The 1,153,433-nt window shown below is 43.3% G+C and overlaps 7 protein-coding genes across 10 annotated transcripts; 1 reads left to right on the forward strand and 6 right to left on the reverse strand.

The window, feature by feature from the left end:
- Positions 1 to 16,969: 16,969 nt before the first annotated feature.
- CALN1 (calneuron 1) lies at positions 16,970 to 525,436 on the reverse strand (the record flags this gene model as incomplete). The annotated part of the gene is made up of 6 exons (XM_080704208.1): positions 16,970 to 17,097; positions 33,367 to 33,523; positions 203,026 to 203,138; positions 264,351 to 264,494; positions 409,642 to 409,766; positions 525,318 to 525,436. The coding sequence occupies 6 exons, from the start codon at positions 525,434 to 525,436 to the stop codon at positions 16,970 to 16,972; spliced, it is 786 nt and encodes a 261-aa protein (XP_080560334.1).
- Positions 525,437 to 666,186: 140,750 nt separating this feature from the next.
- Positions 666,187 to 804,203, reverse strand: LOC308267759 (S-adenosyl-L-methionine-dependent tRNA 4-demethylwyosine synthase TYW1; the record flags this gene model as incomplete). The annotated part of the gene is made up of 8 exons (XM_080702667.1): positions 804,155 to 804,203; positions 773,408 to 773,526; positions 772,759 to 772,868; positions 763,057 to 763,234; positions 744,965 to 745,100; positions 703,486 to 703,596; positions 692,816 to 692,983; positions 666,187 to 666,408 (listed from the first exon to the last, which is right to left on the reverse strand). Exons 2-8 carry the CDS (start codon positions 773,521 to 773,523, stop codon positions 666,187 to 666,189), a joined length of 1,041 nt encoding a protein of 346 aa, XP_080558793.1. The 5' UTR covers positions 773,524 to 773,526; positions 804,155 to 804,203.
- Positions 804,204 to 837,599: 33,396 nt separating this feature from the next.
- On the forward strand, positions 837,600 to 842,389 carry SBDS (SBDS ribosome maturation factor; the record flags this gene model as incomplete). Its single annotated transcript, XM_080702524.1, has 5 exons — positions 837,600 to 837,727; positions 838,392 to 838,521; positions 838,866 to 839,066; positions 840,761 to 840,925; positions 842,261 to 842,389. The coding sequence occupies 5 exons, from the start codon at positions 837,600 to 837,602 to the stop codon at positions 842,387 to 842,389; spliced, it is 753 nt and encodes a 250-aa protein (XP_080558650.1).
- Positions 842,390 to 853,299: 10,910 nt separating this feature from the next.
- Positions 853,300 to 871,557, reverse strand: TMEM248 (transmembrane protein 248; the record flags this gene model as incomplete). Its single annotated transcript, XM_080703881.1, has 7 exons — positions 853,300 to 853,407; positions 853,922 to 854,041; positions 856,348 to 856,491; positions 859,530 to 859,713; positions 861,652 to 861,802; positions 866,426 to 866,711; positions 871,399 to 871,557. 7 exons carry the CDS (start codon positions 871,555 to 871,557, stop codon positions 853,300 to 853,302), a joined length of 1,152 nt encoding a protein of 383 aa, XP_080560007.1.
- A 62,024-nt stretch (positions 871,558 to 933,581) lies between these two features.
- Positions 933,582 to 966,585, reverse strand: RABGEF1 (RAB guanine nucleotide exchange factor 1; the record flags this gene model as incomplete). Of its 4 annotated transcripts, none has more annotated exons than XM_080702793.1 (8): positions 933,582 to 933,980; positions 936,427 to 936,683; positions 942,577 to 942,668; positions 944,021 to 944,153; positions 947,379 to 947,460; positions 958,200 to 958,366; positions 964,776 to 964,942; positions 966,407 to 966,585. In XM_080702793.1, 8 exons carry the CDS (start codon positions 966,583 to 966,585, stop codon positions 933,582 to 933,584), a joined length of 1,476 nt encoding a protein of 491 aa, XP_080558919.1. The 4 variants fall into 4 exon arrangements, with proteins under 4 accessions (XP_080558919.1, XP_080558918.1, XP_080558920.1 ...); XM_080702792.1 differs by having other exon boundaries at positions 958,200 to 958,369; XM_080702794.1 differs by lacking the exon at positions 964,776 to 964,942 and having other exon boundaries at positions 958,200 to 958,341; positions 966,446 to 966,585.
- A 40,526-nt stretch (positions 966,586 to 1,007,111) lies between these two features.
- Positions 1,007,112 to 1,018,363, reverse strand: KCTD7 (potassium channel tetramerization domain containing 7; the record flags this gene model as incomplete). Its single annotated transcript, XM_080702525.1, has 4 exons — positions 1,007,112 to 1,007,488; positions 1,007,879 to 1,008,057; positions 1,014,360 to 1,014,529; positions 1,018,220 to 1,018,363. The coding sequence occupies 4 exons, from the start codon at positions 1,018,361 to 1,018,363 to the stop codon at positions 1,007,112 to 1,007,114; spliced, it is 870 nt and encodes a 289-aa protein (XP_080558651.1).
- A 17,886-nt stretch (positions 1,018,364 to 1,036,249) lies between these two features.
- Positions 1,036,250 to 1,068,376, reverse strand: TPST1 (tyrosylprotein sulfotransferase 1; the record flags this gene model as incomplete). The annotated part of the gene is made up of 4 exons (XM_080702258.1): positions 1,036,250 to 1,036,267; positions 1,038,842 to 1,038,892; positions 1,049,328 to 1,049,526; positions 1,067,532 to 1,068,376. 4 exons carry the CDS (start codon positions 1,068,374 to 1,068,376, stop codon positions 1,036,250 to 1,036,252), a joined length of 1,113 nt encoding a protein of 370 aa, XP_080558384.1.
- Between the last annotated feature and the right edge of the window lie 85,057 nt (positions 1,068,377 to 1,153,433).

The following is a 1,153,433-nucleotide window of genomic DNA, read 5'->3' on the forward strand; positions in this document are numbered from 1 at the left end:
GGCATGGTAATAGAGGTCTGCTGAACTCATGATGGCTGCCAAGTGGGGGGGGGGGAGAGAGAGAGAGAGAGAGAAAGAATTCTTCTTCTTCTTCTTCTTCTTCTTCTTCTTCTTATTATTATTATTATTATTATTAATCATTAGTCTTACTGTGTGTGGAACTGGTGATTACACCCAGGGGCCTTCTACTTCTGAGCTACAACTCCAGTCCTATCTTATTTATCTTGGAACAGATTCTCACTAGGTTACTGAGGTTGACCTCAGACCTGTGACCTTCCTGTCTCAGCCTCCCAAGTACTGGGATTAAAGGCATGTACCCAACTCATCTTTATGATTATTTTGGTAGAAATTAGAGAGAAGTATGTATGTATGTATGTATGTATATATGTATGTATGTATGTATGTATTTACTTATTTATACTGGGGATTGAATCCAGGGCCTTCTATCTTGGAGCTATACCTCCAGCCCTTTTTATTTATTTACTTATTTTTTGTTTTATTTTGAAACAGGGTCTCACTGGGTTAACGAGAGTCTCACTGTGTTGGTGAGACTGGCCTCAACCATGCAATCCTTCTGTCTCAGCCTCCCTAGTGCTGGGATTTGTACAGGTGTGTGCCATTTTCTTGAGTGGCTTTTACACCACAGACCAAGAATAAAGTTAGGAAAATTGTGGAGGAAATGGCCACTGAGAGGAGGTAGCAGAGGACTTCCAAGAATTGCTGTCCTTTTTGTGTCACGGAGCGGCAGACAGGAGGCTTATGGGAAGGGCCAGGTCCCCGTCCTCAGGGAATTATACATGTCTTGTAGTTGAGTTATTATATACCTGGAGACTATAAAGCCAGGAGTCATTCCCACAGCCGGTTGTGTGTTGTGAATATGTCTCTCCTCGCTCATATCACTTTACACGAAGGGTTTCTGTGCTGACAAGTGGGTGTAAACTGATTCTCAGGTTCCCGAGTGTGATGACATGTGTGAATATGTGTTTAGAGGAAGGACACTTGGAAAATGGCTTAGTGTTCTGGCTTTCTTATAAAAATGTAGAAGCGGGTGGGATGTGGTGGCCCATAGCTCTAATCCTGTTACTTGGGAGGCTAAGACAGGAGGATCACAAGTTCCCAACCAGCCTCAGCAACCCCATGAGGCCCTCTGCAACGTAGCAAGACCCTGTTTCAAAATAAAAAGATAAAACAGAGCTGTGACTATAGCTCAGAAGTAGAACACCCCTGAGTTCAACCCACAGTCACAACTCATACGCACCCCCCCCCCACACACACACACAGTGCTGAAGCCTTCAAACTTGTTGAAAGTAGGCGGGGGCAGGGGGTTAGCCAAAGTGACTCATCTAAAGAAGTGTTGCACTTTTTTGTTTTAACCTCTGGGAAGGAAGTTCAAAGCCTCTCTTCTTCTAAAAACCAAGCCAAGAAAATTCTCTCCGATGATATGAATATCTGATTTGAGACACTCTGCTCAGGATAAACTCTTCTTAGTGTGGGCCCGATGGCGAGACTCGTATTTGCTGACTTTCTGTTTGGGTTTAAGGGGATAGATTACCTCGGAGCCTTCCGGAGGTTGCTGAAGTCAGAGCTGCGAGGTCCTCCAGAAATCACAGCGGGAACTGGAGCCAAGGAAGGAGCAAAACCACCGGAGTTCAACTGGATTTCAACTCTCACATTTCCTGGAAATCGTGTCTGCAAACCCAGCTTTGGCCAGGAATCTGTGAAATAACTAGGCTGGGCCAGAGGCGGCCGCGTGTGGGGTGGTGGCAGGGCTGCGGCTGGAGCCTGAGCCGCCGCACCGGTTGATGTGCTCGCTGCTACCGGGACTCCAGAGGAGCCCACGCACCAGCCCCCGGCCACGCAGAGCCAGGCTCCGGGCTGGGCTTCTGGTCCCATCAATACCGGCTCTGTTCACTTGGATGCACCCTGCAAAATCTCCTCCCGGGGGTTTCCCTTATCTTTTTAGGATGTTGGTGGATGCAGAGGGGACCAGAACACACAGCGTCAGCAGTGGAATTTCTTCCCATGTTTTGTCTTCAGGACACCAGCCCGTTTGCCCTGTCAGGGACAGCTTTGATTGTGGTTTGGCCTTCCAGGATGCTGTTCGTAGGAGACTCCCTCGTCTGCAGAGCCGGGCTGTTGCTGGGTTCACATGATATCGGAGCATGAAGGAAGCTGAGCAATTTACTCCGACAACCGAGTCTGTCCCAGAGTCCCACTGGCGGTTACTAATCTCCATGGGCTGCAGTTTTTCCTACGGCCACAAGGTGGAGCAAGACGGAAGCCGTGCGAGGGCGGGAGCGCTCTAGACACAAACTTGTCTGTCTGTCTGTCTGTCTGTCTGTCTGTCTGTCTGTCTCCCTCTTCCCTCCTCTCTCTCTCTCCCTCTCCCTCTCCCTCTCCCTCTCCCTCTCCCCCTCCCTTCTTCTCTCTCTCTCTCTCTCTCTCTCTCTCTCTCTCTTCTAGAAGAGCAGGCAGGATGGCCGTCTACCTATTTTTCTGCACCGAAGCCACACAGTTCAGCCAGCTAGCCATCTCCAGCTGCCTGCCCGATAGCACTTGGATGACTTAGAAGGGCACGGCTTAAACAAAATTCAGTGCCCACCACCTGCTCACAAGCTAGAAGCCTAGATGTGTGGGAATACTCCTTCCCCCTCAAGCCACAGACCAAAGCAATCGCCGGACTCTCCCTGTTCAAACTCTTCGTGACCTGTCTTTTTCCAGTCTCACGTTATGAGTTCAGTTCACTATCATTCCCATCTTGGATCAATGCAACGTCTCTCAGCTAAGTGTGCCTTGCTTCTGGGCCTCTGCACAGGCCCATCCCTTTACATGGAGTGCACGAGTTCTTCCCAGGAAGCTTGTCTGTCTGCAGATAGGACCTGCATAATTATTTGTTTATTTCTGTGGAACTGGGGATTGAACTCAGGGGCATTCTACAACTGCCTTATACCCGTAGTCCTACATCATCATCATCACCATCATCATCATGATCATCATCATTATTATTATTATTATTATTATTATTATATCATGTTTTGAAACAGGGTCTTGCTAAGTTGCTAAGGGTGGCCTCAATCCTGCCATCCTCTTGTCTCAGCCTCCTAATTACTGGGATTATAGGCGAGTGCCACCACGCTCAGCTTGTCCTGGTTAATTTTATGAATCTGTTTGGGCCAAGGGGTGTCTGGATTACCTCTGACTTCTGGGTATTACAGTGAGGATGTTCTTGGATGAGATCAGCCCTTGAAGGGGTGGACTCACTAAAGCAAACTGCCGTCTTCCATGTGGGGGTGCCACCCAGCCAACTGAGGGGCTGAGTGGAATAAAAAGACCTGGGTTGGGGGGCCGCACCCCCATTTCTTCTTGCCAACCTGCTGAGCTCAGATCTCTCATCTCTGCTCCTTACACCAGGATTGATACCATCAGCTCTAGTTCTCAGGCATTTGGACTCAGATGGGAAGTGCATCGTCCTCTTTCCCCAGCCTCCAGTTTGCAAGCCACAGACCATGAGACATCATGGCCTCCATAACTGTGAGACCGATTCTCATAACAAACCTCCTTTTATATATAAGATGAGGGAGTTGTGTAGGGAATTTGACAGAGCTCATCCATCCTGCCCTGGGAAGGTGATGTGTGGGGCTGTGGAGACCTCAGACCAAGCTAAGAGGACTGACAGGCGCCGGCCCTTAGGGAGGGTGAAGGGCTGATCACTCAGCCAGGGGAGGCCCAGCTCCATGTGTCTGAAGCCGGCTGGTAGAGCCCTCAGGAGATGGCTCTGAAAGGAGATTTACCATGAGGATAATGGTTAATCTATACGTGTATATATTTAGGAGGGGACATGCCTGGGCCAGGACTGTTATGCTTGAGAAGTTTGTCCCCACCAGATCCAGTTGAGATTGAATGTTGAATGGCCAGTACAATGGTATTGATAGGTGGCCGGCCTTTAAGGGGTGCTGGGCACGGAGGTGCCACCCCCCTGGAGGGGTGAATGTGGCTCGGGCCAGAGTGGGTCAGCCTGTGTGAGAGCAGGTTTATTATAAACTGTTTCAGCTTCTCTTCTTCCTCGCTCGCTTCCTCTCACGGTGTGAGCGCCTTCACCCACAGACATCCCTGCTCCCTCCATCCATGGAGCAGCACAGCATCCTGAGCACAATCTGAGCGCCATCTTTTGGACTTCCAGTACTATGAAGAAAGTAAACCTCTTTTCTTTACCATTTATCCAGCCTCGGGTTTTTTTTGCTATAGCAACAGAAAATGGGCTGAAATAAGGACTTTTGGCTGAAGCACATGAGGATCCTGTTAGCTGTCCTGGATAATAACCTGAGGGGGATGTGCATGTGGTTTAGCCATCCTCCACCTCTTGTGGTTTCTTGCTGCTTTCTCCCTCCCTCTCTCCATCCTTCTCTCTTTTTCTTGCTCTTTCTTTTTACTATTGGGGATTGAACCCAGGGACATTCTACTTGTGAGCTACATCCCCAGCCTTTTATTTATTTTTTTGAAACAGAGTCTTGCTAAGTTGCTGAGATTTTTGCTATATCATGAGGTTGATCACAAACCTGTGACCCCTCCAGTCTTGGCCCTCCATGTACTGGGATTACAGGCATGCACCACCACCAGTGTTTTTCCTCTTTTGAGATTAAGCTTTGTGCCCTTTCTTTCTTTCTTTCTTTCGTGGGTTTGGGAATGAAACCCAGGGGCATTTGCCCTCTGAGCTACACTCCTGCTCTATTTTGCATTTTTATTTTGAAACAGGGTCTCACTAAGTTGCAAAGGGCCTCACTAAGTAGCTTGAGGCTGTCCGCGAACCACAATCCTCCAGTCTCAGCCTCCCGAATGCTGGGATTACAAGCGTGCGCCACCACGCCCAGCTTTGTGCTCTTTTAATGACAATTTTGTTGCTGCATAATTCATAGGCCATGCATATGTGCCTTCTTTTTGTTCCTCTTGACTCTTCTGTCATCTAGATTGGTCTTCGGGGAAGGAGCTGGGGGATGCCACTTATTCTGAGCACTCTATGCCCACCCCTTGGCTTCCTGGGACAGCCTGGCAGCCAGGCTGACGTTGGAAGGCAGAGAGATGAGCATGCAGAGGCAGCAGCACCTCCCTGGGAGGCCAGGCAGAGGTCTCCGCAGCACCCCAGAGGGTCCCTGCCTCTGTGTGTCTGATATATACGCTCCAATTGCTGGTGATGACCTGCTGGGCACACCCTCCAGGAAATACTTCCTGAGACAAAGGGGACTGGAGCGTGCCTCAGGGTCCCCTCTAGGAAATGGCGGTGGGGTCCCAGGTCCCAGCACACCTACCTGAGGCCGTTGTGGTGACCAAAGCCCGTGTCCTTTCTAGCGAACCTTGGGACTTGCCCCGATGACCCCCCCACCCTGCCAGCCATCCTTCCCGCTGAGGTTGACTCAGTCGGTATGAGGCAAATACCAGGCAGATCGTGATATTCACAAAGCACCTGATGGTTGGATGGTGGTGAACACTGCGCGTCCATCACATGTGAGGCTGCATCGCGATCACCCGGGGACCGTTGCTCAGCCCGCTGAGAGCTGCTGTTTGTGTGACCTAGAGATATGTTTCTGACAAGTTCCCAAGTTCTAATGGAGGGGCCATGCCTGGAGAGCTGTTTTGCTAAGAGGACCGATCTGCCTCCCGGGAAATCCTCCCAATTGGGAAAGAGTGGGCAAGAAGCTGGGCATGGTGGCGCATGTCTATAACCCTAGTTCTTGGGAGGCGGAGACAGGAGGATGGCAGGTTCAAGGCCAGCCTCAGCAACTTGTGAGGTCCTCTGCAACATAGTGAAAGCCTGTTTCAAAATAAAAAATAAAATAGGGCGGGGGTGTAGCTTGGAAGTAGAATCCCCCTGGTTTAATCCCTAGTAACACACACACACACACACACACACACACACACACACACACACACGAGCTCACTGCTCTAGATATCTGAGTTCTGTCTCTAATGAGAATCATCTGGTGAGAGTCTAAATCCCTCACACTCTGGCTGCATCCCAGATCAGTGGGAGCACCCTGGAGCAATGGGGTACTTGAGGAATGGACCAAGGCATTGGTTGTGTGTGTGTGTGTGTTTTATTTTTTGGTATTGGGTATTGAAACCAGGAACATTCTACTTGCAGCTTAAAATATCTATCATTTATCTATCTATCTATCATCTATCTATATATATATGTGTGTGTATATGTATATAAGTGTGTGTATATATATATATATATATATATATATATATATATATATATATATTAGACAGGGTCTCACTAAACTGCTGAGGATGGTCTTGAACCTGTAATCCTCCTGTCTCAGTCTCCCAAGAACTGAGATTACAGGCTTGTGCCATCATGCCTGGCTGACATTTATTTAAGCACCCCAGGTAACTCCCCTGGGTTGAAAATCACTGCCTGGGGTGGAGAGGGGGTTTCTTTGAAGCTCTACTAACTTCAAACTATCTTGAAAGCAGAGAAAAAAGATGAGGAGGGAGGAAGAGACAAAAGTTACTGGGAGCCAGGGTGAAGCCATGAACCCCAAGTGGCCAGAGATAGCCTGTCAGATGAGTACGATCTTGGGACTCCCTGTAATTACCACTGCATCTTTCTCTCTGGTCCTAGGAAAATCAGGAATGAGAGGAACATCCTTGTCCATTGTGGGTATCTGGGTCTAAGCACAGCTTCAGGACCAAGAAGAGCCCGCTGGCTGCACACTGATCGATGCCTGGGGACGAGATCTATGCCTGGTCTAAGCCCTGGGGGTGAGGACCAGAGAGATTGGAGCATCTATTCTCTCTGCTGGGCCCAGTGCCCAGTAACTAAAGCCAAGATGCCCTAGTTAGTAAAGCTGGGGTTGCAAGGCAGGCCTGGGACATGGCCTTGGGTCTGTTGGCCGCCCAGGCAACATTCAAAGCCAAGCTCTTTGCTATCGGTAGGCCATCCAGGTTAGGCAGAAGTCATGGGTACACTCTCTATTTCTGAACATGGCTGAGCCAGGAGTAAACCTGTATCTGAAAGAAATGCCTTTGAAATATACTTTCCAATTTTCTGAAAAAAAAATCTCAACAGAACTAAAAGACCTGTTCTTAAGAGAGAGCTTTATTTTATCTTGGATATTAATTCCAGCTTGAACTAGCATTTGGTTATGAGTCTTGGGACCTCATTGTCACTATCTCTGTGTTTTGGGGTCAGAGACATGGAGTTCCATTTTCAACCCTCTGGTGAGCTGTTGGTTGGGCAGGAAACTTCTAGGATAAGTAGCTGTTATGGTTAGATTTAGAATGTCCCCTGAAAAGCTCGTGTATTATAATGTTCAGAGTTGATGTGATTAAGTTGTGAGGATTGTAATGGCCTCAGTGCACAAACCCATGGGATTGGATTTACTGTGTGGTAACCTAGGCTGTGTGACTGGTGGGCCTACAAGGTGTGGCCTTGGGGACTGTTTTTTTGTCTTTTAACCCCTTCTGTTATTAATTTGTTCTCTTGTTTCTGGGTTCTGTGAGGTAAGAGAGGAGCCCTTGCTCTTTCCCTCTCTCTGCTTCCTGCCCCCCTGAGCTCTGTAGACCCTGGCCTCACATGGACCAAACGCTGAAATTTTCAAAAACTGTGAGCAAATAAATCTTCCTTTTTCTAAGTTGTGTGGTCAGTTGTTTTGGATTACAGCAGCGAGAATTTTGACTGAGACAGTAACCCAGGAGAATTAATATTCATGACAAAGTGCTTAGTTATGATTAAAAAAAAATCTTAAGAGCTGGGCATGGGTGCACGCTTGTAATCCCAGTACTTGGGAGGCTGAGACAGGAGGATTGAACAGGCTCAAAGCCAGCCTCAGCTACTTAGTGAGGCTCTCAGTAACTTAGCGAGACCCTGTTTCCAAATAAAAATATAAAATAGGTCTGGGAGTATAACCCAGAGGTAGAAAGCCCCTGGGTTCCATCTGCAGTACAAAAACAAAATCTTAAGAGGTAGATTAGAGAGGGTAAAATCTAAGTCATTATATCCCTGGGACTTGCCAGAGGTCCCCTATTACAGAGAGAAAAATCAAGAAAAATGTGCTTTATGCCTAGAACACTCTTATTATTAGAAATTTTTAAAACAATACCACATGCTTAGTGATTTCACCTCCTAAGTTACCTTGAGGGAATATAGAAAATGCAACATTTAAAGTGAGGTATGGAACCAAGTGCGGTGACCCATGCCCATAACCCAGTATCTGGGAGGCTGAGACAGGAGGATTGCAGGTTCAGGGACAGCCTCAACAACTTAGTGAGCCCTTCAGCAAATTAGACAAACCCTATTTTTAAAAAGTTTTAAAAATAGCTTGGCACAGTAGCAAATGCCTGCAATCCCATTACTTGGGAGGCTGAAATAGGAGATCACAGGTTCGAGGCCAGCCTCTACAGCTTAGTGAGCCCCTCAGCACCCTAGAGATATCCTATTTCAAAATAAAAACTTAAAAAGTACTAGGATGTAGCTCAAAGGTAGAACATCCCTGAGTTCAATTCCCAGTATCACACACACACACACACACACACACACACACACACACACACACACACACACAGAGTAGGGTACCCTAGGAGACCCTGTGAGATCTTACCCAATTGGAAACTCAGATTTTTTAGCTAAGGACAAGACATGTAGAAAAAAAACAAAAACGTGTGATAATGTTTTCAAGAAGTAAATAAACTACGAGCTGCTTCCCGGTGTTTGGGGACAGGAGGGCAAGGTTCTGGTCCCGGTTCAGGCAGATCTCAGCTAGCACCCTTCATCAAGTCCCCTCACTTCTGGGTGCCCTTGGTCTCTATCTAGCCGAGTGAGCGGTGTCTTTTTCTAGCCCCAAGAAGCTCAAGTGACATTAAAAATTCCAAAAGCTTAAGTGAAAGCTACACAGTGCCTGAATGCTAATGCAGGGGAGAATTTGGCACATGCGATCTCAAAAGGACGACACCATTAGCTTGGGTGTCTGCAAAGTTTTCTTAATTATCGCGTCTGCTCCCCAGCCAGGGAAAGCTTTGCATTTCTTACCATATGCTCCATCATCAGCTCCCTTCTTGGCTGTCAATCACCCGCCCTGGAGTCCCTCCACGGGACAGGCACCCCAGCTCCTTTTCTCACCTGCTTGCTTTTTGGTGATGCTGAACTGTCTTCAGAACAACACATCCCGCTGCCCTTCAGGACCACAGGCGCACATCCTGTGACCCATTTGCAAAAGCAGAGATAATGAACTGACTCTCTCATCAAAAGAAAAAAAAACTTTTATTTTTTTTTCTATTGCATAAATAATGGTAAAGTAGACTCTTTTTATACAGATTATATATTTACAGACAAGTTTGGTTAGAGAAAACATCTGGTAAATATGGCAGTCGGTTTTCCTTTATACACTAAGATAGCATATTAATAATATATACCTCATTTGATCAGTAAGTTGCATGCCAAGTTTAATTTATATTAATATTTACATTTCATATAAAGAATTTCCTTTGACTAATCTGCTGACTTGCTCATCATTTTATAGCAGAAATCATCAACTAATACTGAATGGAAGGAGGAGGGAAAGGAGGAGGAGAGGAAGAGGAGGAGGAGGAGGAGGAGGAGGAGGAGGAGGAGGAGAAGGTATAAGATAAATGGAAAGGAAGATGGTGATCCATGGTTTCAGTCTTAGTGACCCATTGTGGATAGGAGACTGTCAAGCTCCAATACCCTTGATACTCATGATAGGCCTCTCTGTGCTTCTGTGAACACCCAGGACGTGGGTGGCCAGGATGCCAGTCACCTACTACTGTGCTTTGAGAAACAAGTCATGTCTCAAGTCTAATGACACCTGGGATCACGCGACTCCCCCATCCCCATTCAAAAATGACAGTGTGCCAACTCCCTGCCTGACCAGACTCTCAGTCTGATGTCTCTCCAAGGGCAGCATCTTTGGCTAGCCCTCGGAGAAATGGCATCGTCCTGAATTCAGGGTTGAGGAGGAAAATTAAACCCCACTAAGAGGCCTTTCAAGCCCCAAATCTTTATATTCATATAAAAAAGAAGAACATTCCTTGATTTTTCTTGGAGCTGAGAGACACTGGCTTGTGCATATTTATACAATGAGCTGAGAGGGTTCTTTCTTGGGCCAATCTAATCTTTCTGGGAAAGAACAGAAGGGCTTGCGATGCAAACAATGACTGACCCTCGGGCTGCTTTATGAAGATGGAACACAAGACATAAACGGAGGATTCCATGTGGGCATGGGGCAGAAGGGCCAGAGACTCGTGTGTGTGTGTGTGTGTGTGTGTGTGTGTGTGTCTGCCTGTCTGAGGACTGAACCCAGGAGTGTTCTCCCTCTGAGCTACAATCCCAGCCCTATTTTATTTTTGAAATAGGATTTGCTAGGTTGCTGAGGCTATCCTCAAATCGGTGATCCTCCTGTCTCAGCCTCCCAAGTCCCGGGATTTCAGGTGTGCACCACCACGCCCGGCTTCAGAGACTCTTGTGCGTCTTGCGGCTGCTCCCTTCCTGCCCTCTGTCCCTCGCCGTGGCTGGGTCACAGCTGAAGCACGTGACCGTGCTCAGCACCACTCCTTCCCCATCTCAAGGGCCGTCACAGGCTGCTAATCTCATCTCTAACAGCCACCGGAGATCACGACCGTGTCCCTTCTGCGGTGTTACGAGTAATTACAAACCATTATCGCAAATACCGGAACTGCTGTTCTGGTGGCCAGAAAAAAATAAAAAAAAAGAAAAGAAAGAGGTGGCTGGAAATTGTGCTCTTTATTCAGTAGCTTCCAGTTAGGCAGCCTCACGTGGAGATGCGAGCATCCTTTCTTGGAACCGGGCTTGTTTCCTCGCGTTACTTGTGGATTCGGAGTCACGGGACTGTGGAGAGCTGGCCGAGTTTCTCCATTTTCACACTGGCTGAGGGGAAGACACGGAGCCTGCCGTTGACGGTTCTCAGGGATCAGCAAGTCCTGGAGGACTACACAAAGCCTCTGCCCGCGTGCAACGCGTTTGCCATAAAGTGGTTGGTGTTTCGTTTACAGACAATGGGCAGCAAAGGATACGTGATCACAGCTGTCTGTTGGGACTTGGGCTCATAAAGAAGCTGCCCGCCCTGAGTGTCACTCACGGGACGTCAACACCCTCTCGCTGACAGTGACGGTCACTCTCACTTTTGGAACAAGCAGCAAGGCATGACGGGAGGGACATTCTGAGTAACCTTTCCTCTGGACCTGTGGCCAGGCAGAGAAGCCACTTAAAACAACCCGGCTGGTGGGTGGCAGGATCCTATCTCCCGTGCCCTCCCCAGCTGATAGCGCTGACTACAGGTCCTCTGTTCTGCTTTTGTGGCCTCTGTGAACAGGTTTCAGAGCCCCGGGAGACGCATTCTGGGCTTCCCAGGTATCCTCATTCTCCCACAAGAGGCAAGCTACCAGCTTCCGGAATTCACAAAGCACATCGTCTGGATCAGGCTGATGGGCAGTCCCCCCGACACTCAGTCCTCTGTATGCTCCCAAAGTAGGCCAGATATATAGGAAAAAAAATATTCAGAGAACCAGTATCTGCAGCCTCTTAAAAACTTTCTTTTTCTCTCTCAGGTCCAGGGATGCAGAGACATCACCATTAAATCTTACATCCCCTGGAATATTCCTTCCTCATTAGTCTGTTCTTCTAGCCTGCTGGAAAATTCCAGCCGCTGCTTCCTTTTCACTTGGACAATAACTTCTGACAGCGTGAGCAGCGCTGGTGTGAAAGCCAACCCATCACAAACCTGAGAAAAAGAGGTGGTCCAAACAAACTACACCCGGCATGGAGAGTGTGTGTGCCTGGCAAATTACCCTGGGGGGAGGGGACCGGGACTGTCTTTGTGAGGCTGGAAAAACCCGATTCTCTGTGGTATATTTCAAGCCAACTGAATCAAATTAATTTTGCCTTGAAGACTTTCTGAGCTTTGTTTTCATGTCTCTTGAGATCAGATGAAGAGGGTCTCATCACTGCTAACATCTATATGCACTGGTGAAAACGCTCAGCTGGTCAGTATACTTGACCTTATTCCTCTGAACCAACTGTCTCTGGAAAAGCCACACAGTGGAGGACAGTCCCCTGAGCAACTTAGTCAAAGTAAGTATGAAGTGGAGCTGAGCAATTCTGACACTTAAATTATCATGGAGACGGGGTGTGTAAGTAGCAGCCCAAATCCGCCTCTGTTTCACCATCACGATAAATAATTCAAATTGAAAAGCCTAGCTGCTGAATAATTCTTTTCTATTTCTGATAGATTTTTCCCTTTGGGGAAAGCTGAGCGATCGGTGGGGAGGGAGGATGGTTACAGCAAGGCCTTTGGGTTTCGGACCTAATCCCGTGGACGTCCCTGAAGAGCCCGGTGAAGAGGTTCCGGTCTGAAGTAATCTCAGACAGACGTTGCCCAGGGAACGTGGGTCTGCAGTCCTCCTGGCCGTGTAACCAGGATGTACGTGCACAAGTCTAGGAGCCTCAATCTCAGTTCCTCAGCATCACCATGGCATTCTATGAAAAAAGGGTCCATCTTGCAGGGAAGGTTCCAGAATCTCTCCGCATCTCAGGAAAGCAAGGTAAATCTCATGATGACCGAGAGCCTTTGGGGTAAAGCATAGTGCAGTAAAGTGACCCAATATGGTTTGAGGCCTCTGATTAGGAGGAGCAGAGCGCAGCAGCTGCCGCAAGGGTAGACAGCGAGAACAGAACGGAACAGGACTCCAGGGCACGAGGCCATGAGCAGCCAGCCCAGGTCAGCCCGGCAGTGCCCGCCAGGGTCCTGCCCTTCAGCGCCTGGCTGTGCCATCTTAAGGTCCCAGGGAGGCCGCCAGCTTCAGGTTAACAGCAATGTGCAAAACTCTCTTTGATTTATGACCTGAGTCCGGACTTATGCCTAGTAGGAGGCGTTTTGGAATAAAAGATAACTTTTTTCTCTCCCAGTTCTGAGATAGATCACTTTATGATTCAGTGTTTGAGAGGTTGGGAGGAGAGTTCTTGTCAAAACCAGCTGCCCATCTTTCATGAGGGTTTTTCTTTCTTTCTTTCTTTCTTTTTTTTTTTTTTTGCAGAGCCACAAAATGGTGGACCATTTGTCATGTGAAATTCAAGACAGGAGCAGAACTGGAGAAGAAAGCCTCCTAGCACACATCTTGGTTGGTCTCTGCAAATCAAACACCCAGAGACTCCTGCAGCCAAGGGGCTTACCTAAGACCTCATGCAAACCTCAGTTCACTGAAGTTGACATTGCCGGCTCGCAGGAGAACTGCTTCTCAACAGGCAAACGGAGGCTTTTCAAGATTGGAGGCTTCAATTCTATTTTGCCTTTGAGATCTTTTTGTCTAGAGTGAATCTTTCCCTGGGAGGTGGGGTAGGGAGAGGGCTGGGGAGGTCATCACCTCCTGGCTTACCAATAGCTGCTCTTCTCCTGAGTAAATGAAAGGACAAGTTTAAGCACAAGAGGGAAAGGCAGAGAAACCACCCGAATTCTTTGAGGGTAATTTCCCCTCCTGGCAGGATCTGGATACAGGGAGTCGGATTGCAATCAGGCAGAACACGTGTTCTTTAAGAAAACGTTCCCTATTTTTGTGTGCCTTGGCACACTCACGGTGAAATGTGAAGGTTGCCATGGAGATATCCCCCTCCCTTACAGATGGGTCACGTGATACCCACACACATTCTGGAAGCCTCTGCTAATAGTTCTAGTGCTGGGTCTTATTTGGAGGTCCTGTCCGCATCTGGATTGGTGGGAGACAGTTTCTTTGGGAGCGAAGGGGACCAGGTCTGCTTCTCTGTCACTTTCAAGTAAAGAATCTTCCTGATCATCACTAGTGTGGTCTGGAGGGGAGAGCCGTTTATACAGCAAAAACGAGCCAAGCTGAGTTCACCCATCGTCCAGCCGCCCCACGGCTGGCAGCCCTGGTCAGTGACTCCTAGCTCTAGTCACAGGCAGGACAGTGAAGAGCTCTTACTTCTGCACAGATCACCTCCAGCTGAGACCCTGTGGCACCTCCTTGGGCATAGGGGATGGGGACCTTCTGGAACCTTCAGCCCGGAGCCTCACAGCCTCTGTGAGGAGGATGTGGACTGGAGGGGAGCCCTGGCATAGCATTTGTGTGGATGGGGCCAGGAGCGGGGCCTCCTGACACAGAAGCCAAACACCTCGGGTATCTCTAAGACAGACCGTCTAAGCGAAGCAGCCAGGGTACAAGTCACAGAGATAAACTCTCAGCCCTCAAAGTCTGAGGTCTGCCACTAGCTCCACCCACCTCTGCACACGACCTCTGCACCTCTGGGCGCCACCTGTGAGGTCACTGCAGTGCGAGGCCAACTTCTGGGTCATCATTACAATTGGGGGGCTTCCTTCTTGCTTTCTGACCCTAGAAACATCCACCAGGGTATATTCTCCTGGATTTTCTCTGGCCTGATTTCAAGTCACTGGGAGAGAGGAAAAGGGTCCTTTTAAGGGAAAGGGTGTCCGTGACTTTGTGGGGAACAGGCTGTTGGTGCCCTTTCAGAACTCTTTAATCCCCATCTCTGCCATATGGCTCATCTCCCTGCTGAAATAATCTAACCCCCACATCCTTGGGGAGGGGGTCAACATTCTCCAAAGGGAGGCAGAAGTACTTGCAGAAAAGCAGCCTTTGATAAAACACTCATTTTCTGTCCAGATAGCTAGGCTCAGCTGGGGTGACACACCCCCTTCTCATTGCCAGGGGTCCTTTAAGATCATGCCTGGGTTTCTCCCCAGTCTACCTAGGGTCCTACACCCCTGTCCCCAGGAGGGTATGATTTGGGGATTTGAGGATCTGCAAAAGATAGGGAAGCGTGTCCCTGTAAGACCTACTGTGCCCCTCCCTCCATGCCCAGCAAGGAGAAGGCAAACTGTCCTGGGAAAGAAAACAACCAGAAGGCTGTGTGGCAGATCAGTGTTCAGCATCTGGACCTGCTCTAGTTCAGAGTTCTGATCCTAAGGGGATGGTGGTGACTCAGGCGAGGGAAGAGACAGAAAGGGTAGGTACACGGTGGGCATGACGGCCGGGCAGGGCAGGAGGGGGGAAAGGCTGGCTGCTGCCTCCCGTGGCCTGGCTTGGATGTGCCAGACTCCAGGCAGCCTTAGGAGGGACCCTCGACCCCTGGGCCCTTGAGACCCAGGCCTGCTCCCTCTTCTATACTATGGCTCAATCCCTAGTTTGACTTGTGCTCATCGTGAATATTTGACTCTCCCACGATTGGGAGAGTTTCTACAGCTGTCCCCACACGGGTGCAGGGAGTGCTTGCAGAGGTGAATTGGAAGAAGACCCTAAGTGGAGACCTGGGGTGCTCCAAGACTTTAAGAAGGCAGCAGGGAGAAAGCAGGCTGGGGAGAGGGTCCAGAAACACACACGGCACCAAAAACCTACCTGCTGCACTGAGAGAAGAAAGATTCTCCCCAGACTGGAAGAAAGGGAGCTGGGAGGAGCACGTAGCTTTGAGATGCAATTGAAAGGAACAGGAGCAAGAGGATTTCATTACAGAAATAAAGACCTGAGCTCAGAAAAGGACCAAGGGAAACGGCACATCTAGAGATTATTGACTAATATGACTATGCAAGCTTGAGTCAAGAGAGGAGGCTGCGATGGTGCGGAGAAGTCGGGAGGTGACAGACCTGACGTGGTATTGAAAACGGACCATTGTATTCGGTCCCCTTCCCCAGCAGAAGTTAAGCGTTCTGCAGGCAGGAGATTACCTGTCACGTTGGCTAAACGCATTAGCATCTTTGTTTATGAGTGAGCTGCAGGATCTGAATGCCAGCAGATATTACATAAAATGCAGTTGTTTGATCTTTGCATCATTCTGCTTTGGACTGGGTTTCTCTTCAGCTGGGGGAGACTAGCTAACAAAGCAAATTCAGAGATGAAGAAGGGAGAAGATGCACACGGACCTGCGGAGGTCAACGAGCACGGAGACCTGAGGGGTCCCTCACTCCACACACCTGGGGTGGGGACTGCCCAGCCTCCTCACCCCTGCTCCACCTCACTCCCTGCCCAAAGAGGCAGGGATGAGCCGGGAAGGGTGGACAAGCTTATGTCCAGAGTAAGCAGTTAGGAAAGAATGACAATACACACGGAGAAGCCAAGTCTGCCTGTCTGTGTGTCTGTTACTGAGACGCCCAGTGATAGTGGTTCTTCTTTTTTTTTCTTCTTCTTCTTTTTTTTTCTTTCTGTCTAAGGGTGGCGACAAAGCTGGGAGGAAGGCTCTCTGCAGATTCAAAAATGCTGGTGCGGGATGGGCTCTAAGAACAGAAAGCCAAGTGCCACGGAAACTGAGAGCGCCCCAACTCTACCGACGGAGTCCTGGAGGAGAGGGAGAACGGAAGCGATGGGGCTGCGGCTGCAGACCAGGGGCTGCACCCCGCTCAATGGCTTTGCCCTCATGCCTTGGGGGGGGGGTCTCCACCAGGTGGAGGAAGGAAGCCGGGGTGAGATGGGGAGTCCCCTCTTCTGTAGCAACCCAGAAGTCAGCCTCTGGGGTCTGAGGGTTGACCTCAGTGGGCAGTCTGTGGCCATAATGGGTTGAATGAACGGGGTGCGGGTGGAGGTGACCATTGTCCCAGCATGTCTCCTCTTGCTCTCTGATGCTGCCAAGATATCAGGAGGGCCACTGGAATTCCGAGATGGGAATGAATTTTATCTTCAGAGTTACTACTGGCGGTCGAAGCAAGAATTCGGAACTCCGGGCCATTTATTGCATTAGGAAACAAAAACCATTAAAGCATTTGAAGACAGCCCTTTTGTGTCCCTGCCAAGGAGGTGAAGTGGATTCGCAACCCACAAGGTGTGTGCGGCAACCTTGAGGTTCTTTTACTGAACTGTACTGTCCTCTGCCTCGGTCCTTAGGTCCGGATCTGCTGCGTAGAGGAACAGTCTGCCCGCAGGGCATGCGCATGCGCGGTGAGCTGCAACACAGTGGCTGGCTGGCGGGAGGCTGCTGCTACTCCATGCCACTCCGGAGGATCTGATTGGCCGCGATCAGCATGACGCTTATGATGAAGGCCATGGCGAAGGCGCATATGAGGCTCTTCCGGACGCAGGTCTGTCTGTTCTGTTTCTGGGAATGCACTGGGGTGTGGAACAGAGGGTGTGTGGGGGAGGGGAGGGGGTGGGGAGGACAGGGAAGAGAGAAAGGGCACAGTGAGACAGGTGTAGCAAGCCTGGTCTTCCTCCACCAGCATCACGTAGGCTAAGACTGCTCAAATCAAGTCATCAAGCACTTACCCCGTCCAGGTCTGAGCCTCACACTTTCTGCCAAAATGCATGACATGGTGAAACTTTTGTAACAGAAACCATGACGGATGTGGCTTTCAGAGTCAGGTCTGAACTTTCAGATGTAATAAGAGCTACAGTGATTTGGGGAGCCAGAAAATCAGTAACATTCCACACTGAATTTTGTAAACAGCCTTGTCCACCCATCACCCTGTTCATTTCCGCAGCAGACACCCATGGAGCGAGGTTTGGATGCCCCCCCACACACACACCTGTGTGCCAGGGTGGGGGCCACTTACCTTTCCTGGAATTGCCCTTGGTTGACCGGTGGTCACAAGACTCTTGAGTGACTTCTTATGTTCTTTAGACATACACACAATGCCTATAGAGGTGGGTCCCTGGGCGAGCAGCAGCCACACCGTGAAGGACTTAACAAAAAAGCAAAATCTTGACCAGAATCGCATCAGATCTACTACATTGGTCTGGGGGTGGGTCCCAGTGATGTGTTCAACCAGCCTCCCAGGTGATTCTGGATCCTCCTGAAGTTTGAGAAGTGGTGACAATATTCTCTGTGAGCCGGACCAATGTGGAGACAGGGGGGCACAAATTCTTCCAAGGTTTTCTGGAAGCACGGGGTCCCCATGGCCCCAATATCTGACTTTGGCCATGGGGTGTCTTCTTACTCATTTTGTCATGCCTGGTCTCACACTATCATTTTCAGAGACTATACTTAACTAGTACATTGTAATTATACATCTTTGTGAGGTTCAAGTTTATATAAAGGCCCAGGTCTTGGTATGACTCCCATCAGGTCCCACCCTGCTACCTACCCCTCTCCAGACATAATTGCTAGGTTGGCAGTGACACCTTTACACATGGGCACAGGGTAATAGGAACTTTTTCTTTCAACAGTTCTTCCCTTTCCTTCTCTCCACCTCCCTCCATCACCTTTGCTGGTCACTCTCCTCAAGTATCTGAAGTCCTTTCCCCCCCCTATTTTCTCTTTAGCTTCCGCAGACAAGACCACCACACCATTGTTTTTATAAGGTTCATGTGAAATCATCTGTAGGCGTCGTAGAGCCGGCTATGATGATGCACACCTGTACTTCCAGTACTTGGGGGGCTGAGGTAGAGAATCCCTGGTTCAAGACCAGCCTCAGCAACTTAGCGAGACTTTCAGCAACCTTGTAAGACCCTGTTTCAAAACTAGAATAAAAAGGGCTAGAAAAGCCGGGCGTGGTGGCGCACGCTTGTCATCCCCGCGCTTGGGAGGCAGAGACAGGAGGACCGCGCAGGTTCGAAGCCAGCCGCGCGCGCTGGCTTAGGAGACCCTGTTTCCAAATAAAAATGTAAAAATAGGTCTGGGAGTGTAGCCCGGAGGTAGAAGGGCTTCCAGGAACCCCAGTACCACAAAAAAAAAAGGGCTAGAAGTATACCTTTAATGTAGAATGCCTCTGAGTTTAATCCTCACTAACACGCACACACACACACACACACGCACGTGGATGCATCCATCACAGGTGGGTTGCTAATATGGGAAGCAGGGAAGTGGAAATCAGAAGAAAGAAGTGTTGAAGTGCGCTGAGGGGAAGTGAATCTCTTTCAGATGTTACTTCTCAGAAGTTCTATTCTGACCTTGGGATTTCTTTTCTCATTTCTTTTCCATTTTCTGGACACCTCTCCTCCTCGCTCCTTCTCTGTGCTGTCCTTTGCTTTGCACGAGTTCACCGCACAGCTTGTGTGTTCACGTCCTAGAGGCAGGCTGCAAGACATCTACTGGACCAGCAGCACCAGCACTCTTTAGGAGTTTGGTTCTCATGGGATTCTCAGCCCCACTGCAGAATCACTACATCAGATCTCTGGAGTGGAGATGGGGAGTTGTGTTTTAATAAATTCTTTATGGGATTAGGCAATTTCCAGCATTTCTGATTCAGTAGGCCTGGTGGAATTTGAGTTGCTGGGCACAAGAGGGGTGTGTGTGTGTGTGTGTGTTGTTGTTGTTGTTGTTGGGGAAGCTGTTTTTTAAACCCTTCTATTAAAGAAGATTGGCAGCTGGGCAGGATGGTGCATGCCTGTAATCCAGGACTTGGGAGGCTGAGACAAGAGTATCTCGTGTTTACAGACAGCCTCGGTAGTACAGTGAGATTCTCAGCAACCTAGAGAGACCATGTTTCAAATCAAAACAAAACAAAAATTAAAAAGGGGCTGAGGGTATAGCTCAGAGGTAGAATGCCCCTGGGTTCAATCCCTAGTAACACACACACACACACACACACACACACACACACACACACACACACACACAGAGTAGATCTGCAAAAAGGAAAGGTCAAAGTAGGTCCATGTGCCTTTCAAGAACATTAAAAAATGTTAAATCTCAAGTACTTCTCCTTGCCAGTTAGTGACTCCTCTAAACTCCTGGAGATAACATGGTAGTAGGAAGTTGGCCATGTTTCCAAAGGCAAACAGAGCTTTCCCTGAGAGAAGAGGCCCCAAGGGCTGGTCAAGAGATCTCTAAAAATGACATCAAGCAAGAAGGCGTCTCTAGCAAGGCACACTTCACAGAAGGCCGGGCCCCAGCCCCAGCTCCAGCTCCCTCTCCAGAACCTGTTGATCATTTCTATCATCATCCCTAAGTCTCGTCCTGTTATCTTTAATCCTTTTGGATCCACTGGACTTGGGCTCCTCTTGGGTGATTTAAAGTATTTTGTGGTTCAGTTCTTGCCTTACTGATTAGGTCTGGGTCTTAAGTTCTTAGCCGGAGGAAGAACGCTTCCCTGGTGCAGAGATGGGCCACTCCCAGGAGCAGGCAAATTGTGAACCAACGCCAACTCTCAGGGAGGAAAAAGGGGATGGAGCTGAAGGAGGGAAGGATGAGTCAGTAAATGAGACGGGCCGTGGAAGTGGCAGATCATAGTGCTTTCCGAGGACTGGCTAATTTATTCTGGGCAGCTCGCCTGCATAGAAATGCACCATTCCCTCCCGAGGGCTGATGGAAAGCTCCAGAAAGAGCAAACTGTGTGACTGGGCTGAGGGAGGAAGATTTTGCCGAAGTCCTTCTCTGTGAAGGACACCAAGGAAAGGCAGTTACAGGCGACAGGATTATCCCCCAGGAGAGTAGCTGCAACTTTGATCTAAAAATCCTTCCAAGCTACGGAAGGGGAGAGATGCGGGAGGGAGGAAGTGCCCCCGGAGAATCCAGACCCGCGTTCTGCAAGCAGAGGGCGCTTCCTGCTCCTTCCATGGCCCTGGGAGCTCTGGAAAAGGTTTTCATTGGGGTCCGTAATTCCGGCTGTGTGCCTTGGTGAGAATCCTCTTGCACAGAATTCTGCTACCACTGTAAGTCCTGTGGCAAAGCAAAATGTCTGTCCTCAGAGCCAGAACAGAAACTGACTCATGATGATCTGACCTATTACCTGTGTAAACTTGTGGGAACTAATTCTTCTGGCCCTCGATTTCCTCATCTACAAAATGAAGGTAACAATATCTGTCTTGCTGTGAGGACTGAGGATTTAGGCAGGCTCTGGAATGTGTTGTTTGTGCCCAGTAAAGGCTAACTCCCTTTTACAAGCCTTATTAATTAATTTATTTATTTATACTGGGGATTAAACCCAAGCTATTTTACCTTTGAGCTACAACCTAGCCCTATTTTATTTTAGTTTGAAACAGCGTCTCGCTAAATTGCTAAGAGCGTCACAAAGTTGCTAAGGCTGCCCTTGAGCCTACAATCCTCCTGTCTCAGCACCCCAAGTACTAGGATCACAGGTGTGCGCCACCCCACTCCACTCATAAACCCTTTTAAAACTTCTATTTTTAACATCCACTTCACTGGGCTGGTCAACATAGTAGATAATTTTGTTTTGTTTTGTGTGGAGAACTGCAGAGTGGCAAATCTCACACAAGCTGGGTGTGTTGTCCTTGTCTGATAGAGGAGGAGCCTACCGCACCAAGGTCATTTGGCAAAAGGTGCAGGTGGTATCAGAGCCCAGGGCTCACTCTTGTACCTCAGTTCCAAACTTCTGCATAAATTCCTCTTGATAATCTGCTTAGTTTTAGAAAGACTCAGAGAAAATATGCCTCAAACACGTGATGTAGCTGGCAGAAGAATGACCTTGTTTTCATGTGTTTCTTGATAATAATTTAAGGCCTGTCATTGGCCCTTATGTATTTGCATTGCACTATATTTTTGTTTATTTATTAATCCTTAGTGTGTATATATATTTTCCTTGTGATCAGATATAGCACGTCCCCTGAAGTGCTCATGTACTGATGTTCAGAGTTGATAGAATTAAGTCATGAGGGTTGTAGTGGATTTACTGGGTGGTAACCTAGGCAAGTAGAGTGTGGCTGGAGAAGTTGGGTCCCTGGGTGTGTGGCCTTGGGGCTGTGCTTGTATCTTTGAATCTCCCTGCTTGCTGGCTCTCTGCCTCTAGCCTCCATGATGTGAGAACAGAGCTCTCTCTCTCTCTCTCTCTCTCTCTCTCTCTCTCTCTCTCTCTCTCTCTCTCTCATTTTCCACCACCCTGCACTGAGATCCACAGATAGCAGCCTTACATGGACTAAACCTGAAATCTAAAAAAAAAAAAAAAAAAACAACAACTGTGAGCAAATAAATCTTCCTTTCTCTAAGCTGTGTGGTCAGCTTAGAGAATGTTGACTGAGACATTCCCTAAGGAAATGGCAGGTGAGCCTGGAATGAACTCTGAGCCATGGGCCGGTGGCCAAACCTCCCTGGGCCTGTTTCTCACTCTGTAAAAGGAGCTAATGAGAACTGCTCTGGCCATCAGCAGAACAACTTCAAATATCAATGAGCTACCCCAAGAAAAAGCCAGGTTCCACTGTAAATTACTAGAGAAACACTAGGTCTCATTCTTGTGTTCCCCGAGGATGGGAGTAAATGCTAGTGCTCCTCCCGTTCCCTGCAGCATCTGGCACAGGGCTGAGCACACCTCAGATGCTCCTAACCTTTGCTTTGGTCCTCTCCCATTAATTCATCCCAAACTGCTGCTAGACGCACCTTTCTGGAGCAGTGCTTAGTATGCATTCCCACACCTGCATGCGGGAACAGGGCTCCAGCCCAGCAGGAAGGACTACAGCTCCCTCCAAACCACTTTCCCTCTTCTGCTTCTTTTCCTGGACCACCCCTGTGCCAGACTCAGCCCTCTCTGTAGGAGACTCCCCTTTTCCCATCCTTCCTCTCTGCTAGAGGCGCCCTCTGTCTGACATTCTCTTTTATTTGGGGTCTGACTCAGAGTTACTATTTCATGAGATCATCTTATTCCCAAAGGACTGACTCCTTTATTTTATGTTACTTCTTTTTATTTTTCTTAATGGTGTAGCTCTTCATATTTATTCATTTTTAACTGAGATAGAGTTCACATACCATAAAATTCACGCTTTTAGAGTATAAATTCAAGGTTGTTTAGCATATTCACAAGGTTGTGTAACCATCACCGCTCCCTAACATGAGAACATTTTTATTACCCTTAAAGGAAATCCCATACATGTTAGTACACAACTTTAATTCCCCTCTCTCCACAACCCCAGGCAACCACCAATCTACCTTATGATTCTATAGATGTACCTATTCCGATGGTCACCTGAACATGTCACCTGGGTACTTTTACTCAGCTCAGTGTTTTCAAGGTTCATATACATTGTATGTAGATTGCTTTTTCATTTTTTTTGCATGGAAATTATATTCCATGGCATAGATAGATCTATTTTATCTATTCATTAGTCTATGGGCATTTGGGTTGTTTTCACTGGGGGACTCATTCTTATTCTTATCATGGTACTGGGGATTGAACTCAGGGGCATTTTACCTTTGAGCTATACCCCCAGCCCTATTTGGAGTTTTAAATTTTGAAACAAGATCTCACTAAGTTGCTGTGGGCCTTGCTAGATTGCTGAGGCTGGCCTTGAACCTGCCGTCCCCCTGACTCAGCCTCCCAAGTACTTAGATTGCAGGCGTGCGCCGCTACGCCCAGCTATTTTGAAGCTATTATGAATGATAGAGCTGTGCACATTTATGCAAAAGTTGTTGCATGAATATATGCTTTAATCCTTCTGGGTCCAATCCTAGGAGTCAAAGCACTGGGTCTTATGGTAACTTTTTGTCTAATCTTCGGAGGCGCTGATTCCCTTTTGGATCTCACTGAACAAGACGATGCTGCTGGTAATCGTGGCCCTGTCTCTCTTCCCGGTAGGTCTTTGGCACTCTTTTTAGCACAGAACTTGTCACAGTAGAGGCCAGAAACTATTTGGGGAGAAAATGTGAGCTGAGGGAGGCTGACACAGGAGGATGCAGAAGCGGAGTGTTCTGTTTTCCTAAAAACTCCGGCAGGCTTGTTAGCAAGCTCCGAGCCTGACAGACTGTGGCTGCTTTGGCGGGACCTGGGTTTGGAAGCTCTAGTGACAGACTGTCTTCCCCTTCTTATTTTAACGGCGATTCACACTGTTCCACTCTTCAAATGGCAGGCAGTGGCTCTTGGATTGTCTCCTAGAGACAGTGGACAGCACAGACTCTGCCGCCGAGCTTCCGGCTCACCCTGGATATGATGGTTTCATACTCCCGCTTGCTCCTACCTTGATGTTTGGAGACAGGGGGCTGCCTTTCTGGCTCCCAAAAGAGGCAAATCAGAATCGTAGCAATTCTGAGTCATTGTCCTGCGGCAGGTCTGCCCATGTGATATTTTGGGCAGGGATTTCAAGGTCCAGGGATATTGCCGATAAAACAGTATCAATCTTAGCTTAGGTGATTCTCGCGATAAGTCAAAACTCCCGGGTTTGGAAGCTATTACTGCTCTACGATCCTTCCAGGTCTTATATTTTATGAGTGGATGAGACTGGCCTTTTACGTAGGTGAAAATGGAACTAATTAAAAGGCCGTCCTAAAGGAAATCTTCTATACCTCCATGAGATCGGAAAATGCCCAGGCACCCAAGGAAGACCTGAAGTTAGAGATGGAGGTTGTGACCTTTAAGGGAGACAGCAAGGCTGTTGTGCTTTAGGATGCTTTGGTGAAGAGGAAAAGAAGCTACCTCAATGGTGGGGTGGGAGTGATCCCTTCTCTAATCTGTCTCTGTTTTCATGCCTCCTCCCAGGTCGGCCGCACCTGGGCAGCTCTGCCTTGCTGGCAGGTCTCACAGTGGACCTGGTGTGGAAGCAGGCCTTGTTCTGGACTTAGCGGCCCTTCCCTTTCTTCAGATAACAAAATGCATCTTTTGTTTTGAGGATCACTATCACTTCGTCTAGTGGAACTCTCCACCAGGACTTCATCTTTTTTACTATCACAAAGCAAGTAGTCCAAGTGTTATTATGGTTTGGATATAGAGGTTTAGTCCATGACCAGCCGGCTCCAAGGCAGAAACACCTTGGCGGTAGGGCGTGGCAGAAGAAAGCTGCTCACAGAGCCAGGAACACAATGAGAGAAAGAGGGAGGGAGAGAGGGAAAAGAGAGAGCGGGAGCGAGAGCGAGAGCGAGAGCGAGAGCGAGAGAGAGAGAGAGAGAGAGAGAGAGAGAGAGAGAGCCAGCCAGAGGGAGAGACCAAGGACAGATAAAGTCCTCAAGGGCACATTCCCAGTGACTTATCTGCACCAACCCTATCTGCCTACACTTACCACCCAGTAAGTTCATTCAAATTATTAATCCATCAAGCCTGCATGATGGTACAACCCCAGGATTTGGGAGGCTGAGACAGGAGGATGGGAGGTTTGTAGGCAGCCTCTCTGTAACCTATCAAGGCCCACAGCAACTTAGGAAGACCTTGTTTTAAAATTAAAAAGTAAAATAGGACTGGGGTGGGGTGGGTGTAGCTTGGAGGTAGAGCACCCCTGAGTTCAGCCTCCAATACCAACAAAAACAGTAATCCACCAATAAGTTTATCCACTGATGAGGTTAGAACCTTCATGCCATCATTTCCCCTCTGAACATTTTTGCATTGCCAGCACCTGAGCTTTTCAGAGTGATATTTTATATCCAAACCATAACACGTGGCCAGTTTGCTTTGTGACAGTAAAAGAGGTAAAGCACTGGAGAGTTCCACTAGACCAAGTAGTTTCCTTTCTTGTTTGTTGCCCGTGCTCACCAATACGTTAAGCTTTATTCTACCCATTTTCATGAGACAGGTCATATCCTAATTCTCATTTCATGGATGAAGAAATGAAGCTTTCCACATTTCTTTCAATACCTATACAAGTGAACAAAAGATAGTGGTGGTGTGGCGGGGGGGGGTCTAAGCCGGGCCTGACCTCGGTGCAGAGCCAAAGCTCTTCGCCAGCTTTGTTTTTGTGTATTTATCAAAAAGACATTTCTGGCATCTTGGAATCATATCATTCCTTGGAAAACTCTCCTATGAATTTGTAGTTTCTTCTCCAAACAGAAGAGACATTCTCTTTTGCCTGAAGTCCCAGGTCTCTTCAAAAACTGTCTCCTGTCTCACCGCCGGCCACCGGCCTCAACGCCACATTAACCTCCTGTGTCTACCCAAGGAGACAGGTTTTATTTCAGGAAAGTCACTGCACAGGCAAGCTGGAAGCAGATGGCGGGGGTGATGTGCCATGCCCTTTCCATTCCAGCGGACATGGATGAACGTGGCCAGAAGACGGGACAGCCTCCCCATCCAGATGTGCACTTGATGGCTTGATGGGGATGCTGTGACCCCGCTGGGGGTGACCGAGCTGGGGACCTTGAATCTGGTCCTATAATTCTTTCTGACCTTCTACTGAGCCCAGAAAGTTTTGAATCTAGATCTGCCCAAGTTTTGCATTGAATAGATAAGGAAAAAAAAAAAAAAAAGATCCAAGCCAGGCGTGGTGGCGCACGCTTGTAATCCCTGTGCTTGGGAGGTGGAGACAGGAAGATCACGCAGGTTCGAAGCCAGCCACACTGGCTTAAGAGACCCTATTTCCAAATAAAAATATTTTAAAAAATAGGTCTGGGAGTGTAGCCCGGAGGTAGAAGGGCTTCCAGGAACCCCAGTACCACAAAAAAATGAGAACAAAAAAACAAAAGATCCAGAGAAGCTAAATGACAGTTGTAGGGTCGCACGGTCGGTTGGGACAGATCTGGGGACAGAACCTCATGCCTGTAGCCGAGAGGTCTTTGGGGGCTACCCGGCCTGCGCTGCCTCCCTTGACGTTTGTCTCTCTTGTCACTCGCACACAGACGCCGCATGGCGCAGAACAGCCGAGCCTTGACTTTCACAGCGCCCATTTATTCCCCGGTTGATTTCTCTTTCTTTCTCTCTCCCATGCATGTTTTTGGAGCGTCTAGAAAAATCTGACAGCTGGTATTCCATTTAGGGACAACACTAGAGGGATGTGTCTTGAGAGGGCTCACACACCATCTCACGGCACTTCTACCCGGCTTCCAAATATAAAACGATTTCCTTGGCAGCGGAACAGAAAAGAAGCAAAGGGGACAAAAGGCCACCTCGTGCAGAGACTCGGGGACACCCAAGCAGCAAGCAAATGACCTGGGTGACTAGTGAAGGAGCCACGGTGGGCTTTGTCAGGGAGACATGGGTTCAAACCCTTAGCTGCTATTTGACTTTGGACAAAGTCCTGCACCCACTGAACCTCAGTTTCCCCATTGGTAATCACAGGAGCATCAGAACTGATCTCCCAGGGCCACGATGAGGGGTCATTCCAGCATATTAGCACGTGCCTGGCACTTGACAGGATGTTGGGCAGTTTTCTTCTACCCTTCTACTCTTGATTTGTATTAATATGAAATAAACACTAAATATACTGGGCAAGTGTTCCAAACTTAATAATATAGCACCATGTCTTAAGAACATTCTAATGAGGCTCTGATAACAGATGGATAGATGATTCAATCACAGGACCACTGAATTCTGAATATGCCAGCAACTGGGACCAAATAATAAAATACAAATTTGTCTCCCAGTGGTACTGAGCTTATGTTCTCCAGAAACGAAACATCTGGTGACTAAAAGTAGTCTAGCTGGAACAAAATATCTTAAAACCCTCTTATTGAGCACGGGTGGTGAATGGATATTGTGGATAGATCCGTACTCTAGTACCTAATCCAGTATGGTGATTGCTGGCCTTTTTAATTTTCTGAATAATTAGGACACAAAGATCGATAACTGACATTGAAATACAATGATCACAGCTTATCCTTTTGCGTGTGTTATGTGTGTATGTGTGCGTGCACGTGTGTGATATTAAGGATCAAACCCAGAGCATTGTACGTCTGCGTTATATCCCCAGCCTTATTTTATTTTTTCATTTGAAACAGGATCTTACTAAATTACTAAGGCCCTTGCTAAGTTGCTGAGGCTGGCCTTGAACTTGCGATCCTCCTCTCTCAGTCTTCCAAGTACTGGGATTTGAGGTGTGTGCCACCAAACCCAGCACAATTTATTCTAATAAAGAAATCTCAAGGACTGGGAGTGCCTGAGAGTAACATTCTCCATAAAATAGTCTCATTGGACCGAGGACACATAGTGTTCTAACTAATAGATGACAACAAAGAATCCCTGAGTGCAGTGGGGTGGAGTGACCCCCAGGCACAACACGGCCTGCACAGAATGAACACCTGCTTCCTTCTGGATGACCTTTCACCTGGAGGTCAGGTGAGATGAAGGCCAGGGCCGCTGCAGAACCCTGTTCAGGTTCTTCTAGTCTCTTTCCTGACACCCCACATGGATTTCTAGAGATTTCTTTTAGTGCCCCATGAGACTGATTGCCACACGTGATGTGGGCCTCTGATTTAGGGTTTTATGAAGTAGCCAGGAAAATTTGCCCCCTTTCTATCTTGGGGTTTCATCTCATTTCCTCATGTCCTTTCCTAGGGAAAACACAGAAGAGTTACTGCTTACCTAAGACTCCAGGGCCCCGCCTACCATAAAGGTAAGGCAGCTGGGTGAGGCTGGTGCACGCCAGGACTTGGGAGGCTGAGACAGGAGGATCACAAGTTTGAGGTCAGCCTCGGCAATGTAGAGATTTTCAGCAACCAAGTGAAATTTGTTTCAAAAAACAAAAACAATATAAAAAGGGCTGAGGGTGTAGCTCAGAGGTAGAATGCCTCTGGGTTCAATTTTCAGTAAAAAAAAAAAAAAAAAAAAAAAAGGTAAGCCAGACTGGAATGTATGAAAGGTTGTGTGTGCCGGTTTGTGTTGGCCTAAAAATCAAGCAGATAAAGATACAAAATTTAAACTCACGTGAAAGCTAAAAGATGGATGCCCTACAAAACAAAAATCTTTTTCGTCAAAAGTGCTACATCCACTGAGCTTGGTGACACACTCCTATGATTTCAGTACTTGGGAGGCTGAGACAGGAGGATCATAGGTTCACCCCTCAGCAACCTAGTGAGACCTATGCTGAGATTCTATCTAACCCCAATCAGAGTGGCAAGCATAAAGAAATCAAATAACAACAAATGCTGACGAGGATGTGGGGAAAGAGGAACTCTTTTACACTGTCGGTGGGAGTACAAAGTAGTTCAGCTGCTATGGAGATCAGTGTGGAGATTCCTTAGAAAACTGGGAATGGATCCAATATATGATCCAGTTCTACCACTCCTGGGTATGTGTCCAAAGGGGTTGAAATCAGAGAACTGCAGTAACATATGCATACCCATGTTCATAGCAGCACAATTCATAATAGCCAAAAAATGGAACCAAGCTAGGTCTCCATCAACAGATGAATGGATTGCAAAATAATGGGAAATACACACAATGGAATTCTATTCAACTATAAAGAAGAACAAAATCATAGCATTTGCAAGAAGATGGAAAGACCTGGAGAGCATTGTGTTAAGTGAGATCAGCCAAGCACAGAAAGAGAAGGGACTTATGTTTCCTCTAATATGCTCAAACTAGGGAGCACTGGGGATACCAGAAGGATGCCAGATAATGGAAGGGAAATCTCAGCAAAGCTAGAATGGAAAGGTAGGAGAGGAAGAAGGCTGAGGTTGATTAATGGAGGAGCTACATCTGAATATATGTAAAAGTATGAATGTAGCATGGTCAACCTGGACACTCACTGTTGAGAGGGGGAAGGGGAACTGGGGTGTGAGAGAGGGCACCAAGCACAGTCTAAATGTATGTCATTTTCCATATGTTCCACATAAAAATAAAATTAAAAAAACAATAAAAAAATATGGCTTGGGATGCAGCTCAGAGGTAGAATGCTCCTAGGTTCAATCTTCAATAACAAAAAAACGCCACATTTCTTGAGTCCCCAACCCATTTTTTCCCTTTATTCTTCCATTCATGTAGAAGAAATAAGAGATATTTTCTAACTTATGAACAGAATCTGAATGCCTCTTAGTAAAAGCACCTGACCCAAGGTTTAGAAAAACAAAATATGGATCTCCTGTTAATTAACTGCTGGTCCATTCCATGTCACCCGTGCCGCCCACAGCAGCATCTCCAGCCTTTCCCCAGACTCAGTCTCCACCCCAGCTTTGCTTAGCTGGAAGCCATCTATGTGGGCATCTTTAAATTCCATCTCTGCTTCAACATGCCTTTCTTTATCCATGTTCTTCTTCCCTGGCTCGGAGTCAGATCTCCGAGCCCTCCCCTCCTTCTGATGGCAAAGTCCACTTCCTACACTTTAGCCTTTTAGCTCCTTCTGCAATCTTTCCTCTCATGCGAAATAGGGCAGAATTTCCAGACCTCACAGCTGGCTTGCCCTGGGCTGGGGCAGAGAGCCCAGCTTCATAGGTGAGCAGCGGACTGTGGCTTTGACTTGACTTAGGGGAGCTCTAATGAGAGGAGGAGGAAGGATTGGCCAGGCAGAGAAGGACTGGGTGGGGCTGGTCTGCTCCTTCCCCTCTCACTAATCATCTAGGGTTATGAGCAGAATTAAAGAAGGGAGAGTTTCTCCAGGCGTGGTGGCCCACACCAGTAACCCCAGTACTTGGGAGGCTGAGATGGACACTGCAGGTTTGAGGCCAGCCTCGGCAATTTAGCGAGGCCCTCAGCAACTTAGGAAGAACCTGTTTCCAAAAAAAAAAAAAAAAAAAAAAATTATAGCCGGGCGTGGAGGCACACGCTTGTAATCCCCGTGCTTGGGAGGCAGAGACAGGAGGATCGCGCAGGTTCGAAGCCAGCCGCGCGCGCTGACTTAGGAGACCCTGTTTCCAAATAAAAATGTAAAAATAGGTCTGGGAGTGTAGCCCGGAGGTAGAAGGGCTTCCAGGAACCCCAGTACCACCAAAAAAAAAAAAAAAAAAATTATAAAAAAAGCTCAGAATGTGGCTTGGAGGTAGAATGCCTCTGGATTGAATCCCAAGTGCCAATAAAAACAAACACCCCCCCCCCCAAAGCTTTGACAAGAAAATATGCAAAAGTGGTCATCGAAGTCATGCAAGGAAATAATTTACTAATTCCAAATAGTGTTTCTTTTGCAGAATAGGAAAATGACTTTAAAACCACTTAGCACAACGTCCGCCACGTATTAATCACTCATCCCCACATGGCAGCTGCTGTCAATATTGTGTGTACTAATCATTAAAGCAGACCCAGCGATGCTTCTGTCTGGAAGACCCTTGGCTGGCTCTTTACTTTATTAATATATGAGCATTTGAGTAATAAAAAGGAGCCGCTTAGAATTTAGATGACTCTCCTGTGTAGCCTGACCTTTCCTAAATTACTAAGGCTGGTGACATTTCTCTGAAGAAAACAGCAATTCACAAACAAAGGCTCTCGTGGAAAATGAGATGCCCGGCGAGACCCTTTCCCAATCATTGGAGAGTGTTTGCAGGAGTGGGGGGCCCCGAGCCCCAAATGCTCTCCCTGAGCTCACCCTCGTCTGAGTCTGAGTCTCCTGGGAATGAGCTGGGGCAGGGGTAGGGGTGGGCAGGCCTGCTGTTTGCCTAGGATTCAGTTTAACCCTTTTCCTCTCACCTTTTCTTATTCTCCCAAACTCCCTGCCTTTCCTGCTAGAAATGGTGTTGGCTGTGACAGTCCCATCCTGCCCCTGTGTTGTGTGAGGCTCCAACTCCAAAAACAGTCACCGATGCCACAGTCAAAGTGTCATAGCAGAGAATCCAAGGAAGCTGGTACTGGACCACACTAGGGTTTTAGGTAATATTCACAGCTTTTATTGGGGAGTGGAGAGCCAAGGATGGAATCCAGTGTCATTCTACCTCTGAGCTGCAGCTACAGCCCTTGTTTAAATTTTTTTTTTTTTGAAACAGTGTTTTGCTAAGTTGCTGAGACTGGCCTCAAACTTGGGATTCTCTTGTCTCAGCCTCCCAAGTATTGAGATTACAGGCATGTACCACTATGTCTGGCTGCTATGATTTTTTTTTTTGTAATGGAGATTGAACCCAGTGGTATTCTGCCTCTAAGGTATACCCCCAGCTCTTTTTATTTTTCATTTTGAAACAGGGCCTTGATAAGTTGTTGAGGCTGGCCTTGATCTTCCTGTCTTAGCTTCCCAAGTACTGGGATTACAAGCACGTACCAACATGTCTGGCTGTTATGATGTTTTAATGTAATTTAAAAATTTAGCTGGTTATGGTGGCGCACACTTGCAATCCCAGTACTTGGGAGGCTGAGACAGGAGGATCGCAGGCTTGAAGCCAGCCTCAGCTACTTAGTGAGGTTCTCAGCAACTTAGTGAGACCCTGTTTCCAAATAAAGAATAAAATAGGTCTGGGAGTGTAGCTCAAAGGTAGAAGGCCCCTGGGTTCCATCCTCAGTACCACACACACACACACACACACACACACACACACACACACACACACGCGCGTGCGCGCCATCTGTCTATGAGAGCTGTTAAAGCAGCTCTGATTTTCAAAGTTGAGAAAAGAGATTCAATTATTTAGCTTCTTAGAACCCTCAGCTGATTAGGAGATAAGGTAGGCTTCCTCCCTCCTCAAGTTTTTTCTCATGAGCCCAAGAAAAATGGCTTTTCATGGGTCTCTTTTTGACCTTAGTAGAATCTTATTTATTCTCTGATTGGGTAAGTTCATGAAAGGACACCATCCCCGGGCTCTTCTTGGTCCGTGCACTCTGGGAGCACAGAGGTTATCCATCCCAAGGATTCTGTGAAGTAGGTGTAATTATCCTGACATTTATAGATGAGACAACACGGAGAAGGTCCACCCCTTGCCCAAGGTCACCCAATTAGCCAGTGGACTTGGTCCAAGTTTGCCAACAGCTTAACAGGCTCTTCCATCCCCAGTATAGTCAACCCCCACCCTCCACACGGAGCAAAGGCAAATGCCACCAAGCCACACCACCAACCTCAGAACCAGCCACCACTCCGGAAGGAATTTGGCCAAAATGCAGAGTGTGCTGTCATAAGAAGAAAACAGTTACATCATTGGCAGGAAAATGGATGGGACCAGAAAATATTGTGCTAAGTGAGATCGGCCAAGTCTCAGAAGGCCAGTGGTTGGGAACTAGAAATAAAATGGGACGCAGATGGGACTTAAACTACTATGGAGAGAGACCTGTAGAGTAGTGGGAGGGGCTTGGGGAAGGGAGTCAGAGAGAGGAAGAGGGAGGGTGGGGAAGGAAGCAATTTAAACAATATGATGGCAGCCAGCAGTGATGGCATAGCCCCGTGACCCCAGTACTTGGGAGGCTGAGACAGGAGAGGTTCGAGGACAGCCTCAGCAAGTAGTGAGACTCTTAGCAACCTAGCAAGGTCCTGTTTCAAGACAAAAAATTTAAAAATTGGCTGGTGGTGTAGCTCAGAGGTTGAATGTGCTTGGGTTAACTCCCAGTAACACACACACATACAGTTAAAAAAAAAAAAACAACTCTGATAATATGTAAAGATATTCCTACCGATTTCACTAATCTGTTTGGGGAATGAGGAAGGGGGAGTTATGAAGGGAAATAAAGCCAAGATTACGATCGGGTATATTTCTAGCACATTGAACCTCAGTATGATGTATAGTTGCAATGCACTAATAAAATAAAAATAAAAAATGCAGAATTTGGGGAAAGTCGAAATAAAAGAAACACACCGCATCTTTGCAGAAAAAGAGCTCTGAACTCAGTCCTGTATTTTTGCCCATAGCACAAGGCTGCTGCAGCCCAGGAAGCTGTACACGCGCTTTTCCCATGGCGCATGGGGCGGCGCTGGCCCGTCCCATCCCGGGAAGAAGGCAGAAACGGAGGCACCTACCTCCTTCAAACTCCGTCTGGCAGTTCCCCGAGGTCTCATTGAGGCTCTCCTCCTCGTTGATGATGATGTTCTCGATGTCCTTCATCGTCAAGTGATCCCGGAAGGCGTGGTAGAGAATGTGCTTCAGCTCCTCCAGAGTTATCCTCTGCATGTCAAACTGCGAAGATGAACAAGAGTGAGACGCCCTGGGCGGCTGGGGAAGAGAACTGAGCCTGCACAGGACTGGCCCGGCCTGGAGCTCCCCTCCTGAAACTTGTCTCGGTTTTTCGGGATCTCAGATGAGCAGTTCTCCATCCTGCTCAGCTCCAACAGATTGTGGACTTGCAGGGACTTCTTGGGAATACGGTGAGTGGAACGTATCCCCCTCAATTTAGACTCTTGGAGAGAAGATGCCACCTGCTAGTTTGGTTTCCTTCTCATCTCGCCATCTGCTGTCAACCCTCCACATCTCATGTGCTTTAGAGTTGTGTCACACTTCAGACAATGCATATGTTTCTAAAAGTGGCATCGTCTTCCAAGAAAGCAGCAGCTCGCATCTCGCTTTAAGCCTATATCTGCTATGGCTCCTTCCCCAAGGGTTCTTGTACTGGACGCTTGGTTCTCAGTGTGGCTTGTTGAGATGGGGCAATCTGCAAGACGTAGGGCTTAGTGCAAGGAGGCTAGGCCATTTTGGGGGTGCTGCCCTTGGAAGGGGTTAAGCTGGTACTTACGTGACCCTGGTTAGTTCTTACAAGTGTAAGCTGTTATAAAAGGAGGAACCTGGCCTCTGTGTCACTTTCTGGCTCCCTGTCTTACCCTGTGATCTTTTCTGCACATGCATACAATCTTCTGTCAATGTGCTGACATCCGCCATGAGGCCTACACCACAGCGGCACTGTGCTTTTGCAAATCCCAGGGCCGTGAGCTAAATAAAGTCCTTTTCTTCACAAAAGCACCCAGCATCTGGTATTCTATTACAGCAACGAATAATGGACAAATAGGTTATTTGAGTAGGTATCTGTTGCAATGCCCTTATCAGATACAATGCAAGTTCACAGCCATGTTTATGAAAAAGGTCAGCTGAAGGGGAGGTGCAGAATTCCCTATCATGTTCTGTCCCTCTCTGTGAAAGAATTATGGCTATTTCTGTCAGTTTTGGTCATGTCACTTTCTCAGCCAGTGAAATGTGAGTAGGGATCACATCATACCAAATGAAAACCTTTAGGAATCATCCTGCAGTTCTATTATCTGTTCTACTCCCTCTGCTCTGAGCACCAGATAGAGACTGTTCCTTCTTTCTGGGTTTTAGAATGAGGATAAAATGGAGACGACTTGCACCTATCTGCAAGAAAGAATAAATGATACAAAAAAATAATCACCTTTTCAAGTTAGCTGTAGGGACTTAGGGTTTATTTTCTATTCCAGCATAACTTGGACCTTTGTTGGTCTATGTCAACAGTACAGGAATTAATACATAAAAATGAGAGGGTAACATAACAGAAATTCTAAAATATGATGTATTTATTTCTAGGCCAGGGAGTAGAAAATGAGAAAACTGTTCATGAAAGCTGGAGAGAGAGTGGACCGTGTTCTACAGTTTTAAAACATGGTTAAACTGTTGTTTGCAATAACCTGGAGGATGAATTTATCAAATGAGCAGGCTTGATGTTAAAAAGTTGGGGAAACCTAAACCTTCATCGCTCTTGCTGCCAGTGGTAGCATCTGTGATTACTGGCCTCTTGGAACGTCTAACAATGTTCTACAAGTACCTTGTAGCTCCTTCTACGAGAAAGAACTGGCTTTTGATTTGTAAGCAAGGAATCAAAAAGCACCCAGAAGTCCCTGGTCTTGTAGAGGCGAAAGAAGCGTTTCTCACCTTCAGATAATAAGATATAAAATTGAGAAATTCTTTAATAACAATACAGATTTACAGAAACAAAATCACAGTGCCCCTCGTTAAAACTTCTAAATGTACTCAGTGGTTTATAAGTTTAGAGGGAGCTGATGTCTCCAAAATAATTGTGGATGTGGTTATTAGCACAAACCCATTAAAGTAGTAAAAACTAGGACCAAGTTCTTGAAGGAGTTGGACTAAGTGTTGATAACTTTGAATGAAAAGATACTGAGATGATTCAAAACTTAAAATGATCTTTGGGTGTCCCAATCTATGAGCACAAGCAATTAGTATTCTATGCTTCACAGATCCCAAGAAGGATCTATTTCCCAAGGCCCCGTAGAGAGTGAGGGTGGGAATCATGGAGAAAAATAAAATCAAGTGCAATTCCCAGGAAGCACAAACAGAATCTAATCAAAGAAAATTTCTCACTCCAATGTTTGTCCAAAGAATGCTGTGTCTTCCCTTCAGGGAGTCTAGGGATTGAACCAAGGAGTATTTTACCTCTGAACTACACCTCTAGCCCTTTTTATTTTGAAACATGATCTTGCTAAGTTGTGAAGGGTCTTGGTAGTTGTTGAGATTGTCCTCAAACTTACAATCCTCTTGTCTCAGTCTCCCAACTACTAGAATTACAGAATCCTGATCTTGGACTTTCAAACACCACAAGCTGAATAAATCTCTTTTTCTTTCTAAAGCACTCAGATTCAAGTATTTTGTTATAGCAAGATTCAAGTATTTTTTTATAGCAACAGAAAATGGATAAATGCAGAGGGTAGTTAATGCTGATGAATAAGGATGTTGACTCTAATAGGTTGTATAATTTCCAGTTATTTGTTTCCCTTCCAAGTGACAGGATTATACCTCCCTGGTCCATTCAGACCAGCTTTAGTCAATTAAAACTGAGAGAAAGTGATAAAAGTTCAAAGAGACACTTCAAAGCCATTGGGTATTCTGTTTTTTTTTTTTTTATTCTTCTGCTAAGAAATACTTATATCAAACAGAGAATGCCCCTTCACCCTAAATCCTGGAATGACTACAGTAAGAATAGACCCTCAGCTACCCTGTGAAGGGCATGTGATTTGAGTGAGAATTCAACCTTAGCTGATAAGAATTGGGGGTTTCTGCATTATAACTTAGCTAATGATGCGCCCAGGAATCAATGTTTTAAGCTAGTCTGGATCATAATGAAAGAGAGCCGTAGATAATTTCCCCCCACTATCTATGTAAGGTGATCCCTGCCTTGTTTTAAGTATGCACCTTGTTCTAAGAAATTAAAGTGGGTTACTAACACTAGCTGAGAAATCTAAATGGCTTAAGTTCAAAGCCATTTATATGAGTTAGGGCAAAGGAAAGAAGGATATGAAGTGGGCTTTCTTTCTGCATTACAGTTTAACGACCATAGAAGTGTATTTTAAGCTGGGTGTGGTGGCCAATGCCTGTAATCTCAGTACTTGGGAAGCTCAGACAGGAGGATCACAGCTTCAAGGACAACCTCAGCAATGTAGAAATACTCTCAGGAACTTAGTGAGTCCCTGTTTCTAAACAAAAATATTTGAAAAAGGGATATGGGTATAACACAGAGGTAGAATGCCTCTGGGTTCAATCCCCAGTACCACAAAAGATGCCCCCCCTCCAAAAAAGTGTATTTTGACATGCAGTCAGCTATAATGATTAATCAATTCATCAATTCATAGGATACTCTCCCTTTATAGTGCATGAGCAAAGATGATGTTGGTTTGCCTGAGGGAGAAAGCTGTCAAAACGCAGGGCAGGGCGAGTCACAGATCATAGATGAAGAATGTTGAGATCAAAGAGACTGAGAAAATGAGTAGCCGTTTCCTGGAAGACCAATCAAAAGCTTGAAAAAAGTGACCAATTTGAGAGCGATGTAGAAATTCAGAGCTTAGGGGAATATGTTGGCCAGGAGCCATGAGAGAAAAGAGAAAAGTACAGATTCTAGAAATCTATAGTTTTGCCTGTTTAGGTCATGTTTTCATATCAAGATACTAATATCTAAACAAAATTAAAATTAGTTGAGAAGCATTCCATACATCTTCTATACTGATCTGTCTCAAAAGTTTCTTTTTTCTTCTTCTTTTTTTTTTGTGTGTGATGCTGTGCTAGGGTTGAACCCAGGGACGTTCTACCTCTGAGCTACACCTACAATCCTTTTCATTTTTTATTTTCAAACAGGGTCTTGCTAAGTTGCTGAGGCTGTTCTCAAATGTGCAATCCTCCTGTTTTAGCCTTCCAAGCACTGGGATTACAGGTATGTACCACCATGCTTGGTTTCTTTAAAAAGCTTAAATCATTATAAATGTGGACACAGTGCTAACAAGTATTCCTTGCACAATCACTGGTCCATTTGGCTTTTAAATTTTTCTTCAGTCACTTTTGGAATTTTGTACTTTTTCGGGAAAACCAGCCACAAGATTTTTCAGTATTATTATCATGTGATTATGCACAGCAGACCCATAATTTTAAATTTATCTCAAATTTTATTAAATCTCATTTCTTAAAATTTTATTTATGTTTCTCTTCTAGCCTTAGTTTCTGTCATTTTTTGTTTTTAGTGGATTATATTCAAGAGAATGTGGTATCTTTAGAAACTAAGGAATTTTCCATTATAGGGCAACCTCTGTAAAGTCAATTATACAAATATACTCATCTTTATTAATTACATAATCTAACCATAAAACTATTATCCCTGTTTTCTATAACCTTACATTCACTTGATTTGTCAAAGATCATACATGTGTAACATATTAAAGTCTATGAAAATAATTGTCATTCCTATGTTCTTATTGTCTTAATAGTTTTAAATGAAGCTCTTTAGTTCAAAAACATTTACATATTAATGCAATGGATAGTTATTGATGATAATTCTCTGCTGGGCACTAGGATGGAGACGTGATGGTAAGTAAGTCATAGATCCTGCTCTCAGAAGACAAGAAAACGTGCCATTTTAATCCAGAATGGTATATATCATCACAAGGGACATCCAGGGTGGTCTGGCACCACGTGAGACGGCAGGGAATGGGTCACAGTCTTCTTGGAAGACATGCATGCAATGGAAACCCTACAGAAAAGGAAGCAGAGCTTTCAAGTGAGTGGGGTGGGCTTGGAGTGGGGAGAGGGTTGGAGACAAGAGCTGGGGGGACCAGGAGAACAGCCATACCATCCCCTGAAGATGGAAACATTGGGCTGTGCATCAAGTGGTGCTATGGTTTGGGTCTAGAGTGTCAACCAAAGGCCCATGCGTTAATGCTTGGTCTCCAGCCCATGCTGCAATTGGGAGTTGGTGGGACCTTTAAGAGGTGGGGCCTCATGGAAGGGCTTCTGGTTCCTGTGGGTGTGTCCTCAGAGGGGACTGTGAGATGCTGGCTTCCTCCTCTTCTTTTCTTTTATATCCTGGCCATGAGGTGAGCACTGTGCTCCACTACACACTCCTGCCATGATGTGCTGACCCCTCCTACAGATCTAAGACCATGGACTGAAACCTCTAAAACTGTGAGCCAAAGTAAACCTTTTTGCTTTTTAAGTTGCCTCTCTGAAGAATTTATTACAGTAAGTAACACAACTGGCAAGATGGTGAGTTCTTCTGAGAATTCGGTCTAGTCAGGAGAAGGTGGCGGGGAATGAAGTCAGAGCTGTAGGTGAGGTGCCCATCAGAAAAGGGCCTTCTATGCCATGGCAAAGAGCGTGGATACTTTTTTGGTTCTATATTTTTATTGTGGCAAAACACATATAAAATCTACTATTTTGTCCATGTTCAATCACACAGTTCCGTGGCACCGAGAACATTCATACTCCTGTGCCACCCTCACCACCATCCATCTGCAGAACCTTTTTCATCTCTCCAAACTGAAGCTTGGTGTCCACTAAATACTGTATTCCCAGCGTATTCCCTGGTCACTGCCGTTCTCTTTCTGTAAATTTAACCATTCTAGGTACCTCAAATAGGTACCTAAAAACTGGCTTATTTAATCTAGCATAATGTATTTAAGGTCCATTCATGTTATAGCATGTATTAGAATTTCCTCTATTCCTTTTATTTGTGGTATTGGTGATTGAACTCAAGGTATTCTACCTCTGAGCTTCACCCCTGGCCCTATTTTATTTTTTGTTTTGAAACAGGGTCTCACGAGGTGGCTGAGGACTTTATTAATTTGCTGAGGCTCACCTTGAACCTGCCACCCTCCTGTCTCAGCCTCCCAAGTACTGGAATTATAGGTGCCACGATACCCAGCTAATTTCCTTCCTTTTAAAGCCTGAATAACATTCCATGACACATGTGGTCTAGCGCATTTGGTTTTTCCATTCACTGACGAGTGGACTCTTGTGTTGTTACTTCTCCTCGTGGCCATTGTGAAGAGTGCCTCTTTGAACATGAGTGCATACACACCTGTTCTTGTCATTCTCTTCTTCTTTGGGGTGTATACCTAGAAGGGGAATTGATAAATCATATGGTAATCCTAAATTTACTTTTTTGATGACTAAAACTTGGTTTTGTCTTTTGGAAAAATGGGGTGCCACTAAAGGACTTTCAGCAAGACAAACTGGTTGATCAAGTTTGGACTTGAGAAAAATTAGCCTTTGCTGGTAGGAGCAAGACAACCAGATAGATAGGAGACTATTGAAGTTAAAACAGGTTAAAAGACCACAAAGGACTATGGGAGAATTCAAAATCCATGTAGGGGAGTGATTGATGAGACTTGGTGACTCACTGTGTGTAGCCTGTGAAGGAGAACAAGCTACCCCATAGACAGAAATAGAAAAAGAACAGGCCTAGAAAGAAAGAAAGAAAAGATCAGTCTGGGATATGTTTATTGGTGGTACCTGAGGGTTCCCATGACAACCTAGGATGCAGAAGGACATGTAGAAGTGGGCTAATAAAACAGACTTGGGAACGCCGGGCGTGGTGGCGCACTCTTGTAATCCCCATGCTTGGGAGGCGGAGACAAGAGGATCGCGCAGGTTCGAAGCCAGCCGCGCTGGCTTAAGAGACCCTATTTCCAAAAAATAAAATAGGTCTGGGAGTGTAGCCCAGAGGTAGAAGGGCTTCCAGGACCCAAGTACCACCAAAAAAAAACCATATACAGTCTTGGAAGTCATTTGCTTATAGATGACAGTAAAAGTCAGCAGAAAAGATGGTACCACTGAGGAAATGTATGAAGTATCAAAAACCCCAAGAAAAGCATTTGTGGACAGGCAGGCAAAGCTTTCATTACAGAATGTGTGAGGTGAGACTTAACAACGTACACAATCAGTAATTAGAAATATGTAAGTGCTTTCTTAAAGTCTTTTAGAAAAATCTATTTCTATATCAGTGTAGCTGTGTTTGTTTCCTTTCTGTATGAATTCTTCTGTTAAATATTTGTCTCTCTTTTGGTTTATTTATTTATCTATTTATTTATTGTGGTGCTAAGGATTGAATCCAGGGGTGTCCTACCCCCGACCTACATCCTCAGCCCTATTTTCATTTTATTTTGAAACAGGTTCTCACTTGGTTGTGGAGAGTCTCACTATGTTGCTGAGGTTGTCTTCAAACCTGCTAGCCTCCTGTCTCAGTCTTCCAAATACTGGGATTACAGGTGTGTACCACCACGCCTAGCAACATTGTGTGTGTGTGTGTCTGTGTGTGTGTGTGTTTTGGTGGTACTGGGGTTCCTGGAAGCCCTTCTATCTTAGGGCTACACTCTCAGACCTATTTTATATTTCTTTATTTGGAAACAGAGTCTCTTAAGCCAGCGCAGCTGGCTTCAAACCTGCGCGATCCTCCTTTCTCCGCCTCCCAAGCGCGGGGATTACAAGAGTGCGCCACCACTCCTGGCGTCATTTTGTGTTGTTTTAAAGGCATGTCTCTTACAAGGAGAATGGGATTTTTAAAAAGACTAATTTGAGAGTCTTTGCCTTTCAGCAGTGGAAAACAGTTGCATTTTGATATATTATTATCAACATGGTTGGTTATATTTCTTGTTTTCATTATTATAATTATTAAGGCATATTCATTGCATACATTAATGGACTTCATCGTGATATCTTCAGGCACGTGTACCAACCACCGTCTCTTCTTTCCCCTCTTATCTCCTTCCCTGGTAGTTCTCTTTCTACCCTCACATCTTTTTCTTTTTTCTTTCTGTATTCTATATATAACAGAAAACATATGACAGCTGTCCTTCTGAAACTATCTTATTTCACTCAACATGATAATCTCCAGTTCCCTCCATTGTCCTACGAAGAGGGACATGATTTTGTTCTTTATGGCTGAATTATTTTAGTTCCTGCTTCCTGGTCTTTCTGGTCCATATGTTTCCATTTGCCTTTTTGCATGTATAGAATCTATGGATGTCCTAATTTTGATTAAACTGGGGGCTATCTTTCCATTTACCAAATGCATTAAGCCATCCTTTCTCAAATTATTCAATTTGAAAAAACTAAATTGCATCTTTTCTTCTTTCCTTGTATGTGATAAGAAAAGTTATATATCTTTTACTTCCCTACCTCTTACCCAACACTTTTCCGTCTTGGTAAGTTTAATTTGAGATTTATTATGACACTACTCTTTGTATCTTTTTCTAGAATAGTATTTAGCTTCTGAATTTAATTTTGACATAAAATTTATAACCACTGCTGCTACTTCATTATATTTAATTGAATTCAACAGTCACTTCCATTTTTCTCTGGCTGTCCTAACTCCAAGTGCCTAATTGCCATCCAGTTATCTGTTAGAGAACTTTTAAAAATAGTTGATAATGAAACATTTGTGAATATTACATTTTCTGAGTTTTTATAATTTTAATAATACCTTTTCTTCCTTTCTTCCATGACAGACAACTTACTTTGGTAGAAAATTCTAGAATCTAACAACACCCCCCCCAAAAAAAACATACTGAATTTCTCTAGTCCCTTTTGTTGTTTAGTATGATGAAGGGTTTAAGAGGTTGGATGGTGGTCTAGGTTTATTATTATTTTTTGAAGATTATTTCTTCTAAACCACTAGTAGGAATATTTCATTATCCCTGAGATTTAAAAAAAATATTTTCTGTGCTATGTTAATGCATATGTTTTTACATTAGTCCTGGCTGAATCTTAGTGAGGGCTTTTAATTTTTATAACCATATCATTTTCTGCCTCCTAAATGCTTCCTAGGGACCATTTTGATTTTATTTTTTCTCTTGTTCTAGCTATTTCTTTCCTCTGGAACACAAATTATTTCTAATTAGATGTCTATTTGTTTTCATATATCTCTCTCCTCTAATAGTTTTCATCTCTGTTTGGGATTTAATTTTCTTTTTCTTTCTTTTTTTTTTTTTTTTTTTTTTTTGTGTGTGTATGTAATGGTAGGGATTCAACCCAGGGGCATTCTACCTCCAAGCTACATCCCCAGCCCAATTTTTTATTCTTTATTTTGGAACAGGGTCTCACTAAGTTGCAGAGAGTCTCACTAAGTATCTGAAGTTGGCCGCGAACCCGAATCCTCCTGTCTGTTTGGGATTTAACATCACTTTTTTTGTTTTACCTCTGCATGGCTAATTCCACTCCCTACTGTTTCTATAAAAGATTTCAACTCTGAAATTCCATTCTGATACCTCTTTATACTCTTGAGAATTTAATCCATTCCTTTTTATGCCCCAGACTGTTATGGTTGCTTCTCCCCCAAGCCCCTAATAGATCCCAAATCTCCATTACCTTTACAGGTTAAAATATTGAAGGAGGTCAAACAGACATCTTCTACAATTGCACCTGATTCAGTTCAGAGGCAGGTCTCTCCTCTGTGCCTCTCCCTTAGGCTGTACCAAGTCTTAATGAATCCAGTGCTATTGGGGCTGTTTCTGTTTATTTATACATGAATGACCAACAGCTCTCCAAATATAAGACTGGCCAAAAGAGAGAGCGGGTGGACCATTTTTAGGCCCCTGATGGTCCAGCTAGTTGTGGGTAATTTGTACCTCCCCCCCACCTTCTCTGGACAACTACAGTGTCCAGAAAATAGATGCAAACAGTGGAGCCGAGTTGGAGGATCTCCTCTGTCTTGTGGGTTTGGGTGTCCTCTGTCCTCATCTGACTCGGGGTGGGAGGGGGTTGCATGATTTCACCTGCACACTCATCCCCTTTATCAGTTCAAGGTAGATCTTTCTGGAGATGGTATCAGTGCCCTGGTCTTCCCGATGCCTTTGCTACCAGAACTCTCTCATTGTCATTCCTGCTGGGAGTTATTTTTTGCCAGTTTATGCTCCAGCCTCTGCTAGCTGATAACGAGCCTGCTAACGGGGCAGGCACGGCATCTTGCTCCATGCCTGGGTCCCAGCTGGATGCATGAAAAATGTTTTTTGAATGGCTCCACACTGACCCTCCATTTGTCCCTGAGCACAATCTTTCCTACCTGCCTTTCCTCCCCACCCAGGGTCTCTCCCAAATCCATCAGAAGGCCGGGAAGGGCGCTCTCTGAAAGCAGACTCCTCACATTCAGATTCTCTGTCTTTTCAGAGTAGACAGAGTAATTGAACTTGTTTTCCTGCTGCGATGGGAACCTCAGGGGGGCCTGAGTCCCCCAGCGAAGTCCTGAATTCTTGATAAGACCAAAAGCCAAGCTGCAGAGAGTCAGAGATCTGGGCTGGCTGCGGCCTCTGTGAAGCCTCTGCCACCAGCTCCAACCACAGAGACAGGCACGGCTGGGGGCAAAATCTTCCCTGACCAGATGGCGGATGAATCTAAACTCCTTTCAGTGTTTTACAGAAGATGTGGGATTAATTTGATGACACAGGGCTTTGCCTTCTGGAGGGGAGGGTGGGCTGAATAAGTGCTGGGGTATTTCACACCCCTGGTTCTTTTTCTTTGCCCATCTACAAAAAGAACCCTCCTGCTGAGGGAGAGAAAGAGCTGCCTGGAAGATCAATGGGTCAGAACTTTTCCACTTGGGAGCAGAAATGGGTACAGTTCACCTTGCTAGTAACCACTGCAGGCTGGGGCATCCAGACAGGATCTCCAGTGGCCACGGTCCCACCACATAGTGGAGGGGTTGCCTCTATCTTGGTGCAGCATAGAAATAGCCATGTTCAGCTGGGCATGAAGATGCACTCCTGTAACCCCAGGATTTGGGAGGCTGAGACAGGAAGATTGCAGGTTTGAAGCCAGCCTCAGCTACTTAGCAAGACTCTATTTCAATCCTCAAAAGAATGGGAATGAATTTACCATGTAATCCAGAAATACCACTTCTGGGTATCTACCCCAAAAATGGAAACCAAACTACCAAACTAATGTATGCGTATCTATGTTCATAGCTGCACAATTCACCATTGCCAGACTATGGAACCAGCCACAATGCCCATCAACAGATGAATGGATTGCAAAACTATGGGATATGTACACAATGGAATTTTACTCAGCCATAAAGAAAAATACAGTTACATCATTTACAGGGAAATGGATGGAACTGGAGAACATTATGCTAAGTAAAATTAGTCCCCAAAATAAGAAATCGGATGCTCTCCCTAATATGTGGAAGCTAGGGAGAAAATGGGTCATAGGAGGAACTCTAGATGAAGAAAGAGACACTGCAGATGAACAAATAAGGTGACCTGAGGGGGATGGGGGGGGAAGAGGCAAATTCCCTAATGTACATGATGTTCATTAACAAACGTATCCATCACTAAGGCAAACATGAAAAGGATGGAGGGGGAAGAAGTGGGGCAGGAATTGGGTAAGGGCTAACTGGGTGATGTGTGCATGTATGCCTATACCATCTTGTACTCCACTAAGATGTATGTCTACAATGCACCGATAAAAAAATAAAAAATAGAAAATAAAAGGGCTGATATCAGAGAGAGAATGACCCTGAGTTCCATCCCCAGCATCAAAAACAAACAAACATATATACAATAAAACAAAGCTATGTTCTGAGTAAGTACAGGCCAAATGCCTAGCAAGGCCATCCAATCTACGCAGTTTACTTCCAAATTTTTTCTCCATCCTTGGCCCTAACACCACAAGTAATGCCGCTCTCGCTTATCTAATAAACAGCACCCGTCCCCAGACAGTGGGTCCTACCATCAGCCCGCCAATGCCGGTGGTGTTCAGATGTGCGGGAAACCCTGGTGTGCCCGGAGACACCCCTGAAGCTGCTCTGACTTCAACATCTCCCCCACCACATGGAGAATTAAACATTGAGAGCGAAGCGTGGGGTATTGTGAGACTCCCTCCCTGCTCTGAACAGAGACTGGTCCCTCTAGAGCCTGTGGACAACACTGGTTGGCCTGATGAGCTGGGGAAAGGAATGGGAGGCTGGCAAAAGTACTGAGATCATTTTAAAAAATTGCAACAGAAAGCAAACATATACGATGAGTGCCAGTCTGTGGACGGGTCCTCTGGATTGCTGCACGGTTCTCACTCACCTCCTAAGGGGGGACAAAGACAGGCGGAGAAGGAGAGTGCTGAATTTCTTCGTTTTTGTTTTTGGTAATGGAGATTAAACCTGGGGCATTCTACCCCTGAGCTATGTCCCCAACCCTTTTAATTTTATATTTTAAAATTGGAAACAGGATCTCACTAAGTTGCTGGGGCTGGCCTTGAACCTGCAATCTTCTTTTCTCAAGCTTCCCAAGTAGTGGGATTGCGGGCACGCACACACCTGGCTTGAATGCTGCATTCTTTAGCACTGCAGGGGATCGGTTCGGGTGAGTAAGAAGACTGAGCTGACCTGCGAGGCTTGGCCTCTGCAGACTCCAGCTGGAATGCGGCAGCCTTTCAGGGAATGATGCAAGCCCACAATCACACCCAAACTAAGATTGAGCACCTATTTACTGCCACAGTCTGGAGGAAAATTTCCACTAGCTGCAAGACCTAGGGAGCAGACACCTGACTGGGGATCTGAGGCTGACATTGAAGGGCTTTGCCCTCTGCAACGAGGCGCTGCCACCTGCCTGCGGACACGCTAGCACAGACCCCTCCCTGGTGTGTGCGCCTGAAAGGCCCAGCGCCTCCTGGCCAGTGTCCCTGCTTCTGCTCCTCCTCCAAGGCACTCAATAGCAGGGTCAGCTGGAGGGACCCTGCTGTGGCCTCCCTGCCTGCCGGGTCTCTGAGGACATGAGTCTGAATTTGTCTTCCCACCTGTGTGCTCTTCGCCTGCAGGCCTCCCCAAAGGTGGGGCTCACCAGGTCCCGGGCACTGAGGTTCCTGGACCTTCAGATTTCTTATAAAGCAAAGCCCTGATCACTTGCCGACCTCTTCCATGAATGGTCAGGCGAGGGCATGCAGCTGAGAGGGTGCACAGCCGCGATGCAGGTACCAACGTGCGATACAGCCAGAGTCCAGGGGCAGGATGACTACACCTGTTCCTCAGTATCTGAGGGGGATTGATTATGGGACTATTTTATACAGCATTAACATTGTAGTAGGCATTATAAGTAACATGGAGATGACTTAAAGTATGTAGGAGGGTGTGCACGGCTTATATGCAAATACTACACGTGTGTGTGTGTGTGTGTGTGTGTGTGTGTGTGTGTGTTTTACTGGGGATTGAACCTACTGACATTCTGCCTCTAAGCTACACCCTCAGCCCTATTTAATTCTCTATTTTTAAACAGGTTCTCACTAAGTTGCTAAGGGACTTGCTAAGTTACTTAAGCTTGTCTCGAACAAGTGATATCCTGTCTCAGCTTCCCAAGTTTGAGGATGACAGGTGTGCATCACTGTGCCTAGCTAACACTACACCATTTTCTATGAGGGACTTAAATAGCTATCGATTGTGGTATCCATGAGGGGGTATCAGACCTGACCTCCAAGGATCATGAGGGACACCGGTGTAAACTGAAAACCTACTAGGTGTTAGGTGCTCTTCTAGGGACTGGGGATGCTTCAGGGAATAAGACAGAAAATCCTCTGTTCATCTGGGGCTCGCATTATAGTTGGGGCAGACAGCAAACGCCAAAGAAGCACATAAAATGGAAATCAGCTTGTGAGGTGTGCTATGGGGGAAAAGAAAGCAGGGAGAAGGGCAGGGAGTTCTTGAGGGTTACAATTTTAAGGAAGGACCTCAGGACCATCCAACAGAAAAGATAGTATTTGAGAAGACACATAAAGGAGCCACGCCTAAGCTGAGAGTGATGGCATGCACCTGCAATCCCAGTACTTGGGAGACAGAGCCGAGAGGATCACAGATTTAAAGGTGGCCTCAGCAACTTAGTGAGGCCCTATTTCAAAATAAATGAACCAGGCGTGGTAGCGCACGCTTGTAATCCCTGCGCTTGGGAGGCTGAGACAGGAGGATCGTGCAGGTTCAAAGCCAGCCTCAGCTGGTTTAAGAGGCCCTGTTTCCAAATAAAATATAAAACAGGTCTGGGAGTGTAGTCCGAAGGTAGAAGGCCCCTGGGTTCCATCCCCAGTACCAATAATAATAATAATAATAATAATAATAATAATAAAAATAAAAAAATATGGCAGGGAGTATAGCTCAGATGTAGACTGATCCTGGGTTCAATCCCCAGTACTATAAACTGGAGGAGGACCTGTGTAGCTCCTTGGTGGAGGGAGATTCCAGGCCCCGGAGCTTAAGTGCTGAGGCCTTGGGGTAGGAATCCACTTGGTGTTCTAGCCAGTGGAGCCGGAGGGGAGCAAAGAACTGTTTCCACAATGAATCTGTTGCCCTGTGAGACTCAGAAAATGTTTCTCTTTTTAAAATAGAGATAATCACTGTGCTGAAGTGCATTCCGTTGAGTAAAATTATAGGTATGGTTTGGAGTACAGGTCAAAGGAAAAGCCCATTAGTCGCTTTCTGCTCCCAATTTCAACTGCCATTGTGACGGGAGCCTTGAACCCACAGAATAATTCACTCGTGTCTCAGCCCTTTACACCAACGTGATCTGTCCCACTGGAGTGGAGGGCGCATGAACTCCAGAGATCAGAGTAATTTCTGTCTTCTGAGAGGTAGTTTTTGAGGTTAGACTGAATTATGGCTCCAAAGATATCCACATCCTAATCCTGGGAACCTGTAAACATGGGACATAACCTGGTAAAAGGAACTTTACAGATGAAATAAGTCAAGGGCCTTGAGATGGGGAGATTAAGCTGGACTTCCTGAGTGAGCTCTAAATCGAATCTCCTGGATCCTTACACATGGGAGGCAGAGGGAGATCCCACTAAAGAGGAACAGCAAGGGGAGGGGGCAGCGGAGGCCAGAGGCCATGCTGGGTGGGGTCGCGTGGGGAGGTGGCAGAGGCCCAGAGCCCAGGCTGTTGGCTGCAGCTGGCAAAGGCCAGGGGCCAGGTCCCTCCTGGGAGCCTCCAGAAAGGACAGCTGACATTTAGCCATGAAATTGATAATAATGGATTCCTGGTCCCCAGCAATGTCGGAGAATGAATTTAGGTTGTTTTATGGTAAGAGTTGGATAATTGTCATAGCAGCAATAGGAGATAGAGGTTTATTAATTTTGTTTATAAAATAAAGTCCTCTTTGCCAAGAGCTCGCTATGTCTGGAAAGAACTCTCCTCTTTGGGAATTTGAACACCAGGAAGCTGTGGCTTGTTGGGTGGTGGTGCAGTGACTAGGCACCTGCTTTGGGGCCTGAAGGCGATCTGTGGATATTCTGTAAGGAGATACTCTTGTGGGACACAGACTGAGGGTGGCCTTGGGCAGCACCGTCTGTTCCACACCTGGGAGTGTGTGCAGAGTCCAGTGTTTATGGAGGACGAGATGGGAAAACGAGAAGCAGACAGGAAGAGCAAGGGGGAAATAGTTCATGTCCTCACAGCACCATGGAGATTTAGTAAAGAGCATATAAAACTCCTCTCTGCAATCGACAGGGATGTGCTGGTGGCCCCAGGGGTCAGTGGACATGGAGCACAGTGTCAGGACGGGCTGAAGGTGGAGATTTCGTGACGAAGGCGGGGCTGGTCCGTCTGCCTCTGTGTGAGTGCACAAGTTCTTAGTAGGCACAAACTGAGTGTATCTGTGAACTTGGCTCCTGTTTAGATAGCATCACCTAGGGCTTGTGTGACCCACTGAAAGCTATTAAGCTTCTGTTTCTTAGTCCCCCCTTTCCCAGCAAGAAATAGACATGATGTCATATATGTAACATGTATATTATGTAGTATAATACGTATAACTATACACATATATGTGTATATATAACTATGCAACCCCATTATATGTAAGAATATATCATAGATATAACCCCTATATATATGATATATTGATATATAATTATATGTGATTATAATATTATAATTACATATTATAATATATAATACAATAGTATGTATCGTATCTAATGTATATCACTATATAATATATAAAATGTAATATACGTTTTGTGGATAGAAACTAGAACCCTTTTTATTATAAAAGGCGCATTTTCTTGTACTTTATACAGTTTGGTTCCTTGACCTTTCAATGTGCTGTGTCTCACACATGAAAAATTAAGGGGAACTGTGCGTGGCGGTGCAGGGATGTGATCACTTGGGGCCGTGAGCCACTTGGAAGGCTGAAATAGGAGGATCACAGGTTCTAGGTCACCCATGGCAACTTAGTGAGAGTTGGTTTTGAAATAAAAAATTCAAAATAATTGAGCTGGGAGTATAGCTCAGGGGTACAGCACCCCTGATTTCACTCCCCATTACACACACACACACACACACACACACACACACACACACACTTAAGGATTAAGGGGAACAAAAACACTCCAGTAGTTACCACAGAGGCAAGAACTCACTGATGTCCCAATTCCACATCCATATTTCTTTCATGACGCCTTAGTGGGTAGCCGAGGCAGTTCCAGAAAATGCTGTGGATTGTGGATTAGCTGAGTCCCCTGCGTCCCCATGAAGATAAATGCAGATAGGGTCTGAGTATTCGTGCAGGTGGGGGATGGAAACACCGTGAGGAGCCCATAGACTCCTCATCCAGGGGAGTGCTTCCACTACCTCGCCGGCTGCCCACAGGTCATTTAATAGCTTAGACTCTGCATCCTCATCCATTTAGTAGATAGTCATCGTAATAAAAAGAATAATAAGAGTAGTAATAGGAAGGTATTAGTATCAAGAAAAGTAAGAACACCTGCCTTATCTACCTCATTGGCACATTGTGAAGAACAAATGAAATAAAAGATGTTAAGTGTCTTTAATAAAAATGCCAAGTAATACAAATATAAGACATAATTTTGATAGGCCTGTTAATGATGTGATGGCCAATTTTATCTTTATAATTGGGCTCCTAGTATCTATCTCTCTTCCAGGCTGGTGACTGAAGTTGCCCAACACATAATTCTGTCAGAGCAGTGAAATTTAAGCTCCTCGTGGCTTAGGTACACCTGTTTTTTTTTTTTTCTTTTCTCATTTAAAGAATGCCATTTAGGCTTTCTGGCTTCTCCTGACAGCTTGTATCTGGCATTTGGCAAAGTGCTGAGGTGGGATGTATTGCATTATTTCCTACCTTCGTGACCCTAGACAAATTTTTAATGAATATCTTTAGGGAAGAAGACTCTTTTTTGTGGTGCTGGGGATTGAACCCAGAACTATTCTACCTCTCAGCTATACCCCCAGCCCTATTTTATTCTTTTCTTTTCAAAATGGGTCTCATTAAGTTGTGGGGTTCCTTGCTCTCTATGTTGCTGAGGCTGACTGTGAGCTTGCGATCCTTCTGTCTTATCCTCCCAAGTACTAGAATTACAGGCATGTACCACCACCCGCAGCTAGATTTTGCTGCTCCCTGTGTCTTGAACACCATTCTCTGACCTTGTGGCCTCCAAACCAGTTCCTCTTTTGGGTCCCATTTGTCTCTCATTCTTCTGGTAAGCCTTCTTGAGTTCCCTGAGGCTGAATGTGCTTCTTTTTTGCATAAGATACACATTATCCTACACCTAATTCTATCATAAAACCCCCAACAATGTGTGGAATGTGCTTTGCTGAACTTTCTGCCTATTAAACTATAAGATCTTTTTTTTATTATTTTATACTGGGGATTGAACCCAGGAACATTCTACTTCTGAGCTATATCCTCAGTCCTTTTTATTTTTTTAATTTGAAATAGGACCGCAGTAGGTTGTTGGCTGGTCTACAACCTGGAATCCTCCTGTCTTAGTCTTCCAAGTACTGGGATTACAGGTGTGTGCCATCACGCCCAGCCTAGACTGTAAGATCTTGGAGGATAGTGACCATGTTCTGTTGACAGATTTAGTCTCTCCATCCTACTTAGCTCAAGTAACCCTTATCCATATTGACTCAATAAAAGAAGGTGTGCACATTATCTGAGAAAAAAAATGGGTAACACAGCCAGTACACTGCACAAAATGTTCACTTACAGAGAAAAACAAGTGGCAAGTGGAAATACTCGACAAAATGGGCCGTGATGACATTGGTTTCTATGCAGAAGCTAGAGAGAAAATAGGAAATGAAAAGGACTTTGGATAAATGAGAGAGACCCGTAGAATGGTGGAAGGGGAGTAGGGAAGGGAGGAGGGGAGGAAAGAAAGGAGAACTGATGAGAGAAACACTTCAAATAATGCTAAGTCCATATATGGAGTCATCGCTACCAACCTCATTATACTTATGGGGATGGAAGAGAGCGGGTGGGACCCGGAGGAAAACACACCAAGTACCGTGCACGTGTATATTTCAATCCCTTTGACCTTCTTTATGGTATCTAATTACAGTACACCAATAAAACCATAACAAAATCTAATGGCAATTGCGAGGTTTAGATCATGGAAAGTTCAGGGAAAAAAAGGGAAGCAAAATGATAAAGGAGGGAAAAAAAGGGAAAACCAAATAGAGGTTAATGAGCCAGCAGACCCAAACCACATGGGTCTAGCTGGATGGAGAATGGGAAAGAAGCAAATATGTAGAAGCAATGGAAAGGAAGGGCAGTGCGGGGCTATGTGACCCTCCCCGCTTCAAAACCATCACCATCCACTGTGTAAAACTAGCAAATCATGGATGGAGCTGGAGGACATTATGCTAAGTGAGATGAGTCAGTCACAAAAAATAAGAAATTGGATGCTTTCCCTAATATGTGAAAGCTAAGGAGAAATGGGTCATAGGAGGAACTCTAGGTGAAAAAGGAAATCCTATAGAGGAGAAAACAAGACAGCCTAAATGAGGGATGGGAGGGGGAAGAAGGAAATTCTCTAAAATACACAGTGAACTTAAACACAGAAATCAACCACTAAGCCAAGCAAGGGAAGGAGGGATGGGGAGGGAAGGGAGTGGGAATTGGGTAGGGGCTAAATGGGTGATGTGTACATGTATGTCCACACAAGTTTTTTACCCCAACATGATGTATGAATATAATGCACGAATAAAAAAAAAAAAAAACTAGCAAATCAGCCGGGCGTGGTGGCGCACGCTTGTAATCCCAGCATTCGGGAGGCTGAGACAGGAGGATGATCAGGGTTCTCAGCTACTTAGGGAGGCCCTTTGCAACTCAGTGAGACCCTGTTTCAAAATAAAGACTAAAATATAGGGCTGGGGTTGTTGCTCGGAGGTAGAATGCCCCTGGGTTCCATTCCTAGTACCACAAACAAAACAAAATAAAAAAACTATAGCAAATAAGTACTTGGTTCAGAGCTTAGGAAGTGAAACTAAGTTGGCTATTTTTTTCCAACTCAGAGCCCCAAATTAGAATATCCTTGACCCAATTTTGTTTCCCAGAGGAAGTCCCTGCACAGTTCAGCAACCTCCCTCTTCTTTCAGGAAACAACCAGACAGGAGTCCAAGGTTCACCCGTGGCCCTCTGTTTATTAGCCAGATCCCAAATGCAGACTGTGTTTAAGCCATATGCCCCTTTGTTTTCATAAGTGGGACACAAATATGGTGTGTGGGAACGTGGTACAGCGCTCTGTTTCAGGAGCTGGATCACAAACATGGCGCTTGGGTAAGCCCCTGGCCTTCTGTTTCAGTGACTGATCACAAATACAGCATGTGGTTGAGCTGTAAGGTCCTCTGTTTGGGGATCAGATTACGAGTATGGCATGCTTCCTTCTGTTTGCCTTACCAAATCGTAAATAAGGTGCACAGCTAGGAATTATAGCCCTCTGGTTTAGTAACCGGATCACATGGCACTTGGGTAAGTGGTAGAAATTTCCATTTTAGAAACTAGACCACAAACTCAGACCATGGTTAAGGCATGGCCTCTTCCTTTTTTTTTTTTTTTTTTTTTTTTTTTGGTGGATACTGGGGATGGAGCCCAGGGGCATTCTAGCTCTGAGCTACATCCCCAACCCTATTTAATTATTTTATTTGAGCTAGGGTCTCACTAGCCAGGTGTGGTGTTGCACGCTTATAATTCCAGTACTTGGAAGGCCGAGACAGGAAGATGTGGTTTATGGCCAGCCTCAGCTACTTAGTGAGACCCTGTTTCAAAATAAAGAATAAAAATAGAGCTGGGGATGTAGCTCGGAGGTAGAATGCCCCTGGGTTCCATCCCCAGTACTGAAAAACAAACAAACAAACAAAACCAGTCTCATTAAGTTGCTGAAACTATCCTTGAACCTGCCGTCCTCCAGTGTCAGCCTCCCAAGTCCTGAGACTGCAGGCGCATGCCACCAATGCCTGGCTCAGCCTCTTCCTCCTAATGAACAGATCACAAGGGCGGCAGGTGGCATCGCCTCTCAGGTCACACAGTGAGCACACGGCCAAGCTGCACGAGGTTGCATTTATTGGCTTCAATTACACATTCTGGCCTCGTCTTTTCAAATTTTATTTGTCGCCTATGAAAGTTTAATTAGCTAAAGAGAGACAAACACAATTATAAAAAGCAAGAGAACCGAGGTCGTAAAATCACCAGCGCCATATAAGCTCTTACAAAGCAAGACTGAGGTCACGTTTAGGGAGTTAGGGAGTCGGGGTGATAGAAATTCTGGAAGAAACGCATTGGGACCCCCCCCGCCCCGCCCAGGCATGGCACTGGGAGGCCAGTAGAGCAGCCACGGGACAGACCAAGGACCTTCACCTGAAGCTCTTTTGCCACTGAGCCGCATGATATTTGGGAAGAGCTGGGCGATAGGATTTGGATTCCTGCCCTGCTGCTGTTGGACTTGGCCAGGTGACTTGCTTTGGGCAGCGAGTTGCTAACACACATGGCTGGAGCAGAGGCGGGGGCACCTCCTCTTGCACCAACAACATCTCCGTCTCCGTGAGTAACACTTCCCCTGAGCTTCTACCACTTGGGCTGGGAATGAACACACTGGCCCAACTTGCTTTAGAAGCAGAGCCTCTCCGCTCAGCCCGGCCCGGCTCAGCTGGGCTTCAGCTCCCTCGCAGATCCCTGAGCATCGGTAGAAAGGCTTCTTGGAATATGGCCCGCAGTTAGGTGGTCTGTGGTGTAACATCATTATGCAACCTTGCCTGATATGCGTGGGGCTTCAGAGGGCAAGGGCCGTGGCTCCAGAGATACAGGAAGCAGTGAAAGAATGAAGGCCGCGCAGCTGGATTCGAGTCTAGAATGCGGACCAGCTTCAACAGAAAGCAAAAGAAGCAGCAGGCATAGTGGCACATGCCTGTAACCCCAGTACTTGGGAAACTGGGACAGGAGTATCACAGGTTCGAGGCCAGCCTCAGCAATTTAGTTAGACCCTCTTTCAAAATAAAAAAATAAAATGGGGCTGGAGTGTAGCTCAGAGGTAGCATGACGTTGGCTTCAACCTCAGGTACAAAAATAATTTAAAAAAAAAAGTTGACCCCCAGGTCACAGGCTATACCCTTCCTGGAGAAGGAGCCATGCAGATTGAGAGCATGGCCCATTTTCCTAGCTCTCTGCAGACCACAAAGAGGCTGGCTCACAGACTCATCCCAGTCCACAGACAATTCTATTCCATTATTTACCCATCTCTATGCAAAGCAGAGGGGTATTGGAAGAAACAAACACACAAAGTTTGAACCCTGTGAAAGGAATTCAAGGCGTAAAATTCTCAGGAGAGCCACGCACTTTGGAGACTGGAAAAAAACCTACTTTTGAAAAACATTTATGGGAAATCAAAGCGAACCTGGCATAGCAATTGCTTTGAGTTCCCAGTGGCATTCATCTATACATATATCCGTTGATTAGAAGAAAGCTCGTTAGTACATAAAAAAATCATGTTTGAAAAATCCAATAAGGCCATAGCAGAGACGAGAGAAGCCTCAAAGAGCAGAATTGATAGTTGAGAAAACAGGCCCAGCGTTGCAGATGGCAAAATAAATATCATTAGCTCTGTCATGCAGAGAAAAGGATTTAGGGATAAAAAGGTCCTAGAAGAAACGATAAGTAGGAAGAACACAGGCTAGAGATATATGGAAAATTGTCATTCCTAAAGAAGAATCATGAAGAAGTGGAACAGAAACAATAACTCAAAATGTAGTAGATAAAAAAAAAAATTCTCTATCCAGATCTACATAGCTTAGAGTGAATCAGGTAACCTAATTTTTTTGTGGTACTGGGGATGGAACCCAAGGGCTTTCTACCTCCAGGCTATACTCCCATTTTATTTTATATTTTATATTTATATTTTATATTTTATTTGGAATCAGGGTCTCATTAAGTTGCTGAGAGTCTCACTAAGTAGCTGAGGCTGGCTTCGAACTTGTGCAATCCTTCTGTCTCAGCCTCCCAAGCATGGGGATTATAAGTGTGCACCAGCACACCCGGCCCAGGTAACATAATTTAAAAGATGCAAGTCCTTGAACATATTTTAATGATTGATGTATATGAGATGTAAAAATAAGGAAAAACTGTGCAAATATCTTGGTATAAAAAGTGGGTTAAGGCCGGATGTGGTAGTGCAGGCCTGTAATCTCAGTACTTGGGAGGCGGAGTGAGACAGGAGGATCACAGGTTCAAGGCCACCCTTGGCAATTTAGTGATACTCTCAGCAGCCTGGTGAGGCCCTATTTCAAAACAAAGAAATAAAAAGGGCAGGAGGTATAGCTCAGAGTTAGAATGCTGTGAGTTAAATCCCAGTACCCACAAAAACAAACAAAAAATAGTGGGTTAAATGTAGGGTAAGAGAACCCTTCTAGGTCATTTCCGTGACACTTCCAAATTCCAGGAGACAATGGGGGAGTGTCCTTGAATTTTTAGGGGAAAGAGCTTTTACTTGCAAATTTGATACCTGTCAAGGTTATGATTTATCTACAAAGGCAAGTGAATATAAATTAGTTACATGAGGGCTCAGAAAGCATAAAATCCACCACCCTTCCTATATAAATGATTTCAAGCACACATTAGCCCACTGGGAGAGGTCTCAAAATCAGGAATTCAAGAGTGGGGAGAACATGGTATACAGGGACTGTGTCTGAGAACTGAAACCACCCAAATCTAAAATCTAATTTAAAATTAATGCCCTAAACATGTCTCTGGAACAAAATGCAAATAAGGCAGTTACTTCTCGAAAGGGAAGACATAATATGAAAACCCAATTATTTAACCTTAATAAATTGGATCTAAATCCCATGTCACATTAAGCAAAGATTAAAATATAGAAATAGGAGGGATAACCAGGAGGAAAAGTTACTAATTTTGTTACTTAAATGAGGGCAGAGCTCCTATTTAACTGCACTGATGAATAGATTAATGTTAAATGGTAGTTGTGGTAACAGACATATTTATCATGGTGTTTCTTTTAATGGATGTGCCTTTAGTGGCTTCATATAATTAACTGTATTATCTTTTCCAAATTTTATTCCAGAAAATGGTAGAAAATAGTTCTAGGGAGGAAAGTGTTCTTCAGCAACAACAACCACACCACCTTTTCTCTGTGGTAAATAAATAACTTATATTAGTATCAATGTTTCTGAGCAGTCCTATGGATCGGAGACACAGTTTAACTTCTTTAGCTTAGTGTTTGCCAATAAGTAAAGCAGGGAATCTTTTTTTCATGCATTATTATAGTTGGCATTGAGGTTATCTGTCCCAGATGGGCACGTGGCCCAGTTTTGACTAAAAAAAAAGGACAAGCTGTGATGGCTGCCAAAGGCCCGTGGGAAGACTTTTAGAGAGAGAAAAAGAGATCCAGCCATAGAAAGAGATGTTCTCTTTTTAAATCCTTGATATTGTCATGTCTAGCTGCGATGTCTGGAACTGAGATAGCCATCTTGTTGTCGGCATGAAAATGACATTGTTCTGTTTCTCACTGCTGTCTTTTGACCCAAATATTTTATTGTTGTGCACATGGGTTCTGTGGGTGAGAAATTTAGAAAGGACACATTGGGCTCAGTCCGTCTCTGCCTTGGTGTATTTAGGACCTCATTTGAAAAGACTTGAAATCTAGGTGGGTGACTGAATGGCTGGGGCTGAATCACAAATCTGGTGTAAGGGCCAGAAAGACCTTGAGACTAGACAGAGCATCTCTCCACTCCACACAGCTGTGCTTCCTCACAGCATGGTGGCTCTGGAGGAGGGACTTCCTGTATGGCAGCTCCAAGGCTGCTGCACTGCCTTTTCTTAATTATTTCTTCTTTTTTCTTTTCCCTCGTTCTTGTTCTTCTTTTTCTCCTCCTCCTCCTCCTCCTCCTCCTCCTCCTCCTCCTCCTCCTCCTCTTCCTCTTCCTCCTCCTCCTCATCCTTCTCATCCTCTCTCTCTCTCTCTCTCTCTCTCTCTCTCTCTCTCTCTCTCTCTCTGGCTGAAGATTGAACCCAGGGGCATTCTACCTCCAAACTATACTCACAGTGGTGTAAACAGGGTCTTGCTAGGATGCCGAGAGCCCGAGAGCCTCACTACCTTGCAGAACCTGTCCTTGAGCCTTGTGATCCTCTTGTCTCAGCCTCCCAAGTACTGGGATTGCAGGTGTGCACCACCACACTCAGCTTTCACTGTCTTTTCTGACCAAGCATCCAAGGGCAGACAGCACCTACTCCCCCAGCCGTCTGATGGTCACTAAAGAGTCACCATTCACCCAGTTCAAAGGGTAGGAAGGTAGACCCTCCTTTCCACGATAGCAGGGTCACACCGTAGAATAGGTGATGCTGTGCTTGTCTTCAGAGTTCATGTAGCTGTATTCAGAGTTCTTGTATTCAGAGTGCTTGGATTCAGAGTTCAGTTCATATAGCTGTCATCACTGACGAAGAAAGAGGACGGCCACAGAATGGGGCTGCTACTGAGCTGTGGATTTAACTTCTCCTGAATCTCTCCCTGACTCGGAACTTCCATTTTGTAAGGGGTGTCCTTCTCCGAGCTGCTTTGAACGGGTGTTTTTGTGACTCGCTCTGAGAGCATTCCAACAGAAACCAACAACTATGGACATCTTGCAGAGTCCAGTGGGTGGAAAGCACTGTTCAGATGGTGTCTGTGCAGACATGAAAGTCAGAGAGACCAGTGATTAGATGGCCAGGTCCTCAGGGCACTTATTGCTCCTGTTGGGACAGAGCTGCCGTTTCCTTATAAATAAAGAAGGATGATGATACTGGCAGAATTGTTCTGAGGCATTTGTGAAGTATTTATTGTTGTGCCTGCCACAGATAAAATGCTCAGTAATAAAAGGTAGTCTTTACTAACATTATTTTTACCATTATGGCATCGAGGTAAAGTCAAATTTAGAACATACCCTTTCAGTGATTTCCTAAGGGGTGTGTATGTTTTAGATATTTACTAAAGTAAACTTCTCTCCTCCTTTGAAAGAAAACTATTTTATTTGTTTATTTATCTATTTGCCATGCTGGGATTGAGCCTAGGGGCGCTCTATCATTCAGCTACATCCCAAGCCCTTTTACCTAATTAATTGATTAATTTTTGTGTGGTATTGGGAATTGAACTCAGGGGAATTCTACCTCTGAGCATGCTAATCCTTAGCCTTATTTTATTTTATTTTTTTGTTGAAACAGAGTCTCACTAAGTTACTAAGGCTGGTCTTGAACTTGCAAACCTCCTGTCTCAGCCTCCCAAGTACTAGGATTGCAGGCATATCACATCATGCCTGGCTTCTTTTTATTTTCTATTTTAAGGCAAGTTCTCTTTGAGTTGCTCAGACTGGCCTTGATCCGCCTGTCTCAGCCTCCTCTGGAGTCACTGGATGTGAATCACCATCCCTGAATCTTTTAATTTTTAACTGATACATAAAAACTCTGCATGGGTTACCCTGTGATGTTTCCATACACGTATATGTGCCATGTAATATTTAAATCAGGTTGAACTAGAATTTCGTGTGTGTGTGTGTGTGTGTGTGTGTGTGTGTGCCGACTACTAGGGATTGAATCCTGAGGCCATCTACCCCTGAGCTACACCTTCAGCCCTATTTTACTTTTTATTTTGAAGCAAGGTCTTGTTAAGTTGCCGAGGCTGGCCATGAACCTGCAATCTTCCTACCTCAGCTTCCCCTGTACTGAGATTACAGACATGCACAGCCGCACTGAATTCCCTTTTAGAAATAAACATCAGGAAAGCATGGATCTCGACATGCCAGCCTAGGAGTCTTCACTGTCTCTGTGGGGACATGTCACAGAAACCCAGAAACCCTTTCAAACTGAGTAAAGAAGCCAAAGGTGGCTGTGTCTGAAGGCCATGGGGGGTGTACCCTGGAATCCTGGGAGAGGAATGGAAGATATGGCGGCAGTTCTCAGGAAGGACAGCTGCTGCCACAGGACACCTGAAAGCAGCTCAGGACCCACTCCTGGCCCCCACAGCTGCCGCCCTCCCCCTTCCTCCTCCTGGGGCTCTAAGACCCTCAGAGCTTCTGCTCCTCTCTTTACAGGGCAGGAGGGGGCCTGTGTAACCTTTCCTTTCATGCCTATCATGATGGGAGGAATTACCAAGGGTCTGTACCAAGACCAAAGCATCTCCCAGTTTGTCTTGGACACTTAGACCTCACTTAGGGAAGCTGGGGGCAGATGGCTATATCACATCACATGTCCACTCTGTTCTAATGATGGAGATTAGTCCTGGTGACTAAGGGAAGGATGGGATTCCCTGCTGCAACCCCGGAGACGTCCAGCTGGACTCTGGGAACTTGGATGATTGGAACAAGCATTTTCAATCACACTATCTTCCAGCCTGTGGTCTTGCCTGGGCTTGCTGGTGGCCATTGTGCCTGTGAGGGTGGTAAGTGGCCCTGTACTGTCACCTAACCTGATTCTAGCTCCCTGGGACATTGGACCAGATTCTTCCCCAGATTCTGAGTGCTGCCCTTTTGTATGGGTTCCTGGATACTCAGAGTTCATTCCCAGGGATCGGCCAGAGTGGGGGGAATTGAATACTTGCTTGCTAAAATCCAGGGATGAGTCAGAGCTGTTGGGAAGTTGCCCCGTGGCTTGATTTGGGATGTTGGCAGCAGCAGGGCTGGTGGCACAAGAGCAAGACATCCAGGTTTACAGTCAGTTCAAGTTAAGGGACACCTCTGTGCTGCCTGGAACCCAAGCCAGAGAAACGCGCTGGCCCATTAGCTTCTCTGTTTCCACCGGCAGCGAGTTGTGGATGCCAGCGAGCTGCGATGGTTGCAGGGTACTTGGATAACACGCTAATACACTTAGCGAGGTAAAAATAAATAATGGGGCCTCTTGGCGCTTTGCTGGTGTTGAACCCCATGACTATTAGAGCTTCTGTAAGTAATTATCGCAAAGGACCTACAGGCCCTTTCTGCACCCCAGCACTGGGTAACTTCAGAGTTAGGCCTTCTCTTCCTAATTACATTTAGATTTTAACATAATTACTTTAGATGGTAACGGTTTTATCCTCACTGAGCTCTACAACAGACTCTATGTGCTTTACAGAGTTTCTTGGAAAAAAATCTCCTAGACACTAGGAATTTTAGAGTGGTCAGAGGTTATATTTAATTTTTTCTCTGTACTTTATTAACTAATAAGACTAGAGGTGTGAGGATGCGTATTGTACGTGTCCAATGTAAAAAATGTGGGTGAAAAACACAACTGATTCTAGGCATGGTGGTGCTCACCTGTAATTCCAGTACGTGGGAGGCTGAGCGAAGGTTTAACACCAACCTCAGCGATGCTGTAAAGCCTTCAGCAACTTAGCAAGACCTCGTTTCAAAATAAAAAATAAAATAGGGCTGGGGATTAGCTCAGAGTTAGAATGCTCCTGGGTTCAATTCCCGCACCCCCCAAACAAAACAAAACACCAGAACAGAACAAAACAAAAAACAACAATAACAATCATAATTACTTTAGATGGTAATAGTTTTATCTGATACCATCTAAATAATAGTTATTATATAATTATTATATATTATTATATTATTACTATAATCTGACCTACTATGATTTCTAAGTCTTTTCTTCCCTTTAATTAATAGGGAGACGAGTTTTCTTTCTCTCTTGAAGTAGTTCTTTGCCATGACTCCTGATGTTCTCTTAGAAGTTGGGGCAGCTCCGTTGCGCTGGACTTCCATCCTGACCCACAGACACAGAACATGGTGGCAACTCTACCAAAACACCCATCACCAGTAAAAGAAAAATCAGTGCTTTAGTCTTCACAGCGTTAACTCTGCTGGGCTGATCCGTTCCTAGAATGCTGGTCCAAGGCAGCTGGAATGCAGAAGAAGCCCAGTGTTCCCAGGGATAGTCTAGAGGCAACCAGCGATTTGGCAGGACAGAGATGCTGGAGCTAATAACAACCACTCCTAAGCCAACAGAAACGGGTAGCAGACATTGCTTGTTATCCACTCTCCTTCCAACCTGAATCACTGGGGGTGGCTATGTGTTTAGCCTTTTTGATGGATAGATGCGAAAGGAGTAGATAGAATTTTCTTTTTTCTTTTTGGTGGTACTGGGGTTCCTGGAAGCCCTTCTACCTCCAGGCTATACTCCCAGACCTATTTTATATATATTTTTTAAATTTGGAAACAGGGTCTCTTAAGCCAGCGAGGCTGGCTCTGAACCAGCGCGATCCTCCTGTCTCCGCCTCCTAAGCGCAGGGATTACAAGCGTGCGCCGCCACGCCCAGCAGGAGTAGATAGAATTTTAGGGGACGCCCTTGCACCTGGGTTTACTCAGAGGGTTCCCTGTTCTTCTCTTTTAGCTTGCCTACTCCTGATGGTTGGAGCTGCAGCAGCCATCTTGAGACAACAAAGCCAAGACCAAGAGAACTGCCTGACAGTTCTCAGCTCTGACAATCTCGAGCCTGTCGATCAACAGCAAAACCTGCCTCCTCTGATCATCTCCTTAGGTGAGGAAAATAGATCATGTGTGTTTATGTCATAAGTAGTCCTCTTAGTAGTAGGCAGAGAGATGCAATTTCTATCTTGCATGCAATCTGTCTTCCTTGCGTAAGAGTCCAGCCCAGCTTGCACTTCACTTGACCACAATCAAGTGGGAGTTTATTTTCCTTTTTTGTTATCAAAGCCATGGTTTGAGAGATATACACAGTCCTCTTGGTACTTAACTCTGATGTGTTTGTGTGTGTGAGTGTGTGTGTGTGTGTGTGTGTGTGTGTGTGTGTACACACGTGCATGCCTGTCAATGAACAGTGATGACAGGTTTAGCTCCAGAAAAACGTGGAGAGAAAATGCCAGGCTGATTCCTGATAAGGCTCATTTGGACAGCCAACAATGATCTCATTCTTGCAGTTACTAGGGAGTCTAGCATTTCTAAACCCAAAGAAAAGGTCCTTATTAACTGACTCTGTAGATATTCAGAGAGAATTGGAGTGGGAGACAGTCACCATTAACCAAAAACCTGACGACAGGTCTGGTTATGGGGAGACCCCAACCTCATCACCCTCTATACAAAGTCTGCTTCTTGGAGCACCTAGGGCTTCCTGAATATTCCTGTTTTGCTAGTTCTTAACTATTTGGTGCAGTAGGAAGATCTAAGATAAAGTTTTGTGAATATTTATTTAAAAGTATAGTTTTGTAACTAAAATCAGTCTAGTATTGTTAAGGGTTTAAGAGTATAGCTTCTTAGCCAGGCGTGGTGGTGCACATTTATATTCCCAATATTTAGAAGATTGGGAATATTAACAGCAAAACCTGCCTCCTCTGATCATCTCCTTAGGTGAGGAAAATAGATCATGTGTGTTTATGTCGTAAGTTGGAGAATTGCAGATTCGAGGATAGCCTCAACAACTTAGTGAGATCCCCTGTCTAAAAAAAAATAAAATAAAATAGGGCTGGGGGTGTAGCTCAGAAGTAGAATGCCCCTGGGTTCAATCCCCAGTACATACACACACACACACACACACACACACACACACACACACACTGTAGATTCTTAAGTCAGAATTCCTGGATTCAAATCTTAACTTTACTTGTACTAATCCTGTAACTCATGGCAAGTTATTTAAGTTTCCTCTTTCTCAGGAGCAATATGTGAATAATTAATAATAATAATAATAATAATAATGCTGTAAGATGGTTGTGAGGATTAAATCTGATGCTAGATTGCTATAACTAATATAAGCATACTTGTCCCTTGGTATCTGTAGAAGACTGGTTTCTGGACACTCATGCATATCAAAATCAAGGGATGTTCAAGTTGTTTATATAAAATGGCATGGTATTTGCATAAAACTTCTGCTCCTCCTCCCATCTATTGTAAATAATCTCTTTACCTATAACACCTAGTACAAGGCAAAACCTGTGCAAATAGTTGTTATACCATATTATGTTAGGAATAAGGACAAGGAAAAAAGTCTGAACAGGGCATGGTGGCACACACCTGCAATCTCAGTACTTGGGAGGCCGACACAGGAGGATCATAGATTTGAGGATAACGTCAGCAATGTAGTGACACTCTCATCAACCTAGCAAGACCCTGTTTAAAAATAAAATAGAGCTGAGGGTGTAGCTCAGAGGTAAAAAGGCCCTGGGTTCAATCCCCAGTACCAAATAAAAAGTCTGTACAAGTTCAGTGCAGACACGACTGCTTTTCTGGATGCTTTTTCTGAATTGCTTTTCTGGTTGGTTGAATCTGTGGATACACGATCCTCAGATATGCAGGGCCGGCTGCACAATATTATCTTCATTTGTAGCTAAGCTCCTGGCAAAGCTACGCCTTGGCGTCCTGGTTTGTAAAATGAGCTTTTATGGAGCTAAAGCACGCAGCTCACAGGACACTTCTTACAGTGGTGGGCTGCTACAGCGTGAGCCCTGCAGATGCCAGCGGAGTGCCTTGCACCAGCAGACCCTCCATAAGGGCTCACTCCTTCCCCCTCTCCCTGTCCTGAAACAGTGGCAGAAACCAGCGAGCAGGTGGCGCACTCGAGTGGCTTTGGTTAGTGTGCTTTATTCTCTGGTATTTAAGGGAGAGGAAGTGGGCCAGGCGTAGCAGTCAAAATACACAGTACTCAGGAGTGGATCTCAGGGACTTACTTTTTTCTGGGGTTGGGGGAGGAGGTACTGGGGATGGAGGAAGTACTGGGGAAGTCTGGAGACGGAACCCAGGGGTTTTCTACCTCCTAGCTATACCCTATTGTACTTTTCTAATTTTGAAATGGGATTTCACTAAGTTGTGGAGGGCCTCCCTAAAAGTTCCTGAGACTAGCCCCAAACCTGAGATCCTCCTTTGTCAACCTCCCAAGTACTGAGATTACAGGTGTGCACCAACATGCCCAGCTTGATCTGAGGGACTGTGAGGACAGTGTCATGCACTGGGCATTCTGATATTGATAGACATGGACCCCAAAGTTAGGAGAGGTATGTCACTTTAACTAAATAAAGAACATATGGTGATTTTTTTTGCATGGTGGCCTAAAAAGACACCCCAAGTTTGCTGGGGTGGAGAAGCAGCATTTCTAAAACCTCATTCTAGGGAACCTCTCTTATGATGGGGATCCACTTTCTTCTCCGTCGCATGTCACCTCCATCACCATAGCTGAGATCGGCTCTCTCCAGGAAAATGGATGCAAGTAAAGCCTCTGTCTTCCAATTTTATCTGACCTGCCTCCTTCCAATGACTCAAAAATGTGTCGCGAAGATCTCGCACAATCTTATAGCCTAAACTCAAAATCCTCGTTCCTAGGTCCAGCTTGGAAGAAAACTGGCTTCTGGATCTGTATCAGCTTTTCAAGTGCAAATTTGGTGTCCTGCATTAGGATATTCATAAGCAGATAAGTAACAAATGGGGACGTAATTTGGACACTTAAATTGGAACAAATTCCCAGATTATCTTCTGGTTTTCACTCTGGTGACTCAGACTCCAGAGTTCTTAGGGAACATGGCAAAAGAGCTAAGTTTTTAAGATGATGGAAGGGGTTAACATTAAGTGGACGAGAGTCACAGAGGTAATGGCACTTGGATAGAAAGGCAGAAACTGGAAAATTGGCCAAATTAAGAGGGCATTAAGGAATCAATGAAGGTAACCGTTTAAATAATACTATGTGCAAATATGAAGTCATCAGTACCATTTTCAGTATTATGTACGAGGGGGAGGGAGCGAGGTGGGAGCTGGAGGGGAGAACACCGAGTGATGTATTCATGGGTGTTTCTATCACTCCGGACCTCATTATGATGTATGATTTCAATGTATTGATAAACAATGACTGTGAAATGGACTCATTACCAAAAAAAACTATGACTAAAGTGGGAAGGAAATGGTACCTGATGCCAGATTTTGCTTTAACCTAAGGAAACATTCCACATATAAACAGGAAACAGCATACTGCCCCCTCTGGACTCCCTACTGTGTCTTACCTGTTCAATATCACAGGGTCCCTGTTTCCTGATGAAATCAGTCAAGTCTAAAAACCAATGCCTACTGAGCATTTTACCCTGGCCATCTATATCCATGGACTCCACTGCTGCTAGCCATTTAGCAAACACTCTACCTGCCGTAAGGATGGGGCCGGGGAGGAGGCTTTGGCAAGGATTCATGCACACTCGTGTTTTGTTTAGATGTTGTCTAGCTGTGTGTGTCCAAATAGCCCGCCCCACCTCCAGCTCTGCAGACTGCCCTCAGCAGCCCTTGGCATCTCGGCTTCCTTCTGGCCCTCTCTTCCACCTTGTCTTCTGTTGACGACGTCTTTGCAGGGCCATGGGATTCTTGCTGTCTGATTCCTTTTCCTCAGCCCAGAACCCTAAAGCAGATGTTCTCCTGCATCGCTGGGAACTCGTTAGAAACGGACACAGTTAGACTCCACCAGAGCCCCCGGGGATGGGACCCAGAACCCAGGGGATTCTGACTACCACCTCTGCTGCTGCCCCGGGGATTCTTTTTGGGTTAAGATCAGCATTCCCATCCTGGATCCCTTCTGCTTCGACCATTTTGAATGCTAACACCACACAGGAGGAGGGTTGGACATCCAGCACTGGCCTTTGGCATCTAAGAGACATCAACAAACAATCTTCCTGTGAGGGTGAAGGCACTCCTCATTGAATGCATGCTTAGGCTGAGGGCCAGGCAAGTTTCCAGGCTGAGAATGGTATAGTGCCTGCATTTTATAGAGCTCAGTAGACCCTTGGGAGATGCCAGGCTGAAGTTATGGTCAGAATAAGTCCCTGTCCATGGTCATGAAAATAATGATGCAGAAGGAGCTTTCAGTTGTCCCCCAGGTAGAAAAGGCACCAAGTCCCGCTCCTTGAGATATTAATCAATAATCTTCAGAGACTCATTATGGAGGTTACATATAATATATACATATAACATATAATTGTGTTTATATATAATTATAGTTAATTATATATACATGTTGCACATATATAATATATACCACATAAAATGTAGTCGTTATGCAATATATTATATAACTGTATTTTATATAATATGGATTAGTCATATATATTATACATACACATATATATGTATGTATGTATGTATATATGTGTATTGTGTAGAGAGATATTCAGTTCACATATGGCTTCTAGTGCCCAATTTGACTAGCAGGCACAGGTTTGGCGAGGGTCTGAGGAGGATCCCGCACCATCTCGTCTTGTGGTTGTAGCACTATGGTTCGTCTATGGCTAATCTGCTACAGTCTGAGCCCCCTATTTTTTTCTATTTTTGCAGTACTGGGGATTGAACCCAGGGGCATTCTACCTCCAAGCTGAGCTTCATCTGCTGCCCTATTTTATATTTTATTTTGAAACAGGGTCTTACTAAGTTGCAGAGGGCCTCACTCAGTAGCGGAGGCTGGCCATGAACCTGCCATCTTCCTGTCTCACCTTTCCAATACTGAGATTACAAATGTGTGCCACCACACCTGGCCTGAGCCCTTTCTTAGTTAGAATAATTTAGAAAAAATTGAAATTATTAAAGAACCATTCTCCCAGGAGGCTTATCCTGACTGTCATACTTAAAACCATTTTTACTTTTATAAAGAGTTAATTTGATGTGTCATTTGCCTGGAGCACAGGGTGCCCACGTGTTTGGTGTAAGAGTATTCTGGGTGTTTTTGTGAGGGTGTTTTTGAATGGCCTCAGTTTAAGAATCAAGTTTGAGATTCCAGAAAAGCAGAGAGAAAGATCAAGAAACACTGTTCATCTCGTACCCTGAAATTAGTAAAACAGAATAACACTTTCCTATTTATTTATTTATTTATTTATTTATTTATTTATTTATTTATTTATTTGGTGGTATTGGGGATGGAACCCAAGGGCATTCTACCTCAGAGGTACAATCCAGCCCTATTTTTTATTCTTTATTTTGAAACAGACTCACTGAGTTGTGGAGGGCTTCACTAAGTAGCTGAGGATGTCTGTGAACTATGATCCTCCAGTCTCAGACTCCCAAATGCCGGGATTACACAAGTACGCCACCACGCCTGGCTTCTTTCCTCTTTGAAGGATAGTAAAAAAAAAAAAAAAAAAAAAAATCAAAACAACAACACATGCTTGTAATTCCAGTACTTGGGAGGCTGAGACAGGAGGATGGGGTTCACAGCCAGCCCTGGGTTCAATCCTTAGTACTGCAAAAACAAACAAACAGGAAAAACAATACCAATAGCAAGAAAACCCTCAACAACCTCCATAGAACACAGCAAAGAGAATTTCTATACAGTAGAAGAGGCGGTGCTCTATAGAAACAGAGGAAAAAGTACAGCACTGAAAAGGATTTCATTACATGGCAAAGGCTTTGAAAACATTTGTTTTGAGTCCTCAATGAAATGGATGCACACACCCCCACACACATAAAAAAATACAATCTATAAAATAAGAGCTTGAATAATCAAGACTGGAGGAAGATTTTTTTTTTTTTTTTTGGTATAGTGTATTTTGTGTGTGTGTGGTATTGAAGATTGAACCCAGGGGCATTCTACCTCTGAGCTATATGTGCACTTCTTTCTTTCTTTCTTTCTTTCTTTCTTTCTTTCTTTCTTTCTTTCTTTCTTTCTTTCTTTCTTTCTTTCTTTCTTTCTTTCTCTGTCTTTATTTTTATCTTGAAACAGGATCTAAGTTACAAAAGGGCTCACTAAGTTGCTGAGGCTGGCTGTGAACCTGAAATCCTTCTGTCTCAGACTCTCAAGTTTGTGTAATGTTGAAGAAAAGGAAGGGAAATTTACCAAGAGAAGGTGAATTATACGTACTGAAATATAATAGGAAAAATGTCCCTGGAGATATTACAGTGTGAGATTCATGATGCTGAAATTCTAATTCAGGTCATAGAAAACTAACTTGGAATGCTTGACATACGATAGATCTGTTGAGATGATTCCTCTTGTCTAACTGAAATTGTGTATCCTTCAGAGGTTTTAAATTTTGATGATTTCCAATGAGTCCCTTTTGTGCTCATGATTTTTGTGTTCTCTCCAGGAAATGTTTGCTTGTCTCATGGCTGTGAAGATATTCTCCTGTTTTCTTTTAGACCCCTTATAGTTATTGCCTTTGGGGATTATGAATTATTCTAAGTTGATTGATTGATTGATTTTGTGTGGGGGAGACTGAGGTAGGGGCAAACTTGAATTTGGCACCATTGCTTTGTGGTGTCCACCTGCAATCTCAGTACTTGGGAGATTGAGACAGAAGGATCACAAGTTTGAAGCCAGCCTCAGCAATTTAGTGAGGTCCTGTTTCAAAATAAAGCTGAGCATAGTGGCACATGCCTATAATCCCACTACTTGGGAGGTTGAGACAGGATTGCAGGTTCAAGGACAGCCTCAGCCAGTAGTGAGATTCTCATGAACCTAGCAAGATCCTGTTTCAGAATAAAAATAAAACAGAGCTAGGGGCGTAGTTTAGAGGTAGAATGCTGGTGCCATGAATAAACAATCAAACAATTTAAATCAAATAGAGGCTGGGGATATAACTTAGGAGGTAGAATGCTTCTGGGTACAAAAGAAAAAAGAAAAGAAAAGAAAGAAGATGTCTCCATAAACCATGAGCCAGATAAAAAACATTCTAAACTCAAGATAGTAGTTTGCTTCAAAAAGACATGGAGGAACTGAAAAAGCATATAAAAGGGATATAAACTAAAGCAATGATGTGTTAGTTATTTCAAGAGGAAAGAAAAGGTCATAGGCAATTATAGCAAGTTGATGCTATTTATTAGTTCTGCATAGCGGCTACATCAGTGTTTGTTGCACCCGTTCAAGTCTTTTGTTTTCATCTGAAATTTTTTCATAATTAAAAACAAGAAAAAGAGTACACTACAACAGCAATAAAATTACTTTAAACAATAAGGATGGGCAATTTTGTGCTGGACAATGCAATTAAATGCAATGGAAATTGCCAAACTCTCTGGAAAGATCATAAAAATGCTCAAACCTGGGGGAACGAGGGGGCTGGTGCCGTGAATGCTCATCACTCAGAGAGGTAGATCTGCCAGGAGCTGCCGGCTCCTTTCTCTAGAAAAACTAATACGAAGCCAAACATAATTCAATTAAACAAGGAAAAGAAACAGTGGCTTCTAAACATAAAGAAGCACAGAACGTCAGAATTCTGTGATGCGTCTCAACATTAAGCTGTAATTTCACACAACGCTAAAGCTGTCAGGACACAGGGCTTATATCCTGAAAATCTGGGCACTGCTCAGAGGTTCTGTGTAAAGAAGTACTGAAGGCCGGAAGTGGCTCAGAATGCCCTTCCTACTAGATGGGAACGAACGTGGTTTAAGCTCAATCTCTGCACTCAGAAAAAAGAAAGTGGGATAGACTCGTGTGCATGCATGTACACCATGGGAACTGAAAAACCAATGTGGGTACTAGGTTCGTTCTCAAAGAGTGGTCCCTGGACCAGGACCATCGCCTGGGTGCTGATTCCAAATGTACAACACGAGCCCACGCTAGACCTAGGAGGTGTGGCCCAGGATAAAACCCATTTCTTTATTGTTGATTATGAGGGTTTTTTTGTGTGTGTATGTGATACTGGAGATTGAATCCAGGAGTGTCCTACCTCTGAGCTATACCCCCAGCCCTTTCTATTTATGGTTTGAAACAGGGTCTTGACAGGTTGTTGGGAGGCTTGCTATATTGCTGAGGCTGTTTTTGAACCTGCAATTCTCCTGACTGGGCCTCTCAAGTACTGGGATTACAAGCATGTGCCACCATGCCCAGCTTAAAACCAAGATTTTATGAAGTCCTCTAATGAATTCTTTTTGTAATGCTCTAGTAGAAATTTGACTTTATTTTTTTGACAGACAGTACCCAAACTTCCTTTCTACATTTGGAAAATCCTTCGTTTTAGGAGCTGTGGGAAGTACAGCTCACCTTGACTCAGAAGTCCCCAAAGCCATAAATGTCAATAGCCTCCCAAGCAACTGGGCTTTGGGCGTGGCCCAGGCTTGGCCAATCCAAGGCAGCACCCTAAACGTTCAGTCCTGAGCTGAGGCTGCACACAGGCTGTCGTGGAGTCTGTCTGACCTTGGATGACACCTAGTGTCAATATCATGTTGTGGCATCATGTAGCCACTTCACGCCCAGGGCAGCAGCTGGGGTCTCACTGGAGCAGTTATGTGGTGGGATCTGGACCATGGTTCTAAGTATGTAGCCTGAATCATCTCATTTCCTCTGCCTTCACCACCAGCTTTCCTATCAGTCCCAGGAGCTACCCAGCTCTTCACAATACATTTCTTTTCAGCTTAAATTAGTCAAAGTGAATTTCTGGAGTTGGCATTGAGCACTGTAATGTCATATGCATTTAATGGGGGTCTTGTTTTGCTTTATTATTTTTCACCCCAAAGACTCTTGTGCAATTGATATGATGTTCTAGAGTCAAAGATACTTTATTTATTTGTATTTTTCTCTTAACACCTTTTAATCTGGTGTGTGTGTGTGTGATTGTATGTGTATGTGTGTGTGGAGAGGAATACTAGGGATTGAACCCAGGAGCATTATGCCCCTGATTTATATCCCCAGCATTTTTAATTTTTTGTCTGTAAACAGAGTCTCACTAGGTTTCTGAGCATTTCTCTATGTTGCTAAGGCGGGCTTTGAACTTGTGACTCTCCTATCTCAGCTTCCCAAGTACTAGGATTACATGTATGCACCACCTCCCCTGGCTTTGATCTCATTTTCTAAATGTAAAATAGGAATAGGTAATGCCCCAATTGTTCAAGATGCTTGGAATGTCATAGATCATGTCTAGAAATTGGTGCACAATAGGTGGTCAAAAAAAGGCAAAAGAAAGCAAACTGCCACTGTTTGTGTGACCCCTTGTGCATTGTTTTTATAACACTGTAGCTCTCAGACTCAAAGATATCTTAGAATTTTAAAAATTCTGTCTATGTCTGTCTGTCTGTCTATCTGTTTGTCTTTCAATATCTGTATGTAGAGGTAAAAGGTCTGGAAAAACTAGATCAGACTATAATTTTAGTTTCTACTCTTCTATATTTTATATTTGTTTTTCTTAAGAAGCTACATTAATGTTTAAATAAGAAATAACCATCATACACTCTAGACAGTTGTGTGAATGAGTGCGGTATGAACTATAAATTTGCCAAGGTTTGAGTGTAGAAACTAGGGATTATTCAATGGCCTATTCTTCTAAAAAAATCCAAGAGATTTAGGTCACAGGTATCTATTATAGTTATTTATAAGTTGTACAAAATAAGTGAGTTAAGTAATCTCACAAAGGGAAAATAAATGAATTCTAAGTATCTCTACACTCTGGAACCCTATAGAGTTATGAAATATCAGATTTTGGATGCATGTTCATTATATGTTTTCCCATCTCTGGTATGATCAAAGCAAACGCCATCTGGCTGAGAGTTCAGAGTTCCATACAGAGAACCTGTAAGGCACTGGTGAGCGGAGAATTCAGCCTGTGAGTAAAAAACCTTTAGAGGGAGGGGTCGGGAGTGCCGCCTGGGCTTGTGGGTCTCCCATGCTGCTTGAGCACTGGAGCTATGGGCATTTCAAAGTATCGATCCTCTTGCAAATCAACAGGGAGATTTGCCTCCAACCATTCCTTAGATCTTGTCTCCAGCCATCTGGCTGTATCTCCAACTCTTTTCCCTCTCCTCCTGCTGCTGGCCCGACCCAGTGACCCACACTTACTTCATCAGGGAAGAGGCTGAGGCTGCAGCAGCTGATGGCCCCAGGTGAGGGCTTTGCAGTGCCTCATTGATATTAATGAAAACTCCTTCATTTACTCCTGCCATTGGGAAGGGTCCAAGGACCCGGGCTTCTTTCACCAAGATGAGCAATGAAAATACAAAACAATAATTAGAAATGGAGAAAGAATACGTAAGAGCTCGGTTCCTTGTGATTCAAGAACACCAAAGAGCACACAGTGTTCATGGAGACACTGCATTATTTGTGTTCCTGTTATCAAGCAAGCCTGCCAAAGAGTTGCAGGATCCTGGCACATAAGAAATGAGACAATGATTTTTTTAAAATCATACAAATTTACGTGGAGCTAACTTCCCTGAGTTTAGAGAGGCAGGATTTCTGTGCTTGGGCATCATTTCTCATCTGTGTGTTGACCTTCTGATACCAAGTCAGCTTCAGCTCACCTCTACCGTGGTGTATGTTGTCTCTGAAAAGAAGATTTGTGAGCTGTTCTAATCAGAGGTTCCTATAATCTTTGATTTCCCCTTCAACCTCTGACTTCTAGTCCCTTGACTATCTCAGTGATGACTCCTGTATCCAAGTGTGCTCCAAACTCATCCGATCACCTCAAAGGTTATGAAATCAGAAAGCAAATTTAAAAATCACCTTTCTTAGAAGCACATGGTGGTGCACACCTGTAATACTTGGGAGGCTGAGATAAGAGCATCTTATTTGAGACCAACCATTCTCAACCCCTTGCTAAGAGCAAGACTCTTAGAAACCTAGCAAGACCCTGTTTTAAAACATAAAATGAGAAGAGCTGGGGGTGTTTCTTGAAGGTAGAATGCCCTGGGTTAAATCTCCAGTAACACACACACACACACACACACACACACACACACACACATCACCTTTCCTGGGTGAGTATACAATGGAATAATAATTGTTGTTGGGTTGTCTTAATTGAGCTCATGCTGACACAGCACCAGTAATTATGATACAACCCATAAAAAATAGCATTGGTAAACAGCAGTAGATCAGTTGGCCAACATCACATAAACCTTTAAGGCCACCTAGCCCTGCCAGATTTAGAAGAAGCTAAAAATGAAGGACAGGAAGGGCACAGTGGTGTATGGCTGTAACCCCAGTACTTGGGAGGCTGAGACAGGAGGATCACAGGTTCACAGCCAGCCTCAGCAACTTAGTGAGGCCCTCTGCAACTTAGCAAGGCCCTGTTTCAAAATTAAAAGTAAAATAGGGCTGATGGTGTAGCTCAGAGGTTCAATCCTGAGTACTCCAAAAAAAAAAAAAAAAAAAAAAAAAGGTAAAAGACAGGACAGGCAGGGATGCAGGGGTCTCAGAGCACGTTTCCAGGGAGCCTCCACCTAGAAGGCACATGCCTGAGCCCTCCATGGTGTGCCTCTCACCCAAGCTACAGAAGGCACGTGCTGAAGGAACCTTTACAAATGCAAGATGAGCCCACGGAGAACTCTGTGAAGTCAATAGCCCAATGGTGAAAACCTGTAGCCCAAGGAAAATGTCTTTATTATGGCAGCATGCATCACTAGACTAACACATGATCTCGTGTAGATCTTCAAAGAGGAGCATTTGGGTCAGATACACAGAGTCAGAGCAAGGAGAGAAGAGGATTCAGACCAGGGCACGCACTCCCTGTCCATCCCTCCAAGAGCCCTTCTCTAATTCCTTGTGCATGAAGATGCGTGCTTAACACTGGACCAAGACTGCCGTTTGTTGTGTGGGTAGCAGACCCATGCTTTTATGTGCATGTGTGCATATGTGTGCATATGTGTACCTGCTTATGAATCTACAAGCACAGTAAACACTGATAACACTTCTACTTGTGGGTACCACCTTCTCTGCCTTCCGGAAATGTATTGCTCTGCCCATGACTTGGAATTTGCTCTTGCCTTTTAATGTTCTTGTCCTTATATGATCTCTTCTTGAATTCCTTTGGGTATTATTCAACAGTGTCAAAGGAAAGTTAAATTTGAGCCCTACTCTCAGGAAAAAAAAAATTCTGTGGTGATCAAGTCTGTGTTAAAGAATAATGTCCAAAAATGTCAAAGTGAATTTCCTGCCTCAGGGACTCTAACCTGGTATGAACTTTCTCAGGTCCCTAAAGTCACTGAGGGATGCTTCCTTAGTGGCTTTTTAAGGCTTCCAATTTGCTTAGGTAAAAGACTTTAACCACCCAAGACAGGCAGAAACAGGAAATGGGGAAGTTTGAGTTGCTGCCTTGTTAGATGTGCATAGCTCCTCAAAGGCTACCACAGTCAGGCGTGCTGGCATAAGCTTGGGAGGCTGAGACAGGAGGCTGAGACAGGAGGATCGCAGGTTCATGGCCAGCCTTGGCAATTTAGTGAGGCCCTCTGCAACTTAGTAAGACTCTGTTTTGAAATAAAGAATGAAAAATAGGGCTGGCGGTGTAGCTCAGAGGTAGAATGCCCCTGAGTTCAATCCCCAGTACCACAAAACAAAATAAATAAATAATAAATAAATAAACAAAAGCCATGAAATTGATCTAAAGTGTGGTCATCTGATGTTTTTCTTACCTTTTGGGGCTGGACAGAGAATCACAAGCTTGATTCTAAGAAGTTAGTAACTTCTCATAATCAGCAAAAGTACCAGCTGTAATCAACTTGAGACCCAAGGTTTATTCCTCCTTGAGCTATATAGTTAGATTAGCATGTGCTGCAAACGATTCTATGTTGTTAAGACTCAAGAATCCCAAGCAGAAGTAGACAGACAGATCCATGTGGATTCTGGATCTGTGATTGATAGAAAGATTCAAACAGTCTTGACAGATTCACATTTGATGGTACTTTGGTTATTTACTTTTTTTTTTTTTTTTGGTGGTACTGGGGTTCCTGGAAGCCCTTCTACCTCCGGGCTACACTCCCAGACCCATTTTTACATTTTTATTTAGAAAAAGGGTCTCCTAAGCCAGTGCGCGCGGCTGGCTTCGAACCTGCGCGGTCCTCCTGTCTCTGCCTCCCAAGCGCGGGGATTACAAGCTGCGCCACCACGCCCGGCCTCTTTGGTTACTTATGATTCCCTTGTTCGGCCCAAGAATCTACTATTTAGTAGAAATTCAAGGAGGAAGCATGTGGCCTTCAGTTTGATCAAGTGGACAGAGAAAAGCAAACCCTAGGTGATAACAAGAAGTCAGCATGGATAGAAGAACTTGCTCATGAATATTTCAGTGCTATAGAAAGTATACCTTAAAAGTAAGAGGTCATTTCTAGCAAACTGCAGGCAGGAGTGTGCCTATGCAACTGACTATAAGACTAAGAATTATAATTTAAGAAATTATGGAACCTACTGCAACCCACTAGCCTGTTGTAGTTCTACCTCCAGGTGTTACCAGGTCTCAGGAACTGACATTCAGTCCTGGTAGATGACTATCTTCCTGCCCTAGCTCGGCTTTACCTTCACGCCTGCGTGTCTAGCTGAGAATTCTCAACTGCATGCCTACATAGAACAAACCCAAAAGGTGGCCTGGCCCAAGGTGGTCTCCTTACATCTATCTCTAAGCTCTGTTGTGATCTCAGAAAATAGTATCCTCTTGCTAATTTACTGAAGCAAAAATCCTATCCCATTTTCCATGAAGCAGCTGGTTAGTTTTGTTCTTTACAAATCCTTTATTGAGGTTAATTTTATAAATGTTTAAGTCAGATCTTCTATCAGTGATTACAATCCTTCAAAGAGCTTCTCATTACAAATGACCCATGCCCTCCTACCATCCCCTCCTTTTTAGTGTGGGATATAACCCCTATAATTTGGTTACTGACCCATTTACTTTCAGATAATCAAAATGGAGAATATGGTGGGATCACCTTATCTATGGGAGATGCATTCTGACATTGTGGTACTACTGAACCTTAGATATACTCTTTCTTCATATACATACAGACTTATGATAAATTTTAATTTGTAATTTAGGCGTAGTAAGATATGAACAACAATAGCTAATTATAAAGTAAAACAATTACAATAATATACTGTAAGAAAAATTATGTACATACGATCTCTCTCTCAAAATATCTTTTTGTGTTTTAGATCATAGAAACCTCAGCACACATGTTATGTTTGCTCTTTCCTTATTAGTTCAGAACCTTCACCTCTTCCTATAAAGGAAATGCTTTATAGCTTCTCTTTAGCATATTTAAATCACCAGCATTGTTACTCTTGTGCTTGGCATCATTATTAAGTAAAATGAGAATTATCTGAACACAAGCACAGTGACAAATGGTCAGATAACTGAGACAACTACTGCATGACCAGCGGGAAGGTAATACATATAGTGTCGATACGCTGGACAAAGGGACGGCTCGTGTTCTGAGATGGACAAGGCATATTTCATCAGGCCACTCAGAATGCATTTTAAAACTTATGAATTGTTGACTTTTACAATTGTCCATTCAATATTTTCAGATCACTGTTGGCCTCTAGTGACCGAAAGTGAATTATGGATAAGGAGGGACTACTATATACTTGATGGGCTTGGCCTAAGCAGAGGCTCCTTTAAAGAGGTGGAGTCTGGGAGACATGCTCCTGCTGACCTGGAAGAAAGCAGACGCCCACATTATGAGATGCCTGGGTGAGCCACATGGCAAGGGTCTGCAGACAGCCCATAGGAGCTGAGAGTGATCCCTGGCCCACAGCTCATAACAAATTAGAGGCACCAGTCTTACAGCCACAAGGGACTGAATTTGGTTCACTGGAGTGAACTTGGACTAAGACCCTTAGCTCCAAATGAGCACTGCAGTGTAGCCAATACTTCAATATCTTGAGCAGAGGACCCACCCAAGCCATGCCCAGACTCTTAACAGAAACTGAAAACTGCGAGATAATAGCTTTGTGTGGTTTTATGCCACTAAGTTTGTAACAATGGAGGCAGCAAGAAAAGAATGCAGAGATAGAAGCCAAACACGCTGTGGTTCTCAAAGTCTCACCTGGCCTGGCTGTTATCTGCCTCTTTGGCTTGATCGGCTATTTTCCCCTCCCCTACATGCCATGCAGACATTGAAATGTGGCTTGGTCACAGTGCGTCACCTTGAGGCACTCAACACTTAGCATGGGCACATAGGTGTTCTGGGTACTGGCATTCTTCTATTTCTCATCTGAGCACTGTTTGGTTGGGTGCATTAAGTTTATGCACATTCACTTGGGTTATTCTTTAGGATTCATGTAATTTTGTTTACATATGTTAGAATCAATAAAAAGTTTAGCTTGACTTTGCAGAACATTTAATGGCATGATAAAATGCTTATGGTTTAATATATATGTGAAAAAAGTTCAAGTCAAAATGATCAATTTTAGAAAGAATAGTAAAAGTATGCTAAAAGCAGTGGCCCGAGGAATGGAAAAATTGCTTAATTCTAGGAAAATTCTAAAATTTATTGTATATCACATATGTATTATGAAATAAACATTACATATGCATTGTATGTAGGATGTGCGCATATATAGCATAATGCATAATGTTGTTATTTATTTTCTTTAGTAATACGAAAATTCCAGGTTATAGAGAAAGAGTTTAGTAGCCTAGATGTACAAGCCTAGAGATGGTAAATTACAAAAGAAAAAATGTAAGGCACTTTTCAACTTTGAAACAATTTAATCTTACTCTGGAATTTCAGACTTAGAGTCATAAAGTGGAGGTGGGAGGTGTGTTTTTAAAAAAAATTAAAAAAGCCTCAGTGTTTGCAGATAATTTGTCTACTAGAAAAATTCAAGGGCACTTCCAGTGCTACTACTTAAACTAATAGAGTATGATTTGGAACGAAAATTAACATATAAAATCAATGGCTATCTTACACATCAGAAGGAGTCTGTTAAATATAAGGGGAAAGACTTATTTATAATAACAGAAAAACTACAAAATACATTAAAATATTCTTAGAAATACAGAGGGGGCTTTCTAGTGGGAGGCCGCTAGAATCCAGCATCTGTGTATTTAAATGTTTGGTGGGGTGTGGGAAGGACAGGGGCCTGCTTGTCTAGTCTCTTAGCTCTTGCTTGTTTGGTGCTCATTTTATTGTGGAGAGTCCTGCCATAGGCAAGCTTATAAGTTTATAGATAATTCAACTCTTCTCTGACTCAGGTCATATTGAGTCATGAAAACTATTTACATATGAAAAATAGCATACTTCCACCAGGCATGGTGGCGCACGCTTGTAATTCCCGCGCTTGGGAGGCTGAGACAGGAGGATCTCACGGGTTCAAAGCCAGCCTCAGCTACTGAGTGAGCCTTTCAGTAACTTAGTGAGACCCTGTTTCCAAATAAAATATAAAAAAGGTCTGGGAGCATAGCCCGGAGGTAGAAAGCCCCTGGGTTCCACCCCTAGTGCCACAAAGAAAAGAAAAGAAAAATAGCATACTTCTGTGCATACATATATGATACATATCTCTCTCTTTTAACCATTTATTTTAATTAATGGTGTTTTCATGTCTAACAGCTTTACTTATTTTTTTTAATTCATTGCCTTTTTTGAGGGGAGGGGTATTACTTATACTTTCAAACTATTTATGCTTAGAAAGTTTGTCCTCAACCTGGAATCAAAATAATTGGGGCTGGGGGAGAGCACAATTGGACATTTCAATGTCAAAAGAGGATACTGAATGATAATCTAATCAGTATGTCTATGACCTAAGGATAGATGTACGTATGGAAATGTAATTTGACTCTAGAAAGGCGATGAGGACAGACCGGCTCAGCTGATCAAACTGTGGTCTGAATGATTTCCTCCCACTCCAATGACCTTTTGAAAAACAAGTTGGGCGAGGAAGCCACTGTACACTTCACAACCTCACTGAGGATCACTCCCATGATGGAGTGGGAGGCAGAGTGCTCCTCACTCTCTCCTGGAGTGGGAGCAAAAACCCTCCTTGAAAGGTCTAAATATTAATTACCAGAGCCCCGTGTAGCAGAGAAATGACCAGACCCCTTCAAGGCCTGGGGAAAATTCTCTTAAATGTTGCCATAGGGTCAACTTCTGGCCTTGGTTTCAAGATGGCTGCATTTTCCCTATGGCTTTTCTTCATACAGAATGCAGCTGCTACTCAATATTGTTTTAAGGTGAATTAACTAAGACGGGGCAAACCAAACTCCTTTGCCACCACCATCATCTGGAAGCAATTTCATTCTTGCAACATACTGTATAATATTTAAATATTCATCTGAAGTACTTCAATTTTCTACCCCATCCTTTGGAATATCATAAGTTATTTAAAGGAGAAAATGGAATTGTATAACCTGACTGGGAGATGCTATAGGAAGGTAAGGCAGAGAGGCCGATAGCTGTTCCAAGGCAGAGTCTGGAGGTTGGGTAGAGGTTGTGATCTTTGACCTCATTGGCCTGATTCTTCACATTGACAAAACCAGGTCCCCAAACCCACATGATCAGTGGTCAGTACATCATAGGTGATGCCCAAGGGCAGGAGATATTTTTGAAAGGAGCAGAGGAGAGACAAGAAATTTGGCACTGGGCATGGGCTTCACCTAGATCTCTAATATTTTATTCCCCCCAAAAAAAACAGGTACCAAAATACAGTTAGATAGGAAGACTGTGTTCTAAAGTTCTATACCACACCAGGCCTGGTGGCGCACGCTTGAAATCCCTGCGCCTGGGAGGCAGAGACAGGAGGATAATGCTGGTTTGAAGCCAGCCCTTCTGGCTTAAGAGACCCTGTTTCTAAAAATAAAAAAGTATAAAATAGGTCTGGGAGTGTAGCCTGGAGGTAGAAGGACTTCCAGGAACCCCAGTACCACCAAAAAAAAAAAAAAAAGTTCTATACCATAGTAAGATGTCTAAAGCTCACAGTTTATTGTATATTTTATAAAGAACTAGAGGAAACTTCAAAGTTTACAAACACAAAGAAATGGCAAATGATTAAGGAAGTAGAAATGGTAATTATCTTGATTTGATTACTACATACGTTTCAAGTATATGCGTATATACATAAACATATATGCATATACACATATATGCACATACAAACAGATATAGTTATCACAGTGTACCCCATTGTATTAGCCTTTTGGCATCATGACCAAAAACCTGGCAAGAACAACTTAGTGAAGGAAAGATTTGCTTTGGCTCACAGTTTTGGAGGATTCAGTCCATTCAACAGTTTCTAAGGCAGAAGCATCATATGAGAAGGGCGTGGTAGAGAGAAGCTGCTTAGCTCATAGCAGCTGGGAAGCAGTGTGTGTGTGTGTGTGTGTGTGTGTGTGTGTGTGTGTGTGTGTGGGAGGGAAGATAGACCCAAGCCACACCCCCAGTGACCTACTTCTTCCAGTAGGCACCACCTCCTGGTGATCCATTCATTCACTGAATAGACTTATCCAGCGATGAGGTTGGATCCCTCCTGATTCAACCACTGCCTGAAAGCCCCACCTCTGAACCTTGTTGAACTGGAGACCAAGCTTTCAACACATGAGCTTTTGGGTCCAAATCCAAACCATAATACCCATACAGATGTACAATTATTAATCACAATAAAAAGATCTAGAAATAGAAAACAAAGGTAACATTAAATAAAATATGGCAAAATATTAATAACTGTTAAAGGTTTTAAAAATTATTTGTATCTTCATATTTGATCCATAATCAAATATTAATTTTTAAGAAAAAAAGACAAAAGAGAAAGAAAAATATCAATAGTAACTGTCTTTTGAGAGTAGGATCGTTTTTCCCTCTTTCCTATTTTTAGATATTTTCTAAAATTCTTATATTGAGTCTTTGTTACTTTTATAATTAGGAAAAAAACAGCTTCATTTTTAAAAGCATTATAACTAATCAACCGAGACAAGGAGGAATGTACTGAGAAGTAAAATGGACCAAGGAGGATGCTCATAAAATGGTAAATGAAAAAGGCAAATAACAAAGCATAAAATGTGGTTAGATCTCATTAATTTGTACTTCACTTATTTTGAATTAATTAGTGGGCAGCTGATGTGGGCCTTGCACTGTGGGTGAGGAGAGACTTGCTTAGTACCCAGTGGAATTCCATTTTAAGGCTTCCTTTGTATTCTGTAGTCTAACTACATGTTCCTTATAGGCAGGGGCCATGCTCTCTCCATATTTGGTTTCTTCTTCCATCCCATGGACCTGGTCCCTGCCTGGCTGACTACAACACACCTGTTGAAAGAATGATTAAGCAAAAAAGGAAAGCAAAATCGCTCGGAGATTTTCAATCCACTTACGAGAACAAACTCTTTTAATAGCTGTTAGCTCATTAAGTGCCGAAGTAAATATCGTAGCTAATTAAATACAGCTTTATTTATTCATTTTAGCAAGACCCACCAGAACATCAATTACAGAATAAATTTTTAATGAATAAAAGAGCTTAAAAAATCGATGTATTTGTTAGCATTGACTGACCGCCTTTTCCAATTAGTGTGAATCATCATAAAGCCTCATTTCCCCCATCTCTGTGGCCTAGAGGGTCTTCTCAGACAAACAATGGACACATCCAGCTCTCAATCCTCTCCAGTCCTTCTCCCACTCAGCTGAATGTGACTGGAGAAGAGTTCCCCCACCTGGCTTGGTGTTACTGTGAATCAGTCACCCCCCACCCCCAGCAAGGGCCAGTCACTGGGCCACATTTTTCCACACTTTTTCCTTCTCCCCTGGAAAAAGCAATCCATAACTTTTCCTCCATCCTCAATTCCCTTCCCCTCACTTCTACCTCCATATTTTCCCTTAAACGAAGACTTGAGATTTCTATTCTTGAATGAGCCTAGAACACGCAGAATAGGACACCCTGCCTCCCGTTTGCCTGTGCCCAGGCCAGTGTACCCACCAGAATTTGGAGATGGTTTGAGTGTGACCCCCCCCCCAAACTTCATGCCAGAAGCTTAGTACCTGCTTTACTTTGGGTGTGGCTTGTCCCCCAAAGGTTTATGTGCTGAAGGATTGGTTTCCAATGTGGTGCTATCGGGAGACAGTGAAAAGAGAAGAGGCCAGATGGAAGGTGGTTAGGTCACTGGGGTCCCACCCTCAGAAGGGATTGATGCTGGCCTCATGGTGGAGTTAGTTCTCATAAGTGTGTGTTGACCAAAAAAAAAAAAAAAAAAAAGAGCAAGACTGGTCCCTCTCTGCTGTCTGACTTCCTATATTGCCATCATGGGATCCCTCCTTCTCACATGTGTCCCCAAATATGGTGGCTAATGCTAGCCACTATATTTGATGTAGCCGAGGGAATCTTCACCAGGGGCGACAGAATCTTGGGCTGGCCAAGCTTGGATGTTTAGCTTCCTAAAGAGCGAGTTCAATATTTTTTTAAATAAAGAACCCAGCACCGGGTATTATGTTATAGCACAGAAAGTGGACTAATACAGCACCTGACCTTCCTTTCCATGCCCCTACTAGGACCACCCTTCCTTGTGCACTGTGGCTCAGCCCTACTTATTTCTCTAGGAGTCTTTTCCCTTTTCTGTATCATCAATTTTCCTCTCCACTGGATATTTCCCATCAGCATACAAACGAGCTATCATTTTTCTATCATTACACGAACAAAAACTAAAACTAAAACCTATCTTCACCTTATTTACCTTCCGGCAACCAGACTTGTTCTTATTTCCCCTTTACAACAAGATTTTCCCCCAAATCTCACTGTGATTCTTGCCACAATCTCTTACTCTCTTCTCTCAAGTACCGATTCTACCATGACACCCCAACACTCTTACCAAGGTCATCAGTGACCTCCCTGTTGCTACATCCAATGGTTCATGTATTTTTTACATGTACTTTCATTGATGTATTGTAACTGTACATCATAGTGAGGTTCAAAGTGACAGGAACATCAGGGCACACAGTGCTTGGTGCCTTTCCCTCTGGAGCCCACCACTACTCACCCCTTTCTGTACATACTACAATATTAGTAGCGATATCTTCATATGTGAACATAGAATCACTTGAACTGTTTTCTTCATCAGTTCTCCTTTTGTTCCTTCCCATCTTCCTTCCCCAAGCCCCTTCCACTATTCCACTGGTGCTGTTTTCTTTTTTCTCTAGCTTTCACATATGCAAGGAAAACATATGACCCTTAGCTTTCTGCAACTGGCTGATCTCACTTCCACCCACTTTCCCGCAAATGACATAATTTTGCTCTTGTGTATGGTTGAGTAGAATTCCACTGTGTGTGTGGACCACATTTTTGTTATTCATTCATTTGTTGATGAACACCTAGGTTGGTTCCATCATCTGGCTGTTAAATTGTGCTAATAAAAACATGGATGTGAATGCATCATTATAATATTCTGGCTTTAAATTCTTTTAGAACGATATTGAGAACTGATATAGCTGGATCATATGGTGGTGCCATTCCTAGTCTTTTGAGGAACCTTCATACTGTTTTCCAGAGTGGCTGTACTAATTTGTAATCCCACCAACAGTTAGGATTCCTATTTTCCCACATCCTTGCCAGCATTTATTATTGTCTGTATTCTTGACAAACCATTGTAATCTCAAATGAAAACCACACAGAGATTCCAATAGACTATTACTGATGACTTATCAGTAGGGTGACAAACTATTATAACTTATTATAATATGAATGTTGAGAATAAAAAGGGTACTATTAATGATTGCACCAGGATAGCAGGTGTCTATCAGAACTGTTCCTTCCTGCAAATGAGGAAGGGCGTGTGATTATATGACCTTCAGGAGTTTTGGCACCTTAAAATCCTTTTTAAATTTTTTAGAACACCACACTCCTGCACTTGCTACTACTCTGCCTCTTTTGCTGGTGCCTTTTTATTGGTCAGATCTCACGATGTTCAAGTGCCCGGGTGAGTGCCTGGAACGCTTCTCTTCTCAACCTACCCTTACTTTCTGGGTGATCCCCTTGAGCCTCAAAGCCTGAAGTTGGGATGATCATTAGAATGTATCTCTGACCTGGTCATCTCTTCTGAACTCGATTGTCTCCTCAACTTGTCCACTGTGATGTCTAACGGGCATACCAATCTTCACATACTCTGCGTTGGAGTTTAGATTTTTCTCACCAAATCTGCTTGTTTCACAGTTTCACCTATCACAGTGAATGGGAAGACCCAATTCTTTAACTAGGCTTGGCTCAGCCCTGATCCTATTCCTTGGCTCCTATATCCCACAGATTCATTTGTATTTTCTTTTGCAGTCCATCCAGAACCTTACTATTTCTTCTTACTCATTGCTACCTTGCTGGTAAAATTGATTATCATCTCCTATTTTAACTGTTGTTAAAGATCTTCTTATTGACCTCAGGTTCAGCCCTTGCTCTCTGGGTCCAAGTGACACACAATAGATAGAATGTCCCTATTAAAGTATGCTCTAAGCTGGGCATGGTGGTGCACGCTTGTAATCCCCGTGCTTGGGAGGCAGAGACAGAAGGATCGCTCTGGTTTGGAGCCAGCCTCGCTGGCTTAAGAGACCCTGTTTCAAAAAAAAAATATATATATATGTGTGTGTGTGTGTGTGTGTGTGTGTGTGTGTGTGTGTGTGTCTGGGAGTGTAGCCCAGAGGTAAAAGGGCTTCCAGGAACCCCAGTACAAAACAACAAAAAAAGTATGCTCTAACCATGTCACTGTGTTCAAAACTCACTAGTCTAGGCTTCCCATCCATCTCCAAACAGGAGCTGAAATCCGTCCCATGACAGGCAAGTCCTCATTGGTGTACTCACCACCTTACATCTCTGACCCCATCTCCTACACCTGCTTCTCTTCCTCTTTCTCCTCTACTCCCCATGGGTCTCTTTGCTGTTCCTGGACCAAGTCCCATCTCTGCTTCTCTTCAAGCCATTGACCTTCTGTTTCCTCTCCTGGAGTTCACTTCCCTCTGATTTCCCATCATTTACTTTCCTCTTTATGTCTTTTCTCAAATGCTACTTCTCAGAGACATTCTGAAAGACATTTAAATGGCAATGCCCCTTTTTCTAGCATAGTCTGCCATCTTGCTCTGCACTTTCTCCCATAGTATATGTTATCTAGATATGGTACTATCATCTAGTGTATTTCTTCTACCGTAGTATATTTCATCTTTTACCCTAATCTAGGTCAGCAGTATCCAATAGAACAATTAATGATGATGGAAGTGTTGGCTCTATGCTATTCAATATGGTAGACACTAGCTACACACGGCTGTCAAACCCTGGAAAGTGGCTAGTGCTGCTGAAGAACTGAACTTCGAATGTCATTTACTCTGAATTTAATTAAATTCAGTTTAGTAATATGTGGTTTTGTGGCTACTGAATTGGACACAGCAAGTCTATAATTTAGTTATAAAAGTCTGTCTTTACAAGTTTGATCAGAAGTTGGATTCCTACAGCTAGGATTCGGCTGAAAATTATATCTATCTATGATTAACTTATCCCCGTAACTAGAATATAAAGTTCATAAGGTCGGATTTTTTTTCTGTGCCAGACACAATAGTTATAGAGCAAACAACATCGTCATTTTAAGAGATGAAGTTTTTTTTATTATCAACATGTACAGAACTTGTTCTAAGCTCTATAAAATCTGTCCTTATCTTAAAGTAGCACCAAAATATAAGATTTACTCACAATTTCAATGTTACTTTTCTATACACTAATTGTTATATTGTAATTAATGGAGTCCTCAGAAACCATGAATGTCATCCCTTCATTAACTGCACCAGATTGTACAGTGGGTATCCAGCTCTACTATGGATTTTTATAGTCTATCCACTAACTGACTATTTATCGTTAAGTTTTTCTTGCTGCCGAGAATGCTCTGTGTCCTGTTTATTTTTCAAAAGAAATGCCTGGATAAGGTCTGACGATATTTCTATTCTCCCATAGAGTTAAGCACATAAGATCTATAAAAACTTCTGTTGTGGATGTGTCCACCATGTGTTCAGAGAGGTTGGTTGCCTGTAAATACTGTCTTCCTGACAAGAATTATCTGCAACAACAAGGAAGGCAGTGTTTCCCTTTATGGATCGAAACATAAATATCAAAAGTTTCAAACCAAGGCCCACTGAGCTAGGATTAAAACCCAAGTGTTTTCCTTGGAATCCAATAACTCAGTTCTTCTCAAATGTGTGCTCAAAAAACCATCTCCTGAAAATGACATACTGTGCAAGTTTAAAATGAGAAACTCAATTGCTCCTCTGTAGGGTCCCTTCTTCATCTAGAGTTCCTCCTATAACCCATTTCTCCCTAGTTTTCATATATTAGGGAAAGCATCTGATTTCTTATTTTTTGTGACATTTCCCTGTGGATGCCATAATTTTGTTCTCCTCTATGGCTGGGTAAAATTCCATTGCATACATATCCCATAGTTTTTTAATTCACTCATCTTTTGATGGACATCTTGACTGGAGTTGAAGGGGGAAGAAGGGAAACACATGATGTACTTAAACATATCAAAGTCAATCACTAAATCAAGCATGGGAAGGAGAGATGGGGAGGGAATGGGATGGGGATTGGATAAGGGCTAGTTGGGTGATGTGTGCATGTATATCTCCACAAAATTTTTATTCCATTAGGATGCATGACTACAATGCACCAATAAAATATATTTAAAAAATGAACATCCCCGGACTCCCTGCTAGACCTCCTGGTTCAGAATTTTAAAGAGAAGGGCCAAGAAACTCATAGTTTTAATGCACATTAGAGACTCAGTTTTAATGCATAGTAGAGCTGGAGATCCATTGTACAAAGTTTACCTTGTGAAAAGAAGTCATCCCTAGGTGTCTACTGGGACTAGATCCAGGAGCCCTTTGTTCATATCCAAGTCTGCAGGTGCTAAAGTCTCTTATATAAAATGGTGCGGTATTTCTATATAATCTAAGCAGATCCTCTGTATGCTTCAAATCCTCTCTGGATTACTTATAATACCTAATACAATGTTAATGATATGTAAATAATTGTTATGCTGTATTGTTTAGGGAACAATAACAAGAAAAAAATGTAGGTCTATGAACAGACACAATTTTCTTTCCTGAATATTTTTAGTCTGTGGTTGGTCGAATCCATAAATACAGAATCCACAGATATGGAAGGGCAGCTGTACTACCTTGAGCTTTTATTCTACAGCAGAAGAATCATACTATTTGTTATTAGCTTTCACAACATCAGCTTGTAACAACACTTGTGTTGCAAACCAAAAGAGAATTTTAAGCACTGATATATACATTCAATTCACCTGAACTATACTGTAAGTAAAGATACAATCGATGAAAAATGTATTTCAGTAGCAGATGATAATATTTCTAGAAATATTTCTAAATTCTTTTGCTGCCACATGGGAACAGAGAGATCCATCCATCAAGTATTAAGACCTAAGAGGATATCATTGCCGTCCGGACTAATAAGAGGAGACCTGAAAGGCGATTATTCGGTGAGATAGATGAGGTCATTTATGGCAAAAGCAAATGCACGGGCACTACTGCTGTGCCCACGTTCTCTAGCTTGGGTTCCAGGGCGGGGAATGACTTTGAGCTTTAAAGGCACCGTTGACAGACTGGGCCTGCACTGAGCATTGGTATTCTGCAGTCACCAATCACCGTAGTCATCAGGGCTGGCATACAAGAGAACAACTGCCTATTTCCTGGGACTCCCAGGGGCCATTTCTAGCAAGAACAGATATTGGCAGAGCTTTTCATTTCTATGATATGATTTTTGAGACTCTAAGTGGTAAAAGGCAGGCATAGAGGAAACTTGGGTACCATGGATAGTCCAAGGACAGGGAGGTTCAGATGCAAGAATCAGGTCATGCAGGGCCTAGCACACTGTTGGGGGAACTATGTGCATTTGGGGGTTGCTGTGGGGAGCTGGTAATATGAGCTCCACAGGGACCTGCAGCACCAACTATGTCAGCAGATGGGCAAACGCAGGGTTCAATGTAGCAGGCTGGAGTGGAGCCCAGACTGGGACAAGCCACCCCAAGTGGAAGGCCACAACCAAGCCAGCTACGGGGCCCTAGGGAGCTGTTATTGTGGAAACCTGGGTCCCCAGGCAGGAAGTGCAGTCAAGCGAGGTTCTGGTGTGCAGAACAGTCGATCATTTTGTGGCCTGGTAGGAGGTGGTAGGAAGCCAAGAGAGGCTGCAATTGAGGGTCTGGGTCACAAATCATGGTCTTCAGTTACAAGTCTGGAGTGGGAAGTCATGGAAAGAGGCAGAGCCCTGGGCCCTGACACCAGGAGGAATGGTAGAATAGCATGCCTCAAACCCTCTGCTCAGCTACCATCAGGAGCCGTGCATCTAGAGTGTGGCTCAGGAAGAGCTGCTTTTCTCAACTAAGGTGAGAGAGAAGCAGGTGAAGGCAGCCCAGGTAGGATTTTATAACCACAAACCGGACTGACTCAAGTTCTAGGAACTCCCTATGTCTCTGTCCCTTCGAAACTCCATGGGGAAAGTGGGATCTGTTGCTACTTTTATGGTCTCCTGGTCAGTCCACCGTATCAAGGACAAGGTAGTACCATGAGCCACGGCCAGCAGCAAAGGTGTGCCTGACCTGGGCACAGGCTCATGGGCAGGAGGCAAGCGAGACTTGGGGTTCTTGGCCAAGAAACCACACAAATGACTCCCTGTGCTTTCTGGTAGGTTACTTTTTTTTTTTTTTTTTTGACAGTTAAAAAGGGAAAAGAAGCCAGGTGTGGCCCATGCTTGTAATTCCAGCATTTGGGAGGCTGAGACGGGAGGATCATGATTTGTGGACAGCTTCAGCCTCTTAGTGAGAGCCTTTGCAACTCAGTGAGACTCTGTTTCAAACTAAAGAATAAAAAAATAGGGCTAGGGGTATAGCTCAGAGGTAGAGTGCCCCTGGGTTCCATCCCCAGTATCACACACACAAAAAAAGGGAAAAGAAAAGAGTCTTTTTATGAAGAAAAAATTTATACATAAGATTATACAGGTAACTTTTGGAAACTCCTTTCAATGCATACCCAACAATGTGAAGTAGATAAGTAGATACTTTTGTTTATTAAGGGGTAAGGGTATGATTCAGAGAGCAAGCAACCTACAGGAACCTACAAAAGCCAGGTGTGGTAGTGCATACATAGTAACTTAGGTAGGTCCTGTTCCAAAATAAACAATAAAATAGGGCTGGGGATGTAGCTCAGAGGTAAAATGTCCCTGCATTCAATTTCTATTAACCCTCACACACAAAGTTCAGTAAAGGTTAGTCATTTTTATTACCCAAAGTTTCCCAGTTGATCACCACGCTCTCATGGTCCTCAATTACTACTTCTTGTTGATAGTGCTGCTTAGTTGAGTTGGTCAAAGTCAAAATGGTGCCAGGGAATAAATGTGTGTGCATTTGTGTTTTAGCTAATCAGACCTTCAATCATGTTATCTTCTGGCTTTTTAGCTTCAGATAACTTACTCAAGCAAACAGTTAAAACCCTCAGTTTGAAGCACAAAAGCAAAACTGATGAGATAGGAAAATCAATTGAGATAGTAATTTATGTTTCATCCTTGTTACGGAATAAGAACCACATGAATACATGAATAGATACTGAAAAGACATTTGATAAAATCAACATCCCATTAATAATAATAAAAACTTTTAATTGAAATATAGCTAGAAGGAAGCCACTTAAGTGTATTAAAGACCACCAAAGCACAGTAGTAAATATTAATATAAATGGTGAAACAGTAAAGCTATTTCAAATTAAATCAGGAACTAGACAAGTGCACTTGCTTTTACTATTTTTTCAGCATCGTTTATAGGTTCTAATAAATGCTGCAAAACAAATTACACTTTCATTTAAGCTTTAGGATAAGCTAAGTATTTATCTTATATTTTGCCACTTATTAAATTTTCTTTTTTATTCAAGCAGTTTGTTGTTAGCTCAAACCCTCGAATAAAAAAGAGAATTTAATAAAGTGGTAAAATAAGATAAATATATTTTATTTAGTTTATCTTAGAGGTTTTCTCTTTATTCCAGAAATAAAAACCCAGAAATAGAATGAGAAAAACTTATATGATCATCTCAAACTATAAATCATTTATGAATAACTCTGAGAAGAAAGTCAGAAGACCTTTATGAGAAAACAATAATAAAAATTCAATGCATAGAAAAATGAAAAGATGGTTCATCCTCTTAGATAGAAACATTTAGTATCACCATAATGCCAATTATCCCAATGCTAACACATAATTTTTTGCCATTTCTCATTGGAACCATAGATTTTTTTTTAACTGGATAAAATTACCTTAATATTCATTTGAAAGAACAAAAATACCCAAGAATAGGCAAGAAGGTCTAAAATAAAATAGTAATTATGGGGAAGTTGTTTGATGAGCTAGTTTAAAGTATAAGCACATACTAGGAAGCCATTTTAACAGTGGTTCTCACATTAGCACCATCAGAACCTGCTGGAGGCTGGTTAAAACACAGATTACTGGGATGAGGCCCATTAATTTGCATTTCTAATAAGTCCCTGGATGATATTGCTGGGCTAAGAAATACTCTAAGGAACACTTCTGTGACAAATCAACAGAACATGGGCAGACGGCTAGAGAAGGTTATCTATGAGGTGCGGTTAAGGCAAGGGAGATGATGCAAGTTTTCATACTCTGGTCTCAAAGAAAATGCTGTCCCCTGTCTGTGACTATGGATGTGTGTTTATACCTCCTTAATGTGGGTCAAGAAAAATGACGATGGGAGAGAAGAGGACACGTAGGACAGGTCAGCCAGAGGGAAAAGAAAAAAAAGGGCAGCACTAAAATATGGCCAGTATGAGTGCTATAATCACATTCGTGTGTCTCTAGGGCTACGATTAACAGCAGGTTGAAGTGGAGTTTGAGCTGAGGTCCAAAGACAACAGAAACTACATTTCAAAGCGAGGTGCTAGACGACTCCTTTTTATCCTTTCACTCCACAAATAAATACAGTACTTCCTCATTGTCCTTGGTTTTCAATTGCATGGTTTTATTTACCTGTGGTCAACCATGGTCCAAAAGTATCAGAAAGAAAATTCCAGAAACAGCTCAAAAGATTTTAAATTGTGTGCTGCCCTGTGCAGCATGATGAATCTCATTTTCTCTCATTCCATCCTGCTTGGGATGGGAATCATCCATTGGGCCAGTGTATCCAGGCAGTATATGCTACCCACTCGTTAGTTACTTAATGTCTGTCTATCTAGGATATATTGCAGTGGCAATATTTCAATGCTTGTGTTCAAGTTACACTTCTTTTTGCTTAGTAATTGCCTCAAAGCACTAGAGTGGTGGTGCTATAATTCAGAAACACCAAAAAGAATCTGTAAAGTGCTTTCTTTATGTGAAAAGGTGAATGTTAATAAGGAAAAACAAATGTGTATATTTAGGGTTCTGTACTATCACTGGTTTCAAACACTAGGGTGCAGATAAGATAATGAATCTTATATTCAATTGCTACTGTTTTGGAGGCATTAATCTAGGCAGCAAACAAAATAATGCCCTCTCACCTAGCGCGCATGGCTTCACATGACTTCAACCATGTGCCAAGTCCAGAGAGCTGAAATGTCAGATCATCACAGTACACTCAACTGTCCTCCCAGTTCTATACCCCGTGATACAGAAAACACAGTTGTGGAACTGGAGGAGGAACAAGACCAGGTGAGAAGCGAGAAACAAGTCAATCAAGCTCCTTCCTACTACCTGGGCCAGGGTGGAGGGCCAGGGGAAACAATGACTTCCGATCAAATTGCAGTTTTAGTCACAGCACTTTCCAAGTGACCACAGCCCAGAACATCTTTGTTGTCTAAAGGTGACCAGAAAACATCTAAACATCTGCCCTTGTTCTCATTTGATGGTGGGTCTGGAAGGGAGATAAAAGTAAGAAATCTTGTGAGACAGAGTTGTACTATTTCAAGTATATGTGTTCAATTTAAGAAATATCATAGAATGTTTAAATAAATTGCCACTGAGTTATGTTTCTTTCCCCCATTAGAAAAAGAAAAAAGTTGTCTCTGGGCTCAGAGTAGAGGACACCATATTTTGAGGGCCATTATTATTACTATTATTATTATTATTATTATTATTATTATTATTATTTCTCACTTTGTGGTCCCACAGATTGAACCCAGGGGCATTCTATCTCTGATATACATCCAGCACTATTTTATTTTGAAACATGTTTTCACTAAGTTGTGGAGGGCCTCTCTGTATTGCTGAGGCTGGCCTCAAATCTGCAAATCCTCCTGTTTCAGCCTTACCAAGTATTGGGATTACAAGTGTGAACCACTACACCTAGCTTGGGGGCCATTATTAACTTCCGAGTTTCAGCATCCTAAACAGAGTGGTCTGGTACCCAAGAAATAGCCCTACCCACATTTCCCTCTGAAGATTTTGTATGATGAGTGAAGGTTTGATTAGGGTAGGGGAGAAAGATTCTTGTTAAGAGTGGAAGGGCAGACATGTTCTCTGTTAGACAGAGTTTTCCCTTGCAGAGGGTGAGAAAGTGCAGCTTATGGGGTTTCTATAAGTTGTAGTGACCTGGTCCCCCCTATATCTACTTCTCCAGGAAGGGTGAGAGCAATATAGCTGTTGGGATTGCCCGTCTTTTATCAGGCTTAGAGACCAAATAAAAAGAACGCTGTGAGGAAGCACCGGAGTCCAAGGGATGGTAGAGAGGAAACTTTCCAGCATCATTCTACAACAAAGGGCAAGAAGGTAGCCATGGCAACCTCCGCAGAAGAGTCAGGGGACCATTCCTGTGCTCCAGATACCACCCTAATTCTCACCTTTTTTTTTTTTTTTTTTTTTTTTTTTTTTTAGGATGAAGAGGAGCCCTTCCATTATGGCTGCAAGAGAAGCTTAGAGCTAGATTGGATTTGAGTGAATTAATAGCCACTCTGGAACACAAGGTATTTCGGCACTTACGCTCTGGACAGGTACAGCGAGGCAAACCATGAAAAGGAGAGGTTAGAAATTTTCCTATTTCCCAACAATTGCTCAAGGTTGATTAATTTGATCCTTAAATTGAGCTCATCAACCTAAGGTGAGACTGGGAAAGAAATTAACCTGACACGGTGCTAATTCTACATTCTATAGCATTCTCCTAGGGCTGATTCTATTTCCTCCGCCAGCTTGTGTTCTGGCTCAGGAGGAACATAATTACTTCACCATTACTCTTGAGTGCACTTTGCTCTGCCTGTCTGTAGCTGCAGGTCTCAGGCTGTCCTCTAAATTCAGAAATGGCCCAAGGCACACTTCACCTCTGTTTGCCTCCTTCCTTCCTTCCTTTCCCTCCTCCTGTCTCTCTTCCTCCTGTTCCCTTCTTTTTTTTTCCCCCTTGCCTATGGGATCTTACCTGGTAGTTGATAACTTGCATTTATTTCCCCAGTCCAATCTCTCCCCTGAATTCTGAACTAGAATATAAACCTATTTACTATACACATTTCTCCATCTAATGGCCATTTCAAATTTAAGTCCAAAGCACAGTTGTTAATACCCCTCACACTCTAAGCATATAAAAACTACAACTAACAATACAACTGCAAAACTCCTTCTACCGCAGTAAGCCTTCCATATTTCATATCAATGGTGGTGGGATTCCAACAGTCGCTTTAACCAATGGCTTTAGGAGCTATCCTTCTGTCTAATTTATCAGCAAGTCTTTTGTCTGTATTTTTAAAAGATCCCATATCTGCCCTTGCTTTATGTTTCCCCCACTCCCCTCTCATCCCTTCTTTCTGACTGGTTTCCATATTTCGACTTCTCCCTCTTTGGAGTCTGTCTTCTACCCAAGAGCCCAAAGGATGATGTAAACACACAAATCAGGTCATGGCTGTCCTTCACTCAGAACATCCCCATAGCCTTGGATTCACATTCAGAATACAGTTCAACATCCTTTCCTGCAAGGACACAGGCTTTTTCAGGGTCTACATGACCTGAACATTATATTAGTGTCCTGTTGCTGCTGTGCCAACTTACAACAACTTAGTGGCTTACAATAGTAGAAACGTATCCCTTTACATTTGTGTAGGTTAAAAATATGGTATCAAGGTGTCTGAGGGCTGTGAGCCTTCTGGAAGCTCTGGAGCAGAGTCCACTTCCTTTGCCTCTTTCAACTCCTCTTGGTGGCCTGCCGGGGCTCCTTCCTCCACCTTCAGAGCCGGCAGTGGAGCATCCTTTGTCCTCTCTGACTTCAGCTCTTGCCCTCACATCTTTTATCTCACCTTCCTGACTTCTTATAGGCACTTCAGATGATGTGGGTCCACCTGGATTGTCCAGGAGAAATTTCCCACCACAAGCTCGTTCTAGGTTAAAGCCAGCCTCTCAGGGAGGTTTTCTGCTTTCCACCCAATTTATAATTGTGCTCCCTCAGTATTTTATTCTATCATTCTATTTCCTTCCTTCTTTCCTGTGTGTGTGTGTGTGTGTGTGTGTGTGTGTGTGTGTGTGACACTGAGGAATGACCTAGAGGCATTCTAACATTGAGCTATATCCATCCTGAGCCCTTTTAATTTTTTTGTTTGGAAACAGGGTCTCTCTGGGTTGTTGAGAGTCTCATTACTTGCTGAGGTTATCCTCGAACCTGTGATCCAACTGTCTCCGTTTTGCAAGTTCTGGGACATTAGGCATGCACCACCATGCCCGACTCTCCTACATTTTTATGGCACTTATTATTGATCTGTTATATACATATTTGTGCACTTGGTCTTTTTCATTTTCTTCTGCCACACAATTCTATGAGAAGAGTGAGATCTATGTATCTGTCTATACGCACATATTTTGTTTGTTTACTGTCGTATCATTAACATGTCGGAAAGTGTGCAGTATCAAAGAGATACTCAATGGCCGGGCATAGTGGCACACACCTGTAATCCTAGTACTCGGGAGGCTGAGACAGGATTACAGATCAGCAAGTAGTGGGACTCTCATCAAACTAGCAAGACCCTGTTTCCGAATAGGAAATAAAATCAGGCTGGGGGTGTAGCTCAGAGGTAGAATGCTTCTGGGTTCAATCTCTTGTACCACAATAAATAAATAAATACTCAAAAGTATTTGATTGAGTATGATGAACTTAATGAAGCCCTGTTTACCTAATAGTGTGGAAGAACAGGAATGAGGAGCTAGTTTGAAGGGTCTCCGAGCTTTAAGGGAGTGTTTTAAGTTTTTAAGTTGTAGAACTCTTTCTCTTTCTCCTCATTCTATTTGTTTAGGAAGAAAACAAACAAGAGGAAATGCACCCTATCCATATCCACATGCAGCTCTGGTGGAAGCCCAGATGTGTGAGTTCCCTGCATCTTTTCCCTCCACCAAGGCACTGGGTGAGCGGAAGCAACACCCTAGCACACCCCGAGCGCCATGGCCATCGACGGCATCCAGAACCGCAGGGACCACGGACCCCGGCATGGAGGCCATGGGCACTGGGGCCTGGAGTCTCTGCTCCCAGTGGGGGCCAGATTGGTCTTTTGGTGGTGGTGGTTTGTGTTGAAGTCACTTTTTAAAATTAATATTCTCTTGGAAAATGAATTCTATTGGGACAGAATGTGCAAGTTCGGAGAAGTACTGCGCTTCACACACAAACTATAAACCAAACAAACAAAGGAGAGTAAGAAGCGCTGACCTGGAGCAAAGAGGTTTGCCAACCATTTCTGACCATTGCACAGCCCTGGCTCTCTGTCTCTAAGATTCTGTTTTCTTCCTTTCCCCTCCTTGGGTAGGTATTCACAGGAGCTCTGCAGATGCTGCCTACAGCCTGAGAACCAGGAAGGAACCACGAAAGTAACAAATTCATTTCCATAGTAACGGGTTCGGACCGCTCTGGCTGCCAGTAGAATGAGCTGATTTGATTCATTCCAGCAAATGATTTTTTTAAAGATTTTATTTATTTATTTTTTTAGAGCCAATGTATTTTATTTTATTTTATTCTTAAACAATTTTTATTGAACATAAATAGTATACATTTAAACTATATTTGGTGCCCTCTCCCCACCCCCCCGCTTTTTATTTTTAAAGTGTGAATGGCCCAAAGAAGTCAAACCAAGGGTCCAGAGAAATAGCTAGCTGGGAAAAATTCAGGGAGGGACTCATATTCTTTATTTATTTTTTGGCAGTACTGGGGATGGAACCAAGGGGCAGTCTACCTCCAACCTACACCCCCAGCCCTATTTTAATTCTTTATTTTGAAACAGGTCTCACTGAGTTGCAAAGGGCCTCACTAAGCAGCTGAGGCTGGCTGAGAACCATGATCCTCTTGTCTCAGCCTCTAAAATGCTGGGATGACCAGCATATGCCACCACGCCTGGCTTAGAGTTCATATTCTCACAAACAACCCAAGACAATTGTCACACAAATCTGAAAGAAAGTCACACGTTTTCTCTGCTTTGAAGAGAATGATCCATCATCTTGCATTGACCTCTAAAGCCCTTGTCCTCTGTAGCTAACGTACCCCTTTGAAAGCTGGGTCCACGTGACAACTGGAAGTCACAGGAGTCCAAGTGGCATGTGTGGCCTGAAGTGCCCGGGAGGGATTTGGGCAGAGGTGGCTTTTCTCTTCAGGGCCCAGTATTTCAGCCACTACTGCTTCTACTTAGCATGTTCCACGCCTGTGTTGCAGGGAATCAGAATACGACTTTATGTGTTTATCCATGCATACAAGTAGTCAACAAGCAGTCCCTGCATGTCTTCTGTTTTGCAGGTGTAGCATTTGGCACAGGGACTTGGGGAAGGATGCTCTTGAAGAAATCATATTCTATTGGGCCACAGAGACATATCACAGAAATGTGGGCATGCCGATGTAGGATTAGGTGCAAGGTGCTGCAGGAACTTAGAAGAGAGAGTGTCCATCTTGGCAAAGTGACTTTGAGCTGTACATTAGAGGATGAGTGAGATTTTTGCAAAGGAAAATTTTTTTGTTGTTGTTTTTTGTGGTACCAGGGGATGGAACCCAGGGGCATTGTACCTCCAAGCCAAACCCTCAGCCCTAAGTTTTAGTCTTTTCATTTCTGAAACAGGGTTTCGCTGAGTTGTGAAGGACCTCACTAAGTAGCTGAGGCTGTCTGGGAACCACCATCCTCTGGTCTCTGCCTCCTGAGTGCTGGGATTACAAGCATGAGCCACCATGCCTGGCCTGGAAAATTCTTAAGGAATTTGAATTGAGGAATTCTAAGCAGTATGTCTAATACATGATGAAGGTATAAGAAGGATAGCATATTTAGGGGGTGTCAAAAGATTTTGTGTGTATGGAGGAGGAGAGCCTAGGGGACTGGTAGGGCAATATGGTTCTGTTTCTGCAGGATATTGAAAATCCACCAAAATGCTTGGCATGATTGGTTAGGATATATGCAATGAAGGTATGCTATTGATGGTTCCTTGGCCAGTACATCGGGATTATGTCTATAGTTTAGAAAGTAAATTTTAGCATTTTCATTGCTTTGACCAAAATGCCAAACAATGAGAAGAACTTTGAGGGGGAAATATTTATTTTGGCTCATGATTTTAGAGGTTAAGTCCATGGTTGGCCAGCTTCAAGGCAGGCAGAAACATCATGGCAGCAGGGCATGGTAGAGGAAGGCTGCTCAGCTTATGGAAGCTGGGAAGCAGGGAGAGAGAGAGAGAGAGAGAGAGAGAGAGAGAGAGAGAGAGAGAGAGAGAGGCAGGCAGGCAGTTAGGAACAGATAGAGTCCCCATGGTCATATCACTTGTGACTCACATGCGCTACCTGCCGACAGTTAAGATCCAATAACTCCTTTCAAATTATTAATCCATCGATGGGTTATTCCAGTGACAAGGTTAGAGCCCTCACGATTTATTTAGTTCACCTCTGTTGCATTGCCAAACATGAGTTTTTCTGGGGGACATCCGATATTTAAACCTTAACAGGAAGAGAGCCCTTTTAGTAAATTTGGAGGGAAGGGATGGTCTCTGCAAGAGTCAAAGCAAGAGGTAATAAATGTGTGGACTAAGGCAGCCCCAATGTAGGTGAAGAGGAGCGAGTACAGGTGAGACGTGCCTGAATCTAGGGGATCAACAGAGCCTGGTGTGGGGGCTGGAGACAGAGGGGGAGAGGCAAGGAGGAGCACAGGACGACGAGGTTTAGCTTGAGAGACACAGGGAATGGTGTTCCCTCTGTGTGATGTGTCCTGGGGTGTGACATAGGTGCTGATGTGAGGCATGTATTGCATTGGAGGAAGGACACATCTGCTGGCAGGAAGGGTGGGTGAACTTGCAGGGCATGAGCTGTTCAACTTAGGACCTACAGAGTTTAATGTGAGTGTAGAACAATCGGGTGGGTATGTGCATTAGGAAGGTATAACCAGAGTACAGAAGCATAGGATTGTGGTCTGGGGCTATAGAAGACCAGGTTGAAACCATGGTCTGAAGAAGGCTTCCATAAGTTTGGGAGTAATAGAAAATTAGAAGAAGACTAAGGACTAGAAATATTTAAGATGTTAGGAAAAGAAAAAGACCAAGAAAGAATAGTCAAACATTTTAGAGTAAACAGGAGGAAAAAGGATTTGAAAACTCAAGAACTAGCTGGGCATGGTCATGCATGCCAGTTAGCCCAGTACTTGAGAGGCTGAGATAGGAAGATCATAGGTTCGAGGCCAGACTCTGCAACTTTAGGAGACCCCATTTAACAACAAAAATAGGGCTGGGGGTATAGTCTGGAGGTATAATATCCCTGGATATAATCCCCAGTGCCCACGAGGAGTCCACAAAAAAAACCCCAAAATTGAACACCCCTAAAATCCAAACAAAAACCATGAATTTCTAATGAGTATGAGTTTATTTGAATGAGAGAGCTGATTAAAAAGAGGTTCTAAAATTGATTGTGGTGATGGTTACACAACTCTGAATATACTAAAAATCATAAAATTGTCCATCTTAAATGATGAAACTCTATAGTATGTACAGTATAAATAGTATGCATTGTATCTCCATAAAGCTGATATATCCCAAAAATAGGAGACAGGAGACTTAACAAAGGGGAGAGCACCTGTGTCAAATATAACCAAAGGTCAAGAAAGAAAAGGCTGAAGGGTCATCTTTGAGTCTGCCAGTTGGGCGGGTAGTGTTGCCTCTTAGGAAGGCGATGTCACTGAAGTGGAGGGGACAGGAGCCATGTGTCACTGGCTTGGAAGGGCAGAGAGTTCTTTGTTTTTAGGATATGCCAGTTTTCAGCAAGTTTATAGACAAGAGGCAGAAGCCTAGTAGATAAGGGCGGTGGTGGTAGGAGGGGTGGGATGCTGAAACCCTAAACGTACCGATGTTTGTAAAGTGCCTTTCTCTCAGGTTATGTGTGTGTGTTTGTTAAACTAAACTGACTAAATAGACTAGAAACTAGAGACCAGCTCTTGCCTGACTTGGTATCCAGAGATCTTTGCTTAGTGCCTAAAAAATAAGGGCTCTCGATGAATGGTTATGGAGATGCACAGAGCCTTGACCACACGGAGTATTTTCATTGCAATCATCACTGATTTGGTAGCCAAAGGTGTGTGTGTGTGTGTGTGTGTGTGTGTGTGTGTGTGTGTGTGTAGGGGGACTGGAGATTGAACCCAGAGGCATTCTACTTCTGAGCTACACTCCCAGCCCTATTTTATTTAAACAGCGTCTCACTAAGTTGAGGAGGTTGGCCTTGAACCTGTGATCCTTCCATCTCAATCTCCCAAGTACTGAGATAACAGGTGTACACCAGCATACCCGGTGAGACATTATATTTTGTATTAACTTACGTTTCTTTTATTACTAGTGGGGCTGGACAGAGTTTGGACAGGTTTGCTTCAAGTCACGATGACACCTCTGATCTGCTTTTCTTCATCATCTCTCCCTGCCCTTTGCTTTTTCCTCATTTAACTATTGCAATCCCAGAATTTTTCTTATGCAATACGGATCCAAACTTCTCTGTCATAATTGTCGCAGATATTTTCCCCAGTTGGTCATCTGACTTTGAGTTTCATTCACGCAGATTTTAGACAATAAAAGTATGCCAGAGAGAGAGGTGTAGGGGAGGCGCTAAGGCAGCCCTCCTCATCTAGGGGCCTGAAAAAGATTCACTTCTATTTCTTTTTACTTTTTGTATGATCTAAGCTTTAAAAATAGCTAATTCTCTAATCCACCTGGAATTTCTTTTGGTATATGTAAATAATGTCTATGTCACAATTATTTTTTGTCCCCAGATTCCAGGTTTTAGGAAGCGTAAAATGATAACGAGGGTGTGATATACCCGAGTGAAACCTCACCTGGAGGGGCTCTGATATGGTCTCCAAAGAGCCATAGGCTCCCTGCAATTTATTGTTACCCTAGTTCATTACTTTGAAGTATAATTGTTACAGTCCTCATTCACTTCACAAATAATTTTAATCCAGTAGTTCTCGATTTGGGGAATCTTGCCTCTTGCAAGCAACTTTTGACAATGTCTAGAGATGCCTTTTTGGTCGTCACATCTTGGGATGCGATTGGTATCTAGTGGGGAGAAGCCAAGGATGCTGCTGAACGGTCCATGATGTACAGACAAACCCCATGGCAGAGAACCATTTCTCAGTAATACTGAGGTCAGGCAGCCCTGCTTTAACTGGAAGAGTGCAAGCTAGTTGAAATAAGATGTTTCCAGTAAGTCTGAGGCCACGTTTCAGATGTCAAAAAGAAAATACTGTGAGATGAACCATTAGGGTTTCCTCTGAGCCTCTGTTAAAAATTCTTCTAATTTCATTTCTTTGTGGGGATGGAAAGGAAGGAAAAGTAAAGGAAGTAGTATTGTAGCAACAGTCATCTGTAAATATTCTCCTCATGAAACAAGCTTGGATCCTCCCCATGAGGTGATGCCAGCCAGTGAGAGACCATCAAGTCAATAAAAATCTCCCAAAGTTTATGAACTTTGGCAACATTGGTTTCTTATATTCTGTCAAATTCTCCAAGATTCAGACTTCCATAGCTCCTGAAATGGGGCTCTGGACCTTACCTGGTACCTGATATCTAGCTGATGCCCCAAGTCCTACTTGTGAAGTAAACTAGCTGACTTGTAGTGTCTCCTTAGTCACAATCAATGTGTTATTTGTATGGTGATTTCTTTCTGGATGAACCTACTGTTTGATTTTACTGTTTTATTATTTTCATTTTATTTTACGTGTGTGTGTGTGTGTGTGTGTGTTACTGGGGGATTGAACCTAGGGGCATTCTGCCTCTGAGTTATACCCCTAGCCCTATTTTATTTTTTTATTTTGAAAAGGTCTCACTAAGTTGTAGAGGGCCTCACTAAGCAGCTGAGGCTGGCCGTAGAACTGTGATCCTCTTGTTTAAGCCTACCAAGTACTCGGATTACAGGTGTGTCTCACCATGCCTGATTTTAATGATTTAAATGCTTATCTTTAAAATATGTTTTAACTTTATGTTTTAATAGTTAAGGCCAAATCTTAACTATTCTTTCCCTTAATGATTCTACCAGATGACCACAATTTTTCCCTCTTCATATTCTCATTTTTTATTAGAGAAGGAATTGGAATACAACTGTCATTGCAGTGAAAGCTTTAGTGATTCAAAATTTTGATTTAAAACATATTTTAAAGATTATCTTGAAGATAATTGCATTATCTTGAAGATAAAAGCCTTGAATCTTTATCTACTTTGCTTTCTGAGAGAACTATAAGCTTCTTCGCTTAATAAAGTCCCATTTTTCTTTTCTATAGATTAATTTATATAAGTCTTGTATATTTCCTACCCTCCCTTTCTGGGCCAAATCCACAGGGCCTTGTGAATGGTAGGCAAGAGTTCCACCATTGAGCTATACCCCCAATCCTCAATCCTGTTGTGCTTCTTATTAAGTAATTTTCTGTTTGCTTTGCAGTTTTGTTGTTATTAGGAATGAAATCTTTTCCCACAATTTGGCCTGATTATTGCTATATAAGACAACCCAATTCTGTAATGTTTACATTGTATTTGGCTATCTTGAACGCTCTTTTTCACGCGAGTGTTATTTGGAATGGTTCTCTCGACAGTTTTATCTCATTTTAATTTTTTCTCTTGTTTTGATCTCAGAATTGCCTACCACTTCCAGAAAATGTGAAACGGTATGATGGTCATTTTCCATTCATTTAACAAAGGATTGTGTTTTGTTTTTTTTTTCTGGTCTTGGTGGGAATGCTTCCCATGTATCAGCTGCCTCTTCCCACTTCCTGGTGAAATTTTCACTTCTCTATCATAGGGTTTAATTATTTTACCCACGCTAAATGGCCAACAAAATTCCTTCTAAGAATTGTGCAAGAATGACTAAATAACGTACAGGAAAACAAAAGAGACCTAAAAAAAAAAAAAGAACTAGACTTCCCAGAGATGTATGGATGGAGGCCTGCATCTTGCCAACAATGCTCAGAGTTCCTCCTGGGCTCCAGCTGAGAATGGGAGTGATATGGTAATAACTCCGTGGTGGGCATTACCTTAGAGTCTAAACTAGCTGGAGAGATGCTACACATTTCAATTGCTAATAAGCCTGGAAACACACTGACCATAAAAATATCTTAATGTGCTTATTTCCTGAAGATAATGACCTCAGTAAGCTAGCCAAAATAGGAACGGACTGACCTATATAATACCTGCCGTGTCTCAGAGGCCAACAGAATTTGACAAAGGGCCCCAATTATTCTGAAAATGACACACACAATTATCTTCCAGTTTCAATAATATAGATTTTAATTTTTTAGCAGCCCATTACTTTGGAGTCATCGCTCAAATGTGAGTATGGGTGTGACTTGACTGGCAAAGTCACTTTCCTTCACGGGACACAGTATTCAGAGCTGTGAGTCCGTGGCCTTTTAAGTTCAACAGCTGAGGTCTGACTTGTCACAAAACATCATCTTGCTTTATTAATTCAGCATGTTCCTAGAGAATTTCTTTCTCTCCTGCAAGTTCAGCACTTCCTAATGTTTAATAAAAGATTGGGTTTCTGCAAAAAAAAAAAAAAAATAGCTGAGCAGGTTAAAATGGAATTACTGTGCTTACAAGTCCTGATGCAACAGTACCCAAAATCTCGCTGAAAATACTTGTCAAAGAACAGAAAACAATCAACACTGAAATAAAACCACAATCTTGGAGGAATTCACAAGTAAGGGCCTGTGGTACTGGGTCAGGGAACATTGTAGGGGAAATAGACAGGTCCTTGAAGCTTCCTCCTCGAGAACTTGCAAGCAAGGAGGAAGGAAGAGGCTTTGGCATCCTCCTCTGACCCTGAGGGCCACAGACAGAACCACTGGCAAATCTGGGCTCACACCTTTATTTGCTGGCCGTCAGAGATCTATTAGCTGCTCACATTTCCACAAGCAACTTAGCCTCATTCTCTGACCCTGTGGACTGCAGTTCCCAACAGCGCTGTGCTCCTGGGTAGAGGAGGATTGGCGCACTACCTGGAGGGGGATCCTCATCTGGGGAGGACCACATGTGTGCCAAGGAGGAGAAAAGAATGGGCTTTTCCTGTACTCTACTTTTTCATGTTTCAGAAAAACAGGAAGTAAAGCCATGAGAAGACTCCACCTCAGTCCACCAGAACCTTACTAAAAACAACCAAAAGTCCAAAATACCCTTGGAAACGATCTAAGTGTCGTGTGCATGCGTATTACTATCACTCTCTACCTCACTGTGATGCATAATTACACTGTGTCGAGGAAAGTATAAAAAGAATAGAAATTATAATGACTATTACTATCCACCATTAAAAAAAAATACCCTTGGACATTTGTAGTCAGCCTCGAAAATGATTTCATCCTCCAGACATGGGTGTATCAGAGTGAGTGTATCAACCCACAGAGGACCTGTGGGAAGAACCAAGGATTTGCCACAAGTCCTATCAGTCAACATGAGTTTTGCATGTATTTCCTTCTGTTCGGGTTAACGAAAAAACGAAAACAAAACAGAGCCGGGCGTGGTGAAGCACGCTCGTAATCCCCAGCATTTGGGAGGCTGAGACAGGAAGAGTCACGGTTCGCGGACAGCATCAGCTACTATTTAGTGAGGCCCTTTGCAACTCAGTGAGACCCTGTTTCAAAATAAAGAATAAAATATAGGGCTGAGGGTGTCATTTAGAGACAGAATGCCCCTGGTTTCCATCCTCAGCACCACAATAAACAAATAAATAAATAAATAAATAACAGAAGTCCACCGTGAGCCTCTTAAGAATGTTTATCTGACACAGGGCAATGTGGAAAAAGCCATGAGTACTCATAGTATATGTCTTTGGAATTTATTTACTAAAAAGAAGGAAGGAAATTGAGCATTTGATTCTCATCATCAATGGAATCCAAGAAGACTCTCATTTGGGAAATGAAGAACAGAGTTAAAGGAGGAAAATATAACCCCAGGCCTCCAAATATTCGTGTAAATGGTTGAAGCAGTTTGGAGATGATTTGGCACTCGAAAGCTCATGTAGTTTGATTCCCAGTGTAATAGTATTGAAAGATGATAGGATCGTTAAGAGGTAGGGTCTAGCAGGAGGTGGTTACAGCAGGGAGACTCATCCTTCTGAATGGATTAAGTGTCTTTCTCAAGACTGGATTAGGCCTTGCAGGAGTGAGTTAGGTTTTGCAGGACTGGATTAGTTATTATAGGATGATTGACAAAATGGAGTCAGCCTCCCCTCCACCTCTTTCTTGCATACGTCTGTTTCCCCATGGGCCTTCAACAGATGCCAAGCCAGTATTGCTATTGTGGTCTTGGGCTTTCAGAATCATGAATTAGATAACCCTTTTAAAAAAATTACCCAGCCTCTGGTAATCTGTTTTAGCAACAGAAAATGAACCATAGTAGGAGTATTCAAATCCAGTACCCAGAAAACAAACAATAATAGCTTTCCACATAAAAAAAAAACCCTGTGTATCAGAGCCAGTAGATACAACAGCAAACACAAACAGACCCCAAAGGACTTCCAATATTAAGACAATCAGATACAGACGGTCAAACAAGGTGGCTAATCGTGTTTGTGGAGGGAAAAAAAATCAAGCTTGAAAATGTTGTCGATCAACTGGAAACTGTAAAAATAGCAATGACATCATTGAAAGTTTAAAAAATATGGCAGAACTGGAAAATAAATGATTAAAATAAAAAATTCCACGGGTGGATTTAACAGTAGATTATACACAGCTAAGAGAAGGACTTAAAAAGGAACTGAAACAGAGGTCAGAAGGAACACTCTTGCATGAAATGGGCAGAAGTAAGAGAATGTATATAGTGAGAGGTTATGACACATATCACTCCAGAATTCTGGAGAGAGAGGAGAATGGGGAAGAGGTGAGATGGAAGGATTTAAAGGTTACCATAAGCAACCCCAATTCAATAAAGCCAAATAAAACCTAAGGAAGAGATGTACAAAGAAATCCACAGCCAGATACAGCATAGTGAAATGAGAAAATGCAAGACAAAGCTATAAGCAGCCAAAAGAAAACCTGAGAGGTTATCCTCACAGGAGCAACAGGTGCTTTGGGGGAGCTGACCCTCAAAGGGATAATATTCAGATTAGTTATTCAGCAACAGCAGAAGCAGGGAGGCAGTGAGTAGTATCACCTCACTGTGAATGGGGAAGTGATTGTTTACCCAGGAATTTATTCCAGATATAAGGGTCATAACTGCCACAAATTAGAAAAACAAATTATAGTTATTAAACCATGTATAACTGTATGCCTATAAAACCTAAGTGGCTAAGATCAATAGAATTGGTGAAATTTAAATAGAATGTAGCAGCTTCTCTATAGCCAATTTTAAAGTATAAAGCAAGAAATGCCACTCACAACAAATATACAACTTCCCTTTCTCACTTTCCCTCTTAGCCTTCTCCCTCCCCTGCCCCACAACTTTTATAAAATGCCAGGAAATAAGGCTAACAAGAAATGTATGGGGTACTTATGGAAAATCCTGAAAATATCTATGGAGATTTAGAAGGGAAATATAAATATTTAGAGAGCCATTTAATGTTCCTGACTAGCAAGGACCTGTATTTTAAAGGCCCTTAAAATTTTAAAATAAACATCTCCATGTTTATATTGGAATTAGAGATTCTGAAGGTCATATGAATAAATAAAAAGGAAGAATAATATGGGATGGCTGGATCTGCAGATATGAAAGCATATAATATACAGCTGCCCTCCATATACAGGGACACATTCCAAGACTCCCAGTGGATGGCTGAAACCATGGATAGTACTAAACGCTATGAATACTAGGTTTTTCCCCTACATATACATATCAATTAGGCACAGTAGGAGTTTAAGAACAGTAATAATAAAATAAAACAATTATAACAATGTACTATAATAAAAGTGATATGAACATGGTCTCCCTCTCATGAAAGATTCAAGACAAAAAACAAGCTCAGACCATGGTGGCGTACGGGTAACTGAAACAGTGGAGAGGAAATCCTTAGCACCAGGAGGACGACTATCCTAGAATAATTGAAACAGTGCAGTAATGGCAAGATCATCAGTATACAGACTGGTAGCATAGGGTATATCCAGGCATATCTGAGGCTTATTAGGGTATTTGATTCTCTAGGGGGAAAAAAAAAAGTGAAATTCTCATCACACGAATAAAGGTTAACTCCTGAGTATCTTTCCAAAGGAAATGAAGTCAGAATATGATAGCAACACATGTATCCATGTTTCTAGCTACATAAGTCACAGTAGCCAAATTAAGGACTCGGCCATCATTACAAAGCCCGGGGATAGACACATGACAGACTCTTACTCAGCTATAAATAAAAATAAAAGTATGTCATTTGCAGGGAAATAAATGAAACTAGAGGATCATATGCTAAGTGAGATTAGCTAGTCAGAGAGTGACTGGCTGTGTGTTTTCTCTCATATGTGGAAGATAGAGAGAAATAGGGAATGAAAGGACTTCAGATAAAGGAGGAGAGACCCTGGTGGAGGAATAGGGGGTGTAGGAGAGGGAGCGGGGGCGGGGAAGGAGACTGGATGAAGGCAGTAGTTCGCAGAATGCGACGGACATATCTAAAATGATCAATGCAACAGCAATGATATGGGCGGGGGAGGCAGAGAGAGTGGGTTGGGGTGCAGAGGGTGCCAAGTGCTGTGGGCACGTACATTTTTATCATTCTGAATAATCGCATTATGAGGCATCATCACCACGCACCAATAAAAGCATATTTTTTTAAGAAAAGGTTAAGTTTGAGGAGGACTGAAGAATGTAACATTCCTAAACCAAACCATCAACTGTAAAAATGAGAATAGGTCATCGCTAACTAGAGAAAGGCTTTTTAATCATAAGAGGAATGAGGTAAATAAAATTAGAAATTGCTAGTCTACTTTTAAAATTTTAAATGTTACCAAGTCAAATACACGAGCAATGAAGCTAAAAGACAAATGAAAACGTGCAAAATATTTTCCAGGATTGTGGCAGCCCAATGTTTACCACCCTGAGTATTGGAGCTTTTCCAGATCAATAAGAAAAGCAGTTCAGGTTACAGAAAATAAAAAGAAATTGCAAATGTCTTTGGTTATTTTTCAAAATGACAAATTGAAATGAGAAACTACTTTTGAAAAATCTACTTGGCAAAACTATAAGATATAAGATATATAATACGTAAGATATATAATATACATATAAGATATATAATATAGAAGATATAAGGTATATCATTTTGGTGTCCTGTACTATAAAATGGCCATGCTTCCCCACTGTGGGGACAATGCACTTGGTGCAGTCTCTCTGGTGTATTCCGGTGATTGTTAATAGAAATGCCCTATGCTATGGAATCTGGCAACAGCGGGGTATAACTTTGAATTTTCCAGCCTGGGGAAAGTGCAAAGTTCAGATGTAGACTCTATATTTCCAGGACCATGTGCCAGTGGGCAGTGAGGAGGATCTCAGACACGGTTCCAGGGACTCGAGATGAGTGGGGGCATGCTTATGGGATTCAGTACTGGGAGAGGGATACAGGACTCACTAGAGTTGCAAAGCCGGTAAAGGTCAAGTAGAAGCCTCTGTCTGGAGCCAAGCAGACAGCGGGTGCTGATGGTGTTAAGTCAGATAGACGGGCCCATTCACTGACCAGCACAGAGCAGGAGCTGCTGGTCAGGACTTGGACGTTGTGGGGACCCGTGGGGGGACTTGACGGTAACAAGAATCATGCACCAAGCTCCCGGTGTAGTAAATGAGAAGACAAGATTTAAGATGCGCTCAGGTAAGCCAAGCAATGCACATCTTCAGGAGGAGGATGGAGGGAATAAGCACAGCATCCTGAGAGTTAGGCTAGGGACCCTAACTGACAGCAAAACACAAAGTAAAGAGGTGAGGTGGGCAGCAGTCCAGGCCACAGGTGGCTTGCTGGCGTGGCGAACAGATTCACGGTGTTTCTTTTTGCAGACGTAAATAACTGCGTGTGCTCTCACCTGTGGCTCTCCCACTCCACCTGGGTGACCAGGTGCCTCCCCTGGTTCCAGCGGAGGGAGGGGCAGGGCCTGGTGCCTCTTTGCAGCGTGCCTCCTGCGCTTCCGCCCACCCCGTGCTGGCTACGGAGCAAGAGCCGTGTGATGGGCGTGGTGTGTGCAGGCTTCCTGGGCTCTTTTCTGGCTTTGGGTAATTGAACATCTAAGTGATTGTTCCACTTCATAAAATATGGTCCAGGGATGCGATGTGCAAATTGCTAAGACAATTTATTTAAAAATGGCAATTAGTTGTTTTTTTTTTTTTTTCTTTTTAAAGAGCACTAAAAGAAGGCTTGGTGTGTTTCATTTCACGGGTCTTCAGAATACAGAGATTATCTCTCTGTGAAGCCATCCATACATATTTTCTTGGTAGCAAACCAGAAGAATGAATTGTGGCAATTGTGAACAGTAGCATTCGTTTTTCTTGCTTATAAGCCATGAAGAGCACCACGCAGGGCCTCAGGGCAGCAGGGAAGCGTGGTGGCTAAGCACCCGATCTGGAGGGCAAAAAACTAGACTCGTTCTTGTTCCTCTACTGTGTAATTTTTTGGGCAAAATGCTTAGCTTTTGGGCCTCAGTTTGTTCATGGTTTAAGAGCCATAATCCCTACCTTGCTAGGTCTCGCTGAGAGTTAAATGACTTTATAAGAACAGCCTCTAAGAAGCACGCACATGCTAGGCACAGTGTTTGGTGCGCAGCCTGTGGATTCTCAGGCTGCAAATATCCCTAGGTGAACACAATTACATTCCCATTTGGCGGCTGGCATTTGTAACAGGTGGAGCGCATGCACATTGCTAGTTCTCCTACTGGTCTATGAGGTGGCTTCTCATGCCCTTATTTTGCATTCAAAAGTGTTAGATTAGATGGTATTCTGACACTTGAAATAAAAAAATTAACAAAAAATATATGTATATGCACATGAGCATGCATGCGTGGGCAGGGTGAAATGATTGCTCTTTGGAATAAAAAATGGTTTTATGTACAGGATTATTATCACTGTGTTTAGGGCTAGGCTTCCTAGTACAGCACTGGTCATGTTGACTTGATTCTATTTACCCTTAAGACACATTTCTCCCCACCCCCGGCTTCTCACTTCATATTGTTGGTTAACTCTGATCAAATTCTGCTTTCTCTATCAGCCTCATTGATCCCCTCCTCCTCTGTTCTCCTTGGATCCTAGCCTGCAGTCAAGTTATTTAATTTTTTTTGTTTATTTGTATGTTTTATCCAGAGGCATTATACCTCTGAGCTACACACCTAAACCTTTTTATTTTTGGTTTGGAAATAGGGTCTTGCTAGGTTGCTGAGAGTCTCACTATATTGTTGAGGCTGTCCTTGAACCAGCAATCCTCCTATCTCAGCCTCCCAGGCACTGAGATTACAGGTGTGCGCCACTGCATCTGGGCATTATCCAAGTTTTAACCCTCATCTTCCTAGGCAATTGAGCTTTGGAGGTTGGAAAGTGTGACTTTTATCCTGTACTTGTAGTCTACATTTTTTTAATCATGTTGTTTTATTTTGGGATTATCTTTCTTCCAATTTAGACCCAATCACAGAGCACAGAGTTTGGTTAAAGAAAGCACTTTCAATGCCAAGTGGAGACAGAACATAAATCAAAAAGTTAACATCAAAAGGTTTCTGTGGGTCCTGGAGAAAGACCAAACGTAAAGGTGACCTGGCAAGTTTGGCTGGGAACAGAAGATAAAATTACTTTGCTTAATTTTCAAAGTTCACTGATTTAGGAGAAAAGCATGCACTTTCAAAGGCCACTGTGGAATGCGTAGAAAAAATAAATATAACAGCGAATAACTTGGCTGCTCCTATTCCAAACCTTCTCTCCTATGCCCGATTTGGCTTCTGTACTATATCTTCAAGAAGCAGGAAAAGACAAGCACAGAACTGTCCTCCTTGTGAAAGGAAACTGAGGTGAAAGGCTCTTACAGCAGTCAGCCCGCTGACACTTGATCTGGACACAGACAAGTCAAGTCTGTGTATCCCTATGACTTTTTGGGGGGTGTATTATAATTTTACATCGTATTGGGGGTACAGAGTGTTAGAAAAATACATGAACACAATGACTTCACTGGGTCTTTCCATTTGGGCAAATCAGGGGATTCTTTATTTTAATAAATTTTTACTGGTGCATTGTAGTCATGCATCTCAATGGGGGGAAAAAACTTGTGGAGATATGCGTGCACACATCACCCAATCAGCCCCTACCCAGTCCCTAGCCCCTTCCCTCCCCCTCCCTCCTACCCACGCTTGGCTTCCTGATTGACTTTGATATGTTTAAGTACATCCTGTGCTTTAAAGAGTTTCCCGTATCCTCCCTCTTATCCCCTCAGATACGTCACCTTCATTGCTCCTCTATGGGGTCCCTTCTTCATCTAGAGTTCCTCCCGTTACCCATTTCTCCCTAATATTTTGCACATTAAGAAAGGCATCTGATTTCTTATTTTTTGTGACATTTTACTGTAAATGTCATAATTTTGTTCTCCCTCATGGTTGAGCAAAATTCCATTGTGTACATATCCCCTAGTTTTGAAATCCACTCATTCATCGAAGGACATCTTGGCCCATTCCACAGTTTGGCAATGATGAACTGTGTAGCTGTGAACATGGTTGTTAAGCTTATATCTAAGGATGCCTTTTAGGGGATCCAGCAACTTCAAGCTTGGCACTTTGGGGCCTGTTTGCTGCTATAATTTGAATCTGGAATGATCCCCAAAGGACCGTGTGTTAAAGGCTTGGTCCCCAACTTGGAGCTATTGGGAGGTGGTGGATCCTTTAAGAGTTGGGGCCTATTGCGAGGTTTTAGATCATGGGAGGTGCTACCGCAAAAGGAATTATAGAACGTATATCTCTTCCTTTCTCTCTTTGCTTCCAGCCACCATGAGGTGAGCGGCTTTACTCTACCATGTGTTCCCACCATGATGGATTGCCTTGGCACTGGTCCAAAAGCAGTACAGCCAACTGACCATGGACTGAAGCCTCCAAAACTGAGCAAAAAATAAACCTTTTTCTCCTATTAAATTGGCTTATCTGGGGCATTTGTTACAGTAAAAGAAAGCTGACTACCACATTCACATTTAATTTCTTAATGACTTCTATAGAATATTTAATTTCAAGTTTCTTATTGTGTCAAACCAGCTTTCCTCCTGAGATACGAGTTTTTTTTCCCCACTGCCCTTGAGACTATACTTCTTTTCTGATGTTTTTCTGGTAGCCCATTTCTTTAGCTGTTTATAAGTCTCTTATACTTTTATTGGTGCATTGTAATTATACATCATAGTGAGGTTCAAAGTGGCACAAATACACATTCACGTGGGTTTTGAAATCTCCCTTCCGATGCCAATGTCCATCCACCCTCCCGGTGCATACTGGTGAGACTCGTGATAGCCTCGCGTATGGACAGACCATTATTTTAACTGTTTCCTTTACTGCCTTTTCTTCTCCTCCCCACCTTGCTCTCCTAGCCCCTTGCTATCAGTTTTTCTCTTCAATGATCTAAAGTCCCCTTCGTTTCCTCTTGTCTGTCTTGTACAAGTGAGAGGAATCATTTGGCCCTTTGACCATTGCCTTTCTGAGACTGGCTGGTTTCACTCAGCAGAACATTGTCTAGTGCCGTCCATTTTCTTATAAATGACACAATTTTGTTCTTTATGGTGAGTAAAATTTCCCTGTGTGTCGACACTGCATTTTTGTTATCCCGTCATCTCTTGATAGACACCTCGGTTGTTTTCATAATTTGGCTATTATGAATTGTGCTGCTATAAGCGTGATTATATATGCATTGCTATAGCATTCTGCTTTTAATTCTTTTGGAAATATACCAAGGAGCGGTATAGCTGGGTCCTATGGCATTTCTGTTTCTAGTCTTCTGAGAAACCTTCATACTGATCTCTAAAGAGGTTGTACTAATTTGCAGTCCTACCAACGGTGTAAAAGAGTTCCTATTTCTCCACATCCTCGTCAGCACTATTATTGTTTGTATCTTTAACAACTGCCATTCTAATTAAAGCTTTTAATAAATTTTAATTTTTTTTTTGCGGGTCTGGGGATGGAACCCAGGGGCATTCGACCTCTGAACTACACCCCCCTGCCCTATTTTTTATTCTTTATTTTGAAACCAGGTCTCACTGAGTTGCAGAGGGCCTCACTAAGTAGCTGAGGCTGTTCACAAACCACGATCCTCCAGTCTCAGCCTCCCAAATGCTAGGATTACAAGCGTGCGCCACCAAGCCCGGCTCAAAGCTTTTATAAATTTTGAGGGCTACCAATACCTTTCCAGTATATCTCTTTTCTGCTTGGCCAGAGTGGCTTCTATTACTTATACCAGCATTTTCCCTAAATAGGAAACAAAAGCCAAAAACAAAAGACCCCACTGGCAGGGCTTCCTAAGTATGAATAAATGCACCAGCATGGCCTGGCAGGGAGAAATGGGAAAGGATACCTAGCGTGAAGCCAGGAATGTTGGGTTCCAGTCTCAACTCTGCTGCCTTGCTTGCTACAGGACCTTGAACAAACCATAAAACTCATCTGTAAAAGGAGGGTCTGGGGTGACTTGGTCTTCAAAGGCCTCCCTGGCTCGAGTGGACCACGACTGTATCCTTTCAGGATCGTTGCTACAAGCAGAAACCCTGGATACCTGATTGAAACCCAAACCAGGCCCAATTTTGATAAATAGCCTGTCAACTTGACACATTTTCTTGAAATCTCATTAGCCTAGGAAGCGTGGATTGCCTGGGTTTTACATTTCCATTGCTCATTTCCATTGCTTGGCATCCATCTGAAGATCTGCCATCAGCCGGGGAATTGGCCTCAGCAGCAGGAGTGGCATCGGATGTGGGCGATCCTGTGGGAGAGTCAGCCGATTCCTATTTATTGTGCAGTACGCCCTTTAGTTTTCGGGGATTCGTTGGGCTCTATTATTTATATGTCCGCTTGGCACCCAGGAGGCAGAAGAACCTAACATTTCCAGAACATCGTGATGTATTAATATCAATAAAAGTAATGATGATAAAACGCAGCTCTTGGTCTCTGATTAGAAGAACTCCAGGGAGCTGGACAGAGAGGAAAAAACCTAAGTACTCCTCAGCAGGTGAGTTCACGGATGAAAAATGATATGACTTTCCCTGTGAATAAGTTTCACCTCTGATTAAAACTCTGCCTGGAATGAGGGGATGATGTGCTGAGAGACAGATGACTCGCTAAATCAGAAGGGCTTCTGTGTACACATTACTCTTCCTGCCTTTACCCATAATAGACTCTCTTGTGTATCTATAAGAAAGAAAAAAAAAATTAAAGAGTAACCTTCCCTGGTGAAGAATGTGTAAAGTCCAGGATCCTTGTGTCTTTCATACACATGAAGGGGTTTCGCCAAATCCCATAACAGCATGGTCACGGGAACCTCAGGGGCCTTTGGGTCCCCTGGCTCTGGTCAGAGGGCAGCCTCTGGCTGGGGATGTTCCCCTCCCCTCTGCCAAGTTAACTGGGTCTAAAGGGGTCAATTCTAAAATTTTGTCTCATTTACTTCATCCAACAGGGAACAAAAGAGATCCACCTATTTTTGTTCGGGGGAGGATACTGGGGATTGAATTCAGGGGCAACTGCTCCTGAGCTCTACCTCCAGCCCCCCTTCCTTTTTTTTTTTTAGTGGTACTGGGACCCTTCTACCTCCGGGCTACACTCCCAGACCTATTTTTATATTTTTTAATTTAGAAACAGGGTCTCTTAAGCCAGCAAGGCTGTCTTCGAACCTGCGCGATACTCCTGTCTCGGCATCCCAAGCGCGGGGATTACAAGAGTGCGCCACCACGCCCGGCTACCTCAAGCCCTTTTTGTTTTTTATTTGGAAACAGGGTCAAACTAAGTTGCTGAAGGTATCACTAAGTTGCAGAGGCTGGCTTCAAACCTGCAATCCTCCTGCTTCAGCCTCCTAAATGCTGGGATTACAGGTGTGTGCCACCACACCCTCAGACCCACATCTTAAAGTGCATGTTAGCGAACATCAGTTCTCTAGGTAAAGTGAGAAGAGAAAGGCTGAAGCGGACAGACAGCCCAGCAGAAAAGAGATCGGGTGCCCAGAGACTTCAGAAGACCTGAGACTCTGCGCTCCATCCATGTACTGGTGCAAATGCTCCCACTAACAGGTCTCCGTGGAGGGCTGCAGCCTGGTGCCCTGTCACTCCACAGAGCCTGGAGACCTGGCAGTGGCAGCTGCTCCTCTATTTTGGCTTTTCTAGAGTATCAAATGCAGTTCCCCTGGTTAACACAGTGGCGGAGGTCCTTATGCCTGCCAAAACAGAGAGACTGCCCACATCAAATCGGTGCGTGTTTGTCTTGAACATCTGAGACGTGCCTTGAAATTTATCTTTTGGGCAAGGTAGGATGTTTTTTTAAAAACAGTCACCTTCTCCAGTTCTGGCTAGGACTCACCCAGCAGATGAACCGTGCTCCTGCTGACCTTGGCAGTGGACAGCAAACTCAAGAATGTGTTTAAAAAGAAATTGTGTCTGCACAGCCCGAGAAGCAGCATGTACCGCTCAGGATGTGGCAGGTTGGGGGTTGGGATTATCCCCTGCATCCTGGGAATCTGTGTTCAGTGATTCTGTTGTGGCCTTCACTATGAACCTGGCGGCTTCGCGTTTGGTTTTCAGCATTTGGTTCCAAAACACGGGCTTGTAAAAACAATCCGCACATGCGGTTCTTAGATTCAGCAGTTTCAGCTCAGGCTGGCCTGATGAGCCCAGGCGGTGGAGGGACTGAGCCAGAATCCCTACAGTGAAGGCTTGGGGTGCCGAGCCAGCACCTGGGAAGCAGAGGCCGGGTCAAGCATCCAGCACAAATATTTGCAGGGAGTGAACCACAAGCCTTTATCAACTCGAATGGGAAAAGAACATTTCCCACGCAAGGCCAACGCAGACATTAGGACGTGCACATTTACCTAGGGCTAGCTCATCGTGTTTACTTGCGGCTGAAAACTTTCAACCAAGAGAAAAGGGAGGTAAAGAGGTTAGGTGGACAGAGAAATGGAGGGCTTTCCAGGCCAGGCATGGAGGTTGGTTGCTATCAGCTCCAAAGTCCAGCAGTAAGTCTCTCGGGCTGTGCACTAGGGCAGCTCTCTGCACCTTGCTGGGAAAGCTCACCGGGAGCTGGCAACTGCAAGCTCTTCTGGTGGAGAAGGACTTAAAAAGATCAGAGGCCAGCAAGCCCCCAGGGATGGTGTTTCAGCTGAGATTAACAGTGCCCATTGTAGGGACTAATTACAGAATTCCAATGCAGGCTTGTCATTTTTCCAGGAGAGAAGGATGGCTGGGATAAAATCCCTCCCATCCCTATGCTGCAAACTGGGGGTGCCGCCATCGTTGCAGGTCTGCAGCAGCACATGTCTGGTGACTCAAAGACATGGCCCAAGTCCCACCGTTTCCTGGGACAAATAAAGCGATAGCACATCAGCATGGTTCCTCCTCCACCCCACCCCCAGTCCGGTCAATCTAAAGATTACTAAGGCTGGGTGTGGTGGCGCACGCTTGTAACCCCAGCATTCAGGAGGCAGAGATGGGAGGATCGCGGTTTGCAGACAGCCTCAGCTACTACTTAGTGACGCCCTTCGCAACTCAGTGAGACCCTATTTCAAACATAAAAAGGGATTTAAAAAATTGGGCTGGGGGTGTAGCTGGGAGGTAGAATGCCCCTGGGTTCCATCCCCAGTACCGAAAGAAAAAAAAAGATTAATAAGAAACGTTATGCAAGCCAATAATCCTAGTAGGATCACACGTTTGCAGTCAGCCTCAATGATGTAGCAAGACCCCGTCTCCAAATAAAAAATGGAATGTAGCTTGGAGGAGAAGGTCCTGGGTTCATTCCCCAGCACCCCACACACATACAGAGAGAGAGGGCGGGGGACAGGAATTTAGGGACTTTAATAGTGCAGATAGATAGACAAGTAGAGTAAATGAAAAATGTTAGGGGGAGAGGTAGAGAAGGGAGGAGGGAGGGCTGAGAAAGGAAACAAATAATTAAACTAATACTACATCAACTTAACAATTTGTAAATGTATTATTGCTCATCTCACTAACTCACACAAGAAGGGAGGAATGGGGAGGAGGGAGATGTGGGGAGAAATATACAAAGAGCGGTGTGTATTGTATTGTTTTGTTTTTGCGGCACCGGGAATGGTGCCCAGGGGCATTGTACCTCTGAGCTATACCTCCAGCCCTATTTTTTAAACTTTATTTATATGTGGAACATATTGAAAATGGTATACATTTAAATTGTGCTTGGTGCCCTCCCTCCCCTGTTCCCCTTCTCCTCCTCCCACCAATGAGTGTCCAGGTTGACCATGCTGTATTCATACTATTACACATATTCAGATGTAGCTCCTCTATTAATCAACCTCAGTCTTCTTCCTCTCCTATTCTTTCTAGCTTTGCTGAGATTTCCTCTCCATTATCTGGAGTCCCTCTGGTGTCCCCAATGCTTCCTAGTTTGGGCATATTAGAGAAAATATATGTCCCTTCTCTTTCTGCGCTTGGCTGATCTCACTTAACGTAATGTTCTCCATATCTTTCCATCTTCTTGCGAATGCCATGATTTTGTTCTTCTTTATAGTTGACTAGAATTCCATTGTGTGTATTTCCCATTATTTTGCAATCCATTTATCTGTCAATGGAGACCTAGCTCAGTCCCATATTTTGGCTATTATGAATTGGTGCTGCTATGAACATGGGTATGCATATGTTACTGTAGTTCTCTGATTTCAACCCCTTTGGAAAGATACCCAGAAGTGGTATAGCCGGATATGTTGGATCTATTCCCAGTTTTCTAAGGAATCTCCACACTGATCTCCATAGTTACTGAACTAGTTTGCACTCCCACCAACAGTGTAAAAGAGTTCCTCTTTCCCCACAACCTCGTAAGCACTTGTTGTTATTTGATTTCCTTATGCTTGCCACTCTGACTGGGGTTAGAAGAGATCTTAGTGTAGTTTTGACTTTCATCTCCCTGATGGTTAATGATGTTGAACATCTTGTCATGTATCTATTGGCCATTTGTATCTCTTCTTTTGTGAAGTGTCTGTTCAGTTCAGTTCCCCATTTCTTGATTGGGTTGTTTTGCTAGTGTAGAGTCTTTTGAGCTCTTTGTATATTCTGGATCTTAGCCCCCTATCAGAGAGGTGGCTGGTAAAGATCTCCCATTCTGTAGGCTTTCTCTTTAGGTTCTTGATAGTTTCCTTTGATGAGAAGAAACTTTTTAGTTTGATGCCATCCCACTTGTTAATTCTTGCTTTAATTTCCTGCACTTTGGAGGTCTTGTTGAGAAAGTTACTGCCTGTGCCTGTATGTTGGAGTGTTGAGCCTATGCCCTCCTCTAATAACTTCATAGTCTCTGGCCTAATTTCTAAGTCTTTGATCCATCTCAAGTTGATTCATTCCTCAGTCCTATTTTTTTTTTTTTTTTGGTGGTACTGGGGCTCCTGAAAACCCTTCTTCCCCCGGGCTACACTCCCAGACATAAATATATATATATATATATATATATATATATATATATATATATTTTTTTTTTTTTTTAATTTGGAAACAGGGTCTCTTAAGCCAGCAAGGCAGGCTTCAAACCTGCGCGATCCTCCTATCTCTGCCTCCCAAGCGCGATGATTACATGCGTGCGCCACCGCACCTGGCTCTCAGTCCTATTTGTTAAGTCTTTTTATTTTTGAAACAGGGTCTCACTGAGTTGCAGAGGGCTTCGCTAAGTAGCTGAGGCTGTCTGTGAACCGCGATCCTCCGGTCTCCACCTCCCGAATGCTGGGATTACAAGTGTGCGCCACCACACCCGGCCTGTATGTATGTTTTTAACACGTGGAACCTCAGTATGATGCATAATTGTAATGCACTAACAAATTATGAAAAAAAAAGTTAGTGTACGTGAGTTGCAAAAAGTATCAATGCACACTGGATGGTCATCAGACACCTGTGGAGGGACAGATGTAGGAATTATCATTCCTGTTTTACAGATGGCGGACTTGAAGTGCTGAGGTCAGATGACTGGCAGAGAGAAGAAGCCAGCAAGATGCTGACTTGGAAAAAAATCTTTAATTTGTCACACTACTTTTTCACAAATATAGTTTATAAAATGCCCCATACTGTTACTCAAAGATGTATACTCTACAACTAGAGCATTATAGCAAGGGGGGCACTAGTACCTGATCCCTTCTGCGTGTGGTTTAAGGCAAAATCATTAAGAGATTAGGTCTCTGGCTCCCTCCGGCCCTGCAGGACAACTCGGAGCAGGCCTCACTTCTTTCCTCTTCGTAACCTTAACTCCCGACGATAGGCCTGAGTCTCACTCTTACCGGTTCCAGCTCCTCGGCACAATGGGATACCGAGCAAGGATTAACTCTAAGCAGCACTTGTCCTTCTGCAAAAATGAGGAATAATGCGGCCATCTCAGGGGCATTCCCTTTGAAGAGGGGTGAACCAATTAGGCTTTTGATGTGTTCTATCTTCTTTTCCCCTTCTTCCTCTCAATAAAATCACATAAGGCTCTGAAACCAAACGTCCAGAAATAGGGACCCAGTGTGGCAGATGCCAATTATCTACAGAAACAGTATAGATAAGAAAAACCAATTTGGCCAAGAGCAGGGTATAAGGCCCTGAGGATAAGAAACCATCTTTTGCAGACCCTGTTTGGGATGCCCAGTGGCAGAGCCCTTGCTGGCCTTCTTTCCAGCCCCAGGAAATAGGGGGCATAACTGTCACTGCAAATCTGCAGCTACGCGTGTCTAGTAACTAACAAGACATGACCCAAGTCTCAGTATTTCTGGGGATGAATCAAGCAATAGTGTATTAGCATTTCCTCTCATCTTTACACCTCCAACTCCACCCCAGCTCAGTGGATCTCAAAGTAGTGAATCTGCCTGGAAATCAATGCTAAGGATTTACAAAAAATAACCATGGGATGTGACACTTGAGCCAAGAAATATGTATCACACACAAATATACAGTCAAAAGATCAGAAGGCCAGCAAACCCCTGGGGATGACGTATCAGCTGAGGAAATTAACAGTGCCCATTGTAGGTGCTTACTAAAGAATTCACACACAAATATGTATATGTATATACAGATGTATATGTGTATGTATATACACAATATATCTTCTATATAGAATGTTTGTGTATATATGCATACATATATATCTGTTTCTATCTATACACACACATACAGAGTAAGTAGAGAGAGAGAAAGAGAGACTGCGTGTGTGTGTGTGTGTGTGTGTGTGTGTGTGTGTGTGTTACTGGGGATCAAACCCAAAGGTGTTCTACCTCTAAGCTACACCTTCAGCCTTTTGTATGTTTTGTTTTGAAACAGAATTTTGCTAGGTTACTGAATCTTTCTAAATTGCCGAGGCTGGTCTCGATTCTGCGATCCTCCTGTCTCAGCCTTCCGAGTACTGGGATTCCAGGCATGCATGTGTATGCTACCTGAGTGAACTGCTCTCCTGAAAAAACTAAGGACAAAGAGTCACTAGTTGCCTTTGTCCAGCTGCAGACTGTCAAAGAGTGGGAGGTGGATGAGTGGAGAAACTGCCCCCTTTGAAATGGTGTATCTGTGTGAATCAGGGTCTTTAGATATTGAGCTGACCCAAGACTGAAATTTAACAGATATGTTAATAGCTCGGAGCCTAAAGCTTCTTTATACATAAAATAGAAACAATAATCCTAGCCCCTGTAGGGTTTCTGATGATCAGAAAGGTGATATTCATGGACAATTTTCTACCTTGGGGAGCAGAGGCATCTGAAGGATTCTGCACAAGTATTTACTTTCCCATACAAGCACGGTAACTGGAAGACTTCGAGGGACAGTTAGACCTCTGGCTTGAAATCCTTGAATAACATGTGGGAGATAATGAACCTCTTCGTCTTCTCAGGCAGAAAACACACGGCCCCAGAAGGGAAAGAGTCAACCTGGACCAGCCTGGACCAACGGCATCAGCTGAGCGTCAACAGAGGAGGGTCATCTTAGTGTCCAACTGGGAATTCTATCTATCTCATAAGGTCATGCTCAAGCTCTCCCTCTTTTCTGAACTCCTCATTTGGAATTTTCATTGTTTTCCCAGTTCTTTCACGATTTTTTTTTTACCATGACAATATTCTTAACAGCTTGTCATATTTTATTATTTGTATATATTGGGAATATATCTTCCTTACAATATTCTAGCAAGCAAGGAGTATGCATTTCTCATTGTTCCACTGTACACTGCTCCATAACAGTGTCTGTGTTTTGAATGAAATACACCACAAATTCTCACTTCCTCACCCATTTAAAGCCAATTCCATAAATAAGCCAGGAGGGCGATCTTCGCCGGCACCACCTAATTGCCTGCCGGCTGCAACGTTTCTTCATGGGCATCTCGTCTACAGACAGGCATCCCCGATTCATCTTCCCTAAATGCCATTTTAAAATACCTTATTCAAATTTCCCACTCAAAATCTTTTAAAGGCTTCACACTGCCTACGTGGTAAGGTAAGGATGTCAAAGCCCTGGATGTAAAGCTTTCCACATGCTGCCTTCAATGCCGTGATTGAAATCCATGGAACCCACACATTGCCAAACCCACAAAGTGGATGGGCTCATTCAGCCATTCACCCAGCACGGGGTGAGCAGGACTATTGTTCCTGTCATTCATCAAGTTGGGTGATGGAGATCTCTTTATGGAGATCCCTCCTCCTCCTCTTCTTCTTCTTCTCCTTCTCCTTCTCCTTCTTCTTCTTCTGTACTGGGGAAAGAACCCAGGGACATTCTACTTTGAGCTACACTCTCAGCCCCATTTTTTTTATTCTTTATTTTGAAACAAGGTCTCGCTGAGTTGCAAAGGGCCTCACTAAGTAGCTGAGGCTGGCTATGAACTGTGATCCTCCTGTCTCAGCCTCCTAAATGCTGCGGTTGCAAGTTTGTGCCACCACGCCCGGCTTGGGGTGGTAGAGATCTCTACATGGAAAAACCTAGTTCCCGAGCTCAGTGCAGTTACCAGCCAGTGGGTTGACGGAAGATAAAAGGAATCTTACAATTCAAAGTGATAAAAGTTATAACAGAGTCCAGCGTGGTGGAGCACATAGTACTTGGGAGGCCGAGACAGGAGGATCAGAAGTTTGAGACCAGGCTTTAGCAACTTAGTGAGACTCTCAGAAATTTATTAAAACCCTGTCTCAAAATAAAAAATAAAATAGGGCTGGGGGTTAACAGTAGGTAGAGTGCACCTGGGCCACCACAAAGAAAAAAAATCATGCATAATAGCTACTAGGAAGTTGAGAGAAGCCAGTGTTCAAGTGAACAGAAGAGACACCAAAGGAATGTTGGCTTTAAAAGAAGACAGGGGAGTGGGGCAAAGAGGAGGCCTTTGAGACAGAAAGAACAGAAGGAAAAGAATACACAGAAATAAAACAAAATCAATAACAACCCACAAAATCCCACAAGGATGGGATGAGAACATGGTCAAGTTATAAGTAGTTCAGCAGGAAGACCTAGTTGAAGCTGAACTCTAACAGGAATCCCCCAGGCCTGTGAAGTGGTATTTATTATCTGTGTCAGTATTTCCCAGCTTGCCTTCCTGAGCCTGGTTCTGAGAGGCTTCAAGTAGATTGCCAGGAGGGAAAACAAAAAGCATTCTACGGTCCAAAGAAGGTTGCAAAGTAAATCCACGATCTCCTCTACCTGGGAAAGGGACGATGTTCATAAGCCTATGAAAGGTTCTGTTAAGTCTTGCAATAACACAAGCTGTTTAAGGGTCTCCAACGTGTTTATCCCAAGGGGTTCACACCACAGTGAGCTTCCTATGGAACGGGAACCAAGAAAGACAGTTCTAGAAACACCAGTCCATTTGAGATTAGCCAGTCACAGAAAGTGAAGGGTCATATGTTTTCTCTACTATGTGGAAACTAAGGAGAAATTGGGATACAGGAAGGGCTTCAGATAATGGAGGAGAAACCCCAGTGGAGCCAGGGAGGTGGTGGGTAGGGAGAATGAATGAGGGGAACACTTCCCCTGACGTGATTTACATATGTGAAATTGTCGATGCCAGTCCCAGTATCCTGCATGGTGAAGGGTGGGCATGCTCCAAGCGCCGTGTAGAGGCAGCGTCCTATCACTCCAAACTGCTTTACGATGTGACGCTACAGTGCACCCATAGATTATATTTTAAAAAATCAAGGGTAGGGCCTGTAGGATAATTCCACCACAAAAAGAAAGAAACACCGGTCTACTTATAGCCCGCTCTTAGACACCCTGGTACTAGCCTATATATGGCTTAGGAAAGCATGGGGCTTCAATGACAAATTCGCTGTTTTAGTTTTATTTTATTTTATTTTTTTTTTTTGCAGAACTGGGAATTGAATCCAGGAGCATTCCACCTTCGAGCTCTACCTTCAGCCTCTAAGTTTTAGTCTTTATTTTGAAACAGGGTCTCACTAAGTTTCAGGGGGCCTCACTAACTAGCTGAGGTTGGCTGCAAACCAGTAATCCCCCTGTCTCAGTCTCCCGAGTACTGGGATTTCCAGTACCACCACGTCCGGCTTACTGTTTTTGAAATCTTTATCACTGACCTATTGCTTGACCTGGGGCAAATTACTGAACATCTTTGGTAGACAGTTTACTCCTCTGTAAAATGGGCATCAAATATATTTCCCCATAGTATGTTTTCATTGATAACATATGCCAGACATATTATATCTACTCAAAGAATTGTTTTTATCTTATTAGCTGATGTTTCAGTTGAACCAGTTGTAAGAAGCTCGTGAGTTATGGAAACTTCCCCCCTCTGCATTCTAGCACAGTTTCTTTACATTGGTTCTCAAAGGATTCTTGCTTACTGATTACTCAAACCTCAGCGTGAAAGGATTCCATGAAACATTCAGTTATGTCAACCACTAAGCCAAGCATGGGAAGGAGGGATGGGGAGGGAATGGGGTGGGGATCGGGTAGGGGCTAAGTGGGCGATATGTGCATGTATGTCTACAAAAGTATTTTCTTTATACCACTGTGATGTATGAATACATTGCACCAATTAAAAAAAAGAAAAAGAAAAAATAATAAAATGCAAATATTGACAAAAGAGAGAGAAAAAAATAAAAATTAACCGGCAAAAAAAAAAAAAAAAAAAACAGGACTAGAAAGGAGAAGGGAAAAGAACATTAATTCACACATTATTAGGAAGGGACTGATTTTCTTAAGCGAGGGACTGCAAGGTTCAGAGTGACTCCGTGGCCTTTGGTGATTAAAAAAATAGGCTTATATGAAATGCAGCCTTGGAAACAGAACTATTTACTGTGTTAGGATTAAGCTTATGACATTTAGAGTTGGAAGACATCATAATCTGCAGGTTTTTAAAGTAGGTGAGGAAGTTCTCGCTTCTATGTACTGTCCGGCACACAAAAATCTATCCTCGGCCTTGAAAACTCTCCTTCATTTCTCCTTCACTTTTTCTCTCTGGAAAACCCCCACACATCCCTGACACTCTACCCAGACATAATTTACTGTGTACAGCCGGTCCTGGATCTCACAGCTTGAGTTAGGTAATACCACTTGGCTCCCGTCACCTGCTGTGAAGACTCCCAGCAGGCAAGATTGATATGTCCTTACTGGGTGTGACTGCCAGGAAGCTGGGGACACAACTGGTGGCCAAACAGGTGAGCTCCTGCCCTCCAGGAGCTCATAGTCCCACGGAAGCAGCAGACACCCAAAAGGCAAACAGCTGAGTCAAAAACCATTACAGATGGAAAAAAGCACGAAGGTTCGTGGCCAGCCTCTGCAGCTTGAGGAAGCCCTGTTTCAAAATGAAAAAAATAAAACGGCTGGGAGTATAGATCGGAGGTAGAATGTCCTTGGGCTCCATCCCTAGTACCACACACATGTGCAAACACACACAGTATTATTTTTAAATTATTTTCTTTGCTGTCCCCTCGGGAGGCTGCAAAAAATTTTGAGTGTAATATCTGGTTCACATTTTTATAAGTTGACAGTGTTTATACCTGTATATATGGAATACACATTCACTGTCTTCTAAATGGATGTAACAACGTAGAACCTAAGACTCATAGAGTCTTAATTAGTGACAGATTCAGGTATCTTCATAATTTAAAGTGGGAGTATCTATGTACATGTTTATATTTAGACATATAATCAATATGCATACATATACACACAAATGTGATATACAATATGTGCCTTGTTTATGTATGTGTGCATAAACACACATGTTTGCACATGTATTCATGTGTATAAATTCACATTTTATCTAAATACATCTGTATGTTTATATATACACACATACAATGCATAAATGCATATTTTATATAAATAAATATATACATATATGAATGCTAGTTTTTTGGAGGATACAAATAGCTATTTATGTGTATATATGTATTTATATAAAATATGTATTTTTCCATACATGAGTGTACAAATGTGCATGCATGTATATATACACACGTGCATGCAAATAGCTAACACATCTAAAAAATCTTTTGCCACTTAATTTCTAGGCCTAGAAAACGGGTTATGGTTGGTAGTCCTTTAGTGTTGGCCATTATGGCCGCTGCTGTCCTTGGGTAGACACGTGAGTGTCCTCACAGTGGGCTTTATAGAACATGATGTAGAAGGCTCCCTCTCTGGCCATCCCTTCTCCTCAGCAGAAAAGGCCTACGGCCAAACTCAGAACAATTACTGCTGTGTTCTGCTGATACTTGGTTTTATTTGGCTGTTCAGTTCTCTCAGGCCCTGTGAAAACACAAACATAATCAAGGGCTTCAAACTGGCGCTAGCTCCAAGGAAGGATGCTTTTCATTCGGGCTCCCCCGTGCACCTGTGATTAAAGGGGGAAGAAAACACTTGCGATTCATCCAATTAACCTCAATGGTCTGTCATTCACAAAAGGGCCAGACAGAAGCCTGACTCTATTATTCTAGTTCCTTCCTTAAGCCAATCCCATCTGCAGCCAGACGCTCGCCTGCCTTCCTGGTGCATTCTTGTGATTACCTAATTTAAACAAAGAGCTAGCTCATTGTTTTTCTGGGTGCCAAGAAGTCTTAGAGTGTTAACCTGGAACAGGGATAGTATTCTCAAATGAGTTTCAGTACCTATGAGATTAAAGTGCTCCTAAAGGGATGTGCCCATCCCTCCGGGAGACAGCAATTTAGAGATACACACCATTTTTTTTTTTTAGAATCTCACAGAAGACAACGCCATTCCCTCCTCCCAGCCCAGGTCCTGCTACCACTTGGTTTTTGAAAAGTCACAGATGGGATGTTGGCACCTCCTTGAGGCAGCTTTACAACCAGAAGTCTGTGGCCAACACTGGGATTTCAAGTCTTTTTGCAGTGGCTTGTGAAGTCTATCCCTCCCACTTCAGGCCTGCTTTTCAGAATAGATTTCTTTGGTGAAAGACATGAAATTGAACAACCTTACATTTTTAACATTTAATTTTTTTAATCTTAAAAATTGAATATATAAAAAAGAATTGGGGGGGGGGCTGCTAGAGGTTGAACCCAGAGTCATTCTATCTCCAAGTTACACCCTCAGCCCTGACTTTTTTTTCTTTCTTTCTTTTCTTTTCTTTTCTTTTCTTTTCTTTTTCTTTCTTTTCTTTTTTTTTTTTTTTTGGAAACAGGGTCTTATTAAGTTGCTGAAGAACCTCACTAAGCTTCTGAGGCTGGCCTCAAAATTGCGATCTTCCTGCCTCAGCCTCCTAAGTACAGGAATTACAAGCACTTACCATCACGCTCAGCTGCAAAATAATTGTTACATATTACTTGCAAACTATAATGCATAATTGAACACCTATGGGCCCATTACCCACGTTAACAATTAGAATATCCCCAATATGCTTCAACTTAACTATGGGCTTTTCTGTTTATGCTCTGATATACTGTCTCAGGTAAGACAATATTTGAAGTTTGTGTTTCTAACTTCTTGCTTTTACACAGATAACCTCATTTTGGGTTTCTGTACATCTTCTTCTCTCTGTCTCCCTTCATGATTTCTCTTTACCTTGGTTTTCAGCGTCTTGATCCTGGCATATCTATCTTCAAACAACACACAGCAAGAGAGCCGGGAAACAGTATTGTTCCTATTAACCCTCCTAGCTTTTTCTTATTGTTTTTACATATTTAATTTTTACATGTGGTACAAACACACATCTTACAACCATTATTGATTTCAAGGGGCAATTATTCTTAGGTTAAAAAGAAAATATATTTAGAGCCGGGCGTGGTGGCTCACACTTGTAATCCCGGCATTTGGGAGGCTGAGACAGGAGGATCACAGTTCCAGGACAGCCTCAGCTACTTAGTGAGGCCCTCTGCAACTCAGTGAGACCCTGTTTCAAAATAAAGAATAAAAAATAGGTCAGGGGGTGTATCTCAGTGGTCAAATGCCCCTGGGTTCCATCCCTAGACCCACAAAAAAAAAAGAAGAGAAAATATATTTATATTGACCTGCCTTTCAGTGATTACTGGAAATCTTCACTTCTTTATGTGGTGCAAGTTTTTCTCATTATCATATTCGTGCTACTTTGAGAATGCCCTTTACCATTTCTTATAGCACAGATCTGCTGATAATGAATTCTCCGGGCCATTGTTTAGTCTGGAAAAGTCATGATGTTGCCTTTAATTTCAAATATATTTTCCTTGGACCTAGAATTCTGGGGTTGACTGATGGATTTTTTTTTTCCTGTGAGTATTTTAAAGATGCAATTTCATCATTTTCCAATATGCATAGCTTAGGAAAAGATATCCAAACTTATTTGGAAGATTATCTTCCAAATGATGTCCCTAGGGTGTGTGTGTGTGTGTGTGTGTGTGTATGTGTGTGTGTGTATGCATGCGCACACACGTGTGTATGCTATTTTTGTGTTTATCTTGCTTGGGGTTTGTGTCACTATCCTTATTTATTTGTTTATTTATTTATTCATGTATTTATTTATTTATTGTAGCACTAGAGATTGAACCCAGAGGCATTTTACTTCTAAGTTATACTCACAGCTTTTTAAAATTGTTTTTTTGTTTTGAAACAAGGTCTCACTAGGCTTATGAGAGTCTCCCTAAGTCGCTAAGGCTGGGATGGAGCCTTCAGTCTTCCTGCCCCAGCTTCACAAGTACTGGGAGTAGTAACATCACACCCCACTCCTATGAGCCTTCTAAGTCCCCTGATAAAATGTTTTAAATTATGTAATCTTTTGTCTACCTGGAAGCCATAGGGAGTATATATCAGACCTGAGAGAGGTAGAAGTTATTTTAATAAGCTTCTCATTTATAATCACTGCTTTTGATAAGCCCAGGTAGGCACACAGGCCACATGAAAAGATTGTTCGGTGTTCTCTTGCATCTTCTCCCTCAGACTGCGTGCTTTTTATGGGCAGGTACTTTGTCTTATTCAGCCCTGAATCATTCGTGACAGGCAGTCAGTAAAAGCTCAATGAAATGTGCATTACTCAGTTTTTTTATGTTCTGGAATTAATTCCTCTCTATAAATCTTAATTTATTTCCCAGTAAGAATGCATGTTCCTTTATGCTAAAGGATTCTAAAATGAAATACATTCTAAGTTACGGTGCTCGGTCCACCGTAGGATTGATTTGATAATTATAGGCTGTCGTAAGGTCAAGGGATGATTAACCCCAGGGCCAGGCAGGTGACTAAGTCAGTGGGATGGGGTTTCTGCAAAACCGTAGAGGTGGCAGGAAGTGAAGAAACTGGAAGTGTGTGTCTGTCCAAAGAGAGCTCAGCGCCGGCCGGGGCTGTCACGAGGGAATGCAAGCCCACTCTTTTTTTTTTTTTTTTTTTTTAATCAGTGCATTATAGCCATGAATAATAATAATAAAGGCTGGCAAGGAGGTGGGGGAAAATGAACACTTTGACACTGGTGAGGGGATTGCAAATTAGTACAACCATTGTGGAGATCAGTATGGAGTTTCCTCAAGAGACTAGGAATGGAGCCACCTTTACAAAACAGCGAATCTGAGTTTTGATATGAAATCTCCTTCCATTAGAAATGCTGTGACCAGCCGGGCGTGGTGGCTCGCACCTGTCATCCCAATACTTGGGAGGCTGAGACAGGAGGATCGCAGGTTCTAGGACAGCTTCAGCAATGTAGCAAGATTCAGAAACCTCTGGAGACCCTGTTTCGAAACAAAAAAATACAAAGGGCTGGAGGTGTAACTTGGAGGTAGAATGCCTCAGGGTTTAATCCTCAGTACCAGAGAGAAAAAAGTGCATTATAGTTTTATATAATAGCGGGACTCCCTGTGAGCTATTTGTAAAAACAGAACATGACTCGGTTGATTTCATTTTCTCCCCTCCTCCCTCCTCTGCCACCTTTCTCTACTCTACTGGTTTACTTCTGTTTTCATGAGATTCCTTCTTCATGCCTTTTTTTATTCTCGTTATCATCCACAAATGAGATAAAATATATGGCCCTGGACTCCCTGGGTCTAGACTCTTTCTTTAGCATGCTAATCTCCAGTTTCATTTGTTTTCTGCAAATGACATAATTTCATTCTTAATGGCTGAATAAAACTTCATTGCATAGTTATGCCACATTTTTATCCCTTTATCTGTTGATGGACACCTAGTCTAGTTCCGTAATCTAGTTATTCTGAATTGTGGTGTGATAAACAGGGGCATGCATGTACTGTTATAGTGTTCTGACTTTAATTCTTTTGGATAAATACTGAAGAGTGGTATAGCTGAGTTATATATAAAGAACACAAAAATAAAACACCCACACATAACCCAATAAGTAAATGGATGGGCCAATGAACTGAACAGACATTTCTCAAAAGAAGAAAAACAAATGGCCGGCAAATATATGAAAAAAAAAATGTTCAGTAGCTCTCGCCATCAAGGAAATGCGAATAAAAACTACACTGAGATTTTTATCTCCAGATAGAACAGCCATCATCAATAATACAAATAGTGATCAAGGCTGCGAGGAGGTGGAGAAAAATGGACACTTTTACACTGGTGAGAAGCCTGCAAATTAGTACAACCATATGGCGATCAGTATGATCAATCTCAAGAGACTAGGAATGGAGTCACCTTTACAAACAGCCAACATGAGCTTTTATTTGGAATCTTCTTACATTAAAAATGCTGTGAGAAGCCAGGTGTGGTAACGCCTGTTTTTTAATCCCAGTACTTGGGAGGCTGAGACAGGAGGATGGCATGTTCATGGCCAGTCTCAGCTACTTAATGAGGCCCTTTGAAACTTAGTGAGACCTTGTTTCAAAATAAATAATAAAAATACGGCTAAAGGTATAGCTTGGAGGTAGGATGCCCCTGGGTTCAATTCCCAGTATTGAAAAAAAATGCTATGATCAATTAAAAAATTAACATGTATTTGCCAGACAAAATAGGGCTACAGATTAGACTTGGCTGGCAGTTAGCTTGTAATCCCTATCTTAAGTAGTTTTTGTGTTTCCCGCCACCAAAAAAACCCACTCAACTTATCAAAGTACTTATGATCCCCCCCCAAAAAAACTTGACTTTTCAAAGAAAGATCATATTCAATGAGAATTTTTCTTTCTTAGATCTAATATGTAAGGACCATCTAATGCCTGGACTAGAAGGCTATTGTGGAAGACTGTTTGTACATCTGGGCTGTGTGATTTCTCCAGTACAATCACTAGTCCAGATTCACTGTCCCTGGGTCTGGACAATATGTCAAGGCAAAGATTGTGGCTTTCGTGGAGAACTAGACAGAGAGGGTTTTTGTCTTGGAAGCTTGGTCCCCAATGTGTTGACATTAAAAAGTAGTGAACCCTTAAGAAGTGGGCCCTAGTGGGAGGAGTATTAGATCACTGGGGTCGCTGCCCTTGGGAGGATTTAGTGCTGGTCTTAAGGAGAAAGTTACTTTCCGAGTGAGAGGATTGTTACAAAAAGTGGGCCTGAGCCCTGACTCCTATGGCTTCCAGTCTCACCAGCTGACCACTCTCATATTATGTTCCATACACCATCAGGGTATCCTCCACGAGACCCTTACCAGAGCCGAGCCAGAACTATGAGCTAAATAAACCTTTTTTCTTTATAAAGTATCCAGCTTCTGGCATTCTGTTACAGCAATAGAAAAGAGAGAGAATCGATTATAATAATAGAAAAGAGACTGATACAGAATTGTTTCTATTATTCCTAGACCAGAGCATATTGGGATGAATAAGAGAGTGTATGGTATGTTGTGTGTGTGGAGGGGGGGAGAGGTCATGGCCCTAGTGGGGAGTGGTGAGGTCTTTTTGGCAGGAGCAAGACTGTCTGGAGCACCAATGGAGATAAATGGCAAAGCGCCCTCTTCTCTTCTCACAGGGCATTGCTTTCCTTGCCCCTCCTTAAGTTGAGAGTAAAATGAAGATATGCGCCTGCCCACTGGTAATTGAGGTTTCAGGATCCTCAGCCATAAAACGCCATTTCCAGGCGAGATGAGCACTCTATCGCTTCTGTTCCCTGCTAAACCTTTTCCCTTAACCTCGTGTCGACTTCTCAGCATAGCGCAGACTCCCAGGTGTGCCAGGTGGAGCTGTGCAGAGGATTGAGACAGTCTTAAAATAATACCCTGGAAGTTCTTCTCCACAGGACCAGAAACCATGTCAGGCCTCTAATGGCATATCCTGCTGAGTTGGGAAAAGGCTTCCAGAAACCACAGGTTTAATCTAACAATAAACAGCCTCTCAGTGCCTCTTATGCATGGCTGCATAAATCTGACTGCTTAAAAATAGATGTGCACAGAGCTTCGCCTCCCTGCTCTGCACCGTGTGCTGAGATGGAGACGCCACTGGCAGATTCGAACCATCCTCCGTGTCTCCTGGAAGTTTACTGGGAGGTCAGCGTGGACTCCGGGCCAGGGCATGAGGACTCACTGGTGTCATCTGTGGGACTGTGACTAAGGCGCACATGGCTGTGTGGGTCTTGTCTGCTCAGCGGCTTGTTACCATGGTTTTCTGCCCCCCCCCCATATCTCTACTTTCCTGAAAGCTTTTCCCAATTTTGATCCCCAATCCAAAACTTTACTAGGAAGCTCTTTAAATATTTGAAGGTGATAGGCACATTTTCTTCTTCATGGGTCTTCTTTAAAACAGAAAAAATTTTACCCAGCCATCAAAAAAACTTAATTACATCATTTTTAGGGAAATGGATGGAACTGGAGGACATTATGCTAAGTGAGATTAGTCAGTCACAAAAAAATAAGAAATCAGATGCTTTCCCTAATATGTGAGAGTTAGGGAGAAACGGGTCATAGGAGGAACTCTAGATGAAAAAGGAAATACTATGGAGAGACAAACAAGACAACCTAAAAGAGGAGAAAGGAGGGGGGAAGAGGAAAATCTCTAAAACACACAATGTACTTAAACATATCGAAGTCAACCACTAAGCTGAGCAAGGGAGGGAGGGACGGGGAGGAAATGGGGTGGGAATTGGGTAGGGGTTAAATCAGTGATGTCTCTACATACAAGTTTTTTACCCCAATATGATGTATGAATATAATGCACCAATTAAAAAAAAACAGAAAAAAATTCAGGCTGTATCAACCATCCCCCAAGTGGAATAGAATCCATGTCCCCTTTTTCAGAAGCACATTTGTTTTATCCATGTCTGTACATTTTTTTTTTTTTTTTGGTGGCACTGGGGGTGGAACCAAGGGGCTTTCTACCTCTGGGCTGTACTCCCAGACCATTTTATATTTTTATTTGGAAACAGGGTCTCACTAAGTTGTTGAGAGCCTCACTGAGTAGCTGAGGCTGGCTTGGACCTGTGCGTTCCTCCTGTCTCAGCCTCCCAAGAACAGGGATTATAAGCATGCACCACCACACCCAGCTCATGTCTCTACGTATTTAACATCGATTTATGTAGCACTCAGAAAGTTCCCTTAAGGGAATTAGGGAAGGTTTGACAATGTAGGCAACATCTGAGTTGGGGTTTGCAGAATGAGAAAGAGTTTACCAGGCAAACAATGGGTTATGTTCCCAAGAGATGCAATCAGGAAGTTTCATAGAGATGGGGCTTGTATTTGTCCCTGATGTCATGGAGCTTAACAGGCATCCTCGTGGTCCTCCTGCAAGGATGCTCAACCTATAGTCTATGCCCATAATTTCTAGACAGAGACAGGTTGTTGTCCATGCCCTGCTTAGAAAGAGTGGGAGAAAGAGGCTATAAAATGAGGATGGTGATATTTATTGTGCACTTACTGTTCTATCTCCACTGAATGGAACAGTACCTGAATCACAGAAGACGCTGAATAAATATTTGGTTAAGAAAGGAATAAATGAATAAAGTCAAGATTAAAAGGCAGAGATCACGGAAGGGACATTTGTCAGGGCTCCCAAGAGGTTCCTGTTAGGGAGCACGATATGTGTGAAGGAGAAGTGGAGAAGAAGAGGAGCCCAGAGGAGCGCACTGTAAGGAGGGGACCCAGAGACTGGGAGAGCCTGGGGGCGCGGAGGGGCAGCCGGCAGAAGGCCCGGGCAGCAAGACACAGCCAAAGAGCCGCGCATCATCAGGGTTGCTGGGAGGATCAAGTGCACCATGAACGAAGCTACCGCGGGATGCCGCAAAGAAACAGAATAGGACAAGAGGAAAACTAAGGCTTTCAGCAATCTTTGACCAAGAGAATCGAGTAAAGGCAGGTATAAACGTTCAGCTTCCTGCTACACAAATGATAGACAAGTGCCGATCAGCTCAGGGCTTAGTAAGAGTAGGCCACGTCTTTTGTGAGACTAGGTCCTATTTATTCTAGGCTTACTATGTGCAAGGCGTGGTGCTAGATGCTGGAGATGGAGTAATGAAAAGGAATGGACACACTTCAGGTGCACAGACGGTAGCTGCAATCTTATAGGTAAGAAGTCAAGAGAAGGACACTGCTCACCTGAGTCCCGCTGCCCTGCCCTGAGGATTTCCCAGGAATGAGAACTGTATCGGCATCATCCTGCTAAGGAGAAGCACTGGACTTTACATTACAGATGTGCGTGTCCTTTGACCCAGAAATCCACCTTTACAAACGAATCCCTCTGTTATAGATGGCTGAATGTCAAATGCACAAGGTTGATTGTTTTGAAGAGCTGAGAACGGCAAAAGCCAGGAAACTTACAGCTGCACCGATAAAGGAAGGGTAAGGGAGATAAAAAGAATGGCGTCTGAAGAAAAAGAGCCCATCGAATCTATCCTAGTGTAAATTCCAAACGCATGCAAAAAAAGAAAACATTCAAAGGCACTAGAAAAACGTGGTGTTGGGATGGCTTTTCTAACTATGTCACAGAATCCAGAAACTATAAAAGAAAGATATGTAAATTAGATTACGCAATTTTTTTAAAACAAAAAACATTTGGTATGGTTTTAAAAAGTCTGGGACCAGCTGGGCGTGGTGGCACACACTTGTAATCCCAGCATTCAGGAGGCTGAGACCGGAGGATCACGGTTCAAGGACAGCCTCAGCTACTGAGTGAGGCCCTCTGCAACTCAGTGAGACCCTGTTTCAAGATAAAGAATAAAAAATAGGGCAGGGGGTGTAGCTTGGAGGTCAAATACCCCTGGATTCCATCCCTAGATCTTAACACACACACACACACACACACACACACACACACACACGTCTGGGAACAACTGATATGTCAGGAAAAAATTGCAACTTAAATGACACAAAAGAACTAATTTACTTACACCTCGAAAGCGCCTACAAACTCACAAAAGCAACAAAGAGTAGGAAGATCCACACTCACTATGGCTTACAGAGAAGGAAATGAAAATGCCTTTTAAATATATGGATTTCACATGTTTTGATATGTTTTATTTTCATTTTCATTCAGCTCAAAATATTTTTAATTCTATTGTGGTTTCTTTTTGATCCAATGGCTCCATTAGGAGTACATTGGGGATTTAAAATATTCTCCCATGGTTATTGTTTCCTAGCTTAATTCCTATATGATCAGAGAGTACCCTTTATTATTATTTCACTTTGAAATTTGTTGAGACTGGCTCTGGAGTCCAACATATGGTCTCTATTGGTAAATGCTCCCTGTGTAGTTGGGAACAATGCATAATCTGTGGTGGTGGGATGCAGTGTTCTTTATATATCAATTAAGTCCTATTGGTTTTTTAAGATGCTCAAAACTTTTGTCCTTATTTTTATTTTTCTGCTTATTCTCCCAGTCACTGAAAATGTGTTAAAGTTTAGAAATGGAACTATGGATTTATTCTTCTTTTAATTGATTCAGTTTTTATTTCATGTATTTTGAAACTAGGCTATTAGAAACATATAAGTTTAAGACTGCTACAGATGTCTGTTGAGTTGACCCTTTCATCTCCTGTAATGCCTGTTGCCTTAAAATCCACATTGTGTGTGTGTGTGTGTGTGTGTGTGTGTGTGTGTGTGTGTAGGTCTGGGGATGGAACCCAGGAGCATTTTACCTCCAAGCTACACCCTCAGCCCTATTTTTTATCCTTTAGTTGGAAACAGGGTCTCACTGAGTTGCAAAGGGCATCACTAAGTAGCTGAGGCTATCAGTGAACTGTGATCCTCCAGTCTCAGCCTCCTGAATGCTGGGATTACAAGCGTGCGCCACCACGCCCGGCTAAAATCCACTTTTTTTTTTTTTTTGTGGCACCAGGGTTCCTTTAAACCCTTCTACCTCAGGGATACACTCCCAGACCTATTTTATATATTTTATTTGGAAACAGGGTCTCTTAAGCCAGCACGGCTGGCTTTGAAGCTGCGTGATCCTCCTGTCTCCGCCTTCCAAGCGTGGGGATTACAAGTGTGCACCACCACACCTGGCTAAAATCCACTTTTGAACTGATATAATCACACTATTTTTCTTTCAGCTCGTGTTTTCTGGCAATATTTGGTATGTTTATATTTGTAATATTTCTGCATCTTTTAATTTACTGCATGTCTCTTGTAAGCAGCATACTACTGGATTTTTATTTCTTCAGTTTAAAATCTTTATTAGCTAGAATATATACATATATATTCCATTTAAGATAATGTCATTATTGATATATTTGGGCTTAATGACAGCTCTTTAATTGCATCTTTGAAGTATGAGAGAGGATCCTGAATTGCGATACTAAGTACTTCTGAGGGCTTCACAATGCTTTAATTCAATTGATTACCTTTCTTTTTGTATTATTTTCTTTCTTTCTGTCTTCCTTCCTTCCTTCCTTCCTTCCTTCCTCTCTCTCTTCTTCCTTCCTTCCTTCCTTCCTTCCTTCCTTCCTTCCTTCCTTCCTTCCTTCCTTCCTTCTTTCTTTCTTTCTTGCACCGGGGATTGAATTCAGGGCATTCTACCTCCAAATTATACCCCAACCCCCTTTTTTTGTTTTTTATTTTGAAACAAGATCCTGCTACGTTGCTGAGGCTGGCATTAGACATTCGCTCCTCCAGTCTCAGACTCCCAAGTACTGGGATCACAGGTGTGTGTCACCATGCCTAGCCAGTGTCATGACTTAATATGCATATTTAAGTTCTATATTATTTTATCAGTGGTTTAAATTTTCAATATTTATTATGTTTCTTCACACATCTACCACCTTTTTATCCTTTCCAGTTCATTTTATTCTTTCCTAAATGATTATATTTTCATCTGGGATAATTTTTCACCTGCCTGAAGAACTCTCTTTATTTTTAGTTATGTTTTATTTATTTGTTTATTTTAGTTCAGGTCTGCAAGCTGCAAAAATATTTATTTTTGTGTAAATGAATGAAAATGTCCTTTATTTTAGTTTCACTCTGAAGTATACATTTATATAATATATACATGCATATTACTTGTATATAGACATATACATATATAGTGGTACTAGGGATTGAACCCAGGGACATTCATACACGTATCCCTTTCTTATTCTTTGCTTTGAAACAGGATCTTGCTAGGTTGGAGAGACTGTCCTTGAACTTGTGATCCTCCTGTCTTGCCTCCCAAGTACTGAGATTACAGGTGTATACCACCACGCCAGATAAAGCGTATTTTCCGTGGACATAGATTTTCACAATGGCCTTTTTCCTTGAGCAGTTCAAAGATTCCCTTCATTGTCTTCTGACTTTCACCATTTCCATTGCAAAGTCAGCTGTTGGCCATTGCGAGTCTTTACTTTTAAACCTACTGAATTATTGATTTCAGTGATTGTGTTTTTTATTTTCAGAATATCAACTTGAGCCTTTCTTTTAAAAAGAAAACATATCCCCAGGCTTTGAGTACATTTTTTCATTGATTTTCTTAAGTTTATTAATTATTGTTACTTTAAAGCCTGTGTCTGAAATCTCAGATGTAATTCACTTTTGGGTTTGTTTCCTCGTTTACAATTGCTATTGATTTTGGTCTTTTGACCTTTGTTTTTGAAATAGTCATTTTTTATCTATGTAGGATTTAATTTTCCTGCTGGGCAGTTAGAGTGTGGGCTTACGTCTTCACTCAATCAAGGAAGAGCCACACACTTATTTGTAGTTTTTCCTTGCTTCAAAGGTATTTGCCGTCAAGGGTCTTAACTGGAAGTCTGGGATATTCAGCAGGATTCAATTTCTATGCAGGCCTCGAACCTCATTTTTTAAATTTCCCTAGTACTGTAAAACTAACAAAATTCTCTACTCATTTTTTTTAATTTTCTTAGCACAAAGATGTCTTGACATTGCATATTTATAGCTTATAAATTGGTGTATGACTTGAGGTAAAATGCCCTGAAGTTCTTCATTCTGGAATGGAGTCCTTTAAGTTTGAACTGACTTCTTGAGCATAACTTGAATTTTGTATATCCATCCCAGTGAGAGAGAATGCCACCACCTCAATGCCATCCCTACGCTCCCGTTCTTATGCTCATTGTAACAAGTCTTGAAAGTAAGATGCTGTGGCAGATACCAGGCTCACTCCAATACATCATCTTCCTCTGAGTGTTTGCACCAAGCCTTAGTTTGCTTGGGTACTTTCCAAGGCCTTCAAATAGCTATTTTGTTGTTCTTTATTCAGCTTTTATGGTTCTTTATAGATGTTTAGTCTTATGCAAATTAGCCCATTATATCTAAAAACAGATGTCTAGGGGAATTAGTTTTAAAAATAAAACTCCAAAGTTCAAATAATAAAAGCAAAAAAAAAATTAAAACAGTGGATTTAATTATAACAATGTCGTCGGGAATTTCTCTTCAACAAAGGATGCCATAAATGAAGTTAACTGATGAGTGGAAAAAGGAAAATCCGTATCATAAATCTCTAAAATTGACAATTAATGCTCAAAAAACAACAGATGTCCTGTGGTTCGCTTAGGGTTTGTTCCCAAAGATTCAATGGCCGAAAGTGTGGTGTCCAATATGGTGGTGTTGAAAAGTAGTGGAACCTTTAACGGGTAGGACCTAGTGAGTTAATTAGGTCATGGGCGATGCCTCTGGAATCACTCAAATCTTTTGGTTCTGGACTGGTCCACACAAGAGTTGGTGTTAAGGAAATGGTAAAAGTTGGAAAATAATAAAGGAAATCTTCGAACTGCTCAAGGGAAAAGGCCATTGTGAAAATCCATGCCCACAGAAAATATCCTTCATCGGGCATGGTGGTATGCACCTGTAATACCAGTACTTGGGAGGCAAGACAGGAGGATCACAGGCTCAAGGCCAGCCTCAGCAACCTAGCAAGATCCTGTTTCAAAACAAAGAAAAAAAAAAGGGATGCGTGTATAGCTCAGAGATAGAATGCCCCTGGGTTCAATCCCTAGTACCACTATATATCTATATCTATATACATCTATTATGTGTATGGAGTGTTACTCAGAATGGTTTATGTGTTAACAATGCAGCAAAGTTTAGAGCTGGGGTATGACTGGAGGGAGTGGGTCACCAGAGGTGTGGCCTTGAGGACTACATGTGTCCCTGGATATTCATTCTCCCTCCCCCTCCTTCCAGCTGCCATGGCATGTCGCCATGTTTCTGCCTTAGAGCTGGCCGACTATGGACTGAACCTCTGAAGCCATTAGCCCAAATGAACTTTTTAATCATCTAAGTTGCTGTAGCCAGGTATTTTGGTCACAGCAATGAAAAAGCTACTAACACTGGTGGGTGTTAGAGCGAGAGCCTTACTTCCTTGCTCACCACCCGCCTGCCCCTCCCCATGCAGCCTATTCCTTTTTGCTGCTCTGCCGTGCTGTGACAGGGCCAGATGGCAGCATCATGCTGTTTAGACTTTTCAGCCCCTAGAATCGTGAGCCAAATAAATCTTTTCTCTTTATACATCACCCAGCACCAGATGTTCCTTTATAGCTATACAAAATGGGCTAAGACAATACGAAACTCAATATAAAATTGGGCAAAAGTTACGAAGATGGAACATAAAGGTAAATCCAACAACCCACAGGTTTATGAAGCGATGCTCAATATCAGGAATGATTCCAGAAATGTAAAGGAAAACAATAATGGTATGCCACTTAACAACCATCAAATTGGTTACAACTAGGAAGTCAGAAAAATGCTGATGAGAATTTGAGAAGAAAGCACCTTTTACGCCACTTATGGGAGGATTGGTATCACTATTCCAGAAATAAATCTGACAGGTAGCATGCACTCCTAATCCAGCTAACCCATTCCAAATAATATATTCTAGAGAAATTTGCACAGGTCTATAAAGGGCCATGTGTGAGGATATGCCAGCAATGCGTGGAGACTAAGAATTGGGAGACACTCTTTCTATTGCTAGGAAGATAAAGGAGAAAACTGAGAAGGATGGAGGTGATAAAATTCTACGGGGCAATCAGTGAACTGCGACACCTTTACCAAATGGTTAGACCTTAAGACCATAACGTAGCATGGAAAAATGAAGATATACAAGGAGATCTATAGCGCCGAGATAATATTCTGATCTATTTTTAAAACATGCGTCCACAAAACAACACACTATATTTTTAGAATGTATACGTTTTAGGTACAGGTTATCCTCGTCCAAGATGCTGGAGAACAGAAGTGTTTTGGATTTCAGATTTCTTTTTTCAGATTTTGCAATACTCGAATATACATAATGAGATATCTCGGGATGGGATCCAAGTTTAAACATAAAATTCATTTGTGTTTCATAGATACCTATACACACTGCCTGAAAGTAATTTAAGGGGCTCTTTCCAGTGCACCAGTTTGGACTGTGTCACATGGGGTCAGGTGTGGAACCTCCACTTGTGGCGTCATGTCAGCACTAAAAGAGTTTGGGATTTTAGAGCAATTCTGACTTCAGACTTTCCGATTAGAGATGCTTAGTGTGTGTGGTACTGAAGAGCAGTTAGAGCTCAGGCCCTGTACACAGGTGGTCTGGGTTAGAGACGGTCAACGTGTACGGTGTTGCAGAGGGTTAGGACTCAGGCTCTGTGTACAGGAGCTTGGGTTTGAGTCCTCACTCGTCCATGTACTAAATGGATACTCTTAAGAAATGACTCAGTGTACCCGTGCCTCAGTTTCCTTATTTGCTAATGGAAAGCCATGAGGTACTTAACTCATAGTGCTGTTGGGAAGATAAAGGGAGAGAATGTATGTAAAAGGGCTTAGAACAGGGAATTGATAGATTCCATTAGAGTTGAAAATGACGTTTGCAGCCAAGTGTGATAGTGCATGCCTGTAATCCTAGTACTTGGGAGGCTTAGATGGGAGGATAGCAGGTCTGAGGCTGCCCTCAGCAATTTAGCTAGACCCTCAGCAATTTAGCAAGGCCTTATTTTAAAATAAAAAATAAAAAAGGGCTGAGAGTATAGCTCGGAGGTAGAATGGCCCCCTAGGTTCACTCTTTAGTACAAGAAAAAATGATGTTTAAGTTCAAGGACATATTAAAAGTTGTTGGGTAGATATGTATAGGTAGGATGACAATTGCAAGGAGGATAAAGATGAAGAAAAATAAAATAAATTGATACAGAGTCTTTCATGGATGGATGGCAATGGTGTGACCTAGAATGATAGAATTCTCATAGTTTTCTGAGTCTGAGATCTCCCCGATCTGAAAGAGTTAAGATGCAAACAAAGACACCAAAGCCCTGGATTGAACCCTCAGCCCTTCCTGAGCACTGAACTTTCCCCATCCTCCTCGGAGCAGGAGCTCAGCGGTTTTACGACGTATCCACAGCATCAAACAATCCTACTGAGTAAATTCACGTAATCACTTACCTATTGTGTCTGATTGTGTCTCTCTCTTAAGAGCTCGCTTCTGTTAGTTAATTTGTTAATGACTAATTATGAATCAATTACCTAAGTCCCCAAGTCAAGGATCTGTTATGCTTACAAACAATCGCTATCCTCCCTCTGGTCTTTGAACGTGTATTTGTGAAGAAATTGGCTGCTCATTGGGTACCTGCCTCTGAGCATCCTTGGGAAAGAGTGGGGGAGGAAGGGAAGTACCTGAACACCTTTCCTTAAGTTGACTGTGCTGAAATCTACCTAAATGAGCAAGCACATGAGTGACACCCAAGGCAGAGGGTGGTGAAAATTAAAAAAAAAAAATTTCAGAGTTCAGAGCAGGTGAGGCAGTGTCGCCCGGGGCAGCTTCCCAAGGACCAGCTCGTGATGGCATTCTGCAGAGCAGAAGCAGGGGAGAAGGTTGCTTTGGGGATCGCCCCTGGCAGATGCCTGAATGTCAGCTTTGTAGATCAGTTAGGCAATTCAGGTTCCAAAAGCAGTTTTAGAGATAGTAGACTCTGGGGAAATGGTTCATTTTCTTTTAATTAGCTGAACAACATAACAAGAAGAAAAAAAAAATAAGTCCTTCCAGAGGAGCGAAGTCAGGGTGTCTACATACCTTTCTATTTTTGTGTCTTTCCAAAGACCTTGAATAATAAAAATCCAATTTATATAAAAATAGCAGTAATAATGAAGGTTGCCTGGATGTATGTGTCACCTTACATCCAGAGGCAGCAACAATGTTTTATACCAACACAGAGTTTTCCATGCCTGTCTTGGGAAGCAACCATGATAAGCCCTTTTCCCCCTAGAGATGGCAGATGGGCTGTCCAGCACTTGGGGCGGTCCCTATCACAGACTAGAGCCAGGCCCCTTGTTGTTGGGTCCTGACCATGTGTGGCAGTTCCGGGGACTTCTCGTTTCCAGTGTCCTGAAGCCTGAGGTGAGGGGCTACCGTGACAGACCCTACCCTTAAGTGAGCAGCTAGGACGTGCTCAGTTTTGCCAGGAGTTTCAGATACATTCTCTCAGTTAATCTGACCGTATCATGAACTAAGGCAATTGTATTGGGAGAAACTGGTCTAAGTGAAAACATATTTCAATTCTTGTCATCAAGAAGGAAGAACAAAACTATGTCATTTGCAGGAAAATGCAGGGACTTGGGGGATCGGATGTTAAATGAGATTAGCCAGCCACGGAAAGTGAGGGGTCATAGGTTTTCTCTGGATATAAGAGAGACTTCAGATGATGGAGGAAAAGCCCCAGATGGAGGGGGTCTAAAGGAAAAACAGTGTGGGGAGAAAGAATAAGAAAAAAAAAACCACTTCCATTGACATGATGTATGTACGTGAAATTGTCAATGCCAATCTCAATGTCACGTGGTGGGTGGGAAGGGACTGAGGACAACGCAGGGGATGCTCACCAAGTGCTATGTACACGTATGTCCCTCTCACTCTAAACCACATCACGGTGTGGGACTCTAATGCACCAATAAAAATATACTAAAGATAAGCTTCAGTTGAGTTATGATACTGACAATAAAACCAGAAATTTAAGCCCAAGACTCTCACCGCACACTTGCCTTATGCTTTACTCTGTTTTAATGTTTCTGAAAGATATTATCGGACTTAAAAGTGGAGAAAATCATACTGAAGATTTTTTTCTTCTAAAAGGCTCCACGTGAATCAGAGTGCCTTACGATACTGTTCTCACAATGCTAATGTAATTAGGAACACTGACAGGGCTCGGAGGCCCTGCCCATTTCAATTCGCGTCCTTTGTGAGTCTTGGTATTCATAACCTGTGTCTGTTGAAATGGCACTGTTGTAAGGATCACTGCTCAGACAGACTAAGCCAGCTTTCTCCAGCTGTTCTTGATTATTTCTAGAGCCTACTACTGTGGCCAGACGGATTCTGGGCCTTTCTACCCTCTTTTTGGGGGCAGAGGTGGGTGGGTACTGGGATTAAACCCAGGGACAAGCTTCAGGTACTCTCTACAGCAACACCAAATGGGCTGTTAGATGCTCAAAAGCAAAGACACCTGGGCTGCTGAGAGTACAGGACAGAGAGGGTGGCAAGCTGTAAAGACAGGAGGCGTGGCCTAAAGAGGCACTTCTTAGGAAGTCTGCAAACGTTCTCTGCTTTTCTCTTTTCCAGGAGGTCAGGGTGCACAGGCAGATTCGCTGAGGGCCAGTACTTCCATGGGGGGCCGACTCCCAGATTCTGGTCAGAGGAATACCATCTGCCGGGGTCCCAAATGATGTGGTGGCACAGACAAGGAAGGGGCTCGTTGAACCTGCATCCAGCTTAAGGAGATGGTGGTGTTAAGGTGACTCAGCCATGGGTCTGGGAAGGTGGGGTGTCAGCAGGGCAGGTGTCCTACGGGTGGGGTGTCCTACGGGGCTGTACTCGGGTAGAGGAGGGTGCCAGGCACCCTTGCTCTTCCTTCTGCACAGACACGGCCAAGCAGAAAAATCCCCCTCTGGGGCAGTAGCAAATGAAAGCTGACTGCAGTGGGCTCCCAAAGGCACCACACCTGTATCACTCCTGTGATGCACGGTCGCCATGGCTGCCCAGGCGGGAGGGAGTGGTTGTACACAGGATGCTCTGAAAGCCTTTCGAATGTGTTTTCTCTGCTACCAATTTGTCATTATGACAGTGTGGCCTGGACTGAAGGCCTGGCCATAAATACTACAGACAGTCAGAAAAAAAAAAAAAAAGTGACTCTAACCATTTGGAAAGTAAGGTCTTAGGGGAGAGAGGTGCTCACACTTGCTATCCTGCAGCACAGACTGAGGAGGGTGGAAAGGGATTCTTGGTTGTGGCTGGCCCAACACCATCATTTTACAGATAAAGAAACCCAGGAAGAAAGACTCGTTCAAGGTCACACACATAGATATGTGGAAGGGTTGAGACTAGGAGCCAGGTCTCCAAATATATCCTCATGCATTTTTTTCTTTTTCATTTTTAGAATTTTTATTGGCACAATATAATTATAAGTCATAGCAAGATACTAGGTGCACACAGTATCACCTAGCATGGCTCCCTTCTAAGCTATCCTGCTACTCCCTCCCCAGACATGTTAGTAGGGTTACTAGTGACACTTTTGTGTATGTACACACTATTATTTGGTCTGTTTCCTTCCCCAACCATTTTCTGATATTACAAATTCTTGCCGAAATACCAAGACGTCAACCTGGGCTCCTCTCATTCTTTCCAGACCTTTCCAGACCTCCACACCCAGGCCGTTACTGCAGTCCCTTTAATGGCTCCCAAACACATCCTGAATTGGGCCTCTCCTCCCCACACACACTGCCATGACTGCGATCTGAATCAGCTCATGCCAGGCTACTCCCTGACCCGGGACAGTCAAGTCTTTTTCTAACCTTGCACCCCCAAGCTATAAAGCCTTTGACAGTGTGACTTCAACTAGGACACATCTTGTTTAAACTTAGAGCCGTTACCTATCACATGAATCATCAAATCCCAACACTCAGCACACAGCCTGACTCCCAGTGGCCCTGGTCCTGCCTACTGCTCTCTATGTCCGCCCCCTTCACCCTCCAACATGACCAGCTTCCTTGCTATAGGGGGGACTCATTAAATTGATCCCCTTGAGGACGTGGTGCCTGCTGTTCCTTCTATAAAGATGCCATTCCCAACTCTGTCACCTCCTCCAAGATACCGGCCCCAGCCAGCCTGTCCTAAGTGGCCTCCTCTCTCTGTCTTACCACGCTGTTACATTTCCACTACAGAACTTCTCAGCAGCCGATGTTACCTTGTTGGTGGCTTTACTGTCTGACTGCCCTTCTTTTTCTCTCATTCACAGCCTGTGCTTGAAACCTCTCCAGCACACAGTAGGCTCTCTTCTCTTTTTTTTTATTTTGCAGTAATGGGGATAGAAGACAGGAGCCCTGTACCTCCAAACTATATCCCTAACCCTATTTTTGAGTCTTTTTTATTTTTTCAAAACAGGCTCTCACTGAGTTGTGAAAGGCCTCGTTAAGTAGCTGAGGCTGTCCACCAACCACGGTCCTCCAGCCTCTGCCTCCCGAATGCTGGGATTACAAGTGCTCATCACCACTCCTGGTACATAGTAGGCTCTTTTTTGTGGTACTGTGGTTCCTGGAAACCCTTCTACCTCCGGGCTACACTCACAGACCTATTTTTATATTTTGTTTACTTGGAAATAGGGTCTTTTAAGCCAGCAAGGCTGGCTTCAAACCTGAGCGGTCCTCCTGTCTCCGCCTCCCAAGCACGGGGATTACAAGTGTGCACCAGTGCTCCTGGCCATAGTAGGCTCTTAATAAATACCAGTTTAATTATGCTGGGGAGGGATGACTACCGGAGCTGCCTCTATAGCATCATGCACTTTTTTTTTTCCTGGAGTAATGGGCTTTGATCACAGAGAAAAGAGTTTGGTTCTAGTAAAAACAAAACAAAACAAAAACAGAAACAAGGCTTTCCAGCTCCCAAGAGCTCAGGGAGGAGTTTGGTTAGTTACAGCATCTCAAAATACACCCTTTGGACATGGCAGTGTCACATACCATCCTAAGACCAAACAGGTAATAACCAGGAAAGTCAGCCCTTTTGGCCGCTTGCTCTCACTGATCCACCCGGAGCCAGCCTTTGAAATCAAAGCACTTGACTTTGAAATGCATTCAAGGGGCCCGCAGGGCTGTGGCGTCTCTTCTTCCTTGGGCTTTTTAGTTTGTCATACTACAGTAGCATTTTTTTTAAAGCTCCCGGGAGGGAGACTCAAGCCATCCATCTCCTGCCTGACCTAACAGACACTGATTGTAGAGTGGGAATCGGGCAGGAGCACCCCGGCACATGAGTCCATTTTCTGGGTGATCTTAAAGGGAAACAATTGCACACTAAAGCATTAAAAAATGAACAGTCTGTCCATTTTACCAGCCTCCTCCTCGTCTTTCTATCTAGCCCCTGATCTGTTAATTGGGTCTGCAGCCTACAACTGTTAAGAAGAAGAAATCAGAGACAACTGGGGAGCACATGCCCGAGCCACTGAACCCACACGCTCAGGATTCTTGGATTCTTCTCTCCATCCTTGGATGCTCCCACATCGGCTCTGCAGCCCCCACCCCATGCAACTCCAACTCTTTGGTCCACTCATCAAGACCTGTCCAGCTTCTAGCCATCCCTCCAGGCATCTCCATAAAGCCTCCTTCCGCTCCTCCAATGGCGGGAAGTGCGTTCCTCTCTAAGCTTTCATAAATGTCTTTTGCACTCCATTTGCGTCTCAGTTTGCTGTACTTCCTATTTTAACTTATTGATGCCTGGGCTTACCTCCTCATCACAGCGCTCATCTTTATAGTTCCCACACAGCTGCTGCCCTGTGCTCTTTACATAGGAAGCACTGTGCTATCAGCACACGCGTGCGCTAAGGGAACGCCTGTATCGTCGGCAGGGGGAAGATGCAGTTACCTCTCATTCTCCTTTATGCATTATCAAGGCATTTATAAAAGGCCTATTTTGTGTTTTAATAAATGTTCCTTTCACAGTGCTTTTAGCACTCTAGGGTGATTTCACATCTATTGTGGCCCTTTTATCTTCAAAACAACTCTTCTCAGATGTGTGCAGAAGTGTTTTCAATACAGTCATGCATCACTTAACAATGGTATACGTTCCAAAAAACTCAGCGGTAGGTGATTCTGTCTTGTGCAAACCTCCTAGAGTGTGTTCGCAAACCTAGAGGGTGTGTGTCAGTCACTCAGTGTGGCCCCTCGATGCAATCAAGGAATGTACACACAGGCTGCAGGAGGCTGCCGCCAGCATAACACAGAGTGCTGTTTTACAGTAAACTTTTAATTTTTGTAAGTAGAAGGACTACTGTCTAAAATAACTATAAACAATATAGTAAGTATATAAACCACTTGTAGAGTCTTTTATTGTAAGTCTCTGGAAGTCTGTGCCATGCATGCCTGTATACGCTCTACTTGTATACAGCTGGCCACACACTAGGTTTGGTGGCACCAGCACCTCCATACACATGTGATTCATGCATTGTGCTACGATGCTCTGGTGGTTAGGGCACTACTAGGTGGCAGGGATGTTTTTAGGTCCATTATAATCTATGGGACCACCATCCTTGTGGCTTATTACTGGCTGAAATGGTGTTTTGTGGCACATGTTTGTACTTGCAAATAAAATTTCTAAGAGATAAATATTTACTGAGGAGTGCCATTTCTGTGCTGGGTAATGGGATCCAGTGGCTGGCAGGGCTATTCAGGCTGATGGCAGAGACTTAGTAGAGGATTAATTCCCATAGTATGCAGTAAGTGCGCTGATGGGGCATAGCATATTTATTTATGGGTACCAGGGAAGGACCTGTCACCCCAGAAGGAGACACAGCTGGGAAGTGCTCTTTTTTTGTATGGTACTAGGGTTCCTGGAAGCTTTTCTACCTCTGGGCTACACTCCCAGACCTATTTTATATTTTTTTATTTGGAAACAGGGTCTCTTAAGCCAGCGAGGCTGGCTCCGAACCATCGCGATCCTCCTGTCTCTGCCTCCCAAGCACGGGGATTACAAGCTTGCGCTACCACGCTGGGCTGGGAAGTGCTTTGATTGACAGGGAGTAGCTAGCCAGGTGGATGGGGTTGGGGATTGGCAGCGCAGGTAAAAGGCAACCCGGGCTCAGATGGAAGCCAGAGCCTGGATTAGGGTAACAACCACAGCTGAGCTCTTATTTCTAGAAAAACAAGGGTGCACGGGACTGGAGAGTGGCTGCCATGACCTCCAGCGCAGTTATTACCGCTCTCAAGTTTACACCGTGAAAACTGAGATTTGAAGAAGGAAGTGGCTTATGAACGTAGCTTCAGAGCGCTGATACCCACTCTAAATCCCTTTAGGGAGACCCCTGTGATCCACAGTCTAATCACAATCTGGGTGTGCATCAAGAAGATGCCAGCCTGGTCCTCTTGTCTTCTCTCACCTGACATCAGATACATCTTGAATTGTCTGATTTCAGTCACTCATTCTTCCCCAAGATAGTTATCAAAGGACATCAAAGGAAATCTGAAAGATTGAGACCTGTCATCTATATGTCTAACATCTATATATGTTAACTTTGATCATTAAAGATCTCATACATATACATATACATGTTTTACATATATATTATGCTTTGATCATTAAATATCCTTTTGAAATGCTTTTAGTGTGTAGCTAGAGTGCAAAAATGTGTGTGTGTGTGTGTGTGTGTGTGTGCAAATGAAATCCCCTTGATCTTTTTTTACCTCTTATCATTGGCTCCAGTTGAAGAGAATACACAGTAATATAAAAGCAATAATTACATACATGGTGCTTGATTCTTTACATATAATAAGAGCAATAAGATAATAATATGGATAGACAATATTTATTTGGATGGCCAGGTGCTATTTTAAGTTATTTGCAGTTAACCTGCACTGTAAGAGAATTTTTTTTTTTTCAGGTCTGGGGATGGAACCCAGAGGCATTTGACCTCCGAGCTACACCCCCTGCCCAATTATTTTTATTCTTTTTTTTATTTTGAAACAGGGTCTCACTGAGTTGTGGAGGGCCTCACTATGTAGCAGAGGCTGTTTGCGAACCGTGATCCTCTGGTCTCAGCCTCCCAAATGTTGGGATTTCAAGCATGTGCCACCACGCCCGACAGCACGAGAGACTATTATCACCTCATTTCACACTTAGAAAACCTAAGGCACAGAGAGGCAAAGTAACTCACCTAAGGTTTAACAGCTCATAAGTATTAGCATCAGTGTCCTGGATGTAGGGATTGAGATCAAAACAGAGGAGATATAAATGCCGCCTTTTTTGCATATTTTGCAAACTAAGGCTCTGAAAAATTTGCCTGTGACCACTCATGGCAGTTTCTTGGCCTATATGGCAGTCAGCTAGCCTGTCTGTTGGAATAAAAAGAGATATTTACGCTTTCTCATGAGCAAGAAGGAAACAGGTACCCAAAGATGGGTGAAGCAAGAAAAATCTGAAATTTTCTTGGTGAAGAATGATGATAGCCTTGCTGGGCACCGTAGCATGATTATAATCCCAGTACTTGGGAGGCTGAGACAGGAGGTTCACAAGTTTGAGGTCAGCCTCAGCAGCTTAGCAAGATCCTCAGAAACTTAGTGAGACCCTGTCCCTGTTGCTAAATAACAAAAATAAAAATAGGGCTAGGGAAATAGCTCAGAGGGAAAAAAAAATCCCCTGGATTCAATCAATCCCTAGCAACACCCCCACCAAGAAAAAATAATTATAATCTGTGCTTTACATTTGGGAATCACTTTTCATTCTTTTCAACACATTTCTATATCCATTCTTTCACTCACTTCTCATAAAGCCTTTTGAAAGTAGCTAGAAAGTAGATACTTTAATTTGCTTAGTGAGAAATTCTCTAAAGGAATGATGTCCTTAAACAAACATATCAAAGTCAATCAATAAGCCAAGCATGGGAAGGAGAGATGGGGAGGGAACGGGGAGAGGATTGGGTAAGGACTAATTGGGTGATGTGTGCATATATGTCTACGCAAGTCTTTTATCCCATTAAGATGTATGACTACAGTGCACCAATAAAAAAATTAAAAAAAATAATTTGCTTAGTTACACAAGGCAAGAGAAATGTAGATTTCCTAATGCACTGAATGAGCTTACATTTTAGTGAGAGGGGACAGACAATATATGAATGAAAAGCAACTCTGCACTATAAAAGGCTGTAGAAGTACTTTGGAGGACTGAGGCAGAGCAAGGTAGGCAAGAAAGACCAGGAGAGGGGAAGGAGGGCAGGAGCTGCTACTTTACAACAAGTGCTCAGACAAGACTTTTCTAGCACATGAGAAGAGACCGGAGGAGAAAAGAGAGAAAGCCCTTCAGTGTTTGGGGAAGGGCTTTGCAAGTAGAGAAAACCACAGTGCAAAGGTCCCGGGGTGGGTACTCACTAAGTGTGTTTGTGGAGCCGCAAGGGAGCCAGTGTGTCTGTAGCAGAGTGAGGGCGAGTCAGATGGAGGTATCGGAGGCACATTAGGCAGGGTTTGGGCTGTTAAGATTGAAGGGGCAGCAAGAGCATGCCATGGTGTGTCTCACATCTCAGCACTGGTTGTGGGCAAGGACAGAAGCAGAAAGAGCAACAGGGAAGCTTTTATGATAGTCCAGACAAGAGACAAAGGTGGCTTGGACCAAGCAGAGATGGGGAGAAACAGCCAGGTGCCAGATTTGCTTAGAGAGGACTTGCGGATGGACTGAATGTCGGGTGTGAGAGACACAGTGGCCGTGCTCGAGTGAGGATGCCACAGGAGTGTGGAGTCTGGGGCAGAGGTCTGGAGGTGTGCATTTGGGTATTTTCAGTACTTAGAAGTATTTGAACACCTAAGTATGAGTGATGTCTATAGTGAAATAAACATAAGGCAAAAACAGTCCAGGGTCACCACAGGGTTTAGCAGAGAGGGGTGAGGAGGACCAAACAAAGGAGATGGAGAGGCACTGATGGAGAGAACAGGAGTGTGTGCTGTCCTGGAAGCCACGGGCAGAGGGTGTTTCAAGGAGAATGTGAGGAATTGCTCTGAGAGCTGCTGAGATGTTAAGATACAGGTTGAGGTTGACCTTTGGTTTTAGCAACATGGCGGTCAAAAGTGACCCCCCCACCCAGAGGTGTTTTATGGAGCAGACAGAATGGAATCCAGATGCTCTGAGTAGATTAAGGAGAAGAGAGAATGAGTGGCAGAGAGTGAGTGTAGACTGCTCTTTGGAAGGTTTATCCATGTAGGAAAGAAGAGTGGGGGTTATAATTATTTTCCTAGAGGGACAAACTTCATTTGCTAGTTTCTAGAGTACAAATGGTCTTAGTATACTTGTATCCTACTGGGGTGATACAGTGGAGAAGGGAAAGCCAAAAATGTTCTTTAGCTTAAGTCTCAAAACGTTTGATGAGATAGACATGATTCCTATTTCATAAGGGAGGACGGTAAGGTCAGTGAATTTATACATTACATAGTTGGTGAGTGGCTAGGGTGCAGGTCCACTGACCCCTCAGACAGATGCTTTCCCCACTGTTCTGTGTGAGGAGTAGAACATGCCTTATTGATTTCCAGAGACTCAAAGACCCACTAATCAATAGGGGGGTCCAAAGTGAGACAGACCTAATGGTTTGGGTGAGACCAGGCTTCAGGGGCCTCTGATGTTCTAAAATGATGGAGAGCCGCCCAAGATGGAAAAAGTTCAACATGACCTGACTACGATGTATTGAAGGGTCTGGGGGCTCAAGACTGCAGAGCAACTGATCAGTCCACACCTAGGTGGTCTATGATGATTGTACAGCAGGCAACTGAAAGCCCCCAACTGAGGAAGTTTCCACTGAGCTGTCTATGTTCTAGAATTTTTTTTTTTTTTTGCTCCTGGGGATGGAACCCAGAGGCATTTACCTCCAAACTACACTCCCAGGCCTATTTTTTAGTCTTTTTATTTTTTGAAACAGGGTCTCACTGAGTTGCGAAGGATTTTACTAAGTAGCCGAGGCTGTCCGTGAACCATGACACTCTGGTCTCGAATTTAATAGAATAAAATAACCCCTTTAGAGATGGATGGGGTGATTAGGACACATATGTATGTTGTGGGGAAGGACAAGTAGAAGTAAGGGAAATATTGAAGATATGGGTGCCTGAAAATGTTATTATTCTGTGCTAATTCAATTTAAAGTCTTGACTATACTTAGCAATGTAGACACAAAGCAAGCCGGGGAAATTATATTTATTTTTTGACAGTTGGTTCCTTCATCACCCTTCGTAGGAGCTTGGTACACACATAGGCGAATGATACACATTAAATGAGACACCAAGAGAGACTTTGAAATTAATCATCTTGTTATTTTTTTTAATCTCAGTGAAAGACATGGTCTAGACACCAGAGTAATCTAGCAGCCTATTCTCAGCATTGATGGACAATTCTCCTTCATTTTCTGTGAAAGAAAGAATTTTGATTTGCTTCTCTCATTAAGGTTGATAGCAGATGGGCGGGGCTGTGATTCCTTGATTCATGGCTAAACCTAATATTTTTCTTGACTGTAAGAATCCATCATTATTGATTCTAGAAAGACAGAAACATGAAGAAATCTGATACAGAAGCGTAAAAAGGAAAAAGAGAAGGTTTTAAAGATGAAACATGGACATATCTTTTGTAGTAAGGAAACTCAAGAATGAAATGTTATACCCTCCAAAAATTTGACTCCCATAAAGACCCTGTTCCCAAACTTTGACCTGCCTTTCCCTGCCCACCCCACTGGAAGACTGTCAGGCTGCTCATCTCCATCTTCTGTACTAATCACTGCAAACCTAAGATGCCTTCCTCAGCCTCCAAGTTGCAGCCTCTTATTAAGTAACTTCAGCTCTCAGACATATGAATACAATTTATATAAGATAAGTTAGAAATGAAGCTCGTTGATACACTGGAACTTTTGTTGTTTTGAACAAAGGGAAAAAATAGAAGTGTTCTTGTTTTCAGATCAGGATTTCTTTTTGTTTGAATTCAATGGGATACATTTTGTGTGTGTCGAATCTACATCAGTGTTGATCATTGTACCCTGTACCTTTGTATTAATTTGTCTTTTTGAAGACACCCAACTTATTTCTTCACTCTGCTTCTTCCGATGGATACTTGGTTGTCTCCAGTTTACTGGCTGGGATAGCACTGCTCTGAATTTTAGCACACAAAGGTCTTAGTGTTCTGTCTGTGCTCTTTTATAAGGTAGGCAAGGTGGATTGTTCTCAGGTGAGGGTTTTCATAGCGTTAGGAGACAGTAACAGAGGATTTGAAGTGTGTGTGTGTGTGTGTGTGTGTGTGTGTGTGTGTGTGTGTTTCTCTACTCTTGAGAAAATAAGAATTCTATGTCCTCATCAACTTTTTCTATTATTCTTCTTTTAACCATGCAGAGACACGTATAGAAGTAGTTCATCATGACCTGCTTGATTCATCCATATTTTTATTCAACTTTACTGAAGCATACTTTATCATACTACAAAATAACTGATTTTAAATCTTCAGTGAGTTTTGATAAATATATATACCTGGTGACTACCACCATAGTTAAGATAAGCGCACACATTCATATACACATATTTGGTTCTAGATTTTTCTTGTCATCATATACAATTCTATACGTTGTACATCAGGTGTATAATTCTATTATAAACTCATATAGACTTAAAATTGCCCAATACCACAATTAGACTATGGAGCAGTTTCCTCATCCCCCAAATTGTTTCGTGTGCCCCTTCGTAACCCAGTGTTCACTGACACCCACTCCCTGACTCTGACAACCACTCTCCTGTTCTCCACTCTCTCTGTATTATGAAGGCACACTTTCCCATTGCAAAGACGTAAAAGATGGAAGAAATAAATGAAGGAAGGAAAGAAGGAAAGAAGGAAGGAAGGAAAAAAGGAAGGGAAGGAGAGATATTCTCCAGGAAGTTTCCCTTTCTGCATCTGGTACACACCTTAGGGCTTGAGGCTGCCTTTGAGTTTGGCCTGAGAGATATCTGATAATAAATAAATAAATAAATAAATAAATAAATAAATAAATGCAACAGGAAACTCAGTGTTATGTGGAGTTCCCTGATTCACCTGCTGGCATTTGCTTTTCAGAGTCTTCAGAGAGCTGCCTCATGTATATTTTTCAGGATTTGTGGTTACATTTGGCGAGAGCCTACTCCATTTTACCTGGAACTAAAACTAATCTTTTCTCATTGTGATTTTAATTTGCCTTTACCTAATGAGTAATTGTGTGTGTGTGTGTGTGTGTGTGTGTGTGTGTGTGTGTGTGTGTGTTTAAGGTTACTGGCCATTCGAATCTCTTCTGTTGTGAGCTGCTTATTTACTTTTTTCCCATATTTTCCTGGACCCCCTGTATTTGTCCTATTAATTTTTTGGTGTTCTTTATATATTTTTGGATGTGTCCTTTTATACATAAATGTCTTTCAATTACATAGCTTGTCTTTCACTTGCAATGATACCATCTATTGATGAACTAATCTTTTATTTCATTTTTAGTTTACTTTTTTGTGGTACTAGAGATCAAATTAGTGGCCTTGTAACTGTGAACTACACCCCACACACTATTTTATTTTTTATTTGGAAACAGGGTCTTGCTATGTTACCACACACTGGCTGCCTTCGGTTTTCTCTACTTTGGGGATTCTTATCAGTTCTGACAGATGAGCATAGACTGCTCAGTCTAAAGCCAGCACACACCAGAACTTCGTCAGACGTTAGGAGAGAGAGTAACCTGGATGGATTGTTCCTCTCCTTTTTCAGATTTAATAGCATCCTCAGACTGTCAACCAAAATGACTAGGAATCTTTTTCCAGTGCACACAGAACAGGGGCATGCTGGGTCTTCTGATGAGTTTGAATATTCTATATGTTGATGAGACTTGGTGTTCAGGATATCTCTACATGTTCTAGGGTTCTGACTCCTTACCTTTCTTTTGGTTTAAATGGAGAGATGTGTGTGATAGATATTTTCAGCAGAGGCGAGAGGGTTGCCACCCTACCCCATCTCCATCAGCACAAGAGCACCAGGCTCCATGGCTCAAAGCAGCAGAATTTACTTCCAGTCCTGATTTTCCTCCAACCTTGGCAAACTAAATATGATGCTTTTAATGACATTTTCCCAATCTCTCTCCATCAGGGTGTAAACTGGTTATGATACTAAAATCTTTTATTTTAGATGAATTTTATATAATCATCAAAATTACTATCATTTTATCAGAACTGGATGTTGGTCCAATGTATCTATTGTGTTCAGAATATGCAAGGCACCTGAAAGATGGCTTCTGATTCATTCATTTATTCATTCATTCATTCATTCATTCACTCATTTGCAATGCCAACGAACTGCATTAGAAGCCAGACAGACAATGGTGAATAAGAAAGAGGATATCAGAAATGGAACTTACATTCCCTTTTTATTTATTTATTTATTTATTTATTTATTTATTTATTTGTGGTACTGGGGTTCCTGGAAACCCTTCTACCTCTGGGATACACTCCCAGACCTATTTTTTATACTTTTTTATTTGGAAACAGGGTCTCCTAAGCCAGCGTGCATGGCTGGCTTCGAACCTGCGTGATCCTCCTGTCTCCGCCTCCCAAGCGCGGGGCTTACAAGCATGCGCCACCACGCCCGGCTAAATTCCCTTTTTAAATGATAGGTATTTAAATCTTAACAGACATTTTCCTATCGAATGCTTAGAAACAGAACCCAGTTGTGTTCACTGTTAACACAATCGAAAATATTGCCTGTATTCTACCTTGGGAATCAGCCTTATAGAACAGTAATTCCCAATCTCTTTTCTGCCATAAAATATATAATGCATTGTGTTCACATTTGTACCACTCTCCCAAGGGTATTGCTACATGAAACCCTCAAGCTTCTTTCTCTCTTCAGGAGACAGAGGGGGGTGGGGAGGGGAGGGGAGAGGAGAGGAGAGGAGAGAGGGAGGTCATTGATTCTCCATTTGCCATCCTCCCATGCCATGTTCATGTCCTAGGTCCTGGAAAGCAGATCCCTATGATCTGCTTCTCCCAGACATCCTTGCTGTGAGCTTTGAGGTGGGTTAGGGTCCTGGAGAGAGGCTGGAAACTTTCCTATATATATATACCAAAAATTCACATGCACATAAACGATGGGGGGGAAGGAGAATGAATAAAAGAAACATTTCCACTGACATGATGTATTTGATATGTGAAATGGCTAAGGCCAATCACCGTATCATGTATGGTAAGGGGAGAGAGTGGAGAGGAGCCGGGGAAAGCTCACCAAATGCTGTGTGCATGTCTGTCCCTATTACTCTGACCTACATCATGATGTGAGACTGAAATGCAGCAATGAAACATATAAGTTGTTAGTAAAGCAAATTAATGTCACTACCAAGTGTAGAGACTTGCTGGTAAAACACACGTCCTATTTAGTCCCTCTGTGTTCTTCACCAGTGCCTGAATGGACAGTCTGGAATACATACAGAATTAATATATCCCTTCAGTTTAATCCTTCACCCTGATGAGTAAGATCAAGGGGCTTGAAAATGTGAAAATGACTAGGAAGATGTCAAATTCTAACATTCATTAGACACATTTCATTATCTAGTGACCTTTTAAAATTCCACTTTGAATGCCTCGAGGAAAATATTTCTCTTCCACATCTTATCAGGGGAGGGGAAAAAACCGGACAACCCTAATGAGATTGACAAAATGACAAGGAAAAGTAAATCCAGAGATCAGTGGGGATTTCCTATCAATTCAACTTCCTAGCAATTTCAAAAGACTCGGGTACAATGGATTCTTATATAAGGAGTCCAGTTTTGCCTCAAATGCTATATAAAGGACAAGTCCAGACACAGGTAGCCAAGATTTGAAACTGGCATTCAAGTTTTGGAATCTCACGTGCCAGTAAAACATGGAGAGATTACTCTTCTCAGCACCGCAAATAAAGTTCTCCTTAATCAACCTTAATTATTTTCTTATCTCCCTAATTTCATTTCCAAGTGCCACTTCCTTTCCCTAATTCCCTTGGTCACCTTGCTCTAATATGCTTGACTTCTCTTTAAATATGCGTACACCTTTGAAATAATCATAGTACTTACTCTATATTCTAAATGTTTCACGTATGTGATCTCATCAGATCTACATAACAATGCAAGGCCATCATATTACTACTATGCAATGAGGGAAATGAGGTGTAGAGAGATTAGTTAACTCATCTAAGGTAAGGGGTAAATGGTGGAACGGGGATTCGGGCCTCGGGAACCTGGCACCAGTATCCATGTTTATATTCCCTTTGATACATTACCTCAACACTTATGTTGTTTTAAATATCTACATACTTGACCTAAATGTGTTCCGATATGAATCTCATTCTGTTCCTTGTTTTTTTTGACTAAAGACAACATTTTAAAGATACACTGTGGGCCGGGCATGGTGGCGCATGCTTGTAATCCCCGCGCTTGGGAGGCAGAGACAGGAGGATCGCGCAGGTTCGAAGCCAGCCTCGCGCGCTGGCTTAGGAGACCCTGTTTCAAAATAAAAATGTAAAAAAATAGGTCTGGGAGTGTAGCCCGGGAGAAGGGCTTCCAGGAACCCCAGTACCTACCACCAAAAACAAATAAATAAATAAAGATACACTGTGTACATATGGATTGCTGCAGAGCAGTGTATATGATAAACCTTTTCTTACCCATTCCCCTAGAGATGGACACTTAGGTTACCTCCAACTAACAGTACCATAAACAGACCATGACCAGCATCCTCTTACGTGCCCGTTTATCCTTCTGAGAAAGGTCTCTAAGAAGAATACTCAGCCTAGGATTGCTGGGCTTGTGATGCAGGATATCCTTAAGGACTTGTAGATGCTCAGCAACTTTGTAACTAGGTCCAGGAAATATTCATTTACTCACTCACTCACTCCTTCATTTCCTACAGGTGACAGGCACTGAACTAGAAACTGAGGCTGTAAGCATGAGTAATAAAGATACAGAGTCAAATTTCACTGTGCTTAGGGGTCTAGCTCCTTGCCAACTTATGAGCGTTTCCATCAACTCCATGGGTATGGTGCTATCTAGTTTTATTTATACTGTGATCGTTAATGCCATTTTCAAAATTACAACCCTTTATTCCATTCCAAAGTATAAATATATTTAACTTATTGAAAATGCCATTAAAAATGTATGCCTATTTTCCTCTCTATAAATTGCAGGTCTGGGCTATTCAGACATTATTCTAAACAAGATGGGTTTTAAGTATGGCTTTTCCAATAGAGGCCAATGTAATATTCTATTACTTTATGGAGAAATCTATAAAGAGTTAGATGGTCTTATCGACTTGGGTTGAACTCAGAAACAGCACCTTAAGCACAGTGCTAGATCTTGAGTTAGAAGAAATAGTTTTTGAGGATTTCGAGGAGAATAGAAATGTTTTCTGGCTCACTTTTTCTTTTCAAGCATGCTTTTAACTGCTTAGACACTACTTGTGAAAAAGTTCAATTCTTTCTGTTTGCTCTGCTAACTTTCTATAATGAAAACTGAAAATTCCTCTCATTTGCAGACATGATTTTACTGTCAGGAGTAGCTGTAACAGCCATCTAATTCATTCTAGGAAAAGAAACAGGGTTTCAAATAACCCGGTCAAAAATGGGCAACTAAATTAAATAAACACCTCGCCAAAGAATATAAATGACCAATAAAGTCCTGAAAAGAGTGCCTGGCATCATTAGCAAACGGGGAAATGCAAATCAAAACTACACTGAAATTCCATCTAACCTTAATTAGAATGGCAATCATCAAGAAGTCAAAAAACAATAAGTGCTGGTGAGAATGTGAGGAAATGGGAACTCTTCTACACTGTTGGTGGGAGTGCACCTTAGTGTAGCCACTATGGAGATCAGTGTGGAGATTCCTCAGAGACTGAGAATGGAGCCACCATGTGATCCAGCTATGCCACGCCCGGGGATCTTTCCAAAGGGACTGGAGTCAGAACATCACAGTGTTACATGCATAGCCATCTTTATAGCAGCCCGATTCACACTGTAAGCCAAATTATGGCATTAGCCTAGGTATCCATCAACAGATGAATGGGGTATAAAATTATGGGATACCCACACAGTGGAACTGAACTCTGATATAAAGAGAAAAAAATGATGACATTTGCAGGAAAATGGGTAGATCTAGAGAATATTATGCTTAATGAGATTAAATGGTCACAGAAAGTAAACGGTCGTATGTTTTCTCTCGTATGTGGAAGCTAGGGAGAAATTGGGATAAGAGAGACTTCAGATAAAGGAGGAGAAACCTCGAGCAGGGGAGGGAGGGATACCTGATGAAATAAGTAGTTCAATTGATGCCATATACATGCACGAAATAATCAGGGCCAATCTCAGGATCGTGTATGGGGAAGGAGAGGGAGTGGGACGGGATCCGGGAGATGCGCACCACCTGCTGAGTGCACGTATGTCCCTATCTCCCTGGACTTCATTCTGGTGTGTGACTACCATGCACCAATACAAGTATGTTTTTGAAAAAGGGTATAATAGCTATTGCTATTTTAAAAAACATTAAATAGCTGGGCGTGGTGGCACACGCTTGTAATCCCCACACTTGGGAGGCGGAGACAGGAGGATTGCACAGGTTCGAAGCCAGCCTTGCTGGCTTAGGAGACCCTTTTTCCAAATAAAAATATAAAATAGGTCTGGGAGTGTAGCCCAGAGGTAGAAGGGTTCCATCCCCAGTACCACCAAACACACACACACACACACACACACACACACACACACACACATTAAATAATGTGGATGGCATATAGCTAACTTCCTACATAAGGAGTTACCTCATTAACTTCCTGGAGTTCCTTTTTTTTTTTTTTTTTTGAGAGTGTGCATGGTACTGGGAATTGAAACCAGAGGTATTCTACCTCCAAGCCAAACACATAGCCATATTTTATTTTATTACTTTTTTATTTTGAAACAGGGTCTTGCTAAATTGCCCCAGGCTAGTCTCAAACCTGCAATCCTTCTGTCTCAGCCTCTAAAGTACTAGGATTATAGGCCTGTGCCACCAACCCAGCTTAGAGACCTATTTTTGAGCAGATATACCCACAACTAAAAGATAGAACCACTCCATATAGGGTATAAATGTAGCATGCTCTGGTATATAAGAGGATATATCAGAATCATTCAATGCAGTGATCTCTAAATAATTTGCAAAGATAACAGTATTTACAAAGCTAAAGAATCTCCTTTGGCCTTTTACCCATGGAAAGAGAGGGTCGTCTTCTAGTCAAGACGGTGTACTTCTTAGAGATTTATACTTTAAGATGCACCATACTTGTTCTCTTCTATGATATATTTTGGTTTCCAGGCATCACCAGGTTGAATTACTTTATACTTGATACACAGGACACTCAATAGAAACTCAGCTGAGACAATTTCAATTTTTTTGCAGGTTAACTGAAAGTAAGTGAGGTACATCTATTGCCCTGAATAGAACCAGATAATAAATATTTTAACATTTACGCTTCCTTTAGGGTCAGTCATAACTATTAGTGTATTGAGACAATAATCATGGAAGACAAAAATCAGCATCAGCTGTGTTTCAGTAAAACTTGATTTGCAAATTGTGTGGCAGGTTGGGCTTGGTCCATGGGCTGTGTTTTGTGGATTCCCGGTGCAGGTAAATTTAACACTTGTGGGAGCAAGTGGTAGTTATCATCTCCTTTGAAAGCCTGGTGACAATTATAGTTTCTTTCTTCTGAAAAATACCAAGATAGGACACTCTTGCTTGAAACTTTCATGAGTTTGAACCCATGCAGGTTGAGAAACTTTCTCTAAACACACTACAATATATCCTGGAATTATGCCCAAAAGATAGAGAGATATGTCCTTGGCTCAGCCTTCCCATATTCTTGGATATAATATCCCTGGCTTTTTAAAAGAAGTGTTTAGAAAAACATCTCTATGAAACTCTTCCGCTTGTTTATTACAATAGTACACTAGACAAACAGTTTAAAATTAACATAACACAAATATTAAACCTAAAACTATATAAAGCATGGAAGCAAACAGAGTCGGCCTTAAGTTAGGCAAATATTTTTTTAGAACAGATAGAGTATGAATCATAAAGGAAAAATGATGAACTATATTTCACAAAAAATTGAAAAAATATTTAAAGGACACAGTTCAAAGCTGGGTATGGTGGTGCATGCCTGTAATCCCAGTACTTGGGAGGCTTGCAGATTCAAGGCAATCAGGAAGATTGCAGGATTGAAGATTTAAGAACAGCTTCAGTGACATAGTGAGACTCTCATCAACCCAGAGAGACCCCATTTCAGAACAAAATGGGATGAGGTGTAGCTGGAAGGTAGAATGCCCCTGGGTTCAATCCCGCAGTACCCCCACCCCACCCCACACAGATATGGTTCAAACAACGAAAACCTAAGACATAAACTAGCAAAAAATATTTGCAAAACAAATACCTCTTAAGGAATTTATTTCCAGAATATATAAAGCATTCTCAAACTCAATAAACTATCAGTACAATAAAACATGGGTAAAAGATTTAAACATATCTATGACTGAAGAATATTAAATAAACTAAAAGAAATCAAACTCTGTGAGATACCACTACATACCTATTAGAGTGACCGAAATTTAAAAGAAAATTTCAAGTTAAGAATATCATATCAAATGCCGGCAAGGGTTTTAAACAACCGAAACACTCATATACAGGTAGTGGGAATTAAACATGCTAAAACCAGTTTGGAAAACTTCTTTGTAGAGTTAAACATACATGTACCATATGATCCAGAAATCCTACATCTAGGCATTTGCTCAAGAGAAATGAAAGCATATATTCACACAGTTACTTGCACATGAGTATCTACAGCAACTCCATCCATAGCCACATCAACCCGGAAACAAATAAAATGTCAAATACCTGGTGAAGAGATGCACTGAGCGCAAGCGGTACCAGCACCCTGGAGTACTAGTGAGCAGTAAAAACAAGACAGAAATGAAATAACACTGTTGAGTCTCAAAAGCACGATGCTGAACGCAAGAAGCCAGACCAAGAGATTATGTGTGTGTCTCTATCTACCTAGCGTATGGAATAGGCAAAATTACAGGAACTGAAGTCAGATTAGTAGTTGCCGGAGGCTGGCACAGGACCTGGGAGGTACTGACTCCAAAGAGGAGGGGAAGTTTTGAGGGTGATAAAGATATCTTTATTAAGGTGGTTATATAAGGGTGGAGGTTTATAAAAATATATAGGCCTGCACGAGTAAAGGGTGAATTAAAATTTTAAATTAACACACAAAAATCATACTTCTTTATGAGGTTCAGTGTGAATTTCAATAAATGTATACAATGTGTACTGATCAAATTGGGGAATTAGCATTTCTATCTCCTTATCATTTATGTTCAAAGCCTTGAAATTCTTCTCTCCTGGTTCTTCATAAAATTATAATAGGTTACTGTGAGCTACAATAACCTATAACAATACAATGACAGTGGGTCCATCCCACTGTGCTAGGGAACACTACAACTATTCCTCGTGTATAAATGTGCTGTGGTGCCTCATCCATTCTCTTTTTCTCTCACTCGCCCTTCTCAATCCTATCCTCTAGCAATTACTATTTTACTCTCAGATCAACATTTTCAGCTTCCGTATATGAGAGAAGATTGTCTCTCTCTGTCTAGCTTATTTCACTTAACATAATGCCCTCCACTTCTATTGATTTTGCTACAAATAATAAGATCTCATTCTTTTTTTGTGTATGTTGTACTGGGTATTGAACTCAGGGGCATTCTACCTCTGAGCTATACCCTCAGCCCTATGTTTTATTCCTTATTTTGAAACAAGGTCCCGCTAAGTTGCAGAGGGCCTCACTAAGTAGCTGAGGCTGTCTGTGAACCACAATCCTGTCTCAGCCTCCCAAGTACTGGGATTACAAGCGTGTGCCACCACATCTGGCTGGATTTCATTCCTTTTAAAGGATGAATAGTATTTCACTATATGTATGTATGTATGTATGTATATATATATATATATGTGTGTGTGTGTGTGTGTGTGTGTCTGTGTCTGTGTGTGTATCACATTTTATTTCTCTATTTATCTGTGATGGGTACCTAGGTTGATTAATATCTTAGCTATGGTAAATGTGCTCCAATAAATACGGGATAGGTGGATTTCACTTCCTTTAGATACATACCCAGTAATAGGATGACTGGGTCCTATGGTAGATCTATTTTTAATTTTCTGAGGAATTACTAAAGTGTTTCCTATAATGGCTGGGCTACTAATAATTTATACCCCCACAAGTAGTGTATGAGTTCCCTTTTCTCTACATCCTTGCCAACATTTATTTATTTATTTATTTATTTTTATTTTGTGGTTATGATAATAGCCACTCTGACTCGGACAAGATGCTATCTCGGACAAGATGCTATCTCGTTATGGTTTTGATTTGCCTTTCTCTGATGGCTAGTGACGTTGAACATTGTTACGTGTACTTGTTGACTATTTTTCTTTCCTCATTTCAGATACCTCTATTCGAATCATCAGCCCATTTTTAAATTGGGTTATTTCTTTTCTTGTGGTTGAGTTTTTTTTTATTAGGCTGTTTCATTAGTATTGGGCATTTTGAATTCTTTTTTGCATGTTATGGGTATTAATCCTTGGTCAGATGGGTAGTTCGCAAACATTTTCTCCCATATAGAGTGAAAGCTGCCTCTTTACTCTGCCAACTGTCTTCCTTTGCTGTGCAGTAGCTTCTGAGTTTGATATTGTCTTAGTCAACATCCTCACTGCTGAAATCCAAAAATCCTGCTCACTCAACTTAGAGAAAAAAAGATTTATTTTCTCACAGTATTTAGAGGGCTCAGGGTTCAGTTCATGTCAGGCTCAGGCCATGGTGCTAGAAAGCACAGAGACAAAGAGAAGAAGGGTCTGCTCTCACATCTTGGAATCTTGGAGGCAGAAGCAAAGAGAGAAAGAGATTCAAAGACAGAAGCAGGATCCCCAAGGCCAGAACCCAGAACTCCATCTCCTCCAGCCACACCCTGCCTAGGTTACCACCCAATAAATCCATTACACAGGATTTATCTACTGACAAGATCACAACCCTCTTGACTTAATTATATCAACTCTGAACATTAATACATGCACTCTTCAGATATTTTCTATCTTAGACATTCTATACCTAACCAGGACAAATATAATCTCATTAGTCTATGTTTCTCTGGTTTCTTATGCTTTTGGGGTCTTATCCAAAAACACATTGCCTGGGCTAGTGTCTTGAAGTATTTCCCTGTATTTTATTCCAATCATTTTTTAAAAATTTCAGGTCTTCCATGTAAGTCTTCGCTTCATTTTAATTTCTGTGTATAGTGAGGGATGGAACAAGTTTTATTCCTCTGCATATGGCTATCCAGTATCCCTAGCACCATTTATTGAAGACACTTTATTTTCTCCAACATATGTTTTTGACATCTTTGTCAAGTGTCAGTTAGCTTCAGATGTGTGGATTTATTTCTGGAAATTCTGTCCTGTTCTATTGGTCTGTGTGTTGGTTTTTATATCAGTATCATGCTGTCTCTGTTGCTATAGCCCTGTAGCACCTCTTGAGATCAATTACTGTGATACCACTGGCCCTGTTTTTACTGCCCAAGATTGCTTTGGTTATTTGAGGGTATTTTGTGCTTCTATATGAATTTTAGGATCTTTTTTTTTCTATTACTGCGGAGAATGCCACTGGCAATTTTATGGGGATTACACTGAATCTGTAAATTGCTTTGAGTAATATGGACATTTTAACAATATTATTCTTCCAATCCACTTACATAAGAGGTCTTTCCATTGCTCTGCGTCTTCAATTTCTTTCATCAGTGTGTTGCATCTTTCGCTGTAGAGGTCATTCACTTCCTTAGTTAAATTTATTCCTAGATATTTTATTTTGCTTATCCTTTTAGATATTGCAAATGAAATTACCTTCATGATTTATTTCTTAGTAAATCTATTCTTGGTGCATAAAAATGCTAGTGACTTTTGTATGTTGACATTGTATCCTGCAACTTTACAGAGTTCATTGATCGGTTCTAATAGTCTTTTGATGGACGGTTTAGGTTCTTCCACTTGTAGAACCACGTCCTGCAAACAAGGACAATTTGACTTCCTCCTGAAAGGGTGAATTTTAGAAATTATATCTCAAAGTACTTCATTCAGTATCCCCTTCATGCGGAGAATACAGAAGAAATGCTTAAGCACCAGAAATAGTTATACTTCTCTTGAGTACTGGGGCTGTTTTTATCCTTTGCAGCCTGTGAATCATCTAACTGATGAGTGTTACCCTTTGCTCAGGCTGTTAGAAGGCTGGGCTCTGGGAGTCTGATATGCATTTTGGGTATTAATCTTTCCCTTGGTGTCATCTTATTTTTCCTACTTCATTTGCCTTTTGACCCGATTTGTTTTTGAAAGATTGTTTTACCTTAATGCAATCTGTGTACTTTGCAGAGACTAAATATTTTTATCAGAGTATAATATAGCTACCCAAATAAACACATACACAAATAAACCATGAAATATCTTCTCCTCACCCACATTAGTAAAAATGCATGCTATAAAATGCGAATCCACTAAAGCCTGCTATCACGCCATACCTACCATGTTTTATTCATTTGGGAATGTTTCTCTTTATGAGGAATGAGGATTAAACATAGTATTATCAGAATAACATAAACATGATAGTATATTGAAAACAGAGGATGAGAGAAATTCATCTCAGATAAAAAAAAATAAGGCAAACATGATAGTTGGCTCTAAATATTTTCCAATCATCAAGTAGATGAGAAGTAAATTAATTCTGACTTGTCCCATTAGGTCAGAAGTGAGGCAAATCAGTACCGGCTACTGCAGAACCATGTGGGTCCTTTATATAAGGAATACATTTCTAATGAACTACTTTATAGATGCAATATATTATCTGAAGAAAGAGAGCATCGTGGCAGTGGATAGAATCAAGCATAGTTTAGACAGTCATTAAACAAGGATTGCCTATAAAGATGCATTTAAATGTAAACTATTTATGTTCAATAAAAAATTGTTAAAAAAATAAATAAATAAAAATTAAAAAAAATAAAAAATAAAATAAAATAGGTCTGGGAGTGTATCCCGGAGGTAGAAGGGTTTCCAGAAACCCCAGTACCAAAAAAAAAAAAAAATGGCAAAAGAACAATATATTATCTAAAACTACAAATGAGAATAAAGATTTGCTTTTGCCAGCAAAAAAAAAAAAAAATGCATTTAGATAAATGGTTGCTTCCTTCTAATCCCAAGATTCAATGGTTATTTACTCCTGTGGAAAAAAAAATGGCACCCTCCCAATAGAAAACTCACTTATTTAGACTAAGCAAACACCACCATTTTCTTCCTTATCAATCTATTTTGTGATATTAAGTTGTGTCAGTCCTCATGGGTCAGAACAAATAAAAAGAGGCTATAGCAGGGCGATATTTTTACGACTATTTTAGGATCAGACCCCTAAGAAATGAAACCCATAATTGCAACAAGAGTTTGAGAGATTAGCCTTTGCAAAGTCTACCCTTTTCTTGTGCAGCCAGCTGCCCTTTTTTGCCCTCTAGAAGTGAGCAGGCGATACGACATTCTCTGAACGGAAGCTAAAGTGGTTTCCCACTTCGCCCTTGTGCTTTAACACTGAGGCAATAAAGCTCACGACATGTTTAATAAAGAGCAGAGGAGGGAAGTGTTCCTTATTCATGAAAGGGCTCAAGTCATCACCACCCCAGCGTTTCCCTACTTGACAAAGCCCAGCTATTGCCCAGCAGCAAGAGCTACGATTTCAAAATCACTTCCATCAGCACCAGGGACCTGCGGTTGATAGTTTTTGCAAAATGGAGAGCCATTTTCAGGCTGCCTTGAATGCCTGGATTTTTTAAAATTCCCAGTAGATTCTAGAAAGACCCAGGAGGCATCTGAGTTGCTCAATAACCAAACTAGGAACTGAGAAAAAAAGAAGAGTAAAACAATACCGTGATATGGTTGAGAATTCCAGGCACCTCACTACAAAAAAAGACTAGAAAATAGTAAATAAAGAGTGTGTGTGTGTGTGTGTGTGTGTGTGTGTGTGTGTGTGTGCGCGCGCTGGAAGGCACGAGATAAAACAAGCCCCAAAGAAGAGACAATTGATGACATTGGAAGGCACCTACCTGACTCATAGATTACTGACATCTTCCCAGTCCCCAAAGAAAATCTTCCACGGCAAAAATGATTTATGTCCAAAACTTCAGAGCTATTGTTAGAATGTTCCATTGCAGGACTAGTATTTTCAAGGGAAAGCGAGAGTCGCTCAAAACCAACAAATATTCATTGAGTACCCACTGTGTGCTAAGTACCAAATCAAGTACCCACTATGTGCTATACAAAACTAAGTGTTTCGTACACATCATCTCATTTGATCCTCATGCAAATACAAGAAGGCGTGTCATTTCATTATCTCCAATGTACAGGCAAAGAAATGGAAGTCCTGAGGATTTGTACTGTTCGCCCCAGTTAAATCCAACTAAGCAGAAATGAATACAAGTTTAGTACCCACAACTAAACCCAACAAATAGACACCCAGTGGCCTCCAGATATGTAGACCTACAAGTGTTTGAAGTCTCATAGCCCTCTGAAACCTTAAGCCCAAAGATACATAGGTCCAAATCTTTTTTTTTTTTTTTTCCTGATCAACTTGGAGTTTTATTGGTTACTGCTACTGTTGGAGAGAAATTATTTTTGTGTCTACACTAGATACAGTTTTTAGAAATAAAATGTAGAGAGTTTTATTCAAGAGAAAATAGGCCTAAATTAAAATTTTCAAATAAAATGAATGCTATCAAATACATTTTGTTTTCATTAATCCACTCCCTCCCCTATTTGCAGTACTGTGGATTGAACCCAGGACATCCTACCTCTTATCTACACTCCCAGTCTTATTTTATTGTTTGTTTTGAAAGGGGTCTTACTAGATTGCTGAGAGTCTGGCTACATTGCTGAGGCGGCTGTTCTCAAAATTTTGATCCTCCTGTCTCAGCCTCCCAAGTACTTGTATTCCAGGTGTGTATATCCACATATGGCTTAATCTACCCCTTTTGATTAAACCAACATTGCTCAAACATTTTATTCTCAAGACCCCTTTATGCTGGGCGTGGTGGCCCAGGTTGTAATCCCCGTGCTTGGGAGGTAGAGACAAGAGGATCACGCAGGTTTGAAGCCAGCCTCCCTGGCTTAAGAGACCCTGTTTCCAAATAAAATATAAAAATATGTCTGGGAGTGTAGCCTGGAGGTAGAAGGGTATAGGTCCAAATCTTGAGGGCGACATTTCACTAGTTCTGAACATCCTATAAGGGTGTTGATAGTGGGGCTGTTTGCATTTTGTTGCATGCTTCAAGAAAAGAAACTTAGTGTAATATTAATTGACTTCTAAGTTGTTGTATACTTATGACTTCAAAGTTGTTTTGCCCCAAAGGCTTCAAGTTACTATGTAGTCTGTATTTAGTTTATACCTGAAAAAAAATAATCTTCTTCTTCTGCTGCTGCTGCTGCGCCTCCTCCTCCTTCCTTTTCCCCTCCTCCTCCTCCTCCTCTTCCCTTCTTCTTCTTCTTCTTCTTCTTCTTCTTCTTCTTCTTCTTCTTCTTCTTCTTCTTCTCCTCCTCCTCCTCCTCCTCCTCCTCCTTTCTTCCTTCTTCTTCTTCTTCTTCTTCTTCTTCTTCTTCTTCTTCTTCTTCTTCTTCTTCTTCTTCTTCTTTTCTCTCTCTCTCTCTCTCTCTCTCTCTCTCTCTCTCTCTCTCTCTCTCTCTCTCTCTCCTGTACTGAGGATTAAAACCCAGGGGCATTCTATTTCTCTAGTTTTATAAAAAATAATTTTTAAAATTTTGAAACAGAGTCAGGCGTGGTGGGGCACACGTATAATCCCAACTCTTGGGAGGCTGAGACAGGAGGATCGCACAGGTTCAGAGCCAGCCTCAGCTACTGAGTGAGGCTCTCAGCAACTTAGTGAGACCCTGTTTCCAAATAAGGTATAAAATAGGTCTGGGAGTAGATAGCCTAGAGGTAGAAAAGCCCCTGGGTTCCACCCCCAGTACCACACAAAAAAATTCTTTTTTGGAACAGGGTCCCACTAAGTTGCAAAGGGCCTTGCTATATTTCTGAGGCTGCCTGCAAACCTGTGATCCTCCTGTCTCAGCCTCCCACCTACTGGAATTACAATCATGTGCTGCCATGCCTGGCTGACTTTTTCCCCATCTACTAGGAGAGTGTAAACCTCTTCCACACAACCAGGAAGTACAAACCTAAAGTGTGATAATTTGTCCCAAGGTGTGTCTACTTCTCTGTTAGTAATTTGCCACAAGTGATAAATAATATCAGGCAAAACTGTCAGATGAGATTAAGAAGGTGTGCAAGGAGAGAACAATCAATCTCCAACTCAGGGAAATGAATGGATTTTGCCACGCTCCTCTCCGTCAATTACCATACAGCTCTTGACTTCATGCCTCGCCCTTACGTGTGCTTGGCAGTGATTGATCGGTGTTTCAACTTCCCTAATTTGATGCCTGTATAGCGATCGTACATGGGCTGTCTGGGATGTAGGCAGGAGCAGACCTGTACCGGGTGTGATCTCTGGAGATTCTTTTTTCTCATTATGTTCCTATTTGGAGATGTGTTTGTTTCTTTTTTATTTTATTTTTTGTTGGCACATTATAATCATACATCACAGTGAGGTTCAGAGTAACAAATGTATACACCCATGCAGCATTCGGTATGTTTCCTTCCAGTTCCTGTCCTGCCCCCACCCATATATAGTCCACAAATCAATACAGGTGACTTCCTGTATGAGCAAAGGATTATTTGAATAGTTCACATCCTCAGATCTCCCCGTTCTCTTCCACACCGTCTCCCTCTCTGGAGACCCCCATCCCACTAGCATCTCCCCTTATTTACTGAGGTCCTCTTTGTTTTCCAGTTTCTCTCTGGCTTCTACATCTGAGTGAAAACATATTGCCCTTCCCTTTCTGTGACTGGCTAATCTCACTAAACATAATATTCTTAGATTCCATCCATTTTCCTGCAAATGACATGATTGTATTCCTCGTTGTGGCTGGGTAGAATTCCATTGTGGGTATATACCATAACTTTATAATCCATGCATCTGCTGATGGACACCTAGGCTGGTTCTGCAGTTTACCTACCATGAATTGAGCGGCTATAAACACGGAAATACATGCATTCCTATAGTAATCTGTGTTTCCTCACTTTGCTGCTCAGACCGGTCTCTGATGCTAGCTACTGGAAGGAGGGACAGTACTACCAGCATTGAGCCGCAGACTCTGTCCGGCAAGTCACAGAGGAGCTTGTATCCCTTAAACCCCTCATACTGCCTTCTAACCGGATGGTGGGTTCTTTGAAAACAGAGGCTGACACATTCCTGTTGGTGGTTTTATATCATCTAACACAAAAAGCAAGCCTGTGCTACTCAGGTGCATTTCCTGAAAAATAAATTAGGCTTTTAAGTGTTCCCCATTTTTTATGTTTATGCCATAGGGATAATGGATAAGTAGATCTAGATCTGTGAGCCAATATATATTATATATGAGTGATATATATATATATATATATGTATATGTATATATGTATATGTATATAACACTTACTATGTATTTGGAAGAGAAATATGTCTTCTCCTTGCCTAAGGTGGAAACGTTGAAAACCAGAGATGTATTTATAAACCTACAAACCCTCATTAAGATTTTTGGCAAAGTTAAAATGTATGATAATCTGATGTGTCTAGGGCCTCAGTCTTTATCTTTATTATCACGGAGAAAGAGCTGCTTTGGGCAAACAAATAGGGTAAATAAAATTACACAGTTCCGTTTAAGTAACTTAAGGGGAAAAAAAGAAAACTGCAAGGGACTTTGGCAGTTTAATTGAGGGCATAAAAGGATGCTAATTATCAATGTGTCTCGGAGCTTCCGTTTAAAAACACTTCTTAAAAGTAGTAGTTAATTCCAATTACCTTAGATATCCAAAAATGAGGGGAGATAATGTTTTAAGGCCCCATTTCCTTAAAATGCCTACATAATGAGATATTTCTAAGTAATCCAGGATGGCCTTCCTTACTTCGTCTGAACTGACATAGATCAACCAACTATGCTGTAAACAAAATGCTAATTTTTATTAATTTGGATCATCCTTGCAATAAAAAAGACAGTTATCATGGTGTCTCTTCCTCTCTAGGAGAAGAGCACGTGGCCAGGTTCTCCCTGACCCCCAGGCTCTTATTCCACCAACCCCACGAAGGGTTCTACATCCAGGGATCATTCTGTCCCTCAAGGCTCTGGGCAGAATTTGGCGGACAGTATTAATCCCCATGATTCTCTGTGACCTGGATGAGCTGACGAGGACGAGCAGGCAAGTTCTAAAAAATAATCTATCCACAGGGACAGCTGTGATTTGGAAATGTAGCTGCAGCTGTTCTGTGTCCCCGGCCCTGCTGTGAGTTGAAAGGGACTTTCTGGCACTCTGAGAGCAGCGATTGTCACAACCGGGTCCACAGCTCGACTCAGAGTTCTGAAATCCCTCAACCCCTGGACCGGCGCCTTTCTGCTCAGATTAACAGTTAGGTGGGAAGCCACCACAAGCTCTGTCCCTGGGCCGTGGGATGAAGGCTCCTGAGATATTTTTCTCTCTGTCCTCATTAACCTTCTGTCTGGGAAGAGAAGGTCCTGTCCTCAAGCCAGGAACCCACAGCGGGGCTTCGCATTGGTTGCCAAAGCCCGACCAGCCATCTGCAGCGACCACCGCATCCAATTAGTCACTGGCTTGGTTTCCTCTCATCAGAAAGGAAGCTGCACACATATCCATGTTCTTCTCTGGGCAAATCCACTGCAAACACATTCCCAGAGAGAGATGCCGCAACAGAGGCACCTTTAGGACAGAATGTAAGCCAGGTTGCTGCCTCTTTCCTTCTTATGCCAACAATTTGACATTGGAGACTCTCAGAGGTGCCATCTCTGTTCTCAGACACTAAAAAGAATAAAGCTTAGGTCAGGTGTGGTGGCACACACCTGTAATCCCAGGGGCTGGGAGGCTGGGACAGGAGGATGGCAGGTTCATGGCCAGCCTCAGCAACTTAGCAAGACCCTCAGTGAGTTAGTAATTCCTGTTCCAAGATAAGAAATAAAATAAGGCTGGGGGTGTAGCTCAGAGGTAGAATGCTCCTGGGTTCAATCACTACGCCTTATTCACACACACACACACAATAAAGAATAAAGCTTAAATTCAATGTCAGAACCGATCAATATTTGCGTTCACGCTCTCATCCGTCACCCCTTGTTAACTTCCTGGGAGGACACACACCAGATATCTACCACGTGGATCACGGACAAATTTGTGCTCTTTGAAGATCCTGTGCCCCTCGGTTCATCTACTCTCTCCGATCTTCACCCTCTTACTCTGCTGCCCTCTCTGTGGTATCAGAGCATGAAACAGCTCTATTAAGGTTTTTCTATTTGAGATCTCAAATGTGCTCTCATTATGTCAGACTTAGGGCTTCATGAGAGATCATTTTCCAGCTCTGACCAAATGATTTAGCAAATCCTCAAGGTTAACATTTTTTCCCCTGGTAATTGGGTCTGGGTCAACTATTGACTTTGTTTGGACAAAGGTTTCAGTTCAGAACAAGAGAGCTTCATAGGGTAAACTGATAAGAAAAATGAGAGTGAACACCAAGGCTGCCTATCTCATCAGGACAATCACTGAGAGGCCATGATCCACACAGTCTCCCAGGGCAGAGTTAGCTGAAGAACCGGCGGTAATGGCTAATTTGGCAATTGGACATGGCATCCTAAATAATCCTTCCTTCCTAGAAGACACAGAGATGTTCTTGGGCTACACGTCACCAGTGGTGACCTCTGCTCTTCTCCCACCCCCAGTTCCCTCTCCCAAGTGTAGAAAACTTCAGCAAAGGGATTTATTCTTGAACAAGGGTCAACAGAATCCTACATGGAACTCTGCCCAGGTTCTGTCCGGAGTGAAGAAGCCTCACGGGGGGCAGGCTGAGGTCTTCCTAGAGATGGCCACTGAACAAGGACTTGCCTTTGACACTGTCCGTATTTGAACACATGGCAGCTTTGGTGAGGACTGACGACCAGGCAGTGATTCTACTTGCTGTTTCCCACCAGACTTGACTGTCAGAGGGACTGGTACCTGGCATGCAGCTTGACACAACTGACCTCGCCCCCATGGGTGACGGACACCTGATGGGATTTACTGGAGATGCACATGTTACCGTGGTGCAAAAGGAAGAGAAACAGCACTGTCTTTCCTCATGCCTCCCAGCTCCCGAAGCCAAGCTGTTACCAAAGAAATGTGTTTCGCAAGGTGCAGGTGTAGGATCTAGAGGCCCTTCTTCTGTATGTCAACTTCCCTACCCTGTTTGTGGTGCTGGGAATGTGGCCACTGCTCAGAATAAATCCTCAAAAAGTCAGCTGCTGTACCTAAGATGCATCTGACCAGATGCATCCACCCGGCGTGCAGAATCTTGAGCGAGTGCTGTGAAAACAGAGACTCTGGAGAATACTCTGTAGTGGTGGCAGAGGAGCAGCAGCAGCCCCCGTAGGAATGGAAGACACAGAACCAGAGGTGGCTCTGGGGCTCGTGGTGTCCTCAAGGGTCCTGTTCTTGACAGGCTTTGTCTGGTCCTACTTCCTCCCACTGAACACAAGAGACCAAATTATGCATTTATTAGTTACCCCCAGAGCCATCGATAGCACTAAAGATCCATCCTGCATTGATGGTGACTTTTATGCCTTTATGATACCACCATATAAGATATTTATGTACATAATGGAACTGCAGAAAGGATCTACAGAGCACCTGCTTGCTGGAAGCAATTCTCCATGGGTCTCTCTCATGTCTGCAGGTCTTACAAGCACAAGCACCAAAAAGCCTTTTGTTCAAGACTCTCTTTCCAAAGATGATGGTACAGAGAACAGCCTTTAAGGGAATTGGGTAAGAGCTAATTGGGTGATGTGTATATGTATTTCTCCACCATCTTGTACCCCATTACGATGTATAACTGCAACGCATCAATAAAATTTTTTTTAAATAAACTCCTTTAACATGGATTAAAAACCATAAAGATATAGCATCTCCCTCCAAAGCAAAGGCAAGTAGGATTCCAGCCCAGTAAGATATAGATGATGTTTCCGTGCAGGACAAAAGTCAGCCAGCATACTGCCCATGAAAAGAGATTCCAGAGCCAGGTGTGGTGGCACACTCTTATAATCCCAGTACTTGGGGGGCTGAAACAGGTGGATGACAGGCTCAAGGCCAGCCTCAGCAACTTAGTGAGAACCTCTGCAATTTAGGGAGACCCTGTTGCAAAATAAAAAGGGGTTTGGGGGTATATCTCAGAGGTAAAACACCCTTGGGTTCAATCACAAGTAAGAGAGAGAGAGAGAGAGAGAGAGAGAGAGAGAGAGAGAGAGAGAGAGAGAGAGAAGAAAGAGAGAGAACGAGCAGTTCTTTACCTCAGAGCCCTCTCCTACAATTTTATGTGGGTGACACCAGGTCCTGTTAGTATCTCTCTGTTGGGACTGGGGCTCATGGAGCAAGCTAAAATGGTGGTTCCCTGGCTGCTGCTAAGGGTTGAGCAATAAAGTCCTTTTCCTTAACTCAGGCACCTCATGTCTTCTGTCTCCATCCTCAAGAGTGTGGCAAGCTCGCTGCTTAGCTTGCAAGTGGTGTAAAATCTCAGACACATCATAATTCTTGATACCACTTTATAAGCATGGTGCAGTGTTCATAATAGGGATAGCCAAATTAAGGAAATGGTTCTTATCCTTGAGAAACTCAAAATCTAGCAGAAGGGCACCAGTCAAGTAGGTCCCGGAAGGACATGCTTGGAACCCCAGTCCCATGCTGCTCCAATATACATGAGGAACAGTAAAGATAGTTGGGCAAAGAACAAATTAATCATGTCTGAAGGCCAAAATGGAACCAAAATACAATGCAGAAAATCATCTGAAACTGAAGGCCTGTTGACTCTGGGTACAGAAACAGCTAGAGGAAGCAGGGTGCTCTGCCCTGCTGGGTAAAGAGGTCTAAAATTACCCCTGTGTGAAATTAAGACTCTGGGCTAGATTCACTGCTAGCAACTGAGCAGGGGCTCCCCTCTACTCGTGGGGAAAAAAATCACACAGTTCTCTGCAACCCCAGGGCTGACAAAGAGCTAATTGTATGAAGACCAAAGGAAGTAGATAAAACTCACACCAGGACAGGGGCCAAGCTGCCTCTGGGCATCTTGCTGCATTTCTGGTAACATCGGGGTCACCAAAATTCTAAACAATAATAATATAAAAATAAGGATATTTGGTGGTGGTCACAGAAATGCTGAATAATTTTAATTTCATTAGAAATGTCAACATGCACATATTTTAAATATAAGGGTATCCTCTAATAGAAATGTAATTTATAGCTTCCAAATCAGGAAAGAAAAAAGGATGTTAATCTTTTTAAAAAGGTGGTTAATCTTCTCTACAGATAAGAGAATTCAATCTATCCAGGTGTAAACAGAATACACAAAACAAAGGTAGTACCATAAGTTCCAGAGTGACGGTAAACGCGCTCACGCTTGCTCGATCGCGCGCTCTCTCTCTCTCTCTCTCTCTCTCTCTCTCTCTCTCTCTCTCTCTCTCTCTCTCACACACACACACACACTCACACATACATGCACACACACACACACACACACACAAACACAGACACAGGAAATGGGCTACATGTACCTATTTTAATACATTATCTGGTTGGATGATTTAAAAATTCATCTCTGAACTGCTTACAAAGAGAAATCCAAGTTAAAATACCCAGTAATGTAGAGAATCTGTCAATGGATCTGTTAAAAAAATACATGCTAGCCGGGCGTGGTGGTGCACGCTTGTAATCCCCGTACTTGGGAGGCGGAGACAGGAGGATCGCACAGGTTCGAAGCCAGCCACGCTGGCTTAAGAGACCCTGTTTCCAAATAAAAATATAAAAAATAGGTGTCTGGGAGTGTAGCCTGGAGGTAGAAGGGTTTCCAGGAACCCCAGTACCACCAAAATAATAATAATAATAATAATAATAATAATAATAATAATACATTGCTAACTTATGACCTTAAAAAGATGATAAACCAAACCAAACCAAAACAGATGATAAAACAAAACAAAAATATAACAGTTTGGAAAATGAATAAAATAGGTGATCTTTAGCTAGCTTCTAAGAAAAAATGTATATAAATTATTAAGTATAAGCAACCAATTGAAGGAACACTTTTTTGCAAAGAAAGTCAAAAGCGCTTCCTGGTGCCTCGCTAATGAGGTTGACTATAGCGGGGAAGCCTGGGTGGGGAAGCCTGGTGTAGAGAAGCACATCCTGGTGAGGAATAGAGGAGAGAGCAGAGCCAAAAGGCAGAAGTGTGGACACGTGGGGATAGTTTTTGACCCTGTGATGAGAAGGCCGAGAAGACAACATGAATCCAGTCCAGCAGCATTAAAGGCTTGGTCAGAGTTGCAAGGCAGGCAATCAGCTGTGGGTTGCTTTGGTACCAGGACCAATTCACCCCATGAAATACACAACAATTCAAGCTGAGACTTGGTGATTGTTCCTTAAGAGTCGCCATGGCAAAAGCAGCCAGAGCAATGTTATGAGGGTGTATTAGCCTGGTTTCTGATACAATAACAAAACACCTAAGGCAAACCACTTAAGAAGAAAAGAGGCTTAATTAGTTCTCAGTCATGGAGACAAAAAGTCCAAGATTGGGGGGTCCTATTGGCTTGTTCTTTGGTGAAGGCCAAAGAACAGATGGCATCACGGAGGCAGCATGTGAGAGAAGGAGAGATTACACCCCAAAAGGCCAGGGTGTGTGGGAGGGGCAGGCTCAGTGGTTTATAACTCTTTTAAGAAAGCCACCCATTAAAGTGTCTCTCCTGGGAACTATCAAGGGCTGGACTTTATTCCCTCCAGTAGACTCCATCTCTTAAAGGTCCTCCACCTCCCAAGATCACCACCCCTGAGGACCAGGCTTCCAATCCATGAATCCTTGGTGAATGCACTGAAAGATATCCAAATCATAGCAGAGGGGTAAGAACTCAAGATATGCCCAGTAGGGTTCACCTGTCCCAGCATTCAGGACAGCAGCTAACAGTGCTGACTGTTTACCGCCTCCGACTCTGCGGACTCAGCCAGTGTGGGGAATAAACCATGGGGTGTCACATTTCTGCATCTACATATCTATGTTCTCTTTACTGTGTTACTCATTTTATTACAGCCTACATTCATCACCCGGGGAAATAGGAAAGTTCTTACTCTCCTGGGGATATAATGAGCTGGCTTGAGTTTGTTGCAGTCTAGGAAGAATGAAGCTAGAATATTGTCTCTTCCTTTGCTATTGCCCAGAAATCCTGAGTCACTCAGAGGTAGGAGTAGAACAGTAAGCTAAAATGAGTCAACATGTGACAGACACATCCCCAAACTGAAAACTTGGCAAAATCTATGAACAGGCCAATCACAAGAAAGAAACAATAGCCCACTATCCAATAAACATAAAGCAAAATCGACACCCTGTTCAATATTAGAGGCAGGGAAAACTGAGGCAAATGTGAAATACAATTTTACTGTCAGTATTTGGGCAGAGATTAAGTTACCAAGGATGTGGGTAAATGGAAGCGCTTGAAAGATATTGGAGAAATTGTAAATGAAAATAAAGCTCTTTAGAAAATAACTTGGCATGGTGTGGGAATTAGGTAAGGGCTAATTGAGTGAGGTGTGCATGTATGCCTCTACCATCTCGTACTCCACTAAGATGAATGACTACAATGCACCAATAAAAAGAACAAAGAAAAGAATCTGACAATTCTTCATAGAGCCGAAGACGTGCATATCCCACGACACAGCAATTTCACTTCCAGGTACAGACACTAGACATTGGGGTTTAGATAGAATGTCTCTTGGAAAAGCTTTCTAAAGGTTTCTAAACTTGTCAATGAATAAAACCACTGAAGGGTTAAACATTTGAGTGGAATTGCTGGTAACTTAGGTAGGTGGGGCAAGGCTGGAGGAGGTAGGTCACTGGGATGTGGCCTTGGGGACTATGTCTGTCCCTGCTGACTTCCTGCTGCTCTGCCTTCCAGGTATCCTGAGAGGAGCTTCTGTCCTCTGCCGCAGGCCAGGCTGCCATGACTGTCTCCCTTGGAGCCAGCCAACTATGGACTGTAGCTCTGAAAACACGAGCCCAAATACACCTTTCTAAGCTCTTCTATGTTGTTTGAGTCTGGTATTTTTGGTCACAGTGATGGAAAAGCTGATCAGAAAACTATAGAGAATCTCGTGCACAGAAACTTAAGGATTTTAACAGAGCCAGGCATGGTAGTGCACGCCCAGAATCCTAGTACTTAGAAGGCTGAGACAGAAGGATCGCAGGTTTGCGGCCAGCCTCAGCAACTTAGATGTTTGCCTCCTCAATTTAGTGGGACCCTGTCTCAAAATAAAGAAAAAAAAATAAGGTAGGAGTGTAGCTCAGAGATAGAATGCCCCTGGGTTTAATCCCCAGTACCACAAAATTAAAAAAAGAAAATCAATCACAATCGCAAAATGGAACGTATCCACAGAGGTGAAATGAGATGCAGTAGGCCCCCTGCAATGCAGCTCTGAATTCAATCAACTTCAGGTGGAAAATGTATATTTTTTAATTGTATGTATTCGACACATCCAAACGTCTTTTCTAGCCATGATCCCTAAGCAGTACCGTAGGACAGCCATTAACATAGATTTACGTTGTACAAAGTATTGTAAGTCAGCTAGAGGTGATTCAAAATAATGCAAAAGGATGTGTGCCAGTCATATGCCAGTATTATTCCACTTTATATAGGGGACATGTGCATCCATTTTGGCGTCTGCAGGGGGCCTTGGAACCAATTCCTCCTGAATATTAAGAGATGAGAGTGCTTTTGCAACATTTTCAATGATCTAGATCTATAGGTACTAACATGGATAAACTTTAAACAGAATCGCTAGCAAAGCTAAAGACTAGCTAGCTGTAGTGTTATACCACTTAAATGAGTTTTTAAGAGGAGACCTTGTTTTAGGGGGGCTGGCTCCAATTGAGGCCTCTGTGCCAAGTTGTCAAACATATTGTTATTTATAGTATTACAGTATATACAGATATGTTAAAAGCACAAAAGTGTGGATAGAAAAGATAAAAATCAACTTTAGCATAACAAGGAAAAACAAAAAGGCCAGAAAAGAAAGGGAGCGAGGCCTACGATATTTAGCTTCTTAAGAAACGCCGAAGCAAATATTGCATCGTGTTAACATTTGTTCAGTGCGGGTGATTTGTTATATAAAGCAACGCTTGCTGTATTTGCTCGGGATTTTTTTTTTTTTTCTGTATGAGTACAATATTTAGTTCCTAAAATTCTTGTGGACGGAAACGTCACCGGCCTGCCGGCGCTTCATCCTGGGGCAGAGAGACATTACTCTGGATGCATTTGAAAGGGGCAATCGGGAGACAAAAATAAAGTTGTGCTTTGATTATGCCCTAAGTCGTGCTTATTCAGCATCTTGCAAACAGAAGAAACCGCTGGTTTCAGGATGGTGGCGCACGTGCCATTACGTAAGCCTACACAGTTAACAGCGAGGACACGGGAGCAGGGCCCCCCGAGGGTGAGCCTTGGAGAACAAGCAGCCCGGGACCACAGGGAGGGACACTGAGCTCACACAGCGCCACCGGGGAGGGGCGGTCGGGCCATGATGCTGCGCGCTTATGGGGCAGGCTGGCGAGGAGGGCGTTGCTGGGGTAATGGGGCTGGAGGTGCAGGCTCTGTCCTGAGGGAGATGGGGAGTCTTTGAAAGGTTTTAAGCAGAGGCATGACCTTGATGGATCACCCACTTCATTCTCTTGCCTTTGGGCAGATAAATGTCTAAATCTTTCTGGATGGCCGCTTGTCTGTTTTTTTGTTTTTTGTTTTTTTTTTCGTTGTCTCCAAGGACAGACTCCACAGTCTCCATCCTTCATCTTTTAACGTGCAAGGCACATGTAGCTAGGAGTGGAGAAGGTGACTTCCTAGGGCAAGACAGATGGGGACAGGAACCAGGCCTCGCTCTTGGAGTCCAGTGGGAGCGAGGGACAGAGCGCTTGGGGGTGAGGACGGGAAGGGGACGGACTCAGCAGCAGTGACAGAGGCCGTGTCAGGCAAGCAAAACACAGTGTGCCCTGCTGTGACAACAGATGACAGCAAACCGTCTGCGGCAGGAGGGCTCCACAATAGTGACACCCACGGCTGCCTTTGCCGCCAACGTTGCCCTGGTCGTCATTGCAGCAGACAGTGACGAGTCCTTGCCACATGTCAGGAAGCAGTCACAGTGTTTTCCCCAGTTTCGCTAACCCTCTGAGGCAGGCATATCGTGACCCTCATTCCGAACAGAAGGAAAACCAAGTCAAAAAGAAGGAGTCTCTATGTGATCCTACGGCTCTTAAGGGCCTGATCTGAGGGGCAGAAGGCTCCGGCATCTATGATCCTGATCGACACTACACCTCAGAAAGAAGTGGCTATGTCCTATCGGGTGGAGCCAACAGAGCAGAGGAGCACCTTGGGATAGGCATATTCAGCACCCCGAGTGCATCTCTAGTTATAAAGGAGAGCCCTGCTATGAAAGGGGGGCTGGGCACAGGCCTCCGGTGCAGACCGTGTTCACAGGTTGGTTGCAGTTTCCATGCTTGCTGTTTCTATGTAGCACATTGGGAACAGGAAGAAGAGAACTGGCCACACAGTGGGTGTGACAGTATGTCAGGCCCCTCACATGTGACATCCCATGCTGCGCTCACAACAACCTTGACACGTGAAGGTTCCCATTAGAGCTGAGGAGTCAGAGGCTCAGAGAGGCGCAGCGATGGGCCTGTGGTCACACAGTCAACAAGAGGCACAACTAGGAGAGATACCACTGCCCTCAGAGGCCCCATTTTTTTTTTCTATTATTCTACATTCCCTCACTGGGAGTTTCTCAAGTATCCTCTACCTGGATAAGCATGCTGACGTAGAGTCAAACTAGGTTTTCTTGCTAATTTCCAAGAATAATGAACTCAGGGGGAAAAAATAAAGGTACTATCAATTGTGAGCTGAGGATATGAGACAACCACCAGCTAAAATCTGGGAAGAATTTCCATTAATGGCCATGTTCTTGGGAATGGATGCAGAAAGAAACCACCAAGCATATCCCTTGAACCACAAAAAGAAAAACACAGCTTCGAAAAAGTTGGGAAACTCTGCTGAATAACTGAGCTGTGTGCTTTGTCAGGAATGCCAGGACACTGGGACAGCGTGGGCCAAAAAAAAAAAAAAAAAATTAACACAGTACTTTTGAAATGGTAACAAACAACTTAGAGAGTAAACACTGCTCTGATTAAAGAAGAAAAATAACTCTGATAATCCCTGTCCACCAGCCAAGTGGGTTCTTTAAAATATCTTCATTTAGCAACTTCCAAAGTCTAAGATGACTTGGTCGCTATGGAACTGAAGTAGGAAAGCATAGGAAAAGAAATTGAAAGAAGCTGAAAGAGAACAGAAAGGTGTTGGAGACAACCAAGAACAAAACTAAAATGGCTTTGAAGGTCGTAGACAGTCGAGCAGATACGCCGTAAGTCAAGGTTACAAATGCAAGCAGAGCATTAGCGTTAGCGCCTCAAAAGTCAGGTGGAATAGGAATGAAACGGGGAGAAAAACTGTCAAACAAGAAGGAAGAGAAGAGGGATTTTTATCTTTGGGATTTGATCTGTGGCACAGAAGAAAAACATAAACCAGAATATTTTTAAAAATCAGCAGAAATAATGATCGAGAAGAAAATATAGCTGGGCTTGGTGGCACATGCCTGTAACCGCGGTACCTGGGAGGCTGAGACAGGAGGATCGCAGGTTCATGGCCAGCCTCGGCAACTTCATGAGACCCTGTTTCCGAATAAAAAATAAAAAAGGGCTGGGGGTGTAGCTTAGGGGTAGAATGCCCTTGGGTTTAATAAGGCTTTGATTAAAGAAAGTCATGAATCTCTAAGAGATGAGTTGGATAAAGCGATTATTTTACATATACCCTTTTATTGGTGCGTTATAGTCTCACATCACAATGTGGTTCACAGTGATCGTGACCTACATGCACATGGTACATGGGGAGGTTTCCCCTGCTCCCTCCCCATTCCCTCACCTTCCCCACACAGGATACTGCGATTGGCATGGGTATGCTCACATATATACACACTGTCCTTTCTACTACAAAGAATGCTTAAATTTACCACATGACCCAGTCCTCCCACTTCTGGTTATAAAATCAATGGAAAGGAAGTCAGCATACCCAAATCCGACCTGCGCGCCCACGTTTATTACATGCCTTATTCATAATAGCTAAGATAGGAAATTAGGCGAGTGCCTATTAATAGATGAATGGGTAAGGAAAGTGTGGTATATATAGACACAATGGAGAAGTTCTACTCAGCCACGAAGAAGGAGGAAATCCTGTTGATTACAGCAAAATGGATGAAACTCGAGCATGTGATGTTAAGTGAAATAAGCCAGACACAGAAAGACGAGTACCATATGTTCTTTTTCATACATGAAGCCACAAAACAAAAGTCAACCTGAACGTAGAATAATGATTACTAGGGGTTGGAAAGTATGCAGGCAGGGGGTGGGGTGGAAGAATAGGAAAAATGTAGTTGGATTTGATCAGTGCATGCTGTATGCATGCATGGAAGCATCACACTGAACCCTACTAGTGCATGTACTTAATCTGTTAGTAAAAAGTGAAAAAATGTTGAATTACATGATGCTGAAGTTAAAACCCTATGATCCAAGAACTACATTTTAATTTTATCAGCAAAGTTAACAATATTTTCAAATCTTCAAAGGACTTTGTATTATTCTGTTTTCTCTAACTATAGCAAAGTACCTGAGGCCAGATACTTCAGGAAGAAAAGAGATTTGGCTAGCTTGCAGTTTGGAGGCTGAAAGGCTAAGATCAAGCAACCTCCTGTTTTGGCCTCTCGTGAAGGCCCGTTTAGTTTTTTCTCTCAATATGATGGAGGACCAGAAAGGGAAATGGCCACATGAAGAAGGGGAGAGAGCAGTCGTCACATGGCAAGATGGAAAGCCAGAGAGGCTCAGAAGCGGGGTTTGCTCTTTGATAGCAACTGAGTCTTAGAGAGCCCTCTATGACTTAACTCCTTCCCACCATGCTTAAAGGATCCTCCGCCCTCAATATCACCACTCTGGGCGCCAAGCTGCCAGGGCAGGAAGCTGTGGGTGATGCACTCAGACCATCAGCAAACCACAGCAGACTTAAAAGACCTCTCTTGAGAAATTCCCAATCCTCCTGAGAAAAAGAAAAGGGCTCTACAGCCAACTGAAGAGATGAATCGTAACTAACAATCTAAATATAACAAAGTGCAAGTCTAAAGAAAAGTGATAACATCAATAAAAACAGGTCAGGGATAAGTAAAATTAACTGGTATAAGTATGAATGCAAAACTAAACACAAGGATCAAAACTACTCTGTAAAAATATGTATTTGGATAAAAACAATTACTTAATAATAATAAAGAAACTTCTGGTCCAAGTTATATTGGTATAGGCTCATGTCTCTCCGCCTCTCTCTGACAAGTAAAACTACAAACTGGGAATTATACGAGAGAAAGTGAAAGGAGAATTCTTAAAGGTGAACTAATTTGAGTCTTAGCACTGGAGAAATGACACCATGTCAGGATGTCTTCCATCCTCCTCCCTAACCCAGGGGGGAGAAAAAAGGCAATCCAGACCTGATAATTCTTGTCCCCAAACCTTGTATCAGAAAGCAGCCCAGGTAGTCTCATACCTCCCCGCTAGATAATACCAGGTATACCTTACATGACAGGCGAGGGGATCTATTGGCCACCCCGCTTAACTGATAAGCAGTTGAGGAGAGCTCTCTTCTTTCTTGGTGAACCTGAAATTCATTCCCCTCTACCACTGAAATAATACACGATAGCTGCAACAAGACAGATCTCCACTAAAGCAAATCGTGTGGCCCAGGAAACTCCTGTCCCCAGTCGTTGAAGGCTTCTGCCAAGAGACTGGGGACAACAGCTTGGAGGATCTTACCATAAGCCCACGACCTGGGCAGCACTCTCTGTCTCTACAGGCAGGAGAGAAAGCCACTACCCGAAGCACCCGGCTCAGGAAGCCGCTTCATTTCTGCCTGACAGTACTCTTCAAAGACACACTTAACATCCTGATCTAAGAAATTCCTCTCTGTCCCTTAAAGCACCACCAGGGAGGTTCGGCAGGAGCACAGGGACAGCAGATAAACCAGACTACTAGAAACATCGCCTCAAAGGCTCTCGATGAAGCTGTCATTGGAACCGTGGTGCACAAAAGTAAACCAGACCTTCATGTTAAACCATTGACTGTTTACTAAAATAAGAGATTTAAATAGGACCCAGAGTCCACTGATAGAAAAAGACACTTAAGTGATACCAACACTGAGGTGAATCAGAGGCTGGAATTATTCAACCAGGGTATTACAGAAGCCATCATAAAAATGTTCCCACGATAAATTACAAATTCTCCTAAAATAAATGAAAACTAAGGGCGATCTCAACAAATAAAAAGAAGTTGTTAAAAAAAAGAACTAAATGGAAATTATAGAACTGAAAAACACAATAGCAGAATTTTTTTTAAATGCTGGATGGGACGGTAAAAATGAATGAGGTCAGAATCAGTAACCTGGAAACAGGTCAATAGAATTATTTTAATGTGAAAAACAAAAATAAATGAAGCAAGAACAACAGTAACAGATCCTCACAAGGACCTATGCAATACCAAAAAAAAAAAAAACAAAAAACCTGACATTCATCAGGACCCCAAAACAAAAGGGCACAAAAGTGGTTTAGAAAGAGTATTCAAAGAAGTAATGACTAAAAATTTGCCAACTTGGTGAAGAACACAAACCTATAAACTCAAGATCAACCCTCCACAGAAAAAAAAATCCAGATAAACCCATCCCAAGACACATTCTAATTAAACTTCAGAAAACTAAAAAAACTTAGAAAAATTCTGGAAGGCAGCCAGAGTGGAACAACACGTTTCCTAAAGCAGAAGAAATGTTCAAATGACAACATATTTCTCACTGAATATCACAGAGGCCAGAAGTAAGTAGTACAAGAGTTTTCAAGTTCTGGAAAATAAAAGAACTCTCAACTGAGATTTTTATATCTGGCAAAATTATCCTCCAGGAATGAAGGGAAATCAAAACACCCTCAGATGAAGAAAAACTAAAAGAAGTTGTCACTATCAGACTTACCATTAGTGACGGCCTAAAGGAAGTTCTTTAAAATGAAAGAATGAATCTTGGAACATCAAGAAGGAAGAGGGAATGGAAGAGAAGAAATATGGACACATATAATAAACTATCCCTTTCCTCATGAGTTTTATTATTTAAGTGGTTGACACAAACATTCGAACACCATCTGATACTGAAGACAATATTTAAGAGTGGGGAATTGTTCTGGTCCACTTACTGATGGCCGTGGGAGAATAGCCAAGACCAGATAAATTTATAAAATACAGACTTTTTTTTTGTGGTACTGGGAATGGAACCCAGGGGTATTCTACCTCCAAGATACACTTCTTTATTTTGAACAGGGTCTCACTGAGTTGCAAAGGGCCTCACTAAGTAGCTGAGGTTGTCCTCGGACCACAATCCTCCTGTCTCAGCCTCCCAAATGCTAGACTTAGTTCTTCTTCTTCTTCTTCTTCTTTTTTTTTTGGTGGTACTGGGGATGGAACCCAGGGGCCTTCTACCTCCGGGCTATACTCCCAGACCTATTTTATATTTTTTTGGAAACAGGGTCTCTTAAGCCAGCAGAGGCTGTCTTCGAACCTGTGCAATTCTCCTGTCTCTTCCTCCCAAGTGAGGGGATTACAAGCATGCGCCACCACACCCGGCTAGACTTATTTCTTACAGCTGTAGAGGTTGGCAAGTCCCAGAGCATGGCTTTGGAATGTGGCCAGGATCTTGATGTGTCGTAGCATGGTGGAGAGCAACTGAACGGCAAGAGAGCCCATATGAAAGACAGAAAGATCTCGATGAAGTCAACCACTTAACTGAAATCCAATCCTAAGGGAACTTGGGAAGACCTTGGTGAAGAACACAAGCCTATAATGGCCTGGTATAGTTTGAAAGTAAAATTTCCCTAGGATCTCATGCTCTGGAGGCAGCCATGCTCAGAGGTGGGTCCCAGAAGATGTGGCCCTGGGGAATATATTTCTTCCTTGCCCCTTCCCCTCGCCTCCCACCATCATGCCTTGAGTACCAATATCCCAGGCTCCTTCTTGGCTACTGATGTAAAAGGAATATAAATATTAAGATCTCCAGACCCATAAGTAAATAAATTTTTCTTTAAGTTTTTGTGTGTGTCAGGTATCAGAGCAGAACAGTGAGAAAATTGCCTGACACACAGTCACAATCCATTCAGTACCTCGGTGCCTTCATGACCAAATCATCTCTTAGAGGCCCCACTGCCTAATACTGTTATAATGGCAATTCAGTTTCAACGGGAGCTTTGGAGGGGACATCAAGCCATAGTGGGAAGGTAGAAAAGGCCTGAAGGAAGTGCTGCTTTCAGCAGCACTCAGAGAGCTAAACTGCGGATACCAGTAAAATGGGATGTCACAGAACCATACAAAAAGATGCACTCAAAAATGCCGCAGAAAACCACGATGGGATCCTAAGAGCTGTTTGTTCAAGTGACCCACACACAAAAACAAGGAAAGAAAAACAGAGAAACAAGAAGCAGAGGAACTAAATTGACAGTTTATTAACAATAAAATGACAGACTTATTTAAGCAATTAACTTAAATGTGAATGATCCAAGTATGCCAATTTTAAAAAAAAACACATATTGGCAAAGTGGACAAAAAAATACCCACAACCCAATAATATGCTGCTTAGAAGAAACTCACTTCAAATTCAACAACATAGGCAGGACAGAAAATAATATAACCTTAAATAACAATTTTAAGAAGAATCAGTGGCCACATTAGTAGCCAACAAAGTAGACTTCAGGACAAAGAAAATTACTAGAAGCAAAGAGGGACATTACATACTGGAAAAAGGATCAGCCCACCACTTATGATCTTAAGAGTGGACACACACACACACACACACACACACACACACACAGCCTGAAAAAGCATAAAACAAAAATGAGTAGAGGGAACAGAAAAGAATAGACAAATCTGCACTAGGACCTTATGCTCTGCAGGCAGCCATGCTCAGCCTTGCCTTCATGGTTGAGAACTTTAGAATCCCTCCCTCTAGTGAATGGCAAAACTACCAGAGAAAAAAATCAGACAGGAGGGAGGATCTAAAAAGCACATTTAACTAGCAGGATCCAATGACACATATAAACGCCCTACCCAACAGAGGCAGAATATACACGTTTAAAGGGCCTACAGAGTATTCACAAAATAAGACCATGGATGGGCTATAAAATGAACCACAAAGATATAAATAATTGAAATCACAGAGTGTGTTCTCTATTTTACTTTTTATTTTTACTTATTTATTTTTGGTGGTACTGGGGTTCCTGGAAGCCCTTCTACCTCCGGCTACACTCCCACAGGCTACACTCCCAGACCTATTTTTATACTTTTTTATGTGGAAACAGGGTCTCTTAAGCCAGCGCGGCTGGCTTCGAACCTGCGCGATCCTCCTGTCTCCGCCTCCCAAGAGCAGGGATTACAAGTGTGCGCCACCACGCCCGGCTGAGTGTGTTTTCCAAACATAATAGAATCCAACTAAAAACCAAGAACAGAAAGACAATAGAAATATTTCTAAACCCAAGGTTAACAATACACTTCCAAATTCATGGCTCAAAAGAGAAATCTCAACATAAACAAACATACAGAGATATGAAAGTGAAAATATTGTATCAACTGATCATCTAAGTTTCTACCTTAAGAAACAAGAAAAATAGAAGGAAAAATTTTAAAATTCTAAAAGCAGACAGAAAAAAGAAAATTATAAAGAGCAGAAAATAATAAAATTGGATGTAGGAAAATAATGGAGAAAATAAATAAAACAAATATCAGCTTTCATAAAAATTGAAAATTGACAAATCTCTAGAAAGAGTAACAAAAAAATTTTTAAAAATTGTTCAGCATCTTGCCCATGGCAGTTCATATACAACTCTTAGACATTTGAGAAAACTGTATAGAAGGAAACACACATCCACAAGTACGTCTGGGAAAATCTAAAGATGACTGGTGGATTGCATCAATGTCAAAATTCTTGTTATGATATTGTACAAACTGAGTATGTCTAATCTGAAAATCTGAAATGCAAAGAACTGCAAAACATTCTGTGCTTTGACATGATGTAAAAATGGAAAATGCCACTCTTGACCTCATGTGTGACAGGTTGAAGCAAAACTGAAGGTATATAGCCGGGCATGGTGGCGCACACTTGTAATCCCAGCATTCGGGAGGCTGAAACAGGAGGATCACGGTTCATGGACAGCCTCAGCTACTTAGTGAGGCCCTCTGCAACTCAGTGACATCCTGTTTCAAAGTAAAGAATAAAAAATAGGGCTGGGGGGCATAGCTCGGAGGTAGAATGCCCCTGGGTTCCATCCCCAGTACTGCAAATACATACATACATACATACATACATACATACATACATACATACTAAAAATACTATACAAAATTACCTTCAGCCTGTATGTTTCAGGTATATGTTTGAAATAAATAAATTTTATGGCCAGAGTTGAAATCATTTCCCCCAATACATTTCATTATATATATGCAAATATTCTAAAATCTGAAAAAATCTAAAATCCAAAACAAGTCTGGCCCCAAGCATTTTGGATAATGGATAACATTATCTGTACTACCTGTACTATCTCAGCAACTTAATGAAATTTGTTTTAAAACCAAAATATAATTTATAAAATAAGATCTGGGGGTATAGCTCAGAGGTAGAATGCCCCAAGTTCAATCCTCAATGCCACAAAAATAAATGGTTTTACTAAATGTTACCATTAGGAGAGTTTGGGTAAAATGTACATAATTTCTTTCCGAATTATTTCTCACAACTGCATTTGAATCTACAGCCATACTGGTAATGTTTTTTTTTTAAACTCATAATACTTAATAAACTTTGGAAAGTGAATGAAGAAAGTAAACACAAGGCAAATTTTCTTTTAGGAAAACAAAGGTATTTATTTCCTTGACTTTAATATTAAGACCAATGTAATTTTAAATACATAGCTCATAAAAGTAAAGATGATCAGTACTAAAGGGATTATCACAAGGAATGTTATCTCTCTAATTAATTTAGAGGATAAAATATATAAAACAATCAATACAGCCAAAGCCAGAAAACAAAGGAAATGGCTTCACACCCAAAGTACTAATACGGGACCTCTGAAGTGTGAACAAACACTGGTTATAAAAGGATTGCCAATGGATTAAATTACCCCGTTAAAAGACAAAGTCAGAGTAGCTTATAAAAATGAATCTGACACTATAATTCCCTGAAAGGGAGGGAGACAAAAACACTGAAATTTTTTTTAAAGGAAAAGGATGAATAAAGAAAGACAAAAAGAAAATGAGATGAGGTCCTTATTTGAAAAGGAATGTTCATTCAATTCAAAAATAGTGAATGGCCCAAGAAGGCTATTTATAGGCATAAGTGGTAACAACGCACACATAATAAAAGTGCCATATATTTATTTAGTGAATAGCTCTTCCTCCAAAATAAAGTCTTTGTCACATTGTTACCACTTCAGCTGCTCCATCGCTGTCACCTGGACTCTTGAAATAACCTCCTAAGTCACCATTCTCAGCTTCACCCTCTGAATTCCTCTTCCACAGACACAGTGGCCAGTGATGTGCCTTGCATGCAAATTAAATCATACTACCCAAGTTCTTAACACATGAGTACTGCTTACACATGAGGTCACATCCAAACTAGATAGGACCAGAGACAGAAAGTTCTTCCCAAAGCATCAATTCATTCTTTCTTAGTAGCAACAAAACTCCAGCTTTTTAAAAAAAATATCTGGTAACATACGCCTGTCCAGAATAAAGATGACATTTCCCAACTCTTCTGGCTGCTGGGTGTAGCAACACAACCAACACAGCCAACCATGTAACAAACTTAGTTGAAGCGATGTTTGTGACTTCTTGAGGGACTTGAATACCCTTCCCCTTCTCCTTCTCTCTCTCTCTCTCTCTCTCTCTCTCTGTTTCTTTTGGCTGGAACACAGCTAAAGAGGTGAGGCACACAAATGGGGAAATACCCCAGGATTTTATAACAATACACTAGATAGAGCCCCCAGAAACTCCACTAGACCTGATGACTTTGCAAAACAGAGAAACATGGCAGCTTAGACTTGGGTGAGCATGAAATCGGCTTCTAGCTTGTTTACACCTCTGTTGGGTTGGTCTCAATCATATAATGTGAAATTTAAATTCCAATACGGGTCCCTTGATGTCCCCATAAGAGAAGGTATCCACTGATACCTTCAACTTTATCTCCTTCCTCTCTTCCAGTCCTTGTTCACCAAAGGAAGCTCTAGTCAAGTTTGTTCCCAGATCAGGGCCCCGGAGCTTCCTGTCTGCTTGGTGAGCACCATTCTATTCATGTTGGCTTCAGAGCACACATAGCTAGAACTTTCTCATGATGTTGGGATGTCTCAGCCTGTTTGGCCTGCTCTATCAAAATGCCATAGGCTGGGTCGCTTATCAACAACAGAAATTTATTTCTTACAGTCTGGAGGCTACAAAGTCCAAGAATAAAGTACTGGCAGATTTGGTACCCAGGGAGAAGCCGACTACTCAGGATGGTGCGTCTTTGCGTTATCACATGACAGAGTGGATGAGGAGTATCTCACTTCTTTTTTATAAGGGCACTGATTGCATTCAGGAGACCTCTGCCCCTATGATCTAATCATCTTCTGTTAGGGATGGATATAGAATGTCCCCTGAATAGCTCATGTATTAATGTTCAGAGTTGATATGATTGAGTCATTGGGGCTGCAATATCATCAGTAGATAAGTATATTGTAATAAATAGATTTACTAGGTGGTAACCTAGTCCCGTAGGGTGTGGCTGGAGGAGGTGGGTATCTGGCAGTGTGGGCTTAGAGACTGTACTTGTGTTTTTTTAACTCCCTGGCTTGCTCTCTCTTGCTTCTGGCCTCCATGATGTGAAAGCAGAGCCCTTCCTCACTCCCTCTCTCTGCTTCCACCACCATACCTTGAGCTCCACAGATGTAACTAGCCTAACTGGAATGAACCTCTGAAATCTCCAAAGGTGTGAACAAATAAATCTTCCTTTCCCTAAGTTGTGTGGTCAAGGATTTTTAGATCATAACAGTGAAAATATGGACTGGAACACCTCCCAAGGTCCCCCACCTCCTTCCACTTACGAATTTAGGTGAAAAACTTAGACCAGAGTAAGGAGTTAAGTTCAAACATCACATCCTCTTTACATTCTGCTTAAATGTATAGTCCAGCAATGTGATTGACTTTCATCGCATCACCCTGTGTTATGTGCTTACTGAACTCAATATTATCTGCAATCATCTTATTTATTATCCATCTATTTAGTGCCTATCTCTCTGGCACCCCTTGTAGTAGAATATAAATTCTAGCGAATAAGATACTTGTCCGTTGTATACCATTATATCCACATGCTATTCAACCAAGAAACTTTCTGTTGAGTGGCTGGATCAACCAAAGAGCAAGTGACAATATCAAATACACATGGGCACACACAGAGAGAAACCAAGAGAAACAGAATTGAGAGATTTTAACACTACCAGTCAAAGACCGAATGCGTAAATACAAAATAAATCAGGACGTTCATTTTTTTTTTTTTTTTTTTTTTTACTCCCCAGAACTGGGAATTGAGCCCAGGGCCATTCTACTTCTGAGCTATACCCCCAGCCTATTTTTTATTCTTTATTTTGAAAAAGGATCTCACTAAGTTGTGAACGGCCTCAATATGTAGCTGAGGCTGGCTGAAAACCTGCAATCCTCATGTCTTAGCCTCCCAGGTACTGGGATTACAAGCATATGCCACCATTCCTGGCTCTTAATAGAATTAAAATTATTACTAAAAAAGGGACATATATCCATAATTGTGTCTCCTACAAACTGAAAACAGTCTATTCAATCACCATATTATACTTCCTGAAAATAAACATATGTTGAGATATAATAAATGAACAAAATACACAATATGAAAATATTGTATACCCAACATTTGATAACAGTGCAAAAAATAAGAACTTAATAACAAGTTTTTAAACAAAATATACAGTATTATTTTCCTAGATAGATACAAATGAAGAAATATAACTACAATTTAGATTATACAGTTACTGATAACACTGTATATCAAATCCCCAGGATGCTGATAAAGCTAGTTAAGATAAAAAGTCATGTAAATTCATTAATTAATAACAAACTAAAGAAAGCAACCATTCAACATAAGAATTTTATAAATAATCATAAGAAAAAATGGAGAGAAATAAAGATAAAAGCAAAGAATAGAAAATGAAAAATTTTTCATTAAATAGAAGAGAATATTTTCCTCCAAAAATTACTCAAACAGAAAACTATCTGGCATATCAGATTAACAACATTAAGAAAAACAAAAATTATAATAAACATATAGTAGTGATAAGAAAATACTTGCAAAGAAATGCTGAGTAGATATTATGGTCAACTAAATGCTTATAAAATAATTTTAAGGTCCTGGAAAATTCCTGAAGATAATGTAAAATTTTCAAAGTTCTGAAGAACAATTAACTTTTAATGTTTATCAAAAATTGCCTCAAAAATACAATAAGACTACTAAAATAAGGCACTTTATGAACTAGTTTGCTAACATTCAAAGTCATAAATAAATTCCATATTATATAAAATTAGGTCACAGAAAGATGATAGAAAGTTAATGAATTGATTTTATCTTGCTAGGGTAACTGTGTTTCGAGACCTAACGATGACACTTATATAGCTTGTCTAAACTACAGGCCACTTTTATTTATAAATATGGATGAAAAAATCAAAATTAATAGCAAAACAAATTTTAAAATTACATTAGAATTTCAAATTACATTAAAGAAACGACTTGCCATGACAACTCCTATTAATCTGAGGAATGCAAAATTTCTTTAATATTAGGATATTTATTAACTACTACATCATATCAATAAGTCAAAGCAAGAATAATCATGTGATCCTATTACTACAGATGCAAAGAACATTTGATGAGAGATCATGCTAATGACTTTAATAAGTATTGGCAAGAGATGACTTTTCTAATATTAAATATCATCCCATAGTTTTTTAATAATGAGTAGGTTTCAAGTCTATTCAAACTGAACTGAGATGTATATTGCCAAAAGGAGGAAACAGAATTGGTGCAGTTTGTAGATGAAGTAATCTTAGACACAGAGAATCTACAAAAGCCAAGTAAAAATCCGTAGCCAGATGCGGTGGCATGCTCCTCTAATTTCAGTACTTGGGAGACTGAGACAGGAGGATCAGATCGAAGGTTCGAGACCAGCCTTAGCAATTTAGTGAGACTTTCAGTGATATGAAGAGATACTGTTTCAAAACAGAAAAATAAAATAGGACTGGGGGCATAGCTCAGAGGTAGACATCCCTGAGTTCAATCCCTAGTAACACGTACACACATACTTTATGACTACACTTTGTGTTCCCCCCAAACTCACAGAACCACTTAGGTGATGGTACTAGTTGGTGGGAGCCTTTGGGAATAATTAGGTTATGAAGGTGAGGCTCTCATGGATGAGATTAGTGCCCTATAAAAGGGACCCCAAACTTCTCTCTCATCTTTCCTACTATATGAAGATACAAAGAGAAGTCAGTTGCCTACAGCCCAGAAGAGGACCCTTGACAAACCTGATCATGCATTAGGGTTTCAGGATTATGAGGACATTTTGTTCTTTATAAGATATCCAGTCTAGGGTATTTTACTACAGTAGCTGAGAACCCTGTACACCTGCTAATGAGAAAAATCAGTCATTTAGTCAGATAGAAAGCCAGAATGCCAGAACAACTTTCTATTATACTAGCAGACAGGAGATAGAAACTTGCTCCAAAAATTTTAAATACTATTCATAATAACAGAACAGAAAAAAATGGACGAACATATTCCCCCCCAAATATTGCAGCACCTGCAGCTGAGAAAGGACTGGCTGAGGAAGGGCTTTGAACATGGTTGTAGGCACCTCCCAGAGTCTCCTTAGCTGCATCTGTGAACCTCAGATATCTGACCTGTGGCCTCAAGAGCCCCGGATCCTGAGGCCTCAAGAACACTATCCATCCCCAAAGCACAGGAGCCCCGGAACCTTATGAAGCCTGCCTGCGGTTGCTTCTTGTTTCAGGCTTGTGGGAATTCAAGTGCTCCCTGTCAGTCTAAAATGCCTGGTGATAGGCATTGCCGCCACTGCTAAGAGCTATTTAGGGTCCATGCGATTAAGCGTGGAAGAGAAGCAGTTTGGATCCATGACTCTGACAAAATATTGGGGGTAAGAAGATTCCTGCTGGTACGGGGGGGGGGTTGTTGTTGTTTGTTTGTTTGTTTGTTTTGGTGGTACTGGGATTCCTGGAAGCCCTTCTACCTCCGAGCTAAACTCCCAGACCTTTTTTTTTTTTTTTTGGTGGTACTGGGCTTCCTGGAAGCCCTTCTACCTCCGGGCTACACTCCCAGACCTATTTTTACATTTTTATTGGAAACAGGGCCTCCTAAACCAACGCTCGCGGCTGGCTTCGAACCTGCGCGATCCTCCTGTCTCTGCCTCCCAAGCGCGGGGATTACAAGCGTGCGCCACCACGCCCGGCAGCCCAGACGTATTTTTACATTTTTATTTGGAAACAGGGTTTCCTAAGCCAGCGTGCGTGGCTAGCTTCGAACCTGCGCCATCGTCCTGTCTCTGCCTTTCAAGCGCGGGGATTACAAGCGTGCGCCACCACACCCAGCCTGCTGGTGCAGTTTTGATGGACAGAGAGATCTGCTGCTAGAGTGCCAGTTCCCCTCTAAATAAAAATAAGAATAAAATAAATAAAGGCAATGTCCTCCTACTTTCTAGTCTTCGCCTCATGCTACAAACACTTCACAGGAAGGAATATGATTTTTTAAAAATTAATTTGCTTTTCCCTAAAAGCTTTATCAACCATCAACCTCATGGGACAAGCTTCATAGATAAAAAAAAAAAATAGAGAGAGATATTAATAGATACCTGACTTGATAGGAACTGATTTTTCTTCCCTTTAATTTTTTTCCAATTATGGAAGTAACATATGCCCACTGTTGATATTTTAGAAAAATACAGAAAGATCGGATCCACCCATCATCCTACCACACATAAAAAGTCACTGTCAACATTTTGCTATATTTCCTTCCAGTTTTTAAAAGCATGACAGATTTGGGATCATACCATGCCTGTAGTCCTATGAGTTTTCTTTTCTCTCACGTGTCATGAACACAGAACATAAAATGCCCATGAGTAGAGAGATCTAAGTCAAGCTCTCTGTCTTAGGCATGACTGTAGAGCCAGCATGTCAAATGCCCCAGGGAAGGAGGGGGGCTGGGGCTGGAGAGGACTCAGCTGGGATCAGAGCAGAGACCTCAAGTCCAGCACCGGAAAAGGAAAGAGGAGTCACGAGACACAGCAATAATTTGAGATGGAGGGGACGGGGACAAGCCTGGAGAGGTTCCTGGGGAGCAGGTGCAGGTGCTTGCCACCTGCTGTGGATGCTCCCATAACTGGGGGTGGGGCGGTGAGGAGCTGATAGAATGCTAAGCAGGCCATTGAATGGATAATCAGGACCAACGCAAATCATTTGGGCAATCGGCCTCAATCTGGACCACATCTGGGGATGGGTGACTTGTGTACTTTTATGTTAGTATCACTTAGAGTGTCTTTGACATTGCTCACAGTGGCGAGATCAACTAGCTATCATAATTACCCTCTTGCATCCTGACTCCCAGGACTTTGTGTGTGCTCCAGAGGATTGCCGAAATATCCTGGGCACACACACAACCCAGCAAGCCCCTGGGTCCCTGACCTAGAGCCCCTCACATGTTCCAACACCCCCAGTGCTGTCCGATGAACAGATCCTTTGCTGACACACATGAATGTGTTTCATTACTTAAAACAGAAACTCTAAATGAGGGAAGTCTTGATGAATGTGGTTTGATTGCGATTGAGATAGCAAGGGAACCCAGTTCGACAGCACCCATTACATGGTTTTCAGCTTCTCTCTGACTGAGGCGTAACGTGATACTTTACAGTAGCACCGGTTAAGGCGCACCAGCAGCTCTCCCCGCTAAGCATGAGCTTGTTTCTTTCTTCAGAAAAAGAAAGGTTTTATTGTTGTTAATAATGGTACTAGGACGGTACCCAGGAATATTCTACCTCTGAGCTACACTCCCAGTCCTGTTTATTTTTATTCATTGAATTTTTGGTGGGTTTTTTTTTTTTATGTGTGTGGTACTGGGGGTGGAACCCAGGGGCTTTCTACCTCCGGGCTATACTCCCAGACCTATTTTATATTTTATTTGGAAACAGGGTCTCACTAAGTTGCTGGGAGCCTCACTAAGTAGCTGAGGCTGGCTTTGAACCTGCACGATCCTCCTGTCTCAGCCTCTCAAGCATGGGGATTACAAGCATGCACCACCACGTCTGGCTTTTTGGTGTGTTTTTGAAAGAGGGTTTTACTAAGTTGCTGAGAATCTCACTACTTTGCGGAGACTGTCCTCCGACCTGCAATCCTCCCGTGTCAGCTTCCCCAGTGCAGGGACCACAGACATGTGCTCAATGCCCAACAAGAAAAGAGTTTAACAGCAGTGCTGGACACCCCGGAGGAGGGCGGAGTGATCTAATTTCCCCTTATCTTTTTCATTAGCCAGGCCATTGTTTGCTGTCTACACACTCTCTGCAGGGCGCAGTTGCACATTTCTTGAGGACAAGAAGGAGAAAATGTAAAAAGCTACCCGTGGTGAGCTCCAGTAAATACTGTGATGCAGCGATAGTGCCCTCTCATCTGCCACTCCCAGGCATCTACGATCTTTGAAGACTCGTTCTGGGATTTGTGGTGCCTGATGCAAAGGCACGATGTAACAGTGGCTCTGAGGACCAGAGTTCTCAGCAGTTCCTTACTATCTACCCGCAGCACCAAGCAAGAAGCCCATCCCCCAGCCTGAGCGGAGCCTCCTGCATCCTGGTCTCTCCCTCCTCCCCACCATTGTTGTGCACAAGGTCTGAAGGCCAACATCCAACACCATTTCATATTTCTTTCCAAATATATCATTGCAACAGCAGCAAGGACACAGAAACTTGGTTAAAAAAAAAAAAGAGGTGCTTTTTACCAAGAACACAATGAAAGTTTCACAAATTATTATTTGCTAACCTAAGAGGGTCTTGAACTGGACGTCAGAAACTCTGTGAACATCACACCAAGAGGGCCGCATGCCCTGCAAGGACCACACGCTCTGGGACATGACTCTCAGGCCATCTTTCTTGGGGAGAAATCTGTTATTTGTAACTAGTTATGTTCTGCTTTATTGATACCAATTTCCTGCAAAGAGCCAGGAGCTCATCATTTTGGGACTAGCACCAAGTGATAAATAGTTGTTTGTGCAGAGTCCTATTTGATTTGATTTTACCCTTGGCACGGTAGGCTAGAACGCCAGTAAGGAAAGAGCATTGGAAAAAAAGACTTAATTAGGAAGACAAGCCTAGTGCCTGGTAAGACCACTTCTTGATAATAGAGAGCGTAGCCCTGCTCACGGGTTTCCTCCAAGGTAAGAAGGACTCAAAGCCTGGGATAAACAAACGCTTGCAGCAGCCATTTCGGATGGAAGAAGAAGCACAATTAGAGAAGCTTTACCCTCGCTGGGAGCCAGCCTCCATAGGCCACAGTGACCTCTGCCTCCTGGAAATCACCAGCGGGCCGTGTTCTCACAGTCAACAGGGAAGACCCATGTAGCCAAAAGGACACTGTAGAGGTGAGGTGGTGGACATTCAAAGCTACTTTGAGCAAGTTTTATCATGGCTTTGGCCTCACTTTCTCCTGAATCACTGACTCTGCAGGAAGCTGGCCGCCATGTCAGGGCACTCAAACAGCACTGTGGAAAGATCCATGTGATGAGGACTTGAGCCCTCCTGTCAAGAGCCAGATCTCCTTGCCAGCCAGGCAAGAGAGCCAGCTTGGAGCACATCCTCAGTCCCCAGCCAGGCCATTGGGGGTCCACAGCCCCAGCCAGCAGTGTGGGTATGCATGCGTATGTGTGTGAAAGAGGGATACTGGGGATTGAGCAACAGGTATCTACCTCTGAGCTACATCCTCAGCCCCTTCTAAAAATATTTTTATTTTGAAACAGGGTCTCACTAAATTGCTGAGGACCTCACTAAATTGCTGAGGTTGTCCTCAAACCTGCAATCCTCCTGTCTCAGCTTCCCAAATAATAGGATTACAGGTATGCACCACCATACCCGAATGCCCAGACAGCATCTTGGCCACAGCCTCAAAAGAGACCCTGAGCCAGAATCACCCATCTGAGCTGCTTCCAAATTCCTCACCCACCGAAGCTGTAGGACAGAAATTTTATAGGAACATATGATACTAGGGATTGAGCCCACGGGTGTTCTACCTCTTCGATATATCCCTAACCCTTTTTATTTTGAAACAGGGGATTGGTAAAGTTACTTCACATTGGCCTCAGACCTGGGATCCTCCTGTCTCAGCCACCCAAGTGCTGGGATTACAGGCACGCACCACTGCACCCAGCCATAGTAAACCTTATTATTGTTTTCTGCCCCTAGATTTTAGTATGGATTACGCAATCATACATCACAGGTATACATCCAGGTATGTGAGTCACATCAGTTTCCATGGTAACCTGGCTTTGTCTCTGGTGGGAAGCCTTGCTGCAGTCCCTTACATAGGATGGTCTTCTTTCTAGAATACCAGTACCTCCTGATAACAGCATCTCCTGCCTAGATTTCCAGAAGCAAAGATCTGCCTCCTAGTTCCTCTTATCTTTAGCCACCGTAGCTAAGTAAACAGACACACACACACATGCACATGAGTATACACACATGTATGGATTTCTATTAAACCTGAAAAACCACTCATGAGCTGGGAATACAAACTTTCATCCAGAAAGCACTGGAGGTTGGGGTGTTTTAACTACTCTACCTTCACGCTGTCTCTGAATGTGGCAGGGGAGGTGACTGCTGAGAATTGATAGATGTTTTTGTTCTCCCTTGCTGGTCATAAAATTCTGAGCCGGGGTGAGCGCCATACGTCTGCGCATCCCAACATCCATTTAAATATTTCAGGATGGAATTTTCCTCCTCTGTTCTCTTTTCCACACTCCATCTTATCACCCTGGTTGAGGAGGAGAGTCTTTTTGGCAACACACACACACACACACACACACACACACACACACAACACTTTTGGAGCATAATGCATGCCTAAATTATGCTAGAGGCAGTCAGTAGAGAGTAAGAGAAAGACCTCCCTGTGCTCTAGACACTACTGTGAAGGATGTGGAAGGGGAAGGCCTCCGTGGAAGGTGTAGGTTAGGTACTACTGCTCCTTCCTCTCCAGAATGGGGCCAGGAAGAATGCTTAGAGGCGGGGATGCCGTGGCACATTCCTTTAGGCTAGAGTGGGCCCCGAGGCTGAAGGCAAAGGGTGGAAGGATTCAGAGGAATAGAGAAAGAGAACACAGAAAGAGGCAGGCCAGGAGGGGAGGCCACTTAAGGATGCCCTTCCAGAGTGGTAGACCTACATCATCTGAAAGATAGTCAGGAAGGAGACGATGTTTCTTTATGATGTGTGTGTGTGTGTGTGTGTGTGTGTGTGTGTGTGTGCGCGCGCGCGCGTATTTGATTTTGTTTCTGGTACTAGGAATTGAACCCAGAGGCATTCAACTTCTGAACTACACCCCAGCCCATTTTGCTTTTGAGTTTGAAACAGTGTCTTGCTAAGTTGCTGTAAGTGGCCTCAAACCTGCGATCCTCCTGTCTCAGTCTCCCGAGTTCTGGATCAAAGGCGTGCACCACCATACCTGGCTTCCATTGTCTTAACTCTGTGCTCATTTCTTATTTCTGCTGGAGACTCTATCTGTCTGTCCTTCAACTCTCTAGGCACGCTGCAGGGCTACTCAGTTTGAGACAGTTCCCCAGATGTGCACCAGCGGTGTCAAGTTCAGAGGCCCTGGCTTCCTCTTTCTGCTTTGGGATGCCCTCCAGGACGGTGTCCTGTCTCTGCTCATCCTCATTCATGCAGCTCTGCCGTCCCTTCCCGTGAGCTCATCCGTGTCTATGATCTCACCCAGCAGCTCTGGTGAATCCCTAATCTGGCTCCCCAGCCTCGCCTCCCGCCCTGGCTCCAACCTGATTGACCTTCCTCCTCTAGATTGTCGGACTTCGCCTTATACTCCTTGTGTCCAATTTAAAATTCACCTCCATGGAGACTTGTCTGTCCCTCCATGATCTTATTCCTGTCTGGAATAGCAAGTTGGAAACTTTGGCAGCAGCTTCTCCCCGTCTTTGTCCTGAGGCCTGAGTTCCTTTTGCCCAGGAACCTTCAGGGCTTTCCCTTTAAACTGCATCTTGGTTTTCGTGAACAATGTCCCTGTGTTTATTGCCTCTGTCCCTTACCAACTCTCCCACCACAGGCCTGGAATGCCCTCTTGTCTCTCTCCGCACTCTCTGTCACCCATATTTCAAGGTTCAAAGCCAGTGCCCTCATTTTATGAAGCTTATGAGCCCTTAAGACCATGTTTTTTTCCTTTCTGGAACTTGTATTCATTCTACTGGAAACAGCAGTTACTACAGGCTTGCTGGGGACCCTGTGCCAGGGCTGAGAGGCTACAATAATGAAGCCAGGGCCTCGGAGGTATCACAGTCTAGCGAGCATCACACTCATTAGTCATATCTTTGTTTTTTCTCTCTTTTAATTGTGTTTCTCTAGCCAAATCATTTCTTCTAAATATTCTTATTGCTACATTATAATTGCATATCATAGTGAGATATGGAGTGATAGAAACATCCGTGCACATGGTATTCCTTGTGCGTTTCCCTTCGGATTCCACCCCATTCCTTTCCTCCCCATGGGGCCACCATATGGCCCAGCTATGCCACTCTGGGGGATCTTCCCAAAAGAACTGAAATAAGATGAGCATAGGTGAGATAGGGCACACAGTCGGGGCCTTAGAAATATTGTCAGGAGTTTAGACCTAAAATAAGAAAGAGTAAGAGTTCCCCAATCCTTCCCCCTACTTGTCCATGAGCAAGTGAGCAGACACTTTGGAAAGAGAAAGGAACTGTTCCTTAGGGAACCCAGGGTCATGATCCAGGAGCTCTTCCTAATATAAACAAGAGAGAGCCTGTTAAAAGGCTGGAAAGAGCTGGGAGACCGTATGTAACCTAAGTGCCTTGCTAGGTATAATAACTTTCAAACCTACTCCTCCCCTCTCCAAAGTGAGAGACGGAGGGTACAAAATTCACAGGAGCCCTTTGATCGAGGCTCTGTTCCGTGAGTTTGTCAACTGAGCCATTTAGAGGTAAATAAATAAAGAAGCCTGTCTCTGACTTCAGTCTCTGAAAATCCTGTCTCGGGAATCAGGGGGAAAGAGAAGAAGGGGAGACTGAGTCTCCTGCAACATAGGAACACACACGTTTCCATATTTACTTTGCAGTACTATTTGCAATAACCAAACTACAGAACCAGCGTAGGTGTCGGTCAGGTCAACAGATGAATGCACTATTAAATTCTGGTGTATATATACACCGTGGAGTTTTACTTAGTCATAAAGGAGAACACAGTTAGGTCATTGGCAGGAAATGGATGGAACTCAAGACTATTATGCTAAGTGAGATTAGCCAGCTACAGAAAGTGAAAGGCCATATGTATTCACTCCTATGTGAAAGCGAGGAGAGAGACCAGGAAACAAAGAAGACTTCAGATCAACGAGGGGGGACACTCGGGGAGGGAAGCGGGACTCGGGGAGTGGAAGGGGACTCGGGGAGGGAAGGGGAGTGGAAGTGGGACTCGGGGAGTGGAAGGGGACTCGGGGAGTGGAAGGGGACTCAGGGAGGGAAGCAGGAGGTGAAAGGAGAGATCTGATGATGGAAACAATTTAAAGAATTCTTTATTCATTATGAAGTTATCTCTAGCCAGATTCTCAAAGGGCCATGTCTGAACTGTAAAACTCACAATGACTGGCATACTGCAGGGCTGGCAGCAGCTCAAGGCTTGATGGTTATACGTGTGGGCACTGTGAGGTCTGGCTGTGAGGCCTGGCCAGAGGAGGTGGAGAATAAAGAACCCCAGCAGTGGTGGGAAAAGTGGCCCTAACCAACCCCTTACCCCAGCCGATCCGATGCCTCCTCCCAGATTTATCTCCAAATAAATCTCTTCCTGCGATTGAGCTGTGTACTCTTTGTCCCGATAATTACCAACATATGATGTTTACCAACAATATGCATGCTGGGTATCAGAATAAGACAAGAGATACATTCCAACTGTAATCATTATCTAGGTTAAAGTAATATGTTTGGTGACGAGAAAGACTATATCAAGAAACTAAAGAAACCATGCTATGTTTGAACGATGTTCTACATGTCTAACCAATAATTCAGTTTAACTTGACAATTTATTTTACTTATATTTTAAAAATGATAACCCTTTCTCCAAATTCCATAATCACAAGATAATAGACACATTTTAAAATTAGAAAAATAATATAAAAATCACTTAGTGGCATGTTAATAATTAGAACGTACATATTATAAATCTCCTGAGAAATTTTACAAGACACAAACAGGAGCAAATCGAGAAGCACTGGAGACAGTGTCTTAAATAAAAGCACTCTGTCCTATTAAAGGGCAAAAGTGTTGACAAGATGCAAGACATGAGGCCACCATGCCACTTTCTCAGCAAAGACCTCCCAGAGCCAGGATCAAAGACAGACTGACTTGGATAATATTAATGCACACTTTTTAAATGTCCCTAGGAAAAGGCTTTTATAAATCAGAAGTGGAGAAATCTCATTTTTCCCAAATGTAAAATGTTTACTATGGGGAGATATTTTACTCCTCTGAACCTTAAATAAGTGTAGTGAATATTCTTTTTTCAGAGAACCTAGTATGGACATCAGCTTAGACATCTGATTCAAGGAAAGTATGTCATTGCTCCAGCCCAAAGAGATCGTTGTGTACCGAACAGAAGCTCAAGAATTTCGGGTCAAAATTTAGTACCAGACACACGTTCACTGCCAAATTTAATCTTAAAAAAAAAATCTTACCTGCCAGAATATGCTGTCTATTGTGTTTCCAAGAAAACCGTCACGACCTTCGGAAGACACCAGCTTGGGCCCCAGAATTGTCATGAATTCATCAAAGTCCACCTGGCCATCCCCTGGAAGGAGAAGACATCAATATGAGTGGAAAGGGAGCTGAACTTGACCTACTCTCCCCAGTGTAACAAATACCTCTATGCTCTTATTGGTATAAACACAGGAAATGAGAAAGAGCTGGTAGCATTGCTGAAACGTGCTCAGGGTTCTTTTTTTTTTTTTTGCATACTGGGGATGGAACCCAGGGTTATTCTACTTCTGAGTTACACCCCCAGCCCTATTTTTTATTCTTTATTTTGAAACAGGGTCTCACTGAATTGCAAAGGGCCTCACTAAGTAGCTGAGGCTGACCTCGAACCGTGATCCTCCTGTCTAAGTTTCCCAAATGCTAAGATTACAAGTGTGCACCACCACACTTGGCTTTTGGCGTTCTTAAAACATCAAACGTCCCACCAAAAAATGGCAATTATTAGTACACCTCATAGCACATATTCACTCTTCACCATTTGTCAGTATGGCCACATGCCTCATAACATCATTTTTGTCAGTGATAGACTGCATACAAAACAGTGGCCCCATAAGTTTACCAAGGAGGTGGGAAATTCCTGTCACCTAGAGACACTGAAGCTATTTCAGTGTCATAACACAACTGATATGTCTGTGGTGATGCTGGTATGAAAAATCCTACTGTGCTGTAGTCATATAAAGGTATAGAGCATGCAAGTATTCACAGTGCATAATACTTGACAGTAATAACAAATAACTGTTACTAGTTTATGTATGCAATATATATATTTTAATCTTTAACATAGAGTGTATACCATCTAATTATACAAAAAGGTTTGCTGTAAACCAGTATGCCACATTATTCCAGCAGCCTCGTACATCATGTTTGCTGCCTCTACTGATTTGAATAATTTTTCCTTTTAACTTTAGAAAACTTCATCAGTAGCATCTGGGTGTGGTGGTACAGGCCTGTAATACCAGTACTTGGGAGGTTGAGACAGGAGGATCACAGATTCATGGCCAGCCTCAGCAACTTAGACCCTCTGCAACTTGGTGAGACTCTGTTTCCAAATAAAATAAATAAATAAAAGAGGGCTGGGAGTGTAGCTTGGAGAAGAATGCCCTTGAGTTCAATCCCCAGTACAAAAAAATTGTAAAAAGGCTGGGCATGGTGGTGCATGCTTGAAATCCCAGCATTCAGGAGGCAAAGACCAGAGGATCGCAATTCACCGACAGCCTCAGCTACTTAGCAAGGCCCTTCGCAACTCAGTGAGACCTTGTTTCAAAAATAAAAAGACTAAACAATAGGGCTGGGGGTGGTGTACCTTGAAGGTACAAGGCCTCTGGGTTTCATCCCCAGTAGCACAAAAACAAAATAAAATAAATAAAAAACTCTAGGAGCAATAAGATATATATGTGCATGTATAGGTATATATATATATATATATATATATATATGACATATATGTATGATATAGGATATAGGATACATATCTACAATATGCTATATTGTACATATGGTATATTGCTATATATGGAAGTGTATGAGTGTGTATACATATACACACACACACCATAATGTTGATGTATAATAGGCTATACGATCTAGGTTTGTGTAAGTACACTCTATGATGTTTGCACAGCTATGAAACCACATTTATTTCTCAGAGTATATCCCATCATTAATGTCAGTGGAATGACTGCATTTCTACCTAAATGTCCAACCAATGCCTCCGTTATCATGACCACACCTGCTCCTGTAGTTAGAAATTGCCCAGTGATTAGAAATGGTGGCTTCTTTCTTGTTGCCCACACATAAATATAGCCATCCATCTTGCTGATGCTACCTCTTAAACACCCGTTGGTGCTCTGTCTTCCTCATTCTCCCGATGGCTAGTTCTCTTTACAACTATGGTGGATATTATTAATTCTTCCAAGAATTAATGTTCCTAATTATGAATACAAGGTTAGTAGTAGAATGCCAGTGGATTGGCCCTTGGCCCTCGTACTCTTACCTCTACCCTGTCTCCCTTATAGTTCTGAGGTTACTTTCTCCAAAGCCAAGCCAATCATGCTCTATAAACCTAAATAGCATCTCTGCCCCAAAGAGAAAAACCACCCCAGCATATCAGTCAAATCTCCCTGTCTCTTTTGTACCCTTTTCTTCCCCACCTTTGAATGAAATGTCACACTTTTTCGCAGCCCCAGGCCTGTGTGCACACTGATGCCTCCTCCTGGGATGCCTTCCCCAACCTGTCTACCTGGTGAGCCCCATCTGGTCCTCTAGAATGGAACTGAAACATCGCGTCCTCCTTTTGTTTCCTTTCTGACCCTTCCTCACCTCACTAGGCAGAGTTGGCCAAACTTCCTTTTGTGTCTCCTACTAACGTTGGGCGCATCTATTCTCAAACTCACCACCCTGTACCCCAGTCACTATGTGTATATCTGTCTCCCACCTGAATTAGGAGTTCTGTAAGGTCAAGGAGCAGGTCTGAAATGTCTTTGATATTCAACACCATAATAAACGCCCAGGATGTACTTGGAGAATGAACAGTTTTGGTGTCTTTTGCCTGTTCTTTCTTTTGCAGTTCAGCATCTGTTGGCTCTTTCATGGCACACACAATACTACCCCAAAGGTGGACTTAGCCACTTCACAGACAAAAATGAACCTCTGAAGGTATTGCTCGGGATGTTTCCACAGGGCCACTCCACCTAGACCTCACCACATCCTCATTTTGGCGCCAACCAGGGAGGACAGCCCAGGTGTCTGCACATAAGACGTTGCCAAAATGCAGGCACATAAACAAATCCACCCTCGGAGCACAGCTGCCTTCAAAGAGCACTCATTCAAAACGCATTTCCAGAAGCCAAGCCAATGTCATCATCAAGAACTCGATAATTCAGAACGGATAGTCCAGAAACAGATCCCCGTGTGGATAAAAGTTCAGAGAGGACTAGGGAGGCGTGGCAAGTCAGGGGAACAGAAACGATTAAGCCACCAAATCGGGTGGGACAAGTCAATGAACTACTGAGAGGAAATCAATTTTTCTCTCACCACTCCACAAGATAAAGGGATCTAAAACTTCACCCTCACTTGGTAAGCATAAGAATGTGAACTCGAGCAAGGATGAGTTACTGTCCTGCCATTCAGATTAGCGAGTCCTTCTAAAAGGACTGCTATTCAATACTCAGAGAGGGAAGGCTCTCCTTACACATGCCTGGTATGCTTGTTCTGGGTATCAGCAAGCAGTGCCTATCAAAAGCCTATAAAATGCTGGTTCTTTTAAATCTAATAACTGTACTTTTTAGAGAAAAAAAAGAAAGAAAATTACCTAGAATGGAAACAACATGTTTGCCCACAGAGCATCATCCAGAATTTGTAAAAGTGAAAAGTTGAAAGCTAGAATAAGAGAAAAATGGCCCAGTCTTCCTTGCATTTGACACCTCTACACGCCAGCTCTATTAGGCTCCAAGTCTCACACAGGCACAATTGTTATACTTGTGCACCAACTCTCTGCTCACCTCAGATCACCTCCACCTAGCCACGCTGGGGCTGAATGGCCCAAAATCTCAGACCAGAGCAAATATTCAAAATAGAGACAGGATCACCCCACTGGAGTGAAAAGGAAATTTTAGTGGATAAATATTCTTAAGTATTGCAATCATTTGTGGCTCTTTTTGGGCCACTGCGCATAAACAGATATTTAGTATATCTGTGCTATTAAAATAGTATATCATGTGCTATGGAAATATCTGTCTTGGGAGGTTCCTGTGGGCTAGCCTATTAGAAGAAGGAGGAGGAAGAAGACACTGAGAAACACTGGATTCGTGGATGTCCCAAGCACTCATTCAGGTTCCTTTTCTCTAGGCTCTGGAACACTGGTCTATCAACAGCGGGCTTCATTCTGCCCATAACCCACTCAGATTAAGGTCTAACTGCTCACAAAGTCTTAGAAGCTTAAGGAAATGAGCTTCAAAACATGTCCACCAGACTGGGTGGCTCAGGCTCCTGTCCCTGGTGCACTGATCTCTTTCTTGGGCTCCATCAAATATGGCAAAACCTGTGCTTCTCAGCACCAGGAAAATGAGGCTGCCTTTGAATAGCCTGCCTTCCAGGTAGGAGGAGAAGAATAGAGACCACCCACCTCTTGAAACCTTCCCCTGGGGGGAGGCAAGCCTGGCGGTGTGAGACTGGTGCATCTCAAGGGTCAATGTGGAACTGTGGTCCAAGTCATCAAAGCACCAGGCAGTGCTCACAGATGGTGTCCTTGGCCAAGGGCACTATCAGACCAGAAGTCAACAAGAAGAAACGAAGCTTCTGAAATGCATGTCGGCCCAGGTGAAGAAAGCAGCTCATTTGCTATTTAAAACCCTTGGCCAGATGGGAAGCCTCGGGAGGGGCACTCAGGGTCTTGTGGGTCGCAGGACTCTGCTGTTTTCGTGTGAACTGACAAAGGAGATCTAGATCATGTGATGATTTACTTCTATCGATTTAGGTAAGGACATTTGGAATCCTAGATTTTTTTCCCCTATTGGTCAAAATATGGCTTCTCCCCCTGTGATACTGTGATTTATAATGAGAAATCTAGGCCTGGTCTCCATCCCCATTTCCAGGTCCACAGCTTGTGAAGCCCCCAAAATTTCCTAAGTGATAGACTGCAAAGAACCGCCTTTGTTCTCATGTTTGGTCTCTGGACCCAGTTTCTAACATAAGGCTCCTAAGAGTCTCGGAAGTTTCTGAGTGATAGGAGTGTCTTTGGTTATGATGTGGCAACTCCTTTTTGTGTGTGTGTGTGTGTGTGGTACTGGGGATGGAACCCAGGGGCATTTTATCTCCAAGCTACTTGTCCAGCATTTATTTATTTATTTATTTATTTATTTATTTATTTATTTATTTTGTGGTACTGGGGATAAAACCCAGAGGCAGTCTACCTCCAATCTATACTCCCAGCCCTATATTTTATTCTTTATTTTGAAAAGAGGTCTCACTGAGTTGCAGAGCACCTCACTAGGTAGCTGAGGCTGGCCGCCTACCGCGATCCTCCAGTCTCAGCCTCCCAAATGCTGGGATTAAAAGTGTGCGCCACCAAGCCTGGTGTTATATGATAACTCTTGGTGGGTTTCTAGATGGGGAAGGGTCACTAGGAAGACCAAATCATGCTGAGAAGCTAGAAATTTCAGCTCGATAGCCCATCCTCCAAGGAGAGGAGCTAGATATTGAAGTAATAATTGATCGTGAAGCTTCACATAAAGAGGTATAAAATCCCTGAAGTATGAGGTTCAGAAGGCTTCTGGGCTGGAGAATACGTGGATACTGAGGAATGACACATCTTTTTCCCCCACACCTTGCCCAATTGTTTGTCTTCTATCTGGCTATTCCTGATTGTAATAAAACAGTAAGGATAAGTCAAGCACGATGATAACCTGGGATTCCAGCTGGCCTATTAAGTGGGGCGGGTCATAAGCACTTCACCTGTGGAATCTATTGCTGATTCCAGGAAGAGAATCACAGGACTGAATTTTATTATAGGACACTCAGAATGTCCATGTGGAACTGAAGAATTTCTTACCAAGGTTTTGAGAAAAGCCCTCCTTTATTATCCAGGAGTACTGAGTGCCATGAATGAAAGGAGAGGGAAGGTTTTCTTTACCCATACATTTTTGTAACTCTGGTTGAGCAAGGAGAGATTCCTCTAGGCCCACATTTGGAGGAACAATCAGAGTAGGTCCCTCTACTCCTTCTGTTAAAAAGTTCTCCTCTTGTACATTTTACAGATGAGAAAACTTAGACAAGAAAAGGTGAGCAGTAAGAGACTACACTACTAGAGGGGGGTGTGGTGGTGCACGCCTGTAGTCTCAGCACTTGGGAGGCTGAGACAGGAGGACTGTAGGTTTGAGACAAGCTTCAGTAACTTAGCAAGACTGTCAGCAACCTAGCGAGGCCCTGTTTGCAAACAAAAAATAAAAAGGGTTGGGGTTATATCTTGGAGGAAAATGCCCATGGTTTTAATCCCTAGTAACACACACACACACACACACACTCACACACACACACACACTACTAAATCAAGGTCATACAGCCAGTACGTGACAGTTCAGGGGCTCAGTTCTAAATCCCAATATAAACCCCAAAGCGAACCACTCTCTTTCAAGTCAGAGACTCCAGCACAGGGTCCTGGTATAGCTTCATATCTCTTTTTAGAGTTTGAGAGTAAAAATGTGTTTTTTCTAACTGGGCCTTGAAAAAGGAACTTAATGGGCAATGGGGAGAGAAAACCTTCAGGAATCTTACTGCAAATGACAACTGCCTAAAAGCCACATGCTTCCAAACTGCCACTTTGCCTGTGACCAAGGTCGCAGTCCATTCCCCACAGAGAACCAATTCCCAGAAGACCCAGGCCTCCCACGTAGAACCCTCCATGAATCTGATGCCTCTTCCCAGGAGAAAGCAGTGGTCTGATAGATGAGGACTGCCCAAGCCACAGGGTCACATCAAGCTACCATTACTGATTCACTTCACGTGTCTCCAAAGAAAAAGATGGAACCCTTCCTGACCTGCCACCTTTCATAAAATGCAAAGGATCTCTACCTTGCAAAAGCTTTACTTAGTTAAATCATTTTACGGATCTTGAACAAGAAGGTAGAAAGAGAAAGAAAGAAAGAAAGAAAGAAAGAAAGAAAGAAAGAAAGAAAGAAAGAAAGAAAGAAAGAAAGAAAGAAAGAGAAAGAGAGGAAGGAAGGAAGGAAGGAAGAAGGGAGGGAGGGAGGGAGGGAGGGAGGGAGGAAGGAAGGAAGGAAGGAAGGAAGGAAGGAAGGAAGGAAGGAAGGAAGACATTTATTTTGTACCAAGCCTCCTTCTCCAGCTTGCAAATATCATGATCCACTTAGCGAAAAGTACAGGAAGCCTGCCTGCTAGGAGTGCGTCTTGATGCTTCCCACTGCTATGTGAGTCAAAGTAATGAACTTGAACTAGGGCAGGAAGCTGCAGGAGGGCCAGGGCTGTGCAACATTCATTAAGACCAACCAGCTGAAACTTTTACAAAGAGGCACGGTAATCAGAAAAATCACTGCAAAATAAAAGGAAGAAAAGAGATTTATGGGGGGAGGGGCATTAAAGGGCAAGAAGAAGAGAGTTCAAGGTAAAGGAAAAATGTCTGTCTGAGGTTCCATTCCAATCAACTAGATCCCAAAGCATGCTGAGAAAGAGCCAAATGAGCGGGTGATGCACTGTGGGACAATAGAGAGATGCAGGAGGTTCGTCTCAGCCTCCAGGATCCTGAAATCCATTCCCCAGGACAGAAACAAGTGAGTGGAGTGACTGACCTAAAAGCATGGTGCTAAGACAAAGCACAGGCTTAGACAGAGCAAACGGGCCATTTTCAATGGCTCTGCGTGTGGACGGGGAAGATTCTAACAGGCTGAAGAGAGATGAGGTGAGCAGCCTGAGCAACGGGGAGGACCCCAGCAGGATAGAGAACCCCTGGAGCAGCGACTCTCCTCCCTTAAGGTGGGATCCAGGGTTTCTATAGGAGGAAGGAAGGATAAGATGGGTCCAGAAGGACAGGGCAGGCTGGGGGGCTTGTCCTTCATGCGGTTGGTCAGAAGTGTCCACACCTAGGTGTGAGAGCATTAATACCATGCTTACCAAGGATTCATCTGGTAACCGTGCATGGGCTGGATCACAGGGACAGAGTTGGCCCTAGAAAAGATCTTAGGTAAGACAATAGGAAAGGAGGGCTACAGTAGAGCAGGGAGAACAGAGAAGTAGACTGGGAAGGGTATTTTAAATGAACATGGCAAGCCCTGGCAGCCAATGGGCTAGAAAGGGAAGACGCAGGGGTTACTCTGAGGTTTTGAGTCTGAGGTATTGGAAAGACCACAGGGCTGACTGGGAACAATGAAGAAAGCACGAGGAGGATGCTTCCGGTCTCTCTCCCTGCTTCCCAGCTGCCATGAGTTGAGCGGCTCTCCTCTGCCGTTCTCCAATGCGGTGATGTTTCTGCCTTGGAGCTGGCTGACCGTGGACTGGACTTCTGGAACTGTGAGCCAAAATAAACATTTCTTCCTCTAAGTTGTTCCTGTCGTTACAGGAATACAAAGCTAACTGAAAAAAACACTATACTCTAATAACCTTTTTTTTTTTAACTATACATGCACACAGCATCGTATGGTACAGCTTAAGTAAACAAAATAAAATTTATTTTAAAACCAAAATGAATCACAACTCCCTCCTCAAGCTCCCCAGTCTTATGGACTTTCCCTGGCTCAAGATGAAGCCTAATGCAAGCTAATAAGTATACAACTCTAGACTTCCCTAAATTGATAATGTCTTCCCTCCTTGGACCTGGGCCCGACTCAGGCTGATGATTCTAGAACGAGGAAGAGGAAGGAAACAGGGGTCTGTTGCTGCTTGTTTGTTCTCACTCTTTCCTAGTTACATCCCCCTCCTCAGCAGTCTCCAGCTCTGGTTCGCTGAGATGGCCGCTCTCCCAGGCCAACCTGCCCTCTCTGCTTGGCTATTTAAACCACTCCAGCTCCACCAGACTGCACATGCTTTAAACTCCAGCCCTCATGAGTCAGCGTCTATAAACAGCTCTTAGGAAACACTTAGCTCAACTCTCTACCCAAGGAGGCCAAGGAAAACTCAGAGTCCACCACCAGCTCTTCCCATGGCATTCCTTTGCCTAATGCTTTGTCTTCAACCATTAATGAAGCCTTATGGGCTGTATCTGTCCTTGGCCACTTCCTGTCTCTCTCCCTGCTCCCCAGCTGTCATGAATTGAGCAGCTCTCCTCTGCCCTGCCCCATCCAAGAATGTTTCTGCCTTGGAGCTGGTAATCCATGGACTGAGCCTCTGAAACCATGAGCCAAAATAAACCTATCCTCTAAGTTGTTCTTGTCAAGTGTTTTGGCCACAGCAATGCAAAGCTGACCAAAAAAACCTTCACTCTAATAACCTTTTTACTATATGTATGTGCCCCCTAAAAAAATTATAGAGCCAGGCATGGTGGCACACACTTGCAATTCCAGCATTTAGGAGGCTGAGATAGAAGGATTGTGGTTCATGGACAGCCTCAGCTTCTATTTAGTGAGGTCATTCACAACTCAGTGAGACTCTGTTTCAAGGTAAAGAATAAAAAATAGAGCTGGGCATATAGCTCAGAGGTAGATTGTACCTGGGTTCCATTACCCAGTACCACAAAAAATTACACACACACAAATATATATATATATATATATATATATATATATATATATATATAATCACAGTCTTAATCTCCAGTATGCTTGTATTTGGCAATAGGACCTTTAAAGATGTAGTTAAGGTTAAATGAGGTCATAAGGGTGGGGCCCTAATCCAGCAGGACTGGGGTTCTTACAAGAGGAGGAGGAAGCTGGGTGTGGTAGTGCATACCTATAATCCCAGGACTTGGGAGGCTGAGACAGGAAGGTCGCAGGTTCAAAGCCAACCTGAGCAATTAAGTGAGACCCTGTTTCAAAATAAAATAGAGCTAGGGTATAGCTCAGAGGTAGAATAATAAATAAATAAATAAATAAATAAATAAATAAATAAATAAATAAGAGATACCAAGAGTGTGCACACACAGAAGAAAAGACCATGTGAAAGCAAAGAACATGCCCACCTACAAACCAAGGAGAGGAAGGAAGAGGCCTGGGTAGAAACCAGCTCTGGCAGCACCTTCATGTTGGAATCCCAGACGCCCAAACTGTGAGAGAATACATTTCTATAGCTGAGACTGCCAGGCTGCGATGCTTTGACCCAGCAGCCCAAGCTGACGAAGTCCCGGAGGCAGGGGAGAGCGATGGGCAAATGCTGGCCGGCCACACAGGACCTCGCTCAGCCTGCAGGTAGTGAGATTACGTAGCCTGCATGCAGTTCTAAGGCTTGGGAAGAATAACTTGAATCTGATCGGATTGCTCTTAGCTTTAGGGGAAAAATCTCTGGCCCAAGAGTACTGTTTCTATATCCTGTTACACTGTATGAGGCAGGAGGTAAAAGGCAATGGGAAGAAACAGTCTGAGAGGAGAACAGAGGGCGAGGCGTGCTCGGGAAACCAAGAGAGACCTTCGTGAAAGGGCTGGCGGGTGGTCTCTAGCAATGTGAAATGCTAGGGGGCCAAGTACGGTGAGTCTGCAGAGGGGACCTGGCAGGGCTGATGGCTGGAAGGGAGACAGGGCAAAACCATGTTCTTGTCCAGAAGTTTTATAAAAGGGACTCAAGAGGAGAAATGTGGTTGGAAGGGGATACACTCAAGGTTGGTGGGTTACATGTTGGAGGGACCCCCAAAACATACTACCATGCTTAATGGTTCACTAAGAGGTTTTCCAGGACTCATCATGTAGGTGTAACTCACAGTTATGACTTATTATAAGACACAACCATGAAAGGGAATAGGTACATAAAGCAGGGATTAGAGGTAACCACGCCCCAGATTTCAGAATCCTCTCCCAATGGAGTCAAAAGGACATGCTCACATCCTCCAGCAATGAACGAGGCAACACGTGTAAAATGCTGTCTACCAAGAAATCACACTGGAGAATGACTGTCCATGGTTTTTACTTGGTTCTGGTCACATGAGTACTCTCTGCCTGGCATGTACTAAACTGCAATACTCCCCCAGGCAAAGCGAGTGCTTAGCATAAATCACACCGTTCGCACAAACCATCAAGGCACAGTGAACTACTCCTGTCGACTTTGAGAACAGTGGGAATCATCCTCCTGAAACCTACTTTCCCAGACACCAGCCAAGGGCCACCCTTACAAGCAGGCCTTTCTAAGGACCATGTGCTATGCAATCACTTTACTCCATACTCTTCCACTCTCAGTCTAAGGCCACAGCAATTTATCAAAATCAGTATTTCCATTAAGGCAGGAATAAACGTATAGCTTTAGAGCTTCTCACAGTTCAGAGTCATATCTAAAATTTTATACACACACACACACACACACCAATTTTGAATTTTGGAGGGGCACTAGTTGAAGCTAGAAGTATTCTACTTTTGTGTTATACTCCTAGCCTTTTTCTTTTCTTTTTTGTGGTACTGGGGGATGGAACCCAGGGGCTTTTCTAACTCTGGGCTATACTCCCAGACCTATTTTATACTTTATTCGGAAATAGGGTCTCACTAAGTTGCTGAGAGCCTCACTAAGTAGCTGAGGCTGGCTTCGAACCCGTGTGATCTTCCTGTCTCAGCCTCCCAAGCGCGGGGATTACAAGTGTGCACCACCATGCCGGCCTTCATATTTTGTTTTAAAACAGAGTCTTGCTAGCTTGCTGAGTCTTGCTACTTGTTGAGGCCGTCCTAGAACCTGTGATCGTCCTGTCTCGGCTTCCCAAGTACTGGGATTGTAGGTGTGCATCACCATGCCTGGCTCCAAAGATAGATCTTACAGCTGCTGGAGATGCCAGGTAGGGCCTTCCTAGATCTTAGCTGCTTAACTCTGTGCAGCTTCATGACTCTGTCATTATTCTGAAAGAACCGTTATAGACTTTGGGTCCTCTGCTTGCAATTTACACACAGCAGGCTCTCCCAGTTCCTGAACTACCTAATCCTCCCTCTGCCAGCAAAAGTGAGATGGAAGCCTGGACAACCCAGAGAAGTTCGCCTGCTTCCAGAAACTAGCATCCCCAAAGCTCCCCCATCCCCTGCCCAACATGGGAGCTGAATACAAAGCACCAAGATTTTACTAACATAGAATAAAATCAGAAAGGATGCTTTTATTTCTCACTCACATTAGGATCAGAAATGTCAATGGACCACAGCACAGTAAGAAAAGTCAAAGAATAGTAACATCAGACCCTGGTGTTGCTACTACCATCTCTGAACTTCTGTCTCCAAAGAAAGGCAGGAGCTAATCATGTAAGGTCTGTTCTCAGGAAGTGTTAAGACTTTGTGTTCGGAGCTAAAACTCATTCCCTGGTAGTTTTTCTCATGTATGTGGTAGGTTTGTCCAGGGATGGTCTCCTCAGAGTAAGCCTAGCCATCCTGATGTCCTGACGATAAGACAGACTGTAAAGGATTTTATTTTCCATTCCTATTGCTCGTATGTACATGTCTCCCTTAAGGATCTACATGGGAGAGAAAGTGTCCAGGCAAGACAAAACCAGGCATCTTAAGAACATGAAGCCTACCTTCCACTCCAACAGTCATGGGCTATTTTCCAACCTTTGCAGAATAGTTTTGGCTTAAAATGGTTTTTGTTTGTTGTTGTTGTTGTTTTTTTTTTTGTCATCTAAAATACATTAGGGCCAGGCGTGGTGGCGCACACTTGTAATCCTCGCACTTGGGAGGCTGAGGCAGGAGGATCCCACAGGTTCGAGGCCAGCCTCAGCTACTTAGTGAGGCTCTCAGCAACTTAGTGAGACCCTGTTTCCAAATAAAGTATAAAATAGGTCTGGGAGTATAGCCCGGAGGTAGAAAGCCCCTGGGTTCCACCCCCAGTACTACAAAATAAATAAATAAATAAATAAATAAATAAATAAATAAATAACATTAGGGATGAATATTCTTTGAGGATATAGTTGTAATGACTATAGAATCATCTTGACTTCAGGATTAAAAAGACCGAGGCTAATTTCTAATGTATCTTTTGCTCAACTTGCTATGAAAGTATTTACAAAAGTAGAAAAGAACAAAAATTAACAGCGGTTCTAGAAAGCTGAGAATAACCATGGTTCCGTTTGACCACATGTGGAGAAAACCACGGTTTCAGTGAAGCAGACAGAGAAATAAAAGTGCTGGTCTGTTGGCATGCACCGGCCAAGAAATGGTAGGAAGGGGTGTGAGCATTGCACACTGCCCACCCCAAGCCTAGAGGCCCACTATCTGCAAACTTGGGCAGCCAGGAAGCAGCTTCCAACTGAGAATGCTTGGCTACTAGGTACTCTACATCTGGTTCCCTCCCCGTAGTCTCTTTCCCCTTCTTTCCTAGTTCCTCTCTTTCAACCTCTGGTTACAGGCACAAGTACAGCATATCCCACAGGCTACTGTACCAGCATGAGCCTGCCATGTGGAACATCGGGGCCCCCAGGGGCTCCAGGCGCCTGCTGTGGAGAGCTCTAAGTAGGGTACAGATGATGGGAACCAGGGTGCAAGATACGGTGGGAGTTATCACTTTGAATACACTACTTCCTATTATGACTCTTTAACCATAAATGTTTCTTATCAGATTTAGAAAATTTGGCAAGTAGGAGGAGGAAAAAAAAATAAACTCTGTCCAGCATTCTTTCCCTGAATACTTACAAGATACCAGAAATGGCTACCACACACTTCACTGGGATATTCTAAAACCCGAGTGAGAAGAGAAGATAGCCAATGAGGCCGTACATGCTGATAGTTGGCCGACAGTGTGCAGAATTGGCAACTGGGGGAAGGGAGGTAAAATAGGGCTTAATCCAAAAGAGAAGAGAAATACTTTGAATGCCTACAGGAAGAATTAACTCCCAAGTTTATTCACTGAGAGAGAGAGAAGAAAGTTTAAGAAACATCTGTTTGGTGTTCCGTTATGTTCGATTGAAAATGGCCGTGTGTAAAAAATGAGTTTTTCTAGACCTGCCAGGATGAGGTTAAAAGACAGGAGAGAAAGGAAACAGGACCGGCGTCAGGGCAGAGGCAGGGCAAGGACACTAACAAAGCCCAAGTCTGCTTGAGGCCCATTGGCAGGACACTGCCGTTTTTAATTGAAGTCGGCGAATACTTACCCAAATCCATTATGTGGCAGCCATTGTGCTAGGCCCTGGGGATGCTGCAGAGAGAGGGGAAGGCATTGGAACTGTCCTCTTGGAAATTAGAATTCAGGAGAGAAAGCCAAGGCCTGAGAGGTGCTGCGTGTTGTAAAGGGGAAGGACCACAGAAGCAACCAGCAGGCGAATCGGAAACTGTCTTGGACAGTGGCCTTGAAGGGGTGACCAATGCAAGGGCTTCTCAAAGGAAGCCATCCCGAGGTGGGAAAAGTATTAGAAGATTCTGCATATGTCTTCCTATACTTTTTAGCTTATATGTTGGTGCATGGATTATTAAGGTCAAAATGAAATAATAGAATAGTGCTTATATTTAATATGACAACACAGAACAGGGTACACGAATTGAGAAAGGTAGAAAAGGAGATGAATGTATATTTAAAAAGTCAAAAATCTGCATATATAAGCTTTTCACTTATACACTGTGGGAGGGGGAGGGGGAGGACTGGGGATTGACCTATCGCCAAGTTACAACCCCAGACATTTTTATTTTTTTTTTATATTGAAACAGGTTCTTGCTAGGTTGCCGAGAGTCTCACTAAGTTGCTGAGGCCGTCCTTGAACCTGTGATCCCCCTATCTCAGCCTTCCAAGTACTGGGATCACGAGCATGTGCCACCATGCCCAGCTCACTTATATACTTTTACATTTCTTTGTTATTTCAGAGCAGTGTATTTGTATATTAATTTTATGTAGGTAAACATAAGTGATATTTGAAAAATGAATTATGTAGGGGAGAGGCAATTGCAATAGTAATAAATTAGCAGAATCATGGACAGTCCTGTATAATCCAAAGCCCTAACTAACTCTAAATACAGAGGAAGTAAAAAGACGAGAGAGATGATAAACGACAAAAATTTGAGACTTGAATTTCGCTAAGGGTGAAAAAATACCACTATCTGAGCATATTCAAAAGCACAGCAACAAGACATTCTCCTGAGCTGGGGAGGATAGATTGGATGTACTCTCACTCAAGAACAGGTCAAGAGGTCAAATCTGATCATAGGTACCATGTATTGTGATCAATGACATGCCAGGAACCGAAGTAGGTTTTGCATTACTTTCGATCTTGACTCTAAAACACTCGCTTTGTTCCCAGGTCACGTTGTTTTCCAAGATAATAAGTTAAGCAATGCAGTTACTAAATTATCAGCCATATACTGAACACCGTGGCAAACAAAGGCTACACCTTTTCTAACATTCACGGAACATTTATAAACATAGGATTAGATGCTAGATCAAAAAAGGAAACATCAACTCACTTGCCAAAGTTGATATTAGCAGGTTACATTTTCCTACTGAAACCCTCCAACACCCCCCCCAAAAGACTTAATAGTAAATCACCTTCAAATTAAAAACATCCTCTCCTGGTCAATAAAGAATACAACTGCGAGATTAATAAAGTTTATGGAAAATCACAGTCAAGAACACACTTCTCAGAAGAAGTGCAAACGGCCAATAATTATATGGGAGAGGGGAGATGCTTCACATATTTTGCCATCAAGAAAATGCAAATCAAGCCAGGCGTGGTGGCGCACGCTTGTAATCCCAGCATTCGGGAGGCTGAGACAGGAGGATCCCGGTTCGCAGACAGCCTCAGCTACTTAGTGAGGCCCTCTGCAACTCAGTGAGACCCTGTTTCAAAATAAAGAATAAAAAAAATAGGACTAGGATGTAGCTTGGGGGTAGAATGCCTCAAGGTTCCATCCCCAATACCTAAAAAAATGCAAATCAAATCTACACTGAGGGCTAATGATATTGAACACAATTGCAGATATTTATTGGCAAATATTTATTCAGATACTTATTTCTTCTTTTGAGAAATGTCTATCTTCTTCTTTTTTTTTTTTTTTTTTTTTTGAGCAACTGGGGATAAAACCCAGGAGCATTCTACCTCTGAGCTACTCTCCCAGCCTGATTTTTAAATTCTTTATTCTGAAACAGAGTCTCACTAAGTTGTGAAGGGCCTCACTAAGTATTTGAGGCTGGCTGTGAATCTCAATCCTCCTGTCTCTGCCTCCCAAGTTCTGGGATTACAAACATGCACCACCACGCCTGACTCAACTGTCCATTTTTTACTATTGATTTTTTCAGTGTTAAGTTTTTTGTATATTCTAGATATTAGCTCTCTCTCAGAGGAGTAGCTAGTAAAGATCTCTCGGTCTATAGGCTATCTCTGTATACTCTTGATAGTTTCCTTTGCTGCACAGAAACTTTTAATACCACCCCACTTAACAATTCTTGTCATTTCCTGTACTTTGGGGGGTCTTATTAAGGATGTTTCTATCAGGCTCTATGTTGGAGCATTGGTCCTAGGTCCTCTTCTAGTCATTGCAAACTTTGAGATTTTTGTCTCACCTGTCAGAATGGCTTTTAACAACAACAACAAAAATTCTAAATCCTGGCAAGAATGCAGGAACAAAAGAATTAAATTCTGTTGGTGGAGATGTCAACAAATATAACCATTATAGAAACTAATAGGATGGTTTCTCAAAGAACTAAAAATACAACTACCATATGATCCAGCTCTACCATCCTGGGTATCCACCCAAATGAATCAAAGTGAGCATACATTAGAGATGTGTGCAAACTTATGCTTCCCAGAGCACTCTGCACAACACCCAAGTTATGCCATACACCCTAGATGCCCATCAATGGATGAATGGATAAAAAGTGTTATAGACGCGCAATGGAGTATTATTCAGCCACAAAGAAGAACACCATCATGTCGTCTACAGGAAAATGTATGGAACTGGAGATCACCACATTAAGCAAAATAAGCCAGACTCAGAAAGACAAGTATTCCCTGTTTTCTCTCGAAAGAGGAATCTAGAATTTTTTTTTAAAAAAATTCAACATGAAAGTGAGACTACTAAGAAAGGGAATGGGGCAGGATAAGAAGACGATAGTGGGGCAAGATGCCATTAAAATATATTATGTGCACGTATGGACATGTCACAAAGAAAAGCATTATTTTATATAGTTAAAGTGTGCTAGGAACTATAATGAAATGATAATGAGAACATGACAGACCTCACATAGGAAGGAATTAGTCAAAGTTGTCCCTGAGGGTGAATTCAAAGCACTACAAATAACTTCATTATTTTATTTCATCGTTATTTTTTGTGGTACTGGGGACTGAAGCCAGGGACATTTCTATCTCTGAGCTACACCCCCAGACCTGTTTTATTATTATTATAATTTTAAATTTTGAAACATGGTCTCACTCACTTGATGGGGGTCCTGCTAAGTTGCCGGGGCTGTCTGCACACCTGCAATCCTCCTGTCTTAGCTTCCCAAGTACATGGATTGCAGACCTGCACCGCCAATCCCAGCTTCATTATTTTTAAAGATTGAAAACCAGAGGAAAGAAAACATTCAAAGAAAAAGTTAGAAATCTAGGTAATAGAGATGATAAATATAATTAGGGTTAGGGCAGGACTAGACAATTTGAAGATATAAAAATAGATGCAGTCACGCTACATTAAAAAAAAAAAAACAGAGAATTCTTTGGGGAAAAAAACCTACAAAACATATAGATGACTGGCAAAGGTAACCCAGAAAGATTCAATTAAAATTACAACTGTGAAGCAGGGCCTAGTGGTGCATGCCTATAATCCTAATACTTGGGAGGCTGAGACAAGAGGATTGCAGGTTCAAGGCCAGCCTTGGGCTAATAGCAAGACTCTCAGCAACCTAGCAAGGCCCTGTTTCCAAACAAAAATATAAATAAACAAACAAACAAACAAACAAACAAACAAAGAGGGCTAGGTGCAGCCTGGAGGTAGAACACCCCTGAGTTCAATCCCCAGAAACACACACACACACACACACACACACACACACACACACTACACCAGTAAAGAGCTACAAGGCAACAGAGCAAGTAACGTAAGCAAGAAAATATAAAAGATAAAATTTTTGAAATATTTTGTATAACTGAAAGTGAGTATATCTTTAAATTCTTCATTAAAACCAGTTTTAGTGGAAAAGAATAATTTATGGGTAGTGATTTAAGAAAAAGTAGAAAGCAGCAGAATAAAATTGAAAATGGTGAAAAGCATTTTAAAAAAAAAAAACTTGAAAAACTTCTGAAATTACGAAAAATGACAGGAGTTGTTTCGTGACATTGAGAAACAGACTTCCCATGTTACATTAACTGTTTCAGGACAAGGAAAAGAGGAAACACCAAAGTAACTCTGACAGCAAAATGCAGAAAAACAGCTGACATACCTTATACACAAAAATTCTGATGTCATACCTAGAAAATCTAATTTCCCATGCACTAAAAGCAGGGTCTACCGTGGCCAAGTACAGCCAAGTAAGGCTTTCCAGGACTTAAGTCCAATTTAATATTAGAAAAATCAATCAATATAACAAAGCAAATCAATGGATACAAGAAAGAATGTGGTGATCTCTCTGGATGCTGCAAAGGACCTGGGTAAAATCCAAGATTCTTTCCAGTCTTTTTTTTTAAATCGAGAAAAGAATCCTTCCTTAGCAGAGTTAGAATGCTCTACATCAAGGCAACAGCATATATCTTCATACTCGGGAGGAATTCCCATTAAAATAAGCAATATCCCAAGGACGCTGGCTATCATTTTTATTCAGTGTTGTTCTCTGGATGTTAGGACTTGAAATACAAGTCAGAAATGTGGCTGTGGGAAGGGAGAAAAGAAGATTATCAGAACCCAGAGGACAGTATGATCGTCTATCTGGAAAGGAGAAACGACTCAATTTCAATTCTAAGGGATTTGGTAACAATGGATGGGTAGGTAACCAGGCTAACCTTTAAAAAAAAATCAATAGCTCTCTCACAGGACCATAACAACCATTTAGAAAATTTAACGGCAAAGAAGATTCTGGAGTCTGTAGGTGTGGGGCAGCAGGAGCCCCAACGGCCTGCTCCTGACAGCGTTCCAGAAAGTCCTTTCAGGAGCGCACATGAAGGTAGGCACACATCTGGAGAGAAAAACGGAGAAAAGAAAGAGGGCTTTCACTTCCCCCAGGGAACGAAGGAAGGGAGCGGCCTCACCTGTGGGGCCCCCTGAAGGAGGTCTGCACCTGTTCACCGTCTCTGGGGGACATAGGGTGGGATCTTGACCCCATGGACTCCTGACCAACTAGAGAACCTTGCTTTCTGGATGGGGACTTCCTGTCTCTGCGTGGGGTGGGGGACACAAAGAGATGCTCACTTCTCCCGGGTCAGCCACTACCTGGGGGAAAGCAGTGAGCTCCTCTCTACCTGCTGTTGGTCTGCCTCTGCCCTTGGCCCCTCTGGCTTGGCAGAGGAGGAGAATGGAAAACCTTCTCTATGCATGCAAGAGAAGAACACAGTGATAAAGGCGGGGTAACCCAAATGGAGCCTGGGGAGCACCTGGCTATCACCCATCTACAGCGAAGGAAGAAGTGCGTGGGAATTAAAGGAAGAAAGGAAGAGAATGTGCAGGCTGGAAGAGTGGCGTTAGAGCCCACCTGAGATGCTCAGGAAGCAACAGCCTGATTTCCAAATGCACAACTTCACAGACGGCTGAAAGAGGGGTGGGTACCTGCTGGGAGTCAGGCTGGTAGGGTGGGGCCAAAGGCAGGGAGACAAAGAGTGGGAGGGCAAAGTGGACAGACCTGCCTTCTAGATCCCCGGAGCCATAGCCAAGGAAGGTCAGGAATTCCCAAGAAAGAATATAGGGCTGGTTGTGTAGTGGCACAACCAATCATAGTATTTTTGAGGCTCAGACTGGAGGATCTCAGGTTCCCAACCAGCCTCAGCAAGTTATGGTGAGGCCCTCCACAACTCAATGAGAACCTGTTTCAAAATAAAAAATAAAATAGGGCTGGAGGTGTAGCTTAAAGGGAGAATGCTCCTGGGTTCAATCCATAGTGCCATAGAAATAAATGAGTAGATAGATGATAGATAGATAGATAATAAAAACAGATAGGAAGACATACTATTCATAATAGCTAACCTTCATTGAGCACTTTCTATCCACCTGAAACCATGTTTAGAATTATATGTTAACTCACTTAGCCCTTGCAATGCCTTTATGAGGTAGGTATATGAAAACCAGAAGAAACAAACCCTGGGACCTGGTTCAAATGCTGGCAGTCTCCAGTTTCTCTGATTTAACCACAAGGTCAGAGATTTTTTTTATCATACTGATTAAGCAAATAATAGACAAAAATTATCCTCATGTAAAGAAATTGATTCTAATTTATAATCACAAAGAAGAGACAAAATAAGCTTAAAATTCTATTTAAGATCCATATAAAGAAACCTGTATAACTTTAATGAGATGTAAGATCCCTTTAAAGGAAACAGAACACGCTTTGGTTCTTAATGGAAAGATCATTGTAAAGATGTTAGTTCTTCCCAAATTAATTGATATGTTTGATGCTATTCCAATTTAAAACCCTTATGGGAATTTTTGAAGATTTCCCAATGATTGTTAAGGTAATTTGGAAGAATGAGCAGGCAAAAAAAAAAAGCTTTAAAGAGAATTAAAAACAGCAATGCTGTGTCTAACATTAAAATGTGTTAAAACTATAATAATAAAAAGCACTATAAGAGTAGATAGACAAGAATATAGGATGGTTCTGAAATACAGATCATAAAAGAGAAACAATTGAATTGAAAAAACAGAAGGTTTATCTGACAAATGATGCCAGAAAGATAGGTTAAGAATCTGAGAAAAAAACAATTTTACTGCTCACTATTTATCTGTTTGTGTATTATGTGTTCATGTTGCGGTCCTCAGGATAGATATGCATCATGTTGTATTTAAATCAGCTTGAACCAGAATTCCCATTTTTGGCACTTGTAATTGAACCCTGGGGCATTAACCTCTGAGCTGCAACCCCCAGCCCTTTTTATATTTTATTTTGAAACAGGGTCTCATTAAGTTGCAGAGGCTGGCCTTGAACTTGCGATCCTCTTATCCCTGCCTCCAAAGTACTGGGATTACAAACCTACACCACCATTCCTAGCACTTTTTATTTCAGGATATAAATTAGAGGAATTATATAAAATAAGGAAAAACTTTTCTAAGTTTAAAATCAATTTGAAGCCAGGCACACACCTAGAATTCCAAGACATGGGAGGCTGAGACAGAAGGATCACAGGTTAAAGGCCAGCCTCAGTACCTCAACAACTTAGACACTGTTTCGAAATAAAAAAAAAAATAAAAAGGGCTGAGGGTATAGCCTGGAGGTAGAATGCACCTGGGTTTAATATCTAGTACCTCCTTCCCCACCAACTATCAATTTAAAAAACCCAGAAAAGTAAAATTTCACAGACTTTATGACACACACACTGCATGCCAAAACTGTTGGCGTGGTGGCGCACGCTTGTAATCCCCACACTTGGGAGGCTGAGACAGGAGGATCACGCAGGTTCGAAGCCAGCCTCAGCTACTTAGTGAGGCTCTCAGCAACTTAGTGAGACCCTGTTTCTAATAAAATATAAAATAGGTCTGGGAGTATAGCCCGGAGGTAGAAAGCCTCTGGGTTCCACCCCCAGTACCACAAAAATAAATAAATAAATAAATATTTAGCAATAAACTAGGGAAACACTTCACCACAACCACAGCAATGGAATAACGTTCTTTAACTACAAAGAACTTCATTAAAAGATGAATACTAGAGGATGTAAACAGATAACTCACAAAGGAAAAAATACAGATGTGATACTCGTGGAAAGTGTTTGACTTCAGTAATATGAGAATAAATGCAAATGAAAACAATAATATAGCATTTTCCACATTCCCGGTGTTTTATTTTTAAGCGAGAAGACTGAATGTGCACAGCGGTCTGCCGAGCCTTCTCACTCAGGCTGATGGGAACAGGTATCGGCACAGCCTTTCTGGATGCTAATTTGGCAACGTCGTTCTAGATCAAAAGTTCCTTTTTAACGTTCTTTTCCTTTGATTCAGTAATTCTCTTTCTGGAATCTCTCCTAAGCGAGTGATCAGAAACTTGGACAAAGATCTGTGCATCGCGCTGTTCATCAGAGCGTTGTTTATGAGCGCAAACAATGGAAAAGAATAAAGAAGTGAAATAAGAAATTAAAAAAAAAACCAACCCACCACCCAGAGATGACATTTGCATGTTTTTTTTTCCCATTTTCTTCTAAGCCACAAAAATAAACAAAAACTCTTTGTCTTCCTGCCCTTTTTACTTGACATATGATTGAGAACATTTTTCATGTTATTAAAACTCTTCACACCTTCCAGAAGGCTATAGTTTTCTCAATTGGTCCTCCTATTTGGATGGCCTGATTGTTTCTGTAACGGCACGCAATGTACTTGTGATAAGCTGTAAGAGATTTCTCTCCTTAATGCTTTCAGTGTCCATGTGAAATTATTCTTGAAGGGTAATGGTTCTGCTGAGGCAAGAATTCAGTTGAATCCTGATGAACTTCTATGGACCATGGACCACGGCTTTCCGAGTGGTACAGAAGTAAGCGGTGACTTGGCATCAGTAGAATGTTATGTAACTACCTTCCAGACCATTTCACACAAAATTAGAACTGGATAGAAAACAGCTCTTCTGGGGCCCCACCATTATGCCACAGATTAAAAAAAAAAATTACATCCCATTAGTGTATATAATTTATAAGTCTCATACAAATGAGGCTCTGGGTGATAAAAATTATAACTGTACTACCTCCAAAAATTATTGCAAAGTTTGATTACAAAGCAGGAGTAAATATTGGATGAGATCTGCTGGGGGCTGATGGAGGTCAAAACAACCTGGCATCTCTAGAGAATTCCTGGATATCTCCATAACATTGTGTCTGCACAGGGCAGAAGTCCAAGGGTACAGGGCTTTGGAAGGTGGTAACTTCTGAAATGAAATGGTTGAGGAAAATAAAATATTTTGAAGAAAAAAATATGCCTTTGCTCCATAGATGTCTTAGGCAGTAGATATACTGAGATGCCATCCAATACAAAGGCACAGTGATATGCCAAAGAAGCAATAGCATTCTGCATTTAAAGCACCAAACGTTGAAAATAAACAACTTATGAAACTGTCTGGCTTTAAAACCTAGCTGTCAATGAGGAGGAGTGTAATCATTTTGACATGTTTCCGTATCATCGAAGATTCAGGTTTTAAATTTGGACTTAAACCTAAATGTTAAGCTTCCTGGATTGTGAATATCCAATTTCACTTATATTTTTAAACTAAAACTTCAGAAGCAGATTAAACAGTTCAAAAAAATTTTAGGATACAGAACAGATAGGAGGAATGTATTTCTTTTCAATGGTCCCTTTAAAAAAAAAAATCTTGGATCAAGGAAATTAACAAACCACTCTTAGGAATGGCATCCAATCTGTGGTCTTCGGTTTTCTTCTCTTTATCTCATTCTAAGATCTAGACCTCCTAACCCTGGTCAGAGGGATGACTTCCTCCTGCTACTAGCCTGCCTCTTCTTTAGCAAGGATGCTGTATAAATGTGTTATGGTTACATGTAGAATGTCCCCTGAAGCGCTCATGTATTAATGTTCAGAGTTGATATCGTCACAGGGTTTTAGTCTCATCAGAAGATAAATCCACCAGGCGTGGTGGCACACACCTGTAATCCCAGAACTTGGGAAACTCCGACAGGAGGATCACAAGTTTGATGACAGTCTCAGCAAGTCATGAGCTTTCACCAATCTAAAAAGACCCTATTTCAAAATTAAAAAAAAAAAAATGAAGCTGGGAGTGTAGCTCAGAGGTAGAATGCCCCTGAGTTCAAGCCTCAGTACCACAAAATAAATAAATTAGTAAATTAATCCATTGTAATAGATTTACTGGGTGGTAACCTAGTTTGGTGGGGTGAGGCTGGAGAAGGTGAGTCCCCAGTGGTGTGGCCTTAGGGACCATGCTTCTGTCTTTGGATACCTTTGCTTGCTTCCTTGCTTCCAGTTCTGTGATATATGAGACAGCAGACAGAAAAATGATGTATTACCAAGGAAGCAGTGATTCAAATGATGGCAGACTTCTCATCCTATCCCCTTGCTCTCTTCCATACTGTGCTTCCCACTACCATGTCCAGAACTCTACAGACCTCACCTGAGACAACCTGAAACATGGAGTCCCTAAAAAAGTGTGAGCAAATAAATCTTTCTTCCTCTAAGTCATATCGTCGGTTGTTTTAGATGATAGCAGTAAGAATATCGGCCAAGACAAAATGCTATACAAGACAAGTGACTATACCAGGAGTGAGGATTTCTTCAATAATTTGGACCACAGAAATATGGGTGTACTGAACCAAGACTTGACACCCCTAGTACTCAGAGCCCCCACCCTGATTCTTGCCTTGACAAAAATCTCCTAAAAGGAGAAGCTCATAAGCCAGTACTTAAAGGATACTACTTGGCTTTTATAGTTTGCTTTGAGATCTTACTACAGACACACTATTTCCAAAAAAAAGAAACTGAACTGTAATAGCTGTCAGAGCTCCTTAGCTGTCAAGGTTGAGACTGATTGTCAATTATGGCCCCAGATGTTCACAGTGTGCCAACTAATGACAGCCGATATCCCTATTACTGGTGAGTCCTTGTGGCATTCACTCAACATTTTATAGACTGCTCCCCCTGCAATTCTTCATGGCTGATATAAAGTGATCTCAATTATGATATAATATCCACTTAACCACTGAGACAGAAGAACACTACCATAGAAATATTTCCAAGCATTTCTGGATAGGGGTAGATGGAGCCACACTCCATCCTGTTTCCTCCACTGAAGGCCACTATGACACATAAACTGAGAGGTAAACAGTAACAGGTGGACTGAGGGAAACGAGCTGGGTTTGAAAATCGTCAAACCAGCAGCCTTCTCCTGGATCCCCAGGCTGGATGGAGTGCAACCAGCACCTGGAGGTAGACAATGTTGTGGATGATAGAGCTTCAGGAAGCCTGCCAGTACTGGCTGGAAGGATGTACAAGGGGTCAGCTAATGTTCAGAGAGAGAGGGGGAGGAAGGAGAAATACTAGGTTGTTTTTCATTTCTTCATTTCCTTGGTAACCCGTAGGTACCTAAAATCTCTGAGGGAGAACCGTCCCTGATCACAGGAGCCATTGTATCCAGGAGGGACAAAGCTCTGATGCCTTTTTTTTTTCTCTTTCTACTCTCTCATCACTCATATTAAGAAGTTGATGCAATCAAAGAGAGTCTGCAGAGACTAAAAATAAAGCCACAGCTCACTGGAGGAATGATAAGGGAAGCTTGCTTTACTTTGGAGTGGTGTCCTGCAAGGATCCATTTGTAAAGTCTTGGTCCCCAGGATAGTGGTATTAGGAGGTAGTGTGGACTTTTAAGAAGTGGGGCCTATTGTGAGGTCCTTAGGGCATTGTGAAACCTCAGGCTCTTCCTCTTTCTCTACTCTGCTTGCTGGCTGGATATGTAAGCACTTGCTCCACCATGCACCCCGACCATAAGGTCCCACTATCCTCTCCCCTCACCAGAACCACTGGAACCATGGCAAACACTATGCCTTTGAACCTCCAAAATTGAGCTAAGTAAAACTTTTCTATGCATAAGTTACTTGTCTCTGGCATTTCATTACTGTAATGTGAAGATGAGTAACACAGGGCCCCAAGGAACTGAAAAGTGTCAGGGAAGTCTTAGAGAGCAAAGAGTTTGTTAAAGTTATACCCTAACATTGTTTATGAAATCTTGGGTTCACCTGCAAGTTTTTTACACATGAATCTGAGCCTAAATATAGACTCTGAAAACTAGAAAACAAAGAAGACAATTACAAAGTACCTAGCATGGCTAACTGGTAATGAACAACTAGAATGGATCCAATACCACTATAAAGACTTGGAAAACGAAACCATCTATAAACCAAAGAAAGCTGCTCAGGATTTGTAGACTCAACCATACCAAGTCAATTCCCTCCTTAAACAAAAATGTCAACATTCTCTATAGAAAGTATAGAAGGTTCATAGAGCCTCATAACACAATACTCAAAATATGTAGATTATAATTTAATTCAAAATTATTAAGGATACAAAAACAGCAAAGTGTCCATCTGCAAAATAAAAAAAAATCAACAGATAACAATAATCTACATGTTGAAATTATCTAAAAGAATTTAGCAAAACCATAATAGAAATGTGGCAGTAAGTAAGCGAGGACAATTGTTCTTGAGATGGGAAGATTAAAAGTCTCAGTGAAGAAATAAATTATGTAAACATGAACATAAGGTATATTTAGAACTGGAAAAAAACAATAATAATAGTAACAAAACTCTATAGATTGGCTCAATTTTAAAACAGAGGTAGTAGAGACCTTGAGATAGATTAATGGAAAAGATTAGTCTTTCTTCTCTCCTTCTGTGAATTTTCTTATCATTACAGTCTCAAAAGGAGGTAAAAAAGACTGCAGAGAAGAAAAATTACGTTAAAAATAATGGCTGAAAACTTCACAAGTTTGTTAATAGAAATAAACTGATAGATTGAATAAGGTCAGTGAATCCTAAAAAAGTTAAACATAAAGAAACACATGCTCAGATACATCATGATCAAGTTGCTAAAAAGTAAAGACAAAGAAAAAACCTATACAGCAGACAAAAAAAATGAAGTATTACCAACAGGGAAGCAATGATTCAAATGACAGCAGATTTCTCATCATAAAATATAGAGAACAGAAAGAAGTGAAACAACATATTTTAAGACCACAAGAAAAAACTATCACCCCAGAATTCTACATCCAGTGAAAATACGCTTCCAAAATGAAGGCAAAATAAAGAGATTTTCAGGTGAAGAAAAGCATAAAAATTCATTGTCAGCAACTAGATCCAAGGATGCTCTTTGGACAGAAAAAAAAAAATGATACCAGAAGGGAACTTAGAATACCAGGGATGTTCCACATCTGGGTACATGTAACAGATTATTCTTATTACATTTTGTTCTTTAAAAATGTCTGGTAGCTGAAAACAAAAATTGTAACATTCTCCGATGAGTTTTTCAATGTGAGTCAGTATAGTAATATTTACACCTCTAGCAAGAATGATGAAGGAAATGGATTGATCCCTAAGAAGAACAGAACTCACCAACGATGAAAGATATAACTGAATAGTACTATTAGAGAAATTGAAATCATAATTAGAATTTTTCCAAAACATAAATTTTGAGGCCCAGATGGCTTCGTTGGCAAGTTCTAACATTAAAACGACATTTTTTTCTTTATTGGTTAAAAAAATGCGACTTCTACACAATGTCTTCCAAAAAATAAAGGAGGAAGAAATATTGCTCAGCTTATTTGATGATGTTAACATTATCCTAATACCAAAACCAAGGGCATTATAAGAAAATTTTGAAACATTAGATTTTTTTTTTTCAGTACTGGGGATGGAACCCAGGGGCATTCAACCTCCGAGCTCCACCCCCAGCCCTACTTTTTATTCTTTATTTTGAAACGGGGTCTCGCTGAGTTGCAAAGGACCTCACTAAGTAGCTGAGGCTGTCTGCGACCCGTGATCCTCCTGTCTCAGCCTCCCAAATGCTGTGATTACAAACATGCGCCACCACGCCCGGCTTAAAACATTAGATCTTAATGTCTCTCATGGACTTAGACACAAGGTTTGGAGTTTTAGCAAAGGAATAGGCATTTTGCTCGATTGGTACATTTTCAAGGTGTTCTGCACATTGAATGTGTTTAACAAATGAACCACCAACAATGTGTTAAAATTCATAGAATCATATGCCCAAAAATACCAATTGCACTAAATGTATTATAAAAATTATAAATTAAAAAAGTTGAAATCTTCTAGGACCAAACTTCTCAGATTGCACTGTGAGTGGTCAGCTTCAATGTTTGTAGAACCATGCAGCGTTCTTTAACAATGGAATGGCATGAGATGTAATACAGGGCAAGGGTGTTGGGAGTCCCTTGGGAAAGGCCTCCTCGCTCTTAAGAAGGGACACATCTGGCGCTGGGTGTCATCCTGTCGTGATACAGCATTTGGCATCCTAGTGATGTCAAGAGCACAAGGAGTTGCTGACCTGATGTCCAGACATGTTGAGAGTCTGAATACACCAGCCAGGAACTTATCTTACCTCCAGACTCACCATGAGAATTCACAAAGCCACATTATCTCAAGGACAGGCAGCTGAAGAATTCTAAGAGGGATGGTACACATAAGGTATTTGGAAACTACCTTGCAAAGGTTTTATTGATGAATTGCATACATACCTTGTGGTAATAGCAAATGAAAAAAAAATTAATGAAGAGTCTATGACCCTTAAGGTATAATTGAACCTTTTGCGAAGAAAATTACTCAGAATCAATTAAAGCAATACGAAACTAATCACATTTGGCAGGCGTTCCTTGTTAGCCAGATGGACGATCCTAAAAAACTCTATGGGGTTGTGAAATTCCTCCAGTTAGGGGTTTGTAGCCAGCTAAGATGAGCTATGATTATATAATCTCACTGAAAATTGTGCATTTTGCCATAACCATATTATTTTTTAATGTACATAGAGATGTTTGTTAAATCTTGAAATCAAATCTTCAAATCCAAGGTCGTATCTTTCTTGCTCCATCATGCAGGATTCCTAGCCTTCCAGAGAGTACTTGCTCAGGCATTAAGCTGATCTCAAATCCATCTTTGAAAATAAAAATTGGGGTCCTGTTTCTATCTGGTTCTGGGACCAATTCTAGGCAGAATTATAGCTGCTTTAAATTTGAGCACAAACAGACATCAAACTATTAAATTTTAATTATCTTTGTCACCTGTGCATTAGAATCTAAAAAAAAGCCACCTTTAAATCAACAGCACATCATTTTTGTAAATCCTGGCCAGCAATCTCAACTCTTAATCACTAATTCCATTTCCTATATACACTGCAGTCAATCTCTGGACTTCTAGAAGTGTTAGTAGTAATAGAACACCTTACTTCTCATCAAACTCTGCCCTTATGGCAGTGGTTTCCACCACTGACCTTGATATAATCTTGAAGGCCCCCCCCCCAGGAACAATTCATTCTTCCTCAGCGAGACAAGCCTTCAAATATCAAAGGCCAGCCTAAAGTATTTGAAGACAAGAAACATGTCTTTCCGTAATCTCCAAAAATCAAGCATTTCCAATCCCGTCTATCATTCATTGGAGAATCTGGGATCCTATTGGGATGTTAGTTCTCTCCTCCCAATGATCCCAAGATTAGGAGACCAGAACTGAACCCGTCCTTGACCTGTGCTCTACAAGCAAGGCCAGAGGAGGATGCTCTTTCTTTGATTGTGACACAATACCACTCACAGTGCAGCCCAGAAGTGAACTCTTATTGTTGAGAGTCCCCTCGTTTTGTGGTTACACATCAGATCTGGTGCCAATTATCTGCACCTGTGCCAAACAGCCACCCCTCTCTTATCATGCCTTTCTCCTCTTATGCCTACATAGTTGGTTGTTTGGACACAAATACAAGACCTTACCATTGTCCCTGCTAAATTTCATCTTCTTGGATTTAGCCTAATTGTTCCGGCCTGTCAAGACCTTTTTGCTTCCTGATTCCATCATGCACTGACTTCAGCAAATCACTGCTAAAATTTTTTGAACAAAAGAAACTGGGGGACAAAGCCCGGTGGCATGTTACTAAGAGCCTTCCCTTGGGCATGGCCAACTACTGCCATCGAGACTAGATAATGCCTTTGTGGACACATCCGACGTCTGTGGTTTTAACAAGGATTCAACTCTATGATAGAAACAGTAATAAAATTATGCTGGAATGTTGTGTGGTTTAACTTCTGCAGAGTCCAGGGAAGGTGTCAGAATATCGGGAAGGGCAAATTTTTGAGAACTCCCTACACTGGGACACCAGGTTTTCCTGAGAGCCTGATGACTCCTAAAAGCTTTTTAAGGAATTTTGGGGTCACGGTGGACATTGCATGGCCATGTGTGGTGTAAACAAGAATAAGAGAGCTCAATATCTGGGGAGCTCAGATGGTCCAGGCATTATTTCAGGGGATGTCTCCCCACCAGAAGACTTAGATACATGTCACCATTAGATCTATATACCTTTATCAATAACTCTGACAGCAGTAATAACATTAGTTTATAACCTTTTTTTCCCCTCTGTGGTGTTGGGGATTAAAACTAGGGGTATTATAGCATAGAGCCACACACCTAGCCCTATTTCATTTTTTTATTTGGAATCAGAGTCCCACTAAGTTGCTAAGGCTGGCTTTGAACTTGATGTCCTCCTGTATCAGCCTCTGAAATACAACCATACCCAGCTAGTTTATATCTTTTTTTTTTTTGCCGTAAGGGTAAGCAATTTTATTATTACAAAGACAGAAATACAGGAAAGAGTTAAAGCATTGCATTAAAGGAATAAATGCAGTGGAGTAACTTGAAAATAAGTTACTCTAGTTTATATCTTTTGACTATTAATCACGGAACAGGCACTATTCTAAGAAGTGGAAACCCATGATTCTCTTAATCCCCATAATGACTGTTCCAGCCAGCATCCTCACTACTTTGATCCACACACCAAAGAAAAAACTTAGAGGAAGAGAGATGTGCGGGGGCTAACAGTTTCAGAGGCTTCTGTGCGTAGGACTACCTCTGAAGTATCATCAGACGCTCTCCCTAACACGCGGGAGCTAGGGAGAAAAAGGATTATAAGAGGAACTCTAGATAATGAAGAAGAAACTATAGATGATCAGATAAGGCAACCTAACTGAGGGGGGTGGGAGGAGGGAAGAGGGAATTCACTACTATACATAAAGCACATTCGTAAACATATCACAGTCAATCACAAAGCCAAACATGAAAAGGAGGGGGGGAGGGAATGGGTGGGATTTAGGGAGGGGCTAAATGAGTGATGGGTGCATGTATGCCTCTACCATCTCATACCCCATTAAGATGCATGACTACGACGTACCAATAAATATAAATAAATAAAATAAAGTTAGGAAAAATGGCAGCAGCATCAGTGTGCACAAAGAGACTCTGTTCTCACATCATGGAGGCCAAGAGAAAGCAAGGAGGGGGCCCGTGGACATATGTAGTCCACAAGACCACAACCCAATGACCTGCCTCATCCATCCAGCCATGCCTCACCTGCCTATGTTGCCCCCTAGTAAATCCATTCAAATTAGCAATGCATCTATGGACTTACCACTGAGGAGATCAGAGCCCTCATGATTAAATTGTTTCACCTATGAACATTTTTATTGCCAATATATTTGTATATCTGGCAATATATTTTTTATTGCTAGAGCTTTTCCAGGGGATATTCTATATCCAAACATTAACAACAACTACCCTATAAGATAGGTACTATTTTTATAATATAGATAAAAATACATAGATAAAACATAGATAAAAACATATATGTTTTATCCCATATATATATCTCTGTGTGTGTATGTGTGTGTGTGTGTGTGTGTGTGTGCAAGGGATTTTTAAAATTTTTGAAACAGGATCTTGCTAGGTTACTGAGAGTCTCACTAAGTTCCTGAGGCTGGTCTTGAACCTGTGATCCTTTTGTCTCAGCCTCCCAAGTATTGGAATTGCAGGCATGCACCACCACTCCTGGATATCCTTTATCTTATGGATAATAAGAAAATTAGGCACAGAAAAGTTAAGAGCCCCTGATTAGGAAACTTGTAAATCTTCTCATTCTCCAGGTAGGTTTGGATAGAAACTGAAGGAGAAGTTTCTTCCATGTTTTGGTGGAGTGATGGGTAGAAAAATGCCTCTCTAAAATATATATAAAAAGTACAGTGGACTTAGTCAACAAGTTACTTTGCCTAATGGGAGTCCACGTGAGCTGCCTGCTGGGTTGCTGAGGGGCAGGCTCTGGCAAGCCCCTGAGGCAGCCTTCTCCAATGCACAGACCCTCCTCCTGCAGGGCTGACCTCAGCCACCGTCTGCCTCCTCCTCCATCTATATAACATGGCAGAGACAAGCCAGGAGTCAAGGGCAAGGAATGCTTGCTGACTTTATCCCACCCTACAAATTTTGTAGAGTATTTAAATTTTCTCAGAAGTTAATTCCTCTACCCATCCCTCTTCTGCGTGCCTGGAATATTAGTCATTGTTTACACTTCTGCCTCTCCTACTAGACAATGAGTTAAACTAGACTAATTCAGTAATCTCATTATCACCAACCAATTTGTGTCCACATGTTCATGCAAAAATACCATCCTGAATTAAACCTCCACTTACCGTCTCAGCTAAAAAGGACAATGGTGAGGGAGAACAGCAATCTCTCTACATTTTCAAAAACAAACATTGCCATCAGGAAAAGATTTAAAAATATACATGACATTCATTTATTCACTTACAAATATATACTATTGACTTGTCAAATATCAGCAAAGTTCAGTGTTTTCTTTAACTTTAGATTAAAAGTAGATATAAAGAAGTTCTAGTATTTTCTTCCCATACTCCAGTGGATTTCTCCTGCATACCCACCACTTTGGATCCCAGTGGTTTAAGACTATGGGGAAGTCGAATGGATCCTGAGTAGAATCATGGCTTTTTGACTTGAGCCATGTCAGTCCTCTTTCAGCTTCACTTTCCATATGTGTATGTTGGACTACTAATATTCATTTATCTCCCTCCACAATATGAATCTTTCAAAATAGTTCCAGAAAGGTTAAAGCAGAATCTAGGTGCAAAGCAACATTGTTATGATGAGGAGGATTGTATTGATGGATGACTGTGGGAAAACCAGGGGAAAGAGGCACACTAGCAAGTCTCAGCAGTAGCCCTCAACTGAACCTAAGGTCCAGTAGAGCTCAGGATTATTTTTCAGTGTAATGAAAATCACTTGCCCATCATGAATAATTTGAGTTGTCGCCCATAGCAGGAGGATGCACATGTACCTGGAGAGGAAAAGGGAGGCTAGGAGTGGCTGGTGACCCCTGTGTTGAATGAAAGACTTCATCAGGACTATTCTGTTAGAACTCTCATAGGAAGGGGCTGTCACAGACAGCAACGGGTTCAGGCAGAGTTTCCTCAGGTGGACATCTGTCAAGAGTCCTCCCAAGTAGGTCATTTATGCAGGTGGGTAGCCATCCGTGTCATGCTGTATTAGTTAGTTGAGGTAGGTATAAAAAATTATCATATACTAGGTGGCCACAAACCCACAAAAATGCCCCATTTATTAGTAGAAGAGTGTAAGGGGGTAGAAAAACGAAAGGGGAGATTTGATAAAGGAAACAGTTCAAATAATCCTATGTTCATATATGAAGTTATCAATATCAATGTTAATATTATATATGAGGAGGAGGAAGTGATAGGGTGGGATCCAGAAGGTAACACACAAGTGCCGCGTGCATGTTAAGTATGACACATAATTACAAGGCACCAATAAAAAGAAGGAAGAAAAAAAAGGAATATTAATTCTCTCACAGAGTTCTGGAGACCAAAATTCTGAAACCAGTTTCACCATCTCTTAATCGATGGCACTTCCTCTGCAGGGTCCATGGGTGAATCCAGTCCTTGACCCTGACAACTTCTTGTCTGCCCCAGTTCCTTGGTTTCTAGATATATCACTCCAATCTCTGCTTCTGTCTTTAGATGGCCTTCTCTTCTGCATAGGTCAAATTTTCTTCTGCCTCCTTCTTACAAGGACAATGTAATCACACTTAGGGGCTACCCTGATACCCAGGAAAATCTCCCCAATTCAAGACCCCCAACATTATCACATCTGCAAAGAATCCTTTTTCCAAATGAAGTAACATCCACAAGTTTTTTTTGTTGTTGTTGTTTTGTTTTTTTTGGTGGTACTGGGGTTCCTGGAAGCCCTCCTTCCTCCGGGCTACACTCCCAGACCTATTTTATATTTTTGAAACAGGGTCTCTTACGCCAGCACAGCTGGCTTCGAACCTGCGCGATCCTCCTGTCTCCGCCTCCCAAGCGCGGGGATTACAAGCGTGCGCCACCACGCCCGGCTCCAACATCCACAAGTTTTAAGGGTGGGAACCTGATGTCATTGAGAGGATATTTTTTTCAGTCCTCCATATCTTTCCTCTCACTGTACCCTGACATCCTCGAATTCCATGGTTTATGGATGTGCAACACCGTTAAGCAAGATATTATAAATGGTATCAGAAGTGCAAAAGCAGTCAGCGACAGGAGAGGGAGCTCAACGATGCTCTCTAGAGCATGGACTGAAGCCCCCATTGGGAATGTCCCTTCCCATAAACAGTGACTGCCCCCAAGCTTTATGAGAGTCCTGGAGCCTGAGTCTCCACCTGGCCTGGATCCCTCTCTTTTTCTGTTCCACCTGTAATTGCTTTAGGAAACACTCTGAAGCTATGAAGAAAACAGGCCCTCACTGTCAAGACCAGTTTAGTTGGTCAACTATAACAGCACAAAGGAAAAGTGAGGGTGGCTGAAAGTGAAATGCCGTGAGGAATGCAGAGAAGTTATCATAGTTTTATCTTTTTATCCCCCATAAATTGGGAGAAAACTCGTATGAACTCATCACTGTTTACATCACTTCTTCAAGAGCTCAGGACAGAAAATGTGTCCAACTGCCTCGGACCCATGAGGCTCTACCTGGTCCAGCATTTGGTTGTTTATGGAAGCCCTGGAGACTCAGCCAGGCTCTCCTCCCTGAAGACACCCCAAATTTTAAATATATCCTACCTGTTCTTCCTAGTTACTGTGATCCATTCATCTGTTCTGACCCTTGGGAATTCATCCTTCTCTCCTACTTTTTTCCTTCTCAAAAGGCAAAGAGTATTGTGCTAAGTGAGATTGGCGAGTCTCAGAAAGTCCAGGGTCAAAGGCTTTCCCTCATTTGTGGAGGTTTGATGAAAATAGGGGTGGGGGGGAGGCTTCAATCTAATGAGGAAATAAACCAATAGAACTGTGAAAGAGGATGGGGGAGGGAGGGAAGGAGGGAGAGAAAAAGGAAAAACTGATGAAGGAAATGGTCCAAATGATGCTGTGTCCATCCCTGAAGATACCACTCTTGATCTCACAAACATGCATGGGGAGGGAGGGAGGGGGAACAGGGTAGGAAATGTAGGGAAATGCACCAAGTCATGTGTATGTGTGTCAAGGTGTCACCTTGAATCTCACTGTGATATATAATTAAAATGGACCCATAAAATAATTTTAAGATTTCTGAGCCTACTAAGGACTTCCTCTATGTATTCAAAACTTCTCATTTAAGACCAAAGAGACCACAAGGTATCAATTTGCAAATTTGGCATATGATCTTGGGTAAGGCTCTACAGTTATAATATTAAAGATTTTCATTTGGTCCCTGGTATCCTTTGCAAATTCAGTCTGAGGGGACATGACTTGGCTCTGTGTTTTAGTACATACTTCTCTGCCCATGACTCAATTTCTTATGTCCTATGGGTGGTTTGGTTCATGAAACCAGTTGTGAAATAAAATGGGTGCGCTTTCAATGCTAAGAACTGAGTAAGTTCACCAATAAGGTCAAAACTGAGCTAGATAGAAAAGATGGCAGAGTTAGGACTCTAGGAATCCGTCCCCTCAACTAGACAATAATCATACTCGCAGAATCTGTCCTATGTACCTCTTGGGAACTCCAGGCTACTAGAGGCTTGCAACTTCCAGGAGTGGATTGGATGGTAAATTGTAGTTAAGTTTTGGTCGATTTCAGTTTAGCACAGTATCAACTACCCTGCCCTTGCTCCCAACCCCATGGCAGGCACCTATTCTTATCCTGGATCAGCCTGCATGCAGCCTGTGGGAACAAGGTTGGGTTAAAAAGCACCCTGACCTCCAAATATGGGGGTACTGATCTGATCACCGACTGCTGCTTCTGAAGACAGAGGTACAGACAAAATGGCAGGGACACCATCGTACCTCCCCATCGTTGCAGGTCTCTCCCCCTTTAGCTTAAGTGACTGCCAAGGTATTTAAAGGGCCAACATCATTTTCCCCCTTTTCATTGTTCTCTTTGGAAGCCAGATATTAAAGAAGAGGGTATTCAAAAGCAACCACACATGCAGGAGACATCAGAAAGTGATTGCATATATACAGAAAAAGATGAAGGCTCAGAAAAGACTTGAGAAGACCTTAAGTATGCACCTCAGAATGACACCCACCTACAACAATAAAAAGAAAACACATAAAAATAACAAATCCTGGGGAAAGGAGAACATAATTTCTATAGGTACCACATTCCTAAATTTAAGCGTCTGGTTTTCTAGCAAAAGATATTACGAGGCATACAAAGAAGAAGAATTTATGGCCTATTAAGGAAAAAATAAATTAACCCCAATTTTCTATAAAAGACCTGATGAAGGATATAATAGAAGAATTTCTAAATAACCGTCTTAACATTGCTAAAAGACCTAAAAGAAGATATAGAGAAATTCAAGAAAACAACATGTGAATAAATATGTTGGAAATATCAGTTCACTGGAGGCATTCAGTGACAGATTTGAGAAGGGCAAAAGAATCAAATCAGTGGACTTCGGCATCAAACAAATAAGATTATAAAATCTCTGGAATATAAAAACAGATTAGAGTGAACAGAGCATAAGGCATCTGTGGGACAACATCAAGAAGGCCAACACTGTGGAAATTCCAGAAGGAGAAGAGAGAAGGAGAAGTAAACGGAGAGAATATTTTTAAAAACACAATGGCTAAAAAGTTCACTAGCTTGATGACAGACATTAATACAAACACCCAAGAAGCTCTATGAACGCTACGTAGAATGAATCCAAAGAGATTCATGCCAAGACATGGTATAATCAAACTTTCAAAAGCCAAAAACAGAAAGAGAATCTTCAAAGCATCAGGAAAAAAAGTGACTCATTATATACAAGGGATGCTGAATGAGTTATCAACAGATTTCTCATCAGAAACTTTGCAGGCCAGAAGGCAGTGGGCTGACGCATTCAAAGCAGTATGAGAGAAAAACTTCCAACCAAGAATACAATATTTAACAAAACTGTTTTTAGAAAATGGGGGAAAAATTAAACAGTTCTAGATAAAAACTGAGGGAGTTCATTATCAATAGACTTCGTTATAGAGAAGAAACTTTAAAGAGAATCCCTTTAAGAAATCTTAAAAGGAATTAGGGAGCTTCAAATGAACCTGGTCTATGGTCTATATCAATCTATTGAGGCAGAAATTTGAGGCCATATAAAAAAATAAATATTTTAGTGAAGGTAAAGCATGGGAAATTATAAAAGTCACTATTATAGCATTGGTTTGAAATGCTACACTTTGTTTTCTATATAAGTTAAGAGAATGATACATACTTTAGGTGAATGAAACCGACCATCCCTCACAGGGTATAAAATATGAATGCACCGAGCACATCAGACTTTCTAAAGGAAAGAATCAAAATCAGTCCTTTTGGGCTTACTGAGAAAGTAAACTAGAAGAGAAACATAAAAGATCAATGTTATGTACTTAGAGAAAGAAAATACCACATTTGGACTGACGAACAAAAATGTTTCCAGAGAGAAGATGCAGTCCAAACTAGATCTCAAAGAGGTGGTACCCAGGCATAAAGGCAGGACCCTCAGTGGCCACCACAATGACTTTCTGAGGCCAGCTTGCCTCTGCCTAAATGAATTAGCAAAGCTACTCACTTAACAGGAAAACTGGAGACAGATTTGATGCCCTGAAATCCACTTGGCAAGTTCATAGACACGCATTTATTCCATCAATCAACAAATATCCAGAGAATGCCTACCATGTGTATGTAGGGCACTGTCCTTGGGACTCGGGGGATCTGAGGGTAAATTGGAGTACATCAGACCTGGAAGGAAGTTTGTAGTCTCATGAGATAAGCACTATAAGTAAACAAATGTAAAATAGTTAATAATTAAATGCCATCACGATGAAGAAATGAGACATTACTTCCAGCCATGTCAGAAAGGATTAGAGAAGAATTTATGGAGGAGGAAGCCAATGAAGATACAAACTCACAGAGATAGGAAATAAAAGTGCTTTTTAATTAATTAATTAATTAATTAATTTTGGCAGTACTGGGGATTGAACCCATGGGCATCCTACCTCCAAACTATTCCCCGGCCCTATTTTTTTCCCTGTATTTTGAAACAGGGTCTCACTAAGTTGCAGAGGGCCTCACTAAGTAGCTAAGGCTGGCCTTGAACCTGCCATCCTCCTGTCACAGCCTCCCAAGTACTGGAATTACAAGCATGCGCCACCATATACCCAGCTAAAGGTGCTTTAAGTCAAGATAATAATAGTGCAGTACTAGGGATCTCCTGAGAAACAAAACAAAACCAATACTGAGATTAGATAGATAGATAGATAGATAGATAGATAGATAGATGATAGATGGATGGATGGATGGATGGATGGATGGATGGATGCAGTTATCCCTTAGTATCTGTTAGGGATTGGTTCCAGGACCCATCCAACCAAAATCCATAGATGTTCAAGTCCATTATATAAAATAGCACAAATATGGTATATACCCTATGCACATCCTCCCACACATTTTATCTCTTGTAAATGCTATGCAAATAGTTGCTATACCATATCATTTAGGAAATAATACAAGAAAAAATCTGTATGTTTTCATTACAGATGCATTTTTTTTCTTGAATATTTTTGGTATGCAAGTGGTTGAATTCTTGGATATGTAGCTCTAAATACGAAGGCCTGACTATACATTTATAAAATCTATATAGGGGTTGATAGAAAAACGTGGCTCACAAGAATATGGAAGCTGAGAAGTCCCAAGATCCATAGTCAACCAGCTCGAGACCCAGGAGACCCAGCTAGATAGTTCCAGTCTGAAAGAAAGCCAGTAGGCTCAAGACCCAAGGAAAGCCAATATTTGTGTTTGAGTCTAAGAAAAGGACCGATGTTCCTGCTTAAAACGGCAGGTAAGAGGAGGTCTCTCTTACTTGGGGGAAGGGTCAACATTTTGTTCTATTCAGGCCTTCAAGTGATTGAATGAGGCCCACCCTCATTTGGGTGGGCAATCTGCTTTACATATTTGAATGTTACATGTTTTAATGAAACTCTTATCCCCCAAAACCCTCACAGAAAAAGCTCCAATAATATGTGACGGAATATGTAGGTACCCTGGAGCCCAGTCAAACAGACACATAAAATAATCTCTAACAAGCAAGCATAAAGGCAAACAGGTGAGAAAGTCCACACAGGAAACATCTCATACTTTAGTTCAGCTGCAACAAAGTTCCTTATGTGATTTAGAGATATACCCTTTTAATATAGCTTTCTGTCTACTTGTTGAGCCTATGTCTTAGTCTATAGCCCACCTTAAAGGGCAATGGCTCCCAAAAAAAGTGCAGGGATGAATAAGCCTTGAGTTGGCCCAGTAGCAATGTCCCTGTCCTACCTGGGTGACCTTGTCTGACCCTTCACCTGGCCATGCACAGCTCTGTGCCAGCACCAATTTGTTTGGACTCCCTGGACATTGGTAAAGTCTCACTGTTAAGTTCTGTCTCAAAGTTTTGTCTAGTCCTAAATCCTGAGCCTCCCTGCCCTCTTGTCCCCGAAGGCTATGGAAGATGTGATTTCAACAGACAGAGACATATTGATGTGGAAGGAAGCTAAATGCAGCAGAGAGACTTTAATGGCAGAGACAGAAGGTACAAGAATTCAAGGATTAGAGCATAGACCATAGACATCCCTTCAGTACATGGGGTATAGGCATCGAGCCAGAGGAGGTGGTATATGGGATGGGCTGCCAAGTACAGAAAGGGAGAAGTCAATGTAGATAAGGCCCATCCATGGGGACTGAACCCAGGGGTGTTCTACCTCAGAGCTATACCTCCCCACCCCTATTTTATTTTTTTTTATTTTGAAACAGGGTCTTGCTAAGTTGCCCAGAGTCTTACTAAGTTGCTGAGGCTGGCCTTGAACCTGTGATCCTCCTGCCATACCCCCCAAATCCTGGGATTATAGGGAAGCACTGCCACACCCCTCTCATAAATAGGTCTTGAGCATTTATGAAATGCCTGGCTTTGTTCTAGGTAAATATATGAGCCAGCTCAGTAAAGGCCCCTGGGAAAGCTGAAGGTGGCTGATGACCTCGCTTTAAAAAGCAAAACTGTGGTCCTGGTGGTGCCTGAACAAAGTAAAAACATTTGCTGTGAGTCATGTCTGTCCAGCCGTCACCTGTGTCTCCTGGATGGTCAGGATAAACAGCCTCAGACTACTGCTCCTCAGACGCTCTCTCCTGTCCCTTGGGAAAGTCTCAATTGTGGGGCTGGAACCATTTCTAGAGATGATGACAGAGTCTTTGCGGAGGTCACTGCATGGGATCAGGATCCCTGACCAGCAAGAGAGGGACACGTTCACACAACATACCTCCAAGGTCTCCTGGGTCGGTCTCTCTCTCTCTCTCTCTCTCTCTCTCTCTCTCTCTCTCTCTTTCTCTCTCCACCTACTCCATCTTTCCCCAAGAGAGGTCTTATCTTTACTGAATAAAATCTGTAGGTGTGTGTGTGTGTGCGCGCGCGCGCGTGCACACGTGCGCCCACGCGCCAGGATCTCACAGAGATAGATAGGCATGTGTCCAAAGGGGGGGGGGCATTGGTGACACAGTGCAGCCCCCTCTGCTTGCCTTTAACATTGTGCTCCAGGGACAGACAGGCAGGAAACCACAGCCAGCAGTTGCATCTTTTTACCAGCAAAACATGCTTCTCTTTATCTGGCCAGTACCTGGTAATTGTTGGAACCACAGTGGCTCCAGCCCCCTACAATAATCCTTACCTGTCGTGCACCGGTGGAGGACAGCAAGGCTTCTAGACAGCTTCCAAAATGAAGTTGTGCTGGGCCCCCAGGTCTGTCTGGAAGGTAGAGTTGCCATGGCAATCCTCGCTAATGAATAACTATGCAAATGAGGGAAGAATCTATTCATCAAGTGCCAGTTGTTCTAAGTGCTTTGCCCTTTCTGGGGCTTGAAGGAATAAGGGGTAGAGTGTCAGAAAAGCATATTTTGGTAAAATTCTGGTTAAATGTTTACTTTTAGAGCTCACCATGAAAAAACTGATTATTATTTGTGTGAGTGTGTGTGTGTGGTATCTGCAGAAACTGGTTTTCTCTGCAAAAACCTCCTCCCTGAGAGAACTAGGATTTTAAAAAAAATAACCAAACACACACACACACACACACACACACACACACACACACACACACCATGGAACCGGCCACCTGCACTTTGGATCCCTCAGAGAAAATTGCAGCAAACATTTATGCTATTAGCACTGAGCCCAAATTTTGGTCCATTCAGGTAGTCTGTGACTTAACTGAGGCCTGAGGGACTCCCTGCCTGTCCCGGCAACAGCCCAGCAATATCTGATTTCTCCTCCCCTGATTCCTCATTAAAATGCCCATGAAAACCCATAAGCAGGCGAAAGTTGGCAACAGCAACTTATATTGAGGACAAGTAAAAACCAGAGTCAGGATTCAGAGCGGCAGGTAGCTCTTTTGCCCCGGAGATGGTCTGAGAAGGGCACGCCGGGCTCTGAGCAAGAAAGCTGCAATGGTGGCAAAGACCAGAAAGCAAACAGCCCCTCCTGCACTGGGAAGGGATTCTGTTCCTGCAGGGACAGATGAGGTGACAGCCCATGTGATGCTGGGGGCCTCGGGCAACTTAGCACATCGCTCATAGAAGGTGTCCAATGCGAGTTTGTGGAAGGAATGAGCCGGCTATTAATTCTGAGTGTGGGGTGCTGGGGATGTGAGTAGATAAGGCGATCCCTGGTGTGCTGTGCCCTGGGGCATGTCACACAGGAGCAGGGATGTCAACAGACAGGTGAGGAGGTATCTGCTGGGAGGAGCGCTGGAAGCTGTGGTTTTCCATGCATGCACTGGGCAGGAAGGTGCCATGTTCTTTGTTTGATTTGGACAGAGAACTGGGCAGGAGAGCCTGAACAGGAAAGATGCCTGTTCAAATAGAAAATCATTCTACAGGGGTCCCGGCTAGTTCAGGGATGAGGTGAAGGCTGTTTTTAGTCAATTTGAGATTAAATTAATGTGAGACACAACACATCCCCTTTCTTTTGGCACCTGGCCTGGTGATTTGTTACTCAACCAAGAATCCATTTATGGAGGTGATTAAGTCATATTGATAAGGGGTATTAAAAGGTTTTTCTATGGAAAAAAAATAACATTTAGGAACAACTTTCCTACAAAGTTTACAACAGAAGCTCTAAGGGTTTAAAAAGGATTTACCTATATTAACAGAAACTCCCAGAAAACATGAAATCAATCCACAGATTCAAGATGCTTGGCACACCTCAAACATAAGGAAGGCAAAGAAAACCATTCCTATGCATAGCAAAACTAAAAAACAGATCTTAGAAACAGCCAGCGAGCTGGGTGTGGTGGTGACTGCAATAACAGCACTTAGGCTGCTGAGATCGGAGGATCATAGATTCCAAGCCAGCCCCAGCAACTTGACAAGCTCCTCAGTAATTTAGCAAGACTCTGTTTAAAAAATAAATAAATAAATAAAAGTAGAAAGGGCTGGAGATGTAGCTCAGAGGTAGAATGTCTCTGAGTTCAATCTTCAGTACCAAAAAACAAAAAAGCAAAACAAAACAAAGTCAATGAAAAATACATACTATATAGTAAAAATCAACAACATTAAAGCTATTTGTGGATGTCTCATCAGAAACAAAGGAGGCCAGAAGATAAAAACTGTATCCTTAAAGAACTCAAGGGAAAAGGTATGAACCTAGAATCTTCCATCCTTCAATCTCCTTCAAAACTTAGGGCAAAATAAAGACACTTTCTTTAAAGAGGTACTTGTAAACAAATGTTTATTACAGTTATTCACGAGAGCCCAAAAGGAGAAGCAACCTAAGCATCCATCGACAGATTAATGGACAAAGAAAAGTGTGGTACATTTCTACAATGGAATATTATTCAACCATATAAAGGAATGGAGTGCCGATACATGCTCTGACGTGGATTAACCTTGAAAACATCATGCTAAGCGAAAGAAGCCACTCGCAAAAGGAAAAACATTATGTAGTTCCACTTACATTAGTTATCTAAAATAAGCAAAGCCACAGAGACAGATGAGTAGTGAACAGGGTTTGGAGCAATGGGGAATTGGGAGTTTTTGCCTAATGGTTACAGAGTTTGTGTTTATGGTGGCAGGAAAGTTTTGTAAATAGGTAGTGGTGACGGTTGCTCAACATGGTCGATGTAATTAATGCTGCTGCTTAAGATGGTTCAAATGAAATCTCTGTTGCATTTATTTGACCACAATCAAAAAATGAAAAAAACTTTTTTTCTATTTGTAAAAATGCTCAAAGTATCGTAATGCTAAAAGAAGACCTTTGGGCTGAAGGGAAATGAAACTAGATGCAAGCCCAGATATGCAAGACAGAACAAAAAGCAGCAGCAAAAGGAAAGTGTGATAAAAATACAAAAGTTTCATTTCTGATCACATAATAAATGACAACAAATATATGCGTGTGCTTCTACATTACTGTGAAGTATCAATCCTTTAAGGCAAAAATAATAACATTACATCATGGGGTTTCTAATAAAGAGGTAAAATGCATGACAGCATATGTATATATTTTGACATTTATATGATGGACGAATGGTTCATGGAGTAGCATAAAAGTATTTGAATGAAAGCTGATGCATTCAAGATGCATATTGTAATCTCGAGAACAACCACGGAATACACACAGAGGAAGCAACATAACTACGGCGACAATAGAAAGGAAGGCTGGGATACTCAAGCACATCAGTTCATCCAAAAGAGGGCGGAAAAGGAGGAAGAAAGGAACACCTAATAGATCATTCTAACAGAAAACATGTATCACCACGGCAGACTTGAATCCAATCTTATCAATAATTTCCAAAACTATAAATAGACACTCTTTTTTAAAACATCAGCTGACTGGATTAGTCTAAACGGAAAGACCTGGCTATACACAGCTTATAATAAACAGATGTTAAATAGCAGACAGTAACAAGTTGAAAGTCAAATAGCCGAGAAGTAAACCATGCACACGCTAAGTGAGAGTCCCTGAGTGACCATGCAGCACACTAAGCAGACTTTCAGACAGAGAGTGTTGTCGCACACAGGAAAGAAACTTCATAAAGGTAAAAATATAAAATTCAAAATCAAAACCATGATGTATCTATAGAATTAAATAATATTAAAGTGTAAAAAATACTATACATTCAGGTTAAGCCATTTGAAATTCGAAAGAAAGAAAGAAAAGAAAAGAGGGAGAGAGAGAAAGAGAGAGAGAGAGAGAGAGAGAGAGAGAGAGAGAGAGAGAGAGAAAGAGAAAGAGAAAGAGAAAGAGAAAGAGAAAGAGAAAGAGGGACTCTCTTCTGGAATAAACTCATAAATTTTCCAAGTTGGCAATACTGCCCCAACGGGTCACTGGAAAGATCCAGAATTGCATAAGTAAGTAGCCTCGGATACAATGAGGGGGCATTGAATGAAAATGAGAGTCTGCTGAATAATATTTGCACAGGAATATGTGTTCAGATATTCACAAATGGTTTTGATATGATCTCTCATGGAAAAGATTCAAATACCCCACAAATTTACCTTTAAATGGAAAAGAAAAGGCATTAGATTAATTATTTTAATAGCTACAGTTGCAAAGGCCTAAATAAAACACTATGTAGTCAAACACTATAGGATTTTTAGGTAAAAATTTATCTTGACTAGGCAGGAATCATCCCTGGGCTGTAAGAATTTTTTAATATAAGTAAATCCAATGAAATAATACATATCCTCAGTGGATAAAATAATAAGAACTTCATGCTTAATCTCAAAAGATAAAGAGAAGTTACTCAATATTTCCTATTGATTTACAGAAAGAAAAAAGATAAACCAAGAATAAGATTAACATCACCATAATAAATGCTATCCTACTGAAATATCATTCAAGGCCATTTTCAGGTTTAAACTCAAACTCTGAGGGCATTTCCATTAACGTTAGAAACAAATGAATGTCTGAAATGATACTTACTATAGAATTGGATCTAAAAGCTCTGTTCACTATAATAGGGCAGAAATAAAAACTAAGAACTCACAGAGCACGACCCAGAGACTTCAGGGAGCACTTTGTACAAGGATCCCGTGCATACTGGAACTACTTGACCATATCTTCAATATCTCTAGGTTGCTGAACCTGTTGACCTCACACCACCCCATTCATGCCGGGGTTAAGGGATGATTTTATGGATGTCTTATACTCATCTCTGCTAGAACCCCTTTCTTGACCTTAAGTGAGCACTAGACAAGCTGAGTCTGGCTCTAAGAGGAACATCCAGAGACCTATGACAAGATTTTACAGTTCCAAGGACACTACCAATTGTCAGAGCACTGGCTCTAACACAGGTCTACTTAAGGATGTTTGAAAAACTTCTAGTCTGTGTTCCCTACAATACTGAGAATATGTCACATCAACCAAATTAGAAAAGAGACGAGAAAGTATTGTTACAGAAAGAAGATCCAGTGATCAGTAGAAAGATCCCTGAAAAACTTCTAAGTAGCAAAGTAGAAAATACTTAGAAAAAAATAGAAGGATAAGGAAAAAGAGAGAGGACATCTGTAAGAGAAAAACATGGAAGATATAGCTCAAGATCTAATCAACATGTAATGCTGGAAAGAGACTGAGAACAAGTTTTTCTAGGAGGAAAACTCAGTATAAAAGTTGATAGTGTGAATCCTATCCCAAGAAACCATAACACCAACCACCACAACTATAAGACAAAGAAAATGTTACAGTTTGAAATGGTGGGGGTTCTTTTTCTTATTCAACTAAGGTTGGTTGAATAGAAAAATTAAAATCAACGGGCAGCTCAGTGCAGCTTTAACAAATCTTTATTACAAAATTACTAGGAAATAGATCAGTAGGAAATAGAGAAGGAAAAAGCATCATGCTGACCCGCATGCTGGAGAGCCCGTAAATGGAACTCTGGCCCCTTTTGGCGACCCCAACCTTTAAATAGATTTTGTATTGGTATCTTTCTCATCAGCGTTACCAAGGCAATGGGCTAGTTCCTTATTCCTTAGCCAGGTGGTGCCTCTTTGTCTCCAGACAGTGCACTCACTAAGGGCAAGGGTCGAGAATCTACCTGGCCCTTGTCTCTATTGTATTGGGCAGTATTAGTTAGGTGCTCATCAACTAGGGTGCTTTGAAGCCGCACACAAAGTTTACCTTCCCTATGGCCAAGCCGGATCCCAGAGGAGAGGAGGTAAACAGAGGCACCGGTTGCCTCTATTGTAATTTTAGGGCTAATGGCTTCCATTGACTCTAAGGCCTTTACTATAGGTTAATGATTAGAACGAAGGGCAAAGACAGAGAGGAACTCTAAATTGTAATAGCTGCAGCCCCCTCCCTGCCTGAGTGCTTGCACAGCACCTAGGCTCTGACTATATTTTACACTTTGGAAATTATCAAAGCAATTTTCCTATACCAGCACATTAATACATTTTGAAACCTCTTCCCAATACTGGTATAGAAAAGAGACTGGTGCAATTTTCAAACTTCCTAGATAATGGAATTAGAGTATCCACACAAAATACTATAGATGAACAAATAAGGCAACTTGAGGGGATGAGAGGGGGAAGAGGGAAATTCTCTAATGCATATGATGTACTTTAACAAATGTATCAATGTCAGTCTCTAAACAAAATATGAGAAGGAGGGAGGAGGAAGGAAATGGGGTGGGAATTGGTAAGGGCTAACTGTGGGTAATATGTGCATGTATGTCTCCACCATCGTGTACCCCATTAAGATGTATGGTTACAATGCACCAATAAGTTAAAAAAAAACAATAAAAAGCAAGTTATCATGAATTTCTCTATAATAATGAAACAAAATTAATCATAGACCTTTGAAAGAAAAAGAGGATAACCCAGTTTTATATCAAGTTATTTTTTTTTAGGTAGAAGTGGTTGCTTTTTGTTTTGTTTTGTTTTGGTTTGGTTTGGTTTGGTTTGGTTTTGCAGTAAGAGGGATTGGACCCAGAGGCATTCTACTTCCAAGCTACACCCCCAGCCATATTTTTTATTCTTTACTTTAAAACAGGGTCTCACTGAGTTACAAAGGGTCACACTAAGTAGTAGCTGAGGCTATCTGCGAACCACTGCAATTCTTCTGTTTCAGCCTCCCAAATGCTGGGATTACAAGCATGCTACCATGCCCAGCTCTAGGTAGAAGTTTTGAGAGAAGAATATTCTCAGACATACAACTGAGAAGACTGAGGTAAACTTTCTGAAGAACAAAAAAATTGACCACAAAGTTTTGGAAATCACATGCCAGAAAAAAATATATTAATTAAAAATAAGCAGAGCCGGGTGTGGTGGCACACGCATGTAATTCCCGCACTTAGGAGGCGGAGACAGGAGGATCACAAAGGTTCGAAGCCAGCCGCGCGCTGGCTTAGGAGACCCTGTTTCCAAAATGAGAATGTAAAAATAGGTCTGGGAGTGTAGCCCGGAGGTAGCTCCAGGAACCCCAGTACCACCAAAAAAAAAAAAAATAATAATAATAATAATAATAATAATAATAATAAAATAAGCAGAAAATGAGTTAAGTACAGTAGGTATAATTGTTAAAGACAATTAAATACATACCTAAAATAAATTTTGACAGGGTCATAAAACTGATTACTTCTTTAAAAGTGAAAATAATGCAAGTTATAAAAAAATTAAAGAGAACAGGTTTATATCACCCATATATTAAAATTAACAAAGAATAGAAAAAGGACATTTCTTATTTTTCATAAAAAGAGCAATATTAATTGGGAACCACTCTTAGCTATTGTAGGTAAGTTCACAAGTGCACACACGTATGTGTATGTGTGAGTGTGCGTGTGCATGTGTGTGTGTGTGTTACTGGTGATTGAACTCAGAGGCATTCTACTTCTGAACTGAGCCATGTTGCTGAGGCTGGCCTTAAAACTGCAATCCTCCTGTCTCAGCTTCCCAAGTACCAGGATTATAGGCATGTGCCACCATGCCTGTCTCTTCATAGGCATTATTTCAAAAAATGAAAGTAAGCTGGGCATGGTGGTGCACACTTGTAGTTCCCTGCACTCGGGAGGTGGAGACAGGAGGATAGCCTTGCTGGCCTAAGAGACCCTGTTTCCAAATAAAATATAAAATAGGTCTGGGAGTGTAGCCCAGAGTTAGAAGGGTTCCATCCCCAGTTCCACCAAAAAAATGAAAGTAAGACATTTAACTTTCAAACAAGAGAGATGATGATATTAAAAAGGAAGCGATACTATAACCAAAAAAGAAGAAAAGTATAGTAGTGAGCACACATGAGAATCAGTGCTATAGTTGGGGTCTGGAATATTCTCCAAAGGTTCAGGTGTTAAATGCTTAGTCCCCCAAACTAGCACTATTGGGAGGTGATGGAAACTTGGTGGGGCCTAGTGGGAGGTCTTTACACCACTGGGGTATGGCCTAGAGGGAGACTGAGATGCTGGTCCCTTCTTTTCCTTTGCTCCCTTGCTCTGAGGCAAGGGGTTTTGCTTTTATCATGATATGCAAACAAACAAACAAACAAAAACCGTGAGGCCAACCCATTAGGAACCCAAACCTCCAAAACTATGTGACAACCTTTTCTCTTTATAAGTTTGTTATCTCAGGTATTTGTAATAGTGAGGGATAACTGACTAATACCACCAGCATAAAAGAAAATGACGGAATTAAGGCTCAACCTAAATGCTCTGAGACAAAAACCAATAGAATAAGCTTACTGATAAAATGGCTCTTGGAATAATTAAAAACTAAGATGTAATGGGATCTATGGTATACTCCTAGAAGGAGAAATGGCTGAAGGACTGTGAACAACCCCAGCGACACTGCACCTAACTATAAATGTTATGCAAACAAAAGCCGAAAGGTTATGCGGCAAAAATCAACAGAAATCCGAAGCACAACTCAAAAGCATTTTAGAGAACGTTTACACTGATCAGAGGTAAAATCCATTACGAGGGAGGATGGTGCATTGGAAATTAAAATAAGGACTGTTTGGAAGTAAACCAAGGAAGCACTCTTAATAGCAATGGGAAATGTCAACACATCACAGTAATTTATCTCAGAGAAGCTAGCCACAAATAGAGCTGGAGGGGACAGAGGTAATGTGAAGATAACTTCTATTTGTGTATAGAACCTTATACCATAAAAGCAACACCTTCATAAAATTTCATTTTATTCTTGCTTACCAAAAAAAAAAAAAAAGTCATGGCAAATAGCATGTCATACTTATTTTCTATGATGCGATGAAAACAGACAACTGAAATAGAAGCTAGAAATTTAAAAATCCTGGTGACTCAGAAATGATAAGATACTTTCTTGTAAAATCTGTAAAGTAGCAGAGGAAATAGCAAAATATAATAAAATATTCCAAAGAAAGGCACAAGCCCATCAAAATTCAGTAGATATTATTGAAGCTCTTCTCAGTGGCAAATTTCAGATCCTTGTTGCCTTATTAAATAATGAAGAATTAAAATAAAATCAAGTAAAATAAATAACCTACTGAGGTAGCTAGAAATAGAACCAAGCTTACAAAACAAATAAAACACTCAGAAAATACAATACTAAACAAAAACTCGGGAAAATATAAAAGCATCAGTTCCTTACATTTGAAAGAAATAAAGAATGAAAGTACAACAATAAAAATTATTCTTTCTTACTGATCTGTGTGAGCTGGAATCACAAACTCCAAAGCCTATAGACAACAGGCCAGTCCATCAAACGAAAGCAAACAGATATGAAACAGTAAGGAATGGTGGTGTCTGTGGCATCATGTGATGTCCTGCCCAGAAGGGTTAACTACGAAACTCTACCAAACTGCTGCAATAAAAGAGTGCAGGTCTGGTCCTGCCAAGTTCTCCAATATTTTAAGAGGAGAGAGAGGTAGAGATTTTTAATGTAAGATTTTCTGCCTTAAAACTGGCACATGGGCCAATTTAAACATGACTATGAGCTGTATTTGGCTAGCAGGCTGCAAGTATGCGACTTCTGATTTAGATTTCTTTAGCCTGAACTAATTTCAAAAACTTATACTTTTCCGGAAAAAATTCCATTTTGTACTGATATTCAAATGCACCAAGGTGAAACTGTATTAAGTATTCTTTTGAAAAAGCATCCATGCTTATATGCTATGTCTAGTTTACCATAGTGGTAAATCTTTCATTCTTGATTAAATATACAATCTTTGTCAAGTTATTACCTCTCTTTTTTTAAAGCACATTAATCTGTTCATGACATTTTGGTTTTTAATCTTTAAGTTTCCAAGTGGCTGGGATTACTAGTCAAACTTTCATTATTAATTTCTAGTTCATTGCATTGAATGTGCCTATAGTATTTGTCCTTTGGAATTTAATTATGTTGTTTTTCTTGGCTAATACATAGGCATGTTTATATTAATGATCCAGTATCACTTAGAAAAAAGCTCATTCTCTTTCTAAGGGTACAAAGTTTATACTACACACACACACACACACACACACACACACACACACCTTTTAATGTTATTTGTGTCCTGTTACTTAGTTTTGTCTACTTGCTTAATCAAAAAGGAATGTGTAAAATCTCTGGCTATGTATTTGTAGCATTTCTAAGAATGTAGCATTTCTAAGAATTTCTAATAAATTTTTGAAACAAAAATTTTGCAATGAATGTAACATTCTAATTTTTTTTAAAGGCCTAAAATCCAAATCATATAGTCCTAGTTCATTCCCTTCAGGTATATAATTAGATTCTGTTTCCTAACACTTGTTAGTAAGAGGTATGACCATGAGAATTGCCTTAGCCAATGAAATATAAATAGATATAAGCTAAAGAATCACTGTGTGATTCACCTGGTCTCTTTCCTTTGCTATGGGTATCATGGAAGCACAGATAGGCTAGGGTGTCTTTCTTCTAGGACTCCTAATGAGGATGACACAGGAAAGATCCAGGCAACCCACAAAGGACACATAATTTCATGGTTTTAATACCCTGTTATTTGAAGGTATTGTTTATTACTGCAGCATAACTTAGCCTATCCTTACTGAAAGAGCTATGAAAAGAAAGCAGGCAATCCACAAAAGGAAAACAAAACAAGAATAACCAATCAACATATGAAAAGTACTTCATTCTTTGCTTGTAAAGCAATGCAAAATAAGTCCCACTTTTCATCAATGATCGGTAATGATTTTTTTTTCAAAGATAGGACTCAATACTGATCAGGGTATTCTAAGACAGGCACTCTCAAACCTTCTTTTTGCCAAAACTTTCATGGGTAAAATGTTATTTAAATATGAAGAATTTTAGTGTGTTCTTATCTTTCATTTGGTAACCTCACTTTTAGGAATCCAGTATATTCTCTGCTCTCATGATAATACAGTGGTATCAAGGAGAGAGGAAAAAACTTCCCATGTGGGATTCTGAGATTGGTTTGCTTATCTCAAATCTTAGAAAAGGAGATACTAGTATCTATGATATGTACTGGCATCATAATTAATTGTCATTTGTGATCTCTTGGGATAAATTATCAATGGCAAGGCTTTGGAAAACCCACATGGCTCCTACACCTGATCTTTATGGTAGCCATGAGGATGAAAAGGACTATGAGGTAGGATACCTGCTTCTGAAGGCCTTCGAAAGAAAAAATGAGCTCTGGCTTTTATAGGCTGAGTCACAGTCAGAGAGCTACAATGCTCTGATGGTGGCTCTAAAGTAACTACTTATTTTTATAACCACAAAGAAGTCCCCAGATTTAATTGGGTGGTCTTTAGAATTATAAAACTGAAGTCACAGATTCACCAAAACTCTTATATCAAGTTTAGGGCCCTTGTTAGAAAGGAGTGGGACCTGTGACTTGGAATGGAGACTTGTGGGTAGATTCAGAAAATTGAATCCTCAGGTCTCCCTGATGTCCTTTTTGATAGCTCCTTGTAGTTGAATAAGATCCACTGAACTTCTAGACCATGAAGACCTAATAAATATAGCTTAGGCAGTTACCTTGAAAGGGGATGCTTATCTCTTCAAGATTTATTTCGACCAAGTTTCACTGTCCCTATAATGCATGACTAGAATTGTATCAGCATATCCCAGAAGGGTTTATTCCAAGGCTGATAGAAGAGAGCACAGAGTCACTAAGATGTTGCCAATGTATATCAGTACAAGCCTGGGGGACAGGTGTAAACATGAATTCCAAGGTGTTAGACCAAGGAAGACAGGATATAATATTGAACAAGACTACATTTATCAAAGTAGGTGCAGAATACCAGAAATTGTTTTTATTGTGTTGGCTTATATAACTGGAAGTGAGTCAAACAGTCTGCTCAGCCATTAGACAAAACTTGGATTCAATGTGGCCAACTGTCAGTAAGATTGAGATGGCAGACCTTTCCTGGCATGAACTAGAGAAAGGGAGTGCTTAGGGAGATAGGAATGTTGGAGCAAATTTTTCATGAACACCAGCCATCACTGCATATCCCAAAGGGTCTAAAAGACTCTTTCACTAAGACCATTAGAAACCCAGAGACTCTGCCTTCAATTCACATACTCTGTTCCCATACAAGGATAACCTAGAGAGTCGCTAGAGCCTTCCACCCAGCTGAGGGTGACCGCAGGAGAAGCCCAGGCATCTAAGACTGTTCAGGACAGTAGTTAGTAAACAAAATAACTGCAAACAGGTTTGACATATTCACACACAGCTCCTGTGTACGTGTGTGTGTGTGATATGTGTTTTGTGCAGTTTATACTTCAATGCGCTGTCGTCATCCCAAGTGTTAGGGTTTGGGTTTGGAATTTCCCCATAAAAGCTTACGTGTTGAAATTATGGTCCAAATGTGGCAAGGTGCACAGGTGGGGCATGGCTGGAAGCATGGCCTTGACTACTGCATCTGTCCCCAGCTGCTTCCCTTCAAACTCTCTGCTTTTGGCTACATAAGATAAGAATGGCATTCCTCCACCATACCTTGCTGCTGCAACCTCTGCCTTAGAACTGCTGATTGCAGACTAAACTTCTGAAAACAGAAGCCAAATAAATCTTTCTTCCTCTAAGTCATGCTTGTCAGTTATTTTGGTCACAGAAATGAAAAAGTTGACTAAAACATTAAGTAGCCTATATTCATGAAAATCACACACAAGAAAATAATGTATCTATGAGTTCAGAGCCTGGATACATATTACGTTTACTACCAGCATGACCTGGACACTTGAAACCTGGATGTTTCATTTTTCTCATCTATACAATGATAATCACAATAGTTATCACCTGTGCTACTGTGAGGATTAAAGAAGTTAATAATACAATGCTTACAACAGTGTTTGGTCTGTGATAAAAAAGTTTTGTATGTATTAGCTAGCACTGTTGTTATCCAATGTTATTAATGGGGACCTGGTGAGCACTGCATAAGTGTTACCTATCACGAAATCATTAATTACCCAGTTAAAATTTACCACAGTAAGATCAAAGAACATCAGGCAAAAATTTATTAATAGAGAATGAAATATGAGAAGTTTCATGCCAATCATAATTATTCAAAAGTCCAAGCATTTGCAGAAAAGAACTCCTTTGGTCTTTACCAAAACTTATGGATTTATGAATTATTTCCTTTTTAAAGTTATGGATCTCCACCTGTTGAGTTACTCGTAGGAGATCAAGGAGGACCTTCACTCCACTGGAGAGATTCTCAAAGGAAGGAACATGATTGGGTTCGTGTTCCATTACTCAAAGTATGCCCTAAAACAGGACTTCTCAAACACTAAGACATATATGATTTGCCTGGGACTCTTGTTCAAGGACAATTCTGATTCAGACTCAGCATTTTAAACAAGCTCCCAGGTGATACTGATGCTGCTGGTGCCTGGACCACACTTGGTGGAATGCAGACTCAGAGATACGGGCAAGCACATGGAAGGCCACCTTGGTGGCAACTCAGCCATCAAGAAGAGACTTCCACTTTCTTCATCAAGTTCACAAAGGAAAACTTCCACATCACCTGTCATCCCTTAAGCTCCTTCTCAGAACTTCTTGCTCACGCAAATGTCCACAGTATTGACTATTTCCCTTTAGCCAAAGGTTTATTTCTTTTAACCAAAGGTCCTATCATTGTGTCAATGAATAAATGTTGTGAAATAATCTCATGTGACTGTTAAATGATACAGGCTCCTGGGGGAACTCCCGTGCACTCTGACTCCACTAGTATAATTTGAAATAAAAAAGAAATTAAATGAACAACAACAACAACAAAACTACTTCCTACGTGTCTGATGTGCAGTCAGGTTTGAGGACCTCTACTTTAGACCTAGAAGCCCCATCTGCTTCCACTTCATGCCAGTGGTTCTACTTTATACTGTCTGTGAGTAGGAAGAATTCATCCTACCTCAAAAAATAGACTACATCTATTTTATGTAGCTATTCTGAAAACTACAGGCTGGGCAATTTTATAAAGAAAAGGAATCAAGGGACACACACCTGTAATCCCAATATTTGGGAGGCTGAGACAGGCATATTGCAGGTTCCTGGGCAGCCTAAACCTAAGGAACTAAGTTCCTTAGCAATTTAGTGAAGACCTCTGCCACTTAGTGAGACTCTGTTTCAAAAATTTAAAAAATAAAATAAAATAGAGCTTAGAGGTGTAGTTCAGAGATAGAGTGTCCCTGTCTTCAATCCTCAGTATGAAGAAAGAAAGAAGAAAGAGAGAAAGAGAGAAAGAAAGAAAGAAAGAAAGAAAGAAAGAAAGAAAGAAAGAAAGAAAAGGAAGGAAGGAAAGAATAGAAAATCATCTGGCTCATAGTTCTGGTGGCTGAAAGTCCAATGTAAGGGTGCAAGTGTCTGCTTGCCATTTACTGAGGGCCTTGGTACTTCATAACATGGTAGAGGTCACTGCATGCAGAAACAGAGTGAGCCTATCAGAAAGAGCTCACTTTTATAACAAAACCACACCCTCAGTAATCCATTAATCACTGAATGGATTAATCCCTTCTTGAGGGTTCCTCATGACTCACTCTCCTTCCAAAGGTGCTACCTCTAAATACCATTAACACATGACTTGGGAGATTAAGTTCTCAACACATGAAATTTGGGGAGCACATTCAAACCATAGCATTGATCTAATGCAAATTCCAGAACACTCAAATTAATACAGTGCTGTGTTTGATGATGAAATGGAACTGAGCCCTACTTGGCATTGAGCATATACCTTTTCTGTCTTCTAGGAGATCGCAAATGAAAACAGAAAAGTGATATTAATATGACTCATCAGCAAAGAATGAATACTTTTACTGAGTGGGTAATTGAAAAAAGGATTATATGGATTCACAGCTAACTATCTTTCATGCGATTTGGCCATGATTCTCTTCCTACACAGCTAAGTTGATTTTTTTTTTTTAATGAACCACAAGTGAATTTGCTAACCACAAAAATAAGAAAGTTCACATTCAATGGACACCAGATATATCCTTTTAAATTTAACTAAACTAAATCAGATTCACTACCCAGACAGTAGTGAACCTAAAAAAAAAAAAAAAAAAAAATCACAGCTATAAGCAAAAAACCTACAAATGTGTTGAAAAATGAGAACAGATATTAAAACTCCAACTAATGGCAAGAAATTGAGCATCTTTGAAGAGCAAGAGGCAAATCAGTGGGGAAAAGAGCAAGGTCTGCACCTGTTTCAAAGAGAGACAGGAGATATAAGGCTGGTTGAAAGAGGAGGAGATTACATTAGAAAACGGGAGCCAGGTAGATGCAAAGGCCATGGGCAACTGAGAATGCTTCTTGGGTTTATTGTTTCAGAAAACTATGTGCAAGGCTGGCTGGACTCATTCCAGATAATCAAAGTTATTGAAACTACTAAAAATGCAAAAATTGGTAAAAAAAAAAATAGCCCTTGAGTCTTAAAAATACCAAGATTTTATTTCTCAGTGAATGAGGCAGGGTGTTGAGGGGCCCCAGCAGCCCTTTGGACAGAGCTGAGGGGAGTGAAAGAGACATGGCAGAGCCTACAGTGACTACAAAGCAGCTCTTCTCAACTGGCTTCTATAAAAGAATTTAGCTTATGTTTCAGTCAGCATTCTCACCACTATGATCCAAAATACCTGAGACCACGACTCAGAGGAAGGAAGATTTAGTTGCTCACAATTTTGGAGATTTCAGAGATTGCAATTCATGTTAGGTCAAGTGAAGTCTGCAGAGTTCAGGGCATGGTGGCCAGAAGTAGAAAAAGAATTTAAGAGTTCAATTTTCACATCATGGAGGCCAGAAGCAGAGAGAAAGATCAAGAGGCTGGAGGCATGGAATATATATAGGCCACATCACCAGAACGACACCTCCAGTGGTACCTCCTCAGCAACCAAGCCCTGCCTCCAAAATGGCTACCCTATCTATGACAGGAGGTCTGGGAGACATTCTAAATCTAAACATAACAGCTTGGGAGAACATTTTTCGAGTGACTACTGTATCAACTCCACCAAGAACCGCACATAAGTAATGGCATGATGCATAGGAGTGAAGTGATTCCTAATATGCAACAGAAGCCCAAGAGGTTGGTCTTAAATGTCCTAAGCTTGGCAGAGAAGGGATGGGGCTCCCATAATCACAGCTGATAAAGAAATCCTGGAAAAATGCACTCAGAAAAGGGGAATCCCAGTTCTGACCTGGTGCTAGGGTAAAATTGGCTTAGCTGCAGAGGCTGCTGAAACAGTAATAAAATGCCACAGTGAGCCCTTGGAAGTGTGGAATTGCATTAAGTTCCAAGAAAGAACAGTTGCAGTAATGGACCAAAAAGGAAGCCCGAGGTATTGGACAGAAGTTTTGAGTTTTTACTTATTTAACTCTGTGTAGTTTAGTATATGCAAAACATATACACACATACATACATATATGTGTGCACATGTGGGCACACACACATACAGAGTATAAGTCCCCCCATTGAGGGCATATTGGCTATAAACCAGGAGAGTAATCCCAGCCCCGGAGGTCTCCTTCCATTCTGTCCTCTGTCTGGCTGAGCCTGTGTGTAGGAAATCCAGGCGCACTCCTTAAGCCAAGGAGGCTACTGTTACATGTGCAGCCAGTGAGGCACTCCACGCCCCAGGAGCCACGTAATGAAAACCTCATGTGTCGACTTGGCACACACAGACAGACTCAGGCTAATTCTAGCTGGGCCTCACGCCGAAGGTATGACCTCACTGGCGGGCAAATCAGAGGGGACCCCAGAATGAGAAGACTGGTGTGTGGGCCAGACCAGTTCCTAATCATGGCCAGCTGGGATGCATGGAACCACAGCCACCACCTCTCCCGCTACCCCCTGGATGCCAGGGTCTGTGGGCTGAGGGACATAATCATCTGATAGTAAGAATTCTTGCCATGTCCCAAAGACTCCTTTTCCTTTTTTTTAATAGCATTCTTCCCATAAAAATATCTGCCATTCCACATGTTCTACACCAAAGAGAAACATAATCAGGCAGGACCGAATCTCTGTGGAGGATGCCCAGTTACAAAAGTGAGAAAGGAAGGATATAATTAGATCCTAATTTTTTTTAACTGAATAGCTCAAGAGGCCCCATTAAGAGAAGGACACTATAAAAGAGTCAATCCATCCATATCCTGAACCTGGTACCCCAGAAATGTTCCTTCCTGATATCACTTACAAATCACTCAAAGGCATGCACTGGCTTCTCACTAGGCAGTTTTAACTTGGCTCGTTTTGCACCTGGGCATTTAATAAATTGTCTAGGGAAATCCTTCTGCCTACATTGATGGTTGATCCTCATAATTTGGTGCTAAATCTTTTGTAGGCACCAAAAAAAAAAAAAAAAAAACTTTGAGGACACGGTGCTGTGCTTTAAAAATATATAAATGTGCTTTACCTAATAATGGGTCACTGTGAAATGGCAGATGACTTGGGCTCTTGTTAAAGGAAGTAATAGAAATTCTCCATGAGACTTGCTTGTAAATTGTACCTTTGGTATGATAAGTTGCAAATAAATTGGTGAAACTTGAAACCTCTACACAGAATGCTAGATGGAGTTCCTGTCTGAGTCCTGATGAGCTCCTTGAAGATTATCATCATGCAGGGTCCCATGGGACTCCAAACCTTCATTGAATCAGCGAGGATTTGCAGTAATGCAAAAATTCTCTATGAGCTGGGCTCCAGGGAGTGAACACAGTAGTCCCCATACATGGTTTTGCTTTCTGTGGTTTCAGTAGTTCCACCATGGTCCAAAATTATACATGAAAAATTCTAGATATAAATATTTTTATTTATTATTATTGGTCCTGAGTTTTGAACCCAGAGGCATTTTACCTCCAAGCTACACCTTAGCTTGATTTTATTTCTCACTTGAAAACAGGGTCTCACTAGGTTGGCTGAGAGTCTCTCTATGTTGCTGAGCATGGCTTTGAACATGTGATTCTCCTGTTTTAGCTCCTCAAGTACTGGGATTACAAGCATGTGCCACCCCACCCAGCAGAAATAAGCATTTTGTAAGACTGAAATTGTGTACTATTCTGAGGAATAAGACAAAATTTCATGTTATCTGGGTTCATCCTGCTCCAGATGTGAGACATCCTTTTGTCCATGGTATCCACACTGTATATGCTACCTGTCCGTTAATTACTTAGTAGTTATCTTAGTTGTCAGATGGAGTTAATTATTATGATTGCAGAGCTTTTGTTCTAGGAACTCTTATTTTACTATTAATTACTCTTATTAATTTCTTAATGTGCCTAATTTATAAATTAGGCCTTACCATAGGTATGCATATATAGGAAAAATATAATACAGACTTTTTTATTATGCATGGTGTAAGGCATCCACTGTGGGTCTTGAAATGTAACCACCAAAGATAAAGGGGGTCTGCTGTTAGTATACAGTAGAAAGAACAAGAATGGCTAGATATATAATGTTCCCTGAGGAGCTCATACATTCATGTTTAGAGTTAATGTAGCTAGGACATGAGGCTTGTAACTTCATCAGTGTGTAAATCTATTGTGATAGATTTACCACAGCCTAGGTGGTAACCTAGGCAGGTGAGATGTGGCTGGAGAAGTTGGGTCCCTCAGGGTGTGGCTTTAGGAACTGTGCTTTTGTCTTTGAATCTCCTTGCTTACTGGCCTCTCCATGATATGAGAGCAGAGCCTTGCTCTCTCCCCTTTCTAATTCCTTCCACCCTGCCCTGAGATCCACTAACCCCAGCCTCATGCCGACTGAACCTGAAAACTCCAAGAGACTGAGCCAATAAATCCTCCTTCCTCTATGTTGTGTGGTCAGTCCTTTTGGATTATAGCAGTGAGACTGTTGGTGAATACCAATGGGATCTGTTGAAGGTCCATACATCGTAAGAGAAGTAACTCTCCCATGATAACCAAGCTCATTTTTATTAAAGTTGCTAATTAAAGTTGCATATAGCCCACTCAGCTAGGTTTTACTCTAAATACGGGGAGGAGAATCAAAAGCACAAAACTTCTTAGTTCTATAAAAAGAGATATAGATTAAGGTTTTTATTATTTTAAGGAGAAAGCTTTTTTCAGCCAACATGACTCTGAAATGCTTATGGAAGTCAACAGAAGAGAGATTTTGCTGAAGAAAAACATATGTACATGCTTTGCTCTGGATTTTCAGAACTATCTCTAAAACACAAAGCAAGGTCATACCAGGGCTGCAATGACATGGTGAGTCACAATCAGTCAGAGCTCTGAGGACAAGCTGGGACTGCTCAGCTAATAAATACCCCCTGGAAGATATCAGAAAATAAATGTCCACAGCTGCACTGAGTGGTTGGCACTGGTGGCTGGCATGGTGTTCATTCACCATATGGCCACTCTTATTGTCCCCTCCTGACAAGTCCAGAAGAGAGCAGGAGAAGCCATTCTCTCACAGCCGGTCCATAGAGCGAGCACACATCTCTCTACCATGACCTCTATCTAGTCCTCCAAAGAGATATTCTGGCAGTCTCCTCTGCTTCCTGTCACTTGGTCTCCAAATCGTTTTCTGCCTGAGGGTGCCCAAAGCCCACTGCTTTGGATCCTTATATCTTTCAAGAGGAAAGGATAATATTTACAAAACCATAAGGTTCATTCCTAGACTTTTTCACCAAGGTAGGGCCTAAAGGTCAGGAGGTTCATAGCCAGTTTGGGACAGATGTTAGAATATCAGAGCAGGCACACACACAAAAAAATCTTGAAGATTATTGAATAGAGTCATTTTGGAGACAATTTTTTATTTTTTACATTTTTATTTATTTATTTATTTATTTATTTATTTTAATTTATGGTACTGGGATTGAATCCAGGTGCATTCTACCTTGGAGCTATACCCCCAGCCCTGTTTTGTTTTTTTTATTTTTGAGATGGGATTTTATTAAGTTGTGGAGGACCTTGCTAAGTTGCTGAGAATGGCCATGAAACTATGATCTTCCTGCCCCAACCTCCCGAGTACTGGGATTGCAAGAGTATGCCACCACACCCAGCTGAAATTTTTATTTTTATTTATTTATTTTTTAAGTAGGGACTTTAACACACCTGCCCTAAGATTATGGGAGGCCACTAGGAATGGTTCACAAATTTGACATTACCTGAGGAAGCTATTACCTGTGGGCAGCATGGTACCTAAAACAAGAACAGACTCCACCATTTTTAAGGCAATGTAATTTGTCACATGTTTTTGCACACTCGATCCCCACAATACCTTTGTGAGGTCATTGAGATAGACACTGCTTTCCCCATTAAGCAGAGAAAATGAGTCACAGCTAGAATTATAATCTAGTGATCCGAGGTAGGTACTGGTTCACCTTCCTCCCTCCCTCTTTTTCAAATTCCCTTTTCTTCTTCAAATTCCCTTTTCTCCAGGAAGCCTTCCTTGACTAACCCCAGGCCAATCACAACTTTTTATAAAGAGTGAGACCTTTTCCCCAGTGAGGTTATAATCAGAAACTCAGCATGTAAAACAGACGAAAAGAAGCTACAATGTCCATGCAATAGAATATGATTTGGCTAAAAAAGAAAATGAAATAGCTCTCCATGCTACAATATTGAAAATTATGCCAGTCACAAAAGATCATATACTGTATGATCCCATTTATATAAGCTGTCCAGAAGAGGCAGCTCTATAGAGAGAGAAAGTATATCTGTGGTGTCCTGGAGTTTGGGGAGGTAGAAGGGTTGGGGTGATGATTAAGAAGTACAGGCATTCTTTTCAGAGTAATGGAACAGTTCTAAAATTGATTGTGGCATTAGTTGCATGTCTGTCAATATATTAAAGCCACTGGACTGTACACTTTAAATGGGTAGATTTTATAGTATATAAATACTATTTCAATAAAACTATTTCCAAAAGGGAGGGAAAGAACAGGAGAGCTCTACTTGCTTCACCAACCAGGCATCTGTCTTCATGCCACTCCTTCAATAACTGGAAACCACCTCTACAGGCCCTGAGCGCTCCATGGAATGTTGGTGGGAAACCCTAATCTAGCCCGTTTTCACCTCTTAATTGCAAACCAAGACATGACTCCAAGTCTCTTGACTCCAAATGCAAGGACCTTCATGAAGCCAGTGTCTCACTGAGGAGATGGTAGCCATCCCAGGGGAGGAGCCGCCCACCCACTGGGTCTCACCGTCCATGTCCAAGCGTTGCATGATGATGGCCAGCTCCACCTCACTCGGCATGTACCCCAGAGAGCGCATGGCCATGCCCAGCTCCTGCTTGGAGATGAAGCCGTTCCCATCTCGGTCCAGAACTCGAAAGGCCTCTCGGATTTCTACAAGGAAAAAACCAGAGGAAGTTCAATGGTCACATGGCTGGGTTTGTTGCATCACTGAAATTACCGGCGATTGTCTATGAATAATTCCTAACTGCTTTACAAATGGTGATATGCTAGCCGGGTGTGGTGATGCACACTTGTAATCTCAGCATTTGGAAGGCTGAGACAGAAGGATCCAGGTTTGTGGACAGCTTCAGCTATTTAGTGGGGCCCTCTGCAACTCAGTGAGACCCTGTTTCAAAATAAAGAATAAAAAAAATAAAGCTGGGGGATGTGGCTTGGAGGTAGAATGACCCTGGGTTCCATCCCCAGTACCAAAAAAAAAAAAAAAAAAAAATGGTGGTATGCTGAATCCCTTCAAGATAAATATAATAGGCCAAAGAAGAATAAAAGGGAAAAAAAGGCCAGGTGTGGTGGCGCATGCTTGTAATCCCCACACTTGGGAGGCAGAGACAGGAGGATCGCACAGGTTCAAAGCCAGCCACGCTGGCTTAAGAGACCCTGTTTCCAAATAAAAATATAAAATAGGTCTGGGAGTGTAGCCCAGAGGTAGAAGGGCTTCCAGGAACCCCAGCACCACCACCAAAAAAAAAAAAAAAAAAAGGAATAAAAGGAAATGAGAGGGAAAAAAAGGAGATGGAAAAGGAAGAAGGAAAAAAGAACAAAAAGGGTAGCTGTCTTTGTTCATCTTAAAACACCGTAGCAGGTATGATGAGACAGCTTTCCCCGCTGAAAATCATGTTAAACAAGATCCTCTCTAAGCAGGAACGAGGATTCGCGTTCACCTTTGAGGGGGAAACTGTCTCATCAACTCCTGGGAGGAGAGCAGAATGAGTTTCTCCTTTTGCAGAAATACTTCAGGTCCCTGCTGCTCCAGGGGCTGTGCTTTCTGCTCTACCAGCCTCAGCGGAGGAGAGGAGCTCCGTATCCTGCTGCTTCTATTTCATTCCTCTAATTTACAGTTGTTTTATAGCTATAAACAACCTCAGATCAATAAGAGTGTCACAAAAGCTCAAAAGACAACTTTAATCACTTTCCCTAGGAGCTGACAGAGAATTTGACTCTGCTATCAGTAAGGCCCATTTCTGGTAGCTAGTCATCCCCCAGCCTTTTACCCCCAGCCAGAACGGCTCTGATTTCCAACCCAGTCCTTTCCTCCAAACACCCCCTGGCTCTTAGTCCTGAGTTGGCTGAACCTTTTTCTAACATATCATAGCTCTGTGTTGTACAGCATGGGAATTTTGAGATCACAGTTTGAAAATGAGAGGTTCCTTCATCACAAATAACAAGACATAAAATAGCTCTGACTCCCCCCCCCCCAAAAAAAAAACCCTTACTGTAGCTGGGCATGGTGGCACATGCTTGTAATCCCAGTACTTGGGAGACTGATGCAGGAGGATCCAGGTTCGAGGCCAGCCTCAGATACTTAATGAGGCCCTCAGCAACTTAGTGAGACCCTGTTTTAAAAATAAAGAATAAAAATTGGGCTGGTGGTGTGTGGTGTAGCTCGGAGGTTGAATGCCTCTGGGTTCCATCCCCAGCACCACAAACAAAACAAAACAAAACAAAAACAGTGCAAGCTCACACATGACACCTGCCACCACTCACCTTGACACTTCCCAAGCACTGAGCACAGTACTAAGTGCCACAGAGAAACAAAAATGATCCACTAGGCACAGTGGCTCTACTCAATCAGCATAGTAAGATACATGCAGAAACTTGCTGTCACTCTTCAGACTAATTCAGACCCTTGGCCCTAACCACTATAATTACTACCTCTCTAAATATCTGAACATGCTCCTGAAAAATACCTTGTACTCTGCCTCTTTCTTCTTTGTATTAGTATCCTGTGGCTGCTGTAACAAATTATCCCCAACTTGGGAGCTTAAGACAACAGAAATCTATTCTCTCACAGTCAGGAGGACAGAAGCCCAAATTCAGCACCTTTAGATTAAGATGTAGGCATCAGAGGGCTGTGTTCCCCTAGGGGATCTAGGAAGGAATCATTCTTTGCCTCTTCTGGCTTCTGGTGGCTACCACGGTATCTTGGCTTTGGCTACATCCCTGTAATGTCTGACTTTTCCTCTTCTGTTTGAAATCTCCCTTTTCCTCCCTCTGATAGGAACACTAGGGTTTGCATCTAGGAACCATGTAGACAATCCAGGATAACCCCCCACTTCAAGATCCTCAAACTTTATCTTCAAAGACCTCTTCCCAATATGACATTTGCAAATTCCACAAATTAGAACCTGATATCTTTCAAGGCTGTTTTTAAGGTTACTATCTAATCCAACTCACTACTTGCAGTTCAAACAATTTTTTCTCTCTCTTTTTTTTATCCTTGCCAAAATAACATCCATTCTTCAAGTCTAAGTTAAGGCCATGCATTCCACAAAAATGACTTTGCTCCCCAGAGCCAAGTTCTCCCTCTCTGCTGACCATTCGGCAGCCCGTCATTCCTGTCACGTGACATCTAGAAAGGCTGTGATTGACATAGAAATCAAGGCGTCTCGTCCCAGCTATGAGCTCCTCCTACACTTGTTTTTTCTTTGTATGTTGCCTCACCCACAAGTTGCAGGAGGCACTAGACAGATCGCTGCTCCACAAACGATCAGTCTAAGTAGGTAAGGATCATGTATCAGTAGCAAATTTATTATCAATTATCAATATTAATTCTGCAGCCTGAATGGTTTCTGTGAATAAATGTGGACTCTAGCAGAGAAAAGACCAGCCTGTGAGCCAGGACCCTAGGCTTCTGGCCAGGAGTAATAGCTAATTAGGTCTGCCGCCAAACCCAGAGGCCTCCGCTTGCTCATGTGTAAAATGAGCTGGGTTGGCTGCAAAGATCCCTTAGGTCCTACCAGCTCTCTTTCCTGTGGATCTGCGGACGTCGTTAAAGACCTTAGAAGAAGAACAGGAAGCCTTTGTGTTCTTTTACGTGCCCTGTTAACCTGCTATTCAAACTAACTCCCCCCTTCTTTACATTGAAGGAACAAAACTAATTTTTATCCAGGCCAAGTTCTGAATCAAGAAGTCTGTCTGTATTTGGGGGCTGTTTCCCTCAGCAATGATGTCCAAGAGTGTGCCCTAAAGCAGCCATATGCTTTCCTACCTAGTCCCCAGTGTCTACTTGAGACCTTAGAGCTGTGGCTCAGCTGGAGGTCACTGTGCAAAGCACTCAAGGACACCAGCACAGACAGACAGCCTGAACCGGGACCACCAGACACAGAGGAAGGGAGGGGCAGAGGCAGGGGCTGGGGTCAGCCTCCTCTGAGAGATGAGTTAGAAGTAATCTCTACTGGAAGGTTTCACCTTCGGGCCAGACATGCAAGTAGCAGGAGAAAAGTCAGAAGACATCAGAGTCTGCAGCCGGGCCATGGGTGGCTCTGCCCTTCCCTCTCTGGACCACTCCTTTACAGGGTTCCTCTCCACATCTCATTCCTTCAGACTCAACCCTGAACTTTCTGGGCTGTTGGCACTGCCAGACAGGACATTGCCTTCTGTTGACAGTGCTCAACCTTGCTCCTATGGCCACGCATGCCCTAAATTTCATCATGAACTTCAGCCTGGATCTTTTGGACACCCAGAGGAGTGGTTGAGAACTTGGCCTGGACATGAATGCCCTGGCTGCGGGCCTTTCCACCCTCCACTTAGCTGTCTGGGCTACTACCAGACTTGCCTCTGGATTTGGCAAATCAAAAGACAATGTGTTTGGGGACAGGGGAGTGTCACTCAAGGACTGCCCACTGCGCAAAGCCCTGATCCTTCAAGACCTTGAATACCCATGATTTGCTCTGCGGGATGTAACCAGCCCAGGACAGAGCAGACACCTATTTGTACAGGGTCCTGTTTTGGGGGGCCTGTAGGTAACATTTAGTTGTAGCAAATTTATTATCAATTGTAAAGTAGGTAGGTCAAAGCTTTCCTTATCTGTTTGCATAGAATATCTGTTCCTGACTCCCAGAGAGAGAGAGAGAAACAAAGTGTGTGTGTGTGTGTGTGTGTGTGTGTGTGTGTGTGTGTGTGTCTGTCTGTCTTTCTGTCTGTCTGTCTGTCTGCAGAAGCAGCCACTAACTTCATTTTCTATCAAAATAGCAGAGAAGGGGGAGGAAAATAAGGTACAAAACTAGAAATCTGTAATGGGAGTCTCTGGAGATTCAATCTCTCTAGGTAAAGAAAGCCCAGACAAATCAGAAACTTATTAGAAGGAAATGAGTCTTGCAGTCTGGGACAGACATGTGATGTGTGCCTCATTTTATTTTTAATAGCAGAACAGGGTGTGAGAACTGCGCCCATAAAACCAGTGGAGACAGCGCAGCAGGCGGGACCCGTCTGCCTCCGGCAGCTGGAGGACGGCTCTCGGCACCAGCGGGCTCTGGCTACTTTTCCATCCTTGGAAAGTGGGAATTGCAGATATAGTTTTCAGGAACAAGCCAGAAATGTCATGTGCCTTTCACCAGAATTTATCTCCAGTTGGAACTAAAGCTCCTGGTGCTTCAGAATTACGTGAGTGTGTTGGCCTTTTGGTCTTTTGTTCAGTTGCACTTCTTAATCCTATGGAACACGTGCACGTTGGGCACCAGTATAGCAGTTCTACCACCTCCAGGAGGCCTCTGTGAGCCAGAGAAGGGGCGTCTGTGCTGGTAACAGGAGCCCGTCCAATTGTCATCACGGAGACGCAGTACGGTGCATCTTCTGAAAGGAGGAATCCAATCACCTGTGGCCTATGGGATTGGCCCGAATCTGAGTGTGCATCCCCACAGGCATTGGGACCCCTCCTCCTGGGAGTGGTGCACACGGTATGGGCCTTGCATAGAAATGCAAGGGCCTTGGATAGAAATGATCCTACTCTGCAGGGCGTGGTGGCGCACGCTTGTAATCCCCGCGCTTGGGAGGCAGAGACAGGAGGATCGCGCAGGTTCGAACGAAGCCAGCCGTGCTGGCTTAAGAGACCCTGTTTCCAAATTTAAAAAATATAAAAATAGGTCTGGGAGTGTAACCCGGAGGTAGAAGGGCTTCCAGGAACCTGGTACTGGGTACCACCAGAAAGAAAGAAAGAAAGAAAGAAAGAAAGAAAGAAAGAAAGAAAGAAAGAAAGAAAGAAAGAGAGAAAGAAAGAAAATAATCCTGCTCTAGAGCCCAAGAGACTTACTTCTCATTATACTAATTTCTTAAAAATAATCCTCACCCACCACTGGTACTACTTGCATCCAGATACTGCTGAGAATCCAGCCTCCACTCCATGCAACTTCCTAAGGATACAGCCAGTCCAGACAGGATAAATGACAAAGGTGCAGCTAATTATGGGGAAGACAGATGCACTTTTCAAGTATCAGGTGGAGTCCAGACACCGGCCAGAGTCAATATTAGCTGGCTAATGTTCTGGCTTTGAAGAATCTGCTGAAATTTCCAGTACAAATTTGCAGCTTCAAATTAGTAATAAAGAACAACAGTTTTTCTTAGCACAGTCCCTGTTAGATGCAACATTCAGCAATTCTCTTCAGAAGTGTGTCTTTAGGAAGAATGTGTGTTTTAAGTGCATCAGGTGATGGCTCTGTTAATAGAGAAGATTCATCTGTTGATACACATCATTAAGAAATTGCTGAAACTGGAGATAGATGCAGTTCAGCTACACTAGGCAAGGCAATTATTAAAAACCAATGTAAAATGTGCCAATGTAAGAGAGAAACCTGGAAGTCTTTATTCAGGGGAAATAATAATTCAGGGATTGAACCAATGATAAAAGAAATTTGGGAGGGTTTCCCACACCCGACTCTGGAGATGGCTAATACTCTGCCATTTGTTCTACAAACACTTGCTGTTTACATACTCTTTTCCAGATGCCGCGCTAGGATAGATAGTAAAAGAAACTTTGTAGGCTGCAAGAATCTAATAATCTAGTTGGAGAGAGAGAAAGAGGTGGCCAGATGCTCATAAGCAAGGATGGCAGGTATAGTAACAGAAGTCTACACAAAATCCCATGACAGTCCATAGGAGGAAGAGACACATCAGCAGGAAGGTTGCTGCAGGTCACCCTTGAATCTTTTGAATCTTAAGGCTGAGGAGGCAGAGTAAAAAGAATGTGCCAAGACATGGACATGTCTACAATATTGTCTACATAGTGGCCAAAGAAACGGAAAACAAAAGAGAGATGAGGCTGTTACGGAAAAGAGTCCTTGGAACCCCTGGGATCTCCTCTGTAGGTCAGGGATCAGCAAAGGAGGGTCTGTACCCAAATCCAGCACACCATCTCTTTTTTTTTTGACCCCCGAGCTACAGTCCCTGCCCTATTTCTTATTCTTTATTCTGAAACTGGATCTCACTGAGTTGCAGAAGGCCTCACTAATTAGCTGAGGCTGTCCGTGAACCACAATCCTCCGGTCTCAGCCTCCCGAACACTGGGATTACAAGTGTGCGCCACCACGCCCGGCTACCATCTCTTTTTTATAAATAAAGTTTTATTGGAATGCAGCCATGGTATAGCTCCGAGCACTGTCTGCATAAGTTGTCTATTGTCTACCACTTGTGACCTTAAAAACAAGGAAAATGGAACAACTGTGACATGGGTGGCTAAAATGTGTGTGTGTGTGTGTGTGTGTGTGTGTGTGTGTGTGTGTGTGTGAGTTTGGTGCTGGGGATTAAACCCCAGGTCATTCTACCTCTGAGCTATATCTCCAGTCCTATTTTTTTAAATTTTGAAACAGGGTCTTTCTTAGTTGCTGAGAGCCTCACTAAGTTGCTGAGGCTGACTTCAAACCTGCAATCCTCCTGTCTCAGCCTCCCAAGTACTGAGATTACAGCCATGCACGACCTCCTCCAGCTATGACTAACATGTTGACTCTGGCCTTTTATGGTTGAAGTTTATGACCTTTGATGTAGACACAGGGAGACCCCAGTGATTTAGAAACGATTTTTACAGGATCATACTTTTAAACCAAGAGCTCTGACATCAGGATGGTAAAGATAGGAGTGACTAAAGAGGAATGGGTGCTACAGAGTCTAAGGGGAAGATGAGGAGGAGCTTGGAGCGTAGTCCTTGCCATGCAGAGGACCCCAGCGGAAGGAGACTTCTCCGAGATGGAGCAGGAGGTGCTAAGGGTGGGCTGAGGTGTCCAGGTTTGGGAAATAAAGATTACAAGACAACACTGGAGTCTATAGTGCACATGATGAATAAGTAGCATTGACATTAACTGAGAGAGAATCCAGAAGGAAAGGCAGAAGCTGGCATGGTGGCACATGCCTGTAATCCCAGTACTTGGGAGGCTGAGACAGGAGGATTGCAGGTTCAAGGTCAGCCTCAGCTACTTAGTGAGGGCCTCTGCAACTTAGTGATACCCTGTTTCAAAATAAAGAATAAAAAACAGAGCTAGGGGTATAGCTCAGAGGTAGAATGTCCCTGGGTTCCATCCTCAGTACTGCACAGAAGGAAGGAAGTCAGGAGAAAGAAAGAAAGAAAGAAAGAAAGAAAGAAAGAAAGAAAGAAAGAAAGAAAGAAAGAAAGAAAGAAAGAAAGAAGAGAAAGAGGAAGGAAGGAAGGAGAAAGAAAGGAAGGAAGGAAGGAAGGAAGGAAGGAAGGAAGGAAGGAAAGAAGGAAGGAAGAAGGAGGAAGGAAGGAAGGAAGGAAGGAAGATAGGTAGGTAGGTAGGTAATGGGAATAGAATGGTCGTGACTACATGTAACGTGCTGATTCAATTCCATGGGATTGAAATTCTGATTTAATTATAATCAGTCAGTCTGAAAATACAACCAACTGGTTTCAGTAATTTGGGAACAAAGAGGTGAAAGCTTGGAGAGCAAAGGGCCATGGTCCTCGAAAAGGAGGGAAGAGGGAAGCGGGCCAAAGAGAGGAGGCTGAGGGCGCAAGAAGGGCTAGGAGTGTTCTTGTCTTTGTCAAGTCCTCCACCTGGGGATGGCCACATAGGTGGAGGGGTAAGAGTGTGATCGCATAGCTCACTTTGTGTGGGGGGGGAGGGGCAGGGGATTGAACTCAGAAAGATTTTACCTCTGAGCTGTATATACCCCCAGCCCTACTTATTTCTAAACAGAGTCTTACTAGGTTTCTGAGAGTCTTGCTTGCACTGCTGCGGTTGTTCCTAAACCTGCGATTCTCAGCCTACTGGTACTAGGATTATAGGCATGCACCACCATACTCAGCTCGTAATTCACTTTTTTGACCTTGTTTGTTTTACCTCTTGGCATGCTTTTAGAAAGATTAAGGAATTGTCACCTCTAGGTTCCTTGTTATTGGGAGGGTGAGCGCATTCATTTCACTAAGTGTTCACGCGCTGTGCCTGGACTCCAGGCTCAGATTCTGGGTAAAGACGGCAGGGAGACAGGGCAGAGCCACATGGGAAGGACCCTGGTGCTGGAGGCGCTTCCTGCGTTCATCTCTTTACTTAAGAGGAATCTTGTTCACAAAGGATTTCAAGAGGCTTAAAGAACTGGACATTTATCCCAAGGGAGAAAAGACACACAGAAGTTGGAGGAGAAAAGGTTGAAATAGCAAACACTTGGGGAGAGGGAGGTACTGTGGAATAAAATTCACCAAATAATGTTAGGTGCATGTATAAATATGCAGCAATGAGTCCCAGTGTTATGAATAATTACAACGCAAGGTGGTTCTGTAATCTCAGTACTTGAGAGGCTGAGACAAGGATCGCAAGTTCGTGGCCAGCCTCAACAACTTAGTGAGACCGTGTCTCAAAATAAGAAATAAAAGAGGGCTGAGGGTATAGCTTGGAGGTAGAATGCCCCTGAGTTCAATCCCCAGCGTGTGTGTATACACACACACACACACACACACACACACACACACACACACCTGCCAATTAAAATAAGGAAAAGAAAACCCTGGGGAGAGGAGGAGGTGAGACTTCAGAGATCCTAGGAAGAGGCTGAGAGGTGGAGTCATTGCCTTTTGGAGAAGGCAGGGCATGAGGGAAGAGGGAGGAGGGGACCCAGCTGGGGCTCTGGGTCTTAGTTGGGAGGAGCCCTGTATACTGGCAATAGTGGCTGTCCCTCCCTGGGATCCTAACTGCAGTATTAACTTTGGACTGATCATTAGAATCAGCTTTTATCAAGGGTCCTATAAATCTGTAAATTTCCCCAAATTCCTGGGGCCGCATACTCATTTTAGCCAACCACCATCTTGCCAAAGGGCAAATCACTGTTAACCCCCAGAGTGGGCAACAGGCAGTGCGGGGAAAGAGGTTCACGAACCGGCACTCGAGGCTGGTGGCTCAGCAACATGGTGATCGTACTGTGTTTCTCAGGTGTTCCCAGGCTCCTAGCCTTTTTCAAATCATACCTTCCATAGTAAAACAAAACCAACTCCTTCCCTAGCTAGCATTTTGTAAGAAGACAATTTGAGTAACCTGTTGGGTGGTAAAATTAAAGCAGCAAAGGCCAAGTATCTCAGGTCATGCAAAAAAAAAGTCATTTCTTCCTTAAACTAGTGTAGCACAAGACCATTGGAAAGCTAGGGGTGTTTCTAAGGGTTTAAGAACTAGAACAGAGTTAATCTCTCCCCAAATTTTATACCTTGATAGATAAAGCTGAATTGATTTAAGCTTGCTAGGTAGATTGAAGCTGATGGAATTTTCCATCAGTAAAAGAACAAGGCAAATTAGAACAGGTATTAACAGTGAAAGCCCACCCTGGCCAGACAGGACTAAATGCCCCTGGCAGGGCTGGAGGGAGATGATTAGATTGAATCTGAAGATGAATAAGAGCACCATGGACCTCTATGGGCAATGACAAGAGAGAAAATTCTCAGGGCCAACCTCTCTGGGAAGATGATGAGCAGAGAGAGGGGAGGGTACCAAGGAACAGCACAGCAGTTCTATTTGTCTGCTGTGATTTTTCTGGACTCTTCTACTAGGACAGGGACATCAGTACCTATGAGTACCTATGGAGGGTCCGCTGGGTGTCTGCCTCTCAAAAGGCCAGAGCCAAAATCAGTAAAGGACATGCTGCGCTTTCCAGGTTATACTCTAATTGATACTTCTGATGAAAAATGCCCCACCAACTGGACATGGTGGTGAATGCCTGTAATTATAGTACTTGGGAGGCTAAGACAGAAGGATTACAGGTTTGAAGTCAGCCTCAGCAACTTAGGAAGACTGTGTTTCCAAGTAAAAAATGAAATAGGGCTGGGAGTATAGCTCAGAGGTATGATGCCTCTGGGTTCAATCCCCAGACAATGAAAGAAAGCAAAGAAGGAAGAAGGGAAGAAAGAAGAGAGAATGGGAGGGAAGGAAGGAAGGAAGAAAAGGGAGGAAGGAAGGAAGGATGGATGGAAGGAAGGAAAAAAGGAAGGAGAAAAGGAAGTCCAAAAATGTATAAAGAAAAAGAAAATCTATTATCCATTAGTCAGTCATAACTATTGTTAACATGCTAGGGCATTTGATTCTAAATTTTGAATATGCAAACATTCTTCATTATATTAGGAGCATACTCTCCATATAACTTTATTTTTTTCACTTTCATTTCAATTTTCCATATTTTCACTAGTCTTTAAAACATCATTTTGGCTAGTAATTGGTATTCCAAAGTATGGCTAAAGCAAAACTGATTTCACCAAACTCCTAATGTTTTAAATAATGCTGCAGTAGAAATAGTTTACAGATATTATTGTGTGGGCCGAGGATGTAGGTCTGTAATAGCATGTCTGCTTAGCATTTGTGTGAGGCTCTGGGTTACACACACACACACACACACACACACACACACACACATCACCACCAGAAACCAACGTGTATTTCTATAGCCATTTCCTCCAGATGACGCCCTGAAAACAGAATTACTGGGTCAAAGGGCAGGAACATTTTTGAGGCATGTGATACACATTGTCAAGTTTCCTTCTAAAAGGCAGTATCTATTATTCCCTTTTCCATTTCTCATCAATTTTAGGCACAGAAAAGTTTAAATCACAGACTCCTATGTAACATACCTGCCACCCAGGTATTACTTAAGTTTTAGTTCCTGAAGTGCAAGATCTAGATATAATGACAATAGTCCAATTCAAGGAAAGGTGGACAATTTCAGACTACAGAAGTCCACTGTTACCTACAACTTCAGTTACACACTGTCAACCAGGACTTAAAAATGGTGCATGGAAAGTTCTAGAAATAAATAATTTATGTTTTTTTAGTAGCTTTTATTCTAGTAGATTATTATAATTGATCTATTATTTTAGTATTGTTGATTGTTATTAGTGTGTGTGTGTGTGTGTGTGTGTGTGTGTGTGTGTGTGTTACTGGGAGTTGAACCCACGGGCATTCTACCTCTGAACTATACCTCCAGCCACCTTATTTTATTTTTTACTTTGAAACAAGGTTTCACTAAGTTGAGAGTCTAAAACAGGAGAATCACAAGTTCTAGGCCAGGCTCAGTAACTTAGTGAGGCCCTTAGCAACTTAATGAGAACCTATTTCAAAAGTGAAAAATAAAAATAAAATAGGGGTGAGGGTGTAGCTCAGAGGCATAATACCCTTGGCCTCAACTCCTGGCGCTTGTAATCCCAGCATTCGGGAGGCTGAGACCAGAGGGTCGCAGTTTTTGGACAACCTCAGCTACTTAGTGAGGCCCTCCACAACTTAATGAGACCCTGTTTCAAAATAAAGATTAAAAAATAGGGGGCTGGGCACGCCAGATGGGGCCCGGGTCGCGGGAATCTGGGCCCCAGGCAGAACTGCGAGTAGCACGCCAGACCCCTGGAGAAACCAGGCCCAGTAAGACGCTGGGTTCTGGGCGGGGTCGCGGGCGGGGCACGCCAGATGGGGCCCAGGTCGCGGGACTCTGGGCCCCGGCCGAACTGCGCATAGCAAGCCAGACCCCTGGAGAAACCAGGCCCAGTAAGACGCTGGGTTCTGGGCGGGGGTCGCGGGCTGGGCACGCCAGATGGGGCCCCGGTCGCGGGACTCTGGGCCCCAGGCCGAACTGCGCATAGCACGCCAGACCCCTGGAGAAACCAGGCCCAGTAAGACGCTGGGTTCTGGGCGGGGGTCGCGGGCTGGGCACGCCAGATGGGGCCCGGGTCGCGGGACTCTGGGCCCCAGGCAGAACTGCGAGTAGCACGCCAGACCCCTGGAGAAACCAGGCCCAGTAAGATGCTGGGTTCTGGGCGGGGGTCGAGCACAGGGCACGCCAGCTGGGGCCCGGATCGCGGGACTCTGTGTCCCGGCCGAACTGCGAGTAGCACGTCAGACCCCTGGAGAAACCGGGCCCAGAACAGAAAAAGATAAAGAAAAATATCGGAGAGGTGGTAAGAAAGCCGTCATGGATGCCAGGACACTGGAGATGCAGAAAAAAACTTATCTAAATGCACTGGAACTTATGGAAAAATTCGTCGTGAAAGAGGACTGCTATTTCTCTATATTGTTAAGAATCTCAGACATCACATATAAGGAGAGAGTTTAGCGGAGACCAAGGAGAAATGCGGTGTTGAAAGAGTTCTTCGCTATGGTGGTGGAGACTTGTATTCAGGAGAAGCAGAAACCGGATCTTACCAACCTTATTTTTTTGGAGAAATTACACCAAATGTCGAATGCTACCATCACGCATGCTTCGGAACACTGGACAACATTCAGAGTGGAAAAAGAGCCTGAGAAGGATTTGAAACGGTGGAAGCAGTGGCAATGCCAGTGGCCAATATTCGGGGGAGGCAGAGATCTGATACATTACAACTGGAACCTTTGAAATAATAACCACAGAGACAGTGATCGGAACCTGCTGAGGGGTTAGGCGGGCGCCGGGGCCAGTGGCCGACATCGGAGCTTGCTGTGAGGCAAGGCCACTACTGAGGCCTCCGTGGCCGGGATTGGAACCTGCAGAGGGGTTAGACCGATGCTGGGGCCAGCGAGGCCGGCATTGGAGCCTGCCATGATGCAAGGCTTGTGCTAGGGCCTCCGAGGTCGGGTCCGGAACTTGCTGAGGGGTTAGGCCAGTGCTGGGGTCAGCGAGGCCGGCAACGGAGCCTGCCGTGAGGCAAGGCCAGTGTTGGGGCCCCCGAGGACGGGACCGGAGCCTGCTGAGGGGTTAGGCCGGTGCTGGGGCCAGCGAGGCTGGCATCAGAGCCTGCCATGAGGCAAGGCCGGTACTTGGGCCTCCGAGGCCAGGATAAGAGCCTGCCGAGGGGTTAGGCCGGTGCTGGGGCCACCAAGGCCGGCATCGGAGCCTGCCTTGAGGCAAGGCCGGTACTGGGGCCTCCGAGGCCAGGATAAAAGCCTGCCAAGGGGTTAGGCTGGTGCTGGGGCTAGCGAGGCCGGCATCGGAGCCTGCCATGAGGCAAGGCCGGTACTGGGACCTCCGAGACCGGGATAAGAGCCTGCCAAGGGGTTAGGCCGGTGCTGGGGCCAGCGAGGCCGGCATCGGAGCCTGCCGAGGGGTTAGGCCGGTGCTGGGGCCAGCGAGGCCGGCATCGGAGTCTGCCGTGAGGCAAGGCCGGTACTGGGGCCTCCGAGGCCAGGATAAGAGCCTGCTGAGGGGTTAGGCCGGTGCTGGGGCCAGCGAGGCCGGCATCGGAGCCTGCCTTGATGCAAAGCCAGTGCTGGGGACTCCAAATCCGGGATCGGAGCCTGCCAAGGGGTTAGGCCGGTGCTGGGGCCAGCGAGGCCGGCATCGGAGCCTGCCTTGAGGCAAGGCCGTACTGGGGCCTCTGAGGCCGGGATCGGAGCCTGCCGAGGGGTTAGGCCGCTGCTGGGGCCAGTGAGGCCGGCATCGGAGCCTGCCGTGAGGCAAGGCCGGTACTGGGGCCTCCGAGGCCAGGATAAGAGCCTGCCGAGGGGTTAGGCCAGTGCTGGGGCCAGCGAGGCCGGCATCGGAGCCTGCCGTGAGGCAAGGCCGGTACTGGGGCCTCCAAGGCCAGGATAAGAGCTTGCCGAGGTGTTAGGCCGGTGCTGGGGCCAACGAGGCCGGCAGCGGAGCCTGCCGTGAGGCATGACCAGTGCTGGGGCCTCCGAGGCCGGGATCGGAGCATGCCGAGGGGTTAGGCCGGTGCTGGGGCCAGCGAGGCCGGCATCGGAGCCTGCCGTGAGGCAAGGCCGGTACTGGGGCCTCCGAGGCCAGGATAAGAGCCTGCCGAGGGGTTAGGCCGCTGCTGGGGCCAGTGAGGCCGGCATCGGAGCCTGCCTTGAGGCATGACCAGTGCTGGGGCCTCTGAGGCCGGGATCGGAGCCTGCCGAGGGGTTAGGCCGGTACTGGGGCCTCAGAGGCTGGGTTCGGAGCCTGCCGAGGGGTTAGGCCGCTGCTGGGTCCAGTGAGGCCGGCATCGGAGCCTGCCGTGAGGCAAGGCCGGTACTGGGGCCTCCGAGGCCAGGATAAGAGCCTGCCGAGGGGTTAGGCCGGTGCTGGGGCCAGAGAGGCCGGCATCGGAGCCTGCCTTGAGGCATGACCAGTGCTGGGGCCTCCGAGGCCGGGATCGGAGCCTGCCGAGGGGTTAGGCCGGTGCTGGGGCCAGCGAGGCCGGCATCGGAGCCTGCCTTGAGGCAAGGCCGGTACTGGCGCCTCGAGGCCAGGATAAGAGCCTGCCGAGGGGTTAGGCCGGTGCTGGGGCCAGCGAGGCCGGCATCGGAGCCTGCCGTGAGGCAAGGCCGGTACTGGGGCCTCCAAGGCCAGGATAAGAGCTTGCCGAGGGGTTAGGCCAGTGCTGGGGCCAGCGAGGCCGGCATCGGAGCCTGCCTTGAGGCAAGGCCGGTACTGGGGCCTTGAGGCCAGGATAAGAGCCTGCCGAGGGGTTAGGCCGGTGCTGGGGCCAGCGAGGCCGGCATCGGAGCCTGCCGTGAGGCAAGGCCGGTACTGGGGCCTCCAAGGCCAGGATAAGAGCTTGCCGAGGGGTTAGGCCGGTGCTGGGGCCAGCGAGGCCGGCAGCGGAGCCTGCCGTGAGGCATGACCAGTGCTGGGGCCTCCGAGGCCGGGATCGGAGCATGCCGAGGGGTTAGGCCGGTGCTGGGGCCAGCGAGGCCGGCATCGGAGCCTGCTGTGAGGCAAGGGCGGTACTGGGGCCTCCGAGGCCAGGATATGAGCCTGCCTAGGGGTTAGGCCGGTGCTGGGGCCAGCAAGGCCGGCATCGGAGCCTGCCTTGAGGCATGACCAGTGCTGGGGCCTCCGAGGCCGGGATCGGAGCCTGCCGAGGGATTAGGCCGGTGCTGGGGCCAGCTAGGCCGGCATCGGAGCCTGCCTTGAGGCAAGGCCGGTACTGGGGCCTCTGAGGCCAGGATAAGAGCCTGCCAAGGGGTTAAGCCGGTGCTGGGGCCAGTGAGGCCGTCATCGGAGCCTGCTGTGAGACATTACCAGTGGTGGGGCCTCCAAGGTCGGGACCAAAGCCAGCTTAGGGGTTTGACCGGTTCAGGGGCCAGCGAGACCAGAACTGGGTCCTCCCATGAGGCAAGGCCGCTGCTTGAGCCAGCGAGGTCTGGATCAGTCCACTGAGTAGCCAGGCCACTACTGGGACCATCAAGAGTGGGATTGGTACTTGCAACGCAGCATGCACAGAGAAATATCGCAGAAAATATAAATCAGACGCTTCTCTTAATCAGCAATAACTAGGAGGAAAAGGGCAACAGGAAGAGGTTGAGCTATAGAAAGGGCCCTATAGTGAAGCAACTAATGTGACCAATCAGAGGGTATGTAATACTGGAGGACGGAGCCTCTTTAAAACGCAGGAGGTACATAAACAAATGTATCAAAGTAAATCACCAAAGAAGTGTGGGACGGAGGGAGGGGGAGGGAATGGGACGGGGGCTGGAGGAGGGCTAATTGGATGATGTGTGCTTGTATATCCTCTCAAGTCTTGTACTCCAATGTGATTGATATATGACTACAATGCACCAATTTAAAAAATAAATTAATTTAAAAAAAAATAAAAAAAAATTAAAAAAAAGATTAAAAAATAGGGCAGGGGTTATAGCTCAGAGGTAGAATTCCCCTGGGTTCCATCCCCAGACTCTCAAAATAGATAATAAATAAATAAATAAATAAATAAATAAATAAATAAAGCAAAAACATAGTATATAGAGAGTTTGGTGCTGTCTATGGCTATAGTCATCTTTTGGGGGTCTTAGGATGTGTACCCTAAAGATGAGGAGGCATTACTATAGGTCTAGGAAAGCCTACAAGGACAGTTGTAGATCATGAATGGACCCCATACTCGGCACAAGGTCTGGCCCTAAAGAGACGTCCAGGAAAGACCCACATGCCCCTGGGCCTGGGAAGCAGGTGGATGCAGGTGAGGCTCAGGGAGAGACGGGATGCTCCTGGGAAGGGAGGAAGCTGCTCTCCTGACCGTGGGACCAACACGGTGTCTGGATGCTGTATAGTTTGTCCTGAGAGGAGCTGGACCTTCCCCCATGGTCCAGCCACCTCCTTAGTGACAACAGAGGGGCCTGGTACGCCACACAAATGCAGTCATTTGTCACACTCCAACAAGTACCTTCTCAGGGAACACTGGGCCAATCGCCAAAGATGGAAAGTAAGAACTGCATCGTTTGGCACAGAAGGCAAAGTGGAATGTGCCTGCCAGCCTCAAATTGAGTGGAACGTATCTGTGAACATCACGGTCATAATCAATATTGTTAATTTTTCATTAAATCGCATTGTTCACAAGCTGTAAAAGCTAATATCCAGAGACCAGAGAATAATTAGCATGGGAGAAAACAAAATCATCCCGTGGATTCAGCACAGATATGCAAGCCAGAAGAAAAAAATCCCAGTCCCATAAATAAACCAGAAACAAAGAGAATGGAGAGGAAGGAGAGTACCTCTCAGAAAAACTCCTCACAGCAACCTGTCAGGTAGCTTTGGTTCATTTCTTTTTACCCTGGATCTTGTGGGTGTATCAGGGCCAGAGTCCAAATTCCTAAACAGCAGACCTTTCCTTTTCAAAATAACATTAACTAGTTCTTTGATTCAACTTTGATCAAGCTCCCCCAAAGCTTCTTCTGGAATAGGGCCCATCCTTGCCAGACCAGAACAGCTCAGTTTTAGCAAGAATTTGCTCAGTAAGGGTTACGGTTTAGGTTAGAATGTCACCCTAGACCTCAGAGAGACCAAGTATCCATGTTGAAGGCAGTGTTTGGCTACTGAGGAGGGGTCCCTCGAGGTGTGGCCTTGGGGATTATGTATGGTCTCTCTTCCCTTACTTCCTTGCTTGCTTCTGGCTTCCTCTTGCCCTCTCTCTGATTCCCATTACCATGCCCTGAGTTCTTCAGACCCTGCCGGCCATGAACTTAACCTCTGAAATCTCCAAAACTGTGAACAAATAAATCTTCTTCCTTTAAGTTGTGTGATTAGTTGTTTTGGATTACAGCTGTGATAATGCTGACTGAAACAATCCGTTTACACACACACACACACACACACACACACACGCACACACACACGCATGCACGCATGCACACACCTCCGTACCTGTTGGATTCTTCATCACTCACCACTGAGTGAGGTCCTATCACCTTGGACTATCTTCAGCAACAATTCTGTTAGGTGGGTTTGGCCAGAGTCCTCCCTCATCCCTGATGTTTCCTCTTAGGAGTTTCCCTCTCACTGACCCTATCCTGCTCCCTGGCTATAAACCCCAACTTGCTGCCACTGTACTTGGAATTGAGCTATGTTCTATACTGATGTCTCTTCTCCTATTGCAATGGTTCTCAAATAAATTCTGCTTTTATGGTCTAGATTACTATCTGGATTCTTTTAAAATAAAGCAAATGCTTCCTGAAGCAGTATACATCCTTTCTAGATGTGATACACTCTGATATTTTCTTCTGTTCTGTATCTTCTCTCCTCCTCCTTCGTGTGTGTGTGTGTGTGTGTGTGTGTGTGTGTGTGTGTGCGTGTGTTACTAAGGATCTACACACTAGGGTCCAATGTCCCTGCATTGGACCCAGGGGCATTCTACCTCTGAGCTACACCCCCAACTCTTATTATATTTTTTCTTGGAAACAGAGTCTCGTCTCCCTAAGTTGCTGAGAGTATCGATGCATTGCTGAGGCTGTCCTCGACCTTGTGATCCTCCTGTCTCAGCCCTCCAAGTTCTGGGATTACAGGTGTGTGCCACCACACATAACTTCTCTTCTTTTTCTATATGTTAATGTATATCCCAGCCTGACAAACTTCTCCACCCAGAAATGCTTCAGAACCAAACACTTTGAGAATCCTGGACTTCCTCATGTCATGGCTCCCCTAGGGATAACACATCCTCCTCTTTACCACCTTGGACTCTCCCAGCTTGTCCTAGGATGCCTTGGGGCTCCCTGGAAGCAGTTGGTTCCTACATAGCCGCTCCTATGGGGACCATGTCATTTCCCGCCTTCTGTGCAGGATAATTATTCTCACTCACTCACTGCTATCAAAGCACATATGCCACCCACCTCTGTTTCGACTGTCTACTGAGCAGCCATCCTTCTTGCATTCCTGGGAGGATGTTTCAGTCCCCAAGGACATAGAAAGGTCTTTATTTTTGTAGCTCCCAGAAGCCTACCAATCTTATTATATAGCACCTGCTGATTATAGATTTGCTCCTTGTAGGCCTAAAACTTCCCAGCTGCACCTCCAGTCCAAAGCCAGTGCCTACCACCTTTTTCTGTGCCAACCTCAGCCACAAGTGAGGGAGGGGAAAGAGACAGACCATGTGCTTCTTTTTTCTTTTCTTTTTGCTTGTATGGGTACATTGTAAGTACACATCACAGTGAGGTTCAGAGTGGCAGTAACATCCATGCACACAGCATTCGTTGTGTATTTCCCCCCGGGTCCTTCCCCGCTTCCCTTCTTTCTCATAGATAATATTTACATTGCTATAAATAGCTTCATGTATGAACAAAGGAATTTGAGCATGGTTCCCACCATCAGATCTCCCACATCAGCTCTTCCTACCTCCCTCCCCAAATTCCCTTCCACTATTCCACTGGAATCTCCCCTCACGGAGCTGAAGTCCTCTTTGTTTCTGGGTTTCTAACTTCTACATATGAGTGAAAACACATGACCCTCGGCTTTCTGTGACAGGTTAATCTCACTTAGCACAATATGCTTGAATTCCATCCATTTTCCTGCAAATGACCAAATTCTGTTCTTTGTTTATGGCTGAGTAAAATCCCATGGTGTGTACAGACCATAGTTTTGTAATCTGTTTCTGCCGCAAATACCTACCAGTGTTATAAACATAGGAGAAAGACAGGAAGACAGTGGTGGTCACTCATTCGTCCACTTTGTGACATCTTCGTCACGCCAGCTCGAGGGCCCAAAACAGGGCCCAAGGGCCTTCTAGCTGTCTACCAGCAGCTCAGCCCACAAAACAAACAGACAGAAATACTCATGAAGTCATCTGCCCAGTTAATTCATGTCATCAAAACTCAAGACAAAATGACAAATGGTGCAAACCGGAGGAACTGATTCTCCTCCAGAAAAACATTCCCCTTCCTTTGTATGATTTTTCAATTTGTAACTGGTATCCCCCTCGTCCTTCCTTGTCTCACACGCAAGGGTGCGCACACCCAAAGGGCCCAAGTCACATGCCCAAGGTCCTGACAAACAGAGTAGCCCCCGGAGTTGCTGTCTATAAAAAGGCAGCCAGAGGAGATTTAAGACAGGGAGGATGACCTGTGGAAAGAAGGCTTGGATGGAGACAGACTCCTAGGTGCTCAGCGGAAACCCAGGCAGCTACCTCCCTCCTCTAGCTCACCAAATTCCCGCACAGCAGCCCTCCTTTCGTTCCCTGCCATATTATTTCCAACTCCATTTTGCCTCCCTGATCATTGATAAAGGGCCTGGCTCTGAAAGAAATTGTTCTCCACTGCAGGCTGCATAAATATCCCATTATCAATAGGAAGCAATTTATTTGCTTAAAATTGCCAGCGCTCTCATTTTGTTTTAACATGCTGGCTCTCTATTGGAAATAAGTCTGAGCCTTTGAAAAGGACTGTTTTCAAAGCCTCACACTGGCTCCGGCTTGAGCAACACATCTGAAATCAGCCAAAACAGACTGACCTCATCCCAGCCCTCTAATACTAAAAGGGCAGCTCAGAAAAGGGAAGGGATTGCTTCAGGAATTCTACCCAGAAGCTTAATCCTAAGCAAGTCAGAGGGTAAGCCAACTATTCCAGAAAACATGGGAACATGTATATGCCTGCACACACACACACACACACACACACACACACACACACACACACACGATTTCTCCTAAAGAGAAGGTGACCTGGCCCAGAAGTCAAGGGTAAAGCTGAAGGATCCAGGTCCCTGTGAATTTTTCAATCAAGGAGGTGAACGGTGAAATAAAGGTAATATTGCAAAACAATAGATAAAAGAGGAATTATATACTACATGGCATATTTACTATATATACTGTCTCAACCAGTTATGAGCTTAAAAAATATTCAGTTACAATCGTACTTCACACCAGATACCAAAATTTTACTTGGAGAAATTAAAAAGGAGAAGGAATTAAAGCAATAATATATAACAGAAGACCTTTCTAAACAGGAACTGAAAGTAGTAGTCTTCAGATTAAGCGTATTAGGAACACAGGTGTGTAGCATTTGTAAGACATGGAATATAAAAGATGTGTGAGAGACACGATTAAATATTATAATATGTAATATCTCATACATAGGATGAGTTCTATCAGTAAAATAATATTTTGGTTTTAAGTAGAAAAGGTACAAAAGTGTTCAAAATGCTGTTAAGGAACTATAGCAAAATCCTTACGTCTCCTATAAAATGCCTCATCAAAAAATTGTGCTGTTCTTCCTTTCTTTTTTCCTGTGGTATTTGAGATTGAATTCTGGAAGGTTCTACCTTCAAGTTACATGCCCCAGCCCTTATTTATTTATTTATTTATTTATTTATTGGATGGAATGCAGGGGCTTTCTACCTTTGAGCTACACCTCCAGCCCTATTTTTTATTCTTTATTTTGAAACAGGGTCTCACCAAGTTGCCAAGGACCGCACTAATAGCTGAGGCTGGCCTTGAACCACGATCCTCCTGATCCTCCCGTCTCAGCCTCTCAAATGCTGGGATTACAAGCACACACCCAGCTTTTTTTTTTTTTTTTTTTTTTTTTTTTGTGGTGGTGGTGGTACTGGGTTTTCTGGAAGTCCTTCTACCTCCGGGCTACACTCCCAGACCTATTTTATACTTTTTTTATTTTTGGAAACAGGGTCTCTTACACCAGCACGGCTGGCTTCAAACCTGCGCGAGTCTCCTATCTCCGCCTCCCAAGCGCGGGGATTACAAGCGTGCGCCACCACACCCGGCTCAGCCAGCTTATTTTTATTTTAAAACAGAGCTTCACTAAGTTTCAGAGAGTCTTGCCAAATTGCTGAGGCTGGTTTCCAACCTGCAGTCCTCCTGTCTCAGCCCCCTAGGTACTAAGACTGCAGGCATGTACCACCACACCCAGCTTAAAATTGTATTGTTAATAGCAAAGCACAGTCTTAAAATAAGGTTTAAAATATGTGGAGTGAAATGTTTTGAGTTATGGGAAGAAAAGAAAAAGGGAGAGAGATAGGAAGGAAGAAAGGAAGGAAGGAAGGGAGGGAGGAAGGGAGGGAGGGAGGGAGGAAGGAAGGAAGGAAGGAATGAGAAGGAAGGCAGGCAGGAGGCTATAAGACATAGAAATAACTTGGGGAGAAAGTAAGATAAATTGACATATGACAGAAGAATAATCTTTGAAATGTGAAATATTTTTCCTGAAAAGAACAATGGAAAAGAAAGACACCAACAGTCTTTCCCAATGGGAAAACCCACAGATAGCCAAAAATAGAATAAAAATATTACGCCTCACTATGAACTTTTTTCACTCATAGTATATTTTTCTTACTGCTAACTTTCTAGTGCAAATGAACACTATCGCGCTGTATCGTAACGTACCGTAATGGCTCGTCTACCGCATTCACATTCAGTCAATAAGTATTTGTTGAATATCTACCATGTGTGGGCCCTGTGTTAGAAGTTAGGGCGCGATAGGAGCACACCCCCCCCTGCCCCAGCCACTGGAGAGCCCCGAAAAAACAGGAAGCGCTGACTCTGCAGATTAAATATAGAGGAGTGCACAGACATGCGGAATTCTGAAGAGGCCGGAGGAGCAGCTTACAGCTATTATTTGGGGACCGGGAGGTATGGAGATTAAATCCAGGTGTGTTCTGCCTCTGAGTTACACCCACAGCTATTTGTTTGTTTATTTTGAAACAAGTTCCTGCGAGGCTGCTGAAATTCTCCCTAAATTGCTGAAGCTGGCCTCAAATTTGCAGTCTTCCTGTCTCAGCCTCCCAGGACTGGGATTACAGGTGAATGTCACTTCACCCTGCCAGTGTTTACAATTCTTTTTTTTTTTTTTTTTTTTTTTTTTTTGGTGGTACTGGGGTTCCTGGAAGCCCTTCTACCTCGGGGCTACACTCCCAGACCTATTTTATATATTTTTTTATTTGGAAACAGGGTCTCCTAAGCCAGTGCAGCTGGCTTCGAACCTGTGTGTGCCACCACGCCCGGCCAGTGCTTACAATTCTAACACAGAGGTTAGGATAACTGAGCTTCCATAGGAGAACACTGGACCACAGGCTTGCAGGTAAGGGTGGTAGCCGTGGGCTGTCTAGGGAAGAGTGTTGCATGCAGAAGTCGGCCAGTGCTAAACCCCATAGTAGACCTGAGCCTGTTTAGATGGAACACAAAGATCGTTCCATCATCCTATAAACACTCATTCTACAAAGAGCAGTATGAGTGTCAGTGGGAAGTTGGGGAGAAGACCCGAGAGAGAACGGGTGGAAATGCAGGTCAAGTGGGGCCTTGAAGGCCATGGTTGACCCTTTGGGTTTCTACGCAGAGGGAAGTGGGAGCCAGGGTTGCTGTGGGGGAGCTTGAGTATTCAAAGGATGCTCTGGCCATGGCACAGCCCAGGAGCGGAGAGAGGCTGAAGCAGTGGTCCAGGTGGGACAGGATGATAGCAAGGGTAGAGAGGAGACATCGTTGGGTTCTGGATGGATTCCCAGGATACGGCCAGTGAGGATGATCTGAGAGATGGAAGGGAAGACAGGAAAGCAGAGGTCATGGAGGATTCTGGCTCTAGCAGCTGGAAGGAAGGTCACCAAGGCTCCTGGACAATATGGCTAGTATGATACAGCCATCTCTCACACGCTGCTGGCGGGAGTATAAATTCGTTCAATTGAACAGAAAGTAGTAAAAGTCTTCAAAATATAGGCTTTGTTAAGAGCAATTTTTTTTTTTTTTTGGTGGTGATACTGGAGATTGGAAGCAGGGACATTCTACCTCTGGGCTATACCCCCAGCCCGATTTTATTGTTTTACTTTGAAATACAGTAGCATTAAATTATGAAGGACCTTGCTAATTTGCTGAGACTGGCTGCAGATCTGCCATCCTCCTGCCTCAGCCTCCCAAGTACTTGGATAATGGCATGCACCACCACAACTGCATCTTAATAGACATTTTTGTAATATCATAACATTTAGTTTAGAGCAATATGCCGATATAAGTTAAAATGCTGATTATGAGCGAGATGATATGATGTCTGAGCTTTATGCTTCATAATACTCCAGGAAAGACTGGCAGGGGCAGGGGTGATCAAAGAAATATGACTGATAAAATGTTAAAAATCACTGGATCACCGGGTGTGGTGGCACACACTTGTAATCCCCACATTTGGGAGGCAGAGACAGGAGGATCCCGCAGGTTCGAAGCCAGCCGCACTGGCTTAAGAGACCCTGTTTCCAAAAATAAAAAAGTATTAAAATAGGTCTGGGAGTGTAGCCTGAAGGTAGAAGGGCTTCCAGGAACCCCAGTACCACCAAAAAAAAAAATCACTGGATCTCAGTGGTGGTCCTTCAAGGGTTTATACTATCCTCTCTGCTTTTGAGTATGCACGGCAATTTCTACAGTAAAAATATTTCTAAGCATGCATACCTTTTGATGTTGCAATTCCAATTATAGGAATTTATCCTAAATAATAAGGGTATATACAAAGATGTTTTTATAAAGATATTTACTATAGCCTACTTATAACAAAAATAGAAAACCACAAATAAGGGATGATAAGCTAAATACATATTAAGCTATTCAGCTGAGAACAGTAGAAATATCAGAAATTGGTCTGGATCCACACATACTTGTATGTAGGGGGGAGGTACTGGGGATTGAACCCAGGGACATTCTACCTCTGAGGTACACCCCCAGGCCTTTTTCTATGTTTTTATTTTGAGACAGAGTCTCACTAAGTTGCAGAGGGCCCTGCTAAGTTGCCGAGGCTGACCTCAAACCTACAATCTTCCTGTCTCAGCCTTGCAAGTACTAGAATTACAGGATATCACCACATCCAGATCACACAAAAATTTCACAAATGCCAAAAATGACATTATAAATAATGTGGGAGGAGGAATTCGATAAATTCTTCAGGATGCCAGGACAATTAAGATCGGTAGAAAAGTAAAAATGAAACTATACTTCACACTTTATATTCAAGTACATTCTAGAATAATCAAAGATTTAAATGAACTCACGGCATAATAGAAAAAAATAAGGATGATTTTATAATCTTAAGAGTGAATGGGACTGTATTATACAGAAATAAAAACTCAAAATTCATAAAATAAAAGGCCAATAAATTCTCCACACACTAAAAGCTTTTCATAGCAAAAATCACAGTAAAGTGAGTGATTAATCAGAAACAAAATTAAAAGATTTGCAATTTATCTTACAAAAGTGGAGCTATTTTCTCATATTTAAAAATAAAAACTTGCATAAATCAATAACAAAAAAGGCCAACATTGCAAAAGAAAAATGTTCAAAGCACATGAGCAGACGGTTTCCGGGACAGGAATTGCAAATGGCTCTTAAATATATAAAGCAACGTTCAGCCCAGCTCATATCAAGAGAAATGCAAATGAAAGGTAACCTGGTGCAATAAGTTTCCCCAAAAAGGCAGATAAAGATCACGAAGTTTGATAGCGCACAGTGGGGGTGGAGCTGTGGGGAGACAGACCAAAGACACCAGTGTGGTGCTGGGAGTGTGGATAGTAGGAGGTCTTTGAAGTGCAATTTGGCAATCTATAGTCAGATTATAAATGCATACTTTAACATGATCCCATCTCTAGAAATGTATCCCATGAGCATACACGTGCCATAAAACGTAAGCCCAGCTAGTGGTAACAGTATTGTTCACACACAGGCACACACGTTTTAAAGATCAGATGTAATGATATAGATGAATTATCATTACTGTTCCTAAATGTGATCATAGTATTTTTAAGTCCTCATGTTTTTGAAGACATGTGTGAAAATAATTTACAAATGGGATGATAAGGTTTCTGGGATTTGCTCAAAGATAATACAGGGAGGAGCAGGATTGGCACATGGGGGTGTAGATCACGTCTGATGATGGCTCCTGGGTGTTTATGATGCTTGAATTTTCTAGAATAAAACCTTAACAAAAAGATCAGGATCAATTCAAATATCTAGTCACCGAAAACTGGCTTGATCAATTCTGGTACACTCAAATGATGAAAAGCATGGCGCTATAAAAAATGAGTTCTTTATATCCTGATGTAGAGTGGCCTGGGAGACATTAAGGACAAAACCAGATACAGAACACTGTCCATCAAAAGCTGCCATTTATGTGTATTGTTTTGTTTTTGTTTTGTTTTGTTTTTTGGCAGTACTGGGGATGAAACCCAGGGGCATTCTACTGCTGAGCTACACCCCAGCCCTATTTTTTATTCTTTATCTTGAAACAGGTTCTCACCGAGTTGCAAAGGGCCTCACTAAGTAGTTGATGCTGTCTGCGAATGTGATCCACCTGTCTCATTCTCCCAAATGCTGGGATTACAAGCCTGCGCCACCACGCCCGGAACATTTATGTTTATAAAGAAAAGACTTGAGAGCTGGGTGTGGTGACGCTCACTTGTAATCCCAGTACTTGGGAGGCTGAGACAGGAGGATCCCAGATTTGTGGCCAGCCTCAGGTACTTAGTGAGGCCCTCCATCACTTAGTGAGAAACTATTTCAAAATAAAGAATAATGAATGGAATTCTTTTCTTGGTTTCTTTCATTGTGGATTCGTTGTTGGCATAAAGAAAAGCCACTGATTTCTTTAGGTTGATTTTGTATCCTGCAACTTTGCTGAATTTGTCAATCAGCTCCAGCAGTCTCTTGGTTGAGTTCTTTGGGTCTTCCAGATAAAGGATCATGTCATCTGCGAATAAGGATAATTTTAATTCCTCTCTTCCTATGTGAATTCCTTTGATTTCCTTCTCTTGCCTTATTGCTGCAGCAAGAGTCTCAGGGACTATATTGAAAAGGAGTGGTGATAGTGGGCATCCTTGTCTTGTTCCTGACTTTAGCGGAAATTCTTGCAGTTTTTCCCCATTCACTATAATGTTGGCTTTGGGTTTACAGTATATTGCCTTAATGATGTTGAAGTACTTTCCTTCTATCCCAATTTTTTGCAGTGTTTTTAATATAAATGGGTGTTGGATTTTGTCGAATGCTTTTTCAGCATCTATTGCTATCATGATGTGGTTTTTGTTCTTGGTTCTATTTATGTGGTGAATAACATGTATTGATTTGCTTATGTTGAACCAGCCTTGTTTTTCTGGGATGAAACCGACTTGGTCATGATGTATTATTCTCTTGATATAGTTTTGGATGCATATAGCTAGTATTTTGTTTAGAATTTTTGCATCTATGTTCATTAAGGATATTGGTCTGTAGTTTTCCTTTCTTGAGGTGTCTTTATTTGGTTTGGGGATTAATGTGATACTGGCTTCATGGAAGGAATTTGGAAGAGTTCCATCTCTTTTGATTTCCTGGAACAAGTTATGAAGTATTGGTATTAGTTATTAACTGAAGGTTTTGTAGAATTCAGCTGTAAACCCATCTGTGCCTGGGCTTTTCTTTGGTGGAAGAATTTTTATTGCCGTTTCTATTTCTTTAGTTGCTATTGGTTGGTTTAGGCTTGCTATATCCTCTTGGCTGAGTGTAGGTAGGTTAACTGTGCTTAGAAATCTATCAATTTCATCCAGGTTTTCAGGTGTATTGGAGTATAAATTTTTAAAGTAGTTTCTGATAATCTTTTGAATTTCTTCACTATCTGTGGTGATATCTCCTTTTTCATTTCTAATTTTGATAATTTGAGTTGATTCTCTTTTTCTTTTGGTTAGGTTGGCCAGGGGTTTATCAATTCTATTCATCTTTTCAAAGAACCAACTTTTTGTTTTATTGATTCTTTGAATTGTTTTTTTGTTCTCTATTTCATTTATTTCTGCTCTAATTTTAATAATTTCTTGCCTTCTGCTGGCTTTGGGAATAGACTGTTGCAGAGTTTCTAGGTCCTTGAGTTGTGTCATTAGGTTCTTTACTTGGTGGTTCTCTGTCCTTCTTATGTGGGCACTCAATGCAATAAACTTTTCTCTTAATACTGCCTTCATGGTGTCCCATAGATTTTGATAGGTTGCATCTCTGTTTTCATTTGTTTCCATAAATTTCTAACACAAGATGTAAAAGACCTCTACAACAAAAACTATAAAACATTAAAGAAAGAAATTGAAGAAGACCTTAGAAGATGGAAAGATCTCCCGTGCTCATGGATAGGCAGAATAAATATCATCAAAATGGCCATTCTGCCAAAACTGATCTATAGATTCAATGCAATTCCCATTGAAATACCAGCGACATTCTTCAGAGACCTAGAAAAATCAATCATGAACTTTATATGGAGAAAGGAAAGACCCAGAATAGCCAAAGCAATTCTCAGCAATAAGAAACATGCAGGAGGCATTACAATCCCAGACTTCAAACTATACTATAGAGCGATAGTAGTAAAAACAGCATGGTACTGGCACAATAACAGATATACTGACCAGTGGATTAGAATAGAAGATACAGAAACAAATCCACACATCTTTAGTCAATTAATCTTTGATAAAGGGGCCAAACTCATACGCTGGTGAAAAGACAGCCTTTTCAATAAATGGTGCTGGGAGAACTGGCTAACCATTTGTAAAAAGATGAATCTAAACCCCTATATCTCACCAAGCACAGGAATCAACTCAAGATGGATCAAAGACTTAGAAATTAGACCTGAGACTGTGAAGTTAATAGAGGAGAGCATAGGTTCAACACTACAATGTATTGGCACAGGCAGTAACTTTCTCAACAAAACCTCCAAAGCTCAGGAAATTAAAGCAAGAATAAACAAGTGGGATAGCATCAAACTAAAAAGTTTCTTCTCACCAAAGGAAACTATCAATAACCTAAAGAGGAAGCCTACAGAATGGGAAAGGATCTTTACCAGCCACCACTCTGATAGGGAGCTAATATCCAGAGTATACAAAGAGCTCAAAAGACTCTACACTGGCAAAACAAACAACCCAATCAAGAAATGGGCAAAAGAACTAAATAGACACTTCACAAAAGAAGAGATACAAAGGGCTAATAGATACATGAAAAGATGTTCTTCATCACTGGCCATCAGGGAGATGCAAATCAAAACTACACTGAGATTCCATCTAACCCCAGTCAGAGTAGCAAGCATAAAGAAATCAAACAACAACAAATGCTGGCGAGGATGTGGGGAAAGAGGAACTCTTTTACACTGTTGGTGGGAGTGCAAACTAGTTCAGCCACTATGGAGATCTGTGTGGAGATTCCTAAGAAAGGTGGGTTACTGCCTGTGCCAATACATTGTAGTGTTGAACCTATGCTCTCCTCTACTAACTTCACAGTCTCAGGTCTAATTTCTAAGTCTTTGATCCATCTTGAGTTGATTCCTGTGCTTGGTGAGATATAGGGGTTTAGATTCATCTTTTTACAAATGGTTAGCCAGTTCTCCCAGCACCATATGATCCAGCTATACCACTCCTGGGTATCTTTCCAAAGGGGTTGAATTCAGAGAAATACAACAACATATACATACCTATGATCATAGCAGCACAATTTGTAATAGCCAAAATATGGAACCAACCCAGATCCCCATCAACAGATGAATGGATAGCAAAACTGTGGGAAATACACACAATGGAATTCTATTCAGCCATAAAGAAGAACAAAATTATATCATTTGCAAGAAGATGGAAAGTCCTGGAGAACAATATGTTAAGTGAGATCAGCCAAGCACAGAAGGACAAGGTACATATATGTTTCCTCTAATATGCCCAAACTAGGGAACACAGAGGATACCAGTGGGACTCCAGATAATGGAGGGGAAATATCAGCAAAGTTTGAATGGAAAGATAGGAGAGGAGGAAGGCTGATCTTAATTAATAAGGGTCTACATCTGAATATGTGTAAAATTATGAATATGACATGGTTAACCTGGACAACCATTGGTGGGAGGGGGGAAGGGAAAATGGGGGCGGGGGGGAGGGCACCAAATATAGTTTAAATGTATACCATTTATGTTCAATAAAATTTTTTTTAAAAAAACAAAACAAAACAAAATAAAGAATAAAAAAAGAGGAGGCTGGGTGTGGTAGCGCACGCTTGTAATCCCAGCATTCGGAGGCGGAGACCAGAGGATGGCGGTTCGCGGACAGCCTCAGATACTTAGTGAGATGCCTTGCAATTTAATGAGACCCTGTTTCAAAAATAAAGAATAAAAAATTAGGGCTGGGGGTGTCACTCAGAGGAAGAATGTCCCTGGAGTCCATCCCCAGTACCACAGGCAGGCAGGCAGGCAGGCAGGCAGGCAGGGGAAGGAAGGAAGGAAGGAAGGAAGGAAGGAAGGAAGGAAGGAAGGAAGGGAGGGAAGGGAGGGAAGGAAGGGAAGGAAGGAAAGGAAGGAAAGGAAGGAAAGGAAGGAAAGGAAGGAAAGGAAGGAAAGGAAGGAAAGGAAGGAAAGGAAGGAAGGGTTGGAGGTTGAGACAGGAGAATCTGTCCAGGGTTTTCTAAGCAATTTAGCAAGGCCCTCAGTAATTTAGTGAGACACTGTTTCCAAATAAAAATAAACAGGGCTGGGGGTGTAGCTCAGAGGTAGAATGCCCCTGGGTTCCATCCCCAGCACCACAAAAGAAGGGGAGGGGAGGAAGGAAGGGAAGAAGGGAGGATCGTAGGTGTGTAGAATATCTGTGGATATATACGCACAAAACGCATAGCGTTGGTTGCCCTGGAGAGGCAAACCAGGCTGTGGTGAGATCACAACCAGGAGACTCACTTTCACGATACACATTTTTCTACCTTTTGAAATTTGTATTATGAATGCATTATCTTTTCAAATAATCACATAAAATGTATTTTGTATATTTTTGTGTAGTACTGAGTATTAAACACAGGGGTATTTTACTTCTAGCTACACCCCAAGCCCCATTTTTATTCTTTATTTGGAAACAAGGTCTCAAGTTGTAGAGGGCCTCGCTAAGCAGCTATGGCTGGTCGTGAACCTGCGATCCTCCTGTCTCAGCCTCCCAAGTCCTGGGATGACAAGCGTGCACCGCCATGCCCGGCAAATAAAATTTATGATTGTAAAAATATACTAAATCATTAAATCATCTAAATCATTAAGAGTAGTTACTGCTGAAGTATGTGGTTATGGATGATTATTATTATTATTTCTAAAATATTCTATAAGCAATACATATTCTTAAGTAATTTGAGGAAACATGAGGTTTTTGTTTTGTTTGTTTTGTGATACTGAGGACTGAAGTCAGACACATTTTATCTCCAGGCTATACCCCCAGCCCTATTTTAGTTTTTATTTTGAAAAAGGGTCTCACCAAGTTGCTGTGAGCCTCACTACATTGTTGAGGCTGGCCTCAAACCTGCAATCCTCCTATCTCAGCCTCCTAAGTACTAAGATTACCGGCATGTGCTACCATGCCCAGCTGAGAAGGCTATTTTTGAAACCAGCAAATGACTTAACCAAAGAGCTTGTCTTAACCATCAGACAGATGGTAAATCACTAACTCCCAGTTGCCCGATACCCACACAGCCATGTCTTCTGGATCCAGACTTCCCATGTGCTAAGCACCCACAGCCCACAGCAGCCCGGGCAGGAGTGAGGATGTGAGTAGGCACACAGACAGGCCATGGCAGCCGCAGGAGGTGAGGACCATAACACCCACGGCTTACGCAGCCTGGGGAGGGTCACGCGAGGAAACTGATTTTGCAGCTGGAATGTGTAAGAACCTTAAAGATGGATGGTAATTGGATTCAAGATCATATGGTGATGATTCAGTGGCATGTCAATAATAAAACGACTGACCCCGTTTGCTAATTGGCCTCCCCTGGTGATTCACACTAGAACAGTTCCTAATGTTTCGCGCTGGCCCTCCAGTGCAGAGCTGAGCTGCGTGCGCCTGTCGGTCCTCTTCATGCTTTCAAACTTTCCCATGTATCAAAACAACAGTGTTGATCCATTCCCAGGTGTCCCGCCATTACACTAAGAGAATTCAAAACCCTTAACTGCTTCTCCAACAGCTGTACCTGCTGCCCTCCACCCCAGAGCCCCACACGGCCACATGAGGGTCCTCGCCCTCGCCCAATAGAGCTCCCACTCTGAAATAACCGTGTGTGTGTGTATGTTGAATCCAGGGGCATTCTACCTCTGAGCTACACCTCAGCCCTATTTTCTTTTGTTTCTTTTCTTTTCTTTTGAAACTGAATCTCACTAAGTTGCTGAGGGTTGCGGAGGCTGGTCACGAATCTGCGATCCTCCTGAAATTGTATGCTGCGACATTTCACTCTCAGACCACGACCTCATGTTTCTGCAACTTGCCACTCTCACTGTCTGCACGTCAGCCTTCTGAGGCCTTCACTCGTCGGTATTAATCCGGATGGTCAGCCTCCCGTCGCCGCCTTTTCCAATTCCATCCAACCAGCCAAGTCACCTGCGAGCACTCTTTTCAATATCTTGTCCCGTCTCCTCCTCGCTCTCAGCGCTGAGCATCCCCAGGGGGACATCTAGAGCCCAGATAGAACCATCATCTGACACTGGTATTTATCATTCCCATGCATGCTTTTAGAAATCTTTATTTCTCTCTCTCTCTCTCTTTTTTTTTTTTTTGCCATAATAGAGATTGAACCCAGGAGCATTCTACCTCCAAGCTATAACCCCAGCCCTATTTTTCATTCTTTATCTTGAAACAGGGTCTCACTAAGTGGTAGAGGGCCTCACTAAGTAGCTGAGGGTGGTTGCAAACCTGTAATCCTCCTGTCTCAGGGTCCCAAGTACTGGGATTACAAGCCTATACTACTATGCTAGACCTAGAAAACTAACTTTCTTTCTTTCTTTCTTTCTTTCTTTCTTTCTTTCTTTCTTTCTTTCTTTCTTTCTTTCTTTCTTTCTTTCTTTCTTTCTTTTTGTGGCACTGGGGTTCCTGGAAGCCCTTCTACCTCTGGGCTATACTCCCAAACCTATTTTAGGTATTTTTTAAATTTGGAAACAGGGTCTCTTAAGCCAGCGAGGCTGGCTCTGAACCAGCACGATCCTCCTGTCTCCACCTCCCAAGCGTGAGGATTACAAGCGTGCACCACCACACCCGGCAGAAAACTTTATTTCTAATCATAAAATAGTTCAGACACAAGGGTCCAGGAAAGAAATAGTATATAATAAACATGTGTTTATCTAACCCAGTTTTACCTAATCTATAGTTAAAACATATTCCCTCAAGACTTTTTAAAAATGACGTTATGAGCTGGGCATGGTGGTACACACCTGTAATCCTAGTACTTGGGAGGCTGAGGCAGGAGAACCAAAGGTTTGAGGCCAGCTTCAACAACATGGAGAGACTCAACAACCGAGGAAGGCCCTGTTTCAGAAAACAAACAAACAAAAATCAAAAAGTCTGGGGGTGTAGCTCAGAAATAGACCGTTCCTGGTTTCAATCCCCAGTAACACACACACACACACACACACACACACACACACACACGTTTATGAAAGTATAATTCACATAACATAGTTTGAAGCCCTTTATAGATCACTCTACTATTTTTTCTCTTTTTTTTCTCCTTCCATCCTAATAATAACCATCAGGGTTTCATATTTATTTTTGCCTTAGACATTTAAATCTTTATTCTGAATATATATGCACGTATATAAAACATACACATACATATATATTTACTTGTGAGATAGGCCTGAATATATAACATATATACACACAATATATGTATATATGTATGTATGAGTGTATATATACACACATATGTCATTATATATAGTAATATAACTATAGTTTTGTAGCTACTATAAGATGCTGACAGTCTTCTGTATGAAAGCCACCACCACAATAATATTCATGCCACATGTGTTGACAATGTCTTTGGCAGCTGCACAGACAGTTGCAAGATGGGATCCAGGAAAAAAAAAATTACCCAAATACATTTGACTTGTTCCTGCTCTGTGTATGAATTGCATCTGTGGAGACAGGGGAAACTGGGGATTAAACCCAGGGGCATTCTACCTCTGAGCTATACCCTCACCCCCGTTTCTATTTCTTGTTTTGAAAGCGGGTCTGGCTAGGTTGTTGAGAGTCTCCCTAAATTGCTGAGGCTAGTCTTGAACCTGCGATCCTCCTGTATCAGCCTCCCAAGTACTAGGATTACGAGTGTGCACCACCCCACCTGGCTAGTTTCTTGACTACGTGGAAAATGTCCGTAATTTGTCTAGTGGAAAAATAAGTTGGACAATCATTACTATGAATGACGAGGTTGTACCAGAAGGATCCAGAAAGCAGCTTGAAGGAACTACTACTAATATCAAAATAAACAAGAATTTAAAAAAAGCATAAGCTCTCAAAAATAGGAACTGACAAGTCCGTTGTGATATAAAAAATGGATTAAGGAAAATCAGACTAGGCTTTTGCTTACAAGACGAGGCAAAAGGATTGGTGAGCTGAGAAAATGTCTTTCTGATGCCACAGTCATTATCGATTCAGGCAAAAATCACTACTGGGTTCTAAGACCAGTGAGCGGAAGTCTGATCATGATCAGCCAGCTACACAGCTTCAAGGCATCGCTCCACACGATCCTTATTAATTATGAAGGGAGAGAGAGTCACATCGCCATTGAGAAATCTCAAAAACTCCACCTGAACTCAGAGATCGAAGTTAACATCACTGGTGATGGGACAGGTCACCACTCGGTGCCACTGGACTGGAAGCCACAAGAAGGATCATTTGAGCTGGGCATGGTGGCGCAGCTTGTAGTGCCTGTACTTGGGAGGCTGAGACAGGAGGATCCAGGTTTGCGGCCAACCTTGGCTACTTAGTGGGGTCCTCCAGAACTTAACGAGACCCTACCCTATTTCAAAATAAAGAATAAAAAAATCAGGCCGGGGAGTAGCTCGGAGGTAGAATGCCCCTGGGCTCAATCGCCAGCACCACACACACACCCAAAGGAGGATCATTTATCATAGCTTCTGTGATATTTTTTTTACCAAAGCTGTATGATTTATACCTCACCATGAGGAAATATCTGACAAAAAGAAGTGAAGGATACATTATAAAATAATTGGCCTAGTCCAGATGGTAAATATAAAGAAAACAAAATAAAAAGCACATCTAAGGAACCTTCTTCAGATTGAGAAAACTGAAGAGACACCACAGAAAGAGTCTAGCTATGATTCTGGGTTGTCTGATTTAACTCTAAAGAGCATTACCGGGGCTGGGCGTGGTGGTGTTTACTAATAATCCGACTACTTGAGAGGCTGAGACAGGAGGATGGCAGGTTTGAGGCCAGCTCCAGCAATTTAGCAAGGCCCTCAGCAAATTAGCAAGATTATTTTTCTAAATAGAAATAAATAAATTAGGACTGAAGTGTCGCTTGTATGGAGAGAGAGAGAGAGAGAGAGAGAGAGAGAGAGAGAGAGAGAGAGAGAGAGAGAAGAAGAACATTACTGGGATAACTGGCTAACTCATGAGATGTGTATGCTATCTGTGAATTAGTGGTGCTAGTACACAACTGGAGCTTCCCAATTCTGATCATTATAGGATGGTTACACAGCGTGTTTGTGAAAAATATGTTCCAAAGGAGGGGACATGGTGCCTGTCGCTTACTCTACAGATTTAGAAAAATTGTATTTATCTATCTATATTTAAGAGGGGTTAAGAAGGTTGGGGGGAAAGAGAGGAGGCAAAAAAGAAGGAAAAAGCAAATGTAATTAAATGTCAAATATCAAGGAATCTGGGTAGAGGATATGGAAAAAGTCTCTGTATTATTCCTGCAACTTTTCTCCATACTTAAAATTATCTAAAATAAAGTAGTAAAAACAAAACAAAAAAAGACTATGTAATGGCAAGCTAATGACATCCATATGGTGGAATATTATGCACAATCAAAAATAGTACTTACAAAACGATATGAGAAAATCTGTTTTTGTAAGAAATCAAGATATAAAGTTATATATGCAATATGATTCTAACCATAAAAACACGTGCCTGGGGCAGGGAGGCAGGAAGTAGTCTATTCACTGTTGCTATAATAGAATACCTGAGGTTGGGAATTAATAAGAAAAGAAGTTTGTTTAGCTCACAGTTCTGGGGGCTCAAGAGCCTGGTGCTGGCATCAGTGCTGTCCTGACTGAGGCCTGATGGTGGATGGAATCACAGCAGGAGGGCACATGTAGAAGGCAGAGCAGTACATGTGGAGGGAGATACAGGGGAGATGCCAGGCTTGGTAACAACCTATTCTTGTGGGAACCAACCCAGTATTGAGCAACCTATGTCTGTCTCTCCCAATAATGGAGCCCTCAAGACCTCGTATCATTCACTGGGCTACACCTCCAGGCAGCCACCTCAGCACTGCCACATAAAGGAACATATTTTGGTACAGGAGCCCATGAAGGACAAAGCACTGTCAAACCATGGCAGAGAAGAAACAATAAAATATAAAGGTGAATTTTCATATAGTAGTGACATCTGGGATGATCACGGGCAATCAGTAAGTAGGTTTTGTGTGTGTGTGTGTGTGTGTGTGTGTGTGTGTGTGTGTGTGTGTGTGTTACTGGGATTGAACTCAGGGGTATTCTACTTCAGAAAGTCTGTTTTGAAACATAATCTCGCTAGGTTGCCACTCATTTTTAATTTTTATTTTAAAACAGGGTCTCCCTAAGTTGCCAAGGGTCTCACTAATTTGCTGAGACTGGCTTCAAACCTTCGATTCTCTTGTTGAGGCTGTCCTCAAAACCAAGATCCTCCAAATCCTGGGATTACAGGTATGAGCCACTATGCCCTGCTGGGACTGGCTCTTACATTTTTCTTTGTTTATAAACATCTCCATGTGTCTGAATCTTATAAAAAGAACAAAATATTACTTTAAGTTTGGGTTTTTTAGGAGGGTTTTTTTGTACTAAGGATTGCTCTACCTCCAAGCTATACTCCACTCATTTTTAATTTTTATTTTAAAACAGGGTCTCCAGCCGAGCGTGGTGGTGCACGCTTGTAATCCCCGCGCTTGGGAGGCAGAGACAGGATCATCGGGCAGGTTCGAAGCCAGCCGCACTGGCTTAAGAGACCCTGTTTCCAAATTTTTTTTTTAAAGTATAAAATAGGTTTGGGAGTGTAGCCTAGAGGTAGAGCGGCTTCCAGGAACCCCAGCACTACTAAAAAAATTAAAATAAAAAAAACTTATAAAACAGGGTCTCCCTAAGTTGCCAAGGGTCTCGCTAATTTGCTGAGACTGGCTTCAAACCTTCGATTCTCTTGTCTCAGCTCCATAAGTACTGGGAATTACAGGCATGTGCCACCACATCGGGCCATTGTTTTTAAAAACAGAAAAGCAATAAATAAACCTAGATTTGATTGTGCCTGCTCTCTCCCCTCTCTGGTTCATTTTCCCAAGACCATCTGAAGTCTCAGGGAGAATCTCATTTCATAAAATTCAAAGCTTCTCTTTTTGTACCTGATCCCTCTTGGAAACACTCTTCCTCACACGTGTACGCATCGATTCATCTGTGAGGAGCCAGCCAGTCGCACACTCTGCACTTGGAGGGGCTGTGGGGTTGTGTATTTTAGCAGAGGCTCTGAAGTGAGTTAGGTAATCTTCAAAGAGAATGCCTGCCATCCCATTCAAAAACTATGAAAAGCAATTTGTTTGGGGGGAGAAAAGCCATTTCAACATGAAAATTGGTTTCACGACAATATGCCTGATAAAAACAGCACATAAAGGAACTGTTGGCAGGCCTGTCTCCGCCGATGCCTCCCTCTCTCACTCATTACCCTTTCTCTCGGGCATACCGCCCTAATGGAAAATGAAGTTCTCTCAATGGAAAATCAAGTTGGGACTTTTTCTTTTTTTAACCTCTAGAGCAGCAAACCAGGACTGCTCACACATTCTATGAAAACGCACAGGACACAGCGGTTAGTCATTCTGCCCTTTCTACCTGAACACACTGCCGAGGTTTCAATGTCATCATCCCTAGTTCAACCTCCGCAACGCTCTTCATTTCTCTCCTGGGCGACTGTACCTCTGATATCCAGACTGTAAGCCTAAGACTTCATACCTACTGGTAACGGTGCTGCTTCTGACCCTGGAAGCTCACAGAGGGCCTGTTTCAAAGCTGACATCCTCTCTCCTTTGTCCTCCCCCCTTTCCTTCACCTCGTTAACAAATAACATGTTCTTATCTGTTCACTGGAAGGGGACCTGGCATCTGTGGATCTGAGTAAAACTAGATTCAAGGTAGACTTAGACATGAACTGTGTTCCTTCTGGTAAACAGGACAACATGACCCTGGCTTACATCCGAACTGACTCAAGGAAGACTTAAACATGAACTGTGTCCCTTCTGATATTGACCCCAAAAAGCTAACTCTTAAAATGGACTTGATTCCTTTGTTTGGGGGAAATCCAGGGCTTGTTCCTTAATTCTTAAATTCACTGGTTTCTCCTATATACTAGAAAATCAATACATTTCTTTTCTCTTCTTCCCAAAATCTTGTTCCAATGACTTGATCTGGCAAATTTGGGCAGGTACTAGGATTTTGTAACATCTTCACCTTTCCCTTCAGTATCAAATTCCTCACTGGCTCCCGCATTCAGCATACATCTGTTATTCAGTACCAAGCCAGAACCCATGGTTACAGAGCAAGGTCACACACCCTCTTTGATGGTCCCAGCTCTTGCTAAACAGGGCCCTGCCCGCCTTCTACACATCTCTGTGCTCTGTCCCTAATCCCTACTCTACGCATGGATACTGGGCATGTACTGAATTAGGGCCAGGTCTTCTTTTTCAAAACTATAAACTCTGCTACTCAGAAGGCCCTCTTCCTCATCCATCTTCTGAAAATGCCAAACACCTGTTTATTCTGCAAGACATGGAACTAAAGTCAAGCAGAGCTGAACATCCTTCCTCCTCTGTAATCCTGTCAGAAGATTCCACCAAACGGGAAAGAAGCCAACAAGTGTGCTCAGAAGCAGCTGAGGAAAGAGCCATGACTGGCCTCTGCTGCCCCTGTGGGACTTCCCAGGTAATTCTGCCACATGCCATTCTACCAGGAGGCCCACAAGACAGCAATGGTGGTGAGGGTATTTCCCCTTCCCACTTGTCAAAAGAGGGTGGAAAGGGAATAAGTCCATGCAGAAATTACATTCTTGCCCTGATGGGAGGGATGTAGTCAGTTTGGTCCAGAGCTGGGGCTGAGGGTGTCAATGCTAGCAAGCTCTGCCAGGTTGCCCTTTGCTCCATGCATGGTTCTGGGGGGAAGGAAAGAGTGTGCGGGGCTGTGCATGGCCACCCATCCCAGGGCACTGTGGGCTCGCCCTGAAGCCTTGTGGAAGCCAGTCTCCAGCTGAGACAGGGCAGGCAGCTCCTTTCCAAATCTCCCTAAAAGTAAGGGTAGAGAATACAGGCCTCCCAGCATAGAACAAAGCAAACCTGTGTTATGTGGCCCCACAGGCTAAGAGTGAAATTGTGCTATGCTGTCCACCAGACCCAAGGCCCAGTCGCTGGCCCCAGCCCCTCTCCTCTGAGGAAGAGTGCAGCAGTAGTCTAAGGTGAACATTAACCTACCTTCCTCTTTCCCACTTGCACCTGGAGAGGGCTGGAGGAGACCCAGAGGTAAAGCTTTCTCCTGTTATGGGCCCCAGTCAGACAGTAGCTGCCTTCTGTTTAGCAGAAGAGCTTCATAAATTTTCACATATGCAGGAAAGAAGCCAAGCTCCAATTAGATTGAGATGGCCAAATTCAAATTATTTGATTAAGGAAGGAAAGGAAGTTGAGATATGGAACACTTTTTAGTCTTCAGTTTCTGGATTGGAGGATTAAAGAAGCCAGAAAACGTCCCCATTCCCAAAAAACTTATGTTCTGCTGGGTTCAGAGAGATGACTCACAAGTCAACAAGAAGCAAGTTTCAGTAGTGATGAGTGCTGTAAAATAAATAAGTAACTAGATGAAGCCAGAGGTGTGCTGAGATGACTAGGAGGGGGAGAAGCTCGCCCGGGAGGTGGACATCAGGGCCGAGACCCACGTAGAAAACAGAGCTGGAAACCGCAATCTAGTGGGACGGTAACTTAGACAAGGGAACTGTGAATGCAAGGATCTCAGAGGGTGAGCTCAGCCTTGCAGGAGCGGAAAGAATGGAGACAGGGGCTGAGAATGGCTGAATCCAACCACTTGCCTGCCAGCGGTCTGCTCCTGGGCGAGGTACTGCCTCCTTGTGCCTCAGTTCTTTCTTCATTGGCAAAATGGGAATGTTATTAGCTTCAACCTTGAAGGATGTAAGGACTCTATGACATAGTGTCAGGCACACAGTACTCAATAAATACTAGCTGTGACCATGATGATGGGGATGAGGATGGTGATGACAATGTCAAAATGACCGGGCTGTTGTCATGGGCCTGCGTGGTGAGGCTGGCCTTCCAGGGACAAAAACATTTGCTGTCTCCCCAAGCAGACCATGCAATCGCCCTCAAACCACACTGCCTTCTGGTCCTTGGCATTTTCCTGGTTGGATCCATAAAGCTCATAACAGCTGCAAGCCCCTGGCTCTGCTGACTAGGGCTGCCCATCAAAGTACCACCACTGAGTGGTTTAAACAACAGAAGTTTGTTTGCTTATTCGTGTTTGTTTAGTGGTACTGGGGATTAAACCCAGGGCATCCTACCTCTAAGCTACACCCTCAGCTCCACTTTTTTTTATGTTTTGAAACAGAGGCTCTCGGTAAATTGCTGAGGACTTCACTAGGTTGCTGACGCTAGCTTCAAATCTGTGATCCTCCTGGCTCAGCCTCCCAAGAACTGGAATTACAGGCATGAGCCACCACACCTGACTAGCAAAAGTCTATTGCCTCCCAGTTCTGGGGCTAGGCGTCTGTCATCAAGGTGTTTGGAGGTTGTTTCCTTGTTCCTTAGCTTCTGGTAGCTTTCAGGCAACCTCTGGTGTCACTTGGTTTATAGACATCATCCAGATTCCTGCCTCATCTTCACATGGCCCTCTTACTAGCATGTGTCTTTGTCCAAATGTTCCCTTTTTATAAGGAAATATAAACTCTAATCCATTCATATTGGATTATAGTTCATCCTAAAGATATCACACATCACACAAGATTGCATTTGAAAGGACCCTATCTCCAAATACGACCACATTCTGGAGTGCTGGGAGGGGAGGACATGGGCATATACTTTTTGAGGGACAAAGTTCAATCTATAACAGAGACACATCTCACATTCTGGGTTTTGTCATCAGTGCTGCAGCACATCCACGGTTCCCTGCTCAACTCCATCCCACCCCCACATCTGTTCTCACACACATATTTTGGATCCTCCAAGGAGCATTCTGAGTGTCACTATAAGATTAATCAGATATTCTGGGTCCACATTCCTCTCCAGCAGATATGTGGCCTTTCCACACAAGCTGCAATAGGAATGCAGGAGCCTGCTCCTTTGGGGAGCCCAGTGCTCTCTGTGAAGAAACACGGGATGCTCTGCTTATGCCTAGGTGACAGGGCTGAAAGAAGTGACCATCACACGTGCTGCCCCTGTCTGTAGATTCTGGTTTCCTCTGGGAGCCCTAGGGAGCCACAGTCTTCGGAGAGCTGGACCTTGGATGGTCCAGAGAGCAACACATGGAAGACAACTTTCCAAGGATGTTTCAGTCTATCAGCAGCCCTTCAACATCTGTGGCTAATGTCAGCATTGGATGTGACCCATCTACCTGCCAGGAACTGAATATCTTGGTCTTCTAGGATCCCAGCCTGTCCTGGTCAACACAATCACTGCTATAATCCAAAACAACTGACTATTCAACTTAGAGGAAGGAAGACTTATTTGATCATAGTTTTTGAAGTTTTGTTCATCCGTGAAGCTCAAGGCACGGCAGTGGGAAGTGTAGAGAGGGCACACACAAAATCTCTTCTCTCACATTTGGAGAAAAGCTAGAAGAACCAGTATGTTTTCTATTGCAATCAACCAGGCACAGAGGTAGGGCTGTCAAGGCCCCTTGGATATCATATCTCACCACCACTGGTGTCCTGGATGCCAGAAATGGAGCTACAGGATATCAAATGCCTGCCCTGCTGAGTTCCAATACTGTTTTGATCCCATCCCTTCTTTCTATGGCCTCATTCCTCCCTTTTGAAATGCAAATGCTTACTCTGTGCCATTGTACATTGGATGTATATAACTTGCTTTTTGTTTTTTACAGAGGATCATAGCCAAAAGTTTACCCTGAGTTTCAGACTCAGACTTTGGACTTTTGAGCTATGATAAAACTGTTAATATTATGGAACACTTGGAGATGGACTAAACATGTTTTGCATTGTGAGGTGGCTGTGAGGTCTAGAGGGCCAGGGGCAGAATGTAATGGTCTGAATTTAGAATATTCTCCTGGCCCTCACAGAAGCAAGGTAGTAATGTTGGAAGCGGGCTTGGTTGCTAAGGGGTCCCTGGGGGTGTGACCTTGGGGATAATATAAGGTCCTCTCCTCCACCTGCTCTTTCTTTCTATTTATGCTTCCCGGTCCATGATGTGAGAGTGGAGCTTTGCATGCATTCTCTCTCCTTCCAACCACTATGCCCTGAGCTCCGCAGACATCTCCATAAAACTATGAGCAAATAAATCTTCCTTCCTCTATGTTGTATGGTCAGTTGTCTTGGATTATGGCCATGAGAATGTTGACTAAGACATGGCTATAGGACAAATTGGGAAAATCCATATATAATATCCTAGAAGCACAAATTTAAGGTGCTGCCCCTGGCAAGGCAAGCACATGTTGCCTTCAGGAAAGCAGGGGATACCCTGGAAAATCCTGGCCCACCAGCCTCAGCCCCCTGAAACCAGCCAACGAAAAGAGAGATAGATAGCAATGCAGTCTTTGCTAGACATTCATAAGATTCTGAATGTGAGATGGAAGCTTTCCCTAGGCTATGCACAAGTTCCCTGAAGCTATATATAAGTTGATTCAGATCTTTCTAAGCTGGCAAAGGTTATTTGAGGTCGCCCCATAGGGGAGACGTTATAGAAAGAATAAACAACTCCAAATAAGGCACTGCTTGTTCCCCCAAACTATCCCTAGATACCAGACAAACCCCCAAACACAGCTGTTCTCACAGTACCTGAAGCGATGTTCCTTCATAGCTGAATGTCAGTCCTGATGCCCACCAGAGCATGATTAAAACTCTGTGCTCACGCTGGGCTCCCCAGGCTAGCAGAATCTACTCACTGTCCTTCTAAATCATTCTCAAACAGTGAATGTTAAGACTGACACTTCATGTTCACAAATCCAAATTGGGTTCCAAAAGTATATTTAAGGATCTGTTTCTAACACTCCTGGGATGCAGTGGTCCCACCAGCCAGTCAGTATTACTGAAGGGACATAGCACCTAAGGGTGGGCTTCTTCATGGGGAAATATGGCCGCTGTTTCAACAGGAGAGTTCTGTCTCACTCTGCTTTTTAGGTACCTCTGGGGTAGTGCCTGCTGGATCCTGGTCAGGAATTGTCTGGATTTCTAGAAAGTTGTCAGACAGAGGCTCTCTCAGAGTGGAGAGGTCTCTGCAGCACCTGGCCCTGTGCCTATCATCATAGGGTGTCAGTTCAGCAATTTCTGCTGCTGGCATTTGACAGATGCTTTGAAGCACGCTGTGTGGTATCAGTCGGGGAGTTGGTTCTGGATAACCCAGCCTTCTGGCTTCAAATGCTCTTTCTTTTTTAGGGGAAGGGAGAGTTTCCTGGAGATTGAAAGCAGAGGCATTCTACTCCAAGCCTTTTTTATTTTTTTATTTTGAAACAGGGTCTCCCTAAGTTGCAGAGGGTCTTGCTATGTTGCTAAGGCGGGCCTTAGACCTGCAATCCTCCTGTCTCAGCCTCCCAGCTACTAGGATTTCAGGTGTGTGCCGCCTCACCTGGCCCCAGAATGCTCTTTCACAGCATGCCTGGCTCTCTTGAGAGCGGACTTTGTGTTTCCAAGGCAACCTGAACCATCAACAATTCACATCCTAGCACAGTGAAGTGGATGTCAACCAAAAGTAATTTCTTTGTGAATTAGACACTGGAAGAGAGGTTGTGAGGATGAGGTCCCATGATGAGATGCCCCTGAAACAGTGTTGGAAGTATATTTTGACCAGTCAAGCATCAAGTTGGACGATAGGTGGCTAGGAAAATAAAATTTTCTTTACCTCCTAGAAAGAAAAATCACAGGTAGGTGTAAGACAAACGGCTTCCTTTACTAAGAAGGTCAGTGAAGATGATAGAGGCATGCTACAAGATTTCTGACACCTTGTAGAGCATCGTGTGAAATGCCTTGGCCACACATGACTTTGCCCGTGAACTTGGATCTTGGCTCCCAATGTTCTCCAAATGCACCTCTGATGACTAGTCCAGGGCGGTTACATTTGTCATGAAGGACGGTCCAAACAAGTTCAATAAAAAAGCCTCAAGGACCACAAAATGGCCCACAAAGTCCAGGATTGTAGATCCAGAAAGCAAGCTCATATGAGGACTGGCTCAAGGGCACCAATGTGCCAGAAGTGATGCCGCACACTGATCTTATTTTCAGGGCACTGAGTTCCTGGGACATACATGGCCTGAGAAACCCTGCTCCTTCTGCATGATAGGACCACAGCGAGCATCTTCACAGACCCAAGTGGGCCACCCAAAACTCATATGTCAAAGCCCTAACTGCCAATAGTGTTGTGTTTGGAGAAAAGGCCTATAGGGAGATTGAATGAGGTTAAACAAGAGTGGGGACGTAGCCCATTGCAGCAGTGTCCTTATAGAAAGATGAAAAGAAGAAGACATGAGGGCCCAGGCACAGAGGAAAAGTCCATGTGTTTTGGGACATTATAATATTGGAATTTGTAAGAGAAGTAGATTATCATTTTTAAGTGTCAGCTACTTTTTATATAATTACTGTATTGTGCATTTTACTCTCTCAAAACACTGAAGGAACTGCTTAAAGAAATTATCCTAGCACAGTTTGGAAAATATTTATGAAATCTAGCTGCTTTTTTTAAACCTCTTAATTTCATTTTTAAGACTGTGCATGACCCATAAAAGTATATTTGGTATCCCAAAAAGTAATAGAAAATTATAATTAGCTTCTTAAAATTAAAAGAAGCAGCAAAGGAAGAGTCACCAAGAGCTCTCAGGCACTGTGTCCCAGCATGCTCAGAGGAGAGGCCATCTGAGGGTACAAGAAGGTGACCATCTGCAAGCCAGGAAGAGAGACTTTACCAAAAACCACCCGTGCTACTACCTTGAACTTAGACCTTCAGCCACCAGAACTGTGGGAAAATAAATACTTATGTCCGAGCCACCCAGATTATTTATGGTCTTTTGTTACAGAAGCTTGAGCAGAAGAAGATGGCTTTACTTTAGTTCAAAAAATTAATGCCCTTATTTGGCCAGATGCAACCCTGTTATACGAGGTACGGCTATAATTCCAAGGTAGGGTGATGTATGAGTCTCCCTATGCTGCTATAACAAATGACCACAAACTCGATGGTCTAAAACAAATGTGTTCTCCAACAGTTATTGGAGGCAAAGGTCTGCAAGGAGTCTTTATGGGGCTAACATCAGGGTGTTGTCAGGGTTGATTTCTTCTGGATGTTCCAGAGGAGAATTCATTCCTTGCCTCTTCTACAGGCTGCTCATGGCCTCTTCCTCCCCCTCATATCCAGCTGTGTAGCATCTTCTCTCTGACCTCCAGTCTTCCTCTTCTAAAGACCCCTGTAATTACATTGGGTCCAGCCAGACAATCCAGAAAAATCTAGCAATCAAATATGTAAAGGCCCTTTTTTGTGTGGTACTGTGGATGGGACCCAGGGGCATTCTACCTCTGAGCTATAACCCCAGACCTATTTTTTTTTTCTCTATTTTTAAACAGGATATCACTGAGTTGCAAAGGGCTTCAATAAGTAGCTAAAGCTGTCTGCAAACCATGATCCTCCGGTCTCAGCCTCGCAAATGCTGAGATTACAAGTGTGCGCCACCACGCCCGACTTTGCAAAGGCCCTTTTGCCATATAAGGTGACATATTCATGGGTCTCACGGTTAGACCATAAACACTTTTGGGGAGAGGGAACATGCAACAAACACTGGGAACTATGGGCCAAAAGGGACCCAGGGAGATCCTCTAGAAGAGGCCAGAGCTACGGTGAACAGAGGTCAGTAAGGCCATGAGGGTCCAGCCTTTGGCTTCCATGTTCAAGCACAGACTCTGGTATGTCATCTTCCCAGGGAAACCAGGCAACAGAAGGAATTTAGGCAAAACAGTTTGGATAGTATCAGACTAGATCCTCAGAGAAGACCACATGTCTAGGATTCTGAGGAAGAAAACCCTGTATCCTCAGATACAGGAGGCTCTCATCTGCCCACATGTGGGCCAATGAAGACACAATGGGCACAGTACCAGTTCCCAGTCACTAATGTCCCACACTGACAGGCTCAGAGTCAAGAATCCATCACCATCTCTATAGCTGGAAGCCAGAAGAGAGCCAGCCCATAAGAACTCACTGGTCTCCTTCTCACCTCTGTGGGGACCTGCAGATAGGGTCTGATGCAGTTCGAGTTAAGCATCTCAACACCTTAAGACACACCCACCACCATCCAGAGAAGGTGCCTCACCTGGGGCAAAGTTTCCCTTTGTGTCAAAATCTCCCCACACTGAGGAATGGGCCACCCATGGTGGGACTTCTCTGGGTAGTAGAAATTTGGAAGCCACTAGTTACTTCTACTTTTGCTTCAGGATAATTGTCATAGCCCATTTTCTGTGGCTATAACAGAATTCCTGATGCTAGATGATATATAAATAAAGAAGTCTATTTAGCTCATGATTCTGGTGGTGGGAATGTCCAAACAATGTAACACCAACATCTAGCAAGGGTTGCAACCTGGCAAAGGGTGGAAAGGAAAATGGCCAGGCGCAGAAAAGGTCAAGCCCATGGGCCTTGCTTTCTAATATCCCATTCTCAGGACTCATTTAGCCCTACATTAACCCCTCCTGACACTGGGATGATCTAATCACCTCCCGACAGGACCCACCTCCTAAAGATCCACCATCTCTTTAAGGGGGGGGGGGGTCATTACACATGAGACCTTGGGTACACACTCAAACCATAGTGGTGGTAGAGCTCAATATCACTATTCCACCTGCCCTGACATCTGGGGTCTAAGAGCTTCAAATCACCAAGCATGTAAGGAAACACCAAGGCACCAGGATTACCATGGCACAACCTCTGGTCACAGAGACTTGTAATTACCATGGACGAGATGGGGATGACATGAAAACCAGTCAAACTGATGGAATATAAACTGATGTTAATAAATACTGGCAGAATGAACAAAAACAGATGACTTGACACCACTTGTCCTGGTAGGAGATCTTGACAGCTGATATAGGAACTTGCTACTGATCAGAGCTAATTCATTTGTACCCAGTCGGCAAATGTTTGCCGAGCACAATGCATGCCAAGTCTTGAGCTCAACAAAGAGAGCCAAAGATGAAATGGGATACTGCCTACATTCTTGAGATTCATGATTTAAAGAAGAGAGAAAAAAATATTAAAAGAAAACCATCAATGTGGAAGAGACCAGTAGTAAATATACTTAGATATTATAGATATATAGGAAGGGAGAGATTGGCTTTAGGAGTATCTAAATTTTTATTTTTTCAGTCATCTGGTAATTCAACAAAAAGAATTTGTTGAGGCCTATCCATATGCCAAGCTCTCTGTTGCACACTGGGAATACAGTAGTGACAATATTGATACAAGACTTAGTGCACAGAGGCCAAGTTTCATTTTTTGTTTGTTTGTTGTTCTAAGGATTGAACTCAGCTACATTCTACCTCTGAGTTCTACTCCCAGCCTTTTTTTTTAACATTTTGTTTTGAAAGAGGGGGGTCTTGCTAGGTTATTGAGCATCTTGCTACACTGCTGAGGCTGTCACACATGGCAGATCTGTCTGTCTCCAAAGTACTGGGACTATAGGCCTGCACCTCAACACTTGGGTTCAAGTTCCATCTTAAATGAAATGTTCAGTATAGGCGCATCCACAGAGACAGAAAGCAGGTTACTGGTTGACCAGGGCTGCAGGGGTTGGGATGAATGGGAAGGAAGTGAGGATGTGTATAAGGATTTGGAGGTAGGGTTAATGAATGATAAAAATGCTTTAAATATGTTGTGTTAATTGTAGTATACCTCAATATATTAAAACCAATTTAATTGTACGCTTTAGTGAATTGTGTAGTATAGGAATTATATGTCAATAAAGCTAGGGTCTTTTAAAATCATGATGGTAGAGAAACACAATTAAACATTCTCAACAGCACCCAATGAAGTCTAGGATGGAGAAGTCCAGGGTGCTATTAGAAGGACTCAGGGGCTTCCGACAATGCCTGCTAAGAGAAAGATCTGGAACGTTTCCCAGAGGAGGTGACATTTCAGCTGAAATGTGCTTTCCACAGAAGGACTCATTCAGACAAAGTGGGAAGCTCCACTTTGTGAAGACCTTTCTGGTAGCAGTAATTCCTAGGGAGAGTGGATTGGAAGGAATAAGACTAGAAATGGGGAGAAAGAGCAGGAGGTGCTGGCTGCAGACCAGCACAAGGTAAGCACTCGTGGAAGAGCCTGTTGAAGCCTCCCCACTGTGCTCCTTCCCACTGCATCCAACCCTCCTCCTGGCCAGCAGAGCCTGCCTTCCGTTATGTTGGGGAAATGCTGGAAACTCACTTTCCCGGCTATCTTTAGATATAGCACAGGTAAGTGCCCCAATCGTGAGCTCTGGGCCTGAGAAGAAGGTTACAGAGGGACATTTAAGAAAAGCTTTCCCCCTTCATAAACATGACAACCTGCAAGGCATGCCCCCTACTCTTTGCTTATCACAGTTGTGTCTGCAAGTGATGTTAAGAACTGTCACAGCCATCTTGGGGTTGTCCCACTATGGTTGTATCAAGGGTAGTGGAAGCCAAGAGTGGTGACTAAAGCCTGTAATCCCAGTACTTGGGAAGTAGAAACAGGAGGATCACAGGCTCAAGGCCAGTTTAGGCAACTTAGATTATTTCAAAATTTAAAAAAATAAAAAATAAAGAGCTGCAAGTATAGTTTGGAGGTAGAATGTCTCTGGGTTCAATCTCTAGTAGAAAAAAGAGAGAAAGGAATGAAGGAATAAAGGAATGAATGAAGGAAGGAAGGAAGGAAAGGAAGGAGAAAGAGAGGAGGGATGAAGGGAAGGAAGGAAAGAAGGAGTGGAATAGAACATTCCAATGCATCTGAGTCTTGACAATATTCTTTTATTTAATTAAATCTAGACCTGTTCTCTTGCTTCTTACTATATGAAATTATTAAAAACAAAGAAGGCTAGGGATGTAACTCAGTAGCAGAGCACACACTTACCAAACCCAAACCTGTTTTCCATCCCCAGCACTGCTGAGGAGGATGGCAGGTCTGAGGCTACCATCAGTTTAGAGAGGCCTTCATCAACTTAGTGAGACTCTATTCCAAAATAAAAAATAAATAAATAAGGCTGGAATTGTAGCACATAGATAGAAAGTCCCTAGGCTCAACTCTCAACACCCCCTCAAAAAAAAAAAAAAAAGAAATATGTGTACTACAAGATCTATGCATTTCATTATTCCCAACATGGAAATGAAGAAAAATATAAGCAAGGAAGCAGATCCCTTACCAAATAAAATAGTAGAGACCTCTAGAGCAAACAGATTATTAAAATTTCTTTAAGGCAGCTTTCCATAAACTTAGGCCTTCTTAAGAAGGACGGCAGAACCTTGAAACAAGAAGAGGTATGACTTTTTTTTTTTTTTTTTAGTGGTACTGGGGTTCCTGGAAGCCCTTCTACCTCCAGGCTACACTACCAAACCTATTTCATACTTTTTTATTTTTGGAAACAGGGTCTCCGAAGCCAGCACAGCTGGCTTCGAACCTGCACGATCCTCCTGTCTCCTCCTCCCAAGTGCGGGGATTACAAGCGTGCGCCACCACGCCTGGCGTGAAGAGGTATGACTTAATATACTTAAACATGGTATCTAAATAAGATCTTCAGTTAAAATCACCTCAAAACCACCTTGAAATAAACAGAACTCTAATCATGATGATTATCTCCTTGTAGAAGATTGAGCGCATCCTAGATACAGTGCAGGAAAGAGGAGTTTGCACTGTGTGCGTGATACCAGGCACCGGGATACACGGTGATTGGCGGTCGACCCAACCACCATTCCTAACCTACAGAAGCTGCAAAACTAAATACTCACTTTTGCTTTTCCAGCCTTGTTTACACAGTTAGGTAGAGCCATGTGTCAAAGTCTGGTAAATAAAAACATTAGAAGAAAACTTCTACTCTCAACGAGTCTTTAACAGTGAGGGTGTTTGGCCCTAGTCTTTTCTGTCTTTCTCTTTCTTTATCTTTTCTTTTCTTTTTGGCTGTTGTTATTATCGTTGTTGTACTGGGGATTGAACCTAGGGTTATTCTACCACAGAGTTATACCCCCTGCTCTTTTTTGTGAAACGGGGTCTACCTAAGTTACAGCATGGTGGCCTCGAACCTCAGTCCTCCTGTCTCAGCCTCCCATGCACGGGGATTACAGGCATGGGACACCACGCCCACCTCACCCTGCGCTGCTCTTTGATGTCTCAGATGCTTGTGTGATGCCCAAGGCTGCCATCTTGAGACCATGAAGCAACAAACATGAGGACCAAAAGCCAACAGCTACTTATGGTAGGGCAGGAAGCTGAAAAGAGCCTAAGACTTCAGGGGTCAGGGTATTGCTGTGTTTGCCATGACCTTTCCACCTTCAGATTTCTTACTAAGTAAACAATAACTGCCCTTGTGACTTAAGTCACTGTCCACCAAGATTTCTATTACTTGTTGTCAAATGCTCTCCTGATCCAATCAAAAACTGTATCCTCCTACCTCAGAATTTGAGCGAACAAAAGAGAAAGATAAGCCAGGTGTGGTGGTACACACCTGTAATCACAGTCTTTGGGAGGCTGAGACAGGAGGATCACAGGTAGGAGGAAAGCCTCAGCACATAGGCTCTCAAAACAAAAAATAATAAGAGCTGAGGAAGTAGCTCAGAGGTCAAAAGTCCCTGGATTCAATCCCCAGTACCAAAAAGACAGGAGAGAGAGAGAGAGAGAGAGAGAGAGAGAGAGAGAGAGAGAGAGAGAGAGAGAGAGAGAGAAAAGAGAAAGAAAGAGAGGAGAGAGAGAGACAGAGAGAACAAGCATAGAAAAAGTGACAACTAAATTGAAAATATTCTAGGTATTCTTTTTTTTTTTTTCAGTACAGGAAGTTGAACCCAGGGGCATTCTACCTCTGAGCTATACCAGCCCTATGTTTTATTTTTATTTTGAAACAGGGTCTCACTAAGTTGCAGAGGGCTTCATTAAGTTACTGAGACTGGCCTCTAACCTGTGACCCTCCAACCCTCCTGTCTCAGCCTCCCAAAGCACTGGGATTATAAGCGTGCACCACCATGCCCAGCTTTATATTAAGTATTCTCTAAAGTCTATGAATAGATCTAAGTTTACTTGTCATCAACCTCTAGCATGAAAATACCATGTGCAAAGTAAAGCAGGTAACAATTTAAAAGTAGGTGGAGGAAATGTAAAAGAAGAGTTGTTAGCATATTGAGTTCTAAGTGATTTACCCACAGTACTTTGTAATTTCTTATGGGAACACTTGCACCATGATGCTGTCAAGATATAATACCAGTAAACATGTTAGGGTCCACCAAGGAGCCAGGGCTGCTACCCTATTGTGTAATTTTAAAAAAGTATTGGATGGAGGATCTGTAGGCTAGCGTTCTAGTTTTGACCCTGCTGGTCATGTGCTCTGCGAATTTGGAGAATCACTTAATATCCCTGGTTTGTCTCTTCTTCCCTTAGAGGCCGATATTGGAGAAAGCTATCCAGATGGTTCACTTGCTATCTAACACTCAGACTGGGTCAATTAATTCCATCTAGGTTAAGTAAGTTGGCTGGATTAGTGAGAATTCATGAAATATGCATGAAACATCACAGTCAAAGGAACGACAGCAATTGGTTATCCCAAGCTCTTGGCACAAATGAGCAGACCAGGGTATAGAAAAGAAAATTCCATTCATAAACTTAATAACTTCCTAAGTTTCTCCACATGCTAACAACAGTAGCCATGAACTTAAGGAAGATATTATCATCCAGGTAAAATGTTGGCTTACTCACATTTATACCATCAATATTAATGGCCAGAAGCCATTTTTATTTCATTGGATGGTGCAATGATAGTTATTTGGTTTGTTTTGTGGCATCGAGGATTGAACCCAGGGTCAGTCTACCTACGACCGCATCCCAATCCTATTTTATTTTTTATTTTCATATGAGGTCTCACTAAGTTGCTGAGGTTGGCCTCAAACCTGTGAGCCTCCCAAGTACTGGGATTATAGGCATACACTAACACGCCCAGATCAGTGATAGGTGTGTGTGTGTGTGTGTGTGTGTGTGTGTGTGTGTGTAACTGGGATTGAACCCAGGTGCATTCAACCTCCAAACTAAACGCCCAGCCGTATTTTTTAGTCTTTATTTTGAAACAAGAACTCACTAATTTGCAGAGGGCCTCACTAAGTAGCTGAGGCTGGCCTCGAACCTGTGATCCTCCTATCTCAGCTTCCCAAGTACTGAGATTACAAGGATGCACCACCACACCTGGCTCAGTGATAGCTATTTAACATCAAATTTTTCCCTTCAAAATTATTTCTGGCCAGGCATGGTGGCATACACAGGTACTTGGGAGGCTAATACAGGAGGATCACAGGTTCAAGGTCAAACTTAGCAATTTAGCAAGACCCTTAACAACTTAGTTTAAAAACTAAAAAGGACTGGGGGTGTTGCTCAGAGGGAGAATGTCCCTGGGTTAAATCTCCAGTACCACAAAAACAAACACAAAATTATTTCTGACCTAAAATTAGCATTAAATTTGGTTTATATTTTCTCAACATATACGTGTGTGTGTGTGTGTGTGTGTGTGTGTGTGTGTGTGTGTGTGTGTAAACAGTAACTTGGATCACGAATTGAGAAGAGGGCTTTAGATGAAATATTCACAAAGACAATTCACAAAGTTGATAATCTTCAAGGCAGAAAAGCAAGAGTTGATTATTTGTGAAGTAGATGATGAATAACTTTTTTAAAAGTTATTCAAGCTGTTGAAAATGACATGGATTCGTATTTATGTTTAGCATCAGTAGTAAAATTACATTTTCTCGTGGATCTACAGCTCAGGGCTTTAAAATACAGATTTTTTTAAATGCACCAAGCAAAATCCCAAGGATTATAAAAAATGTTTTATTTATAATGTTTGCATGAAGCTAAACATTGTACCCATCTGTCTTTTCCAATATATTTTCAAAACCAAATTTATAGACTGTAAGTAGAAGAGTAAGAGATGTTCTGACTCCTTCTTGGTCTAATTCAGCCTATTGTCATATTTTTATTTGTTATACACTTCTAATACACTCTACCACACTACCCTTCAATTCCCTGTTTCATAGTGGTACATTTTACATCCCTTTTCTGATAAATTCTTCCAGGATGCAGACAACAATGTCACTCATTTTTATCACTTTCTCTCTTATGTTTATACATATTTCACATGGTAGGAGATGAATAAATAATTATCTAATGAAAGACCAGAACTCTCATTATACTGCTTTTCTTATGAAGAGGACTGAAGGATAAAAATATTCCCAAAATGTAAACTTTCTCATGCACTCTCTACAATTCTCTCTTGTTTCTTGTTTGTACCTTTGCTTTCTCTCTCTTCTTCTTTTGCAGCTATTTAGTTCCACTCTCTTGTCTATTTAAGGCCTTAATGACTCCGAAGCTAGTTAAAAAAGCATCTCAAGCCAGGCATGGTGGCACACCCTTGTAATCCCAGTACTTGGGAGGCTGAGACAGAAGGATTACAGGTTTGAGGACAGCCTTCCCAAAGTGGTGAGGCTTTCAGTAACCAGTTTAGCAAGATCCTGTCTCAAAACAAAAAATAAAAAGGGCTTCCTAGCCCTTTTTATTTTGTTTGTTTTTTATTGTATTTTTTTATTTTTTTATTTTATTGTATTTTTATTTTATTTTTATTTTATTGTATTTTTATTTTATTGTATTTTTTTATTTTGTATTTTTTATTTTGTATTTATTTTATTGTGTAGCTCAGAGGTACTGGGTTAAATCTCTACCATAGGGAAGAAAAGAAAGAGAAGGAAGGAAGGAAGGAAGGAAGGAAGGAAGGAAGGAAGGAAGGAAGGAAGGGATAGATTTCATACTTTTTCAGCAAGTGCCATTCAGTCTTTGATCATGAAGAGGTCCACTATAAACTAAAGAGACAAGGAATAGACAGAACCACTTTCAAAACAAACTTCAAAAGGATTTGGGGTAACACAAAGTCTTAGGAACCAATCCCAAATTGACAGCCAAGGATCGGAGCCTTAAGTAGAGCTAGAGACCTCCACATAAATTGAAAGTCTCCTGAAATACATTCCTAAAATCCAGGGTGGCAACGTTGACTTTTAGTAAATGGTTCATAAATGGACAAATAAATCAATGAATGAAAACTTACATTATTTAATCTAGTATGTTCTCAGCACAAATTGTTGACCTACAAAATGATACCCACTAACAGGCTTAAAACATCAAGAAGGAAAAAAGAGAAAAGGAAGCTTTTGAGGTTTTTTGTTTGTTTGTTTTGAGGCTCTTACTGCCATGTTAAGTTCAAAATCACATCCTGTAACCATCCACATTTTATATATTATTATATTTATCTATGAGTAAACTAAAGCCCAGAGAATTTAAATACAAAGTACCAGCCAGGCACAGTGGTGCACACCTATAATCCCGGTACTTGGGAGGCTGAGAAAGAATCGTAGGTTCAAGACTCGCCTCGTCATCTGAGAGAGACCCTCTGTAACTTAGTGAGACCCTGCTTGAAAATAAAAAATAAAATAGGTCTGGGAATGTAGCTCAGCAGTAGAGTGCCCCTGGGTTTAGTCCTCAGTACCACACACATAAAAATAAACAAACTAATTAGTTAGTTATTTCAAAGTATAGGTTGAGTATCTTTGATTCAGAATTCTTGGAACCAGAAGTATCAAATTTGGGGGTTTTTTGTTTTGTTTTTTGTGTTTTGGGCTTTTTTTGTTTTTTAGATATTGGAATATTTACATATATATAAAGTGAGATATCTTGGGGAACATCTAAACATAAAATTCATTTATGTTTTGTCTATACCTTATAGATATAATCTGAAGGTGATTTTATGTATTTTTTAAACAGTGTTGGGCATAAGACTGTTTTGTGGTATGGGATTTTCCACTCGCAGCATTATGTTGGCACTCAGGAAGTCTTGGATTACAGGGCATTTTCAGTGTTTCCTATTTTTAATTAGGGATGTGCAACTTGTAGCCATAATATTTACCATTTACACACACACAAAGAGGCCTTCACACATGCGCGCGCACACACACACACACACACACACACACACACACACAGCTTTGATTCCTACAACCTTTTAAGAAATGTGTCATGATGTGATTCAAAAACAAAGAAAGTGAGGTCCAGAAAGATCAAGAAACTTGCCCCCGGCCTGGTAGCTATGAGGTAGGACAGCTAGCACCCGAGAATAGGAAACACAGCTGCAGTGTCCCCATCTTCTGGACCTTCCCTGCCACCCCCTCTCTGCCATGGGCACCAACTACTCATCAGCAAAACGACATCACTGTGACAGGGAGCTGACCCTGGAAGCAGCCCGACTGAGGCCAGGTGGGAGGCCAGGGAGCCATGGGAAGGCTGAACCAAAGAGCCAGACTTCAACAGTCATTGTTCAGTTTCCTGTTCAACTCCTAGTTTTTCAAGGCTTTCCTTAGTAAAAAATAGAGTTATTCTTGTCTAAGAGGTTTGCCATAAACATGTGTGAGATGTCTACTAGGAAATTCCTTTGATGCCTGCTAAGGCACATTCAGGCCACTTGTCCCCTCTTTCTAGGAACCATTGATACAGAAACATCAGAGGCAGAAGATGCCAGCAGCCAGTCTCACATATCCCTGGTACTTAGCATCCGAGAGTGAAACAGAGCCCGTGATCCCAGTTATTGGGAGGCTGATCAGAGGTTCAAGGACAGCCTCAGCAATATAGTGAGGCTCAGCAACCTAATAAGACCATGCTTCAAGACAAAAACATATAAATAGGGCTAGAGGTAGAATGCCACTGGGTTCAATCCCTAGTTATCACCAAAAAGAAAAGAAAGAGTTAAGTAGAGCAAAATCAAAGCAATTACAAGAAAACTACACACCAGTAACTCTGATGAACACAGATACAAAATTACTTAACATAATATTAGCAAATTAAACCAGCAATATACAGAAATGTATCAAAAGCATAATACATCATGTCTAAGTAGGGTTTATCCCAAAAATGCAAGAGTGGTTTAACATTTAAAAATAAGGCATTGTACTGTTTCAATTGAATAAAGTAAAAAAAAGAACGTGATCATGTCCAGACATACAGAAAAAAACACTTAATGAAACTCAGCAACCATTCATGATAAAAGGTCTCAGCAAACTGGGAATGATGGGCGATTTCTCAGTCTTGCAAACGGATCCTCTATGGAAAACCTACAGCGAACATCAGGTCTGATGGTGAAAGACTGAGGCTCCCTCACCCCACAACTGAGAGCAAAGCAAGGTCAACCTCTCACTGCTTCTATTCAGCGTTGTGCTGTAGGCTTCAGCCATTGCAATCAGTCAAGAAAAAACAAGAGGGGAGGAGATTAAAAGAAGCAAAACTGTTTCTTTTTGCAGGTGACTTTATACAGGAACTTACAAGTGACCTGAAAAAATTTCTAGGACTATTAACTGAATTTAATAATGTCACAAGATGTAAGTTTCATAAAAAATATTCACTGTAATTCTGTGTAGGTGAAGAAAAAACAAAAATGAGACTAGAAAAACCAATTCTATCCACAGAAGTACCAAAATTAAAATAAATGAAACAAAGCATGTAGGAATAAAACTAACCAAAGTATATACAAAAACTCTAATTTGAAAGCTCAGTATCACAATTCAAGATTATATAGGCCTTAAGGAGGACCTTAATATCTATCTCTCTATCATCTGTCTCTCTATGAACACACACCATGTTTATGGATTGGAATACTCAGTATTTTAAGAGGTTAGTCCTCCCTAAGTCAATCTATGGACTTAATGTCATTCCTTTTAATTAATTAATATCAACATTTAATTAATATCAACATTTTATCAGGTTTTACATAAACATTATCAATTTGGCCAGCTGTGGTGGTACACACCTATAACCCCAGTACTGAGAAATTAGAATCACAGGTTCAAATCCAGCCTCAGCAACTTAGTGAGGTTCTCAGGAACCTAGTGAGACCGTGTTTCAAAACAAAAATATAGCCAGGCGTGGTGGCGCACGCTTGTAATCCCCGCGCTTGGGAGGAGGAGACAGGAGGATCGTGCAGGTTTGAAGCTCTGGCTTAAGAGACCCTGTTTCCAAATAAAAATATAAAAATCGGTCTGGGAGTGTAGCCCAGAGATAGAAGGGTTTCCAGGAACCCCGGTACCACCAAAATATATACACATATACATTACATAAATATACATATATACATACATATATATATGGCTTGGGGTGTGGCTCAGAGGTAGAATGCTACTGAGTTCAACCCCCTGTACCACATGAAAATAATAATAATAATGATTAGATTTTAAAATTTATATAGAAATAAATATCTAGAAAAAGCCAAAGTAATTCTTTTTTTTTTTTTTTTTTTTTTTTTTTTTTTTTTTTTTTGGTGGTACTGAGGTTCCTGGGGTTCCTGGAAGCCCTTCTACCTCCGGGCTACACTCCCAGACCTATTTTTACATTTTCATTTTGGAAACAGGGTCTCCTAAACCAGCGTGCGCGGCTGTCTTCGAACCTGCGCGATCCTCCTGTCTCTGCCTCCCAAGCGCGGGGATTACAAGCGTGCGCCACCACGCCCGGCAGTAATTCTTTTTTAAAAGAACAAATTTGAGAACTTACTCTAGCTGTTTTAAAGACTTATTTTAAAGGCACAGTAATCAAACAGGAAAGATTTACAGATAAACGGAACAGAAGAGAGAGTCAAGAAATAGAACTACATATTGTGGTCAACTGATATTTTACAAAGGTGCTAAGGTAAATCAATGGCAAAAGAAAAATATTTGTGTGTTTGTTTTTAATAAGTGGTGATGGAATATCTGAAATAACCAAATGTCCCCATAGAAAAAGAAAGATAGCAACCACTGGTTCATCTCAGACATAAGAATGAACTCAAAATTGATCCCAAACATGAAAGCTAAAATCTATAAAACATTAGAAAAAAATAGGAGAAATCTTTGACTTTGGGATAAATATCTCTTAAAATGGACAAACCCAGCATGAATCATAACAGAAAATAATGACACATTTAAAATCAGTAAAAAATAAAAATGTTTGCTCTTTGAGGGACACTATTGAGGAGGTAAAAAGACAAGCCACAGACCCATACAGCATACTTGCAATGTGTTTATAGGCGAAGGACCTGTATCTAAAGATATATTTACAAACTTGTGCAGTTACATAATAAGAAAGCAAGCTGGATAAAACATTTGAATGTCAGCTTCAGAAATGAAGGAATACAAGTACCTGATAAACACATGAAAATATACACATCATGAGTGATTAGGAAAATTCAAATAAAATTAGCAATTACGTGTACAACCACATCCCCAGGAGAACGGCTACATTCAAAGACTGATAATGTTCGGTTTGGCAAGGATGTTAAGCAGCTGGAAATCTCATGCTCAGGTGGTGAGAGTATAAATGGTACCACTACTCAGGAACCCTATTTGACAGGGTTGTAAAAAGTTAATTCCTTACCTAGCATACAATTCACCCATTCCATTTTTAGATGTTTTCTCATGAAAAATGAAAGCGTATATCTACAAGGGAGATGTGTACATAAACATTCAAAGGAGTTTGATTTATAATTAGTCAAAAGTGCACAAAAACATCCTCACAAATGTTCATCAGTAGGTGAATGGATAAACAAAATTGTGGAATATTCTTATAACGGAATACTACCCAGCAATAAAAGGGGCGAACTATCAATATATAACAACATAAACTAATCTCTAAATAAGCTAAGAGAAAGAATCTAGACACAAGAGTATATATTGTACTATTTAACTTATTTCAGTTCTAGAAAATAAAAACTAAAATGTAGTTTTAGAATGCAGACAGGGAGGCAGCAGTGTGGAGCGGGTGGATTGCTAAGAGCATCAGGAAAGTTTTGAGTGCGACAGAACTCTTTGAGATCTTCATTTTGCCAGTTCCTTCAAAAGTATGTATTTGGTCGCCGGGCGTGGTGGCGCACACTTGTAATCCCCGCGCTTGGGAGGCTGAGACAGGAGGATCGCGCAGGTTCAAAGCCAGCCGCGCGCGCTGGCTTAGGAGACCCTGTTTCCAAATAAAAATGTAAAAATAGGTCTGGGAGTGTAGCCCAGAAGTAGAAGGGCTTCCAGGAACCCCAGTACCACCAAAAAAAAAAAAAAGTATGTATTTGGTCAAGACTAATCAAATTACACACTTTAAATATGTGCTATAATAGGTAAATTACACCTCAATATCAGTCATCCTTTGATATCCAATGGGTAATTGGTTCTAGGACTCTTACAGATACCAAGACCCAAGGATGCTATAGTCCCTTATATAAAGTGGCCCAGTATTTTCATACACACACACATATATATATCCTCCTATATAATTTAAATCACCAGTAGATCACTTATAATGCTTAATACAATTTAAATGTTATATAAATCATTGTATTATTTAGATATCAATTTCAAGGGAAATTCGGTATATATTCAGTACAGATGCAATTTTTTTTTTACAAATAATTTCAACCCACCGTTGGTTGAATCCATGACTGCGGAACCCACAGGTACAGAGGGCCAACTGTATATTGTTTAATAAAAATAAACCAGAGGAACCGCCATATGCCCCTGCTGTACCACACCTCAGTATCTTTCCAAAAGAATTAAAGTTAGAATACTATAGAGATACATGGGTACCCATGTTCATAACAGTACCATTCACAATAGCCAGGTTACAGAACCAATCTAGGTGTCTATGAATGGATAATTCGGTAAACAAAATGTGGTATATAGACACACAATGGAATTTTCACTCAGCCATAAAGGAGAAGAAAGATTGCAAAAGGACCACAGATCGGAGGCCAGCCTCAACAACGTAGTGAGGTCCCTCAGCAACTTAGAAAGACCTTGCTTCAAAATAAAAATAAAACAGGGCTGGGAGTGTAGCTTGGAGGTAGACTGCCTCTGGGTTCACCTTCCACTATCCCTGCCTCCCCCAAAATAAGAACAAAACTATTTTGTTCTTTTGCAGGGAAGTGGGTGGAATTGGAGAACACCGTGATACGCGAAATCAGCCAGTCTCAGGGAGTCGAGGGTCATATGTTTTCTCTCATATGTGGAAGCCAGAGAGAAAATAGGGAAGCAAAGAAACTTCCCTGGTAATAAGGAGAGAGAACAGAAGAATGGAGTTGGTTGACGGGAGGGGAAGAGAGGCTGGAGCGGGGAAAGGGATCAAATATTATGCCTCTATGTGAACATATGAACAACCTTACTAGCATGTACAGGGAGAAAGAAAAGAGGTAGGGATGGGGTTAGTAGGTAAATATACCAGAAGATAGATGGTGTGTGTGTGTGTGTGTGTGTGTGTGTGTGTGTGTGTGTGTGTCACTTTGAATCTCATTACAATGTATAATGATATTGCACCAATGAAATTCTAAGAGAGAGAGAGAGAAAGAGAAAAAGAGAGAAGAGAGGAGAGAGGGGGGGAGGGAGAGGGAGAGAGAAAGAATAAGCCAGATCAAATCCAGAATAAGATGAGGGGCAAGAAAGCAGCCCATCTGAGACCCAGTGAAGATGCTCAGGGAACAGTCATTGCCTTCGAGGTTTGAAGGGCTCTCAGATGCTACAGTTGGCTTCTGGATGGTCTCACTGCAACACCCCAGGATAAATGGGTGTGGGTGGAATTTGAAGATATCCAACTTCATCTGAGGACAGAAAATAATTCCCTAGTCAAGAAGAAATCTCCAAAGATACCTCTGGCTGCCATGCATGCTGGAGAAGGTGTCTCAGCACTGGAGGTATCCCTGGATCAGTGAGGCAGGCCAGGACCTCATAAAAATAGGAGTAGAAAGGGAGAGACCAATACCAATGGCCTCTTCCAACATAAAGAGTCTAGAATCCTACAAGACCTGAAGTTGTCTATCATCAGTCGTTGGCACAGAAAAGCCCAAAGGATGAAACTGTCTGGCTTTTCCCAGACAATTTTCCCTGCAGATAATTAAAATGTCAGGCTAGCAGTGAAGAGGGATAGTCTACCCTCTCAGTTTGGAGTCTGGGTTCCTTCCTTCTTTGGGCCCTGTACCATTTGTAACTTAAAATGGGTGATTTGAATTTGTGCTCCTTTTCCAAAAACCCAAGACTAATAAGCAGATAGTCCGAAGTTAGCACAAAAAAATAGTGCGGAAGATGAAACACCTTTTGCAGTCTATGGTGTGCTGACTTCCAAAAGTCTGCCTCTACTACGGAGAACTCATAGCCTTCATCTCTTCCAGAAATGGTATGATCCTAAAGCATCTTAACACACTAATAGAGAGAGCTTCAAGAACACCACCATTCATTCATTCATTAAATAAATCCATAAACACTCTCATGTACCAGGACATTCTCTGCCCTGCTTTGATGGTGTGGGCCCTTCTCCCTGTTACTTCAAGTTCTTAACGTGACTTAGAGAAGACTCAGAGCTGTGGATGTCTTTAAGATAAACAAAAATAAGACCTATAGGGCTAACAGTGAATCTCAGGCAGGTGTGGCCGGAGCCTCAGTGTTAGACTGATAAGTGTGTCGGCTTTCAGTTATTAATCTCTGACTATGCTCAAAGATTTAGGTTTCTTATCCCCTCAGCCAAACTTTATGTTAAAATGAGGCATTTGCTGAAGATGTGGCCCTCTGATAGGAAGAGGAGACATCCCCAGGACTGCAGTGACCGTGGTGGCCAAGTTGTTTGTATTTTCCCCTCTGCACGCTAGCTCTCTCCTCTGTACACCCTCAGTGCTCCTCAGCATTGCCACCTGGTGCTGAGTCAGGGTGACAAAGAAGGGTTTGTTCCAGCCCAAACACCTATTTCTCCAGTGTTCTTGATCAAGGGCACCGAGAGCAGCAGTCCTGGAGCCGAGGACTCGCGGTTGCATTGATCTCATAGGCCTGGGTTTGAAAGGATAACAGGATGCTGTGTTTGCACCGAGCGCTTCCAGATCACATCCTGAAAGTGTGATAGGAAAATCCATAAGCTATTCAGAGGAAGAATAAGGTCCCACATGTCCTGGTGGACAGAAGGTGACTCCCTGAAGAATAATGGAACTGAAACAAGGCACAGGATAAAAGACCCTTCCCAACCATCTCAGATCAGACCCAGGTCAGCACTAAGAATGCCTTTAGCTCCACACTCAAGGGAAACTCTGATAGAGAAAGAAAATTGGGAAGCAAAACCATTGTAAAAGGCTGGACCCAGTTAGGTGTGGTAGCACATGCCTATAATCCCGCTACTTGGGAGGATCACGAGGTTCAGGACGGCCTCGGCAAATAGTGAGATTCTCATCAAGCTAGCCAGATCCTGTTTCAAAGTCAAAATAAAATAGGGGTAAGGTGAGCCGGGCGTGGTGGCGCACGCTTGTAATCCCCACGCTTGGGAGGCTGAGACAGGAGGATTATGCAGGTTCAAAGCCAGCTGAGGCTGGCTTAAGAGACCCTGTTTCCAAATAAAATATAAAATAGGTCTGGGAGTGTAGCCCGGAGGTAGAATGGCCCTGGGTTCCATCCCAGAACCACCAAAAAAAAAAAAAAAAAAAATAGGGGTAGGATGTAGCTCGGAAGTAGAATGGCCCTGGGTTCCATCCCGAGCACTACACATACACACACAAAAAAGGCTGCTCTTATACAACATATATAATGTCCAACACATAATTGCTGTGATTACTAATTTGAAAATAGGTTCTTTGACATAGTCTCACTTTATTTTTCACTTGGGGTGTGTGTGTGTGTGTGTGTGTGTGTGTGTGTGTGTGTGTGTTACTGAGGATTGAATTCAGGAACATTCTACCTCCAAGCTACACCCCCAGCACTTTTTATATTTTTGTTTTGAAAAAAGTTCTCCCTCACTTGCTGAGAGTCTCACTAAGTTGTTGAAGCTGTCCTCGAACCTGCAATCCTCCTATCTCAGCCTCCCAAGTACTGGGATCATAAGCATGTGCCGCCATATCTGGCTTAGTTAATATTTGTAAACATATTACAAGTATCTATTTTAATTAGGGAATACAGGATTAATTTTGAAAGATTTAGAACCCATTGAAAAATAAATAGCGAACTCTGGGAGCTTTTTTCTTATATTTTATAACAAATTTGTTTAATAAAATCTATAGCACGAGCATTTCTATTTTTTATAACTTTTTGGTCTTTAGGCATGATGGCTAATTTAAAAAATGGATCCCAAAATAATACATGATTTCCTCTGCAACATACCAGCTACTTAAAAATTTGGCAATTATTTTTTAGACTAAGAATAACAAAGGGTAAAATTTAGACATTTTCTCACATGCGAGTACGTTCTTAGTTGAACTCATATCTCAGCTGGATCATCTGCGTGTAGAGTCGATCTCAATTAGATCGCGATCCTTTCAAAGAAATTCAGTTTGATGACTTGCAAGGACATTCAATAACAGAAGGAAGTAGATAAGAAAAAAATATTCTATCTCTTCTAACCAAGACAGTTCTGAAGACTAAATGAGTTTCACGGGTAATTAATATCATTTGCATGAAGACTAATATGACTGAAAATAAAATTTTGTTTTAAATGTCATACGTTTTGCTCCAATATCCCTCTTCTGACAGAAAGCAATGGCTGGTCCTTGCAAACGGATTTGTCCTAGTAAAGCAAACAGGTTAAGACAAGTGTTATTAAACACTCTAAGCTAGGTATGGTAGTGTTGCCTGTAATTTCAGTACTTGAGAGGCTGAGACAGGAGGATGACGGGCTTAATGCCAGCCGTAGCAACTTAGCGAGACAGTGTTTCAAAATAAAAAATAAAATAAAATCAGTCTTTGGGTGTAGCTTGGAGGTAGAATGTCTCTGGGTTCAATCCCAGTATCAAAACAAACAAAGAACAAACAACACTATAATGTCTGCCCTGAGTTTCCATCAACAAAATCTAATAAGTTTTGTATAATGGAATCTTGTCTCGTTATACATTCATTGATTATTTAACTTATCATCATGGAAAATAAAACTGATATTGAAAGTGAATATCATGTATAAATATGAATGCACATGTGTGTACATATTTATATATAATTTTACATAAATACATAATTGCCAAACATGTTCAAAGTCACAAATAGCAATGGAATGAATCCCAATATAACTATATCCCAGGTTCAACAACAAATATTTTGCCGTATTTTCTCCATATTTCTCCTCCCCCTTATTGCTAAAATATTTTGAAGAGCTTCTGAGACATCCTGTCATTTCACCCCTATAGACTTCAGTGCACATTTATTTATTTATGTATTTGTTTATTTATTTACTTTGTGATACTGGAGACTGAACCTAGGGGCGTTCTACATCTGAGCTATGCCCCAGCTCCATTTTATTACTTATTTTGAAACAAGGTCTCAGTAAGTTGCTGAGGCTCGCTGCCAACCTGCGATCCTCCTGTCTCAGCCTCCTAAGCAGTAGGATTACAAGCCTGTGCCACCACACTTGGCTTGCACAATTATTTTTTTAAAATTTTTTTCTCACATAACCACATACTATTATTACACTGACCAAACATACAATAATTCTCAGGACAAAAAGCTCTCATCCGATACTTATCTCTGATTATCTGGTGAGGGTCATTTTATGATACATTCACACCTGGATACAAACCAGAAACACATATGGTGTGTCTTCACCTAGAGGGCTCAACCCTCTCCCCGCCCAACATTTTGTCCCAGGCATGGGCTGTTGGAGAAACCAGCTGAGCTGTCCTGGAGACCGCCCTGCATTCTGGGAGCCCATGTGAGGTTGTTTACCTTGCTTCCCAGTCCCTCATGTTGCCTGTAATCCGGTTTCTTTGCAACACATGTCCATTCCTGGTGCCATGAGCGTCGTGTTATTTCCTCTCAGGACTTCACAACACCTGGGCACCCCAAGTGCACTGCAGAGCAGGCTCAAGAGGTGGCGGCCCCAAATCTCCATCTCAAGCTGTATTTCATGAAAGTGTTTCTTCCCTTCAAAAGCCTTGCTGGATGGAAATGTTTCATTCCTAAGTGGCAAAATGGTGAATTCCAAATTTGTTCATTTCTTCAAGTTACTCCCTAGAATGTTCATAAAGAAGACATTTTTCGGGCGACCAAGAAAAGCGGGGCTTAAGAGCCCCGCTAACAACAAATCTCCATTACCACAAAATCAGCACCTTTCATAGCCAGAAAACACCATCACCAGTGAAACAAAAAATCACCAGGCTCCAGAGAGAAAGCGGACTGAGAACAGAGCCACAGAGAAGATACACCGGCCTCATGCCCAAGGACACGGCAGACGCGGCAGCAACGCCATACTGCCGGCGGCACCGGCGAATTCACAGGACGGCTACAGCAAGACAAGGTGAGTCACTGTGGAACAGCCAGGCGGGATTTCTCCGCGCAGAGAGCATCTAAAGCTCCCAGTGGCCGAGCTCAGCACACACTGCAGGGATTCAGAGTGGAAATCAAAACCAAGAAGAAAAACACCAGCCCCACAGCCGAGGGCGTAGCAGCGGCGCCATATTGCCACCGGCAGCAGCAGCACCGAATTCAGCGAGGCCAGTACAGCTACATCTGCGTACCCAAGAACAGTGAGTCAAATTGCGGGCCACAGAGGAGAAATCCCAGTACTGTACTCCCTGGGTCTTGACCCAGTGGGAGAGGGGCGGTGGCAGAGATATCACACCATAGGAGAACGTGCAACCTGGCACCCCCCACAGTCTAAAGCAGCCTCTATCGACTCTCTGGGTCGGAGACTCTGTGATACAACCCAGTAAAGGAGTAGTGGGGTCTGAGATACTACTGACTCGAGATCCAGAACACCTTAAGTGAAGTCATAGTGATCCAAGGGAAGAACCCAGAGAAGGCACAAACATCCGAAATCATGGGAAAGAGGAATAATACTGGAGCAATGAATGCCCACAACCCCACAACATCAGAACCTGATAAAACTGAAAATCAGAGATTTCTAGAAGATCAAATCAGGAAAATAACTGTAGAAATAATAGAGGTGCTTCGAAAAGAACTCAGAGAGAGCCAAAAAGAGATAAAGGATGCAATTAATGAAGTAAAGTCCTCAATTCAAAGCACAAACAACCGATTAGAACACATGGAGAACAGAATCTCGCTCTTAGAAGATGAGCAATCCAAAAATGAACGCATAGTTTCTAATCTAGAAAAAAATATCCGATAGCAAGAATCTGATATTGAAGAAATATGGGCCCATTTTAAGAGAGCTAACCTAAGAATAATTGGAATAGAGGAGGGAAAAGAAAGTGAAACCAAAGGGATCAACAATCTCTTCAAGGAAGTAATAGCAGAAAATTTTCCAGACATAGAGCAAGAGGTCGATACACAGGTCCAGGAAACTTATAGAACTCCCTTTAGACAGGATCCGAGAAGAGGATCCCCACGCCATATAATTGTCAAAATGACCAATGTGGAAGCCAAGCAGAGAATCTTAAAGGCAACAAAAACAAAGGGCCAAGTGACATTCAGAGGCAAACCAATTAGAATCACTCCAGACTTCCCAAACCAAGTTATGAGAGCCAGAAGGGCTTGGAGTAACATATTCCAAACTCTGAAAGAAAACAACTTCCAGCCAAAAATCTCCTACCCAGCAAAACTTTCTATCAAATTAGATGGAGAAATAAGAAGCTTCCATGACAAACAGCAACTGAAGGAATTTACGTCTTCAAAACCAGCACTAGAGAAAATACTCAAAGAGATTAACTACAAAGAAGAAATAGGTAACACACTCCAGAACTAGAGAAACAAGATTTTCCATCCAACAGACAACTAAGATTGGTTATCTGTGGAGATTCATTATTTATGTTAGTCTTTTACCTATCTCTAAAGGGTATTGTTTGCCTTTATTGTTGTTAATTTTTAGGAGTTCTAGTTGGAATATTAATATACCTTCAGATATAGCATTTGGAAATATTTTATCCCATTCTATTAGTAACTGTTAACTCTGTTTACATTGTCTTTGGATATACAATATGTTTTTTATTTTTTAGGGAGTTTGTACACTCTTCTGTTGCCTGTGCCATTGAAATCATAACCAAGAAATCACTGCCAATTTCAATGTTGTGAGGTTTAATGACCCAGATTTTCTCCTAAAAGTTTATAGTCTTAAGATTTATATTTAGGTCTATTATCTATTTTGAGTTAATATTTGTATATGGGATTAGGTAAGGGTCCAATTTTATTCTTTTCCATGTAATTATTATTTTTTAACAATATTTAGTTAAAAGATTAATATTTCCACCACCAAATGTTCGTGGAAACCTTGTCAAAAATAACTTGACAATATAGGGAAGAATTTAGCTCTAGGCTTTTATTTAACTCCAATGGTTTATATATCTGCCTTTAGAATAGTACTACACTGTTTCAATTATTGTAGCTTTATATGGTTTGAAATCAGAAAATATATATCTTCTAGCTTTGTTCTTTTTCAAGATCGTCTTGGGTACCTAGAGTCCATATTCCATATTAGGACAGATTTTTTTCTGAAAAATAAATATATAAATATATGATAGTTTCACCTAAAAAATAGAAAAAAAATATTCTCTGGTAAGAAAGAAAGCAAAAAGAAATATTGAAATGTTATCTTTAAGTCATCAAAATCTTGGTATCAGACAAATGAAACTGTTATGTGAGATTATCATTTTTAATTTTAGATAAATTGCCATAATACTAGATGTCAACTACTAAGCCAAGCATGGGAGGGAGGGATGGGGAGAGAATGGGGTGGGGATTGGGTGGGGGCTGACTGGGAAAAGTGTGCATTTATGTCTACAAAAGTATGTATCCTACTATGATGTATGAATACAGTGCACCAATAAAAAAAAAAAGAAGACATTTTTCTTATCACCTTGGACTACTTGGCTATTTTCATGTTCGTTTGTTTTGTGGTACTGGAGATTGAACCCAGGGGCATTCTACCTCTGAGCTACACACCCAGCCCTATTTTTTTTTTTAATTTTGAAATAGGTCTCACTAAGTTGAGAAGGGCCTCACTAAGTTGCTGAGGCTGTCCTCTTACCTGCGATCCTCTTGTCTCAGCTGCCCAAGCACTAGGATTACAGATGCATGCACCATGCTTGCGTTACTTTCATGGTTTTTAAAATGCCAATCTTTAGAATGAAGATTGATATCCTAGGAGCTTTTTCCTCTACTATGTTGAAGCATCAGAAAAATAGTATGTATGTATATGTATTGGTAGAAACACATTGAATATATATATATATATATATATATATATATATATATATAACATATATATAATATATATGAGTGACTATATGTGTGTGCGTGCGTGTGTGTGTGTGTGTGTAAATACTATATACAGTCTGCCCTCTGTATCCACAGGTGCCACATTTGTGGATTCAATCAACTGCAGATCAGATACACTCAGAACATTGTGACTTTACTGAGCATGTATAAACTTCTTTTCTTGTCATCACTCCCTAGACAATACAATATAACAATCATTTCCATAGCATTTACATTGAATTAGGTATTGTAAGTAATCTAGAAATGACAAAACATAAGAGAAGATTGTGTAGGCTACATACAAACACTATACTGTTTAATAGAAAGAACCTGAGAATTTGCAGACCTGGAACCAACCCTTCACCGATACAAAGGGGTGACGGCATATTTTTCCTTGTATATTTTTCAATGTGCTTCCACCAGTTGCATTTATTAGTCCTTTTTCTTTTCTTTTTATTTTATATATTTATTTTTGCTACTAGGGATTGAACCCAGGGGCATTCTACTTCCAAGTTACACCCCCAGCCCTTTTCTTATTTATTTATTTATTTATTTATTTATTTATTTATTTATTTATTTATGGTTCTGGGGGTGGAACCCAGGGGCTTTCTACCTCCGGGCTACACTCCCAAACCTATTTTATATTTTATTTGGAAACAGGGTCTCACTAAGTTGCTGAGAGCCTCACTAAGTAGCTGAGGCTGGCTTCCAACCTGTGTGATCCCCCTGTCTCAGCCTCCCAAGTACTGGGATCAAAGAATGAGCCACCGCGCCCGGCTTCATTTAACAGGTTCTCACTAGGTTGCTGAGGGTTTCACTAAGTTTTTTGGCCATGACACTCTTGTGGTCCTCTTGCCTCAGCCTCTGAAGGACTGAAATCACAGACATGCGCCACCACGCCACCAGGTTTATGAGCACTTTGGATGCTTATCTGGTCCCATCTGAGGCAACAGACCTTCTCTTTCTTGCTCCTAGTCCTTAGGATTACCCATTAATTTTTTGCCTCATTCGGAGTAAGGAATCCCGTACCTTTTACCTATAATTACATGAGAGCTAAACTTACCCACATAAAAACACTTAATAAGAACAAATGCATTCCAGCCTACTCAACACATCTATGTGGTGATAATTTATTGGTTCCCTACCATGTCCCCAGCACTGTATCAGGTGGCAAGATTACAAAGTCAGATAAAGCACTCTTCCTGTCCTTAGGGATTATGGATTGGAGCTGCTGTTTGTAAACACGGCATCTTAGTGCATCTACCTGCACTTCGGGATCAGGGGAGAAGCTCGTCATGAATCATTTATCACTGTCCCTAAGAAGATAACATCAGGGATGCTTGCAAATGACTTGCTTTTAAAAGAAATAAATGAGAAGAGGTTCAAGGTTCGCCCTGCAATGCTCTAGCATCCTCAATACATCCCTGAAGTTGGGGGGCCAGGGACCCAACAAGGTTGTGTACGTGGCATCGCCTGCGGCGGTGTGTCTTGGGTGTGCATCACTGATCGAGTGTGTCATGGCTTCTAAACCACTGGCCTAGCAAGAGACGTGCGTCATCAGAGAACTAGAGCGCATTGTCATCTCTCCTCACATCTCTAAGGGTGGAGATGAGCAGGACTTTCAATAAAAGATCTCAGTGTGAGCCGGGCGTGGCGGTCCGTGTTTGTAATCCCAGTGGTTGAGAGGCTGAGACGAGAGAATTACAGGCTTGCAGTCAGCCTCAGCAACTTAGAGAGGCTCTCTACAACTTAGTGAGAACTGTAGCTCAGAGGTAGACTATCCTTGGGCCATAAGTACCACAAAATAAAAAATAAGGAAATCTCAGTATGAAGGTAAATATCGCTTGAGCTTTGAACAGTGACTGAAATTATACCAGTGTTGGTAAGAAAGAAAGAGAGAGAGGGCATTCTAGGCAGGGAGACTGACTTCCGCAAAAACATGAAGATGTGACAGTTCTATGGACTACCCAGACAGATGTTGCATGTCCAGGAGATAAGGCACGCGTGAAAAGTAGCGAGGAAAGCTTGGATGGGGCGATGTGGCGAAGGCACTGAGTGACGCGACAAGGAGTCTAGATGTTATTTATCATTAGGCTGTAGGAAAGCATTTTTTTTTTTTTTTTTTTTTTGGTGGTACTGGGGTTCCTGGAAGCCCTTCTACCTCCGGGCTACACTTCCAGACCTATTTTATACTTTTTATTTGGAAACAGGGTCTCTTTAAGCCAGAGCGGCTGGCTTCCGACCTGCGCGATCCTCCTGTAACTGCCTCCCAAGCGCAGGGATTACAAGTGTGCGTCACCATGCCCGGCAAGCATCCATGTTTTAAAGCTAAAGGATTGCAAGTTTGAGGCCAGCCTCAGCAACGTAGCAAGAATCTAGGCAACTTAGTGAGACACTGTTTTTGGTTTCTTGTTTTTGTTTTTGGTTTTTGCAGTACTGGGGATGGAACCCAGGGGCATTCTATGTCTGAGCTACACTCCCAGCCCATTTTTTAGTCTTTATTTTGATACAGGGTCTCGCTGAGTTGCAAAGGGCCTCACTGAATAGCTGAGACTGTCCTCGAACCCCAATCCTCCCGTCTTAGCCTCCCAAACGCTGGGATTACGATAGTGCACCACCACGCCCGACTGAGACACTATTTCAAAATTAAAAATAAAAATAAAATAGGGCTGGTGGTGTAGCTTGGAGGTAGGATGCCCCCAGGTTCAATCTTCAGTACCATACACACTCACACAAAGAAAGTCTACTATGATCCAAGGGAGAAAGTGTGAAGCCTAGAAGTGTCTCTGGAACCTTCCAGGCAGGAAAAAGGAAGCAGAAATTGATTCAAGAAGCTCTTCAAAGGTGAAACCGGTGAGATCGGTGCATGACGAAATGTGAGGAGTCAGAGAGAAGGGGAGTAAGGGATGACTCTGAGGTTCCTGAGGATAAACAGGAAGTCATTGAAATGCAATCCCGTTTGCTAACCAGCCAAATCAGAGTGCAAATTAAGAATTAATATGAAGTCTATTTGCAAATAGGCATGTTGCAAAAAAAAACCATCTCAGTGAAATAGACTCATCAGGATTTCCATTTTAAAAATACATATGGGGTAACTAACATTTATAGCCTCTGCGTTTTAAAATTTTAATGTTCCATTGATGATAAATTATAAATGTCCGGTGTGCAGGCAGGCCATCCCTAGAGTCAAAGAAGATTCCCACACTGTATGCGTGTATTGAAATATCACACTGAACCTCGTTTTCATGTATAATTAATACAAAGTAATCAAAAAACTTTTTAAAGTTGAAAAAAATAAGATGCCCAAATTTGAGGTCTAGGTTTCCTAGCAACCAGAGTTTCCTTGAGCACAGAAAAGCTGACATTATTTTCTTTCAGTAAGGTCTTATTATGGGTCCACAGCAGGAGCAAGGAGAAATGATAATTAAAAACTGACCTTAGGACTCTGATTCAGTTCAAGAAAATGGAATTCACTCAACCAGCAGGGGGCATTCTACCTTCTCCAAGAGCCAGCTCTAAAATGTTCAATCCACTTTCCCATCCTTGATGAATCCCAGCACAGGATAATCTCTCCTTTCTCTAAAGTCTCTGTTTATCATAGGTATAACCTGGAGGCAAAGCCCCAAGTGGATGCTCACATCCGAGGCTATTGTTCCACATGTCATGTACCAACTCTGGACCCAGACTGCATGGGTTCGAATCCTGGCTCTGGCCTTTACTCTCTGTGTGGCCTTGAACAACTGTTGAATGTCTCTGTGTCTGTTTGTGGGTCTGTAAAAGGAAGATCGTAACAATATTCGAAGATTAGTGTTGTGACCATCATATTATTATAGATGAGGATTTTTTTTAGATTTGGGATTTGTAACCTTACAGTTTTGTGTTTATAACTTATGGGATATGAGCAATATATGAGTTATATTATTTGAAGATGGGTATGGTGGTGCATGCCTATAATCCCAGTACTTGGGAGACTAAAATAGGAGGGTCACAAGTTCATGGCCAGCCTAAGCAATTTGATGAGGCCCTTGGCAACTTAGTGAGACTCTGTTTCAAATTTTTAAAAAATAGGACAGGAGTTGTAGCTCAGAAGTAGAACACTCCTGGGTTCAATCCCCAGTACCATAAAAACTTAAAATAAAAAATTAAGTACTAGCTGAGTGTGGTGACACACGCTTGTAATCCCAGCATTTGGGAGGCTGAGACAGAAGTATCATGGTTTGAAGACAGCCTCAGCTACTTACTGAGACCCTTTGCAACTCAGTGAGACCTTGCTTCAAAAAAATAAAGGCTGGGGGTGTCATTCGGAGGTAGAACACCCCTGGGTCCTATCCCCAGTACTGCAAGAAAAGAAAATTAAGTGCTTGATACAGAACTGGTGGTTAGTAAGCACTCAGTAACAGCTGGTTTGATTAGAATATTACCTATGTCATCTGTCATATCTGGAGAAGCCAATGCACAGTCTTCACTATAAAACTAATGGATGATTTTCATTTTCTGGTTTTCTCTGCTGCCTTCTACCTTTATGTTCTTTCCACTTTACAGAGTTCCAAAGAAACTTTGGGAATTGTCTGAGAGTTCTGCAGGTACTGAGAGGGGGAGCCAAGGAGCCTACCCAAGGCATCTGTCCTTAGTGGGTGTTAGGAAGATACAATTCTGTGTGCAAACAACCTGAAGGTCTTTTCTCTAGGTCCATCAGCTCCTCTAAGAGAGCAGGCATAGAGTAGTCTCTCTTCTAAAAGGTACATGGGAAGCGATCCCATTAAGACATATAAAAGGAAGAAGCATTTGCTGGAAGATGCTAAAGACGGCCCAAAGAATAAAGAGAAAGAAAGGGTGAATGAGCCTTTGACAAGTGGATAAAAAACAAAAGCAGGTAACATAAATTGTTCAGAAAGCTTTGCTGGAAAGGCCCCAGGATAAGACAGAAAGCACAGAAGCTACCCTACAAGGCCAGCAAACCAAGTGTGGTACCCAGAATAATAGTCCTCTACCAGTGACCAAGTCTATGACTACCTTGCAGATAATTGAGACTTTGCAGATGTAATTAAGTGTGTGTGTGTGTGTGTGTGTGTGTGTGTGCACGCACGTGTGTGTATGGTGCTGGATATTGAAGCCAGGGGCATCCTACCTCTGAGCTATGCCTCCACCCCTATTTTATTTTTTATTTGGAAACAGAGTCATGCTGAGTTCTTGAGAACCTCACTAAGTTACTAAGGCTGCCTTAGAATCTACAATCCTTCTGTCTCAGCCTCCAAGCACTGTGATTACAGGCATGCACCACAATGCTTGGTTTTGATTAAGGATCTTGGGATGGAGAGATTCTTCTGGGCAGGTGTAACTATAAGCATCCTTAATAAGAGGAAATCAGGAGAGTCAGAGAAGCAGAGCTAGTGATGGAGGAAGAGAAAGAAGGACACAGAGCTGTGAGCCAAGGAATTCTGGCAGCCCCCAGAAAGAGGAGAGAGCAAAGCAAGGACTCTCCACTAGAGTCTCCAGAAGGACAAAGCCTGCCCTCTCCATGCACGCATGACTCCGAGCTTTCGAACGAGAAGAGAATGGATTTGTGTTAAGACGCTCACATTGTGATAGTTGTCATAGTAGCCATAGGAAACCAACACACAAGTAGAGAGTGGAAGAAACTAGCATGAAATTCTCACAGTCTTCCTTAGATAGGCAGCCCAATACCAGGAGCAAAAGTAGCAAAACACACAAATACCATCAAAAAAGGGGACAGGGCAGGTAGGGGCACTTGCAAGAGGAAGAAAATGGAACCAATTTGACAATTTGAGCCTGATGGGAATTTGGGGAAAGAATGTGATTGCTTTAGACAGTTATGTCTTGCAAGAAGGGCATTTGATGGCGGTTGTGATGACAATAATGAGGAGGATGATGATGATGATGATGATGATGATGATGATGATGACGACGACGACGATGACGATGACTATTCTGCTTTTTGTATGGAGAACACTGAGATTTTAAAGTGGATGAAAAAGGTTCCTTGAATGTCCTGTCTCATGTATTTTTCTCAGCTATCTTAGCCATTTATCCTACTATACAATCTGTAAGTTATAGAAAACAGATAATGATGCAAACATTTCTTGTCCATGGAGAGGCCGTTTAGTAGCATTCCATGGGGCAACCATTTGTAAATTCAGCTGTGCTTACTTGCCTTTCTCCGAGTAGCTCCTGGACTTGTCCCTACAACAAGCTGTGTTATTCTACTGACTCCTTCAACTGATGGCTTATAGAAAATGTCTGAACATGTTCATTTTTGAGCCACATGACAATCATCATACCACGTTTTCAAAAGTTCATCCTACCATCTTTTATTAAGTTGGAGTGACAGCAGAGCCAATAAAGCTCAGAAGTGTTCCTGTCTGTCTCTATTCCACCCTGCCAGGGCCTGACTCTGTGCCCGCCATGGTGCCGCAGGACCAGATGCCTCCAGGACCAACGCTGGCCTTTGCCACCAGATGAAAGGTCAACACTAGCCCCTCCGTAGGGACGGGACTCGGTACAGTGAGATCCCTGCTGCTTCCAGACTGTGAATGATCAAAGGAACGAGTGAGGAGGCAGAAACTTCTAAAATATGCCCGCACACACTACACGCTGAAAATGTTCTCTCCTGCCTGGTCTCTGATGAAAACACTAGCATTCTTTCTACCAGGACTCTCCCTGCCTTCAGAACTAAGGAGCCTATAGTAAGAGAAAGAGATAAGGACCAAGAATGGCTGTGTGGTTCTTTGATGCTCTTGTAAGGGAGAAACTTAAGAAAAATTTAACCCCTTCCATTGTTCAAACCAAAACCTAAATGAGTTTCAGAAAGGATGTGAACATGGACAGGAATAGGAATCACCCAGCATTATAGGAAATTAGCGTGGGATTCACATCCCAAACTTTAGAGAGGACGCCAGGAAGCCAGTGCTTCTGCTATTGCTGGGTTTCAGAATTTCCAGAATGCTCATAATACTATAAGGATTGTGGACATTCTGGGTTTATTCCTAGTTTTAGAGATAATTTTCTCTTGCAATGAGCTAAACATTTGGTCTCTGGGCTCAATAAGGTTTTTTATTACATTAGGGTTGCAAAGCTTTATTTAAGAAGCACTGAACTTTATTAAATCATTGTATGATATATTGAGATTATTTTTCCTCTCTTTCTTAGACTAGTAATAAGATGAGCTGTGTTAATGAATTCATCCCCCAGCTTCCCCACTGGGACCTGGGAAGCGATGCTTTGAATGCCCATAGCAAATATGTCCACTAGCAATTTCTTCCAGACTTTTCTGCCTATGTCAGCATTTTCTAAACTGTTCAGCAAGATGTTATTGAGTGCACAATGATTTTTAAAAAGGGTTTATTCTCCGACTTGAGAAATAAATGGTGGGTAGAAACATTAGCAGGTCTCTGCTGCATGAACTCTCAAAAGCTGTAATAGGTTGGTGCATACTGGGAATCTTAAGAAGAGGAAGAGAATGCTGCAGTCCCAAAACTTGCTTGACCCTGGAATTTTCCTATAGCACACCTATTTACATTTCCCTCAATGCTGTTCTGCAGAACACCAGTTTTCAAAATGCTGATTAATGAAATAGTGACACTTGTTTATTTTTATTTCTGAAACATATTTATTAATGTTTGGGTTCAGGGATCATGAGTTCAATATAATATATTAATGTGTCCATGTCTCAGGACAGTTTTTAAAAATACAATTGTCACAGGGATTGGTAGCACACACCTGTATAGTAATACACGCACGTGTGTGCGTGTGCACACACACACACACACACACACACACACATTACATATAATACATCAGACATCTTTTCCTTGACTGAAATACTTCACTACCATTCTCCCAGCTGTCTCATGAAGGCACCATTTCTTGTATTTGGTAAAGTCTTACTCAGTCCTTATTTTCTCTGAGCTATACAAGTAGCTACTTCTGTAAATTGAAAATGTTTTCAGTTTAAAAATGTGTTCCTTAACCAGGCGTGGTGGCACACGCTTGTAATCCCAGCATTCGGGAGGCTGAGACAGGAGGATCCGGGTTCATGGCCAGCCTCAGCTACTTAGTGAGGCCCTTCACTGTTTCAAAATAAAGACTAAAAAATAGGGCAGGGAGTATAGCTCAGAGGTAAAATGCCTCTGGGTTCCATCCCTAGTACCACAAAAAAAAAAAAATGTTCCTTAACTTAAAGATGAAGATCTTTAAATTATCAACATTCAACTATATGTCCTCATGTTTTACATATCCTTTATAGTGACTGTCCTATACACATTCTCACTTCTAATTTATTTATAATTTTGCTAGATTTTTTTTTGCTTTCATTCATTCACTGAACAAAGAATGTGAGTGACTATTACATAGTAGGAACCTGGCCTGAAAACCAGGTAAGACACAGTCATTGCCTTGGCAAAAGTCATGATCTAGTGTGAGAGACAGACACATACACAAATAATTGCAATCACCAAGAAGAAGGAATTCAATAAAGTCATACAAGCAGGCTGTGAAGACAAGAAGGAAGTGACTAGCCTGAAGCAATTGGTCTTCAAGGTCTTAAAAGATGAACAGAGAGCCACATGGCAACTCAGGAGGATATTATAGGTTATAGGTTATAGCAAGAGAACAAGGATGGCACATGGAAAAAGAGGGAGTAGGGCATATAGAGAATGCAGGGCAGAAGAAGGCAGGAGATGAGACATTCAAGTAAGCTCAAGACACAAGTTTGGGTCTGTATAAGTTCCTTGTTGCTGCTATAACAAGTTATCACAAATTCAGTGGCTCAAAACAACCCAGACTTATTATCTTATAGTTCTGCAATTTGAAGTTTGAAACGGATTTCACCGGCGGGGACTTGACCCCGTGTAGATAAACACACTAACTCCCAAATCTATACTCTTGATTTCTTTGCTTTGCCTATGGACTTGGGGGGTAGGTTGGGGTTTTTCCTTCTCATGTTTTTAAAGGTGAGGGAATAATCCTTAAAGAGTTATTTCATGAGTACTAATTTTATGGCTTATCTTTTAATTCTTCTTTATTAAAAATTATTTTATTTTTCCATTATAACTGTACACAATAGGGGGATACAGAGTGACACATTTATATACACACATAATATTATTTGGTCCGTCTCCTTTTCAGTACCTCTCCTTTATCTCCTTTCCTCCCTTCCCCCTCCCCTCCTATTACTCTACTGGTCTCCTATTTTTGCAAGGTCTTTCTTTTTTCTTTTTTACTTTCTAGCTTCCACATAACAGAAAACACGCAACCCTTGTCTTTATGAGTCTGGCTGAACTCATTTGGCATGATGTTCTACAGTTTCTTTCATTTCCCTGCAAATGACATAATTCTATTCTTCTTTATGGCTGAGTAAAAGCCCATGATGTCTATATGGCGCGTATTCTTTATTTGTTCTTCTGTGGGTGCATACCTAGGCTGGCTCTGTCACCAGGCTATTGTGAATCATGCTGCTGGCTTCTTGAGCAGTGATGACACTTAAATCTATGAAATTACCTCTGGGTGATTTTGACATGAGCTCTGGCCATATGTTATTTGAACTGACCTGACTTTTTATTATGCAAATACTTTGTTTTCCTGTACTTGTTCCCTGTGTTTTATTTGTTTGCTACCTGCTTGCTTGTTTGTTTCCTTGTCTGATGACGGGTTTGTTCCTGCCGACTCTGTTACATTATGGCCAAAGAATACAGCCCCAAGGTTTCTAAATTGAAGGATTTAATATACTTTGTATTCTAATGTATAATCAAGTTGCATAAAAGCTGCATGGACTGCCCAAGAGAAAGTCCATCCCCTTTTTATAGAGGAGGTGCTTAGTGGTCCCCTGACAGAGAGAATGCATTTTTATTGCTTACAGCTTTCCAAAAGGGAAAATTCCAATCTCTTCTAAAATTATCTTTAAAATAGCAATGGCCTTCTCAATAATGCACTCTTAATGCAAGCAACCCACTTGGAAGTTAAAAGAGGAGGAAGACGACGTCTGAGTAATCCAAAAGGCCAGGAAGAGCCTAGCCATTTGTAATCAGATATTTATTTCAATAGCCGCGAGGCTTTTTACTTCGGGATGATGAATGGCCAAGAAAAGATAGAAACCTTCATGTGAAAGACTTGGCTTCCTCCGCCTTTTACATAATCAATTTGACATTTGAATTTTGGCAAAAGATCACAGGTACCTTGCTTTATTTATTACCTGAGATTAGATAAAAACATCACTGTTATCAAACCACACCAGGCTTTCGCCTAAAATAATGTGCAATTTTTCAAGGAAGGCTCACTTTGTCCCGACATCAAAGTCTCCTAAACAGGATTTCCAAGTATATTATACATAGCACTCCTTCTCCTTCTCCCCCCTACAACCCCTCCCATCTCTTCCTGCCTGCTGCACCCCCTCCCCTCATGGGTGGGTATGGTGCTAGGGACTGAACTCGGGCATTCTATCTTGACCTACACACCAATTCTATTTTATTATTATTTATTTTGAAACAGGGGCTCACTAGGATGCTGAGGGCCTTGCTAAGTTGCTGAGGCTGGCTGTGAACTTGAGATCCTCCTGTCTCGATCTCCCAAGTACTAAGATTACAGGGCACCTGGCTTACCCTTCCCTTAAAATAGCCCCATTTGCACCAATTCTGCCTTCCACCAACCACCACTTTCATATATACAACAAACACTAAAGCAAAAAGCAGTCACAAAAGAATTCATCACCCAAATCGGGCCAGAAATGGGACAGATTCTCAGGCACCAACTCTGTCCCTCATACACTCGGTAGAGACAGCACTGACAGTGGAAAGATGCCCTCTGACTCCAGGCCTGCTTTCATTGGGATGGACAGATGTTTATCCCCCAAGGACAGTCAAAGAGGTGCTGTGACCAGAAGAAGGCACCCAGGTCACATCTTTCCCAATCCCTACGGTAACTGGTGTGCCATCAAGGGCTTCCCATGAAAGGATCTCTTTCTAGAACCATCTGAAGAATAAGGAACAGAGGATTAAAATGGTAGAACCTAATGTCAACTTTCCCAGTTTTCCATGAAAGGATAAACTTCAAAGAGGACTCAGCTCAGTCTCAAAAACTAAACCCATCACCTGGCACGGTGGCATATGTCTCTAATTTTAGTACTTGGGAGGTTGAGACAGACTGCAGGTTCGAGGATAGCCTCAGCAACTTAGTGAGACTCTCAGCAACTTAGTGAGACCCTTGTTTTAAAACAAATAAGCCGGGCGTGGTGGCGCACACTTGTAATCCCTGCCCTTGGGAGGCTGAGACAGGAGGATCGCACAGGTTCGAAGCCAGCCTCAGCTACTTAGTGAGGCTCTCAGCAACTTAGTGAGACCCTGTTTCCAAATAAAATATAAAATAGGGCTGGGGCATAGCCTGGAGGTAGAAAAGCCCCTGGGTTCCACCCCCAGTACCACAATAAATAAATAAATAAATAAATAAATAAAGAAAGAAAGGAATAGAGATGTAGCTCAGAGATAAAATACCCCTGGGTTCAATCTCCAGTATCACAAAAAAAGAAGAAGAAGAGCCAATGATGACACTATTCTCTTGAATCAAGATGGAATCTTCCACCCCAACTCTTGTTTGACAGAAACTAAAAAAAAAACTACATAGTAACTCCCTGCTCTGTCTCATGCAACAAAGACAGCCATCTAGGAAGGCTAAGGGAACACTTTGTCTGACCTCTATGTTATCGGTCTTCACATAACAAACAAGAAGGATGTCCTTTGAGGGTCCCAGTGCACTGTGCACCCCGAATTCCCTCACCATAGCCCCACCCTGCCACATCTCATGATCGCTTCTTACAAAATGTCATGTTTTGATAAATCAACTCAAAAACAGCCAAAGGACTATGAATCAGGGCAGTGATGAAAGTGGCGGTGACGCGTTCCTAAAACAGCACACGGGGTGACAGGACGATGCCCAGCCAGGCTCTGAGGCCAGGCAGCCCCAGGTGAATCCTGGCATCACCCCGATGGCTGTGCAGCGTGGGCAAGTAGCTCAACCTCTCAGAGCCTCGCTCTGCTCTGTGATATGGGAACAGTCACAGTACCTCCCTCATATCTTAAACCGTGGGAAGTTATCAGAAGACGGCTGGGCTGTGGTGGAAACTATATGGACATGCTAATTTTAGGGTTCAAATATTTTGCAAATACTATCTCATATTGTCTCATTTTGTTTTGTTTTTATGGTACTAGGGATTGAACCCCAAGACATTCTACCCCTAGTCCTATTTTATTTTTTATTTGTATTCGAAACAGAGTCTCACTAAGTTGCTGAGAGCCTCGCTAAGTTGTCGAGCCTAGCTTTGAACCTGCGAGCCTCCTGTCTCAGTTTCTCAAGTACTGGGATGACAGACTGGCGCCACCACGCTCAGAGTCTCATTTGATCATCACAAAAGTGCTCTGAGCCCCACTGTGTGGAAGAACAACCTGAGAAATCTTGCCCCAAACCCAAGGTAATGGAGCTAGTAAGGGCAGATAAACACTTGAGTTGAGATCTGACCTCAAAGCTGGATAGAGCTCTAATTACCATACCACCTCCCCCATAGGTCTCCATGGAAAAGGGACCACAAACCACAGGCTGGCCAGGCTTGGCGGTGCACCTCTGTGATCCTAGTCTTGGGAGGCTGAGATAGGAGAAATGCAAGTTGGAGATAAGCCTCCACAGTTAAACAAGACCCTTCGGAACTTAGCATCCCAGTTTCAAAATGATAAAAAGAACTAAGGGCATAGCTTCGAGGTAGAACATTCTGGGGTTCAGCCCCCAGTACCAAAAAAATAAAATCCCACCCCAGTAGTGGATGATGATAGTTTTTAATTTTTTATACTTTTGTTAGTGTACTGTAATTATACATTGGACTGCGGTATAGAGTGATAAGACGGATGCATACAATACTTGGCGTATTTCCCTCTTGTGATAATTGTAAAGTTTGGTGTTGGCTTAAAATATGAGAAAACCAGACAGGGGCGAAAGTACAAGATACTGCCTGGGGAAGCCAGCTAAGACTAGGGCCTAAATTTGGAGCATCCTACATCAGATTTCCCTCTACTCAGGAGAGCTGACCACATGGACCCAAGTGGACAGGGGGTGCAGTCTGGAACAATCTGCATTCCCTGTCTGTCGGCAAGGGCCACACCTGGACAGACCTTGCTTTGGAAGAAAGAGTAAAGGGTATGGTGCCACCTGCTTATAATCCCAGTAGTTGGGAACAGAGACAGGAGGATCACAGGTTTGTGGCCAGCCTCAGCTAAATTGCGAGATCCTCGGCAACTTAGTGAGACCCTGTTTCCAAATAAAAATAAATAAATAAAATAGGGCTGGGGATGTAGCTCAGAGGCAGAATGCCTCGGGTTCAATCTCAGCAAAACACACACACACACACACACACACACATACACACACATATACACATACACACACACATACACACACACATACACACACACACACACACACATATACACATACACACACACATACACACACACACACACACACACACACACACACACACACAGTAACTAACATGGAGGTATCTAAAACTATTTCAGAACCATATCTCAAAGTCCCAGGGGAAGGGGCAGCTTCAAGGCAATCCAAGGACATGTGGACTTCATGAAACAAAAGTTAAAACAGAGAAAAGGGAACAAAGAACAACAAAACAGAAGATGCAAATAAATTTGAGTTACCTAAGAACTGGAAGAAATCAGAAACCAAAGAAATCAAGAAAGCTAACTAAATATTCACAGGACTGGCTGATGGCATAGAGCACACAATTCTCTAGTTCCATACATTTTCCTGCAGATGACATCATCCTGATTTTATGTCTGAGTAAAACTCCGTTGTGAAGCCGGGCATGGTGGTGCACGCTTGTAATCCCAGCATTTTAGAGGCTGAGACTGGAGGATCCGGGTTCGCAGACAGCCTCAGCTACTTAGTGAGGCTCTCCGGAACTTAGTGAGACCCTGTTTCCAAATAAAGAATAAAAAAAAAAAAATAGGTCTGGGAGTATAGTTTGGAGGTAGAATGCCCCTGGGTTCCATCCCCAGTACGGAAGAAAAAAAAAACAAACCATTGTGTAGCGGGGTATGGGGGCACACACTTGTAATCCCTGTACTTGGGAGGCTGAGACACAAGGATCACGGGTTTGCAGACAGCCTCAGCTACTTAGTGAGGCCCTCTGCAACTTAGTGAGACCCTGTTTCAAAATAAAGAATAAAATATAGGGCTGGGATGTAGCTTGGAAGTAGAATAACCCTGGGTTCCATCCCCAGTACCGCAAAAGGAAGGAAGGAAGGAAGGAAGGGAGGAAGGGAGGGAAGAAAGAAAGAAAGAAAGAAAGAAAGAAAGAAAGAAAGAAAGAAAGAGACTCCATTGTATGCATACACCGTAGTTTCATAATCCACAAAGTGAAAGGTCATGTTTTTTCTCTCATATGTGGGTGCTAGAGAGAAACTGAGAAGCCAAAGCACTCCAGACAAATGAGGAGAGAGACCAGTAGAACTGAGAAAGGAGACTTGGGGAGGAAAATGGAGAGAGGAAAAGGGGGATTTGATGAAGGAAACAGTTTAAACAATCAGTACATATACCAGGATGTGAATACCAATCTCAGTAATCAGCCTGGGGCCGGGGAGAGCAGGGCAGGACCCGGAGGGAGACACACCAAGTGTTCTGTGCATGTCTGCTTCTAGGACTCTGAAGCTCACTGTGATATAGGATTCAATGCACCAATAAAAGTATAAAAATAATTCACATGGAGGTGAGACTAGACTAATGGAGTAGAAAACCCCAAACAGTGATGCTAAGCATACATTTGAGAAGTTGTACATTCACAAACATATCAAAGTCAATCACTAAGTCAAATATGAGGAGGAGATGGGGTGGGAATTGGGGAAAGGCGAAAAGACTAATGTGTGCATGTATGCCTCACCATCTTGTACTCCATTAAGATGTATCACTACAATGCACCAATTTAAAAAAAGAAGAAAAAAGGGCAGGCATGGTGGTACACGCTTATACTCCCAGCATTTGGGAGGCTGAGACTGGAGGATCGTGGTTCGCGGACAGCCTCAGCTACTTATTGAGGCCCTCTGCAACTCAGTGAGACCCTGTTTCAAAATAAAGAATAAAAAATAGGGCAGGGGGTGTAGCTCGAAGGTCAAATGCCCCTGGGTTCCATCTCCAGACCCACAAAAGAAAAAGAAAAAAAAAAGAAGAAAGAAATTAGTCATAAGAATGATAGCTATGCGAAAACCAATTAAAATCCTATATAAACAATTTTTCAAAAGAGTTAAATAAGGCCGGGCGTGGTGGTGCACACTTATAATCCCTGCGCTTGGGAGGCAGAGACAGGAGGATCGCGCAGGTTCGAAGCCAGCCTCGCCGGCTTAGGAAACCCTGTTTCCAAATAAAAATATAAAATAGGTCTGGGAGTGTAGCCCAGAGGTAGAAGGGTTTCCGAGAACCCAGTACCACCAAAAAAAAAAAAAAAAAGTTAAATAAAATTTAAAAACTAATGAAAAAACGGATAAATCTTTAGCCTAATCTTGTTCAATGAAAATAACCCTCAAATAAATATACTGGTAAAATATTTATTGAAATGTTAAACCAGGTATGGTAATACATGCCTGTAACCCCAGTACTTGAGAGGCTGAGACAAGACGATCGCAGATTCAAAACCAGCTTCAATATGACAAAAAAAAAAGAAAAAAATTAGATCATTCAAGGATATGAGAAAATGCCAGTCTCTGACTTTCCCTCTGCAAAAGAAAGTTCCAGAAAACATTGGAATATCATTCACACAGCTGAGAGAGAGAAAAGTCCCTAAGAGGGACTCAAGATTTTGTAAAAATTTTAATGTGTCGTCTGACATCCTTGACTTTTCCCACACTAAGAATAACCAACTTAAGAAAAATGTCACTTAAATGTACACCAAATGGCAGGCAGCTCCTATTGACAGTAGACTTTCCTTGCTGTATTTAATAAATGGTTTTCCCTCAATAAATGGTTTTCCCTTAATTTTATCCCAAAATCCAGCATCTATGTGGGTTAAGGATCATCAAATCCTTAACCCCAGGGTCCTGGGGATCTATGAATCATCTCTCCTGGCGTCCCTCTCTGCTGTCATCTGGGGACCAGGGACTGGGCTCCTCAGAGCACCCCCACACACTCTCCTTCACACCAAGTGTCCCAACCTCTCCAGTCCCTGCCACTTCTCTGTTTCCCTGTAATTACAAGAGCTACATTATTTACACTGCTGGATCCTACATGAGAATTAGTACCAAGAGTTTTTCCTTCCCCCAAACAAAGCCTCATAATTTAAAAGGTGTCTTCATGCCAAGCAACTTAAGATATGATCATCTGTGTCTTCGATTACTTAATAACATTTTTCTCTAAATGCAGAAGTAATACATGTGCAAGATAGAAGAGATAGAAAAGCTTCAAAGGGAGGGAGAAATTACTCATATAATCATAAAGCCCAAAGAAAGACATAGCTAAATTTCATACTCCACATACAGCACTTGCCATGTATAGCCTTCTTATAAAAAATTATCTTTTATATTAATGATATTTAAGTATGTATGTCTTTAAAGTTCATCGTTTTCTTTGTTCCCAAAGTATTACAAAATTCTCCTATCAAAAACTCTTTAATACATTTTGTTCTTTTCTTTTTCAGGGGGTGGTGCCAGGGATTGAGCCCAGGGGCATTCTACCTCTGAGGTATATACCCCAGCCCTCTTCTATTTTTTTTTATTTTGAAACAGGGTCTCATTAAGTTGATGAAGCTGTCATTGAACCTACACAATCATCATCTGGTCTCAGCCTTCCAAGTGCTGAGATTATAGACATGTGACATCATGCCCAGTTCATCAATATTATTTTGAATCAATATTATTTTGAATCAATATTATTTTGAATATATCCCATCCCATGAATAATTGACTCATAATTAACTCAATCAATCCCTCATTGTTGGACAATTATTTTTGGCATTCTGGGAATTATATTGTACATTATGCATTAATACTATGCAATGCGGTAATTGAAAATTTAGCTCAGGAAGAGAAATTTCCTGAGATCAAATCCCTGTTCCGCTATTTATTAGCCATGCAATGCTGGGCAAATTAATTAAACAATCTGTGCTCGTTTCCTCAGGGGCATAATGGAGCTTTTAACAGTACTTAAGGAGTGTGTGGAGTAGTGAATTAGCGAGTGGAAGGGCTTTAGAACACTCTCTGCAACATGCTAAACAGTGTATACTTAGTTTGTTTCTAGCTCTTCACTACTGTGTGGAATGAGCATCCTTCTACAAGTATCTTTTTTTACTACAATTAATTTTAAGATAAAATTCTTAGAAATGAAATTGCTGTGTCTGGTGATAATTCCCATTTTTAAGCTGTTTCACATATCACCTAATTTCACAACAAAAGCTGTGCAATTTAAAAATCTCACCAATAAAAGATGATGATGCCCGTTTTTCACGCAGCTCTGCCAACACTGGAATATCTACTTTTTCTCTTCAACTCTGCCAAGATAGTGGATGAAGATTGACATTTTGTTGCTTTATTTTTTTTATTGTTTTATCAATACAGCTGGTCATTCTTTCCTGCAAGCTTATTGATCATGTTGATTTTTTTTCTTATGTACAAAACCTGTTTACATTCTTCGTCCAGTTTTTATTAGGAGTATTTGTCTACTGGTTGCTCAAAACATAACTGATTGTAAAAAACATGTTAATATATATTGAAAATATTTATATCAGTTTATCATTGAACTTCAGGCTTATTTATGTTTTTATTTTAATGTTTTAAGTTTTATAGCATCAATCTACTGATTTTATCCATTGCAAGTTATAATGTTAAGGTTATACCTAGAAACTCACTTTCAAATTAAGTTTTTAACATATTTTACCTATATTCCAATCTTTAATAGCTCTTTATAATTTAACAGTTTATAGTCAACTTTTTCTTTTGTACTGAGGATTGAACCCAGGGACAGTCTACCTCTGAGATAAATCCCCAACCCTATCATATATTTTATTTTTGAAACAGGGTCTCACAAAGTTACTGAAGCTCTTGTTAAGTTGCTGAGACTGACCTTGAATCTCCTGTCTCAACCTCCCAAGTATCAGGACTGCAGGCATATGCCACCATGTTCTGCTTATATTTATCTCTTTAACCTAAATCCAATTTATTTTTGCTTTGGCATGAGGACAGAAATGACATTGTTTTTCCAAATATTAATATATGTTAATATATTAATAATAATAAACATTTCCAATAATATTTACTGAATCTCTTTTTCAGTAATTTGGAATTTTTACAGTATATTAATCACGTAAAATCAAACACATTACTGGCTTCTCTACTGTGTTCTATTGTTTTTCTTATTTGACATGAACACTCTTCATGACTGGGGTGTTTTACAAGATTTCTAATATCCAAAAAAGCAAAATGTCCTCTCGCCATCTTGGTTTTGTTTTTAATGACTTAATTGGTTCTTCTCAGCAATTAGTTCTTCAAATGAACTTTAGAATACTATTATCACATTCTCCAAAAGGCTCAGTGGTAATTGTGTTGTTGCTGTTGTTGCTGCTGCTGCTGCTGCTGTATGTGAAACACAGCAGCTGTTCATCTGTTTTAGACTCTCCTTCAAAAATAAACCTCATCTGCCGGGCGTGGTGGCGCACGCTTGTAATCCCCACGCTTGGGAGGCAGAGACGGGAGGATCGCACAGGTTGGAAGCCAGCCGCGCTGGCTTAAGATACCCTGTTTCCAAATAAAAAAAATATAAAATAGGTCTGGGAGTGTAGCCCAGAGGTAGAAGGGCTTCCAGGAACCCCAGTACCACCAAACAAACAACAAAATAAATAAATAAATAAATAAATAAATAAACCTTATCCATATGTTGGATCTTCACTATCTTTCCCTCTATACTTACATCCTTTGAAATAACATTTGTTTCTTATCCTGTCCTCTACATTCTAGAATTTTCTCAAGCTCCTCCCTTATTTTATTATTTTATCCATTCATTTATTTATATAATGTTGCCCAGAAAACTCCTCTTTTTTCTTTTCTTTCCTTGTTTTTATTTTTCTTATTTGGAAACAGGATCTCACTAGGTTGCTAAAACATCTTAGTAAATTGCTGAGGTTGTCCTCAAAACCCTGCAGTCCTCCTGACTCAGCCTCCCAAGTACTAAAATTACTTACAGGCCTGCACCACCACACCCAGCCTCATCACTGAATAGATTCATGATAATACTTATCACTGTAACATTAAGTCTACCCCCCACCCTGCTTCCAATAGTACATCTGGCTTTTCCCAGGCATAATTTATGCCCTTCTGCTCTCTTCTAAAGTTTGCCAAACTCACCATCATCTCTGTCTTAGCCCCTGAGAATGTCTTTCCTATTTTCCACTTTTCTTTTGGATCTCATGGCTTTTAAAAATTTCCTGAGGACTAGAGCACAAAGATATGAACAAAGATTTGTTTTTGTTTCTGAAGAACACTCTTTTTTTAAAGCATGCCCTTTCTTACTCCTCGCAGGACGTATCTGTCTTCTTTCACATTACAGATGTGTGTCTATGTCCTACAGGGAGGATATTGTCGTTCCTGCTTATTCAGCTTTTAACAAAAATCCATTTATCTCTTGAGGACCGCTGTCCCACCTGGAGACCAGGATGCTAACAAGTCTGCACCACTGGAATCATGATAAAGGGCCTGGGATTTCTATAAGAAATAAAGACTAGTGACCCGTCCAAAAGTAGACATTCTCTGTCATTCAGCCTCTCTTCATATCATTGAAAAGCTGTGAAAGAGTTCCTGTGTTAGCCCTCTCTAGCACCAATATCCATGATAAAAAAATCAAATATTAAAATATGCCAGAAGTTCCTGGATTGGTGGTGCACACCTGTAATCTCAGTAGTTGGGAGGCTGAGACAGTAGGATTGCAGGTTCTACACCTGCCTCGGCAGTGTAGCTAAACTCATAGCAACCTATAAGAAACCCTGTTTCAAAATAAAAAATAAAATAGGGCTGGGGGTGGAGCTCAAAGGTAGAATCCCCCTGGGTTCACACCCCAATACCACAAAAGAAAAAAAGAGTCATAAAGAAAAAAACCAAGGAATCTGAACTTCGTACCATGACTAGCAGAATTCACAGGTCCACATGAGCTGGCTCCACTCCTGTGTTTTCTCCCTCTGCTTGCTCCAGAATTTCTGATTTAGTCACCCTGACCTTCTGTCTCTTAGGCACAAACTTACTCCCATTTTTGAGCTTTGGGTTGAAAGGAATTCCCCGCCCCCGGATGTTCCCACAACAGGCAGCTTGTCATCACATCTTCTTCCAATCATCCCTCTGTTGGACACCCTAATTGTCCATCTCCTGGATCATTCCTATTTCAAAGCCTGTTTTTAATTTTTATAGCCTTTACAAGTAGTTAAAACAATATACTTTATTTTTTCTTAGATATATTTCTCCCTCTGTCAAAAATATAGACCTTGCTAGAAGGTCTCTCTGTTCTCTTTCATATCACCATAACCCCAGAAGTTAGAAGACTTTCATGTAAATAGAAGACATGCAATAAATGTTTGTCGAGTAGAGAAATGCTTATATATGACAGGTGGGATTTGGTGATCTTTATTTTCTCTTGTTTTTATTTATTTTTCATATTTAAAAAAAATATATATATATGTTACTCTTATAGTTAAAAAGTCATTTTTAACCCTACGCAATTTTAAGCTGGGTGTGCTGGCACACACCTGTAATCCCAGTGCTTGGCAAGCCCTCTGCAAATTAGTGAGACCCTGATTCGAAGTTTAAAAAGAAATTTAAATAAATGTGGTTTGGTGTGTAGCTCAGAGATAGAATGGTCTGAGTGTTTAATCTGCAGAACCACAAAAGAGATTGAGAGAGAGAGAGAAAAAAAGAGAGAGAAAAAGAAAGAAAGAGAGGTCTATGAAATTTTAAATATATTACTGTTTTCAAAGTTTTTGGCTACAAATATTGTTTAAAAAAATCTTTGTGGAAATTCAGTCTATAAGATATGAAAGCAGTATTACATAACTATCAATTTATTTCTAAGCTCAGATTATAAAACCTGCCTCTTAAAAAATCAACCAATAAAATAATGAGGCTATTTTAACAAAAAAATAATAATAATTTTAAAATGAAAAGTATGCCCGGGCGTGGTGGCGCACGCTTGTAGTCCCCACGCTTGGGAGGCAGAGACAGGAGGATCGCGCAGGTTCGAAGCCAGCCGCGCTGGCTTAAGAGACTCTGTTTCCAAATGTAAAAAGTATAAAATAGGTCTGGGAGTGTAGCCCAGAGGTAGAAGGGTTTCCAGGAACCCCAGTACCACCAAAAAAAAAAAAAAAAGAGAAGGAGAGAGAGAAAAGTATGAATAAAACTTAAAAAACTCAGATGAAATTACCTTATTTTAATATAGCTCATTTTAATTTTTATTGAAAAAATATGAATTTACATAAATAGGTAATCACAAATGGTACCAGATTTTAAAAGTTACATGTTTTTATGGTATTCTTAAATGCATCAGGGATTATAGAAGAAAACTGTTTTAAGCTTAGCAAACTACAAGTCAATATAAACTTTTACACTGGTAGTTTCTAATAAATTTGCTTTATTTTATTTTACTTATTTATTTATTTTTTGTGTGTCTGGGTACTGGGGATTGAATCCATAGACAATTTACCTTTGAGCTACATCTCCCCAGTCCAATTTTATTTTCTATTTGGAAACAAGGTCTCACTAGTTTGATCAGAGTCTTGCTACTTGCTGAGGCTGTCTTCGAACCCTCGATCCTCCTGTCTTAGTCTCCCAAGTACCACCATGTGTGCCACCATGTCTAGCTATAATTTTGGTTTATAATACATTTCTTTGGGTTTTTGTTAACTCTAAATAGCTTAGAATCTATTTAAAATACTAAATATAACACTGAGAGCCCTAAATACAACCACTGAGGCTTGTGTGGAAAAAAAAAAAACCTTAGAGCCATAGAAGACATTCTGAAAACCACAGAATTAGGCCTCCTTCTAGCAATTGTATAAGCATTCATATGCAGAGTCAGAAAAAAAATGCATATCTATATGTTAACAGTGGTTCCACCAGGGTGGCAGAATGCTTAAAGACCTTTTTTTTTTTTTTGCATTTTTTTTTTTTTTACTTTTCCAGACACTTTTTTTTCAATGAAGATGCATTAATGTGTAATGGGGGTGAGAACTACTCTATAAAAAGCCAGTGTAGATGAATCTCATAAATATAACTTTGAGCTAAAGAAATGAAACATAATAGATCATTTGGTTCTTTATACATAAAATGAAAAAAAAAACAGGAGAAGTGAATATACATGGTGTTAGAAATAAAGGTAGCAGCTCATCTAGGGTGGGGAGGGGACAGAAAGGCATCACTTCCAGGGCTCTGGAGTACTGGTTCGCACGCCCCCTCTCCTTTTTCCCCCTCTCCCAGTGGTTTTTAGTATATTCAAGGACGTGCATATTTAAGCAGCTCCTTAGCCAATGTTAAAACATTCTGACCACCTTAAAAGAAACCCCATTCCCTGTAGCAATCACTTCCTGTATCCCCCTGTCCTAAGCAGCCACTAATCTACACCCTGTTTCTCTAGATTCGTCTCTTCTGGACACCTCACAGAAATGCAGTCCCACATGGCAATTTTACGTCTGGATTCTCTTCTGTTGAGTAATGTTTCCAAGGCTCAGGTTCTGTTCCTCATCTCCCCTATACTGTGACAATTCTCTGAGCTGTACGTTAATTATGCTCTAGGTACTGTTCTTCCATGAAGCATTCTAGACAACAAAAATGAAAGAAAAAAAAGTCCAAGGAGCATGTTCCTGCAGCGCCCACCTGAGTCCCTCCTTTCTGGAGATACTCCCCCTTCCCTGGCCACCCTTCTCAGTCCTTCTTGGTCCCATCACCCACTATCCCCCTGGCCCTATAGAGATGGACAGCTGTATCTCCACACGGATTGCCAGCCTTGCCTCCTTCCCCTTCCCCTTTCTGCTGGCCCGTCCCACCCTGCTGGGCAGTTGGGGCTTATCTGCTAAGACCTCTGCTGGGTGCACACTGGAAGTTCTATATTTCCTGATTTCCTCATCCCCACCCCCAGTGAAACTTCTCTTCTGTGTATTCTATCCCCGGGGAGTCTTGCTGAATATGAAGAATAAATTATTTTGTGGGAAGAGATTGTGTGCTGTCTGAGTAATCTTTCTAAAATGAAAATTTAATCGTTATGCCTCTAATGAAATCTTTCCAGAGGCTCTCCATTGCCAACAAAATTAGCTCAGACTCCCTGTGGCCTGGCCCTCCGGGCTGTCCCTGACCCTTCCTTACCTCTCCAAACTTAGTCTTTGCATCTCTTCCTCCACCCTGTCTACTCTCCAGATAGGAGAAGCTGAGCCACGGAGAGCTCTCCCAGCCCATTCTGCTGATGCACCTGCCCTTGCTATTTCTTCTAAATAAACGCCCTTCCTTTAAATGCCCTTCCCTTCCAGTCTCTTCCTGGGAATCCTTGGTGGCTCAGTTAAAAACACCTACTCTTGGGGCTCTCTAAAGCAGGGCTGGCCAGTTCATCATCTGCTTCCTGCAGGTCTCCTTTTATTTCAGCACCCAAGACAGACCATGTGCAAAGTGTCTCTCTTGTGTCTTCTGACAGGAAACAAGTTGACTGAACAATCCATGGCCCCTGTGCAGAGGAACTAGAAATGCCCAACAGTTTAGGGCAAAGGATCTTGGAACAGACAGAGTTAAAAGAAACCATCTCTAAAAGGCACAGAAACAGAGAAGGTTAATAAAGGCAACTTTAGTCCCAAGAGTGGCGAAAGGGGAAAGGGTGTGGAGGCAGACAAGTCCCGCCAGGAGATCAGAAGAGCCCACCAACCTGCAAGACAGAGACGCAAATTAAGGATTGAAACTGGAACCAACAACATTGAATCCACAAGAACCAATTTCAACCGATCACGAAAGAACGTATGGAGAACCATAGAAGGATAAAAGCTCACCTCCCAAGAACATCAGTAGTTACTCTTCTTGGGAGGCTCCTCCCCATGTGAGGGAGAGCCTTTCTTTCTATTTTTCCATCTTCCCTTGGCTTAAAATAAGCCTTCATGCCCCTAGGCCCCCAGTTCTACAGTCTATAGACTTTATTCTTAAATTCCATCAACCAAGAACCAAATAAGAGAAGAAACCTGCATTAGTACCTCAGAGCATCCGTCAATAACATGCTGATAAAAGAAATGACTGGATAGGTCCACAGCAAGCACTAGATTGGAGAACGCAAGGGGAGCAGTGCCCGGCACTTCACAGAAGCTCAGTGAATGCTGGCTTTTGTCCTTCGTGTCACTGAATGTGCCTGTTTCCCCTCCTTTAGGTTCCATGATTCTAAAGTGGAGATCTGATCATGTCGTCATTCGATCCAGCAATACCACTTCTGGGTATCTACCCCAAAGAAAGGAAACCAAACTACCAAACTAATGCATGTGTATCTATGTTCATAGCTGCACAATTCACCATAGCCAAGCTGTGAAACCAGCCAAGATGTCCATCAACAGATTAATGGATTACAAAACTGTGGGATATGTACACAATGGAATTTTACTCAACCATAAAAAAAAATACAATTGCGGTATTTTCAGGGAAATGAATAGATCTTGAGGACATTATGCTAAGTGAGATTAGTCAGTCGCAAAAAGTAAGGAATCAGATGCTTTCCCTAATATGTGAAAGCTAAGGTGAATGGGGTCATAGGAGGAACTCCAGGTGAAGAAAGAGATCCTATAGAGGAGCAAATAAGACAACCTAACTGTGGGGATGGGAGGTGGGGAGAGGGAAACGCTTCAAAGTGCACGATGTACTTATTCATGTTGAAGTCAACCACTAAGCCAAGCATGGGAGGGAGGGATGGGGAGGGAGTGAGGTGGGGACTGGGTGGGGGCTGGGGGGTGATGTGTGCATTTATGCCTACACAAGTTTTTTACCCCATTATGATGTACAAATACAATGCACCAATAAAAAATTAATAAAAAATAAAATAAAATAAAATAAAGAAGATGAAGGAAAATAATGAGGAAGCACTTGGCACCTTTTCTGGTCCACACATTAAAGGCATGATAAAATGTTTTATACATGACTTAAGACCTGACTCATCATAGATGCCTAAACAAATAACCTTTTGTTAGTGTTTTCCAGATATCTGATTGTTTTACACGTGGGAGCCATGTCTCTTTTTTATTTTAGTACCATGGAGGGGCTGAACTAACGCAATACAGAAGCACAGGGAAAGCCCAAGCGCTCTGATTGACGAATGCATGGTGCCCACTGCAGTGATTCCTGGCGATTTCTGAATATCTTCGTCATTCTCAGCCACACACTGGGGCTGAATACATGGTGAAGACTCGTCTTGACAGGAAGATATTTCTAAAGATGGTAGCACTTTAACCAGCCGGCAGCAATGATGAAAGACACCTTAACACCCAAAACTGCTACGGCTCACCCTCAGCATAGATAACATCCTTGAGGGGAACTCTTGACTAAAAACCCAAGAAGATAAAATATCAGTACAGGACACCAGAAAGATTCTCAACCATGGGCTCTCCTTACTGCTGGCACATCCTTCTGTCACAGGGCACCGATAATGAATTTCTGCTCTGAATGTAAAACACTCCCAGGAACCCGGGGCCACTGAGCAGAAGTCTTCCTATCACCAAGACATGTTCAATCACGCCTTGTTATTCCAACTATTAATGCATCTCACGTCCTAATTAAAAATAACCACAATTTGCTCCCACGTTGTCCTTGCTCTCCCTGTCCAACAAGTTGCCCACGATGGTCAGTCTTGCCTCCCACAAAGCCCAGGTAGCAACCCCTGGAGATCAAGGAATTTTCTAGATCATTTGGTATGAGCCTGAGCCGGGGTTCCCTGAGGGCAAGCCTGAGGCAAGAGCTTATGGGCCAGGAAAGGCAAATTCACAGAAGCAGAAAGTAGATTAATGGTTGCCTGGGGCTGGGAGCAGAAACAGGGAATGACTGCAGATGGGCCCGAGGGGTGCTGAGGGAAGGGAGGTGATGGACATGTTCTAAAATTGAATTTTGGTGATGGTTGCACAGTGCTGTGAATTTTATGCTGGGTAAATTATACTCTAATAAATTATACTATAATAAAGATATTTGAAAATGGGGGAAAATGCTTATATGCTAAGACTCATTTAGGGAACAGGAGCCTAAAAAGGCAAAAACAGAAGCAGAGATGCCAGGCATGGTGGCGCATGACTGTAATTCCACTACTTGAGAGGCTGAGACGGGAAGATTGCAGGTTCGAGGACAGCCTCCACAACATAGCGAGGACCTCAGCACCTTAATGAGACCTTGTTTCAAAATAAATAATAAGCTAGGCTTGGTTGGAACACAGTAGTAATCCCAGTTCCTGGGAAGATGAAACAGGATGAACAGAGATTCTGGGAGAGCCTCAGTGACATAGTGAAGCTCTCAGCCCCGGTTTGCTCAAAGTTAAAAAAAAAAAATTAAAAGGGTAGGGGGTGAAGTTTGGAGGCAGAATACTCCTGGGTTCAATTCCCAGGGCACACACAAGAAATAGAAGGATAGAACAGGAATGGAGGACAATAATTCTGAAAGATGTCAGCTACCATGCTATGATGGCTGTTTGTGTCTGTTCACCTGCCACCTCCATGGACATGCTCCAGAACTGTGTCCCAGGGAGGAGAAGAATGTGCCCCAGGCTCCAGCCCTCTCTGCACTGTGGGACAGCATATGAGCACAGAAGAGGGTTCAGCACCTTCTTGTACCTCAGGGGGCATCAGTGAGATATGATACCCAGGATTGCAGGTCATGATGCTGTGGGGATGCTTGCTCAGCCAACTGAGGATCCAGGAGCACCTGCCACTGTGAGCCCTTGGAGGGGATCAGGAGAGGTAGAGGAGACCCGTCATCACTACTGCAGGAGAAGCACAGCCCTTCATCAGCCCAGGATGAGCCTGTGAACCCAGATGCACGAATAAGCTGAATCTCATCCTATATGGAACGTCTATGCCCACAGACCATGTCGCATCAGCAGAAGCCTGGCCCAGGCAGAGGCAAGGTTCATTCACCACCCCTCTCAAACATGAAAGTCAGGGGAGGGCAAAGGTCCTGAAGTCTCATCATTAAACATTTGGTCCCATAACATTTGGAAAGATCCAAAACCAAGAAACAACTACCCAAGGACCCTCCTGCAACAGCAAGGACTACATAGCTAGGATCTCCCTGCAAGTGCAAGAATAAACTTGCTGTTACCCAGAGCTTTTAAGATCTGCTTGACTGTGAGCCAAAGCCACATTCTCCCAGGTAGCCCCCAGCCAATGGCTGAGAGGCACTTGGGACTTGGGTCAAGACACTGCAATCCAGCTCGGAGCTGCTCTGATGGGCCATCTTTGCTGCAGACTGGCCTATTGGTTTGACCAAGACCTGGTCAAATCTGCAATGCACTGGGTCCTGCTTGCAGCCCCTAAGTTGTCACAGACATTACTGCCTTCCTGGTCCCTCCCATTATACTTGTACACTGGATTTCAGCATCTGCTTCCAGAAAGATCCAAATCACAAACCTGGTGACCTTACAGGTCACTGGGATGCCCACTTTCTGTGCACTTCTTAAATCATAACCAACAGTCGGTCATTCTCCAACCTCTGAATCAGGGGCTTTTCTTCTGGTGTTCATGAAGACCAAGGAGACACAGTCCCCAAGGGACACAATGTAAGGGTCTGAAACCTTCTCATGGAAGGACAAATCTTTCGAGAGGACTTAGGAGCAGATATTGGTTTCTGACCGAGGCTGTAACAAAGTGCTCCAAACTAGGTCACTTAACATATAAAAAGAAATACTCTTATGGTTCTGGAACTCAGGCACTAAAACAGGCCTCGGTGAACTAAAATCCAACAGGGCTAAGTTCCTTCTGGAGACTTCTGGGGGAGAGTCTGTTTCCTGGCCTGCCCCAGCTTCTAGAGACTGACATATTCCTGGGCTCCTTCTGTCTTTAAAGCCAACAACTGCCTGTATTTTTCTAAGAAAAACGGAACTTTCTTCTCTCCTAACTCTCTCCCTCATTTCTAAGGACGCTTTTGATTATATCGGACCTACTTGGGTAACACAAGATTATCACCTTCCCTTCAGGTCAGTGGACCAGCAAACTTTATTCCATCTACAACTTCAATTTCCCCTTGCCATGTAACAATATATCCACAGGTTCCAGGAATTAGGAAATGAGCATCTTTGAAGGAGCCAATATTCTGCCTATCACGGGGGACATCCCAAGTAGAAGGTGCCTTGACCCTGGGAGGTGGAAAAGAGCCGGCACGGAGCCCCAGGAAAGGGAATGCGAAGCCAGTGCTTCTCATTTCACCTCTCCCTTCCCCTGTCACCTGTCTCCTCATTCCTAAGGCCCGATACAATATGGAGCCAAGGAGATCCTCTTTCTGGTGGGCACAGAGCACAAGAATTGGTCCAGGCCCAGCTCTGATTCCATAAATAAAGCAGGGGAAAGTGCTTAAGGGGTCCTTCTCCCAAAGAGCTAACTTTTCAGCGTTATTAAAGCAATGTGTGCATGTCACAAGATGTCAGAGAAAACTGTCAGAAGGTAAGAAAAAGCCCAGAGTGGTGGCATTAATGCATTCTGGGGGTGTCAGCTTCCCCATGGACCAAAGTAGGGGCCTTGTTCCACCTCCTGACTCCCACAAAAGGCTGTGCCTTACTCTACTGGAGGCTACACCTCAACGGATATGAAGATTCCAGGTGACCAGGTGCAGCAGACTGGCTTTCTGGGGTAGGAGAGCCCAGTGTCCCAGTGAGCAAGAGAACTTAGGAGCTTTGGGGTGGTGGCAAGTCTCAGACCAGGCAGCCTGCTGCTTGCAGCACAACTAACACCAGATCCAAACACTATTCTGGAAAACGACACCTTAAAACCCTCATCTGCCCCAGTAAAGCTCTCTCTGTGAACCTGACATCACCGCTTCCATGGCAACCAGCGCACTTCCAGAAGCAATATGTGGGAAGCTGAAAAACAGAGTCAAAACTGAAGGTGCTAAGTCGCGTCAAAGGAGCGAATTGTCCACAAAGCCAGGTCAAAGTTCAGAGGTCACCACCAGAGAAGGCCTAGGGGATAAAGGGGAAATTTCCCAGGCATCTCTGTGGTCTAGACCAGAGCATCCTGCAGCACAGAGCACACATGGTGGCCTCTTGTTACTAAAGTTTGTTGGTTTCTCTGTTTTACAAGGTAGGGGAGACATGGAAATCTCTACCTTGATCAAATAAAAAACAGAATGCCTGTAAAAAAAGTTTATGTGTGTGTGTGTGTGTATATATATATATATATGTATATATATATATGTATATAATTAATTAATTTAACCCAGGCCCAGCTTTGATTCCATATATATATATATATATATATATATATATATATCAGTGGGGCATGGTGGCACACACCTATAATGCCTGTCTTTGGAAGGCTGAGACAGGAGGATCACAGGTTCATGGCCAGCCTCAGCAACTTAGACTCTCAGGAACATAGCAAGACTGTTTCAAAAAACAAAAAATAAAAAAGGGCTGAGGGTACATCACAAAGATAGAATGCCCCTGGATTGAATCCCTCGTACCATAAAAATTATACATATATATGCATATAAACACACATATATATATGTGTGTAAGTATATAATATATATAAATTTTGCTTGAACACATGGTTCCTAAAAAACATAATCACCCCTCAAAGAAATGAAACGCTTTTACCCATTCAAAGGGCAAACTATAAAAAGTGGGACAATGTGGTTACTAAGTCCTTCTTATGGGCATTAATGGACATGACCCTATAAAACAATGATAGATAACTACGCCTACAATTTGATTTTCCTCTGTAGAAAAAGTGTGTCTTGGTATCCATTTGGTAATATTTTGGTTAAATTTATCTGATCTGTCCTAGGCCTTTGGAGAGGGAGGTGAGGAAGGAGTGAGACCGACAAGAGTCCCCAGAGCAGTGGGAAGCCACAGTGCTATACACACAAGTGAAACGGGCCCCTGACCATGTCTGGCTTTCCCCACTCTTGCTTTTGAGTCTGAGGACATGCACTTTTTTTTTTTTTGCTGAATATTTACTCATTGAATAAACCCTCAGACATTTTATTTCTTAATTACTTTAGTTACTCTAACATATGACCATGAACACAAAACCTCTCTAGTGACAGTCACATGGCCACCACTATTTGAATCAAATGTCCTTTATCTAAGAGTCCATCGAATGTCTAAGTCAGACGAAAATCAGAAGTGAAAACTCAGGCCCAGCCTCCCATTAAAATACACAAAGGCTGCCGGGCGTGGTGGCGCACGCTTGTAATCCCAGTGCTTGGGAAGCTGAGACAGGAGGATCGCACAGGTTCAAAGCCTGAGGTTAAGAGCCTCAGCTACTTAGTGAGGCTCTCAGCAACTTAGTGAGACCCTGTTTCCAAATAAAGTGTAAAATAGGTCTGAGAGTATAGCCCGGAGGTAGAAAAGCCCCTGGGTTCCACCCCCAGTACCACAAAAACAAAAGTACACAAAGGCACGTGCATGTGTGCATGAGTATACGTGCACATGCACGCACACACATGTACACACACTCGTGCACGCATGCATGCATGCATATAATTGTAAAGGAGACTATGTACAAGAGAATGTCCTTTGTGAATGGAGACCTTCCCACGGCTAAATCATCACACAAAATTCTGGCACCGGCAAGAGCTACTTTCTAAACCAGAACTATGCAGATGGTATCAAAGAATGAAAAAAGAAAATACTTTGTCTAACCCTCACATAGGAACTAAAAAAAAAAAAAAAGCAACATTCAACCTCACCAGTAATCAAAGACAAACAAAAATGTGATGTGATTTTTTTAAACTACCACATTGGCAACGACTCCTAACACTAGGAACACAATGTTGGCGAGGGCGGAGAGAGGTGGGAACTTTCAACACACATTTCCTTTTGTGGGTTGGTGGGAGTGAAGATTGAGATGACCTGTCAGGGAAGCGATGTGACAGTCTAAAATAAGAGCCCTCAAAGATGTTGGTACGCGCTGACCTTGCGTTTTCACTTGTATAACTTCTAGGGTTATTTAAAAAAATAATAATCACAAATCCAGGCAAAGCTTTCTCCTTTCAGTGGTTCATTACTTAAGATCATGAAAAGAAAAAAGAAAACTGAAAAGAAAGGTGAACCAGCTGTCAACAGGAGAAGGAGTAAATAAATAAAGGTAAAGGCATTTCTGAGTTTCTCACCAGCTGGTGTTTTCTTTGAGTTCCGCCCCCTCAGACCTGCCATTAACCCACAGTTGCCCGGCTGGGCAGAACATGACCGGTACCGGCTTCCCGGCCCCGCTCAGCACTCCAGTAAGTCCAACCAATGCACGCAGTTTATTTTCTGACTCTAAAATGAATTATGTAACCTGTCCAAGGGGATATGAATATAAGAAGGAACAGGAAGACAGAAGATATTGAACAGGCCGGTAACACTTATTTAAGATTTCCACCCGTCCATTCTTCCCAAAGGCTAAAGAGACTTGATTTCCCCCCTGTGAAACAAAACCCACCAAAAAGGAGGATAATTAAAAAATAAGAACAAAAGAGGAGAAAGGGAGGGAAAAAAAAAGGGCAGAAAAGATAGTTGCTACCAGACACTAGGGAGTGATTTAATTATTGCAGTTGGGTACTGAATTTAGCACTGCCGTTCCTGACAGCTTCTGCAGAACGGAAAACACTTGGGTAATAGAGTTATTATTGTCTAAATTCCAAAAAATATAAGAAGAGCAGTTGCATTGGAAAGATTAATTATTATCAAGTGTAAAAATAAAACAGAGATTTCATGCTGTGTGTGTGTGTGTGTGTGTGTGTGTGTGTGTGTGTGTGTTTGCGGGTGGGTGTGTAGGCTTATGCGCACTAGGGATTGAACCCAGGGCCTCACACATGCTAAGCAAGTGTTCTACCACTCAGCTACATCCCCAGCTCCTTTTTAAAAATATACATTTAAGCCAGGTGTGGTGGTGCACACTTGTAATCCCAGCATTTGGGAGGCTGGACAGGAGGACAGCAGTTCAAGGACAGCCTCAGCTACTTAGTGAGGCCCTCTGCAACCTACTGAGACCCAGTTTCATAATAAAGAATAAAGCCAGGCGTGGTGGCTCACACTTGTAATCCCAGCATTCGGGAGGCTGAGACCTGGAGGATCGCAGTTTGCGGACAGCCTCAGCTACTTAGTGAAACCCTCTGCAACTCAGTGAGACCCGGTTTCAAAATAAAGAATAAAAAATAGGGCAGGGGGTGTAGCTCGGAGGTAGAATGCCCCTGGGTTCCATCCCCAGACCCATAAATAAATAAATAAATAAATAAATAAATAAATAAATAAATAAATATGGCTGGTGATGCAGCTCAGAGGTAGAATGTCCCTGGGTTCCATCCCCAGTACCACAAAAAAATAAATAAAATAAAATATACATTTACTGGTGCTTTGTCGCCTCACATCATAATGTGCTAGACACACCCATGCACACACCACTTGGTGAGCTCCCCGCCCCAGCTCCCTCCCTTCTCCCTCCCCTTCCCCATAAGTGATACTGAGGTTGGCGCATATATACTGGTAATTTCACATATATACGTAACATGATAGAGCTATGCCATTCATTAATTCTCCCTTCCACCGCCCTCCTCTAGACCCCCTCCGTCCCTCCCCTGGGGTTTTCTTCCTTTATCAACAGTCCCTCTTTATCCCTATTACTCCCTAGCTTCTGTGCATGAGAGAAAACATATAACCCTTCACTTCTGTAATCTCACTTAACATAAAACTCTATTTGGAGACAGGGTCTTGCGAAGTTGTCCAGACTGGTCTTGAACCTGCAACCCCCCTGGCTCAGCCTTCAGAGTAAGCTGGGATTACAGACATGAGCTGCCACACCCGGCTCATGTATGGTTTTATACAAGTGAGGCTGAGCGAGACAGTGGAACACGCTCCCTCCTGGCCTCCCCTGGCATGAGGTCTCCCGTCTCAAAGCTTCTCATTCTTTCTGTGTCTCTTCTCCTGGACAGTCAGCCCTCCGGGGGCAGGACTCTCTTACTTGGCTTCGCATCCCTGTGCCTTCCCCTTTAACCCCACACCTCCATCCTGAAAGCAAAGTTGAGGAGAGCCAGGCCCACACTGGACGCTCAAGGACGAAAGTTGGTTCCAGCTTGGAGTGACATCTGGCTGCCCCCCGTGGGACAGTGTCTCTCTGTCTCTTGCTAGACACAGCTCCTCACAAACAGGCATCTCCACCCCCTGCAAATCAGCTGGGCCTGGATTGGAAAGCTCAGCTGTTGGCACATTAGTGCAGCCACAACAAAGGGAGCCCTGGCTGAGATATAAGAGGGGAGAGGAGTGGATCCCAAACTCTCCCGCATGTCCCACCCAGCCCCAGCCCCGTCCATGCTTACCACAGGGAAGAAGCAATGATCCTGTAAACCACCAGAATCCCAAGCGGGCCTTTCTGGGAAACAAAAGTTCATTACCAAGTTCCAAGATGCAATCCATCCAGGCTATAATTTATTGGTTGCTGCTTGGCTGTGTATGGGCCTCCAGCCAGTGTTCACTCTTGTTCTTCATCAGAGACACTGAACCAGGATCTCAAGCATGCAGCCCGGCCCACACATGAGGAAGTACAACCGGGTCCACTCTGGGGTGCTCCTCCCTGTAGAACCTAAACTCCCACATGGATGCCCCGTTTGGAGGAGAGCGTGATGCTGCCCCATGCATCCTCTAGGACGCTGCTGCATACGACTGCATGGAGACCCCATAGCTAGAAAGCTCGGCTCAGGAAAAATGAATGGGGTGGCTCTGCCCGTAGTGAGCTCCAGGCTTCCAGAAAATAGTCAGCACTGGGTGGGGCAGTTGGGATGGTGAGAGCAAAACACAATGAGAAAGTGGCTTCCAGAAAGATATTTATGTGATGGGCTGTGTCTGAGAGAGGGGAGAGGAGTGGATCCCATCCCAGGACAGCAGAGCTGAGCTCCATCTGAAACTGAGACAAAGCCAGAGATGTGGCCACTGTTAAACTCCCAGAATTAAAATGTGAAGGAGTTACTTTCAAGTCATCAAAGGAGGTAGAACACACACAAAAACTTCACCTACGTATCCCAAACAGAGAAAATGCAGCTTGAAGAAATAGATGAAGCCAGGCGTGGTGGCACATGCCTGTAAGCCCATCCTTGGGAGGCTGAGACAGGAGAGTCACAGGTTCGAGGACAGCAACTCAGCGAGGACCGCAGCAACCTAGTGACACCCTGTTTCAAATTAAAAAAATAAAATAGGCTGGGGGTGTAGCTCAGAGGTAGAATATCCCTGGGTTTAGTGCCCCCCCCAATATAAATAAATAAAAGGAAGGAAGGAAGGAAGGTTGGTTCCTTGGCTCGTAAGTAGTACAGAGGGTAACCGTGTTTTTAATGGACATTATAGGTAAATGAAATAGCTAGCTTCTCCCGCTGCTGCTATACATGCTTAGAATTAAAACCCAGTGAACTGGAGGAAGACCTGGTTGTGTTACTTAAAAAGAGTAGGCTATTCCCAGCACTTCTCTGAACTTGGTCTTCACAGGCCCAATATGATGCCTCCCGGGCAGGGTACAAAGTCACTACTCAAAGCAGCTGAGCTGAAACTTTGATGTGTCTTTCCCATCACACAGGGGAAGGCTCCTTCCCTGGGCTCCGCAATCTTCTCTGAGCCAGGGGGTCAAACCTAAGGCGGAGACGAGGTCCAGCATGCCCTCCTCCCACCCGGTGCCTCAGTTCTTCCCCAACTGATTTGATCCTTGAGTGACAATTTATCAGTGCCTGGGGGGGAGGGGGGGGGAGAAGTCATACCCCAAAAGGACCACTTACAAAAAAAAAAAAAAAAAAATTGAACAAGGGATTTCAACCTTGTGGATCATTGATCCCTTTTCAAAAGGAGCAGCCAGTCAGCAAAAGAGGTCGTTTTTCGTTTCCTGTGCCAAAGACAAGCAGCCCGACAGCATGATCACACAAAGCTCAGTCTCTGCAGGCCCATAATTCCGTGTATATTTCTATTTTAAAGCGAAGCCCTCGGTGCTACCTTGATGATTTTGTAGAATTTACACTAAAAGGGCATAAAATGTCACACCATCTTGTGTGTTCCCCACTTCCATGTGCTCTTTGCAAGAAAATCAAACTCAGCTGTTTCTGGGCTCGCAGCAAGCACCCACGACATCGAAAGCACACGGTTTCAACGGCGCCTATTTTCTGCGAGGCAAAAGGGTACGCGGGAAGAAACAGCAGCAGAAAACTGTTCACGACGCCGAAGATTTTTTCTCCTCAAAACCAGTTTCCTCGTTTGCAAAATGAGTGAGGATGTCACCTCCCTCCCTCGTGAGGATGATACGGTGACACAATGCATAAGACCCACCTGCGGCTAAAACTAGCTTGTCATTCCTGGGTCCTTTCTCTCTCATCTCTGGGCCTCAGTTTCCTCCCCTCTCAAACTGCAAGGAAGGGCGACTGCTACACAAGATGACCCAGCATCAGCAGGACTGGCCCTCAGACATATTGTCAAAGGTCCACCTCTGTCGCCCTGGTGGCTCGTGGACAGCATGAAAGTTATCATCAAGCCCACATTTTCCTGCCACAGAGAGCCAAGAATGAGAGAAGAATGTGTCAGCACCATTAGGAAGCTGTGTCGGTCAGCTTTCCGGCACTGTTGCAAAATACCGGAGAGGCTCAACTTGGAGAAGGAAAGGTTTTTCAGCTCAAGGTGTCAGAGGTATCAGTCCATAGTCAGCTGGTGCCATTGCTATGGGCCTATGGTTAAGCAGAACATCATGGCCAAGGGGCACAGTATAGGAGAGCTGTTCTGCTCATGGCAGCCAGGGAGCAGAGATGGGGAGGGAATAAGGGACCAGGACAAGATATAATCCCAAGGGTACACGGCCAAGGACCCTGCCCCTTCAACTATGGCTACCTCATACAGTTTCCACCATAGCCCAATAACCCACTCAGCTACGAACCCATCAATAGATGAACTCCCTGAGAGATTCAGATCCCTCATGAAAGCCCCACCTCTGAATGGCTGTATGGGGGACCAAGCCACCAACACCTGAACCTTTGGGGGATATGCCAGAGCCAAATTATAAGATAAATGGAGGTATCAAAATGCTGGGGCAGCTTCCCCTCTGCCCAACCACGGGTGCCATGTTAAAGGGCTCTGACAAGGAGGATCCTGTGTCCCACGCCCTCCCGAGTGTCTTCTCACTCCACACTTCCCTGCTATCATTTCTGATGAGCTCCTGCAAGGTCAGGGTTCAGGTTCACAGCAAGCTGCAACCATTCAGAGCAGGTTTGGGAATCCTAAACCAGCGCCTGCAAGGAAAGCCAATCACTGCAGGTTTTCCTGGTCATGGGAATCCATGTCTACCACTGCACCTTCTTTATCCAGGGTTGGGCTCGTGTCAATGACACCGCTCTGGTCTCCATATCTGTCATCTAATTAGACTGACCACAGAGGTAATGCAGTGCTTCTAGGCTGAGAAGACTTTCTTTAATCTTCCCTTCCCCCAGTATTTCTATAATGTACCTTAGTAACTCTATTCCTGATCTTAGCATGTTGTATAATAGTTTAAATATCTGGCTTCCCACTGGACTGGGATCTCCTCTATGGGTCTCTTGAGAGCCATAGATATGTTCTGTCACTGGATTGTGGTGAGATGTACACAACTCTACATTTTGGAAAACTCACTGAACTATGCACCGAACAGATGAATTTTATGACATTTTAACTATGCCTCAATAAAACTTGCTTTTAAAATCCCCAGCATTTATTAGTATGTGGCCTTAGGGAAATGACCTCGCTGGGTCTCGGCTTTCTCATCTGTCAACTGAAACTTCAATAACAGGTGTTATACGCCAGCTGTGAGGTGGAGATGAGGCTGCACAAAGGTGCTTAGCATGCTGCCTGGGATGCGGAAGCAGGTGTCGGTTGCCATCCTTATTTTTTAGTAGTAGAAGTGGTAGTCCAGCATAGAAGACGTAACTGGAGGAAATGGAAAACTAACATGGAAAAAGGTTGGGTTCTATGGTAGGCAAAAAACAAAAAAAAGTGACTCTTCAAAGATGGCCATGTTGTAATCCTGAGACTTGTGAATACATCGCCTTACCTGGTAAAGGAACTTTGCAGGTGTGACTAAAAGGAGATCTAGAGATGGAAGCAGTATCCTCTCTTATCCAGGTGGGCCCAGTGTAATCACAAGGTTCTTGAAAAATGAAAGAGGAGGATAGAAGGGTCCTAGAGCTTTTAAGATGCTTCCCTGTAAGCCTTGAAGATGGAGAAAGGAGCTGCAAAGCCGGGGACCAAGGGTTCCGGGCAGCGACTATGGAAGCTGGAAAAGGCGAGGAAATAGCTTTTCTCCTGGCATCTTCAGAAAGAGAGCATCCCACCGCTACCTTGACTTTATCCCAGGAAGACCCCCACGTCAAACTTCTGACCTCCAGAATTGTAAAATAACATGTCTGTCTTACTTTTAGCCACTAAGTAGGGGGTAAATGGCCAAGGCAGCAATGAGAATCTATTAGAGGTGCCATGCTGTGGAAGGTCTTGACAGACAGGCAGGTTAGGAGTGGATTTTAAGACGCTGAGTGATAAATCAGAACCATATTTTTGTAAAGTTAGTATTTTTAGGCATGTGTAAGATGCACTGGGGTGGCAGGAAGGTAGAAGCGGGATAATGAGGCAGTTCAGTTGTTTTTTTTGTTTTTTTGTTTTTTTTTGTTTTTTTTTTTTTGGTGGTGGTACTGGGGTTCCTGGAAGCCCTTCTACCTCCGGGCTACACACCCAGACCTATTTTTACTTTTTTTTTTTTAATTTGGAAACAGGGTCTCCTAAGCCAGCATGCGTGGCTGGCTTCGAACCTGCGCGATCCTCTTGTCTCTGCCTCCCAAGCGCGGGGATTACAAGCGTGCGCCACCACGCCCGGCGAGGCAGGTCAGTTTTTAAAAAACTAATTAATGAACTGATGAGGGCCAGGCTGGTGGTGAAGGATGAGCAAATGTGCTGGATGTGGTGGCACACTCCTATAATCCCAGTACTCGGGAGGATCACAGGTTTGAGGCCAGCCTCAGTAACTTAATGACACCATTTCAAATAAAATTAAAGTAGGGCTGGGAGTATGACATGGAAGTAGAACACCCCTAGGTTCAATCCTTGGCAACACACACACACACACACACACACACACACACACACACACACAGAGTAGATAAGAAATAGTGTCCATGCCTTATAGAATTTCTTTAAATACTGAGCTCTCTTCATGCATTTTGAAAAGAATTTGCTATACAGAACTGCATCCTGAAGGCGACTCCTAAAGAGAGAGCTTCACTGTGTACAAAGTATTTACCAGCAGCACAGACAGGCTTGCAAATGAAACCCTTCACAGCTCCACCAGGAGGAGACCCACGCTGTGCCGCGAAGCAGAGAAGGATGCTCAGGCGGCCCTCGTTGACTAGACTGTGAAGTGTTGAGGACTCCACCCAGGGGACCCGGCACATTCTAAACGTGGGAAAAGCTCTCCAGTTCCCCATTAACTCTGGGCTCCACGTCGTCTCTTGTTTTGCTGTCTTACATCATTATTAGATCTGCCAATCAAAGCTCTGCCTCACCTCCCCCAACCCACCCATGTAATCCTTGAAGGCCAAGTTACGACCCAGTCTCTCTTTGCCTCTGACCCCCACACTCACACGGCTGTATTTGCACCGCCTCTGAAGTGCATAACCAGCAGCAAGGTAGTGTCCTGTCCTGATGAAGGCCAAGCCCTGGATTCCAAAGGCCCTGATTCCACACCCTAGTCCCAACCCTTACGACTCGCAAAACCTTAGAGGAATCAGCTCCTCTTACCAAGGGGATTATGATCATTCTGACCTTGAAGGGTTATTATGCACATGATACTTCTCATATAGATGAGGCTTCAATTAGGTCACGGGTTATCATTATTAAAAGAGTAGTCGATAATTGGTCTACAGGGCCGGGCGTGGTGGCGCACGCTCATAACCCCCGCGCCTGGGAGGCGGAGACAGGAGGATCGCGCAGGTTCGAAGCCAGCCACGCTGGCTTAAGAGACCCTGTTTCCAAATAAAAAAAATATAAAAACAGGTCTGGGAGTGTAGCTCAGAGGTAGAAGGGTTTCCAGGAACCCCAGTGCCACCAAAAAACAAACAAACAAAAAATAATAATTGGTCTACAGGGATGAAACAGAACATACAAAATGCTCAATGTCAAAATACCCAAATAGTGTTTAGATTGACTCCTCTAACCCATCATCCTCCAGAACAACTAGAGAAGACACAAAAAAATGGCGTGGCCCCTCACCAAGGACGTCCTGGTGAAGACACTCAACAGAGCTTCATTGTGTGTTGGGAGTAGGGGTGGGGTACCGGGAACAGAACCCAGAGGAGGTACCTCTGAGCAGTATCCCCAGCCTTATTTTAATTTTTGTTTTGAAACAGGGTCTCCCTAAGTTGGTGAGAGCCTTGCTAAGTTGCCGACTTTAGCCTCGAATCTGCACTTCTCCATCTTAGCCTCTCAAGTAGTACAAACGTAGGCTTGGACACTCAGATATTTTTAATAAACCAGGAAAACACTAAGAAGAACCCGCCCATAAAAGTGCGTAGCAAGACACAAGAAGAAACCCAAATCCTGTCACAATTCATCTGCATGCAAAGTGAAGAACTATAAACTTGTTTTCTCTCACATCGCAGTGGGAAATACTAACCTTGCCCCAAGCGAGTTGTCTTTACACGTGGGTAATCTTAACCAAGTGTCCCAGAGCTGACTGTGCTGCTGGGAGGCAAGACAGAACATCATTGGTTTTTACCTGAAATGTTATACTCCAGGCAGGTGCCGGTGAACATCTAGACCTAGAAAAGGCTCAGTAGATGTTAGTTGTTATTGTTTCATAAGAAATCTTTATGGTCTCTATCCAAGGAACAGGTTTATGTCCCAAGACACCTTCCACACTAGGATTCTGCACAATTTAGTGATGTGTGGATGGCAGAATCTGCAATGGGAAATGAAGTCTAACCTCCTTGGGGAATTCTTGTACGTGTGTGTGTGTGTGTGTGTGTGTGTGTGTGTGTGTGTGTGTTGCTGGGGATTGAGCCCAGGGTCACTCTACCTCCAAGCTATATCCCCTTGCCCTATTTTATTTTTTTTTATTTGTAAAGAGTGTTTTACTAAGTTGCAGAAGGTCTCACTAAGTTCCTGAGTCTGGCCTTGAACCTGTAATCCTCATGTCTCAGCCTCCCAAGTACTGGGATTACAGGCATACGCTGCCATTCCTGGCACCTTGGGGAATTCTTATAATGCTGGTAAGAAAAAAAATCAAATGGATTGGAAGCATCACCAGAGTATAGTCTTGTTTACATCTTGAAATACCTGCTGCTCTAAGTCCTACTCTCCTGGCCAGTAACTGAAGTCAGAGTCCTTATTCCAAGCAAGCTAGACAGGGAGAGAGTGCAGGTTAAAGAGAGAGACTACACTTGACCCTAAGCAGGGTCTAGAGATGGCAGGAGACCAGAAGATGCAGAGAGAGGCACTGAAATCACACTAAGGGCCAGGAGACAGAGCAAGGAGGTTATATCACAGAACAGATCAAACATACCATTGTGGAGAGAAGAATTGAGGAGTTACCTATAGACAGAGCTGGGCATGGAAGACTGGCTTTTTCAGATACTTGGGGCTGATTCATGTGTTGTGTGGCTTAACTCAAAAGCATCAGCCCTGAGCTGGAACCTCAAGATGACCAAAGTAACCAATACAAAGGCAAGAAGGAAAAAGACCCTTCCTGTTTTCTAGGCCTTCGAAATCTGGGAGTTCCTTTGGGGGCTCGCATAGGAATCTGCAAAGTGAGACTGCAGATATCAAGAGCATGGAGAATATTCAGTAAGGAGTGCCCGAGATGTACTCCCATGAAAAGCACAAGTGCCTGCAGCATTATAACCCTCTCTATCTGGCAATGATGGCAACAAGTGCATGAAAGACAAGACTTGCCAGGATGATGTGCATATGTATCCAGCATTGTCCAGCAGCTCTCCAAGGGCAGAGGTGGCTTCTAGAAGCTCATGGAGGAAAATGACCCACAGAGAAGGAAGCCCAGTGGAAGACAAGTAAGGGCTAGTTGCTTATGGTCTTTGAGTGTTAGTAAACATTCAAATATTACTCAGGGATAATATTTTATAAATGAGAAAGTCATGAAAGAAAATCAACATTTGTTTTTCTACTAAAGATTGAATCAAAGCTACAGCCCCAGTCTATTTTTTTTTATTTTGAGACAGGGTCTTGCTAAGTTGATAAGGATCTTAATAAGTTGCTGAGGCTGGCCTCAAATCCGTGATCCTCTTGTCTTGCCTTCAATACTGGGATTACAAGAATGTACCACTATGCCTGACTTTTTTTTTTTAATTTTGAAACAGGGTCTTGCTAAGTTACTGAGGCTGGCCTCAAACCTGCAATCCTCCTGTCTCCGCCTCCCAAGTTCTGGCATTACAGGCATGCATGACCAAGCCTGGCTGGGAATGAGCATTTACGACAGTTATAAAGGCATACTGAAATTGATTTTCAATATTTGAATTTTTTTGCCTTTTTAATTTTAACTAAAATCTGTTCTACTCAAAGGAACAAATTTCTAAGAGAATGAGAGCAAGAAATCCAAGCAGCTGGAACTTATTCTCTAGAAATTCCTGGTATAATGGGTGTCATAGAAAAAGGACTATAAAAGACAGAAATGTATCGTGGTCAGACACCACCTGCTGAGATTGACGAGGCTGCAGAGTAGAAGGGAAGAACCTGGACTCTCCACCTATGCTGGGTGCTAATAACTTTGAGCCTTCACACCCAGGTGATTTTTTCATCCATACCTGTCAAGTAAAATGTTGCATTCCATGTTCTAACACACTTCCTGGTGCTTCCTATTCAAATCTTGTGTTGTTCTGCTGTCTCCCCTCCTAAACTCACTCCAAATGCAGCAATAACATGTTCTTAAAATATCTGCTATATTCTGCATGCCAGGCACAGTGGGCATAACATTTACTAAAAGTTTAAGGCATGCTGGGAATGGTGATGCACACCTGTACTTGGGTAGTATAAGACAGAAGGATTTTAAGTTCAAGGCCAGTCTCAGCAACTTACTAAGACTTTATTTCAAAATAAAAAATAAAATAGGGCTGGGATACACCAGAGATAGAATGCCATTGGGTTCAATCTTCAGTACTACCATTTAAAAAGAAAAGTTCACTGCAGTACTATATTTTACAGTAAGGTAGAAAAAATGTCTGAGTATCACTTTTCTAAGGTGTTTATTTTCTACATCCCCATGGTAAATGAGCTTGTAGGTCAAAAGGCTCAGTGGATACTAGGGGCAAAAAATCATGTGATGTTTTTGTTTGGGTTTGGGTTGTTGGTTGGTTGGTTGGTTGGTGGTGCTGACAAATGAATCCAGGGGCATTCTACCTTAGAGCTACACTACCCTCAGCCCCATTTTACTTTTTAAATTTGTAATAGGGTCTCCCTAAATTACTGAGGCTGGCTTTAAACTTGGTATCCTCCTGTCTCAGCCCTCCAAGTACTAGAATTACAGACATGTACCACCACACCTATCTTATATATTTTTTAAGTTTTTATTGGTGTATTGTAATCATACATCTTAATGGGATACAAGATAGTGGAGGCACACATGCACCAATTAGACCTTACCCAATTCCCACCCCATTCCCTCCCTCTCCCTACTTCTCATGTTTAGCTTAGTGATTGACTTTGATGTGTTTGTTAAAGTACATCATGTATATTAGAGAATTTCCCTCTTCTGCTCTCCCATTCTCTCAGTTTTATCACCTTATTTTTTCATCTATAGAATCTCCTTCTTTGTCTAGAGTTCCTCCTATGACCCATTTCTCCCTAGCCTTTGCATATTAGGGAGAGCATTCGATTTCTTGTGTGTGTGTGTGTGTGTGTGTGTGTGTGTGTGTGTGTGTGACTTTTTTGTAGTATTGGAAATTGAAACCTGGGGCATTCTACCTCTGAGCTACATATACCTCCAGCCTTGCTTGTTTTGGTTTTGATTTAAAAAAAAAAAACAGGATCTTACTAAGTTGCTGAGGCTGGCCTTGAACCTGTGATCCCCCTGTCTCATCCTCCCAAATACTGGGATTACAAGCATGCCCCGCTATGCCTGGCTATGACTTTTCTAACCATTTCTAAATGGTTGGTGTCCTCAACACCAACAGGGTTCAGAAGAGACAGCAGGCACACCTTAAAACAATTCTCTCACTTTTGCTAAGACCAACAGAATAAGCCTCTCCTGAAGGCAGGCTACTCTCCAGCACTGCAGACCAGGAAAGCAGGGAAATAAAATCCAGCAGATCGCAGCTGACAGGAAGTAAGGGTTTCTATGTCACCACATTAAAATTAAGTTTCAAGTGTGAGTGATTCTTTCTTACAACCAGCTCACTGTGTTGCCTAAGAAAATAAGCAATCCTAGATGCATCCTTTTTAAAGTTCTAACTGTAATGAAATGAGACCAATGTTTTTAACACTCTGGGCATGTTGGGGTTGTTTTGGGAAGCCCCGCAGAATCAACTACTGCTATTACTGCTCAAAACACTTGCAAAGCCTTCTTTTAAATGTCTTCTAATGCCAGTGTCCAAGGAATAGAAATCAGCCTCATTACTGTGTAATCCCACAAGCCGTCTCACTGGCTTGATCAATCAACTGGTCTACCTGATTTGACTCAAAAGGACCATTAGCTGTTGCTAAAACGACACTCCAAAGAGAGCTTTGTCGGCCGTGAGTTTATTCCTCAGGCTGTCTCCAGGGTCTACAGTCAGCCCTCCCCAAAGAGATCCTATTATTTACCAAGCACAGGCAGGCAGCTTTCTTGGAGAAAGAATCAAGAATTTGTAGGGTCCACTGGACTGAACTATGTCTCAGAGGGAACGGTACAAATCAGAATATCATGATTCCCTGCCATTATCTCTGTTGCAAACCTGCTGTCAAAGGGCACACATCTGGTCCTTTAAACCCAAGCTCAGCCATCAAACCTTCTGGGACCTTCCCCCAGTGCTTCCTGTCACCCTCTTCTGAAAGCATTACTTATCCCCCTCTGGCCTTGTCCATTCACACTCCTCCTCCTACACACACCATGATCTATCTCTGTGTATTGCTATCTTTTCCTACATTTGCCGCCCTCAAAGGGCAAGACTACAAGTAAATAAAACATTTTTTTTAGCCCCTTTGACTTTGACCTAGCATTTACCACACTCTCTGCCATTTGATTCTTGGTTCCTACTTGCCGAATTTAAATATTTCAGTTCGAGTAGGTTTGCTGGAGAATCATTCCTGTTGCTTTTGTAACGTGTCTAATCAAGGTGCTGTGTAGCTTTACTCGAGAGCCTTGTGTGATCAATGATACCCGGTAATAAGTAACACTCATGCGTTCGATAGCATCTCATGGGCACCATACCTGTGGCAAGTGTGGGGCAGACAGAAGTGACAGCAACACATCTCAGCTTTGTCCATTGCGGGGGTTTTGTCTATATTTTATTTATTTATTGGTGTTTCCTTTTGTTCTATTGCTAATTATTTTTATTTTTGGTACTGGGTATTGAACCCCAGGATGTTCTACCTCCAAAGAACTCCCTCAGCCCAGAGTCATGCTAAGTTGCTGAGACTGGCCTCGAACCCTTGATCCTCATGTCTCAGCTACCCAAGCACTGGGATGATGGGCACAAGCTGTGTTTCTGAAACAGAAGTGGCATGAACCATCTGAAAAGTACAGGCCACTGTGATAGAAGCTGATGCATTTAACTGTCTGCTTTTGCTTTGTTTTGTTTACCATTTTTACCATTTTTAAAGGTATAGTTCAGTGGCATTAAGCATGTTCACATTGTTGTGTAACTATCACCACCACCCATCTCAAGGACTTTTCCATTATCCCAAACTGGAACTCTAGACCCACTAGACAGTGAATAAGGTCTGTACCCACTGAACAACTCTTCACCCATTAAACAATCCCATTTCCCTTCTCGGGGGTTCTCTGGGCTCTAATGAGTGACCTTAAACCTTGACCCTTCTGAGCCCATAGAACAGCTGGACTGATTTAAGGAGATCCTATGGATGGCATCCTGGACCAGAGAAAAAAAACTCATTCTATCGGAGTGGAGTTTCTACCTAAGAACTAGAGACCATTTTTATCTAAAAAGTTTGGGAAGAAATCTTTCTGGAACATACTATAAGCTTCTGCTCCATCTCTTTGACCTTTATTTGCTAGCCTAAGGTCACTGAGGGTACCTGCTTTTCTCCACTCATGTACAAGGGTCATGTTAAGGGTCACTGGAGAAAATGTGTCTTGAATTTTCCCATATTGTTGAAACAAACAGGGCCATTCTCAAAGTTAAATCTCCTGGCTCTAGACCCTAGACATAGGTGATCTCAACAAGAGATTGACTGAGCCCCTAAGCAACTTCAGAAAAGAAGCTAAAGGTATCGTTTTGAAGCAATCTCTAATTTTGATCAAAAAGACCTTGACTATTCCCACTGCTCAACACGTAGTTTTTAAAAATTATAAATTTCCCATTCTGATCTTTACCAGCCACCATTCTGATAGGGGGCTAATATCCAGAATATACAAAGAGCTCAAAAGACTCTACACTAGCAAAACAAACAACCCAATTAAGAAATGGGCAAATGAACTAAATAGACACTTCACAAAAGAAGAGATGCAAAGGCCAATAGATACATGAAAAGATGTTCTTCATCACTGGCCATCAGGGAGATGCAAATCAAAACTACACTGAGATTCCATCTAACCCCAGTCAGAGCGGCAAGCATAAAGAAATCAAACAACAACAAATGTTGGCGAGGATGCGGGGAAAGAGGAACTCTTTTACACTGTTGGTGGGAGTGCAAACTAGTTCAGCCACTATGGAGATCTGTGTGAAGATTCCTAAGAAAGGTGGGAATAGATCCACAATATGATCCAGCTATACCACTCCTGGGTATCTTTCCAAAGGGGTTAAATTCAGAGAAATACAGCAACATATGCATACCTATGTTCATAGCAGCACAATTTGTAATAGTCAAAATATGGAACCAACCCAGATCTCCATCAACAGATGAATGGAATGAATAGCAAAACTTTGGGAAATACACACAATGGAATTCTATTCAGCCATAAAGAAGAACAAAATTATATCATTTGCAAGAAGATGGAAAGCCCTGGAGAACATTATGTTAAGTGAGATCAGCCAAGCACAGAAGGAGAAGGTACATATGTTTCCTCTAATATGCCCAAACTAGGAAACACAGAGGATACCAGTGGGACTCCAGATAATGGAGGGGAAATATCAGCAAAGTTTGAACGGAAAGATAGGAGAGGAGGAAGGCTGATCTTGATTAATGAGGGTCTACATCTGAACATGTGTAAAATTATGAATAAGACATGGTTAACCTGGACAACCATTGGTGGGAAGAGGGAAGGGAAAATGGGGGCGGGGGGGAGAGGGCACCAAATATAGTTTAAATGTATACTATTTATGTTCATTAAAAAAATTGTTAAAAGAAAAAAACTTTTTTAAAAAATAAATAAATAAAATAAAAATAAACAAATAAAATAAAAATTTCATAGTAAAAAGTTAAGAAATGTTCAAAGTAAATGGTGTTACTGTTTCTCAAATGATTAAAAACTAATAAACTTGTAATCCCCGGGCTTGGGGGGCAGAGACAGGAGGATCACGCAAGTTCGAAGCCACCCTTGCAAAAAAAAAAAAAAAAAAAAAAAAAAAAAATATATATATATATATATATATATATATATATAAAAATTTCCACTGGATTGTAATGAGATGGCAAGTAAAGATCCTTCAAAGCCAGGCAGAGTGGCACATGCCTGCAATTCCAGTACTTGGTAGGCTGAGACAGGAGGATTGCAGGTTCAAGGCCAGCCACAGCAACATAACAAGACTCCTGGCAACCTAGCAAGACCTTTTCAAAATAAAAACCAAAGGCCCAGGGAGTATAGCTCAGAGGTAGAATGACCCTGGGTTCAATCTCTAGTAACACACACACACATGCACACACACACACGCACACACACACAGTCTTCAAATTCTGATTCAGATTCAAATTCTGATTGAGAATTTGGTTTCAATGATGCCAACTTAAAGCTATTCAAGTCTACAAATATTTACTAAGTCTTTACAATGCATAAGGCTCTATTACAAACACTACACAGGTTCAAAAGCAAATGTGTTCCTGCCCTCTAGTATATAATGTACTAGAGGAATTAAGATACTCAAAAGGGGTAAAAAAAAAAAAAAGGTCTACAACTAACAATCAGGATATAAAGAAGAAGCAAACCATTTTAGAATACAGAGAGTGAATTTTGTTAAACTGAGGGTGGGTTTTAGAAGATTTATAAAAGACATGGCAATTAAAAGAGGGATTGGGTAGGATCTCAGCAGATAAAGAACTGGTGGAAAGAGCTTTACAGACAAAGGAAACATATTTGTAAGTAGTTCAGACATAGAAAAAATGGGTTTTTACTGTATTGCCAAAATACGATCATTCCCTTTCTCTACTCCATATCTAGAAGTAACTTATGTAACCTAGCATTTAACTTTTAAGAGAAAGAAAAATCAAGACCCAATTAATGAAATTATACAAAATAGGCCAGGCCTCATGCCGCATGCCTGTAATCCTAGTACTTGAGAAGCTGAAACAGGTGGATCACACAACTTCAGGGACAGCCTCAGCAACTCAGTGAAGCCCTGCACAACTTAGTGAGACCCTGTTTCAAAAATAAATAAATAAAATAAAATAGGACTGAGGTTATAGCTTGGAGGAAGAATGCCACTGGAGTCAATCCCCAGTCTCACACACACACATACACACACACAGACACACACACACACACACACACACACACACACACACACTCACTCACTCACTCACTCACACTATACCAAATACAAAGCCATCACTGCCCCCAGATTGTCTGCCTTTCAGTCTGACCCCTGCTCCCTGAGAGGCTAAATGGAGTGATGGGAAGGATGCTTCAGCACTTCCTGCATCTTGCTCACAGAAGGAAAACAAAACATGATGTCATTCAACATCCTTATCCCCAAATTGCCTCTGTGATGGGATCTTGCAATAGAAAGCACTCAGAAGATGTAAGGCAGACAGCAATTCCCTCCAGAGATGCCATGGGCTGAGTGTAGTCCCTGCTACCTCCAATCTATGTAAGCAGTCACACATTCTGTGTCAGGCAGCCAGGTCCAGTCATGGTGAGGGCATGCATCATCTTAGCCACCAATTCCTGGGCACCAGCCATATGCCAGGCTTCTCCCGCAACCCTACGTGGAGTAGTGTGACATGTTCCATTCAAAGTTGAATAAACCAAGACCAAAGACTGAAGGAAGCTGAGTTCAGTGACACATGCATGTAATCCCAATACTTAGTAGGCTGAGACAGGAGGATCACAGGTTCAAGGCTAGCCTCAGCAACTTAGTGAAGCCCTGTTTCAAAAAAATAAAAAAAATTAAGTAGAGCTGGAGTATAGCTCAGAGGTTGCATTCAATCTCCAATACCAAAAAAAAAATTTTGTGAAAGACTGAAGGAACTTGCCAGAGATCACCCAATTAGCTAGAGGCAAAGCTGGGATTCTCATCCAGATATGTGTGACTCATATGCCTGTGATCTTTGCTATGCTGGAGCCCCAGCAAAACTCAAATGGCCAATCCTCACAACAGGGGCTGCATACAAGTGTTCTGCTACACACTGTTTCTAGATTTTTTTTTTCTCTGTAGTTCCAGCAACGAACTACAGAGAAATGTAGCTGCCCACAGTGTCTCACAAAGTCCTTGTAGCAATGCTTATGTTGTTAGGACTCCTCCGTATTTTTTTTTTTTTGATTGAAGAACAGCGGCCACTTTAAAACAAAATTCAGACCTAAGTTGCACCTAGACTCTCCTTATTCCTCTACTCCCCAGGAGTCCCTGCTCCCTTCTCCAGTCACAGAGCAATTGTCAGATGTCTTCCTATTACAGTGATGGCTTCCTGGGACTACTTCCTGCCTGGCTGTCAGGATGCAACCAGCAACTTAGAAGATGTAACCCTGGCACCCTAGAGTGCCTTCTTCAAAAATGGTCCCTTCCACTGGGAACAGAACCACCCTATGACCCAGCAAGACCATTCCTCTGTCTTTTTCCAAAGGAACTGAAGTCAGAATATTACAGTGATGCATGCATAGCCATGTTGATAGAAACACAAATGGCCAAATTGTAGAAACAGCCTAGGTGTCCCTCAACAGACGAATGGATTACAAAAGCACAGTGTGAACACAAGATAGAAACTTACTCAGCCGTGAAGAGAACAAAATTATGGCATTTGCAGGAAAATGGAAGGAACTAAAGAATATTATGGTAAGTGAGCTCAGCCAGTCACAGAAAGTGAGGGGCCGTATGTTTTCTCAGTAGATGTCCCCCAGTAGACATCTGCATTAGCTTCCTGTGGCTACAGTAAACAATGGCTACAAATATAGTGACTTATAATAACCAACCCAAGTGTAGTCTCAGAAGTACTAAAGTTAAGATGTTAGGAGGGCTATTTTTCTTGCAGAGGTTTTAGTGGGAATCTTTTTTTTTTTTTTTTTCCCTTGCTTTCATATTGTCTAGGGGCTGCTCAGCATTCTTTGGCTAGTGGCCTCTTCTTCCATCTTCAAAGCCAACTGCATAGTATCTGCTGCTTCTCCCCTCTGTTCTCAAATAGTTTCCTGATTCCGACCCTCCTTCCTCCCTAGAGATCTTACAATCACATTGTTCCCACATGGATCATTGAGAATAATTTCCTCATCTCAATATCCATAACATAATTACGTCTATAATGTACCTTTTGCTGCATAAACTAACATATTCACAAGTTCCAGAAATAAGGGCCTGGCAGTCTTTAGGGGAACATCTCCGGGGGTCCATCATACAGCCTACCACTACATCCAGTGAATTTTAACCTGAAACATTTTTCTTTTTCAAAAATAGAATCTCAGTCACATTTTAAGAATCAGAATAGTCTATAATAGATTATGTTTTGCTCCCAGGGGAAACATTTCTTTCGGGATGTCTGAAGTTTTAGAGTGTGCCAAGGTATAAGAGAAAGGTAACCCTTTCCTTTCATCAAGAAGATATAAAAGGAAAGCTAGATAAATAATGAAAATCACATAAACAGTGGTGGCTCATAGATTTCTTCATTAGGAGACTATTGGAAAACCACATGGGTTATGCTAAAAAGCAACTAAAAATCATACAGCTCCAAATGACGTGATTAGGGAGAGGCAGCGGATTCAGCATTCTTCCCCAAGTGGGAGCAGAAGCCCCTGCCAGGCTCAGTGGCCCTGCTGCTGAAGAGCCAACGAACTCCCCAGCCTGGCCACTCCAGCCAGAAGCCACAGATGCACCATTTCCCATGCTGGCTGGACACGAACCCATGCCTAGCTCGCAAAAACATCCTCACAACACAGCTGAGAGGCCAGGTAGGCACTCCCCTGCTCCTTCATCAGGTCAAGAAATCAGGGCTCAGCCAGGCATGATGAGGCCCACCTACAATTCCAGTGCTTAAATGGCTGAAACAGGAAGATCGCAGGTTTGAGGCCAGCCTCAGCCACTTAGCAAGGCCCTTAGTGATTTAAGGAGATCCTGTTTCACAAAAATAAAATAGGGATGGGGTGTAGCTCAGAGGTAGTATACACCTGGGTTCAATCCCCAGTACCACAAAAAACAACAACAAAACAAAAGAAAGGCAGTTAGGGGACTGGCCAAGCTCATACGCTTAGCGACTGCAAGAGGCAGGCCTAGGCCAATGGGCTCGCTTCCCCTGCAGACAATCCACAGGACCCTCAACAATGAACTCAACCTTCAACACACCTCGCTGGTCCTGCTAAGGTCTTTCATTTAACCTTAATGGACCCGTTCACAGTCCCACGATTCCCTGCAGTCTCCATTCCAAATCTCTCCTCTCCTCCTCTAGCCCCACTCCACTGTCTCTCAAACCACCTCTCCTTCAACTTAACTGAAAATGTCATCAGAATATACTCCTTTCCTCTTCTCTCTCCAACGACCCTTCCTCTTCTAAAGGAAGCCCATCCTTGAAATAAGTGATGAGGAAAGGCTGAGAAGCGAGAGGGGTTGAGTCGGGGTGTGACCATCAGGCAGCCTGGCTCTGCCTCGGTGCTGTGTGACCCAGAAGTGGGGACCAGCCTCTGCAGGCCTCGATGTCCCTGCGTGGAAATGAAAATAACGTCCGCAAGGGCCTGAGCACTGTCTGAGAGCAATACTGGCCACGCGGACCTTCGCCACTGACGTGTCCTATAGACTCAGCATGGGGCCAGCCCTCTCCCTCCTCTCCAACACCAAGGGCCTGGCGTCCCTCTAACCTGGCTCCCAGGCAGCTCTCTCTGCTCCCCCTCACACCCCGACGCTCCCCTGGCTCAGCTCACTGAAGACACTGAGAGTTTCCTGGAGCTTCAAACCTTCAAACATCCCCCAACTGCCCGCCTACTGAAGTCTAGCCTCTTTGGTCTGGTCCCCCCGGTCCCTGGACCTGTCCTTACGTTCAACTCTGCTTTCTGCTGTGACCACTGTCCACCCTGCACTGTGGTCAAAGCAAGCACAGCACCCTCCAAACCGCCATACCCCAGGATTTCATCCCGGTTATCTATTCTACCACAGATCCCAGTCTTGGCCATCCTTCAAGGCTTACTCCAAGTGCCTCCCTCTGCTGGAAACCTCTGACCAACCTCGCCACCCTGACACCAGGATATTCTCTTTCCTTCTCATCATCTATAGTTTATGTAATGTTCATTTTATGTAGTGTGTGTGTGTGTGTGTGTGTGTGTGTGTGTGTGTGTGTGTGTGTGAGAAACAGAGACAGACAGACAGACACTGGGGATTGAACTCAGGAGCATTCAACCTGTGAGAAGCACCCCCAGCCCTATTGTATTATTTTCATGTTGAAACAGAGTCTCACCAAGTTGCTGAGGGCCTCACTAAATTGCTGAGACTGGGCACAAACCTGCGATCCTCCTGTCTCAGCCTCCTAAGTATTAGAATTTCAGGCGTGCACCACCACACTCAGCTTGGACTATCCTAGACTTTCAACACATCTTTCTGTCTTGACTTCCTCAGCTCTTTTGCTCTATTGATTCCCTCCCCTTCCTTGCCTCCTTTGGAAATGTAGATCTGACCATATTACTCTTGCTTAAAAACCTGGATGTTTCCTGACAGCCTCGTGATAAATAACATTTAGACTCCTCGTCACGGCAGTCAGCGCCTTCACCGCATCGCTCCATCCAAACTTTCTTTGCTACTATTTCTGCACACCTTATCTTCTGACGACGGAAAACCTGTCACGGTTGCCCATAGAATTGTCACATCTTCACGCTTTTATAGAAGTTGGACTCAGCCCCCCAAATACCAAAATTACACCAAAAGTGCACCACTGGGCCAGGCTGTGATGTTTGTAGAGTTTAGTAGATTAAATGGATACGGATTGGTGGTAGTGATGCAAATGTTCTCTATGTTTTGACTGTATCGATGTCAATATCCTGGCTGTGATGTTGCACTATAGGTTTGTATTATTATTGGGGAAAATAGAGTAAAGGGGACGAGGAACCTGCAATACCCTCAACTCCAGATTTGATTATCCAGGGGCCTAGCCGCCATCTCCACCTGGATAGTTACAAAGCGTCTCATCATAATTAACGTGTCCAGTGAGAGTGCCTGGGCTTTCTCCCCCAAATCAATTTCCTCCTCATTCTTCCATTCGATCAAGCCGAGACCTTGCAGTCATGCTGACTCCTCTCCGTCCCTCCTACTCCACCCACCCTGTTGTCAAACACACCACTGAAGTGGGCCAGACTCTGACCACAGCCTCCCACCGCCACGCTGACCAACTCGTCCCAGAAACCATTCCCTCTCGTCTGGATTATTACATTTGCCTCCACCTCGCCTCGACACCCTTTGTACTACTGCTCACTTTATTTTAAAACTCTTGTTACCAGATAATATTCTATGTCTCCTGCTGCAAGAGCAGAAGCTACGTGAGGTCTGGGAATTCTGCTTTGTTCATTGCTGCATTCTAGACCTTAAAATAGGGCCCCAACACTGTCAATATGCAATAAATACTTGCCAGATTAACAAGTAAGTGGCGTGCCTTTGCTATTTTTTAAAATTAAGCAAATACTATTTCTTGTCTTCACAAATGGGGAAACTGAGGTTCATAGAAGATTAATGAGCTCTGGAAGGCAAGAAGACCAGAGCTCCCTTATTTTGAGACCTACTTTCCATTTCCCCCACCTCACACCCTCCTCACCTCCTCAGCCCTGCTCTATCAGGAATCAGTCTCTTGAGTGGGTCCTTAGGGGCAGGACCCAAGTCTGAATAATCATCTTGACGACTTTCATCACTGTTTTGATTTGCATACGAAATGCTCATGTGTTGAAAGCATGTCCTAATGCAGCAAAGGTTCAGAGATGAGGTGTGGATGAAGTAGGTGGGGCTGAGCCACTGGGATGTGGTCTTGAGACTGTTTCTATTCCTGCCCCCCCCCAGCTGCCATTAGCTGAGCAACTTTCCTCTACCATGTGCCCGGCCACCACGAGATACTTGCCTTGGAGCTGTTCACCCATGAACTGAACCTCTGAAACCATAAGCCTAAATACACCTTTCTTCCTCTAAATTGTTATTTATTGGTACTGGGGATTGAACCCAGGGGCATTCTACCTCTGAGATACACTCCCATCCCTATTTTATTTTATATTTATTTTGAAACAGGCCCTCACTAAGTTGCAGAGAACCTCAGTAAGTGGCTGAGGCTGGCCATGAACTTGCAATCCTCCTGTCTCAACCTCCCAACCACTGGGATTACAGGCATGTACTATGCCCAGCTTGAATGCAACTTTATAATCTTTGTATTAAAATTCAATTAAAACCAGTTGTTAACCCATTTCTCCTTTGGTAATTATCTCTGTGTAACTCATCTTAGTTCTCGCCACTTTATGAGACTGGGTTTGATTCTGAGATAACGGTTCCCATTTCACTGGGTGGCAAACTGAGGCTCACTCTCTTCTCCTTGTTCTGGTTCTGGCCACTGTGCATCGCCGCCTAGCATCAAACTCGACCCACTATTGGGTGGGTCACCCGGGAGCCTCTCGGCCTTTCTATCCCAGGGCACCACAGACTCTTTTCTCACTGTGTTTTATCAATCTGGCCACAAACAATTTTTATAGCTGCCTTATTTTTACAAAGACTCTGTAGGATGGGTTTTTTTTTTTCTTTTGCTTAGAATTTTCTCAGGACTGGATCAAATTTGGAGAGAATGCAGACAGCCTGATTGTAAGTGAATGTGTACTTGATCTGTCTCTGCCTAGCAATTGTTAAGGCCACGGAGGAACGGCATGATGTATGGGTCTCTGCTCTGGATCCTTCATGCACGGTCCGCACACATCAGCCTTCCAAGTGACTTGCTGCCATCCCCAGCACACACTGAGCTCCTGTCCCTGTGAAGACAAACGTGCTGCACTGTGAGTGGGCAAGGCTTTGGAACTCAAAAGCATATTCTAATCAAAAACTATTATCAGAGGCTCGGAGGGAAACACTGTCATCCAACAGGCTTTTTGCTGAAGGGACGGAGTCTGTTTATGAGCTGAGGCAGTGATCTGTGCCACGAGTCAACTTGGGGCCATTAGCTCTTGCCCCAATGTCTTATCTCCCTTGAATAAATGGTCCTTAAGGAAAAAGGCACTGAAGAGACGGGCGAATTTCAAGATTTTACCACTGGTGAGGACATTATTATTGTCATATTAGATGGCAGGTTTTATCACCTCTATACCTCAAAAAAGACATTTCATCTCGAAGAATTCTTGTCTTAATCATTGGCAACCTGGCCCTGGCCATCCATCGAAGGTAGAGAGAGAGAAAGATGATATAGGACTTTTAATTCTAGATGCCTTTTTCACTTGCAGGTTAAAAGAAAGGAAAGAAATTAGATAAGGAAAGAGAGAAGTAATAATTAATAATAATAAAACAGGTGGCACATGTCTGTAATCCCAGCAGTTGGGAGGCTGAGATAGGAGGATCACAGGTTCAAGGTCAGCCTCAACAATGCAGTAAGACTCTCATAAACCTAGTAATATTCTGTTTCAAAACAAAAAACAAAAAGGGGTTGAGTATAACTCAGAGATCAGTGGTGGAATACCCCTGGATTCAATCCCCAGTATCGACAATAATAATGATGATGATAATATATCAACAGGATGATGATAATGAGGATGAACAACAATGAAATAGCCTAGCTGAGTGCATGTACTTGACAAAACGCTCAATAAATATGGATTCCTCTCCCCCTGAGACCCCTGCAGGCCCAGTCCAACAAAATCATTAAAATTCTCTACACACACACACACACACACACACACACACACACTCACACACTATCTTGTAAAAAATTACCAGTTTCCAGATTTGCTCTTTCACCTTAAAATATCTTTTACTTTTTCCAGTTTTATTCAATTAACTTTTTTTTTGGGGGGGGGTACTGGGTATTAAACCCAGGTCATTCTACCTTCAAGCTCCATGCCCAGCCATTTGTATTTTTTTATTTTGAAACAGGATCTCACTAGGTTGTTAAGAGTCTCCCTAAGTTTCTGAGGCTGGCTTTGAACCTGCAATCAATTGGCTCCTTTTGAGATGGACAGATGGAAGGAAGACAAAAGAAGTTCCATACTTCCTTGTGCTCTAACCCCATTTCCTTGGCAGGCCGATCCATGGCACTAATTCTTGGCTGTTGTAGAACATGTTGCCATGTGGCAGGCATCAGCTACATGCTCGACCCGTGAGGTGCATGCTCACATGACCCCATTTCATGGATGAGAACACTGAGATGTGCAGGTATTAAACATCTTCCCAAGGGCAAAGAGATGAGAAATGACAGAGGAAGAATGTAAACCAAATTCAGTCCAACTCCAGAATCCATGGAATTCACCACAGTGTAATTCCCAAGTCCGGCTCTTTATCCATGGTCTTATGGTTGCCTGGGGCTGTTCTGATTATAGGCAGGTGGCCTCTGATTTATCACAGTCTCTTTGTAGATCTATTTAGTACAGAAAATTGCAGTGCACATCTGTGATACACTGAAAAGGGAGTTCTTGTGGCCAAGAGCCACAGGGAGCATCTTTTAAAATCAGAGACAGTTAAGATTGGTAAAATATAAAATTGTGACTTGGGACAAATATTTAAATGATCAATGGAAAAACTAAATTTTAAACCTAAGCTGCAGTTGATAATATTTTGTGATTTAGAAATTGTCCTTGTGTTTTTGTTGTATTCATTTGTCTATTTGTTTTGATATTGCCCATGTTGTGGTTTCTATCAATAGAAGTAAAAGTCTTGAAGTACAAAAAATAAAAATAAAAAATAAAATAAAATAAAATAAAATAAAATCAGAGACAGTTGATGGGTTTGGGCAAGTATCTAACTCAAATAAATAGAAAGCTGAGAGTCTGAGACAGGAGGATCACAGATTTAAGGCCAGCCTCAGCAACTTAGCAAGACCCTCTTTCCAAAACAATCCTCCCTCAAATTAAAAGGGCTGAGGTTGTAGTTCAGAGGTAGAATGCCCCTGGGTTAAATACCCAGTACCAAACAAACAAAAAAATAAAACCTTATGGGGGATTTGGGCTTTTGAGAATATTAAGGACCAGAGGAGGGCAAACATTGCATATAATAAATACACAAAGAATAGAAAGAAATTTAGTTTAGCTAAAGCTAGTGCTCCAGTGCCCTGGATACCAGTGGCCACCTCGTGATAAAAAATGGATGGCTAGCCAGGCATGGTGGTGCATGCCTGTAATTCCAGTATTTGGGAGGCTGAGAAAGGAGGATCACAGGTTTGAGACCAGCCTCGGCAACATAGCAAGGCCCTCGGCAACTTAGCAGGAATTTGTTTTCAAATTAAAAAATAAAATAGGGCTGGGGGCATTGCTCAAGGGTAGAATGCCCCGGGTTTAATTCCCAGAACCACACACACACAAAAAGAATGGTTACTGGACCTTGGGGTTTGGTCGTTAAGCCTGTTTCCTTTATCCATGACTCCATTGTAATGAAGTCTCCAAAATTTATATCTCTAGGAAAAATACTTTGAATTCTAGAATTCAATGGTCGAGAGCCCACTGGACATCTTCAGTTAGATGAACTTCAGTCTCCAGCTCCATCCTACCTTGTTCTGACTCCTGCATCCCTGGGCTCCAGGCCCACGCCCATGTGCAGCTAGCTACCTCATTGGGTAACTGCGTATCATTCTTTTGCCCACCTCTACATCCATACCCCATCAGGACTTGTATGACAGAGACAGCAGAACATGCTAGTTAATTAAGGGCATGGGCTTTGAGGACAGATAAAACTGAATAGGAATCCCAGTCCTCCCAAGTATTAGCTTTGTGACCTTAGGCAAGTAACTTTATCAATTTGACACTAATTCCCCTCATCCGTGCATTAGGGACACTCGTGTCTCACAGAGTTATTGTAAAAATTAAATAGGATAACAGAAGCATGTCCAAGGGTCTAAATGTTTAAAATCCCAAGCCCATGGCACTCCAACTCTCTGATCCTAAGTTGAAGCTCTCTCTGTATCTCCCCTCACTGTCAAAATGGGCTCTCGTGGGCCCCGAGTCAATAACCATTGTCCTCAAATCCATTCTCTACACTACAACCAATGCAGTCCTTTAAGATGAGGCTCGTGCCTATAATCCAAGTACTTAGGAGGCCGAGGCAGGAAGATCGCATATTCAAGGCCAGCCTCAGCAACTAGTGAGATCCTATTTCTTTTTTTTTTTTTTTTTTTTTTTTTTTTTTTTTTTTTTTTTGCGGTACTGGGGTTCCTGGAAGCCCTTCTACCTCTGGGCTATGTTTTACATTTTTTTATTTGGAAACAGGGTCTCCTAAGCCAGCGCGCACGGCTGGCTTCGAACCTGCGCGATCCTCCTGTCTCTGCCTCCCAAGCGCGGGGATTACAAGCGTGCGCCACCACGCCCGGCTATGAGATCCTATTTCAAAAATAAAATTGGGCTGAGAGTATAGCTCAGGGGTAAAATGCGCTTGAGTTAAATCTTCAGTGCCACACACACCAAAAAAAAGATAAAAATGGGACCTCACTAGCAAGTATCAATACACCTTGTGTTCGCTCAGTAAAAGCAAAACAACGTTGTTTCCAGTGCAGTAGTTATCATATTCACCTCACTAAAAGCAAAACAAAGCAAAAGTCTTTGTATAGTGAGAGGAACAAAAGAAGTCCAGTTCACTAAGTATAAATTAGCAACCAGTGTTATCTTTTCTGGTTGAATCCCTTTAAGAATATGACAAAAATTACATGTCTTCTCCCCAGGGGGGAGAAAAAGCACTAGCCATAAACACACAAAATATTCAAAAGTTCCATGAGCTATGTAGAACCCAGGTTCACATTCCCTGACCTACAATATTCTTCTACCTGGTAGGTTGGCCCATCTCAGTCACTGAAGATTTGAAACAATCTGTCTCTTAATTTGCAGATTCTGGCTACTCAAAATCTGGCATGAGAACTCAGCCGTCAGCACAGGTCACTCTTCCCAGAAGCAGAGTAACATGAAACCATCACTGGTCATGCACCTGAAACTCTCAGATGTTTTTTCAGCCCCAGAAGATATCGTTGATAGGTCAGGTCTCTCCCTTACCCCACAGGACCCCGCAGCAGGGACAGGAGGTGGAACCCTGGAAGCCAGAAGTAGAGATGTCATGAGACTCCAGACATCGTGAGACAGACTCCAGGTGCCGCGAGACTCCGGATGTCACGAGAGAATTAGTATTCCCACACTGTTCGATCCACCCCAAGACCCCCACTATAAATACCCATACTTCCTCTCTGACCTCATGACTCTGCCGACCTACCATGCCTCTGCTGACCACGTGGCTCTACCGCTAGGTCATCAGTCCCTTTCCCCACGGTCAGCAGACCTCTCCCGAAGGTGCCGGTTAATTAAAGAGGCCTTTAATAACTTGGCTGGTGTTTTCCTCCTTTGTGACCCCCAACTCAATTTCAACGTTACAGTTGTCTATGAAAGTGCATGTGGCCATTTAAGGGGTACCATGTAAGTTCAGAAAATAGAGTAGAGTCATTAGGAGTGTTTCCATGGCTCCCCCATGCCCACCTCCCCCCACCTGAGCACCAGATGGCAGAGAGGCTGAGCTCTCTGAAGGCTCCTACAAATTGCATAGGGGCACCAGACCAAGAATTTTATCGTGCCTCCTCCCTGCGATGCTCCTGGGCTCAGAACTGTAAAACCGCCACCCAGATGGTTGAAGTAGGCAACACATCCTGAGGCTCATTTCAGTGGGTACCGGGGGAGTCGTGGCAGAAGAACACATGCCAACTGGCACAGGTGTAGAGGCCCTGCTCAGGGGTAGAGGCACCTGAGCAGGCAAAAGGCAACACACTCCTCAGCCGGCAGGCATTACCTTCAGTCCTGGGAAAATTTATTTTAGCAGCCTTAGAGAAAAACAACACTTTCCTCACTATCACTGTAAAACTTTAGTGTAACAAACAAACCATTAATACTGAAATTGATTTTGAGCGTTTAGAAGTACCATTAAAACATAAATGGCTTTGAATTTTAACCAGGTGAGGTTAGGGAGATCCTGAGGAGAGTGAGTATGAGCTGGGGAAAATAAAAACACAGATGAAAATAGGGAGCTGGGCCGAGCGTGGTGGCGCACACCTATAATCACAGAACTGGGGCAGCTGAGATGGGAGGATCACGTGTTCAAGACCCGCCTGGTCAACTTAGCAAAACCTTGTTTCAAAATTAAAAATAAAATAAAATAGGGCTCGGGGTGTAGCTCAGAGGTAGAGTGCTCCTGGGTTCAGTCCCCAGTGCCAGGAAAAGGGAGGGAGAGAGAGAGGGAAGGAGGGAGGAAGGGAAAGAGAAAGAAGAAAAACAATAGGAATGCTCATGTATAGCACCTGCAAAACAGGTGGTTGAGTGTTTCCCTTCCAGGAGCCTTCGCTATTGGAACACAGCAACCTGCTTCAATAGAGGGAGGAATGGAAATCCTCACTCCAGTATGTTAGACTCCAGGAGCCGCCAATGCCCCTTACCAATGGGGAGTGAGTTTTGATTGTCCCGTGTTGAATTGAGCCTCTCCTCGTCCCATCGCCATCACTACCTCTTCCCCACCTCATGGAACAAGTGTGGGAGATATATCTGTTTACTTTAGAAAGAGGTTTGGGGACATGTTCACCCCTGATCTACAGTAAGGACTTGGACAGTCTGACTTTCAGCCACCCAAAGATGATTTCCACATCAAACCCAGGATCCTGGCTCTGACTCTGAAGACAACACAAGGTTTGGATGCCAGTATCATCGGGTCTCTTTCCCTTGCCTGTCTTTGGCAATTAAAACTCCTCTCTGCAAACCAAGGACTTTGTTTTTTGTTTTGTTTTGTTTTGTTTTTTGTTTTGTTTTGGTGGGACTGGGATTCCTGGAAGCCCTTCTACCTCCGGGCTACACTCCCAGACATACTTTTACATTTTTATTTGGAAACAGGGTCTCCTAAGCCAGCGCGCGTGGCTGGCTTTGAACCTGCGCGATTCTCCTGTCTCCGCCTCCCAAGCGCGGGGATTACAAGCGTGTGCCACCACGCCCGGCCAAAGCAAGGACTTTGAAATATAAAGTTCTAAGACTGAGTGGGGGAGCAGGAAAGACGTCCTCATTGATTTAGAGCTAAGATACAGACACTCATGGTAAGGTGTCCAGACCCTGCCATGCAATAAGCCTTTTCAATCAGGGGCATTAATATTCTCAAGTGGGCCTACTCTGGCAGGACAGTTGTATAGGATACTGGATGATGCTCCATTTTGTCCTCTAAAGAGCTACAACTCGCCCCAATGTGGGAATGACCATCGCTCCAGGTATGCTGTCATAATAATGATAATAATCGTGCCAATAACAGCAATTACCACTACTGTTACTCTTTATTGGGTGCGTCCTAATGCCAAATTCCCAGCAGTAATTCATTTGCTGCCCCGTGAAGTATAGCATATTATCTACACTGGATAGTTGAGAACATCAGAATTCATGAAGCATCAGAGTAGGTCCTTGACTCCAAATGCCATGCATCGTCATCGACCAGGCTTTCCTGCCGTCCGCCATCTATCATCACCGCGGTCCTACTCTCCTTACGAAGTGAGTCATCAGGAATAATTAGCTCACTTATGGACAAACCTCCTATTAGAGGACCTGGTGTTCATTTATTCAATAAATATCTGTGAGCAGTCACTACGTGTCACCCTGTGCCCAAGGATGAATGTGACGTGCTCTGGCTCTGCCCTCAAGAGTAAGACAGATTGTCTAACTGTCCTCCTAAGAGGCCACTTTGCCTTCCCCACTGGCTCAAGGCCTTTGGCCTTGCTAAGCTTCTTCTTTTTGAACTTCAACTGTTGAATTCAAAATAGAATGTGTGTGTGTGTGTGTGTGTGTGTACAAACTTCTGATGCTTCCAAATCATAGATCCATTTGCAGATTCTAAACTTCTCCAACACTTCCTCCTTGGATATAATAAGCAGAGTGTTCTTAAAGGAAGCATCATATGTGAGACACTAATTAAAAATTAAAAATAGGTTTACCAAGTACCGTGTGCATGGATGTCCCTAACACTCTGAAGTACATTAAGATGTGAGACTACCATGTACCAATAAAGGTATATTTTAAAAAATATATCAGAAAGCAGGGTGGGAAATGAAAGAAAATATACTAAGTGATGTGTGTATGTGTGAATGGATCACTCTGAATCTCACTATGATATATAAATACAAATCACTAATAAAAGTATAAAATTTAAAAAATAAAACATCATCAGAAGAACATAGGTCTAGAGGTTGGATAACTGATCTGAAGTCGCCCAAATGCTATGTCCTTGGGTTTAAATTTAGCTGTGAGTAACAAAATAAACACACAGATAAAATTCGGTTTTCCTCTGTTCCAATATCTATAGGTACCCAGCCTTCTTCCTGTTCACCATTCTGCCACCCAAACCTAAGATGCATTATGTTTTAGCTTCGCAATGTCCCCCCAGCAACACCACAGATTGTCAATGAGACAGTGTTTAGAGGCAAAATAATTGAATCACAAGGGCTCTAACCTCATCAGTAAATGGATCCACTTGATGGAAAGGGTTTCCTGGGTGGTAACTGTAGACAGGTGGGCACGGCTGGAGGACATAGGTCACTGGGGCAAGGACTTAGAAGCTTTGTCTCCTCCTCCTCCTCTTCCTCCTCCTCCTCCTCTTCCTCCTCCTTCTTCTCCTCCTCTTCTTCCTTCTCCTCCTCCTCCTCCTCCTTCTCCTTTTCCCTCTCCTCTCCCCCCTCTCTGCTTCCCAGCTGCCATGAGCTGAGCAGTTCTCCTCTACCATGCCCTGTGGCCATGACATTTCTGCCTTGGAGGCAGCTGACTATGGATTGAACCTCTGAAACCATAAACCACAATAAACTTCTCCTCTTCTAAGTTGTTCTTGTCAATATTTTGGTCACAGTAACCAAAGGATGACTAATACACCTTGTCTCCATGGTGTCAGATGTCAACACTACACTCCTGTACTACAAAGGAGAAAGAGATGAAAAACACACAAAGGGCATAAAAGTTGCCTGATGTCAGTTGTACTTATCTCTCTTTGGCCACACCTAGCTCTTAAGGAAACTAGGATACAGTCTTTATTCTAAGCATCACTTTGTCCAGGTAAAAATGTAATCATTAAGGAAGAAAGGATACTGGGGGAAGCACTCAGTGTCCACTGCATCAGCTAAATGGTAAAACTGCATTAGGAGCCTAGATCTGAGGACTCCAGAGTCCTTACTTCCTTAAGATCACACAGGATTTTATTGCAATTTTGTTTGTTTGTTTGTTTGTTTTTTTGTTTCTTTGTGGTAATTGGGATAGAGCCCAGGGACCTTCTACCTCCAGGCTACACTCCCAGACCTATTTTATACTTTATTTGGAAACAGGGTCTCACTAAGGTGCTGAGAGCCTCACTAAGTAGCTGAGGCTGGCTTCAAACCCATGTGATCCTCCTGTCTCAGCCTCCCAAGCGCGGGGATTACAAGCATGCGCCACCACGCCCGGCCTCATTTCAATTTTGATAACTGGTGTTTCTCTTCTTTACTGAATAGAGAAATGCTAAGTGTGATTTTTAGAATTTTCTGCCATATCCCATGACTTGTCATTGACTTTTAACTCAATAGCTAGAAGTCATCTCCAAGACAATCTGTAGAGTCTTTGGTGGTTTTAATATATGCCCACTATTTCCTTGATACTCCTGCCTTCAAAAATGGAAACTAATTTCACTCTCTTTGAGTGTGGGCTGCACTTGTGACTCACTTTTCATGAATAGATGTGGCAGAAGTGACAATGTATGACATCTGAGATGCAGTAACACAAGGAACATAATTTTTTTTTATTCGAGAGAAAGCCAAAGCCCAGTGACATGGAGCCACTCAACAAACCCATGGAGAGGCTCTTGCAATGGGGAAATGAGGAGTCCAGCCAGCAACCATAGGAGTGGATGAGACAGTGGGCCCCCCACCTCTTTCAAGCCATATATGTCTTGACTGCAACCTCTCGAGAGAAGCTGGCCCGGCACCAGTCACCCACACCTATCCCAAGTTCCTGACTCACAGAAACTGTGAGCTAATTGGGGCTCATGTTTTAAATCTGCGGGTTTTAAAGTGATTCGTTACCCAGCAATATAGCAATGCAGGTCTCCTTCTGCTCAGGAAGTAGAGACAGGAGAAATGACCATCTCCATAGAAAGGTTTCCTTTACATGACTGTGTCCCAACTCATTACCTGCTGTTAAATTATTTGGAGCAGTGTTTTGATGGTAACATGAAGAGGGAAGACCAGCAAGCCAGCCCTGCTAGGACATTTTGCTAATATTACATCCTTGAGTAGTCCCAGGAAACAGTTGAACCTGCTGTTGGCCAATTACTACCAGTATCGCTCAGTACCTATGAAGCCAACATCAGAATGATGGGTTTTGGCAACCTCTCTTCAGCATCCAGATGGATAATGCTGAACGATTCCTCTCAACAGGTTAACTGATTCAGTTAGCTGGAGAAGCATGGTAGGGCTTAATTACCTTATTAGATCTATCGGGATGTATTTCTATTGAAAGTGAATGGTTTCACGGGAGCAATAGTAAAGTTACTTTATGGTTGAGATAAACAGTTGGTAACTCCTGCTTTTCATGCAGGCCTCTCAAGTCAAGGCCATGCTTTCTGTTGCAAGGTCTCGAAATTTCATGTCAAGTGCAGTAGTTTGGATCTGAAATGGTCCCCATAGGCCCATGTGTTAAAGATTTGGTCCTCAGCTTGGTGCTATTGGAAAGTGGGGGAAACATGTAAGAGGTGGGGTGTAGAGGAAGGTTTGAGGTCACTGTAGGCATGTCCCACAAGAACATGTGGGATACTGCTCCTCTCTCTCTCTCTCTCTCTCTCTCTCTCTCTCTCTCTCTCTCTCTCTCTCTCTCTCTCTCTCTCTCCCCCTCCCTCCCTCCCTCCCTCTCTCTCTCTCTCTCCCTCCCTCTTCTTCCTCCCTCCCTCTCACCCCCTTTCCTCTTCCCTCATCTTCATTGTAACTGTCTGCACTACACACTCTCTGCCATGATGTTCTAACTCACCACAGGCCAAAAGCAACAAGCCAATTGGTCATGGACTGAAGCCATAAGCCAAAACAAACTTTTTTTTTCTTTTTAAGTTCATTGTCTGAGATATTTTGTTACAGTAACACTGACTCGCATACCAACTTATTACCTCTGCCTGCTATCTGAGGTAGGATTCTTAGCAATGTGAAGCAGAGAAAGTGAAGACACTTGATAGGAAAGCCTTCTCTTTTTTCTTTTTGCGGTACTGGGGATGGAACCCAGGGGCATTCTACCTCTGAGCTACACCTCCAGTTATTTTTTATTCTTTATTTTGAAACTGGATCTCACTGTGTTGCAGAGGATCTTACTAAGTAGCTGAGGCTGTCTGTGAACCCAGATCCTCCTGTCTCAGCCTCCCAAATGCTGAGATTACAAGTGCCACCGCACCCAGCAATAGAAAAGCTTTCTAAGCTACCCTCACCTCTCCACATCCACATAGTCTAATATAAATGTTTTGATCATTGAGGAGTTCAGCTATTCAGCCACTATTAAGGGGAAATATGTAAAAAAAAAAAGTCCTTAAAAATCGAAGAGTGAGGTGAGGTTGAATGCCATCAATGTCTTTGAAATAACAAAATAAAATGTTTGTGTATTTGGCAATTTGATGATGGGCCAAAAGATTCCTCTTTAAAAAAAAAAAACAGTAGAGCTGGGCATGGTGGCACATGCCTGTAATCGCAGTACTTAGGAGACTAAGACAGAAGAATCACAGGTTTGAAGCCAGCCTCAGCAGCTTAGCAAGTCTGTCAGCAACTTAGCTAGACTCTGTTTCAAAATAATAAGTAAAATAGGGCTGGGGGCATAACTCTGAGGTGGAATGCCATGATAAATAAATAATTATCCAAATAAATAAATAAATAACAGTAGAAAAAAAATCTTCCATCAGGACCCTCAAAGGCTATTCCTGAAAGAAGGTAATTTATGTTTATCATTTTGCTTCAGCCAATTAAAACTTAGACCAAAATTTAATGCTCATTCATAGTAAATATATGAGTTTAAGGAGATGTCATATGTTTTTTCTCCTTGTGTAGATTTCGGTTTTCTATTTATATTCTGAAAGCTTTGTTCCTTTTTTTCTTTCTTTCTTGTTTATCCTAGGATGTCTCTCCATCACTTTGGCAAGCAGACATAATATCAGTGGCAAATGAACAACGTGAAACTGGTAAGGAAGGTACTCAGGTTTCCTTCCTGGCCAGAGGTATCCAAATGCATTATGCTGGAAGCCACCAGAAGTCTTAGGCAAATGTCATTTTGAGGAATGCACCCTTAGCAGTGGATACCATCAGGGAAATCCCTCCTTCGCTTTGCGTGAAAAGCCTCATGAGTTTCCACAAAAGACTTCTATATCAAGGCTTAAAGACTTCTCTATCAAGACTTCCAGGAGGAGGGTGCCCAGGTAGATAAGAGACAAAATCATGAAGCCAATTCCTGTCTGGGGAGCCAAGCTGTGCATATGACCCTCCCACTCATGTGGGGACCATGTGGTCCATTGTGCGGGTTTATTGCCTCCTCTGAAGGAGAGAACATTGAGCCATCACCCTTCTCAAATAAGCAATGGGAGTTGCTCCACTTGGGGCTGTAATGTTTTTGCCCTCCTTCAGCTCTTCTCTTGAAACACCTTTAGAGGGACATGTCTTCAAAAGAGGCAAATAGAATAGAGCTCTGGGATCCTTAAGCCAACCAGAAAAATTTAATAAATAAAGATAAAAAGGAGGGGTTGGGTATGGTGGTGCGTGCCTGTAATTCCAGTGTTTGGGAGGCTGAGACAGGAAGATTGCGGGCTCGCAGACAGCCTCAGCAATATAGTGAGACACTCAGCAATCTAGCAAGACCTTGTTTTTTCAAAAGCAAAAAATAATTTAAAAATAGATCTGGGAGTATAGCTCAGAGATAGAATGCCCCTGGATTCGATCTCCAGTACCATAAAAAAGAGAGGGAGAGAGAGAGAGGAAAAAAAAAAGTAGGAAGCCAGCCATGGTGGTATATGCTTGTAATCAGTACTTGGGAGGCTGAGACAGGATTATTATCATAGGTTTGAGGCCAGCCTCAGCAACTCACAATTTAATGACAATTTAGGCCTTCCACAATTTGGTGATGATCTGTCTCAAAATCAAAAATAAAAAGGGCTGGGAATATAGCTCAGAAGTAGAATGGCCCTGGGTTTGATCAAAGAAAGGAACAGAGGGAGAGAAGGAGAGAAAGGACAGAGAAGGGCAAGAGAGAGGAAGTAAAGAGGGAGGACCTGACAGATGCCTCATCATGGGGAGGGCCCCTCAGAGGTCCCTGCACAGGTACCAGCGCCCTCCTGCACAAAACCACGGCCACCCCAGCCCATCCCGCCTTGCCTGGCCCGCAGAGCACCTTTGCTCTCAGTGAGGGGCATGCTGGGCTCATACAGCGCTTTAAAAATATCTCTCCACCCACTGAAAGATTGATTAATCAGCCGAGTTCTTGTCCAGGTGTCACAGTGGTGGCAGTGATGTGCTCGGTAGTGACGTTCCAGGAACAAGGGAGGCACAACAGCAGCTCCAGTCTAGCAGGGAGGAGGATTCCAGACATAAATGGTAAAAGGCTTGAGCTCTGAAACCTGGTGCCACTTGAATCTCAGCCCCAACAGAGGCTAGTCATGTGATCTTAGACAAGGTTGCCCACCTTCTCATATTTTCTGTGCATATGTGTGCATGTGTGTGTTGCATGCATGGTGGGGTTGCTAGGAATTGAACACAGGGGCATTCTACCTCCAAGCTATACCTCCTGGCCCTATTGTATTTATTTATTTATTTGGAAACAGGACCTCACTAGGTTGCTGGAAGCCTTGCTAAATTGCTGAAGCTGGCCTTGAATGTATGATCCTCCTGTCTCAGCCTCTAAAGTACTGAGTTTACAGGTATACACCACCATGCCTGGCTTTTGATGTTTTACATTTGCAGAAATGAGGTTAACAATAGTCCCTATGTGATAGTATGGTTGTAAGGATTAAATTAGTTCATTTATCTAAAATGCTTTGAACAGCTCTTAACCCATAGCAAGCCCTCAATACACTTTAGCTGGGGTGACAATTAGGATGACAATGGAAAGACAATGTTAAAACGTTCAAGATGAGCTGGTGTCACTCAGGTTGACGGAGTAGTTCTGACTTCTTGAAGAAGGGCAGAAAAGCAGGTGAGATCGTGAAGGAAGTCAAGCAGAAGTAAAGCACAGAAGTAAAGCAGACAAAAATAAAAAGGAAGGGTGCAGGTCACACAAGACATCACATGCTTCCTGATAGAGTGTAGCTATTTTAGACTGTGGAGAATCATTAAATGATTATAAACAGAAACACAGTATAATGGTTAGATACAGAATGTCCCCTGAAAAACTCATGTATTAATGTTCAGAGTTGATGTAATTAAACTATGCCGGTTGTAATCTCATCAGTAATATAAGTCCATTGTAATGGATTTACTAGGTGGCAAGCTAGGTAGATGGGTGTGGCTGGAGGAGGTTGGTCCCTGAGGGTGTAACCATAAAGACTGTACTTTTATCTTTGAATCATCCCCTTGCTTGCTGGCTCTCCACGACATGAAAGTAGATCCCTGCTCTCCCCTTCTCTGCTTCCCTGAGCTCCACAGACCCCAGCTTCACATGGTCTCAACCTGAAATCTCCAACAATGGTGAGCAAATAAATACATCTTTCTTCCTCTAAGTTGTATGGTCAGTTGTTCTGGATAATATCAGTGAGAATGTTGACAGAGACACAAAGTATTAAAAGATGAAGTCCTACCATAATTAAAAATTACTTTTAACTGGTTTAAGTGAAAAACAACATGAAATTAATAATGGATTCCAGGGTGTGCCAAAGTAACAGGTACAAGAATAACCCTCTCACTGTGTACAACTATAAAACTAAAGAAATATCCATAAGGCAACTGTTTTCAGGCAGTAGACAACAGATAGCACAAGACTGGAATTAGAGGGAGAACAGAAATTCACACACTGAGCCTCACAATCACCCTGGCTGCTGCCTAGGGACACTTTCCCAGCCATAGTTCATGCCATAGTAGCTACGGGGGGGGGGGGGCAGAATATTAGGTAGGACAGTAGAGAGGAGAAAACCATGGAGAGGGGGCATCAGAAACTGGTATAGACATTTCCCATGAACATTTGGTTGAGATGGGAACCCCATGTGCAGGTTCAGATGAAAAAAAGACTTACCAGAAAGCAAGTACTTAGGATGTTGAGAAGAGAAAATAGACATTAGAACTCAAGCAGCCCTTGAAGATATCTCAGGGGGAAAATATTCATTAATCCCCCCAGGCATCCAGCTGAGACCAGAAAGATCACAGCTTAAAACTAAGAAACACACCCCTGCGATTTCCAGAGATATCCTCTAACAGCATAAAAATAAACCTATACATGCTTAACCTACTAGAACAAAAATGAGCGTTTTCAGAGGATGGTAACAGAACAGAGACAATTTAACATAGCCCTCACAATGTCTAGTGTACAGTCAAATACCCCAAAGATATACAAAGAAACCAGGAATTTTGAGCAATGTCTATAGAAATGAACCCTAAGATGGCCTAGAGCCTAAGTGTTGCATTTAGTACGTAAAGACTTTAAAGAGATATTATAAATACAGGAAAAACACAGTCAAAGAATGAAAGAAAACTATTGTTTTAGTGAGTAAACAGTATTACAACAGAGAAATAGAAACTAAACTACACATAAAAAAAAGCAAACAAAATTCTAGAACTGCAAAAGTGTGTGTGTGTGTGTGTGTGTGTGTGTGTGTGTGTGTGTGTGTTTCAAGAGGAATAACCTAATCCAGTGTGCAGTTAAGCGCCATCTTTCCAATGGTATGAAGTTGAACCAACATATGGGTAATGTCATAGATGAGATTCAAGAAGTGAATGTAGTTGCCAGGAAGTAGACACCTGGCCCCAGACAATAGTTGTGTGGTCAGAAAAGAAGGAAGACTTACAAAATAAATGCAGAGGTCAATATCTGAAGGGCTGTCAATTATACGTCATCAATAAGAGAAAAAGAGAAATCATGAATGGCTGCCAGATTACAGTCTTGGCTGACTGGATAGAATGTGATAAATTTCCTGAGAAAAATTCCAGAGGAAGGGCATTCTTAGTGAATACAGGCAATCCATTCAGCTTTAAATATTTGAAGTTCAGGGCAATAGTGGGATATCTACACAAAACTATAGGTACCAAGTCTAAAATTTATATCTCGCGGGTCTTGGCACACAGATGCTCATGGAAATGACAACGAAAACAATGTAAGGAAATCCCAGTGCTTGGGAAGCTGAGACAGGAGGATAGCAGATTTGAGGCCAGTCTCAGTAACTTAACGAGGTCCTCAACAACTTAGTGAGACCCTCTTTCAAAATAAAAAATATGAAGGACTAGAGGCTCAGAGGTAGAATGTCCCTGAGTCCAATCCTTAGTATAAGAAAGAAAGAAAGAAAGAAAGAAAGAAAGAAAGAAAGAAAGAGGAAGGAAGAAAGGAAGGGAGAAAGAGAAAGGAAGGAGGGATGGAAGGAAGGAAAAACAGGCAGAGAATGAAGGTCCACAATAAATGTAGGACTGACAAAGAGCTAGAAAAAAATATAGAAGGAGCTTCAGCTAAAGACATGGATGCCAAAGCACTGACAACTCAAAAACAAGGGTGGGAATAACAGTACCAGATGCTACAGAAAGTCTGGAATCAATTCTGAGCAAGAGTCGGGAGTCGACAGGTAGGGGGCGCTGAGGAGATTGGGCTGTGACAGAGCAGTGGGTCTGGAATAATCGAAGGGAAATGGATCAGCTACCACAATGGAGCCCCAGGTTAGAAGAGTGGCGACCTGATGTACCCTCTTCTCAACTCAAATTAAAATACCCCCAAATGCATGTCTGAGCATATCTATCCTTAGAGATATCAATTTTGAGATATGCACAACCGGCGTCAGAAGCTAGGGAGAATTCTTTTCTAATTAACACTACCAGTGAAATGAGAAAGCACAGTTCCCACCCACACCTGGAGCTACAGCCGCACAGAGAGAGGGAAGACTTTGACTCACCACCGCTGCCCCCCGCCCCCAGGAAACAGGGACCAGCACCCGAGCAGTCACTCCCTGTATCATAGCAACTGTTGTCCATGGCAATCTACTGCCCAAACCAGACCCAGCTCATGGGGAAAACAACTCTGAGTGAGAGTCACTGCAGCCAGAGGTTGGCGTGCCCCATCCGGGATCATTGTCGGGAGAGAGATGAAAGCTGGAATGTTCCCGGGAAGACTAGATGGCAGAGATCAGCTTGGGAACAGAGAGGAGAGAGGCAGAGGGGGAGAACAAAGGAGTTAGAAGATTCCATAGCACAGGGAGCAGCCAGGGCGATCGAGATCCCACCTAACCCACAGTCTTGGACCGGATGAATGACCTCTAGCCAGTAGAGGCGGCATGCACCTACTGACGACTCTCCAGCCTAGAGCTGAAAAGAGGAATATTATCTCAGGTCTGGGAGAAAGTGAAGAAGACTAAGGGCTGTTTGCAAACGCTACTTGCTGATAAATACCAAAGAACCTGATACTATTGAGTCACAAAGCAGAAGAGAAAATTGAAAAATGGACCATAGAAGAATAATCTTCTCACCAGGCATGGTGGCACATGCCTGTAATCCCAGTACTTAGGAGACTGAGACCGAAGGATCCAGCAGGTTTGAGGGCAGCCTCAGAAACTTAGCAAGACCCTGTTTCAAAATTAAAAAAAAATTAAAAATGCAATCCTACGTATTGATCCGCCTTTTAGTTTCTTGTGCCTTTGGGTTCTTGTTGAGAAAGTGTTTACCTGTGCCTGTGTGTTGCAGTGTTGAACCTATGCCCTCTTCAAGGAGCTGCAAGGTCTCTGGTCTAATTTCCAAGTCTTTGATCCACTTTGAATTGACTCTTATACAGAGTGAGAAAGTGGGGCTTATTTCCATTTTTCTGCATATGGTTAACCAGTTTTGCCAACACCATTTGTTGAAGAGGCTTTTTCCAGTGTATGTTTTTGGCCTCTTTGTCAAAAATCAATTGTAAGTGTAAAGATTTGTTTCTGAGTGTTGCATTCTGCTCCATTGGTCTATGTGTCTGTTTTTGTGCCAGTATCATGCAGTTTTTATTACTATGGCTTTGTAATAGAGTTTGAAGTCAGATAGTGTGATTCTCCCTGCATGATTTTTGTTACTGAACTACTTTGGCTATTCTGGGTTTTTTGTTGTTCCAAATGAATTCAAGGACAGATTTTTCTATGTCTGTGAGAAATGACCTTGGTAATTTAATGGGATCTACCCAAAAGAATGGAAACCGAACTACCAAACTAAAGCATGAGTATCTGTGTTGATAGCCACACAATTCACAATGGCCAAACTATGGAACCATCCAAGATGTCCATCAACAGATGAATGGAATTTTACTCAGCCATAAAGAAGAACAAAATCATGTCATTTACAGAGAAGTGGATGATACTGAAGAACATTATGCTAAGTGAGATTAGTCAGTCACAAAAAGTAAGAAATCGGATGTTCTCCCTAATATCTGGAAGCTGGGAAGAAATGGGTCATGGGAGGAACTCCAGAAAAAGGAGGAGAAAATATAAATTAGCAAATAAGGAGACCTAACTGAGAGGGACGGTAGGAGGAAGAGGGAAAATTCCCTAATGTACATGATGTACATTCACAAATATATTACAGTCAATCACTAAGCCAAACATGAGAAGGAAGGAAGAGGAAGAGAATGGGGAAGGAACCGGGGAAAAGTAAGTGAGGGATGTGTGCATGTATGCCTCTACCGCCTTGTATCCCACTAAGATGTATGACTAAAATGAATCAATAAAAAAAGATTTTAAAAAATTAAAAATTGCTGGTGAGAGGAGGTGTGTGGCTAAGAGATAAAATGCCCTTGGGTTCAATCCTAAGTTCAAAAAATATATGTATCTTCTCGTGCAAAATAAAGGTATCATCGTGTGGAAGATTTGGAGAAAAAGTATTTTTATATACCTACATATATAAATATATGTACATAATTTATGACATAAAATGAGATTTTTATACACTGTGGAAAAGTTGTTCTCAATAAGACAAAAGGTGAGGAGAAAATTTTAAAATAATGTCTCAGTAAGACAGGAAGAGAGAGTGATGAGGATGGCTACCCAAACACCATAGCTGAATAAAAATGAAAATGATCAGGTTAAATCCTCATAGTTCCAAACTGGAAACAACCCAAGTGTCTATCAGAAACAGAATGAATTAAAAATGTAGTATCTGTGTATTGAGTGGACCACTATAATAATATGAATGAACTTCAGATAGAAGTGAATTTGAGATTAAGACATAACATTTTTCAATACATATCACTGAGAAAACTATTTTTTAAAATTTGTAATTCAGCAGACATGGTGGTCCATGTCTATAATCCCAGTACTTGAGAGGCTGAGACAGGAGGATTGCAGGTTCCAGGACAGAGGACGGTAACTTAGTAAGCTCCTATTTCAAAATAAAAAGGGCTTGGGGTAGTAGAGCTCCCCTGGGTTCTATCTCTAGTACCACACACAAAAAACTATAATCCATATGTTTTTTTTAAAAAAAAAACCTCACATGTTATACTCTAAAAGTATAAGATACTGCTAATAAATTTTGAATATATATAAATTCCCAGGACAGATCACAAATTCCTTGGCAATAGACAATGAATATTGCATTTGTTTGTATTCCTCCTTCACCTAAAAAGCATTTGAGTAAACATCCCTTTGATGAAAGGATGAGTGTGTTTTTTTCTCCCACCCCCGAGCATTTGTGTGTTGGAGGCTTGGTTCTCAGTCTGACTATGTGAGAAGTGGTGGACCTTTAAGAGGTGGAGCCTGCTGGGAGGTAGGTAGGTCATCCCTAGGGCGGGGTTGATGTAGTTCTCTTAGGACCCAGGTTAGTTCTCAAGAGCAAGTTATTATAAAAGAGCATGCCTGGCCCCTTTGCGGTCGGGCCCTGGCTTTCAATCTCACGATGTGATCTTTCCCTCTCCCATATGTCCCACCATTGGGATGCCACCCTCTATAATGTCCTCACTAGAATTGATCAAACTCTCAGCACCAGGACCTTAAAATCTCTAGAACTATGAGAGAAGGAAACTTTTTTCTTTATAAAGTCCTCAGCTTCAAGCATTTTGTTATAGTAACAGAAAATCAACTAATCAACAGGCATGAACAAATGAGTCAATACCTGCCACCATCAATCCATCCTGGTGGAGTTTTTTGGGTTGGATGGTTTCTAGCTCCAGTCTGACCAACTTGATGTAGCTTTTCATTATTCCCTCCCAAGCTTTGTTTAAAGAGAAGAAATAGAAACTTCACCAGAGTGGATTATAGCCAGAGGTGGTCTAGGAGGTGAGGGGTGCTTTTCATGCCATACTCTGGGGTGACCATTAATCCACTAGTGCCTTTGGCCCCTCCATCTACATTGATAATAAACGACAGCCAGGTGGGGAAGCTCTCCCTGTGCCCACCCAGAAGCAGGAGGCTGAAGCTGCCATAGTTTAAGGAGGTGGACAGCAGATGAGGATGGTACTTAGCTAGCATCTGTGTCCAGGGTAGACTGGCCAGAGAAGATGCTGCAAACCCCATCAGCATCTGACACACCAACTCCCTGCATCACACCACCGTCCTCTGAGGATGAACATGTGGCCCTGAGCAGCAGACCTTTAGTATCAGCTAGACACGAGGCAGCCCAAGAGAAGGCAAGCAGACGAAGTCGCGGAGCTGCTGGCTTCCCCAAGGTCCAATCCACGGCCACCAGAAACGACTCTCTGATCAGACCCTGCCTGCCTGCTCTATACTCAGAACACATCTGCACTGTCCTGCCTGGAGCCCCAAGACACTTGTAATAAAGCAAGAGGAGTCATAACTCAGTGTTCGCCTTGGCAAAATAAATAAATAAATACAGAGAATGAATCTTCCATCAGAAAATAAATGGCCCTTCTCCAGCGGAGAGCCTGGATTACCCTCCTGAAGGACAAACACATCATCGTCCCCAGCCTGCCTCAGGCCATTAAGTGCTGGCTGCCCTCAGACAGGGACCCCTACCACAGCTTGGGAGGCGGTTGGAATCCTCCCTGCTTCTCTACCTACTGAAAAGGTGTTTCAGCCCCACTATGCTATCTGCATCTGGTTGTAAAAGCAGCTTGTGTGTGATGCTGCTTGTCCAAGAATGCAGAGGGCGTATGAGCCAGGAGCCTGCAATTAGAGAGAGGGGAAGATCTGAAATCAGCCTCCTGCCCTTGTGAAAAGCTGCCCCTAGTGGTAGCCTGCTCACAGAACCCACCTTTTGTTTTTTATTTTGTTTTGGTCCTAGAGATTAAACCCAGGTCCATTCTACCTCCAAGCTACACCCCTGGCCCTTTTTATTTTTACTTTTGGAACAGGGTCTCACTAGGTTGCTGAGAGTCTTGCTATATTGTTGAACTTGGCCTTGAACCTGGAATCTTCCAGTCTTAGCCTCCCAAGTACTGGGATGATAGGTGTGTGCTACCTTGCCTGTCCAGAGCCCTGCTTTAACAGAGAGGAGGCTGCTGCTCTGAGAAATCTCAGAGAAATCATCTCCTGAATATCCTAGGCAAGGCTGAGAGTGGGGAGGGGCACATGGAAAGCCAGCGATGATGTCCTAACTTCATCTGGTCAGCAACCTCAACCTCTCCAAAAGCTATCTATAGGTATCCACAGTTCTGCCCAGTTCCCATGCCAGGATGCTCAGGTCCTGCATAGGAAGCTCCCCATCCTTCCTCTAGCAAGTGACTGAGCCTAGTGGGGGGTCTACTCAAATAAACACGTGTCAAAATCCACCCCAGCACCATGTACCACCTCTACTGCAAGCACTGACTCCCAAAGATGGGGAGAACACCCAGGCCTTGCTTTACCTCCCAAATATACTTGCTGTATTCTGAATGTTCATCCTCCCACCCCAATTCCCATGTGGAAATCTAATCACCATTGTGATGGCCTTGGGGAGGTGACGGGAGGCCAGAGCCCCCATGAAATGGGTGAGTATGCTTCCAGCATACGCTTTAGCAGTTTGGGTGACTGGAGAGGACCTGCTTCCTGGTTCATAGATGGTGCTGTGTCCTGACTCCTGTTAGGAGCAGTTGAGCTCCCTTGGGTCTCATTTATAAGACCACTCACCCATGAAAATGGGCAAACCTTCAAAGCACACAAACATAAGGGCCAGGAGAAGGGAAAGCTCTTGCAACCTGTCTTCCTTGTTTCCTTCCTCCCCTGGCCGATGTTCAGCAAGCCTGGCCTCGCTGGCCCAATGAAGCCCTGTGAGAAACGATGCCCATCCATGTGCACTTACATAGCACAACAGCTTAGACCATGACAGCTACCAGCAAATATGTGGGTCGTCTGGGGGCAATTCTGACTTCTCTCTATAAGAAGCAAATTTAAACTTCATGCCGTAAAATGGTGTTGCAAGGAATATGGCATTCAAACACACACACAAGGGGAAACTGATTCTGGTTCGCTGTCAGCAGATGCATCTTCTGAATCAACCTAATTCTCTACGTTTTGATCAGGGGGTTGGTTCATCCAGGATGCAGTAGGACACTGTCCTAAGGATGAATTTGGTCATCATGTTCCCAGGTTTAATCCCATCCTTAACCCATGTCCTGAACACCCAGAGCTGTACTGTGTTACAAAGGAACAGATGCAATTAAATTAATTGCTGTCCATTCCCACCTGGACACCGCTTCCAGATGACTCTGATCTGGGCCGGTGTTCAAGGCACCATGGCCCCAAGTCAAGAGATAGCCATTAACAGGGCTGAAACCTCCCCTGCAGATGGACTCCATTGGTGATAAAGACCCTGTAAACTGGACAATACCTTTTAAAAGATGTGAAGCCCATTCCCCTATCAGTATCCAAGGAAACAAAAATGCCCGCCAGGGATTTTGCAGGCTACCAGGTCCATCCCACACATAAAGAAGTCACTTTGGCAAAATCTTATCTCTGAACTCTTTCCCATCATGCCAGGGTCGGCCTTGGCCACAGCAGCCAGTGGGTGGCTGGAGACCAGTGCTCTCTCTCTCGGCTTCCCAGTAACCACACCAGCCTCCCTTGGGGTGGTCACGCTCCCAACCAGGACTGGCTCCTTACCATCCAGCTCCTCCACGGAGATATTAGCCAGCTGCTCACTATCGCTGCCAGCGGAGAGAGATCGGTTGAGGTAATTCCCCTTGTACAACAAGCCGGCAGTCACATGGTGGAACGGCATCTTTTCCCTAGTCACGAGATAATGGGAGAGAGGGGAGAAAAAGATAACATCACTTATTCATTCCTCTGTCCTTACAGGACCAGCCTGATGTTCAGATGGCCAGTGTTACCAAAATAGCAATAACATTTCTAGAGGGGAAAGTCAGACTATCCCCAGGGTCTCGATGGCCTGAGCAGCTCCCACAGGATCTTAGGATGTACCTTTTCTTCATTTGACATCTTCCTTCATGTCTCCCATTTGATTATGCATTTGGACCACAGTGTCCTTGTAAAACCATACACACCATGTCATCACCAAACCGCCTCTTCATACAAAGAAGAATACAATCTTCTCCTGTTCTTGGCCTAAAAAAAAATTCTCTAGTGTTCATAAGGAGAGACTGACATGCCAGAAGCATCGGACTACCCAGGAACTGGAGGTCTTGTTTGAGATTGTGTGGGGATCCAAGTACCTTGCTTTTCCTGGGGAAAGCCGGTGTTCTACTCATGTAGTTCTCAGAGCAGGCGGGAGATGCCCAAGCTCTTAGTGTGTGTGCATCCCAGCCTCCATCTCGAGATCCTGATGGAGATGCAGATGCTGGCTCGCACAAGTGGTTGTGAGTGTGCATTCTGAAATGGCAATCACACCTGACCCGCTGGGCAGGGAAACAGTGCCTCAAGGTACCCGGGGACCCCAGAGCATCCAGCATCCTCACAGCAAATGAAAGCATCCCTTACCTCACACTCACAAACCTCCCAGGCAAAACCCCTGCATCCCAAAGGCCACCTCCAGGGCTTAAAACTTAAAACCAGCCGTGGTGGAGCACACTTGTAATCCCAGCATTTGGGAGGCTGAAAAAGGAGGATCATGGCCGGGCGTGGTGGCTCATGCTTGTAATCCCCGTGCTTGGGAGGTTGAGACAGGGGGATCACGCAGGTTCAAAGCTAGCCTCACTGGCTTAAGAGACCGTGTGTGTGTGTGTGTGTGTATATATATATATATATATATATATATATATATATATATATATATATATATATGGATATATGGTCTGGGAGTGTAGCCCAGAGATAAAAGAGTTCCATCCCCAGTACCACCAAAAAAAAAAAAAAAAAAAAAAAGGAGGATCATGGTTCGTGGCCAGCCTCAGCTACTACTTAGTGAGGCTCTTTGCAATTCAGTGAGACTCTGTTTCCAAATAAAAAAATTTAAAAATAGGGCTGGGAGCAAAGCTCAGAGGTAGAATGCCCCTGGGTTCCATCTCCAGTACCATACCCACAAAGTTCTGCCCATGGAAGGCACTGGGCCAAGGTAAAAGGGAAGAAAAAGAAGGGCCATATGGAGAATGGAAGAACAAACTGAGACCAGAAAGAGGGGTTAGAAAGGTGATCCTCTCCAGGGCAGCGGGATCTCAGCTCTTCTCTGCACCCTTCAGTCACGCTCTCCATCTTGTCAAATGGGCCACTAAACACTCCACACCTGCCTCCCCACCTAGAAAGGGGCCATGAGCATGGCTGGCCCTCTGAGCAGAATGAGGCCAATGGGCAGGCAGCACGTGGACTGGATGAGAAGGTGGTAGAGAACACCTCTGCAGCACCGAGTGAGCTCTGCCACGCTAGAAGGGGTGATCTCCCCCTCCCAGATGCATCCAGGCCACGTAGGAGCTGAGGGCCTCCCTGCCACAGGGTTGATTTTTTTTGTGGGGAGTTACTGAGGGCTGAACCCAGGGGAATTCTACCTCTGTGCAATTGCCCTAGCCCTACTTTATTTTTTTTTTTTTAATTTGGAGTGAAACACTGTCTCACTAAGTTGCTGAGGGCCACACTACGTTGCTAAAGTAGATCCCAAACTTACAATCCTCCTGCCCATCTCCCAAGTCCCGGGATTACAGGCGTGCCCCACATCCCGTGCCCCACATCCCTGGCCCCTGCCACAGGTTTTATGGGAGAGAAATGTTCCTTGAGCTTTCTCCCTACACAGTGGGAGATCTCTACATAAGTCACTTGCAGAGTCCTTTTGGGCTCTAAAGTTTTCATCTGTACAGTTAGCTGTAGTGAGCAAAAGCTCTGGGCCTTCCTCAGTGGCAAGGTATAAATGTACAAGAAAAGACAGACAACAGACTGCGAGTCTCTGAGTACGGCTGTTCAGGATGCCCAAGCCACGCTGCCCCTCAAGCCACACTCATTAGAACAATCCTGATGAGATCAACCTGTCCTGATCATGGCCGCTGGATACTGTCTGGGACCAAGGCACAGGCTCCTGTCATCTTTCCCGTGACACCACGAAGCAGGACACCACCTCTTTCTAGCTCCCTTAAGTCCAAGACATACCTACATGTCCCTGTCTGAGGTGAGAGCCACTGACTTACAGACCAAGCAGTGGAGCTCCTAAATGCAAAATAGCCGAGTCACAAGCACAAAGCCAGGGAGTGAAGCACCAAGTTTCAGAACTCGAGCCTCCTGAGTGTTCTTCCAACTAAGAAGCCTCAGCTAAGCACCAGACGTTTCCACCCAGATGTCAAACCCTCTTTTCAAACTCAAGATGTCTAAAAACGAATTAATTATCTTCCTACGAAATGGGCTGCACTTCCTGATTTCTCTATTTCCATCAAAGACACTGTTCACTCATCATAACAACTGGGACAGCTCCGGGCCCCAAAAAGTAAAACAGACACATGGCTGTGGCAGGAGCCAACTGTCAGCCTCCCCACCTCCCTTCACTCTTGCCACAACTAACAAAATGTACATCCACAGGCCAATCGCGAGTGGCAGGATGCTCATTACGAAGGATGCAGGCACTTGGCAATGATGAGAGGTATGTCTTCGGCTAATTATAAGTCAGACTTCCCCAAGTCTATCCTTACACAGAAATAGAAGACAAGACTCTTTCCCTTGGAAGGACGCTTCCATTGCCATCTCCTCTTTGTTCCAGGTTAATTTTCAGACCAAATGGGACTCAAAGGGAGAATCCTCCCAGTCCTTGGGAGGCGGAGACAAGAGGATCCCAGGTCCACTGGCAGCCTCAGCAACTTAGCAAGGCCCTCTGCAACTTTGTGAGACCCTGCTTCAAAAGAAATAAAATAGTATAGGCCTGGGGTTATAGCTCAGAGGTAGAATATCCCTGGGTCCAATCCCCAGTAGCACAAAGGTGGGGGGGGAGGGGATTAAATATATGAATTAGGATTAGGTAGAAATTAGGCCATTCTTGGTTTTCTGGAGCCATGGGCGGTGATCATTTAAGCATGAGTTGATACCCATGGTCCAGGGGATAAGAAATGTGTCCTGGCTAATGATTCCTGTGTGATTTTAGTTTCGTCCTCAGTACTAACTCCATCACCCAATTATCCTGGTCAGTTATTATTATCTTAACCATTGTTTAAGTCTTGGTAACCTTGAGAAGACAATTGCATGGACGTTCACTAATACTGAGGCCTGGAGCAAGACCCAGCAAGGTCAGTACAGGAGCTGAAAATATTTCTTCTCTTACCACTACTAATCGCCCCAACTTCTCGGCATTTTCTGAACAGCTTCCTGTCATCACCTTTTACCTGAATATCTGGAGTTCTGGATCCACCCCATAAATTTTTACAGCTCAAGTAATAAAGTTATTCTCGAGGGAATGTGTCCAATCTACACCCCAGGTCAGCCACAGGATAAATGTTGAGTACTTTGCAGAGAAAACTGGTTGCAACTGAATCCCACTTGATGTACCAACATAATTTGCTTCCGAAAAAAGCAGCTTACAAAATTAGGTACACATTCGCTTCATTCACTCTCTGCACCCAAAAAGCTCAGTGGGAAAGAAAACATGTGCAATTGAACCATCCATATAGATAAATAAAGTCATGTTACGAGAAAGGGAAGAACATTATCCCAAGTAAGCTAAAAGCAGCTGCTGCAATTAAGGACTAAATTTCACTCCACGTTGCCTGGGGAAACCCAAGCTTTAAGATTCTCTCCTTGGCTAAGAAGAGAAATACACAATTCCATGAGCAAAGACAACCCTGGCTCTAAAACCAAAGCTTAAATATGGATCCTTACATAGGGAGCAATCAATTAAAAACAAGTATTTCCACCAACAATTTTACCCATTGGAAAACAGTATTTAATTGCCCTTTTGCCATAGAAGCACTCTTTCTGTGTTTTATGTAAGGTGGTGCTATGGTTAGAATGTATGTGCTCCCATCTCCCCCAAATTCATATGCTGGAACCTAAGACCAAACATGATATGAATAAGAGGTGAGGCCTTTAGTGATTAATGCACAGGGGAAAGAACCTTCATGAATGGGATCCACAGTCTATAAAAGGATTCCAGGGAGCTCACTAGACCCTGTTCCCTTCCACTTCCCAGCACACGTGGGGGCAGCAGCAACGCACCATCTTGGAAACAGAAAACAGCCCTCACCAGACACTGATTCTGCTGGTGTCTTGATCTTGGACTTCCCAGCCTCTAGAACTAACTTCTATTGTTTATAAACTACTCAGTGTAAAGTATTCTGTTATAGCAGCAGAACCGAACTAAGACAAGCAGTCTGGTTTTATGGTTAAGAACCAGAACTTTCTGGTCAAACAGTATTAGATTTGAATCTTAGGTCTGCCCTCATTAGCCAGGTAAGTTATCTAAGCTCTGTAAACCTCAGGCTCCTGCTCTGAAACACTGGGGGGTTTTGTTGTTGTTGTTTTGTTTTGTTTTGTTTTGTTTCTTTGTTTGTTTGTTTTTGGTGGTACTGGGGTTCCTGGAAGCCCTTCTACCTCTGGGTTACACTCCCAAATCTATTTTATACTTTTTTATTTTTGGAAACAGGGTCTCTTAAGCCAGCATGGCTGGCTTCGAACCTGGGCCATCCTCCTGTCTCTGCCTCCCAAGTGCAGGGATTACAAGCGTGCGCCACCACACCTGGCAACACTGGGGTTTTGATACACACTAAGTAGCGTGTTGGAAAATATTAAGTAAGATATGGTATGGAAAGCATGGGAATTAGAACCAGGCGCATGCTCAGGAAGTATCATCAGCCATTATTTGGTACAGATTCTATGAAGCAGGATACAGGGATGGAAGGAAGGCGTGGTTGTTTAGACTGAAAATAAAGTATGGTGAGTTACAGAGGGTCAGTTGGACCTGGGGGAAGGTGAGCATCCAGGAAAAGCTGTCTGGTGTGTGTACTACTGTGTGTGTGTCAGATGCCTGGGATAAGGGAGCTGGGATATCAGCTCAAAGACAGACAGATACCAGCTTTGGCCTCAGACTTGAGTTAGAGTCACATCATCAGCTCTCCCGAGCCTCAGACCTTCAGACTCACACTAGAACTACTCCAGCAGCTTTTCCTGGGCCTTGACTGAGCTTGTAGACTGCAGATCACAGAACTCTATAGACTCTATAACCACATGAGCCAATTCTTTACAATAAATCTCTTAATTCACACACACACACACACACACACACACACACACACACACACACTGCTCCTTTGGAGAACACACAGTAATACACCGTCCATTTTATTTGCCTGTAATGTCAAAGCCCCAGGCACGTACTGTTGGGTGGTAGTAGTAGTAGTAGTAGTAGTAGTAGTAGTAATAGTAGTAAAAAGTGTCTTGCACAGCCTCTAAAGCAGTGCTACTCAAAGTGTGATCTGTGGACCACTTCTGCCATACATCATTTGTTTCTTGTCTGTCATGAAATTAAGTACAGGAAGTAAGAGAAAGTTCTGAAAGCTTTATAGCACTTTATGGCACTGGCCCCCAGCATCAATGCACTTGTTTTTGTGGTACTGGGCATGAAACTCTGGGGCATTCTACTTTCAGCCTTATTTGGAAATAGGTCTCTCTAAATTGCTGAGAGCCTCCCTAAGTTCCTGAGGCTGGCTTTGAACCTGAAATTTTCCTGTCTCGGCCTTCCAAAGCACTAGGATTAGAGATATGTGCCACAACATCTGGCTTATTTTTGTTTTTTTAATTTTATCTTTCCTGGTTACTCTTTCTTACTGTAGTTTAAAAAAGTATTAGTCTGCAAAGGATTGAAACTAATATATATATATATATATATATATATATATATATGTATATATATATACATGTATATAATTCACACACACACACACACATATATATATACACACATATACACATACACTAGCTCTTCCTCACAAGTAATTTGGGAAGCACTGCTCTAAAGTACTTGATTTAAGTTGCATAGATTTCTGGTAATGGACCACCAAGAGAGAGGAAGGAAAACATCTCAGGAAGTGCATTTTAACTTGTCCCTGAAAGTTTTTTAAAGAACTTGAGGCATTTTAGAAGTCTTAGATGAACTGTTGAAAGTAGTTGAAAGCCTTCAATTGACGCTCGAGCTCTCTGCAGAGTGCCCAGAGGGCACATGACATCTACTCAAGACTTGACAGAGATTGCTGTCTCCTAATTACCAGACACACGGGGCAAGATTGATCCTGTACTCTAAACGTTAAAGAGCCCAGCCAACCATGATAGGGCCATTGCCAAATGCCCCATGAGGGCATATAAAAATAATGATATTCCCAATAACACCAGTGTCGATGCGCAGAAGATACTTTCATTAAATGGGTGCGACTAGGATTAGAGTGATGGATTATCAGTGGTACAACCCTGAAGTCAGAGGCAAAATAGTAGAACTCAAGAGTAAAAGGATAAGAAGATGACATTTTTATCTAAGCAAATTGTCTTCTATTTCAGAGACTCGGGGATGATCAACCATGGGATCAAGCAATCAGACTTCTGACTGTGTCGGAATTGCTTTAGTAAAGAAGCCAAGGTCAAATCCCCACCATCCTTACCTCCGCTGGGAAGCAGCCGCTTCCTGCCTACGGCTGCTCACAGATCGGATCGTGGCTCCCAGTATGCATGGTGGCTAGGAATGGCAGGCGGGAGCCCTGCACACGAAGATGTGCAACTAGCTAACGGCACAGGTTCGGTGAGACAGGCCACAGGAGGAATGACCTGTGGGGATTATTGTTTTTTATGCATTGCTTCTGATTAAGGAAGAGCTGCAGAAATCTTCAGATAACCCAGAAATGTGTATCTGCTCCTCAGAGTCCAAGCACTAAGCTTGGGGACAAGAAGATCCCATCTTAGTCTAGCAAAGATGCCCTAGCTGAGTGCCAGCTAGACACTGGGCATTTAGCTAAGCACTTATAAAATAGTTCTGTTCCCTTGTTAAGATCCTGCAGGGGCATGCCAGTTGGCAAACACTGGGTTTGGCTAGATCTCAAATCAGACAAGAATGAGTAAGCGAAAAACATTAGCGTGGGGGTCCGTGTAAAAGCTCTGCCTCATTAGAGGATGAAGTCTCAAAAATTAGAGCCAAAGCATACTGCCAACAATGGTAAGATCCAACAAAGAAGATGATTTTATGAAGTTTCTGCTTTATATCCTAAAAAAAAAGAGTGAGAAAGTGGGGTGTCTGGTAAACAAATAAGAATGCAAATTCTTTTTTTTTTGTGTGTGTGTGTGTGGGTCTGGGGATGGAACCCAGGGGCATTTGACCTCCAAGCTACACCCCCCTGCCCTATTTTTTATTCTTTATTTTGAAACCGGGTCTCACTGAGTTGCAGAGGGCCTCACTAAGTAGATGAGGCTGTCCATGAACCGCGATGCTCCAGGTCTCAGCCTCCCAAATGCTGGGATTACAAGCGTGTGCCCCCACGCCTGGCTAAGAATGCAAATTCTTAAAAAAATATCAGCATAAGGTGAAGAAATATCAATCAAGATATAAAGAAAAGGCAATAGGCCAGGCCTGGTGGCACACACCTGTAAACCCAGTACTTGGGAGGCTGAGACAGGAGGATTACAGGTTCAAAGTCAGCCTCAGCAACTTAATAAGACTCCCAGCAAACTAGCAAGACCCTGTTTCAAAAGAAAACAAAACAAAATTTAAAGGGCTGGGGTTATAGCTCAGAGGGAGAATGCCTCTGGGTTCAGTCCCCAAGACCACACACACACACACACACACACACACACACACACACACAGGCTGAGAGGCAAATGGGTCTGGGGAAAGGACTGGTCTTTGTGAACAAAAGAAAAATCCAAAATCAACAGCAGAATGAACTCTGCGTGAATACCAACAAAAATATTTCAAACCTAGAAAAATTTTAGCCAACAATATAATACCCCCATGTATCCACCACCTGGGTTTAATACACATGAATATCTTGCATTATTTCCTTAGACATTTTTACAGAAATAACATATTACACTGAAGCTCTGCCCACCTCTTCTCCTCCTCCACCTTCCTCCATCCGTCCACTGGAACAACTCTATTCTGGAGGCGGAATGTATCTTTCCCATTCACGTTTTAAAATTTATCTACATTTGGAGGTAACTGTCTAGACTATATTGTAGTATTGTATGCCTATCCTTAAATTTACATAAATGGTCTCACACCATAAACTTGTATTTGCGATTTGCACCTTTAACTCTAAATTGGATTTGAGAGATTCATCCGAATCCATACATATAGCCCCTAATTCATTCATTCTTAGCTGCTCAGTAGTCTTCCACTGTACAAACATATTGCAATTTATGTATCCGTTACTGTTATGGTTTGAATATGGTCCACAGCCCCAAAGGTTCAGGTGCTAGAGCCTTGGTCCCAATGTAATGGCACTAAAAGGTGGTGGGGACCATTAACAGAGGGGACCCAGTAAGAGTGGCTTGGTCATAATTACCTTCCTCAAGGGATTAATGCTGGTCTCTTGGAGTAGTTGCTGGTGTCTTCCTGAGAGAGTGGACTGTTATAAAGAGTAAGCCTGGACCTTCCCTGGTCTCTCGCTTCCTCTCTCTACATGTGAACACTCTCAACACTCTTACATACATCCCTGCTACGTAACATCATCCACCATGTTGTGACAGAGCCAGAAGGTCCTCACCAGAGCCAACCAAATGGGGCTGCCTAATTGTAGACTTTCAGCCTCCAAAACTGAAAGCTAAATAAACCTGTTTTCTTTATAAAATACCTAGCCTCGGGTATTTTGTTATAGAAAAAATAGACGAAGACGAACATCCAATTGACAGAAACATATGCTACACTGAAATATCCTGTGTATCTTTTTATATATTTGCAGAAATTTCTCTGGACTGAATTCCTAGGTAAAATATTTCATCGGTTAAGTATATGAATTTTCACCTTGGTTGGGTTTTAGCAAATTGCTCTTCAAAGTCACTGGGTTAATTCTCTCTTGCTCTATAACAAATTACCCCTAAACTTAGTGGCTTAAAACAACAAATATTTATTATCTCATAAGTTCAGTAGATGAGAAGCCAGCAGCTGTTTGGAGGCTGATTATTGCCTGGAGGGGTTGGGAGGGAACTCAAGCGGCTGCGGTTAAGATTGGGATGGTCACCACCAAACGTGCGACTGGGGCTGGAAGATCTAGTTCCAAGATGGCACACTCACACAGCTGTTCACAAAAGGTTCTTGTCAGGACATGAAATTATCAGACTGTTTCATTTTTCTTAATTGGATTCCCTTAATAGCTAGTTTAAGTACCTTCTTATATGGCCGTTAGCTATTCTGATTTCCGCTTCTACACACACGCTTTTCATCTACTGGGTCGTTTATTACTTTTTCATTGATCTGTTCTTCCATGTTATAGTTTTCCAATAGTCCAGCTCAATTTTCTTTTTTAAAACCAAATATTTAAATAACCAAATATTAGTTATTAATGCTGTTGTCAATATTGTTGCTTCTTAACAACCAATTTCTCTCCTCTGTTGTTTTACAAGGGACGCTCTTCTACATAAAATTCTTTTTAATGAAGGGAATTAAGTGGCAATTCTTTCATAAAAGAACTGTAAATGACAAGATTTGAAAACAGTCTTTATTGCAACTTCATTAGAATTATAGTTTAACTTAGCAGAGAATGATAAATTATTATTCTTATAGTCCTCCAAAGATGCCTTGTTGCAGTGATATGTCTAATATTATACTTGTTCACCTGCTAATACTAGTTCTGGACAATTCTTAAGTCATATTTGCAACTATAGGCTCCTTCCAAGTCTTTTTATTCTTTCTTTTGGAAACTCTTATATTTATTGTACGATACAGTAAAGCTGCATATTTTTTGTTTGGGGTGTATTACTGAGGATTGAACCCAGGTGCACTCTACCTCCATGCCACACCTTCAGCCCTATTTTTATTTTGAAACAGAGTCTCACTAAGTTGCTGAGAGCCTTAGTAAGTTGTCGAGGCTGGCAATCCACACCTGGCAATCCTCCAGTCTCAGCTTCCCAAGTACTGGGATTACAGGCATGTGCCACAGTGCTCGGCTATCAGGTCTTAAACTAAACCTTGAGTATTATCTTATTAAATCTTCCATGTTTCTTAAACTTTTTTATTTTTTTTCATATTTTATCTATGTCTTATAGTTTTCTCAAAATTATTTCCAAATTCACTTTTCAGTTGGTTGGTTGGTTGGTTGGTTGCTTGAGGTACTCAACCTGGATTGAACCCATGAGCACACTACCTCTGAGCTACATCTTGGGCTATATTTTATTTCAAAGCAGGGTCTTGCCAGGTTACTATGTGATGCTGGCCTCAAACCTGTGATCCTCCTTTCCTCAGCCTCCCAAGTACTGGGATTACAGATCTGTGCCCAACTTTTCAGTTTTTGTTTAACTTGTGTTTTAACCTTCATACTGAATTATTCATTTTAATGGCCACTTTTTATTTCTAGCAGTTAATCCTTTTAAAAATCTACCTCATATTTCACCGAGTATGAATCTTTCAAAACTTTATTCCCTCTTTCACCGTTTAGTCATTTTTAATGGTTGTCATATTTTCTTTCAGATTGAGATCCTACTAGCTCCATTTCTGAAGGCTCCAACCCTGACTTTCCCTTTGTGGTCTAATACACGGGGGAGGGGAGAGGGACTCCAGCAGTATCTTCAGCAGGTGCTGCTTTACTTGGAAATTGCAATGACATGGTGCCCTGGGTGTCTCCCCAGCTGAGGACTAGTTTTGACATCAATTCCTTGGCTTAGAAGCCTGATTCATAGGGGCTTTTGACTGAATCTCCAACTTGGTTTGACAAAGAAAGATAGGCAAGAGGAGGCGGAACCTTGGAAGAAGGGGCTGTGCTTCCCCTTCAGATCGGGGACCACTGAAGAGGGAGCACCTACTGATGCACCTGCTGGCACCTCCATCTGCCTCTATCAGCCAGAAGCCTGTGGCCGTGGAATCTGGAAACGTACTTTGCAGGGATGAATTCTTAGAGTGCAGACCAGAGCAGGAGGTAGGCAGATAAGTCTGCAAACAAGCAGGCCAATGACTGGCAGGGCTACACATTCAAATTGTTGTTATATTTTATCCAACATGTCTATGTTTGTAGCAGGAAAGGAATCCATATTCATTTAGTGAACACACTGACAGAAACAGGTATCCTGGTGATACTTTTGAATTTCAAAGATGAGGAAAAGTTCTATGAGCATCCAGGTAGAGGACACGGGTCATCCACAAAAAAACAGAACAAAACTTAACTCCCTTCACAACAGTGGCACGATCCCCATCTGACAGGGGTCACTCAAATGAACACAAGTAGATATCGGGCATGCTGGCGCACGCCTTTAATCCCAGTACTTGGGAGGCTAGCACAGGAGGACTGAAGGTTCAAGACTGGTCTCAGCAACTTATCAAGACTGTTTCAAATTAAAAACTAAACTAAATAGGGCTGGAGGTGTAGCTCGGAGGTGAATGCCCCTGTGTTAAGGCAAATGTAAAAGAAAAATGTTTTGACTTCAAATAATTCAAACTAAAAAGCATTGAAAGCACACTGAAGGTCATTTTATATTTAAAAAGTATAAAATTCAAACTAATAGTAATTAGTCATAAACTCTGATGTACCATATATCACAGCAGTATAAAGTAAAAATAACTTAAATATAAAGAAACACTGACTTTAAAATTTTGTTGAGCCAGGTGTGGTGGCGCACGCTTGTAATCCCAGCATTTGGGAGGCAGATATCACAGTTTGTGGACGACCTCGGCTACTTAGTGAGGCCCTTCACAGCTCTGTAAGACCCTGTTTCAAAATAACGAATAAAAAATAGGGCTGGGGGTGTAGCTCAAAGGTAAAAGGTCCCTGGGTTCCATCCCTAATACCACAAAAAGAATTTTTTTGTTGGGCTGGGCATGATGGTGCACGCTTGTAATCCCAGTATTTGGGAGGCTGAGACAAGAGGATTGCAGTTCGCAGACATCCTCAACTACTACTTAGTGAAGCCCTTTGCAACTCAGTGAGACCCTGCTTAAAAAAAATAATAAAGAATAAAAATAGGGCTGGGGTGTAGTTTGGAGGTAGAATGCCCCTGGGTTCCATGCCCAGTACCACAAAAAAAAAAAAAATTAAGGAAGGGCTCTGTGGTAGGGTGCTGCTCTAGCATGCATACAGCCCTTGGGTTCCATCCTCAGCACCACAACACACACACACACACACACACACACACACACACACACACAATGAAATACTATTCAGCCACAAAAGTGAATGAAAACCTGTCATCGGCTGCAACATAGGTAGCACTGAAAGGCATTATGGTTAAAGTAATAAGCCAACACAGAAAAGACAAATACTACATGATCTCACTTATATGTGGAATCTAAAATGTTAGCCTCCTTGAAGCTGAGAATAGAGCCACGGAATCGGTGGCCAGAGAAGGGGAGAGGGAGAAGGGGAGCAGGTACAAAGCTACAAGTGGATAGGAGGAGTGAGTTCTAGAGTTCTGTGGTCCTTTGGTGACTACAGCTATACCGTAGTCTCTATTATTATAGTAACATATGTTTCAAAACAGCCAGAAGAAAGGTTTTATTGTTTGTTTGTTTGTTTTTTTGCAGGTCTGGGGATGGAACCCAGGGGCATTCAACCTCCTAGCTACACCTCCTGCCCTATTTTTTTTATTCTTTATTTTGAAACAGGGTCTCACTGAGTTGCAGAAGGCCTCACTAATTAGCTGAGGCTGTCCACGAACCGCGATCCTCAGGTCTCAGCCTCCCAAATGCTGGGATTACAAGCGTGAGCCACACGCCCAGCTAGAAGAAAGGTTTTGAATGTTCTTACCACAAAGATGACAAATGTCCAATGTGGTAGATAAGCTAATGAGCCTGACTTGATCATTGCAAGATGTATACATGTATCAAAATATCACGCCATAGTCCCATAAATCGGTAATGTTATGTGTTAAAGAAGTTTTAAATTTTTCCAAAAGTAAGAAAACAATTGTTGAAGACTTTAAAGACACTTTCTAAGCCTCTGATAAATTACGTGGACAAAAAAAAATTACAACAAAGAGGATAAGAAAAAAGGTAGATATTATTCTATGAAGGCTAATTTAATGTGTGTCTGGAATTCTACATGCAACTCTAGACTGAGAAATCTTAAAATCTAAATGAAGTATTTTTCTTACAAAATACAGAAATTGGGCTTTTACCAAAAGCAATACAAGTTAATATCATTCACACTTACTGAAAATCCTAAAATTTTGGTTTTAGGTTGAGTTTCTTGCTGCTCTTAATTTTATAGTCTGCCATAAATAAAAATCACATCAGAAAATGACATGGATCCAAATAAAATTTTAAAATGTCATGAGTGGTATTTGCCTCGTCACAGTATTCGTGCCTTGGGCCCCTGGGACGAGCCTGCCCAGGCCTTTGCTGACGTTGGAAATGCAAAGTTTCTCCTTCCCGAATGTCAATTGATGACTTTGCACAATGATTAAAAGCTTTGCCATTTAAAATTTTTAACAAATGGGTCTAAAAAAGATGGGGTTTTTTTTTTAATCTTTTTAGGTGAAAGTTTCTTGAAGTTTTAATTCTTAAATTGTTAAGTTTAAGTTCTTACATTGTCAAACTCTATTTCCAGATTTTTGAACTTCACGGATTTGGGTTTCTGGATAACACATTCACGTCGCTTATTTATTATTTATTTACTTACATATTTGTTTGTTTGCTTGTGGTGCTGGGGATTGAACCCAGGGACAGTTTACCTCCAAGGTATACCCCCAGCTCTATTTGATTTATTTTTTTAGACAGGATCTCACTAAATTGCTGAAGCTGGCCTCAAACCTGCAATCCTCCTGTCTCAGCTTCCCAAGTACTGGGATGACAGGCATGCATACATTTCTTTTAGCAACCAAACCACATAATCATGATTGAAACCATTCCAATACATCAACTCTTGAGAAAGACCCTTTCCTTAGCATGACTTTCTTTTGAAAAGCAATAATTTTCTCAATTTTTGTTCAAATGTTATCTTAAGTGGCGTAGCCAACAACATCCAGCCATCTCAAAAGCTCAGAAAATATGGCTCACTGCCTGTTTATGACAAAGTGTGTGGCTCTTCCTTATTCTTGACAACTTTCTTAAGAACTTTCCCCAAAATAAAGCACACATTTTACTGTGGCACAAAAGCTTTCTGCAGTCATTTTCCATCTCATTTCAGATTTAGGCCGGGCTTCATTATTCATAAGGGTAGATATAGATCTATGTTTTAAATAGTCTTTGTGAAGTTTTGAAATTATTTCGGCCAACTTTTGCACAATCTGATGGGCTCTTCAACTGTGTTTAAACGCAACTGAACTCTTGGAGGGCTGCCTCAGAAAAGACCAGAAATACCCGCTCAGCCATGGTCTTGAAGACCACCAGGAGTCACTTCACCCATGTGATCAAAAACGTGGGTTTCAGCCGGGCATGCTGGCGCACGCTTGTAATCCCTGCACTTGGGAGGCTGAGACAGGAGGATCGAATGCCTCAGCCCATTTTCTGAGTGTTATTCTAGTGTGATAGCTAATAATCTGCAAATCTTCCAAGCGGGGCACTTGTGTCCTGAGTCACTGGAAGCAGGAGCATGAGGAAGGGACCTGCTGTCTACACCACCAGGTGTGTGATGCCCACCCTGCCTCCAACAAGACCTGCCAGACCCTGGGGCCAGGGGCAACTCGGTGTCGTTCTCTTCAACAGACACAGTGAAAGTATCATTTCTTCCTTCTCTATTCTCCTAACCCCAAAGAAATGAGCACCTCACTGGGAAACTCACTGAGAGATGCTGTCATTAAAACGAGAAAGAAGAGCATCCTAGAAATTCTACCTCTCAGGGTAGTATCTTATAAAAATGAGAGACTTTAAAAGAAGCAGACTGCCAGGCATGGCCGTAAATCCTTACAACCCCAGCACATGAGAAGATGAGGCAGAAGAATCACCGGTTCAAGGCCAGTCTCGGCGACTTAACAAGACCCTGTTTCAAAAATTTAAAAATTTAATAGGGCTAGGAGTATAGCTCAGAGGTAGAATGCCCCTAGGTTAAATCCTCAGTACAATAAATAAATAAAAATAAATAAATAACCAAAAAGAAAAAAGAACCCACCCAAAAAAAAAAAAAAAAAAAAACAAAGCTTAAGCCAGGCATGGTGGCCCATACTTGTAATCTCACACTTAGGCGATTGAGACAGGAGGATTGCAGATTTAAAGCCAGCCTTGACAATTTAGCAAGGCTCTCAACAACCTAGTGAGATCCTGTTCACACAGCTCAGAATATATGCACACACACATACATACACACAAAGTTTAACAAAAGGAATTACAAAGGAAGAGGTGAATAGTGTTGCCAGTATAAAAACATCAACTCTGAATGAACCTTATAAATCAAAGCAATAGGCATATATGGAGCACAAAAAGGACAGGAACAAACATTTCACAAAACCAAGAATACAAAGAACTAATATATGAATGCAATATTTGATCTCACAAGCAACCAGAGAAATACCTTTTTTTTTTTTTTGAGAGAGAGAGATGCTGTTATCTGCATTTTCTATGTCAGAGAGTCAAGGGCAGGGGTTGTTTTTGTTCTTGACACGCTGGCAAAAATGTAACAGGACTGGTACTTTGTGGTAGTTGAAACAACAATTTAGCAAAACAGATTTGGCAATTAGGAACCGAGAATCTAACAAAAGGGAGCCAGTGTGATGTTGGACACCTGTAATCCCAGTACCTGGGAGGTTGAGACAGGAGCATCACAGGTTCCAGGCCAGCCTCAGCAACTTAGCAACACCCTCAGCAACTTGGTGAGACCCTGCTTCAAAATAAAAAAATCAAACAGGCTGTGGTATAACTCAGAGGTAGAATTCTCCTGGGCTCAATCCCCAGTACCACAAAGGATAGAAAATGGTTTTCATCCATTGACTCAATAACTCTCTATGTTTTAACCTATTTGACATACAAAACTGTGCACCAAAATATGTCATGTTGCTTGTATTTGTTTATTTATTTATGTATTTATTTATTTGTTTGTTTGCTTGCTTGCTTGCTTGTGGTGCTGGAGATTTAACCTGGGGGCATTCTACCTCTGAGATACACCCCCAGCCCAATTTTTTATTCTTTATTTTGAAACAAGGACTCACTGAATTGTGGAGGGCCTCACTAAGTAGCTGAGGCTGGCCCTGAACCTGGATCCTCCCGTCTCAGCCTCCCAAGTACTAGAATTATAAGCGTGTGCCATCACGCCCGACTGGTATGTTGTATTTAAGATGGGGAAAGAAATACAAGAAAAGAAAGGAGAAAACAAGAAAAAATAATATCTACAAATATAGAAATCAATAAGCAAAGGGCATTAACATCAGAGGATGTTGTGTACCGATGATGTTTACTAAAATTTTAATGACTCCTACAAAATCTTTATAATCTACTGTTCACTCTAAAAAAATATCTCAAGATGGAAAACCAAACACACTGTTCACTCCTGAAATCCCATCACAACCCTGGTATTGAAGAACAAAAACACAGAATCAGCGCACATATACAGGTGGTTATTATATTTAAATATATAATTGTCGTTTAATCGTGTGAATAATTATATTTATAAATATAAATAAGCATTGAATATTACAGGAGGAAAGGACCATCATCAGTCCAAAGAATTTTGCAAATCCCCGAGAGGCTGGTGTTGAAATCAACTTACTGGCACATCGCACTCGGAAACATCAGGAATGCCCAGGGCCAGGCACGGATTGCCAGACACTGGACGCAAAGCAGCGTCACCAAAGAGCAGGACAGAGAAGGTGAGCCCAGTAACGGGCATCACGATTCTGTTCGAAGAAGAGCCTTGAGAGAAATGTAATACAGTGTTTCAGAAGCTGCTACCAAAGAAATGAGCAGTCAGAGATGGAGTCTTCAGGGAAATTAGCCGGGAGCGGTGGTGCATGCCTGTAATTCCAGTGCTTGGGAGGCTGAGACAGGAGGATCACAGATTAGAGGCCAGGGTACATGGTAACAGGGTGAAACTCTATTTCAAATTAAAAAGTAAAATAAGGTTGGAGGCGTATGTAGCTCAGAGATAGGAGTCTTCCCATACCTCTAGGTTCAACCCAAAAATAAAAAGAATTGAGGGGAGTTAATACTTGCCAAATCAAAGAGAAAAATTTAGTCTGTAAACAGAGGGCCACATTTACCTAATAATTCAGAATAAGAGAACAAAGAACGAGGTAGGGAAGGGAGATAGTAGATGAAAGAGTTCACGGCCAGCCTCAGCTACTCAGTGAGGCCCTCTGCAACTCGGTGAGATGCTGTTTCAAAATGAAGAATGAAAAATGGTAGGTTCCAACCCCAGTACCACAAAGGAAGAAAAAAGAAGGAGAAAAAAAAGGAGTAGGTAAAGGAGGAGGAGGAGGAGGAGGAGGAGGAACAGGAAGAAGAAGAGGAAGAGGAGGAAGAGGAAGAGGAAGAAGGAGAAGGAAGAGGAGGAGGAGAGAAAGAGGAGGAGGAGAGGAAGAGGAGGAGGAGGAGGAGGAGGGGGAGGAGGAGGAGGAGGAGGAGAAGGAGGAGAAGGAGGAGGAAAGGAGAGCAGGAGAAGGAGGAGGAGGAGGGGGAGGAGGAGGAGGAGGAGGAAAGGAGAGCAGGAGGAGGAGGAGGGGGAGGAGGAGGAGGAGGAAGAGGAAAGGAGAGCAGGAGGAGGAGGATGAAAGGAGAGCAGGAGGAGGAGGAGGAGGAGGTGAGGAGGAGGAGGAGGAGGAAGAGGAGGAGGAGGAGGAAAGACTGCTGGAGCTGGTGAGGGAAAGACCTATCTGCTGAGAAGCAGGATATGTAAAAAGACCCACAAGAAGGCCAAACCTTGTAAGAGTTCCAAAGACGGTGCACAGCACAGCCCAGGCCTGGGGAGGCAAGCGCGGGGTGCTTTCCCGTGAACAGTGAGAGAGGGGCATGAGCCTGCATCACGCCACCCCATCCAAGGCGACGAGGGAGCCGGCTCTTAAACCTCAAGGGAAAAAGCAATCTATGCCCAATCGAAGCCGATCAAGATAGGAGCTTAGAGTTCCCCAGACCTAGGTACTTCCTACGAGAAATACTCCATGGATGACTTCAGCCAGGCAAAAAGGAATCCAAGAAACGAGAGCGCCTGCGGCCAGCTCAGGAGGTGCAGTTGGCAGACCCATGGAGGAGTCATTGTGGCGCCGCAGCGCCCAGCGCGGGGAGGAAGCGAACTGCCAGGCCCACCGGTGTGCCAAGGCCGTGGAGGAGAGGGCGGCCCAGGATCCAATCCTGATGCCTTTGTCGCAGTGGAGCCCGCACCTGAGGATTCAAGCCACTACAAGTTGAAAATATTCAAGGGGAAAATAAAAAGGCGTCTGTACTGAAAACTCATAGCATTTTTATTTTCTTGTCATTAGTCCCTAAACAATAGAGTGTGATAACTGTTTACCTGGCGTTTACATTACATTCAGTATCAGAAGAAATCTAGAGATGATTTAAAGTATCTGAGGAGATGTGCTTAGGTTATTATACTAATGCTATGCTGTTTAATATATGGCACATAACATTGGCAGATTTGGGCATCCACGAGGCGGGGCATGGGGATCCTGGAACTCATCCTTTGCAGAATCTTAGGGCTGATTGTACTATTATTTGGGGGTACTGGGTTAGTTTAAACCCAGGGGCATTATACCTCTGAGCCACACGCCCAGACCTATTTTATTTTTTATTTGGAAACAGGATCTTGCTAAGTTACCGAGGGCCTCACTAAGTTGCAGGGACTCACCTGGAACCTGCGATCCTCCTGTCCCAGCCTCCCAAGTACTGGGATCTCAGGCACGTCCACCACGCCCAGCGCTGTACAGAGGGGGCACCTCCTCCCGACTTCTCTCTCCAATTCATTGTTTATAGTTCTCCTACCAATGTCACAGGGTTAATGACATAATATTTGCTTGTTTGGGCAATGAATAACATTTACATAATCATAGGATTATAAACACAAATCCTTTCGTTTGAATGTGAAATCGTCAAATTATGAAAATTTCAGTTCTACCCAGAGAAAAGAGCGCAATGGCACCATAAGCACCGAAGGGTGAGGTCGGCGGCAAGGAAGTTTTCGGAAAGGAAGGAGTGCAAAGGCCCTCCCCTTTCTTGGTGGGAGGGCAGAAGCTACGGCTCGAGGTTAATAAGGAAATCAAGATGAAGGTGCATGAGGTACCGCGACAAAGTCAGGCACGCGAAGATTTAAGCATAAAAACGCGATTGGCAGAGGCCGGGAGGTAGAAGAAGACGGCCTGCGGCCAGGCAGCTGGGGGCCTCTCTTCAGTCACAAGGAGGAGGCCGGGATCCAGTTTAAAGTGGACGATCACCTGGAACGATTTCACCCACCAGAAGGGCTACAAATCACACAGTCAAGAGTGGCGGTTGCCTCTAGCCGGGCGTGGCGGTTGCACCTGTAAGTCCAGTGCTTGGGAGGCTGAGACAGGAGGATCGTGGGTTCAAACACAGGCTCAGTAAGTAGTGAGACTCTGGAGACAGCGTTGCAAAATAAAATAAAATGGGGCTGGAGATGTAGCTCAGAGGTAGGCTCTCCCTGGGTTCAATCCCCAGTACCACAAAACAAGCAAAGAAAGAAAGCGGTGGCTTCTGACATGCGGTGTTGGGCCTCAGTGGAGTCTAACTTTTCATTTGCATCCATATTACTTTTATAAGGTCAGGCCATAAAAATGTAAGTAGGACATAATCACAACTATAAAAATATAGTTACTAAGTCTCTCTCTCTCTCTCTCTCTCCACACACACACAAACACACACACACACACACACACACACACACACACACACCTCTTGAAAGAAAATAAATCAATATGTAAATACTAGTTATGGCTGAGTGGTAGATTTACTGTAATTGTATATTTACTTGTTTGAACTGGGCACACTTAGTACCACGCGTCTATTTCATTTTCATAGCTAGAAAGAAATTAACATGATTTTAGAAACTGAAGAGGTTGACCAGAATTTCCTTCATGGGAGGACTGGGTCTGCAGGAGCCCGCAGGCAGAACCAGGGCCAAGTCAAGGTCCGGGGTGAAGTGACCCGCGGCGCTCAGATGTGAGCCAGAATCTGTAGCCCAGGTCTCCATGAGAGAGCTTGGGCTGGAGACGTGTGTGTGTGTGTGTGTGTGTGTGTGTGTGTGTGTGTATGCACACACAGTACTGGATTTTGAACCCGGCATGCTCTACCACTGGGCTGTATTCTCACCCTTTTATTTATTTATTGAGACAGAGTTTGCCTTAATTGCCTAGGCTAGCCTCAAACCTGTGATCCTCCTGCCTCAATCTCCTGCATCTCTGAGATTATAGGTGTGTACCACCACAATGGCTGGCTGGCTGGCATCCTTTTTTTTTTTTTTTTTTTTTTTTATACTGGGGATTGAACCCAGGGAAATTCTACCTCCAAGTTACACCTCTAGCCCTATTTTGTTTCTTATTTTCAAACAAGGTCTCACTAAGTTGCAGAGGCTGGCGTCAAACCTGCAATCCTCCTACCTCAGCCTCCTAGTCTCTAGAATTATGAACGTGTGCCACCACACCCAGCTGGCTGGAAAATCTTTAAGGGTCCATGTTAGTATCAGCCAAAACAGCTACGTGTCTGCTATATCAATTTTATTTTTTATTTATTTTTCTTTTTGCAGTGCCGGGGATCGAGTCCGGGGCCTCATGCATGCTGCTACTGAGCCACACCTTTAGCCCCCTCTTATACCAAGTTTGATTTTGAGTATAACTGTCTCCCCCAAAACTGCTACGGATCTTCAGCCTACAGGTAAATAATCAGATGAATTCACATGCTGACAGGGTGTTTTGAGCAAATGATTTGATTTGTTCTCTCTGAAAGTAACCTAATTAACTCCTGTCTCATCAAAAAGTTTAGCTGCTTTTTAAGACTCCTCCTGAAGGCTAGTTTAATCTTTTTTAATTAATAAGTTGAGTATAGGGAGATTTAACTTTAATAATTTTCTAGGTGATGTCATTGCACAGGGATTTCTGTGTAAGGCTGCACCACTGACTCTACCAGACGCTTCCAGCTGCTTAGACATCTGTATCAAGCCAAAAGCCTTCTTTAAAGATGGGAGACCCGCCGGGCGTGGTGGCGCACGCTTGTAATCCCCGCGCTTGGGAGGCAGAGACAGGAGGATCGCGCAGGTTCGAAGCCAGCCGCGCGCGCTGGCTTAGGAGACCCTGTTTCCAAATAAAAATGTAAAAATAGGTCTGGGAGTGTAGCCCAGAGGTAGAAGGGCTTCCAGGAACCCCAGTACCACCAAAAAACATAAAAATAAAAAAATAAAGATGGGAGACCCTAGCCAGGTGTGGTAGCTCAAACCTGTAACTTTAGTACTTGGGAGGCTGAGGTAAGAGGACTTGAGGCCAGCCTCAGCAACTTGGTGAGACTCTATTTCAAATTAAAAAATGAAATAGGGCTGAGAATGTAGCTCAGAGGTAGAATCTCCCTGAGTCAATTCCCAGTATCACAAAAAAAATTAAAAAAGAAGGGAGATCCTGCTGTCAGAGTTAAGAGGCCTCTCCCCAGGCGGCAGGATACACGGTACACAGAACACAGTACCCCACACCACCCATAGAAGTTCTGCATTTGATCTCTGCGAGCTACCTTCCTCTGCTCAGGCGGCCATAATAAAGTCCCACACACCGGGTGGCCTTAACCACGGGGATTTATTTTCACACTGTTCTGGAGGCCGGAAGTCCAAGGTCAAGATGCCAGCAGGGTTGGATGGGATGAGGGCTCTCTTCCTATCTTGTGGACAGACACCTTTTCTCTGCATCCTCGCACGGGAGAGAGAGCAAGAGAGCAAGTTCTGGGCATCTTTACTTCTAAGGGTCCCACCTTCCTAGCCTCCCCAAATCCTCATCTCCAAATATTATCACACTGTGGCTAGGTTATCATCCTAGGAATGGAGGTAGACAGACTTAAGTCCACAGCACCAGACAGGACAATAGCAAATATGGCTGAAAATGGACAAAAATCAAGCCAGAGCCTAACGAACTCCTTTCTTTTCTTTTTTTTTTTTTCTTTTTGGCTTTTTTAATTTTTTAAAAACTTGGATTAGCCCCATCTCGCCAGCAAAGGCTTTAAGAGATTCATGAAGAAAGATACACCACTCCTCCGGGAAGACCAGCTTCCTCTGGGCTAATTTGCATAAAATGAATAGCATGCAAATTAGATTCACTCAACCCATCCTTCAGTGGGAAAGTGGTTTGAATTTTACCTATTATGTTTGAGTTGACAGCAGAAGAATGTTTGGAAATAAGATCATAACGCCGTGGACAAGGGCCTCATTTGTTTTCTGAGGGTTTTTCTCATTCTGCCATAAAACCGAGGGCACGCTGGGAGGAAGGCTGGAGTTGATCTAGCTGGAGGAGAGGTCAGTCATTCAGGTGGTAAGCACTTAGCGCATCAAAGATGCCGTGAACCGCACATGGTATTATAGCAGAAGTCACAGCCTGTGTCCTCAAAGAGCTTTCAAAACAGCCAGGACGGGAGTCCTGGAGATTAAATAATATGTGATTCACGCAGCTTTGCCTGAGAAAGATGCATGCTTAAAAAGAGAAGAGCAGGCCCAGAGCAGCCACCTGGCGGAGCCTCTGGTCTGGGTGCCATGAGGAGGTGATGCTGGGCGTGGAGCAGACACCGCGGCCCTGTGGAGAGCAGCTGGAATGTTGCAGGCAGTGAAGACAGTCATCCCAGCTGCCGGGCAGAGGATGGGGAAGGCAAGAAGGCAGCCACCTCCGCGCGGCTGTGGGCAAGAAAGGGTCCCAGCTGATGGGAGATGTGAAAGACAGAGATGAAAAATGGGCACATCCGAACCGGGGGAGGCTGGAGGACGGTTCACGTGGTCAGTCACTCGCTGCCTAGGCAAGAATGGAGAAGAATCTGCTAAATAAATAAATAAATAAATAAATAAATAAATAAGACCTTTCCATGCTCAAAATCCACCAGATGCAACAAAACTGAGCTCTTTGAGTGGACTGTCCTCCCAGCTGTGGGCTCAGTGTCTGACATTATCAGGAGACTCAAAAGCACATGTTGACCAAGGGCCACGTGCATGTATGTCACTACTAATAGGAACTACATTCTGATCTGAGACCACTGCGTGAAAATAAAATGTGCGTTGAGTCTATGAATGGATGAATAAATAAATGATACAATACGAAGAGCTCGCCCCCCTGAGAACCACTTGTCAGAGAGAAAATAAAATTATCTATCCTCTCGATCTACTGGCGTTCCACCGTAAGCACAGAACAAAACACAACTCCAGGGTAGCAGAGGCAGAAAGAAAAACTGAGGAGCAAGCGTTTTCATGGAGTCAGAATGATGCTACAGGTTTCTCCAGGGATGATGCCCGTCTGGCATGAAAATACCACAGGACAGTTCCTCTGTTCACATGAAAAGAGGGGGCACTGTTTGCACTCAGCAGTGCTAGGCAGCGCTAAGTCTCATCTCAGTTATACCTTGTGAGATGCGCTTGATACCGTCCCCATCATACAGAGGAGGCAGGAAGCCCAGGCAAGCTAAGGAACGGGTCCAAAGAGAGTGTCAGTGAGTGGTGGAGCAGGAAGGGCAGCCCAAGTTGTCGGGTTCCAGGGGCAACGCCGGAGACGATCTCCAGGACCTGGCCTTCCACCTTCTGGCCTAAGACAAGGACCTGGAGAGAGAGTCTGAGTAGAGAGAACAGCCAGAACCCATCTGGAGCTGCACAGGGCTAAAGACATTCGCTTAGCCTGACAATGTGTCTCAACCTCTGGCCCTGCTCATCTTTCTGCAGTCACCATTGAGGCAGGGTCTCTGCTCTTTGAAACAGACATGCATAACCAAGGGAAATGCACCAAGAGATGTGTGCACGTATGAATATATCACTTTGGATCTCACTATGATGTAGAGTTACAATGCACCCATAAAAGCATATATAAAAACCCAGTCCTTGGGAAGCTGAGACAGGAAGATCACAGGTTCAAGACCAACCTCTGCAATTTAGCAAGACTGTCAGCACCCTAGCAAGACCTTGTTTTAAAATATAAAACAAAAAGGGCTAGGATGTGGGATATAGCTCTGAGGTGGAATGCCCCGGGGTTCAATCCCCAGTATTGGAATTAAAAAGGATATTTAAAAAAAAGAAAACATAATTAAAAATGAAAAGGCAAAGAAATATGCACAGAAGTCTGTCTTCAAATCAAGACTAGAGGTCTGTGTGAGTGTCCCCTAGGAATTTAAGAACAGACTTTCTTGTGCAGAGCTCCAGGCCCATGCAGCAGGACGTAGCCTTAGCTGGTGTCAAAGACACAAGGAAAACGAGTGGGGCGGGGCAGCATTCGCTGGATCTCCAGGGACCCAAGGAAGGCAGTGGCCTCCGTGACCAGGAAAGAGGCACCTTCAGGAGCCCTTGACTGAGGACACGAGAGGGACGTGATGAATCAGAGGCAGCGGGCACCGAACGAACAAGACTGCAGGTTGCCGGTGTCTGCTGTCTTCTTCTGTCCTCCAGCCAGCCGGGAACGACAACGCTGGGCCGCTTCCCACACCCCACTCCCAGCCAAGGAGGTACAAAAGCCGGCCTAATTTAGTCATCTTCTCTCTACTCTCTCCCCAAACGACCTCAATCACTGGGTTCACGGAGATGTTCTGGTTTTGCATGAGGAGCTTTGCCCGTGCCCCCTGCTCCCAGGCCACCAGGGCCCGGGGCCTTCAGAGCAGGGTCCCACCAAGGGGCTCTGTCCTGTGACAAGCCCTGACATCCCAAGGGTGCCAGCCAGCGCTCCCAACCCAAGGGCTTGGCTGTCTCCCTGGAGACACCCACATACTGCCCCTCCAAGCCATTCTATGACCACTGGTGGTGGCATCTATCCGGTGTCCAGCTCAAAGACTGGCTCAGGGAGGGGCTCCCGTCCTGGGACTATATCCTAAACGTACAAAGAGATGCTGCATAGAAGACTGGACTTCCACTGGGCGTGGTGGTGCCGGTTTGTAATCCCAGTGCTTGGGAGGCTGAGACAGGAGGATCAGAGGTTGAAGCCGGCCTCCGGAATTTGGTGAGGCCCTCTTCAACTTAGTGAGACACTGTTTCAAAAAGATAATCAAATAAAATATGGCTGGGTGTGTAGCTCAAAGGTAGAATGCTCCTGGGTTCAATCCCCAGTACTGCAAAAAAAAAAAAAAGAAGAATAAAGAGGAGGAGGAGGGGGAAGAGGAAGAAGAAGAGGAAGAGGGGGAAAAAGGAGGAGTAGGAGAAGGAGGAAGAGGAGGAGGAGAAGACAAGGAGGAGGAGGAGGAGGGGAAGAGGAGGAGACAAGGAGGAGGAGGAGGAGGGGAGGAGGAGGAGGAGGAGACAAGGAAGAGGAGAAGGAGGAAGGGAGGAGGAGGAGACAAGGAGGAGGAGGAGGAGGAGGAGGAGGAGGGGGAGGAGGAGGATAGGAGAAGGAGATTGGATTTTCAGCCAGACTCAGTCCCCAGCTCTGCTACATCGTAGCTATAAAACCCTAGACAATGAGACCCTTTTCAATCTTAGTTTATCCACCAAGGAAATGGAAGTCCTAAGGAATCTAACTCATTGAGTGATCGTGAGCATCCACTGAGATTACCCAGAAAACACCCGCATGAGTCTGGCACACGAGAAGCAGGGCTGCATCCGCTCCTGGCACTGGGGAGGCTGTCCCATGCCCACCACCGTGGCCTACACACAGCAGCACCAGTGTCAGTGGGTAAGAAGAGAGGATGGAGCAAATGAATGGGCTCTGGGTGGCCCTGTTGATAGTGCCCTAGATAATACATGGTGGTTCCAGGCCTCAAACATCTCCTTGTGTGGGGGGAGAGGGGCGTTGTGCATCTGATGACATCAGCCCCAGAAGGCAAGAGCAGCAGTAGAGAGGTTGAGAACAGCCCCACAAGGAAAATGAAGACAGTTTATCATTCGATTTTAAGATGTGGAGCCAGGCATAGGGGCCCATGTCTATAATACTAGTACTTGGGAGGCAAAGAGAGGAGGATCCCAGGTTTGAAGCCAGCCTCAGCAATTTAGTGAGACCCTCAGCAACTTAGGAAGACCCTGTTTCAAAAAGTAAACGGGCTGGGGGTGTAGCGTAGAGGTGCCCCTGGGTTCCAGCTCTAGTACAAAAATAGAGAGCTATTTGGAAATAAGAGTAACACCAGATAGAGAAGCAGAGAGTCCAGTGGAATGACAGAGGGGGATTAGGGAAGGGAGGAGGGGGTCGAAGTCATAAAGAATGTGACAGGTAAAACAATGCTAAGAATGCAAAGGGCCTTTGTTCAAACTAAAGAATTTTTTAAAAGGGACTGGGGATGTAACTCGGAAGCAGAATGTCCTTGAGTTCCATCCCCAATACTGCAAAAACAAACAAATAAATAAATAAAGCAGGCTATGAATGTATACAAAATTGTCAATTCAAACCTCAAAGACGTCCAAGGGGAGGGTTGGTGGGGGGAGATGGGCCCAGTGGGAAGGGCACCAAGAGCCGTATGGTTGTATTTTCTGTCACTCTGCACCCCAACATGATGTAAAATTATAATGCACCAAATTAAAAAAAAAAAAGAAATAACAATAGAACTAGTGACTTCCCATTAGAAACAGTACAAACCAGAAAGCAATGGGATGCTATTATCTCTAAAATGCTAAAACGAAACAACCTGTCAACATAGAATGTTATACTCAATAAAAATATATTTTCACTCCAAAAATGAAAGTGAAAGGGACATTGAAAAGTGTATACATATGTATGCAGAGATACATATATACATACATATAATGCATATGTGTGTATATTTATGTATATTTATATACACAAACAGAGCAAGGAGGAAGTGATCTGTAAGGGGTTTGGATGCCATAGCAAAACCCAGACTTAAAGAAAAATAAGGCTGATCCAAAAAAAAAATGCAGAAGATCTCAGAGGTGCACATAGAATTAGCATAAAAACAGGGAAATGGCCCAAGGAGGGTTGTTTCTAAGATAACATGACCGAAGCAACCTGCCTCAGGTAGCCATTAATAGCCACGGAAGGTCCTGAGGACACAGAGGATTTCTCGGGGAGTCACCAAGAGCCACCTGCCCAGATACAAGGGACATTCTGGTTCCCGGTCACTTCCCCATCGTATTTTGGGTTTTATTTTTCACCCCAAGTTGTAACCAAAAGGTGCATCCCCGCCACAGACATCACTGTACCACTCTGCCTTTGAGAAATCAGGTATACCAAGAGAGCAACAGGCCAAGGGTTTGGGGGGAGTTTTAAATTGGGGAGTTTATAGAGGTTTGTGCAAATTCATAACATGCCTTTGGAAAAGATGACCCGGGAAAAGAACTTTTCTAAACTTTTCTTTGGAAAAGAAAAGTTTAGAAAAGACAAGCTAAAAGACAACTGTAGCATAAAAAAGAAGACAAGTTGAAAACTCTGGGACACCCAGAAAAAAAGAGTGATTATAAAAGATTATAAATACTCGGCAGGCACAGAGGTACACGCCTGAAATCCCGGTACTTGGAGGGTTGATAGAGGAGGATCACAGGTTTGAGGCCAGCATGTGAAATTTTAGTGAGATGACTTTGTTTCAAAATAAAATATAAAACAGGGCTAGGGTTGTAGCTCAGCAGTAGAATGCCCCTGGGCTCAATCTCCAGTATGACACCAAAAATAAAAAAATCATAAATATGTTTCCATAGAGAAATAATTGGTAATTTAAAAATAGAAGACAGGATAAGGGGACATTTGCCTTATTGGAAATTTTGAAAGTTACTATAATTAGATGCAGGTGGCACTGGGGGGGAAAAAAAAAAAGAATGGATGAAATAACAGAACAGAAACCAAAAGAATTCAGCGTGAATGAGCAGTCACAGGGTACGTAACAAAACCGGCCATGTCAAAATCAATGGATGGGTTACTCAATAATATCGGACAAATCACAGACCATTTGGGGGAAAACAGTTAAAATTTCTAGATACTATTTTAGCCAGTGTTAATACTAGATGGATTAAAATTTTGAATTATGAGAATACAGACAGGACTTTTGGCCCCAAACCGGCAAATGGATTCCATCTATTTCTCTTCTCTCCTTCTCAAAGTACTGCTGGAATAAGGATGCAGGAGCGGGAGGCAGGAGAAATAGCCCTGGGAGGCCCAAATATGGAGAGGACGGAGAAGGAGAATTTCAGAGGAGATGTGGGCGATGGAATGTGCGGAGCATCAGGGCCACGGGGTAGGACAACTTGGGTGCCCCTTGTGGGTGTGAATCAGCAAGGAGCCGGATGATGGGCTGCAGAACCTGGGAGGCTCGCCCTGTGAGCCCGGGGCCAGCCAGTGCCATGGGAAGCCTGGGTCAGGACAGGACCATCAGAGCCCTGACCCGTCTCCTGCAAAGTCAGAACACTGCTTCTGTGCCCTGTGTCCTCGGGAGCCTGCAGGTCAGCCTTGGCAGGAATTAAATTGGGAACCAGTCTGTGCACAGAATGGAGGAGCCTCAGCCACCTTCCCCAGGCTGACAGCTGAGCCTGCGCCTGACCCTGCTTCACAGCATGGCTCCCTGGGACAGCAAGGGGCAGCCACTTCGTGTTGGAAGTCATTTGGTAGCTTTGATTTTTAAGCTATGTGCAATACACTACAGTAATAAGAAACATTTAGGATTTAATGGCCGAGAGAAAATAGAGGCAAATATTTATGTCATCTTGGGAGTAAAGAAGGCTTTTCTAAGCACGATGGCAAACTGTACAGATTATAAAAGGAGGAGAGAATGTTTGGTTAACTGTTTTTCAAAGAAACACTAAATTAGAAATAATATAAAAGGATAAACAGCACAGTTGGAAAATTTTTCAACGGAGATGATAAATATTCTTCCTACTAGAGTCCTCTCATAATTCTTTTTGAAAAATCAATAGAAAAACAGACATAAAACAGCAATACAGAGAGGGGTGGTGGCACACCCCTATAATCCCATATGATACTTGGGAGGCTGAGATGGAAGGATAGCAGCTTTGAGGACAGCCTCAGAAACTGAATGAGACTTTATTTATTTCAAAATAAAAAATAAAAAGGACTGAGAATGTAGGGAGTGTAGTTCAGAGGTAGAAAGCCCCTGGGTTCAAAACCTAATACCAATCATTTAGCTAAATGAGTGACGTGTGCATGTATGCCTTTACCATCTTGCACTGTGTTAAGATGTATGACTGCACAAATAAAAAATAAAATAAATAGAACACTGTATTAAACAAAACTAATGCCAAAAAACAAAAATTAAAAAAAACAAAAGAACCATCAATACACAATTCACCAAAGGAGGAAGGAGGGGAGGAATGGCCAGTAAATATATAAAAAAACCTGTATGTGTTTACTTATAATCCCAGGCATCCAAGATATAACAACACTATGAAACTATGCTATCAATTTTTTAAAAAAAACACTTAATGCCAATTGCACGTGTTGGGGGAAATAAGTGGAAATGAGCCCTCTCCTTCCCATGAAGCGAGAATAGGAAAAAAATCTTGATGAGAGCGACTCAAATCTTTGGCCTGATAATTCTGTTTCTAAAACTTTATCCTCAGAAAAGTACTTGCAGATGCAAGAGATTTGTAAACAGTAAAGCCAAAAAGTAGCACTTGATACAACTTTTTTTATGGACTGCTGTGCATTTGTTAAAAACAATAAGGTAGGAGAATAGGGAACGAGGTGGAGAGACGCTCACAATCCTTTAAGTGAAAAAGGTGAGAAAAAAGTATTCACCTTGCAGTCCTCGTCCAATAAAAAGAGAGACACAGAACAAAGATACACACATGTGCACACATATAAACTCTGGGGGGTTTTATTCCCAAACTGTTACTGATGGTGATCTTTGGGTCATGGAGATTAAGTGTAAAGTTTATTTTCTTCTATTTACTTTTTTTCTGGGGGGGGGGCTGGGGATGGAACCCAACCCAGGGGCATTCTACCTCCAAGCTACACCTGTAGTCCTATATTTTTATTATTTATTTTGAAACACGGTCTCACTGAGTTGCAAAGGGCCTCACTAAGTAGCTGAAGCTGTCCGAGAACTATGATCCTCCTGTATCAGCCTCCCGAATGCTGGGATCACAAGCGGGCGCCGCCACACCCGGATTCTACTTATTTATTTTAAAAAGCTTAACCATAAGCTGGATGTGGCAGTACACACTTGTAATCTCAATATTCAAGAGGCTGAGAGAGGAGGATTGCAGGTGCCAGGATAGCCTCAGCAACTTAACAAGGCTCTCAGCAACTTAGTAAGACCCTGTTCAAAATGAAACATAAAATAGGACTGAGGGTATAGCTCAGAGGTAGAATACCCCTGGGTTCAATCCCCAGTTCCAAAAGAAAAAAAAAAAGTTTAACCATAGACCTCTTGCTTATGCGTCGAAAGGAACATTTCAAGGTGAGAAAGTAAGACAAGAGGGCAGCAACTTGCTCCTGGGAAAATCCCTGGAGGGCTGGTGAGTCTTAGAGACCACTGTCTCACCGTGAGTTTATTTAACATGACCATTCAGGAGGCTGAGACCAGAGGCTCGCAGTTCCCGGACAGCCTCAGCTACTTAGTGAGGGCCTCCACAACTTAGAGACCCTATTTCAAAATAAAGAATAAAAAATAGGGCTGGAAGCATAGCTTGGAGGTCGAATGGCCCTGGGTTCCATCCCCAGACCGGCACACACACACAAAAAAAAGTAAGAGGCACCAGCTGTGACCAGTACCACACCCAGTGGTCAACACAAGGAACCCAAAGAACTTCTTTGAGAAGGGTAAAAAAGCAAAGACACGCATGTGTTGGAAAGGCAGAGAAAAGGATGATAAATGAACCACGCCCTTCCAGAAAACTATTTTATTCTCTGCAAAAGATCAAATTCTATTTCCCAGTGATTTGCATGACAGTGCGTGACCTGCTTGCTGCTGTTTCTGATTGAACTTCTCTGGCTGCTTTTATAGACCCTTTTCTCTGCCCTCACTTCCCTCTGTCAATACCCTAATGATCGGAAACTTCACTCGGTTCACCAGGGGAGTTCCTATCTCAAAGAGCCCGACGGTGAATGATTTGATTTCAATGCAAATAATTACTGCCTCGTTCAATGGGTCCCTTTCAGAAACACCTTGATTTTATTTTTGTTTCCTCTCCTGCTTCTTTTCCAAAGAACACAAGGTGCTGAAAGGAGTCGGTCACTTAACACATTCCCATTCCCCCACTGGCACCCGCCTCCCAGTACAGGCACCGTCTAAACGATTATCTCCATCTTAACACCGAGGCAAAGAAGTCACAGGGCACATGGTTTGCAACCTGGGGCTCACTGGCTGCGAGGACCACCTTGAGAACCAGTTGAGGCTGATTCTTCCCACGCCATGTCCAGGTCTTACCATCTCAGAGTGCAACTACGTGTCCAGCTACATTCCCCCATCACTGTCCTCCGGCTAAATTGAGGAAATCTAAGAATACCTTAGAGGCAATAACCATGGAGAACACACACACACACACACACACACACACACACACACACACACACCTCTTCCCTACAGTTAAAAGAAGATGCGTGACTTTAGATTATCTCTTATTCTTAAGTAGGAGCTATTTCTTAAAGGACCTTATTTATTTAGCAGGGTCTATTCCTTCCTAAAATCCCTTTAACTTTCCGTTTCTAGGATGCTGTGATTCTAAGGGTGTGTTGCCTAAAACAAGCCAATTAGTGGCAGGGGAAATGTAAAGGCAAGTAGTATACAAACAAACTGTAAGAAGACAGTAACCTCAAATGTAAGATCAGGAATAAGCCATGGGGAAGGTCAGACTCAATCTTGCTTTTGAATGACAAGGAGATTCCCAGCTGCACAAAGACACAGAGGTCAGTCCGTCACTGTGAAGGGACTTGAAGGTGGCAGAGGCAAAATGGCACAATGGCCAGAAGGCCATATCAAAGCTACTAGGAAGTCAAAATACTGAACTCAATAGGATGCAACCGGAAGTTTCTAGAATTTTCTAGAAGGCCAGAGTGTTATGACTCATTCTGTGTGTGTGTGTGTGTGTGTGTGTGTGTGTGTGTGTGTTTTTAAGGATGGATCTGATTGCAGCCAGAGGTGGGTTTAGAAAAGGGAGAGAAAAGTCCAGGTGTGGTGGTACACGCCTCTAATTGCAGTACTTGGGAGGGCTGAGACAGGAGGATAACAGATTTTTAGCCAGCCTCAACAACTTAGTGAGGCCCTCTACAGAGTAGTGGGACCCTGTTTCAAAAAAAAAAAAAAAAAAAAAAATTTAAAAGGGCTGGGTGTGGGGAGTGGGCTTGGAGATAAAATGCCCCTGGGTTCAACTCTGGTACCACAAAATAAGTAAAGGAGAGAATAAAGGATGGTAAAGCTGGAGGAGGCTGAAGTTCAGGCAGGTCAGCAGAACAATGGATCAATGCTGGTGCCAGACAGTAAGACTGACACGACACGACGCTCATGCGAGGGTAGACAGAGAGACAGACAAGGTCGGCAAGGTTCCTACTCTGAGCTTGGGGCTAGGGCTGCAGGCCAAGCAGGAGAACACATTGTGCCCTGGAGAGAAAATGGTTCATTCTCTCTGGGCCCAGTTGCTTTTAGAGTTTCTATGGGAACATATACATCTGAGGTCTGATAAGATTTAGTGACAAGGGGCAAAGCAGGGGGGCAGCCAAGTGTGGTGGGGCAAATCTGTAATCTCGGTACTTGGGAGACTGAGACAGGAAGATGGTAGGTTTGAGGATGGCCTCAGCAGCACAGCAAGCACCTCAGCAGCCTAGTGAGACCTGGTTTCAAAACAAAAAAAATAAAAAGTAAAGGGCAGGAGGTATAGCTCAGAGGGAGAATGGCACTGGGATCAATCTCTAGTATCACAAAAAGGGGGAAAAAATCATGGAGGGTAAGAAAGAAAAATCATGGTTACATTATGTACCCCCCCTTCACCAAATATAAAATTATATGTTGAAGTCTCACAATGCATCACTGGATATGGTCATATTTGGAGATAAGGGGTTTAAAGAAATAATTAAGTAAAAACGAGGTCATTAAGGTGAGCTCAGACCTCACATCACCGGTATCCTCATAAGAGGAGCTGCAGGCACAGTCACACTCAGAGAGAAGACACAGAGAAGACCCGGGGTCGCCTTCCTGCTGTGACAGCGGACTTGAGTAGCTGCAACAAGAACCAGATAACCTGCAGAGCTTTAAATATTTACTGCAAGTTGAAGGGCCCTAATCCCCAAATCCCAAATTTCAGATGCCCCCAAAATCCACAACTTTTTGAGTGACCACATGACACCCCAAGTGCAAAGTTCCACACCTGACCTCATGTGGTGGGTTGAAGTCAAAACGCTGAATATACTATATAAAATCGCCTTCAGAAGGGAGATTAGTAGGGTGGAGAAAGGGAACCAGGAAGAGGGAGGAAGGGAAGGAAATGGGAAGTACTAGGGGATAAAATTGACCAAATTATATGTCATGTGCATGTACCAATATATAACAAGGAACCTCACTATTGTGCATAAGTATAATGCACCAAATAAAAATTTTAATAAATAATAAATCAAATTACTTTCAGGCCACATGTATAAGGTAGATATGAAACTTAAATGAATTTTGTGTTTAGACTTGGGTCCCATTCCTAAAGTATCTCATTTTATATATAAGCAAATATTCCAGAATCTGGGGTCGAAAAAATCAGAAACACTTTCCAAGCACCCCAATGGATATTCAGCTTGTATCAGCCCCTTTACAGAGTTTACCAACCCCTGAAAGAACAGACCAGAGCATGAAACTCAGGCAGTGACCCAGGAGAACACAGAGCAGGAGCAGGCCGGGCTGGGGAGCGAGGTGGTGCGCAGGCACTGTAGGCGGTGCGCAGGTGCTGGGCCCTGCAGAGGGACAGGAAGCTGCAGAGAATGGAGCAGCCATGATGCGATTCTGGCCAAGAGTGGCACAGTTCTGTCCCAAGACTCGGTCAGGCCAAAAGTGAGGGAGAACCCAGGAGCTCTACCTGCTCTACCTGTCCCCCAGGTGCAGAACCTCTGGACACATGATTCTGCAAGAATCAGGCTCAAAGCAGAGCAAAGTCAAGGCAGTGGGAACTGAAAAGCACACAGGCTGATAAGTGGCCAGTGTAGGAGAAAGAAGGTCCAGCGTTTGGTACATGAGGCTCACTATGACAGAGCTGCCCCAACATTGCAACCCCACGGACCTGCTGTGGATTCTGCCCTTCGTTTATAAATTACAGCAAGCCCGCATCAATAAGCACAACTAGGAAGAACTAAAAGAACAAAGAGTGAGGAAGTCGGACAGACCCCACCCCATGTATGAAGGATCCAGCACCCATGTGAAGGTATAACCGTGTCCCAAGAAGGCTAGGCCAGAGTATTCAAATGTGCTATGAAAATTCTCTCCAAAGCCATGCATATCTCGAGCGATTAGAATTCTAGTAGCGGCCTCGCCTCATAGGTTAGGAGCATGACTTCTAAAGTCTTGAGTCAAACTTAACTTCATATTAGCAGTGTGATTGTCAGCACAGGTGGACTAGCTCCCCATATCCAAGGTCTTGCTTTCTACAGTTTTGGATACTTACGGTCAGCCACTATCTGGAAATATTTCATGGAAATTTCCAGAAATGAATAATTCATAAGTTTAAATTGCAAACCACTCTTCCAGGGAGCCTGATGAAATCTCCAACTGTCCTGCTCCATCCTGCCATGGGATGTGAATCATCCCCTTATTCAGTGTGTCCACAGCGTATATGCTACCCACCCACTGAGCAGCCTCTGTGTTAGTTGATAGATCCAGTGCTTGTGTTGAAGTAACCCTTAGTTAATTTAATAATGGTCCCAAAGCACCTGGGGTCTTGAAATGTACCTCCCAAAGAGAGAACTGCTATACTTAACTTCTCTGAGGTTTGGTGTCCTCGTCTATAAAAATGAGGATCACCACAGTATCTACCTCACTGGGTTGTTGAAAGGATTAAACAAGTTAACATATGTGAATTACTTAGAAAGGACTACTTATATAACCATTAGCTATAATTATACTACCTAATCTTTATGCTAACTAAATTTCCCATGCCCTCCTGCGTCTTTGTCTCTCCTATTTAAAGGATCACTCTTTGTGGGGCAGGAGACACCTGCCCTGTCCACTGAAGTCCAGGAGATTCAAAGTCCCTGTCTTCATCTCAAGTCGGTTGATAAAGCATAAATAGATGGGCAAGAAAATGTCCCTGTCAGTGCTGACATACTGAAACAGGTGCCTTGAGACTTAAAAAAGTCAGGGGGAAAAAAAGGAATTCAACAAAATACAATTTATTAGTCATCCCAGGCTGAATGTGTCATGGCTGGGTGCTAAATGCCAAGCACATCAATTATGTACTATTCTTACAACAGGTTTAACATATTCACCATGACACTAAGAAACTTCTATGTCGTGAATGTTGTTTTTTTTTTCTTTTCTTTTTTTTTTTTTGCTTCAATAACAGGCAAAAATATTTTGGCTTGGAATGGTAAACGTAGTTATTTTGCATCAAGTAGGGCAGACTGCATCAACATCCCACCTGGAAATGGGCTGCTAAGCATCTGTCAAGGTGTCAACTCCAGGCACAGAAGCAGAGACCTACATCACGCTTCTGTGTAGTTAACTGAAATCGGTGGGGTAGCTGGAGAGAGGGAAGGGAAAATCACAGGTATAATTAGCAGTAATGTCTCCCCATTCCCAGGTACCTTTAACGTGACTCTACCCGCAGTCTTTCTGGATGTCTCTGTCACATGGCTCTCCTGTACCCAGAACAGCACAGGGGTGTTTTCTCCCCAGCTTCATTCTGCCACATCTGTCCTCCTGATATCCAGTCCACAGAAAAACTCTCCAGATGGTCTGGCCTCTGGACAAATCATGCCGAGTCTCAGTTTCCTCCACTATAAAATGGATGGCTTAGACTAGATCATTCCTAAGGTCCCTTCCAGCGTCCAAAGCCTCAGATCTCAACTATAAATCCCAAACAGGGACAGGAGAATATGTTGGTTCCTGAAAGATAAATCGGTTCCATCCTGATGGCTTGTGCCCAGAGCGAGTCTCTGGAGAGAACCTGGAGGGTGTTCTGGGCCTCTGCAGTGAATTCTCCTGACCCCAGGGATGAGGAAGGCAGGGTCCTCCTCACTCTTGATTCTCTAACCCTTCTTGCATGAACCCAAAAAAGATACCAGTGACCTCATAAAGAGGCAGAGATGCCAGGAGCCCTTTATTGAACACTAAGAACACCAAGAAAGTGATTCTCTGACCCAGCACCTTGCTCCTTCCCCCAGTGTGGCCTAGCATACAGCAGTTGCTCCTTAGAAAGATAGTTAGCTCTTGTCCTTGCCCCTGCTCCTCCCCAATGATTAGAATCTGTGATCTAACAAGACCCCCCCCCCAGAGATTTCTGATGCATTCATTTGACAAACACCACCCTAGATTCCTGGTTCTCAATGTTGGCTGAACCTTCTTGGTATCACTCGGGGTGGTCCCATCCTCCCATCCATTCTGGAAGATTCTCAAGTCACTGGCCCTGGATGAGATCTGGTCATTGAAACCATGTTCAGACTTTCCAGGAGATTCTCCAGCCAAGTTTGAGCACTCCAGAACTAAAATCTCGGTTTTGGATCTCAGCACTCAGTTCCAATGCTGGAGAGGTGTGTCTACCTGTGTCCTAAGCATCACTGATACCCATCCCATCCCAGGACCACAGTAGGGCTGCCTTCCATCCAGAATTCTTGCTCATGAGAAGTCCCTATCTCCATCACCAGTACCTGCCTTTTGCATTGCCTTACAACTTGAGATTACTCCTTCCTGGCCTCCAAACCCTGCAGGACTTGGCCGTTCCCAGGGAAAATTAACTGTCAAATGTCAGCTGGTAACACTGGCATGAGTCTCCCCCCTCCCTTGCCCCTCACCCTTCTCTATCTTTAAAGACAGCACTCCAAATCAGAGGCCATTACTCACATAGTGGTACAAGCACATGGACCCTCCTGGCCAGAGGCTAGACCTGTCAGGAACCCAAAGAGTCCCTGGAGAATGTTCCTTGGCTTCAGTCCCTTCCAGTGTGCAGAATTCTGAGTCAGCCTACATCGTGACCCATAATTTAAGGCTAACAATAAGGTCTCTGAGTGAGGACCCACTGGCCAACACCTACAGGATTTTTTCACTTTTTAATTATGAAATTCTCCCTTGTTGCTTACTACTTTTAAGGGGTCCCAACGCATTCTGTATTGGGTGTTTTTTGTTTTTGTTTTGTGGCACTGGGGGTTGAACTCAAGAGCATGCTACCTCTGAGCTACACTCCCAGTACTATTTTATTTTTTATTTTGAAACAGGGTCTCACTAAGTTGCGGAGGGCCTTGCTCAGTTGCTGAGGCTGGTTGCCAACCTGCAAACCTCTTGCCTCAGCCTCCCAAGTACTAGGATTACAAGCATGTGCTATCACACTTGTACTGGGTCTTTGAAAGCTGAATAGAAGCATTTTTCCCTTTGGGTGTTGGGAACTAGAGAAGTTCATCACTTGTTGAAAGATCATATAAGAGCCAAGTCATAAGACAGCAGTACCTGAATCCACCAGTGTTCAAAAGTCAGGTGGCACCCACCCAACTAATTTGAGGGTTGGGTCTTAGTGGGAAAAGAGGGATTACTGATCTCAGCTGAGGGCAGACATCTGTCCTTGACTTGTGTTATGGTCAGATACAGAATGTCCCCTGAAGAGCTCAGGGTTGATATAGCTAAGGCATGAAGTTTGTAATCTCATTAGTAGATCTGGGTGATAACCTAAGCCAGTGGGGTGTGGCCCTGGGGACTTGCGTTTTTTAATCTCCTTGGTATGTGTGTGTGTGTGTGTGTGTGTGTGTGTGTGTGTGTTACCCCCAGTGCCACACACACACACACACACACACAGTTTACAGCCCCAGCCTGATATAGATTGAACCCTGGAATCTCCAAGAAAACTGTGAGCAAATAAATCTTCCTCTAAATTGTATAGTCCATTGTTTAGGATTATAGCAGTGAAAAGGTGGCCCGAGGGCCGGGCGTGGTGGTGCACACGCTTGTAATCCCCGCGCTTGGGAGGCAGAGACAGGAGGATCACGCAGGTTCGAAGCCAGCCGCACTGGCTTAGGAGACCCTGTTTCCAAAAATAAAATAGGTCTGGGAGTGTAGCCCGGAGATAGACGGGCTTCCAGGAACCCCAGTACCACCAAAAAAAAAAAAAAAAAAGGTGGCCCGAGACAACTTGCTGCCTCCAGGCAACCAGTAGGAAAGAGGTTGAGGACAACCCAGTCTCAGAAATGTGGTAGCCGCAGCTCTCTATGACTCCACATCCCCACTTTTGCCCCAAAGGAAAGGGATGTTAACTCTTTAAACCATTTTAACAAACTCAGATCCTGAGCGTTCTTGCAGGAAGGTTGCTTGTCTTTGAGAGGCACAGGAGAAATGAAAGTTTTAGCTAGTGTATCACAAACCTCTGGAGCAAAACTACCGGGGTTTCCATCAACCAGGTGCTAACTCGTGACCCTGGGCAAGTTTCTGCATTCTGTTTATTCATTGATAAGATGGAAATACTAGAGAAATACTAGTAACAGAAATAGTAGAAAAATACTAGGGAAAATACTAGAAAATATTAAGGAAATACTAGTCATCAGAGAGAGGCTGACACACAGCAAGCACTTTGAGAATTTCCTAGTATTATTTGTCTCTTCCTGCTGGGTACGGAATGTGTGTTGACGTGTATGTGTATAACGTGAATCACCAACCATAGATCAGATTTTTAAAACAGAGCAACTGGTTTTTCGAAACAGGCAGTAGGCATGCTGGAGGCTGAAATGCTACGTCGATGTGCAGTACAGATGTTTGAGATTTTCTTACCAGGCTATAAAAATGTTTACACAGTAATTAGGCCTGTTATCACTACACAGACAGATTACACTTCGCAGAATGAATGAACATCTCAAAAGCCCTCCCATTTTTCATGGGCTTCAGCGTGCCTTCCTGATTCTTGAGCTTAATAAAAGAAATTCGTTTTCTAATGACACAAAGTCACCGCTAAATGTCTGAGGAAGGGCGCTGGGGTGGAGAACGGAGCCCGTGTGGCAGAACACATGTTATTTAATCTCTCCGGTCTTCTTCCCCCACAATAAATGTGAAACAACTGAGGTCCTGCTCCTTCTGAAATTTCATCGTAAAGTAGCATTCTCTTCTGAGCATGCATTTGCTAGTCCCAGAACCAAGGAAAGATGTGCTTAATTAATGATGGGGAAAGCGGTAATTCTGCTGAATCACATAATGAGACTCCAACGCAACATTGTTTGGTTCTATTAACGCCACATCTGTGGCAGTCCATTCCTGACACTTTAGCCCCCAAGCCTGTCTGTGTGCTGAGACTACAAGATCAACCCACCTTGGTCCTTGGGACTATCCAGCTCTGCCTCTAAGTGACACCTGCTTACTACTGTTCTTCTTCGAAGGATAATATTCTGTTGTAATAAATGTGTCACCGAAATAATTAGCTTAGCTGCCTAATTTACACTTGCAAGTTTTCTTACGGCCTAACTTTTGTTAATGAAAAAGTACCGGTGATTTGTAACCGTGACACAGACTTTGGGAACCCAGTACTACAGCGATAATGTTCAATGTTCAGAGATGAGTTTTTAATGAATATTTAATTGTTCTATTCTTTATAAGTATAAATTATGCTCTCAGTAAACACTGAATACTAAAAAGGCAGGATTCCATTTCTCCCAGCAAGAAGTTACACATTTAAGTTTCTTACTAATTTGTTTCAAGGGGAAAAGAAAGGTCATTTAGGTTTTTGGGTCTACAGGAAAGGATTCTGGAGTGTTTTGGAGTTAGGGTAACTCGTTACCGCAATCTTCTAAATTCAACAAGATTGAGATGCATATATTTTACATGCACAGAAAAAAAAATCTAACAATATATGTATTTGAAATGTTACCAGTCCTGGAGAATGAGAGTACAAAAAGTGCTTTCATTTTTATGTAACTTTTCTATGTCTTCTTAATTTTTTGTTAAGAATGAATGGTACTTTCTTAACTAAATACCTATAGAGTACTGGGAATTTAACCAGGGGCATTATATCTCTGAGTTACACCCACCAGTCCTATTTTTTTTTTTTAACAGTGTCTCACTAAGTTGCTGAGGTTAGTCTGGAACCTGGGATCCTCCTGTCTCAGCCTCCCAAGCACTGGGGTTACAAGCATGTTCCACCATACCTGGCTTAATTAAAAATAATTCTAAGCATAAAAGAGAGAGCCACACCTTGGGCAGCTGGTGTAAAATGAGCATCCTACCTTCTGTCCCAATCAGGATTATGGGCCTTGATGTTAAAATTTCAAAAATAAAATGGTAAGGCCGGGCTTGGTGGCGCATACTTGTAATCCCTGCGCTTGGGAGGCGGAGACAGGAGGATCCTGCTGGCTTAAGAGACCCTGTTTCCAAAAATAAAAAAGCATAAAATAGGTCTGGGAGAGTAGCCCGGAGGTAGAAGGGCTTCCAGGAACCCCAGTACCACAAAAATAAATAAATAAATAAATAAATAAATAAATAAATAAATATAAAATGGTAGATGGAAGTTTTTAGTAGATACACTATCACGACCCCTCTCCAAGATGTTTGTGATTTTTCAGTGTTTCCATTTTTAGATCAGTTTTCCCAAGTATAAAAGAAACATGTGCTCATTTTCAAAACACAACAATCATTTATGAAACCAATACTTTTGGATAAGCATTGTTAACATTTTGGGTCCATTTCTTTCCATTGTTCTTGTATCTCATCTTTTTAAACAAAACTGAAATCACACTATAAATGCAGTTTTGCCTGTACCCACATTTAATTGGTACACTTCAAAATCACTAAATTAAGGTCAGCAAAGCATTTTCTCTCCATCTGTTACTTTTAAACACTACATTTCATGTTACACTCTAAGGGATAAATATTCATTTTATTGTACCAAGGTAGTACAGACAGAATGCAGAGCTGCCAGGAGGATTTTAGAAAAGATAAATTAAATGATGTCACAAGCCCGTTGAAAGCCTCCAGTGGCTTCCATCAAACTTGGTATCAAACTCAAACTCCACAGTGTGACCCACATGATCTAGCCCCTGGCTCTCTGAATTCATCTTCTGCCGCACCAGGCTCCATAAAGTACATCCCTACCTCGGCACCCACTGCCCGGTGGTTCCTTCCCAGATCTTCCCCCAACGTATTTCTTCATGTCGTTCTGGTGTTGGGATAAATATAGCTCCTGGGTGAGGCCTTTCTTGTCCACCCTATGTGAAATAGCTCTTGATGCTCAATTATATCCATTCTATTGGTATATTTTACTTTTTATGATGCCCTACATCTCCCAAATGAGCAAGTACCGCCTCTATCTAATTCGCCATTTTCCCCCCAGTGGTTGAACCAGAGATGCTCAGTACACACGAGTTGGATGAATGAAAGAGTTCTCAAAGCAACCAGATGTGTGGGGCATGAGACAGAGCAACCTACTTTAGCAGCAGCAGAGCCCCTTAATGAGCCTTTTTAAAATAGGTCGTCACCTTCTCCCACAGCCTGGTCATGAGAAAACAATGATCTTGGCCAGGCTGATTTTGCTTTTCTGCCTTGTTATCCACACCAGAAACCCTATGGCCACATTATACCCTCCCTTGTCTCCTCCCTACATCGTTCATAAGTCCTGCCAATTTTCCCTTCTGTGTCACCCACATATCCCACATCTGTGTCACCCACATATCCCACATCTGTGTCACCACCTTTTAGCAGAAGCATTCCAGGAAAAAAAAAAAAATACTCTTCTCCAGGTCATGCTAATCACATATATCCTTTGAGCACTTTGGGGATTTTTGTTTGTTTGTGGTGGTGTGGTGGTCAGGACTGAACCTCTGAGCTACACCCCTCCCCAGCCCCATTTTATTTTTTATTTGAAAACAAGTTCTTGCTAAGTTGCAGGGGGCCTCAGTAAATTGCTGAAGCTAGCCCCAAATCTCCTGTCTCAGTCTCCTAAGTACTGGAATTACAGGTTTGTGCCACCATGCCCAGCTCCTCTGGGCCCTTTGAAAGCAGCAGAATAATCCAATAATCATTAGAGTGCAAAAGGTTGGACACCACTTTCTCCCAAAGCATTGCCCGCCTGCTAGAGAAAACTGGCATTTCCTGCTACCAAGCTTCCGTGGGCTGCCTAATCCCTCTCTGCTTCAAGCCTGGCTCTCCAGGCTTACCCACCATCCCGTGAGCATCCATCGATACTCTAAAAGCACTCTTCCTCACTTTAGTTGGTAACCAGGGTTAGTTTCTACTGTTTGCCACCCAAGTGACAGTCCCCTAAAGCTGAGCTGAGTTCGTGCATCTTTCCTACACCCCCACCCCTGGCCCCCGCACACCTACCTGCCTGGTCCTTAGTGCCCGTCCTCGGGGATCCCTGCCTCTGGTCTTCCTTGCTAGATCTCTCTTCTACAACGTCCTCAGCCACATCTCAGCATGTCACTCATCCCCTAAGGGAGCGACAAGGAGCCCCTGATCCTGACCACAGGATCCTTCTACCGTTCCAGCCTCTTCCTTCACTCCTCCCTTGTTTGGTCCTTGCTGTTGTTATTTGATTCTTTGTTTGTGTTTTGTGCTCTTGCTTTCTTGAGGTACTGGGGGGTGGGACCCAGGGGCGCCTCTGAGCTACACCTTCAGTCCTTTCTTTTTACTTTTTTTTTTTTTTTTGGTCTTAAAACAGGGCCTCACTAGGCTGCTGAGAGTCTCACTACCTTGCCAGGCCATCCATCCCCAAAGCTGCCATCCTCTTGTCTCAGCCTCCCAAGTACTGGGATTACAGGTGTGCGCCACCACGCCAGCTTCCTCCCATGCCTTAACCTTTAAACTTCAAACTATCCTTCTTCATATGCTCCATGTGAATGTGCTTTCCGACCTTTGACAACCCCTTCCTCTACATTAGAATGCCCTTGGAAGCCTGACCCATTCAACTGAGCTGGGACACTACCTTTCATGTCTGCCCATAAACGTGTATCTCTAACACAGTATCTGCCTTCTCAGCTAATCTGTGGGGTTTTTTGTTGTTGTTGTTGTTTTTTTTTTTTTTTTGCAGTATTGGGGATTGAACCCAGAGGCATTCTACCTCTGAGCTACATTCTTAGCCCCCTTTCTATTTTTGTTTAGAAACAGGGTCTTACTAAGTTGCTGAGGGCCTTGCTAAACTGCTGAGGCTGGCCTGGGATCTGTGATCCTTCTGTCTCAGCCTCCCAAGTACTGAGGTTACAGGTGTGTGCCCACGCCCAGCTCTGTGAATTGCTCTGATGACCATCTCTGCATCGTCCTCATCTCTCTGTCCACACCTCGTAATAGGCGCTGGATAAATGTTCACTGGGTGTTAAATGATTAAAAACAGAATCCACTGTGAAATCCCTGGATGAGATGCAACCACGGTATTTTCATTCTCCTCCTTCCTGACCACTCTCACAATTACCCTCCAGCTGAGCACTCTGAGGAATCAGCCGGTGCTCTGCCCATCTGGAAGGATGGTTTCATTGCATAAGAGTCAAGCCCCGCGCTGTTTTAACAAGCTTAGAAGCTACTGTTGGCTGCACTGCCTAATGGTTCTCAGTATGGAACAAATGTTTCAGACGCTCCATCCCTCTCACTTGGCTTAAGTGAGGGTGGCCAAAGATGCCCCTTCCCATACTAACGGGAGCCCAGATAGCAAATCCGCAAAATAATGGCAATAATAATAACGATGATAATAATAATAACAAAGAAGCCTATGCCAAAGCACTTCGGGCTCAAATTGCACGTGGCTGCAGTAGAGACCCAAGGAAAGGCAGAGGCTTTGGTGGGGAGTCTGACCTGCCCTCAAGACCCACTGCACAAGCCAGGGGGTTGCTCCTCTTATGCCTGGAAGAATGAGAAATGTGAGGTAGACCTAGAGTCACTCAACAAACGCAGACAGGGCACCCGCTGTATGCCCGACTCCAAACACGGCATTGCGGGTCACAGACGACCACAACTCTTTACAGATCACCAAAGCAAGCAGTGTAGGAAGAGCCCCAGATGCAGAATCAGAAACCCCAGCCCCCCAGAATCAAGTCATAGCCCCGCTCCGACCGCCGAGCTATGCAGTCTTTGGATAGTTATTTAAGTTCCCTGAGCTTCATACAGGTAAAATGAAGTTACAGGAGCTCACATGTGCAGACGTGTCAAAAACAAAAGGAGGGTCTCAGAAATCTGAATTGAGAGGGTGGTCCAAGGCAAAGTCCTATCAGAGCCAGGATTTCCTCATAATAAGAACTAGGGTCCCCTTCCTGCTACCAGCCACCAAACACGGCACAGTCTATGAGTCCTGGGGTGGGCTGGTAAGGACATCACTGCACACAGAACCACAGACTCAAGGGCCACCTGGAGATGTCCCTCCAGCGTCCCAGAAGGCACACTGGTCCTGCCCAATACTTAAGCGCTGACCAGAGGCCTCCCACTGCGGAGATAGACGATCAGCTATCACACACAGCGTTCCTGCCCCAAAGCCCACCCAGTCCTCAGAGGAAAGGGAGCCGAACATCTCCATCAAGTCTTGCCCCATCATTGCCCCAATGGAGCCAGCTGAATTCAATGATTTCTAAAACAGCCTTCATCCGCCACCTTCACAGCAGGCCTGGCAGTCGTTACTTTCAGAGTTCAAGGAAAAGTGACAGGGTGGTGAACAGTCCTAGGAGTATTTTTGCTTGCCTCCAATAAAATGCTGGCTTCCCGAGAAGTTTTGTTTCCTTATAACCCCATCGGATACACCCAGTAACCAAAGTCAGTGCCGGGATCCAGCTTCCGGGTACACGCTGCCATTTTTCTATTGCTATGAAAAGCTCACACCTCTGCAGTGAACCCTGACAGGGAAGCCTCTCTGCTGGGCTTCTAGCAGGCTGGTCAGCTCAAGGGCAGCGTGGGGGGGATTCCTAGGGGACCCCCCCCACACCCAATGCCCAAGAAACCAGCAAAGTGATGCAGCTCCTGAGGCCCAGGAAGGCAGCTTAAATTGAAAGAAGCAACCCAATTGTAAAGTAAGCCCAGGAGAGGTGTGAATGGGCACCTAGACTCCAGTCAGCATCCCCCCACACACAGGTGGCAATAAAAATCCCACACGTACGGTGTAGCTCAGTGGAAGAGCCCGCCTGCCTGGCACCAAGAGGCTCAGGGTTCCATCCCCACCAGTGGAAAGAAAGAAAGAAGTCATTGACCCCACCCTACAAAAAGGAAGTAAAAGGACAGGCACAGAGCTAGAGTTGCACTCCTCTAAAACCTGTTCTGCTGCACACCGTCTATTTATTTCATAAGGGCCTCACCATCGTTTCCAAAACTCTGATGCCTGAGATGAAGAAAGAAAATAAAAAGTTCCTCTCTGAGACCCAAAGTCAGCAAATAACGACTTTCACGAGGTCGTAGATGGCCACAATCTGCCCATTCTTTCTTGGGAAGGTCATCTCAACTCAGCTGAGGCAGCGCGGGCCACTCTAGGATGTAGTTATTATCATCCTTAACAAGACTTTGCTGCCGTCAGTTAGAATTTTTTTTTTCCTTTAGAGAAACATTCTCAGGGCCGGGGGATGGCGCCCCAATCTTGGTACCCAAGGAACTGCAGGCACTGCTTCACCTGGGAGCTAAGGGCTGAGACACAAATGAAAGAAAGGCGCTGCTGTTCTTACACACTCTTAAAAAAAATAAAAATAAAAATAAATTAAAAAACGAGCAGCGGGGAAACGTGCGGGTGGTGGGAGCCGGGGCGCACGTGGCCCGCGCGGAGGAGGCCCGCGTCGCCCTGCGGCCACCCTGGGCATCACCTGCGGGGCGGCGGGAGCCTCGAAGCCGCCGAACTACCTGCTGCTGCCGAAGCGCCCCGAGGCCAAGTCTGAGGAAGTTCACTCCCCGTCCGCCGGCCCGGGGAGGCGAGACTGCCCCGAGAGCCAGCGCCCAGCCCTGCCCCGGCGCCGCGCGGATCCAGCCGGGTGGCCAGGTCCCGGAGGAGATGCCCGCAGCCTCCCGGGTCGCCCCGCGAGCCCTGGGCCGGAGGACCCCGGGCGGGTGGCGGCGGGGAGCGTGCGCCCGGGAAGACTAGCCGCCCGCGCTGGGGGGGCTCGGATGGAGGGAACCCTGCCTCCCGCCTCCCCGATCGCCATGACTCCGGCTTCCCGGGGACCTGGCTGTCGCCGGGGGCTCTCACCTGGGCTGCGGTGCGGGTTCCGGCCCCCTGCCCCGGTTCCCAGCGCCCGGCGCCAGCGGTCCGGGGCGCGCAGCCAGGTGGCCACCGGCGCCGGGAGGAGGGCGAGCGGCTCCGGGCCGCCAGCGCGCACAGTTCCCGGACGGCCGAGCGAGCCGCAGCCCGTGCCCAGCCGCACGCCCCCGGGCGGGCAGCCAGGAGCCGGCCAGGGGGGGCCAGGTGGCCCCGGCGCCCCCGGCCGCCCGGTGGGTGCCGGGTGCCGGTGCCAACAGGTCCGGGAGGCTCCGTCAGCAGCCCGCCCGCCCACTCCGGGACGGCAGCCCGCCACGGCCCGGGCTGGGGGGCGGCGCACAGGGGCGAGGGTGCGGGGACCCGGGGCGGGCGCGCGGCGCGGGCTCGCGGGCGGCGGCACTCACCTCTCGCTGGGCCGGGGCCCCGCAGCCCGGCTGCCGAGGCGCCTCCGCGCGGCGCGGGGGGCTTCCTCCGAGGCCGCAGGCAGGGGGCGGCGATCGCCGAATGGAGGCGCCGGCGGGCAGCGCGCAGCTCGAGCTCACACCCCCAGCCCGCAGCCGCGTCCCCGCGCCGGCATCCCGGCCGCCGCCGGCTCCCACCGCGCCCCCGGGCCGCTCCCCACGCGCGCCCGGCCGGCGAGAGCCCCCGGTCGCTGCTCTGCTCCGAGCTCGATCTGGGCGCGTTCCTCCCTGTCCTTGTCCTCTGCTCCCGCCTGGGGACGCGTGCCCCGCACCCCCCGCACCGCGCGCTCCTCTACCCCTCCCGCTCCCGCCGGCCGCGCGGGCTCAGCCCATGTGCGCGGCTGCCACCCTGCGCCCCGGAGCCCAGTGGCCGAGGCCCCGCCGGAGTTGCGCGCCCTAGAAACTCCATGCAGCTCCGGCCTCCTGCCCAGCTCCTCCCCGGAGGGGCCCCCGGGGCCTGGCGGCCGCCCGCACTACGCACAACCCCCGCCCTGCCTTTGCCCGCTCTGGAGCTGGGCTGCGGGGCTCGCTCCGCCGCCCGCGCCCCGGCTCCGCGGAGGGTCGGGGGCCCCCACCCCCACCCCTCGTCTCTCCAATGGCTCCCTCGGTTTCCAGGCAGCGCAACCTGAGGAACGCCTCGGCGCGCGCGCACTCACACTCGCGCGCACACACACACACGCACACACACACACACACGCTGCACACACAGGCAGACACACGCGGGGCCGAGCTGGAGCTAGGCAGACGGTGATCCTTCCTTTCCTCCCCAAAGAAGCTGCCCACGTTAACTCTGGGAAACTGCTGTTTCTCGGTATTGGACAACTCACCCGAGGGCCCCCCAGCTTAACTACTTCATCCCCGGAGCCCACACCCTAGGGCCACGATTACACCTGAGTCTGTGCCCAGAGGAAGGGCAGAGAACCGAAGTGGAAGGGCTGGTGGCCAAAACTGGGGGATGGAGCAGGATTCCGTGTGCTGCCCCTGGAAGCATCATCTAGGGAGGCGCACCCTGCAGCCAGCCCCCATCCCAGCCCCCTGGAGCCAAAGAACACGAGGCGTGGCCCTCAGTTCTTCCAAGGTCAAAGAATGCCTTCCAAGAGCAGAGAGGATACAGGTGCGCTAGGAAATCTCACAGACTGTCTGCAACCTGCCCTGGCGCTCACCTCTGCCAACTCTATTCCCAGACAGGCCCCTTGTTGTCTCCCTTGCCCGAGGCCTCAAGAGAAACAGCTTTAGGGTCAACCATTTACCTTTCCTGGAGTCCATCTGTCTGCCACCCATGTGTCTGGGAACTGACAGAGCGCACAGTACAACCAAGGTTTGTATCAAGAAAGAATCGAAACACCAATCTGAGTCTCTAACCATTCAGCGCCTGCCGGTCCCTCCCTTTTCCCTGCGAAGGTGCACCAAAGACAACAACCCACCTGGCTGGGGCAGGCTAGTCTTTCTTTACACCCACCTCCTTTCCAGGACCCCCAGGTTTTTTTTGCCTCCCTCTATGCAGAAAGACTGCTCAGCAGCTCAGATCCTCCAATGCCAGGATCAAAGGATTCCCACGCCAATCAAGAGCAAGGCGGCCACGGCCACGATCCTCCATCCAACCATTTCAGCAATCACCTCCCCACGGGCTGGCTCAGCTGCCGAGAGCCTGGGCATCTGCACTGCCAGCCAGGGACACGAGTTAATCAGGGCCCCCTCCCTACCTGTGCCCTGTGGTTCCTAGCCTGGGCAGAGTTTCTGAGTGCCTGTGGCTCTCATTGCAGGTGCCACAACTTTAACTCCTAGCATTCACTACCTTGTGTTATCACTCTCTTTTGTGATCTAGGCTCTGCTTCCCAAATTATCTTGGAAACCTCTTGAGCCAGGGGTTGAATTTTATGTACCCAGTTCAGAGATGTGCCTAGAAGAGGTGTCCATGGAGGGTTTCAGGAATGTGAATAGAGTTGGTGGAATCTCAATACCTTTTCCTCTGAGGCCTTAGTTTGGGCAAAAGCTGTGTCTCCTAACAATCTGCCTCTGTAAAAAAAAAATTTTTCCCCTTCAGGACAGCAATCAGGTCACCAAAGCCTTGTGGCAAGTCTTTATATACACATGGACTTCCTGGCAAAATATAGGGGCCACTTGTGTAACCAGAATGGAATACGTCTGGCCAAAGTACATCTCCTAGTACTTGGGAGGCTGAGATGGGAGGATCACAGGTTCAGGACCAGCCTCAGCAACTTAGCAAGACCCTCTGCAACTTAGTAAGACCCTGATTCAAAATAAACAATAAAAAAACAGGGCTGGGGGTGTAGCTCCAATTCACTGCCCATGTGAACTGGAGCAAGTTGTTTATTCTCTCCAAATCCCAGCGTCCTCATCTGTAAAGCGGAGACAGTTATAGTCTCTCTCCCATACGGTTCTTGCAAAGATTGAGTCTGATGATGTGAATTAGCGGTAAACTCAGTTCTAGGCATAAACCAAGCTTTCAGCAAATGCTGGCTGTTGTCACTCTCAGTGGGTAGTTAATACATTTCAAAGACATCACCTTGAGGAAAAATGTCAAGGATCTTTTGTCCTAGAATACTAAGTCCAGGACTTCAAGAACTGGAGATACCCAGTGGCAGACTTTGATGAGCGCGCCAAATGCAGTTTTTCCTTGTCTAACTATGAGCATTTTGAGATATGCAGGTTAAGGGAGTTGCAAGTGTATAGGCCTGGCACCCTTGCTCCAACATATATATATATATATATATATATATATATATATATATATTTCTATTAAAATGCTAAATTAAATATGAACAAGACTTATGCTGTCAAAAAAAAGAAAAAATTAGCTAAGTGTGATGATGTATGTCTGTAATCCTAGTACTTGGGAGGCTGAGATAGGACTCAGGTCCACAGCCAGCCTCAGCAACTTATCAAGGTTCTCTACAACTTAGTGTGAGCCTGTTTCAAAAATAAACATTTAAAAAATAAGGCTGGGGGTATAGCTCAGAGGTGAAATGACACTGGGTTCAATTCCCAGTACCAAATACACACACACACACACACACACACACACACACACACACACACACACACCAACATAGAACAAAACGAATGGGAGGGACTTCCCTTTATTATAAACTTGTAGCTGGATTTAGCATAAGTACTCTCTCCAATCTAGAATAATTCAGCCCTCGAGGAAACTGCTAAAAGTAGACTTCAACTCAGTTCCACCACCTGCCTCTAGCTTTGGGATTCAGAGTTACACAATCAGACACCTGGGCAATTGCTTGCTCACCTGTAGTGATTATTTTCTGAAGCTATTCCCACCTGTACCTCTTCCCTTTCCCTTTCCCTATCTTTTTTTTCCTTTTGTTATCAATTGATACATCTACTTCAAGTGCCTGAAAGAACCCACTGTGGAGGACGATTAAGAGGTCCAATGTACTGAATAGAAAATAATAGGCAGACATTTTTAAAAGTCATTTGAGTGAATATATGCTGGAGGATAAGGATTTCCATGTCTTCCAACAAAGTACAGAATATAGAAGGCACGGGATGCTTACACACACAGTCTCAGCTTTATGGCTGGAGGTTTTGGGAGTGGTTGGTTATACAGCAACAGATAACTGGGGTAAAACTTGGTAGAGTGCTGCTAGAACAGAGACTTCAACCATAGGCTTTGAGGTTCGGCCATGAGCAAAAGCTACAAGTGCCTTGAGACAGACAATGAGAGCCTCAGAGGCTTCTGAACACTCTTGGAGAGGATCCAAAGGGCTCAGGGAGAAAGCATTGGAAGCTGGAGGGCAACACCTGAGTCATGCCCCAGCAGGACTAGCAGAACCGCAGCCGTTGGTAATGCGGTAAATGGAGGAAGGCTAGCTAATGAACCCGTGGACCTGACCAGGGCGACTTCCAAGTAGAAACTAGAAAATGCTAAGTGATTATTTCTAGATGTCTGGGATAAAAGATAAGCAGAACAAGAGAGAGATGCATTAAAGAAGAAGCGATTCCAGTTATTTTTGCAAGTCGAATTGAAAGGAAAGAGAAAGGAGGCAGAACTCGCTGGCTAGAAAGGGCCACTGTTCCTCATGGTGGTATCTCAAGACAAAAGTGACCAAATCCAGGGCAGAAGGATCTGGGCTCTGGAAAGAGTAAGTTAAGGATGGGGCGCCGAGACTCTTTGTGAAGACCTCAAACATATTTAAGGACATGCCTAAAAGGGCTTCCAAGTTCTTTAAAGACACTGAGCCTTCTTGGCAGCCTTGCAGAGACTATAGACAGAGAAGAGCCTGTATGCTGCTGCTGCTGCTGCTGCTGCTGCTGCTGCTGCTGCTGCTGCTGCTGCTGCTGCTGCTGCTGCTGCTGCTGCTGGTGTTAGTGGTGCATCAGTCATATATCATGATGGACTTCAGAGTGATAGAGACATACCTGCACACAACATTCAGGGAGCTTCCCCCAGCTCCCATCCAGCTCCTTCACCCTCCCGGTGCACACCATTAAGATCGCCATTGCAAATCTGTGTATGGGCATCAAGTCCATTAAAGTGATTACTTCGTCCAGTCTCCCTCGCTTCACTCCGCTACAGCGTCTCCTCCTCTGTCTAGAGTTCCTCCTGTATCGTATCCCAGTTTCTCCTTAGCTTCCACATATGTGAGAAAACATCCACCCCTTCCACTTTTTGCGACTGACTAATCTCACTTAGCATAATATTCTCTACTTCCATCCATTTCCCTGCAAATGACATGATTTTGTTCTTTATAGCTGAGCAGAATTCCATTGTGTGTATATGCCATAATTTTGTGATCCATTCATCTGTTGATGGGCACCTAAGCTGGTTCCATAATTTGGCAATTATGAGCTGTGCTGCTAAAGCATAGATATTCTTGTGGTTCTATAGTGGTCTGATTTTAAAACCTTTGGGTAGATACCCAGCAGTGGTTCTGGTTGTTGCTGTTGGGGGCGGGGGTACTGGGGCTTGAACCCAGGGCTTCACACATTAATGAACCACATCCCCAACCACAAGAAGGGTTTATTCTTAAAGAGATTTATAAGTGTGGCTTTTGTCCAATGGGGGGATTACAATTTGATTTGTAGGAAGAAAATAGCTAGTCTGTGCCTGGAAGAGACAGAGACAGCATAAAGCAAGAGGAGAACCAGGTGTGGTGGCACACACCTGTCATCCCAGTACTTGGGAGGCTGAGTAAGGAGCGTCTCAGGTTCCAGATCTGAGGCCAGCCTCAGAGATTTAGCGAGGCCCTCAGTAACTTAGTGAGACCCTGTTGCAATTTTTGTTTTTTAATTTTTAAAGGGCTGAGGAAGTAACTCGGAAATCGAATGCCCCTGGGTTCGAGCCCAAGTACCAAAATGAAAGGAGACTTTCAGATTCCTGACTCTCTACATGGAAAAACAGGTACAAACATGAGCCATTCCTTATGGGAAAGGAAGAATGACTCAAAGAGTGTAATCAAGAGCCCAAATAATGACCCTCACTAAAAAACTGGTGCCGTGTTCCTAGATGTTTTTCAGAGTTCCAATGAACCTGTGCCTGCTACAGGAAACACTTCCTCTGTTGTCCTTTTTCAGATGGGCTATCTATTGAAGTCCTTATGTTTCTGCCTTAGTGGTGTGCATTGGGTATTTAGGGGATGGGTGGGAGGGAGGAGATAACTTGTCACTTTTAGATTTTCAGACCGAGAGGAGCTTCCCCAGGGAGGTTCGTCCCCAACCTGAACCTGCTTTCATTGTGGAGACCCAGAACCATAAGCCTGAAACTGGTACTGCCATGAGCTGAGACTTTTTGAAGTTTGGGGGTGTCTGCTCTATCTGAATTCCTGACACAAAGAACTAGATAAGGTAATGATAAATTGTTGTATTAAGCCACTTATAGAGTGATTTGTTATGCAAGAATAAATAGCTCAAAAAATTTACTGACCTGAAAAAGTGTCAAAAATACATCTTAATATGGAAAACCTAGTTGCAAAATAACATGCAAGATGCTATTTTTGAAAAAGCAATTTTTGATCTACTGTTTATTTATGTATCATATATTTGCCCAGGATGTACCTCTAAAATGACTAGAAAATCAGGATTTGAAGGGACCTCTACTTTTCAGATATGTATTATATAAATGTTCTGCAACAAACATTTTTAATATTGGTTTCATTTTTTATGAGAAAAAATTCTTCATTAATTTTATTCCTTTTTTTTTGTTGTTTTGTTTTATGGGGATTGAGCCTAGGGGCATTCTATCTCTGAGCTACACCCAACCCTTTAAAAAAAATTATTTTTGTAACAGGGTCTTGCTAGGTTGCTGAGAGTCTCACTAAGTTGCTGAGGCTGGCCTCAAATCTGTGATCCTTCTGTCTCAGCCTCCCAAGTGCTAGAATTACAGGTATGCGCCATCATGCCAGAAATTTAATTCTATTTAAAAGTAATGAATGTGTACTACCAAAAAGAAAAGAGAATAGCACAGTAGCTGACTTAAAAATAATAATTAAGGATTTACTCTGTTATAAGATTATTAGTGGAAAGAGATTATATTGACCTAGCTACTGATATTTTCTTTAATTTCTAGAATAAAAAGAAATTCTGACATAAAATAAGTTGTCAACAAAAGAAAAAAACACAGCTGGCTTTAGGAATGTATACAATACTAGATCACTGGAGCAAAGCAAACAAATAAACCTAGACAGCAAAAATGGCCTCACCCAGGGTTAATATATTTAGTTAGGATGTTATTCCATATGAAAGTAGGAGAAAAAATAGTTTTCAAATGAAATGGACCAGAAAATAAATCATGTTTTTACTTCTCTGGAAAAAAAAAATACCCCAAACCATATATTAGCCAAGCCAAAAAAATGAATCAACATTAAGAACTCAAGAATGAACCGGGCATGGTGGTGCACACACGTATTCCCAGCATTTAGGAGGCTAAGGAGAAGGATCACAGGTTCATGGCCAGACGCAGCAATTTAGCAAGGCTCGCCCAACTTGGCAAGACCCTGATTCAAAATTAAAAAAAAAAAAAAAAAATAGCCGGGCATGGTGGCGCGGGCTTGTAATCCCAGCATTTGGGAGGCTGAGACAGGAGAATCACAGGTTCGCAACCAGCCTCAGCTTCTTAGTGAGGCCCTTTGCAACTCAGTGAGACCCTGTTTTAAAGAACAAATAGTAATAAATAGGGCTGAGGGTGTAGCTCAAAGGTAGAATTCCCCTGGGTTCCATTGCCAGTACCAAAAAAAATAATAAGAATTTAAAAAATAAAATGGAGCAGGGGGTGTAGCTTAGAGGAAGAATGCCTCTGGGTTCAAGTCCAAGCAACACACACACACACACACACACACACACACACACACACACAGAACAGCACAGACTGGGGGTGTAGCTCGGAGGTGGAATGCCCTGGGTTCCATCCCCAGTACCACACACAAAAAAAAAAAAAAAAAAAAGAAAGAAAAGAAAAAAAACAAAAACAAGCCCTCAAGAATGGGTTCAAGGACTCAAAGAGGAAAAGGCAGAGGCACTGGTGTGAGGCGGACATTCTTTGCTACCTTTCTTATGGACAAATTTGCTGATTTCCAAGTAGCATAGGATGAAAAGAAAGTAATAACTCGGGGATTTTAGGATGTCACAGGCATGGAGAGAAAATAATCAGATTTCGACCAGGATCAGGGAGATTAAAATTCAAGGGAAAAGAAACTTCAACTCCATTTCCCCCTAAAGGAATTCGTGTATTTTTAAACTGCACAAGGTGAAAGGCAAAGAAAAAATCCACGCAGTAGCTAAGAGGGTTAAAACGTTGAAAAGGCAGGTGTGGTGGTGCACGCCCGTAAACCCAGTACTTGGGAGGCTGAGAAAGGAGGACCATGAGTTTGAGGCCAGCCTTAGCAACTTAGGGAGACCCTGTTTCCATATAAGGAAAATAAAATAGGGCTGGATATGTAGTCAGAGGTAAAATGCCCCTGGGTTCAATTTCTAGTAAAACACACATGCAACACACACACACACACACACACACACACACACACACACACACTGTGGAGGAAAATACTCAAGAATCATACAATGCTAACAAGACAAAAATTGAAGCCTGGAACCTGCCAAAGAGTAAAGGCACTGGCAAACATCCATGGTTTTGGTGGAAACTCTTGAACAAATATATGCATTAATGGGTGGGGCTGCAGCCTATCACAAGTAAGGCTCTCTCTCACACACACATTAATATATGAATACGTAATTAAGACTAAGAGCGAAACAAAAGCCTTTGGAACCTAGACTCAGGTTTCCTCGATATTTGATTAGCAAGAAGCCATCGACATGGACCCTAACAGCCACCAGATGAATATTAAGACCTCTCTGAGGGGGGAGAACAGCAAGCTGAGTCACTATAGTTTTTGAGACTTAACATCTGGGTTTTAATCAGAAAATTTCCAGGCAAGCCAAGAGAAAGGACCAAATTAAGGGGAAAATTTCAAGAGAGAAAGAAAGACAGATGAAAACATAGGTAATCCAGATGTCAAAATTATACAAAACAGGCATAGATTGTCATACATGTCCAAGAAAATGGATGACAAGATAAAAACTCACCAAGGAATAACTAAAATGTATTTCTGAAACGGAATAAAATTGTGAGTCTAGAACCAAATCGAAAAAATAGATAAAATCCACACTATAGGGGTGCTTCATGCAGATTCGACACAGAAGAGGGGACTGATGAACTGATAACTAGGTCAGTAGAAAATATCCTACTAGAATGTGAAGAAAGGATGGAAAATAGAGAAGGGAGCTTATGAGAGACATAGAACACAGTAAATACACAAACATGTAATGAAAAATCTGAAAAAGAAAGAACGGTGTTATTGTAACGCTGGATGGAAATTACCTAAAACTGATAAAGACAGTAAGCCCCAAATTCAGAAGTCCTATGAACCCCAAGCAGGATATGTACAAAGAAAGTTCCACAAAAGCCAATCATAATTACATTTCTAAAAAACAAAGACAAATTATCAAAAGCAACTAAGTTTTCCTTCTCTCTCTCTCTCCCTCTCTCTCTCTCTTTCTCTCTCCTTTCTTACAAACACACACACACACACACACACACACACACACACACACACTTTCAAAGAAACAACAATTAGCCTAACAAATGACTTTTATACAGAAACGATAAAATTTCTTACAATCTTAGTATAATCTTTGGTATGCTAAAAGAAAATAACTGCACCTAAATTCTGACTGCATTGAAAATACCCATTTTAAAGAAAGTTAAAAGTCAGCCATGTTGGCACATAATCTCAGTACTGAGGAGTCTGAGACAGGAGAATCACAGGTTCAAGACCAGTCTCAGCAACTTAGCCAGGCACTTGGCTAGTAAGACCCTGTTTCCAATCAGTCTGGGTGTGTAGCTCAGAGGTAGAATGCCCCTGGGTACAATCCCTAGCACAAGAAAAAAGAAAGAGGAGGTAAGGGAGGGAAAGTCAAGAGCTAGGTGTGGGGACGCACACTTGTAATCACAGTACTTTGGAAGCTGAGACAGGAGGATCACAGGTCCGAGGCCAGCCTCAGCAACTTAGATTCTCAGCAACCTAGCGAGATCCTATTTCAAAACAAAATATTAAAAACAAAAAGGTAGGGAGTGTAGCTTGGAAATAAAATGCCTCCGTGTTCAATCTGCAGTACTACCAAAAAAAATTTTTTTTCTAAGACAAAAAGCTGAGAAATTTTTGCTTCTAAGTTGGTATTAGACTTTCCCTTCATCTGTTAACAAATATATGAATTAACTTTTTTCAGCCAGGGGACCGCAGGTAATGTAGGGCTATATGATCCATGTGAGAAGAGAAACTAATAAAGCAAGCCCCACAGTTTCCTGGATTTTTCCTATAGATGTTTTCTGTATCACTGTAGAGGGAAAAGAAGCCGAGCAGAACACAGAGGTCTCACTGAGTTGAGGAAACAAATATAAGAGTTTGTGGAGGTTGAAGTAGTTAGGATTTGTTGGGCAAAGAACTGGAGAGGAGGGAACTATGAAGCTAAAGAGATGAGAAAATATTTATAGGGATTCCTTTAAGTTCTGGTTAATAACTATACTGTGCGTAAATACATAGAATAAAATCCCAGGCAGTCGGGCAAATAACAGTTAATGAAAGCCAAGCGTGATTGTGGTGCACATTTATAATCTTAGTACTTGAGAGGCTGAGACGGGAAGATGGCAGGTTTGAGAACAGTCTCAGCAACAAGGCAAGATTGTCAGGAACTTATCAAGACCCTGTGTCCGTAGAAACGAAGCAAGAAAGAACAGCAGTGACGGAATTAGAAGACGGGGGCTTTCAAAAAGCGTCCAGAGGAAAAACACAGATCAGGAGAACAAGCATGACTACTGACTTCTTTTCAGAAATGATGCAAACCAGAAGATGATGGAACAGCATCTTTAATGTGTTAAAATACAGAACAAAAACAATAATATCTAGAATTCTCTATTTGGGCACAATAATCTAGTTGGGCACAGTGGTCCATGCCTATAATCCCAGCTACTCAAGAAGCTGGGGCAGGATTGCTAGTTTGAGGCCTAGGCAATTTAGTGAAACCCTGTCTCAAAATTTTTAAAAATATAAAAATATAAAAGGACTAGGAGTATAGCCCAGTGATTGAACACTTGCCTAACATGTGTAAAGCTCTGAGTTCAATCCTCAGCACACAAATATCTTTATCTATATATCTACACACATATACATATTATACATATATGTGTATATATATATACATATATATTTTTTTTGAAGGTAAAATCAAGGGTTTCTCAGATAAACAAAAATTATAATACAGAGCCACAGTTTAATTGTAGCATTAAATTTTTTTGAGGAGAGGGAAGGGGGGTTCCTAGAGCTTGAACCCAGGGAGTACTCTACCTCCAATCTATACCCTAACCCTTTCTATTTTTTATTTTTTTATTTATTTACTTTTTGCTGTACCAGGGATGGAACCTAGGGGCATTCTACTTCCAAGCTACACCCCACCCAGCCTTATTTTTGTTTAGTATTTTATTTTTGAAACAGGGTCTCACTGAGTCACAAAGGGCCTTGCTAAGTAGCTGAAGCTGTCCACAAACTGAGATCCTCCAGTCTCTGCCTCCCAAATGCTGACATTACAAGAATGCTCCACCACTCCTGGCTTTTTTTTTTTTAATTTTTGTTTGATTTATTTGAAACAAGGTCTCACTAGGTTGCTGAGTCTCACTACACTGTGGAGGCTGTCCCTGAACCTGCGATCCTCCTGTCTCAGCCTTCCAAATACTGAGATTATAGACATGTGCCACCATACCCAGCTGCATTAAACTCTTTAAATTAAATGCAATTTGTGCTGAGCATGTTGGCACATGCCTGTAATCCCAATACTTGGGAGGCTGAAATAGGAGGATCAGAGGTTCAAAGACAACCTCAGCAATGTAGTGAGACTCTTAGCAACCTAGTAAGACCCTATTTCAAAACTAAACAAAATTTAAAAAGGGCTGGGCTATAGCTTGGAGGTAGAGTGCCCATGCCCTTGGGTTCAAAGCCTAGTACCCTTTCTCCAAAAAAAAAAAAAAAATGAAAAAAGTTTAATGCTACAATTAAAAGGTAGAACTATCTGAATGGGTAAGAATACAGTAAGACACAACTACAAACTATCTACAAAAAACTTCTTTAAATACACAAACAAAATCATGTTAAAAAGTACAAGATAGATAATACAAATCATGAGGATATTAATTGATAAATCTGGTATAGTTTCGATCTTAAGTGCCCCCCAAGTACTGTGTCTCAGCCTCTGTGCCACTGGGAAGTGGTGGGACCCGGTGGGAGGTGTTTAGGTCCTTGGGGGCGTGCCCTTGAAGGATAGAGTGGCACCCAGCCCCTCCCGCTTCTCCCTCTTCTACATCCCCGCCATCAGTTGAGCAGCTTTGCTCTGCCCTGCGCACTCCTGCCAGGATGGACCCTTCACCACAGGCCCGAGCCAACAAGACCAACCAGCCCATAGACTGGAAAGCCCAGAACTGCTGGCCAAATACGACTTCGCTCCTTATAAGTTGATTCTCTCAGGAATTTGTTATAGTGACAGAAAGATGACTAAAGCGTCAGCTTTAAGATCAGGTACAGCATATTGCCAGAGATAAAGAGGGCTAATTCATAATAGTATAGGATCAATTTATTAATAAAATATGACAATCAAAGATCACAACAATGCTTCAGATTACAGGAAAGACAACACACGAGGAAAACAACAAGTCCGCTCACACAGTGGGAGGCTTCAGAAGACTTCCCTCAGGAACAGACAGAACATGTAAAGACACGGGAGATTTGGAAAATGCTATAAAATGCTATAAAACAAGTGATAAGGCGCTGTATTAATACAATCTTCTCAAGTACACGTGGAATGTTGTGTTTTTTTTTTTAAAAAGGCTATCTTGGGCCACAACACGATTGTCAATAAATTTTAAAGTACTATATATATGCCAAAAACATTCTCTGACCACAGTGGAACTAAATTAAAAATCAGTAAGAAGAAGACACCTGGAAAATTCTCCAATGTTTTATAACTAAAAAGTGGTTTTCATTAATGTGTTTATGTCAAAGATTTAAATCAAATTACAAAGGAAGTTTTAAAATACTCTTAACTAAATGAAAACAGAATGCCTTGAAAATTATGGGATCAGTTAAATCAGTGCATAAGAGGAAATTTAGCTTAAAATATTTATCTATTTTGTGATACTGAGGATTGAACCCAGGGGCATTCTACCTCCAAGATACACCCCCAGCCCTATTTTTTTATTCCTTATTTTGAAACAGGGTTTCACTAAGTTGTAGAGAGCCTCACTAAGTAGCTGAGGCTGGCCATGAACCTGTGATCCTCCTGTCTCAGCCTCCCAAGTACTGTGATTACAAGCATGCACCGCCATACCCGGCTAAAATACTTATTTTATAAAAAAAAAAAAAAATGAACGGTCTAAAGTCAATGTTCTAAGATTCCGACTTAAAAAGCTAGGAAAAAAAGAGAAATTCAATTGAAATTCAATAGAATGAAGAAATAAAGAAATCAACAAAATAGAAAATGAACAAATAGTGAAGATACCAATAAAATTAATAAATCTCTAGCTAACCTAATTTTAAAATATAGGAAAAACACAAATTATCAGATATGAAAGATGGGACATCACTATAGATTCTAAAGATGTTTAAAAGGATAACAAAGGAATATTATACACACCTTCATGCCAAAAAGTTTGATAATTTAGACAGTAGAAAAATTCCTTGAAAAACACAAATTAGCAAAACAAACCCAAGAAGATACAGAAAATATGAATAGCCCTATATATCTCTTTTTTTTTTTTTTTGCATGTCTGGGGAATGGAACCCAGAGGCATTTGACCTCCGAGCTACACCCCCTGCCCTATTTTTTATTCTTTATTTTGAAACAGGGTCTTACTAAGTTGTGGAGGGCCTCACTAAGTAGCTGAGGCTGTCTGCTAACCGTGATCCACCTGTCTCAGCCTCCTGAATTTGACAAATTCTCTGGGATTACAAGCTTGCACCACCACGCCCGGCTTAGATCTATATATCTTAATCATATTTAATTTGTAATTATTAATAATCTTCTATGCTCTAAAACATGAACAAATCCCTCTGTGTCCATACTGCTTCTCTGATGAATTCTTTTTTTTTTTTTTTTTGGCATTGAGGATTGATAATTCAGGGACATTCTACCTCTGAGCTATACCTCTGGCCTTATTTTCGCTTTATTTTGCAATAGGGTCTCACTGAGCTGATAAGAGTCTCACTACTTGCTGAGGCTGTCCTTAAATTAGTGATCCTCCCGTCTCAGCCTGCCAAGTACTGGGATTATAAGCATGCACAACCACACCTGGCTTCTCTGCTGAATTCTAACAAACATTTAACATAAAACTAATAGTAATCTTTTAAAAAAATTAGAGAGTGAAATATATCTTAACTGATTTTTGAAGCCAGTATCACTGTTACCAAACTCAGATAAAGATAATTCAAAGAAGAAGAAACATAAATGCAAAAATCCTTGACAATACACAAGCAAAAAGAACTCAGTAATATATACAAAGGACAGTGCAATTGACAACGTGGAGTATTTCTTTTTTTTTTTTTTTTTTTTTTTTGGTGGTACTGGGGTTCCTGGAAGCCCTTCTACCTCCGGGCTACACTCCCAGACCTCTTTTTACATTTTATATTTGGAAACAGGGTCTCCTAAGCCAGCGTGCGTGGCTGGCTTCGAACCTGCGCGATCCTCCTGTCTCTGCCTCCCAAGCGCGGGGATTACAAGCGTGCGCCACCACGCCCGGCAACGTGGAGTATTTCAAAGTCATACAAAGTTGGTTTAAATTTTTAATTCTAAAAAATAAATCAATGTAATGTATTCTGTTTATAGAAGAAAATTCACAATCATCCTACTGCATGAGTAAAGAGAATTTGACAAAATTCAACACCAGTTCACAGAGGAATAGAAGAGAACTTCTTACCAGGATAAGTACTACAAAAACCTTAACAGTTACTATCAGGCTACATAGTCAAAAATTAAATTCTTTCCTTATCAAATCAGAAAAAAAGCTTCTATTTAACATGTATTGGATACCCCACGCCAGTGCAATAAGTCAGTAGATAGAAGATGCGTATAATTGATAAGAACAATTGTTATGGAAAGTCAGTAAAGAATCCACAAAAAGCTATCTGGGCTAAATGACTTTAGCAAAGTCACAGAACACAAAGTCAATACCAACATACACATGTTTGTAGCAGCACAATTTGTAATAGCCAAAATATGGAACCAACCTAGGTCTCCATCAACAGATGAATGGATTGCAAAATTATGGGAAATACACACAATGGAATTCTACTCAACTATAAAGAAGAATAAAATCATAGCATTCGCAAGAAGATGGAAAGACCTGGAGAGTATTATGTTAAGTGAGATTAGTCAAGCACCGAAAGAGAAGGGACATGTTTTCTGTAATATGCCCAAGCTAGGGAGTATTAGGAATACCAGAGAGACTCCAGATAATGGAGGGGAAACCTCAGCAAAGCTAGAATGGAAAGAATAGGAGAGGAAGAAAGCTGAGGTTCATTAATGGAGGAGCTACATCCAAATATGTGTAAAAGTATGAATGTAGCTTGGTTATCCTGGACATTCATTGTTGGGGGAAGGGCACCAAGCACAGTCTAAATATATACCATTTTCAATATGTTCCACATATAAATAAAAATATGAAAAAACAATACCAACAATAGGCAACTGGAAAAAGTGAAGTTAAAAAAATAATACAATTTTGCCAGGCATGGTGGTGCATGCTTGGAATCTCAATACTTAGGAGCTGAGACAGGAGGATCACAGGTTCAAAGCCAGCCTCAGCAACTTGTGAATCCTTCTGTAACTCACTGAGACTCTGTTTCAAAATAAAAAATAAAATAGGGCTGGGGTATAGCTCAGAGGTAGAATGCCCCTGGGTTCAATCCCCAGTACTGAAAAAAATAAAAGTACGATTTACCATAGTATCAAAGACATAAAATATTATGGATAAGTTTAACAGAATAAGTGTAGGATCTGTGTATTCAAAACTACCTAGCACTGCTAGGAGAAGTTGAAGAAGACCAACGGAGACATATAACACATTAATAGATTGGAATTTTGATATTTCTGAGATGTCAATTCTCCCTAAATTGATCTATGGGTTCAAAATAATCCCAATCAAAATCCTGGCAAGCTTTTTTTGTTTGGTTTGTTTGATTTTGCAATTTTTCACAAGCTAATTCAAAGGTTACGTATAAATGCAAAGGACAAAGAATAGCCAAAATGATTTGTTAAAAGAAGAAAGTTGGAAAGAGCTATCTGACCTCAATACTTATAAAGCTAATCAAGAGAGTGTGGTTTTGGCAAAAGGATAAATTAATAACTCAAAGGAGCGTAATAGAGAAGGAACAGAGCTTCGTGTATATGATCAATTGGCTTTTCACAAAAGTGCTAAGTTAATTCAATAGGGGAAGGGTAGCTTTTTCATCAAATTGTGTTGGAACAACCTGATATCAGTGTGACAATAGATGAACTTTAATACTTATTTCTTGCAAAAAAAAAATCAATCAAAACAGATCATAGACTCAAAGGTAAAAGTCAAAGCCACTAAGCTTTTAAAGAAAACATAGGAGAAAATTTGTGCCACTTTGTAAGCAAAAGTTTCATAAAGCCAGGCATGGTGGCTCATGCCTGTAATCACAGTACTTGGGAGTCTAAGACAGGAGGATCACTGGTTTGAGGTCAGCCTTAGAGAGGCTCTTAGCAACTTAGTGAGACCCTGTTTTAAAATAAAAATTTTTAAATAAGGGCCTGTGGTATATCTGAGGGAGAGTGCCCCTAGGTTCAGTCTCTAGAACCCTACTCGCACACACACACACACACACACACACACACACACACACACACAATTTTTTCTTAAACAAGACACAAAAAGCACAAGTCATAAGAAATGATTTGATAATTTGACTTCATCAAATTTAAAATCTTGCACTCTTTAAAAAATGGCTTCTTAGAAAAGATGGCTAAACAAATCATAGAGAAAAAGTATTTACGATACATACACCTAACAAAGAACGTGTATCATGAACAGATCAAGAAATCATACAACTCAACAATATGAAAACAAATGTCTCAATTGTTTTAAGTGGGTGGATGATCAAAAGAACACTTCATACGATGTCTGAATGGTCCATAGCAAATGAAAATAAAATGTTCAACATCCCTTCTTAGTCACCAAGGAATAGCAACTTAAAACAGCAACAGAATACTACTATACAACCAGTAGAATTGATAAAACTTAAATGTCTGATGGAACCCAGTACTGACAAAAATGTATAACAACTGGAACTCTTGTATAGTACCGTAGGAAATATATATATAGTTCAATAACTTTTAAAATGTATTTAGCAGTTTCTTATACAGTTAAACACACAACTACCCGATTCAGCCATCTCAGTCCCCCCCCCTTTTTTTTAATTTGTGGTACCGGGGATTGAATTTGTAGGCATTCTATCTCTGGCCTCCATCCCCAGCCCTATTTTATTATTCTTATTTTTAAACAGGGTTTCACTACGTTCCTGAAGCTGTCCACAAACCTGTAATCCTCCTATCCCAGCCTCCCAAGTACTAAGATTACAGGCACGCACCGCCATGTCCAGCTTCAGTTCTATTTCTTTTCTTTTTTCTTTTCTTTTCTTTTCTTTTTTTTTTTTTTTGTGGTACTGGGGGTGGAACCCAGAGGCTTTCTACCTCCAGGCTATACTGTTATATTTTTATTTGGAAACAGGGTCTCACTAAGTTGCTGAAAACCTCACTAAGTAGCTGAGGCTGGCTTCGAACCCGTGCGATCCTCCTGTCTCAGTCTCCCAAGCGCGGGGATTACAAGCGTGCGCCACCACGCCCGGCCAGTTCTATTTCTTAATGAAATAAAGTCCACAAGATGACGTTTATATGAACGTGAATAGCAGCTTTGTTTATAATAGATACAAATCGGGCACAAGCCAAATCTCCAACAGTAGAGAAAGAGATAAGCCGATTAAGGAGTATTTATATAATGAAATATTACTCAGCAATTAAAAGGAACAAGCTAGATCCCTACAATCATACAGTGGGACATGATAGACATTATTTTGGTAGATGAAGTCAGATACTCACAAACACATGCTTTTGCTATTTCATTCTTATGACATCCTCCAATCAGCCTAATGCATCAGCAACGACAGGACAACTCCGTGGTTGCCTGCAGCCGAGGCTCGGGGTTGGCTGACTGCAGAGGGGTATAAGGGCATTTTGTAGAGTGATGGATTCATTATGGTAGATTAATTATGGTAATGGTTGCAAAGATTTATGCATTTGTCAAATCTCATTAAGTTGTACATCTTAATGTGTGCATTATATTCTACGTAAACTACCCTCATTAGGGTCAATTTTAAAAGAAAAAAGAAAAGACAAAATTGAAGCTTTAAAAAATGGGGTGGAGATGTTTTTTAAAAGGTGAAGTAGATATATTTTTTTAAACACGCAGGTGGAGAATTTGTCATCAGTGCCCATCCTAAAAGAAATGCTATGGTGAGTTATGGTGAGTTATCTAGGCTGAAAAACATATGGCTCCACAGAGATAGAAGACAGGAAAATAAAGAGCACCAGAAAGAGAAAATGTGCAGGCAAATCTAAACAATGGTTTCAGGTCAAGCAGGCCCAACCTGGAAATCAGAAATCGGAAATGTTCCAAAATCTAAAACTTTTTAAGCATCAACATGATGCCCTCAGTGGAAAATCCCATAAAATGAAACTTTTTTTTCATGCCCCAAATTACTTAAAATATATAAAATACCTTCTAACTTCAGGACATGGTGGGGCAGGCCTATAATCCCAGTACTTGGGAGGCTGAGACTGCAATTGAGTGAGGCCCTGTTTCAAAATATGCGGACGGCCTCCGCTACTTAGGCCCTTTGCAACTCATTAAGACCCTGTTTCAAAATAAAGAGTAAAAAAAAAAAAAATAGGGCTTGTGGTATAGCCAGCCTCAGCTACTTAGTGAGGCTCTCAGCAACTTAGTGAGACCCTGTCTCCAAATAAAATATAAAATAGGTCTGGGAGTATAGCCTGGAGGTAGAAAGCCTCTGGGTTCTACCCCCAGTACCACAAAAGAATGCCCCCGGGCTCAATCTTCATTAACACATACACACACACACACACACACACCACATTACCTTCTGACTATGTATATAAGATGTACATAAAAAATAAATTAAATTTATGTTTATATTCAGATCCCATTCCCAAGATATCTCAAGGTTAAAAGCAAATATATTAAAATCCAAAATCTGAAACACATCTGGCTGCAAGTTTTTCAGATAAGGGGATACTGAACCTGTATTATATTTTAATCTAATAATAATGAATGCTAATAATTTTGATGAATTTTAAAACATTACAAAGAAATTAAAGACATGGCAACAGTCACACAAAATGTGGGAATGGTTTCCTTCCAAAAGAATTAACAATACAATTAACAATCTAGCAATACATGTCTACCCATATTTGCAGGCTGACTTGGAGAACTCGCCTCAGTGCCCATCAGTGGATGAATGGATGAAGAGCATGTGCTATGTGCATACAATGAAGTTTGACTCAGCCCTAAAGAAGAACAAAATTCTACCCTCCGCAGGAAAGGTGGATGGACATGGAGAGCACCCTGCTAAGTGAGACTGCCAGACTCGGGAACTCAAGGGCTGTGTGTTTTCCCTCCTATTTGTACTCTAGATAAAAAAAGAAACAGGAAAGAAAAGAAATCTCGTGAAAAATAGGAGACTAATCAACTAGCAGAAGAGGACAAGGAAAGGGAGAAGGGAAAGAGGGAGCTGGGGAAAGGAAATGGACCAGATCATGTTCTATGGGTGTCTGTGAATCTCGTTATGATGCACAGTTCAGGGAGGAAGAGGGAGGGAGTGGTAAAGGAAGAAAACAGAGCAGGTGATGCTGTGTGTATTACCACGAAGCTCACTATGGTGCAAACTTACAAAGCACCAATAAAAGATACCAGGCGTGGTGGTGGCGCACGCTTATAATCCCAGCATTCGGGAGGCTGAGACGGGAGGATCGTGGTTCGCGGACAGCCTCAGCTACTTAATGAGGCCCTCTGCAACTCAGTGAGACCCTGTTTCAAAATAAAGAATAAAAAATAGGGCTGGGGGTGTAGCTTGGAGGTCGAATGCCCCTGGGTTCCATCGCTAGTACTACCAAAAAAGAAAAAAAAAAAAGGAGGAGGAGGAGGAGGAGAAGGAGGAGGAAGAGGAGGAGAAGGAGTGGGGGAGGAGGGGGAGGAGGAGGAAGAGGAGGAAGAAGTTGGAAGTAGAAATGGAATTAAAGTGTTCTATGGTCCTTGCATTGTATAAAGATAATAAATACACTAATTTAGAGCATATATCAATGGGACAAGCATACACATAGCATCCTTAGGATTATCACTAAAATACTGTGAAAACTGGGCGTGATGACACACACTTGTAATCTCAGTATTTGGGAGACTGAGACAGGAGAATCACAGGTGCGAGGCCAGCCTCAGAAATTTAATGAAAACGTGCTTCCAAATAGAAAATAAAATAGAGCTGAAGGTGTAGGTCAGAAGTAGAATGCCCCTGGGTTTAATATTTATATAAAAATACTAATGAAGCCAGGCATGGTGGCACACACTTGTAATCCCTGCGTTTGGGAAGCGGAGGCAGGAAGATCGCACAGCTTCGAAGCCAGCCATGCTGGCTTAAGAGACCCTGTTTCCAAATAAAGAAGTATAAAAATAGGTCTGGGAGTGTAGCCCGGAGATAGAAGGGTTTCCAGGAACCCCAGTACCACCAAAATCATCATCATCATCATCATCATCATCATCATCATCATCATCTTATAACTAATAAGGGAAAATGAAATATAAAACACTTTCATAAAAAAGGAAGGAGAAAGAAAGTAATATAAAACAGGAAATGAAAAAAATGCAGATAGTAAGATTGTAGATTAAAACTTAAATCAGTAGTTGTATTTAATATTAACTGATCAAACATATTCTATCTCAAACAAAGACTTTTATATGGGATACAAATATAAAAATTTCCAACTAAATTTTACATATAATTGATATGCATTAAGTCTGAAGACAGATGATTATTAAACATAAAGAAATATATACAAACACTAAGTGGAAGAAAAGTGAAAGAGCTGTGCTGATATCAAAACAAAATTTTAAGGTAAAGAAGTTTTACTAAAGGTAAAGAAATTTCATAATGATATAAGTATTGATCAAGAATGCATAGAACAGCCAGGCGTGGTGGTGCACGCTTGTAATCCCCGTGCTTGGGAGGCTGAGACAGGAGGATCGCGCAGGTTGGAAGCCAGCCTCAGCTACTTAGTGAGGCTCTCAGCAACTCAGTGAGACCCTGTTTCCAAATAAAATATAAAAAAGGTCTGAGAGTATAGCCTGAAGGTAGAAAGTCTCTGGGTTCCACCCCCAGTACCACCAAATAAATAAATAAATAAAAATTTAAAAAGAGAATGCGTAGAACATTTCTAAACTTGGATGTACCTGCTAATTTGTGCTGTAAACACTTAAGGCACAATTTGTAGAATTAAAAGTATAGATTAGTCCAATCTGATATAGTAACTGATCAAAGAAATAATTCTAGAACATCAATCACAACCTAACAGGAGGAAAATATGCTATTTATATTAAAACATGCTATTTTAAAATTTTAAATTATTTTTAATTTAATTTTTAAAATTGCTTACTTTAGGTAAAATTAAATCAAAACATGATATTTTAATATATCTATTAAGAAAATGAGCATATTTTATCTGTAGATGTTGAAGCAGATCTGATTAGATATAGTTCAGTCAAGGAAAATGAAAAAACCTGGAGTAAAACATTACTATTATATTTCCAACATATATATTCTGACTTTCTTCTTGTTTTGCTTTTTTTGTTTGTTTGTTTGCTTGTTTCTTTTCTTTCCTTTCCTTTTTCTTTTCTTTTCTTTCTTTTTTTTTTTTTGTGGTACTGGGATTGTATCTCTGAGCTACACCCCCAGCCCTATTTTTTAGTCTTTTGATTTTTTAAACAGGGTCTCACTGAGTTGCAAAGGGCCTCGCTAAGTAGCTGAGATTGTCTGCAAACTGTGATCCTCCTGTCTCAACCTCCAGAATGCTGGGATTACAAGCATGTGCCACCAGGTCCAGCTTCTTTTTTTTTTTTTTTTTTTTTTTTTTTTTTTTGGTGGTACTGGGGTTCCTGGAAACACTTCTACCTGCGGGCTACACTCCCAGACTTATTTTTTATATTTTTATTTGGAAACAGGGTCTCTTAAGTCAGCAAGGCTGGCTTTGAACCTGCATGATCCTCCTGTCTCTGCCTCCCAAGCCTGAGGATTACAAGCGTGTGCCACCACGCCCGACTTTTTTTTTTTTTTTTTAATTCAGAGAAAGAAGTAGAGACTTCAGATGGAAATGTAATTTTTAAAACTTCCAAAAGACTGGAAAACATAGAAGAAATTGATAGATTTCTAAGCACATATAACCTACCAAAATTGAACCAAGAAGACATAGCAAGGCTAAACCAATGAATAGCAAGTAAAGAAATAGAAACAGAAATAAGACTTCCGGGAAGATGGCAACGGAGAAAAGCGGGGCTTAAGAGCCCCGCTAACAACAAATCTCCATTACCACAAAATCAGCGCCTTTCATAGCCAGAAAACACCATCACCAGTGAAACAAAAAATCACCAGGCTCCAGAGAGAAAGTGGACTGAGAACAGAGCCACAGAGGAGATACACCGGCCTCACGCCCGAGGACGCGGCAGACGTGGCAGAAGCAGCGCCATACTGCCAGCGGCACCGGCGAATTCACGGGATGGCTACAGCAAGCCGAGGTGAGCCACTGCGGAACAGCCAGGCGGGATTTCTCCGCGCAGAGAGCATCTAAAGCTCCCAGTGGCCGAGCTCAGCACACGCTGCAGAAATTCAGAGTGGAAATCTAAACCAAGAGAAAAACGCCAGCCCCACAGCCGAGGGCATAGCAGCGGCGCCATATTGCCACCGGCGGCAGCAGCACCGAATTCAGCGAGGCCAATACAGCTCCATCTGCGTACTCAAGAACAGTGAGTCAAATTGCGGGCCACACAGGAGAAATCCCAGTACTGTACTTCCTGGGACTTGACCCAGTGGGGGAGGGGCAGTGGCAGAGATATCACACCATAGGAGAACGTGCAACCTGGCACCCCCCACAGTCTAAAGCAGCCTCTATCGACTCTCTGGGTCGGAGTCTCTGTGATAAAACCCAGTAAAGGAGTAGTGGGGTCTGAGATACTACTGACTCGAGATCCAGAGCACCTTAAGTGAAGTCATAGTGACCCAAGGGAAGAACCCAGAGAAGGCACAAACTTCTGAAATCATGGGAAAGAGGAATAATACTGGAGCAATGAATGCCCACAACCCCACAACATCAGAACCTGATAAAACAGAAAATCAGAGATTTCTAGAAGATCAAATCAGGAAAATAACTGTAGAAATAATAGAGGTGCTTCGAAAAGAACTCAGAGAGAGCCAAAAAGAGATAAAGGATGCAATTAATGAAGTAAAGGCCTCAATTCAAAGCACAAACAACCGATTAGAACACATGGAGAACAGAATCTCGCTCTTAGAAGATGATCATTCCAAAAATGAATGCATAGTTTCTAATCTAGAAAAAAATATCCGACAGCAAGAATCTGATATTGAAGAAATATGGGCCCATTTTAAGAGAGCTAACCTAAGAATAATTGGAATAGAGGAGGGAAAAGAAAGTGAAACCAAAAGGATCAACAATCTCTTCAAGGAAGTAATAGCAGAAAATTTTCCAAACATAGAGCAAGAGGTTGATACAAAGGTCCAGGAAACTTATAGAACTCCCTTTAGACAGGATCGGAGAAGAGGATCCCCACGCCACATAATTGTCAAAATGACCAATGTGGAAGCCAAGCAGAGAATCTTAAAGGCAACAAAAGCAAAGGGCCAAGTGACATTCAGAGGCAAACCAATTAGAATCACTCCAGACTTCCCAAACCAAGTTATGAGAGCCAGAAGGGCTTGGAGTAACATATTCCCAATTCTGAAAGAAAACAACTTCCAGCCAAAAATTTCCTATCCAGCAAAACTTTCTATCAAATTAGATGGAGAAATAAGAAGCTTCCATGACAAACAGAAACTGAAGGAATTTATGTCTTCAAAACCAGCACTAGAGAAAATACTCAAAGAGATTAACTACAAAGAAGAAATAGGTAACACACTCCAGAACTAGAGAAACAAGATTTTCCATCCAACAGACAACTAAGATTGGTTATCTGTGGAGATTCATTATTTATGTTAGTCTTTTACCTATCTCTAAAGGGTATTGTTTGCCTTTATTGTTGTTAATTTTTAGGAGTTCTAGTTGGAATATTAATATACCTTCAGATATAGCATTTGGAAATATTTTATCCCATTCTATTAGTAACTGTTAACTCTGTTTACATTGTCTTTGGATATACAATATTTTTTTTATTTTTTAGGGAGTTTGTATACTCCTCTGTTGCCTGTGCCATTGAAATCATAACCAAGAAATCACTGCCAATTTCAATGTTGTGAGGTTTTATGACCCAGATTTTCCCCTAAAAGTTTATAGTCTTAAGATTTATATTTAGGTCTATTATCTATTTTGAGTTAATACTTGTATATGGGATCAGGTAAGGGTCCAATTTTATTCTTTTCCATGTAATTATTATTTTTTTTAACAATATTTAGTTAAAAGATTATTATTTTCACCACCAAATGTTCGTGGAAACCTTGTCAAAAATAACTTGACAATATAGGGAAGAATTTAGCTCTAGGCTTTTATTTAACTCCAATGGTTTATATATCTGCCTTTAGAATAGTACTACACTGTTTCAATTATTGTAGCTTTATATGGTTTGAAATCAGAAAATATATATCTTCTAGCTTTGTACTTTTTCAAGATCGTTTTGGGTACCTAGAGTCCATATTCCATATTAGGATAGATTTTTTTTTGAAAAATAAATATATAAATATATGATAGTTTCACCTAAAAAATAGAAAAAAAATATTCTCTGGTAAGAAAGAAAGCAAAAAGAAATATTGAAATGTTATCTTTAAGTCATCAAAAGCTTGGTATCAGACAAATGAAACTGTTATGTGAGATTATCATTTTTAATTTTAGATAAATTGCCATAATACTAGATGTCAACTACTAAGCCAAGCATGGGAGGGAGGGATAGGGAGAGAATGGGGTGGGGATTGGGTGGGGGCTGACTGGGAAAAGTGTGCATGTATGTCTACAAAAGTATGTATCCTACTATGATGTATGAATACAGTGCACCAATTAAAAAAAAAAAAGAAACAGAAATAAAAATTCTGCCATCAAAGAAAAACCCAAGCCCTGACGGCTTTCCAGATGAATTCTACAAAACCTTCAGTGAAGTACTAATCCCAATACTTCACAACTTGTTCCGGAAAATTGAAAGAGATGGAATTCTCCCAAACTCCTTCTACGAGTCCAGTATCACATTAATACCAAAACCAAATAAAGACACCTCAAAAAAAGAAGAGTATGGACCAATATCCTTGATGGACATAAATGCAAAAATTCTAAACAAAATATTAGCTATGTGCATTCAAAACCATATCAAGAGAATTGTACACTGCGACCAAGTTAATTTCATCCCAGAAAAGCAAGGCTGGTTCAACAAACACAAATTAATACACATTATTCACCACATAAATAGAACTGAGAGCAAAAACCACATTATCATATCAATAGATGCTGAAAAGCATTTGACAAAATCCAACACCCATTTATGTTAAAAAAAAAACTTCCGAAAATTGAAGTAGAAGGAACGTATTTCAACATCTTTAAGGCAATATATAATAAACCCAAAGCCAACATCATATTGAATGGGGAAAAACTGCAAGAATTTCCTCTAAAATCAGGAACAAGACAAGGATGCCCACTATCACCACTCTTTTTCAATATAGTCCTTGAGACTCTTGCTGCAGCAATAAGACAGGAGAAGGAAATCAAAGGAATTCACATAGGAAGAGAAGAATTAAAATTATCCTTGTTTGAAGATGATAGGATCCTTTATCTAGAAGACCCAAAAAACTCAATCAAAAGACTATTGGAGCTGATTAACCAATTCAGCAAAGTTGTAGGATACAAAATCAACCTAAAAAAATCAGTTGCTTTTCTATATGCTAACAATGAATCCACAATGAAGGAAATAAAGAAAACAATTTTATTCACTATAACCTCAAAACCAATAAAATACCTAGGAATAAACCTAACCAAAGATGTAAAAGACCTCTACAACAAAAACTATAAAACATTAAAGAAAGAAATTGAAGAAGACCTTGGAAGATGGAAAGATCTCCCTTGCTCATGGATAGGCAGAATAAATATCATCAAAATGACCATTCTGCCAAAAGTGATCTACAGATTCAATGCAATTCCTATCAAAATATCAACATTCTTCATAGACCTAGAAAAATCAGTCATGAATTTTATATGGAGAAAGAAAAGACTCAGAATAGCCAAAGCAATTCTCAACAATAAGAACCATGTAGGAGGCATCACAATCCCTGACTTCAAATTATACTACAGAGCAATAGCAGTAAAAAACAGCATGGTATTGGCACAACAGGTATACAGGCCAATGGAACAGAATAGAAGATACAGAAACAAATCCACACACATAGTCAATTGATCTTTGACAAAGGGGCCAAACTTATATGCTGGAGAAAAGAGAGAACTGACTATCCATTTGTAGAAAGATAGAACTAAATCCCTACCTCTCACCGTGCACAGGAATCAACTCGAGATGGATCAAAGACTTGGAAATTAGACCAGACACCATGAAGCTATTAGAGGAGGGCATAGGCTCAACACTCCAACATATATATAGGCACAGGCAGTACCTTTCTCAACAAGACCTCCAAAGCATAGGAAATTAAAACAAGAATTAACAAGTGGGATGGCACCAAACTAAAGTTTTGCTCATCAAAAGAAACTATCAAGAACCTAAAGAGGAAGCCTACAGAATGGGAGAAGATCTTTACCAACCACCACTCTGATAGAGGGCTAATATCCAGAATATTTAAAGAGCTCAAAAGACTACACTAGCAAAACAAATAAGCCAATCAAGAAATGGGCAACTGAATTGAATAGACACTTCACAAAAGAAGAGATATAAATGGCTTCATAGATATATGAAAAAATGTTCAATATCATTAGCCATCAGGAAGATGCAAATCAAAACTTCACTGAGATTCCATCTAACCCCAGTCAGAGTGGCAAGCATAAGGAAATCAAACAACAACAAATGCTGGTGAGGATGTGGGGAAAGAGGAACTCTTTTACACTGTTGGTGGGTGTGTAAACTAGTTCAGCCACTATGGAGATCAGTGTGGAGATTCCTTAGAAAACTGGGAATGGATCCAACATATGATCTGGTTATACCACTCCTGGGTATCTTTCCAAAGGGGTTGAAATCAGAGAACTACGTAATGTATGTATACCCATGCTTATAGCAGCACAGTTCATAATAGCCAAAATATGGAGCCAATCTAGGTCTCTATCAACAGATGAATGGATTGCAAAATTATGGGAAACACACACAATGGAAGTATATTCAGCTTACAGAATAGAACAAAATCATGGCATTCCCAAGAAAATGGAAAGATCTGGAGAACATTATGTTACGTGAGATCAGTCAAGCACAGAAAGAGAAGGGACATATGTTTGCTCTAATATGCCCCAACTAGGGAGCATTGGGGATACCAGAGGGACTCCAGATAATGGAGGGGAAACCTCAGTAAAGCTAGAAAGGAAGGGTAGGAGAAGAAGAAGGCTGAGGTTGATTAATGGAGAAGCTACATTTGAATACGTGTATAAGTGTGAATGTAGCATAGTCAACCTGCACATTCATTATTAGGAGGGAGGGAAGGGAAAGCCTGGGGGAGGGTGCACCAACCACTCTGTGAATGTATGCCATTTTCACTATGATCCACATAAAAATAAAATAAAATAAACTTTCTGAAATCTACAAAAAAATTTCCACAAAGAAACTAACAATTACAATGAAAGCTAATCTTAAACTTTGAGACAACCTTAATCTTGTTCCACAAATGCCAAAGAAGAGTTACTAGACAACACAACTAGAACCACAATGAAGAAGAATGCTGGGGCCTGCCCACAATCCCTGAGCTACAGAACCAGCACAGTGTCCTAGGCAGAAAATCATGGCTGGTGGAATCCTCCACCCCAAACTAGAACAGAGATTTGGAGACATGGTGGGGCTCAGAAATTGTAAGGTTCCTCCTTTGCCTCAGATTAGCTCCTTTGGAGAGGCCTCCTGTTTCCTGCACTGCCGATTCTAATTGTTCCCTGGTGAAAGGAAAGGATCTGATGAGAAATAAAGCAAATTTCTAATCAAAGCAGAAAATCAGAGGTAGAGAAAAGTATTTGCAGACACCACATCACTCACCACGGAGTGGTCAGCTTTGTGTCATTGTGACCAAAACACCTGCCAAGAACAGCTTAGAAAAAAGAAAAGGGGACATAAAGAGACTTCTGGGAAGATGGCGACCGAGAAAAGCGGGACTTAAGAGCTCCGCTAACAACAAATCTCCATTACCACAAAATCAGCGCCTTTCATAGCCAGAAAACACCATCACCAGTGAAACAAAAAATCACCAGGCTCCAGAGAGAAAGCGGACTGAGAACAGAGCCACAGAGGAGATACACCGGCCTTGCGCCCGAGGACGCGGCAGACGCGGCAGAAGCGCCATACTGCCTGCGGCACCGGCGAATTCACCAGACGGCCACAGCAAGCCGAGGTGAGCCATGCGGCACCGGCGAATTCACCAGACGGCCACAGCAAGCCGAGGTGAGCCACTGCGGAACAGCTAGGAGAGATTTCTCCGCGCAGAGAGCATCTACAGCTCCCAGTGGCCGAGCTCAGCACACGCTGCAGGGATTCAGAGTAGAAATCAAAATCAAAAAGAAAAACGCCAGCCCCACAGCCGAGGGCATAGCAGCGGCGCCATATTGCTACCGGCGGCAGCAGCAGCGAATTCAGCGAGGCCAGTACAGCTACATCTGCGTACTCAAGAACAGTGAGTCAAATTGCGGGCCACAGAGGAGAAATCCCTGGGACTTGACCCAGTGGGGAAGGGGCGGTGGCAGAGATATCACACCATAGGAGAACGTGCAACCTGGCACCCCCCACAGTCTAAAGCAGCCTCTATCGACTCTCTGGGTCGGAGACTCTGTGATAAAACCCAGTAAAGGAGTAGTGGGGTCTGAGATACTACTGACTCGAGATCCAGAACACCTTAAGGGAAGCCATAGTGACCCAAGGGAAGAACCCAGAGAAGGCACAAACATCCGAAATCATGGGAAAGAGGAATAATACTGGAGCAATTAATGCCCACAACCCCACAACATCAGAACCCGATAAAACAGAAAATCAGAGATTTCTAGAAGATCAAATCAGGAAAATAACTGTAGAAATAATAGAGGTGCTTCGAAAAGAACTCAGAAAGAGCCAAAAAGAGATAAAGGATGCAATTAATGAAGTAAAGGCCTCAATTCAAAGCACAAACAACCGATTAGAACACATGGAGAATAGAATCTCGCTCTTAGAAGATAAGCAATCCAAAAATGAAATCATAGTTTCTAATCTAGAAAAAAATATCCGACAGCAGGAATCTGATATTGAAGAAATATGGGCCCATTTTAAGAGAGCTAACCTAAGAATTATTGGTATAGAGGAGGGAAAAGAAAGTGAAAACAAAGGGATCAACAATCTCTTCAAGGAAGTAATAGCAGAAAATTTTCCAAACATAGAGCAAGAGGTTGATACAAAGGTCCAGGAAACTTATAGAACTCCCTTTAGACAGGATCGGAGAAGAGGATCCCCACGCCACATAATTGTCAAAATGACCAATGTGGAAGCCAAGCAGAGAATCTTAAAGGCAACAAAAGCAAAGGGCCAAGTGACATTCAGAGGCAAACCAATTAGAATCACTCCAGACTTCCCAAACCAAGTTATGAGAGCCAGAAGGGCTTGGAGTAACATATTCCCAATTCTGAAAGAAAACAACTTCCAGCCAAAAATTTCCTACCCAGCAAAACTTTCTATCAAATTAGATGGAGAAATAAGAAGCTTCCATGACAAACAGAAACTGAAGGAATTTATGTCTTCAAAACCAGCACTAGAGAAAATACTCAAAGAGATTAACTACAAAGAAGAAATAGGTAACACACTCCAGAACTAGAGAAACAAGATTTTCCATCCAACAGACAACTAAGATTGGTTATCTGTGGAGATTCATTATTTATGTTAGTCTTTTACCTATCTCTAAAGGGTATTGTTTGCCTTTATTGTTGTTAATTTTTAGGAGTTCTAGTTGGAATATTAATATACCTTCAGATATAGCATTTGGAAATATTTTATCCCATTCTATTAGTAACTGTTAACTCTGTTTACATTGTCTTTGGATATACAATTTTTTTTTTATTTTTTAGGGAGTTTGTATACTCCTCTGTTGCCTGTGCCATTGAAATCATAACCAAGAAATCACTGCCAATTTCAATGTTGTGAGGTTTAATGACCCAGATTTTCTCCTAAAAGTTTATAGTCTTAAGATTTATATTTAGTTCTATTATCTATTTTGAGTTAATATTTGTATATGGGATTAGGTAAGGCTCCAATTGTATTCTTTTCCATGTAATTATTATTTTTTAACAATATTTAGTTAAAAGATTTTTATTTCCACCACCAAATGTTTGTGGAAACCTTGTCAAGAATAACTTGACAATATAGGGAAGAATTTAGCTCTAGGCTTTTATTTAACTCCAATGGTTTATATATCTGCCTTTAGAATAGTACTACACTGTTTCAATTATTGTAGCTTTATATGGTTTGAAATCAGAAAATATATATCTTCTAGCTTTGTTCTTTTTCAAGATTGTTTTGGGTACCTAGAGTCCATATTCCATATTAGGATAGATTTTTTCTGAAAAATAAATATATAAATATATGATAGTTTCACCTAAAAAAAATAGAAAAAAATATTCTCTGGTAAGAAAGAAAGCAAAAAGAAATATTGAAATGTTATCTTTAAGTCATCAAAAGCTTGGTATCAGACAAATGAAACTGTTATGTGAGATTATCATTTTTAATTTTGGATAATTTGCTATAATACTAGATGTCAACCACTAAGCCAAGCATGGGAAGGAGGGATGGGGAGGGAATGGGGTGGGGATCGGGTGGGGGCTGACTGGGCGATGTGTGCATGTATGTCTACAAAAGTTTGTATCCCACTATGATGTATGAATACAGTGCACCAATAAAATAAATTTAAAAAAAAAGAAAAAAGAAAAGGGTCATTTGGGTCTACAGATTCAGAGTCTTAGTCCAGGGTCAGCTGGCTCCAAGGCAAAAATGTCATGGCAGAAGAGCTTGGCAGAGGAGAGCTGCTCGGCTCATGACAGGGGAAATGGAGCAAGACAAGAAGGGGCCAAGGGCAGAGATGGTCTGCAAGGCCCACCCCCGTGACCTGCTGCCTCCAGCCAAACCCCACCTGCCGAGAGTGACCCTGCAGTAAGACATTCAAATTATTAATACAGCAAAAAGATTAATTCAAGATGAGCATGGTGGCACATGTCTCTAATCCCAGTACTTCGACTGAGACAGGAGGACCGCAGGTTGGAAGACAGCCTCAGAAACTTAGCAAGATCCCGAGCAACTTAGTGAAACCCTGTTTCAAAATAAAAAAATAAAATAGGGATGGGGGTATAGTTCAGAGGTAGAATGCCCTGGGTTCAATCCCTAGTAACACACACACACACACACACACACACACACACACACACACATACCACACAGGATTCATCCACTGATGAAATCAGAGCCCTCCTAATCTTACCATTTCACCTCTGAACATTACTGCATTATATAAAACATGAACTTTAGCAGGGACATTTAAAATCCAAACCACAACACCCCCCCCCCGCAATAAGATGACAGGATGGCAGGGCTTTCTCCGTCTTAGCTGAATAATATACTTATCATGAATGAACTGTTTGAATGCTTTTAAACACACATGAGACTCATGCCAAACCAACGGAATCAGATTCTATGAAAGTAATGCCCAGGCAACTATAGTGGGAAAAATATTCATACAAAGATAACATTTAGCCAGGCATGGTGTAATCCCAGTACTTTACTTGAGAGGCTGAGACAAGAGGATCACAGGTTCAAGGCCAGCCTCAGCAACTAAGCAAGACCCTGTTTCAAAATAAAAAGGACTAGGGGTATAGTTGGGAGTAAGAATGCCCCAGGTAGAATGCCCCAGTAATAAAAGGAGAAGAAAGAGGAGAAGGTGAAGAAAGAGGAGGAAGAGGAGACATTTATTAGTCCCCTCAATAGGCAAAATTTTGAAACATTCATAACAACCTAATGTTTGCATAGGAGCAAAGAAACTAATATGTTTAGAGGAGTAGTGAGGGCGGGCATTGGTGGTAGGGAACCTCCTTTTCTTGGATTATAAACTTCCACGTAAAGCTGGACATGGTGGCGCATGCTCATAATTCCAGTACTTGGAAGTCTGAGACAAGAGAATAGCAGGTTTGTGGCCAGCCTCAGCAACTTGGTAAGACTCTGTTTCAAAATGAAAATAATAATAGTAATAATAATAATAATTTAATAACAACAATAATAATAATTATTATTATGATGATAATGATGATGATGATGATGCCAGGAGTGTAACTCGAAGGAAGTAGAATGCCCCTGGGTTCAACCCCCAGCACCAAAAACAAACTTCCACATGAAGTCATTCCGTTAGTATAAACTCTTGACATGGCTCCACTTCCTCATTTATTTCTCTGATTGGGAAATTTGGAAAAAGGAAAAGGACCGGTAGCTCCCCCGGCCTGGTCTGTCCTGTGAGCGTCCCCCGCCTGCAGAGAGCACTGTTTGGCCTTGACCCTGTGTTTGTCCATTGCACCCCATGGCTGGCCAGGTTGCAAATGACCTGATTCTGGGTGCAGTAGAATGAAGCCGACATCCTGACCCATCTGCCTAACCCCAATTTTTTAAAAATTTATTTCAACTGAAGACAAAAGAAAAATGCAATGTGTTGGTTGTCCTCAAATGCATGAAAATCGACAGAGATGATGTATAAAAATGATGTTTACTACTACCAATCACACAAACCTGCCCCCTGCATGGCCATGCACCCTCTTCCTGCTTTCCCATTGAAAGGCCTTGAATCTCTTCCTGCCTCTGGCCGGTCCCGCTGCTGAGCTTTGGACCTCAGCCCACGAGATCGATACCTTGCATTTGTTACTTTTAGTGCAGTGGTTGCATGACCCTCTCCTTTGGAAGCCAGACCACATCAGAGTCATTCTTATCACTTTCTTCTTCCTCAACTCCATTCTGACTCCGCCTGTGTGTCCCATCACATGGTTCAGTTTCCAAAGTTAAAAACAACATTTAGGAAAACTTTTCTATCTTCTATCTTCTAGATTCTCCACTCTCATCCCTTCAGGAAAGTATTATTACTTTCTTGTGTCTACTGCTAGAGATATTTTACATATACCTGCTGCTGCTTTATAAAATAAAACCAGTGCCACATGTCCACATTGTTCTTTTCCTTCCTTTTTCACCATATAGAATATAATTATTTGTGTGTGTGTGTGTGTGTGTGTGTGTGTGTGTGTGTGTGTGTGTGTGTGTGGTACTGGGGTTCCTGGAAACCCTTCTACTTCTGGGCTACACTCCCAGACCTATTTTTTATATTTTTATTTGGAAACAGGGTCTCTTAAGCCAGAGCAGCCGGCTTCAAACCTGCATGATCCTTCTGTCTCCACCTCCCAAGCGCGGGGATTACAAGTGTGCCCCACCACGCCCAGCTAGAATATAATATTTTAGGCAAAATTTACATATAATACCTGGATGTGGTGGCACACGGCTATAATCCCAGTACACACCATCGTGTGTGTGTGTGTGTGTGTGTGTGTGTGTGTGTGTGTGTGTGTGTGGTTTGGATTTAGAAGGTTCCCCCAGCCCTCACAGAAATAAGTCCTGTTGTAAGCAAGGCTTGATGCTAAGGAGGATTTGGGATGTGGCCTTGGGGATTATATGTCCTTCCTCCTTCTCTTGCTTCCAGCCTCATGGTGGGAGAGCAGAGCCTTACTATATTCCTATCTGTTTCTAGTGTATATGATGTGAGAGGGAAGCTCTGTGCTCCATATCTCTCTCTCTCTCTCTTCTCTCTCTCTCTCTCTCTCTCTCTCTCTCTCTCTCTCTCTCTCTCTCTCTCTCTCTCTCTGCTTCTCCTTGCCACCCCCTGAGCTTCACACCCTAGCCTTATATGGACTGAACTCAGAATCTCAAAAACAAACAAACAAAAACTCCGTGAGCAAATAGGTCTTCCTTCCTCTAAGTTGTGTGTTCAGTTGCTTTAGATTCTACCAGTGAGAATGTTAACTAAGACAGTGTGGTACTAAGGCTGGAATGCAGGGTCATTCTACCTCTAGCCCTATTTTATTATTTTAGTGGTACTGGGGGTGGAACCCAGAGACTTTCTACCTCTGGGCTATACTCCCAGACCTTTTTTATATTTTATTTGGAAACAGGGACTCACTAAGTTGCTGAGGGCCTCACTAAGTAGCTGAGGCTGGCTTCGAACCCGTGCGATCCTCCTGTCTCAGCCTCCCAAGCGCAGGGATTACAAGCATGCGCCACCATACCCGGCTATTTTATTATTTTAAAACAGGGTCTCAGTAAGTTGCTGAGGCTGGCCTCAAGCCTGTGATCCTCCTATCTCAGCATCCCAAATACTGGGATTACAGGCATGTGCCACCATGTCCGGCATCAGACACTATCTTTTACTATCTGTTCTCTCTGCCCTTCCAGGCAGGTCATTGTCATTTAGTTCTACCTGTATGCCCAGCTCCCACCATGTTCAAGACATTCTCCTGTGTTTCTCTGTCTTCAGGACTCTCCCCTCTTCAACTGCATCTTCATGGAAGTAATGGTACTCACCTTCCAGGTCTCAGTCCACGTTTACCTCCTTGGAGGAGCTCCCATTCCCTACAACAGCCCTGATGAGCTCATATCCCCCACCCTGCTGAATGCTCCTCTGTATAGAATTGAATCTGAATGTTTCCATTCACGATCATTGGATTAATGCCTGCTGCCGACCACAATGTAAGCTCCACGAGGAGAGAGGGGCCGTATCTATCTATGTTCAATATTACATCCCCAGTGACTAGCACAGTCGGCACTCTATAAATTTCAGATGAATAATGAATTAACACATTTGGCATTTTTGCAATCATTGAAAAACTGGGAACAGAATCCATAACTCTATCCTGATTCCAGAAACATGTTTTTTAAAGGGAAGGGGGAAAAAGGGATAGTTTGGTGGGGTTTTTTTTGTTTTGTTTTGTTTTTTTTGTTTGTTTTGCAAAGAAGTGCCAGCAAAAATAAATGTAGAAATAATAGAAATTTAAAGTCACCGTTTTCCAACTGCTAAACTATTAACTTATGAAAAAATTACTGATGGGTGGTGAAACCATTAAGTCAAGGCGGGCCATAGGCCACCTATTTGCTTAGTGTTCTCCAGCTAAAAACAGCTTTTACATTTTTAAATGGTTAAGACAAAAAAGAATATGTGACAGAGACCTTAGGCAGACTGCAAAATCTAAAATCTGAGGGTACCATCTGGCCCTTTACAGAAAAAGTGTGCCTACCTTTGCATTAGATGAAAGATAGTTGGAGAACAGGTATATTAGCCAGTTTTCCATTACTGTAACAAACGCCCAAGGTAACACAACTTTAAAAAGAGGAAAAGTTACTTTGGCTCACATTTTTGGAGATTTCAGTTTATAAATGATTGGGCTGTTCCTGTGGGCCCGTGCAAGGGCAGAAGATCATGGTGTGAGTACAGGGTGGAGGAAGTTTATTCACCTCACGGCCAGTTGTAAAAAGAAAGGAAGATACCAGGGTCCCATATTCCCCTCCAAGGACACACCCCCAATGACCTAAGACCCTACCCCCATCAGTCAGGCTCCACCTCTTAAAGGTTTCCACTTACTTTCAGTAGCTCCAAGTTAGCAACTAACTCTTTAGCTCATAGGCCCTTGAGAGGCACTCGAGACCCAAATTATAGCAATAGGCTATGGAGAAATCTCATAGGCATCACTTTAGCCAGTTATGCCTAACATAACTAAGCGTAGGTCATGCCACCCTCATGGACCTCCTAATGTGATACACTGAGAAGTTAGCAGCAGCACACAGGCAGTAGTCCTGCCAAAAAGGTGCAACTTGATTCCAACCACTAGGAATCATTGTTCCCACTCAGATTATAAGCCTTCTCAAAACACCTGACCAGCAAGCTGTACACATATCAATGTCATAAAAATGCCTACAAAGAAGCTAAGAAATTGTTCTGGACTAAAGACCCGACAGTTAAGTGTAACCTCTGATACATGAGTGGACCTTGGAATTTTAAATGAAAAATTATAAATGACATTCAGGGGAATTTGGAATTTGACTTTAGTCTGTGTTCACTATATCAATGTTAAAATTTCTAGGTGTGATGATTACATTATGGTCAAGTAGAACAATGTAATTGTTCTTAGAAAATATATGCCAAATATTTAGTGTTAAGTCTTTCATGATGAGTATTCTCACTGAGTTTTCAAATAGTTTAAGGGGGAAAAATCAAAAGGTAAGGGTATATTAGAGTTTTTGTTCCATTTTTTGCAATTTTCTCTAGGTTTGAAATTGAAATATAAAAAAATCAAAGAAAGTTCAAGGCCAGTCTCAGCAACTTAGGGAGAAGTTGTTTCAAAATAAAAACAAAAAGGGAGCCAGGCGTGGTGGCGCACACTTGTAATCCCAGCGCTTGGGAGGCTGAAAACAGGAGGATTGTGCAGGTTCGAAGCCAGCCTCAGCTACTTAGTGAGGCTTACAGCAACTTAGTGAGACCCTGTTTCCAAATAAAATATAAAATTGGTATGGGAGTGTAGCCCAGAGGTAGAAATCCCCTGAGTTCCATGACTAGTACCACCAAAAAAAAAAAAAAAAAGGGCTCAGGGTTTTGCTCAGAAATAGAATGCCTCTGAGTTCAATCCCCAATATAGAAAAAAAAAAAAAAAAGAAAAGAAAAAAATAGAAAAACATTATGCATTAAAAACATAGAAAAATTGGGTTTAATAAAAACAAAATTGGTTGCCAATCACTTCTCAGGGGTTAGATAGGAAAAAATTTAACAGAGAAGTAAAAACTATAATTCTTATTTTATTTAGTTCTACCTTGGTGGGATCAGTTACAATGAGAATATATTCCTTTTGGTCATGGTGTGTGTGTATGTGTGTGTGTGTGTGTGTGTGTGTGTGTGTGTGTGTGTGTGAATGTACCACTGGGAATCCACTATGATGTATAATTAAATTACACCAATAAAAATTATAAAAGAGAAGTGAAGCTAGGAGTGGTAGTCACATGCCTATAATGCTAGTACTTGGGAGGCTGAGACAGGAGGATCACAGGTTGGTGGCCAGCCTCAGAAGTTTATCAAGGTCCCCTATAACTTAGTAAGACTCTGTTTCAGAATAAAATAGGACTGGGGGTATAGCTCAGAGGCAGAATGCCCCTGAGAACCATCTGTAGTACCACAAAGAAGAAGAAGAAGGAGAAGGAGAAGGAGACAGAGGAAAAGGAGAAGAGGAGAAGGAGGAAGAAAGAGGAGGAGGAGAAATGGTATACTTAATGAAAACAATTAAAATATGAGGTTGAGGTTTAACATAATAATGGTTTACTGGGGGTCATGACACATGCCCGTAACCCCAGTACTTGAGAGTCTGAGACGGGAAGACCACAAGTGTGAGATAAACCTCAGCAATGTAACAAGATTCTCACAGCAATCTAGGGAGACCTGTTTCAAAATAAAAAATAAAAAGGAAGAAAGGGCTGAGGATGTAGCTCAGGGGTAGGATGCCCCTAGGTTCAACCCCAGTAACACACACACACACACACACACACACACACACACACACACACACACACGATACTAATAGTTGTAATAATAATAATAAGAAGAATAATGGTTTTTACATGAAATGGAGGGGAGAGCCAAAATAAATCAAAATAAATGATTAACTAAAACAAGAAAGTGGTAAACAGTGTTAAATGTACAGATGATCTCCACAGCTTACAAGATGGTTCAACTTACAACTTCTCAGCTGTACCATGGTGTGAAAGCGTACCCACTCAAGCATTCTGTTTATAACTTTCAGCATAGTACTAAATAAATTACACAAGATGCTGCACAATTCATTATCAAATAGGATTTGTGTGAGATAATTTGGCACAGCTGTGGGCTCATCCAAGTGTTCTGAGCACACCTAAAGTAGGCGGGGCTAAGCTGGGCAGATGTTGGGCGAGCTAGGGACGTTAAGGGCCCCTTTCACTGTGGATCACTTCAACACCTACCTGGTTGATGGGGATGTAGCCCCACCGTACTTTGAAGGGCATCAGTAGCCTCGTTCACGCGAAGGCAGTTTTGTTTGCCTGCCTTTATGGACGTGCACAGAGAACAACTTTGGAAGGACCTTGACTCGGCTTTAGCAGCGGCGATCTCTGGGCTGGGGGGTTGTGCACAATGCTTGTGATTTAGGTATACATTTTCTTTGGGATTCATTTCTTACCTAAATCTCGTCTAATAATTTGTCTGGTCTTTGTCCTGCGTGACTAGCACAGGGCTTCTAAAATTCCTGGAATTTCCCAAGAGTTCAGAGTATCTTTGTTAACCAGGAGCCTCCAGTCTCACACCCATGCACGCTAATGACTCATGCAGGGCTCCCAGAGAGCTGCAGGGTGGGGCTGGTCACCAAAAGACTAGCCATGTAGGTAGAGGGGAGGCACGCTGGAGCTCCAGGAGAAGGAGCCTGGACCCAGGTTCAATCAAGGTGAAGAGACCACTGTAAGAATTCAGGATAGCAAGCTGGAGCTCGGTGGTCGGTGGACATGGCTGTGTCCCCTGGGATGGTGACTTGCCCTGATTCCCTGAGGAGCAGCATGGAAGCTTCCGTGTGCTTACCCCTCCTAGACCTCACCCTCAGCCCTCTCTTGATCTGGCTATTCCTAACCTGTATCCTTTAATCAGAAATACAGTGCTTTCCTGAGTTTCATGAATTATTCTAGCAATCTCGGGATTTTTTGTTTTGTTTCGGTTTGAGGACTGGGGACTGAACCGGGGGCATTCTATCTCTGAGTTACATCCCTATCCCTATTTTATTTTTTACTTGGACTCAGGATCTCACAAAGTTGCTGGGAATCTCGCTCAGTCGCCAAGGCTGGCCTCAAACCTCTGATCCTCCTGTGTCAGCCTCCCAAGTACTGAGATTACACATGTGCGCCACCAAGCCTGGATTCTAGCACACTGGTGAACCTCAAATTTTGTATCCGGTCAGTGCAGAGGGTGAGTGGCCTGGAAACCTGGTGAAGCTGAAGCTGCTCGTGGGGCCCTTTTATTTGCAGAAATGGCACTAACTCTGGGTGGCCAAAGTAAGAATTGAATTGTGGGATATCAGTTGGGGCTAAAACAGAATTGTTGGTGTCTGACTAACAAGCAGGTATTTCTTTTGTAGTAGGAAAAAAAATAGTTTTATGTGAAAGGGTAGATAATGTAGGCTGAGTCAAACAATAAGAAAATGAAGCCTGCAATTTAAATATCAGACAAAATAGAACTGAAGATAAGAACTATTAAGCAGGACCAAGAATGTCATTTAATCAGATTAGGACAAAAAGTTCAATGTGCAATGAAGATATCTGTGATGTACCATTTATGCAACAAATAACCTAATAACAAATTCATTGAAAACCTTTTAGGAACAATACGGGAATTAACTTAAATGTCAGATTCCAAAAAAAAAAAAAAAAAAAAAAACCACACACACACACCAAACTCAATAGCTTTCTCATATAAAACAATAGCAAAGTATAAAACATCGCTATTGTCTTTCATTCACAATAGCAATAAAAAATTCAATCTATAGGGAGAAATTTCTGAATTCTCCTCAGGGACATGAAAGGCTAGCTGAATAAAAAGGAACTTGAATAGAGAAGGAAACCTTGTTACTGGATTTTTAAAACACAGACTATTGTAAAGACAGCAAATCTCCCTAAACCAATTTCAAGATTCAAGGCAATCGCAACTGAAATCTCAATGGGCTTCGTGTTAGAATCTGATCAAATGATTCTAAAATTCATCTGCAGGACTCAGTATTTACAAAGAAACCAAATAATATGAAAAGAACTAGATCTACTTGATATGGATATCCCATAAACCTGTGGTAATTAAAACTATAGATTTATGTATAATCATCACACTAATTCAGGGGAAGAGATAGAAATAATGGCTGGAATTTATTGTCTGTCTCTTATAGTTCTCTTTAAAGGCATTTTCCTTAAGGAAAGTTCTCTCTCTCTCTCTGTCTCTCTCTCCCTCTCTCTCTCTGTGTCTCTCTGTCTCTCTGTCTCTCTCTCTCTCCCTCTGTCTCTCTCTCTCTCCCCCTCTGTCTCTCTCTCTCCCTCTCTCTCTCTCTCTGTGTCTCTCTGTCTCTCTGTCTCTGTCTCTCTCTGTCTCTCTCTGTCTCTCTCTCTGTCTGTCTCTCTCTCTCCCTCTCTCTCCCTCTCTCTCTCTCTCTGTCTGTCTCTCTCTCCCTCTCTCTCTCCCTCTCTCTCTCTCTGTCTCTCTCTCTGTCTCTCTCTCTGTCTCTCTCTCTCCTCTCTCTCTCTCTCTCTGTCTCTCCGTCTCTCTCTCTCCCTCTCTCTCTCCCTCTCTCTCTCTCTGTGTCTCTCTGTCTCTCTCTCTGTCTCTCTGTCTGTCTGTCTGTCTGTCTGTCTCTCTCTCTCTCTCTCTCTCTCTCTCTCTCTCTCTCTCCCCCCCTCTCTCTCTCCCCTACTATAGCTCAGGTCCTTAGCAAAGTGGCTACAAATAACCATTTGATAGCAGGTGTGGTGGCACACTCCTATAATTCTAAAGACTTGGGAGGCTGAGGCGGGGTGGGGGGTTGCAAGTTATGAGCATACAACTGTACTATATCCAACTTTTATTATTTGTCTTTTTTTTTTTTTTGGTGCTGCAGATGAAACCCAGAGGCTTTCTGCACTCCCAACCCTATTTTATATTTTATTTGGAAACAGGGTCTCACTAAATTGCTGAGAGCCTCACTAAGTAGCTGAGGCTGGTTTCGAACCTGCACGATCCTCCTGCCTCAGCCTCCCAAGCGCGGATTACAAGCGTGCGCCACCACGCCTGGCTATTATTTGTCTTTATCTCAGCATAACTGTTTGAAGTCCATCTATACTGTGTATAGCAATAATTTGCCACAGAATATTCCATTATATGCATACACCATAATTTGTCAATCCACCAGCCCACTGACGGGCATTTAGATTGCTTCCACTTTTTGACTACTACAAATAAAGTTGCGATTCACAGTCATGTCTGAGTCTTTTTCAAACATGTGTATTCAATTATTTTGGTTAAATACCCAGAACAGATGTTCTAGATACACATCCTACAACAGATGTATGTTTAACTATTTTGGAAAACTGCCAAATTGTTATACAAAATAGTCTGGACCACTTTGCATTCTCAACAGCAGTCTACGAGAGTCCCACTGAGTGCTGTACGGCTTGCACCACACGTGGCATAGTCATTTTAATCGTAGACATTTTAATGGGTGTATAATGCCATCTAATTATGGTTTTGATTTGCATTTTCCAAATGATTGATGATGTTGAGTATCTTCTTGGGTGCTTATTTGGCATGTGTATGACTTCTCTGGTGAATTATTTGTTCATATCTTTTACCAGTGTTGAAATTGGGTTATTATTGACTTTAGAGAACTCTTTATATGTTTTGGACACAAACCTTTATATGTGGTTTATAGTATTTCCTCTCAGTCTGTGGCTTATCTTTCCATTTTCTTAACAATGTCTTTCAAAGAGTTTTAAATTTTGATAAAGCCCAGTTAATTATTTATTTATTTATTTATTTATTTATTTTGTGGTACTGGGGTTCCTGGAAACCCTTCTACCTCCGGGCTACACTCCCAGACCTATTTTTTATACTTTTTTATTTGGAAACAGGGTCTCTTAAGCCAGCGCTCGCAGCTGTGCTTAAGCCAGCGCTCAAACCTGCGTGATACTCCTGTCTCTGCCTCCCAAGCGAGGGGATTACAAGCGTGCGCCACAACGCCCGGCAAAACCCAGTTTATTAAGTTGTTCTTTTACTGATCATGCATCTGGTGTCATACTTAAGAATACCTGCCTAACTAAGGTTACAAAGGTTTTCTTATAGAAGTTGTATAGTCCTCTGTCTTATAGTTAAGTCTATAACCTGTATTAAATTGTTGCATATGGTGAAATATATGGATTAAAGTACATGTGTGTGCATTGCATATGGTCATTCAGTAGCCTCTCCCGGCTTTGTTGGCAAAACAACACCTTCTCCAATGACTTTTGTCCAAAAGTCAACCCACTGGGCTTCTTCTTCTTCTGGATAATGAAAGAAACCTGCTCCACCCTCTCTCCCCTACTTCATGCAGCCATAAAATCAGGGCAAAATTCATGGAGAAGTTATTTGAAGACTCCAAAACTAAATGCCAACAAGTAGACTGGGGGAAAAGATGAAAATTCAAAGGACAATCAAACTGGTAGTGACTTCACCATTTCTTTCCTCTGGTATTTCTGGGCCTGGATTCAGTGCTGTCTGAAACTTGAAAGTGGGCTTTTGCCAAACAGAGAAGAGTCCAGGAGGCACCTCCATCTCTGACTTACTGACTAGGCAAATGACTTCCTAATACTCAGAGTATGGAAACATTTATGATTCTTCCTTAAGTCTCCAAACAGCCCCCAAATAATTCATTGCAGCAGGAGTGCCGGGGGCCATGAGGGGCTCTTGGAACCCAAATTTCTGAGGAAGAATCTTCTCCAATCAGATAATACGTGGTCCCAAGTCACTGGGAAGAACTTCTATTGTTGCTTCTTTCTCTCTGTCCTCCCTTCTCCTCTTGTTTCTTAGACAAATGCCAAAAGGCACATTGGGGCAACTAAGGTTACAAAGTCTTAGCTGAAGAACAAAAAAGCTAGGAATGGTGGTGCATGCCCCTAATCCCAACACCTGGAAGGCTGAGAGAGGAGGATCAAAGTTCAAGGACAGCCTCAGCAACTTAGCAAGACTCAGCAACTCAGTAAGACCCTGCTCCAAAAAATGAATGAATGAATGAATGAATGAATGAATAATAAATAGGGCTGGCAGTGGATCTTGGAGATAAAATGTACCTGGGTTCAACCTCTAGTACCACAAAAATTAAAAAGAGTGCCCCTTCCTTCCTTCATCCTATTTCTGTGTATTTGCCCAAGATAAATAAAAATCAGTGCTCACACAAACATCTATAAATAAACATTTATAGAGGCTCTATTTATACTCTTTCAAAATAAAATCAACCCAAATTCGCCATATCATGGAATATGGCTTAGCTTAGCAATAAAGTGGAAGGAACTGTCCATGCATGGAACAATTTGGATACTTTTCAAAGGCATTACGCTGAGTGAAAGAAGCTGGTCTCACAAGGCTACATACTATACAAGACAATTCTCATGATGTAGTCAAAAAGACAAAATTAAAGGCCTTCTCCCTTGGTGGCAGATTTCTCATATCTTTGTTGTGATCATGGTTATATAAATCTGAATCTGTTAAACTTTATAGAACTATTTTACTTTATGCTAACTTTTAAAACAAAATAAAAAATTATCTATGTGTGTGCATGTGTGTATATTGGTCTGTATGTCTATATCTTTTTCTGAACTCTATCTTGAGACCCATACTAGACTGCCATGACTTCTATAGCTTTATTTATTTATTTATTTATTTTTTATTTTTTTATTTTTTGGTGGTACTGGGGTTCCCGGAAGCCCTTCTACCTCTGGGCTACACTCCCAGACCTATTTTTACATTTTCATTTTTGGAAACAGGGTCTCCTAAGCCAGCGCGCGCGGCTGGCTTCGAACCTGCGCGATCCTCCTGTCTCCGCCTCCCAAGTGCGGGGATTACAAGCGTGCGCCACCACGCCCGGCACTTCTATAGCTTTATAATAAGGTTTTGTTTTGGTTTCAGTTTTGGTACTAAGGATTGAACCCGGGGTATTCTACCTCTGAGCTACACCTCCAGCCCTGGTTTATCTTTTATTTTGAAACAGAGTCCTACTAAGTTGCTAAGGATCTCACTAAATTGCCAAGCCTGGCCTTGAACCTGTGATCCTCTGGCCTCACTCTCCCAAGTACTCAGATTCCAAGCATATACCGCCATGCACAGCTTATAATAACTTGTAAGGTCAAGTAGTCTAAGTCCTTCAACTTTTTTTTTTTCTTTTTTAAAGTTGTTTCGGCTATTCTGGGTCCTGTCCATTCTCATGAGAAGCTTAGAACCAGCTGATCAATTTCTACAGAAAAAGGTCTGCTAAGATTTTGATTAGGATAGCATTTAATCTATACATTAATTTTGGGGGAAAAAGTAACATCTTAACAATATAGTGTGTTCTAATCCATAAACACAATATATTTCCCTCTTAGGTAATGTCTCCTTTAATTTCAATGTTTTGTGATTTTCAGTGCACAGATATTACCCATACTATCATATTTATCTAATATTATGGATACTTTGATATATTGTTTAATTTTTGTTACTGATATGTAAAAATGTAGCTAATTTTGAATACTGATTTTATATCTTGCAATTTATTATATATATTACTTCTTAAATGGTTTCTCATAGATTCCATTATATCTTCATCATAGATAAATGTGTGTTAGCTTTTTGTCCCTGTGACCAAAACACCTGACAAGAACAATTTAGAGGGGAAAGATTAATTCTGGCTCATGATTTCTGAGCTTCAGTCCACGGCTGACCATCCCTAAGTCAGAGGTGATAGGTTCTTTTTACTAATTTTCCTGCTTTCTTGAACTGACTAGAATCTCCCGTACAATGTGTGAGTAAATGGAGACTGGCTATTATCTTTTTCTTTCTGATTATAGAGATAAAACATTTAGTCTTTCACCATTAAGATGATGCTAGCGTTGTGTTGGCTGTAGGTGCCCTCTGTCAAGTTGAGGAAGTTCCTTTGTATTCATAATTTTTTGAAATTTTTTTCTTAAAATCAGGAATGCATGCTGGATTTTGTGAAATGCTTTTTCTGCATCTACTGAGATGATCGTATGGTTTTTCTCTTTTGGTCTGTTATGGTGAATTATAGTGTCTGATTTCTAAATGTTAGACCAACTTTACACTTCTGAGAGTATGCCCTTGGTTATGTTGTATTATTCTTCTTAGAACAGGTTAAATTTGAATTTCCAACATTTTGTAAAGAAACTTTCCAACTGTGTCTTGAAAGATATTATTTTGTTGTTATCATATAAGTTTTTGGCTGCTTTTTAAAACTCTGGGATAATGCTGGTTGTAAATGATGAACTGGACATTTTTTGCCTTTCAGTTTTTTAGAGAAGTTTATGTATAAGTTGCATTATTTCTTTAGATATATTTGTTTAGTGAAATTCACTAGCATAATCATCTGTCTTTGAAGTTTTGTGAGAATACTTTAAACTACAACTTGTCGGGTGTGGTGACGCACGCTTGTAATCCCTGTGCTTGGGAGGCTGAGACAGGAGGATCACACAGGTTCAAAGCCAGCCTCAGTTACTTAGTGAGGCTCTCAGCAACTTAGTGAGACCCTGTTTCCAAATAAAATAAAAATAGGTCTGGGAGTATAGCCCCAAGGTTGAAAGCCTCTGGGTTCCACCCCCAGTACCACCCAAAAAAAAAAAAAAAAAAAAAAACCAACTACAAATTTATTTTTAATATAATTAAGACTAGAAAGTCTATGTATTTAGTTTTGAGTGGGCTTTGCCAGTTTGTGGCTTTTAAGGAATTTACTAATTTCAGCTGAGTTGTCAACTTTTTAGCATAAAATTATTCACAATATTCTATTTTTTTAATATGTAGAATCTGTGGTGATGTCACCTCTCATTCCTGATGTTAATAACTTTTGTGACTTCCCTTTTCTCTTGATCAGTTGCACTCGAGGTTTATAAACTTTATAAAATTTCTCAAAGAACTGGCTTTTGGTTTCATTGATTTCAGGTTTTTTTCTGTTTTCAATTTGGTTGATTATTGTTCTGGTTTTTATTAATAATTAAGTACTTGATTTGTATTTATTTTCTTTTTTAATGTCTTAGAGTGAATACTAGCTGAGTATGGTGGCACATGCCCGTAATCCCGGTACTTGGGAGGCGACTAGTCAGTCGGTTCAAAGCCAGCCTTGGCAACATAGCAAGACCCTGTTTCCAAATAAAAATAAAATAAGAGCCAGGCGTAGTAGTGCGTGCTTGTGATCCCAGCATTCAGGACACAGAAACCAGAGGACTGCAGTTTGTGGACAGCCTCCACATACTTAGCAAGGCCCCTCACAACTCAGTGAGACCCTGTTTCAAAAATAAAAAGACTAAAATATAGGGCTGTAGTGTAGCTCAGAGGTAGAATCTCCTTGGGTTCCATCCCCAGTACTGCAATATATAAATAAATATATAAATAAATATATATTTTATATATAAATATATTAAATAAATAAATAAAATAGGACTGGGGGTGTAGCTTGGAGGTAGAATGCCCCTGGGCTCAATTTCCACACATACCCCAAAGTGAATGCTTAGATTTATTGATTTGAAACCATTCTTCTTTTCTATGAATATCTATTACCATTAATTTTGCTTTAAGTGTGGCTTAATCTAAATCAACAAATTTTGAAATATTGCATTTCAATTTTTATTCTGTTCAACATACTTTCTAGTTTCTCTTTTTACTTCTTCTTGGCTCATAGTTTACATACATTATTGACTTCCCAAATATTTGAAGGCTTTTCTAGATATCTGCCTGTCGAAGAACATACTTTGCATGACTTTTAATTCTTTTAAAGTTATTTTATGTATGTATAGACATAATATGGTCTGTCCTGGTAAACGTATCTCCTACTCTCTTTTCTCTTCTACTATGTGGACTTGGAGGGTTAAATCTTAGAGTGTATTCCATTAATGATAATACTACTGGCTAACAGTTATAGGGGTCTACCATGGACCAGACAGTGGGATAAATATTCTCTATAAATTGTCTCAATTAATACCATGATTATATCAGAAAAAATCATGTAATATATAGGATTCCTTAGATTGTTAAAAAATTGCAGCTGACAAAGGCTGTCAAATCCAGGCAAGCAACACAACCCAAATTTTACTTTTAAACTTGTCCAAACACATTCACAAAATTATCCAACAGAGTTAGGGCACCACCAATGAGGAGTTTTCTTCACAGTTATTGGTTATAGCAGGACCAGTTCAAAAGGTGCTCTTTGTGGAAATACAAGTTAACTGCTATCACAACTCTCGTGTGTGTGTGTGTGTGTGTGTGTGTGTGTGTGTGTGTGTGTGTGTGGTACTGGGGATGGAACAAAGGGGCATTTTATCCAGCCCTATTTTTTATTTTTTATTCTGAAACAGGGTCTCACTGAGTTGCAAAGGACCTCACTAAGTAGCTGAGGCTGTCTCTGAACTGCAGTCCTTCCTGTCTCAGCCTCCAAAATGCTGGGATTACAAGCGTGCGCCACCACACCCAGCTACCACTCTCATTTATATCAAGAATGTTTTAGCACTCCATCTACTTTTCATTTTAATGTATTTATTTATTTATTTATTTATTTATTTATTTATTTATTTATTGACTTATTGGCACTGGGGGTTGAACCCAGGGCATTTTACCTCCAGGCTATAACCCCAGAACTTTCATTTTTATGTATTTATTTTTTGGGGGGTACTGGGGTTCCTGGAAGCCCTTCTACCTCCGGGATACACTTCCAGACCTATTTTATACTTTATTATTTTTAGAAACAGGGTCTCTTAAGCCAGCGCAGCTGACTTTGAACCTGCATGATCTTCCTGTCTCCGAATCCCAAGCGCAGGGATTACAAGCGTGCGTCACCACGCCCAACATCATTTTTATTTTTGAAACAGGGTCTCACCAAGTGGCTGAGAGCCTCGCTATATTGCTGAGGCTGTTCTTGAACCTGCGATACTTCTAAGTTTCCCAAGTACTGGGCTTATAGATGTGTACCACCATGCCCAGCTAGCACTCCATCTATTCACCTATCTATCTATATATCTCCTGAGTAGAGGTCCAGATAGTTTGTCTCTTAAGAATAATGACTCCAGCCGGGCGTGGTGGTGCATGCTTGTAATCCCCGCGCTTGGGAGGCAGAGACAGGAGGATAGCACAGGTTTGAAGCCAGCCACACGCGGGCTGGCTTAGGAGATCTTGTTTCCAAATAAAAATATAAAAATAGGTCTGGGAGTGTAGCCTGGAGATAGAAAGGCTTCCAGGAACCCCAGTACCACCAAAAATAATAATAATAATAATGACTCTGATGCTAGGCCATGAGGCCTCCTGGGACCTAAAAACTGCACAGCCACCTCACAGGTAGGTGAGGCTGAGGCTGCTGACATCATCTCTCTCTCTCTTCGTTCTCCCTTTTCCTCTCTCTCCTCCCTCCCTCCCTTTCTCACTCATTTAGTGCTTCTTTCTGCTTCAACTCATGGCAAGTCTTTTTTTTTTTTTTTTTTTTTTTTTGCAGTACTGGGCATGGAACCCAGGGCCATTCTACCTTCAAGCTACACCCATGGTCCTATTTTTATTCTTTGTGTGTGTGTGTGTGGTACTAGGGATGGAACCCAGGTGCATTCTACCTCCAAGCTACACCCATAGTCCTAATTTTATTCTTTATTTTGAAACAGGGTCCCATTGAGTTGCAGAGGGCCTCACTAAGTAGCTGAGGTTGTCAGCGAACCATGATCCTCCTGTCTCAGCCTCCCGAACGCTGGGATTATAAGCGTGTGCCACCATGCCCGGCTTATGGCAAGTCTTACTAGACAAGAAATCGAGGATTCTATAAAATAAAAAATGTTATAAACAAGCTATTAGCTATTTAAATGTAACCAATGGGGGGGAAAAGCGTTATTGAGAGTTGGAAACAGTGTTACTTTTATCAATTTTATGGATTCTCCAACAGAATCAGAAAATTAAACGGAAAAGAAAATGCCCCACCTCAATCCCACGCCCCCATGCTAGATGGATACAAGCTGTTATGGGCAGGTATAGAATGGTCCCTTGAAGAGCTCATAAATTGCTGTTTGGAGCTGATGTAATTGAGCCATGAGGGTTGTAATCCCAGCAGTGGATAAATTCATTGTAATGGTTTTCCCTGGGTGGTACCCAGTAGGCTGGTAGGGTACGGCCAGAGGAGGTGGTTCCTGGGGTGCAGCCTTGGAGATAAAACATGGAGCCTCCTCCCCCTGCTCTCTCTTTCTTGCTTCTGGTCTCCATGAGTTAAAGAGCACAGCCCACGTGCACACCTTCCACACATATGTTCTCCTTCCTCCACCCACCACCATGCCTTGAGATGAGCAGCCCCCAGCCTCACATTGACTGAACCTGAAACCGTAAGAAAACAAATCTTCTTTCCTCTAAGTTATATGGTCCATCTTTAGATTATAGCTGCAAGAATGCTGATGGGTACACAAGCTAAGCTTTACAAATTGGCAAATACCAACTTTGAATAAAAAATGAAATGCAAACCCAAAGCCTAAGAGAAGAAATGGAGACATGTAGGAAGGGAGGCATTGTGTCTAGAGTCTCAGAGGATGAACCCATTCCTGAAGATAGTGTCTTAAGACACAGAGGCAAATTTTTGGAGCTGTGTCCTTAGGGTGGTCATGAAGGATATGAGAAAACATGGCCCGTGTGAGATGGGGCAGGGAACCGTCAGGAGGAAACAGGCCAACAGAAGGGAGAGTCGAAAATGAGGAGAGGAAAGATGCATCTGGCAGCAGAATAAAAAGGTACATCAGAGGCAATAAAAAGTAGATGTTCATGGAAAAATAAACCAAGTGTTGGTGCAGAATAACCAGACCACAGAAGGACAAAGATATAAACATGTTGAGTCACTTGCATGAAATACGCAAGGCAAAAATACAGTCTGAGAATGATAGGTATTCTCAAGAAACAAAATAAAACTCTAGAAAGAGGGCAACAATAAAAAATGAGATTAAAAAATAAATATGAAGAACAGAGTGAATCACAGCTTCTTGTCAGAATTGGTGAGAAGAGACTCCCGTGTGGATAGGTGCTGATAAAATGTCTGAAATCTAAGGATAAGGAGAAAAGTCACTGCAATCTACAGGCAAGTAAGAGGAAATAAAAACACGAGCCTCTTGGACTCCGAGAGGAATCCGGACTGTGTCGGTGAGAAGTTCTTCAGCTGCCTGGGGAATTGTCCACGGGGTTTGTCCAGCTGTGACCCAGCACTGGTCACATCTGTGGAGATCAGCAATAGAAACCCTCCTGTTGGCAGCAGAGGCTCACAGGCAAGGAAGCATCTCCTTCGTGATAAAAGATGACAGAGGAGAGAAGTGGCAACCATCAGGCCAGTTTAAAGAGAGTCCATATACTACAGTGCACCAATAAAAGTATATGAAAAAAAGAAAAGGAGAGAATCCATCTGTCTTGATCCATTTTGTATTGCTATAACAAAAAAATCCAAAGCAAAGTAACTTATAAAGAGATGTATCGGGCTCATGATTCTGGCGACTGGTGAGTCTAAACAGCCTGGTGCTGGCATTCTGGTGAGGGCCCCTTGTCTGCATCACCACATGGTGGAGAAGCCAGATGGGAGCCAGTCTCATGCAGAAGGGGGAGAGAGGTCACGTGGTGAGACCGGAAGCAAGAAACCAAGGCGGAGCCAGAGAGCAGCCAATCCATAGCACTAGGCTCACAGACCCAGCAAAAGCTCCTTTGGAAAGTGTAAGAGGGCAGCTGAAGAGTGCTAGTTGGTGACTGCTCTTAGAATTGCAGTTTTAATTTGACTCTGTTTTTATTTAGAACGCAACCCCTGGAGAGCAGGGCTTATATGATACTGTTGTCACTTTTGTCTCCAGCAGCTGGCACAGATGGTCCTTGTGTGGCTGCAAGCCCACAAGTCCATCCTGCCTCCAGGGTCACTGTTCTGAGAGAAGGTGCAGGGGTAGTCTTTATACCCAGGAGGAGAAATGCCCTGTCTAAAAATCTGTTCCTACCCAGCAGAGAAAATATGATGATTCTATAGCCTGTTTCCAAATCTATAGAGTGACTGAGGATGGTGGATGTAGAATAATTGGCCCTGCTGTCACATTACTGTCACAGCAATTCCCATTTCTTGTGCACAGTTGCGTCCCTGGGTATGGCTTTGCCAAAGAAAGAGGCAAAGTGCTTTTTCCATTATGCACAGGAGACATGTTTGCAGATTATGGTGTCTTTAATAAAAGAGTTTCCTTCCTTTATATAGATCTTTATTGTACTGTTCCTAAGAATTATAGTTCGTCCTTTGGAGGTGAGTGAATATGTGAGTGCATTCACGCACATTCTCCCCAAGATCTACCCCAGGAGGCCAGGGGACCACAGAGAACACAAAGCACATGTCGACTTCTGCAAATGCTGCTGAACAACTGGATGTTCATGTGTGAAAAAACGAACCTAGATTCAGAACTTACACTTTTCATAAAAAATTAATTCAGAATGGATCATAGATCTAAATGTAAAACACCAAACAGTAAACTTCTAGAAGAACGTAAGAGAGAATCTAGGTGGCATTGTGTTCAGTTACACATGTTTAGGTAATACACAAAAAGCCTGACCCATAAAGGAAAAATATGTTGGACATTATCAAAATCTTCTGCTCTGTGAAGGTCATTGTTATGTGAATGACAAAACAAACTACACATTGGGAAAGAAAACTACTTGGAAAACACATATCTGATCAAGGAATTATGATTGAAATACCAAGAAATTGTAAAGCCCAACAATAAGAAAAGAACCCAATGGAAAAATTGGGGAAAACTTTCGAACATACACTTCACCAAGGAAAAATATACAGGTGGAAAAGAGCCTTAGGAAAAGATGCTCCACATCGTTTTTTCATGGGGACTTGCAAATGAAAACACTGAGATATCATTACACACCTATTAGAATGCTTAATTATTTTTAAATGGCAATACCTATTTCTAGCAAAAATGTCAAGCAACAGGGAGTCTCTTTCACGCTGATGGTGATGCAAAATGGTCTGAAAGATTCTTACCAAGCTAACCATCATCTTCCACGATCTAACTGGCATGTTCCTGGAGCCTGGCCCAACTGATTTGAAAACATGTCCACGCAAAATCTACACGTGTATGTTTATAGCAGCTTTATTCTCAAAGCAACAAAGATATCCTTCAATAGTAAGTGAATAAATGATAGACAAACTATGGTACATTTATGATATGAATATAATTCAGTGATAAAAAGAAATGAGGTGTCAGAAAGACAAGACACAAAAAGACCTGAATAAATCCCAAATGCATGTATGTAATTGAAACTGAAGAGACAATATATTATGATTCCAATTATATGGTATGGTGGAAAAGGCCACATGGAGACACAAGAGAATCAGTGGTCTCAAGGATATTGGAGGCACAGGGGAAGACTGAATAGATGAAGCAGAGGATAATTTTTAGGCTGCAAAACAATTCTATATGGTACTGTGACCGTGAATACCAGGCAAAATGCACTTGTCAAAACCCACTGAACTGCAACACAAAGAGTGAACCTTAATATACAAGTTTTAAAAATCACTTAGGGAGCCGGGCATGGTGGCGCGCGCTTGTAATCCCCGCGCTTGGGAGGCTGAGACAGGAGGATCGCACAGGTTTGAAGCCAGCCTCAGCTACTTAGTGAGGCTCTCAGCAACTTTGTGAGACCCTGTTTCCAAATAAAATATAAAATAGGGCTGGGAGTATAGCCCGGAGGTAGAAGGCCTCTGGGTTCCACCTCCAGTACCACCAAAATACAAAAAAATAAAAAAGTAAAAAAAAAAAAAAAGTCACTTAGGAAAGCCAGGCGTGGTGGTGCACACCTGTAATCTCAGTATTTGGGAGGCTGAGACAGGAAGATAGCAGGCTCGAGGCCAGCCTCAGAAATACAGTGAAACCTTCAGGAACTTCATGAGACTCTAGTTCCAAATAAAAAATAAAATCGGGCTAAAGGTGTAGCTCAGAGGTAGAATGTCCCTGGGTTCGATCCCCAATACTCCCCCCAAAATCATGTAGGAGGTCAACTGAACCCCACGATGGGATGCAAAATGGGACAAATTAATCCGTATTACAAATGCACAAAACAACCTTACCAAAGGACGTAGGAGAGAGTGCTCACTTCAGTCGCTTTGGAAATGAGTGGAGTCTATAAAAGTAAAAGCAAAGGAACTATGCATGAGCATTTCAGCTAATGAAGCCGTCTCTCTTGGGTATATGATGTCACAATTTTGATAATATTATAAATGCACCCTGGACTTAAACAATTAAGTAAATGGATGGTGGCTGTAGGAGCCAGATGGCTCAGCATTGGAGCAAGAGTGTATAGATTAGCAAGGGGGAGAGTCTAGAATGATCCATGTGGTCATAGGTTAGAGCTGGAAAACATCAGTTTAATCTCATGTTTATTTCAATAGAGATGCAGATGTTTACATATAAAAATATGCATAGATATGTATATATACATGGGCTTGTATACATACACTTATTTCCTGATTCTGTCAGCAGAGAGGGCCTAGAAGTAATAATATCTCAGGACCAACAAGCCTACTTAGTGCTCAGATTTGGGTTTCTAATGCCATCCTCTAATTAAAAAAAAAAAAATCAAGACAGGAAACTGGGCACCACGGTGCCTGTTTGTTATCCCAGTACTTGGAAGGTTCAAGGACAGCCGTAGCAATTTAATAAGACCCTGTTTCAAAATTAAAAAATAAAAAGTTCTGGAGATATAGCTTGGAGGTAGGATGCCCCTGGGTTCAGTCTCTAGTACCAAAAAGAAAGAGGAAAAGAAAAAAAAAGAAAGGAAGGAAATAAGGGAGGAAGGAAAAGAGGAAGAAAGGATGAGGCCATAAAATATATAAGATGAGCTTGGAACTTTGTATAGTGCCAGAAAGTAAGAAAATTCTCAAATCAATGGAGCCAACAGCTCCCAGTGGCCAGGTATGCAATAATTTAAGCAAGAAAATTAATTAAACTATATTGGATTATAGCCCAAAGTACAAAGTAAATATGAGTTCATATTTATATAAATAGAGGGAAAAAGGAAGGAAGGAAAGAAAGAAAGAAAGAAGGAAGGAAGAAGGGAAAAAGGGAGGGAGGGAGGGAGGAAGACAATTAGCCAGTCAATCAGTCAGTCCGTTATATAGAATGATCCCAAACAGTTTTTGTAGGTACCCTGCCCTCAGGGAGGTGGAGCATAATTCTCATTTCTTTGTATTATTTACCTATCTTTGTACTGGGGATTGAACTCAGGGACATTGTAGCTCTATGCTAGACCACCCCCCAGCCCTTTTTATTTTGAAACAGGGTCTCATTAAATTGCTGATGAGCTCACTAAATTGCTAAGGCTGGTCTTATCCTGCAATCCTCCTGTCCCAGCCTCCCAAGCCCTGGCATTGCAGGTGTGCACTGCAGTGCCTGGCTCATAACTCCCATTTCTTAAGTGTGGCCTGTGCATAATGACTTCCTTCCAAAGAATATAGTCTGAAAACATGGAAAAAATTATCTACATTTATAGTAAAAAAAAAAAGAAAGAAAGAAAGAAAAGAAACTAGCAAAACCGCCTCAACCAGATGATCAAGGTAAAAATCAGCAGTTATAGTCATGTTAATAGATGTACCCTAGACAGGATGTGGTGAAAATGGTCTCATTCTCCCAAACATGCCTGTAATCCCAGTACTTGGGAGGATGAAAAAGGAGGATCATATATTCCAAGCCAGCCTCAAACACCTAGAAAGCCTCTCCACAACTTAGTGAGACTCTGTTTCAGAATAAAAAATAAGCCAGGCATGGTGGTGCACGCTTGTAATCCCAGCATTTGGAGGCTGGACAGGAGGATCGCGGTTCATGGACAGCCTCAGCTACTTAGCGAGGCCCTTTGCAACTCAGTGAGACCCTGTTTCAAAATAAAGAATAAAAAATAAGGCTGTAGCTCAGAGGTAGAATGCCCCTGGGTTCCATCCCCAGTATCATAAAAAAAAAAAAAAATAGGGCTGGGGATGTAGAGATAAAATGCCCCTGGGTTCAATCCTCCGTAAAACACACACACACAGACAGGCTTGGTGGTGCATGCTTGTCATACCAATATTTGGGAGGCTGAGACAGGAGGATCCGGGTTCACACACAGCCTCAGCAACTTAGTGAGGCCTTTGCAACTCAGTGAGACCCTGTTTCAAAGTAAAGAATAAAAATATTGGGCTGGGGCATAGCTCGGAGGTAGAATGCACCAGGGTTCCAACCCCAGTACCAGTACTGTCAAAAACATCACACACACACACACACACACACACACACACACCCCTCCAGTCCAATCATGAGAAAACCATCAGAAAAATCCCAACTGCAGAATATTCTACAACATATATAACCAGTACACTTTTAACACTGCCAATCATCAAAGATAAGAGAAGCCTGAGAAACTGCCAAAGTCAGGAAGAGCCTAAGGAGATACACATGACAATTCAATATACTGTCATATCCTGATGAGGTCCTAGATAGAAAAAAAAAAAAAAGGATATTAAGTGAAAACCTAAGAAAATCTGAATAAAAAACAATGAACCTTAGCAGCTGGGTGTGGAAAAAAAATGAACCTTAGCCTGGTGTGGTGGCGCACGCTTGTAATTCCAGCATTTGGGAGGCAGAGACGGGAGGATCACAGTTCAACTCAGTGAGACCCTGTTTCAAAATTTAAAAAGACTAAAAAATAGGGCTAGGAGTGTACCAGTGTACCTCGGAGGTACAATGCCTCTGGGTTCCCTCACCAGTACTGCAAAAAAAAAAAAAAAAAACCTTAGTAATAATGTATCAAATTAGTTCCTTAACTATAATTCATGTACCATAATGATTTTACATAGTTATAGTTGGTATTATGTATATGAAAACTCTTGGACTCTCTTTGCTGTTTTTCTGCAAGTCAAAAACTGTCCTAACACAGTAAAATTCACTTCGAAATGTCATCTCACGTTGGCTCCCTCGTCTCTGGCCTCTCCCTAGTTAATGGCATAAAAATCTATAAAGGGAGAATGGTGTTGCTTATACCTCTTTTGTCTCGGTCAGATGTCTCACTACTGTGACCCAATAAACCTAACCACACAACTTAGAGGAAAGAAGATTTATTTGTTGACAGTTTCTGGGGATTTCAGAGTTTTGTCCATGTCAGGCCAGGTCTGCAGAACTCAGGGCATGGTAAAAGAAAGCAGAGAGAGGGAGGGCATGGACGCTGCTCTCCCCTCCTGGAGGCCAAAAGCAAGAGAGAGGAGAGGGAGGAGAGACCTTGTATGATCCCCAAAGCCACGCCCCCAGGGGCTCCTCCTTGGCAACTAAGCCCCGCCTCCAACATGGCCACTCACTTTCTGTGAGGTCTAGGAGAACATTCTAAATGCAAACCATGATGTCCCTCATACTGATCCTAGGGCATGTGCTGGCTGATGCTTGTGGGTCTCTAGAGTAACATCTCCTCTCAGCTGGCCATAGGTGTCCTGCTGGCTTCCTATCCTAAAGTCACAAACCAGTCATTTTGGGCTCATTCTAGGTTAGGAACTGCTTTCAGGAACCCTTCACTATTTTATCTGCCTTCACTATTTTGACTTTCTCTTAGTAATATCTATTACTAAGTAATAGTAGTAATATCTATTAGTAATATCTATTAAGAGTAATAAATAATAGTAATATCTAATAGTAGCAATATCTATCGCTAGAGATCCCTGGGTCATGTTGAGCAGATGCACTATTTGGGGGGCTCCCAAGGTCTCCATGAGGGGTGAAGCCAGCGCACCTTTCGTGGTGCTCACCCCATGTACCTGCTGAAGACCAAAGCCCAGAGAGGTGGAACGAAGAAATACTTCTAGTTCCCCCACCTCTTTATCATTCGGCCCTTTTCCTCTCCAACTCTTGACCAGAAAATGCATGAAAGTTTCTTCTGTATCTTATCCTCCTTCCTAGATCCAGCCTCAAACCTTATAGGAGGTCAGAGGTAACCTTCTTCACACTAGAAAAACAGTTCAAAGAGCAGAGTCTTTCTTGTCAGCCTTTAATTTTATATCATTCCTCTGCCCACGAAAATTGGCTTTTTAAGGCCTAGCATCTCTAAGAAGCCAAATAGCTTTCATCCTGCCCTGGACTAAGATGTCTCTTAACTTAGGCTCAGGCTGCAATCATATAGATATCAATAAAAAGGGGAGAATTAGCAAGCTTCCATTTAATATTTGCCAAAATATCATTCACATAGTCTACTTCTGGGCAGTATGGCATTCTATGGACTATCTAGGTGGGAGAAGTCAGCGGAAAATTGTTGCTTATGTTAAGGGATCAGGTTTCCTAAAGAGGGATGGACATTTTCCTGGGAAGTTCTAAACAGAGAGGCTCTTTCTCTGAGAAATGAGAGGGCAGGCCTGCTCTCAAACAGTGAAACATGATGAAGAAATCCATCAGGTGAAGGACTTGAGAATAGAATTCAACGGCCTCTGCATTTGGATGGGGAAGAATAAGAGCTTTATTTTCATTAACTTCTAGATCTAGCATTTTCTTCAATTATGAATGCAAGCCATGAGGCACAGTCCCAGGCAAGTTTGTCAACGATATTTTCCTATCATGTTTTGGTTGTTGCAATTATTTTAAAATATGGTTTATGCTTACCCCTACCGTACTTCAATTTTATGATAGTTATCATACCCACTGCCAGATCTTGTTATTTAGCATGTCAACAAAGACGCATATGGACTATTATACCACACATTTGTTTTGTTTAATATTTTGATACTGTATTTAAATGTAATTGATTTCCTTTGCTGTTACCGTAATTATTCTATTTCATACCTTCGAAGACATAATTCACGGGTCTCCCCAGGCTGCCAAAGGGATCTATGCATAAAAAGAACCCTTAAAATATTCTTTTCTTCTAGGTCTAAGAAGATTTCTTTGTACACTGTAATTTTTCTCTCTATTGAATTTCCCCACGTATTCCCAAGACTTTGGTAAAATCGGTGATTTATATGCATCTACTGCGCAATAATGGACTTGTGGGGGATTGAGAGGGTGTGATGAAGGAAATTATACCCTCCCCACGAGCCCCAGGAACTTGTGACTTGGTAGCTGCTGCAAACTGAGAGAAGACGGTTGCCCCAGCATCCCAGGGGCGAACTGAACTGAAGATGCAGAAGACCTAGATGATACTAAGCCTGGTTTGGTTAGGAAACTTTAAAGAGACAAGCACTCTTTCAATACCATGGGCTCAGAGGTATCCACAGGATCACGGTTGTTGTGGGTGGGCCTCTTTTGTTTGTTTGATACTGGCCATGGAACCCTGAGACATTCTACCTTTGAGCTACACCCCCAGCCCTATATTTTATTTTGTTTATTGTTGCTGAGCATCTTGCTAAGTTGCTGAGGCCAGTTGGCCTTGAACCTGCAACCCTCCAGCCTTCCGAGCACCTGGATCACAGGTGTGCATCACCGCTTTCACAAGACTCTTTTTTTTTTTTTTTTTTTTTTTTTTTTTTTTGCAGTACTGGGGATGGAACCCAGGGCAGGCATTCTACCTCCAAGCTATGCCCCCAATCCTATTTTTTATTCTTTATTTTGAAACAGGGTATCACTGAGTTGCAAAGGGCCTCACTGAGTAGTAACTGAGGCAGTCCACAAACCGCCATCCTCCTGTCTCAGCCTCCCGAATGCTGAGATTAAAAGCGTGCGCCACCACGCCCAGATCCACAAGATTCTTAAATCTCAAGGAAGGCCTTCTAATTCTCCCTAACATCCTGCTCTTTCATACCATCCAGAAGAAAGTCCTAAATGAGGTGCATTGTGAAAAGAAACAGCAAAAAAATATGGTATGATGAATTGAGCATCCTCCCATTGAGAGGTAGTGTCTACACCTCCACCTTCTGAGGATGGGAGGATTCCCACTGCTTGACTGGAGTATGGATGGCACACTCCACACTTGTAATCCTAGCACTTGAGAGGCTGAGACAGGAGGATTGTAGGTTCATGGTCAGCCTGGGCAACTTAGTGAGGCCCCTCGCAACTTAGTAAGACAGTTTCAAAATTAAAAAAATAAAATAGAGCTGAGGATGGAGCTCACAGGGGTTGAATGTCCCTGAATTCAATCCCCCGTAGCACAAAAATAATTAATTAATTAATTAATTAAATAGGCCGGGCGTGGTGCCACATGCTTGTAATCCCTGCGCTTGGGAGGCGGAAGCAGGAGGATCGCGCTGGCTCGAAGTCAGCCACACTGGCTTAAGAGACCCTGTTTCCAAAAATTAAAAAATAGGTCTGGGAGTGTAGCCCGGAGGTAGACGGGTTTTCAGGAACCCCAGTACCACCAAAAAAATAATAATAATTAAATAGTACATGCCACACAGACAAGTCATATGTACATGTTCCCCACTGAGCTGGTCTTCCAGCCTCCCCCTCCTTAATATCAGACATGGGACTGAGCAGATGATGCCAGCCCAAAGGCATCTGAGTCTTTCTGATGAAGGCGGCAAGCATCAAGAAACAGGCGCAAGCTATTTCCACTCAATCCCTGACCCAGAGACTCCAGGAACCTAAAATGATTGCTGGCTTACGCCCCTGAGTGTGGCTTAGTTTATTATAAACACAATAACTGGACTAAAAAGAGAGAATAGAAGAGGCCCAGGAGGAAGAGGCTCTGAGAAGGCCATGTGGATCCTGGGTAGAGACCTGGACTTGCTCCAACGGGAGTGGTAGAGGAGGGGCAGGGGGCAGGACAGCGCTAAGGGACCACTTGCATCTCTCCAGTGTCCCCTGGACTCTGTGCTTGGTAGAAGGACTTGTACGGAGGTAGAAAGCTATTTGATAAAGTGGCTTACAGCATGGCTATTTAGGGCAGGGACTCCACAAACTCGCCCCTCCTCCCCTGTCCCACTTTCTCAGTAAGAGCAAAATGCTCAAATTAAAATTCAGTACAAACGCCAGGAGTATGTTAGATGAATTTAGTCTTTCTCAATGATTCTAAAGTTTTCTATGAAAGGACTTCTGATGATAGAAAATTATGAGGTCATAGCCCAAAGGAAGAAACCCCTTGTGTGTGTGTGTGTGTGTGTGTGTGTGTGTGTGTGTGTGTGTGAGAGAGAGAGAGAGAGAGAGAGAGAGAGAAGAAGAAGAAGAAGAAGAAGAAGGAGGAGGAGGAGGAGGAGGAGGAGGAGGAGGAGGAGGAGGAAGAGGAGGAGGAGGAGGAGGAGGAAGAGGAGGAGGAGGAGGAGAGGAGGAGGGAGGTTGGTTGGGTGGGAGGGAGGGAGGGAGGGAGAAAGAGAGAGAAGAAAGAGAGAAGGGAAGGGAAGGGAAGGGAAGGAGAGAAGAGAAGAGAAGAGAAGAGAAGAGAAGAGAAGAGAAGAGAAGAGAAGAGAAGAGAAGAGAAGAGGAGGTGCTGGGGATTGAACCCAGGGTGTTCTACCTCTGAGATACACCTCCTAACCCTTTTTATTGTACTTTATTTCTTGTGTGTGTAGTACTGGGGATGGAATCCAGGGACATCCTACCTCCATGCTATACCCCTAGCCCTATTTTTTATTCTTTATTTTTGAAACAAGGTCTCACTAAGTTGTAGAGGGCTTCACTAAGTAGCTGAGGCTGGCTGCAAACCTGTGATTCTTCTGTCTCAGCCTCCCAGGTATCGGCATTATAAGCATGTGCCACCATGCCTGGCTTATTTTACTGTTTTTGAAACTGTGTCTTAGTTATGTTGGCCTCAAATCTATGGTCCTTCCATCTCAGCTTCCCAATTACTGGGATTATAGGCATGTGCCACCACACCTAGCCTAAGAAGCCACTTTTGAAGTCCATTTTTGCCTCAAAAGCTACCCTTCCTCACTGCAATACACCACATTTGATCTTACTCTAACACTGTCTTAAATTATCTGTCCCCAAGATGAAATAGACATTGTATAAATATGCACCCTCTTTATCCTATGAGGTCTGATATGCTATGTTCCCATGGAAACCCCACAAGGCCAGGCCTATGAAACCCTGACGCCCTACCGTGGCCCCTTCTGAAGTAATCAGGTGCCTAGGTGCCAACTGACTTATCGACCATGGAGCAGCTTTAGAGGAATACTTATTAGCATTGATGTCTGCCATCTCTTTCTAAGAAGACACGTCTTCTTGGAGGACTCTCATAGGAAGTAAAGAGATCCTGGGCAAGGAGGATTCCCAAGAGACTGAGTCCAAGAATGCTGAAAGACTGATCAATACTTCTGAGCTTAGATCATTAATATTGTCTGTGACATGCGGAATTTACACTTTAGCTGTGCATATAGGTAATTTTTCCATTGAAGATTGTGTTCTTCATCCTCTGGACTCTCACTCCCCCAGGGACACAGCTCCATTAATGAGCAACTTCAAGCACTTCTCCTCCACTCTGATGTCCCCACAAAACTCCCTTTCCTCGGGTAAATTGCTGTCATAATTCCGAAGAGCAATTTGGGAAAATTTACCCAAAAAAAAGGATGTGCATCGTTTTTGACCCACATGTTTTACTTCTATAAAATGTGTCTTTAGAATGCTCACGCAAATTCCCAGGATCAACTTACAAAGCTGCTTCTTATAGCTCTGCCTGTCAGAGCAAAAAGAAAAAGAAAAGAGAGAGAGAGAGAGAGAGACAGAGCAACAGAAAAAGAAACCAACAAGAGTCTGGCTAAATAAATCACGGTGCAATAGAAGAGGATGTTAGTAATAAATTATTGAGTAAAAGAAATGTTGCAAGCAAAGCGATCATATTAATGACAATAAAGTATGCATGTTTGGATGTATATATCTCTCTTTTTACTGTACTGGGATTGGAACCCAGGGGCCTTCTACCTCAAAGCTATATCCCCAGCCCGATTTTTTATTTTTTATTTTTTTGGAAACAGGGTCTCGCTAAGTTGCAAAGGGCCTCACTAAGTAGCCGAGGCTGGGCATGAACCTGGATCCTCCTGTCTCCGCCTCCCAAGTGCTGGGATTACAAGTGTGCACCGCCACGCCCAGCTCTGTATATATCTTAATTTATTTCAAGTGTTGTGTAGGACTTCAGGAAGTACCTTTGACATTGCACTATTGTTTTATAAGTGAAGATGTGGGAGTCACACACGTGTGCAAGTCTCTTGAGGTGTTCCTAGGTACACCCTGAGCTTGTATGCATCCTAACATGTAAACCCTATGGTGAGTACTAATCCATTTCACTGTGATCTGTACACTGCATGAGGAAAGAGATGATGATGACGACGACGACGACGACGATGATGATGATGATTTTGTGGTACTGGGGACTGAACCCAGGATGCTGTGCCTCTAAGCTACACCCCAGCACTATTTTATTTTTTATTTCAAAACAGGGTCTCTCACTAAGTTGCAGCGGGCTTCATGAGGTTGCTGAGGCTGGCCACAAACCTGCAATCCTCCTTTCTCAGCTTCCCATGCACTGAGATTGCAAAGGCATAACACATGCCTGACTAAAAAGGATTGTTCATCTTTATATCCTCATCACCCAGCACAGAGCCTGGCACACCAATAAATGCCACTTGAATGAATAAGGGTGAGAACACTCATCGGGCTCGGAAAATGTCAGTTATCTATTATTCTCATCAATCTGAGAACCAGGTATGTTCCCAGAAGAGGAAATAAATACTGAGTAGGTGATTTCTAGGCCCGCCCGCCCCCCCTCCCTCTCTCTCTCTCTCTCTCTCTCTCTCTCTCTCTCTCTCTCTCTCTCTCTCTCTCTCCAGCGTTCTAAGTTCAAACTGTGCTTGGAAAGCTGGGTTAAACAAAGACAAGCCATTTTCTTTGCTGGAGGGCATCTCTGAGATTTAATGTGCATTGATGTTGCCCAAGAAGTACATCTAGTATAGAGCGTCATCCACATTTCACTGACCATGAAGCACTTGGACAGGAATGTTTCCTTACATTGATGTTCTGAGGATCATCAGTTTGTCCTATATTGCAGGAAAAGAATCACAAAGGAATCCTACGTGTTCTGAATGAAGGGAGGATTTCCAAGAGATTGGAGAATCTTCAGGAGGGGAAAAGACTGACTCAAAGTTTCTTTAGCTTATTCTTCTACTAAACTTGTGTATCCTATTGCCTCTGCCTCCCTGGAGAACCGTGAGTAGTAATACAGCATGCATATCAATGATAAAGTTTGTTTTATAAATTAAACTCAATGAGAGAATATTATGCTAAGAGAAAATCGGCCAGTCTCAGAAAGTCAAGGGCTGTACTTTTTTTTTTTCTCTCCTATGTGGAAACTAGAGAGAAAAAAAGAAAATGAGAGAGGCTTCAGATAAATGAGGAGAGAAACCAGTAGAATAGTGGAAGGAAACTGGGAGAGAAAGGTGGGAAGGGTAAAGGAGGTCTAATAAGGAAATCGCCCAAATATGTCCGTACATGAAGGTATCACTACCAATATTACAGACATGATGTATGGAAGGAGAATCCTGAGGGAATCACACCAAATGCTGTATGCATGTATATTTATATCATATGGAACCTCACTACGATGTATAATCACAATGCACCAATAAAAGCCTATTAAAAGCAAAAATAAACATAGTGAGAGATTAACAACTATTAATAAAAAGAACAAGATATTGTACTAAGACTCATGTGATTGCAATAAACACATATCTTAATTCCTTCATGTGCTACAGTAATATTTTTTAGACCACAGTCGACACCGGGAATTGAAACTACAAAAATCAGGTCTACGGATAAGGAATGGCCACCGCACTGCAGCGTGAGCCCTCAGAGGTGCCGTCTGCTACAGCATGACAAGTTGAAGGCTGGGCCTCAGGAGCATAACTCGAGAGGAAAGAAAGTCACTGGAGCTGAAATTGAGGTAGCATGAGATGAGAATGTCACCTGGCCATCCACATATATGTTTCAGCTCCCCAGAATGACACCAGGACTTGAAGCAGAAGATTGAACAGGCTGCTAAAATAGTCAGAGCATGGACATGATTAGAAGGAAAACAGGTTATTATAACAAATTAGAAGTAAAGCAGGTGATTGCGAGCAGGGAAATGTGAACTTGTTCCTCTATGAAGCAGAGATTTCTACACAACTGTTAAGGAGCCATGATAGAAAGGTTTACCAGTTGGCCCTCACCTAAAACCTCTCACTACTTCTTTCAAGGATTCCAGAGAACTTTTCCTCCTCTCAAACACACACATACACGCCTTGCTCCAACCAAAATGGGACTCTTTTCCTATTTCAGGTACTGGCAATATCTAGAAGACTTATTTTAGAAGTAATATATGTTCAAATAAATATATGTTCATATATATATATATATATATATATATATATATATATATATATATATATATATATATATTGAACACCATGGTTTAGGCCTTTCTAAACCCTTCCATGACAAGCTCAGGATGAGCCTAAGACCATACAGTGAGTTGATGGAGGTACTCACAGCTATATCCTGCTACAGTGTTATGTAATGTACACTCTCTCCTAGGATGCAACTCCTAGAGTTAATGTGCAGTGATGCAACCCCCCTGGTGGGGCTGAATTCAGTACTGCTGAGATCCAGCAAGAACAAGCTCTGGGGGGAGGAAGGGGCACTGGCCAGCATGGGCAATGGGAGTCCCTGGAGTCCTGTGAAGGACATGGAGTAGAGTCATGAGAAAGAGAAATAAAGGTGGTATGCAAGGGGAGGCTCTGGTGGATGCTTCACAACTAGCAAAAGAAGCCAACTTAGTAAACAGGCAATAAAAGTTGAGTTCTTTCAGCTTCTTTCTGTGCAGAACCTAAAGTCACAGGGGAGTTTATGGGTCCTGTTTATGATACTTTTTTTTATAAGCTGTTCAGAACAAGGGTGGGAGGGTGAAGTAGAGAAAAAATTCTCTTCAAATTTCCATTGCTTTTAGAATCAGCAATTTAATGAGTCATGCATTCTAAATCCTTGCTTTGTCTACACGTTTTCATTTCAAAAAACTAAAAAACACTTTGTTTGGAACATGTGTTATTTTTAGCTCATATATCAATAGTGCACATCCATTTCTTTACATCAGAGCAAAGCTCCTTTTAGATTGGGGCTGGAGCAGTACCACAGTCGTAGGGTTGTTCAATTAGCTGTACTTCGTTCAAGCTACATGGGCATCTCTCTGTTTTATGGAACTTTATTCTATGGCGGGGGGGAGGAGCTCATGTTCCAACCAACCATTCATGAGTCAATTCCATATCTAGTCCAAAGGGCCCCAGACCCCACAGTCTGAACAAAAGAAGAAGAAGAATTCAGCCCCTTGACAGCCTAGAGACAAGCCAGCCCTTCGTTGCTTTGCTCCCACGTGAATCCATTGAGAGAATGAAAAAGAAGAAGGTCCCTACCTAACATCATCTCCAGATACACGGAGAGAAAGCCTGACCATTCTCAGCAAAATCAGGGGTGGACAGTCTAAGGAGTTCTTCTGCAATCCTTTGGGCTGATAAGAAAAAAGGATGAGAGGAAAGTTGGAGGCAGGAGGGCAGGGTCCTATCTCTGCAGTCCCTGCCCTCTGTAGAAGGTTTCTCTGCCCATGCTTCACAACAGTGTCCATGGCCAGTGTTATCTACCCCACTGCCTTATTTGCACCATGGATTGAGTCTCCAGAGGACCACCTTTGTTAAAACTCACAGCCTTAGTAGAAAACACCTTAGTCGTACTTAATGAATAGCCAATTTACAGAATGGAATACAAAACTATCATCTCAAGAAACTGGGGTAAGGAAGTCTGCCCCTTCTTTGATCATTGTTTCTCCCCTTCTTCCATATACTTGTTTATAGTGAGAGAAGCCACATCCATGTGCTTGACTCTCCTCCCTTGTACACTGTTGATGTGATGAGACGAGGGCAACAATAAACTCATTCTCTGGGGAATTTGTAGTTGACACCACGCAACTACTTGACAGCTATATGGACAGACACCAAAGAGACATAGCTTTCTGGGGTTTCTACCTCCCTAAGCCCTTGTTCTATACATCCCTGAGGCCCAGCTATATCTCTGGCCTTGGATTCCATGAGACACCCTCTCATTTCCTCAAGTAAGTCTTCCTAACATGTTTCCATTTATATTTCTGAGAACTTTACTGAGATTCTGTTATGGACAACCAAAAGAGTACCAGGAGTGGGGCAAGTGATCTCAAGAGAGAAGATGGAACACATCAAGGAGGCCCCTCTCTGCTTTATGTTGTTGCCTATTCTACCCACACCACACAGAACCACTTATCTTTATGCCCACTGCCTAAAGAAAATCTTCAAGAAATGTGTAGATAAACCCAAAGACTTTGCTGCTAGAAGGTGATGTAGACCATGTTCCTTTTCTTTTCTTTTCTTTTCTTTTTTGCAGGTCTGGGATGGAACCCAGGGGCATTCAACCCCCGAGCCATACCCTCTGCCCTATTTTTATTATTTATTTTGAAACAGGGTCTCAGTAAGTTGCAGAGGACCTCACTAAGTAGTAGCTGAAGCTGTCCGTGAACCGTGATCCTCCCGTATGTTCCTTCATTCCTCTGTGTCCAACTTCTTGGTGCTGAAACCCTGACCACAAAACTCTATCCCTTTTCTCTTCTCTCATCTCATTTCTCTTCTTTTTAGATGTGTCTTCCTGCCCATTGCATAAAATCTTTGAGAAATGTGTAGGTATTGTCCTCAAGGAAGACATATAAGCAAATTTGTGCCAACTTCATGTTGTATGTGTGTGCTCTGGAGCATGCGTGTGACTGTGTGATGGGAACAAGCCAGGACCTAGAGACTCTCAGTCCCCAGGGTCCCAAAAGAGGCAATGTTCACTTCAAAGGAGTAGCTGGTACCTTGAGGGAAGCTGGCTGGTGAGGCTGTTGCTTCTCTCCACCTACACCCAAGACAGGTGAAACTAAACTGCCTAATTCGTGGCACTAACAGGTCTTCCCAACAAGTACTAGTCCCCTGAAACACAGGAGCAAATGGAGAAACATGTTTAATGTTAGTATCTCTCCAACTTCACCATACACTTCTGTTTGCTGTATGATATCTTCAGATGTATGAAGGCAACTATCCTTTTACTCTGTGCTATCAGCCACAGCCACCAGAGGACAGGGGGAAGTTTTTCTGCCTGAGTCCTTACCTCTCTCCTTTAAACTTCCCCCCAGGGAAGTGCCCAGCTTTTTATCATTTAGCCCAGGTTAGGGAAAGGCCAGCCAGAGATTTTACCTTTGGACTGGACCAAGTCTCCCATTGGGGATCCTGTCCTAGTGAGGATGAACAAGGTTTCTGGAAGCCCATGGAACTCTGCCCAACCTTCCCAAATAGTGCCTCATTCTGAGCCTGCCCTGGCAGGCATCACATCCAGCTTCACCTTGCCCTCTTCCAGACCTCTACTCAGAGTTCTTGAAAAGGGCTGACCCTGCAGGTCAGTGTGCCCTTGACCAGGGGCTCATCAGCTCTCATTCTTGATTCTCCACATGTTAAGATGATGTCTTAGAGAAGGCTCTGGATAGAGTCTCCATATCCTGTGCCTGAGCCCTGCAGTCCAGCACCCAGTTCCTGGGAGAAATCGCTAAAAGTTGGGAGCTATGGTCATCGGAAATATTTCCACTTCCTTTTAATCCCCCATAAACCTAACTCTCCACTCACTGTCTGTCCCCTCCGTGAACGACTAGCCACCACTAGGAGCTAGTGGCCAAGAAGGGAAGGGATATCACTTTGAATGGTCACAGGGAGATAATTTCCAAACATACTCTTTAATAGGACTCACCCTAGGCTTGATGCAAGCATAAATTTTCTTCTACACAAAACCACCCAGAGTTGAAATTCCACTTGAGTTTTTACAGCCATGAATGTCTCCAAGGAAAAGGGGGGGGGGGGCGCATGATTAAAACCCAAGAAAGCATATGGCTTGGTAACAAGACTCCTCACCCGGAACTGATCCCCTCCTCGGGCAGGGAGAGGTAGGGTTGCCCAGTGGCTACAAATGTAAGTTTTGGACTCGGAAAGACTTGGGTAGGAATTATGGTTATGATCTGGTCAAGTAGTTCAATGTTTGTCTTACTTTTTCTCTCTAAAAATTGGGTTAAGCCAGGTGTGGTAATACATGCCCGTAACCCTATTACTTGAGAGGCGGAGGTGGCCGGATCACAGGTTCAAAGCCAGCCTCAGCAACTTAGTGAGGTTCTCAGCAACATAGTGAGACCCCATTTCCAAGTGTAGAAAAGAAGACAGGGCTAGGGATGTAGTCCAGAGGTAGAAGGCCCCTGGGTTCCATCCCCAGCACCAAAAAAAAAAAAGGGATTAATAAAGCACTTATGAGGTTATTGTGAGAATTCACTGAACCAATCTAAAAATGTTTCCATTTCCATGCAGTTACATACTCAACACCCTAATAAGTTATGCCTGCTGCTATCATAAGCAGCCTCCTCCCCACCAATCAGTTCCCAATTGATTCAGCTTGCCAACCCATCCCCTTGCCTTATCTATCTATCTCAAATACAATCAACAGAAACCTGTCAGCTCACAAATAGGATCAAAAGCTCTGTACCCCGCTGGGACCGCTCATCCTGTGAGCACCCCTCCCAGGTGGACTTTTCATACATCCTCCTCTCTGCCCAGGACACTGAGCGACAAAGACTCCCAGACCCTCCGCCACCCCCTACCTGAGGGCCGCAAAACAATCTAGTTCCTGGGGGTTGGGGGGAAGAAGACTTGCCAGGTGGGGAAGTCAGGGGCCTGGCTCCTCGGCGGCTCCTCGCCCCCTTCGGGGACTCCTCGGTCCCCCTTTTGCTCATTGTCGGTCTTCCCATCTCCAGGTTGCTCGGGCAGCCGCATCAGGGGTCCAGGGCGACGTTCTCCGAGAGATTTGGGAGCACATCAAAGGAACGTCAGCGAAGACACTGAGAGTCTGCAAAGAGTTGACAGAAACTTACTGCTGGAAACAGCGCCGGCCGATTATTTACTCCAAGTCAGCCGCCTAAATAATTCACACCCTCCCTTCCGTGTTTACATAGGACAATGGTAGCAACACAATCCTGGCACCAGAAATATAATTATAGTTGTGACAGATGTTTAGTTATTAATAAGGCTTCAATGTCACCAGAGGGTATTACACAGCAAACCAATAATGCGCCTTTGGAAGCGAGCTTAACATTCGCAGGTACTTTTCCATTCACACCCCCGTGGGCTTTGCTGGAGTATAAGCAATGTAGAGGGAGCTGGAGGCGCCGCCAACTTGATCGCGACTTGCAAGAAAGCCCAGCATAATTTGTTTCTTGCCGTTGTCATCAAGCAAGCCACAGAAACAAAGTGAGGTACCGGGTTGGAAATTGCCACGTCGCCGGTCTGCCTGAGTTTATAGCACAGTCACAACCCCCAGGGCAATGTTGTTCTAACTTCCTTAAGCAGAGAATATCCAAGAACATCATGCCATGATCAGCTCCCACCCAACCACACCTCTGCGACCTCTTCTGTCACCAAGTGGCAACTTCCTCCCCTCCTCCTCCTCCCCTCCTCATCCTCCTTTCTTTCTTTCTTCCTTCCTTCCTTTCTTTCTTTTTCTCCTTCTCCTTCTCCTCCTTCTCCTTCTCCTTCTCCTTCTCCTTCTCCTTCTCCTTCTCCTTCTCCTTCTCCTTTTCCTTTTCCTTCTCCCTCTTCTTCTTCGATTGGTTGACTTTTGTATGTATTAGGGATTGTACCCAGGGATGTTCAACCTCCCAGTTATACCCCCAGCCCTATTTTATTTTTTATTTTGAAACGGGGTCTTTCTAAGTTGCTGAGAGCCTCACTAAGTTGTTGAGGCTGGCCTCCAGCCCATGAGCCGTCTGTCTCCTCCTCCTAAGTACTGGGATGTACAGGTATGTGCCACTGCACTGGGCTCCTCTCTCTTCCTGACATGTGGTTAACTCCTATTTGTCCCTTATGACTGAGTTTACTGGTCATCTCCTCTGAAATGCCATCCTTGACCTGGTCCTCTCCTTGGCTGGGCCAAGGTCCCTTCATCTGTGTCTCCTTCTGCTGTTGTTTGTCCCCGATCTGTCCCCTCCCTCCCTCCCTCCCAAGATCACAATGAGAAAACCTCCAGACAGGTAGTAATTGAGATGCATACTGCGTTGCATTTAGACCTATGCAGGACCGACCTTAAAATAATTGGTACTCTCAAAAAAAGTATAAAAAATATGTAGAGTGCCTAGGGCAATAAAAGGTGTTCAGTAAACATTATTATTTAGATTCCTATCACTTGCACTTGACTGGACTGAAATACTATCTCTGTTCTCAAGATTGAGAATGTCAGCCTGGTGTAGCGGCACACACCTGTAACCCCAGAAATGAGGGAGGCTAAGGCAAGAGGATCACAAGTTCAAGGCTAGGCTGGGGAACTTAGCAAAACCCTGTCTCAGAATAAAAAGGTTCTCGTCCCCTAGGGGCTGGCTTCATCTCGGGCTTGGATATGTACCTCTTGTCAGAATCCAGACACTGGAAATAGTGTAGCCGTCTTTTCTAGGCTCCAGTGATTGAATCCTTGGGTTCAATTCCCTATACTACAAAAATAAAAATAATCATTCTCAATAAATATTTATCAAATTAACAGTTAATATTAGTTCTCTTTTATTCCATATTGATTTTTTTTTTTTTTTTTTTGGTGGTGGTGGTACTGGGGTTCCTGGAAACCCTTCTACCTCCGGGCTACACTCCCAGATCTATTTTTTTATATTGTCTGGAAACAGGGTCTCTTAAGCCAGCGCAGCTGGCTTCGAACCTGCGTGATCCTCCTGTCTCCGCCTCCCAAGCGCGGGGATTAAAAGCATGCGCCACCACTCCCGGCACCATATTGATTTTTTTCCTTTTGTGGTACTGAGAATTGAACCCAGGGACATTCTACTTCTAAGCTACACCTTCAGGCCTTTTTTATTTTTTGTTTTGAAACAGGGTCTCTCTGGGTTGTTTAGAGTCTTGCTACATTGCTGAGGCTGTCCTAGAGCCTGGGAGCCTCCTGTCTCAGCCTCCCAAGTACTGGGATTATAGGCATGGGTCACCATGCCTGGTTTTCAAATAGAATTTAAAAATAATAGTATGAAGTATAATAAAGCAAAGTCTAGAGATGGAAAGTCCAGAGCCTGTACCTGAAAACATCTCAATGAGCAGACAAACAAAGCCCAGGTCACCAGGGACCGAGTCCTTGTCCAAGGAGCTGTGGGCACATCTGCACACAGCCGCAGGCAGGGGCATCTCCCAGCAACAGCAGATGAGTATCCGTTCTCCCTGGCTGGCCCCGAACACTGGACCCTGGAAGAGCCCGTTGCACTATATCCAGTGTCTGGATTCTAACAATAGGTGTACATCCAAGCCTAGGACGAAGCCAGCTCCTAGGGGACGAGGTTCTGAAGGCGACTTTGGGAAGCAGAAAACCCTGAAGAACTGTGTATGAGTGCTACTGTAAATTATTGTAAATCCGCACATGCACACTGAATAGCATTCCCAACCAAGTCCAACAGAGATGGCTCGAAGCCCTCTGCAGACCACTTGCCTGCTACTAGAATGAATGGGTGACTGAAAGAATGAGTCGGACAGAAACCACCCGAGTGCATCATAACTGCCACCTTGACCACACCCCCAGAACCTAGGTCAGAGATGGGCGAGATGGAGGCTGGGTGCCCCTGAGAGTTCCCTGCGAGCTCTGGGATGGAGTGAGGCCCCCAGTGGAAGGCTCTGCACCCTGCAGTTGTGCTGGACCCTCCCAAGGGCTGGGACCACAGAGACACCCAGTGGAGAGCCAGCTTCTCAAAGGCAGAGCTGTGTCTCACCAAATAATGCATGTGTGACCTCAGACACACACAGCTACACAACAGCCCTAGACCTCACACACATACACACACACATATACACACACACACACACACACACACACACACATGAACCAGCACTGGACTTCAGACACACACATACACCCTGACCAATTCTCAGATACACACATATACAGGTCCTTGGACACACACACACTGCTGATTCAGATACACACACACACACACACACACACACACACACAACAGCACCAATCTTTGGGCACACATATAGCACCAGTTCATCCATGTGTTCCCAGACACTCGCAGCCTGCATGTAACCTCAGCCCTGAATGCGCCCCTTTCCTCAAACAGGCATCCCATCCCCACTCTGCACCCGCAGAGCTGCACACTCTGTCCCCGCCACACTCTGCTCTTGTACAGCCCTGTGACTCACACATCCACACATGCGCACGCAACCTCTACTCTCTTCGTCCCCTCTAGTCGCCTCCCTAAGTTAAACAGGAGAGACAAGTTTCCTGTATCATGATGGCAGAAATTTCTAAAAAGTGACATTTTATTTTCAGAGATGCTTTTAGTTGCCATGGCAGTCCCAGTACCGTGAAAGTTGTGATTGGTGGGAAAGGCATATTGCACCGGAGAGTAATTAGCTTCCCCATATGCACGAGCTTCCAAATACGTGGAGACTCCTCCAAGCAGTGCAGACACCGGGGGGCTGGACACTTGATGTTATTTGAGCTGCCAGGCTGGCCAGGTGGTCCAAGCTCATGGTCACAGGGCTTTAGAACTCAATCCACTTAATGACTTGGAACTAGCTCAGCAGGAAGATGGCCCTGGGGGTGGCAGCTCCCAGCCACAGGAACAATTGCTCCTGCCATCCAGCTGGCCTCTGGTGCCTGCCCTTCATTGCAACGCTCATGATGCACCAAAGAAACACAAAGCCAGGAGGCTGAAGCTGGCTTCTCCAGCCAGAAGCCATCTCACCAGCTCAGTCATGGCTGCCCAGTGTGAGCATGGGGGAAATCAGGCAGCCAGCACAGACTGGGACTGATCACCAGTGCCCAACTAATGAGGTGCCCAATATTGGCTTCTGGATAGACGATAGACTCTTGCATTTGACTTCTCAGAGATGAGACTTCCTGAGTCTTCGGTGGCCTTATGCATACTGAGTCCTGCAGTTCATTCTTGCCAAAAATAGCTCTATGTCCCCAAATTAACTGGTTGCTTCATTTCCTGATGATGAAATTCCTGAGGGCAATTAATTTCCAGAATTTGTTCTTTAAGTCCACTTACCAATTGTCTTTAATACCATGATCTGAAAGGTCAGCCAGGAGCTGGGTTTTGAGCCCAAATCTTGAAGTTAGAGCCTTTGGCTAATTCCTGGGCACACACGAGTATCCTCTTCAGCTATTTGTTCCAGTAGGTGACCTGCCCATTTCCTTCAGTGCCTAAAATGTCCCTTGAACACTGGCCAGTCTCTCTTTTAGGACTCAGGACAATAGGAATCACTCTGGGAGACCCCAAAAGTGACCTTGGATCTGTCCTCTGAGCACCCTATCAGTTCTATTGCTTACCCTGCTTGTTACTGGGCATTGAGCCTATTGTTATAATCAGACATAGAATGTCTCCGAAGAGCTCAGGGTTGATATAATTATGTCATGAGGGTTATAATCTCATCAATACCTAAATTCATTGTGATGGATTTACTGGGTGGTTACCAAAGCCCTTAGGTTGTGATTGAAGAGAGTGGGTCCCTGGGGTGTGGTCTCTGGGACTGTGCTTGTGTCTTTGAATCCCCTTGCTTACTCTCTCTTGCTTCCAACCTCCACAATGTGAGAGCAGAACTTTGTGCTCTCTCTCTCCCTGACTCCCACCGTCATGCCCTGAGATCCACAGACCCCAGCCTCACAGGGACTGAACCCAGAATCTCCAAGAAACTGTAAGCAAATAAATCTTCCTTCCTGTAAGTGGTATGGTCGGGTATTTTTGGACCATAGCAATGAGAATGTTGACTAAGACACAAGGGGCTTTCTACCTCCAAGGTACACTACCCTTTTTATTTTTTAATATTTTAAAATGGTCTCACTAAGAGATTGGTGTAGTGAGGTGATGAAGAACATGACTAGTCAAATTATATCATGCAGTCTGTGTAACCTTGGGCAAGCCACTTATCCTGTGTCCATTTTCTCTCTGCAAAATGGGCCTGATTTTTATAACAATACCTGCTAGGGTCATTAAAAAGGTTTCCCATAGAGCAAGTGTTAGGCATGCTGACTTTAATTATTTGTTTCTTCCTAAAGCTGAACACCCAATTTGTTCTGATGGGTCCTGGGCTGAACTTGAAGTGGGATGTGGTTGGGAAGTGAATTAGTAAATTTACCACGGATTCAGCATCACAGCACAAGAATCAAGCTGGGAACTTGGACATGCACACAAGAAACAGAGAAGAAGTCTGCCACTGATCTTTTAGCCTGAAGGGCCAGTTTGTCCCTGAGGATCTGACAGAGATGGTTTTGAGTATGGCCCCTTCTAGGCCACCAAGTATGTTCTCAAATGGATCCCATGCCTACCTCCCAGGAAGGGAAACAAACATGTGAATTCAGTCTGGGTGGACTGGTTAACCTTGTTGTTCCTACTTGTGTGGCTCTGACTACACGGTTGGGTACAAGTGTCCCAAGGAATTCAGCTTGCTGAAGTTCTTCATGAACTTGGTCCCTTTGGGAGTGTCTAAAGTTGCCATCAGTGGGAGCAGGATACAGCTGAAAATCCAATGTTTATGAATGGTGTGCATGAGCTTGCAGTGTTTGGAGGCATACATAATTCATAAATCTGGGTTAGCTGGTTTTATTTAGTTTCTGGGAACCCCAAGGCATCACACTTCCCAGACCGATATTTGAAGACCGATTTCAAGGGGTCACCAAGAAATATTTCCTCCATCCTGACCACCCTGGGCCTCAAGTTAGAGTCATTTGTGTCTTATGGCTCCTGCTAGTTCTTACAGGTGTTGAGGGCCACGCTGTAATTATAATTATATCCCCTGTGATACTGAGGATGGTTTTGCCCATGAGTCTTTCTTCTAAAACCCTCCACAATAAACCATCAGCTTTCATGCATGAATAAAATTCATTTTTCCAATTTCTGATGAAGGAAACCATTCAAATATTGCTATATATATAAATATGAAATTACCAAGACTAATCTCAATGACATGTGCAGGGATGGGGAGGGAGCAGGGTGACATCTGGAAGGAAACACAGGGCTGTGGACATGGATGTTTCAATCACTGTGAACCTCATTATGATGCATAGTTACAACGTGCCAATAAAAGTATATCTTGAAAATTTATTTTTTATTACAACTGAGTAGAATTCTTCTCTGAAGATGTCTTTAGGACAAAGTGCTGTTTTTTAGGACAAAAATGCCTCCTAGTATTTAGAGAGCTTGTGAGAGCCAGGAGTCAAACGCAGCTCCCGACAGGCCCCGAAATAAGGGCTACATTGCCTGGAACCTGTGAGCCCTGGAGCTCCAGAGCACCTGAGCTTGCACAAGAGGCTGTCGAGGAAGGAAATGCCCTGCTCACATTCTGATGAGCAAAAAGTCTCGTCACAGCACTTGTACTTATTGACTTTGCAGAGATTAGTGTTCAATGTCATTATTTTCACTTATATTTTTGTAGGTGTGTGTGTGTGTGTGTGTGTGTGTGTGTGTGTGTGTGTGTAAATTACTGGGATTGAAACCAGGGGCACTCTACCTCTGAGCTACACTACCAGTCCTATTATATTTTTTTATTTTTGTTTTGAAATAGGGTCTCACAGGTTGCTGAGAGTCTTGCTACATTGCTGAGGCTGGCCACAAAACTGTAATTCTCCTATCTCAGCTCCCAAGTACTGAGATTACAAGTGGTATGCCACTATGCCTGGCCTCATCATTTTAAATATTTTAATACTAAGGAGTATGTATTTAAAAGCATAATTGCAAAATAAAAGAGACTACACACACGGAAACCATATATAGAAATGTCCATTGAATTCTTGGAAAATGCAAGAGCACCTGCTAAGTCCCTAAGCATGACATGCAAATGAAACTTTGTTTTTTTTTCCCTTTTTCTGCTCAAACACAATTAGATATCATGAAAATAAAATATAAATCCAGGTAGATCCAAAATTCTAAGCCTAAGTTTGAAAACTAGAATTGGTTCCTGAATAGAACCTTTATACAATTTTTTGTGAGTGCCACTCTTGGGAAACTCGATGTCCTGGCTCAGATTTATATAACCAAAACATCCCCAAACCTGGTTCCTCAAAATGAAAATCAGCCAGGCATGGAGGTGCGCACCTATAGTCCCAATACTTGGGAGGATGAGTCACAAAGATCACAGTTTTTAGGTCAGCTCAGAAACTTAGCAAGGCTCTCAACAACCTAGCAAGATCCTATTCCACGTTAAAAATAAAATAGGGCTGAGGGTGTAGGTTGGAGGTCAAATGTCCCTGTGTTCAATTTCTAGTACCACAAAATAAGAAAAGAAAATCAAGAATCATAAATGGCCTAGGACAATTAAAGTTGAAAGCCATAAAAAGTACAAAATGATGGATATTTACTTAATATAACTTAACATAATCTCCATGTCAGCTCAAAAGCCAGCATCCAGTCTTACTTTTGAGGAAATACCAGAGACTTTATTGCTAAACTCAGAAAATAAAAACAAAAACAAGATGTTCATTATCTCTGCTATACTATTAACGCTGTATTATAGGCATTAACCAACACAATTAGCTAAGCAATTAGACTCATAAGATGGGAAAGAGAGAAACAGAATAAAATTAAAGATAATATGATTAAGCCAGGGGCGATGGTACATGCCTGTAATCCCAGTACTTGAGAGGCTGAGACAGAAGGATAATGGGTTTGAGGCCAGCCTCAGCAAATTGTTGAGCTCTTCAACAATGTAGCAAGACGCTGCTTCAACATTAACAATTATAAAAGGGTTAGGAGTGTAGCTCAAAGGTAGAATGTCATGGGTTCAATCCCCACTACCAAAAAAAAAAAAAGGTAAAGATATGACTAAATATCTGGAAACCTCAAAAAGAATCCATGAAAAACCTATTACAAATAATTAGAATTTAAAGTAGTAAGATACAAGATTAACATGTAGAACTTAATAGACTTAATGTGTATAAATAATTCTGCGTTTAAAGAATTAATGGATGAGCAGGCATCCATTAATGTGTAATAAGTTACACATTTTTTGTGGTTCTTGAGATTGAACTCAGGAGCATTCTACCTCCAAGCTAAACTCCCAGCCCTATTTTTTATTCTTTATTTTGAAACAGGGTCTCACTAAGTTATGTACAGCTTCACTAAGTAGCTGAGGTTTAAGTTATACATTTGGCATATTTAAATGGATAGTGATTCCTAAAAATAGAAAATAAACAAAAACATACACACACAAGTATACTTCAGATTGATGATTTAACTACAGAGAGAATATCTTTTTTTTCAAATTACTTTAAAACAAAATATTTTGACTGTACTTTCCAAGTGAGATGTATCCTAAGGACAAAAAAAGTTACAGAGAAAGCATAATTAAGGGATCCATGTAATATCATTAGGAATCCAGATTTTCTATGTTATAGGCAAACACTTTCAGTATAAAAATTAAGATTAAGTAAAATACCAAAAATTTAGTTTGGATAAAAATGTTGGTATGAGCTCATGATTTATTTTTCTTTTTTTAAAAAAGTGCATCCCAGTCCTGTCACTGAAAAGGCTTCTAAGTAGTCAAAAACAGTAGCAATGAGCACCGCTGCTACCCAAATTGTGGTCTCTAAATACCATTTCCAGTCATAAGAAATAAGTTCCAGATGAAGCAATGCAAAAAGTCAGCCCAGAGCTTCTTGGCAGGCCTACAAGCAGATAAACTCTCAACAGTCACAAAAATCAACCAACCAGATATGGCACAACTCATTAGTATTAAAAGTGATATGAAGTTGGGCATGGTGGCATGCGCTTTGTAACCCCAGTATTTGAGGGGCTAAGACAGGAGGATCATAGGTCTGAGGCCAGCCTCAGCAACTTAGTAAGATTCTCAGCAACCTGGGGGTATAGCTTCGAGGTAGAACACCTCTAGGTTCAATACCTAGAACCAAAAGTAAAGAAAATAAAACTGATATGAATGTTATTGCCAATAATTGCCAACATTCTTAAAAAAGAATGTTATTTTTCTTTAAAATGATAGGTGGAAAAAAAAGAATCAAAAAATGACCCCGTCTGTCCTAAGCAGATGGCATTACAGGGTCATAAAATAGTTGATGAAACAAAATTCTTTAGAGAAGAATCACAACTAGCAATTTAAGAAGGGGTAGGAGAACTAGAACATCGCCATTTTGCCTCCCCAAATGAAATCATGGATCTCGGTGGCAACGTTTGGACACCACGATGACAATCTCCTCAGGACTAGTGTCTCTCTGCAGTGACATGGGTGTCACAGTCATGCACAAGGTAAATGGCGAGCTAATCGTCACGAACTGTAGTACCAGATGGAAGCGGAAGTTTATCATTAGTCTTCCTTCGTAGTACAAGTATACTAGCATAACCAGGGGGTCATCTGTTGAATAGAAAGGAGGGCTATTGGCTGACTTGGCTTGGTCCTCAAAGGCTCTGGTGAGGTTCAGCCCCGCTCAAGGTCTTGATACAGACCAGAGAGCCCCCTTCTCCGCAGGACGTGGTGCTTGATAACTCTACCCGCTCTAGGGCTGCCCATGCGTTCTATTCAACGCACCCCGCCCTGCCATCTTGGATCCACAGGCATCCCCTGTGACCCAGAACAAGGAGCTGAGGAGCCTGGAAGTCACATCATGTCCTGCTTGCTACATCGGCACAGGCCACGGGAGCAGCAAACCCTGCTGTCCTGATCCCCCAGTAATCCACACCAAATAACGCTGTATTCCATCAATCCAGAGACTAATTCTATTCATGTTTCAACACCTCTGAAATCAAAGTGTCTTTCCATTTTCCAATCATAATCATCTTAGCTTGAATGGAGAGAGAGAGAGAGAGACAGAGACAGAGACAGAGACAGACAGAGACTGTGTGTGTGTGTGTGTGTGTGTGTGTGTGTGTGTGTGTGTGAGATACTGGGGATTGCACCCAGAGGAATTCTATTTTTGAGCTCCATCCCAGCCCTATTTTTATTTTTATTTTTTTGAAACAGGGTCTCAGTAAATTTCTAAGGCTGGCCTCAAACCTGTAATCCTCCTAGTTTAGCCTCCTAAGTACTGGGATTACAGGTATATACCACCACACCTGGAAAATGAAAGATCTATTTATAGTTAACACAAATTAAATACTGATTTCATGTCCACTAACTTCTAAGGACTTTCACAAATTTACTATTTTAATCTGCAAAATAACCCTTAAGGCAGGTACTAATGTTAATTAGAATCCCGGTTTTTTTGTTCTGTTTCTTTGTTTTGTTTTGTTTTTTCTCTTGTGGTACTGGGATTGAACCCAGAGGCATTCTACCTCTCAGCTACAGCCCCAGCCCTCTTTTATTATTTATTTTTAAACAAGATCTCACTAAATTTCGAAGGGCCTCACTAAGTAGCTGAGGCTGGCCGCAAACCTACGATTCTCCTGTCTCAGCCTCCCAAGTACTGGTGGCGTGCGCCACCACACCCGGCTCCCCTGTTCTAAAGATGAAGAGACCAGTCACAAGGTCACAAAGCTGGTGAGTGACAGACCAAGATCTAACATGCTGTGTTCTCTGGCACCACCTCACCTGAGCGTTTCACAATGGCTCACGTAGCTGCTGCAAGTAGGCTACAGATGGGTCACACTAGTGTCCTGGGACCAGCAGCGCACCTTGGCAGGGTCCCCGAGGTCCCCAGAAGGCTCTCTCTCTCTACCTAGAGTCTAGTATAAATGTTACCACCTCCCATGTGTGCACTGACCTAAACATGGTTGTCAAACTCACCATTCTACAGCCCCCAAGCATGCCGGGAACTTTGCAGGCCAGGAGCAGGTGCCCAGTATCCTGCCATGAACTCAGTGAGTACCCTGGTCCCTGGATTCCTCCGCCAACATCCATTACTGGGGTGAGGCACTGACCCTCGGGCATCCAGCTACCAGCTGGAATTGGGCCATACCAAGCTCATCCCCAACCCAGCTGGCTCCCAAATAAGGATTTTGTCTGTTTGCTGACTACCACCTGGACCCCACCCTGGCCCAGCTGGGGTCCAGCTGTCATCTATAGCACAGTTAAGCCTGCCAGGCCCTTTGGCGTCTGTGCCCATCCAGAACCAGTTGGTCCCGCAGCCCCAGGCCCTCAATCTGCCCTGTCTCCTTTGGGAAAGCAAAACCAACACAATAAAAATAGTCCACATTCCAAGCCAGCGTCAATCCCTGATCAAAGCCCCTCGTCCTCAGCCCCAGGAAAAGCTTCTAGAATCAGTCAAACCGCAGGACAGCGAAATGCGCAGGGCCTCTAGTTTTCCTTGGAGCGCCCTTCTCTCACCCCTAAAAGAAAGCCCTCAGAGCATACCACAGAGGCCGCAGCGCCAGGCCTGGCTTTCCCGGTAGCACAGGTTTGGGATCACCCATCTGCCTCTCGGGCACAAGTGGCCCCACTTCTTCCAGCTCTGAGAACGTTTTCTGTCAGCTGTGCTGGCTGAGACCCAGAGCCCACCTGCAGCAGATCGGTGGCTCCTCCAGGCCTGGGGTCGCCTCCCGCACACCCCCTGCAGGGGCTCCTGGCGGGGATCTCTGAGGCAGCTCCTGCTAGATGTGCGTCTGTTCACATATGTGCACACACATGTACTCTTACACTCATACAAACACATGGGCACACTCAGCAGTGCACACACCACACACACTCACACATAATACCACACACTCCCTGCGATGATTCCAATGTCCCACCAAGTGCAAGTCAGAATTTGTGAGATTTAAGAGTTGGGAGACGGGATTGTTTGTTTGTTTGTGTGCTAAGGATTGGACCCAGGGCATTCTACCTCCAAGTTATACCCCAGCCCTGTTTGTTTATTTTGAAACATGATCTCACTGGGTTTGTGAGAGTCTAAATTGCTGAGGCGGGTCTCAAATCTGCAATCCTCTTTCTTAGCCTCTCAAATACTACAATTACAGCCGTGTGTCCCCACATCCAGCGAGGCGGGACCTTTAGGCGGGACCTTTAGGCGGTGACTGGGTTGTGAAGACTGTACCCTTGCGAATGAGTTAGTCCACGCATGCTGTCGTAGATTAGTGGATTACTGAGGGAGCGGTTTCGCTATATACGTGAGCCCTCTCCAGCCAGCTCGCTGACTTCGCCCGATGCTGCTTTGGACTTCCTAGCCTCCAGAACTAAAGAAGTAAAATTCCTCCTTCTGTCAATTAGCCAGCATGTGGTACTCAAGGTAGTAACAGAAAATGGACTGAGGCGCGCACACCATCGACTCTCACACTCGTGCTCCACACACGCTCCCACACAGCCTCACAAATACTCCCCCTTCCTTCTGCTCCCACAACGTCTTGGCTGTCTCCAGGGCTGTTTTTGAGTCCCCCGTTAGGAAAAATATACTCCCGAGAGCAATTAAGCTTTGGCGGCTAATAGCTTAATTATCAGCAAATACCGCGTCTTCTCATCCCCCTCCAGGCAGAAGGAGCGAGGTACAAGGTAGATCCACACGCTAGAGTGGATCCTTCCGTCACAGAAGGATCCAGGGTCCCAGAGTTTGGTGAGAAGCACAGATGGTAATGGGATCCTTGGGTCCTGGGACTGGGTCATTCATTTTGTGTGCCCATGACGGAGTGGTGTCCTTGACCAGGACTTAAAATGATGTGCTAATGCTGGGTGTGGTGGTGCATGTCTATGATCTCACTACTTGGGAGACTGAGACAGGAGGATTGTTGTAGATTTGAGGCCGGCCTTAGAAATTCAGTGAGACCCTCAACAACTTAGCGAGACCTTGTCTCAAAATCAAAACAGGGCTAGGGGAGGGTGTAGCTCAGAGGTAGACTGTCCCCGAGTTCAGATTCCAGTTCCAAATATATATGTGTGCTAAAATAAAGAGCTGCTTGCAAAAGAGACTGGCCCAATCAATTCCCAGCTGACAACGGGGCAGAATGAGTCTCAAGGGCCACACACTTTGACCTTGTGGCCTTCTGATGCCCCAGGGCCTGCTGTATCAGGTGGTGGAAGGACCCTCATGCCAACCTCCCTGCATCCCTACCACCCGACCCTCACCCCAGTGGGGCAGCACAGAATTTCCCAGAGATAGTACAGAACAGCAGAGGCTGGAAATGTCCAGGGTGTGTGCCAATGTGGACAATCCAAGCACATGTTTGAGGGGGGCTGTCCTGGATTCTCCGGCAACGGTCTCGTCCCCCCAGGAAGGCTGCGAGGCAGGAGCCGTAGCCAAGGGAACGTGTGCTTGAGCTCCTGGCCTTCTCTGGTGCATCCTTTTCATGAAAATAGTTTCCATTTTTGAGACACACCACCTGCAGGGCCGGAGATCAATACTGGTCACTCCATTTCTCTTCCCAGGCACTATTCCCTCACCTTCAAATACACATCCTGAATTCTGGTGTGCTATGGACTGAATTACACTGTCTAGTGTGACTATACCTGGAAATAGGGTTTGTAGGAAGAAATGAAGGTGATGTGAGAATACACAGGGTAGAGCACTAATCTGATAGGACTGCAGCCTTCTAAGATAAGGGAGAGGGAGGGATGGAGGGAGGGAGGGAGGGAGGGAGGGAGAGAGAGAGAGAGAGAGATCAACTTCTTGCAATTGGAGGGCCAGAGAGAGATGGCAGCTCCCCACAAGCCTTCCCCACAACCTGACCATGCTGTGGCATGTTGTTACAACAGCCTAAGCTGACTGTAACAAGGTACCTAGATCCATCCCTCAGCTAAAGCACTAGTCTAATCCATCCTCTCGTGTGATCCATTGCTGATAGATACATCTGTGTCATCTCCTTATCAAAACAAGACTGTTGACTCAAATGCCTACAGGGACCGGGCAGTCATATAAAGAAGCCAAGCTGCCAAGTGTCAAGCCAGGGGGCGACAAGCAGGACAATGATTCACCTTGTCCCAAGGGCAGCCACGGCTCATCACCTCCCAACTGTGGCTGCAAGAAAGGAGAGCCCAGTATTGCAAGATGCAGTGTTCACAGAGGAGGTGAAACCCAAATTGTCAAAATAATAAATCAGCTGATTTTTTTTAATGCTGGCAATACTTCAGTCTTAAGGCTCTTTGTTGAGAAAACGACAACAAAAATAAAAACACAACCAAATGAGACCAAACATTAACAAACCTATCTGTGTGGGTTGAATCAGCCCCGTAAGCCACCGGCTTCCCAGGCTCATTCTAGAAGAACCTCCTGGGGCCATGCTGGAAGCCCAGGCAGGGGCTAAGGTGTTACATCCACTAGTAGGAGGAGATTTCTTTCTTTCTTTCTTTCTTTCTTTCTTTCTTTCTTTCTTTCTTTCTTTCTTTCTTTCTTTCTTTTGCAGTACTGGGGATGGAACACAAGGGCATTGTACCTCCAAGCTACACTTTTTTTTTTTTAAACAAGATCTCACTGAATTGCAAAGGGCCTCACTAAGTAGCTGAGACTGTCCACGAACTGCAATCCTCTGGTCTCTGCCTCCCGAATGCTGGGATGACAAGCATGTGCCACCACGCCCAGCAGGAGATCTTAAGAGTATGTGTGGCTATGGGGCAGGGAGGGACGGTCCCCCTGGCCTTTTTATGGTCATCCAATCTATTGCACAACCAGGATCTCACCCAGGGCTTCCTTTGACCAGTGGCTGCTCAGGTGTCTGTCTCTGATCTAGTCCCTGAGGGCCAGGACCTTGCATCTAGAAGCAATGCACAAACAAAAAGGCCCAGACTTTGTTCCTTTTTCCACAGGGGGGCTGCTGATGGGGGAGGAGGATCCTGGCACCGGTCCCTCCTCCCTCTGTGATTTTTTTTTTTTTTTTTTGGTGGTACTGGGGTTCCTGGAAGCCCTTCTACCTCCGGGCTACACCCCCAGACCTATTTTTATTCTTTTTTATTTGGAGACAGGGTCTCTTACGCCAGCGCATGTGGCTGGTTTCAAACCTGCCCGATCCTCCTGTCTCCGCCTCCCAAGCGCCGGAGGTGGGTGGGGGGGGGATTGCAAGCGTGCAGCCACCACGCCTGGCTCATCTGTGATGTTTCTCATCTCCACCTGAGATGTTGGCAGGTGGCTGGCTGGGCTGGTCCAGGGCGGGACAGCACCAAGAAGCCACAGGAGGCTGAGGCCAAGGCCCAGGTGCAGGGCAAGTCGGCGGGGAGGGGCTTTTTAGCTAAAACATGCTTCAGCTATTAAAGGAAAGCTCAGCTTAGCTCAGAAAATAGGAAAGAAAAGAAACTTTAGGTAAATGAGAAAGAAGGAAGCAGTTCACATAATGCTACATACACACATGAAGGAATCACTACCAAGCTCACTAACATGTATGGGGCAGGAGAAGAAGGGAGGGGTGGAATGCGAATAGAAAAACGCCACATGTGGCTGGGCGTGGCGGCGCACGCTTGTAATCCCCCCCCCCCCCCCCGCTTGGGAGGCAGGGACAGGAGGATCGCGCAGGTTCGAAGCCAGCCTTGCTGGCTTAAGAGACCCTGTTTCCAAATACACAAAGTATAAAAAAATAGGTTTGGGAGTGTAGCCCGGAGGTAGAAGGGCTTCCAGGAACCCCAGGACCACCGAAAAGAAAAAGAAAAACGCTACATGCTGTGTGTGTGTTGTTTGTGTCACTGTGAACCTCATTTGAACTTTACTATGATGTACAATTACAATGCACCAATAAGAGTATTTTTTAAAGCCAGGCGTGGTAGCACACGCTTGTAATCCCAGTAGTTGGGAGGCTGAGACAGGAGGATCGTGGTTCGAGGACAGCCTCAGCTACTTAGTGAGGCCCTTTGCAACTCAGCGAGACTCTGTTTCAAAATAAAGAATAAAAAATTGGGCTGGCTGTATAGCTTGGAGTTAGGATGGCCCTGGGTTCCATCCCCAGACCTGCAAAAATAATAAATAATAAATAATAAGTAAAGGAGGATCCGCTTTCCAGGGATTCCCAAAGGAGCCTGAATCTTCCTCCAGGCACAGAAACCAGATGTGTCCAAGAAGCACAGCTGGAGGAAGGTCCCCGCTGGGGTCTGGAGACTGAGAGTACTACGGCAGCGGGGCTTAGGGAACACCACTGCTGTCTGGAGGCCTCCTCCGCTTCGCCTCCTCAGGCAGGGTGTGGCCAGGCATGCCACACCGCAGGACTCCCTGCTTGGTGGACCCAGGGCTGGCAAGGCCTTGGCTGCCCAGAAAGGTTAAGGATTTGCCCACCAGCACACCAAAATCATCCTGTTCCCCCACCCCATGTACACATACTCCTTATTTCCATCCCAAATAACACAAAGCCAACGACATCCAGAGGCGGGACCTACAGGGTGCTTGAGTCAGGGTGGGAAAATGTAAATGAGAAGCTACAAAACTCAGAGCGACAGGGACAGCAATTGCAGGCCCGCCACCGGCCCAGGCTCTCACCACCTCCCTCCCGGTCACCAGCCAGCATCCTTTATCAGCTCTGGTGCCCGAGTGACTATTTAATCAGGCATTGTGTGTTCGAGTGTATTCATTACATTTTAATATGATTATGCTCAATCCAGTAGACTGAAACAGATTTGTCCAGATGTATAATTATGTCTTAAATGCTTGCGATTCTTGGTGGCAGACTTGGCAGGGGCTTTGAGGATGGGGAGGCGTCCATGAGTCCTTTGTGTTCTAAGTCACGGCCGTGGGAGTGGAGTCTCATCCAGGGTCCAGGGCCCCTCGCTACCCTGAGACGCGCGGGCCTCGTGCTCCGAGGCCGCACCCGGGGGTCACTGGGTCTCCTCCTCCTGTGCTGAGGTGACTGTCCCACCACACTCCAGGTCTCCGAAGGATGCTAGTGTCCGCATTCACCATGGTGTCTGCAGTGGCTGGAGCCAGAGAGTCACCCCTTCTGGGCAACAGTCCTCCCCAGCCTCCCTCCCGGCTCACGTAAGGGCCCCTGGGGTTGATGAGAGCTTTCCGCAGGATTACGGCTCTGTGGACCGACCCTGTCTGGAGGGGCTTCCCTGTAGTTCAGGCTCTTACATATCCAAGCGTTCACTTTGCTTTTGGGGTTGGCAGACCTTGGCCCATTGAGCAGCCTGGAAGATCTCCAAGGATGCTCACTCTCTCTTCTGAGGTGACCCGTGGAACCTAGGAGGGCAGAGCACTTGCCCATCCCCTGCTCCTCGGGCCTCTTATCACATCAGGGACGGCTCGAGTTACGCCCCAAGGCTAGATCTGGGCAGCACTGGCTACTCCTCTTCACTCTGACTATGGAAATACTGGAGTCCTGGGAACCTGTCTCTTTCCCCAGCTGGCCTCAGAGTCCTCCTAAGCTTGCTCTAACTTCCCCAAATTCTCAGGTGACTGTGCAGACCAGGGGCTCCCGAGAACCCCAGCCCTAACCCTTCGCTGCCTGAAGACTTAACTAGAAAGAGGCTTGGGAAGATAAGGCCAGATGTAGCCAGATGTGCAAGATTCACACTGTCCAACAGCACGCACAGGTGTTGCTGGGGCTCAGCATGAAATAAACACCCGACCTGGCTCCTGACCCCACAGGCAGCGCTGCCTCTTGGAACCCCAAGGGGGAGCAGGTGCGGCTCTCTCCAGGCAGGCAGTGGCAGAGAGGCCCGCTCCCTTCAGAGTGAGAGCTGCAGTGAGGGTCTCTCACCCCAATTCCCTTGCGGGGGAGGAGGGATGTGCAGAGAGGGGAGGAGCCAGCATTCACCTAAGCACCTGGTCCTGGTGATAAAAAAAAAGTTAATTACGTGTGTGTGTGTGTGTGTGTGTGTGTGTGGTTAGTTACTGGGGCTGGAACCCAGGGTTAGCATCCTACCTCTGAGCTACACCCCCAGCCCTATCTTATTTATTTTGAAGCAGGGCCTCACGAAGTTGCTGAGGCTATCATCAAACCTGCGATCCTCCTATCTCAGCCTCCCACGTACTGGGATTACAAGCAGACACCACCTAGTCTGGTGCATTTTGCATTTGCCTTGCTGATTTGAGGGGGGTTGCAAGGTGCTGGGGATGAAATCCAGGGCTTCGCAATTTATTGGACACCACCATGCCCAGCTAGGAAGAAAATATCTGTTTTTACAACCCCAGGAAAAGCAATAGCACGCCCTCAGGAGAGCAGTTTGTACAGCCTGTTCAGGGCTAGTCTGTCTTCCCAGATTGCTTGCTTTAGAAACCCTGGCAGGTTCTTACTGCACTTCTATTCCCAGAGAGTGTGAGTACTTGTTTGGGAACTTTCCTGAGCTCAGATTCTTGAATCACCAGGAACCTCTGACTGTTAATTTGTCACAGGAACCATTGATAGGACCATAGGAACCCCTGCAGCTGCCTCTGTGCGCGCTCTCTTTCTCTGCCTCTGTCTGTCTCTCTCTGTCTGTCTTTCTCTCTCTCTCTCTCTTTCTCTCTGTCTCTCTCTCTTTCTCTCTGTCTCTCTCTGTGTCTCTGTCTCTGTCTCTCTCTCTCTCACTCTCTCTCTCTCTGAGGGACCACCCTTCCAGGAGGGGCTCTGTGAGCTGGGATGTTCTGAGAACGGGTTACAAACCCACCCATCTCCCTCTAGCAGGTGACCTCGCCTCCCCTCAGCCATCTCTGAATGTCAAGCATTAGCTTCTTAACGTACTCCCTCCCAGTGAGACCCAACTTACATGCCTTGATCATCTACATTTTTAATTCTTGTTCTTAATCCCTCATGTAAATTTTCACCTTTCCGTCTTAATTGTTTGTCTGTCTCTCTTTCAGCCTTTCTGTGTTTAACCTCTTACCTTGATGGCTTTATCTTTTACGCTAACTCTCATAACTTCCTTTCATCTTTAAAGATTCTCCTTGTTTCAAATTATAAGAGCTCATCATCTCTCATCTTAGACATTTCACCTGTTCTTTATTTTAACTGGATGTGATTCTTCAAAATTTGCATTTCTATTCTAGTCTCTTTTTTCTTTATTCCTTCTGATGTTTTAGTGCTTTTATGGGTGCCTTGTAATCAGACATCACGGTGAGGTCCGATATGGTACAAACACACTTGCACACGGCACTTGGTGTGTTTTCCTCTGGATCCCACCCCGGCCCTCCCTCCCATACATGTTAGTGAGATTGCCATCCTTCACATAGGACACTGCGCTGTTTCTACTCGTCCTTCACCAATTCTCCTTTTTCCCCGTCTCACCTCCCTCTTCCAATCCCCCTCTGCTGTTCCACTGGTCCTTCTCCTCGTTTATCTGAAGTCCTTTCCCCCACCCCCCATTTCCTCTCTAGCTTCTACCTAAGAGAGAAAACATCTGGCCCTGGGCTTCCTGAGACTGGCTGATCTTGTTAAGCACAACATTCTCCAGTTTCATCCATCTTCCTGCAAATGACATAATTTGTTCATCTTTAGGGCTGAGTAAAATTTCATTGTTTGTATAGACCAAATTTTCTTTATCTATTCATTTGTTGACAGGCACTTAGGTTGGTCCACAATTTGGCCATTGTAAATTGTGTTGCTCTAAAGATGGATATGCATGTATCACTGGAGTATCCTGACTCTAATTCTTTGGGAAAGATGTGGCGGGGTGGAATGGCTGGGTGAGATGGCGGTTCCCTCCCCAGTCTTTTGAGGAATCTCCATACTGATCTCCACAGCGGTTGTACTAAAACGATCCCACCAACAGTGTCTGAGAGCTCCCGTTTCCTCACGTTCTCACCAGCATGTATTGTTATCTGTATTCTTCGTGCGTGCCTTTCTAACTGGGGTTACACAAAGTCTCAGTGTAGCTTTGATTTGCATTTCCCCGGTTGCTGATGATGCTGAATATTTTTCATATATTTATTGGCCATTTTTATTTCTCTTTTTTTTATACTTTTTTCAAGTGCTGGGAGCACAGGCATGCGCCACCACAGCAACAGTATTTATCTTTTTGAAAAGTATCTAGTTATCTATTCAGTTCAATGGCCCATTTTTAGATTGGGTTATTTGATTTTCTTGGTGTTAAGTTTTTTGGGTTCTTTATATATTCTAGATATCAGTCCTCTATCAGAGAAGTAGCTGGCAAAGATTTCCTCCCATTTTTTAAGTTCTCTTATTTTTTCTCTTCTCTCTTCAGACTCTGATTTCCTTTGCCGTGCAGAAGCGTTTTAATTTGATGCCATCCCATTTATTAATTTTTTATTGTTGTATATGTGCCACTAGAGATTGAGCCCAGGGGTATTCTACATCTGAGTTACACTCCCATCCCCATTTTTTTTTTATTTTGAAAATAGGCTCTTACTAATTTGCTGAGGTTCTTACTAAGCTGCTAAGGCTGTCCTTGAATCTGTGATCCTCCTGCCTCGGCCTCCCAAGTACTGGGATTACAAGCATGTGCCACCGCACCTGGCTCCCTTTGTTAATCTTAAATTTCAGTTGTTCCACTTTCTGCCCTCCCTATGTCACTGCATAAATGTGCTCTTTTTAATTCCTTTATCCCTCTTTCCTTCTTTCTTGTTCTGATTAGGCAGCAGAGAGCTCAGCCCTGGGCAGGGAGTATGGTACACACGCAGGGCCTCCTCCCCTCGCAGCTGTTCCGCAGCTGTGGCTGGCTCCTCTACACAGAGCCCAGTCCCTCCAAGGCTGGTGTTTCAGATAAGTTCACCTCCTGGGAAACCTGCCACTGCTAAGATAAGAAAGCAATAAGTCCCTCCCTGCACTGGGCTCACCCGCTCTGAGGAAAAGGCCTGGCCTCTGATGCCCCACACCTCTTGGCGTTAGAAGGAGGCCTCACCTTTTATAATCTCGCATCCGAGGAAACGTGTGTATCCAGATGTCTGTATCCAGATGTTTTCCCTAGTGCTTGTCCTGGGGAGGGGCCCAGACTTCCTGCTCCTGAGCAAGTGCTGGTGAGCCCTGCTGAACTCCCTGGGAAAGGTGGCAAAAGAGCCCAGCTCCAGCCCCCAGCGAAGGTGAGCAGTAAATTCTGAGCCAGGCACAGTGGTGCACTCTTGTACTCCCAGTACTCGAGAGGCTGAGATAGGAGGATCGCAGGTTCAAGGCCAGCATGTGGCAATCTAGCAAGTCTGTTTCAAAATAAAAAATAAAATAAAATAGAACTGGGGGATGTAGTTCTGAGGTAGAACCCCCTTGGGTTCAATTCCCAGTACCACACACACACACACACACACACACACACACAGAGTCAGTGCAATTCCTGATAGAATAATCCTGTTTTGTTGGGTTTTAAGAAGATTCTTATACTAGGCAGTTTCCTTCCTCCACCTGCAAACAAAGCAGATAATTTGCCTCTTAAAGCAGAGGCCTCACTTCAGTATAATGGTAGGACCAAAGGCTTCTGGATTTGAGGGGGGAAAGGGGAAGGGACTGAGGATTGAACCCAGGGGCATTCAACCTCCAAGACGCGGCCCTGATCTTTTAATTTTTTCTATATCTTGAAACGAGTTGCTGAGGGCTCCGCTAAATTGAGTTGCTGAGGGCCTCACTAAGTCACCTCCAACCCGCGATCCTCCTGTCTCAGCCTCCTACATACTGGGATTACAGGCATGCCTCACCACGCCAGGCAGCTTCTAGATTTTTAAGGATTTAAAGTTTTTATACTTTCTATAATTGGAAGGAAAATTCAATGCCTCCAGGTAGGCACTTCTAAATCATGAAGACAAATTTTGGACAAATTAAACCCACCCAGACATTCAGAGCCATCTCATCTGGAGCCCTGCACAACCATGTTGTAAAGCAAGACTACTTCCTCCCTTTTTCTTATTTTCTGCCTTGCTAACTGGAGGGATGAATGTCCTAACTGTCCTGGATGAGTGCAGAAGGTCTCAGGATTCAGGTGGGTCTGAAGCTGTGCCCATCTCTGAGCACTTGTTCCTGGGCTCGAGGCCACCACATAGCCATGTAATGAATCCACTGGCCCCAGCTTCACGTGATGATCCCCTCATTAGCAACCACGTTGCTACGGGACCTCAGAGAGAGGGAGCTCGCTGTCACATCCCATCACACCTGCACACCGCCACCACGGCTCCTCCTCCCAGATTCTATGTGCCCGCCGAGGCTGATACCACGGTCTTAATCGATGGCGCTTCTCACAGGTCATGACTTCCAGTGTGGCTCGGTGTATTCAGGACTCTGAGAATATATTCTCACTCTGGTGGCTTAGCCATCCTTCACTAGAAAAAGTCATATGCATCATCATTATTAGCCCAGCTAGCACTGATTGAACGCTCCCCACTGCCAAGTCCTGTTGACTCAGCAGTCCATCATCTCCCTGGGGATCTCATCAGACTCTCACGGCCGCCCCGTGAAGTGGGAGGTGTTGATATTCTTGCTAAGAGATGGGAAGGGGGGGCTTATCAGGGTTGCAGAATGTGGCCGATAATGGCTGCTGCTGTGGTTTGAGATGGCTTGCATGTGTCCCCCCAGTGCTCATGTGTTGGGAGCCTAGTGGTCAGTGCACTGGTGTTGGGAGGTGGCCGGACCTTTATGAGGGGGAACCCGGTGGGAGGACGTTCAGTTGCCAGGAGTGTCCCCTTGGAAGGAATTAACATAGTTCTCCTAGGACCCCAGCTAGTCCCCAGTCAGTCTGTCACCCTGGCTCCCTGGCTCACTGTGTAATCTCTCCTTCTAGAACATGCTCCCACCATGATGCCATCCTCCATGAAGCCTTCTCCAGGGCTGAGGAGAAGCTGGCACCATATCCTTGAACCCCCAGAACTGTGGACACTTTTTTGTGCGGTACTGAGGATGAACCGGGGCGTTCTACCTCCGAGCTCCATCCCCAGCCCTATTAATGATGAATAAAAAATCACATTCTATTTTTTATTCTTTATTTGGAAACAGGGTCTCACTGAGTTGCAAAGGGCCTAAGTAGCTGAGGCTGTCTATGAACCATGATCCTCCTGTCTCAGCCCCCCAAATTCTGAGATTTCAAGTGTGTGACACCATGCCCAGCTACCTCTTTATTTTTTAATGCTGTCCTTGTTTTATTTTTGTTTTATTTTTAATATGCTTTTATTGAGGCATTGTAGTCCCACATACCTTTTTACTTTATAAAGCAATCTAGCTTCAGCTACTTCATTATAACAACAAAAGCTAACTGATACAGACACATAGGAAGGAACAGAGACAGATTTGAAATCCTGTCTTCACATTGAATCCACAATTCAAGCTGCCACTGTGCCCCATAGGAAAATGGCTGCCTGTTAGCTCTGAAGAAGAGGATTCAATAATCTTAACAGTCCTCCTCCTTCTTCCAGGATACCCTCCAAGGGACTCAATCATATAAAGAACAACAATTAAGACGGATCAAAATGACTCAGGCTGGCGGCAAGCTGCTGCCTCTGGCGGAGACTTCTCTGTTGGGTGTACTGGAACATGGGCTTTGGCTGGGAAATCAGTAGGGATTTTCTGTCATTGTCTCCTAGAGACTAAAGGATACATGGTCCAGACTAGATTCTACTTAACCCATGGACTGTATGAACAAGCTTCACCTAGCTAACAGCCAGGAAGGGGGTGAAGGGCCAGGCCCAGCCCAGCCCAACAAAGCTGTTGGCCCATGTGACACCTGCTAGTCCTACACATGAACACTGACCCTGAGTTTTCCAGGCTAAGCTCCCCCAGAGAGATGAGCAGGGCCAGGCATGGCTGTCCTGCTGTGGCCACAGGGCTGCATTTACTGCCCTGAGGAGTGGTTTCTTAGGAGTCACGGCTACCAACTTCACCTTGGTCTTTGGTTGTGGGGACAGCGGCCGGCGACAGTCAGCACTGACCCCTGGTGTTTGCTGCTCACACGACCATGGAGGCTCATCACCCACAGTGGTGCCTGTCTGCCCGGTGACACTCAGCCGGTGCCCGTCCTGGGTGACACACAAGACTCTGTCTTGCACCCCCACCCCGGCTTTCACAGGAACCTCCCATTTGGCTTCTTACGTCTACTTCTTCCTGTTCTCTGCAAAGCCCGAGCTGTCTTGTTTTCTAAAAGCATAAAATATATCACATCACTGCCTGGCTTGAGATCCTTCAGAGATTTCTCATCCGAGGTGGAATGAAATGCCATTGCCTGCCGTGTGACTCAGCCACGGCCGGCATTTCTCGCCGGTCCCCATGGCCTGGCCCCCACCTCCCCAACAGCCAAGCTCAGCCTTAGCTCAGCAGCCCCGGGCCTGATGCACCCTCTGGAGCGCTCGGGTCCCACGCCACGCACACCTGGCTTCCCTGCATCACCCAGGACGCAGGTCAGCATCTCCCCGTCAGAGAGGCAGTTAAAGTGTCCCCTTCCACAAGCACACTGCAGAGACCCCCCTGCTTTCCTCCTTCTGAGCATGCAGCGCCAAAATAATCTTATCTATCATTTATTTGCTACATTTAAGAGTTCTTTTGTGTGTGTGTGTGTGTCTCTGTGTGTGTGTTGGGGGGGGGGTACTGGGGTTCCTGGAAGCCCTTCTACCTCCGAGCTACGCTCCCAGACCTATTTTTTTATATTTTTATTTTGAAATAGGGTCTCTTAAGCCAGCGTGGCTGGCTTCGAACCTGCGTGATCCTCCTATCTCCACCTCCCAAGCGTGGGGATTACAAGCGTGTACCACCACGCCCGGCTACATTTAAGAGTTCTTAAGAGAGTAGCTCGTATTTGACCAGCTCTCCTACAAATAACAATCATAAATCCTGAACAACAGGTAGAAGATGATGCTCAAAAGGTGCTGGGATGTAGCCAGAAGTATTAAAAAAGGAGGAGACTTGATCTTTGGAAGCGGGAAAGGTGGGCATGGGATGATTTTGTTTTTACAGTATTCACCTAAAGGCGGCACCTAAGGGCGGCAGCAGGCGAGCCTAGAATCCTGAAGCCTTGTTTTGTAGGAACCACAAGGCAGCACTGAGAGCAACACCAGCAGCTAGAAATCGAGGTCACGAGAAAGAGAATTGTAAGCGAGGGACCCAAATCGAGTCAGTAACCCTGCCATATCTCTGGCTGCTCCCACACTGCACACCCTTCGGGCAGACTCCGAGCAGACCTGTCAGCCCGGGAGAACTGAGTTGGGTTAACCTCCTGCTAAAACAAACACCAACCAACAAAACAGTGCTCTTCAGAGGAGCCCTACAGAACCCAGAGTCTCCACAACGTGATGGTCATTCACAAGGGCTGGGATACAATGCAAAATTAGGAGGTTTAATTGCCAGGTGTAACACCTGTTCCCAGAACCATGTTAGAAGCGACTCCTAGTGGAAATGACCAGGTGTAAGAAATGGGAAAATAAGCCAGGTGTGGTGGCGCACACTTGTAATCCCAGCGCTTGGGAGGCTGAGACAGGAGGATCGCGCAGGTTCGGAGCCAGCCTCAGCTGGTTTAAGAGACCCTGTTTCCAAATAAAATATAAAATAGGTCTGGGAGTGTAGCCCAGAGGTAGAAGGCCCCTGGGTTCCATTCCCAGTACCATCAAAATAAAAAAAAAAAAACAAGAAAGAAAAAAAAAGAAACGGGAAAATAGAATTCATTCTTGAGAAAAAGGCAATTACAAGTGTCCCCTCATCCAAAGTTTTTCTTTCTGCAGTTTCAGTGACTTTCAGTCAACCGTGGCCTGGAAATATCAAATGGGAAATACCAGAAATAAATAATTCATAAGTTTTAAATAACTTTTATTATAGCATATTATTAGAGTGGTTCTATTTTATTATCCTTTGTTCTTGTTAATCTTTTTCTGTGCCTAATTTATAAATTAAACTTTGTCTTAGGTCTGTATGTATCAGGAAAAATAGCCATAGTAGGTATAAGGTTTATTACTGTCTATAGTTTCAGGCCTCCACTGGGGGTCTTGAAGAATAAGGGGGCCTTTAGTAGTTGATACCAACCGCAAGTTCATTTGATGCTGGGATTCACTCAAGAACTGAAATGAAAGCATTTGCTACTTTTTTTTTTTTTTTTTTTTTTGCAGTACTGGGGATGGAACCCAGAAGCATTCTACCTCTGAACTACATTCCCACCCCTATTTTTTATTCTTTGTTTAGAAACAGGGTCACACTGAGTTACAAAGGGCCTCACTAAGTGCCTGAGGCTGTCCATGAATGCGGAGCCTCCTGTCACAGCCTCCCAAATGCTGGGGTTAAAAATGTGTGGCACCATGCCAGGCTGCTCCATTTTCATTGTCTGTCTTTCACTACCAGAGTGTGATTGCTTTAAGAGCAAGAAGCTGCTTGGTTTTGTTGCTTTCTGTATTCTTAGTCCCTAGACCAGTAAATGGCATACATAAAGCACCCTGAAATATGAATGTGGTATAAAGCAGAATTCTCCCCTCTTGAGCACTTCCGGGAAGATGGCGACCGAGAAAAGCGGGGCTTAAGAGCCCCGCTAACAACCAATCTCCATTACCACAAAATCAGTGCCTTTCATAGCCAGAAAACACCATCACCAGAGAAACAAAAAAATCACCAGTTTCCAGAGAGAAAGCGGACGGAGAATAGAGCTCAGAGCCACAGAGGAGATACACCAGCCTCACGCCCGAGGACACGGCAGCAGCGCCATAATGCTGGCGGCAGCGGCAAATTCACCGAAAGGCTACAGCAAGCCAAGGTGAGCCGCTGCGGAACAGCCAGGCGGGATTTCTCACCGCAGGTAAAATCTAAAGCTCCCAGTGGCTGAGCTCAGCACACGTCGCAGGGATTCAGGGTGGAAATCAAAACCAAGAAGAAATACGCCAGCCTCACGTCCAAGGGCATAGCAGCGGTGCCATATTGCCACCGGCGGCAGCAGCAGCAGTGAATTCACCGAGTCCAGTACAGCTACATCTGCGTACTCAAGAACAGTGAGTCAAATTGCGGGCCACAGAGGAGAAATCCCAGTACTGTACTCCCTGGGACTAGACCCGGTGGGGGAGGGGCGGTGGGAGAGATATCACACCATAGGAGAACGTGCAACCTGGCACCCCCCACAGTCTAAAGCAGCCTCTATCAACTCTCTGGGTTGGAGACTCTGTGATACAACCCAGTAAAGGAGCAGTGGGATCTGAGATACTACTGACTCGAGATCCAGAACACCTTAAGGGAAGCCATAGTGACCCAAGGGAAGAACCCAGAGAAGGCACAAACATCCGAAATCATGGGAAAGAGGAATAATACTGGAGCAATTAATGCCCACAACCCCACAACATCAGAACCCGATAAAACAGAAAATCAGAGATTTCTAGAAGATCAAATCAGGAAAATAACTAGAAATAATAGAGGTGATTCGAAAAGAACTCAGAGAGAGCCAAACGGAGATAAAGGATGCAATTAATGAAGTAAAGGCCTCAATTCAAAGCACAAACAACTGATTAGACCACATGGAGAACAGAATCTCGCTCTTAGAAGATGATCGTTCCAAAAATGAACGCATAGTTTCTAATCTAGGAAAAAATATCCGACAGCAGGAATCTGATATTGAAGAAATATGGGCCCATTTTAAGAGAGCTAACCTAAGAATAATTGGAATAGAGGAGGGAAAAGAAAGTGAAACCAAAGGGATCAACAATCTCTTCAAGGAAGTAATAACAGAAAATTTTCCAAACATAGAGCAAGAGGTTGATACACAGGTCCAGGAAACTTATAGAACTCCCTTTAGACAGGATCGGAGAAGAGGATCCCCACGCCACATAACTGTCAAAATGACCAATGTGGAAGCCAAGCAGAGAATCTTAAAGGCAACAAAAGCAAAGGGCCAAGTGACATTCAGAGGCAAACCAATTAGAATCACCCCAGACTTCCCAAAACAAGTTATGAGAGCCAGAAGGGCTTGGAGTAACATATTCCCAATTCTGAAAGAAAACAACTTCCAGCCAAAAATTTCCTACCCAGCAAAACTTTCTATCAAATTAGATGGAGAAATAAGAAGCTTCCATGACAAACAGAAACTGAAGGAATTTATGTCTTCAAAACCAGCACTAGAGAAAATACTCAAAGAGATTAACTACAAAGAAGAAATAGGTAACACACTCCAGAACTAGAGAAACAAGATTTTCCATCCAACAGACAACTAAGATTGGTTATCTGTGGAGATTCATTATTTATGTTAGTCTTTTACCTATCTCTAAAGGGTATTGTTTGCCTTTATTGTTGTTAATTTTTAGGATTTCTAGTTGGAATATTAATATACCTTCAGATATAGCATTTGGAAATATTTTATCCCATTCTATTAGTAACTGTTAACTCTGTTTACATTGTCTTTGGATATACAATATTTTTTTTATTTTTTAGGGAGTTTGTATACTCTTCTGTTGCCTGTGCCATTGAAATCATATCCAAGAAATCACTGCCAATTTCAATGTTGTGAGGTGTTATGACCCAGATTTTCTCCTTATAGTCTTAAGATTTATATTTAGGTCTTTTATCTATTTTAAGTTAATATTTGTATATGGGATTAGGTAAGGGTCCAACTTTATTCTTTTCCATGTAATTATTATGTTTCAACAATATTTAGTTAAAAGATTATTATTTCCACCACCAAATGTTCGTGGAAACCTTGTCAAAAATAACTTGACAATATAGGGAAGAATTTAGCTCTAGGCTTGTATTTAACTCCAATGGTTTATATATCTGCCTTTAGAATAGTACTACACTGTTTCAATTATTGTAGCTTTATATGGTTTGAAATCAGAAAATATATATCTTCTAGCTTTGTTCTTTTTCAAGATCGTTTTGGGTATCTAGAGTCCATATTCCATATTAGGATAGATTTTTTTTCTGAAAAATAAATATATAAATATATGATAGTTTCACCTAAAAAAATAGAAAAAAAAATATTCTCTGGTAAGAAAGAAAGTAAAAAGAAATATTGAAATGTTATCTTTAAGTCATCAAAAGCTTGGTATCAGACAAATGAAACTGTTATGTGATATTATCATTTTTAATTCTGGATAAATTGCTATAATACTAGATGTCAACCACGAAGCCAAGCATGGGAGGGAGGCATAGGGAGAGAATGTTGTGGGGATCGGGTGGGGGCTGACTGGGCGATGTGTGCATGTATGTCTACAAAAGTTTGTATCCCACTATGATGTATGAATACAGTGCACCAATAAAAAAAAATGTAAAAAAAAAAAAAAGAATTCTCCCCTCCTTGTTTTCTGCCTTTAGGATCTGAGGCCTCTCCTAAATGAACTGAACACTAATAAGAAACAGAAAGACCACTCTTTTCTTCTCAACAAAGGGCATTTTTGTTTGGCTTGGTTTGGTTTGGTTTGGTTCTGGTTCTGGAGACTGAACCAAAGGGCATTCTATCCCAGCCCAATAATTTTTTATTTTGAAACAAGGTCTTACTTGGTTGCCAAGTGGGGCCTTCAATCTGCAAATCCTCCTGCCCCAGCCTCCCAAGTACTGGAATTAGAGGTCTGCATCGCCACGCCCAGCTGAGGGCATGGGTTTATAGTCATGAACTAGTTGTGGCAGTTACGGACAAGTAGCTTTGATCTTTAACTCTTGCCAAAGCAAAAACACGGAGATCAGCTGTTCTACCTAATGCCATCATTTTTCAAAGAAGCATCATTCACATTTTTCATTGTGTAAGAGCCATAAAGAAAACAAACAAAGCTCAGAGGATACACGAGGCCATTCTGATTTTAAGGTTAAGCATGTTGGATTTTTATGGGGAGGTTTAATTTACTTGCTTTTACGTTTTTGGATTAAAATATTTTCTGCCATGGTCAAAGTTTGGGAAGTTGTTATAACCTTTGTCTAGACTTCAAGTTCAACTGGAAGTTTTTAGTCTGCCAGAGGCGGGGGTAGGGGAGTTTCAACTGGTTAACAACCTATACAACACAGACATTGACCAATCATAGCCAGACGTGGTGGCGCACGCTTGTAATCTCAGTATTTGGGAGGCTGAGACCAGGAGGATCGCGGTCTGAGGTCAGCCTCGGCTACTTAGTGAGGCCCTTTGCAACTCAATGAGACCCTGTTTCAAAATAAAGAATAAAAAAAATAGGGCTGAGGGTATAGTTCAGAGGTAGAATGCCCCTGAGTTCCATCCCCAGCATCACCAAATTAAAAAAAAAAATCAAAATGAATGAGCACAGTAGCACATGGCTATATTCCCAGTATTTGAGAGGCTGCGATGGGAGGATCGCAAGTTAAGGCCAGCCTCAGCAACACAGCGAGACTCTCAGAAATCTAATGAGACCCTGTTTCAAAAACAAAAACTAAAAAAGTCTGAGGGTATATAGCTCAGAGGTAGAATGTCTCTGGATTCAATTCCTAGAAACACACACACACACACACACACACACGCTAGTCAATCACTGACCAATGAAAAGAGAATTCAGTGCAAGACCTGGTCTGGCTAGCTACATCGGAAGGCGTCCTGGTCACCTCTTCAGTGTGCGCAGGAGGATTCAGTGCCACCTCCGGTTCTACCAACTGTTAAGGCAGATGGAGGTGTACCGACCGGCAGCCCAGGACAACTGCCCTGTGAGTACTTGTCAAGAAGAATTACATCAAAACCCACTGACCAGTGCTCACAACTAGCTCTGTAGTTAAGCCCATCCAGTCTTCCAACCCACACTTTAAAAACTATTAGTAGTAGTAGTAGGGGACCCCTTCCTTCAGGTAAAATCAGGAGAAATTCCCCATCTGAAAAATGACAGGAAAACAACTGAGGGTTAAGAGTATACCGACCCTACCTGGTCCGTGCACCGCCATTCTTTCCCACCCCCCGGCACACACGACGACGCATCCAGATAAAAGGACACGTGCCCGACGTCAACACTGTAGCGGCCGCTCCTCGTGGAGGAGAAAAGGCAGGAAGGAAAGGCAGCCTCTCCTAGGTAGCCTGAACTCTAAGATCCACTCTGGTCTTCAGGGAACGTTTGGGATCTGCTCTGTTCCCCTAGCTACCCCTCCACCTTGAGGACTTTAACAACCCTGTTAAATTCCATGCCATATGGACGGGAAGGCCGTTTAGGACACTGCTGTCACCTTATACCATGTCCTCTCTTTGAGGTCCCCTGGAGAATATTTCTCTCTGCCTCCAGGATCAAGAATAGCTGTGCCTCCCTGGAGCAGCTGTTGCCTTCGATCTTGCATATGCTGGGTCTACAAGAAGGGTTTTGGGGCTTTTGGTTTGGGGTTTGGGTTTTTTTGCCTTTGCTGTGTTGGTCAAGAGGAAGCTCGGGGCCACCCCAGAGATGCACCTCCAGCAGACACACAGCGTCCAGTGTCGTGAGTTTTGTGTCCTCACCTCATCCCTGGCTTCGTCCTTGCTTCTGAAATCTTGGGCCCCCTGTCTTCTTTCCCTTATCCATTTACTTTGGTTTTTCATTTAATTATGGCTTGCAATTGGAGATCCATCTTTGCAAATCGCCTTGCCTCCTCTCTGGAACGAGGTGAAGAATATATAAATGGATCCAAAATGTAAAGTCTCTGCAGTGCGCTCGGGCTCCCCGAAGCTGGCCACTCTACGATCCGCTTCGGCAGTCGCCGGCTCTCACATCAGCAACTGCGCTGTCGTTTAAAACAAGGAAATCGCTCTGCCTGGCCAAAGAGCTGGTGCCGTGCCGATGAACTAACTGGATTCCACTTTATTACGTATTCATGTAATCTTGTTATCTTCTGTGTCCTCGGCACAACTGTCCCAAGGGGAGGCAGGAAAGTAATGAAGCCATCGCTCTGTTTGAATCCAAACATTTGTTATTTCCCCATCCCTCCAACAGACTATCCTTAGCTTCAAGGGCAGAGGAGAAAAGACTCGGGGTGCTGGACGCTCCCACTGGAGCTTAGGTGTCCTAAGTTCCTGCTGGTGAAATTCTGGTTTCCTCCAAACCAGTGACTACGAGAGAGAAAGGAACCTGTACTTCCCAGTAATCTTGAAGACATAGGTCCCCTCCCCTTACCTTCTCACCCAGGTGGCAGCCTTAGGTCCAGAGTCAGAAAAATAGATGAATTGCTATCCCGCCAAGAGCAGTACATCTGTAAGTAAGCAAGGACTCAGCCAAGGGGGACACTCCCCTGTTCCAGTTTAACCACATGCTCTGAAGTTTAGCTACCCATGCTCTCTGTAAACAGAAACGGGCTAGAGGAGAACCTCTCCCATAAGGGCCCAGAAATCCAAGGAGATCCTCCATTCCGGCCACTGTGAACCACACAGATGGTGGTAAAGCCAGGAATCCTCAAGATCGGGGCCAATCCCACCAATACTCCATGTTCCTGGCACACCCAACGAGGCCCCCAGGCTCCTGATATACTCTGTGAGGACCCCATGCTCCTGAAACACTCCATGCAGACCTCGTGCTCCTGGTGCACTCTATGTGCAAATCCACGCTGCTGATTGATTGGCAACCCTGAAGGCAACTGCAGGGCACAGTGAAAAAGATTCAGGAAAACTCTCCACCTCGGCATTTTGGAAACATTCTGAGCATTTCTGAGCTTGGCATGTCTAAAGCTTCAGGGAAATTTGCAATCTATCTGGTCTCCCTGGGCAATAAGGACTCGGGGCTAGTACACCAAGGGGGATGCTGCCATTGGCTGAAAGGCACGTCTTAGGGGATAGGACCCAGGGTCAAGACAGCAACTGGGGGCCTAAACCTAATCCAAAATGCACAGTGGAAGTCACCCACCCCCTACACACACACACACACACACACACACACACACACACACACACATCCTAATGTACCTATAGAGCATCTCTCTGTGCAACAGAGAAAACAGCATATCCTCTGGCACCCCATGGAACACTCTCACCAAGTTTCTATGGGGCTTGGGAGACCTAGACAGCTCAATGTCAGCTGATAAAAATTTGGCTCCTTCTTTTAGTTCTCCAAAAGCAGGCTAGGAAACAGGCCTACAAAGACAGCAACAGTGAGAAAGGATGTAGTGGGAGCCGGACCACAGCTGCTCTCCAAAACTCAAACACTGGGTCCCTGAATGAGAGAGGGTGAAGAACCATGCCTGCCATATGTAAACACCCAGGGAAAATACAAGGTCTCATTTCTCCAAGTTTCCCAGGGCCGCCTAGGAGTGGACAGATGGATTTCCTTCCCCTGGGTCCAAGATTTACAGCCCTGGAGCCCTGGAGAGCCACGGGCAGTGCCAGGGAGCGGTGGCAGCCATCTCCGAGAGGCCAGCAACGCTCTGTGCTCTCCGGGAATGTGTGAATTTGCTGTCCCATTTGGGACTCTCTGGAGAATTCCAGGAGCCAACTCTCCAGGCCTCCCTTTGACAGATCACTCTTAATCTTCCTTGGCTTCAAGCGCGGGCAATCGCACACAGGCGAAAATCAGTTAATAACTATGCACATTTTATAATAAATTTTAACAATTTAAGAGTGCGGTACAGCTTTATTATAGTTTTTATTTCAGCACACTAATTCAGCGCGTAATAACCTGCCAGAGACACAGAATTCACTTGACATATGCTCCGAGTGCCAAAGAAATGGAAGAAACCAGAGAGGAACTTTGGTTCACACCCAGATGGGTGCTCCCCCTTCCCACCGGGAGATCAGGGACAGGGTGCCTTCCTGAGGAAGGAAACGAGAGCCATGAGATGCTTCCCAGCCTGAGTCTGAGTGGCGGGCTTCCTGTGGTTCTCTCCCCACCGAAGGACTGTGCTGTATTTAAGGACAGCCTGATTCTCCCAGGATAGGACTGTCTCCGGGGGCACCACCGGGCCCGCTGCATTCCTTGGCTAGAAGGTAGAGTGGCTCATCCTCTCGGGACTGGCAGCCGGCCACCCCCACCTCATCCAGGCCTGAGATCAGGCCAAAAGCAACACTCCCTCAGGGGCCCAGATAAAAAAGGCTTTTCTCCCTTCTCCTTCTGCCTCTGATTGGCCTATCCTACACTCAGCAAAAGTGTGCTGCCCCCGTCCCAGCCTGGAAGCCTCAGCATCCCCCAGGAAGACAACTAAATATGTGAATGCTTAGCCCCTTCCCAGTCCAAAGGAATAAAAAATTCAGACGAGGGAAACACGCAGGGAATCACCAGACCCCCCCCCCCCCAGAGAATAGTGGTGCATGCTGAAATCTAAGAAACACTCAAGTCTTAGAAATTAGGAGGGAGCGTCCGGGGAAGGGGGGACGTGGGAGATATGGCCAAGCGTCCACCAGGAACTGCTGGCTGCCACCTCCCACTCTCTAAGTATGAGGGACACGCCCAGCCCTCACACTGCCGGGCCCCTCCGCATCCTCTCTACCTCTACCGCTGACCGTCCCTTGTCAGGTTTTGGATGTTGGGAAGTAGCTGCCATTCTTTGCCCCCCCCCTTTTTTTTTTTTTTTGATCCTTAGTTTATGACTATTTTATTATATCCAGGCATATATTTGTATGCTATCCCATATATGTTATGGAATTAGACAAGGTACCAGCCCCCTCTTTCATGTAAGGGGTTAAAATGAAACCCAAGAAGGAAATATTCTTTTAGAATCAAATACCAGAAAATATGTGTTTTATTTGGAGAACTAGTGTATTGTTCAAGGGATAATAAACTCAGAAAGTGATTTCCCAAAATTTCAAACAAGCACATGGATGCTGTCAGACCCTGGGGGAGAAGCTCCTAGAACAGACTACAGAAGGTAGCTCTAGGGTGTGGATTATGGCCTCTTTCTTGATGTGTTTGTTAGACAGGGTGTTCTATTTGTAAAAATAAAAAATAACCACTGAGCCAGATGTGGTGATACATGCTTGTAATCCCAGTACTTGGGAGGCTGAGACAAGAGGATTTCAAGGTTGTGGCCAGCCTCAGCTACCTAGTGAGACCCTGTTTCCAAATGAAGAATAAAAAGTAGGGCTGGGAGTGTAGCCTGGAGGTAGAATGCTCCTGGATTCAATCCCCAGTACTGAAAAAAAAAAGCATTGAGCCATCTGATCATGATCTGAGAATATTTTTGTATGTATGTTATACTTGAGTAAGTTTTTTAAAGGAATTTCCATTTTTCTAACCAGGAAATTTTAATGAGATTAGTGACCCAACCATATTATAGAACCTTATGTTCTTGATTTCTGCATTCTGTACCCATATTCTAAATTGTATTTTAGAATACAAATTTTCAGGTGCAAAATAGTTTTTGCTTAGCTTATTTATTCATTAATTATACACAACCATAATGCTACCCCTAGATGCTTTGAAGAAGTAAATAAGATATAAATAAATCCATAGTCTTCCAAGTAGGGTAAAGTCTGTGTGTTTTTCTCTACCTCCTTTGTGTCTAGTAGTTGCCTGATTGATGCTGAAAGAAAGAGGAGTTTATTCGTAAAGAAAGAGAGAAAAAGAGGGCCAAGCTAGTGGAGGATTTGTGAGTCAAAGGATAGATCCTTTTGAGATGAGAGAGATCTAAGCAGCTCTATAGGAGTGGGGAAAAACAGGAGAAGAGGCAGAGTTAAAAATGTGATGAGTGCTCTGTGAGTTTGGGTCCCAGGAGAGGGGAGGAGACAGAATGTAGACAGGGTGTTATGGTAGTCAGCTTTCTGTCACTATAACAAATATCTGAGACAATCAACTTATAAAGAGGAAAGGTTTATCTGGCTCACAGTTTGAGAGGTTCAGTCCCTGATGGTTTGGCCCCATTGCTTTGGGCCTGTGGGGAGGCAGCCATGCATTGTGGCTGGAACATGGGGGAGGAATTAAAAAGAGAGATAAGAGACTAGCATCCCCCACTCTCCTTCAAAGACACTCTGCCAAGACTAAAGACCTCTTAAGGTTCCACTACCTCCCAAAAGTGCCAAGCTGGGGACTAGGCCTTTAACACATGGACCTTGGAGAGACATTTTAGATCCAAACTATAGCAGGTGTGAATTGTCCTCAAATAAGGGAGATACTTCTGCTCAGTCTCCTTGGTTGGTGCCTCCTCATCTCTTTAATTCTGGGGCCGTGATGTCTCAGAATTCAGTCCTGAGCCCTCCCCATGTATCATCCATCTCCTGATGATCTCATCTGATCGGGCCTTCAATGCCATCTCTACTCCGATGACTCCTCAGGGCTGTCTCCCGCTCAGATCTCCCCGGGCACCTAGGACTGCCGACTCTACCCCTCCAATGGGAGCTTCAGCAGATGTCTCAAAGTGAGCATGGGAAGACCCAACTGCTGCTCTTCTACCAAACCTGCCCCCCACATGTCCCCATCTCAGGCCAAAGAAGCTTGAGTCACCCTTGACTCACCCCTTCCTCTCACACAACTATCCTACCCATCTGCAAATCCCATCACGTCTGTCCCACTAAGAAGAAGGTTCAGAATCCCACCGCTCTCCACACCACCACAGTGACCCCTTGGCCAGCCATCGCTGCCTCTCGCCTGCATTATGTATTCACCTCCTCAATGGTCGTCCTGCTTCCAACACTGCCCACCTATAGTCTTTCTCAACAGAGCAGTTAGGAAGAGCATTGTATGTGTGAGTGTGTGTGTGTGTGTGTGTGTGTGTGTGTGTGTGTGTGTGTATGGTGCTGGGGTTCCTGGAAGCCCTTCTACCTCCGGGCTACACTCCCAGACCTATTTTTACATTTTTATTTGGAAACAGGGTCTCTTAAGCCAGCGCACGTGGCTGGCTTCGAACCTGCGCGATCCTCCTGTCTCTGCCTCCCAAGCGCGGGGATTAGAAGCGTGCGCCACCACGCCTGGCTTAGGAAAAGCATTTTAAAATATTTCTCTTCCACTCGGAGCCCAACATGAGTTTTCCTCTTACCCAAAGCCAAAGCTAACGTTCTTACAATGTCCCCAAGAGTCTTCATTCCAAAGCCAGCCTGCAGCATCATCTCCCTGTATTCTGTTAGGTAGCACCCCTCCCCCTGTCTTCTTTCTGTTTTACTTTTCTCTATAGCACATATCACTCCCTAATGTGCTACATAGATTTCACCTTTCTGTTGCTTACTTTTTGCCCTCCCCGCTGAATAAAAATTCCACAAGAGTAGGAGTTTCTGCTCATTTCCCTCACTGCTACATCCATCTCCAGTGCCTGAAACACAGCTCTGTATAGGATCCACGCTCAATACCTAATTGCTGGGTTCCATCTTCCAAACACTTCTCTTGCTCACGGTCCCTCAGTGACTCTTTATCTCCCTCAGAACAAAGTTCCTCCCTTGAAGGTGCCCGTGCCCTTGGGACTCCGGCCGCTGCCACCTCTCCAGCCTCCTCTTCCCCCTTGGCCCTCAATAACAGAGCCGGGTGGAATTGCAACCACCCCTACCGTGGCTCTTTGCAGGTGCCACTAAGTGGCCTAGAATGTTCTCCCAAAGCCATGCCTTTGGGGACTCCCCGAGCCCAGGCCGGTGGCTCCGCGGCCGTGCTCCCACCATGCACCGGGGCCCTGCCTCTTCAAGCCGCTAATGGTCTGCTCTGGCACACTTTGGGGACCCACCTGTCCTCCTGCTTGGGAACAGGGGTGCTGCTTCTCTCATGCCGTCACTCAGCCCCTCGCAGGGAGTGCTGGATGGTGGTGGTGGTCTGAGTCGTTATGATGATGATTACCTTTGACAAATATTTATTGAATCAATGACTCTCCCCGGAAGGTACTAAGTGTGTACACAGAGATCTACATATTGATTCGTCGGCTCATCCCAACAGAAGGGTGGCAGTTGAAGAGTCTCCTCTCTCCACCCGGGGCTGCTTTCTTTCCCTTTTCAGAGCCTCTTCTTGTCTTTGAAACATGAAAAAGAGAAAGTAGCTTGCGACAAGGGAAGGGAGCCGTCACCTCCACGTCCTCCGCATTCAGGGCAGCTCCAAGGACGCCCCTGGAGTTTGCCAGTGCCCGGTGCAGGTCCTAGTGAAGGAGGCTGCTGCTGTCGTTGCTGTTGTTGTTACCACAAATTCAAATTTCTCCACAAATGGATATATTTTAGTCCACACTTATTACAATCGCAGGGCTCTTTGTTCAACTAGGCTTGACTATGTGTCTTAAGGAAACTGAGGAAGGATTGGTCTTGCTTGGTCATTAAAAGTCACCTATGTTGAAGGTTAAGGGTCCACAGAACATCGTGTCTCTGTTCGATTAATTTTTACGTAGCACGAATGCCACACCAGGCCCTGGGCTGGCCTTGGGGAGAGGGGTAATGACACAGAAGAGCTCTTCTCTGTCCCCGGAAAAGGCATGCGCCAGTGGTCAGTGAAGGACCAGTGATAACTATTTAAATGGTTCAATTGTTCATGCTAATGTGCAGCTAATTGAAGGCTGCTGTGATGGTAAGGAGACCTATTTCTTTGTACCTGTGACAGACACAAACTTGTTAAATTACCCCTCACGTGATCTTGACAACTTTACCGTGTTACAGATGAAGAAACTGAGTCTCCGCCAGGTATGGTACCGCACACCTGTAATCCCAGTACTTGGGAGGCTGAGACAGGAGGATCACAGGTTCGAGAACAGCCTCAGCAAGTAACAAGATTCTCAGCAACCAAGCAAGACTCTGTTTCAACACAAAAAATAAAAAGGGCATTCTCAGAGGTAGAATGCCCCTGGGTTCAATTCCCCAGTACAAAAAGAAAAGAAAGGAAGAAAAAGAGAGAAAGAGAGAAAGAAAGTAAAAGAAAAAGAAGGAAGGAAGGAAGGGAAAAAGGAAGGAAGGAAGCTGAGGCTCAGTAAGACCAGATCCCTGGCCCTGTCTCGGACCTTCCAGTGAAGGCCCGTCAGTCTCCAAAGGCCTTTCCGTTCCACCGCTGGTCATCCAAGAACTCCCCCACCCCCGGGCCACTTAAAGAACATCAGTAAGCCACCAAACCGTACTAAGTCGCCAGGTCTAAATAATCCCACTAGGATCCCTATACCACTCCTTGAAAGCCAGCAGACATCAGTATATTAAGAACGAACACACATGCGCCTTTATATTGAAAAGAAACACCCATGCAAAGGGACAGAGTACTCCCTTACTTACTGTCAAGGGCCCTGGTGCTCCAAGGAGGTGCTCCAAGGAGGTGCTCCAAGGACGCAGCTAGTGACATTTGTCCTGGGCCTCCTTAGTGTATCTAGGCTCTACGGCCTCCCTCCTCATTCCCCAGAAAGTAGAAGGAAGATGTTGACTTTTGAGCAACAATACAGAGAGAAGCAGAGAGCCTCTGGCTGTGGGAAGAAGAGCAGGAAGAGGTGCCCACAGCTGGAGGGAGCCCTGCCTTTGACCTTCCCCGCTGAACCCTCCGGCTGTGAGCCTGGGGACTCACCCTGCTGATCATGGCCACCGTCCTACGTTCATCTCCTCAGAGAACCTACTCACAGATCAGCTGAACGCACAACTGTGGGAACAGCCATCAAGTCCCCCATGCCACCCTCCCTGGTGATTTCCCATTTGCAGGAGATCCCTCTCCCCGAGTTCATCTTTGGGGCCCTTGAGCTGTCCCATGCCTCCAGCGATGGGCACAGTGGTTAGAAATCCCACCCAGTGCCTTGCTGGTAGGCTTTGAACAGACTCTTCTAACCAGAGAGCTTCTGCCAAGACCAAGGGTTTTATTATTCAGCAGCGGGTTTTATTATTCTGATACTACAAATGGCATCGTCTTCACGGTGCCTGGGAAGCAGACACCCTGACTGCCACAGCACTCGCCCAGAGAAATGGAGAAAGTGCCCGTCCTCTGCTGGGGGACTGGATAGGATTTTGCTGCACGCACCCTATCTACTGTTCGTGTAAACCGTTTAGGACTCTGCAAGTGACAACTTTGAGGGAAATCCCCACTCCCGAGAGCTGTGTTCTCAAGACTTGAAAGGTGATGTTCATCATCCCGCATTCTTTAAAACCCCTGGGGGAAAATCAGTAAAAGTGCTTTCCTTCCTACGCGCCTCTGCCAGGTGCAGGGGTTGGTACCCATGGAAGCCCCTTCCCAAGCCACACGGGCCTATGTCCCAGGACCCCGGGGACTATTCGAATAATGATAATGGTCCCCTCTGCCAGAGTCTGGCTCTCAGAGGCATCTGTGAAGTCGTGTCAAGCTGATTGAAAAGAAACCTTTCCTCCAGGTAGAATCCCCAATACGAGCGTTCCACCCAGAAGGAAACTGGGGGTGAAAATAATTGCATGAAGGACTTGCAGATAGATGTTCCCCGGGCCTAAGGACGATTTACAAAAAGCAACGTACAGGGAAGATAAATCGGCTCCCTCCTTCTGCCGGGCTAGCGCAGATTCCTGAATAAAAACAACTCTTTGCCACAGAACCTGAGACTCAGCTAGGAAATGAGTTTCCTCAAGAGGCACAAGGGAGAGGGATTGGGAATTCCTGAAATCATACAGCCGGCATTTCAATCCAACAGCATTCAGAGTCCAGGGGAGGGGAGCCTGGGGGACAGGTGTCAGGCACGATGTTCCTCCGGGACGATTCGCGGAGAGAGAAAGTTGTAGGGAATGAGTTTGCCCATCACGTAGGAGAGCAGCGCACGGCCATGTTCAGACCGAGTGGCGGGTCATCGACTGGAGATGCCGCCGGTCGAGTCAGGGGTATGCCCTTTTCATGATAACGAGGGGGAAGGGACCTAGCCAGGAAGAAATGATTCTGCACATGCCCGAGCTTAAAGAAATGTGTTTCCCCGCTGCTCCAAACCACTTTGGCAGCTCCGTGAAGCCAGGGCCAAAACAAACACATTAGGAGCTCCCTCCACATCTCCCTACCCCTCCCCTTCCTCCAAAGCCCATGAAAACTTGATTTGTCTCAACTAAACACAAGCTGGGAAACTGGAGAGGAGGAAGAGGGGAGAGGGAGAGGAAGGGGGGCCAGGCAGCGTCCATGCAGGCAGTCTTCTTATTGATTTAGAGCCACACAAGCCTCAGAGTGCCATCGGCAAGGATCATACCTCCTGCTGATCTCGGGGGAAATTCTCCAAGATCCATGGCTGGGAGTTGGGAGAATCTCTAAGCCATCAGGAAGGAGCAGAGCACTGCAGCTCCTCGGAGTGATGGACCAGGGCGAGCTTTAATTAACAGGGTCTGATGCCTCTTCTTTTTTGGTAACTGAGCAGATTTAAAGGGCTAGAGTCCCAATTTGAAGGGTGCTGGTGCTGCTCTTGCAGCTGCTGTGGCTGCTGCTCCCGGCTGCTTAGAAAAGCTTCCTGCAGACCTCTCACTTCAGCAAGGAAACGGAGCCAGGATGGTGGAAAAGTGGGGCCGGTCACACAGAGTTCTCTCCAGCTACAAGGTTTGAACCAGGATTGCGGGGCTGTGGACCCCGGGACTGTCCGCGCTAGTGAGTACCAAGGTCCTGCCTGCTGTCTCCCATACCCAGGGGAAAAGGATGGACTCCAAGGATGCAGGTAGCATCAGTACACAGGACTGGCCAGCAAAGTAGAAGCGGCCTTTGCTGAGTGATCCTCTCTTAACAGCATTGCTTGATGACAGCCACCGTATAAGCTGCAGCACACAACTGTGCCTGCCCAAACATGTCTCCTTAGGTGCACACTCGTACCTACCTACACACATGCCTTCCCGTGTACACATGCCTACACACGTGCCTTCCCAGGAGTACATGTAAGTACCTGCCTTTGCATGTACACAGGCCTGTCTTTCCATGTACATATATGTCTAGCCACACATGCCCTCTCATGAACACATGTGTCTTTCCATATACACACATGTGTTCCCGTGTACACGTAGCTACCTGCCCACCTTCCAATTCCCAGACACAAAGGCACATGGCTTGCATCCAGCCAGACATCCTGCCCATACACCTGTATTTTACAGGTATATCACCAAAAGTTGTGACACACAACCTGGAGTATGAGGGGCATAGGTATGAGGGAGAGTGCAAACTCACATGGGAGTCCCTGCCTCTGCGGTTGCCTTTGGTAGAATGTGGATCTTGCCGGGGATATTTTCGATTCAAGACAACCACCATCAAGGACCCCCTTCCCTCCACTGCTTCTCCCCACTTGCTCCTGCTTGGGAAGTTGCTGGTCTCTTTGTGACCTCATGTTGACTAACCTGTCATGTTTTTTTCCTCAGACTAACCTACTGTGCTTGACGTCCCATGCAGTGGGGTGATGCTTCTTTGGTCAATATAGTAGAAACTTGCATGATATGGTTCATACTTGTTCAGTCAATATTCCTGTTGCTGAAACCCAAAACAACTGACCACCACAACTTGGAGGGAAGACTTATTGGCTCACAGTTTTGGAGACTTGGGGGTTCAGTCCATGTTAGGCAGGTCTGCAGAGCTCAGGGAATGATGGCAGGAAGCGAAGAGAGGCAGAGAGCAAGGGCTCTGTTCTCATGTCATGGACAGAAAGCCAGCAAGCAAGGGAATTCAAACACAAAAGCACAGTCTCGAGGACCACACCCCCAGGGACCCACCTTCTCCAGACACCCACCTGCCTAGGTTGCCACCTAGTGGACTTATGTACTGATAAGATTACATCCTCATGAGCTAATTACATCAACTCTGACCATTAATGATGCATGATCTCTTCAGGGGACATTCTATATCTAACCAGAACAATACAATTCCCCCTGTAAGGCCACACAATAAACCCAGCCAATCAGTGTTCAGTATCTAGAAGAGCTCAGGACACCAGCCCTCAAGTGAATAAAATCGGGGGTGTCTGGCAGAAGGCTGGGCTGTCGAATGGGGAGTGAACCTCAGATCCCACCCCAGGGTGCTCAGCACAGGTGTTTCTTCTCCTCTTGAACCTGGCTTTCTAATTTGTGAAATGCCAGGGCTGAATAAAGCCAGCGGTGCTCTTCGTGGAAAGAGAAAGCAGGGAGAGAGGCGTGTGGACTCTGAGAAACGTGTTCAATGATCTGAACATCGGGCTTGAGCAAATCTTTTTGGTTTATGGGGCCGGCACACTGCAGAGGGCATGAGCTAAAAACCTGGAGAAGTACTGTGCAGGATTATCCCAGAGGACCAGAGAGTCAGTGAGGGATGAAGGGGGTGGACACAATCTCCTGATCCCTGCCTCTCCTCTGAGAAGCAGATCCTGCACACAGCCCAGGCCCAGGCCGGCAGGCAGAAAGAGATGGCACCTTAGACTCCAGCTGGGCCTCAGGCAAAATCCCTGAGCCTTCCCAGGAATTCACTCTGTGTCCGATGACCCCTGCCCAGTGACTGTGAGAGTTTTATCAGCAAAGAATTTGCTTGTCCTCCACCTTCTAGAGACATTTTCCTATTGCCTTATCTCTTATTTCTAAAAAAAAATATAACAAGGGAAACAGCGAGACTAGGGGGGGGCAGCAAGTGCCTGACATGAAGAGTGTCCCCACAGACTCAATCCCAGGGCCCTGCGTACTCACCAGGGCACCTCCAGGTAAGGTGGAATTTGGCACAGCAGAGATAACCAGAAAGAACCACATCATTACCCCTACTATACTACCTCCCACACACAAATCCTTGAGTCTCTTTCTGAGTTTGTATTAATAAATACAAGTCTCCATTCATTGAAAGCAAAGACAATCCTCAGACGGGGCAGGAACAGTGGCTTTGCCGTGGTACTTTCTCAGGTTCCTTGGAGTGCTCTTCCTCTGTCCCCAAAGCTGGCCACCTCATGGACCTCTTCACCTCAAAATGCCCCAGTTCACATCCTACCTCAGAACAGTTCTAAAGCAGGCTAGCTTACCTGGACCCAGACAGGAACAGAGTCGATGGCTGGACTCTGCGCAGGCCCCCAGCTATCCTATGGTCTGGGGACATGGTCAATAGCTGCCACCTCCTGCTACCCTGACTTCTTGGTGACCAAACAGAAGAGACTAAGTTCTAGAGAGAAAGAGGTATTCCCTCCACTCCTGTCTAAGGCCCGCCATGACCCACCCCTTTCCTGGTGATTGACAAATCGGAATATCTGCCCTCTTGATTCTATCTATTGGAGCTAACCTATCAGACTTCCATGAGATAAGAATTATCAGACTATCACCCAGGAGGCTGGTGGTTATAGTGGAAGTGAGTTTGTGGAAGCTTGATTGGCCTATGCATACTTTTTTTTTTTGTACTGGGGGTTGAATCCAGGGGCATTTTACCTCTGAGCTATATACCCAAAAAACTTACTTATTTTCTCCCTTCTCTCCCTCTCCCTCTCCCTCTCCCTCTCCCTCTCCCTCTCCCTCTCCCTCTCCCTCTCCCTCTCCCTCTCCCTCTCCCTCTCCCTCTCCCTCTCTCTCTCTCTCTCTCTCTCTCTCTCTCTCTCCAGGGTCTTCTAAGTTGCTGAGGCTGACCTTAAACCTGTGAAAACCTGTGATCCTCATATCTTAGCCTCCAAGTACAGGAATTATAGGCAGGTGCATACATTTGCTGGTTGCTCATAATTGCTCATCAGCTCCAAAGCCCCCAGGGATGCTGAGGCTGGAGTACCTAGACCACATGCTCCAGCACCCCTGCTCAGCTCCCTGCTGGGTTCAGTCAAAGAACTCAGGAGGGAAGAGGGAAGGTGAGGAGCAAGGAAGGCAGTGAACGTTGGCTCAGGCCCCCAGCAACCTTTCCTATTGCTAATGCCAGCCTCACTGTGCCCCTGGGACGTCCCCTCATAGAGGTGCCAGCAGCAGCTAGGCCATGACTCTCGGCAGTGAAGCACCAGCCAGTGAAGTCCTGCTGGGTCAGCAACCCCTTCAGAGGCCTGGGCACAACCCCATCAGACCCCCTCAGTCCTGGTAAGACCACCGCTTCCCTTCTATTCCCCCATCCTAGGGCTGGTAGCTGTTCTTGCAATTGCTTATCGCTGGGTTATTTCGACTCTCCAGTTCCTCTGCAACTAAGCCTCTGTATTAAATGCCATCTGTTTGAAATGTCTAGTGCGTTTTTTGTTTTCCCAACTGGACAGGAATTTTCCTTGGAGATCCCAAATTGGAGTGTTCTAATAGTCACGAATGAGCCTCAGTCGGAAGGGACATGCTGGCACAGAGTACACGTTTTGGAGTGTAAATGTTATTTACAGATTAAAATAAGTGATAAGACAGAGTAGAGTTTTAAGTTCAGTCCCCATGTTGGAGCCTCCTGGCACATTCTTATAGTATATGTTTGTCATTTATTGTACCCAATTTACAGGCATCAAGGAGGAAAAAAAATAGTCTTGGTTTCATTTTAAATCTAGTGAATTCCAAACAAAAACATTAAAGGGCAACTAGGAAACTTCACTTACAGAGAACTGAACTGAATCCCAACAGCAGAAAAGGACTCTGGGTAATGTACACGCTATCTTTCAGCTTGCTGTTTAGTTATGGCAGTTGTGTTAGGTAAATGCCAGCATGTGCCACTAATATTTTAGAACTTGAACAGCGAAAGTTATTAGGAGTTATTAGGGAGTTGGAGGACTTTCTCTTAACTCACGCCCCCCGGGGGCTATGCTCTAGAGCCCCACAAAAAATATCTACACTGAAAACAGAGGATGTCAGGCAGGCCCTGGAAAACAGGCCCTCTACCAAAGGTCTAAGGAGGGAATGCCTGCTCTCTTCATTCCTGTCGTTAGGATACATACAGGGAGAAGGGTACACAAGTCTGTTTTCTGTTGCTGTGGCAAAATCCCTGAAGCTGGGTGACTTTATAAAGAAAAGAGGCTTGTTTCATTCACAGTTTTGAAAGCCAGGACGTCCAAGATTGGACAACCCCATTGCTTTGACCTCTGGTGAGAGCCTGATGGTAGATGATATCATGGTTGGAATATGCATGGGAAAGAGTGAGCACATTACAAGATAGAAAGCCAGACTGAGCGTTGGAGCCAGGCTGGTTTTGAGAACCACCTTAGGAGAACTATCTTAATGTTCTGATCACCCCCCCCAATGACCTAAGGGCCTCCCACAAAGCCCCACCTCTTAAAGATCCCACCACCTCCCAACATCACCACACCACACCAGTCCCAGCAATTTAGTGAGGCCTTCAGCAATTGAGTGAGACTCTGTCTCAAAATTAAAAAAAAAATAGGGCTAGGGGTGTAGCTTAGAAGTAAAATGCTCCTGGGTTCAACTCCCAGTGCCACACACACACACACACACACACACACACACAATATTACACCGGGAAACAAGTATATAAGGCAAGACATTCACTTGGCTGCCCCCAGTTCCCATCATGAGGACCAGCTGACTGTGGGGAAGGAGGAGACGTCCGGAGCGGACAGTAAAATCAAGACCTGAAAGATCATCGGTGTTGATGAGGTCATGAGGATACATTGCCCCCGACAGACATAACAGGGTCCCAGGCTCTGCAGCAATGGTAAGGCAGGTGAGAGGAAGAAAGCCCAGCATTATTCAGGAAGAGAGACCCGACTGGCTGGAAGAGGAAGCAGGAGGTCATCAAGAGGCCGTGTATTCACGAGGAAGAGAGGAAGTAGCTTCCAGGCTAAGCTGGGTCGTGACGTGGTGAGAGACGCCTTCATAAAAGAGTCTTCCACTACATGGGCTACTGAGGGCCCCACTGAATAGTCCGAGTAACTTGAAGGGAATTTGAAACAGGGTTTATAGCTGGTGCACAAGTGGCTCCTCGATCTTTCTAAAATACAAGACATTTCCCCCCTGGCGTTTGGGATAAATATCAAACTTCACAATCTGCTCTAAAGGCTCTTTTAAGCTGTTGGCACCAAGCTAGCTTTCAGCACCTTCATCTCCTTCCAGCTCCCAGCTAAGAAAAAGGATGCAGCCACACAACAGCACTAACTCCAGAAAAAGCCAGCTTTGCACATCGCCGGGCCGTGGCACGTGCCTCTCTCTAGCTTAGCATGCACTTGCTTGCTGCCCTGATGAGCTCTTACTTATCCATCAAGGACCTACTCAGATATGACATTCTGTGGGAAACCTTCTCCCAAAGATCAGCTTTCCCTTCTTCCCCCAGGTGGTGAAGGGTGTCCATTTCCCCTGCAGCAAACACCACAGCATACTCTGCTGCCATTCTTCTTCCAACACGATTGTCTCCTATTTTATAAGAGACAAATGTCCCTCCAGAAGTGTCCCTTGTGGGAGAGGGGCATACATCCCTCAACTTTCTACTCTTTGTACCTCATATAGGGTTGTCCCGCAACAAATTCTTATTAACAGGAACTGGTGGACCAGGCACAGTGGCACATGCTCATAATTTCAGTACTTGGGAAGCTGAGACAAGAGGATTGCGGGTTCAAGGTCAGCCTCAGCAAGACCTTGTTTCAAAATAAAAAATAAAATAGGTCAGGGGTATAGCACACAGATCAAATGCCCTTAGGTTCAAAAACAAACAAACAAAAAATTGGTGGATAGATTTCCATATAAAGAAGCTAAGTGAATTTAGCTCCCAGTGTAAAATGCAAAATTTGTAAAATTCCCATCTGTGAAGTCTAATAAAATGTCAACAATCTACAGCCACTCATGGCCTGTTCTCAAGGGACAGGCTGCTTAATAAGTAAATAGTTGTCTTATTTGTTAGAATAATGGGCAAGTAATGATTTATCCATTTCCTTGTTGTCCTTACACGGGCCAGATTTCCTGAATTGTTTCACCGTAGACCTGCCCACAGAAATGAGCTGGACCCGAGACGTCTCTGGTGCTCCTCTATGCCTGCCTTAGAGTTGGTAAGCCAAGCAAATGTCTACTTCCAAACTTAAGGGAAAGGCATTCAAACAGGATGCAGCTTTTGTTGAGAACTGCGTAAACTGTGTGAGATGCTGGGCCACCCATTTAAAAGAACACAAAAACATTTCCAGCCTCCTCCCAGGAAAGCTGGAAGCCTCTTTCCTATTCATTTCTCAGGTGGTCACATGGAGAAGACAAGACAAGCCCGTAACGCCCCCATGAGATTTTTGTGCGTGCGTTGGATCAAGTGTACACATCTTGGGCTGCATCTCCTCTAGAGGCCCAGATATCATGTCTTGTGGACCCACCCTTATGTCTTATCACGGTCAGCCTCTGTGGACACATGGATCTCTGGATGTGACTTTGGAAGATGTCCTTATGGCAGGGTTGTTTCTTGCCCTGGGACAGAGAACATTTCCTTCTTGAACTCCCACTGAGTACTGGGTTCAGCACCCTGGACCTGAAGTTGAAGGTTTCAGAGGATTTGCCAAGAGTAAAAATGGTACTCTATACTGATCTCCATTCTCATTCTCTCTCTTCTCTTTCTTCTTCTTCTTCTTCTTCTTCTTCTTCTTCTTCTTCTTCTTCTTCTTCTTCTTCTTCTTCTTCTTCTTCTCTCTCTCCCTCTCTCTCTCTCTCTCTCTCTCTCTCTCCTCTCCTCTTCTCTCTCTCTCTCTCTCTCTCTCTCTCTCTCTCTCTCTCTCTCTCTCTCTCTCCAGTCTTCCCCTCCCCTTCCCCCTTCTTTCTACCTCACTCCCAAGGCTGGGTGGTGGCACCTGTGCCATAGACTACCTCATGAGAGGGCATAGTCAGTTCAAAGCATGGACTGGGCCCATGAAGGATAAAATGTGTTGCCAAAGCATAGAATCCCTGGGCCTCGGGAGCCCCCTTCAAGTCTGGGCACAGAGAGGACTGCACAGATGTCCGATTTCCAGCTGCTTGCAGCCCAAGGAAGCAAGGGGGCACCCCCAGGTGAGTCTCCGGGAGGTGACGAGCAACTCACAAACAGCCTGTTGGATGGCCTTGCTGTGCCCACCTGACCCTGGGCACCAGCACAGCCTCTCAGAGTAGAGGCAGCTCAGCAGGGGCCCATGGCTGGGTATGTTGTGAGTGGCAGTGTTCACTTCCCGAAATCTGGCTGCTGTCGCGTGGCAGGGCAGGGCCATCCCCCGGTGCTCAAAGGCCTAACTTCCTTTCCTCGTCCCATAGCCCGACAAGATGCCAAACGCAACAATCACACCTTTGGCTTCTAGGTAAAAAAGTCAGTCAGCAAGGCTATAAGTATGGGCACAAGCCGAGGCTCAGAAGGGGTGAGTCAGAGGCCCATCCACAGCCCTGGTAGCCTGGCTTCACACACAGGACACCCACTGTGAAGACAGCTGCGGTTGACAGGAAGTTCTGGGAACATGTGAATGACAGCAAAGGGTGGCCCTGTTGGGGGTGTGAACAGCGGCCAGCCAGCCCCGCACCAGCCTCCCTTCTGACCACGGGACAGGGGCCACGCAGGGAGATTTGAGCAGAGCAGGGCAGTGGCGCTGCCGGTACACCCAAACCACCCACTCCCCTCCCCTAATCAAAAGACTCCTGGCCAGGCGTGGTGGCACACACTTGTAATCCCCATGCTTGGGAGGCTGAGACAGGAGGATCGCACAGGTTCAAAGTCAGCCTCAGCTACTTAGTGAGGCTCCCGGCAACTTAGTGAGACCCTGTATAAAATAGGTCTGGGAATATAGTCTGGAGGTAATAAGCCTCTGGGTTCCACCCCCAGTACCAGAGAGAGAGCGAGAGAGCGAGAGAGCGAGAGAGCGAGAGAGAGAGAGCGAGAGAGAGAGAGAGAGAGAGAGAGAGAGAGAGAGAGCGCCTCCTGTGTGATTCACACCAGCGCAGCTACTTATCTTAGTCTACTCGAGTTGGACTGAATTGACTGCCCCCCGCCCGCATGGCCATAGTCCTTATGAACTTATACACAACAATGCATGCTCGTCAGAGAAAACTAGAAAGCACAGAGAGGTGACCTTCCAAACTGCCACCATCCAGGGATCAACATTGCTGAAATTTTATTTCTATTAGTTGCCAATAAGAACCTGGGAAAAGCTTCACTCCTCCCCAATGGCTCCTTTATGCAACTGTGACCGCCATCACTCTGGTCCCTATGAGCTCCAAGCATCCTCTGCAGGATTCATCCTGGGAGCCAGATGGCTGGGCCTCATTGTGTTTGATACCTGCCTGGACAGGCTAGCCTCAGAGGCTGAGACCAAACCCTTCATCTCCTTTCTCGGGTTTGAAAAGCAGTGTGAAGGTAAAGACCTTTACAGCCAACTACCATCTTTCCAGGGACTCAAAGAACTAGCTCAGAGGGGAGTGAGGAATATTGCTATAATATTAGGAAGAAAGGTCTAAATGGGAAAAATGAGCGGACCCAAGACTGCTGAATCTGAATTGACTGAGGACAAGACAGGTCTCATTTGTTGCTAAGGCTCTACCCAGCTGTTGGCTGCAGCCCCTGGCCACCACTATCCCAGAGAAGCTTGTGCAAAAGAAGTGTGTGCTCACATGGTCCCCCTTCCTCCTTGAGAGAAAGGCGGTGGGACATTGGAAATGACCCCATGTATAGAAAGACAGTAACATCAAAGCTCAGATGGGTCTTTGTGCAGCCCCAAAATAGGTAGGTATCTCTTTACTGGGCTCTGTATGAAGTTGAACTCAGAAACACAGCTAAAAGCCAGGGCAATGTAGACTAACATTACTTTGAAAAATTACAAAAATGTCATTCTCATTTTTCACATTTTTCATTTCACATGTCATTTTTCTTACAAAGTACTTTTTTACAAGTGCCATCGTTCCTAATTGTTCTCCCTAAAATTTTTCCACATGTCAGATCTGCATATTTGAAGAAATCATTTTCTTTTTTGATATGAAACAGGGATGCACTGTTGAGAATCAATATGGGTCCTGGGAGCTGGATATGGTAGTATACACCTGTAATCCCAGTATTGGGGAGACTAAGGAGGATTACAGGTTTGAGGCCATTCTCAATGATTTAGTGAGACCCTTAGCAACTTAGCAAGATCCTGTTTCAAAATAATATAGGACTGGGGGTCTAGCTAAGAAGTAGAACATCCCTGGCTTTAATCCCTAGTTCAGCAGCTTAGCAAGACTCTATTTCAGTATATATTGGTGCTAGGGGAGATAGATATATAGATGATGATGACAGACAGATATAGATACGTATATGTATGTGTGTGTGTGTGTGTGTGTGTGTGTGTGTGTGTGTACATATAGGTCTGTCGATGTGACTGAGAAACAATTTGCCTGACTCCTCCCTGTGTCATTCTGCGGGACCTCCCCTGCCACCATCCACCCAACGCTATAGGAGCATTCTCCTCGGAGCTTTCCAGGCCGAAGGATTCAAACTTTGGGTAAGCCTTTGCTCAAGGAGGGACAGATCCCAAAACAAGCACAGCTTCTGAGGGCAGAGGATGGATTTTCGTGACTTGTTTTCCCCTAGCACTCTGGTGATCGATGAACCAAATGGTTTTAAAATGATCCCCTCCTCTGTTGTGGCTCCCTCTGCGTATCCCCCCATCTTCAGTAAGGCTGGTGTGTGGAGCTGGCTGAGAAGGTGAGGCAGTCAAGGGCAATCCCCACAGTACTATTTTATATGTGAAGCACATATAACTCTTCCAATCTGTGGTATGATGTAGGTACTATAAACTTCATTTTGCAGGTGTAAAAGCTGAGGCTCACAGAGCCAGAATGGTTTACACTTTAAACACTTGCACTTTCTCAGGAGTCATCCCATAAGAGGACCATCCGTGCAGTATATAATGGTATCCTGCTGGGATTGTATAATGTGGTCCTTCTGCCTGTTTAAAAAGGGCGGGGGGTTCTTTCTTAATGTGGAACTAGAATGTATTGTCTTTGAGTATCAATACTGATTGGACTCCAAAAACTTACTGATCCTTTCCAGGATGCCTCTTAAAAATAAGAATCCCTCCCTTAGAAACCCCAGTGGAGCCAGGGGAGGTGGCACATGCCTCTAATCCCAGTACTTGGGAAGCTGAGACAGGAGAATCATAAGTTCAAGGACAGCCTCGACAACTTGGTGAGACCCTCCACAACTTAGCAAGACTCTGTCTCAAAATAAAATAGGGCTAGGGGTTGTATCTTGGAGGTAGAATGTCCCTGGGTTTAATCTCCAGTACTACAAAACAAAACAAAAACCCAAGTAGAGTGACGGAGGGGGGCTAGGAGACAGGGTGGTCGTGAGGGCGGAGAATTACTGAAGGAGACGCTTCCATTGGCTTTGTGTACATATGTGAAATGGCCACCGCCAATCTCAATACCGTGTATGGGGAAGGGCAGGGAGTCAGGGGGGAGCTGGGGGAAGCACATCAGGAACTGTGTGCATGCACCCCTGCCACTCTGAACTACATTATGATGTGAGGTTACAATGCACCAATAAAAGTACATTCAAAAAAGAATCCTTCCCTTGAATTCATGTTACCATGGTGGCCAAAAAGCAATGCAAGACATATCCACCCCAAGAGTAGTCTCCTCTACCCTGCCCTTTCCTGCCAGTCCTGTAGAATCCTAGGCTTTTCACTTGGCCACCATCTGATGTGGCCATGTTCCCGCTGAGCCAGGCAGCTAAACCCTCCCCAGAGCTGCTCATTGTATCTGAGATCATTTGTTGAACTTGGATAGGCAAAGCCCACTTGGGACACTCAGGTTGCAACTGCCCCAGCAACTTCAGCTTTGGGGATCATGCCATTCAGGTAAAGTTAGAGCCATAATCGCAGCCCCCTTCCCTTCCTCAATCACATGAGGAACAGGTACTCTTCAGATGAAAGATGTGTCCCACTTGTATACCTAGGTATTGGTATTTAAGGTTTAGTCCTTTAAAAAGATGCCATTAAAGGTGGGTATGGTGGCGCACGCTTGTAATCCAGCATTTGGGAGGCTGAGACAGGAGGATCGTGGTCCGTGGCCAGCCTCGGTCACTTAGTGAGGCCTTTTGCAACTCAGTGTGACTCTGTTTCAACATAAAGAATAAAAAAATAGGGCTTGAGGGTGTACCTTGGAGGTAGAGTGCCCCTGGGTTTCATCCCCAGTACCACACACACAAAAAAAGAAAAAAAATGCTATTAGCTAGGCGTAGTGGTGCACAACTATAATCCTAGTACTTGGGAGGCTGAGATAGGAGGATTGCAGGTTTGAGACCAGCCTCAGGAACCTAGCAGATTCTTAGCAACCTAGAGAGACCCTAAGAAACAAAAAACAAAAATTTTAAAAGGGCTGGGGTGTAGCTCAGAGGTAGGATAGCCCTGGATTCAATTCCCAATACTTAAAAAAAAAAAATCATAGCAGAAGCAGTAAAAGCAGAAACTATCAGTTTTCTATGCCCCAAAAGGGACTCAACACATACCTGAGACTGTCCCAGACAGACACTGGGGGCAGCTCCTCACATGTCAACCCCCATGTCTTCCCAGGAATGTTCAATTCCTCTTGATGTTTCCAGTGTGCCCAGGCCCCACAGAGACTTTCAGTCCAGCTAAGACTTCAAAGTCCAGACCATCAAACACCCACATCCTGGACACAACACCGAGGGGCATCTTAGATGCCTCTTTTGATCTCACCAGAGCTTGAGAGAGAGGAAGGTCAGGGTGCAGGTGGACACACCGCTGGATAACTTATACCTGCTCTTCCAGGCTCAACCCAGACATCACCTCATCCAGGAAGTCATCCTTCATGAACACTTTAGGCTCCTCCTCCTTCGGGATGCTCTCAGAGCATCTCTACTCCCCACACAGACTTAGCACACCACATTGCAAATCCCCATATTGCAAATCTCCCAGACACACCTAGGCCCGTGTTCTTTTGAGCTTGGAGCTGTATCTTACTTTCCCTCTGGTGACTCCCGCGGTGACTGCCTGCCTCTGCCACTAACCTGGGTGCACCCAGCCCCAAGCTGGAGCTATGAGATGTGGCACGTGTCTGTTCACGCCAGGATGAGCATCTTTCCACTTGCCTGCCTCCCTAACGCCTGCATCCAAGGAAAATGAGAGGTGAGAATTGACAACGGAGATCCCCACGTCCAAAGCAATAGGCCGGGGTTCTGTAATGTCCCGTTCAAAGTCAAGAAAGAGACGAAACGCTCTCCTGGCATAATAAAGTCCAAAAATTATGCTAGCAGGAAGACATGAATCTGATATGTGGATCATTGAGATCTGTGGGCAGGATATTAACACTTGCAGGAGAAGATGCCTGATTTGATCATCATCATAAAAAAAACAGAACGAAAAATCAAGCTTCCACCCAGAGTGTAGGGTCCTCTCGCTTCTCTTTTCTGACTTCTAGGCTCTGAGTCTCTCTCTCATTCTGAGTGGCAAGAAAATGGATGGGGACCTAATGCCTACAGGGGCCTGGGATGCCTGGGATAAAGGAATACCTCGTGTTTGGGAAAGGGGGAAAGCAAAATAGAGGAGAAAGAGGAAGAGAAAACAGTTCCAAGTGGGAGATTCGGCTAGCCAAGAGGACAACCATTTGAGGGTCCACACCTAAAGGTCGGGAAGGGAGGTTTATTCTTGGCATGATACAAGGGTCTGAGCTAACTGGATGGAGATCACAAAACCTGGTCCTCAGCCTATTTCCCGCCCTGGTTCTATATAGTTTTAGAACTGGAGAACAGGTCAAACTTTCCCCGGTGTGTGTATGGGAGGAGGATGCATGTGAACAGGGGTTTGCCTGGCGAAGAGACGGGACCAGCCCTCTTCCCCCAGGTCAACAGCAGGCACCAAACACTGGCAAGGACATGATGTGAAGGTGAACGAACCCCTGGAGCAAGACCCTGAGCCCCGAGGAAGCCCACAGCCTAGCACACAGAGAAACAGGAGGTCATCGGGTGTTTATAATCTGGAGTAGAAGATGCTACATAGGAGGTACATGATGGCTCCAGTCCAGGAAAAGGGTACTTTGGGGCTTAGGCAGGATCCCCCAAAAAAGTGAAGTTGGCACTGGGCTTTGAAGATCAAAGAGAAGTCAATCAGAAGCATGTCTCATTGGCTGGGCTACTCCCCTAGACCACCCCTGGTGACCACCTGAAGGCCCCCTCACATCTAAGATAAGGAGACCGCTGCTGGCTGTCAGCAGCAGCCCGTCACCCCCGTGGGTCCCCCAGAGCTCCCAGGCCCTCTCCCTTACCTGTGCTCCTGGCAGGTTCCAAGCCCTTTCCCCGGAGCTGCCACAGGGATCCTGGTTCCGCTAGCGGGGCCAAGAAGGTGGAGCTGCAGGCCCCGCACAGCCCGGGACCCCCACACCAGAGCTGACCTGGACCTTCGCACCCAGCGAAGGCCGGCCTGACCCCCGTGAGGCTGCCTGCTCCGGCCGCAGAAGGGAGAAGCGTGCTGTGAGCTCCCTGGAGGCCAGCCAGACCTTGCCAGCCGGCCAGGCAGGTGGAGGAGGAGCCCGAGAGAGCCTTGTAAAACCTCGGGAGGATAAGATTAACTCCCGAGGAGCCATAGAAGCAGCTGGCTGAGGCAAGAAAACTGCAGGCCCAAGGTGGCAGCCCCATCCCAGGCTAGGAGGCCCACTTTACCTGCTGTAGTGCCTGGGATTTTGCTCCTGGCTTGGTCGTACTTGCTACTTCAATAGAGGCTGGATCCCCTCCCCCACCCCCATTTCATCAGCAACACTCCCTGGGAAGAGTGAGTCCTCTGCAACTGTCCTGCCTTATCATCCATCCATCCATCCATCCATCCATCCATCCATCATCTATATATCTTTTATTTTGTGGTGCTGGAGATTGAACCCAGGAGTATTCCACCTCTGAGCTCTGTCCCCAGCCTTATTTGATTTAATTTCATCTCATTTCATTTAGAAACAGGGTCTCATTAGGTTGCCAAGAATCTCACTAAATTGCTAAAACTAAGTCTCAAACCTGCAATCCTCCTGTCTCAGCCTCCCAAGTTACGGGGACTACAGGCGTGTGCCACCAGGCCTGGCTTAACCTTTTTAAAAATACATTTTTTTTACTGGGTGTGGAATTCACACTGCATAAAACTCACCATTTTCAAGTGAAGTGCCGTCAGGGCGTGGTGGCACATGCCTGCAATCCCAGTACTTGGGAGGCTAGGACAGAAGGATCCAGGTTCATGGCCAGCCTCAGCAACTTAGCAGGGTCCTCTATAACTTAGTGAGACCCTCTTTCAAAATAAAAAATAATTATAAAATAGGACTAGGAGTATCGATCAGAAGTAGAACACCCCTGGGTTCTATCCCCAGTATAATATAACATAACAACATAACATAATTAACGTGATATGATTGATGTATAGTGAACCACTTAGTGCACTCGATACAAGCACAATACGACTCAACCACCACCCCTCTCTTGTTGCAAAGCGTTTCAACCCCACAAAATGAAACGCTTTCCTCATTCAGGCGTTCTTTCTACTCCCTCTCCACCTAGTCCATAACAACCTCCTCTGGATATTTCCCTTAAGAGGAATCATATAACACGCAGCCTTCTGTGTCTGGCTTCTCTTTCTTAGCATAGTTTTGCATCCATATTCCGTTCCTTTTTATGGCTGAGAAATAGTCCATTCAATGAATGAATATGTCACAATGTTTTTATCCACCCATCCACTGATGGTCATGTGGGTCATTTCTACATGTTGTCCATTGTGAATAGTAGTGCTAGAAATGCTCAGGCACGTTTATTTCTTTGTGAGCCCGTTTTCAGTTTGGGAGGGTGTACACCTAGAAACAGAATTGCTGAGTCCTGTGGTCATCCTGTGTTTACTTTCTGAGTCACCACCACGCTGCAGTTGGACCGCTGGACCTATCCACCAGCCATGTACAGGGCTCCGACTTCTCCACATTCTTGGCCACGCTTTTTAGCATTCTTAAAGAGGCGTCCTAGCAGCTATGAAGTGGTATTTGATTTGCATTTTCAGTGACTAATGAGGCTGAGCATCTTTTTGTATGTTTGTTGACAATTTGTATATCTTCTTTGGAGGAATGCCTATTCAATTCCTTTGCCCATTTTTTAATCAGGATGTCGTTTTGTTGTTGACTTATAGCAAACAGTCTTTTATATATTCTGGATACTAGGCTCTGATCAGATACATGATTTGCAAATATTTTCTCCTATTTTTAGGTTGTCTTTTCACTTTCTTGATGATGATGCCCTTTGATGCACAAAATCATTGAATTTTGATGAATTCCAACTTATGTATTTTTTCTTTTGTTCTGTGTGCCTTCGATGTCATATCTAAGAATTCATTAGTCAGAAATATTTATCTGTATGTTTTCTTCTAAGAGCTTCTGGGGTTTTAGTTTTTAAAGACTTTGATCTGTGTTGAGTTAATTTTTTTTATGTGAGGCTGGGGATTTAACCCAAGAGCATTCTGCCTCCAAGCTACACCCCCAGTCCTATTTTATTTTTATTTGGAAACAGGGTCTCTCTAAATTGCTGATAACCTTGCTAAGTTGCCAAGGCTGGCCTCCAAACTGCAATCTCCTGCCCCAGCCTCTCAAGCATGAGCCACCATGCATGGCTCTGAGTTAATTTTTCAGATGGTGTGAGGTAAGGGTCTAATTATCTGTGTGTGTGTGTGTGTGTGTGTGTGTGTGTGTGTGTATGTGTGTGTGTGTGTGATACTCAGGATGGAATCCAGGGACATTCTACCTCCTCTGGAGCTACCCCTCCCTATTTTTTATTCTTTATTTTGAAACAGGGTCTCGCTAAGTTGCAAAGGGCCTCACTAAGTAGCTGAGGCTGGCCATGAACCGTGCGTGATCCTCCTGTCTCAGCCTCCCAAATGTAAGGATCCAATTTCATTTTTTTTAATGTGAATATCCAGTTGTCCCAGCACTATTTTTTACAGAGACTATTCTTTCTCCATTGCATGATTTTGAAATCTTTTTCAATAATCATTGGCCATAGATCCATGTTTATTTCTGGACCTTCAATTCTATTTCATTTTATTTCGTAAAGCTATCTATCCGACAACAGTACCACATTGTTTTGATGACTATATCACTTTTCTTTCTTTCTTTTTTTTTTTTTTTTTTGTAGTTCTGGAGATTGAACACCCAGAGGCATTCCACTTCTGTTCTACTCTCCCAGCCCTATTTATTTATTTATTTATTTATTTATTTATTTATTTATTTATGTTGGTGGCACTGGGGTTCCTGGAAGCCCTTCTACCTCTGGGATACACTCCCAGAACTATTTTATACTTTTTTATTTTTGGAAACAGGGTCTCTTACGCCAGCGCGGCTGGCTTCGAACCTACACGATCCTCCTGTCTCCGCCTCCCAAGTGCGGGGATTACAAGCATGCGCCACCACGCCCGGCTTATTTCATTTTTAAAACAGAGTCTCACTAAGTTGTTGAGGACTTCACTAAATTGCTGAATCTGGCTGCGATTCTCTGGTCTCAGCTTCCCAAGTACTGGAATTAACAGTTATGCGCCACCACGCCTGGCTTGATCACTACATCATTGTAGTAAATTATAAAGTTTATTTATCTTGCCTGAACCCAATCAAGGGAGGTAACTTGAGTCAGCTCTTTTTCCCTAACTGGATACTCAGAAGGAGCACCCTTATTCTCAGATGTTCCTTGAAATTGTGGCTTATGGTCCTGCGTCTGAAGTCAAGAGGGGCAGTGGAAAGCCCAGAAGGCTGGTAAGACAAAAAAACAAACCAACCAACCACCCCTTCCGTTCTCCATAAAGAGGAAGGGGTATAACACAGTGAAGAAAACAGGCACTCGGGGTTACAAGCACAACTCTGACGCCCACCAGCTTTGTGTTCCTGGGCAACATCCCCTCTCTAATCCTCAGTTTCATCATGTGAAAATGGGTTTCTCTTAAGAGTTACATATGCGCAGTTATGTATATAAAGGCCAGATGTACCCTCACAATGAGCTTCTGGCCCAGAGTTACTGCTCACCAAATATTACAGAGTACAACCAGCAAATGATCATGGAAACACAGATATCCTGCCGGCTCCAAGGTCAGGTATAGAAGAGAATGCACTGGGACTAGAACCTGCGCTTCTAAATCAGTCACAGACCCGCACAGAGCCAGCCAGGCAGCAGAAGACGCCGTTAGTCTTTTACATGATCTGGCTTGCTTTGCTAGGAAATGAATTCCTTGATTTAAAAAAATGTTATATGTGTTACATGGGCTACCATGATGTATAAGGCTTTCTGGAAGTCCACACAAGTAGTGTTTTTGACAGATGCATGGTAAACAGTGAAGGCAACTCCATAACCAGAATAAGGGTAGATTTGGGTGATAACTGATCACTGCTCCTTTGTGGATGGAAGGGATCCAATACAATTCATTATCTTACACTTTTTTTTTGTGGTACTGGGATGAAACCCATGGGCATTCTACCTCTGAGCTATGCTCCCAGCCCTATTTTTTAGTCTTCATTTTGAAACAGGGTCTCACATAGTTGCAAAGGGCCTCACTAAGTAGCTGAGGCTGTCAGCGAACCAAGATCCTCCTGTCTCAGCCTCCCAAATGCTGGGATTATAAGCGTGCACCACCGCGCCTAGCTCATCCTACACTTTTATAGGAGAAGTAAAGTCAGAACTTATGAAGTTTTCTAACTGCTTCCCCAAAGTGTATCCCTAAGTTGAGACAGATGGATTTAATTAGAATCACCTTAGAACAGGGAGCATGTGAGAGTCTGGAACCCTTCAGTGCTGGGTGGCCGGCGGAGCCAAGTGCTGCAGAGGGGCCACCCAGGCTCAGCGAGTTCTCGGCCACAGCCTCCCGGGAATACGCCACCCTGTGATGGCTAATCTGGATGGTCGACCTGACTGGGTTACGAAACACCTAAGATTACGTGAAGCTGGGTATGTTGATAAGGCGATTGGCTTATGTCAGGGCAGACTGAAGGGGGAGTCCCGCCCAGAATGTGGGCAGCACTGTTCTGATAGATGTGGGAACCTTATAAAAAGGGGAAATCTGTGTGAAGGGATGAATTGTTCTTCCTGAGAAAAGTGCTTCACTCTCACCTGGGATAGCGGCCATCAGCCCTTCTGCTCTTTGCAGTGGACTTTCATCGTCGTTTTTCTGCAGAGTTTCCTGGTCTTTCCATCTTGGACTGGAACTGCATGCTTGGTGGCTCCTATTCTGAGACTCCAGCTCATGGACCGCTCGACCAGCTGCCGGCTCCTCCGGCTCTCCAGGCACAGGCGGCCACTTGGGACAATACTGCTTTGTACAGTAGGCTGACGTGATAAATCCCCTCTTACCATATATACATCCTGTGAGTTCTAGTACTGTAGCAAAGCCTGACTCATACACACCTATTGCTGGACACAGGCTGCCCCCAGAGGGTGGATGGCTCTGCACCGCCCTTACTAAAGCAGGATCCGTGTGGTCACTTGCTTCCAAATGCCAGTGTGTCTAGGTGCGTATGACAGGCAGGGCCTCAATCCCATCCCTGCCTCCTTCTGCAAAGTTGGCCCAGAAAGCTACTTCCTGAGCTTTATTTGAGGGAGGAGCTGGCCTAACTGGGGAATTCTCCCAGCATAGCTCTGCACAGCTAAGTAGTAACAAGAAAGACAGCTGTCTGCCACTGTGTCATAACAAGGTCCCGTTTGGTTCTGGTAAACAGACTGCCGCTCCGCACTCTGAACTCCAGACCATGAAGGCAGGGAAACGAATGTCCACACGGCGCAGGATCTCCGTTCCTGAGCCTGGCACTGGCTGGGCAAGATGACCTCATTAAATAAGTAAATGAATTAATGAATGAACAAATGCATGGACACACGAGACAAAGGAGACAGACTCTAGCGGCCTCAGACGTGTTTAGGAGGGATCCTCGTGATCCCACCTGTTCCTGAGCTGGTCTTCCTGCTCTTGCCTGCCCCGAACCCCCTGGCCAACTCAGAAAAAAAATGGAGCCCTTGCTTTATTTCTACTTTTTCCACTATTACGTGGATCCCCATACCCCGTGAATATCCTTCCTAACTCTCTGAGCCTGCCGCCTGTAACCCCAGAGGACAGCCAGCTATTGGATCATATCTTCCCTCAAAAGATTTGCATTACCAGAGGTGGTGGCCCACACCTGCAACCTCAGTACTAGGGGTGGGGAGAACAGGAGAATCACGGGTTTGAGGCCAGCCTCAGCAGCTTAGCGAGGCCCTCAGCACCTTAGCAAGACCCTGCTTCAAAAGAAAAAATAAATAGGGCTTGGAGCAGGTAGCTTGGAGGTAGAGCTCCCTGGGGTTCAGTCTCAATAGCACACACACACACACACACACACACACACACACACACACACACACACACACATCAGTTAGCAAATGTAGAGAGTGATGCTCTAATTGCCGGTCTGGCTTTCAAATTACCTGCTGCAAAGAAGCCCTCCTGCTTACTCCATCTGCTGGGCCAGCATCCATGCTGGTCCCAACGGCACCCCATATGCCCAGGCTTAACTGAGTCCACTCCCAGGCCCCAAGGCTGCCCAGTCTGTGGTTGCTACTCCTCACTATCAACCAAAGCTGCCGCAGTCCCCGGATGCCCATCTGAGTAATGAGTCTCCATTACTTCTCCTCACAACAACACTGTCAACTATCCCAGGCACCCCTTTGTCAGTGAAGCCTCTGAAAGCTAAGCCTGGGGACGGCCCCTGACTCTCCGACCCATTATGAGCTCTTCCATGGGGACCTGCAGCTGAGCCATCACCATCAAAGCATGACTTTCACGGATGTAACAACATAGCTCCCATGCGAATATAGCCTGAACACATGTCGCTGGGTGTGTAATCTCAGGACTTCAGAGACTGAGACAGGAGAATCTCAGGTTTGAGGCCAGCCTCAGCAACTTAGAGAGGCCCACTGCAACTTAGCAAGACTCTGTTTCAAAACAAAAAGATAAAAAGGACTAGAATTATAGCTCGCAGGTCGAATGCCTCTGGGTTCAGTCCCTAATACCACAAAATAGATAAATAAATAAATAAATAAATAAATAAATAAATAAATAAATAAATAAACACATGCCAAAGTGGTAGTTAACTTATTAATGAAAGAATCAGAGGGTTGAATAAAGCAGCTTCAAATGTTATGAGCCAATTTCAAGAGCATTTAAGGAACTGAGTATGTTTTTTGGGGGGAGAATGTTAGAATAGTTTCTAGACTGGTATAGGATGCATGCCTGTAATCCCAGTGCTAGGGAGATGAGACAGAAGGATCGCAGGTTCGAGGCCAGCCTCAGCAATGTAGCAAGACTCTCAGCAGCCTAGTGAGACCCTGTTTTAAAACAAACAAACAAACAAACAAAAAGGGTATGAGTGTAGCTTGGATGTAGAATGCCCCTGAGTTCAAGCCCCAGTTATCACCAAGAATAAAAATAAAGTGGCTAGGTTAGATTTTTAAAAATTGATGTTCTTATAAGGCAAAAAAGACCGCAACATTAACAGTTATCTTTTTTTTCTTTTTTTTTTTCTTTTTTTTTTTTTGCCGGTCTGGGGATGGAACCCAGGGACATTCGCCCTCCGAGCTACAGCCCCTGCCCTATTTTTTATTCTTTATTTTGAAACCGGGTCTCGCTGAGTTGCGGAGGGCCTCACCAAGTAGCTGAGGCTGTCCGCGAACCCCGATCCTCCGGTCTCAGCCTCCCAAGTGCTGGGATTACAAGCGTGCGCCGCCACGCCTGGCTTAACAGTTAGTTACCTTTTCTAACAGCCCAAAATTAATTGCATCTCCACCAGGAAAATAAAAGCATCAAGTTAACATGTAGATCTATAGCGCTGGCGCTTTTAATCAGTGATAAGTAGTGAGTCAAACAACGGTACATTCCCCGATAATTAAACAATCCTCGGGGGCCTTGTTAAACAGTGCCCCTGTGTGACACCGAAAGATGCTATTGCCCTTTCTTTATCTTATTTCCATGATTTGGAATGTTTTTCCTGATTCTGTGGATGAATTGTGAAGCCAAGCTCTCAGGCAGATGTCTCTAAGACACAAACTGTCAGCGTTTAAAATCCTGAAGTGACAGCCGGGCGTGGTGGTGCACGCCCGCAATCTCCCTACTTAGGAGGCTGCGGCAGGAGGATATCAGGTTCACGAACAGACTTAGCAATGTAATAAGACTCTCAGGAACCCTTGAGACCCTGTTTCAAAGCAAAAAATAAAAAGGGCTGGGGGTGTAGCTCAGAAGTAGAAATGCCCCTGGGTTCAATCCCCAGCACGAAAAAATAAAAAATAAAAATAATCCTGCAATGACACCCAGTGTCCCCTAAAGGGATGAAGCCCAGCTCTTGGGGAGGACATACGAAGCCCTTCTCCAGCCTGCCACCTGTGCTTGCCACTTCTGGGCATCTGCCCAGCACTCTGCGTGATCCTTCTCCATCCTTGACTTTGACCAAGTCACTTTATTCCCTGACACTGAAACACCTGTCCCCAAACTGTTCATCTGGATCACTCCTGCGCTCTCTTCACAGCATGCCCCAAGGGATGCTCTCTCCAGGAATTGTCCCTTGACGCCCCCAGCCTGGGAAACCAGACTTCCTGATACAATATCTACAGTAGCAAGTCCGGTGTACCACTGATGGTTAAGTTTTCCACACGGACCCCTCTTTGCCCTAAATCATCTATGGGTCTTATCCAATTTAAACCTCTCAACAAAGGTTAAACAAAGATATTTTTCAGAGAAAAAATTTGTATGGAAAACTTAACACTTTCTATAGAAAAATAGAGGCTCAGAGAAAGGAAATCATTTTTCCAAAATCCCATAATTGGAAAAGTGACTCAGGCAGGACTCAGATGCACATCTTTCTGATCCATAACTGTATTCTATTCATAACACATATGGTTACAGATTAGAAAAATAAAATCAATACTTACAAATAATGTATAAACTATGGGGGTGTAGTTTTAATTCCATGTCCCCAAAGACTGATATAGTCACCTCTCTTTTACAAATTTATTTGCCATGCATATGAGCTCTTGGTAACGTGTATGTTTATATATTTTGCCCATTTTATTTTTAATGCTTTTGGGAAATACTGAGGCTTGAACCCAGGGGCATTCTAACTCTGAGCTATAGCCCCAGCCCTCTTTTTTTTTTATTATTTTGAAACATGGTCTCAATAGGTATCTGAGGTTCTCACTAAGTTGCTGAGGCTGGTCTCGAGCCTGCAATGCTCCTGCCTCAGCTGCCCATGTACCGGGATCACAGGCGTGCACCACTGAACCCAGCTCTCCTCTTTTTATTGCTTTGTCAAGAAGCACCTGCAGGTCCACTGGTTTCTCCCAAGACAAGGTGCCCTTATTCTCCCAAAATCTCTTCTACCTGATCTCCCTCGTGACCGCTGAACGCACATCTAACTTTTTACTTCCGTGCCTTACCATTGTCTTCTAAACTCCATTAACACAGGGACCAGGTGGTATTCGTCTTTATTTCCTCAGGGCCTAGCACAGATGCTGGATCAGAATACACAAGTGATAAATTAATGAAGGAAAGAATAATGAGTGAATAAAAGTACAACTCTAAGAGATGTTAACCAGGACATGCCACATGCAGTCCATAGGTCAACTTACACCAATGAAGGAAAGTATCAAGCCCAGGGGGGCCTAGACATCTCAAAGCCTAGTGAGGGATGCCTATCTTGAAATGACTGTCCCACCACAAATTTCCCCTGCCAGCCTTGGTCTCCTGACACTACACTGTACAGGGATGAATTGAGAATGAACCATAAATAATTGGATATCAAAAAAATAAACATTTGCAAATAACATGCATTGGTCAGTTTGCCACTGCTACAGTAAAATACTTGAGGCTAGATAATGTGTGAAGAAAAGAGGTTTATGTAGCTCACGGTTTTGGAGACTGTATGTGCACTATTGGGTTCTCCATCATCCGGCCTCTGGTGAGGACCCAGTCAGCTGCATCACAGTCCAGCACTTGTCATCATGGTGGGAATGTGTGCAAGATGGAGGGATCACATGTTGAGACAGGAATCCAGATACCCAGGAAAGGCCAGTCTTGCTTTTATTGCAACCCACTCTGGCAGGAACTAACTCACTTGGCAAGACGAACATTCAGCCCTTCTCAGGGTAGCAACCACCAATGACCTAACTACCTTGCACTAAGCCCCACCTTTTAAAGGTTCCACCACCTCTCAACATCACCACGCTGGGGACCAAGCTTGCAGCATATGAACCCTTTGGGAACATGCACAAACTTCATGCACGTGATAGCATAACTTAATGTAGGAGCTGTGTTAGAATTTTAGTTTGCATGTGAATTTTTCCCAAGTTTACTTGCCATGCATATGAGTCTGTGGTAATGTGTGTGTGTGTGTGTGTGTGTGTGTGTGTGTGTGTGTGCACGCTCATGTATTTTATCTACTTTATCGGGTTGTCTGTTCTTTTTTATTGATTTTCTAAAGTTCTTTATATAGTCTGGATACAGGACTTATAATATATACTTTGCAAATATCTTTTTCCCTACTGTGCTTTCATGTTTTATCTTCTCACTCTTTGAACAGTATCTTTTAGACAGATTAAGTTTTTACTTTGATGAACTCTCGTTATCAATTTGTACCATGCTTTTGTATATAAGAAAATTTTGATTAACACCAGCCACAAAGGTTTTCTCCAATGTTTGCTTCTAGAAATGTTACAGTTTTAGGTTTTACATTTAGGTCCTTGATTCAGTGTGAGTTAATTTTGCATGTGATATAATGACATGGATTTAAGTTTCTTTTTTGAATATGAGTGTTCAGTTGTCATAACACTCTTTATTCAACAGTCGAGGAGGCTAGCCTCTCTCCCTTGAGTTGTCATTGCTGAAAATTGCCAATGTAAATGCAGAAATGTTTCTGAACTATCTATTGCATTCAATGGACATTTTTGTGTATTATTATACCAATAATACATTATCTGAATTATTGTAGTGTCATAAGAAGCCTTGAAATCAGATAATGTTTGTTTTCCAACTTTATTTTTTTTCTTTCCAGCATGGATACCTTTTATTTCTTCTTTATTATCTTTTTATTATTTTATCACACAAGCTAGAACCTCCAGTTAAAAATTGAAAGAATGTTGAAAGTAGACATCCTTCTCTTGTTTCAAATCTCAGGGGAAAACATAGATGCCCTTTATCTGGTTGGTGATATTATCTTGTATCGCTTGTTTTCTGTGAGCATTTTTTCATGAATAAATGGTGGATTTGGTGAAATGCTTTTTCTACATTGGTTGATTTTCAAATGTAAACCAATCCCACATTATTGGAATAAACTCTGTTTGTTTAGAATGTTTCGACTTCTTTGTGTTTATATATTGTTATATTTCCTTTGCTTTGTGTGTTGTGCATATGTGTGTTGGGAGAGTTCTGGGGATTGAACTCAGGAGAATTGTACCTCTAAGTTACACCCCATTCCTATTTTATTTTTTATTTTGAAACAGGGTCTCACTAAGGCTAAAAATTTTAAAAGTAATTTAGTATCAATATGTATGAAGGATATTGGGCTGTAATTATTTTTTTCCTATAATCTATAAGTCTTTTGGGGGGTATTAGGATGATAAGTTCAGATATATCCCCTCCCTTTCAATTTTCTAGAAGTGTTTGTGTGGCATTAATATGATTTCTTCATTAAATATTTTGTAGCACTCACCAGTTGTTATGGTCAGCTATAGAATGTCCACTGAAGAGTTCAGGGTTGATATAGTTAAGTCGTGAGGGTTGTAATCTCATCAGAGGACGAATCCATCATAATGGATTTACTGGGTTGTAACCTAGGTGGATAGGATGTGACTGGAGAAGGTGAAATCTCTAGGAGGTGTGGTCTTGAGCTTTATCTATGGTCCCTGATCCCCTTGCTTGATCTTTCCTGCTTCCAGCCTCTATGATGTGAGGAGGAAGGCCTATGTGCTCTCCCTCTCTCTACTTCCTGCCACTGTGTCCTGAGATCCAGATCCTGGCCTCACCTCACACGAACTGAACCTGGAATCTCCAGGTAAGCTGTGAGCAAATTAACCTTCCTTCCTCTAAGTTATGTGGTCAGTCATTTTGGATTATAGCAGTGAGAATATTGACAAAGACACCAGTGAAGATGTGGTGTCTTAGAAGCTAGAAATTTATTTATATGGATGTTTTGAACTACAAGTTAAATTTCTTCACTAGATATAGAGCTTTTTCAGATGATCAATTTCTCCTTAAGTAAGCTTTGGTAGTTTGCGTCTTTTGAGGAATTTGCCTGTTTCAATTATATCATCCAATTTTGTTGACCAAATAGTTGTCCATAGTATTTCCTATCATTCATTTATTGTGTAGAAAATCTCTAACAATGTCACACCTTTCTCATTCCTGATATTGGTAATACATGGCCTTTCTCTTTGTCTTCTAAATCTGGCTATATGTCTATCAATTTTATAAATCTCTTTTAAAGAACAAACTTTTGATTCTTGATAGTTTCTATTGTTTTTATGCCTTACAATTTTTCAATTTTATCTTTTTTTTTTTTTTTGGTGGTACTGGGGTTCCTGGAAGCCCTTCTACCTCCGGGCTACACTCCCAGACCTATTTTTACATTTTTATTTGGAAACAGGGTCTCCTAAGCCAGCGCGCGCGGCTGGCTTCGAACCTGCGCGGTCCTCCTGTCTCTGCCTCCCAAGCGCGGGGATTACAAGCGTGCGCCACCACACCTGGCTCAATTTTATCTTATCATTTCTATTTTCTCTAATTTCATTTACTTCCTAACTTTCTAGTGTCTCAGGGTGAAAGTCCCAGTTATTGAGTTAATTCATTTTTCCTCTAATTATAGGTATTAGTGCTAGACACTGCTGTGGTGGTGACACATGAACTTTAATGTGTGTTCTGATTTTTATTCAATACTAAATAATTTCTTAACTTTGCTTTTGATTTATTTTATAACCCTTGGGTTATTTAAAACTGCTATTTGATTTGCAAATACTTAGGGGTTTTTTTCTGGAGATATTTCTGTTATTGACCTAGAATTTAATTTGATTTATTTTTAAATAATTTATTGGTGCACTGCAATTATACATCATAGTAAGGTTTTGAGCATTAGAAACATCCATGCCCCACAGTTCATTGCGTATTTCCCTCTACATCCAACCCACTCCCCACACAAGTCAGTGATATTGGTAATAAAACATATTCACATATTACCATATTCTCTAAACTGCTTCCCTCCCCAGCCCTCTCTCTTCCCCTTCCCCTCACCAGTAACACCCCTCAACTAACCTACCTGTCTTTGCATTACTTGAAGTTTTTGTATTTCCTGTTTTCTCTCTAGCTTCCACAAATGAGAGTAAATATAGCACCCTTGACCTTCTTAAACTGAGCTAACTTAGCATAATAGTCTCTAGTTCTAGAACATTTCAGCCACTATTTCTTCAAATATTTTTGTGTCCTCTTCCCTCCATCATGAACTCCAATCACACATTTATCAAGTTGCTTGAAGCTGTCCCAAGAATTCACTGACAATGGGTGATGGGTTATCACCTCTCTCCTCTTCTCTCTCTCTTTCTCTCCCTCCCTCCCTCCTTTCCTCTCCTCTGTGATCCAGTTTGGATTAATCTCATCCAGTGTAGTCTTTATCTCAGACAACGTGGTTTTTATTTCAAGAAGTTTGATTGAGCCTTTTAATTATATCTCCCATGTCTCTTTTTAACTTTTTGAACATATGGAATATAGTTAGCATGCTCGCTTTAGTGTCTGTCTGCTAAGTTTAGCATCCTTATCGATATGGGCTGGTTTTGTCTTCATTTATTTCTTCTCATTTTGGGTCATATTTTCCTGACTCTTTGCTTCCCTGGGATTTTGTTTTGGTTTTGTTTGTTTTTTGGTTATTGTTGTTTTTGTTTTTGTTGTTATTGTTGTTGTTGTTGTTTTGCTTTTTTTTGTGGTACTAAAGATTGAACCCAGGAGCATTCTCCCACAAACTACACCCCGAGCCCTGTTTTTCATTCTTTATTAGGAAACAGGGTCTCACTGAGTTACAGAGGGCCTCACTAAGTAGCTGAAGCTGGTCATGAACCTGGATCTTCCTGTCTCAGTCTCCCAATTACTGGGATTACAAGCGTGTACAACCATGCCTGGTCCCTGGCATTTTTTCTGGAAGGCTACACTTGGTGAATTTTACCTTGTCGAGCACTGGCTATTTTTCTTGCAAATATTCTTGAAGGTTTTTCTGGGACACGGCTATTTGGAAATTGTGTTCTCTGTTTGAGTCTGTACGTTAAGATTTTTTTTAGGTGAGACCAGAGGAGTGATTAACTATTCTCCTACTGAGGAAAGACCTCCTGTGAACGCTCCCCAAAGACGCATGAATCACAAGGCTTCCTGTTCTGGGCTGGTGGGAACAGGCACTACTCCCAGCCAGTGTGATTGCTGAGCCTTGTTACCTCTAATACTTGCAGGGGTTTCTTTTCCCATACCCATGCACTCCTCCATGTTCAGCTGCATATCTGAGGGCTGGCCCCTGCAGATCTCAGCGCTCCTGGGGCAGCTTCCTCCTCTCTGGTGCTCAGTCCTTGGAATTCTAGCTACACTGGTCTCCCCCAGACCATCACCTCCCCCTTCTCAATTCCAGCATCCTCCCCAGCTCTGACTCAGTTTCCCATCCTTGCCACGCTGCCTGGATGCTCTCCCGAGGGAGGAAATGGGGTATTTGTAGAGAGCGTCTCATTTGTTTTTCATCTGTTAGGAATAGTGCCTTTTTTTTGTCTGATGCCCAGGGTTTTGAAACTGGTTTTTTATATATATATTTTTTGTCTGTTTTGGAGCGTATTCAAGGCTGAGCGCTAAATATGACTGCTGCTACTCCACTTTGACCAGAAAATGAAAGCTGTATACTTTCTTGAGTGTGGGGAAAATGGATGGTCATATACCTGGCCTACAAAATAGGCAAATAATCCATAGCTTCTCTCTCTCTCTCTCTCTCTCTCTCTCTCTCTCTCTCTCTCTCTCTCTCTCTCAGGGGTACTGAGGATTTAAACCCAAGGAGATTCTATCTTGGAGCTACACCCCAGATCCATTTTATTTTTATTTAGAAACAGTGTCTCACTAAATTTCTGAGAGCCTCATTAAGTTGTTGAAGCAGGCTTCAAACCTGTGATCCTCCTGTTTCATCCTCCCAAGTACTGACTTTACAGATGTGTGCCACCAGGCCCGGCTCAACCCCCTATCATTAATGCCACCACTTTTATGTCCCCTCAATAGTTGTGATTATAAATCACAAACTTTGGTTTGAAATTTTCTCAATAGTTTTGATTATATGCCGAGCATGATGGTGCACACTTGTAATCAAAGTACTTGGGAGGCCGAGACAGGAGGTCCGCAGGTTCACAGCCAGCCTCAGCTACTTACTGAGGCCCTCTGAAACTTGTGAGACCCTATTTCAAAATAAAGAATTTTTTAAAATGGGCTGGGGTTCTAGCTCTGAGATAGAATTCCCCGGGTTCAATCTTCAGTACTGTGAAAAAAAATAGTTGTAATTATAAATCACAGAATTTGTTTTTAAAATGTTCACTATTTGAATTAAAACATTTCTTTTTAATCTATGCATTTCACATAAAAGAGAGAAATTAAAGAAAGTTCAAGTGTTGCTATGTACAAACAAATTGTATATGAGCTAAATTATCTATGGTCATTTTGCATAATTAGAATATTAAATGTTATGGGGTCAAATATAGCTCTGGCAACAGTGTGAGTGAAATTCTCAACAAAGTTCCAACAGTAATAATGTATGTAAATTCATAAATCATCCACATTATAGCCTTCAACAATAAAATGAAATGCAGCTATTCCATCACTTCACTTGTATGTAGGCCTACAATAGTATAAAAATAAATGTAATGTTGTAAAATTTCTATTAACACCATTTACTTTCCATTCAATTCCTTCCTTCATTGATTCATTGATTCATTCATTTGGTAAATACTCAAGGATTGCCTACTATGTACTATGTTAGTATATTTCATTATAAATCTATTTTAGCTGGGCATAGTGTGCAATTCCAGTACTTAGAAGGCTGAGATAGTAGGATTGCAGGTTCAGGGCCAGCCTCAGCAACTTAGCAAAGCCCTCTGCAACTTAGTGAGACCCTGTTTCAAAATAAAAAATAAAATAGGACTGGGGGTATAGCTCAGAGGTAGACTGCCCCTGGATTCCATCCCCAGCACCATGAAAAAAAAAATCTACATTAGCCAGGCGTGGTGGCGCACGCTTGTAATTCCAGTATTTGGAAGGCTGAGACAGGAGGATCGCAGTTCGTGGACAGCCTCAGCTACTTAGTGAGGTCCTCTGCAACTCAGTGAAACCCTGTTTCAAAATAAAGAATAAAAAATAGGCCTGGGCGTGTAGCTCGGAGGTAGAATGCCCCTGGGTTCCATCTCTAGTACCACCAAAAAAAAAAAAAAAATCTACTTTATTGGCTACTTCAATTACAACACTATAAAATGCATCTGGGACAACATTTATTTTGTTTCCATAAAAATGCGAGGAAGTCAAAATCCAAGGACATGCATGGGACTGTTCTGCACATGGACCTTCATGTCATCATGTGTGTATCGTATCTTGCCTTCCTCATAGATGTGAGTGTGTCCCTACTTGCTCTTTGATATGAGTGGGGGCTGAACAAAGACCTGCAGGGGCAGACAAGCAGAGGAGTGTGGTACAAGAAAAGAAGAGTAGGCACTGGAAGAGGACCAGACTAGGAGGTTACAGCAGTTTGATGCACACAAAAAGAAGTGAAAGAGAAGCTTCTTTAATTGTATTTATTTATTTATTTATTTATTTATTTATTTATTTATTTATTTATTTTGCAGTACTATGGATTGAATCCAGGGGCATTCTACCTTCCAGCTACAAACCCAGCTCCATATTTTATTCTTTATTTTGAAACAGGGTCTCACAAGTTTCAGAGGGCCTCACTAAGTAGCTGAGGCTGGCTGCTAACCTGCAATCCTTCTGTCTTGGCCTCCCAAGTACTAGGATTACAAGCGTGCACCACCACGCCTGGCTAGGTTGATAAGAATCTCACTACTTGCTGAGGCTGTCCTTGAACCTGAGATCCTCCTGCCTTGACTTTCCAAGTACGTACCGGGATTGCAAGTGTGTGCCACCACTGGCTAGGAGAAGCTTCATCAGTGTTAAGACCAGAAAAGAAAATAGCCCAGCTGAGGTATGAGAAGCCCCGAGCAGGCTGCAGAGCAGCTTTAGCCCAGGTCCAAGGAGTGGGGCCCTGGAAATTGCTGGAGGGTGAAAGGCCTAAGACTTTTTCCCCATTTTCTTCAGGATTATAAATGACAAGAAAATACATACAAGTGACCAGCTGAGTGCCAGAGAATTGTCCTTCTTAATGAGCCAGATCGTATCTCATGACCCCAAAGAACAGGGCTCTCTACTAAACTCTATTAGAACACGTGCCTTGGACCAGAGTCCTGGTTGCCCTTCTGTTACCCAGACAGCTTCATAAGTTATCACAGGCCTGCCTCGCATACCCCATTACTTCTCAAAAATTAATCTCTTCCCTGACCCAGTTGTGCTTACTCATGGGAGCCAGAAGCTTAGGACTCTCTTACCTACTGTAGTAGTCACATTTTTCATTTCTGGGACCAAAATACCCAACAAGAACAACTTAGAGGAAGAAAGGTTTATTTAGCTCATGGTTTCAGAGGTTCAGTCCATAGTTGGCTGGCTCCGAGGCAGAAACATCATGGTGGCAAGATGTGGTAGAGAAAAGCTACCTAACTACTTAATCCAGCCAGGAAGGAGAGAGAGAGAGAGGAGAAGAAGGAGGGGGGGAGGGGGGAGGGGGAGGGGGAGGGGGAGGAGAAGAAGAAGAAGAGATAAGGAAGCAGGGACAGACATGGTCCCCAAGGCCATGGCCCCAATAACCTGCCTCTTCCAACCATACTCCACCTGCCTACAGTTACCACCCAGCAAATCCATTCAAATGATCAATCCATTTATGAATTAGAGCTCTGATGGTTCCATTATTTCACCTGTGAACCTGCATTGCCACACCTGCATTGCCACACATGAGCTTTTCTGGGAGACACCTCAGATCTAAACTCTAACACTTACCCAGGAGGCAAACAGTCAAGACACACGTGGTGGAATTTTTATTTTCTGCTGACTCATCCACCAGTGACATATTTAAAGGCTTACTAGATGCTACACCTTCACTACCCTCTCTTATCCCCACATGAAGAAGCAGGCGAGGGGTGAGAGAGGGATGAGGGGTCTCACCCCAGCACTCTTCCTTCATGACACACATTAGAAGCCTTCTCTTTTTGGAAACACATGTTACAGTTTTGGCGCCCTTTACCGTCTGGGGGAACTGTCCCCAGGGACCTTTGTTAGACCCCTGGGAATAATTCCCCCCCAAAAAACACCAAAACCACGGGTTCTTGTCCTGAGCTAAGGATAAATATGCAATAGGCCAGACTCTTGCTGAAGATTTAAAGAAGTTTATTAAAAATATAGAAATACAGAAGACAGTTACAGCCTCATGTTACCCAGGGGTAACATGAGGGGGTGCTTCAAATGAAATCACAGAAGTATAAAACACGGAACAGACCTTTTATATACATGACATCCTCCATCTTGTTTCACGTAATTCTGACGTAGTAAAAGTCCCTGAAAGGTTCCTCCCCTTACTTTCCCACCAAGGTGTTTCCTTTCAGGAAGGTTGAAGGTCCCTCCTCCCATCCTAGCTAGATTATCCAATTATGTAAACCTGTCTTTAGAATGAGGATGAGGAAGTCCTAGTTCCCTCTCCTATAGACTTGCTAATTACCTTTAGCTAGGTTAATTTACATTGGAATAGTTGCCTGCTTCTTGGCAGAAACCAAGTCCTTTCACAAATCTGCCCCTTACCTAATTTTTGAAATATATTTATTAATAATCAGAGCTTTTTCAAATCTTCCTAGGCCATTCTCAATACTGGTACAACACACACACACACACACACACACACACACACACACACAATTCTCCCTTTACTATGAGAATCATCATAGCTTCTCTCAACTCAGTTCAAGACACACTTGCTGAAAACCTGTGGCCCTAGCTTTCCTGATACAATCTTATCTATAAATAATCTTAGCAGGAGGAAGAAAACAGAGTTTAGGGTTCTTGATGGTTTTTACTCACATCTTCATTATAAGATTTTTCTTATTGTCTTGTGAAGTGTGGGGGGATTAGGCCCAGGACAGTTTAATCCTATAGAAGAGTAACTCTCCATCAAAGTGATTCACTCCACAGAGCTGAGCTCACCTGCTGGGACTTCAGAACTAAATATTGTTTCTTGGCTGTTTGCCGCAAGCAAGTCTCTTGAAAGAGCCTTCATTTGATGTTCCCAGAAAACTGAAAGGGGCCAAGAGAAGAGAAGGAGAAGTGGAAAGGTATGATACTGTGTGCTCCAGAGCCACGCTTTTGTGAGGTGTTTGGGTGAAGCCTGTTCAGAAGGATGGGTCCCACTATAACTTGTACTCTGACGACTGGGCAGGAGCCAATTCTACCCTCTGGTCCTTTATGGCTGAGTCTGGCTGCACCCAGAGCCTGGCCTCATGCTCCTCAACGCCAGGGCTTCTGGGACATGCACACCAATGTCTTTGTTGCACACCTTTAAAAGCAGGGAGTCCAGGCCGGGTGTGGTGGTGCATACTTGTAATCCCTGCACTTGGGAGGCGGAGACAGGAGGATCGCGCAGGTTCGAAGCCGAAGCCAGCCTCGCTGGCTTAAGAGACACTGTTTCCAAATAAGAAAATATACAAATAGGTCCAGTAGCACCAAAAAAAAAAAAAAAAAAAAAAGCAGGGAGTCCACACATAGCTGGATATTCATGTAAGACAAGGCCTCCTGGCTCCTGGCCAGGACTCTCTGGATGGGCCAGTGGACATTGTTCCAATAAAGTTACTCTCTTTTGGGTCTTTGCATTTTTAGGCTGAGGAATTGCAGATTAGTCTTTAAGAGACTGGACTGAAGAAAGATTGAAATAGAGATCATACCTTCTCCTCACCAAATAGAGAGAGAGACTTTCCATATTGGTAGAGTGCAAAAGAATCCTCCAGAAATGGTCTTATCTCCAGAGTGAATTCCGCATAGCTCTAACACCAAGACCCGCCAAGGGTTTGGGATGCTAGCAAGTAGACTTCTAGAAAATGCAGTTCTTTGTACAGCATAATCTCAATTATGCAAAGATAAAGCAATGGAACAAAACAAAAAAAATCGATGGACAAAAAAGACCGGAAGAAAATACTACAAACTGCGGAGAGGGAAGGGCATATCGCACAGTGCTCGAGTCAGCCAGGCTTCGCTTCCATCTCAGCTCTGCCTCTTACAAGGTGTGCCATTCCGGGGCATGCCATCAACTCCTCTGAACCCCATTTCCTGCTCTCTGGGAGGAAATACTAGCACCTACCACTGCGCACGGTGGTGAACATTTTATTGCGTAATATGTGTAATGCCTAGTGCTCAAAATTACGTTCAAAAATTATCAGTGGACAACTTGAGAAGAGTTCTTATTTTCCAGGCTGGTTTGGTGAGGTTCTTTGCAGGCTCTTTGGGCCTACAGTGCGAAGCAATGCTTGCTGCTGCTGCTGCTGCTGCTGCTGCTGCTGCTGCTGCTGCTGCTGCTGCTGCTTCTTTTTTTTTTTTCCTGCAGTACTGGGGATGGAACCCAGGAGCATTCTACCTCTGAGCTACACCCCCAGCCCTATTTTTTATTCTTTATTTTGAAACAGGGTCTCACTGAGTTGCAAAGGGCCTCACTAAGTAGCTAAGGCCGGCCACAAACCCGGATCCTCCTGTCTCAGCCTCCCAAATGCTGCTTTTTCTAGCCATACCTCTGCTCTGTGCAATTAGCCGTGGTGGGCAACGGGAACCAGGAGGTAGGAAGGCTGCTGCCCACAACTGCATTTTTGTCTTGTCACTCAGTGATCAAAGGCCCTGAAGAACATGGAGTCCTTTAGTGTGTGTGCAAATAGCAAACACCTGGATAGTGTTCCAGGCAGTGAGCAGAAGCTATCCATTACTTTCTCTGTCTGCAAATGGTGCATAAGAGTGGAACACTCCCCTTGACTAAGATGTGGGGCCAGCTCTGGAGACCCAGCAAAAGGCTCACAGTCTCAAGGGCAGCTTTTCCGGGGCCCATCCCGCTCCCAGCCTCCCCTGTCTTGTCAGACACAAAGCTGGGCTGGGCAGCAGAGAAAGCAAACACAGCTTTTCCAGCTACAACTACTGCAAGCAGCAGAGATGGCAGACAGGAGAGACACAGGAGGACCCGGATACCTTTCTGTTGGCCTCGGGAGGTTCAACTCTGTTGTCAAGAGTGTGAGCCAGTAGCTCATGAAATGTAGAGTGTAGAATGCCCACAGTCTTGAGTTTGGCTTCTTCATAAGAGGCCCCATTTATTGACCTACTCAACATTCAAGAGCTCATGGAGTGATCTTGGTCACTTCCATTAGGTCTAGAAAGTCAATCTCCTAATTGCCAACCAGGATGTTTCCTCCAGGGATGGATTTTGTTTTGGTCCATATTACTAGGACGCTGTGGGTTCTACTCTCTGGGAGATGTTTGCTACAGGGACAGTCATGCAAAATGGAAGAAGGCAATTTTTTTTTGTGTGTGGGAGGGGTTGGTGGGTACTGGGGAGTGAGCCCAGGGACATTCTACCTCTGAACTATACCCCCAGCCCTTTACATTTTTTTGTTTGGAAACAGCCTCTCTAGGTTGCTAAAAGCCTCACTATATTGTTGAGGCTGTGCGCAAACCTGCGATTCTCCTGTCTCAGCCTTCCAACTACTGGGATTACAAGTATACACTGCTACACCTGGCTAGAAGGCAGATTTTGGATAGGTGCTGAGTGAGAATTGGAAGCAAAACTGTGCCCCTGTCTGGTCCTGGGGCTGCTGTTCCTCAAAGCCACAGGCTCCCACAGACCCTTAGTTAAAGCCACAGGGCTGAAAGTCACCGCACCAATCTCAAGGGCAGCCCCATGTCTCTAACAGTGGGACTAGTGACCGAAATGAGAGCCCTGACTCCTGTCCCCACCCAGTCATTACACATGAATGGGGACAGCACATGAGCCCTTTACAGCCCTGTTGTAGTGATCAGGAAATTGATTGGACGCTGGGTGTGCAAAGCATGCTGGGTGCTGAGGGTACTGAGATTGTGGCCACGGCTCTCCAGTGCGTCCCTGCTGGAAGCTGCCACACAGGACATCTGGGCCATGGCACATTCGGCCCTGGGAACGCATCATCTTCATCACAGGACTGGCGCATAATTTTATGGCTCCATCACAGAGACTAAACCATGAGGGTATGGAGTTAGATGTGACAATTTAGCTGACGGTGATTTTTTTTTTTTTGGTTGAAAGCTTTGAGATATAGTTTGCTCATCTAAAATGCACAATTCGCTGGTTTTTAGTACACTCAGAATTTTGCAGCTCTCACCCCAACCTAATTTTAAATCATTTCTCATCATCCCCCAAAAGAAACTCCATACCCATTAGCTGTCACCCTCCAGTACTCCCATCAGCCTCAGCCCTAGGCAGCTGATAATCCACTCTCTGTGCCTATCAGGACAGTTAATAGAAATCGAATCATTCAAGAAGTGGGGCTTGTGATTGGCATCTTCCACTTAGCATAACATTTTTTTTTTTTGCAGGTCTGGGAATAGAACCCAGGGGCATGTGACCTCTGAACTACACCCTCTGCCCTATTTTTTATTCTTTATTTTGAAACAGGGTCTCACTAAGTTATGGAGATCCTCACTAATTAGCTGAGGCTGTCCAAAAACCACAATCCTCTGGTCTCAGTCTCCCTAATGCTGGGATTACAAATGTGTGCCACCATGCCTGGCTTGGCATAACATTTTCAAGAGTCATACATGTAATAGATTTCATAAACCTTAAAGCATCTTTTCTATATCTTTTTAAAATTTTTTTCATATTTATTTTTGTGACTACTGGAGATTGAACCCAAGGGCATTCTACCTCCAAGCCACACCTTCCAGCCCTTTTCTATTTTTTTTAAACAGGTTTCTGAGTCTCGTTACTACTGAGGCTGTTCCCCAACCTGAGCTCCTCTTGTCTCAGCCTCCCAAGTACTGGGATTATGGGCTTGTGCCACTATACTTGGCTTCCTTTCTAGTTCTTGAAGTGCCTTTGAGACATCTTTATTTTGGTTATTATTAGAAATCAGAATAAAAATAAATTCTATTTACCTAAGCTTTTAGTGTTTTTTGTAGGGCATCCTCTTATGACTAAGATGAAGTAAGATGTAGATGTGTTTTTCCATCAACAACCACTAAATACTTGGCTTCGGAGATGTGTTGTCATGTTTTGTGGGTATAGTTTTCTGGGAGCCTATAAGTCTAGGGAGTTTTGTAAGACGCCCTCATCTCCAACATATCAAAGCTCTGCAACTGAGGGGGAAAAAAACTCCCTGTTTCAACCAATGAATTTCCATGCATCTCGGAGCCACACAACTTGGAAAAACTCTCTGCTTCCACTAAGGAATTTTCATGTATCTCAAGGATGCACCACACTGCCCTCTGCTGAACGGCAAGCCAGGAAGACTCAAAATCAGAAGCAGGAGAGACACAGAAGGGCCGCAGCACCCATTTCTGATCAACTCACTTTATACGCTTGTTATTCCAAGAGCATTTGAAAGGCACTTCCACTGTGGTGGGCTCTGTGCAAACAGTAGCACAAAGATGGTAGAGATTTTTGTCTTCCAGGAAGATGATTCTACGATTTAAAGGAAAGGTTCTTTAGGTTACCAGCTGGGACTCCTGCTCATGTGACCTCCTGACCTTCAGGGGTTCCTTGAACCTGGACACTGCCTAGAACACTTATCCCAACATCCACATCACAGGTAGGTGGTAAGATGCGAAAGCATTAGAGCTAAAGGGAATTGGGGTGGGACTCACAGTCTCAGACCCCAAAGCTTTGCTGTAACAAAAATCATAGTGGCTTAAAAGAATCATAATTCACAGAGTTTACAGGGGTCAGGAATTCAGGAGTGGCTCATCTGGGGGGGTCCAACTCAGGATACTGTGTGTGGGAGGGGTGTTGCAGAACCATGTTGGCTGGACCTGCAAACACCTGCAAAAGTTTAACCATGGCTGCAGAATCTGCTTCCTGGACAGTCTACGCACACAGCTAACGAGCTGATGCGTGGCAAGATGGCTCCACCCCACGCGGGCATGTCCACAGGCTGTGGAAGGGTCCTTATGACATGATGACTAACTCAAGAACACCAGCCATGAGCTAAAATGCCTTTTATTTTATTTATTGTTTTACTGGGAATTGAAGCCAGGGACATTCTGCCTCTAAGCTTCACCTCAGCCTTATTTATTTATTTTTTTTTTTAATTTTGAAACAGGGTCTGGCTATATTGCTGGTCTGAAAACTGCCATCCTCCTGTCTCAGCCTCCCAAGTACCTGGATTACAGGCATGCACCACTACATCTGGCTTAAAAAGCCTTTTGCAATCAAGGGCCATATATCTTCTCTTATATGTGGAAACTGGAAAAAATATGAAAGAAAAAAGACCTTATAAACATTAGGGGGGGACAGCAGTACAGTAATGGAAAGGGATACAGGGAAGGGGGGAACAGACCAAATATTGTTGTGTGTATATATATATATGAATGTATCAGCATGAACCTCACTCTCCTGTACAACTCTAATGCACCAATAAAGAGTTAAGCTGGGCGCAGTGACTCATAACTGTAGTCCTAATACTTGGGAGGCTGAGGCAGGAAGATCACAGGTTCAAGGCCAGCCTCAGCAACTTAGTGGGACCCTGTTTCAAATTTTTAAAAAATAATAAGAGGAGGGAGAGGCTATGGGTATAGCTTGGAGGCAGAATGCCTCTGGGCTCAATCCCCAAAACTGAAAAAAATTAATTAAAAATAATAAAATGCCTTGGTGCCCTGGTCTTAGAAGTCGCATCTCATTACTTCCTCCATAGTCCGTGGATCGCATAGCAGGCCTTGATTCACTATGGGAGAGGGGTAGCCAAGGCTTGAACAGTGGGAGGGCCATCCAAAGGCCAGCTATCACATTATAACTCAATTTTTCTCCCATCTGCTGCTGGAAATCTTGAAGTCCAGGCTCCTAACTGTTGTTTGAAACCTCTGCCAAGTATTCATCCACCTTCTGCCAGAATGTCCATGGACAGGACCCCAAAGCCCCCCAACTCTTGACTGATCTGTCCTTGGCTGCCACCAACTCTCTGAGAGCGTCTTTGCAGGTAGAGTCAGTCCCTCCTCCACGGGAGTCCTTCAGACATTCCTCCAATAAATTCTGACTTGTGACCTACTCTGTCCTGACCCAGTGTTCCAGCTTCTGAGGACCTGGCAATGAGCAAGATAGCTGTTGTCCCAAAGGGCACGTTTCGGTTTGACCTTCATATTCCAGTGGGCCTGGGCCCCATGAGCAAGAGACCCCCATCCATCTTCTCTACACCTGAGTTCAAAGAAGCCTCTTCTCCTTTAGCAAAGGCTTCCCAGGTAGCAAAAACAATCCCTGCTACTACAGCAACACATGAAACTCAACACACTAAAGAAATGTGATTGAGAACCGGGATGCAGCCGGGTGTGGTGGCGCACGCCTTTAATCCCCGAGCTTGGGAGGCAGAGACAGGAGGATCGCGCAGGTTTGAAGCCAGCCACACGGGCTAGCTTAGGAGACCCTGTTTCCAAATAAAAATGTAAAAAAATAGGTCTGGGAGTGTAGCCCGGAAGTAGAAGGGCTTCCAGGAACCCCAGTACCATCAAAAAAAAAAAAAAAGAGAGAGAGAGAGAGAACCAGGATGCAAACTTTCTTAGAGTCCGAGAAAAATCTTTATTATTCCTAAAATATCATTTAAGAAATCTGAAGCTGATTTAGAGAAACAAATAGATTTTTAAAATATTGCTCTAGCCAGGTATGCTAGTGCATACCTATAGTCCCAGTACTTGGGAGGTAGACTGCCCTGGGTTTAATCCCTGGTACAAAAAAAAAATTAGTTAAAAAATAATAAAATGCCTTTTGTGTTCAGGTCTTAAAAGTTACATATCATCGCTTCCTCCATAGTCTATGGATTTCAGAGCAAGCTTTAATTTAAAATGAGAGAGCCATAAAGGGGCATGAACGGCTCCAGGGCCATGTGAAGACTGGCCATCTGAAGGCTGATACAGGAGGATCACAAGTTTAAGACCAGCCTTCGCAACTTAGTGAAGCTTTCTTTTTTTTTTTTTTTCCAAAAAATAAAAAGAGCTAGGGGTGTAGCTCAGAGGTAGAAAGTTCCTAAGTTCAGTCACAGTAACCCCCCAAAATTGTTCTAATATCTAGTATACTTCCTAACTTCTTAGAAATTAAAACAATTTCTATAGATTCTTTTGGATTTTCATATCATCTTCAAATAATTCAATTTCTGTTTCTCAAACTGTTTCGTGTGTGTGTGTGTGTGTGTGTGTGTGTGTGTGTGTGTGTGTGTGTGTGTTGCAATGAACCCAGGGGCATTTTACCTATAAGATACCCCCCAATCCTTTTTATTTTTTGTTTTGAAACAGGGTCTTTCTAGATCGTTGAGAGTCTCAAGTTGCTGAGGCTGTTCTCCAACCTGTGATCCTACTGTCTCAGCCTCCCAAGTACTGGCATTACAGGCTTATACAGCCATGTCTGGCCCATTCCAATTGATCCATTTTTTTTTCATATGTTTGCACTTGTGAGAACCTCCTACATAATGTTGAATAGGAATACCAATAGTAGACATCACAGTTTTATTTCTGAAAACCCTTTGCTTCCACCTCTAATAATTGCAGGCTAGTATATAGCAGACAAAACCCACTTGCTGATATCAATTATAAACGACAGACAAAATATTAAAACAACTGTATCATGTCCCTAGCGAGTAGCCAAAAGCAGGCAGCAACTGGAGGGCTGGAAGCCTTGGGCTTCTCCAGTCCCCCTGCCTTGGGAGGGTACCAGGTCATTCCAAACAGAGAGGACCAGAAGAGGGGAAGGCAAGGTCTCCTCTACAGCCATGGCGGTGGGGCTGCGGACCAGCTGAGCCTGCTCACGTGTATATAGCCAACGCCTTTCCCAAGGGGCACATCCCAAGCTGCTGGACAGTGCAGCTGCTGGGGCCCCGTGACCCTGCGCATGTGCAGCCCTGTAAGCCAAGAGAGTGACTGTCTCCGTGCACACTCCCACCCCGAGACCAGTGCTCCCACCTGTTACCCCGGTGCTCATCACCCACACTGAGAATGGGAGGCATGTATGGCAGGTGTGGCACCATATGGCATCCTGGTGTGCACCAAGAAGACCTGAGAGCCGGGCGTGGTGGCCCACGCTTGTAATCCCCGCGCTTGGGAGGCAGAGACAGGAGGATCCCGCAGGTTCGAAGCCAGCCGCACACTCTGGCTTAGGAGACCCTGTTTCCAAATAAAAATATAAAATAGGTCTGGAAGTGTAGCCTGGAGGTAGAAGGGCTTCCAGGAACCCCAGTACCACCAAAAAAAAAAAAAAAAAAAAAAAAAAAAACCTGAGAGCCCATACCTTAGCACCTCAAGGATCGGGGCCAGGCATCAGCCAAGCCGACCCACACTGCGCTACCTGAGCGCTCAGTGCCTTGCCATCCAGGAGGGATGGGCAAGGCTGCCTGAGAAACAAGAGACTTAGGAGCTGAAAGATAACTGGAATTGAGAGGTGGGAAACACGGAGAAGAGGGAGCCACGGAGGAAATGTCGCAAAAACAAGTAACCCCTCTGACCCTTGGCTGATTTTTTTTTATTTTTTGAGGTACTGGGGATGGAACCCAGGGGTATTGTCCAGGGGTATTGTACCTCCAAGCTACACCAGCCCTATTTTTCCTATATTTTTAATATTTTATTTATTTTTTATATATTTATATAATTTTATATATTTATAATCTTTTATTTTTTTATTTTTTATTTTTTGGTGGTACTGCGGCTGGAACACAGGGGCTTTTTATCTCTGGGCTATACTCCCAGACCTATTTTATACTTTATTAGGAAACAAAGTCTCACAAAGTTGCTGAGAGCCTCACTAAGTAGCTGAGGCTGACTTCAAACCTGTGTGGCCCTCCTGTCTCAGCCTCCAAGAGGGGGATTACAAGCATGTGCCACCATGCCTGACTTTTTTTTTTTTTTTTTTGAAACAGGGTCTCACTGAGTTGTGAAAAGCCTTGCTAAGTAGCTGAGGCTGTCTGCAAACCATGATCCTCTGCTCTCTGCCTCCAGAATGCTTGGATTACAAGCATGTGCCCCCTGCCCTCACCACGCCAGGCTTCCTTGGCTGCTTTTTAAAATGTATATTCAGTCAGGCATGGTGGTGCATGCCTTTTATCCCACTATTTGAAAGGCTGAGAGAAAAGGATCACAGGTTCAAGGTCAGCCTTAGCAACGTAGTAAGACCCTCAGAAATTTAGTAATATGTTTATCAAAATAAAGATGTTGAAGATGTAACTTGGAGGTGTCAATCCCGGAGAGAGAGAGAGAGAGAGAGAGAGAGAGAGAGAGAGAGAGAGAGAGAGAAGAGAAGAGAAAGAAGAAGGAGAAGAAGAAGGAGGAGGAGGAGGAGGAAGAGGAGGAGGGGGGGAGGGAGGGGGAGGGGGAGGGGCGGGGCATATGCTTAAGGAAAGACTTCCTTGAGTACAGAGGAAAGGAATCTCTGGCTGGAAGACAGAGAAAGCGGGGTGGAGATTTTTAGTAATTGCCCAGTGTTACAAAGGTGACTTTAGAGTTCAAGTCTCATCAAATTAGAGGAGTTTCCTAAACACTTCAAGTTTCTAAGGTAACCCCAAAAGGGCCATGTCTTAAGATGAGGAAGCACAAGCAAAGATAAGGGGTTCGCCCCAGGGCTACGGGCAGAAAAACAGGCCAGAACTGAACTCGGCACTCTTCAGAAGAAGACAGCGGCAATTTAGGATTTCTACAATGTGTCATCCATCCACAATGTTATTATACGGCAACGTTAACAACAAAAGGTACTAGATACAAGAAATACAAAAGTGCTGTGCCCAGGTAAGAGAAAGGAGAGCAGTACATCAAGAAGATCCGCTGACAACCCCTCTGCTGGAATTAGGAGGAAGGACTTAACATGACTGAAAAATATGCTAAAGGATTCTAGAGAAAAAGTAGATATGATGCCTAAGGGCAGAACTTCAGAATATACACGGAAACTCTAAAAACAGCACCTCTAGAAGCCCTAGAACTGAAAAATACGATATATGAAAATGTTTAAAATCACTACACGAGATTAGCAGAAGATTGAATATGGGGGGAAAGAGAAGAAAGCATTTACCTGGAGACAGATAAATTATCCAAACAAATCAGAGTATAAAGTATTTTTTAAAAGGAGAAAGGCTAAATGAGTGATGTGTGCATGTCTGCCTCTGCCATCCTGTACCTCATCAAGATATATTGATTGCAGTGCACCAATAAATTTTTGGGGGGTGGTACTGGGGTTCCTGGAAACCCTTCTATGTCCGGGATACACTCCCAGATCTATTTTTTTACATATATTTTTATTTGGAAACAGGGTCTCCTAAGCCAGCGCGGCTGGCTTCAAACCTGCGCAATCCTCCCGTCTCCGCCTCCCAAGCGCGGGGATTACAAGCGTGCGCCTCCACGCCCGCCCACCAATAATTTTTTAAGAAAGGAGAAAGGCTCAAAAATCAAATAATTTCAAATAGATCTATAATAGCAAATATTTTAATGATTTGTAATTGGAATCTCAGGAGAGAGGAGAAGAGAGAAATTTTAAAGTATTTGAAGAAAAATATTGGCCACAATTTCTCCATTAAAGTATATATGCTTTAATTAAGATATATATACATATATCTTAACAAACTCCCCGTAAGAATCAATATAAAAATAATATTCTATACCCAGCCACATTGTAGATAAAATAAAAGATAAATATAAAGTCTTAAATACACTCAAAAAAGGACATATTGCATACAGAACAACAAGAAGAAGAAAAACAACCAACATCTTATCCAATGAGAGGACGTCAAAACAATAAAATTAGACATCTTTAAAGTGTGGAGAGAAAAAAAAAACTGTCAATGTTCAGTAAAACTTTTCTTCAAAACTGAAATCAAAAAGATATTTTCAGATAACTTCAAGTTGAGATTTGTTGCTAGCAAGCCTGCATTATAAGAAGTGCCAAAAATAAGTGTCCTTAATTAATTATTTTAATATATAACATCTAACTTTCTAAAATAAAAAAAATGCCTAAAGCAAACATGTTAGCACATATTAGTTCAAGGATGTGAGACACTGTCTTTTTTTTTTGTATATATCTACATTCAAAAACTTTAAAAATTTTTTGTTCTTAGCTGGGCACGGTGGTACACACCTGTCATCCCTATACTTGGGAGGCTGAGTCAAGAAGATTGCAGGTTCACGGCCAGTCTCAGCTACTTAGTGAGACCTTTTGCAACTTGATAAAATCTTGTTTCAAAACAAAGAATTTTTAAAAAGGGCTAGAGGTGTTATCTCTGAGGTAGAATGTCCCTGAGTTCAATCCTCAGTACTGCAGGGGGAAAAAATTCAGTTTTTTCCATTTCAGATTTACTGTGTATGAGTCAATTAATCTGAAATTGATATTTTGCAAAGTATTTATTAATAACTTATAAAAATAGATGAAGACATTCAAAAGAATTCTATCAAATTACCACTATATCATCATGAGGAATTAAATTTTACATTTTTAATAAAAACAAATTCATTAACAAATATTCCCAGATTCTTTTTTTTTTTTTTTTTTTTTTTTTTTTTTGGTGGTACAGGGGTGGAACCCATAGGCTTTCTACCTCTGGACTATACTCCCAGACCTATTTTCTATTTTATTTGGAAACAGGGTCTCACTAAGTTGCTAAGAGCCTCACTAAGTAGCTGAGGCTGGCTTCGAACCTGTGCGATCCTCCTGTCTCAGCCTCCCAAGCGCCAGAATTAAAAGCGTGCACCACCACGCCCGGCTGATTCTTTTTTTTTTTTTTTAACATGCTGAAGGTAATTTCATTTTTCCTCCCAGCCCACATTCTCCAAGAAAAGTTTAGTGATACAAAAGTCAAGATAATGGGTAAAAGGGGCAAGGATCGGGGGTGGAGTGCTCAGAGATAAGTTGGGATGAAGAAAAATAAAGAAAGCTTTCAGGATTGAGAGGCTGCGGAGGAGCGGAGCTTGGCAGAGCTACAGAGGCAAGGAGAACAGGCTGCGATTTGCGCCTGTGCGTTATGAACTGGAGGCATTAGAATGTTCTTATCTGAAAATGTGTGTGTGTGCGGTACTGGGAGCTGAGTCTGGGGTGTGCTAAGCAGGCCATTATAATATTCTTTAAATGATCTAAGTTGATATTAGAATGGCTTTTAATTCCCAACTCTTGTTCCTTTGCCAGTGCTGAGGACCTCAGATTTATTTGAGTTACAGTTTCATGCATTACTGAAATTTGCTTTCCTGCTGTTCAATTAGAAAAAAACTTAAAGAGGGAGGAAGGGAAGTTGGGATATGACATCTTCCTTGCTCAACTGCGGGAGAATTATTTCATTCAAATACAATGGGAGAAGGCGGGCGTGGTGGCGCACGCTTGTAATCCCCGCTCTTGGGAGGCTGAGGCAGGAGGATTGCACGGGTTCAAAGCCAGCCTCAGCTACTCAGTGAGGCTCTCAGCAACTTGGTGAGACGCTGTTTCCAAATAAAGTATAAAATAGGTCTGGGAGTGTAGCCCGGAGGTAGAAAACTCCTGTGTTCCACCCCCAGTACCACAAAAAATAAATAAATGCAATGGGAGTAGAAGTGATTGACTAGAGTCTTCAGAAACGTTTATGAGTGAAGTCTGAAATATACAGTATAATTTCTTAAATATTTGAGCAGTTAGACCTATCTTTTAAACTTTGACATTCTCTTCAATTCATACACATATGCAGTGTGTGTGTGTATGTGTGTGTGTGTGTGTGTGTGTATAATATTATGATTCAGACACAATTTCATGGCTCTGTTAGCTACTGTTTTAGACATTTAAAAATTTAAAGTAGTCCATGCCTGTAATCCCAGTACTTGGGAGGTTGAGACAGGAGGATCATGGATTCAAAGCCAGCCTCAGAAGTTAAGTGAGGCTCTCAGCAACTTAGTGAGACTCTGTTTTCAAATAAAATATAATTCTTGGAGTATAGCCTGGAGATAGAAGGCCCATGGTTTCTATTCCCAGAATCACAAAAAAAGAAAGAAAGAAAGAAGAAATAAAATAGGGCTCAGTAGGGAGGGGATATAAGGGTAGGTGTTGAGGAAGACTTGGGTTCATTAATAGAAATATTACCATAGACTATGTGTATACATGTGAATATATACCAGTGTCTATCTGGGTACTCCAGTCCTGGGAGGGAGGGAGGGAAATTGGAAGGGGGTAACCAAGAACGTGTGCATATATGTCATTGTCAACACAACTGACATTATGATGTGATACTATAATGCACCAATAAAAGCACACACACACACAAATAGGGCTCAGGATGTAGCTCAGAGATAGAATGTCCCTAAGCTCAATATCCACACCACACACACACACACACACACACACACACACACACACACACACATTAAGTTTCCTCATCCTCTATTCTCACAGAATAATCACTTTCACCATTTTTTAGCTGTATGTGTATCTCGTGTTAAAAAAGAAAATTCTTTCTCATTCTCCTCTTCTTTTGCTGCTGCTGTTGTTTTTTTTCATTTTAGGAACCAACTACTGACTCCCCAATTTGCAAGATGAGGATTTAGCTTTCTAATACCCCTTCCTCATCCTCCTAATAGAGTCACATTATAATTTGGGTTAAATCCATATTTAGCACTTCTATAAATATGATTCTTGGATAACTGGCATACTATGAAAACAATTTCTCTCTTAAGCATTGTTTTCTTTACCTTGGAGTTCATAAATGCTATTTCATTTGCTTGTTCTCTATACCTATCAATAATTGTATATAATTCTATCACCTGGCTGAGGTCACTAAGTATCAAATAAGGGTGGGAGGCTGGGAAGCCAGCACCATCCAGTGTATTCATTTTTACCTAATCGCCCTCTTTAAATTGCAGTACACTGTCCCAACATTGTGTCCAATACCCAGGAGTCCAGGCTCCATTGATTGATTGATTGATTGATTGATACTGAGGATGGAACCTAGGGGCCTTCTACCTCTGGGCTATACTTCCAGACCTATTGTATATTTTTATTTGGAAACAGGGTCTCTTAAACCAGCTGAAGCTGGCTTCAAACCTGCACGATCCTCCTGTCTCAGCCTCCCAAGGGCGAGGATTACAAGCGTGCACCACCACACCAGGCCCTATTTTTTATTTTTAAATTGAGTGTTTTGTAATTTTACATCATATTAGGGCACAAAGCATTAGGTTGGCAATCATCAAGAACACAAATAACAATAAATGCTAAAGAGGATGTGGGGAGATGTGGACCCTATTACATTGTCGGTATGACTGTAAACTAGTACAGCCACTTTGGAAATCAGGATGGAGATTTCTCAGAAGATAGGGAACAGAACTACTGTATGACCCAGCAATCGTGCTCCTGGGCATCTTCCCAAAGGAAATTAAATAAAAATATTATAATCACACTTGCATATCCATGTTCATAGCAGCACAATTTATAATAGGCAAACTATGGAATCAGCCCAGGCTTCATTTAGATAAAGCTTTCCAAAGAGGACCTCTTCAGTGTGCTGCCCAGGACTTGGGGAAGGCCGCAGAAATTCAACTGCTTCCTGCTGACTTTCCACTGATTTTTCTCTCATGGAACCAAACTATATTCCCACTGCCAGAAATGTCTGTCGCTTCTGGGTGTGGTGGTATACATCTGTAATCGCAGTACTCAGAGGCTAAAACAAAAGGACCTCTGGTTCAAGACCAGCCTCAGAAACTTAGCACCATCATCAGAAACCTAGCGAGACCCTCTTTCAAATTTTAAAATATATATTTTTTTATTTATTCTTCTTATTTCCAGCTACCTAAATTCCCTATCATACGTTTTACAGAAAACTGAGGACTTTGGAAGCAGCGATGCTCCCCGCGTCTGTTTCCCATTCTGCCCCAGCCATGCTCTCCTCTCCAGCTCCTGGACACAGATGCTAGGTTACCATACACCGTACCAGCTTTCATTTGTTGTGAGGGTCTCTGAGGGTATCCTGCCAGGATGGAGGATGTGTAACAAATGCAAATATTTGCCACAGACTGTCAGTCAAAGCAGGAACACCTTTGCATTTTGTTATTGTTGTTTTATGGTAGTGGGGATTGAGCCCAGGAGCATTCTACCTCTGAGCTACATCTCCATCCCCTTTTTGTTTTTTGTTTTTGAAACAGGATCTTGCTAGGTTGCTGAGAGTCACACTGTGTTGATGGGACTATCTTCACACCAGAGATGCTCCTGTCTCAGCCTTCCAAGGACTAGGATTACAGGTGTGTGCTACCACTCCCAGCTCCTTTATTTATTAATGGCATATAGATAATTTCACAAAAATAGTTTTGTCATACTTTTTATTACTGATTCTATTCCTAAGAACTATAGAAATAAATCCAGCTACCCAAAGAAGGGATAAAGGGGAGAGACGAGAGAGAAAAACAAAGAGGAAGAAAAGCAAGCGGAGGAGGGGACCACCCGACAAACCGCCTACTGTCCTGCCGCATCCGACCCTTTGCCCACATCACCAGGTGGGCGGGGCCCACATCTGGGTAAACTCCCTGCGTGGCCACAGTTGAGGCTCTGGCTGAGAATCTTGGGATGCAAAGGCTAAGATTAGGAAGGTCAACTTCTTCCTCTGCCTGGCTTCCTTGGTAATAAATCCCATGTGTCTCCAATCCCCCTTCCTCTCTCTTCAATGATGATTCTGTTGTCATGATGAAATATCATTCCACAGGCCCATCTGGCTGATGGATTGTGAAACTTACAAGACTAACTCTCAGGAGTCCTCCGGAGTAGATGGGAACGTAGGCTTTGTGAAAATGGATGGCATCCAGGCATCCCGTCCCAAGGTCAGCCGCATAATTTCCTTACAGGAGTACGGGTCTTCCTTCAAAACTGAAGGTCCCTTCACCTGTGTGCTCCTTTCCTGCCCAGCTCACAGCTCACCCCTCTCTTCCTCACACATGTACAGTGTACAGGTGCTGCCCTCTACCTCTGGCCTCATAGAAGGAGAATGAGGGGCAAGGCCATTAACCCCAGGCATTCTAAATATGGAAACTCAGATAAAAGTTTCTCAAAAGACACCTGTAAGCCAGGCAGGGTGGGGTAGTATGCTTGTAATCCCGGTACTTGGGAGGCTGAGAGGAAGGATCACAGGTTTAAGACTACTAAGCAATGTAGTGAGACTCTCAACAACCTAGCCAGACTGTTTCCAAACAAATAACATAATACAGGGGGTGAGGGTTATAGCTCCAGTACACACACACACACACACACACACACACACACACACCACCACCACCACCACCACCACCACCACCACCACCACCACCACCACCACCACGAAGAAAATAAAGAGATAGCACATGGAAGCTGAGCATGGGGAGGAGAGTCAGTGTGCCTAGGTCTTTGGTATTCTGAGGCATTAAAAGTCAGTCTTCCTCATCGCCAGGTACCAGTCCCGTTGATTGCTGAGTGAGGGACCCCAGAGGGCCCAGTGGGGTGGCCATCCACTCAAGGAGCCATGTGGAGGCCTGCTCTCCTCCCAGCCTGCTCCTAGAGGTCTCTTTGGGAGCCAAGTATGCCAAAGACTAACCCAGAGAAGGAGAAAGAGGCTGGCATGAAGTTAGCCTCATTTGCCCAACATTTTCTCTGGTATCCTGTACACAGAGTCCCTGAGATCCACCCCTGCCATCTTCCCAGGACCACATCCAGGCTCCCAATACAGCCTCTCAGTACACACCCCAAGAGACTCATCTTCCCCAGCTCCAGATACGTGCCAGGAAACAATCAAGTTTGCATTCAACCATTACTCTGAACAAAATCACTACCAAAAACAATTTTCCATGAAAAAAATAAGCTTACAACTAATCAATGGAAATATAAAAAGAAATAGAAGACAAGTTTCATACTTCCAATCTAAAAATACCTGCAAGGATAGCAGATAACTACATGAACAATGTCCCCAGGTAGAGTTCTCCAAAACATGACTGAACCAGTGGGAATCTCCCACTAACGGACAGAAGGCTCAACCCCAAAGTCATCAGGATAGAGGCATGCCTTAGACACAGCTCACTGCTCTGTGGTATGGAATGAAGGAACAAAAATCAGTAAGAATATGGAAGAACTGCACATCATCATCACCATCATCATCAGAAACACAGACCTAGCTGGGTATTTGTAATCCCAGTTCAAGGCCAGCCTCAGCTACTTAGTGAGGCTCTCCGCAACTTAGTGAGAGCTTGTCTCAAAATAAAAAATAGGGCTTGGAAGTAGAATGCTTCTGGGTTCACTCCCCAGTTGTTAAAAAAAAAAAAGTGGTAGTTAATTTCTATTTTCTTAGACTTTTTTTTTTAATCAGGAAAGACTATTGAATGTTGCTAAATGTTAACTCTCCCCATGGAGATAATCATATATTTTCTCCTCATATTTCTTTTCTTTTTTTTTTTTTTTTTTTTTTTTTTTTGGTGGTGGTGGTACTGGGGGTGGAACCCAGAGCTTTCTACCTCCGGGCTATACTCCCAGACCTATTTTATATTTTATTTGGAAACAGGGTCTCACTAAGTTGCTGAGAGCCTCACTAAGTAGCTGAGGCTGGCTTTGAACCTGTGCGATCCTCCTGTCTCAGCCTCCCAAGTGCAGGGATTACAAATGTGTGCCACCACGCCCAGCTCTCCTCATATTTCTAATACAGTGTATCTTTTTTATTTTTATTTTTTTTTTGGTAGTGGTACTGGGGTTCCTGGAAAACCTTCTACTTCCAGGCTACACTCCCAGACCTATTTTTTATACTTTTTTATTTGGAAACAGGGTCTCCTAAGCCAGCGCACACGGCTGGCTTTGAACCTTCGCGATCTTCCTGTCTCCGCCTCCCAAGTGCGGGGATTACAAGCGTGCGCACGCCCAGCTAATACAATGTATCTTAATATGGATTTTCAAGTACCAAACTAAACTTGCATTCCTATAATAAATCCTACTTGGTCACGGAGTATCACTTCCTTAATGTGGAGCTGAATTCTTTCTGCTAATATTTTATAGAGTATTTAAGCAAACACTCATAAATGATTTAGGCATGCAATTTTCCTATTTGTACTGTCTTTATCAAGTTTTGGTAATAATGCCATATTTACTTCATAGAAATAATTTGAAAATGTGAAAAAATGGCAAATTTCCTCCCTTAATTTTTCTCTCTTTCTAGAACACCTGAGAGAGGGCCATTGGACTTTGTGGACTGCATCTTTGTATCTGAAATTTAACTCTTTTTTTTTTCTTTATTTTTTTTATTTTTATTTTTATTTTTTTGGCGGTACTGGGGATGGAACCCAGGGGCGTTCTACCTCTGAGCTGCATCCCTATTTTTTTTATCCTTTATTTTGAAACCGGGTCTCACTGAGGTGCAAAGGGCCTCACTAAATAGCTGAGGCTGTCCGCGAACCGCAATCCTCCTGTCTCAACCTCCCAAATGCTGAGATTACAAGCCTGCGCCACCACGCCCGGCTGTTTTTATTTTCTTATCCCAGTCCCCCACCTTGTTTTGTGTCTTATCTCCTTGTCACAATTTAGATTGAAAATGTCCCTCCGAGATGCTCATGTGCTAGACAACGCAGCGTGTTCAGAGGCAGGACATGGATGGAGCAGGTAGATCCCTGCGGCCGAGGCCCTGGGGACCCGTGGCATCCTTCTATTTTCTTCCAGTAACCGGTTTTACTGTGGAGAAATCCACAGCCCTTTTCCCCCTTTGAAAACCTCTAGGAGGCTATTTTTTACCTTCAATGTTCTGAATTTCACAGTGAACGGGTGGCCTTCTCTGGCCGCCCATCTAGAATCCCCACCCTTTCCCGACACTTCTCAGGCTCCCTTTCCTGACTAATGGCACCTGTTCATGGTACTGTTGTCTTTTCCCTCCTTGACTAGTGTGTGCCTTCCGCGGGCAGGGACTTTGGTCTGCCTCATTCATTGCGGAGCAAGGCTCAGTTAGCATGTGTGGGCGGGTGGATAGATGGAAGAAGGTGTGGGTCTGTTTTCATTGGTATCTTCAGTTATGGAGAACTTCTTGGAATCGTTTCTTTGGAAACAGTGTCTAAGTTGCTGAGGGCCTCACTAGATTACTGAGGCTGGCCTTCAGCCGGCCGTCCTTCTGTCTTAGCCTCCCAGGTATTGGGATCACAAGCCTGTGCCTCCATGCCCCACATGTAATTGTTTCTTTCACTATATACACCCTTATTTTTCTCTGTGCTTTCCCTCTAGAACTTCCATTATTTGGATTTTGGCCATCTGCAAATGGCCCTTGAATCTTCTTATTTCCTCCCTCACTTTCCACCCCCTTTTGTTCTACTTTACGGGAGATTTCTTTCATGTTACCTTCCAAACGTCCTATTGAGCTTGGCATTTCTTCTACTACAGTTTTAATTTTCCAAGAGTTAACTTTTTATGTAGTGAGAGCACCTTTATTTTTACTTAATCGCGTTCTGTTCTGCTCTTTTTATGACCGTGTTATGCTTATTTCTCTCACATTATTAATGGTTGTTCCTTTTAAAGTTTTCTTTTTCCTGAATCATCTCTGTTTCGTCTTAGGTGCTTGGCTGTTTGACTGCATTTATAATTTTACATGTTGGAGCGTTTACTTAACTGGTGCTCCTTAGTTTTCTACTACTAAATAAAAATTATAAGAGGCCACTGCTTGGGGCTAAGCTCTGCACTAGGCCCCAACAGGCCAGACTAAAAATAAAAATGGAATTGCTCAGACAGAAGTTCCACATCACCAAACTGAAATTAAGTATTATCTGACCTTCTGAGAAATCAGGGGAGAGAGATAACAGTCTGATCTCCCAAACAGGCCACCTTCAAATGGTATGATTAGGAAATCCCTCTCTTTTAATCCTTACAGGAAAAAAATGCATCCTTAGATAACTTGAAGTTAACCCATCAGTTACTTTTCTATTTCTCTGTTTCCCATTCCCTGCTCACAAAGAATCTAATTTTCAAACGACCAGTTCTCTCTCCTCTCCTCTCCTCCTCCTCCTCCTCCTTCTTTCTTCCTCTCTCTCTCTCTCCCTTTCTCCCTCTCTCTCTCTCTCTCTCACTCACTAAGAATTTAACTCAGGCATTCTGCCTCTGAGCTATACCCCCAGCCCATTTTTAATTTTCCATTTTGAAACAGGGTCTCACATTTTGCTAGGTTGCTTCAAGCCTCACTAAGTTTGTGAAGCTGGTCTCAAAGTTGTGAGACTACACACCCAGCTGCATTCATTCTACCTTATGGAATGAAATTCTGCTCAACTCTAGAATCTTACATCCAATCAGAATCTTTTAAATGAGCTGGGCATGGCGGCACATGATTAATACCAGTACTTGGGAGACTGAGACAAGAGGATTGTAGACTCAAAGCTAAGCTTCTGAGGCCAGCCATGAACCTGTGATCCTCCTGCCTCAGCCTCTAAGTACTGAGATTATAGGCATGTACCACCATGCTTGGCTCAATTTGCTCTCCATTTAAAAAGAAAATTTAAGAGCCAGGCGTGGTGGCACACGCTTGTAATCCCAGCATTCGGGAGGCTGAGACCAGAGAATAGCGGTTCAAAGACAGCCTCAGCTACTTAGTGAGGCTCTTTGCAACTCAGTGAGACCTTGTTTCAAAATAAAGAATAAAAAATAGGGCTGGGAGTGTAGCTCAGCGGTAGAATACCCCTGGGTTCCATCCCCAGCACCACAATAAATAAATAAATAATAAATAAATAAATAAATAAATAAAATGAAAAAAAGAAAATTTAAGCCAGGCGTGGTGGTGCATGCTTGTAATCCCAACATCTGGGAGGCTGAGATAGGAGGATCATGGTTTGCAGACAGCTTCAGCTTCTACTTAGTAGGGCCCTTTGCAACTCAGTGAGACTCTGTTTCAAAATAAAAAATTAGGTCTTAAAGTGTATATCGGAGGTAGAATGCTCTTGGGTTCTATCCTTCAATATCACAAAATAAATAAATAAATAAATAAATAGAAATTTTATTTTGGCATAAATTTAGATTTACATTAAAATTGCTGAAGTATGCCGGGCGTGGTGGCGCACGCTTGTAATCCCCGCACTTGGGAGTCTGAGACAGGAGGATCGCACGGGTTCGAAGCCAGCCTCCGCTACTTAGTGAGGCTCTCAGCAACTTAGTGAGACCCTGTTTCCAAATAAAATATAAAAAAGGTCTGGGAGTATAGCCCAGAGGTAGAAAGCCTCTAGGTTCCACCCCTAGTACCACCAAAAATAAAAATAAAAAAGAAAATGGCTGAAGTAGTGTAGAGAGTTCTTTCTTATGTTTCACCCAGCTTTCCTTCTCCCCCCATGTTAACATCTTATGTAATGAGAATGTAAACTATTAAAACTAGACTGTAATGTTGATACGATACTATCAACTAAAGACGACCAACTCCAGACCTGATTCAGATTTTATCCGTTTAGGCTGCTACTTTTCCTGTGCACCCCTATAAATTTTATACTATGTCTAGATTTCTGCAATCACAGCCACAATCAGGCTGCAAAACAGTTCCACCACCCCCAAAAAGCCCCCTCGTTCCATCGACTGCTTCGTAATCACGCCCTCTCCCTACTCCTAGCCCTGGCAACACAGCGTTGTTCTCCAGAGCTATAATTTTGTCGTTTAGAATGTTCTATAACATATGGAATGCAACTGGAAAGAAAACTCCGGCTTCCTTTCTACCCCGTGACCGCTCTCAATACTTCGCGTGTGTTCTCACACATGCAAGCTCAGCCCCCACACGAGCAAATTCTCCAACCCCCGCTGGCCAACTCAGAATTTAACTCAGCTCTGACACCAACTCCTTGAAGTTGGTGCAGAATCCACAGGTCAAAGGTTCTTTCCAAGGCCACGCCCTCTGCAGACGCCAATCACAACGGGGGAGCCCAGGCACAAGTGCTCTATGAATTGGATATAAGTGAAGGTTCCCAGGACCTTCCTCCTCGGAAGCAGTCATTGGTCTGGAGAGCCCACAGATTTCTGGAAGATGCTCTGCTTACTTGGTTACCCGTTTATTATAAGAAATACAACTCAGGACAGCCAGATGGAAGGGAAAACATAGGGCAAGTGTCATGCTTGTCATCAACATAGACAGGACACATTTGTGTCTTTTCAAGGAATTCATGCAATAACAGTAAATTCACAAGCTACATCACTTCTGTCAGTTTTACACATAAATTATATATTATATGTAATACATAATAAATATATATAAATAAAAATAAACATATATATGGGATTTTTGGTAAAATAAACATGTGTGTGTGTGTGTGTGTGTGTGTGTGTGTGTGTGTGTGTGTGTATGCTTTGGTACTAGGGATTGAACCCAGGGGCGTTCTACCTCTGAGCTACACCCACAGCCTTTTTTATTTTTTTATTTGAAACAAGGTTTTTGTACATTGCTGAGCCTGGCCTCAAACCTGTGATCCTTTTGTCTCAGCCTCCCAAGCACTGGGATTACAGGCGTGTGCCACCATGCTGGGCTACTTCCACTAGCTTAATTCACAGAATACTCATGGTTCACCCAGTAGCTAGTTCTGTTATTCCATTACAATTTCTTTTATGGTACTGATGATTGAACCCGGGGGCATTCTACCTCTGACTTACATGCCCAGACCCTTTTTTTTTTTTTTTTTTTTTTTTTTTTTTTGCAGTACTGGGGATGGAACTCAGGGTTATTCTACCCCTGAGCTACACTTTCAACCCTACTTTTATTTTTTATTTTGAAACAGGTTCTCACTAAGTTGTGTAGGCCCTCATTAAGTAGCCGAGGCTGGCCACGAACCTGAATCCTCCCATCTCAGCCTCCCAAGTCCTGGGATTACAAGCGTGCGCCACCACATCTGGCTTATTTCATTTCAATCTTAATCACTAATATCTATAGCACTTAAGTCACGCATCACACTTTACACAATGATATGCAGGATTTGGAATGGTTAAAAAAGGGTTAAGGCAGCTGCAGGACTTCAAGAGGCAGTACCAAGAACAAAGGCAGAGAACAGATACAAATGCAAAAGGCCGCTTCAGGAGGTCAGACAACATTATACACCAGTTAAGCACTTGTTCAGGGCCCACGGGTGTTCAGGGAAGGAACACCTCAACGCAAATATTTTAGTCAGCATTCTCACTACTGTAACCCAAAACACCTGACCACTACAATTTAGAGGAAGAAAAGTTATTTGCTCACAGTTCTCAAGATTTCAGGGGTTCAGTCTATGTTAGTCCAGGCTACACCTGTGAAGTTCAGGGTGTAGTGTTGGGAGCAGAGAGAGCATGAGTGGAGGGACTCTGCTCTCACTTCATGAAGGCCGGAAGAAGAGGAAGAAAGAGAAAGAGGGCGGGGCATATAATTCACAAGGCCACGCCCCCTGGGGCCCCTCCTCAGTAACCAAGCCCCGCCTCTAACATAACTGTCTTGCTTCCATGAGGTCTAGGGGGACATTCTAAGTCCAAACTCTAACAACAAGCATCTCAACAACAGGGAGTTTTACAGTGGGCCTCATCAAGCAGGGAGATGGAGCTAAGCTGAAGGTCCAGTAAAAGAGGCAGAAGTTCATTACCTGGAAGTTCATCACCTGTTGACCAGATGGTCTGATAAGATGATGGGGGGGTGCCACTTACCACCTCAGGTGTCTCTCCTTCTATGTGTTTCAGATGAGGGGGTTGCACCATTTGCTAGTCTGGTGTGTCTGATAAGCTCAGAGGCCTGGTTTTCTGAGTATGGGTCTGATAAGCTCATACAGCCATCTGCTTCTGATTTAACTTGATAAGTTCACAGGTGGTCATTTTTTTTTTTTTTTTTTTTTTTTGCGGGTCTGGGGATGGAACCCAGGGGCATTCAACCTCCAAGCTGCACCCTCTGCCCTGTTTTTTATTCTTTATTTTGAAACCGGGTCTCACTGAGTTGCAAAGGGCCTCATTAAATAGCTGAGGCTGTCCGCGAACCGCGATCCTCCAGGTCTCAGCCTCCCGAATGCTGGGATTACAAACTGGGATTACAAGCGTGCGCCACCACGCCCAGCTCACAGGTGGTCATTTTTCATGAGCCCCTTTAATTTATTTATTAGTGTGCACCTTCCGATTGTGCTGTGAAGTGAAGGCCATTCTTTTTGACAAGTTCTGTTATGTCCAACCTCTGGTGGTTATCTATTTGCCCAGACAAGTTACCAGTGTTGTATTTTTAGAATAAAGCCCAATTAGTGCTCGTGTATTACTCTATATATGACTGAAAGTGATTTTCCAAACATTTGGTTTAGGATTTTTGTGTCTATGTTTATGAAAGATATTGTTCTGTGGGTTTGGGGTTTTTTTGTTGTTGTTGTTGATGATGATGTTTGTACTGTATGTAGTTGTCTTGATATTAGGATAATGCTGGCCTCATAAAAGTCTTTGGGAAGTGTTTCCCCTTCATTTTCTGCAAGAGATGGTGTAGATTTGGTTTTATTTTTCTTAAACATTTAGTAGAATTCACCAGTAAAATCATCTGAGCTGGTGTGATAGGATTACTAGTGTCTCTCCAACATTCATGTGTTGAAATCCTAACCCCCAGTACTTCAGAATGTGACTATATTTGGAGATAGGGCCTTTGAAACAGTAAAATCAGAGTGAGGTCATTAGGATGGGCCTAATCCAATATGGCTGGTATCCTTATAAGAAGGAGATCTGGATACAGGCGCACACAGAAAGACGGTCATGTGAGGACTTGGTGAGAAGAGAGCTGCCTACAAGTCAAGGAGACAGGCCCCGGGAGGACCCAGCCCTCCGGAGACCTTGGTCTCAGACGTCTAGCTTCCCTCTGGGGAACTAAATTTCTGTCATTGAAATCGCTCAGTCTACAATGCTTTGTTATGGTGACTCTGGAAAATCAGTGCAGCTGGGGCTCACTTTGGGGAAGGGTTTTAACTACAAAGTCTACGTCTTTCAGAGTTATGGGGCTATTCAGAGTCTCTATCTCAAGTTTTGGTGATTTGTCATTTCTAAAGAATTGATCAATTTCACCTAGGTTATCAAATGTATGGATGCAAAGACTTTGTGATATTTCTTCATTATTCTTTGTATTCGTGTGGGATGCAGTACCCTTCATTCTGAAAGTCACCATTTGTATCTTGTATGTTTTGATCTTTGACCGTCATTACAAGTTTCTTTTTTGAGTTACTTATTTCATTTTTTACTTTTTAGTTGCAATACTAGGGATTGAATGCAGGGCCTTGTGCATACCAGGCAAGTGTCTGCCACTGAGCCATGTCCCCAACCCTTAATTCTTATTTTATTGATCTTTTTGGAAAAATGGCTTTTTATTTCAATAATTTTCCTCCACTTTTTATTGTTATTCCATTTACTTCTGCCGTTATCTTTATTATTTCCTTCTTTCTACTTGCTTTGGGTTTATTTTTATCTCTTTTTCCTAGTTTCCTAATGAGGAGGCTCATTCATTCATTCATTCATTCATTGAAAAATTATATCCACCGTCTCCCCTGTTTTTGTGGCACTGGGGATTGAATCTACCACCTAGCCATATCCCCAGCCCCTTTTTCATTTCTTTATTTTTGAGACAGGGTCTCACTAAGTTGCTGAGGCTATACTTGAACTCATGATCCTTCTGCCTCCTGGGTAGCTGGGATTAGAACCTTGCACTGCTGTGCCTGGCTATTTTTATATATCTTTAACAGGTACCAAGTGATGCCATCATCCTTATAATCCTTATCCTTATAATGTGCAATGTTTGAATGAAGCTAGATAACACACCCATCACCTCGAATACTTTTCATTTCTTTTCTCTTGTCTAGCTGAAAACATTACCCCTCTGCCCATCACTTCCCATTCCTCCCACGCCTTAGTCTGTGGCAACCACCATTCTTCTCTCTATTTCAATATGTCCTATTATTTTAGATTTCACACATAAATAAGGACAGGCAGTATTTGTCTTTCTGTGCCTGGCTTATTTCACCTAGCATTATGTCCTCTGGGTCCATTCCTGTTGCCACAAATGACAGGAAATTCACCTTTTTGAGGCTGAGTTGTGTCCCACCATGTGTATACATTACATTGTCTTTATTCATGTAGTAGTTGGTGGACACTGAGGTTAATTATATAACTTGGCTATTGTGAATAATTCTGCAATAAATATGGGGGTATGAAGATATCTCATTGATGTACTGATTTCAAGTTTGGGGGATGTCTATCCAATAGCGGGATTGCTGGATTATATGGTAGTTTTCTACCACATAAAACTTTGTGGTTTTCTGAGAAACTTGCATTTTTCCCATAATGGCTGTTTCAGTTTACTACCCACCAGCAGTGGATGAGGGTTTGATTTTGTCCCTATCCTCACCAAAACTTGTTATCTTTCCTCTTTTTCATCATAGCCATTCTGACAGGTGTGAGATGACATCTCATGATGTTTCTAATTTGCATTTCTTGAATTATTAGCCATAATGAGCATCTTTTTCATGCATCTGTTGGTTGTTTATATGTCTTCTGACGTCATGTGCCCTGTTTTTAACTGGGTTGTTTGTTTTCTTGCTACTCAGTTGCTTGAGTTCCTTACATATTTTAGATAACTTCTTATCAGCTGCATGACTTGCAAACATTTTCTCTTATTCCATGGCTTGCCCCTTAATTGTGTTGTTTCCCTTGCTGTGCAAAAGCTTTTTAGTTTGATGTAATCCCACTTGTCTATTTTTGCTTTTTTCGCCTTCATTACTGGGATCAAGTCCAAAAATGTACTGCCCAGATCAATGTCATATAGTTTATCCCCTATTGATGTAAAAGTATAAATGGTTCAAAATATTTCATCTTTTCTGATATAAGCATTTATTGCTACAAATTTCCCTCTGCAGTCTTTCGAAAATCATATTTACTATAGAAAAGATAGGCAATCTGGAAAAATACAAAGAAGTCAATACATTTAGTGACCTTGAAATGTACATGCTTAGAGTTTCTATGCTCACACAAATACATACTTTTTAACTCTTAAAAAAAATTTGAATGCTGGGAGTGGTGGCACATGCTTGTAATCCCTGTGCTTGGGAGGCAGAAACAGGAGGATCGCGCTGGTTCGAAGCCAGGCCCGCTGGTTTAAGAGACCCTGTTTCCAAAAATAAAAAAAGTATAAAATAGGTCTGGGAGTGTAGCCCGGAGGTAGAAGGGCTTCCAAGAACCCCAGTACCACCAAAAATAATTTTTGAATGATTATTCAGTGTTTTCCATTTAAATTTATTATGATCTGGTATGGTGGTACATGTTTGTAATCCCAGTACTGAGAGAGGAGGACTACAAGCTTGAGGCCGGCCTCAGCAACTTAGATCCTGTTTCAAAATAAAAAATAAAATAGGGCTGGGGGTATAGCTCAGATATAGAATGCCTCTGAGTTCAATACCTAGCACCATATAAATAAATAAGTAAATAAATAATAAATAAACTCCTATTTTTAAAATGACAGCATGAGATGTACAGGTAGCAAATCAGTCCCTTTAATCTGTGTTTTCACTTTTCATAGCTTCAGTTGTCTCCTGTCAAGCATAGTCTGAAAAATATTAAATGGAAAACTCCAAAAATAAACTATTCACAAGTTTTAAATTGCCCACTGTCCCCAGTAGTATGATGCATTCATGTGTTGTCCTGCTCCATCCCCCCAGGACATGAATCAACCCTTTGCCCAGTGTTTCCATGCTGTATACACTACTCACCAGGTAGTTACTAGTAACCTTCTGGGTTATTAGATCGAATGTGAAGATATTACCATACTTGTGTTCAAATAACTCTTTTTTACTTAGTAATGGTCCCAAAGCCCAAGAGTAGGGAGGCTGGCATTTTAGATATGACAAAGAGGAAATATAAAGTGCTTTAAGTGAAAAGGCATTCAACTTGTGTATATATGTACAGGGGGCAGGGTGGGGAGCATAATGTACCCTGAGTTTGGTGTGATCCATGGTCTCAGGCATCCATTGCGGGGGGGGGGTGATACCCTATGGATAATGGGGGGGGTGCTACTATAGATTATTTCTGGAGCCAGATATAGTGGCATATACCTATAATCCCAGTACTCTGGAGGCTGAGACAGGAGGATCACAGGTTCACGCCCAGCCTCAGAAATTTAGCAAGGCCCTCCGCAACTTAGTGAACCCCTGTTTCAAAATAAAAATAGGGCTGGAGTGTAGCTCAGAGGTAGAATGACCCTGAGTTCAATCCCCAATTACACACACAAACACACGCATGCACGCATGCGTGCAAAATGATTATTTCTGGCTCTTCTCCATTAAATGTAAATGCTATTCTCCCCCTTTCTCAAAATGATTATTTCTCCATTAATGATTATTTCTCCAGTAATGATTATTTCTCCAAAATGATTATTCTCCATTAAATGTAAATGCTATTCTCCCCCTTTCTCAAAATGATTATTTCTGGCTCTTCTCCATTAAATGTAAATGCTATTCTCCCCCTTTCTCTTTGCTTCCCTTGTTCTCCTTTCTTGTGTTCCTGTCTCTTCTCCCTCCCGTCCTATTGTTCCTCCTAGTCTGGGAACGAGGCCAACAAGGGGAAACAAGACCATGCAGAGGTCCTAGTGGGACGACCCCAGTATGTTTAGAATCAAGCAAGGGAGTTGAGGTGCCCCATGGAAGACTGGTGGCAGAGGGCCCAGCCTCTTTTGCTCAAATTTCTGATTAATTCCAGAGTATAGACTTAAGGAGCCCCAGAGGCTGCACCTCTTAAGGCTTTTCAGGTCAATTGTATGAAACAATATTCTCACCCTCAAGGTACAAGGGGACCTGGGTAACGACATCTGACTAGTATTATTTCCTAATCATTGCTAGTGTGATAGGTTAAAAAATATGATTACTCTTAATGTTCAAAGGCTTTGTGTTCATTAGCCAATAAATAGTATTTTTTTACTTTCTATTCATTTCCTTTTTCTATCTTTCTGTTAGTAGAATACTATTTTATGTATTAATTTTTTTTTGTGTGTGTGTGGTACTGGGGGTGGAACCCAGAGGCTTTTCTACCTCCGGGCTATACTCCAGATCTATTTTATATTTTATTTGGAAACAGGGTCTCACTAAGTTGCTGAGAGCCCCACTAAGTAGCTGAGGCTGGCTTTGAACCTATGCAATCCTCCTGTCTCAGCCTCCCAAGCGCGGGGATTACAAGCGTGCGCCACCGCGCCTGGCTTTTATGTATTAATTTTTTAAGGCTATTGATCCTTTGTTTCCTTGGAAAACTTTGTCAATTTGTTCGTATTTTGGCTTTTGCCTTCTCCCCCACCCCCCATACTGGAGATTAAATTTAGGAGCATTCTACCTCCAAGCTACATCCCTAGCCATTTATTTATGTATGTATTTATTTATTGTGCTAGGATTGAACCCAGGGGTGTTCTACTTCTGAGCTACATCTCCAGCCCTATATTATCTTTTACTTGGAAACAGGATCTTGCTTAGTTGCTGTGAATCCCACTAAAATCGCTGAAACTGGTCTCAAACCCGTGATCCTCCTGTCTCAGCCTTCCAAACACTGGGATTATAGGTATGCACCAGCACACCCAGCTTGGTTTTCGCATTTTTAAAACAAGAAATTAAGTGATATTTTACACAGTCAAAAGATAAGTCTTCTAATATATTAGATATTGGGTTGGATACATCCTGCATAGAAAATGCACATTACCCACAAATTGAGTGAAATTGGAATGAAGTGTGTAGTTTAGGTAATAGTACTAATGTGCCAATGTTGGTTTCTCAGTTTTGACAAAATTACCTTGGTAACATAACACAATAACGTCAAGGAATAAAATGAATGAGGGGTGTATGGGAACTTTCTGTACTATCTTTGAAATTTTTCTACAAATCTAAAAGGTATTTCAAAATAAAGTTTATGAAAAACAAAAACCAGTCTTTTATTTTCTACTTGTATTGCTTTTCATTATTTTACACCTAGAAGGTTTTGCCATGTAGAAATCATAAATATATTCACCAAAAATTTCTTCTCATTTTTAAGGTTTTGTATTTTATTCTTGTGTGTCTCTGTAGTATATTTGGGTGTCTGACAGAAAATCAATATCTGATTTGCTATTTCTCCATATGTTTCATCACTGTCTCTAATATCATCATTCATGCCCAGTTATGCCTGTCATGGATTTGAAATGCTTCCTTTATAATATATTGTATTTATATGTCTGACTTCCAGACTTTTGCTTCTGGTCAGAAGAGAGTAACAGGGACTGGATTTAGCCACTTTCCTAAAAAGTTAAAAATTGGGCAAGCTCCCTTGAATCTCTCCTGACAAGAGCGATAATTCCATTCCACAAGAGCTCCACCCTCATGGCCCCACTTCCAAATACCATCCTATTGGTGTTAGGGATTCAACATATTTATTGTAGAGAAAAAAATATTCAGCCTATAACAGCATGGTTTTTGCTTGTTTGTTTGTGGCACTGAGGACTGAACCCAGGGGCCCTTTTTATTCTTTATTTTTGAAATGGGGTCTCACTAAGTCACTAAGAGTCTCACTAAATTGCTGAGGCTGGTCTTGAACCTGTGATCCTCCTGTCTCAGGCTCCCAAGTACTGGGATTACAGGCATACACCCCTGTGCCTGGCTTATAGCAGCATGTTTAAACCCGCTTTAAGTAAAGACAAAGAGTCTTAGGTTGTGACTAATCTTAGCATAATGCTCCCCAGTTCCATCCAAAAGCTAGGGAGAAAATGGGTCCTAGGAGGAACTCTAGATGAAGAAGGAGAAACCATAGATGAGCAAGCAAGGCGGCCTGAGAAAGATGGGAGGGGAAGGGGGAAATGTCCTCATGTATACGGTGTAGATTCACAAATACATCAAAGTCAATTACTGAGCCAAGCATGAGAAGGAGGGAGGGGAGGAGGATGGTGTAGAAAACAGGGAAGGGCTAAATGAGTGATGTGTGCGTGTATGCCTCTACCATCTTGTACCCCATTAAGATGTATGACAATGCACCAATAAAAAAAAAAAAGAGTATTGGTTTGGACAAAAAAAGTATGACCCAACCTTATGCTGCCTTCAAGAAACTTGCTTTAAATATAAAGACACAAATAGGTTAAAAGTTTTAAAAGTAAAGAAATACGTCAACACTAACTTAAAAGTAAAAGTTGTGTAGCTACATTAATGTCAAATAGAATAGGCTTCAGAGCAAAGAGTGTCCCCAGAGATAAAAAGGCCGTTTTGTGATGAGGAAGAATCCAATGAATTAAAATGACACAACAATTCTCAACACTTATGCATCTAGAAAGAAAGCTTCGAAATAAATGCAGTCAAATCCAATCGCAATGCAGGCAGAAATGATTATAGCCACAATTATAATTGAATAGTTTAACAATCCTCTCAATAACAACAACAACAACAAACAAGTAGACAGAAAATCAGTAGGGACAGAGAAGAACACACTATCCATCAACTTGATTTAATGGATAATTACAAAGTACTCCATCTAACAACAGGAAAATGTATATTCTCAGCACAGACCATATTCTGGGCAAGACATCTAAATAAACTTTAAAAGATGCAATGCATGCAAAGTATAGCTTCTGGCCGGGCGTGGTGGCGCATGCTTGTAATCCCCGCGCTTGGGAGGCGGAGACAGGAGGGTCGTGCAGGTTCGAAGCCAGCTGTGCGTGCTGGCTTATGAGACCCTGTTTCCAAATAAAATGTAAAAATAGGTCTGGGAGTGTAGCCCGGAGGTAGAAGGGCTTCCAGGAACCCCAGTACCACCTAAAAAAATAAAAATAAAAATAAAGTATAGCTTCTAACTGAATTGAATTAAATTAGAAGTTAGTTACAGAAATACATCTGGCAAATCCTCAATATTTGACTAACACATTTCTTTAAAAAAAAAAAAAAAGCAAGGTCTCATACTTGAAATGATGCCATGTGCATATTCAAAATTATCAATGCCAATCTCAGTGTTATGGGTGGGGAAGGGGAAGGAGAAAGGGGAGATCCAGGGGAAAGTGCACCACAGCTGTGCGCATAGATGTCCCTGTCACTCTGAACTTTATGATTACAATGAACCAATTATTACAATGAACCAATAAAAATATATTTAAAAAAAACAGAGTCTCACAAAGTTGCCCAGTCTGATCTTGAATTCCCAGGGTCAAATGATTTCCCTCAACTAAATATTCCTCCTGAGTATCTGGGACTACCGATGTCCACCACCATGCCTGTAAATAGCACGTTTCTGAATAACCCATGGGTCAAATTAAAAAGTCAAAAGAGAAATTAGGAAGTATTTTTAAACTGAGTTAAAAATGAAAATATAGCACACTAGCATTTGTGAGGCACAATCTCAGCATCTGCTTTCTTTATTAAGTTGAGAACATTCACCTTTTCACTTGAAAGAATCAATTTATAGCTTCTCTTTGGCATCTCAATTGCTGGCATCGTCATTCTTGTACTTTGGGACCATTATTAAGTAAAATAAGAGTTACTTGAATACAGCACCCTGCTCCCTCTACAGTTGATTTTTGTTTGTTTTGCTTGTTTTTGTGGTACTGGGGATAGAACTCAGGGGACCTTCTGCCTCTGAGCTATAACCCCAGCCCTATTTTTTTTTTTTTTTTTTGAAACAGGGTCTTGGTAAGTTGCTAAGACTTGTCTTGGACCTGTGATCCTCCTGTCTTAGCCACCCAAGTACTGGGATTATAGGCATGCACACCTGGCTTTAAAATAGGTTTTTAGGCTGGGCGTGGTGGCGCACGCTTGTAATCCCAGCATTTGGGAGGCGGAGACCGGAAGATCTCGGTTCGAGGACAACCTCAGCTACTTAGTGAGGCCCTTCACAACTCAGTGAGACCCTGTTTCAAAAATAAAAAGACTAAAACATAGGGCTGGGGGTGCAGCTTGGAGGTACAAATACCCTGGCTTCCATCCCTGCTACCACAAAAAATAAAAAAATAGCTGGGGGGGGGGTGGCGCATGCTTGTAATCCCAGCATTCGGGAGGCTGAGACCTGGAGGATCACTGTTCGCGGACAGCCTCAGCTACTTAGTGAGGCCCTCTGCAACTCAGTGAGACCCGGTTTCAAAATAAAGAATAAAAAATAGGGTAGGGGGTGTAGCTTGGAGGGCAAATGCCCCTGGGTTCCATCCCCAGACCTGCAAAAATAAATAAATAAATAAAAATTAAAAATTAAAAAATTAAATAGTTCTTAAGGAATAATTTGATGGCATAAAATTTTTCATAATAAATTTAAGTGGAAAGCATGGGCTGAAAATGATCATTCTAATTTTTTAAGAGTTAAGAAGTATATGCTTATGTAAGCCTTGAAACTCTAAGCATAATTATCTTTAGATAAATGAATGTATTGACCTTTTGGTCTTTTTCTTCATACCTAAATATTTTACAATAGATATCATTTCTAAAAGCACACCATTTTTCATCTAACAAGTTCTAATTTTGCATAAGTTGGATGCATCTTATGGGACTGAAAGTAAGGTGCTTTTTTGTTTGTTTCAGTATCGTGTTTTTGGTCCCAACATTCTTGTCCACTGGGAGCCTTCCTGCTGTGCAAGTGATTAAAAACATAAATTTTCTTTTGAACCAAAAGGAAATGTTTTCAAAAGAACTTAGAAGACCAATCCAGGAGAGCTGAGCTAATTCTCCAGAGAAGAAAGAGATTCCATGGACCTTCAGTGTTGGAATCTCTGTCGTCTCTCACCTTCTCTCTCAACCCACCCACTTTCTCCTAAGGCCACACATAGCAGACTGACCTGCTGACCTGTGGAGTAAAGAAGAGGATACGTAACATCAAAGGGAGCCAAGGAGGAAATTTCCAGGACTCTGAAGGAGAGTGTGCGTGAGCTAGACCTTTGGGGGCCACCCAAGACAACTGAGGCCCTGGGGATGGGGACGAACGGGGCTGCCCCCCCTTTATAACATCCTGGAAAAGAGATTTTGCTCTCCGTCACTTAAAGACAAACACAGAGCCTTCTAGAACGATAAGGCCTTTACAGAAAATGCAGGCAGTGACTGCAAAATCCACTCCCCACATTTAGAGAAATATATATATATATATATATATATATATATATATACACACACACATACATATATATAAATTATATATTATATAAATTATATATTATATAAATTATATATTATATATAAATTGTGTATAAATTGTATATATGAATATATATTATATATAAATATATATATAAATTTTTTAGCAGTCCTTGACTCTTTGTCACTGTTTCTGAAAGTTGTATGTAGACCAGTGTTAGGATTTTCTGAAGTACTTTTTCAAAACACCAGCTCCAGAGCCTTCTCTCCCATCTTCCAAAGATGAATCTGTGGGCAATAGGGCCTGGGGATCTGATTTTTGTTTTGTTTTGTTTTGTTTTGTCTGTGTGTATGTGTGGTACTGTGGATGAACTCAGGGGCATTCTATCTGTGAGCAACACCCCCAGCCCTTTTTTATTTTTTTATTTTTTAAACAGAGTCTCACTAAATTGCAAAGGGCCTCGCTAAGTTCCCGAGGCTGGCCTCAAACCTGAAATCCTCCTGTTTCAGCTTCCCAAGTACTGGGATCACAGGAGTGCACCACCACTCCCAGCAGGATCTGAATTTTAATACACACTAAGGAGTCAGATAGACATTAGACTCTTAGGATCACTTCTCCATATTCTGTTATGTATTCATTAGTGGGGAGGGAATGCTCAGATCTAATAAGACATACAGAGAATTTCATTGTTTGCACTATTTGATACATATCTATAGTTCCTATTACATGTGGGGAAATGAATACATGTGGACCCATGGAGTCGTGGCTTGGAGGGAAGGGCACGTGTGCTCAGGGGAGGAGAATTAGCTGCTTGGGAAGGTTGGTTCAGTAAAGATATCTTCAGAGGCAAGTTATAGAATATCCAACCCAAAGCAGCTTGAAATGACAGATAGTTAATTATCTGTTAAGTTGTAAATTATAAAGGGAACAAATTCTGGACGTGGTGAAGTCACCGGCAAGCTCCTGTTCCTTTACTGCCATCCTGCTCTGTAGTCCTCAGCAGCCTGCCTGAGTGGGATAGATATCACCTCTTTGTCTTAGAGTAGTTCTTTTAATTCAGCTTATGGTTACATTAGCACTTTTTTTGCAGTCACATTAACTCTGTCTAATTGAAGTCAACTAATACTCTTTGTATGTGTATGTGTGTGGTACAAGGGTAATCTACCTCTGAGGTACACCCCTAGCTCGTGTGTGTGTGTGTGTGTGTGTGTGTGTGTGTGTGTGTGAGAGAGAGAGAGAGAGAGAGAGAGAGAGAGAGAGAGACAGACAGACAGAGACAGAGACAGAGACAGAGACAGAGACAGACAGACAGACACTAGGGATTCAACTCAGGGGCATTCTACCTCTGAGCTACACCCCCAGCCCTGTCTATATTTTCTTCTAAAACAGGTCTTGCTAGGTTGTTGAGGATGATCTCAAAACTGTAATCCCCCTATCTCAGCCTCTCAAGCTCTGGGATTACAAACATGGACCACTGCACCTGGCCAAAGTCAACTAATACTCTTAATTTTTAGAATATATGTCGTCACTGAAGAGCTACTTCCCTCGGATGTGTATTTTGCATAGATTTTGTTTTATTTTGCTTCATTGTTATTGAGAGGTAAAAAACTTTCCAAGACTAATGCCTTGCATGGTGGCCTTGCCCAAAAGGACTCACTCTTTTCCAAGGCTGCACAGAAACAAACTACAGCCCAGTGCTTAAAAGTCCCCTTCAACCACAAGGCTCCACCCTGATCATACAAGGGAGGGGTGCCTCTTGCACTATTAGTCAACTGACTTAGGTCAGTTCTACTGCTGGCAACTGCAGAGGTTAACCCCAGTGTGTGTGTGTGTGTGTGTGTGTGTTACTGAGGATTGAACACAGGGCATTTTTAACATAGCCCTTTTTGTGTGTGTGTGGTACTGGGGTTCCTGGAAGCCCTTCTACCTCCGGGCTACACTCCCAGACCTATTTTTACATTTTGTATTTGGAAACAGGGTCTCCTAAGCCAGCGCGCGGGGCTGGCTTCGAACCTGTGCGATCCTCCTGTCTCTGCCTTCCAAGCGTGGGGATTACAAGCGTGCGCCACCACGCCCGGCTAACACAGCCCTTTTTATTTTTTGCTTTGAAACAGGATTTCTCTAGGTTTCTGAGAGTCTTACTTAGTTGCTGAGGCTGTCCTCGAACCTGTGATGTCTGATTCAGCCTCCCAGGTACTAGGATTACAGGCCCGCACCACCACTCCTGGCCAAATCCCCACCTTTTCATGAGGCCAGGGAAGGGTCTGATGCACATTCTCCTCAAATGCACGTTTCAAGCTGAATCCAAGACCCTGTCATGACACGTGGTTATTTTATCCTGGCCCCGGACAACATGAAATGTGTGTGTCGTGCCTATTTCTTTTCTAATCTTGTAGCTTGAGGGTTCCACGGTTTGAGAATGTGGGGAGATGAGTGTAGTTTGTACAACAGGGTACAGGAGAGGAGAAAAATGCACAGAAAGAGACGCAGAGGTCGACGGATGTTTCCGCTGAAGAATTCAACCAAATATTGATCAAAAGCTGAGTGGGAGGAAAACGGCCTAAGGCTGGGGATACCGCCACAAAAGGATTAGGTTGAGCAGTGCCCAGTACTCACACAGAGCCAGGGACAGCACTTGTTCCCACTAGTCAGACAGAAAAACATGCACAATGCATGAGGCACTGACCAGTGTTCAAGAAGGTCTTAGCCTCTGCTGAACTCTGCTCTGCTTCCACCCAACAAATCTTAAAATCAAGACCATAGAGGACTGAAGAGTCTCCAAGACACTTAACTGCATAGCATAGGAAGATCATGAACATAGGAATACAAAGCGTATGGTGCCCTATAAGGTAAAATGTATAATTTTTTTTGGTGGTACTGGGGTTCCTGGAAGCCCTTCTACCTCCGGGCTATACTCCCAGACCTATTTTATATTTTCATTTGGAAACAGGGTCTCTTAAGCCAGCGCAGCTGGCTCCGAACCCACGCGATCCTCCTGTCTCCGCCTCCCAAGCGCGGGGATTACAAGCGTGCGCCACCACGACCGGCAAAATGTATAATGTTTTGCACCCAAAGATTGAAAAGCATGTAAAAAAGGAGGGAAATAAGACCTGTAATGAAAAGAAAAGACAATCAATTGATTAATTACCCAGAATGCACAAAGATATTAGAATTAACAAATAGGGATGCTGAAACAGTTATAATTGTATTCTATGCCTTCAAAATGTTACATACAGAAAGGACATAAGAGTCTAGAGATGAAAACTACAACATCTAAGATGAAAAATACCGTGGGTAGAACGACTGCCGAACCTTAAGTATGTCAGTAAGTAAACTCAAAGACTGAGCAAGAAGAATGATCCAAAGTGAAACACACAGAGAAAGAGAATTTTTAATGAAAAGAACATCAGTGCGACTTCGGGTGACTAATGTGCATGTACTTGTAGGTCCCCAAAGAGGAAAAACGCATAAAAATATTTGGAGAAATAAAAGCTAAGTTTTCCAGCCCTGATGAAAACTGTAAACAAGAAACTTGAAGAAAACTACATCAAAGTACATCGTTATCAAGTTGTTCAAACCCAGGGGTTAAAAAAATAAAAAGAAAAGCTTAAAAGCAGAAGTAAAGGAAGTAAGAAGTGTCACACGCACGGGAATAGGTGTAAGAATAAGAGCAGAAACAAAGTGAGTAAGAAGACAGTACGTAGAACAATGTCCTTAAAATAACACAAGAAAAGGAAAAATCGGAGTATCGGGAATTCTGTATCCAGCAAAAATGTCTTTAAAAAAGAAAAGAAAGAAAAGAATAGGGCTGGGGATGTAGCTCAGTGGTAAAAAGCTTGCCTAGCATATGCAAGGCCCTGTGTTCAATCCCAAACACCACCAAGTGAATGAGTGAATAAATAGACAGATTTAATGTGAAGTCATGTGTGCTGGTGCACACCTGCAATCCCAGTACTTGGGAGGTGGAGGCAGGAGGATTGTATGTTCAAGGTGAGCCTTAGCAACTTCGTGAGATCCTGTTTCAGAAAAAAAAAAAAATGTCTGGGAGTATAGCTTGGAGGTAGAATGCCCCTGGGTTCAATCCCGGTACCACCACCAAAAAAATAAAAGAAAAAGAAAGAAAAAGATTGTGAGAAAAAGAGACATAAAACAGCTAAAAGAATTAGTTATTGCTGGGCATGGTGGCACACGCTTGTCAGCCCAGCATTCGGGAGGCTGAGATGGGAGGATTGCAGTTTGCGGACAGCCTCAGTTACTTAGGCCCTTTGCAACTCAGTGAGACCCTGTTTCAAAATAGAGAAGAAAATATAGGGCTGAGGGTGTAGCTCAGAGGTAGAATGTCCCTGGGTCCCATTCCCAGTACCATAAAAAAAGAATTAATTATTTGTAGACCATGATACAAGAAATGTTAAAGAAATTCCTTCAAGTAGAAGGAAGAGGATACCAAATGGAAATTTTTCTCTATACAAAGGAACAAATATTAGTGAGATACACACATATGTGTGTGTGTGTGTGTGTGTGTGTGTACCTACATATAAATATATGGTAATTGACAGTGTTCACAAGAAAGAAAATAATTCATTGTGGAGTTCATAGCATACATAAAAATAAGATATAGGGAGCCAATAGCATAAAAGTTAAGTAGGATAAAGGAAAATATTCTATTGAAAATATATGCAGAACTGGCCAGGCGTGGTGGTGCACACTTGTAATCCCAGCATTCGGGAGGCTGAGACTGAGGATCACGGTTCGCGGACAGCCTCAGCTACTTAGTGAGGCCCTCTGCAACTCAGTGAGACTCTGTTTCAAAATAAAGAATAAAAACTAGGGCTGGAGGTATAGCTCAGAGGTAGAATGCCCCTGGGTTCCAGCCCCAGTACTGAAAAAAAAAAAAAAAAAAGCCTCGACTTCAAATATTCATTTTGAGCCAAGCATGGTGGTGCTTGCTTGTGAGCCCATACTTTGGAGGATCACAGGTTTGAGGCCAGCCTTAGCAACTTAATGAGAATTTGTCTCAAAGTAAAAAATAATACAGGGCTGGGGTGCAGCTTAGAGGTAGAATGATGCCCCTAGCTTCCATCTCCAGTACCACATGTACATGTACACACACACACACACACACACACACACACTCAGTCATATTCAATTTGCCAAACACTTTACTCCCAAACCATTTCAGAAGACTCTCAAATGACACCTCCCTGCAGATATCCCCCCCCCCTCCGCTCCCAGGAAAACAGAAGAGGAAATTGTCAGAAATGAATCATAAACAACAGTATACTTCTCTCGGTTTTCCTTTAGAAATAATCCCATGCCTTTCCATTCATTTACAGAACCCATTTATTTGTGACAAAATAGAAGAGGCTCTCTACCCAGGGTGTGCGCCGGCTTTTGGACAAATCGGGAGAGGACAAATCCCCCATCCACATCTTCCCATTTTGTTCTGTGGCAGCACTGAGACCAGCAGAGTCTGAGGACTGTTAGGAATCTTTATTCCATCTAATTTTCATTCCTACCTGAGAGGAACATTTAACAGCCCAGGACAGTGAAACTGTCAGAGGCAGTTTCCAGAATCGGAGAGAAGCGTGAGCAGGCTCTGAGCCTCAGAGCGGCCTCGGGCTGCGGTTCCGACACTGATCCTGCGGATGGAGAAGGGTCCCCCACCTGGTCACATGCATCAGAGAGGGTGGCGAGCGGATGGGCTCCATGGAGGCTGACATGGATTGTTCCACCAGAACCTCTGCATCTGAGCTTCCTGGGGGCAGCCATGCGGGCTCGAAGCTCACAGCACCCTCTCCAAGTCCTCCCGAGTGCATTGGTCCAGCACCAATCCCATCTCTAGCATCCTGATTCTTTCTCTACGTAGCGCTTTGGGAAGGTCCCAGAAGCTCAGCCTTGCCTGCTTGAACGAGGACTCCAAATACCTGTCTCCTGCCACCCCCCTGCTTCTAGGTTCTTTTTCCAGCCCTCTTCTCTGGCTCCAACAGCTGGACAGAGTCCCGCCAAGAGAGGGTGAGTAGGAGGAGACAATATTGAGGTCTCTGTACTCTGAGGATCCTGTCCCTGGTGGCCCCTGTCCTGGTACATTCAGGAGGAGCCCGGCTGTCCCATGCTTCTCCAGTTACCTCATCTCTGTCTGACCCCTGGGTCTGCTTCCAATTGCCACCCACCCTCCCGGCTCAATGTGAGCCCCCCCCCCAACTGTGCCTCACAGCCAAAGTCCAGCAGCAAGATGCGTCCACATGGCACAGGCTCTGGTTTTCTTTGGAATCAGGTGTGAGTGTCAAATGACATTAGGCTGCTCCCTGCCAAAGCTTGGGATCTTCTCTGGGTAATCGATCTCTTCTATGGGTAATATATCTCTTTGGTGAAACAAAATTTGCAACCAAGACTTCCATGCAAGAAGGGACGAGAATGGGATCCACATCCTGAGAGAGGTGTAGAATGTCTACACTGGTTTAGACTCAACAACCTCATGAGATTCCTCAGAACTTTTGGAGACGCCAGTTCAAAGATGTGGGTGATCTTAGTGATATGCAGGAAAGTCACTGAAGAGATTACCACCAACACTGGCGCAGCTACTGCGATGCTTAGAGTGTGGCTCAGTTGGATTTGGGGGGCTTTTCTGATGCTCCCAGTGATATGCAATCCCCTACACATCAAACCTTCTCTGGGTAACAGTATTCCCTTCCTCTGGGTAAGTCTTCTCCTCCAGTGGCCAGCACAGCAATGGCTGATGTCCTACATTTCCGCACACTAGGAAAGTCCTGTTCTATGCCCTTTTTTAATTGAGAACACTTCACCTTCATCTTTACCACAGGCAGAAAAGTTCCAGAAGATAAGGTGGGGTTTCTGAGGTCAGAGGAGGAAGTGAAAATTGTTTCCTCCATCCTTTTGAGGATGGTCCAGATCCTGTCCCGGAATGTAGGTTGCCATGGTGATGGGAGGAGAAGATGCTAAAACTGAAAGACAGTGACATTTTGCAATGGGAAAATGGGTTTCAGAGGTTGAATGAGGCTTCTTTTAAAAATGTAGTCCTTTTAGCAATCTGGCATAATGCCCACAACTCAATAGGCTAGTAAGAAAATCTGAGTATTTTTGAGACATATAAACCTGTCTTCTCTGTCTGCTCCTAAGATTATATATCAGTCAGCTTTCACCAGGTTATGCTGCAGCAACAAATAATTCCAAAAACTCAGGGGCTTAGAACCACAGAATTTTATTTCTTACCCATGTTACATGTTGGCTTGGTGGTGGCTCTGGTCCAAGTGTCTCCTCTGTTCTAGGGAGACTAGGTGAAGGAGCAATCTCAAACTGGGGTGGCTCATTTTCTTGGCAAAAGGGGGGTTAGAGGGTGGTGAGCAAGAGAACTGACAGAAATGCTCTTTGGTTCTTAAAACAACCTGAATTGATGTTGATGGTGCCATTGGACTCAGGGAATTAAACGGCCTAGCTTCATAATAATGGGACAGGAAGGAAGTGTACGCCTCCCTTCCTCTGCCAGAGAAGGCACCAGAGTGGTCAGTCCAGAGAGGGACAGTGAATATTTGGACCAAGCATATAAACTACTGGAGATTCTAGGTAGCCATAGTCATTCAGGAGAGGGCTCTGATCTGCTGACACCACATAGCAGAAGAAACCAAGGATACTAAAATATTTTAATCCACTAGCAGAAAACTGTGATATAGATATTATGACTCATTCAGAAATGTCCTCATTGCAGACTGGCATATCTTAAAAGAATAAATTGGTCCTGCTCAAACTTGGAAAACCATTTAGAGCCTTTCAAAACCAAAAGAGATGCCAAGGCATTTTGAAAAAGGCCATTAGTAATAGATGTGACAAGTTACCTCTGACTTATTAAAAAAGAAAATTATTTTATAAATGAGTCTATTACAAAGTATTCATGAGATATTAGGGCTCTGAGAACCAGCTTGAATAGGAGGGAAGAGAAGATAATTAGGACAGTTAGTGATCTGTTATTTTGTGAGCTTGCCAAAGGAAATAATTCCTGTGTTCATTCTTCAGCAGAGAACTGCAACGATTTTGCATGGGGCCCATAACAACAGAGGTGTCGAGGACACACCTGGCTCAAGGGCTCACTTCTGGGTTGAGGAAGACAATGCAATGGTTTGGATCTTAAATATTCCCAAAGACCACATATTGAAGGCTTAGTCACCAGATTGGTGCTATTGGGAGGCAGTAGAAGCTTGAGAGGTCTTCCTGACGGAGGGCTTCCAAAAGTTGGGGCATGCCCTTAGGGAGAGTGGGACTCCAGCTGATCTATTCAGCATTCTCACTGCTGTGGTCCAGTAAGCCTGACAGCACACACCTTAGAGGAAGGAAAATGTATTTGCTCACAGTTCTGGAGATTTCTGAGGTTCAGTCCGTGTCAGGCTGGGTCTGCGGAGCTCAGGGCATGGTGATAGAAGCAGAGAGGAGAGAGCAGGGTTCTGCTCTCACATCATGGAGGCCAAACATGACAGCAAGAAGGGGTTTTAAAGACACAAGCACAGCTCCTAAGGTCTCACTCCCACACCCCACAATCCCACGTTACCACCCAGTAAATCCACTGCAATAGATATATCCACTCATGAGACTCTAGTCCTCACAGCTTAACTATACCAACTCTGAACATCAATACATGAGCTCTTCAGAGGACATTATATATCTAACCATAACACCAGCACTTTCTTCTTTTCTCCTTGCTTTCTGGCTCGCCCCGAGGGGAGCAATTTTGTCCCACCAAGCACTGCACCATGATGTACTGCCCCATAACAGGCCCAAAGCAACAGAGCCAACCAATAAAGGACTGAAATCCCCAAAACTGAGAGCCAAAAAGACCTTGCTGTTTCATAAATTGATTGTTTATCTTGGGTATTTGTTATAGTGATGGAAAGCTGACTAACACAGAAGAAAAACATGTAAACCAATAAGCCGTAACACCATGCGCCAGAAATATGTATCAAGCACAGAAGTAGCCAAGGGGGTACTCCCTCCACTGGAGGCAAGGAGAGCTTCTTTGGAGCCCTGATATCTTGTATATATTTAAGGGTCAACAGGCAAGAAAAGGGGAGAATGGAACCACCATGTGGACCAGCTATACCATACCTTGGAACTTTTTCCAAAAAATTAAAGTTAGAATACTATAAAAATACATGCATACACATGTTTATAGCAGTATAATTCACAATAGCCAATTATTGTATACCAACTCAGGTATCCATCAACAGATGAATGGGTAAATAAACTGTGGTATAGCCAGGTCTGGTGGCGCACTCTTGTAATCCCAGCGCTTAGGAGGCTGAGACAGGAGGATCGCGTAGGTTCGAAGCCAGCCTCAGCTACTTAGTGAGGCTCTCAGCAACTTAGTGAGACTCTGTTTCCAAATAAAGTATAAAATAGGTCTGGGAGTGTAGCCCACAGGTAGAAAAGCCCCTGGGTTCCACCCCCAGTACCACAAAAAATAAATAAACAAACTGTGGTATAGCTATATGATGGAATTTCATTCAATCATAAAGAAGCACACAATTATGTCATTTGTAGGGAAATGAACGTCACTGTAGAATATTATGCTAAGTGAGATTAGCCAGTCTCCGAAGGTTAAGGGTTGTACGCTTTCTCTCCAGTGTGGAAGCTAGACAGAAAACGGGAAATACAAGGGGATTTTAAATAATGTGGAGAGAGACCCGTGGCCTAGGGGAAGGGGCTTGGGGGAGGAGGTTGGGGAGAAGGACTGAGGAAAGAAAGTCCAAATAACACCACAGGAATATATGAAAGTGTTTATATAATATTCATGTGTAGGTACAAGAGAGGGAGAGATGGGGAATGGTGTTCAAGGCCAAGGCAGGCATGGTGGCACACACCAATAATCTCAGGAATTAGGAGGCTGAGACAGGAGGATTGCAAGTTCAAGGACAGCCTCAGTGAGTTATGAGACTTGGCAGTTTAGACCTTGTTTCAAAAAATAAAAATAGGGCTGGGGCTATAGCTTAGAGGGAGAATGACCCTGGGTTCAATCCCCAGTAACACACACACACACACACACACACACACACACACACGTATGGAGCGTCAGGTGGGGAGATCTGGGGACTGAGGACTGGGGGATCAATGGAGACCTTGGCTCAGTTAGGGGATGTGGCCGAAATCACGGTAAGCTTAACCAAGAACTAACTGGATGTGAGGAAGGGGGTTTTAGCCGGGCGTGGTGGCGCACGCTTGTAATCCCAGCATTTGGGAGGCTGAGACAGAAGGATCGCGGTTTGCAGCCAGCCTCAGCTACTTAGTGAGGCCCTCTGCAACTCAGTGAGATCCGGTTTCAAAATAAAGAATAAAAAATAGGGCAGGTGTATATCAGGAGGTCAAATTCCCCTGGGTCCTATTTCCAGTACCACAAATAAACAAAAGAAAGGAAGGAAGGAAGGAAGGAAGGAAGGAAGGAAGGAAGGAAGGAAGGGAGGGAGGGAGGGAAAGAAAGAAAGGGTTTAACATTGCTTAACTCTTCACTGATCAAAATGGAAAAAACCAAATTTCCCTTATTTAAGATAAAAAAATGTCCAGTTTTTTTGTTTGTTTGTTTTTTGGGTTTTTTTTTTTTAGAGGAAATCTGAAACAAAAAGAGATGGGGCCAGGGCTTGTGAAATACAGACTTTAAAATCTGCTTCCCTGCTTCAATCCCAGGTCTCAGCACCAAAACAAACAAACAAACAAACAAAACAAAACAAAAAACCCGTTTCCCAGTAGAAGAGAAGAGGGGACTCGCCTCTGACCTGCAGCTCCTGGGCGCAAACCCACCCACACCCACCTCCGGTTCCCGTTGATGTTTAAAAAACTACTGTTGGGAGGCACCAGGATGGCGAGGCGGCTCATTAACGACATAAAATCTACGAGCCCGGCAAGTCCAGCCTTCGTTTTATTTTTAGGCATGTGTGAGTGGTGCCGTGAATTTTGTTTTTTCCTTGGCAGTTTCTCCCCCCAGTACAATTAAGCACTTTAGCTTTGGTAAACAGAGCACAATGAAAATGAGTGAGTAGGGGTGAGGAGTTGTTTTAATGAAATAAGTTCGAGTCCTTCCCTCTGCCCTCGCTGCCCCCGGCCTGGGCTCTGCAAACGGCGAAGATGCTCCACCGCCCGCGGCAGCATCAGTGACGGGACAGAGGCCCCGGCCGCCCTCCCGTCACCAGCGCCCCCAGGGCCGGCTCGGTGGGATCGGGTGCTGGCAACGGTGGGACAGGGCGCACTGGCCAAAGAAATGACCAGTTCGCGATTCTGAGTCACGAATTGTCTTAGTTGGGAGTCAGGCGGGGTGCGTTGCTGTCTCTGCTGCCGGTTCTCCATAAAAGCCGTGGGAATTAAAATAATAGGCTTTTAAAAGAAGAGCCCCGGCCGGCTCTACTTAATGGCCTGCACAGGGTGCATTAGCCACAGACAGACCCGGACGCACGGGTGGCCAGGATGAAATGTCACCTCTGGCAGCTTCCCCAGGGCAAAGGGGGAGCCCGGGAGGAGGGGACCTCATCCTCTGGAGCAGGAGAAAGAAGGAGCCCCTGGAAATCGACCTGAAAGGCTCAAGCCATCAAGAGCTCTTAGTGGGAATGTTCAACTCAGCACTGGTACGTGTGTGTGTGTGAGTGTGAGTGTGTGTGTGTGTGTGTGTGTGTGTGTGTGTGTGTGTGTGTGTTACTGAGGATTAAAGCAAAGGGCCTTCTACCTCTGAGCTACACCCCAGCACCACCACCCACCTTTTACCCTTTTTGTTTTGTTTTTCCTTAATTTTGAAACAGGGTCTTGCAAGGTTGCTGAGGCTGGCCTCAAACCTGCGATCCTCCTGTCTCAGCCTTCCCAATACTGGGATTACAAGTGTGTGCCTTGTAAAAGGTGTAACACACCTTTTACTTCTTATTTTTCTATTTTACTTCTTATTTTCCTATTTCTTATTTCGAAACAGAGTCTAACTAAGTTATCACACACTGTCCTCAAACCTGGGATTCTCCTGTCTCAGCCTCCCAACCGCTGAGATCACAGGTGTGCACCACCACGCCCGGAGAGATGTCCAACTTCACAATTACAAAGTAAACTGTTCAAGGACCAGTACAACGTGGCCGCTCTTGACCACTTGTCTACGAGAGAAGGGTCCTGCTGGGAAGAGGCGGTGGACAGGGTGGGGAAGGCTTGGGAAGGAGGGAGGCTGCCTGGGGAAGGGAACAGCCTGCTCTGGAAATCAGGTGACAAGGCAGAGAGAGATCCCCGCCTGCTGGCCAGCCACAGTCCAGGCTCCTCATCGGCAGAGCCTGGCCCGGCCCAGCTCACCACAAGGTCAGAGGGGAAGGAACAGGGCAGGAGGCGAGGGCGCCAGAGGGTCCTGCCTTGTGGCCTGCACCCAGGTCACCGCCAACAGATGACCCGGGGCCCAGTCCATCTGACCACCTGGTTGTTTCTACGGCGTTACCTTGGGTCCCAGCACTGTGACGTGCCCCCTCTTGGCTGCCTGGAGAGCAGCACCAAGGGGCGTTCCTGCCGCTCCCCGGCTCTGTTTGCTCCCACAGAACACCTGCAGAGGGAAAGAGCAGCCAGCCATGGTGCTGCACGCCTGTCATCCCAGGACTCGGGAGGCTGAGACAGGAGGGTCAGAGGTTCAGTGACGGCCTCGGCAATGTAGTTCGAAGTCAGCCTCAGCAACTTAGTGAGGCTCTCAGCAATTTAGTGAGACCCTGTTTCCAAATAAAATATAAAATAGGTATGTGAGCCGGGCGTGGTGGCGCACGCTTGTAATCCCTGCGCTTGGGAGGCTGAGACAGGAGGATCGCACAGGTTCGAAGCCAGCCTCAGCTACTTAGTGAGGCTCTCAGCAACTTAGTGAGACCCTGTTTCCAAATAAAATATAAAATAGGTCTGGGAGTATAGCCCGGAGGTAGAAAGCCTCTGGGTTCCACCCCCAGTACCACCAAAAAAAAAATAAATAAATAAAATAAAATAGGTCTGGGAGTATAGCCCAGAGGTAGAAAGCCCCTGGGTTCCACCCCCAGTACCACAAAAAAAAAAAAAGTTTAAAGGTCTTACTAGCCCTTTAAATCTTTTTGTTTGTTTGTTTGTTTTTAAAACAGGTTCTTGCTCAGAGTCTCACCAAGTTGCTGAGCCTGTCCTCAAACCTGCGATCCTCCTGCCTCGGCCTCTCAAGTACTGGGATCGCAGGCATGTGCCACCATGACACCATGTGCCACCCAATGACTGCAGGCATTTCTGAGAAAGAGGTTGAACACTGGTGAGATGCATTTCCTACGTCCTGCCTTAGCAGGAGTCCATGTGCTGGAGGACTGAGTCCTGGGCTCAGGGGAGCTCGCTGCAGCCTCCTCCCTGCCAGGAAAGCAACACCCTCTGCTCTACCACCAGGCACGCACCTTGCCTGGGAGGGGTAGATAGTGGCCAGAAAAAATAAATAAATTTTATTCTAGCTTCTACATATGAGAGAAAATATAGGACCCCTGACTTTCTCAGACTGGCTGATCTCATTTAGCGTAGGATTTTTCAGTTCCATCTATTTACCTGCAAACAACATAACTTTGTTCTTCTTTCTGGCTGCGTACAATTCCATTGTGTCTGTATACCACCTTCTTTATCCATTCATCTGTTGATGGACACCTAGGTTGGCTCCATAATCAGGCTCTTGTGAATTGTGTTTCTATGCACGTGAATAGGCGTGTCTCACTACAGTATTCTAACTTCAGTTCCCTTGAGGATGCTGAGGAGTGCTATGGTATGGCTGGGTCATATGGCCTTTTGAGGACCCTCCACACCAATCTTCCAAGTGGTGGTACTAATTTGCAATCCCACCAACATTGTATAAGGGCTCCTATTTCCCCCACATTCTTGCCAGCATTTATTATTGTTTGCATTCTTGGTGATTGCTATTCTAATTGGAACTACATGGAATCTCAGGGTAGTTTTGATTTGCATTTCCCTGATTGCTAATGACACAGGAAGCAAAAGAGACTTCAGTCAAATAAGGAGAAAAATAATAAAATAGTAGAAGGGACTCAGAAAGAGGAAGTGTGGAGGGGTGAAATGAGGGTTAAAGAAAGGAACAGTTCAAATAAAGTTACATCCACACAATTTTCACTATCAATCTCACTAACATGTATGGAAACAGAGAAATGGGGAGTGGGGGGTAAAGGAAGGGAAATGCACCAAGTGTTATATACATGGATGTCTGTTTCATTTCTTTTTTGTAGTACTGGGAATTGAACCCAGAGATGCTCCACCTCTGAGCTCCATCCCGAGCCCTTTTTATCTCTTGAAACAGGGTCTCGCTAGGTTGCTGAGTCTCGCTACATTACTGAGACTGTCCTGAAACCTGCAACCCCTCTATCTCAGCCTCCCAAGTGCTAGGATTACAGGTGTGTGCCACCACACCTGGGTATTTGTATTACTATGAATCTCACTATGATGCATGATAACACTGCACTAATAAAAGTATAAAAAAAGTTGTTATAGAAAATAAAAAGAACAAAAGCATTGTGGTTGTTATGGTCAGGTAGACAGCGCCCCCTGAAGAGCTCATGCATTAAGCTCAAGGTCAATATCATTGCCATGAGTGTTGCAATCTCAGCAGTAAATAAACCTGCTGTGGATTTACCTGGGCGGTGGCCAGGGCAGGCAGGGTGCAGCTGGGGGTGCAGCCTTGGGGATTGCACAAGGTTCCTCCTCCCCCTGCTCCATCGCTCTCTTCTTCTGGCCTCCATGATGTGAAGCACACAGTCCTTGTGCTCGGCTCTGTCTCTGCTTCCGACCGCCAGGTCCTAAGCTGCAGACCCTGGCCTCACAAGATCTGAATCCTGAGATCTCCAAAAATCCATGAGCAAATAAATCACCCGTCCTCTACATTGTGGGCTCAGTTGTCTTGGAATCTAGCTGGGAGAATGCTGACGGGACAGTGACTTCTCAATAGGCCCCACGCTTTGATCCAGCTCCTCCTTAGACAGTAATCAGAGAATGAATTTCTAGCGGTTCTCGGTAAGAGACAATCAGTTAGTTACTTAATCAGCTTACTCAGGTGAGGACATTATCTGGGTTCAGTATGTTTGACAAGAATTTGCAAAAACTAGATGAAGGGCAGAGAACTGCAAAATGTTTGCCTGTTGGCATTTTCTCCAAATACGGCCTTTTCTCTCCCAGAAGTGGTTAGTTTGGTGGGACTCAGATGCACCCAGGCCTGCCTGACATTAAAGTCTGTGTCTACTACCAGTGTTTCCCTAAAATCTAGGCAAGGAGGCCTGCAATCCAGAGGAGAAAAGTAGACACACTGGCGTTCCTTTCAAATGGGAAGGAGGGCGTTATTTCTCCAGAACATGCAATCAATTTACAACACTCTACCCAACAGCCTCAAAACCTAGTCATGACAGTAACACACTTCATTATACAGAACGGAAAGGAAGCTGTAAAGGACAGAAGGGGCTGAGCAGGCGAGTGGCCAACGAGATTAGTCACCGCCAAGATGCACTGAATCAATTGTGCCCCAAGAGGAGTCCCTCCATTTGTATTTAAATAAAAAGGGAGAACAGCAGCCCAGCACACCGAAAGAACAACAAGACAGATTAAATAATCTTTCAGCTGACAAAATTGGTTGTTTGGAACATATTTTAACTCTGACTATAGGCTGAGTTCCAACTTCAGGATCTTATTTAAGGAAAAAAAGAGGCTTACTGCACAAAAAAAAAATGGAAAACACATCTCCTGATGTCTTTCGTGGTGTTATTAACATGTGTCCACTCACATGGGCTCCTTCACATGTGTGACTTTTGCAGGATTAAAATGACTCTATGGAGACTTCCGGGAAGATGGCGACCGAGAAAAGCGGGGCTTAAGAGTCCCGCTAACAACCAATCTCCATTACCACAAAAAGAGCGCCTTTCATAGCCAGAAAACACCATCACCAGAAAAACAAAAAAACCACCAGGCTCCAGAGAGAAAGCAGACTGAGAACAGAGCTCAGGGCCACAGAGGAGACACACGCGCCCGAGGACGCGGCAGCAGCGCCATACTGCCGGCGGCAGCGGCGAACTCAGCGGACGGCTACAGCAAGCCGAGGTGAGCCGATGTGGAACAGCCAGGCGGGATCTTTCGGCGCAGACAGCATTTAAAGCTCCCAGTGGCTGAGCTCAGCACACGCTGCAGGGATTCAGAGTGGAAATCAAAACCAGAGAAGAAAAAATACGCCAGCCTCATGGCCGAGGGCGTGGCAGAGGCGCCATATTGCCACCGGCGGCGGCAGCAGCAGTGAATTCACCGAGTCCAGTACAGCTACATCTACGTACTCAAGAACAGTGAGTCAAATTGCGGGCCACAGAGGAGAAATCCCAGTATTGTGCCTCCTGGGACTTGACCCAGTGAGGGAGTGGTGGTGGCAGAGATATCACACCATAGGAGAGCGTGCAACCTGGCACCCCCCATAGTTTAAAGCAGCCTCTATCGACTCCCTGGGTCGGAGACTCTGTGATACAACCCAGTAAAGGAGTAGTAGGGTCTGAGATAATACAGACTCGAGATCCAGAGCACCTTAAGTGAAGCCATTGTGACCCAAGGGAAGAACCCAGAGAAGGCACAAACCTCCGAAATCATGGGAAAGAGGAATAACACTGAAGTAATGAATGTGCACAACCCCACAGCATCAGAACCCGATAAAACAGAAAATCAGAGATTTCTAGAAGATCAAATCAGGAAAATAACTGTAGAAATAATAGAGGTGCTTCGAAAAGAACTCAGAGAGAGCCAAAAAGAGATAAAGGATGCAATTAATGAAGTAAAGGCCTCAATTCAAAGCACAAACAACCGATTAGACCACATGAAGAACAGAATCTCGCTCTTAGAAGATGAGCAATCCAAAAATGAATGCATAGTTTCTAATCTAGAAAAAGATATCCAACAGCAGGAATCTGACATTGAAGAAATATGGGCCCATCTTAAGAGAGCTAACCTAAGAATAATTGGAATAGAGGAGGGAAAAGAAAGTGATACCAAAGGGATCAACAATCTCTTCAAGGAAGTAATAGCAGAAAATTTTCCAAATATAGAGCAAGAGGTTGATACACAGATCCAGGAAACTTATAGAACTCCCTTTAGACAGGATCCGAGAAGAGGATCCCCACGCCATATAATTGTCAAAATGACCAATGTGGAAGCCAAGCAGAGAATCTTAAAGGCAACAAAAACAAAGGGCCAAGTGACATTCAGAGGCAAACCAATTAGAATCACTCCAGACTTCCCAAACCAAGTCATGAGAGCCAGAAGGGCTTGGAGTAACATATTCCAAACTCTGAAAGAAAACAACTTCCAGCCAAAAATTTCCTACCCAGCAAAACTTTCTATCAAATTAGATGGAGAAATAAGAAGCTTCCATGACAAACAGAAACTGAAGGAATTTTTGTCTTCAAAACCAGCGCTAGAGAAAATACTCAAAGAGATTAACTACAAAGAAGAAATAGGTAACACTCACCAGAACCAGAGAAACAAGATTTTCCATCCAACAGACAACTAAGATTGGTTATCTGTGGAGATTCATTATTTATGTTAGTCTTTTACCTATCTCTAAATTGTATTGTTTGCCTTTATTGTTGTTAATTTTTAGGATTTCTAGTTGGAATATTAATATACCTTCAAATATAGCATTTGGAAATATTTTATCCAATTCTATTAGTAACTTTTAACTCTGTTTACATTGTCTTTGGATATACAATATTTTCTTTTATTTTTTAGGGAGTTTGTATATTCTTCTGTTGCCTGTGCCATTGAAATCATATCCAAGAAATCACTGCCAATTTCAATGTTGTGAGGTTTTATGACCCAGATTTTCTCCTAAAAGTTTATAGTCTTAAGATTTATATTTAGGTCTTTTATCTAGTTTGAGTTAATACTTGTATGTGGGATTAGGTAAGGGTCCAACTTTATTCTTTTCCATGTAATTATTATTTTTCAACAATATTTAGTTAAAAGATTATTATTTCCACCACCAAATCTTCGTGGAAACCTTGTCAAAAATAACTTGACAATATAGGGAAGAAGTTAGCTCTAGGCTTGTATTTAACTCCAATGGTCTATATATCTGCCTTTAGAACAGTACTACACTGTTTCAATTATTGTAGCTTTATATGGTTTGAAATCAGAAAATATACATCTTCTAGCTTTGTTTTTGCTTCGAGATTGTTTTGGGTATCTAGAGTCCATATTCCATATCAGGATAGATTTTTTTCTGAAAAATAAATATATGATAGTTTCACCTAAAAAAAAGAAAAAAATATTCTCTGGTAAGAAAGAAAGCAAAAAGAAATATTGAAATGTTATCTTTAAGTCATCAAAAGCTTGGTATCAGACAAATGAAACTGTTATGTGAGATTATCATTTTTAATTTTGGATAAATTGCTATAATACTAGATGTCAACCACTAAGCCAAGCATGGGGAGGGATGGGGAGAGAATGGGGTGGGGATCGGGTGGGGGCTGACTGGGCGATGTGTGCATGTATGTCTACAAAAGTTTGTATCCCACTATGATGTATGAATACAGTGCACCAATAAAATAAAATTTAAAAAAAAAAAATAAAAAAAAAAAAATAAAATGACTCTATGATTTTGCATTCTATCGTTCATTTATTTGTTGTTTTTATTATTTTTTCTTATTTAGTGGTCCTGGGGATTGAACCCAGGAGCATTTTTACCTCTGAGCTACACCTCCAGCTCTATTTTATTTATTTACTTTTTAAATTTTGAAATAGGGTCTCACTAAGTTGCTGAGGCTGGCCTTGAACCTGTGATCCTCCTGACTCAGTCAGGATGACAGGCATGCACCACCACTTTGCATTATATCCTGAACATCTTTTGTGATAAAAAAAAAAATTCTTCAAACTCCTTCACCTGCTGCCATTGTGGCTCTAAAACTGTTGATGAGATCATGTTGATCATGACCCCCATCTAAAGGCCATTCTCTGGGATCCTCCTGGAATTCATATCTTACAGTCATCTGTTCTCCTTGCCGAGTTTCTGTGACTCCAGGGCATATATATATATATATATCTATCTATCTCTCTCTCTCTCTCTCTCTCTCTCTCTCTCTCTCTCTCTCTCTCTCTCTCTCTCTCTCTCTCCCCCTCTCTCCCTCTCTCCCTCTCTCCCTCTCCCTCTCTCCCTCTCTCCCTCTCTCCCTCTCCCCCTCTCCCTCTCTCCCTCTCTCCCTCTCTCTCTCTCTCTCATGGGTCCTTTTGTTTATTTTGAAACACAGTCTCGCAAAGCTGCTGAGAGTCTTGCTACATTGCTGGGGCTGGTCTTGAGCCTGTGATCCTCCTGACTCAGCCTCCCAAGTATTGGGATTACAGGTGTAATCCTGCTCCCATCTCTCTCCCCCATGGACTCCTTCCTCTGCTGCCTGTCCTTGAGGCTGGGTCTCTTGTATCCTCATCTTCCTCTCTCTCCTTGGGTCCTCCTAGACTGCCTCCAGGCTTCAATGTCAGCTTTCACAATGATGACTCACACTGTTCTATTTCTACCCCAGCCCTCTCCTGACCCGTGCATGTGACTGCTGTCCTGACCTTCCCCTTGGGAGTCCAGAGGTAGCACTAAGCCTACATGTCCACGAATGAACCCAAGCTTCTCCTCATCCTGGTCCTCTTCCAGTACTGCCCAGCCTGGAGAATGGCACCGTCATCTGTCCTGTTCTGAAGCCAGAAACCCAGGAGTCACCCTGTCTGACCAATCTGTGGCCGCATAGGTGCGACCTCCTAGATCTCTCCCAACTCCAGCCAGGTATTCTCCAACCCAGCCAGCAAGGCCAGCGCGTAGGGATGCACACCGCACAGATGCCACCGCCCAGGCCGTTACTTCTTGCCTGTCCTAGAAAATATTCTAACCAAATCATCTCCTTTCCTTTTGGCTTCTCCCAGCCATCTCCAAACCACAGCTAGAGGGGAGCTTATTAAGATGCAAATCAAATTATGATGTTCCTTTGCCATAATTGCTCTTAGGGCCTGTCCTGGCCCACATCTTCCTGAGTTACCACTCACTTATTATGGTCCCCTGGCTTCCCTGGTCCTTTCCTTCATCCCCTGCACCCTCCTTCAGTCCCGGCTCTGTGGCTCCAGACCCCACCCGGTGCCCTCCACCCCTTCCCCACCTTTAGAGTGAGAGGATCTTCCGTCCAGCGCCAGCAGAGTCAGCACATCAACTCTGGGGGGCCACGCTGATGTCTCCCAGTAGGAAGTCTCTCCCTCTCACCCTGAGACCGGCCCTTTCCTTTGCAGCACTTTTTGTCACAGTGCGCGGGATGCGGAACGTTTATGTCTGTGACTCTTTTTCTCTGTTGAAGGTCTGTCAGTAGAAATCACACTCTTCTCTTTTTCATCTGTGTATCAGTGAATCCCCAGCAAACACTAGAATAAAATCAGTGTTTATTTTTATTTTTTTTTTTAAATTTTATTTTATTTTATTTTTTTTTAACAATTTTTTTTATTGAACATAAATAGTATACATTTACACTATATTTGGTGCCCTCTCCCCCCGCCCCCGTTTTCTCCCCCCCCCCCACCAATGGTTGGCCAGGTTAACCATGTCTTATTCATAATTTTACACATGTTCAGGTGAAGATGCTCCTTAATCAAGATCGGCCTTTCTCCTCTCCTATCTTTCCATTAAAACTTAGCTAGTATTTCCCCTCTAATATCTGGGGTCCTACTGGTATCCTTTGTGTTTTCTAGTTTGGGCATATTAGAGGAAACATGTGTATCTTCTCCTTCTGTGCTTGGCTGATCTCACTTAACATGATGCTTTCCAGGGCTTTCCATCTTCTTGCAAATGATAAAATTTTGTTCTTCTTTATGGCTGAATAGAATTCCATTGTGTGTATTTTCCACAGTTTTGCTATCCATTCATCTGTTGATGGTGATCTGGGTTGGATCCATATTTTGGCTATTACAAATTGTGCTGCTATGAACATAGGTATGCATATGTTGCTGTATTTCTCTGAATTCAACCCTTTTGGAAAGATACCCAGGAGTGGTATAGCTGGATCATATGGTGGATCTATTCCCACCTTTCTTAGGAATCTCCACACAGATCTCCATAGTGGCTGAACTAGTTTGCACTCCCACCAACAGTGTAAAAGAGTTCCTCTTTCCCCACATCCTCGCCAGCATTTGTTGTTGTTTGATTTCTTTATGCTTGCTACTCTCACTGGGGTTAGATGGAATCTCAGTGTAGTTTTGTAAAATCAGTGTTTAATAAACACTTGTTGAATGAGTGAATTTGACCTGGACAATGTGGCATAATGCTTTTAGCATTCTTGCAAGAAATGCCTTTACATTTAGGTTTCTGTATCTGTCAGGATTCTTGCAACTGTAATCATAACTTAAAGACTTATTTTCTCATGGTTTGGGGTTCCGTCCATGTGAGGATCTCAGGGCAGGGTGGAGGGAGAGCACACACAGAGACCAGACCCAAGAGAGAGCAAGGCCACAGCCCCAGAGAGCGGGCCTCCAGCCAGACCCTACAGGCATGCTGGGTACCACCTAGGGAACCCATTACGATGGATATGCCCTCCTTAACTGGGACACCCTGCTTCCAAATAAAGAATAAAAAGTTGAGCTGGGTAGCTTGGAGGCAGAATACCCCTGGATTCAATTGCCAGCACCACATATATATATATATATATATATATATGTATATATATATATATATATATATATATATATATACATATACACACACACACACACACACACACACACACACACACACACACGTACACGTACATATATACCACTTTTGGGATAATCCCCCTCATGACTCAATTACACCAGCTCTAAACATTAGTAAGTGAGCTCTTTAGGGGACATGTAAAATCTAACTATAAAAGTTCCTGAATCTTTGCTATCACAAAATGCTTTAAAAAAGTATCTGTAAACCAGTCACAGTGGCTCACCCTGTGATCCTAGTTCATATGGGCTGAGACAGGTTTGAAGCCAGCCTCAGTAAAGCCCTTAGCAACTTAGTGAGACCCTGTTTCAAAATAAAAGGTAAAAATAGGGCTGGGTTGTCATTGGGAGTAGAATGCCCTTGGGTTCAATCCCCAGCACCACACACCACACACACACACACACACACACACACACACACACACACACACACACATCATGGTTAAATCCAGAATGCCCCTGAAGAGCTCATGTACAAAGCCCAGGGTTCACATAGTAAGTCATGAGGGTTGCAATCCCATGATAGATAAATCTACCGTGATGGATTTACCTGTGTGGAAAGCTGGGAAGGTGGGTGTAGCTGGAGCAGGTGTGCCCCTGGGGTGTGGCCAGGGAGGGGGCTGTGTCTTTGACCTTGCGTGCTTGCTCTCTCTTGCTTTGGGGCTCCAAGACAGGATCAAAATCCATGGGCTCAGCTCCTCCTGCTTCCCACAGCCATGCCTTGAGATCTGTGGTCTTGAGCCTCACATGGGCTGAACCCCGAAACCTCCAAGGAAAACCATGAACACATAAATCTTCCTCTAAGTTACAAGGTCAGGTCTTTGGATTTTAACAGTGAGAATGCTAATAGAATCTGTAAACATAAAACTATTTTGTGCTTTAAATCTTTAACCCAAGGTTAAAGATAAAGGCTCTTGGTATACATAGTCAAACTGCTATTAAAATGCCTGTAATCTACCTATCTTGATATAATGATAAAATACATTTCTATTCTGATGGAAAAATATTGTGAGTTTGCATTTCCTTGGTGAAAGTGAATATTCATACTTTGTGGCCTTCTATCTATCTTCACAGATAACAACATGATCTATGTCCTTTAACCAGGATGTTTTGACCTATTTTGAACTAAATTTTTCCCTTCCTAGTTTATGTGATGTTTGACATACTAGCTGCTTTAACATACCCTCCAATTATTTTTTTAACCTTTCCCTTATGAATTTATGAATTCTTACTACTGTCTTTAGATCCATCTGAATGTGTCACCACTGAGGAACCTGTAAGAGGCGCAAACTCTAGTCACCGCGGACTCACAGTCAGAGTCTCTGGGCTGGGGCCCAGCGACTTGAACACAAGGGAAAGCTTGGGGGCCACTGGTCAAGAAAAGTCCTCCATTAGGTTTTCCTCTGAGCTCTTGTTTCATTCAACTCTTTCAGCATATAGAACTAGATGTTTGTTTTCTCCCAAATCCCACTGATTTATCATCCTTCCTTTAAGTTTTATAAACATTCAGGTTTGCCCCTATGCTTTTTACTTTTTTAAAAACTTCAGTCTGATATGTTTCACATGTTATAAAATTCACCGTATGTGTGTGTGTGTGTGTCTGTGTGTGACTAGGGATTGAACTCAGGGGCATTTTTACCTCTGAGCTATACCCCTCAGCTCTATATTCTTATATTTTATTTTGAAATAGTGCCTCAATAAGTTGCTGAGGCTGGCCATGAACCTGCGATCCTCCTGTCTCAGCCTCCCAACTACTGATATTACAAGTGTGGGCCACCAAGCCCAGCTGAATTCACCCATTTAAGGTGTGTAGTCCAGCTGGGCATGATGGTGCACGCTTGTAACCCCAGCATTTGGGAGGCTGAGACAGGAGGATCGCGGTTCAGACAGCCTCGGCTACTCAGTGAGGCCCTCTGCAACTCAGTGAGACCCTGTTTCAAAATAAAGAGTAAAAACTAGGACTGAGGAACATGTAGCTCTGAAGTAGAATGCCCCTGGGTTCCATCCCCAGTACCACAAAAAAATAGTAATAATAAATAAAAAATATTAAAGTGTGCAGCCCAGTGGGTTTTGGACTATTCAGCGTTGTGCAAGAACCACATTGTTCCCACATCCGTGTTTGATTCAAATTATTTGCATATTTTCCTCTTCCTGTTGCGTCTAGCTAAAAGTTGGCCAATTTTGTTGAAGTTTTCAAAGAACCAGCTTCTGGTTTTAGTGATTTTTCTCTATTGTTTTTTTCTCTGATTCATTTATTTCCACTCCAATGTTTATTACTGGCTTCCTTCTCTTTGCCTTTTTCTTTTCTTTCTTTTTTTTTTTTTTTTAAGCTTCTTATGGAGAAGGTTCGGGTACTGATTTGAGATGCATCTTTTTTTTTTTTTTTTTTTGGGTGGTACTGGGGTTCCTGGAAGCCCTCCTTCCTCCGGGCTACACTCCCAGACCTATTTTATATTTTTGAAACAGGGTCTCTTACGCCAGCGCGGCTGGCTTCGAACCTGCGCGATCCTCCTGTCTCCGCCTCCCAAGCGCGGGGATTACAAGCGTGTGCCACCACGCCCGGCGAGATGCATCTTTTTTTCAAAGCAAGCTTTCACAGCTATAAATGTCCCTCTGAACCCTGTTTGGAAACAGGGTCTCACTAAGTTGCTGGGAGTCTCACTACATGGCTGAGGCAGGCCTTCTGTCTCGGCCTCCCAACTACGGGGATTACCGGCATGTGCCTGCGTGCCCAGCTACGTCATAAGTTTTGATGTGTTTTTGTTTTCATTCCTCTGAAAGTACTTTCTGATTTGCCTTGCGATTTTACCTTTGATCTGTTGGTTATTTAGAATGTTGGTTAATTTCTACATATTTGCATATTTCTCATTATCTTGTTGATTTTTAATTTCATTCCATTGGTTACAGAATATACTTAATATGATTTCAATCCTTTCAAATTTGCTGAGACTTGTTTTATGGTCTACCATTTGGTCTGTCCTAGACAATGTTTCATATGCATTTGAAAATATAGTTTTGCTGGCGGAGTGTTTTATGGGTATCTATTGGGTGTAGATGGCTGACTGGCTCCCACAGTGTGTGATACCGCCCCCTGGGGGGCACCAGAACAAAATATACAGACACAGAAAAGAACACAAATCTGTGACTGTTCATGTTTCTGTTCATTCGCTTAAAGGTTTCCAGGGGGACAATGAGTTAATTTTTTTTTTCCTGAAAAGAAGGTAATAAGACAAATACACAAGTACCTCTGTGTGTTGCTCTGATTTCCTATCTCCTTGCCGATCTTGACTAGTTGTTCTGTTCATTACTGGAGGTGGAACACAAGTCTCCAACCACTGGAGTTGACTTTCTCCCACAAATTTTGCAAGGTTTTTGTTTCATGTATTTTGGGATTTTTGTTGTTAGGTGCACACAAATTTATGATCATTAAATGTTTCTAGTAAACTGGTCCTCTTATGATCAACAACTTTTTTCTTGAAGTTCATCTTTAATGTAATTTTATTGGTACATTATAATCATTTTAAACCCCTACACACTGGCCTAGCCTCTCAGTTTCTCTTCTGGATATTGTTTCCATGATCTTTTTCTATCCTTTTATTTTTTTACCCATTTATCCCTGAATTTAAAGTGTGTCTCTTGTAACCGGCATATAATCGGATTATTGTTACTATTTTAATCCATTCTGTTATTTCTGTCCTTCAATTGGGATACAATACAGGTATCTATAAGGTAGGATTTATGTTTACTATTGTTGCTATTTCTTAGGCCTTATGACTATGTTGTGATTCCTCCAATCCTGCCTCTTGTGTTAAATATTTTATGTTGTAATTCCTCCAATACTGCTTTCTTTGGGGCTAAGATACTTTCCAGCATATCTGCTTAATTCTCGTGTTTCCCTTACTATATTTTGAAGTGTTTTCTCTCAGTGGTTGCCCTGGGGATTACAATTAGCATCTTAAAACAATCCAGTTTAGATTTATACCCACTTAATTTCAATAGTGGTTGTCCAAAGTTGCTCCAATACAGTAATGTAATTGCTCCGTTCCTTCCCTGCTCCCTGGACTATTACAATCATACAAATTACACAGTGATCTCTATACATTATAAATACGTCAGCAAGGTCTCATAGGTATTGCTTTAGGCAACTGTATTTCAAAACAGAAGTAAAAGATTACAAACAAAATTACTTAAGGTCTTTAATAATACTTACATAGTTACTCTTACTAGGGCTTTTTATTTCTTCACATGGCGTGGAGTTAATGTCCAGTATTCTTTCACTAAAGCCTAGTTTTTCTTCTAGGTCAGTTGTGCTAATGACGGATTCTTTTAGTTTTTGTTAATCTGGCAATGTCCTAATTTCTCCTTTATTTTTGCAGAAGGGTTGAGCCAGATATAGAACTCTGGCAGGCCACTTCATCCCACTGTCTTCTGGTCTCCCTGACTGATGAGAAATCAACTAATTTTATTGTGAGATTCCTTAGTTTCTTTGGATAAGATGATTTTCCATTTGTTGTGAAGTTTGGGTTGATTTTCAGACTTCTAAAATTGGTTGATTTTAGTGATTCAGACCATATTTTCATTGCTTTAGAAGAAGAGTGAACTCACTGAGGCCCTCATTCTGTGGAGGGGAGGGTACTGGAAACTGAGCCTAGGGGCCACTTAACCTATGAGTTACACCCTCAGTCCTATTTGTTTTGTTTTGTTTTTTAATTCTGAAATAGGGTTTCACTAATTTACCACCAGGCACTAGCCTCAAACCTGTGATCCTTTTATCTCAGCCTCCCAACTATCAGGATTGCAGGTGTGGGCCACCATGCCCAGCTATCCCACTCTCATTTTGAAAACTGATCTCATTTCATTTTAATTATTTAGTTAACATGTTTTGATATTAAGCAACTTTAATAGTTATTTCTCCTAAAATTTCTTAACCACATCCACCTATTTGGCTAACTTTTTGGTTGAATGTTTGAATCATTTGCTCAAGCCGCAAGAAATAAATTCCATTGGAAATTAGAATGTCATTTTGTAAATAGATTACCTTCTTAGAACACCCAAGGTCCCCATTCTCTTATACTTTATACTGTTCGGCAAACTAACTGATTTTTTTTCCTCCTAGACTCCATTATATTTTCCCTAGGCATTTTAAATTTTCTGTTGTGACTATGAACTGAGACTAATATGCCATGATTTATTTTTTTTAATAGGAAGCAATACATCAATGTTTTCTGGCAGGAAAGCACACTCATTTAGGTGCCTGGCGTTAATGGAGTTGGGAGCTTTGCTCATTTTCTAGTTGCTAGTTTTGTTGTTGTTGTTTTTGTTTTTTCCTTTCCTCTTTGAAGCAGCAATATATCTGCCCAAGTTAAATCTTAAGCAGAACCTCCATGCATACATAATAAATAAAAGCAGAGCTATGTGGCTGAAAAAGAGGTGGAGGATGGCCAAAGCCCTGCACATTCTGCCCCCCGCCCGCCTTTTCCTTCAGGCGGCCCCTGCGATGGATGCCAATGCCTGGGTGCTCAATTAACTGTCCTAGAGAAGAGTCCATCTGTGGGCTCTTAGTGCAAACTCCGTTTGTTTTGTGTATTTGGGTGGTACCTGAGATTGAACCTAGGTGCATTCTACAGCAGAGCTACATCCCCAGCCCCGGTTTTTAAATTTATCATTTTGAAACAAGGTCTTGCTAGGTTGCTGAGAGTCTTGCTATACGGCTGAGGCTGGCTTTGAACCTATGATCTTCCTATCTCTCTGACTCCCAAGTCCTGGGATTACAGGTGTGCACCACCATACCGGGCTAGACTCTGGCTTTTTAACATTTCATTCTCTTTTTAGTCACGACCAACACATCTGAGCGTCAGTGAGATCCTACCTCATTGACCCTGACTACCTGTCTCTGTGAGGTGGGTCAATAGGAGACTGAACATAGATCGATGATGTGGTGGGTTTGAGGGAGATCAGATTTCTGTGATACCCTGTAACCATCCCTCCTGTGACATAATAAAAAATAAGTATTTTCACCAAGTGCTTTGTGCAGGTATGTCCCTATCACTTTGAACATCATTATGATATGGTGAAATTGGATGCAGAACAGAGAGCAGAGAACTGGGAAGAGCTCCATACATCTCACCTGGTGAACAGAGGCAGGCGGCATGTTAGCAAGCTCAGAGTGGGCTTGTGACCGCTGGGACCCAGTGGCTCTCAGAAACTAACCCCAGCAAAGAAAAGCAGAAGCTTGCCGATCCAGTGATTGCAGAAAAACAACATCAAAAGCCATCACATTCTTCTCTCCACACTCAAATACCTCAAGACTACTGCTCCCCAGACCACCCATCCAGACCGCCCAGTGAACTCCTATGACTGTAGCTAAATTCCAACCAAGAAAGACAGCACCTTCCTGCAGGGACCCGCCTCGTCAAGACCACTGGGAACCTACAGACCAATGAGCCAGACTGCTCAGCAAACTCCCGTGGCTGCGGCTGAACTCATAGAGACCTGAGTGGCACTCGTCAAGGCTGTGAGTTTACAAACCGTCCCAGCAGAAGCCTGCGTGGCTGCAGGGACTGGAGTGGCAACCAACAGACATGTGGGTTCTGTGAGTTTGCAAATCATCCCTGCAGAATGGGGGGCAGAGGCTATATTGGACATGGCAGAAACATGAATTAGCAGGCAGTACCTAGAGACAGTTGGGTAGGCACAACCCAGGGTTGGTAGTTCACTGCACCCCCGCAGGGTTTTCTAGTAATCACCACAGGAATGAGGTAGAATAAAAGAAATAAATAAAATTTTAGGTAGAAAGAAGACAAATCAGGAAGTAAGGCAAAGTATAATTTTAAAATCTAAAAAAAAAAAAAAATGTCATAATCTTTTGTTTTAACATGGCTAGCCAGGCCCACACTTTTAAAGCATAATGACCTAGCTCCATACCTGAGGGCTCTGAGGTGAGTTTCCCTTTCCCATCCTGGAAAACTCCCCAGGACTCTCCACGGAAGTGTTCTCCCATGACAGGACCCCGGCAGTGGTGCCTATGGGGTGATGTAACTCAGCCAGCCATGTTGCAGGCTTGGAAGGCTGTACACTCATGCCCAGCAGTGCTTGGGCACCACAAGCAACAAGGCCAGAGGCCAACAAAGTCTCACGTGAACGCAGCTGCCTAGAGCAGCAGCAGTGTCCCTGAGACTAAGTAACTGGGCCAGTTATTTAGCTGTACAAATGTTTCCATCTTAGAAGCTGGAAACATCTCCCTTGCTCTTGAACAGGCAGAATAAATATTATCAAAATGGTCATTCTACCCAAAGTAATCTACAGAGTCAATGCGATCCCTATCAAAACACCAATGTCATTTTTCACAGACCTAAAATATATCAGTTCTAAATTTCATATGGAAAAACAAAAGATCCAGAATAGCCAAAATATTCTCAGTAATAAAAACCATGCAGGAGGCATCACAATTCCTGACTTCAAATTATACTCCACAGTTATAGTAATAAAAACAGCATGGTATTGGCACAAAAACAGACACATAGACCAATGGAACAGAATAGGACATACAACAACAAGTACATACACTTATAGCCAATTGATTTTCAACAAAGGTGCCAAATACATTTGTTAGAAAAAAGACAGCCTTTTCAACAAATGTTGTTGGGAAAACTGGTTATCTATCTGTTTGTAGAAAAATAAAATTAAATCCCTACCTCTCTACTTGAGATGGATTAAAGACCTGGATATTAGACCAGAGACTTTGAAATTATTAGAGAGTGGGAAAGGCCAACATTCTAACATAGAGGCATAGGTAGAAACTTCCTCAGACCTCCAAAGCTAAGGAAATCAAAGAAGATTTAATAAATGGGATGAATTAAACTAAAAAGTTTCTGTTCATCAAAGGAAACCATTAAGAGTTAAAGAGAGTATCTATGGAAAGGGAGAAGATATTTGCTACCTATTCTTCTAGTAGAGGACTAATATCTAGAATATAAAATTACTCAAAAGATTTAACACTAAAAAAAAGTCAAGAAGTGGGCAATTGAACTAAAATGACACTTGACAAAAAAAGAAACACGAATGGCCAAAACATACATGAAAAAATGTTGAACATCACTAGCAATCGTGGAGATGTGAATGAAAATTACACTGAGATTCCATCTAACCCCAATTAGAATGGCAGTCATCAAGTCAAACAATAGTAAATGCTGGTGAGGATGGAGGGAAATGAGAACTCTTCTACACTGTTGGCAGGATTACAAATCAGTGCAACCACTACAGAGATCAGTGTGGAGATTCCTTAGAAAATTGGGAACGGATCCACCAAATGATCTAGATAGTCCACTCCTGGGTATCTTTCCAAAGGGACTGAAATCAGAATATAATAGTAACAGATGCATATTTATAGGAGATAATTCACAGTAGCCAAATTATGAAACCAACCTAGATGTCCATCAACAGATGAACAGGTAATAAGATTATGGGATATATACACAATGGAATTCTACTCAGCAATAAATAAGAACAAAATCATGTCATTTGCAGGAAAATGGATAGACCTGAAGAACATTATGCCAAGTGAGATTAACTAGTCACAGAAAGTGAAGGGTCATATGTTTTCTCTCACAGGGGAAGTTAGGGAGTAACTGGATTCTAGAACGACTCCAGATAATGGAAGAGAAGACCCAGTGGAGCAAAAGAGGTGGTCTAGAGGAAGGAGGAGAGGGAGGAGCAATGAAGATGCACTTCCATTGACATTATGTGTGTATGTGAGAATACCAATGTCAATCTCAATAACCAGTACTGGAGAGCGTGGGAGGGAGGCGGGGGCAAAGCCCACCAAGTGCTGTGTGCACGTATTTCACTGTGACTATAAAACTATGAACTGCGTTACAACGTGAGACTACAATGCACCAATAAAAGTATAAATAAGTCACTAATAAATAGCCTTTTGTAATAAATCATCAGCAGCATATAAACTATTTTTCTAGGTTCTGTGAGCCATGCTATCGAATTCTGAACTCAAGAAAGGAGTTGTAGAAGCCTACAGTTTACAGCTTAGTTGGCCAGGTGTTGCAAGTAACCTAGGGATCTACTAATTGTGACTGCTGTCCAGAGTCGGGGGGTGGTCTTGTGGGCCAGACACCTTCACCTGGGGTTTATGTGTCAACTCTAGTTAGTAAAAGAATTGAACTGAAACAAAGGACACCCAGTTGGTGTCAGCGTCAGTGTGGAAAACCCCCACCTGGCACCAGATGTAAAATAATACCAGTGGTCTGAACACAGAGAGAAAAACAGTTGGGTTTCCTACATTCACCATCCCATGTCACAAGAGAGAAGTGTTTTGACTCTACTACATAGAAATAAATATGGCGCCCAGTTCCCAACTTGGTAGGTAGGTAGATGGTATTACCAGTGAATTGTACTTTAACACAGATTAGAGAGGGTGTCACAAAACAGCTGATGCATGAGGAGAAGGTGTGGGTCTAGTAAGGCCGAAAACTATTAAACTAGAGGATTTCTTTTTTTTTTTTTTTTTTTTTGTGGTACTGGGCATGGAACCCAGGGTCATTCTACCTCCGAGCGACACCTCCAGCCCTATATTTTATTCTTTATTTTGAAACAGGGTCTCACTGAGTTGCAAAAGACTTCACTAAGTAGCTGAGGTTGGTTTCAAACCTGCACAATCCTCCTGTCTCAGCCTCCCAAAGGCTGGGATTACAAGTGTGCACCACCACGTCTGGCTCAGAGGATTTTTAAACTAAGTACATAAAAGAATATTCATGTTTCAAGCCTTTATAAAAGATTGTTTTCTTAATTTGGGGGGATTTTTTTCTGTGTGTGTGTGTGTGTGTGTGTGTGTGTGTGTGTGTGTGTGTGTGAGAGAGAGAGAGAGAGAGAGAGAGAGAGAGACAGACAGACAGACAGAGACAGAGAGACAGAGAGAGAGACTGAGGATTAAACCCAAGAGCATTCTATCTCCACTACAACCAACCTCAACCCTTATTTATTTGTTTGTTTGTTTGTTTATTTATTTATTTATAAAACAGATCCAGCTAGCCGGGCGTGGTGGCGCACGCTTGTAATCCCCGCGCTTGGGAGGCAGAGACAGGAGGATCGCGCAGGTTCGAAGCCAGCCGCGCGCGCTGGTTTAGGAGACCCTGTTTCCAAAATGAAAATGTAAAAAATAGGTCTGGGAGTGTAGCCCGGAGGTAGAAGGGCTTCCAGGAACCCCAGTACCACCAAAAAAAATAAATAAAAATAAAAAAAATAAAACAGGTCCAGCTAGAGAGTCTTACTATGTTGCTGACAGTCTTGCTGTGTTGCTGAGGCTGGCTTTGAACCTGCAATCCTCCTGTCTCAGCCTCCCAAGTACTAGGCTTACAGACATGTGCCACCATGGCCGGCTAATTTAATTTGGGGATAAAAGAATATTAAAATAACTTTGACAACTTAAAAAAAGCAAGTGTGATTTGTCAATTAGAATAACTCGAACCTTTAATATCAGACTGTATAAGGTAGTGAGGGCTAGGAGAGGCAAGGAAGATGGAGGCTGTGTGTGGGTGTGCGCAGTGAGAAAAGGCCCGAGTGGTGACTTTCTAAACCAAAAGCAAGTGAGACTTCTTGTCGCGGAGGGTGTTTGAGGCGGCTGTTCAGCATCAAGTGGTAATTCCTTAGAGTGGAGAGCTCCTACTCTGACTCGGCCCATGCACAGGAACAAGGAGAAATCTAATACAGCTTGAGACGCAAAACAATTTCCTAAAAGGTTCCTAATAAGCAAAAACTGAGTGATCAATGTAGTATTTAGATATAGTTGAAAACTATAAAACAATCTTTTCAGGTGAAAGGAATATCTAATATCTTAAGTATCTAATATCTTAAGATATAAGAAAGAGATGGCGTTCTTTGCTTAGAGGGAGCAGACAAAGCTTAGCTCAGAGCGGTACAATTCAGTGCTAAGCGGCCGGGGGCCCAGAAAGAAGGGGCATAGGCACGTATTCCTTGCACAACACTCTCATGAAGAGCAATTTAGAAAGTCTTACTAAAATATAATTTCAAACTAGTAGTCAAATTCCAATAATGACTGCCTACTTCCTTCTCCACCCCCACCCCCAAAATGATTTTCCTTTCAGAAACAAAACCAGAACCGAGTTCTACTAGGAAATGCTGGAGCCGAGTCTCAGGCACTCGAAGTGTGGGCACTGTCTCTCCAACCCAGTGACGTACTGTGTCTCAACTGTGTGAACTATGATTTGCCTGATTTATCCTTGGAAAAGTCACAGGAGTCCAAGAACCTTCTGGGGCCATCTAGTTTTTGTCCTTCAGTATCCTGAAGGCAGATAAGTTCAACATCCAGAAATATCCTTTGATTTGTTCTTTCTCTGATATCTTGTGTCCTTGGGATCAAAGCCTCTTTCACTGGCACCAAATAAGGCCCAGTGAGGCGTTTTGGCCATATAATCCTCTGCACTGAAAGTCTTTGATCCACCGCTATCTTCATAGTCCTGGATGAGCGCCTGGAAGCGGGTATAATCGATCCACGTCCACCATTCTCCGTCAATCTTAAACTGGAAAGAAAAACATTGTCAGGTCAAAAGTGAAAATTTCCACAGGGGGGGAAAAAATCAAATAAATATTATTTTAAAAATCACAAGCCTGATTATTTCTATCATATTAAATTTTTTACGTGTTCTAAATATGATTTCCTAGCAAAGCAACATCCTGCAAAAGAGTCCCTTGGGACTACCACCATGCCCTGCCTAGAAGACCTGTCTGGAATCAAGAAGACCTAAGGAACTGGAAGTTTATCTTGAGCGGTATCACAGACAGAGCTTAAATTGCCTGGTACAGCCATGTGCTAATGGTCTAATTCTGATTCCTGCAGTTACTGCTTTTTGTCTGGTATAGATTTTCACGGCACTGTTAACAACACCTAGTAGAAGCCTTTTTATTACTGAACTTTTCTTGAGTTATTAGTAAAGCTTTAATCAATGACTCCCAATTCTGAAATGCTAACTCGACCACTCCAACTAGCCTTTTCAGCCTAATGTGCGTACAATATCTCATTAGTAGAAAGCCTTGTTAAGAATTTCAATTCAATAAAGGGGAATAATCCAATTTGTACTCTTAAGCAAATTGCTTCTCAAAAGTCACTGTGGAATAATGACCCAGAATGAAGAAAACAGAAAGAAAGCTGAGGAGCCTCAGAAGGAAACACTAATTGAACTGTGAAGGCTTCTAATTCGAAGCAGCTGCTTGGCATTTATTTGTGCAAATGTATAACTAATAGGTTGAAACTGGCCTTATAAACAGACAAGTGTTTCTGTTATACACTGACTTAAAGAAAAAGAAATCTCTAATTCTGTGAACCAAGTTAAGCAATAACCTATTTTTTTCCAGCTGAAAAAAATATTGAAAATATATGGTTCCTGGTTGAGGCAAGTGTCATCATGGCCACATGAGGCAAGGCCACACTCTCTATACCACCTCAAGGCCCAGTGGGCGCTCTTTTTTCTTCTTCTTCTTCTTTTTTTTTTTTAGTATGAGGGATTCTTTCTACCTCTGAGCTACACCCCTAACCGCATTTTATTTTTAATTTTAAAACAAGGGGGGTCTCACTGGGTTTCTGAGGGTCTCACTAAATTGCTGAGGCTGGTCTTGAACCTGCGATCCTTCTGTCTCAGCCTCCTAAGTACTGGGACTACAGGTGTGCACCACGACGTCCAGCATGAATGAATATTCTTAATAAGCCGTATGTTTGGCTGTTCTACAATAAATTTTTTTATATAAAGAAACACTGAAATTTGGGGGGAATAGACAGAAGATCTGAACAGAAAAGCCAATAAAAGTGCCCAGCTGTGGAATAACACGGAGCAGTAAAAAAATATATATATATATATGGTTCCTGGATTTAAAATATAAAAATATGCTGATTTTAAATGGCTTCTGATTTTTAAATCCAACAGCTAGGAGCTCTTTAGAGAAAAAAAAATGCCAAACAAATGTAAAAGTTTAATTAGTCTATCTATGAATTATGAGGCATTTCCTTCTAATAAGACCATTCTTTGAAATAGTGCCCCAAGGGTTCGATGAACTCTACAGCCAAAAATGTAAAATCCATATCTTCATGTTCCCTTCCAAGACGAAATGCCCCGAGTGTTTTCTACCACTGTGAAAGAAATCGCTGCCAGGTGTTGAGCCTCCAAACTGCAGGCTCCAAGGTGACCCCTTCCCCTGGTCCCTTGCGTCCACACAGTGGACGGGCCAGACTGACTTCCTGGCGGCTCTTCCTCTGAGGCTCTGCACCCGTTTTCCAACTGACTCTTTGCTTTCCACTTCTCCAGACCTCCTGCGATCAGTGAGCCTGCAGCAGAGACGGCACCAGAACAGTCCGGAGGCCAAGCCTCCACCTGGGGCTCTTCCTGAGCTAGCTGTCCCGTGTGAGCCTGCGCTGTTGCCTCTGTCGGGTTCACGCCAATCCCTTTAGTCCATGACGGTTCCTCTGCCGCACCGTCTGCACTGAACTTGCCCGATGACAACGCACGGTCACTGCTTCTGGAGTTACCTCCCCGCTCCACCCACCCTGGCAGGACTGCTGGCCGAGCGAGCAAGTCGGACCCACCGCCTATGCCTTCTCAGGACATCAGGGCCCAGCCCCCTCCTCTTTACTTCATTTATTTATGTGGGGGGGGGTTATGAGGGATTGAACCCAGGGGTGTTCTGCCTCTAAGCTACCCCCCTAGCCCTGTTTATTCTTTTATTTTGAAACAGGATCTCACTAAGTTGCTGAGGCTGGCACTGAACCTGTGAAATTTCTGTCTCAGCCTCCCAAGTCCTAGGATGACAAGTACGTGCCACCACACCTGGTCCTCTTTCCTTCTTAACAAAGCTAGGAAATCACATGATCAAAAAGTTCCACCTGCCCCACTGACACCTTGACGAACAGGTTAGAACTTTGCTATTAGCCACATAGAATAGAACACACGGATCCGCAGGCCTTCAGGACAGAAGGCTCCACACGCATGACTGGACACAGGTGGCTTCCTGACCGGTGTAGGAGGAGACGAGACGTTAGCAAGGATGTCAGCAAATGAGGCCAAGAACGATGCCGCTCACTGTGTTCTCCTATCAACACCTATGGGGGACCAGCCACGGACCTGGCTCTGTTTCTGACATTTCAGAAACAAAGCAACACAGCATGTGAGGTGATGTGCAAGGCATGCTGGGAGAACAGAGACAGATGTGTAAGTCACAATGCCCCCAAGGGCATCTGGGAGAAAGATAACCATATGCTCTTCCTTCTTATTCCTCCTCCCCATTCGGGGTTTACATCTCTAGGTCTAAAGTCTGGTCCCTTAGAATCCATCATCCTGCTCTTCCTTCTCCCTCAAACTCTACCAATAATCACTTGCCGTGGCTTAGTTTAAGAGGGACTAAAGGATTAGTTTGGGCTAGAACAGGAGACCTAAACTTTTTTTTTTTTTGGTAGTACTGGGGTTCCTGGAAGCCCTCTACCTCCGGGATACACTCCCATGGGCTACACTCCCAGACCTATTTTTTAACTTTTTTATGTGGAAACGGTCTCTTAAGCCAGCGAGGCTGGCTCTGAACCAGCGCGATCCTCCTGTCTCTGCCTCCCAAGCGTGGGGATTACAAGCATGCGCCACCACGCCCAGCCCTGACCTAAACTTTTTTAAGCACAGTCTATAGTAAAAAGAAAAAAAATACAATGTATAGCTCAATCTAGTATACACATACTCACCCACACACAAAACAAACTGTATGCACTGTACATCGCCTTTTAAAAAATTTGCTGGCTACAACGCAGAGCATCAATTTCTAACTTCAGATGCAGTTTCAAAAGTTCTACACTGGGAGACCTGGTCTCTACTGACTCTAAAACTCTACCTCATACAACTAGTTTAAAATGAAGAAGTGAATTGTACAGATAGGAGCCTAGTGAGCTAAAATCTGGCAGATGACAAGAGCTAAGAAAACAAACTGGAAGACCAAGTAGGTACAGCACACGGTAGGTGCCAGCTCAGCACACAGTAGGTGCTAGCCAGCTCAGGCTGCCGTCACAAAATGCACAAGAGAAGCCCATTTTCTCCGTTTTGGAGGCTGGAAATCCAAGATGAGGTTCATTCGGGTTTGGTTTCTGCTGAGGGCCCTCCCTGGCTTACAGATGGTTGCCCTCTCACTGTGTCTCACATGGCTTTTTCTTCGTCTGTGAACACAGAGGGTAAGCAAGTTAAGATCACTGGTGTCTTTTAGGGGCACCTGAGTTGTTTTGTTTCACTTTTTATATGGTACTGGAGGTTGAATCCAGGGGCACTCTACCTCTGAGCTACACTCCCCATCTCTATCTTATTTTTTGTTTTTAAACAGGGTCTTGCTAGGCTCCTGAAAGTCTCATTAAGTTACTAAGGCTGTCCTCAAATTTGCAATCCTCCTGTCTCAACCTCCCAAGTTCTGGGATTACAGGCATATGCCACCATGCCCAGATTTGATGTCTCTCTTTTTTTCTATAAGGACATTATTCCGATCAGATTAGGTCCTCATTTACAATCTCAGTTAGCCATAATTATTTCCTTAGGAGATTATCTCTAAATACAACCACACTAGGGGTTAGGATCTTGAGGTGGGGGGGACACAAATATCTAGTCCAAAATAGGTTACTCTGAAATTAGTGCTGGGCCATCAGACACCCCCAAAGGCAAAACCGAACCCTATATATGCCCTTTCTCAAGACAATCAGAGAATTAAAATACTGAATAAAAATAGCTTAGAAAAGAGTCAGCGTTTCAAGCGAAGGGCAGAAGCTGAAAGGGCAAATTTTAGTATGATTGACGCACAAATACCACTGACATCCAGCTGCATAAACAGAGAAATGAAACCCAAATCATAAAGCTTGAGGTTAAGTATCCTGAGACTTGAAGTCACCCTGCTTCAAGAATTCCTCAAATCCACGGTACAGGGTGAGGTAAATCTATGCAGAATTACAAATAAACTGAAAAGGTCACAGATGATCTCCAAAGCACACCACAGGGCGGTAAGGTAGAGCCTGACTAAATAAAGCCAGGCTGCAGAAGACCCGTGGCCGCTGGGCTGCAGGAGCCGGTGCGAGGCCCTCGGGCTGGGCGTTCATGGCCAGCAAGGGCTTCGCTCCGTGTCTTTCACCCAGTGAAATGCACCGCACACAATCATGACCACAGAGGTTCTTTATCACTGTAGATGTTTAAAAAGAGTCTACTAGGGCCGGGATGCAGCTCAGTGGCAAAGCGCCTGCTTTGCAGGTGTGGCGCTCTGAGTTCGATCCCCGGTTTCAAAAAAGACAAAAAAAAAAGAACCCCTTTAAAAAAAAATAAGCTAAGAGTCTACTAAAGACTGGAATAAACACATTCACTTTCACTTCCTCCTGAAATCCCACTAACATAATGGTGAGGACATTTTAAAAGGTACACAACTTATAAAAACAAAGAAGTCAGGGAAGGAGAGAACAGTATCAACTTTCAAGAGCCAAAAAGATACTGGGTACAAGTGATGACTGGCTTAGCAGAAGACAGCCCTTAGAATCCTACGATAGTGGAGAAATCTACAATTCAGCCCAAACTATGCTTCAGAATTCCCCCCAGGCTCAGAAACTGGTGGCACTAATAGCCCCTGGACATGGAGGATGAGGGGCACCTGTCCACTCCCCCTAAAAAACCCACAGGTTGGTTCTGCTTAAGGAATTGTTAGAATTTCACATTCCTGAGTCCTGGACATAAGCAGAGCTAAGTGCCTCCCACCATGCCAGCAGAAGAGAGCGGCTTATCCCCAGAAGACAATCTCGACGAGGGACTCTGTTAGTATGGAGTCTGTGGTATGGTGCAGTGTACCTGCACAGGGCTGCCACACTGAAGACAGGAGCTCAGAACAGCCCTATTCCTTTTCATGCTTCCAGACCACCAGCAGCCTGCAAGCTGAGGAAGGCTGAAAAAACTTCTTCTGACCTATCCAAGGGCACATACAGAAAGATGCCACGTTTGGGGTTCCCTAAGGAAAAACTCAGCTAAATCAACCAGGACAAAGTCAAGCCACGCATTTAAGACTTTCAGTGTGCTTTTTAGTTTCCTGTTCTTAAATATGAACAGATAATCAATGACCCTCAAGTAGATGCGGAAACTTCTAGCATAAAAGAGATAAGTGCCGGCCTTGGTGGTGCACACTTGTACTCCCAGTATGTGGAGACTGAGACAGGAGGAGAGCAGCAACTCAGTGAGACACTGTTTCAAAATAAATAAAATAGGACTGAGGGTGTAGCTCCAGAAAGAATACCTCTGGGTTTAATAGGAAGCGAGGGAGGGCGGGGCTGTGCTGGAGACACACAGCGCATAGAAGGCGCTCAGAAGGCTGCGCGGCTCAGGGCTGGGAGCGGCTGCCTCACCTGCGCACCCCACCTGCGCGCCGACCTACGTGGGCCTGTGGGTGCCTGTGAGCGGCTGTGAGGGGGAAAGCTTGGCAGCCCTGCCTCCCCTGTGTCTCTGCATCCTCCTCACCCTCCTCTGTGTGACCTGCTCAGCTCTACATGCAGACACATTAGTCATTTAGGGAGTGACTAATGAACACAAGGCTTATCAGCTCTGAATGTACCGAACCTATCTCATTCCCCTTCCAGGCTTCAAGAGTGCAAGGCTCTGAGCTTTCACAGCAGCCATCTCAGGACTGAGTGTTCAGTCCCTGTCGTGCTCCACGCAGGACCAGCGGGGGGCAGGCGCACCATTGCAGGATGAGACTGCCCCCCAGGACCACAGCCCAAGAGATGAGACATCACAGGATACAGACAAAAAGTGCCCCCTTGTTATGGTTAGACACGGAATGACCCCTTGAAGAGAACATAAATTGGTGTTTGGAGCTGACACAATTGAGTCAGCTCAAATGAGGGTTGTAATCCCAGAAATGAATAAATCCACGGAAATGGATTTAGCTGGATGGTACCTGGTTGGCCAGTAGGGTACAAATGGAGGTGGGTCCCTGGGATGCAGCCTTGAGAATTATATCGGTCCCTCCATCCTCTCTCTTTGACTCTTTGATGTAAAAAGCACAGCCCATGTGCTCTCCCTCAGAGATGTGCACTCCCCAGCCTCTCATAGACTGAGGCCGAAACTGTAAGAAAACAGATCCTCTTTTTTCCAAATTAAGTGGTCAAATCTTTAGATTATGGCTGAAGAATGCTGACAAATGCACCCCTACAAGTGATAAGGACTCCAGAACCACTTCACAGAACCAGAAGGAGAGAATGATCAGCCAGACCGCAGTCTGACCAAGGTAGCCTGACTGTGCGCCTCTCAGTGGCTCCTCTGTTTAACCCTGAAGCTCCCATCAGCAACACAAAGCCAACGCGGAGACATCCATCTTACTTTGCCCTCCCAGTGTGGCTGCCCTATGGATTAAAGCTCCTTTGGGGCCATTACCTTTTCGTTTTGGGTTTGGGGGCAAGTGACCAGGCCTGGTTTGTTGGGACCCCTAGAGTCAGGCCTCTAGCCCTGACTCTGGTTAGCACAAAGTCACAATAACGCAAAAAAGGAACAACAATCTAATAAAATTCTGGTATGTGTTGTTGGGAGGATGGGACGATGGAGAACAGAGCTTAATCCTTATATTTCATGCTATGCAGTATTAGCGATACAGAGACAAATGCCAAAAGGACAAGCTACCTAGAAAAATTTAAAGTGGCTGCTATTTGAGAGGTGAGGGACGAGATATGTTTGTGCTTGAGAAAGGTACAGAAAATTCTAGGGCACTGCCATTTTTTATAACAAGCTTTGACTCTCAAAACTTTCTATGTAAAATTTTGACAAAACTAAAGGTGAAAATATTAATAACTATCTATTCAAGAAAGGAAAAAGTGTATTACTGACAACCTCACCCACCCATGCAGGACAGAGGAAAGGAAGGCATGGGTGTACACGGTACACACAGGGACTAATCCTCGGGAGGTCTCCTGCGCTGTACAGGGCACTCTGTTTGGTTCTCTGTCTTGTGGAGTCCGCCTAAGGATATGTTGTGGTTCGGTTCCTATCTTAAACTGAGGGCCAGGTCACAAAAGCTAAGTGTAAAACATGCAGCAGATCTCATCCTCAGGAAGCAGACAGCCAAGACTCAAGTTCAAGGGTGCTCAATTGCCCATGGCCGGTACGCCATCCCATGCTATCCACTATCATTTAAACTGGAAATGATAGCTCTAATAATAACTATGTCTTTTTTTTTTTTGTACTGGGGATGAAACCCAGGGACACTGTACCTCTGAGCTACACCCCCACCCCTATTTTATTTTTATTTTGAAACAGGGTCTCACTAGGATGCAGAGGTAACACGCCAACAGGCCACCAACATGCCCAGCATCGTTTTTACATTTTTAAGGAGAGTGTTTATGTGTTACTAATGAGTAAGGATTATTCTCTAGATAGGTCTCCCAAATATGCAGTCATGTCTATGACTCAAGCAGCTGGGGAAATCCTGGCTAAAGGAAGGGCGAGGGGCAGCCAGATCTTCTCATAACTCAGATGTACATGTTAATTGGGTGGGAACAGAGAAGGGGTAGCTCAGGGGAGAGGTGATTTTGGAATACTGAAAAGTGACTTTTAGAGGGGGAAATGCTCCAGAGCCAGGTGTGGTGGCGCATGCCTATAATCCTAGTACTTGGGAGGCTGAGACAGGAGGATCACGGGTTCGAGGACAGTCTCAACAAGTAGCAGAACTCTCATCAACCTAACAAGACCCTGTTTCAAATAAAAATATATATATAGGGCTGGGGATACAGTTCAGGAAGTAGAATGCCCCTGGGTTCAATCCCCAGTATCCCCCCCACACCCCTCCAGTAGTACCTTCTGAATTCCCCAGACATGTGATTTTGGTTATCGCCAGTGGTCGCTACACGGTGCTCTTTGTTCTTTGGTTTGTAGGCAGAGACCACACAAGTGTCAGCGCACACCTGATTGCCTGTGAAGACGGAAAGCCCAGAAGAGCTACCCTTTTCTAAGTTACTAATGACAAGTAGAATTCACATGGCAACAGCTGCCTGCGGAACCCTTTTGAGAGACAAAAGTACAATAAGATTAAATTCTAGATCTATCCGAGTGCAGCTGAAATTTTTTTTATGTGGAAACTCATTTTCTGAAATTTCAATCTTAATCTCCAATTTTGTTGGAGTAGAGATGACGCCTCTGAGCGGTATCACCAAAATGCCAGTTTTTTCTTTTTTCTCCTGTTATTTCTCTAAAAGTAATTGCTGGGAGTAATCAGGCCTCAGATAAGAGTGAGATCTGCACATGTACCACAGAAGGAAATATTCAGTCGGTAGGTTTTGTAAAGAGAACATTACACGAACCTAAATGGAGACATTCAATTCCCTTCTTCGTCCAAGAGAGGAGGGCGGGGGAAGGGGGCCGCTCTTCTTTCCTCCCTTCATGCACTGCAAGTCCTTATGTCTAAGGGGAAGGACTCCACGATCAGTGCTCACTTACCCATAGAGTCACAAATCTGGCAAGAACTCTTGGAGCTGAAGATGTGGAATCAGAGCGATTACTGCTGGTCGACTGGGGCACCTCGCTGTGCCTCTCCTGTCTCAGTGCCCCGGAGCCTTTGAGGCAGGGCAGTGTCGTTGTTCCAAGTGGGAACTGTATTCTGAAACATCTGGAAGTGGAATCTAGCTGTGCCTCGTATGCCCTTGGGCAAATCTGCACCTCTTTTGGCTTCAGTCACCTCCTTGGCACCATGAGGAAAAAACAGTATTTATACCCAGAAGATTTTTGTAAGGATTAAATAAGTTAACGCTCTTCTGAGGCTTGTCACAGTGACCTTAATAAATGTCAGGTTGTTGAAAGTATCCGCAGGTTTCACAACTAAAGACTGACACCAGACATGTTACCACTAATGAAAGATGATAGAAGATAATGAGAAGATCATCCTGGAAGACAATAGAATAGTATCTTCAAAGTGCTAAGAAAACTCAGCTTAGAATTGTCTACTCTGATAAATAATCATTCAAGAGTAAAAATGAAATAAAGATTTTCTTTTGGAGGGGGAGTTGGGAGAACTTAGTTTAACTCAGTTCACTCAACAGGAAACTGAATCCAGCAGGAACTGGGATGGAGGAAATGAAGGTCAAACACAGAGGTGGAATTTGACCTGAACTAGGACTAAAGAGCCCAGAAGACAGAGGAGAGTCCTTGTATCAGGCTGAAGGTAGAGAGCAGGGTTGATTGACTTCCAAAATTCAACTGAGTCGCTTGTTGTGGTGGTACATGCTATAAACCCTGCACTTGGCAGGCTGAGACAGAAGGATTGCAGGTTCAAGGCTAATCTTAGCAACTTAGGCCATCAGCAAATTAATAAGACCCTATTTCAAAAATAAAAAATAGAAAGGGCTGGGATCAAAGGGAGAATACCTCTGGGTTCAATTCTCAGTACCAAAAAAAAAAATCATAATTTTTGTTTTTGTTTTTTGGTACTGGCAACTGAACCAGGGGCATTTTACCTCCAACCTATACCTCCAGGACTTTTTTTTTTTAATTCTGAAACAGGGTCTCACTAAATTGCTAAGGTTTTTCTAAGTTGTTGAGGCTGGCCTTGAACCTGTGGTCCTTCTGTCTTAGCCTCCCAAGTATGGGCAGTACAGGCATGTGTCACCACATTAAGCTAGTCTATATTCTTAAACTTCTCTATAAATCAAATCTGTTGTAAAACATACAGTTTATTTTCTAAAGTAAGTAAGTTTTAAAACTATGCTATGTGGATTCTGCAAACTGCATTTCACCTTTTTAGTGAAAGGCTCCCACCAGACATGATCCACCATAATAGGCTACCATTAATATGTGGAAGAGACTTGAATGTTTCTGAACTAAAATCATCAAAACTTATTGGACTCATCATGGTCTAATTAATTTCCAGACAGAACTAAAGTTACATTTAATTTGGTGGGCAGAAAGCTGACTATACCTCCTTGTTTCAGACACCCTCCACAGCACCTGAGCCCATTCTCCTCCGGCAGATGCCACCTTGCCTCTCTCCCTCAGCCCTGGAACTAAGATACCTTTTCTTTCTTTTTTTCTCTCTTTCTTTCTTCTTTCTTTCTCTCTCTCTCTCTCTCTCTCTCTCTCTCTCTCTCTCTCTCTCTCTCTCTCTTTCTCTCTTTCTTTCTAAAACACTTTTATTGGTGCATCATCATCTCACATCATTATGTAGTTCAGAGTGACTGGGATTATTTTTCTGAGTGTGAACCCCATTTGTCTTTCTGTTGTTCAAAGCCAGAAACACTCACCGAGCTTTCTATCACCTCCTGCTTTCCTTCCCACAAGGAGTCTGCCTCTTACCAACTGCAGAAACTCCTTAACTTATAGAGTTTAGGCATCACATCTAAATGACAAAATTATTCTAGAGACAAATTAAAAATAAAACTTTTCAGTAACATTCCACTATAATAACTAATAAATGATGTGCATGTGGCATAGTGGGTGCAGCGGTGAGATCTTTGCCCTGCAAGTGGCCATGGTAGATAGACCACCACGGACTCTCCAGGGGCTGCCTCATGGAGGGAAAATCTTACAAGTTTAATGCAGGATTTTTAAAGGTCATCTAAATGTAAATATTTAACCAATGCTTTGAATCTCTCTAGAATTTCTTTTTTCATTAAAGTCTTGAAAATTATATATAGAGAATTCTTTATCTAGGAAAACTACCCTTCAGAAATGAAAAAGAACCACTCAGATAGAGGGCTAATATACAGAATATACAAAGAGCTCAAAAGACTCTACATTAGCAAAACAAATAACCCAATCAAGAAATGGGCAACTGAACTGAATAGACACTTCACAAAAGAAGAGATATAAATGGCCAAGAGATACATGAAAAGATGTTCAACATCACTAGGCATCAGGGAGATGCAAATCAAAACTACGCTGAGATTCCAACTAACCCCAATCAGAGTGGCAAGCATAAAGAAATCAAACAACAAACAAATGCTGGTGAGGATGTGGGGAAAGAGGAACTCTTTTATACTGTTGGTGGGAGTGCAAACTAGTTTGACCACTATGGAGATGAGTGTGGAGATTCCTTAGAAAACTGGGAATGGATCAACCATATGATCCAGTTATACAACTCCTGGGTATTTGGTCAAAGGGGTTGAAATCAGAGAACTACAGTAACATATGCATACCTATGTTCATAGCAACACAGTTCATAATAGCCAAAATATAGAGCCAACACAGGTCTCCATCAACAGATGAATGGATTGCAAAATTATAGGAAATACACACAATGGATTTTTATTCAGCTATAAAGAACAATAGCATGTCATTTGCAAGAAGATGGAAAGACCTGGAGAGCATTATGTTAAGTGAGATCAGCCAAGCACAGAAAGAGAAGGGACATATGTTTCCTCTAATATGCCCAAACTAGGGAGCATTGGGGACACCAGAGGGACTCCAGAGATGGAGGGGAAACCTCAGCAAAGCTAGAATGAAAGGATAGGAGAGGAAGAAGGCTGAGGTTGATTAATAGAGGAGCTACATCCGAATATGTGTAAAAGTATGAATGTAGCATGGTCAACCTGGACACTCATTGTTGAGAGGGGGGAGGGGAATTGGGGGAAGGAGAGGAGAGGGCACCAAGCACAGTCTAAATGTAGACCATTTTCACTATGATCCACATATAAATAAAATAAAATATAAAAAAAGAAATGAAGAAGAAACCCAAATATTTCAGATGAAGGAAAATGTAGAGGACTGGTTGCCATCACACCAAATGAGAATTGCTGAAAGAAATCCTTTAAACAGATGAGGAAGATTTCAAAGGAAAGTTGGACTGTTAGGATGAAAGAAAAGAAAAGAGTAATCATGAATAAATAAACTTTTTGTTTCTTGAGTTTTCTTTCTAAGTTGTAATTGGTGGTTGAAACAAAAATTATATTATCCCAGACAGGTGTACTTGGGAGGTTGAGACAGGAAGATTTCGGGTTTGCCGCCAGCTTCAACTATTAATGATGCCCTATTTCAAAATAAAAAATAAAAGAGGGCTAGGGTGTGGCTCAGAGGTAGAATGTCCCTAAGTTCAATCCCCAGTACAGGAAAAATAAATAAATATAAAAATATAAATTATATTATCCTATGTGGTTTCAATATATGTGCAGGAAATAGTTAAGATATTATGAATGAGAGAGAGTAAGGAGATAAAGAGAGGAAACATCTCCATATTTCACTCAGACTAGCAAAATGTTGACATTAGTAGACTGATATATGTGTATAATGCAGAATCTAGATCAACTACCACAAGGTCTGTACAAAGAGATAAACTCAACATCACTACAGATAAATCAAAATGAAATTCTAAATAGACTGCCAGAAAAGATTTTCAAAGGCATGATTCAACATTGTTTCTAAGAAACTTATCTCAAATATAATGACACAGGGAGCTTGAAAGTAAAAGGGTGGAAAGAGATATATCATGCAAGCATTAATCAAAGGAAAGCAGAATGGCTATATTACAACAATGTAAAGTAGACACCAGGGCAAAGAAAATTACTAGGGACAATGCATAATAAAAAGAGAATCAAATTCACCAAGATAAGAAACTCCTAAATGTGCACATACCAAACAATACAGTTGCAAAGTATGTTTAGTAAAAACTGATAGAACTGGGAGAAGACATAAAGAAAATCTACAATTACAGTTGGAGACGTCAACAATCCTCTTTCAACAATTGATAGAACCTTACAGATAATCAGCAAAGATGCAAAAGAACTCAACACTAACACCAACCAAGAGGACAAATCAGACGTTTACAGAGCATTCACATAGAGAGCAGTTACCAAGATGGAGCATATCAGGGCCCACAAGACAAACCTCAACAAACTGAAAATACAGAAATCATTCCTTGACCACAACAGAATTAAACTAGAAATCAGTAACAGAAAGACACCAGGAAAATCTCCAAATGCTAAGCAATGAAGCAAACTGCTAAACGACCTTTGGACCAAAAGGAGAAGAATAAGCAATTAACACAAGAATAAAAATAAGTATACAAAAACTTACAGGATATAGCTAGAGCAGGGTTAAAAGGAACATTTATAGCACTATATGCTTATATTAAGTACTAGGAAAAAGTAATAATTTAAGCTCTCATTTTTAAAAAACTAGAAAAAAAAGGCAAGGAAACCTAAAATAAATAAAAGAGAGGCATAATAAAAGAATGCTGAAATCAGAACAAGATATAAAAGTAATAAAACAAAAAACTTTGTTCTTTGAAAATATAAATAAATTGTTAATTCAAGATGGATTAAAGATTTGAAAATCAGACCAGAGACCTTGCAGCCTCTTAAAGAGGGCCTAGGTCCAACACTTCAACACATAGGCACAGGTAAACACTTTCTCAACAATACCCCAAAGGCACAAGAAATAAAAAGGAGGATCAACAGGTGGGAGTGCATTAAACTGAAGAGATTCTGTAAAGGAAACCATCAAGAACCTCAACAGAAAGCTGACAAAATGGGAGAATAATTTTGCCAACTACTTCTCCGATAGAGGACTAATATCTAGAATATACAGAGAACTCAAGAAAACATATAACCCAACCAAAAAACGGGCAAGTGAACTAAATGGACACTTCACAAAAGAAGAAAATACAAATAAATAATCAAATCTCTAGCAAAACTGACAGAGAAAATGAGAACACACAAATCAACGTAGAGATGAAATAAGATATTGTGCAAATATCAGACGGAAAAACCAAGGACACTTGACTCACATACTCTGACAATTTGGATAAAATGGACTGACTCCTGGATAAGTTCAAACTACTGCAAGTTACCTAAAATAAAAAATAGTTTGACTATCCTTGTAACCACTCAAGAAATTGAATTAGTTATTTATAAACTCCCCCCAAAGACATCAGAAAGCCCTGCTGGGAGCTTCACTGGAGAAGTCTCTCACATTTCATAAAGAACTAACACTGTACAATACTGTACAATCCTTTGCTGAACAGAGAAGGAAACGTTTCCCAAGTCATTTTATGATGCCAATATACCCTGATATCAAACAACAGAGACAGTATAAAAAAAGAAAACTAAAGCTCAGTGTTCCTTATGAATATAAAAACAAAAATCTTTTGACAAAATATTAGCAAATAGAACCTTTGGGCCAAGGAGAAAGTCTAAAGACACACACACACACGTACACACATACATACATATACACACATATACATGTGTCTAAATAGATTTCAGCAATATTTTTAAAAGAATTTGATACAATCACCATGTGGGGTTTATTCTGAATATAAAAATGGTTCAATATTTAAAAATAAATGTGTTCCATCACATTAAAGGGAAAAGAACAACAAAGAAAGGCTCATACTAAAACTCTCGCTAATCATTTCCTAGAAAGGACTTACAGCCAGGCATGGTGGTGCACACTTGTAATCCCAGTACTTGGGAGGCTGAGACAGGAAGATCACAGGTTCAAGGAGTGTCTCAGCAAGCAGTGAGACTCTCATCAACCTAGTAAGAACCTGTTTCCAAATAAAAATAAACTAGGGCTGAGGGTGTAGCCCAGAGGTAGAATGCCTCTAGGTTTAATCCCCAGTACTAAATAAATAAATAAATAAATAAATAAATAGTCAGGCGTGGTGGTGCGCTCACTTGTAATCCTAGCGTTTGGGAGGCTGAGACAGGAGGATCGTGATTCACAGCCAGCCTCAGCTACTTAGTGAGGCCCGTTACAACTCAGTGAGATCCTGTTTCAAAATAAACAGTAAAAATTAGGACTGAGGGTATAGCATGGAGGTAGAGTGTTCCTGGGTTCCATCCTGAGGACTGCAAATAAATAACTAGATGAATAAATAAAAATAAATAAGACTTAAATCTTATGTAAGCATCTTTCATCTTTTGTTTTGTCTTTTTGTTCTAGAGATTGAACTCAGGGGCACTCTACCTCCTAGATACCCCCACCCCTATTTTTGTTGTTGTTGTTGTTGTTGTTGTTGTTGTTGTTACTGTTTTGAAACAAGGTCTCACTAGGTTGCGTAGAGTTTCCTTACATTGCTGAGGCTATCCTTGAACCTGAAATCCTGTTTCAGCCTCTCAATTACAGGTGTGTGTCACCATGTCCAACCCTTCTCTCCTTTTAAAATGGCCTAAATCACAAGGGAGCTCAGCTCTTTCCCCTACTGCTAGGCATTATTTTTTAAGTAGCTTCCTCATTTCCTACTACTAAGATGTTTTATAAAATGCAGTGTCCTGTGAGGAGTCTCAAAGTCTGACCTAAGGATGACCCAAATTCTATACACATTTTATGAAGAACTAACAGCAATACTGTACAATAGAACTAAAAGTCTCAAACGAAGGGAATCTTAGACTCACAACCTGGAGCTATGTGAACTGAAATCAAGAATGAGGGATGATGACCATGGAATTACAAAATAGGCCTCAAACAGTAAAAACCTTGAAAAGCACAACAGAGTCCAATCAAGAACCAAGACATCATCAGTCTTATGGATTCTCCAAAGCCCTTAAAGCCCGCCTCCCTGGTCAGTCGGGGAGATGGATTTACTTGTTCTGCCTATCTTTTTGTTGGTTAACCTTCAACAAAGCTCTTCTTTTTTGCAAAAACCAATGCCGCAGTATTGGCGTCTATGAATTTTGGGCAACAAGTCCTGGCTCAGTATTAATATCAGGTAAGAAAAAACATTTTATTGAATAATGTTTCATAATAAAAATCCTAAGAAAACTAGGAACAGAGGGAAACGTCCTCAAATTGAAAATAAACTTGTGTAAAAAAAAAAATAATAATAAAATCCAGCCAGGTGTGGTGATGCACGCTTGTAATCCCAGTACTTGGGAGGCTGAGACAGGAGAATCACAGGTTCGCGACCAGCCTCAGCTACTTAGTGAGGCCCTCCGCAACTTAGTGAAACCCTGTTTCAAGATAAAGAATTTTAAAAATAGGGCTAGGAATGTAGCTCAGAGGTAGAATGCCTCTGGGTTCCATCCCTGGTACCACAAAATTAAAAAAAAAAAGAAGAAGAAAGAAAAATCCTAAAGCTAACATCATTAAATAACAACATTAAATAGTGACAAAGTAACCCAGGTGCAGTGATGTGCACCTCTAATTGCAATACTTGGGAGACTGAGAGAGGAGACTCACAGATTTGAGGCCAGCCTCAGCTACTTAGGGAGGTCCTCAGCAACCTACCAAGTCCTGTTTCAAAATAAAAGATAAAATAGGGCTGGAGGTGTAGCTCAGAGGTAGAATGCCCCTGAGTTCAATCCTCAGTGCCATAACAACAACAACAACAACAACAACAACAACAACAACAACAACAACAACAAATAGTGAGGGAGAATAAATGCCTTCCCTTAAGATCAGGAAAAAGGTAAGCCCTGACCACCATTCTTAAGTACTGCTTTATTTCTAGGTCGTAGATCTATCCTGAATGATGCTTGTGCAGGCTGAGAAAGTTGGATTTATTTCCTTTTTTCTATATATGGGTAACCAGTTTTTCTAATACCATTTATAAAAGAGGATCATTTTTCCAGTGTATGTTTTGGCCCATTTGTCAAAAAAAAAACAATTGGCTGTACATGGGTGGATTTGTTTCTGAATCTTCTATTCTGCTTCATTGGTCTATGCGTCTGGACCATGCTGTTTTTATTACAATGGCTCGGTAGTATAGTTTGAAGTCAGGTACTATGATGCTACCTGCATGGTTAGCAGGTAGCATCACTGTTGAGAACTTTTTTTGGCTATTCTGGGTTTTTTTCATATGAATTTAAAGACTGATTTTTCTAGATCTGTGAAGAATGACTATGGTTTTTAATGGGGATTGCATTGACTCTATACAAGTAAAAACTCTGATATACTTTTGGTGGGCTTGCAAATTAGTGCAACCACTTTTGAAGGATCCTCAGAAGAATGGGAACAAACCTACCATATGATCCACCCATACCACTCCTTGGTATTGACCCAAAAGAATGGAAACCAGACTACCATAATAATGCATGCATATTTATGTTTATAGCTGTACAATTCATAAATACCAAACTTGGAACCAGCCAAGATATCATCAACAGATGAATGGATTATAAAAATGTGGAATAAAATCACAATGGAATTCTATTCAGCCATAAAGTACAAAATTGCACTACTTGCAGGGAAAGAGATGGAACAGAAGAATATTATGCTAAGTGAGATTAGTTAGTCACATAAAATGAAGGATCAATGTGCTCCCTCATATGCAGAAGCAAGGGAGAAATTAGGACACAGGAGGGACTCTAGACAAAGGAGGTGAAATCTAAGTGGAGTGAAGGAGGGGACCTAAATGAGAGAGAAAGATGAAGAGGGAAACACCTCAATGGACATGATGTACATATACAACTCATCTAAGACAATCGTTGTGCTGAGCACAGGAAGGTGAGGAGGGAGAGGGAGTGGGGTAGGAACTGGGGGAGGGCTCAACGAAAGCTGTGAGCATGGATGTCTCAATCACCCTAAAGTGCATCAAGATCTATGATTACAAAACACCAGTTTAAGAAAGTACTGAAAGAGCTAATCAGTGTTAATAAGTGGGAAAGTAAATGAAAAGCATACCAATAGGAAAGGAGAAAATAAACCACCCCTATTTGCAGGTAACATAATGATCACTGCAGAATATCCCAAGAAACATACTACAACAACAACAACAACAACAACAACTCATAGAATAAGTGAATTCAGCAAGGTTGCAAAATACAAAATCAACATTCAAACATTAATTTGACTTCTGTATACTAGCAGTGCACATATGAAAAATGAGATTGAAAACAGAATGACATTTAAAATTGCTCACAGAATGCCTTAGGTCTAAACCTGACAAAACATGTAAGGACCTGTATGCTGGAAACTTCAAAATGTTGATTAAGAGAAAAACAACCAAGGACCTGAAGTAAGCAGCTGCAGATCATCGAAATTGTAAGCCACCGGTTCCTCCTGTGTAAACACTGGCTACAACTTGCAGCAGTGGCAGCTGTGTTCACCATGCCTTCCAGAGATCCAGACTGGCACTCAACAACACTGTAAGTAAAGCCATCCTCACAGGAGAACTCCCAGCATAGCGCCCCCAGGGACTCGCGGAGTCGCCATAAACTCCCTGGGTCACAGACTTTGTGGTTCAACCTGGAGAAGGTGGGATGGAGTCTACTGTTGGACGTAATAGAGGCTCAGACAGACTCAGGCTCTGCATCAGTGGAAATTGTAGGGGGAGACCTATGCTTAACACTAGATCCAACTAGTAGGATATCTGGGATCACCACAGACCACCCAATCGTGGTGAATGGGAAGAAATCAGAGCAGTCCAGCCCTAGCTGTGGAGAAAAGAGACTCTTTCATTGAGTTTGGTCTTAGAGGCATTCACCACCTACGGAGGCAGAGAGAGACCAAGACTCCACATCTGTTGAAAGCCTGCAGGGTGGCCTGTGCTTAAAACTAAATCCAGCCTAGTCTGCTAAATAGTCATATGTTTGTAGAGTTGCATTAATTTGTTGTTGGTGTTGTTTTGGTTTTTTTGTTCTTGGTGTGTGTGTGTGTGTGTGTGTGTGTGTGTGTGTGTGTGTGTGTGAATGTGTATGCCTATTTGTTTACTCTCTTCCCAACCCCTCTCCCAACTACTCTCTTCTCTCTATCCCTTTTCTTTCTTTTTTCTTTTTTTCTCTTATCTTTTCTCTTCCTTGTCTTGTATTAAATCCACTTCATATCACTATACCGGAAACTCTATATTGGTAACTAGAATACTACTACATATTCAGTATCTCTAATCTCTACTATATACTACCTTACCAAACTCATACTCTCATTCTATTCAATCCTATCTGAGGTTTTACCTATTCTTGCATTTAAAACTTCACTTCCGCCGGGCGTGGTGACACACACTTGTAATCCCCGTGCTTGGGAGGCAGAGACAGGAGGATCGCGCAGGTTTGAAGCCAGCCTCGCGCGCTGGCTTAGGAGACCCTGTTTCCAAATAAAAATGTAAAAATAGGTCTGGGAGTGTAGCCCGGAGATAGAAGGGCTTCCAGGAACCCCAGTACCACCAAAAAAAAAAAAACAAAAACAAAAAAAAACTTCACTTTCCTCCTCACTCAACCTTCACTACTGAATACGATACAACTTGCCCTTGATATGTGAGCTGACATCTAGAGACTGAGAGAGATCTATTAAAAAGCAACAGATACAAACTTCTTAAATCATGAGGAGAAATAACAAGGAAGCAATGAGCTCCCACAATCCCACAATAACAGAACCTGACAACACAGTATTGCAGAGATCTCCAGAAGGTCAAATCAGGAATGTAACTAAAAATAATACAGAACTTCCAAAAAGAATTTAGAGAGTCTAAAAGAAATAAAGGATGCAATCATTAGAGTGAAGGCATCAATTCAAACTATAAACAATCAATTAGACCACATGAAGAATAGAATCTCACTCCTAGAAGATGATCACTCCAAAATCTAACGCATAGTATATAACTTAGAGAAAACAATTCGACAGGATGAACTGGACATTGAAAAAATATGGGCCCTTTTTTTTTGTGTGTGGTACTGGGGGTGGAACCCAGGGGCTTTTTACCTCCAGGCGACACCTCAGCCCTATTTTATAATTTGTTTGGAAACAGGGTCTCACTAAGTTGCTGAGAGCCTCACTAAGTAGCTGAGGCTGGCTTCGAACCTGTGCGATCCTCCTGTCTCAGCCTCCCAAGCACTGGGATTATAAGCATGCACCACCACACCCAGCAAAATATGGGCCATTTTATTTATTATTTATTTATTTATTTTTGTTTATTTTTTTGGTGGTACTGGGGATGGAACCCTTCTACCTCCGGGCTACACTCCCAGATCTAGTTTTATATTTTTATTTGGAAACAGGGTCTCTTAAGCCAGCAAGGCTGGCTTTGAACCTGTGCGATCCTCCTGTCTCTGCCTCCCAAGCACAGGGATTACAAGCGTGTACCACCACGCCCGGCATATGGGCCCATTTTAAAAGAGCTAACCTAAGAATAATTGGCATAGAAGAGGGAAAGGAAGGTGAAACCAAAGGGATTGACAATCTTTTCAAAGAAGTAATATTAGAAAATTTTCCAAACACAGAGTAAGAGTTTGATACACAGGTATAGGAAACTTATAGAACCCCCATTAGACAAGATCAGAGAAAAAGTTCACCCCACCACATAATAGTCAAACTAACCAATGTAGAAGCCAAAGAGAGAATCTTAAAGGCAACAAAAACAAAAGACCAAGTGACATTCAGAAGCAAACCAATTAGAATCACTCCACACTTCCCAAACCAAGTCACGAAAGCCAGAAGGGTCTGGAGTAGCATATTCCAAACTCTGAAAGGAAACAACTTGTAGACAAAAATTTCCCACCCAGCTAAACTATCTCTCAAATTAGACAGGGAAATAAACTGAAGAGCTTCCGTATAGCCAAGAAAACTATCAAGAACTTCAACTAAGAGCTGACAGAATGGAAAAAGATTTTTGCCAACTACTCTTCCAATAGACAACTAATATCTAGAATATACAGAGAACTCAAGAAATTCAGCTCTAAGAAAACAACTCATTAAAAATGGGCAAGTGAATGAAATAGACATTTCAAAAGAAGAAATTCAAATGGCCAATAAATGCATGAAAAAATGTTGAACATCATTAGCAATCAGAGAGCTGCAAATCAAAACTACCCTGAGAGCTGGGTGTGGTGGCGCATGCTTGTAATCCCAGCATTCAGGAGGCTGAGACTGGAGGATTGCGGTTCGCAGACAGCCTCAGCTACTTAGTGAGGCCCTCTGCAACTCAGTGAGACCCAGTTTCAAAATAAAGAATAAAAAATAGGGTAGGGGGTATAGCTCAGAGGTCGAATGCCCCTGGGTTTCATCCCCAGGCCCTCAAAAAAAAAAAAAAAAAAAACTGCCCTGAGATTTCACCTAACTCCAAATAAATGGCAATCATTCAAAACGAAAACAACAACAAATGCTGGTGAGGATGTGGAGAAGAGAGAACTCTAATACACTGTTGGTGGGATTGCAAATTAGTGCAACCACTTTGGAAACCAGTATGGAGGATCCTCAGAACAATGGGAATGATCTTACCATATGATCCAGCAATACCACTTCTGAGTTTCTACACAAAAGAATGGAAACCAAACTACCAAACTAATGCATGTGTATCTATGTTCATAGCTGCACAATTCACCACTGCCAAACTATGAAACCAGCCAAGATGTCATCAACAAATGAGTGGATTACAAAAATGCGGGATATGTACACAATGGAATTTTACTAAGCCATAAAGAAAAACACAATTCCATCATTTATAGAGAAATGGTTGGAACTGGAGGACATTATGCTAAGTGAGATTAGTCAGTCACAAAAAATAAGAAATTGGATGCTCTCCCTAATATGCAGAAGCTAGGGAGAAAATGGGTCATCGGAGGAACTCTAGACAAAGGAGGAGATACTATAGATGAGCAAATAAGGCGACCTAACTGAGGGAATGGGAGGGAAAGAAGGAAATTCTCTAATGCACATGATGTAGTTTAACAAACATATCAATGTCAATCACTAAGCCAAACGTGAGAAGGAGGGAGGGGGAGGGAATGGGGCAGGAATTGGGTAAGGGCTAATTGGGTGATGTGTGCATGTATGTCTCCACCATCTTGTACCCCATTAAGATGTATGACTATAATGTACCAATAAAAAAAAATTTTAATGCTGATTTTAAAAAACCCAAAGATCTAAATAAATGGAGTGAAAGAGCAAGTTCTTAAGATGAAAATTAAGGCATCATAAGATGTTTAATAGGGACTTAGAAGCCGGTTTTTGTGTGTGTGTGTGTGTGTGTGTGTGTGTGGCACTGGGGACAGAACCCAGGGATATTCTACATCCGAGCTACATGCCCAGACCTACTTTTTTATTCTTTATTTTGAAACAGAGTCTCACTGAGTTGCAAAGAGCTTCACTAAGTAGCTGAGGCTGGCCCCAAACCCAGATCATTCTGTCTCAGCCTTCTAAATCCTGGGATTACAAGCATGCGCCACCATGCCTGGCTTTAGAAGCTGCTTTTGCTAAAAGCGCTGAGTATTCACTTGAGCCAGCAGTCCCCTGGTGGGAGACCAAGAGCAGACTTCACGGAGTCTACCTCTATTCTACAGCCCTTGTGCAGCCTTAGCCCAATGTATCCCAGATGTGAAACACCTATAAAAACTTAAACTTAGCATGTAATTGCACAGCAATTATATAATGAATTATTATATCCACATACTTATTATGTTATACTAATATATTAATTTATTATATTATGATTAGTGAATATAATAAAATTTAAACTCTAGACTATGATTTTCAAATCTACTTTAATGTACCTGTGTCAATTTCATTGAAATATTCTCAGAATTGAAAACCTGGGACTGAATGGGTTAAACTTTGGGTCATTCCCGGTCTACTCAGCACATAGCTATGTTAACCATTTATAAAAAGTCTGTCTAAAAGCTGGCAATATAAGGTTGATTAGCCCTAAAATTACCAAGCCTCTCTTGTCTCCCTTTAAGGCTGAAAGCACCAAGAACAATAGTAACTAAGATATTTTCAAGATTCCAGAAAGAGCAGGCAACTCATTCCATGATGGGACGGTCTTCCCCCTCCCCAAGCAGAAGCAAGTATTCCACGAAGGGAACTGGGGCTGCACCCCTAAGAAGGAGAAACCACCTCGTGATGGGCACCAAACTGCGCCCCTCAAATGATTATAATCAGGACTTCCCCAGACTGAAACAATGATAACCAGACCATAATTTCACCAAGACTGCTTAAGTCTGCACACCTCTGGCCCCCTTTTCCAGTTCTTCCCTATATAAGCTCTGAAGACAGGGCTGAGGATGCTTGGTTCTCCTTTGTCCTCCCAGTATGGCTAAAGAAAATAAATAAATTCACTTCCTTGCTTTTTACCATTACTTTTTCCATTTGATTTTTGTGGTGAGAGACCAGATCTGGTATATAGGGATTTCTCAAAGTCAGGCTCCCTTGGCCTAGGACTCCACTAACAACATCACTAGAATAGCCAACCATAAAATCAATGACACTATCAAATGACAGTGTGAATACAACTAAACTATATTTTTCATACCTTGCTGGTAAGAATGTAAAATGGTATAGACACACTTTAAAATAGGTTAGCATTTTTTTTTTCCAGAAAGGAATAGAAGGAGAGAGAGAAGAAAGGGAGGGAGGGATAGAGGGAAGGAGGGAAGAGACATATACACACTTATTATATGACCTAGCCATTGCACTCCTGGCACTTATCCCTGAGAATTTAAAAATATGTCCATACAAAAACTTGTACATGAATGTTTAAAGTGACTTTATTTGTAATAGCCTAAAACAGGAAAAAGCCAAAATGTTCTTCAATGGGTAAATAGTTAAGTTGTGGTACATCCATACCATGAGTACTACTCTTCAATAAAAAGGAACAAATGACTCACAAATTGGATGACTCTTATGGGCATCATGCTCAGGGGAAAAAGTCTATCTCAAAAGGTCACATACTTTATGATTCTGTCTATATATCATTCTCAAGATGAAAAATTACAGAGGGAGAACAGATTAGTAGTTGTCAGAGGACACTTGTGGGTGGAACACAAACTAGCTTTCAAAGAAGTAGCATGAGAAAGATCTTTACTGTGAGAGAACAATTTTGCATCTTTTGTTGTTTGGTGCTGGGGATCAAGCCCAGGGCCTCACACATGCGAAGCACACACCTGCCACTAAGCTACACCCAACCACGGTTTTATATCTTGATCACAATGGTAGTTATATGATTCTACACATAAAATCACACAGACACACACACACACACACACACACACACACACACACACAAATGCATTTAAAATGGATGAAATTTGAATAAGGTCTATGTGTTGTACCAATGTCCATTTCTGGGTTTTGAAAATGTCCTGTAGTTATGCAAGATATTATTTTTTTGGGAAAATTAGGTGAAGGGGACGCGAGAACTTCTCTGCACTATTTTTTCAGGTGCTCCCAGACCATATTATTTCTAAATGATTAAATCTCTGCCAGACCATAGGTCAGACACACACAATCTAATTGCAATCAAAGCATGAGGGCCTTTTAACCTCGTATTTATTTGAAACTAGAGTGTGTGAAAATTTAATAGCGTGAGTCTCATATTATTAAATATTATTAACCTCAGGAATTGTTCGGGAAGCCACTTGAGCCTTCTGTGTTCAAGGCAGGCCTGACTTTACTTACATAAAAACATTTTGATAAGAAGAGGTAGCTTACCTTTGACCTTTATCACTTTTGGATACTAACATTTTTATTATGATATAATTCATATACCTTAAAATTTAGTCTTTTAAAGTGTACAATTTAGCAATTTGAAGTTTTTAATATAGTCACAAAGTGGTACAGAAACCGCCACTGCATAATTCCAGAACATTTTCCTGACCCCAAAAAGAAAGGGAGCCATAGCTTCTAGCAGTTACTTTCCGTGTGTTCTTCCTTTAGCCTCTGGCAACCACCAATCTTCCCCCTGTCTCTATGGACTTGTTATTCTGGACATTTCCTATGAATGCAACCATGCAACACGTGTCTGACATTTTTCACCTAGAAATTGTGTTTTCAAGGTTTATCCATGTCTGCCTTTAATTTTATTTCCCCCTTTTTAAACAGTTTTATTCCATCACTTCGGAAAGTTCATTTTTGCCTGTTGCATTCATCTCCCCTAAGAGCCCAGGAAAGCACTGATTTGTTTTTACTATCTATAGATTTGCTATTTCTGGCATCCATGTCCCTTTTTTTTTTTTTTTTTTTTTTTGGTGGTACTGGGGGTGGAACCCAGGGGCTTTCTACCTCGGGGCTACACTCCCAGACCTGTTTTATATTTTATTTGGAAACAGGGTCTCACTAAGTTACTGAGAGCCTTATAAGTAGCTCAAGCTGGCTTCAAACCTGTGTGATTCTCCTGTCTCAGCCTCCCAAGTACTGGGATTCCAAGCATGCGCCACCACGCCCAGCATGTCCATTTTTTTTAAAAGGATTCCTTTAATGGGGAATTTGAACAGAAAATTAGGCAAAGTAGAATAATAAGCCTCTAGGTATGCATGTAGCCTCAACAGCCTCACCCCTCCACATACCCTGACTGCTTCACCTTATATTACTTTGAGTCAAATCCCAGACCCATGTCATTTCTTGGTAAATACTTCAGCAATGATGTAATCATTACACCAGCTACATGAACACTGGTATTCTAATAAGGATTTTATTTCTTCTTATTTTAGGGCCTACCTCTAGCAAATACTAGTTGTTCTTTTTTTACTTAAAAGACACTAAATTAGGTATTTGTTCTAATAAAAGCATTAAAGGGGGAAAGCAATAAATAGTATCATGAACTAAGAAAAGCATAAATAGTATCATGCACTAAAAATCTCAAACAAAATTCTCCAGATGCCAAAATTCAAAGCAATCTGAAATTTGATAAATACCTCCATATTTCTTCTGACAGCCAGAAACCCATGTGGGGGTTGTTTACTATTTTCACTTTTCCCTGTCATCCCAGGAGAGAACTGGAGGTTATTACAAGGGTGTTCTGCTTTTGTTTTTTTCAGCATGCACTTTTCTAAAAATTACAAACCAGAAAGCACTTCAAGATGTCTAGATGAGGCTAAAAAAAGAAGCAATTTCACACCAAAAGGCATTTATGAACCCCAAAAAACAGGATTGAGCGCTTTCTTGTTCTTTTTAGGGTTTTCTCTTTATTTGTTTGTTTGTTTTAGGAATGGTAGAAGACAAGTAGACATTCACTATAATAAGGTGAAGAAAAAACAACAAAATAAAGAGAGAGAGAAGGAAGGCGCAGTAAGGGGAGGGGAGACAGAACTCCTGCTGGAGCGACTCTTACCTTTTGGTGTGCTATCAGGAGGCAATTGGAATGCTCGTGTTCACACGCAATTCCATAGTCAGGGATCAGATCCACCAACTCTTGAACGAACCGCACCACTTCCTCATGCCAGGGCACGTTGGCCATGGTGAGACTGCTTGCTGAACTTTCTCCACAGTAGGTGACACCCTGTAGGCAAACGGCAGCAGGCAAGAGTGATTACAGACCTATCTGGATACCGCATGGGAACGCCTTCAGAGCCAAAGAGGGCTTCTGGAGGTTTTCTAATCCAATCCAATCCAACCCATACTTTAAAGTCAAGAAAATGATAGGAAGATGATAAAATCTGCTGAGGAGGTCACACAAGCACTGACAAAGACAGCAGCAGTGGAGCTTACAGACCAGCGCGCTCTCCACGTGACCGTGCCGGGGCTCGAGCATCCAATACAGCAGGTTCATAACCTGCTATCAATGTGTTATTATATATTTGAACCAACAGCCATCTTTCCATTCAGATTCATTTATACACTGCAATAGGTTAATTCTAAAGGGTTTTTGGTCTTCTACTACAATAATGGGGGTATAGAAGATACCTATCAATGCAATGACCAACTGATTCACTAGGAAAATAAAGTGAATTGCATTTGAGATTGGCATTTTTTTATACTTTTCCTATAAAGAGCCAAGTAGGAATCCATTTGAAATTATTCTTTAAAGAGAATACTTTATGATATAATTTGAATATGAACATATGTATATAAATTAAAAACATGATAAAAAATATGTGAATATTCATATATACCTTAATATACACCAACACACACACACACACACACACACACACACACACACTACCAATACAGAAAAAACCTTAATATACACCAACACACACACACACACACACACACACACACACTACCCATACAGAAAAACCAGCTGCAGTAAAATATACTGGCTTTTAACTCTTTTGAACTGTACCTGAGAGACCAGGCATAAGACCTAAAAGTTTCATAACTAAGTTCTCTACTTGATAAGTTACACAACAACGAGTGATTAATTTTCTAATAATAAGAGATACCTTCAGTCTGTGGGCTCTTCAAATGTTCCTAAATCAAATATTTCTTGCAACTGATTTCAATGTTGCAGATATGCTTCCACTAAGTAGATAAATGCTGAAATAAAAAGGTATATGTGCCATTCACACAGCCCTCCCCATACCAACATAGAAACACACTGATTGGAGGAGGCAAAATAGAATTAAATTAAAAAACCAGAAAAAAAAAACCCCACCACAAATGAGCACTGTAGAGTGACCCTGGCCCCCACAGATGGCAGAGTTGCGGCTTGGCCAAAGACTCAGATGAGCTTGCAAAACTCTCTATTCCAGATGGCCTTTCAAAAAGATGACCGGTGTACTAAACTGAGAGGCCCTCTGCTGCATATAAACTACCCACAGCCCAGCTAAATTATCACAAACGAGAGAATCTGCTCCATTTGCCCAGTGGTTTGCAGAATCCATTAACTGAGTTTTAAGCGAATTAAAAAAAAAAAAAAGCAAATACTACAGTTCAAAATGTCATTAAGAAAGTATGGCTGAAAACTGGGCTACACTTACCCAAATGCATGGGCTACACTTACCCAAATGCATTAGAAATATCTATTCATAGGTCATAAAATGTACTTCAACTTAAATACTGTTTATGCTAGGTGAATTACACAAACAACCCTGTATATCACAGCTAATTAAAAAGAATTTCTTAATATTTATTTGTTCGTTTATTTATTTATTTATTTTTGGTGGTACTGGGGTTCCTGGAAACCCTTCTATCTCCGGGCTACACTCCCAGACCTATTTTTATATTTTTATTTGGAAACAGGGTCTCTTAAGCCAGCGCGGCTGGCTTTGAACCTGCGTGATCCTCCTGTCTCCGCCTCCCAAGCATGGGGTTTACAAGCGTGCACCACCACGCCCGGCTAGAATTTCTTAATATTTAAAAAATTAGTTTGCTGAAGCACAGAGGTTTCAGATAAGATCTTATATTCATGACAATGGCTTCTGAAAACATTTTATTATTCATCAATAATAAATCATGAAACACTGAGGGAGATTTAGGTTGGAACTGGCTCGAGAGAATGACTGCCACCACGCATTATTATGCCTTCACAGAATACTCTTCTTTACAATCTATGATGCTTGTTAATTTACAAGGCACTTTCACATAAAAATTCTCATTTTAGCCAGACATAACCCTCTGAGGTAAGCAGAGCACTTACTGGGAGCTGCTGTGGCCTCCTCAGCAACAGAAATGCTTTGGGCAGAAAATGGCCGCCGTCTACTAGATCTCAGGCCACCTTCAGGAACCTAGCCCCCAGGCCTGGCTCCCTCACTGGCTGACTCTCGCTGCCTTGACCACTTCTCTTTTCCCTACCCTCCAGTCTGACTCTGCCCTGGCCTCAGGGCTGGCATCCTGACCAGGATAACCGGGAACTATCTAAAAACACTTTCATGTTTCCTTCACACCAGGGCTGCCTGCCACCTTCTCCATCACCGCTCCAACTCTCCACCCTATTCATCACCAGCAGCAAATTTTCTCATGACTTTGAATAAGGAACGACCTTAAGAAAACCAAAGTGTACATGTGGCACTCAAAGAGCAAAGTCACTCCCTCCAGAGCTGCAGACCGAGAGTGACAAGTGGGCCCAAAGAAAGCCTGCGAGGAACAGGACCACTTTGCCTCTTTGGGGAAGCATAAGCCATGCCTCCCAGCCTGGTGGCTTCCGAAGCATCGCACGCAGCTCTAGGGGGTGAGACCTGTAAGGTCTTTTTTATGGGCTGCTTGAAAAACTTGCCTTGGGATTCATAGCCTATGGAATAAACGGTATTTCAGCTATTTTACTTGATATTCAACTTAAACCAAATGGATGTCAAAAGATTTCTAATATTGCTTTTGTCCTTTACAGTTTAATGACAAAAGAATGAATTTTTATTTTTAGCAACATAGCCAGAACATATCACATCTTTTAAACTAAAATATTGCTTCAATAGAGCTGAGCATGGTGGTGCAAGCCTATAATCCCAGTACTTGGGAGGCTGAAACAAAAGGATTGTGGGTTCGAGTCCAGCCTCAGCAACTTAGAGAGACTGTTTCCAAATAAAAAATTTTTAAATAGGGCTGAAGGTGTTGCCCTAATTGTAGATACCTCCTGTACCACATGCAAAAAAGCTTCAATAGCATTCCCCCCGAAGAGCCCCAGCTTCCTTCCTCTGTAGCCTCCCAACAATGGGATGTCGGCCACGCACAAGCCCTTTCCTTTGTCCACACAGGGGTGTCCTGAGCTGGGCTGGTGAGATGATGTTTCTGAACTCTGAGCTCTTAAGACAGCAGGGGATGTACCTTGTTCTCCTCTGTACCCCCAACCAATCTATGCTGAATGCACCAAAGGCCAGGTCATTTATTCTATGACAGCAAACTCCAGAACCCTTCTAATATAAAAATCTCATTCGTCTTACTCAGGGCTTTTCTGTTCCTTAATGATTATGAAGCAACTGCTAAACACTACTTAGGCATTTCTACATAGATGAGCAATTGACAACCTTCATTTTCTTTGTCTGGAGAAACAGAGTGAAGGAGAAAGAGACAGAGACAGAGAAAGAGCCTGAGGCTACGCTAAGCCGATCATTTTGCAAGGTGAATTCTGCAAGCTTTGAGCGCTATAAGGCGGTGCTGCTAACAGGAAGTAGCTTGAAGTCATTTGACAACAAATAATTACTCAGCACTTACTGTTCTCAAGGTGCAATGCTAGGCAGAGAACACAAAGGCAGTATTTCATTAACAAATGGACTGGGTCTTTAGAGACTTTTATAGAGCTGATGTTTGTAGCATGAAGCACATTTTCACAAACAAGCAAGCAAATGATAGTTAAGGATTCTCAGCCTAGCAAATAAAGGCCTATTTAAACCTAATGAAGCAAAACAAATGTTAATTTACAGGGAATATAACAAAAATATTTTATAAGTCTAGCAATAAAATAAAAGAAGAAATCAATATATTAAATAAATAGTTTCTATTGATTTAGTTTAAATAAATGCACCTAATGGAAAGACATCTAAATGTTTACTGAATCATCCAGGCATAGGTTACTCCACTGAATTCTCAAAAAAAAAAAGCACCTCTTAAATATGTAATATTATTCTAATTTTAGTATTGAGAAAATTTAGGCTCAAAGAAGTTGCCTCAGACTACGCTGGCACATCTTAGGTATGTGTCAAAACTGTGCTCTATCATTTTTGCACAAGAGACTCGTGATCAGTGTGCACAGATCACGAGAGACCCTGGGTCTCCCACGTACACGCACAGATCTGGGAGAGGAGACACTGAGGGTTCCGGCTGAAGACAACACTCTTATGTTTACAATCTCTCTTCTCTATCTAAGGGTGTTACTACCATGACTTATACAATCATAGTGATTTTCTTCCTTTAGGCTCACAAATAAAGTGAAAAGATAAAGTATAAAGAAATTAGAAAAAGGGAAAGACAATTTACTAATCCAGTTAGGTCGGTGTTAGAAGACAAAATGATTTTTTAAAAAGATGAATAAAGAATACACATAGATGTGATAGCCTTACTCAACATGTATTTAGCAATTTGCAAATAGTTCAATATAATACTCTGAACACATGTTTATGTTACTATTTTAAAATTATAGAAACTAACAATAAAAAGATAAGAACCCGATTGAAATACAGAGGTTAGGAACGGCATTGTATGCTTCTGTGGGGAACCTTAGGCATAGCGCTAGCCTAAGAACAATTTGTGTTATTAATTTTACACCTTGGGGGCCCTTACATGACCCTGAGGGATTATTAAATTTGAACTCCAAACCCCTTTGAGGTTTAAAGGGAGACTGGGGAGACTTTCCTTTTTACCAAGCGCACAGGTAAAGAGCAAGCCTTCCAATGCTAGCCCGAGTCAGTGGGCAAACTTTTTCCTAATCTGTCCTGTCACTGAAGGTGAAAGGGTCAAATCTTGTCTTTAAATTCCAGTGCTGTCCCTGCGGTAACTGTGGCGTGCCACCAGGACAATCTCTTTTCTTCTGATTCTAAGGGTTTTCTTCACAGACCTGACAGATCAGCTCTGTTCTCAAAAGTACATTTTTCCTAACATATTAACTTCTGAGTGTTTTTTTTTTTTTTAATGGGATTTGAGGTTATCTTAGCCTGCCATATTGCCAATTCTCATCAAATGTTTTCTGGAGAGGACTTATTATTTTTAAAACTCTTCCATTTTAGAAAATTTTAAACTTCATAAGAAAACAACCAAAAAGATGCCTTTGTAGACATTAAGTAGTTTAATCCTTTTGAACAGGAAAGTGTGCCTTCCTTCTCCATTCACTGATTTCAGTATTTTATTTTTTTAACAGTGCTACAGATAGAACCTACGGCCTCAATGGAACTACACCTCAGGCCTGCCCTCTTTCCTTCCCTTCCTCCCTTCCTTCCTTTTCTTTTAGTACTGAGGACAGAATCCAGGGGCATTCTACCTCTAAGCTATACCCCCAGGCTTTTGTTTTTTTTAATTTGAAACTGGACTTCTGCTAAGATGCCATGGTTGGCCTTGAACTTGAATCCTTCTGTCTCAGCCTCCCCAGTACTGGGATTACAGACGTGCACCACCATGTCCAGCTTTCCAGACCTTTTTCTATTTTATTTTTAGGCAGGATCTTGCTAAGTTGCTCAGGCTGGCCTCAAATTTGTAATCTCCTGCCTTAACCTCCCAAGGAGCTAGGATTGCAGGTTCTATTTCAGCCTTTTGAATTGACACAATACTGAATAATGAAAAGTAAAACTAATAAGCCTTCCCTTTCTCCTGAATAGAACACCATTAATGTGATAGATATCTTTCTTTCTGTGCTTTTCTTATATTAGTAAATCTAAGCATATATAGTTGAATATAATAAAATAATAAATATTATTCTACAACTTGTTTTGCCTTTTAATAGTAAACCATATATATATATTTTATATATATATATTTATATATATATATATTTTTTTTTTTTTTGGGGGGGGTGGTGGTACTGGGGTTCCTGGAAACCCTTCTTTCTACCTCTGGGCTACACTCCCAGACCCATTTTTAAACTTTTTTATTTGGAAACAGGGTCTCTTAAGCCAGTGCAGCTGGCTTCGAACCTGTGCGATCCTCCCGTCTCCACCTCCCAAGCACGGGGATTACAAGCGTGCGAGACCACGCCTGGCTTTGTATACCATTTTCTAAAACATCCCTTTGGCTACTTCACCTTAAAAGGAAGACACTTTCTTAACTTGCAAAACAGATGAAAGGTGAGCAAACAAAGCCTGTAATCTAATCCCCCAATGGACTAGCAGTTGACACTGTAGAACACCTACCTGAGGTCTTCTTCAAGGGACACACTGGCTATGATTACACTTTGCCCTGATGCAGCACAAAATGTTGTCAATTACATTGTGTTTTATTATTTAAAACATTTAAAATTGTGGGTAGGTTACACATTTCTCTAACAAGTTCAAGTTATTGTATCTCTCAAAGTAGTTAATTTTACTTTTGTAGTTTCTGCCTGTTTAGTAAGATATTCATTTTGCAAATAGCACGTGTGTCAAACTTTTTTTTAACCTCCAGTGTTTTAACAAAAGCTGGCACGTAAAGAGAACTAATAAATACTGTTGAATGTAAAAATAAAACTGCAAAGTGGAAAACTTTTTGGGAAAAAAAAAAAAACTATGTTGTTATATAACATCTAGGTAGAGGCAGAAGGCTTTACCTATTTCCTAGTAAGGTTAATAGTATGTCAAGCTCATAAAATACCCATCAGAAAAATTATACCATTTGCCAAGTAGCAAAAGGAATGTTTTCAGAACATAGTATACTATTAAAAGGCAAAACAAAGCCAGGCATGATGGCGCACACTTATAATCTCAGTAATTGGGAGGCTGAGACAAGAAGACTGCAGGTTCATGGCAGCCTCAGCAACTTAGTGAGGACCTCTGCAACTTAGCGAGACCCTGTTTTAAGATATAAAATAAGATACGGCTGAGGATATAACTCAGAGGTAGCGTGCCCATGGGTTCAATCCCAGCACATATACACTATACACAAATACCAAAAAAATTCAAAAAAGGGCAAAACAAGCTATAAAATAGTAGTTGTTATTTGATTACATATTCAACTATATATATTTAGATATATTTATATAAGAAAAAATATGAGGAGCCGGGCGTGGTGGCGCACACTTGTAATCCCCGTGCTTGGGAGGCTGAGACAGGAGGATCGCACAGGTTCAAAGCCAGCTTCAGCTACTTAGTAGGCTCTTAGCAACTTAGTGAGACCCTGTTTCCAAATAAAATATAAAAAAAAAAATAGGTCTGGGAGTATAACCCAGAGGTAGAAAGCCCCTGGATTCCACTCCCAGTACCACCAAAAAAAAAAAAAAAGAAAGGATATATATCATTTCTTCTTTCAAGAAATAATATTTACTAAGCTGAGTGTGGTGGCTCATGCTGTAATCCCAGCATTCGGGAGGCTGAGACAGGAGGACTGAGGTTCACCGCCAGCTTCAGCTACTTAGTGAGGCCCTCTTGCAACTTAGTGAGAGCCTGTTTCAAAATAAAGAATAAAAAACAGGGCTGGGGGTGTAGCTCAGAGCTAGAATGCCCCTGAATTAAACCACCAGTACCGGAAAAAAAAAAATGAGAGAGAAATAATACTGACTTTTTTATTTTAAAATACCTTGTTCTCTATAGGAAACATGACTTTGAGAGTAAAAGAGAGAAAAAACAAGGAGATGGGAGGGGGGGGGGTAGGAAGGGAGAAAAAAGGTGACCAAGCCATCCAGCCAAGTTGCTTTATAATAATAGAGCTTTTACTGCAACATAATTTGAGGTAATATTCTTTAATGGCTAAATCATAAATTAAAACACCACTAATCTGTGATGCTGGCAAGCTTTTCTTAAACCAGAACATATATTTTCAGATGTGCTTTTATCTTTTCATCATTAAAGCTCTTGCCAAAAGTAACCTTTGAAATTAAGAGCAATTTTTTTGTGTGTGTGGTACTGGGGACTGAACTCAGAGGCTTTCTACCTCCAAGCTACACTCCCAGCCCTATTTTATTCTTTATTTTGAAACACGGTCTCACTAAGTAGCTGAAGCTGAGCATGAACCTGCAAGCCTCCGGTCTCAGTCTCCCAAGTACTGGGATCACAAGCCTGTGCCACCACGACCAGTTTAAGAGCAATTTGAGAAGAAAAGAATGTCTTTGGTGTGATCAGAGATAAATGATACTCATTGACATTACTACATCTGTTCCCTCCTCCCCAGCCCTCGGGAGCCCAGAGAGCTGAATGTGCAGAGAGCTGCACAACTCTGAAACACCCTCTCACGCCAAGAGAGCACACCGTTTCTAAAACAGACACGAGAAAAGTGAGCTGGCTTTCAGAGACAAGGTGACCAGTCCTGTCACTTTCTCTCAATTTGCTTATTGACCCAAAAGTGTGTGTGTGTGTGTGTGTGTGTGTGTGTGTGTGTGTCTGGGGTTTGAACCCAAGGGTGTTCTACCTCTGAGCTATACCCCCAGCCGTATTTTAATTTTTATTTTGAAACAGAGTCTCACTCCATTGAGGAGGGTCTTGCCAAGTTGCTGAGGCTGGCCGTGAGCCTGCAATCCTCCTCCTCAGCCTCCCACGTACTGGGATTACAAGCATGTGCCACCACACTCAGGTCCCAGTTCCTGCTTAACACTCAACAGCTTTATCATCTCATGCTGGAGATTTCTAAATCACTGTCTTCAGCTCTGCCTTGTCCCCCAAACTCTGCCTATATTACCTATGGCCTATTTGAACCTATACTTGGATAAATAAAAGGTATCCCAAATTTAATATAACCAACAGAGAACTCTCCCCAAACTTACTGCCCAGTTTTCTCTATTCCAGTAAACTGTCCCACCTTCCATACAATTGCTTAAGCCAAAACCCAAGTGTTATTCTGTGTGTGTGTGTGTTGGGGGGGGGTAGTGCTAGGGATCAAACCCAAGAGCATTCTACCCCAGTACCACCAAAAATAAAATATAAAATAAATAAAATAAAATAAAGTTAAAAAAAGAAGTACTATTAAACTTAGTTTAAAATCCAATGTCTTTATCTTTACTCAAAAGTCCTAATAAAATCAGCCCCCAGCTACTTCTGTGATTAATCACATACATGGCCAACCTCAGCTGCTCCACTGGAATCATATGGGCCCTCTGTGCGGCAGCTGTGCCGTCTGCCAGAACACTCTTATCCCGGCCTTTGTGTGTTGCCTTGCTTCTTAGTATTCAGGTACCGACTTTTCTAAAAAATCCATCTTCTCAGAAAAGCCTTCCTGAAACAATCAACCATCATACCTAGCAAAACAGTATCTGCATTTACTCTCTGAACCAGAAATCCACTTGTAAGAATCCATCCTAAAGAAACACTGGCAAAAATATGAAAGAGACAAGAAGATATTATAAGCCTCTAAATAGAGATATGTAATATCACCAATGAAATATTCTTGAATGAAACACACACACACACACACACACACACACACACACACACACACACACCCCTCTCTGAATTTGATCAATATTCCCATGATCTATCAATCTACAGGAAATAGAGGGGACAGAGGAAAAAGGAATCAAAAAAAATTTCAAATATAAGTATAGGGAACCAGTCAGGATAAGTGATTGATTTTCTATAACAAAATAAATAAGGAGGAAAAACATATGGAACAGAAACTGATTAAAAGAAATTTAAGTGAAAAAATAATTGAATTACAATGTATGATCCTTATTTGTATCCTGATTCAAAAATAAAGTTTAAATAAAAAGAAATAATCTGTAAAATTTGAAACCTGTGTGTTCCAAAATTAAAAATTCTTAGTTGTGAGCCTGGTACTCTAAATAACTGCTTAAAAAGAGTACATGAGCCAGGCATGATGGTACATTCCTGTAATCCCAGTACTTGGAAGGCTGAGACCCGAGAATCACAGGTTCAAGGACAGACTTAGCAACTTAGAGAAGCCCTAAGAAATTTTAGATCCTTTTTCAAAATAAATAATAAAAAGGGCTGGGCATATAGCTCAGAGTAGAATGTCCCCAGGGTCAATCCGCAGTGAGAGAGAGAGAGAAAAAGAGAGAGAGAGAGAGAGACAGACAGACAGACAGACACAAACATGACATGAGTATGCATAAATGACATAATGTTAAGAGATCACTTCAAAAAATCTGGGGCAAGAGCTGCAAAAATGGGCAGGAGAAGTTGAAGGAAGTGGCGCCATGTTGTCACTGTTGATGGTGAGGAGGGCACAGATGGGAGTTTATTAGACCATCTACTTCGGTGAGATTTTTCACAAAGTTTATTTGAAAGCCAACCAAGTACTCTCTATAACACTAGTTTGTTTCTCAGCTTAACGTCACTGTGCAGAACTACTCATCTTGTGTAGCGTGCCTCCCACTCCAAGAGCAAGAGCTTGCAGTCTTCTTTACGGCCATTTGCCCCAGTGCCTACAAAGGTGCCCGGCTCTCAGTCAACACTGCTGAGTGAAGAAGTGAACAGGACACCACGGCCCTCTCTCTCCCCCTTGGCCAGTGAAGCCTCATGGTGAAGGAGCCCAGCGTCAGCCGACTGGACTTACCTTGACTTCGATAAAGTCAGGGTTCCCCAGGGACACGAGCTCCGCGTAGGCTTGGAGTTCATCCACATTCCAAGATTTTACAAGTGTCAGTCTGTAGACAGTCCGCTGTTGCTAAAATAAAGGAAAAGCCACATTTGTTTTAATCTTGGTGGAAGTCACCTATTGACCTTAGAGAATTTCCAATCCATCGAGAACCCAGGTCAGGCAAAACTCAGCGTGAACTTAAATAATTGAAGTTATATTTTGGGAACAGATGAAAAAAGAAATGTCAGCAAAGAAATAAGATCTTGTGTGCCTTACCAACTGCATAGATATATTAGAAAATATATACTTCACAACATCTATGTTAGGCACCCAAGGGTTTCATGACACATGTGTCCTGAATTCAATTTAGTAAAATATAGCAAACTGATGAAATAGTTTCAGGCTGTGGGAAGTTAATTCAAATAACCTTTAAGCTTTGAATTGTTAATGACACGTATCATTACACCTGTCCTTTTTCCTATTGTCTCATCTTTTAATAATCTCTTAGCATTTTTTATTGGCAGAAAGGGCACATTTATGGACTGACAATATTGCCATTTGTTTACCATATAAGCAAAAGAAAAGTGCTGGCTTTTGGAAAGCAAATAGACAGCAGCCATTAAAGTCTTAATAAGCTCACACCAAGCTGGGCGGGGAGAGGCAGATCTGTAATCCCAGCTATGGGAAGGCTGAGGCAGGAGGATCACAAGTGCAAGGCCAGCCTGAGCTACTTAGTGAGACCCCATCTCAAAGTGAAATAAATAAAAGGGCTGGGAATGTAGCTCACTGGTAGAGTACTTGCCTAGTATGCACAAGGCCCTGGGTTGGATCCTGAGCACCACACGCGTATACACAAAAACTAATTAACTGATTAATTAAAAAGCTATCACACACCGGGCATGGTGGCCCACACTTGTAATCCCAGTACACGGGAGGCTAAGACAGGAGGATCGTGGGCTCATGGCCAGCCCCAGCAACTTAGTGAAGCCCTATGCAACTTACTGAGATGTATTTCAAAATAAAGAATAAAAATAGGGCTAAGGGTAGAGCTCGGTATGAATGCGCCTGGGTTCCATCCCCAGTACAGCAGGAAGGAAAAAAGGAAGGAGAAACAATTGAGGTTTATGAAGAAAATTTGGAGACACATCAGAAATACTATTACTCATATACAGTCAAAAATTTCTTTAGAATTTCATTACACAATGTAATAAAAGATAGAAATTGCCCATATTCCCTTATGTAGCTTGAATTCTTTCAATGCTGAACTTTAAAAAAAAAAGTAGAAAGCTACAGACCTATCTCTTATACTTATGCATGCAAAAATCATTCCATATTAGGCTATCTGGTAATACCATTAATTCTACTAATAGTTCAACACAGAAAAACTGTCAGACTCTATAGATACCTAAAGTCATTTGATACAGTTTAGAAACCAACCCTGATTGTAAAACAAATCAGAACAAATCAAAACCATTAAAATACATCTTAATGTAAGGACAACCACTTTCTATCCAATAGTCCATGTAGTTCTTAGTTGTTAGAGAAAGAGAGGAAAGAAGGGAGGCAGGGAAGGAGGGATGGAGGGAGGGAGGGAGGGAGAAAGAGAGAGAGAGAGAGAGAGAGAGAGAGAAAGAGAGAGAGAGAAAGAGAGAGAGAGAGAGAAGGAAGAGAGAGAGAGAAGGAAGAGAGAGAGAGAAGGAAGAGAGAGAGAGAAAGAGGAGAGAGACTGGTTCCCTTTCAGACTAACAGAAGAATGTCTTATATCCCTGCAAATTATAATAAAAACAAGGTCAGGACACGAGTTATTGGAGAACACACAAAAATAATTATGAATAATATATCTGGCTTCTTGGAAATCTAAGACCATCAACTAAAAAAAAAAAAAACAGATTAGAAGAAAGTGGCTAGTTAGCTGATGAAAATCAACAGCATTCCTAGCACAGAGTTGAAATACATGTGGACTCTGGAAGCAGAACAAGTGCCAGAGCGGGAACTTGGTGTATTTTCCTCTTTGTGCAACACGGAGGGCTTTACCCAGGATTGAAAGTGTTAATTCATGTAGAGCTTAGAACCATGTCTGGTGGCAATAAGTCACACCAAGTAACAGCTCTAGCATGCCAGCAATACCCAATTACAAAGTAACAGGCTTTTAATATTCCATTTACTATAATAAAACGCATCAATTAAGAACTTAATGATTAATTTATGAAATAACATGTTGAACAGGAGATAAAGTAAATTTTTCTGACACCTGAACAACAACTTTCCTTCTGGAGAGCCAGGATAGATTTATAAACATAACGTCGTTTCACTGGGAGTTTACAAGCCCTCTGAATAAGTGAACTGGCAGTGACATCAATGATAAAAACAATGGCAGGATTTAGCACAGTTACTGTGTGCTGGCTATTCTAAGTGCTTTGTGACTCAGCAAAGATTCCAATGTTTCTAATCTTCACAACAAAGCTTACAAAGCAGATTTGGCTACTATCTTCACTTTAGAAATATGAAACAGAGCCCAAGAGCTGTTGAATGAATTGTCCAAAAGTCAGACAGCTGCAAAACAGCAGAGCTGGGATGTGAACCCCAGCACTGGGAACCAGAGCAGGATCTTATAAAATCGTGAGATAAACACTCAAAGTATGGCACAAAACATGAATGTATAGCTCAAGGGGCTATCGGCAAATACATCGCCCAGGTGTCTCCAGTCACTGTCCGCCCCCTTTTACCTAAAGATATCTAATATCCTGACCTAAACTTACAGGTTATTTTTGCCTTTTAAAATATATATAAATGGAATCTGACATCCTTTTTTTTTTTTTTTTTTTTTTGGTGGTACTGGGGTTCCTGGAAGCCCTTCTACCTCCGGGCTACACTCCCAGACACCTATTTTGTATTTTTATTTGGAAACAGGGTCTCTTAAGCCAGCGCACGCGCCTGGCTTCGAACCTGCGCGATCCTCCTGTCTCTGCCTCCCAAGCGCGGGGATTACAAGCGTGCGCCACCACGCCCGGCTGACATCCTTTTATATCTGGCTTCCATCACTCAACAGTGTGTTTATTCGATTCATCCACGTTGGCTACACGTTGGGGTTTATTTTCTTTGTTATTAATATCCCATTGCATGAATACACAGTAATTTGCCTAATCACTTTCTGTTGGGAGACATCTGGACCATTTTCAGGTTTTAACTATTGTGAAAAAACAACTCTGCTATTCTCTCTTATAATATTAGAATTTAGTTTTGCCTATTTAAGAAGACTACATAAAATGCTATTGTGGCATAAATTGTTTTGTGCCTGACCTTTTTTTGATGAATTTGTTGTTTACAAGTGTCATTCACGCTCTGAAACTGTAAATACATTTTATCTCCACTTTATCTTCTACTGTGTGAATATATTACTAGTGAAGGATCCCCCCCACCCCCACACTTTGGGTCTCCTACAAAATCTATGAGTGTTACTGAACTTGTTTCTTGATGGATAAGTGCAAATATTTTCTAGGACATACCTAAATATAGAAATGCTGGGTCATAGGATGTGTTTATATTCAACTTCAGCAGATACTGCCACAATGATTTCCAAAGTCGTCTTGACACACTTCCACCTGCAGTAACCCAAGTCTGCAGTACACCTAGTTGCTCCTCACCTTCAACAACACTTAGTGTCTCTGGTCTTTTCACCTGGACCACTCTTGGGGTCACGCTGCTTTGCATGCGCCTGATTGATTACCAAGGATGCCGAGTATGCTCCGTGACCTTTTAGATCTCTACATTTGTTAAGTACTCGTTTGTCTGAATATTTCTCTATTAGGATATCTGCCTTTCTCCTACTGTTTTTTTTTTTAAACAATTTTTTAAGCCAGACATGGTGGTGCATGCTTGTAATCTCAGTACTTGGGACAGGAGGATTGTAGGTTCATGGCCGATATCAGCTACTTTAATGAGGCCCTCCACAACTTAGTGAAACTGTGTTTCAAAAAAAATAAAATGAGCTGGGCATTGTGGTGCAGGCTTGTAATTCCAGCACTTGGGGAGGCTGAGACAGGAGGATAACACAGGTTGGAAGCCAGCCTCGGCTACTTAGTGAGGCTCTCAGCAACTTAGTGACACCGTTTAAAAAAAAAAAAAAAAGTATAAAAATAGGTCTGGGACCCGCGCTTGGGAGGCGGAGACAGGAGGATCGCGCTGGTTCAAAGCCAGCTCCGCTGGCTTAAGAGACCGTTTCCAAATAAAAATATAAAATAGGTCTGGGAGTGTAGCCTGGAGGTAGAAGGGTTTCCAGGAACCCCAGTACCACACACACACACACACACACAAAAAGGTCTGGGAGTATAGCCTGGAGGTAGAAAAGCCCCTGAGTTCCACCCCCAGTACCACACACACACACACACACACCATAAGGCCGGGTGTGGTGGCGCATGCTTGTAATCCCAGAAATCGGGAGGCTGAGCCCAGAGGATCGTGTTTTGCAGACAGACTCTGCTACTTAGCGAGGCCCTTCACAACTCAGTGAGACCCTGTTTCAAAATAAAGAATAAAAACTAGGGCTGGAGCACATAGCTCAGAGAAAGAATGCACTTGAGTTCCATCCTCAGCACTGCAAAATAAATAAATAAATAAATAAATAAATAAATAAATAAATAATGGGACTTGTATGGCTTGGTAGAAGAATGCCCCTTGGTTCAATTCCCACTACCACAAAGAAAAATTTTTATATATTCTGAATAGAAAAGCTTTGTTATAAATGCTCTGGAAATTTATCATCAACTTTATAGCTTTCTTTCCCACTTTCCTCCTGATATCTTCTGATCAACACAATTACTAATCCTAGCACATCCCACTTGATCATTTTTTTTCTTTTGTGATTAGTGTTTCTTGTGTCCTTTAAGGAATTCTTCCACAGAGTAAAATCATGAAGATAGCCCTTTATATTCTTTTTCTAAAAGTATCATTTTGTCTTTCACATTTCTGTGTAAAACCCACCACGGCTGATTTCTATGTGTGGTGTTAAGAGGTGAAACTTATTTTTCATGTGGATATTCCATTGTGGTAAATACAGTAAAGTCAGTATGTATGCATGTAAGGGTCTACCCTCTATTTTCTTCCTTTTTATTTTCCCTATTCTGTTCCACTGATCCAATGTTTGTCCTTGTCCAAATATCAAACCGTTAATTACTCTATGAGACTTGATATCCAGTAGAGATGGCGGTTCTCAAACAGGGATGATTTTGCATCTCCTTTCCATAAATTTATGCATATGAAGCATCTTGAGGAAATGTTTGGGTTTTCACAAGCGAGGGTGCTACTGCCATCTAGTGGCTGGAGGCCAGGGCTGCGGCTGAGCACTGCGCACAGACAGCAGAGCTCCCCCACCTCGTGCTACATAGAATTAACTCAGTCTAAATTCCCATGGTGCCAGAGTTAAGAAATCCTCTGGTGAAGTAAGCCTTTTCACGGGGTCCTTCACCAAGAGCATCTCGCCTATTCTTGGCCCTCTACAAATCCATAAACGGTCAAATCAGCTTATCAACGTCCACAAACCAACATAAACCCTTTGTGATGCCGACTCAAGAGCATTTACTCCAGGGCCCAGCGCTGTCAACAGAAACAAAGTGACCTGAAAGTGCAAGGCTCACGTGCAAGCTTAAATGTGTTAAGAGTCACACTGAAAAAGTAAAGAGCTGAAACCAATTTTAATTTACGTGCCCCAAATATTACCTCAAAAAGCAGTCAATATTTTAAAATAACTGGGATAGCAGACTTTTTTCCATACTGTCTTTGAACTCCATTGTGCACTTTATACTAATAGTACAACTCAATTCAGAGTAGCTTCATTACTTTGCTCTCTTTTTTTATTTTTGGGGTATTGGGGATTAAATCCAGGGGTGTTCTTTCTACCTCTTAGCTATACTCTATTTTGAATCAGGGTCTAAGTTGTGGAGGACTTCACTTAACTGCTGAAGCTGGCCTCAAATCTGTGATCCTCCTGTCTCAGCTTCCCAAGTACTGGTATTACAAGAATGGACCACCACACCCAGCTAGAGTAGCCTCATTTCAAATGCTCAACAGTCACATGTATCTAGGGGCTCCCATGATTGAATATAATTAGTTTAGGAAAAACTAATATTTTCATAATCCTGAATCTTCCAAAACAATGCCATTTTCTTAGGTTCTTTAAAATGTTTCATAATATATTTTAATTTTCTATGTATAGAACTCAAACTTCTTTTTGTAGATTTATTCCTAGCCAATATAACATGGTCTCTTTTTACTTTTCTTCTTTTAATTAATATTTAACTAAAATTTTTAATTGTTGGTATATAAAAATCTGGCTGATTTCTATAAAGAAATCTTATATTCAGTGACCTTATAAATATACTTAATAATTTTAAAAAATTAGTGTGTGGATTTATGGCAGAATTTCTACACATATTTTGCCTTTGGGCTCATGTGTAAGGCGCTTATTAGACAAAAATGAATTTGATGTTTACGTGGGTCCCATCCCCAGGAGATCGTATTATGTACATGCAAATATTCTGAAAAACAAAAAAGTAAAGAAAAAAAAAGAATAAAAATCCAAAACACTTCTGGTCCCAACACTTTTGGATAAAAGACACTGAACCCATATAGTGATTGGGAATGACATCTTCCTTTCTGATCATAACTCCCCCCCTTTTCTTTTAGCACTATCTAGTTCCATGTTAAAGTGAAGTGGTAAGCCGGGTGTGGTGGCGCATGCTTGTAATCCTACTTCTTGGGAGGCTGAGACAGGAAGATCACAGATTCGTGGCCAGCCTCAGCTACTTAGTGAGGCCTTCTGCAACTGAGTGAGACCCTGTTTCAAAATAAAGAATAAAAAATAGTGCTAGAAGTATAACTCAGAGGCAGAATGCCTTTGGGTTCAATCCCTTGTACAAAAAAAAAATTAAAAATTAAAAAAAAATAAAAACAGAAGTGGTGATAGAGGGGATCTTTGTCTCATTCTGGATACTAAAGTTTTACACATTTATTAATGAAGAATGATGCTCTTTCCTAGAAATCTTTTTATTGGGGTTTTCTCTTTATTCCTAGTTTACTGAAAGACTTTAATCACAAAAAGGTACTGAATTCTATCAAGTTTCTTTTTCTGTATCTTTCCAGCATGTCCTACCATCTTTTTTTTATTATGCCATAACTTAGGTTAGCTTTGAATATTAAGCAAAATTTGCATTCTTAGAATAAAAGCCAATTTGTCGTGGTTTTACATACTGCTGTATTTAGAATTCTGACATTTTCTTTAGGATTTTGGCTTCTATGTTTACAGGTAAAAACCGCTCTCTTATTCATGTTAGAATTTAGTGCTGTAGCTACTCTGGATTACCAAAAGGAGTTGGAGAGTGGTCCTACTCCTTTAGGGAGTAGTTGTGTAAGGCTGGTGTTAGATCTTCCAAGAAGGGTTGGTTTATGGAACAGTAAAACCATCTGGACCTGTGGTTTTCTTTGGGCAACTTTTTAAGTTATAAAATCAATTTCTTGAATAATTATAAACTCATTTAGTGTGTTTGTGTACACTCAGCTTTGTTTTCTTTCTTTTTGGGGGGTGGTGGTACTGGGGTTCCTGGAAACCCTTTTACCTCCGGGCTACACTCCCGGACCTATTTTTACATTTTTATTTGGAAACAGGGTCTCTCAAGCCGGCGCGGCTGGCTTTGAACCTGCGCGATCCTCCTGTCTCCGCCTCCCAAGCGCGGGGATGACAAGAGTGCGCCGCCACGCCAGGCTCAGCTTTGTTTTCTAATAACTTACACATTTCATCTAAATTTCCAATCTGATTGGCATAAAGACATTCAAGTTATCTTCTTGCTTTTTGGTGTCTGTAGGATCAATACTGACTTCCCCTTTCATCCCGAATACCGCTCACTTAGGTCTTCCATTTCATTGGCTGATCTTGCCAGGGAGTTCGTTTTATAAGGCTTTACAAAGAGCCAATTTTTGCTTTTTATAATCTTCTCTATTTTATAGATTCCTTCTTTGTCATTAATTTCTGCTCTTATCTTTTATTTCCTGCCAAGTCCTCACTCGTGTTTAATTGCTGCTCTGCTCCTAACTTCTTAACATGTATGTTCAGCTTATTGATTTTTAGCCTACTTTATTTCCTAAATAGACACTTTTTCTTCTTGGAGCTTTTTTTATTTTAAAGCTCTACTATGAAATCAACATCATTGCTCCTTGGAAAATAATCTCTTTTCTCTACCTGCTTTTAAATTTTCCTTAAAATAATTGTTTTTATTTGTTCTGTAGGCTCAACAACTTCTTCTGTTTGCATTTCTGAACTGTTTTTGCCTGTACTGCCCAAAATTTCTCTATTACATGGGTAAAATATATGTAATGGGGAAAATAATGCTATATAAAAAAGTTAATATGATAAATATAGTAATGTGCATGGAGAAGGGGGTCTTAACTAATAATATAAGGCTTCAAAGAGCATAACTTATAAGCATCTTGGTTATCAAACAAAACACTAGCAATATAGATTCTCTCATAATTTTTTGCTAAAGTACCCCCAGGAAATCCATAAAAAAGACAAAAAGGAGCTTAAGAAATACCAGGTTAAAATGAATAGAAGAAAATGAGGAGAAATAATGTCCCTGGAACAAGTGGTAGAACCAGGGTCATTGGATCCAGGGTTAATATGCCGCCCTCCTGGTTCTGGCATGGAGTTTTCCTCAGCAGGAAAGAGTGATGTTATCCTCAAAGTTGGAGAAAGAAGGCTAGAGAAGACCAGTGCAGGAAATGATGGTTAACCTGACTTGGAAAGGATTTTTATTTTTATTTACTTATTTATTTTTGTGGTACTGGGGGTGGAACCCAGGGGCTTTCTACCTCCAGGCTATACTCCCAGGCCTATTTTATACTTTATTTGGAAACGGGGTCTTACTAAGTTGCCGAGAGCCTCACTGAGTAGCTGAGGCTGGCTTCGAACTGGTGCAATCCTCCTGTCTCAGCCTCCCAAGCGCGGGGATTACAAGCGTGCGCCACCACACCCGGCTCTGGAAAGGATTTTAAAATAGATTTTATATGGTATTGCTTCATAGCAAGTTTACTTTGGGGTCCAGTGTTTAGGAAGTTATCTCTGTGTTCTGGGGTCCCAGGACCCCATCTGTCAAGACTATTTGCATTACCTTAGCATGGAGGATGGGAGACCAAAACAGAAACAATCAAATCTACATGAGCTGAAGATGCAAAATAGGCTGTAATTGTAAATTTTCCCTTGGATGGAGAAGAGGAAGTATCAAGATGGGAAATGACAAAGAGCAACATAGGTGCAGTAACTTCTCTGGAAAAGGGCAGTCAGACGACACACAGCTATTCCACCCGCCCCATGCAAGATCAAAAGCAAAACTGGGCCATGGGAGAGCTCTTCATCTGGGTTAACCCTGGGCCTGGTGGGCTGAGTACACGGGCACTACACGTACTCAGCCCAAAGAAGAACATGCCCGGTGAAAAGACAAGTAAGACAAGGCTCAAAAGAGGCTGGAGTCTCATCTGGTTTGTGAGCATCCCAAACACTGAAATGAAGAAAGAGGAATCGGAAGGTAAAGGTGGGGAGAAGGGTCAGGGTTCCTTTCTAGTCCTTTCTTAGACGGCAAGCAAGAATTTCCCTCACCAAGGGCAAATATGGAAAAAGGCTTTTCTCAAAGGCACGCACAGATTCAAATGTCCTTTTTCCAATTTGAGTTAAACATTATCTGGTAAAGTAAGTTGTCCCTGAGGAAGAAGAAACTTTCGCAAATGCCAAAATTTTAAAGCCTCTCAAATTTTAAGCATGGCTTGTCAGAGGATTAGGCTTAGACAATATTGAAACTGCTCACACGTTCATCTTTCATCATGGAAATATTGGAGAATTTTTCCTATACACATATTGACCACATAGTTTTAATGATAAAATACAGGTATCAGGGAACTAATTTCCTTTTGAAAGTAAGCTTTTTCTTTGTTATATTTGGTTTAAATAGTTAATGATTCTTTTCTTTCTTTCTTTTTTTTTTTTTTTTTTTTTGGTGGTACTGGGGGTGGAACCCAGAGGCTATATACCTCCGGGTTATACTCCCAGATCCTTTTTTTTTTTTTAAACAGGGTCTCACTAAGTTGCTGAGAGTCTCATTATGTAGCTGGCTTCGAACCTGTGCTATCCTCCTGTCTCAGCCTCCCAAGCGTGCGCCACCATGCCCGGCATGATTATTTTCAATAAAAATCATAGTGGTTTGTTAATTTACTTCTTCTTTTTTTTTTTTTTTTTTTTTTGGTGGTACTGGGGATGGAACCCAGAGGCTTTCTACCTCCAGGCTATACTCCCAGACCTATTTTATAATTTTACTTAGAAACAGGGTCTCACTAAGTTGCTGAGAGCTGCACTAAGTAGCTGAGGTTGGCTTCGAACCTGTGTGATCCTCCTGCCTCAGCCTCCCAAGTGCAGAGATTACAGGCATGCACCACCACGCCCGGCTAATTTACCTTTCTATCTAGAGCATATTCATGCTGAAGTTCCCAAGGGCAAGCCAGGTGCAGTGGCGCATATCTAAAATTCAAGCACTTGGGAAGCTTAGACCAGAAGATCACAAGTTTGAGGACAGCCTCAGCAAGTATTGAGACTCCACAACCTAGCAAACCTGCTCAAAAAAAAAAAAAAAAGGGCAAAAATAGGGCTGGGGGGAGGTGTGTGTGTGAGGTGGAATCCCCTGGGTTAAATCTCTAGTACCACAAAAAAGAAAAAGAAAAAATCCCAAGAATAGCACTGTGAGATTACTGGAAAAGGAATGTCATTTGATTAAATTAGACTTTATTTCAGACTACAAACTTTATATTTTAGGTATCAATATATATGTAAGGAGCTCACACAAGGAAATAGTTGAAGAGGTTTGAAGTCTGTTTAAAATTAGTTAAAGCAGTTGCTAAAGTCTAAAGAAGGAAAGAGTGCCAGCCTCCAGTTAGACTAATTAAAATATCACAACAGTAGCTTATAAGGTTAAGGTGGCAGCTGAAGTTTCCTTTGCAAAAAAAAAAAAAAAAAAAAAAATACTGGGTGTTATTTCAGCTTTCTTTTTTATTAATAAAGGAATAGATCCTGGATTACATTAAACATTTCTTCAGTTTGGAGGTTGAGGTAGTAGTTTTAATTTGCACGGGTTCTATGTTGGTTATTAATATGGGTGGGTGGCATACTGCCCAGTGGGAACAAAACTATGGAATGGTAGTGGTACAATATTATGGAATATAAAAACGCAGATTGCATTAGTCAGCTTTCTGCTACCACAGAAAATGCACAAGATAATAAAACCTCATAGTCTCAGGAGTTTTGGTCTGTGGGCAGCTGGCCCTGTGTGTGGCTTTGGGGCCGTTGTGAGGGGAGCTCATGAAACCTTGCAGTGGCCAGAAAGCATATAATGAGAGGAGGGGGTTGGGGTCCCCAAACCTTCTTCAAAAGCATCCCCCCAGTGCCCTAACTTCCTCCCACTGGACCCCACATCCCAAAGGTTCCATCAACCCCCAAGAGCACCACGGGCTGATGACCAAGCTTTTGACAGGCGGGCCTTGGGGAACGCATCCAAACCACAGTGGGGATGCTGCTATCTCATCCAGGCTAACGCTTCAGCTCCTTGCTCTTTAAGCCATGGTATTCGTTAAAAACAAAAACTGTCAAGCCACAATAATGTTCATAAAAGCCAGCATGTTATAACTGCATGTATTTTCTGGTCTTGTGTCATCTGAGTCTGAATTCCTCCCTCTCCCAAGGATGGGCAGAAACAGGCCATGGGAGGGAGGTAAGACACTGCAAGTAGCATCACACTGAAGGTGCAGCCGGGCCGAGCGGCAGGATTGCTCAAAGCTCGGCTCTAACATTGAGGTCAGGCTGCTATGGCAGATTTTCAATTTGGGTTTTAATTTTTTTTTTTTCTTAGATGGAAGCAATGCATGAACTGAAAATACATGGAATGAAAATTTAGGTCAAAGTCAAAGGTAAACCAGACATGGTGGTGCACACCTGTAATCCCAGTACTTGGGAGGCTGAGAGAGGAGGATGGCAGGTTCAAGGACAGCCTCGGCAACTTAGCAAGGACTTCAGCAACATACTGAGACCCTATTCAATACAAAAAAAAAAAAAAGGCTAAGGATGTAGTTCAGATGCAGAATGCCCCTGGGTTCAATCCCTAGTACAAAAAAAAAAAAAAAAAGTAAATGCCTAGGAAAAGGAATCAGGGAGAAATGGGATAGATGCAAGATAAGAACATCCTACAAAGGTAGGAATAAGAGAGAGAGAGAGAGAGAGAGAGAGAGAGAGAGAGAGAGAGAGAGAGAGAAGAGGAATACGTGTGAGACAAGAGGAAGAGGAGCGAGGAGCAGTGACCCCTCTGGGCTCCGGAGTCGGCTGTGGGAGGCTCAGCATGCTGTCCACAACTCTAAACCTGGGAGAGTGATAGTGTCTGTCCATCTCGTGGCACCACCATAGAATTAAATGAGCCCAAACAGACAAACAGACAAACTGGGCCTGGAGAGTAGGGAAAAATAAGCTCCAACCACCACCGTCACTACCGCCCTCCACAGCACCAGGGATTCACTCATTCTTGCGGGCACTGACTCAAAGACAGTCACCAGGTCCCACATTAGTCTAAGGGCTGAGGACATGGTAGAGAACAAAGCACACAAAATGGCCATTGTCCCGGAATTTACATTCTATTTAGTGAATGAAATCAGAGACAATAGTAATGCTGACGTGGGAAGGCAGCAGACCTGAACCAGCAGCAGCAGAACCATCACTCCAGCCTCCTGTGCTGTCTCCTCGATCTATAAAGCCAAATTGAATATTGACCAAATTGTATACTTGTCAAAAAAATTAAATCTGAATTGCTTCACACACACATGTACACATGCGCGTGCGCGCGCACGCACGCGCACACACACACACACACACACACACACACACACACTGTAAACTGTAAAACATTCCCCCACTGATAACTCTTGCTTCTGAAAGCAATGGAATGACAAAACATTTAAAATCACTATTAGAAATGAAGCAATTTAATAAAGACTCTCTAAATCCACACCTGTCTTGAAATGGCTTCAATTATCTAAGTTTTATTCTGTGTGTGTACCACAAAACACATTGCTCCAATAATCCAAGTAAGAATACAAAGTAAATTCAAAGTTATCACTCGTGATGTAGCCAAATGAAGCATTCTTTCCTCACAGAAGAGGAGTAAGCAAACCCATAGAATGACTCCCCAAAAAAACAATTAAGTAACCAATTTAAACCTTAGTTACCAACTGAAAATGCAGATCAAAGAATAAGAAAAATGAGAAGTACACAATGTGTTGCACACAGCGCTGAAAGACAAATGGTACCTCATCGTTACTGTATTTTTTATTTTCAAATGCTAATTTGTAAAAATGCCTCTTCTCTCTCCCTAGAGCTCCATCTATGCAGCCTCCTTCCTTTTGCCTCTTGGCATGCAAAGGCTAAATCTTTGCCAATCCCTGATGTAAAGATGTAATCTCTCCCCAAATTGAATATAGATTCAGTACTATCTCAATCTAAGCAGCCTTTTTTAAATTGACAATATGATGCACAACTACACAGAAACACAAAGGGCCTAGAACAGTCGAGTCAGTCTTCAGAAAGAACACAGGTGAAGCATGCAGACCACTGGGTAACAGGACTTAATAAAACTAAAATGATCAAAGCAGAGCGGTACAGGCAGTGGTACAGCAGTGGGAAAAACAGGCTCTAAAACCAGAGCCAAAAATGTATGGATACATCACTTACAACAAAATTGGCACTGTAGGACAGGGAAGAAAATGATGTTTATAAAAATGAATGATGTTGAGTCAAAAACATGCCCATACAGGGGGGAAAAAATCCCCACTTATGCACCCAAGAGAAAAGGCCAACTGATAAACTGGACTAAATTTAAATTGGCAAAAGGCACAAAAATATAATAGAGACAAGGCACAGAATAGAAAGAGACTCATATCTAGAATATATAAAGTACTTCTATAAACCAATAAGAAAAAGACACTGCAAAAAGAAAACTGATAAGCCGGGAGTGGTGGCGCACACTTGTAATCCCAGCATTTGAGAGGCTGAGACAGGAGGATCACGGTTCGCAGACAACCTCAGCTACTTAGTGAGACACACTGCAACTCAGTGAGACCCTGTTTCAAAATAAAGAATCAAAAATAGGGCTGGGGGTGGGTGTAGCTCGGAGGTAGAATGTCCCTGAGTTCCACTCCCAGTACCACAAAAAAAAAAAAAAAAAAGAAAAAGAAAAGGAAAACTGACAGATATTTCACTGTTCTTAGATGGCCTTGCGTCAGAATGGCTTTCAGGGGTAACTGGCATGGTGGCACACTCCTGAAATCCCACTACTCAAGAGGCTGACACAGGAGGATTTCAGGTTCAAGACCAGCCTCAGCAACTGAGCAAGACCCTCGGCAATTTGGAGAGAGCTTGTTTCAAAAATAAATAAAATGGACTGGGGTAGCTCAGAGGTAGAATGCCTCTAACTTCAATCACCGGTAGAAAAAAAATTGAAAAAATTACTTCTTGAGCAGTTTACTAGTTGTGTTTATTTTGTAATAATTTACCGAGTTGCTTATGTAAGATCTGTGTACTTTTCTATGTATAACATACTTCAATAAGAAAGCTTATTAAAAATTTTAAAATGAGCTAGGAGATATTCAAGTTTTTGAAGTCTTTATATATTATACAGAAAATATTCTGTCTGCTATTTTTTTTAATATTCCCCAGGCTGGGCGTGGTGGCGCACGCTTGTAATCCCGGTACTTGGGAGGCTGAGACAGGAGAATCGCAGGTTTGAAGCCAGCCTCAGCAGCTTAGTGAGGCTCTTTGCAACTTTGTGAGACCCTGTTTCCAAATAAAGTATAAAATAGATCTGGAGGTGTAACATGGAGGTAGAAGGCCCACGGGTTCCAACCTCAATACCACAAAAAAGTAAAAATATAAAAAATATTTCCCCAGAGCTGGGGATATAGCTCAGTGGTAGAGTGTGTTCCTAGAGAGCCCTGGGTTCAATCTCTGGGACCACACATATAAAAATAAGTAAAGGAAATATTCCAATGTCTCTTCCCTACTTCCTAAAGTGAATAAACGAAACAAACACCTTAGAATGCAAGCAGCTGTCAAAGCAATGGTTACAAAATGTTAAAATATATCCAGGTTATGAGTTGGATTCTATCGCTCCTACTTAGACAGCCTCCCGTGCTGCATATTCGGGATGAGGTTATTATATCCCAGGTCTACAGCTCTTAATTCCAATAATTTGTCTTGACAGTTGCAATTCAAGACAAACTAGTTGAGGCTGTGTCAAAACAAGATTAAATGGTCTCCTAAAATATGGTACTGACTTACTGGTAATCAAAGAAATGCAAATTGAAGCAGTAATAAGGTACCATTTTGGCTTATCAAATTGGCACAGATTTTTTAAAATAGCAATATTCAATGCTGCCTAAGGTTGAGTGCGGCAGGCGTGCTCATTCACTGATGGTGGGAGTACAATTCAGTACAAACATTTTGGGAAATAACATGGCAACATGACTAAGGAAACTGAAAAATATTCAAATCTGTTGACCTGGTAATTGAATTTCTAAAAATTTAGCCTATGGGAATGAGAGAAATTGTAGACAAATGGCAATGAATAAGATATTCAGCTTCATTTATGTTACTGACACATTATAAACTGTCAAGATGCTCAATCCCAAGGAATGACTACATGATTTATGATAAAGCTATGTAACTGACATGCAAGATAATATCTCAGAACAGTGCTTCTGAACCCTAACATATCTGAAGTATGTACTCCTAACAACAGCAGGATACAATGCAGGGTGATTCTCAGAAAAGGAAGAGAGGTAAAGAAATATGTAGCTGACTTCCAAGAAGATGGCGACTGAAAAAAGCAGCGTTTATGAGTCCAGCTAACACTCGATCTCTATTGCCACACTTTTCATAGCCAGAAAACACTATCAGCAGATAAATAAAAGCTGTAAATACAAGGGACAGAAAAAAAGAAGACTAGAAGAACAACCAGAGACCAGAAAAGAAACCAGCCCTCATTGAGGTGGTGGAGCTGCGCCGGCCCCATCTTGCCTCACAGCACCAGGCTCCAGAGAAGAAAGGTAAATAAGGAGCTGAAGTGAGAAGCTGCGGATCATTTGGGTATAATTCCGAAGTTCTTTCAACACAAAGAACATCTAAAACTCCTAGTGGCCAAGCTCATTACGCCTTCCAGGGACTCAGAACGGAGCTCAAAACCAGAAAAAAATATGTCAACCTCAAGGCCAAGGGCGTGGCAGTGGTGCCATATTGCCAGCAGGGGCTGCGAGTTTACCACGCCTGTAACAGCTCTAAATCAGCTAGCAAAACAACCATAAGTGAAATTACAGCCCCTAAAGGAGAAATCCCAGCACTGCACCCCCAGGGACTTGGGCAGCTTTGATAATCTCCCTGAGTCTATTTTGCAGTCCAAACCAGTGAAGGAGTAGCAGTGGCACAGATACCACACCCTAGTTGCAGCTCCCCGTGGGAAAACACTCAGCCCGGCACCCCCATGGTCTCACACAGCCTCCATTAACTCCCTGGGTCTGAGCGATACAACACAGTAAAGGAGTAGTGGCGGCTGAGATTATCACAAACTCAGGTCCAGAACACCTTAAGTGAAGTTGTGGTGACCAGGGGAAGAACCCAGAGAAGGCACAAACTTCTGAAATCATGGGAAAGAGGAACAACAATGGAGCAATGAACGCCCACAACCCCACAATATTAGAACCTGATAACACAGAAATTCAGAGATCTCCAGAAGATCAAATCAGGAATATAACTGTAGAAATAATACAGGACCTCCAAATAGAATTTAGAGAGTCCAGAAGAAATAAAGGATGCAATCATTGATGTAAAAACATCAATTCAAACTATAAACAATCGATTAGACGACCTGGAGAATAGAATCTCGCTCCTAGAAGATGATCACTCCAAAAACAAATGCATAATCAATATGTGGAATTGCATGAAACTGAAGAGCTTCTGTTCAGCAAAGGAAACTGTCAAGAACCTCAACCGAAGCTGGGTGTGGTGGTGCACGCTTGTAATCCCAGCATTCAGGAGGCTGAGACAGGAGGATCACCGTTCGCGGACAGCCTCAGCTACTTAATGAGGCCCTCTGCAACTCAGTGAAACCCCCGTTTCAAAATAACGAATAAAAAATAGGGCAGGGTGTGTAGCTTGGAGGTTGAATGCCCCTGGGTTCCATCTCCAGACCCGCAAAAAGAAAAAAAAAGAACCTCAACTGAGAGCCAATAGAATGGGAAAAGATTTTTGCCACCTACACCTCCAATAGAGGACTAATATCTAGAATACACATAGAACTCAAGAAACTCAACACTAAAAAACAAATCATCCAATCAAAAAATGGGCAAGCAAACTAAATAGACACTTCACGAAAGAAGAAATTCAAATGGCCAATAAATGCATGAGAAAATGCTCAACATCATTGACAATCAGAGGGATGCAAATCAGAACTACCCTGAGACTTCACCTAACTCCAACTAGAATGGCAATCACTCAAAACACAAACAACAAATGCTGGCGAGGATGTGGAGAAGTGGGAATTCTAAAATGTTGTTGGTGGGATTGCAAATTAGTCCAACCACTCTGGAAAACAGTATGGAGAATCCTCAGAAGAATGGGAATAAATCTACCATTTGATCCAGCAATACCACTTTTGGGTATGTACCCAAAAGAAAGGAAACCAAACTACCAAACTAATGCATGTATATCTATATTCATAGCTGCACAATTCACCACAGCCAAACTATGGAACCAGCCAAGATGTCCATCAACAGATGAATGGATTCAAAACTGTGGGATATGTACACAATGGAAGTTTACTCAGTCATTAAAAAAAACTCAATTACATCATTTTCAGGGAAATAGATGGAACTGGAGGACATTAGCTAAGTAAGATTAGTCAGTCACAAAAAATAAGAAATCAGATGCTTTCCCTAATTATGTGAAAGCTAAGGAGAAATGGGTCATAGGAGGAACTCTAGATGAAAAAGAATATCCTATAGAGGAGCAAACAAGACAACCTAAGTGAGGGGAGGGGAGGAGGGAAGAAGGAAATTTTCGAAAACACACAATGTACTTAAACATATCGAAGTCAACCACTAAGGCAAGCATGGGAAGGAGGGACAGGGAGGGAATGGGGTGGGAATTGGGTAGGGGCTAAATGGGTGATGTGTACATGTATGTCCACACAAGTTTTTACCCCAATATGATGTATGAATATAATGCACCAATAAAAAAGTTTAAAAAAAGAATATGTAGCTGATTCTTTTGTATCCTTGTTCTCACTGGCAACTATTCTAGAAAACAGTTAATGACAAGTAGTAATTTTTATGTTGTAATGTTGAAATTTGGGGAGGTTACTTGGGATTGAATCCAGAGACATTCTACCTGCAAACTACACCCCAGCCCTATTTTTTTTGAAACAGGGTCTCACCAAGTTGCTTAGGGCTTCGTTAAGGCTGGCCTTGCACCGTGATCCTCCTGTCTCAGCCCCCCCACCAACTGGGATTATGTGCATGCACCACCATGCCCAGCATTATACTGAAACTCTAAAAAGCTAAAAAAAAATTAGATATGCATCATGGTATTAATAACATAAACATGAAATGCACAGAAATAAAAGACTTACATGAAATAGAGCAACCAATGTGGAATAAGAAAACAAACTCATTGTATATACATATGCACATACACAGTCTTTAATACTAAGTCCTGAGACAAGATTGAATCAACTTGGTCTCTTGATGTGTCTGATCTCAGCTGACCATTAAAACAGATACCTTAAATTTCTCCTGCTTTAGCAGAAATTTCTGCTTTTAGCCAGAAATTTGATAAAGGAAATAGAAATGCCTTACCACGGGTTCGGTAGAGCCTGAAAAGATCATGCATGGCCACTGGAATGCAGGACAGTGTGGCCAATGCTTGAAGGATCATGTTCGTCTACAAGTTACATACAATAGGAAACAGAAAAGAAGAGCCTGACAGCCTCCTAGCAACTGCATTAGAATGGAGGAAGAAGTCACCTGTGTGAAGGAGAAGAGGAGGTTCATCACAAAAAGAGATGAGCAAATCGGGCGTGGTGGCGCACACTTGTCATCCCAACATTCGGAGGCAGAGACCAGAGGATCGCGGTTTGCAGACAGCCTCAGCTGCTTAGTGAGGCCCTTTGCAACTCAGTGAGACCCGGTTTCAATATAAAGAATAAAAAATAGGGCTGCGGGTGTAGCTCAGAGGTAGAATGCCCCTGGGTTCCATCCTGAGGAGAATATATATATATATGAGCTCAGAAAGGCTGGGAAGGCCAAGATGCAGCCAGAGGCTGAGAGCACTAGCAGCAGGCTGCGTTGAAGAGGGATGACTACAAAGGAAGATAACCACGCAAGGGCAGAAACGGAATGCCTCAGGGAGGCAAGAGAGGAACATGCTGTATTTACAGTTCCGAAAATCAGACGACTGATATGAAGCAATGTTTCTCCATCTTTTGAAGGTCTGGACAGACGGGAAGCAGTTGCTATATTGATGTTGTGAACAGGACTGTATTTCACAGTGTGAAAATGACTTGTGTACTGAGAACCACTAACATAGAGGTTTACAATACAGAACACAAAGAACAGGACAAAGGAATGAGGAAACTCAAAGAAAGGATGACTCAATAGCAAGAGATGTTATAAAGAGCTGAAGATAAAATCAAAGTCCTTTAAGGAGAATAACCAAATGGTAAGCTTTCTAGGGGAAGATCTACCAAATCACAAGGGCTACTCTATATACGTTCCATTTGGCAGAAGATCTATCTAAAAAAAACTAAGACCAGCACCACAAGGTGAACAAGAGAGGTCACTATCCATGGGATAAGGAATAGAAGTCAAAGAAGCAATGTCATAAAAATCAATAAGTAGGACGATCATATTATAGTCTACGCTAGATGCCAACAGAGACCTCCATCACTTCAGAAACGTATCGACCTAGATGTCTGAGGATATTGACAAAAAAGCAAAGTGTCTGGCAATGTTCCTGTAGTCAACGTCCGTCCATCACTCCTGCAGCAGAAACAAATAAACAGCTGGACATAAAGAATGCACAAGACAGGGAATGAAAGAGCTATCTCAGTGTAGTCAAAACCCGGCTCATGAAACTACTGAGACAGTCAGTGTGAACAGAATATGGGACAGCTACTAACTAGATACCTCTAAAATCAACAAACTCTATAGCAGATCCATTTCTCCAGAAATATTGTTTATACTAATTTCTGAGTTAAAGTTCCAAACATTATAGTCACAACTCCTTTCCTGGAGAATTGCTCAAATGCAAAAATGTGGTAGTCCAGGAACTTTTGGACTATTTGTAACCAATCAATTAACTTCTCTGTACCTAAACTTCGCTTAGCAGAAAACCAAAAACCAGGACCATTAGAAGGTGACTGTGTCCTGAAGTAAGGCTATAAAGTTTCCTCCCTTCATTGAAAGCTTATTAGCGACAAGATGTACCTGTGTGTAAGCACTCTACCTCATGTCTGATGCATAAAAAAGTGAATCTGAAATGACAGCAAAATGAGCCTGGAAAAAGAAAGGTAAACAGCACTTACTATACCAACCCTAAAATTCTAATAATTAATTCAAAATCCTTCTGTATCTAATGTGGACAGGTTATTAAATAATACACATCATGGACAGACTTGCCAAAAGGAACTCTAAGTTCCTCTCCTGAGCCATCCCCACTGCAACACAGATGAAAAGAAAAAGAAAAATTAAGTAGATACAGCTGGTTAAAACACACAATGATGCAGCTTCACAACCAGGAACTGGTCCAAGCTACCTGTGAGAGCCCACCTGGGAGCAAAACCAACACTTACTCAGGATGAGCCTATGAGCCGGGCATGGTGGTGCACACTTGTAATCCCCGCACTTGGGAGGCGGAGACAAAGATCACGCAGGCTAGAAGCCAGCCTCAGCTACTTAGTGAGGCTCTCAGCAACTTAGTGAGACCCTGTTTCCAAATAAAACATAAAATAGGTCTGGGAGTATAGCCTGGAGCGAAATCCTCTGGGTTCCACCCCCAGTACCCTGGAGAGAGAGAGCGCGAGAGCGAGAGGGGAGAGGGGAGAGGGGAGAGGGGAGAGGAGAGAGAGAGCCAATGTGCTCTATAGAGAAAATAATTGTAGTGAAAGAAAGAGAGATGGGTCGACAGCTTCAAGAGATCAATACAAAACATGATACCAAAAAGGGGGAAATGTTCCCCATTAACCTACAAACTCAATGTTTTCTAATATCACAAAAGTGTGTGTGTGTGTTTTACTTGGGTACTGAACCCAGAGGCATTCTAACTCCAAGCTATACCTCCAGCCCATTTTATTTTTTTTACTTGGAAACAAGGTTTTGCTAAGTCGCTAGCCTCTCCTTGCTAAATTGCTGAGACTGGTTTTGAACCTGTAATCCTTCTGTCTCAGCCTCCCAAGTACTGGGATTACAGGTGTGCACCACTGTGCCTGGCTGTGGGATATGAACATTGTAAAGTAGCCGGGCGTGGTGGCGCAAGCTTGTAATCCCCGCAATCGGGAGGCTGAGACCGGAGGATCACGGTTCGTGTCCAGCCTCAGCTACTTAGTGAGGCCCTCTACAACTCAGTGAGACCTGGCTTCAGAATAAAGGATAAAAAATAGGGCAGGAGGTGTAGCTCGGAGGTTGAATGCCCCTGGGTTCCATCCCCAGACCCGCAAAAAAAAAAAAAAAAAAAAAAAAAAGAACTTTGTAAAGTTAAATCTAAAATATAAAAATGCAGGAAAGGTCTAGGAATAGGCAAGTCAATTCTATAACAACACTGACAGAGGTGCCTTTATGTTGGATAGCAAGACTTATAAAGCTTATTATATACTAAGTTGGCGTGGTAATGTGACAAGATAGAAAAATGAACCCACATAGCACAATAGAAAGCTCAGAAACAGACCCGTTTAGATACGGCAACTTGATTACAACAGGTAGCCATTCTAAACCCTTAGGGTAGAACTATTCAACAAATGATCCTGGTCCAGGTAATTGTCTACACAGGAAAGAGAAAAAAATCCTTATTTTATACCATACTTTAAAAACTATATATAGACAAGCACATTCATTTGAGTTATGGTGTCTACATGTATCTTCAACTTTTTATAATAAACAAGTGAAAACAACCATCAATCAGGAAAAGGCTAAATTAATGATAGGTAATCATGGGAATAGGGCGTGACTTCAAAGAATGAGGTAAAATTATTTGCATACAAGCAAAAAAGAGGTAAAATTTATATATTGTTAAATGAAAAGAGCACTGTGAAGGAGGTGCGTAAAGCACGATCCAATCTGCTTTTTTTTTCCCCTTAAGAATTCACGTAGAGTTTATATAAACCAGTCTGTTTAGAAAAACACATTTCTACAGCAAAGGACGAATGGTGGTTCTGTGGACGTGACTTCTCTGCCTCCTTTTTGGAGATTACGAGGAGGGAGTTTTAGAAAACTCAGTGGTCTGCAGCTTCCTCCAGTCCCTGTTCTTGGTCCTACCACCTTCAGAAAGTGACCACAAAAAGCCATTACTTTTACCCTGGAAAAAAATAGCAGAGATGCACTTAAATTGATGGGTTGTAAATATACAAATGAAATACTCTCCTAAGGATTTTCCAATGGTCTTCAGTATTTACTAGATAATTTCAAATCACATAAAATCAAAAAGTGGTAACTTCTTTCTTTGTTCTTTTTTTTTTTTTTTTTTTTTGGTCATACTGAGGATTGAACCTAGGAACATCCTTCCTCTGAGCTACACCCTCAGCCCTATTTTTTTAGTCCTTATCTCACTAAGTTGCAGACGGCCTCACTAAGTAGCTGAGGCTGGCTGAGAACTTGTGATCCTCCAGTCTGGGCCTCCCAAAGACTGGGATTCCAAGCATGCGCCGGCACGCCCAGCTAAAAACTGGTAATTTTCTACCAAGGACCAGGAACAGACATGTTTTTTATGGTAAGTAATATAAATCTTCAGTGAGCTTTCAAAGTCAACAGAGTTAACAGGGAAGGTTGAGTGAAAATGAAAATAAATGCTTCCATGAGATGCTCAGAAGGTTGGGGGCTCCCTACATCTCTCAATGTGCTTCACATGTGAGGAGGAGAGAGGGCTGCCGAGCCCCTTCAGTGTTTCTTTTTTTGTTTGTTTCTTTTTTTTTAATGTTGCTAGGGATTAAACCCAGGTGTGTTCTACCTCTCTGAGCTATACCCCCAGCCCTATTTTACCTTTTTATTTTGAAACGGGGCCTAAATCACAGCAGGTCTCACTAAGTTGCCGAGGCTGGACGTGAACCTGTGATCCTTCTGTCTGCCCCTCGAGTACTGGGATTACGGGTGTGCACCAGCTCACCTGCCCATCTCCCTTAGTTTTTTAATACAAGGAGAGAGAGGGTGAGGGAGAAAGGGGAAAACTCCAAAGCTAGAAAAACATCTCACCAGAATGACTCCAATACTGGTACAGAGAAGGTAATAAACTCCAAAGGTTACTCTATTTGTGTGCTTTTCTTTTTTTTTTTTTTTAAGAAGTTTATTAAAAAGATAGAAATACAGAGGCTAGGTACAGCTCCATACCAGAATGGCATGGAGGGGTGACTCGAATGAACACACACCCTATTTGTGTGCTTTTCAGCATCTCTACCTGTCTGGAGCAAAGCACATTTCCCCGCTGTGTGGCTGGATGCAGGGAAGGTACAAATGGCAGAATATAAATGGGACTTATTTCAATCCAGTATCTCAGACTATGAAGGAACTAATGACATAATATTTTTTACTCTTAGGAAGGCAAATGGGTTTTTGCCACATCAACCAGCTTCTTACGGGTCCACATCACAGGAGCAAGTTATCTTCACGTGGCCACAAATCACACGAGCCCATACAGTTTCTACTCTCTTCATTTCCCAAATGTACTAATAAAGGTTCTCAAGTGTCAGTTTGAGAAAGTGCTTCCTTCTTTCTGCTTTCAATAAGCAAAAGAAATTAGTTTCTGATCATTCTTTTTTAATTTCCCTTTCCTGTTAAACTCTTCTTTTCATAAATCAAATACAATGATTCTCATAAAAGGGTGCAATTCTAATCTCCAAAACGGCAATTGCTACACTAAAAATTTTAAAGTAAGCCTTGAGACGAATGGCCTTGGATGATTCCATTTGGAAGAAATTAAAAAGGATGAAACCTACTGGTTGGCAAGGAAAAAAGGCCCCCTGGTCTCTTAGTGATGGGAGGCTAAGGAGTTCTTGGATGTCGCCTGTGACAATGGGTCTCAATCATTTAAAATCCCAAGGCACTTTGATAAACATGAAAACTCTTTTAATGCTACAATAATCCCCCTGTTCCTTATGCATAGGGACTGCATTCTAAGACACCCCCAGGTGGATGCCTGAAACCTTGACTAGTACTGAGCTCCATAGATCACTTTATTTTTTCCTATGTCCACATCCACAAGCTTAGTGCCTTTTCCACCTTAACCAAAGACTTATCAAGCACTAGGGCTGGTAACCTCTGCAGTTTGGTATACAGCAGCAACACTCTCACAAATTTCTTTTTACTTCTTCACAATTTCATAGAGAGGAGATTCTTCTTTTTTTTTTTTTTTTTTAACCTAGGGGCATTCTACCTCCGAGCTACATCCCCAGCCCTATTTTTCATTATTTATTTGGAAACAGGGTCTCACTGAGTTGCAAAGGGCCTCACTGAGTAGCTGAGGCTGTCAGCAAACTGCGATCCTCCTCCTGTCTCAGCCTCCCAAATACTAGGATTACAAGCTTGTGCCACCATGCCTGGCTTTCTTTCTTATCTTAAATTTTAGCAACCTCAGCATTATGATTCTTTTTCTTTCTTCTTGAGAATTTTCACGTTTTCACTTAAAGCTACTTTATGGCTTCTCTTTGGCATATCCGACTTTCTATAAATCAGTACTCTTGTCCTTTGAGGACATTATTAAGTAAAATGAGGATTACTGGAACACAGACACTGCAATGCCATGACAGTCAGATAACTGAGTTGGCAACTGAGTGACTAATGGGTGGGTAGTACATACCACGTGGACACTCTGGACAGAAGGATGATTCATATCCTAGGTAAGATAGTGAGAGATTTCACTGTGCTGCGTAGAATGGCACACAATTTGAAACTTATGAATTGTTTATTTCTGTAATTCTCCCTTTAATACTTTTGGAAAATAGTTATCCATGGTAACTGAAACCACAGAAACTGAAGCCTGGAGTAAAGGAGGTCTACTGTATTTTAAATTACAAAGTATGTTTTATTAAAAAGCAAATTGAAAGCTATGGTTAATTTTGAAAATGTCTTTTTTAAACCACCTGGCCACCCTTGGAGTACTGCTTCCCCACTTCTACCAGGAGAAAGAAAATCCATGATCTATGCAAACCAGGAATGACACACACACATACATTCATTCATTCTCATCCTCTCTCTCTCTCTCTCTCTCTCTCTCTCTCTCTCTCTCTCTCTCTCTCTCTCTCTTCTCTCATAAGCCTTGTTAAGTAACCTGAGATCCCACTTGGTGTCAAGAACTAATATAATTTTTTTAAATTGGTGACATGGCCGACTGAATGCAATGGTGCTTTACCACAGCACTACAGCCCCCAACACCCCCCCCCGCTTTTTTTTTATCTTGAGACAGGATCTTGCTGAATTGCCTGAGCTGGCTTCAAACTTGCAATCCTTCTGCCTCATCCTCCCGAGTTGCTGAGATTACAGGCATGCACCACGGCACCCAGCTCTAACACCAATTTCTTTACATTTTTTCAGCACTGCTGAATGTAGAATGAATGTACACATAAGTCATAGTAACTCAAGAATCCTAAGGCAATGGTGAAGACATTATTCTAGAAAGCAAAAACAAACATACTCCTATTGAGATTTACAAAGATCAACTCTCTACTATATGTCCGTGTTTAAGTCTCCCACACTTCAAACCAACAAGTAAGTAATACCACCTCCAGCCCAACCAACCTCAAAGCCTACTGCTGCCCTCCCAGGATGCCACTGTCGGCCCTTCTTACAAACACAATTACAATTTGCTTTCTACATCCACCAAGCCTCTGCTTTGGTAACAGGTATCAATAACCTCCTATATGTCAAATACTTGAGTTTCTCCTCCCTTAAATTAAATGGTTCCTTCTTTTTATCACTTTTCCTTCTTCTTAATCTCCTTAGGCTTATTTTGCTGTGACTTGTCTATCTTTTGGATTTAATCATTAGTTCACCGACAGTAGACTGTTAATCACCTATCAACCCCCTTTCTCTCCCTTTTCCTTATGAGCAGGGTGCCTGAACTACTTGGCTACAGCAATGTACTTAGCTAAATGAGCACATTTGCTAGCCTCCCTCGAGCAGGGCATGGCTGAGGTACTAAGTTTTGGCCAACACGATATAAATGAAAGAGTTCTGTAAATCATTATTTAAAAAGAGAGAGAAATGTTCCCTTCTTGTACCTATCCTACTCAAAATCAAGGCTGGAATACCAACAAGAGCCTGAAGTTCTCGTAGCCACTGTGGGCTGACTGGAATAAACTTCAAAAGGAAAGGCAGATGTTGAATGTCAAAGCAGAAAGCAAAGAGCCAAATCTCTGATTGGACTGTGACGCCACCCTGCCATCCCCTCGCTCACGTACACTCAGGCTCCTGAGATATGAGAAAAGACGTTTCCAACCTGATGAATCCACTTGCTCTTGGGGAAATCTCTGTTATATGCAGCGAATCTGAATCCCAAGTGATACAATTCACCCTGGGCTCAGTGCTGGATATTGTTATGCAATATTCTTATTTTCACTGCTTTTTTTTTTTTTACAAATACCTGGCATTGTGGTTTCCGCCTCATTTCACCTAGTGTAAATTAAAAATTACTCTTCCAAGGCAGGGCGTGGTGGTGCACGCTTGTAATCCCAGCACTCGGGAGGTGGAGACCGGAGGATCGCGGTTTGCAGACAACCTCAACTACTTAGTGAGGCCCTTTGCAACTCACTGAGACCCTGTTTCAAAAATAAAAATAATAAGGCTGCGGATGTGGCTTGGAGGTAAAATGCCCCTGGGTTCCATCCTTGGTACTAAAAAAAAAAAAAAAAAAAAAAGTTACTCTTCTGAATTCCAAGTGGTTAGGCTCTGCTGCTCATACTTTTATTGGTCTTGCCACATAATGTTCAGTGGCAGTAATCTATAAATCTCATATATTAATTTTTTCTTTCCTACCAGAGAACAAGGCCCTTAGCTGTGTATTCCCTGGTCCCTAGTGACTAGAATGATTATTACCAGATAGAAAGCACTCAATAAATATTGGTTTAGTGAATGAATACAGCTTGTGTAGTTTGGATCTTTTAGACATTTATGTTCTAGTACATTGTTTCATGCACATATAAGAAGAAATAATTTTAAAAACATAAGGGAAGACAGGCATGGTGGCACATGCTTATAACCCCAATACTTGGGAGGCTGAGACAAGAGGATTGCAAGTTTGCTTTCAGCCTCTGTGACCTAGTGAGGTCCTCTGCAACTTAGTGAGACCCTGTCTCAAAATAAAGAATAAAAATAGGGCTGAGGACATAGCCCAGAGGTAGAATGCCGTTGGTTTAATTCCAAGTACCGAAAAAAAAAAAAAAACCACGAAAGAAATTCTATAAATTTTAGAGGAAGGTAATCCATTGTTACCAACAAACAATAGAACAAAGTTATATCATGAGATAGGAAAATATTTATGTTGCAAAGGAGATTTAAAAGTTATACATATACTATGATTGCAAGAATGTATGTACCCAAAAATCAAATTTATGTAAGCCTAAAAACATACTGTAAAGACAACAAAAGAGAATATAAGTAATGCTGTACTAGATATATAAGTAATGCTGTACTAGATATGATAAATTTAAAATATGCAAGAAGACATTTTTTTAAAAAAGATCAAAGGAAACACATAACCAGCACATTTTAGGAACCATCATATAACTGGTTAATTAAAAATAATGAGACAATAATAACACAGTCATCTCCCAGTTGATAGCAGGAATCTGTTCATGAAATCTGACATTATGCATAAACGTGCTGAATGAAGCATATTTTCCATTATTTTACATAGGAATTGTTAAAATGTGTTACATAGCAGCTGAAAACCTCTCAAGAATTTCTTAAAATGGAATTAAAGCAAGGTTAAACACTTGTATGTGAAAACAATGATTGTATTAGTCTACAAAAGATATAAGATATTGCTTCCAGATGTAACAACTAAAAACAAATGGACACGGTCAACAGCAACTTCTCATTACAGGAAAGTGGCCTCTCGCTCCGTGCTGGCCCCAAGAAGCGCATGCCCTGGTCACACTGGTCAACTTTTACATCACTCATAGCTGCCTCTGATGCTCTACTGGTTGTACTGGGGATGGATGGCATTCAAGGCTTCCCACATATGGTTTTTTGGAAATAAACATAAACTCAAACACTGTATTGTGAAATTTCTAGGCTATAAATCTGGATATTAAAAGCAAAGGGGAATCTGAGTGTGCTGTTGCATGCCTATAATCCCAGCACTTGGGAGGCTGAGACAGGAGGATCTCGGGTTCAAGTCCAGTCTTGGCAATTTAGAGAGACCACCAGCAATTTAGTGAGACCATGTTTCTAAATGAAAAATAAAATAGGGCTGGGGGGCTAGCTCAGAGGTAGAATGCCCCTAGGTTCCATTCCTAGTACCATAAAAATAAAGAGAAGGAAAGAGAGAAAAAGAAAAGAAAAAAATGAAGTATCCTTCTAGAAAGCCAATAAACTACAGGTGGGAAATCTGTAAGGTACTGTCTGTATTTGGAAAAAAAATGTCTTTTCTTATATTCTTTAGATGACTCAATGATAAATGAACCAAAAGCCAAATGCTAGATAAAAATTCTATTCATTTGTTGCTAGCCAGAGCTTCAAAACCATTTCATTTTTTTGATTCATTGTGTGTCACTACTATTCAAGCCATAATCTACTCAGGGGCTGACCTCAATACACATTTAACTTCACATAAAAGACACTTTATCAAAGGAAAAAGACTTCAGTCCAGAAAGTCGTTCTCCTAAAACACGTACAATTTTGTGTATTTGGTCATCTAGACCGCCAAGAGGTAAAAACTTCTGGAATAAATTATCCTCTGCTCTGTTAATGATCTACATAAAGTTGTAGCAAGCTTTGGGAAATAAATACAATTATAAAATATAATTGTTTTCTGTAATATTATCCCACATTTGCTTTTCCATGGAAACTAGGAGACACGAGAAAATATTGTTGATGACCTAACGGTTTTACATGTTTTGATGTTTAATTTTTCATTATAATTGTGAACACATAATTATTAGACAAATTAACAGGATTTGCTCTGGTATTTCTATATAAGCGTACACTGTGCATTGATCATGTCCCTCTACCCTTGCTTACATTTGAGTTTTTAAATTAAAAAAATCCAGTTAATATTTACATTAAAGCCGGGCGTGGTGGTGCACACTTGCAATCTCAGCATTTGGGAGGCTGAGACCAGAGGATTGCAGTTTGCAGACAGCCTCAGCTACTTAGTGAGGCCCTCTGCAACTCAGTGAGACCTGGTTTCAAAACAAAGAATAAAAAATAGGGCACGGGTGTAGCTCGGAGGTCGAATGTCCCTGGGCTCCATCCCCAGACCCACACACAAAAAAATTATTTACATTAAAAATGCTTTTACAGTTGTCAAATGATTGTTTTTAGAATCACAGAATTATTTCAACATATTTTGAAAGTTCTGTTGGTGGTCTATGCACTATTAACTTGCGGAAAGCTAAATCTTTAAAGCTATTTTTCAATTTTGGTGTAATATTTGTGTGCGATTTGCAGAGGCACGTGCGCATGTGCATTTTTGTGTGTGAGCGCACGCATGCACACACGCTGGGAATTGAACTTGGGCATTCTATCTCTGAGCTAAACCTCCAGCCGTATTTTGTTTTATTGGTTTTCTTTCTATTTATTCTTATTTTTATTTTATTTTTATTTACTTATTTTATTTTATTTTTGTGGTACTCAGATGAAACCCTGGGCATTCTACATCTGAGCTATACCCTCTAGCCCTATTTTTTATTCGTTATATTAAAACAAGTTCTCACTAAGTTGCAGAAGGCCTAAGTAGCTGAGACTGTCCGCAAACCCGGATCCTCCTGTCTCAACCTCCCAAGAACTGGGATTACAAGCATGCACCATCATACCTGGTTCATTGGTTTGCTTTTTAAACAAAGTCTCACTAAGCAGCAGATGGTCTTACTAAGTAGCTGAAGTTGGCTGTGAACTTAAGCCCCTCCTGTCTCAGACTTCTAAGTACTGGAATTACAGGTGTGTATCACCACACCTGGCTTTATCTTCTTTATTTTTTATATTTTTTGTGGCATTGGGGATGAAACCCAGCTACCTCCAAGCTACACCCCCAACCCTACTTTTTATTCTTTATTTTGAAACAGAGTCTCACTAAGCTGTGAAGTGCCTCACTCAATAGCTGAGGCTGGCCACAAACCATGATCCTTCTGTCTCAACCTCCCAAGTACTGGTATTACAAGCATGCGCCACCATGCCTGGCTTCTGTCTTTGTTTTTATATCTCCTTTGCAACATAAGTATTTTTCCATCCCATGGTATAACCTTGTTCTATTATTTTTTAATGATGATGAATTGATTTCCTCTAAAATTTAGAAAATTAGCCTTGAGATTTTTAAATAATGCCTTCTTAATACGTGCATGAGACAACATACTAGAACATAAATATGTAAACGATCCAAACTACACAAGCTGTATTCATTCACTCAACCAATGTTTATTGAGTGCTTACTATCTGGTAATAATCATTCTAGTGATTTGGAACCAAGGAATAATGCAGCTAAGGGCCCTGTTCTATGGTAGAAAAGAAAGAAAATTACTATGAGATTTATAGGCTGCTGCCACTGGACCTTATGTGGGAGGACCAACAAAGGTATGAGCAGCAAAGCCCGACCGCTTGGTAATTCAGGGGAGTAACTTTTAATTTACATTAGGTGAAAGGAGGTGGAAAGTAAATTGCGGTGGAATTTGTAAAGCAGTGAAAATAAGAATATTGCATAACAATATCCAGCACTGAGCCCAGGGTGATTGTCTCACTTGGGATTCAGAGTCTCTATATGTGACAGAGATTTCCCCAAGAACAAATGGATTCATCGTGTTGGAAACGTCTCATATCACAGGAGCCTGAGCGTACTTGAGCGAGGGGATGCCATGGTGGCGTCACAGTCCAATCAGAGACTCGGCTCTTTGCTTTTTGCTTTGATATTCAACGTCTGCCTTTCCTTTTGAAGTTTATTTCACAACCAGTCCACAGTGGTTATGGGAGCTCCAATCCACCAGGTAGAAAGTGCTCGTACCTTTACTTACGGTAGGGTGAGTCAGCGTTACCTAGGCTGCACACGGAGCCACTATGCTGACCTGAGGAGTGGAAGGACCTCCGTGGGTTCTAGTAACTAACTGTAAGAACAACCTCTGCCTGACACTGCCAGCAAGATCAGCAGCAATATCCTAGCTTTCTGGGTCCAAAAGTATTTCTAATACCCTGAGATCAAAGGAAGTGCATGGAGCGAGAGTGGAGGCCTCTCTGCCACTAAGACAAGGTTGTTTTCAGGAAGAGCTGTGAGGCCTCCATTGGGTGCAATTGCTAAGCCTCACTAAGTTGCTGAGAGCCTCACTTGGTAGCTGAGGCTGTACAATCCTCCTGTCTCAGCTTCCCAATTAATCAATATATTTTATGTCAAGTATCTTTTCAGATGCTTCTTGGCCATTTGAATATACTTTTTTAATATCAATTCTGTCCTTATATTTTCTGTCCACTACTGTTTGGATCATTATTTTCTTATTGATTCATAGACATTCAAAAATATATTTATTCTAGCCAGGTGCCATGGTGCAGGCTTGTAATCCTAGTACTTGGGAGATTGAAAAAGGAGAATCCAAGTTCGTGGACAGCCTCAGCTACTTTAGGGAGGGCTTCTGCAACTTAGTGAGATTTTGTTTCAAAATAAAGTATATTAAATAGATATGGGAGTATAGCTTGGAGGTAGAATGCCCCTGGGTTCCATCCCTAGTACCACTATGTGTGTGTGTGTGTGTGTGTGTGTGTGTGTGTGTGTACATACATACATACATACAAGTTCAAGGACAGCCTGGACAACTTAGCAAAACCCTGTCCCAAATTATAACAAAAAGAGCTGTGATCCAGGTGTGATACTGTACACCTATAATCCTAATACTTGGTAGGCTAAAATGGGAAGATTACAGGTTTAAGGAAAGTTCCAGCAATGTAGCAAGATACTTGGCAAACTAGTGAGAACCTTTTTCAAAACAAAAAATAAAAGCCAGGCGTGGTGGTGCACGCTTGTAATCCCCGTGCTTGGGAGGCTGACACAGAAGGATCATGGGTTAGGGTTGGAATCCAACCTCAGCTACTTAGTGAGGCTCTCAGCAACCTAGTGAGACCCTATTTTCAAATAAAATATAAAAGAGTTCTGGGAGTGTAGCCCGGAAGTAAAAGTCCCCAGGGTTCCATTCACAATACCAGAAATAAAAAATTTTTAATAAAAAAAAGAAAGAATAAAAAATAGGCTGGGCATGTAGCTCGGAGATAGAATGCCCCTGGGTTCAATCCCCAGTTATACACACACACACACACACACACACACACACACACACACACACACACACACAAATGTATGATAGGATCTCATTTTTATAAGTAAAACACATACACACATCTATACATATACATGTATGTGTGTGTGCGTGTGTGTGTGTGAGAGAGAGAGAGAGAGAGAGATCATGCTTAAAAACTGGGCGGTATACAGCAATACAGAAACTGTTTACTTTTTATTCTGGTACAGGATGAGTCACCTTCTTTGCTTTGTTATAGAATATTTATCTTCTAAAGTGGTTTTTAGCAGGAATGCTTATGGAAATTTTTAAGCAGATAAAAGAAAGTATTTTTAATTTCCTCATTAAATTCTCAGTCGCTTTGGCTCAGAAGGCCCCTACTCCTCATAGTCGTATGTACTGGTCACTCTCCCCTTCTACCCTTCCCCCTCCCCTTCCACGCAACAGCTTCTACACTGAACACCGCACTACGCTTTGTGTTGTTGTTGTTGTTGTTGTTGTTGTTGTGATGGAACTGGGGTTCCTGGAAACGCTTCTACCTCTGGGCTACACTCCCAGACCTATTTTATATTTTTATTTGGAAACAGGGTCTCTTACGCCAGCATGGCTGGCTTCGAACCAGCGTGATCCTCCTGTCTCTGCCTCCCAAGCGTGGGGATTACAAGCGTGCGCCACCACACCTGACAATGCTTTGTGTTTTACATAGTCATTAAGGACGAACTAGTGAACAGAGTTTCTTCTTACCTTGCTCTTCATCTTTCTGAAGATGTCTCCCCTTGAATTATGAATGCTATGCCACACTGCATGGAACTGAAACAATGTCTTTTTTCCAGATTCTTCCCAGACTCACTCTCTACACCCTTCACCTAGAAAAGGGCAACAATTTTGTCCCCTAAGGTGCCTTCTCTTGTCCTCTTTAAACAACTTCTGACAACACCCTTGCCTCGACTACGATCTCGGGCTAATGAGAGGACTTTCAAACTTACTTGGTCATACTCCAACATCTCCTCGGCCTCTACCCATACAAGCAACTTCCTTAGATGAAGTACATTCATATTTTCCTAAAACAAACTTAGATGTAAATCAGATCTGGACTAGGAAACCTACATCTCTAAGAAATTTTCTGGAACTGGAGAGACATAGCCAGCTTGGAAGGACTGGCTTCAGAGGACATTATGAGACGGATCAAGCATAACAGTCTTGCTCTGATTTTAGCAGTGGCTAAAACCACACTATCATTTTAGCCAAGCAGAGCAGGGTAAAATGGCATTAAATCCAAGTTTCATGGAAGCAATATGCTTAAGAGACCGTCGCCTATGGAGAAGGCTCCACGGGTCATGTGAAGGCGAAAGGCAAGACAAAGGCTTTAGAGGGGAAGAGGGGCTGGTAACACGAAGCAGACATCTAATCCAGCCAGACGGGCTCAAGAATGGCCTAGATTCTGTGTCCATGGCAGGAGCTGGAAATAAAATAATAGGTCAATAAGCAGGGGAGCTAATGAGATCAGAGGGAAGGAGGCTGGCTCATCCTCAAAAGGAAGGATGGAAGAAAACAGAATGTTTCGCTGATTCCCAGGTACCTAGAATGCCCAAATATATCATTATTTCATCTCTTCCTTTATGAAGGCAACAATGCTACCACTTAAATATAACATGTCTTCTCTGGTTATATCCAATTTTACAAATGTTAAAACGTGGCAAAATGTGCTTATTGCAACTCAGGAAGAGCAGAGGTGCTAAGGACTATGCCTTCAAGTCTAAAGACAAGAAACATGACTTACTGTCAGGTCCTCAGGATAGGAAATTTAATGTCTTGGAAAAATACAACACAATGCTAACCAACAATAATGAAAACAACATATAAAATTGAATTATGTATGCAAAAAAGCACCATCATCCCCCAAATGAGGATTAAGTAGAAATATTTCTTTTTTTCTTTTATTTATAAATGGAACATATTGAAAATGGTATACATTTAGACTGTGCTTGGTCCCCTCTCCCTCCCATTTCTCTCCCCCTCCCACCAATGAGTGTCCAGGTTGACCATGCTATATTCATACTTTTACACATATTCAGATGTAGCTCCTCCATTAATCAACCTCAGCCTTCTTCCTCTCCTACCCTTCCATTCTAGCTTTGCTGAGATTTCCCTTCCATTATCTGGAGTCCCTCTGGTGTCCCCAATGCTCCCTAGTTTGGGCATATTAGAGGAAACATATGTCCCTTTTCTTTCTGTGCTTGGCTGATCTCACTTAACATAATGTTCTCCAGATCTTTCTATCTTCTTGCGAATGCCATGATTTTGTTCTTCTTTATAGCTGAATAGTATTCCATTGTGTGTATTTCCCATAATTTTGCAATCCATTCATCTGTTGATGGGGACCTGGGTTGGCTCTATATATTGGCTATTATGAATTGTGCTGCTATGAACATAGGTATGCATATGTTACTGTAGTTTTCTGATTTCAACCCCTTTGGAAAAATACCTAGGAATGGTAGAGCTGGATCATATGGTAGATCTAGTCCCGGTTTTCTAAGAAATCTCCATAGTGAAGCCGGGCGTGGTGGTGCACGCTTGTAATCCCCGCGCTTGGGAGGCAGAGACAGGAGGATCGCACAGGTTCGAAGCCAGCTGCGCGCGCTGGCTTAGGAGACCCTGTTTCCAAATAAAAATATAAAAATAGGTCTGGGAGTGTAGCCCGGAGGTAGAAGGGCTTCCAGGAACCCCAGTACCACCAAAAAAAAAAAAAAAAAAAAAGAAATCTCCATAGTGGCTGAACTAGTTTGCACTCCCACCAATAGTGTAAAAGAGTTCCTCTTTCCTCACATCTTCACGAGCATTTGTTGTTTGATTTCTTTATGCTTGCCCCTCTGATTGGGGTTAGATGGAATCTCAGCGTAGTTTTGATTTGCATCTCCCTGATGGCTAGTGATGTAGAACATCTTGTCACGTATCTATTGGCCATTTGTATCTCTTCTTTGGTGAAGTGTCTATTGAGTTCAGTTGCCCATTTCTTGATTGCGGTATTTCTTTTGCTAGTGTAGTCTTTTGAGCTCTTTGTATATTCTAAATATTAGCCCTCCATCAGAGTGGTGGCTGGTAAAGATCTCCCATTCTGTAGGCTTCCTCTTTATGTTCTTGGTGATTTCCTTTGATGAGAAGAAACTTTTTAGTGTGATGCCATCCCACTTGTTAATTCTTGCTTTAATTTCCTATGCTTTGGAGGTCATGTTGAGAAAGTTACTGCCTGTGCCTATATGTGGGACTGTTGAGCTTATGCCTTCCTCTAATAACTTCACAATCTCTGGTCTTATTTCCAAGTCTCTGATCCATCTCGAGTTGATTCCTGTGCATGGTGAGAGATAAGGATTTAGATCCATCTTTCTACAAATGGATAGCCAGTTCTCCGACACCATTTCTTGAAAAGGCTGTCTTTTCTCCAGCGTATAAGTTTGGCCCCTTTGTCAAAGACCAATTGACTATAAGTGTGTGGGCTTGCTTCTGTACCTTGTATTCTGTTCCACTGGTCAGTCTGCCTGTTGTTGTGCCAATACCATGCTGTTTTTACTACTATTGCTCTACAGTATAATTTGAAGTCCAGGATTGTGATGCCTCCTGCATGGTTCTTATTGCTGAGGATTCCTTTGGCTATTCTGGGTCTTTTCTTTCTCCATAGAAAATTCATGATTGATTTTTCTAGGTCTATGAAGAATGTCATTGGTATTTTAATAGGAATTACACTGAATCTATAGATCACTTTTGGCAGAATGGCCATTTTGGTGATATTTATTCAAGCAGAAATATTTCAAATGTGAATCTCTGTCATCTCAAGGTCCTGAATTATCAGTAACTTCTTGCCTTGCTTCTTCATATATCTCCTTACTTTCCCCAATTTCCATAACTGGCATATAATACTTTTTATAATCAGAGATGAGAAGATCAAATATTAAGTGCTTTTTGTTTAAGTTGCAAAGTGTGAGCCACATGCAAACACTGGTTTGCTTAAATATTAGGCACAGAGCTATGTCATTCATGTAAAATAAGCCCTCCTAGCCAGGCATGGTGGTGCACGCTTGTAATCCCAGCATTTGGGAAGCTGAGACAGGAGGATCTGGGTATGTGGACAGCCTCAGCTACTTAATGAGACCCTGTTTCAAAATAAAGAATAAAAAATAGAGCTAGGTGTGTAGCTTGGAGGTAGAATGCCCCTGGGTTCCATCCCTAGTACCACAAAAAAAAAAAAGAGCCCCCTTTAATCACAGAACAACTTCACTCAACTAATGGTGTGAGATCAGGCACCCTAACATCTGTAAGAAGAGGGCTAATGTTCATTTTTTATATACAAGAATGTGTAATGCTCTTCACTATGTTTGTCTTTTTCTTTTTAAATATGAAGTCTCAAAAATGCCAGTGTTATTGCTTAAACATGGAAGAGGATTAATTATTTTAATTTCCTACTGGATCTCAACCTTGGCATAATTATGTGCCAACAGAAACACATCTGATAATAGTCTGTTGCTAAAGGTAGGCAGTGTTGTCTTGCACAAGATAAATCTCTCCTTTTTTCAAAAAGGATTGTTTGATAAGGAGCTGTTGCAGACGGAAATTTAAGTAACACATTTTAACCCTGTTATCTTGACACAATTGTTTTTTAGCCCCACATACTCAAGTACCAATATCTTTCTTTCCTCATATTGAAAAGGAACATTTTGACAAAGAATAAATATCTGGAAACGTAAACATATGTACGAGGAGTGTGAGTGTGTGTGTGTGTGTGTGTGTGTGTGTGTGTGTGTACCCACGTGCATGTGCGCCCACACACAAGCATAAGATATTCTGCCTTCTACTTTGGGCAGCATTAGCTCAAAAATAGGATGAAATTTTTGAGATAACTTTCCTTTTTTATAAAGTTCAAGAAGTTCCCTCTTTCCAAATATCTTTCCTTCCTCGGGTATACTGAAAAGCACAAACAAGTAACCCAAGATAATCTTATGTGTGTTCTAATTAAATATCTGAAATAGCACTCCTACTTAAACACTCATATGATAGCAGACTTAGTAATATGTTTGACCATCGCTAATAAACACTGCTATCTCCATGTTTATTTATTGTGTCAAACAGCAGTAAAACAATCCTTTCTTGGTAGAATCTACCATAACTTATATGAGATATTCCAAAAGAGGTAAGAACTTGAGTTAATTTAAAGAAAACCTTTTAAAAGCAGCTTCCAGCCACAGATCTTTTTCAAATGGCAACATAAACAATACAAGAATGAGAAATATTAAATCTAATTGCTACAAAATGCTTAGAAAGAAATTGCTCTAATAGTTTAAATAGCCTGAGGCAACTTTTCCAACTAAAATTACATGGCGATAATAGCTGAAGTTATGTTTAAGATGTTCCTGGGTTAGAAAAATAATGTAAAACATTAAGTGACTGTGTTACTGTCAATCAACCAAATCAGACTCATTCTCACTGATTTGGACATCCGAAAGCTGCGGACTTCATGGTAGGAATGAGTTTTTGTGGGAAGTTTTGGCCGAAGGAAAGAAGTAAGCTATCCAGCTCTTTCGCTAACGCCTTCCTGTCATCCTCCCCAGGCCGGCGCGCGGCACCGCCCAGGTCACAGTCTCGGGTGCGTGTGGCAGCATCAGCTCCTGGGGTTCGCTCTCATCCGAATGCATCCTGATGTTCTGGCTACGCAGCCCCTGTCTCAGCCACGAGTGATGATATGGCAGAAGGCAAAGTCCAAAGGCAAGGCCATTTTAGGAGCTCAAGAAGCACTAGCTCTTCTGGTCCTGTAAACACCCAAGGCAGCTGGGGAACCAGTGACCTTGTGCATTTCTTAAACAATGTAAATTTTAATAACCAAAAAAAGAATTGAATTCGTTTCTCAAGCATAAAAGAACAAAAAGGGGGGTAAAAAGATCTAAGCAGATGAACAGTGAGGGAAAAGCAGAGTATACTACAAAGCTCTGCTGAATTTCTACTCATCTGTTCTTTTAAAAAAGCACTTATTAGCTGGGTGTGGTGGCACACACTTATAATCCAGTACTTGGGATGCTAAGATAGGAAGATCACAGGTTCGCAGCCAGTCTCAGCTACTTAGTAAGGCCCTCCACAACTTGGTGAGACCCTATTTCAAAATAAAACATAGGGCTGGGGGTGTAGCTCAGAGGAACAATGCTACTGGGTTCAATCTTCAGTTGCAAAAGAAAAAAAAAAGGACTTATTAATACCATCAAATATGCTATGATAGACACTGTGAGGAATTCGGGCATGTGACGAGGATAAAAAAAAAAAGGAAAAAAAATATTTTCATAGATATAAAACTTAGGAAGAAGCCAGGTGCAATGGCACACACCTATAATCTCAGTAGTTGGGAAGCTGAGACAGGAGGACTGCAGGTTGGAGACCAGCCTCAGCAACTTAACAAGACCTTTTTTCTAAATGAAAACTAAAAACATAGGGCTAGGAGTGTAGCTTAGAGGTAGAATGCTCCTGAGTTCAGTCCCCAATACCACAAAATACATACAAACACACAAACACTTCGGAAGAAAAAAAGAAAGAGGAACCAACTGCACTAGAACAGAAGTCACAGTAGAGGTGACAATGAAGTCAGGCCTACAAGTGTGCACAGAAAGTCTATGCGTAAAGATTTAAAAGGACACGCCATAATCTGAGGAGAGAATAACAGGACTCAAAATGCAGAAGGTGCTAAGTTTGTACAGAAAAGCAACACGTGGGAAGCGTGATGCTGCTGGGAATACGGTGAGCAGCAAGTCCAGTGAGGGGAAGGTGAGTGAGCGTGGTGGTGCACACCTGTGACCCCAGCGCTCGGGAGGCTGAGACAGGAGGATCACAAGTGCAAGACCAGCATGCAGTAAAAGAGCCAGGCATGGCGGCACATACTTGCAATCCCAGTACTTGTGAGGCTGAGACAAGATGATCCTAGATTCAAGGCAAGCCTCAGCTATTTAGTGAGGTTCCTCAGACCTTGTTTCAAAATAAAAAAATAAAAATTGGGCTGGAGGTATAGCTTGAAAATAGACTGTTCCCGGGTTCAATCCCCAGTACCAAGAAAAAAAGTGGGTGGAGAAGGAGAAGAGCTGGGGGTATAGCTCAGAGGTAGAGGAGTAATCCTGGGTATCTCACACACACGCACACACACACAAAAGAAACGGGTTTTCTGGGACGGTGACTGCCGTAGCTAATGGCACATCAAATGTCACCTTGGATGTTTGACATGCAGATTCTCAGATGGAACTAGGAACCAGAAATTCTAATGTTGTACACTCCTGTGGTAATTCTCATTATCAGATGTGGGTTAGAGCGAAAAGAACTGCTCATAAAATAAACAAAGGAAGGAGATCAGCTCGGGGGCTACTGCAACAGTCACTGCAAGAGAGGCCAGGGCCAGGCAAGGGGAAAAGCTGCAGGGGGCATGGCGGACTCAGCAGTAAAGCTGAGGCAGAGCCAACAGAAAGCACCAACCACCGAGATGTGGGCTTGGCGGAAAAGAAGAACTAGAAGGTTACTTTAGGTCAAAAAAGAAGGTAAGGCTATCGTAAGATACACACAAGAAGGGCCAAACGCTTGGAAAAAAAAACACTAAATGTGGTCAGTCAAGTTGAGTTACTTATGGAACAAAAAACGGCTCTAGAAATTCAGGAAGATTAACTCCATGTTTAAACATATATTCTGTGCTGCCATCTCTTCGAGGCTTGCTACACGCTGCGACCTCACCACAGTTTATTAATTACCTTTGGGAGTTTTAAGTATCTCCCTAAATACTTGAAAGTCAAATGATATATATCAGGCATAGTTCTGCAAACTTAAGAGGAACACAGTAAATTCTCACTGAGCGGTAAATGTTCGCTGTTCCTCTAAAGAGGAAGTCTCAAAAAGTTGAAGATTTTAGTCTTTGTTTTAAAGAAGAAAAGAGGAAAAGATACTTCTCTGTCCCCCACCTCCTCCTTTTGTCTTTTGAAAATTGTTAGGTGGATAGGCAGGCTTGAGCAAGGACTGAATGCGGGAAGCAGGGCTCTCCGCACCTGGAGTGAGGAAGGATTCTCCACCTACGAGAGACGGAAACTGCGCCAAAATGGCCTTGCTCCGGCCAGATACTACCTTCTAAAGTCTGCAAAGGTCCAGGTGCAACCGGCCCAGGGCTGTCCAGCTCTGGGGCCTGCACACAACCCTTGGCGCTGTCCCTGGGATGACCTCCAGTTCATGCAGTGCCATTTACGCTGTGGTCCTGACCCCACCATGGCTTTTACTTAGGAACTGATGGAAAATTTTCCAGCATAGTGGAATCAGCACATATGCACTAAGCAATGGCAATAAAGCAGTAACCGCCCCCAGATACATAACACATGAGAAAGGAGAAGGGAGTTTTTCAGACCAAATATAAAAACCCACCACATGGAAGACCCCACGACACTTCCTCTGCCAGGACGGGCTGTTCCACGCCCTCCGCGGTGTGCTCTTGTATTTCTAATGCACGCGCCTCTCTTGGGATGGCCCAGTCACTTGGCTAAATAAATCCTTTATGCTTATCCTATCTGTGTCTCTCGACTGAAATCTTCCTTTCGGGAAAACAAGAACCGAGGAGCTGCCTTCCGGTAACAACCCGTCATAATTCTTACCTTTGCTGCTAAGGCTTTTAAACTGTCAAGGAATCTCTGCCAGAAATCCTTGAAGAGTGGGCGATCAATTTTCTTCAGGCTATCTTTGGTGCTAGCATCCACACTGACATACAGCTGAGTGACTGGCTTGAGGTTTCTTGGTAATTAAAAAATTTTAAAAAATAGAAAGAAAAGAAAAAGAAAGTTATGCCTATGTCAGGCTTTTCATAATACAAAATTCACAGTCTGTAACAGCATGGTGACTAAACATTTCACTGTGTCTAGAGGCCTCTACTTTGCCCAGAAGGCTGAAAAAACGACTTTAATGATGTGACAAAAGGGATGTCCCAAATGCCTGGCCACCATTCCTAATGAATTGAAAACATTAAGTACTTGAAATTGGTCCCTCTTCAACCACTAGGCTTTAATGGAAAATAAACAAAGTGAAATCTAAATGTAGGCCTGGCAGCATCAGCCCAGCACAATCAGAGATGCTCAAAGATCTGACTCTCCCCGGAAAATCTGCCACTCAGACGTCTACACTTGGAATGTCATAGGGCTTGAGCCCTATGACTGCACAATCCTCGATTCACTGAAGGAAGTCTTCAAGGGAATTTAAACTACCCCAAAAGCCATACCTATGCTTGGAGAGTGGGCGTGGGTCTAAAGTCAGCCTGTGGGAGCAAACAAAGACCCACTGGGGGAGTCTCAGGCATCGCAGCCCTTGAGGAACAGTGCTACGGCCTAGCACCTACATAGGAATGCAACTCAAAAGAAAAAATACATCTTGGCAGATCCTCGTTTTCCATGTCTTCGTGGAAACTGTTTCCGTGAGTACCACTCATTTGAGGCTTCTCACAGATGCCCTGACTCACTGTATTCCCATCCATTAGATTTCATTAAGTTGTATTTAAAGATAGATGGTACACTTTCCAAAGCCCCTCTCAGAATTCATTCTCTTTAATGAATTTAGAACTAGAAGAAAGATATTTCCCCTCAATAATCCTCTGACCAAAATCTCCCACTATTAATTTTCTATCTATTCCACAATTTATTCTACATTTACCCCTACAATGTAATTTACACATTTTTGTTTCAAAGTCCATGCACTTTTAAGAATATAGACATAATTTACATGCCATAAAATTCATCATTTTAAATGGTGTATGTGTCTTTTACATGGATCAGTATGCTAGCTCTTTACCTAGTCACAGAGAAAGATTCTTACAGCTACTTTTAAATGCACAGTGTTGATTTCAGTAGACAGAACTTTTAATGGAATGTAAGCCAAACAAATGTGTGTAATAATCTGGTTCTGTGACATATAGAAAAATTATAAGTGCCTATACCCAAAGTTGTTGAATGTAAAGAAGTTCTGTCCAAAAGCAAGAAAAATGATTAAAATATATATATATATATATTGGTAGATCCTAATTGTTTTTACCCCTCTGCAAAACTGGTATACAAAGGGAACCCTTAAAAGTTCAGTTATGGTCACTACTGAGCAAAGTATATCAGTACTTGAGAGGATGAGACAGGAGAATCACAGATTGGAGATTAGCCTCAGAAACTTAACAAGACCCTGATTCAACATAAACACATATAATCAGGCCAGGGGGTGCAGCTGAAAGGTAGAATGTCCCTGGGTTCAATCCCCAGTACCATAAAAAATAAAATAAAAATAAATTTTAAAAATTAATGAAAGTCAGGCATGGTGGCACATGCTTGTAATCCCAGCAGTCGGGAGGCTGAGACCAGAGGATCTCGGTTCGCCGACAGCCTCAGCTACTTAGTGAGGCCCTCTGCAATTCAGTGAGACCCTGTTTCAAAATAAAGAATAAAAAATAGGTCTGGGGGTGTATCTCGGAGGTAGAATGTCCCTGGGTTCCGTCCCCAGTACTGCCAAAAAAAAAATTAATGAAAATGCAAAACTATAGCATCTTATCACCCCTCTTCCTGGAATCCTCTGATAATACACAAGCTATGCTACCTTAACTGGTTTAAAAAAAATCCATCTTAATGGTGACTGCCAGCTATCATTTGATATAAATCATCTGCTACTTAAGAGACTTTGTCATAAAACTTCCTGATACAAAATGGGAACTGGCCTGACCTTTTCACTATACCTTCCTAACTACTTAAGATTATGAACAGTAAATTACAAAGGCCAAACTTATTTTACAAACATCTACCATTTACCAAAAAAAGAAGCCCCAGACACTAACAGTATAAGTAAGAAATTCTAGTCAATGTTAAATGTCTGCGGTGCAATCAAGGAAGTTTGCAGCTCTCTTGCTGGTGAGCAGAAAAAGAACAGAGAAGAGGAAAGGTCCCTGGGCATTATACAGCCCATTTCTGAGGTCAGCAACAATAAAGGGTACTCGGAGGAGCCTCCTGAGTCCCAGGATCTTTTTTCTGCCTCAACTCACCCAAGACAGGCAATGAGGCTTCGAGCAGTCTTTCATCTGTGTCTACTTTATCTAAGAATAACATCATTTTAGTTTCCAAAAAGCAAGAGAATATCATATATCATTAAGTTACCATAACAACTCCCATGTCTGAAAACCTCACATCACTACTAAGAACAATTAAAAAGGATAATATTTGGAATATACAACCTTAACCCCAACCCCCAGGGAAAACGTTCAGTGGTTCTTGGTATGATTATTTTGATGACACTCCCCCTAATTTTAAATCTGAGTTATATATGACTTCTTATATACAGAAATATACTGATAACTGGACATACAAATTTCCCTTCTTTCTATAGATATAATTAAGCCTTATTCCAATGGATATAGTTTGGAAGGTAGAATGAGGCTTAATAATATCTACAGAAAGAAGAAAGAAAGAAAGAAAGAAAGAAAGAAAGAAAGAAAGAAAGAAAGAAAGAAAGAAAGAGTTAGTTTTATGTTTTTAAGAAACCCAAGTAAATAGTTTCCAATGTTATTAAAATTCAAACCTATGAGACAACCTGGGGCTGTTACATCAGGCCAAAGAATTTAGGATGAAGAGAAGAGGAGAATGAAAGACCGGAAAAAGTTAGTGTATTCATAAATACGCATTGCATGCTGGGCACCTGCTACACTCTCCACTCTTCTCTCTAGGTCATCGAATCCCACCCTAAAATGACAAGATCGTCACCGCCACCTACATTTTTAAGCTGAAGACACAGGTTCAAAGAGGTTACGAAGCTTGTGCAAAGATCCACTGAGAATAATTGTCAACAATGAGAGTCAAGCCTTCCAGAGGCCTCAGAGCCTGCACCACAATGGCAAAATTAATTCACAGCACAGCTCAGAAGTCAGTCTCAGCAGTTTAAGGTAACAAGCAGTATTCCATAAAACGAAAACTCCAAGAGAATGCAGATGACCTACGAAATGCAGATTGCAACTGCAAAGTCCTAAAGGAAGCCAAACTCGCGAGTCTTTGGAAAGAAATTCTGAATATAATTTCTTTTCATAGGCTTATGTGCTTGATTCAACATTTACTCAGGGCCGAATTGACTTGGACACTGGGCACAGGGCTCAGCCTTCAATCTTTCTATTCAGGAGAGAACAAACCCACCATATGCCATAAGGTGGGTAAAGTATGATGGGGAAAAAATTAAGATGGAGATTTGGGGAAATTAAGAAAGGTATAACAAATAGGGTGAAGTCGAGCATAGTGGTACACACCTGCAATCCCAGTACTTGGGAGGCTGAGACGGGGGGATAGCAGGTTCACAGCCAGTCTCAGTAAGACCCTCCACAATCTGGTGAGACTTTCAAAATTTTTAAAAATAAAATAGGGCTCAGGATGTAGCTTAGAGGTAGAATGCCCCTGGGTTAAGTACCACCCAAAAAAATTTTTTTTAAATAAGGTAAAAGCTGAAGTGACTGTTGAAGCACACACATTTCCTGAGGAAGATTATGAGATGATCGTTTCTAGGGAGGACCGAAGGAGAAGAGCAAGCAGAAGCTCAGAGCCCTGAGAAGCAGCAGGAAAAAGGAATCGTCAACTATCCCCAGTCGTTCAACATGGCAACTAGAACTAGGAGATGCCTCCATCCAGGCTTCAAGTCCTGCCCACAAAGTTAGAAAGTTAGGCTTGGCTTACGGAAGATATAAGCAGCCAATGACACAATCAGGTCAGTACTGAGGGAAAGAAATTGGCTTCAGTGTGAAGAATGGATTAAAAAGGTAGCACACCACAGCTTTCTGCGCCTGGCCTTTTCCTGACAAGAACAACTTAAGAGGAGGAAAGGTTTGTTTGGGCTCACAGTTCAGAGGGTCAGTCCACAGTTGGCCGGCTCCAAGACAGAAACATCATGGTGGGAAAGCATGATACAGGCGGGCTGGTGAAGAGGAAGGGACCAGGAACAGTTAGAGCCCCCAAGCCACACCCTCAGCTGTGAGGTTACACAATTACCTAAATTCTCTATGAGAATCTCCCAGAGAAAGGCTTTTTGCTCCAGGTAGACCTAGGTTATTTCGAAGATGACTCCTAAGAGTGAAGGTTTCTAAGCAGCTACCAAATAAGCCTTATGCTGTGTCACAGAAATGGGCTGGGCCACTCCTACGAAAGTTCACGTGCTGGCAGTTTGGTCCCCAGCATTGCAGTGCTAAGGTGATGGAATCTTGCAGAGGTGCAGCCTAGTGAATGGTAACGACGTGAGGGGGCATTACCCTTGAAGGGATCAGTGTAGTTCCTCATTGGAGTAGCTGAGTTCCTGCAAGGATAGGTGGTTATATGGTCTGGAGGCGTCAGCTAGCTCTCTGACACGTGTCACCTCTGTACAGAGCCAGGGCCCGTTCTACTTCTCTCTCATGTTGTGATACAACTAGGAGGCCGTAAGCCAAATAAACCTCTTCATAAAGTATCTGGTTCTCAGGTATTTTATTATAACGCAAAATGGACTAAGACACTTTCTGGGAACGAGACTAGAAAGAATTCCAACTCTGTTTTATCTCTTCCTTGTGGCTGCCAGGCTGCTCAACAGTCCACAGATTTTTGCATACCTTTGGTTAATTTCCATACTTTTAAAAAAAAAAGTTAGCCGGGCGTGGTGGCGCACGCTTGTAATCCCCGCGCTTGGGAGGCGGAAACAGGAGGATCGCGCAGGTTCGAAGCCAGCCGCGCTGGCGTAAGAGACCCTGTTTCAAAAATATAAAAAAAAATAGGTTTGGGAGTGTAGCCCGGAGATAGAAGGGCTTCCAGGAACCCCAGTACCACACACACAAAAAAAAGTTAGCCAGGCTTAGTGGCACATTCCCATAATCCCAGCACTTGGGAGGCTGAGACAGGACAGAGGATCGAAGATTCAAGGCCAGCCTCAGCAACATAACAAGACCCTGTTTGGAAACAAAAAACAAAAATTTTTAAAAAGGGCCAGGGGTATAACTTCGAGATAGAATCCTTCTGGGTTCAATCTCCAGCACGCGTGCACACACACACACACACACACACACACACACACACACACACTCTCTCTCTCTCTCTCTCAAAAAAAAAAAAAAAAGAACAAAAGTTTATTCAAACTCTCCCCTTTTTTTTCATTCTTTTTTTTTTCTGTGTGTGTGGGGTGGTAGTGGTGGTGGTACTAAGGATTGAACCCAAAGAGATTCAATAACAACCTCAGCCTTTTATTTTTGTTTTGAAACAGGGTCTTACTAGGTTTTTGAGAGTCTCACTAAGATGCTGAGGCTGGTTTTGAACCTGTAATCCTCCTGTCTCAGCATTCCAAGTAATGGGATTATAGATGTACACCACTGCACCCAGCAATTCTGACAATGTTTGCCAATATCCTCTGTTTTATGGAGAAACAGGTCTGCACTCTGTTATACTTACTGACATCAAATCCACAAGTTTTGTTTATATTTTCACATCACTCATCAAAATATTGTCTATGTTCATTATGAGTTTTCTTTTGACCCATAGGCAAAAGAGATGTACTGCTTAAATTCTAAACATACTGGAATATCGTTCTTATCTTTTTATACCTTTTTCTAGCTTCTTATTTGCCAACTGTTAATTGCCTTTGTGTCCAGTCAGCTATCGTGTGGTATATGATTTCAATATTGTTTTGAAACTTGCTATAATGTCCAGCATCTAGCCACTTGGTAAATGTTCTGTAAGCAAATCCTGTACTCTTAAAAAAAAACTGTCTTACAAAGTTTCTGGTTGCAATGATCTACTTCTATAATATAAGTTAAATTTGTTAACTCACTTGCTTAAATTTTCAATACTGCTACTGATTTTGATTTGCTTGTTTCATCAGTTTGAAAGAAGTATACTGAAAATCTATTTTTCCAATTCTGAGACTGTTATTCAGGGTTTGTTACTCAGTGTTTATAAGTGTTGGATTGTTATATGATTTTTATTCCTGGTGGTTTTTAATACTTTGCTATTAAGAATTGTCCTTCTAGCCGAACATGGTGGCACATGCCTGTAATCTCAGTATTCAGGAAGCTGAGACAGGAGGATTACAGGTTTGAGACCAGCCTCAGGAAATTAGTGAAACCCTCAGAAACATAGTGAGATCCTGCTTCAAAATAAAATAATAAGAGATTAAAGATGGTAAAGAAAGTGTGTTTCAGGCACTCAGAGACTTGGAACTAAACCAATGGGATGACTGCATCTTGATAAGAAAAGCAGCCAAAATTCGAGAGAGGAGAGAGAGAGAGGAGAGAGAGAGAGGGAGAGGGAGAGGGAGAGGGAGAGGGAGAGGAGAGAGAGAGAGAGAGAGAGAGAGAGAGAGAGAGAGAGAGAGAAGAAACCTCAGAATCAGAGGCAGAAGAGAGAGCAGAGAACCACAAAGAGCTCCTAGCATCTCGGTGAGCAAAGAGCAGCGGTGGCGCCATCATGGCCAGGCCGTGATGGTACCATGGATCCAAGAGGCCTCCAGCAACAAAGCAGCAGATTCTTGTGAAGCCAGAGCCTACAGAACATCCTCAAAAGCAGTTGACTCTTCTCTCCATGCTCACCAAAGACATGACCACCCCATGGCCCAGCTAGATTCTGCAGCTGCAGCCGAGCCCCTCTGCCTGCAGAAACCCTAGGAGCACTCATCAAGACCAAGAGTTTAAAAGCCAACACAGCGGGAGTCTACCCTGCAGGGTGACGGGGACCTGTGTGGCAATAGACTCACCAGGTTTGTGAGTCTGCAAATCATCCCTGTGGAGGTGGGGGTGGGGCTACGGTCAGACACAGCAGAATGTGAATTAGCAGCCAGCCCCTTAGGGAATTTGGTTGGAAGGAACCTAGAGTAACACTTTGGAACACACTTGCAAGGTCTCCAGCAATCACCATAGGACAGCCAGCCGTGTGTCTACATAGTGAATTAATTCAACCTACCAAGGTGCAGACTCAAAAGCTATAAACTCTCGCCTAACTCTGGGCACAACAAGCACCAAAGCTAGAGGCCAACAAGGGGTAACAATGATTGCAGACGCCCAGAGCAGCAGTGGTATCCTTGGGGTTAATAACTGAGCCACCCAAGTCTCAGGCTTAGAATTTTACAATCTCTCCCTGCCAGAGCTTGGACTTTAAAGCAGGAAGGCCAAGAGCCAGCACTGCTCACATGATCACAGCTGCAGGCTGGGAAGTCAACACTCTCTCCACCAGCAGAGTTTGTACCTGGCAGGCATGCTACCAGTGACTGACAGTGCTCCATGTGATCATAACCAGTGAATCAGAGGCAGTGTTCCAGGGGCCGTCGAAGTTCAGCCAGCCAGGCCATAAGTTTGGAACATAGAAATCTGCTGAGCAATCTGCTGAGCTTAAGCCCATTGGCCACAGAGGTTGGAGGTCAGCACTCTGCAGTTTCATAGGCTCACAGTCAGCAGAGCAGCAGTGGTGTCTGTGGGGCATTAAGTCCCAACCAGTAGGCTGCAAGCTCAGAACAGAACATCAGAGTCTCTGGCACTACAGAGTTTGGACCTGGAGAGCATGGCAACTTGCAGCTAATCAGAGACTCCTGTTTGCCTGCACTAAGAACTATATCTAGTTAAAAAGACTCTGGGGGACAATTTTGTAAGTTTTATTATATGAAACAGATTAGTAGAGGCAAATATATACCCCCAGCATAGACCTGATTATAAAGGGGTAACAAATAGATACAGGAGTGATGCAAAAAAGAAAGACGATACCAAAGACAACAGAAATCAAACCTTGAGAACCCAGAAAATATAAGAATTAAGAACAATGAGGAAACAGTAAACTCCCACAAGTAAACAAGGGAGATCCCCAATATTGCTCTTCAGAAATTGCCATGAGGAGAATTCCAAATTTTGACCTTCACTATGCTGAAAGGCTTCAAAGAAAGTATACATGAAATAAAAGAGCATATCATTAGAGAAAGGAATCCCTGAGAAAGAACCAAAAAGATGATTTGAGCGAAATGAAGGAGTAATAAATGAATTAAAGATGGCAATAGAAACCGACTCTGACAGGCTAGACCATATAGAAAACAGAGTATGATTCTTGGAAAACAGATCATTCACAACTGAAAAGACAGTCAACAATAAAGAGAAAACAATACAGCAACATGACCTGAACATCCAATGAATATGAAACAATATGAAACATCCTAACTTACGAACAATAGGCACTGAAGAAAGTCTAGAAGCACAAACCAAGAGTATCAGAAACCTCTTCAGAGAAATAATTTCAGAAAATTACCCAAATAGACAAAAAGAAATAGACTTCCACATATAGGAGACATTTGGGACACCATCAAGGCAAGATCAAAGAAGGACCTTCCCACACCATGTAGTAATCAAAATTACTAATATAGAGGCCAAGGAAAGAATCTTAAAGGCAGCAAGAACAAAAGAACGAGTGACATTCAGGAACAAACAATAAAAATCACTCCAGACTTTTCAATGCAAGTCATGAATGCCAGGAGGGGTTGGTATGATATACCCTCGAAGAAAACAACCTCCAACCAAGACTGCTATATCCAACAAATATATCATTCAAAATTGATGGAGAAATAAAAACATTCCAAGACAAGCACAAACTGAAATAATTTATGACTACCAAGCCAGCCCTAGAGAAAATACTAAAAAGAAGTAAAACACAAAGGAGCAGGAGATAAAAGAAGCAAATACCAGAACCAGAGAAGAAATAAACTCTACTAGATGGGCAACTAAGCAAAGGAGTAATAACACTACATCAAACAGAAAACAGAACTCAAAATGACAGAAAACAAAAGTCATATCTCAATAATAACACTGAATGTCAAAGGTCTTAACTCCTCAATTAAAAGACATATATTGCCAGCTGTGGTGGCGCACGCTCGTAATCCCCACGCTTGGGAGACAGAGACAGGAGGATTGCGCAGGTTCGAAGCCAGCCTCGCTGGCTTAAGAGACCCTGTTTCCAAATAAGAGTATAAAAATAGGTGTCTGGGAGTGTAGCCTGGAGGTAGAAGGGTTTCCAGGAACCCTAGTACTAGCAAAAAACAAAAAACTACCAAAAACAAAAAACAGACATATACTGACAATGTAGATTAAAAAACATAATCCAAGTATATGCTGCTTGCAAGGAACTCACCTTACAGCCAAAGGTATCCATATGCTAATGGTAAAAGGATGGAAAAAGATATAGAATGCATATGGAGATTAAAAACAACCAGGAGTAAGCCGGGCGTGGTGGCGCACGCTTGTAATCCCCCCACCCCCCGCTTGGGAGGCAGAGACAGGAGGATCACACAGGTTCAAAGCCAGCTTCGTTGGCTTAAGAGACCCTGTTTCCAAATGAAAATACATATAAAAAAATAGGTCTGGGAGTGTAGCCCAGAGAAGGACTCTAGCCCCAGTATCACCAAAAAAAAAGAAAGAAAAAAAAAAAAAAAACGGGAGTAGCAATGCTCATATCTGACAAAACAGACTTTAGGCTAAAATACATCAAAAGAGACAAAGTGGATCATTACTTATTAATAAAAGGAATAGTCCAACAAGAAGATATGCTAGTAAACATTTATACCCCAAATGTGGGTGCACCCACTTACCCACTTCTATAAAGCAAACTCTTTGGAACATCAGGTCTCAAATAGACCCAAATATAATAATATTGGGAAACTTCAACATACCACTCACACAACTAGATCAATCTTACAGGCAAAAGATGAATAAAGCTGGGCGTGGTGGCGCATACTTGTAATCCCAGTACTTGGGAGGCTGAGACAGGAGAATCACACAGGTTCAAAGCCAGCCTTAGCTACTGAGTAAGGCTCTCAGCAACTTAGTGAGACCCTGTTTCCAAATAAAATATAAAATAGGTCTGAGAGCGTATCCCAGAGGTAGAAAGCCCCTGGGTTCCATCCCAGTGCCACCAAAAAAAAAAAAAAAAAAAAGATGAATAAAGACTATTCCAATCTAAAGAACACTATAAACAAAATAGACCTAATGTGCATATACAGAATATTTCAAGCAACAACAGCTGAATCCACATTCTTCTCAGATGTTCATGGAACCTTCTCCAAAACAGACATCTTGGGCCTCAAAGCAAGTACCAGCAAATTAAAAAATGTAATATAATTCTCTGCATCTTCTTAGATCACAACAAAATAAAAATAGAAATCAACAAGAGGAAGATCAGAAGAAATTACATACTTACATGGAGACTGAGTGATACAATCTTGAATGAGGACGATATCAGAGAAGAAATAATTGGAAAAATAAAAATATTAAAATTAAAAATAAAAATATTAAAATATCCTAATATTAAAAAAGACATCACATACCAAAATCTATGGGACACTTTGAAAACAGTTGTAAAAGGAAATTTATAGCACTGAGTAGCTATATAAGAAAAACAAAAGTCACCAAATAATCTAATGTCACACCGCAAAGACCAAAAAAAAAAAAAACAGTCTAGTCCCAAAGCCAGTAAAAGACAGAAAATAATTAAAATCATAGCAGAAATCAATGAAATAGAGAACAAAAAAAATACAAAAGATCAACAAAACAAAGATGTGGTTCTTTGAAAAGATTAACAAGATTGATAAATCCCCAAGTCAACCTAACCAAAAGAATGAGAGAACTAACCCAAATTATTAAATTTAAAAGTGAAAAAGGAGCCATCACAACAGAGAGTAGAGAAATTCAGAGGATCATTAGAAACTATTTTGAAAATTTATATTCCAATAAACTTGAAAACATAGAACAAATCAACAATTTCTACATATATACAACCTAAATTGAACTAAGAAGATACAGAAAACCTAAACCAACCAATAGCAAGCACAGAGATAAAAATAGAGATTCTAACCCCAAACAGAATAGCAATCATCAAGAAGTCCAAAAACAATATATGTTGGGAAAGATGTGGGGAAACTGGAACTCTTCTACATTTGTTGGTAGGATTGTAAATTAGTTCAGCCACTATGGATGGAGATTCCTCAGAAAATTGGGAATGGATCCACCATATGATCTGGGTATACCACTCCTGGGTATCTTTCCAAAGGGGTTGAAACCATACAGTAATATATGCATACCCATGTTCACAGCAGCTCGGGAGTAATGGGGATACCAGAGGGACTCCAGATAATGGAGGAAAAACCTCAGTGGAGCCAGGGAGGAGGTCTAAAAGGAGGGGAGGGAGAAGAGTGAGGTTCATTAAAGGACTTACTACCATGTATGTATGTGAAAATACCGATGTCAGTCTCAGTACTCTGTATGGGGAAGAAGGAAAATGGAGAGACAGCAGAGGGTTGGACACCAAGTGCTATGTGCATATATGTCACTGTCAACATGATTTACATTATGATGTGAGACAATAATGCACCAATAAAAGCATATAAAAATAATTCATGAATACTGACCATACCAAAAAAATAAAAAATAAAAAATAAAATAGGGCTTGGGGTGTAGTTCAGAGGTAGAATGCTCTTGATCTCCAGTTACACACACACACACACACACACACACACACACACCCACAAAGAATTGCCCATCTTATTTCATAAAATGGGGTCCTACCTTAATGTCCATTTTGGTAATCAATATCACATATCACTTGGTTTATCTTTCCAAAGTTGAAAGTTTTCAGTGGTTTTCATGTATTATCTCATATATTCACAGTGTAATCATAAAGTCACAATTGTTATTTAAATCATTCTGCAGATGAGGAAACTAGGCCTTGAAGAGTTATCTTCCCATATGAGAAAGACAACAGGAGATCCATCCAGATTCAACCTCAGCTCTTCTCCAGCCCGGAGCCCGAGCTCTCCGCACTTCACGGTGCTGCCTGTAGACATGCGTGCCCCTGAGAAGTCGTCCCTCAGCTTACAGACGCAGAGGAGACTGCAGTACTAGACAGTCAGCTCGCTGCATGCACGGGTTCCACATCTTCAGATTTTGCACCCACAGATTCAACCAACCCCAGAATGAAAATATAAAAAAAAGATTTTCTGTGTGCACTGAACATGTATAGACTTTTCTCTTGCAGTTATTCCCTTAAAAAAAAAGGTTCTAAAATCACCTGTCTACAGGGCTAAAAAAAAAAAATACAAGTGAAGTAAGGTGTGTGTGTGTGTGTGTGTGTGTGTGTGTGTGTGTGTGTGTGTACACAGAACACCGAGGTTTGAACCTCCCAAGTGTAGGGATTACAAGCATGCGCCACCATGCCTAGCTCCTATTTTATTTTTTATTTGGAAACAGTGTCTCACTATGTTGCTGAGAGCCTCACCAAGTTGCTAAGGCTGGCCTAGAACCTGTGATCCTCCTACCTCAGCCTCCCAAGTATTGGGATAATAGGTGTATGCCACCACGCTTGGCTCTTTAAGTAAACCACTTTTAAAAGAAAAAAAAAAAGGAGTTCTTTTTTTATAGAGCAAAATGCAGAATAAATGTGAAATGCAAAAAAAAATTTTTCTTTAAGTAATATGCTTTTTTTCATTTTTCTTGGACTACCTGGCACTCTAGGTCTCCCTTTCATTCTCTCACTTATGTTAAAAATGATGACAGAAATTTCTCTGCAATAAGAAAATCCATATTGCAATTCCTCTGACAAGTGGCAGGTGACACTCAGCCTCGGGGCTGAGGAAACAGCAAGATGGTGAGAATGTGGTAAGCTGAAAAGCACAGGTTCCAGCTAAAAGGCAAGCACTCCTGGGCTCCTGACAATTCCTGCCAGATCATCTTCTCTTCAAAAGTCAAAAACCTAGATTTTATGTGAAACCACTTGATTTTATATGTTGACTCCAAAAAAAAGGAAAAGAAAAAAAAAAAAAAAAAAAAACAGGGGAGGGTGGGAAGGGAGCTTTGAAACATGAGGCCGAAAAAAACAACCTACTTCTTGTCAGCTGCCAGGGTGAGACTTCCAGGCTTAAAGAATAAATGGGTTACATACCCTCTGGGCATCACATAACAGTAATTTTTTTTTCCAATTGAGTTCCTGAAAAATACTGAGCCGCAGTGGGTTCAAGGTTATATTGCTGTGCTATATGTCGTCTGCTGTGCTATATGTCGTCTGCAAACGTGGCCATAAGTTCCTCCTCTCCCCGTGTCTACGTCCCCGGCCTCTAGCTGATTAGCCCTCTCCTTGACTCCAAGTTCAACCTTGCCACTTGCTTCGGCCCACAGGAACGAGCAAATGTGATACAGAGTCTTCAAAGATGCCTGTGCCCTGGGGACTGCTCCCTCTTTGAGACCCTATCACCAAGGGATGAAGTCCAGAGAACCTGAGGATGCGGCCACATGAATAGAGACCCCAGTTATCCCAGCCAAGGCCGTCGTAGACCAGCCAGCCCCAGTGAGACTCTGTTTCAAAATAAAGACTAAGCCGGGCGTGGTGGCACACGCTTGTAATTCCCACGCTTGGGAGGCTGAGACAGGAGGATTACACAGGTTCAAAACCAGCCTCAGCTACTTAGTGAGGCTCTCAGCAACTTAGTGAGACCCTGTTTCCAAATAAAATATAAAAAAGGTCTGGGAGTATAGCCCGGAGGTAAAAAGCCTCTGGGTTCCACCCCCAGTACCACCAAAAAAAAAAAAAAATAATAATAATAATAATAATAATAATAATAAAGACTAAAAAATAAGGCAGGGGGTATATGTTGGAGGTAGAATGCCCCTGGGTTCCATCCCCAGTACTACAAAAAAAAAAAAAAGGTAGTTAGTTTGAGCCATAAAGCTAGAAGATGCATCAAAACTAGCTCATGCACTTATTTTGGAGGATCTAAGAGGGCTTTTCCTCAAGAGAAATGGCCTTTTTCCTGTCCGACCAACGCCAGCTCTATTATTAACACTTTCCATCTTACATATTCCTGTCACTTCTATTAGCCTCTCTTTTGAAAAACAAGAATATAAAGCTACTTAAACAGAGCACACCAGCTTTCTCTTTTGCCTCCAGTGTTTACTTCCAAACTGCAACCGCCGGCCAATGGGGACTTGTGGAGTGCTGGCCATCTCCCACAGGCCCTGGAGGACCCGTCACTGAGAAAACGCCCCTCGGTGGGAGAACTGAAAGTGAAGAATCACATCACATGCTTCAGAATGGAGAGGACTGAAACCCTCGTGAGAAAGGTAATGCTCACCATACTCAGGGTCTACGGAAGACCAAAAACTGACAAAGCCAAGGTTCTCCTCAAAAGGTATCAGAATATAGGTAGTATTTTAGAAAAATATATTTTAATTAAAAAATAAATAGAAACTTATTAAACCATCAAACCACCCAGAGAGCCTTATGACTTCCTAGTGTAGCCCCAAGATAAAATGATTCCAAGGGGTTTGTCCGGTAGGTGAAATGAATGAGCTGACTTGCTGTATACAATAGCACTGTAAACACAGGGAAGGCTTCCAAAATTCTTGTTTTTGTGTAAGATTATTCCATAGTTGTGTTTTACTGGAAGAAACCAAGATACCGGAGATAACTCGTATTTAGATTCCTCCCAGTTTGTGGAAATAAACAATACTCTCTGTACCTAGGGAACTATTTTTACTCTTGTTTTCTCTTGGGCCACAAGGGAAGGGTGGAAGAGCCCTTAGTTCAACTCAGAGAGGCTTCAAGTCATAAAAACATTAGTTTAAAAGTAGAAGTCTTGGGGCTATTTTGTTTTATTACTCTATGATCCAGAGTGCTTAAAACTTGTAGTTTTATGACACAGGGTGTTAGATATGGAAACTCTTGTTGCTTTTATTTTTAACCTTTTTTCTGAACAACAGTTGACCCTCAGTCTCCATAGAGAATTGGTTCCAGAACCCACCTACCTCCATCCCATAAATACCAAAACCTGTGATGTTTAAATCCTTTCTATAAAATAATATTGACACGTAACTGATACGCATCCTCCTGCAGACTTCAAATCATCTCTAGATTGCTTCTAACTCCTAATGTAATATAAATTCTATGTAAATACTTGTTATACTGTATTGTTCAGAAAATGAGAAGAAAAGTAGTCTGCGCATGTCCAGTACATCTGTGGCGGCAGAATTCACAGAAACAGAGGGATGATTATATTCATATCGCTCATCGAGAAAATACAGGGGTGGGAGAGCGGTCGTTTACTTGGGAGAACTTCACTTTGGGGTATATACATTATTCTCAAACCAGCACAACTGCACTGCTTCAGAGAAAGACATACCTAAAGATGATGGTATCACGCTTCTTATTAGCAGAAATTCTGCCAAGATTCTACCAATAATCTGCAGATCTCAACTTTGATTTTGTTTCTCTCTATGTCTAGGTAGGTATTTCAGTAGAAAATAAAGACTTGCCAACTCTTTGAGATTTAAATCTAGAATGGCTATTTTCTACATATACTCTCTTAGACCACAAAAAACATAACTTAAAAAGAAATGCAAAACAGTTTCTATGCCTATTCCCTAAACCATGGCACTCTTAAAATGAAAAGCTTCAAAACTGTATGTGTGTGTGTGTGTGTGTGTGTGTGTACGCGCGCGTGCGTGCGTGTTACTAAGGGTTGACCTAGGGGCATTCTAACTCTGAGCTATATCCCCAGCCTATTTATTTATTTATTTATTTATTTATTTATTTATTTATTATTTATTTTTGAAAGAGGGTCTCACCAAGTTGCTGAGCCTGGTCTTGAATCTGCAATCCTCCTGTCTCAACCTCCCAAGTACTAAGATTAAAGGGATGTACCACCAGATCTGGCTTTCAAAACCATTTAAAAATCAAAAAAGGGAATTGGGGGATAGCTCAGTAGTAGAATGCTTGCCTAGCATGCAGAAAGCTTTGGGTTTGATTCCCAGCATAGAAAGAAAGAAAGAAAGAAAGAAAGAAAGAAAGAAAGAAAGAAAGAAAGAAAGAAAGAAAGAAGAGAGAGAGAGAGAGAGAGAGAGAGAGGGAGGGAGGGAGGGAGGGAGGGAGGGAGGGAGGGAGGAAGGAAGGAAGGAAGGAAGGAAGGAAGGAAGGAAAAGAAAAAGAAAGGAAGGAAATCCAAAATAGGAACTTCCCTTTTCCTAAGCATTCCTTCTTTCTTAATTATTCCTCAAAGAATTAAAAAACTTCTTGTGGCCGGGCGTGGTGGCACACGCTTGTAATCCCAGCATTAGGGAGGCTGAGACCTGGAGGATCATGGTTCAGGGACAGCCTCAGCTACTTAGTGAGGCCCTCTGCAACTCAGTGAGACCCGGTTTCAAAACAAAGAATAAAAAATAGGGCAGGGGTGTAGCTCAGAGGTCAAATGCCCCTGGGTTCTATCCCCAGACCCGCAAAAAACAAAACAAACAAACAAAAAAAAAAAACTTCTTGTGTTCAAGATCTGAGAAATTTGCCTCAGGTCATCTCTATCTGAAGAGCTTTCCCTCTAAGTCATCCAAAGCAAGTTTATCTTAGCACCTCTAAAGCTGGTCCTTCCTTCTACAATCCCTGTACCTATCACTCTTGTTCAGGATGACTGGGATGCACATCATAATTACTAGCTCTCCGCTACGCTGGCCTCTCAGAGCCATACAATCGGGTTGCCAGTTTTACCTATTATGCCTCAATGATACCTTTTTTAAAAAAAACTCGGTATTTTTACTGTCTTGTTTCCATCCTTATAATTCTTATTAAATAAAATGAAAATAATAATCTCCTACCCAGGGTCCTGCTGTCTCTCTTTTTGTGCCATGCTAGCAGATTAGTATGCAAAGAGTAAGATCTGTCTAAAGAATAGAATTTGAAGTTCTCTACAACCTAGACCCAAACTTTTTTTTATTTTATTTTATTTTATTTTATTTATTTATTTATTTTTTTTTTTTTTTTGGTGGTACTGGGGTTCTTGGAAGCCCTTCTACCTCCGGGCTACACTCCCATGGGCTACACTCCCAGACCTATTTTTTTAACATTTTTATGTGGAAACAGAGTCTCTTAAGCCAGCGAGGCTGGCTGCGAACCAGCGCGATCCTCCTGTCTCCGCCTCCCAAGCGCGGGGATTACAAGCTACACCACCACGCCCAGCTTGCACCCAAACTTTTCAACTTGATTTCCAACACCATTCTCTTTTGCAACTCTGTGGTCCATATGAATTATTTACATAATGATTATCAGAAAAGTGGCCGGGTGTGGTGGCACACGCTTGTAATCCCAGCATTCAGGAGGCTGAGACCAGAGGATCGCGGTTCACGGACAGCCTCAGCTACTTAGTGAGGCCCTCTGCAACTCAGTGAGACCCAGTTTCAAAATAAAGAATAAAAAATAGGGCAGGGGGTGTAGCTCGGAGATCGAGTGCCCCTGGGTTCCTTCCCCAAACCCGCAAAAAAAAATAAAAATAAAAATGATTATCAGAAATGCCCTAGCTCCGTGTCTTCCTCACAAGTTTCCTTATTGTAAAAAAAATGTAGTTCCCTAACTCCCAAAGTACCAATCCCAGCCATATTTTAAGAAAATTAAATGATGACTTCTAAGGAAAGTTTTACACTGCTTCTCCTACCTGGAGAGAGGGGAAAAATTGCATTTTTTAAAATCCCCCTAGCAATAGATTTGTGATTCTTTCCCTTGTGCTAATGTTATCTTATCAAGCAGAAATGGATTTTGAACAGCAAGACCATGTTCACCTCCCAAAGCTCAGTATCTGTAAGTAGTAAGTAAATAAAGCCTTTTTGAGCATAGTGAAGCCATCAGTTTAACTCTGCAGTCATAGATGCAGGCAGCGTAGCTCAATAAGCTGGACCACTCACCTGATTTCTGCAGGGAATTGTGCATTTGTGACAAGGAAACTGGAGATTTTACACTGGTGGAGCAGCGTTAAAAACCTGTTGATCTCTGGGTACATTATGGGCTCTCCCACGAGTGATAATGCACAGTGCTTAACATTCATGCCTTCTTCAAAGCGCTCTGCTTTGACACCTGGGACGCCTGGAGGAGACAGAGTGACGAGGAACGAGCTGAATATAGCACACGGAGAGAAAGTCACTTATGTTTTTCTAAACAATTCTTTGGTTATAGAAGGAAAATTCATGTTTTGATACCAGTCAAAGAATACAAAGACAAACAAATCTGAGAATCACAGGCAAACACCACCGGTTCTCAACCCCAGAAGGCCTGGAATCATACAAAGAACCTTTAATTTTGGAGTGTGTGTGTGTGTGTGTGTGTGTGTGTGTGTGTGTGTGTGTGTGTGTTTTACCGGGATTTGAACCTGGTGGCTTTCTACCTCCAAGCTATTCCATCTCTATTTTGTTTTTATTTTGAAACAGGGTCATGCTGGGTTGATAAGAGTCTCACTACTTCCTCGAACCTGCAATCCTCTCGTCTCAGCCTCCCAACTACTAAGATTGCAGGCATGTGCCACCACACTCAGCTCCAAAGAACCTCTAAAAAAATCCCAATGCCCAAGCCATTTCCCCCAACCCATGAAATCATATCTGGGAAGGAGACTTGGATATCAGTACAGTCTAAGTGTTCCCACATGATTCTGGTGTCTAGCATGGTTCAACAAGCACTGCTCTCCATCTCAACAAGAAAATCAAAAAGTCCCTCAAACCAACACAAAATTTAAAAATCTCATAGGTTAAAAAAAAATTTCCTTTGCTTCAAATATTCCAAACTCAATTATCTCTAGGTTCTTTTAGAAGTATATATTCTTTCTGAATGATACAGATTCCTCATGGAGATGGGAGTGGAGGAGAAACATGCTCCTAGTCCCCCTTGATCACTTAAAAGCCATCTTTGAAACTTAAGCTATTGGTTACCACGTTTGCATAGAGATTTTGACGACACAGTTGAAGGTGATAAGTATCTGGGCAAGACAAGGTAGAGCAGGGTAAGAAGCCATGGAATACCAAGAGGAAAGAGGCGGGCTGTGCTGTTACCTGCTCAGGGTAGGCCTCACTGAAAAGGTAAATGACCTGAAGGAGATGAGGGTGTGAACCAAGAGAATCGAGAGGAGAAGAGCATTCCAGGCAGGGCCAAGACCCCAATGCAAGCCTGTCCAATGTGTGCAAGAAATCTGAATGAGGTGGCAGGTTTTGAGAAAGGGCAACATTATCTAACGTGTGTGTGTGTGTGTGTGTGTGTGTGTGTGTGTGTGTGTGTCTTAATGGATCACAATGAGTGCTATAGGAAGGTCAGAGGGGCAAACAAACAAGTGAATCTGCCAAGAGGCCATTATGTAAGCTAAGCAAGAAACTATGGTGGCTTAAACCAAGTGGAGACGGGACCACTAACTGGATCTATTTTGAAGGCAGAGTCAGCAGCATTTTCTAGTGGACTAGAGGTAGAGTCTGAGGAGAGAGGGGTGTCTGTGATATCTACAAAAGCTTTGGCTTGAGCCCAAGAGTTGCTATCAACTAAGACAAAAAGTCCTGGGATAACAGGTAATAAGGGGAGGAGCAGTTTATGTAGACCAGGTGTTCAGTTTTAGCCATGCCAAGTCTGAAAGGTGTCTATTAGCCATCTGAAGGTGTATACAGCATTTGAATTCGGATTCTGGGAGAAAGGACTGGGTGGAAATGAACACTCTGGCAAGTAGACTGTATTTCTAATCAGAGACAGAATAAGGCAGTAAGTGTAGGCAGTAAGGACTTAGCCTTGGGACACATTCTGGGAAAAGAAGCGGGGTCAGCAAAGGACACTGCCAACGAGCAGCCAGGGAGGAGAGAGGAGAGCCCAGGAGCCAAGGGATCAAGTGCCTTCTTTTCTGGAGAGCTGCAACTAAAATTATCATAACCATACTTGTCCATTTAAACAAGTACACAAACACACAAAGAAGTCCTATGGAAGAACCTTTTAAAATAATGGATTCTGGAATTTAAACATTATCCTAATTCTGTCAGAGAAGTAAAGTGGTGGAAAGGATACGTAAAACCTTGGTCCTCTCCTTCGTAAAAGCACATCCCTACTTAGTGCCTGCTGCCAGAGGCTACTGCAGTGGCCCTCCCAAAAGCAAGGCCTCAGGGACTGGACCTCAAGTCAGGAGAAAGAACCACCATCCTCGATAAAATATGCCAGGAGATAAAGCAGCCTCCAAACCACTACTAGAAAAGAGTCCTGGAGAGGGAAGAGAAAGCCCGGGCAACCGCAGTGGGCAAATCTACAGTGCCAGTTCCCAAAACACCAGCACATGCGCACACGCACACGAGCTCACGCTCCCTCCCTCCCTCCCTTCACCCCCTTCCGTGTGTCTGTCGCTCCCTCCCTCCCTCTCCCCCCTTCTCATTCCCCAAATCTTAATCCTTTCTTAACTCTGCTTTATTATCAAATATTTTATCTTTTTAGTTGTTAAGCGATTTTTCTGATTTTTCTCTTCTCCTGAAGAGTTTCCTGATCCTGAATAGTCACAAGATAGCCAGGAGACATCAAAGCAAGAACTCAGACTTCTGAAGTTTTATTTTAATGTCATAGCTCTAAACAATATAACACACAAATGTGTTACTTTGCACAGGATACAATATTCTGTTTCTAACATTTGGGCAATTCAAATCCTTTCTTTCTTCTTACAACAATATAGTTTGAGTCAAAGTACAGTGGTGCCCACCTGTAAGTCCAGTACTTGGGAAGCCGAGACAAGAGGATCACAGGTTCAAAGCCAGCCTCAGCAACCTTGTGAGGCCTTCCACAACTTAGTGAGATCCTGTTTCAAAATATAAAAGAGAGCTGGTGGTGTAAATCAGAGGTAGAATGGTTCAATCCCAATACCCCCACACACACACACACATTTACACGTAACTATATTATAAATATACATATATGTATATTTAATATATTTGTATACAGTTTCTCTTCAAAATTCTTCCCAAGAATCCTTCCAGGCTGAAAGTTACATATACATTTGATAGATGTTTCACACTGTGAGGTTTTTCATAAATAAATTTCAGAAAACAATGAGCAGGTGGTGTTCTCTTTGCCACCCACGTTTTTTTGTGGCGTGTACTTTGACATACCTAGCTTGTGAACACTATCTGACGAAGACCCTCCGTTTTGTGCTTTAAGCATAGATTAGAACACCGAGCAACAAATGGCGTCTTTTTCCTCTCTGCATCTTCAAGACCAAGGACGTTCCTGACAGTGTGTGCGCTCACTTGATGTCGGCACAATCGATTCTGAGAACTGATTCTCCCTGCGTGGTGGTTCTTAGAAGGGAGCAAGCAGGCAGCACTTTGGAAAGATGCTGAGTTGCACTGAAATTCTGACCCACTTTTAATCAATATAAAGTTAATTTTGCATGTGTACAAAGGGAAAGTTAATAAAGGTCACAAGAAGAAAGATATTTTAATGATTCAGGGAAATAACTGAAAAGACAATGATTGCTTTCAGAATTGAGAATTGCAGCACCAAAGGAAAGCATTTAAAAAATCAGAGGATATCTTTAGTATGAACTCAAGGCTGGCCACTTAGCTAAAGCTGGAAACTCGAAACAATAAGCAACAATACCCATGCCCAGTCCCCGGCCTCGAAAATAAAATCACACGATCACTGCACCAGACCCACGAGAGAAAGAGCGGGTGTCCTTCCTCACAGGTGGGAGAACACTCTAGAAGACAAAGGACTCCAAGCCACAGTACAGAAAACTATGCCTGCGCTCAAAAGTGGACCTTGGAGGAAAGTAGCTTTTTTCCACTCAGGATGCAGGAACATAGCATTAAACAAGCAGTCACCACAGCCCCCAGGTGGAAATTAAGGGCGGTCACATTCATTATGAACATTAAAACTGCCAGGCGTGGTGGTGCACGCGTGGAATTTCAGCATTTGGGAGGCTGAGACAGGAGGATCAAGATTCATCTCAGCTACTTAGTGAGGCCCTCAGCAACTCAGTGAGACCCTGTTTCAAAATAAAGAATAAAAAATAAGGCTAGGGGCAGGCGTGGTGGCGCACGCTTGTAATCCCCACGCTTGAGAGGCTGAGACAGGAGGATCACACAGGTTTGAGAAGCCAGCCTCAGCTACTTAGTAAGGCGCTCAGCAACTTAGTGAGGCACTGTTTCCAAATAAAATATAAAAAATAGGTCTGGGAGTATAGCCCAGAAATAGAAAGCCTCTGGGTTCCAGCCCACAATACCACCAAAAAAAAGGAAATAGGACTAGGGGTGGAGCTCGAGGTAGAACTGGGTTCAATCCCCGCTACCTCAAAAAAAAAAAAAAAAAGGAAACTATAAAACAAACAAGAGCTTCTGCCCATGTACTTGCCTATCCATGCCCACCAGACCTTCAAACATAAATGTTTTTTGGTTTTGTTGCTTTAATTTGGGTACTGGGGATTGAACCCAGGAGCATTCTACCTCAGAGCTACATTACCAGCCCATTTTAGTTTTTATTTGGAAAACAAGGTCTCACCAAGTTATTGAGAATCTCATGAAGTTGCTGAGGCTGGATTCGAACCTGTGATCTTTCTGTCTCAGGCTCCTAAATCCTAGGATTAAAGGCATGCACCCCACCCCCACCTAACATACCTGATTTCTACTGGTTGAAAGAAAAACTGCTAGCCAGGCATGGTGGTGTGTGCCTGCAATGTCATCCTAGTACCTGAGAAGCTGAGATAATAGGATCACAGGTCCATAGCCAGTCTTAGCAACTGAGTGAGATCCTATTTCAAAAGTTTAAAAACTAATAATAAGGCTGAGGGTATAACTCAGTGATAGAATGTCCTCAGGTTCAATCCCTAGTACCACAGAGGGTGGGGGAGAGGGAAGAAAGAAGAAAGAAAATAGAAAAGAAAATAGAAAAACTGCTTTGATTATTTAAAGAAAGTCAATTTACAAATATCAACTGGTATCAATTTTGAAAACTTTTTTATCAAACTTATTGCTGATTAAATATGTTTGACTGACACAGTAACATTATGTCAAGTCAACCAATTAAAAAAAATTCTCTGTGGGAATTCTCAGGGTAAAAAAAGTGTGTGTTTGTGTGTGTGTGTGTGTAAAAGATATCCTATAAGTGTTTCTGTGTGTGTGTGTGTGTGTGTGTGTGTGTGTGTGTGTGTATACCCTTTTTGTTTCAGAGAAATAAGTTCTTGATAAATTTCTGAGGATCTCAGTAAGTTGTTGAAGGCTGGCCTCATACCTGCTCCCCTCCTGTCTCAGCCTTCTAAGTGCTGGAATTGGATGCCTGGCTAACTGCTATTTTGTGTGTGTGTGTGTGTGTGTGTGTGTGTGTGTGTGTGTGTGTTACTGGGGATGGAACTTACGGACATTCTACCTCTGAGCTACACCCCAGTCCTATTTTTTATGCTTTATTTTGAAGCAAAGTTTCACTAAGTTGTGGAGGGCCTCACTAAGTAGCTGAGGATGTCTGTGAACCATGATCCTCATTACAAGCATGTGCCACCATGCCCAAATTAAACACCATTGGGGGGGGGGGGCACTCTGGGAATGGAACCCAGGGGCATTCAACCTCAGAACTACATCCCCTGCCCTAATTTTTAATCCTTTATTTTGAAACGGGGTCTCACTGAGTTGCAGAGGGCCTAAGTAGCCGAGGCTGTTCGCAAACCACGATCCTCCAGTCTCAACCTCCGGAATGCTGAGATTACAAGCGTGTGCCACCATGCCTGGCTTTAAACACTATTTTTAGAAGAAAATCGACAGCCACTGTTGAATTTTTGGAGGTCGTTCCCTCCTCCCTAAGCACTCTGAGCCCTAGCCAGGATTCCCTTACCCATAGACATGCTCTGTTCTTTCACCTTGCAATGCTGTACCCTGTCATCCCCTATAGAACACTATCTATCTTTCAGCTCTGTCTGATTCTTCTGCCACGGGAACCTGACGACGACCATAGGAAATGACTACTGAGTAAGAAAGCCCAAGGTTCCAAGCCCGGCACACCTCTCTGCACAGGACAAGCCCCTCCAACAAGCCTCGCAGACAGTGAGAAACATGCGCTCAATGAACTCAGCCACCACACTTTATTAATGTGAACAAAGTCTACTTCATGAGTTATTCAGTACTTATTTCCATTTAAAGTGCATTTGCAAAAATGCTCCTGTCAAAAAAATTACTATCAGAACTCAGATTGTCATTCCGTATCAAGGACATCTCAGAATGAAGATTCCCCTATGAAATCTCTACTCAAAGGCGTGATCTTCAGGGCTGCACCGTCTGTGTGGGACACAGATCACTGGAGGAGGCTCCAAGAGGCCCAGGAAATACACACCTAGTATATCCCGTTCCTTAAGGGTTGAGTCTTTAGGCACAAAACCAAAAACAAATTTATTAGAATAGAAAGATAAGCTAGGTGTGGTGACACACGCTTGTGATCCCAGCCTTTGGGAGGCAGAGACCAGAGGATCGCGGTACGCGGACAGCCTCAGCTACTTAGCCCTTTGCAACTCAGTGAGACCCTGTTTCAAAAAAGAAAATAAAAAGACTAAAAAAATAAGTAGGGCTGGGGGTGTAGCTCAGAGGTAGAATCCCCCTGGGTTCCACCCCCGATGCCACCAAAAAAAAGGAATATAAAGATAAAATATGACATTTCCTGCTTCTGATATTACTCTCCAGGATGGCTAATTGTATGCATTTGGATGGACCAGAGTGCAAAGATATTTAGTCAAACACTATTCTGGCTGTTTCTGTGAAAGTGTTTTTTAGGTGAGATTAACACTTACATGGTGGACTTTGAGTAAAGCAAGTCACTCTCCATAAGGAAGATGGACCTCATTACGTCAGGCAAGGGCCTCAATGTAGCAATGACTGACCTGCTCTAAACAAGAAGGAGCTCTACCAACAGACTGCCTTCGAATCTCACGCACTCCTCCCACAGCCTCCAGCCTGCCCATTGACCCCACTGGACTCAGCATGAGGAATGGCCTCAAAATGAATGACTGAATCTCTTCAATCTAACCACACACACATACACACAGCCCATTGACCCCACTGGACTCAGCATGAGGAACGGCCTCAAAATGAATGACTGAATCTCTTCAATCTAAACACACACACACACACACACACACACACACACACACACACACACACACTATTAGTTCTATTTCTCCAGAGAACTCTAATTATACTTATTTCCAAAAGAAAACAAGATGTTGCCTTTAAATTTATTAAGAAGTTATATAGGCTGGCCGTGGTGGCACCCACATGTAATCCCAGTTCTTAAAGGCTGAGAAAGGAGGATCACAGGCTCAAGGACAACTTCAGTAATTTAGCAATGCTCTCAGCAACCTAGCAAGATCCTGTTTCAAAACAAAAACTAAAATATCAGGTTGGGAATGTAGCTTGGGGGTAGAATGTACCTGGTTTCAATCCCCAGTACGAAAAAAAGAGCTATATACTTATTTGAAAATGAACAATCGGTATTAATTAAAAACACAAGTTTCAGAAAAGCTAGTCAAATTTCAGATGTGAGGCTTACTAGTTCTTTACCAAAATTTTCATTAAATTTTCTAAAAGTTTGGTAACAGAAGCTGTTTTATCCAAATAAGAGAAAGTAATCTGTCCTCCTTTCCCTGCCAAAAAAGAAAGTGCTCTGGAGCCAGGCATGGTGGCAGATACCTGTAAACCCAGAGCTTGGGAGGCTGAGAGAGGATCACAGTTTCAAGGCCAGCCTCAGTAACTTTGCAAGGTCCTCTGTAATTCATTGAGACCCTGTTTCAAAAAATAAAATAAAATACCCGGGCGTGGTAATACCCGTGCTTGGGAGGCTGAGACAGGAGGATCACACAGGTTCGAAGCCAGCCTCAGCTACTTAGTGAGGCTCTCAGCAACTTAGTGAGACCCTGTTTCCAAATAAAGTATAAAATAGGTCAGGGAGTATACCCCGGAGGTAGATAAGCCCTAGGGTTCCACCAACATATAATAAATAAATAAATAAATAAATAAATAAATAAATAAATAAAGTAAAATATGACTGAGGGTGTAACTGAGAGGTAGAATGCCTCTAGGTTCAATTTCCCCCCCCTCAGAAAAAAAGAATCACCTGGTCTTCAGAATGCTAATTCCTGGAGTTTATAAAGATCCCCATAGAGCAGGGCATGATGGTACATGTCTGTAATTCTAGTACTTGGGAGGCTAAGATGGGAGGATTGCAGGTTTGAGGCCAGTCTCAGCAACTTAGCAAGGCCCCCTTTCAAATTAAGACATAAAATCAGTCTAGGGATATAGCCCAGAGGTAGAATGCCTCTGGGTTGAATCCCTAGTAACACACACACACACACACACACACACACACACACACACACACAACAAAATCCATATATATGTTGTTAACACCATAAGAGTACCTCTATCAAAACAATTTTATTTTTTGTTTTTGGTACTGGGGATTGAACCCAGAGGCATTCTGCCTCCAAGCTACACCCTCAGCTTGCTTTTATTCCTTATTTGGAAACAGGGTCCCACTGGGTTGCTAAGAGCCTCGCTAAACTGCTGAGGCTGGTTTTGAACCTGTGATCCTTCTGTCTCCGCCTCTCGAGCCCTGGGATTACAGCTATGTACCACCACATCTGGCTCCAAGGCCATCACTCTGAAAGTCCACCACCCACCTACAGTAGTGGGCTTCAAAGAACAGTCCACAGTTGAACAACATCAGCATCTGAGATGAGTGAGGGCTGCGCATACGTGGGCTCCACTTCAGACGCAGCCAGTGACTGGGGAAGGAGCCCAACAATCTGCGTTGTGGCATCTGTACTGTGCATCGGACACACTTAAGAACGAGGGGAACAAGTGGCCTCCAACGAAGCCAAGTATCTCAAGTATAAGAAAGAACTGAAGCAGGAAATTCCAGAAACTGTGGCCGGATTTATTGCTGGATTATGTGGACGGCATCTTTATTAACATTATCCCTCCTTTTTAATTTTTTAATTATTTTATTTTATATGCGGTACCGGGGATGGAACCCAGGGCATTCTGACTTTGAGCTACACCCCAGCCCTATTTCTTATTCTTTATTTTGAAACAGGGTCTCACAGAGTCGCAAAGGGCCTCAGTAAGTAGTAGCTGAGGCTGGCTCTTGTCTCAGCCTCCTGAGTGCCGGGACTCCAACTGTGCGGCACCACGCCTGCTTCGTTACCCTCCTTTCTTATAAGGCACTCATTCAGAAATGCCTCCGCAATACTATGTTACATTATTTAAGGACTTTCCAGTGGCCTGAAATTTCTAGTCCATTCACAAGACGGCTTTGTGCTCACCAAGACAGAACAGGAGCAAGGGTTTCTCGGAAGGATGATGTTACATTCCCAGGAAAAATTTATAGACTGAGAGTAGGATATTAGAAATTTCTGTGCTTCGAGTTGAATTTTTAGTTCTTCCACCAAATGGAATATAAAATCTTAAAAGGTCAAAATACATATGTCTATGCAATTTCTGCTTGCCTATAGGAAAATTTTCCAGTGGAGACAAAAAAAAAAAAATCCCACTGAGGAAGTAATTCTTTCACCAAGTTGAATCAGGCTATTAAGAGCCATTAGCATTCCTTTGTAGAAAGAAGGTGAATACCTTTAAACTGTTTAATCATGTTCTGATGGTTTGCGATGGCTTCCTTTAAGATCATTTCAGGCTGGTCCATCTTCCACCGCCACTCGGTGCCCACAGGGTTGGTGTGGTGCCTAGGGGCAAGAGGCAAAGTATGGAAGGTGCAATGTAGTAACATCTCAGCTAGTTATCTAATACGAGGTAGCCCATAAAAATCATAAAATTAGGCTTGGCTTCTTCCTAAGACCCTAATTGTTTACAGCATTATTTTCCAACTTTTTTTTTCTTTTTTGCGGTACTGGAGATTGAACCCAAGGGCATTTTACCTCCGAGCTACACCTATTTTTTTTTTTTTTGTATCCTTTTTATTTTGAAACAGGGTCTCACTCAACTTATTTTAAGTCATAACAGCTAGCAGAAAGAGGTGGACAGAGAAGTCATTCAACATCTCTCCCAACTCCTGGCTGCTACCTGAAAAAAGACTAAAAAAAAAAAATTGACAACCTCCAGACAAAACCGATCAAAGAAAAAAGCAACCACATGTATAAACGTACAATGTTAGGAATGAGAAAGTCTCTAACTTCAGAAATGCAGAGCTTTGGGGTAAGTCTGAGTGTGCTTTGGTGGGAGGTCATTACACACTGAGTCACTACAGTCATGCATTTTCACTTACCGCCAACAAAAGACACATTTATTTGCACACGCCAAACTCGGGGTGGTTTCCATGCAGCGATGGCTTTCGATGCCATAGAATGTATGTTTATAGCAGCCTCCTCTCCCTCGAAGCATTGACTGTGACAAGCAAAGAACAAATCATGACTTGAGTAAAACCATCAAAGCACAGAAACAAAACACCAAGGCATCATTTTTAAGATGAAACCAGGCAGCCAGGCGTAGTGCTGCACACCTGTAATCCTAGTACTTGGGAGGCTGAGAAAGAAAGACTGCAGGCTTGAGGCCAGCCTCAGCAACTTAGTGAGACTCTGTTTCAAAACAAAAAATAAAATAGGGCTGGATGGATGGATGATAGCTCAAAGGCAGAATGCCCCTGGGTTCCATCCCCAGTAGCACAAAAAAAAAAAAATGAAACCATGTATTTGATAGTAAAAAATACTCCTACTGCTATCTACATTCTTTGGGAGGCTGACAGGAAGGCCACACGTTTGAGGACAGCCTAAGCAACATAGCAAGACTTGGCAACCTAGTAAGCTTAGAAGCTTAACAATCTAGCATTGTAGTGTTCTGAGTTTTCTAAAACACACTGAAATAAGCCTACAATTCATTAACTCTGAAAGTTCTATACGGAAGTCCACTAATGCTTCTAATGCACAAAATCCACTGACCTGTCTCAAGCAATATTAGCTACAGAAATCTGTTAAGTCCAGGTGATGGATAGGACAGGCTCCTTTTTTTTTTTTGGTGGTACTGGGGTTCCTGGAAGCCCTTCTACCTCTGGGCTACACTCCCAGACCTAATTTTTTATGCTTTTTTATTATTTTATTATTTATTATTATTTATTATTTTTTATATTTTGGAAACAGGGTCTCTTAAGCCAGGACGGCTGGCTTCGAACCTGCGCGATCCTCCTGTCTCTACCTCCCAAGCGCGGGGATTACAAGCGTGCGCCACCGCACCCAGCAGGGGACAGGCTCCTAACATATAGAAGCAGTGGTCGTACACAAGGGCTCCCTACTTTGAATAAAGAAGGGTATGTAAAGGAACATCACTTAAAGTATATGCTGTTAGTTGGATGATAGAATTTGAATATACTTGGGACAGCTGAGAGGACAAGCAGCATGAATAAGACACATATTAATCCCCCAAGAAAACACTGTGGGTTTTCTTGTGTGTGTGCGTGGGGCGGGGGGGGGGGTACTGGATATTGAACCCAGAAGTGGTCTACCTCCAAGCTATGTTCCCAGGCCTTTTAATTTTTTTACTTTGATAAGGGTTTCACTAACTTGCTGAGGGACTCGCCAAGTTGCCAAGGCTGGCCTCGAACTTGAGATCTTCCTGTCTCAGCCTCTCAACGCACTGGGATTACAGGTGTGCACCACTATGCCTGGCCTTAAAAAAAATAATAAAAGTACTTTTTATGTGAAAGATAAAAGCACATACCACTCGAGTGGTAAGACCACATAAATCAGTAGGTGTAGTAAGACGATAACGTGAAGAAACGGCTCAGATCAACTCAGGGCCGGAATCAAGACAATATCAAGCTTTTTAAGGTATCATCAGAAAGATTCACCCACAAACTCTGCACAAAATGGTCTCGATTTCAGCAAAAGTCAAACGTGGAGCCAGTGATGAGCTTAGGAAAGAGAGGTAATGAAGACTTGACTGTAAGGGGGAAAGAGGAGATACCAGGGAGGAACAATCGGCGGCGGCGCCATGGGAGGGCCACAGCAGGGGGAACCAGGCAAGACAACCGGGAACTTGAGGGCAAATAATATGGAATTAACAACAGTAACAGCAAACAAGGAGAATGGAAGAGGAGACACAGATGGGTGGCCTTTACACACACCGTGAGGCCTCTGCATCCTCAGCCTCCACAACCAAGTTTTCAACTGACTGAAGACACGAGGGGAATATTGGGCGTGGTGGCGCACACGTGTATTCCAAGCACTTGGGAGGCTGAGATAGGAAGACTGCAGGTTCGTGGCCAGCCTCAGCTACTTACTGAGGATCTCAACTTAGGCCCTATTTCAAAATAAAGAATAAAAAATAGGGCTGGAGTGTAGCTCAAAGGTAAATGCCCCTGAGTTCAATCCCCAGTACTGCAAAAAAAGAAGAAAAAAAAATACTGGGGGGAAGGGACTGTCTCTACTGCTTATGTACAGACATTTTTTCTTATCACTGTTTCCTAAGCAATACAGTATAACAATTACTGATATAGCATTTACATTGTAATAGGTACTATAAGTAACCTAGAGATTATTTAAAAATCTACACCATTCTTTGGGAGGCTGACAGGAAGACTACACGTTTGAGGACAGCCTAAGCAACACAGCAAGACTTGGCAACCTAGTAAGACCCAATTTCAAAATAAACAAAAAAAATTTTTTTGTTTTAAGGGCTAGAGGTATAGGTTGGAGATAGAATGCTCCTGGAACATAGTGAGGCCTGTTTTGTTCTTTTTTTTCTTGGTACATTGTAGTCATACATCTTAATGGGGTACAAGAAGGTGAAGGCAGTACATGTACACATTACCCAATCAGCCCTTACCCAACTCCTGTCCCATTCCCTCCCGCTGAGATCCTGTTTCAAAAAAAAAAAATTATGGGGCAGGAAATGGCCAAGGGCTAATTGGGTGATGTGTGCGTGTATGCCTCCACCATCTTGTACTCCATACATTGTATGACTACAATGCACCAATAAAAAGCTAAAAACATTTTTCTTTAAGGGCTGGGGATATAGGTTGGAGGTAGAACACTTCTGGGCTCAATCTCTAGTAACACACACACACACACACACACACACACACACATTAATAACTAATTAAATAAAATTTTAAAATTCCACATCATCTTATATAAGGGACATGATCCAAAATTTATAAATTTTGGTATCTGTGGGTGAGTGTCCCTGGAATCAATTCCCCACAGATACTGAAGGACAACTGTATACAATATTCATCAGTGGTAAACTAGAATTAATAATGCTGTACACAATGAAAGAAAATCACAGAACAAAATCCTACCAGCTTAATTATTATGTCAATTGATCACGAAATCTCAAAATTTTGTTGTTGTTCTGATAAAAGGATTACCCCTGTCTATCTCACTTAGTACTTGCACTTGAGAGGGGGTAAAAAAGAAATGAAGAAAAAATATCGCTCAAAATAGCTATGCCTACATACTCTTTCACATTTCTAATAAAATATACAAGATGGCAAATAATATAATATATTAAAATCTAGCCGGGCGTGGTGGCGCACGCTTATAATCCCTGCGCTTGGGAGGTGGAGACAGGAAGATTGCGCAGGTTCAAAGCCAGCCTTGCTGGCTTAAGAGACCCTGTTTCCAAATAAAAATATAAAATAGGTCTGGGAGTGTAACCCGGAGGTAGAAGGCCTTCCAGGAACCCCAGTACCACCCCCCCAAAAAAAATATATATGTGTGTGTATATTAAAATCTTGCAAAGAGCACTGAAAACTAAAAAGTAAAGTTTCACTAAAGTCACTGAGTAATCGGACCGATGCCCCCGAGTTCAATCCTCAGTATAAAAAAAAAAATTCATCAAATATCATGCTAATGAAGAAGCAAAGTTGAAGAGCTGTTTATTTCATTCATTATTCACTGAGAAATTAATACACATTGTTATAAAACAAATTGTGCCCCCGTCAACACGAATTAATGTTGAAGTCCTATTCCCAGATACAACTGTATTTGAGACTGTGCCTTTAAGGAGGCAATGGAGGGTAAATGAGGTCATAAGGGTGAGGCCCTAAATCTGACAGGAAGAGAACCTAGCGATGTTTGTGTGTGAGGAAGGGCCATGTGAGGGCTGGAGCCCCTGGGATGGAGAAGTCCAGCCAGCCCTGCAGGACCAGCGACTGTGACCTTCCCAGAGGTCTGATGTCCAGACGGAATACTGAAGGGCTAAGAGGATTTTGTGAGGTGCAGAGATTTTGCAAGGTACAAGGACAGTGACGTGTGAGAAGATAAGGTTTTTGTTTTTCATAAGAATGTTGCTTTCTAAAAGTTTAGGTCTATGATTCACCTCGAATTTTTTTTTTTTTTTTTTTTTTGTGGTACTGGGGTTCCTGGAAGCCCTTCTACCTCCCAGACCTATTTTTTTATATTTTTACTTGGAAACAGGGTCTCCTAAGCCAGCGCGCGCGGCTGGCTTCGAACCTGCGCGATCCTCCTGTCTCCGACTCCCAAGCGCGGGGATTACAAGCGTGCGCCACCACGCCCGGCAGGTAAGCATATTTGTGAGCCTACTCTGAGATCTCTAGTCTTTCCATTGGTCTATGTGTCTATCCCGCCACCAGTACCACACAGTAAACACAACCGCAGGGTGAGTAACTTCATACTTCATCAGCATTGCGTAAGCTATCCTAGGGCCTCCTTTCCTTATAAGTTTCAGAATAAGTTTGTTCTGACAAAAAAAAAAAACTGATTATTTTGATAGGAGTTGTATTAAACCTATAGATTAAAATGGGGGAATTGCCATTTTTCTACATTAATTCCTAATCTACGAACATTCTATGTCTCTCCATTTATTTCAGTTTTCAGTGATTTCTTTCATCAGCACTTTGCAATTTTCAGCATTCAGTCAGGTGTATATTTTCTTAAACATATATCTTAGTATATAATTTTCCTTAGGTAACCGTAAATGGATTTTCATTTAAATTTTAGTTTTCATGTTTGCGAATAAAGAACATAAATGACTTTTGTGTACTGATATTGTATGCTGTGACCTTGAAGAACTCAATTATTGGTTCTAGGAGGATTTTTGTTTGGGGAGGCTGTTTTATTTTACCATTTCCTTGAGATTTTCTTCATTGACAATTATCTCATATGCAAAATAGGGGTTTTCTGCCTTTCCCACCTGTATGTTTGTGTGTGTGTGTGTGTGTGTGTGTGTGTGTGTGTGTGTGTGTTATTGGAGTAGAACCCACGGGTTTTTCTACCTCCAGGCTATACTCCCAGACCTATTTTATACTTTATTTGGAAACAGGGTCTCACTAAGTTGCTGAGAACCTCACTAAGTAGCTGAGGCTGGCTTCAAACTTGTGTGATCCTCCTGTCTCAGCCTCCCAAGCATGGGGATTACAACCTTGAGCCACCCCGCCCGGCTCCCAATCTGCATGCATTTTATTTCCTTTTCTTGCCTTATTAAAGTGGCTAGTACTTACAGTACTCTACTGAATATGAATGGTGAGTCAGCATACTTACCTTGTTCCCAATCCTATGGGAACATTAAGTGTTAATTAATTACCTGTTGCATTAAGTGTAAGTTTATGTATTTGCTATAATATACTTTTATGATTATTTTAGAGGATACTCCTTCTACTCATAAAAAAAAAAAGTTCACTATAAAATTGCATCTGAAGCCAGGCATGGTGGCGCACGCTTATAATCCCCACGCTTGGGAGGCTGAGACAGGAGGATCGCATGGGTTCGAAGCCAGCCTCAGCTGCTTAGTGAGGCTCTCAGCAACTTAGTGAGACCCTGTTTCCAAATAAAATATAAAAAAGGTCTGGGAATATAGCCCAGAGGTAGAAAGCCTCTGGGTTCCACCCCCAGTACCACCAAATAAATAAATAAATAAACAAACAAATAAATAAATAAATAAAATTGCATCTGTATCATGCTGACATCAGCCTCACACGTGACTCACATGAGCCAAATGGAGTGACTCACCTACACCATCAAGGTTTGTGTAAGTACACTATAATGTTTACACAATGGCAAAATTGCCTAACCACGAAATTTCCCTTTTTGTAACCCATTATGAGCATTTTATTTCCTAGCGTGAAACTCTGCATAAAGCCAAGTTGATGTTGCCTGAATTTTCTAGTTGAGATATTAGTAAGCTCAAGACGTGTGCATGGTATTATATAATAAGTGAGACATCTCATTACAAAAGCCACGCTAACTCTGAAATTTCTCAGGATGTGTCCTCGTGGCTGAGCACTGGCTGACTATACTCTTCAGTGCCATGCTTTTTCACGCCCTTCTGCTACTCCAATGGGCATTAAGTGTGGGATATCATTGCCCCACAAATCCCTAATGCCCTCCTCAATGTTTTTTCCTCGTCTCTTGTTGTTTCTGTGGTTTGGATCGGGTAAATGCTATCGATTTGTCCTGGTCACAGATCATTCTATTGATCTGTTAAGGTCACTGCAAATATCCTGTCATCTCTACTTGACTATCGAGTCCATACACAAGTTTTCTGTTTCCCTTATTACATTCTTCAGTCTTATAATTCCCTCTTGGCTCCTGGACATTTTTCTGGGCTGAGATATTTTATTTTTTCATTTGTTTGAAGACCGTTTATAACAGACTGCTGCTGCACTTTTATGACATTACTTTGAAATCCTTGTCGGTGGATTCCATCACTGATTCACCTGGTGCTGCTGTCACTTGATTATCTTTTCTTATTCAAGTTGTGATTTTCTCAGTTCTTGGCATGACAGGTAATTGGGGGGGCATTCTTGACATTTTGTCTATTGTGTTAGGAGAGAATACCTTCTTTCTTTCTTTCCTTTTAGCAGGTGACAACTTTTAGCAGGTGTCACTTTGTTTCAGTTTAGCATATAGGTCCTGGCCTAGTTTTGTATGAAGTAGTTCCAAAAACAATTTAATTTTCAATCCTGGGCTCGCATTGGTACCTGCTGGTACTTGCTAGTTCTGAGGAGATGGAAGGGCTTTCCCCAGGCTGGACCACTGGGGGTTTCTCAGTGGAGGAAAGGAGTGTCAGGTGAGCAGGCAGCCCAGCACAGGCTGCCTCTGTGGCAGAGTCTTCTGGCATATACCTTCCAGTAGCCCAAGTATCTATGGGTGGCGCCGCAAACTCACAGGACAACAAGGCTTTCCGGGCTGGACCCCTGGTTTGGTAGGGTAGCTCCTGCCACAGCCACCTAGCCTAGTAGTATTGGCAGGGGGAATATCAAGCCCACCAAGGATGGAGAGCATTGCATAGGCCAGGCCAGTTTGGTGGAGGAGTCTTTCTGCTACCACTTGACCAACTTCATATCTCTCAATAAAATAGAAAAATTTCAGGCCTGGCTAGGAAGGAGAGCACTTGACCTAGCCGTTTACTATCAGTGGTGATCCCAATAGATCCTCTTTTTGTCAGTGGTACTGAGCCACCTGTTTCTGTCAGTGGGATTCCAGTTTGAGCCAGAGAAGGAATGAGCATACTCAAACTCCCTCCTCACATGGGGCTGGGTTGCCACCTTCTCCTAGGGGAGACGCAGGACATCCTGCTGCTGTGCTATTCCTCCAGTCCTGGGGTCCAAAACCAGATAGTCTTCCTCTTACCACCTTTCAGAGGTCTTGCTGGGCTGCTGAGTAATTATCCAGAGATATTAGTACTAAGTAGGAAGGGGCAGGGAAAAAGGAGTTTATGTCATCTTGGCCACACTGGAAGTTCCCAGACATTACATTTTTAAAATATTACCATGTCTAAAACTTCATATATAGGCTGGGTTGAAAATGAAAAGACCCACAAGCAGTACCTGTGCTTAGAATTAAGTATTCATGTTAGGAATGGAAAAAATAGAGATAACATCAAATTCATTAATTCATGAATTTTTGTCCTCAAAGCATTCAAGAGCCTGAGGAAACACAACTATGGACCAGTAGAGTCACACTGAATGAATGTGGGACACCATTCTTGGCTAAGCTCTGTGCACATTAATTTGGGGGTGGGGGAAAGTGTATGATGTATTCGAAAATAATTCTCCATGAATTGTCCTCTAAATATACTGCAAACAAGGACACTAAGTGGTTTCAAAAATGTTTGTATTGTGAAGAGCCAGCTTTGAAGACAGACACAGTATCTCCCTCCTTCCTGCCCATTATAAGAAAGGCAATATATCCCAATAAGCAAAAATCCGCTGGGATTGTTGGCAATTATAAAAAATTTGTGTTAGCCAAGCATGGTGGCACATGCCTATAATTCCAGTATTTGGCAGGTTGAGACAGGAGGAACACAGGTTCAAGACCTATCTCAGCAACTTAGAAAAGCCCTCTGAAACTTGGTGAGACCCTGTTTCAAAATAAAAATAGGGCTGGGGTTTAGCATGAAGGTAGAATACCCCTGGATTTAATCAACAGTACCAAAAAAAAAAAAAAAAAAAATACTAACTTTAGATTTCCCTTCTATAAGGTGTGTGTAGATGATACCTGACTCTCCTAGTATTGCTTTGTTGGGAACTATCATCCGGGAGCAAATAATGATATTCTAGCTACTGCTATAATTAGGAGTAATAAACTGCCCTTACTTCTGACCAGGAATCTCATGTTTTCTGCCAGCATTCATGAAACTGTGTCAGCTAATTCATTATCCTGCAAGTGGGGTAAAATTTCAGACTCTAATTCTTGAGAGGGAAATGAAAACCTCAATTCTGAGGTCAATAAACTGCAGTCTGCGGGCCAAATCCTGCCCGCTGCCTGTTTTTGTAAGTGAAGTTTCATTGAAATGGTCACCCCCATTTGTTTATGAATTCTTTACAGCTGCTTCTGTGCTTTGATGCAGAGATGAACTGCTGCAACAGAGATCATGTGGCCCACAGGCTTCACAGCACTGACTGGCTCTTGAACAAAAAGTTTACTGATGCTTAGATACTTATTTTATGCTCCAGAGCAAAGTAATTCCAAACTGATTAAATAAACCACAAAATAAAATTTAAAAGAGCCAGGCACAGTGGCACACATCTGTAATTGCAGTACTCGGGAAGCTGAGAGACCTGTACTTGGGAAGTTTGAGGCCAGCCTCGGGAACTCAGCAAGGTCCTCAACAACTTAGCAAAACCCTGTTTCAAAATAAAAATAAACTTACTGAGGCTCTTTCCAACTCAGTAAGCCCTATTTTAAAATAAAGAATAAAAAAATAGGGTGTAGCTCAGAGGTACAATGCCCAAGTTCCATCCCCAATACTGCAAAATAAACAAACAAACAAACAAATAAATAAATAACAAAAAAGACCAAGGGTATAACTCAGAGGCGGAATCCCCCTGGGTTCAATCCCCAGTGCAAAAATAATCTAGACAAAATTATAATTGTCTATTTTTCAAATCACTGAGTTAAAAAAAAAACAGGTAAAAACCACAAAGGTGTTGGGAATGGTGTAATCCCAACATGTAATCATACCTGTAATCAGCCATTCAGAAGGCTGAAGCAGAAAATCACAAGTTCAAGGCCAGCCTGAGCAACTCGGTGAGTCAAAATGAAAAATAAAAAAATGTTGGATGTAGTGGTAGAGCATCCCTCCCGGGTTCAATTCTCACCCCCCCACACACACGCAGATAAATGGATACAAACAGGCATGGTGGCACAGGCCTACAGTCTTAGTGCTTGGGAGGCTAAGACAGGAGAATAACAGATTCACAGCTAGTCTCCGCAATTCTGAAAGGCCTTACACAACTTAGTGAGACCCTATTTCAAAATAAAATAGGTCCAGGTGCAGTGGTGCACACCTATAATCCCAGTACTTAGGAGGCTAAGACAGGAGGATCATATTTTGCAAACAACCTCGCTATTTAGTGAGGCCCTCTGCAATTTAGTGTGTGTGTGTGTGTGTGTGTGTGTGTGTGTGTACATATATACTACATATATATGCATACATATATGAAAATATTAGTAAATCTTTTGAATTAATTGATATTTTATAGGACTTCACTGTAAGGGTATAATCTAAATGCAAATAAAACTATTCTTATAGTAACAAAAACTCATTCTTCACATAGTTACTTAATAATAGGACAAAGAAATTGGAAATAACTTCATCACCAGATGGTGAATTAACTATGGCACATTCACCAAAACTTTCATAGCTATTAATAATTGTAACTAAAAATCATTTTAAATAGGAAAACATGCATTTTAGATAAAAACAACTAATGCCAAATTATATATACAACTTGATCTCAAATATGTACAAACATAAAGGCATGTTTTGTAAAGTGACTGAAAATACACACCAAAATTTCTACATGGTGGAAATAATTATGTTATTGTTAATTATGTTATTTTACTTACATTGTTAAAGAACACATGTGTTATAATTTTGGGTTGGAATGTCTCCCAAAAGGCTGTATTGAATGCCTGTGCCAGGTTACTCTCTTCCAGGGACCCCTCCCTACTGTGTATGGGAGAGCTGCTTTGTTCTTCTGCCTTCCCTTGGCTTAAAATAAATCTTTATGCTGAGGGAGGGAGGGGAGGGGAGGAGAGGGGAGGGGAGGGGAGGGGAGGGGAGGGGAGGGGAGGGAGAGAGAGAGAGAGAGAGAGAGAGAGAGAAGAGAGAGAGAGAGAGAGAGAGAGAGAGAGAGAGAGAGAGAGAGAGAGAGAGAGAGGAGCAAGTCTGTCCCCAATGCAGCAAGTTCAGATGTGGCATGGCTGGAGGAAGGGATTGGGAACTATACGTGTCCCTGCACCTGCCATCTCTCCCTCTGCTTTCAGCCGCCATGAGATGACAGCATCACCCTTCCCATGCCTTGCTGCCACGGTTTCTGCCTTGCAGGCAGCCAACTCTGGACTAACCCTCTAAAACTGTTAGCCCAAATAAGCCCTCCTCTAGGTTGTGCTTGTCAGGTATCTGGGTCACGGTGACAAAACTGCTGACTAAAACAATGTGTTATTTTAATAATAAACAAAAGCACAAAAAATGTGAGGACAAGCAATCTGAATCATAAGCCTGGGAAGAGCATCATCCACGGGTCTGCAAATCTCTTCACCATGTAGAAAGTCACAAGTTTACGCGCTGTTGGATCGTATTTTTTTTTCACCAGAATGTGATTGCTTTCCCGACTGCTACCTACATAATTCATCAGCATACTCTCCAGCTCGCACCACGCTCAAGTGCTGACAGTGTGCTTCCTCATCACTCACGTCTCGGCTGGCATTTCTAGAAGAGTTATGGACTGCCTGCCCCCAACTTACTTATATGTTATTACAGGAAAAGCCTCTTTCAAAACAAATAAGATGCTTATTTTTGAAAGTTCTAAAAGGCTTAGTAATCTCTGGCTCTAATCCTGTGCTCATTTAAATCTCCCTGAGAATGAGGAGAATGTGATTAACACTCAAGGGGGGAAAACAATACATGTCATAACTGAAATAACCCAAATGGCGAAATTACCAGACAAAAACTTTAAAGCACCTACTATTACAGGAGGAGAAAGATAACAGAGAAAAGTCGGTGAATTTAAAGGATAATGAACAAAAAGTACCATTCTGAAGAACAGAGAAAAGGACCGAGAAAAAAAAAATGAACATTGGCTTTGGGATATGTGAGAGAATATAAAAAGATCTAATAATACTTGTCTTACTCGAGTCTCAGAAGAAGAAAGGTACAGAAAAATCACTGACATAAATAATGGTCAAATTTGGTAAGTCTTAAATTTACAGATTTAGTAGGTTCAGGGAAACAGTAAGAGGATAAACCAAGAGAAAACTACATCCAAACATATTACAAGTAAATTGCTAAAATCCCCTTTCAATCATCCTGTGCTTTATATGAATGAGGTGACTCGGCAAGGGTCTGAGGTGGAGGTGTTCATGTTCTTGTGAGACTCAACGCTGAACCTTTGGGGTCTGATGCTAACTTTGGGTAGACAGTGTCAAAATTGAATTAAGTTGTTGGACACTCAGTTGGTCCAACAATTTGCTCTCATATATGTGTTATTCATTACGAAAGACGCTCTTCTTGCCCCTCTCACTCAGGAAATCCAAGGACTTTTAAAAGTTCTTGTGTCATGCCGGGCATGGTGGCGCACGCTTGTAATCCCCACGCTTGGGAGGCAGAGACAGGAGGATCGCGCGGGTTCAGAGCCAGGCTTGCTGGCTTAAGAGACCCTGTTTCCAAATAAAAATATAAAAAATAGGTCTGGGAGTGTAGCCCAGAAGTAGAAGGGCTTCCAGGAACCCCAGTACCACCAAAAAAAAAAAAGAAAAAGACAATACTTTAGGTGGTTACCAAGCAGGTCCTGAATATGGTAGTTACTAAGCCATCTATTCAATACAGTAGTCACTAACCAAGAATGGATACAGTCATGAATTGTTTAAGATACGTTCTGAGAGAGCCGGGCGTGGTGGCGCATGCTAGTAATCCCAGTGCTTGGGAGGCGGAGACAGGAGGATCGCGTGGGTTCAGAGCCAGCCTCTCTGGCTTAAGAGACCCTGTTTCCAAATAAAAAGATATAAAATAGGTCTGGGAGTGTAGCCCAGAGTTAGAAGGGCTTCCAGGAACCCCAGTACTACCCCAGAATAAATAAATAAATAAAAAGTTCTTGTGTCAGGAACAGAAAACAAAGGTCAAATATGTAGTGTGTGTGTGTGTGTGTGTGTTAAAGGGGATTAATCCCAAGGGCATTCTATCTCTGAGCTATACACCCAGCCCTATTTTATTTTTTCTTTTGTCAAGATCTTGCTAGGTTGCTGGGAGTCTTTCTACGATGTGGAGGCTGGCCATGAACCTATGATCCTCCTGTCTCAGCCTCCCAAGTACTGCAGGAGTACCACCACCATACCCAACTTGTATTTTATTATATCACAATATCACAATACTATATGCTATTTATGCTGCTATATTTGTGCACATATATATCCTTTACAAAGGATATATATATGATAAAAAAAATATATACATTTTCCAAACTAGGTTTTGCAATGGTAAGGATAGAAAGATAGATTGTTAATCAAATTAAGTGACTTCATCAATGTAACTCCTCCTCCATCAGTACCCCTCCAGTCATGTTTTTCTGGCTGGCCTCCTACTCTACCAGATGACAGGGGTTTTGGAAATGATGCCACCGCCACACAAAGCACTTGATGGAATGCTTGCCAGGCCTTAATCTTTCAGGCAAATAACCCTTGACAGAGAACTGAGGAAGAAGAAAAATCACACTTCCGAGCTTTTCTCCACATTCTCATCTAAACCCACATCTATACCATGAGACCTGAATTGGCTCGGGGCTTTTAGCAATTCAGGCTTCACAATTATTCACTATGACTGATCTTCCCACCACACAGATATTTAACATTCACCAAAATGGCAGCTATCCAACACCACTTTCTGTAAGTAATCGCTATCATGCGTATAAGTACCCGCTGCTACGTAACAAACTGCCCCAAACTCAGGTGATCCAATTTATATTTTTATTATCTTTGTGTTGTATGTGTGTGCGCACGCACATGCATGTACACACATGCCTCTGAGCTACACTCATAGCCCTATATTACTTATTTTGAAACAGTGTCTCACTACATTGCAGAGGGCCTCACTAAGTTGCTGCAGCTGGCTACTAACCTGCAATCCTCCTGTCTCAGCCTCCCAAACTCTGGGATTACAGCTGTGTGCCACCATGTCCAGCTGACTTGATGTATTATTTCTCACAATTCTTTTTTTTTTTTTTTGGTGGTACTGGGGTTCCTGGAAGCCCTTCTACCTCTGGGCTACACTCCCAGACCTATTTTTTATACTTTTTTATTTGGAAACAGGGTCTCCTAAGCCAGCGCGTGCGGCTGGCTTCGAACCTGCGCGATCCTCCTGTCTCTGCCTCCCAAGCGCGGGGATTACAAGCGTGCGCCACCACGCCCGGCCTTATTTCTCACAATTCTATGGGTTGGCTGGGTAGTTTTTCCACTCGATGTGGTGCGGGCTGTCACTCACACAACTGTATTCAGAGGGGAATCTGGTTGGGGATGAGCATGCAAGAGGGTTTCACTCAGAAGTGTGATGGTGACTGGGCCTCTTGGTCTTTCTTCATTCATCCTGTCTCCCTCCAGCTCATTTGACTGGTAGCTGGTGCCCTGGCACTTATCAAGCCTTTGCTTGTTAATCCTATTGGCCAAAGCAGATGCTATGACTAACCTTAAAGCCAGGCAGGTGAGGGCTAAGCAAGGGAGTCAGGTTTAGCTAGGGCTACCCTTAGTATTCTAATTGCTTATGCTAATTACATTCACCTGCAAATCTGAAGGCAAAAATTCCTCACATCATAATTCATGAGTTTTCAAAGAGCTTTTACACTCGCTATAACAGCTAAAAGCTCTACAACAATTTTTAGCTTATTATTAACAAAGTTCTTGTAACAATTCAATTGGAGAGTAGAGGAGGCAAATATCTCAATTCTGGATATCTGGGGAGGAGGGATGAGGGAGGGAAGCAAAGAGATGCATGCATAGCCTAGTAAGTTAATGGCACTAAGTAATTATGTCAATGTTAGAAACCAAAACTTTTGTTAAGGGATAAGAAGCGGTAAAATTATAATATCAAAGAAATTAACTTGAAAGCTAATGTGAAAATTGAAATTACACTTTGAAAAACTATTCAGAATATCTACTAAACACCCAAAAATCTTAAGTTCACAGCAGCTTTATATGAAATAGCAAAAAAAACTAGAAACAATCTAGAGATCAACTACGAAATGAATAAATTGTGGCATATACATACAATGGAATATTATTCAGCAATAAAAAATAAAGTATTGAAAACACACAATCACATGGATGAATCTCAAAATAATGCTGAATAAAAGAAGCAAGACCAAAACCACAACAGATTAGAAAACAGGATATACGATGCGATCTCATTTAGGTTAAATGCACACACGTACACAAAAATCTTACAGATTAAGATGTCCACAGCACTGATTTCACTAGGGTGGAAATATACTGTCTTACCTTTTTTATCTATCTAAATTTTCTCAAATAAATAAGTAAATTTTCTCATATTCTTCAATGCACAAGTATTGCCTTTTGTAATATTAAAAGTTTTTTTTGTGTGTGGTGGTGGTGGTACTGGGGGTGGAACTCAGGGACATTCTACCTCCGAGCTAACCACCCAGCCCTATTTGATTCTTTATTTTGAAACAGGGTCTCACTAAGATTCAGAGGGTCTCACTAAGTAGCTGAGGCTGGCCTTGAACCTACAATTCTCCTGTCTCAGCCTCCCAAGTACTTGAATTACAAGCGTCTACCACCATGCCTGGCTAAAAGTTATTTTTAAATAAAGGGGATTAATCCCAAGAGCATTCTATCTCTGAGCTACCATTCTATCTCCAAGCTATACTCTCCAGCCCTATTTTATTTTTTTGTTTTGTCAAGGTCTTGCTAGGTTGCTGAAAGTCTTTCTATGATACTGAGGCTGGCCATGAACCTGTGGTCCTCCTGTCTCAGCCTCCCAAGTACTGGGATTACAAGCATACACCACCATACTTGGCTAAAAGTTATATATTTTAATAGGAGCAATAAGACACATGCATAATATTTATGTTACAAGGAAGAAACTGGTAACTGGTTTTAGCAAGATGCAGAAAAAAGCTTTGAAATCCAGGAGTTAAAGATTACTTCCCATTACGAAAAACAATACTTTGGCCAGGCGTGGTGGCGCACACTTGTAATCCCCGTGCTTGGGAGGCAGAGACAGGAGGATCGCGCAGGTTCGAAGCCGGCCTCACTGGCTTAAGAGAACCTGTTTCCAAATAAAAATATAAAATAGGTCTGGGAGTGTAGCCCTGAGGTAGAAGGGCTTCCAGGAACCCCAGTACCACAAAAAAAAAACAAAAAAAACAATACTTTAGGTGGTTACCAAGCAGGTCCTGAATATGGTAGCTACTAAGCCATCTATTCAATACAGTAGTCACTAACCAAGAATGGATACAGTCATGAATTGTTTAAGATAGTTCTGAGAGAGCCAGGCGTGGTGGCGCACACTTGTAATCCCTGCTTGGGAGGCGGAGACAGGAGGATTGCGCAGGTTCAAGGCCAGCTGCCGCTGGCTTAGGAGACCCTGTTTCCAAATAAAAATGGAAAAATAGGTCTGGGAGTATAACCCAGAGGTAGAAGGGCTTCCAGGAACCCCAGTACCACCAAAAAAGATACGTTCTGAGAAATGTTTTTCATAGGGTAATGTTGTCACTGTATGCAGATCAGCATGTACTCACACAAACCTAAACAATACCTCCAACCATACACCAGACTACCTGGTGTACATCCTCACACATGCCGCCTGTCACTGAGGGAATATCACTATGCAGAAGATGATTGCATTTAAACTTAAGTAAATTGAATCAAATAAAGTTGGGTATGGTGATGCATGCCTGCAATCCCAGTACTTGAGAGGCTGAGGCAGAAGGACCGCAGGTTCAAGGATAGCCTCAGCAACATAGTGAGATTCTCAACAACTTAGCAAGATTTAAAAAAACAAAAGGGCTGGGAGTACAGCTCAGAGATAGAGTGCCCCTGGGTTCAATCCTCAGTGCCACTACGTAAGTAAGTAATAAGTAAATAAATAAATAAATGAGAATGAATTAATCTAGCATCTACTCTTTAGTAACACTTCATATGTTCAACAGCAACATCTGGTTAGTGGCTGTAGCAATTATCTGGTTAGATTCTAGGTTAGGTACTAGGTATATGGTTAGTATACTGTATTACGAGCACTACTCAACATCCCCTTTGTGGAAGAAAGTCCCGTTGGGCAGGGCTAAGGACACAGATGTGCGTGTGACTTCTCTCGCTGTAACCATCAACGCACCTCATTGGTGTTTTCCAGGCCTAGAACTTTCTCCCTACTTCACAGATTCCAAAGGAAGAATGTGTCCATCACATTCCAGGGGAAGCTGTGTTAAGAGACAATTCTCCAGGGCATTTCTGTGCCCCTTAGACCAGCTGTCCTTCCAGACCATCTTTTCAAGGAAGAGACAATGTCTCCCTCTAGTGTAGAAGGCAGGTTTGATTCCTGATCAGACTCCTCAAGATGAATGTTTCTCTTCCAGCCAAGGTTGGGCAGGTTTACAAGCAGCCCTCTTATTTATAAGAATAAATAAATAAATAGGCCCTCTTATAAATTAATAAGAAAAGTCCTCTTATAAGCCCTCTTATAAAAAAATAAGAAAAGGAAGACAACAAAACATCCTGTCCTTAAAAGGCCCCCTTGGATTCCCAAGAGCCCAGCCAAGTCAAAGGAACAACGACACCAAGTCTGGGCCAGAATGTGCAGGTAAACATTTTCTGAAAGGATGCTAGCTTTTTCTCATGCACACTGGGAATTAAGGCAAGTTAGCATTGTCCGTAGGGAGCTGCTTTCTTACATGCACGCCAAGTTCCTTGGGATATGTCATACAATGGAACAAAGTAAGCTAATGATGTCACTGCTGCTGTAACCTCACCAGTCCCACTCTCCCTGTGGCAACTGGTGCAGAGCCGAGCCCTGTAGAGAGGGTACTCATCCAGGCAGCTGGCACCAGACAAAGGGCGGTGAGGAACAGAGGGGCTGCTTTCTGGCAAAGCACCAGAAGCACCATGAGAAACAGGTGCTACGTGTCCAGCCCACTGCACTGGAACTTCCCCATAAGTATTTCTCATTAAACCTTATGTCTCATAGCCCATCTTCAGGTGTCTTCTTTGGTCTCTCAGCAACCTATCCCACTGTCCTTAGGACTACTGGGCCGTGGACAGTGTACCTCGTAGACAGCTGTAACATGAATCTACCGTGTGTCCAGCATCCCCCTCAGCCCCTATCCCGTCACCTCCATAGTATTGGAGGCTGTGAATATGAAGATTAAGCTGCCTGCTGTGCTTTGTCTCTGGCCTAGGATTCCTGCCTGTTCTGCCAACATTCATGAAACAGCCAGGCTGTCTGGCTTTAAAACAGGGTAAAATTGAGCTGGGTGTGGTGGTGCACACTTGTAATCCCAGTACTTGGGAGGCTGAGACAGGAGGATCACACAAGTTTGAAGCCAGCCTCAGCTACTTACTGAGGCTCTCAGCAACTTAGTGAGACCCTGTTTCCAAATAAAGTATAAAAAATAGGTCTGGGAGTATAGCCCAAAGGTAGAAAAGCCCCTGGGTTCCACCCTCAGTACCACAAAAAAATAAAATAAAAAATAAAATAGGTCTGAGAATATAGCCCAGAGGTAGAAAAGCCCCTGAATTTCACCTCCAGTACAAATAAATAAATAGGGTAAAATAAATAGGGGTATCACAGACCCTCTGAGTTCTCACCAGTTGACTAATTAATTATTTAAAAAAATAAAATAGAGTAAAATCAGAGACTCTGAGTTCCCACCAGTTGACCCCTATCATCTGGCTCCTTAGATCTCCTAATGCCACAGAACCAAAAGTCAAAAGTGATCACTATACTGGCTGAGTTACTGGTCCTGATAATCAAGGGAAAACAAAGTAGTTGCTAAACACAATGAAAGAAAAAAATTTTTGTCTGGAACCCCAATGGGGTCTCTGGACCGTCTCTTAGTACTCTCAAAAACAGAAATAAAGGCTATGAATGAATACAAAACTGCCAATTCCAATCTCAAAGACTTGTGAGGGGCAGGGGGGACCTGGTGGTGAGGGCAACAAGAGTGTGTGCATATATTTTTCTAATACTTTGTACCCCAATATGATGTAAAATTACAATGCTCCTAATTTAAAAAAAAAAAAGCAGTAAAAGTCTTCAATGGCGGATGGAATCACCCCACCTGCTAAGGAACCACCATCATATTGAGGCACTGATAGAGCATAGAATGGCCTGACAAGTAGAAGGAGGCTACACAGAGCGACTACAACCGGGTGCAAACTTCAGCACTGTTGTACTTGGGCACATTCTCTTCCTCGCTTTCAAGTCTATTTCTCCTCTCCTCTCTTCCATTTAGTTTTGTTGTGGTTTGGTTGGTTGGGTTTTGTTTTGATTGGGGTACTGAGGGTTGAACCCAGGGGCTTTCTACCTCTAAGTTACACCCCCAGCCCTTTCTTTTTTTTTTTTTTTTTTTTCCTTGAAACAGGGTCTCACTAGGTTGCTGAGAGTCTCAGGATTACAGGCATGAGCCACGAAGGCCAGCCAATTATGTATAGAAGATTGGTCTGCAGCAGTCAGTTAAAAGTACAGGCTCTCAAAGGATTTTGTGTGTGTGTGGGGGGGGGGTACTGGATGTGGAACCCAGGGGCTTTTCTACCTCTAGGGTATACTCCCAGACCTATTTTTTCTATTTTATTTGGAAACAGGGTCTCACTAAGTAGCTGAGGCGGGCTTCGAACCTGAGCGATCCTCCTGTCTCAGCCTCCCGAGCATGGAGATTACAAGTGCGTGCACCACATCCGACGCTCTCAAAAGATATTTTAAAGAAGAAAGTGAATACATTCTCCCTTGTATGAAGAACAACTGCCACCAGTAACGCAGAAGCATATGTGTTGTTTGCGCTATGGTTTGGACAGGCATGGCCCATGCCTGTAATCCCAGTATTTGTGAGGTTGAGATCAGAGGATTGCAGGTTCGAAGCCAGCCTCAGCAACTTAGAGATCAAGTTTCCAAATAAATAAAATAGGACTGGAGGTGCAGTTTGGAGGTATAATGCCCCTAGGTTCAATTCCATGTATATTTATATGTATATGCATATTTATGTGTGTATATATCTACATATATCAATATATAGATATATATAGACACACATATATACGTATGTGTGTATTATCAACACACACACACACACACACACACACACACACTGTGGTTTGAAATGTAAATGCAGCCAGGAGGGTATGTGTAGAATCTGAGCACCCACAGAGGCAGACATGTTGGGCGTTGTCTGTTAATAGTCTCGTGCCTGCCCTTCTAAGTAGGGGCAAGGAGCCCAAACATTGTTATTTCTTGGATTCTTCTGTCTAAAGGGCTCTAATTTAGAGTCTAACAATGAGAGGCATCCACACGAGGATCTGGGAAGCAGAAATGAGAATGCACTGCTCCACTGCAGCAGCAGCTACGCGACACGGGGGCAAGCCGCAGGTGCAGGGTTTGCAGCTACTCCACGTGAGCTTCGGGGAACCTCATTTCAGTGCTTCAACGACTCAGATCGCTCAAAGCAGGGTTGTGCGAGTCCAGGACTTCTGATTTCCTCAAAGTCAGAAGCAGTTCGTCCTGACCTTCACTACTCCAGCCTTTTAATGGTTTTATAAGCATTTACTTAATTCATTTTATTAAACCTGTTCTTGCGAAAATTCCCCGAGTGGCTTCTGTTCTCTAGAAGTAATAGAGATGAATCACATTTGGTCAGGTGGAGAATGGAGTGGAAAAGAGAAAACCAAACTAGGGAGTGGCCCTGCTTGAGCAGCAGAGAAGAACTCACTCCCTCACACTACCAAAGAAAACAAAGAAAAATAGAAAGCCAGGCGTGGTGGCGCATGTTTGTAATCTCAGTACTTGGGAGGCTGAAGACAGGAGGATGGAAGGTTTATGGCCAGCCGCAGCTACTTAGCGCGGCCCTCCACAATTTAGTGAGACCCTGTTTCAAAATAAAGAATAAGCCGGGCGTGGTGGCGCACGCTTCTAATCCTCACGCTTGGGAGGCAGAGACAGGAGGATTGTGCAGGTTCGAAGCCAGCCGCGCTGGCTTAAGAGACCCTGTTTCCAAATAAAAATATAAAATAGGTCTGGGAGTGTAGTCCAGAGGTAGAAGGTTTCCAGGAACCCCAGTGTCACCAAAAAATAAAAATAAAAAAATAAAGAATAAACATAGGGGTGGGGGTGTAACTAGGAGGTAAAATACCCCTAGGTTCCATCCCCAGTACATAAAAGAAAAGCTATATAATGGATGGATGTTAAAGCAGAAAATAAAGTGCAACAAGTGGGTTAAAACTACACAAAAGCCGGGCGTGGTGGCTCACACTTGTAATCCCAGCATTCGGGAGGCTGAGACCGGAGGATCACTGTTCACGGACAGCCTCAGCTACTTAGTGAGGCCCTCCGCAACTCAGTGAGACCCTGTTTCAAAATAAAGAATAAAAAAAAAATGGGCAGGGAATGTAGCTCGGAGGTCAAATGCCCCTGGGTTCCATCCCCAGACCCGCAAAAAAAACTACACAGTAAGGAGGACGTTCCTTAGGTGTGAACTTTACTAGTTCATTCACCCAACTAATATTTGTTAAGTAATTATTACAAGTTAGAGCTGTATTCTTAGTATTAGATGTAAAATAAATATTCTCCCATTAGGGAAAAGAAGGTGAGACACAATAAATAAAGATATAAATGGTAAAACACTGAAGCTATGTACATAGGTAAATTATCAATGCCAATCTCAGTATCACGTGGGGCAGTGGAGGGAGTGAGGAGGAGCCGCCAGGAGGCTCACAAGTACTGTGTACATGTACGTCCCTATCACTCTGAACTACGTTATGATGTAAGACCATAATGCACCAATAAAAGTATGTATATATATATATATATTTTTTTTAAGTGGTAATAAGTGCTATAGAAAATTTTCAAGCACATTAGGGACTACAGGGGAAGGTTATCATCATATGTAAGGTGGCCAAGGGAAAGGCTCTCCGATCAGGGCTGTGTGTGTGATACCGGGGTATCACCCAGGGGCATCCTACCTCTGAAATAATAAGAGGGATAAAGGATGATGCTTGGACCAAGGCAGAGCAGCATAACTGGTGAAAAGTGGCTGGATTCTGGATATATTTTAAAGGAACTAGTTGTTCGTGGAAGAGATAAGGAAGATAAAAGAAACAGAAAAGAAAAAAAATGAGTTTTTTGCCAGAGTGACTGAGAGGATGAAGTTGAGTGGATTTGGGGAGAATTTAGCAACTGGGTTTAGGACAAGGCTGAAACTCCTCTTAGAGACCAAAATGGTTAAGTAAGAAGCAATGGGAACCATTACAGCCTTCCAGCAGGGGAGCAGCTAGATGGGAAGTGTACTTCAAAAGCGAATCAGGAGCCGGGCATGGCGGCTCACATCTGTGATCCAGCACTTGAGAGGCTGAGAAAGGAGGATCACAGGCTCAAGGCTGGCCTGAACAACTTAGCAAGACACTGTTTCAAAATATAAATAGATAGATAGATAGATAGATAGATAGATAGATAAATAAATAGGGCTGGGGGTATAATTTGGAGATAGAATGTCCCCGGGTTCAATCTCCAGGACAACAACAACAAAAAAGTAAAGTTAATCTAGTTAATGTAAGATTATCTGGGTATAGGATCCTCACTGATCAATCTGTTTTAAAAATCATTATTGCCATTTGTATATTATTACAAATGTTTATATCACAAGGGTGTCAAATCTACCTTGTAATGATTACATGTTGAAATCATTGGTTTTAGAGTTGCCTGTCATTTTAAAATTTTACACTGAAACAGGTCCACCACGTAATGTCTCTCAGCCACTCCCATTATTTCTGCTTCCGAGCCATTCTCTATCCCACTGCTACTTGCAGGGCATGATCTCCCACGTCTTGTTTGGGATTTGAGACCGAAAGTAAATCTCAACCAGAAGTGGGACTTGAAGGCAGGACGTCTGTTTTCTGTGACAGTCTATCACTACGCCTCCCAAATCACAGTGTACGAAATTGTTCCAATTCCACAATTTATAAGTGAGACTTGGCTCATTTGCAAGTACACCCAACCTTCTCATTTTCTCCATTATGATATAATTTGTTGGCTTATTAGCCCTGCTTTGATTAGGGTTATTTCCCTCTTTCTTTTTTCATATATACATAAGCCTCACTTTTTATTACTTCTTGTACAGAATAACTCCTAATCTTTTTTGCGTCTCTTAAATTTAAATCTGTCCTTTAAAAGCAGATGCAACCATCTGGCTGCTTTGTTATGGCTGCTAATGTAGCAGTGTCAGAGAATTTTTGTACAGAAATACATAATACTTAATATAAAGTCCTTCCTCTTTCTCTCATATGAGAGTCTGGATGAAACACTTTTTTTTTTTTTTTTTTGGTGGTACTGGGGTTCCTGGAAGCCCTTCTACCTCCGGGCTACACTCCCAGACCTACTTTTACATTTTTATCTGGAAACAGGGTCTCCTAAGCCAGCGCGCGCGGCTGGCTTTGAACCTGCACGATCCTCCTGTCTCTGCCTCCCAAGCACGGGGATTACAAGCGTGCGCCACCACGCCCGGCTGGACGAAACACTTTTTTAAAAATTATGGCCAGACATGGTGGCACACGCTTGTAATCCCGGCATTTGGGAGGATGAGACTGGAGGATCGCGGTTTGTGGACAGCCTCAGCTACTCAGTGACGCCCTCTGCAACTCAGTGAGACCCGGTTTCAAAATAAAGAATAAAAAATAGGGCAGGGGTTATAGCTCGGAGGTCAAATGCCCCTGGGTTCTATCCCCAGACCCGCAAAAAGAAAAGAAAAAAAAAATTATGCATGTGATACTGTACTATCTGCAATTTTAATTTAACAATATTATAGTTGATGTTGCAAAATGCTGCTATAAACAGAAAACAGAAAACATTGAATCTGATATAATTGAAAATCACTGGAGTGGAAAAAAGAAATTTGGATGAGAGAAGGGTTTTAGTTAATTAATTAGCAGAGCTTAGCACATTATAAAGAAAAACAGATGAAATAACAGAAAGTGCCAAACGTGTAATCTATCGGAATATTCATGCCCCTGAAATAAGAACCCTCATGACACTGCCGGAGTGGGGGGGGGAGGGGTAAAATGGGACAGCCAGTTTAAAAAAGTTGAGGATTCCTCAAATAAATAAAAACATCAAGTTACTGTAATCCAACAATTACACTCCTAGGTATACGCCCAACCCCAAAACTTGTACATGGAATAATGTCCACAGCAGCATTATTTATAACATCCAAAAAATAGGAGTAGCCCCAATGGCCATCAACTGATGAACATACCAAGTATGACATAACCATACAAACAATATTATTAGCCATAAAAAGGAATGTAAAACTGACACGCGGTACAACATAGCATGATGTAACTCAAAAGCATCGTACTAAGTGAAAGAAACCAGAGACACAGGCCACACATGCTACAGTTCCATTTATATGAAATGTCCAGATGAGGCAAACTCATAGAGACAAGAAGTAGATGCCTTTGGGCTGGAGGGAGGAGGGACAAAGGAGATTGACTGCTAATAGCCCAGGATTTCTATTAAAGGGGACAAAAATGTTTTAAAATTAGGCTGTGGCATAGGCTGAGGATATAGTTCAACAACAGGCTCTTGGCTAGCATGCATGAGGCCCTGGGTTTCATTTCTCACAACTAAAAAAAAAAAAAAAAAGAGACAGAATTTACACTACATAAATAATTTCAGACTTAACTACAAAAAGCCAGAGTAATCAAGAAATGTAGTATGTGCATAAGGACAGACAAATAAATCAATGGAACACAATACAGAAAGTCCAGAAATAGCTAACACATATAAGATAGACTGTCTACAAACACAAAAGTTATTGAATGGAGAAAGGAAATTCTTCAATACACGGTACCAAAGCAACTGGAGAGTCATGTGACCCTGATCTTACCATGTAAGGCTCACACAACTCAGAAAATTCAAAATGAATCAAAGACCTAACCATAAAAGTTAAAACTACATAAGAAGCTTCTAAAAGTAAACAGAATACCTTTGCAATTTGGGGGTTGGTGACAAAGATTTCTTAGAATACAAAAGACACTGACAAAAAGTACAAACCATACTTTTTACCCAATTTTTTTAGGGGCATTCTACCTCTGAACTATACCCCCAGTCCTATTTTATATTTGACTTTTGAAACAGGGTCTCACTAAGTTGTGGAGGGGTTCACTAGGTTGCTGAGGCTAGCCACAAACCAAGATCCTCCTGTCTAAGCCTCCTAATTACCAGGATTGCAAGCATGCATCACTATGCCCAACTTTTTCACCCATAGTTAAAAAAAAAAAAAAAAAAAGGCCAGGCGTGGTGGCGCACGCTTGTAATCCCCGCGCTTGGGAGGCAGAGACAGGAGGATCATGCTGGTTCGGAGCCACCCTCGCTGGCTTAAGAGACCCTGTTTCCAAATAAAAAATATAAAATAGGTCTGGGAGTGTAGCCCAGAGATAGAAGGGCTTCCAGGAACCCCAGTACTGCAAAAAAGTAAAAAAATAAAACTAAAAAATAAAAAAAGAATGCTCATAACAGTTATACTTCTAATAGTAAAAAAAAATATAACAGACCAAATGTTTATCAACAGACTAAAAAACTCTGGCACGTCGTATACAATGGAATACTACTAAGCAATAAAGGTAAATTAACTACTGATATATGCTACAATACAGATACATCTCAGAAACAGTACACTGAATTTTAAAAGCCACTCACAAAAGACTATACATTATATAATAACCATTCATGAAATTTTAGAAAGGAAAAACAGCAATAGGAATTAGAACTATGGCTACTTGTAATGGAGGAAGGGAGACAGTAGTATCAGCTAGAAATGGGCACAAGAAATCCACCAGGGTGAGGGAAATAATTTGTGCCTTAATTGGAATGGTGGATGTAAGTTCTTTTTTTTTTTTTTTTTTTGCGGTACTGAGGGTGGAACCCAGGGGCCTTCGACCTCCGAGCTACACCCCAGCCCTATTTTTTCTTCTTTATTTTGAAACAGGGTCTCACTGGGTTGTAAAGAGCCTCACTAAGTTGCTAAGACTGTCTGCAAATCCGGATCCTCCTTTCTCAGCCTCCCAAATGCTATGATTACCAGTGTGCACCACCACGCCCGGCCTGGATGTAAGTTTTACAGCCATCAAAGTTTGCTGAACTTGTTTAAAAAACATTCAATCAAAAGTCTGTGCGTTTCACTAAATAGAAATTTTAAATGTTAAATTTACTCACTGCATATAATAGCAATAGAAAAGTACATATAATGGAGATAATATTTAAATTAAAACAAATAAATACCTTTGTCCACCTGCAAAGCTTCACCCCAGAGTGGCTCCCAATCAACTGATAACCTGGATGGAAAAGCAGGGAACACAAAATTGAACAACTCCAAAGCCTCATGTCAAGAGGGGGTACTACAATGCAGCCAAATCATTTTTCTTTACTTAAATTGTGGTGGTCACAAGCCTGCACAGCATTCAAGGCTTGATTCATCTGAGTGGAAAAGCAATTAAAATGTATATGCAGCTGGGCATGGTGGCACACCTATAATCCTAGTACTTGAAAGGCTGAGATAGAAGAATCACAGGTTTGAGATAAGCCTCAGTAACTTAGTGAGACTGTTTCAAAATAAAAAATAAGGCTAGAGTGTAGCTTAGAGATAGAATGACCCTGGGTTCAATCCCTAATACCACAAAAAAAAAATGTACATGAATTTAATGACAGATGCCCAATAAAGTAAAAACTAATTCAAAGTCATAGGAGGAGGTTTTTTTTGGGGGGAGAGTTGGGGGGGGGGGAGAGTGGGGGTAGAACCCAGAGGCTTTCTACCTCCAGGCTACACTCCCAGACCTATTTTATATTTTATTTGGAAACAGGGTCTCACTAAGTTGCTGAGAGCCTCACTAAGTAGCTGAGGCTGGCTAAGAACCTGTGCGATCCTCCTGTCTCCACCTCCTAAATGCTGGGATTACAAGCGTGTGCCAACATGCCCGGTCATAGGAGGAGGTTTAAACCTCTCACTATCTTACAGATCTCACAGGCCAAACTCAAGAAAGCCCTAAAAAACCTGAGCAACACAATAAACCTGACCAAGCACACACACAATACTACACTTAACACATTCTCCTCAAGGACCTGTGGACTAATTTTAAAAATGGACCATGTGCTGGGCCAGAAAACAAAAGTAACAATATATTTCTAATGCATGACAGGGAAATTATCTTAATCTCCAAAAAAAAATTAAGAACCAAATTGTGGACAGGAGATTAAAACAAAGAAATAATACCCAAAAGGGTATAAAGTCCAATTCTGGGAACTGCAACTTAGAGTAATGTCCTCACTATCACTCCACCATCTATCAGTTAAAAACTCTGAACTGCATAAGACATGAAAAGCCCAGTTAAAGCCAGGCCAAAGTAATCTCATTTCCTTTTTAAACAAGTGGAAGAGCAAACAAGTAGAACATTCTGATTCCAGAAAGCTCTCAATAAAGTTTCTCATGAGGCTTCGAGTAATAAGCCACAATTAGCATGAGTCTCTTACACAAAAAGACTCTTGCAGACAAATGAGACAAATGGCGAAACACAGTGTAGACGGTGGCCCAGTGGCGTGGCGGCTGGTTAAACATGCATGCTCACGGGGCCACGATTAATGGAACAATGTCAATTTGGATTACGAGTCTCTAGTGGCCACACTTCCAAGGCCTTGTCTTTTAGCCTCTTCCATATTTATGTAGATATCTTCATATAAATAAACAAAGCACTGCTCATCTACTTGAAGATAGAACTGAGTCCATTTGAATAACTAATCTCTGACACCAAATAAGCATTTAAGATTACCAAAGAAAACTCTAGGTCTTCTCTTGGGTTTCTATATTATGTTGGGGATGCTGCCAGCCTAAACAGGAGGATTGTGCAGGTTCAAAGCCAGCCTCAGCTACTTAGTGAGGCTCTCAGCAACTTAGTGAGACCCTGTTTCAAAAAAATATATATAAAATGGGTCTGGGAGTATAGCCCGGAGGTAGAAAGCCTCTGGGTTCCACCCCCAGTACCATAAATAAATAAATAAATAAATAAATAAATAAATAAATAAATAAATAAATAAATAAATAAATACAGGGTCTCACTAAGTTGTGGAGAGCCTCATTAAGTTGCTGAGGCTGGCCGCAAACCTGCAATCCTCCTGTCTCAGCCTCTCAAGTACTGAGATTACAGGTGTGTGCCACCATGCCAGGCTGATGTTCATTCTTTAAGTCTCTCCTGAGATATACAGGATCCTATAAAATTTTGCATCAACGTATAAAAAGCAAACCATATTAAAGGACAGAAATCTGTTGTTGACCACAATGCCAAGATAAGCCAACAGTGCACAGTTGCTAAAAATCAAAGTGCAGAATTTTGCTCCTAGCCAAGATAGAATGACAGAATTCATTGTTCCATCTAAAATGTCAAAAAGTGGATAAAATATGTGAAACAAAGATTTTTCAGGACATGAAACAGCAGGCAACAAAAGACAAGTGATCCCGGAGAGAGGGGAAACAAGTGCGCCCTGCCATTGCCCAGCTGACTGTCTTGACTGTGCCCAGGCCGTGTCCAGGCAGGGGAGGCCCAAACGAGCCCAGCGCACTCAGAGAGGAGGAAGTGGGCCTGGGGAGGTGGCGGCGGCCAGAGTGTACAGGACTGAGTAATAGAGGACAGCTACTCAAAAGACTCCAGAGGATCCCTGCCACATACTGGCCTGAGTACTGAGTGCATAGGCAAGGGAATACCCAAGAAAGGAAAGGGGCATTGGGAAAGATTAGAAGACGGAACTGCATCTATTCCTACCAGACGTGAACCTCAAGGTTCACAAGGCTCTGGGTAGGGCACACGCCTCAGTACTGAGGAATAACCAGCCCCATGTTTCTAATTATTAGAGTATTTCTGATTATGCAAATCCTTACTGGATAATTAACTATTTAAACAAAATTATAACAATGTACTGTAGGGCTTATAACATATGTAAAACAGAATGTATAACAAAAGTTGTTTTGTTTTTTGCGGGTCTGGGGATGGAACCCAGGGGCATTCAACCCTCCAAGCTACATCCCCTGCCCTATTTTTTTATTCTTTATTTTGAAACTGGCTCTCACTAAGTTGCAAAGGGCCTCACTAAGTAGCTGAGGCTGTGCGTGAACCGAGATCCTCCAGTCTCAGCCTCCCAAATGCTGGGATTACAAGCGTGCGCCACCACGCCCGGCTATATAACAATAATTGCATAAAGGTTAGGAAGAAAAAGTAGTACATGACTGTCCTCTTCTATACCTGTGGGGTCGGATTCAGGATAAATATTCTTTATCTCAAATGTATAGAACGAGAAGTGTTCTGTACTTTTTATTTTTCTGGATTCTAGAATGTCTTCATATACTTAGAGATATGTTGGGCATGAGATCGAAGTGAAAACATGAAATTTATGTATGTTTCATATGCATTTCATGCACATAGCCTGAAGGTAATTGTAGACAATATTTTTAGTGCACCTGCACTTTGAGTGCGACCCATCACATGACGTCAAGTGTGGAATTTCCCACTGTGGATTCATCTTGATGCTTTAAAAGGTTCAATTTGGATTTCAGATTTTCAGAACAGGTCTGCTCAACCTTTACCACTCAAAGATATACTATGATATGATAAAGAAGTATAATATAAAACCTCAAGCAACCACTAAGCAACAAAAAAGACATAAGAATCATACCAAAAAACCTATCTAGAACCGGGCGTGGTGGCGCATGCTTGTAATCCCCGCGCTTGGGAGGCTGAGACAGAGGATCACGCGGGTTCGAAGTCAGCCTCACTGGCTTAAGAGACCCTGTTTCCAAATAAAAAAAAATATAAAATAGGTCTGGGAATGTAGCCCGGAGGAAGAAGGCCCCAGTACCACAAAAAAAAAAAAAAAAAAACTATCTAAAAGGTGGAAATACAGAGCTGGGCGTGGTGGCACACACTTGTAATCCCAGCACTTGCGAGGCTGAGACAGGAGGATTGCACAGGTTCAAAGCCAGCCTCAGCTACTGAGTGAGGCTCTCAGCAACTTATTTAGACCCTATTTCCAAATAAAGTATAAAATAGGTCTAGGAGTATAACCCGGAGGTAGAAAAGCCCATGGATTACACCCCCAGTACCAATAAAATAAAATAAAATAAAATAAAATGTGGAAATACAGAGCTGGGTGTGGTGACAAATGCTTATAATCCAGTACTTGGGAAGCTCAGACAGGAGGATCACAGACTCAGGAACAGCCTCAGCTGCTTAGTGAAGCCCTCTGCAACTTAGTGAAACCCTGTTTCAAAATAAAGAATAAAAACTATGGCTGGGGGTGTAGCTCAGAGATAGACTGTCCCTGAGTTCAATCCCTAGTACCACAAAAAATAAATAAATACATAAATAAATAAAAAAGTAGAGCCGGGTGTGGTGGTATACCCTTGTAATCCCAGTGCTGGGGAAGCTGAGACAGGAGGATCGCACAGGTTCGAAGCCAGCCTCAGCTACTTAGTGAGGCTCTCAGCAACTTAGTGAGACCCTGTTTCCAAATAAAATATAAAAAAGGTCTGGGAGTATAGCCCGGAGGTAGAAAGCCTATGGGTTCCACCCCAAGTACCACCACAAAAAAAAAAAAAAAAAAAGTAGAGCCAGGCATGGTGGCACACACTTGTAATCTCCGCGCTTGGGAGGTGGAGACAGGAGGATCGCTACCCAGCCTCGCTGGCTTAAGAGACCCTGTTTCCAAATAAAAACATAAAATAGGTCTGGGAGTGTAGCCCGGAGGTAGAAGGGTTTCCAGGACCCCAGTACCACCAAAAAAAATTTTTTTTAAAGTAGAAATATGAAAAAAACAAAAGAAAGAAATTAAAGAACAGATGAGAGCTGGGCGTGGTGGCACATGCTTGTAATCCCAGCATTAGGGAGGGTGAGGCCAGAGGATCACGGTTCAGGGTGGACAGCCTCAGCTACTTAGTGAGGTCCTCTGCAACTTAGTGAGACCCGGTTTCAAAATAAAGAATAAAAAATAGGGCTGGGGGTGTAGCGTGGAAGTAGAATGACCCTGGGTACCGCAAAAAAAAAAAAAAAAAACTGCTAATGAAGTGTGGGAAAGAGAGCCTTTTCTATCTGCATGCTGATAGGAGCAGCCCAACAAAACGAACCAAAAGAAAATGTGCTGGGCCCGGCGGTCAACACACAGTGACCCACTGGAGGAAGAAGCGTCAGCAGCACCGCTGCTGCTCGCGGGGACCTCCACCCTCGGCATCGTGGCAGCCCCGCTTTACCCTCCTCCGCTAGGTGTTAAGTTAGGATGCTAAAGTGTGTCGTGACACAGCCCGCGTGCTCACCTTGTTTGGTGAGGGCGTCTCGGAGCGCAGGCGTTATCATAGCTCTTCCCTCACCGGCGGCGTTCTTCCCGGGGCTCCGGGACAAGAGAGGACTCGCCTCCGGCTGATCCTCTTCCCTCTGTATTAAAATAAGAAGAATGAAATGCAGGACCAGGAACGCGCAGCGCAGAACCTCCACGACGGTTGAGAACACTCGGCATCAACGAGAAGGCTCATTCCAAACCAGTCTACACCCTGGCCACAAAGCAATCATGGCTCCAGGCGGACCACGACCTGAAGACGGGCCAGGGCCAATTGTGTGTGTGTGTGTGTGTGTGTGTGTGTGTGTGTGTGTGTGTGTGTGTGTGTGTGTCTGTCTGTTTTGCAGTACTGGGGATTGAACCCGGGGGCATCCTAACTCCAAGCTACAGCCCCATGCTGTTTTAATTCTTTATGTTGAAGCAGGGTCTAAGTTGCAGAGGGCCTTACTAAGTTGGGAGGCTGTCTGTGAACCTGTGATCCTCCTGTCTCAGCCTCCCAAATCCTGGGATTACAAGCGTGCGTCACCACACCCAACTACCAGAGTTATTTTGTAAGAATATATATATCACAAAATATAAATCAGGGATTCACTTGTCCAGAAATCAAATATTTTAAACAGTCTACCTATCTTTGGCAAGTTACTTATTGTCTCAGAATTTCAATTTCCTCACCTGAAAATGGGGAAATAACAAGTATCTTTTATGAAGCAGAAATGTCTTGAAGAGTAAATGAAATAAAATTACCTGGCACAAAGACTGATACAATATGTGCTAAATAAATTACAGCTGCTGTTGTAATTACTCCTGCAAACCCCTACAAAAGTAAAAACAGTGCTCTGAGCTGCCCAGAGAGCCCTCCTCTCAGGCTCCAAGTTACCCCAGCAACACCACCCACCATCTCAGTGGCCCTTTAGAAGATCTCATGGGGGGAACTTCTCTTCAGTGGTAGAAAAAGATATATATAAGAAATCTAGATAAAAATATAAGATTGATTGTATTTAGTTTTTTACTTTGGACATAATAAAATTCAGCAGCACACCTTGATCACTGTAGCAACATCCTGCAAGGTGACCCTCAGTCCCCCTTTCCAGAGTTCTTACTCTTGTTAACTCTTACATATGCGTTTAGTTTTCAAGTTACCTCAACATCCTTTGGGAAGATGGCCTAGTTTTATAATTTTAGAAAAACAACACACAAAGTGTATGTTATACACACACACACACACACACACACACACACACACACACATATAAAATTTGGGGGGGGGGGGTACTGCGGGTGAAACCCAGAGGCTTTTTACCTCCGGGCTATACTCCCAGACCTATTTTATATTTTATTTTGAAACGGTCTCACTAGGTTGCTGAGAGCCTCACTAGGTACTGAGGCTGGCTTCGAACCTGCGCGATCCTCCTGTCTCAGCCTCCCAAGCATGAGGATTACAAGCATGCGCCACCATGCCCGGCTGTATGTTATATTTTAGAGACACTCATAAAATCTTACTAAGAATTGCAGAAATCCAAAATAAGGCACCTTGGGCCGGGCATGGTGGCGCATGCCTGTAATCCCCGCACTTGGGAGGCAGAGACAGGAGGATTATGCAGGTTCGAAGCCAGCCGCGCTGGTTTAAGGAGACCCTGTTTCCAAATAAAACCTATAAAATAGGTCTGGGAGTGTAGCCCGGAGGTAGATGGGCTTCCAGAAGCCCCAGTACCACCAAAAACAAACAAACAAACAAATAAATAAATAAATAAGGCACCTTGGCAGTGGCCCTACCACCAAGACCCATGTTAAACTCTAGCCACGCTCTTCTTCCGGACTCCACCACGTGGGAGCAGAGCCCCTCTGCTCACGCTCTCAGTCCCTCTCCTTCTCCCTCTGCCTCCCAGGCCAGGCCCTGAGCTCTGCAAACAAGACGTGGACTGAGAGAGCTCTGAAATCTCTAGAACTCTGAGCAAATAAACCTTCCTTGCTCTAAAAATAACAATGTCTAGCCATCAAAGCCCAGGGAATAAATGAATAGGCTAACTGTAATGCCCTTCCTGTCTAAAAATGAAAATAGCTCAAAGCCAGGTGTGGTGGCACACACCTGTAATCCTAGTACTTGGGAGGCTGAGGCAGGAGATCGCAGGTTTGAAGCCAGCTTTTGCAACTTAGCAAGTTCGTGTTTGGAAATAAAAAATAAAATAGGGGCCAGGCATGGTGGCCACGCTTGTAATCCCAGTACTTGGGAGGCTGAGACAGGAGGATCGCACAGGTTCGAAGCCAGCCTCAGCTACTTAGTGAGGCTCTCAGCAACTTAGTAAGACCCTGTTTCCAAATAAAATAGAAAATAGGTCTGGGAGTATAACCCAGAGGTAGAAAAGCCCCTTGGTTCCACCCCCAGTACCACAAAAAATAATAATAACAAATTAAATTAAATAGGGCTGGGGATATAGCTGAGAGGTAGAATGCCTCTGAATTCATCAAGCCCCAGTACCCCCCCACACACACACATCTCACAGATGGTATGATTCTAATATCTGCTTCAAACTAATACAGAAAGGCATAGGAGAAGGGTAGCTGGGAGAGGATGGCCCATGAGTCAGTGGCTAATGAGGCTGGGAATTAGGTAACCGCATCGCTCTATCTACTTTTGTGAATATTACAAGATCGCCAGACGGGAAATGTAAAACAAGATCAGGAATTTTAAAAGATTACGAATTTTAAAAACAGCACACCCGCAGAAAGCAAACCCATGAAGCTCAGGCTTAATTTCTCTACCTTCTCTTCAGAGACTTTGCTCTGAAACAGAAAGTCAATGAAAAGGCACTTTCCAGAGTCAAATGTACCAAAGGAGAAAAGTAAACCCACATGGAGCTCCGCCGGTCCTAAAAGTCAGCATTCCGCAGTGCTAACGAAAATCAAAGTCGGAACCAAGTCGGCATCCCAAGTTACTAATGAGCACCAAGACGCAAAGCTAATGAGCAGTTTGCTTCTTTTGTGTTCTTTACTACGTATTTCCAGATGGCACCGAAAAATAACGTATAAACAAACATCAATCACTTATTCTTATCAATTACAAAAGTAATCAGTTTAGTGCTAGTCATTTTATAGAAATAAAAAGGCTGTAGCTATTATTTTAAGATAGAAAAAGAAATGCTTTGACTTTTAAAAAATATCACGTATTTTCAGACCAAAAGGCAAAGGCAGGAGGATGCAAAGGAAGCCTTGGAGTGGAGCAGGAGCTCACCTTGACCTGGAGGGCACTGGATTGTCTGTGAACTCATTCAACAGCAGTTCCCTGACTCCTTCACTAATCGCAGAAATATTGAAAGGAGGCAGCAGCGTTTGCCCTTGAAAGCATCGATCACCACAAAACATCACCAGCCTAGTTGCTTATCCCAAAGGCCATATAAACCCAAAATTATACCGAGCCCAGGACACTGGCTTCTGACCACTGTGCAGAGAGCCACAAATACACTCTTTTGTCTTAAAAGTATACACTTTAAAGGATGGCTGTGGAACACTGTCCATGTCCTATACTAGAGAAATTATCTATTATAAAATACCATCCCAGCCGGGTGTGGTGGCGCATGCTTGTAATCCCAGTCCTTGGGAGGCTGAAAAAGGAGGATCCCAGGTTCAAGGACAGCCTCAGCAAGTAGTGAGACTCTCATCAATCTATTGTTTCCAATCAATTGTTTCCAAATCTACTGTTTCACCCATCAATTGTTTCCAAATAAAAATAAAATAGGGCTGGGGATGTAGCTCAGAGATACAATGCCCCTAGGTACTCAAAAAAAAAAAAAAAAAAAAACAGCCTGGGCAATATAACAAGACCCTGCCTGGGAGCAGAAAGAAACTTATTCATAGAGTTTTAGTCAAAGTTTTACTTTAGCTAAAACTCTTTTTTTTTTTGTTTGGTTCTGGGGATTGAACCCAGGGGCATTTTTCCTCCAAGCTACGGTATAGCTTAATTTTATTTCTTATTTGAACACAGGGTATCACTAGGTTGCTAAGCCACCTACTGAGGCTTGTGACCCTCCCAGCTTAGCCTCCCAAGTACTGCGATTACAAGCGTGCACCACCACGCCGCTCTTCTTCTACAATTTAACCCCATATTCTTCAGATTCCTATTTCTTTCATAAATGAATCCCAATATGCCACTCACTTGTAAAACGTGTGTGTGTGTGTGTGTGTGTGTGTGTGTGTGTGTGTATGTATGTGCACATGCACATATATACTTATGTAGTACAGGGAATAAATCCAAGGACATTCTACATCTGGGCTACGCCCCCCAGCCCTTTTTTTTTTTTTTTTTTTTTTTTTTTTTAGTTTAAAACAGGATCTTGAGCTGGGTGTGGTGGCGCATGCTTGTAATCCTAGCATTCGGAAGGCTGGGACTGGAGGATCCCGAAACGAAAAAAAAAAAAAACAAAAACAGAATCTGGAGGAAGGCTTGGTGGTGTACACTTGTAATCCCAGTACATGAGAGGCTGAGACAGGAGGATCACAGGTTCGAGGCCAGCCTCAGCTACTTAGTGAGGCCTTCTGCAACTTAGTGAGACCCTGTTTCAAAGTAAAGAATAAAAATTAGGGCTGGAGCTGGGTGTGGTGTGCCTGCTTGCAATCCCAACATTCGGGAGGCTGAAACAGGAGGATCGCGGTTCATGGACAGCATCCGCTACTTAGTGAGGCCCTTCGCAACTCAGTGAGACTCTGTTTTCAAAAAATAAAAAGACAAAAAATAGGGATAGGGGTGTAACTCAGAAGTAGAATGTCCCCGGGTTCCATCCCCAGTACCAAAAAAAAAAAAAAATTAGGGCTGGGGATGTAGCTTGGAAGTAGACTGCCCCTAGGTTCAATCCCTGGTACTGCAAAGAAAAAACAGGGTCTTATCAAGTTCCTGAGTGCCTTGCTAAGTTACTGAGGCTGACCCCAAATATGTGATCCCCCTTTCTTAGCTTCCCAGCCTGCACCACCACGCCTGACTGTTTTAAAATGACCAATTTTCAGCCAGGCGTGGTAACTCACACTTGTAATCCCAATACTTGGAAGGGTGAGACTGGAAGATCACAGGTTTGAAACCAACCTCAGCTACTTAGTGAGGCTCTCAGGAACTTAGTGAGACTCTGTTTCCAAATAAAATATAAATTAGGTCTGGGGGTTGAGCCCAAAGGTAGACAGCCCCTGGGTTCCATCCACAGTACCAACATATACATACATACATACATATACCAATTTTCATCATGACTGAAAGACTTTTTATATATTAGGGTTTAAGGATAATTTTGAACAGGTACAACAGCAGTTTGACCAGGTGTATCAAAAGTTTTACTCTAACAAAGTTATTCTCTTGGACCCCCTGACGTGAGGAAATAATTTCAGAACCCACTGATGACGCCCCTGGCTACACAGGCCAAGGGTGAGTCAGGCTGGTTTCGAAGCAGGGTACTTCGGTAGAAGGCATGCCGCCTTTTGTTTCCAGGCAAATTAAACACTCAAGATCTTAAAGCTAATTATGAAATTAGCTTCATGTCATTCCACTGTTGTAGCAATATAACTTTATAATCAGAACTGGACAGGCTGGGATCCTTCTATAATTTAAGGAGCTGGGAAGCTGAGACGCTTCTCTGGTGAGTAATTATCAAGCATTTGCCATTTGCTTCTCAAACTAATGATTCGGCTGTTACTGTTTGTCTGCTCAAGGAGAACATGCTGGAGGGAGTATTTAGCAACATTTTTTTAGTGGAGAAAGAAAAAGTGACAATAGGCTTTGCATTTACAAATCACGACATAAGAAAAAACAGAAATGTTGGGCTCTTCCTGATTGCTGCTTCTATGAAATCCACAGCTTCCCTTCGGGGAGCCCCCCTCCCCGAGATGGAGTCTAGGCCTGAACCCACCACTGACCAACCATCTGACTATGGACACACTATCTCGTGTGTGTGTGTGTGTGTGTGTGTGTGTGTGTGTGTGTGTTCCTGGAAATGGAACCCAGGGGCATTCTATCTCTGAGCTATACCCTCAGACCTATTTAATTCTTTATTTTGAAACAGGGTCTTAATAAGTTGGAGAGGGCCTAAGTTTCTGAGACTGACGGTGATATTGCCATCCTCCTATCAAAGCCTCCCAAGTACTAGGATTACAAGCGTGCACCACCACACCTTTAACATGATGTGTAATGAAGATCGTGCAGAAAACAGTTTGTAAACTGGTGGTGGTAAAGAAAAAGAAGAAAGAGGAGGAGGAGGAGGAGGAGGAGGAGGAGGAGGAGGAGGAGGAGGAGGAGGAGGAGGAGGAGGAGAAGCCAGACAGTAAAAACTTCCATTGGTGAGTTAAATGTACTATATATAACATAAAATGAAAACAAAAGGCATATTTGGAAACCCTCCTGTAACTTAATAATGACAAACAAAACAAAAATAAACAAAAAAATTAGAAAAAATATATATATCCCCCCAGATCTGATAATTTTTATGAAAGATGTTTTAAAACACATTGAAAATATTACAGACTGGCTGCTTAAAACTCATAAAGTCCAAAATCATTTAATTTAAAAAATAATTCACAAGCTGGGTGTGGTGGCACACGCTTGAATCCCAGCATTCGGGAGGCTGAGACAGGAAGATTGTGATTCGTGGCCAGCCTCAGCTACTTGGTGAGGCCCTTTGCAACTCAGTAAGACCCTGTTTCAAATTAAAGAATTAAATAGGGCTGGGGGTGAAGCTCGGAAGTAGAATACCCCTGGGTTCCATCCCCTGTACCATTCTGTACCCAGTACAGAAAAAAAAAATTTTTTTCACATGGATGTCTAAAATTTTCATTACTTTCTCCAGTGCCCTCTAATGGCCATCATATGAAAAAGCAAAAATTAAAAAAAATTTTTTTTTTCCTCAAAAAAATCCTCCCAACTACAAATACAGCTTTAAATAAGTTCAGCCTGCTGAAAATTCCAGAAATCTAGCCGGGCGTGGTGGCGCACACTTGTAATCCCAGCATTCGGGAGGCTGAGACCAGAGGATCACAGTTCGTGGACAGCCTCAGCTACTTAGTGAGGCCCTCTGCAACTCAGTGAGACCCGGTTTCAAAAAAAAAAAGACTAAAAAAAAAAAAAAAAAAAAAATAGGGCAGGGGGTGTAGCTCAGAGTTTGAATGCCCCTGGGTTCCATCCCCAGACCTGAAAAAAAAAAAAAAAGAAAGAAAATTCCAGAAATCTATCTAAATAAGCTACTTCATGCACCACTTTAGGACAGTTTCACTAATGAAAATTACTCATAATTAAGAGCCATAAAATTATACTCACTTTGATCCAGTTTTATCAATTTGGAAAAGGTATAACAAAAAAAAAAATATTCTTATGAGCGCAGCTAACGGGGAGGAATTGGCACATCCGGATCCAGAATAAAGAACTCAGGTGTGTTCCCTCGACAGTAGGCTGGGAGAGAGGGAGATCAGATCCTGACTCATGGGGCAACTAGAGATGACAGCAGATGACAGGCTTCAAAAGAGAGGAAGCCAGAGGTACCAGGCACAGAGGGGGGTGTAAGGGACCAGTGGAAGTACACTTCTCAGAGTTCATTTTGCTCAGTGCGGGGGACCTGCTGGGGAGCCAGCCAGGGAAAATGTCACCAAAGAAGCCACAAAAATGCCCATGGACACAGTCACCTCTAAACTCCTGACTCGGAGCAAGAGCACAAAGTCACCTTTTCTGCTTGTTTTTATCTGGTCGGCCTCCCACGTGGACTTTGAGAAGATCCCAAACAGCAGTTAACATATAGGCCAGAAAGTATATGACAAAAAGGGGAGAAGCTGCACATTGCAATTAAACTGGAAACTTTAACCTTATACGCAACTGGACATCCTACTTTGGGCCCCAAAGTGCCCATAAGGCCTTTTATTAACTAACCATCACTAGTTGGCTAGAGTTTTCATCTTGGGAAAAATGAAACCTTTCCCCAAGGGAAAGGTTTAAAGAGACAGTGAAACTCAAAATAAGGCAGATTTTTATTACTTCCCTAGAGTAATCTTCGTTTAACATATGAAAATCAATATTTACTACTTTTAAAATACTTTTTCATGTGGTAGGTTCATTCCTATTCTTCTAAGGATCCTCCATACTATTTTCCAAAGTGGTTGCAGTAATTTGCAATCCCACCATCAATATATTAGAGTTCCCACTTCTCCACACCCTCGCCAGCGTTTGTTGTTTTTTTGTGTTTTGAATGACTGCCATTCTAGTTGAAGTTAGGTGAAATCTCAGAGTAGTTTTGATTTGCATCTCTCTGATTATTAATGATATTGAACATTTTTTCATATTTATGACCCTTTCATACATTTTTGGCCATTTGAATTTCTTCTTTTGTGGAGTGTCTATTTAGTTCACTTGCCTATTTTTGATTGGATTATTTGTTTTCTTAGTGCTGAGTTTCTTGAGTTCTCTGTATAAATAAAAAATAATAAAATAGAGCTGGAAGTAGAGCCTAGAGGTAAAAGTCCCCTGGGTTTAATCCGTAGTACCACAATGAATAAATAAATAAATAAATAAATAAATAAATAAATAAATAAAAATACATTGCATTTGGTACCAGAGTTCCATCCCCAGTAACACACACAATCGGATATGGTGGCATATGTTTATAATTCCAGTATTTGGGAGGCTGAGACAGTAGGATAGAAGGTTTGCAGCCAACCTCAGCTACTTAGTGAGGCCCTTCACAACTTATAAATGCCTCTGGGTTTAATCCTCAGTACCGCAAAAATGAAAAAAATAATTCTTTCTTTGTGTAGGTTTTTTTTGTTTTGTTTTGTTTTGTGGTACTGAGGGTGGAACCCGGGAGCTTTTTCTACCTCCAGAATATACTCTCAGACCTATTTTTATACTTTATTTGGAAACAGGGTCTCACTAAGTTGCTGAGAGCTTCACTAAGTAGCTGAGGCTGGCTTCGAACCTGTGTGATCCTCCTGTCTCAGCCTCCCAAACGCTGGGATTACAAATTTTTTTTTTTTTTTTTTTTTATGGTACTGGGGATGGAAACCCAGGGGCATTCTATCTCCAAGCAATTCCCCCAACTGATTTTTTATTCTTTATCTTGAAACAGGGTCTCACTGAGTTGCAAAGGGCCTCATAAGGAGCTGAGGCTGGCTGCGAATCGAGATCCTTCTGTCTCAGCCTCCCAGATGCTGGGATTACAAGCATGCGCCACCATGCCCAGCTTTGTGTAGGGTTTTTTTGTTTTTGTTGTTTGGTACTGGGACTGAACCCAAGGGCATTCTACCTCTGACCCTCACCCTCACTCCTTTTTATTTTTTCTTCCGTGTTGAAACCGGGTCTTAGTAAATTGTCAAGGGTCTTGCTAAGTTGCTGGGGCTGGACTCAAACCTGTAATCCTCCTGTCTCAGTCTCCCAAGTACTGGAATTACAGGCATGTGCCACCATGCCTGGCTGAATTTGTGTAGGTTTTTAATCATTGATTTTCTCAGATTTTCCAAGTTGAAATAATTACTTCTTTTTGTACCAAGTGTCTAGGACTTGATATATTTTTAGCAAATGCTAATTCTCCAAAACATACCTTGAGACTTTATACTTTTATATTAAAATGTGTTATTTCAATTTTAGATCACTGGAATCTGCATAAAATCCTACTGCAATGAAAATTCTTACATTCATCTAATCACTAAAACAAAATCACAACGCACACCAACATTTCCTGGTTCCCTACGCCCCTACCAACGCTGATCTCAACACCTACAGGCGACGCCCCTAGCTCCGAACCACCCAGTCTACACAAAAAGGAAGCAAATGTACATCAGAGCTCCACTTGGTATCACAAAGGTAATAAATCTCTAACCTTCTCCCTCGGTCCTTGTTCTAAAACCTCCAGCTTATCCTCCTGAGAGACCCTTTCCACGGGGCTGAGAGGGAAGAATTTCACAAACCTCGCTGTATGCGTGGCAAGAAATTACAAAACTATCAAGACAGGATCTAGAGAAATGAGGCTCTTATCGTGAGCTCAGACCGACTGCCCTACAATAGAGAATAATAAAAGTTAACCCACTGCAGGGTCCAAGTTCACTATTTCCCCACATAATGGTACCTTTTCTTTCTTCACGAAATTCATAACTGTGCCAAGATCCTCGACGTCAACAAGAGAATTCGGGCTCTGGTGGTCATCAGCCTCAGACTCCTCCTCGCTCGTGCTCTCACAAGGCTCTCCCTGCTACAAGAGAAATGCTTCAGACATGCGTTCTTGGGGAGGGAGGGAGGGAGGGAGGGAGGGAGGGAGGGAGGAAGGAAGGAAGGAAAGAAGGGAGGAAGGAAGGAAGACATGGTTCAACATAACAAAGACCAATTCTAGAGCATCCCTGTAATCCCGGGACTTAGGAGGCTGAGACAGGTGAATCGTAAGTGTGAGGACAGCCTCAGCAAGTAGTAGTGAGACTCTCATCAGCGTAGCAAGACCCCACTTCAAAAAATATATATATAAAGGGCTAGGGGTGAAGCTCAGAAGTAGAATGTCCCTGGTTCAAATCCCAGAGGCACAAAATCTAAAATAAATAAAATAAAATGGAAAGCTGGATGTGGTGGCACATGCCTGTAATCCCAGTACTTGGGAGGCTGAGATGAAAGGATTGTGGATTCGAGCACAGCCTCAGCAACAGAGTGATGTTGTCAGCAACTTAGCAAGACCATATTTCAAAATAAATACAGGGTTGGGGGTGTCGTTCAGAGATAGAACACCCCTAGGTTCAATCCCCAGCACCATAAAAATAAAATAAAATAAAATAAAATAAAAACTGGGTGTGCTGGCACACACCTGTAATCTCAGTACTTGGGAGACTGAGACAAGAAGATTGCAGGTTTCAGTACAGCCTCAGCAAGTAGTGAGACTTTCATCAACCTAGCGAGAACTGGTTTCAAAATAGAAATTTCAAAACTAGGGCTAGCAGTGTAGCTCAGAGGTAAAATGCCCCTGGGTTCAATCCCCAGGGCCTCAAAAATAAAATAAAATGGGCAGCAGGTTGGATTTGTCCAGTGAGCCAGTTTGCTGGCCTCTGTCTTAGACACTCCTCTATCATTTCTTCTTAGAACTTCACAGTTTCGGCAGAGAGTACCATGTCAGGAATTTACTACTCCCTTACCCGCTTCATCTTCACTTAAGATCTAATCATAATGCTATGAACTTGACACTGTGACCTCGGGCAGTCTTCAAAGTTCTCTTCAATGAACATTAAATACTATTCATGGTAAACACTCAGGCTAGAGAATTAATGTGACACGATCTCCTATTCCTCAGAAAGATTCCAATCCAATAAAAGCAACACGTGGCCAGGTGAACTGTCCAGTGATACTGCATTAATGAAAGGGCCTCGTAATGCAAAAAGGAGGCTCAGAAACCGTGAGCAGGCCGGGTGCAGTGGCACACACCTATAATCCCAGTACTTATCATACTGCTAGGCTGAGATAAAAGGACTGAAGGTTCAAGGTGAGCCTCAGCAGGCGTGGTGGCGCACGCTTGTAATCCCCGCGCTTGGGAGGCTGAGACAGGAGGATCACACATGTTCAGAGCCAGCCGCGTGCGCTGGCTTAAGAGACTCTGCTTCCAAATAAAAGATATAAAATAGGTCTGGGAGTGTAGCCCGGAGGTAGAAGGGCTTCCAGGAACCCCAGTACCCCCAAAACAGAAAAGAAAGAAAGAAAGAAAGAAAGAAAGAAAGAAAGAAAGAAAGAAAGAAAGAAAGAAAGAAAATTGGGCAAGGGTGTAGCTTAGAGGTCAAATGCCTCTGGGTTTCATCCCCAGACCAGCCAAAAAAAAAAAAAAATAGGGCTGGAGGTGAGGGATACCTCAGAGATAGAAGAACGCCTCTGATTTCCAAGTACCACAGAAAAAAAAAAAAAGAAAAAAAAGTAACAGGAAAACAAAATATTGGTCAGTCAAACTCACTGATTTTTTGACAAATATTTTTAGTACCAACAAGCTACAGCTTGGTGAGAAGAGACAGAATAGCAGGATAAAGGTGGAGAAATCCAAGAGTCAGATTAGGTGCTAAGGTCAAGCTAAGGAGTGTAGCTTTTACTAAAAGAGGAATGGAAAAATCACAAGTTTTTTTTGTTGGTTTTTTTTTTTTTTTTTTTGTACTAGGACTTGATCCCAGGAGCTGTCTACCTCCAAGCTACATCCCCAGCCCGATTTTATTTTTTATTTGGAAACAGGGACTCACTAGATTGATGAGTCTCACGACTTGCTGAGGTTGTCCTCAAACCTGCCATTCTCCTGTCTTAACCTCCCAATTACTGGGATTATAAGCATGCACCACCATACCTGGCTTTTTTCTTTTCTTTTCTTTTCTCTCTTCTCTCTCTCTTCTTCTCTTCTCTCTCTCTCTCTCTCTCTCTCTCTATCTCTCTTTTGGTACTAGGGACTGAACTCAAGGGCATTATACCTACAAGCTACACCCCTACCCTTTTGGATTTACTTTGAAACTGAGTCTCACTAATTGCTGAGGCTGGCCTCAGCCCTGGGATTACAGACATATGCCACCGCACCCAGCTTACACACAAAGCTTTTGATTTGTGCTTTTAAAATTACTCTGAATGTTAGAAAAGATCAGATAGACTTCTAGTCAAGAAATGTGCCTTGAGCTTGCCAGTTAGCAGTAAAGATGGAAGGAAATCAGTGGATTTGAGATAAACTGGGCCAGAGATAACATGGTCCACAAGCTAATCCAGCCGTTCCCAAGCCAAATCTCCATGTTATTTGCCCCTTGTCTCTGGCTGTTTTCTTCATACAGCAGCAGAGTCGATCGTTTTAGCAGAAACCATATGGCACACAAAATCGAAAATACTTACTAGCTGGTCTTTTACAGGGAAAGCTTGCTGACCCTTGTTTTAGACAAAGAACCAACCAGATTATTGAGGAAATAAATGCAGGAATGAGGAAAAGGAAGAAATTAAGCTAGGCTCTTAGTTTTCCTTTTAAGGCAACTCAGATAAGGGACTGTCCACCGAAATAGGAAATAGGAAATAGGAAATAGGAAACACAAGAGAAGAGACGGAGATTGGAAACTAACACCTCCGTTTGGGGTTTGTGAAGTATGAGATTTGTCTCTGACATATAAGCACAATTTTAAAGAGAAAACTGCACATATATGAGAATATAATTCAGAGTAGACCTCAGAGCTGGCAATGCAGGATAATTAGAACTGGATTATGGGAACAACTGGTATACAGAGAGTGTTTAATACCATGAAACTGGATGCAATCATCTGAGAAGAGAGTGTCAACAAAGAAATATCCAACATCAAACTCTGAATGACTCCAACACTCAGTCAGAGACTGGATAAAGGAAGAAGACTTCAAGTAAGAAAGGAAGAAAACCAGAGGGTGATGTCATGAAAACCAAGGAGAGAGTAATTCCAAGGGGTCCGCTCTGGCCAGTGCTGTCGAAGGCCGGGCATGGAGATGCTTGCCTGTAATCCCAGTACTTGGGAGGCTAAGACAGGAGAATTTCAAGTTCAAAGCCAGCCTCGGTAACTTAGCAAGACCCCCAGCAATTTAGTGAGACCCTGTTTCAAAATAAAAACTAAAAGCCAGGAGTGGTGGCTCATTTCTGTAATCCCAGTACTAAGGAGGCTAAGACAGGAGGACTTCAGATTTAAGGACAGCCTTAGCAAGTAGTGAGACTCTAGAGAGACTCTTTCAAAATAAAATAAACTGGGCGAGGTGGCGCACACTTGTAATCCCAGCATTCGGAAGGCTGAGGACGGGAGAACTGTGGTTTGCAGACAGCCTCAGCTACACAGTGAGGCCCTTTGCAACTCAGTGAGACTCTGTTTCAAAATAAAGAATAGCCAGGCATGGTGGTGCATGCTTGTAATCCCCACACTTAGGAGGCCGAGACAGGAGGATCGCACAGGTTCGATCGGCTACTTAGTGAGGCTCTCAGAAATTTAGTGAGACCCTGTTTCCAAATAAAGTAAAAAAAAAAAAAAAAAAAAAAAAAAATAGGTCTGGGAATATAGCCCGGAGGTAGAAAAGCCCTGGTTTCCACCCCTAGTACCACAAAAAAATAAAATAAAAAATAAAAAATAGGGCTGGGAATGTAGCTCGGAGATCGAATGCTTCTGGGTTCCATCTCCAGCACAGCAAAAAAAAAAAAAAAGGAAGGAAGGAAGAAAGAAAATAATAAAATAAGGATTGGGGTATAGCTCAGAGATAGAATACCCCTGGGTTCAATCCCCAGTACCACAAAAAAATAAATAAATAATAAAAGGGCTGTGGGTGCCTGCCATGGTGGCACATGCTTATAATCCCAGTACTTGGGAGGCTGAGACAGGAGGATCGCACAGGTTCGAAGCCAGCCTCAGCTACTTAGTGAGGCTCTCAGCAACTTAGTGAGACCCTGTTTCCAAATAGTTCCCAAATAAAGAATAAAATGGGCTAGGGTATAGCCTGGAGGTAAAAAGCCCCTGGGTTCCAACCCCAGTACCACACACCAAAAAAAGGCCGTGGGTGTAGCTCGGAGGTAAAAGGCCTCTGGGTTTAGTCTCCAGTACCAAAAAAAGAAGTTGTTGAAAGATCAAGTAAACAAGGACAGAGAAGTACCCAGGAGGCTGGACAACATGAGGAGCCCTGGGCGCGGCCAGGCTCCGCTTCACAAGGGCGGACAGCCAGGGCAGAGCGGTGAGGGTGAGCTGGGGTTTCTGTTACCAGCCACCTGGCACACTACACGCCACAAACACCTGTCCTGCAGTAAACAACTAAGTGGATAATAGAATATGTTTTAAATATAATTTTAATGCATCCTAAGTTGGCAAAAATATGAGGACTCCAGAGAGACCTGATATGAACTAAAAAGGGAGTCCCAAGAGGTGAGAGAGAGCTGAGAGTCAGCGGCACTCTGCCCTCCAAACGCCCGACCTGTCGAGGCTCCGAGGGCTGCCCAGTGGGGAGAAGGGTTGAGGGAGAGACTGTCTCATGGGTGAGGAATTTTCTTTTTAAGACATAAAGGCTTTGGAATTTGAGAAAGGTCGTGATTGCACAAAATTGTGAATATACTAAATACCCTTGGATTGTATACTTGAAAACATTCATTTTCTATTATGTGTTACTTTAATAAAAATTATTTTTAAATGTTAAGAGCTTTATTAGAGGAAGAACAGACAAATTTAAGCAAAGACTAGCTGGAAAACAAAGCAGAAAAAAATGGATCAGTGACTGAAGACGTAGAATAGAGGAAAAATTTTCGGTTTTTGTATTTGAGCACAGTGATTCCAGAGTCAGTTTATTTCTTTACAGGAATAATCAAGGAGAAATGAATGGCACAGGAAAGAGAGACAAAATAAACTAAGTCCTTGATTCCAGAGCATGGAACCAGAAACTTGGTCTTCTGAGACAGGAAAGACAGAGATTTGTATATGGGGCAGAGTTCCCCGCTAAGGGCTTAGTATGAGACCTGGAGGAAGGATAGGGAGAGAGAAGGGGGAAAGGGAATCCCATTCTTGAAGGATAGGAAAGGAAAGCTGGTGCGGTGACTACTTGGGACGTTGAGCTTTGAGAATCGCAAGTTCACAGCCAGCCCCAGCAATTTAGCAAGGCTCTCAAAAACTTGGTGAGACCCTGTTTCAAAATAATAGGGCTTGGGGTGTAGCTCAGAGGTAGAATATCCCTGGATTGCATCCCCAGTGCCAAGAAAGAAAGAAAGAAAGAAAGAAAGAAAGAAAGAAAGAAAGAAAGAAAGAAAGAAAGAAAGAAAGAAAGAAAGAGAGAAAGAAAGAGAGAAAGAACAGAGGGAGGGAGGGAGGGAGGGAGGGAGGGAGGGAGGGAGGGAGGGAGGGAGGGAAAGAGAACTTAGAAGGGAACTTGGTGAGCTGGGTGGGCAGCTGAGAGTGCGAGAGTGCATGGCTGGACCTGTGCCCATAAACCTGCGGGGCATCGGGGAGGACACCATAGGCTCAACCTGGCTTCAGCCTTGGCCACTGAGGCTGGGAAAGAGAATAGAGGGCCAGGCAAATAAAGGTGCGCACAGCAATTAAAGAAGAGACTTAGAGCCAGGAGTGGTGGCGCACACCTGTCACCCGGTACTTAGGAGGCCGAGACAAGAGGATTGCAGGTTGGAGAACAGCTTCCGAAGTGTAGCGAGACACAGTTTTAAAACAAAAAATAGGCCGAGCGTGGTGTCGCACGCTTGTAATCCCAGCATTCAAGAGGCTGAGACTGGAGGATCGCGGTTCACGGACAGCCTCTGCAACTTAGTGAGACCCTGTTTCAAAATAAAGAAGAAAAAATAGGGCAGGAGGTGTAGCTCAGAGGTCAAATCCCCCTGGGTTCCATCCCCAGACCCACAAAATAAAATAAAATAAAATAAAATAAAATAAAATAAAATAAAATAAAATAAAATAAGGTGGGGTATAGCTCAGAGGTAGGATGCCCTTGAGCTCAATCCCAGTACCACCAAAAAAAAAAAAGGGAGATATAGAAACGTATCCAGGCCAATATGATTTAACTGCAAGGCTACACTTTCTCAGAAACGCAGTCACTTTAGACCGTGTTTCTCAGCAGAAGACAGTGGAATGGCGCACGCAGCACGCACCTGGGCGGCCCTGCGCGGCGGGGCCTCACACTGGCCCTTCTTACAGCTGCCGGCACAGGGCTTCTTCTCCCCCTTACGCAGCGCTTTCAGCCGGGAGATGAACTTGGCCTTCCAGGCGCCGAAGTCGGCCTCCATGCTGCCATGTCTGCTCCCGACCGCGTCGCAGTCGCCCTCGCCCCGGGCCAGCACGCGCCGGGCGCCCAGCTGCCACAGCCACTTGTCCACGTTTTTGCCAACCTGCCAGGAAAACAGCTGGGTGAGCCAGAGAGTCTGGTGCTGAAGGCAGGTCTGGAGCCGGCTCCGCAAGGGCCGAGGCTATGGGGGGCCTAGTCAGGGGGCTGCTGAGGAAGAGGGGCCTGCTCGGCAGAGCGCGCCTCGAGCTCTGGAGTTCCAGCCTCAAGCCAGAAGGTGGCATTTTATACGCTGTTTCTGCATAAGGCGCACACATGTGCATGCGTGTGTGTGTGTGTGTGTGTGTGTATTAGTACTGGAGATTGAACCCGAGAGCATTCTACTTCTGAATCGCACACATACCCCACCAGCCCTATTTTATTTTTTTTAGTTTGAAATAGGGTCTTACTAAGTTTCTGGGGGCCAGTCTAATTTGGAAGGCTGGCCTCAATCCTTCGCTCCTCTGGTCTCAGCCTCCTAAGTACTGGGAATCCAAGTGTGTACTACCACACCCAGCTAAGATTTCTTTTTCTTTCTTTCTTTTTTTTTTTTTTTTTTTTTAGCAAATAGACAAACAAATGCTCTTGGTAGATAATGAGTTAATAATCAAAAAAGAATTTGATAACTACCACTCTAAATCATGGCCAGACAAAATACTCATTAAGATAATTCATGGGCTCCAGAAATGACACAACGTCTATGAGGCCAAAGCCCGTGTAGTAATGAAGGACAGAGGCGATCGACTGGCAGGACTCGTGGCCCGTAAATGCAGACTCCTGCTGCACTGTGACTGAGGCAACTGGGCGGGCCCGGGCTAGCGGGAAGCGCAGGCAAGGGTTCAAAAGCGCAAGGCGGGACATAAATATTTACATGTATGGATGTTCCTCGTTCGTAGTCAAGTTCCTTTGAAAATATGAGGGAAAATCCATATTGTGATAAAACAACTGAATGAAAAACAGGATTAAAGAAAGCTCCCACCTCCACCAGCACCCACACACACAGTCGAGCTGGGCTGGGCCCTGTTCTAGGGATCAGCACACACACAGCATTCTATGACTATTACAGGGCTGGGCGGCTCCGTGATTTGATGGGATTTGTTTACTTTTTCTTTCATTTTTGGTATCAGGGGTTGAACCCAGGGGCAGTCTAACTCTGAGCTACACCTCCAGCCCTATTTTTTTTTTCTTTTTTTTGAAACGGGGTCTAAGTTGCTGAGGCCGGCCTCAAACCTGCAATCCTCCTGCCTCACCCTCCCAAGTATTGAGATCTCAGGCATGTGCCATCATGCCCAGCTTGGTTTTGTTTTTTCAACTGTAGAGAAAACAATAGACAAAAGAAGAACCAGGGTGATTTAATTTTAAAAAATGATCCAAGAAAACAAACAAAAATACTTAATGTTTTATGACATGAAAGACAGTGAATGTTTTTCTTTAAAAATTAATAACTTCAGCCAGGCGTGGTGGCGCACGCTTGTAATCCCCGCGCTTGGGAGGTGGAGACAGGAGGAGGAGGATCACGCAGGTTCAAAGCCAGCCTCTTTGGCTTAAGAGACCCTGTTTCCAAATAAAAATATAAAATAAGTCTGGGAGTGTAGCCTGGAGGCAGAAGGGTTTCCAGAAACCCCAGTACCACCAAAAAAAATAAAAATTAATGACTTAAAGACAATGTGTTCACCTGTATTAAGAGTTAGCTTGGGCAGCAAAGATTATTCAACAACAGAACAGGTGACTGAGAAAGTCCAAAGACTCAGTCATCTTCCACCTACAAAGTCCTTCCTGGGGATGGGAAGCTGGACTTGACCACCAGGACCCCACTGCTAGGACAGCAGACATTCTGAGACAGGTTTCCATTCACTGTGTTCAACAAAACTTTATTGAATGCTTACTATACACCATGGTTAGATATTTATGTGTAGCCAATGCCAGCTATAAAGAAAAACACGAGCCAGGCAAATGCCTGTAATCCCAGTACTTGGGAGGCTGAGACAGAGGATCGCAGGTTGGAGACCAGCCTCAGCAACTTAACGAGACTCTACTTCAAAATAAAAAAATAAAATAGCCGGGCGTGGTGGTGCACGCCTGTAATCCCGCGCTTGGGAGACTGAGACAGGAGGATCACTCAAGTTCGAAGCCAGCCTCAGCTGCTTAGTGAGGCTCTCAGCAACTTAGTGAGACCCTGTTTCCAAATAAAGTATAAAATAGGTCTGGGACTGTAGCCTGCAGGTAGAAAAGCCCCTGGGTTCCACCCCCAGTACCACAAAATAAAATAAAATAAAATAAAGTTGTGGTGTGCTTGGAAACAGAATGCCCCTGAGTTCAAGCCCCAATACCTTAAAAAAAAAAAAGGAATAACACAAGAAATGTACTATTAAGTAGCATGACTTCATACACATATGTACATGTGCATTTTTTTTTAATTAAAGGAGAATTTATCCCTACAACGTAACGTGTACCTACCTTGTTGAAGTGGCTTGGATAGGCAGAATTCCCCAGGCCAAACACTGCGTATCTCATACCCTTCAGGTAAGTTTTGCCAAATCGAAAATCATTGGCTGCTTCTTCTAACCACTTGCAGAACCACTCCGCACTCTCAGGCGGCCGGCCGTCAGTATATGTAGCAACCAGGAAGGCGCAGACGCTTCTACTAGTGATCTAACCAAGACAGCAAGTGTTTCAGAAGGGTATTCAGGAAATAAATGATCTCGATGAAGAGAATCCTTTCTTAAAATGCTGACCTTTGCTGGCACATGCCAGTAATCCCAGTACTTGGGGGGCTGAGACAGGAGGGTCGCAGATTGGAAGCCAGACTCGGCAACTCAGTGAGGCCCTCAGCAACTTTGTGAGACCGTCTTCCAAATACAAAATAAAAACGGGACTAGGGCTATAGCTCAAAGGTAGAATGCCCCTGGGTTCTGTCCGCAGCACTACACACACCAAAAAAACAACTGGTATTCATTTCATTTCATTCACTTCATGTCATGCTAATCTCTAAGGGCACTTTCAAAAATATTATTCATTTTCCAAAGTGAAAGAAAGAAAGCACAGAAAGATCACCGTACAGAGGAAAGAAAAGCGAGTCCCTTCCTCTGGCAATGTACCCCTGGTAAACTCCATTTACTTCCACCGTTTTTGGTTTGGGTTTGGTTTGGGTTTTTTTTTTTTTTTTTTTTTTTTTGGTACAGAGGATTGAACCCAGAAGCATTCTGCCTCCAAGATATACCACCAGGCCTTTCTTTAAAAAAAAAAAAAAAAAAAAAATTTTTCTAAGCAGGGTCTCACGAGGTTGCTGAGTCTTGCTAAGTTGCTGGGCCTTCCTTAGTACCTGAGATCCTGAGATCCTCCTGCCTCCTCCCCCTGAAAACTGGGATTACCAGTGTCCACCACCATGCCTGGCTCCACTCCTTGACCATCAGTTCCTAACATCTTGGTTTTGTCATATGGGGAACAAAAATTCCAATCAGGAAAAAATGCAGAAAGTTCTCCCACGAAATACTTGAAAAAGCAGTGTGATAATACTTTTAAATGTAAAGTAACACAACACTTGGCACCGTCAGCTACAAAGGGAAAGAAAAGCCAGCCTCAGTCCTGCCAGCCCAATGTTCATCTGCCTGTGTCCTCGCAGTTCCCATCCTGAGGGAACTTACACATCCGTTACATATTCCTATTTATAATCCAGTATTAAAGTTGGCTACTCATTTTTCACAAATACTGTATAGTATATTCAAGCTCACTCATCTGTACTGCAGTGCTTTCTTGGGGTGAGGGGGAAGAAGAAATGGACAGAGTTACAGCTAGACGTTTATCTACAGATGCCGGCCCAACTCTGTCTTGCTGCTTTTCGTTTCCATTTGGTTTGGTTTGCTTTTTGCTTTTGTTTTGGGGGTTGTTTCACTGTTGTTTGTTTTTATTCTGTGGTACTGGGGTAGAATCCAAGGGTGCTCTACCTCTGAGCTACACCCCACCCCTTTTTTGGATGGCAGAGAGGATAGTAGGGATTGAAGCCAGGGGCTTTCTACTTCTGAGCCCCAACCCTTTTTATTTTACCTTTTTTTTTTTTTTTTTTTTTGTATTTGGGATTGAACCCAAGGGCATTCTATCTATAAGCTACAACCCCAGTTTGTTTTTTTTTTTTTTTTTTTAATTTTGAAACAGGGTCTAAGTTGCCGAGGACCTAAGTTGCTGAGGCTGTCCTCAAACCTGAGATGTTCCTGTCTCAGCCTCCCAAAAGCTGGGATTATAGGCGTGTTCCACAACACCCAGCTCAGAACCCATAATCTTTCTGTTGTTAACCTTTTGGTTACCTATGGTGAGCCAACCAATGCATAGCACATCACCATCAACAGCAACCCTCTTTTGATTTTACGATTCAAAGTACAGCAGGAAGAGGGAACTTCCATATCCCCCAGCCCTACCTCCACCCCAGGCGAATCCGACAGAGTAACAGGCCCCACCGGACATTAGGATCAGTGTTCTGCACCACACAGCCAGTGCTTCTGATTCACGCTGAAAGCTTAACCAGCTGAGATCCCACGGCATGAAAATTAAATGTATTTTAAAGATCTTTTTTGTCCCAGACATCAGGAGGTCAATTAAATTTGAGAGTTTTTAATTAAAAAAAAAGAGAGAAAATTACCAACCTCTTCTAGCAGATGATCATCTGGATCATAGTCTTTCAGATTAATAACGACCACGGGCAGATCTAGGGAGGTCACTGCTTTGGCAAGAATTGTCGCAAACCCCTAACAGGAAGAAAAAAAATCAAATAAAGTCTTCAATAAGACACATAAGCAAAATAGAGCCCTCATTTACCTCTTTTGGGAAGGGAATGTGTCATCCCTCAAGAAAAACTTTTCCAGTGACAAGGATTTATCATCGTGAACACATGCTATTCTTACTTTCAGCATTATCTCAAGCACCGTGACTGTTATGGTTTGGATTTGAGACATCCCCCAAAAGTGTTGGCAACACGTAGGCTCGGAGCTGGGCATGGCTGGAGGAGGTGGGCCACTGGGGGCATGGTCTTGAGGACTGTATATATCCCTGGCCCCTTCTCTCACTCTCTATTTCCAGCCACCGTGAGATGAATAGCTTTTCTCCACCATATCCTGCCATCATGAAGTTTCTGCCTTGGAGCCGGCCAACCATGGACTGAACCTTTAAAACCATAAGCCCAAATAAATCTTTCTTACAATAAGTTGCTCTTTGGCCGGGCGTGGTGGCGCACGCTTGTAATCCCCGCGCTTGGGAGGCAGAGACAGGAGGATCGCGCAGGTTCGAAGCCAGCGGCGCGCGCTGGCTTAGGAAACCCTGTTTCCAAATAAAAATGTAAAAATAGAGCCGGGCATGGTGGCGCACGCTTGTAATCCCAGCATTCGGGAGGCTGAGACCGGAGGATCGCGGTTCGCGGACAGCCTCAGCTACTTAGTGAGGCTCTTTGCAACTCAGTGAGACCCGGTTTCAAAATAAAGAATAAAAAATAGGGCAGGAGGTGTAGCTCGGAGGTTGAATGCCCCTGGGTTCCATCCCCAGACCCGCAAAAAAAAAAAATAAAATAAAATAAAATAAAAATGTAAAAATATGTCTGGGAGTGTAGCCCGGAGGTAGAAGGGCTTCCAGGAACCCCAGTACCACAAAAAAAAAAAAAAAAAAAACCAATAAGTTGCTCTTCTCAGGTAATTTGGTCACTGCAACTAAAAAGCTAATTAATACAATTACAAAGATCAAGCACCTCATTCTATAAGAGAGAAAAGAGGACTCAAGTCACATGGCTTTTTGACAGTCTAGTTTTTTGTCCCACTAGAAAAAACATATAGAGCTGGGCGTGGTGGCACGCGCTTGTAATCCCAGTACTTGGGAGGCTGAGACAGGAGGATCTGGGTGCATGGCCAGCCTCGGCTACTTAGTGAGGCCCTCCACAAATTAGTGAGACCCTGTTTCAAAATAAAGAGTTAAAAATAGGGCTGTGGGTATAACTTGGAGGTAGAAAGCCCCTGGGTTCCACCCCCAGTACCACAAAAAAAAAAAAAAAAAGAAAAGAAAAGAAAAAGAGAAAAAGAAACAACATATAAAAGTACAAGAAGAAATAGTGAAGAAAATGGGAATATAAACAGAAGCAGGTTGACGGGCAGGAGAAAGCCCTAGTTCAGGTCTGACCGAAGCCCAGAGAGGCTCTGTGCTGGGAGTCAGCCACTACAATAAAAGGTGAAAGGGAGCCAGGCGTGGCGGAGCAGGCTTGTAATCCCCGCGCTTGGGAGGCTGAGACAGGAAGATCGCGCAGGTTCGAATTCAACCTCAGCTACTTAGTGAGGTTCTCAGCAACTTAGTGAGACCCTGTTTCCAAATAAAGTATAAAATAGCTCTGGGAGTATAGCCCGGAGGTAGAAAAGCCCCTGGGTTCCACCCTCAGTATCACCAAAAAAAGATTAAAAAAATAAAAGGTGAAAGGGAATCCGAGCAGAAAAGAGCCAATTAGTGACGTGCACAAATGCACACAAAAGGTCACAGAACCTGAGCAACATTTATTCTTTACCACTCAGGCAAAACCCTGCCAGCCCTTCTCCAAACAAATGAACCAAATGTCTGGGGGAAACTAAAACTCCTAGCCAAATTTTGGCACTCCAGGAAAACATCTTCCTCCTTTGACTTAACAGTCTAACACTTGACTCCCTACCTGCCAGAACGATTCGCTAAGAACAATCTGCTTACTGCACACTACCATGCCAGTGTTGGTTCTGGGCAATATTATACAACAGTGAACAAGACAGTTCCTGACCTGAAGAAGCTTATGGCCTAATGGATAGAGAGTAAACATGGAGATTAGAAAAGAGAATATACCGAATGTGATTAGTCCTAAGAAGGAAAAGAAAATCCAGACAAGGAGAGAAAGTATAGGACTCAGGGTAAGGAGAGGGCTACTGCTTAACCTAAGAAGGGTCAGGACAAGTGTGCATTCTAAAAAGAAGTACATATTTGGTCTTTGTCGCCCAGCACAAAGCTCTTTAAATGCTTGGAATTTACTCTCGGGATATTCTAATGAGATGACACACGGCAGAGGGCCCTTGGGTGGCTTTGGAATGGGGGCTGGTGGCCAAGAAAACTAGGGTTAAACTCAGCACCCCACTCCTCCGACGGCTGCAGACTAAGTTTGATCGCTAATGGGCAATGACTTAGCCAACCATGGCTAAGTACAAGCCATAGACCGCGGGACCTGAGCTTCCAGGCTGTTGAACACAGTGATGTGCTGGAGAGGAGGCCAGTCCAGAGACCCGGGCGCTCTGCACTCCCACGCCTCCACACCTCGCGCTACGCCGCTCTGCCCTTTGGCTGTTTCTGAGTTGTATTCTTTGTAATAAGCCAGTAAATAAAGTCAAGCAATTTTCTAAATTGTGTGAATAGTTTTGCTGATTTATTGAACCCAAGGAAGAGGTTGTACGAAACCCCAAACGCACAGCCGAGGCTTGGTACTCAAGTGGAGATGATTTTGCAGATGATACCCTTAACCTTGGGGAGTTGAAGGATAACTCCTGGAAATTAGTTTAAAGATTTAAGAATTGGTATGGGGGAGCACCAAGCATTTGGGATCAGAAATATTGCAACAGGCTTTTCAAAGATAAAGTTAAGATTTGAACCGGCAGGGTGTGGTGACGCACACCTATGATCCCAGTACTTGGGATCCTCTTGGGAGGCTGAGACAGGAGGATTGCAGGTTTGAGGACAGCCTCAGGAACTTAGCAAGGTTCTCAGCAATTTAGTGAGAACCTATTTCCGAAAGAAAAATAAAATAGGGATGTGGGTGTAGTTGGGAGGTAGAATGCCTCCGGATTCTACCCCTGGCGCACCACAAAAAAAAAAAAAAAAAAAAAAAAAAAGACAACCAAATCTGCAAGCTATGAGGTTATTGCAGGCAAAGGGATCATTTAAGCACAAAAGCCAACAGGAAGGCGCATGCTTGGAAAGGAAGTTAACTGGAGAAAGGAGGACCAAGGAGAAGAGGCAAGAGAGTTAATGAACAGCCACGTGAACAGGGCCGATTGGCCACTGTGAGGACTCTGCCACTTACTCTAAGTGAGTCAGGTCATTTAGTCAGCTGCGGCCAAAACCTGACAAGCACAACTTAGCGGATGAAATATTTATGGCTCATGGTTTGGGATGGTTCAGAGGTTTCAGTTCATAGTCAGCAGGAGGTAGGGTTTTAGGGCATGACAGAGAAGGAAAACACAAGCTCAGCACATGGCAGCCAGCTCAGGGCATGAGAGGAAACAGCAAAAGACAGATACAGTTCCCAAAGCGATGTCCTCAAGTACTCAACCCCCTCCAGCCATATCCCTCATCTGCACCTGATTGCACTGCCCACCACTGTGATTCTAGGGGACATTTTAAATCCAAACGATAACAGAAGTCATGGCAGGGTTTTAAGTAGAAAGGCAACTTGATTTCACTGGACCAGGGGGTAGAAGTGAAGATGGTAAGAAAGAAATAGAACCTGGATCAATTCTGTGTGTGTGTGTGTGTGTGTGTGTGTGTGTGTGTGTGTGTTACTGGGGGGTGAAACCCAGGGGCTTTCTACCTCTGGGCTATACTCCCAGACCTGTTTTATATTTTATTTGGAAACTGGGTCTCACTAAGTTGCTGAGAGCCTCACTAAGTAGCTGAGGCTGGCTTCGAACCTGTGCGATCCTCCTGTCTCAGCCTCCCAAGAGCTGGGATTATAAGCTTGCGCCACCACGCCCTGCAACCTGGATCAATTCTAAATATAGAAGAAACCGGGCTTCCTGACAGATTAAAAGTAGGCTGTAAGAAAAATTAGAGAAGTGAAAAGGTTTCTTTGGAATAGGCAACTGAAAAACTGAAGTAACCACTTTCTGAAATAGTAAAGAATTACAAAGAAAAAAGGTTTGGACAGAAATCAGGAATTTTTTTTTTTTTTTTTTTTTTTTTTTTTTGGTGGTACTGGGGTTCCTGGAAGCCCTTCTACCTCCGGGCTACACTCCCAGACCTATTTTTACATTTTTTTATTTGGAAACAGGGTCTCCTAAGCCAGCTCCTGCGGCTGGCTTCGAACCTGCGTGATCCTCCTGTCTCTGCCTCCCAAGCGCGGGGATTACAAGCGTGCGCCACCACGCCCGGCAGAAATCAGGAAATTTAAGCGTACCGATCTTGAGATGCTTGCTGGAAACCCAGGTAAAGAGCTAAGCCACACCCATTTGTTCTCATGTCTATGGCTGCTTCCATCCTACATCAGCAGAGTTGAGTACTTGCAACAATATGGTTTACAAAACCTAAAAGTATATATAAAATAAAATATCTGGCCCTAGAAAATTTTGCTAATCCATGAACTAATAAACAGAATTTAAAGACCTAGATAATAAGGTCCTATAAGGAGTCAAGTGAATATTGATCTTTAGATTCACTTTCTAGACACAGTTTCAAGGACTCTGAAACACTCCTTTCTTAGGGTCAATAAGAGAGACCTGGGGATGTAACTCCAACGCAAAATAAAGAAGTCTTTAGATGGCACAGATTGAAGATGGAGCACGGCCATCTAACCTGTATAACTTTAGTGCAAGGCCCTGGGTTCAATCCCAAAAAAGCTGAAGAGAAGCTGGCAAATGACAGTAAGGAGGACTAGCCTTAGTAATTCAGAGAACAATATACTAAAAGCTAAATGAAATTCAACCTAATCACTGTCTCACAAAAGTGTCCCGACATCAAGAAAAAAAAAAGAAAATGGCACAAAAATTTTCAGAAACAAAAAAATAAAGTTATCTACAAAGAAATATGGAAATTCATCTTCTCATCAGCAGCACTACCTGCTGGAAGACAACATAGAAATGTCTTCAAAGTCATGGGGGGAAAGGTTTATTTTGTTTATTGTTTTGTTTGTTGTTGTCGTTGTTGTTTTTTTTCATCTTTTGTGTGTGTGTGTGTGGTACTAGGGATTGAACCCAGGAGCATTCTACCCCTGAGCTACACTCCTAGGCCTTGTTATTTATTTATTTATTTATTTATTTATTTAAAGTTATTGAGGTTGGCCTTGAATCTGCAATCCTCCTGTCTCGGCCTCCCAAGCACTGGGATTACAGAAGTGTGCCACCACACCCAGCTAGGAAAAAAGTTTTGAACAGTCTTATACACATAGCCAACTATGAATCAAAGGTGAACGCAGAATAAAGAAGTCTTTAGATGGCACAGATTTAAGATGGAGCACGGCCATTGAACCCACATAACGACCATGCAGATAGCAATATCAAGCCACTGAGATTTGAGGATTGTGTTAAATAACTACAATAAGGATGCAATAACCTTTTCTACTATTGATAAATCCAGAAACACCGCATAGGCAGGTTATAAGCTAAGGAAATAGCCATCGGAGAAATCAAAAGTAGTAAAGTACCAATACTAGAGTACTGAAAGCCTAAGAAGTATTTTTTTTTTAAATAGATCTGCTTTTTCTTAATACAAGTATTCTTCTGAATAATATCCACAAGAGGGCAGTAGAACCCTCTTTAGTAGCGTACAAAAATAACAGACCTTTACTTTTTTTTTATAATTCATTTTCATGCTAGCCTTATATAGAACCTTTTCCTAGGAAGCACTAAATAACTGTGATCATTCAAAACAAAGAAGCAGCCGGGCGTGGTGGCGCACGCTTGTGAGGCGGGGACAGGAGGACCCCGCAGGTTCGAAGCCAGCGGCGCTGGCTTAAAGAGACCCTGTTTCAAAAATATAAAATAGGTCTGGGAGTGTAGCCTTGAGGTAGAAGGGCTTCCAGGAACCCCAGTACCACAAAAAAAAAAAAAAAAAGAAGCAGCCATCATCCAGATACAAGAATGTGAAGCAGCTTTCAGCCAGGTATCTGCAACCTATCTACCTTACTGTCCATCTTCAACACTTTTAACCCTGTTAGAAATCAAAACGCCTTCCATTAAGTAGATGCGTGAACTTGGGAAAGTCAGGGCCCCGTCTGGACACCGGCGCTGTAATCCTCTTTGCCCTCTTCCCTATTCTTCGGCCCACAGGCCTCAGTCATGGACTAAGAACTCTCTCCACCCTGCTGAGCAGAAGCAAGCTTCATGGCGGTGACCACCAGACACCGTCCAGCAGCCGTAACCGGGCACAAGAGAAGGAGCCCAGCAACTTGGAAAGGGAAAATGTACGATGGAAAGAAGAGGCGGCTAAACTTCAGGAGACTAACTCAGTTCACTGCTAATGAACACGTCTCAGGAATTTTCTTCAAATGTCAGGAAACCAAAGGAAAATCATCATGTAAAGTTCTTACCTTTGCTGTACCCGTTTGGGAGCCATAAAAAATCTTGACTCCAGATACAAAGATTGGCTCCTTTTGAAGGGGGATATAACCATTTGTCGTCAAGTCCTGAGTTGCTTTTGGAATAGGTTTCTCTTGTGAGTTCTTGGCCTTGAAGATAATCAATTGTGCAAAGTCCATAAAGTGTCCATATTTTCCCAACTTCAGTAGGAATAAAAATTAACACAGATACTGGCCATCTTTATTATTTTCTTAATCTTTCTGGTTGTACTCCTCAAATATTTACTTCTTGGTGTAATTAGGCCCTTTAAAGATAGGACTCAGCCAGGCGTGGTGGTGCACGCTTGTAACCCCAGCATTGGGGAGGCTGAGACCGGAGGATCGCGGTTCGCAGACAGCCTCAGCTACTTAGTGAGGCCCTTTACAACTCAGTGAGGGCCTGTTTCAAAATAAAGAATAAAAAAATAGGGCAGAGGGTATAGCTCGAAGGTCAAATGCCCCTGGGTTCTATCCCCAGATCCGCAAAGAAATTTTTAAAATTAAAAAATTAAAGGCAGGACTGTGTGTGTGTGTGTGTGTGTGTGTGTGTGTGTGTGTGTGTGTGTATTACTGGGGATTAAACCCAGGGACATTCTACTTCTGAACTACACCCCCAGCCCTATTTTGTGTGTGTGTGTGTGTGTGTGGTACCGGGGATGGAACCCAGGGGCATTCTACCTCCGAGCAACACTCCTAGCCCTATTATTTATTCTTTATTTTTGAAACAGGGTCTCACTGAGTTGCAAAGGGCCTCACTAAGTAGCTGAGGCTGTCTGCAAACTGCAGACCTCCTGTCTCAGCCTCCCAAATGCTGGGATTACAAGGTGTGCCACCATGCCCGGCTCTATTTTTTTTTTTTTTTAAATAGTGTCTCACTAAGTTGCTGAAGGCCATGCTGAGTAGCTGAGGCTCGGTTCAACATTGTGATCCTCCTGTCTCAGCCTCCCAAGTAATGAAACTACAGGCATTCACCACCACGCCCGGCTAAGACCCAAGGTTTTTAAGACTATAATGATTCGCATTAATCAGGAGTGATAATGCACACTTGTAATTCCAGTATTTGGAAGGCTGAGACAGGAGGACTGCCTGTTTGCGGCCAGCCTCAGGAACTTGTGAGGCCTTCTGTTACTTAGTGAGACCCTGTTTCAAAATAAAGAATAAAATAGGGCTGGGGGTATAGCTCGGAAGTAGAACGCCCTTAGGATCCATCCCCAGTGCCACAAACAAAAATAATAAGTGATTTTCGACCTAGTGAGACTCTGTTTCAAAATTAAATTTAAAGAAAATGCTGGGGACATAGCTCAGAGTTAGAATGACCCTGGGTTCCGTTCCTAATACCACAAATGAAATAAAGTTCCGCACTTAGCCGGGCATGGTGGTGCACGCTTGTAATCCCAGCATTTGGGAGGCTGAGACTGAAGGATCTTAGTTTGCAGACAGCCTCAGCTACTTAGTGAGGCCCTCCACAACTTAGTGAGACCCTGTTTCAAAATAAAAAATTAAAAAAAAACAGGGCAGGAGGTGCAGCTCGGAGGTCAAATGCCCCTGGGTTTCATCCCCAGACCCGCAAAAAGAAAAAAATCTGCACTTTAAGTTCCCTATAAATCTGATACTCTCTTATTAAAAGGAAAAGAAAAGAAAATCATTCCACCTACCTGCTTTTTGATGACAATCTGGACACAAATCCAAAGGCTAATGCCAAGAGCAAAGCCCAAATAAATGTAAAACCTGTTTATCCATAACGATAAAAAAGGTGAGGAGAGGTCCCACATATCCAAAGACGCATCTAAATTTAAAATGATACATATACATAATTTTGGTTAAAATTATACAAAGATATCCATATACAAAGATATCCATCCCTGCTTTAAGAATGTAAAAGCAATAATAAAACAAAATTTCATAGTTGATAATCCTACTATAAATTTTTTGGGGGGACTAGGATTGATTTCAGGGGTATTCTTCCTACAAGCTACACCTCCAGCTTTTTTTTTATTTATTTATTTATTTATTTATTTATTATTTATTTTGTGGTGGTACTGGGAGTGGAACCCAGGGGCTTTCTACCTCCGGGCTACACTCCGAGACCTATTTTATACTTTATTTGGAAACAGGGTCTCACTAAGTTGCTGAGAGCCTCACTAAGTAGCTGAGGCTGGCTTCGAACCTGTGCGATCCTCCTGTCTCAGCCTCCCAAGCACAGGGATTACAAGCGTGGGCCACCACGCCCAGCTTTTATTTTTATCTTGAAACAAGGTCTCGCTAGGTTGATAAGAATCTCACTACTTGATGAGGCTGTCGGTTAATCTGTGATCCTTCTGTCTCAGCTTCCCAAGTACTAGGATTACAAGCATGCGCCACCAACCCGGCATATAAACTTTATTTTTAAAAACCCTAGTAACTCGGCGTGATGGTGCACGCTTTGTAATCCCAGTGCTTGGGCGGCTGAGAATGGAGGATCACAGGTTCGAGGGCAGTCGCAGCAATTTAGCGAGGTCCTCAGCAACTTAGTGAGATCCTGTTTCAAAATAAAAATAAAATAGGGCTGGGGTTTAGCTTGGAGGGAGAATACCCCTGGATTCAATCCCCAGCACCCCCCCCCACACACACACACACCTAATAATCGAATAATAACACACTACATTGTAATGTAATAAAAATTATCATGATGATGCTGATTCAAGAATAAGAATATAAAACTGTATCTTCATTTTTATTGTCTCTTGCACTTGGAAGCAAGAGAAAACTTCCAAATGAGGAGAAAGAAATACAGAGTGAAAACGTTTCATGTGGAATTGTTATTCTTTGTTCTTACTCGGTAAGTAACGTTCAGAATAGCGGTAAAAGCACTTCCGTTTCTCCCACCTGTATGTTTTAAGACCTACAGCTACTTGTAAAGGGCTCTCAAACAGCTGGCCTCACGCCCCAATTTTTTTTTTTTTTTGAAGAAAGTAATGCAAAAGGCTGACCTCAAATGTTGAAGTTGGAAGCAATTTCAACAGGTGAACCTGACACTGAGGGTTTACAGGTGCTGCTGGAAAAGACCAAAAGTCTTAATACACGTGGGTGGGGGGGGCAGGATTTTTTTTCCTTTTATTTGGAGTTTGAAGCGTGGATTTATTCTAAACTCACTCCCTGGCTAGCCTCGAAAGGCAAAAGCCCAGTCACAAGCGCAGCTCATTCCCCCTGCCTCCCAGAGGGGGCCGTCGCACGCCAACGAGCGCCGCAGCCTCTGAGAGGAAAGGGCCGAGGCCGCCTCCCGCCGCAGACGGGGAACGGTTTCCTCCCTCCCGCCGCGCGAGCCTCGCCAGTCGGGGCCCTTACCCATCCTCCTCAGGGCCCGAGCCCGGCACGAAGTCAGGAACTAGATCCTCCGACCTGGAGGCCGGCGCCAGTACTGGGAAACAGCCAGAGCCGCCTCTCAGTACCAGCGGTGTCCCCAGCTCACAAGTTCAGGGAAGCCATGCCACTCACAACGCCGCCCGGATTGGCCAGAAGGGAAAGAGGTGGACCTAGAGGGAAGCCCAAGCTCCGGGAAAGGAAGCCGCAGAGCTCCAAGGTCTGCTCTGATTGGCTTAGAGGGAGAAGGGGGCGGTCCCAACGGAAAGCACCGCCCAGAGCTCTGGGATGAAGAGCCGAAGCGTTTCCAGCCCTGCTTGGATTGGCTCAGAACGGAAGGGGGCGGGGTCAGAAGAAGGCACCAACCAGAGCACCAGACGACAAAGTAAGAGCTTCCGGCTCCACTTGGATTGGCTCAGAGTGGAAAGGGGCGTGTCCGGAGAGACGGACTGTCAAAATGAACGGCGGGAGTGAGGGGGGAAAAAGAGGGGAATGTTAAAAAAAAGACTAAGGGCAACATCAACCAAATGCAGTGTGTGGGGGCCCGTGTAGATCTCAGTTGGAAAAAAAATGACTGTAAAATGGCGTGATTGAAGGCGGGCGAGGTGGCGCACGCTTATAATTCCATTACTTGGGCGGCCAAGACGGGAGGATCTCAGGTTCAAGGCCAGCCTCGTTAACTTGGCAGGAGGACCTGTTTCAAAGTAAAAAAGAAGTGTGAGGGTGTAGCTCGGAGGTGGAATACCCCAAGCATCCATCTCCAATACCAAAAAGGAAAAGAAAAAAAAAACTGTTGGGGAGGTCGTGTATGCAATGTCTATTAGATAGTATTGAACAATTATTAATATCGGTTGTATCTGCTAAAGATATATAATGCAGTATTTAGGGCTAAAATCATTTGATACTTTGCTTTAAAATATCCAACAAAATATGGAAGAAAGGAGAAATAAAACAACGTGTTGATAATTGTCGAAACGGGGTAAGAGGGCTTCACTACACTTTTTCCTCTACTTTTGGGTTTTTTTCCTATTATCTGAGAGGATGTAGCTCAGGGGTAGAGTAGCATGCCTAGCATGTGCTAGGCGCTGGGTTCGATCCACAGCGCGAGCGCGCGCGCGCGCGCGCACACACACACACACACACACACACACACACAAAATAATTTTTAAAAAATAAAAATGTTAGCCAGGCGTGGTGGCGCACGCTTGTAATCCCAGGATTGGAGAGGCTGAGACCGGAGGATCGCGGTTCTCGGACAGCCTCAGCTACTTAGTGAGTCCCTCCGCTACTCAGTGAGACCCTGTTTTAAAAAATAATAATTAAAAATTTGAGCAGGGGGTGTAACTCGAAGGTCAAATGCCTTTGGGTTCCCTCCCCACACCCGAAAAAAAAATATCAGCCGGGCGTGGTGGCGCACGCTTGTAATCCCAGCATTTGGGAGGCTGAAACGGTTGGCTCCCGGTTCGCGGACAGCCTCAACTACTTAGTGAGGCCCTTTGCAATTCAGTGAGACCCTGTTTCAAAATAAAAGAATAAAAAAATAGGGCTGAGGGTGTAACTAGTAGGTAGAATGTCCCTGGGTTCCATGCCCAGTACCAAAATATATATAAAATGAAATGTCAAAGTGGGTGTGACCCCTGAATTCTGGAGAACTATGTAATGACAGTGCTGTGTTTCCACTCGGTTTTTAAACACCAGCCACCCTCCTATCAGAGCTCTTGAGCTCATTGGCTTAAGTAAATTACATCAAGAAAACGCGCCTCCCTCTTGGGGGCACGGAGAGATGACGTAAGCCACAATGCGCATGCGTCATTGCTCTCTTCCTGGGCTGCCGCACTGTTTGACGCCTGCGCACTAGGTCAGCGACGGAGTACGCCTGTGGCGCTTCCCGGGGCTGAGGGAGGCGCCGCGCCGCGCACTTTGCGGTCGTTGCGGTTCCGCGCGCCGCGGGGTCGTTACAACCGGGCGCCGGCGGCCCTCAAGGCCTGGCAGCGCAGACCTGCCCCGTTTTACTCGGCCTGAGGTCTGTGCGCAGCCACAATGTCGATCTTCACCCCCACCAACCAGATCCGCCTCACCAATGTGGCGGTGGTACGGATGAAGCGCGGTGGGAAGCGCTTCGAAATCGCCTGCTACAAAAACAAGGTCGTCGGCTGGCGGAGTGGCGTGTGAGTGACCCTCTCCCTCGGCCCCGGCCGGAGCTGGCTTCCCGGGCGGGCTGTCTGGCCACGTCCAGTGAGTGGGCCCAGCTGAGGTCTGATCAGGGAAGGAAATGGAAAACTACGCCTGCCCTGAGCCTGAGAAGGCCTTCCCGTCCTTTTTTTTTTTTTTTTTTTTTTTTTTATTCCCCTTTGGTTCTGATAGGATTGTAGGTGTGGGGTTTTAGTTTTGGATTTTGTGTCATAAACGTTACAACCAAAAAGCGCGACCATTTTGGTCCTTTTCCCAAAACAGTGATAAAGACCAGGAGCCCACTCTTCCACCTAACTGTCGAAGTTCATCTGACATCACAGATCTCAGGAGCCCCCACTAGTTTAACGAAACTGCGCAGTGTTTCACCATGGCCATCTAGAGGGTGTTTAGTGACGGCAGCCTGCCCCACCCATCCTGGTATTTCCTAATACTCCAGTGACGGTTTCCTACTATGAGTAAATGGAGGTACAAATGCAGTTCTGAGTTTTGAAATTGAACCTTGGATACTGCCGATCGTTTAGGAGTTTATTGTTTCTGGCTGTCGGTGTTGTTGCCATCTTGTTTTTTTTTTTTTATATGTAAATGAAAATCCGGGTTTCAAGTGTACTCACTTAGTACTTTGTGTCCTGCCCTCCCAAGGGAAAAAGACCTTGACGAAGTCCTGCAGACCCACTCGGTGTTTGTAAATGTTTCTAAAGGTCAGGTTGCAAAGAAGGAAGATCTTATCAGTGCATTTGGAACAGATGACCAGACTGAAATCTGTAAGCAGGTAGGTTCTTTCCTCTGCAGCGTAACTGACCTCAACATTGATTTGCAGCATAAGTACTTGTAGGTGTTAAACTTTAAAGTGTCTTTATTTTTTTTTTCTTTTTGTGGCAGCACTGGGTATGGAACTCAGGGGCCTCACAAATGCTAAGCAAGAACTCTACCACTGAGCTAAATTCCCGGCCCTTTTTTTGTTGTTGTTTCTCTTTTTTGAGACAGGGTCTTGTCAAACTGTCCAGGCTGGCATCAAACTTGCAATCTTCCTGCATCCACCTCCTGAGTAGCTGGGATTGCAGGTATGCACCACAGTACCCTGCTTGCTTTCTTAAATTTGATGGTTCTTTTTAGATTCTGACTAAAGGAGAGGTTCAAGTATCAGATAAAGAAAGGCACACGCAGCTGGAACAGATGTTTAGGGATATTGCAACCATTGTGGCTGAGAAATGTGTGAACCCAGAAACAAAGAGACCGTATACCGTTATCCTCATTGAGAGAGCTATGAAGGATATCCACTATTCAGTCAAACCCAACAAGAGTACAAAACAGCAGGTGAGTGGCTTTTATTGTCATCCAAACATATATTTATGGGTGTCGGTTTTCCCTAAATAAATTATTAAATAATGGATCTTCACAGAAACAAATCATTTGGAGGTTTTGAACGATTTGGGGAACAGATTGATAAAAGTTACTTTTATAAAAACTAAATACAAATATACATAGGACTCTAACCTTCTATCCAAATCATACCTTTAAAAACAAAATTTGGATTTTTGTGTGTATGCGTATGTGGGGCTGGAGATTGCTCCCAGGAGCATTCCACCTTTGATCTACACCTCCAGCCCTGTTTTACTTTTTATTTTGAAACAGGGTTTCACTAAATTGCTGAGGGCCTTGCTGAGTTGCTGAAGCTCTCCTTGAACCTGAAATCCTTCTGTTTTAGCCTCCCCAGTCCTGGGATTACAGGCATAGGCACCATGCCTGCCTATAGTTAACCCTGTAAGAACTGCCAAACTCTTTTCCAAAAGCGTTGGCCTTCCCACCACTGGTGTGTAAGTGGTGTGGTTTCTCCGCCTCCTTGGCAATGTTCTTATTGTCCACCTTTTTTCTTAGAACCATCCTGGTGGTATCTTGTGATTATGATTTGCATGTACCTAATAACCAATGATCTGAGCATATTTTCATGTGCTTATTATGTCCTTGTGTATCTGCTTCAGAGTAATCTATTCCTTGCTCGTTTCTTTAATTATAAGAGTTTGTGCAGATTTTCAATACTAGTCTTTTTTCAAATAATTTTGCAAATATTTTCTCCCATTCTGTGGTGGTTTTTTCCCTTCATATATATATATATTTTTTTTTCCCAGTACTGGGGATGGGGATGGGGATAGGAACCCAGGGGCATTCTACCTCTGAGCCATACCCCCAGTCCTATTTTTAGTGGGTTTTTTTTTTTTTTTTTGGTGTGTGTGTTGTGTGTGTGTGTGTGTGTGTGTGTGTGTGTGTGTGTGTGTGTGTGTGTGTTACTCAGGGTGGAACCCAGGGGCTTTTCTACTGCCGGGCCATCCTCCCAGACCTATTTTATATTTTATTTGGAAACAGGGTCTCACTAAGTTGCTGAGAGCCTCACTTTGAACCTGCGCAATCCTCCTGTCTCAGCCTCCAAAGCACTGGGATTACCAGTGTGCACCACCACGCCCGGCTTTGTGGTTTTTATTTTTTTGAAACAGGGCCTCACTAAGTAGCTGAGGCTATCCTGTGAACCACCATCCTTCAGTCTCTGCCTCCCAAATACTGGGATTACAAGCCTGCACCATCATGCCCGACTGAAGCACAGAATTTTTTTGTGTATGTGTGTTGCTGGGGTTGGAACCTGGGGTATTGTACCTCCGATCTACACTCCCAGCCCTATTTTTTTTTTTTTTATTCTTTACTTTGAAATGGTCTCACAGAGTTGCAAAGAGCCTCACTAAATAGCCAAGGCTGTCCATGAACAGCGATCCTCCTATCTCAGCCTCCAAAGTGCTGGGATTACAAGCGTGCACTACCACACCCTTCTCAGAATTTTTTTTACTTTGACAATGCCCAGTTTTTCTGTTTTCTTCTGTGGTTATTTATGTTTTTTGTGTCGTGGCTCAGAAACCATCACCTGGTGCAGCTGGGTGAGAACTGCTTTGTCGTTAAGCATTTTCTGAATAGTGCAGCAGCAGAAGCAAAGAAATCCCCGGCACCCCCTGTTGTCTCTACAGGCTTTGGAGGTGATAAAGCAGTTAAAGGACAAGATGAAGATAGAGCGCGCTCACATGCGACTGCGCTTCATTCTCCCAGTGAACGAGGGGAAGAAGCTGAAAGACAAGCTCAAGCCCCTGCTCAAGGTGATAGAGAGCGAAGACTACAACGAGCAGCTGGAAATCGTAAGATTAAGACACTTGTTCCTTTGCCTCATACCACCAGAATCGCTTGTCTTCTAGACATAAATGTGTAGCAAACGTTTAGAAGTTCCGGACAGTAAGCTGTTCCCAGAAATGTGTCACCTAGAGTTAGGTTAATATTGTCAGGGTCTGTGTAGAACTGTGCCGCTGGTAAGCACACTTAGGCGTTTTTGCAAGCCACGTGTGGTGGTGCGCACTTGTAATCCCAGTACTTGGGAGGCTGAGACAGGAGGATTGCAGGTTCACAGCCAGCTCAACAACTTAATACGGCCCTCCACAACTTAGTGAGACCCTGTTTCCAGACAACAAATAAAAGGGGTTGGGGGTATAGCTCAGAGGTAGAATGCCCCTGATTTCAACCCCAGCAGCAAAAAATAAATAAAAATAAAATAGGGTTGGGAGCTGGGTGTGGTGACGCACGCTTGTAATCCCAGCATTTGGGAGGCTGAGACAAGAGGATTGCAGTTTGCAGCCAGCCTCAGCTACTTAGTGAGCCTTTGCAACTCAGTGAGACCCTGTTTCAAAATAAAGAATAAAAAATATAGGGCTAGGGGTATATCTCGGAGGTAGAATGCCCCTGGGTTCTATCCCAGCACTGCCAAAAAAAAAATTTTTTTATATATATATATGGTTGGGAGTGTCACTCAGAGGCAGAATAACCCTGAGTTCAATCCCCAGTACCACCATCCCCCCCCCCCAAAAAAAAAGCTAAATTTTAGTATGAAGGGAGGATCATAGTCTTTTAGTCCAACTCCTTTTTACAGCGGCAGTCTGGGATAAATCATTCTTGTAGTGCTGGGGGTTGAACTCAAGGTCTCAAGAATGCTAGGCAAGCAGTATACCATTGAACTCTATTCTCAACTGGAGAAGTCTTTTTCTTTTTTCCTTCTTTCTTTTTCTGGTGGTACTGAGGATTGAACCCAGGGGCATTCTACCTCCAAGCTACATCCCCAGCCCTATTTTATTTATTTGCAAACAGTCTCATTAAGCTGCTGAGGGCTGCACTAAGTCACCGAGGCTGGCCAGGAAGCTGTGATCCTCCTTCCTCAGCCTCTCAAGTACTAGGATGACGGGAGTGCACCCCCACGCGGCCTGGATGAGGCCTCGACGGGAGGGCCTGCCCAGGCACTTACTGAAGAGCTGAACTACAAGTTGCCTTCTCCACCGCAGCATAGGATGCTACAGAGCATAGCTTACTGCAGGATTAGGGATGCTGGAACGCCGTGTCTGTCCTCAAGGAAGTTAAAGAATCGTAAGCTGTACTTACTCCGTCCTGACACTTGACCTCACGTGGTAAACGGCTATTAAATGTTTCAGGTGTGTCTGATTGACCCCGGTTGCTTCAGAGAAATCGATGAGCTGATACAAAAGGAAACAAAAGGCAGAGGTTCTTTGGAAGTCCTCAATTTGAAAGATGTGGAAGAAGGAGATGAGACATTTGAATGACATCCGTCAGGCGCTCAGCCACAAAACACTAAAGCAAAGGTGTTCGTTTCCAATAGCACTGTTTCTTTTCTGTGATCTGCCAAAAAACCTGCTCAGTCGATTTGACACTTTCCGTCTCGTGTTAAGTATGTACATAAAAAAAGACTTTTCCTACGTGACTAGAATGCGGGAGTGAGTGCATTATAATTATAAGTTGGGGTTCTAGGCAAAAGTGAAAACCCAAAACTGCAACATTCAGAGTAGCCTTGTGCTGTGGTCAGTGCCTTTCGCTTTCCAAAGTGAGAGTTATTTGGGGCAGCTCTTGTGGAGAAAAAGTTAGGTTTTGTACAAGATATAAGTAATATTGTTTGGGGCATAGGTCTGTGTGACAGACAGTATTTGCTAGAAAAGAAAACATGTATCTTCATTCTGCTTAATGCAGTCTGTGTATAGGGGTAACTTAATGTGAAGTTTGGATGATGACTTCCTGATTTTTCTGAAAATAGATATATGATGACTGCGGGATTTCAGTACTTTTCATGGAACATGCTGCCATGACTTAGAGCACTCTTGGTACAATAGTCATTTATTTCTAATTCTTCAAATTTATAATATATATTAATATAGCTGAAATTATATGTAATCAATAAAACTACTGTTATTTTTATTAAACTGTGACTGTGTGTCCAGGCAGCTTCTTAACTCCCATTTTATCCTCTGCCTTTGTTGATGGTAGTTAGGGAGTTGGTGGGATTAAATAAGTCAATATGCAATGTTTAGAACAAGGCCTGTTCTGATAAACACCTGATAAATTTTAGTTAATATTATTTGATATGTAATTGGATGTAATTACTTTAGTATTTAAACACCTAAACGGACAAGATGTAAGATACATATTTTTTTTTTCTTTTTTGTGTGGGGGGGTGGGAGAACGACACTGGGTATTGAGCCTGTTGGCACTACCACTGAACTATTTTCCCCAACCCTTATATTTTGGAGTTTGTTTGCAGTTGTTTGGGTTTTTGTTGTTTGTATGTATTTGAGACAGAGTCTAAGTGTTCCAGGCTGGCCTTGAACTTGGGATCCTCCTGCCTCAGCCTCCCTAGTCACTGGAATTGCAGGTATGTATTAGTATACTTGGAGCAGATTTTTTAAATCTAATATCATCAAAAGAAACACATACTAGTCTATAAATTAGTCACTAAAGATAAACAACCAGGTATATTTTATGATAACAATTTTAATTTTAACTGGAAACAAAGAACTTGTTGACTTGAACAGGTCCTGATTAGTTTTACAAGCACCAGAACCCCCCAGCAAAGCACATTCTCAGAAATGTGGTACAGTGGCATACACCTGTAACCCCAGTACTTGAGAGGCTGAGACGGGAGGATAGCAGGTTTAAGGCCAGCCTTAGCAATTTGTGAGATCCTTAGTAACTTAGCAATACACTGTTTCAAAACCTTAAGAGGGGTGAAGGGTATACAAACTGAGTTAGACTGCCCCGGGTTCCATCCCCAGTACCAAAAGAAGAAAAAAGTAATGTCCCATATACTTTAAAATAACTTCAATTGAAATTATGAAATAAAATTTTTCCTAGTAGTATTAAATATTCTTGTTGGTAACATGGGAACAAATTTCCTAACACAAATTGGACTCCTGTTTGATCCGGTCCCTAGAAGGCCCCTTCATTATTTCAGCTTCACTTACACAGTGTGTTTGCTGGGGTGTGTTTTAATTTGATGCTGGGGACTGAACCCAGGTCTTCCATGCACTCTATCACTGACCTATACCACCAGCCCCTAGTTTGTTGTTTAAAAAGATGATCTAAAGTTTAAATTCCAACCGGGCTGGTGGCACATGCCTGTAGTTCCAGCTACGTGGGAGGTTAAAGGAGGCAGATCACTTGAATCCATGAATTCCAGACCAGCCTGGGCAATGTAACAGGACTCCATCTCAAAATAAATACGTTAATTAATAGCCTTGAAATCCCAGGAGATAACTCTGACCAATAAAGTTTACACTGTATTCCCCACTTAAAGAATGACTAAAGTGGTGTTTAAGGTTAAGTCATAATTACTGAAAATGTTCAATAGCTGCATCTTGAGTAGAAAAAGATAAGGTTGAAATAACATTGCTTTAAGTTTTAAAAAGCTGGAACTTCAAAAAAATGTCAAATGTATGTCACATGAGATACTTCTGAATCTATTAAAAATTTTTCACTTTATATTAATCTTTTTATTGAAAGTAGTTCAGAATTTCAGTTCATGATCGTCTTCCCAGTTTCATTATAATGGATTATTTTTTAGGGGTTAATTTTTGCTTTTCCAAAGCTAGGTGATGGTGTATTCATTTGGTAAAAAGAATGCTTTAAATTTAAGCCTCTTCTGTTAGCACAGCTCTTTTCTGTGAAGCTCCCTTGTGCCCCATAAACATTTGCTCCCATCCCTGCACCCTCATAGCACATTGAAATTCCCTCAAAGGCCTTGATTCATTTCATTGTGAATTTAGGATGGCTGCTTAGGTGTCTGTCTTCATATTAGACTGTGAGCTCCTTTAAGGGCAAGGGACTTTGTCATTGTGTGTATCCCACCATGCTCTGGACATAGTAGACAAGGAATAAACGTCTGTGGGCTAACCAATGTGCTATCTCAACAAGGGACTATATCATCGGAAGAACAGGTGATAAAAAACTTGGCTAATGACCTCTACAAACTTACCATTAAAGCTAAGATAGTTTTTGTCAGCTAAGCCAGAGCTGTCTACCTTTCCTTATATAAACAACCACATGCTTGGTTTCTATCCTGCACACTGCCCTCAAACCAAAGTCATTAGAGCCCTAATAATTTGGGTAGCAATGAGGTGCTTACGTATACATTTTATGTGCCCGCTCTTACATTAGAATTCAAGATCTGATTAAAGTGCTTTTCTAGCCGGGCGTGGTGGCACACACTTGTAATGCCAGCATATGACAGGCTGAGACAGGAGGATTCGGTTTGTGGCCAGCCCTCTGAAACTGAGTGAAACTGTTTCAAAATAAAGAAAAAATAGGGTTGACCGTGTAACTCAGAGGTAGAATGCCCCTGGGTTCTATCCCTAGTACTGAAAGATATAAATAATAAAGTGCTTTTCTATGCCAGGTGTGGTGGTGCACGCTTGTAATCTCAGTACTTGGGAGGCTGAGAGAGAAGGATCACAGCTTCACAGCCAGCCTCAGCTACTTACTGAGGCCCTCTGCAACTTACTGAGATCCTGTTTCAAATTACAGAATAAAAAATAGGTCTGGAGATGTAGTTCGGAGGTAGAATGCCCCAGGGTTCAGTCCCCAGTGCCACAAAAAATAATAATAATAAAAATAAAGTGCTTTATTTCCTGATGAGTAATGGAACTGGTTGTGGGTATATAGTTTGCCACTAACTTCATTTGAACACAGATGCTGGGCATGATGGTGCATGCTTGTAATCCTAGTACTTGGAAGGCTGAGACCAGAGGATGGCTGGTTCCAGGCTAGCCTCAGGTACTTAGGCTCTCTGCAACTCAGTGAGACCCTATTTCAAAATAAAGAATAAAAAATAGGACTGAGGGTATAGCTTGGAGGTAAAATGCCCTTGGGTTCCATCCCCAGTACTGTAAAAAAAAAAAATGTTAATAAGAGAATCTAGATATAATCTTATAGGATCAACAATTCTTACGAGCAAAAAAATATAATCCTGGACCTAATTTTTTTTTTTTTTTTTTTTTTTTTTTTTTTAGGTCTGGGGATGGAACCCAGGGACATTCAACCTACGAGTTACACCCTCTGCCCTATTTTTTATTCTTTATTTTTAAACAGGGTCTCACTAAGTTGCAGAGGGCCTAAGTAGCTGAGGCTGTCTGCAAACTGCTATCCTCTGGTCTCAGCCCGCCCCCAAATGCTGGGATTACAAGTGTGCACCACCACACCCGGCCTGGACCTAGCTTCTACCCAGGATTGATTTCACAAGACTGAATACACACATAATTGAATTGCCCAGGGCCCCTTCCAAAACCCCAAGAAAAATCATCAGTTTCACCAAATTGCTATTGGAATCTCCAGATTCTCAGTTTTTCCTAGCAGAGATTAGAGGTAAAGTCATTTTACTGCACAGAGGAGTCAATTCTGTCTCCTCCATCCAAGAAGTAGGTATCTCAGGCTTTCCTACCTAGTAAGCCACTTAAGTACCAAAGGATCCATGAGTGGCAGGAGTACTTAAGAGACTGACAGAGCTGGACTGAACCTAGAGAAAGGGGAAGCACGCACATTCCTGCCTGTCACATGGAGATGGAAAAGATCAAGACTAGAAAAGGCTCACAGGAGCCGGGCGTGGTGGCGCACGTTTGTCATCCCAGCACTCAAGAGGCTGAGACCAGAGGATCGCGGACAGCCTCAGCTACTTAGTAAGGCTCTTCACAACTCAGTGAGACTGTTTCGAAATAAAGAATAAAAAGTAGGGCTGGGGGTGTAGTCAGAAGTACAATGCCCCTGGGTTCCATTCCTGGTACCACAAAAAAAAAAAAAGAAAAAAAAAAAATAAGGCTGTGGATGTCCCTCGGAAGTAGAATCCCCCTGGTTCCATCCCCAATACCGCGAGGAAAAAAAAAAAATCTCACAGGTAATTAAGGTAGAAAGAGCTTGTGCATTTGTAGCTTATGCTGCAAAGGGTAACCAAGCACGGTGTGCACACCTGTAGTCCCAATACTTGGAAGGCTGAGACAGCAGGATTGCAGATTTGTGGGCCACCCTGGGCAACTCAGTGAGGCCATTTCCAAATAAAAAAAATAGGGCTGGGAATGTAGCCCTGAAGTAGAATGAATGCCCCGGGCTCAATCTCCAGTGCTGTTGGGGTGATGGGTTGATTCTCCGGGATCTCAGGATCAGCGGGGTCTTTGGCTTCCATGGCAGAAGAGTTTCAGCACACGTCAGTCAGATTTATTTAGGGAAGTGGGGGACACGTTCAAGGGAGAACACGGGCCATCCCAAGAGCTGGAAAGCAGCCTTGGATTTTTACAGTCCTTTTGTAGGAGACCCTGTGAAGGGCAGGGAGCAAGGTGGAGATGTGGGTGCAGTCCCCTTTTTTGATTCCCCAAGTTGCCTACACTTCGTTGGTGGGTACTGGGTGATGTCTGGGCTTGACCAGCGTCAACTTTTTTGGGGGGTATCCTTTGCTTACCAAGCATCTCAGGAATTTCAGGAGGGAAAAGGACCATTATGATTAAGTGTATGGGCCTGCTGAGGATTTTTGCCTCAAAAAGAAGCAGGCCCTGTAGGGTGAAAGGAAGTTTCTAGATTTGAAAACTCTTAATTTCCCTTCCTTTCAAATTTGTCTCCTTTTAATTTTATTTTTATTTTTCTTATCCTACCTCAGTAACACACACACACACAGCCCTGCAGATTCTACAAAAATACTGGATACAAATATGACAAGGGAATTGTATCAATAAAGCATTACTGAAATTTGTGTATAAAAATGGGCATGGTGTCGCAAGCTTGTAATCCCCACGCTTGGGAGGCAGAGACAGGAGGATCGTGCAGGTTCGAAGCCAGCCATGCTGGCTTAAGAGACCCTGTTGCCAAATTTAAAAAGTATAAAAATAGGTCTGAGAAGCCAGGCGAGGTGGCGCACGCTTGTAATCCCCCTCTTGGGAGGCTGACAGGATGATCATGCAGGTTCAAAGCCAGCCACAGCTGGTTTAAGAGACCCTGTCTCCAAATAAAAATATAAAATAGGTCTGGGATTATAACCCGGAGGTAGAAGGCCCCTGGGTTCCATTTCCAGTACCACCAAAAAAAAAAAAAAAAAAAAAAAAAAAAACAATAGGTCTGGGAGTGTAGCCCGAAAGTAGAAGAGTTTCCAGGAACCCCAGTACCACCAAAAAAAAAAAAAAAAAAAGATTCTGTAAAACTTAAGTGGTAACTGCTTGAGAGTCTCAGACATAGGAGCTATTCAGGAACGTAGTGTGTGGTTGGTTTTTTGGTTTCTTTTTGAAACAGGGTCTAAGTTGTAGAGGTCCTTGATAATTTACGGAGGCTGGTCACAAACCTGAGATGCTCCCGTCTCAGCCTCCCAAGTACTGGGATTGCAGATGTGCACCATCACACCTCAGTAATTTTAACAAACATGATGCCATAATTAAGGTTTCCTTGTAGAACATTTTTCTATGGCTCTGGAGATTAAAGCCAGGGCCTTGTATATGCTGGAAAAGTGCCACTAAGCAACATTCCTAGCCCTAAAATATTTTACAAAGGAATTATCATCCCTGCAGTTGGAATTTGGATTATTTTGGGGGGTGTGTATGTCTGTGTTGGAACTGGGGATTGAACCACCCAGGGGCATTCTACCTCCGAGCTACACCCCAACCCTTTTTTTACATTTTTGTTTTGAAACAGTCTCACTAGGTTGCTGAGAGCCTAGCTGAATTGCTGAGGCTGGTTTTAGACCTGTCAGCCTCCCAAGTACTGTGATTATAGGCATGCACACCACACCTGGAGTTGAAGTAAAAACATCTAAAGGACGTTTTGCTATGTAAACTGTTAGCAAATTAAGCCAAAACAGCTAGTTGGATCCTCTCCAGATATGGAGGGCAGAACCTGAAATATTCCTGAAATTCCTGAATATTCCTTTGGGTGCACCTTTAAGAAAAGCAGATGTCCTCTGTAAGAATAGGAACTAGCCGGGCACACTTGTAATCCCGGTACTTGAGGCTGAGATGGGAGGATCAGAGGTTCAAAGCCAGTCTCCGCAACTTCGTGAAGCTCTCAGCAACCTAGTGAGACACTATTTCCAAATAAGAAAATTGAACAGAGTTAGAGCACCCTGGGTTCAATCTCTGGTCAACACACACACACACACACACACACACACACACACACACACACACACACAGCATGGATAATGCTTGATGCAGTACTGGGGATGGACCCCAGGGACGTTCTATCTTTGGGCTACACCCCCAACCCTATTTTTTATTGTTTACTTTCGAACAGGGTCTCACTAAGTTGCAGAGGGCCCCACTAAGTAGCTAAGGCTGTCCATGAACCCAGATCCTCCTGTCTCAGCCTCCCAAGTACTGGAATTACAAGAGTGCCCCACCACGCCCAGCAGGTTCTCGGCTTTATTAGTTCTGGTTTCCCAGAGAGTAAGGAGAAGCAACTCCCTAGTTGCACTCTTGGACATCTCCCCTTACCATTTCATCATAGTAAACGTGTACCAGATACAGTTCTAAAGGCCTGGTATTAACTGGCAGGATCCTCACTGCATTCAACTGGGTACTACTGGCCTTACTTTATGGATGAGGCAGCAGAGGCACAGGAAGTTCGAGCCATTTGGCTGGCCCGAGCCCAGGCGGAGCCGGAGCCTGTGCTCATTCCTGCCTTGCTGTACTTGAGTTCTGAGAACTCCCTTCCTGGACCAGTGGAGGGTGCCTGCCCGCAGCGCCCACAGCACACCATGGCTCTGGAGCCATGCCGGCAGCAGGCTGGACAGTACTGCTCTCGGGCAGGGACATAGGCCACAGGACTCCTGTTCTCCACCAGGCAATGATAGAGGCCGGGCCCTGTACTCAATCTGAACTCTTCCATCCAGAATTTCCCCATCTGTGTCTTCAAACTCTCCCAAGGAGCCCATGTGACCGCCTAACCGTGTCCTGTCTGTCCTCTGCCTTGGTGTCTAATCACTACCTGGCACTAGAGTATGAGTACAATCATTTGTGTGCTCACCAACTGTCTCCGCAGCCAGGAGAGCATTTTATCTACGAAATGCTATATTCCCAGCTCCTACAACAGTGACTGGCATATAAGAGAACCCCAAGAAATACTTATTAGCCGGGCATGGTGATGTACTTGGGAGGCTGAGAAAGAAGGATCACAGGTTCAGAAATTTAGCAAGACCTTTCAAAATAAAAAATAAGCCAGGTGTGCTGGCACACACTTGTAATCCCAGCACTTGGGAGGCTGAGACTGGAGGATCGCGGTTCGTGGACAGCCTCAGCTACTTAGTGAGGCCATCCGCAACTCAGTGAGACCCTGTTTCAAAATAAAGAATGTTGGGCAGAGGATGTAGCTCGGAGGTCAAATGCCTCTGGGTTCCATCCCCAGACCCGCAAAAAATAAATAAAATAAAAAATAAGAAAAAAAAAATAGGGCTGAGGGTGTAACCCACAGGTAGAATGTCCCTGGGCTTCAATACCCAGCACCAGCCAGGCATGGTGGCACACACTTGTAATCCCCGTGCTTGGGAGGCGGAGACAGGAGGATCGCGCAGGTTCGAAGCCAGCCGTGCTGGCTTGAGACACCCTGTTGCCAAATAAAAAGTATAAATAAAAAGAAAAGATAGGTCTGGGAGTGTAGCCCCGAGATAGAAGGGTTTCCAGGAACCCCAGTACCCCCCCAAAAAAAAAAATACCCAGCAACACACACACACACACACATACACACACACACACACACACACACACACACACACACATTTGCTAGTGACTGAGCAAAGGAGTTTGGAGGCAAGAAGCTAAATACCAAAAACAAAACTGAACCCTTTCCTTCCACTTCAACACAGCACAATTCAGTGGCATCTATTTTTACAATTTTCACTCTTGTTCACCCACAGTCAATAACTCCCCTGGCATAAGCCATTCAGGATCTCGACTGGTGAAAGCGAGTTCTCACAAACAGGCAGAAGCCAGGCATGGTGGCACATGCCCATAATCCCCGTACTTGGGAAGTTAAGACAGGAGGATGCAGCCTCAGCAACTGAGTCTCTGTTTCAAAAGAAAGCATAAAATAGGGCTGGAGGTGTAGCTCAGAGGTAGAATGCCCCTGGGTTCCATCCCCAGTACCCCGAAAAAAAGGGCAGAGAAATGTGACAGCAATTCAGTTCACAATGAACTCAACTAATCCACACAGTGTCCCTCTGGTCTATGGATTCATACCACTTTTATGATAATTCTTGCTGTCTGCGAGTCTAAGGGAACTTAAAGTACAGTGAGCCCACAAGGAAAATGAAAAATAAAATTTTTAAGCAAAATCTTCTTTTGTTGTTGTTTTGCAGTACTAGAGATGGAGCCCAGGGTCATTCTACCTCCAAGCTGTACCCCCAGCCCTATTTTTTATTTATTTTGAAACAAAGCCTGAGTTGCAAAGGGTCTAAGTAGCTGAGGCTGTCCAGGAACCGCGATCCTTCTGTCTCAGCCTCCCAAATGCCAGGATTACAAGCGTGTGCCACCATGCCCAACTGAAAAATTTCTTAACTAGAACGTAGTTTATCTCTGACTTTACACAGGTTATATAATAGAGAAGGAACATGTGGGCTTTTCTTCCCCAGGCTTCTTCTATGCAATGATGGGAAATGAACTTTCACTGACAAAACCCTCCAAGTATAGCCGGGCGTGGTGGCACACACTTGTAATCCCAGCACTTGGGAGGCTGAGACAAGAGGATTACACAGGTTTGAAGCCAGCCTCAGCTACTTAGTGAGGCCCGCAGCAACTTAGTGAGACCGTTTCCAAATAAAGTATAAAACAGGTCTGGGAATATAGCCCGGAGGTAGAAAGCCCCTGGGTTCCACCCCCAGGACCACCAAAAAAAACAACAACAAAAAAAAAAACCTCTGAGTATAAAGGGAGGATCATGAATAGCCCAAGGCATTCTAAGCACAGTGCTCTCTTGCTCCAGAGAGAAGGTGGGAGAGTGGAGGAGGCAGAAACAAGAGCCCGCTAACTGTATTTGCAAACATAGCTTCCCTCTAGCTGCAGGAACTATAGAGGACGCTTGTCTGCTGTGGCAAAGAAAATCCCGCACAAGAAGAAGCCCTGGAAATGGCAGCACGTACGGGCTGGGGTCTGCGGCTGGCAACCGAGACCCGGCGCACTGCGCATTTATGTAACGTGACGCAAAGGGTGTTTTCTAACTCCTGCATCTATTCAGTGTTGCCTACTGGCCAGTTTCTTAAATCGGGGTCAGGTCTGTGAGGACTTACTGGTCTTGTAAACTACTAGAGGGTTTTTATCTCAGGGGGAAGACCAGGGGCTTGGTGGGGCCACTTTAGCAGGAAAACCGCCCACCTCTCGCCTAATGACAGGCAAAAAAGACAGGTACTTGAAAGAACATCTTGCAAAGCAAAACCAAAAGACAAAAAACACTTTGCGACTGCTTCCTGCGTGTTCTCTTAGAAAATACCCATCACACTGGAGGAAAAGGAGACATTGCAAATAAATTCAGACGTTTTATTCTGTAAAGCACATATGCACATATTTCAAACACAGAAAATTAATCAGGGAGTTGAATGCCATAACAGATCAGCTTCTGACCACCATGCAGTGAGATGAGTGAAATGGATCCACTGTTACTGGCCCTCGGAACCCCACAGTCTCTGCAGGAGGGTTGAAACACCCGGATGCTGAATCCCTACATACTGCCAAAGAAAACGGAACAGAAACGGCAGGTTCCTAACGAAGAGAAAAACTTACAAATAGAATCAAAACTGATTCAAGTCATACAGTGAAAGGACAAAAAGAAAAAGGAAAGAGATCAATATGATCTGAAACAATCGTTTTAATAGCAAGTTGCTGACCTTTTATTGGACCTCCAGTCCAAGATGCCTGAGCCGAGCCCGTTGCTGCGTGAGGCACCCTGGAATGGCATCGGGCCCTGCCTCCGACACCCGCCCAACCCTGCGGTCCACCAGCAAGAGATGGCTGAGGGACGGGTGGGGACTGTATGTGCCCAGAAGGTGACGAGTCCCCTGAACTTCCAGAGCCCAAGGAAGTCCCTTCAGGCCCGGCCCTCGACCAGGGCCCACGCCTCCTCTTCCCCAGCCTTCCTTCGTGCACCTGACTGTGCTTCTCTAAGATCTCAGGATTACCTGCTGTGGTGAATGTTGATTTCAAGTGTGTCCTGGCCTCAGGACAAGTCACATTGTTCAGGCGTTTTTGGCACTTCCTCTCCTCTTGCCTGATGGTGTTCCTCCCTGGCTATGGATTCCAGCCATCCTGTCATTAAAGCACGGGTATTTAATATCAGTAGCGAGCTGGGTTGAACAAACCAGCGAAACTGACTTTCTTCACTTGCCTTTTCCCTTTGCTGTTACTCTGCCAGTTATGACTCTATCCCTGAACTCCACTTCATAGGGATTTTAATAATTCAGTAGCAGCTTAATCTAAAATAGGATGCTCCTAATGATATTGACATTTCTAAAGGCCAAGCCAAATGGCTCTTTCTCAATCTTGTTCATAATGGTTTCAAAGTCTCCAAAGAGAAAGCAAAACTAACAAGTTAGCCATGCATCATGTACGCAACGTATATCATACATACAGAAAAAGGGAGGAGGGAAAAACCTGACAGACAAATACCATTATTGTGCTTGAAATGTACTAAGAGAAAAAATGAAATACTAACATATCAAGGAACTACAGTGATTATTTTAACAAATTTCAGTAAAAGCCCACAATTGTTTCCCATTCAAGAATGCCTGGGATAACATGTCCTAGGTCAACAATTTTCAGACTGTCCAAACTAATTCTAACTTAGAACAGACTACAGACCTCAAGCTTAGGGAAACACGTGTCGCCAGTCATGCCCGAGGTTTTAATCGCCCTTCTGCTATAACACTGCCTGGGAGAACTCAGAAAGCACTCATGATGATGAGTTACTAAGGCAAAACGCTGTTGGGAAAAACAGTGAGAAAACAAGTAACGAAGGGTTGGCTAAGATAAGGCATGGTTTTTTTAATGATGGAAGATTAGAGGGCAAAAGCAGAAGAGGAACTAGATCAAAATGTTAAAAGAAAAATGCTTTTGATTTTCCTTGATAAAAATCAAATCAGAATTGCGTTCCTTCACATTTCACAGGCATCATTTTCATAATTTTACGAGTCTAGTAGCTGCCATTTCCTTCAGATAAGGTACATACATAAAAATAAATGCAAATTAAAAATTCGTCTTCTTTTCAAAAAAGAAACCCTTTCATGACAATTCTACCAAAGCATCATTCTTTGCCCATACAGTTGTCTACATTCCAGAAAGCAGAGCAGCTGCTATTCTAGAGCTGTCTGCTTAATTTTTAAGCCATTTGGGTGAGGAAGCTGCTTTAACTTTTATAATAGAGGAAGGGGGCAAAGGAATAAAAATACAGTAGAACATTCTGTGCCATCTCAAGACCAGGTTCTATGCCGTGGAAAATGAAACTTAGATCTTTACCATGAGGTGACTTTTAAGTATTTAACTTTTTCCTCAGGATAAAAGCACAAGTCTGTCTTAACTAGAGTAGTATTAAAATGTGACTAATTTATTTCTTTAAAAAAAAAAACTTAGATAGGTATGTTTCCTTGCAAGCAAAATGAAGAAAAAAAAAAGCATTACTGTTGTTACTATGACTATTAAGCCACAGACACATGAACTCCGCAAAATGGATTGGTGGCTTTGGAAATGCATATCATATCAAAGGCGCAGACTGCTTCCAACATTCTGTACATGTCGGGCTTAAAGAACCAAAGCAAACCTCAACCCCACCAGTGAAGCAGCCTGTGACCTTGCTCACGAACACTGTGACCTCTTCTGCTGCAACAAGATCCCAGAATCCTCTCTAGTGCCACACAGAAGTCTCCGAGTCACAGGTCCACGGGCGAGGCTGAAGGGTTCTAACTGCATCCAGTGCAAAGCACGTGCATCGTTGGACCGATTTCCGAATAGATTTTTATAAATATGTACAAATCAGTTACAGGCACTTGAAATGTCTTTGGCTGGAATAACCCAACATTGCAAGATCGTGTATTCAGAGCGGCCAGGCCCTGGCTGGGTTCAGCAGGCAATGATTATGGTTCTCTCAGTCTCTCTCACAAAACAGGAGCTGTGGGATTAGGCTTCAGCCAAAGCCACCTAGAAAGAAAGGCAGGCAATGCAGTCAGACAGGGAGTCCAAGTAACCCAACCCCACTGGCACCACCTGCCCAGAGACCAGGGCCCACACCAACTGCACGTGCCTATCAGGCAGGGGAATTACTAAGTCCCTAAGAAAACAATCTCATCTATGAAGGAATGAATAAAATCTAAGCCCCCTGCCAGAAGCTGCAGATCAGTGGAACAACTGCTGAGAGAATTAACTGGTTTTGGTTTGGTTTTGTACTGAGGATTAAATACCCAGGGGTATTCTACCTCTGAGCTATACCCCCAGCCAAATTTTATTTATTTTGAAACAGAGTCTAAGCTGCAGGGAACCTCAACTGCGATCCTCCTGTTTCAGCCTCCCAAATACTGGGATTACAATAGTGCACCATGACCATGCCCAGGAATTAGCAGTTTTTAAAGGTAACAGCTCAAGTCTGTTTTTTTGTTTGTTTGTTTGTTTTTCGTGGTACTGGGGTTCCTGGAAACCCCTCTACCTCCAGGCTACACTCCCAGACCTATTTTATATTTTTATTTGGAAACAGGGTCTCTTAAAGCCAGTGTGGCTGGCTTCGGACCTGCGCGATCCTCCTGTCTCCACCTCCCAAGCGCAGGGATTACAGCGCCACCGCGCCCAGCCAGCTCAAGCTTTTAAATCTGCCAAAGTTAGCAGTTTGGGGCCTTCTGTTAGCTTTCTCATGCTGATGGAAGGAAGGCAGTCTAACCAGGGTCAGTGGTTCTCCAAAGGAGATTCCAAAACAACTGCCACAGACATGCCCTTTAACAGCTAAGACAACTTGATGTTGAAAATCCAACACCATAATTTAGGCTCAGGGTAAAGTCTAGTTTTGTTTTGGTTTTTGCTTGTTTGTTTTTACAGTGGTAGGAATAGAACCCAGCACCTTATACATGCCAGGAAAGCACTCTGCCACTAAGGTACATCCCTGGCCCCTGCAGACTATTTCCAATGAATAGTGAGAGCCTCGTTTCTTAGGTAGAATGGTGCTTCTCACAGTGACTGGGGTGAAGACTGCCTGGGCAGCTCTGTGCACGAAGCCTCTGGCGGGCCGGGCTCCAGCCAGTGCTCACCTTCTCAGGACAAAATTCAGGATTGCTCTGACGCAATTTGCTGGGTCTGCCTTTGATCACAGCATAGCAAAACATTGTTATCACCATCACGAAGAGGAAGTAACTGGTGTGCATGAGATGCAAATTTATTAACGAACGGTCATCCTAAATAAAAGAGAAAAGAACAAAAACATCTGCACTGAGTTGCTGGCTTTTTTGTGTGCATGTGTGGTGCTGGGGATTGAACCCAGGGGCAGTCTACCTTGGAGCTACACTCCTAGTTCAATTTTTATTTTTTACTTGGAAATAGGTTCTAAATTACTAAGGTTGGCCTCAAACCTCAGATCCTTCTGTCTCTGCCTCCCATGTACTGAGATTACAGGCATGTGCCACCATATCAGTCTGAGTTACTGACTTCATTTTTAGTGGTAAGGAGATTGAACCCAGGGGCATTCTACTGCTAAGCTTCACCTCCAGCACTATTTTACACTTGAGTTAAATCCCCAGCTCTTTTTACCTTGAAACAAGTCTAAGTTGCTAAGGTTGGCCTCAAACCTCAAGCCTCAGCATCCCAAGTACAGGGATTATAGGCATGCACCACTATGTCCAACTGTGTGTGTGTGGGGGGGGGGGTCTGGAGATTGACACCCAAGGGATACTGTACTTCTGAACTATCCAACCAGCCACATTTTCTTTTTTTTTTTTTTTTTTTGTGGGTGTGGGGATGAAACCCAGGGGCATTCGACCTGTGATCTACATCCCCAACCCTATCTTTTATTCTTCATTTTGAAACAGGATCTAAGTTATGGAGGGCCTCACTAAGTAACTGAGGCTGTCCACAAACTGCGATCCTCTGGTCTCAGCCTCCCGAATGCTGGGATTACAAGTGTGCGCCACCACGCCTGGCTTCTTTTTCTTTCTTTCCTTTTCTTTTCTTTTCTTTTTTTTTTTTTTTTGTCTTTTTGATATTGTAGATTGAACCCAGAAGCATTTTACCTCTGAACTACACCCCACTCCAATGCCCAATTTTATTTTTTTTAAACAGGGTCCTATTAGGTTGCTGAAAGTCTCAGTACTTGCTGAGGCTGGTCTTGAACCTGAAATCCTCCTGTCTCTGCCTCCCAATTACTGGGATTACAGGCATTACCACATTCGGCTTACTTTTCATTTTGAAATAGGGTTTAGTAAGTTGCTTAGGGACTTGCTAAGTTGTTAAGGCTGGCCTGGAATCTGCAATCATCCTGTCTCTAAGTACCAGCATGTGCCAACATGTCTGGCTCCAGCTTTTATTTTGAAACAGGGTCTAAGTTACTGTGTGCTGTAATTTCAGAATTGTTTCAATGCTGAGTTTCTAGAGATGTGAGTCCCAATCTCTAAAGCTGTATCAACTTTGATTCTTAAGCTAAAGCACCATGGCTGGCTCTCATGAAGACATGGCATTCTGATCATCTCTGGTAGGGACCACCCACTCCTCTCTCTGCCCTGGCTTCCACCCCACACTGCCTGTACCCTCCCACTGCAGGCCTCCCCCTTTGTTAAAGCCCAAGACCAGTCTGCAACCCCTATTTTTCTCTAGACACATCCTCTTCCTTCAAATTCTTTCAGGGGGAAAGCTTAAAGGCTGAGCCTAAATTCTTTTTTATAGTAGGTACTGAGGATTGAACTCAGGGGCGGTGTTCAAGCTATACCCCCAACCTGATTTTATTTTTTTTAAACAGGGTCTTGCTGAGGCTAGTCTTGAACCTGCGATCCTCCTGTCTCAGCCTCCCATTTACTGAGATTACAAGCATGTGCCACCTCGCCCACCTGGCTTGGAGCCCACACCCTTAATCCTTCCTGCTTCCCCACCAGGAAGCACTCGCACACCCCCTAGAGGCATTCCCTCCCTCAGCATGTCCCCACTTCTGTAAGTCTCTGCTGAGAACACTGCAGTCATGCTTGATTCCCTGACCTCCCTCCCACACCGTCACCACCAGGCTGGCTGGGGACAAGGGAAAAAAGAGGCCCAGACACAAGCCGGGCGTGGTGGCGCACGCTTGTAATCCCCGCGCTTGGGAGACTGAGACAGGAGGCTCGCATGGGTTCGAAGCCAGCCTCAGCTACTTAGTGAGGACCCTGTTTCCAAATAAAATATAAAAAAAAGGTCTGGGAGTATAGCCCGGAGGTAGAAAGCCTCTGGGTTCCACCCCTAGTACCATCCAAAAAAAAAAAAAGAAAAGCCCAGACAGGCTTCCTTTCCTTCTCACATCTCCTATCTTCTCGACATCGGACATAGGCACCCTCCCTTTTACACATCTCCCACGGCAGCCCAGGCGTCTGGATGCTGCCTTACCCATGTCCTGCAGCCCACACACGGCCAGCCTGCCCAGGAGAAGGGCCTGTGGAGCCTGGCCCACCACCGCCCCACCTGGTCTCCACTGCGCGCTCCTGCAGGCCCTGGCCTACCCACTGCCAGGGCTTGATAAAATGAGCCACAGAAAGGGAAAGGGCTCGGCCAAAAGAAGAGAAATCCACCAACAGACACTGACAAGAAGAAAACAGCACTTGAAAAATATCAGCTAAAAGGAGAAAGCTAGAGCCCGAAGCTGTGGAGCTCATCTGTAATCTGTAACCCAGTACTTCAACACGAGGCAGGAGGACCACAGGCTCGAGGCCAGCCTGGGCCACATGGGACCCTGTCTCAAAAGAAAAATACAAGGGGCTGGGGTGTAGCTCAGTGGTAGAGCAACTATTGGTTCCATCCCCAGTACCACCAAAAAAAGATGAACATTAGCATATCACCTTCCAAACTAAGTAGCAATGTTTTCCTATTTAGACCACAATATCTAGCCAAACAGTTACCTTCTTCTTCTACTTACTTCTACCTTTATGAACCACAAACAGCAGTATCTATTGCACATGCTGATACCAAACAAACCCTCTTGTATGAATAGCTGGGTACATCAGCAAGACCACACAAGTAGCCTTGGAAGCCTTATGAGTCAGGTGGACAGGACTTGCTCAATGAATAACGGTTGCTGAGCAAAACAGAAAATAAAAGAAACAACCTGTTCTAGCCACAGGGAGGGTGTTTTTCCAAGTCTCCATGACTCACTCAGGCCAACCCCAGCCGGCAATCTAGACTGCAGGGACTAAGCCAACCCAGGGAAGGAAACAGGCCCTCACTCATGGTTCAGGACACACACGGTATCTTCCTCACTTACATCTGGAACGATAACTGTCAGCTTGGGATTTAAAGCATGATAGACTTTTCCAATGGCCCCTTTGTAACACCAGAAAGGATTGTAATCCTGAGCGTATTTTGTGTTGGCGTCTCTGGCTGTTGTGAAGATCTTGTACCAGAGCGTGGCGTTGCTGTATGTATCAGGAACACAGTGTGGTGGCTGTCTGCAGAGAGAGAGAGACAGGTGCTCAGCGACCTGAGACATTTACTGAGGTCTACCCCACGGTACCTGTCATAACACTAAACACTGCAACACGTGTGGAAAGGAAAAGTAAAATGTTTCTGACAATCTCATCTTTCTTTGGAATACACACCATTACATTTTTAAGTTTAAAGATACTATTTTTTAAATAAACACATAATAGAAAAAGATAAAGGCATCTGACATTTAGGAGTCTGGGTATTGGATTTTTGCTTCAGATTTCAACCCACAGTCTCTCACATCTATATGGTCAACCCTGTTCTTTCTAAGTCTACTTTTTTGAATTATCTAAACTCATAGGTATAACTCAAAGCAAATAAAAAATCCACATCAGATATTTTTAGAACACCAAATAACATTTATCTGATCTTGTCCTGAAAACCTCCAAATGTCTCATATAGATATATCCCAGGATAATTTTTAGAAGATTCACCACAAGTTTTTAAAGTAAGCTGTATTTCTGGGTGTGGTGGTGCACACTTGTAATCCCAGCATTTGGGAGGCTGAGACCTGAGGATTGTGTTTCATGGACAGCCTCAGCTATTTAGTGAGACCCTCAGCAACTAGGTGAGACCCTGTTTCAAAATAAAGAGCCGGGCATGGTGGTGCACGCTTGTAATCCCAGCATTCGGGAGGCTGAGATCGGAGGATCGCAGTTCACGGACAACCTCAGCTACTTAGTGACGCCCTATGACACTCAGTGAGACCCGGTTTCAAAATAAAGAATAAAAAATTGGGCAGGGGGTGTAGCTTAGAGGTTGAATGCCCCTGGGTTCCATCCCCAGACCCGCAAAATAATTAATTAATTAATTAATTAATTAAAAACAGGACTGGGGGTGTAGCTCGGAGGTAGAACACCCCTGGGTTCCATCCCCAGACCCAGAAAAAAGTAGGCTGTATTGTGTGTATTTCCCATCCTGCTCTATAGATCATTATCTCCTTTACAAAGAGGCAAAAAACAACGAAAAGCCTAGCGTGGTGGCACATGCTTGTAATCCCCGCACTTGGGAGGCAGAAACAGGAGGATCGCGCAGGTTTGAAGCCAGGCACGCTAGCTTAGAGACCCTGTTTCCAAATTTTAAAAAAGTGTAAAATAGGTCTGGGAGTGTAGCCCAGAGGTAGAAGGGCTTCCAGGAACTCCAGTACCACAAAAAAAAAAAAAAACCTTAAATACAAAGTGATTAACACTGACTGCTGTTCAAAAACAACACACAAACCAAGTTTCAGAAATTGTATTTGTTGCCAGGCGCGTTGGTGAACGCGTGTAATCCCAGTACTTGGAAGGCTGAGACAGGAGGATCTGGGTTTGTGGCCAGCCTCAGCTACTTAGTGAGGCCCTCCGCAACCTAGTGTGACCCTGTTTCAAAAAATAAAATTAATTTAAAAAATCAGGCTGGGGGTGTATTTCGGAGGTAGAATGCCCCTGGGTTCAATTCCCAGCACTACAAAAAAAAGAAACTGTATTTGTTTAGTAGAAAATAAGGTTCAGTTTGTACTCAATTTAAAAACTAAAACTTTCTGGGTAATGGAGATGAATGGAACTGTTAGGCAGCCTTAATTATGAGTGGCCCTGGTCAGAGGACCAAGTCCTACAGCTCCTGCTGCCTTCTGCCGTGACCCGTTCCTCCTCCTTGGTAAGAGGGGCAGCCCAAGAACATTCAACAACAACCCCAGGTGCTTTTACTGCCCTGTTGAAGCACCAACTTTCTGATATATTTCTATGCAGAAATCTACCTTTAGAGTTCCAAAATAAACTTAACCCGTTAGCCAGGTCTGGATGGTGATCAATCCAAAAAGCAAGGCAATGCAAAAGCCACAGTGAGAATTTCTGCTGGCGCTCCCAGTCACCCGTGCCGTCTGGCACTCCCCACACACACTCACAAGGCGCAGGCGCACTTACACAGTGACAGGGAACACGCCGGCAGCAGCCGTGAGGGTCATGCAGGCTGTGAACACCACTTGCTCACAGTGACCGTGAAGAGCACAGTCATCTGAGCTCCAAGCTGTGGGCAGGGTAAAGGTGATGTTTATCTCCTCGTGAGCTTCCCTGCCTATGAAAGACAAAAAACAAAAAATGTATGTGTTATTCCTTAGGATTCAAGTGAATCCTGAAATCAAACCCATCCAGGGGCACCTATCAGCCCAGGCACGTGCCTTTGTGAGAACAGTCTTGATCCCAACTCGTTTGAGTCCTGCTCAACTACAGTGACGCAGAAGAGGGAATTGGAGGGGCCTGGAGATGTCAGCACGAGCGGAGGGTGCCTGAGCAGGGAAGCGTGGCCACGCCGCTTCAGCATCTACACAGCGCGCTTACCATTTTCAACCTGCCTTTATAGGTACTGCTTTACTCAAAGTTTACCCCAAATGTGACCTAGAAGGGTTACTGCCCCTTTCTACATACGTACAAACTGAGGATCACAAGGTATAACAAGCTTCATCTGAAGTAAGTAACAAAGCTTAATAAAACCAAGGTGTCCTGCCGGGCATGGTGCACACGCTTGTAATCCCCGCACTTGGGAGGCTGAGACAGGAGGATTGCACAGGTTCGAAGCCAGCCTCAGCTACTTAGTGAGGCTTTCAGCAACTTAGTGAGACCCTGTTTCCAAATAAAATATAAAAAAAAGGTCTGGGAGTATAGCCTTTTAAAAAAAAGGGTGGCTAGCCTCAGCTACTTAGTGAGCCCCTTTGCAACTCAGTGAGACTCTGTTTCAAAATAAAGAATAAAGAATAAAGAATAAGGCTGGGGCTATTGCTCAGTGGTAGAATGCCCCTGGGTTCCACCCCCAGGACCACCAAAAAAAAAAAAAAAACCAAGGTGTCCTAAAGCTATACCAAGCAAAAAAGGTCCACTTAGTACACAGAAAACGCAGAAGTCCTCACCATTTAGGAGACTGAGACAGGAGGACCGTGATTCACGGACAGCCTCAGCTACTGCTTAGTAAGGCCCTTTGCAATTCAGTGAAACTCTGTTTCAAAATAAAGAATAAAAAAATAGGGCTGAGGGTGTAGTTTGGAGTTAAATCCCCCTGGGTTCCATCCCCAGTACCACACACACACACAAAAAAAAAAAAGAAAACCCAGAAGTCTTGATTACCATGGGAACAGACCTCACAAGTTCCGTTAAGGACTTTACAAAAAAGGCTTTTGGTTAATCTTCCAAGGTCGGAGCTGTTCATTTGAAGCATTTCCAGACTTTTCCACATCTTCCAGAACTTTCTTGTCCTCCCAAATCACTTAGTCTATCCTGGGTTTAGCCCTGATCAGGTTTTCGTTTAGTACTGGGATTGAACCCAGGGACATTCATTCTCCCTGAGCTACACCCACATACCCCAGCTTTTGTTTTTGTTTTTTGTTTTTTGCTTGTGGTACTGGGGATGGAACCCAGGGGCATTCTACCACTGAGCTATAGCCCCAGCCCTATTTTTTATTCTTTATTTTGAAACAGGGTCTCACTAAGTAGCTGAGGCTAGCCACCCATTTTTTTAAATTTTGAAACAGGGTCTTGCTAAGCTGCTAAAGGTGTTTATTCTTCATTATATAATAAGCACTTACATAGCAGTTTCTTCGTGCCGGGAGTTGTGCCTGGTGTTCACTCATGTTATCTTTGGCTCTTCCCCCAAAATCCCAAGAGGAAGAGATCAGATCTTAGGCTTTTTCTAGCTCTCCCTAGCAGCTAGCACAGGACTCAGTTAACAGTGGGCATTTCAAAACACATGTAGACCTAGTTAAAAAAAAAAAAAAAAACTCGCCGGGCGTGGTGGCGCACGCTTGTAATCCCCGCGCTTGGGAGCCGGAGACAGGAGGATCGCACAGGTTCAAAGCCAGCCGCGCTGGCTTAGGAGACCCTGTTTCCAAATAAAAATATAAAAAATAGGTCTGGGATAGTAGCCCGAAGGTAGAAGGGTTTCCAGGAACCCCAGTACCACCACCAAAAAAAACCTCACCAAGCACGCATGAGGCCTGGGTTCAATCCCAGCACCAGAGGGGAAAGAAAAGTAGACTAACAGCAATGGATTTGTAGCAAGTACTGACAACTCCAGTAGGATAAACCTGATTAAAATTTATGTGTTTTTAGACACAGATGACCCAGGAACAACAGAGTACTTAAGGGTGCTGAACCCCCCAGGCAAAAATCTGAGTATGACTTTTGACTCCCCCAGCTAACTACTAACAGCTGCTGCTAACCAGAAGCCTTATCAATGAGTCAATTAGCATACATTCTGCATGTTATGTGTATTATATATGGAAAAATACACAAGAGCGGTGAGATTGCTGTTCACTGCACTCTGCAATTCACTAAACAGACGAGCTGCTCGTGCAGCCATGATTAGCATCACACTGTGTTAAGTGTGCACCTGCAATATTTGAGATCCTCACAACAGCAACAGGAGACAGGTATGAAACTATGACAGGAGTTAATTTTATGAAGTTACAATTTTTTTTGGTACTGAGGACTGAACCCAGGGGCATTCTACCTCTGATCTACACACTTAGCCCTATTTTTAAAATGGAAACAGTTTCACTAAATTGCTGAAAGTCTCACTATATTTCTGGGGCTGGCCTCGAACCTACAATCCTCCTGTCTCAGCCTCCCAAGCACTGGGAATACAGGGGTGAACCACCACACCCAGCTTAAGAGTTATAATTTAATACTGTACCTTTATGTCTGCTTACATTTCTCTCACTAGCAAATGGCACTAAGCACAGTCTGTGCTTATATGCAGGAAGTTTGATTCCCCCTCCCCCTCTTGTACTGGGGATTAAACCTCCGGGCTATACTCTCAAACCTATTTTATATTTTATTTGGAAACAGGGTCTCACTAAGTTGCAGAGAGCCTCACTGAGTAGCTGAGACTGGCTTCGAACCTCCACAATCCTCCTGCCTCAGCCTCCCAAATACTGGGATTCCAAGCGTACACCACCACACCAGGCTTAAATTTTTTTTTTTTTTTTTTTGGAGGGGGGTACTGGGAATTGAACCCAGGGGCATTCTACCTCCAAGTTACACCCCCACCCCTATTTTTTATTCTTTATTTTGAAACAAGGTCTCAATGAGTTACAAAGGGCCTAAGTAGCTTAGCTGAGGCTGTCTGCAAACCATAATCCTCCAGTCTCAGCCTCCCAAATGCTGGAATTATCATCGTGTACCACCACACCCAGCAAATTTTAATTTTTTATAAAAGACTTCAGGATATTTCATTTATTTTTTTGTGGCACTGGAGATTGAACCCAGGGACACTCTACCTCCAAGATACATCCCCAGCCCTATTTTATTTTTTATATGGAAACAGAGTTTCACTAAGTCGCTGAGAGTCTCCCTATGTTACTAAGGCTGTCCTCAAACCTGTGATCCTCCTCTCAGCCTCCCAAACACTGGGATTACAAGCTCGCACCACCAGGCCCAGCTTAGGCATTTTATGTTGTAAATTTTTTTTTTTTTTTGCAGGTCTGGGGATGGAACCTAGGGGCATTCAACCTCTGAGCTACACCCCCTGCCCTATTTTTTATTCTTTATTTTGAAACTGGGTCTCACTGAGTTGCAGAGGGCCCAAGTAGCTGAGGCTGTCCACGAACCACAATCCTCCGGTCTCAGCCTCCCGAATACTGGGATTACAAGCATGCACCACCACGCCTGGCTTAAAATAAACTCTTATCTACACATACTTTATGTATCCATGTCTTATAAATTATCTACATACATTTTATGTACTCATGACATACCTAACTTTTTCTTAATTTATTTGGTATTTCTGGACTACACAGCTCATCTGTAAAGTTGTTACAAATCTTTAAAAAAAAAAAAAAAAGCCAAGTATAGATGAGCCCATGCAGTTCAAACCTGTGTCACTCAGATGTATTCATTTCAAGTCACCCCCCCATGCCACTTTGGCATGGGGCTGTATTTGTATCTATTTTCTATATTTCTATCTTTCTATTCATTTCGAGTCACCCCCCCATGCCACTTTGGCATGGGGCTGTATTTCTATTTTCTGTATTTCTATCTTTCTAATAAACTTCTTTAAATCTTAAAAAAAAAAAAAAATCCTGTGTCGCTCAAGGCTCACCTTTACTAAGGACAAAAACAGATCTTACAGGTTTTCAGTTCACGCACACATGCAGGCTGGAACCAGGGCCTCATGCATGCTAGGCAAGGACTCTGCCACTGAGCTCCACCCGTAGGTCCCATCAGTTTCTCATTCTTGTTACAGCTTTATAAGAGACTACCACATGCTGAGCACTTCCACTTTACTAAGTGAGAGTATAAAATGGAAATGGCTCCTTTTTTTATTTTTTTTTTGTGATACTAAGGGAGGAACCCAGGGGCTTTTCTCCCTCCGGGCTACACTCCCAGACCTATTTTATACACTATTTGGAAACAGGGTGTCACTAAGTTGCTGAGAGCCTCACTAAGTAGCTGAGGCTGGCTTCCAACCTGTGAGATCCTCCCATCTCAGCCTCCCAAGCACGGAGATTACAAGCGTGCGCCACCACGCCCGGTGAAATGGCTCCTTCTTGACTTCATGTAGTTCAAGCCCAATAAAAAGAGACACATGCAAAAGCAAAATATACTGAAAGTACAGGATGAGTAAGCCCATATGTGGCTAATACTTTTAGTTGCTGCCCAAAAATTCTGAAAACAAAACCCAAGAAAAAAGCAGCTAGCACTCAAGCACCTGAAAGTCCAATCTGATGTCCTAAAATGGTCGAGTACAGATGGGTGACGTTGCGAGAGTAGCCTCCAAAGGGTCTGAGTGGATCCAGGGTGAGGGTGATTGCCACGGAGATGTTCACTGGGCCCGAGTCCTCCAGGGTCTGGGGCGGCTGCGTGGACACTCTGGCCTGCCCGCTCGTCACTGTGCTCTCCGGAGTCGTGGTGTCATTTGAGAGATGCTTTAATGTTTCATTTTCTGATACACACAAGTCCAAATCATTAAACCGCAGCAGAAAAGTATTCCAATCCTTCAGTAAAGTGAAATAAAGGAAAAAAAATGTGAGCAGTCCCAAAGTCTCCCACTGCAGGGATACAGCCATCACCTCAATGAGGCAGCCCTTCACACCAGGCATTTCAAATAGTGACTGCAGAGCCACCACCCTCTTGCACTGGCAGAACAGTGTGGCTTTCCTAGTCACTTTCACATTCATAATCTAAAATATGAACACCTCGTGGACATAAGAGATTAAATACCCCACTGAAAGTAAAGAAACATTCAAGAAACTGCATTCATTCATTCATTCATTCATTCATTTGCAGTACTGGGGATGGAACCCAGGAGCATTTTACCTCTGAGCTACACCCCTAGCCCTATTTTTTATTCTTTATTGTGAAACACGGTCTAAGTTACGGAGGGCCTCGCTAAGTAGCTGAGGCTGTCCGCAAACCACGATCCTTCGGTCTCAGCCACAAGCACAGGCCATCACACCTGGCTCCAACTTTCTTTTAATATAACATCTTGTAATGATGGCTTAAATCATAATGTAGTGTTAAAAACACATATTGCTAATGATACCATAGTTAAATAGATATGAACATAGTAAAGAACCTACCAGGGTCTTTTTTTTTTCTTTAGTGGTACTGGGGGTGGAACCCAGGGGCTTTTCTACCTCTGGGCTATATTCCCAGACCTATTTTATATTTTTATTTGAAAATAGGGTCTAAGTTGCTGAGAGCCTTACTAAGTAGCTGAGGCTGGCTTCAAACCTGTGCGATCCTCCTGTCTCAGCCTCCCAAGCAAGGCTATTTATAAACGTGCGCCACCACGCCCAGCTTACCAGGGTCTATTTTAAATTTAGCTGAAATTCAAGCTGGGCTTGGTGGTGCACACTTGTATTTCTAAATATTCTAAAAATAGTATTACTATTTATATTTCTAATTACTCTAAAAATAGTATTACTGAGCCGGATGTGGTGGCACACACTTGTAATCCCAGCATTTGGGAGGCTGAGACAAGAGGATTGTGGTTCGCGGACAGCCTCAGCTACTTAGTGAGGCCCTCAGCAACTCAGCAAGACCATTTCAAAATAAATAATAAGGCCGGGCGTGGTGGCGCACCCTTGTAATCCCCGCGCTTGGGAGGCAGAGACAGGAGGATCACGCAGGTTCGAAGCCAGCCGCGCGCGCTGGCTTAGGAGACCCTGTTTCCAAATAAAAATGTAAAAATAGGTCTGGGAGTGTAGCCCGGAGGTAGAAGGGCTTCCAGGAACCCCAGTACCACCAAAAAAATAAAAAATAAATAAATAAATAAATAAATAAATAAATAAATAAATAAATAAGCTGGGCGTGGTGGCGCACGCTTGTAATCCCCGCGCTTGGGAGGTGGAGACAGGAGGATCGCGCAGGTTCGAAGCCAGCCGCGGGTGCTGGCTTAGGAGACCTGTTTCCAAATTTAAAAAAATGTAAAAATAGGTCTGGGAGTGTAGCCCAGAGGTAGAAGGGCTTCCAGGAACCCCAGTACCACCAAAAATAAATAAATAAATAAATAAATAAATAAATACATAAATAAATAAATAAATATAGGGCAGGGGGTGTAGCTCGGAGGTAGAATGCCCCTGGGTTCCATCCTCAGACCCGCAAATAAAAATAAAAATAGTACTTTTTTTTTTTTGGTGGTGGTACTGGGGTTCCTGGAAACCCTTCTACCTTTGGGCTATACTCCCAGACCTATTTTTATACTTTTTATCTGGAAACAGGTTCTCTTAAGCCAGTGCAGCTGGCTTTGAACCTGCTCGATCCTCCTGTCTCCGCCTCCCAAGCATGGAGATTACAAGCATAGGCCACCATGCCCGGCACTACATTACTTTTAAAATGCCATTTAAGTAATCCCCAAGCAGTCAAGTGGTCTATGCTCATAGCATTCGTACAATTGTGTTGATATTTAGTAAGACTAAATATATCAAATTCCGTTTCTCTAACACCAACAAACTCAGAAGACCATCTAGTAGCCAGGGATGGTAAACATCCCTGTAATCCCAAGACTTGGGAGGCTGAGACAGGAGGATTGCAGGTTTAAGAACAACCTCTGCAACTTAGCAAGGCTCTCAACAACTTAGGGAGACCATTTTCAAATTTTTTAATAATAAAAATAATAATAATAATAATAATAATAATAATAATAATTAGGGTTGGGGTGTAGCTTGGAGATAGAATAAGCTCCTGAGTTCAATCCTTAGCATCACAAAAATAATAATATATAGAGTTGAAAAAATTAAAAAAATAATATAGAGAGTTGAAAGAAGACCTCAAAACTGGGCATAATGGTGCACACTTGTAATCCCAGTCAGTATTTGGGAAGCTAAGACAGGAGGATAACAGCTACTTAGTGAGGCTCTCTGCAACTTAGTGAGACCCTGTTTTAAAATAAGAAGTAAAACAGGTGTGGGAGTGTAGCTTGGGATTGGACCCAGAGGCATTCTATCTCTGAGCTACAACCCTATCCCAATTTTATTTTTATTTTGAAACAGGGTCTCACTAGAGAGTCTCCATAGTTGCTGAGGCTGTCCTCAAACCCATGACTCCCATGTCAGTCTCCCAAGTACTAGGATTACAGGTATGCATCACCACACTCAGCATCACACACAACCTTTACGGACTTGAATAGGGTCAGAAAAGAGGAAGAATTAAGCCAGCCTCTTGCTGAAAGACTCTTTGAAAGGGCTTTAAAACATAAATAGTTAAAACTTGTTACTTAGCCAGGCATGGTGGCACACGCTTGTAATCCCCGCGCTTGGGAGGCTGAAACAAGAGGATCGCGCAGGTTAGAAGCCAGCCGCACTGGCTTTAAGAGACCCTGTTTCCAAATAAAATATAAAATAGGTCTGGGAGTGTAGCCTGGAGGGAGAAGGCCCCTGGGTTCCATCCCCAATACCACCAAAAATAAAGAAATAAAATAAATAAAACTTGTTACTTTAACTCTGTTAAAGTATGTTCATATGTGAAGAATGTCTATCCTGCCAGAATCATTTTTGATCTATGATGCTACCAGAGCACAGGAGAAAGCCTACATTCCAACTGTGGAACTCTACTTCACAAAGCACGCATGCACATGCACACAAGACAGACAGACACACACACACACACACACACACACACACACACACACAAGCAACAACACAATCTCAATCGCAACCTCACTTGTGCAAATCCAAGAAGAAAGAGGTGTGAGGTGATACTTCAGAATCTGTAAAATGGGAACAGACTTGCCCTACCAGTCACTACCCCACATCACTAACTCAGCAGAATCTCTAACACAAAAAAGAATAAATGATAGCCCGGCGTGGTGGCAGACACTTGTAATCCCAGCATTTGGAAGGCTGAGACCAGAGGATCGCGGTTCACTGACAGCCTCAGCTACTTAGTGAGGCCAACCGCAACTTAGTTTGGCCCTGTTTCAAAATAAAGAATTAAAAATAGGGCAGAGGGTGTACCTCGGAGGTTGAATGCCCCTAAGTTCCATCCCTAGACCCACAAAAAAATATAATAATAATAAATTAGTTATTCTTGTGTGTGTATGTGTGTGTGTTACTGAGGGTGGAACCCAGGGGCTTTTCTACCTCTAGACTATACTCCCAGACCTATTTTATACTTTATTTGGAAACAGGGTCTCACTAAGTTGCTGAGAGCCTCACTAAGTAGCTGAGGCTGGCTTCGAACCTGTGTGATCCTCCTGTCTCAGCCTCCCAAGCAGGGATTACAAGCGTGCGCCACCACGCCTGGCTTAAATGAGTATATTCGGATTCACTTCTATTAAATAAGAAGTATTAAGCCAGGCGTGGTTTGCACACGCCTGTAATTCCAGTACTTGGGAGGCTGAGACAGGTGGATCACAGGTTCACAGCCAGCCTCAGCTACTTAGTGAGGACCTCTGCAACTTAGTGAGACACTGTTTTTTTTGGTTTTTTTTTTTGGTACTGGTGTTCCTGGAAGCCCTTCTACCTCCGGGCTACACTCCCAGACCTATTTTTTATTTGGAAACGGTCTCGCTAAGTTGCCGAGAGCCTCACTCAGTAGCTGAGGCTGCCTTCAAACCTGCACGATCCTCCTGTCTCAGCTTCCCAAGCACGGAGATTACAAGCGTGCGCCACCACGCCTGGCTATTTTATATTTTATTTGAAAACAGGGTCTCACTAAGTTGTTGAAAGCTTCACTAAGTGCTGAGGCTGGTGCTTTGAACCTGCGTGATCCTCCTGTCTCAGCCTCCTAAGTGCAGGGATTACATGCATGAGCCACCATGCCCAGCTTTATTAATCTTTATTTTGAAACAAAGTCTCATTAAGTTGCAGAGGGTCTCACTAAATAGCTGAGGCTGGCTGAGAACCACCATCCTCCTATCTCAGCCTCCCAAGTACTGGGATTACAAGAGCATGCACTGGCTTCTCCCACTTCTGAAAACAAATTGCTTTGCAAATATAGTCTCCAAAATACATCTATTTCATTTTTCAAATAGTCTAACTGAAACTGGGAGCATTATATAAATCAAACACTCTCTAGGTATTCTAGCAAAACAAGCTATGGGGAGATGAAAGACAGAAAATTCTGAATAAACTAGGAGAAAAAAAAAAGTCATAATCAAATACAAGTGCATGAGAACCAAAGGTGTTGCCCCACTCTACAGGGTCCAGGCAGCCTGAAAGAAGTTAGACTATACCGTACCTCTGCCATTTCTGGTGACTTAATCTCCTTGATTTTGAAGAAATAGCCCAGGGTCAGGAAAGCTATCGCCATGGCGCTCACACTGATCATGAAGACCACCAGGGGAGGCCGACTGCTGATGTACAGCTTCAGGTTCTCCAGGGGGTTGATGCTGAACATTATTCTGATCAGCTCCACCTGAAAGAAATCAACCAGAAGATTGTGGACTGGCTTGCAAAAAGAAAAGTGATGCGTCTACTTGATTTCCGTTGGTAGCCTTGGGGGAGGGGGGTCAAAGAGACACTCACTGTTGAATCTGAGAAATGGCTGCAAAGAGCTGGGGTTGTAGCTCAGTGGTAGTGTGTGTTTAGCATGTGCAAGGCCCTGGGTTCAAGCCTCAGCACCGTAATCAAACTCCAAAGGCTAAAAGGAAAAGCACTAAATGTTAAAATGTTAACTGCCATTTGTCTTAGTGGTTGAACCTTAAGATGTATTCTCTCTTCAGTTGTTTTATTTTTTGCTTTTTTTTTTTTTTTTTTTGGTACTAGAGATTAAACTCATTCCACCTCTGAGCTACACTCCAAGCCTTCTTTATTTTTGGTACTGGGGATTGAACCCAGGGGTACTGTACCTTCCAGCTACAACCTCAGCCTGGTTTTTAGTTATTTTTAAGAGGCTGTCCTCAAAACTGAAATTCTCTTATCTCAGCCTTCCACATATTGGGATTACAGGCATGCTGGCACCACCACGCCCAACTTTCTTTGTTGTTGTTTTTTTGTTGTTGTTGTTGTTGTTTTGTGGTACTGGAGATAAAAACCCAGGGGCATTGTACCTCCGAGCTACACCCTCAGCCCTATTTTTACTCTTTTTTTTGTGTGTGTGGTACTGGGGGTGGAACCCAGGGGCTTTTCCACCTCCGGGCTACACTCTCAGACCTATTTTATACTTTATTTGGAAACAGGGTCTCACTAAGTTGCCAAGAGACTGAGTAAGTAGCTGAGGCTGGCTTCCAATCTGTGTGATCATTCCATCTCAGCCTCCCAAATGCTGGGATTTAGTCCTTTTATTTATTTATTTATTTTTTTTTTTTTTTTGGTGGTGGTACTGGGGTTCCTGGAAGCCCTTCTACCTCCGGGCTACACTCCCAGACCTATTTTTACATTTTTATTTTGGAAACGGGGTCTCCTAAGCCAGCGTGCGCGGCTGGCTTCGAACCTGCGTGATCCTTCTGTCTCTGCCTCCCAAGCGCGGGGATTACAAGCGTGCGCTACCACACCCGGCTAGTCCTTTTATTTTTAAACAGGGTTTCACTGAGTTGCAAAGTGCCTCACTAAGTAGCTGAGGCTGTCCGTGAACCTCCGGTCTCCACCTCCCAAATGCTGGAATTACACGCCTGGCCTATTTTTTTTATTTTGAAACAGGATTGTACTGAGTCGCTGGGTGCCTCACTAAACTGCTCCTGAGGCTGGCCTGAAACCTGTGATCCTCCTGTCTCATTACAGGTGTATGCCACAATGCCTGGCTGAAACTGCCTATATTTGTTTTTAAATTTTAAGGCACAGTATATTTTGTTTGTTTTTGTTGTTGTTGTTGTTGGGTGTGTGTCACTAGGGATTGAACCCAGGACATTCTACATACGAGCTACATGCCCAGCCCTATTTTTTATTTTTGTTTTGAAACAGGGGCTAAGTTGATGAAAGTCTCACTACTTGCTGAAGCTGTCCTTGAACCTGTGTCCTCCCATCTCAGCCTCCCCAGGCGTGGGCCACCATGCCGGCCTTAATTTGAATAGTTTGTTTTTTAGCAGTGTTAGGGATCAAACCCAGAGCCTAACACATGCAAGCAAGTGCTCTACCACTCAGCTACACCTTGAGCCCGACATGCTTTTTTATTATTTCTCTACCACCTTCCTTTGGGTTTACTAGTTCTAACTTTGTCAGCTGAACTCTTAGCTCTTTTTCCCCTAATGTAAGCATGTCAAAATTCAGACTCCCCAACATACTCCTCCTCTAACTGCATGCCTTTCCCATACCGTAACTCATCAGCAAGTCTTGTTGCTGTTCTTTCCGAAATATACTTCAGATCCACCCACTCTGCTCATCTCAGGACAACGGAGACTCTGAATTGTATCAGCCCCATTTTATATCCATGCATAAAACCAGCAAATGCTCAAGTCTCTCACAGAAAATGGCATAGAAGCTGTATATAACCTAGCACATGCTCCTGCATACTTTAAATCCTCTCTGCAAAAAAAATACCAAATATAATAAAAATACCATGTAAATAGTGTTACAAAGTATCGTTTAGGGATTAATGACAAGAAAAATTCTGAGCAGGGCCTGGTGGCGCATGCTTGTAATCCCAGCATTCCGGAGGCTGAGACTGGAGAATCGTGGTTAGAGGACAGCCTCAGCTACTTAGTGAAGCCCTCTGCAACTTAGTGAGACCCAGTTTCACATAAATATCATAAATAAGCATTCAAATAAAAACTAAAAAATAGGGTAGGGGGTGTAGCTTGGAGGTCGAATGCCCCTGGGTTCCATCCCCAGACCCACAAAAAAAAAAAAAAAAAGTCTGTATGTGTTCACACTCTATACAGAATAGGACTGCTTCAAGTTGTAAAAGTATGTGTGAGCAGGGCATGGTGATGCACACTTGTAATCCCAGTACTTGGGAGGCTGAGATAGGAGTATCAGGTTTGAAGCCAACCTCAGCAATAGAGTGAGGGCCTCCGCAACTTAGTGAGACCCTGTTTCCAAATAAGAAATAAAATCGGGATGGGGTATAACTCGGAGGTAGAATGCCTCCGGGTGCAATCCCCAGTGCCAAAAAAATAAAGTCTGTGTGGGCAGGTGCAGTAGTGGTACATGCCCAGAATCCCAGTACTCGGGAGGCTGAAATAGGAGCCTCACAGGTTCAAGATCAGCCTCAGCAATTGAGTGACACTGTTTCAAGGAAGGGTGGGGCATGGTGGCTCACACTTGTAATCCCAATACTTGGGAGGCTGAGACAGGAGGATCGCACAGGTTCGAAGCCAGCCTCAGCTGCTTAGTGAGGCGTTCAGCAACTCAGTGAGGCACATTTCCAAACAAAATATAAAATAGGTCTGGGAGTGTAGCCCAGAGGTAGGCAGCCCCTGGGTTCCATCCCCAGTACCACCAAAAGAAAGATGGGAGGAGGGAGGCTGGGGACATGTAGAATACCTCTGGGCTCAATACCTAGTGCTACAGATATAACTAATAAAGTGTGCAAGCACAAGCACCCACATGAGAAAGAGACAGAGCTCTCAAATGTGAACACTAGTGGCTACCTCAAGCTGCTGAGATCGCATGTACTGCGCTTCTTAACACACACACACACACACACACACACACAGCCAGGTGCAGTGGCACACACTTGTAATCCCAGTACTTGGGAGGTTGAGACAGGAGGATCACAGGTTTGTGGCCAGATTCAGCTACTTAGTGAGGCCCTCTGCAAGTTAGACCCTGTTTCAAAATAGTATAAAGAATAAAGAGCAGACTGGGAGTGTAGCTCAGAGGTAGAATGCCCCTGGGTTCAATCCCTAGTACTGCAAAAAAAAAAAAAAAACTTTTATCATAAATAAGCATTTTCATTCTAATAATCGTGTGTGTGTGTGTGTGTGTGTGTGTGTGTGTGTGTGTGTGTGTTGGCTGGGGATTAAACTCACAGCCTCACACACAATAGGCAAGCATTCTCTCACTGAGGCACACCCCAGACTCATTTATAATTTACACTAAAGTTATAATCAATAAATCCTGCTGATATAGCGATTAAAATAAAACATTAAATTTTATTCCATTCACTTTCATCATTAATAGAAACAATAGGAGACAAATAGAATTAAAAGCAGGCACAATGGTACATACTTTTAATCTCACTAGTCAGTTGGGAGCTGAGCACTGTAGTTCACAGACAGCCTTAGCAACTTAGCAAGACCCTCTCTAAAAAATAAAAAGGGACAGAGCCAGGAGTGGTGGTGCACACTCGTAATCCCAGCATTCAGGAGGCTGAGACAAAAGGATTGCAGAACACGGATCACAAATGGCGGATGGCAGACAGCCTCAGCTACTACTTAGTGAGGCCTTCTGCAAATGGAACTCAGTGAGACCGTTTCAAAAAAAAATAAAAAATAGGGATGGTGGTGTAGCTCAGAGGTAGAATGCCCCTGGGTTCCATCCCCAGTACCGCAAAAAAAAAAAAAAAAAAAAAAAAAGGTATGGGAATGTAGCTAAGTGGTAGGGTGTCACTGGGTTTAATCCATAGTACAAAAAAAAAACCAATTTTAAAAGATTGGTTTCTTGCTAGAGTGGTGGCGCACACCTGTATTCCCAGTACTTCAGAGGCTGAGACAGGAGGATTACAGGTTCGAAGCTAACCTCAGCAACTTAGTGAGGTACCTCAGCAACATAATGAGACTCTGTTTCAAAATATAAAAAATAAAGCCAGACATAGTAGCACACAACTACAATCCAGCATGCTCTGCAATCCCAGGGGCAGAAGGACTGCAGGTTCAAAATATCCTTAGCAAGTAGTAGAACTCTCATCAAACTAGTGAAAGCCTGTTTCAAAATAAAAATTTAAAAATAGGTCTTGGCGTGTATCTTGAAGGTAGAATGCCCCTGGATTCCCAATACCATTCACACCAAATAAATAATAAAAAATAAGCCAGGCATGGTTGCACACTTGTAATGCCAGTACTTGGGAGGATTGCAGGATCATGGCCAGCATTAGCAACTTAGTTAAGTACACCAAAAGTCAGTGAGACCTTGTTTCAAGTAAAAAATAAAATAGGGCTGGACATGCAGCTCAGAGGCAAAATGCACCTTCAATTTTGAGGTTCAATCCTCAATACCACAAAGCAAAATTAAATAAAAAACTAGATTTAAAATATAAAAGATAGCCAGGCGTGGTGGCACACACTTGTAATCCCAGCATTCCAGAGGCTGAGACCAGAGGATCGCAGTTCATGGCCAGCCTCAGTACTTAATGAGGCCCTTCACAACTCAGTGAGACCCTGTTTCAAGATAAAAAATAAAAAATAGGACTGGGGGGTGTAGCTCAGAGGTAGAATGCCCTTGGGTTCCATTCCCAGTACCACAATAAGTAAATAAATAAACAGAATAAAAAAGAATGTGTTGTCAACCTAAAAAGCAGAAAAGAGGACTGCCTTCCAAGCTGTTCTGAGGCAATGAAAGGCAAGCCTTAATTTGCAGCAATCTGTATTTACAGGGCTTATCATGCTCTGTATCAGAAGGTTCTGTGAGAAACCAAAGCACAAAATGGGAAAGAACACTTTAAAGGCAGCTTCTCCAGAGGAGGCGCCGTGGCTTCCTGGGCAGGCAGAGCACAGCATTCTCTGGGCAGGCCTGGACTCCTCCCATGGAGTGGAGGGTGAGAGGCCAGAGGAGGAAAAGGGAGAAGGGAAACTAAGGCCAAAAGTGCCCAGGATGGGGAGGTGTCTTGCAAGGCAGGGAGGAGTCTGAAGCAGGAAAAGGTGCTAAGCAAATACTGCTGAGGCATGAAAAGTATTAAGTCAAGACAAGAGCCAGGCACAGTGGTGCACGCCTGTAATCCCAGTACTTGGGAGGCTGCAACAGAAAAATGGCAGATTCAAGAATCCTGTTTCAAAATAAAAATAAAAGAGCCGGGCGTGGTGGCACACACTTGTAATCCCAGCATTTGGGAGGCTGAGACAGGAGGATCACTGTTCATGGACAGCCTCAGCTACTTACTGAGGCCCTTTGCAACTCAGTGAGACCCTGTTTCAAAATAAAGAATAAAAAATAGGGCTGGGGGTATAGCTCGGAGGTACAGTGCCCCTGGGTTCCATCCCCAGACCTGCAAAAAAATATATAAAAAATAAAATAGAATTGGAGTTGTAGCTCGGAGGTAGAATGTTCCTTGTTTCAATTCCGAGAGCGAGAGCGAGAGAGAGGCACACAAGGATGGGAGGCCAGGCACGGTGGCGCAGGTTTGTAATCCCAGCATTTGGGAAGCTGAGACCAGAGAACTGCAGTTCCCAGACAGCCTCAGCAACTTTAGTGAGGTCCTTTGCAACTCAGTGAGACCCTGTTAACAAGATAAAGAATGAAAATAATAGGGCTGAGGGTGTCACTTGGAGGTAGAATGCCCCTGGGTTCAATCCCCAGTACTAAAAAAAAAAAATTTTTTTTGTTTTGAAACAGGGTCTCACTAGGTTGCTCAGAGCCTCACTACTTGCTGAGGCTAGTAGTTGGGAGGCTGAAACAGGATTGTAGGTTCGAGGACAGCCTCAGCAAGCAGTGAGAGTCTCATCAACCTAGCAAGACCCTTTTTCTAAATAAGACTAAAAAAATAAAAAATTAGGCTAGGGGTGTAGTTCAAAGGTAAAATGTCAAGTGCTATGTGCATGTATGTCACTGTCAACATGATTTACATTATGATGTAAAACTATAATGCACCAATAAAAGCTTTTTTTTTTTGTGGTACTGAGGGTGAAACCCAGAGGCTTTCTACCTCCGAGATATACTCCCAGACCTATTTTATATTTTATTTGGAAACAGGGTCTCACTAAGTTGCTGAGAGCCTCACTAAGTAGCTGAGGCTGGCTTCAAACCTGTGCGATCCTCCTGTCTCAGCCTCCCAAGCACAGGGATTACAAGCGTGCGCCACCACGCTCGGCTAAAAACATTTTTTTTTTTTAAAGTAGGACTTGTGGGGTAGTTCAGTAGAGCACTTGCTAGCACAAAACAGGCCTTGTGTTCAATCCACATGCACACAAAATAATTTAAAGTACATGTGAAGAATTTCAAGGCCAAGGTTAGTAATATGTAATAGCAGACCATCCAAGAAGCCAAGATGTGAGCCCTTCCTGATGTCAAAGAACACTGTGCTGGCCAAGCACCCTCACCCTGCACACCGGGCAGACACTCCTTCCTCCCCATCACAAAGCAGAGCGCAAACAGACAGACCTTCCAAGAGATAAGCGAGAAGCAATGAAGACAAAGGACCACTTCCAGGTCTCCAGTAACCTCCAAGTGCTGAGGCCAAACTCCACATTCCAGTCCTAACTCACCTGCTGCTGCGGCCATGACACCCAAGGTCACAATGTCTTCTGGATGCCAAGACATCACTGTCCTTACACTCTCCCGGCTACTCCTTCCTTCTCCTCCTCTCAGGAGCTGGGGTTGCCCCAAGTTCTGGCCAGGCTTCCACTCACAGGGGCATCTTCACTCACGGCTTTACACCACTGCTATGTGTCTCCTCACTTCTAGCACCCACCAACATGGACGAAACAAAGAACACAGCCGTCTACCAGAGAGCCCCACAGCTCTTCTCAACTCATCACCCTCCCTAGACAACCAACCTCAGGTCCTAGGCCCCACCTGTGAAATGACCTGTGGATGCAGCGCTCTCTCAACCCACTGACACTGCCCTCCTCACATGATCTATTATTTTATTTTATTTTATTTTATGGTACTAAAATTGAACACAGAGGGGCATTCTACTTACAAACTATACCCTCAGCACCCTTTAAAAAGAAATTTTGCTGGGCGTGATGGCTCACACTTGTAATCCCAGCATTTGGGAGGATAAAACAGGAAAATTGAGATTCGCAGCCAGCTTCAGCTACTTAGTGAGGCCCTTTGCAACTCAGTGAGACACTTTCAAAATAAAAAATAGGGCTATGGGTGTAACTCGGAGGTAGAATGCCCCTGGGTTCCACCCCCAGTACCTCAAGAAATAAATACATAAATAAATAAATAAAAGCATGATTAAGATTGTTTTTGAAGTTTGAAATGTTTTAATTTAAACTGGGCATGAAGACGCACACTTGTAATCCCAGCACTTGGGAGGCTGAGACAGAAATATCATGCAGGTTCGAAACCAGCCTCAGCTACTTAGTCAGGCGCTCAGCAACTTAGTGAGACCCTGTTTCCAAATAAAATATAAAATGGGTCTGGGAGTATAGCCCAGAGGTAGAAAGCCTCTGGGTTCCACTCCCAGTACCACACAATCAATCAATCAATCAGTAAATAAATACATAAATAAATAAGTTTTTAAATAGGGCTGGGGGTGTAGCCTGGAGGTAAAATTTCCCTGGGTTCAATTCCCAACGCCACACCAAAAAAAAAAAAAAAAAAAAAAAAAAAACCTGGCATGGTGGTGCACACCTATACTCCTAGTACTTGGGATCACAAGTTCAAAGTCAGCCTCAGTAACTTAGCAAGAAACTCAGCAACTTAGTGAGACCGTTTCAAAATTTAAAATTGGGCTGAAACTGTAGCTCAGAGGTAGAGTATCCATGGGTTCAATCCCCAGTACCACAAACATATATATTCTTTTCAATTTGCTGAAAACTGTTATCTTTCCTCCATTGCCTCTTTCTTGAACTGTGTCAGTGTTTTAAGTTTAAAACCCTTTCGCAGGCCGGGAGTGGTGGTGCACACTTGTAATCCCAGCATTTGGGAGGCAGAGACCAGAGGATCGCGGCTCACAGACAGCCTCAGCTACTTAGTGAGGCCCTCCGCACCTCAGTAAGACCCTGTTTCAAAGTAAAGAATAAAAAATAGGGATGGGGGTGTAGATTGAATGTGGAATGCCCCTGGGTTTCATCCCCAGTACCACAAAAAATAAAAACTTCCGCAAGGAAATGAAATTCTGTAGCCCATAGATTCTACAGCCCATAGATCTGTCTTTCCAGTATTATGTCATACTGTATCCACTGTCAGGACCACTCTTCAGATACTGTAAAGAGAAGAGCTGGGGTAGAGAAGAAAGAGTGGGAAAGAAACACTTAACAGTGGAGATGGTGTGCTCCTGTGCACATTTAGAGGAAGGCTACAACTGAAGCCAGTGAGGTGCAGAGATTAAGCATGCTCCACAGCAATGACACGGCATCCTTTCTGAATGGCTCTGAAGAATGGCTCTGAAGGGCCTTCGGTGATAACAGCCTATCTGTAAAGCGGACTAGATGTCAAAAAAACACTCATATACCCAGAGCCGCTGTAACCACACTAGAACCCTGCTCCTGCAAACTCGGCACCAACCCTAAAACAACTCGCAGACACCAAATCTAATTTCCCAATTAACACCAGGCAGGAATGACAATGAGCATCCTTTTCACTGTCCTTAAAATAAGTCAAACAGAGCTTCATTCCACTGGCTGCTTAATAGAATAAGACAAATTCATCAAACAAAAATAATTCCTGAGGAGCCAGGCATGGTGTCACACCCTTGTAATCCCAGTACTAGGGAGGCTGAGACAGGAGGATCCCAAATTCAAAGCCAGCCTCAGCAGCTAAATGAGGCCCTCCACGATTTAGTGAGACCCTGTTTCCAAACAAAAGAATAAAATAGGACTGAGGGTGTAGCTCAGAGGTAGAATGCCGCTGGGTTCCACCCCAGTACCACAAAAATAAAAATAAAAATAAACCAATTCCTTTAAATCAACTGAAGACTATCAGAAAACAGACTGGGCAGTATATGCCTCTGTCTTTAACATTTAACCTTTAACTAGTTGCCTTTGCCAATATCCTGAGGCACCTATGTCCAGCTATCAGGTTTGTGTGCTCTTTCACCAACTGACCCTGGTTTTCTCATCTCCTACCTATAATTCAGAATGGCCCAAATCCTGATCATTCTATATCCACCTCAAATCCCTTCTTTAGTGACAACCTTTTTTTCTGTTGTTAACCAAAACAAAATCCCTAACAGCTGATACATTCCTAAGGCAATTCAGTCTAGCCACACTGTATATCCTATGACTCCCTCTAAGTAAATTACTTGCAGGCAGAAACAACTGCCTGCAAGTTGTTTCAAAGGAGAGATTAGAGAGGTCTAATCTCTCCTTCCCAGAGCAGCTGCAGCTAGAACCCAAAAAGAAAATCGGCATTTGGTAACCTTAGTCCCCAGACGCCAGCCCAGATTCCAGCCAACCTCAATCAGGACAGTAATCTTACCAGTGCCTTTACTACAAAGCCAACATCTCCTTACTCTTAAACACACTTGAAGTCAGAAATGCATGCGCAACAAGGCTGTTTTTTTCTTTTTTTCTTTTTTGCCAAAATCCTTAGATGAAATATGGAAGTGGGAAGGTGCTCTTACCTATTAAAACCCTAAAGTTGCATTTAGATACAAATGTCACTAGGATGCTCAGGCCCCAAGCTGACCAAAAGCCTGGGTACTACTGACCAGTAAGGAGTGTACTAGAAGTAAAAATGAATTCATCAAAGATTAGGCATCACCATGGAGTTTTGTCTCCACTTAACTCCATGGCTACACTTTTTTCTTGGGGGTGGGGGGTACTAGAAACTGAACCCTGGGGGATTCACTCTCCAAACTACATCTCCAGCCTTTTTTTAATTTTCATTTTATTTACTTATTTTTGTGGTGCTGGGGATTGAGGCTAAGAGTGTTTACCTCTGAGCTACATCCCCATCCCTATTTTATTTTTCTTTTACTTGGAAACAGGGTCTCGCAAAATTGATGCGATCCTTATTGAATTGTTGAGGCTGGCTTCGAGCCCGTGAAGCTTCCCAAGTACCAGGATAAACAGGCGTGCACCACCAAGCCCAGCTGCAGCTCACCTTTGAAGCAGGAATGTAGAGAAGTTCAGCAGAAGCTACAACCTTTCCCAAGCAGGCTCCAGAGACGCTCACCATTCATTACCCGGTGAAGGCTATAATTTGTTAGTTGAGAACTAAATTCAGACACGTTCAACAAAGGCCCCCTCACCAGCTGTCTAGCGGTTCCCTTATTCAGACGATCCAAAACCGGACAACAGGTCTAGTTTAATTCTTGATGACGCCCATCAAGGGAACTGGAACCATATGCCTCTAGATTACCTTGAAATCACTCAATCTGTCTTGTTAGCACATGAAGAGAAGAAAGAGCCCACCCCCACCTCTGGCTATTTACCAACCTTACCACACCGACCACCACTATTCCATGGGGGGGGGGGGGGTGCACAGAGCTGAGCCTCTCCCTCCCATCTTCTTTCTGAGGTGTCTAATCTGCAAACTCGGTAAGGCTCCCAAACACCACTCAAAGTCAAATATGGCAAAAGACCAAAACGCTCCCCGTGCCAAATCCAAATCCTGAAGGCCTCAGCCTGGGACGTGGAGGTCCCGCCATCGGGCGGGCGGGCGGGCTCCGGGCGCCCACGCCGAGGCCAAGCGAGGCCGCCCGCCCGGCGCCGCCAGCAGCCGGGGCCGCCGCCCGCGGGCTGCCGAAGGTGCGTGGCCGAAGGGCCGCTCCCGCCCCGCCCGGCCCGGCCGCCCGCCCGGCTCACCCCGCCCCGCCGGGCCGCTGCTCCGAGGACGCCCGCGGCGGCGCTGGGCTCACTCGCGGCGGCGCGCGGCGGGCCCGGAGCCTCTCGGCACCATCCTCCCCGCCGCGCCGGAGGCGGCGTCGGGCTTCTCGAGGCCCACGCGAGCACCAGCGGCCAGCCTGGCTCACGACGCGGGCTCCGCTCGGACTCCGGCAACCGTGGTTTCCGGGTTACAAAAAGAGAGGAGAAAAAAAAAAACGCCAGCGAGCGCCGACGTCGCCGTGACCTCTGACACCGGCGTCGACGGCGGCGCAGCCGGGACAAGATTCCTCAGACGCGCGCGGCGCGGCCCCGCCCCCTGGCTGGTCCTGTCCGTACATCAGCGAATCAGGGTCAGAGGGGCGCGTGACGTGTATGTGTGCCTCTGCGAGTGTCAGTAAGCCTTAGGTGCAGGGGTGTGTGGTGCACGTACGTGGCTCTGTGTTTCTGTGCGCGTTTGGTGTGTAGCGTGTACGAAAGTACAAGGTATGTGCACGCTCAGGTGTGTATGGTGTACGCACGTATTTGTGAATGCGAGATGTGCGTGCTTATCTCTCTCTGTTGTGTGTGTGTGTGTTTCTGTGCTTGTGTTTTAATCACTGCTGATGAAAGGCTAATTTCATGGGCTGGAGTATAGCTCCGTGGTAGCGCGCTTGCTTGCCCAGCACGCGCGAGATCCCATGTTCGGGTCCCCAGAACCGCAATAGGAAAAAAAGCAAAGGCACAATTTTGTGCAGTCGTTTGGCATCTTCCAGAACACTTAAAGGTGCACATAGCCTCGCTTGAGAAGGTATTACCCTAAAGCCAGGCATGATGGTAGTTCACGCTTGTAATCCCAGGTCTTGGGAGTCTGAAACAGGCGGATTGCAATTGCTGAGGACAGCCTCAGCAACTCAGCAAGTCTCAGCAACCTAGTGAGACTTTATTGAAAAACAAAAGATAAGCCGGGCATGGTGGCGCACACTTGTAATCCCAGCATTTAGGAAGCTGAGACAGGAGGATCCAGGTTTGAGGACAGCCTCAGATACTTAGTGAGGCTCTTTGCAACTCAGTAAGACCCTGTTTTCAAATAAAAAACAGGGCTGGGGGTGTCGCTTGGAGGTAGAATGTCCCTGGGTTCCATCCCCAGTACAATAGATAGATAGATAGATAGATAGATAGATAGATAGATAGATAGATAGATAGCCCGGTGTGGCGGCGCAGGCTTGTAATCCCAGCATTCAAGACTGGAACTGGAGGACTGCAGTTCACGGACAGCCTCAGCTACTTAGTGAGGCCCTCGGCAATTTAGTGAGACCCTATTTCAAAATAAAGAAAGAATAAGGAAAAAATAGGGCAGAAGGTGTAGCTCAGAGGTCGAATGTCCCTGGGTTTCATCCCCAGATCCGCAAATATATATATATAAAAATTTAGCCGGGCATGGTAGCGCACTCTTGTAATCCCCACACTTGGGAGGCGGAGACAGGAGGATTGCACTGGTTCAAAGCCAAGCCTCGCTGGTTTAAGAGACCCTGTTTCCAAATAAAAATATAAAATAGGTCTGGAAGTGTAGCCAGGAGGTAGAAGGGTTTCCAGGAACACAGGTACCACCAAAAATAATTATATATAAAAATATATAATATAGCTGGGCGTGGTGGTGCACACTTGTAATCCCAGCATTCAGGAGGCTGAGACCAGATAATTGTGGTTTGCTGACAGCCTCAGCTACTTAGTGAGGCCCTCTGCAACTCAGTGAGACCCAGTTTCAAAATAAAGAATAAAAAATAGGGCAGGGGGAGTAGCTCAGAGGTTGAATGCCCTGGGTTCCATCCCCAGACCCACAAAATAAATAAATAAATAAATAAAACTATATAATATATAGTATTATATATAATGTATATATAATACAATATTTTTTTTTTTTTGGTGGTACTGGGGTTCCTGGAAGCCCTTCTACCTCCGGGCTACACTCCCAGGCCTCTTTTTACATTTTATATTTGGAAACAGGGTCTCCTAAGCCAGCCCCTGCGGCTGGCTTCGAACCTGCGCGATCCTCCTGTCTCTGCCTCCCAAGCACGGGGATTACAAGCGTGCGCCACCACGCCCGGCTATAATACAATATATTTGTATATAAAGATAAAAAAGAGCTAGAGGTATATGCCCCTGGGTTCAATCTCTAGTCACACACACACACACACACACACACACACACACACACACCTGCAAATGGATCCTCCTGTCTCAGTCTCCCAAATGCTAAGATCACAAGCATGGGTCACCACACCTGGCTCCCCCACCCCCTTTTTTTTTTTTTTTTTTTTTTGTGAAACACGGCCTTACTACATTGCTAAAGTTGGTCTTAAACCTTGATCCTACAGTCTTGGCCTCCAAGTACTGGGATTACAGGTGTGTGCCACTACGCGCAGCAGTCTTATTTTTATTTATTTGTGTGTGTGTGTGTGTGTATGTGTGCACGCGCGCACACGCGCATACATGCGCACGCCTTACTGGGAATTGAACCCAGAGGCATTCTACCTCCTAGCTACATCCCTAGACCGATTTTATTTCCTATTGAAAACAAGATCTCATAAGGTTGCTGAGATCCTCATTAAATTTCTGAGGCAGGCCGGGTGTGGTGGCACAGGCTTGTAATCCCAGCATTCAGGAGGCCGAGACAGGAGGATCACAGTTCATTACTACTTAGTAAGGCCCTTTGCAACTCAGTGAGACCCTTTTTCAAAATACAGAATAAAAAATAGGGCTGGGGGTGTAGCTTGGAGGCAGAATGCCCCTGGGTTCCATCTCCAACTACCACAAATAAATAAATAGATGATAGGAGCCGGGCGTGGTGTTGCACGCTTGTAATCTTTGTAATCGCAGCATTCAGGAGGCACAGTACTGCCCAGGCCTCCTAATGAGCCGCTTGGGGGCAACAGAATTAATTAGGGGAAATGAGCAGACACTACTTGAAAGGAATAGAAATTACATCTGATTAAAGGCTGGAATCTGTCTTTTTTTTTTTTTTTTTTTTTTGGTGGTACTGGGGTTCCTGGAAGCCCTTCTACCTCCGGGCTACACTCCCAGACCTATTTTATATTTTTATTTGGAAACAGGGTCTCTTACGCCAGCGCGGCCGGCTTCGAACCCGCGCGATCCTCCTGTCCCCGCCTCCGAAGCGCGGGGATGACGAGTGTGCGCCGCCACGCCCGGCTTGGAGTCTGTCATTTTTACAATGCAGAAAGCCCACCCAGTGCTGTTTGCTTGTGTATCACTATCACTATGATTTACATATTGACATGAGGTGATAATGCACCAATAAAAGTATATAAGAAAATAAAATGCACACCGTGTTGGTGTCTGTTTTATCTCAGTACATAATGGGCATGATACAATGTCTGAATAGAAGTTTCTCCCCCTGCTGGGTAAAATGTAATAAGGGTCCTAGGGATTGAACCCAGGGACCCTCTGGGCTCTACCTCCAACCCCTTTTGTCTTTTGTATTTATTTCTGTATTTTTTACTTTTTGCGTGGTGCTGGGGATTGAGCACAGGGACATTCTACCTCCGAGCTACACCCCTAGACCTATTTTTTTTTTTTTTTTTTTTTTGGTGGTACTGGGGGTGGAACCCAGAAGCTTTCTACCTCCGGGCTATACTCCCAGACCTTTTTTATATTTTATTTGGAAACAAGGTTTCACTAAGTTGCTGAGAGCCTCACTAAGTAGCTGAGGCTGGCTTCGAACCCGTGCGATCCTCCTGTCTCAGCCTCCCAAGCGCGGGGATTACAAGCGTGCGCCACCATGCCCGGCTCCCTAGACCTATTTTTTATTCTTTATTTTGAAACAGGGTCGCACTAAGTTGCTGAAGGCCTCACTAAGTAGTTGAGGCTGGCTGCAAACCTGCAATCCTCCTGTTTCAACCTCCCAGGTACTGGGATTACAAGCGTGTTCCATCACTTCCAGCTTGTTTTTTTTTTTGTTTTGTTTTTAAGCAGGGCCTCACTAGGTTGCTGAGATTCTCGCTAAATTGCTAAGGCTGTCCTTGAACCTTTGATCCTCCTGTCTCAGCCTCCCAGGACCTGGGATTGCAGGCCTGCACCACCGTACCCAGCAAAAGCAGCTTTCTTAAGTTTATAAATTATATGATTGATGGGGATGGCTAATTAACTGCAAAAATCCTAGATACACACAGGCTATAATTTAAGGAAAATACACTATCATTTTGGGGTTGGAGTGTCCTACCATATACTACATGCAGAGCACTAGGAATAAATAATAAATTGTTATCACTCTCTACCTCAAAGTTCAAATTAGGGGTTCTATGCCTAGCAAGCCAAATAACACTTGGAGAAATCTTTTCCCTTATTAGGCATGGTATTGACCTCAATTCATTAAATCATCCAGAAAAGAAAAACCAGCTCTCTCTCTTTTTTCTTTTTTTTTTTCTTTTTTTTTTTTTTTTTAGTAAGGGCTTGCTAAATCTCGAAGGCTGGTTTCAAACTCATGGGCTGAATCAATCCTCCTGCCTCAACCTCCTCAGTTGCTGGGAAAACTAGCATGTGCCACCACAACCATAGCTGACTTAAAAAGACCATCTTTGAAGCCACACATGGGCATTCTACCTCCAAGCCAAACACCCCCAGCTGTATTTTATTTATTTTGTTTTGAAATAGGGTCTTGCCAGGCATGGTGGCGTACGCTTGTTATCCCAGTACTGGGGAGGCTGAGACAGGAGAATCACAGGTTCAAGGCCAGCCTCAGCAACTTAGCAAGACACCCTGTTTATATTTTCTTTCTTTCTTTCTTTCTTTCTTTCTTTCTTTCTTTCTTTCTTTCTTTCTTTCTTTCTTTCTTTCTTTCTCTCTTTCTTTCTTTTTGGTGGTACCAGAGATGGAACCCAGGGGCATTCAACCTCCAAGCTACACCCCCAGCCCTATTTTTATTTATTTTTTTATTTTTTTATTTTTTTTGGTGGTACTTGGGGTAGAACCCAAGGGCTTTTCTCCCTCTGGCTGTATCCTCAGACCTATTTTATACTTTATTTGGAAACAGGGTCTCCCTAAGTTGCTGAGAGCCTCACTAAGTAGCTGAGGTTGGCTTTGAACCTGTGTGATCCTCCTGTCTCAGCCTCCCAAGTGCTGGGATTACAAGCATGAACCACCACGCCTGGCTCTTTATTCTTTATTTTGAAACAGGATCTCACTGAGTTGTAGAGGGCCTCACCAAGTAGCTGAGGCTGTATGCAAACCGCGATCCTCCTGTCTCAGCCTCCCAAAAGCTGGGATTTCAAGCATGTGCCACCACACCGGGCTCTATTCTTTATTTTGAAACAAGGTCTCACCAAGTTGCGGAGAGACTCACTAAGTAGCTGAGGCTGGCCGTGAACTCATAATGCTCCAGTCTCAGCCTCCCCAGTACTTGGATAACAAGTGTGCGCCACCATGCCTGGCAAGACCCTGTTTCAAAACAAAAAAATAAGCCGGACGTGGTGGCACACACTTGTAATCCCCACGCTTGGGAGGCTGAGACAGGAGGATCGCACAGGTTCTAAGCCAGCCTCAGCTACTTAGTGAGGCTCTCAGCAACTTAGTGAGACCCTGTTTCCAAATAAAATATAAAATAGGTCTGGGAGTATAGCCCGGAGGTAGAAAGCCTCTGGGTTCCTCCCCCAGTACCACCAAAAAATAAAAAAATAAAATAAAATAGGTCTGGGAGTATAGCTTGGAGGTAGAATACCCCTGGGGTTCAATCCATAGTACCAACACACACACACACACACACACACAACCATCTTTGGCCCAAACAACAACACAGCTTCTTAGAACTGAAGTAGGCTTAGCCCAACCTATTCCTTTAGGACCACATAATCCTATCACTGAAGAAATACTGCATGTGTTGGCCATCCCAGTATGGGGAAATGGCTTTAAAATGTATGATTGTAGCCAGGCGTGCTGGCGCATGCTTGTAATCCCCGCGCTTGGGAGGCTGAGACAGGAGGATCATGCAGGTTCAAAGCCAGCTTCAGCTGGTTTAAGAGACCCTGTTTCCAAATAAAAATATAAAATAGGTCTGGGAGTGTAGCCCGGAGGTAGTGAAACGGGGGTTTCTTGAGAGAAAACCCCTGCGAGTTCTTGTCTATGGAGAGCGAAGAATGACACCCGCAGACCTCAGGAAGGGGAGTAAAAGGTTTATTGGAAGCAGCAGGGAATGGGGTAAGGGTGGCCGAACACGCCCAAAGGGGCTGGAACTCTGGGTCTAGCAGCTGCCTTCAGGACAATACTTGAGAGTAGCCCAAGCCGAATTGCCTTCAGGTGCAGGCTGCTTTCTTCCAGAGTCCGCACGATCTGCCAGAGGGAAATAGAGAAAAGTGGCCGAACACCCCATAGGGGCGGTCGGAACTCCGGGGTCCAGTAGCTGCTTTCAGGGTCACTACCCGAGTGTCGCCTGAGCCAAGTGCCCATCAGTTGCAAACTACTTTCTCCCAGAGTCCATGCGATCTGCCAGAAAAGAGGTACAGGTCACCCCTAGGGGCCTGGTCAGCCATGATGCCCAGCAGAGGCCTTCAGGTCACTACTCGAGAGTCGCCCGAGCCACGTGCCTTCAGATGCACTCTGCCTTCTCTCAGTGCCAACATGACCTGCGAGAGAGAGAGAACAGCTCCCCAAAAGGGGAGGGGGTCCTGAGCGGGAAGTGCCCCGCTTTTGCCATCTGACTGGCTGATGCCTGACCGCTTGCAAGTCCGTTTGTGGTTAGGGTGACTTTTGAGATTCCAAGGAGAATTTGCATAGGGCATTTCCAAGTTCTTTGAAGGGTCTCCTTTCAGGAATGCCAGACTTGCTAGGTGGGTTTGTTGATTAGGAAACTCAGGATGGCTTTGTGAAGCTCTGGCCTTCTTATCTCCTGAGCCTTTGGAATTTCAGGCATTTGTCACCCCTCAGGAAACTCAGGAAATTAACTTTTTTCTACCAAGGCCTTTTCCCTATCTGCCTATTTCCTTTCTATCTCCTCAGTAGGAGGGTTCCATCCCCAGTACCACCAAAAAAAATAAATAAATAGGTTTTGTATTGGTATCTTATTGAGGAGATAGAAAATAAATAAGCAGATAGGGAAAAGGCCTCCAGAGATAAGGACCAGAGCTTCACAAAGCCATCTGTTTACTAATCAACAAACCCAGGGAACAAGTCTGACACTGCTCAAAGGAGATTCTTCAATGACTTACAAATACCCTATGCAAATCCTGAGAGCTGCTCCCCAGAATTCCCAAAGTTACCCTAACCAAAAGAGGACTGGCAAATGGTCAGGCCTTTGCCTTAGACGGCAAATTGGGGGCTTTCCCTCTTAAGACTCCCTCCCCTTTGGGGGAGCTTTTCTCTCTCTCACAGGTCGTGTTAGCCCTGAGAGAAGGCAGAGTGCAAATGATGGCACGTGGCCCAGGCAGCTCTCGGGTAGTGACCTGAAGGCCTCTGCTGGACATCAAGGCTGACCAGGGCCCCTAGGGGTGACCTGCACCTCTTTTCAGATCGCGTGGACTCTGGGAGAAAGTAGTTTGTAATTGACGGCACTTGGCTCGGGCAACACTCCGGTAGTGACCTAAAGGCAACTACTGGACATCAGAGCCCCCACAGCCCCTTTGGGGTGTTCGGCCACTTTTCCCTATTCCCTTCTGGCAGATCATGTGGACTCTGGAAGAAAGCAGCCTGCAACTGAAGGCAATTCAGCTTGGGCTACTCTCAAGTATTGTCCTGAAGGCAGCTGCTGGACCCCAGAGTTCCAGCCCTTTTGCGGGTGTTTAGCCACCTTTCCCCATTCCCTGCTGCTTCCAATAAACCATTCTTCGATCACCGTAGACAAGAACCCTGTACGGAGATGCTGAGTTTCTTCTCGAGAAACTCCGTTTCATCTATGATGAAACCCCAGGTTTCTTCTCAGGAAACCCCCCTTTTCATCTTGAGGGGCTCAGAAGAAACCAGCATTTCATTATCAGTGTTACCAAAGCAATGGGCAAGTAACTTACTCCTTAGGCAAGTTGTGCCTCTTTGTCTCGGGACAGTACACTTACTAAGCGCAGGGGTCAAGGATCTACCTGGCCCTTGCCTCTGTTGTGTTGGACAGTATTGGTTGTTCATCAACTAGGGGTGCTTCAAAGCAGCACACAGTGTTTACCTTTCCTACACCCAGGCCAGGTCACAGAGGAGAGGAGGTAAACAGAGGCACTGATTGCCTCTATATAGTTTTATGGCTAAAGGCTTCAATGGACTCTGAGGCTTTTACTATAGGTTAATCATTAGGACGAAGGGTAAAGAGAGGAACTCTGCATTGTAACAGCTGTTGCCCCCTTGCTGCCTGCGGAGCACCCAGTGTTAAGTTGGGTCCTGCACTCATGTGACTTTGTGTCACATGACCTCTGCAGGGCAAGGGAGGGGCTGAAACCCCCGCGAGAATTGGGTGTTCCCGCGAGTAAACCCTCCTCTCGCGAGATGCATATCTTGAAAAGGAGAGCCCGCGTCCTCAAGCTTCGGACAGGCGCGCGGGCCCCACGGTGCCTCGCCCTGATCCCCGGGAGAGCCGTGCCATTAAAACTTTACATGCCACGTGTACCGGACCTCTCTCGTGTTTTTCACACTCCGCCGTACTCACTTATTTTTATTTTACTCGCATTTAATTTTTTATTTTACTTATCATTTGGTGCCGAACCGGGAAAACTCTTGGGTTCCTCCCCATTTTTTCTTTTTTTTTTTTCGTTTTTTTCCTTTTTTTCTCTTTTTCTTTTTACTCTCTTTTTGAGCCCCGGACTCTCCGACCCGCCAGCAGCTCGACTGTGAGGTCCCACACCAGCGCTCCGCTTGCAGGCGTTGCTCCCACCACTGCCGCCGCTGCCGCCCCGTGCCTGCCTGGACCGTAAGCCTTCTTCCCCAGCCCCGCGCTCTCCAGGAGAGCCGGCGGCCTTCTTCCCACCCCGGGCTCTGCTGAGAGTCCGTGGCCATCTTTCCAGCCCCGAGCTCTGCTGAGAGCTCGCGGCCATCTTTTCGGCCCCGCACTCTGCTGAGAGTCTGCGGCCATCATTCCAGCCCTGCGCTCTGCTGAGAGCCAGTGGCCATCTTTTCCTGCCCACGTGCTCTCTTCTGGAGCGCCGATGGCAATCTTCCACTGCCACTGCGGCCGCAGCCACCACTGCCGGGGCGTGCAGGCTCCGCCGGCCGCCAGGCTGCCAGTTCCACCCGCCCGGAGCCAGGCTCCTTGGGTGATGCTGGCACCTGCTCTGCTCCTGCCTGCCGCTTGGACCTCCTAAAACCGCCGTTCCCGCCTGCCCACGCTGCCCGCCGCTGGAATGGGACCGCGTCGCCCGCGGACTGCGCCACACCGCGCGCCTATGTCTTCTCCGCGCCTGGCGTTGCTTAGACCCGCCTGCCGGGGCCGCCTACCTCCTCCATCTAGGTGGCCGCCACTCTGCTAAACAGCTCCCAGCCCGCCAAGTCCAGCCCGCGCTCCAGCTGGTTCCTCCACTCGGACTCGCGCCCTGGCGCCCTTCACCCTGTGCCTGCCCACCCCTGCTGCCTGGGCCTGGCCATTCCGGTAAGCAGCCACATGGAATTACTGGGGGGGGGGTCGCCAGCTTTGGCCCGCCATCTTGGACACGTGGAATCACTGGGGGGCCACCATCTTGGCCCCACCATCTTTAACCCCTCCCACCTCATGGCCTCACTGGAGGCCTCGCCATCCTTAACCCCTCCCACCTCATGGCCTCACTGGAGGCCTCGCCATCCTTAACCCCTCCCACCTCATGGCCTCACTGGAGGCCTCGCCATCCTTAACCCCTCCCACCTCATGGCCTCACTGGAGGCCTCGCCATCCTTAACCCCTCCCACCTCATGGCCTCACTGGAGGCCTCACCATCTTTAACCCCTCCCACCTCATGGCCTCACTGGAGGCCTCACAATCTTTAATCCCTCCCACTTTTCACTCCTAACCAATCCTAGAAGTCGGCGGCCATCTTTCTGGCCCGAGCCAGGCAGCTTGGCACTTGCTCTGCCTGCCAACCACCTGCGCGGGCCAGGACCTCTGCCTGCCGCTTGTACCTCCTAAAGCACCGTTCCAGCTTGGTTCTCCGGTCACCGCCGGGACCTCTGGCCGGTTTGCCCCACCCGCCCCGAGCCAGGCTCACTGGCGGTGCTCCTCGGGGCCCAGCCTCAGCGTCTGGCGTGTGCCTGGAAGCCATTTTGTCTCCACGCCGCGGGCCCGGCAAGCCATGCCGCCTGCGCACCCCCACTGATCCCACCTGCGCCAGCCGCCAGTGCCGTCCACACCAGCCACCGGCATCCGCGCGCCCTGGCTCCACCACGCCCCCAGCAGCTTCTCAGCGCTTCTGTCACAGCCAGCGCTGGCCGACATCACTATACTCCGGTAAACTGCCTCCTTCCCTTGGTTAGCGGGTTCCGGACTTGGGTCTTCCGGTCCACTGGGACCTTAAAATCCAAGCGCTTGGTGACCCATTGTCCCCCGGTCCACTGGGACCACCCTGCGGATGACCAGGTCATCCTCCGGTTTTGAGAAGGAATGAAGACGTTCTTCCCTATCTCTTAACCTCTGTTTCCGAACGATTGAGCAGGGAAATTGGGGACGCCCATTTCCTGTTCTTCGTTTCCGCCCGCGAACCAATTATGGGGAGTCGAACCTTTATACTAGCAGATGCCCTGAGAGCCTGTCTGCCTTGATACGAGTTGGGAAATAGGTTGCGGTGGCCCAGGAACAGTTAGGAACTTTTCTAAGTGGTCTGGTATCCCTCCAAATGCTCTCCCCCATCAGCTTCCATTTATTTTCCCGCCAGCTGCCATTTTGTGATGGCACATAGTCGCTGCCTGGTGATGTCACAGTCGCCATCTTGGCCCGCGCCAGACTGCAATTTTGCTGGGCGGCCCGCGTGGGCGCGCCCTAGGTGCTGTGGGAAACGCCGGGGCTGGGGCAACACCCTCTGCCCGTGGGGAGTCTGCGTTGCCATTCTTGCCGGACACCAGCCCCGGGACGCGCTCTTTGTGAGTATAGGTCCGTCACAGCTGACAGAACCTTAACATAGCATCTAAGTTTTAATTCCAGAGAGAAACAGGCGGAGATGGAGCGTATACTCTTGACTTTGCCAAAAAGCAGATCCCTGGTAGCTGCCCTTCAGCTGGCGGTGGCGGCTCAGCCCTCTGGAGCGCCACCTAGGTGTGGAGGACTGCAACAACAACTACCTCCAGGAGCCTGCCTGAAGTGGGGCAAAGCCACGCCTACCAATCAGACTGCTCGGCGTGTGGCCAGGAGGGCCACTGGAACAGTGCCCTTGGAAAAGGGTGAGCCCCAGGTGCCTCAACACAGGGGGAGCACCTTTCCAGACCAGGCCCCGCCGCTGGCCCTACTCAGCCTGGCTGAAGACTGATGGCTCCTGGATCCCTCAACCTCCATCCTCTTTGCCAGCTCAGGGTAGCTCTCCAGGTACTGAGTAAGCCAGTCTCCTTTTTGGTCACCTGCTCAATCTCATGATTTGTTTTTTTCTTTAATAGCCCTTGCCTGTTCAAGCCTCCTCAAGTGCACATCACTAAGCTGTCCAGGGTAACCTCCAATTCGCACTGCAGCTATGCACCCACCTGCACCCCCTTCTGGGGGACTGAACTCCTGACTCCTCCCGGCCTGGGGCCCCTGACGACGCCCCTTGACAGCAGGAAGAAGCTAGAGGGTCCAACGTCATCCATTATCCCTACCATCAAAAGGCCGGAATGTTAAGTTGGGTCCTGCACTCATGTGACTTTGTGTCACATGACCTCTGCAGGGCAAGGGAGGGGCTGAAACCCTCGCGAGAATTGGGTGTTCCCGCGAGTAAACCCTCCTCTCGCGAGATGCATACCTTGAAAAGGAGAGCCCGCGTCCTCAAGCTTCGGACAGGCGCGCGGGCCCCACGGTGCCTCGCCCTGATCCCCGGGAGAGCCGTGCCATTAAAACTTTACATGCCACGTGTACCGGACCTCTCTCGTGTTTTTCACACTCCGCCGTACTCACTTATTTTTATTTTACTCGCATTTAATTTTTTATTTTACTTATCACCCAGGCCCTGACTACTTTTACATTCTGGAAATTAATACCAAAACAATTTTCCAATACTGGCACAGTAGAATGCTCCTGGGTTCAATCCCCAGTACCAAGAAAAAGTGATTGTTCCTTCCGGTCGGAGCTCAGTTGTAGGGTGCTGGCCCAGCAGGCGTGAGGCCTGAGGCTCATCTTCAGCAAGAAGCAAAACAAAACCACACTGTAGTGGTGGCACACACCTGTAATCCTAGTTACTTGGGAGGCTGAGACTAGAGAGGGTCACAGGTTCTAGGTCAACCTCAGCAAGCAGTGAGACTCATCAACCTAGGGAGACCCTGTTTCAAAAAGACCATAGCTGTGGTGTGAGAGAAGGAAACGCTATCTTTCCCTTTTTTTTTTTTTTTTTTTCAGTACTGGGGATGGAATCCAGGGGCATTCTACCTCCGAGTTACACCCGCATACACCCCCAGCCTTATTTTTATTCTTTATTTTGAAACAGGGTCTCATTGAGTTGCAAAGGGCCTAAGTAGCTGAGGCTGTCCACAAACTGCGATCCTCCTGTCTCAGCCTCCCAAATGCTGGGATTAGGAAACGCTGTCTTTTCAGACACACCACCACTAGAACCCACTCCCAGCCCTGCTGTACCTAAGAGTTAAGCCTCAACATGAGTTTGGGTGGAGACACCATATGCAAACCAGACCAGACCTCGCCTTTCCGCCATTTCCAGAGGACTCCAGGCAATTGGCATGGCTCACGAGGACAGTCAGAATACAGAAAAGCGGCTTCCCTGTGTTCTGGCAGCTGGCGAAAGCCGCAGAGAAGAAGATAAGAACAAGCTGACCCGGTCTACTGTATTTCTGGCAGTAAAAAGCAGAACTGGCCACAGATAAAGAGCCCCATTCATGTCCTCGAGCTGACTCTTGCCAGTGGGCTTGCAATTTAAGTGGGTTCTTAGATAACTGGGTAATTAAAGGGATCCCTGTGCAGACTACTGCCCTTGAGAAATCTCTGGGAATTTAAAAGGCAAATCCAGCTGGGAGAAAGGAGTTTACTCACTGATGGAAAGCACTTGCCTAGCATATGCAAGGCTCTGTGGGTTCTGATGGGGAATGTGCCGGTATTGGGAAATGGCTTTGGTATTAATTTCAAAATGTAAAAAAGTAGTCAGGGCCTGGATGATACGCAGACACCAGGGGAGGGAGGGGAGGGAGGGGCCACCAAAAGTGATTACAAGAACACAAGCAATGTAGCCCAGGGCCTTCATATGTTAAAGACAGGTTTACATAATAACTTTTGGCAGACAGAGATACAAAGGCTTTTGTTCAAGGGTAATGGAAGATACTGAATCCTCATAATCCTATCAAAAGGCTTTCACTGGAGATAATGGGCGGGCACATACCTACCTGGGGCAGGAACAGGTAGAAAGACTATTGGTTAACCAAGATGGGAGATAATGAATCCTTATAAAAACCGTTCTATGTTCAAAACCTCGGTGTCTTATTTTCAAGACACGCCACTACATCCCTCTGTTGTAGTGCTTTATTATTCTGTCCCTTCTTTCTGTTATGGTGTGTAAATGTTATGGTTTTGGGGAAACTGTCCCCAAGGACCCCTGTTAGGATTTCAAATACAATTTCCCTCAAAACACAACAACAACAAAAAAAAAAACCACACAGAAAAACCGCAGGTTCTTGTCCTGAGCTAAGGGTGAATACACATTAACCCGAACTCTTGATGAAGATTTAAAGAAGTTTATTAAAAGGATAAAAATACAGAAGACAGTTAAAGTCCCATGTCATTCAGAAATGGCACGGGGAGGGGGGATTCAAGCGAATTCACTAAAGGGACCACGCGTGGACCAGGCTTTTTTATACTCATGACCTCCATCTTGTTCACGTAATTTTGATGACATAGTAAACATCCCTATAAGGTTCCTTCCCCAGCAAGGTGCGGCAAGGTGTCTCCTTTCATGAAGGTCGACCCCTCTTACCATCCTAGCTAGATTGTGTAGATCTGTCTTTTAGAAAGAGGAAGCCCTAGCTCCCTTCTCCTATTGACTTGTTATTTACTTTTTTCTGCCGGTTGTGGTGGCAGAAAGTGCTTACAAGCACTTGTAATTGTTGTGGTGGCAGAAAGTGCTTACAAGCACTTGTAATCCCCGCACTTGTTTCAAGAGGAAAATAAGGCTCAAACTGGGTGTGGTGGCACCTGTTTGGAATCTCAGTACTTGGGAGGCTGAGATAGGAGGATAGTGGTTCCCAGATAGCTTCAGCTACTTAGAGAGGCCCTCTGCAACTTGGTGAGACTCTGTTTCAAAACAAAGCATAAAAAATAGGACTGGGGGTGTAGCTTGACAGTAGAATGCCCCTGGGTTCAATCCCCAGTACCGCAAAAAAATAAAAATAAAAATAAAAAATAAGGTTGGGCATTGTACCAGTATTGGGAATTGTTACGGATTGGGAGAATATGGTTTGAGGAAACTGTTTCCCAGGAACCCCTGCGAGGGTCCCGGACACACTTTCCCCCAACCCATAACAAAACCTAAAACGACCCCAAACAGAAGAAAAACCGTGGATCCTTGTCCTAAGAATAAATATGCATAGCTTGGACAGTTGCTGAAGATTTAACGTTTATTAGAAAGATAGAAATACAGAGAATAGAAATACAGCCCCATGCCAAAATGGTATGAGGGGGTGACTCGAAATGAATACACCAAAGGGCTGGAACCTGGACCGGACTTTTATACCCATGACCTCCATCTTGTTTGCGTGACTCTGACGTAGTGAACATCCCTGTAAGGTACCTCCCCTTACCCTGTAAGGTACTTCCCACAGCAAGGTGTGGTGAGGTGTCTCCTTTCATGAAGGTCGACCCCTCCTACCTTCTTAGCTAGCTTATCCAATCATGTAGATCTGTCTTTAGAGAAAGGCCTAGTTCTCCTCTCTTAAGATCTGTCTTTAGATAGAGACAGGCCTAGTTCTCCTTTCCGATTGACTGGTTAATTATTTTGAGCTAGGTCAATTTACATTGGAATAGCTGCCTATTTTAGGCAGAAATCAAGTCCTTTCTTTACCCATGTCTGCCGCCATTTTGACACAACTATTTTGAAATATATCAATTATTTTCTTTTGAAATATATTAATAATCAGAGCTTTCCCAAATCTTCCTAGGCCGTTTCCAATACTGGTACAGGAATGGCCTAGGAAGATTTGAGAAAGCTCTGATTATTAATATATTTCAAAACTTGGGTGAGGGGAAAATCTGTGCAAGGACTTGGTTCCTGCCTAAAAGCAGGCAACTATTCCAATGTAAATTAACCTAGCTAAAGGTGATTAACAAGTCAATAAGAGAGGAGAACTAGGCCTTTCTCTATCTAAAGACAGATCTACATAAGCCAGCTAAGATGGTAGGAGGGGTCGACCTTCATGAAAGGAGACACCCTGCCACACCTTATTGGGGGAGGTACCTTACAGGGATGTTAACTACGTCAGAGTCACGCAAACAAGATGGAGGTCATGGGTATAAAAGGCTGAGTCCACGTGTAATTCCTTTGGTGTATTCATTTCGAGTCACCCCCCCATGCCATTTTGGCATGGGGCTGTATTTCTATTCTCTATATTTCTATCTTTCTAATAAACTTCTTTAAATCTTCAGCAACTCTCCAAGTTATGCATATTTATTCTTAGCTTAGGACAAGAATCCACGGTTTTTTTCTGTTTTTGGTTGTTTTTGGTTTTGTTATGGGTTGGGGGAAAGTGTGTCCGGGACCCTAACAGGGGTTCCCGGGGAACAGTTTCCCCAAACCATATTCTCCCCAAATCCATAACACGAATTACTGGAATTACAAGTATGTGCCACCATGCCTGGCTAACCCCTGTTTTATTGTTTGTTTCTGTGGTACTGGGGATTGAACGTAGGGGCATTCTACTTCCTAGCTTCATCCCCCCACCCTATTTTTTAATTCTTTATTTTGAAACAGGGTCTCACTAAGTTGAGGAGGGCCTCAATAAGTAGCTGTAGCTGGCCTTGAACCTGTGATCCTCCTGTCTCAGCCTCCCAAGTATTGAGATTACAAATGTGCACCACATTCAGCAGGCTTTTCTTTCTTTCTTTCTTTCTTTCTTTCTTTCTTTCTTTCTTTCATTCTTTCTTCCTTCCTTTCTTCCTTTTCTTTCTTTTTTTCTCTTTCTTTCTTTCTTTATTTCTATATTTTTCCTTTTTTTGTACTGTGGATTGAACTCAGGGGGATTTTACCTCTGAGCCATACCCCCAGCCCTTTCAATTTTTTTTTTTTTTTTTTTTTGTGGGTCTGGGGATGGAACCCAGGGGCATTCAACCTCCAAGATACACCCCCTGCCCTATTTTTTATTCTTTATTTTGAAACAGGGCCTCACTGAGTTGCAGAGGGCCTCACTAAGAAGCTGAGGCTGTCCGTGAACCGCAATTCTCTGGTCTCAGCCTCCCGAATGCTGGGATTACAGGCATGCACCACAACACCTGGCTTATTTTTTTGTTTTGAAACAAGGTCTCACTAAGTAGCTGAGACTGTCCTCAAACCCGAGAGATCTTCCATCTCAGCCTCCCAAGTACTGGGATGACAAGCTTGTGCAACCATGCCTGGCTAGATACAGTTTGAAAAATTAAAATGTAGGAGAAAATAACAATCATTACAATACAGTAAGCCAGAGTCAATAAACTTTTTTTCCTAAGGTGCTAGAAATAGAGCCCAGGACCTCACACGTGCTAGGCAAGCACTCCACTCACAGCTCAGCAGGCTTTTCTGTAAAATACATACATACATACATACATACATACATACATACATACATTTGGCTTTCCAGGCCCTATGGTCTCTCTCTTCAGCAACAGTCCATCCCTGCTGTGTCCTATGAAAGCTGCATAATGAATGAACCTGGCTGTGTAATCAAACTTTATTTACAAGAGCAGGTGGCATGCTGGGCATGGTGGCACACGCTTGTAATCTCAGCATTTGGGAAGCTGAGACAGGAGGATCACGGTTTGCAGACAGCCTCGGTTACTTAGTGAGGCCCTTTGCAACTCAGTGAGACCCTGTTTCAAAATAAAGAATAAAAATTAAGCCGGGCGTGGTGGCTCACGCTTGTAATCCCAGCATTCGGGAGGGTGAGACCGGAGGATCGTGGTTTGCGGACAGCCTCAGCTACTTAGTGAGGCCCTCTGCAACTCAGTGAAACCCTGTTTCAAAATAAAGAATAAAAAATAGGCCAGAGGGTGTAGCTTGGAGTTCAAATGCCTCTGGGTTCCATCCCCAGACCCGCAAAATAAAAAAAAATAAAAATAAAAAATAGGGCTGAGGGTGCAGGTTAGAGGTAGAATGCCCCTGGGTTCCACCCCCAGTACCTTAAAGAGTAAAGAGCAGGCAGCAGTTGGGGCAGATTTAGCCGCGGCCCCTGTTTTCTGATCCTTGCTTTGACTCACGGGAAACCCAGGGCAAACCTGCTGCACCGCGAGATCCACTATGAAGTATGACCATGAGAGTTTGACTAAGTCTGTTAAAATATGAATCAGAAGGCCAGGCGTGGGGACACACGCTTGTAATCCCAGCATTTGGGAGGCTGAGACAGAACACTGAGGCTCAAGGACAGCCTCAGCTACTTAGCGAAGCCCTCTGCAACTCAGGGAGACCCTGTTTCAAGCATGGGAAGGAGGGATGGGAGGGAATGGGGTGGGGATCGGGTAGGGGCTGACTGGGTGATGTGTGCATGTATGTCCACACAAGTTTTTTTTTTTTTTTTACCCCATTATGATGTATGAACACAATGCACCAATAAAAAAGAGGGGAAAAAATGAATAATAGGCCAGGTGTGGTAGCGCTTGTTTCTAATCCTAGCATTTGGGAGGCGGAGACCAGAGGATCACAGCTCGCGGACAACCTCAGCTACTTAGTGAGGTCCTCTGCAACTCAGTGAGACTCTTTCAAAATAAAGAATAAAAAATGGGCTAGGGTTGTAGCTCAGAGGTAGTATGCCCTAGATTCCATCCCAGTACCACAATAATAATAATTAATAATAATAATAATAATAATAATAATAATACAAGCCAGGCGTGATGGCGCACGCTTGTTATCCCCGCGCTTGGGAGGCGGAGACAGGAAGATCGCGCAGGTTCTAAGCCAGCCGCGCAGGTTCTAAGCCAGCCGCGCTGGCTTAAGAGACCCTGTTTTCAAATAAAATATAAAATAGGTCTGGGAGTGTAGCCCAGAGGTAGAAGGCCCCTGAGTTCCATCCCCAGTAGTACCAAAATAATAATAATAATAATAATAATAATAATAATAATTATATAATAATTATAATAATTATAATATTATATAATAATTATAATAATAATAATAATTATTATTATTATTATTATTATTATAAAATAAAGCCGGGTGTGGTGGTGCATGCTTGTAATCCCCGCCGTTGGGAGGCTGAGACAGGAGAATCGCGCAGGTTTGAAGCCAGCCTCAGCTACTTAGTGAGGCTCTCAGCAACTTAGTGAGACCCTGTTTCCAAATAAAACATAAAATAGGTCTGGGAGTATAGCCCGGAGGTAGAAAGCCTCTGGGTTCCACCCCCAGTACCACCAAAAATTTAAAAAATAAAAATAATAATAAAATAAAAGAACAGCCTGGCATGATGGCTCATGCTTATAATCCCAGCATTTGGGAGGCTAAGAGAGGAGCATCACAGTTCATGGACAGCCTCAGCTACTTAGTGAATCTCTGCAACTCAGTGAGACCCTGTTTCAAAATAATTATTTTTTTCATTCAAATAATATAAAAGTAGGGCTGAGAGTATAACTCAGAGGTAGAATGCACCTAGTTCTATCCCCAGTACCACACACACACACACACACACACACACACACACACACACACACAAAAGAATCAGAAGCTGAGCATGGTGGTGCAGGCCTGGAATCCCAGTACTTGGGAGGCTAAGACAGGAGAAGCGAAGGTCTCAGGCCAGCCTCAGCAAATTACTAAGGCCCTTGGCAATTTGGTGAGACCATGCTTCAAAATAAAACAGAGGTAGTGCTGTAGCTCCTGGGTTCAATCCCCAGTACGGCACACACACAAACAAAGCACCTCACAACCTACGATTATTCCTGCTAGACAAGGTTTAAAGTGTTTTCTTAAGCTGCGTGGGGTGGCACTTGTCATCCCAATACTTGGGAGGCTGAGACAGGAGGATCATAGATTCACAGCCAGCCTCAGCAATTTACTGAGGCCCTCCACAATTTAGTGAGACCCTGTTTCAAAGTAAAAAATAAAAAATGCTGGGGGTGTAGCTCAGAGGAGGAATGCCCCTGGGTTCGCTCCCTAGAACCACAAAAACAAAGAAATAAGCAAAAAAATGGTTTTCTTAGCGTAGTACAGAAGGGCTAAATAAGTGTAAGAAATTGCAATGATTGCCCTCAGCAGTTAAATATGAGTTGCTGCCTGTCTCTTTCTTTGTATCTTACAGTCACCAAGGCTTGAGCTATTCAACTTTTTATTTTTAGTCTTTTCCTTTAATACTGGAATGTAAATATCTCCTCCTCCTCCTCCTGCTCCCTCTTTCCTCCTCCTGCTCCTTCCTTCCTCCTCCTCCCTCCTCCTCCTTCCTCCTCCTTCCTCCTCCTTCCTCCTCTTTCCTCCTCCTGCTCCCTCCTTCCTCCTCCTCCCCTTCCCTCTTCTCCCTCCCCCTCCCCCCTCCTCCTTCTCAGGGACATTCTACTTCTAAAATGTACCCCCCCCCATTTTATTTTTGCGGTACTGGGGATTGAGCCCAGAGGCATTCTACCTTCGAGTTACATCCCCAGCCCTATTTTTATTCTTTATTTTGAAAGAGTCTCATTAAGTAGCTGAGGCTGGCAGTGAGCCTGCAATCCTCTTGTCTCCGCCTCCCAAGCACTGGATTACAAGCATGTGCCACCACAACAGGGTCTCCCTAACTTGTTGAGGGGGGGCCTCGAACCTTTGCTCCTCCCGTCTTAGCTTCTCAAGTGCTGGAATTACAGGTGTGCACCACCACGCCCGGCTTCATTATTCTTTATAAGGGTCTTGGGCTCAACACATATTTAAAGCATAGAACAGAATAAAGGAAGAAACTGACCAATTTACTGGATTCATCCCCCACCAACCGATTCATATGAACACATTAAAATATGGGGATGTCTGGCCGGGCGCGTGGTGGCGCACGCTTGTCATCCCCGCGCTTGGGAGGCAGAGACAGGAGGATCGCGCAGGTTCGAAGCCAGCCGCGCGCGCTGGCTTAGGAGACCCTGTTTCCAAATAAAAATGTAAAAATAGGTCTGGGAGTGTAGCCCGGAGGTAGAAGGGCTTCCAGGAACCCCAGTACCACCAAAAAATAAAAATAAAAAAAATATGGGGATGTCTGAATGAGGCACTATCATTTATGTAGTGATAAGAGAAATTGTCCACTTGAAATAGTGGTCATGTCCAATCAGCCCTCTGACTTTTTCCCCTTCTTGTGTGTGGGGGGGCTGGGAATTAAACCGAGAACATCCTACCTCTGAGCTATATCCCCAGTCCTTTTTACTTTGGAACAGGGTCTCCCTAGTTTGCTGAGAGTCTTGCTTCTTTGCAGAGGCTGCCCTTGAACCTGAGATCCTCCTGTCTCAGCCTCCCAAGCTGGGATTCCAGGTGTGTTTCACCAGCCCGGCAGCACTCTGACTTTTTAAATCTGGATACAGTGACCAGAGTCCTTGTCCACTGCCCCTCCCCTACCTCCCCCAGAGCAGGTGCCATCAGAATTTCAGTTTGTTCTGACAACTGGCCCCTCTCTTAGGGCCTAGGGGAGTTCCCACCATATTTAAGAATGCTTACCACTCTTGTGGCTGCTCCCTCCAATCCAAGGCGTGAGGTTTCTTTTAGCTTCCTTGACCTTTCGGTAAGGGAGAGAACCCTTTTCCTCTGACAGTGTAACCGGTCAACAGGAGTGGAGTGCTGTAGACGAAATTTAAACCAGACACCACCCGTGCAGAAAACTCATTATTCTTTTAAAGAGGGCAGGCCTCAGAACCTTCCCACAGGGTATTCTACCCCTCTAGGCAGCATTCTGTGTCAGAGGCCACCGAGAGTTGCCTGGGAAACCCAGCCCCAGCTCAGAGGCAGCCGGCCAAACCCTTGATGCAAACCTCTCTCTTTAAGTGATAACGCTAGACCAGGCGTGGCGGTGCGAGCTTTGTTGTTTTTTCCTGTTTTTTTTTTTTTTTGTTTTTTTTTTTTTTGCGGGTCTGGGGATGGAACCCAGGAGCTTTTGACCTCTGAGCTACACCCCCTGCCCAATTTTTTATTCTTTATTTTGAAACAGGGTCTCACTGAGTTGCAAAGGGCCTCACTAAGTAGCTGAGGCTGTTCGAGAACTGTGATATTCTTGTCTCAGCCTCCCAAATGCTGGGATTACAAGCATGCACCACAACGCCTGGCTGCTACAGGGATTTAATTTTATTTATTTATTTATTTATTTATTGCGGTACTAGGAATGGAACCCAGTGGCATTCTACCTTCGAGCTACACTCCCCCAGCCTATTTTTTTTTAATTCTGTGTGTGTGTGTGTGTGTGTGTGTGTGTGTGTGTGTGTGTCTGTGTGGTACTGGGGGTGGAACTCAGGGGCTTTTCTACCTCCGGGCTATACTCCCAGATCTATTTTATACTTTATTTGGAAACAGGGTCTCACTAAGTTGCTGAGAGCCTCACTAAGTACCCAAGGCTGGTTTTGAACCTGTGCGATCCTCCTGTCTCAGCCTCCCAAGTGCTGAGATTACAAGTGTGCACCACTGAAACGGGGGTTTCTTGAGAGAAAACCCGGCGAGTTCTTGTCTAGGGTGAGCATAGAATGACACCCGCAGACCTCAGGAAGGGGAGTAAAAGGTTTATTGGAAGCAGCAGGGAATGGGGCAAGGGTGGCCGAACACCCCCAAAGGGGCTGGAACTCTGGGTCCAGCAGCTGCCTTCAGGACAATACTTGAGAGTAGCCCAAGCCGAATTGCCTTCAGGTGCAGGCTGCTTTCTTCTTGCCTTCAGGTGGCCGAACACCCCAAAGGGGCGGTCGGAACTCCGGGGTCCAGTAGCTGCCTTCAGGGTCACTACCCGAGTGTCGCCCGAGCCAAGTGCCCATCAGTTGCAAACTACTTTCTCCCAGAGTCCACGCGATCTGCCAGAAAAGAGGTACAGGTCACCCCTAGGGGCCTGGCCAGCCATGATGTCCAGCAGAGACCTTCAGGTCACTACTCGAGAGTCGCCCGAGCCACGTGCCCTCAGATGCACTCTGCCTTCTCTCAGGGCCAACACAACCTGTGAGAGAGAGAGAAAAGCTCCCCAAAAGGGGAAGGGGTCCTGAGCAGGAAAGTCCCCCCTTTTGCCATCTGACTAGCCTTGCCTGACCGCTTGCAAGTTCGCTTTTGGTTAGGGTGACTTTTGGGATTCCAAAGAGAATTTGCATAGGGCATTTGCAAGTCCTTTGAAGGGTCTCCTTTCAGGAATGCCAGACTTGCTATTGCTCGGTGGGTTTGTTGATTAGGAAACTCAGGATGGCTTTGTGAAGCTCTGGCCTTCTTATCTCCTGAGCCTTTGGAATTTCAGGCATTTGTCGCCCCTCAGGAAACTCAGGAAATTAACTTTTTTCTACCAAGGCCTTTTCCCTATCTGCCTATTTCCTTTCTATCTCCTCACCACCATGCCTAGACTTTTTTTTTCTTCTTTATTTTGAAACAGAGTCTCACTAAGTTGCAGAGGGCCTCACAAAGTGGCTAAGGCCGACTGTAAACCCCGATCCTTCTGTTTTAGCCTCCCGTGTGCTGGGATTACAAGCGTGCGTCACCATGCTTGGCTTATAAGGGATTTTAAAACACATTTGGCGCCAGGCGTGGTGGCGCACACTTGTAATCCCCGCGCTTGGGAGGCTGAGACAGGAGGATCACACAGGTTCGAAGCCAGCCTCAGCTACTCAGTGAGGCTCTCAGAAACTTAGTGAGACCCTGTTTCAAAATAAAATATAAAATAGGTCTGGGAGTATAGCCCGGAGGTACCTCCGGTACCACCAAAAAAAAAAAAAATAGGGCTTTTGGTATATCTCAGAGGTAGAAGATTCAACCCACAGTACTGCAAATAAATAAATAAATAAATAAATAAATAAATAAATAAATAAATAAATAGAAGCTTGGGGTGTAGCTAAATGGTAGAATGCCACTGAGTTCCATCCTCAGGACCACAATAAATTAATAAATAAATCACATTTGGAGCCATGCTTAACATTAAGTTAGGATAGTTTTCTACATAATTATTTGGGCAGTATTGGGAGATTTTTACTTAAATATTATAAACCGAAAGTTAGGTATAAGAACTGAATCAGATTCCAGTTAGATATTTTTGGCAAGAAAACATACATCATAGAAGGTACTAAACCAGGCATGGTGGACACTCCTGTAATCCCAGTGCTTGGGAGATTGATACAGGAGGATCCCAAGCTCAAGGCCAGCCTCAGGAACTTGGCAAAGCCCTCAACAACTTAGTGAGACCCTGATTTATTATTTATTTATTTATTTATTTATTTATTGGTGGTACTGGGGTTTCTGGAAACCCTTCTACCTCCGGGCTACACTCCCAGACCTATTTTATATATAAAATATACAATATATATATATAGTATATTTTAAAAAATATATATAGTATATTTAAAATATATATATAGTATATTTAAAAGTATATATAGTATATATAAAATATACTATATATATAGTATATTTTATATATATATATATATTTTTTTTTTTTAAATTTGGAAACCTGGTTTGCTGTTAGAAATTATCGTGAAGTAGATTTGTCTTTTGAGATTCTTGTTTTGATGTTTCTTTAAAGTTTGAAATACTTTTAAAATATTATAAAGTGGTTTAGCGAGTAAAGCTACTCTTCTTGGAAGTGAGTTCTAAACCCGCTACAGTCTTATCTATAAGAAAACACCTGGCGGTCCGGAGTCAAGCTAAAGGTTACCATAGTAACTGAGCCTGAGAGAGATAGACACGCCTTGGTGGGCTGTGATGTAGAAAGGCTGTCCTGTAAAACCATTTGCTGTGATTTTAGTGTGTGTGTGCTTGCTTTTAAAATTATTGGCTGTACCTGTTTACAAAGTTTTCTAATCGGATGTAGCCTATTCTTGGCGGGCTCTGACGTATGTAGCCACCCCCTATTCTGATGCAACCACCTCCTACTCTGGCTATTAATTCAGAGCCCTCAGGGAGCTCGGGGTCGACCCTTGACTGAACTCCTCGCCTACTAAAGGGGCCGCGGCTTGGCCAGGGCCACTCTCTGGTAGCCTATAATCCCCTGTGAGGTGACTGGTGAGTGACGTCTGGGTTTTGACCCCTGGCTTGCCGGGAAAGAGCTGCAGCACAATAAACCTCGCTTGTATCTTGCGTCTCTAAAGTGTCCTTCGTTATTTGGGTTGGTGGGCTTGTCTCGGACTCTTCACTACTTAATGAGGCCCTTGGCAACTCAGTGAGACCCTGTTTCAAAATAAAGAATAAAAAATAGGGCAGGGGTTGTAGCTCGGAGGTAAAATGCCCCTGGGTTCCATCCCCAGACCTGAAATAAATAAATAAATAAATAAATAAATAAATAAATAAATAAATAAAAGAAGCCAGGCTTGGTGGCACACACTTATAATCCCAGTACTTGGGAGGCTGAGACAGGAGGATCATGGAGGTTCAAAGCCAGCCTCAGGTACTTAGTGAGGCTCTCAGCAACTTAGTGAGACCCTGGTTCCAAATAAAATGTAAAAAATAGGGCTGGGAGTGTAGCCCAGAGGTAGAAAGCCTCTGGGTTCTATTTCCACACCACACACACAAAAAAGTAAGTAAATAAATAAATAAAATAGGGCTAGGGTGTGGCTCAGAGGTAGGATGCACCTGAGTTCAACCCCCAGCACCAAAATTAAATAAATAAAAATTTTAAAAGGTGCTGTGTGATTCATGTCACAATACATTGAGATGCCTATCCTGCTATTCAAGTCATCAGTGTGATCACAGAGTGAAAGGGTAACCAGTAGTTCCCATCATAAAGTGACAGTGACAATAGGAAATTTTTTTTTTTTTTTTTTTTTTTTGGTGGTACTGGGGTTCCTGGAAGCCCTTCTATCTCTGGGCTACACTCCCAGACCTATTTTATATATTTTATTTGGAAACAGGGTCTCTTAAGCCAGCGCGGCTGGCTTCGAACCTGCGTGATCCTCCTATCTCCGCCTCCCAAGCGCAGGGATGACAAGCGTGCGCCACCATGCCAGGCAACAATAGGAAAATTCTGAGACGTCCTAAATTTAGTTACAAAAGGTGAAAGATGGAAGAAAGAGAGAAGAGACGGGGCAGCCGAGCCATCAGCAGCTGAGGGACAAACCAACAATTCCATGTTCCTATAAGACTCTCGGCAACCTAGCAAGACCCTGTTCTGAAATAAAAAATAATAAAAAGACTGGGTGTATAGCTCAGAGTTGGAACACCCCTGGGTTGGTTCAATCCTTAGAACGAAGGAAGGAAGGAAGGGAGGGAGGGAGGGAGGGAGGGAGGAAGGAAGGAAGAGGGCTGGGGGTGTAGCTCAGAGGTAGAATGCTTCTGGGTTCAATACTCAAATCCTCAGTTTTTAAAAAAAAGCGTCAGCATGTTAGAAAAAGATTTTAGGGGATTTGCAAATAAAAACTCATGAGATCAAAAGTAACTTGGGAAATCAATTTACTTCTGCACAGAAAAGTGCACCGTTACCATGACACCAGTACAGCCAGCACACTGGGCGGGCAGTCTGCCCAAACCTTTTATTCCTGACACAAGGGACACCGCGCTGTTCCCCACTGGCTGGAGTAGAGCTTCACAACCTAACCCATTCACTATGTTTACTGAGTGGAGTTTTCAGGGGAAAAAGGGGGCGGCAAGAAGAAGCCAATACATCTGTGAGTGGACACTCATGTAATGAAATGTGTCAGCCAGGCGTGGTGGTGCCCCCATATAATCCCAGCATTGGGGAGGCTGAAACTGGAGGATCGTGGTTCGTGGACAGCCTCAGCTACTTAGTGAGGCCCTCCGCAACTTAGTGAGACTCAGTTTCAAAATAAAGAATAAAAAATAGGGCAGGGAGTATAGCTCGGAGGTCGAATGCCCCTGGGTTCCAACCCCAGTACCACACACACACACACACACACACACACACACACACACACACACACAGAAATGTGTCCATGTCTATGTAATTTTGCCTCTCTGAAAGAAAAGATTGTCTTTCTTCCGAACCATTTTCCCTTCTTTTATTACATATTTTCATTCTCTTCTATGAACTCTGTTAACATGAGCTGATTTTCTTGGTCTGGATTGGTAAATAGGAAAAGGTTCTCATTGTATGGGGGTGGAGGCTGTTTGGTAATGGCTCTCTCTTTAAGCCTCCATCCTTCCAAGAACGTCACTCAGATAACAATGGTAAAGAAGCCAAGACTGATACTTATTCCTTTCCATTTACCAAACCATTGTTCCAGGAAGGGGTCACCTGTTCCTGAATTTTCAGCTAATTTCTAGGGCCGGCAATCCGTGCAGAGCTTTGGTTATGGTTCCAGCTGGGGCCGTATTTTGGGGGTAAAAGTACAGCACTGTGTTCCAGTCATAACACATTCACCCCCTCTTCAGCAAGGCTCTTGTCAAGAGCTATGCCATTTGCCCATGACACGTGGCTAGTGGCATCCAGTTGCTCAGCTCTTCCTTCTGTATCTTCCCCAGTATAGTCAACAAATCGTTGTTGATTGAAATAGATACAATCTAAGCGGGGCATGGTGACGCACACTTGTAATCCCCGCGCTTGGGAGGCTGAGACAGGAGGATCACGCAGGTTCAAAGCCAGCCTCAGCTACTTAGTGAGGCTCTCAGCAACTTAGTGAGACCCAGTCTCCAAATAAAGTATAAAATAGGTCTGGGAATATAGCCTGGAGGTAGAAAGCCTGTGTTCCACCCCCAGTACCACCAAAAAAAAAAAAAAAAAAAAAATAGATATAATCTATCCAGTCTACACTTTTATGGATAGTGGGCCACCAGAATAGAGAAGATTCAAATCCTGCTGGGATTGGATTCCTAGCCTTAAATTCACTAGAAACTCCTTGTGGAATGTCAAAGGAGTCACAATAGACAAAGGATCAAAGGAGCCACCAGGAGATGAAACTGTTCTTTTAGTTCAGTGTGGAGCTGGGTGAAGAAAGGCTTTGGGATGACGATGCCAGGGTGGAAGGGATAGCCAGTTGGACCAAAGTACAGGTGCCACTCCAGTTGTCTGGTAGGACTTCAAGTAAAGGTCCCCCACAATACCACCAGACATCGGCACGGGCCACCGTTAGGGCGGACCGGTTAGTCACCTCATTCCAGTTTGGGCTTTGGCTGCATCCAGACACATTTCCCAGAAAGACAAGGCTCTCCCCGTGCCGTGAGAGGCACAAGGTATAGTTAGTCTTAGGGGCTGGAGGCCTGACCGTCTTTGGGGGATGTTGGTTTGTCCTCTTCCTTGCTGGGAAAAGCATCGAAAGAGTTCGGCAGGACTCATTTCCCCAAGCCGTTGTGCTCTGGAAGAGGGCTATCATACAGTTCACGCCTGCAGGGTCTGATGCCCACCCCAAGGGGAAGGGGACCACTTGAGCTTCCGGCCCACCTGCCGCACAAGCGGAACAATCACTTTTATTTAGCCTGAGGGCAGAATATTTGATCCATTCCAGACAGGCCTTTGTCTTCCCAGGTCCAGTCTCAATAGCAACAACCTGATGCAAATCATTAACCGCTACTGTAAGGACTTTAGTCAGATCATTTTGGGCCTCCCATGATAAAGTCTGGTTGGAAGCTTCAAGAGGAGGGGTCCTTATTCGGGGAGTTGGAGGCTTATTAGGTCTGGTCAACTGTAATGTAAATCGGCCCACAGGATCCCATCCGGCAATGTCTGCTCCCAGCCCGTAGACCCTAGTGGCTACTACTGGTTCATGGTCTATAGTGCTGGGGTCATCAATAGTTATTAGCAAAGGGTTACACTGATTGATCTGACAAGCTGGAGGAGGAGTCCCTCGAGTAAAGTGGATTTTACCCTTTAGAGGCCTCCATGATGGGGTCACCCAGCCCATATAGACTGTCCACCCTTGGAATTGGGTGGTCCACCAGACATCGCTCCAACTGGGACAGGGCCCGGACTCAGTGTAACCCGAACCTGGTTCAGGACAGAGGTATTTGTCAGCCTGAGAGAGTTGGCGTTGGTTTTCCAGGCTGCCACAAGGTAGAACCTGACAGGCGTCAAACTTAATAACAATAGGATGGTTAGTCTTGGTCACATTAATTACAAATCTGCCCAAAACCCCTTGAAACAACAGACTGGTCCCAGTAACAAAAACAATCAATGCCTTTTTAACGGTATCTTGAAGGGCTCTGGGTGAGGAATAGCTGCCCATCATCCTTCTTGGTCAAGAGGTGGACCCTTTATACCCAGGTGTAGTGAGTCCAGCCTTCTGTGCGGTGTGAACAGCCGTATCTGAGGGGAGCAGAACCTGACAGGACCTGTCCCAGGAGGATTCCAACTCGTTTTCCTTCCAGGACTTGATTAACACGAGGTGTCCAGATCCAAGGGAGGTGGGCTGGAAATTCAAGAGGCAGGGTCTGGGCTAGAAGGCCCTTTGCCTAAGGGAAGACAGAGCATAGGAAAAGCATAATACATCATCATGTTTAAGAATGCAGTCTTTGCCAGGCATGGCTGCACACTCTTGTAATCCCAGTACTTGGGAGGCTGAGATAGAAGGATCACAAGTTTGCGGCCAGCCTCAGCTACTTAGTGAGGCCCTCCACAACCTAGAGAGACCCTGTTTCAAAATCAAGAATAAAAAATAGGGCTGGGGTTGTGGCTCAGAGGCAGAATACACTGAAAAAAAAAAAAGACAAAGTCTTGGTTGGTTTTAAAAGTAGACAGGTCAGTGGACCCTCATTTCTTTGTGTGTGTGTGGTACTGAGGGTTAAACTCAGGGGCTTTCTACCTCTGAGCTATACCCGAGCCCTTTTTAAAAATTTTTTTATTTGGAAACAAGGTCTCATTAGGCTGATGAGATTCTCCTAGATTCAATAATGTGTTTAGTTAGCCAGGCGTGGTGGCGCACACTGAGAGGCTGAGGTCAGAGGATCCTGGTTGGCAGACAGTCTCAGCTACTTAGCAAGGCCCTTCACAACTCAGTGAGACCATGTCTCAAAATATAAAAAGACTAAAAATTGGCAGGGGTGGGGGGTGTAGGTTGGAGGTAGAATGTCCCTAGGTTCCATCCACAGTACCACAAAACAAACAAACAAATAAATAAAAAGACTGAAAAACAGGGCTGGGGATCTTGGAGGCACAATGCCCCTGGGTTCCATCCCCAGTACTGCAAAAAAAAAAAAAAAAAAAAAAACACAAAATAAGCCAGGTGTGGTGGTGCACGCTTGTAATCCCAGCATTTGGGAGGCTGAGACAGGAGGGCTGCACTTTGCAGCCAGACTCAGTTACTTAATGAGGCCCTTTGCAACCTGGTGAGACCCTGTTTCAAAATAAAGAAGAAAGCCAGGCGTGGTAGCGCATGCTTATAATTCCCACGCTTGGGAGGCGGAGACAGGAGGATCGCGCAGGTTCAAAGCCAGTCTCACTGGCTTAAGAGACCCTGTTTCCAAATAAAAAAGTATAAAAATAGGTTTGGGAGTGTAGCCCGGAAGTAGAAGGGTTTTCAGGAACCCCAGTACCACCAAAAAAAAAAAAAAAAGAATAAAGTATAGGGCTGGGGGTGCAGCTCAAAGGTAAATACCCCTGGGTTCCATCCCCAGTACCGCAAATAAATAAATAAATAAATAAATAATAAAAAATAAAAAATGCATTTAGTTAAGTGACTGATTCATTCTCTCTACCCTGCCAGATGAAGAAGAATGCCAAAGAGTATGATACTCCTATTTTATTTGCAGAGTTTTTTTTTAAGTCCTGGACAATATTTGCTGTAAAATGATTTCCATGATCTGAATCTATATTTTATTTCTTTAAAAAAAAAACTTGTGTAGACATTCATGCACACATCACCCATTTAGCCCCTCCCCAGTCCCCACCCCAGTCCCTCCCCTTCCCTCCCTCCCATGCTTGGCTTAGTGGTTGACTATGGTATGAATAAGTTCATCGTGTGCTTTAGTTTCTTTCTCCCCCTCCCATCCCCACAGTTAGGTTGTCTTATTTGCTCCTCTATTGGATTTCCTTTTTCATCTAGAGTTCCTCCTATGACCCACTTCTCCTCAGTTTTCGCATATTAGAGAAAGCATCCACTTTCTTATTTTTTGTGACTGACTAATCTCACTTAGCATAATGTCCTCCGGTTCCATCCATTTCCCTGTAATGCTGCAACTGTGTTTTTTGATGGCTGAGTAAAATTCCATTGTGTACATATCCCACAGTTTTGTAATCCATTCATCCGTTGATGGACATCTTGGCTGGTTCCATAGTTTGGCTATGGTGAATTGTGCAGCTATGAACATAGATACACATGCATTAGTTTGGTACCTTGGTTTCCTTTCATTTGGGTAGATACCCAGAAGTGGTATTGCTGAATCAAATGGTAAATTTGTTCCCATTCTTCTGAGGATTCTCCATACTGTTTTCCAAAGTGGTTGCACTAATTTGCAATCCCACCAACAATGTTTTAGAGTTCCCACTTCTCCACATCCTCGCCAGCATTTGTTGTGGTTTGTGCTTTGAATGATGGCCATTCTATTTGGAAATTCACTCTTTCTTTCTTTCTTTTGTTCTTTCTTTCTTCTTTTCCTTCCTTCTTTTTTTTTTTTTTTTGTGTGTGTGTGTGTGGTACTAGGGATGGAACACAGGGGCATTCTACCTCTGAGTTCCACCCCCAGCCCTATTTTTTATTCTTTATCCTGAAACAGGGTCTCACTGAGTTGCAAAGGGCCTCACTAAGTAGCTGAGGCTGGCTGTGAACCACAATCCTCCAGTCTTAGCCTCCTGAATGCTGGAATTACAAGTGTGCGCCATCACGCCTGGCTTGAAGCTATATTTTCAATCAGTCCAAACCTCTAGGGGAATTATAACCTCTAACAATACCCTGGATGTGTTACTGGCAGTGGCACTTGGGAGAAGAGCTTTGGACCCAACTGGTTAAATGATCCACTATTACTCAAAGGTTTTCTTTCTTATTATTGATAATTTTTTAGTATTGGGAATTGAACCCAGGGGCATTTCTGCCTCTGAGCCACACCCTAGCCCTATTTTCTTTTTATTTTTTGAAAAACAGGGTCTCACTAGTTTGATGAAAGTCTCACTACTTACTGAGGCTGTCCTCGAATCAATGATCCTCTTGTATTAGCCTCTCAAGTACTGGGATGATAAGCCTGCGCCACCATGCCCAGGTCACTAAGAGACATCTGAGCCCCCCTCCCCTGAGTGGCTCAGTCTATTTGAATACTTTGAAAGGGCCTGAATCCTTGATGCCGGCTTCTTTACCTTTTTGCAAATAATACAGCCTTTTGTCACGTGTTTAGCTGCAGTGTAGACCCCTATACATCCATCACTCCTTAGAACTGTATCACACACAGTCTGGGGCCCCCAAGGACTTCCCTGATGCAACTGGGTCATGATTTCCCTCATAATTGGCTTAGGAAGCACTTCTCTTCCATCTGGTAATAGCTATTTGCCTTCAGAGGTTTGGAAGGCTCCTAATTTGGCACGTTCAATATCCTCCTGGGGTATAAAAACTGGTGTTACTACTAGAGGGGGTAACAGGGGTAAGAGGAAAACAGCGTGTTTGGTTGAAGGGTCACTTCCTTGCCTCACTGGTAAATCAATTTCCTTCAATTTCCATAGAGCTCCCACTCTGGTGTCCCAGAATGTGTACCTAAACTATTTCTTCTGGTTAACATTTTAATTTTCTTTTTTTCTTTCTTTCTTTTTTTTTTTTTTTTTGTGTGTGTGTGTGTGTGGTACTGAGGATGGAACCCAGAGGCCTTCTACCTCCAGGCTATACTCCCAGAGCTATTTTATATTTTATTTGGAAACAGGGTCTAAGTTGCTGAAAGCTACTCAGCCAGTAGTGGAGGCTGGCTTCGAACTTCACATCCATCTGTTTACTAATCAACAAACCCAGGAGACATCACTGGAGCAAGTCTGACACTCCTACTGAAAGGAAACCCTTCAAAGGACATGCAAATACCCTATGCAAATTCTGAGAGCTGCTTCCCAGAATCCCAAACTCCAAGCAATAGAGGACATGCAGACATATATAAACCCCTAGCGCAGTCACCAAGACAGTTACCCACTCTGGGAACCCCTCCCCGTTGGGGAGCTTCTCTCTCTCGCAGGTCGCGTTAGCTTTGAGAGAAGGTGGGGTGCAACTGACGGCACTTGGCCCGGGGTACACTCGGGTAGTGACCTGAAGGCAGCTACTGGACACTAGAGCCCCAACAGCCCTAGAGGTGTTCTGCTACTTTCCCTATTTCTTCCTGGCAGATTACATGGACTCTGGGAGAAAGCAGCTTGCAACTGAAGGCATTTGGCTTGGGCTACCCTCAAGTATTGTCCTGAAGGCAGCTGCTGGACTTCAGAGTTCACTTTTCCCTATTCACTTCTGCTTCCAATAAATCTTTTACTCCCCTTCCTGTGGTCTGCGGGTGTCATTCTTTGCTCACCATAGACAAGAACCCAGTAAGGAAATGACTCCCTTTCATCTTAAGGAAACGCCAGGTTTCTTCTCAAGAAACCCCGTTACACTGGGGTTCCTGGAAGTCCTTCTACCTCCGGGCTACACTCCCAGACCTATATTTACATTTTTTTTTTTAAATTTGGAAACAGGGTCTCCTAAGCCAGCGCATGCGGCTGGCTTCAAACCTGCGCGATCCTCCTGTCTCTGCCTCCCAAGCAGAGACCACGCAGGTTTGAACCCAGCTGTGCTGGCTTAGGAGATCCTGTTTCCAAAAATAAAATAGGTCTGGGAGTGTAACCCAGAGGTAGAAGGGCTTCCAGGAACCCCAGTACCACCAAAAAAACAAAACAAAACAAAACAACAACAACAACAACAACAACAACAACAACAACAACAATAAAGAAAGGCCGTCCAACCCACCCTTGCATTGATTGGTTATTTTAAAACAAAAGTCTGCTTCCCCCCATTGGCTTAGCTTTCCTGCCTTGGGAAGCTTATCTCAGGAATGTTCAGGACGGGTGGGGGTCTATTACTCCAAGCAGAGTGACCTTGCCTGGGATACCTGCAAATGGCTGTTGCTAGGGGAAGATCAGATTAGCGCAGTTAGCAGTTTTTTTTTCCTGGGAATAGGGTAAAGGTTACAGGGGAACAGGAACTTAATTTTGGACAGAAACTTAGGCCTACTTTACTTTAAGCTTTAACTGGAGACTGTCATGGCGTCTCTTTGGTCCTTCAGTGGGTCAAGAAGCTTGGATAGGTAAGCTATTGGCTGCTTCTTGCATCTCTGTTTCTGGGTCAGGACTCCAAGAGCAGTCCCTTTGACAACATTAACAACTGAAAGGAAGGGCTATACCAGCCATGGTGGCACTAGCTGGTAATCCCAGCACTTGGGAGGCTGAGACAGGAGGATCACAGGTCCATGGCCAGCCTCAGCTACTTAGCGAGGCCCTGTGCAACTTTGTGAGACCCTGTTTCAAAATAAAGAATAAAAAATAGAGCTGGAGCCGGGCGTGGTGGCGCACGCTTGTAATCCCTGCTTGGGACGCGGAGACAGGAGGATCGAGCTGGTTCGAAGCCAGCAGTGCTGGCTTAAGAGACCCTGTTTCCAAATAAAAATATAAAAATAGGTCTGGGAGTGTAGCCCCAAGGTAGAAGGGCTTCCAGGAACCCCAGTACCACCAAAAAAATAAATAAATAAAAAATAAAAAAAGAGCTGGAGGTGTAGCTCAGAGGCAGAATGCCCCTGGGTTCCATCCCCAGTTCTGCAAAACTAAAATAAATAAATAAATAAATAAATAAATAAATAAATAAATATAATAAATAAATAAATAAATAAATAAATTGGGCTGAGGTTGTCTCTCAGAGGTCGAATGCCCCTGGGTTCTACTCCATGTACCAGAAAAAAAAAAAAAAGAGAATAATAAAAAATAGGGCTGGGGGTGTAGCTCAGAGGTAAAATCCCCCTGGGTTCCATCCCCAGTACTGCAAAAATACAAAAACAAACAAAAACATACTGAATGAGTCAGATTTTTGGGAGTAGGGGAAATTTTTCTAAAACCCCTTGTAAGGCCTGTCCAAAGAGGTTTAGTGACTTAGCAAATCCTTGAGGAAGGATGGTTCATTAATATAGTTGTTTCTACCTGTGAAGGAGGTCCTCCCATGTAAGGCAAGGGGGCGGGCCCCAAGGCTTTTTTTTTTTTTTTGGTGGCACTGGGGTTCCTGGAAGCCCTTCTACCTCCGGGCTACACTCCCAGACCCTTTTTTTTTTTTTTTTAAACAGGGTCTCTTAAGCCAACACAGCTGGCTTGGAACCTGTGCAATCCTCCTGTCTCTGCCTTCCAAGCAAGGGGATTACAAAGGTATACCACTATGCCTGGCTCCAAGGCACCTTTTAGGCCTTTGACAGTAAACCATTTATGGGCCAGTGAGATTTTTACTGAGAAGGGTATAGGGATGTGAAACCACAAGATTTTGGGGTTTTTTCTTTTCTTTTCTTTTTTCCTTTCCTTTTCTTTTTTTTCTTGCAATAATTGAGTTGGAACCCAGGGACATTCTACCTCCCAGCAGCTACACTCCCAGCCCTAATTTTTATTCTTTCTCTTGAAATAGGGTCTCAATGAATTGCAAAGGGCCTCACTAAGGAGCTGAGGCTGTCTGTGAACCCCAATCCTTCTGTCTCAGTCTCCCAAGTGCTGTAATACAAACCTGAGCTGCCACGCCCAGCTTCCCTACTTTGCTCGATCCCCATTTTGAATACCTGTCTCTGAGTATTTGACGAGGCTCACCCCTTATCAGAGGTCTGTTGAACTCTCCTGATATGCTTCATCTGTCTCCCTTGTGGGATTTTCAGACTCTTCTTAGCAATTGACAGATGGGTCTAAGCACCCAACTAGGTCTGTGAGGACTGCCATAAGCCACGTGCTGTCAGCGGAACCATAGATCAGAACTCCACACTCTGAGACACGCTTCACGCATACTCACACAATCTCTGCAATGACCCAACCACCAAGGAAACACTTTGCCGTCTCCCATGGCGTTTCTTACCTTGGTTTCTGCACAAAGTTGTCTGGTCACCACGGTGCTTGCGTGGGCCCTTTCCTCTGTTGCTGGGAAACTTTCACCACCAGATCTTGGCCACTGAGGGAACTGCCAAGTTGCTCCCAGCGCTCAGGGGCTACTGCAACAAGGCAATAGGACACATCCTTCCTGAATGAGGATCCGTGGTAGTCACTCAAGTGGCAGGAATCCCAGGTGAGCCCCCCAGTTGTTAGAAACAAATTTAAGGGATCCACAAATAAAAATTCATGAAATCAAAAGTAACTCAGCCATGCAATTTACTGGCAAAAGGGTGAAGAACCACTATAGCCAGCACACTGAACAGGCAGGCCATCCGATCTTTTATTCAGGATACAAGGGGCACTGCACTGCTCCCCATTGGCTGGAATACAGTTTCACAATCTAATCTGATTGGCTATGTTTACTGAGCCCATTAAAAAAAAAAGTAGGGAAACAAGAAGTAGCCAGTACATCTGGGAGCTTAGCATACAGGCATGACTACAAAAGTTACACAATGGAAACTTGTCTGCTTCTATGTAATTTTGCTGCTTTGATAGAAAAGATTATTTTAGGACCAGGCATGGTGGTGCATGCTTGTAATCTCAGTACTTGGGAGGCTGAGACAGAAGGATCACAGGTTCATGGCCAATCTCAGCTACTTAGTGAGACCCTCTGCAACTTAGTGAGACTCTATTTCAAAATAAATAATAAAAAATCGGGCTGGGGCTGTAACTCAGAGGTAGAATGGCCCTGGGTTCAATTCCCAGTATCACAGAAAGAAAAAGAAAGCAAGAAAGAAAAGTTTATTTCTATTCCTTACACCAAAAATCGCAGGGAGCTGACACTCTAGGTGCTGTCACATGCTTCTTACAGCCCCAGGCCACCTGGAAACAAGATCTTAAAAACTGTCCTGTTGCCACAAGCCTTTCCCCACTTCCAGTTACACCAACTCTCCCATCTATAGCCAATGTAGGTTCCAAGTAAATAGCTTATGCTTTCTTTCTAAAACTGTTATAATCTCAGCTACTTAGTGAGGTCCTTTCCAACTCAGTGAGACCCTGTTTCCAAATAAAGAATAAAAAAATAGGGCTGGGGGTGTAGCTCATAGGTATAATGCCCCTGGGTACATCCTTGGTACCAAAAAACTTTTATCAACCAATCAATCAATATAACATAAAAAATGAAGATAAAATGGGGCTCTGAGTCAGAAGGTGGGTGCTGTTGCTGCTGCTGCTGCCTCATAGACAAGGAAAGACCAATCTAAGTGCCAAATAACCCCTTATGGGATTCAGCTTAAGGTATGAAGAACTCCTAGCTTATCCTATGGACCTCAACATCAAGAACCAGAAGCTGCAAATTTATTAAATTTGGTCATTTTGTATCAAAGGGTCAATTAGGAAGCACCTAGAATTTTTTAATTAAAAGAATATATTCTCTGACCCAGACAGTGTTTTTTATATTGTGGGTTTTGATTTCTTTCCACTCCAAAAACTGGTTTTATTTGATGTACCCAAGTCTTAAGTTTTTCAATAAAGAAAAAAAAACTCCATTAAATAAAAATGGGGCTGCCGGGCATGGTGGCGCATGCTTGTAATCCCAGTACTTGGGAGGCTGAGACAGGAGGATTGCAGAGGTTTGAAGCCAGCCTCAGCTACTTAGTAAGGCTCTCAGCAACTTAGTGAGACCCTGTTTCCAAATAAAATATAAATAGGTCTGGTAGTATAGTCTGAAGGTCGAAGGCCCCTGGATTTCATCCCAAGCACCACAAAAAAAGGGGGGGGGGCTATAGGTATATAGTTCAGAGGTGGAGTGCCCCAGTTTTAATCAACAGTACCAAAAAAGTCATTATAAAAATGTTCTTGAGGCAAGGCCGGTGCCATAGCCAGCAAGGCCGGGATTGGAGCCTGCCGTGAGGCAAGGCCGGTGCTGGGGCCTCCGATGCTGGGATCAGAGACTGCTGAGGGGTGAGGCTGGTGTCGGGGCCAGCCAGGCCGGGATTGGAGCCTGCTGTGAGGCAAGGCTAGTCCCAGGGCCAGTGAAGCCGGGATCAGAGTCTACCGGGTGGCCAGGACGGTGCTGGGGCCTTTAAGAGTGGGATCGGAACTTGCAAAGTGGCATACACACAGAAATATCACAGAAAATAAAAAAAATCGGATGCTTTCCCTAATATGCAAAACTAGGAAGAAATGGGTAATAGGAGGGAATCTAGTGGAAGAAGGGGCCCTATGGAGAAGCAATTAAGGGGACCTATCAGAGGGGATGGGATGGGGGAAGATGGAATCTCTTTAAAGCACATGATGTACGTAAATAAATATATCAATGTTAAACACTAAATCAAGCATGAGATGGAGGGAGGGGGAGGGACTGGGATGGGGATTGGATAAAGGTTGATTGGATGATGTGTACTTGGATATCCTAACAAATTTTGTAATCCATTGTGATGTTTGACTACAATGCACCAATAAAAATGTATTAAAAAATGTTCTTGGCCTATAGGTCTGGCAGACATATTTTCATGCTATCTTAGCTTGAAGCTGTTATTGCAAAAATTTACCCAGGACCCCAGCCCTTTTATAGCTAGCATCTTTAATTTTTGTCAGAGTCTTAGGCCAGAGGCCTCACATTGGAAGTCCCAACAAATCAGGTCTGGTCATTGCCCCCCCACAAAAAATTAATGGTGAAAAGCATGAAAGGAGCTTTAATCAGCAGAGCTTTCCTCAGGGGTACTGACATGGTGCTTCCCTATATTGTCAAGTTATTTTTGACAAGGTTTCCACGAACATTTGGTGGTGGAAATAATAATCTTTTAACTAAATATTGTTGAAACATAATAATTACATGGAAAAGAATAAAGTTGGACCCTTACCTAATCCCATATACAAATATTAAATCAAAATAGATAAAAGACCTAAATATAAATCTTAAGACTATAAACTTTTAGAAGAAAATCTGGGTCATAAAACCTCACAACACTGAAATTGGCAGTGATTTCTTGGATATGATTTCAATGGCACAGGCAACAGAAGAGTATACAAACTCCCTAAAAAATAAAAAAAAAATTGTATATCCAAAGACAATGTAAACAGAGTTAACAGTTACTAATAGAATGGGATAAAATATTCCCAAATGCTATATCTGAAGGTATATTAATATTCCAACTAGAAATCCTAAAAATTAACAACAATAAAGGCAAACAATACCATTTAGAGATAGGTAAAAGACTAACATAAATAATGAATCTCCACAGATAACCAATCTTAGTTGTCTGTTGGATGGAAACTCTTGTTTCTCTGGTTCTGGTGTGTGTTACCTATTTCTTCTTTGTAGTTAATCTCTTTGAGTATTTTCTCTAGTGCTGATTTTGAAGACAAAAATTCCTTCAGTTTCTGTTTGTCATGGAAGCTTCTTATTTCTCCATCTAATTTGATAGAAAGTTTTGCTGGGTAGGAAATTTTTGGCTAGAAGTTGTTTTCTTTCAGAGTTTGGAATATGTTACTCCAAGCCCTTCTGGCTCTCATGACTTGGTTTGGGAAGTCTGAAGTGATTCTAATTGGCTTGCCTCTAAATGTCACTTGGCCCTTTGTTTTTGTTGCCTTTAAGATTCTCTGCTTGGCTTCCACATTGGTCATTTTGACAATTATGTGGCGTGGGGATCCTCTTCTCCGATCCTGTCTAAAGGGAGTTCTATAAGTTTCCTGGACCTGTGTATCAACCTCTTGCTCTATGTTTGGAAAATTTTCTGCTATTACTTCCTTGAAGAGATTGTTGATCCCTTTGGTTTCACCTTCTTTTCCCTCCTCTATTCCAATTACTCTTAGGTTAGCTCTCTTAAAATGGGCCCATATTTCTTCAATGTCAGATTCCTGCTGTCGGATATTTTTTTCTAGATTAGAAACTATGCGTTCATTTTTGGAACGATCATCTTCTAAGAGCGAGATTCTGTTCTCCATGTGGTCTAATCGGTTGTTTGTGCTTTGAATTGAGGCCTTTACTTCATTAATTGCATCCTTTATCTCTTTTTGGCTCTCTCTGAGTTCTTTTCGAAGCACCTCTATTATTTCTACAGTTATTTTCCTGATTTGATCTTCTAGAAATCTCTGACTTTCTGTTTTATCGGGTTCTGATGTTGTGGGGTTGTGGGCATTCATCGCTCCAGTATTATTCCTCTTTCCCATGATTTTGGAAGTTTGTGCCTTCTCTGGGTTCTTCCCTTGGGTCACTATGACTTCACTTAAGGTGTTCTGGATCTCGAGTCAGTAGTATCTCAGACCCCACTACTCCTTTACTGGGTTGTATCACAGAGTCTCTGACCCAGAGAGTCGATAGAGGCTGCTTTAGACTGTGGGGGGTGCCAGGTTGCACATTCTCCTATGGTGTGATATCTCTGCCACCACCCCTCCCCCACTGGGTCAAGTCCCAGGGAGTACAGTACTGGGATTTCTCCTCTGTGGCCCGCAATTTGACTCACTGTTCTTGAGTACGCAAATATAGCTGTACTGGATTCGGTGAATTCTCTGCTGCTGCCGCCGGTGGCAATATGGCGCCACTGCCACGCCCTCGGCCATGAGGCTGGCCTATTTCTTCTTGGTTTTGATTTCCACTCTGAATCCCTGCAGCGTGTGCTGAGCTCAGCCACTGGGAGCTTTAGATTTTACCTGCGGCGAGAAATCCCGCCTGGCTGTTCCGCAGCGGCTCACCTCGGCTTGCTGTAGCCATCCGGTGAATTTGCCGCTGCCGCCGGCAGTATGGCGCTGCTGCTGCGTCCTCGGGCGTGAGGCCGGTTATCTCCTCTGTGGCTCTGAGCTCTGTTCTCAGTCCGCTTTCTCTCTGGAGCCTGGTGATTTTTTTGTTTCTCTGGTGATGGTGTTTTCTGGCTATGAAAGGCGCTGATTTTGTGGTAATGGAGATTGGTTGTTAGCGGGGCTCTTAAGCCCCGCTTTTCTCGGTTGCCATCCTCCCGGAAGTCTCGATAATTTTTTCTTATTCTTTATTTTGAAACAGGGTCTCACTAAATTACGGAGTGTCTCACTAACTGGCTGAGGCTGTCGGCGAACCACGATCCTCCGGTCTCAGCCTCCTGAATGTTGGGATTACAAGTGTGCGCCACCACGCCCGGCTTATTTTGTCTTTAATTTTTTTTTTTTTTTTGTGGTACTGGGAATGGAACCTGTTGCAGGGGATAGGTTGGGGGGGAAAGGTGCGTGGTGTGTGTGTGGAAAAGTAACCCCCCCACCACCACCCAGACAGACAAACAGAAAAACCGTGGATTCTTGTCCTAAGCTAAGAATAAGTATTCATCGCTTGGACAGCTGCTGCAGATTTAAAGAAGTTTATTAAAAAGATAGAAATATAGAGATAGTTACAGCCCTGTGCCGGAGCGGGGCACAGGGGGGCAATTCGAACGAAAATGCCAACGAACTCCAGTTTACTGAGTTTTTATCCTGTCTAAGTCCAGCAGGTCCCTCTGATTTTTGGAGATCATGTTACCCCTTATCTCCAACCCCGGCTCTGCTTCTGTTATCTCTCCAGCCGAATTTATGGCCTAAAGGGGGAGACATCTCTGTCTCCAAACACAGGCCCAGATTTATGGCCTGAGAGGGAGGCATCTCTGTCTCCAGACACAGGCTTTTACCTTTCGTCTTCTCCCCCAAAATGTGTTAAATTGTTCTTAGGAATGCAAGGACATGTTAGCTAACCCTGGCTTTCTTAGTAAAGAAGATATATTTCAAGATTGGACATCTTTCCCAGTATTGACACATTAATACATTTTAAACCCTCTTCCCAATACCAGTACAGAACCCTTTTACCTCTGGGCTACACTCCCAGACCTATTTTTTTATATTCTATTTGGAAACAGAGTCTCTTAAGCCAGCAAGGATGGCTTCAAACCTGCATGATCCCTCTGTCTCTGCCTCCAAGTGCAGGGATTACAAGCGTGCACCACCACGCTTGGCCTATTTTATCTTTTATTTTTTATTTGCAGTACTGGGGATGGAACCCAGGGGCATTCTACCTCTGAGCTACACCCCCAGCCCTATTTTTTATTCTTTTTAAATTTTGAAACAGCGTCTCACTGAGTTGCAAAGGGCTTAAGTAGCTGAGGCTGTCTGCGGACCACGATTCTCCCGAATGCTGGGATTATAAGGGTGCGCCACCACGCCCAGCTTTTAATTCTTTATTTTGAAACAGGGTCTCACTAAGTTGCAGAGGGCCTCGGTAGCTGAGGCTGGCCAGGAGCCTATGATCTTCCTGCCTCAGGCTCCCAAGTACTGGAATTACAAATGTATGCCACGATGCCTGGCTTGAAATTGCTCTTAACCACTAAGTTCACAAAATGTCAGGAGCTACTGTGTATAGAGCTGGAGGCTACGCACGTCTTAAATCCAGCCACTCGCTGCCAATCCAGGACTGTGAGGAGGCGCAGACACAGACCTCCGCAGGAAGGCTGGACCTAAAGGGCCATCCCTACCCTGACCTGGACTTAGAAATGTTTGTGGATAGCCGGGCGTGGTGGTGCACACTTGTAATCCCCGCGCTTGGGAGGCGGAGACAGGAGGATCGCACAGGTTCGAAGCCAGCCTCAGCTACTTAGTGAGGCTATCAGCAACTTAGTGAGACCCTGTTTCCAAATAAAATATAAAAAAGGTCTGGGACTGTAGCCCGGAGGTAGAAAGCCTCTGGGTTCCACCCCCAGTACCACCAAAAAAAAAAATGTTTGTGGATGGGAGCAGTTCCATAAGTCAACGGAGGGAACACCAGGCCAGGCATGCTGCTGTAACTTTGGCTGTAACTCTGCTCCTAGAGGCAGAGCTCCTCCTGGCTGGCATTTCAGCCCCAAAGGCTGGATTGAACCAACAGAGGTGGATGTCGTGCATTGTAGAGGACCTCAAAGGGGAACAGCTGCACCTGACCACCAGATGGCACCCCTCACTCCTGCCCTGGTACTTGACCATGTCCCCTCCTATAAGCCCCAAGAGCAGGAGTGGCTAAAAGGGAAGAAAGGCAACTGAAACCCCAGGAAAAAGAATGTTTCTGCCCCAGAGCCACATAGCCACTTCCTACAAGCTTGTGCCAATTACTGTGTGGGAGGCACAGGGTGAAAGAACCTTAAAAAGCCGCTGGGCGGTTATTACTACTTACATCATCTGGCAGCCCTAGTGCAAGGGGTTGTGCAGTGGTGCATGACTTAGAGCAAAAAAAAATCCTAAGCAAAGACCTGAACCCACTCCCAGAATACAGGCTGTAGGAGCATCCCCGTTTGAAAATGTATAAAGTGCTTGTTCTAAACTGTCAAAATATAATGAGCCAGGTATGGTGGCACACCCTTGTAATTCCCACGCTTGGGGGGGGTCGGAGACTGGAGGATCGCACAGGTTCGAAGCCAGCCGTGCTAGCTTAAGAGACCCTGTTTCCAAATAAAAAAATTATAAAATAGGTCTGGGAGTGTAGCCTGGAGGTAGAACACACATATATATATATATATCCTCCTGTCTCAACCTCCCAAGCGCAGGGATTACAAGCGTGTGCCACCACGCCCGGTGACTATTTTCATCATCTGGGGAAACTCTTAATTTTATTGCAGTCAGCTACCTGTATGCTTGTTATTAATATGAGTGTAACAAAGGGCCCCACTGCCGTCCAGTTCAAGGAAACATTATATATATATGAATGATAGCGATACTTCCTAGTCATCGCATGCACTCAGACTGGGTGGGTAGGAGGCTACCTCTGCCGGAAAGAAGAGGCCAGGGAAGGAACTCAAACTTTCCTCAGAGAAATCATTCCCAGGTGTGGACTGCCCCAGGCAGAGCATCAGACAGTGGACCGGCCTTCACTGCAGAAGTCACCCTGAGTGTGGCGGTAGCCTTGGGTCTCACCTGGAAGCTGCATTCTGCATATAGGCCACAGAGTTCTGGTAAAGTAAAATAGAATAAACATAACTATAAAAAGTGGGTTAGGAAAGATGTGTCAGGAAACCAAGCTAACTTGGGTTCAAGTCTTACCCTTATTCCTGTTGGAGATCAGATGCACTCCCACTAAGAGAACAGGGTATCCTCCTTATGCGATGATGTTTGCTTGACCCCTGATAAGTCAGGCCCCTCCCCTCCCCCACATGATCTCGCGGCGGGGACAGGAGGCAGAACCCTGGAAGTGGAAACATGGCGAGAATTCAGGTGCCTCAAGACTCCAAACATCAGACTACAGATGTCCCAAGAGAATCAGCATGCCTATGAAACATTTGTGCCTCCACTCCACCACGTGACTCAGCCAGCCAATCAGGACTATGCGACTCTCCCGATGCGTGGCCCAGCGGTCTCTTCCCCCACAGCCTGCTGTCTCCCCGGAGGGTGTCAGGTCGGGTCCAATAAAGCAGCGGTTTCTGATAACCCGGTTGGTGTTTCTACCTCCCTCCTAAACTCCCTAACTCGACTTTCAACCTTTCAACCCCCTCCTATCCTCCAAGGGCTTCCAGAAAGGTTGCGCGAAGTAGGAGAGGTAAAAACTCACCGGGAATTAGGAAAGGTCACCCGACCTTACATAAGTGGGTGCTAGACAGGACACCAGCCAGTCTGACTATCCCCGTCAATCCCTAGAAGCCTGGAGACCTTACAGTTTGGGTCAAAGACTGGAATCAAACTCCGCTCAGGGCAGAGCGGAGAGGGCCCTTTACTGTTATTCTTACCACTCCAACAACAGCAGAAGTTGGGGATGTTGCGGCTTGGATCCACCATAGCACGAGAAGCCAGCACCCTGGAGCCAAAGGCACCGGAGGCCGCACACCGGGCTGCTCAGGAAAAACCCAGAGGGCCGAGCAAGCCAGTCCTGAGGAAGCAGCCCGTCCTGCTCCAGTCACACGCGAAAGCTGCCTGGTCCACACAGGGCAGAAGCTCGAGAAGCATCGCATCTATTGCCAGAACACTCGACCCCTGGTTGTTGTTTGATAAGTACCTTGGGATTCATCCTACTGATAGGGTTTGTGGTGGTTCTGATCTTAATACTTAGGCACTTACCTGCTTTGACTATACACTGCTAAGATGGAAAAACAATCAACTATTTTTTTCTCTTTTCTTTTGGTGGTACTGGGGGTGGAACCCAGGGACTTTTCTACCTCCAGTCCATACTCCCAGACCTACTTTATACTTTATTTGGAAACAGGGTCTCACTAAGTTGCCGAGAGCCTCAGTAAGTAGCTGAGGCTGGCTTCGAACCTGTGCAATCCTCCTGTCTCAACCTCCCAAGTGCAGGGATTACAAGCGTGTGCCACCACGCCCGGCGACTATTTTCATCATCTGGGGAAACTCTTAATTTTATTGCAGTCAGCTACCTGTATGCTTGTTATTAATATGAGTGTAACAAAGGGCCCCACTACCGTCCAGTTCAATGCCTGTAATGTTATAAATTGCAGAGACTTAAATAGTGAAAGACAGTTTTCATTAGTAGATAAGTATCTATGTGCATATACTCAGACTAAACAAAATGTTTTAATAAACATGAATTCTAGATGAAACTATTCTGAGGCTGTTGCAACCAACCCTTGTGGACCATGGTTAGTTGCATGCTGGAATACTGAACTCAAAGCTGGAGATCATCTGGAAGTAACTGTTGCAGGATAAAGGACTTTTACAAATGACTCCCCTCCTAGTGACTATCCAAATCACAGTGTAACCTGGTCAGCATGATACTGCAAGATGCTACTCAGGTCAATCTCTTAAACAGAACCTTTGGATTAGGAACAAATGTTTATGGCTGGGATTCCATAAAACTATTCAGGTTCCAATTCATAAAACCCTTTCCAAAGCCAGTCCAGCCAATGGAAATCCCTTCTTCCTCCTCCACTACCCCAAGGAAACAAGACAACCCCACATGGATTTAAAACAGACCTTGGAAGCAGAAACGGGTAGAAACACCAATACATGGCTGGAATGGGTTAAATACTCTGTAAAGACGTTGGGCGTGGTGGCCCAAGCTTTTAATCCCCACGCTTGGCTTGGGAGGCAGAGACGGGGATCTGGCTTAAGAAACCCATGTTTCCAAATAAAAAAATATTAAATAGGTCTGGGAGTGTAGCCTGGAGGTGGAAGGGTTTCCAGGAACCCCAGTACCACCAAAAATTAAAAAAAAAAAAAAAACTGTAAAGGCGGTCAATGAGGCAGATTGCTATGAGTGCACCACCGGTTGGCCACAGGCAAGTTTTCCTTTTCCTTTGGGGTAAAATTTAGCAGAGATGCATTTTGGACCTCTTTAAAGAAAATGTCTCCAATTAAACTTGTAAGACCCTAACCCTCTTATTCCCAGAGATACATAATGCCTCTGACAGAGGACAATCTCAAGGATTGAAAGTATCTCATTAAGTAAAATAAAGAAATCTCAGCCAGGCATGATGGCGCACACTTGTCATCCCAGAACTTGGGAGGCTGAGACAGGAGGATCGCGATTCATAGCTAGCCTCAGCTACTTAGTGAGGCCCTCCACAACTTAGTAAGACCTTGTTTCAAAATAAAGAATAAAAAATAGATCTGGGTGTGTAACCTGGAGGTAGAATGCCCCTGGGTTCAATCCCGTCACATACACACACACACACACACACACGCACACACGCACACGCACAGTCTCAAAATGGGGGAATGAGGTAGGAGCATGGCCTTGTCCCAGTAAACAACTTTTGGGAGAAGAACAAGGGATTAGAAGAAAGAAGCCTCTCCCTTACCAAAATAAACATAGTTGGGACATTGCGGGCAGCTACAGTTACCACGTCAGGCCCTTAATATGGAGCACAGAATAACAGAGCACAGAATAACACAGAGGCTGATCGCCGTTCTGCTTCTGTAAATTGCTTAGGCCAGGTAGAAATTTCCCACTCACTCCCCCTTCCCGAGAACTAAGTTGGCTATTGTATAAAAAGCATGTAGTTTTTGGGTTCAGGGCTCAGATATGGAGTTTTGCTCACTAAGCCTCACCTGGTGAATAAACTCATTATATCCCAATCTGGCCTCTGGGTCCTGTTCACTGGGGATTGGATTTTTTCTTGCAATACTTCAAGTACTGGGATTACAGGCGCACACTACCACACCCAGGATCCTTCTTTATTTTGCAGACAGGATATCAGTAAGTTGCTTAAGAAGGCCTTAAACTTTAATCTTCCTGCCTCAAGGTCCCAAACAGCAGGGATTATAGGTACACCACAGTGCTCAGATCTTATCCATTTTAAGTGTATTAAGTACATTTATATTGTGCAACTATGACCACCGCTGAGACAGCCAGGAACCATTATGAGGACAAAGGGCAGACATATGCCGGACCTAGTAGCCATTAAGAGAACAGTATGAGATCTTCCCCCTCCCCCACTCTCTCAAACAACCTTATCAACCAGACATCCGCTGCATCTTAAAAACTAGGACACAGCAGGCGTGGTGGCACAAACTTGTCATCCCAGCATTTGGGAGGCTGAGACAGGAGGACTCTGGTTCGAGGACAGCCTCAGCTACTTAGTGAGCCCCCTTGCAATTCAGTAAGACCCTGTTTCCAAATAAAGAATAAAAAATAGGGCTGGGGATATAGCTCAAAGGTAGAATGCCCCTGGGTTCTATCCCCAGTACCACAAAAAAACAAAAAACAACAATCAAAGCCGGGCGTGGTAGCTCACCAGCATTGGGTGAGACAGGAACACTGAGGTACAAAGACAGCCTTAGCTACTCGGTGAGGTGCTTTGTAACTCAGTGAGACCCTGTTTCAAAATAAAGAATAAGCCGGGAGTGGTGGCGCACGCTTGTAATCCCCGCGCTTGGGAGGCGGAGACAGGAGGATCTAGCAGGTTCGAAGCCAGCTGTGCTGGCTTAAGAGACCCTGTTTCCAAATAAAAATATATATATATTAAAAAAATAGGTCTGGGAGTGTAGCCCGGAGGTAGAAGGGCTTCCAGGAACCCCAGTACCACAATAAACAAACAAACAAACAAACAAACAAACAAACAAACCCAAGGAGAGGATGAGACTGTTGGAGATCACCACAAAAGGACAGAAGGCAAATAAACTCCTGAGCCCTTACCCACGACTCATTGAAAGCATGATATAGCTGGGCATGGTGCATATACCTGTAATTCTAGTATTTGGGAGGCTGAGACAGAAAGATCACAGATTCAAGGCTAGCCTCAGATTTTTTTTTTTTTTTTTTTTTTTTGGTGTTACTGGGGATGGACCCCAGGGGCTTTCTACCTCCAGGTTATACTCCCAGATCTATTTTATATTTTGTTTGGAAACAGGGTGTCACTAAGTAGCTGAGAGCCTCACTAAGTAGCTGAGGCTGGCTTCGAACCTGCGCGATCCTCCTGTCTCAGCCTCCCAAGCACTGGGATTACAAAGTGTGGTCCACCATACCCGGCTTAGCCTCAGCAATTTAGAGAGACTCAGCAACTTAGTGAGGCTTGTCTCAAAATAAAAAATAAAAGAAGCTAGGGTTGTAGCTCAGAGGTGGAATGCTCCTGGGTTCAATTCCCCTGCAGCACATTAAAAAAAAAAAAAATAGCAGCAAACTCCTCCTCTGAGTTGTTTTTGTAGAGATTTCTAGTCACAGTGACTGAAAGCTGAATGACACAGGTTTCGAGCCTCTTGGGATTTTCAACTCAGAAAAATCATCTACAAATAAGTCATCACTTGCTTGCCCTAAGTCATTTAGTCCTGACAACAACCTCTTGAATCAAGCACTACTACAATCCCTGTTTCATAGTATCTTGAGTATCTGAAACACAGGAGATTTACCTAAGGGCAAAGAACTAATAAAAGGAGGCAGAGTACAAATTCAAAGCCAAATCGAGCCTTTCAGCTCTGGAGTTCATGTACTTGCCACTTGCCTAATAACTCTATCTTGATTATATTAACTCCCCCCCCCCTTTACTGCTTTTTTTTCTTTTTCTTTTGGTGCTGTGGGGATGAAACCCAGCTGCAGGTCTTGCTAAATTGCCGAGGCTATCCTTGAACCTCCTCTCTGATAAACTCCCAACTCTGGGATTACAAACCTAGGCCAACATGCCTGGCTTCGAGGTTGGCTTTGAACCTATGAACCCCCTGCCTCAGCCTGCCAAGTGCTACCATTACATTCATGTGCCACCAGGCCTGGCCCTTTCTTTTTGAAGACTGAACACCTTGGATAGAACTTCCACAACTTTGTGATGGTACTAAACATCTTGTTTCATTCTTTAATTTTTTTTTTTTTTCGGTACTGGGGATGAAACCCAGGGGCATTCTACCACCAAGCACACCCCCAGCCCTATTTTTTATTCTTTATTTTGAAACGGGGTCTCACTGAGTTGCAAAGGGCCTCACTAAGTAGCTGAGGCTGTCCACAAACCGCGATCCTCCTGGCTCAGCCTCCCAAATGCTGGGCTTACAAGAGTGCGCCACCACACTCAGCTTGTTTCATTCTTAATTTTATCAGGAAAATGCCTTTACTGTTCCATTTTTAGGTATAATAAAGATTGACTATAATTTAAAAAGGAAACCCTTTAACATGAACATACTAGTAATAATGTATATTTTCCTAACACAGAACCAAGAAATCAATCTATTTGGAAGAAGGATGGATCATGAAACTTTATTAAGGATTTCTTTGCCAAAGGTTTATTCTAATCACATTTACAGTACATAAAATATCATTTCCTTGTTGAAAGAACAGAAACTCTGGCCATTGTACTGATTAAGACAAAAGCCTCCTGAAGGAGCCAAGAGTCCTTATGCATAGAATTTGACCAACATGAGTTAACTTCAAAAACTCAATTCAACAACCTACTTTAAAGATCTGCAGGAATCTCAAGATCAGCTTTTTTGGGAGGCTGGTATGCATATTTTATTTAACAAACGTAGTATAGAACTAAAAGAACGGTGTATTTCCAAGAGAATTAAGACTATGTATACCTGGGATTAGCACCTAGAAAATAAAAAAAGAAGGGTGAAAGCTTTCTACTGAAACCATCCAGGCCGGTTGCTCTAGGAGATTCTCACTGGCATCTGACAGGAACTTGTTACCTTTCATGTGAGCTTGGTGACCAGGCAACTCAACGGCTCCATGTCCTCAGTGGTTTACAACCGTAGATGCGCCATGGCTGACAGATCTGCGTGTAAATTTAACTAAAGGATGAAGCGTTTTACTCACCCTAGTTCTACTTCAAGATGACTACACTGCTCATTTGTAGTGAACTCCTAGGAAGGTACTGGGAGAGCCAGGGAACTTTCTTAACTGCTTGTGTGACGTGGCACCCTGGGAAGTCACAACTGCATAAGGATACCGATGACCTGTAGAAGACTGGAAGAGTTGCCAATGTCATAATTAAGTTATGAAAAGTTCCATGAGAATTAGGAAAGTTTCCTAGTGCAGGAAGCTACTGAGCCTCAGGGAATGAGAGGCCTTAAGATCATCCTGTGCCCCTGATGTAGTGTTCTTTGGTTACATTGTGTTACTATGAGAAGGATAACTCCCTTGCTTACAAAAGACAGTGGTTTTTCTGTGATTCTGCCCCCAGGAAATATTTGACAAAGTATGGAAACAACTTTTCACAGCCGTGCTGGGACTGCTGGCATGTTGTGGGTTCACAGGCAGGGATGCTGCTAGCTAAACATCCCACAATGCACAGGCCAGCTCCCCACCCCTGCAACAACAAGTTCTCAGGCCACAGATGTCTATAGGTACCAAGGCTGAAATATTCTAAACAGCCAAAGGTTTAAGGACACGTGACTAGGCTGTCCAGAGTCAGAAGTACACCAGGGAGGCTGTGGGGAAACCCGACCATACACCACTAGGTAAAGACTCACTGAGCGAGCGGGGAGAGGGGCTGGAAGCGTGGCTCAGTCCTCGGTCCGCTCTGCCCAAGGGCAACTTGATGTGACCTAAGAACAGCTCTAAACCTTGGTGTCATAACCTCTGACTACTGGAGCCCAGAGCGAGGGTTGACGTACTGTTACAGAGGAAGTCCACGTCTTAAGGGGAACATGGATAAGCACTTTTTGATTCATTTTAGTGGGCAAACCAAGTAAAAGGTGCTAAAGGCAAACATTCAATATACTTCATTTTAAACTAAAACAAAAAATTACACAAAATGCCATGCATAGTGGACACTATTTCTTTTTTTTACATATTTACAATTTTACATATTTACTTATCAATATATCTTCTGTCTTTACAATTATAAAATTATTTCAAACTTTGGGACAATGGTAACATTGAATCCCTTAAACATGTACTTTGTTGCATTTAACTTTGCCTTTAGAAGGCAAATTATTTACCCAAAACCAAGCCATAGTGAATGCCACTGAGGAAGCACAGAAAATAAATGGATGAAAAAAGATAAACTTTTTATACAAGCCTTAAATGAATCTATTTCAGTAATTCAAATAAATAGTACTTTATTATTTACTAAGCTTCCCCTGCCAGGAAACAAAACAAAACAAAACAAAAAAACAAACCTCACAAATTGTACCTTAAGAATGCTCTGACAATTATAAGCAGTTATAGTCTAGATCCCAACTGTGGAGTGTAGTAGGGCTGCCTACAATTCAGCTCAAATACTACCCACGTGGATGACGATCATCCTGCATAGACTTGAGGTTGCAACGGTGGAGGAAGTTTATCATTTTCAACATTTTCAGAGTCAATAGCTGCTAATGGTTGATTTGGGGGCTTGATTTCAAGTGGGTATTTCTCCACAATGTCTTGAACCTCTTTTGCGATTCCATCCGTCCAATCTATCAAGTCTTTCTCAAGTTTCTTGGCTTCATTCATGATCCTTTCCTGTCGCTCATTCAACTGAGACAGGAGATCCAAGTTCTTATACATCTGCTTAACCCCTAAACACGCATCTGGAGACCAACTCTCAGATTCTTGCTTCCTGGGAGAGGTCTGGCCAGACATGTAGCGATCGAAATCCTCCTGACTTAAATTCAAAGACTGGGCATCTAATTTCTCAATGAAAGCCACGGCACAGCACTGCAAAAAGAAGAGAATGTCATTACAGTAAGATTAGGAAAACTATGAATACTCAAAACAGATTAAAAAAATCTTGCCATGGAAAATTCAAAATGGAAGCAAAAGTAGATAAATTAATGAACCACCATGTACTTTAGATTAAAAAATCAATAACTCAGAGCTGGGTATGGTGGCACATGCTTGTAATCCCAGCATTTGGGAGGCTGAGACAGGAGGACTGTGGTTCACGGACAGTCTTAGCTACTTAGTGAGGCTCTTTGCAACTCAGTGAGACCCTGTTTCAAAATAAAGAATTAAAAATAGGGCTAGGAGTATAGCTCAGAGATAGAATTCCCCTGGGTTCCATCCCCAGTACTGAAAAAAAAAAAAAAATCATTACTTGGGCAGGGGATGTAGCTCAGTGCTACAGCAGTTGCCTAGCATACATGAGGCCCTGAGTTCAATTCCATAGCTCAGGGCCAATCATATTTCCTTTATACTCCCAGGAGCTCCAGAGCCAAGGGGGCAGCCTCCTTGGCACATCATGAAACCAATCTCTCCAGAGGTCTTGCTAGGCCCTCCATTCAAGCTAGTCCAAGCCAGGGCACAGGCAGCCAGGGGGTGTGGATCCTCGAGGTGCTGGGGGGAAGCACCGATCTTTGGTCCTCAAAAGAGGTACAGTACTGGGAACTGAATCCAAGAGCATTCTACATCCAAGCTCTATTCCCTCAGCCCTCTTTATTTTGAATCCTTTTTATTATCTCACTAAGTTACTGAAGTTGGCCTTGAACTTGAAATCCTCCTGTCTCTGCCTCGCAAGTTCTGGGATTAACAGATGAATACTACCAGGCACAGCCATATTTTAACACTAAGTGATTAAAAGAAAAAAAAAATCAGACAACCTGAGTTAGAATTTTCACCTGTCACTTAATAGCAACAGTGTGTGATCCTGAGAAAGTTACCTGAGCTCTCTAACATTTCTGCATCTGTCAAATGGGGGAAATAGCCATCCCAACTTACTGTGAGAATGAAGCAGCAGAATACATGTGACATGCTTGGCCCACAGGCCTGCACTAGCTCATCAGTAAATGGAGGGAATTGCTAGCATAGAAATGCTGGGCACATGCCCAACTAAACAGATACCTGCCAACCTGACTTTCTTTCTTTCTTTTATTTTTTGTGGCACTGGAGATAAAACCCAGAGGAATTCTCCCTCTGAGCTACCCTCCTCCTTCAAGCCCTATTTTATTTAATTTTATTATTATTTTACTTATGTACTTATTTATTTTGGTAGTGGGGATTGATCCCAGGGGTGTTCTACCTCCAAATACACCCTCAGCCTATTTTTTATTCTTTATTTTGAAACAGAATCTAAGTTGTTGAGGGCAACACTAAAGCTGAGGCTGGCCATGAACAGCAATTCTCAGCTTCCCAAGTACTGGGATTACAAGTGTGTACCACCATGCCTGCCTTATTTTTATTTTGAAACAGGGTTTCACTAAATTGCTGAGGGCCTCACTAAGTTGCTAAGATGGCCATGAACCTGTGACCCTCCTGTCTCTGCCTCTCAAGTACTGAGATTACAAGTGTGTGCTAATGTGTCTGGCTTCTAGTCATATATATATATATATATATATATATATATAATTTCCCCATTACTGGGGATGGAACCCAGGGGCATTCGACCTCCGAGCTATGCTCCCTGCCCTATTTTTTATTTTGAAACCAGGTCTCACTGAGTTGCCGAGGGCCTCACTAAGTAGCTGAGGCTGTCCGCGAACCACGATCCTCTGGTCTCAGCCTCCCAAATGCTGGGATTACAAGCGTGCGCCACCACGCCCGGCTCATAGTTTCTTATATTGACTAAATTGTTCTATAAGGACAACATACCACTTCACCTTTTCATAAGAAAATCATTTAAGATAAAACAGGGGAAAATGGTTTTTAGAATAGCTGTGAGAAAAGAGCTTGTGAGAAACTCATTCCCAGTATCCTACATTAGTACTCAGTAACAAAACAAATTATGTTTTTAAGGAACATTCTGTTATCTGTTACATTTGACTCATCTAAAGAGAACAGCCCTCGGGTCTTGCGTGTGTGGAACCAGAGGCCTTCTGTCCCTTGGAGAAAGGAGTGTAAGATGACCCTGATGTCCCAGGCTGAGGTAAATGGACACACGGCACTCCCCAGCAGGAACAGGGAATACTGGAAGAGGAAATAACCATTTTCTTTTTTCTTTCCTTTTTTTTTTTGCGGGTCTGCGGATGGAACCCAGAGGCATTCTAGCAGGGGAAGTCATGCGTTCCAAAAAAATCGATCAGGTCAGGCTGGAAGTGGTGGCCCACGCCTGTAATCCCGGAACTTGGGAGGCTGAGACAGAAGGACCACAAGTTCAAGACCTGTCTCAGTAACAGTGAGGCGCTCAGCAGCTCCCATAGGCCCCCAAGGTACACCCCTCACATCTCACCAGGTTGGTGAAGTAGTAGCCGTCCTCTCCGGTCATCAGTCGGCTCGGGTTGCAGAAGCGTGTGATGTACTGGATGTTGGACTGCAGGCGCGGGGGGTTGCCCTTCAGCACGATGTAGATGAGTGTGGGCAAGAAGTCATCGGCTGAGGCGGGCTCATTCTTGGTGATCTTGATGGCATTGAAGATGTGCTTGCTGCACCTCGTGATACAGGCCAACTTGTCTCGAGGCACACGCTTTGAATCCATTTCAATAATATCTGCTCAAAGCAGAAAAGACAATGCTACCCATGGGGAAATGGCCATATAAAAGAGGCAACAGGATAATCATTTAAAAAAATCTATTGTTGTGCTGGGCGTGGTGGCGCACGCTTGTAATCCCCGCACTTGGGAGGCGGAGACAGGAGGATCACGCAGGTTAGAAGCCAGCCTCACTGGCTTAAGAGACCCTGTTTCCAAAAATAAAATAGGTCTGGGAGTGTAGCTCGGAAGTAGAAGGGCTTCCAGGAACCCCAGTACCACACACACACAAAAATCTATTGTTAACTTAGTACATGAAAAATTAAAATTTTTTGGCCATACTGGGGATGGAACGTAGGAATACTCTACCACTGAGCTACACCTCTAGCCCTATTTTTAATTCTTTATTTTGAAACAGGGTCTGAATTCAGAAGACCTCACTAAGTAGCTGAAGCTGGCTGAGAACCATGATCTGGGATCACAGTTGGGTAATGCTGGCAGTACATAAAAAATTTAGACCCCAGAAGAGTAAATACAAATTCATGCTCACAGAGAGCAGAGCCATGCATCGGGCATTATACAGTACATTCTACACATGTATTACTTTCTTTTTCTTTTTTTTTTTTTTGGTGGTACTGGGGGTGGAACCCAGAGGCTTTCTACCTCCGGGCTATACTCCCAGACCTATTTTATGTTTTATTTGGAAACAGGGTCTCACTAAGTTGCTGAGAGCCTCACTAAGTAGCTGAGGCTGGCTTTGAACCCGTGCGATCCTCCTGTCTCAGCCTCCCAAGTGCTGGGATTACCAGCGTGCGCCACCACACCCGGCAACATGTATTACTTTCAATCCTCAGATCATGCAGTGGCTATTATTATTGCCTACTTTTGTGTGTGTAGCATTAGGGATTGAGCTCAGGGGCATTCTACCTTGAGCTACACCCCCAGCCCTATTTTATTTTATTTTGGGGTGCTAGGGATGGAACCCAGGGACATTCTACCTCAGAGCCCCACCCTCAGCGCTGTTTTTTATTTTTTATTTTGAAACAGGGTCTCACCGAGTTGCAGAGGGCTTCACTAAGCAGCTGAGGCTGTCCGTAAACCACCATCCTCCAGTCTCAGCCTCCCAAATGCTGGAATTACAAGCGTGCACCACCATGCCCCACTCCTATTTTTTATTCTTTATTATGAAACAGGGTATAAGTTGTGGAGAACCTCATTAAATAGCTGAGACTAGCTGCGTAACTGCAATCCTCCTGTCTAAGCCTCCCAAGTACTGGGATTAGAACTGTGCCCCATCACCACACCTGGCTCTAGGTTTTTGTTTGTTTGTTTTTGTGGTACGGGAGATGGAACCTAGGGGCATTCCACCTCTAAGCTACACCCCCAACCCTATTTTTTAATCAACTAATTAATTCATTCTTTTTTTTTGTGGTATTGGGGATTGAACCCAGGGGCTTTCTACCCTCGTATATATTACAAGCATATGCCACCATGTCCGGCTTATTCTTTATTTTGAAACAGGTTCTCAACTGAGTTGCAAAGCGTCTCACTAAGTAGTTGAGGCTGTCTGCGAACCACGATCCTCCTGTCTCAACCTCCCAAATGCTGGGATTACCAAGCCTGGGAACACCTCCTATTTAGTCCAGAATTCCCTGACCCCATGGACCGCCAACATTCATTGCACACCCTACTCATCACACATATGTTTGTCATTAGCAGGGCTTGGTGGATACACCTGTAATCTCAGTGCTTGGGAGCTGACACAAGAGGGTCGCAGGTTTGAGGGCAGCCTCAGCAAGTAGTGAGACTCTCATCAACCTAACAAGACCCTGTTTCAAAATAAAAATCCAGCTGGGTGTAGTGGCACATGCTTGTAATCCTAGTACTTGGGAGGCTGAGACAGGAGGATCGGGGTTCGTGGGGTCAGCCTCAGCAATTTGTGAGGCCCTCTGCAACTCAGTGAGACCCTGTTTCAAAATAAAGAATAAAATAGAGAGGGGAGTGTAGCTTGGAGGTAGAATGCCCCTGGGTTCCATTCCCAGAGCCACAAAAAAAACAAAAAACAAAAACCGCTCATCATCAGCTGATACCCCACACAGGTGAGAGTTGGCTTTAATAATAAATAATACATGCTGTTTTGGCTGGGAGGAAACTGGTTTTTCAGATGCGAGCGTGTGGCTTCTAGATCTAGTAGCTTCATGGAAAAGGTCTTCTGATCAGTAAGATTTTTCTCCTTGAATCTGACTAAAAGTAAAACTATAGTTTCAGTATCTCTCAAGGGGTTTTAAGATCATGTTGATAGAACAAAGATTTCAAAAGTATGGGTTTTTTTTTTGGTGGTACATAGGATTGAACCCAGGGGCCTTTTACCTCCGGGCTACACTCTCTGACCTATATTTTATTTGGAAACAGGGTCTCTTAAGCTAGCTAAGGCTGGCTTCGAACCTGCGAGATCCTCCTGTCTCAGCCTCCCAAGCACGGGGATTACAAGTGTGCGCCACCATGCCCGGCAAAAAAATATGTATTTTTTAATGTTCATGTTTTAGGCTTTTTCCCCCAGTAGCCATTAGAAAAACAAAACAGAAACACAAGGGTGGACTGGCCATCCTGGTGTGACGTGGGCCAGGGACGTGCTTCTTCCTGCTCTCACTCTCTGCAGAGATCACTGCTGCCGCCTTGATCCGCTTCACCCCCTCTGCCCTTGCCAGCGTTCTGTCAGCCTACACGCCTCAAAAGCCTCCTTCACTCTTCGTCTCCCACAATAGAGACGATCATTTTAGAAGCTCCAAATGCCAAGACTGGAACCAAGAGGAAACAGGATGCCTCTTTTCTCACGGATCTGTCCTCTAGAGATAGACATCCACTAAAATGAAAAATGCTTCTTTTGGTATATTTATAAGTAAAAAAAAAAAAACCTCAAGAGTGCTAATTAGTAGCACATGGATAACTTGGGGAAATTTAATATCGCCATTCTTAGGAGCATGGTTACAGGCTAGCATCCTCTCTGATTACTTTTGTACTTAGATATATTTAGATTAGAAAGAAAGCGATCATGTAACCTTCAGTCTCACAGATAGGAGAGAAAGGCCAAGAAGCATATCTGTCTGCCTGTCTGTGCGCTGTACACTGAATTCAGGGGCATTCTACCTCTGAGCCATACTCCTAGCTCTTTTTATTTTAAAACGAGGTCTTGCTAAGTTGCAGAGGACCTCACAAGGTTGCTGTAGCAATCCATCAACCTGTGATCATCCTGTCTCAACTTCCTAAGTACTGGAATTACAAGCATGCATCAAGAGACCCCGTTTCATAACAAAAAACAGAATCAGGTTGGAGGCGTGGCTCAGAGGTAGGACGCCCCAGGTTCAATCCCTAGTGCCACACACACAAATTATTTTGATCCTGAACTTCTACTACCAGCAGACCTCTGAAACCCTAACTCAGCTGGCTTGAGAGAAAGCCTTCACTTCTCAAATTCTTCTAACAAACGCTTGATATAGTAAAATCCTCTTCTCTTTGTCTTAGTTTTACTTTTATATAAACGTGTTGGCACTTGTAATTTCTGGTCTCACAATGTCTATTCTGTGGTTTTTAGAAAAGGTACTTAATATAAGCTCCTGTGAAATATTCTAAATAAACTAGTGGGTCATGAACTTTCTATTAAGAGTCTTGGGAGAAAAAAAATAATAAACAGAAAAACCTAAGTACTAGGTCCACAACGAGGCTTTGGAAGGTCCCCACCTTCAATGTCTTACAAAGTCCCCCGAGCACAAGGCAGAGTTAGGGGTAGGATAGGAGGCAGAAATATTCTATTCCCTGACCTGTGGTAGCCTAGCAGAAAAACTGGGAACAGTAAAGGCAGTATTTAGCTAGACCAATGGGACTTTACCTTAGAACTTGTGCAGGAAACTCTAGAGAATGGTTTACTTAATAACAAGAGCTGAAATGTGAAAATACACAAAGAGAAGCAGAACCTGAGTACGGGGAAGAATCGCACTCCCAGCAGAATGCTTGGAGTAAAGACCTGTGCTAGTCAGGTGGCGGCGCAGGCCTGTAAGCCAGTACCCAGGAGGCTGAGGCAGGAGGGCCACAGGTTTGAAGCCAGCCTCGGTGACTTAGTGAGCTTGGGTGGATCTCCGGTTCTTATAACCAAAGAAGCCTAATTAAGGGCCCCGCTTCCAAACACTGCTAACATCAGCGGACCCACTTTTCTTTAACTATATCTTTCATTAACTATATCTAAATGAGGAAGTCTCTCCAACTCCTCCCCCTAATCAAGGAGAATCTGGCCAAGGCTGCCTATCCTCTCCAGTAGGAACGTTGTTTTTGTTTTGTTTTTTACTTTTGTGTTGAATTTCTGCTGTGTTATTCTTATGAATTCCAAAAAAAACCAAAAACCTTTTTTTGGTCCTAGGAATTGAAGCCAGGAGCATCAACCTGAGCCACACCCCCAGCCCTTTTTTTCATTTTGAAGCAGGGTCTCACTAAACTGCTGACGGTAGTCTCCAACCTGTGATCCTCCCATCTCAGCCTCCCAAGTACTGGGATTAGAGGTATGTGCCACCATGCCTGGCAAGAAACAAAAATCTTTTTTTTTTTTTTTTTGGAACCCAGGGGCATTCGACCTCCGAGCTACACCCCCTGCCCTATTTTTTTTTTTCTTTATTTTGAAACCGGGTCTCACTGAGTTGCAGAGGACCTCACTAAGTAGCTGAGGCTGTCCACCAACCGCGATGCTCCAGGTCTCAGCCTCCCGAATGCTGGGATTATAAGCATGTGCCACCACACCCGGCTTACAAAGAACTTAATAGAAGCCTAGACTGGCACAGAATGGCAGAGCCATATCAATCTGGAGTATTTAATCTACTATCTGATCAAACCAGAAAAAATAATACAGAGCACTCCTCTACCTCTGATTAACAACCAATCAAAGGCATTATTTTTTTTATTGTAGTACTACAGATTGAACCCAGGGGCATTCTACCTCTGTGCTACACCCTCAGCCCTATTTTTTTTTTTTTTTTTTTTTTTGTGGTGGTACTAGGGGTGGAACTCAGAGGCTTTCTACCACTGGGCTATACTCCCAGACCTATTTTTTTTTAAATATATTTTATTTGGAAACAGGGTCTCACTAAGTTGCTGAGAGCCTCACTAAGTAGCTGAGGCTGGCTTCAAACCTGTGCAATCCTCCTGTCTCAGCCTCCCAAGCGCTGGGATTACAAGCATGCACCACCATACCCAGCTCCTATTTTTTAATTTTTATTTTGAAACAGGGTCTTGCTAGGTTGATGAGAGTCTCACTACTTGCTGAGGCTGCCTGCAAAACTGCAATCTGTCCTGTCTCAGCCTCCCAAATATGAGGATTGGGCATGCACCACCACGACTAGCTCAAAAGCATCATCTTTTTTGTGTGTGTGTGGTACTGGGGGTGGAACCCAGGGACTTTCTACCTCCGGGCTATACTCCCAGACCTATTTCCTACTTTATTTGGAAACAGGGTCTCACTAAATTGCCGAGAGCCTAAGTAGCTGAGGCTGGCTTTGAACCTGTGCGATCCTCCTGTCTCAGCCTCCCAAGCTCTGGGATTACAAGTGTGCGCCATCATGCCTGGCTTAAAAACATCATCTTTGTGTTACTCTAGTTTCGCTATGACCTGGCCTCACAAATTCCTTTCCACCACCCAAAATTATGTTGAATATATAAATGCAATTGAGTCTTAAGGAATTCGTTTTAGCTGTATCTGTGTTAATTTAGTTCAGTGCTTAAGAAATGAGACTCTAATCATAAACAAAGGGGAAAGGAGTTTAGCTGCTATTCTAAATGCATCGAATTCATAGAACCAACACTCTTGCATTAACACTGCAGCTATCAACCCAAAGGGAAAAGAGGCAAACACACACCCTCAGTCCCACTGACCTGTAATTGCTTTCACCACCATATCAGACACTTCTGGAATCTCTTCATTAACAGGGACACAGAGCATCTGAGGTGTAACCCAGTGCAGGGCTCTACAAACAGAGAGAAATGGTAAAGAAGAGCTCCCAGAGTGGAAGGTGGGCTTTCACCCTGCCGTTTCTGGCTAATCAGGCAATCCTAGGCCCAGGCACATCACTGCACAGATGAAAAACTCAAGTTACGTGACAAAGCAACTATAATCCTACAATGAGACATAACTTCTGCACTCACCCCAAAAAGAACAGGAACCAATTTTTTTTTTTTTTTTTTTTTTTTTTTTTTGTGGTACTAGGGATGGAACCCAGGGGCAATCAACCTCTAAGCAACATCCCAACATCCCAGTCCTATTTTTTATTCTTTATTTTGAAACAGGGTCTCACTGAGTCGCAAAAGACCTCACTAAGTAGCCGAGGCTGTCCTCAAACCGTGATCCTCCTGTCTCAGCCAGGATTGCAAGCGTGCACCCCCACGCCTCGCTGAACATAAACCCATTCACTGGCTGTAAGGAGACTTTGCTACTAATACTGCAGAGCACTCTCTGTGAAGACTTGAGGAGAATCTACTGCTCCTTGTCCTCAGTGTCCACTGGCTCGTGTCCTTTTACTCTCTGCCCTCAAATTCTGACGCATGCTAGAGCCTATCTAAGATGCCAACAAGCACATGTTCCCTCAGCTTGAATCACGGCACACTTCCCAATCACTCCAACGCCACTCCAAAGACTCTGCTGGGCCACGTGTCTGCCTGGCTAACACCATCACCTGGACCTCGGCCGGCAGCTAGCTATACTTTACATTTGCCCAGGATCAACACACTCCTCACTCTCAATTCCTGTGCGATGGGTCTCTATTAAATAAAGATCTGCCATTACCAACCCCTTAACTGGGGCCTCATCTGGGATTTCTAGGCCCTTCCCTCCAGAGACACCTCATTATGGCCCAGCTTTGGAACTGCTCCCATAAGTAGAGAGCGGAGACTCTACTGCTCCTGGAAGACTTGATGCTGCCATCAATCTGGTGCTAGGGAAAGATGTGCCTGCAGGGATGGCTGGACCCTGCACACCAGGGCAGGCGAGGGAGCGGCGCACCCACTACCTTGACATTCACAGCTGCCTGCCTGACCAGAGAGTACAAGGAAACTAGAAAACCAGTTGTTTTGTTTTGTGGAAGTTTTGGAGATTTGAAATAACCTCAAACATCACACACGATTCCTATCTAAAGCTGCCTGGAGTCAGATGTACAGGCAATATCACCACATGCATTTTCTGACAGCATGGAGGGTTACATGTTAAACATGCTGGGTACTTTAACTGTTACTGTCTCAAGGCTTGAAAGGCAAGTGCTGACTTTTTCCACAAAGTGTTTTTCTATTAGTAGGTAGTAAATATAAGACAAAGCAAAACAAGCACCTAATCCTCTTTTGAATAGCAAGATCTTTCTTCTCATCGTCGGTAGTTTCTGGGCAGAACACATATTTATACAGACGCGTCATGATGTACTTTTCTACCTGATCCATCATCTTCTCAACTCTTTCTGGAGGCACTGAAAAACACAAATGGATATAAAAGCTCAAGAGAAGGACAAACATTTTAAACTAAGAAGTTGTCTTCACAGCACTTTCTACATCACAAAACCAACTAATTTAAGTCAGGCATGGTGAAAACACACTTGTTATCCCAGTATTTGGGAGATTGAGACAGGAGGACCGCAGTTTCATGGCCAGTGCTGGCTACTTAGTGAAGCTTTCCAACAGCTTAGTGAGACCCTGTTTCAAAAGAAAGAAAAAAATAAGGCTGGGAGTTTAGTTTGGAGATAGAATTCCCCTGGGTTCAATCACCAATACCAAAAATAAATAAATAAATAAATAAATAAATAAATAAATAAATAAATAAATAAACCAGCCAATTTACTAGACATACATTAAACACACCAAGAAAAGAAGGCATAAAGAAGTCACATTAAGCCGGCCGTGGTGGCACCTGCTTGTAATTTCAGTATTTGGGAGGCTGAGACAGGAGGATTACAGGTTCTCAGACAGCCTCAGCTACTTAGTGAAGCCTTCTGCAACTTAGTGAGACTCTGTTTCAAAATAAAGAATAAAAAATTGGGCTGGTGGTGTAGACTGGAGGTAGAATGCCCTGGGTTCAATCTACAGAACTGCAAAAAAGAAAAAAAAGAAGTCACGTTTAAAAATGTCCTTCAAGCCGTGAGTGGCAGTGCATGCTTGTAATCCCAGTACTTGGGAGGCTAAGGCAGGAAGATCACACAGGTTCGAAACCAGCCTCAGCTATTTAGTGAGACTCTCAGCAACTTAGTGAGACCGTTTCCAAATAAAAATATAAAATAGGTCTGGGAGTGTAGCCTAGAGGTAGAAGGTCCATATTTCGTGTGTGTGTGTGTGTGTGTGTGTGTGTGTGTGTGTGTATGTGTGTGTGTGTGTGTTTACTGGTTTGAACCCAGGGACATTCTACCTCTGAGCTACAACCCCGAGCCCTATTTTAGTGTGTGTGTGTGTGTGTGTGTGTGTGTGTGTGTGTGTGTTTGTGTGTGTTTTACTGGGGATGGAACCCAGGGGCCTTCTACCTCCGGGCTACACTCCCAGACTTATTTTATATTTTATTTGGAAACAGGGTCTCACTAAGTTGCTGAAAACCTCACTAAGTAGCTGAGGCTGGCTTTGAACCTGCGTGATCTTCCTGTCTCAGTCTCCCAAGTACTGGGATTACAAGCGTGCACCACCATTCCCGGCCCTATTTTATTTTGAAACTGGGTTTCACTAAGGTGCTGAGGGCCTTGCTAAGCTGCCAGGGCTGGCTTTGAACCTGCTACCTCCCTGTCTCAGCCTCCCACGATACTGGGACACAGGCAAGCACCACCATGCCCAGCTACTTCAACTTCTGAGACTGCCTTTTACAGAGTCCCCACTTCTAACTTAGGTTGCTCTGGCAGCACCTAACAGGTGCATGCCCTGCCAAGTGGCAAGGCCTCAGCCTGCATCACTCCCTATTGCTACATTAGTAGAGAGAGTGTTTGGAATTCCCAAGACTGATGGGTGCTGGCAAGACTTTCCCTTTTATTTTCTGAGGTTGACCACAAAACTTCAGAGATCTCCCTAAGGTGATTTCCCAGATACAAACATGTCCTAAATTACACCATCAATGGAAATCAAATTCTCGAAGAATTTCTAAAACCTTAAAGCTCTCCAGTCAATGATGCTCAACTCCCTAGAGAATTACATCCTCATGAACAATGACTCACCAAGATGGTAACTCCAAGATGAGAGAATCATTTAGAAGAGCATCCCCAAAGATTTTAATCCATTTCAGCTTTATCCGTAAAAGAAATATTAATTACCTGTTCAATCAATTATCCAACTACTCTGGTTATCTTGGAAAGATACACAGGGCATCAATCAAGTATGAGGCCGGTGACCAGAAAGTCAGCGGAGTGGTTTACAGGACAGTGTGAGCACACCAGCCAGGCCATCAGAGAAAGAGGAGGACCGTCAAGACATGTGCAGCCAGACAGGAGGTCTCGGCTTTGAGACTAGTGAGTTGTTTCAAAAAAGAGCTGGAGGTGTAGCTCCAAGACACACTGCTCCTGGGTTCAATCCCCAGTACTAGACCAGAGGGGGAAGGAAAAGACACACACACACAGCTTAAGGATGGCATCTTGGGAGCCTGCTTTTGGCTTCTGCAACACCAATCTTACCTCGGCAATTGCCACATTTGCGTCTGAAAGTAGTTCAATGATTCTGAGAAAAAAATCCAGTGATTCTCAACAGGAAGAACCCATGCTGTTCTCTATTCCCCTAATGGTACAGGCTGAATTAGGATGGAAGGAGATGACCAGGCAGTCTGCCAGGTCTCTCTAGATGCAGGTGAGTGTGGCAAGTTAACTCCACATTCCTACAGCGCAAAGTGTTTTCTGTTCTTGTCTTGTTTTGTTTTTTTTCGAGTTGGGGTCAAATCTAGTCTTGAGCACGGCTAGGCCGGAGCTCTGCCTCTGATGCATCCTCAACCCCTGTAGTTTACGTCTCTCTTTTGTTAACTTTTGGTACTAGGAATGGAACCCAGGGGAATTCTACCTTCGAGCTCTACCCCAAGCCCTAGTTTTTATTCTTTATTTGAAACAGGGTCTCACTGAGTTGCAAAGGGCTGAGGCTGTCTGTGAATCGTGATCCTCCTGCCACGGCCTCCCAAATGCGGGATTACAAGAGTGTGACATCACACCAGACTTACTTCTCTTTCAGGAAAGGTTGTGCTGAGTATTTTGTGGCAAACTTTTCTTCTCCACTCCTGCATCTCTATCTCCTTGTATGTGTGTGGTGCTGGGGATTGAGCCCAGGGACATTCTACCACCTCAAATTTGTGATTCTCCTGCCTTTGCCTCCAGAGTAGCTGAGAATCCAGGCATGGGCCATCATAGATCCCTTTGGAACATTTCCTTTTGTGGTGCTGGGGGTCAAACCAGTGGCTCTGCTATTGAGCTACATCCTCAACCTGGCACTAAAGACTGAACCCAACAACAGTCTACTTTAGAGCTACACTTCCAGCCCTTTTTCTTTTTCATTTTGAAACAGTCTTGCTAAATTGCTGAAACTGGCCTCTAACCTCCAATCCTCCTGTCTCAGCCTCCCAAGCATTGGGATTACAGGCATGTGCCACCACACCCAGCTCAACAGTACTTCAATGATCATGTTTTATGATGGGGGGGGGGAAGGAGGGGTGAATCATACTTTCCACAATGGCTGGTTAATAGTGTTACCTTTTCCACGAGTCTGCATCCTTTCAGCCACATTTTGGTAAAAATCCTGAGTACACTCTGACTGTTCCTCAATGCTTAAATCCTAAAACAAAGGGACAAAGAAGCTGGTTGGTGATCAAAAAAGTTCATAAGTCGAGCTCTAAATTTTAAGTTTCCAAAACCAATTTCTTCCACTGGTACTAATTTTAAACATACTTACTTTAATTAATTCTTCAGGGGAAAAAATCCATTCCTATTATTTATCTCATGACCTTTTTATTTTCTTATATATAACGCACATCTTAATAATTTACATAACTTATGTATATTTCTATTTATCTAGTCTGCTTAACTTTGTGTGTGTGTGTGTGTGTGTATGTGTGACTGTGATTGAACCCAGAGGCATTCCATATGTCCTATACCTTTTTTTTGTTTTTGAAACAGGGTCTTGATAAATCGCTGGGGTTGGCCTTGAACTCTGATTCTCCTGTGTTGGCCCTGGACCCTGGGATTACAGGTGTACACCCCCATGCCAGCTATATAACCATCCTCTACCACTGTGCACTTGGTTGCTTCCTTTTTAAAAAACTTTTATGTACTATGGTTATAAATAATTTTGTGAAGCCTATTTTCTTTCTTTTGGGCTTTCTTTTTTTCATACTGAGGATTGAATCCAGAGGCATTTATGTACTATGATTATGAATAATTTTGTAAAGACTGCACCCTCCTTCCCTCCCTCTGGTCCCTCAGATTGACCCTAAAGGGACTCTATCTCTCAGCTACAGCCCAGTCCTATTTTGTTTTTTATTTTGGAACATAGGGTCTCATTAAGTTGCTGAGGGCCTTGCTAAATTGCTGAGGCTGGCCTCAAACATGCAATCCTCCTGTCTCAGCCTGCCAAGTAATGGGATTACAGGCGTGCTACCATGCCCAGTTTGTTTAAATTAGTTGGACCCTAAGTTGCACAGCACGAAATGCTGAACTGAAATAACCTGTATAAAGACTTACTGATCTTTATAAGAGCAGTTGGTAAAAAGTGACACTGTTTTCCCAGAGCATATAATTTGCTCCTGAAAATTGAATCTATTTCTGGGATCCCCGATTTATTTCATTGTTCTATATTTTTATGTTTTATCAAAATCTCATCTGGTTGTAATGATGTTCATTTTAGAATATATTTCAATACCTGTTAGATTTAGAAATCTCCCATCCAAGCAGGGTGTTATGGCGCATGTTTGTAATCCCAGTACTTGGGAGGCTGAGACAAGAGGATTACAGGTTCTAAGCCAGTCTCAGCAGCTTAAGGAGCATCTCAGAAACTTAGTGAGACCCCTTTTCTAAGTAAAATATAAAAAACAGGTCTGGGGGCATAGCCCGGAGGTAGAAGACTCCTGGGTTCCATCCCCAGTATCACACACACTCACACACAAGAGAAATCTCCCCTCCACTTCACAGAAATTTTTACCTTATCTTGTTTTTTTTTTTTTTTTGGTGGTACTGGGGTGGAACCCAGGGGCTTTTCTACCTCTAGGCTATACTCCCAGACTTATTTTATACTTTATTTGGAAACAGGGTCTCACTAAGTTGCTGAGAGCCTCACTAAGTAGATAAGGCTAGTTTCGAACCTGTGCAATCCTTCTGTTTCAGCCTCCCAAGCACTGGGATTACAAGTGTGCGCCACCACGCCCTGCAATCGTGTTCTATTTTCCCCTGAATTTTTCTTAATATCATTTTTCCTCTAGTTTCCTGAAAATCATTCAGGGGGCCCTTAGTTTAAATGGGAAGACTAAATTCAAATAATTATAATCTAAGAAAACAAAAAAGAAAGAAGATAAAAAAATAAATAATGATAGCATTCTGATAATCACAAATAAGGACAAAGTGTCATGAATGAATCACACAGTAGTTTTTTTTTTTTTGGTAGTACTGGGGATTAAACCCAGGGGTGTTCTACCTTTGAGCTATAGTCACAGAACCCTTTATTTATTATTATTATTATTATTATTATTATTATTAATTATTATTATTATTATTTTGGTGGTACTGGGGTTCCTGGAAGCCCTTCTACCTCCGGGCTACACTCCCAGACCCATTTTTACATTTTTATTTGGAAACAGGGTCTCCTAAGCCAGCGCGCGCGCGAGGCTGGCTTCAAACCTGCGCGATCCTCCTGCCTCTGCCTCCCAAGCACGGGGATTACAAGCGTGCGCCACCACGCCTGGCCGCAGAACCCTTTAAATAATTGTTTTGAAACAAGGTCTTGAACCTGTGATTCTGTCTCAGTCTCCTAAGTACTGGGACTACAGACATGTGCCACCATGCCCATCCAATCTTTTTCTTTACTTTTTTTTTTTTTGCAGTACTAGGGATGGAACCCAGGGGCATTCTATCTCTGAACTATACCTCCAGTCCAATTTTTTATGCTTTACTTTGACAGGGTCTCACTGAGTTAGGGAGGGCCTCACTAAATAGCTGAGGCTGGCCATGACTGTAATATTCCTCTCTCGGACTCCCAAGTACTAGGATTGCAAGGGTGTGCCACCACACCTGGCTTTTCTTTTCTGAAAAGGCCTCAGCTTCTGGTGAGACCGGCTGCTACTGCCATCCTCTTGTCTCAGTCTCCCAAGTACTGGGATTATAAGTGTGAGCCACCACACCCGACTTATTTTTCTCTTCTTCTTCTTTTTTTTTTTTTTTTTTGGTGGGTCTGGGGATGGAACTCAGGAGCATTTGACCTCCGATCTACACCCCCTGCCCTGTTTTTTATTCTTTATTTTGAAACCAGGTCACACTGAGTTGCAGAGGGCCTCACTAAGTAGCTGAGGCTGGCAGTGAACCTGAGATCCTTCTGTCTCAGCCTCCCGAATGCTGGGATTACAAGCGTGCGCCACCACGCCCGGCTCTTTTTCTTTTTGTTGCTCACACAGGCTCCAGTGACTGTCCTGCCTCGGCTGCTTGCACAGCTCAGCCCTCTCACTCTTACCCCAGCCGCTTTCATCGAGCAGCTCTAACAGGGATGGGCATGGCAACAGGTATCTTTGATTCATAGCAGGACCTGGGGAGATGGGCTGACAGGCTGCTCCCAGCAGTGCTCAGGAGAACCAAGTACATCCACAGCTGCTCTAGAAGAGAGGTCCTGGCCCTCCTGACACCCCTGCTGCTGTCTTGCTGGTGGAAGCAGGAGGAGGGGTCTCTGAGCAGGCTCCATGGGCCACAAACATGGCTTTCTTTTCCATGACCACCACCCAACATCTGTATTTCCAATTCTCCAGTGACACTTCAATCTCTAGTTTTCTATCAGGCCCCATCTATGAATTGATTTAAAGCAGTTATATTTTAAATACTCAAAGCTTCATTTCTGTACAAAATTAGGTCATCAGATAAATCCACTTGTGTACTAAAAAACTTTAGAGATACTGGAAATATTCCTTCAGAGGACTCTATCATGTCTACGCCAGATGTGGTGGTGTACACTTGTAATACCAGTACTTGGGAGGCTGAGATAGGAGGATCATATGTTTAAGGAGAGCCAGCCTCAGCTACTTAATGAGGCCTTCCTCAACTTAGTGAGACTCTGTTTCAAAATAAAGGCCAGGCGTGATATCACATGCTTGTAATCCCAGCATTCAGGAGGCTGAGACCGGAGAATCATGGTTTGAGGACAGCCTCAGCTACTTAATGAGGCCTTCTGCAACTCAGTGAGACCCAGTTTCAAAATAAAGAATAAAAAATAGGGCAGGGGGTGTAGCTCGGAGGTCAAATGCCCCTGGGTTCCATCCCCAGACCAGCAAAAAAAAAAAAAAAAAAAAAAAAAAAAAAGAATTAAAAAAAGGCTCTGGGTAGAATGGCTCTGATTCAATCCCCAATACTGCAAACAATAAAAAAGAACTTTAACTGACACATAATAATTGTATTTATTTATGGAGTATAGTGATATTCCTACATAATGTGTAGTGAATAAATCAGGGTAGAAAGCCTATCTATCACCTCAAACATTTATCATTTCTCTGTATTGAGAACACTTAAAATTCTTTCTGCCAGGCCTGTTGGTGCACCTTATAATCCCAGCATTTGGGAGGCTGAGACCGAAGGATCACGGTTTGAGGACAGCCTCAGCTACTTAGTGAAGATCTCTGCAACTTAGTGAGACCCTGTTTCAAAATCAAGAATTAAAAATAGGGCAGGGGGTGTAGCTCAGAGGTTGAATGCCCCTGGGCTTCATTCCCAGACCTGCATAAAAAAAATTATTTCTACCAACTATTCAAAAATATATAATTTAGTGTTCTCAACCATGGTAATTGTGCTACATAACCATTAGAGGGTTTTTATTTTATATTTTGTTAGTACTAGGGGTTGAACTCAGGCTCTCTACCTCTGAGCTACACTCCCAGCCCTCTTTCTTTCTCCTTTCCTCACTCCCTTCCTCCCTCCCTCCCTCCTTCCCTCCTTCCCTCCCTCCTTCTCTCTCTCTCCTTTCCTTCCTTTCCTTTGCAGTACTGGGGGGTAGAACCCAGGGGCATTCTACCTCCAAGCTACACCCCCAGCCCTATTTTTTTATTCTTTATTTTGAAACAGGGTCTCACTAAGTTGCAAAGGGCCACACTAAGTAGCTGAGGCTGTCCTCGAACTGCGATCCTCCTGTCTCAGCCTCCCGAGTGCATGCGCCACCATGCCTGGCTCCTATTTTATTTCTTATTTTGAAGCAGGATCTCACTAAGTTGCCGAGGCTACCCTCAGACCCGCAATCCTCTGTCTCGGCTTCCCAAGGACTGGGAGTACAAGCATGCACCCACACGCCCACCTGAGTTGTCAGCGGTCCATTCTATCCAACTGCACCCTGAGCTGGCTCACAGCCCCCTGCCGCCCCCACTCTGTAACCACTGTTTCACAGCTACTTCACGAGGCCGACTTTTTAAGCTTCTACATATAAATGAGAACATGTTGCTTCTAATTTTAAAATTGGGTCCTGTGCTACTTTTTTCTTGATTCTTTCACCAGAATTAAAGCCTATTTTGTTGGTTAGTGATTGGTTTTAGATACATATTACTCCTTTTTAACAGTCATTAAATAGGGCAAACAACTCCTTGCATAAACACATGGTCCAGAATAGTGAAGTCATTGTAAGGTAGAGAAGGGCATTTAACTTCCTATTCATTCTGGGAAAGTGGAGGTAAATGAAGATATAGCCACATCTTAAACTATATATCTTTATCTCTTCACTTGATTATGGAAAAATAATTTTTTCATGAGATCAGGAAATATTTTAAGTTTATATAATATACTCAATTCTAGATTTTTCTTGGGGGTGTGTGTGTGTACGTGTGTGTACGTGTGTCACACTAGGGATTGAAGAAAGGGGCATTCTACCCCCAAGCTACAGTCCTTATTTTTTTTTTCCTCTCTCTCTCTCTCTCTCTCTTTCTCTCTCTCTCTCTCTCTCTCTCTCTCTCTCTCTCTCTCTCTCTCTCTCTCTTTTTTTTTTGGTGTGTGTATGTGTGTGTGATACTGGGGATGTAACCCAGGGGCATCCTACCTTCGAGCTATACCGAGCTATACTCCCAGCCCTATTTTTTATCCTATATTTTGAAACAGGGTCTCATTAAGTTGCAGAGGGCCTACTAGCTGAGGCTGGCTGCAAACCTGGATCCTCCTGTCTTGGCCTCCCAAATGCTGGGATTACAAGTGTGTGCCACCATGTGTGGCTTACATTCTACATTCTGAGCTACATACTGCAGCCCTTATTTTTATTTTTTATTTTGAAACCGGATCTCACTAAGTTGTGGAGAGCCTTGCTAAGTTGCTGAGGTTTGCCTTGAACCTGTGATCCTCTGAGTTCTCAGCCTCTCAGGTACTGGGATCACGGGCGTGTGCCACACACCAGAATTTTTTCTTTCTTTTCCTCCCCCACCCCCCCCTGTGGTACTAGGAATTGAACCTGGGGGCATTCTACCTCTGAGCTACATCCTCAGTTCTTTTTTTTTTTTTGTACTGGGGGTGGGCCCCAGGGGCTTTCTACCTCTGGGATATACTCCCAGACCTACTTTATATTTTATTTAGAAACAGGGTCTAAGTGCAGAGAGCCCCGCTGGCCGTGCACCTGCAGTCTTCCTTCTCGGCCTCCCAGTACTGGATTGTGAGCATGTGCCGCCAGCTCTGGCTTTCCTCTAATAGGGATTCTAGTAGAGAACAGCAGCTGACTAGTTCAACATACATGAGCGGTGTGTTAGTGGAGCATCTGAGTCTCACTTGCAAAGAACTACCTCATTTTAAAGAATTAAAGAGATACAATAAGACAATACATGTATTAAGTACGTAATATTAGTTAGAAAGAAAAAGCCAATAAATAAGCTTTGGAGAAGTATTAGTAAACACGGTATTTGTTGAATAGTGAAGGATTATAGTGGAATACTGCTATGGATATGAATTATGTAAGGGATGAAGCTTTAGGCAAAATTAATACCCTTCTAGATGATTTTTTTAAAAAGTCTATGCATAGATAAAGTGTTTCCTGACAGAGATAAAATGGCTGAAAAAATCTTTAATGTAGTTTTTTTTTGTGTGTGTATGTGGGGGGGGTCTGGGGGTGGAACCCAGGGGCATTTGACCTCTGAGCTACACCCCCTACCCTATTTTTTATTCTTTATTTTGAAACCGGGTCTCACTGAGTTGCAGAGGGCCTCACTAAGTAGCTGAGGCTGTCCCCGAACCGCGATCCTCTGGTCTCAGCCTCTCGAATGCTGGGATTACAAGCGTGCGCCACCACGCCCGGCTTTTTAATGTAGTTTTGTGTGTGTGTGTGGGTCTGGGGATGGAACCCAGTGGCATTCGACCTCCCTCCGAGCCACACCCCCAGCCCTATTTTTTATTTTTTATTTTGAAACAGGGTCTCACTGAGTTGTGGAGGGCCTCACTAAGTCGCTGAGGCTGTCCGCGAACCGCGATCCTCTGGTCTCAGATTCCCGAATGCTGGGATTACAAGTGTGCGCCACCACGCCCGGCTTAACATAATTTTAAAGTATTTAATTTTCGAAACTTGGCCCATATGAAGAAAAGATTACTCACCACTGGCATATGCTAGAGTTGCAAAAACAGGAATGATGTGGATAAGAGTGGAGTACTGTTCTGGACCTCAGAAATTTGGGGAAGAACATTTTGCAAGGACAGAACATTTGCAAAAACATTTTGCAAGGGATGCAACAGAAAAAATTTTGAATTTATAGCAATAACAAGAGGGCAGTTTAAAACAGGTAAGAATTAATTTTCAGCTGGGCATGGTAGCACACACCTCTAACCCCAGTACTTGGGAGGCTTAGACAGGAGGATCGCATGTTCTAGGACAGCCTCAGCAACATAGTGAGACTCTCAGCAACCTAGTAAGACCTTGTTTCAAAACCAAAAATAAAAAGCTGAGAGTATAGCTAGGCAGCAGAATTCTCCTAGGTTCAATCCTTAGCATCACACCACACACACACATACAAAAAAAAATTATTTCATATTGAAAAGGCCCTTAAGGTTAAGACTTAGAAATTTAGTTGGTAAGAATAATGTTAATTATTTTTGTTGGATACAGCCAGGAGTGGTGGTGCACGCGTATTATCCTGGTACTTGGGAGGCTGAGACAGGATCACAGGTTATTGGCCAGCCTCAGGAACTTAGTCAGGCTCTCTGCAATTTAGTGAGACCCTGTTTCAAAATAAAGAATAAAAAAGTAGGATTGGGGATGTAGCTCAGAGGTAGAACACCCCTGGGTAAAATCCCCGGTACCACAAAAATAAAACAGAACAAGTATACGTTATGCTTCTGAGCAAAAGAAAAATCTGAGTTGCATTTTCTAAAATATAGTACAATACACATGCTCTATGTACTACAGTATAAATACTACTTTAGCATACTAAACATTTCATATGGGCTAAACAATAAATAACTATAAAACTTCATTTTTTTGTGGTACTGAGGATTGAACTCAGAAACATTCTACCTCTGAGTTATACTCTCATCCCTATTTTATTGTTTATATTGAAACATGGTCTAGCTAGGTTGATGAGAGTCTCAGTACTTCCTGAGGTTGTCCTCAAACCTGTAGTCCTCCTGTCTCAGCCACCACTGTCCTAAGATTATAGGCGTTGGCTACTAAGCCTGGTTAAAACTTCAGTTTTTAATTCTGATTAAAAAATAAAAGTTGAAGCCAGGTGTGATGGTGCATGCTTGTAATCCCATTACTTGGGAGGCTGAGACAGGAGGATCACAGGTTTGCGGTCAGCCTCAGCTACTTAGTGAGGTCCTCTGCAACTTAGTGAGACTCTCTTTCAAAATAAAAAATATAGGGCTGGAGGTGGAGCTTGAAGGTCGAATGCCAGTGGGTTTAATTCCCAGTACCACACACACAAAAAAAGACAGTTGTATGTTACATGGTCTGTGTTTATTCCACATTAAGGAAGCTTATCATTGCTTCTAACACAAAAGATCAATGATAGCTTGCTTGTTTTAACTCAAATGTCAAAATATCTAGGAAGGAAAAGAGGGCTGCTTACTTGCACAGTATAATTGTACTCCTAAAGACCAAGAAAAAAGTTCTCCTTTACAAACCAAATACTGCCACAGTCCTAGCTATTTGGGAGGCTGAGGCAGGAGGAAGAGAAGTGTGAGTCTAGCCTGAGCTACTTAGGGAGATCATGTCTCAAAATAAAAAGGGCTGAAGATGGAGCTCAGTGGTAGAGTATACCTACCACGGAATATGTTTGCCTAGCACACTCGAGGCCCTGGGTTCAATTTCCAGTACTGCGTTAAAAAGATAAAGGCGAGGTGTGGTGGCACATGCTTGCCATCCCAGTACTTGGAAGGCTGAGACAGAGGACAGCAGGTTCAAAGCAACTTAGCCAGGCTTTCACCAACTTGGTGAGACACTGCTCCAAATAAATAAAATTGGGCTGAAGGTATAGCTTGGAGGTAGAATGCCTCGAAGTTCAATCCCCACCAGTACCAAAAAAAAAAAAAAAAAAAAAAAGCTTTTTGGTTTTTTTTCTTTTCAATTTAACAGAAATCCATTGCTTGTTAGCCTAGTGATACTTGGCCATAGCTATAATATAGCTAAATTCCCTCTTCCTTTCTCTATAAGACCTCTTCACTTTATAGAAAAGACTTTTAGACCTATTCTGAGTTTAATGGCAACAGAATGTTAAATAAAAACGAGAAACTGGGAGTGGGGAACACATCTGTAATCCCCTTACATGGTAGGCTCACACAGGACCACAGATTCTCCGCCAGCCTCAGCAACTTAGTGAGGCTCTCTGCAACTTAGTAAGACTGTTACAAAATAAAAAACAAAATAGGGCTGGAGGTGTAACTCAGAGGTAGAATGTCCCTGGGTTCAATATCCAGAACCACAGGCACATAAAAAATTCCGTATTTACAAAATAAATTCTGTGTGTGTATGTGTGTGTGCGTGTGAGCATTACAGGGGATTGAAGCCAGGAGTGCTCTGCCACTGAGCTATAACCCCAGTACTTTTTATTTTGAGACAGGGTCTCACTATGTTGCCAGGGCTTGCCTTGAATTTGCAATCCTCCTGCTTCAGCCTCTCAAGCACAAAATTAGTTTCCTTATGTGTAGTCTTATGAATTACTGCAACTAAAATTATGGGTAAGAAATCTATGGCTAGAAGCCGGGCGTGGTGGCTCACACTGTAATCCCAGCATTCGGGAGGCTGAGACCGGAGGACTGCAGTTCGTGGACAGCCTCAGCTACTTAGTGAGGCCCTCTGAAACTCAGTGAGACCCGGTTTCAAAACAAAGAATTAAAAAAAATAGGGTAGGGGGTGTATCTCGGAGGTCAAATGCCCCTGGATTCTACCGCCAGACCCACATACACAAAAAAAATCTATGATTAGATGAGAAAGCCAGGTACAGTGGTGCATACCTATAATCCTAGCACTTGAGATGCTCAAAGAGGAGGATCACAGATCCAGGTTAGTATGCAATAACTTAGTGAGACCCTTTTTTAAAATAAAAAACATGATAAATCTGGGGGTATAGCTTGGAGGTAGAATACACATGGATTCAATTCTCAGTACCTCAATTAAAAAAAAGAAAAAGATAAAAGATACAAGTAGAAGTCACAGTTCTTGCTAACATTGGCAAAAATCTAGCTGTGTAACCTTGGAGAGATCACATCTTCTTTGGCTCTCAACTTCTTCATGTATAAACTAAAGACTGAAACTAGATAGTTACTAAGATCTCTTTCAGTGTCTAAATTATTTTCCTAGAGGAAAATAAAGAATTCAAATTTTAATAAAACCCACAACAAAACCCTAAAATTACTACTAATGGCCTAGCATTTGTTAGAGTTAAAGGTCAGTTTATACTCTTTACCAAGTAACAGGTTAGGAGAGTCTAACACTAAAGTGTGTATCAAGTGGCTTCAAAGTCAGAATTTCCACACAAAGATGATCATTGAATTACAGTGGAAAAACACAGGCCTGGAAGTCAGACTATAATTTGGTTCAATGGCTTTTCTTAGGTAAATAATATCAACAGGTCTTGATTTTTTTTTTTTTTTTTTCTTTTGTGGTACTGGGGAAGGAACTCAGGGGCACTCTACCTAGACTCCAAGCTACACCCTTTTATTTATTTGCAAACAGGGTCTCACTAGGATGCTGAGAGCCTCATTAAGTTGTGATCCTCCGGTCTCAGCTTCCCAAGTACTTAGATTACAAGCATGTGCCACCATACCCGGCTAGGTCTTGATTTTCTCAGGTGTAAAAAATCACAAAATATAATATTATCTCTAAAACTTTTCCTAAAATACAGAGGAAACTCTGTTTCTCAGTTGTTATTCTCAACCTACCCTTTTGTAATGCATTCCTTCCAAAAACATCTTGGTCTGTTTATAGATATCTTGGCCTGTCCTGTGGAAGGTCTTGAGAAATTCTATGAACTCCTTAGACACTCTGTCCGTTTCAATGCTGGTTTGCCGGTTTATGGAAGGACTGGGAGCTTTTGCTTCCTGAATTTCTGCTGGGAAAATTAAACATAGTAAGTTTCATTACATAGAAAATCCATGCATGGAATGACCATAGCATCTAATGTAAGAGTGTTTAAATTATGTTTAATCAAAGTTAAATTCAAACTTCATATTTAATTCACTTCATATTTAAATGTTGGGCCAGCTTTCCTTAAAGTAAGCAAAATCTATCTTATATATAGGAAGTACCAGTAGACAAAACTACTTTATCTAAAAGATTTCTTATTCAAAATAAAGTTGTTCTATTAACATTTTCTTAGCCACAATACAACATGCTTTGATCTATGTATTTAACTATTAATAATGAAAAGGTGCCATTATCTTAAACAACTTTCTCAAAGACTTCCTAAGTTTATAAAACTAGTCAAGTAAAGTAACAATTAGAAGACAAAAATGTTAGCTGACACATAAAGGGTTAACATTTCCAAATCCCATTTTACTTGCCCAAAAGGCAAACACTAATTTGTATAGAGAAAATTACTTTAGTCACCAGTTGGTAAATCACATTCATCAAAGTAAAAGGAATGCATTCCAAATAATATAACAAACATAACAGGTGTAGTGGAACACGCTTGTGATCCCAGTATTTGTGAGCCTGAGACAGGAGGATTGCAGTTTGCAGACAGCCTCAGCTACTTAGGCCCTTTGGAACTCAGTGAGACCCTGTTTCAAAATAAAGAATAAAAAATAGCCAGGCGTGGTGGCACACCCTCATAATCCCAGTGCTTGGGAAGCTGAGACAGGATGATTGCACAGGTTCAAAGCCAGCCTCAGCTACTTAGTGAGGCTCTCAGCAACTTAGTGATACCCTGTTTCCAAATAAAGTATAAAATAGGTCTGGGAGTATAGCCCGGAGGTAGAAAAGCCCCTGGGTTCCACCCCCAGTACCACACTCACACACACACAAAAAGAATAAAAGTAGGGCTGGGGGTATAACTCGAGGTAGAATGCCCCTAGGTTACACACACACACACACACACACACACACACACACACACACACACACACACCAAAGATAGACACTTTTGATTAAAAAAAATAGCTGGGTTGTGGTGGCACATGCTTGTAATCCCAGTACTTGGGAGGCTGAGAGAAAGAAAAAGGAAGGAAGGAAGGAAGGAAGGAAACTGACACTGTTTCAAAATAAAGACTAAGAAATAGGGCTGAAGGTATAGCTTAGAAGTAGAATGCCCTGAATTTAATTCCCCAGTACCATATAAAAAATTCCTATTTTAAAATGAAATGGGGGGAGGGTGTATTCATTTCAAGCCACCCCCCCCCCGTGCCAGTATGGCATGGGGCTGTATTTCTATTTTCTGTATTTCTATCTTTCTAATAAACTTCTTTAAATCTTCAAAAAAAAAAAAAATTAAATGGGGGAGCTGGGCATGGTGGCGCAGTTTGTAATCCCAGCATTTAGGAGGCTGAGACTGGAGGATCTCGGTTCGCAGACAGCCTCAGCTACTACTTAGTGAGGCCCTCTGCAACTCAGTGAGACCCTGTTTCAAATAAAGAATAAGAAATAAATAGGGCAGGGGGTATAGCTCAGAGGTTGAATGCCCCTGGGTTCTATCCCCAGACCTGCAAAAATAAATAAATAAATAAATAAATAAATAAATAAATAAAATGGGGGGGGGTTAGAGGTAGAGTTCAGGGCAGAGCAAGGTCCTTAGATGATCCCCAGCAACAAACAAACAAAAAAGTTATAAAAAATTAAATTACTAGCTATACCTATAATCTTAGTACTTGGGAAGCTGAGATAGGAAGATGGCAGTAGTTATCAAGACTCATTTTCAAAACAAAATTTTTTTTTAAATGGGCTGCTAGTGAGGCTCAGAGATGATTGAGCCAGGGTTTGATAATGCCTCAGGGTTTAATCCCCAGTACCAACAGAAAAATACATGAATAAATAACTAATAAAACTGACACTTGGTTGTTTCTCTCCTAACCTAAAAATTAACCCCTCTAAGAGAAGTATGGAGGAGAGGCAGAAAGTGAAAGAAACATTAAGTCTGGTGTTTGGAACTCAGGAAGGAGGTGAGGTAGCTTCAACTTGAAATCATTTCATACTATTTATTTATTTATTTTGCAGTACTGGGGATGGGACCAAGGGGCATTTGACCTTCCAGTGACACTCCCTGCCCTATCATTTATTCTTTATTTTGAAACAGTCTCACTGAGCTGCAAAAAGCCTAAGTAGCTGATGCTGGCTGCTTGAACCTGTGATCTCCTGTCTCAGCCTCCCAACGCTGGGATTACGAGCATGTGACCATACCCAGCTTTATTTTTTATTCTTTATTTTGAAACAGGGTCTGAGCTGCAAAAGGCCTCAATAAGTAGTAGCTGAGGCTATATTTGAACCACAATTCTCAGCCGGGCATGGTGGCGCATGCCTGTAATCCTAGCATTTGGAAGGCTGAGACCGGAGGATTGCGGTTCACGGATAGCCTCAGCTACTTAGTGAGGCCCTCTGCAACTCAGTGAGACCTGGTTTCAAAATAAAAAATAGGGCAGGGGTTGTAGCTGGGAGGTCAAATGCCCCTGGGTTTCATCCCCAGACCCGCAAAAACAAAAAACAAAAAACAAAAAAACGAACCACAATTCTCCTGTTTCTGTCTCCCAAAGGCTGGGATTACAAGTATGTACCACCACACCCGGCAGTTCATGCTTTTAACCAAGAAACAAAGCTTGTTTTTCAAGTATATCCAGTTAACTATGATTTTCAAGCTTTGCCATCCCCAATCTAAACACTTGGTTTAAAACGTCTTTTCAAAAGAAGAACATATGTTCTTGATTTATAATTAAGATAATATTAGCTGGGCATGGTGGTGCACACTTGTAATTTCAGTACGTGAAAGGCTGAGACAGGAGGATCACAGGTTTGGGGGCAATCTCAGCAAATAGTAAGATTCTCATTAACCTAGTGAGACCTCTTGTTTTCAAATAAAATAGGGTTGGAGTGGCACCTGGGATCAATCCCCTGTATGCCCCTGGGTACAATCCTCAGTCCATCTGTCTGTCTGTCTGTCTGTCCGTCCCTCCCTCCCCCCCCCCTCTCTCCAGGCATCCAGGCATACCTGTAATCCCAGTACTTGGGAGAAGGTTGAGATAGGAGGATCACGGATTCACAGCCAACCTCAGCAACCTATCAAGGCCCTCTACAACTAAGTGAGACTCTGTTTCAAATTAAAATAAATACATAAATAAAATGCCCTTGGGTTCAATCCCCAGTACCACAAAAAAGCTACAGTGTGTAGTAAATATGAGGGTGTGTGTGTGTGTGTGTGTGTTACTGAGGATGAAATCCAGGGGCAATCTACCTCCAAAAGCTATACCACCAGCCCTATTTTTTATTCTTTATTTTGAAACAGGGTCTAAGTTGCAGAGGGCCTTACTAAGTAACTGAGGCTGTCCACAAACCCAGATCCTCCTGTCTCAGCCTCCCAAGAACTGGGATTACAAACATGTGCCACCATGTCCCTGAGTAATATCATTTTTAATCTAGTAAAAACTATTTTAGAGCCAGGCAAGGTGGTACAAGCCTGTAATACCTGTAGTTAGAGGCGGAGACAATAGAATCACAGATCTGAGGCCAGCCCTAGCAATTTAGCAAGACCCTGTTTTAAAAGAAAAATAAAAAGGGCTAGGGATGTAGAACAGAAATAAAATGCCCCTGGGTTCTATCCCCAATTTAAAAAAGAAAAAAGAAAAGTTCATACCAGAAAATCTACATATTGCTCAGATCATCTAAACAAAAGGGCAGAGGACTCAATAGAATATTATAGTTCTGACAGTCTGTCATTTAATAAGAAACATAGTTGGTCTTTGCATCCAGAGTTTCTATAACCCCTCGAATTTCCTGATAGAGAGGAGCAGCTTTTATTATTCATAATTAGCACCTCTCAATTATACCTGGCTTTTCGCTAATGAAGTGACTCTTGAGAATCCCTAGATAGTTCAGGATGGGGGCCAGTCACCAAAGGAACCAGTAATTTATTAAAGGGCTGGAGGCCAGGCGTCGTGGCGCATGCGTGTACACTCAATACTTGGGAGGCTGAGACAGGAGCATCAAAGTTTCAAAGCCAGCCTCAGCAACTTAGTGAGGCCCTCTGCAACTTAATGAGATCCCATTTCAAAATAAAGACTAAAAAATAGGGCTGGGGATATAGCTCAGAAATAGAATGCCCCTGGGTTCAATCCTCAGTACCACAAAGAAAAAAAGGGGGGTAGGGGGCTGGAACTTTCAGCCCTACCCCCAAACTCTGGGGAATAGGGATGAACTGAAAATTATATTTTTAATTTAATTAATTAATTTATTTATTTATTTATTTGCTGGGGAGAGTCTCACTAAGTTGCTGAGGCTGACAGTGAATCTGTGATCCTCCTGTCTCAGCCTCCCAAGTACTGGGATTACAGGTATGCACCACCACACCTGCCTCTAGACTAAAAATTGCCTATGTAATTAAACATTTAAAAACCCCTATGTAGGCTGGGCGTGGTGGTGCATGCTTGTAATCCCCGTGCTTGGGAGGCAGAGAGAGGAGGATCACGCAGGTTCGAAGCCAGCCGCGCTTGCTTAAGAGACCCTGTTTCTAAATAAAAATATAAAATAGGTCTGGGAGTGTAGCCTGGAGAAGGGTTCCATCCCCAGTAGCACCAAAAATAAATAAATAAATAAATAAATAAATAAATAAATAAATACATACATACATACATACATACCCCTAAGTAGCACTCTTAAAACCCCAGCTCAGTACTGGGGAGGCTGAGGCAGAAGGATCCCATGTTCAAAGGCAGCCTAGAAAATTAGCAAGATCGCTGGGCGTGGTGGCGCACGCTTGTAATCCCCGTGCTTGGGAGGCAGAGACAGGAGGGTCGCGCTGGCTTAGGAGACCCTGTTTCCAAATAAAAATGTAAAAATAGGTCTGGGAGTATAGCCTGGAGGTAAAAGGGCTTCCAGGAACCCCAGTACCACCACCAAAAAAAAAAAAGAAAATTAGCAAGATCCCATCTCAAAATCTAAAATATATATGTTTTTTGAGGTACTAGAAATGGAACCCAGGGGGCACTTTACCTCCGAGCTACTCCCAGCCCTATTTTATTCTTTTTATTTGAAACGGGGATTAACTAAATTGTGGCGGGCCTCACTAAGCTGCTGAGGCTGACCACAAACCTGCATCCTCCTGTCTCAGTCTCCCAAGGACTAGGACACTCATGACATAATGCTCACCTCAAAGCCAGTTTTAAAGAGGTTGACAACATTTATATGAGCTCTTAAAGGAGTATCTTGGAGCCAGCTGAAGTGGCTTACTCCTGTAACCCCAGAGCTGGGGAAGATGAGAATGAGCAATGGCAGGTTCAAGGCCAGCGTGCACTAACTTATCAAGATTCTGCTTCAAAATAAAAAATAAAAATAGGGCTGAGGTTGTAACTCAGTGGCAGAATGCCCCTGGGTTCAATCCTCAGTACCACCAAATATGTAAAAATCAAAGGTTGTTTTGAAATGCATAAGCAAGTATCTCAACTTAGCAAGACAAAAAAAAAAAAAACTCTCAGAAGAAAAAAAAAGGAAAAAAACTATTCTGTATATAAGTTTATAATAAAAATCGCTTGTAATTGTTTCTTTTCTTTTTTCTTTTTTGCGGGTCTGGGGATGGAAACCAGGGGCATTCAACCTCCGAGCTACACACCCTGCCATATTTTTTATTCTTTATTTTGAAACAGGGTCTCACTAAATTGCGGAGGGCCTCATTAGGTAGCTGAGGCTGTTTGGGAACTGCAATCCTCTGGTCTACACCCCTAGCCTTATTTTTTATTTGTTGCTTTTTTAGGTACTAGGGATTGACCCCTACCTCTGAGCTACTCCCCCAACCCTACATTTTTATTTTGAAACAGGGTCTCACTAAGTTGCAGAGGGCCCCACTAAGAAGCTGAGGCTGGCTGCAAACCTGTAATCCTCCTGTCTCAGCCTCCCAAGTACTGGAATTACACGTGTGTGCCACCACACCCAGCTTACTGTAAAACTCTTGAGTACTAACATCAAGGTTCAAAGACTGAACCCTACCAACAGAGGTTCTTTCTTGATTCACACTAGGCCACTTCAACTAGCTTGACTGCTCAAGAACAATTGTGACTTTAATGACAATCTTCTTGCTGATTCTATAGCACTTTAAGAAACAGAATAAGCTGGGCATGGTAGCCGCGTTCTTATAATCTCAGTACTTGGAAGGCTGAGATAAAAAGATCACAAGCAAGGCCAGCCTCAACAACTTAGACCTTATTTCAAAATAAAAAATAAAGAAGGGGCTAAGGCTCAGAGGTAGAACACCTCTGGGTTCTGCATCTCACTCTGGCAAAGACCAAAAAAAAAAAAAAAAAAAAAAAGAATTAGAAAATTACCCTTCTTTGATCCAACTCTGGAAGAAGCACTGAAGAATTTCTTCACTGTGGTAACCTTGCGGGTCTTCTCGTTCGTTTTCTTTTCTTCAAACTTGGAAAATGTAAGGGATTGGGCCCCTTGGTTGCTCTGACTGCTTGCAAAAGCCTCTTCTTCCTCCCGCTGAAGCCTGAAATTCAAGAAACGATTCTGTTTTTTGTTTGTTTGTTTGTTTTGTTTTCTGTGGTACTGGGGGTGAAACCCACAGGCTTTCTACCTCCGGGCTATACTCCCAGACCTATTTTTTTAATATATTTTTTAATTTGGAAACAGGGTCTCACTAAGTTGCTGAGAGCCTCACTAAGTAGCTGAGGCTGGCTTTGAACCCGTACGATCCTCCTGTCTCAGCCTCCCAAGCGCAGGGATTACAGGCGTATGCCACCACACCAGGCTCAAGAGAAGATTCTTAATGATCAATTCTCCACATTTTCCATGTATCTAAGGGTTATCACTCGGTTGCGGAGGATCTAAACTTTTATAACTAGAGGCTAAATTTACAGTAGTTCTGAAGTTTCTGGTAGAGATTTATATAATACGAAACTGCTCTATATGCTTCCAAAGACTTCAAATGGGTCCTTCTCTATGGATCATGTTCATTCAGCAACTGTAATAAGGTTACAAAAAACAAAGGCTAGTCCTTTTTTCTAATAAGCTCAAGGTTAGAACAAAGAATTAAGTAAAGAATTACCATATAATGGGACAGTTCCTGTATTAGAGAGTAGAAATTAAAGTGCTATGAGAACACAAGAAGGAATGATTAAATTTGCTGGAGGAATCTGAGAATTCTTTTTTTTTTTGGGGGGGGGGGGTTCTGGGAATGGAACCCAGGGGCATTCTACCTCCGAGTTAACACCCCCTGCCCTATTTTTTATTTTTTATTTTGAAACAGGGTCTCACTGAGTTGCAAAGGGCTTCACTAAGTAGCTGAGGCTGTCTGAGAACCACAGTCCTCCTGTCTCAGCCTCCCAAATGCTGGGATTATAAGCATGCACCACCACGCCCGGCTCAGAAGACTTTTCAACGGTAACATCTGGGGGCATGTCTTAAAAGAATGAATGGGATTTTAGTATGTGAAAAGATTTTTTTTTTTTTTTTTTGTGGTACTGGGGGTGGAACCCAGGGGCTTCTCTACCTCTGGGCTACACTCCCAGACCTATTTTGTATTTTGTTTGGAAACAGGGTCTCACAAAGTTGCTGAGAGCCTCACAAAGTAGCTGAGGCTGGCTTCGAACCTGTTCAATCCTCCTGCCTCAGCCTCCCAAATGCTGGGATTACAAGCGTGAGCCACCTTGCCTGGCTTAAGATTTTTTTTTTTTTTTTTTTTTGGTGGTACTGGGGTTCCTGAAAACCCTTCTACGTCCGAACTATACTCCCAGATCTATTTTTTATATTTTTATTTGGAAACAGGGTCTCTTAAGCCAGCGAGGCTGGCTTCAAACCTGCGTGATCCTCCTGTCTCTGAGAAAAAAGAAATTCCCTTACTATCAAGCTGATTTGCTAATAGCTCAAAACAGAAGGGAGAAATGTATTTGAACAATGACAAGACTATGTATCAGTTACATCCCTATTAAACCACCCCAAGTACATTTTTTACCGTTCTGCCAGTTCCCAATCCTCCTGAATCTGCTTCTGCCTGGCTTTCTGGTATTCCTCCCTCCAGCACTTGGAGCAGAAACCCTGCCAGGCAGGGTTGCCATAGTAACCACATCCTTTCTTGCATAGGAGCTCTGATTGATCCACGTGAATTCCTCGACGTTCAGACTTAAGACTCATCTTCCTGCTAACGAAAGAACAAACAAAAAAGTGTTGAAAATTAATTCACTATCATCCTACTTACCAAAAGCATAGCACTTATGAATGAAAATATAAGTGAGTCCACGATCTTCAAGCTATAAGGGAAGAAAGATGGTAGGGAGGGAGAGAAGTTAAAAGGGAAAGGAAAGCATGAAGGTTAAATATAGCAGATTATGAGCTGGGTGTGGTGGCACACATCTGTAATCCAAGTATTTGTTAGGCTGAGACAGGAGGATCACAGGTTAGAGGCCAGCCTCAGCTACTTGGGGAGATCCTGTTCAAAATAAAGAATAAAAATTAGGGCTTGGGATGTAGCTCAGAGACAGAATGCCCCTGCAGTTCAATTCCCAATATTGAAAAAAAAAAAATGCTGTTGCTTGGATCTTGAAGGGCCATGTTTTATGAGCTTGGTCCCCAGCCCAAGGCATGCCTGGGAGGTGCCCTTTGGAGGTGAGGAAGGAAGACAGGTCATTGGGTGTGCTACTTACTGAAGGGGATACTGGGACCCCTGCTACTTGTTTTCCTTCCTCTATACTTCCTGGTGGCCCTGAAGTGAACAGACCTCCTCCACCACATGCTCCTTGCCATAGGCCATCTGACCATGAACTCAAGCCTTCAAAATTGTGAGCCAAAATAAATATTTCCTCCTAATAATCTGTCTCAACTACGCCCTATACCATGGAGAGGCTACCATTCTTTCAACTGAAACCTTTACTAAATGCCGTCATGAGCTGGAAGCTATAGACAACGCACCTGACAGCCAAGTCACAGTGACGGAAAGCTGCCACAATACTGTCTTCCAGCATGGCGAACTGAGGAGGACCATAAATCATCTTCTCCAGAAGCACCTGTGAAGATGAGGAGCACTTCCCTCTGCATGCACCAAAGGATGAGCTCGGGCTTCAGGCCCTCAGTGCACTCTCTGGGTCTCTCCTGCCTCTCTGTCCACACAGCTCAGCTGGGCAGAGTGGAAGCCTTCCTCGCTAGGTTTGAGTACAATCTCAATCTTTGTCTATACAATCTTTGGCTGAATGTTAAGGCATTCAGACACAGGGGTGACCCCTAGAAGAAACTCAGGCATAAAATAAAAATAAGGTGAAAAATTTAACACAGACATCAGTGGCTACAGAGAAAGAGCGAGAGACTTCACAGACTTAGTCCAGCCATAAAACCTGGCGGGTATGATTCAGCAGTACATTTACTTATTTATTTATTTACTTATTTATTTATTTATTTATTTAGTGGTACTGGGGATGGAACCCAGGGGCTTTCTACCCCTGGGCTATACTCCCAGACCTATTTTATATTTTATTTGGAAACAAGGTCTCACTAAGTTGCTGAGAGCCTCACTAAGTAGCTGAGGCTGGCCTTGAACCTGCGCGATCCTCCTGTCTCAGCCTCCCAAGTGCTGGGATTACAAGCGTGCGCCACCACTACTTTCAAGGATGCTCCAAAGCAAAAAGGAGGAGAACTGGGAAAGAGCTTAAGGTGTCACTAAGGCCGGGCGTGGTGGCGCACGCTTGTAATCCCCGCGCTTGGGAGGCGGAGACAGGAGGATCGCGCAGGTTCAAGGCCAGCCACGCTGGCTTTAAAAGACCCTGTTTCCAAATATAAAAATATAAAACAGGTCTGGGAGTGTAGCCCTAAGGTAGAAGGGCTTCCAGGAACCCCAGTACCACACACACAAAAAAAAAAGTATCACTAAGTCCTTTGTGAGATTACCAATTTTTCTTCTTCAGTATCACTAGAAAACCTAGGGTTCGGGAGAGAGATCCCCTAGTTCTGGCTCAAAACACAAGAAAAGGAACTCCTAACATTCAGAGAGAATATGGACAGCTTTCTATTTCACTGCCATTCCCCTTCTCTTGAACCAGAGAGCCGAGCCAAGCAATCATGTAGTGTGCCAGCAGCAATGGCTGAACTGGGAGACGGTAGGAGCCAGACTCTGGCGGAGAACTATGGATTTTCCCACACTTTGAACTTGCACTGCTTGGCTCCAGAGGTTCAGACAGTGTGGAAGTACGTGGCGGAGTGGAGTAACTAAACTCAGAGCTTGCTGGACTGAGGAAAGAAAAGATGATCTCCAGGGAACAAAAAGTACATGAGAAACTGCGGAGACAGAGGACTCTCGAAAGCAACTTCTGGGCTCACCCCGACTGTGCTTGCATGGGTCTGATGCTGTCCAGTACCAAGACTTCAAAACTGAAATTAGCCAGACCACCGCACGGGCCTCAGACCAACACATGCATACAAGGAATGGAAGCAGCATTTCAAAGGTGAATTGACAGTAGACTCATAGCCCACAGAACCTGCATCCCAAACTTGGCAGCAAAACACAACTCTTTTGCTCTGTGAATGACACTGTTAAGAAAACTGAAGAGACAAGGTACAAACCAGAAGGAATACCTGCAAGTCCCATATGGACAAAGAACTTATCTATCCAGAACATATTTTAAAACCCACAAAACTCAGCTGTAGGAAAATAAGCCACCAAGTTAACATTCCCTTTACCAAAGAAATGTATGTAGTGGGGTCCCATACTTCTGTAAGAGGCCTGTGCTACAGAATGTTGGCAGACCAAACATCCTCAGAAGACAAAGATGCTATCTTCTTCCAGAGCAGAGAACAAATCTGTTGAAGGTCCAGTACAATAAACATAACAGACCGCCCCCATGTGGAAGGCAAGTTTGCTGGCCTCTAATGGGACTGGGTTTCCTCAGCTTCTTCCTCAGCTGGGACACTGCCCACATGGGGCTTGTAAGCAAAGGCAGCCCTTGTGAACGTGTACTGGGCTGCTGACATCCTGTAAACAAGGTCCTTTGTCTTTGGCCCAGGAGTCCCAAGTCTTCCGTCAGCATCTGCAACACTGTGGCAGACTAACCTGTAGCAGTAAGCAGGATAAAAACGCCAGTCTTTCACTGTTTTTTCTTTTTTTTGTATGTTTTTGTTTGTTTTTGTGGTGCTGGGGATGAAATCCAGGGGCCTTCTACCTCCGAGCTACACTCCCAGACCTGTTTTATATTTTTCTTTTTCTTTTTTTTTTGGGGGGGTGGTACTGGGGGTGGAACCCAGAGTCTTTCTACCTCTGGGCTATACTCCCATACCTTTTTTATATATTTTTTTGGAAACAGGGTCTCACTAAGTTGCTGAGAGCCTCACTATGTACCTGAGGCTGGCTTCGAACCTGTGCGATCTTCCTGTCTCAGCCTCCCAAGTGCTGGTGTTACAAGCGTGCGCCACCACGCCTGGTTTCTTTCACTGTTCTTTAGAAGGGTGGGAGGCTGAGACAGGAGGATCACCGTTCACAGGCAGCCTCAGCTACTTAGTGAGGCCCTTTGCAACTCAGTGAGACCCTGTTTCAAAATAAAGGATAAAAAATAGGGTTGGGGATGTAGCTCGGATGTAGAATGCCCCTGGGTTCCATCCCCAGTACCAAAAAAAAAAAAAAAGGGTTGGCAAATAACATGGATAAACAACAGATAAACATGGAAAGTTGCTCAACATCACTAGTCATTAGAAAAATGCAAATTCAAACCATTATGAGAGGCTGGGGATATAGCTCACTCACAGAGCACTTGCCCAGCAGTTGGCAAGATCCTGGGTTCAATCCCCAGTTCTGCAAGAAAACAAAACAAATCATGAGATATTCCTCATGCATATTAGGATGACTAAAATAAAAAATACTGATGACACCGAGTGGTGGCAAGAGTAACTAGAACTCTGATACATTCTTAGTAAAATGTAAAATAGTGCTTGGTGTGGAGGTGCACACTTGTAATCCCAGAATTTGGGAGGCTGAGACAGGAGGATATCGGTTCAAGAACAGCCTCAGCTATTTAGTGAGGACCTTTGCAACTCGAGACCCTGTTTCAAAATAAAGAATGAAAAATATGGCTGGGGGTGTAGCTCAGTGGTAGAACACCCCTGGATTTCATCCTCAGGGCCGCAAAAAAAAAAAAAAAAAGTAAAATAGTACAGCTACTATGGAAAATGTACACTTAAACCATATCACAAAGAAATCAATTCATGAGTATTTCCACTAAAGAAATAAAGACTACATTTATGTAAAAATTCTATTCTATGCTTACAGAAGCTTTCTTAGTGATCAAAAAAATGGAAACAAAATATTCTACAATGGCTGAAAACTGTGGTACATCCATAGAATGGAATGCTACCAAGGAAAAAAAAAAGAACAGCCAGGTGTGGTGCACACCTGTGATGGCAGCACTTGGGAGGCTGAGACAAGAGGACTGCAGGTTCGCCAACAGCCTCAGCTACTTCATGAGGCCTCCACAATTTAATGAGACCCTGTTTCAAAATTAAGAATAAAATATAGGTAGGGCTGGGGGCATAGCTGGGAGGCAGAATGCCCCTGGGTTCAACCCCCAGTTCTGCCAAAAAAAAAAAAAAAGGAAAAAAGGTTACAAGCAGCTAATAACACCCTCAACTTGAATGATTTTCAAAGGCTTTACGCTGAGTTGAAAAAAAAAAAAAATTAAAGCCATTATCGTATTACTTTTGAGCTGAGATAAAAATACCATAAGTAGCTTATGAGCAAGTGTGTGTGTGTGTGTGTGTGTGTGTGTGTGTGTGTGTGTGTTTGAGGGGGGAGGAATTTAAAAATAGTTAAATTACATAAATTCATGTTTATGAAAAACTAGCTAAATACATGTACATAAAATCTATGGAAGCCGGGTGTGGTGGCTCACACTTGTAATCCCAGCATTTGGGAGGCTGAAACCGGAGGATCGTGGTTCACAGACAGCCTCAGCTACTTAGTGAGGCCCTCTGTAACCCGTGAGACCTGGTTTCAAAATAAAGAATAAAAAAAAAAAAATAGGGCAGGGGGTGTAGCTCAGAGGTTGAATGCCCCTGGGGTCCATCCCCAGACCCGCAAAAAAAATTTATGGAATTCTTATAATAGCCTAATAACAAGTTAGAAATACAAAAAGATCTCATTCACAATAGTATCAATATGTAAAAATACCTAAGAAATACTTTAATAAAAAAATTATATGATCATGCCGGGCGTGGTGGAGCACGCTTGTAATCCCCACGCTTGGGTGGCTGAGACAGGAGGATCACATGGGTTCGAAGTCAGCCTCACCTACTTAGTGAGGCTCTCAGCAACTTAGTGAGACCCTGTTTCCAAATAAAGTATAAAATAGGTCTGGGAGTATAGCCCAGAGGTAGAAAGCCTCTGGGTTCCACCCCAGTGCCACCAAAAAAAAAAAAAATTATGTGATCTACATAGAAATATTGACAAAAGGCTTGAATAAATAGTAAGGCATAACCATAACACAGTATGAAAAAGTAAGCAGGAGCAAGGATGGTGGCACACCCCTGCAATCCCAGGACTTGGGAAACTGAGACAGGAAGATTGAAGGTTTGAGGATAGCCTAAGCAACTTAGTGAGGCCTTCTGCAACCTAGCAAGATGATTTCAAAAAAAGTTTAAAAAGGGCTGGGGATATAGCTCAGAGGCAGAATACCTCTGGGATCCAATCCCCTGTACCATCACCACCACCAAAAAATATAAAAGTAAATAATACAAAAATGCCAATATATATAAATATCACACAAGATTTAGAATTTTTTAAAAAATGATTCCGTATCTCTTATGAAGAGGTGAGGGTTATCTATGCTTTCAAGCTGCAGGAAAATCAAGAAGGAAATGAAATTTGAATACATAAATTGAAAAGCCAATGTAGGTTTAAAAAGGCTCCACCTGTAACCAAAATAGAAAGTCAAATAAGAAACTATAGAGCCGGGCGTGGTGGCTCACGCTTGTAATCCCCGCGCTTGGGAGGCGGAGACAGGAGGATCAGGCAGGTTCGAAGCCAGCCGCGTGCGCTGGCTTAGGAGACCCTGTTTCCAAATAAAAAATGTATTAAAAAAAAAGTCTGGGAGTGTAGCCCAGAGGTAGAAGGGCTTCCAGGAATCCCAGTACCACCCCCCAAAAAAACCCTAAAATATATATTTAAATAGGTTGAGATATTTTATTATATTTAGAAATATTATTAATAAAAGAAGGTGTCTTTGATAGCAACGCAGGACAAGAAAATTGACATGCTATTCATAAAATTTGAATAAATGAAGTGTCAAAGAATGTGTGCATTTAAAATTTTTTCCATACTACCAAACTAGCTTGACAACAAAGGTTGTACCTGGTAACTCTTCTACACACAATGTTTGAGAAAATGTACTTTCCCACAATCTCATAAATGCAGCATTATTAAACTTTACATTTTTGCCACTCTAGCCAGGTATATTACACATAGCTGTAACCCCAGTAGGGGAGGCTGAGACAGAAGAATCGCAGGTTTGAGGCCAGTCTCAGCAAGTAAATGAAGCCCTCAGGAATTTAAGTGAGACCCTGTATCAAAATAAAAAATAAAATAGGGCTGGGAGCATAGCTCAGAGGTAGAACACCCCTGGGTTCAATTCTCAGTCTCTCTCTCTCTCTCTCTCTCTCTCTCTCTCTCTGCTAATCTGGCAGGCAAAAATAAAATCTTTTCTTTTGTGTGTGGGTCTGGGGATGGAACCCAGGGGCATTAGACCTTCAAGCTACACCCCCTGCCCTATTTTTTATTCTTTATTGTGAAACAGGGTCGCACTAAGTTGCGGAGGGCCTCATTAAGTAGCTGAGGCTGTTTGCAAACCATGATCCTTTGGTCTCAGCCTCCTGAATGCTGAGATTACAAACATGCGCCACCATGCCTGGCTTAAAACCATTTTTTAGAAGAGCTGGGTATCTAACTATACTGCCCAGGCTGGCCTTGAATTACTGTGGTCAGGTGATCCTCCTGCATAGCTGGGACTTGCAGGTGCTCCGCATAGTTCCTGACCTTCATTGTTTGTTTGTGGTGGTGCTGGAGATTCCAGCCCAGGGCAAGCACTCTACCACTGAGCGACATCCCCAGCCCTCCTTTCTTGTTTTAGTGTGTATTTCCCTAAGAAGACCAGCCATTTTTACTAATATTTATTGGAGCTAGTACATTTTCTTTGAATAAATTAACTGTTTTACTCATTTTTCAATATCATTAGTACACTTTTTATACTGTCTTTTGGCTATAAAACATATAGAGGGCTTCTATATGTTATGAAGACACCAGTTTTCAAAGACTTGGGTGTTTCAAATCCGTACCCAAGTTTTTCCAATTTTCATATAATTAAAAATACAGAGCTGGGCATGGTGGTGCATGCTTGTAATCCCAGCATTTGGGAGGCTGAGAAAGGAGGATCGCAGTTCAAGGACAGCCTCAGCTACTTAGTGAAGCCCTTTGCAAGTCAGTAAAAGCCTGTTTCAAAAATATAGAGCCAGGTGTGGTGGCACACGCTTGTAATCCCAGCATTTGGGAGGCTGAGACCAGAGGAGCAGGGTTCCTGGACAGCCTCAGTTACTTAGGCCCTCTGCAACTTAGTGAGACCCTGTTTCAAAATAAAGAATAAAAAATAGGGCAGGGGGTGTAGCTCAGGTCAAATGCCCCTGGGTTCCATCCCCAGTACCACACAAAAAAAAATACATTATTGCTGGCAGAGCGTGGTGGCGCAGGCTTGTAATCCCAACATCGGGAGGCTGAGACCAGAGGATTGTGGTTCGCGGACAGTCTCAGCTACTTAGCGAGGCCCATGGCAACTTAGTGAGACCCTGTTTCTTTTCTCTTTCTTTCTTTCTTTCTTTCTTTCTTTCTTTCTTTTTTTTTTTTTTTTTTGAATACTGGGATTGGAACCCAGGGGCACTGTACCTCCAAGCTTTGCCCCAGCCCTATTTTTTATTCTTTATTTTGAAACAGGGTCTCACTGAGTTGCAAAGGGCTTAAGTAGCTGAGGCTGGCTGCGAACCTGGATCCTCCTGTCTCAGCCTCCCAAGTACTGGGATAACAAGCATGGGCCACCACGCCTGGCTGAGACCCTGTTTCAAAAAATAAAAATACTAAAATATAGGACTGGTGTACTCAGAGGTAAAATGCCCCTGGGTTCCATCCCAGTACTTAAAAAAAAAAGCTTCCAAAATTAATGTGAATGCCCCACAGAGAATCAATGTCAGGTCAATGTCAGCATTTCAGTGTTAAATATAAAAAAACAAAGTAGCCAAGCATGGTCTGCCCAAATAACTCCACATGACAATGGGCATCAGGGAATGCCGCCTGGAGCTTCTTCTGCTGGCATGAGCACGGCCAGAACAGCAACATCCTTAAGGAATGAGCTCCAGACCACAATCTCCTATTGTTCTCAATCACACCCTCTTCAGTTGGGCAAATTATGCCTCTAATCTGGCATGCCAGCCCCCAGTAAACAGCTCAAAACCACATGTAAAACAGCTGGCTGCCCTCGCCTACTTTCTGCCATTCTCTACCCTTTCTTGCAGAACAGCCAATTCACCAAATGGTCAATTTACCCCATAAGTACCTGACCAAAAGAGCGATTTTTCTTGACTCCACCTGAAGTAACAGCCAACTGCAATAAATAAAGTGGTCCTTACCATCAATTACATATTAGTCTTAGCTTTGCTGCATCCATTTCACCCTTAGCCACTTACTGTGGCTCAGTAAAGTGACAGACACACATGCACATGTCCAGAGAAAAACAAAAGGCAATTGCGTGAATTAAAAATGAATTTATTCATCAAAGCCAGCCGTGTAGGCTGGCTTAGGAGACCCTGTTTCCAAATAAAAATATAAAATAGGTCTGGGAGTGTAGCCCGGAGGTAGAAGGGCTTCCAGGAACCCCAGTACCACAAAAAAAAAAAAAAAAGAATTTATTCAGATTTGTTAGATGGCACCATCCAATTAGTATTTGTATTATGTTTTAAGCTTCTGAAAAGTGTATCTAAAATATAAGATACATAATGTAAAATGACTGTACTGCCTAGACTGTCAACTAAAAGAACTAGTTCAAAACAACAATCCAGAGCTAGACACCGCGGCACACACCTAGAATCCCGGTTACTCAGGAGGCTAAGGCAGGATGATGAGAAGTTGGAGACCAGTCTGGCCAATTCAGGGAGACCCTGTCTCAAAAAGGGCTATGAGCTGGGTGTGGTGACACATGCTTCTAATCCCAATACTTGGGAGGTTGAGACAGGAGGACCGCAGGTTAAAGGCTAGCCTCGCCTACTCAGGCCCTCCACAACTTAGTGAGACTCTGTTTCCAAGTAAATAATAAAAAATAGGGCTGGGGGTATAGCTTGGAGGTAGAATGCTCCTGGGTTCAATCCCCGGTACTGCAAAAAGGGGCTGGGCTGTGAATGTAGCTCAGTGGTAGAGTGCTTGCCTAGCATGTGCAAGACCTGGGTTGAATCTCCAGTAGCACTCCCCAAAACCTTCTAAAACTCATACTAACCACATTACTTATAAATGACCCTGAACTACTTATTTCTCAACATAAAAAATTAAGTTCAATAAACTAAGTTCTCAATTGAGAAACTGAACCTAAAAATGCCAATACAAGATAATACAATCAAAGCTAAAAATTAAAGTGATCTATACAACACTAAAATTTTAACTAGTGACAAAGAAATAAACTTTTGTGGATAAATATATGCATAAAATGAAATATGAAGTCTATGAAGCATAGGTTTAAACAAAAGAAACTACTAGAAATTAATAAAAACTTAAGCAAATTAAACTGCAGAAAATGACAAAGCTGCTAAACCTACCCATCTGTTGTGAGTTGAATTATGTTCCCCAAAAGATAGGCTGAGTCCTAAACCCCTATATCTGTGAATGGGAGCTTATATTTAAATAAGGTCATCCTGGATAAGGGTGGACCCTAAATCTAATGACTGGAGTCCTTGTAAGAATGTAGGAGAGGCACAGATAGACACAAGAAGGAGAGTAATGTGGCCCTAAGGACAGAGACTTAGTGATGCCAACAGAGGCCCAGAACTGCATGGCCAATCATCATCTTCCCCAGCATCTTTAGAGGAAGCACGGCCTGCTCACACATTGCTAGCCTCCAGAACTATGAAAGAATACACTTCTTCTTTTTAGCCATCCAGTTTATGGTCCTCTGTTATAGCAGCCCTAGGAAAATAATCTCTTATCCAATAAGAACTGTTGTAAATCTATAAATAATTAGCCGGGTGTGGTGGCGCACACTTGTAATCCCAGTACTTGGGAGGCTGAGACAGGAGGATCACGAAGGCTTGAAGCCAGCCTCAGGCTATTTAGTGAGGCTCTCAGTAACTTAGTGAGACCCTGTTTCCAAAGAAAATATATAAAATAGGTCTGGGAGTGTAGCCTGGAGGTAGAAGGCCCCTGGGTTCCATCCCCAGTACCACAAAGAAAAAAAAAATCAATAAATAATTAAAAGAAATGTATTTTCCACAATTTGACATACAACTATGAATTCACAGCATCATTTATTCCTTTCAAATAGGATCATCAAGGCCGGGCGTGGTGTCACACACTTGTAATCCCAGTACTTAGGAGGCAGAGACAGAAGAATCACAGGTTCCTCTGCAACTTAGTGAGACCCTATTTCAAAATAAAAACTAAAAATAGGACTGGGGGTGTAGCTTGGAGGCAGAATATCTCTGAGTTCAATCCCCAGTTCTGCAAAAATATAAAAAAATAAAATATTATCATCATATATTCTAGTTAGCAAGTAACAGTCCTGGCCTGTGCCATTAAGCCACCCGCTTTGAGTCTCACATGTGACCTCCTGTGAATAATAAACTGCATGGCCAGCCTACTTACGAGCATGCCTAGAATGCCCTTCTGTTTGTCTGCCATCAAATCCCACCCTGTTCAAATAACACCTGATTGCGCTTTCTGCACTGACAGAATAATCTTCCTGGTTCCTATAGCATTTATAAACACAACTATTATAGCACTCATGTTCTATCCAGGTGTGGTTGCACACATCTGTAATTCCAGTAGTTGGGAGGCTGAGATGGGAGGATCACAGGTTCCCAGCAGCCTCAGCTACGTAGGCCCTCTGCAATTTAATGAGACTCTGTTTAAAAATAAATAATTAAATAGGGCTGGAGGTGTAGCTCAGAGGTAGAATGCCCCTGGGTTCAATCCTCAGTACCAAAACAACAACAACAACAACAACAACAACAACAACAGTAATAACGCTCAAGTTCTATTAGAATGACCTGTTTCCGTCAACTTAATGTTTATAGGCACTTCGCACAAAGCCAGGAAGAGTGGGTACTCAGTAAGTTGTTCTAAATGTCTTACATAATTTATTCAGTTCTAGCAGTGACACTTTTGTCCCTTTGAGAGCATTAGAACAGGGTACTTCTACCAACAGACTTGAAGTCAATAGTAAACACTGGCTGTCACCAATTATGTTTAGGAGGCCTAGGACAGCTCAGAGGAGGGCAGAAATACATGGTAACATAATAGCACAACTTCCAGACTATTTACCATATACTCACAGTGTACCAATGGTTCAGAAATGCCTACATGAAACACGACTTGGTGGCTGTGGGTGGAGCTCAGTGGGAGGGCACTTGCCTAGAGCACATTACCCCTGGATTCAACCCCCAGCACCACAGCAAGGAGGAAGGGGGCATCTACCACAGAATGAAATGGAAATTGTCCCATAGTAAATTACCACTCGTAACCATTACTGGCTTATGTTTGGGGCTAGAACTGGTTAGACCTGAAATACAACCTGCTGGTTAGTATTCCTGTTAGAATCTGAGAGCCTTAACTGCAAAACTCTGAATTTATTACTCAAGCACAGATTTGTATGTATATGTACGTGTATATTAGTATATACTACAGGATGTTTAGTAATTTTATATATTATATATAATAGTACTTGAGAGGTACCTGCATATTTGCAACTGAAGTATTCAAAAGGCAAAAATTTTTTAGGGAACAGCCTACATCCCATAGGTGCTCTTAAGACCAAAACCTATAGTTTGTTCACAAAAAGATCTAAGAACAAACGTAGCAGGGTCTTAGGAAAAAGTGGTATCTACTTAACATAGCTCATATTTAAAGAACTTAAATAGACAACTTCAGTATTGTCTCTGTAGTGAAAACATTCTATTCTCTACAAGTAACATAACCAGGTTTTGTAGAAACAGCAATTAGCTTAGGGATACGAAAGCATTTTGCCATCTGATTATTTCTCATAAATAATATTAATTTGAAACCTAAACAAAACCTACAAATTAGTGAGGCACAGTGGCACACAGTTGCAGCTCAGCACTTGGGAGGCTAAGGCAAGAGAACTGCATGTTCAAGGCTAGCCTCAGCAACTTAGTGAGACCCTCAATATCTTCCCAAGACCCCATTTCAAAAAAAATAAAATATAAGCCAAGCGTAGTGGCACATGCTTGTAATCCCAGCATTTGGGAGGCTGAGATAAGAGAATCACAGTTCACAGACAGCCTCAGCTACTTAGTGAGGCCCTTTGCAACTCAGTGAGACCATTTCAAAATAAAGAATAAAGCCGGGCATGGTGGCGCACACATGTAATCCCAGCATTCGGGAGGCTGAGACCAGAGGATCATGGTTCACGGACAGCCTCAGCTACTTAATGAGGCCCTCTGCAACTCAGTGAGACCCGGTTTCAAAATAAAGAATAAAAATAGGGCTGGGGGTGTAGCTCGGAGGTTGAAATCCCCTGGATTCCATCCCCAGTCCCTCAAAAAAATAAAAAATGGGCCTGGAAGTGTAGCTTGGAGGTAGAATGTCCCTGGGTTCCATCCCCAGCCCCGCAAAACAAATAAATAAATAAATAATAAATAAATAAATAAAAAGGGCTAGGGCATCCCTGGGTTCAATCTCTAGTATCAAAAAAAACAACTCTCAGTGCCCCCCCTCAATTAGGCTTCAGCCACTCTGGCTTCCTCTCCTGCTTACCTCAGGGCTCAGTTAAAATGTCTCTTCCTCCAAGACCTCTCCAAACCAGAATCCATACTCAGTGAAGGCTGCTGCTGCTGTACACACAAAACCATGCTTTTCCTATGAAATGCCCCTGTTGAGGTTGCAGCTCTGGACTCTGTTTACTATCTGTATTCTTCACTAGAACATCAGCTCCAAGACTGTAGAAATGAAGTCTAACTCATTTATTGTTATAGCCCCAGAATCTCATACAGATGGTAGAAATTATATAGATCATGGTTCATGTACAGATATCCTATACAAATGATACAAAATATCAACAGCTTTTGGAATGAATGAATGAATGGATGAGAAGTTACACAGCTCATCATGTCAACAAAATTGTGTAGAGCAGAACAGCCTCCAGTATATATGTTCATTTATAAATTATATGTACTAGCCAGGCATGGTGGTGCATGCTTTTAATCCCAGTATTTGGGAGGCTGAGACAGGAGAATCCAGGTTCTCCGCCAGCCTCAGATACTTGGTGAGGCCCTCTAAAGTGAGATCCCGTTTCAAAAGAAAGAACAATAGAGAAAGAGAGAGAAAGAGAAAGAGAGAGGAGAGGGGGGAGAGGGAGGGAGGGAGGGAGATAGGGAAGGGAGGGAGGGAAGGGCTTGGGCGGATGTAGCTCTGTGATAGAATGCCCCTGAATTCAATCTCCAGTACCACACACACACACACAAAAAAAATTGTATGTACTACCGTTGAGATATATGCTACAAACAAACAGAAACAGAAAATGTGAAATGGTGGGGCAAAATATAAATCATGCTTTTAAATAATTTCATTTAATGATATAAAAACCTTTTGTGTTCACAAAATATTAGTTTATAGAATGTGTTTCACAGATTAGGTGTTTGGTTTGAAAGTCTGTTCTAAGTATTAGATACTTCCTCTTATGTCTGTTAGAACTGGAAAAGGAGCCAGGCATGGTGGTACACACCTGAAATTCCGTACTTGGAAGGCTGAGAAAGGAGGATCACAGGTTCAAGGACAGCTTCCGCAAATAGAACTCTCAGCAACCTAGCAAGATCCCATTTTAAAATAATAATAAAAGCTGGGCGTGGTGGCGCATGCTTATAGTCCCAGTACTTGGAAGGCTGAGACAGGAGGATCGCAGGTTCAGCCTCAGCTGTAGTGGAGCATGCTGTAATCCCAGCATAGGTTGGAAGCCAGCTTCAGCTATTTAGGCTCTCAGCAATTTAGTGAGACTCTATTTCCAAATAAAGTATAAAAATAGGTCTGGAAGTATAGCCTGGAGGTAGAAAAGCCCCTGGGTTCCACCCCCAGTACACCACACACACACACACACACACACACACACACACACACACACACACAGGGCTGGGGGTGTAGCTTGGATCTAGGATGCCCCTGGGTTCAACCTCCAGTACCACACACACAAAAAAAAGAGTGTGTGTATCTTTATGTGTTAGTGGGCACACAGGTGCAATTATGCATAGTATCCCCTAAGATACTGATTATAATGAATTTTACTTGTTTTTCCTTTCCTTTTTTCTTATGTATTTATTTATTTATTGTAGTGGGGATTGAACCCAGGGGCATTCTACCTCTGAGCTACACCTTCAGCCCTTTTTATTTTTTTATTTTTGAAACAAGGTCTTGCTAAGGTGCTAAATCTGCAACAATCCTCCTTTCTCAGCTTCTCAAGTACTAGGACTACAGGCATACCCCACCAGGCCCCGCTACTTACCCAGGGCCTGGTACATGCCGAGAACATACTTTACCACTGAGTTGCATTCCCAAGGAACCGGGAATTTTAGTCAACCTATTTTATTAGCCTACAGTTTTGTTTTTTGTTTTGATAATTCCTGTTTACATTCCCCTTATAATATCCTCTCCAAAACCTTGGTCACTAGCCCAACTCATTTTTCAAGAACACATTTAAGAAACAATGTCAAAAGCTCTATGGAAATGCAATTAAGGAACAATATTACATAACTACATTTAGGCAAGGACAGTCCCACCCACTGTTTACTAAGTAGGGACCCATAAGAATGGTCTCTATTAGCACAGGGCCTGGCCCATGCTAGCATTCAATAAATCTGAACTACTCTTACATGAAGGGGAAACTCCTCAGTTTGAGCGAAATGCAGATATAATAATTTACATTTCCTCTAAAATTAATGGATCTTAAATTATATCCCTGGGCTTTTCAAGCTCTCTGTGAGAGCTAATAGCCCCAAACCAGCTTCTAGAAATGGACCTTAGGTGTGTTGTTTGGTATTCCCTCAGTCCATTTGTGTATGAAGTAGAGGTGGCTTTCATCAAGAACGTGTCCTTGTCAGCCTCTTCCATTTTCATATCCCCCATGATAAGGCATGCCTGTTAAGACAAACATCTTGAGCCCGGTGTGGTGCAGGCTTGTAATCACAGTACTTGGAAAGCTTGAGACAGAGGGATCAGATACAAGACCAGCCTTGGCAATTTAGTGAGACTCTCAGCAACCTAGCAAGACCCTGTTTCAAAAAAATAAAAATAAAATAAAGAGGGCTAGAGTGTTGTTCAGAGGTATTATGCCCCTGGATTCAACCCCTGATAAAACACACACACACACACACACACACACACACACACACACACAGTTATGTGTGACCTATGTCTCAGTGATTAACCAACAACATAAAATAGATGAACTCTAGAACTTATCAAGAAGCACAAATCCAAACCCCACAGCAGATAAATCCATTACAGAAGCTTCAGTGAGAAACAAAACATTTATGGAAGGTAGTTCAAAGAGCAAGTAAGCCACCTACTTATCTACATAATCTAAAACAGATCCTTAATCAGTCACAAACTAAACACATGGGTCACATTATTTTGCCTCACAGATCTGCTTCTACTGAATTATGTTTTGATATTATGTCAAGACCTACAGGATGAGGCAAAGACGAGTTTTACTAAAACAAAAAACCCAGCCCTCAGAAATGTACACTGTACCTATTTAAGGATGTACAAGGAGTTACTGACAAGGAGCCTTTGAGAATCCAAAGGAGAAACTGAAATCATCCTCTCCTGGTCACTAAGACTCATACATGGTTATATTTCCCTCTGAACTGGCTACTAAAAAACAAGACTTCAGTCCAAGTACTTCTAGTACCTGTGTACAGAGCTCATCATTTCTACCTTAATTTCCCCCCTCGGTGTTTCATTCCATCACCCATTTATCTCACTATTTTACCAACAGTATGTTGTACATATCTTTTTAGGTCATTATGAATCCTTTCTGGAAGAAAACTAAAGAGCTGGGCTTAGTGGCGCACGCTGGTAATCCCAGCATTTGGGAGGCTGAGACAGGAGGATCGCAGTTTGCAGCCAGCCTCAGCTACTTAGGGAGGCCCTCTGCAACTCAGTGAGACCCTGTCACCAAATAAATAAAAAACAGGGCTGGGGGTATAGCTCAGAAGTAGAATGTCCCTGGATCCCATCCCTAGTACTGCAAAAAAAAAAAAAAACTACAACAACAACACAAAAAAACCCAACACTATTAGCACAATAAGACATTTTCATCCATTAATAAACATTTTATGAGTTCAATTTCTAAAGGCATCTTTAAAATGAGCTCCAGAGTACTTTCTAAAGGAAAAACTGCTTTAGCAAATATTATGTCTAAAATTAGAAAATGAACAACTATTCATTACAGGAACTACAAAAATAAAACACTTTCAGTATGTATTTTTAACTTGAAAGCACAAAAAAAATAAGCATTTCCTTATGTAAAAAAATCCCCCAAATCCATTTTAATTTTAAAATGCAGGCCAAACACCATAAATGCAATTACAGTTGAGTATTTATTCTGAATGAGAATTAAACAGATGAGTTTCAAAGGTGGCTATAAAACCAGGTGTGGTGGTGTGTGCCTGTAATCCCAGCTACTTGAGAGGCTGAGGCAGGAAGTTCATAAATCTAACACCTTTCTAGGCAAAAATGAGACCTCACTTTAAAAACAGTGGCTTATAACATTTTTTTAACAGTTTTGTACAATTCCATCTGAGTTCCCCTGTGTGTGGCAGGAGGATGCCAACATTCTTCCCTAAGGAGAGAAGCACAGAACACCCAGCCCCGAACTCTTGCTACATTCCTGCTTCAGGAATGTACCCATCTACTTGCTGTGATCTGGAGAAAGTTCAAAGCTTTTAGAAGACTGAAGGCCGGGATGCAGCTTAGAGGTAGAGTTGCTTACACAGCACAAAAGGCCATGGGTTCCATTTCCAGCATCACGCAAAAAGGAAAAGAAGCGTAAGATTCCTTCAGTGTGTGATATTTTATTTTACCAACTGAAGAACACATACTTCTCATTCTGCTCATAATTTTTGACCTTTAGCTATAACTAGTTGATTATAATCATGGTTATTGGCCCCTATTAGTGACCACCAGTGAGTGATCTATGCTACCAGAAACAAGTAAAAAATGTTCTACTATACAATAAAAATTATACTTCCTACCCCACTAGCAGTTACCATCAAAAACAGGAATCTCATGAAGAAACTGAAAGCAGCACCATAAAGTACAGCCGTGTGTGTGTGTGTGTGTGTGTGTGTGTGTGTGTGTATGTGTGTGTAGCACTGGAGACTGAGTCCAGGGGCACTTGAACTCCAAGCTACCCCCCAGCCCTTTTTTATTCTTATTTTTTGCAGTACTGGGGATTGAATACAGGGACATTCTACCTCTGAGCAACACCCCCAACCTTCTTTTATTCTTTATTTTGAAGCAGGGTCTCCTTAAGTTGCAGAGGGCCTCACAAGTTGCTGAGGCTGGCTGCGAACCTGTGATCCTCCTAAACTGTGATCCTCCTGTTTCAGCCTCCCCAAATACTGCCATTACAAGCATGAACCACCACCCTGATTTATTTTTGTTCTTGAAACAAAGTCTCACTAGATTGCTGAGAGTCCTGCTAAATTACTGAGGCTGGTCTTGAATCTGTGATCCTCCTGTCTCAGCCTCCCAGGTAGGCATGCACCACCATGCCTGGCTAAGTACAGCCATATATATATTTCAATGATGTTCAGTGGGATAAAGAGAAATCAACGGTTATTGTTTCCCAAATTTATTTAATAATAGTCTAGATTATTCAGAGCATTTCAGCCATATGAAATAATATTTGTAAGGCGTCTACAATGCCATATGATTGACGTAGTTAATAAGACTTTTAAAAATGTTTGGCCTCTCCTGTGAAAGTCTTGTTTTTAGTGTAATAACAAGACTAACCTGCTAAGAAACCACTTGTTAGCATTTCTATTCTGAGTCACCCGTATAAGGTTACACAGGTATCTTCCCAACATTCTTTGGATGGATCATCTCTTCTATAGCCAATAAAAAACACATGTGCCAAAAATTAAACTCACAGTCAAGATTAAAATCCTGTCTCTAGTCAAAGGCTGACATAAATAAATGAAACAAGAGTTCAGTTCTCTATACTGATCAAAAATGGTTTTTATACCTATAATTCTAGCTATTTAGAAGGTGAAGGCAGAACTGGGAGCCAGCCTGGACAATTTAGCAAGATCCTGTGTCAAAACTAAAATAACTAAAATGTTCTGAGAATGTAGTTTGGTGGTAAAGCACTAGGCTCAAGGCCCTAGGTTTTACCTCAGTGTTTAAACAAAAAGCAAACAAACAAAAAACAGCTAGGGGTGGTGGCGCATGCATGTAATCCCAGTACTTGGGAGACTGAAACTGAAAGACTGCAGGTTTGAGGCTAGACTCAGCAACTTGGTGAGACCCTCAACAAGTTAACAAGACCCTCTTTCAAAGCAAAAGTAAGCCAGACAGAGCGGCACACACCAGTAAACCCAGTACTTGGGAGGCTGAGATGGGAGGGTCACAGGTTGGAAGACAGCCTCAGCAACTTAGCAAGGTTCTCCACAACTTAGGAAGATCCTGTTTCCAAATAAAAAATAAAAAGAGGAAGTCTGGGGGCTTAGCACTGAGGTAGAATGTTCCTGGGTTCAATCCCCAGGAACAAAACCAAAATAAAACAAATTTTTTCACTGAAAACCAACATCAGAATCAAAGAAAGTCATTAATTATGCTCTTTAAGCCAATAAGTACTCAGTGAACACCTGTGAATGCCTAATGTGAACTGAGAATGGAAAGAGATAAAAGAAGAATGTGTTTATAGAACCATACAAATCAGATGGTCAGACACTCTTACATAACAAAAAATTAATAAATACACAATTCACTTCAAATACTTAATTAGAAAAGATTAAAACAGAAAATAGCACATAATCAAACACTATTCTGGGCACAATCCTTCCTCATCGGCTACACAGCAAGCAGGCTGCATATAAGAGCTACATACATCCCATTTTAACACCCTGCTCAAAAGCCTTCCCTGGGACTGCCACCATCAGAGAAAAGCCCAAGCTCCTGCAACTCTGCCCTGCACCTTTCACTTCAACACCACCCACCTCCTTGTAGTTGGCGGCCTTCTCTCGTTTAGTACCCTCACCCCAACATCCAACTACCTCCGAAATTCCCACCCCACCTTGCTAGGCTCGCCTTTAGTCTTCAAGACACTTTAGAAAGTATTCTCTGATCCCTCCTTCTAGCCTCCACAACCAAGAAGGCGGCCTAGGCGCTCTATCTTATCACACATCCCTTACCACTTTACAGAAAGTACCACACTGTACAGAAAGTACCTTTACTGTCCTCTTCTCTCCCAAACTGCCTAACTTGAGCAGAAATATGATTTTTCCCAAAGCCAGTAAAAATACAAATCCTGAAAACTTCTTAACGTCCACATAAGAACCAGTAACTCTTAAAAAGTTTAACGGGACTGAGGATGTAGCTCAGTGATAGAGCACTTGTCTTGTATGTGCAAAATTTAATATTTCATTAAATTGATTAACAGGAAGCCGGGTGGTGGTACATGCCTGTAATCCTAGTACTTGGGAGGCTGACACAGGTTTGCAGTGCAACTTAGCAATGCCCTCCACAACTAAGACCTTGTTTCAAAGTAAAAGTAAAAGTAAAAATAAATAAATAAACAAACAAACAAAATAGGACTGGGATGTAGCTCAGAGGTAGAATCCCTCTGGGATCTATTCCCCAGTACCTAAATTGATCAATCCAATGAAATCTTATATCTTCAGCAAACTTTCTTGGCACAACAACTTTAATAAGAATTTTTTTTAAATCTCTTAACTAAAACTCCTACTTCCCAGGTGATGCAATAAATTCATCCTGAAAGGCCTGGCATGGTGGCACATGCTTGTAATCCCAGTACTTGGGAGGCTGAGACAGGAGGATCCCAAATTCACAGCCAGCCTCAATCACTGCCATCCTCAACCACTTAGTGAGGCCCTCCCCAACTCAGTGAGACTCTGTTTCAAAAATAAAGAATAAGCCGGGCATGGTGGTGCATGCTTGTAATCCCAGCATTCGGGAGCCTGAGACAGGAGGATCACGGTTCCGGGACAGCCTCAGCTACTACTTAGTGAGGCCCTTTGCAACTCAGTGAGACCCTGTTTCAAAATAAAGTATACAAAATAGGGCTGGGGGGTGTAGCTCAGAGGAAGAATGCCCCAGGTTCCATCCCCAGTACCACCAAAAATAAATAATAAATAAATAAATAAATAAATAAATAAATAAAAATAGGACTGGGGTGGGGGTTGTAGCTCGGAGGTAGAATGCCTCTGGGTCCAATTCCCAGACCCGCAATAAAAATAAACAAATAAATAAATAAATTCGTCCTGGCAAAACGTGACATCTATTCTCAAAGGCAAAGCCAGCCCACCGCATGCAGTGACACATTTCCCCACCACAGAGATTGGTCACCACCTCTGAGACACCACCAGCTGTCTATGACCTAGTCTCCTAAGCGGCCGGGTCCTTCCCTTCTCTGGCGAAACTTCCGCGATGGGCATCCCCTCCGCGCGCCTCCAGGGCGGTTCGGAAGCGGGCACCTGTGCTAACCCCAGCCCCACAACTTCGCCCTCAACTACCGGCAGCGAGCACGTCTCCAGATCCCGGCGCCACCAGACAGCGGCTCTGGGACGCTGGGTGCCCGAGCCCCGCGGGTCGGGGGCGTCCTCGGCGCGGCCGCCACGCAGCTGCCCGGGACTCGCGGTCCGGACGGCGAGGAGCCGCGAGGAAATGACCAGCGTCCGCGCGTCCGAGTCGCCGGGCGGCGGGCGCCTGCCCCGGAGGCCGAGCGCCGAGGCGACTGCGGACTCGGGCCGGCGCCCGCGGACGGACGCAGGGCGGCCGGAGCCACCGCCGCCCACGCCGCGGCCGGGAGGCCCCGCACGGGCGACCCCGCCGCCCCCGGCCCGGACGCCGCCCCCCGCCCCGCCCGGCCCCCCAACCTGGTGCGCAGCTCCGCCCGCGTCCCGACAGCCGCTCGGCCCGCGCCGCTCGAGTAGGTCCGGGCTCGGCCAGTCCACGCCCCGCCCTCGCCCCGCCTCCCGAGGCCCCGCCCCCGGCGCCGCCGGCACGCACGTCGCGCGCGCGCGTCACTTCCGGGCCGGCGGCCTGGAGGCGGGGCGGAGCCCGAGCCCGGCTGCGCGGTGGGCACGGGGCAGCTCAGCCGCGCGGAGGGCTGGGCGAGGGGCCGTCGGGGGCGGCTGCAAGCCTCTGGGACCAGAGGTCCGTGTAGCCCTTGGAGAATGTGGCCGCCCGGAATAAAAAGTGACCCCCCATCCCTTCAAGGAATTTAGGATTTCACAGGTGTTCGAGTTAAAGGGTGTGTGTTGTGTGTGTCTGTGTTGCTGGAAATTGAACCCAGAGGCATTCTGACGCCGAGCTTCACTGCTAGCCCTATTTTTATTTTTATTATTTTATTTGGGAACAGGGTCTTGCTAAATTGTTGAAACTGGTTTTAAACTTGGCGATCCTCCTGTCTCAGTCTCCCAAATATTGAGATTACGGGCACGCGCCACTACGGAGTTACAGGACCTTAAGGTGATTTGTTTTCTCAAAAGTTGTTTTTACAGCTGAGCATCACAGACCCGAAAGTTAAATTGGCTAGTCTCACACGGCATTAATGGTTAGTCAGGAATGAAATTCCGTTTTCATGAGTCCTATTTCAGAAATGTTGGAAACAGCAGGTAAATGCTGACTGTATCTTGGGTGCCTGACTGTATCTGTGGCATAAGGTACTGTCACAGTAGGAGAAAAGAAGAAACTGGTTCTGGGAGGCAAGCAGAGACTGGAATCCCAGCTTTTCCTCCCCCCCCCCCCTTTCAGTACTGGAGATGCAACCCAGGGGGCATTCTACATCAAAGCTATACTTCCAGCCCTAATTTTTATTCTTTATTTTGAAACACTGAGTTGCATAGAGCCTCAGTAAGTACCTGAGGCTGTCCGGGAACCGCGATCCTTCTGTCTCAGCCTCGGGAAGGCTGGGATTAGAAGCATGCGCCACCACGGCAGGCTTGAATCCCAGCTTTTTTTTTTTTTTTTTTTTTTTGGTGGTACTGGGGTTCCTGGAAGCCCTTCTACCTGGGGGCTACACTCCCAGACCTATTTTATATTTTTGAAACAGGGTCTCTTACGCCAGCGTGGCTGGCTTCGAACCTGCGCAATCCTCCTGTCTCGCCTCCCAAACGCGGGGATTACAAGCGTGCGCCACCTTTTCTAATTGTCACCTCTGATCTTGGACAGGATGCTTAATTTCACTTTGCTCATTACTTACTGAAGATTAATTGATTTGTTCCTAAGTTACCATCTTTATCTGTAATTCAGTTAAAACACCGGCTACCTACCTTAACTATGCTATTAATCTAGGTATGTTTATAAATGTCTTTATCAGCAATTATTACAATTTCTGACTATATATTTTCTTATCTCTCTCACCCACCCCATGTCTGCTGTCTTCCTTTCTCTTTTTTCCCTCATACCAGTAGCCCATAGGGAAAGGAACCGTCCAAGTATTCTCCATGTATCCCCGAGATACAGTCTTCCCCAAGGCAATTCTCTTTCCCCTTCTCCCATCCCACTGTTCCACCTGGGGACAGTTTCCCAAACCATAATATCTCCCCCCCAAAACTGTAACATGTTGTTTTGGCCTAAAGCACCAGTGGGATGGGAGAAGAAGGGGAAAGAGAATTGCCTTGGGGAAGAACGTATCTCAAGGATACATGGAGAATACATGGATGGTTCCTTTCCCTGTGGGCTACTGGATATTAGAAAAAAGTAGTTATACAGAGTGTGTTTTCCAAAACTAAATTTTACAAACTTGACTAGTATCAGAGATTTTCCTTTGTAGATTTCTATCAGCAGAGAAAAGCACAATCGTGTTGGTGCCATACTGAAGTTGGTACCCTGGCACCCTGCAGCAAGGCTATTGAGCCAGAACCTAAGAACGACGACTTGGCATTGTGTTCCGATTGGTGATTGCAAGTATTACACAAAAAATAGAGGAGGCTGTCTTTGGGACAAAGCTGAACTAAATCCCAATAGGCCAGACTAATAATCAAAATGGAGTTACATATTATTTATTTATTTGTAGTACTGGGGATGGAACCCAGGACCATTCTACCTCCTAGTAATACGCAGCCCTATTTTTTATTCTTTATTTTGAAACAGGGTCTCACTAAGTTGCAGAGGGAGGCTGGCCGTGTACCCGGATCCTCCTGTCTCAGCCTCCCAAATGCTGGGATTACTTACACATATTTATTTATTTATTTTGGTGGTACTGGGGTTCCTGGAAGCCCTTATACCTCCGGGCTACACTCCCAGACCTATTTTTACATTTTTATTTGGAAACAGGGTCTCCTAAGCCAGCGCGCGTGGCTGGCTTCGAACCTGCGTGATCCTCCTGTCTCTGCCTCCCAAGTGCGGGGATTACAGACGTGCCCCACCATGCCCGGCTGTTTGTGTTACAGATTGGGAGAATATGGTTGTGGGGAAACTGTTCCCAGGAACTCCTGCCAGGGTCCCGGACACACTTTCCCTCAAACCACAACAAAACCCAAAACGACCAAAAACAGAAAAAAAACCACGGATTCTTGTCCTAAGCTAAGAATAAATATGCATAGCTTGGACAGTTGCTGAGGATTTAAAGAAGTTTATTAAAAAGATAGAAATACAGGAGATAGTTACAGCTCTTTGCCTGGAAGTGGCACAAGGGGGCAATTGGAATGAATATACCAAAGAACTCCAGTTTACTGAGTGTTTTTATCCTGATCAAGTCTGTGGCAGGTCCTCTGATCTGTAGATATGCTGCCCTATCTCTAGCCCAGTTTTCTGCTATCTCCAGTCGGATCTTCCCGGAAGGGGGGGCAGTCCTGTCTTCCTGCTTCCCTTCCCATAGGCTATCTGTCTCTCCTTAGAAATATAAAGAGAGCTCTTCCCTGACTCCCGCTTTCTTCCTTCTCTTTAGAAATGTAAATTATAAGTCCCTCCTTCCTGCCAGTCCTGGCTCTCATACAAATGATATATTTTCAAAATTGGAAATCTTTCCCAATACTGGTACATTAATACATTTTAAAACCTCCCCCCCAATACTAGTACAGTTTGTTTTTTGTTTTTTGGGTTTTTGTTTTGTTTTTGTTTTGTTTTTGCGGTACTGGGGATGGAACCCAGGGGCATTCTACCTCCGAGATACACCGCTAGCCCTATTTTTTATTCTTTATTTTGAAACAGGGTTTCATTGAGTTGCAAAGGGCCTCACTAAGTAGCTGAGGCTGCCTGCGAACCGCGATCCTCCTGTGTTGCTGGGATTACAAGCATGTGCCACCACACCTTTTGTACAGTTTTGCTGTGCCACTATAACAGTTTTGGGCACCCAACTACATGGGGCACCGTAACAAGGCTGACTTTGAACCTGTTATTCTCCTGTCTCCGCCTCCTGAGTACTGGGATTACAGATGTGTGCCATCGTACCCAGTTATTGCCTTTTTTTTTTTTAAAGTAACCTGGCTGGGTGTGGTGATACATGCCCGTAATCCCAGGACTTGGGAGGCTGAAACCAGAGTATCACAAGTTTGAGGGCAGCCTCAGCAACCTAGTAAGACTCTGTTTCTAAAAAGAATTTTTTTTTTAAAGGGCTGGGATAAAACTTGGCAGTAAAATGTCCCTAAATACAATCCTCAGAAACACACACACACACACACACACACACACACACACACACAAATTTAACCCGAAGTAACCTGATGTTAACCAATTGGTTATTTTTCTATTGTTCTTACCTTAAAAGAGAAGTAACTTTGAAATGATCAGTCTACTTTTTGTTTTTGCTTTCTTAAGCCTTTTTCTTTTTCTTTTTTGTTGAAGATTTAAAGAAATTTATTAAAAGATAGAAATACAGAAAATAGAAATACAGCCCCATGCCAAAATGGCATGAGGGGGTGACTCGAAATGAATACACCCTCTTAAGCCTTTTTCTATCTATAAAACCAACCTGCTCTGCTCAGCCCATCATAATGTTCTGTTGTTGTTGTTGTTTGTGGTATTGTCATGGGAAAACACGATCATTTTGTGGGATTCTTGGCTTCTGTGGCAAAAAGAATTTCAACACATGCCAGTCAGAGACAAAGACAAGAGGTTTAATTTAAGAAAAGCAGACATACACATTCAAGGGGAAACTGGCTCTCAAGAGAGTGAGAGCAACCGGAGATCCTTTTAATCCTTTTTTATAGGGACACCTAGAGAGGGGGTGGACACCTAGGGGGACATGGCAGGAAATGGGGCAACAGGAGGAGGCAGTCTTCTTTCTTTGACAAAATTTGACAATTTCAGGGAGTGGAGCCATGGAGGCAGGTGTGTGGCTTCCTCTGGGATCTGAGCAGATGGGGTGCAGGGCTTTTGACAAAAGGTGAAAACTTTTTTGTATCTAATTGCCTCAGGAATTTCAGGTATGGGAGCTAGGCCATTATGATTTAATAGTGTGGGCCTGGCTTTTGACTAAGAGCAAAGGAGCCCTGCAAAGTGAAACTGAAGATTATGAAGTTTTTAGATTTTAAAACTATTTTCATTTCCTTCCTGATTTGTCTCCTTTCTACCTAAAATTTTATTTTTTTCTATTCTATCCCAGTACCAGGGATTGAACCCAGGAATATTCTACCTCAGCATATTTCATGGAATAAAATATAGCTCCATTCTAGAATCATGCACACATACCAATTAAAATCTTTATCTGTAGCTAGGGCCAGGTGTGCTAGCACATGCTTGCAATCCCAGTACTAGAGAGGCTGAGACAAGAGGATAACTCATTCCAGGACAGTCTCAGCAATTTGGTGAAGCTTTCTGCAACTTAGTGAGACACTATTTCAAAACAAAAGATAAAATAGGGCTGGGAATTTAACTCATAGGTAGAATGCCCTGGGTTTAATCCCCAGTACCAAAAACAAAAAATCTTTTTTTTTTTTTAAGTGTGATGTGGCATGCCTGTAATCCCAGTACTTTGGAGGCTGAGACAGGAGGATCACAGGTTTGAGGTGAGCCTGCAATAATTTACACCCCATTTTCAAAATTAAAAACTAAAAATGGCGCCAGGCATGGTGGCGCACGTTTGTAATCCCCGCACTTGGGAGGCAGAGACAGGAGGATCGCACAGGTTTGAAGCCAGCCTCTCTGGCTTAAGAGACCCTGTTTACAAATAAAAATATAAAATAGGTTTGGGAGTGTAGCCTGGAAGTAGAAGGGCTTCCAGGAACCCCAGTACCACCAAAAAAAAACAACAACAAAAAAAAAACTAAAAATGACTGGGAGTATAGTTAGTTTTGGTGGCACAGGCCTGTAATCTCAATACTTGGGACACTGAGACAAGAGAATGACAAGTTCAAAGCCAGTCTCAAAATCTTAGCAAGGCTCTTAACAACCTAGCAAGACCATATTTCCAAATAAAAAGTAAAATAGGCACCAATAAAAAAATTAAAAAAAAAAAAGTAAAGTAGGGCTGGGGATGTAGTTCAGAGGTAGATCCTCTCTAGTTAGTACAAAAAAAAAAAAAAAAAGTAGAATTCACTGTCTGGCTCTGTACCAGCATGGCTAGGGGTGACACAATGAACTGCCCTTGGAACTTTATTTCTGGTTTCAAAGTGGTGAGAGGGGAAAAGGCAAGAGAGCCAAATTCCCAGAGCAGAGCTCAGATCTTCTTTTATAACAGGTTTTCAGAATTAAGGCTGTGATATTAAATCACTGACTGACTATGGCCAAGGAGTAGAGCACTGTGTTAGGAATGCTTTAGAAGAAAACTTGTTATCTGGCAGTTTTGCAAGAGCGGTAGAGGTTGCTACCTTCAGCCCCCTCCTTGGTGCATCTTCCACCCTTAAGCAAAGCCAGGAGAGAGTGTAGTAAAACAGGAGGAAATGGCTTAGTGAAGGGCATAAACTGTCTTCAGCTCAGTCTTCTGCCAAAGCAAGCAAGAAGATATAAATTCTTTTTTTTTAATTTTTTTATTGGTGCATTATATTCAAACATCATATTGGGGTAAAAAACTTTTGTGTACAGACATGTACGCATCGCTGATTTAACCCCTACACAATTCCCACCCCATTCCCTCCCCAACCCTCCCTCCCTTGCTTGGCTTAGTGATTGACTTTGATATGTTTAAGTACATTGTGTGTTTTAGGGATTTTCCTCTTCCCCCCTCCTTTCTCCTCCTTTAGGCTGTCTTGTTTGCTCCTCTATAGGATTTCCTCTTTCAAGAGTTCCTCCTCTGACCCATTTCTCCCTAACTCTCACATATTAGGGAAAGCATCTGATTTCTTATTTTTTGTGACTGACTAATCTCACTTAGCATAATGTCCTCCAGTTCCATCCATTTCCCTGAAAAGGATATAAATTCTTTTTTTTTTTTTTGCGGGTCTGGGGATGGAACCCAGGGGCATTTGACCTCCGGGCTACACCCCCTGCCCTATTTTTTATTCTTTATTTTGAAACTGGGTCTCACTGAGTTGCAGAGGGCCTCACTAAGTAGCTGAGGCTGTCCGCGAACCACGATCCTTTTTTTTAGACTTAGAATAGTCTCCCACAATTTACCTGAATTCAATCCTCCGTACCACCCATGTTTAAACTTACTGTAAGAGTGTGTGTGTGTGTGTGTGTGTGTGTGTGTGTGTGTGTGGTGTGTGTGTGTGTGGTGTGTGTGTATGTGTTGTGTGTGTGGTGTGTGTGTGTGTGTGTGTGTGTGTGTGTGGTGTGTGTGTGTGGTGTGTGTGTGTGTGTGTGTGTGTTTTACTGGAGATGAAACCCAGGGGCATTCTACCATTGTAATTTTAACTTTTGAGTCAGGTGATAACATTTTGTCAAACAAGATTATAAGCAAAATGAATGTTTTGGTTCACAAAACATTAATGAATGAATTTCATTCAATAATCTGCTCTCTTCTGCCCCACCAGAAACATGTACCATTTGGTGAGTGATGTTTTCACTGAATCATACTGTCTCTAGAAGATAATTCCAGCTGGGCATGGTGATGTACACTTGTAATTCCAGCATTCGGGAGGCTGAAACAGGAAGATCACAATTTGCGGACAGCCTCAGCTAATTAGTAAGGCCCTTTGCAATTTAGTGAGACCCTGTTTTGAAATAAAGAATAAAAGAATAGGGCTGTGGGTGAGCTCAAAGGTAGAATGCCCCTGGGTTCAATCCCCAGTACTGCAAAAAAAAAAAAAAAAAAAAGACAATTCTAAAAATTAACCATTAATATGACATAAAATAACTTGTATGCAATGTCATTTCACAAATACAGGGATTCGCGCAGACTTGCTGGATTAGTAACTGGTTTTCTGTAAAAAAAAAAAAAAAAAAAGTAGTCACGTTGAGCATGGTGGCACATGCCTATGACACCAGTACTCGGGAGGCTGAGACAGGAAGATTGAAAGTTTGAGGCTAGCCTCAGCAATATAGCAAGGCTCTTGGCAACTTAGATCTGGTTGCAAAATAAAAAATAAAATAGGACTCGGGGTGTAGCTCAGAGGCAAAATGCCTCTGGGTCCAGTTCCCCAGTGCCAAAAATAAGTAAGTAAGTAAATAAATAAATGCAATCCAATAGAGTAGAATCAAATGCTCAAATCAAGTTGTCATATTTATATATTGGAGATTAAACCCAGGGGTATTCTATGTCTGAGCTATAACCTGAACCCTTTTTCTTTTTTTAATTGGAAATAGACTCTTGCTAACTTGCTGAAAGTCTCACTAAATTGCTGACTGGCCTTGAATCTGCAATCCTCCTGTCTCAGCCTTCCAAGTACTGGGATTACAGGCATGGGCTACCATGCCAGACTAGGGTGTTTCTTTTTTTCTTTTTTTTTTTTTGTGGCACTGGGGATTGAATCCAGGAGCATTCTACCTCTGAGGTATACCCCCAGCACAATTTTATTTCTTATTTGGAAATAGGATCTAGATAGGTTGTTGTGAGTCTCATTACTTGCTGAGGCTGTCCCAAAACCTGCAATCCTCCTATTTCAGCCTCCCAAGTATAGAGACTATAGGTGTGTGCCATCATGCCTAGCTAAAGGTATTAAATTTTATCAGCTGATTTTTCTTCATTAATTGAGACCATGCAGGTCTTTTTTTGTTTTTGTACTGGGTATTAAGCCCAGGAGCATTCTACCTCTAAGCTCCACTCCCAGCCCTGTTTTTTATTCTTTATTTTGAAACAGGGTCTAAGTTGTAGAGGGTATCACAAGTTGCTGAGGTTATCCCCCTGTCTCAGTCTCCCAAGTACTGGGATTACAATGTGCAGGTTTTTAAACTTTTAATTTTCTGGATATTACATTGTGGTATATTACAATGAAAAATTACATTTTCGTGTTGAACTATCCTTGCATTCCAGGAATATATCCCACTTGGGCACAGTGAATAATCCTTTAATTTGCCATGTTTTCTTTCTTTGTTCTTTTTCTTTTTGTGGGTCTAGGGATTGAACCCAGGGACATTCTACCTCTGACCTGCACTCTCAGACCTCGTAACTTTTTTTTTTTTTTTTTTGAAACAGGGTCTTACTAGGTTGATGAGAGCCTCACTACTTCCTGAGGCTGTCCACAAACCTGAGATCCTCTATCTCAGCCTCCTCATGTATTGGGATTACATGCATGCATCACCATGCCTGACTGCTATTGTTTACCAGAGAATATGTCATATGTTAATAAGAGATACAAAGTGGTAGTTTTCTTGTATATTTCTGGATCTGGTGTCAAGACAATGCTCTTCTCATAAAATATTTTCTAAAAATTTTAACAAGAGTTTGAGGGCTGGTATTCTCCTTTGTTGGGAGGTTGTTTATTACTAATTTAACCTCCTTACTAGTTACAGTAGATATCCTTACTATTCAGGCTTGCTATTTCTTTGTGATTTAGTTTTGGTGGGGTTTGTGTTTCTTTTCTTTTTCTTTCTTCCTTTCTTTCTCTTATTTATTTATTTATTTATTTATTTATTTATTTTGTGGTACTGAGGGTGGAACCCAGGGGCTTTTCTACCTCCAGGCTATATTTCCAGACCTATTTTATACTTTATTTGGAAACAAGGCCTCACTTAAGTTGCCTCACTGTAGTAGCTGAGGCTGGCTTCGAACCCATGTGATTCTCCTGTCTCAGCCTCCCAAGTGCTGGGATTACAAGCTTGTGCCACCACACCCGGCTGAGTTTTGTGTTTCTAATGATTTTCCATTTGACTTAGCCATTCATTAGTATATATATGCTGATAGTATTCTCTTATAATCCTTTTTATTTTTATTTTATTTTTTTTAATTTTTTATTGGTGCACTGTATTCATACATCATAGTGGGATACAAAGAAACCTTTTTATTTTTATAATGTCCTAATTTTCCTTTGATTTTAGCTGTTTGAGTCTTCTCTCCTTTTTCTTAGTCAATCTAGCTAAAGATTTGTAAATTTTGGTATATATATACACACACACATACATATAATATGGTGTGTGTGTGTGTGTGTGTGTGTGTGTGTGTATTGAATCCAGGAACATTCTACCTCCAAGCTATACCTCCAATCCTTTTTTACTTGAAACAGTGTCTCAGTAAGTTGTGGAGGGCCTCACTGTTTCTGAGGCTGGCCTAGAACCTGTGATCCTTCTGTCTCAGCCTCTCAAGTACTGAGATTACAGGAATGTGCCACCACACCAGGCTTAATATTTTTAAAAGCCAACTTTTGGCTTTGATTTTCTCTATTCTTTTGCTTTTCTTTTCTCTATTTCATTTATCTCTACTCTAATTTTTATTTAATGTTACAGTTGGAACAGTGCTGTGGGCTCTTTTCCTCAATTCAAATAGATAAGGTGAACCAGCAAATTAAAATGAATAGAAAAACTGTGCGTGGTGGTGCATGCTTGTAATCCCAGTACTTGGGAGGCTGAGACAGGATGATTACAGGTTCATGGCCAGCCTCAGCAACTTACTGAGGCCACCTGTAACTTAGTGAGACCCTGTTTCAAAATAAAGGAATGAAATAGGGCTGGAGGTGTAGCTTGGAGGTAGAAATAGGGCTGGAGGTGTAGCTTGGAGGTAGAAATAGGGCTGGAAGTATAGCTTGGTGTGTGACAGGGTTCTATCCCCAGTCACACACATATACAACTAATAGCTTGGTTGCAGCTTCAACAAATCTTTATTACAAAGTCAGTGGTAAATAGAAAGGAAAGAGAAGAGCAGCGTGCCTGGCAGACATGCTAGAGAGCCTGAAAATGGAACTCTGCCTCCCCATTCTGACCCTGGCCCTTAAATACAGTTTTCTTATTGGTATGTTCTTATCAGTGATACCAAGCCAACAGGCTAGTAACTTATTTCTTAGGCAGGTGGTGCCTCCTTGTCTTCGGGCAGTGCACTTACTAAGTACAAGGGTCAGTAATCTACCCTGCTTCTACCTCTGTTGTACTGGGCTGCATTGGTTGCCCATCAATTACAGATGCTTTGAAATAACACATGGGGTTTACATTTCCCATACCAAGGCTAGGACGCCAAGCATAGGGGGAAACCAAGGCACCGATGACGGGCAGTGTAGCTGTGTGTAACCTCTAAGAGCAAGGCATAAGGCTCTCGCTATTTTTATGGTTTCTAAATGCACCAGGCAAAGCCACTGTGATCCTAAAACTGTTGTCTCTATATATTTGTAGGGCTAAAGGCTTCAATTGCCTCTACATATTTTTAAGGCTAAGGCTTTGTCTCTACATTCTTCTAAGGATAAAGACTTTCATTGCTTTTATATTCTTACTATGGATCAATCTTTAGGACAAAGGGCAGAGAGAGGGGAGGGGAAGCTCTGAGTGTTACAGGCAAAGCTACCGCCTCTCCCTGCCCGTGCAGCACCCAGACGCTAACTGCCTTCACATTTTTATTGGAAATCAATACTGGAAAAAATTTAAAATACAGACACATTTCATTCCTATTATCTAAAGTTTAGTTTACTTTTGTTTTAGTTCCCTTAAGGAGTAAAGTTAGGTCATCTAACTTCATCTATTTGAGATCTTTTTTTCCTTTTAAATATAGATGTTTAGCCGGGCGTGGTGGCGCACGCTTGTAATCCCAGCCCTTGGGAGGCTTAGACAGGAGGATCGCGGTTCATGGCCAGCGTCAGCACTTAGTGAGGCCTTCTGCAACTCAGTGAGACCCTGTTTCCAAATAAAGAATAAAAAATAGGGCTGGGGATATAGCTCAGAGGTAGAATGCCCCTGGGTTCCATCCCTAGTACCACACACACATACAAAAATATTTTTTCTGCTGGGTGTGGTGGCGCACGCTTGTAATCCCAGCATTCGGAAGGCTGAGACCTGGAGGATCGCGGTTCGCGGACAGCCTCAGCTACTTAGTGAGGCTCTCTGCAACTCAGTGAGACCCGGTTTCAAAAAAAAAAAAAAAAAAAATAGGGCAGGGGGTGTAGCTCAGAGGTCAAATGCCCCTGGGTTCCATCCCCAGACCTGCAAAAAAAAAAAAAACAAACAAAAACTTTTCTTTGTTAAATATCTCAAACATTTGGTACAGTACTGGAAAGCTAACAGAGGTGGATTCTCAGGATTTCCAGATCCCATTTCTCCTTAGGAGTGTGTGAGGGAAGAAGTCCTTAGTAGCTGAGCTGTCCTGTTCCTAAAGCTGCTTGTACTGTTAATGGGGGGGGCAGCATTATGGAGGAGGAAGCCCAGCATTTTTAGGCTTTTTTCCCCTGCAGTACTGGGGATTAAACCCAAGGGCATTCTACTTCTGAATTATATCTCCAACCATTTTTGTGTGTTTGTTTTTATTTTTTATTTTGAAACAGGGTCTATTTAATTGAAGAGGGTCTCACTAAGTTGCTGAGGCTGTCTGTGAACCTTGATCCTCCTGTCTCAGCCTCTCAAGTACTGGGATTACAAGCATGTGCCACCACATCATGGCGTGTGTGTGGGAGGGGGTATTGGGAATGAAATCCAGGGATATTCTACCTCTGAGCTATTCGCTCAGCCTGATTCTTTTATTTTTTACCCACAGCCTTTTATTCTTTATTTATTGATTTATTGATTTATTATGGTATTGGGGGTGGAACCCAGGGGCTTTCTACCTCTGGGCTATACTCCCAGACCTATTTTATATTTTATTTGGAAACAGGGTCTCACTAAGTTGCTGAGAGCCTCACTAAGTAGCTGAGGCTGGCTTCAAACCTGTGTGATCCTCCTATCTCAGCCTTCCAAGCGTGGGAATTACAACCGTGCGCCACCACAGCCGGCATATTCTTTTATTTGGAAACAGGGTCTAAGTTGCTGAGGACCTCACTAAATTGCTAAGCCTGGCTGCAAACCTGTGATCGTCCTGTCTCAGTCTCCCAAGTACTGGGATTATAAGCATGTGCCACCAACTTGGGTACATTTAGGTTTTATTTTTATTTTTATTTTTTGGTGGTGCTGGGGTTCCTGGAAGCCCTTCTACCTTCGGGCTACACTCCCAGACCTATTTTTACATTTTTATTTGGAAACAGGGTCTCCTAAGCCAGCGTATGTGGCTAGCCGGCTTCGAACCTGCGCGATCCTCCTGTCTCTGCCTCCCAAGCGCGGAGATTACAAGTGTGCGCTACCACGCCCGGCTACATTTAGGTTTTTAGAAGCAGCTGTTCATCCAAGGAAGAAATGAGATACTTAAGTTCACAGCTAATAAGACCTTTGTAGCAATGATTGGGGAGGAAGAAAAAAAAACACATAATTAAAGTTACTCAGAATAGAAACTGCCTTCACTAGCATCCTATTCATACATGTACTTTATTTAGAACTTGTATTAGAAGCTGGGTGTGGTGGCACATGCTTGTAATCCCAGCATTCGGGAGGCTGAGACAGGAGGATCTCAGTTTGTGGACAGCCTCAGCTACCTAGTGAGGCCCTCTATAACTTAGTGAGACCCTGTTTCAAAATAAAGAATAAAATATAGGGCAAGGGGTATAGCTCGAAGGTCAAATGCCCCTGGATTTCATTCCCAGACCCAGGAAGAAAAAAAAGAAAAGAAAGATAGGGTTGGGGGTGTAGCTCAAAGGTAGAATGCCCCTGGGTTTCATCCCCAGAACCACACAAAAAAATAATACATATATATATACGCATACACATATATACATATATACACACATATATATGCATACATATATACATACATATATATGTGTATATATACATATATGTGTGTATATACATATGTGTGTATACACACACACACACACACACACACATATATATATATATATATATATATATGTATCACCTACTTTAAAATCCTCGTTTTAGGCGTGGTATAGCCCTGAGCCTCAGAGGTGGGACACTGAGCTGCTGAGCAGATGGGAGGCCTCTGCTGTCCAACACCTCCAAGGATCTCAGCAAGGGGCTCTGGGCTCCAATCCTAGCTTGGCCACTGACCTGCTCTGCGTTCTTTGGGAAATTACACCTCTGTGAGCTTGTTTCTGACTGGTAAGGTATCATTAGTGTATCACTATGTGACTGTGTGCTCAATAATTAGGTCAGGCAAAATATTTGGCAAGGATGATGCAGCTCTTTTGTTAGAAGTCAGATTAATCAGAAAGGAAGAAATCAGAGGGCAGTGTAGCTGTGCAGCGCTTCAGAACTCACCTGCTTGGTTAATCCATGAAGAGGGGTCAAGCTCTGCCTCCAGAGGACATGAAAATCATGTCCACTTTCCTCAAAAAGGGCTCTTGGTCTTAACTGCTGGGGCCCATGTACACAGAGAGTCTTTTATTTCTCTGCAAAAATAAGCGGTGAGCCAGGCATAATGGTGCAGTTTGTAATCCCAGTACATGGGAGGCTGAGACAGGAGGATTACAGGTTCAAAGCCAGCCAGCCTGGTAACTTAGTGAGGCCCTCTGCAACACAGTGAGACCCTGTTCCCAAATAAGAAATAAAAAATCAGGTTGGGGGGTTGTAGCTCAGAGGTAGAATGCCTCTGGGTTCAATAGCCAGTGCCAAAAAAAAAAAAAAGAAGAAGAAGAAGAAGAAGAAGAAGAAGAAGAAGAAGAAGAAGAAGAAGAAGAAGTAGTAGTAGTAGTAGTAGTAGTAGTAGTAGTGGTAGTAGTAGTAGTAGTAGTGACATGACAGGAGGGGTTCCTTTCAGAGCCACCCCACACACGTGACCATGCAAGTGTGGTCTCCTCTTCCCCTGGAGAACACTCGTCAATAAAGGAAAAGGCTGTGTGCCTGTTCTGAGGCTGGCACATGCTCACCTAAGGTGGGAAAAGGCTGGGCTAACTCCAAAAGGGCCTGCAGGGGCCCGCCTCCCTTTAACCAGCACTGACAGAAATTCAGTGCTGGTTTCAGGCAAGAGCCTAGTTTGTTTAGTGTGGCATCCCCAAAGATACCACGCCTAAAGCAGAAATCAGGACGCGCTGTCAGTAAAGTGGAAGGGGAGAGGAGGAATACAGTAGATCTCTAAAAAAGAAAGGCTTCACACCCAGGTTCTAGTTCTTGCCTTTAATGCCATCGACGGTACTGAGGCTCCAAGCACAAGAGCACTCCCAGACAGGTGTGTGCACTGTTTACATCATCCACAGGAAGACAACACACCCAGAGAAGGTCCACACCCTGGAGGCCACTGCCTGGTCCACATGCAATCCCCACTCCCACCTCCTCCAACCCTGGCCCGCCCATACCTCCCCATTTTGTATGTTTCTTACAGAATTATAAAAAATGTCTTTTTGCTCCAGTTCCCAAGTCCTCCTTTTTCGGGTAAGAAAAGCCTCTTTTTTCAGGACTGTGAGACAGGCATCGTCTTCATGTGAGAGCCCCAGCAAAATGGTACCCAACGAAACTCAGTCATTTGTGTTAAAGGCAAATATGGACAGAAACTATGCAGAAGGACAATACTTTAAATTCTTCCCGGGATCAAAATGCTCCACGTGAGTAGATTTTTGTTTGTTTTGTCTTAATTCTAAGACCACACACTGAAGCTCACCTCAGTCCGTGTCTTGCAAGTGTCCATTTCCTAGTCCTACAGTAAGCTGCTCAGAACAGGAAGATTATATCATCTGATCAGCTTGAGGCACAACACTCAGCTCCCAGAATATCCGAAGCCCTAAGAACAAAGAATAGAGAGCTCCAGAGGGTATGGTTGGCTGCTTGCTATGGTTGGAAGCACTGGGCAGCCAGTGGAATGAGGCAGAGGTAGGAAAAGGAAGGCGATCGCTCTTGGCTTTTATTTAGGGCTTAACTAAAAGAATTCCTCCCCTAGGATGCGATACACTTCAGTGTGGTTTTGTGCCCGTCCTTTTTGTTTCTATTGGGTTTTAGCGCCGGGCGTGGTGGCGCACGCTTGTAATCCCCGTGCTTGGGAGGCAGAGACAGGAGGATCGCGCAGGTTCGAAGCCAGCCGCACGCGCTGGCTTAGAAAACCCTGTTTCCAAATTAAAAAAAAAAATGTAAAAATAGGTCTGGGAGCGTAGCCCGGAGGTTGAAGGGCTTCCAGGAACCCCAGTACCACACACATTAAAAAAAATCTATTGGGTTTTAGCTTTTATTAAATTTTATTATGGCTAGCACTGCACCATATGGTCCTATCTTCTAATCTTTCATCTTTCCAACCAGTGAGAATGGTGCAGAGAAAATGTGCCCAAAGTCCAAAGGGGAAGCCTGAAGGCAGGCACTAGGGTTTGACTCATGGATAGCCACTGGCCTGTCTCAAAGCAAGATGAATCTTATCCCTTGTCAACATGAGAGACATTTACTGACCTAATGCACAAGAATTCAATGAAAATATGCTTCCTTTTGAATGAGAAGATGCTTTTGTCCTTAGGAGCTCTTCTTCCAGCCCCAACCCTCTGGTCCTGGCCATGTAGAGGTGGAAAGAGATCAAACTGGGAGACGTGACTTCCATAGAGACAACCACTTTATTTGGAAGTCATTATAAGCCACCACATACAACTGCATGTTCCAATCTGGATTTGGCTTCTCATTGGACAATGGCCTAACTAGGCCCCTGAATTCTTTCACTCTACTTAGGAAAAGCTCTGAGTGGGTAGAGAAGGTTAGAATATCGAGGAATAAGTGGAAAATATCTAAAAAAAATAATATATTTCTATTTCACTAGTCAAAAGAATTGTAATAAATATCTTTTTCAGTATAAAGCAATGGTCCTGTTGACCAAAAAAAAAAAAAAGCAGAGAAGTCACTGGGTTAAAAAAAAAAAGGTTTATGATGTTTATTAAAAAGAAACCCACACATATTTTTTTGTACTGAACCTGGGGCATTATACCCCCAGCCCTCCAGCCCTTTTTATTTTGAAGCAGAGTCTTGCTAAGTTGTTGAGGCTGGCTTCAAACCTGCATTTCTCCTGTCTTAGCCTCCCAAGTACTAGGATTATAGGTATGTGCCACCATGCCTGGCTCCCACACACTTTTTGTGTGTGTGTGTGGGGGGGGGTCTGGGGATGGAACCCAGGGGCACCTCCAAGCTACACTCCCTGCCCTATTTTTTATTCTTTATTTTGAAACAGGGTTTCACTAAGTTGCGGAGGGCCTCACTAAGTAGCTGAGGTTGTCCGCGAACCGTGATCTCTGGTCTCAGCCTCCCAAATGCTGGGATTACAAGTGTGTGCCACCACACACAGCATCCACACACTTTTGACAAGAAGATTCACTGCATGGCTGTCCCAATACCTTCAGACATTGAGTAAAATATAAAAGAAAATTAAAAGGTATAATTTATTTGGAATCAGGGTCTCACTAAGTTGCTAAGAGCCTCACTAAGTAACTGAGGCTGGCTTCGAACCTGTGCAATCCTCCTGTCTCATCCTCCCAAGCACTGGGATTACAAGCGTGCGCCACCATGCCCGGCTTGAAAAAGGAATAATATACAAGAAAAGAACTTGGGAGGCTGAGGTGAGAGGATCACTTGAGTCTAGGAGTTCAAGACCATCCTGGACCTAGACAACACAGTGAGATCCCATCTTGAAAGAGGAAGGAAAGAAGGAAGGAAGGAAGGAAGGGAGGAAGGCAGGCAGGCAGGCAGGCGCGAGCTCTAAGCTGGCTGTCCAGTGTCCCTATTTTGGCCAAGACCCTTGTTTCCCCACAGTGGCACAGGGCACACCACTATGCAGATGACACTGGGAGGCAGAGAGATGGTGTCACCCCTGCACCAAGCACACCCTTAGGGCTTGTTTTTGAGTGGATTTGTTTTGAGCAAGCCAGTTTTCTTCTTGCATTACATGTATGAATTAAAAATAGCTAAGTACTGTGACGCTCGGTGGCAGGAGTGGGAAGGAGAAGGGGCTGCAGTCGGGGTCAGGTTGCTGAAAGCACTGGGCTTAATGATCTACTCTACTCACGTGGATTTCCTCCTGAATAGCCTCTGCCTCACTGTCTGTCAAACAGTGAACCCATACCAGGCAGTAGGTACCACTAACTGAAATGAGAAACTGTTAGTACAAGGCAAGGGTCACATTGTTGGGCTAAGTGTCAAGCAGAGACATGAGTTTCAGAAAGGAGACTATCGCTGGTTTATGAGAACAAAAGAAAGAGCACATGTCTTGGAACATGAATGTGGTACTTCTGCTTAGACCTCAGTTTCTGCTTCTGTTCCACTCATTTAAGAGTGAAATATGAAAGCAAAACCCTGGAGACTTTCCACACAGGGGCCAGAAAGTCGCTCCCTCCAGCCCCAAGAAGTTCAGCCGAGGTCCAAGGGCTTGGCCTCTTCTTCTTCAGAAGGACGTGGATGTCTTCAGCTCCCCCGTGCCCTGTCTCACCTACTTAGCCCTGTAAGACTGGGGTTAGTGGTATTGTCTTCATCAAGTAGTATTAGTCTCTTCCTCCTCCTCCTCCTCCTCCTCCTCTTCCTCCTCCTCCTCCTCCTCTTCCTCCTCCTCCTCTCCTCCTTCTTTTTCTTCTTCTTGAGACAGATTCTTCCTATCTTGTTCAGGCTGATCTGGAACTTGTGAGCAAAGCCATTTTCCCACCTTAATCTCTTGAGTGGCTGGGACTATACTCACACCTACCGCACTTGGCTCACCAATTTTTTACATAAAAAGAAAAAACTCCCTTCAAGATCACCCAGGAATAGAGAAGTACAACCACGCCTGCGTACAGACAGGACCCCCAGTGTGTCACAAAAGTGCTTTGTTCTGACCAGTGGTGTGGTGCTGCCCTTTCTTCAGGAGATACATGTCCAAAACCTGACTAGCTGTCCCAGGATGCAGACAGAATGAGAAGGAGATGCAGTGGAAGTGGATTACTGTGGATCCTTTCCCTCTCTGAAATGTGTGGAGTAAAACGTAATGGCGGCTTGCTGCTGTCCTCCCACAGCTCCCGGCCCTTCCTTTACTTCTCCAGAGGAGCCAATCTCCTGGGAGAATGACGGCCAGATAAACAGCAGAGTAGAAAGAAGAGGTTCCCTCCAAAGAGGTTCACCACAAATTGGATCCTAACACATGAAACAGCAGCCAAAGAGGTGTTCTGAACTTCTAAAAATGATGTAACATTTCAAAGATAACAAAGATCTAGGCATCTTGCCTGCCCCACTGAGGGAATCTTCAAAAGGAAGATTTGCTTTCCAGCTCTGTGAGAAGGTAACTCTACAAGCAAGGGAGGTTGGTGGCAGATAGGAGAAGCCAAGGCCCTATGACAGGGCTGTAAACATTGTGGTTTTCTAAGGCCAACCTGGTACATGGCTTTGGCAACTATGGTTAAATCGCCAAAAGGTGGTGAAGGGCATGTTCCGGAAGGAAAAGAATCATCTCCCTGTTCTCAAACGATGTGGAGACTGTCCTTGGGAGAATGGGGGTGCACTGGAAGAGAACACACTCCTTCTTCTTCAGCCAGGGGGTACAGGCAGTTCCTTGGGTCTACCCCATCATATTCCATGTTCATACTAACACACTGAGCTCCGGGAGGAGTACTTGGAGGGGGTTGAGGAAGTGAGGATGCCTACATCAGTAAAGAGGCTCTAAACTGGGCAAAACTCTCCTGCTAGGACAAAGGTGACGAAACCTCTCTAGACTTCCCAGTGAAGCCCTCGCTGGACCCGATGGGCCTCCAGTGAAGACTGCTGCACCCTGAGGGAAGGCCCATGAGCACAGACTGAGTCCCCGAGACCGACCCTGAGGCTCAGCTGGGGAGATAGAGCGGACCTCTGTCCCCTTGGAGCCGTGCCTCAGGACTGTCCTCACCTCGGCAGGTTCTGGGGCAGCCGGCAGCCCCTCTGGGATCTTACTGCCAGAGCCATCAAAGAGGATGGACACCCTCCGTGCTGGGACTCTGTTGCCTACCAGGGCTACTCACCACCATGTGATCTTGAACTCATAGATGGGGCGCTTGCAGTAGTAGTGGTTGATGAGGTGCTTGTCACACACCCCAATGCACTGGTGGTCCACAGTGAGGCCCTGGGCCGACAGGTCCGTGACCAGGCAGTGCAGCAGGTCATAAACATCAGCCACGGCCTCCCAGGGCCCAAAAGACACATCCACTTCGCAGTGGTGCTCAAAGAGCTGCCCGTCACTGTCGCTGCGCTCGAAGCGCAGGGAGTTGAGGAGCGGGCACTCGTAGGGAGTGATGGGCATCTCCTCCTTGAACACGCAGACCTTGAGCTTGGCAAAGCGGGCCTTGCGCTGCACCGCGCGCAGCCGGGCGATCTCCACGATCCGCTCCAAGTGGTCTAGGAAGGATAGACACAGCACCCATCACTGGGGTGGGGTAAGGGATGAGCAGGGCAGTGGGAAAGCACACGGGGAGCCCCAGTAACAGCAGGAGGGAAGGGACCCATTTCACAGGGAAGGGATTCAGGGACCTCTGAAGGGCACAAACCCAACCAAAGGCCAGGGGTCTGCACATCAAAAGGAAGCCAACAAGATGAGGACTGTCCTCTGAGGTGGGCCCACCTTCATCTGCATACTCCTAATTTACTGAGGGGGAAGACATTCTCTCCCATCTCAAATAATTCGGATGAACCTTGGGCCCATTAGTTCTGGTGGAGACCTAGCCGCTGGCAGGCGCCTTACAACCCTGTCCCCCACACCCCAACTGTCCGGGGCAGTTGAGCCCTCACCTTTGTAATAGGGCATAAGTCCCAGAAAGGCCTGGCGCACCTTCTCGCCCTTCAGCGGCTGCATGTTCTCCAGCTGCTCCAGGAGGGGCCCGATGGCATAGTACTGAGCCTCCTTGTGCACGGCCCGCACACGCTCCCGGGGCGGCAGGTCCCCCGAGCGCAGGAAATTCAGCACATCTCTGAGGAGGAAGGAAAGAGGACAGTTGAGAAGGAGCAAATGAACCTGGACCTGGGTGGGTCCATGTGAAGGTTAGAACACAGAATCTGCATCCAGACTGCCAGCTGTGTGACTTTCCGTAAGTGAAATTGGCCTGTATATATCTTGATATCCTCAACTATAAAATGAGAGAAAATAATAATAGCAATAATAATAAATAAAACTACTACTAATAATAATAAAATTATTATTTTCTCTCATTTTACAGTTGAGGATATCTCATAATGTTATGGGGGCATTAACTGAGTTGATATATGAAAGTGTTTGGAAAATTCCTGGAACAGAGTAAGCTGTCAACAAGCATTACTAGTTACTATTAGTAACATCATCATTATTGCTATTAAAATTACTAATATTGGAGACTTATAGGTATAATATAAAGATGCACACACATATATATGGTTTTAAAATTATCTTATATACTTTAAAGTGAGGTATTGTGATTCCTCCTGCATGTTTTTTGTTGCTAATAACTATTTTGGCTATTCTGGGTTTTTGTTGTTCCAAATGAATTTAAGGACTGATTTTTCTATGTCTGTGAGGAACGACTTTGGTAATTTAATGGGTATTGAGTTGAATCTGTAGAATATTTTTGGAAGTGTGACCATTTTGATAATATTTATTCTGCCTATCCATGAACATGGAAGATCTTTTCATCTACTAAGGTCTTCTTCAATTTCTTTTTTCAATGTTTTATAATTTTCTTTGTAGAGGTATTTTACCTCCTTGGTTTAATCCTAAGTATTTTATTTTTTTGTGGGAAATCCTGAGTGGAAGTGTTTTCTGGATTGCATGCGTATCTATGTTCATAGCTACACAATTCACTATTCACAAACTATGGAACCAGCCAAGATGTCCATCAACAGATGAATGGATTACAAAACTATAGGATATGTACACAATGGAATTTTATTCAGCCATAAAGAAAAACACAATTACATCATTTACAGGGAAATGGATGGAACTGAAGAACATTATGCTAAAGTGAGATTAGTCAGTCACAAAAAATAAGAAATCGGATGCTCTCCCTAATATGTGGAAGCTAGGGAGAAAATGGGTCATAGAAAAAACTCTAGATGAAGAAGAAAAAAAACACAGATGAGCAAATAAGGTGATCTAACTAAGGGAGACTGGAGGGGGGGAGAGAGAAATTCCCTAGTGTACATGATGTACAGTCACAAACATATCAAAGTCAATCACTAAGCTAAAACTGAGAGGAGGGATGGGGAGGGAATGGGGTGGGAACTGGGTAAGGGCTAACTGGATGATGTGTGCATGTGTGCCTCACCATCTTGCACTCCATTAAGATGCACAACTACGCCGGGCGTGGTGGCGCACGCTTGTAATCCCCACGCTTGGGAGGCAGAGACAGGAGGATCGCGCAGGTTCGAAGCCAGCTTCGCGCACTGGCTTAGGAGACCCTGTTTCCAAATAAAAATGTAAAAATAGGTCTGGGAGTGTAGCCCGGAGGTAGAAGGGCTTCCAGGAACCCCAGTACCACAAAAAAAAAAAAAAGATGCACAACTACAATGCACCAATAAAAAATTTTTTAAAATACCAAACACACACACACACACACACACACACACACACAAAATAAAATTGTTATATATATATTTTTGTACTGATGGTTGAACCCAGAGCTACACTCCCAACCTTATCTTATTTTTTATTTAAACAGGGTCCCTGGGTGTGGTGGTGCATGCTTATAATTCCAGTATTTGGGAGGCTAAGACAGGAGGATTGTAGGTTCACAGGCAGCCTCAGGTACTTAGTGAGACCTTCTGCAACTTCATGAGACTCTATTTCAAAATAAAGAATAAAAATAGGGCTGGGGGTTTAGCTTGGAGGTAAAATGCCCCTGGGTTAAATCTCTAGTTCTGCAAAACAAAACAAGTGAAAAAATGAAACAGGGTCTTGCTAAGTTGGCGAGGCTGCCCTCGAACCTGCAACCCTCCTATCTCAGCCTCCCAAATACTGGGATTATAGGATGTGCCAACATGCCTGGCTATATGTTTTATTTACTTATTTGTTTGTTTATTTTTTTTTTCAGTGCTAGAGATGGAACACGGGGCATTCTACCTCCAAGCTATAGCCTAGCCTGATTTTTTATTATTTATTTTTGAAAGAGGGTCTCACTGAGTTGCAAAGGGCCTCACAAAGTAGGTGAGTCTGGCCGCAAACCACAATCTTCCAGTCTCAGCCTCTCAAATGCTGGGATTACAAGCATGCACCACCATGCCCAGCTTATATATTATAATTTAAACAGATCCCCTAAGAACATCTCCTGTGCTTAGAAAAATACAAGCACATCTCTGAGTAGGAAGGAAAGAGATCATCGAAAAGAAGCTATCAGACCTGAGTAGTGCCGTGTAGTTGTTAGAGCTCAGAATCTGAAGCCAGATTACCAGCTATGTGACTATATGTTATAATTTTAAAAATATAATTAAGTTATAAAATATTATTAATACTAGATCATTTTTTTTGTACTGGGGGTTGAGCCCAGAGGCATTCTACTCCAAGTTACACCTCTAGCCCGATTTTTCAATTTCTTATTTGGAAACAGGGTTTCACTAGGTTGCTGAGAGCCTAAGTTGCTGAGGCTGGCTTTGAACCTGCAATCCTTCTTTCTCAACCTCCCAAGCACTGGGATTACAAATATTACCACCATGTCTGGCCTGTGATAAATCTTTATTTTTATGGTGCTGGGGAGCCCAGCCTTGTACATGCTAGTGAAGCACTCTACCGCTGGACTATATTCTCAGTCCAAATGTACCAATTTAATTAAATGAATTTAATTCAATTACTTCAAGTAGGAATATACTCTCACAACTATCACCAAAACATAGGATATTTCCATTTCCTGAAGATTTCCTTGTGCCCCTTCTCAGACAATCCCTACAGGGGCAACCACTCCATTTTTGTCTATCAACAAAGATTCATTTTGCCTTTTCTTAAAATTTGTATAAATAAAATTATACAATTTGTTCTCTTTTTGTGTGTGTGTGGTACTGAGGATGGAACCCAGGGTCTTTTCTACCTCCGGACTATACTCCCAGACCTATTTTATACTTTATTTGGACACAGGGTCTCACTGTTTCTGAGTGAGTTGCTGAGAGCCTCACTAAGCAGCTGAGGCTGGCTTTGAACCTGTGCGATCCTCCTGTCTCAGCCTCCCAAGTGCTGGGATTACAAAGTGTATGCCACTACGCCTGGCAATTTGTTCTCTTTTTTTATTTAATTTTTGGTACTGAAGATTAAACTCAGAGGTATTCTACCCCCGAGCTACACCCATAGCCCTTTTTCTTTTTCCTTTTGAAATGGGGTCTTACTAAACTGCTGAGGCTGGCCTTACATCTGCAATCTTACTCTCTCAGTCTCCCAAGTACTGGGATTACAGGTGTGTGCCGCTATGCTTGGCAGTATATTTTCTTTTGTAGCTGGCTTCTTCCACTCAACAAAATGTTTTTGAGATTTAGCTTCCATATTGTATGTATCCTCTTACCTCCTTTATATAAGTGAGGCCCAATTGGGGCCCAAGGAGGCCAGCGACACCCTTGCCACAGCTCTCGAGCCATTGCTACTGAGGCTCAGATCCAGACACGGCTGGCTTTAAGCCCACACCACTATGATCCAGGCTTTAGCAGACGTATTCAGCCGAAAGTGTGGTATGCTGCTCACGAGGAGGAACTGTCCCAGAAAGAGGCCGAGCAGCCTCCATGGTGGGTGCTGGAGTACATGAGCTGCACTAGCAGAGAAATGCATCCCTCCCAATGTTCTAAACCCTGTTTTATTTGAGCCTTTCAACAACTGCATCTGCTTATGATGAGTCATGGGCCCCTGGAGTCCAGCAGCCCAAGCGTGAGCCACCATATCTTGCTTTCCACCATGTCCTCACCTGGCTCCATCAATCCCCAGCTATGGCCACCTGGGCGTGGGCACAGTAGCCTCGAGCCAAACCCTGTTCCCCTTTCCCACAGTCCCTTCTAAAATTAGTCCTCTGGGATCTTCAGCAGAGCCTCAAGAGCTCTGAAAAACAAAAGCCTGGGGCAAGGCCCAGCTAAGAGTGCTAGGGGAGCTGCCAGCTGGGGCCAGCACTTTCCTCCCCAAACAGCCTACAAACAAAAATCTTTTTATAGTTCCACACAGTGATGTGACACTTTGTTTTCTCAGCATCAGAGGCAGCTGATAGCCCACTGGGGAAACCCAGATGCTTCAAAGCAAAGTATCTGACCAAAGGCTCCTTGCTGAGGATAAAAATGACCCTCCCTGCACTGTGGACCAAGCTGCTTGAAGGTCAGCACAGAGGCCAGGCGGCTGGAGAGCACCCGCCTCCCTCATCATCTGATTCAAGGGCAAGGACTACAGTGCTTCTCTAATTATCTTCAAAGTTAGACTGAAGGAGCAAAGACTTTCAGCCAAATACTCTGAAAAGCACCTGGGCAGAGGTCACGCCAAGGCTATTTAATCCTTACTGATAGGCCTGTGGGGCAGCTATAATTACTCATACCACAAACAAGGAAGCTGAGACACAAAGGCTTTAAATTGTTTATCAAGCCTTTTCTTGGAATGGTTAATTTTTTTTTTTTTTTTTTTTTTGCTACTGGGGATTGCTCCCAGGGGTCTTGTATCTCCAAGCTATCCCCCAAGCCCTTTTTTTTTTTTTTTTTTTTGGTGGTACTGGGGTTACTGGAAGCCCTTCTACCTCCGGGCTACACTCCCAGACCCATTTTATATTTTTGAAACAGGGTCTCTTTCACAAGCGCCTGCGCGATCCTCCTGTCTCCGCCTCCCAAGCGCAGGGATTACAAGCGTGCGCCACCACACCCGGCCCCCCAAGCCCTTTTTACTTTGAAACAGGGTCTTGCTAAATTGCTGAGGCTGGTCTCCAACCTGCAATCCTGTCTTAGTCTACCAAGTACTGGGATCACAGGCATATGCCACTACGCCCAGCTAGGGCTATCTCTTTTGAGATTGTGTTTATGTGTTTTGGTGTTAAAATAATAATTTTTTTTTTTTTTTTTTTTTTTTGCAGTGCTGAGGGTGGAATCCAGGGGCAGTCTACTTCTGAGTTATACCCCCAGCCCTATTTTTCAGTTTTTTTTTTTTTTTTTTGGTGGTACTGGGGTTCCTGGAAGCCCTTCTACCTCCGGGATACACTCCCAGACCTATTTTTTTAACTTTTTTATGTGGAAACAGGGTCTCTTAAACCAGCGAGGCTGGCTCTGAACCAGCGTGATCCTCCTGTCTCCGCCTCCCAAGCACAGGGATTACAAGCATGCACCCGGCAATCTTCTTAGTTTTGAAACAGGGTCTCACTGAGGTGCGAAGGGGCTCGCTAACTAGCTGAGGCTGTCTACAAACTGCGATACTGCGGTCTCAGTCTCCCGAATGCTGGGATTATAAGTGTGCGCCACCACACCCGGCTCTAATAATAGAGTTTTTTGTTAGTTTTTTTTTTTTTTTTGGTGGTACTGGGGGTGGAACCCAGAGGTTTTCTACCTCTGGGCTATACTCCCAGACCCATTATATATATATTTTTTTGGAAACAGGGTCTCACTAAGTTGCTGAGAGCCTCACTAAGTAGCTGAAGCTGGCTTTGAACCTGTGCGATCCTCCTGTCTCAGCCTCCCAAGTGCGGGGATTACAAGCGTGCACCACCATGCCCGGCTTTTGTTAGTGTTTTAAAGACTTTTCTTGATGAAATTAAAGGACAGCAACCTTATGTCAGTCCTACTTCACCTTTTTTTGTGTGGTATTGGGGAATCAAACTTGGGGCTTCACGCAAACTAGGAAAGCACTCTGCCACTGAGCTCCATCCCAGCCCCTTACTTCACCTTTTTTGTTTGTCCCTTTTCCATTGCTGGGAACCACCGCTGCACACTCCACTTCTCTTCATGGCGGTGTGGAGCCCCAGAATCTGGGCCTGAAGGTCTTCTCCAAGAAGTTGTCTTAGGCTTCCCGCAACTCTAGAGGAGATCACACCTTCTCCTCTGCACATGAGTGACAACTTCCCAGGTCTCGAATTGCATGGGTAAAACGTTCATCACTCCCAGGCAGTGAGTGCTACGTGGAAATTTCTCTGGCTAGCCTTGATTCTTTTGGCAAAACAACTAAGAATTCTACTCAATAAGCACATTTATTAAATCCCATTGTTATATTATCTCCTCTTTAAGTCCTACGGAAGAGGCTAAAGCCCCAGACCCAAGCCCAGGTAACTCACTTGCTAGGATCACAAAGCTGATGGAAGAGAAAGACACCTACCCAAAGTGTGTGCCATCTCGGTCAATGAAGTACCGGCCCTCGGAGTCTGTGGGGATGTAATGTCGCCCGCTGAACATGGCTGCCAGCATGGTGTCTTCGTAGCGCCGCAGAGTAGACAGGCGTGTGGTGAAGTGAGCCCCTCCGATGTTAAGGGGGACAACCTCAGGGAACTGGAAAGGAACCACCAGAATTCTCAGCACACAGGAGGCTCTAAGAGCTGGGCTGCTCCTTCTCCATCTTCTCAGGTCTGATTAGTGCCACATCGTTCATTCATTCACCCCAAGCCCAGGGATTTGTTTGAATAATTTCTTTGTTTCTCCTCCCTCTTTCTCCACCCATCAGTTGCCAAGTCCTATCCATTCTTTTTTTTTTTTTTTTCCAGTACCAGGGATGGAATCCAGGGGCATTCTACCTCCAAGCTATACCCCCAGTCCTGTTTTTTTTTTTTTTTTTTTTTTTTTTTTTTTTTGGTGGTACTGGGGTTCCTGGAAGCCCTTCTACCTCTGGGCTACACTCCCAGACCTATTTTTATATTTTTATTTAGAAACAGGGTCTCCTAAGCCAGTGCGCGCGGCTGGCTTCGAACCTACGCGATCCTCCTGTCTCCGCCTCCCAAGCGCGGGGATTACAAGCGTGCGCCACCACGCCCGGCCCCAGTCCTGTTTTTTATTCTTTATTTTTGAAACAGGGTCTCACTGAGTTGCAAAGGGCCTAAGTAGTAGCTGAGGCTGGCCGCAAACTTGGATTCTCCTGTCTCAGCCTCCCAAATGCTGGGATTACAAGCGTGTGCCACCACGCCCAGCTAAGTTCTACCATTCTAAACCTGCTAGCTCACATATTTAATTTTTTTAATTTTTATTTATTTTTTTTTTTTGCAGGTCTTGGGATTGGAACCCAGGGGCATTTGACCTCCAAGCTACACCCCCTGCCCTATTTTTTATTCTTTATTTTGAAACTGGGTTTCACTGAGTTGCAGAGGGCCTAAGTAGCTGAGGCTGTCTGCGAACCACGATTCTCTGGGTCTCAGCCTCCCGAATGCTGGGATTACAAGCGTGTGCCACCACGCCCGGCTCTTATTTTTTTTTTAATATTTATTATTAGTATTTTTGGCGGGTCTGCGGATGGAACACAGGGGCATTCAACCTCCAAGCTACACCCCCGCCCTATTTTTTATTCTTTATTTTGAAATAGGGTCTCACTAAGTTGCAAAGGACCTCACTAAGTAGCTGAAGCTGTTCGCAAATCGCAATCCTCTTGTCTCAGTCTCCCAAATGCTGGGATTTTAAGTGTGCACCACCACGCCCAGCCTATTTTATTTTTTATTTTGACAACAGAGTCTCACTAAGATGCAGATGGCCTTGCTAAATTGCTGAGGCTGCCTGCAAACCTGCGATCCTCCTGTTTCAGCCTTTCAAGGATTACAAGTGTGCACCACCGCACCTGGCTCCCAAAATGCTTTTACCACTTTTCCTCTGTCCATTTAGCAAATACAATTGTCCCATGAAATGGCGTAGGTTACTACTGCGTAAAGGAACTTTGGGTGGGCATGGTGGGACACATAGATTAAAAGCTTCTATTCAAATTCCCCTCCACTTCTGCCAATCCCCCAGGGTAGAGCCAAGTGCACACTCCTTCACCGCACCTTCAGTGTGAGGCCACTCTTCTCTACTGCAGTGCCTAGCACAATACGCTGGCAATTATATTCTTCTACTAGACCCCAAGCTTCCCAAGGGCGGGGATAGCCGGCGTGCTTGCCAGTTATGGGCCTGCCCACAACAGATCTCAGTAGATGTTTGTTGATTGTGCCCAGGCACGCAGTCCTCATTCTCACTCCATTCCTCACCTACGTAATCTGCAGAGTGGGAAGATTAATCCCCAATTCTACCAGGTTTTGGAGACGAGGGCGGGGTGAGAACAGGACAATGACAGCCGAGGTTTGCGCTGGGGACTCAGGGTTCCCCCTAGCACGCTCAGGCTGTTTTTGTTTGCAATGCCTTTTGCCGCTTATGGGTTCCAGCAAAGAGCATCTGAGAGTAATGAAGTCAGTGCTCTAGTTTTCCCACACACTTCCTCCAGATCAACTAAGATTTTACCCCAGTGCTTTTCACTGTTATAACATTTCTTACTCTAGTGAAAGTATGTATATTCATCTAAACAGTCCCTTTTCCCAGCTTTCAAGTCCTTTGTGAAATAAAGCAGGATACAATATATTAAATAAAACTTACTCAAGGCCAAGTTCACAGTAAAGACCTAAAATTCCCAGAATGAATGAACAAAATATACAGGTTTTACAGATTTGTAACTCTGCCTTCTGCTTTTTTCTCTAGGTCTTCTCAACCCATTCTATGTGCATACTAAGGACTCAAATATTGTTTTAGAATAATAATACTTTATATTTCTGGAGCTTTCTTAACCTTTACCAAGGTTTTTTTTTTTTTTTTTTTTTTTTTTTTTTTTTTTTGGTGGTACTGGGGTTCCTGGAAACCTTTCTACCTCCGGGCTACACTCCCAGACCTATTTTATATTTTTATTTGGAAACAGGGTCTCTTAAGCCAGCAAGGCTGGCTTCGAACCAGCACGATCCTCCTGTCTCTGCCTCCCAAGCACAGGGATTACAAGCGTGCGCCACCATGCCTGGCTTTACCAAGGGTTTTTAACACCAATCCATGTGTTTGCTCTATGTTAGACACAAGAAAAATGAAGCTGAGAGAGGAGAAAAGTAATTGAGGGCTGGGGATGCTGCCCTGGGTTCTATCATCTGTACCATCACATACACACACACACACACACACACACACACACACACACACACAGATTCAGGCATTGTGTTGCATGCCTGTAATCCCAGCTACTCAGGAGGCTGAGGCAGGAGGATTGCAGGTTCGAGACCAGCCTCTGCAATTTAGTAAGACTCTGTCCAAAAATAAAATAAATTGAAAAGGAATTGGAGACTCTGCCTCGGAGGTTGAGTGCTTCCCTGCTTTCCTAGCAATGTGCCAGCATTGGGGGTGGGGGGGAGGGGAGTAATTCAAAGTTTCAGAGCTCACAGCTCCGGAGCAGTGTGATCCATGGGAGGAACTGGCACTGGAGTCCCAGCCTACCGCCTATGGGGTTTGTGTCCTTTCCCACAAACCACATCATCTCCTCAATGACAGTGCACCAAAAAATGTCTCTACTGTCTTTTTTCCCAACTGCAGAGAGCAAATCTAAAATTCTGCTCATTTTCACAAGTTTCCCAAGACGCTGGCAGTTCGGGGCTTCCAACCCCAGCACAACAGTGTCCGCCGCCCCAGAGCCTCCCCGGCCCAGCCGCTCTGCTCTGTGGGCTCTCCACACAGCCAGGCGCCTGCGCCCAGCACCACCTCCTGGCGTCTGACTTCAGGGTCCACCTTCCTTACTCTCCACGGAGGCTCGTCTCAGGCGTTGATGTAACAGAACCGCGCATAAAACAAGCCCGATGAAGCCACAGTGCCTCCCCGCACAGCAGCCAGAGCCAGAGCCGGGCTGTCAGGTGAGTGTGGACGCGTCTCTTAATCCGCCTGCCTGGTCTGCACACCGCTCTTTGTCCACTCCCTGGTGCTGGGGGAGTGGGCTTGGACCACCCGGGCCTCCTCTTGGATCCCTAGAAGACACGATCACCTCTTGGGGGAGTCCTGAGCCCCCTCCCAGGGGTTACCTCCCTTCTCTAATCAGTAAAGGTGGGCGGTGGGGATGAGAGTACATCAGCCCGTGAGTAGAAAGGAGAAGCAGGCGCCCGGCGCCCCCGGGGCGGGGCAGACACACCTGAGCCGCTCGCACCTCCAAGGTCAGCTCGGCCCGCACCTGCTCCTCCCGCGCCCGCCCCTCCGCGGCGCCCGCACCTCCTGGGGCAGCAGGGGCAGCGCGTGCCCCGCCTGCGTGGCCGTCGGGGTGGCCGGCTCCAGAAAGTCGTCCTCGGCGTCAGAGCTGGACATGGCACCGTCCGGGCGACGGCTGTCTGGCTCCCTCCCCGTGACTACCACCATCCCTCTGGCTCTGGGCGGTGGGCGCGGCTTCGGGCAGGCGGGTTGGCGGCGGCCCCGGGCACTAGCGGCCAGCAGAGCCTGGCATGACGCGGCCGGCCGCGGGCGGGCGGGAGAGGCCGAGAGCCCGAGCGCGAGCGGGTGGGCGGCGGCTGGTTCTGAGCCGGCCAGCTGGCGACCCCCACGAGCGCCGCCGGGCCGCGAGCCTGACCCGGCCGCCTCCCGCTATTGGCCAGGCCTCGGGGGCTCCGCCTTGATTGGCAGGAAGACCGCCCAGTCGCTGAGGCAGCGCGGAAGGCTAGCTCCGGAGTGACCAATGGGAGCGGGTCTGCTGGCCTGCCCTGCTCTGATTGGTTCCCTGGCCAGCGGGCGCGCGCTCTCCACCCCTGACAAGCTCCGGGTAGACAGGGCGGGGGCGCGCCGCCCTTCTCCTAGCGCGGCCTCGGCGGCGTGGGCGATGGGCAGGGTTCCCCTCGGTGACAGCGGGTCCTGTGTCTCCTCCATGGAGGGCCTGCGCAGTCTGTCCTGGAGGATGCGCCGGGAGGAGGGCTGAGGTGGTAGGAGAAGGAGCAGCACTGAGACAGTAGCCGGCCCTCTTCAAGCCACAAGGGCATACAGCCTGGCCTTGCAGTACTTTCCCGTTGGCTCACGTAGGGATCAGAAAAAAAAAAAAAAAAAAAAAAAACTCAGACTAGAGGCCCTCGCGTTCAAAGGATGACAGCGACTCCCCACGGTGACAGTCCCCTCCCCGCCTCAGGGCACCAGGGCACAGGCCTTTCCCAAAGAGACTCACCTTACCGCAGGCCGGCAGGGACCAGTCCAGTCGGATCCAACGCTTTTCTCTTTGGGACTCCTGTTGGAGGAGAGGGGAGCTGTTGGGGAATGGGCCATCTCAGGAACCCTTCTAGATACCAAGGTGTTCAGCTTTTTAAAACCATTTCACACTCAGACCCTTGAATAATTCTCACATTATTGACAGAAAGGGAAACTGAGACCTACGGTTAAGACAGCATCAAGAGTGTCAGCCAGGGGCTAGGGGGACAGCAGTTCCTCCGTTGGACACATCACACCTCCAGCTGTGGGACTCCTAGGTCAGCGTTCTCTCCGACTTCATTCGCATCCAAATCGCTAAAGGTAGCCAGGCGTGCTGGTGCACGGCTGTAATCCTAGTTCCTGAGAGGCTGAGACAGGACAATCTCAGGTTCACAGCCAGCCTTAGCAACTTAGTGAGACCTTGTTTCAAAATAAAAATAAATAAAATTAGGGCTGGGGATATAGCTCAGAGGTAGAATGCCTCTGAGTTCAATCCCCAGTACCACCACCACACACACACACACACACACACACACACACACACACACACACCTGTAGCAGGGTCTTAAGCAAACAGATTATTTCTAGTCCCACCTCCAGAGAATCTGATTTGTTTGGTCGGGAGGAAAGCCCTAACAAACTTTGGGTAATTCATATGCCACAGATCCAAGAATCCCACTGTGAGTAGCACTGCCTTAAAGAAGGCCCCTGAGACTTTCTCTTATCCACCACATCAGGCTCTAGCCTTTCTAAAAAATGCCCATAGCAGCCGGGCGTGGTGGCGCACACTTGTAATCTCTCTGTACTTGGGAGGCTGAGACAGGAGGATCACAGGTTCGAAGTCAGCCTCAGCAACTTGTGAGGCCCTCCACAACTTAGTGAGACTTGTTTCAAAATAAAGAATAAAAAACTGGGATGCGGGTGGAGCTCAGAGGTAGAAGGCCCCTGGGTTCAATCCCCAGTGCCACCACACACACACACACACAGTCACACAGGCTATAGCAAAATTTCTCTTTGGATCCTTAAGACACTTAGGATGTTTCCGTTGTGACACAAATCACAACCAGAGTGGGTTAGATGGTAAGAGAAGGCTAAGCAGACCCAGGGTTGGTTCATTAAGCAATGTAACAAGGAGTTACTCGGACCAGCTTCCTTCATTTATCCACTCTGCCAGATGGCCTCTCCAGCCCTAAGAATCCATATGAGAAAACCACACAACTCCCGCGCTATCCGGAGATGGTTAACCCAGCACACTGCTGAATAAAGAAAATGGGAGGGCGCACCCGAAGCTCAGGAGGGGGAAATCGACGCGCAATCAGCTTTATCGTGCTGAAATGTGTTGGAGTCTTCATTTTCCATTTCTGCTGAGAATTTCCATTAGGAAAATCTAGTTTCCCATTTGGTTCTGTTTACACACTGTGGAGAAATCCAAGGTCAGCAGCCTGGAATGAGGGCTGGCTGAGGGAGGAGGAAGGGGTGGGCGCAGGCTTTCTGGCAAGGCAGGGCAGCAGCTCTCTGCCATCCTGCCCAGACAGCTCTCAAGAGGGCTGCAGGGCCAGCGAGTCTCAGAGGGAGGAATCGGCGCTATGTGCCCAAACAGAGGTTGGGGCTTCTCTGAGAAGTTATAGGCCTGGAATTTACTTTTCAAAGAACAATCAACGAAATGGTTCTATAGGCAGTAACTCCTGAGATCAGGCAACTGGATTACAGTTGTGGTTTCTGCTGTGCCTCTGCAAATGAAAAAACTTTTTTTTTTCTCTTAGAAAAGAAGTATGTGTGTGTGTGTGTGTGTGTGTGTGTGTGTGTGTGTGTGTGTGTGTTACTGGGGATTGAACCCAGGGGCATTCCAACTCTGAGCTACACCCCCCCCCTATTTTATTTTATTTGAAACAGGGTCTTGATAAATTCCTGACAGCCTCGCTAAATTGCAGAGGCTGGCTTCGAACATGTCATCCTACTGTGTCAGCCACCCAAGCACAGGGATTACAGGCGTGCCCTACCACACCCAACAGAAAAAAAACTTTTTTTTTTTTCTTCTTCAGTACTGGGGACTGAACCCAGGAGCATTCTACCTCCGATCTACATCCCCAGCCTATTTTTTTCATTCTTTATTTTGAAATAAGGGCTCACTAAGTTGCGGAGGGCATCACCAAATAGATGAGGCTGGCCGTGAACCTGCAATCCTCCTGTCTCAGTCTCCCAAGTACTGGGATTATAAGCATGTGCTACCACGCCTGGTTTAGAAAAGGATTCTTGAATGCTGAGAAATCATTAAAGTGCTGATTCAGCTCCTGATTTTCACTCCTACTTTTATTGTTTGTTTGTTTGTTTGTTTTTCCTTTTTGTGGTCCTGGGTATTGAACCAAGTGGCATTCTACCTCTGAGCTACACCCTAGTCCATTTTGTGTGTGTGTGTGTGTGTGTGTGTGTGTGTGTGTGTGTGTGTGTGAGAGTGTTACTGGGAATTGAACTCAGAGGCATTCTACCTCAAGCTGTACTCCCAGCTTTATTTATTTATTTATTTATTTATTTATTTATTTGTGGTACTGGGGGTGGAACCCAGGTGCCCTCTACCTCCGGGCTATACTCCCAGACCTATTTTATACTTTATTTGGAAACAGGGTCTCACTAAGTTGCTGAGAGCCTCACTAAGTAGCTGAGGCTGGCTTCGAACCTGTGTGATCCTGGGATTACAAGCGTGTGCCACCACGCCCGGCTCCAGCTTTATTTTTATTATTTTGTTTTGAAACAGTCTTGGTAGGTTGCTGAGAGTCAGGCTCAGTTTCTGTGGTTGGTTTTGAACCTGTGATCATCCTGTGAACCTTGAACCTGTGACCAACCCGTGAGCTGCCCAAGTACTGGGATCACAGGTGTGTTCCATCATACCTGGCTTCATTTTATTTTATTATTTTTGTGGTGCTGGGGATTGAACCCAGAGGCATTTTACCTGGGTGCTACTTTCCCCAATTTTTAAAAAAATTGGAAACAGGGTCTCAGTAAGTTGCTGAGAGCCTCACTAAATTGCCGAGGCTGACCTGAAATTTGTGGTCCTTCTGTCAGTCTTTCAAGCATTATGATTACAGTTATACCACCACGCCCAACTTTATTTTAATGCTAACGTAAATAATTTAGAAAGGCCGGCATGGTGGTGACACCTGTGATCTCAGTCCTTGGGAGCATGAGACAAGAGGACCAATTTAGTGGGACCCTCAGCAACCTAGTGAGAGTGTGTTTCAAAGAAAAAATAAAAAGGGCTGGGGTGTGGGTGGGAGATAGGATGCCCCTGGCTCAATCCCCAGCACTACAAAATAAAATAGGGATGGGGGTATAGCTCACAGATAGAGTGCCTCTGGGTGAAATCAGAGAGAGAGAGAGAGAGAGACAGACAGACAGACAGACAGACAGACAGACAGAGGGAGAGAGAGAGGGAGAGGGAAAGAGAGAGAGAGGGAGAGAGAGAGAGGATGGGGAGGGGAAGGAAGGGGAAGCAATAGCACATTTCAACTCCCATTACAGCCAGGGCTCCTCCCTGATGAAGACAACCCCCATCCTCTCAGAGGTCACCATTCATCTTCATTTTTAAAAATAATAATCCCTTGTTTTTTTTTTAATAATAAGCCCTATTTTTTATATTTTATTTGGAAACGGTTTCACTAAGTTGCTGAGAGCCTCACTAAGTAGCTAAGGCTGGCTTCGAACCTGCGCGATCCTCCTGTCTCGGGCTCCCAAGCGCAGGGTTTACAAGCGTGTGTCCCACCATGCCCCAGCAACACCTACTGAATATATGAGAGAGAGAGAGAGGGAGGGAAGCAGGGGGGAGGGAGGGAGGGAGAGAGAGAGAGAGAGAGAGAGAGAGAGAGAGAGAGAGAGAGAGAAAATATCTGAGCTGGGTACAAAAGCACACACCTGTAATCTCAGTACTTAGGAGACACAAGGAAGATCACAGGTATAGGCAGCCTCAGCAACTGAGACCCTGTCTCAAAATAAAAAATAAAATAGGGCTGCGGGTGGAGCTTGGAGATAGAATACATCTAGGTTCAATCCTCAGTCTGTCTCTCTCTCTCTCTCTCTCTCTCTCTCTCTCTCTCTCTCACACACACACACACACACACACACACACACACACACACACGAATGAGGGAGACAGAAACTGGCCAGTGGAGAGAGGCATGCTCCGAGTTTGAGGACAGATAGTGGGGTTCGGTGGTTAGGAAGCCACTTGGGAAGCGCGGTCTCGTGCCGTCAGCAGTCTAACTTGCACAAGCATGAACTGTTCCTGTGAGGACATTTACTACAGAGGGATAGAGGAAGGTGTACTAACCATGCACTTATGTAACTCACTTAGTGGGGCTCTCCCAGATTTAGCTCACAGGAGACTGAAGGGTTAATTTGAGTTTGTTGGCTTGCAGGGTGGTTGGTGGGAGCTAGAGAAAGCCGAGGGAAAAGACACATGAAGATGCTCCCTAGACACGTGTTTAAATGGGCACATCCTGGGACTAGGAGGGGTAGGGGAAAAAGTAAGGGCAAGGGATGAGATCCCAAGGGAGAGTAGGCAAGCAGAGGTCATCAGTGTTAAGGACTCAAGTCTGTCAGTCTTACCTAAGTCAACTCGGTGGTGGTAGAGAGAAGGAAGGATAGAATCTATTGATCAAAGACTGATATGTTGAGGCCAAGGCCAGAGGGTCACAGATTCCAGGCCAATGTGAAGTAATTTGGTGAGACTGTTTTAAAATAAAAAGGGTCGGGTGTGGTGGCGCACGCTTGTTATCCCCGTGCTTGGGAGGCTGAGACAGGAGGATCGCACAGGTTCGAAGCCAGCCTCAGCTACTTAGTGAGGCTCTCAGCAACTTAGTGAGACCCTGTTTCCAAATAAAATATAAAATAGGTCTGGGAGTATAGCCCGGAGGTAGAAAGCCCTTGGGTTCCACCCCTAGTACCTACCACAAAAATAAATAAATAAATAAATAAATAAATAAATAAATAAAAAGGGCTAGCCAGGCATGGCGGCACACGCTTGTAATCCCAGCATTTGGGAGGCTGAGATAGCAGGATCTGGGTGCGTGTCCAGCCTCAGCTACTTAGTGAGGTCCTTTGCAATTCAGCAAGACCCTGTTTCAAAATAAAGAATGAAAAATGGGGCTGGGGATGTAGCTCACAGGTAGAATGGCCCTGGGTTCCATCCCCAGTACTGCAAAAAAAAAAAAAAAAAAGGAAAAAAAGAAAAAAAAAAGAAAAAAGAAAAGAAAAAATAAAAAAAGAAAAAGAAAGAAAAAAAGAAAAGAAAGTTCCCCTGGGCTGGGATAGATTGTAGCTCAGTGATAGAGCATGAACTTAGCAGGAGTAGGAACCCCTGGGTTTGATCTCCAGGACAAGCAAGGAAGGAAGGGGGGGGGCAGACATTCCTCCCCCTTTAAGGAGCTTTAAATGAGGGCGTGCCGTGATCTGACAAAGTGTCCAGAGCAGCAGGGACATACAGTTCCCAGCAGCAGTTAGTCATAGCGCAACACCAGAAAATAAATTTTCATCCATGGCAGTATGGATAATATTACTTCTTTCACTTAAAAGTCCAAATCAGCCGGGCATGGTGGCGTACACTTGTAATCCCAGCGCTTGGGAGGCTGAGACAGGAGGATCGCACAAGTTCGAAGCCAGCCTCAGCCACTTAGTGAGGCTCTCAGTAACCTAGTGAGACCCTGTTTCCAAATAAAATATAAAAAATAGGTCTGGGAATGTAGCCCGGAGGTAGAAAGCCTCTGGGTTTCACCCCCAGTACCACAAAAATAAATAAATAAATAAAATAATATAAAATAAAATAAAATAAATAAAAAATATATTCAGTAGGTGTCAAAGTCCAGAATTAGTCCTGGGCTTGCTTCATTTCCCCAAGTGACTCTGTCTGCTCCCACAGTTCCCAGTGCCATCTATATAATAAAGATTCCCATTATGGATGAATCCAGAATGTCCCTCCAAAAGCTCCTGTGTTGAAAACGTGGGCCCCACTGCGGCCAGGTTCAGAGGGAGGGCAGGGCTGGATGATGTCCATGCCTCAGGCCAGGCCTCAAGGGCTGTTGCTGTCACTAGCTCCTCCTTCTCCTCCTCCCTCCCTCCCTCTCCCTCTCTCTGTTCCTGGCGGCCATGACCTGTCCCGCTTTCCTTCCGCCACAGTCTCTGCCTTGGGGCCGGCTGACCATGGCCTGAACCTCTGAAACCAGGAGTCAAATAACCCTTTCCTCCTCCAAGTCGTTCTTGTCAGATATTTGGGTCACAGCAACGAAAAGCTGACTAGCATAACTCCGCAAAATCCAATTTCCAGCCCCAGTTTTCTTCCTTATCCCACATAAAACTGCCTCCTCAGCAGCTCTAGCTGATGTCCCCAAAGGCACCCGAAGTTAAGACGTCCAAAACTTGACCCATCAACCTTCCATCAAATGTTTTCTCCTCTTTTCCTCATTATTCTTTATCCCTCTTCCACTGGGAATAAAAGAAGTATCAGCCGCGGGTGGTGGCGCACGCTTGTAATCCCAGTACTCGGGAGGCTGAGACAGTAGGATCGGAGCTTCGTGGCCAGTCTAAGCTACTTAGTGAGGCCCTTCTCAACTTAGATCCTGTGGTTTCAAAATAAAGAATAAACTGAGTGTGGTGGCACACGCTTGTAATCCCAGCATTCGGGAGGCTGAGAATCGTGGTTCGCAGACAGCCTCAGCTACTTAGTGAGACCCTTTGCAATTCAGTGAGACCCTGTTTCAAAATAAAGAGTAAAAAATAGGGAGCCGGGCGTGGTGGCACAGGCTTGTAATCCCAGCATTTGGGAGGCTGAGACAGGAGGATCGGGGTTCACGGACAGCCTCAGCTACTCAGTGAGGCCCTTTGCAACTCAGTGAGACTCTGTTTCCAAAATAAAGACTAAAAAATAGAGCTGGGAGTGTCACTTGGAGGTAGAATGCCCCTGGGTTCCATCCCTAGTACCGAATATAAATAAATAAATAAATAAATAAATAAACAGGGCTAGAGGTGTAGCTCAGAAATAGAATGCCCCTGGGTTCAATCCCCAGTAAGGAGGAGGAGGAGGAGGGGGAGCGGGAGGAGGAGGAGGAGGAGGAGGAATCACAATTGGGAGGCAGGAGTCGGCCTTTCCCATACCCTCCAGGTCTTAGAGAGATTTTCAAAAGCTTGGCCACGGGCCCACTTGCTCACGGCTCTCTCTGTCCCCAGATGCACCACCATACACTAACCACCACTATCCCTTAGCCCATACCTCCCTTCCCATCGTCTGCTCCGTGAATGTGTCTGATGGCTCAGGGTGGGGCCGCCCTTCTTCTCTGCCCATTCTGAAGCCACATGGAATGTTAGAAGCTTGAAGTCAAAAAGCCATTTCCCCAGAGGACCTTGTGTCCTGGTTCCACAGGTGACCTGACCTTCAAGAAGCAGATCAATGCATTTGGGACTAAAGGGGCCAAAGTGAACCTTGGGTTGGAGAGCACGCTTTCTGCTCTTTCTGCTGGCACAAGCATGGACATAAAAGTGTTAACACTCTTTTTTTTTTTTTAATCCTGTATCTATAGCAGAAGTCCTAGTGTTGGTCTCTGGCTTCCCGGATATCAAAAGGCAGGATGTTTTATTAATCTCTGGAATATCTCCAAAGTCTAGTATAATGCTTGACGTATAGTAGGAACTCTAATAAATGAATATGTGAATTTATATTAGATCAAACTTAAATGATGACCTGTTTCTACAAATTTTTTTTGTGTGTATATGGTACTGGGGGTGGAACCCAGAGGCTTTCTACCTCCGGGCTATACTCCCAGGCCTTTTTTATATTTTATTTGGAAACAGGGTCTCACTAAGTTGCTGACAGCCTCACTAAGTAGCTAAGGCTGGCTTCGAACCCACGTGATCCTCCTGTCTCAACCTCCCAAGCGTGGGGATTACAAGCGTGCGCCACCACGCCCGGCCTACAAATTTTTTTCTCATTTATTTTATTGGTACTACTAGTATACAGACACATGTCTGGCTGCTAATAACATAGAGGTAGGAAATTCCAGGATGCCATGCTGAGCGGGTGGAGAGACTTTCCTCAAGTTGTGAGAGTTCCTGGAGATTTTCTTCAGGGCAAAATATTGAAGGAGGGCTCTTTCATGTGGGGTACACACTAGTCACCATGAATATCTTGTGTGTGTGTGTGTGTGTGTGTGTGTGTGTGTGTGTGTGTGTGTGTGTAAAATCCAAGTATTTGGGAGGCTGAGACAGGAGGATCATATGTTTAAAGCTATCCTCAGTAACTTAGTGAGATTGTGTTTCAAAATAAAAAAATATAGGGCTGGGATGTAGCTCAGAGGTAGAATGCCCCTGATCCAATCCCCACTAACACAATAAAATAAAAAAATAAAAATAAAATAGTGCTGGGGATATAGCTCAGTGGTAGACTGTTCCTTGGTTCAATCTCTGGTTCCACAAAAAAATAAAAAAATAAAAATAGGTTCATACCGACTACCCTTTGTAACCTCAAATTTTCACTTAACATGAAATGAAAATTTTTGTTAAGTAACTTTCTACATCATTGTATTTATTAGCTGAGTAATGTCCTATTATGTGGACGTACCATAATTCATTTGACCAACCTCATCTATTGTTAGGTTGTTTTCAATTGTTTTGTTTTTACAAGCTACACTGAAATAGACATTTTTGTAGATAAAGTTTTCAGTACATTCATTATACGCTTCCTTCTTTTCAACTTTAAAATTTTCCCCAAGTTTAGCAGTTATTCCATATTTGGCCAACAGAGGGCACTGTCGCTTTTCCTTCTCAAAGCCAGGCCCAGGCCATTTTTCTACAGTATGTAACAACAAAAAAGGGGGTTTCACTGCAAAAATTATTCAGTTTTAGATCTTTAGTAATAATCAATGCATTCAAAAGGGATAATAGAAGTCATTTATATTTATAACAAGATTAAACATACACACAAATACACATGCCCAACACTCAGAATAATAAACTGCTTTGTTAGAACTTAAACCCTACAAGGAATAATCAAATGACCTCTTTTGCTCAATTCAGAATAACTAAGCAAGTGCTCTAGTTTACGTGAAGGCATAAAGTCTCTGTAGAAGACTGCACTCAATAGACGACGTAGCAGGAAAACAAATTCAATCCTGAAAATACGGATTTTGCCAGAAGAAAACTCCAGACAGTCCCAGAATCTGTTAACATCTTAGAAATCTAGGTTTTCAGACAGGGCAGGTGGTGCACACCTGTAATCCCAGTACTTGGGAGGCTGAGACAGGATGATTCCAAGTTCATGGCCAGCCTCAGTAACTTGAGAGGCCCTCTGTAACTTAGTGAGACTCTGGTTTGAAATAAAAAAAATAAGAAGCCGGGTGTGGTGGCGCACGCTTGTAATCCCAGCATTCGGAAGGCTGAGACCTGGAGGATCACGGTTCGCGAACAGCCTCAGCTACTTAGGCCCTCTGCAACTCAGTGAGACCCGGTTTCAAAATAAAGAATAAAAAATAGGGCAGGGGGTGTAGCTCAGAGGTCAAATGCCTCTAGGTTTCATCCCCAGACCCGCAAAAATAAAATAAAATAAAATAAAATAAAATAAAATAGGGATGGGGTATAGTCAGAGGTAGAAAGCCCCTGGATTTAGTCCCTAGTGCCAAAAAAAAAAAAAAAAAAGGAAGAAGAAGGCAGATGGATTGATGGACTTTCAGGCAATACTGAATGGAACCTTGTCATTCTTTTCTTTGGTTATGCCAGGAATTGGACCCAAGGCCTCACACATTCTAGGCAAGTGCTTTATTTTCCCTTTTTTTTTATTGGGGTGTGTGTGGTACTGGGGCTGGAACCCAGGGGCAGTCTACTTTCAAGCTACATCCCCAGCCTTATTTTATTCTTTTATTTTGAAACAGGTTCTCACTAAGTTGGTGAGGCTGGCCACAAACCTGTGATCCTCCTGCCTTAGCCTGCCAAGTACTGGGATTATAAGCATTTGCCATCACACCTGGCTTATTTTACTTATTTGTAAACAAGTTCTCCCTAAACTGCTGACAGCCGCACTAAGTTGCTAAGGCTGGCTTTAAACTTGTGATCCTCCTTTCTCAGCCCTTCAAGGACTGGGATGAGCCACCATGCCCAGTTAAGCTATTTCTTTCTCTCTCTCTCTCTCTCTCTCTCTCTCTCTCTCTCTCTCTCTCTCTCTCTCTGTGTGTGTGTGTGTGTGTGTGTGTTATTGGAGATTAATCCAGGAGCATTCTACTCCTGAGCTATATACTAAGCCTTTTTTATTTTTTACTTTGAAACAGGGTCTCACTAAGCTGCTGAGAGTCTTGCTAAATTGCTGAGGCAGGCCTTGAACCTGTACTCCTGTCTCAGTTTCCCAAGTACTGGGATTGCAGGCATGGACCACCAGGCCTGGCTCCAGTCTAGCCATTTATTACTCTTATCTACCAGCCAGTTTTTAGTAGGTGATACTATTTAAGTTTAGTAGTTTTTAGTAGGTGATACTATTTAGGTTTTATTAGTGCTTGAAATAGGGTGGTTTTTTTTTTTTTTCGGTACTAGGGATGGAACCCAGGGGCATTCTACCTCCAAGCTGTACCCCCAGCCCTGTTTTTTATTCTTTATTTTGAAACAGGGTCTCACTGAGTTGCAAAGGGCCTCATTAAGTAGCTGAGGCTTCTGAGAACTGTGATCCTCCTGTCTCAGCCTCCCAAATGCTGGGATTATAAGCATGCCCACCACGCCCGGCTACTGTATGTATGTATGTATGTATGTATGTATGTATGTATGTGTGTATATATATATATATATATATATATATATATATATATGTTTGTGTGTGTGTGTGTGTGTGTGTGTGTGGTACTGGGGGTGGAACCCAGGGGCTTTTCTACCTCCAAGCTATATTCCCAGACCTATTTTACACTTTATTTGGAAACAGGGTCTCACTAAGTTGCTGAGAGCCTCACTAAGTAGCTGAGGCTGGCTTCGAACCTGTGCGATCCGCCTGTCTCAGCCTCCCAAGCACTGATATTACAAGCGTGCGCCACCATGCCGGCTTTATGTATATATATTTTTTATCACCAAGTTCACAGAGTCCTAAGGGCAGTGATCTGCCTACATTTCTTGGCACACAATTATTCCTAGGAAATTACTAAGGATACGGAGGGTACTTAAAAGGTTGTCGCTCAACACTAATGATGAGCTTCCACTCTTGAATCAAGATGATTACTGAGAGAACAGTAATAGTTAAGGCCCAGGCTCTGGAGCCAGGCTGCCTGATTTTGTATCCCGACCTCATCACTGGCTGGTCAACGTGGGCAAGGTACTTTACTTCCCTGAGCCAATGTTTCATCATCTTGCAAAATGTACTACTGCTACTATGTAGTCATAGAACCTATGTAAGAGGGTGCTTGGGAGACTAAGGGTTTAAACATGTAAAGTGAAGCCAGGGTGGTGGTGTACACCTGAAATCCCAGTACTTGGGTGGCTGAGACAGAAGGATCCAAGGTTGGAGGACAGGCTCAGCAATGTAGTGAAACTCTCAGCAACCTAGCAAGACTCTATTTCAAAACAAACAAAACAAAAATAAGTTAAATGAAAAGGGCTGGAGGTGTAGCTCAGAGGTAGAATGCCTCTGGATTGAACCCCCAGCACCACAAAGAACAATAACAAAACATGTTGAGATTGGCGCTGGGCCAGGCGTGGTGGTGCTCGCTTGCAATCTCAGTACTTGGGAGGCTGAGACAGGAGGATCGTGGTTTGCGGACAGCTTCGGTTACTGAGTGAGGCCCTCTGCGACTCTGTGAGACCCTGTTTTAAAATAAAGAATAAAAAATAGGGCTGGGGATGTAGCTCAGAGGCAGAATGCCCCTGGGTTCAATCTCTAGCACCACCAAAAAAAAAAAAAAAAAAAAAAAAAAAAAAAAGACAGAGAGAGAGAGAGAGAGAGAGAGAGAATGAGAATGGCATTGGGCACTCTTGGTAATTGTGACTAGTGATAACCTGAATAAATGATTGCTAAGACTTTTATCTTTCACTCCTACATTGTCTCCAAGCCTCCTCTGTGGCCACCAAGGATTGACAGTGGCCTCTCCTTGCTTCCCAGGTTCCCTCCTGGCTGTGGCATGCTGGCCCACGAAGCTCTCTGACGATCACTGGCCATGTGTCTACCCTGGTCCCTTACCCAGTGAGCCCTTAAACTTTTTTGTTTTGTTTCATTGAAACAGGGTCTCACTAGGTTGCTGAGTCTCCCTCCATCGTGTACCACCATGCCCAGCTTTCTCGGAGATCAATCACAGAAAACTTCACTAAGAAACAATTGTTATGGCCCTCATCGAAGCCACAGCTGCTCCCACATGGCTGCTGTGGTCAAAAAGGAGCCCAAAGTAACATTTTTCCTAGAGGGTCCTCGTTCTGTTTGCTGTAACTGATCTGCAACATTTTGGGGAAAGACAGTTCCTTTGTACCTGCCATTTCTTTTCTGTGGGGCTGAGGAACGACCCCAAGGCTGTGCCCTACGAAGATTCCATGATGCTTATTGAAGCAGAGTGAGGCCTGGGAGTCATGACCGTGAGATTTAACAGCCTCAGGACCAGGTTGTCCTGAAGGTTCCTGGCAGTGTGATACTGAAGCGTCTAAGACTAGCTTGTCCTGGCCCTTTGCTGTAGGCCAACATCTGTGTGACCAGTAAAGCTGTCCTCATCTGTGATTACTGGTTTGCAGAGTTAGGGAACACCAGGGGAAGGAGGAGGCAGGGAAGAAGACCAGCTCTAAATGTAAACAAAGCTTTTTGCTAATGCATCACAGCTGTAACTATGTGGATAATAAACTTTGGAAGCATTAAAAAAAAAAAGAAGAAGAAGCAATTGTTAGCCAGGTGTGGGGGCGCACGCTTGTGATCCCAACATTCGGGAGGCTGAGACCGGAGGATCGTGGTTCGCGGACAGCCGCAGCTACTTAGAGAGGCCCTCTGCAACTCAGCGAGACCCGGTTTCAAAATAAAGAATAAAAAATAGGACAGGGGGTGTAGCTTGGAGGTCGAATGCTCCTGGGTTCCATCCCCAGACCCGCAAAAAAAAAAAAAAAAAAAAAAGAAAAGAAAAAAAAAGAAAGAAAGAAACGATTGTTCCCAGAGGGGAACATTGACAACGAAGCCAAATGAAAAGACGTGGGTTTAATAGATCATCACATGAAAAGGTCTTGTGCTTCTCAGATACCCTATTAATGAGAACTTGGAACTATTAGAATGCTTCACATTTAAAGCTTTTATTTTGAAAAATAAAATACAAAAGTCATTAAGTTGTAAATGTATACAGTAATTTCCCAACTTCTCAGAAACAATACAATGAATTACTTAAATAATTAAGATATTTAATATTATCCACATCAGTACATTTAAACAGGCACGAGTATTCTACAAAATGCTGGAACATGGACAGGCAACGTGTTCCAAAATGAAACTGCCCAGTTTTGCTTACAGAATGCCTTTTTAAAACTCACCCCTTGAAAACAAAGTTTGGAATCTGGTAAGAAGAGATGACAAGAGCAGTTGTAACAGAAAGCACATGTCCCGCCTGCTGGGCTGCTTCTCCCGGGGCTGTGCTTCGCAGCAGCTCAGTGGCAGGGCCACCCCTCGTGGGGAAGACAGCCAGTTCTGCAGGCTCCTCTCTTCTCAGCAGGGGGCAGCCATCCTGGAAATTTCCCTTCTCTTGAAAAAGCAGCAGTCTTTCCTAGGGCAGACAAACAGAAGGTAGTTACAGGTGTGCGGTCACCGCCGCCTCCTCCCCAGTGTGAGGCAGGCAGCTCCTGGAGGTTGGGGCAGGAAGAGCTACAGGAAAGCGGCCTGCTTTCTCTTAGTCTGGGATGCTTCCAGATGCCTGGGAACAACCTCCATGTTTAAAACAATTAGATGGCGGCCAAGGCGGGGGCTGCTAGCACCGTTTCTAAGTGACCACGACTGTCATCTGCAATGGCAGCTACTGCAGGGCACTGGCATCAACTGTCAACATGCTGCCTTCATCGCTGGAAAAAGAGGGTGCCTAGGTTCTCCAAAGGAAGTTCTGGAGAACCCAGAGACTGACATGCAACCATCAAAGGGATCCCAAAGACAGAGAAAGACTAGCTCCTGCGTGACGTTGCTGTGCTGCCTTTCTGGCTTCTGAGTCCTCCCTCTGCATGTGGACCCTGCAGGCCTCAAGAAGCAAGCCAGGACGATGTGCTGTTGGGGGGCAGCGTGAAGGCTGGGGCCGGGGACAGTGCGTGCTGTCTCATAAAACAGCCAGTCAGGAAAGTGCAAGTCGATGGCAGAGGTGGGGTACCACCTATAAAACTCAAAACCATTTGGGCAAACAAATGACCTAGGGCCTAGTAACTGCTGTTTTAAACATATAGTATAAATCTAACATTCTGCATTTGGTCCCTGGCAAAAAGGTAACTGTAGTCCTAAAACCTGCTAATGGTATTAGCTCAGTGACACCATAATTTTAACATGATCAAACAGTGGTTCATGTGTTTCTTATGCTTATAATCTATTAATGAATGACAAGTCACAAAAATCTCTTATTCAAATGATTCAACTTCAGTTTTTTCAAATAATGAGAATAATACCACTTACTTGCCACAGTGCTTTAAGAACTGAATAAAATTATATTATACATTATATTTCATATATCATAAATATATGATGTATATATACCTATCATATATGCTAAGTATATATTCCAAAGTACGTTTTTTATTATTCATTTAAAAAAAATTTTTGGTGGTACTGGGGATGGGGATGGAACCCTTCTACTTCCGGACTACGCTCCCAGACCTATTTTATATTTTTATTTGGAAACAGGGTCTCTTAAGCCAGCGAGGCTTCGAACCTGCGCGATCCTCCTGTCTCCACCTCCCAAGCACTAGGATTACAAGCGTGTGCCACCACGCCCAGCCAAAGCACGATATATATATATATATATATATATATATATATATATATATATATATATATATATATTCCCTGGTTTGTAGTATGTACTTAGCACATGGTTATTATATAAAATAGAGCAAAACAAAACAAAAACCAGCAAGAAAAACTATGAGATAAAAATCATAATCAGACTTTTTTTTTTTGCGGGTTTGGTGATGGAATCCAGGGGCATTCGACCTCCGAGCTACACCCTCTGCCCTATTTTTTATTCTTTATTTTGAAACAGGGTCTCACTAAGTTGCAGAGGGCCTCACTAAGTAGCTGAGGTTGTCCGCGAACCGCGATCCTCCAGGTCTCAGCCTCCCGAATGTTGGGATTACAAGCGTGCGCCACCACACCCGGCTTATCATAATCAGATTTTTAGAGAAGCTTTTCAAGTTTTGAATGGTCTAAAATATTACAACATTGTGAATAAAACAGAATTTTAAGGAAGTTTGGGAGTAGGTGTATCCTCTGGGAAGCTATGTCAGGAGATCTGGGTTTAGAAATGGCATTGCTGCTGATGTGGGAGTGTCCCTGGCATAGACCTGATGGTGCCCACACTCGGATATGAGTGTGGCTTGGAAGGCTTGGCCGGCCTCGCTCACACTGCAGCCCTATGAGCTACAGTGAGACAATGTCCGTTACAAACATGAGGCATCGTAATACGTGGAAATGTTCAAGGGTAAAACTGCAAAAACCAACAGAAGATATGTGTACAAAAACACTTGTAAGTTCAGCACCAGACAAAACTGCATGAGGTGGTAGGAAGAGCCCATCCATGGGGTGGATGAAGTCAAGAGATATTCTGCGCTAAGTATGAGCTGGGCGTGGCTCACACCCGTGACCCCAGTACTCAGGAGGCTGCTACAGGAGGATGTCAGGTTCAAAGCCAGCCTCAGCAACTTAGCAAGGCTGTCAGCCACTTAGCAAGATTCAAAATAACAGATAAAGCCGGGCGTCGTGGCGCACGCTTGGGAGGCGGAGACAGGAGGATCGTACAGGTTGAGACCCTGTTTCCAAATAAAAATATAAAATAGGTTTGGGAGTGTAGCCCTAAGGTAGAAGGGCTTCCAGGAACCCCAGTACCACCAAAACCAAACCAAAACAAAACAAAAAACAGATAAATAGGACTGGGGTGTAGTTCAGGGATAGAAGGCTCCTGGGTTCAATTCCCAGTGACACACGTGTGCGCACACACGCACACATAAAATAAAATAGAGCATGTGTGTTCTGTAGCTCTAGGTTTCCTCTACCTCTGGGATAGGACCTTGAGACAAATAACTTGCTCTCTCATTTTTCTTATCAGCAAATGGTTATTGGGGTTGCCTGTCTCAGGTCCATTTTGGCTGGCACACATTTTATGATTTTAAACTCCTCTTCATAATGAAAATGACATCTAACACTATTTGTGTGCTCATTATATGCCAGGCTTTTTGAAGACATTATTGTTGTTAAGTTTTGTCACCAATCTCTTATGAATAGCCTCTTTGCTTGATAGATAAAGAAATGGAGACACAGAGACATTAAATACTTTGCTCCGCGCCACACCGCAAGTGAAAGCCAGGATTCCAACCCAGGTGGCCTGATTCGGGAGCAGCGCTCTCCACCTGGCAACACTGCTTCCGAAGAGCGGCCCAGCCACAGGCAGGTGATTCATGTACTGCCACGTACTACTGCGGCAGGCAGGCTGCTGGCACAGCAGCAAAGACGAGGTAAATGGAGACATCAGGACCTAAGGGGTTACAGGTACTAGGACTTAAAGGGAGGCTGAGAAATACCATGTATCCCCCCACACAGTCACCTACGAAAACACGGTTGTGACGGCCTCTCATGAGATACAGAACTAGGACTTAGATATAAACCCCGAAGGGCCAGGGGGTGGCAGTGGCTCTCTTTCAAGCACTCCACCACCTTCTTCACAAGTATGGAGCTAATTTTTTTGGCTTTGCAATAAACCTCTTAGTTTTGCAACTGAGACGTCTGGCTCTCTACTTCTATTCTGGGCTGAGAAAAAGGACCCACGGGAAATCCCAAACGGTACCAAGAGCCCATGCAGGAGCCCCAAACCCAGCAACATCTCCCAGCCCTCACCTCTTGGTGGGAAAAAGAAGCTCTAGGCTCCGCTATTCCACTTGCTCGGTCTGTTGAAAGAAGCAAAAGAGAGTTTAGAGTCCTTGACGTCGGTCAGCAGGAGAAGTGTCCCCGGGACCGCAGGCCTGGCTTGCAGGCTCTGTTCTTTTCTTTTTCTTCTCCTTTTTTTTTGCACTGGACATTGAACCCAGGGGTGCTCTACCTCTCAGCTACACCCCAGCCCTTTATTATTTTTTGTTTTTGCAACAAGGTGTCACTTGGTTGATGAAATGATCACTAATTCCGGAGTCTGTCCTGAACCTGTGATCTTGTGATCTCCTGTCTCAGCCTTCCAGGTACAGGGATTACAGGCAGGTGCTTCCATGCCCACCTGATTTCTTCAGGTTTGTGGAAATGATCCTTTGCTTTTGGCATTTATTTATTTATTTATTTATTTATTTATTTATTTATTTATTTTGCGGTGCACTGGGGGTGGAACCCAAAGGCTTTTCTACCTCCAGGCTACACTCCCAGACCTATTTTATACTTTATTTGAAACAGGGTCTCACTAAGTTGCTGAGAGCCCCACTAAGTAGCTGAGGCTGGGTTTGAACCTCTGTGATCCTCCAGTCTCAGCCTCCCAAGCGCGGGGATTACAAGCGTGTGCCACCACGCCCGGCTCTGGCATTTCCTTAAGACTGCCTCTTGGATTATTCTCTGGCTCAGAGTTCCACAGCCTATGAGTGAACCTATTCATGATTCTACCCAGGTTTCCAGGACATTATACTCAGTCTGGGCCCAGGGCACTGGGCCCTTCTGTCCATAAGAGTTGATCAAAGTCTTTCAGATAGAAGTTTGAGAAGATCTTTTTCCTCTCGTTTCCAAGGACTTATTATAATTTCTCACCCATAACAGACACTCAGTAAACATTAGTTGAATAAATGAAATGAATAAATGGATACATTTAAATATTTACTAATAAGCCGGGTATGGTGGCACATGCTATAATCCTAGTACTTGGGAGGCTGAGACAGGAGGATCACAGGTTTGAGGATAGCCTCAGCAAGCAGTAAGACTCTTATCAACCTCATAAAATCCTGTTTAAAAATAAAAATAAAATAGGGCTAGGGGTGTAACACAGAGGTAGAATGACCCTGGGCTCAATCCCCAGCACCACACACACACAAATAAGTAAATAAATAAAATAGGGCTGGCGTGTAACTCAGAAACAGAATGCCCTTGGGTTCAAACCCCAGCACCAGAGAAACACACACACACACACACACACACACACCCCAAAACAACAACAATAACAACAAATTGTTGATAAGAATATATCTTGAAAGTATTCTGAAATTCCTAAAGTGTAACAATTATTATTATTCTTTATTTTGAAACAGGGTCTCACTGAGTTGCAAGGGCCTCTAAGTAGCTGAGGCTGGCTGAGAACCCGGATCCTCCTGTCTCACCCTCCCAAATGCTGGGATGGCGCATCCAGCTAAGTGTAACAATTACTGATGGCTGTTATCAGACAATGACCAGATAAGGCTGAACCTGCATCTCTGGTGGAGACAGGGCTTTCTCACAGAGGCAGCCCACTACCTCAGGCTTGTTTCAAGGGACAAGACTTGGCCCAAGGCTGTGTGGTGGTCTTTCCTTCCCCATCCATTAAGTGGAACATTTTCGGGGCTGAGCTCGGTACTGGTCTTGTTCCCTACCAATGAGCTGGTCACTGACAGCAGCAGTGGTGTGCATTTCTCCCACTTCTACGTGGGAATGACACATGATGCTCAGAGACAGACCCTGAGCTGCTCTAGGCATACTGATCAGAGTGATCCCTGGTTTTCTCCAAATCGGGAAACAATCCTACAACGCAAGTGAGTGTGATGATAAGGTATAACTCTGGGCTGGATTAAATTAAAATTGTTAGCCAGGCGTGGTGGCGCACGCTTGTAATCCCCGCCCTTGGGAGGTTGAGACAGGAGGATCGCACAGGTTCGAGGCCAGCCTCAGCTACTTAGTGAGGCTCTCAGCAACTTAGTGAGACCCTGTTTCCAAATAAAGTATAAAATAGGTCTGGGAGTATAGCCCGGAGGTAGAAAGCCTTTGGATTCCACCCCCAGTACCACCAAAATCATCATCATCACCATCATCATCATCAAATTAACTAATTAATTAAAATTGTTTACATGTGTGGCACTGGAGATTGAACCCAGGGGTGTGCTACCTCCAAGCTACACCCCTGGCCCTATTTTTTATTCTTTATTTGGAAACAGGGTCTCACAAAGTTGCAGAGAGCCTCACTCAGTAGCTGAGGCACACACTTGTAATCCCCAGCCTTCGGGAAGCTGAGACAGAAGGATCACAATCAGCTACAAAGTGAGGCCCTTTACAACTCAGTGAGACCCTGTTTCAAAATGAAGAATAAAAAATAGGGCTGGGCGTATAGCTCAGAGGTAGAATTCCCCTGAGTTCCATCCCCAGTACCACAAAAAGAAAAAGAAAACAAGTACCAGAGGTCAATCTTTCCACCACTACCCCATATCCATTGTCTCTTTCTGTTTTTCCCTTTTCTTAGTTTATTTATTTCACAAGGGCTCATCTCCTCTACAGCAAGAGGAAGAAGCTGATACAGTACTCAGTACCTGGGGTTTTTCTTTAAGAAAGTCAGGCAGCTGAAATTCTCCTTTATAGACCTGGAAAACACAAACAGGGGTGAGTGAGGAAGTGCATGCTGCTTGGAGTGACTGTGCTCACTGCTTTACCCTCGACCAGTTGACGAGGGAGACGGGGATCCCACGGGGCAGGATCCGGTGCAACCCCCACTGCTCTGTGCTCCTGAGCAGCTTGGCTAGGTGCGAGAGGGCATGGAACAGCCCAGTTCCAGTCAGGTAAGCCAGCCAGCCCGGGGAGCTGTCCTAGAATCCGCAGGCTCCACGAGCAAGCGCTTCCAGGTTGCCCTGGGAATTCTTCAGAGCTGCAACCCTGAGGCTTACCCGCTGTCCCAAGAAGACTTGAACAGGAAATGGCTCTTAGGATGATACACGCTCTATTTCATAAAAGCTTAGTATAACCAAACCAATTTTTTTTTTTTTTTTTTTTTTTTGGTATGGTTCTGGGATTGAACCCAGAAGCATTCTACCTCCAGGCTACACTCCTAGCGCTATTTTTATGTTTTGTTTTGAAACAGGTTCTCACAGCTTGCTGACAGTCTTGATAGGTCGCTGAGGTTGTCCTCAAACCTCCAATCCTTTTGTCTCAGCCTCCCAAGTACTAAGATTACAAACATGTGCCACTATGACCCGCCAAAAATAGTTTTTAATATTTAAAAATGTCTCTAACAGGAGCAATAATTAAGGAATAATTTTTTAAAATACTATTTAAGACATAAAAAATCACAGCAAATGCCTAGAAATAAATATAATAAAATAACAACAACGCAAAACCTTTACAAAGAAAACTGTAAAATACTGAGAGAAATTCAAGACCCAAATAAATAAGGGGCATGTAACTTTGAGGCATAGAGAGATTCATATATGGTAAAGATATCCATTCTCCTTAAATTACTCCTAATTAAAATTCTACTTTTTGTTGGTTTTTTTTTAGGAGAGAAGGGCAATTTCAAGCAAACCATAAAAGTTACATGGAAATGAATATGCCCAAGAATAGTCAAGGACATTTTAAAAAGAAGAACCAAGTAGGAGAATTTATGCTACCAGATATGAAGACTTATTATTATACAGATATAACCAAGCTCTGGTATACAGTTACATACATAAAAGCTAAGCGAACTCTATACTTGTAATTAGGATAGTAAGGTTCTGGTGCGAGGTTTGGCAAATAATATCAATAAAAGAGAATGAAGAGCCCAGAAACAGACCCTCAATATATAACAAAGGTAGAACTGTAGAGTAATACAATTAAAATGAATAAGTAAATATAGTTTATTGATATGCAGTAATGATATGCAGCAATAAAATATGAACTATTGTTACACTATCAATAGCACAGATGAATTACAATGCATGGTGATGGGGGGACCTAAAACAATATACTACATGACTCCACTAACGTGTGTGTGTGTGTGTGTGTGCGCGTGTGTGTACGTATTACTTGTGTGTTACTAGGGATCGAATCCAGGGGCATTCTATCTCTGAGTTATACTCCAAGCCCTATTTTATTTTTCTAATTTTGAAAAGGGTCTTCATGCTAGTTTGATGAGTTTCGCTGCTTTGGTGAAGCTGTTGTCCATTCTGCGATCCTCCTGTCTCAACCTCCCAAGTATTGGGATTACAGGCATGCACCACCATGCCCGGCCATTAACATTTTTTAAAGCTCCTAAGTAGGTACAACAGATCTACATTAGAAATTGGGATGCCAGGCGTGGCACTTGGGAGGCTGAGACCGGAGGATCGCACAGGTTTAAAGCCAGCCTCAGCTACTTAGTGAGGCTCTCAGCAACTTGGTGAGACCCTGTTTCTAAATAAAATATAAAAAAACAGGTCTGGGAGTATAGCCCAGAGGTAGAAAAGCCCCTGGGTTCCACCTCCAGTACCACCAAAAAAAAAAAAAAAAAAAAGAAGAAAGAAAGAAATTGGGATATTGCTTTCTCTGGGGAGGGGAGGTGGCAGTGCTTGGAAGAGAGGATGAGAGAGGCTTCAGGGTGCTAATAATTTTCTGTCCTGATATGGGTGATTATGAAAGTGTGTTCATCCTGTGATCATTTATAAGCTTGGTGTACATTTTTTTTTCTTTGTGGTGCTAGGGATTGAATCCAGGGACATTCTACCTCTGAGTTATACCCCAGCCCTATTTTATTTTTCTTATTTTGAAACAGGGTCTCACTAAGTTGCTAAGAGCCTTGCTAAACCGCCAAGGCTGGCTTTGAACCTACAGTCCTCTTGTCTCAGCCTCTCAAGTACTGGGACTACAGGTGGGCACCACCAAGCCCGGCTGAAGTTTCCTCTTTTACACCTGATTTAATTCTAAATGTAGCTGTGTTATTTCTGAGATTCAGAGAGGGAATATTTTTCTGACTTCTTTCTCTGTAGTTTCTAAAGCCTAGTCTATCCTTTGGGTCTCTGTTATAGTCCCAAGGAGCCTAGTTAAACAGCGATACCAAACTTAGGAATAAGGGAATTCGTGGGAGAGCACCCCACGGACAGCTGGGGTGCATCACAAGACTGCGGCTGTGAGGAGTGTCTCCAAGGCCTCACTGTCCTCAAACCTTCCCAAGGTTCTAGTCCAGTGGTGCAGGCCTAGCTGTTCCCAGAGGAAACTGCCAGTGAGAATCCAGAGACTGCCCCGGCTCGCTGCCGCAGAGAGTATCTAAGCCCCGCGTGCTACCACTGGCTTCCGCCGGCCTGCCCACTCTGTGGGGCGAGAAGGCACGACACCTGGGGCAGGCATCCAGCTCTGAGGGGTTTTTGTTTGTTTTTACCAGATTCTCAAGTTTCTTTCCTTTTGCCCCTATTAAGGGAACTGAGTGGAAACCACCACTTTGATAGACCCCTGGGCATGGCCCGGTGCCCAGCCCAGTTGGATATGCCCAGCCCCTCCTCAGTGGTCAGTGTCTTAGGTTCCCAAGTGCTTTATCTTATCCTCTTCACATCCCCTCAAAGGCTCAGACACGGGATCTCCTCTCTCCCAGACAGCTGCTGCTGGATTTCAGGGAGAAGCTGGCGGGAGAATGCGGCTCAGGGGCCAGCATACATCCATTATGCCACACTCTTTACATCTTCTCTTAACTGTTTCTTTCCTTTCCATTCCTTTCCCGTTTGCTCATTCTGTGGATTGAAACCAGGGTCGTGCCAACTCTGAGCTACACCCCCAGCCCTATTTTATTTTTATTTTGAAACAGAGTCTCACTAAGCTGCTGAGGGGCTGCTGAGGGCCTAAGTTGCTGAGGCTGGCCACGAAACTGCGATCCTCCTATCTCAGCCTCAAAAGTACTGGGATTACAGGTATGTACCATCAAGCTTGATTTATTTAATTTCTCAAAATAAAAATTAAAATAGGGCTCGGGGGCCAGGCATGGCAGCACATGCTTGTAATCCTAGTACTTGGGAGGCTGAGACAGGAGGATTGCAGGTTCGCAGCCAGCCTCAGCTACTTAGGCCTTCCACAACTTAGTGAAACTGTTTCAAAATAAAGAATAAGCCAGGTGTGGTAGCGCAGGCTTGTAATCCCCGTGCTTGGGAGGTGGAGACAGGAGGATTGTGCAGGTTCAAAGCCAGCCACGCTGGCTTAAGAGACCCTGTTTCAAAAAATATAAAATAGGTCTGGTAGTGTAGCCCGGAAATAGAAGGGCTTCCAGGAACCCCAGTACCACCAAAAAAAAAAAAAAAAACAAAACAAAAAAAAAAACAGGGCTGGGGGTGTAGATTGGAAGTGGAATGTCCCTGGCTTCAACCCCCAGTTCAGCAAAAAAGAAAGAAGAGTGTAGCTCAGAGGTAGAATGCTCCTGGGTTTAATTCCCAGTACCAAACAACAATAGTAAAAGATTAGCCCCACAACCAATGCTGTATACCCAGATTTCATGGTAAACAAAATGAAATTATCAACCCCCTTCTTTCTGAAACTCACTGTAAACAAAATTATAATTCTTACTTCCTTTCTTCCAGTTATACTCAAGTACACAGAATCGGATTAGTCATAATTCTTAGTTCCTGACAAACTTTCATTATTAGTCTATGCTTGGTCTGCTGTTTTTTTTTAATAATATAATTCATTATTTTTAATAACATAATAAACATTTCCCCTTGAGGAATTATGACTTGATAGTTTCACATGCAGAGAAAACACATAACTCTAGCCAGATATGATAATACAGCAAGGAATTTAGATTTTGAAATTCACATCCTTAATCCCTCCGGGCTCTTGTAGTCCACTAGTGACTCATTATCTCTTTAACACAAATACTATAAAACAACTGATAAAACACATGTTTACATATTCTCATTTGTCTTAAAATACTTTGGCAGCTTTGCAAATCTCAGATTGGGTTCTTAGAAATTCAGCAGTCTTGTTCTGTCTAGAACCAACAGGATAAATGCTGTTAATACTGTAAGAATTTTGGGTTGTTTTTTCCTTTTTTTTTTTTTTGCTTGTACTGGAGATTGAACCCAGGGTCATTCTACTTCTAAGCTACACACCCAGCTTTTTAAAAAATTTTGAATCTTGCTAAGTTGCTGAGGTTAGCTTCAAACCTGTGATCCTCCTGTCTCAGACTCCCAGGTATTGGAATTATAGGTATGTACCACCATGTCCAGCTATCTTTGGCTAACTTAAACAGAAAGATAACTTACATATACACAAAGATAAAATAGATAAGCGGTATCAACTTTTATTGAGTTGTAAGAGTTCATTATATATTTTTGAATACTAATATGGATACCACCTATGGTGGTCTTTTTGCTTTCTTAATTATAATAAAAAAGTTAAATCTCTTTTGGTGGTATTAGGAATGGAACTCATGGCTTTCCACACACTAAGTGAGCAGAGATATACTCCTGCCTCAAGTTTTAACTTCTGATGCAGTTCAATTTACCTATTTTTCATTTGTTCCTTATGTTTTTGGTGTCATATCAAAAGACAAGTCAAATCTAAGATCACAAATATTTATCCATATGTTTTCTTCTAAGAGCATTATAGTTTTAATAATTTTTTATCCTAGGCATTGAACCCAGGGGCATTGCACCTCTGAGCTACAACCCCAGCCCTTTTTATTTTTTATTTTTATTTATTTTTATTTATTTTTTATGGGTGCATTATAGTCTCACATAATATGGCTCATGTTGACAATGGCATATATTCACAGTACTTGTTGCTTCTTTTCCCTCCCTCCCTCCGGATAACTGAGTGCCCAGGTTAACAATGTTATATTCACATGCATACACACAGTCGCATGTACCTTTTCCATTAATAAAACTCAGCCTTCTTTCTCCCCTACCCTTCCTTCCTGGCTTCCATCTTATTTATTTTTATTTTTTGTGGTACTGGGGATGGAACCCAGGGGCATTCTACCTCTGAGTTACACCCCTAGCCCTTTTTAAATTATTATTCTGTATTTTGAAACAGGGTCTCACAGAGTTGCGGAGGGCCTCACTAAGTAGCTGAGGCTGTCCACAAACTGTGATCCTCCAGTCTCAGCCTCCCGAATGCTGGGATTACAAGTATGCGCCACCACACTCGGCTTCCTTTTAATTTTTATGTTGAAACAGGGCCTCCCTATGTTGTTAAGGCTGGCCTTGAACCCGTGGTGTTCATGCCACCTAAGACCTTTTCAATTAAGTTGTCTTTCCACTTACATCAGAGTTAGTTCCTGTTTCTTGTAGTTAGGAATTTCTTATTATGAACAAGGAACACAACACAGTTGACTAAGAAGAGGAAGCGGGCGTTGTAGTGCATACTTGTAATTCTAGCACTTGGGAGGCCAACACAGGAGGATTGCAGATTCACTGCCGGCCTCATCAACTTAGTGAGGCCCTCGGCAATTTAGTTAAGAGCCTGTTTTAACATAAAAAATAAAACAGGGTTGGGGGTGTAGCTCAGAGGTAAAATGCGCCTGAGTTCAATCCTTAGTACTACTAAAAAAAAAAAAAAAAAAAGAGAGAGAGAGAATCATTAGATCATTTAAGGACCTCACAATTCTCAACTGGGAATTAGAAAACTTTTTAGAAACTTTCAGTCCTTTTAGCTTAAAATATTAAATATGTACCTTGCTTCACTGATCATATGCCTATAGAGACTATAAATGAGGAAAATTACAAGTTAAAGTTCAAATGTTGGTATTAATGGCCTAATTTTTAGGTCTTCAGTAAATCCTCTTTTTTTTTTTTTGGTGGTACTGGGGATGGAACCCAGTGGCTTTCTACCTCTGGGCTTTACTCCCAGACCTATTTTACACTTTATTTAGAAGCAGGATTTCACTAAGTTGCTGAGAGCCTCACTCAGTAGCTGAGGCTGGCTTCGAGCCTGCGCGATCCTCCTGTCTTAGCCTCCCAAGCGCGGGGATTACAAGCGTGTGCCACCACGCCCGGCTTAAATCCTCATTTATATGTAGACTCTAAGTGGAGAGAAGGGTGGTTACCAGAGCCTGGGACAGTGTGTCGGTGGGGGAGGGCTGGAGAAGGGACATTCAGTCAATGAGCACTAAGTTAGACTTGGATAGGAGCAAGAATTCTGGGGCACTTTGCACAGCACAGTGACCATAGGTAATGATGTACTACTGTGCAATATTATTCTTTTTTTTGGTACTGGGGATTGAATATAGGGGGCATTCTACCGCCAAGCTAAATCCCCATCCTTGTTTTTTTATTCTTTATTTTGAAACAAGATCTCAATAAGTTGTGGAAAGCCTCACTCAGTAGCTGAGGCTGGCCGCGAACCTGCGATCCTCCTGTCTCAGCCTCCCAAGTACTGGGATTATAAGCGTGTGCCACCACGCCTGGCTTACTGTGCATTATTTTGTTTTATTTTTGTGGTACTGAGGATGGAACCTAAGGGGCATTCTACCTCTGACCCACACCCCAACACTGTTTTATTTTTAGTTTGGAAATAGTGTCTGGCTAGGTTGATGGAAGTCTCACTACTTGCTGAGGCTGTCCTCAAACCTGCGATCCTCCTGTTTTAGCTTCCAAGTACTAGGATTACAAATGTGGGAGCATCACACCCAGCTTGCTGAGACTGGTCTTGAATCTGTGATCCTTTTATCTCAGTCTCCCATGTACTGGGATTATATGTTAGCATTTCTTTCCAATTTACCATGTGAGTCAAAGCAACCCCAGAGTGCATGCTTTTCTACTTAGAACTGGGCAATATGTGCCTACAAGGTACTGACTCAGACATCACTACTTTTGGACTCCTCAGAATTGTGTTAAAACCCTCATTTTTAGGCTTACAGATAGAGATTCTATGTTCCAATCAAAATGTGATTTTTCTCTTACTTCCAGTCTCTATGAATAAAGAAGTAATTTCCCTAGCTACCTTCTTTCTCTGGAACCCATTTCTGACAGCCAAAAACCTCCTTGCAAACATTACTTTATAATATCTCACAGTCATCAATGCTGGCTATATTAGTATTTGAATTATTACCGGCAAGAAGAGCTTTGAAGGCACATAGAAATTGGTTTGAAATAGACCTAACTGGTAAGAAGGTCTATGTAACCCAAACTCAAAACACAAGAACATTAAGAGCATCATGTGTCTAAGAACATACACATTATCAGAAAGAGCTCAAAAATGCATTTATAGTTGACTTTATCCTTTTAATAAAACTTATGCATCATTTTAGACAGAGACAAAATTTTTTTTTATTTTTCCATCATGCATTTTGAAGCCTTTTCGAAAGCCACAGTGTGTATGAAACAAATTCTTTAGTCACATGGATCCAAACCAGAACATTCTTCCCAACCTACAATCCAAGAAAGCCAAGAATAATCTAGCCAAGCCAACTTGCATGTAAAGTCTACTGTTCTGGGAAACCTCAAAATATCATCTGTACATACATACTGGTTTATTAAAAAAAAAAACCCTTTCAGTATTGTACAAAGAGAACTATGAATTGCCAATTTAAAAGATATTATCAAGGACCATGAAAGCAGGATGATAGACTGACGTCTGGTATGTTTTAAGCAAACTGTAGTTCACAAAACTTTAAAACATAAACAACACTTTAGCAACATAAGAGGCAGCTGATAGAAAAAGATATACATATAGCCAATAACTGAAAAAATATGCAATTAAATTCGGCTGAGACAGGAGGACTCCAGATTCCAGGGCAGCCTCCCCAGCTTAGTGAGACGCTGTTTCGAAATAAAACATAAAATAGAGCTGGAGGCAGAGACTGAAGGTAGAATGCCCCTGGGTTCCTGCCCCAATACCACATACACACACACACATACACACACAAAAAAAAAAAAAAAAAAAAAAGGAAAGAAAGAAAAAAGAAAGAGATGGCATAAGATTGTGTGGAATAAAGGTCACTGACATAACCAAAAGAATACCAGAGAATCTAAGGTATTTTTAATCTTGAAATCAAATGGCCTATCAATGAATTTATGCTAATATGGTTATCTTATTTGAACTGTAGTTTCAAAAAAGAACACATATAGAAACAGAAAGAACTGTGGTTCCTAAGGGCTGGGGGAAAGGGAAATAGTTGATAGTGTAGTGGGTATGGAGTTTTAAGTTTGGGAACATGAAAAACATTCCTGTGATAGACAGGAACACAGCACAGGTACACAGCACTGTGAATGCACTATTGCCCCTGGATGGGATGCTGAAAAATTATTTAAATGATCATGTTTTTTGGTACCAGGAACTAAACCCAGGGATAGTCTACTTCCAAGCTACATGCCTAGCCCTAGTTTATATTTTATTTTAAAACAGGGTCTCATTTGCTGAGGCTGGCCTCTAACCTGCAATATTCCTGTCTCAGCCTCCCAAGTATTGGGATTATAGGTGTGTGCCACCATGTTCAGCTAAAATGATAAATTTATGTCATATATATGAATAGATATCCCACCACATATTTTATATTTTATTTTGTTTTATTTTATTTTTGTGGGGGGGGGTCTGGGGATGGAACCCAGGGGCTTTCGACCTCTGAGCTACAGCCCCTGCCCTATTTTTTATTCTTTATTTTGAAACCAGGTCTCACTGAGTTGCAGAGTACCTCACTAAGTAGTTGAGGCTGTCCGCGAACCGCGATCCTCCGGTCTCAGCCTCCCAAATGCTGGGATTACAGCGTGCGGCACCATGCCCGGCTCTTTATATTTTATAATATATAATATTAAAGACTCATATTTTATATTTATATATATCCTACCACATAATATTTTTTGTGGTAGTGGGAATTGAACTCGGGGGCATTCTATCTCTGAGCTACACCCCCACTGCTATTTTATTTTTTATTTTGAAACAGGATCTCACTAGTTGCAAAGGGCCTCCCTAAATTGCTGAGGCTAGCCTCAAACCTCCTGTCATCCTCTTGCCTCAGCCTCTCAAGTACTGGGATTACAGAGTGTGCCACCATGCCCAGCTTAAAAATTTTCTAAGAATGTGCATGGTCTGATTTGAAATAGATCTAACTGGTAAATTATTTATTTATTTCTTCTTCTCCTTCTCCTTCTTCTTTTTTGCAGAACTGTGGACTGAACCCCCAGGGGCATTCTACCTCCAAGATACACATCCCAGCCATAATTTTTATTCTTTATTTTGAAACAGGGTATCTCTAAGTTTCGGGAGGCTTCACTAAGTAGCTGAGGCTGGCCAAAAACCTACAATCCTCCTGTCTCAGCCTCCTAAGTACTGTACTGGGATTATAAGCATGTGCTCTTTTTTTCCCCAACACTTTCTGAAGCCATATTTTGCAAGGATGTGAGCTTAGTTTATTAAAAGGAAAACTGCAATTTCACTTTTTTTTTTTTTTGGTGGTACTGGGGTTCCTGGAAGCCCTTCTACCTCTGGGCTACACTCCCAGACCTACTTTTACATTTTTGTTTGGAAACAGGGTCTCCTAAGCCAGCGCGCGTGGCTGGCTTCGAACCTGCGCCATCCTCCTGTCTCTGCCTCCCAAGCGCGGGGATTACAAGCGTGCGCCACCACGCCCGGCCAATTTCACTTTAATAGCAACTTTCAATCAGAAGGCAAGTATATTGTGTCTGTTTAATAATTTTTCTCATATAGCTAATGTTTATCCTCCAAGGTATCAAGAAATTAGGCCTCATCTACACAAAGTTTTAGGAGTAAAACAGCCTTTAGAGTTAAAGAAAAAAGAAACTCAATGTAAGGTCACTAATGTTGGTGTTTATTCAGATTTGTGGTAATCAGCTGTGGGAATAAATTTTCCCCATAGTGAGAACCAGTCCTGGAAGCTGGGCAAAATACAATAAAGAATTGTCACCATGGTTCTCTGGAACAGCCCAAATCATCCTTAAAATACAGACTTCTGGTAATAAAGCACTCTACAAATAGAATTATTTGAATTAAACAGAAAAAATAATTTAAATATAATTTGAAATAATAATTAGAATTTAAGGCAATTTTCTGATCATAAGAAGCAAGATCACAAAATAAGACAAAACCATTCAGGACCCAAATGCCATGTCCAGTGTTCCTTTCACTCACCCTTCTGGTGTTCTCAAGGATTTTGGGATCAGGCTTCCCATAGTTAGGGGGGTTGGCATAGGGGTCATATCCAAGTTTGGCAAGCATGGGTGCGATTACCGCCATGTCTTGTAAGACGTCGGGAGGGATCTTCCCCACCCATTTCGACAGGGCTCCCACATTGACCGGCTTGATGACTTGGTCTGTAGATCGCTCCACTCTGGAAATGTATAATGTGAAAAAATGTTTACTTACAACTTTTTAAAATAGTATTAAAACTGCTGTAAATTATTTTTGATAATGTTTAAACTTATAATTGTCTGGATTACAAAAGAGAGCACTAATCAAGTTTAACACTATTTACCAGACTTTCAAAACATAATTTAAGTTTGGTAGTAATTATTGGCCACCTTAGATTTCTAGAAGCGGGAAACATCTATACACAATATGTTGACAATATTCATGGGGGCACAAAGATAAGACTTCTTAGAAAAACTACCAGTTAACTTACTTGAAAAGCATTTGTTTGTTTGTTTTGTTTTTGCGGGTCTGGGGATGGAACCCAGAGGCATCTGACCTCCGAGCTACAACCCCTGCCCAATTTTTTATTCTTTATTTTGAAACACAGTCTCACTGAGTTGCGGAGGGCCTTACTAAGTAGCTGAGGCTGTCCATGAACCGCGATCCTCTGGTCTCAGCCTTCTGAATGCTGGGATTACAAGCGTATATCACCATGCCTGGCTCGCATTTTTTAAAAGAGGGATTAGCTGGGTGTGGCCACACATGACTGTAATCCCAGTACTTGGAAGGCTGAGACAGGAGGATGGCAGGTTTGAGGACAGCCTCAGCAACTTATCAAGGCCTTCAGCAATTTGGTAAGACTCTGTTTCAAAATAAAAAAAAATTAACAGCGTTGGGAGTGTAGCTCAGAGGTAGAGTGCCCATGCCCCTAAGTTCAATCCTCAGTATAGTAAAATAAAATAAAACAAAAAATAGAACAATATTGCATAAGTCATGAAAAACAAATGAAATTCAATGATAATACCCGTACAGTTTTATTCGAACACAGTTACATTCACCATTTACATATCACTATAGCTGCTTTTCTGCTACAGTGGCAGAGGGGGTAGTTGAGGCCCTGTGGCTTGCAAAACCTGAAATATTTATTATCTCGCTATTACAGAAACGGTTTGTCAACCTTAATCTAAGATTACATCCTCAGGAAATGCAGAGCGCCTGTGCATGTGGGGATGCCTTCCTCACACAAGGAGCTCATCAGCTTTCTCATGCAGGGGAGAGCCTGGCAAGTCTAGAGGACGGCAAGTGAGAAGAGCTAATACTGAAGCTGCTAGGGTAGGGAGGGGAGGCGGGAGAAAATAAATAAACAACAGTATTTACTTAGTATTGCTCTAAGAAAGACATTTGTTGAGTTACAAGGCTAAACGATTAAAATAGAAAATGAGAACAAGACAGGATGTGGTCCCAATCCTCAAGGAGGCCCCAGTCTGGTTGGTGAGCCATACACATTGTCCACACTCAACTCTTAAGAGTTGCTTCTTGGTTCCAAGTCAGAGCTCTGGGCTCATCCTTCTCATCTTCCCATGGGTTCTAGTTATTTAGTTTACCCTTTGCAAAGAGGCAGCAAAGTATAGTGGGGAGAATGTAGACCTAGAAGTTGGGCCTGTGTGATGCAGCTTTTTGTAACCTAAGCAAAACTGACATTCAGAGGTTGGAGGTCTTGACCACTAACAGGGAGAGACCCAGTTTGTTTTCTTTTTTTTCTCTTTGTGGTACTGGGGATGGAACCCAGGGGCCTTGTACCTCTGGGTGACACTCCCAGATCTTTTTTTTTTTTTTTTTAAATTTGGAAACAGGGTCTAAGTTGTTCAGAGTGTCCCTAAATTACCAGGGCTGGCTTCAAACCTGCAATCCTCCTGTCTCAGCCTTCCAAGTACTGGGATTATAAGTATGTGCCACCATGCCCAGCACAAGATCCAATTTCAAAAACATTTCCGAAAGCAGCTGACAAACTATGCCAAAAATCTGGCCTGCTCTCAATGTTTCAAAAATAAAGTCTTTTACTAGAACACAGCCATCCCTGTTTGTTTCTGTGCTATCTATGGATGCTTCTGCCCTACAACACACTTGCCACAGAAATCATATGGCCTGCCAAGCCAGAAATACCTGGCCCTTTGAAGAACTAGTTTGCCATTTCTGTTCAAAAGGATGCAGTTATCAAAGGAAAATGGGTATGATCCAGAAAGCATGAAATTTCTTTTCTAGACAATGTTCTGCAAATAAAGCTCATCAAATGCCTCCCCTCTTCAGTCCTCCCAGAAATTAACCAACATGTAGACCTAATGTGTACTAAAGTATGAGCTAGTTACCATTCCTGTGCCCTCTACTCCCTGGAACCTCAAAACATAGTGCCTGACAGGCTGGTGTACTTCAAAACCCACAGCCCAGACACAGTAAGGCAAGATATCTGTGAGTCAGCAGCTTCTCCTGGGCCTCTCCCTCCGCACCGTTCATACTGGCAGCCACTCTACCTCAGGGAATGGGGTCAGTGCCAAAGTCCTGAGTGATCGCGGTGAAGATAATCCTCCATGACACTCATTTTAAGCATGGGTCTCAAGCGTCTCGGTTAAACACGACAGCCAGGTTGTTTGCCAAACCACAGGTCTAAATTATGTACACAGAAACTACTACAGGAAACCAGACCCTCTGGATTAAAGCACCAGGGCTGCTATGGACATGCAAGAGGAATGAGTGAAAAAGAGCATAATCCGCAGGGCCAGACCCGTCACGGCAAAGCATATGGTGAGATCGCATTAAAATCAGGTTCTATCTCAACACTACAGAATGTTCCAGTTTTGTCTGTGAGAGTGGATTTCAAAATGTATACACAACAGAAATTCAGTTTTATAAAAATGTGTCATAGATGTGTATGTCTGTATCTACACAGAATTGTGACAGAATGATTGTTCTTACCTAGCGGTTCTGTATTTTCTAATTTTCTATGATAAACAATGCCTCTTTTAGCCCTTGCAATAGTGGAACTTGGACTGACAAGATCATAAAGGAATTCTGCACTCAGAAGTCTAACTACCTCAAGATAACACAGTCTAAACCAAACCCTTCATCGTACCCTCCCAATCTACTCTGCCTTCAACCTAATCTCAGTTGAAAGTGACTCCATTTTCCTGGATGCCTAGGGTAAAACTAGGGTCATTTTTGACAATCCCTTTTACTCAAACTCCATAAACAATCCATCAGAAAATCTTAACAACCATACCTCAAAATATATCCAAATCTGATCACTTCTCATTAACTCCACTGCCCTGGTCCAGGCCAGCATCACATCTCTTGCCAAGATTTCTACAATATTCTTCTAAAAGGTTCCCTTCTTTCTGTGGGTTATTTTTAGTGTATTAGCCAGTCTTGAAAAACACTAATCAGATCATGTCACACCTCTGCTCAAAATCCTGCAGTGACTTCCAAGTCATTCAGAGTTCAAATACTGAAAGTGAGAGGCAATCTGAGAAATGGCAGAATGGTTTTAAATCTCTTCTTAAGGCAGACAAGATAATCATATAAGAGAACTGGAAAAAAAAACCATGAAAAATATTTACAAGAAAACTAGGTGGCAAAGTAGCCCACAAGCCCCAAAAGATAAGTGCTGGAAGTAACTGACAACAGCCCAATACCTACGCAGAATGAAAGTATATGCGGAAAGCTGGGCATGGTGTGCACACCTGGGCTCCCAGTACTTGGCAGGCTGAGACAGGAGAATTGTGGGGTTGAAGTCAGCAACTAAACAAGACCCTGTTTTCAAATAAAAAATGAAATAGAGTTGTGGTGTGGCTCAGAGGTAGACTGCCTCTGCCTCTGGGTTTAATCCCCCAGCACCACACCCAGAACTGAAAAATATCAAAACAGACAGAATCCTAGGAGACCCATCTGAGAAGACAAGTTGAAACTGGGAATTTTCACCCAAACCAAAATTCAAATGCAAAGGGTCCTTGATAAATTCTGAAAGGGACCAGAGGGGGGAAAACTAAGTTTTCTTTCTTTTTTTTTTTTTTTTTTTTTTTGCAGTGCTGGAGATTAAACCCAGTGCCACAGGTACTAGTACGTGTTCCATCCTAGCTCCTAGCTCTACTCTACTCTCGACTTACAGTTTGGCTTTTTTTAGATTCCACAGACACATGAGATCATGTACGACTCAGCCTTCTGTGTCTGGCTTACTGCATTTAACATGTCCTCCAGATTTACCCACAGTATTACAAATAACATGATTTCTGTCTTTTCTAAGGCTGAATAGTATCCCATTGTGTGTATATTGCCGCCTCTTCCTTATCCACTCATCTCTGATGAACACCACTTGAGTTAATTCCATTAGTGGGTTATTGTGAACCCTGCAATGAAGATGGGAATGCACATGTGTCTTCAATGTACTGACTTTGTTTCCTTTGGGTACATATGTGGGAGTGGGATTGCACAATCATATGATGGCTCCATTTTTAACCCTTTGAGGAGTATCAATGCTGTTTTCCTTCATGGCTGTACTAATTTACATTACTACCGATAGTATACAAGGGTTCCTTTCTATCCACATTCTTGCCAACACTTATCTTTTTTTTTTTTTTTTTTTTTTTTTGTAGTACTGAAGATGAAACCCAGGTGCATTCTACCTTCTACTGAGAGTAGAAAGTGGTTACCAGGGTCAGGAAAGGGGAAAGAAATTGGAAGATAAAGGTCAAGGGCTACAGACTTACACTTATATAGGATGGATAAGTCATCTTGAGATAGGAGGACTATAATTAATAATATTGGCCGGGCCTGATGGCGCACACTCGTAATCCCAGCATTTGGGAGGCTGAGACAGGAGGATCGTGGTTCATGAACAGCCTCAGCTACCTAGCAAGGCCCTTTGCAACTCAGTAAGTCCCTGTTTCAAAATTTAAAAAAAGAATAAAAAATAGGGCTGGGGGTGTAGCTCAGAGATAGAATGTCTCTGGGTTCCATCCCCAGTACCACAAAAAAAAAAAAAATCATAATATTGTAACATACTGAAAATGAGTATATTTTAGAAGCTCTTACCACAAAATAAGAGATAGCTCTGTAAGGTGATGGATATGTCAATTTACTCACTTAATTATGCTTACATATAGCAAAACACCACATTCTATACTATCTGTCTCTCTCTATATATATTGGTGGTACTGGGGTTCCTGGAAGCCCTTCTACCTCCGGGCTACACTCCCAGACCTATTTTTACATTTTTATTTGGAAATGGTCTCCTAAGCCAGCACGCGTGGCTGGCTTCGAACCTGCGCTATCCTCCTGTCTCTGCCTCCCAAGCGCGGGGATTACAAGCGTGAGCCACCACGCCTGGCTTGTCTCTGTATTTCAACATGGAAAACAATACCTGCTCAGCCGGGCGTGGTGGAGCATTCTTGTAATCCCAGTGCTTGGAAGGCTGAGACAGGAGGATCACGCTGGTTCGGAGCCAGCCTTGCTGGCTTAAGAGACCCTGTTTCCAAATAAAAATAAAAATAAAAATAGGTCTGGGAGTGTAGCCCAGAGGTAGAAGGGCTTCCAGGAACCCCAGTACCACCAAAAAAAAAAAAAAAAAAAAAGAAAACAATACCTGCTCAAAAAAAATGCCGAGTGGACAAGTAATCTTTACCAGATCTAAGTTTTTTCCTATTCCTCTGAAGTGTTTTAAGTATGAATGACATAACTGAGTTTTAACCAAGTCTTCTTGGCACTGAATGATGTAATCATGTGCCTGGCCTGTGACTGCCTGTCTAGGCGGGATCTTGCTATGTTGTCTAGGGTGGCCTCAGACCCACAATCCTCTTGGCTCAGCCTTCCAAGTCGCTATCATTATAGGCTTGAGCCACCACACCCAGAATGATCATGTGGTTTTCTCATTTAATTTGCCAATGTAGCAAATTAAATTGATAGATTTTTCTAAGAGTAAACCATTCTTACATTGCTGAAATAAAATTTATTGGTCATAAGAGCATATCAATCTTTGAGTGCTGAATTCTGCTTATGCATATTTGTGATCTTAGGCTAGCAGAACAAATAAAAATGGCCAACAAATACATGAGAAAATGTTCAACATTCTCAGAAATAAAGGAACTGCAAATCAAAACTACATTGAGATTTCATCTCGCCCCAGTTAAAATAGCAATCATCATGAATACAAATATCAAAAAAGCTGACAAGGATGTGTGTGTGGGAAACACTTATACACTGTTGATGGACTGTAAATCAGTACGACCACTATGATGATCAGTGTGGAAGTTCCTAAAAAAAAAAAAAAAAACTAGGAATGAAACCACCATATGACCCAGCTATACCACTCCTTGGTATCTTTCCTGAAGAATTTAAGCCAGAAACCTATCTAGCTATCAACAGGTGAATGAATAAAGAAAATGTGGTGTATATACACAATGAAGCTTTACCCAACCATAAAGAAAAATGGAGTTATGTCATTTTCAGGAAAATGGATGGAACTGGAGAACATCGTGCTAAGTGAGATCTGCCAGACAGAAAATCAAGGGCCACGTGTTCTTTCTCACCTGTGGATACAGAAGAAAGAAAAGGGATTTCTGATCCCTGGAAACAGACCAGTAGATAGTGGAAAGGGATGCAGGCAGGAGGAAGGGAAACAGGTATGAAGAATCAGGAAACAGACCAAGTAATGTCATGTGCCTACATGAATGTATCACTGTGAATCCAGTTACAATGTACAGTTACAATGCACCAATAAAATATTAAATACATAAATAGCAGCCAGGCTGATGGTGCATGCTTATAATCCCAGTATTTGGGAGGCTGAGACAGGAGGATTGAAGTTTCTCAGCCAGCTGCAGTAATTAAGTGAGACCTTGATTTAAAATAAAAAATAAAATAGGGCTGAGGGTGTTGCTCAGAGGTAGAATGCCCCTGGGTTCAATCCCCAGCACCACTAAATAAATAAATAAATATCTACTGAATAAATGAAAACACTGGAGAAATCTGCTTCCAATTCTTCAGATAAAATCAGCAAACACAAATATTTGTGTTTGTTAGATTACAAATACAGTCATAAAAAATCTTTTTCCTTGTTTACCCTTTTTCTTCTCAATGTCTTGGTCATGTTTCAGACTTTATTATTCAGTTTGGGGATAAAAGCGGTTCTGGTATGGTTTTTGTCTCTTGTTTTATTTTCTCTATGTAGCAATATCTTGGTGTGGGGCCAGCCTTATATTCTTTACAAAGAACAAATCTGATTTCTTTCCTTTTTTTTTTTTTATGGCCTACAAGTGGTTGTAAAAGACATTAGCATTTCATTTCTCAAAAGTTCCCTCACTAACACCATCTGCTTTGGTCCTCCCACATGAAATAAGAGATTCAATTTTGTTAAATGTTGCTAATAACTGCCCTAAGCCAATTCTGGATGTCAAGAGTAAGATATATGACTAAATATTTAAATGTTGGCTAAAATCCAATAGGGTAAGCAACAGGCTCATCCTTAGACTTAGCTTTAGGTTTTAATCTGAATAGTGATTTAATGTGTTTATATCTCAAGGCTTTTAGCAACTACAAATAAAGAAAATGTAGAAAAATTTCCTTCTACAATAAATTAATTTAAAATTATATATTGCTGATTTAAACAACACTGGCAAATTTATTTATTTTATTATTATTTTTTGTGGTACTGGGGATGAAACCCAGGGGCAGCCTACCTTCGAGCTACAACCCCAGCCCTGTTTTTTCTTTCTTCCCTTTCTTTCTTTCTTTCTTTCTTTCTTTCTTTCTTTCTTTCTTTCTTTTTCTTTCTTTCTTTCTTCCTTTCTTTCTTTCTTTCTTTCTTTCTTTCTTGGTGGTACTGGAGGTGGAACCCAGAGACTTTCTACCTCCGGGCTATACTCCCAGACCTATTTTATATTTTATTTGGAAAAAGGGTCTCACTTAAGTTGCTGAAAGCCTCACTAAGTAGCTGAGGCTGGCTTCGAACCGGCGCGATCCTCCTGTCTCAGCCTCCCAAGCACGGGGATTACAAGCGTGCGCCACCATGCCCGGCTTATTCTTTATTTTGAAACAGGGTTTCATTGAGTTGCAAAGAGCCTCACTAAGTAGCAGCTGGGGCTGTCCTCGAACTGTGATCCTCCTGTCTCAGCCTCCCAAATGGTGGGATTACAAGCATGTGCTACCATGCCTGGCTCATTCATTCATTCATTCATTCATTCATTGGTATTAGGGATTGAACTCAGGGAGCATTCTACCTTCATACTACATCCCCAACACTAATTTTTTTTTTTTTTTTTTTTTTTTTTTTTTGCAGTACTGGAGATTGAACCCAGGGACATTTTACCTTCATGCTACATCCCCAGCTCTATTTTTTATTCTTTCTTTTGAAAGAGGGTCTCACTAAGTTGCAGAAGGCCTAAGTAGTTGAGGCTGTCAGCAAACCTGTGATCCTCCTATCTCAACCTCAAACTCCTAAGTACTGGGATTACAAGTATGCATCACCATGCCTGACTTACTTTATTATTTTGAAACAGGGTCTTGGTAAGTTTCTGAGAGCCTCGTTAGGTCGCTGAGGATGCCATAAACCTGCAACACTCCTATTTCAGCCTCCCAAGTACCAATTACAGTGTGGACTTCTGCATCTGGCTTCAAGATTTTTAAAAAGATCTTAAATTATCTTTCATAATATGTAGTATGCCAAGACATCCTGCTGCCTCGGCATCTATGTGTTGAGACCCCACTCCACATAGTTAATCGGCAACAAGCCCCGAGAAGGAGGTGTCGTCTCTGGCCAAAGTACCCCCCACTTTTAGATACCCTTCACTATTATTCCTTTTAACTTTCTACACGAATTGCTCCAGTGATGTGAAATCAGGACTATAAAAAGAAACTGAGTCCGTGGAAATAAACTCTCTAATAATTTGTCTAAACGTCCTTGGCTCTGCTCAACAATAATAAAAACTGGCCAGAACTCAGATGCTGTGATAAGTACTCCAGCTGCGGCAATCACAAATGGCCTCCGACCCTCATTCCAATCACTAACTTAGGTTAAGCCATTAACTCCGGTAAGGTAGCTCAGTTTAAGGTAACTTTGTTTACCCTTGAGATCCTGCCTAGAGACAGAGAAGATAAAAACCTTGTGTGTGACGTAAAGCAATTTAGTTGATAAACAACTTAGTTGCCCAAATACAATAGACTCAAGGAGAAAGATTGTTGACTTTTACCTCAGTATGAGCATTCCTGGAGACAGAGAGACTGACCGCATGGTTAGAAATGAATATGACAAAATAAAGGACAGACGTTCTAAATATATATGTATGAAGGAAAGGAAATACCGTGTAAGAGTAAGAAAAGCATTTTTGCATGAAGAAGAGCTTATCATAAGAAAGTCCCAACTGGGAAAGAAAGGAATTAGAAAGTTAGAAGCAGGTTGCAGAGGGTTTGTGACAGAGAAATAGATTATTAAAGATGAGTAGGCTTTTAATAGGCTTGTTGTCTAAAGAAGAGTGTTCAGCAGTTAAGGAAATACATCTGACAATTAAAACCAAGAACTTTGTGGTGTTGTTTGTGGTATTTTGTCTGCCAAACTGTGTTGTGAGTTTGCTTAAGCTTTCAGATTTAGAAGATAAGATGCCAACACCTGAAGAAACTCTATCGCATCCATCTGAATCACCACATCTCCCCACACTTGCTATATGAACTGAGCCCAAAAGATGGAAAGTTCCAAGAAAGTTAAAGAAGATCCCCCGAGAAGCCCCCAAGCCTTGGGCATGCCTGTTTTTCCTGGGAGATCGGCCCCTGGAACTGCTTATCTGCAAAGACCTTGGAGAGGATCAGGAGTTAATCTTTCGAAGGCCAACAGCCAGCTGAAGGACTAGTTTTATTACCTTTGTTTACATGTCATTCATTATTATTTCACAGTGATTACACCCACCCCCTTTTTCTCTTATTATTAACTTTACTGGTGAAGGGTATAAATTTCTGGTTTTGTAATAAAGTGTCATTGGCTCAAGAAGCCTTTGTCCATGTCAGATTCTTTCTAGGGAGTGCCGTCATTTAGGGACCTAAAGAAATTTAGTCCCTAAAGGGAAAGAATCACTGCAGATAAGAGGCTGCAGCACTTCACTCTAACCCTTCCCCACCTTTACTGAGGTTCTCGATTGCGAGTGGACTCGCCCCCCACAGGACGGAGCCGGTTTGCGGCAGTAGTACACATATGATCAAGAACAGTCATAGTTTTAAAAACTGTATGATTCAAATCTTAATATTTATTTATTTATTTATTTATTTATTTATTTATTTTTTGGTGCTGGGGATTGAACCCAGGAACATTCTACCTCTGAGCCACACCCTCAGCATTATTTTTATTTTCAAAGCAGGGTTTTGCTAAGTTGCTGAAAATGGCCTATGATCTCAAACCTATGATCTTCCCATCTCAGTACCTCAAATACTGGGACTACAGGCATGTACCACCACACTTGGCTTTATATTTTTATATGTACAGCCATGTAACCACCACTCAGATATAGAGAACATTCCCATCCTCCCAACAGTCTTCTTTGTATAACCTCCTAGATAGTACCCCTGAGCTAACCACTATTTTTCCATTAAAAATGTTTTATCTGCTTTTGAACTTCATAGACATAGAAACCTACCGATCTACTCATTTGCATCTAGCTTCTTATGCTCAGCATAGTATTTGTGAGATTCAACCACATGGCATACATTAGTAATTTGTTCCTTTTTTTGCTCAGTAATATCTCACTGCATGAATTGTACCACATTTATACATTCCCCAGGTGATAGGCACTTAGAACCATTTCCTGATTTTGGCTATTACATGAACAGTGCTGACAGAAATAAATATACCTGGACAAATCTTTAGGTGTATAATGGTTTGGATTTAGAATGTCCCCCTACCCCCCCACAAAAACAAGGCAGCAATGTTGGAAACAGGGCATGGTTGCTAAGGAGGGGTCCGTGGGGGAGTGGCCTTGGGGATTATATGAGGTCCTCCCTCCCTGTAAGGAATAAAGTAAACATTTTCTATCAAAGCAGCAAAACTACAGAGCCGTGGACAAGTATCCATTTTGTAACTACAGCTTAAGCATTGTTCTGTAACTGTGCTTAGACATCTATTTTATAACTTTTGTCCGTGTGTGTGTGTGTGTGTGTGTGTGTGTGTGTGCGCGCGCGCGCGCTCCCCTGCCTGTGATGCCAGCCACTTTAGCTCATATAACCTTTGGCTGACCAGGCTCTTTCAGAGCCTTAAACCTTGTTTTAAAACTCCTACCTGTCCTAGGAATGAGCCAACCACTAGAGAGTTATACTTTATTTTTATTTTTATTTTTTTTGCCAAACTTTGTTTCAGAATATTTGTCCATCTTAGAAAACAGCCAATCTCCCAGAGTTGTGAACCCAAACCCTCACCAATCAGGGTAAGGGGCAGGATCACGTTAGGGATAAAAACCAGGCGGGGCAGATTTTTCGTTTGTTGCACGTTATTTTGCAGGAGTAAATTGCCTTGCCAAGTTTCTTTCAATTTCATGAGTGTTTATTTGTGGCTTCCCTAGAATTTGTTTCTAACACTCTCTCTTGCTTCCAGCCTCCATGATGTGACAGCAAAGACTTTTTCTCTCCATCTCTCTGCCTCCCACTGCCATGCCCTTAAGTCAGCAGGCCCAGCCTGACATGGACTGAACCTATGAAATCTCCAAAAACTGTGAGCAAATAAATCTTACTCCATCAAAGTTGTGTGGTCCATTTGTTTTGAATTACAGGCAGTGAGAATGCTGTCTGAAACATGGTATAATTTTTTAAAATTGTATAACTCCTTATGTAGGGAAGATATATATGAGTGAATTTGCTATGTCATAAGGTAGGCATGTTTTGCTAAATAACTATAAGATGTAATTTCCCCAAATGGTTATATTAGTTTATATTCCCAACAACATTAAGCATTCCAGTTGTTTAATATCCTCACCAACACTGTAGTTTCCATTCACTCAATATTAACCATTTTGGTGGATATTTAGGTATATCATCTCATTGTGGATTTAATATATCTTTTTTTTTTTTTTTTGGTGCTACTGGAGTTCCTGGAAGCCTTTCTACCTCCAGACTACACTCCCAGACCTATTTTTTATTTTTGGAAACAGGGTCTCCTAAGCCAGCGCGGCTGGCTGGCTTTGAACCTGCACGATCCTCCTGTCTCTACCTCCCAAGTGCGGGGATTACAAGCATGAGCCACCACGCCCGGGTTAAATCTACTTTTAAAAATATTTTACTGGTATACCATATACATATATCTTAATGGTGTGTAAGATGATAGAGGGATATGTGTATGCATCACTCTTTTTTTTTTTTTTTGGTGCTGGGGATGGAAGCCAGAGGCTTTCTACCTTTGGGCTATACTCTCAGACCAAATAAAATTTTCTATTTTATTTGGAAACCACATCTCACTAAGTTGCTGAGGGCCTCACTAAGTAGATGAGGCTGGCTTTGAACCTAAACAATCCTCCTGTCTCAGCCTCCCAAGTACTGGATTACAAGCGTACGCCTCCACGCCCAGCTCATGCATCACTCATTTAAACCTAATTTTTTAATAATAGAATTATGATGGCAAAAATCTCTTACCTCACTAATTTATTCAAAATTTATGTACTGAATGAGCAAAGGGATTCCTGAAATGCAGAGAGCAGAGTATGGCTTTACCCTTCCTGTTCTTTGCCAGGTGGTTACTGAATGGCCACCTTTTCTGAGGACCAGCTTAGAAAGTCCTAATTCAACCTATGTGGTCAACTTTACCTGTGTTTTTTTTTTTATGTGGATTTTTAACACTTTTTATTGGTGCATTGTAGTCATACATTTTAATGGAATACGCGATGGTGGAGACATACATGTACACATCACCCAATGAGTTAGCATCTAGTATAATTTTGTTACAGCCAAAAGACTACCTTTACCATCTGTTATAGGCAGGTCTCACAAGTTCTCACAACTTTTGTTTATGGGGAAAACTTCACTCATTTCCCTTCATTTCTTTCTTTCTTTTTTTCTTTTTTAGCATTGGGGATTAAACTCTGGGGCATTCTACTCCTGAGCTACACCCTCAACTCTATTTTGTATTCTTTAATTTGAAACAGGGTCTCACTAAGTTGCAGAGGGCCTCACTAAGTAGCTGAGGCTGGCTGGGAACCTGCAATCCTCTTGTCTTAGCCTCCCAAGTAGTGGGATTACAAGCCTGCGCCACCACATCCAGCTTCCTCTTCATTTCTGAAAGAGAGTTTTGCCAGACATGAAGTTTTCATTGAGTATTCCCTTTCAGTAATGTATGCACATCATCCACTGTCTTCTGGACTCCATGGTTTCTGGTAAGAAGTCAGCTGTTAATTTTTCTGAGGATCCTTTATAGGCAGGATCCTTTTCTTTTCTTTTTTAAATGGTACTGGGGATTGAACCCAGGGGCATTCTCCCTCCAAGCTAAACCACCAGCTCCCATTTCCCATGTTTTTTAAGCAGGGTTTTACAAGATTGCTGAGTCTTACTACTGCTGAGGTTGGTCTCAAGCCTGCAATCCTGTCTCAGCCTCCCGAGTACCACGGCTATAGGTGTGTACACCACACCTAGCTCTTTTTATACTGTTATTGATGCATTATGCTTGTATATCATGGGATGCAGAGTGACAGAAGCATACATGCACATGGCACTTGGTGCGCTTCCATCCCGGTTCTGTTCCACTGCCTCCCCTCCCCATGCATATTATCAGGATTATAATGAATAATATCATATAGGTACACAGCATTATTTGAACTGTTTCCTTCATCAAGTATCTCGTGTTCCTTCCTCACCTCCCTTCCCTAAACCCCTTCCCCTATTCTACTAAAGGATGTGGGGAAATAAGAATGCTTATACTCCGTTGTAGGATTACAAATTAGTGCTGTCACTCTGGAAATCAGTGTGGAGGTTGCACAGAAGACTGGGAATGGCCATAAGACCCTTGATTCTTCTCCGCATCTTTCCAATGGATCTGAAGCCAGAATATTATAGTGATGCATGCATATCTAGGTTTATAGTCGCGCAATTCACAATAGCCAAATTACAAAACCAGCCTGGATGTCCATTAACAGATGAATGGGTTACAAAATTGTGGTATATGTGCACTAGGAAATTTTACTGAACCGTAAAGAACAAATTATGTTGTTTGCAGAAAAATAAATAGAACCAGAGAATATTATGCTAAGTGAGATCAGCCAGTCTCAGAAAATAAGGGATCATATGTTTTCCCTCATAAGTAGAAGCTCTTTTTTCTTTCTGCTTTGAAGATCCTTTGTCTTTCAACCGTTTTATTATGACGTGTCCAGATGTGGATCTCTTTGGTTTTTATCTTACTTGGAGTTTATTGAGCTTTTAGGATGTGTAGATAGATGTTTAATCAAATATGGGGTTTTATGTGGCCCCACAGGTCTCTTAGGCTCTATACATCTCTCTCTCTCTCTCTTTTTTTTTTTTTTTTTGGTGGCACTGGGGTTCCTGGAAACCCTTCTACCTCTGGGCTACACTCCCAGACCTATTTTATACTTTTTATTTGGAAACAGGGTCTCTTAAGCCAGCGCGGCTGGCTTTGAACCTGCGCGATCCTCCTGTCTCCGCCTCCCAAGCGCGGGGATTACAAGCGTGCGCCACCACGCCCGGCTCTCTCTCCTTTCTTGTTCTCTTTCTCTTTTTCCCTCTCTTCCTCTCCTCCTCCTCCTCCTTCTTTCTCTCTCCTTCTTTCTTATTGGGTCTCTATTCCATATACTTAAATGCCAAGTAAGTGCCCTCACACTTTTTTTGTTCTGTGCATATAGGGGATTGAACTCAGGGGCATTCTACCTCCAAGCTATACCCTCAGCCCTATTTTTCAGTCTTTATTTTGAACAGGGCCTCACTAAGTTTCTGAGGCTGGCCATGAACTTACAATCCTCCTGTCTCAGACTCCCAAATACTGTGATTACAAGCATGTATCAGCATACCTGCCTCCCCATATACTTTAAAATCATCTCTAAATTACTTATAATACCGAATACAATGTAAATGCTATATAAATGTTACACTGCATTGTTTAGGGAATAATAGCAAAGAACAAGGGTTGTACATATTCAATACAATTTTTTCAAAATATTTTTGATCCACAGTTGGTTGAGTCCATGGGTGCAGAACCACAGAACATGAGAGGTCAACTGTACTTACCTAGAAATACGAGTGATTAAAAATCAGTTATGAAGAACAATAAATTGTTATAATAAGCCGGGCATGGTGGCGCAGGCTTGTAATCCCAGCATTTGGGAGGTGGGACCAGAGGATCACAGTTCATGGACAGCCTCAGCTACTTAGTGAGGCCCTCTGCAACTCAGTGAGACCCTGTTTCAAGATAAATAATGCAAAATAGGGCAGGGGGTGTAGCTCCGAGGTCGAATGCCCCTGGGTTCCACCCCCAGACCCACAAAAAAAATTTTTATGATAGTAATCAGGGCTATAATTTTTTTTGAGTCAATACAATACAAGTAATTGTCTTTTGAGTCAATACAAATAACCCAGTGGGCATAAACTGGTAATTTATAAATGATCAATAGCTAAAAGACAGGTTTTAGTCAGGCAGCTGTTCCTTTGAGATTACCTATATGAGAAGTCAATATTTACTAGACAAGCTAGAGACATTGAAAAGAAATCAAGAAGACATTCCTTGATAGGAGTAAGCAGGGCTCAAGAGGCAGTAGAGTGCCTTTTCTTTTTTTTCAGGGGGTAAATACTTCTTTGATAAGTGAAAAAAGACAGCCAGGCATGGTGGCGCACGCTTGTAATCCCAGCATTTGGGAGGCTGAGACAGGAGGATGCAGTTCGTGGCCAGCCTCAGCTACTTAGTGAGGACCCTTTGCAACTCAGTGAGACCCTGTTTCAAAATATAGAATAAAAAATAGGGCTGGGGTGTCACTCAGAGGTAGAATGCCTCTGGGTTCCATCCCCAGTACACCTACACACACACACACACACACACACACACACACACAAAAGAAAAAGGAAAAATTTAACTATAACTAATTTTTCTTCATAAGGAGGTAGTATATAATTTTATTCTAATAATTATGGTATTTTAACAGTAATTTACTCTAGTAATTTCATTAATAGTAATGATACTTTTAGAACATAAGAACTATTTTGACCTCATTATTCCAGGGATAAAAGTCATCAAATCAGGTTTATCAAATCAAGTGAGGGCACTCTAGTCATTAGTTCCTGTGGAAGGAAGCCAAATTCTAAGATTTACTGAAATCTAAAACTATTTGGAAGTGTTTAACTCCAATGAACTTTGTGTGGATTAGACTTGCACGTTTTGGAGACTGTCAAGCCTTCTGTAAAAAGCAAGAGCAGGGCTCGCTCAGCATGCTAGTGCACACCTGCAATCCCAGTACTTGGGAGGCTGAGACAGGTGGATCACAGGTTCAAAGACACGCTCAGCAATGCAGTGAGGCCTTTAGCAACCTAGCAAGACTTTGTTTCAAACAAAAAACAAAAAAGGTTGGGATGTGGCTCAAAGGTAGAGTGTCACTGGATTCAATCCCCAGTACCATGCCGGGCATGGTGGCGCACACCTGTAATCCCAGTACTTGGGAGTCTAAGACAGAGGATCACAGGTTCATGGTCAACATTAGCAACTTAGTGAGACCCTGTTTACAAAAAAAAAAAAAAAAAAGACAAATACTAGAGGTGTAGCTCAGTGGTAGAAGGCTCCCGGGTTCCATCCCCAGTACCATCCATCATATGACCAACGTAGCACTGCAGATAGTAAAAGACCACGGAGAAAGCACCAGCCATCTCTCTGAGCTGAAGGCAAGGATTCTAATTCTGGCCTTGGCACCTAAATTTGAGCAAATCACTTCAGTCTTTCTGTGACTAGTCTTTTTATTTGTGAAAGAAAATGATGCCTTTATTATCTCTATAGCTAAAACTTGCTAAATACTTGGAATTTACTAATTACTCACCAACATGGTAGCTGCATGTCCTGGTATTAGCTTTAATCCATGACAAAGTTAATTATTATTGGTTTTTTTTGTTTGTTTGTTTTGTTCTGTTTTTTTGCAGTGCTGGAAATGGAACCCAGAGGCATTCTTCCTCTGAGCTATACCCCCAGCCCTATTTATTATTATTATTATTTTGGTGGTACTGAAGGTGGAACCCAGAGGCTTTCTACCTTCAGGCTATACTCCCAGACTATTTTTTAAAATATATTTTATTTGGAAACAGGATCACACTAAGTTACTGAAAGCCTCACTAAGTAGCTGAGGCTGGCTTCGAACCCGTGTGATCCTCCTGTCTCAGCCTCCCAAGCATGCACGGGGATTACAAGGTGCCACTGGTGTAGTGGTATCATGCAAGATGCCTTATTTTATATTCTTTATTTTGAAACAGTATCTCACTGAGTTGCAGAGGGCCTCACTAAGTAGCTGAGGCTGTCTGCAAACTGCGATCCTCCTGTTTCAGTCTCCCAAATGCTGAGATTACAAGCCTGCGCCACCACACCTGGCACCAATTATTCTTATTAACAAAAATATATAGAAATCAGAAGTCACATGCCACTAAATGGGGGATTTGAAACCCAGGTCAGTGGAAAAGGCCTTTCTTTACCTATAAATTGGGTTTGCACACATCAAACAAAGGATCACAGTATATAAATGAACAAATAAATTACATAAGTAGAAGAGTATATAATAACCTGGTAAAGAATTAGCACAAAAAGAAAAAAAATGTAAGAAAAGAAAACCCCCCAAAACCCAAATATCACCATAAAAATGAAACTGTATCTGTTCCAGAAAAGGTCAAGAGTTTATGTATATAAAAATTATATACAAAGCCGGGCATGGCAATGCACATGTATAATCTCAGTGCTTAGGAAGGTCACAGATTCGAGGACAGCCTCAGCAAGTAGTGAGACTCTCAGCAATCTAGCAAGGCCCTTGTTTCAAAAAATAAAAAGGGCTGGAGGTGTAGTTCAGAGTTAGAATGCCCCTGGATTCAATCCCCAGTACTACACGCACGCCAAATTATATACACATTCACAAATATGCAGATATACATATGCACACATATACACATACAAACACACACAGGCTATTAGATGAACACAGGGTAAAATTTTTAAAAATAACTTCTACTCACTTTGACAGAGAAACTCCCCCAGCTTTCCCAATCATCTCCTCATGGTGCAATACCGAGTGGTTCCAGGGAATATGGAGGAATTTTAAAAGTGTTCTCATCCACCGTTCAGGATGTAGGACAAGCTGTTCATAGTGAACCAACATGCATTTTTTATAACCAACCTCCATACATTGGTTATACATCGTCTCTATGGCACGATTCCACTTGGTCAAACAGTCCCTGTAGCTGTTCAGGTCAAATCCGGCTATGGTAACTTTCCGAGAAATCATTGAATGTACTGATGCCCGGCCATCTCGGACCATCAAGAGAAATTTGGCATTGGGGAATAACCTAGCAAGGTAAGTTAAGGATTTCAGGGCGAAAGGATCTTTATTACATAAATAAGGGGCTGGCTCCCCGTGCTTAACGATGATTTCTAGTAAGAAGGCTTGCATGGCGGAATCCAGCACTTCATCAGTGACACCAGCCTCGTCCAAGCGGATCTTCTCTTTACTGGACCGTGACCACATCTGCTTCAGAGCCAGGATTCGAGGGATGACTCTGGTTTCCTCTCCACAGCGAATGTCAGGGTGTGCATCTAGCATGGCCCTCATGAGTGTGGTTCCACTCCGAGGCACACCACCAATAAATATTAAAGGCATATCTTTGTGATAGGCAAAGGTCTTGTTGGCTGTGATGTCCACGCTGGCTCGCACGGGAGTCTTTGTGCCCTCCAATTTGACTGGCTGGCTACGCTCCTCTATTCGGTGATGGCACTCCATGGCATGCTGGCCCAGGTAGAACACTGTCACAGAACTGATCACCAGACACGCCAATAGTAGGTTCTGCTTCAACTTTCCAACCATCTTGATGTGGGATCTTGTTATTAAACAGATATTTTGCTCAGAATGATTTTCAAAAAATGTTCAGGCCATGAAGAGTCTACTTCAGAGAAATGATGGACATCTAGTAGGAAAAGGAAAAAAGCTATCTTATCACTTTGTGATTGTTTGCAAGTTAATCACCAGTTACCAACCATTACAATTTAGGCAGAAAGACCTGAGATGGTCTTGGTTGCTTTGCTATGCTTAGAACACAGGTGTACACAGAAGCTAGCAAAGATAAATCACTGCTGGGCTGGGGATACAGCTCGGGGGTAGAGCACCTGACTAGCATGCTTGAGGCCCTGTTTGATCCTCAGCATGACAAAATAAATAAATAGAAAGAAAGGAATGTTTATAATAGGAAACAGCTTTCTTAATAGATATGAAGCTACATACCTGCATAGGATGGAAAAGTAAGTAAAACCCTTTCTATCAGTGAGTCCAGCAGATATTTAGTGTACCCAGGTGCACTTGAAGTCCAACCTGAGGCTGATCACTTGTACGCAGATTTACTATACCTGCAAATAGTCACTAGATCCATATTCTAATATAAGGAGAAACTTCAAGAGAAATATAAAATACAATTTCCAAACCTTTAACAGAGATTTAGTGTATTCCTCCCATAATCTATTTAGGTACTACAGACCAGACACTTAGGCTTGACTGAGGACAAACTTGGAAAAGAATGAAGTACAGTGACCTCTGATCTTAAAATATAAGGTCTTCTAGAAAACAGGTGCAGACAATGAAACTCAAATGTGACCTGTGCCTCAAAAGAAATACGCTAAGGGACAATAGGAGCACAAAGAAAAGACCTTCAGGAGGTTGGCCTGAAGAAGCTGTGGAAGAGAACTGGAAACTTATTGCAAAGCACAATGGCAGCCAGACATGGTGGCGCGCGCTTGTAATCCCAGCGTTTGGGAGGCTGAGACAGGAGGATCGCACAGGTTCGAAGCCAGCCTCAGCCACTTAGTGAGGCTCTCAGCAACTCAGTGAGACCCTGTTTCCAAATAAAGTATAAAATAGGCCTGGGCGTATAGCCCGGAGGTAGAAAGCCCCTGAGTTTCACCCCTGGGGGGGAGCACAATGCAAGGCAGAACACAGCACAGGCACAGGCAGGTGACGGAAAGGACGCAGCTCCGGAGGGCTGGTACACAGGCCACTTGTGTATCTGGATCTGAGACCTAGCCCTTGGTAAGAAAGAGGGAAGTGGACATCCACGGCACTCCGAACACAGATACACTGTGATCGAAGGTGTGGATGTCTAGAAGCAGGGGCACGTATGCGTGGCAGCCTGGAGTGCTAGATTAGCTGGAGCAAGGGCTCACAATGGGAAGCAGACAGCACCAGACTGCACACACCAAACATATCTATCTGAATCTTCAGAAGACAAGCGTGATGGTTGATCTGTGTCAGCCTGGCTAGGTAGGGTGGCTAGTTGCTCAATCAAACGCCAATCTAAATATTGCTGTGAAAGAATTTTTGGATGTGATTAATACTTAAATTAACAGATGTGTGTGTGTGTGTGTGTGTGTGTGTGTGTGTGTGTGTGTGTGTTACTGGGGATTGAACCCAGGGGCATTCTACCTCCAAGCTATACTCCCAGCCCTATTTTGAAACATGGTCTCACTAAGTTGCCAAGAGCCTCGCTAAGTTGCCGAGGCTACCTTTGAACCTGTGATCCTCCTGTCTCAGCATCCCAGGTACTGGGATTACAAGTGTGTGCCACCACACCTGGCTAAATTAACAGATTCTGAGGAAAGCAAATCACTCTCCATAATACAGAAGGGCCTCAACCAACAGTTAAAGATTTTAAGAAACCAAGACTAAACTTTCCTAAGAAAAAACTTTCAAGACAACACAGGAACCCTGCCTGAGTTTCCAGTCTGCTGACCTGTAAAATCTGCAGTCAAGACTGACACAGCAATTCACATCTGCCTGACTGCCTTGAGGATTTGAGACTTGCCAGCCCCACAACTACACAAGCCAACTCCTGAACCTTCCTATGATGTACAACTGCAATGTACTGCTGGAATAATTTAAAAATAATCTCTGTGTGTATCCTACACATATTCTATTAGTTCTATTTTTCTAAAGCCTCACTAATATAGTAAGTATATTACTGGGAAAATGATTGACTGCTGAGAGGCAGGGCTTCAGGCCACCGCCTAAATAGAATGAGGCAGTCCCTCTTCCCCACAACATTTAAGAGTTGGAAGAAAATGACCAAAAAAAAAACCTTCCAGTACTCTGGAAAGCAAGCAAAGGAACACCATAACCCAAGAAGCATTTATGTCTGAAAACTGTAAACTGAATGGAGTGGAGCACACTTCTAATCCCAGTACTTGGAGGCTGAAACGGGAGTATTGCAGGTTTGAGGCCAGCCTCGGCAAGTGGTGAAACTCACATCAATCTAGCGAGACCTTGTTTCCAGAAATAAAATCAGGCTAGGGGTGTAGCTCAGAGGTAGAATACCTCTGGGTCCCATCCCTAGTACCACACACACCAAAAAATAACTGTAAATGTTGGGTAAGAACCATCTACCTGCTCAATAGGTACAGAAGCTCTGCAGGGTCAGGCAAGACAAAACACTAAAAGCTGGTGGCTTTGCTGCTGGCGTGGAAGTTTACTAACTTGGGAGTGCTGAATAACACAAAGCCCCAGGTGTACACCAACGTGATGGGCGAGTAGGAGGCGAGCAGGATGGGGAGCAGCTGGAGTGACTGAGGCTGAAGTCACAGTTAGGGAACTGTGCTCCACCCTGAGTGTGCATGCAGGCAGCAGAGGAGCCGTCAAAGGACCCAGTGGAAAGTAAAAGCCAGGGCAGAGGTCACACAGCCTGCTCCCTACCCACGCTCCATCTACCTGTAGGGCGCCAAAGCCGAGCTGTTAAGATGCTCGGGCACAACCTCTGTCCAATCATTGGCTGGCCACGATCACTCAGCTACACAGACAGGGAGACAACTCCTTGAAAACAATTACACAAGTGTATGTATACTTCACTTAAATATATATGGACTTTAGTTAAAAGTTGTTTACATATAAACAAGTACAAAAGTGTATCTGAATCTGTGTGTGTATGTAAACAGTAACACTAGCATACATTTGCATAAAAATCCACACAAGGCAAGCTTATAGAGACAGAAAGGATGTTGAAGCAAGGATTTAACTGCAAAGGGGCAAGAAAGGACTCCGCAGGAACCAAAATGATCTAAAACTGGCTAGAGACGTACAACTCCCCATAAAATCTTTAAAGTCATTGAATTGTACTCCTACAAGGGGTGAACTTTATGGCAGAGAAATCACATCTTAATATAACTGGTTCTTAAAAACGAGTACGCTAGTTGAAAAGTATTTTAACAGTCTCAGCAGAATACACCACCAAAGATCTGGTTTGTGTTTATGCATGCATTCAGTCCACGGGATACATGTCCACGCACATATTACTGTGCCCGGGCACTGCATAAAACTTCAACCAAGAACCACAAATGGGCTGAGATTAAAAGATTGGCTTAATAAAAAAAAAAGGCTGCAAAGAAAAACGCACTAATTAAGACAACTGGTAGCAATATATCATTGAAAGAGATACACAGAAAACTGTGTTCTATGGAAGACACACTTAAGATGCTGGCCCACTATTCAATTGAAGAGGGAGTAGGTGGGAAGGAAAACAATGGCAAGAAAAGAGGATAGCATGCAAAACTAAGAGTTACAATTCAGCACTAGAACATTTGGGTTGAAAAACCTAAAACTATATTAAAAGTACAAAAATAAAACCTTTCTGAACTGAAAAAAGACATAGTCTATAGAAGCAAGGGGCTATTTTTAAGTAAAACAATGACAATAAACCCAATCTGGGCATACCCTGGCAAAGTTAAGTATAGGAAGTAACTGTGTAGGCTTCCAAACACAGAGAAAACAAGGCCTAAGCTGACAACATAAGTCTCTAGACTTCTGATTTATTTTTATTTCTTTTTTATTTTTGGCGGTACTGGGGTTCCTGGAAGCCCTTCTACCTCTGGGCTACACTCCCAGACCTATTTTATACTTTTTTATTTGGAAACAGGGTCTCTTAAGCCAGCACACGGCTGGCTCCGAACCTGTGCAATCCTCCTGTCTCCCAAACGCTGGGATTACAAGTGTGCACCACCACGCCCACCTAGACTTCTGATTTATATGTGTGTATGCATGTCTTTATTTTTCAAATGTGCTAAAATGAAAGTGTGTGTTATTCCTCTAATTGGGAAATAGAAATCAATGTTTTTAAAATAAAAGGAAATGAAGGCCAGGTGTGGTGGCGCACGCTTGTAATTCCAGTACTTGGGAGATTGAGACAGGAGGATCACGAGTTCGTGGCCCTCTGCAACTTAGTGAGACCTTGTTTCAAAATAAAGAATAAAAAATAGGGCTGGGGGGTATAGCTCGGAGGTAAAATGGCCCTGGGTTCCATCCCCAGTTCTGCAAATAATAATAATAATAATAATAATAATAATAATAATAATAATAATAAGACTTCCGGGAAGATGGCGACCGAGAAAAGCGGGGCTTAAGAGTCCCACTAACAACCAATCTCCATTACCACAAAATCAGCGCCTTTCATAGCCAGAAAACACCATCACCAGAGAAACAAAAAAATCACCAGACTCCAGAGAGAAAGCGGACTGAAAACAGAGCTCAGAGCCACAGAGGAGATAACCGGCCTCACGCCCGAGGACGCGGCAGCAGCGCCATACTGCCGGCGGCAGCGATGACTTCACCGGTCGGCTACAGCAAGCCGAGGTGAGCCACTGCGGAACAGCCAGGCGGGATTTCTCGGCGCAGGTAAAATCTAAAGCTCCCAGTGGCTGAGCTCAGCACACGCCGCAGGGATTCAGAGTAGAAATCAAAACCAAGAAGAAATATACGCCAGCCTCACGGCCGAGGGCGTGGCAGTGGCGCCATATTGCCACCGGCGGCGGCAGCAGAGAATTCACCGAATCCAGTATAGCTACATCTGCGTACTCAAGAACAGTGAGTCAAATTGCGGGCCACAGAGGAGAAATCCCAGTACTGTACTCCCTGGGACTTGACCCAGTGGGGGAGGGGTGGTGGCAGAGATATCACACCATAGGAGAACGCGCAACCTGGCACCCCCTATAGTCTAAAGCAGCCTCTATCGACTCTCTGGGTCGGAGACTCTGTGATACAACCCAGCAAAGGAGTAGTGGGGTCTGAGATACTACAGACTCGAGATCCAGAACACCTTAAGTGAAGTCTTAGTGACCCAAGGGAAGAACCCAGAGAAGGCACAAACTTCCGAAATCATGGGAAAGAGGAATAATACTGGAGCAATGAATGCCCACAACCCCACAACATCAGAACCCGATAAAACAGAAAATCAGAGATTTCCAGAAGATCAAATCAGAAAAATAACTGTAGAAATAATAGAGGTGCTTCGAAAAGAACTCAGAGAGAGCCAAAAAGAGATAAAGGATGCAATTAATGAAGTAAAGACCTCAATTCAAAGCACAAATAACCGATTAGACCACATGGAGAACAGAATCTCGCTCTTAGAAGATGATCATTCCAAAAATGAACGCATAGTTTCTAATCTAGGAAAAAATATCCGACAGCAGGAATCTGATATTGAAGAAATATGGGCCCATTTTAAGAGAGCTAACCTAAGAATAATTGGAATAGAGGAGGGAAAAGAAAGTGAAACCTAAGGGATCAACAATCTCTTCAAGGAAGTAATAGCAGAAAATTTTCCAGACATAGAGCAAGAGGTTGATACACAGGTCCAGGAAACTTATAGAACTCCCTTTAGACAGGATCGGAGAAGAGGATCCCCACGCCACATAATTGTCAAAATGACCAATGTGGAAGCCAAGCAAAGAATCTTAAAGGCAACAAAAACAAAGGGCCAAGTGACATTCAGAGGCAAGCCAATTAGAATCACTCCAGACTTCCCAAACCAAGTCATGAGAGCCAGAAAGGCTTGGAGTAACATATTCCAAACTCTGAAAGAAAACAACATCCAGCTAAAAAAATTTCCTACCCAGCAAAACTTTCTATCAAATTAGATGGAGAAATAAGAAGCTTCCATGACAAACAGAAACTGAAGGAATTTTTGTCTTCAAAACCAGCACTAGAGAAAATACTCAAAGAGATTAACTACAAAGAAGAAATAGGTAACACACACCAGAACCAGAGAAACAAGAGTTTCCATCCAACAGTCAACTAAGATTGGTTATCTGTGGAGATTCATTATTTATGTTAGTCTTTTACCTATCTCTAAATGGTATTGTTTGCCTTTATTGTTGTTAATTTTTAGGATTTCTAGTTGGAATATTAATATACCTTCAGATATAACATTTGGAAATATTTTATCCCATTCTATTAGTAACTGTTAACTCTGTTTACATTGTCTTTGGATATACAATATTTTTTTTTTTTTTTAGGGAGTTTGTATACTCTTCTGTTGCCTGTGCCATTGAAATCATATCCAAGAAATCACTGCCAATTTCAGTGTTGTGAGGTTTTATGACCCAGATTTTCTCCTAAAAGTTTATAGTCTTAAGATTTATATTTAGGTCTTTTATCTATTTTGAGTCAATATTTGTATATGGGATTAGGTAAGGGTCCAACTTTATTCTTTTCCATGTAATTATTATGTTTCAACAATATTTAGTTAAAATATTATTATTTCTACCACCAAATGTTCGTGGAAACCTTGTCAAAAATAATTTGACAATATAGGGAAGAATTTAGCTCTAGGCTTTTATTTAACTCCAATGGTTTATATATCTGCCTTTAGAATAGTACTACACTGTTTAAATTATTGTAGCTTTATATGGTTTGAAATCAGAAAATATATACCTTCTAGCTTTGTTCTTTTTCAAGATCGTTTTGGGTATCTAGAGTCCATATTCCATATTAGGATAGAGTTTTTTTCTGAAAAATAAATATATAAATATATGATAGTTTCACCTAAAAAAAATAGAAAAAAATATTCTCTGGTAAGAAAGAAAGTAAAAAGAAATATTGAAATGTTATCTTTAAGTCATCAAAAGCTTGGTATCAGACAAATGGAACTGTTATGTGAGATTATCATTTTTAATTTTGGATAAATTGCTATAATACTAGATGTCAACCACTAAGCCAAGCATGGGAGGGAGGGATGGGGAGAGAATGGGGTGGGGATCGGGTGGGGGCTGACTGGGCGATGTGTGCATGTATGTCTACAAAAGTCTGTATCCCACTATGATGTATGAATACAGTGCACCAATAAAAAAAAATAACTTGACAATAAAAAAATAATAATAATAATAAAATAGGGCTGGGGTATAGCTTGGAGGTAGAATGCCCCTGGGTTCAATCCCCAGTACCACAAATAAATAAATAAACAAACAAACAAACAAATAAATAAATAAAATGGTACTTAGAGCTGGGCATGGTGACTCACTCCTATAATCCCAGGCTGAGGCAGGAGGATCACAGATTTGAGACCTGTGCAACTTGGTAAGAACCTGTTCCAAAATAAAAGAAAAATGGGATGAGGGTATAGCCTGGTGGTAGAGCTCCTCTGAGTTCAATCTCCAGTATCCCCTCCCTCCAACAAGGCAGTGAGGCTAAGATTTGAAGAGTACGCAGGAGCTAGGTAAGTGAAGGGAACAGCGTTCCAAGCAGAAGTAAATGACCAGGTAAACGTACGCGCCGGGAGGCGCTATAAGGCCCCAGACAGTGGCGAACAGGCTGATGGAGCTGCAGGGCGGTGAGTGAGACAGAAAGCGGGTGAGAGAGGAAACTGGTCAGGGCTGGATCACAAATCCTGTGGATCACGTTTGGGTTATAAAATTTTATGATGTGTAACAAAATGTGACTAACAAATATTTTAAGCAAATAGTTCTCCAAACTAGGTCTATAAAACCTCACACTAGGCAATCTTGAAAAGGAACAAATTGGAGGACTCATACTTTCCAGTTTCAAAACTACACAATTATGGTAATGAAGATGCCAACTTAAAATGATCAACAGACATGTGGACTCTTCAAAGCAAAGACGTTATTTGGGAACACCAGGGATTGCAATCCAGGACACAGGGACCATGCAAGAACATACACCATGCGAGGACTGAGACAAAGGGGAAGTTTGTATGTGTGCGGAACTAGGGATTGAACCCAAGAGCATTCTGTCACTGACCTATGCCCCTGAGCCCTATTTTGTATTTTATTTTGTAGCAGAGCCTCCCAAGTTGCTGAGTGAGGTTGGCCTCGAATTTTCAATCTTCTTGTCTCAGCCTCCCAAATATGGAATTACAAGCCTGTGAGCTAACTGCCACAGTTCTGTTTAAAGATGATTTTTTAAATGAGAGATCTGCAAAAACAAAAACAAAAACAAAACACTGAAACAAAGACAACTGGTTTGTTCCAAGAAATGGCACTGGGTCACTGAAGGAGGCAGCCATTATTAAGCAAATGTCCCTGTCAGGTGGTTTATCTGGAATAAGCTATTCTGAGGAATTCCTTTTCACTCTAGGCATAGATACATGAGGTCCTTCCTTCCTGACCTTCCAGATCCACTTTGTTAGGGTTTGACATTAGTGATTCTATTTTTCCCCACTGTGATGCTGGAGATTGAATCCGGGGGTGTTCTACCTCTGAGCTAGTTTTATGTTTTATTTTGAAACAGGGTCTCACTAAATTGAATTGCAGAGAGCCTCACTAAGCTGCTGAGGCTGGCTGCGAACCTGGAATTCTCTTATTTCAGCCTCCCAAGTACTGGGATTACAAGCACAGGCCACCATGCCCAGCTTTTTTCTTTTTTTTCTTAACAAGGTCTCATTAAGTTGTCGTGCACTGCCTTGAATCTGTGATCCTCTATTCTTAGCCTCCCGCATACTGGGATTATAAGTGTGCACTACTGCGTCCATCAGTGATTCCAAGTTTGGTTTTGTTTGTGGTAGTGGAGGTTGAACTCAGGGGTGAATAACTGTAACTACATCCCCAGCCTTAATTTTTTTAAAACAGGATCTCACTAAGTTGCTGAGGGCCTTTCTAAATTGCTGTGGATGGTCTAGAACCTGCGATCCTCCTGTCTCAGTTTCCCAAGTCCTAGGTTTATAGGTGTGTGCTACCATGCTGGCTAGAGACTCCAATAGATACTGATAACTTTTATGAAGACAATGTAGGACTGGAATAAATGTAGACCTACAGATAACTGGAATAGAATTGTAAGTCTAGAAATAAAACCTTGCATTTACGGTAAATTGATTTTTGGCACGGGTGCCAAGACAATTCAGAGAAGAGTGCTCTTCAACAAATGGTGTGGAAACAGCTGGATATCAACACACAGAAGATAAAGTTGGTTACCAACGTATACAATCCAGAAATCCAAATTCATTCATCATTCAAAATGAGCCGGAGACTTAAATGCAAGAGCTAAAACTATAACACTCTTAGAAGAAAACATGTGTAAATTTTCACAGGGTTGAGTTCATTAGCAAGAATTTCTTAGATACAACACCAAAAGTACACGTGACAAATAAAAAAAGACTAGACTTCATTAAATTATAAGATTCTGTGCATTATCAACAAAATGAAAAACAAGCCAAAAAACAGGAGAAAATATTTATAAATAATATATCCGACAAAGGACTTGTATCTAGACTTGTATTCAGAATACATCAAGAACTGTTATAATTCAACACTGAAGAAACTGGAGGAAGGGCGTTATGAATTCCTGCAATCAAATGAAAATGGGAACAAGGTATATTAGCGAAATCATTCTAGGAGAGAACTTTACAGCTTTGTATGTCTACAGTAAAAATATGGAAGATTCACAAGTAAATAATCTAATAATACATCTCAAGGGCTTAGAAAAACAAAGGCAAACCAAACTCAGAATCAATAGAAGAAATAATAAACAGCAAAGCTGAAATTAATAGAGACTGAAAAAAATACAAAGGATCAAAAAACAGAGCTGACTCTTTTAAAAGATAAACAAAGCTGATTGTGTGTGTGTGTGTGTGTGTGTGTGTGTGTGTGTGTGTGTGTGTGGTGGTAATGGTACTGGGATTGAATCCAGGAGCATTCCACCTCCAAATACACCCAAGCCTATTTTACTCTTTATTTTGAAACAGCATATCACAGAGTTGTACAGGGCCTAAGTAGCTGAGGCTGGCCTTGAACCTGCGATCCTCCTGTTTCAGTCTTCAAAGTACTGGGATTACAAGCGTGCACCACTATGCCCAGCTAAAAGCTTATCCTTTAAAAAGATAAACAAAGCCTGCAATCCCAGTACTTGGGAGTCTAAGACAGGAGGAGCACAGGTTTGAAGCCAGCCTTAGCAACTTAGCAAGACCTATTTCAAAAGAAAAAAATATAATGGACTTAGGGGTGTAACTCAGAAGTAGAATACCTCTGGGTTTAATCCTCAGTCCAAAAAAGACAAAAAGATAAACAATATTAATAAATCCTAACCAAACTAGCCAGAAGAGAAAGGAAGCCCCAGTAAATAAAATTAGAGATGAAAAGGAAGATATTACAACAGATACCACTGAATCATTAAGGATTATTAAAATGTTTCAAAAAATATGTGCCAGTAAACTGGAAAATTTAAAAGAAATAGACAAAATTCTAGATACATATGACCTACCAAAACTCAACCAAGAAGTTAAAGGAAAAACAAACAACTAAACAGCCAGGTGTGGTGGCTCATGCTTGTAATCTCAGTACTTGGCAGGCTGAAACAGGAGGATCACAGGTTCAAAGCCAGCATCAGCAACTAAGTGAGGCCCTCTGCAACTTAGTAAGAACCTGTTTCAAAAAAAAAAAAAAAAAAAAGAATCAAATAGAGCTGGGGGTGTAGCTCTGAGACAGAAAGTCCCTGGGTCACATCCCAGGTACCACAAATGATGATGATGACAAACAAACAGATTCATAACAAGCAATGAGACTGAAGCAGTAATAAATCTCCCAATAAAAAGGAAGGACAGAGCTGGGCGTGGTGGCGCACGCTTGTAATCCCAGCATTTGGGAGGCTGAGACTGGAGAATCATGGTTTGTGGACAGCCTCAGCTACTTAGTGAGGCCCTCCGCAACTCAGAGAGACCCTGTTTCAAAATAAAGTATAAAAAAATTGGGCAGGTGATGTAGCTTGGAGGTCAAATTTTCCATCCCCAGACCTGCAAAAAAAAAAAAAAAAAAAAAAAGGAAGGACAGGGCCAGACAGATGCACAGCTGAATTTTACCAGACTTTTAAAGAAATCTGCTTCTCAAATTATTCCATAAAACAGAAAGGGAGGGAACACTTCAAAAATTATGGAAGATGAGCTGGGAAAAGTGGTGCATGCTTGTAATCCCAGTACTTGGGAGGCTGAGACAAGAGGATCACAAGTTTGTGGCCAGCCTCAGCTATTTAGTGAAGCCCTCTGCAATTTAATGAGACCATTTCAAAATAAAGAATGAAAAATAGGGCTGAGGGTTTAGCATGGAGGTAGAAGGCACTTGGGTTCAAACCCCAAGATAGGTAGGTAGGTAGGTAGGTAGACAGAAAGATAGATAATCTGAAAGTAGTAAAGGGGCAGGAGGAGATATGATCAAAGCTTGATATATGCATAAATGGAAGGGTTACAGTGAAGCCCCAAAATGTATACAACTAATATGCATTAATAATTATAACTTTTATAAAAGAGAGTGAATGGAGCTGGGCATGGTGGTACACACTTGTAATCCAAGTACTTGGGAGGCTGAGACATGAGGCTCACAGGTTCGTGGCCAGCCTCAGCTACTTAGTGAGGCCCTCCACAATTTAGAGACCCTGGTTCAAAATAAAGAAAAAAAAATAGGGCTGGGGGAAGAGCTCAGAGGCAGAATGCTCCTTGGTTCCATCCCCAGTACCACACACACACACTTGTAATCCCAGCATTTGGGAGGCTAAGAATGGAGGATCGCGGTTCGCAGACAGCCTCAGCTACTTAATGAGACCCTCCACAACTTAGTGAGACCCTGTTTCAAAATAAAGTATAAAAAAAATTGGGCAGGGGATGTAGCTTGTAGGCTAAATGCCCCTGTGTTCTCTTCCCCATACTGCAAAAAAAAAAAAAAAAGAAAAAAAAGAAAAAAGAAACCACTGTAACAAATAGTCTTATATGTACAAACATCTTTGCACACTTCCTTAAACTTTTAGAAGAGAAACTAAAATTCTATTGGCTCTACTTTCAAAATATAGCCAGAATCTAATATCTTTTACCAAGAACAGGTACTTACCCAGCCCTTTTTTTTTTGTTTGTTTTGGTACTAGGGATGGAACCCAGGGGTATTCTACCTCCGAGCCACACCCCAGCCCTAGTTTTTATTCTTTATTTTGAAACAGGGTCTCACTGAGTTACAAAGGGCCTCACTAAGTAGTAGCTGAGGCTGTCCTCAATTTACCCAGTCCTTTTAATTTTACTTTGAGAAAGGGTCTCACTAAGTTGCTGAGGCTGGCTTTGAATTTGCAATCCTTCTTCTTCAGCCTCCTCAGTAGCTGGGATAATAGGTATACACCATCATGCCCAGCCCCCAAAAAGTAGCCCTTTAATTTAAAAAGAAAGTACAGAAAAAGCTGATCTGAACATATAAATTCGACTATTATGTGCATGGAAGTGTATATGTACATATGTACACACACACACACACACACACACACACACACACACACGCCTCTTTCCATTACCTAAAATACCACCTCACTGGGTTTTCAGATAACTGGTATCAATAATTTCCCAACAAGGTTATTTACAGAACAAGAGGCTGAGCTTGAATGAAACACTAAAACGGTTAGTCTCATTTTTATCTTCAGGGGAAATAAAAAGCATTGAAAAACTGTAATAAGCATATCTGAGAAATTTCTATTAATAGGACTGCTCTTTTCCAGTAGGCCAAATGAAATAGACTCCCAGAAATAAAGCTTTAGAGAAAGAGCGCTGACATTATACTTCTATACTTAGATCTTTGCAGTTTTTTTCTTTTTCCTTTTTAAAATTTAAGTATTTCTGCAGTGCTAGAGATCAAACTAGGGCCTCACCCATGCTAGGCAAGAGTTTTTATCACTGAGCTACACTCTTAGCCCCAATCTTTGCAAATTTATAAAGTAAGATTGCTACTCAGCCTGGCATGGTGGTGCACGCTTATAATTCCAGCATTTGGGAGGCTGAGACCAGAGGATGGAAGTTCTTGGACAGCCTCAGCTACTTAGCTAGGCCCTTCACAACTCACTGAGACACTGTTTCAAAATAAAAAGACTAAGGCTGAGATAGGAGGATCAGGGTTCGAGGCCAGCCTCAGCTACTTAGTGAGGCCCTTTGCAACTCAGTGAGACCCTGTTTCAAAATAAAGAATAAAAAATAGGGCTGGGGGTGTAACACGGAGGTAGAATGCCCCTGGATTCCATACCCAGTGCCACACACACACAAAAAGTAAGATCGCTACTCAAAAATAGCATGGGGGGGACAGGGATGTAGCGCAGTGGTATAGCACTTGCCTAGCATGTGTGAGGCCGAGTTCAATCCTCAGTAACACACACACACACACACACACACACACACACACACACACACACACACACCACAAAGTTTAGACTCAGAAATTAAGTTTCCAAATATTTAGAGCCGGGAGAGGTGGCACACGCTTGTAATCCCAGCATTTGGGAGGCTGTGACAGGAGAATTGCACAGGTTTGAAACCAGCCTCAGCTACTTAGTGAGTCCCTTTCCAAATCAGTAAGACCCTGTTTAAAAATAAAGAATAAAAAATAGGGCTAGGGGTGTCGCTTGGAAGTAAGAATGCCCCTGGGTTCCATCCTTAGTACCACACACACACACACAAAAGCATTGGACCAGGCAGTTTGGTGCAGGCCTGTAATCCAGCAACTTGGGAGGCTGAGGCTGGAGGATCACAAATTCAAGGCCAGCCTAAGAACCTCAGCAAAGCTCTGTCTCAACAAAATGCCAAGCATGGTAATATACACCTGTAATCTGAGCAATTGGGAGGCTGAGACAGGAGGATCTGGGTTCGCAGACAGCCTCAGCTATTTAGTGAGGCCCTTTGCAACTCAGTGAGACCCTGTTTCAAAATAAAGAATATAAAATAGTGCTGAGGCAGCCTCAGCTACTTAGTGAGGCTCTCAGCAACTTAGTGAGACCCTGTTTCCAATAAAGTATAAAATAGGTCTGGGAATGTAGCCCGGAGGTAGAAAAGCCTCTGGGTTCCACTCTCAGTACCACAAAAAAATAAAAAATAAAGTATTTTTAAAAAATAAGGCCGGAGCCGGGCATGGTGGTGCACGCTAGTAATCCCCGCGCTTGGGAGGCGGAGTCAGGAGGATCGCGCAGGTTTGAAGCCAGCCGTGCTGGCTTAAGAGACCCTGTTTCCAAAAATAAAATAGGTCTGGGAGTGTAGTCCGGAGATAGAAGGACTTCCAGGAACCCCACTACCACCAAAAAAAATAATAATAATAATAAGGCTGGAGGCATAGCTCAAAGGAAGAATGTCCCTGGGTTCCACCCCAGTACCGCAGTAAATAAATAAATAAATAAATAAAGCTGTAGGTATATCTCAGTGGTAAAGGGCCCCTGTGTTCAATCTCCAGTACCAATCCCCCCAAAAAACACACCCAGCATAGGTCAATAAATATAGGAAATAGAGGCCAGTAGTCAGCAAGGTCCAACATTCACTGCATACACAGGCCCAGGCATATGTACTCGTGTGCACACTCACCACATTCTGGGTCCAAGGAGACCCTGGGAAAATGTGCCAATAAAAGATAAACTACAAACCCAGCATGGTGGCACACACCTGTAATCTCAGTACTTGAGAGGCTAAAACAGGAGGATCACAGGTTCATGGACAGCAAGACCTTGTTTCAAAATAAAAAATGAAAAGGGTTAAGGGTATAGCTTAAAGGTAGAATGCCCCTTGGTTCAATCCTCAATACCCACCCCCAAAAAGGAAATAAATAACAGATGCAAGGGTCCCCCTGAAGCCTTTCTTCCCTTTGTCAATCATTAGCTCCTTCCCAAGGTTAATCATGAGCTTCTTCTCGTGCCCATTCATGATGCCAACCAATGTGGCAAATAGCAATAGCCAACGCGACTTTACCTTTTGTCTAAAGTCCAGTCCGTAGCTGGCTTCTCCCTCTACTGCTAGCTTGTAAACAAAAGTAAAAATAATGGTATCATGTTTAAACTTGCCAATGAATAAGTGTCCAGAGGTTAATTTTGAATGACAGTTTTGTCATTCAGAAGGAACTTCAAATATGAACCAAAGGCATTCTTTTTTTGAGAGGAGTACTGAACTACCTCTGCGCTACAAACCTAGCCCTTAAAAGTTTTTTAATTAAATTATTTATTTATTAATTTATTTATTTTTGCAGTACTGGGGATGGAACCCAGGGGCATTCTACCTTTGAGCTACACCCTCAGTCCTGTATTTTTATTCTTTTATTTTGAAACAGGGTCTCATTGAGTTGCGGAGGGCCTCACTACATAGCTGAGGCTGTCCACAAACCGTGATCCTCCTGTCTCAGCCTCCCAAATGCTGGGGTTACAAGCATGCGCCACCAGGACTGGCTCTTATTTATTTTCTTTGTGGTACTGGTAATGGAACCCAGGACCATTCTACCTCCAAGCTACACTCCCCAGCACTATTTTTTTATCCTTTCTTTTCCTTCTGTCTCAGCCTCTCAAGTACTGGGATTACAAGCATATGTCACCATGCCAGGCTTTTTTTTTTTTTTTTAAAACAAGAACTCACTAAGTTGCTGAGGATGGCCTCAAACCTGTGATCCTCCTGTCTCTCAGCCTCCTAAGTACCTGGGATTACAGGCCACTCAGCTCAAATTGCACTCATTATTGCAAGATCCATTCTTGCATCTGCTCATGATCAGAGCATGAATATGGAAACACCTCTTCCTAGCAGCAAACTGAGACTGGCAGTAGACCCACTAACAAGCAGCAAGTGACAAGACGGCTATGGCATACACGACTGGCAGTCTCTGAAAGTCAGCTGGGACTAATCTTCCTAATAGAACAATATTGTTCAGTGAACTCCATGGTCACAAGGAAAAAGAGCGAGTCAAATACCGAGAACTAGACCCCATGTCTAGGATACAAGTGGAGACAAGAGTACACGTTAAACAGAAACAGGAGTACACGTTAAACGTTTTTAAAAGTTCAAATGAAGTGAAATGATGTCTGGGATTTGCTTCAGGAGGATTTCGGTGTGTGCACAGCCTCAGCTACTTAGTAAGGCCCCTGGCAACTCAGTGAGACCCTGTTTCAAATTAAAGAATAAAAAATAGGGCTGGGGGTGTAGCTCAGAGGTAGACTGTACCTGGGTTCCACCCCCAGTACCACAAAAAAATTAAAACAAAATTAAAAGCTTAAGTTACCAAGTTCCAACCTCCTCAAACCTATAAGCAAATCCACTGTTGGTTAACCTGTTCCTCTTCTAGATTCTTCAGGCTCAAATTTATAAGCTGTTTAAACCACCTATGACAAAAAACAAAGAAAGAAAATTTGCTCAAATTATCTTTCGGTAACTCAAGTTTATGCCATTTTTCTACCAACTTCATAACTATCAGAATTAAAATTAACTAGAAAAAAAGCTGAGAATGGTGGTAAAAGCCTGTCATCCCAGTACTTGGGAGGCTGAGAGAGGAGGATCCCAAGTTTGAGGATAGTATCAGCAACTTAAGCAAGACCCTGTTTCCAAATTTTAAAAAAGATTTAAAAATAGGGCTGGTGATGTAGCTTAGAGGTAGACTACCCCTGGAATCAATCCCCAGCAACACACACACACACCCTAGAAAAGAAAAAGAAGAAAACACAGCACTGAATTAATGTAAAAAAAAAAAGTCTAATTTGGTAGAATCAGAAGACCTGACTACTATTGGTCAGACGACAGTACATAAATCACTTAATGATGGTTCTTACTGTGTTCAGATCTCGGCCTGCCCCTCAAGGCCTCCTGTGTTGAAGACTTGGGTGTCTAAGACAGACATGTTCAGAGCAGAGCTTTGGGGAAGTGAACAGATCCTGAGGGTTCAGACACCCTCTGTGGGTTAACCCACTCATGGCTGAAGGGACGACTGGGAGCTGCATGCGGTCGGGCATGGCTGGAGGCAGGAGGTCACAGGCTGCCCTGGAAGGGCATTCTTGTCCCCAGCCCAGTCTTCTCTGCTTCCTGGCAGCTATTAGCTGACATGGTAGAACTGCATGCCCTTCTACCATGATGCTTCTGCCTTGAAGCCAGAAGACCAGGGACTACAATCTGAGCCAAAATAAATCTTTCCTCCTATAAACTGATTTTCTCTGCTACTCATCACAGCAGCAAAAAGCTGACTAACACAGTACTCTCATTTATAAAACAGGGGTGATGATAATCAAACTTTTTCATAAGTAATTGGAGTTGCAATTATGAGAGGAAACAGACTAGGGGAGATGGCAAAGGAAAAAGAACAGCTGCAGGTTCCCTTTCCCGGGGCTGCTGTCGCAACCAAGTAGCCACCTGCAGGGTGGCTTCGTGGTCCTCTGCTCCCCTCCCGCACCCGTGGAGGAGCCTGCCCGCCTGCGCCGGGCGCCTCCAGCCCTGGCCTCTCGTCTCCTTCCACATTCCTTTCTCCCTTTCTACACTCAGCTCCTTGCTACTCTCTTTCTTTCCTGGCCACGCGCTCCCCATCTTCCAGCCCCAAGTCAACTCTTCTGCAACCTCTAACCCCTTGGTAGAACATCTCGGTTTGCACCCTCATAGCACTATATTGTGGTTAGTCTACTCCACTGGACTATAAGCTACTTTAAAGCACAAATGAAAGCCCACTCACATCTTCTAGAATGCAGTGGAGACATGAAGAGTGGATAGAATTTACAAATGAATAAGGAATTAGTGAATCTCATTTTCTAGATCTTCTTGAAATACCTATAAGGTCCTCTGAAACAAAGCAATTATTCAACAAATGAACATCAAAAATGAAACAAGAAACTACAAGTAAACAGAAGCAAAGTAATCTGGAAGAAATGAGAAAAGTTTGCAATTTCAATCATTGGCCAAACAGAATTTGTTCTTTGAATCAACAAAGTAATTATAAAATTTATAGCAAAGCCAGGCATGGTGGCGCACGCTTGTAATCTCAGCATTTGGGAGGCTGAGATTGGAGGATCATGGTTCGCGGGCAGCCTCAGCTACTTAGTGAGGCCCTCTGCAACTCAGTGAGAGCCTGTTTCAAAAATAAAGAATAAGGGCAGGCGTGGTGGCGCACGCTTGTAATCCCCGCGCTTGGGAGGCAGAGACAGGAGGATCGCGCAGGTTCGAAGCCAGCCGTGCTGGCTTAAGAGACCCTGTTTCCAAATAAAAAAGTATAAAAATAGGTCTGGGAGTGTAGCCCGGAGGTAGAAGGGCTTCTAGAAACCCCAGTACCACCCAAAAAAATAAAAATAAAAAATAAAAAATAAAATAAATAAAATAAAGAATAAAAAATTGGGCAGGGAGTGTAAGCTCGGAGGTCAAATGCCTCTGGGTTCCATCCCCAGACCCGCAAAAAAAAAAAAAAAAAAAAAAAATTATAGCAGGAGAAAAATAGTTTTTCTACGACTGGGTGCACGCCTGCAATCCCAGTACTTGGGAAGCTGAGACAGGAAGATTGCTGCAGGCTCAGGGCTAGCCTCAGCAACTTAGTGAGGCTCTCAGAAATTTAGCAAGACCCTGTTTAGAAATAAAAAAATACATTTAAAAATAGGGCTGGGGTTGTTAGCTCTATTTTTTGTTCCACATAAAAAACTCATTTAAAAATAGAACTGGGGAGGAAGAAGTCCCCTGAGTTTCGTCCCCAGTAAAAGACACACACACAAACACACACACACACACACACACACACACACACACACACACACGGCAAACATCACAAAGCACAATGACAAAAGATTAATTTATATTACTGTATTCCCTCACTCATACTCCAATACTCATCCTGTTTCATCTATAGCCAGCCCTTCTCATCTCTGATTGACTCTCAAATCCATTTACAACCAAGACTTCTATCCCAAATCTCAGCTTGACCATTCAAAGGCAAAGGAACAACTCTATCCGGCTGTTTTGGGCATGTCAGATTCAACCACCATGAAAATGCATGTCTTCCTAGTTTCTCTCCCACACTCCCCTAGTCCCTCTGCTGGGCAATGAACCACTTCCTCCTGGATTCCCAGGCTAAAATCCCAAGCTTCTCCCGTAACCTCTCCCCAGGTAACTAGCAAAGTCCTGACACTTCTTTTATCTCTGTTTCATCTACTCCCCTCCCTTTCTTCCCCTGCTGGCCTGGCTTTTATTCTCACCTTCACGCCTCATCATAAGAACAACTCCTCGACCTACTAGCCGGTCTCCCTGACTCTGAGTTCTGACTTCCTTCAATGAGTTCACTCACTATACTGTTTCAGAAGTGATCTTTCTAAAATGCAAAATATATATAGGACATTCCCCTGCTTAAAAGCCTTCAAAGACTTCCCGTTTCTCTAAAAAAAAAAAAAAAAAAAAAAATTCTCACCATAGCATTCAAGACCCTTCATGATCCAGCCCCAATCCCCACCACCATCACACACACACACACACACACACACACACACACACACTCTCTCTCTCTCTCTCTCTCTCTCTCTCTCTCTCTCTCTCTCTTCCTCCCTCTCTTTCTCTCTCTCTCTTGCCCATTCTCTCCCCTCACCCAATGTTGCTTTCATCGCCCTGAAGCATCCCTGCCCTACCTAACCCTCCACATTCACGGTGCCTTCTGCACCTCTCTGTTTAATAACCCCATCCACATTCACGGTGTCTTCTGCACCTCTCTGTTTAACAACCCCACCCATCCTCAGTAGCAGTCCTGACAGCTTTCTGCCACACATGCCATTGGGTGTCCTTTCTCACGCCACTGCACTTACCTCTTTCATACTACCTCTTATATTATATGGCTAATTAATCTGTGAGCTCCTCAAAAGTAGGAACTTTGGATGAATTAATGGATTTTCAATTGCCAAGTAATTATGGCTATGACTGGATTGATTTCTTTGAGTAATTAGCTGTCGGTTCTTGGAAGGTACTTATATCTTATCCTTTTCAGTCTTCTACATAGTTTATAACATAATACACTATATGCATATGGAGCACTACCACATGAAACTTCCTCACTAAGCTGGGCGTGGCGGCACACGCCTGTAATTTCAGTACTTGGGAAGCTGAGACAGGAGGATGGTAGGTTCACAGCCAGCCCCAACTACTTAGTAAGGCCCTCTGCAACTTAGTGAGACCCTGTATAAAAATAAAGTATAAAAAATAGGGCTGGGAGTAAAGCTTAGAGGTAAAATGCCCCTGATTTCAACCCCACTACACCCCCTTCCCTGCAAAAAGAAAAAATAACTTCCTCACTAAAACCCCAGATAGCTAACACTTTCCTAGGGTAAGATAATGGTCCTTTCCTTTGATTTCAGTGTTATAAAATGGCTTGATTATATTTTGAAAGACAAGAGATACAAAGTTCACCTCCTATTGCTTTGACTCTTGTAATCTATTCTTTTTATCAATCTGTGTCATCTGCCTCTATTAATTCACACTCCCATTGATGTATGAATCAGAATCTTACTTTAAAAAAATTTTTTTGTGTGTGGTACTGGGGATAGAACCCAGGGGCCTTCTACCTCCAGGCTACACTCCCAGTCCTATTTTATATTTTATTTGGAAACAGGCTCTCACGAAGTTGCTGAGAGCCTCACTAAGTAGCTGAGGCTGGCTTTGAACCTGCGCGATCCTCCTGTCTCAGCCTCCCAAGCGCAGGGATTACAAGCGTGCGTCACCACGCCCGGCAGAATCTTACTTTTTTAATGATTACTTATGCTTCCTGCAAGAAAGAAACATTTCTGTTCTAGAATAATTTACAAGATGTCTATCAACAGATGAATGGAGTACAAAACTATGGGATATGTACACAATGGAATTTTACTCAGCCATAAAGAAAAACAAAATTATGCCATTTTCAGGGAAATGGATGGAATCAGAGAACACTATGCTAAGTGAAATTAGTCAGTCATAAAAACTAAAAAATTGGATGCTCTCCCTAATATGTGGAACCTAGGAAGAAAAGGGGTAATAGGAGGAAGAACTCTAGACAAAGAAGGAGAGACCAGAGACAAGCGAGTAAGGCAACCTGAGGGGGGTGGGCGGGGGAAAGAGGGAAATTCCCTTATGTCCACGATATACATTCAAAAACATATAATCAGTAAGCCAAACATAAGAGAGGGGGGAGGGAATGGGGTGTGAACTGGGGAAGGGCTAAATAAGTGATGTTTGCATGTATGCCTATACCATCTTGTACCCCATTAAGATGTATGAATATAATGCACCAATAAAAAGTTGGGTTTCTTTTGTTGTTGTTGTTGTTGTTGTTGTTTGTGGGTCTGGGGATGGAACCCAGGGGCATTCGACCTCCGAGCTACACCCCCTGCCCTATTTTTTATTCTTTATTCTGAAATCAGGTCTCACTGAGTTGCAGAGGACCTAAGTAGCTGAGGCTGTCTGCGAACCGCGATCCTCTGGTCTCAGCCTCCTGAATGCTGGGATTACAAGCGTAAAGCGTGCGCCACCACACCTGGCAAGTTGTTTGTTTGTTGGTTGGTTGGTACTGGGGATGGAACCCTTCTATCTCCAGGCTACACTCCCAGACCTATTTTATATTTTATTTGGAAACAGGGTCTCTGAAGCCAGCAAGGCTGGCTTCAAACCTGTGTGATACCCCCAAGCACAGGGATTACAAACGTGCGCCAACACACCAAGCCAATAAAAAGTTTTTGTTTTTTTAAATAAATTTTTATTGGTGCTTTGTAGTCATACATCTTAATGGGATTAAAAAAAAAAAAACTTGTGGAGATATACATGCACACATCACCCAATCAGTCCCTACCCAATCCCTAACCCTTCCCTCTCCCTCCCAACTTCCCATGCTTGGTTTCCTGATTAACTTTGATGTTTGTTTGTTTTTTCCTTCCATATATGGTCAAGTTATTTTTGACAAGGTTTCCAAGAACATTTGGTGAAGGAAATAATAATCTTTTCACTAAATATTGTTGAAAAATAATAACTACATGAAAAAGAATAAAACTGGGCCCTTACCTAACACCACATACAAATATTAACTCAAAATAGAGAAAAGATCTAAATGTAAATCTTAAGACTATAAACTTTTAGAAGAAACCAGGGTCATAAAACTTAACACTGAAATTGGCAGTGATTTTTTGGATATGATTCCAAAGGCACAGGCAACAAAAGAATAAACAAACTTCAAAAAAATAGAAAAATATTGTACATCCAAAGACAATATAAACAGAATTAAAAGTTACTGATAGAATGGGATAATATATTTCCAAATGCTATATCTGAAAGTATATTAATATTCCAAATATAAATCCTAAAGATTAGCAAAAATAAAAGCAAACAATACCATTTAGAAATAGTTAAAAGACTAAAATAGATAATGAATCTCCAAAGATTTTTTTTTTTTTGGTGGTACTGGGGGTGGAACCCAGAGGCTTTCTACTTCTGGGCTATACTCCCAGACCCATTTTATATTTTATTTGGAAACAGGGTCTCACTAAGTTGCTGAGAGCCTAAGTAGCTGAGGGTGGCTTCAAACATGTGATCCTCCTGTCTCAGCTTCCTAAACACGGGGATTACAAGCTTGCACCACCATGCCTGGCTTTCCAAAGATTTTTATATGACCAATAAACACATGAATATCACTCATCATTATCATAATATAGCTAATAATTAAGGAAATACAAATAAAAACTATAATGAAATAATACTTCACATTTGTTAGGATGGCTACTTAACATAAATTACCTTGCTCCAGCCCTTTACCTTGAGTTTGTTACTATCTTTCTTATAAAGTGTGTTTCTTGTAAGCAGCAGACAGATGGATTCTGATTTTTAATCCATTTTGCCACTTTATGTCTTTTTATTGGGGAACTGAGACCATTTATATTCAGTGTGATTATTGAGAGAAAACTTAATTCCTAACATGTTAAGATTTTATTTCTGTTTGAAATACTGTTATTTTTCTTTGCTTAGTTGTCTGATGAATGGAAAATCTTGTTTCTCTGGTTCTGGTGTGTATTACCTATTCCTTCTTTGTAGTTAATCTCTGAATATTTTCTCTACCGCTGGTTTTGAAAACATAAATTCCTTCAGTTCCTGTTTGTCATGGAAGCTTCTTATTACCCCATCTAATTTGATAGTTTTGCTGGGTAGGAAATTTTTGGCAGGAAGTTGTTTTCTTTCAGAGTTTGGATTATGTTACTCCATGCCCTTCTGGCTCTCATGACTTGGTTTGGGAAGTCTGAAGTAATTCTAACTGGTTTGCCTCTGAATGTTACTTGGCTTTTTGTCTTTGTTACCTTTAAGATACTCTGCTTGGCTTCTACATTGGTCATTTTGACAATTATGTGGCATGGGGAACCTTTTCTCTGATCCTGTCTAAAGGGAGTTCTATACGTTTCCTGGACCTGTGTATCGACTTCTTGCTCTATGTTTGGAAAATTTTCTGCTATTATTTCTTTGGAGAGATTATTGATTCCTTTGGTTTCACCTTCTTTTCCCTCCTCTATTTTGATTATTCTTAGGTTAGCTCTCTTAAAATGGGCCCATATTTCTTCAATATCAGATTCCTGCTGTCGGATTTTTTTCCTAAGTTATAAATTATGCGTTCATTTTTGGAGTGATCATCTAGAAGTGAGATTTTATTCTCCATGTGGTCTAATCGACTGTTTATAGTTTGAATTGATGCCTTTACTTCAATGATTGCATCTCACTAATTTGCTGAGAGCCTCACTAAGTAGCTGAGGCTGGCTCTGAATCTGTACAATCTCCTGTCTCAGTCTCCCAAGTACTGGATTACAAGCGTGTGCCACCATGCATGGCTTACCTCTAGGTTTAATACTCAGTAACACACACACACACACACACACACACACACACACACACACCAGATCTGTATAGAGGCTAGAAATTAATGTAACTTTGCATTTCCTATGTTGTTTTGTTTTTTGTTTTGTTTTTACAAATGTGGTTTTACTTTGGCATAGTCACTCTCCCAAGAAAATAAGTTCCTCACTCTGTTGTGGGAAATTATGCCTCTGACTCAAAATGACTCAGAGCTTACATTCTGTGATCTTCTTTATAAAAAGCTAGACATGGAGCCTTTCATCAGAAACCACAACTATAACAATTTCTATGGGCAAAATTGAATTTCACTATTATCTAATCTTGCACCTTTCTGAAGATTGTATGATAGAGCATATGTATAATCATGTATTGTTATTGAACTTTTCCAGGATAGAACACTTCCATCAGCTCAATAGTGAATAAAATGCAATCCCTAGTAACAATACCTGAAATGTGGCGTGTCCTTGCCATGAACCTCACTCCTACATTTCAGTGAAACTCGTTCTGCACATACAGATAAATAGGGCTCATCATTTGCCTTCAAAGAACCAGCAGAGGGAGAAGACAAGATGCTATTCGTAAGTGTCATGATGAATAAGAAGAAGCTCATACAAAAGGTACAAGCAATGGATTTCAAGTAAAAATCACATCCCTGGGCCCAGAAAAGGCTATATGAAGAAAATGACATCAGAGTGAATCTTAGAGGATAAGTAGTAGTCCTGCTATGAAGGTCATGGATAAAAAAAAAGCCTCGAAGTGAAAGAGAATAGCATGTATTAAGGAAATATACTGACCACAGGGAAATAATAGCATATTTATTTTATTTTTATTGTGTGTTACTAGAGATTGAATTCAGGGCTATTCTACCTCTGAGCTATACCTCCAGACCTATTTTTAGTTTTTAATTTGGAAACAGGATCTCACTAAGTTGATAAGGCTGGCTGCAAACCTGTGATCATCCTGTCTTGGCCTCCCAAGTACTGGGATTATAGGTGTGTACCACCACAATCAGACTATAATTTAAAAGAAAAAACATAATTATAGCTGAATGTGGTGGCACATGCCTGTAATCCAAGTACTTGAGAGGCTGAGATAGGAGGATTCAGGTTTGAGGACAGCCTTAGCAAGTAGTAAGACTCTTCACCCTAGAGAGACCCTGTTACCAAATTTAAAAAAAAAAAAAATCAGAGCCAGGCATGGTGGCACACACTTGTAATCCTAGTACTTGGGAGGCTGAAACGGAGGAATTGTGGTTTGCAGCCAGCCGCAGGTACTTAGGCCCTCTGCAATTTAGAGACCTTGTTTCAAAATTAAGAATAAAAAATAGGACTGGGAGTATAACTAGGAGATAGAATGCATGTGGGTTCAATCCCCAGTACTACACACACAAACACACACACAAAACTGGGCTGGGTATGCAGCTCAAGGATAGAATGCCTTGCCAGGTGTGGTGGCGCATACTTGTAATCCCAGCACTTGGGGGGCTAAAACAGGAGGATCGCACAGGTTTGAAGCCAGCCTCAGCTATTTAGTGAGGCTCTCAGCAACTTAGTGAGACCCTGTTTCCAAATAAATTATAAAATAGGGCTGGGAGTGTAGCCCAAGGTAGAAAGCCCCTGGGATCTACCCCCAGTACCACACACACACACAAAAAAGGCAGAATGCCTCTGGGTTCAATCCTCAGAACCACTAAATAAATAAATAAATAATACAATCTCAGAGTTGTCAGTGCCCTAAACAAACACACTAAAATATATTGCATGAGCCTTTCCTACTACATAAGAAAAGGAGAGAGAAAGCACTTTGAGGATGGTAGAATAAAGACATCCAAAGTCTGCTCCTCCATAAAAGTAACAACACTGGCAAAAGTGGTCAAGACGCCAGGGTGTCATATGCTTGTAATCCCAGTACTTGGGAGGCTGAGACAGAAGGATCACAGGTTCGTGGCCAGTCTCAGCTACTTAGTAAGGCCCCCACAACTTAGTGAGACCGTTTCAAAATAAACAATACAAAATAGGACTGGGGATATACCTCGATAGAATGACCCTGAATTCACTCCTTAATTCCACAAAAAAGAAAGAAAAAAAGTGGTCAAAATCAACTTTTTCAGAACTCTGAAAATTAAAGGCTTAGAAGAATCCAAGTAATGTTTATATGGGAAAAATGGCTGACTCTCAGTAAAAGGAGGGAGTTTTATGGAGTTTTAATTTGCCTTATTCTCCTCTTCTCAACTCTGAGGAATCCTCGAAAAACAACAGCCTTGCAAACACCTATGAGCCCCAGCAGCCCAGCAGCCACTTATGCATAAGGGCAGATCAGATAGGCACATACTCAAAACCTATTAACCTGTCTAGCAGTTCACTTGAAAAGCTCTGTTCTCAAGGTTTATCTTTATTTGATCTGAACCAGAGGTCCCCCAATATGAACAGTGTTATCCCCAGGGCATTATGAAAAATAACCTGAGACATGGAGCCAACAAGACATAGACCAGTGGGGCACAGTGGCTCACGCTTGTAATCCCAGCATTCAGGAGGCTGAGACCAGAGGATTGCGGTTCACGGACAGCCTTAGCTACTTAGTGAGTCCCTCTGCAACTCAGTGAGACCCTGTTTCAAAATAAAGAATAAAAAATAGGGCTGGGAGTGTAACTTGGAGGTAGAATGCCCCTAGGTTCCATCCCCAGTACCTTAAAAAAAAAAAAGAACAACAACAACAAAAAGTAGCTGGGCATGGTGGTGTGTGCCTGTGATCCCAGTACTTAGCAGGCTGAGACAGTTTGAGGCCAGCCTCAGAAATTTAGTTAGACCCTGTCTCAAAATAAAAAATGGGTGGGGTTGTAGCTCAGAAGTAGAATGCCCCTTGGGTCAATCCTTAGTACCAAAAAACAAACCAAAAACTTCACAGGGAGCTGGGTGTGGTGGTGCATGCTTGTAATCTCAGCATTTGGGAGTCTGAGACAGGAAGATCATGGTTTAAGGACAGCCTTGGCTGCTATTTAGTGAGCCCCTTGCAACTCAGTGAGACTCTGTTTCAAATAAAGAATAAAAAATTAAATCCGGGCGTGGTGGTGCACGCTTGTATTCCCAGCATTCGGTAGGCTGAGATCCGAGGATCTGGTTCGCAGACAGCCTCAGCTACTCAGTGAGGCCTTCTTCAACTTAGTGAGACCCTGTTTTAAAATAAAAAATAGGGCAGAAGGTGTAGCTCAGAGGTAGAATGCCCCTGAGTTCCATCCCCAACCCTGCAAAATAAATAAATAGGGCTAGGAGTGTAGCTCAGAGAAGAATGCCTCTGGGTTCTACCCAGTACCACAAAAAAAAAAGAGGAAAATGACAGTTTAGGAAAGCTCTAAGAATCTAGAAGGCATGCACATAGCCAAGAGAGACCTGGGAAGGCTGTAGTCTGACCTGAATGTTCTGTACACACACACACACACACACACACACACACACACACACACACACACACACAGTCTCTAGGTAAAGGCTGGGAGAATTACTGGTTCAATATACTTAAGGAAATTTGCTCAATTTTATATATAGCTAAGCTAAACAAGCAGAGATTCCAGTAGTTACATAGGACAAAAAATATAGACTATAGAATTAGTCTCAGAAAGTCACACATTGCTCATGTGTCAGTTATGATTCTGTAAACAAATCTAGTGTGTGCCAATCATATAAAAGTAAGGCATATGCAATTACATTCAGTACATAAAACTTGATAATGACAATAACTATGTCAGTAGTTTATACACTGACCAAACTGTTATTTTAAAGTATATTCTTTCTACTTATTAAAAATAAGATTATAAAACAGTATGCAAAAAAAAACCCCACAACAGTATGCAGTATTATAAAACCAGCAGCCTCATCCATCCCATGATTGCTATGTCTCTTCATTGCATCGATAGGCTATGTTCAGTGATTCATCTATGGCATCTTGGTTTGCGTAAGTAAATTCTATGATGTTCACACAAGAGAAATGCATCAACTAGTGATGCATTTCTTAGAATGTATCCTTGTCATTAAGTGATGCATGACTAGACAGTAAAAGAAACAATATAATTAAGTGGCATTTTGTATATATGTGGCATAGTAGATTGAATTCAAAGGCATTCTACTTCTGAGCTACACCCTTAGCCCTATATTATTTTTATTTGTAAACAGGATCTCACTAAATTGAATAGAGTTCTCACCACCTGCTGAGACTATTCTCAAACCTGAGATCCTCCTGTCTCAGCTTCCCAAGTACTGGGATTACAAGTGTGCACCACCACACCTGACTAAATGAAAAATATTTAATACAAAGAAGTAGTAATGGAGGAAGAGAGAAACAAAAAAGACACAAGACATAGAAAACAAATAGTGAAACAATAGATATAAACCATAATGTATTAGTAATTACATTAAATGTAAATGGGTTAAATTCTTTCAACAGGCAGGGATTGCAAGTGGACCAAAACCAAAATATGAAAAGCGTGAAACAAATATATGCTTTCTATAAGACCCACTTTAGACTCAAAGACCAAACAGGCTAAAAGTCAAGGAAGGAAACAGATACACGATGTAAACAACAACCAAAAGATTCTGGACTGCCTATACAACATTAAATATGATGTTCTCTAAGACAAAATTTGATACTAGAGACAAAAAAAGTATATTTTATGAGAAGGCAAATCTATCAATTCATCAAAACCATATAGAAATTATAAACATATATGCAACTAATAAGAGCCCCAACATACTCTGCAAAAACTGACAGAACTGAAGTGAGAAATAGACAATTCAGCTACAGACTTCAATTCCCCACTTTCAATTAGTAGACAAAATATTAGCAAGGAAAGAAGACATGAACCATGCTATAGGCCAACTAAATCTAAGAAACACCTATAAAATCCTCCAGGCAAAAAAAGCAGAATGTACATTATTAACAAGTGTACACAAAATATTCTGTGGGAAGGATCCTGTGTTACCATGGTCTCAATATAGTAAAAGGATTAAAATCATACATACAAAGTATATTTTTCTAGAAACAGAATGAAATTAGAAAACATTAACAGAAAATTTGGGGAAATTTACAAATATGTGGAAATTGGATATCATCCTCCTAAATAACCAATGAGCCAAAGAATAATAAAAATTATAAAATACTGTGAGATGATAACACAAATGTATGAGATGAAACCAAAGTGGGGCTGTAAGGGAAATGTATAGTTGTAAACACCTATTCTAAAAAATGATCACAAAAGCCGGGCATAGTGGTGCACGCTTGTAATCCCCGCGCTTAGGAGGCTGAAACAGGAGGATCGCATGGGTTCGAAGCCAGCCTCAGCTACTTAGTGAGGCTCTCAGCAACTTAGTGAGACCCTGTTTCCAAATAAAATATACAAAAAGGTCTGGGAGTATAGCCCAGAGGTAGAAAGCCTCTGGGTTCCACCAAAAAATAAATTAAAAAAAATGATCACAAATAAAAGTATAACCTTTTCCTTTAAGAAACTAGAAAAAGAGAAAACTAAACCAAAACCAGCAGAAAGAAGAATATAATAAAGGCTGCAGTAAAAGTAAAATGGAGGATAGAAGAACAATACAGAACATCAACCAAACCAAAAGTGGGTTCTTTAAAAAGATCAGGCATATTGACCACTCTTTAGCTAGACTGACAAAGAACAAAAAAGAGAAGACTCAAATTACTAAAACCAATAATAAAAGTGGAGAGATAACTAACAATCTTACCGAAGTAAAGCTGATTATATACAATTGCAATCCAACAAATATCATAACCTAGATGAAAATGTACAAATTCCTAAAAGACATACGCTATCAAAATCAAGTCAAGAAGAAATTAAAAATATGAATAGACCTATAACAAATAAAGATATTAAATTAGTAATCAAAAAATTCCTACAAAGCAAAGCTCAGCCCAGATGGCTCCACTGGTGAATTCTACCAAATGTTAAAGAATTAACAATTCTTAACAAACTCTTCTAAAACACAGGAGAGGAAGAAATACTTTTAAACTCATTATATGAGGCCAGTTTTATTCTGATTCCAAACTAAACAAAGACATTACAAAAATAAACTACAGGCCAATATTTATAAACATAAGTGCATAATTTTCAACAAAATCCTAGCAAAATATATAAAGATCCCATGTTATAAACAAGGATGACATCCCAGGAGAGCAAGGTTGGTTCAAGAGTAGAAAATCAATTAAATATACCATGTTAATAAATGACGAAAACATGTGATCACATCTATAGGCACAGAAAATGCACTTGACAAAATCCAACACCACTTCATGATAAACGAGGCACAGATGAGAACTCATCAGCCTGGTAAAGAACATTTAAGAAAATGCACAGTTAAGAGCTGAGTGTCGTGACACAAACCTGAAATCCCAGTACTTCAGAGGATGAGCCAGGAGTTATACCCCTGGGCCCCCATTTTTTTTTAAATAGGGTCTTGCTAAATTGTTGAGGCTGTCCTTAAACCTGTGATCCTCCTGTTTCAGCTTTCCAAGTACTTTAGAGCCATATGCTACCACATCCAGCTAGATAAATGATTTTTTTAATGTAGGGTAAAAACATAAATGAAATACTGATATAGACTACAATATAAATGGAAACTGAAAACATTATACTAAGTGAAAGAAGCCACAAAGGACAACATATTATATGGCTCCATTTAATAACTGTCCAGAATAGATATTTTTATACTATAATATAAATCTGTAGAGGCGGAAAATAGATTAGTAGTTGCCTAGGGATTGAGGAAATGAGTGGGAGAGTTGGGGGTGATGGATGACTGTATAGCATGGCTTATTTGTCAGGTAGTGAAAATATTCTAAAATTGACAGCGGTAATGGGTGCACAATTCTGAATACAGTAAGAAAAATAAATTTTACACTTTATTTCTATTTATTCATTTATTGTGGCACTGGGGATTGAACTCAGGGGCATTCTATCTTCAAACGAAATCCCAACCCTATTTTGTATGTATGTGTGGTACTGGGAATGGGATCCAGAGGCATTCTACCTCCGAGCTACAGCCCCAGCCCTATTTTATTCTCTTATTTCGAAGCAGAATCTCACTAAGTTACAGATGGCCTCACTGAATTGCTGAGGCTGGATTTCTAGCATGGGTCATCACACCTAGAATCTCCAGTCCTATTTTATTTTTATTTTGAAATTCGGTCTTGCTAGGTTGATGAGAGTCTATTTGCTCAGGCTGTCCTCAAATCTGCAATTCTCCTGTCTCAGTCTCCCAAGTACTGGGATTACAAGAATGGATCACCACACCCAACAATTTTACACTTTATTTTTTTATTTATTTTTTGTGGTACTTGGGATTGAACCCAGGGCTTGCGAGCTACACCCTGAGACCTATTTTTTTTTCTTTATTTTAAAACAGGGTCTCACTTAGTTGCAGAGGGTCTAAGTAGCTGAGGCATGCTTGTAATCCCAGTACCCGAGAGGATAAAACAGGAGGAGCACAGGTTTGAAGGCAGCCTCAGCAAGTAGTGAGACTCTCATCAACCTAGCAAGATCCTGTTTATAATAATAAAATAGGGCTGGGGGTGTAGCTCAGAGGTAGAATGCCCCTGGGTTCAATCCCAAGTCCCACACACACACATACAAGAAAAGTTGTTATTATGCCTTAAGTAATTAGACATATTCTTGAAACAAATGACAAAATAGAATATTCCCACCAAGAAATAAAAGATAAAGAAAATAACTGGATGGAAGTCATAGAACTGAAAACTATAATAACCAAAACAGAAGGTGCACCATGTGGCCTTAATATTAGAGTAAATATAGCATAGGAAAGAACCAGTTGGGGGGAAAAAACAGAAGAAAGTGCCTCATGCCTTGTAGACAACAGCAAAAGGCTAATACTCCTGAGTCACAGAAAGAGAGGACAGAAAGAGTGGTACTGAAAAAGTGTTTAACAAATGGCTGGAAAGTTCCTAAATTTGGCAAAAGACAAACATACCGTCCAAGAAAGTGAGAGAAAGCCCAGCATGGTGGCACATACCTATAATCCCAGTACTTGGGAGGCTGAGATAGGAGGATCACAGGTTTGAAGCCAACCTCAGCAATCTAGCAAGACCCTGTTTCCAAATAAAAAATAAAATAGGGCAGGGGGTGTAGCTTGGAGGTAGAATGCCCCTGGGTTCCATCCCCAGACCACAACAAACAAACAAGGTGAGAGAAACGAGGCCTGTGATCCCAGTGACGCAGGAGCTGAGGCAAGCGATGGCAAGTTTGAGGCCACCCTGGGCAACTGAGCAAGCCCCTGTCTCAAAATAAAAATAGAAAGGGCCAAAGAAGAAGAAAGATGATAACTGCAAACAGGAGAGACCCAAAGACATTCTTGCAAATACACACATCATAATTAAACTTCTGAAACTAAAGACAAAGGAAAAAACCCCTAAAATAATATATTATAAGCTGGGCGTGGTGGCGCACACTTGTAATCCCAGCATTTAGAAGGCTGAGACAGGAGGATTGTGGTTCGCGGACAGCCTCAGCTACTTGGTGAGGTCCTTTGCAATTCACTGAGACCCTGTTTCAAAATAAAGAATAAGGGAGAGAGGGCACCAAATATAGTTTAAATGTATACCATTTATGTTCAATAAAAAATTTGTTTAAAAAAATAAAAAAATAAAGAATAAAAAATAGGTCTGGAGGTATAGCTTATAGGTATAATGCCCCTGGATTCCAACCCCAGTACTGTTAAAAAAAAAAAAAGTAACATATTCTATATGAAAAGGAAAGGACATATTGAGGAGGTAGAAAGGAAGTAGGCAGATAGGGAAGAGGCCTCGGTAGAAAAACTTAATTTCCTGAGGGGCAATGTATACTAATTAACTTCCAAGGCTCCTAAAGAGACCAACCAACTCTTCCAAGGTTCAGAGATAAGAATGACCAAAGCTTAAAAAAAACATGTTTACTAATCAACAAACCCAGGAGACATCACTGGAGCAAGTCTGACACCCCTACTGAAAGAAGGAGACCCCTCAAAGGACATGCAAATACCCTATGCAAATTTTAAGAACTGCCTCCCAAACTCTAAGCAATAGAGGACATGCAGAAATATATAAACCCATAGACCAGTCACCAGGACAGTTACCCACTCTGGGAACCCCTCCCCGTTGGGGAGCTTTTTTCTCTCTCTCTCGCAGGTCGCATTAGCTTTGAGAGAAGGTGGGGTGCAATTGAAGGCACTTGGCCTGGGATACACTCGGGTAGTGACCTGAAGGCCTCCGCTGGACATCAAGGCCAACCAGGGCCCCTAGGGGGTGACTTGCACTTCTTTTGTGGCAGATCGCATGGACTTTGGGAGAAAGAAGCTTGCAACTGAAGGCATTTGCCTTGGGCTACCCTCAAGTATTGTCCTGAAGGCAGCTGCTGAACACCATAGCCCCGATAGCCCTTAGGGGTGTTCGGTCACTTTTTCCTATTCCCTGTTGCTTCCAATAAACCTTTTACTCCCCTTCCTGCAGTCTGCTGGTGTCATTCTTCACTCACCGCAGACAAGAATCCGGTTAGGAAACGCGGAGTTTCTTCTCAAGGAAACGCTGTTTCTTCTCAAGAAACCATATATATATATGAACAGGAATTCCGATGACAGATTTCTCACCTGAAATCATGGAGGTCTGAAGAAAGCAGCACAATATTTTTCAAAAGTAAGAACTGCCAAGCTGGGCGTGGTGGCACACACTTGTGATCACAGGACTTTGGAGGCTGAGACAGGAGGATTGCAGTTTCACTGCCAGCCTCAGCTACTTAGTGAGGCCCTCCATAACTCAGTGAGACCTTGTTTCAAAATAAAGAATAAAAAATAGGGCTGGGGGTGTAGCTCAGAGGTAGAATGCTCTGGGTTTCATCCCCAGTACCACAAAAGAGAAAGAGAGTGAGAGTGAGAGTGAGAGTGAGAGAGAGAGAACTGCTAACCACAAATTTAATAAAAAGAAATTGCAAAAATAAAATCTTCCAACAATCAGAGGACAAAAGCAAAAGAAGGCAAAGATCTCCACGGTTGCTATTCTATCCCTGAGAAAGTACAAAAGATGCTCATATCAATATACAACGGGTATTTCCTTTAGTAGTAATTAAATAGTTGGGAGTCACAGATTTTCCTTCTCCCCATCACCAATGCCTGTGAGGTTCATCTACACATTTGGCTTAATGCATATTCCTGACTCCCTTAATTTTCTTAGTCAAAAGGAAATTGTTATGCCGTTAATCAAGATCTTTTATCAATTTGACAGTTTTTGTTCTAGTTAAAAACATTCCAAAGCTTACAAGCCTAAAAGCAGAGCTATTTGTTTAAAAAAGATGTAAGATCTACATGACTCAACCATATAAAAGGAACAGTCTATTTTAAGTAGAAGCTAATAAAGATGAAACCTGAGTAAACCTGTCTGTAGTAACCATCTTACCTTTCCTTCAAAACCCAAGTCATCGCAGAGAAAATATTTATCTTAATCCATTCTGACTTATAAAGTGTGTGTGTGTGTGTGTGTGTGTGTGTGTGTGTGTGTGTTTTAAATGACAATGACTATGCAAGTTTGACTAGTGACCTGTTAAGCAGCCAAGAAAGAAAGAGCTGGATAGCGTACAAGTCCATGATTTCAAGATCTGTTTTATATTATTTACCAACTGATTCACTCAACCAACACTTATCAAGTTTCTAAAGATGATTCTAAGATACTGTGCAAGACAGTGATGAAAAAAATAAATTATGCCTGGTCCCAGACCTCAAGGGACTTCAAGTTATGAAAAAAGTGGACTTGAGAAACCATTTAAATCTAATGTGGTACTTGTACAAAGTTCCGGGAAAATAAGCAAATGATGATGCCAGCAAAGGTGGAATGATCACAACAAAGGTAATGAGATGTTTACCCTGGTTTTTAAAGGACATTGAATGCTATTGTTACTGTTCTTCAAGGTTCCAGCACTCCCGTTTCCTGCTTTGGGCCATTTCTCACCCTAGATGCCTATCACCACCACATGGCAAGCATCATTAAGGAACAGTCTGACTGCATGAGACCAAGGAAATCATGATCTTGATCGATGGCCCGTACCATCTTTACCCCTTTAAATGCCCCCCAGGTGGTTCTGTGTTGAAAACCACAGAAAGAAGCAATCCAATGTACCTCTGATGACACTGGTTCAGACCCTTCATAGACATCTCTACTTTTTTTTTTTTTTTTTTGGTGGTAGTGGGGATGGAACCCGGGGGTATTCTACCTCCGAGCTACACCCCAGCCCTATTTTTTATTCTTTAATTTTTTTGAAACAGGGTCTCACTGAGTTGCAAAGGGCCTTACTAAGTAGCTGAGGCTGGCCATGACCCGCAATCCTCCTTCTGTTTCAGTCTCCCAAATGCTGGGATGATAAGCATACACCACCACGCCTGGCTCCATCTCCATCTTTTTTAGGCCTAACCACTCTCTGAAGATATTTTCTGGATGTCACTGATGGTCCAGAAAATGGTACCAATGGAGTTTTTTTTTTTTTTTTTTTTTTTTTTTTTGGTGGTACCGGGGCTAGAACCCTTCTACCTCCAGGGCACACTCCCAGACCTATTTTTATGTTTTATTTAGAAACAGGGTCTCTTAAGCCAGCAAGGCTGGCTTTGAACCTGAGCGATCCCTCCTGTCTCTGCCTCCCAAACGCGGGGATTACAAGCGTGCGCCACCACGTCCGGCTGGAGTCCTCTATTTAAAAATTTTATTTTGAGGAGAACTAGAGATGGAACCCAGGGGCATTCTACCTCTTAACTACATCCCCAGCCCTATTTTTAATTCTATATTTTCAAACAGGGTCTCACTAAGTTGTGGAGGGCCTCACTAATTAGCTGAGGCTGGTCATGAACCTGCAATCCTCCTGTCTCTGTCTCCTAAGAATTGGAATTACAAGCATGAGCTACCATGCCCAGCTGGAGTTCTCCTTTTTCCTGACAAAACCTTTCCCTTTCCTGTATTTCTCTAATGGATGAATAGAACCACCATTATCCTAGTTAATTACCCTTGGAAAAAATCAAGACATTATTGTAGAGTTGGAGATGAAGCTGAGTGGTAGAGTGCTTGCCTAGAATGCACAAGGCCCTGCCCTGGGTTCAAATTCCAGCACTGCAAGAGCAGCAGCAACAATAGCAGCAGCAACAACAACAACAACAACAACAACAACAACAACAACAAAATCTTGCCAAGTATGGTGGCACATTCCTCTAATTCTAGGACTTGGGAGGCTGAGACAGGAAGTTGAGGGTCCAAGTTCAGCAACTTAGCAAGGCCCTCAGCAACTTACTGAGACGGTGTTTCAAAATAAAACATAAAATAAAGCTGAGGGTGTGGCTCAGATTTAGAACACTCCTGGGTTCTAAATTAATAATTACATTAAAATTAATTAAATTAAATTTAAATGAATAGATTTAGAACTTAATCCCCAGTTTAAAAAAAATTATTAATTTCAAAGCCTCACCCTTAATGCTGAGAAAGATATGTAAACAAGTAAATGCAATGATCACAGGTACCTTGACACTATCAAGAGGAAGATAAATTGAGGGTGGGTGTGGGAAGGCTTTACACAAATAAAGCCACCTAGGCATATTCAGATAATGTATATGATTTTATATAGCTGAGGAAAAAAAGGTAATGCATGTACCAAGAGTCAAAGCCAATGATGAGAACAAGACAGACTTTACAAGATCTTCCCCAACTGAAATCCCGCAAAGGTTTCTCGCTATACCAGGATACAACTATGTAGTAAGACACACAAGGTCATTCACGAGCTAGATCTATCTATGTGCCTTTCCAGGCTCTTCTCTCATCATGTCCTTTCTTCAGCCTTTCCAAATCACCAGTTACTTCCCAAATGCACCAGGCCATCTTTGTATATGTTATTCTCTCGTCCCCAAATGCCAGCATCTTCTTATCTTTTCTTATCTAGGTTCAACTCTTCTGAGAAATTTCTTTACTGAAATGTACCAGGAACCTGGCATTTTTCTATAAATCAGAGATATAATAAGATTGATATAGGCCCTTTCTTTTCCCTTTACTATCCTTGAAGTTCACCAATTTGTCCTCCCATCTCCCATATCAGTCTTCAGGTAAACCCACTGTATACTGAACTTACCACCACCCACTAGTCAGGGGGTAAAATAAGAAAACAGATCATTATAATAGTGTAAAGATGGAGATAGCAATATGCACATGTTGCTATAGGAACACAAAGAACCCACACTGAGGAAAAGTACTAGATGCCAGTGAACAGAAGCTTTTCCTCACTCTCCAGGTTGGTGCTCCTAGAGGACCCTATCATTCCTGTCAGTCTTGATTATACTATATTAAATGATGTTTCCTTAACAGCTTTCTGCTCTGGATCATGAAGGCTCAGGATAAGACTATGCCCATGCAGGTCTGGTAGGTATAGTTCATCATGCTAAGTATTTGGGAACTGATAAGATTTTTCTTCTCATGGTATGAGAGATTGAACCCAGGGGCCTCTGAACCTCTAAACTACAGTTCCAGCACTGTATTATTTTTATTTTGAAACACGGTCTTGCCAAGTTACTATATGCTGGCTGCAAACCTGCAATCCTCCTGTCTCAGCCTCCTAAGTATTGGGATTACAGGTATGTACCATTGCATGTGGTTGATAAGAATTTTTAATGAAAACAAGTGATATGATCAGTTTGATATTTTGGAAATGGAACCAATCCTAAGAGCACAGTAGAGGATAAATTACAGTATAGGACCCAGAGGCAAGGAGGCTCACAAGGCAGCCGCTGACTCTAAGAAAAATGTAACCAAGGCCCGAGCCAGCCTTCTGTCAGAGAGAAAAGGATCTGAGATAGCAACAACAGGATCTGTGACAGGCGTAATGTGAGGAGAAAAGATTTTTTTTAAGATTTCTAAGGTGAAGATGTGTGTGTGTGTGTGTGTGTGTGTGTGTGTGTGTGTGTGTGTGGTGTGTAGAGGTTGAACCCAGGGACATTCTATCTCCAAGCTATACCCCCAGTCCCTACTTTATTTTTATTTTGAAACAGCATCTCACTAGGCCGATGAGTCTCACTACATGCTGAAGCTATCCTCAAACCTGCACTCCTCTTGTCTCAGCCTCCCAAGCACTGGGATTTTAGGTGAGCACCATCATGCCCAGCTTGGCAAAGGCCTTAACACAGGAGGTATGTCTGTATATGTGCCTGAAGGGCTATGGGTAGAGTAAATGGGAAGGAAAAGATAACCATGTTTGAAGTATCAAGTGTCCATGTATGGTTATCCAGTAGAGAGATGAAAATTAGGACCTGCAATTTAAGGGAAATGTATCTGAATATAGATCCTTGAAAACCATAAATACACAGGTGCTATTTGAAGCCATGAAAGTATAACTACACAAGTAAATCAGAGAGAACAGAAAAGCACAAAAATGAAACACTAAGGAATGCCACATTAGTCTGAAAAGGAGGACACATTAAGGGAAGATTTGTTTTGGAAGGTAGAAACATGAGCATGTATGCATGCTGAGAAAAAAGGATGCTATGCGAGAGATCAAAAACATTAGCCTTGGAAAGAAACAACCCCTCAGCAGGGCATGATGGCACACACTTGTAATCCCAGTAATTGTGAGGCTGAGGCAGGAGGATCGGAAGGTTTGAGAACAGCCTCAGCAAGTAGTGAGACTCTCATCAACATAGCAAGACTCTGTTTCAAAATAAAATCAAATAGGGCTGGGAGTGTAGCTTGGAGGTAGACTGTCCCTGGGTTCACACCCCAGTGCCACACACACACACACACACACACACACACAGTGATCGTTCTTCCTCTTCGATAAAAGGAGAGACCAGAAATTAGATAAGTACAGGCACACACAAAAATGACAGATCCCTAAGAGTTCCAGGCTGATGCCCACCACTGATTTATTCCATGAATAAGAAGGTAAAATGAGCAGTAAAGAGAAGGCAGGAGTTAGAGAAGAAAGGCAAAGATAATATAAACAGCAATTTAGGTTTTAGTACATAAGAGGAACCTAGAAGGTAAGCCAAAGGATGTCCAAAAGAGACAATGAATTTATAATCCACAAGTTGAGAACAGCATCCGGGACTGCTCAGTTACAAGAGCTTCTCCAGCCTGCCCCAGGGAACCCACGAGCGGCAAAAGCCGGTGCATGCTTCAGACCGCCAGAGCAAATGTGGTGATAATAGCAAAAGGATCAAAACAACGCTTTTATAATTTTAAAAAGTCAAACTTATGTTACTATTTTGAAGATTTGACTATTATTATCCTCTGACAGGCAGGAGAGTGTGAGGAAAAGGAGAGAGAAGTGTGGCTAATTCCTCTTTAACACCTACAGAACTTGCCACAACTTTTACTCTTAAATATATATGATGCCCTCAGCTGCTGTTTCCAAGAAATCCAAACCTGATTCCCTCTGACTCTTAGAGAAGGAAAATTCACTGCAGCTCAATAGATAAACACATACATGCAACACTACTTACATACAGTGCTATTTCAGCTGGGAGGTTGGGGTCCTTTCTTACCCAAAGCAAAGGTTGGTAAACAGCCCAGCATGGTGACTCGCGCCTGTAATCCCAGTACTTGGGAGGACGAGATAGGTTCGTAAGTTCAAAGCCCGCCTCAGTAATTTAGTGACCTCTCAGCAACCAAACGAGACCCTGTTTCCAAAATAAATAAAATGGGGCTGGGGGTTTAGCTTGGAGGTAGAATGCCCCTGTGTTCAATCCCCGGCACCATAAAAAGGGAGGGGTTTGGTACACACTTTAAATAGGAGAGGTAACACTATGCTATCATATTACAAAGCTCTCTAAATAGCAGCCTAATGATCCTTTACGAAGGCAACTAACATAAAACAATAGATGACACAAAGACAGCAGATTTTAGGTTCTTCTGAATAAATGCACTAAGTCACTGATTACCAAGTCATTCTGCCATCCCCCTTACCATTCTTCAAGAGGAGTCAAAAATCCCTTTGGATACTGGATTTCTCGACACCACCTGGAGAGCACAAAAGGCCTTATAAAGAGGAGGCAGCTACCACGCGCGAGCACTGCCAGACCACGGCCTACTGGGTGGCAGACCCTGGACCGGGCACTGCACATGTGCCCAGCGAACTGCAGCGGACGACGGTGTTAACTATGGATCTGGCATTCGGGAAGAGCAGGAACGTGTCTGGAGGTTTAAGGGTAGCGGAAGGAAGAAGTTAGGGACAATGGTGATGAAAGTGGAAAGAGGCGAGTTGGGAAAGGAAGATGTCTCGCAGCAAAAAGGCAAGAAGACCCGGGGACCCCCTGGGGGGGCGGCAGACTGAGGCGGCAGGGGGCGCGGTACGAAGGCTAAGGGAGGATGCAGGGCGAGGGGCTGGCGCTGGCCGGAGGGAAGCCTGGGAAGGTGAGGGCAAGAGTCGGACTCCTGCATGATCCGGGTCTCATCCCGGGAAGAAACCCCGAAGGGCGGTGGGGCTGGGACGCGGTACCCGCGCCCCGCAAAGGGAAGAGAAGGGAGAAGAGGAGGGCGGCCGAGCCTGGCCCCGGCGAGCCCGGCGACCGCGAAGCCCGAGGCGGAAAGGCTGGCGAGGGGCGGGGTGCGCGCGGGGACCGGGCGGGCGCTCGGCGGGCGGGCTGGACACCTGCCAGGGCGGACGGCGAGCCCCGCGGGCAGGGGGCGACGCGGCCCGGGGGATGCGGGGCGGACGGCGCGGCCCGCAGCGGTGGGCGGCGGCGGGAGGGCAGCGAAGCCGCAGCGAGGCGGCGCCCCCTTACCTGGGATGAGTGGGGAGCCGCCGCGCCGCCGCGCCGGCATCCTGGGCTCAGCCGCTTCTCCCACCGCCTAGGCGGGGGCCATCGCGTCCGCTCCCGGAGCCCGCCCTCGCTGCCAAGCGCCAGCCTCCGCCAGCCCGGGCCGGCCCCGCAGAGATGCGCCGCCGCCGCGACCCGCACCCGCGGCCGCCTCAGCAGCGACTCCCGCCGCCCCGCCTTGGCGCTGGCCGCCAGCCTCCGGGTGGCCGCGGCTTCTCACGGGTGCGGCGATTGGCTGCCAGCAGCCTGGCCCAAGCATGTGTCGGCCTCTCTGATTGGTCGTTACCTCTGGGAGGCGGGGCCTGGTGCGGCTGGTCCAGCGGGCGCCGAGGGGCGGGGGTCTGACGTCACCGCCGAGCCTGCGCCCCCCAGCGCCCTGCGTAGACGCGCCCCCGAGGGGCTCCCGGGGCGCCACCTGCCTGGCGCGCTGTTGCCGAGCAACCGTGCGCGTGGCCTAAACTGGAGGGGAGCCACTGGGAGGGGGTCCTCAGTGCCCCAACCCTCACCCTCGGGGATGGTCAAGAAGGTCCTCCTCTGTGAAACCCGGGGACAGGACCAGAAAATGAGCTTTTCCAGGAAATCCCCTCCTCGCACACCACCTCGGCCTGATGCGGGAGGGGGAGCTTTCATCTCTTGGGAGAGAATTCCCAAGTGCAAACATCCAATTCCCACAATGTTCCATTCTATACCAAAGTGTGAATGACAGTAGCGTCTGTCCCGACCGCAAAGTAGGGAACTGACTATCCAAAAAGAAGTGAAAATATAGCTGGCGTGGTGGGGCATGCTTGTAACCCCAGGACTTGGGGGACTGAGACAGGAGGATCGGGGTTCACAGCCAGCCTCAGCTACTTAGGCCCTTTGCAACTCAGTAAGACCCTGTTTCAAAATAAAGAATGAAAAAAAGGGTTGGGAGTGTAGCTCAGATGTAGAATGCCCCTAGATTCCATCCCCAATACCGCAAAAAAAGAAAGAAAGAAAGAAAGAAAGAAAGAAAGAAAGAAAGGAAGGAAGAAATGAAAATATAAAATAGGAAAAAGGCAAAGAAAAAGGGAGAGGCCCAATTTCACAACTCCTTCCTAAAGGCACATCCACTCCAGATTCTGTCAAAGCAATGATTTAACTCTATTAACGTGGATTGGAGAAAACACTTGCTCAAGGATCAAGATTCCTATCCTACCAATTTGGAACCAGTTTTAGACTTATAGGATAAAGTTCTTTTTTCTTTTTCTTTTTTTTAGTGGTGGTACTGGGGATCGAACCCAGAGTCATTCTACCTCCAACCTACATCACCAGCTCGATTTTACTTCTCATTTGGAAACAAGATTTCTCTAGGTTGTCATAGAGCCGCACTGAATTGCCGAGACTGGCTTGGTAGCTACAATCCTTCTGTCTCAGTCTCCCAAATACTGAGATTTCAGGCGGGTGCCACTAGGATAATGTTCTAATATGTAGGTTAAAGACTTGCTGTGAGGATCAAAAGAGGCTCGCTCAAAAACTTCTAGGCGGATGCTTATAGCATCATTCATAATAGCCAAAACAACAAAACAAATATACATCCGCTGATTAATAGATAAAATGTGGTCCATTCATACAATATATTCATTACTATTATATTCGTTATTATGTTAATGAATAATATTCATTATTAAATATGTGACGAGCTGGGCATAGTGGCACACGCTTGTAATTCTAGTACTTGGGAGGCTGAGACAGGAGAATTGCAGGTTTGAGGATAGCCTCAGCAAGTAGTAAGACTCTCATCAACCTAGTGGAACCTGGTTTCTAAATAAAAATAAAAATTGGGCCTGGCGTAGTGGCGCACGCTTGTAATCCCCGCGCTTGGGAGGCGGAGACAGGAGGATCGCGCAGGTTCGAAGCCAGCCGCGCGCGATGGCTTAGGAGACCCTGTTTCTAAATAAAAATATAAAATAGGTCTGGGAGTGTAGCCCGGAGGTAAAGGGCTTCCAGGAACCCCAGTACCAAAAAAAAAAAAAAAAAAAAATTGGACTGGGGCTTGTCGCTCAGAGGTAGAAAGCCCTAGGTTCAATCCCAGTAACACACACACACACACACATACACACACACACACACACACACACACACACGATATGAAGGGCTAGTACATGCTACAAAATGGATGAACCTTGAAAATATTACTCTAAGTAAAAGAAACTCATCACAAAGGGCCACATATTGATTTCATTTATATGAAATTTCCAGAACAGGTAAATCTATAGAGATGAGAAGTAGACTGGGAATGTGAGGACGATCTGCCTGTGATGTGTCACCCCATATATCATCAGGGTTAATAGTGCTGATCTAGCTGGTACCCCCTTCCTCCCTCACTGCTTCACATGGGTCCTTCCCAAAGCTGTAGGCTCTGTCAAAGAGGAACACTTCCCTAATAGAGGAGCACTGTTCTTTGGTCAAGGGTATATGAGTAGCTCCGGCTCCCCAGCCTTCAAACAAGCTCCCACGCAAGTAGACTGGTAGATGCCTTGAGCTGGCAGGACTGGGGGAGGATGGGATGTGACTCTTAGTGAGTGTGAGGTCTCTTTTGGAGCTAATGAACGTGTTCTAAAATTGATGGTGGTGATGTTCACATAATTCTCAGGATGTGCTAAAAGTCATTGAATTGAGCTGGGTATGGTGGCTCATGCCTGTAAGGAGGCACAAGACAGAAGGCTGAGATCTCAGGTTCCAGACCAGCCTCAGCAACCTAGTGAGGCCCTCAACACCTTAATGAAACCTTGTCTTTTTTCTTTCTTTCTCTCTTGTGGTACTAGGGATTGAACCCAAATGCATTCTACCTCTGAGCCACACCCTGGCCCCTATTTTATTTATTTATTTATTGGCACTAGAGATGGAACCCAGGGGCCTTCTTCTTATGGGCTACACTCCCATCCCTATTTTATTTTTTATTTGGAAACAAGGTCTCATTAAATTGCTGAGAACCTCCCTAAATTGCTGAGGCTAACTTTGAACCTGCGATCCTCCAGTCTCAGCATACCAAGTACTGGGATTACAAGAGTCCGCCACCATGCCCAGCTTATTTATTTATTTATTTATTTATTTATTTATTTATTTATTTTTGTGGTGCTGGGGATTGAACCCAGGGGCATTCTACCTCTGAGCTACACCCCTAGCTCTATTTTTTTAATTCTTTATTTTGAAAAAGGTCTTACTAAGTTGCAGATCCCTCACTAAGTAGCTGAGGCTGGCCGAGAACCAGAATCCTCCTGTCTCAGTCTCCCAAGTACTGGGATTACAAGCACATACCACCAGACCCAGCTTATTTTTTGTTTTGAAACAGGGTCTCACTAGGTTGCTGAGAGAGTACTGGAAGTACAGATGTGTTCCACCATACCTGAGACCACAGTTCAAAATAAAAATAAAGGCTGGGCATGGTGGCACACGCTTGTTATCCCCGTGCTTGGGAGGCTGAGACAGGAGGATCGCACAGGTTCGAAGCCAGCCTCAGCTACTTAGTGAGGCTCTCAGCAACTTAGTGAGACCCCATTTCCAAATTAATTATAAAATAGGACTGGAGTGTAGCCCGGAGGTAGAAAGCCCCTGGGTTTCCTTCCCAGTACCACAAGAAGGAGAAGGAGAAGGAGAAGAAGGAGAAGGAGAAGGAGGAGAAGGAGGAGAAGGAGAAGAAGAGAGAAGAAAAGGAAAAAAGAAAAGAAAAAAAATAAACAAAATAAAAATAAAGCTAGGTATGGTGGTGCACACCTGTAACCCAGGACTTGAGAGTCGGAGACAGGAGGAACACAGGTTTGGGACCAGACTCAGCAATTTAGTGAGGTCCTCCACAGCCTAGTGAGATCTTGTTTCAAAATAAAAAATAGCCAGGCATGGTAGCACACACTTGTAATCCCCGCGCTTGGGAGGCAGAGACAGGAGGATCGCGCAGGTTCGAAGCCAGCCGCACTGGCTTAAGAGACCCTGTTTCCAAGTAAAAAAATATGTAAAATAGGTCCATGCCTGGAGGTAGAAGGGCTTCCAGGAACCCCAGTGTCACCCAAATAAATAAATAAATAAATAAATAAATAAATAAATAAATAAATAATAAAATGGGGCTGGGTATGTAGCTCAAAAGCAGAATGCCCCTGGGTTCAATCCCTAGTACCATAAAAATTTTAAAAATAATTTTGGAGTTGAGGATGTAGCTCAGGAGTAAAATGCCCTTGGGTTCAAACTCCAGTACCCCCTCCCACAGAGTTATTGAATTGTTCGCTTTTACTTGGTAACTTTTTTGGTATATAAATTATATCTCAATAAAACCAGAATTTTTTGTGTGTGCGGTACTGGGGATGGAACCCAGGGGGTGGAACCCAGGGGCTTTTCTACTTCCTGACCATACTCCCAGACCTGTTTTATACTTTATTTGGAAACAGGGTCTCACTAAGTTGCTGAGAGCCTCACTAAGTAGCTGAGGCTGGCTTCGAACCTGTGCGATCCTCCTGTCTCAGCCTCCCAAGCGTGGGGATGACAAGCGTGCGCCACCACGCCCGGCTCATTTTTGTTTCCTCTGATACTGGGTGTTGGCCCAGGAGTGTTCTATCTCTCAGCTACACCCCTGCCCTTTTTATTTTTTATTTTGAAATAAAATCTAAGTTGCTGAGGAGCTTGCTAAGTTCCTGCAGCTGGTCTTGAACCTGTGATCCTCCTGTCTCCACCTCCCAAGTACTCAAGTACTGGGATTACAGGTGTATGCCACTATGCCAGGCCAAAGAAGATGATCTTATTTGATCCTGGTGGCTTTGAGGCAACAGAAGTGGGTTATTCATCCAAAGAAAATGAGCAGCACCGGGGAGCAGAGAAGAACAGGGAAGAAACAGAGCCAAGATAACTCTAGAAGGTGGCTACAGACCCAGGGGCAATCCCCAGACTCATTAGTCTTTTAGCAATAAGTGGGGGGACCCAGCCACTTCATCTGCTACATTTCAGACGCCTTCAGTAAAAGAGCTCACCATGACCCAAGTATTAGCGAAGCCACCACCAGTACAAAACCCCTGCTAGTCTCTCTCCTCAGAGCAAAGATGCAGATCTCAAAGATGAACCCCCATCCTGCCCAGAAAATCCTTTACCTACCTGTAAGATCTGGGGAAAGAACTGGGTAGCCAGATGGGGGCGCTGGCACTTGCCAACTCCCCCGCAGCACTTATTAAACTGTGAGAAGTAAGGCCAGGCGTGGTGGCGCACGCTTGTAATCCCCGCGCTTGGGAGGCGGAGACGGGAGGATCGCACAGGTTCGAAGCCAGCCTCTCTGGCTTAAGAGTCCCTGTTTCCAAATAAAAAATATATAAATAGGTCTGGGAGTGAAGCCCGGAGGTAGAAGGGTTTCCAGGAACCCCAGTACCACCAAAAAAAAAAAAAAAAAAACCTGTGAGAAGGAGCTGGGCATGGGCTTGTAATCCCAGCATTTGGGAGGCTAAGACAGGAGGATCGCAGTTCGTGGACAGCCTCAGCTACTTAGTGAGGCCCCTTGCAACTCAGTGAGACCCTGTTTCAAAATAAAGACTAAAAAATAGGGCTGGGGATGTCCTTGGAGGTAGAATGCCCACGGGTTCCGTACCCAGTACTGAAAAAACAAACAAACACACAAACAAAAACTGTGAGAACCAACTCCAGATGCAGGAATTCAGTAAAAGCAACGGACAAATCCTTTCAATGAAACCTGCCATGTGGCAGAATGTCTTAATGAGCAAGACAGTTTCAAGTGACCCAGAGATTGCACTTCCTGTGGCCGGCACTGTCTAGTCTTTGAACCAGAAGCAAGAAACTGTAAGATCTGATGCAAAGCTCAGGTCCTTTTAGAACAAGCCCAGCATCTTCTGCTTTCCAAATCCCCCCCATCTGTAACGTATATGTACTTATAAGAGAAAGACTCCCAGGCGAAAAGAACAGTTTATAAAGAGTATATAGAATACAGTTATTTGTTCTATTTGTTTGTTGTACTGATGATTGAACCCAGGGCCTGACCTACACCCTGTGCCCCCTTTAATTTTTATATTTATTTATTTATTTATTTATTTATTTATTTATTTATTTATTTTTGCAGGTCTGGGGATGGAACCCAGGGCATTCAACCTCTGAGCTATATTCCAGGCCCTCCCTATTTTTTTATTCTTTATTTTAAATTAGGGTCTCACTAAGTTGCAGAGGGCCTCACTAAGTAGCAGAGGCTGGCCACAAACTGCGATCCTCCAGTCTCAGCCTCCCGAATGCTGGGATTACAAGTGTGCACCACCACAGCCAGCTTTTATTTTTATTTTGAAATACAGTCTTGCTAGGTTGCTGAGGCTGTTCTTGAACCTGTGATCCTCTTGTCTCAGTCTCCCAAGTACTGAGATTACAGTTGTGTGTCCCATACCCACACTCATTTGAATTTTTTAAAAGCACACATGTGTACACCCACCCACACACAAGTTAGCAATTTTCAGAGGCCGACTCTGGAAAGATGCGTAGCAAACTGCCAACAGTGGTTGTCTCTAGGCCGGAAACCAAAGAACTGAGCCTGGGAGTGAGGAAATAACTTATTTCTTACTATATCTTCTTTGGCATCTTTTCAAATTTTGTGCCATATGCTTGGATTGTCTGTTTAAGTGAACAAATACATATTCTTAAAGAAAGCAAGCTCACTGTTGCGTCTATATGAACATCTGATTTTCATAATAGTTATATTTCTTATGTAACTTAACAAGCCTCACATTGAGTATGCATATTTTTTTGTGTGTGTATGGTACTGGGGTTTGAACCCAGGGACATTCTACCTCTAAGCTACACCTGCAGCCCTTTTTATTTTTTTATTTTGAGACAGGGTCTCACTAGGTTGCCTAGGCTGGCCTTGAACTTGCAATTCTCCTGTCTCCGCTTCCCATGTACTGGGATGACAGGTGTGCACCACCATACCAGGGTTAAGTACCTGTATTCTGAACACTTTTCCTGAGTATCTACTTTTCCTCCCCAACCTTACCTCTTCCAAGTGACCAGCTGAGGCTCAGAAAACATCACCTGGGGCATGAACCCAGAGAGATCCTACCTCTGAGCTACACCCTCCCCTCCCCCAGCGCTTTTAATTTTGTTTTGAGACAGGGTCTCACTAAGTTGCCGAGAGTCTTGCTAAACTGCTGAAGCTGGCCCTGAACCTGAGATCCTCCTGTCTCAGCCTTCCAAGAGCTGAATTATAGGTGTGCACCACCACACCTGGCTTTGGTTCTAGGATCATCTTGCATGCTGAGAGGATAATTATGAGGGGCATGGAAGCTCAGAAATGGAAAATTGAGAAAGAATAGCACCAGGTCGTATGGTGGGGGGGGGGGGAGAAGCCGGGCATGGTGGCGCACGCTTGTAATTCCAGCATTTGGGAGGCTGAGACCGGAGGATCGCGGTTCGCGGACAGCCTCAGCTACTTAGTGAGGCCCTCTACAACTCAGTGAGACCCGATTTCCAAATATATAATAAAAAAAAAATAGGACAGGGGGTGTAGCTTGGAGGTGAAATGCCCCTGGATTCTATCCCCAGACCCGCAAGAGAGAGAGAGGGAGGGAGGGAGGGAGGGAGGGAGGGAGGGAGGGAGGGAGAGAGAGAGAGAGAGAGAGAGTCTCCTGGGGGTTAAACTCAGGGCCCTGTGCATGCTAAGCAGCTGCTCTACCACTGAGATTTATCCCCAGCCCAAACCCCGACTTTATTTCCTATTTCAGCCCAAAAGAGCTGGAAATGAGAGGGCAGGGGTGAAAACAGAAAATGGAGAAGACAGGTTTCCTGTGCAATGCAACTGAAAGAGCACAGATGGTTTAGAGGGTGCAGATGTGGCGATAGGGAAAGGGGAGACTGGAGATGGGGGAGCTTAGGAGGTTTTCAAGGGTAAGAATAAAAATGAGGAGGATAGAAGATGATCGCATCTGCAGCCCTCCGTCCCGGCCTGGCTCAGGGTGAATGCGTGGATGAATGATGGATGGATTGATGGATGGATGGATGGATGGATGGATGGTTGAGTGATGAATGGTTAGATGAATAGCAAATACTGCAGCTATCAATGAAGGCTACTGGGGCAAAGCAGAGAGGTCCACAGGCCAGAGATCAGGGGCACGTGGGCAGCTCAGGGTCCTGCCAGGAAGAGCAGGGACACTCTCAGGGGGGACATCAGGGCCCAAATCCTTGATGGGGAATTGAAAGTTAAGTGACTCCAAAATCCCTTGGCTTTGGGGAACAAGATAAAACACTTACCTGTAGAACAGCGTCCGAGAGCCACGCAGCTGCAGGGGACACCTCACGATTCTCTCCAAGCTGGTGGGAAAGAGGAATTTTTTGAGGCCAGAAGAAAATGGTGATACAATTTAAAGAAAAAGAGGGAAAAAAATGAGCATGCCTCTTCACTTTCCCCACCCCTCGGTCCCGGAAAACCGGCCAGGTCAGGCCCCTGAGCCACATCATCATTTTAAAAACGAAAATCCAGCCCAGCCTATGAGCAGGCATTTTCCAAATGGCTCCAGAATTCCTGCACCTTCCAAAAATACCTCTACATGCAACTCCCGCCAGGGAGGGAGGGCCACATGCCCAGTCTGGAAGAGACCAGCAGGACCTCCTAAGCCCAGGAGCTCCCGCAGCCGTGTGCTCCACGGACCCCAGAGACAGGAAACGCCCACTGCTCTTGGGAAAGGCCAAGTGGCTGCTGGTGCTGAGCTGGGGGCACAGCAGCAGCCTCTAGCTTTGCTCTGGATGAAGGCGATGTTATAACTTCCAGGAATGGATTCCAAGTTGGGCTGTGTGTATAAACTACCTGGACCGCTGTGTAAAGTAGGCGCCCGGCTTCTCATCAGTTTGATGAAACAGAAACCCTGTGCAGAGGGCTCCCCTTTGGGACAAGGTTGGGGACAGTGAGTGAGAGGCGACCAGGGCTGGGAGAGCCTGGTTTGTGATAATCTGTTTCTTCTCCCGAATCACAGTGCATTTTGTGAACATCCATCAAACTGTATACACATGTGCACTTTTCTGTATTTTTTTTGCACTTTGGCAAAAAATAAATAAAACAAATCTATGGCTCTGGATAAATTCTGCTCCCCTACTAGGCTTGAGAGCTGCGAGACGTGGGCCTTAGAATGCGCTGAGGAGTGAGCCTAGAGCCGGTGCGGTGGTGTATGTCTTAATCCTAGCACTTGGGAGGCTGAGACAGGAAGATCAAAGGTTCAAAGCCAGCTTCGGCAATTTCACAAGATCTTCAGAAACTTAATGAGACCCTGTTTCAGAACAACAACAAATTTAAAGGTGGGCTGAGGGTGTAGCTTGGAGGTAGGATGCCCCTAGGTTCAAACTCCAGTACCCCCCCCAAAAAAAAAGTGAGAATGGGGGCTTCAGAATTGGGCTGGAATAGCTTCAAGGGTCTGCCTTCACTTAGGCAAGTCTCTGGCCCTCAGGAAGAGAAGTTCCAGTGCCCCTCTGCCCTGCTCCTTTCTCACATCCATCTACTGTATGGATCGCCTCAATCCTCCTCTGCCAGTGAAGTTTCAGCCAAGCTTCCCACCGCGCCACAAATGTCAGCTCCCGCAGGAAGGCGCTCCTCTGACTCGGATGCCAGTGTCCCGCCAGTGCCTGTCTGAAGGCCCTCCTCCCAGTCTGCCTTGTTTTCTTCTTCTTGGTGTATTTGTCGGGTCCCCAGTCCTCACCCCATCAGAAGCTCCTTGGATGGGGAATGGTACATCACTAACGTCCTGCCACACTGCCCTGGGCCTCTCTACTTGGCCTTAGAATGTTCGAGAGAGTGGAGTGAACTGAACAAGAGGATGGTATTTTCCTTCATCATTAGTTCACTTTGCTGTGTATCTCTGTAATCTCCTGACAAAAAGCCCTATTGTTTTTTTCTGATCTTTATTTTTTAAAAAAGTTTAAAATATTTTATTGGTGCATTGTAATTTTACAGGATAGTGGTATTCATAGTGATACATAATATTATTAGACATGGAAAAATTTAAGAATACAATTACAAGTAAGTTTACATCCAAACAAGGTGGTTTAACTACCAGTCCCGTCTCATTAACTTGTACTAGGAGTGAGGGAAGGAACCGGGAGGGGTGGTGTGTGGAGGGAAATTCGCCAAGGGAAGCGTGCATATGTATTGTGTGTGTGTGTGTGTGTGTGTGTGTGGTACTGCGGGTGGAACCCAGGGGCTTTCCTACCTCCGGGCTATACTCCCAGACCTTTTTTATACTTTTTATACTTTATTTGGAAACAGGGTCTCACTAAGTTGCCAAGAGCCTAAGTAGCTGAGGCTGGCTTCGAACCTGTGCGATCCTCCTGTCTCAGCCTCCCAAGCGCGGGGATTACAAGCGTGCGCCACCATGCCTGGCTTCTAACTTTTAATTTTGAAACAAGGTTTTGCCAAGTTGCTAAGGCTGGCGGCAAACCTGTGATCCTCCTGTCTCAGCCTCCCAAATACCGGGATTACAGGCACACGCTGTGGGACTCGGCTCCTCTGTGCTCCACGTGGCTGTCACGTGGCTGTCACGTGGCTTTCGTCTCTCTTGGCCTGGACCACGTCCACACTTGCCTTGTAGAAGCACATGTGTTATTTGCCCCACCCGTGATACTGGGCTTTTTCGGCACATCGTATCAGGATGCACACGTGGTTAGACTGTCTCATTACTGGGACATATTAATAGTTTTTCTTTTGTAATGAAGAAGTAATCTGCTGGGAGGTAAGTTGGAGTCTGTGGAAGTCATCCCGTTTCCAGTCTGGCGGTGAGTTCTGCCAGGCCCTGCCGTACTTGCCAGTCATTCAAGGAAAGCGAAGCTGGCCAGCACCCAGGCCTGAGGTGTTAGAGGCTGCAGAGCCGGCCTGGGCGGGAAGGGAGAGCCCAGGGCTAGAACCATGTGTGGCTCGCTGCAAGGTGGGCAGCTGTGGCCCTGGTGAAGCCACAGGCTGCAGACTTCTGCGCTTGGCCTGCCCTCCTAGCCAGCCTCCTCCACAGGGCCCCTGTCTGTTTACTCTGCTCTCTACAAATATTTGCTGTGCTGTTGAGCACAACCCTGGGCTCCGGTTCAGAATGGAATGTGTGTGTGTGGGGGGGGTATGTGAAGCCCACAGGATATGCGAAGCCACTCAGTCCTGGGCAAATTCCCCCAAGTTGCTGTGTGCTCGACAGAAGGTACTTTAGTTTCCTGGGTTGCCATCACAGATGACCACAAATGGGGTGATTTACAACAGGAATGTATTCTGTCACAGTCCTGGAGGTTGGAATCCTAAAATCAAGAATCAGGAAGGAAGCCGGGGGTGGTGGCACATGCTTTTAATCCCAGTACTTGGGAGGTTGAGACAGGAGGCTGGCAAGTTCGAAGACAACCTTGGCAAGTAGAGAGACTCTGATCAACCTAGTGAGACCCTGTTTCCGAATAAAAATAAAATAGGGCTGGGGATGTAACTCAGAAGTAGAATGCCCCTGGGTTCAATCCCCAGTTCCACACTAATAATAATAATAATAATAATAATAATAATAATAATAGCCACTGCCGGGCATGGTGGCGCATACTTGTAATCCCAGCATTTGGGAGGCTGAGACAGGAGGCCCAAGGTTCGTGGACAGCCTCAGCTATGAGTGAGGCCCATTGCAACTCAGTGATACTCTGCTTCAAAATAAGAATAGAATATAGGGCTGGGAGTGTAGCTTGGAGGTAGAATGCCCCTGGGTTCCATCCCAGTACTGCAAAAATAAATAAATAAATAAATAATAACAAAAAATAAAAGAGAGCCACCTGTAATCCCAGTACTTGAGAGGCTGAGGCAAGAGGCTCAGAATCAGCCTCAGCAACTTAGCAAGACCCTCTTAAAATTTTTTAAAAAGGCTGGGGTATAGCCCAAGGTAGAATGCTGGTTCCATCCCCAGTATATATATATATATATATATATATATATATATATATATATATATATATATATCTCACACACACACACACACACACACACACACACACACACACACACTCCAAAGGCTCGGGAGAGGCTCCTTCCTTGCCTCTGTCCAGGTGGCAGTGGCCACTGGCACTTGTGAGCTCCCTTGGCTTCATTTCTGCCCCTTGGTTATGTGACCTCATCCTCTTCTCTCTAATAAGGAATCTTGTTGTTGGAATTGGGAAAGAATCCTGGTGATACCTAAATAATCTAGGGTCGCCTATCTCATTCTAAGTACTTAACTCAATCACATTTGCAGAGACTCCTTTGCTAAATAAAGTTACGTTTATCCATGCATGGTGGCGCATGCCTGTAATCCCCATGTTTGGGAGCCTGAGACAGGAGGATCACAAGTTTAAGGCCGGCCTCAGCGATTTAGGGCTGAGGGTAATAACTAAGTAAATAAGGGCTGGGGGTAATAACTCAGAGATAGGATGCTCCTGGGTTCAAGCCTCACTACCGATACTAATACTATTAATATTACTATTAATAATAATAACATCATATTCATAGATTCTGGGAGTTACAACGTATCTCTTTGGAGGCCACTATTTAACCGGCCACATAAAGTACCCATATGCCCCCTTCCGTGCTGCACAAATATTGATTTTCCACCTGTTTCTCTGAAAGTTTTCTATACTAAAGGCTGTTCTGGGTCTACCTAAATACTTTGTTTCCTTACACGCACACACATGCACACGCACACACACTAACACATTTACACACATAGAGATGTGCCCGTTGGACACTTACTGCGTCCCTTCATTCATTCAACACACATTTCCTGAGTCCCGCTGAGCCCGGGCCCTGCTGGAGGCCCTGATGAGCAGCGGCGACCCTGAGCAGCAAGCCCCAAGCGTGTTGTGTCGTGGTAAGATATTTACATGCGCACAGTGGCCATGATGGGTGCAGAATCAGGCAAGGCTTGTATATTCTCAGAAGGGCTGGAATGTGTGACTTTAGGCCATAGATAGCAAGAAAACGTTAAGACCTTTGATACAAAAAGACAAGCGACATCCCAGAAGTTGGGAGACGGAGGCAGGAGGATCACAGGTTACAGGCCAGCATCAGTAATGGGGTAAAACCTGTTTCAAACTTTAATTTTTTTTTTCCTTTGTGGTATTTGGAATTGAACTCATGGGCATTCTACCTCTGAGCTACACTTGCAGACTTTTAAAAATTGTGTGTGTGTGTGTGTGTGTGTGTGTGTGTGTGTGTGTTGTGTGTGTATGTGTGAGAAACAGATCTCACTAAGTTGCTGAGAGTTTCACTCCGTTGCCGAGGCTGCCCTCAAATCTGGGATCCTCCTGAATCAGCTTCCCAAGTACGGGGATTATTGGTATACACCACCAAGCCCAGCTTGATAATTTTTCCCCAGTGAAAAATTTTCCCCAGTCAATTTCTAGTACCACAAAATAAGTAAATAAATAAATCGCTGGGCGTGGTGGCGCACGCTTGTAATCCCCACGCTTGGGAGGTGGAGACAGGAGGATCATGCTGGTTCGAAGCCAGGCTTGCTGTCTTAAGAGACCCTGTTTCCAAATTTAAAAATATAAAATAAATAGGTCTGGGGAGTGTAGCCCAGAGGTAGAAGGGTTTCCAGGAACCCCAATACTACAAAAAAAAAAAAATCAATAGAATCAATAGCAAATAGCAAAGTAGCTTTTTTTTCCCTTTCATTTTGAGAGATGTCTCTATTTAATAACTGACCAGGCTGCAAAATACCATCGGAGACCCTTGGTTCATCCTAACAAGACTTTTGTCCTGGTCTTCCCTGTCACAGCCTCTCCATGAGAAGTTATTTGCTTCTTTGAAGCACTTTCCATGAGTCAGATCCGCAGCGTACATGGTGCCATATTTACCAAAAGGTTGAGCAATGCAATGTTACCACTTCTTAGTGGTTTTGCAATAACCATAACTGGTACTATGTGCATTCAACACTCCCAGCCCTATTATTTATTTATTTATTCATTCATTCATTTATTCATTTATTTATTTTTGAGGTACTGGGGATGGAACCCAGGGGCAAATGTTGGGATTACAAGCATCCACCACCACGCCTGGCTCTCTTCAGCTACTTAGTGAGGCCGTCTACAACTTAATGAGACCCTATTTCAGAAATAAAGAATAAAAAATAGGTCTGAGGATGTAGAATGCCCCTGGGTCCAATTCCCAGTACTGTAAATATCTAATTGCATAGTAAATGCACAAATAGCCCGGTGTGGTGGCACACACTTATAATCTTAGTACTCGGGAGGCTGAGGTAGGAGGGTCACAGGTTCGTGGAGAGCCTCGGCAACTCCCAGATAGGTCTGGGTGTATAACCCAGAGATAGAAAGCCCCTGGGTTCCATCCCCAGTACCACAAAAATAAAAATAAAAAATAAAAAAAATGAGCAAATGAATGCACTGACCAGAGATAATAGACAAGATTATTATAAATTTAACGCAGTTGAGACCAAAATGGAGATGGTTATCTAGAAGGGGTAAAACTGGTGAATCTTCAGTTTCAGTCACCTGTTCCTTGTACAGAAACTAGTCAGTCGTGGGTTATCGAAGGAAAAAGATTCAGTTTACAGAGGACAATGGAGACCCTGGAGACTCTGGTAAAGTACATTCCTTATGGAGGGACTGAAATACCACATGGGAGTTGGGCATGGTGCGCGCCTGTAATCCCACTACTTGGGGGCCAAGAAAGGATGATCTCAGGTTCGAGGCCAGCCTTGGCAAATTAGCAAGACTCTCAGTAACCTAGCAAGACCCTGACTCAAAAACAAAAATATAAAAATAAAGGTCGGGGGTGTAGGTTGGAGGTATAATGCCCCTGAGTTCAATCTCTAGTACCATAGAGAGAGGGGGTGGGGGGGTCATGTAGCCTGTTTCTATGGCTCTGAGAAGTAAAATGAGGCCAGTTAAGTGTTCTTGGCCCTTTCTACGTTGCCCAGACAACTCTGAGAAAGTCCTGGCCACTAAACTTTAAAAGGACTATAAAAGTTTTTATTATGTTCTAAACTTTCTAAATCAGTGCTTTATAAAATAAACGACAGTTATCAACACCTAGATGGTGATGATGAATAGATGTTTTATGGGGCTTAGAGAGCCCTCTACTGTGAAAATACAATTACGAGTTTTCTATCAAAAGATTAGCTTAATTTGAGAAACCGCCACTTTGTAACCCTGTATGCGCTCTCATCGTTTTGTAAAGTTAGCATTTCTTAAGGAAATTGCAAATGTAAGCCCCGCCCCCCAACATTCCGTTCCAGCCAATGGCATGAAGCCATGCTCTGTGAAGCCACACTTCCACCAATAGGAGAACAGCGCAGAAATTTTGTATTAGAAATAAGAGACCCAGTGGGCCGTTTGCCAGGTGGGCCTGCATACATGCCTTCCCTGGTGGCAAGCCCCTTTTTGCAAAAAGTAAAATCACCTTGCCAAGCCATTTTTCTTAGGCTTGGAAAAACCATGGAAATTTATAACACTATTCTGTGGTGTGTGGGCTGGATTCCCTGGAACAAAAAGGACCCAGAGCTAAGGAACGGATGATAGGGACTCTAGAATTTCCAAACTGATGAGTTAAAATAGCTAAGGAGAGCTAGGTGTGGTGGTGCACTCCTACAATACTAGGGAGGCTGAGACAGGAGGATTGTAAGTTCAAGACCAGCCTTGGCAATTTAGCGAGACTCAGCAACCTAACAAGATCCTGCTTCAAAACAAAAAACAAAAAAAAAAAAAAAAAAAAAAAATGAAAAGGGCTAGGGATGTATCTCAGAGGTAGAACACCCCTGGGTTCCATCCTTAGTACCGCAAGGAAAGAAAAATCGCTTAGGAATGTGCTCTCTGCTGGGGAACGGCCTCTTGAGGACACGTTGTAGTCATTAATGCTGATGCAGGCCAGATTGCTTTCCAAGAAACCCTGCCTCTCACAGTTTCCAGCCACGCTTCTCTGAGGACACGGAAGAATTAAGCAAGCCTGGAGGGAAAGTTATGCCTGGGCTTAGTGGCCACAGTTGCAGCAGGGGGGTGTGAATGCAGGGCATGTGGACAAAGGACACCTCCCTGAGGCCTCTAGGCAAGAGGTGGGAATCCAGCAATTGGCCTCCCCCAGAGAGACCAACCTCCTCCAGGTTCAGAGGTTGCAGAGAAGAAACGGCCTCCAGAATCCGCAGCTGACCCCATTTCCTCTGCACTTCTGAAACGTGGCCAAAGCTCGCTTATTCTCCAAAACTGTATCTCAAGAGATTTTGCAATTTAAAAAATTGATTTGGAGTCAGGCATGTGCCGGAGCCAGCCGGCAAGAGTAGGGGTTCTGAAGTGAGGCGTGAGGATGAAGAGTTTTTAACCCTAACGTGGGGGAGCCGCCGGCCTACTATCTCTACCGGTCGACCCCTGTTCGTGGGTCAATATTTCCTACGGGTCGACGACTATACCTGGGTCAGTATTCTCTATTGCGCGGACGCTCCTGGCCAACGCAGCTTCTGGGTCAATCTCGTCTTTATTGTGTCCACTTCCTGGCTTTGTTTTTCCAGAGGTATTTATACACAGCTACAGGTCAATCAACATTCTCGTGCTATCACCACCAGAATACAATAAAGACCAATACAGAACACATCATTACAGATAGGCCTATCAGTACCCTAGTGTCATCACCACCTGATCCTCTCTCAGACCTCTTTGAACTTTCCATAAACCCAGACCTTGTTGACTCTGGGCGAAGGACCGTCAGCTGAGTCAGAGACACCAATCTAGGGGAAAGCCTTAATGGCTCTCAGCAGGCATGGTGGCCCACATCTATAATCCCAGTATTTGGGAGGTTGAGATAGGAGGATCATGGATTCAAGACCAGCCTCAGCAGCTTAGTGAGACTTTCAGCAAACTAGCGAGACCCTGTTTCCAAATAAAAAATAAAATAAAATAAAATAGGGCTGGGGATTTGGCTCAGAGGTAGAACACCCCTGGGCTTAATCCCAAGTACCAAAAAAAAAAAAAAAAAGATTTGGTATGTGGCAGTTAAATACATAATACTGTTAGATCAAGAAATTATAACTTGGAACATACAACATTTGAAGAGATATTTCAAAATGTATACATCTTTTTCTTTTTAATTTACAGATTTTTTTTCAGAACTGGGGATTGAAACCAGGGGGCATTCTACCTCCGAGCTCCACCTCCAGCCCTATTTTTTGTTATTTTTTTAATTTTAATTTTATTTTTCTGTGGCACTGGGGATAGAACCCAGGGGCATTCTACCTCTGAGCCACACCCCCAGCCCAATTTTTTATTCTTTCTTTTGAAACAGAGTCTCATTAAATTGCAGAAGACCTCACTAAGTAGCTGAGGCTGGCTGCGAACCTGCCATCCTCCTGTCTTAGCTGCCCAGGTGCTGGGATTACAAGCATGCGTCAGCACACCCAGTGAATTTACAGACCTTAAACCCCCATTCCAAACGCACTAAATCAGAAGATCTGGGCTCAGCTCATACTGTGTGAGAAAGGCTGTGAAGTTAAATTGCAAGCTCCAATTTAAAGCAGTGTGCAAAAGGACATAATTTCATTAAAGCTAGGCAGAGAGAGAGAGAGAGAGAGAGGAGAGAGAGAGAGAGAGAGAGAGAGAGAGAGAGAGAGAGAGAGAGAGATAGTTAGTTTTACAGGGACTGAACCCAGGACATTCTACCTCTAAGCTATATTCCCAGCCCTCTTTATTTTGAAACAGAGTCTCTAAGTTACTGAGGGCTTCACTAGATTGCTGAGGCTGTCCTCAAACCTTCAATCCTCCTGTCTCAGCCTCTCGAGTAACAGGATTACAGGCTTGCGCTGCCATGCCCAGCTTTATTGCTGTTGTTATCATTGTTATTATTATTACTGATGTAGGATAGAAGGAATAAGTAGGCGGAAAGGAGACAGACAGGAAGGAAAAGTAAAATATAACTTTAATGTAAGAACCTGGAGCTGAAGTGCTTCAGCCTCTGATCCACGAACCAGTTCTCTTTCCCGGGCCTGACTCTCCCAAAAATTCCTGTAGATCCTAGAGTTAACAACAATATTTCCGAGAAAACCTATAATTTAGGATATCCCAGCTTCTCCGTCAATCAGCTAATGAGGACCCCAATCAACCCGAGATCGTCCACCCTAAGGCTGACCAGACCGCAGACCATCAGGAAGCGCCTCGGGACTACTGGACTGAGCTCACCCACCCTAAGGCTGCCAGACCACCTGCCCACCATAAACCGCCTTGGGACGACCGGACTGAGCTCATCCTCGCATACCTTCTCCAGCCCACCCCTCACGAAAGTCCCCTATGAGAGGAGAACCCCCAACTCCCCAAGATCCCTTCCTCACCTTGAGGTGGCCGCATTCTCTCTTGAATGTGTATGTCCTCCCCTTTTCCCCAAATAAGCCTCTGTCCATGTCCAGCTGGCGCGCGCTGAAATTCTTTTCCGCCACGTTAGCCGAGGACCCTGCGGACCCTGAGCGCCTGAGCCAAGAGCTCACCCCAACATTGCTAGTGTGTGTGACTGAGAATTGAACCCAGAGGCCTCTAAACTACATCCCCAGCCCTTTTTTAATTTTCTCTTTTGAAACAGGGTCTTGCTACGTTGCTGAGAGTCTTGGTAAATGGCTGAGGCTGTCCTCAAAACTGCAATCCTGTTTTGGCCCCCCAGGTAATGGGATTATAGGTGTGTGCCGCCTGCCCGGCCTTTTTTTTTTTTTTTTTTTTTTTTAATAAAAACTCCTCTGGCAACCAATGAAGCTGATGTGTATTTTGAGATCTCTGCAGATGCTGACGGGCACGCCCTCCTCCAGAGGACCAAGGAACACACAGCTAGAAATGCAGCCTGCAGCGCAACAGACAGGGCGAAGAAAACATCGGGAAGACACAGAGCTGCAGCCGAGAACCAAAGCAGAGGCCGGGCGTGGCGGCGCACGCTCATGTCCCACTGCTTGCGAGGTGGAGACAAGAGGATCACAGGTTCCAGGCCAGACTCAGTAATTTAGTGAGACCCTGTTTCAAAATTAAACATAACACAGGATATAAATACAAACAAATTTTAAAAACTAGGACAGTGAATGAGCTTAAGAGTAGACATGTAACTGGAACAAACAGCCTGCATAGACAGTCGATCACTGAGAATCAACATTCCCGTTTACACCTCCAAGCTACACCCCTGGCCCTATTTTTTAGTGTATATATATATTTTTATATATGTATATGTTTTATATATTATATATGTATTTTATATATTTTTATATGTAAAAATATATACACATATTTAAAATATACATATATAAAATATATACATATATAAATAAATATATATTTATTTATATTTTAAAATATATTTATATATATATATATATTTTTTTTTTTTTTTTTTTTTGGTGGTGGTGGTACTGGGGTTCCTGGAAGCCCTTCTACCTCCAGGCTACACTCCCAGACCTATTTTTATATTCCTATTTGGAAACAGGGTCTCTTAAGCCAGCGCGGCTGGCTTCGAACCAGCACGTTCCTCCTGTCTCCGTCTCCCAAGCACGGGGATTACAAGCGTGCGCCACCACGCCCGCTAGTCTTTATATTTTTTGAAACAGGGCCTCACTGAGTTGCAAGGGGCCTCATTAAGTAGTTGAGGATGTCCTCTAACCATGATCCTCCGGTCTCTGCCTCCCGAATGCTGAGATTACAAGCATGCACCATCATACCCCTTGCACACAAGACTTCTAAGATCCTCACAGTGCCTGCAACACAACTTCTAGCCCTAAATCAACCTCTGCCCCATTGTCATGCAAGAAATAGCTCAAGAAGCCAGGCATGGTGGCACACGCTTGTAATCCTAGTTCTTGGGAGGATGAGACAAGAGGGTGGCAGGTTCTCAGCCAGCCTCAGCTACTTTAGTGAGGCCCTCCAGAATTTAGTGAGACCCTGTTTCAAAATAAAGAATAAAAAATAGGGCTGGGCAGCCGGGCGTGGTGGCGCATGCTTGTAATCCCAGCATTTGGGAGGCTGAGACTGGAGGATCATGGTTTGAGGACAGTGTCAGGAACTTAGGGAGGCCCTTTGCAACTCAGTGAGATCCTGTTTCAAAATTTTTTTAAAAAGACTAAAAAATAGGGATGGGGGTGTATTTTGGAAATAGAATGCCCCTGGGTTTTATCCCCAGTAACACACACACACACACACACACACACACACACACACACACTACCTGGAAAGACTATGCCACCCGTTTCCCAATATGTAGACGTTATAAAACTTCTGGAATGTGGGCACAGTGAGGTCTGGTCATGAGGTCTTGACAGAGAAGACCAAAGACAAAGGGACCCAAAAAATGGCAAAAAAAAAAAAGGAGAAATTACCTTGCCCTGAGATGACCTGGTCACCAGCCCACCAACCAGCGGCATGCACAGCTACTCCTATACCCACCGTTCCTTGCCCCTTACAAAGCCCCTAGTCTGTAAGGAAGGGGGCTTCCAGCTCTCGTGGACGCTCTCCTGGTCAGTCCCCCGTCCTAGGCTTCACTCCAAATACAGCCTGTTCTGGTCTGTTGGGCCGTGTTTTCTTTGTCCCCGTGTCCCCACACACCCCACAGGGCAGCAGCAGGTCAGAGCTGATTGTCATGATTCTCACACACAACACACCTCATCTGCTCTTTGTGGAGGGTAAAAAAACAAAAAAAACAAAAACAAAAAAACCGGCACTTTTCTCAAACTAGCGGAGCAGCACTTACAAATCCACCCGCAAGACTCTTGACAGGTGTAACGACAGCGTGACTCCTGCGCTGCTTCCTGTCCCTCTGGCACCTCTGACAGGCTGGTTCGCGTCCAACACATTGTGATCTCTATGCCTGGATACATCTCCTGACGGTATGGAAGTTCTCCTTCTTTAGTTCTAAAATAGCTCTTGGTGCCCATGGGGTCAGGTTCCCATTTCCTAATTTGAATGTTCACACGCATCGTGTGTGTGTGTGTGTGTGTGTGTGTGTGTGTGTGTGTCTGGGGATGGAACCCAGGGGCATTCTACCTCCCAGCTACACCCCCAGCCCTGTTATTTATTCTTTATTTTGAGACAGGGTCTCACTGAGTTGCAGAGGGCCTCACTATAGCCGAGGCTGGCTGCGAACTTTTGATCCTCCTGTCTCAGCCTCCCAAGTACTGGGATTACAGGCGCGCGCCTCGATGCCTAGCTTTCTTCCTTTTTCTACTGCTCACCCCAGGCGTGTGCTTCACATGCATAGTAAGCTCCCCACAGAGAATTGCGATCTGAGGCTAAGCGACACCAAATCCTGTTCCAGCGCTGGCTGGGCCGGGAGCTTGCGGGTGCAGTTCTGGGGCTGCCATCTCTCACAGGGCCACTCTAGTGCTGGGCCCTTCGGCTCACGAATATGGTCTCAAGGGCTTTTCCCACAATGACTCAGAAGCATCTCTTAATTGTAATTTGTTTAATTAACTCGACACACCTTATTATACCAAGACCTGGAGATCCAATGGTAAACAAGATTCCTGTTCTCATGAAGCTTAAATTTTAATGCAATAAATAGAACAATAGACATTTAATCATGCAATTGGTTATTTCAATGCTTCTTTGTTAAGCCCTACACAGAAGAGTCAAGTTCTGTAAGAGCATCTAAGGCCTTGGGGCAGATGGTCTGGGAGTCCAGGCTAAAAGCTGGTCAGCGTCAGCATTTCCCAAGCTCATGCTCAGCTCTGGAAGGAGTTCAGGGCTCCAATGGAAACATCAAGAGATCCTGGCTGCCTCTTCTCTGGCCCCGTCCTGCCTCATACCAAAGAAATCACCCTTCCCTGCGGTTCCCCTCCAGCCTCGGTGCTTCAACAGGAAATTAGGTCCCAAGCTTTGGAAGAAGCCAAAGCCCCAGCAAAGAACAGCTCAGAGCAAAAGTCTCTTTGAGGGGACGCTGAAGGTGAGGACGGGGCTGGATGCCATTTGTGGCGCTGTTCTGAGATCTCGGTGTGGTGGGGTGGGGGATGATTAGGAGGGATGGGAGGAGACAAAGACAACTCAGATTTTATTACACTTCCTAGTTTCACCATTCTGGAAATTTCAGCCCTGGGAAAGCAACCAGTCCTCCAGTCATAAATCAGCCTCATGAGTTTTTAGCACTCCCTCACCTTGTCTTCCTCCCCCAACCCTCCTCCTCCTCCTCCTCCTCCTCCTCCTCCTCCTCCTTCTTCTTTTTTGCATACTGGGGATTGAACCCAAGGGCATTCTACCTCCGAGCTATACCCCCAGCCCTATTTTTTATTCTTTATTTTGAAACCACATCTCACTAAGCTGCAGAGGGCCTCACTAAGGAACTGAGGCTGGCTGCAAACCTGTGATTCTCCTGTCTCAGCCTCCTGAGTACTGGGATTACAAACGTGCACCACCACCCCTGGCTCTCCTTCCTTTCTTCTTGTATCCATTCTTTCTTTCTTCCTCCCTTCTGTCCAACTTTAGATGTTTCAATCAAAGAGCCAGGCATGGTAGCACACACCTGTAATCTCAGTACTTAAGAGTCTGAGACAGGAGGATCACAAGTTCAAGGACAGCCTCCGCAAATGAAGAGACTCATCAACCTGGTGAGAGTCTGTTTCTAAACAGTAAAGTCAGGCTGAGGGTATAGCTCAAAGGTAGAATGTCTTTGGGTTCAATCCCCAGTACCATACAAACACACACACACAAATACGTAAGCCAGGTGTGGTGTGCATTTCTGTAATCCTAGTACCTGGGAAGATGAGACAAGAGGAGCTCAGGTTTGAGGCCAGCCTCAGCAATTTAAGTGAGACCTTCAGAAACTTAGCGAGACCCTGTTTCCAAATTTAAAAAAAAAATGGTTGCAGGGGTGTGAAGGGTATATCTCAAAGATAGAATACCCCTGGGTTCAATCCTCAACATAAAAAAAAAAAATCTTTTTACAAACATTTTAGAACACACAGCAGAGTATTAAAATGAAAGAAAAATACCATGCAGAGACAACCACTAATAACATTTTGGTAATCTTTTGGGCCTTAATATATAGTTTTAAAACATCGTATAAACAGGAACATACTTGAAAATCTTGCAATAAAGGCCTCCACTGTGCTCACATACCCTGAATCCCAGTTGTTGTGTAGTGCCCTCCAGCACTGACTCTGGGCTTGGAGTCAACCCCAGTGCATTGGTGGGGAGTGCCGTAGCCATCGTGAGATGGGGCTGGCCGGGATCCCAAAGAAAGAAGCTCTAGCCACCAGAGAGACCAGTCCGAAGCATTCATTAGGAGATGTTTTTGTGTGTATGTATGTGGGAACCCAGGGGCATTCTACCTCCAAACTACATTCCCAGCCCTATTTATTTATTTATTTATTTTTTTGAGATACTGCAGACTGAATCCAGGGTCATTCTACCTGCGAGCTACACCCCAAGGGTCATTCTACCTGCGAGCTACACCCAAATTGGGGTGTACCTGCGAGCTACACCCCAATTTTTGTTTTTATTTTTTATGTTTATTTATTTACTTATTTGTTTATTATTTATTTTTTGGTGGTACTGGGGTTCCTGGAAACCCTTCTACCTCTGGGCTACATTCCCAGGCCTATTCTAATTATATTTTTATTTGGAAACAGAGTCTCTTAAGTCAGCAAGGCTGGCTTCGAACCTGCGCCATCCTCCTGTCTCCGTCTCCCAAGCGCGGGGATTACAAGCGTGCGCCACCATGCCAGGCATTTATTTATTTATTTATTTATTTATTTATTTATTTATTTATTTTTGTGGTACTGGGGATGGAACCCAGGGGCATTCTACCTCTGGGCTATACTCCTATACCTATTTTATTTTATTTTTATTTTTATTTTTTATTTTTTGGTGGTACTGGAGGTGGAACCCAGAGGCTTTCTACCTCCGGGCTATACTACCAGACCTATTTTATATTTTATTTGGAAACAGGGTCTCACTAAGTTGCTGAGAGCCTCACTAAGTGGCTGAGGCTGGCTTCGAACCTGTGCGATCCTCCTGTCTCAGCCTCCCAAGCGCAGGGATTACAAGCATGAGCCACCACGCCTGGCTCCCATACCTATTTTATATTTTATTTGGAAACAGGGTCTCACTAAGTTGCTGAGGCTGACTTCGAACCTATGCAATCCTCCTGTCTCAGCCTCCCAAGTGCTAGGATTACAAGCGTGAGCCAACACACCCAGCTTTATTATTTATTTTTGAAACAGGGTCTCACTAAGTTGCGAAGGGCCTCACTAAGTAGCTGAGGCTAGCCATGAACCTGCGATCTTCTGTCTCAGCCTCCCAAGTACTTAGGACTATAACCGTGTGCCACCACGCCTGGCCATTACTATATTTATTTATTTATTTATTTATTTATTTATTTATTTATTTATTGGTGGTAGTGGGGTTCCTGGAAGACCTTCTACCTCCGGGCTACACTCCCAGACCTTTTTTACATTTTTATTTGGAAATAGGGTCTCCTAAGCTGGCTTCGAACCTGTGCGATCCTCCTGTCTCAGCCTCCCAAGCGCGGGGATTACAAGCGTGGGCCACCACGCCCGGCTACTATTTATTTTTTTTTGGTGGTTCTGGTGGTAGAGCCCAAAGGCTTTCTATCTCCAAGCTATACTCCCAGACCTATTTTATATTTTATTTGGGAACAGGGTCTCATTAAGTTGCTGAGAGCCTCACTAAGTAGCTGAGGCTGGCTTTGAACCTGTGTGATCCTCCTGTCTCAGCCTCCCAAGTACTTGAATTACAAGCGTGTGCCACTACGCCCGGTTCTATTTATTTATTTTAAACAGGGTCTCACTACGTTGCAGAAGGCCTCACTAAATTGCTAAGTCTGGCGGTGAACCTGCAATCCTCCTGTCTCAGCCTCCTGAGTACTGAGATTACAGGTATGCTCCACCATGCCTGGCCTACTAGGAAACATTTTCCTGGCAGGAAAAGTGTTTTAAGGCCCTAATAACACTTATCTGATGTCTTGATTTTCAGGAGTAACCTATTATTTAATTATTAAATTAAATTGGGTAAATACAAAATATAATTAATGCTTTTTGCTTGTGTTTGTTTTTGGCGGTACTAGGGTTCATTGAAGCCCTTCTACCTCTGGGCTACACTCCCAGACCTATTTTTTTATATTTTTATTTGGAAACAGGGTCTCTTAAGCCAGCAAGACTGGCTACAAACCTACGCGATCCTCCTGTCTCAACCTCCCAAGCGCAGGGATTACAAGCGTGCACCACTACGCCCAGCGTAATTAATGCTTTAAAATGCTCTTGTGGGAGGCTGAGACAGGAAGATCGCACAGGTTTGAAGCCATCCTCAGCTACTGAGTAAGGCTCTCAGCAACTTAGTGAGACCCTGTTTCCAAACAAAGTATAAAAATAGGTCTGGGAGTATAGCCCGGAGGTAGAAAAAACCCTGGGTTCCACTCCCAGTAAAACAAAAATAAATTAATTAATTAATAATAATGCTCTTGGCTTTTCTTTTTTTTTTTTTTTTTTTTGGTGGTACTGGGGTTCCTGGAAGCCTGTCTATCTCCGGGCTACACTCCCAGACCTATTTTATTTTTGGAAACAGGGTCTCCTAAGCCAGCGCGGCTGGCTTCGAACCTGCGTGATCCTCCTGTCTCTGCCTCCCAAGCACCGGGATTACAAGCATGAGCCACCACGCCCGGCCTTGCTCTTGGCTTTTCAAAATAACATTTGGGTCTATTATATGGACTTCTACATTTTTGTATTGTTAGGGTCCGAGAGTCACCCCCTTACCCAAATAACGAAGGACACACCAAGGTTGCAACTCACAAGCAGAGTTTATAGTGCTGCAGCTCTCACTGGCATGCCAGGGTCGAGACTCCTTCACTAGCTTGACTGTCAGTAGAGGAATTGCCCAGCAGCTACCAGAGGGAGCCTCTGGCCGAGCTAGCGTTCAGCCTCAGTAGACAGCAAGGAAAGTGGTCGGAGCTCGACCCTGAGCACACTTCAGGCTCTATTTTTATAGCCCCTGGAGGGGTGGTTACACACGTCACAGCCCGCCAAAAGGTAGGATATAACCAATCAGATAAAAAGGTAAACAAGTACAACCAATAATTTCAAAAGAAAGCACACACACACTTGAATTACAGCAAATAGTCTTAAATGACAGCCTTTCTACGTCACTGCCCGCCAAAGAGTGACTTTCTCTTTCATGCTTGGTTACTATGGCAACCTTCAGCTCGGCCCCTGAGTACTGACCGTTTGAGGAGCCCTCCGGGTGCTTCCTTGAGATAAAGTTGCGGTGAGCTTGGGCCTCACTTCCAAGAAAAATAGCTTCATTCCCTAAATTACTTTATACTATTTTAAAATATCTCAAACTTTAAAAAACAATTCTTAACATCAAGAATTTTGAAAAACAAGTCTATCCTTAAAATAATTTCTAATAGTAACCTAGGTTTTTAAATTAAAACAACTTTTAACATTAAGGTAGCTGGGACATAAGCAAGCAGTTTCACAGAAGCCAGAACTCAGGCAGTTATCATAAGCAGGAACTTACAAGTTGTACTTTATATTGGCAAGTGGGGTTACCGAAGCAGAGACTCACAGTTAATTCTTCACATTTTAATTTTATCAGGAGAGGGGAATGTTTCCTTACAGTACTCTCACATGTTTTTGTTACTCTCTTACTTCTACAAGGGTCCTATTTTAATTCTAATATCCTGCTTTCTTATTTCTAGTAGATTCCCTATACTAGTATTGTCAATATCTTAGATTCTTCTTCCTGCATTCCTTCATTTCCCCCTTTTTCTGTTTATACTGAGGATTCTTCCTCAGCTGTATTTGTGTCCAAAAGGTCATAATGACTTTTGAGGACCAAGAGTTGTACCGCGCTTACACGGTTTTTCACAAAGGCTATGAGTTGATTTATAGCACATGGGCCTATGATAAGAATAAGAACTATAACGATTAGGGGCCCAGCCAAGGCCGAGAGAAGGGTCACCAACCATGGGGAAAAATTATACCATGATTCAAACCATCCTTGTTGGGCCTCCCTTTCCTTTTGACGTTTTTGTAATCCTTCCCTCACTTTAGCCATGGAGTCACGCACCACTCCTGTATGATCCGCATAGAAACAGCATTCTTCACCTAGAGCAGCACATAGTCCACCCTGCTTGAGGAACAAGAGATCTAGTCCTCTCCGATTCTGGAGTACAACTTCAGAGAGGGACGTTAGGGATTTTTCCAGTGCAGAAACAGACTGCTCCATGTGCGCTATGTCCTTGTCTATTGCCGACCTTAAGGTAGCCAGGCCATGTTTCTGGGTGGCCAAGGCGGCGATTCCTGTCCCTGCTCCCGCAAGCCCAAGTCCTATTATTACTGAAACAGTAATAGCAGTAATTGGTTCCCTTTTAGGTCTACGAAGGGCTCTTAATTGGCTTATTTGTGTTCTCTCATTCCAATAGTTAAAGGGGACATCTCCTCTATAATATAAGAGGCGGGGCACTATCATTACAATCATACAGAATTCTTGGGAGGGATCGAATACTGTGGTGGTGATATGGGAAGTTATCCCAGTTGAAGAACAGGCCCACCACAGATCTTGTTTGGGGCTTACCCAGGTATTGGCACTCCAATTTGGAGAGGGCAGGGAGGTGGCACACAACTGTTGTTTGTCCTGAGGGACCTTCCCCACACATGTTCCTCTACCTGCTATTTCAGTTATTGAATTTAAGCCCACAGGCTGCTGTTTCCAATTGGTTGGGGTTTCCTTGCTAATGTTATATGTCCCTTCTATTCCTACTGCTTCATAGAAAGGTAAGGTGGGTTCATAACATAGCCAACATGACCCTGTATAATTTGGAGCAGTGTGATTAAGGGTGTTATAAACGGCCTTAGCCATCGACCATAGTGGGGTGGTCCACCCCGCCTTTAGAGCTATTGAGGTAGGGGTGGTAGTGGTCGTGGTGGTAATAGGAATTCTGGTGACTAGCTTTGGGCCTAGTTGGGCAGGTTTCCTAGCAGGTTCTGCCGGTTGTTCTACTGTTAAGAGTAGTTGGGCAAGAACCGCACGGCCGGGTATTATTGTTGTAAAGAAGCTAGGAACCTCAGAACCCATGTGCATTCCAACTACTTCAGTTGTAGGGGACAAGACTATACCCCAAGTGAACCCTCGCTCCCATCGATTTTCTGCTTTACCCATCTCCGTAAAATGGATTTTGACTATATTAGCCTCCTCCTTAGAGCCTTCAATTGGATACGGGTTAATGAATTTCATTAATATTAAGCCCGAGTTAACTAACCCCCTTTGGTTTTGTCCGTCTGCTGCGATGACGCAATCCCAATGAGCACAATGGGATTTTTGTACGCCTCCACATTTTTCCCTTAAGTTTACCGATTGATGTTCTGGACATACCCAAAATCCTTTCTTTCTCATGTCCTCACGGGTTATAAGTTTTCTTTTAGGGTCAGTTATGGCATTAACACCCCCCATTATTGTTTCCAGATTAAAATATAAGTCCGGAAACCACGTCAGTGGGGGCGCCACCTTGGACGTTGAATTCCATACCTCATGGGTTACTGCATTTCTAAACACCCAAGTTTGTTTAACCGGCCTATGCGGGTTACCAAAATGGGGAGGGTTCAAGGGAGTAGCCTCAGTCTGGTTCAGCATCATTCCGAGGAGAAGAGACAGGAGGAGAGGACCCGCCATCATCCTTTCTTCTGGTTAGATGTAACTTCAGTGGGTTGGAGAGATGTCTCTGGACGGTCCACTCGTTGGTTGCTTTCCTTATCTCATTAGGTTGTGCTTTTCTTGCATGGGAAAAGTGCACCCAAGGTCCAATGCCGTCAACCTTTAAAGCAGTAGGAGTGGCAAACAAGACAACATAAGGTCCCTTCCATCGAGGTTCCAAAGTCTTTGACTGGTGTCTTTTGACCCAAACCATATCCCCTGGGATTATGCCATGTTTTGGGTTCGATTGTACATCCTTATCATGATAGGCCTGAATAAGGGGCCAGATTGTTTGCTGGACTGTAGCCAGGGCTTCCAGCATGGTTAGATAATTTGGAGCCAGATTTTTCTCCCCTGGTGGCGCCATGGCGCGCTGAATGATGGGAGGAGGTGCCCCATACATGATTTCGAAGGGAGTTAGGCCGTGAATGTATGGGGAATTTCGAACCCGAAAGATGGCTAAGGGAAGGAGTGTCACCCAGTCACCGCCAGTCTCTGTTACCAATTTAGTTAAGGTCTCCTTTAAGGTCCGATTCATCCTCTCTACCTGCCCAGAGCTCTGGGGGTTATATTCACAATGTAATTTCCAATCAATCCCCATGGCTTGAGCTAGTCCTTGGAGGACTTTACTAATGAAAGCCGGACCGTTATCAGACCCAATGGCCTGTGGGATCCCATAGCGGGGAATGATTTCTTCCAACAAGGCTTTAGCTACCACCTGACTTGTTTCCCTCTTTGTGGGAAATGCTTCTACCCACCCCGAGAAAGTATCCACTAATACTAATAGATATCTGTACCCAAATTTGCCCGGTTTTACCTCAGTAAAGTCCACCTCCCAACTCCTTCCTGGTGCCCTCCCGGTTATTCGAATACCTGTATGTATATTCTTTTGCAAGGCTGGCTTCATCATGATACAGCTTACACAGCGATCTACTACCTGTCGAGCTATACTTGCTTGATGGGGAAACCGGAGCTGGGCTGCAGAGAATAGAGTTAGTAGTTTTTTCCATCCCAAGTGGGATGTTTGGTGGAGGTTAGCGAGAAGAAAATGTCCCAAATCTTGTGGCAAAATCAGTTTTCCATCACAGTCTCTGTGCCACTCCCTAGTATTTATAGGATCCCTCAGTCCTAAATGTCTTTTTATCCAATTCAAGTCCTCTGGGGAGTAATTTGGCTGAGGGGGCAAAGCTGGTAACTCAGGAAGAGGCAGACTCACCAGAGCCATGACTTCTGGCTTATTCGCATCGCTAGGATGTTGTTGCACCTCACCCCAATCTTCTGCAGCCACTCGTCTGGCCTCCGCATCTGCTTGCCGGTTACCAATTGCTTCGGGGGTGTTAGCGGATTGATGTCCTGGGATATGCATCACAGCCACAGCTTTTGGTTTATTCACAGCAGTTAACAACCGCTGTACTTCAGCCAAGTTTTTGAGTTCTCGGCCTTCTGCAGAGCGAAATCCCCGCTCCCGGTAGATGGCGCCATGCACATGCACAGTTCCAAATGCATACCGGCTGTCCGTGTAAATATTAACACGTCTTCCTTTGGCTCGCTCAAGAGCCTCAGCCATCGCCACTAGTTCTGCCTTTTGGGCTGATGTCCCGGGAGGCAGAGCACTGCTCCAGATTACCTCTCCATCCTGACTCACCACTGCTGCCCCAGCTCGCCGCTGTCCGTTCTGCACGAAACTGCTACCATCTGTATACCAACATAGTTCACAGTTCAGCAAAGGGACATCTTGTAAATCCCCTCGTATCTGAGCGACCTCAGACAAGACTTCCGTGCAATTATGAAGGGGTTGCTCCAGGTCTGGCGTGGGCAGCAGGGTGGCTGGATTCAAGATCACTGGATCCGTGAAGGTGATCCTAGGTGAATCCAGCAACAGTCCCTGGTAATGAGTTAGTCTGGCATTTGTCATCCATTTGCCTGGAGGCTGCCTTAGGACTCCTTCCACTGGGTGGGGAGCGGTTATTTGCAGATTTTGTCCAAACGTTAATTTATCTGCATCTTTGACAAGAACTGCTATAGCTGCGATGATGCGGAGGCATGGGGGCCACCCGGCTGCCACCGCATCCAGTCTCTTTGACAGGTAGGCTACTGGCCTTTTCCATGGTCCCAGCCGCTGGGTTAACACCCCTTTTGCTACTCCTCCTCGTTCGTCCACAAACAGGACGAATGGCTTTAGAGGATCAGGCAAGGTTAATGCAGGAGCCTGTAAGAGGGCTCTTTTAAGATGATCAAATGCCTGTTGATGTTCCCTGGTCCATTGCCACTGTTTAGTCTCTTTGGTAGCCTCATAGAGGGGCCTGGCCACCTCCGCAAAATTAGGTATCCATAGTCGACAAAACCCGGCAGACCCCAGGAATTCTCTTACCTTTCGAGCGGAGGTAGGGGTCGGGATATGAAGAACGGTTTTCTTCATTTCGTCAGTCAGCCATCGCGCTCCATCCCTTAGTATGTATCCCAGGTATGTGACCGTCTGTTGGCAAATCTGTGCCTTTTTAGCACTGGCACGATACCCCAGGGCCCCCAACTCCTCTAGTAGCTGGCCTGTCGCTTCCAAGCATTCCTGTCTAGTAGCTGCCGCTAGCAGCAAATCATCAACATACTGTAGCAAAGTCACGTGAGGATGAGTCTGTCGGAAATGCTCCAGATCCTGGCTAAGGGCCTCATTAAAAAGAGTGGGGGAATTCTTGAATCCCTGGGGGAGCCTGGTCCACGTTAATTGGCCTATCTTTCCCCCTTTTTCTTCTTGCCACTCAAAAGCAAACAATGGTTGGCTAACCTCAGCCAATCTTAAACTAAAATACGCATCCTTTAAATCGAGAGTCGTGTACCAAATTAGTATTGGGGAAAGATGGCTCAAAATTGTGTAGGGATTAGGCACGGTTGGGTGTATGTCTTCAGTTCTTTCATTGATCTTTCTAAGATCCTGCACTGGTCGATAATCTGTTCCTCCTGGCTTTTTGACTGGGAGGAGAGGGGTGTTCCATGCCGAATGACAGGGCCTGAGGACTCCAGCTCTCAGCAGTCTATGGATATGAGGCGCTATCCCTCGTCGTGCTTCCTCGGGCATTGGATATTGTTTAACCCTTATAGGTTGGGCAGTAGCTTTCAATTCCACTATGATTGGAGCCACATGCTTGGCTAGTCCTACGCCTGTTATTTCAGCCCAGGCATTGGGGTAGCGCTCTAACCATATTGTCATATCCTCCTGATCTCTTAATTCCTTCCCTTGCTCTTTAAATAAACGGTATTCATCATTTAGTGACAAGGTTAGGACATGTAATGGCTGGCCATCTCCGTCAGTAACCTTAATTCCTTCCGGCTCAAAATGGATACGGGCATTTACCTTAGTAAGCAAATCTCTTCCCAATAATGGGGCTGGGCTTTCAGGAACCACCAGAAATGAGTGAGTGACCTGATGTTTCCCCAAATGAACAGTTCGTTTATTTGTCCATGAACAAAGTTTCGAGCCAGTGGCCCCCTGGACCACACTAGTTCTTTGGTTATCTAGCTTTCCCCACGACTGGTTTAATACAGAATATTGTGCTCCGGTGTCTACCATGAATCCCACCGGTTTCCCCTCCACTGTTAAAGTTACCCAAGACTCGGGGAGGGGAGTCGAGCCCTGACCCCCTCATTGTTTTTCTCCCACTAAGAGACCCTTGGCTTGTTCCACCGCTCTTTCCCTTTCCCTTTTAAAATTATAATTGTTTCCCCTTCTTTCCCTTTCTTGAAGTTTTGGGCAGTTATGCTTCCAGTGCCCATAACCCCTGCATCCTGCACACTGGTTCCTGTCTAACCTAGTAAAGTTTTTGTTCCTTAGCTTATATTCATCCCTGTCCTTGATTCCTGCCAAAAAGATTCGAGCTATTTCTTTCTGCTGCTTTCGGTTTTCCCTTGCTTGGAATTCACGATCTTCCCTTCTAATTTTCTCCTGGACCTCCCTATCTTCCTTTCTTAACCTTTCCTCTCTCTCTTCCTTAGTCTCTCTGGTATTAAATACTTTCTCTGCTATTTGCATCATTTCTCCCACAGTTAACTCTCCCAGATTCTCCTGTTTGCTTAATTTCTTTCTGATATCAGGAGCTGCCTGACTAATGAAAGAAAGTATAATGGCTGATCGATGTTCGTCTGCCTTTGGATTTATTGGGGTATACTGCCTATAAGCATCGTACAAACGCTCTAAAAATGCGGCCGGGCTTTCAGTGTCTCCTTGAACAACAGCTTTTACTTTGGAAAAATTAGTAGGCTGCCTGGCAGCTGCTTGGAGACCGGTCATTAGAGTCTGGCGGTATACTCGGAGACGCTCCCTACCTCGTGCGTCCCTGAAGTCCCAGTCTGGGCGGTTGAGAGGGAAGGTGTCCTCAATCTCATTCTGGAGTGTGGTGGGTCTCCCATTCTCGCCGAGAACATTCTTTCTGGCTTCGTTGATAATGCGCTCCCTTTCTTCAGTGGTGAAGAGTGTTTTCAACAGCTGCTGGCAGTCATCCCAGGTGGGGCAATGGGTATGCATGATAGATTCTAATAATCCTATAAGACACTTAGGATCTTCAGAGAAAGGGGGGTTCTGGGTTCTCCAGTTATATAGGTCACTGGAGGAGAAAGGCCAATACTGATAAAGGTGATTCCCTTCCGGTCCCCCCTGTCCAGTGGCACGAACTGGGAGAACCGAGACCTCCTCCTCTTGTGTTGAGGAGGTGGGCTCCTGTTCCTCTTCCTGTCTTTGGAGCCCCCTAGTTCGTGGTCTACGACCTCTGTCCTGGTTCTGAGATACGGGTGCTGAAGAGGAGGGCCTGGCCACACTATTAGGTCCCTCAGCTGCCTGTTCTGCCTGGGCGTAGGGAGGTGGTCTGGCTATATCTAAATCTAGTAAAGAAGGGTATAAGGGCGAGCTTTCCGGCAGTACTGGGGCGGAAAATTTCTCCCCAAGAGAGTTAGAGGCTCCTGTGGCTCCCTTCTTTTCCTGGACTACTAGGGCTGCATTGCCAATAGTTTGCAGAATTGGCCGGAGCCAGGAAGGGGGCTCTTGAACTATGTCCTCCCAGACCAAGATATAAGGGAATTGGTCAGGATGGCCCTGGCTACCCGGCTGCGTGATGATTGTTTTGACCTTTGAAATTAAGCCTGGGGAAAATGATCCCTGTGGTGGCCATCCAACTCCAAGAGCTGGCCATTCAACAGAGCAGAGAGTATTAAACTTACCTTTCTTGATAATCAGGCCCTTTTCTTGAGCTTCTTTTTGGACCTCCGAGAAGTGGGAAAGCATGAGACCTCTGGGCGTAACCTGGGCTTGCCCCATCGTTAACTAATTTATTCTAGTTTTTTTTTTTTTTTTTTTTTTTTTTATGTCTCTAAGTTGGGTGGAGGAGTTATGAGTCTAGGGGTCTTATTTTAGACTCTGGTGGCTAGTTCTTCATCCAAGTTGCTCCCCCCAGTCCTTAAGGGCTACAGGTGGTCGGAAAGCCACCCGGGCAACCGGTAGAAGTCCTTCGCCTATACCAGAGTCTGGGATGGGTTTTCCTAGTGTGTCGGGTCTGCAAGTGTGCTGTATTAAGGAGGGGACTCCACCAGGTTTTTGGCCAGGTGTCGTATGCCTCCACAGTGCCTCAGGTAAAAAAACCTGCCCTCTCTAGCAGAGGTAGGCTCGTCCGGAGTGCTGGGCGACCACCCCTCATGTGCACTCCCCTGGCGGACTGTTAGAATTTAATTTTTAATAGATGTCGTTGCTCAACTCCACCCAAGATTAGCCCTTCCTGACACGGATACCTTAATATAACAACCAATAAATGCCCTAACTAATTAGACATATTAATTTGTTATTATTATTAAAACCCAATTATAATAAACTACTTGCAATAAAACTTTTACTTATTTCTATTACTGGTACCAGTATTCTAATAAAAAAATTATAATAAGCACAGGAATTGCAATTCCAATAACACACATCATTTGTTTCCACTCACTCCATGCTCTCCATTCATACGGACCGGTCCTTCTCACATTTACACCACACTTACTGCTAGGATCCTGGATGAGGCCAAATGGTGTCCACTTCGCCGGCTGCAGGTCGATCAGCTCGAGCACTTCTTCGTTCGCCAGGACGGCTTCGTTGCTAGCTCAGGGGTTTCCACAAGAATCCCCTCTCCAATGAGACTTGAAAAAGTCTCTGGAGGTCACTTAGGTCTTACACGACGTCTCGTTGCCTAAGCCCCCTCTCTCCTCCTCAGGCCTTACACGACGTCTCGTTGCCTGAGGGGTGACAGAGGTCACGAGGGCCTTATACGGCGTCCCGTTGCCCCCGCCTTTTCCTCTGTCTCTTCCCAGGTCTTACACGACGTCTCGTTGCCTGAGGTCCGTTGTAGTTAAACTCCTGCCCTTGGGGTCGTTCGCTAGGTGGGGGGAGGGATCTCGGTGGGACCTCCAGATGTTAGGGTCCGAGAGTCACCCCCTTACCCAAATAACGAAGGACACACCAAGGTTGCAACTCACAAGCAGAGTTTATAGTGCTGCAGCTCTCACTGGCATGCCAGGGTCGAGACTCCTTCACTAGCTTGACTGTCAGTAGAGGAATTGCCCAGCAGCTACCAGAGGGAGCCTCTGGCCGAGCTAGCGTTCAGCCTCAGTAGACAGCAAGGAAAGTGGTCGGAGCTCGACCCTGAGCACACTTCAGGCTCTATTTTTATAGCCCCTGGAGGGGTGGTTACACACGTCACAGCCCGCCAAAAGGTAGGATATAACCAATCAGATAAAAAGGTAAACAAGTACAACCAATAATTTCAAAAGAAAGCACACACACACTTGAATTACAGCAAATAGTCTTAAATGACAGCCTTTCTACGTCACTGCCCGCCAAAGAGTGACTTTCTCTTTCATGCTTGGTTACTATGGCAACCTTCAGCTCGCCCCTGAGTACTGACCGTTTGAGGAGCCCTCCGGGTGCTTCCTTGAGATAAAGTTGCGGTGAGCTTGGGCCTCACTTCCAAGAAAAATAGCTTCATTCCCTAAATTACTTTATACTATTTTAAAATATCTCAAACTTTAAAAAACAATTCTTAACATCAAGAATTTTGAAAAACAAGTCTATCCTTAAAATAATTTCTAATAGTAACCTAGGTTTTTAAATTAAAACAACTTTTAACATTAAGGTAGCTGGGACATAAGCAAGCAGTTTCACAGAAGCCAGAACTCAGGCAGTTATCATAAGCAGGAACTTACAAGTTGTACTTTATATTGGCAAGTGGGGTTACCGAAGCAGAGACTCACAGTTAATTCTTCACATTTTAATTTTATCAGGAGAGGGGAATGTTTCCTTACAGTACTCTCACATGTTTTTGTTACTCTCTTACTTCTACAAGGGTCCTATTTTAATTCTAATATCCTGCTTTCTTATTTCTAGTAGATTCCCTATACTAGTATTGTCAATATCTTAGATTCTTCTTCCTGCATTCCTTCAGTATATAGCAAAACAATATTGTGGAATGGCTTTATTTTTAGGCCTTTACTAAAAGAAAACAAAAGTTGCTGGAAATCAGGGTTCAGGTCAATGCATAATTTTGTTTACATCGCTTTAATGGGGACACTATTTATTCTTTTACCTGAGCACCCTAAAAATTTGGAGACAATGATCAGACCAATAAAACATTTCTTAACAGTCCTTAGCTGATAGAGCTGCATGGAGATTTTTCAAACCCTCTAGAAAAAGAGGCCAAATTTTATAATGATGCCAAGAACTGGGCTCTACTTCCCGAGTTTCATTCCCTTACTGGTCATCATCCTGCAAAAACTAAACACAGACTAAGTGTAATTCCAGTACTTGGGAAGCTGAGACAGGAGGATCACGCAGGTCTGAAGCCAGCCCCAGCTACTTCGTGAGGGAGGCTCTCAGCAACGTAGTGAGACCCTGTTTCCAAAGAAAATATAAAATAGGTCTGGGAGTGTAGCCCAGAGAGAGAAAGCCCCTGGGCTCCATTCCCAGTACTAAAAGAAAAAAGAAAAAAAAAAAGAAAAAGAAAGAAAAAAGGAAAAAGGAAAAGGAAAAGGAAAAGAAAGAAAGGAAGAAGGAAAGAAAGAAGGTTAAAGGAAAGGGAAATGCTTTTAGGTAGAAAAGGATTTCATATGGTAAGATCTTTGTTCAAAATAACTGTGTTATCCCAGCCGGGCATGGTGGTGCACACTTGTAATCCCCGGGCTTGGGAGGCTGAGACCGGAGGATCACACAGGTTCGAAGCCAGCCTCAGCTACTTAGTGAGGCTCTCGGCAACTTAGTGAGACCCTGTTTCCAAATAAAATATAAAAAAATATGTCTGAGCCGGGCATGGTGGCACACGCTTATAATCCCAACATTCAGTAGGCTAAGACCTGAGGATCCCGGTTCGCGGACAGCCTCGGCTACTTAGTGAGGCCCTCTGCAACTCAGTGAGACCAGGTTTCAAAATAAAGAATAAAAAGTAGGGCAGGGGGTATAGCTCAGAGGTAGAATGCCCTTGGGTTCCATCCCCAGAACTGAAAAAAAAAAAAAAAAAAAAGGTCTGGGAATATAGCTCAGAGGTAGAAGGCCTCTGGGTTCCAGTACCACCACCAAAAACAAACAAACAAACAAAACAAAAATACAAAAAATAACAAAAACAAAACAAAACAATTGTGTTATCCCAAAGGGAAAAGAGGAAGAAAACCAAAATCAGACTATTAAGCAAGTCACAGAGGGTTGGGGGAAATTACAAATAATTTGTAAAGGGTAAAACTTTATGAAAAAAAATTGTATATAATAAAGCTGGTTAGAATTAAAAGGCATTATGTAAAGAATTTTCTAAAAATCACATTAAATGCATTGCTTCTATTTAAAATAATTTTTGGTGGTACTGGGGATGGAACCCAGGGGCATTCTACCTCTGAGCTGCACCCCCAGCCCTTTATTATTATTATTATTATTATTATTATTATTATTACTATTATTATTTATTTTGAAACCGGGTCTCACTGAGTTGCAAAGGACCTCACTAAGTAGCTGAGGCTGTCTGTGAACCACGATCCTTCTATCTCAGCCTCCCAAATGCTGGGATTACAAGTGTGCGCCACCACACCTGGCTCAATTTGGTTTTCTTAAGATATTGATCTATTTTGGTAAAATTTTACAAAAACAAGGCTACAGAACAAAAATTTTACATTTTAAGGTAATTTCCTGTGTTTCCTGCTATCTCTTGACAATAATATTTTAGATATATGTGTTCCCAAAATGTAAAGTACTTTTTTTTTTTTTTTGGTGGTACTGGAGATGGAACCCTTCTACCTCTGAGCTATACTCCCCAGACCTATTTTATATTTTTTTATTTGGAAACAGGATCTCTTAAACCAGCACGGCTGGCTTCAAACCTGCGTGATCCTCCTGTCTCTGCCTCCCAAGCAGGGGGATTACAGGTGTGTGCAACCAGACTTGGCCTGTACAGTATTTCTAAAATATAAAACATAAAACTATGTAACTGTTGTTTGTTAATGTTTAACAAAAATACAATTCCCAGCCAGGCTGGTGGCCCACACTTGTAATCCCAGCATTTGGGAGGCTGAGACCAGAGGATCACGGTTCGCAGACAGCCTCAGCTACTTAGTGAAGCCCTCCGCAACTTAGTGAGACCCTGTTTCAAAATAAAGAATAATCTGGGCATGGCACGCTTGTAATCCCCGCGCTTGGGAGGCAGAGACAGAAGGATCGCACAGGTTCGAAGCCAGCCACGCTGGGTAAGAGACCCTGTTTAAAAAAAAAAAACAGTATAAAAATAGGTCTGGGAGTGTAGCCTGGAGGTAGAAGGGCTTCCAGGAACCTCAGTACCACAAAATAAAGAATAAAAAAAAATTGGGCAGGGGGTGTAGCTCGGAGGTCAAATGCCTCTGGGTTCCATCCCCAGACCCGAAAAAAAAAAAATTACAATTCCCAAACAGTGCTTTGAAATAATAGCTGCACCTACAAGATAGCTTAGAAAGACTGTTGAAACTGACCTTATAGGTGTTCAACAACTGAGATTAGAGAACAATCAGGAAATAAAAGGGATAAGGAAAAATCAACCAATATTTTGGCCTCCAAGGTAAAGTAGGTTCCAGGGGAAGAGCTCACTAAGGTCCCTGAAACTCCGGTGAGTCATATGACCTCCCCAAACAGGGAGATCATGAAGGCCCCAGAAACTGGGAGCAGTACATATTCTGAAAACAGAGGATCATCAGAGAGGAAAGTGTCCTCTCTGCTTCAAGGGAAGCCAAATGGTCAGCAAGACCATAACCCATCCCGGCAGATGGCATAGCTGGTAAAGTCTCATCCAGTCCCACAGAGTAATCCTGAGGAGTCTTCATTAAACTTAACAGCAAAAAAACAAAACAAAACAAAACTTGTTTTTCTAATTTGTGTTTCCCCAACTTAGGGCTATGTGCTTGGTCTTGAATACCCAGCAGAACAGTATAACCAGAGGCAAATTTGCTATTTCAGGGGCAACAAAAAAGAGCTATACTAAAGCCATTTATACTCACAAAATAAGATATAACACCACTGCCCAAAACCTCCCTCCAGTTAAATTCTTATAAGATGCTGTGAAGTTAAACCAGGCATCCTTGAGGCTGTGCAGGTCCAGCACCATCAGACACTACAAAAAGCGGAGATCCCTATTTCTGTAAACTCCTGGAGGATCTGAGTCCTGTCAATATCCTACAGAAAGAAAGAAAAAGAAAAAAACCTGTTTAAGCCAATTTTAAAACAACGTGCCTGATTTTCTTTTTTTCAGGCTTTGCACACCAAGAACTTTTCACAGTGTTTTCTATGATGACTAATGGCCTATTGCAAATAAGTTGGCTACCTGGCCTCCAACTTAAAATGTTATCAGGTGGATGGTCCAAGGTAAAAGTCATAGAACAAATCATTATAGCACAATGTCTCTCCAGGTTATTATATAAAATACTACCATATCAATTTTTTTCGGTACTGGGGATGGAACCCAGGGACCTTCTACCTCCGGGCTACACTCCCCGACCTACTTTATATTTTTTATTTGGAAACAGGGTCTCTTTAAGCCAGCGGAGGCTGGCTTCGAACCTGCGTGATCCTCCTGTCTCAGCCTCCCAAGCGCGGGGATTACTAGCGTGCGCCGCTACGCCTGGCTCTACTAAATCAATTTTTCATGTAGATGCAAACTGAACTACCATGAATGACTGAATCAAGATAACCAGGCTTCTTCAGTCCTCCAGCTACAGACAAATTCCTGGTTCCACAATCATCTAGATCACCCACCCTGAAACCCTGACTGCCAATACTCCGACGGCACCCCCTCCCAGTCCAAGCAGTTAGAGTGGTCATCGCCTCATTTCCCTGACAACGTTTGGGGTCACTTCATCAGAGGGGAGCCATGAGGAAGGGCAGAGGACCTGGGAACAGGAGGAATTGATAAGGCCACCTGCATCTACCAGTGGGGGGAGGTGAGAGACGGGGTGCACACCAGGAGATCAGGCCCCAGCAGACCTCGAAAGCAATTCAAATCAAGGATCTGGTCAAGACGTTGGTTCTTTAAGACCCAATTCTGACCCATCATAAAAGAGCAGACGGGGACCCTCAGTAAGGCTTAAGAGCTTTGGGAGTTACTCTCTCAGGGACCCCGCCACCACGTGTGTGTGGCCGAGCTGCTTTGTCTTCTATCTCCCCCGACTTAAAATAAACTTCCGTATTTCTATACTCTTCACGAGTCCTTGATCTTCTCTCACTGAAATCCACTGGACAAGAGTCCAAGTTCTGGGATTACAGGCGTGTCTTAGTAGTTTTTGTTTGTTTGTTTTTGTTTTGGTTTGGTTTTGCGGTACTGGGAATGGAACTCAGAGGCATTGTACCTCCAAGCTACACTCCCTGCCCTATTTTTATTCTTTATTTTGAAACAGGGCCTCACTAAGTTGTGGAGGGCCTCACTAAGTAGCTGAGGCTGGCTGTGGACCTGTGATCCTCCTGTCTCAGCCTCCCACGTACTGGGATTCCAAGTGTGCGCCACCATGCCCAGCTCTGTCAGGGTAGTTTAAAATTAAATTTGTGTGAACTTTGAAGATATTTAAGATATTGAGACCAGGCATTTAATCCCAGTACTTGGGAGGCTAAGACAGGAGGATGGCAGATTGGAGGCCAGCCTCAGCAATGTAGTGAGACTCTCAGCAACCTAGCAAGACCCTGTTTCAAAACAAACAAACAAACAAAACCAAAATTTAAAAAGGGCTGAGACAGAGGATTACAAGTTTGAGACCAGTCTTGACAATTTAGTAAGACCTTGTCTCAAAACATAAAAGAGCTGGGGATTTCACTTAATGATAGTCCTGGGTTCAATCCTCAATACTGTAAACAAATAAACAGACAAAGAACAAAAAACATAAGTTCTCTGCTTTATAAAACTAAAGTTATTCTTTTTATTTGTAAGTCATTCTAATGTTATAAAAAGTTTTATTATGCATGAGACTTAATATTTTCTTCTAGAATGTGTGTGTGTGTGTGTGTGTGTGTGTGTGTGTGTGTTGTACTATGGATTGAATCCAGCATTCTACTTCCGAAGTACACCCCAATTCCTTTTTATATTTTTTGTTTTGAAACAGGATCTCACTAGGTAGCTGAGAGTCTCACTAAATTACTGAGGATGTCCTCAAACCTGCATTCCTCCTGACTTAGCCTCACAAGTACTGGGATTACAGGTGTGTGCCACCATGCCCAGGATCTACTTCTAGTATTTTAATAGATTTTTGTGTGTGTGGTACTAGGGTTCCTGGAAACCCTTCTATCTCCGGGCTACACTCCCAGACACTTTTTTTTTTTTTAATTTGGAAGCAGGGTCTCTTAAGCCAGTGAGGCTGGCTTCGAACCTGCGTGATCCTCCTGTCTCTGCCTCCCATGCGAGGAGATTACAAGATTACAAGCGTGTGCCACCACGACCGGCTTAATAGATTTTAAAAAGTCAATTTGAGGGCTTGAAATACAGCTCAGCAGTAGAACACTTGCCTAGCATGTTCAAGGTCTTAGATTGGCCAGCACCTCACATACACAAATAATCGAAAAAAAATTTTTATTCTTTAATGCATCTGTTTTGGTTTTTTGTTTGTTTGTTTGTTTGTTGTTTTTTGTGGTACTGGGGATTAAACTCAGGATATTCTTCCTCCAACCTACACCCTCAGTCCTACTTTTTATTCTTTATTTTGAAACAGGGTCTCATTAAGTAGCAAAGGGCCTCACCAGGTTGCTGAGGCTGGTCGTGAACTTGTGATCCTCCCGTCTCAGCCTCCCATGTACTGGGATTACAAGCATGAGCCATCATGCCTGGCAATGCATGTGCTATTAATTTTTATGTAAGCTATGAGACATTATCTATTTTCTCCAAAATCAATACATATATAGAATACACCTCAATGATTTATGTATTCTCATTCTGGTATCACAGATTATTATATTGACAGTGTGTGTGTGTGTGTGTGTGTGTGTGTGTGTGTGTGTGTGTGTGTGTTTTACTGGGAACCCAAGAGGCATTCTACTTCTGAACTACACTCCCAGTCCTTTTTTCTTTTTCTTATTCTTTCTTTTTATTTACTTATTCATTTGTTTATTTATTTATTTATTTATTTATTTATTTATTTATTTATTTATTTGGTGGTACTGGGGTTCCTGGAAACCCTTCTGTCTCTGGGCTACACTTCCAGACCTATTTTTTATATTTTTATTTGGAAACAGGGTTTCTTAGGCCGGCGCGGCTGGCTTGGAACCTGCGCGATCCTCCTGTCTCTGCCTCCCAAGCGCGGGGATTACAAGCGTGCGCCACCATGCCCGGCCTTTTTATTTATTTATTTTTTGAAACAGGGTGTCGCTAAGTTGCAGAGGGCCTCACTAAGTTGCTGAGGCTAGTTTCAAACCTGCAGTTCTCCTGTCTCAGCCTCCCAAGTAGTGGGATTACAGGCATGTGCCTTCACAGATTTAGCGGTTATTTATTTATTTTTTAAATAACTGTGTGCTCAACATTTATCGCGGTTTGGAACTTCCTGCGTTGGATAATTTCTGCTTTATAAATCCCACCCCTCGCCAGGTGTGGTGGCGCTCCCTCCTAATCCCAGTACTTGGGAGGCTGAGACAGGAGGATCGCAGGAACCAAGCCAGCCTCAGCTACTTAGGCCCTACACAACCTAGTGAGACCCTATTTCAAAATAAAGAATAAGAAACAGGACTAAGGGTGTAGCTGAGAGATAGAATGCCTCTAGATTCAATGCCCATTACCACAAAAACAAAACAAAACAAAAACAGGTAAATTGCACGTGAATTATACCTCAGTAAAGCTATTCAAAGCCGGGCATGGTGGTACACACACCTTTAATCCCAGTACTTGGGAGACTGAGAGAGAAGGAGCGTAGGTTCGAGGACAGCCTTAGCAAGTAGTGAGACGCTCATCAACCTAGCAACACCCTATTCCAAAATAAAAAATTAAGTCGGGCATGATAGCTCACGCTTGTAATCCCAGCATTTGGGAGGCTGAGACAGGAGGATAGCGGTTTGAGGACAGCCTCGGCTACTTAGTGAGGCCCTCTGCAACTCAGTGAGACCCTGCTTCAAAATAAAGAATAAAAAATAGGGCTGGGGTGTAGCTTGGAAGTAGAATGCCCCTGGGTTCCATCCCCAATACCCCCCCACACACACACACACAATCCCACCCCAAGATCAACACCAGAAACCTAATTTCCCAGTCTCCCTTGCAGCCAAGGAATAGTCATGTGACATAGCCTCCACCAATTCAAACTATTTGCTTGAAGCTTTAGAAATAAATAACAGGCCGGGCGTGGTGGCACACACTTGTAATCCCCGCGCTTGGGAGGCAGAGACAGGAGGATCGCGCAGGTTCGAAGCCAGCCGCGTGCGCTGGCTTAGGAGACCCTGTTTCCAAATTAAAAAAAAAAAAAATGTAGAAATAGGTCTGGGAGTGTAGTCCGGAGGTAGAAGGGCTTCCAGGAACCCCAGTACCACCACCAAAAAAAAAAAAAAAAAAAAAAAAAGAAAGAAATAACAGGAGGGAGCAGGCCGTGTGTTGAATTGGTGTGCTAGTGAGGATGACAACAGACACTCAGCTTTGGGGCTGGCAAAGCCGTGAGGTTGAGTTCCAGGCACGAATGTGGCGCCGGAGCTGGTGACAGCAGTGGGTGAATTGATTTCTGTCTTTGGCCTCAGTGAGTGTGGCCCTGTGCCCTGCAGTGGGAAGACTGGTTTTCTCATCAGATCAGTTCTACCACATGTCTGGGCACCATTCCTGGGGGCTCAGCTTCGCAGAAGCTCTCAGAGTTACCCAATGCAGGAGATAAATGCCTTTTCTTTGAAAAGTAGCTACAGTAGGTGTTTTTGCTTTTGTTTTTGTTCTGTAGTGATGCGGATTGAACCCAGGGGTATTCTACATCTGAACTATACTTTCAGCCCTATGTTATTTTTATTTTGAAACAGGGTCTTGCTAGGTTGATGATCACTAAGTCAATGAGAATCTCACTACTTGCTGAGGCTGTTCTCGAACCTGCAATCCTCCTCTCCGCCTCCCAAGCACTAGGATTATAGACATGTGCCACTGTGCCCAGCTCT

The sequence above is a fragment of the Muscardinus avellanarius genome, assembly GCF_963383645.1.
Source record: "Muscardinus avellanarius genome assembly, chromosome: 10".
NCBI classification, from domain to species: domain Eukaryota; kingdom Metazoa; phylum Chordata; class Mammalia; order Rodentia; family Gliridae; genus Muscardinus; species Muscardinus avellanarius.